Below are 951,960 nucleotides of genomic sequence, written 5' to 3' on the forward strand. Positions count from 1 at the left end.
CAGACTGGCAGTGGGAGCGGAATCTGGTTATAGAAACCAACCAACACCGTCCTGAATCACTCCAGAAAAAAACCTCACCGGATACCAGGGAAATAGCACACACTGGCTAACGTGGCCATACTATAAAAGGAAGGTTGCTTGCTAAGCGTCATCCAGGATAATTTATTTTTCTCCTAGGCCTGACTTAGAAGTCAAGTCAGTTTGTCTTAGGGGCTCCCCCATCCTCTTCCAATCCCTGCAAAGTAGTGATCAGTGTATCTGGATTCGATTACCTAGCAACATCCTCCTTTTTACCTTCCTCTGCCCCCTGCTTCCCCAGATGCAGCCGGTAAACCATGCTAAATCCAGTCCCGTGTTCAGAACCCTCGCTCACTCAGCAGCAGCTTTTCTTCGTGAGGTGGGTGGAGCTTGATGAGATGACTCCAAGGCCACGCCCACAGAGGAGGCGGGACCTCCCTCTTTCCTCACGCACTGAGGGGGCGGGGAGGGAGCTCTGCCCCTCCCACAAGAGGCGAGGATCCTGGAGGCTCCGCCCCTGCCTGGGTGCACGTGACCCCGGCCCCGCCCCCTCGGTCGCTCTGCAGCGCCAGCTCGGCAAGCGAGGGAGGCGTGAGGTGAGCTCGGGCGGCAGCGGCGGCGCGCGGCGGGGCGGCCCGCGACGAGGCGCAGCAACTTTGTCGCCTCGGACAGCGGCCGTGGCCGTCGCAGAGCGGACTGAGAGGTTGAAGGCAGCAGCGGCAGCAGCGGAAGCAGCGGCGGCGGCGGCTCTTCCCGCCCGCTCGGGGCCGTCCGGTCCTCAGAGTCCGTCTTCCCTTTCACCGCTCCGGGCCACCCGGGTCCCCTTTCCCGCCCTATGTCCCGCAAGGCGAGCGACAATGTGGAGTACACGCTGCGGAGCCTGAGCAGCCTGATGGGCGAGCGGCGCAGGAAGCAGCCGGAGCCGGACGCGGCGAGCGGGGCCGGGGAGCGGAGCCTCCTGGCGGCCGAGTCCACGGCGAGCTTGCAGAGCGCGGGCGGCGGGAGCGGCGGGAGCGGCGGCGGCGGCGGGGCCGGCAGCGGCGGGGACCTGGAGCGCGCGGCGCGCAGGCAGTTCCAGCAGGACGAGACCCCCGCGTTCGTGTACGTGGCGGCCGCCTTCTCCGCCCTGGGAGGCTTTCTCTTCGGCTACGACACCGGCGTGGTGTCCGGGGCCATGCTGCTGCTCAAGCGGCAGCTCAGCCTGGACGCGCTGTGGCAGGAGCTGCTGGTGTCCAGCACGGTGGGGGCGGCCGCCGTCGCGGCGCTGGCCGGCGGGGCCCTCAACGGGGTCTGCGGCCGCCGCGCCGCCATCCTCCTGGCCAGTGCCCTCTTCACCGCCGGCTCGGCCGTGCTGGCTGCCGCCGCCAACAAGGAGACGCTGCTCGCCGGGCGACTGGTGGTGGGATTCGGCATCGGTGAGGCGTTTTTGTTTTCTAATTTTAATTTTGTTTTGGGGGGGGCGGGACCCCAGCGTCCCGGTGAACGGATCCCCGACCACTTCGCGGGCCTCCGGAGCCCACCTCTTGGTGGGATCTCTAAAGCCGTCTCTCCAGGTTTACCCAGGGTGGCGAAAATGGAATCCTGGGCTGCGAACTTCCAGATGACCCGTTGGATCCTTGATCCAGCCTGAACCCGATGCAGCGTCTTGAGCTTGAAGGTCCTTTCCACGGACGCGGCGACCATCTGTGCGATCCCTCTACTTGTGGGGTCCCTTACCCAGGACCCAGCCAGCGCTCAACAGAAAGCAATTTTCACTGAAGTCATTCTGAACTTGAACTCTTATGATTTTTGTTAGGTCGTGGGTCTTGAACTCAGGGCTTGCGTGTTTTTTTCCCCCCTCAAGGCTATGCACTACCATTATGAGCCGCAGCTCCACTTCCAATTCAGAACTCTTTTTTTTTTTTTTTAAGTCCGCTTATTTTAATCTCCGTTCCTTCTTTTTTGGGGGGGGAGGGTGTCCGGTCATGGGACCTGAACTCTGGGACTGGGCTCTGTGGCTCGGCTCTTCAGCTCAAGGATAGCACTCTACCACTGAGCCTCCTTCCCAGCCCACTCTCCTTCTGTGGTCATTTCCTATTTCTCTTTTAGAGGGAATTCTCTCTGTCTCCCACCGCTCCCTCCCTCTCTCTTTCTCTCCACCCCTCTCTCCCTCTCTCTGCTGTTTGTGTTTCCTTTCACCCTGGTCCAAAGTGTACCCACGGATCTCTTGTTTTTATATCTTAAAAAAACCTTTATTTTTCCTCCTCATGCTTTCTAACTGGTGACTAAATTATCTATAGAAAGCCGTGCTATGTTCCTAAATTCATTTATGAGCTACTCTAGTGGATAAATGGATCCATCCCAAGGATGAGTGTTTGCAATTTACTTTTAAAACTAAGGGATTAAGGTTCCCAGGGCATTGATTTTGATTTTTTTCCTCACCCTGGTTGCTGAGCAGGGGAGGGGCAATTGGCAAGTTCTTGGTAGATGGAAGCCATTTGGAATCTTGCCAGTATTATTAGAAAGCACTTTTGAGGGAAAGTGGGGAGGTGGAACTTAAATCTCATAGTGATTTTTTTTTTCCTGAGAGACTTGGTGGATACTTTTTAAAATATTTATTATTATTCAGTGTGTTTGTGTGTCAGTCAGTCCTGGGGATTGAAGTCAATGCCTGGGTACTGTCCTTGAGAATTTTGCTCAAGGCTGGTCCTGTAACACTTGAGCCACAGCTCTACTTCTGGCTTTGTGTGTAGGTGTGGAGTGTGTGTGTGTGTGTGTGTGTGTGTGTGTGTGTGTGTGTGTTTTGCTGGTTAATTGGAAATCAGAGTGTCATGGACTTTTCTTTTTTAAACATTTTATTATTATAATAATCTTTAAGTAGTTGTACAATGAAGTTCCCATTCTACAGAACAGTATATGAATACAAGGTGTCTGACAGCATTGTCACCCATCACTCCTAACCCACCCCATCTCTCACTTTTCTTTATTTTAAATTGAAATTTACATAAATTTCACATATTTCACAGTTTTGTGGAATAGTGTTACTTAGTTAAAGTCACAAACACATTTTAACCTCTACAAGGCAAATTGTCTTTATCATGGTCCATAAAATTTGTGAATTCTGTGAGCTTTGACAATACATCAGATGATGTTTACATCTTTCCTTTTGCTTCTTGTAAGCTGTTCCCTCTTTCCCTCTCATTCTTCCCTTCCCATCGCTGTCTTTGGGTTGCTTAGTTCTATTTTTTCTATGTCCACTGCACCTGATAGGCCCCTTTGTTGTATGGTATTCTGTTTCCCACTGCATCCTCCTCCTGGCTTCCTTCTTTTGCATATGCATATAGATATAGATATAGATATGGTCAAGAACATGGAGTCATTTAGCAATGCTACAACAAAATAAGTGGCTGTTCTTTGTTTCTTGAGTCCTGTTTACTTTGTTCTAGTTTCATCCATTTTTCTGCAAATGCTATTATTTTGTCCTTTCTAATGGCTGCATAATATTCCATTGTACATTGGCACCACAATTTTTGTATCCACTCATCAGTAATGGGGCATATAGGTTGTTTCCATATCTTGGCTATTGTCAACAGTGCTGCAATGAACATGGAGGTGCATGTGTCCTTGTATCCTGGTTCCTGTTGTTCAGGATAGATGCCTAGAAGTGGTATGGCTGGGTCACAAAGAAGCTCTATTTAGCTTTCTGAGGACCCTCCAGACTGCTTTCCAAAGTGGTTGTATTAGTGTACATTCCCACCAGCAGGGCAATAGGGTTTCTCTCTCCACATCCCCTCCAGCACTTGTCATTGGCTGAATTTAGAGCCATTCTGACTGGGGTAAGGTGGTATCTTGGGGTTGTTTTTATTTGCATTTCCTTTACAGCCAGGGATGATGAACATTTCCTCCTGTGTTTCTTTGCCATTTTTATCTCTTCTTCTGAGAAGTCTGTCTTTAGTTCCCTTGCCCATTTAGTAATTGGTTTGTTAGGTTTGGGAGCGATTAGTTTCTTGAGTTCCCTGGTTATACTGGATATTAAGTCCTTGTCTGATACATTGCTGGTAAATATTTTTTCCCAATTAGTTGATTGTCTTTCTAGTTTGGTTGCTGTGTCTTTAGCTGTGCAGCAACTTTTTATTTTAAGGTTGTCCCATTTGTCGAGACTCTCCAATTTGTTGTGACCCTGGGATTCTGTTCAGGAAGTTTCTGCCTGTGCGTATAAGTTCAAGTGTCTCTCCTACTCTGTCCTGCAGTAGTTTCAGAATTTCAGGTTTATGTTAAGGTCTTTAATCCATTTTGAGTTGATGTTAGTATAGGGGTGACAGGCTAGGGTCCACTTTTAGTTTTCTGGATGTGGCTTTTGAGGGAAAGTGGGGAGAAATAACTTAAATCTCACTAGTGATTTTTTTTTCTGAGACTTGGTGTATATTTTTTTAAATGTTTATTATTCAGTGTATTTGTGTGTCAGTCAGTCCTGGGGATTGAACTCAAAGCCTGGGTACTGTCCTTGAGAATTTTGCTCAAGGCTGGTGGTGTACCACTTGAGCCACAGCTCTACTTCTGTGTGTGTGTGTGTGTGTGTGTGTGTGTGTGTGTGTGTGTGTGTGTGTGTGTGTGTGTGTGTGTGTGTGTGTGTGTGTGTCTGTGTGTCTGTGTGTGTGTGTGTGTGTGTGTGTTGCTGGTTAATTGGAAATCAGAGTCTCCTGGACTTTTTCTGTGGGGGCTGGCTTCAAAACTTGATCCTTAAGTCTCATCCTCCTGAGTAGCTAGCATGAGAATGTAAGCCACTAGTGCCCAGCATAATTCAGGTTTTTTTACATTGCCCTTAGGGCAGTGTTGAAGTGTTTCTCATACGGCCTGAGGCTTGTTTATTTTTTTGTGCCACTCTAGGGCTTGAACTCAGAGCTTTTTCATTCAAAGCACTCTACCATTGGAGCCAGAGCTTCACTTCCAGTGTTTCAATGGTTGATTGGAGATAAGAGTCTTACAGAATTTCTTGCCTGGACTGGTTTTGAAACATGATCCTCAGATCTCAGCCTCCTGAGTAGCTAGAATTATAAGAGCTGTTGCTGCTCACCGGTTACTTTATTATTACTTGTTCCATGTGAATGTGCTGACCCTTTTTCTTAGGTTCTAAGGGGAAACAAAGAGACTTACTCAACTCTGCATGCAAGACTCTGAGCCTAACACCTAGCTTACTGCACTTGACATCCTAAAGCTGTCATTACTGACTTCTCTTTTGTATGTATATTGCACTGCTAATTGGGGCCAGGCTCTAAGTAAAATGTGAAATTGGCAAATAAAATTTAAAATGACCAAGGAAAGAAAAATACATGTCGCTTTGTAGGAGAATGAACAATTTATGCTTTTAGGATTCCTCAACCAATAACTTGCTGTAGGATCAAAGGACCAGGGTTGTTGCTGTTGTTATTTTGTGCTGCTATAGGATCCTGAACTGAGGGCTGAAGAGCTCTTAATTTGCTTTTTCATTCAAAGCTGGCATTCTACCACTTGAGCCACAGCTCCATTTCCAGGGGTTTTTTTTCCCCTTCTGATTATTTGGAGATAAGGGTCTCACACATTTTTCTCCCCAGAGTAGCTTTGAACCATGATCCTCAGATCAGCCTCCTGAGTAGCTAGGATTACAGGTGTCAGCCACCAACTAGGACCACAATTTTTTTTTCCCATCCCCAGGTTCCTCTGCAAGGGGTATGTGAGAGTTTCCTTTTGTTTTGTTTTCTTGTGTTGGGGATAAGACCCATGGCTTTGACCAGGCTAGGCAAGTGCTCTACCAAGGAGTAACATTCTTAGCCTTTGCTTTTTGTTTTTCTCTGACAGAGGAAGTGACATTTTAAAGTAGCAAGATTTGTTCAACTTGAGTCTCCCTTGTGATTTTGAAAGAGGTATTTTGGAGAGGGTTCTCTATGAAGCATCTAAGTATTAGATGGGCATTTCAGCATTGTTTACTCTTTCTGACTGGAACACTTGAACCTGTGTTGTGCATCAGGTTCTCATCTGGTATGTGCAGAATGGTGAGGAGAGGCTAATGGCGGTAAGGGCAGGCAGGTGGAACCATAGCCAACTGGGGCCACAGCCAGATAGGACAAACCTCTTCTTAAGGGAGGCTCCCATAAATGGCCGAAGAGCTCAAAGGGTACATTTGTCTTCAAGAGAGTGGTATATTGACTGGGGATGGGGGGATTGAGACAAGCACCATCTAAGGTAGGGAATGAATACAGAAGGGCAAAAGGAGGACATGGTAGATGCAACAAAGAAATTGAAACAGAGAGATTGGAAATGCAGATGTGTAAGGACTGTGGTGACTGGGTTCAAAACCTGTTTCTATAGTCTCCAGGCTCATGGCCTAACACTAAATCAGCACTGATTCAGACCTTCTCTGGCCTTTCCCACTTCTTATAGAAAGCCTTCCTTCTTTTCCCCTCCTCCTCCATGACAGAAGCCTGGATACAAAGTTTCATGAAGTTCTTTGCCTTTATAAAGGAATAGTATGCAGTCAAAAACAAGCTTCAGCACAGAATACATTAACAAAAATAGTTTCTGATTTGCTATCAGAAAAAAAAAATACTTCAAATTAGGATCTATGGTGAGTATGTAGCTGTATACATAAAATTCTTACAAAATTTCAAGATGTCATCAGCCTTCCAAAAAACAACTGTTATTTCTTGCTACAGGGAAAGGGGTTCCTAGCATAAACATTTTATTTGTTCCTTTCTGAGAGAAGCTAAACCAGTTTTGTTTGTTGAAGACACTGACTTTTCATGCAATCATTTTTGTCTTTGTAAGTGGTTAACTTTTATGTGTGGCCTGTGTGTGGCTGGGGGTGGGGAGGGGTTGTCCTTTGATAACTCATTTGTAATCTCATTTGTCAAGTCTCTCTGCTGTACCTCTAGGACTCTTTTCAAAAAGCTTCTGCCTATGCCTATAAGTTCTCATTGTCTTTTCTTTTTTAAGACAGTTAAAGATATCATCTTCTGCTTCCCGTTGGCAGGAAATTTAGAGCTAACTTGGAATGATTATGCAGCTAATGTTTTCTCTCTTAAAAAATATATATTTAGGGGCTGGGAAGGTGGCTCAGTGGTAGAGCGCTTGCCTTGCATGCTCGAGGCCCTGGGTTCTATTCCTCAGCACCACATAAGCAAAAAGAAAAAAGCCGGAAAGTGGCACTATGGCTCAAGTGGTAGAGCGCTAGCCTTGAGCTGAAGAGCTGAGGGACAGCGTCCAGGCCCAGAGTTCAGGCCCCACGACCGGACAAAAAAAAAAAAAGAATAAAATAAAAAAAATAAAATAAAATAAAAAAATATATATATTTAAGTAGTTTTAAAAAGGGGTTTCAGTTCAAGCCAGTGTTTTAATTCATGCCAGTGTTTCAGTTCAGTACAGTGTGCCTTGATCAATGTCACCTTGATCAATGTCATCAACCTACTCATCCCCTCAGGTTATCTGGTGCTACTATCATATATGTACATTGAGTATTATGACTTTATTTGAATACCCTTTCTCCTGCTAATGTTTTCCATAATCATCACCATCTTCTGTCTGTCTCACCAGTCTTTAGTATGTGTTATAGCAAGTCTACTTGTTGCCTCCATAATTTTGGCAGTAGTAAAAAAGACTAGTTGTGACCTCAAGATAAAAGAGAGAGAGAGAGAGAGAGAGAGAGAGAGAGAGAGAGAGAGAGAGAGAGAGAATTTTTAAAATAAATTTCCAGGAAAGTGTTCAAAGCATGAATTTAATGGATATATTCCCTAAGCATCTAGAGTGCATGTGTATATTCTTTCATTACTTTTTCAAAAGTGATCATTAGGGCAGATTCGCATTCCAAAGTGCACATGATTTTAGAACTGTTTTGTTTGAGATTTTATATTCAGGGCTGGGAGCTACGTGCTCCACCATTTCAAAGAAAGCAGTGCATGTTCAACTATGACCCCAACTTTCTCTGTTCTCCAGTCTCTGCACAGACCTATGGGTTTCCCATGAGAATATACTGGTCCTGGGGCTTTCAACTTTGCTCAGAGGACAGATGACCATAATTGCCCAGAGAATCATTAAAGAACATTGATTGTGAAATGACCTTGAAGAGAGAATGCATTTCTGCTTTGAAGCTAACAGGGAAAGAAAGCCTTTTTGTTGTTCATGTTGTTCTATATAAAGAAGGCTTTCTTAGGCTTTTCTTAACTCTTGAAAATTATATTAAAGGGTTAGAAGGTTGTAAATACATGAAAAAATTGACTGAGCTGGTTGTTAATGGCTTATGCCTGTTATTCTAGCTCCTCAAGAGGCTGAGATCTTAGGAGCACAATTCAGAGCCAGACAGCAAACAAATTTTATCTCCAATGAACAGCAAAAATCCAGAAGTAGAGGCATGGCTTAAGTGGTATAGGACTACCCCTTCATTGAAAAAGCTAAGCAAGAGCGTGAGGTCCTCAATTTAAGCCCACCTCATCCCCTAAAAGTAGGCTGATAAAATTTACAAAAACATTGGAATTTACCCATATTGAACTATAATGTAAGTCTATTCTACTCCAGGATCTGAGTTTTCAAAAATCAGGTCTGTGAAGTATTCTAAATTTGATAAGTCCTCCCTTGCCCTATGAAAGAAAATACTGTTATTCCATGAATTTTCCTGGAATGGTTTACCCTTCAAGTGGATGCCTTATCTTTCATTACTCATCTTCTTCTTGACCTTTTGCTTATTTTACTGCTTCCTGGAACCTTTATTGTGATAGCAGAATAATTGCCCTCCCAAAGAAGACATACATCCTAATGTGTAGAAGTTGTGAATACCCTATTCCTGGGCAAAGGAAAATTAAGGTTACAGACTGAATCACATCTGCTGATTACTCAGAGTGAGTGGTCTTTAAACATAGAAGAAAAAGGGGGGCAAAGGGAGAGATCAGAAGGAAGGCACAAAAATGAGGGGCCAGGAGCCTGGGAGTGTAGGAAAACTGTAACAGCTGAGTTTCAGAAAAGGAACGTGGCCCTACAGCCGCCTCTGGGTATTTTGTTTGTTTGATTGGCTTTTTGTTATTGTTGTTGCTGTTTTTGTTTTGTTTTGTTTTACTTTGTTTTGCAGTACTGGCATTTTAACCCAGGGCTTCATGCATACTAGGAACTACCTTATCATTCGTGTCATGCTCTCAGCACTTTTGGTTTTGAAACAGTGCTCTCCAATGATGATTCTCCTGTCTCCTAACTGGTATTACTCAGCTAAATCTGATTATTTAAGATCACTAAGCTTGTGGTGATTTGTTATGGTAGCAGTAAAAGATGAATACTGTTCTCAATGTCAGAGAAATCAAAATGAACCTGAAACTCAGACCACTCAGGAAAAGATTCATTGAGGGTGACAACTCTTGCCAACCCATCAGTGAATTTCAACTCTTGCTCACTGTCCATGCACAGATAATCCACAGCTGTCCTATTGCTATGGAAATGGCTTGGATAGACATTTGGTATTGGTACAGTTTTCCTTGAATGTAGCAACTCAGCTTTGTCATCATAGCCATCTTCTTTCTAGGACAGATTTCTTCATGTTACTAGACTCCAAAATTCATTTCATGACTCTTTCTCTGACAAAATGAAGCCGAAGTTTACAACATCTGGGGCTCCAGCCCCAGGTCCCACTTCTGTTTTCTTTTTTCTTTTTTTTAAATTTTTAAATTTTATTTGTGAACAGATTGTACAGAGGGGTTACACTTACATGGGCAGGATAATGCATACATTTCTTACCAAGCATTGCAGCCTCCTCCTTTGTTTACCCTTCACATCCCTTTCCAGCTCCCCCCTCCCCCACCCAATCCTCCCGCCCCCCCCCCCCCCCACCTACTTTGTAAAGCTCGTTTTCGACCTGACAATTTGTACTTCTCATTGTTGGCAACAGATCCACCTGTATCCTTAAACTACTTGTTTTTCCCCATCTCCTCCACGAGTTATACGGACATCAAATATAGTGAAAGCAGGGGTTATACGGTGGGGGAGGGACATACAAAGCAACAAAGAAATAATCTTATAAATGCGTTAGAAACATGCATGAAAGAAAAAAAAACGTTAAAATACATATCTAAGGGTTCATTTTCCTAACATCACATTATCTGACCTTTTCTGCTTGACTCAGACATATACTAGATATTGCAAATAAGGGAAACCATGGGACCTATGTTTCTTTGGGCCTGGCTTACTTCACTTAATATAATTTTTTCCAAGTTTTTCCCTTTCCTAAGAAATGGGGCAATGTCATTCTTTCTGATGGAGGCATAGAATTCCATTGTGTATATATACCACATTTTCTTGATCCATTCATCTACTGAGGGGCATCGGGGTTGGTTCCATATCTTAGCTATGGTAAATAGTGCTGCAATAAACATAGTTGTGCTGGTAGCTTTGGAGTGATCTTGTTTGTAAACGTTTGGGTAAATGCCCAAAAGTGGGATTGCTGGGTCATAGGGGAGCTCTATGTGAAGTCTTTTGAGGAACCTCCATACTGCTTACCAAAGTGGTTGAACAAATTTACATTCCCACCAACAATGAAGTAAGGTTCCCGTCTGTCCACATCCCTCCAGCATCTGTTGTTGTTAGAGGTCTTGGTTTTTGCCGTTCTCACAGGGGTGAGGTGGTATCTCAATGTTGTTTTGATTTGCATTTCTTTTATGGCTAGGGATGTTGAGCATTTCTTCATGTGTTTTTTGGCCATCCTTCTTTCTTCTTCAGAGAAGTTTCTCTTTAAGTCTTTAGCCCATTTATTTATTGGGCAGATGTTTCTTTGGGGATTTGTTGTTGGGGGGTTTAATTTTTTGAGTTCCAAGTATATTTTAGATATGAGACCCTTGTCTGTTGTATGGCTAGTGAAGTTCTTCTCCCAGTCCGTGGGCTTTCTATTGATCTTGCTAGTTATGTCCTTTGCCATGCAGAAGCTCTGCAACTTCATGCAATCCCATTTGTCCAACCTTTCTTTGATTTGTTGTGTTTCCGGGTCTCTATTCAGAAAATTTCCGCCTGAGCCAAGGAGACCTAGGGTTTCTCCTATTCCATCCTGTAATGTTTTCAGAGTGTCTGCTTTGACTTCGAGGTCTTTGATCCATTTGGAGTTGATTCTGGTGCAGGGTGATATATAAGGATCTAGCTTTAGTTTTCTACAAGTAGTTAACCAATTTTGCCAGCACCATTTACTGAAGAGGCTGTCTTTCTTCCATTCTATTGTTTTAGCTCCCTTATCGAAGATTAGATGGCTATAGGTCTGTAGGTTCATTTCTGGGTTTTCAATTCTATTCCATTGGTCCTGAGGTCTGTTCTTATGCCAATACCAAGCTGTTTTGATTACTATGGCTTTATAGTAGAGTTTGAAATTTGGTATTGATATTCCTCCAGCAGTGTTCTTTCCGTTGAGGAACGTTTTTGCTATTCGGGGTCTTTTATTGTTCCATATGAATTTTTGGATTGCCTCTTCTATTTCCTTGAAGAATGAGGGTGGAATTTTGATAGGTATCGCGTTGAATTTGTAGATAGCCTTGGGAAGTATTGCCATTTTCACGATGTTAATCTTTCCAATCCAGGAGCATGGGAGGTTTTGCCACTTTTTAACTTCTGTGTTGATTTCCTTTTTCAAGATTTTAAAGTTTTCATCATAGAGGTCCTTCACTTCTTTGGTTAAGTTGATCCCTAGGTATTTTATTTTTTTGTGGGGCTATTACAAATGGAGTTGCTTTCCTAATTTCAGCCACACTTTTCTCATTGTTGGCATACAGAAAAGCCATTGATTTTGGGGGGTTAATTTTATACCCTGCTACTTTGCCAAAGGTTTGAATCAGCTTGAGTAATTTGGGAGTGGTGTCTATGGGATTCTTTAAATACAAGATCATGTCGTCTGCAAAGAGGGAGAGTTTTATTTCTTCTTTCCCTATTTGGACCCTCTTTATGTCTGCATCTTGTCTTATTGCTGTAGCTAGACATTCTAATACTAGATTGAAGAGAAGTGGAGAGAGTGGACATCCTTGTCTTGTTCCTGAGTTAAGAGGAAATGGCTTCAGTTTTTCACCATTAAGTATAATGCTGGCTGTAGGTTTGTCATATACAGCCTCCCACTTCTGCTTTCGTATGTACCTTCTGTTCAGCCAAAGTGAAATGTATGGGTTTTCTGAGCCCAGCATGCTATTTCGGATTTTTATGCTTTGTCTGTGTTACATCATCCACCTCTGCCACTATTCCAGATTGTCCTAGCTCCTGCTAACCCCATGTGGGTTTTCAGGACTCAACATAAACTATAATCAAGTAGCCTTCCATGTCAAATATCAAATCTAATTAGCATACAGTAACTTGTATGTCTTAGTATGCGATACTAAAGTGATTCATTTCCATTTCATTCTCTTAATAGTTAACTGTGAATCTCTCAAAGGCAGCAGCATCTAATAACATTTATGAGCCCCTAATACCTCGTGGCTTCTTATATAGCAGGCACTCAATAAATGTAATATAACTCACCAAAGACATGTCTTTAGAATTCACATTTCCTATCTCAAGATAGTGTTTGACTATACTCTGCCTTGAAAACATTTGTGCTCATACAATAACATATCTTTTTTTTATTGTGAAAATACTGTACAGAGGGGTTACAATTACATGGGCAAGATAATGAGTACATTCTTATCAAGCATTGTAGCCTCCTCCTTTGTTTCCCCTTTCCATCCCTTCCTATCCTCCCCAGCGCCCCCCCAAAGTTGTAAAGTTCGTTTTTCCACATAACAACTTGTATATCTCATTGTTGCAATGGATCCACCTGTAACTCTAAACGATTTGTTTTCAATTTTTTTTTCTTTCAGGTAATTGTTTCTAACATACTTATAAGATTATTTCTTTGTTATACCCCCATGGTATAACCCCTGCTTTCACTGTATTTGAAGTTGGTATAATTTGTGGAGGGGAAGGGAAAAATAACATTTCATACTTGCATAATTTTTTATTTGAATAAAATGCAAACAACTTAGTTTGATACAATTACCTTCATCTTGTCTATCTCACACTTAGAAATTCATGATTTTCTTGTATCACAACTTAGAAATATAAAATTACCTGAGTTTTTCTATAGGGGTGTGGGTGTGCATGTGCATGTGTGTGCATGGACACTAGTGCTGGGGCTTTCCTCAGAGCCTCACATTCTCACTTGACTATTTTAGGGGCTTTGTCACCTGAACCACAGCTCAATATGGGATTTTTGCTGGTTAATTGGATAAAAGAGTTTCACAGACACTTCTGTCTGAACTAGCTTTGAACCTTGGTCCTCAGATCTCAGTCACCTGAGTAGCTAGGAATGTACACATGAGCTACTGGTACCTGGTTTCATGATTCTTTTTTTCTTCTGTGCAATATATCTGGTCCTGTAGGTAAAACATTGAGAAGACTCTGAAATTTAGTAACATGGCAAGTATTGAGTCTTTTTTGTCTTTAAATATTTGAATTTTTTTCTCAAGGTTTCTATTTTGCCTTTTTCGAGTATATATTTATGTTATTTACTGTTTACATGTAAGCTTGACTTTTCTAGATAGATATTTATGAAAATATAAGCAGAACTTGAAAATTGTAAAGCAAAATTAAGATGGGATGGATTGTTATCGTAATTTTTATCATCAATTTATATTCTGACTACAAAATTTTACAATTTTATTGGGACAGGAGTACACTACAGTAACTACACTGAGAATTTCTCTCTTTTCAATTGTTATCAGAGTTCATTCTTAGCCAAGTGTAGTGGTTCCCATCTTTAATTCAGGCTACTCAGGAAGCAAAGATGAAAAAGATCTGGTTGACAGCCTGCCCAGGCAAAAAGTTAGTGAAATGCTTTTCAGTCAACAAGCTGAACATGGTAATAGATGCCTGTCATCCCAACTTGGGTAGGGGAGGCATAAATAGGAGAATAAATTTTGAGGCCAGAGCAAAGCAAAAAATTGAGATCCTATCTGAAAAATAATTGAAATAGAGATGGGGCATAGCTTACGTGTTAGATACCAAAAGTACCCTGCATTCAAACCCCAATACAGTCAGAAAAAAAAATCCCAAAACAGACGGTGTGATATTTAGTCTGTCAAATACATTCTTCATGCTGCTTAGTAATTTATAAATTTAGTTTACTGTTTTAAGATAAAGGAGCACTTTTTTTTATCAAGATGAATGGATCCATGATATTAATATTTTACATGATATCCATTATGAACTTAAAACGTAGTAAACAAGTCATTGATTAATCAATGAGACATAAGCATACTGAAAATAGATTTTGTTTTACAACTGTCATGAAAGTATTGATAAATATCTGGGAAAACTGTAGATTTTTAACTGTGGAAATACCCAGCTTTAGAATGGATAGAACTCTAGGCCAAGCCAAACCTTAAAGGTTTGGTTACTATCATCTTACATCATGAATCATTTGGAGTGTTTTGCTTTCTTTCAGGTCAACTTTAAAGCAATGAGCTAACATAGATACTAATATATCCATCAGAGTAGAAGTGTTATGTGTATCCCTACCTGTGCCAGGAATTCTTACACTGTATATCAGCAAACGGGCCTTAGGGTCTTTAAGATCAAGTCTCCAGTGAATCTATTTAGCACAAAATGTGGAACCTGGTTCTGCAGCATGTGTTGGATGAGTAAAAACCATTCTTATGTACAAATGTCTGTTTCCCATGTGCTTATACTATGCGATCTACATCCTGACTCTTCTCTGGAGAGTTTTTGTTTGGTTTTCTACTGGGATTTGAAATCAAGGCCTTACTCTTGGTCAGCTGGCACTCTTACCATGTGAGCCATTATCCAGCCCAACTTTTTTTTTGCAAATTAATTAGAGATTGAGTCTTTTGGACTTTTCTGCCTGAGCTGGATTTGAACTGAGATCATTAAATCTCAGGCTCCTGAATGTCTAGGAGTATAGGTAGATGCAACTGGCTGGCGTGCAACTCTAAAGAGATTATTCATTTGTTCCATTTCCACCATTGTATTGAGTTTTATAATAGTTTCAGTTAGTTATTTTATTCTTCCAAGGTAATTAGTTCACAGTGTATGATGACTTCTTATTCATACCACAGACTTGGGACTTGATGGCTTTAGTGAAAAATACCAACTGTCTCTGTCTCCAGAGGTGAGATATGTTTTGCATTGCAAGGTTCCAGTCCTCAATCCTCTTTATTTGGGCATCTTTTTGTATTATACACAGTACAAACAATTCTTTCCAGTTCTCTCTGTCTCTTCTGCAAATGACATATGTTTTATTGCTGATGGATGAATAAAATTCCTATATGTGTACATACATGCACACAGACACCATTATCTTGTTCTTATCAATTATGGGGCATCTAGCTATTTCCACAACTTGGCTATGATGAATAGTACAACAGTGAACATGGGTATGTAAGTGTCTTTACTGTATCCTAATTTGTAATCTTCTGAATAAATGTCCAGGAGTGACATTAATAGCTCAGAGAGTTTTGTTTGAGGAATGTTTTGTTTTTAAAGAATTTTTAGGGTTGTTTTTTTAAGGAATCCCCAAACTGCTTTCTATAGTGGGGCACTTAGTCGCACCAACAGTGAAATAGGGTTCCTCCCGGCACCTCCCCCCCGACTCCATACCTCCCGTACTTGTGGTTTGTATTCTTGGTGATGGCCATTCTCACTGGAGTTAGATGGAATGTCAATGTTGTTTTGATTTGCATTTTCTTTCTGTCCAGGGATGTTGAAAATTTCTTCATGTATTTACTGGTCATTTTTAATTCCTCTGAGAAGACTTTAGCTCTTTTGCCCATTTATTGAGTTTATAAGTTGGATTGTTTGGAGACCTTGTGGACTCAGAGAGACATATTGTCTCTCATACATAGAAGTTAGGTCTAAATTATAAATATATAAAGAAATATGTATACTTGAACAAAGTGACTAAAAAATATTGGAGGGAGGATTCCAGTGGTATCATAGAGACATATTGTCTCTCATACATAGAAGTTAGGTCTAAATTATAAATATATAAAGAAATATGTATACTTGAACAAAGTGACTAAAAAATATTGGAGGGAGGATTCCAGTGGTATCATTGATTTGAATAACGGTTTAACAAAATGAATCCCAGAAAGCTGGAATAGGGCTGGGAAGGTGGCTCAGTGGTAGAGCGCTTGCCTTGCATGCCTGAGGCCCTGGGTTTGAGTCCTCAGCACCACAAAAGCAAAAAGAAAAAAAGCTACAAGTGGCGCTGTAGCTCAAGAGGTAGAGCGCTAGCCTTGAGCTGAAGAGCTGAGGGACAGCACCCAGGCCCAGAGTTCAGGCCCCACGACTGGACCAAAAAAAAAAAAAAAAAAAAAAACCAGAAAGCTGGAATATATGTTGTCAGAGGGAGGAAGTGGAGGGCATAGAAATAGACAGTGGGCAAATACAATTAAAATATTCAAAGTACGTATGTGAAAATGGAGCCAGGGGGCTGGGAAGGTGGCTCAGTGGTAGAGCGCTTGCCTTGCATGCATGAGGCCCTGATTCGATTCCTCAGCACCACATAAGCAAAAAGAAAAAAGCCGGAAGTGGTGCTGTGGCTCAAGTGGTAGAGCGTAGCCTTGAGCTGAAGAGCTGAGGGACAACACCCAGGCTCAGAGTTCAGGCCCCACGACCGGACCCCCCCCTCTAAAAAAAGTGGAGCCAGGTAACTTGAAGGGATAGGTAGGGTTGGGAGAGATGGAGGTAGAATGATGGAAGGAGTGACATTAATCAATGCTAATAAATTAACATGTTGAATTGAAAACCCTTTGTACAACTATTGGAAGATAATACAAAATAAAATGAATGAATTTCTGATGATTAAGAAAAAAAGTAGAAAGTAAATATATTTGACTAGTATTTCTGTATTTTCCTTTAAACAGTTTGTTTGGTAGGCCATTATTAGCCATGATTTGTATGTTTAAGGGGCTCTTATCTTTTTGTCCCTTTGATACATATGGATAACAACCACTGCATTCTTTGCCTTGCAGGTATTACAACGCCACCATCCTACAGATGTCTGGTGTGGAAGATAACAGACTCGCAATATGGTTGGCTTCAGTTACAGCTTTCACCAATTTCATTTTCACACTGGTAGGAGTCTGGCTCGTTGAGAAAGTGGGTCGCAGAAAGCTTACCTTTGGTAGTTTAACTGGTAAGTGCCAAGGTGCAGAATTCAGTTTGAATGACAACAAGGCCAACACTGAGAATCATATTGAAGATAACTTCTTAGCTAAACAATATACAATTAGAGTAACAGACAAAACAATACCCACTTAAATGTATATACTAAGAACTTTTAGTCATATCTATATGTTCCTAGAAACTAGTTTATGAGTAGAAATGAATTACAAGAATAACTTGGATCTATTTTTTTTCTATTATTTGGAGCATGTCTCAAAGACACAAAAGTAAAAAGAATAATTTTTTGGTTCTATCTTGGTTTGAAAAACTTCATGAACTACTTACTATGTGATATTTTATGTTTAGAATAGTATGGAAAGGAATTCAGGGAGTTTTTTCAAAACTGAACAGTGGGCTGCTAGAAACATTCAATTTCTTTTTTTTTTTTTTTTGTCGGTCGAGGGGCTTGAACACTGGGCTTGGGCACTGTCCCTGAGCTCTTCAGCTCAAGGCAAATGCTCTACCTCTTGAGCCACAGCACCTCTTCCAGTTTTTGAGTGGTTTATTGGAGATAAGAGTCTTATGGACTTTCCTGCCCAGGCTGGCTTTGAACCATGATCCTCAGATCTCAGCCTCCTGAGTAGCTAGGATTACAGGCATGAGCCACCAGCGCCCAGCACATAAAGGGGATCCAAATAGGGAAAGATGAAGTAAAACTCTCCCTCTTTGCAGATGACATAATATTGTATTTAAAGAATCCCATGGACTCCACTCCCAAATTACTCAAACTGATGCAAAACTTTGATAAAAACGTATTATTTTTAGGAGTCTTTGGGTTTGAAACTGGCCCTCAATAGTAGAGTGAGGTGATCTGATTGGTTAAGTGTCTTTTCTAAGATAGCTAAATAACGCAGAATCTTTCTTACTGACATGTAGCCTTTTGTGTTTAAATTCTTCCCATTTTATTTGTTATTTCTCTAGCTTGGTTGGGGAACCTTTTTCTGACAAGGGCCATTTGGATATGTCTAACAACATTCACAGGCCAACAAATTTATTAGTACAGGAAGTAACAGCTAACCATAGTCATATATGTCTGTCCTATCATGTACCAAGTGATTTCTTGGGCCTTCAGGCTAGATGGGCCCCACCATTGACAAGATGGACCCATCTTTGCATTCTCTTCATGTAACAGCCTAATACAATTTTCTGGTTTTTTTCAAATGTAGAAGCACATTCCTACTTGGTAATTAACTGTAATCTAATAGTACTATTTTATTATACACAAATAATATATATTATTATTTGTAAAAATAGTTTCCATTAAGTGACATTTTCTAGGGCAGTATTAACTAAATTTTATGTTAGTCAAATTAAACCTAAAACAAACTATGGGTGGCATTTGCTCCAAATTGGCTGATAGCAGTGTTTGAGCTCAGGACCTGCTTGGTGCTTGTTGGGCTTGTTTGCTTTGCTGGTTTTCTACTACTTGAAGCATGACTCCAACCCATCATTTTGCTGGCTAAGTGGATATGGAGTCTCACAGACTTTTCTGCCAGGGTTGCTTCAAATCTTGATTGTCTGGATCTCAATCTCCTGAGTACCTAGGATTATAGCCATGAGCACCAGCATCTGGCTTACTTGTCCCAGATTTTGATGAGAAATTTCATCCTTAGTTCAGGAAGAGATACCCCTCCTACAAAGGAATTAGAGAGATGCTCCAACCATCTGCTCTCTCCTAAGCAGTGGAAGCCTCTGCAGCTGCTAGTAGGAGCACATTGAAGAATTAGCATGTGGAGGCAAAGGAAGAAGGATCAAAGGCTAAGGAAGTTGCCATAACCAGGGCTTGGAGGAAAGGTCAAGGGAAAGGGATGAATGTTAAGGGCTGCATAAAGCTGTGAAGACTAGGCATTTCTAAACCAGCTACAGAAAGCAAAAGTGTTTAGCCTGCAGAAAAGGCTCAAGAAGCCTAATAGGTATTTCAGTCCAACAGACAGCATCCACTGCAACAACATACATTTTTACAATATAAAAAGTATATTGCTCATAATCAGAGCCATCTACCATTGAATTGGGCTCTTTCATTAGGATGGTAAACAAAAGGAGAATGGCAGCCATAATTCTGTGGGTTGGCTGACCTCTGAGGTCAATAGCTCAGAGATAACAGCTGCTTTCAGATTTTTTTTGGAATGGACATTTTTTTTTTTTGATCCTAGCATATTGCTTCCTCAGAGGGTCTGATTTTAAATAGAACTGAAGTGCTGAAGTTTGAGGTTTGACTTTTGAGATTTGGAGAAAGTGCTGTTTAGACTTTCCTTTTTTTTTTTTTTTAAAAGCAGCCTCTGCCTTCATCTGTTGTAGTACAGAAAGATCGTTGCTTTCTTATCAGTCCTGCAGAATTTCTGAGGCATTCTTCACAAAGATCCACACTGTTTGGGTTTGAATTGTTGTAACTAGAGGCAAAGTCCTATTTCCCCATCTGTGCAGGGATTAATTATCGTTCATATTTTATAGACTTGTGATAAGGATTTAACGCATTTATGTCTAACATTTAAATACTGCACAGCACAGATTGTAAAGAACTCAAAACATTCTAGCTGCTGCAGCATTTCTGTTGGCAGGACTTGACTTCCTGTGTTAACCACATTGAATTCAGCCTCTATCATAGGAATGCACCAGCACTCTTGTGAGGTTTTGTTTCACTTCCATGTAGCTCTTCTGTCCCAAGAGGACATCTACACTGACCATGAAAAGGAAGTAGTATGACAATACTTTATAGGAAAACGCCAGCAGTCTTCCCGGGCTTCTTCTCATAAGCAGTCACTTTTTCCCCCTACCTTTTTTTTCTTTAGTCACACCCACTACCACCTCAGCTCCGCCAACTAGAAATATTTTGAAGTGATCCCTCTCATGGGATCTTCCATCAAGAGAGCATCAGATTTCATGGTGTGATATAGCAGTTGAACTGATAAAGTAGATATGGTCATTTTGGAGGTGGAAAGCTTGGTTTCTTGTCAAAAACTTTCCTCTTTTATCTGTACATGTAGATGCAAGAAGTGCGTTTCTTCAGGTCTCAGTTGTAATTATATATACAAGTCTTTCAGAAAACAGTGACCAATGGAAGCAATACCGTCTGAATAAGACCTAGGGCTAAATAGCCTTGTTTAGTATGTTCCTGTCACTCCAATGTGACCCTCAGAATATATGGGTCTTCCATACTTCAATACCAGTTGATTCAGTGTATTCTTTAATGATTGTATTGTTTAACTCATCTCTGCATGTGTATAAGTATAAATATTACATATGTAAACTATGGATATATAAATAAGATAATGTATAAATATATAACGTATATTATACACATATAAATATATGTAAATAATATATGTATATACACATATATATTGATTTTTTATGCATGGTCATGCAGTATTTGGGTTTGAACTCAGGACCTTGTACTCACTACACTTGCTTTTCTCATGGTTGGTGCTTGACCCCATGAAAGAAGCCTTCAGCTTGGCTTTTGGCTGGTTATTTTTAAGATAGGAGTCTCATGGACTTTTTTGAGGGGGATGGTTTTGAACCTTGATCCTCTATGTAAATCAGCCTCTGGAGTAGCTAGGATTGCAGGCCAAGCCACCAGTTGCTTGGCTTATATTTGATTTTCGAATAGTATTATTTTAATACTGTTCTATGTAAAAAATTTTAAACTAGTGTACTTTAGAATATTTCATCTATGATTACTTATGAAGGGTCTTACATCAAAATAATTTTATCCTTTAAAAATTGTTGCAAAGTCAGGCGCCAGTGACTCATGCCTGTAATCCTAGCCACTTCAGAAGTTCAGATTTAGATGAGTGTGCTTCAAGGCCAATCCATGCAGTAAAGTTCAGGTACCCCTTTTCAGCCAATGGTTTGGCATAATGGTTCTTGCCTGTTTTCCTAGCTATGTAGGAGATCAAGAGGATTGTAGTTCTAGGACTAGAAACACTTTCAAGAATCCATGTCATCAGAGGAAAGATGGTCATTGTGGCCAATGCATTTCATCCCAGCTATCAGGGGACAAAACAAAATGACCATTGGGAAAAAAAAAGCTGAAGGTATAGCTCATCTGTAGTAGACAGGTGCTCACCTGTCTAGCAAGTTAGTTCAAACTCAGTATTGGGGGAGGGGAGCAAACAAATACTGCAAATAATATTTTTAAGCCTGAACAAGTAAACTTTTTTTTTGGGGGGGGGTCAATTGTGGGGCTTGAACTCTGGGCCTGGGCGCTGTCCCTCAGCTCTTCAGCTCAAGGCTAGCACTCTACCACTTGAGCCACAACTCCACTTCCAGTTTTCTAGTGGTTTATTCAAGATAAGAGTTTCACGGACTTTTCTGCCTAGGCTGGCTTTGAACCGCGATCCTCAGATCTCAGCCTCCTGAGTAGCTAAGATTGTAGGCGTGAGCCACCGGCGCCTGGCTTATGAGCACAAGTTTACAAGTTTAATAGCCCAATCTTATTCTTTAAATAGTAAGAAGTTTATAGTTTATAGCTGTAATATTCATAAATCTTACAAAGCCAGACAGAAATACCTGTGTCTTTTTCCATGATGTATTTTGTTAGTGGAATAATTTTAAAATAATACTCATGTTTTTGCTCAGAATTTTCAAGGCTACTTATGTTAAAATGTGGATTTGTGGATTCTGTCTGAGGTCTACTAAGTGACAATAGTATTTTACTCATCCTTTAGAAATAATGATATTATTTGCAAAGGAATGGGTGGGCTTAAAAAAATTACGTTAAGTCAGGCCCAGAGAGAAAAGGACTCATTTTCTCTCCTATGTGAAAGTTTAATCTAACTTATAAATATAAATATACATATATTATATAAACATATGCTGGTACCTGTATACAAACATATTAACTGAAGTATGGTATATGCAGGGGAGGATTCAAATGCTATAACTCCTTTGAATGAAAGCAGGGGAGGAATGAAGTCATAATACTCAATGTATATCTTATGAAACTAGGAAAATTGATGAGATGGGTAGGGTTGTGAAGGATGTGAAGGGATGACATTGCTCAAGTTGCATTTTACTCAGAAACTAACATGTTAACTTACAACAACTTTGTATAACTACTTAAAAATAAGAAAAATAATCTTTTAAAAAATCTCTGAGGAGGGGCTGGGAAGGTAGCTCAGTGGTAGAGTGCTTGCCTTGCATGCCTGAGGCCCTGGGTTCGATTCCTTAGCACCAAATAAGCAAAATGAAAAAAGCCGGAATTGGCTCTGTGCTCAAGTGGTAGAGCACTAGCCTTGAGCTGAAGAGCTGAGGGACAGCGCCCAGGCCCAGAGTTCAGGCCCCACAACCAGACCCAAAAAAAAAAAAAATCTCTGAGGATGAAATCTGGAACACAAGTATTTTAATTTCTGACTTCCTGTGTTTCTTGACTGTAAGAGCTGGAGGAGAGGAATAATTTTTTTCTGAGTATTTTCCAATTATCTAAGCCCTGTATTAGATACTTAATGTAATTTAATACACTAGCCATTTTTAAGAATTATATTTATCCAGCACATCTCACTCGCTGGAGAGAATACCTTTATTGGGTATTTTTTAAATCCTATCAGTGTGCTTGCTTAAAAGAGAACCTTCTCCTGAAATTAAAAAAAAAAAAATGTATCCGCCAGTCGTTAGTGGCTCATGCCTATAATCCTAACTACTGAGGAGGTGGAGATATGAGGGTCACGGTTCAAAGTCAGCCCAAAGAGGAACATCCGTGAGAGTCTTAACCACCAGAAAACTGGAAGAGGGACTGTGGCTCAAGTGGTAGAGCACTAGCCTTGAGCTGAAGAGCTCAGGGACAGCACCCAGGCCCAGAGTTCAAGACCCATGACCAAAAAAAAAAAAAAAAAAGTGTCCAAACTGAACAGTGCTATAACTGAAGAAAATTATTTCATTGAACCAGTCCTCTATGATACTTACATCTAGGTGAAAGTAATTAGTCATTGGCAAAAGCCATAACAAATTTTGAATATTAACAAGTGATTCATAAAACATCTGTAGCTTGTTAAATGGAAGGAAAAGAAAGTTAAGTAAGCTCCTGCTTTGCACATGCATGTAGAAGAAAGGACCAGGTGATCATTTTAAAACTTACTTCATAAGGCAAACTTTTGCTTTTCCAGGATAGTATTTTGTCCTAAGGGGATTTGTACCTGTCCAGGCATCACACTCTCCTGAAGTTGACATCTCTGCAGATTCTGAGTTAAACAGGTTATACTCCACACATTCTGTCTAATTCCATCAAGAAAAGTGCCAATAAAGAAAAAGGTATAATGCTAGCTTTTAAAATTCTTCCATCCAGCCGGGCGCTGATGGCTCACGCCTGTAATCCTAGCTACTCAGGAGGCTGAGATCTGAGGATCGCGGTTCAAAGCCAGCCCGGGCAGGAGAGACCGTGAGACTCCTATCTCCAATAAACCACCAGAAAACCGGAAGTGGCGCTGTAGCTCAAGTGGTAGAGCACTCGCCTTGAGCTGAAGAGCTGAGGGACAGTGTCCAGGCCCAGAGTTCAAGCCCCACGACCGACCAAAAAAAAAAAAAGTAAAATTCTTCCATCCAAAGTGGAAGAGAGTAAAAACAAATGTGAGGCAGTTACTGTTGGCTTGTGCCTGTAATTCCAACTGTTTGAGAGGCTGATCTGTGAGACCTTAACCCCTTTAAATAACCATCAAAAAGCAGCACTGTAGGCTTGCATTAGGTGGGACAGCTCAAATGGAGCAAATATGAGGCCATAAGTTCAAACCGCACACTACCAAAGTAGTTAAATGAAAAATGAAAATTAACATGGCCAGAAAGATGATCTCTTAACATTGTAACAGTTTTATATAATAATTCATGCCCCATAGTTTGCAGGTTGTTTGGATTGTTTAGAGACAGGTTCATGATACAGATTACAGAACTTTCCAAATAGGCTACTGTGCCATGGCATTACCCTGTGCTAGGGCTTACTATCTTAAAAGTTCATTTATCACAGACATTACTTAGTAAGTATTAGGAAAGAGGAGCCTTATCATTCCTTCCTAACGAAACTTACCTGCTCCCATATCCTGTAGAAGTAATTTGGGGGAAATAAATAAGGACTCAGACTCTTCGATTAGCATTGACAGTCATGGTTTATTTTCCTTTATTTGAAGAGAGAGTTTATTTCTTATACATAGTTACCATCTCCCTTCTGTTTCTCATTTCTAGGCCTGATTGCGTTTTGGGAATAGTAAGGTCTTAAAGTATTTGTAGTGGTATTTTGAATTTTAAGCCAACAGAGTATCTAGCATTCCACACAGGGAAGCAAGCAGTTTTGATGTAAGGCCGTAACAACCCAGTTTTGCAAAAGATAGACTTTGATTCTTCCATTTAGGCCTCTCTTTCCTTCACTTTTTTTCTACTATTGTAACTGCTGTTATTGCTGCTACTTCTAAGGATAATTATAATTGGTTAGGTACAAAAAGAGACAAGAGCATAGACAGAATGTTCAACACCAGCACAGGTTTATTGGGGAGAAAAACTGAGGAGAGAGACTCTCCAGCTAGTGCTACAGACTCACTCCTTGTTCACATGCTTGTGTATCTATAGTGGGTCTGAAGGAATGCTGGAGTTGTCAGGTTGGGGCTGGTACAGAAGTAACTAATGGTGAGTCATAAGTAACATCAGAGGATCACAGCTAGAGGTAAGGAGGAAGCCAGGCTCAAGGCCCTAATGGAATAAATTTTTGGTCTGGTGCCAGCCATATTAATTCATCTGGTCATAGAAAGAGGGTAAGGCAAGAGTATTAATAATCAAAACATGGTGGTCTGGGGCCTCAAGATGGACGCCTGGCTAATTGGCTCTAACAATAATTTTTTACATTGCACAGTAATAGAAAAATGTTTCATCCAGGCACCAGTGATTCCTAGCTTTGCAAGAGAGTGAGATCTGAGGATTATGGTATGAAGCCAGCCTGGGGAGGAAAGTACTTGAGACTCTTATTTCCAAGTAACCAGCAAAAACCTAAAACTAGACTTGTAGTTAAGTGGTAGAACACCAGCCTTAAGTAAAAAGGACAAGGTCCTAGTTCCAACATGCACACATGTGCACAAGCATACACCACACACACACACACACAAATGTTTCAAATGCATAAGAACATTGGAATTTTAATAATTCTATAAAGTGAGTGTTTGAACTAAGCCCTGCAGAAGACAGATTTTACTTTTGGAAGTTCCCCAGTAGGGAATTTGACTCATCCCAACAGATACATCAGCTAATAGCCCACCTGAAGGTGATTTGTTTGTCTCGGCCTTTGGTATTACTGTTGACCATCTTTGATCAGTTACTATCATATAAGTGCCCTTCTTAAATTCCATATTTTTAAAATCCACTGCCTCCTTTAGATCCATTGTACAAGTGTTGCAACCATTTCTCCCTTTTTCCTATTAGTTTAGACTAACTGTTCTATGGCTTGTACAATGGTGAGAAATTTGAAAATTTTCTTACTATAGAGTATCTATCTTGCTTTCAAAAACATGCCATTTTGTGTGTGGTGCTGGGGCTTGAACCCAGGATCTTATGTATACTAGGTAAGTGTACTACCACCAAACACTATCCCCTTGGATTTTTTAGAGAAGCCCAGGCTGATCTCAAACTCCAAATCCTATTGCCTCTACCTCCCTAGTATTAGGATTACTGGATATGCTCACAATGCTTACCAAAATTTACCCTTTTAACTAATAGGCCAAATCATGAATCTATTAAGAATAAGCATTCACTCCCAAATATCAACATGAAGGGCAAATGAATATGAGTTTTGTCATTTCTAGTATCTTAAAGCCTGTTTTCTTAAAGAAAAGTGCTATTCTATTTTAATAACTGTTCTTTTACCTGCTTTAGAAATAGTTTGTTACTTTTTTACAAGAGATATACAGGACACAATATGTGGAAAACGAATTTTACAACTTTGTGGGGAGAGGGGGGAGGAGTTGGGGAGGTGGCAGGAAAGGGATGGTAAGGGAAAAATAAAGGAGGATGTAACAATGCTCCATAGGAAATGGACTCGTTTCCTTGCTCATGTAACTGTAACCCCTCTGTACAGTATTTTTACAATAAAAAATATATATTAAAAAAGATAATTCTAGGGCTGGGAAGATGGCTCAGTGGTAGAGCGCTTGCCTTGCGTGCATGAGGCCCTGGGTTCGATTCCTCAGCCCACATAAGCAGAAAAAATAAAAAAGCCGGATGTGGCGCTATCGCTCAAGTGGTAGAGCGCTAGCCTTGAGCTGAAGAGCTGAGGGACAGCGCCCAGGCCCAGAGTTCAGGCCCCACGACCGGACACACACACACAAAAAAAAGATAATTCTATTAAATGACTAAGAATACCTAAAAAAAAGAAATAATTTGTTACTTTTTAGTTCTATAATTTAGGTTTCACATGATTGAATGACATTAAAGCAATTCTCTCGTCACTGAAAGAAACACAATATAAACCTGTTGCTTTTATATTTTCTGACATGTTAGGCTCTTGGTAATGTTGGCTACTTCAGTTTATTTTGAGATTATCAACTCTAACTATATTGTATTGTTTGGCAGGGACAGGGGTGTGGGGGTGGGGGATAGGGGTGTTTTTAGAAAAACTATTACCAATATACTCTTTGCTAGCAATCAGACTTTCTTTGAAATTGGCTCTCCTTGTTTCTCACAATGATTGTAGACACAAACCTGATGATTTCTTAGTAGAATGGAAGCTCTTTTGAGCTCAGTGACAATAAATCGAGGTATTTTATACAGAGATGTGGTTAATCAAAACTCTTCTATTTTGAAAAAATAGTGTCAACTACTCTGATACAAAACTTCTTATTTCCTTTTAGGTACTTTTGTAGCACTCATTATTCTTGCCTTGGGATTTCTGCTCTCAGCCCAGATTTCTCCTCAAGTCACTTTCAAACCTACAGTTCCATCAGGACAAAATTCTTCTTATACGAGATACAGGTGAGATTTCATTATGTTTGTTTTCTTTCCTTAACCTATTTCTGATACTTTTTGATTTGCTTTAACTTCTGTAAAAATTTAAGAAATAAGTAGGAGCTAGCTAAGTATCTAGGCTTAGGTTGGAAGGAAATGAAATGTAAAAGGTTAGAGGGTTGGAGAGAGACCAATAGGAAAAGGGAAACATCACTAATGATGTAAAAACGACATTGGGATTTTAATAGGTATTTTGCATTGAATTTGTAAATCACCTGTGGCTACTTTCATGACTGATCCTGCCAATCCATAAACATGAGAGTTCTTTCTACTTCCTGATGTCTTCTTCAATTTCTTTTTGCAAAGTTTTATCATTTTCATTGTATAGATCCTTCATCTCTTTGGTTCAATTTATTTCTGCATATTTATTTTATTTCTCCATATTTTATATTTTATTTATATTGTATATGGAATTGTTCTCCTAATTTCACCCTTCGTTTTTTCCTTGTTGCTATATAGCAGAGCTGAGGTTTGTTGAAGCTGTTTTGTTTGTTTGTTTTTAAATATATTTCCTGCTACTTGTTGAAGGTGCTTATCAGCTGTAAGAGTTTTGAGGTAGAATCTTCTCATTTTTAGTGTCCTTTATATTTAAGATCATATCACCAGTAGAGATAGTTGACTTTCTTCTTTCCTATTTGGATTGTTTTTATAGCTTTTTCTTGCCTTATTGTTCTGGCTAGGAATTCCAGTATAAGACTGAATAAAACTGGAGAGAGTGAACACTTGATTCATTCCTGATTTTAGAGGAAATGGTTTCAGTTTTCCATTTAGCAAGATGTTGGACATAAGTTTCTTATATATATCCTAGCTGTTTATTTCCTATTCCTAGCCTTCTCCAAAGCTTTTAGCATATTATACCATATATACACACATGCACACATTTATGTATACACAACATCAAAAAATTATCAGACAGTTTAACAAAATGAATTTATAAAGCTGAAACATGTTTTATCTAAGCACATGGGTTTAAGGAGAGAAGAGCAGACAAGCAGAGGAATGGAGGTTGGTGAGTATAATCATAATAGTCAATGTATATATGTGAAAATAGAACTAGGAAACTTGAGGCCATGGCTGGAAATAAATATAGATAGGAAATATAAGATGGCATTGATCTAGATACATTTTACACATAAATGGATTTTGTATAACTATTTGAAGGTAATGAAAACTAAAATAAGATAAAAAGGATGTAAGAAATTAAGGAGAGGGAGTGGTGCTATGGCTCAAGTGGTAGAGTGCTTGCCTTGCGCTGAAGAGCTGAGAGACAGCACCCAGGCCCAGAGTTCAGGCCCCATGACCGACAAAAATGAATAAATAAACAAATAAACTTCAGAGTTGGATGCCCATGGATCACACCTGTAATCCTAGATACTCAAAAGGCTGAGATCGGAGGAATGTGATTTGAACTCAGCCCAGGCAAGAAAGTCTCCAAGACTCTTTATCTCTAATTAACTACCAAAACTCTGGAAGTAGAGCTATAGCTCAGTTGGTAGAATGCTAGCTATGAGCAAAAGTAACATGGCTCTACACTGACGAGAGAAAAATACAGCGCAGGTGATTAACTGTGGGCAAAATAAAGAGAGTTTGGATGAGGAACCAGGTAACCTATAGCATGGAAATGAAATGGGGCAACTGCTATAAGCAGTTGTGGACATGTTGAGTCTTACATGTCCACAAAACATCTTGGGTGGAGATGTTGCATCCTGGAGACTTGGGAATTCTTACCTGTAATTGGAGGAGAGTTCTGAGTAGAAAATAAAAGCTGTGGGCACAGTTCATACTAAGATCTTTACCAAGACTGTCTATCTTTGTAATTCCACCAGTAGTTCACTAATCAGATGCACTATTCAACTATTCATGATGGAAGATGTTTAATATAGAATAAATGAAGCTATTGATCCTATAGTTAAATAATCAGAAGTCCAGATAAGCTATGCTCTTTTCTTAGGGCACACTGGCTGAGAGCTTACTCTCCAGGCTTCTCTTCTCTATTCCCACATTATGCATCCTCTCTAAGCTCACACAACTTCTCCATGACTTTTTAATATAAAACCAAACACACAGCACCTTTCCTTTCTCTTCCTTTCAGACCTGCACTTGCCTATGACCAAGGAGGCAGTTTGCTAGTTAAGAGGACTAGCAACAACTAAGAGGACTAGGAAGGTAGTTTTACTAATTTAATAATGGCTAGAACCTAGTGCAGTGGTACATGCCTGTAATCCCAGCTACTTGAGAGGCAAAGGTAGGAGGATCAGCCTGGTACACAAAGGTTGTGACACTATCTCAAAAACCAAAGTGAAAACAAAAAGGCTCATTGTAGCTCAAGCAGTAGCATGAACAAGGTCCTGGTTCAGTCCCCATAGCTGAAAAAAATGGGAAGGAGGAGCACAATATGTTTTGTCCTCAGTATTCTTGTGTTTTTATAAGGGTGATGTATATAAGTTACACTTCTATAAGTCAGGTAAAGTATATATTTCTTTTCAGACAATGTCACCCCTTCCCTTCCTCTCTCTCAGTTTTTCCCTCCCATCCCCACCCATAATTTGGATAGTTCATTTTCAACATAGTGTCTAGTGAGTACCATTTAAGCCCTTTTTGAGTAAAAACTTGCCCTAGAAAGTTGAACTCTAAGCCAGGCACTGGTGGCTCGTACCTCTAATCTTACCTACTCAGGAGGCTGAGAGTTGAGGATCGAGGTTCAAAGTCTGTGAGATTCTTTTCTCTCCAGTTAACCACCAGAAAACCAGAAGTGGCATTATGTCTTGAAGTGGTAGAGCCTGAGCAAAAAAGCTCAGGGACAGAGCCACAGCCCTGTGTTCAAGCACGATTGACACCCCGCCCCCCAAAAAAGGAAATTTACCTCTAATTTATTGTGCTTTTCCCCTTTAATAATTTTCAAGAATCTTATCCAGAATCAATAGTGGAAGTATTTAAATCCACCCTTATTCCTTCCTTTCTTCCTTCCTTCCTTTCTTCATTTTTTTCCTTCTTTCCTTCCATGTCTATTTTTTAGAACAGTAGGGACTAGTTCATAAGCCCTCTCCATAATGCTGCAGGCATCTTTTTTAACTGAAAACTTCCTTTTATTCCTTCTGTCTTTTTTTCTTTAACATTGAGAAACCAAGAGGAAGATATTCAATGTGGCTCTTTTTCTATAGAGTGATGTTTTCTTCTTTCCTCTGTAAATGTAGTTCTAATCATCCAAACTAACAAATTACATTCATCTGTATACCTCCCTATGGTGATAATATCAGTTTTGGGAAACAGCTTGATCTCCATTTATTAATCCTTTCTGGGTTGGTTTACAAAAAAAAAAAAAACACAAAAAACAATAATAGCTAGTTACCAGTGGCTCACTATAATTCTATTTAGGAAACTGAGATCTGAGGATCAGGGTTTGAAGGCAGCCCAGGCAGACTATTCCAAGAGGCTCATAGCTCCAATGAAGTGAAAACTTGACTCAAATGGTAGCCTTGGAGATAATTTAATACCATTATCTTTGTAAAGTGAATAAATACTATCCCCCCCCCCCAAAAAAAAAAGAAAATGTAGCCTTGAGTGGAAAGCTAAGGTCCCTGAATTCAAACCTCCTACTGGCTTGTGTGAGCATGTGTGTGCGCTGTCACATGCACGTGTATGCGCGTGCGTGCGTGTGTGCGCGCGCGCGCACACACACACACACACACACACACACACACGATAATGGATTTTCATTTAGTATACTTTCCCAGCTGTGATTTATCACATATCTTTGATGTGCAACTATACAAATATAAAACTTTTATGCAGTATAGAAATGTGTAAAAATCAGGGCTGGGAAGGTGGCTCAGTGGTAGAGTGCTTGCCTTGCATGCATGAGGTCCTGGGTTCAATTCCTCAGCACCACCTACGCAGAAAAAGCCAGAAGTGGCACTGTGGCTCAAGTGGTAGAATGCTAGCCTTGAGCTGAAGATCTGAGGGACAGTGCCTAGGCCCAGAGTTCAGGCCCATGAACGACAAAAAAAAAGAAATGTGCAAAAATCCTTTTAGCCCTTAGATTTTGGCAATTTTGATATGTAGTGATAATGTGTTATTTCTAATAATTGTTAAGTTGACAAATATAATATTATACTTTGAATTAAATTTTTACATCATTGTCTGTTATATTTTGCTTATGTAAACCTGCAGATACCAACTAATATGCTTTTAAGTTATTGCTCATAAAAGTGACATTAAAAGTATGTGTTGGGGCTGGGAAGTTGGCTCAGTGGTAGAGTGCTTGCCTTGCATACATGAGGCCCTGGATATGACTCCTCAGCACCACATAAGTAGAAAAAGCCAGAAGTGGTGCTGTGGCTCAAGTGGTAGAGTGCTCTGCTTGAGCTGAAGAGCTGAGGGACAGCGCCCAGGTCCAGAGTTCAGGCCCCACGACCAACAACAACAACAACAAAAAGTATGTGTTAACTACTATCCATAAACCTACTTGAGGTAAAGACAGAGATATATAAATTACTTGAGAAGGAAAATGAAAATTGAAGCAGAAAGCAAACATAATCTTTCTGAGTGGCATTATCTTCAATTATAGACACAAACACATGTACATATGTATGTCTATATGTGAGCACATATATGTGTATATATGTATATAAACATAGTAAGTGAGAGAATATCTCCAAGTTAGGCTGGAGAGCAGACCCACAACAGAATACACTAAACTCTCATAAACCATGAGATTTTTGTTTTTTTAGTTTTTTGGGGGGTCCGGTTGTGGGGCCTGAACTCTGGGCCTGGGCACTGTCCCTCAGCTCTTCAGCTCAAAGCTAGCATTCTACCACTTGAGCCACAACGCCACTTCTGGCTTTTTTCTTTTTGCTTATGTGGAACTGAGGAATTGAACCCAGGGCCTCAGGCATGCAAGGTAAGAGCTCTGCCACTGAGCCAGCTTCCCAGCCCCAAACCATGAGAATTTTGAATGTCATCTTAGACTAACAAAGCCTTCAAAACTTAATAGGATGAAAATGACATAACTAAAGTTATGAGGTTTTTTTTTATTTCTAGAAGTTATAGAGATTGGTCTTCCTGCCTGCTAGGCAAGCATTCTACAACTTAAGCACACCCCAAACCCTGTAAGTTTATGTTTTTAGAAAAGGACAAGCTACAGAGTGGGGAGTTGATTAGAAAAGGGCAATGAGTAAGGAGGGGAGATAAAGAACCTAACAGGTAGATACCAGTGGTTCACACCTGTAATCTGGCGACTCAGGAGGCTGAGATCTGAGGCTCGAAGATGGAATCCAGCCCAGACAGTAAAGTCTGAGAGACTCATATCTCCAGTTAGCTTCCAGAAAAAATGAGTGTGGAGGTATGGATCAAGTAGTAGCCTTCCAGCACTGAGATAAAAAGCTGTACAAGTGTGCAAGGCCTTAAGTTAGAGCCCCGATATAGGCACACCAACAATTAAAAAATAAAAAAGGAAGGTGCATTGCAATCTTGCTTATAGCAAGGGACAGAAACTCAAGAGATAGTTTAAAAGAGATATCAGGACCATGTGATTGGTTGGGTGACAGACAAGAACAGATGCTTTGGTAGAGAAGACAGTCCTTAGGGTGAGAGGATTCTTGGATCTGAAATCTCACTATAGTCCATTTCTTAGAAACATGATTTCAGGGATATAAATCTGAAGTCCGGTTACAATGCTTTCCAGTTAAATCAGAAAATGATTCTGTATTTTCTGTCACATATTTTTACTTGAAATGCCATTTTCTTTTTTTTTTTGGTGGGGTCCGGTCGTGGGGCCTGAACTCTTGGCCTGGGTGCTGTCCCTCAGCTCTTCAGCTCAAGGCTAGCACTCTACCACTCGAGCCACAGCTCCACTTCCAGCTTTTTTTTTTTTCTGTTTATGTGGTGCTGAGGAATCGAACCCAGGGCCTTAAGCATGCAAAGCGAGCGCTCTACCACTGAGCCAACTTCCCAGCCCCGTCATTTTCATTTTTTTGAACTCAAAAGACATTTGAGCCAAAGGTCTTCTGAATTGGCTCTGTTAGGTCTGAAGTAACACAAAAAGGTTAAAATAAAATATATCTCAGATAATCCATCAAACCTTTATGTGCCATTCTGGAACTGTGGTTATTACAGCAGTGGGTTTTGACCATGTCACTGCAAATAAATCCACTTAAAATAGCACCCCCATTTTGTTCTGGATAAACACAGAGCCCAAAAATGGCACATTGTAGAAATGACTGCCTCTTCAGGAACTCATTGGGAAAAGTGTATACCTTTGGATAAGACTGATACTTAGGCCCCTGTCCTCCACTCTACAAGTAAGTCAGAATGGACCAGGTTCTAAACTTAAAGCCTGAACTGAAGACCATGCAAGGAATGTATAACCCAGGGAAGATCATTTAAGATACTCATAGGTGATGCCTTGCAGAATAGGACTCTTAATTGCTCAGAAAATAAGAGCAAGGATTGAGAAACAGAATTGTGTCAAATTAAAAGGCTTCTGTGCAGCAAAGGAAACAATCACCAGAATCAAGAGGCAACTTACAGAATGGGAGAAAATCTTTTCCAGATCTTCATTTGATAAAGCCATAAAGAAAACAAACATCAACACTAAATGAAGCCAGGCTCTGGTGACTCAGGCCTGTAATCCTAGCTACTCAGGAAGCTGAGATCTGAAGATCACTGTTCCAGCCCAGGCAGGAAAGTCCATAAAACTCTATCTCCAGTTAGCCACCAGAAAACTGGAAGTGGAGCTATGGCTCAAAGTGGTAGAGCACTAGCCTTGAGCAAAAGAACACCCAGGCCCTGAGTTCAAGCCTCATGTTCGACCAAAAAAAGCTTACTAAATGAAGCAAGTGCTGGTGTGTCACACCTACAGTCCTATTCAGGCAGCTGAGATTTAAAGATTAAAGTTCAAACCCAGATTGGACTGACAAATCCAAAGGCGCCTAACTCCAATTAACCCTCAAAACAACAGAAGTAGAGGTATAACTTGTGTGGTGGAGTGCCAACAGTGAGGAAAAAGTACCACTGGCTCAAGCATGTAATCTTAACTATTCAAGAGGCTGAAAATCTGGAGGATTGTGATTTGAAGCCATCACCAGCAGAAAAGTCCTTGAAATTCCATCTCTACAATAACTATTAAAAGAGAGGACTGGAGTTGTGGCTCAAGTAGCAGCATTCCAAGAAAGCAAGCTCATAACTTGAGTTTGAACCCTGGTGATGTCAAAAACAAAAACAAAAAAAAAAACCCCATAAACCTAAATCGAGATTCCATCTCAAAATAGCTGTCATCAAGAAAACAAACAACAAATGTTAGGAAGGATGTGAGGAAAACAGAACATTTATACACTGTTGGTAGGAATGTAAATTAGTCCAGCTACTGTGGAAGTCAGTATGGAGGTTCCTTAAATACCTAATAATATTTTCCCCTAGACATATAACCCAAGGAATGTAGGTCATTATATAATAGAAACAACAAACAGCACACTCATGTTTATAGCAACACTATTCACAATAGCTAAGCTATGGAACCAGTCTAGGTGAGTATCAACAGATGAATAGGTAAAAAATGTCACAAACACACAGACACACACACACACACACACACACACACACACACAAGTATTATTTAGTCTTAGAGAAGACTGAAATTATATCCTATGTCCTAGGACCAAAGATCATCATGTTAAGTAAAATAACCTGAACTGAGAAAGACAAATATTACATACTCTTTTCATATTTGGAGTCTATGCCTAGAAAAGAATGACACAAGTATAAATCAAGGGACTGTTTGACAGTGAAGGAGGGTCAAGTTGATGAGAGGGTGTATATGATCAAAGTATAGAGGGGAAAATTGGTCAAAATATATTATATGCACATGTGGAAATATCACAATGAAATCCCCGAATACAGTTAATATGTGTTAAAAAAAAAAAAAAGAACGAACCTAGTTTTGAAAACACATATAGCCTATTTTTATAATAAAAACTTTTTTTAAATCTCTGAGCCTGGGTGCTATCCCTCAGCTCTTCAGCTCAAGGCTAGCACTCTACCACTTGAGCTACAGCACCACTTCCAGCTTTTTCTGCTTATGTGGTGCTGAGGAATCGAACCCAGAGCCTCATGCATGCAAGGCAAGCACTCTACCAGTGAGCCACCTTCCCAGCCCCAATAAAAACATTTTTGATAGTTGTCATAAGTCAGGGTATATTGAGAATTGTTTTTAAGCCTGAGTCTTCAAGAAGCTCACACCTATAAGGAAGAAAAATGCAAATAACTCATTGTAAAGCAAGGTAATAATTGCCGAAAGGGTATCAGAGCATGGCCTGGTACAGTTTACTGCTACTGTAGCCATCATGCACAGGAGGGTTTGGAACATACACATGATGCTAATCCTCTTTAGAGGCTGGTGTTTTAATAAGAGGAATGTATAGCAATATAGGGAAAATTATGTTAAAACATGAGTTTTGAGATGCTACAGGTGGAAGCCGGGGCCTCAGCCATGCTAGCCAAGCGTTCTGCCACTGAGCTACCTCATCAGCCTTTTTCCCCACTATTATTTCATGCTGAGTGTCTTGCTAGTTGACCAGACTTGCTGTAGTCTTACTGTCTTTCTTCCTAAGCATCTGGAGTGGCTGAGATTATAAGTATGTTTCACCACAGCTGGTTAAAAATACTGTTTTGTAAAGTTCATCTTTAAGTAGTTGTGTAAAGGAGTTGCCATTTAACAAAGCAGTGTAATACATACACTGCATCTTGATCAATGACAGACACCCCTTTCTCCATTCTAACCCATCCCTCCCAATCCACCTTTTCCCTCAATTTTATTAATTTTGTAAGATACACATTGTATTCTTGATTGCATTTTCCATCCATTCTCCTATTCATCTACCTCTCTCCACGACTCCTCCCCATCCCCCCTTTCAAAGTACAGTTTTCTTGTGTGTTTATTTTGTTGAACTTTGACTTTGCCTTTCTAAGGAATTACACTATTTGAGTTCTCCCTTAAATCTACCACATTTCAGTTAATACATTAGCCTATACTTGCATACCACCCCACAGATTCACTTAACTGTTTATAAACTAATTCTAGCTTCTACATATGAGGGAAAACATGCAGCTGTTTTAAAATACTTTAAAAAACAAACTATATCTAAATGTATTTACTTCGTTATTAATAATCATATAACAGATCTAACTGGAAGTCTGATACCATAGTTTTAAAAATCATTGCATACAGACTCAAGCCTGTAATCTCTGCTACTAGAGAAAGAGATAGAGGAATCTTACATCAAGAGCAGTCCAGCCATAAAAGTTCATGAGACTCTATCTCAGTTTATGTCTGGTACACACCTGTTATGTAGCTACAGGGGAAATATAGTGGCTGGATGCAGTGAGGTGGACCTGTCATCACCAGAGACACAGGAAAACACAAGTAGTATGGTCACAGCACAGGCTTGCCCAGGAATAAAGGAGACCCTCCCTCTAAAATAACCCACACATAAAAGGAGTGGAGTCACGGCTCAGGTATTAGAGTGCCCACTTAGCAAGCTGGAGTTCACTTGTACCATCAAAAATAGAATAGAAGCTTGGTGCCATTGGTTCACACCTGTTATCTAGCTACTCAGGAGACTGACAGCTGAGGATCATGGTTCAAAGCCAGCTTGGGCAGTAAAGTCCCTTATTCTCTTATTGCTGAAGAACCACCAACAAAGCTGAAAGTGTATGTGTGACTTAAGCAGTAAAGTACTAGCCTTGAGAATAAAAAGCTGGACTGCTGTCCCTGTCCAGGCCCTGAGTTCAAACCTCAGGACCAGTGCACATGTGTACACACACACACACACACACACACACACACACACACACACGCACGCACGCACGCACGCACGCACGCACACGATTAGAATAGAAATACCCATTGTAAATATAAATGCTAGTTGAAGAGTTCTACAAGTTTCATTATTTCTATTGTTTCTACTAGTTCATTTTCTAATTTCATTACTAAAGGAAATGCTTGATTTAAAAGTTAGTGAAATATACATGTCATTTTTGTTCTTCAATTTGTGGGTTCCATGTTAAAGAACTCTCACAAGAGTGAGCTTGATGTAATCTTCCTGGATAGGAGTTTCTGAGACTGACAAGGGAAATAGCCCCAGGACATGAAAGTACTCCAGGCAAAGGCAGAGCACCTATGCTGTCTGAAATTGCTATGTGATTTTTTTTGTTTCTTTTGTATGTTCTTCCCCCTATGGTATATCCCCTGTTGTCACTGTACTTGATTTCAGTACCCTGCATCTTGTACATACATTTGTCTAATTTGGGGAGGGGATGGGGAATAACAAAATGCTGAAACAAGGACACAGGATGACCCTTTGCAACAATGATATTCACAAGACAGTATATTGGAAATGAACTTTACAACTTGGGGAGGTGGGGGCTAAGGGAGGAGAGTGAGAGAGGTGGGGGAGGGAAGGGATAGTGGGAAAACAGAAAGCAGGGGGTAATAATGCTCAACAAGACATGTACTAATTACTCATGTAACTGTAACCCCTCTGTACAGCCATCTTTACAATGAAATAATTTTTTAAGTGCAGTTTGGTGCTGCTAAGGGATGGGGACAAGTCAGGGGATGAGGCAGAAGTAAAGACAAGACTTGGCTACTGGATTAGGACTTGGGTGGGACAGATAAATGATTCAACAGCATCTGGCAGGGGGCTAACGTAATATTGGAGCTTTAGAAAGGGTTTCCTACATGATGCTGGAGTATGGATTGCAAACAAGTCTGTACTTACTCTAAGACCAAAGACAAAAATTTGGACGGAGGGTATTCAGCCAGTTCAGTTTCACAAATACCCATTGGGTTACACAATCTATGCTGATACCTAAAAGGATCAAGTAACCATAATACTGAGCATGCATTAAATAGTAATGATTCTTGGTAATCATACACAATGGTTCTTGGTAATTCATACACAAAGGCATCCCTTAACATTTTGGTCATTTTACATTGCCTTTAAATCTTCTTAGAAGGAAAACACTAATCCAATTTTATGGGGAAGAATATGCATTTATATAACTTGTCTAGTCATATATAACTTATATAATGTTACTATAATTCACCTGTCCACCTCCCTCCTTTAGTAAAGCTAACAGCCTTTCTCTGAATTTGTCAGGGATTCCCTGATTCTGCAAGGATTATAAAGAGATGGCTATATCAGTTGCCCATGAAGCAAAAAGAGAAGTTTTGTTTTGTTTTGATTTAAGCTCTACATCTTGAAGTGCTAGGCACTTAAGCATTACATTTTTATTTTAATGAAACTCTCCCCTGAAAATTAAGCACCAAATGATGAAAATCACTGGAACTAGAGATTTTGTAATGATCTGCCTGCAGCATGCCATTTAATTAAACTAACATTAGAACTGTTTCAGAATTTTCTATAGCCAGTTCTGTGCTTGTACACAGATTCATAACTAGATACCCTTTTATCCTTTAAAGATAAAATCCTTTAAAATTACTTCCAATCACTTTACCTTCTGAATAAATTAAATTCTGGCAAAATGGGAGATACCTTGATTAAATATCATTAGAACCTTTTTTCTTCCAAGGGCCCTATGATGGGTATTTATAACATCATTCATAGACATGCAAAATTATCAATATAGACAGTTGGACATAGTCAGCTGAGGAGACACGTACCTGTCTGTTATGTACCAAATGATTTTACGGGATGCACATTCCCCACAGAGCTCTTAGAAATTTCTAGGAGAACCACTAATGAAAGAAATTGATCAGGTTTAGAATTCCCTGTGTTTATACTGTTTTAAAGATAACTGCCTTTATTTTCCCTGCATTACTTTTGATCCTTTTTTAAATGGAAATGTTATAGGTTTTGAGACTCAGATGCCACACTAGTTTAGCTTTCTGCTGGTAAGGTGTTTATTTTCTAAACTGTTTGTCCTGTCCAGAACCCTCAGCCAAAGTACAGTAGACCCAGTGGGTGTTTCCTGTGACTCATCACAGGTCAGTCAATGTAAGCACACATAGGCAACTGCTTCAATGAGCAAAGCATTCTGACACTTTTTCTTTCCTCCTAAAAAAAGATCAGTTGTTAACAGCAGTGGTCACACATTTTGAACAACATCTAATACACAAGTCCCTATATTCTGTAAAGCAGCACTAACATTTTGAATAAGTCAGCAAATTCTTGACACAGATTTTTCACAAGAATTTAATAATCATTTTATGTTTTATTTGATAGCACATATAGATTTCAGTCACATATCTCTGTGTGGTAATTTTAACCCATAAAGAGTTAACCTATAATTTAGCCAGAGACTCCCGCAATAATACCAGAAAATAGTCATTTTTATTTTTCCTCTATGGACTCAGTTACTCACCATTAAAATGCCAGCTCATGGGACTGAATGTGTGATCCATACTCTACTGTTAGGAATATCAATTCACACCAGCTTGGTAGCCAGAAGTATTGGATGCCTCAAATTCATACACCATTGTAGTCCTTTCTAAATCATGCTTCCTGTTATACTGAAAACTGATTCATAATGTTTTCCAATCCCCCATAGGTAAGGGATGACTGCAATAGAGATATAAAAGACGTTGGTCTCATCTTCAGGGAAGTTTCAGTTTGTACAGTTGCCTGCAATCAATCTATCTGTCTGTCCGTCTGTTGTGGGACAAAACTTGAATGATAATGCTCACCTTTTAAATTTTTCTTTATTCTGCATTGATTAGATTAAACCAAGTCCATGCTGAATCTGTGCCTTACCACTTAGCCACACATTCATCTTACAGCCCAGTGTCAGTGATACTTTAGTTTCTACATACACATACATGTGAAAATATATGCATTCAGTAGGAATATCACATGTAAATAGTCTTTTCATTACATTTTGTCACCATGCAATCTATATTTAACATAAGATTAACAAATATTCTTTTTTATTTTATATGCACATGTGGGGTATATGTGTGTGTGTGTGTGTGTGTGTGTGTGTGTGTGTGTGTGTGTGTGTGAGAGATGATTGAACTTGAGGCTTCATGCTTGCTAGGCAACTGTTCTACAACTTGAAACTAGTGTTTTTGTGTGTGTGTGTGTGTGTGTGTGTGTGTGTGTGTGTGTGTGTGTGTGTGTGTGTGTGTGTGTGTGTGTGTGTGTGTGTGTGTGTGTGTGTGTACTAAGACTTTAGCTCAGGGCCTGGGTGCTCCTTAGCTTTCATGTTCAAGGCTAGCAGTCTATCTCTAGAGCTGCAGCTCCATTTCTCTCTTTCTGCTGGTTCACTGGAGATGATACTCTCACAAACTTTCCTGCCCAGACTAGCTTAGACTCATGATCCTCAGCTCTTAGCCTTCTAAGTAGCTAGTATTGCAATTTTGTATCACTAGCACCTAATATATCTGATTATTTTGTCAGTTGGCACTAGGACTAACCCTTACCTTTTTCACTCAAAGCTGAATGGTACTCTACCACATGAGCCACAGCTCTGCTGTGATTAATTGGAGATTAGATTCTCATGGGCTTTCTTGACTTGAATGATGATCCTCAGATCTCAGTCTCCTGATTAGTTAGGATTACACTTTAGCCACCAACACCTAGCTCAAGCCTGACTTTTATAATCAAAATTCAAAGAGAAATGTGAATGCTGTTCAGGAAGGTCTCATTGGCAGATATACAGACACTAATTGCTGAAGCTTAGTCTTTAGTTTCAAGACTATGCTTTAGTCACTAAATGACATTAAGACTTCTAGTCTTGCTACTTTCATGGTAAAATATTATTTGATCACAATTTTTATTTAGCTAAATATATGAGCTCCTATTTTGGTCAGTATTGGGGTTTAAACACAAAGCCTTGTTTGCTTGACATCCAGCCAAGCTTTTTGCTGGTTATTGTAGAGAAAGAGTGCTGTGAACTTTTCCAGGTGGCTTGGAACTTCAGTCCTCCAGCTTTCAGCCTCATGAGTAGTTACAATTATAGGCCATGAGGCAGCAGCACCTGGCTTCACTGTAACCTTTTTTTTTTTTTTTTTTTTTTGCTGGTCCTGGGACTTAATATCTGGGCCTGGACAGTATCCCTGAGCCTCTGTGTTCAAGGCTAGAGCTCTACCACTTTAGCCACAGCACTACTTCTGGTTTTTTACTAGTGGTTTATTGGAAGATAAGAGTCTCACACTTTCCTGCCCATTCTGACTTCCACCTACAGTCCTCCGATCTCAGCCTCCTGAGTAGCTAGGATTACAGGTGTGAGCTACCAGTGCCCAGCTCATTGCAACCTTTGATGGAGACTCAGCTGCCGCCTTGGTCACCGCGGCCCCCGGGGCTCTCCTCCCAATGTGGGGGACACAGACAGGAGACCCGGGGAGCTGCGGCCTGAGCAGCCAGGATGGCGGCCCCTGTGTCCCACACAAGAGGACCAGCAGAGGTTACTCTGAAGTATGACCAGAAGTGGGCCACTGAGGCCGGTTGGGGGCCAGTGGGTTCCACTGGGGGGAGGGCATCACTTCCGGTCCTGCGCAGTGGCGTGCAACCCTGCCCACGCAGCCAGATAGAAACCAGGGAGTCTCCTTTATGTCTCATTTGAAAGACTTCATCTCTGACCCCAGAAGTAGTCATCTGACAGGAGTGAGCATGCTGGCGTCCTCGGAGCAGTCTGCTAGCACATAGCTTTCTCGGCCTCATCAGAAAGGGGAGGGGAGAGTCCATTCCTCAGGTGGCGCCTGTCATCCTAGTACTCAGGAGGCTGAGATCTGAGGATCCCTGCTCAAAGCCAGCCTGAGAGGGAAAGCCCATGAGACTCTTCTCTCCACTGAACGGAGAACTCGAAGTGGCGCTGTGGCTCAAGTGGTAGAGCGCTGGCCTTGAGCTGAAGAGCTGAGGGACAGCGCCCAGGCCCAGAGTTCAAGCCCCACGACCGACAGCAACAACAAAAAATCTCAGCAACAGTACCCGGGCCCTGAGTGCAAGTCCCAGGAGTGGCAAAAAAAAATTACTTAAAGGAAGAAATGCTGCTTCTTCCACTTTAAGTGTGGCAGGAGGACAGCTGAATACCCCTAACCAGAGTTTGGGACAGTATGGAATTTCGGCAGGAATTTTGGTGTGCACATGTGTGCTCAATAACATTCACACAGGCATTTCCTTTCACATCTGCTTGAGAACTTCCTTATTCAGTGTTTCTGTGTATTGCCCTGAACCAGAGTGATGTTTTGACAAACACAGCCATCCCTAGCCTTTGGTTATAGATACAGTATTATATGCCATGAAATAGATAAGGAAATATAAGGGCACTTTTTCTCAACTCAAGCTGATTTAAAAAAAATAAACTCTTACAAGTGGAGAGTGTATATTTCAGAAACTGGGATTCAGAAATCACTTCTTTAGGAAAAATTGTAACAGTCTTTCTGTGTTTTTTCCCCCCTCTCCACCACTTGAGTTCATGCATTCTGGAAAGAGTGAGCTACAAACTAGGATTTATCAGCAAACTCAATCCCTCACCTCCAATTCCACAAGAACCATAAGTAGATGCACAGCCGTGCAGTAGGGTGCTGGCCTTGTCAAATCCCACATCACCTGCTAGCGCAGCAAGAGGTTAAAACCCCTAAAGAGTCAAAGACAGCTTCATCCCAATCTATCTTTAATATTCCCAACTGCATTTGATATTAAGAGGGCATTGGCTTTGGAATCCCTTGCTGGAAATATTGGTTGGCACATTGTTTTTCCCTTCTGTCCTTAATTTCTGTATTAGCTAGTATAGATTATACGATCTTTCTGGAGTTTTTATAAAGATTAAGCCAGCAAAGATATGAAATACTCATTGTACAAAACCTGCTCAGGAGATGGCGATTCTGTGTTTTATTTATGTACTTCTTGCAGTGTGCTCCTGCATCCTATTTTAGTTTTCCTCACACTGTCTAGTTCCTTTATACTCTATTCCTCCTGGCCCTTTTGCTTTTCTTTTCTTTTCTTTTCTATTGTGAGAGTACCGTACAGAGGGGTTACAATTACATGGGCAAGATAACGAGTACATTTCTTATCAAGCATTGTTGCCTCCTCTTTGTTTCCCCTTCCCATCCCTTCCCATACTTCCTCCTTCCCCCCACCCGATTCTTCCCCCACCCCCCACCAAAGTTGTGAAGTTCGTTTTTTGACATAACGACTTGTACATCTCATTGTTGCTATGGGTCCACCTGTATCCCTAGTTAAACGATTTGTTTTTGCCCTTCCCCTCCACAAATTATACCAACATCAAATACAGTGAAAGTGTGGGTTATACCGTGGGGGAGCGACATACAAAGCAACATAGAAATCATCTTATAAATATGTTAGAAACAATTGCATGAAAGGAAAAAAAAAAAAAAAAGGATTCTTCTCCTTCCTTTCAATGTGTAGCCCCTAGAGGGCGATATAATAAAGTGCAGGACAACTCAGTCAAAATAGGAGCCCAGGACCAAAGTACCTGTGTGAAATCAGTCATTCAAAGTTGAAGAGACCTCAAGCAGCTCCTCCACAGCTCCTCATATTAAAGGCTGGAATGCTGGACATTTCAATACATTTGGGCAGAAATTACCCTGACATTTTGACTTGAGACCCTTTTTTACAAGAATAATTAAAATACAGTTTTTAAAAGAAGGTACTAATGTTTATCAAATCACTAGTTCCTCACTACAAATCTATACTTAAAAATACATTTTGTTTTCTCACCTATGACCCATTTCTTTTTTTTATTCTTTTTTTCCTTTTTGGGTCCTGTTGTGGGGTCTGAACTCAGCCTGGGCACTGTCCCTCAGCTCTTCAGCTCAAGGCTAGTGCTCTACCACTTGAGCCACAGCACCACTTCCAGCTTTTTTCTTTTTGCTTATGTGGTGCTGAGGAATCGAACCCAGGGCCTCATGCATGCAAGGCAAGCACTCTACCACTGAGCCACCTTCCCAGCCCCCTATTTCTTTAAATAAGACACGGAAGGGCAAATGAATCTCTTACACACAAGCTCATTTGTAGACCATTCTTTTTTTTTTCTTTTTAATTTACTGTAAATAATATAAAATAACAAATAAATTCACATATTCCTTAAAAATTTATAATCTCTAACAGCATATCAGGTTCATTCTAATTTTTCTTTACCTTGCAAAAAATTGAAATTTGTACTTAGATGTCTGACCTACTTCAAATATCCAAACAATGACTTAACTTTAAACAACGACACATTCTAAAATATATATAGCCGGACACTGGTAGCTCATGCCTGTAATCCTAACTATTCAGGAGGCTGAGATTTGAAGATCAATGTTCAAAGCCAGACCAGGCAGGAAAGTCTGTGAAACACTCATCTCCAACTAACCACCAGAACAAAGCAGAAATGGCGCTATGGCTCAAAGTGGCAGACTGCTAACCTTGAGCAAAAAAGCTCAGGGATAGCACCCAGGACCTGAGTTCCAGCCCCATAACTGAAAAATAAAACAAAATACATACAAGTTAAACATGTTATACATACTTAGGAATAAGTAGAAACAATGTAATAGTAAATATTTTCTTCTATTAAAAATACAGATTCTGAATGAAAACAAATAGAGGAAAAAAACTCTGTGAAAAACCAAATTCAGAAAGAACATTTCATATGTATCCCTCTCCTTTCCACAGAGAGGCCGGCTGCACCTGAGCTTGAGGCCAGCCTTGTCTATTTTTTATAGTGAAACCATGTCTCAGAAAAGAAGCAAAGCCAAACAGAACACAAAAACAGATTGGGGTGGGAGGAAAACAAAAACACCTTTCATCTATTATAAGGAAAACTTGGTTAGAAACAAGCCTCAGATTTCTCTGAGAAAGAGAATTTTCCCTGAAAAGAGGGAAAAAAGCAGGCAAGGGTGGTCACACCTGTAATGCTAGCTACTCAGAAGGCTGAGCTATGAAGATCATGCTTGAAAAGCCAGCCCAGCCAGAAAACCAATGAGACTTTTTATTACCCATTAACCACCAAAAAGCCAGAAGTAGAGCTGTGGCCAAAGTGGCAGAGCACTAGCCTTAAGCACAAAAGCCCAGGGACAGCATCCAGGCCCTCAGTCAAGCCCCAGGACCAGCACCAAAACAAAAGGGAGGGAGAGAAGCCTGCAGACAACATGAAGGTCTAAATCTCAAGAGGTGCTGCTTTTCTCTCCTCTCTCAGCAGACCTTCCTTTGCTGGTGCCACCAAGGTACCTGGTACCATTGTTCTGTCCTCTCAAATCCCATCCTCCTTTGTGTGTCCTGTTCCTTGTGCACATTATGTGGAAGCCATAGCCATGAAGTAACCTCAGCAGCTCTAGACAGCATTTGGACTGACAGCCATTAGGACCTATTCTAAAGACAGCAAAGCCACCATATTATCATCTAGCATTTCTAGTCATTGAGGACACTTCCCTTGGGCAGGAATGAGATGGTGGTGTCCATTCCTGGGTGATGACATCATCACCCCTCCTGCTGTCCGGTCTGTGTGAGATCCATCCCAGAACCTAGCCAGGGCTCTGTCCAAACTATGAGCTAAATCACAGAGCTTAGCCTGCTTTGGGTATTTCACTGAAGCAAAAAAAAAAGAACTGATGCAGGCTGTTCATGGGAGACACATAGAGGGAAACTCAAGAAGTGTCTTGGAATTCAGATTGAACTACCATCGTTTTCTGAAACACAGCAAGGATGGTATTTGGGAGCCAGCAATGGATAGATTTCTAGGGAAGTAAATGGTGTGATATACAGAGTTGGTGCTTTCTTCCTTGTTAGGAATCGCTAGTGCTCTAGTGATTTACTTATCTCTCATTTCCTACTGCTTAAGAAACCATTAAACATAGAATTTTTGGTTTTTGAGTTTTTGAGGGGTTGGTTGGGCTGTTTGTGGGTTTTTAGTTGTTTTGCTCTTGGTTTGTTTTGTTTCTTTGGTGCTGATCCAGGGCTTGACCTCAGGACTTGGGCTGTCCCCGAGGTTTCAAGTCTACCACTGTACCACTTGAGCCACAGATCTGCTTTAAGCTGTAGAGTGGTTAATTGGAGATAAGCATTTCATGGACTTTTCTAGAAGGATGGCTGGAGCCAAGATCCTCAGACCTCAGCCTGCTGAGCAGGTAGGATTACAGGCATAAAACACAGTGCCCTAAACAGTAGTCATTTTAACATCAGTAGAGATAAGATCTAATATTGACTTCGGGCATTAATCTTAGATATATTAGCACATTCACTCTATTTATTTATTTATTGTGAAAATACTATACAGAGGGGTTACAATTACATGGGCCAGATAATGAGTACATTTCTTATCAAGCATTGTAGCCTCCTCCTTTGTTTCCCCTTCCCATCCCATCCTCCCCTTGACCCTCCCACCCAATCCTCCTCCCCCCAACACATTCACTCTTATTACCATTCTAGAAATTATCTTAATGTCCTACTTCTAGATCTGGTTGTTGTAGCTTGACTCCAGAACTTTATGAACACACAGTTAATAAGCACTTACTGAACATAAATACAAGAGACCAATAGCCAAATTTAATCCTCATATTAGAAATCCTCATTTTAAAAATATTTAGGGGGCTGGTAAGGTGGCTCCGTGGTAGAGCGCTTGCCTTGCATGCATGAGGCCCTGGGTTCGATTCCTCAGCACCACATAAGCAAAAAGAAAAAAGCCAGAGTGGCGCTGTGGCTCAAGTGGTAGAGCGCTAGCCTTGAGCTGAAGCGCTGAGGGACAGCGCCCAGGCCCAGAGTTCAAGCCGCACGACCAGACCCCCCCACCAAAAAAAATAGTATCCCAAATATTTTCTGACACTCAATTCTTCCTCCATGAGAACCACTACTCTTGAACTGCCCACCCATTCATGTCTATCTGATTTAACTTAATCAAAACTAAGTAGTATGCTGGGTATCATAGCACATGACTATTATCCCAGCACTCATTCAGAAGGCAGACACAGGATCTCAAGTTTAGGCCAGTGTGGGCTGCATAGCATGGCCTTGTCTCAAAAAAAAAAAAAAAAGAAAGGTAGGGGCTGGGAAGATGGCTGTGTGGTAGAGTGCTTGCCTTGCTGCATGAGGACCTGGGTTCGATTCCTCAACATGACATAAGCACAAAAAGCCAGAAGTGGTGCTGTGGCTCAAGTGGTAGAGGACTAGCCTTGAGCTGAATAGCTGAGAGACAGCGCCCAGACCCAGAGTTCAGGCCCTAAGACCAGCAAAAAATGGTAAAAACAAAGTATTGGGGGAGGAAAGGGATAGTGGGACAACAATAAGGAAAGGGGTAACAATGTTCAACAAGTAATGAACTCATTGCCTTACTCTTGAACTGTAGTCCTCTGCATAGCATCTTTACAAGAAAATAAAATTTAAAAAAAAAAGTATTAATTTATATCACATACAAGTTGCAGAATATAAATAATGGTTTGGTACAGGTATAATACAATAGTTTAGCTATGAAGAAGAAAATGTGACAATGACATCTGAAAAAACAAGAGGCAAAAATGTAAGGCATGTGGTCAGAGAAACCACATCTTCCAACTGTATTTACTAAATCAACAAAGCAGACCACAGCACACTCATCCATTCCACGGTCAATCACAAGTCCTTCCGCTGGTTATTACTTTGTGGAAAACATTACGTACCTACAGTACTGTGAGCAATAAGTTGGATTTCAGTGAACTGGTCCCTGAAGCTGAGCTCCCTCAGGGTTCATCTCTCCAGTGTCACCAGCCTACGTGGGGCAAGGAGAGCTGAGTGACAATGATTGTCATGCACAGACTGTAAGAGGTACAGAGAACATGGCTGTAGCCATACATATATAGTAGGAGTCCTGAAGTTTCAACTTGTCCCTCCTGTTTGGTGGGCAGGTGTTCTCCCACGCCAGTGATACCAGCAGCACGTGTTGCTCTAGTTATTTTTCAGATCGGGTCTCATGCTTTTGCACAGGTTGCCCTGGACCATAAGCCTCCTACCTGTCTCACAAGTGCATGCCACCACACCCAGCTATTTTCTTCTTCTGTCAGAATTGTTTATTGCTCAAACACTGAAGGAAAGCACTCCTTCATCCCCCTCATCATTCACATGGCATGTGATATGCTGCGGCATTCTAGACTGATGCCTCATCCCTGAGTCATTCAGAAATGTTAGAACATTCAGCTTGAAAATAGATGACAGCTCACCAAAGTTCTCTCCTGTGTCTTATTTCTGATCATCACATTGTCTGCAGCAGCAAATCTATAACCCACCAGATAGCTGCCTGCAGTGATTAGTTCATATGTATTTTCCCCTGACAGTTTTTAAATGTATCTGCCCACTCCTGGTGACTTCACATTAGTAGTCATCAAAGCACTAAACTGAGGGGCCGTTCCTTACCCTACTTGGAAGGTGAAAAAACACCACAATTTGAAAATAACTTGTGTTTCCTTCCTTTCTGATTTTGCATGTGAGTTGGTACTGGGGCGGGGATTCTACCACTTGAACCATACCTCCACTTCTCATCTTTGGCTGAGTAATTGTAGATAAGACTTTTTCAGATATGTCTGCCTGGGCTGGCTTTGAACCTAGGATTGAACCTGAGCAGGTAGGATTAGAGGCCTGAGCCACCAGCACCCAATCTTCTTTTCAGATTTTAGAAGCACTGGACACATGAGTAAAGATAAAGTGACATTGGAGAAGCTCAAGGAAGAAAAACAAAGAGTCCTTCCAGTGAAGAAGTGAATCTGTTCTCCTGTTAGCCTGTGATTGGTGGCCAATCTCTGTGCTGCACACACATTGGTTTTAACCAAGTCTGTTATCCTCATCTTCAAAATAGGATAGAGAGGAATCCCTCTGCCAGGTTTTTCCCCCTGTATCATTCAGTGTTTTGAAGGCTAATGTTTTGAAATGTCACAATCTAGTGAATGAAATCTTGTCCATGTGCAAGTGAATTACTTAACTTCCTTTGCTTTCACTTAAATAAGGTGTGGCTTAGCTAGTGCATTTCTTGAAGCCATGAATATGGAATATATATATATATACTTACTCATAGTATAATTGTAAGATCATTGTTTCATAGAAATCTTTGACGAAGGGGCTGGGAAGGGGGCTCAGTGGTAGAGCGCTTGTCTTGCATGTCTGAGGCCTTGGTTCCATTCCTCAGCACCACATAAGCAAAAAGAAAAAAGCCGGAAGTGGCGCTGTAGCTCAAGTGGTAGAGCGCTAGCCTTGAGCTGAAGAGCTGAGGGACAGCGCCCAGGCCCAGAGTTCAGGCCCTACGACCGGACCCTCCCCAAAAAATATTTTTTTTAAGAAAAAAAAAGAAATCTTTGATGAGAAGGAAAAATTCCGGAGCCCCACCTTTTCTTTTCTCATTAAACAGAATTGCCACTTTTTGAGTTACATTAAGGAGGATTCATCTGGCCAGGCACTGGGGGCTCATGACTATATTCCTGGTTACTCAGGAGGCTGAGATCAGAGGAGCACAATTCAAAGCCAGCCTCGACAAAAACATCTGTGAGACTTTTATCTCCAATTATCCAGTTAAAAGCAGGAAGTAGAGCTGTGGCTCAAATAGTTGAGCTACTAGCCTTGAGCCAAAAAGCTAAGGTCCTGAATTCAAGCCCCAGTATTGGCAGGAAAAAAATAGGATGTATGTATAAATATTTCCATCTCTAGAGTAAACCAATGACAATGGACTGAAATTTAGGTTTTCCCAAGTTCACATACTGGAATTCTCAGCCCCAAGTACGTGGTCTTAGACAGTGGGACTTTGGGAGGTGATTCCTTCCCAAGGGCAGAGCCTTCATGAACCAGACTGGTCTCCTGATCAGGAACCCACAGAGCTGCTTCAGCACCTTCCCTGTCAGGCCCAACAAAAAGGAAGCTATGGGAAAGCACACTCTTGCGAGCCACAGCCTGGCACAGGACAGCAGACCTGCCTGCACCGCAGCCAGGATGAACTGCCTTCTCCAGAGCTGCAAGAAATACATTCCTAGGGGTTTCTATGGGTTGTTGTTTACTGTTATTTTTTAGATTTTGCTTTCTGGGTGTGTTTGTACATGCATGCACATTAATGCTAGGGCTTGATCTCAGTACTTGGGCTCTGTCCTTCGGCTTTTTCTTCTCAAAGCTGGTGCTCTAACATTTGAGACACACCTCCACAAAAGCTTTTTGCTGGTTAATTGCAATAAAAGTCTCTTGGACTCTTCTGTCAGGCTGGCTTTGAAATGTGATTCTTTGATCTCCACCTCCTGAGCAGCTAAGATTGCATGAGTGAGCCACCAGCACTCAGCTTCAATGTCTGGTTTTATAAACCCTCCAATCATAATTGGGGCCAAGCGCTAGTGGCTCATGCCTATAATCCTAGGTACTCAGGAGGCTAAGATCTAAGCATCGCCATTCAAAGCCAGCCTAGGCAGGAAAGTTCATGAGACTCATCTCCAATTAACCACCAGAAAACCAGAAATGGAGCTGTCGTTTGAAGTGCTAGCCTTGAGTAGAAGAGCTCAGGGACAGTACCCAGGCCCTGAGTTCAAGCCTTACAACTCCAAAAAAACAAAAACAAAAAACAAAAAACCAAGTAATTGGTTATAATAGACTAAACTATGTTAGATACGCCTCATGATTCACATAGGAGTAAGGACAACAATGTAAAGGAACTTAGCAAGCCAAAGTTTGCTTCTACAAAACCATGCTCCATCCCCCAAATCCAGGAACAAACAAACCAGACATGCTGCTTTCCTAACCCAGAAGGCCCTGCCCCTCTGTCCTATTGACTAGCCTCAGGTTCACCAGCTACAAAAAGATGTTCCTTATAATAGAACTGGATGTAACTAAAACTCAATGAGCTTGTAGCAGGAACTTTTCAGAAAAACAATTCCCAAGAGATTGACTAAAAGGAAAAGAAAGAAGGGAAGGAAGGAAGGAAGGAAGAAAGAAAGAAAGAAAGAAAGAAAGAAAGAAAGAAAGAAAGAAAGAAAGAAAGAAAGAAAGAGAGAGGAAGGAAGGAAGGAAGGAAGGAAGGAAGGAAAAGACAGGAGGGAGGAAGGAAAAGACGGAGGGAGGGAAGAGAAAGGAAGGAAAGGGAAGGAGGGAGGGAAGGAGAGAAGGAAGGAAAGAAAGAAAAGAAGGGAGGAAAGAAAAAGGAAGGGAAGGAAAGGAGGAAAGAAAGAGAAAGAAAGAAAGGAGGGAAGGAGGAAAAGGAAGGAAAGGAGGAAGGAAAGGGAAGGAAGGAAGATGGCTTTTCTCACTAGAACAACCTACCCTTTTGAATCTACAGTATGTGTTTGTATGCTGCCAAATCTACTTTTACTTCATTATTTGTTTCAAATTTTCTTTCCTCTTGTTTTCAGTCAAGACATTTTGAGTATTTCTGAAGCTGCAGGAACATGAGATGGAAGGCTGCTCTGCAGGTCAGACTGGTTTAAAGTTCCCTATGCCCCTGCCTCGGTCCCCTAGTAGCTAGGATTGCAGGCATGAGCCACTGGCACCAGACACGTTCTCTCTGCCTTATGAATCACATTGTTTTAAGGGCACTGACAGTTTTATCAGCACTATCATAGATTTTACTTTCTCAAAGTTTAGGCTTTCTTTCACTCTACTGAAACCACTCCATTCTAGAAAAAACAAAAATGGTTTTATCAGATAGCAATCAGAGGATGAGGATCCCTGGCAGGCTTAAAATGTTATTGTTTCTTGTTGTTTTCCATATGTGGTGACACATAAGTAAAGAATACATTGTTGGCCAGGGGCCACCAACCTCCACCTGTAATCATAGCCAGAAAAAAGCCAGAAGTTAAAGTGTGGCTCAACTGGTAGAGCACCAGCCTGGAGAGAAAATTCTAAAAGTACAAGGCTCTGAGTGTACTAGTAGGGGCGGGGGGGGGGGGGGGGGGGCGGTCAGTCCTACTTGGGTGCCAATGCCCCAGAAAAGCCACATGGTGTCGCTGTACCTCAATGCCAGCTTTGCAGGAGACAAGGTGATGCTGTCCAAGTAGATCACCAGAAAAGAAAAATGAGAAAAGTTATAGTTTTCCTGAACATTTTTAAGATAACAGAATTTCTGGATTGTTTCTCTTTTTCTTTCTTTGTTTGGGACCAGTACAGGGACTTGAACTCATGACCTCATAGTTCTGATTAACTTTGTTGCTCTAGGCTGGTAAGATACCACTTAAGCCACACCTCTATTTATGACTTTTTGCTAGTTAGAGATAAGAATATCACATATTTGTGATAATTCTCCAAAATACTCGAGGATATTTTGTTTCAAGGCTAGCCCAGACAAAGTTAGCAAGACCTGATCTGAAAAACAAGCCAGATGTAGCAGTACATATATGCAATCCCCGTTATACAGAAGGTAGAGATGAGAGGATCTTACTTGATATTACCTTTGTCAAAAGCATGAGACCTTATTTTAAAAAAAGAAAGGAAGAAAGAAAGAGAAAGAAACAAAGAGAGAAAGATTAAAAGCAGGAGAGACTGGAGTTATGGCTCAAATGTTAACTAGCAAGCACAAGGTCCTAAATTCAGTCCCATACTGCCAACCTTTCCCATCCACCACTTCCCCCCCCAAAAAAAGCCTTATTTTATAAGAAAAAATCATATGCGCATTCAAAGCTCTATTAGCGTACCTTTTCAACTAAAGAAACTAAGCCAAAAATCTAGTGTCCGCCCCTCCCACAACTCAATATCAAAGAACAACATCCTAACAATACCTTGACTTGTTTCACTTTCTCACTTAAATACTTGTTTGCCTTAGAAATTGATATTGAACAGATATTGTTCATATGGTTTACATGAGTAAAAACTGAAAAATTCTGAATCCCTGCCTACTACCGGGGCTTGCATCTGCTGAGCATTCAGCTATGATGTTTGATATGAAATTCATGTGTGTGTGTGTGTGTGTGTGTGTGTGTCTGTGTGTGTGTCTGTGTGTGTGTGTGTGCACACGCGTGTCAGTACGTTTGCTGGATCTGGGACTTGAACTTAAGCCCTCATGCTCTTGCTTAGCTTTACCTTTCAAGGCTGGTGCTCTATCCCTTAAAGCAACATCTCCACTTCCAGCTTTCTGATTGTAGATGAGTCTCAGACTTTTCTGCCCAGGGCTGGCTTTGAACTATAATCTTCAGAGCTGAGCCTCCTGAGTAGCTAGGATTACAGGCATGAGCCACCAACACTCCTCTAGAATCGTGATTTCGAGTTTCATTCAGGCTGTAGTGTATATGAGTGTTGGAGTTCTGAAAAGTATTGTAATGCACACACATACCAGTTTGTTTATATGTTCATCCATTGATTCACACTTGAGTGATAGTGAATAGTGCTGCTGTGAAGAATAAATACATGTTTCAGGTATTTGTTTTAGTATCAGTTTTCAGTTCCATTTGGCATATACCTTCTCTAATCAGAATATTTTGGCCCTCTCCCAAAATTTATTGCTTTTTTTTTTTTTGGTCGGTCGTGGGGCCTGAACTCTGGGCCTGGGTGCTGTCCCTCAGCTCTTCAGCTCAAGGCTAGCGCTCTACCACTTGAGCCACAGTGCCACTACCGGCTTTTTCTGTTTAGGTGGTGCTGAGGAATTAAACCCAGGGCCTCATGCATGATAGGCAAGCACTCTACCACTGAGCCACCTTCCCAGCCCCTCCCCTCAAATTTCATATGCTGAAACCTACTCCCCAGAGCAATCCTCTAAGAAGTAGTTGGAAGGACAAGTAATTTTCTGATAATTACTGATATTGTGGACATTTCTCTTGGATATTTCATGCAAACTCAACAGGTGACAGAATCTAAGTCAGTCCTAGTGCTGGGGAACCCCTGCATAGAACCCCTGCCTAGCCTAGAAAGCATGAGACTTGAGTTCAAACCCTAGTACTAGCTGGGTGGCCTTGGCTCACTCCTAGTTACTCAGGAGGCTGAGATCTAAGTTTCCCAGTTTAAAGCACTCCAGGTAGAAGAGTCCCTAACACACACTCCTTTCTAATTAATTAGCACAAATCTGACATAGAGCAGTGGCTGAAGGGGAAGAACACCAGCCTTGAGGGAAAAAGCCAAGGAAGAGCATGAAGGCAAGTTCAAGTCCTATTATGGACACACACACACACACACACACACACACACACACACACACACACACACACACACACACACACACACACACACACACACACACAAAAGCCAAGGAAGAGCATGAAGGCAAGTTCAAGTCCTATTATGGACACACACACACACACACACACACACACACACACACACACACACACACACACACACACACACACACACACACACACACACACACACACACACACACACACACACACACACACACACACACACACACACACACACACACACACACACACACACACACACACACACACACACACACACACCCTCTGGAAGCCAAGTCCAGCTGAGTCAGGAAAATGACTATAATTTGAGTTCAAGGCCAGCAACGACTACATAGTGAGTTCCAGGCTATGCTGGCGGACAGAGTAAGACTCTGTTTTGAAACAAAACTTCTAACCAAGAACCTGTGGCTCACGCCTGTAATCCTAGCAACTCAGGACACTGAGATCTGAGGGTCCTAGTTCAAAGCCAGACCAGATAGAAAAGTTTGAGTCTCATCTCCAATTAGCCAATAAAGAACTGAAAGTGAAGATATGGCTAGCCTTGAGGAAGAAATATAAAAGTTCAGAGGCAACTCCAGGGGTTGGAGATTAGCTCAGTGCTGCACCTGGCAGGTGCAAGGCCCTGAGTTCAGTTCTCAGCTCGGGGGGGCGGGGGAGGGATGGCAATACCCAATAACCCTAAGTTCAAGTCCAAGGACAGGTGGACAAACACACACACACACACACACACACACACACACACACACACACACACACACACACACAGAGTTCACAGTTTAGTCCAAGTATGGATGAGGTCAGTAAAGCATCTTCATAGAAGCTGTTGCCCCAGTCACAAATTCCCAAGACCTTCCTCTTCTGCATATACCAGCAACCCCTAAGGTTTCTATTTGACTTTTGTTCTCTGGCCAGGATTTCTTCAAAAACAAAACTCCTGTGATCTGAGATAGAACACTTGGAGCTTTAAAAGAGCAGAATGTTCAAATAGATTCTAAATTTGAACATGAACCCAGAAGTGATGTTGAGGAAATTTGGTTGCTACCAAAGCTTGAGCTATCCAACTAAGCGAGTGAGCTCAGGCATGCAGCAATGTGTGTTCTGCCCAGACCCATCCTTGTCACCATAGAGACCCGGGGGCTTCCCTGAGGCCTCTTTGCAAGGGGGACTGCCACAGAAGCCCTGACTAAAACAGCCTTGACATGTGAGATTTGCCAGAACCTCCGGGTTTCAGGTTCCAGTATCAAAAGAAATTGTGAAAACAAGTGATTGCTTAAACTTTCCTGCACTTAACACATTGTTACAGCGTTCTCTAAAAAAATAACAATAATGTTAGCAATCAAATTCCTCAGATCAATCTTTCAATAGAAACTATCTTTAAAAAAAATATAAAAGGGCTGGGCACCAGAGGCTCATGCCTGTAATCGTAGCTACTCAGGAGGCTGAGATCTGAGCATAGTGGTTCAAAGCCAGCCAGGGCAAGAAAGTCCATGAGACTCATCTCCAATTAACCACTAGAAAACCAGAAGTGGCACTGTGGCTCAAGTGGTAGAGCCTTAGCCTTGAGCTGAAGAGCTGAGGGACAGCGCCCAGACCCAGAGTTCAAGCCCCATGACTGACAAAATGTGTGTGTGTGTGTGTGTGCGCGCGCGCGCATGCTCGCCATGTAATGTGGCTCACACCTGTAATCCTAGCTATTCAGAAAGCTAAGATCACCTGGACAGAAACTCACGTCCAATTAACCAGCAAAAAGCAGGAAGATGAGATGTGGCCCAAGGGGTAGAGTGTCAGACAGCCTTGAGTGGAAAATAAACAAGCCTAAGAAAAAGACCCGAGTTTAAGCAGCCAGTGCAGGCACACACACATAAAATAGTAATGATGATCATTTTGCCAGTCTCTGAGAGAGATGCTAATTCTAAATAATAACAATTGGCCCATTATTGAGTGTAAATCATGTTAAATGCAGCCAAGGTGCCAGCGTCGCTTCCACACCTGCATGCACTCCCCTTATCTCCTTCCCTCTTCCATGAGAGAGGCAGAGGTGATTGGTGATGGCTCATCACCGTGAGCAGTGAAAGAGAAGAAGAGAAGGGATGAGGAGGTGGGGCTTCTAAAACCTAGGCCAGGTTTTTAGCTTTATTTTTCCTATATAAAATATAAACTCCTAAGCTGGGCATTGATGGCTCACACCTGTAATCCTAGCTACATAGAAGGCCAAGATCGAGGTTCAAAGCCAGCCTGGGCAGGAAATTCCATGAGACACTTATCTCCAATTAACCACCAGAAAACTGGAAGTAGTGCTTTGGCTCAAAGTGGTAGAATGCTAGCCTTGAGCAAAAGAGCTCAGTGACAGCGCCCAGGCCAGAGTTCAAGCCCCATGACCAACAATAAATAAATAAATAAATAAATAAATAAATAAATAAATAAATAAATAAATACTCCTTTGTATATATACTAAAAGACAATTTTTAAGATTAGAAATAAGTAATACTTTACTTTTGGGAGTTAAAAAAGACTACTGTGCATACAAAAAAAGAAACCAGAAATGCAAATAGGTTAGTAATAAGTGTATGTACATTTATGTAAAACAGGGCCTTATATTCAACTCCCAAATACTTCAAATAAATGAAGTGCAATATATGTCATATTCCTGTACATATATTTTATTATAGATTACATATTTACATTTTAAATTTACATATATTTTGCATGCTATACAAATATATGTAACAATTATACAGTTTATATTATTTTATACTATTTTATATTTATTTATATATATTTAAATTTGTGTGTATGTTGGTATTGGGACTTGAATCTGGGCCTGGTGCTCTCACTTAGCTTTTTTTTGTTGTTGTTGCTCAAGGTTGGCACTCTCCCACTTGAGCCACTCCTTAACTTTTTGCTGGTTAACTGGAGATAAGTCTCTTGGATTTGTCTTTGAGGACTGGCCTCAAACCCACATCCTCAGATCCTAGCCTCAAGAGTAGCTAGAATTATAGGTATGTGCCACCAGTGCCCAGGTCAGAGTCCTGATTATAGGAGCTACTCAACTCCTACCTTCCTGTGCACAAATTACTCACTGCCAGCCTACTGCCCAGTGCTCACCTAGTCTCCACCTCCCACACCAAATTTGAGTTCCTCTCAAAAAGAATAGGATGCAGACCTATATACTCACACTATACCCCAAATGGCAGATAAGATGAACATGTGAATTAAACACCTTAGCCCTCAGTACCCATGGAGAGTGAGGTTTTCAGCACCTCCATGTGCACAGCCTCCTTTTGGAGTCCTGATCCAGCTTCAGTTTACAGAGCTGATGACAAAACTGCTACTGATTGCCTTGGCAACATATCCATTTGCTAAAAGTGGAAATCAACTCAGAGGGGTATTTTAGATTTTCTCTCTGCCAGGCCCCTTAGACTGATTTAGGAAATACTTGGAAAGCAATTGACATTAATTCCCTAGAAGTAGTAGGAAACAGCTTGATGCATGTTGTCAGGTTTTTAATAAGTCCAAGGTTAGGATTTTGTTTTCTTAACATAAATCAAAGGTTTGAGAGCCATTAATGTTCTTTAATATTTTCCACTAAAGTATTATTTCTGCCTTAAGCCTTAATCTATATTTATTTACTCCTCTTGGAACTTTTTTTTTTTTTTTGAAGGTAGAAACATATGCCTTTATTGGCTGTGCAGGTTACTTGAGGGGGATGAAGCGTGATGAGTGGGTGGCTCCAATGCCCGGTCGACCATGCTTCACAGGCTTATAGGTGATGGAGAACTCGCCCAAGTAGTGGCCGATCATCTCAGGCTTGATTTCCACCTGGTTGAATGTCTTGCCATTGTATACACCGACCATGCTTCCTACCATCTCAGGCAGGATGATCATGTCTCGCAGGTGTGTCTTCACCACTTCTGGCTTCTCCATGGGCGGTGCCTCCTTCTTGGCCTTGCGGAGGCGCTTCAGCAGTGAATGCTGCTTTCTGCGCAGACCCCGGTTGAGCCGCCGCCGCTGCCGGGCACTGTACAGCTGCATCAGCTGCTCATAGGACATGTCCAGCAGCTGGTCGAGGTCCACGCCACGGTAGGTGAATTTGCGGAAGGTCCGCTTCTTCTTCTGCTCCACTTCCGCCATCTTGCCGGACGCTAGGAAAAAGTCCTCTTGGAACTTTATTGGTTGCATAGTGGTGTTCCCCATAAAGAAATTTAAAGATGGTTCTAAGGAAATCCTAACGGTAGATTTGAAAGAAATCAAAGATTATTGTTTCAAAGCTAGAGTGTATAAATTAGGTCAAAACTCAATCCTGCTGGGCATCAGTAACTCACATTTGTAATCAGAAGCCTGAGACTTAAATATCAAGATTCAAAGCCAAGTCAGGCACCAATGTCTCATGCCTGTAATCCTAACTACTCAGGAGGCTGAGATCTGAGGCTCACGGTTCAAAGCCAGCCTAGGCAGGAAAGTCTGAGACTCTTATCTCCAATAAACCACCAGAAAACCAGAAGTGGCACTGTGGCTCAAGTGGTAAGGGCACTAGTCTTGAGCTGAAGAGCTGAGGGATTGCACCCAGACTCAGAGTTCAAGACCCACAACCTCCTCCCTCTGCCCCCCCCAAAAAAATTCAAAGCCAGCCTATATAGTCAAATGCAAGACACTCTTATCTCCAATAAACTATCAAAAAGCTGGAAATGGAGATGTTGTTCAAGCGGTACAGCACCAGCTCTGACCAAAAATCTAAGCAAGAGCATAAGGCTCTGAGTTCAAGCCCTAGTACCAGCTCAAAAAGATAAATTGATTAAAACTAATTGAAAAGAAAACCCTTTATTTTAGTATCCCAGCAAAAAGAACAGAACCCAAACGTCATAATTGATGCTACTTACTGTGGTTTTGCTTTTTTTTCTTTTATCAGATTTTGTTGGTAAATGAAAGAAAAGAAATAATAGACACGTTTTCCAAAGTGAATCTAAGTAATAGACAACTTACAGAATAGCCAGATGCCAGAAAGGGATTCTTAGCATTTTGTTTCCACGCTCCAACTGGGTGATCAGAGCTCTCTTGAAAAGTTATCTCAGAAAAAGGCTATGTGGCTGTAATCCTACTGAGAAGGCTGAGATTGGCAGGAAGTCATCCCAGGCAGGAAACTCAGTGAAACACTTAGTTCCAATTAAATACCAAAAACCTGGACGTGGAGCCATAACTCAAATTGTGATTGCCATCCTTGAATCAAACACCTAACACCAAGAGCACATAGTCTTTACTTCAAGCCCAGGACAGGCACACTCACAACAAATTTAAATGTTATCTCAAGACAAGGATGTCCACTCTCTCCACTTCTCTTCAATCTAGTATTAGAATGTCTAGCTACAGCAATAAGACAAGATGCAGACATAAAGGGGATCCAAATAGGGAAAGAAGAAATAAAACTCTCCCTCTTTGCAGATGACATGATCTTATATTGAAAGAATCCCATAGACTCCTCTCCCAAATTACTCAAGGTGATTCAAAATTTTGGCAAAGTAGCAGGTTATAAAATTAACCCCCCAAAATCAATGGCTTTTCTGTATGCCAACAATGAGAAAAGTGTGGCTGAAATTAGGAAAGCAACTCCATTTGTAATAGCCCCACAAAAAATAAAATACCTAGGAATTAACTTAAACAAAGAAGTGAAGGACCTCTATGATGAAAACTTTAAAATCTTGAAAAAGGAAATCAACACAGAACTTAAAAAATGGCAAAACCTCCCATGCTCCTGGATTGGAAAGATTAACATCGTGAAAATGGCAATACTTCCCAAGGCTATCTACAAATTCAACGCGATACCCATCAAAATTCCAACCTCATTCTTCAAGGAAATAGAAGAGGCAATCCAAAAATTCATATGGAACAACAAAAGACCCCGAATAGCAAAAACGCTCCTCAACGGAAAGAACACTGCTGGAGGAATATCAATACCAAATTTCAAACCCTACTATAAAGCCATAGTAATCAAAACAGCTTGGTATTGGCATAAGAACAGACCTCAGGACCAATGGAATAGAATTGAAAACCCAGAAATGAACCTACAGACCTATCGCCATCTAATCTTCGATAAGGGAGCTAAAACAAGAGAATGGAAGAAAGACAGCCTCTTCAGTAAATGGTGCTGGCAAAATTGGTTAGCTACTTGTAGAAAACTAAAGCTAGATCCTTATATATCACCCTGCACCAGAATCAACTCCAAATGGATCAAAGACCTCGAAGTCAAAGCAGACACTCTGAAAACATTACAGGATGGAATAGGAGAAACCCTAGGTCTCCTTGGCTCAGGCGGAAATTTTCTGAATAGAGACCCGGAAACACAACAAATCAAAGAAAGGTTGGACAAATGGGATTCCATAAAGTTGCAGAGCTTCTGCATGGCAAACGACATAGCTATCAAGATCAATAGAAAGCCCACGGATTGGGAGACGATCTTTACTAGCCATACAACGGACAAGGGTCTCATATCTAAAATATACTTGGAACTCAAAAAATTAAATCCCCCAACAACAAATCCTCAAAGAAACAACTGCCCAATAAATAAGTGGGCTAAAGACTTAAAGAGAAACTTCTCTGAAGAAGAAAGAAGGATGGCCAATAGACACATGAAGAAATGTTCAACATCCCTAGCCATAAAAGAAATGCAAATCAAAGCAACATTGAGATACCACCTCACTCCAGTTAGAATGGCAAAAATCAAGACCTCTAACAACAACAGATGCTGGAGGGGATGTGGACAGAAGGGAACCTTACTTCATTGTTGGTGGGAATGTAAACTTGTTCAACCACTTTGGAAAGAAGTACGGAGGTTCCTCAAAAGACTTCACATAGAGCTCCCCTATGACCCAGCAATCCCACTGTTGGGCATTTACCCAAATGTTTACAAACAAGACCACACTAAAGCTACCAGCACAACTATGTTTATTGCAGCATTATTTACCATAGCTAAGATATGGAACCAACCCAGATGCCCTTCAGTAGATGAATGGATCAAGAAAATGTAGTATATATACACAATGGAATTCTATGCCTCCATCAGAAAGAATGACATTGCCCCATTTGTTAGGAAATGGAAAAACTTGGAAAAAATTATATTAAGTGAAGTAAGCCAGGCACAAAGAAACACAGGTCCCATGGTTTCACTTATTTGCAATATCTAGTATATGTATGAGTCAAGCAGAAAAAGTCAGATAATGTGATGTTAGGAAAATGAATCCTTAGATAGGTATTTTAATGTTTTTTTTTCTTTCATGCATGTGTTTCTAACGCATTTATAAGTTTATTTCTTTGTTGCTTTGTATGTCCCTCCCCCACAGTATAACCCCCCCCCCCCCGCTTTCAATATATTTGATGTCAGTACAACTTATGGAGGAGATGGGGAAAAACAAGTCATTTAAGGATTCAGGTGGTCCTGTTGCAACAATGAGAAGTACAAATTGTCATGTCAAAAAGGAGCTGTACAATATTGGTGGGGGGGATGGGGGGGGAGGATGGGGGGGAGGGGGGAGGCTGGGAAGGGAGGTGAAGGGTAAACAAAGGAGGAGGCTGCAATGCTTGGTAAGAAATGTATGCATTATCTTGCCCATGTAATTGTAACCCCTCTGTACAGTATGTTCACAAATAAAATAAAATTACAAAAAAAAAAGAAAATGGAAAGGCTTGGAAAAAATCATATTCAGTGATGTAAGCAAGATCTAAAGAAACATAGGTTCCATAGTTTTCCTCATTTGTAATACTTAGTATATGTCTAGAATAGCCCTAGCAGAGGATCAAAATAGCTCAATATATATATGTATGTATATATATATATATATATATATATACACACACACATATAAAATGAATTGCAATAAACTCCTAGATATGGGAAAAAAAATTTAAATGTTATCTTGGTTGGTTGGGTTTTTTTCCCTTACAAGACTATAACTAAGTTGTTAGGCTGACAGTACTGAAATAAGAATATAGTGTATATGGGTTAAAGATCAGCATTGTGGAGAAAATTGGAGCCGAGATGGGAGGTAGGTGGTCACCAGAGGGACTTCGATGTTCAGGAGGTGTGGGTCACTGCTGATCCATGTGGCAGGCTGACCTGTGACCACAGGCCTGAAGGCAGGGAGTCCACAGGAGACATTGTGGGATGTTGGACATTTCCATGGATTACTCCTCGCTGAATATAGAGAACTTTTTTCCCATAGAACTTGTGAGTTTGTGTGCACACACACATGCACATGCATGCCAGTACTGGAGCTTGAACTCAGGATATGAGTGATGACGCTGACTTGTTTGCTCAAGGCTAGCACACTATCAGTTGAGCCATAGCTCCACGTCTTGCTTTTTTTTTTTTTCTTCTGGTTCATTGGAGTCTCATAGGCTTTTCTGCCTGAGCTGGCTGAGATCACAGATCTGTAGCTATCTAGGAGAATCCCTACTTCTATTGCACCCATTCAACAATATAGAGACTTCTTGAAAGCAGGATGTTTGCAGAGGGTAAGCCAATGGGAACCTTTCTTTGCTCACAAGCTATGTTTTGTGCCCCTTCCTCCCATGCAGTCACCCAAGTACATGTTAACAAGATTTCCCTGTGATCAGTGACTGCAGCTTACCTAATAGATACATGTCGTATTATACAACATCACACTTTAAAAAAGGGAATGAGACAACACACACACACACACACACACACACACACACACACACACAGTAAACAAAGCGAAGTTAGGCTAATTAAAATAAAAGAGAGAGCCAGCACTGGGAGCTCACTACTGTAATCCAAACTACTCAGGAGGCTGAGATGAGGATCATGGTTCAAAGCTAGGCTGGCTTATCTCCAATTAACCACCAGAAAACCACAAGTGGCACTGTGGCTCAAAGTGGTAGAGCACTAGCTTTGAGAGAGAGAGAGAGAGAGAGAGAGAGAGAAAGCTCAGAGATAGTGCCTGGGCCCTGATTTTAAGCCCCAGGACCAGTACCAAAAAAGAAAAGAAAAAAAATTTCCTTTCCATTTCCCAGTGCAGGATAGTGATGGAGTCAGAGCTGAGCTTTTAAGTCACTATCAGCAGGCACATGAAATCAGGGTGATGACTTAGATGTCCCCAGCCCCAGGGGCAGGAAATGAAATCACCTTTCAAAGTTGCAGACCTGGGGCTGCCAGAAGAGACCTTGGGGAAGAGGGGACCAGGAACAGCTCATTGGTCAGAGCCTATAATCATTTGACCCCCAAGTTCATTTTGCAATTTAATCTCTTTTGGTTTTCAATTAAATCTCAGCATCGCTGTTGGACATTTACATCTGGCTGCATAATGGGGCTGTGCACAAGGTATACTTCACGACTGGAGCTGGGAGAAATTGCTTACAGGATCCATATTCCACACAACCTTTGGCCATGTGGTTTTGTTGAGAAACAGTGGTGACATGGTCATCTCTCACTTGTCCAGACCTTTAGCCCTGGTTTGCTCTATACTGTCTTACTGCTGGCAGGAAACAGGAAGCCATATACTTCCCAGAGGTGTGGAGGAAAGGTGCATTCTCAACAAATGATTTTTGTTGGTGGTGATTGTGTTCATGGAACTTGAACTCAGGGCCTGCACGTTGTCCCTGAGCTTTTTCACTCAAGGCTAGCACGCTACCATGTGTTTTCCGGTGGTTTATTGGGAGATGAGAGTCTCAGGGACTTTCCTGCCGGGACTGGCTTTGAACTGCGATCCTCAGATCTCAGTCTCTTGAGCAGCTAGGATGACATGTGAACCACCAGAGCCCAGCACCATTCAACTATTTTAAGGAAAGTGGACCTACCGGCCACACGCTCCAAGGGAAGAGTAGCTCAATGCCAAGAACGAACCTTTTCCTTTCTGCCTCTCAAGTCCAAAGAGGAAAGTCGGGGGAATGGCTCAGGTGGTGGATATTAAGGCCGAAGGCCCTTTCTGTGGAGCTTGGCTCTCGAACTTTCGGTACTGAACTGCGTGTGAAACATAAGGAAGAGTGATAAGTAGTAGTTGCGGGAGCTGCGGAAGGCAGAGGCGCCAGGGCACCGGTCCTGCCCTGAGGCTGGTGGTAAAGAGGGCGCATCAAGGTCGGCAGGGCTATTAAACAGGATCGCCTAGAAAAGTCGGCCCTGCCAGCGCCCCTCCCCGGTTCCCGGCGTGGGTGTTGTTCCAGGCGAGGAGGACGAGCCCGAGCGCCGGGTACAGCGTGTGTCTGCGGGGAGAACAGCAGCTCTGCGGGAGGACCCTGGCTTCCGGGCTGCGTCTGTGCGGGGAGGAAGGGAGACTCCTCTCGGAGTCCCACGCCTCACGTCGCCGTCCGGGCGCGCTGTCCTCCCGCGGCTTCCCCCGACCCCGGGGCCCCTCACAGCCCTCGGACGCGGGAGGGCCGCCCGCGTGGCCCACGGAGCCCGACAGCGCGGCGCACCGCCCGCCGCCCCGGGGGCCCCGGCGGCGCACCTGTGCGGAGGGCCTCCCCCGCCTCCGCGGAAGCCCGGACTTCCCGGGGCGAGGCCGAGCCGCGCAGCCCGAGGGGCCTGGCCCCGCGCCCTAGCGAGGGCGGGACGACCCCGGGGGCGGGGACGCGCCCGCAGTGCGCCCCACCGTGCGCCCGCCCCTCGCGACCTGAGTGAGCGCGCCCGCGGGCCGGAGCCGCGCCCCGCCCCCGGGGCCGGCCGTGCGCGGAGGCTCCCATCCGACCCTCACCCCCATGCAGGGGGCGGGGCGGGCCGCCAGGGGGCGGGGCGGGCGGGGCGTGTCCGAGCGGGCGTAGCGCGGCCCCCAGCTCCGCCGCGGCTCTGCGGGTCGGTCCTGGGCCAGGCTTCTCACGCCGTCGCCTGCCGCCGCCGACGCCATGGCGGCCCCCGGCTCCCTGGTCGAGTGCGGCTACATCCGGACCGTCCTGGGCCAGCAGATCCTGGGCCAGCTGGACAGCTCCAGCCTGGCGCTGCCCTCCGACGCCAAGCTGAAGCTGGTGGGCAGCGCCGGCCGCAGCGGGCAGGCGGCCCGGAGCCTGCGGATCCAGCAGCAGGTGCAGCAGACCCTGGCGAGGAAGGGCCGGGGCTCCGTGGCCCGCGGTGAGTGGAACGCACCCCGTCCGGACCCGCCGCCCTCCGGGGTGCGGCACCGGGCTTCTGCCCACCTGTTGCCGGTGCCACCTCCGGACGGGGGACCGCACACTCGGGGAGCGACGGTCCCGCTATGCCGCTGGCGGGGTCTTCCCAGGGCGTCGTCTGTGTGCATGCTACGTGCGCGTCTCCATTGGAAGAACGCTAGGCAAAGGAGTTCATCCGGAGACCAGAGTGTCTGCCTACAGCTAAGCAGAATGCTGTGCATGATCTGTGTTTTTTTTTTAATCCATTATCTCCATGAATATTCTTTTGAAAGACAAATAAAACCCCACTGCCCTTCCTATCACCTGTAATTCAGGAGAGTGCCACTTCTCCCAGGTAGTCCAGAGCAGTCTGACCTAGGAAGTGATCCCATTGGGTAAAAGGCTCTGGCCCTGAAAGGTGGCACTTTACCATTTAAGCCACAGATTCCACTTCCAGCTTTTTGCTGGATAATTGGATGAAAGAGGCTCATGGACTTTCCTGCACAGGCTGTCTTCAAATTGCAGTCCTCAGATCTCAGCTTCCATAGTAGCTAAGATTACAGGCTTGAGCTACCAACATGTGTCAAGTGGGTTTTGTTTTAAATCATTATTTTAAAGTGCTGTAGGTTTCTTACAGAGAAAAGGGAAGATTAAGAAACAGAAGTTTAAATTGGGTTATCAGTTTTTTTTCCACACTATTGAACTATGGACATAAGTTGGTCAATGACCAACTAGAGTTTAAAAAAGTATACAAATACCCAGACTATAGACATAAACCTAAGCTGTAGCGCCTTTCTATAAAGAAACCTAAACTATCAGGCCAGCATTAATACTTGCATGCTTGAAAAGTAAAAAATAAAAATAAAAAGATGATGCTTGAGGATTGTAAGCCAGTGTTAGCTGAGTGACTACATTGGGTCCAGAATCATGTTCTGTGATGTGCATTTTCGAAAAGAGAATTGGGAGCTAGGTATGTTAATTCCCATTTCACTATAAGCAGCCCAGTAACCCTCACATTTCCACCTAGATTAAGTAAATGGCAGAGCTGGTTGTTTAATTTCCAAATCTGTATTTTTTAACAAAACATGTAGTTGTACAATGTTATCCTAATTCAACCTCTTAGTTTCTGAGTACAATGCATTTGGTCAGTGTCACCTTTTCCACTGTTCTCCCCCGTCTCTCCCAACCCCACCCCTCCCTGGTTCAGTTTTCACACTTGTACTGTTGAATATTATCACTTATTCACCCATCCTTCCTCCCTCCAGTTGTCTGCCCCCTTCCTATGACCTCCCCTGTAACACGTGTTTCAGTTTTCGGGTACTCATTTTGTTAAACTTTTAGTTATTCAAAGGAGCTACACCATTGGAATCATCCATTGAGTATACTACCATCCTTTAGTCAATTCCTTTGTGTATATATGCAGATGACCTTGTGCATGCCGAACCTGACCTTTTCAACTGCTCATCAGTTATACATTAACGGTTTTGATTGTTAGTATGAAGTAGGAATTGTTAGAATGTGGAGCCTGTTTATGGCTTCTTCTCAGTTTTCTTCAATTACAAATTTGAAAGGCTAAGGAGATATAGACTGCAAATATCTGCCAAGGTACATGATTAAAAACAACAGCCTGGTGCTGGTGGCTCACTCCTGTAATCCTAGCTACTCAAGAGGCTGAGGCGTAAAGATCACAGTTCAGAGCCAGCCCAGTCAGGAAAGTCCATGAGACTGCTATCTCCAGTTAACTACCAGAAAACCAGAAGTGGCAATGTGGCTCAAAGTGGTAGAGCACTAGCCTTGAGTGAAACAGCTCAGGGACAGCGCCCAGGCTAAGTTGCTAGGAGGGAGGCCCACCTGTGAGCAGCAGAGCCATGACACCCTGAAGCCTGGAGACCCACAGGTCCAGGGTTAAGCTGAAACTAAACTGGGGCACAAAGGATGAAAATTCTTATTCAAATTAAACATGCTCCCTATCCTCACCCAGGAAGAGCAGGCTACTAAACAGAAAGGAGTGGGGGGGAGGACCAGTGGACAGAAGGAAAGAAGCCTGTGAGCCTCTACTGTGTCCTGGCCCTGTGTTAGAATCCCCTGTGTTCACATTTCTGTATACTCTTGTAGATGGTTAAAGGAGATAGGTAAGTGACTATGTGTCTGCCAACTTTTGCAGGCAGTCCCAGCTGGTAATCCATCCTCCCTCCCACCTACTGTACAAGCTGCTTTGGTGAATTCAGCAGCTGCTTTGTGCAGGTGCAGAATCAAGTGCTGAGGACAGATAGACAGCTGTGTACCGTGGCTCATATGTGTAGCCTTAGTTATTCAGAAGGCTCGAGATCTGAGGATCACAGTTTGAAGTCAACCCAAGTACACAAATCCCAGAGACCCTTACCTCCAATTAGCCAGCAAAAGACAGAAGTGGAAATTGGCTCAAGTGATAGAGTTCCAAGCTTGAGTGAAAAAGCTAAGAGACCATATCCAGGTTCTGAGTTCTAGTCCCAGTCCCAACACCATACCCCCACCTCCCAAAAAACTCACAAAGGACAGACTGGTTGCCTTACCGGAAATAATCCTAAGCAAGCCACAAGAACAGCTAAGTCATGGAATCTAGACATGTAAATTTCTTGAAGCTATAAGGAATATGGAAAACTTTCTGAAGTAATTGGTACTGTGTGTGTGTGTGAGAGAGAGAGAGAGAGAGAGAGAGAGAGAGAGAGAGAGAGAGAGAGAGACTCAGAGTCATGTGATCATAGTCTCCCAGACTTTCCTGCCCAGGCTGGCCTTGAACTGCAATCCTCAGATCTCAGCCTCCTGAATAGCTAGTGTTACAGGCATGAGCTACCTGTCCCCAGCAAATAATTGGTATTTCTAACTCTCAAAAAGTGAATAGAATTGGTCTTAGGGTGGTCAGTAAGACAGATCCTTCTTGAAAAATCCCAAGAATAATCCATAGTTCAGAGAATTGATGGGGGAGAACAAAGGGGTGCCATCTTAGGACCTGTGCTGAAATGCTGGGGTAGTTCTTCCGACTAAGGAACAAAGCCTCTGAAAGCCTTGGATTTCAACAACAGCTTCCCTGTAAGCTGCCATTCCCTTGCAGCCTACGCGGGAAGAAAACTCAAGTATGAGGAAGAAGAAATCCAGAATGCATGCATGCAAGCCGGGCTTCTGAGACTCCAGAAGGAATTTCACATTTCACATGCCATGCAATGATTATCAGGGTTGTTCATAAATGTCCTTTTTTTTTTTTTTTTAATTTTTTTGTTGGTTGTGGGCCTGAACTCTGGGCCTGGGCATTGTCCTTCAGCTCTTCAGCTCAAGGCTAGTGCCCTACCACTTGAGCCACAGCACCACTTCTGGCTTTTTCTGCTTATGTGGTGCTGAAGAATCGAACCCAGGGCCTCATGCATGCAAGGCAAGCACTCTTCCACTGAGCCACCTTCCCAGCCCCATAAATGTCCTTTAATTGATGCTCTTTGAAAAGGTCTGGAATTTCATAATGGTTGTACTTTGTTGTTGTTGCTGCTGCTGGTGCTGCATACCTGTCTCTGAAGTTTGCAAGAGACAAAGCAGTTGTTGAAAGCGACAGGGTCTCGGGTATCAACAGAAGACCTTCTGGGCTGGAATGACCCAGTGTTCAACTGCTGTTAGGCAGCCACAGAGCTCTAGAGAAGCCCCAGTTGCTGGCCTACCAGAAAGGGTGAATTAGCTGTGGCTAATCTAAAAGAATTAGAGGTGACATGAACATAGCTAAGGTGTAGATAAAAACTTACGAAAGAGTCTTTAACCTTCTTCCCGTGGTCTTCATAAATACGTGGGTGGTTTTATAAATCACCCAATGACTTTTGGTAGTAATTTAAGTTATGCTGAGCATTTTAAGGTTGGCTGTTACTCTGGTGAGGGAAGATACGGCATTGTGTTGGATGCCAGTTGTTAGGAGGAGGAGAAAGGAAGGAAACAGGCCGGACTCAATCTTCCCCAGAGGAGGACTGTTTATTGAGATAGAGCGTCGAGGGGCACAGCCTTCCCTCAGGCTTGGAGACTGTGCAAAGAAGTGGGACAGGAGTTGGATTTTATTTTTGAGGACTAAGTAAGGAGGCAGACGTTAATTAGAGGTCTAGAGAGGTAGGAGGCTTTTGGTTGGGCCACAATGAAATGTTTATAGCCTGGCTTAGATGGATCACCCTGCCTGTGTCAGGCACTCTGCACATATCTTGGGTGGCTGGCCTGTTGTCTGTATGCACCTGGGAAAACAGGGTGGTGGTCAACACTTCACCAGTGGCTCAGATCTGTCATTCTAGCTACTGGAGGTGCTGAGATCTAGAGGATCCTTATTCAAAGCCAGCTAACGCAGACTCATCTCCAATTAGCCAGCAAAAAGCTGGAAGTAGAACTGTGGCTCAAGTGGTAGCACCATCCATGAGCAAAAAAGTTAAATGGCAATGTCCAATCCCTGAGTTCAAGTCTCTATACTGGAACAAGAAAAGGAAAAGAAAGAAAAAGTTGAAAGTCATAGCAAAGAGAGAATTAAAAATAGCCCATATCTTTTATATTACACCTTAAAAGTATCCCTTTAGGGACTGGGAAGGTGGTTCAGTGGCAGAGCGCTTGCCTTGCATGCCTGAGGCCCTGGGTTCCATTCCCCAGCACCACATAAGCAAAAAGAAAAAAAGCCAGAAGTGGCACTGTGGCTCAAGTGGTAGAGTGCTAGCCTTGAGCTGAAGAGCTGAGGGACAGCGCCCAGGCCCAGAGTTCAGGCCCCACGACCGGACCAAAAAAAAAAAAGTATCCCTTCTTACAGTTCCCCCAAGTGTGCTTAAATGGGAAGCATTTGTTTTTTAAATTATGGTATATAATGCGTAGAACACAATGGAGAATATATCCTAATGCAATTTAAAACTCGTTTGGAAATCTACTCTTAAAAATAACGCATATTTTGTTCTTATATTATCTGTGATGAATATGCTTTGAGTATTTGTGATCAGAGAATTCTGATTCATTCAAGGGGCTGGAAAGGTGGCTCAGTGGTAGAGTGCTTGGCTTGCGTGCATGAGGCCCTGAGTTCAATTCCTCAGCACCACATAAGCAGAAAAAAAAAGCCAGAAGTGGCGCTGTGGTTCCAGTGGTAGAGCGCTAGCCTTGAGCTGAAGAGCTGAGGGACAGCACCCAGGCCCAGAGTTCAAGCCCCAGGACTGACCAAAAAAAGAAAAAATAATAATTCAAAAGCAGTTAAAGGTGCTCTGGGAAAACAAAAAGTTATATACACTGTTCAACTTCTGGATGAATTCCCTACCACAAAAGGAATTCCAGGAATTTAGAAAGTAGGAGGGATTGAGAAAGGGAAAGAAAAGTGAGTAGGTGGGTGGCCTGGTCCTGGAGCTGTTTGGAATGTGAGGGTCAGTGTGCCTGAATATAATGTACTTCTCTTCATTACTGTTTGGTGCTGGGGCTTGAACTCAGAGTGTAGGTGCTGTTCCTGAGCTTTTGTGTGCAAGGCTAGTGCCCTATCAGTGGAGCCACAGCCCTGCTTCCAGCTTTTTGGTGGTTAACTGGAGAAGAGTACCACGCCTGGAATCCTAGCTACTCAGGAGGCTGAGATCTAAGGATCATAGTTCAAAGCCAACCTAGGGAAGGAAAGTCTGTTAAGACTCTTATCTCCAATTAACTACCAGAAAACCAGAATTGGCACTGTGACTCAAAGTGGTAGAGTACTAGCTAGCCTTGAGCGAAAAAGTTCAGAGATAGAGTTCAGGCCCTGAGTTCAAGCCCCACAACAACCACCACCAACAAAAGAGTATCATGAACTTTTCTGCCCGGCAGGCTTTGAATTATGATGCCTGGGTCTCAAACTCCTGAGTAGATGGGATTACAGGAACAAGCCTCTGGCATGCAGCTTTGTTTTCTTAGTCTTTAGAAAATCTTCTGGTTATATTTAGTCAAATGAAACTGTAAGAAATCACAAAGATCTATGGTAACAGAATTTTATTATGCAAATATATTATTCTGTATGCAATGGTTAAGATATGGGAAATTACTATAAAGAGAAGACCTTTGGCTTGGGCTGTTTAAGAGATTCTGTAGTATCCCCCACACCCTAGGTGAGGGGTTCCACAGTGAGATTGAATGAGATATTCTGCATATTTGCTGTGTAGTAGCTCATCCTCAAAATAAAACTGCAGGGCTGGGAATGTGACCTAGTGGTAGAGTGCTTGCCTAGCATGCATGAAGCCCCAGATTTGATTCCTCAGTTCCACATACACAGAAAAAGGGAAGTGACTCTAGTGGTAGAGCACTAGCCTTGAGCTGAAGAGCTCAGGGACAGCACCCAGGCCCAGAGTTCAAGCCCTGTGACTGACAAAACAAAACAAAAAAGCATAGCTCTTCCCCTCCCCCCCCAGGTATTAAAATAAGGTTATATACACTTGCATTAATTTTATTTTTGGACAGTTTGACATTGGTTTTACTCTAAAATTGAATTTCTGGTCTGATTGATAAAAATATTATTGTTTTAATTTTTTGTATTCTGAAGGTACAGACTTATTATTGACAATATTACCCACCAGCACCTGGAAAACATTCAATCTATTTAAGTGAACTTCCTACTTTTCCTGACTTAATACACTAAGAATAATAGACAGACTAGAAGAGCCTCTTATGATAGAAATATTTTTTAAAACATTGATTAGACATCTATTACATAGTACCATTTTACATAATGGTTATTGGACATAATAACTTTGTAGTGTGTGTGTATGTGTGTGTGTATGTGTGTGTGTAAAACAGGGATCTGAACTCAGAGCCTTGTGCTCAACTACTTTGATTTTCTGGCTCTCAGGAAGCTTTCTACCACTTGAATAAGGTTTCTAGCCATGACTCTTAACAAGTGAGAGGAAATCATTAAAGATCACCAAAAGATTCAACACAAACACAAATCATATAGATAAACGTCATATAAAAAGAGAATGGCTCCAAAGGTGGTGGCTCATGCTTAGAATCCTAGCTCTTTTGGAGGCTGAGATCTGAGAATCACAGTTCCAAGCCAACCTAGGCAGAAAAGTCCTTGGAACTCTTATGCCCAGTTAAACAGCTTGAAGCCAGAAATGGAGCTGTGGCTGTAATGGTAGAGCAGAAAATGCCAAGCAAAACAGCAGGCCTGAGTTCAGGCCTTTGTACCTTCACTAAAGAAATGACTAAGTGAGAGAATGAATAAGTGAATGAGTAAGTCATTTAAATGCAGAACTAACCTTTTCAAAATGAACATGGCTAGTGTGGGTAATTAATTCAAGGAGAGTGTGCCTGCATTCCCCAGGAAACAACCTCTCTTTCTCTCCACATGCCCAGGACAGAGTATGGCCAGTGTGTGACCCTGTTCCCCACTTGGGGACAGATGCATGTGTGTGCCTCCCATCGTCATGCTTGGCTCCATTGTGCCCATCCACAGAAACCCCTGTCAGCCTGGAGGGTGACATGAAATCCCAATTTGTGTAACTAGGGTATTCTGAATGTCCAGACAATATGACTAATTCACTTGTCAAGGGTCCTGCGGGACTCAGCTAGAAGTGCTCCTCTGAAAGTTGAAAATTGACTTGGGAGATAAGATAACCTCTTCCTACTGGAATCTGGCCATGCTCATCTGTCCACACATAGCTACTAGAATGAACTTTGTAGAATCTCACTACATCTTTCCCCAGCTGGCATTGCTCTGGGTTCTTGCTGTTACCTATAGGAGGCAAATCCCTGTTCAGCATGGCATGGCACTCTGCCTGCAGCTTTTCAAACTTCACCTCCACCTCCCTGGCCTCCCTCCCCACCAAACACACACAGGCAATTTCTCTAAGGGTTGCCTCCTTCCTCCAGCACCCTCCTCCTCTTTGTCTGGTTAACTCGTACATGTCCCAGTTGTAGACCCCTAAAAGAGGCCTTCCCCACCGGCTTCCATCATATATTTCATATATTGTCAGGAGAGATTGTGTGTGTGTGTGTGTGTGTGTGTGTGTGTGTGTGTGTGTGTGTGTGTGTGTAAAGAGGCCTTCCCCACCGGCTTCCATCATATATTGTCAGGAGAGAGAGAGAGAGAGAGAGAGAGAGAGAGAGAGAGAGAGAGAGAGTGTGTGTGTGTGTGTGTGTGTGTGTAGCAGTGCTGAGGTTTGAACTCTGGACCTGGATGCTGTTCCTAACCTTTTTTGCTCAAGGCTAGTTAGCATTGCACCACTTGAGCTACAACTCTGTGTCCAGCTTTGTATGTGTGTGTGTGTGGGGGGAATTAATTGGAGATAAGAGTTTCATGGATTTTCTGCCTGGGCTGGCTTTGAGCCATAATCCTTAAATCTCAACCTCCTGAGCAGCTAGGATTGTAGACATGACTGGTGCTTAAATTTGGGGCATCACACTGTAACTTGGCTTTTTCTGCTCAAGTCTGGAACCCTATCGCTTGAATCACACTTGCCCTTTTGGCTTTTTGCTTGTTAATAGGAGATAAGAGTCTCTTGTATTTGTTTGTCCAGGCTGGCTTTGAAATGGATCCTCAGATCTCAGTGTACTGAGTACCTGGAATAACAAGCATACACCACCAGTACCTTGCTCAGAAGGTGTTTGAACCGGGTTGAGTCATGAAAATTGCAAAGGTTGTGAAAATACATTTGGCAGGTTAGGTGAAGTGATTGAAGGAATAGCAATTAGAGTGGTAGGGAATGTTAGCCACATTGCCATTGCTAACTAATCTCTTCACATCTTCAGATTCTTTACACACACACACACACACACACACACACACGCACGCACGCACGCATGCATGCACGCGCGCGCCAGCGTGGCTCTGGTGTCTCACACCTGTAATCTGTAAGACAATTATCTCCACTAAACTGCCAGAAAAGCTAAATGAGACACACACACACCCACACCCACACCCACACCCACACCCACACACACACACACACACACACACACACACACACACACACACACACACACACTCCAGCGTGGCTCTGGTGGCTCACACCTGTAATCTGTAAGACAATTATCTCCACTAAACTTCCAGAAAAGCTAAATGAGGCACTGTGGCTCAAGCAGTAGAGTGCTAACCTTGAGCAAAAGCAGGGACAGTGCCCAGGCCTTGAGTTCAAGCCCCAGGACTGGTACCCACAAAAGTGTTTTTAAACCCAAACAAACAAAAATCCCTATTGGGGTTTTAACTCAGGTTGTTGCACCTCTCTTAATTTTTTGAGGGGAGGATCCAGGGTGATAATTTACCATTTTAGCTCTGTCTTCCAGCTTTTTTTTTGTTTTGTTTTACAAGAGTATTCAGAACAGGTAAGACAGAAGGTTGCTGTTTCCTGTGAGCACTATACCTCTGCAACCCTCTGAACCAACACCCTCATCATCCTCCCCACCCTCCCAATCTTCCCCCTCCCCACCCTCCTCCCATTCCTTGCTATTTCTCCCCATCCTTCACCATCTTCCCCTCTCTCATTGTCCTCCCCCCTCAGAGACCTCCCCCCTTCTCCCCACCATCCTCCCACTCTCTTCCATTCCTCTCACCCTTCACTGTCCTCCCCTCCTCCTCATCCTTCCCAGTCCCCACTGTCCTCCCTCCCTCTCCCCATCCTCCCCTCACTGCCCTCCCCACCCCCACAATTGCTTGTACCAAAGAAGAAAGATAGAGTTGCCCTCAGCTCCCAACTTCTCCCTTCAAGTGGACTCCACCAAAGGTCTGTGGTATCATTACATGAAAAATTTGAGGTGTTTTGTGAGTCATTATTAATTGAAATAATCCTTAGTAATCATCACCTCAGGAGACATGGAAAGCATATTGTGCCCTGTGAAGGGGACAGGGTGAAAGCACAGTAATGTCACCACCATCCTGAAAGGAGGGACATCAGCCAAGAAAACAAAAACAAAAACAGAAAATGTCCAATGCAGCAGGACTGGTAAACTTAGCAGAGTAAAAGTTAATCAAACACAGCATACATTAAACATATATGACAGCTTAGCTCTCTTTGTAGAAGGTATTCATTTTTAAAAGTATGGAAAAAAAATTTGTGTTCCAGATTCTATCCAAAATTACTCTCATTTCCAAGTGCTAGAACTACAGGCATTCACTACCATGCTCAGCTACATATTGCTTTTGTAGGGGAGAAAGGATTGCTTTCCTTATTCAACCTTAAGCTTGACTGACAGTGCTAACAGAACACAGATTTAACATGAGAAAAGTATATAACATTATTTAGTGTACATTTTAGATGACATGGAGCCTTCAGAAATGAAGACCACGAGAAATAGGCCAATGTGTACAGGCAGAATACAAGTGGACATTGTAGCTATGATCTAATGCTGATGGACTAGGGGAAACTGAGCAAGGCCTGGTTGTTCAGATTCTTTCTTATACATATTCCTTAGGGTAACATTTCTCAGATCCTTCTGGAATGATTTTTATGACTTAAGGAGCTTAGCTTGATTTGTGTGTATGTCTGTGTGTCTGTCTGTTGGTATTAGAACTTGAACTCAGAGCCTTACACTGTTCTTGCTCAACTTTTTCTCTCAAGGATGGTACTTTTTGTTAGTTAATTGGAGATAAGAATTGCTGTTTGTCTGCCCATGCTGGTTTTAGACCTCAACCCTCAGATCTCAGCCCCTTGAGTCGCTAGGATAACAGACATGAGTAATCAGCACCTGACCAGGTTATTATTTTAGTCGTAGCTGATTTAATCATTCATCCATAGCTGCAACTGCTTAAATGTGTGATTTTAGTGAAAGCCATGGCTGATTTGTATGTTTAACAGTCATTAACTATTTTATATCTGGTTGAATGGAAGATGAATTGCCTTAGATTAGTTTCCACCCATAAAGATATTTAGTTGCCTTTAAGCAAAATTCAACCAAGTTTAAGATTGCTTTAAATTAGGGCTGGGAAGGTGGCTCCATGGTAGATTGCTTTCCTTGCAAGCATGAGGCCCTGGGTTCCATTCCTCAGTACCACAAAAGCAGAGAAAGCCAGAAGTGCCGTTCTGGCTCAAGTGGTAGAGCACTAGCCTTGAGCTGAAGAGCTGAGGGACAGCACCCAGGCCCAGAGTTCAGGCCCCATGGCTGACCGGGGGGGGGGGGGGGGGGGGGGGTTGGGGAGAATTGCTTTAAATCGTAGAACATGGTTATAATTCCAATATACTGATTCCAAACACATACCTGCTTACGCTATTAATCTGCATTATTTGTTGTTTGAGATTCATTCTTTAACAAAGAAATCTATGCGTCATCAAGCAGGGGAAGTATCGGAAATTGCATCTTTTCCTTTTTCTATATTCTGCAGGAAAGCCCAGGGTTTAAAAATCCAATCATGAAGCCAGGCCTTGGAGTCTCCTGCCTGTAATCCTAGCTACTCAGGAGGATGTGCTCTGAGGATCTTGGTTCAAAGCCAACCCTGGTGGACAAATTGAAGAAGAGAATCTTATCTCTAACCAGCAAAAGACAAAAATAAGGGAAAGGGAAATGGGAGGGAAAAACAGAAAATGAGGGAAGAGGTGACACTATTCAAAAAGAAATGTATTCATTTCCTGACTTACGTAACTGTAACCCCTCTCTCTCTCTATCACTTTAACAATAACAACAAAAAAAAGAAGTGAAGCTGTGACTCAAATGGTAGAGCATCAGTAGAAAAGACAAACAAGGGGCAAGGCCCTGAGTTCAAGCAGCGTGTGAGCACACCACACACACACACACACACACACACACACACACACGTGCACAAATAGAATCATGGGCTTTGGGATGTAGTTGAATTATAGCACTTCCTAAAGGCTCTCAATCCTCAGCTGTGAAAAAAAAATAAAAATTGTATTTTTTCTCTGATGCCAGCTACATTCTAGTTATTTTAGAAACCATTAAACCTGTCTCAGTTCATTTATCTGAAAACAGAAGGAGAAATTAGCTTTCTTATAAACTTCCTTTAGATAGCAGTAAAGAACTATTTCAGAGCTTTTTGAATGGCTCAGGAGAGGCACCATAAGACAGAATGATTGGTTTGGGTATGAAAAGCATGCTAATAATACGACAGGGTTTTGGTAAATGACAATTTGGGATGAGCAGCTTGCCGTCCAGCAGTGGGAAGGAGAATCCAGTGCAACCCTCTGCAATTAGAGGCAAGTGCATTAAGTTGCCATGGCTAAAAGTGAAGGTGGTGATAGCTGGCTCCGCAGAAATGATTTCAGCTCCTTTAAGACTGAAATGTAAGGAACTCATAGAGTTTGCCTTAAAATGGTAATGTTCAATTTCAGTTAAATATTTTACTTCTGCCAGGCATTGGTGGCTCATGTCTGTCGTTTTAACTACTCAGGAGGCTGGGAGCTGAAGTTTGAAACCAGCCTGGGTAGAAAAATTTGTGAAATTATTTTTTTCGGTCGTTCATGTGGCTTGAACTCTGGGCCTGGGTGCTGTCCCTCAGCTCTTCAGCTACTGCTCTACTACCTGAACCACTGTGCCACTTCTGGTTTTCTGAGTGGTTTATTTATTATTATTTTTTATATTATTATTAAGAGTCTAACAAACTTTCCTGCCCAGGATGGCTTTGAACCATGATCATCAGATCTCAGCCTCCTGAGTAGCTAGGATTATAGGCATGAGCCACTGGTGCCCAGCAAATTTGTGTAATTCTTATCCCCAATCAACTATCAAAAAGCCAGAAGCAAAGCTGTACTCAAGTGTTAGAGTGATAGGCTTGAGTGAAACATAAGAGGGCCTAAATTCAAGCCAGAATATGAGCACAAATAAACATTTTACTTCAACAATCCCAATTCTGAAACTCACTGATTAAGTAGCTATTGGATAAAAAGGTTTTGTGAATTTTCCTGGCTAGGTGTGGGGGCAGCAATCTATGGGAGGCTGAGGCAGCCTCCAACTCAGCTGGGATGACAGGTGCTACATCCGCTCGTGCCCAGCCTATCTCCTTTTAAATGAAAACTATTGCAATGAAGATTTTGAAAAATGTAAGTAAATGACCAGTATTGGGGTGGTATTTCGATGTAACTTAGGACAGACAGCGTGGTGGGTGGTAAATAGACTAAAGGAGATACGGCACCCTTTACGAGCTTCGGATTTCTGGAAGCATTCATGCTGTATGAAGGTTGCAGCTGCAGAAATGCTGGCCAGGGTTGTGTGGTCGGCATCGAGCATGCTCACTGCCTGCTCCAGTGTCATCTCCCAAGTCAGCATTCCTAGATAGGCAGTCACAGGATCAGTGGGCTTCTGAATCTGGCCCTCTGGCCAACGAACCTGATCCAACAGATGTGACTCAGCAATACTGAGAAGCATCTAGAACATTTGCACCCAGGTTTTTCATCAGTCAAAGAAAACAGCGATCAGAAGTTATGGGGACTTAGCTGGGCACTGGTGGCTCAGGTCTATAATTCTAGGTACTCAGGAGGCTGAGCTCCAAGGATCTTTTTTCCAAGCCAGGCTGGAAAGTCCAGGAGACTGTAATCTAATTAACCAGCAATAAGCTGGATGTGGCAGTTTGGGTCAAGTGAGAGAGTGCCAGCTTTGAGTACAAAAGCCAAGCAAGAACACAAAGTTGAGTTCAAGCCCCAGCATTAGCACCAAGGAAAAGTTCATGAGGTACATTGTATGCATGTAAGGAAATGTCATGCGATTCCCCCTTTTGTACAACTAATAAATGCAAATTTATTTAATATCTAAAAATCTTTTAACCAGGCATTCGTAGCACCTGTCATCCCAGCTGAGTGGGAGGCTGGGAGCCAAAGGCTCAGCGTTCTATGATGCTGGCTTGGACAGAAAAGTCCATGAGACTCCTATCTCCAAAGTAACTAGCAAAAAGTAGGACTGTAGTCATGGGTCATGTAGTCTAAGAGCACTAGTACACAAGCACAAAGCCCTAAGTTCAAATCCCAATACTAATAAAAATAACACATTTCAAAATAAAAAGGAAATAAAGTCAGAAACCAAGAAAATAAGTCACTACACAAGCCTTGGCCTATCTTCTCATCCTCCCCCGAGGCAATTGGTGAGAGTCTGTGTACTTCCCAATTTTTCCTGAGTTAGGGTTCACCTTTAGTTTTCTCTGTTTGGGGGAATGGGGTGCTGTTATGGGGCTTGAATGGAGCACTTGGGTGTTATTCCTGAACCTTTTTTTTCTCAAGGCTAGCACTCTACCATCTGAGCAACAGCTCCACATTTGACTTTTTGGTGATTAATTAGAGATGAGTCTCATGGCCTTCCCAGCCCAGGCTGGCTTTGAATCACGATACACAGATCTCAGCCTCCTTACTAGTTATGATTTCAGGTCTGAGTCACTGGTGCTTGGCTTCTGTTTTTAAAATTGCATTTAAATATAACCATGTTTTGTAATTTCTTTCATTAAACTATTTCATTACTATGCTGCAGTCATTGGTTAATGTCTAGCTTTGTACATCTTTGATACTTCTACTAATGTTCCTATAGGACAGACCTCTAGAAATGGCACCTATAAGTCATTGTGGATTTGTATATTTGTTTTAAAAAGTGACATATTTGGAGCAAGGAGGAAATCACAGTTCAAAAAAGTGTTCAGAGCCAGGAGACACTGGCTCTCTGTTATAATCTGAGCTATTCATATCTGAGAATTGTGGTTCAGAGTTAGGCCAAGTAGACAAGGGCAAGAGACTCTATGTCCCACTGACCAGCAAAAAACTGGAAGTAGAACTGAGTCTTCAGTGGTAGAGCTCTGGGCTTGAGCAAAAAAGCCAAGCAAATATGAGCGGCTCTGAGTTCAAGGCCCATTACCAGCCCAGAAAGAAAATATGACCTCAAAGTAAAAGATGACTTAGTAATTAAAATTATATTCACACTTGAAGTGGATTTTCTTGTTAAAAAAAATATAGCCAGGTGCTGGTGGCTCTCACCTGTAATCCTAGCTATTCAGGAGGGACAGCACCCATGCCCTGAGTTCAAGCCCTAAGACTGAACAAAAAAATAAATCTAAGAATTATGTTGTTATATACTCTACAAACATTAACAAAGTCTGGCTAGTACTAGCATGATGCTATTGTTTTTGAATTTATGAATGACAGTTATAATTTGGACATAAAACAATAGTTTAGATCATCATACTTTTAAAACCGACAACAACTTGTCAGTCATTATTTTATTTGTTTTTAGGACTTAAAGCCATCTATCCCTGTATCATTTATAAATTCTATCTTTATTGGTCCTGTAATCACCTACTACTTTTTTTTAATGAGTAGGATGGGTAGGGGGGACCAGTCCTGAGGCTTGAACTCAGGGCCTGCCTGCTGTCCCTGAACTATCTATTTTGCTCAAGGCTAGTGAGCATAGCCTAGGTACAGCAAAACCTTGTCTAAAACAAAAAAAAGGAAAAGAAAAGAAAGGAAGGTAAGAAGGAAGAAGAAAGAATGGTGGGAAGAGAAAGAAATAGTGATTTTTTGGAGTGGGGGCAGAGCTAGTCCTGGGGTTTGAACGCTGGGCCTGGGTGCTGTCCCCAAGCTCCTTTTTCTCAAGACTAGTGCTCTATTATTTGAACAACAGCGCCACTATTGGCTTTTTCTGTGATTAATTGGAGATAAAAGTCTCCTGAACTTTCCTGCCCAGGCTGGCTTTGAATGGCAATCTTCAGATCTCAGGCTCCTGAGCGGCTAGGGTTACAGGTGTGAGCTTCCAGTACCCAGCTAATGGTGATACTTTGATGGTAACACTAGGAAGTGCCACGTGTTGAGAAACTAGTCTCCATGTGGCTGCTAACCTTACACAATTCCCATGAATGATGTGGGAATTGTGTGAGTAAGAAAATGTCTAGCTGTCTGTTCATTCAAACTCTGTCTTAACACGTGGGTCTTCGGCAGCCATCAGCTTTCCTCCCCTTTGTTATCATGTATGGTTCCTCATTTTTATCATGATAGATAATGTAGTTACTATTTGTGTCTGTGAGCCTGTCTCTACTGCAAATTAGTTTCTGATGAAAGTTACCATATGTGCTTATGTTCAAAATATTGGCACACGTGACCACTTCCCTTCCTGAAAGTTTAGAGCAATTTACTGAGTGATTCAATCTCAGGGGAGGGAGAGGAGAGGAGAGGAGAGGAGGAGAGGAGAGGAGAGGAGAGGAGAGGAGGAGAGGAGAGGAGAGGAGTGACACTTCACGAAGAAGGTGGCATGTGAGCTGCCTGGTGCAGGGTAAGGAGGGCTTTGCCTGAAGAGAGATGGGAGAAACAAGCAGACCAGGAAGGCTGTGACCACCAGGCTCCTGTGCCACACACAGCCTTTGCTTTCGTGTACCACCTCAAGTCCTCTTCACTTACTTATTAAAAAGTGTGCAGAGGAAAGCTGTCACCAAAAGAGAAAGTTATAAACCAGCTGCCTGTGGCTCATGCCAGTAATCCTAGCTATTCCAGAAGCTGAGATCTCAGGCTAAATCGCGGTTGGAAGCTATCCCAGGCTAGAAAATTCCTGGGTCTCTTCTAATTCACCACCAAAAAGTAAATCTTGGAAATGTGCATCTACTTGTGCAGGTCTACCAGCTCCGTGGCATACCCAAGCTGCTGCAGCTGCTGAAGGTTCAGAATGAAGATGTTCAGCGAGCCATGCGAGCCGTGTGTGGGGCCTTGAGGAACTTGGTGTTTGAGGACAATGACAACAAGGTGGAGGTGGCTGAGCTCAACGGGGTTCCCCAGCTGCTCAGGTGCTGAAGCAAACGGGAGACTTGGAGACCAAGAAGCAAGTAACTGGTAGTGCGCACTGACACAGAACCCCAGCAGATGGGTGAGGTCATGTGTTTTCCTTAGGTTTCCTGGAACAGATGATTGATAGGCTCATTGTTATCCAAGAGATAACTTCAAGGAATGTTAGTCCATGCTGGCCTACAGCCCTGAATCTACCAGGTCTGAACTTCTTTTTTTTTTCCTGAAGGGAAAAATATTCTGAAGTTTTTGCCTAACTTTTTTGGTGATGGAGGTGGTTTTGGGTGTGTTTGTGTGTGTGTGTGTCCACACCTCCACTTGTAGCTTTTTGGTGGCTAATTGGAGATAACAGTTTCACAGGCTTGCCTGCTCTGGCTGGCTTTGAACCATGATTCTCAGATCTCAGCTTCCCATGCAGCTAGGATTATAAGTATGAGCCACTGGTGCCCAGCTGCTCGATGTTTTAAATTAGAAATTCTCTCTTCTTTGACTAAATGTCTTTAAAATAACTTCTTGCCAAGATTTTCCACCTGAAAACTCTATGAAATCCACTTCAGAGCCAGCTTTGTAGTTTAAGAATGTGTAGGGTTCAGAGGCTCTGGTGGCTAGGACATCCAAATGCAAAACAACAAACACCAAACCCAGATAGGCTTGGTGACTCAGGCCTACAATCTTAGCTACACTGGAGGATGAGATCTGGAAGATCATCGTTTGAAGTTAGCCCATGCAGAGATGTCCAAGAGACTCTTATCTCCAATTAACCAGCAAAGGGCCGGAAGTGAAAATGTGGCTCAAGTAGTAAAGCACCAGCTTGTAGTAGACAAGAGTAAGTAAGAGCTCACAAAAAGTGAACCTATTTGTTTGTATATATGAGTAAGTTCTGCATCATTGTATTCACTAGGCGAGAATGACCTTTCAGTGCCAGGTTAAGGGGCAAACTCTCCTCACCCCAAAGAAAACTTTGATGATTAAAGACCCCTTCCACCCACTCACACCCCCAGATGGTTTTCCCTATTGAGGGAGTATGGTTGGTTCTGTTACTTTAATTGACATGAGATCAGTGCACCTTCAACTTGATAGTGAGTATGTTCTGGCATGCCTTGGGGTACAAGAGACATATCCGGGTAAGAATGGTGCAGGGGAAGGGGCACTGATGGCTCACGCCTGTAAGCCTAGCTGTTCAGGAAGCTGAGATCCTAGGATCAGGAATTGAAGCCCCACTGGGCAGGAAAGTCTATGAAACTCTTATCTCTAATTAACCAACAAAAAGCTAGAAGTGCAGCCTGTGGCTCAAGTGGCAGAATGCCAGCCTGGAACAGAAAATATCAGGGCAACACCTAGGTCCTGAATTCAAGCCCCAGGATGGGCACGAGTGCTGCCTCCTCTCTCTCTCTCCCTCTCTCCCTCTCTTTCCTCCTCTCTCTCTCTCTGTCTCTCTCTGTCTCTCTGTCTCTCTCTCACACATACACAGAATGGAACAGGGGGCTTTGTGCATAAGGCACAAGGTAAGTCAGGGGTGGTAATCTGTGAGATTTGAAAATGTGTATTTACCTCTTACCTGTTTTCATCTAATTGGATTGTTACTTTAATACCAAACATACCTTGCCATATTCATTGTGCATACACACACACTTTTTTCCCAGTCCTGTGGCGTGTGTGTGTGTGTGTGTGTGTGTGTGTGTGTGTGTGTGTGTGTGTGTGTGTGTGTGTGTGTGTGTGTGTGTGTGTGTGTGTGTGTGTTGCATTGTGTTTTTTCCCCCAAGGCTGTGACTCAAACTTATCTAATGCTCGTATTTGTTCATTGGCTGGCACTCTTCAACTGGAGCCAGGCTTCCTACTCCATATATTGTTCTATTCTGTATTCAAAATGGGCCACCAATATCCTGAATTTGTAGACAACTTGGAACAAAGGATCTTTGAAATAGTTTCATATCCTAAAATTTATGTCAAGGAGTTTATACATGCTAGAGAGATCAAAAAACAAGTTCCACTGAGACCACTTTAAAAAACAAGGCTAGAGGGGCTGGGAAGGTGGCTCAGTGGTAGAGCACTTGCCTTGCATGCCTGAGACCCTGGGTTCGATTCCTCAGTACCACATAAGCAAAAAGAATAAAGCTGGAAGTGGTGCTGTGGCTCAAGTGGTAGAGCGCTAGCCTTGAGCTGAAGAGCTGAGGGACAGCGCCCAGGCCCAGAGTTCAAGCCCTATGACTGACAAAAAAATATTCAATATACCTATGATCATATAAAAATAATATTTATTGAAATGAACTTCAGGAAATGGACTTTAGGTTATTTTCTTCATTTTTTTTTCTGTTTGTTTATCTGTCTTTGTTTGGTAGGGCACAGAAATGGAAGGAATAATGGTGAACAAATGAAGCAGTGGCACTCACTAGACACTATGTTGTAAATGAGCTGTACAACTTGTTGGTAGTACAGGAGGGAAAAATTGGGAGAGAACGAGGGAAGGGGTTTCATTGTCCAAAAAGAAATGTACTCTTGGCTGGGCACTGATGGCTCATGCCTGTAATTCTAGCTGCTAAGGAGGGTGAGATATGAGGATTGTGGTTCAAAGCCAGCCCGGACAGTAAAGTGGGCAGGAAAGTCCGTGAGACTCTTATCTCCAATTAACCACCAGAAAACCAGAAGTGGCACTGTGGCTCAAGTGGTAGACCTCTCACCTTGAGCTGAAGAACGCAAGGCTAACAGCTCCCAGGCCCAGAGTTCAAGCCCTACTTACAACAAAAAACCAAAACCAAAACCAGACTTGGTGCTGTGGCTCAAAGTGGTAGAGCATTGGCCTTGAGCAGAAATGCTCACGTACAGTGCCGAGGCCCTGAGTTCAAGCCCCACAACTGACCAAAACAAACAAACAAAAAACTAAAGAAATGTACTCTTTACCTGACTTATGTAACTGTAACCCCTCTATACATCATCTTTATAATGAAAAAATTTTTAAATCTAATAAAATATTCAGTATGTACTATCTCGGAAATGAACCATGTATCTTCTGGGCAGGAACCAGATGGAGAATCTGGGCAGAAAGCAAAGTAAGAATGACGTTGTCCAAAAAAGAAATGTAGTCATTATCTGACTTATGAAATGGTAACTCTTAATAATAATGAAATTATATGAAAAAAATAACAAAAATGGGTAGGGACAGGAGGAAGAAACTGGGGGAAAGTGGAAGAATGGGCAATATTGTCAAAAAAAGAAATGTACTCATCTGATATATGAAATGGTATAATACTTGTTATGCCATAGTATACCATGTTATTGTTATACCTCTATATAACACCTTAATAATAACAATAAAATTATGTTAAAAATTTTTCAAAGGCCTCATTGCTCATACCTGTAATCCTAGCTACTCAGTAGGCTTGAAATCTGAAAATCTTAGTTCAAGGCCAGCCCTAGTACAATAGTCTGTGAGTCTCTTATCTCTAATAAACACTAAAAAAAAACCAAAACCTTGGGCTGGGGATGTGGCTTAATGGCAGAGTTCCTGCCTAGAAGCCCTGGATTTGATTATTCTGTACTACATAAACAGAAAAATTCAGAAGTGGTGCTGTGGCTTAAGTGGTAGAGTGCTAGCCTTGAGCAAAAGAAGCTCAAGGACAGTATCCAAGCCCAGAGTTCAAGCCCCAGGACTAGCAAAACAAAAACAAACCAAAACAACAACAACAAAAAAGCTGAAGTTTAGCTGTGGCTCTAGTGTTAGAACTCTAGCATTGAACAAAAGAAGCTTTAGGGATGGTGTCCAGGCCCTGAGTTTCAAGTCCCAGAACCAATACCAAAATAATAATAAATAAATTAATTAAAAGAACAAAAATTCCCACCCAACATTGGTGGCTCAAGCTTATAATCCTGAGGATTATAATAGCTACTGTAGTAGCTGGGATTCTCAGGAGGCTGAGATCTGATGATCAAGGTTCAAAGCCACCCTGTGACCAAAAAGCCGAGAGAATCTGAACTCCAGTTAACCAACAAAAAGCTGGAAGTAAAGGTGTGGTTCAAGTGGTATAGTGCCAGTCTTGAGCAATAAAGCCAACAGAGAGTGCAAGGCCCTGAGTTCAAGCCCAGGACTTGAAGTAGAGACATACGCACAAAAGAAAATTTACAGATTCCTCTAATCCATTCTAATATGGATTTGGGATGCAGCCCAAGACTGTAATTCTGCTTTGTTACCAATCCATTGGAAATTTGCTAGTCCAGCAATAATTTCAGGTTGACATTGTGGTGAGGGATGAACTGAGTTTTGTCCCATTTCTATCCTATCTTCCCACGCCTGGTAATAAAGCTGGATCTAGAGCTATGTGGGCATGTTGTTTTTTTCAAAGTCAACCAGAATTGTCTTCTTTTAGAAAAGTCCACTTGTTGGTTTTGGCTTACCACCCATCTTTACAAGAAATTTGCTTTCTTGCCTGGTGGATCACACCTGAGCTACACCGGAGGATCTGAGGATTGTAGTTTGAAACTAGCTGAAGCAGAAAATTCTGTATACCTCTGATCTCCACAAACCAGCCAACAGCTAGAAGTGAGGGTATGGCTCAAGTGGTAGGGCACCAGCCTTGAGTGGAAAAATCCTAAGACAGAGCATGAGGCCTTGAGTTCAAGTTCTAGTACTGGCACCAAACCAAAAAAACATTGTATTAAAGGAAAATTCCACTCCTTCTGTTTAAATTAATCCTGGCTGGTTTTTATTGTAAAGTGTACTTTTCCTTTGAATGCCTGTTTGGCCCTTCTTATAAAAAAGGAAATGTCCCATCTTTGTTTCACATTTTTAAGCTTTGGCAGGCAGACACTATTAATTTGTTTATTTAAGAACTTAGAAAGCTTTCTCTCCCAGCCCCCTCTCTTTTCTATCTTCCTTTTGTAGCTTAGTAACCCAAACTCAACTTCAGATGTGCCTTTGATTGGATTCAATTGCTTTCTGAGGTTTAATGCTCTCTCTCTCTCTCTCTCTCTCTCTCTCTCTCTCTCTCTCTCTCTCTCTCTCTCTCTCTCTCTCTCTCTCTCCCTTTCCCTCTCTCTCTCTCCCTTTCCCTCTCTCTCTCTCTCTCTCTCTCTCTCTCTCTCTCTCTCTCTCTCTCTCTCTCTCTCTCTCTCTCTCTCTCCCTCTCTCCCTCTCTCCCTCTCTCCCTCTTAAGATGGGGCAGGAGGGATGAGATCAATGTATTGCAAAACCCATGGCTTAGGGACCCTGATCAGGACTCACCCCAGACACAGGAGAAGACTTTTCTTCTCATCAGGGAAAGACTTTTGCAAGCCAGAAATCCATTCCTAGCTGGACAGCTGACCCACTGTCTCCATGGTTAATGGAAACTTTGTGTGGGCTACAGTGAAAATTGGGTTAAATGTTTCCAAGTGTAGCCAAAGCATACTCTTGAACCCCAAAACGTGATCTGGGCACTGGTGGCTCATGCCTGTCATCCTAGGAGGCCAAGATTGGAGGATGGAGGTACGAAGCCCAATGGGCAGGAAAGTCTGAGACTCATATCTCCAATGAACTAGAAAAGAAAAAATCTAAGTGGAGTTGTGGCTCAAGTGATAGACTACCAGCTTTGAGCAAAAAAGCTCAGGGGCAGCACCCAGACCATGAGTTCAAGCCCCAGGACAAAAACAAAAAAAAAGACAAAAAGGCTGGGAATGTGGTGCAGTGGTAGAGTGCTCACCTATCATGCATAAAGCCCTAGGTTTGATTCCTCAGTACCACATACACAGAAAAAGCAAGACAGTGCCCAGGCCCTGAGTTCAAGTCACAGGACTGGCAAAAAAAAAAAAAAAGTAAATACAAAAGCAGATAATGCAAACATTAGTCTAAGGTGCATTAGTACAAATGTAACTAGTAAGCTTTTAACTGTATTAACTATAATGGCCATCATGAAAATTAAGAGAGCCAGTACTGATATCTCACACCTACCCTGTAAGCTACTCAAGAGGCTGAAATCTGAGGATACAGTTAACCAGCAGAAAGCCAAAAGGGGAAGTGTGACTCAAATAGTAGAGGAACCATGAGCAAAAAGCTAAGCAAGAGCTCAGAGGTCCCAATATCAGCACAAAAAAAAAAAAAAGGAAAGAAAAAGAAAAAAGGAAAGTAGGAACTCCCTGTGGTGAGGAAGATCCTATTTCTCTCCCTTTCCCATTCTAATGAAGCCAAAGACCACCAAAGCCGACACAGGCTATCATGCGCACCAGAGGAGATGAAACAAGCAGAAGAAGATGACACGCACCAGAGGAGATGAAACAAGCAGAAGAAGATGACACAAGCAGAAGAAGGCTCCGTTTCCTTTTTCTTTTTTTGTTAGTCATAGTACCTGAACTCTGGGCCTGGGCGCTATCCCTGAGATCTTCAGCTCAAGGCTAGCGCTCTACTACTTGAGTCACAGTGCCAGTTGCAGCCTTTTTTGCTTATGTGGTGCTGAGGAATCAAACCCAGGGCCTCATGCATGCAAGGCAAACTCTACCTTCCTAGCCCTGTTTGTTGGTGTTTTGGGTGCTGGTACTGGAGCTTGAGCTCAGGGCTTTGTGCTCTAACTTGGCTTTGTCACTCAAGACTGGTGCTGTATCAGTTGAGCCACAGCTCTACTTCCTGCTTTTTGCTGATTAATTGGAGATAAGAGTCTCTCAAAAATGGCCTCTAGCTGGGCGCTGGTGGCTCACGCCTGTAATCCTAGCTACTCAGGAGGCTGAGATCTGAGGATCGCGGTTCAAAGCCAGCCCGGGCAGGAAAGACCGTGAGACTCCTATCTCCAATAAACCACCAGAAAACCGGAAGTGGCGCTGTAGCTCAAGTGGTAGAGCGCTTGCCTTGAGCTGAAGAGCTGAGGGACAGCGCCCAGGCCCAGAGTTCAAGCCCCACAACCGACAAAAAAAAAAAAAAAATGGCCTCTATACTGTAGTCAACCACATCATGTATGTAAACACAAGCCAAGCTGCTGCCAGTTACTCACGCCTGTAATCCTAGCTACTCTGGAGGCTGAAATCTGAGGATCTCAGTTCAAAGCCAGTCCAGCTAGGAAAGGCCAGGAGACTCCTATCTCCAGTTAACCACCAAAAAACCAGAAGTCGCACTGTGGCTCAAGTGGTAGAGGGCGAGCCTTGAGTGAAAAAAGTGCAGAGACAGTGCCCAGGCCTGGAATTCAAGCCCCACAACCAACAAAAATAAATAAACAAGAATATGCCTTTATGTGTGTTTACCTGGGAAGTTGTATTTGGGGTTTAAGATCTATATATGAGAAAACATGCATCCTTGTCTTCAGGGGCTTGAATTACTTTGTTCATCATTCCTCCATTTTCCTGCAAGTGACATAATTTCTTCCTAATGGATACATGAAATTCCATTGTGTGTGTTGTGTATACTATATATATTATATGTCATCTTACATATACATATATATGATACACATCTAACATATATGATATATATATAACATATATAATAACATTATTATATATGATTATGTAACAACATATATATTATATATTATCTATCTATCTATCTATCTATATCTATATCTATCTATCTATCTATATGTTGTTGTTTTTGTTCAGGAACTGGGGCTTGAACTCAAGGCCTAGGCACTGTCCCTGAGCTTTTTGCTCTAGACTAGCACTCTACCACGTGAGCCACCTCTCCCCTTCCAGCTTTTTGGGTGTTAATTGGAGATAGGAGTCTCAGCAAAATTCCTTCCTGGGCTGACTTCCAACTGCAATCCTCAGATCTCAGCCTCTTGAGTAACTAGTTAGGATTACTGGTGTGAGCTACTGGTGCCCAGCTACTGTGGGGGTTTTGTTGTTTGTTTTGGTTTGGTTTCCATTCATTTATTGTGGGGCATTTGGCTTGGCTATTGTCATCTGGGCTACAGTGAACAGTGGGCAGGTGCCTTTGTTTGTCCTGACAAACCCTGCACAGCTTCCTGTCATGAGGGGTGTGTGTTTAATTGTTTTTAGGGAGCAGCTTCCATTGTCATGTATTCAGCAAGCAACATGCTCTTTCTACTCACCCCAACGCCCTTCACCCCCACAGCCTTCTGGCTCCAGCAGATGCCTTCAGTCCTGGAGCAGATGCCTTCAGTCCTGGAGCAGATGCCTTCAGTCCTGGAGCAGATGCCTTCAGTGGACTTCTCCATAGCTCCATGGGGCCCCACCGTGCACCACTCATGCTAGCTCCACTTTCCTAGGTTTGCTGTGGAATTTGTCCTCCAATGACAAACTCAAGAATCTCATGATAACAGAAGCCTTGCTCACTCTGACCGAGAATATCATCATCCCCTTCTCCGGGTGGCCTGAAGGAGATTACCCCAAATCAAGTGGCCTGCTGGATTTTGATATATTCTACAACGTCACTGGATGCTTAAGGTAAAGCCATCCCATCTCCCCTAACCCCTGGCAGTCCATGGGAAGTCTGCCTTTCAGTCTTTCCTCTAACCACATGGTTCATTATAAGATAATGTTTTTCAAGAATTTGAGTTGGGCCTTTTTTGACAAAAGACATGATTACCACTACAGTATTTTATCTGCCTTACAGTTATTTCCTCTAAAACATAACTTTTCTTGCCACAACTGTCTTTTAAGTTTTTCTGAAATATATTACAAATCTCATTGTGCTATTATTAAAACCATATGATATTTACAAAGATATTTCGAAACTGACCTTCAAACTCCATTTCACTGTTTTATTCTATGTATAATAAATTCTTGTTTCAGGGGCTGGGAAGATGACTCAGTACCACATACACAGAAAAAGCCATAAGAACTGCTGTGGCTCAAGTAATAGAGTTCTAGCCTTTAGCAAAAGAGATAGAGGGACAGTGTCCAGACCAAGAGTTCAAGCCCCAGGACTGGCAAAAAGATAAATTATAGACTATTGTATTCTGGGTGCTAGGGCTCAAGCCCAGCTTTTTTAACACTGAGCTACACCCCAAGTGTCAAACATCTAAAAACAAGGATTATTGGTAAGAAATGAGTTCAGTTGATAAAAGACAACTGAGAACTGTCACTGGTCTGCACTTGCCAATCTGTGTCCAGCCGGCACTGATGGCACACTCCTAGGATCCTTACTGCTCAAGAGGCTGAGATCTGAGAATCACAACCACCGTTTGAAGTAAGTCTGAGCAGACACATCCAAGAAAACCCTATATCCATTTAAGCAGCAAAAAGCTGGAAGTGGGGGTATGTCTCAAGTGGTACTGCTGTCTGCCATCCAGCCCCACCAAGAGCCTGCAGTGTGGGGTGAAGAGTCCTGCCTCCCTTTCTTCTACAAGCCAGAAGCAGAGGATGCATTCGAGGTCATTGCTATCTAAAGACTGGACTACTGTCCTCCAAAAGATACTTTGGGGCATGAGAGTTTCATTTATAATGGGGTGGTGGGAAAAAAGGGTACCTGTAAGCCAGACAGAGCAGAGGCTGCTGGGAGGTGACTGGGATCTAGGGACATCTAAGAGTCTATGGGGTCCAGGAAAGGGACCCAGGCAAAAGTTAGTGGAAGGACTAACTCCTTTACAAAGAAAGCTGGGCAGCAACGCCATCACTTCATATTACTATTTGATGATGGTGACGCTGAATATGTTATGGAATAATTTCATAATATGGTAATATCTGAATTTCAATACATGGTATTACCTTCATTTTGAGATAAAATGTTGATATTGCAATATTGTATATATTCATTTCAGGTTATATGTTGGCATATTCAGGGTACAGTCAAAATGTTCTGAAATCTGCATCAGCAATGGTAAACTTTCTTGTTTGAATATTAAAATGCCATGATGGGAATATTGAGATGAGAAAATAAGACAAGATTGTTGAAAACAAGAGAAGGATTCTTAATGCTCAATGTTTGGGGAAAAGGAAATATGAGTATAACAATTGGAGATGTGCTGGAATTACAAAACAACAAATGGGGTACAGAACTGTCATCCTCACAAAATATTGTTATAGAACATCTATAGAATATCATGTAAATCAATATTTTTCATTGAAATGTACTGCTTCATGTGTTTTTAAAATAAACTATTAAATTTTATTTCTCCTGTTACCTTTTCCATTTCCTGACTTAAGCTATAAGAAAACTGAAGGTTACATGCAGAACATGTTTTGTGACTTACAATGTCTTTTTGTTTGGACAACTCTGGTCTTGCCTGTTGCTTCATGACACCAAAAGTTATCTATATAAATTGGTTAATAGGCTCCTGAGAGAGTCTGATGCAAATTACAACAGAATGAAACTGATCAGGATTATCAGGATTATTTGTTTTAGCCTTTTGCAAACTCTCAATTGGACAGTCACAGCAGCATGTTGAATTTGTTTAAAAGGACCCTGCCCTCATAATTTTTTTCATTTAGTGGAGCCTTTGAGAGTTAATTGCCGAATTCTTTTTTATGCTTTTTTATTGTAAAAACCATGTACAGAGGGGTTACTGTTACATGAGTAAGGTAATGACTGGAGATTCAACATATGCACCCTTAATAGCTGTGCTGAGTGAGTTGATAGTCCCTGAACCAAGGGGAAATGAAACTGTGCCCGAAGTTATTACAATATCTGGCTGTGCATTGTTATTTTTACACTATTTTTAGTGATGCTGCCTATAACCTAACTGGTTCCCATATGTTGCCTTCAATCAGTTCTTGCCCTAGCAATTGCTCTATTTTTGGGGTGTGTACCACTGGCATCTTTGTTACAAGTTAAGTGTATTGTGAGTGTGATACATACTGGAAGGGTGAAGCTTGTGATATTCCAGTGGCAGCAGCCCAGATCATGGCCAGAGAAAAGTGTGTGTCTGCAATCATCATTGGCAAGGTTCCCAATGCTCTTTGAATGTTCCTTCCACAGAGTCCTACTGGATTTTGTTGAACATTAAACTAAAGCAGTTTTGCATGGCAATTTTTTGTGGGTAATTGGTTGATATACCTTAACTATGGTTCTTTTCAAATGGACTTGAATTGCAATTTAGAAAGCAGCATATGTAATATCAGAGCTCTAGCAAGGGATTCTCTCCAGAGACAGGGACACTCTCTGGCCTTGTAGGAAAATGTCTTTAATGTGTGGAGGCAGAATTGAAACAAATGATGGCAATATCACAGATAAATTACGGGCTTTTAACATATGCAAGTCAGTCTTGGAGGACATCTCCCATTGTTCTTGGACCCGGTCAGCAGTTTGCTATGGAGAGACTTTCAGTACATATATGGAGCTGGACTGGAGAGATGTAATGGTCATAATACCTGGATATTCTGCAATGTATGTGTCTACGAGCAGCAGGAATATCATGTATCATCCAACACCTAGTTTTGTCCAGAAATGAAAGGAACTAGTGTACCAGGTAGATTCAGCCACATGAGTGTATAGGATGAAATACCAAAGTCCATTTATGTTCATGGGGGCTATAAAGCATTAGCAGGCCATGGGGATGGATTGACAGATGATCTTGACTAAGACTCAGACTAATTTGAAAGAAAGTGTGAAAACAGGGGTTATACAAAGCAACAAAACAATCACCTTATAAATATGTTAGAAATAATAGCAAGGAAGAAAAAACCACTTGTGTCCTTATCTTGGGGTTCATTTCGCCTAACATCACCTTATCTGACCTTTTCTGCATGTCTCAGCCATATACTAGTTATTGCAAATATGGGAAACCATGGGACCTATGTTTCTTTGGGCCTGGCTTACATCACTTAATATAATTGTTGGTATAATTTGGGGAGGGAAAGGAAAAAAAACAAATTGTTTAAATAGGGATATAGGTGGACCCATTGCAACAATGAGATGTACAAAATGCTATGTTCAGAAACGGACTTTACAACTTTGGCGGGGAGAGGAGGGGGGAATGTAGTCATGGAAATGGGAAGGCAGGGCAGGGATGGTAGGGGAAAACCAAATGTACTCATTATCTTGCTGATGTAATTGTAACCCCTCTGTACAGTATTTTTACAATAAAAAAACTTATTTTAAAAAGTGTGTTTCCCAGATACCTTCATTAACTGTTCTTATTAATGAAGCTATGCTTATCTTTAGAGGAAATATCCATCATGACACTTGAGTAATGGTGCAAAATGTTTTTCTGCCCATAGCTTGTGATGACAGGAAAACATTACTGTAATTAAATCTTCAGAGATGTTAACAGATTTTGGACACTCTGCCATAGCCATTAATGAGTCCATATTTACATTTGGTGGATTTTTCTAGTGTATTCCCTATTGATATCCTTGTATACAAGCCTCCAAATTGCAAAGTTTTAGAGATGAAGAACTTTGTAAAAATGTTGGGCCATGGATAAAAAGGGTTTTGGAATAATAATACTCACTGTGAATCTTGGGAATCTGGAAATAATATTTTTAGAGGCAAATGCTCTCCTAAAACAGCTGCTTCTGATGACAGATGCAATAGATAAGCAGAGTGTGCCAGCTGTGCTCCAATACAAAAGGGAGCCAATGCTCTGATGACAAGAAACACATTTCAGCAAACAGTAACTGCAATGTGCCTGTCAGAAGAGAGACCAAATGTCCTGTGAGCAGATTTGTAACAAACTCACAAGCTGTAAAAGTCATTTACTAAACTTGAATTGCCAGTGGGTTCAGTGAGGAGAGCAATGACAGGCTTGGCCAGCTCATCTTTGTGCTATAATCTCAGTGGGAATCTTGCTTCATTAACAACTTGAAAGGAGGTGGACTTTGTACTGGATAAACAACAGAAATATACACAACAGAAAGTACCACCTTGGGTTGGGCTGGGCTACATCAATATATCCCACTGGATATGGGAAGATAGATCCCCTATAACAAATGGCTGGAGAACTAAAGGATTCTGGGTTCTGTGCTTGTTTAGAAAGGTCTGCTGAGGTAGGCTTAAGAGCAATTCTTACACACCTATGTCTGTGAAAGGCCTGTCATTAGTCCAAACCAAAATGTAAGGCAATGTCAATATCCATGGTCTACATCATCTTCCAATTATCCAAGCAACTGTACAAACTAGTATATATACAACAGCAATACAAAGCCATGTGTTGACTATAATGTTTATGTAATCTCTTCCATATGGGCAATGTCTGAAGTGGCAAACTGTCACCCACTCTCCTCAAAATTGTTCTGCATTAAGAACTGGTGGACATTGGGGGGGAGGGGGGAGGCTGGGAAGGGATGTGAAGGGTAAACCAAAGGAGGAGGGTGCAATGCTTGGTAAGAAATGTACGCATTATCCTGCCCATGTAATTGTAACCCCTGTGTACAGTATGTTCACAAATAAAATTAAATTAAATTAAAAAAAAAAAAAGAACTGGTGGACAGGGCTGCAAAGGTGGCTCAGAGGTATAGTGTTTGCCTTGCATGCATGAGGCCCTGGGTTCAATTCCTCAGCACTGCATAAGCAGAAAAAGGTGCAAGTGGTACTGTGGCTCAAATGGTAGAGCAGTAGCCTTGAGCTGAAGAGCTGAGGGACAGTGCCCAGGCCCAGAGTTCAGGCCCCATGACTGGCAGAAGAAAAAAAAAAGAACCTGTGGACATTGTTTAGAACCCTGTGCGTTTATCCTAGTGATGCAGAAAGAAGACACTGCATTGAATGGTCTTGGCAAGAACTAATGAGGTTTGTTGAATGCTCAATGAGAAAATTCTTTTTTTGGGGGGGGGAGGGTTGTCTGGTCGCGGGGCCTGAACTCTGGGCCTGGGCACTGTCCCTCAGCTCTTTTTTTTTTTTTTTTTTTTTTGGGTCCAGTCGTGGGGCCTGAACTCTGGGCCTGGGCGCTGTCCCTCAGCTCTTCAGCTCAAGGCTAGTGCTCTACCACTTGAGCCACAGCGCCACTTCCGGCTTTTTTCTTTTTGCTTATGTGGTGCTGAGGAATCGAACTCAGGGCCTTGAGCATGCAAGGCAAGCGCTCTACCACTGAGCCACCTTCCCAGCCCCAAGTCCCTCAGCTCTTCAGCTCAAGACTAGTGCACTACCACTTGAGCCTCAGTGCCACTTCCAGCTTTTTTCTTTTTGCTTGTGTAGTGCTGAGGAATCGAACCCAGGGCCTCATGCATGCAAGGCAAGCGCTCTACCACTGAGCCACCTTCCCAGTCCCGAGAAAATTCTTGACATCAATCTTTTCCCCAAAGAAAAGAACTATGTTTGGTCCCTTATCTAATGTCAAGCTTGCCAGTGTAATGGACATAGTACTTCTATCAATAATAGTGTGTTTGAGCAGTGTAAAATATCTCCCCACAGGAAAACAATATCAAGATGACACGCTAAGTTATTATGGAGGTCCAAATGGTGGTGGACACTGTATAGCTTGTACATGTAGTAGCCATACAATGATTTCTCATGAGCACACAGCAGAATGTTTCTGTAAGGCTGGGAATGAGGCTTAGTGGTAGAGTACTTGCCTAGCATGCACAAAGCCCTGGCTTTGAGTCCTCAGTAACACATACACAATAAAGGCCAGAAGTGGTGCTGTGGCTCAAGGGGTAGAGTTTTAGCCTTGAGTAAAAAGCAGCTCAGGAACAGGCTCAAGCCCTGAGGTTAAGCCCCAGGACTGGTAAAAAAAATGTTTCTGTACATCCAGAGGAATAAAAGGTGATCTATGCTAATTATGGGACTCTAAAATCATTAGGTTGGCAATCCACTTAGAGGAACAAGTTAGTGCGGCCTTTTGATGGACTATCAGTTTACCTTATTGTAGGAAGATGATTGCCACTACACTGCCACAAATTTCATAGCAAATCCAGAAGAAGCATGCCAAAATGTGGATATTTCAGTGAACACATCGAACAGCTTTAACCTCTACATCCCAAGATCAATGGGTTCAGCAGGTAGAACAATACATGGGGAAGAGACTCGTAGTGCTTCTAAGACTAATCAAAAGGATTACAGAAATACATTTTCCTATGAAAAATTTAACTTAGATGCAACCCTAAGATTACATTCTATGTGTATGTCAGCAACTGTTCTTGGTCTATTAAGATACAGACTGCAAAAATTCTCACAACACAAGACAATCCTAGATCTTGTGTCTTTTTTTTGTGTGTCACTTTTCAGTTGTGTTTTATCTTTATTACTTACGGCACCTGTGGTATAGAAGATCAAGCAAATTTGTTGTGTTCTCCATGGAAAGATGGAGATATTATTTAAAGGAGCTGCTCTAATAGCGAACTGTCCCTTTGCTTCTGGTGATGTAGAACCTGAAGTAGGAGCTAAACAAACAGACTTTCTGCCAGGGCCATTACAGGGGCTCCCAAACCAATAGCCATTAATCATATGCTGGAAAGGGTGCTGCTGTTCTGTGTTTCTTTTTCTACCATGAGGATCATGTGGTGTCCCCCAGGCCTTGCTGTTGCCAGTGGCCTGATAGATATGTCACAACACAAGGCTTCAGAGAATCAAGAAAAGACTTTTCACAACCAAAATCAAAAGTATCTGTCTGCCAGTCAAAGAATTCTTATCAGGAATGTAAACCACACCTACAGACTCTGTCCTGATTTATTTTGCAAATGGCTTGCATTGAAGCAGTTCTGTGGTCTAGGCGTTCTCTAACCATGCAGAACCTAAATACACAAAGGATGTTGGTGAGTTTTTATTGCTTTTGTGTGTGTGTGTGTGTGTGTGTGTCGGTCGTGGGGCCTGAAGTCTGAACCTGGGCGCTGTCCCTCAGCAATTCAGTTCAAGGCTAGCACTCTACCACTTGGGCCACAGGGCCACTACCCTTTTTTTCTGCTAATGTGGTGCTGAGGAATTGAACGCAGAACCTCATGCGTGCAAGGGAAAACACTCTACTACTGAGTCACCTTCCCAGCCCCCAATGTTGGTGAGTTTTTATTGGGGTAACATTACTGATGGTCACAGGTGACAAAGTCAGGTTGTCTTTTTACTTCAATTACTCTGGGAAAGGAGGTACATTGTTTCTTAATGCAGATAAAAAATCATGTAATTCCTAAAATTCAATTATTCAAATAATTCAACTAAGTATATCTCAAGACTTTACAGAAAAGCATTTAATAATGCTGAAATGATGAAAGCTGTACAGTTGTTGCCTCATTAGTAAATGTAAGTCACCTGTATATGAATAGGCAAGTGTGCAGCCTTGAGTTCAAACCCTAGTACTGCCAAAAAGAAAAGCTGATATTTACTTCTCCTTTATATAGCAAATTATTTCCCCACATCATACCAAAGGTAGACATTTCTCTTACTATCAACTACTGTGAAATAGGATCTTATTCCCTTTCTTATTACCCTCCTATAGTAATATCATAATGAAATACTCATATCCAATCCGTTTAGGATAACTCAAAAATGATTAAGATAAAGCGGTGCACTGGACTCGTCCTGTAAGCCTAGTTACTCAAGAGGCTGAGCTAGAACAAGAAAGGTCAGGAATGGCATTCATGCCCTGACCTCACCGCCTAGCACCTGCACACCACCACCAAAATGAATTAAATGAAAACCATTCCTTCTTTTTTTCATTTTCATAGATATTCTGTTATCTGATCAGAAGATAGAGGCATTTAGCCTTTGTGGTCCTTGGAAGAGTCGCCTCCTTTGGTTTCACTGTGGTGAGTGACTAATGTCTCCCGTCCCGGTGGGTTTTAGATCTATACAGTTCAATCTATAAGCAAGTTCACACGCTCACATGGGCAGCGCGTGTAAACTCACTTCAGTCCCCTTCGTATGTGACAGACAGACACAGGCGCCATTTTACCACATCTGTTGTTCAATACATTCATGGCGCTCCCACCCCAAGACATTGTCTCAACACCGCTTCCTACTTCCTTTCAATGAGCAGAATCTCTGACCCTGTGGAGTTTCATTCTGTAGCTGAAGGTGTGTGGGTTGGGCTTCCCTACTGTGCAGAGAGCAGCCCTGTCTGTTTCGGAGGTAATGAAAGCCCGGTTCCTTTCTGTCGTGGGGATGTGTGCGTCCCTCCAAAGGCGCCAACGGCCTGAGGCCCTCGAGGAGCGGGGGGCGGGGCTTCCGGGCAGGACTGACAGGCCAGGTTGGCTTTCCGGTCTGGCGTTGTGCTCTGCTGGCCTGGAGACGCGTGGGAGCCTCCGGGGCCTGACACTCTGGAAAAGCGGGCAGGAATTGGCCACTGCGGCCGCCGTCGCCAGGTCACCCAGCACGTGCGGCCTAGGCGCCATGTTGGACTCCGGCGGCTCTGGAGACTCAGCCGCCACCCGGGCTCTCCTCTCAGTGTGGAGGACACAGACAAGGAGACCCGGGAGCCGCGGCCTGAGCAGCTGGCATGGCCGTCCAGGCCCAGCCCTGGGAGCAGCGCCGGCTGAGGAACCTGAAACCTAAGGAGACCAGAGACCGGCAGGTCCAGCACGGCCTCCCGGCACCAGGCCCCGCTGCTCTTCATCCTCCAAGTGAAGGTCACAGCCACATTTTTGAAGGTCGTCCACATCTGCCAGCCGCCATCAGGCTGCAGGGAGCAGCTCTGGTAGGGACAGACACTGCAAGGTCTGGAGATGAGTGAGCCCCGCCTCAGCCCAGCCCGAGTCACACACCCGGTGGGCAGAGCACCAAGACACAGACCTGCCTGGACTTGCATTTCTTGAGACATTAGGAAACAACACCCCGATGAGATGAGTGAGGCAGAGATTGTAACTAATCGAGGACCTGACAGTCTAAAGGCTGAATTACTGCAATGGCAATCAGTTATTAATGCCTTTGTTTCACTGTGAAATCAATGATAGAAGGGATTTGCTTTTGCCCCTTAGAAACTGTGTGTTTTGTTGAAGAAGGATTCAAGCAGTATCTATATAGATAAGAAAATCATTACAGGTTGGAACAATAGGGAAAACAAATAGGGTACTGTACAAGAAATAGAGGGACAGATGTTTTAAAAATAGTGTAGACAGTTCAGTGTTATGGAACATAGTAACTAAGAAGAGAAAGAACTCCAGGGATCTGTTTCCTAATGAATTAGACCAACTTGTGAATAATTTCATATGGCTGAATCAAGTAAGAAATATAAAAGAGTTTTTATATATGTTGGTGCCCATCATGGGGCTTGAACGCAGGGTGTGACTAGTGTTCATTAGCTTTTCTGCTCAAGACTAGTTGTCTGCCAGCTCTGCTACTTGAACCATGCCTCAAGTGGTTGATTCAAGTTAAGACTTGGTGGACTTTCCTGCTGGGGCTAGCTTTGGACCTTTGTCCTCAGAACTCAGCTTCCTGAGTAGCTAGGATTATGGATGGGAGTCACAGATTCCAATCAGATAATGCAATTTTGAAGTAAACAATGGCAAAATAATTCTGGCTAGAGTTCCTTAGTAAACATTTATGGACAAATAATGTTTCTGGTGGTGTTTGAAGGGTGAATATTCTTTTGCTAGCTGGTAGAATGATGAACAAGAGTGAAATTAAATTTCAGGTCCACACATGATGAATTATTTAATATGCAGAAGCAAGGCAAGTGAGAGCCTGTGGAGATACAAAATAGATCAATTGGCAGATGAGATCTATGTCTAGTAGGACTGAAAGCAATTTCTATTTCTGTAAGTGAAGAAAGGATAACACTCTACCTGATTTTGAGAAGAGTAAACACTTAACCTCTTCTTTGAATGTATAAGCAACAGAAATTTATTTCTCCCTGTCCAAGGCACCATCCTTTGCTGTCTGCTGTCAGTGTTCTTGCTGAATCCTCAAGTGGCAGAAGGCAGAAGGGCATCATAAGGTTTGATGTATATTTTTCTATGTTGTTATAGTTTTGCTGAATCTTAAGATCCTCCTTAAGACCTTTCCTGGACCATCCCACAGCATCATAGATTAGGTTAGGCTTCAACTCTATCCAATTATTCATTTAAGGAATGGAAAGAAACATTTTCCTTAATAATCAATTGTTTAGGCAGAGTACGAAAAGGAGAGGTTATCTATGATGACCACTGATTTTCTTAACATAAAATGTGTACTTTATGTTATCTTAGTATCATTCCATGTTTGATGATATTCCTTGTAAAATTTACAATTTGAGTGGTTCCATGGAAAATCAAAGTGTAGAGGTTCTTGTGTATATGCCTAACTAGGCTTTGTATAAAACGAAACTGAAAGTAAGGGAAGTTTCTTCTGCAGCTTTAAGTGTGACACTAAGACTAACATGAAGCTGCTTTCAAACCATTGAGTGCTGCTGCCCACATTTTTAAACAGTCTGTAGGCAGCAGTTTGTGTGTGTGCACACATGTGTATCTGCATGCACACATGCCTGCCTGCCACTCTGGGGCTAGAATGCAGGGCTAGTGCTCTTATTTAACTTTTTCACTCAAGGCAGCCACTTTGCCACTTGAGCTACATGTCCAGTTCCATAGGCTAGATTTTTTTTTTTTTTGTCAGTCATGGGGCTTGAACTCTGGGCCTAAGCGCTGTCCCTCAGCTCTTCAGCTCAACGTGAGCACTCTACCACTTGAGCTACAGCGCCAGCTCCAGTTTTCTAGTGGTTTATTGAAGATAAGAGTTTCAGGGACTTTCCTGTCCAGCTGGCATTGAACCATGATCCTCAGATCTCAGCCTCCTGAGTAGCTAGGGTTACAGGCATGAGCCACTGGCGCCTGGCTTAGGCTGGATTTTTTAATGGATGGGCTACTCCACCCCTCACTCCAACTTCCACGAGGACCATAATGGTGGCACTGTCACATCCATCCCACCCCTGCTAGTCCAGCTGTTGATCCAGCAGGAGGTTGTAACCCAATAAGGAATAAAGGACTTCACTCCAACCTATCTTCCAACTTCACTGATATTAAAAGGGCATTGACTTTGGAATCAATCACTTCACCTATAGTTTCTGATTACATTATTTGGCACATTATTTTGACCTTCTATTGAAAAGTTCTCTGTAAAAACAGAGGTTATACTATCTTTTTGGCGTTTTTCATGAAGATTAAGTTGGCAAACATATGAAAAGCTCATAGTTGAAAGCCTGCTCTGGAAATACTGACTCTGCGTCTTCTTATCTATGTGTTTCCTGTAGTTTTCTCCTGCATCCTATTTTATTTTTCCTCTCGCTGTCTAGATCATTTGCTGTCTATCCGTACTGGCCTTTTTGTTTCTTTAAATGACTTTTCTGTGTAACAGGGTTCCTTTAGTCCTTTGAATTTGTTGCCACTAGAGGGCGGGTGACATAGATGCATTACTACTCCCCTGATCACACTGGGAATGGGAGGATAGGATCACATTATCTGGGTGAAATCCATCATTCAAAATTAAAGAGACTTTAGAAAGCACTTCCATACCTTCTCATTTTAAAGGCTGGAATGGTAGACATTTAAACGAATAAAAGCATGTAGTAAACTCATAGTTGAATTGAAATTTCTTTGTATAACTACTTAAACATAATTTTAAAAAGTCTATTTATAAAACAGTAGGTAGGAGGGTAGGTAGCTCATGTCTGTAATCCTAGCTACATGGGAATCTGGGATCTGAGAATCCTGCTAGCTTTGGCAGGAAAGTCCATGAGATTCTGCTCTCCAATTATCTACCCAAAAGCCAGAAGGGGGTGCTGTGGCTCAAGTGATAGAGAGCTAGCCAGGGGCACAGAAAGAAGTTCAGGAACATCACCTAGGCGCTGAGTTCCAGCCCTAGTACTGGCATCAGCATGTGCACTTGGACATGCATGCATGCGCACTCACACACACACACACACACACACACACACACACACACACACACACACACACACAGAGCAAATAATGTTTTTTAAATCACCAACTCCTTTCTACAAATTATACCTAAAAATAAATTTTATTTTTTCACCTATGTGTTTTAAAAAAATGTGCAAGAACAAGAGAGTTTTTACAAAGGTCACTTGTACATTTTTCAAAATTTACTGTAAATAATGTAAATTCAAAACTGAATTAAAATGGAAATACAGAGGTACATTCTAAGCTTTACTTGAACTTCCAACAAATTAATTTTTTATTGTTAAGATACTATACAGAGGCTTACAGTTACATGAGTGAGGTAATGAGTACACTTCCTATTGAGCATTGTTACACCCTCCATTGTTTTCCCCCTACCATCCCAAATTAAATATTGTCTGTACTTAGATATGTGACCTACTTCAAGCATTCAGCGATTTAGCTTTAAACAACCATGCATTTTAAAATATATCAATGTTATACAAGAAGTATTTATCTGTAACTATGAATAAATAGAAATAATGGAATAGAAATATTTTATAGTATTGAAAATAGACATATCTAAGGTAAACAAATAAATTTAAAATCAATGTAAAGCACCCATTTCTCAACCTTTTATATTTATTCAGGTCCTTTTACACAGATTACATATGTCAGAAGAGTTTAATAAGTTTCCTATTTCTCTGTTGCTTGCACTGTTGCCTCATTCAAAAGGTGTTGCTGTGATCCTCTTGGGGACATTGCTCACTCCACTGCAGACACTTACACATCTGCAGTGCTGTTGGTAGTGACAGCGCTGTCTGACCTCAGCTGCTCCAGAGACAATACAGTTGCCAGGCCAATGCCTTTAACATCCCACTAGTTTGCACAGGTTTCACTCTATTCTGATGTTCAAGTTACACCTTGAGAAAAGACACAATTTTGACCATAAAATGTTATTGAAATTGATATAATCAACCTGGTGTGTGTGTGTGTGTGTGTGTGTGTGTGTGTGTGTGTGTGCGCGCGCGCGCGCGCGCTTCTGCCAGTCTTAGGGCTTGAATTTAGCATCTGGGTACTTTCCCTAGCATTCTACCACTTGAGCCACATCTCCATTTCCAGCTTTTGAGTGGTTGATGGGAGATAAGTGTTTCACAGTTTTGTTGTCTGTCTGGCTTTGAACCATGATACTCAGATCTCAGGCTACTGAGTAGCTAGGATTTAGGGTATGAGCCATGAAGCCCAGCAACCTAAAAAGTGTGTGTGTGTGTGTGTGTGTGTGTGTGTGTGTGTGTGTGTGTGTGTGTGTGTGTGTGTGTGTGTGACAAGCTGTTACTGGGTCTTGAAGTAAGGACCTTGTATTCTCACTTGGACTTTCTGCTCAAGAATGGTACTATAAAACTTGAGCCACACTTCAACTTCTGGCTTTTTACTCATCAGTTGGACATAGAATCTCTGAGATTTCTCTGCCTGAGCTTGCTTGGAATGTAAATCCTCAGATCTGAGCCTCCTGAATACCTAGGATTACCACGAGCACCCAATATTAACCTATCGTTTTTAATACTTACACACAAACCAAGTCCTGGTTTTAACAGAGCCTAATGAGCATGTGGGCAGATTGTCACCTTTAGAAATGTGTGAATGGTGTTTTGTTGTTGCTGTTGTTAACATTTGTCTCAGAAAAGGATATAGTAATGCTATCACCAAAGGTATGTTTTAGAGAATGGAAGAGTGAAAGAGCTAAAGAAATGGATTTTCTGAAATGGTAATGAGGACTCTTTTGAAATTGATCTTTACGAACTTAAAATTGACATTTTACCTTACAGAATGATTTGTTCTGACAGTACTCAGTACTCTTGTGGTGTGTGTAGATAGCCCGTGGTAAGGAACAGGTATTGGTATTGGTCAGTACTGTTTGGGGCCAATAATGTTAAGTGAAAATGGTCAGTAAGATTATAATCCTGCTGTGATGGTATACATCCCAGTGTTTGTAAGACAGAGGCAGGAGCATCATGAACTTCAAACAAGCCTCAACTATGTAAGGAATCCTTGTCTTAGTAATCCTCCACCCAACCCCATACACAGAGATTGTGACAATTTTCAATCTCATTATAAAGAAAACTTCAGTAGACACAGGTTTCAGCATTGCCTAGGAAATGGAAATTCCCCTGAGAAGGTAAAAGAGAAGAGGAAGGAAGCATGCAGACAGCATGAAGAAGTCCTAGGCCTCCAGGACCCCTGTGTCCTTTCTCTCTTGGCTATTGCCACTGACTCGTGTTACCATAGTTCTGTTCCTTCTCAAACCCCATTCTTCTTACATTGTCCTTCTTGGTGAAGATTGTATGGAAGGCATGGTCGTGAAGTAGACACTCTACAGTTGTTAAAGAGGTGGGCAATTCTAGATAGTGGTTCAGTGTTTGGACGACCATCTCCCATGCAGGAAGGAAGTATTGGAAAGACAGCAAGGCCATCATGCCACCTGGCATTTGGAAAGGAAAGCAGTTTGTCTTTGGTATGTGCCTCTCTGCCTCTTTCATCTGCTAATACCTCTTTTTTAGTCACTCATTCTGTCATTTATTCTACAAAGATATACTGAATAGTTATTATTCATTAAACACTGAGCTTCTTGTCCTCTGTCTACCTGATGGATGTTCCATTCAGTATTATTCTTCCTTCTTTCACAACCTAACCCAAAGCAATCATTTTCTGAGGGATATTGATAAGATTTCATTTATATAATGTATTACAGGATGTGCAAGATTACAGTAACCATATGCCAATCTCTCTCCTTACCACTTTATTTTTTTGGTTTGTTATGTTTTTGTCGGTCTTGGGGCTTGAACTCTGGGCTTGGGCGTTGTCCCTGAGCTCTTCAGCTCAAGGCAAGAGCTCTACTGCTTGAGTCACAGCACCACTTCCGGTTTTCTAGTGGTTTATGGGAGATAAGATTCTCACGGACTTTCCTCCACCGGCTGGCTTTGAACTATCATCCTCAGATCTCAGCCTCCTGAGTAGCTAGGATTACAGGTGTGAGCCACCAGCACCCGGCCTCCTTAGCACTTTATAAAAATAAATATATTTTGGTCTGATCACCTCTTATGAGCTAAGTATGACTATTACCTACTAAGTATTATCTACCTGCTCTGAGCTAAGTTGCTACTATTATCTTCACATTGAAAATATAAAAAACCAAGCCAGGGATAGGTGCTTTTGGCTCACACTTATAATCCTAGCTATTGAGGACGCTGAGATACTGAGGATCATAGTTTACAGCCAGAAAATCTGACACTTAATTTTCAGAAATAACCAGGAAAAGATGAGCTGGAAGCATAGCTCAAAGTGGTAGAGGCTGCACACGTGAAGCCCTGGGTTTACACTGTGGTATTGAAGAAAAAGAAAAGAGAAACTTCAAGCATAGGGGTTAAGTAATATATTTATATGGTAGTTGCAGAGGCAGCAGTCAAACAAGCACTCCTCCTCCAGGGCCTGCGTTTCTAATCAGTGTGCAAGCCTATGCATGAGGGTGTGGGGTAGAGGTGCTACATTTTGCTAGTTGGGATTGGGTTTTCACGTTCAATCGACCATTTTTGTTCTTATCATCAGGAGTCAATTGTTATTAGGCTTATTCTGTTACTACTGAATTTTATACATAAACCTTAATAAAATAAAATAAGACTGGGCACAGTCTTTAATCCCAGCTACTAAGGAGGTAAGGTTGGGAGATTGAGGTCCTAGGTTAGTTCCAGGAAGAAAACATGCAACCCTGACTATGATGGACTCTAAGGTTGTGTTATTCACAATCACCAAGGCATGATCAGTATCCCGTGTCTGTTACTAATCTATATGTGTATAAAAATTATACACTGGGCACTGGTGGCTCATTGCTATAATCCTACTCAGGAAGCTGAGATCTAAGGATCATGATTCAAAGCCAACCAAGGCAGGAAAGTTCAAGAGACTCTTATCTTCAAGAAAACCACCAGAAAAAAATGGAAGTGGTACTGTGGCTCAAGTGGTAGAGTGCTTGCCTTGACCTGAAGAGCTCAGGAACAGAGTTCAAGCCCCATGACCGACGAAAATAAAATGATATACATGCATCTAAATACATATATATATATATATATATATATATGGATATATACATGCTATATATAATCACTGAAAAATACACATGTACATTTATATTTATGTTATTATATGTTGAGATCCTAGAATGTGATATAATATATAGGGTTTAACATATGTATTGTATTAATTATATACATGTATAGTGTATACAGACACAAAGAAAAGACTCTTTTTCAGTGATAAAATCCAAGGTCATCTTGCCATTGACAATAAGCATGGCTGAACCTGGGAGATCTCAAGCTTTCAAAACAAGTCAGAACTGAGACAAATACTGCATGATCTTATTTATAAATGGAGCCTAAAACAGTTGTACCCTGCAGGTTTGTATACACACATACACAAGCACCAACAAAAACTCCATGCAAATGCTTCAGTGTGGTCCCAGATCTCCAATGGACTCTTCCCTAGGACCACCTCACCACCTCACCTTGTCTTTCCTTTGATGATAATACCCCAATATCTCATTCCTTCCACCCCCACCCATTGCTTCAGGTCGTGTGTATGTATTTCCCATTTTCCTCTTTCCTCCTTTTCATCTTTTAGGTCTTAAAGAGGCCTTCCTTGTAATTGATCATGCCTCATACAAACAAAACATAAATGAAATATTAAATAAAAAGAAATTTCAGGCTAGGAAGGTAGCTTCATGGTAGAGTGCTTGCTAACATGCATGAAGCTTTGGGTTCTAATCCTCAGTACCACATAAACAGAAAAAGCCAGAAGTAGCGCTGTGGCTCAAGTGCTAGCCTTGAGCAAAAGGAAGCTCAGGGAAAGGACCCAGGCCCTGAGTTCAAGCCCCACAACAGGCAAAATAAATTCCACTGACTAGTTCAAGATGTATTTTCTTTGCATTAAGAGTTTGGAAGCAAACTCTTATTATAAATGTACTATTCCATGTTATCTCAACAATTGAAATAAAGTTAAAATAGACACAAAGACCCAGAATTCAGTCTTTTTTACTTTTCTTTTCTTTTCCTTTTTTTTTTTTTTTTTTTTTTTTTGGTGGTGTTTGTGCTTGACCTCAGGATCTGGGAACTCTACGTGAGCTCTTTTGTTACCAATTTGAGTCACAACTCCACTAATGATTTTCTGGTGGTTAATTGGAGGTAAGAGTCTTATGGACTTTGTTAACTGGACTGGTTTTTGAATCTCAGTTAGGGTTAACGGCATAAGCCACCAGGACCCAGTTAAAGACTCAGTCTTATAGGACAAAACTCACTGAAGAGATGTGCACCAATGGCTCACAACTGTAATCCTAGGTACTCAGGAGGCTGGGACCTGACCATCATGGCTCAAAGCCTGCTTGGGCAGTAGAGTCCGTGCGATTCTTAAGTAACCAGCAAAAAGCCAGAATTGGAGCTGTGGCTGAAGTGGTAGAGCACTAATCTTGGGCAAAAGAAGTTCAGGGATAGTGCCCAAGCACTGAGTTCAACCCCAGGACTGGCAACAAAAGAAATGATTGAAGAAACCATTACTTTGATTCTGACATCAATATTTGTATAGGAAAACCTAGAACCTTGTATGAGGATTTTGATCTTTACCATGTCTTCTAGTTGCAACTTGTAAGATTCACTTGTTTTCCATTTACGTATTTTCTCATTATTTAAAATTTCAAACCATGCCAGGTACTGTGCTCATTAGTGGGGATGTGTAGCAGGACAAGGCCACTACATTCCCTTTTGTGGAATGCACATGCCATTTTCTGTTCTGCTTTTTGCCATTGGAAAGAATAAAAATAAATGAATAATTTTGAGGTTATTTCTGTGGAGGTTTATGAGAATATGTTAATTAGATATGAAAAGAAAGTACTGTGTGTATGTGTGTGTGTGTGTGTGTGGTGTGTGTGTGTGAACTCATGATGTATGCACTGTCCCTTAGTTTTTCTGCTCAAGGCTTGTGCTCTACCACCTGAGTCATAGCACCACTGCTGGATTTTGGGTGGTTAATTGGAGATAAGAATCTTGGCTTTCAACTGTGATCCTCACCTCTCAGCCCATTAGGTAGCCAGGATCACAGGCATTAGTCATCTGTGTTCAGTACACCAAGAACTTTTATCAATGTATGTGATGCTGGGAATTGAATTACGGCTAGGGCCTTGCATATGCTATGCTAGTTCTCTAACCACTGCACTTCATGGCCAGCCCAGGAGCAGTCTTAAAATTAAGAAATAACAATATGCTTTGTGGTCTTCTACTTTCTATGAGTGCAGACACAGAACAAACAAAGCACAGAGCAGAATGCCTACAGCACACATGGACCATTTTTGTAATGTTCTGGTGCTCTTCCAACTTTGACATGAATGCTATCCTCTTGTAGATAAAGAGAAAGTTGAAAAACAAAGATTCATTTCCCTTTTCTGAATTCTTTCCTTTGTGTTGCACACTACTGGGGTCTGAACTATAGGCTTCATACTTTCTTTCCTTCCTCCTTTCTTTCCTTCCTCCCTTCCTTTCTTCCTTCCCTCCCTGTCTCCCTCCATCTCTCCTTCCCTTCCTACCTCCCTCCCTCCCTCCCTGTCTCTCTCTCTCTCCCTCTCTTTCTTTCTGTCTTTCTTTTTCTTTCTTTCTTTTTTCTTTTGTTGGTCATGGGGCTTGAACTCTGGGCCTAGGCGCTATCCCTCAGCACTTCAGCTCAAGGCGAGTGCTCTACCACTTGAGCCCCAGCACCACTTCCAGTTTTCTGTATGGTTTGTTGGAGATAAGAGTCTCATGGAGTTCCCTGCCTGGGCTGGCTTTGAACCGCGATCCTCAGATGTCAGCCTCCTGAATAGCTAGGATTGCAGATGTGAGCTACCATTGCCCAGCTAGGCTTTGCTCATTGAGCCATGTCCTCACTCCTTTAGCTTACATTTTCTTTTTGAGATAGAGTCTCACTAACGTTGCCTAGGCAGGCCTCAAACCATAGTCCCACTACCTGAACTTCCTGGCATGTGGGCATGTATTGCCCTGCTAGGCATGTGAATTACTCACAAAATACGTACCTTCTATAGCTTCTAAATCTTTGTGTATAATATTTATATTCTTCAAAGCAATTTTCTCATAAGTTTGTCACAAAAAGCTACTAAGATGTAAAACTCTCCTGCCTGTCACACATTGCAATTTCAAGGAAAACATTTATCTAGATAACTGGAAGATTGCTGAGCAGCAAAATGTAAGAGAAGAAGACAAGTTAGTATCTTTCCATGGTACTAATCATCATGTTTTAGCATCTTAGTTTTAGTAACTAACTTCTAACATATTTTAAAAGTTCTGTTAGCATTTGGGGAAATGTATACAGAATGTCAGAGACATTCAAGTAAGTGAAAAAAGATCTGTGCAAAATACCAGGTGAAATTGCTCATGGAGATAGAATGCAGGAAAGAACATGGAATGATTATGTTTCAGTCTGACTTGGCTTTAGAGTGAAGTTGACAGTGAAGCAGGAAGAGACCACTGCTTTGCCATAGAAGTGACCTTCCCCATCATCCCTGCTCCCTTCACTGCCACCTGCATAACAGACAAAAATGACTTCCTGATGGGTCATTTTATGTGAGGAATCTTTGAAGATGATTACTGTTTAAAAACAAACTTTACAACTTTGGTGGGAGTGGGGGAGGGTTGGCTTGGGGGGGCAGGAGGAGGCTGGGAAGGGATGGGAAGGATAAACAAAGGAGGAGGCTACAATGCTTGAAAAGAAATGTACTCACTATCTTTCCCATGTAATTGTAACCCCTCTGTACAGTATTTTCACAATAAAAAAATAAAATAAATAAAAAAGAGATCATTTGAGCCTGGGAAGGTGGCTCAGTGGTAGAGCGCTTGCCTTGCATGCATGAGGCCCTGGGTTCGATTCCTCAGCACCACATAAGCAAAAAGAAAAAAGCCGGAAGTGGAGCTGTGGCTCAAGTGGTAGAGCGCTAGCCTTGAGCTGAAGAGCTGAGGAACAGCGCCCAGGCCCAGAGTTCAGGCCCCACGACTGGACCCAAAAACAAAATTTAAAAAAAAAGAGAACTTTTAGTTTTTATTGTTTTTTTTTTATTGTAAAAATGCTGTACAGAAGGGTTACAGTTACATGAGCAAGGTAATGAGTACATTTCTTATTGAGCATTGTTGCCTCCTCCTTTCTTTCCCTCTACCTTCCCTTCCCTCCCACCTCCACAAATTACCTCCCCTCCTCTCGGCTGAAGTTGTAAAGTTCATTTTCAACATAGTGTTTTGTATATCTCATTGATACAATGGGTCAACCAGTATCCTTATTTAAGCATTTTCTTTTTTCCCTTCCCCTCCCCAAATTAGAGAAGTGTATATACAAGATGCAGGGCACCGACATCAAATACAGTCAAAAGAGGGGTTATACAGTGAGGGAGAATCATACAAAGAAATAAAAAAATCACATGGTACATTATAAGTCCCTTAGAAACAATAGCAAGAAAGAAAAAAGATAGTTGTGTGCCTATCTTGGGATTCATTTCACTTAACATCATCTTATACAGTCATATGTACATAGCTTTTGGTCTTTTCTGCTTGTCCTCCATATGTACTAGTTATTGGAAATAAGGGAAACCATGGGACCTATGTTCCTTTGGGCCTGGCTTACTTCACTTAATATTTTTTCCAAGTCTTTCCATTTCCTAACAAATGGGACAATGCCATTCTTTCTGATGGAGGTATAGAATTCCTGTGTGTGTGTGTGTGTGTGTGTGTGTGTGTGTGTGTGTGTGTGTGTGTGTGTGTGTGTGTGTGTGTGTGTGTGTGTGTACCACATTTTCTTAATCTGTTCATCTACTGAGGGGCATGTGGGTTGATTCCCTATCTTAGCTATGGTAAATAATGCTGCGATAAGCATGCTTGTGCTGGTAGCCTTAGCATGGCCTTGTTTGTGATCATTTGAGTAGATGCCCAAAAGAGGGACTTTTGGGTCATGGGGAGCTCTATGTGGAGTCTTTTGAGGAACCTCCATCTTGCTTTCCAAAGTGGTTGAACAAGTTTTCACTCCCACCAACAATGCAGTAGGGTTCCCTTCTGGCCACATCCCCTCCAGCATCTGTTGTTATTACAGTTCTTGATTATAGACATTCTAACTGGGGTGAAGTGGAATCTCAATGTTCTTTTAATTTGCATTTCTTTTATAGCTAGAGAGTTTGAGCATTTCTTCATGTGTCTATTGGTCATTCTTATTTCCTCTTCAGAGAAACTCTCCTTAAGTCTTTAGCCCACTTATTATTCTGACAGTGTTTCTTTGAGGATTTGTTGTTGGGGATTTAATTTCTTCAGTTCCAAGTATATTTTAGATATGAGACCCTTGACCATTGTATGGCTAGTGAAGATCTTCTCCCAATCTGTGGGCTTTCTATTGATCTTGCTAGCTATGTCCTTTGCCATGCAGAAGCTCTACAGCTTCATTCAATTCTATTTGTCCAACTTTTCTATGATTTGTTGTTTTTCTGGGTCTCTATTTAGAAAATTTCAGTCTGTGCCAAGGAGACCTAAGGTTTCTCCTATTCCTTCCTGCAATGTTTGCAGGATGTCTGCTTTGACTCTGAGGTCTTTGATCCATTTGGAGTTGATTCTGGTGCAGGGTATATATAAGGATCTAACTTTAGTTTTCTACAGGTGAATAGCCAATTTTGCAAGCACCATTTAATGAAGAGGCTGTCTTTCTTCCATTCTATTTTTTTAGCTCACTTATTGAAAATCAGGTGACTATAAGTCTGTGGGTTCATTTCTGGGTTTTTAGTTCTATTCCATTGGTCCTCAGGTCTGTTCTTATGGCAATACCAAGCTGTTTTCATTACTCTGGCTTTGTGATAGAGTTTGAAATTTGCTATTGATATTCCTCCAGCACTGTTCTTTCTGTTAAGTACCTATTTTACTATTCAGGTTATTCTATTGTTCCCTATGAATTTTTGGATTACTTCTTCTAATTTCTTGAAGAATGAGGTTGGACTATTGATAAGTATCACATTGAATTTGTAGATAGCCTTTGGAAGTATTACCATTTTCAAGATGTTGATCCTTCCAATCCAGGAGCATGGGGGGTTTTTCCATTTCCTAAGTTCTGCTTTGATTTCCTTTTTCAGGGTTTTAACGTTTTCATCGTAGAGGTCCTTCAGTTCTTTAGTTAAGTTTAGTCTTAGGTATTTTATTTTTTGTGGGGCTATTACAAAAGGAGTTGCTTTCCTGATTTCAGCCGTGCTCTTCTCATTGTTGGCATACAGAAAAAGCCATTGATATTTTGAGGGTTAATTTTGTACCCTGCTACTTTGCCGAAGTTTCAAATCAACTCATGTAATTTGGGAGTGGAGTCCGTGGGATTCTTTAAATACAAGATCATGTCATCTGCAAAGAGGGAGAATTTTACTTTATCTTTCCCTATTTGGATCCTCTTTATGCTTGCATCTTGTCTTATTGCTGTAGTGAGGCATTCTAATACTAAATTGAAGAGAAGTGGGGAGAGTGGACATCCTTGTCTCATTCCTGACTTTAGAGGAAATGGCTTTAGTTTTTCACCATTAAGTATAATGCTGGCTGTAGGTTAGTCCTATCCAGCCTTTATTATATTGAGGAATGTCCGATGGATTCCTACTTTTTCCAGAGCCTTCATCATAAAGGTGTGTTGGAGCTTGTCAAACACCTTTTTGCATCTAATGAGATAACCATGTGGTTCTTATCCTTTCTCTTTTTGATGTGATGAATTATATTAATTGATTTGTGTGTATTGAACCAGTTTGCATCCCTGAAATGAATCCTGTTTGATGGTGGTGTATGATTTTTTTGATGAGTTGTTGAAGATGATTGGCAAAATAATAAGCCTACTACCTCTGATAAGTGACCTTTTCTCTTTTTTGCTGACTAATTTTAGATAGAGTCTCTCTGAATTTTCTGCCTGGCCTGGTTTTGAACCTTGATCCTCTAGATCTCAGCTCCATGAATAGCTGGAATTAGAGGTTTGAGTCTCCAGGAACTGGTTCACTTTTTTAACATTTACCATGTATTTTGTTTTGTACTTTAATTTCATGTCTTTTTTGTTGTTGTTGTTCTTTTTTTGGTCTGTTCGTAGGGCCTGAACTCTGGGCCTGGGCGCTGTCCCTCAGCTCTTCAGCTCAAGGCTAGCGCTCCTCCACTTGAACCACAGCGCCACTTCCAGCTTTTTTCTTTTTGCTTATGTGGTGCTGAGGAATCGAACCCAGGGCCTCAGGCATGCAAGGCAAGCGCTCTACCACTGAGCCACCTTCCCAGCCCACTTCATGTCTTTTTTACAGCGGAAATCTTACTGTTATAGTCTGCTTTGTAGTAAGTCCAGACACTGCAGGGTGTGTGGAGTCCATGAGACAGGACTGAAGGCCATGAGCATATTCAAGAGGACTGATGATTTAGTAATGGTTCAGGCCATGTACATACTAAACAATCTTCCTTTGCTTTTTCCTGCTATCCTGAAAATGCCTGTGGCTGAAGGTGAGGCTAAAGTGGATAGAGCCCTTGCTCACAAGCAAGAATTCCAGAGTACAGACCAGACTATTACCTTCAAAAAGTGCTTTGAATTGAAATCTATCAATTGTTTTGCATCCTAATGAAGGTCTCTTCACAGCTTGCAGGCTTTTCTTGAACAAATAACAACTACATTATTGTGAAAGCAACACACACTATCCATTCACCGAGAAGACGTGGCCTCTATTTTCTTCTGCCCTTAGTTTCCAGATGTTGGCTTAGAGTCCATTGGGTTAGGCCACCTATGGAACATTTATTTCTTTTCGTTCTTTCTTCTTTTTTTATGGTTAGTTGTGGAGCCTGAACACTGGGCTATGGCGCTGTCCCTCAGCTCTTCAGCTAAATGCGAGAGCTCTACCACTTGAGCCACAGCACCACTTCTGGCTTTTCCTGCATATGTGGTGCTGAGGAATCAAACTCAGGGCCTCATGCATGCAAGGCAAGCGCTCTATCACTGAGCCACCTTCCCAGATCTTATTTCTTATGTTTAAAGAGAAGGAACTTGTGTCTTCAACGCCTGTGGTTCCTTCATTTACCCAGGAACTGGTCTCTGTCCCCTGGACCCAAAGATAACGCAAAAGAGGCTCCACTGCACAACCCGGCTTCCTTGTTCACCTTCCAACACTACACTTCAGTGTTGCTTATGCTTATTCAACTCAACAAAAAAGTCCTGCTTTGCTCTCTCATATATGTACAGTTATTTTTTCTCATGAATAGCCTGCAAGTTGGAGACCATCATCAGGAGTCAAGAAAAACTTACAGGTGTCAATTAAAAGCAGTTTGTTTGGTGGCATTCTGGTTTGAGCCCAGGAATTCTTGCTTATGAGTAGGTACTGTACCCCTTCAATCTCACCTTCATCCACAATCACTTAGGTGAGCAGGGGGATGGAGCCATGTGAGGTAATGAGGGTAATTCATCCCCCAGAGTCAATGTTACTTCGACAATGACATTTACCTGTGCTGTAGCCATATATGTCATTATTGTGAGATTCAAGTAGAGTTTAAATATCCACCTACTTTTCTTCATAGTGAAGTCTGAGTTTCTTTTTTCTTTTCTTTCTCATTTCTTTTTTGTGTTGGTGTTGGAGCTACAATTCAGGGCCTAAAAGCTGTCCCTGAGCTTTTTCAAGGCTAGATGTTTATCACTGGAGTCAGGGTTCTCCTTCCTGCTTTTTGGTAGTTAATTGGAGATAAAGTATCATGGACTTTTCTGTCGGGGGTGGCTTCCATCACGATTTTCAGTTCTCAGTCTCCTGAGTAGCTGGGATTACACCAGGTTCCTTGGACTTTATTTCCATGATAGGCTAACCTCTGTAGTTTCCACCATCTTCCTGCTTTAGCTTTCTGCCTCAGATGAGATGATAGAAATGAACCATCATGACTCTCTCCTATGGGATTTTAATGTTTCTATCATTTTATTTTATGTACATTTAATTTTACATATCATCTCTGTTCAGATGGAGTTGGAATCGTTTCTGATGGACTTTTCTGAAGATCTGGACTGGAGTTTAAAGAGGTGGACAAATGCTGCTGCAGGCTGAGGGCAAAAAATGGCAAGAAGCAGGTATGGACTTGCCCAGGCAGGGTTCCCATGCAAGCCCTGGTTTGGGTACTTGAGGATCCTTCACAAAGGTGACAGGTAGAGGAGTCCACAGATTAACACCTCAAAGGGGCTTTAGATGCCATGCTTCCTTAATTGGTACATGGGGCATCTTCACAGAGAGCATCTGAGATGTCCTTGCCCTTCCATCTATCTCCCAGGATCCTACGTAGCCCTGTTCATAAAGACAAGGCAAACAGTAGTTCCAACCTCTGTGAATGAGAACTGAAATCTAGTATTCAGATATTAATTCCATAGTAGAAACTTTAAAATATTATGCTTAGATTTTAGTTTTTTATGTATGCTTTACCTTGAAAATAGCAAGTGATTATGTTAATATTGATTAAATTGTCAATGTGGAATAGTATGAAAACATTTAAATAAATAATAACACCTTTCTTGAACATAATCACAAGAATAGAAACATCCATTCCAGAAACATTACCTGTGTTGAAAAGTAGAGATAAGTTATATTGGAATAAAGAATGTTCTCTGTTATTACTGTTTGCTTAATGTGTAGATAATTTTCACTTGTACCTTCAGATCTATCTTCATTTCTTGTAGATGTGAAGGTTGTACCAGTGTGTAGAAATGTACATAGTTATCTTACTGTTCTTACAATGTTAAACCTTGAGATTTATAAACATAGGGATGTTATAAAGATGAATTAAGCATTGAGTAATTTCATCCTGAATAATGATGACTCATAATAGCAGAATTACCAAGTCCAAACAACACAAAGTCATGAATTGGAAAATGCTGGCATTTCTCACAGATAAAATAGGAAAAACATGGACACAGACAGCATAGCACTGCTTCTCATATTGTGGGCAAACCGGGCACTGAATAATCTCAACAGTGCCAGTAATATGGACTATTTTGTGAAAGGTAGGCTTGGACACTACCCTGTGAGAACCCTGATTTTAAGATCAACCAAACTTGTCTGCTGACTGAATTCAACCTCATTTCATGGAGAAAATACTCATGGGATAAGTGAAGACTCTTTCTGGGGAAGGAGTTTAAAGTTTTTTCATGTGATGCTGCACAGCATCATTCAATAAACATGTCATGAATCTGCTTTGTATCTGAGGTTAGTCAACTGTCTTTGCATTAGTTGGGGAGTTTCCCAGTCAATAATACTTTGCAAGTCTTAGGAAGTTTGCATAATGACACAAAACTGTGGGGCTTATCATAGAATCTAGGCCCAGTGGAGTTAGAATGAAGCAATATAGGAGTTGACTTTGTGTTCCAATTCCTGGGTGTCTGAAACCCTGGTTCTCACCTACCTCCATTGTGTACTAGCTTAGTGGGCTTGTACAGTTTATCTTTCTGTCTTAGAGTTCTTTTTTTTTTTTAACAATGAGACATATACAGCTTTATTTAATAATCTGTAAAAAGTCATAGTCTGGCAGAGTGACGCATTCCTTATCTGAGCAGAAAGCAAACTATGCATCTGAAAAGTCTGTCTGCAAGATTCAGAATTGTGAAACTCTGTGCTCACGTCTTGATGCTCTCAAGAACTGGGCCCTTGAGCTGAGGCAGCTGGTCTGCCGATGCTTTTGTCTTCCTCCCAGAAATTTCCATGGCTGAAGGAATCCCCTCACCTACAGTAGACTGGGGGCTGAAAACAATTAAACCTGGATGGGCCTGCCCTTTACAATGTATTCATTTCTCAGAAACAGGTTCCTTATGGATTTACCCTAGCTTCCATTGACTTGCTGAAATCAAGGCAACACTTAATGAATATGATATTGTTAATGGCTCTTCCTCTTCCTCCAGTCTCATCTCCCCATCAAGGATGTGGTTTTTCTGCCATAGTATGCTTTTCTGGGATATGCTTTTCTGGGACTCCTTTTATTAAAAACCATTGTCCATCAAAGGCTGGGGGGACACTTCCTGAGATGTATGGACATCTGGCAAGTGGCATAACATGCTACAGAGCACCAGTTTGATCTGCACAGCAGAGGCTGGGCTTCTGTTCCACCTCCTGGACTCAGAGAAGTCTAGCAATTAGGCCTCTTTGGAGAAAACTCCTGTTGCATAAGAACCTCATCATTCTTTAGCTTCCACTAGAACATATTCCTTTTATTTATAGAATGGCATGAATGAACCCATTAGGACAGAGGAGGTGACTGCCACACAGCCTGCCTCTTTGTAACAGGCAATTCTTCTACTACTTCCCAGGCAAACAGTGGTGCTAAGAGCTGTTCTCTCCTAAAACCCCTCTGTAACTCCTATTGACCACTTGGAATCAAAAAGAATCTGGTGGCTGGTCCCATCTAGATATCTGCTCTGCACATTTCCCTTAAAAACGCCATTGAAAATACAAAACAACAACAACAACAACAACAAAGTCCCTTTTTGTTTCTGCAGAAGCACTATAGGAAGCATATCTAAAATCACAGAACTATGCACACATAAACATAGACACAAGTGCTTGCACACATATGGAGTTGGGGTTGAAGAATCTTATCAGATACATAATTGGAAAAGCACAGCGAAAAGCTGGCATGGGAAGATATGGAGCTTGGCTCAGCTAGAGATGTTGGAATGTTACCAGAATGGTTTGGTTGTGGTTTTTGGTACATTTTACAAAAAGGGGTGTGTGGGTAGAGAATGATAAATCCAGGCTACTTGAGAGAGCCAGGCTACTTGAGAGAGTAGCCATGCATGTGTGAAGGCTAGTGGAGTCCAGTTGAAGGGATAAAGTGTTCTATTGTGGAGTGATCATCTGAAGAAGGGGACTTGCATGTCCAGTGGGAGCATCTGCTCAGCAGGACACCTCCATGGTCTGATGTCTGTCCAGAGCATCATGGGATTCACAGGATTCTTGAGTTCCATCTGACTGATTGCTGATGACAGACCTGCTGAAGGGACTTTGTCCAGAACCGAGGCTACTTGAGGTTGAATGTGTTCGTGATCAGGCAAGCTGGGTCATGCTAGCAGATGATATTTATCCCATTCCCTGCAAAAAGTACTTGAAGGCCTCGGTAAGCTTCCCAGGCTGAACTACTTGGGGCAGCCCCCCACAGTCTGCCATCTTTAGCAAAGTTGTATTTATAGGGTTGAGGTGAGAATTACATTCAACCACAGTCTCAACAGCAGGTGAATTGTCCCCTACCACCAGTAAAGTGGAGCACTTCAATGTTTTTAATCTGTTATCATTTTGACCCAGGATAGGTCTTTCAATTTCTAGATCTCTGCGCCTATTATAGGAACCCAGGAAGAGCTGTAAGTTTTCTTGGTTGATATCTTGGGCAATATGAAGTCTGTAGGTTTGAATAAGGTCCAAATTGGCCTGTAACTCCTCCTGCCCAAAGTGATGAGCCAATATAATATCCACAACGTTGGTTGTCAAGCCTGAGAGTTTGGATGCTGCCCAGTCAATCCAGCCTTTAGCACATGGATCAATGTTAATGAGCACAAGACCTTCCACAAGCTCTGGATGATTAAGTGCGAATCTGCTCAGGATGTAGGCTCCAGCTCCAACTCCAATCCCAATGATGCTTTTCAGTCTTAAGTGGGTCAGAACAGAAGGCAACATTTCAGCAAGCTCATCCATCGTGGGGTACTGGTACCCTGTTGGGAAAGAGGGTGCCCCTTCTTGTTGGCCTGGGGCATCCACATGACAGACAGCAAAGTGCTGGGTAATCTCTTGCATATTCTCAAAGTTGAAGAAAGTGTTGAAACAGGATTTATGGTTAAGCCCAATGTCATGATATGTCAGGATAACTGGTCTGTTTCCCTTTGGTAAGCCTCTCATTGTGACGTGGACCACACCATGGGCTGTTTCTATGTCATGCTCCTGACAGTCAAAGTCCTGGAAGTTTTGTGTAACATTCTTATCATTTAGAAGTGGTTTGATTTCTGTGAGTTGAACGTCCTGAAGTTCATCCATGAGGGCAGATGAGAGTATAGGAGTCTCAAAACGCAATCAGTAACTCTGAGGTGCGAAACCGGTGGTCAGCTCATTGGCAGCGGCAGCAGCTTTAGAGTTCTTAATTCTAAAACAAATACTTTTCTCAAAGGGTTTTAATGCTTATATGTAATAATGTGTGAGAAAACTCATATTTCAGCTTTAGGTGCACTGTAACTCTGAATAGCCTGCCAGCATTGTTTTGCTGATGAAAGTCTACTTAAATAACTGTTCCCAAATCCAGTTAAGGGAGACAATAAAATCAGAGTTTTTCTGATTGAAGTATGTTTGGAACCTTTGACTATTCCTAGAAAATAGTGCCAAGGATCACTCAGAATCCATTTAGGAAACCCCTGGTTTATTACAGCTATATTCTTCTCACCAGAGGAGAGCTGACTTTGTGGTCCTTTCTGGGGGTTGCCATGCTAAGTAACAGCCAGTAGGTGTTCCCATGCTTGAGAAAGAGAAATGGACAGATATCCTTTGTCTGTGTGTACTGATCACTGTTGCCTTTGCCACTAAGTATTAACAAAGCCTGGGAAAATAAATTTAATAGGAATGGGCTGAGCATTTAGATGCATGATCTTCTACCTTATTTACTTCTGTCTGAGTTAATCCCCAAAATTGCTTGCTTTTCAGATTTCTTATTTGTGAAATAGATTTAGATATGCTTTGGACACAGTGTTGTGAGGGTGAGATAATTGGAACTTATGAATCTGGAACAGCACTTGACACACACATTACACAGTTGTAGCTCATCATGTGAAACAGTGGGCAAGTTCTAATCACCTTATATTTCCTAGACAGCAAGGATGCCACAGGCTCAGTCTGGCAGAATTTCTAATATCTATCCTGGCCAAGTAATATCTAGAAAAAGTGTTTCTGTATGTGTGACAAAGTGAATAAAGGAAAAGGGAAAGTTAATTTTGAGGTAAACAAATGAGAGGTTATTTTGGCTGGAGGTTTCAGAGCTTTCAGTCCATGGCTATGTAGTTCCATTTCTTTGAGAGCTGTGGTGAGGCAAAGCACTGTGATGGAAGGCACAGCTGACCAGTGTTGCCCTCCTCATGGTGGCCAGGAAAGAGGTAGAGGTAGAGATAGAGATAAGAGAGGTACAGGGAGTAGAGAAGAGAAAGCAGGAGAGAGAGAGAAAAGAGAGAGAAAGAGAGAGAGAAAAGGAGAGAGGGAGGAGATTGTGGAGAAAGGACTTGGAACAAGACCCCTGGGACCTATCTCCGACTAGCTTCATTCATCTATCTACTTGACAAAGGATTAATCAGCTGGTAAGGTGAATGTCCACAATACTCATTCAGAATCCAATAGCACCACCAACTGAATAGTTAATCTCCACAGACAGTTTACATTCAAACCATAAAATTACTTAACTTCTCAAAGGATGTAAAATTTGATTTGGGGCAAACAGGAATGCTGCTTATGGGAAGAGAGGCTTATAAACATGAGGACTGCAGCCACAGCTGCAGTGGAACTGAATGCAGGAATTTTAGAACAGATTTCTCAGTGACCCGTTTAATGTAAATTAGTCATGTCTTAGTTGTGATCAGCCTAAAAAAAGTTTCAGGCTAAAAATACTAGCATTTTTAGAGTACCAGAATTCTTTAAAAGTTTTAAGATATTTTAAAATTAGCATCATTTTATATGGTCATATGTACACAGCTATTGAGCTATTGTGATCCCCTGCTAGGACTATCCTAAACACAAACTAATAACTACAAATGAGGGAAACCACAGAGCCTGTGTTTCTTTAGGTCTGGCTTACTTTACTTCCTATGATTTTTTCCAAGTCTTTCCATTGCTTTACGAATAAGGTGATGCCATTCTTTCTGATGGAAGCATTGAATTCCATTGTGTGAATATAGCACATTTTCTTGATCCATTTATGTACTGGGGGGCATCTGAGGGTTGGTTCTATATCTTACCATCTTAGGTAGATAATGCTGCAATGAACATAGTTGTGCTGGTAGCTTTAGTGTGGCCATTTTTGTGGTCTTTGGGGTAAATGCCCAGGAGTAGGATTGCTGGATCATAAGGGACTCCAGACTGCTTTCCAAAGTAGTTGAACCAGTTAACATCCCCATCAACAGTGTACTAGTGTTCCCTACAGATGAGTACATTTCTTTTTGAACAGTCCTACTTACCTTCTCCCCATTCTGGTACTCCTCTCCATGGTCTGATTCTTAGAATTCCAGATCTACCACACAGTGAATGGTATAATCTAGTCGTAGTTCTGTCACTAATGAGCTCCATCCTTTAGGCTAATACACAGCTTTTATTGCTCACATCACATCACTGCTCTGAAATATAAAGATGAAAAAATACCAGTCTTGCTTTTAAGGAATTTATAATGCAAATTTAGTAAACAATACGACCCACTAATAAATTAGGATATGGCAACCACTCCATCAAGAATTATAAGTTCAAGTCCAGATGATTTTAAAAGAAAGAAGATTCCATCCATGCTGAGGGCTCAATGCATGTGGCTTGGTGTGAGAAGATAGAATTTTTTAGATAGGTAGTTTGATGTTGCTCCAACAGTATCAGTTGAAGAGAGTTTTTTAAATGTTCAATTCTTAAATAGTTGCACAAAGCGGTTACAATTCCATAAGTACAGGTATGAGTAAAATGAATCTTGACCAGTGTCAGTCCTTTCATTGTTTTCCTTCATTTTCACCCTCCCATTCCTACCCTCAAGTTACATAGTTCAGTTTTTGCATAATGTACATTGAATATAATGGCTTTTGTTCACCCTCTCTCCCCTCTATGTGCCTCCCCTCATTTGTCCCCCCCCCCCGCAAACATGTTTCTGTTAAGCAGTTTATTATTTGTTCAAAAGAGTAACACCTGTATAATCTTCCTAAGTAAACACATTTTACTCAGTTTGTTGTGTATATGCATAAAACCCTGTATATGTTATCATGCATGTTTTTATTCTAAAACTAGATTATACCTATGAGAAAAAAATGTGTCATTTGCCTCTCTGAGCCTGACTTATATCACTTACTGTAATTTTTTTCAAGATCTATCTCTTTCTCCTCAAGGGACTTATTTATTCTTTGTAATTGATGAGTAAAATTCCATTTTCTGATCCTCTCATCCTTTGTAGAGCATCTGGGCCCCTTCTCAAACTTGTCTATGGTGAACAGTGCTGCAGCCAGCATGGATATGCAAGCATCTTTACTGTCTCCTGACTTGTAATATTTTGGATGCCCAAGAGTGATATAGCACTGGATGCTAGGGTCATTCTATGTGTAGTTGTTGTTGAGTCTCCAAATTGCCTGATGGAGTGGTTGTGCTAGTTTACATCCACACCAACAATGCAATAGAGTTCCTCCCACCTGCCCTAGGTGCCCCCCAGCATTTGTTGTTGTTCATATTCTTTCTGGGGCAAGATGGAATCTCAGTGTTGTTTTGAATTGCATTTCCTCTGTGGCCAGGCATGTTGAGCATTTCCTCCCTGTATTTACTGGCCATTCTTGCTTCTTCTGAGAAGTCTCTATTTAGCTCCTTTGTCCATGTATTAATTGGGTTATTTATTTGGGGGAGGGTTAATGTATTGAACTCTTTGTATATTCTGGATATTAGGCGCTTTTCAGCTGTATAGAGAGTAAAGATAGTCCACTCTGTAACCTGTCTTTTAAGCTTTGTAATTCTGTCCTAGCTGTGCAAAAAGTTTTTAGCTTGATGCTTACCAATCATTTGTAGAGTGCCCTATTTGCCGACTCCGTAGAACTCTCCTTAGAAGGTTCCAGCCTATGCCAATGAGATCTAATGTTTCTCCCACTCCTCCTTAGTGTCATCTCAAGGTTTCAGGTCTGACCTTGAGGTGGCAGACAGGGATCCAATTCCAGTGTTCTACCCATGGATATCCAGTTTTCCACCCATGGATACCCAGTTTTCCCAACATCATTTGTTGAAAACGCCATGTTTTTTTCCATCTTACATTTTTTGGCTTGCTTGCCAAATGTTAGATGGCTATAGTTTGTGGGTTTATTTCTAGGTCTTTTATTTGATTCTGTTTTTGTGCCAGTAGCAAGCTGTTTTCCTTACTAGAACTTTGTAGTTGAGTTTGAAGGCTAGAGTTGTTATGCCTCCAGAATTACTTTAAAAAAATCAAAGATTCCTTGTGTGATTCAGGACCTTTTTGGTTCCCTATGAAATTTTTGGTATTCTCTATCTTGGTGAAGAATGACATGGGATTTTTCTGGGTATTGCATTGAAGTTTTAGATAGCCTTTGGCAATGTGGACATTTTCTCAATATAAGTTGTACCAATCCATGAACATGCTTGGTCTTTCACCCACGGGTGTCTTCTTTGACTTCCTTCTTCAGAATTATATAGTTCTTTTCCACTTAATTGGTTAGACTTATTCCTAGATAAGTTAGTTTTTTGAGACTATTGTAAATGGAATTGTTTTCCTGATTTCCTTCTCTGCACATTGTTGGTATACAGAAAAGCTATTGATTTTTGTGTGTTAATTTTGTGCTTTACTACCTTGCTGAAGTAATTGATCAGCTCTAAGAAGTGTGGGCATGGATTCTCTAGGGTCTTTTAGTTACAGGAACATGTCATCTGCACATAGGGATAGTTTGAATTCTTTCCCTATTTATATCTCATTTTTATCTTTCTCTTGCCTTATTTTTATGGCTTGGAATTCCAGTATTCTAGTAAAAAGGAGTGGAGTGAGTGGACATCATCATCTTTTCCCTGATTATAACGGAAATGGTTTTAACTTTTTAACATATATTGTCATGTTGGATGTAAGTTTGTCATTGATTGCTTTACTGTGTTGAGGTTTGTTCCTTGTATTCCTAGTTCCTCCAGAGCTTTTATGATAAACAGATGTTGGATTTTGTCAAAGTCCTTTTCTGTATCTGTAGCTGATCAAGTGATTCTTGTGGGCTCTGTTAATGTCATGCATTATGTTTATTGATTTACATATATTGAACCAGTATTGCAGCTCTGGGCTGAAGGAGACTTGATCTTCATGAATGAGTTCTTTGATTAATTGTTGGATTCAGTTAGCAACTATTAAGGAGCTTTGTGTCTATGTTCATTAAAGAGATTAGTCCATAGTTCTCTTATTTCCTTGAGACTATGCCTTGTTGGGATGAATATAATGCTGGCTTCCTAGAATGATCCTTTCCCTTACATATCAGGGTAAAGTTTGAGGTGTACGGCTATCAATTCTTTTTCAAAGGTCTTACGGAATTCATCTAATGTAAGTTTGCAAGACTCAGTCTCCAAAATATCCAACAAAAGTCGGACTAGAGGCATGACCAAATGGTAGAGCACCAGCTAAGAAACCTTGGGCCTTATGTTCAAATCTCACAACAGGCAGAAAAGGAAAATAGACTTCCTTTACTATAATGTCCATTAGAGTTATACTTACATTTCATTTTATTTTTATCCTAGTAAATATATAAAATATTTACCAAGAAATGTGTTACTAAATGTGAAATTTTAAACAACAGTGAATTATTTTAAACTTATTTGGAGTTTGACGGGAAATAAATTTTACATTCTTGAATTTCAAGCAAATATTGACCCTCTTTTTTGCTTTTCTAGTTTTTATTTTATTTTTTGAGTATGGTTTATGTTATAAAAAGAGTATAGTTTCTAATCTTTTTTTCTTTCATTCTTATGCCAGTATTGGGGCTTGAATTTAGGGTCAGAGTGCTGTTTCTTAGGGTGTTTTTTGAGCAAGTCTGGTGCTTTTATACATTGATCTATAGCTCTACTGCTGTCTTTTTGATAGTTAACCAGTGATATGAGTCTCACAGATTTTTTTTAAATTTAATTCAATTTTATTTGTGAACATACTGTACAGAGGAGTTACAATTACATGGGCAGGATAATGCGTACATTTCTTACCAAGCATTGCAGCCTCCTCCTGTGTTTACCCTTCACATCCCTTCCCAGCCTCCCCCCTCCCCACCAATCCCAATCCTTCTTCTTTCCCCCCCCCCCCCCCGCACCAACGTTGTAAAGCTAGTTTTGGACATGACAACTTGTACTTCTCATTGTTGCAATAGGTCCACCTCTATCCTTAAACAACTGGTTTTTCCCCATCTCCTCCACAAGTTATACTGACATCAAATATAGTGAAAGCAGGGGTTATACTGTGGGAGAGGGATATACAAAGCAACAAAGAGATAATCTTATAAATGTGTTAGAAACACATGCATGAAAGAAAAAAACATTAAAATACACATCTAAGGGTTCATTTTCCTCATATCACATTATCTGACCTTTTCCGCTTGACTCATACATATACTAGATATTACAAATAAGGGAAACCATGGGACTATGTTTCTTTGGGCCTGGCTTACTTCACTTAATATAATTTTTTCCAAGTTTTTCCATTTCCTAACAAACGGGGCAAGTCATTCTTTCTGATGGAGGCATAGAATTCCATTGTGTATATATACCACATTTTCTTGATCCATTCATCTACTGAAGGGCATCTGGGTTGGTTCCATATCTTAGCTATGGTAAATAATGCTGCAATAAACATAGTTGTGCTGGTAGCTTTAGTGTGGTCTTCTTTGTAAACATTTGGGTAAATGCCCAAAAGTGGGATTGCTGGGTCATAGAGGAGTTCTATGTGAAGTCTTTTGAGGAACCTCCATACTGCTTTCCAAAGTGGTTGGACAAGTTTACATTCCCACCAACAATGAAGTAAGGTTCCTTTCTGTCCACATCCCCTCCAGCATCTGTTGTTGTTAGAGTTCTTGATTTTTGCCATTCTAACTGGAGTGAGGTGATATCTCAATGTTGTTTTGATTTGCATTTCTTTTATGGCTAGGGATGTTGAACATTTCTTCATGTGTCTATTGGCCATCCTTCTTTCTTCTTCAGAGAAGTTTCTCTTTAAGTCTTTCACCCACTTATTTATTGGGCAGTTGTTTCTTTGAGGATTTGTTGTTGGGTGGTTTAATTTTTTGAGTTCCAAGTATATTTTAGATATGAGACCCTTGTCTGTTGTATGGCTAGTAAAGATCTTCTCCCAATCCGTGGGCTTTCTATTGATCTTGCTAGCTATGTCATTTGCCCTGCAGAAGCTCTGCAACTTTATGCAATCCCATTTGTCCAACCTTTCTTTGATTTGTTGGAGTCTCACAGATTTTATTGTTTAGGCAGGCTTTGAACTGCTGTCTTCAGATTTCAGCTTCCTGAGTAAGTGGGATTACAGCCCTGAGCCACCAGTGCCTGGCTAGGAAAGTACCAAATAACTGCACATTTCTAAATCAAAGCTCACCATGATTTTTACCATTCAGAATCCCCCAATTAACATTTGTCTTTCATTCTTCTAGTTTGTGGTTCCACTTCTATTTAATAAAAATATCAACACGTTTTAAAGGAAGATAGAAGAAACGTGTTTTCGTCACATTGTAGGTTGAATATGCCCACCAAAGTTTATGCATCAGCAACTGAATTCCCAATGCCACAGCATGGGGAAGTGAGTGTATTGTGAGGTAACGGGGTTATGAGGGCTCTGCCTGTTCAAATTCATTCTGTCACCAGCACAGGACTGGGTTAATCAGCCTCCTTGTGTCCTTGGGCTCATTTCTTCTCTGGTTCTGATCCTTTCTCTTTCCAAGAAATTCTTCTTCTCTTGTTCAGACCCTTTCTCCTTCCAAGAAATGATGCAGCAGGAAGGCCCCCATCAGCTGTGGTTCCTGAGCCTTGGCCTTCTCAGCCTCTAGAGCCACAAGGAATACATTCCTTTAGACATGTCACGGGGTGTGGTGTTCAGTTACAGCAACCTAAAGGATAATAAGATGCTTGATAAAAAGAGTAATGTGCCAGGCACCAATGGCTCATGCCTGTAGTCCTAGCTATTCAGGAGGCTGAGATCTGAGGATCACCGTTCAAAGCAGCCCAAGCAGGAATGGCCATGAGACTCTTATCTCCAATAAACCACTAGAGAACCAGAAGTGGTGCTGTGGCTCAAGTGGTAGAGTGCTCACCTTGAGCTGAAGAGTTCAGAGACAGCACCCAGGCCCAGAGTTCAAGCCCCACGACTGAAACAAAATAAAACAAAACAAAAAACAATAATGTCAATGAAGTATTAAGCCTGAATTTACTTAATGGTGGCTCAGATATACTTCATGTACTTAAGCAATTTTAAAATTACAACTACATATATAAGAGATTACTGAGAGTATTTTTGAATATTTCTTTGGATTAAATTCCCAAGATAGAGATGGAGGTTTGAAGTTTTCTCTGGGCAGGAGAGGCTTCTTTAAGGACTTGCATCCAAGTCCCCAATGCAAACTCTAGTACTGCACAAAAAGCCAATAAGAAAAATAAGCAAACCTTACCATCTAGGCATATACCTATAATCCTAGCCAACTGAGAATCAGAAGTAAAGGATTATGGTTTGATGCCAGCCTGCACAAAGAATTCACACAACCACACCTCAATAATTGTGTTTACTGTTATGTGGCTCTTATGCCAGCTATTCAGGAAGCTGAGATCAGAAGAACAATGTTTCTAGACCAGCCAAGAGAAACAACGTCAGAAGACCCCCATCTTGACAACAAAAGTTAGATGTGGTGGTACATGCCTGACATCTTAGTTATGGTAGAAAGTATAAACAGGTTGAGGGTAAAACAGGTCAGCCCAGGGGAAATATCTCAAAAATAACCAAAGAGAGTGAGGGAGTATTGCACAGTGATAGAGCATCTCCCTGTCCAGAATGAAGCCTAGAGTGCAGATCCCAGTATGAGCAATAGAAAATGAGGTCTTCTTTAGACATTGTACTTGGACAAGTGGGGTGGGTGACACAGATCTCTGCATAGGAGAAAAAAAGTTGGGAGGCAGCTTCAAGTCTGCTGACATCTGAAATGTGATTAATAACTGAATATCAAAGCCATCCCTACATGGTAGGATCAAGGCATGTGGAAAGAAAGGAAGATGGTTACTGATCAACTGCAGAGGCCCAGGTTTAGGAAGCAAGGTTACATTGGTAAGCTCACATTTGTTTTAGCACAGCTGCCATTGTCCTTCTACTCTTGCAGATCCTTCCCTCCCTGAGTTCCAGAGTTCGCTCTCTATCTCTATATGGTGTGTGTGTGTGTGTGGATGTGTGTGTGTGTGGATGTGTGTGTGTGTGTGTGCATGCATGCGTGTGTGTATGCGCACTTATCCTAAGGCTTGAACGAAGGGTCTGTCTGCTGTACCTGAGCTTCTCTGCTGAAGGCTAACACTATAACGCTTGAGCCACAGATCCATTTTTGCCTTTTGGTGGTTAATTGGAGATGAGCCTCAAGGATTTTTCTTCTTGGGTTGGCTCAAAACGATAAACCTCAAAGCATAAATGAGATACGACCCCTGGCTAAGACTTTTTCCATTTCACCTTTATTTCTGATTAGGTAACTATTTCACTTCACTTGTTTATTTCCTTTTCATTCTTGGAATTTTCTATCAGTTCAAGTTCTCAGGTCCAGTAGAATTAGAAAAGCATTTGAAGAGCTAAAACATGGCTGTCCTTCTTAAAGTTTTATTAATTTGTACTCCTGTTGCTGTTCACACAGTGAGACCTGGGCATGCAGCACCTGGTAGGCAGAAAGTGGACCACCCCATGAGGGTATGGACAAAGTTCATTAAAACATCATATGCTTATTATATACAGCATAGGAGCATAGAAAGTAAGTCTGTGGTCATGGGACAATCACAGGACAATCATAGAACAGAAACTTAACCTTAAGCAATTTGGGGGGAATGCAGACAATAAAAGTTAAGAAACTTTAGAATCAGTGAGCTGGCAGAGTTGTCAACAAAGGAGGAGCAGTTCCATGTGATCAAAGATACTAAAGCAAGGTGCAGGTGTGATCCATTAAAAAACACAAAGGATCTTGAGGTCTTGTTTCATGGAATTGTTTGGAGGAGTACAAAGGGCACTTTCTCCATGTCCTCCCAAGGTCGTGGCCAGGCATCCAGACCTATGTCCAGATAGGGAAAGAGCTTCCTCATTCCAGCCTTGAGGCTGCCACTGGGTACTGCGACCTTTTCCTGGGTTAGGGAGGAGCATTCTCCTGGTTTGCCATCATACATAAACCTCACACAGCATACGAATCCTTAGGCGGGGTCACATGATCTGTGTCTCTGACATACCCCTCTACTTCTCTTCTTTTTTTTTCATATTAAACATTTTTTTTATTTTTAGTTTTTGTGAACATAGTGTACAGAGGGGTTACAATTACATGGGCAAGATAATGAGTACATTTCTTGTCAAGCATTGCAGCCTCCTCCTTTGTTTAACCTCCACATCCCTTCTCAGCCTCCCCCCAACCCCCCCCCCCATCCAATCCCCCCCGCAGCAAATTTGTAAAGTTCGTTTTCGACATGACAACTTGAACTTCTCATTGTTGCAACAGGTCCACCTGTATCCTTAAACGACTTGTTTTTCTCCATCTCCTCCACAAATTATACTGACATCAAATATAGTGAAAGCAAGGGTTATACTGTGGGGGAGGGACATACAAAGCAACAAAGAAATAATCTTATAAATGTGTTAGAAACACATGCATGAAAGAAAAAAACATTTAAATACATATCTAAGGGTTCATTTTCCTCACATCACATTATCTGACCTTTTCTGCTTGACTCATACATATACTAGATATTGCAAATAAGGGAAACCATGGGACCTATGTTTCTTTGGGCTTGGCTTACTTCACTTAATATAATTTTTTCCAAGCCTTTGCATTTCCTAACAAATGGGGCAATGTCATTCTTTCTGACGGAGGCAGAGAATTCCATTGTGTATATATACCACATTTTCTTGATCCATTCATCTACTGAGCGGCATCTGGGTTGGTTCTATATCTTAGCTATGGTAAATAATGCTGCAATAAACATAGTTGTGCTGGTAGCTTTAGTGTGGTCTTCTTTGTAAACATTTGGATAAATGCCCAAAAGTGGGATTGCTGGGTCATAGGGGAGCTCTATGTGAAGTCTTTGAGGAACCTCCATACTGCTTTCCAAAGTGGTTGAACAAGTTAACACTCCCACCAACAATGAAGTAAGGTTCCCTTCTGTCCACATCCCCTCCAGCATCTGTTGTTGTTAGAGTTCTTGATTTTTGCCATTCTAACTGGAGTGAGGTGGTATCTCAATGTTGTTTTGATTTGCATTTCTTTTATGGCTAGGGAGGTTGAGCATTTCTTCATGTGGCTATTGGTCATCCTTCTTTCTTCTTCAGAGAAGTTTCTCTTTAAATCTTTAGCCCACTTATTTATTGGGCAGTTGTTTCTTTGAGGATTTGTTGTTGGGGGATTTAATTTTTTGAGTTCCAAGTATATTTTAGATATGAGACCCTTGTCTGTTGTATGGCTAGTGAAGATCTTCTCCCAATCCGTGGGCTTTCTATTGATCTTGCTAGGTATGTCCTTTGCCCTGCAGAAGCTCTGCAACTTCATGCAATCCCATTTGTCCAACCTTTCTTTGATTTGTTGTGTTTCTGGGTCTCTATTAAGAAAATTTCCACCTGAGCCAAGGAGACCTAGGGTTTCTCCTATTCCATCCTGTAATGTTTTCAGAGTGTCTGCTTTGACTTCGAGGTCTTTGATCCATTTGGAGTTGATTCTGGTGCAGGGTGATATATAAGGATCTAGCTTTAGTTTTCTACCAGTAGTTAACCAATTTTGCCAGCACCATTTACTGAAGAGGCTGTCTTTCTTCCATTCTATTTTTTTAGCTCCCTTATCGAAGATTAGATGGCTATAGGTGTGTAGGTTCATTTCTGGGTTTTCAATTCTATTCCATTGGTCCCGAGGTCTGTTCTTATGCCAATACCAAGCTGTTTTGATTACTATGGCTTTATAGTAGAGTTTGAAATTTGGTATTGATATTCCTCCAGCAGTGTTCTTTCTGTTGAGGAGCTTTTTTGCTATGCAGGGGTCTTTGATTGTTCCATATGAATTTTTGGATTGCCTCTTCTATTTCCTTGAAGAATGAGGTTGGAATTTTGATGGGTATCGCGTTGAATTTGTGGATAGCCTTGGGAAGTATTGTCATTTTCACGATGTTAATCTTTGCAATCCAGGAGCATGGGAGGTTTTGCCACTTTTTAACTTCTGTGTTGATTTCCTTTTTCAAGATTTTAAAGTTTTCATCATAGAGGTCCTTCACTTCTTTGGTTAAGTTAATTCCTAGGTATTTTATTTTTTGAGGGGCTACTACAAATGGAGTTGCTTTCCTAATTTCAGCCACACTTTTCTCATTGTTGGCATACAGAAAAGCCATTGATTTTGGGGGGTTAATTTTATACCCTGCTACTTTGCCAAAGTTTTGAATCAGCTTGAGTAATTTGGGAGTGGAGTCTATTGGATTCTTTAAATACAAGATCATGTCATCTGCAAAGAGGGAGAGTTTTATTTCTTCTTTCCCTATTTGGATCCCCTTTATGTTGGCATTTTGTCTTATTGCTGTAGCTAGGCATTCTAATACTAGATAGAAGAGCAGTGGAGAGAGTGGACATCCTTGTCTTGTTCCTCAGTTAAGAGGAAATGGCTTTAGTTTTTCACCATTGAGTATAATGCTGGCTGTAGGTTTGTCATATACAGCCTTTATTGTATTGAGGAATGTTCCATGGATTCCTAATTTTTCCAGAGCCTTCATCATAAAGGGGTGTTGGACCTTGTTGAATGCTTTTTCTGCATCTATTGAGAAAACCATGTGGTTCTTATTCTTGCTCCTGTTGATGTGATGAATAATATTAATTGATTTGTGTATATTGAACCAGCTTTGCATCCCTGAAATGAATCCTGTTTGATCATGGTGTATGATTTTTTGGATGAATTGTTGAAGTTGATTGGCCAAAATTTTGTTGAGAAGTTTTACATCAATGTTCATCAAAGAAATGGGTCTATAGTTCTCTTTCTTTGATGAGTCCCTGCCTGGTTTTGGGATGAGGGTTATGATGGCTTCATAGAAAGTGTTCGGTAGTGAACTTTCTCTTTCAATTTCATTGAAGAGTTGGAGGAGTATTGGTGTGAGCTCTGCTTTGAAGGCCTTGTAAAATTCTGCTGTAAAACCATCTGGTCCTGGACTTTTCTTAGCTTGGAGGTCTCTTATTGCTGTTTCTATTTCAGTGCTTGATATGGGCCTGTTAAGATGGTTTAACTCATCTTGGTTTAGTTTTGGCATGTCAATATTTGCTAGGAAAAGTTCCATTTCTGTCAAGTTCTCAAACTTATTAGCATCAAGTTTGAGAAGTATTCCCTTATAATGTTCTGAATCTTGGTTGTTTCCGTGGTGATGTTTCCATTCTCATCTCTGAGTTTATTTATTTGGGTGTATTCTCTTGTTTTTCTGATGAGATTTGCTAAGGGTCTGTCAATTTTGTTAACTCTTTGTTTTGTTGATCCTTTCTATAGTTTTTTTGGATTCTAATTCATTTAATTCTGATCTAATTTTAATTATTTCTTAACATCTACTGGATTGTGGTTTATCTTGTTGCTCTTTTTAAAGGAGTTTTAGATGTGTCATTAAATTGTTGGTTTCAGATCTCTCCAATTTGTTGATGTAGGAGCTCAGAGCTATAAACCTGCCTCTGCTGTGTCCCAGAGGAGCTGGTAATTTGTGTGTTCATTTTTGTTGAGTAGCATGAACATTTCAATTTCCTTTCTAATCTCTTCCATGACCCACTCGTGATTCAGCAGTGCGTTGTTCAGCCTCCATGTGTTACCGGACTTTCTTTGATTGCTCTTGGTGTTGAGTTCTAATTTTATTCCCTTGTGGTCTGAGAGAATCCAAGGTATAACTTCAATGTTTCTGAATTTAGACAAGTTTGCTTTGGGGCCTAAAATGTGGTCTATTTTGGAAAATGTTCCATGTGCTCCTGAGAAAAACGTGTATTCTGATGCTGCTGGGTGAAATATTCAGTAGATGTCTGTTAAATCTAGTTGATCTATGCAGCTGTTTAGATCTGTGGTTTCTCTGTTGAGTTTTTGCCGAGTTGATCAATCTAGTGGGGAGAGTGGTGTGTTAAAATCCCCAACAATTAATGTCTTTGGATGTATGTGGGATTTGAGGGAAAGTAGTGTTTCTTTGATAAATTTGGGTGCACCATTGTTTGGCGAATAGATATTTAGAATTGTAATATCCTCCTGAAGGAGAGATCCCTTAATTAGTATGTAGCAACCTTCTTTATGTCTTCTCACGAATTTTAATTTGAAGTCTATTTTATCTGATATTAGGATTGCAACTCCCGACCATTTATGGAGGCCGTTTGCTTGGTAGATTTTGCTTCAGCCTTTAACATTGAAAATGTGTTTGTTTTTACGGGCAAGATGTGACTCCTGAAGGCAGCAGATAGAAGGATCTTGTTTTTTAATCCTACTAGATAGTCTATGTCACTTAATTGGAGAGTTAAGTCCGTTAATGTTGAGAGATAGGACTGAGAGGTATTTGGGAGTTTCTGCCATGTTATCCACCTTCTTGGGGGCTGCAAAAACTGGATTCTTCCTGTGGTTCTTGGATTCTCAGTTTGGATGCCTTTATTGTAGTCTTGTTGGTTTTCTATGTGTAGGACATCTTTAAGAATCTTTTGTAGGGCTGGATTGGTGGCGATGTATTGTTTCAATTTTTCTTTGCTATGGAAGGTTTTTATTTGGCCTTCAGTTATGAAGGAGAGTTTAGCTGGGTACAGTATTCTTGGTTGATAGTTGTTTGATTTTAGGGCCTGCAATACATCATTCCAGGCTCTTCTTGCTTTGATTGGCTCTGCTGAGAAATCTGAGGTGATTCTAATTGGTTTCCCTTTATAGGTGATTAACCTTTTCTCCTTGACAGCTTTAAGGATCTTTTCCTTAGTCTGAGTTGATCCTGTGTGGATTATAATGTGAAGGTGGGATGACCTATTCTGGTCTGGTCTATTTGGAGTTCTAAAAGCTTCTTGTATCTGAATAGGCCTATCTTTTTGCATTTTTGGGAAGTTCTCTGCTAGGATCCTGTTAAACAAATTTCCTAGACCATTAACTACTGTTTCTAGGTGCTCCTCTACACCCATTATCCTTAGATTAGGCCTTCTGATGGTGTCTTCCAAGTGTTGGATAGATCTATCATATTTCTTGGACTTGTCTTGGATGGTTGTATGTTCTTTCTCTATAATATCTAGGCTGTCTTCAATCCCTGAGATTCGATCTTCTGCATGGTCTAACCTGCTGTCAAGACTCTCTACTTTGTTTTTTATTTCTTTTCCTTCTAATTGGTCAGGTTTGATGGCTTCAAATTCTTTGTTGAAGCTTTGTTTTAGATCTTGTATGAACTTCTTTACTTCCTTAATTTGGTGTTCAGTGTTTATTCTCAAATCACTTAGTTGATTGGTCATGGTTTCCTTGGACACCCATTCCTTCAATTGGGTTCCATTCAGCATTCACTTTGTGGTCTCCCTGACTTCCTTCAGCTCTTTGTTAATGGTTCCCATGAATGCTTTTAGTGATCTTTGTGTATTCTCATCCTGCTCTCTCAATTCCTGTATTACTGTTTGCTTAGCTTCCTCCCGCTCCTGTGCATGCCATTCCTATAGTTCTCTCTGAGTGTTCTCAGCCTGTTCATGCCATTCCTGCCTTTCTCTTTGAGTATTCTCAAGCTGGTCACACAAATCCTGTATCAGTTTTTGAGTAGCTTCCTCACACTCATGATATTCCTGTATAAACCTTTGGATTGCCTCCTCTCTCTCCCTATCACGCTCATACAGAGTCCTTTGTATGTTTTCAATCTTTTCATTTATCATGTTTGCCAGCAGTGTTTGTAGAGCTATTTGGGAACTCTCCTCTGGATTATTCATTATCTGTTCTGTCCCCTGATTATCAAGAGTGGGTGTTGAGATACCCAAACTTGCCATTTTTCTTGTGTTTTTCCGGCTTACTCTGCCCCTTTGGGATGAAGATAGCACCAGATTTGTGATAGAACACTATCTTAAGGCAAGAATCATCCAAAGTCTGAATTTGCACAGTCAATAGTCTACAGATACGATCTAGTTCAACAGATACATCTATTCAACATCAAACAACTATATATTAATGGGCTACGAACCGCAAAGAAGAATTTGGAAAACCAGAAATTATTAGGGTTAGGGAGAGATGTGGGTAAAAAATAGGAATAGAGTGATGTGGGAAGGCACAGGGAGAGTTAACTAAGTCCTAATCTCAAAGCAGGAAATAGATTGGGTAGGATGAAAGTAGAGAGAGAGAATAAAAGAAGAAAGAGAAAGGGAAAAGAAAAGAGACCAGAAAAAAATAGAAAAGTAAAAATTAATAATATTATGCAGAACAATATATTTAGAGAAGAACGTGAATATAATGAGAGAAGGGAAGGGATATAAAGGAGATGTGAAAAACTTAAAAATAAAAATGCTTAAAATATTATATAGGTATAAAGATGTAGTACTGCTATTACGGAATTTAAGTCTCAGAGGTTTTGAATTGAGTAATAAGTGTGTGGATTAAGTGTGTACACAATGGGGGATCGGGTCTAATCATGAACTATGGGTTTATCTGAGGATGTGCAGGACAACAATTAAGTCACATAAAGAACGAAAGAGAGGAAAAGGTCAAAAGGATAAGAAAGGAAAACAAAAAGATCAGAAGTTCAGTAGAGCTAAACAAAAAACAAAAAGATAATTAATTAAAAGGGAAAGAAAACAAAAAAAGAAAGGAAAACTTGCGCGCGCGCACACACACACACACACACACATGTATCCCTAAAATAAAAATTATAAGCGAAAAAAAATTTACTGGAAAACAATTTTTTTCAAAAAAGGTAAAAATTAAAGATAAAAAAAAGTTTTAGAAAAGAAAAAAAATTTTTTTATAAAAGGTACCAAAAAAATAAAAAAGAAGAAGAAGAAGAGGAAAAAAGAGTTCTTTGATTCTTTTGGGAGGAGTGGGAAAAATCCTGTATCTCCCTAGTGTCCGTAACCAGCCTCTTGTTGGAGTCTCTGGTCTGCTTGTGGTCCTGTGGCTTGGTTGGTTTCTTAAGTCAGTTGGTTCGAACAGGCAGAAAAATGCTCTGCTTTACCCAGGATTTTGCAATCCTCCTCCCAGACTCGTTCAATGGGAGGCAGATCTGCTTTGAGTATCACAAAAGAGGGAGATGCTGTGATGAGGCTAGGTTCTGGGTAGAGTTGAGGCCTTTCAACAAACAGTAGCTTTTCCCGGGGGCTAGTTTGTGAGAAACTCACAGAGCCCAGCCTGGAGCCATTCTCAGGGTTTCTGTTTACTGAATTTCCATTGATTGTCCAGGCTGCTAAAGGGAGGGGCAGCCTCTGGCTCTGATTATCCAGTGAAGAAAGCCACTCCTAGGGCTGGCACCCGAGCTGGGTGACTTTTCCCTGGGTGGAGCTGAGTCTGGCGGGTCACACCGTTAAGTTCTTGTGACCTGCTAAATGACTCTAGTTTTATTCCAAGGCCTGAGTTGGAGCTAGCAGCTCCGCCAAGGTTTGTCCGTATCCAAGATGGAGATCTCCGCTATTGGGGGGGGGGCAGGGGGAAGGGTGGCCTTCCCTCCTCTGCTCCCTGAGAAGGAGTGAGGACGTTGGGCTTCTACTCACGCTGAGTCTTGGATCCTGGGTCGTCTCTGGTCTGCGAACTGCAGGATGAAGATGTCCGCACCTTGTCAGTTCTTGCTGGTGTTGAGTAGAATCCGCTCGCCAGCCGCGTCTGGCTCCTTCTTCCCGGACTCTCTGTGATTCAGGTATGGCGTCTGCGGCCGCTGCCAGCACCGCCGCCACCGCAGCGGTGGCGGCTGCTGGCAAGAGCTCAGAACTGTCTCCTTTCCTGGATTTTCCCTCTCTAGCCTAACTCTCTGACCTGTGATGGCACACTTGGTGTGATTCTCTGACTTAGGACTGTTCCCTGGAACTCTAAAACTGCTTTCTATGTGAGAGCTTGTTTAGCCTCCAGCTTCTCCTCCGCCATCTTCCCAGAACTCTCCCCCCTCTACTTCTAAATGCTTATTTACAAAAATCTAAACTCTTGACAGTCTTTCCATTCTATCTAAATGAACTGTTTTATTTATCTATCTTAACTCCAGAAAGGATGTTGTGCTGCACCTCAGTTTCTTTTTTTTTTTTTGCCAGTCGTGGGGCTTGAACTCTGGGCCTGGGCACTGTCCCTCAGCTCTTCAGCTCAAGGCTAGCGCTCTACCACTTGAGCCACAGCACCACTTCCGGCTTTTTCTGCTTATGTGGTGCTGAGGAATTGAACCCAGGGCCTCATGCATGCAAGGTAAGCACTCTACCACTGACCCACCTTGCCAGCCCTGCACCTCAGTTTCTATGAGAAGAAACCAAAATTTTCTAGATCAAGCCAGGTCAAGTCAAGATCAACTTCTGCCAACCTAGATACCAGGAGGTCTTGACTGGAGAAACACCATTCAGAGTCAGCCATGGCAGAAAACACTGAGAAAGCCTACACTCTAATTAACCAGGAAAAAAAAGGTAGAAGAAAAGTGTGAGTCAAGTGGTAGAGTACCAGCTGTGAATAGAAAAGCTTAGTGACAGTTCAAGGCCTTGCTTTTACACCACAATACCAGCACAAAGAGAAGGGAAGAAAAAGCTAAGATGGTAAGTGGATATGGAGTAAGAATATGGCATTGGAATAGCTCCTCTAGGGATTGAAACCTGTGCTGAAGAAAAAAATTAATGTGTCTGATTATTATTCTAAAGGAAATAGAAGTTTCAAGTTTATGTATACATTTATTTAGGTATTACTGGAGATAGAATAGGAGACAAACATACTTCATTCATAGGCCCAGTCATTTTGCTTATAGTTGGTTTCTCCCATAAGTTCTCATAGTTCTTTCATTTTGGGCTTTGAGAATGATTTTCCTGCCTCTGCCTCCTGATTAGGTACTGCAGGTGTATCCCACCATGTACATTATACTCTAACATGTGTATGCCAGTCCTGGGGCTTGAACTCAGAGCGTAGGCACTGTCCTTAAGGTTGTTTTCCCCAAAGATATCACTCTACCACTTGAGACCCAGGTTCCTTGTAGCTTTTTGGATAGTTTATTGCAGCTCAGAGTCTCACAGGCTTTCCTGCCATGGCTGGCTTTGAAGTACAATCCTTAGATCTCAGCCTCCTGATTAGCTAGGATTGCACGCATGAGTTACCAGGGATTGGATAATCTTAGAAGTTTTGATGCATGGAAGCTTGCTTGTATTTAAATTTAGAGTTATAAACGAGTATTTTCTTGCCTTTTTTTCTGATTAATTTTAGAGATTCCAGGGCTTGAACTCAGGGGATTGAACTAACTGGGATTGCTTGCTTGGCTAGAATTCTATCATTGGACATATACACCCAGCTTCACTTTTTACTCCTTCACTGGAGGTGGAGTCTCTCTGACTTCTGATTGCCTGGGTTCAAATCTCGGTCTTGCAGATATCTTCTGTTAGCAAACTATGCAGTGTTTCACTGCTTTCCAGGAGGCCACCTTAAAAGCCACAAGAAGGCATCAAAGGATTAGAACAAGGATGGGGTGAACTCCAGAGAGGCGATTATGGGTGATACAGGATATGAACTTACAAGGCAAGATGAACTTGGCCAATCCAATTAGCCCTAAGGGAGAGATTTCTAAGACAGATATATTTGGAACCAAGTTGTAAAATGAGGAAAGGAACTCTACAGCGATTCACTGTCCCTGTTGTCCCTTTATTAGTCACCACCTGAATCCTGGGATGCCACCTCCTGAGCCCTTGTCATGAATGTCTATAACACAGGATCATCTGGGACTAGAATTGTGGGATGGAGGTCATGGTCATGTAAAGTTACAAGTAGAGCTGTGCAGCTAGAGCTGGTCTCTTAACTGTGCCACATGTGGGTGGGGCTAGATAGGGGGACTGCAGGTGCAACTGTTATTGGACTTTGGCTGTTCTGCCTGGATGAGAAGATTCTGGCCACAACTTCAATTTTTTCATGTTTCTCTGACCAATGGGATATAAGAACTGAGGCCACGCCCACATTCTATGCTGCCTAGTAGCACTGGGATCCCCTCTATTGGCTCACACCACTACAGCAGTTGAAGGAGGTAGAGGTGGTGAGTGGTGAGTGGCCAAATTGAGTTGGACCTAAACAGAGTTACTGGTGATAGAGTTGATTTTAGACAGCCTGGAAATGTGGCCCCCCCCACCTTCACCGTCCCAGTGCTGGGATGTCTGAGAAAAAAAGAAGAAGAAAAGTAGCTGCAGGAAGGAAACTACTGCAACAATACCAGCAGAGGAATGGTCCTGCTAGACCTGCAGAATCCAAGAAGAGGAAAATGAAAGAGGGAGGTAACCCCAAGACAAACACCGCTGGGGACTGTCCTTTACTCAAGGGTGCGGCCCAAGACCACGCAGACCCTGAGCCTCCCCCTCCCCTGGGCACTGTCACAGCTGCCAGGGTCCAGAGTGTCACAGGTCCCAATAACACCAAGGACCTGGAGAGACACAACCAACACCTGATGGTTGCCCTGGACTCCAGCACAATACAAAAGCAGCAGCTCTGCATTGAGATCCAAGAGCTGCAGGATCAACAGGGGAAAGACAAGGAGAAGATGGCCTGTGTGCACGAAGCCCTGAAAGCAGAGCTGGAGCAGCACAAGCTGTCGATACAGATGCTGATTAGAGAAAAATCAGACTTACAATCTGCCCTGGCCCACAAGCAGCAAGAGGCCGATGAAAGAGCACTGGAGCAGGAGGATCTTACCAACTGCCTGCAGGCTGCACAGCAGCGAGTAACAGAACTAGAAACAACATTGTCTGCAGTCAACACCACGCAAATTGAGACCGAGAACAACAATGTAGAGCTCATGAAAGCCTTGAATCGCGTGAAGCTGCAGCTCCAGGAAAACACCAGAAGTATTGAAGACCTGGAGGACGAGAACACCGAGCTGCAGGAGAGGCTGGAAGTGCTCCTGACACAGAAGGCCGACATGAAAATGAAAATCCACAAGTTCCAAGAGGCACTAGTGGAGCGGGCAGAGTTGCAAAGCCAACTCAACAACATGAAGGAGTTGGTGGCAAAATTAAAGGAGGAGAGAGACACCTTTGTGGAGGACCTGAGGCTGGAGAGCTCCACCGGGAAGGAGAAAGTCCAGCAGCTGCTAGAGCAGGTGATCCAGCTGAGAGAGGAGAAAGAGCAAGGGGTGAGGCAGGTGTTGGAGCTGGAGAGCAAGCTGGTGGAGCTGAGAGAGCAGCTGTCAGAGCTGCAGCCCCCACAGCCAACTGCAGGGCCAGCTCAGGCTGAGCAGCAGCTGCAGGCCCACACCCTGCAGTTGCAGAAGGAGCTGAAGACCCTGGAGGAGCAACTTCACCTCCAGGTGGAGGAGAACCAGAGCCTCAGTCTCCAGAACCTGGAGCAGCAGCAGCGGCTGTGGATACTGGAAAAGAAGGCTGAGGAATGGGCACAGCATGCCGAGGACCGGCGCAAGATCCTGGAGACGATCGAGAAGGAACAGGAGACCTTGAAACGCACGCTGGTGCACAACCGCCAGCTGAAAGAAGAGCTGGCCCAGCTGCAGGATGCCTTGCAGAGGCTGAGCGCTGAGAAGGGGGAGCTCGCCAGCATCCTACACACAGAGCAGCAGGAGAAGACAACCCTGCAGGCGAAGCTGCATGAGCTGGAGGAGGAATTCAAAGAAGGAAAAGACGTGGCTGAGTTCAAGCACCAAGCAGCTGAGGATCTGCAGGAGCTGCATGACAAGTACCTGGCCCAGGTGCAGGAGCTGAGCGCCTCCTGCAAACAGCACAGGGCCACCAGCCAGCAGCTGATGTCAGAGAAGGAGGCCCTGCAGCAGCACCTGCTGAATCAGAGCCATCTGATGGACCAGCTGAAGCAGGAGCAGGTGCAGAGCAAGTTACTGGCCCAGATGGAAAGGGAGAAGTTACAGGACACTCTGAAGTGTCTGGAAGCAACAAGACAGGAGAATGCGCAGCTGCGGGCCCAGCTGAGCGCCCTGGCTTTCCCCAGGGAAGATGAAGGCCTGAGCCAAGAAGATGACAAGGGTGAGGAGACGACTCCCCATGATGTGACTGTCCCAGAGGACGTAGACAACCCGCAGAGCATGTGGGATTTTTACATGGATGCACTGTCCATCGCAGAAGGCAGGAAGGCGAGGATGAGCCGGCAGCTGCAGGAGCAGCAGGCCCGCTGCGGGTGCCTGAGTCAGCTGGCAGCCCAGTGCCAGAGAAAGCTGGAGAGCCAGGCCACCTTCCCCCAGCGCTGCATCCACAGGCTGTTCGGCAAGAGGAAGCAGGACACACAGGCGCCCAAGAAGCAGCTGCACATCTGCTTCCCTGAAGACCTGGCCGGCAAGGGGCACCCCCAGAGTCACGTGGACGACCTCCACCATCGCTGCAGCCAGCTGACCCAACACCTGACCACCATGGAAGAAACCATTGTGCTGTACAAAGAACAGCTAGAAGTCCTGGAGAAGCTGTGTCAGGAGAAAGAACAGTGTGTGAGCCAGCTGTCCCAGGAGAAGAGGAGGAAGAGGAAGGAGCTGAAGGAGCTGCTGCTGCGCCTTACAGGGGAGAGCACAGAGTGCCAGGACAGGATGCTGGCAGCCGCCCAGGCCCCTGCTGCCAAGGCCCCCTCAGACCTCTCAGTCCCCCTGAAGACGGAGGTCAGGGAGGAGCAGCAAGGCTGTGAAGATGTGCATCTTCAAGAATACTTGAAGCCTGTCCTTGAAGAGGCTGGGGCGCCTGGGCCCCTGGAGAGCCCCACTGCAGAGCCTCCTGTGCCGCTGCTACCTGCCATCCAGCCCCAGCAAGAGCCCACAGACGGGGGCGAAGAGTCCTGCCTCCCTTTCTTCTATAAGCAACAAGCCGATGATGCATTTGATATCATCACCATCTGAAGACTGGGGCTACTATCCTCCAAAAGATACTTGGGGGCATGACAGTTTCGAGGTAGTGGGAAAAATGAGACAGAATAGAGGCTGCTGGGAGGTGATCCTTACCTAGGGATGTCCAAGAGTCCATGGTTTCCAGGGATGGGTCCTAGGTGAGGGTTATTACAAGGAGCAAATCCAAACAAAGTTAGGCAGCAATGCCATCACATCATATTACTCTTTTATAGAAACAGATATTCATTACTTTATGGAATAATTTATACTACAACAATATCTTGTTTTCAAAACATGATATTTTCTTTTTACATAAAACCTGTACATTGCAGTAATATATACATGATAATAATCATTTCATGTTAAATGTTGCTACATTCAGTCAATCACACTTTCTCAATGTACTTATCTGGACCATAAATAGGAAATTTTTTTGGGGTCTGGTCGTGCGGCCTGAACCACTGAGCCACCTTCTCAACCACAATAGGAAATTTTCTAGTTTGAATATTAAAATGCCATGTTGGGGCTAGGAAGGTGGCTCAGTGATAGAGTGCTTCCTTTGCATGTATGAGACCCTGGGTTTGATTCATAAACACCACATGAGCAGGAAAAAAAAAAGCCGGAAATGGCGCTGTGGCTCAAGTGATAGAGTGCTGGCCTTGAGCTGAAGAGCTGAGGGACAATGCCCAGGCCCAGAGTTCAGGCCCCATGACCAGACCCCCCCCCCCAAAACAAAAAACAGCCATGTTGGGGATATTGAGATCAGACCATAGTAAAAAAACTATAGAAAACAAGGAAAGGCTATTATTGCTGAAAGTTTGGGGAAAAAAAACCAACAAACATGAGTTTAAGCATTAGAGATGTGTTATAACTGCAAAACACTTTCCAAAGCAAGTACAGAATTGCCATCCTGAAAGAAGAATATAGAATTATGAAAAATCTATAGATTATCTGAATTTTCTCAGTGAATGTAATATGTTCAATATTTTTTCTTGAATAAACATTTATTTCTCGTGTTTTTCTCTGAAGTTCCTGATTTAAGGTATAAGAAAACTGAAAGCCACGTGTAGAACCTCTTTTGTGACTTACAAGGTTCATTTTTGGACAGGAGTAATATTGCCTGCTGCTTCATGACACCAAACCTATATAAATTGTTTAATAGGTTTCAGAAAGTGTTTGATTCATATTACATATACAACAGAATGATTTGTTCCTTACAAGCTCCCAATTAGTCACAGCAACCTTCTTAAGTTGTTTGAAACAACTCCATTCCCCTTTTTTGGTTTGTATGTGTAGTGGTGCCTTAAGAGATAATAGCTGAATTTCTGTCTTTCATTTAGACCTGGTTGAGATAAGAACTTGGGAAAACCAATCATCATTTCTTTTTTGTGTAGGTACTGGTGACTTCAGCTCTCTAAGGCTTTTTGGTAAGGACTGGTACTCTATCACTTGATCATCGCCTCTACTTCTCAACTTTTGGCTGGTTCAGTGGAGACAAAAGGCTCTTGGATTTTTCTACCAGGGCTGGGTTTGAACTGAGCTCTTGAGATCTCAACCTCCTGAGTTTTTAGGATTCTTAGTATGAGCCACTGAAAAACAAGTAGCACATGGAAGAATGAAGGGAAAATACATCATACTTCTACTACAGTAAACGGATAGTTCAAAATAATTTTAGCAAGATGCCATGTCTCACATCTGTAACCCTAACCACTCAGGAATCTGAAAGCTGAGGATTGGGGTTGAAAGTCAGCCAGTGTCAGATAGTCAGTGAGACTTTATTTCCAATTAACCACCAAGAGCCTGAAGTAGAGCTGTGACTCAAGTGGTAGATGCTAGCCTTCAGGAAAAAAAGTCTGGGATATTAGCCAGTCCATGAGTTAAAGGCCCAGATATATGTGCTTGCACATACACTAAACCATTTATACAACATATATGTATGAGACACATACATATACATATATATAAAATGAAACCATTTCATTTCTAGGTGAACCTGAGCTAAGAAAATGCAAAATGTCAAGCCAATGGCCAAAACTACATTGGTCAGTTGTTTTTAGGAATTTCAGGAGCAGATTGAGTTTTGCCTAATGTTGTACTTTTGCTTGTTCTTTTGGATGAATTTTTATCTTAGTGGCTGACTTAAGAGACCATCCCTAAACAATCATTAGTATTTTATCCTTCATTAAGCCAATTACTGTAGACATATCCTAGTAGACACAGACAACAACAACAACAACAAAAAAACACACTTATCTGTCTTCATCCAGAGTTCACTCTTCCCTATTCTCCTTTTGCCACTTTTTTTTCACTCTACTAGATTTCTCAGAAAAGTATGAGGGGCTGGGAAGATGGCTCAGTGGTAAAGCGCTTGCCTTGCATGCATAAGGCCCTGGGTTCGATTCCTCAGCACCACATAAGCAGAAAAAAAAAAAGCCGAAGTGGCACTGTGGCTCAAGTGGTAGAGCGCTAGCCTTGAGCTGAAGAGCTGAGGGACAGTGCCCAGGCCCAGAGTTCAGGCCCCATGACCGGACCCCCCCCCCAAAAAAAAAGAAAAAAAGACAAGTCTTTATGGGTGACGACGGACAAAGTTCACTGATCCTTATGTAAATTTTTTTTTTAAAAATCCATCCTTACAACCAGCATTCTTAAGTTTTTCTCTCACAAAGACAAATTATTCCTGCATTGTTTCAAGATTCCCTGTGTAGAAAGAAATGGCTTCATGGCAAACAGAAAGAGTTCAAGAACAAGACTCCACCTAAAGGATTTCAAAACTTCTTGTCAGAAGGAAAGCTCTTCAAATGAGAAGCAGCAAGGTTCAGCTGTGCATTGTTGTGGGACTTAGCAGGGATGCAAAGGATGTCTCAGTTTATTCATTTCTCTGCTTCCCTAAATGGGGTAAAAAGCAGCCAGTACAGGCCTAGGTTAGAAAGATCAGGAAAATCCCTGGTATAAGTGTTACTTTAACAGCTGAAAGGAACCAATTCCTTTTTCCTATCCAGTTGGCTGTCACCTGGAGGCCAAAATCTCTCCAGCCTGCATCACCTCAGATAATTCTGGCTAGTCATATAGCAGATCCCAAATGTAGGAATTTCACATTAGATCCATCCACAGGTCTTGTATGTCAAGTGATGAGACATGGTGAAGAACAAGAAAGATGATTTATGTCATGGCAGCCACTGCAATGACAGTGGGCCAGTCAGTTTTTAGCCATCCTCAGGGTCACAGGTGCTGGCAGCAGCTTCACAGTGAAGAACTCGGGAAAGTGAGGAAAAACGGCATGCCTCCTTACAGCAGTCCCAACTCATAACTGTGGCTTGATTGAACCTTAGCTTAACCTTTGTCTCTAGAAGTCTCACAGGTTTGCCTCCTCTTTTGGCTAGTCTCCTTAAGATGGTAAGAAGAATGTGTTGCCCATTTGTCTTTTTCACAAAGACACTAACGGTGAATTCTACCTTTCCTGGATCCTAAGCTATTGTCGAATGACTGTAGCAGAGAATGGCTCAGTTCCAAAAGCATACATACAAAGGAGGGGCCTGAGCGTTCAGCGTTTACTCTATTCACAGGCCCAGCAAAAGATTCTATTAGATTGCTCTTACAAATGCTTTCCATACCTTGTCAGATTCACATGCTGACAATTGTCTTCAAAGGACATGGGTGTGGGTTCCCTCAGCTTATTGCTTTTCTTCTAGAATCACAGGTCTCTGAGGTCCTGTCATGAGAAATATTTCAGGTGTCTCACAAATAGCAGAGTCTCACCAAGTCAGAGTTCTAGCAGGGATTCCTTTTAGTCAAGCATGGTTGATATCGCCAGTCATTTATAAAAAAAAAGACAAACATTTCCTACTCTCATTGCAGGAAATGAAAGTTAAAGACTCATGAATGCAGCTGTGATCTGCTGTGTTTATTCTTTCTGACCTGGGGGACACTCATTTTCATGTCCTCTAGCAAACCCTAACCAGTAGAGAGGTTCTGGGTGGCCTGGTGGCTGCTGCCCGTCTTCTGGACTAGAGAGCTGCTTTGGGCCTGCCTGATCCACAGGGCCAGCGGGTGAGCTTTGGGGCTCCTCCCCACAGGTTTGCTGCCCACCTTGTGTCTGGCCAGTACAGAGGTGTGGCAGGTTTTACCATGTCAAAGGCGAGGACTGACTTACACAGCTTATCTCCAGCCTTCCAGTGCTTGCAAGGGAAGCTTGACTGATTTTCAGTTCTTTCCTGGTTTTAACTTTGAAGTCTGACCCTTTTCATAGTGTCTTTTAGGATCATATATTTTTCCCTTCCCCTCCTCTATGTGCTCTACATTGGTTATTTAATGACCACCTAAACAGAAAACATCTTCTGGACATTTATGACTTTTCAGTTACCTTAATTGGGACTAAAGCTGGGGAGGGGGTGTTTTATTTTTGCACAACTTTTTTCTTTCTTAATGTGTAAGCAATAGAACATTTTTTCCTCACAGTCCAAGTCATGGCATCATCATCTCTTGATTGCTGTCTATTGCGTTACTGAGCATCTTCAATGCTCAACAGGCAGGCAGAGGGCACACCTTTCTTTTTCCTTTTTTTTTTTTTTTGTGGAACAGTCCTGGAGATTGAACCCGGGTCTTGTGCACTCTCCCTGGGCTTTTTTTTTTTTTTTTTTGGTCAGTCCTGGGGCTTGAACTCTGGGCTTGGGCGCTATCCCTCAGCTCTTCAGTTCAAGGTGAGCACTCTACCAATTGAGCCATAGCACCACTTCCAGTTTTCTAGTGTTTTATTGGCGATAGGAGTCTCATGGACTTTTCTGCCCAGGCTGGCTTTGAACCGTGATCCTCAGATCTCTGCTTCCTGAATAGCTAGGATTATAGGCATGAACCACTGTCCCCCCACTTGCCAGGAGAGTTTTTTTTTTAATTTAATTTAATTTAATTTGTGAACATACTGTACAGAGGAGTTACAATTACATGGGCAGGATAATGCGTACATTTCTTACCAAGCATTGCAGCCTCCTCCTTTGGTTTACCCTTCACATCCCTTCCCAGCCTCCCCCCTCCCCCCCAATCCCAATCCTGCTCCTTCCCCCCCTTCCCCCCCCCCCCCCCCCCGCACCGACGTTGTAAAGCTCGTTTTGGACATGACAACTTGTACTTCTCATTGCTGCAACAGGTCCACCTGTATCCTTAAACAACTGGTTTTTCCTCCTCTCCTCCACAAGTTATACTGACATCAAATATAGTGAAAGCAGGGGTTATACTGTGGGGGAGGGACATACAAAGCAACAAAGAGATAATCTTATAAATGCGTTAGAAACACATGCATGAAAGAAAAAAAACATTAAAATACATATCTAAGGGTTCATTTTCCTGACCTCACATTATCTGACCTTTTCCGCTTGACTCATACATATACTAGATATTGCAAATAAGGGAAACCATGGGACCTATGTTTCTTTGGGCCTTTGCCAGGAGAGTTTTATGTTTCCTATTTCTCTTTGTTGCTTGCACTGTTGCCTCATTTGAACAATGTTGCTGTGATCCTCTTGGGGAGAGTGCTCACTCCGCTGCAGACACTTACCCGTCTGCAGTGCTGTTGGTAGTGACAGCGCTGTCTGGCCTCAGCTGCTCCAGAGACAATGCAGCTGCCAGGCCAATGCCTCTAACATCCCACCAGTTTGCACAGGTTCCACTCTATTCCGATGTTCAGGTTGCACCAAAGACATAATTTTGCCCATAAAATATTTAAAATTATATAAATGACCGTGTGTGTGTGTGTGTGTGTGTGTGTGTGTGTGTGTGTGTGTGTGTTACTGGGTCTTGAAAGTAAGGACTTTGGACTTTTACTTGGACTTTTTGCTCAGTCTGGCACTATAAAATTTTTAGTTAGACCTCTACTTCTGGGTGTTTTTGCTGCTGAGTTGGAGACCAGTCTCTCTCGGGTTTGTCTGCCTGAGCTTGCTTTGAATGGAGATCCTCAGATAGCCTGCTGAATAGCTAGGATTATAGAGGTGAGCCACGAGCACCAGCATTAACTTAACATGTGGGCAGATTGTCACCTTTAGAAATCTATGAAGGAGAATTTTGTTGATGCTGTTGTTAATATTCAGGTCTGAAAGGGATCTAGAGAGAATGAAAAAGCGAAAGAATGAAAGAAATAGAGTAAATTTGCTGAAATGGTACTGAGACCTCTTTTGAAGTCAATCCTTATGAACTTGTATTTGTCATTTTACCTTGCAGAGTAATATTTTCTTTTTTCTTTTCTTTCTTTTCCTTTTTCTTTTCTTTTCTTTTTTTTGTTTGTTGTTGTTGGTCGTGGAGCTTGAACTCTGGGCCTGGGTGCTGTCCCTCAGCTCTTCAGCTCAAGGCTAGTGCTCTACCCACTTGAGCCACAGCACTACTTCCGGTTTTCTAGTGGAGATAAGAGTCTCACAGACTCTCATGCCGGGGCTGGCTTTGAAGCGCAATCCTCAGTTCTCAGCTTCCTGTGTAGCTAGGATTACAGGTGTGAGCCACCAGCGCCCAGCTTCAGAGTGATTTTTTCTAGCAGTACTAAGTTTCTCTTTTTCTTGGGAAATGGAAATTCCCCTGAGAAGGTAAAAGAGAAGAGGAAGGAAACATGCAGACAGCATGAAGAAGTCCTAGGCCTCCAGGACCCCTGTGTCCCTCCTCTCTTGGCTATTGCCACTGACTCGTGTTACCATAGTTCTGTTTCTTCTCAAACCCCATTCTTCTTACATTGTCCTTCTTTGTGCAGATTGAATGGAAGGCATGGTTGTGAAGTAGACACTCTACAGTTGTTAAAGAGCTGGGCAGATCTGGATAGTGGTTCAGTGTTTGGACGACCATCTTCCATACAGGAACCAGAAGGAAGTATTGGAAAGACAGCAAGGCCATCATGCCACCTGGCATTTGGAAAGGAAAGCAGTTTGTCTTTGGTATGTGCCCCTCTGCCTCTTTCATCTGCTGATACCTCTTTTTAGTCACTCATTCTGTCATTTATTCTACAAAGATATACTGAATAGTTAGTATTCATTAAACACTGAGCTTTTTGTCCTCTATCCACCTAGGATTGGGATCTTTCTAACCTCAAAGACATTCCATTCAGAATTTTCCTTCCTTCTTCCAGGACCTAACCTAAAGCAATATTTCCTGAGGGATACTGATGTGATTGCATTTATATAATTTATTGCACTATGTGTGTAATTGGTAATAACTGTAACCATATGGCAAGCTTATGGAATCCATACTTCTAGTTCAGCTTTTTTGCAAGTTAATCTCAGACCTTTCTGCTGGCTTGGCTTTGAACCATAGCTTTGTAGGTCTCTGTCTCTTGAATGCTAGAATTACAGGTGTGAGCCACAGGTAATGATGGCTAGAATTATAGGTGGGAGCCACGGCTAAACTGGCTTTTTGACATTTAGAATGTATCTGGTTTTTTTTTCTACATATCTGTTTTATAGCTTCATTCTTTACTTTTTCAGTCTACTTTGTGTTAAATCAGGACAGTGGAGGGTAAATGGGTCTATGAGACAAGATTGAAGGCCGAAGCATGTGTAAGGAGACTAGTGATTTACTGGCAGCTCAGGCCATGTAGAGACCTGAACAATCTTCCTTTGCTAACTCCTGCTTACTGAAAAAGGCCTTCGGCTGAAGGTAAGGCTGAAGTGGGTAGAGCGCTTGCTCCCAAGAGAGAATTCCCAAGTACAAAGCAGAATATCACATCACCCCCCAAAAGTACTTTGAATTGAAATCTCAGTTGCTTCTGCATTTTGATGAAGGCCTCTGGCTTGCAGGCTTTTCTTGAACAAATAACATCTACCTGTTGTGAAAGACCCACACACTTTCCACTCTATTTTATTCTACCCTTAGATTCCAGATGCTGGCTTAGAATCCATCTGTACAGGCCACCTGTGGACCATTTATTTCTTATCTTTAAGGAGAGAGAATTTGTGGTTTTTGTCTGCAAAGCTTGTGGTTCAGGTTCATTCATTTACCCTGGCACCGGTCTTTGCCCCCCTTGAGCCAAATATAACCCAAATGAGGCTCCACTGCAGAACCCGGCTTCCTCACTCACCTTCCCAAACATACATATGTGCAAGGTGTAGGCCTAATACATTTTAATGGTCAAGTTTAATATAGCAAAGCATACATTTCATACATTCATAAGCCATCTTAGATGGATTAGTCCAAGCATCACTCAGTGATGAGGGTTACCCAATATTCTTTAGTATTTCAGTATCTCATTTTTTTTTCCTGTTGGTCATGGGGCTTGAACTCTGGACTTGGGCGCTGTCCCTCAGCACTTCAGCTCAAGGCTAGTACTCTAGCCCTTGAGCAACAGTGCCACTTCTGGTTTTCTGGTGGTTAACTGAAGATAAGAGTTTCACAAAAAAAAAAAAAAAAGAGTATCACAGACTTTCCTGCCCTGGCTGACTTTGAACTTTGATACTCAGATCTCAGGCTCCTAAATAACTAGGATTATAGGCATAAGCCACCAGCACCCAGCCCTGTGGTACCTCATTTTTAATTTTTATGTAATCTTTTTTCTTTCAGCTGTTAAGTCACATAAAAGCACTATGGTAAGTACTTAATCATCTTATTTATATTTTGCCACAAATACTGAGATAGACTAATTTTCAATGTGTTTTACTTTGAAAGTCTCTTTTATCAGCCTTAAAAATTAATCCCTGCTTTCACTCTACTTGATGTTGTTATAATTTGTGGAGGGGTTATACCATGGGGGAGGGACATACAAAGCAACAAAGAAATAAGCTTATAAATGTGTTAGAAACAAATGCATGAAAGAGAAAAAAACATTTGAATACATATCTTAGGGTTCATTTCCCTAACATCAACTTATCTGACCTTTTCTGCTTGACTCAGACATATAGTAGTTATTGCAAATAAGGGAAACCATGGGACCTATGTTTCTTTGGGCCTGGCTTACTTCACTTAATATAATTGTTGGTATAATTTGGGGAGGGAAAGGAAAAAAAAAACAAATGTTTAAATAGGGATACAGGTGGACCCATTGCAACAATGGGTCATATGTCGAAAATGAACTTTACAACTTTTGTAGGGGGTGGGAGGAGGGTTGGGTGAGGGGGTGGGGGGAAGGATGGGATGGGAAGGGGAAACAAAGGAGGAGGCTACAATGCTTGATAAGTAATGTACTCATTATCTTGCCCATGTAATTGTAACCACCTCTGTACAGTATTTTCACAATAAAAAAAGTTATTACTTTTGCTCTTTAGAACTTTCTTGCTACAGCAACCATGGTTTGTGTTTATATGAGACACATACTGTTGAATGCACAGAACTGGCTCATTGTATTTATTTTTTTTTTTTTAAATTTTATTTTATTTGAGAACATACTGTACAGAGAGGTTACAATTACATTGGCAGGATAATGCATACATTTCTTACCAAGCATTGCAGCCTCCTCCTTTGTTTACCCTTCACCTCCCTTCCCAGGCTCCCCCCTCCCCCCCACCCAATCATACCCCCCTCCCCCCGCCACACCGACATTGTAAAGCTTGCTTTGACATGACATTTTGTAATTCTCCTTGTTGCAACAGGTCCACCTGAATCCTTAAACGACTTGTTTGTCCCCATCTCCTCCACATGTTATACTGACATCAAATAAAGTGAAAGCGGGGGTTACACTGTGGGGGAGGGACATACAAAGCAACAAAGAAATAATCTTATAAATGCGTTAGAAACACATGCATGAAAGAAATGAAAACATTAAAATACATATTTAAGGGTTCGTTTTCCTAACATCACATTATCTGACCTTTTCCGCTTGACTCATACCTATACTAGATATTGCAAATAAGGGAAACCATGGGACCTATGTTTCTTTGGGCCTGGCTTACTTCACTTAATATAATTTTTTCCAAGCCTTTCCATTTCCTAACAAATGGGGAAATGTCATTCTTTCTGATGGAGGCATAGAATTCCATTGTGTATATATACCACATTTTCTTGATCCATTCATCTACTGAGGGGCTTCTGGGTTGGTTCCATATCTTAGCTATGGTAAATAATGCTGCAATAAACATAGTTGTGCTGGTAGCTTTAGTGTGGTCTTGTTTGTATACATTTGGGTAAATGCCCAAAAGTGCGATTGCTGGATCATAGGGGAGATCTATGTGAAGTCTTTTGAGGAACCTCCATACTGCTTTCCAAAGTGGTTGAACAAGTTTACATTCCCACCAACAATGAAGTAAGGTTCCTTTCTGTCCACATCCCCTCCAGCATCTGTTGTTGTTAGAGTTCTAACTGGAGTGAGGTGATATCTCAATGTTGTTTTGATTTGCATTTCTTTTATGGCTAGGGATGTTGAATATTTCTTCATGTGTCTATTGGCCATCCTTCTTTCTTCTTCAGAGAAGCTTCTCTTTAAGTCTTTCGCCCACTTATTTATTGGGCAGTTGTTTCTTTGAGGATTTGTTGTTGGGTGGTTTAATTTTTTGAGTTCCAAGTATATTTTAGATATGAGACCCTTGTCTGTTGTATGGCTAGTAAAGATCTTCTCCCAATCGGTGGGCTTTCTATTGATCTTGCTAGCTATGTCATTTGCCCTGCAGAAGCTCTGCAACTTTATGCAATCCCATTTGTCCAACCTTTCTTTGATTTGTTGTGTTTCCGGGTCTCTATTCAGAAAATTTCGGCCTGAGCCAAGGAGACCTAGGGTTTCTCCTATTCCATCCTGTAATGTTTTCAGAGTGTCTGCTTTGAGTTCAAGGTCTTTGATCCATTTGGAGTTGATTCTGGTGCAGGGTGATATATAAGGATCTAGCTTTAGTTTTCTACCAGTAGTTAACCAATTTTGCCAGCACCATTTACTGAAGAGGCTGTCTTTCTTCCATTCTATTGTTTTAGCTTCCTTATCGAAGATTAGATGGCTATAGGTCTGTAGGTTCATTTCTGGGTTTTCAATTCTATTCCATTGGTCCTGAGGTCTGTTCTTATGCCAATACCAAGCTGTTTTGATTACTATGGCTTTATAGTAGAGTTTGAAATTTGGTATTGATATTCCTCCAGCAGTGTTCTTTCCGTTGAGAAGTGTTTTTGCTATTCGGGGTCTTTTATTGTTCCATATGAATTTTTGGATTGCCTCCTCTATTTCCTTGAAGAATGAGGGTGGAATTTTGATAGGTATCGCGTTGAATTTGTAGATAGCCTTGGGAAGTATTGCCATTTTCACGATGTTAATCTTGCCAATCCAGGAAATGGGAGGTTTTGCCATTTTTTAAGTTCTGTGTTGATTTCCTTTTTCAAGATTTTAAAATTTTCATCATAGAGGTCCTTCACTTCTTTGGGTAAGTTAATTCCTAGGTATTTTATTTTTTGTGGGGCTATTACAAATGGAGTTGCTTTCCTAATTTCAGCCACACTTTTCTCATTGTTGGCATACAGAAAAGCCATTGATTTTTGGGGGTTAATTTTATAACCTGCTACTTTGCCAAAGTTTTGAATCAGCTTGAGTAATTTGGGAGTGGAGTCTATGGGATTCTTTAAATACAAGATCATGTCATCTGCAAAGAGGGAGAGTTTTATTTCTTCTTTCCCTATTTGGATCCCCTTTATGTCTGCATCTTGTCTTATTGCTGTAGCTAGGCATTCTAATACTAGATTGAAGAGAAGTGGAGAGAGTGGGCATCCTTGTCTTGTTCCTGAGTTAAGAGGAAATGGCTTTAGTTTTTCACCATTGAGTATAATGCTGGCTGTAGGTTTGTCATATACAGCCTTTATTGTATTGAGGAATGTTCCATGGATTCCTAATTTTTCCAAAACCTTCATCATAAAGGGGTGTTGGATCTTGTCGAATGCTTTTTCTGCGTCTATTGAGATAACCATGTGGTTCTTGTTCTTGCTCCTGTTGATGTGATGAATAATATTAATTGATTTGCGTATATTGAACCAGCTTTGCATCCCTGAAATGAATCCTGTTTGATCGTGGTGTATGATTTTTTGGATGAATTGTTGAAGTCGATTGGCCAAAATTTTGTTGAGAAGTTTTGCATCAATGTTCATCAAAGAAATGGGTCTATAGTTCTCTTTCTTTGATGAGTCCCTGCCTGGTTTTGGGATGAGGGTTATGATGGCTTCATAGAATGTGTTCGGTAGTGAGCTTTCTCTTTCAATTTCATTCAAGTGGCTCATTGTATTTAAATGATCCTAATCTGAGAAGGTAATCTTTTCTCATTTCAAGACTTGAAAGTAAGTGCCTGGGAGCTTCTGGTGGTGTAGGATGTCATGTTTGGTTGAATTGGAGGCAGGAAGGTTATGAAACTCACAGTTTGAGATCAAGAGAACTGTGCTGTGTGAATATGTCCATTACCTAAGGGCTGCAGTAGAATGGTTTGGGCAGGTTATACAAGAATTGCAAAGCCAGGCATCGGTGGCTCACACCTATAATCCTAGCTATACAAGAGGGTGAGATCTGAGGATCATGGTTCAAAGCCAGCCCAGGCAGGAAAGTCCATCAGAGTTTTATCTCCAGTTAACCATCAGAAAACCAAAAGTAGGACTGTGGCTCAAAGTGGTAGAGTGCTAACCTTGAGCAAAAAAGCTCATGGACAGCACCCAGGCTCTGAGTTCAAGCCACATGACTGACAATAAATAAATACATACATACATACATATACATAACATACATACTTACATACATACATACATAAAACAAAAATCAAGAATTGCAAAGATCCTGCAAATCCAACATCCCATTTCCATTTATGTGGAATCACAACCTCTAACTGGTAATAATTAAGCTGGGCATCATTGGCTCAAGCCTGTAATCATAGCTACTAAGGAGACTGAGATCTGAGGCTCACCATTCAAAGTCAGTCAAGGCAGGAAAGTCTGTGAGAGTCTTTTTTTTTTTTTTGGGGGGGGGGGTCTGGTAGTGGGGCCTGAACTCTGGGCCTGGGCGCTGTCCCTCAGCTCTTCAGCTCAAGGCTAACGCTCTACCACTTGAGCCACAGCGCCACCTCCAGCTTTTTTCTTTTTTGCTTATGTGGTGCTGAGGAATCAAACCCAGGGCCTCAGGCATGCAAGGCAAGCACTCTACCACTGAGCCATCTTCCCAGCCTCTGTGAGAGTCTTATCTCCAGTAAACCACCAGAAAATCCAGAAGTGGTGCTGTGGCTCAAATGGTAGAGCACTAGTGTTGAGAGCCCTTCAGGGAGTCTCTCTGCATGATAAGCTTGACTATTTCGCTGGAACATCTCTCAAGGCTATTTACAGAATCTGGTCTTTGCATCCTGCCCCAAACAAAGACCAGGTAGCTGCTATTGACCACCTTTTCACATTGCCCTAAGCAAGCATCCTGCAGCTGCTACGCCCAATGAAAAAGCTTCCTTATTCTAAGCATATAAATACACCTGTGTGAAAAATAAAATTTGGCAGCTTGATCAGAATCCTTGTCTTGCTGTCCTTCTTTGTGTCTCTTGTCCCTTCATTCCTTTTCGCTTAGGTTCATCGCCCTCATTGAAGTCCTGCGGGTCGGGACACACTAGCCTTGAGCTGAAGAGCTGAAGGACAGTGCCCAGGCCCAGACAGAGTTCAAGCCCCCCTAACAAAAACAAACCAAAAAAACAGTAATAAATAAAAACCTAAAACAAGAGGATTATCATCCAGAGACGATTTACATAATCAACTTTATAATCAAAATTGCTAGGTTCTGCCAGGTGCTGGTGGTTCATGCCTATATTCATAGATACTCAGGAGACTGAGATCTGAGGATCCAGGCTCAAAGCTAGCCTGGGCAGGGAAGTCCATGAGATTCTTAGCACCTTTTAACCACCAAAAAGCCTGAAGTAAGCAAGGGCTCAAGTATTAGACTGCTAGCCTTGAGAGAAAAAGCTCACAGATGATATCCAGGCCCTGAGCATTCTCTCTCTCCCCCATCTCTCTCCCCCCTGTATCTCTCCCTCCCTCTCTCTCTCTCTCTCCTCTCTCTTGCACGTGTGCACGCAAACACACACACACACTTTCCAGGTTCTGACCAGGCACTGGTAGCTCAGGCATGTAATCCTAGTTACCTCCTTAGGAGTCTGAGAAAGGGGAATTGAAGTTGGAAGCCAGCCTGAATGGACAAATACAAGACTCTTATTAAAGTTAGCCAGCAAAAAGCTGGAATTGAAGTTGTAGCTCAAGAGATAGCTCACCAAACTTAAGTGGAAAAAGTTGATCTTTAGTTCAAGCCCCAGTACTAGCATGCACATGCATGTGTGTACCCAAGTACACGCACGCACTCTCACACACACACACACACAATCACTAGGTTCAAGTATCAGTCTATAAGTTTGGTGCTGTATGAGGTTAGATACACTAATCTTCCTTTCCATACTTCCCTCTCTATAAGGATTTTATAAGGATTTAATGAGTCAATATAGTTACAATGTTTTGTGCCTAACTGGTAAATAACAAATATAGCCAATGCCATCCTTTCTAATGGTACTCATTTTTTCTAATTGTAAGCTTGAGTCAGGGACCGTATTTTATTTATTCCTAGTTTAACACAGTGGTTGGCATGAATTGGAAATTAATAAATCTTTTGAATTAATGAAGAAAAGTAATATTTAAACAACTCTGGTGACTTCTATGTGTAATACTACATAAGGCCTTCCACCATTTAATTTGTACTTGAGATATATGCCAATACAGACTCAACAGAATCAATTAACAATATAGGGCATTTTATAACCACTGGAATAATTCATAATTCTTCTGATTAATTGAGGGTTTTTCCTCATGGCAATTAAGGAATTAAAGAATGTTAAGCTCAATAACTATACATTGAACAGAAACTCTAATGTATTCTTACACAACCATATTCTTATTTAGCTACACAGTACTTCTTACCATTAAAGATAATTTTTTCATTCATTCATATTAACCCAACTTCAGCTGGTAAGTATACAAGTGTGTTTAAAACTTTCACGACATACTCTATAATAATCTCCTCCATATTTAATAATCAGGAAAGCCATCAACAATGAAGAAGGGATTTCTTTTTAATAAAATATATTTTATACATTCACCTGTAAGCTTTCATATGGCAAATATTACAAGTATAATTCCCAAACATTTGATGTACCTAAATTTTATACTCTAGGTTATATGAAAGTACTTTATGCTTTTGAGTAAACATTATTTTTTGCTTTTGAAGTAAAAGCCAGTTCTTTAAATCAACAGTTTAATGAGCTTTTCCACTTTATGGGTGCCTCAGATGTGTGTAATACCCTCAGGGTTTGGGATCTAAAGTGTAACCACATATTTTAGAGTTTACTGAATCAAAAAACTATTTCAAACATTATAATAAGCTAAGCCTTCTGCCAAAATATGAAAATTTACTTGGAGTCAGTTACTCAGATAAGAACTAACATATTCCATTATACCTTTACAAGATAGACCAAAAATTGAGACAAAAACAAAAACAAAAAACAAACTATCAAGGGAAAACCATTCCTACTGGAATCGTGTGAAATTCTGGCTGGGTTTCTAAAGACATCATTCTTGAGATAATGCAAGAGAGATTTTTACACTATATCATCTTTATAAAAACATTATATTAGGTCCATGCTTGGCATACCACTACATGCTGTGGAAGTAGAACATGACATTTTCAGGTAATGTAGCTTATTTGCCATGTTGGAGTTAATCTTCAAAATGCATAACTTAACAATCACAGACCTTTTTGTAAAAAATACAAAGATAAGTCAGAAGTCTAGACAAATAGATGGCATAGTAAAAGTATTAAAGTAAAAAAGTAAAAGTAAAATTGTAAAAGTGAAAAAATTACTTTTCTCTTTCCTTATTATGCCTTGTGGTGTTCAAAGATGCCATCGAGGTTTTTGGTCTTTTGTGGTTTCTCACAGGTCTCAGGAATAGTAAAGTGCAGTACTCTCGTAGGACCAATTTTGGAAACAGTTGAATACCACATAAAACAAATTGAAATCAGATGATTTTTCCCCTTCAAATTAGAGGATATTAGTCGGGGGGCGGGGACTTAGAAAGTGAGGAGGCAACAAAAAGAGCTCTTAGAGGGCTGGGAAGGTGGCTCAGTGGTAGAGCGCTTGCCTTGCATGCCTGAGGCCCTGGGTTCGATTCCTCAGCACCACATAAGCAAAAAGAAAAAAGCTGGAAGTGGCGCTGTAGCTCAAGTGGTAGAGCGCTAGCCTTGAGCTGAAGAGCTGAGGGACAGTGCCCAGGTCCAGAGTTCAGGCCCCACGACTGGACCCAAAAAAAAAAAAAAAAAGAGCTCTTAGAAAATCAGTTCATCTTAGAACTCTAATATTTAATGTTTTTAAATAGAATTTTAGACATACTGAACTCTGCACTCGAAAGATAGTGTTTCAATGCTTCAGCTCATTGGTAGCATTTTAAAGTAAGGGATAACTGCAAATCTAATATTTATTTTGGCATTCTTTTCAAAGCTTCAAAATAAAAATCTTAATTGTTTTAAATTATAAAAACTAAGGCATGAAAATTATGCATGTGCCTAGTGAGAAGTTTGCATCATTTTCTATACCTTTCAGAGTTGAATTACTTAATAAAGACACTTGCTTCACACTTTGAGCCACACAATAGTGTGTGCAATACAAATCCTAAGATGAAGTTTTGGTTCCGTGCTTTCTATAAAATCAACAGCAGCAACAACAAAACTTTAATTCCTGCCTCTCTTTTCTAATACAAAAGAGTAATGGGCAAATTAATAAATAGTAATGGATAAAAGAATAAATGCTAATGAGACTAACAGTAAAACATGCACTGATTTTGATTTTTTATGTCACAGTCTTTCATATATATAAGATGGTTATGTTAATTGCTAATTTACAATGTCCTAGAATTATGGAGAACTGAAATATGGTAATATTACAAACTTCTACCACAATCATCATAAATGACATCCAAGTACTGTATCTTCCAAAACAGCCTAAGAACCACTGAGTTAGTGTCTATTATGACTATATAAATAAAACCTAACCATGAACAATTGATAGTTCTAATTTTTCATGGCCAGTTAACATAGCTCACATGTAAGCAGGAGATTGAAGTTGGTCCTGGCTTTTCTATCTCTAACTCCAGGGCACTCAAATTGTTTGTGCCTATTTCGGCTTAGTCCATATAGATTATTTCTCATTAGATTCATAACATTAAATTTACATAAACAAAATTAACTATCCTTCTGATGGCTAATATGTTAGAGGTTCATTAAACAAGGTTCATTGATGGGCTGGGAAGGTGGCTCAGTGCCCTGGGTTCGATTCCTCATCACCACATAAGCAGAAAAAGTCAGAAGTAGTGCTGTGGCTCAAGTGGTAGAGCACTAGCCTTGAACTGAAGAGCTGAGGGACAATGCCCAAGCCCCATGACTGACAAAAAAAAAAAAAAAGTTCCATTGATCAAGAGTGGCATGAATTGTCAGGTACCGGTAGCTCAAGGCTGTAGTCCTAACTATTCAGGAGGAGGAGATCTGAGGATGGTAGTTCAACAAGCCAGCTTGAGTAGAAAAGTCTATGGGACTCTTATCTCCAATTAATCAACAAAAAGTGAAAGTGGAACTCCTGACTCAAGTGGCAGTGTGCTAGTCTTGAGCACAATAGCTCAGGGACAGGCCTAGAGTTTAAGCCCCAAGACTGCCTCCCCCCACCCACAGTAGTTTAGTTGCTGAATGATATGCTAAACTTCTTGGCTCATTTTTAAACAGAAGGTAAAGACTTTTCCACTTCACACTCAATTTTCATTTCTCATAAGTGATAATCAAATAATAAAATTGCCAAACTTACTGTCTTTTCAACACTGCATTTTATTTTAAGTTACGGTATTAATTATCCTCATCTCTTGCCTTCTTCAGACTCCTAAGTCCTGCCACCTACAGGCCTTCCCAATTTTTATTGATATCATAACTGAGATAAATACATTTGACCCTTAGATCGGTTCATAAATAAATTACATGATTATGGTGAATCTGAGCATCAATGTTCTCAAAAGCAAAAACTGGGAGAGAATGAGGGAAGGGGTGACACTGACCAAAAGAAATTATTCTTTACCTGACTTATGTAACTGTCACCCCTTTGTATACCACTTTTATAATAACAATAAAAAAATTAAAGAGAAGAAAAAGTAATATGTCTCAAAAGATTGTCATAGAATTTAAAATGAAATTATGTATAGTTTATAAAATTGAAGGTACTATTCAAATACGTGCAAGGATTACCATGATTTTCCATATATATTTATTACACTGCTAAAAATGTAGACTCCTTTAAGCACAAAAGCAAACAGTATTTCTTCCCTCTCTCCTCCTCCTCCTTTCTTCCCTTCCTCTTCCTTTCCTTTGTCCCTCTTTCCTTTCCCCTCCCTTCTTCTTATCTTTCAAGCCACAGCTCTACTTTCTGATAACTAGAGATAAGAATCTTACAGACTTTCCTTCCAGTGGGCTTTGAACCATGAACCTCAGACTGCAACTTCCTGAGTAGCTAGGAAATTTCAGGTGTGAGTCTCTGGCCCCCAGATCAAACAGTATTTCCTGACAAATATTGCAGTAGGTAATTCTGCTGAATAAAGTAATAAGCTTTATTACTTTATTGTTTGGTACTTCTTTTTGGAATTGGCAATTCTCTTAAAAATGAACAGATTTGCTAATAAATAAGCAATATTCCCATTAAAAAATTAAGCTCACATTGAGATGCTCCAAGTTTAGAAATCGTAAATGTGGCATTTTTTATTTAGTTAGCCATGCCTTTTTTTCCTTCAACCAGTCATTAAAATACACTTTCATATTGTAGTTACATATGAAAGAGCTATTTTGTATATACATTAGCAATGATGAACATGAATTTTAGCTATTGCACCTAGCATCAATCACAGAAGGATTGAAATGGTATGCATTTATGCACCTGATATCAAGCCAACTCTGCTGTAAATTGTTTCATTTATGAGACATCACCCTTGTTGACTTCATCATATTACATGTACAGTAACCTGCTATTCACCAGGAAATCACCTCAAAAATCCTGTTTTGTAGGTGTGAATTAGGCTTTCACTAGGAATTAATATGAGCCATAATGCCTAAATCTTACATAATGCATTTTTTATTTTCTTCTGAAAAGTTACCATATACTTTCTTGGTGCTACCATCATATAAAACATTTCTTGCTGACTTTTTTTTCTCTGTGCTTAGCTTAACGCACCGCATGCACTATATATAACAGAGTATCTCCCCGTCTTCACTTAAAAATTAACTTTCAACATGTCAAAGCAAATTAGGAGGTCTCATCTTCATTTTTCATTGTTTTCAGCACTGAGTCTTCTCCCAAAATTTTACAAAGTTCATCGAGTCTTTCTTGCATTTGGGGAATTCCAGCTAGCTGAGATTCTAGTTTTTGTTTTTCTTCACTCAGTGTTAAACGGATAGCAGTATCCAGTTGTTCGAAGCGCCAGCCTCCTTCACCATCAAATTGTAATAAATGAGTGTGGTATTTCCTGCATAATTAAAATGAAATATTATTAGCCATAACTGTGAAAAGCCACTTAAAGTCACTCATGCTTAGAGGATTTTAATTTTAATCCATTCCAGTTGAGAGATGGGTAGGGCTGGAGGAGAATTAAGTAGCTTTGATCAAGATGTAGTATACTCATAAACTTCATGTTGAATTGAGACCCCTTGGTACAATTAAACACAATAAAACTCATAATTTGAATCCATTTATCAAGCCATTGATCTGTAGGAAATTCCTATTTGTGGCATTAAATTTACTTATATCCTTAATATATATGCATCATAAAGGAAACTGCTTTTGTGTAATTATTTTCATAATTTGGAATAAATTCTAAAGCATCCTTAGGCTAGAAGTTAAGAAAAGGAAGCTGAGGAAATCTAGTAAAATTCAAAAGGTCCAACAGAGAAAACCTAAGGCAAGTGAGTTCTTTCCACATGAATAAAAATGTCTCAGCAATTGCATTTAGAAAGTTTTAAAATAAACTCTTTGATAAAATCTTTTAAAGATACTTGCATGTCCACAGTCCACATAATTTAATCTTTTTTTGGTTGGTCATGGGGCTTGAACTCAGGGCCTGGGCTCTGTCCCTAAGGTCTTCTGCTCAAGGATAGTGCTCTACCACTTTGAGCCACAATGTCAGTTTCAATTTTTGAGTGGTTAATTGGAGATTAAGAGTCTCACAGGGACTTTTCTGCCCAGGCTGGCTTTGAATTGCGATCCTCAGATCTCAGACTCCTGAGCAGCTAGGATTACAGGCGTGAGCTGCCAGTTCCTGGCATCTCTGTCCTCTCTCTCCTCTCTCTCTCTCCTCTCTCTCTCTCTCTCTCTCTCTCTCTCTCTCTCTCTCTCTCTCTCTTTCTCTCTCTCTCTCTCTCTAATTGTTCACTGACATAGGGGTTTCACAAGTATAGAACTTATGATGATGAGATATCATGATTAGACTCCAATAAGGAGGCTGAGGTCACTGGGCTCAGTCAGGAATTTGCAAGGGATATGTGGAGAGAATAAAGAGACAAAGCTGGTATGAGCCACCTGTATTTTGCCAATTTTCTTGATCCAGGTTTCTTCATTTTTCTGTTTTCATGTATAGTTTTTATGACTTGTTGTTTCCTAGTAAATTCTCATCTATTGTTATGTACTATGACTATGGACCTTTTCGTTTGTTTGTTTTTGGCCGGTCGTGGGGCCTGAACTCTGGGCCTGGGCGCTGTCCCTCAGCTCTTCAGCTCAAGGCTAGTGCTCTACCACTTGAGCCACAGTGCCACTTCTGGCTTTTTTCTTTTTGCTTATGTGGTGTTGAGGAATCGAACCCAGGGCCTCAGGCATGCAAGGCAAGCACTCTATCACTGAGCCACCTTCCCAGCCCTGACTATGGACCTTTTCACAGAGCTTCCAAATGCAGAAAAAGTATTTGGGATATCACTCTCAGGCCCTAAATTCAATATGTATATGTGTAAACTTTGTGACTGTCAGTATATTTGCAAGTTCAAGTACCATCACTAATTCCAGACCATTTTTTCACCCGTGTATTCATTAGCAGTCCTCTCTACTCCCTGTCCACCCAGCATCTGCCAGGCACTAATCATCTTTCTTTCTCTATCTATTTTTCTGTCCAAAATATTTCATAGGCAAGGAATCATATACTGTGTGGCCTCTTATAGGCTAGTTTCTTTCATTTACAAAATGATGTCACATTTCATCCAGTTGTTTCACTATTCCCTTTATTTTTATGACAGAATTTTATCCCAATTATGGAATTGGCCAGGGTCTTGTATCTGCTAAGCAAATCCTCTACTACTGAAGTAGACCTGTAGCCCTCACCCCTTTCAACTGAATATTGTTAAACCTTAATGTTAAAAGGGAAAATTAGCTAGGTTAAACTATAGCTTAAAAAGCAAAACCACTGTCAAACAGAACATTTAAATGTATCTATTTGATAAGACATGACAGATATTAATGATCTCTTCCATGTAATTTAGATTCTTGAGCCTTCCAAATATTTGACCTTCCAATAGGTGAGACCATACCAACATTAAATTAAAAACAGTGTATTTCTATGTCAAGAGGGAAATGCAAAAACAAATCCTGCTGTTATAAGTAACCTTAAAGTGAAAGAAGGCTAGTATATACTAAGAAAGAAATAACAGTTAAAAATCCATTTTATTTATTTCAGTCCCAAATTCCCTTGAGCTTTCCTGGTCTTGGATCTACAACCAGGAATAATTTTAGAACATGGTTACTTATCTCTGGCACATTTCACCGTCCATAGATAACGAAGGTTTGACTCATCACTCTAGTTCTACAACTTTACTTGATTGCTACATGGGAGGAACAAACTATGTGGGTATTTCATGATCTGAGATAGAAAGGCATGTGCTATGTGAGCTGAAATAATAGTTCAAGCCTTGTTGTGGTCAGAGGATCTTAAACGAGATGACTACTTTATCTGAGACTCACTAAAACTGATCTGTACAGTTCCTTCAAAATAGAATGCTTCCTTTTTCTACTTCTTTAGTCCCTGGTGTCCATTTTAATCATTACAATCAGCCAGGCACTAGTGACTAACGCCAATAATCCTATTCAGGAGGTTGAAATCTGAGGATCCCAGTTTGAAGTCAGCCCAGAAAAACAAATACAAGAAATTCTTCAATTAAATACCAAAAGCCAAAAGTAGAGATGAAGCTCAAATGGTAGAGCATCAACCTTGAGAAGAAAAAACTAAGCAAGAGCATAGGGTCTAAGTTCAAGCCCCACTACCAAAACACACACACACACACACACACACACACACACACACACACACACACACACACACACACACACACACACACACACACACACACACACACACACACACACACACACACACACACACACACACACACACACACACACACACACACACACCCTACCTTTACAATCAACCATTTCCCATTTGTCATTATTTCTGAAGTTTATTATACCTCACTCTTGGGCAAAAGAAGACAATCAGAAACAGTATATTTCTACAACCTATCATTGCTGAACTAACACAGAAAGAAGAATTAGTATAATAGAGATACACACTGTTGAATAGCTCCAGTTAAAAATGCTTATCATGGGGCTGGGAAGGTGGCCCTGGGTTCGATATCTCAGTACCACATAAGCAAAAAAAGCTGGAAGTGGCGCTGTGGCTCAAGTGGTAGAGCTGAGGGACAGTGCTCAGGTCTAGAGTTCAGGCCCCACGACCAACCAAAAAAAAATATGTTTATCATGTTAAAAGACATGCCATTACAGATTTGCTTAAAGAAATTGAGAAAACAAGGGTTGAATGTGCTTCCAGTGTGGAACCAAATGGCAGGATAGGCCATTGATCGGGGTCAGAAAAATACCAGGACTAAGAGATAACTGTTTGTCCCAACATGTGATGAATTTGGGAGCCTGTCTAGACATTTTAGGTACAGGCCAAGGAGCCAGACCTCTGTCTGGTTCTATGTCATGCCTAACTCACAGAATTTACAGGTTAAGTGTCACAGTTGTCTTCAAGACCCAGATCTTGTTGGTCTTCTGAAGGAGAAAGTCAGAAATCAGACTCACTGACAAGACTCATCCTCGTCTAGATCCTGACTGCCACTGGAGATATCAGCAAATCAAGGGCTCATCATTTCAAATGCATTTCAAAAAAAAATACAAGTTCTTAGTATGCTGAGCAGGCTACCCCTTAACTCAGCTTCCTAAGTAGCTGGAATTATAGGCTCTGCCACCGGGCCAAGCTTCCCAGTCGATCCTTAATGATGAGAGGATAGTCATATAATAGGGTCCCTTTGTGAAATGCTCTCTTTTCAAGTCCACACTCTCAGAGGGGAAATTTCTAAAGCACTGTTTAAATGAATGTGAAAACAGACTATTAACCTCCCAATAGAAATGGACAAGAAAGTGGCGCTGTGGCTCAAGTGGTAGAGCACTACCCTTGAGCTGATGAGCTGAGGGACAGTGACCAGGCCCAGAGTTCAAGCCCCATGACAGATGAAAGAAAGGAAAGAAAGAAAAAGAGAGGGGGGGGGGCGCGAGGGAGGGAGGAAAGAAGGGACAAGAAAAGCCAGATGTGAAATGCTTCTTCACAATTGTAATGGAAGCATTTTCTGTAGGAGAAAAGGTCTGTAGGGCTTCAAGGATGAAATCAAGTAAAAGTTGCCGCTGGTTTTGACTGGCAGCCATGAGCACTGGCATGTAGTCTGACCAGTTACCTGTTTCAGAACATGCTACAGCTGGAGAGACATACCTGTGGGGTCCCTTGGATAGGAGGAAGCCAAAACGTGTTGAGTTAACTGTAAGTAATAATATGTCAGGGGAACAGGTATTGATTGATGGAACACATACAAAAGAAGGTGTAATGCAAGGTCATTTGAGGGAAATACCAAGTTGTGCTATATTTTTTTCTTGTATTTTAAAGAAGGCACTAAAAGAATAATGTAAAAATACATACATTTTTATTATTTTCAAGTTCAGACTAGGATTTCTGATTTTTAGCTCAAATGAATCACTAGATTTTTTTTCCTATAGATTTTGAGAATTACTGGAAAGTGACGATAATTTGCAAATCAGGTTGGTAGTTACATAAACTGTTAGGCTTAAATTTTAGGAGCAATACAGATAGAAAATAGGTGAAATACCTTGCGCTCTTCAATGAAAAGATAAGCAAAGTGTTCTTTAAGAAACATAAGTAAGAGTGCTCGCCTTGAGCTGAAGAGCTGAGGGACAGCGCCCAAGCCCAGAGTTCAAGCCCCACCACAGACAAAAAAAAAAAAGAAAAGAAAAAAAGAAACATAAGGAAAAACCATCTGTGAAGTTAGCCAGCACTGGAAACACTTACCAAAGAGAAGGCCTGTGTGTTATAGAGAGTAAGGATATCCCAGCTCCTATCGCAGCCTGGAATATTTTCCCTTCAACGTCAATGCTGACCGCGCTCGTGCATTCATCCAGCAATGCATATTTTGGTCTGAAACACATAAACAAATGAACAGTTTTCTTATATGAACTATGAATTAATTTTTGAGCAATAGACGCTACAAGGGTAACAACTTCAAAGGCACAAAAGAAAATATTATTTATGTATTTTTGGTGCAGTACTGCGGCTTGAATTCAGGACCTAGGTGCTGTCTCTTAGCTTTTTTGCCCAAGGCTGGCACTCTTCCACTTCTGCTGTACCTCCACTTTGGCTTTTTGGTGGTTAATTGGAGATCTCACAGATTTTTCTGACCAGGCTGGTTTTGAACTGTGATCCTTAGGTCTAAGCCTCCTGAGTAGTTATAGGTGTGAGCCATCAGGCCCAGCTGAGCATATTACATTATTAAAGGTGGTAATTCATAACAGAGCTATACTTTATTACTACTTAGATTACTCACATTCTTCTTGAATTTAAATAGATTTGTCTGAGACCCGCTTACAATTTAATAAGCTTTAATGTTATGAAGATGAATGAAGGAAAGATGAGGCAGTGATGATAAAGTAATGATTATCTGATAATTTGAGGGCATTTTCCTGCAGCTGGCAGGTTCATCCTTGATGACGAAAGTCTAATTAGTTACATGGAAAATACATTTATAACAGCTAATGACTAAACAGGCCACAGTCCTGTTAGCAAAGATTTAATGAGAAGATTAATTTATCAGCAATGTGAATATCTAAGCATTACTAATGGAATTTCCTCACTGTAAGACAGAGTGAATGTGCCTATTTACAAGTTTCAAAGTGGAGGCCAGGCACTGGTGGATCACGCCTGTAATCCTAGTCACTCAGGAGGCTGAGGATCACAGTTTGAAGCCAGCTTGGGCAGGAAAGTCTGTGAGCCTCTTATCTCCAATCAATCACCAGAAAGCTAGAAGGGGTGCTGTGGTTCAAGTGGTAGAGCTCTAGTTTTGAGCAAAACAGCTCAAAGACAGCACTCAGGCCCTGAGTTCAATCCCCACCAAAGACAAAAAAGGAAAAAGTCTCAAAGTTGACAGTTAATTTCATACTATTGGGACCATAGTTGGGAATCGAATTCTTAGAGGACAAAATAGTTGTTTATTTATTGATTGGGGGTAAGGATCCAACCCAGGATCTACATTTGCAAGATGGTACCTACCACTGCTCATTTTTTCCCCCCTTTGGGAATGAGTGTATGTTCTCAGAGGTGCTCTTTCATTTGTCACTATTACCTTCAGTTTGTCCATCTCCCTTCTTACCAGACCTCTATTTTTTCCCTATTTCTTTATCTCTTTTCTTATTTTCTTTATCGCTTCCTTTTCTTATTTCAATTATGTTTTGGAACTTTGGTGTGTAGACTGCATCAGTAACACAACTTAGCTTAGTTGTCAGGACTAAAGTCAATACCTACACTTGGGTGCTGTTCCTGAGCTTCTTCCTGCTCAAGGCTGGCACTCTACCACTGGAGCCACAGCTCCAGTTCTGGCTCCTGGCTGGTTAAATGGAGAAGAGACACACTGATTTTCCTGACTGGACTGGCTTCAAAAGGCCCAGCCTGTCATCCTGACTGACCCATATTACAGTGTGAGCTACGAGGTTCTGCCTATTTTATTTATAAACCAGCCATGTGCATTATTACAAATAACATTCTACCAATACAACTAATGATTTCTTCACTAAATATTTCCAGTTAGATATGAAAATATGCACTGTACAGTTTCATTTACATGATGTTGTAGAGCAGATAAAAATAATTTATTATGATTGAAACCAGAATAGAAACTGTCTTACAGGGAGATAGGATGAGGAAGGGGCCCAAAGGAACTTTCTAGAAGGCGAAAGAATGTTTCTATGTTCTCTGTGTTGGTTGAGATTTTGGTTATATAATGTATGGCATTAATCAAAGGTTATTGATTTATATATTGGAAATCTGTACCATTTCAGCCAGATACAGTTGTGTCCATCTATAATTTGAGCAGTAGAGGAGGCAGAAGTAAAGACATGGGGTCTGAGGTCAGCCTGGGCAGACAGCTAAACCTTATTTGAAAAATAACTAGAAGCAAACGGGACGGGAGTTAAACTCAAGTTGTAGAGCAACGGTGAGGCAACTGCAAGGCCCATGACATTAAAACCATCGTGCATTTGTTAATAACTTTTATAGTAATAATAAACAAACTCTGAAGAGCTATTGTGCAATACACAGAGAAGTATATATTAGCACATGAAATTAAAGGAACATATGAATTTAAGTAAATATATAATTTAGCATAACTACATCAAAGTGATCAATATGATCACTTTTCCCAACAGGAAAAATTCTTAAGATTTTGATTTTTTATAGCCAACGAGAAAGTATACTTTTTTTATGTACTGTCTACTTTCATGAAATGAACATTATCATATTTTAATGAATTTGCTTAAGTCACACATTCTCTTAGTGATAAACATGTGTTCATTTTGGGAGGTTGTGGGGAGGGTAGAGAACTTGAGGGAAAAAGGGTAGAACTCACTGGACACTGATGAAAGTGAGCTATACAACTCTTGGGTGGAGACAGGAGCAGGGGACTGGGACAGAGTGAGAGAAGGAAATGTACTCATTGCCTGACTCACACCATTGTAATCCCTCTGTATATCATCATTGTGGAAAACAAAGTCTGCACTTAAATGTAATCACAGTTCTTTTGCTCTAATTTCTGTTTTATAGGAAAAATGGGAGAGAAACAAGATATACCATCAGATCATTCTAGAATACACAAGACTGCACAAGACAGCTGATCTGCTTTCTTCAAGTTAAGGCTTAAGATTAGAAGGTAAGCCAAGTAGGGCTGCAGCTGTGGCTCAGTTAGAACTTCTGCCCAGCATGCACAAGGCCTGTATTATTAGTACCACTAAAAGGCAAGTGAGAGCGAGGACAAGAAGAGACTCTTCAGAATGAAAATATTTAAGGCTTAGAACAACAAATACAATGTGTGGCCAGGCATAGTGGCACATGCCTGTAACCCTAACTTGGATGCTCAGGCAGGAGTCATCCTGAACTAAGACCTTGTCCCAGGAAACAGAAAAGAAAAGAAGTGAAATCTGCTTGACTTGAACAAATACATTTTAACAATTCCCTAGACAAACAGGGAAGTTTTGAGTATGAACCAGCTATTGGATAAGTAATTGATATTAAGTAATATAAATAATAATTATTGAGTATCTAGTGCTAGTTCAATTACTTTGCTTATCACATATTCTTATGTAAGAAAGTAACAAAATATCCTAATATTTCAGAGATTGAAAGCAAAGTGTTTAGGGCAAAAAATGTTACCAGATCTGTATATGATTTACTTTAAAATACCTAAGAATTTTTTAAAAACAGAGTAGATAAATCAAATGTGGCACAAGTCGGACATGAATCAGTGTGGAGGGAGTTTGGGGTTCATTTCACAATTTCTGCCTTTCAATGAAGTTTTATGTTTTTTCCAAAATTAAAGTTTTCATAAAAATGAAAACTAGTTACTAAGTGTTCAATTAGAAATATGCATTTTGTGGCTCTCTTTATTAAGATTCTCTGTGAAACCACTGGCTCTTCCAGTGGTTCTAGAGCAGTCCATCTGGAAATGGCACTGTGGCTCAAGTGGTATAGTGCTCGCCTTGAGCTGAAGAGCTCAGAGGTAGTGCCCAGGCCCAGAGTTCAAGCCCTACAACTAACAAAAACAACCAAAAAGTAGTCCATCTTCCCTTATGCATGATCCAGGTACTGCATCCCAAGGCTTTTCCCCCAAGACGTAGGCATTAATAGTTAATACCCTAGAGCCTGGCGCTGGTGGCTCACACCTGTAATCCTAGATACTCAGGAGGCTGAGATCTGAGGATTGTGGTTCAAAGCCAGCCCAGGCAGGAAAGTCCATGAGATTTTTATCTCCTATAAACCAGGAAACCAGAAGTGGCTCTGTGGCTCAAGTGTAGAGCGCTCGCCTTGAGCTGAAGAACTGAGCAATAGTACCCATGCCCAGAGTTCAAGCCCCACATCTGACAAAAAAAAAACAAAACAACAACAACAAAAAAGAAATGTACTCATTACCTGACATGTAACTGTAACTGTAACAATAAATGAATTAATTCATAACAATAAATTAATTAATTTTTTAAAAAAGCTAGTACCTAGCTCCTCCTAACTTCCTCTGTGCACACTGAACTTATTGTTGTGTATGTGGGGGTGGGGTGGATGTGGAGATAAGGATATTAATCTGGAAGGGCCTAATACTTTCTTCCTGGGCATTGTGTTTGTTCTCCTTAAACTCATAGCACTCTGGAGCTGGACACCAGTGGCTCACACTTGTAATCCTAACTACTTAGGATGCTGAGATCTGAGGATCATTATTCAAAGCCCACCCACTCTATCTCCAATTAACCACCATAGAGCAGGAAGTAAAGGTATGGCTCAAGTCGTAAAGCTTTAGCATTGATGGGAAAAGCCACGCCAATATTGTAAGGCCCTTAGTTTAAGCCCAAGTACTGGCCACAAAAACAAGACTATGAGGAGCTGGGAAGGTGGCTCAGTGGTAGAGTGCTTGCCTTGCATGCATGAGGCCCTGGGTTCGATTCCTCAGCACCACATAAGCAGAAAAAGCTGGAAGTGGCGCTGTGGCTCAAGTGGTAGAGAGCTAGCCTTTAGCTAAAGAGCTGAGAGACAGCGCCCAGGCCCAGAGTTTAAGACCCATGACTGACAAAAGAATTTTTAAAAAAAAGAAAGAAAGACTGAAAAAAAAAAAGACTATGCTAGCAGCTGGTAGCCAAAGAGAAAAGTTTCAACTAAAGAAATTACTTCCTATGGAAGTGGCGCTGTAGCTCAAGTGGTAGAGCGCTCGCCTTGAGCTGAAGAGCTGAGGGACAGCGCCCAGGCCCAGAGTTCAAGCCCCACGGCCGACAAAAAAAAAAAAAAAAAGAAATTACTTCCTATATCTTGATTTTTCTGAGTCCACTAAAACATATTTGGATTGATTCCTTTTTCCCATTTGGTATGTTTCTCAGCTTTTAAGGGATTAAGAGTCTATCAAATGCTTAAAAAGTTGATTTATTTGAATTTGTTTTTTAATTCTGAGATGTTACTGAATGCCTAGCTACTACTTTATGCCAGTAAAGTAGTAGTTATGTATTCTTCATATTTTAAAATTAGTAATAATCCTACTTTAGACTACATAATTTAATCTATCCTTCTGTCATTTTTTTTTTTGGTTGGTCGTGGGACTTGAACTCTGGGCCTGGGTGCTATCCCTGTGCTCTTCAGCTCAAGGCGAGCACTCTACTGCTTGAGCCACAGTGCCATTTCTGTTTTTTTTTCTATTGGTTTATTGAAGATAAAGAGTCTCATAGACTTTCCTATCCAGCCTGGCATTGAACCGTGATCCTGAGATCTCAGCTTCCTGAGTAGCTAGGATTACAGGCATGAGCACCCAGCTCTTCTGTCATTATTTTATGTAAGGTTATTCAACAACAACAACAACAAAAATGAGTAAGTAGGGGAGGGACACATGAGAATGTTAAAAGGGATTGTGATATATTGTACTGATAAAGTGCAAGGATATTAATTGGGAAGGGCCTAATATTTTCTTCCTGGGCATTGTGTTGTTCTCCTTAAACTTATAGCACTGTGCAGTTGGGCACCAGTGGCTCACACTTATAATCCTAACTACTTAGGAGGCTAGAGCTGAGAATCATTATTCAAAGCCCACCCACTCTATCTCCAATTAACCACCATAGAGTAGGAAGTAGAGGTATGGCTCAAGTGGTAAAGCTCTAGTATTGATGGGAAAAGCCAAGCCAATATCATAAGGCCCTTAGTTTAAGCCCCAGTACTGGCCACAAAAACAAGACTATGCTAAATAGCAAGTCCTTTGCATAACTACATAATTTTTTTTTTGTCAGTCATGGGGCTTGAACTCTGGGCCTGGGCACTGTCCCTCAGCTCTTCAGCTCAAAGCTAACACTCTACCACTTGAGCCACAGTACCTCTTCTGGTTTTCTGAGTGGTTCATTGGAGATAAGAGTCTCAGGACTTTCCTGCCTGGGCTGGCTTTGAACCATGATCCTCAGATCTCAGCCTCCTGAGTAGCTAGGATTATAGACGTAAGCCACTGGCACCCAGCCATAAAGATAATTTTAAGAAAAGAGAAGGGGGAAGGGGGGAAAGGAAGAGAGGGAAAGAGGGAGAGGAGAGGAGAGAGGGAAAGAGAGAGAGAGAGAGAGAGAATCTGTGCACTGGTGGCTCGTGCCTGTAAACCTAACTACTTAGAAGGCTGAGATCTGAGGATCATGGTTCAAAGCCAGCGTGGGCTGGAAAGTCTGTGAGACTTATCTCCAATTATCCATCCCAAATACCAGAAGTGGAGATGTCGCTCAAGTGGTAGAGCACCAGGCTTGAGTGTCTAAAGTTAAGGGACAGCACCTGAGTTCAAGCCCTAGTACAAAAGAGAGAGAGTGAAAGAAGAGAGGAAGAAAACACTTGGAGATTTTGCTATGAAAAAAAATAAGAAGATTCAAAATGACAAGTTCTCGCTGAAACCAGGACACAGGATGACCCATTGCAACAACGATAACCACAAGACAGTATATTGGAAATGAACTTTACAACTTCCAGCAGTGGGGGGTGGGGGGCAACGAGGGAGGTGGGGGAGGGAAGGGACACTGGGAGAACCAGAAAGGAGAGGGTAACAATGCTCGACAAGCAATGTACTCATGGCCTTACTCATGTAACTGTAACCCCTCTGTGCAGTAAAATAAAATTTAAAAAAATACAAGTTCTATGTATTGTATTTTTATTAAGGTATTTTTAACCTAAGATAAAAACATTGGGACAGTTTTATCTTTATGTTTTTAAATATACATAGTGAACCTTCTGTGTACAATTAACATATGCTAATGAAAGAAAGAGATAAAGATGAAACTACTGAAATTCAGCCAGTTTGGGGGGTTTTTGTTTTGTTTTTTGGTTTTGTTTTTGTTTTTTTTTGCTTAGCTAGCCAGTAGCATGGTAGCCAAGTGAATACAGCATACTTACTTATGGTAAAACATCCGCGCCATTCCCATTCTTTGCTTCTCCCCCCCTGACAAGACATCTTTCCAATCCATAACAGCATCCCATCCTGCAAGAAAACACAACAGATTTTATTAATAATTTATCTACTCCCAACTGTTCCTATCTTAGATAATGGATTCCTAGCAAGTTCTAATTGTAAACAGGGAGACCTGACATTTAATTGAACCTATGTTTGAAGGAAAAGCCCCAGCATTTGTATTCTGTCTTACATTTGATAACTGAATAGCATTAACTCCTTATTTTGACAAATCATCTTGTAAGAATTCTAAACAGGGATACCTTATAGAATATGATATCGGGCACTGATTATGCCTGTAATCTTAAGTATTTAGAAGGGTCAAATAAGAGGCTCAAGATTCTAAGCCAGCCTGTGCAAGAAAGTTGGTAAGACTCTTATCTCAAGATTAACCAGCAAAAGGCTACAAGTGGAGTTGTGGCTCAAGGGTAGAGCACCAGCTTACCAACAAAAATACCCTAAAGGACAGTGCCCAGGCCCTGAACGTCAGGCCCCAGTATTAGGACACCCATACAAAATTGCTTTTCAGGGGCTGGGAAGTTGGCTCAGTGGTAGAGCGCTTGCCTTGCATGCCTGAGGCCCTGGGTTCGATTCCTCAGCACCACATAAGCAAAAAGAAAAAAGAAAATAACTGCTATATTGTTAACAAGTCGTTTAAGAATACAGGTGGACCTGTTGCAACAATGAGAAGTACAAGTTGTCATGTCGAAAACGAGCTTTACAACGTTGGTGTGGTGGGGGGGAGGAGGGGGGAGGCTTGGGTGGGGGAGTGGGGGGGAGTCTGGGAAGGGATGTGAAGGGTAAACAAAGGAGGAGGCTGCAATGCTTGATAAGAAATGTACGCATTATCCTGCCCATGTAATTGTAACCCCTCTGTACAGTATGTTCACAAAAAAAATAAAATTTAATTTAAAAATATGTCAAAAAAACAAAAACAAAATTGCTTTTCAGTATTTTCACAGGGTAGTGTTAGACAGAGGTGGGAGAAAAGACCAACAAATTTGCAAAAGTTAACTACAATGAATGTAAAGAGTGGAGAGGAGAAAGGCACTAACTTTAGTGGTTCCCATATGTCTAGAACTTAATGTGAGTTTTCTCATTATATACTCTACAGCTTATATGAGAAGATATTTTGCTTATATTTTATAAGTGAGTAATCCAGAATTTATGGAGTAAGATCTAAGTTTACAGTTATCCATCAGGACTAGGATTTTACTCTAACTCTTTCTGATGCTGTTTTAAATTTTACCTATGCAGTTTATATTTGTACAGGTTCTCTCTTTTAGACATCTTCATTTCTGGTTTTTTATTTTTTTGTCGGCTTGAACTCTGGGCCTGGGCACTGTTCCTCAGCTCTGCAGCTCAAGGCTAGCACTCTACCACTTGAGCCATAATGCCACTTCCGGTTTTTTGAGTGGTTAATTGGAGATAAGAGTCTTGTGGCCTTTCATGCCAGGGCTGGCTTTGAACCATGATCCTTAGACCTCAGCCTCCTGAGTAGCTAGGATTACAGGTGTGAGCCACTGCTGCCTGGCCATTTCTGGTTTTCTGTCTGATATTTATTCAAAAAGCAAAGTTTCAATTTATTTTTATTTTTAGTTATTTTTATTTTTTTGCTGGGCCTGGGGCTTGAACTCAGTCAGGGCTTGGGTGCTGTCTCTGAGCTTCTTTGTGCTCAAAAGGATAGCACTCTACCACTTGAGCCACAGCTCCCCTTCTGGCTTTTTCTGAGTAGTTTGTTGGAGGTAAGAGTCTCACGGAAAGGGTGTGCAAGTGGCTAACACCTGTAATCCTAGCTACTCAGCAGGCTGAGATCTGAGGATTGCAGTTCAAAGCCAGCCCAGGCAGGAAAGTCCTGAGACTCTTATCTCCAATAAACCACTCAGAAAACTGGAAGTGGTGCTGTGGCTCAAGTGGTAGAGCACTAGCCTTGAGCTGAAGAGCTGAGGAACAGCGCCCAGGCCCAGAGTTCAAGCCCCATGACTGACCCCCCCCCCCCCCCCCGCAACGCCAAAAAAAAAAAAAAAAAGTCTCATGGACTTCACTTCCCGGGCTGGTTTCAACCCACGATTCTCAGATCTCAGCCTCCTCAGTAGCTCAGATTACTGGCATGAACCATCAGCTTCCAGCCAAAGTTTTAGTTTTTAAAAGCTGGTTTACATCTGTATATTGTAGTATTAAAAATGTGTCCAGAAAATAAAGTACTCAGAAGTTTTTATATTGAAAACTAGGTACATATTATGATTATTATTGTTGTTACTGATGTTATTGTACATGTTATGATTGCATTTCTGTAAGTAAATGTCATGTAATCACCTACCACTCACAGAAACAACCCTGAGAGTGGAACTATGAGATTTTTATTTTCTAAATTACATAGAAGACTAACTTCCTCTTATAGTTAGCAAAACAAAATACACAATTCTACTCTTGCTGAGCCTGGTTTTTCAAAGAAGGAAATGACTGCCAAAACTTGACAAATACTTAAGGAAACATTTCCAAATCTTAAGTGTCAGGGTTTAATTCTTCCACTTGGAAAATGTCCATGCTCTTTGCCCTCATTTTTCTGCTTCAGTGGAGGTCTCATCGTGATTAAAATTTCTAAATAAACTTGGTTAAAGGGAAAGAAAATAGGAAGTAGAGCTGGCATTGTCTTCTGTGCACTAAATTTCTGAAAAGCCAAATGATCGGACTGGTTATTTTATTTTATTTTGTGAATCAGAAGTAGAGTATAACCTTCTTGGGGTTTTTTTTTTTTTTTGATTGTTTTTCCATCCTTGTGCTTGAATTCAGGGCCTGCCTCTAAGCTCTTATGCTCAAGGTTAGTGCTCTACAACTTGAGCCACAATTCTACTTCTGGCTTTTTGTAGTCGATCGGAGATCACAGTTATGGGCTTTTCTGCCTGGGCTGGCTTTGAACTGCCATCTTCAGACTTCAGCCTCCTGAGTAGCCAACATTACAGGCATAAGCCACTGGCACCTGGCTAGGCTTTTCTTTTGAGATACTAAATTTCAAATCCTTTGAGAGAATAATATATGCTTTTAACACATTGCATTTTTACATTTCTTAATGTTTTAAGTATTATTATAAGATAGACAAAAAACTTTTTACAACTATCTAAAATAGGAGATAATAGAAAATAGGATGTTCAGAAATCTGATAAAAATGTATGCAATAATATCCATAAAAATTTCCCAAAAAGGGGGTGGGAAGGTGGCTCCGTGGTAGAGTGCTTGCCTTGCATGCATGAGGCCCTGGGTTCAATTCCTCAGCACCACATAAGCAAAAAGAAAAAAAGCCAGAAGTGGCGCTGTGACTCAAGTGGTAGAGCGCTAGCCTTGAGCTGAAGAGCTGAGGGACAATGCCCAGGCCCAGAGTTCAGGCCCCACGACCAGACCCCCAAAAAAAAATTCCCAAAAAAGTTATATCTGCCCCCATCTCAACCAATAAGGCAGCCCCCTCGTGATACACACCTATACCTGTACACCCAGGAATAAGTATGAAGATCAGACTCTGGGGCTAGCCCCAAGAAAAAAAAGTAATACCTTATCTTAAATATAAGTAAAGCAAAAAAGGGTTAGAAACATGGCTTGAGTAGTAGAGCACCTGCCTAGTCTAACAAATATGAGGCCTTGTGTACAAATCCTAGTATCACAAACCAAAAGTCCTCCCGTCATTAAAGTTCACTGTATTAACAAATAGAAACAAAGCCTAAAGTGAACCCTCGAATAGTGATGCCAGCCTGTAATCCCAGCACTTGAGAAGGTAAGCAAAAGGATTGGTAGTTGGAGGCAGCCTGGGCTACATACTAAGATCCCATCTAACATATAAAAAAAGATCTTGTCTAAAATGTAAAAAGCTTAAAAAAATAATACTTATCAATGGGGAGGTAATAACCAGATGGGAGGAAACAGCAACAGAAAGTAGTTTTAAGGATATATGTTAAATACATTTTAGTGGTTTTTTTTTTTTTTTTTTTTTTTTTTTTTTTGTCGGTCGTGGGGCTTGAACTCTGGGCCTGGGCGCTGTCCCTCAGCTCTTTAGCTCAAGGCGAGCGCTCTACCACTTGAGCTACAGCGCCACTTCCGGTTTTCTGGTGGTTTATTGGAGATAGGAGTCTCACGGTCTCTCCTGCCCGGGCTGGCTTTGAACCGCGATCCTCAGATCTCAGCCTCCTGAGTAGCTAGGATTACAGGCGTGAGCCACCAGCGCCCGGCTATTTTAGTGGTTTTTAAAAAGAAAATTACGGTTCAATAGTTGTACAAAGAGATTGCAATTCCTTAAGTGAGGTTATAAATTCAGTCCATGTGGATCCATGTCCCCAGTCCATGTTCCCCCATTGCTCTCAGCCCCATCCTCACCCTCCAGAGAGGGATTTCAATACTTACATAATGTATGATTGTTTATTTTGTTCTTTTTCTGTCAGTCTTGGGGCTTAAACTCCGGGCCTGAGTACTGTTCCTGAGCTGCTTTTTGCTCAAAGCTAGCACTTGAGCGACAGCGCCACTTCTGGCTTTTTTGTGTCTATATGGTACTAAGGAATCAAACCAAGGGCTTCATGCATTCTAGGCAAGCGCTCTACCAGTAAGCCATCTTCCTAGCGGTACATAATGTATGTTGAGTATCATAACTGTATTTGTTCACCCTTGTCCCTCCATTTGTGTGGACATTTTAGTTTTTGAATGATGTGGAAGTGTTACCTCCTCTAACATTTAGATGAATAAATGTAATGAAAGTAAAATATTTGAAACAGCCAATACAAAAAGTATCTGGACTAAAGTGCCTTTCCCTTGTGTCCCATTGGTGGCCTCAGATTCTACTCTACCAGGGAACCACTTCATTTTCTTGGGTAAACTTCCAGACCTTGGTCATCTACTTAACATGTGTCTTTGTGAGTTTCTATTAGGAAAAGTATCTCCAAATGCCATCTTTTTTACATTCTTGCTTCTGGGAAAACTGTTGAAATAACAGTTCCCAGAGACTGAATTTTTAGCGCATTTATGAAATACAAGGGATGCCTTGAGAAAGATTCACGTTGCCACACAATGGAGAAAGAGCTGGGGCCTAAAATAGTGTTTCCTCTACCCACAGAGAATAAAATATTTTGGCCAAAAGCAGCTTTAACTTTCATATATTTTAATAAACTCTGTTCTTTGTTCCATAAATCCACAGGGCTTCCTAGGCAATACTGCATGATCACATAACTCACCCCGAGTCACAGTCTTGCCTGGGTAGCAATCTGATTTGGTGAGGCTCAGCGAGCTAAGAAAATCTGTTTCCTGCTTCCCAAGATGCGCCAGCTTCTTTAGGTCAATGTCTGTTGCCCTGTCTTTTACTTCCTGTTTGGTCCTGTGTTTGATGGAACTGAATGTAGTTCTAGTCTCTGCCCTGTAGGAGGCGCCTTCCACAGGAAGCAATATACTTGCACATTGTGTTTTGCTGCCTTGCTCAAATGTTTCATGCTTGACTAAACCAAACTCATTTCCTTGGAAATTTTTATGTGCAAATTTCCTATTGAATTTCCTATGGAAATCTTTCATGTGTAAATAAATGTTCTTATTAATGTCCCCAAATCTAGGAAGTAGGACTTTGGATAAATACCTAACTTGACTTTAATCCGTAAAGTGGAGACAGTAAAAACAAACGTTATTAGACGTTATTAGACTACTAAGAATAGTAAATAAAATGATAGATTGGCTGACGGATACTGCAGAACATATCATGTTCTGCCTAGTAATAAGCAATAATATTTACAATTACATTATTAAAATTGGAATATTCTTCTTATTTATATCTTTTATAGGAAAACATATGACACAAAACTTATTATATGCCCAAGGCATGGTATTATTATAGTCTAGACTTAGAACATTCTTAAAAATAGTTGGACTTGTTCATGATTTTTAAAAAAAGAATATTTCTTATTTATCCTAAATTTCTATCTGCGTCATTGTGTATGTCAAACTTAAATGAAAATTATATGCCCAAGGTAGGCAGTAGAATTTATTCTTCCATATTAGTTTATAATTTGACTAGAAGTTGACCATATTAAACCAAAAGATAATCTGCTTTCTTCAGATGGTAGGAATTATAAGCACTACAAAAATACAGTATTTCTTAACTGCTTCATTTGATTATGGTATGAATCATATGGAATACCATATGTGAAATTTCTATGCAGCATATAAACTACCATCATACAAAGACAAACTACTCTTAGTATTAACATGATAACTAATCATATCACCACTCACTACTTTGTGTATTATTCATATCTCACATAGCCTATAAATATTTAGTCTTTTTTTTTTTTTTGGTCGGCTGTGGGGCTTGAACTCTGAGCTTGGGCACTGTCCCTGTGCTCTTCAGCTCAAGGCAAGCACTCTACTGCTTGAGCCACAGGGCCACTTCTGGTTTTTTTTCTAGTGGTTTTATTGGAGATAAGAGTCTCACGAACTTTCCTGCTCAGGCTGGCTTTCAACTGTGATCCTCAGATCTCAGCCTCCTGAGTAGCTAGGATTACAGGCATGAGCCACCAGTGCCCGGCTTAATATTTAATCTTCACAAAAAGATACTTATCATTTTATAGTTGAAGATATAAGAGAAGGGCCAGGGCTGGGAAGGTAGCTCAGTGGTAGAGTGCTTGCCTTGCATGCCTGAGGCCCTGGGTTCTATTCCTCAGCACCACACAAGCAAAAAGAAAAAAGCTGGAAGTGGTGCTGTGGCTCAAATAGTAGAGCACTATAGCCTTGAGCTGAAGAGCTGAGGGACAGCACCCAGGCCCAGAGTTCAGGCCCCACGACCGGACTCCTCCCCCCAAAAAAGAGAAGGGCCAGCTAGAATTTGATTCTAGAATTGTCAAAGGTCAAAGCATGGATTCTCAATCTCTGCATGACATTGTTTACTAATGTAATTGGGCTGTGAAACAGAGCATAAAATCCACACATAATTAAATCTGGAATTCTGGCTTATTAGGATTTTTTCTAGGCTATCAAATTCTATGAGCTACCAAATTATTTTCAGATGTAGCTATTAGAAAAGAATTGCCTTGTTTTTTAAATTTGTATTTTTATTATCTATAAGTAGTCATTATTTTTAAGCTCAAATATTATTGCATTAAATATTATTCCTAGTCCTTCAAATATGTTTATTCTGAAAAAAGCCCACAATGCAAAGTGTCCACAGATGATCTAATTCTCCTTCGTGTTGCCTGACAAAGTAAAACTGTATTGGTAAGGCTGTGGAAGTGAAAACAAAGAGGTCCCATGACTTCTCCAATTACTTAAGTTAATGTAGCTGAGTAAGCTTGGCTAGGAAACATTTCTTTTTTTTTGTTTTGTTTTGTGTTTTGTTTTTTTTTTTCATTATTTTGGGGGAAACATTGCTGTCCCACACTTCACATGGATTTAGCATGACAGTGGCCAAAGTGGAGGTATAGCATCAGGCTTCAACAGAAAAAGCCAAGTCAGTGAGAAGCTCTGAGATCAAACCCCAGTGTTAACATATACATACACACACAGACACACACACAGGCAAACACACACACACATGAAGAATCACAGTGACCTTAGGGACATGTCCATTTGAATATAAAGAAAGTTAGTTTCAGCTGAGAATATGGCTTAGCAGTAGAGTGCTTATGTAGCATGCATGAAGCCCGAGGTTCAATTCCTCAGTACCACATAAACAGAAAGAGCCAGAAGTGGCCCTGTGGCTCAAGTGGTAGAGCACTAGCCTTGAACAAAAGAAGCTCAGGGTCAGTGTCAAGGCCAAAAGTTCAAGAGAAAGAAAGAAAGGAAGGAAGGAAGGAAGGAAGGAAGGAAGGAAGGAAGGAAGGAAGGAAGGAAAAGAAAGGGAGGGAGGGAGGGAAGGAGGAAGGAAGGAAGGAAGGAAGGAAAAGGAAAGGAAAAGAAAAGAGAAAAAAAGTAAGTTTCTAAATGATACCTACCTCTAGTGACACGGAAAAGATCAGTGTGAGACATTCAGTATCACACTAACAGAAGACGAGATATCAGTAATGGAAAAGCAGGCTGGATCTTGTGGTTCACACCTGAAATCCTAGCAACTCAGGAGGTTGAGATCTGAGGATGGAAGTTTAAACCAGTCCTGGCAGGAAAATCTGTAAAAACTCTTATCTCCAATTAGCAACAAAAAGTGGAGGTGTGGCTCAAGTGGTAGAGTGCTAGCCTTGACCATAAAAGCTAAGGGACAGTACCTAAGCCCTGATTTCAAGCCCCAGCACTGGCACAGAACAAAAATAAATCGATAATAAATAAATTATAAAATGGAGAAGCAACAGAATGTTATCTTTACACTTAGCTACTTATAATAATCAGACACATTCAAATGAAATAACAAATGCAATACATACAATCAAGCCTATTTTTAAAATGACGTTAAGAAGCATTTGAAGAGGCAAGTTACGCCTCCCTACCTCCTTCTCTCTGTACGATGTGGTAGAGGTGGACGTTCTGCAGGATATACTCCAGGTCCTGGTCTGTGTAGCCTTTACCATGCATGTCATCCACAGAGTCGGGATAGATGACTTGATCCCGGAGACTTCCGAGGGACATATATGGTCTGTAAAACAACAAGCATACAGCAGCCCAGTGCAGTCACTTGTAACTTACACAGGCTGACATCCTGGCCCCTGAAACTAAATGAGAAGCTTTATACCACTGTCTATCTGTGTATGTGTTGCTTTCAGGCACAGCTGATTAATATCCTTGCATGCTTATGTAAAACCGTATTAAGTCTTAGACACCAGAAAGGCATCTACAAGAAATTGTAACAGTTTCAGTAGAGAAATATATACTTTTTTTCTGTATTTGATATTGTTTCTGTCCTCCATCTTAAATGATGGAGGTTTAAGCATTTTATAATTTGGGGGTTTGACACAGCAATGCAAACAACATGAAAAAAAATGCCATTCTTCATTAGAAAAATTGAACTAAAATGAAATTGAGTTAGACTTGCAAAATTTCAACAGCTTGAGAACTCTCCACAAGCAGCCTGTGGGGAGAAAGGGTGGGTCTCGTGCCATGATGTAGATGCAAAATGGTACAAGCTCCTTGGAGACGATCTGGAAAACAGATGCATAATTTGCCCTCTCACCCACTTCTGGCCGTTTCCTCTGAAGACAGACTTCTCAAAATGCCAAAAAGAAAAAGTACATATGATTATCCATTACAGCATTATTTGTAATAGCAAAATATTAAGAAATATGCCCACAGAGAACAGATTGAGACAGCCATGGCTCAGCGTTGTGAACAGAACCCAGTGGTATTCACGTGGTATTGGTTAAGTGGGAAGGAGAACATGAAGCATACAGAGGATGGGCTTCCTGGGCAGTACAGCTGTCGACATGCCAGACACGCCCTCCAGTGGTGAATAAAGTAAGTTTCTCTCCAGAGGTTGTCAACTGTCCCCTAGGAGACAAAAATCCTCCATGGCTGAGATTCACAGATACACAGTATATTAGCTTCTATGTATAGGGGAAAAGGCAAGCAAACAAAACATACACACAGCTGGTTCTACCTATAAAAGGAAACAGGAAGTGTAAGACTAAAGCTGGTTAAAACTAGAGGCAGAAGAAGCAAAACAAAATGGACAGAAGACAGATGGCCTCTCTGAACACTTCTTTTATATACTTCTGGATTTTTGTTTGTTTTGGTGCCAGTACTAAGGGGCTTGAACTCAGGACCTGTGGCATCTTTCCCTTAGCTTTTTCCACTTAAGACTGGTGCTCTATCACTTGTGTTACAGCTTCACTTCTGGGGGGGGGGGGTGATGTTTGTTTTGTTTTGTTTTTGCTGGTTCATTGGAGGTAAGAGTCTCAGATTTATCTGTCCTGGCTGGCTTTGAACCTCGATCCTCAGATCCCAGTCTCCTGAGGGATACAGGTATGAACCACCAGCACTTGGTTTCTATATTCATTTTTTGTTTTAATTCTTTAAGAATTATATTAAAATGTTTATTATTTTTAATATTATTTTTAAGGATTATGGTAAAACGTTAAAAATGTGATAAATAAAATTAAACCAACAAAAATGGAAAAGAAATCCTAAAATTGAATACAGATAAAGGGAAGACAAATCTACTGAATGATGGATCAACAGTAATATAATCACCACAGGCTGGGGAGTAGAGGGACACAAGTAACTTTTTTTTTTCTTTTTCTTCTTCTTTTTTTTTTTGTCAATCATGGGACTTGATCTGGTCTGGACACTGTCCTTGAACTTTTTTGTTCAAGGCTAGTGCTTTGGCACTCTGAGCCACAGCTCCACTTCTGGTTTCCTGGTGGTTCATTGGAGATAAGAGCCTCATAGACTAACATTACAAGCATTGAGCCACCAGCACCAGGCTAACTTTTCAATTTAGCTTTATAACTTCAGACAAACAACAACAACAAAAAAGGAAATCCTGAAACTAATTTAGCAAGTTTTATTTTATTTTTTGTGGTTCTAGATTTTGAACTCAGGGTCCCATGCTTGCTAAGCCCTAAAGACACACACCAGGTCTTCTTGCTCTATTCTTCAGATAAGATCTCACATTTTTTCCTTAGTCTCACCTACAGTACTACCACCTACGCCTCTGCATATTTGGAACTACAGATAGGCACCACAAAATGCTTATTACTTAAGATGAGGGGCTCACTAATGTTTCTGCCTATGTTGGCCTCAAACAAACAGTGACCATCCTGACCTCTATCTCTCAAGTAGCTGGGATTACAGGTGTGAGCTGTGGCACCCTGCTCTGACAAATTTGTTTATTTATTATTTTTGTGCTAGTCCTGGGATTGGAATGCAGGATCTAGGCACTGTCCTTTAGTTTTTGTGCCCAAAGCTAGCACTCTACCAGTTGAGTCACAGCTCCACCTCCAGGTTTTAGATAGTTAACTGGAGATGAGAGTCTCAGGGTCTTTCTTGCCTGGGCTGGCTTTGAGCTGCAATCCTCAGATCTCAGCCTCAGGAGTAGCTGGGATTACAGGTGTGAGCCAGTGGCACCCAGCTAGCAAGTTTATTTTTGATGATTTTGATGTATCAGTTCTGACACTATTATAGGATCAGTCAGGTAAATAATACTTCAGTAGGGTTATGAGCTAGGATTTTCACAGAGGAGAAAAGAAGATACACACATGTAATTGAAAGGAAAAGAATAATATTTGATTTAGAGTACTAGTAGCAATTGATGCTTTCTCTATATCCACCCATAAGTAAAGAACCTGGATGACTTCTGAGAATAGGAGATTATGCAGACAATACAATATTGGTTATTCCATGGAGAAAAAAGGTATAGTCCTAACCCTCATATCTTGGATGTGACCTTCTCTACAAACAATCTTTGCAGATATAAGTTGAGGACCTTATGACAGGATCATTTGATGAATCCCAAATCCAATAAATGTGTTTATAAAAAGAGGAACATGGGGCTGGGAAGGTGGCTCAGTGGTAGAGTGCTTGCCTTGCATGCATGAGGCCCTGGGTTCGATTTCTCAGCACCACATAAGCAAAAAAGAAAAAAAGCCTGAAGTGGCGCTGTGGCTCAGGTGGTAGAGCGCTAGCCTTGAGCTGAAGAGCTGAGGGACAGCACCTAGGCCCAGGGTCCAGGCCCCACGACCGGACCCAAAAAAAAAAAAAGAGGAACATTAGGAATAGAAGAAGGCATGAGAAGAAAGAAGTAAAGATTGGAATGATGTTGCTGTAAGCCAAATCCACCAGACACTACTAAAAGTAGGTAGGGCAGGAAGAATTGTTCCCTAGTGTCTTCAGGGAGGGGATATTGCCAAGATGTTGACTTGTGGCCTCCAAAGTATGAGAAAATAAATTTTTGTTAGTTCAAACCACCAAATTTTGGGTCATTTGTTCCAGGCGTCTTTGGAAATGAGCCTGGGTGGTATTCTTACAAAAATAAAAAGCATAGTTAAATCATAGTATGAGGAAACTATCAGATAAACTGAAACTGAGGGCCTGATTTAAAAAGATCAAGTGTCCTGCCTGTTACAAAAGTATCAGTGCAGTAAATTAAACTTTGAATATAGTCTGGACTTTAAACATTAATTTTTCATTGTGCTATTTTTATCTCATAGAATACTGATGATACTAGAAAACATACTCTAAAATAGGCAGAAGTGATTTCTGATTACTGTAACTTGTTTTAAAGATAGCAAATGGTTGGGTGCTGGTGGCTCATGCCTGTAATCATATATGCTCTGGAGACTGAGATCCCAAGGATCATGGTTTGAAGCCAGTCTGGGCAGGCTTATCTCCAATTAGCAACCAAAAAATACAGAAATGGAGCTGTGGCTCCAGTGGTAGAGTGTTAGCCTTGAACACAAAAGCTCAGGACCAGGGGCCAGGTTTAAGTTCAAACCCCAGGACTGGTACAAAATACAAACAAACAAAAAAACCAAATGAGTTGTGTATGTCTGTGTTTGTTTGGAGAGAGGGAGGGAGAGAGAGAGACATAGATTTTCAAGTACAAAATGTGCCCTGTGCATCAAATATCTGATGATTTTCCTACAATAGGCTCAAAATTATTTTACAATATATTTAGCTACTATCTGCTATTCACAATGTTTATATTTAACGACACATGTATATATTTATGACTTTAAAAAATAGATCTTTACAAATACAATGAATTTCCAGTTGTATTATTTGTTTGAATTGACATCTGACTCATGTATCATAAAATTCACCTTTGTAAAGTGCATAGTTCAGTTTGAGCTCATGTGACCATTATCACTAATTCCAGAACACTCTGTCAAATAATCTTGCACCCATGTGTAGACATGGGTCAGAAACTGCCTGTTTCCCCCTGTCATCTCATCCCTAGGAAACCATCAGTGTTTCTTTTCTGTCTCCATGAATTATTGAGTTTTTTGTTTGTTTCTTTATTTGTTTTTGCCAGTCCTGGGGCTTGAGCTCAGAGCCTGGGCACTGTCCCTGAACTTCTTTTGCTCAAGCTAGTACTCTACTACCTCCAGCTTTTTCTGAGTAAGATAAGAGTCTCATGGATTTTTCTGCCCTGGCTAGCTTTGAACCATGATCCTCAGATCTCAGCCTCCTGAGTAGCTAGGATTATAGACAGAAGCCACCAGCACCCAGCTTTACTGAGAATATTTGAAATATACAGAATCCTACTAGATGCCTTCTTCCTATCAGCGTATTGTTTTCAGATCCATCCATGTCCGGGCTTGTGACACTGTCACATTCCTTTTATGAGTGAGCAGTGTTCTGCTGCCTGTCCTGCATGCACATGACATGTGATTCATCATTCATTCATAGATGGGTATTTCAGTTATTCACAATTTTCAGTGTATGCTAGGGGTGGATCAAATAGAAGAGCCTTCCTTTCACAAAGTACTCTAACGATTCCACTGTAAAAGTTGACTAATGGCTCCTATTTGGTGAAACCACATTTTCTCTACACGTTTTAAGGATGACAGCTGAGAATAGCAGCTGTGATGATGGCTTCTGGCACTACGGTTCTGAGGAGAGTCCTAATCTCACTGTTTAGTATAGTGACCCCAATTCTGAGCTAGAAATAACTCACTTGTAAACTGATTTTTATTTCCATTTTTTATGAGAGCAAGATGAAGCAGTGGGTTTTACTGAGCTAAATGCAGTAATCGGATACAATCATTTAATACAATGCAGGCACAAGCAAAACACTTAATAGTAGCCATCACTGAAACAAAAACCTCATTTCTGCTAAGCTTAAGTGAAAACAGAAAAGAGCAAAGCTTCCAAAGAGACATGAGTGTCTCATTTCTGTATTCCTAGCTATACCAGGCACAGATACGGAGGATTACAGTCCCAGGCCAGCCTGGGCAAAACAGTTCATGAGACATGCTACCAACAGAAAAGTCCCGATGCTGTGGTTCATACCTGTCATCCTAGATATGGCAGGAAGCATAAATACAAGGATTGTGGTGTGGTCTAGGTTGGGCCAGGCAAAAAGTGACATCCTATTTTAAAATTACCAAATTTTAACAAGGTCTGGAGGAATGGCTCAATTAGCAGAGTACCTACTTTGCATGTACCAAGCCCTGGGTTTGAAAAAAAAACAAAAAATCTTGCAAAGAGTGAGCAGATGCAAAATAATTTCTATTTAGTGAGGAAACTGGGATGGCTTATATTTCATTGTAAATTATTTATTATGCTCAATATGATTAACAATAAATACCTAGCTCTGTGAAATGTGAAGATGCTATTCTGTTAAATGCTCATGTAATCACTTCAAGTACACACACAAGTGCACTGAGAAGCATTTCCTTTGGCAACTGAAGTACAGTTTAGCTCATGGAGCAGCCTCTGGGACCTCAAGCCATCAGCATGCTTGGGATTACCAAGGCTTTCTCTGTTGTAGGAATCCGGAGGAGCAAAACACTGGACCTGTGCCAAAGGGCGAATTTAGTACTATTTCTAATTTCTTTAGGTCTTTTGAAATCATCCTGTTTTCTTTGATAAACAGAAATAGAATTTTTTTCTAATAAAATTTCTTGACTAAGCAAATTATTATTATTATGCATTTCATTTTTTGTTTAGGTGTTTAAGCTCTCACACTAAGCTTTGGACAAGCAAGTGAGCATGGATAAATCTGTTTCTCTCACAGGACTGTTAACACACATTCCCAGACAGTATCAATATATGCTGAATTAATGTTAATATGTATCACCATTTTATCAATTATATAATAAAAACAAATTATCAAGTATCTAAATATTAAGTTACACAGCTCAAAAACATTGAAAAATATTAGCTGTTCATGTAGTACATTAGCAGAAACCTACTGTTTTTCTTTTTGCAAGAGAGGATGGAAAGATAGGAAAAATCACAATTAAAACAAAAATAAGAGCCGGGCGCTGGTGGCTCACGCCTGTAATCCTAGCTACTCAGGAGGCTGAGATCTGAGGATCGCGGTTCAAAGCCAGCCCGGGCAGGAAAGACCGTGAGACTCCTATCTCCAATAAACCACCAGAAAACCGGAAGTGGCGCTGTAGCTCAAGTGGTAGAGCGCTCGCCTTGAGCTGAAGAGCTGAGGGACAGCGCCCAGGCCCAGAGTTCAAGCCCCACGACCGACAAAAAAAAAAAAAAAAAAAAAAAAAATAAGCACATATGAAAAAGGACAGAAACTTCAGAAATTTTCTGATCAAGAATTGTTTTAACTACAATAAAGTATCTCACACCACATTCATAACATCAGGTTTGTGCAACCATCAACACATATACAAAACATACATATAAATTATATATATAATTTTCTACCAATTCTTGTATTTCTTTCTACGTGTCTTTTTTTTTTTTTTTTTTGGGTCCGGTCGAGGGGCCTGAACTCTGGGCCTGGGCGCTGTCCCTCAGCTCTTCAGCTCAAGGCTAGCGCTCTACCACTTGAGCCATAGCACCACATCCGGCTTTTTTTCTTTTTTGCTTATGTAGTGCTGAGGAATCGAACCCAGGGCCTCATGCATGCAAAGCAAGCGCTCTACCACTGAGCCACCTTCCCAGTCCCTCTTTCTACATGTCTTACTAAACAAATAATTAAATTATATTTGAGCAATGATTGATTTTCTATTGTTCAAAAAAAATCCTCATAGTGATGTTTCAAATATTCTTGAAGAAAATCAAAACAAAAAAAAAAAGAAAACAACTTTGAGCTACTGCTTTTTATTCTGTCAGGATAAGATTTCAAGAAAATGCCAAATCATAATCATTTTAGGTTAAAAAGAAAACTATAAATGTACCCACGAGCATGGTACTTGATCTATTGTTAAACAAGATGACACAACAGAATATGGAAAGTGCCCACTTGAATATTGATTTGAATGTGAATGATGACACCATATAAAAATATGATGATATTATCTATTAAGGACTCATCAAATGCTATTTTATTAAAGTTCCATTTCCTCTTAATTACTGTTTTATGGACTAAAAAGTGTTCAAAAATAACACACCATTTATTTAATGAGATACATAGCAACTAAAGATACTTAGGATTTATTAGTAAATGACTGAAAATAGTATAATGAAACTAGTTATCACTGAGTTCTCTGGAAAGACTGTCAGGAAGATCAGGAAGACACTGAATCATTTTGAAATTACAGGAAGTGAAAGCCCCTATATTCCACATTTATACTGTACTTGGCATATGGCTCTTTGCAGTTTAAAGACCTGAACTTAACATTTCAAGCACTCAAGTTCCTCTAGTGTTACCAAAGTTATACATAATGGATAAGTAGTTAAATACCCTTTACTAAACTTTCCTTTCTAGCTCTATACACCTATTCAGATTATCTCTAAATATTTCAGGTGGATCGCTTACCATGTCAGAATGTTACTTGCTTTTTTCCTCTGGCCAATGAACAAGAGGACTCTGTAGTCTATCTAGTCTTAGCAACAAGGCAACTAGCTTACTCATAATCAGGAACAACCAAAATATGAACACTAATTAGTTTTAATTATCTTTATTCAAAATGCAGACCTACCTCTACATGCTTTGCAAAAGGTATTTAAATAATCCCATTAATATCACTGTATATCACTGTATAAATTAAATAATTATTATTGACTGATGACTATGGTTTATTTTTGGAATCTGAAATTCCTTCATGTGCATTCATGAAATATTTGAGATAAATTCATCTCCTACAAGTATATAATTTTATAGCGTTAAAAATGTCTCCGTGTGGGGCTGGGAAGGTGGCTCAGTGGTAGAGCACTTGCCTTGCATGCATGAGACCCTGAGTTCGATTCCTCAGCACCACGTAAATAGAAAAGGCCAGAAGTGGTCCTGTGGCTCAAGTGCTAGAGCACTAGCCTTGAGCTGAAGAACTGAGGGACAATGCCCAGGCCCAGAGTTCAAGCCCCATGACCGACCAAAAGAAAAAAAAATGTCTCAGCGTGTTTTTATATTTTGCATTACATACTCACTTTTCTGTTATCATTTCGTACCAGACAGTTCTTTTTTCCTAAGCAATTTATTTTTTTAATTCACTTTGTTGTTATTATAAAGGTGATGTACAGAGGGATTACAATGACATGAGTCAGGTAATGGGTACATTTCCTTCTGAACAGTGTCTTCCCTTCCCTCATTCAGTCCTTCCCTCCCATCTCCACCCACAAGTTGTATAGTTCACCTTCATCAGTGTCCAGTGAGCTCTACTGCTGCACTTTTCCACCCTTTCCCCTTGAGTTTTGTACCCTCTCCACCACCCTCGCACAGATAGGCACAAAACATACATAAAAGAATATAGAACCGGGGCTGGGAAGGTGGCTCAGTGGTAGAGTGCATGCCTTGCATGCCAGAGGCCCTGGGTTCGATTCCTCAGCACCACATAAGCAAAAAGAAAAAAGCCAGAAATGGTGCTGTGGCTCAAATGGTAGAGCGCTAGCCTTGAGCTGAAGAGCTGAGGGACAGGGCCCAGGCCCAGAGTTCAGGCCCCATGACCGGACCCCAAAAAAAACAAAAAAACAAACAAAAAGAATATAGAACCATCAACTAAATATTTAAAATAAAAAATAAATCTAGTGGTAGAGTTCTTGCCTAGCATGTATGAAGCCCTGGGTTCAATACCTTAGTGCCACATACACAGAAAATGCCAGAAGTGGTGCTGTGGCTCAAGTGGTAGAGTGCTAACCTTGAGTAAAAGAAGCTCAGGAACAGTGCTCAGGCCATGAGTTCATGCCCAGGACTTGCAAATAAATAAATAAATACACAAACAAACAAAAATAAATTTAAAATAGAAGGGATCTCATGTTTCTATATCTTGGATGTTAAAGCTTATATCTGTTAATATATTCAAGACAAGTCAGAAGACAATCGAAAAATGTTAACTTTGTCTTTGTGATCACAACCTCTGGAATGATCAGCTACGGTGATAAATTCTTCCTTAAATTGAGGGCAAATTAAACAGATGATAAAAATGGGACTGGAAAGATCTATGTACAGAAAAAAGTGAGTCTTTTTATAATATAAACTTTAATTGGGAAAAAATTTAATTGGGAACAATACTAATAAGATGTTCATGCAATTTTAGCTCTGAGGCAAGAACATGTTAAATTTAAGAATAATGTACCACTGAACATTGCTGTGTTGCTATAGTAATAAGAAGCTAGCGTTGTAAAAGCTATAAAATCTGTCTATTAATAATTCATTAAAGGCACAAATTTAGACCAATCATGCATAGCAAGAACAAGATTTGAGTCATAAATACTTAACAATGTCATTCCTACTATTGTTAAATATTTAGCAAAATGAAGAAACACTCAACTAAAAAGAGATACTTAATATTATGGCAATTATGTCTTTAGTAGGAGGAATTTTTAGTTTCCCAAGCAGGGATGAGCCCAGCCTTTGAAGAGCAGGGATCATGTTTTATGTCCAAATAATTAAGTTTTATTAGTAGAAGAGTCAGTGTATATCCAAGACATTAGGAATGCAAACTTTGCTGAGAGTCAACTTTAAAGACTGACTGGATGACACTAGATTGCTATATAAATTTTCCTATTTTTGAATCAAATTCACAATTCCATTTTTAACCTAATAATTGAGACTCATAAAATGAACAAAAATGTTACACAAAGAAACAATCTTAAGCCAGGTGCCGGTGGCTCATGCTTGTAATCCTAACTACTTTGGAGGCTGAGATCTGAGGATCAAGGTTCAAAGCCAGCCTGAGCAGGAAACTCTGTGAGACTCTTATATCTAATAAACCACTAGAAAACCAGAAGTGGTGCTGGGGTTCAAGTGATAGAGCACTAGTCTTGAGCTGAAGAGCTCAGGGACAGCGTCCAAGCCCAGAGTTCAAGCCCCACAACTGACCAAAAAAAAAAAAAAAAAAGATAACAAATGATCTTTTCTTTTCTTTTTTATAAATTAGCTCAAAGAAAAGTTAAATAGCCGGGCGCTGGTGGCTCACGCCTGTAATCCTAGCTACTCAGGAGGCTGAGATCTGAGGATCGCGGTTCAAAGCCAGCCCGGGCAGGTGAGACCGTGAGACTCCTATCTCCAATAAACCACCAGAAAACCGGAAGTGGCGCTGTAGCTCAAGTGGTAGAGCGCTCGCCTTGAGCTCAAGAGCTGAGGGACAGCGCCCAGGCCCAGAGTTCAAGCCCCACGACCGACAAAAAAAAAAAAAAAAAAAAAAAGAAAAGTTAAATATAAAAAACAGTTCTCCAAGCAACTAGAAAATCATGCCTACATTTATAGATTCTCTAATACCAAAATAGATTTATTAAAGGCTAAACTATCCTAGTTACTACATACAAGGTACCAAAAGCATACAATTCATAGTTCAGTCAACCAACTGTCCAGAGGAATTAATACAAAGTTTACCTCTGAATCTAACAGCTAGAAAGCAAGCACTAGAAGTCAACTAGCTACAGCCATACTGCTAGTGGTCCTCATGGCTTAAATAACTTCTTTCAAACATATTAAGCTGGGCACCAGTGGCTCACGCCTGTAATCCTAGCTACCCAGAAGTCTAAGATCTGAGGATCACAGTTTAAAGCCATCCAGGGCAGGAAAGTCCCTGAGACTCTTAGCTCTAATTAACCAGCAAAAAAGCCAGAAGTGGAGCTGTGGTTCAAATGGTAAAATGCCAGCCTTCAGTCACAAAGCTAAGGGGCCAGGCACAGGCCCCCAGCACCGTCACAAAAAATAAAAATGTAAAGGAACAAGTTAAGTGACATATTCATCCTACCATAAAGAGGATTATGCAATATGTCTGGCAAGCAACAATATAAACAGATAGTTCATAATTATAATTGACAGACTGACAGGAGATATGAATTTGTGAAGATATTCACTTATTCAGTCACTCATCAGCCATTTATTGCACAGTTAAAACAGACTTACAAGGATACTACTAGTGCTGCACAATACATAGATGTCTTCTCCAGCTTATAGTATTTAAATATTTGATCAAGGGCATTACACCATTGGAATCCTCCCCCAAATACACCATACTTTGGTTAACATGTTTGTACGCATATTCATATCACCTGACCCTGCCTATATTCACATATATATATATTTGTATATATGTGTGTGTTTGTGTGTGTGTGTGTATATATATGTGTGTGTATATATATATATATATATAATTCATATCTAACTTCTTCTACATAGGAGAGAAAACAAGCAACCTTTGACTCTTTCGTCCTCCTCTGACAAATGAACTTAGAGTTTCACAAAACAAATACCAGGAATCTGAAACATGATGTCAGGAAGTGGAGAGGTCAAGGAGAAAGGAGACAGACAAACAGAGAGAGGAAGGGTAAGTAAATACTGTCATACAATTCAATGTACACATGTGAAAATGGAACTAGGTAACCTGAAGGGATGGGTGGGGTTGGGAGAGATGGAAGGGAAGGATGAAAGGAATGACACTGATCAAGATGCATTATGTTCACAAACTGACATGTTGAATGGGGTTTCCTTTGTATAGCTACTAAAGGATAATGAAAAATTAAAAAAATAAAATGATGACTTGCTCAACAGTGACCCAACATGGGAAAAGTGTTCCAATGTAATGCCTACTCTCCCAGCCCAGGGTGTCAACATGTCAGTGTGACGTATTGGTTATAATGCTCCCAAGAAGGTCAGGATGAAGGCATATCGCATTCTTCCTTTATATTAGCAGCTCAGGTTCACATTCACCAGGCAATGGCTTGCCTAGCCTTCTCTTATTTAAATAAATACACTATTTTCCTCAAGAGACTCTGTGTGTTTTGGCATTCAGAGATCCATTAAGAATCAAAAGGTTCAAAAGCCAGAGACCTTGCTGGGTGCCATTGGCTTACACATATAATCCTTGCTACTCAGAAGGCTGAGATAGGAGGATCTCTGTTCCAAGCTAGGTCAGGCAGCCAAATCCACAAGATGAAGTAACAACTAAATTACCACTTACACCTCAAATGGTAAAATGCCAGGCTTAAGCAAGTGAAAAAGCCATATGAGAGGATGAGGCCTTGAGTTCAAGCCCTAGTATTAGCACCAGAAAAAAAGAAGAGAAACATAGAAAATTGAGGGCTATTTTTGAGAAATTATTTAACCTCCAAACAGTAGCCCGAGATTCTTAAGAGATTCAGCCTACCAAACCACCTCAGCTTGTGGTACTCAGTTACAAAACCAGGGAGGAGGAACGTTAACTTTTCAGAGAACTCCAGCAATAACTAAGACAATGTAGCTTTGGCCTTAGACACACTTGAATTCAGATGCTAGCTCCTATTGATTAGGTGACTTCTCATCTATAAAATGGACCTACTGACCTTACACATCACAGAGAGTCAAAACTTACATAATATATGTAGAACAGTGATTGCTACACAGTAATTGTTTGACAAATGAACATGAATGTCAAGGATGTTTGCATCTTAATGCTTAAATTAAATGAACTTAAAGTAGTCGGACAATATCAATTTTCATTTATTTAACTGAAAATTTATATAGGCCACGGATTGGGAGAAGATCTTCACTAGCCATACAACAAACAAGGGTCTCATATCTAAAATATACTTGGAACTCAAAAAATTAAATCCCCCAACAACAAATCCTCAAAGAAACAACTGCCCAATAAATAAGTGGGTGAAAGACTTAAAGAGAAACTTCTCTGAAGAAGAAAGAAGGATGGCCAATAGACACATGAAGAAATGCTCAACATCCCTAGCCATAAAAGAAATGCAAATCAAAACAACATTGTGATACCACCTCACTCCAGTTAGAATGGCAAAAATCAAGAACTCTAACAACAACAGATGCTGGAGGGGATGTGGACAGAAGGGAACCTTACTTCATTGTTGGTGGGAGTGTAAACTTGTTCAGCCACTTTGGAAAGCAGTATGGAGGTTCCTCAAAAGACTTCACATAGAGCTCCCCTATGACCCAGCAATCCCACTTTGGGGCATTTACCCAAATGTTTACAAACAAGACCAAACTAAAGCTACCAGCACAACTATGTTTACTGCAGCATTATTTACTATAGCTAAGATATGGAACCAACCCAGATGCCCCTCAGTAGATGAATGGATCAAGAAAATGTGGTATATATACACAATGGAATTCTATGCCTCCATCAGAAAGAATGACATTGTCCCATTTGTTAGGAAATGGAAAGGCTTGGAAAAAATTACATTAAGTGAAGTAAGCCAAGCCCAAAGAAACATAGGTCCCATGGTTTCCCTTATTTGCAATATCTAGTATAGCTCTGAGTCAAGCAGAAAAGGTCAGATAATGTGATGTTAGGAAAATGAACCCTTAGATATGTATTTAAATGTTTTTTTCTTTCATGCATTTGTTTCTAACGCATTTATAAGATTATTTCTTTGTTGCTTTGTATGTCCCTCCCCCACAGTATAACCCCTGCTTTCACTATATTTGATGTCGGTATAATTTGTGGAGAAGTGGAAAAACAAGTCGTTTAAATAAGGATACAGGTGGACCCTTTGCAACAATGAGAAGTTCAAGTTGTCATGTGGAAAACGAACTTTACAACTTTGGTGGGGCGGGGGGGGAGGATTGGGGGGGCGCGGGGGGAGGCTGGGAAGGGATGTGAAGGGTAAACAAAGGAGGAGGCTGCAATGCTTGATAGGAAATGTACTCATTATCTTGCCCATGTAATTGTAACCCCTCTGTACAGTATGTTCACAATAATAAATAAATAAATAAATAAAATAAAAAAGTAATATACTTGTTATCTTGCCCATGTAATTGTAACTCCTCTGTATGGTATTCTCACAATAAAAAAAGAAAAAAGAAAAAAAATTATATAGGCCATAGTATTAGAGGACAGAAATGGAAGTGCATTAAAGATAACCATCATTAAATATGGTACTTCTAAAAGTTGAGAATTCATGATCTAATCTCGTGCCCCCAGCCCACCCCCAAAAAAATCCTCAAACAGTTGAAAAACATAGAACCTTTTGAGATACATACAAACTATAAAGACGTATTTGTTATTTTTCAGAAAGTCAAATCAATGCTAAGGATTTGAATATGACCATCTGAGAAAATCTTTAAGGTCAAACACAGTCTCATAGGATAATGTATTATTATGATAATATTATTCATCTTAAAATGAGATGCAGTGAATACAGAAAGTCTATATCTAAAAATTTGGTAAATGAACCTTAACCCCAATTCTGACCTGGTATATAATTGTTATAAATGTAATCATTTAAAAATACTATTTAACATGACTTATGAAGAATGTAAAAACATACTATTCATATATAAGAATATAGAAACTAAGCTACCTATATTTAATTTGCTATTCACGCTAGCAGTGTTATTATTCTTTTTTTTTTTTTGGGGGGGGTCCAGTCATGGGGCCTGACCTCTGGCCTGGGCACTGTCCCTCAGCTCTTCAGCTCAAGGATAGCGCTCTACCACTTGAGCCACAGCGCCACTTCTGGCTTTTTTTCTTTTTGCTTATGTGGTACTGAGGAATCAAACCCAGGGCCTGAGGCATGCACGGCAAGCGCTCTACCACTGAGCCACCTTCCCAGCCCTATTATTTTTATTTAGAATCAAACTTTAAGTTTTTTGTGTTTCCTTAAATTTTGAAATGTGATTCATGCTTATTTATTAAACAGTACTTATGTCTAACTTAGGAGATTAAGAGAGGAGAGAGAGAGCACACTTCAAGACTGGATGTTACTATTCTGGTATATACTGATACCTGTTTGTAAAAATGAGTCTCAGGAGAAACACTTTTTAGTGCAGTGTTTCTGAGGGGGTGAGACTGCCTTGTGTAGAAGTGTTCAAACAACAAAAACAAAACCTTGTGCTTAGCTGTGATATTCCTGAGTCTTGGAAAAAAAACTGAGGCAATTCATGACAACTCTAAAAATCCTAATCAACTTTTAACACCCAGGCCAAATAACGATACTGTTCTATTTTGTATTTCCTCATTTTCAATATTGGTAGAATTTATTGCCTTCCTTGAGCCTTTCTGGCTGTGTGTGATATGTGTGTGTGAACTTGAACTCAGAGCCTCACACTCTCATTTGGCCTTTTCTGGTTCTCTGCCATTAAAGTCACATCTCCACTTCTAGTTTTGTTCTGGTTAACTGGAGGTAAGAGTCTCTCCGATTTTTCTTCGCAGGCCGGCTTCAGTGATCCTCAGATCTCAGCGTCCTGAATAGCTACGATTATATGTACAAGCCACTGGCACATGGCTTCCTTTCTGGCTTTCACTGCATGTAGTTCATGACCACAGGAGAGACCAGAGATGTAAACAGCACAATAAGAGAGACCAAGTCATCATCTAACTTCCATGGAATCTTCTAGCAGAGCTAAAGTACAATTAGTCAGTTAAAATGGACGGATAACCTCCCTGACATATACAGTCTCCTAGCTATGTCTTCCTTTCTGTCTTTTCCTTTCTCGTCCCTTTAAGCAATGTGGTGTCCGTGCTAGGGATGTACTGGACATGCAGAACGAGGGCTCAGTATACATGAAGCCCTTTGTTGCCAGCAACAAACAAATTAAAGGTGATCAATGTAATTAATTTAATGCAATCATTAGAATACCAACCCCATTCACATTCCTAACCTTCTACCTCTCAGACTCCATGTGTGTCGTAAATGGATGGAAATTTATGTCTCATACCTTCATCCACAGTTCTAAGACATCTGAACCATTTCAGATCTTGTTAAACTTAGTATCTGGGCAGCTACTTTTCAGTAGTAAGAAGATAATTATTAAAATTTCTCTCTTGAATGGATGAGTGGAACAAGAAAATGTGATATATGTACACAATGGAATTTTACTCATCATCATTTAGAATGATACTACATCATTTGAGAGAAATGGATGGACTTGGAAATAATTATGTTAAGTGAAGTAAGTCAGGCCCAGAGAAACAAAGTGTACATGTTTTATATCTCATATGGGAAGTTAGATGTCATTTATAAATAGAGATCTAAACATATAAGGGTCATATGCATACGTACATTAATGTATTAACTAGGGGCTGGGAAGGTGGCTCAGTGGTAGAGCGCTTGCCTTGCATGCATGAGGCCCTGGCTTTGATTCCTCAGCACCACATAAGCAAAAAGAAAAAAGCCGGAAGTGGCGCTATAGCTCAAGTGGTAGAGCGCTAGCCTTGAGCTGAAGAGCTGAGGGACAGTGCTCAGGCCCAGAGTTCAGGCTCCACAACCGGACCCAAAAAAAAAAAAATTAATGTATTAACTAAAGTATAGTATATGCAGTGGAGAATTCCAGTGGTGTATGTAACTCATTTGAACACTTAACCTACAATATAAAGAAAATAAATGAGCCAGGCACTGGTGGCTCATGTTTGTAATCCTAGTATTCAGGAGACCAAGATCTGAGGATCATGGTTCGAAGCCAGTCCCAGTAGGAAATTCCCTGAGACACTTATCTTCAATTAACCACCAGGAAATCAGAAGCAGAACTGTGACTCAAAGTTGTAGAGTGCTAACCTTGAGCAGAAAAGCTCAGGGACAGCATCCAGACCCTGAGTTCAAGCTCCACAACTGACTAAACAAATAAATAAATAAATAAGCAAACGAAATACCAGGATGCTAGAAGTTGAGGTGTCAGAAGAAAAGGTCAAGGGGAAGGGAGGCAAACAAATGAAGAGAAAAAGGGCGGGAGAACACAGTCATCATATTCAACATCCATGTGTGAAAATGGAACCAGGTTACTTGAGCTGGTGGGTGGAATTCAGAGATGGAGAAGCATGACGGAAGGAATAGCATAGACCAATATTCATTGTTCTCATAAATTAACATGTTGAATGGAAACCCTTTGGTACAAGTACTTAAAGGTAATTTAAAAAAATAACGAAACAAATTCTCTCCTGAGATATTTCAAGGAAGAGTAATGAGCACAGGAGAACTGAGAAGAATTGCATGATGGGGGATGCCCTGTGATGAATGGAAGAGCTCCCCTGTACTATAAAGAAAGGCAGGACTTCCGCTACCTCCTCTCAGTAAATACCAACTGCTTCCTGTTTTTCCTTCTCCTCCCCCATCAGGTAGTTCCTGTTCTCATTTTGGTGATGGTTAGCACCTTCTGTTTTGTGAGCAGGTGAAGTAAATAAATGCAAGTTAGTCTGACTTGGGAGGCTTTGGTAGCTGATTACAGAAGTGCACTGGGGGCTAATAAGCAAGGGAAGAGCCACCAATTCATGGGGCAGTGGAAGCAAGGCCAGGGGCTCAAAGTTCCATCTAAGGACTTTGGAAGACAGAGAAACTACACCAAGAATTGACAAAACAGTATCTGCGTTCAAGTGCAAGTCTTTTTGTTGTTGTTGTCATCATCGTCACTTGTGGGGGGCTGAACTCTGGGCCTGAGCTCTGTTCCTCAGCTCTTTAGCTCAAGGCTAGCGCTCTACCACTTGAGCCACAGCGCCACTTCTGGCTTTTTCTGCTTATGTGGTGCTGAGGAATCGAACCCAGGGCCTCATGCATGCAAGGCAAGCACTCTACCACTGAGCCACCTTCCCAGCCATCAAGTGCAAGTCTTTAATTGACAGTCAGGACAGCTACTACAGCAATGAACCCTATTCTACTGTGTAAGGAGGTTAATCTCTTTGCTTAGGAAATGCAGATTACAATTGTAAAAATAGTTTTCAAAGATACTATCTGAACAAAACTAATGTTTTACCATCTTTCATCCCAGTGATATAGAGCGCTAATCTACATTTTAGGTGAGATGGGTTTTTCTTTTCCTACAACGTACGAATATTCCAGTAACTATCATATCCCACCATCAATTAAGATGGGGTGAGGGAAGACTGTCTCAAACCCAAATTCATATAGCACACCTCAAGTTTTGTTTTCTCTGGTTCTCATTATTAACATTGCTAAAGTATCAGGAGACTACAACAGGGAAAACATTAACATGCTTGCACAATTTCTCAGAAATTGAGGTGACCCAGCATATAAACCGCCAATATCAGTGAGGGGTCGGGGGGAGGAGACACGTGGAGGTGTATGTGTGTGTGAGTGAGTGTGTGTGTGAGTGTGTGTGTGTGTGTGCACAGAGCTGGTTAAAAAGTAAGTAGCTTAAATATGTTTTTTTCCCTCAGCAAATATTTATTGAATATCTACCACGTACTAAGAATTGTTCAAGGTTTAGCGGATTCATATGTCTAACAAGAACGTTTTCCTTTTGTATACTGCAAGCTAAAAGAAATTATTAGAAGTCAACTCTCATAAAAGCTACTCTATTTTCTCCATGAAAGTAACTACTCATGGACTTTTTTTTGGTCAGTTGTGGGGCTTGAACTCTGGGCCTGGGCATTGTCCCTCAGCTCTTCAGCTCAAGGCTAGCACTCTACCACTTGAGCCAAAGCACCACTTCTGATTTTCTGGTGGTTAATTGGAGATCGGAGTCTCACAGACTTTCCTGCTTGGGATGGCTTTGAACCTCAATCTTCAGATCTCAGCCACCTGAGTAGCTAGGATTACAGGTGTGGGCCACCAGCGTCCAGCTACTCATGTACTTTTACATTTTGTCAGTGCCATCCATTACCTACCAGGGAGTATTTTGTAAAACTTAAATAAAGGGTGAACTGTGAGATTTGTTTTCTGACTTGTGAAGTTTGCATTTGCTTCACTTGTGTATTGTGCTTTATTTTTATCCTTGCCAAAGAAGAAATTCATCTAGGTTCCAATGCTATAAAGTAATGTAAAACTCAATTATAAAATTCACTAATGAAAATAGCCTAAGAACAAAAGTTTATTTCCTGACAAATATTTCAATATAAATTGTATTCCAACTTTCTTTTAAATAATAGAATCATATAAAATTACCTTGAGTTTTACTTGAAAAAATATCAGCTTTTAACGTATAAGAAAGGGGGCTGGGAAGGCGGCTCAGTGGTAGAGTGCTTGCCTTGCATGCTTGAGGCCCTGGGTTAGATTCCTCAGCACCACATACATAGAAAAAAGCCAGAAGTGGGCACTGTGGCTCAAGTGGTAGAGCTCTAGACTTGAGCTGAAGAGCACAGGGAAAGCGCCCAGGCCCAAAGTTCAAGCTCCACAACCAACCAAAAAAAATGAAGTATAAGAAAGAAACCACATTTAGACACTCTCAGTTTACACGTGCATTCAGATAAATTTAGGCTGTTTTTTTAAAGGAGATCTTATTTGAAAATGTAAACATAAATTGCAGAGTTTCATGATTTTAAGAACTATATAACCAAAGCAAAAATGACTATAAACAGTTATTATTTTAAAACAGTTTAGCCTTAAAATAACAGTCATCTTACTCTTATTTTGCTTCTTAATTAGGTTACATTTGACCTTTTTGCTTGGGCAACAATAAGTTTCATAACTAAATGGCTTATGTTTGTTGCAAAATAACAGGCCTCCCTTTGGGCAAACATGAATTTGTGCACTTTTACAAATTTATTCATTGCTTGAAAATGTCTTAAGTCATTCAGTTCAGAAGGTCTATTCAAGAACTGTTTCTTTCAAACTAATAAACTATCTATAAAGACTAAGATATTAAATTTATTATATACTTTGATTTACATTGAGAATAGATATTTTTATTTTTATTTTCTTTTGTGGTCCGGTCATGGGGCCTGAACTCTGGGCCTGGGCGCTGTCCCTCAGCTCTTCAGCTCAAGGCTAGCGCTCTATCACTTGAGCCACAGCGCCACTTCCGGCTTTTTTTCTTTTTGCTTATGTGGTGCTGAGGAATCGAACCCAGGGCCTCATGCATGCAAGGCAAGCGCTCTACCACTGAGCCACCTTCCCAGCCCGAGAATAGATATTTTTAGTAGAACAATTTCCTCATGATTCTACGTCCTACAACATGAGTACAAAATTAAGAGTATTCTACTTACTACAATTATTGAAACTTGAACTCTGTGTTTGTGTGTTTGTGTGCATGTGTGTGTGTGTGTGTGTATGTGTGTGTGTGTGTTTGTGTGTCCCAGTATTGGGACTAAACTCAGGGCCATGCCATCTCATTTGGTTTTATCATTCCAGGCTATTTAACCCTTAGTAATAAAACATGGAAAAATTACAGGTCCAGAGATGTCTGAGGAATGTCTCTTGTTCAAGTCTGATTTCATCTTATCAAAAGAAAATATTCCAGACTGTTACATTGTGTAGTGTCACTTCTAAAGCATTATGAACTGGACACGTTAGGAGAAGTAATGTCCTTTGCCTATGCTAACATTTTCATTTTTAAGCATATTTTAATTAAGATACTTAAAATTGTTACTCATGAAGCATAATCATAATCAAGACTTTTTCCAGGAACTCTTAAACATAAATGGACAACTTCTAGAGTGGAAGAATGTTGCCAGCCTAATGGGGAGGTATGTGAACTATCCAAGTACTCAGGTTTTCTGTGAGAATCTCCCATCTAAGACAGTCTATCCTTTGGAATAGTTTGCTATGCCTTCAAGCAAACATCTGTAGTCTTTGGATATATGTTATATCTCATCAGTTGTGAGAATGAAAAATAATACTATTGTGCCAGAAACTATTTTAATCAAATCAGTAACAAAAGATTTGGGGATTCATTGAATTTTTATTTCCTTAATCACTATCTCAGTGAAAATATTTATGAGATTGTCCATTGAAGAGTATGAGGAATGAAGATAATTCAAGAGTATTGAAAATGACCTACCTTTGTGGGATATAGAACATGTGCTGAGGAGGTGGTTTGTAGAGGGTCCCTTCATACACAGGCCAGAGCCCACTTAAAATTCGGAAGAGAGAACTTTTCCCACAGCCATTGGGACCAGTTATCAAAAGATGCATTCCTTCTTGTACCTAAAGTGAGAAATCAAATTACAAACTAACTACAAAATGTAAAATTACTTCACTTGGCATCATTTAAAAGTGGGTTTTTTTTTAACTTTTGAGAACATTCAATCACATGGGTGACCTCCCATGGGCAAGAAATCAAAGAAAAATGGTTTAGGGTTGAGAATCTCCAGTGTGGCTTTAACTAATGTCTAAAATGAATTGCAAAGAAGATGAATTTCTTGAAATAAATACTGGCTTTTCAATGTTTTTTGTTGTTGTTGATATGCCAATACTGGGACTTGGCCTTTTTTGCTGAAGGCTGGTGTTCTACCACTTGAGCCACTGCTCCACTTCTAGCTTTTGCTGGTTAATGAAAGATAAAAGTCTCATACATTTTTCTGCCCAAGATGGTATTAAACTCTGATCCTTAGATCTCAGCCTACCAAATAGCTAGGATTACAGGCATGGGCCACCATTGCCTGGCTTCAAATGTCTTAATTGAAATTTTGTTATCAGATATTCCACACATGTAAGGCAATTACAACTACATGGGAAAATAAGACCAATCATAAAATTTATATTAAATTTCATTAAATTTCTATTAATAGTTGATTAAACTTATATTGAATTCAAATACAACTGAAACTCATCTATTACTCTGTAAAGCAAAGTTATCTGAAGAGCTAACTAAATTACCCAAGTTTGTATTTCATCCATCACAAAAAGTCCATAGTCATAGACATGTTTTTCTGTGTACCATTTTATATGAAGGACTTGTGTGTCAGCAAATTTTGATAACCACAAGGTGTCTTGAAACTGATTCCTGTAAGATACTGTGTGCACATACATATACACATGTATACATGTATACATATATATAAATGATATTCATTCTCTATATACATAAACATTCCATACTTACAGTATCCAATGATAAAATAGTATTTTAGATGCTTTCTTTTTATTTTAATTAGTTAATTAATTAATGTTCCCTGTGACTTGATTTTGAACCAAGGTTTCCTGCTTTCATTTGGCTTGCTTGCTTATGGGTGGCACTCTTACCACCTAAGCAATGCCTCTCGTTCAGCATATTGTTGTGAATGGAGACAGAGATTCATGAATTTTTCTCCATGGGCTTGGCTTTGAACTGTTACCCTTCAGGTCTCAGCTTCCTAAATCGCTAGGATTAGAGAAATGAGCCATTGTTGCCAGGCTTGTTTATCATGTTTTAATTTTAGTTCGACTAAATGTCATGAATGTCCACTACATTTGGTGGGATGAAGAAGTTGTATTCTTGTGTTCAATAAAGGATATGGTGAGCAATAAGAAAAAAGGAATATCATTTAAAAGTTGATTTGCTTTTCCCTAAGAACAAATGTGTTATAGTCAATAAGACAATCAATGAATACAATATGAAAGCATGAGAGGCAAAAATCTGCAGGATATCTATAGCTATAGCTTTGTAGTAAATGGATATTAATACCCAACATCAGTAATGTGGATTTTTTCAATAGTGAAAACTCAAAGATGAAGGGCATCATATTGCTAGCCTCAAAGAAAATCCTGCAACAAGCCTTGAAAGAACTAATTTTACATGTGCTTTCTCTTTTACCAGACAAGATTAAGAAAGTTTAAATGTATACAAGCTTCCATATTTCCCAAATGACTTGTGGAAGATATATACCAGGCTGAGACATGCATTCACAAGATATTTTAAGAGGCACACATCTTTTAGGATTAGTGATTTCTAACTTAAGGAATTATATTTTAATGTAAAATATAATATAAAGTTGTGTTACTTTTTATTGATTTAAAATAAATAGATTTCTAGAGGAAGAGATTGTCATCATTTCTTTTCTACCCTCAAAATTAACAATATCATTTGCAGAAGAAAATTCAGTGAGTGAAAAATGTTTTTTACCTCATACTGTTTAGCAAGCCAGAGAAGTTATGCCACAAATATCAATACTAATTGGGCACTAGTGGCTCATGTCTGTAATCCTATCTACTCAGGAAGCAAGATCTGAGGATAGCAGTTCAAAGTCAGCCTGACAAGTCATTTAAGGATACAGGTGGACCTGTTGCAACAATGAGAAGTACAAGTTGTCATGTCGAAAACGAACTTTACAACTTTGGTGGGGGGAGGGGGAGGATTGGGTTGGGGGGGGGAGGCTGGGAAGGGATGTGAAGGGTAAACAAAGGAGGAGGCTGCAATGCTTGATAAGAAATGTACTCATTATCTTGCCCATGTAATTGTAACCCCTCTGTACAGTATGTTCACAAAAAATTAAAATTAAAATTAAAAAAAAAGTCTATGAGACTCTTTTTATTTTTTAGCCAGCAAAAACCAGGAGAGTAGTTGTGGCTCAAGTGGTATTTTCAGCTTAGTTTTCATAATCAAGACATAAAGGTTATTCTCCAAAGAAAGCGAAGCTAAATTTAATTCTATGAATCTTATGCTTCTTTTTCCTAATAGTAAATGTGATTCCTGAACAATAATCGTATTATTTTTGTAATTTCCGTAAGGAAAAATGAGAATTCATTTCCACATATTAATTTATGAAGACATTTCCTATTGTTCCCCTAAGTTACCTGGCATAGGCCCTCAGTGCACTGTACTTTTGATTTTTGACTTGATAATACAGCAATAGAAATTCTTCTTTTCTCTCTGCTCCTAGGAAGTAACTGCTTCTGTACCTGAGCCACTGTGCATACCTTTCTTGATTTCCCCTTCTTCCACTTGCTCTTCCAAGCATGTAACGTAAAGTACATGAATTCTGAGTTCTTTTGTTTTAGTGTGATAACAACAAATCAGAGAGTTTGTGAATATCATCTTACTTTGAAGTTTAGACTGGAAGCCACCACTTCTCCCGCTGGCGTAATTATGGGGACATTTTCACAAATAATTCCATGATCCACATCAATAACTTTTCCTATAATTAAGGATTAGCTTACGTTACAAAAGCTATCACAGTTTACTGCTAATGAAATGACTCAAAGTATAAGATAGTCTAATGGGTAGATGTAATTATATAGAAAATTCATATTAATAACTCAGGAAAATATAAATGGATGTGAAACAAAGTTTAATGGATATTTGTATTTTTGATACCTCTATGTATGAAATCTTTTTGAGAAGCACTATTTTATAATAGTCCAATGTCAACATCATTATGATAACACAGCTAAATGTCATCTTTTAAAATCCAGCCATATGTTTTACAGCTAATTTTTTTCTATTATCAGTTTTCCTTTGAGGAAAAAAAAATCTCCAAAAACAGAATCAAGAAATTGGATATTTTAATACATAATATTTTTAATACATAATGACCAAACATATTTAGAAACAGAAGATAATGAAAAAACAATTTTACATTTGCTCTAATTCTATATGGTAATTGAATTTTAAGAGCAAACAATTTATTCAGCAATATGTTTCTAATTGAAATTATGGAAATATTTTCCTAAATAAAAGTAGCATAACATTTTTATGGTATCTAGTCACTACCCTTCACATTACAATACTAATTTTAGGGATTGCAGCTTATATAATGTTTGCTATTTAAATATTGGTCCCTTATAAATAGTAAAAGCTATCTTCTAAAAAACAAAAACCCTTTAGCTCTGTTGATAAAATAATACTTAAATATAAGGAAACGATAAAAAGCAGTTGGGTTTGATACCTTTAATTTCCCGTGTGTCACTGAGGGGTAATTCTAGGTTAGTTCCATTCTTGCTCTGAGTTTCAGGCTCTTGAGTGACAGCAGCTCTTTTATAAATGCCTCTCTTTACTTCATCAAACACCCAAAACATATTATATACTCGAGCAGTATAACCTGCTAATTCAGTGACCTAAAAGTAATGAAGAGAGAAAAGTTACTATATCCATGATAGGCTTTAAAATAAGTATGGAATTATTTGAGCTTCTTGATGTAATTTTTTATTTTTATTTTTGCCAATTCTGGGGCCTGGGCACTGTGTCTGAGTTGCTTTTGCTCAAGGTTAGTGGGTGCTCTAACACTTTGAGCCACAGTGCCACTTCTGGCTTTTTCTGTGTAGTTTATTGGCGATAGGAGTCTCATGGACTTGCCTGCCTGGGCTGACTTTGAACCATGATCCTCAGTTCTCAGCCTCTTGAGTTGCCAGGATTACAGGTGTGAGCCACTAGAGACTAGTTTGATGTCAATATTAAAGATGCTATTTTATCATATGTGAGAAATAGATAATACATTTGATAACTAATGACACTAAAAGAACAAAAAAACTTACACAGCAATAAAGCTGGGTGTGTGTGTGTGTGTGTGTGTGTGTGTGTGTGTGTGTGTGTGTGTGTGTGTGTGGGTGTGGGTGTGGGTGTGTGTGTGTGTGTGTGGGTGTGGGTGTGGGTGTGTACCCATACCAGTCCTGGGACTTGAACTCAAGGCCTGGACACTGTTCCTGAACTTTTTTCCTCAATGGTAGTACTCCACCACTCTACTTTTGAGTTTTTGGTAGTTAATTGAAGGTAAGAGTTTCACAGGTGCTTGCCAGGACTGGCTTTGAACTGTGATCCTCAGACCTCAGCTTCCTCTGTAGCTAGGATTACAGGCATGAACAACTGGTACTCAGCATTAATGCAACTGGAACTGGAACTTTTTTTTTTTTTTGTCGGTCATGGGCCTGAACTCTGGGCCTGGGCGCTGTCCCTCAGCTCTTAGCACAAGGCTAGCACTCTACCACTTGAGCCACAGTGCCACTTCTGGCTTTTTCTGCCGGCTTTTTCTTCCGGCTTCTGTGGTGCTAAGGAATCGAACTCAGGGCCTTATGCATGCAAGGCACTCTACCACTGAGCCACCTTCCCAGCCCCTGCAACTGAACTTTTAAACACATAATAAATGTTAATTCGAGTCAAGTTTCAAAATGAGAAATGAGTCTTAAGGATCTTTTTGCCACACTTCTGATTTTAAATAGTAGAAAAATACTTTTCTTCTTATTATGAAATGAGTGTTTCTTAGCCAAACTGTTTGTTAAAATTCCAGTTCAGCTAGGGAAATATCTGTGCTAGAGGGTATCAATTTTGAAAGCCAGCTCAGTAAGCGCCCGGCTTAATGGTGACATTTGTATAAGTATTTTCATATGCAAAACTTAGGCTGTAATTTGAGTAGGTAGATGTTATTGTTTAAAAGTTATCTAGCCAGAGCAGGGTGCCAGTGGCTCATGCCTGTTATCCTAGCTACTCAGGAGGCTGAGATCTGAGGATCTCGGTTCAAAGCCAGCCAGGGCAGGAGAGACCGTGAGACTCCTATCTCCAATAAACCACTAGAAAACCGGAAGTGGCGCTGTAGCTCAAGTGGTAGAGCGCTCGCCTTGAGCTGAAGAGCTGAGGGATAGTGCCCAGGCCCAGAGTTCAAGCCCCACAACTGCCAAAAAAAAAAAAAAAGTTATCTAGCCAATTAACCACGGGAAAACCAGAAGTGGCGCTGTGGCTCAAAGTGGTAGAGCACTAACTGAACAAAAGAGTGCAGGGACAGTGTCCAGGCCCCAAGTTTAAGCCCCATGATCAACAAGGGGAAAAAAAAAAAAGCTGTCTACTGAATGAAAATAATAGCACTGCCATTGCATTTCTGTCTGCTTATGTTAATGGCTATTTAAAGAATAATTTCTGAAACATTATCTGGAAAAAAGTTTGCAGTTACAGGAAAACAAAGCTATTCAAAGGAAACATGGGCAAATACAAATATCTGAATAAGAAAAAAATACATGTCCAAAATCCAAATGCAATAAAAAAGGTAAGAAGCAATGAGTAGGTGGCATAATTATGGTATAGATAAGGTATGGACAGAGAGTGGTATGGGCAGGGTGTGACTATAAAAACCTGCAGAATGTGTTTGTGGACAAATTACTCCAGGATATAAGACAAAGGACTTGTCCCAGAAACTGACTACAAAAGGAATCCAGCTTGAACTCAGGGCCTGGATGCAGTGTCCCTAAGCTTTTCTGCTCAAAGCTAATGCTCTATCACTTGAGCCACAGCTCCACTTCTGGCTTTTTGGTGATTAATTGGACTAGCAAAAAAATTTAAAAATTATATCTTTCAGTAACTCAGTTGTGAAAGCAAAGAACAAAGTTTAAAACTTCATTATCTAGTAGACTCAAGGTTAGCTTAGAAGCTAAATCTGTAATAAGGCTCTAGCACTTTATATTGATGTGCAAACCTCAAGAGTAATTAATAGAGAGAAAGACTGTTGATAGGAATCTCTGAGTTGAATAAAGTGATTTTAATCTTAACCCTAAGGGATGTAGATCTGTTACCATTCTTCAGTAGCTACATACATATTGTACAAAGCATTAAAAGGAGCATTAAGAATACAAAGGTGATTAGACAACCCTTGTTGCAAAGGAACTCAAGGTCTGATGCAAGAGTCAGAACAATAGAAGGTGGTGCAATGTCAGTTGAGACACAGAGAAAGATGGCCAAGGAAGATCCAAACTGCAGGGGAGGCAAGGGGAGGTTAGAGGAATGAAAGAAGGCCTTATAAACCCCGGAAATCTTTTTCGGGGCTGGAAAGGTGGCTCAGTGGTAGAGTGCTTGCCTTGAAGTAGGCATGAAGCCCTGGGTTCGATTCCTCAGCACCACATAAGCAGAAAAAGCTGGAAGTGGCGCTGTAGCTCAAGTGGTAGAGTGTTAGCCTTGAGCTGAAGAGCTTAGGGACAGTGTCCAGGCCCAGAGTTCAGGCCCCACGATCGACAAAAAAAAACAAAAACAGTACAAGATTTCATCGATGAAGGATGGCTAAAGCTTGCAAGATACAGAAGTACTATTATTAGCTGACATGTTGAATGCTTCAAATGTATTGCATCAGGGGCTGTAGAATCTGGCTCAGTGGTAGAGGGCTTGTCTAGTCTGTGCAAAGGCCCTGGGGTCAATCCCCTGTAAGAAAATGAATTGTCCTCAGTACTCTACATTCATTAACTAGCAACAGCCCTTAATCAGTACCATCATCATCCCCTTTTTTTTTTACAAGTGAGTAAACAAGTACAGAGGGTTTAGGGAACTTAACCAAGCTCACTTAACTGGTAAATACAGAAGCAAGAATGTAAATATAGACACTGATTCCAGAGTCCATAGCTAAGGGATTTTTTTTTTTTACAATTTAAAAACAAATAATTCTACTGACAAAAAAGGGAAGAATCAAACAGTGTAGCAAGCAGACATGTACTTGAGAGGTGCTGCTTTAAACCTTGACCATACTCCTAAAGGCTGGCATATAGAAAAGGTATTCCTGAAACACTATGTGTACTTGTTAATTTACATTTTGCTTGATTTTATTTATTTATTTTTTCCAGTCCTGGGGCTTGAACTCAAGGCCTGGGCACTGTTCCTGAGCTTCTTTTTGCTCAAGGCTGGCAGTCTACCACTGGAGCCACAGCACCACTTCCGGCACCACTTCTATTTATGTGGTACTGAGGAATTGAACCCAGGGTTTCATGCATGCTAGGCAAACACCATCACTAAGCCATTCCTAGCCTACTTGATCTGACTTTAATCAGATTGACAAGAAATGCCAAATACCTCTTTGTAGGAAGACATAATCCTCTCAATTGCATCAGCTCCTGAGGCAAGCAAGTTCCGTGCAGTGGTGAAGGCTTCTGTTCGGTCACTCACCATGGCTTGCTTCTGGCCATCCTCTAGATCTAAAGTCAATCACACAACTACTGAGTTTCTCTTTCAAAGTAACTCAATGTCCTATTTTAAACAAACTAAATAATGGTGAAAACAGCCATTAATATTTCATTAGTACTAGCAATTTTCTAGAAATAGAACAAATGATTAAAAATTGAGTGCTGGATAAGTAGATTTTATTTGAAGGTCTCTTTTATTATCTTTTAAAAGGAGAGCTAGGGCAGTGAAATCTAGAGGAATGAAGAGGATTTTCATGTAGTTTTCTTTCTATTTTTCATCTATCCAACTCCTTGCAATCAGATAAGATACTACTGATCTAGTCAATGAATACTACTAATGAATATAACAAACATTCATGGTGTGGTTTCTTTAAAATACAAACTAGCTGGCCTTCAGTCTATACTCTGCCTTTCTCAAGATTCATCTATTTCCCAAACTTTGCCCTTCTCTGTCAGTCTTCTGATATTGGCATGCTTAATTTATTCTAACTTTAATGTACGTTTTTATTGCCTAGCTTTTTATTTTCTTAACTCTCCTCTCAAGAGGAATAAAACATCACTTAACTTTAATTATAGATTTTCCTAAAAAATGCTTATCTGTCTCTTCCAGTGGATTATCATTTTCTTTTCTTTTTTTTTTTTTTTTTTGGTCCAGTCGTGGGGCCTGAACTCTGGGCCTGGGCGCTGTCCCTCAACTCTTCAGCTCAAAGCTAGTGCTCTACCACTTGAGCCACAGAGCCACTTCCGGCTTTTTTCTTTTTGCTTATGTGGTGCTGAGGAATCGAACGCAGGGCCTCATGCCCAGGGCCTCATGCATGCAAGGCAAGCGCTCTACCACTGAGCTATCTTCCCAGCCCCATGGATTATCATTTTCTTGAGGGTCAAAACTCTTTCATGCTTAAATCCTAATATTCAGTACAGGACCTAGCACATGGTATTCCACAGTGTATAGTGAAGGGGTGGATGAATGGATGGACCAATGGACCAATGGATTGATTGACGGACACTGTTAGGTTCTTAGTTAAAAGCCAAAAATCAGACTAAGGCATGAATTCAGGTTGTACTACTTATGGAAAAGTATCAAGCTAAGTAGAGCAAGATACCCTCTCCATACCTAATTCTAGTCTTTAAAATGAAGGAAATAATAACTCATCTCAGCCTTTTGTCCCAGGGTTAAAAGTAAAAAAAGAGCCAGGCACTGGTTGATCACACCTGTAACCCTAGCTACTCAGGAGGCTGAGATCAGAGGTAGAGGTTCAAAGCCAGCTCGGGAGGCAAGTTCATAAGACTCTTATCTCCAGTGAACCACCAGAAAAGGTAGAGCGCTCCCCTTGAGCTGAACAGCTGAGGGGGAGTGCCCAGGCCCAGAGTTCAAGCCCCACAACTGACAAAAAGAAAAATAAATTAAGAGTAGTGTTAGTCAAATATGTGATCCACAGAACCTGCTGTAATGATGGTATCATTATCTTCTCTAACTACTGCTATTGTTGAACCAGGTTGTATTTCAACCTTTCTATCCAGTTGACTCCCTATTTGGGCCTGCAGTAAGATTATCTTTAGACTTCCAAATTAGATGCTACAAATGAATGAAGAAATCAGTCATGATGTGACATGGCCCTTAGACCGCTTGGATATTTATTTCTTCCTAGTTTATATGAAAAGTTCTGCTCCTGTGACAACACAAATATATAACTTCTATTCAGATATTATTAGGAGATAGTTTTACATGGACATTCCACCTCACCCCATCGTAATTGGTATCATCAAGAAAACTGATGACAACAAATGCTGGTATGGATATGGACAAATGAAAATTCGTACTATCTGCTGATATATATATATATATATATATATATATATATATATATATATGTATATATGTGTGTGTGTGTGTGTGTGTGTGTGTGTGTGTGTGTGTGTGTGTGTATATATATATAACTAGTCAAGGACTTACAGAATTCAGTATGGAGGGTGCTCAAAAATGAAAAAGAGAACTCTAATATGATCCAGCCACATATATATATATATATATATTTATATATTTATATATATATATATGAAGTACATTTCTTTTTATGTATAGTTTCCTATAGGAATATTGGTATGCCAATTTTTATCACAGCACTATTCATAATAGTCAGATTATGGAATAGGAATGATATTATGGAATACAGAATGTTAGGCTAGCTGCCTATCATAGTGTGAGTAGATGAAAGAAAATGTAGTACATATACACAGTGGTGTTTTACTCAATCATTGAGAAGAATCAGATTATGTCATTTGTAGAGTAGCTGATGGAGTTGGTGCTGATGTCTCACACCTGTAATCGCAGTTCAAAGCCAGCCAGGGAAGAAATCCATGAGATTCTTATTGCCAATTAACTACCCCAAAACAGGAAGTGGAGCTGTAGTTCAAAGTGTTAAAAGCACTAGCCTTAAGCCAAAAAGCTCAGAGATAGCTCCCAGGCCCAGAATTCAAGCCCCATGACTGACAACAAAAAGGGGGGGAAGAAAAAAGTGAAAAAGAAAAACATATAATTGAGACCATTATGTTAAATGAAATAAGCCAGTTTCACAAAGACAAGAATCAGAAAACAAAGACTAAGTAACATGGATAGAATCAGGGACTACTAGGGGTTGACCGAGGGGGAAAGGAGGGAGGAGAGGGGATAAGAGCAGAGCAACAATGGATGAATAGGACCGAGGATTGTGTATGCATGTATGGGAATGTCACAATGAAACCTTTTGCTAGTTACAATTAAGACACACCAAATGAAAAAAGGAAGAAAGAAAAAGAGACTGGGGAAAGAATGTGTAGTTTTTGTTTTTTTCTTTTTTTGAATATTTTTATTATCTTTAAAAGTTGCCATTCATATTTCCCCCACTTATTTTTTTTTGCTACAGAGTCTCGTTATATAGCCAGACTGGCTTCTTATGATCCCTCAGCCTTAATATAACAAATACTTGAATTGTAAGTGTCAATCCACCACACTCAACTTTAGAATTTCTGTGTGTGTGTGTGTGTGTGTGTGTGTGTGTGTGTGTGTGTGTGTGTGTGTGTGTGTGTTTATGTACTAGTCCTAGGGCTTGAACTCAGGGCCTGGCTTTTGTGTTCAAAGCTAACACTCTGCCACTTAAGTCACAGCTCAAGATTTTGGTGGTTAATTGAAGATAAGAGACTTTCCTGTGTGTGTGTGTGTGTGTGTGTGTGTGTGTGTGTGTGTGAGTGTGTGTTTATGTACTAGTCCTAGGGCTTGAACTCAGGGCCTGGCTTTTGTGTTCAAAGCTAACACTCTGCCACTTAAGTCACAGCTCAAGATTTTGGTGGTTAATTGAAGATAAGAGACTTTCCTGCTGGGGCTGACTTCAAACAGTGATCCTTATATCTCAGCTTCCTAAGTAGCTAGGATTATAGGTGTGAGCCACTGGAACCTGGCTTTTAACTCCAGAAATTCTTATGAATTCAGTTACACACATGATAAAATTTAGGTAATCACAAAAACAAAACAAAAACTAATATGGGATTCATGGCAAATTACTGAAGCAGTAAATTGTTATATCAGTTAAAACACTGAGAATATAAACTCTAAGCCCAAACTGGCTAATGATCTGAAATAGTCCTAGGACTTTTATGCATTTGGATGTCCAGTGGCTTTCATGGCAATCTCTGCTAAGAACAAAAATAACATTTGGGCTAGTAGCCGATATGGAATGGTTATTTTCACTTGCTTGGCAGATTAGTGCCTACTGGATTCTCTCCATGCTTTTAGCCATGACAAATAGTTTCCCATGAATTTCATGCAACTCTTAACTTACTGATTGCTTTTTGGCATGGACTGTGAAAACAGTGTGTCATATATGTCACAGTCATCTGCCTGTCCTCGGTGAAAAGGACAGATTCATCAGTGTCAGAGACATTAATCCATAGACCAAGCACAGTGCACATGCCTGCAAGGCATTCAGGAATTGAGGGGAAGGAGGATTGTAAGTTCAAGTCTTTCTTTCTAAGGGAGGAGGGGGAAGGGAGAGGGAGAGAGGAAAGACAAGGAGAGAGGAGATGAGAGTAGAGGAGAGCAGAGAAGAGAAGAGGGAGGAGAAGAGAAAAGCCATCCATGACCTAAAATCACTCACCTATTTTGTATCCTAAATCAACACACTTTACTTTCTTTGCCACATACATTTTAACCACTTTATAGAATATTCCCCAGTTAAGGATTCTGTATTTAATATTATACTTATTACTGCTACTTCTCAGTTTTGAGAGTAATAACTGTTGAAAACTAGTCCCATAACTGTATACTTCACCAAGAAGGTAAAGAAAGGGCTAATGTTTTATCAAAATACAGTTATCAAGATCCCTACAACTGTACAACACCAAGAATGAACCCTAACGGAAATTGTGCATTTTAGTTAGTAATAAATATTGGTTTATCCTTCATAACAAATATTCAACATTAAGATGTAAAGAATAGAGGAAACAACTGGAGAGGGGATATTTGAGAATTCTATGCTTTCTGATCCATTATTTTACAGAGCTTAAACTGTTCTAAAAATAAAGTAGCTTGGTTTTTTAAATAAATAGTAATATGATTCCTCCATACTTTTTGACTTATAATTTGAGACTCTTCTTTGTTTGCTTTTTATCTTTGTCATCTTGATGAATCTCTGCAAAAAGTATATGGCTTCAACTTGTGCCATATATAATTATCAATTCTAAATGATCTAAATGTGAAAATGAAATAACAACTAAATTTATAGAACATAAAATAGGAAAAGAGTTATGACCTTCAGTTAGGCAAATATTTCTTAACTAAGACATAAAACTATCCATCACAAAGAAAACTATTGGGGCTGGAAAGGTAGCTCAGTGGTAGAGTGCTTGCCTTGTATGCGTGAGGCCCTGGGTTTCATTCCTCAGTACCACATAACAGAAAAAGCCGGAAGTGATGCTGTGGCTCAAGTGGTAGAGTACTAGCCTTGAGCTGAAGAGCTGAGAGAGACAGCACCCAGGCCCAGAGTTCAATCCCCACAGCCGACCAAAAAAAAGCAAAAACAAAACAAAGAAAACTATTGATAAATTGGAGTGGATTAAAATTACAAACTTCAGGCTGGGAAGGTGGCTCAGTGGTAGAGCGCTTGCCTTGCATGCCTGAGGCCCTGGGTTCGATTCCTCAGCACCACATAAGCAAAAAGAAAAAAAAGCTGGAAGTGGCGCTGTGGCTCACGTGGTAGAGTGCTAGCCTTGAGCTGAAGAGCTGAGGGGCAGTGCCCAGGCCCAGAGTTCAGGCCCCATGACCGGACCCCCCCCCCAAAAAAAAAGTAAGCACAAGAGACACTTCGCAATAAAGGCCATCTCAATGAGCCAAGCGCACCAGCCTAGATTTGTAACCCTACTTATTTGGGAAGCAAAGATCGAAATTGTGGTGCAGTGCTAGCCCAGGCTCAAAGAAGTTTACAAACCTCCATCTCAACCAGTGGCTGGGCCATGTAGGATATACAGTCATTCCCAGTGACACAGGGAAGCACAAATAGGAGGATCACAGCCCAGGCTGGCTCGGACATAAAATGAGATTCTACCTGAGAATAACCAACACAAAAGGAGTTGGAGTCTGGCTCAAGTACTAAAGTTCATGCTTAGCAAATAAAAGGATCCCCAGTATCCCCACACAATGCACGCGCGTGCGCGCGCACACACACACACACACACACGTCTGTGCCAAAATACTTCATTCAGAGTTTAAGACCACAGTGAATTGCCACCATATGGTGATAAAATCGACACTATCAAACACAGGCAAAGAGAAACTTTCACACACTGTTAATTGGAATGTACATTGGAAGAGCTTTTTTAGAAAAGACTACAAAATCACTAAAGCTGATCACATTTATAACCCATAACATAGTCTAGCAGTTGAAGGCAGCACATAGATGAAGGCACCAAAAAGGCACATACAAAAATACTTATTAACACTGCTAATAATATTCTCAAAATTGGATATTATCTAAATGTCTATTCTCAACAAGATAAAGTAACAGAATGGGAAAGAATGTATAGCAGAGAAAATAAATAACCTAGAGGTATTCTCAATAACACTGATGAATCTCATAAAAATAATGCTGAATGAAAAAAAGCCAATCCCTAAAAAACACATACTTGTAATGGTATTTAAAGTTCAAAAGCCAGCAAATATAATTATAGCAAGAAGGTCAGATCAATGATTGCCTTTGCTGTGGGGGAGGGAGGGGAGATAGCAGGGCTGGGGAAGGCTTATGGAATGTTCTGGGTTATTAGTATGGTTCAATTCTACTCCTTCATGTTAGTGACATATATGCTTGTTAGCACATATGTTGTACTGGGAGCAATTGTAACTACTTGTATGCTTAGCTAATTAGTACTGTGAAAGAAAGTCTTTGAAAAAGCAGGGGATTAGTGGCTCATACCTGTAATCCTGATGAGATCCGAGGATCCTAGTTCTAAGCCAACCCATTCAGTGAAGTCCTTGACATTGTTATTTCCAATTATCCACCAGTCAGAAGTGGAGCTGTGGCTCTAGTGGCAGAGTGCTATCCTCGAGCACAAAAAGCTTAGGAACAGGGGCTGGGAAGGTGGCTCAGTGGTAGAGCGCTTGCCTTGCATACATGAGGCCCTGGGTTTGATTCCTCAGCACCACATAAACAAAAAGGAAAAAGCCGGAAGTGGCGCTGTGGCTCAAGTGGTAGAGCGCTAGCCTTGAGCTGAAGAGCTGAGGGACAGCACCCAGGCTCAGAGTTCAGGCCCCATGACCGCACCCCCCACCCAAAAAAAGCTAGGAACAGTGCTCAGGCCCTGCATACAAGCCCCAGGGCCAGCATGCGCATGGGTGCTCGCATGGGTGCATGCACACGCGTGCGTGCACACACACACAAAATGTCTTTGTAATGTACTCATCATTAATAGCGTGGTAATTGTTCAACAGAAATGTAATTACTATATTCAAATTGCCCATGATACATTTTACTTATTTGTTACTGGATTATAAAACCTAATAAAGAAATAATGCTGAATGAGCAGTGTTGCTAAAGGTACATTTTGGAGGTAAAAATATCACCCATGGTAGTGGGGAGATTATAGGCTCCATCTCTAGGAGCAGCCTCTCTTATTTGCTCCTTCTGATTTGCCAACTCTCATTTATCCATCACAGGCGTGTGCACAGGGTCAGTTACCAGTTGTCAGGAGCAGTATCTTAGGTGCCCCTTGATAGGTGTCTGTAACAAGGGATGGCAAAAAGCTAATCATATAAGCAACCAGCTATTGAGCATCTTCTAGAAGCCAGTATGGTTCTAAGTTTTATATATGTGATCTTAATCTTTAAAACTGAAACAAAAAAAAAATTATTTGTCCAAGGCCACAGCCTCCTAAGCAAAACAACCCAAGGATGAATGAAGAGGACCAGCAGACCAAGACTGGAACAGTGCTGGGCTTCTTTTCTCCTTTCTTCCATTCTTTTTTATTCTCCCTCTTGTGCCTTTTTCTTTTTGCTATTGCTTCGAATCATTTTTCACCGCTTTTTGCCTTAAAATATATACACTTTCATGTACTTCATCTCTAACATAATAGACACGGAGGATTAAAGGTAAATTCAGATGGATGAATAGATTAGAAAATATGGAATATAATTCCAAGATCTAAAAGCTCTAAGGTAAGTCATTATCTTAAATTACTTTGCACTGGTGGCTCATACCTGTAAACTCAGCTACTCTGAGGAGGATGAGATCTGAGGACTAAGGTTTGAAGCAAGTCCAGACAAAAAAAAGTCCATGAGATTCTTCGCTCCAGTCAATCAGTGGAGGTATAATATAAGTGGTAAAGAACCGTCTTGAGGGAATAAACTAAGTGAGAGCATGAGACCCTAAGTTCAAGCCCCAGTAATGGCAATCATACACAAAAAATATTTTGTCTAAGTGAGATAATCATATTTTCATGTGTTAGGCCACTATAGATAAATATGTAGTAAAAATATATACGAACATTATAAACACATATCTTTAAATATAAAAATATTGAAGCGAGCTGGGAAGGTGGCTCAGTGGTAGAGTGCTTGCCTTGCATGCATGAGGACCTGGGTTTGATTCCTCAGCACCATCTAAGCAAAAAGAAAAAAAGCCGGCAGTGGTGCTGTGGCTCAAGTGATAGAGCACTAGCCTTGAGCTGAAGAGCTGAGGAACAGCGCTCAGGCCCAGAGTTCAGGCCCCACAACCGGACCCCCCCAAAATATATATATATATATATATATATATATATATATATATATATATATATATATATATATATATAAGCATATTTTCAAGTAATGTTATATGATTTCATTTTTTCTTTCTTTTCTTTTTTTTTTTTTGTCAGTCATGGGGCTTGAACTCTGGGCCTGGATGCAGTCCCTCAGCTCTTCAGCTCAAGGCGAATGCTCTACCACTTGAGCTACAGCACCACTTCTGGTTTTCTGGTGGTTTATTGGAGATAAGAGTCTCACGGACTTTCCTGCCCGGCTGGCTTTGAACCAATATCCTCAGATCTCAGACTCCTGAGTAGCTAGGATTACAGGCATGAGCCATCAGTGCCCGGCTTCATTTTTTCTTATATACAAATTTTGCATTGCTCTTGTCTGTACATATTTTTTCTTTTGAAGGAAGTTTTAAGAAATACTTTATTTCACTTAACAATTTCAATCTAAACCCTTCCTTTAATATACTTTATTTCACTTAACAATTTCAATCTAAACCCTTCCTTTAATATGGCATTTTCAGGATTGGTAGGATTTATTTTTAAATATCTTATTACATCTTGTTAACTAAGCTTGTTAGATTCTCTGCATAGATTGTTTACTTTTTACTAGTCTCTGTGGGGTTAATTTGTCACCATTAATAGATGCATTTTCTCTATTCTGTATTGAATACTCCAGGGTTTTCTAGTAAGACCAAACACTGCTAACAAAACTACATTATAATCTTGTCTTAGAATTGTCTCCATCGTATATGTCTGAAGCTTTTTAAAGAATATCAGTATAAGAAATAACTTTTGAAAGAGTATGTTACCAAATATCTTAGTAAAACTAATCTTAGAACCTTAGATTTTTAATCATCTTTTTTCTCTCGAATACTATTTTACTTATGAAAGATATGTGTAAAATAGAATTCTTAACAATACCTTTTGTAATAGAACTTTTTGTGTGTGCTAGTACTGGGGCTTAAACGTAGGGCCTTATGCTCTCATTTGACTTTTTCTTACTTAAAGATGGTGTTCGATCACTTGAGCCATATTTCTGCTTCCAGCTGTTTTGGTGGTTCATTAGAGATAAAAGTCTGCAGACTTTTCTGTCTGGGAAGGCTTTGAACCACAGTCTTGTAAGATTACAGATGTGGGCCACCAGCATCTGGGAAACTTTTTAAATGGTACTTTTTTCCTCTGGCACAGTTTAAAAACCTAAAAACAGACAAAATTCAATTCTCCACTTGTCTATGAGCAAATTTAGATGTGTGACATATATGTATATATACATATATTTCATATATACAGTACTTACGGTAAGAAGGACTGATAAATCCTAATTAACTAAAACAAACACTTTTAGTGGAGTAGTACTCAAATTTGACGTGTTTTTGTAAATCTGGTAAAATGTTGAAACGTTGTTTTGAAACATTAAAGGATATTATTTCTACTTTTTATTTTTAATTCAGTTTCATCAAATTGGTAATGCTTAATTGTACGTGACAACTAATTAAAATAGTGAGGGTTCTTTCCATTATTCTCCATGTTGTCACTAAATATCAGGTACCACATGCTTTTGTACCTTATAGAGTTTTAATTAATATAACTAAGAAGTTCTTAATAGGAAGAGCTGGAGCCAACATCTGAACAGAAATCTCTCATTCACAGCAAAGCCTCTGCTTTTGTCTGGCTCCTTGGTACTAAGGCCAATTTCAGTCAAGTGGTTTTGAAAGAGGAGAGGGTGTTTTATTTGGGGAGAAGAGCAGAAAATACTGCTTCTTCAGCCGGGCGCCAGTGGCTCACGCCTGTAATCCTTGCTACTCAGAGGCTGAGATCTGAGGATCGCGGTTCAAAGCCAGCCCGGGAAGGAAAGTTCGTGAGACTCTTATCTCCAATAAACCGCAAGAAAACCAGAAGTGGTGCTGTGGCTCAAGTGGTAGAGTGCTTGCCTTGAGCTGAAGAGCACAAGGACAGCGCCCAAGCCCAGAGTTCAAACCCCATGACCAACAAAAAAAAGAGAAAATACTGCTTCTTCAAATAGATTAATCCCTTGGTATCCCCAGGGGGGATAGAAAGGGGAATTGGTTCCAAAAATGATTCCTGGGAATACCCAAGTCCACAGGTGCCCAAATCTCTTATATAAAATGCTGCATGAATTATATATAAATTATATCCTCATATACTTTAAATCACATCTATATTATTTATAGTATCTAAATATAGGTTGTTGTTATACTGTGTTCTATTTAGCATAATACAAGATGCTTGTAATGCTTATAGGTAAAATTTCTTTTTTTTTCTTTTGACAGTGGTGCTAGGGTTTTAATTCAAGACCTTGTACTCATGAGGCACGCACTGTAACACTTGAGCCATGCCTCTAGCCTTTTTCGTTTTGGTTATTTTTGAGATAGAGTCTCGTTTTCTTGTCTAAGCTGGTATGGACTATAATCTTCCTATGTATGTTTCCTGCCTTCAATGAGACAGGCACACCACTACATCTAGCTTTTTTATTTGTTGAGATGGGGTCTTATGAACTTTTTGCCTGAGTTGGTCTTGAAACACGAACCTTCACATTTTAGTCTTCAGAGTAGCTAGGATTAAAGGTATGAACCGTTGGGTCATGCTATAAATCGAATTTATTTGTTTTTCAAGTATTTTTGATCTCTAGTTGGTTGAATCCTTCGATGCCAACCTATGGATATAGAGGTCCGACTATAATTCTTCTCCATCCTAACAACTAAGACCACAATTCTCTTTGGAGCATTATACAACGTATTTGCTTTTTTCTTTCTTGCCCTTATATTTCTTAGTTATTACAAAGGATGGAAAATGTTTGTAGAGATTGCTGAGGCACTGATAGGACAGAATTACAGAAGTGCAGCTTGAAAACCTTGATCCAAAAGAATCACAAGTCATGCCACAAAGGAGATTATCTGTGTTATCAGCAAGCAGTAGGGCCTGAATTTCATGGCATTGGCATGCTCTGAAACAATATTCTTGGCTATCTAATATTCCAGCCTACTTTTCATATAACAAATCAGGGAATACTGGGTTAAGAGTATTTATATTATTATTAATACTTTATGTTATTATTTATATTTATATGACTGGAGTGTAAAGAACTAAACATGAGGGAGAACTTGTGTTTTACTTTTTTCTGATGGCATTTGTTTTAAGGTGAAATGCAAACTAGAAAATCACTCTATATTAGAGAATATAATTGAGATTGCTTAAGGCAGACTGCCATCAACATTGCACAGGGATCTCTGAATATTCCAGAATTGCAACAGTCCTTTGAGCCACTTGTTTCTTTTTTTTACACTGCTGGTCTCATTACAGAACACTGCTGTCTGCCATTGTTTCTGACTACTGATAACCATAGAATAATGGCTACATATACAGTTTCACTCACAAAACTAGCAAAACTTGATACCTTCAAGAGAAATAATGTTCACTCTATATTTAATATTAAGTGTAAGTTTCATTACCACCATCTGCAAAGCCAGTTGCAGTGATAATAGGTATGGCCACCATAATTAGTCCACAGCTGCTCCAAACATACTTCATCAAGAACTGCTCTATCATGATGTACCACAAGCGTTTGGATAAAATCAGGTTCATCTGATCTGCTAAAGCTTTGTAACTTTGCTGGAGTTGCTTCATTTCTACCTATAGAGGGAAAGAGATAAGAATTAATCCAGCATTAGCTGCAAAACAATCCACTGCAACTGAGGATTTTTCTCTAAATGTTCTAGACATATTAAATCATTTTGATTACTGTAGTAAACATTATTGGTGAGTTTTACCAGTAAATGCAGATTACTACTAGAATTAGTCATTGTTTAGTTTGGGTTATATATGTATTATTTTTTAAACATGCTATTCAATAATATAATGAAAATATAATGTTAACATAATGAAATATGTACTAGTGAGCGGAGGGTTGGATTCAGTGGTAAAGTGCTTGCCTAGCATGCATAAGGCCCTGGGTTCAATTCTCAACACTACTAGATAGATAGATAAAAAGATAGAGATACCGATAGTTATTTATGTGTGTATAGACACGTGTACATGTATGTGTGTAAATAGATATGCAAGTACATATATACACAAGTATGTCTATATACATAAATTATAATTGGTGCTTCAAATTCTCTATGATGTTAAGATTAAATGATATTCTCTAAGACCCAAATAAACAGTCAAATGTTCTTGAACACTCCAAAAGTATCTAAAAACAACCACATAACAAATAGAGTTACACATCTCTTTTGAATTGGCTCAATGCTCTTTTGTGCAACAAACAGCACACTGTAATTTACATCAAGTTCAATGATTCAAAAACAGTAACAAATCAGCAGTAATTCAACATATGAGGCCAATTTTCAAGCAGGAGTAGAGGTCCTAACATTGAAACTTTTTCCTTCAGGCTGTTTTTGTTAAACAACTCTGATAACTATTGATACATTAAAAAGTAAGCAATTCTGCCTGATACTTAAAATACTATCTTCAGATCTAAAACACCTTACCATGTCATTTGTCAAGGCATCTGTATGCAGATTTCAGATGTACCACCTTCAAAATGCCTGACCTCTGTAACCTCCATTCTGAGGTTCCTGCCATACACTACAGTTTTATGTAATTGTGCTAATTGTTTGGAGGACCTGCTTATTACTTCAAGATCTTCAATACTGAAAAGTAGTAGTATCCTAAAATTCTCCCCCCTCCCCCCCCCCACACACTTGCTTCCTCTTTAGTTGCAGCTTTTTTCTCACTGCTGGCAGTATTTAATATCACTTCCTCTTTTTATAATATGTCAAAATTTGGTGCTGAGCAGGAACTAAGAGTAATGGAAATGTCATTCTGTAAAGCCCTCCCCTGCATTTCCTAGGACTTAAAAGGCTCCATCACTGGACAGACCTCAGAGTTGTCAAAACTCCTACATGAAAGCATGGCACCCCTTCTCTTCAAAAGCAAAGGAGCAACACCAACCAGGAATAATACCATCCCACCTGTTCCATCCACACAAAGGAGTTTACTCTTAGTTTACAAATACATACTTCCTTCACCTTCACTAGAACCGCTTAACCAAGTTAGTATTACAAGTTTGGAGAAAATGCTTTGGAGATAACTTTGCTTCTGTTTGTATAACTGAAATGATGTAGACTTTCCTGTTTAAACTCCATTTTAGTGAAACTTTAGAAAAGTTGGCAGTTTATAATTCTTTAACAGCTTGTGATTTAAAAGGATAATGGAGGTCTATAGCTTTAACAGAAATTTAAGGATCAAAGGGATCTAAAATTCTAAGGAAGTAGGTCCATTAACAGTGCAACAGAGAGGCAAAGGGACCATGTTTTACCTCTGTGTGGAAAATACAAACATACGTGAAAACATAAGACAGGTTTCTATGCATTATCTACACAAATAAATTGACCAGAGGATGTCAAACTAAGGAAAGGAGTCCGATGGTGTAACTCGTCTGAACAAGTAAGAAGTAAGTGCTTAACAAAATGAATACCAGGAAGCTGAACTGTTTTTTTTTGCGGGGGGGGGGGGGGGGTTGGGAGGAGGACAAGAATAGAGGAAGGAAGGGTGAAAAAATACAGTCCTTATATTCAGCATACATTAGGTAAAAATTGAACCATGTCACTTGAGGGTATGAAATAACAAGAACAGCAGCAAACACACACACACACACACACACACACACACACACACACACACACACACACATACACACACACACCCCAACCAATATAACAGATGGTATTTACTGCTGCACAGGCTGCTTGAACCGTCTCACGTTTCACCCATAACCTTTCAAGCCCTATCTTACCTTATGTCCTCTGTAAAAAGCAATCTCTTCCACGTTGGCTATGATTCTAGAGTGCACATAACGCAAATAGCCTTTCCTGTGCGCCTCTTCTGCCACCAACTTCCCAAATTTGGGGGAGCAGGCTTTCAGCACCTTCGCAGTGGCATACACCACAAGTCCCGCCAGGAGGGTGGGCTCCAAGGGGCTTGCTCCCCTGGACACGGCCGTCTGGATGAGCGTATAGGAGGTGAGGATGACGTCTAAAATCGGTTTGGTCAGATTGGAATACAAGTGGGCCACGGACTGGGAGAACATCATGATATCTTCAGTCAGAGACTGGTCGGGATTGGTGAGCCTCCCATCCATATTGATCACCTTGTAATAGGTCTGATTTGTAAAGTAGGTTTGATAGGCGTGATGGACGAGGCGAGTTCGGAAAGCCAGCGCCAGCTTGCACTCCAGGTACCGTATGGCACTGTTGACGAAGGTGGCAGGAATGGCAATCAGGAGCCACTTGATCAATTGGAAGATGAAAGTCCGGGACTGCTTTTCCACGATGCTCTTCACGATCTTCCCATCCAGCCTGGCCACATAGATGGACAGGAAGGTTCTCGAGATGAGAGCCACCGAGTGGAGGCACAGCCAGCCGGTTTCCGTGCTCACAAGTTTGGGAAAGAGAATCTTCCGAAGTTGCAGCAGCTGCCTGCAGAAATCCGCGTTCAACCCGGGAGCGGGTTTCCCGCACCGGGTCTGGACGCAATGCGGTCTTCCCCGGCCCTCTCCAGCCGCTCGCTCCCCGCGGCCGGCCGGCTTCAGCTTCAGGCGCTGGCCGACCAGGGGACCGAGGGTCTTGAGCGCGTACGCCGCGGCCAGCAGGCAGGCGGCCCGCCGGGCGGCGCCGGGCCGGGTCCACTTCCCGCGGTGCGCCGCGGCGTGCAGCATGGGCAGCATCGTCCCCCGCGACCCGCACCCGCGGCTGCGATCACAAAGGCTCCGCAGGAACGCCCAGCCCGGGCCTCGGGAGGTCCTCCGGCATCCTACGGAGGCGCAGCCCTCCTCCTCCTCCTCCACCGTGCACGGGCGCGCTCCGCGGTGCGCCGCCGCCGCCGCCGCCGGGGACCGAGAGAGCGGGGCCGACTCCGCCGCTGCCGCCGCCGCCGCGTCTGCGGGGAAGATTCCCCCGGACGCCCAGCCGGCCAGGCCCCGCCCCCTGGACCCTCATTGGCTGCCGGGGCGGGAGGGGCGGGGGAACCTCCGAATCCTCCTGGCCTTTCCCTGCGAACCTCAGAAAGGGGGGTGGGGGGGGGAGAGCGAAGCGAAGGACATCCCTACACAGGAGTTGGGGGGAGTTAAAAAGAAAGTCTATTTTGGGAGAGGTCGAATCAGGCCAGCCTCGGGCTGGCCACTGAGCATGCCCAGAGTCACTTAGAAACCCACAGAAGTTTGAGACTACACACCCCAAGCAGGGGCTTTACTGAGCTCCGGGGAAAGAGAGCTGGGAGAGGAGGGAGGAGGGACCAAAGACACACCATGTAAAAATCAGTGTGGAGAGAGCGCAGGGAGACAGAGACGAGCTGGCAGGGGCGTGGGAGGAGAGAAAGAATCCAAGATAGAAGACTTGGGAGCCCGGGTCTGGTTGTGCAATGGAGGAAGTTCTCGGTAAATCAACAGGAGGAAAGTCTTCGGTGTTAAGAAAACAAATAAGAAAATTCTTCGCCTCTCCTCTAGTCCCCACCCACCTCCACCTTCACCTCTGCACGCCTGCACTTTGCTTGTCCTTTTACAAAAATGGATCTAAGCAGCATCTTTGTATTTTATCATAATTAGAAAGGTGATGTGCAGAGGAGCTATACAGTTACATGAGTTAGGTAATCAGTCCTTATCTTTTTTGATCAGTGTCACCTCTTCCCTCCTTTGCTCCCTGCTGACCTCTCCCCCACATGTTGTATAGTTCTTTTTCAACATAGTGTCTAATGAGTACCACTGCTGCATTTGTCCACCCTTTGTCCCACCGTTTCTGGGTTCCCATAAAAGCCTTCCAGCTTCCTAGCTGTTTTTGTTTTGTTTGCAGAGCATCGAGATAGTAAGCACTTGTATTTTTTTACGCGGGGACTAATGAACGAGACTGGAGTTTGACTTCTACTCTTTTCCTTTGTACATTTACTCCCAGAGGCGTGTAGCACTATAATCAAAATGTAACCATCTGCAAAACCAACTGGATTCATTTCAAGAATTCCAGTGTTTTCTGGAAGTTTCTGGTTTTGTGTGTGTGTATGTGTGTGTTTAAAATTAGAAGTACTCTAATGGCTACTTCCTATTTTTGTTTTGGCTATTTGATAAAAATCGTGCTTATTTATTTATTTTTAAAGTCGCCTCCCTAATGGGACTTCAACTATGCAATAGTTAAGCGAAATTTTGTCACATTTAACAAGTGCAATTTTTAGGCAAAACTAAGTGTAGTTTTTAAATCTGAAAAAAAAAAGCATGTTTTTAATCTCTCTCCACTTCTCCCCACAACATATATGCAAATTTCTAGTCGGAAATGAGCCAAGTAATGGAATCCATGCTAGGCAATAACTCTACCCCTAAGCTGCAACCCCAGGCCCGGGCACACAGACACATTTACTTCTTGTCCAAGGATTATTTTAGTGCTGAGCTTTTGAAGTTAGGTTGTTATACTTGTTAGTCAGGTCCTTTACCACTTGAGTCTTGTGTACAGCATTTTTGAAGCTGTACTGGCAGAATTGAGTGTATGGAACAGACTACAGACTATCTGACCCTTTACAGAAATTAGCAAGCCTCTGGGCTAGAATATGAAAAGTATTTTTTTGTTTTGTTTAGTTTTGTTTTGCCAGCCCTGAGGCTTGAACTCAGGGCCTAAGTGCTGACCCTGAGTCATTTTGTGCTCAAAGCTAGTGTTCTACCATTTGAGCCACAGCACCACTTCCGGCTTTTTCTGAGTAGTTTATTGGAGAGAAGAGTCTCATGGCATGGACTTTTCTACCCAGGCTGGCTTTCAGCCAGGATCCTCAGATCTCAGCCTGCTTAGTAGCTAGCTAGGATTACAATTGTAAGCCACTGGTGGCCAGCCTTTTTATAGGCGGCGGGCGGGGGAGGGACAGGCTGTAAAATGAAAGACTGAAACATAAGCATTACCATTTCACAAAAACAATTGAAGAAAAAAACATTTGAATACTTATCTTAGGGTTCATTTCCCTAACACCAACTTATCTGACCTTTTCTGCTTGACTCAGACATATACTAGTTATTGCAAATAAGGGAAACCATGGGACCTATGTTTCTTTGGGCCTGGCTTACTTCCTAACACATTTATAAGATTATTTCTTTGTTGTTTGTATGTCCCTCCCCCACGGTATAACCCCTGCTTTCATTGTATTTGATGTCAGTATAATTCGTGGAGGGGAAGGGAAAAAACAAATCGTTTAAATAGGAATACAGGTAGACCCATTGCAACAATGAGATGTACAAATCGTTTTGTCAAAAACGAACTTTACAACTTTGGTGGGGGGGGGTGGGGGAGGATGGGATGGGATGGGAAGGGGAAACAAAGGAGGAGGCTACAATGCTTGATAAGACATGTACTCATTATCTTGGAAGTGGCGCTGTAGCTCAAGTGGTAGAGCGCTCGCCTTGAGCTGAAGAAAGCCCCACAACAGACCAAAAAAAAAGAAATGTACTCATTATCTTGCCCATGTAATTGTAACCCCTCTGTACAGTATTTTCACAAAAAAAAAAAAAAATTGAAGAAAAGAACAGGACACTGGTGGCTCAAACTTGTAATCCTAGATACTCAGAAGGCTAGATATGAGGATCACTGTTCATAGCCAGACTGACAAGAAAGTCTGTGAGACTTATTTATTTATTTATTTAGGAAATGAAACCTGGAAAACGTACGCTTACAGGTTCATTTCTTTCTTTCTTTCTTTTTTAATTTAATTTAATTTTTTTTTTTTTTTTTTTTTGCCAGTCGTGGGGCTTGAACTCTGGGCCTGGGTGCTGTCCCTCAGCTCTTCAGCTCAAGGCTAGCACTCTACCACTTGAGCCACAGCGCCACTTCTGGTTTTTTTCTGCTTATGTGGTGCTGAAGAATCGAACCCAGGGCCTCAAGCATGCAAGGCAAGCACTCTACCACTGAGCCACCTTCCCAGCCCCTTTCCTTTTTTTTAATGGGGTGGTGGAGGAAAGAAAGATCCTATGGTTGGGACTGTGCTGCTGCTGCTGCTGCTCCTCCTCCTCCTTCTTCTTTTTGCAATAGGACTATTTTCTATTCTAGCTTGATGGCCTTTATGACATTCTTGTCAGTTCTTTGTATCTAAAGGTATGTTATTTTGTGCAAATGTCTGTATCTGAATTCTTTTATCTAAGGTCAGAGATTAATATCTTTTATTTGGTTAATAAATGTGACATACAGGTAATATATTCAAAGATTATATCGTAATTCGTGAAAGCTTTAATGAATTAAACAGAATGCAAATAATGGATGGATCTTATTTTTGATACAATCTTTTAGGCTTTTTTTGGTTGGAGAATTGAGTTCATTAATATTTAGGGTTATTAGAGAAAGTATATAGGGAAAGGTGAGGAGGAGGAATGGCTACAGCAGATGCAGAAGTGACCTCAAAGCCTGGGTCACAGTCAGGTGATTGACAGTTACAGGTGATTGACAGTTTTTTCCAAGGATTTCTGATAAGGCAGTGTGCTGCCCTTCGTTAAGTCAGGGAGGGGAAGGGAGCTGTTCTCCCGGGCAAACCAGGACATTGCACTTGCTAGGCAAGCTCATCCCAGCCCTAAAACATGGCTTAGAGTTGGCTGATCTTAACAATTCACTTAGTCATGACTAAAAACTATTCTTACTTCCATAAGTATCAATATAGATACCTGTATCTATAGAGACATGTATCTATATTCTCTATATAGCTATCTATCTATACTTCTTTATGGGCTCTATATATTCACATAAACCTATATTTATATCTCTGTAGATGTATATAGATACATATTTTTTTCTATATATTCACATAAACCTATATTTATATCTCTGTAGATATATATAGATACATATTTTTTTGTGCCAGTACTGGGCTTGAACTTAGGCCAGGGAACTCGCCCTTAGATTTTTCAAGATGGGCACTCAACCACTTGAGCAACTCCTCTATTTTCAGCATTTTGTTGGTTAATTGGAAATAAGAATCTCTCTCACTTTTCTGGCCAGGCTGGCTTTGAATTTTCATCCTCAAATCTCAGCCTCCTGAGTAGCTAGGATTACAGGAGTGTGCTACAGGGCCTTGTTTGAATATCAGTCCTCTCCTTTTTTTTTCTTTTTTTGCCAGTCCTGGGGCTTGAAATATAGTCCTGGGCACTGTCCCTGAGTTCCTTTTGCTCTAGGTTAACACTCTTTTACTTAAGCCAGAGTGCCACTTCTGGCTTTTTCTCTGATTAATTGGAGATAAGAGACTCATGGACTTTCTTGCCTGAGCTGGCTTTAAACCAGGATCCTCAGATTTCAGCCTCATGAGTAGCTAGGATTACAGGCATGAGCCACTGGTGCCTGGTTAAATATCAATATTGTTAAGCTTTAAAAAAATTTTTAAAAACCCTCTTTCTTTGCTATATACTCATATTAAATCCGAGAATCTTCATTTGCATTCAGTTCACTGGGTTTGCTAAAACATAGGTGACTACTTCATGCGATTCTCTTTGATAGCTGAGCATATCAGCAGCACAATCCACTGTCCTAGTCAAGGATTTTCCAAGTCTGTCTGTGAAGATCATGGGATCATAGTGGTTATAGTAAAAAATAAAAATAAGGGCTGGGAGTGTGGCTCAGTGGTAGAGTGCTTGTGTAGCATGCATGAAGCCCTGGGTTCAATTCCTCAGTACCACATAAACAGAAAAAGCAGGAAGTGGTGCTGTGGTTCAAGTGGTAGAGTGTTAGCCTTGAGCAAAAGAAGTTCAGGGACAGTGCCCAGGCTCTGAGTTCAAGGTCCAGGACTGGCCAAAAAAAAAAAAAAACAACATGCTTTTCAGATCATGCTTTTGGTTTATACAGAACTAAACTACTTTGCATTTGTAAATCATAATAATCTATGCTGTGTCTCCTGACAGGGACTCATACAAGGGTTAACTGTAACAGAACAGATGGGGAACAAAGGTAAATCTAACTTGGGGGGGTGTTCAGTAAAGCAGAACATGATACACAGAAAGATGCCTAGGTTAGACAGCAGCTGGCAGTGGCCACAAGTGACTCCCATCAGTGGCAAACAACTAGAGACAGCCATATGGGGTGGGGGGGCGGGGAACTGGGGCAGGCATAAGAAATCTAGACCCAAAGCACTAGAGATGTGAATAGGACAGCAGTCAACTATAGTAAATAGGCCACTTCACCAATTTATGAGACTGGGATGCTTTAATTCAAATGAGCTTTGAATTCCTTCGGGGGAGAAACTTATGAGAAGGAAGAATCAAGTATGAGGAAAGTGATGAAGATTAAAAACAAAAAATTGGGGCTGGGAAGGTGGCTCAGTGGTAGAGCACTTGCCTTGCATGCCTGAGGCCCTGAGTTCGATTCCTCAGCACCACATAAGCAAAAAGAAAAAAGCCGGAAGTGGCGCTATAGCTCAAGTGGTAGAGCGCTAGCCTTGAGCTGAAGAGCTGAGGGACAGCGCCCAGGCCCAGAGTTCAGGCCCCATGACCGGACCCAAAACAATAATAATAAAATAAAATAAAAAAAAAAACAAAAAATTCAGCCGGCCCTGTTGGCTCACACCTGTAATCTTAATTACTCAGGAGGCTGAGATCTGATGATCATAGTTCAAAGCCAGCAAGAACAAGACAGTCTGTGAGACTCTTTTTTTTTTTTTTTTTTTTTTGGGTCCGGTCGTGGGGCCTGAACTCTGGGCCTGGGCGCTGTCCCTCAGCTCTTCAGCTCAAGGCTAGCACTCTACCACTTGAGCCACGCCACTTCCGGCTTTTTTCTTTTTGCTTATGTGGTGCTGAGGAATCAAACCCAGGGCCTCAGGCATGCAAGGCAAGAGCTCTACCACTGAGCTATCTTCCCAGCCCATGTCTGTGAGACTCTTATCTCCATTTAATCACCAGAAAACTGGAAGTGGTGCTCAAGTGGTAGAGCACTTGTCCTGAGCTGAATAGCTGAGGGGCAACGCCCAGGCCCAGAGTTCAAGCCCCATGACCAACCAAAAAAAAAAAAAAAAAAAATTAGGAGCTGGAAAGGTAGCTCAGTGGGACAGCACTCAGACCCAGAGTTCAGGCACCACGACCTACAAAAAAAAAAAACAAAAACCAGGCTGGGCGCTGGTGGCTCAGGCCTGTAATCCTAGCTACTCAGGAGGCTGAGATCTGAGGATCACAGTTCAAAGCCAGCCTGGGCAGGAAAGACTGTGAGACTCCTATCTCCAATAAACCACCAGAAAACTGGAAGTGGCGCTGTAGCTCAAGTGGTAGAGCACTTGTCTTGAGCTGAAGAGCTGAGGGACAGCGCCCAGGCCCACAGTTCAAGCCCCATGACCAACCAAAAAAAACAAAACAAATAAACTCAGCTGTGCACTAGTGGCTCATAACTGTAATCATAGCTACTCAGGAGGCTGAGATCTGAGGATTGCAGTTCAAAGCCAGCCCAGACAGGAAAGTATGTGAGACTCTGATCTCAATTAACCACCAGAAAACCGGAAGTGGTGTTGTGGCTCAAGTGGTAGAGTGCTAGCCTTGAGCTGAAGACCTAAGGGATAGCACCCACGCCCAGAGTTCAAGCCCAAGGACTCACAAAAAATAAAAATAAATAAATAAAAATTCAGTTACCAGAATTAAGGTTCAAGGAAGCTTGAAAGACAGTTGGTAGAACTGGAGAGTCAATGTTAGATCTATGTTGAGACTTTGGGGTCCTGACCTATTATCATTTAAATGCCACCACTACCCTTTACTCTTTCCTGTTACCAAGGATCAGGAAATTTTCAACTATGGCTCAAGACTTCAGCTGAGGCCAAGAAAAGATTCTACATAATTGAACAATATGCTCAAAGTAGGAAAGGCTGATACTTAAGTACATTGCTCCTGTCTTGATTCTTTTTTTGTTGTTGTTGGTCGTGGGGCTTGAACTCTGGGTTTGGGCCCTGTCCAAGGTGAGCACTCTACCACTTGAGCCACAGCACCACTTCCAGTTTTCTGGTGGTTTATTGGAGATAAGGGTCTCACGGATTTTCCTGCCTGGACTGGTTTTGAACCGTGGTCCTCAGAGCTCAGCCTCCTGAGTAGCTAGGATGACAGGCGTGAGCCACTGGCGCCTGAAACAGAAAGTAATTTCTATAAACAGATGTTAAGTGTTAAAAATTTGGAATGGATTTCCTTTCCAACAAATGCTAAAAAAAAAATAAAAATAATCAGTACTGTATTGTTTTCTTGAACTCTTTCCTATCCCAAGAGATTACCTAATTGCTCTACTGGCCCCAAAATAGCACGGTGTTTGATTCTTATTATCATTCTTGTTAGCCCTTCTCATTGCAAGCACAAGCACACTGAAGATGAGCTTTGGTGTTTTTTTGTTTTTTGTTTTTTTTTGGGGGGGGGTCCAGTCGTGGGCCTGAACTCTGGGCCTGGGCGCTGTCCCTCAGCTCTTCAGCTCAAGGCTAGCACTCTACTGCTTGAGCCACAGCCCACTTCCTGCTTTTTATTTTTCTGCTTATGTGGTGCTGAGGAATCAAACCCTCTGTGAAAGAAATTACAGTTAATACTGTGTCTGAAAGTGCCTCATATTTTAATCTTAGACTAATTCACCACTCCCACTGCCTCCTAGTAGTGGAAGAAATCAGTCAGGAAACGGAGATAATTCCACTTACCTCTCAAGTTCTTGATTCTTCTCCAACAAATTATATTTTTGTGAGCCTTCAGAAAATCCCGGAGCTAATTATTCCTCCCAGTTAATTTAGTCAAGTTTCAGTATGTTGAAAGTGGGCCGGAAGAAGTGGCTTATAATTACTTTGGTGGTGGAAGCAAAAAGGTAGGGAGACACCTATCTCAATGGGTAAACAGGATGTGGTTACATGTGCCAGTCATCACAGATTATCGGAAAGATCAGTCTGTAGTGGCCCTAGCTGGAACATAAAGTAAGTTAGGCACTAGGTTCATGTGTATAACTTTAGCTACTCAGGAGGTAAGACCTGAAGGATAGAAATTTGAAGCCAGCTGAGTCAGAAAAATGTGCAAGATTCCATCTCCAATAAATCAGACAGCAAAATGATAGACTGGAAGCCAGGTGCTGATGTCTCACTCCTGTAATCCTACTCAGGAGGTTGAGATCTGAGGATTGTGGTTTGAAGCCAGTCTGGTCAAGAAAGTCTATGAGAGAGACTCATTCCCACTTAACTATTCAAAAGCTGGAAGTGGAGAGGTGGCTCAAGTGGTAGAGTGCCTTGAACAAAAAAGCTACTGGCACAAAAGAAATGCTGGATTAAGAAGCATGGCTCAGGTTGTAGTGTACCAGTCGTGAGCAAGAAATCTGATAGTACTGAAACACTAAATTCAGGTACCTGAACTGTTGTAAATGCCTGAACACACAAAATAATAATTATAGCAAAAGAGGGCTGAGGTTATGGCTTGGGAGGTAGAGGACCTGTTTATCAAGTGCAATGCCATGAGTTCAAATTCCAATACTAAAACACAAAACAAAACAAAAAAATCATATTTGAACAACTGGAAAGGTATATTGCTCCTGATTTAACTGTGTGGTTTAGTTGTTGAGAAACATCCTCAGGGGAGAGAAGTGGGTCAGGTGGCAGACTGCCAGCCAATGATCAAAAACATCAGACACCAACTTCAAGTCCTGGCCTCAGACAAAAAAACAAAACAAAAACAAACCCCCAAAACAAAAACCATCAGCCATTCCCTGCCATAGGCAAATTTCCTTATAAGTGTGAATTCATCAGTTCTAAATCAGTTACAGATATATTGTGATCATTTTAAACATCAGAATTTACATTATTAACAAAGATATGCACTCTGGGCTACAATCTTATTGTTTTATTGTTGATACTAGTTCTCAATGACTTAGAAAATGTATTATTTTGTGAGGTTTACAGGAATCACTCTGGGATAAAAAGTCATGTCAACTTTTTTTTTTGCCAGTCTTGCCTTGGTGCTTGAATTTTGGGCCCAAGCACAGTCCCAGAGCTTCTTTTGCTCAAGGCTAGCACTCTACCACTTGAGCCACAGCTCCACTTGTGGCTTTTTTGGTGGTTTAGTAGAGACAGAATCTGATGAACTTTCTAGCCCGGGCTGGCTTTAAACCGTGATCCTCAGATCTCAGCCTCCTAAGTAGTTAGGATTACAAGTGTGAGTGCCTGGCTTGGGGTTTTTTTTTGTTTTTTTGTTTTTTTTTCCTTGGTGACGGTATTAGGGCTTGAACTCAAGGTCTGGGCCCTGTTCCTTGAGCTTTTGTGTGTGTGTGGGGGGGGGGGGGGAGGGTAGTAGTACTTGACCTCTGGGCCTGGGTGCTCTTTAGCTCAAGGCTAGTGAGTTACCACTTGAGCCAAAGTGCCACTTTTCTGAATGGCTTATTGGAGATAAAGAGTCTCACAGATTTTCCTGCCTGTGCTGACTTTGAACTGCAATCCTCAGATCTCAGCATCCTGACTAGGATTACAGGCATGAGCCACTGACACCAGGCTCTTTGAGGTTTTTTTTTTTTTTACTCAAGGCTAGCATTCTAGTATGAGCCACTCTTCCACTTGTGGCTTTTTGGTGATTACTTGGAAATAAGAGTCTCATAGACTTTCCTTGCCCTGTCTTGCAATCCTCAGATCTCAGCCTCCTGAGTAACTGATTACTGGCGCTGGAGAATACTTATTCTTCACTTTTGTGCATTTATTTTGAACAAGTGGTTGTAAGTCAGTTTGTAAGATACATGCTTTTTGACCAAAAGAAAACCAAAATACAGAAATAAGCCGTAAAATCCAATTTTTGCTTCAAGGACTTTTTCTGGTAAGTTTACAATGTTAGGACTGTCACAGCTAAAGGAAGATTTTACCTTTTTTTAAAAAAAAAACAAACAAATTAGGGTTTAACTTCAAGGCTTCTGGCCTACTTGAACCACACCTCCTGACCTGTGTTTGCTAGTCATTTTGAGATGAAGCCTTCTGAACTTTTCTGCCTGGGCTGGCTTTGAACTTCTTTTTCCCAGGTCTCTGGGTCTCCACCGCACAGCTTCCCCACAGGGCTCCCAGAGGCCCTAGCTAAACGAGGCTGCTGGCCGGAAGCGCACTCCTGGCCGGAAGTGCAGGCCCAACGCTGTCTAGAAGCGGGCCTCAGGACCTGAACCGGAAGGAGTGTCTGCCCGCAGGGAACGACGAGAGGGGAGGTGTCAGGCTTGGCCCAGGCCGGAGGTCCTCAGCGTCCCAAGGCCCGGTGGTCTGAGTGGCTTCCGTCAGGAAGGTCTGGAGAGATGAACTGGGTCGGGGGCTCCCGGTAAGCGGCCTCTAGAACTTCAGACTGTAGCTCGCGGTTCCTGATGCCGCCATTCCCCGAGGGAAGTGGCGGCCTCCGCGGGGAGGAGTGGGCCTTCCGGTTGTGATTTAGGGAGGAGGAAAACAGTTGATTCCCCAGAAGAGAGATAACTTGGCTTCTGTAAGCCATTTTTCCTTATGCTTCACCTTTGGGGTCCACTGTGGGTGAGCTTCCAGGTCCCTGCTTTAACGAGGCCTGGAGCCCTGAGCCGGCCCGGCCCATTGCTCCCAGTGCGCCTGTGCCACATCTGCGCCACACTGGAGCCTGGCCTACTGCGTCTAATGCGCCTGCGCACACGGGAGTGGGGAGGCCAGGGCTTGCTGGTATTTGGAAAATGTCACACTGCAGCCAGCTCCCACGGCATGGTATTTGTGTCATCACGTTTCCACTTTGTCATTTTTTTTTTTTTTGTAAATTTTTGTTTTGTGCTGGCTTTGAGGCTTGAACTCAGTTTTTACACTGAAGGCAGAAGGTCTACCACTTGACCCATACCTCCACTTCTACCTTTTTGCTGGTTAGTTGGAGGTAAGAGTCTTCACAGACTGTCTTACCCAGGCTGGCTTCGAACTTTGATCCTCAGATCTCTTCCAGGAATCCTGAGTAGGTAAGATTATACATATAAGGCACCAGTGTCCAGCTTATTTATTTATTTATTTATTTTTAGTTTTTTGGTTTTTTTGGTTATGGGGCCTGAACTATGGGCCTGGGCACTGTCCCTCAGCTCTTCAGCTCAAAGTGAGCACTCTACCACTTGAGCCACAGCGCCATTTCCTATTTTTTTTTTTAAAGGGAAGTGCAGTTAGTAATTTTATTTGGAGAACTTGGAAGATAATTCAGAATTCTGTATTCAGGATTAATTACAAGAAGGGATGGAAGATTGATAGCTTGCTTTCATAAAACCTGCTCGTTGTTGCTCTTGAATTCTATTAGGGTGGAAATCATGTAGGTTTTTAATTTCATTTGATTATTTTTCCTCATTGGGAAAACAAAATCCATTTGAAGAGTTTTTGGTTGAAATACAAAGTTATACATAGGGTTTTTTTGTTTGTTCATTTACTTTTTTCACAACTGTACCCATGACAGTAGTGATGTGGTTAGAATATGAAAATTTAAAGAATTTATATGGCAGTTGCTGGTAACCTTAATTACTCAGGCAGGTGAGATTGAAGTTTGAAGCCATCCCAGGTAGACAAATCCAAGATTATTCAATTAACCAGCAAAACACTTGAAAGTGAAGGTGTAGCTCTAGTGGTATAGCACCAGTTATGAGACCCAGCCCTGTGTTTATGCCCAAGTACCAGAAAAAAGAGAATTTATGAAAAATGATTTTTCATGTTCACTGCTTGTGTGTGTGTGTGTGTGTGTGTGTGTGTGTGTGTGTGTGTGTGTGAGAGAGAGAGAGAGAGAGAGAGAGAGAGAGAGGTGAGATAGTTTGTGTGACTAAGATTCCTACTTGCTAGGTATTCCCTACTTCATGCCTCTAGCCCTCTTTTAGTTTTTTTTTTTTTTTTTTAAATATAAGGTCTTCAATTTTTTGCCCACGGCCCTCCGACTGCAATTCTTCCTCTTATGGCCTTGTACATAGCTGGGATTATGGCTCTGAACCACTACACCTGACTTTTTTTGTTGAGGTGGGGGGGGGTCTTTTTTTTTTTTTTTTTTGGCCAGTCCTGGGGTTTGAACTCAGAGCCTGGGTCCTGTCCCTGAATGTCTTTCGCTCAAGGCGAGCACTCTACCACTTGAGCCACACTCCACTTCTGCTTTTTTCTGTTATTAATTGGAAATGAGGCTCATGGGTTCCTGCCGGGGCTGATCTCACCTTCCTGAGTAGCTAAGTTTACGGCTATGAGCCACCAGTGCCCAGCTGGTCTTGTTGGTTTTTAGCTTGAGCTGGCTTCAGAGTTCTTCAGATATTTACACTTTTTTAGAAGCTAGGATTATAGGTGAGAGCCACCATGCCTTCACCTTTATTTGATACAAGACAAGTTTTCTAACTATTATGAGTTAGCATGAACATTTCTTCTGTTGAATATATTAGTGTATTTTAGAAATTTGCTGAATTTATTGTGGCTAGTGTTGTAACAGCACACTTGAACTTGGGAGAAAAACTAAAATTTAATAAGCATCAGCCATATTTGATCCATGATTATAATATGATGCTTGTGTGTTTGTTTTTGGTTTTGGTAATTTTTTTAACAGGTACTGGAACATGAACTTAGGGCCTGGCACTTGCTATAAGGCACTCTATCACTTGAGCTATGTTTCAGATAGAGTCTTGAGTTTTATGCCTAGGGCTGGCTGATGATACTATTACTTACCACTTCTTGTATAACTGGGACTGGCAAGAACATGTCATAAGCTTGTTAGTTGTGATGTTTTCATAACTTTTTGTTAAGGCTGGTATCAAACTGGGATTTTTCCCTAGCCCCTCCTCCCTTGTAGTGGAGATTATCAGTGTGAGTCATTGTGCCTGGCCTGCATTTAACATTCTTGATTGTGAATATTAAATACCATTTTTTGAAATAAATTACAAAGACTTCCATATTATTATTATTGTTGCTGTTATTTTTGTCAGTTGTGGGGCTTGAACTCTGGGCTTGGGCGCTATCCCTCAGCTCTTCAGCTCCAGGCAAGCGCTCTACCACTTGAGCCACAGTACCACTTCTGGTTTCTAGTGCTTTATTGGAGATAAGAGTCTCCTGGACTTTCTTGCCAGGGCTGGCTTTGAACCGTGATCCTTAGATCTCAGCCTCCTGAGTAGCTAGGATTACAGGTGTGAGACACCAGTGCCTGGCCATGAGAGACTCTTATCTCCAATTAACCACCAGAAAACTCGTAGTGGTGCTGTGGCTCAAGTGGTAGAGTGGTGGTCTTCAGCTGAAGAGCTGAAGGACAGCACTCATGCCCAGAGTTCAGTCCCCATGAATGACAAAAAAAAAAAGAAGAGGAAAAAGAAAAAGTCCCTTTCTTGACAAAGTCCTTTGTCATTTTCACCAATTATAAACCTTTTACTCATCTGAAAATCATTGACCTAGAATTCTCTTTTTTGGTTTTATATGTGGAAGTCACTACTGAAGCCTGTATTTCCTAATGTGATCGAGGTGCAAATTTAAGAAAGGAAAAATGTGTTGGTTGTTTTTACTTGCAAGTGATTCATTTTCTTTATTAATCACCAAATTCATTGATAAGCATCAAAGTGGAAGCAAGAAGGGATAAAAGATTTTGTGCTGCAAAATTCTATTTAGAATCAGATTGACTGTAGCTCTAGAAATATACCACTGTACATACAGTATAAGGCCTTTGTTAAATGAAAGAAATTATGCTTATAATTGTGACTCAAGAATTTGCTGAGTGTTCTATAAAGACACAGGTGAGGTTCTGTTGTAATAGAGTTGGGAAAGAAGCTATCATTTGTAAATACAGGCCTAGATCTAACCAAATAATGAAGTACTATGCTTCAGGAAGAAAGTACAAAATAACTGAAATCTAGTTATTTTTGCAAGAGCTTTAGAGTTTATTGAGAGAGAAAATGTGCCACTAAGTTTGACAATGTTTTAGGAATAGCAACCCAAATATATGATATAAGAATAAGTAATATGAATAATGCTAGAACATAGTATAATTTTAGCAAATAAAACCTTAAGACAAAGGAAGGTTTAGATGGAGAAAAACAAGGAAGCATTGTGTAATTGAAAATAAGATTATACACATCTGCTTGATAGTGTGAAAGCCAGAGAACTATTCAAGGGCAAAAGTAGCACAAGGAAAGAAGATTGTGGGGTGGGTGAGAGGGGGGGAGATGGGAAGTGATAGGAAGGGGAAACAAAGGAGGCAACAATGCTTGATAAGAAATGTACTCATTATCTTGCCCATGTAATTGTAACTCCTCTGTACAGTATTTTCACAATTTAAAAAAAAGTCATGTTTTCTGACTATTGGTTTACAATGTTAGTGGTATAGGTTGGTATATAGCTAGCTAATAGAGATCCCAAGATAAACATATCAGTTAGGATTCTCTTAGAATAGAAAACAAATTAATACTATTTTTTCCTGTTTTCTATTTTGACTATATATCTTCCAAATCTAATCAATGTAAGCTCGGACTCACTTTCTGTAGGGATCAAGGCTGTGCCTAGTGGGTTGATTATTCAAACTCTGTATAGGGCTCTGCAGGTTGTGGGTGAGGCCTCTTTATGATACAAAGTCAAATAAAAAGCTTGGCAGGGGCACATTTAGATGTGGATACTGAAGCTGAAGCTTAATTAATTCTAGAGTAAATTGGCAATGTGGTTAATACTTAAATGTACAGTAAACACTATCCCAGACATCTCTTGATTGTGAGACCCAAGGCTTAGGTATATGGCCGAAGAATACATTGGAGAATTTGTTTTTAATTTTTTTTTTTGGGGGGGGGTCTGGTCGTGGGGCCTGAGCTCTGGCCTGGGCGCTGTCCCTCAACTCTTCAGCTCAAGCAAGGCTAGCACTCTACCACTTGAGCCACAGCACCACTTCCGGCTTTTTTCTTTTTGCTTGTGTGGTGCTGAGGAATCAAATCCAGGGCCTCAGTCATGCAAAGCAAGCGCTCTACCACTGAGTTAACTTCCCAGCCCCTATCTTTAATTTTTTTGTTTTGTGCCAGTACTGGGGCTTGAACTCAGGGCCTGGTTGCTGTCCCTTAGCCTTTTCCCTCAAGACTGACATGTTACCACCGAAGCCATAGCTCTGCTTGTAGCTTTTTGGTGGGTAATTGTAGAGAAGAGTTTCACAGACTCTACCTGTATTGGCTTCCAATTTCAATCCTCAGATTTCATCCTCCTAAGTGGCTAACTTCCAATTTCAATCCTCAGATTTCATCCTCCTAAGTGGCTAATAATACAGGCATAAGCCACTGGTCCCAGCGTGAATTTTTGTTTTTAAACTATTTACTATTGATAGCTTCATTAAAATGACCCCAGATAAACTCAGTGAACAGCTCTCATTTACAATCTCTTCCATGGTTCTTTTTTTGAGCCATATGTACAAGGAAGAGTTCTCATTTCAAGATGTGTGTACATCTGATAATGATCCAGCTGTCCTGCTGACATTTCTAGAAGGAAAGTCGTTGTGAGAACCTTTTGAAGATGGCGTGAGGGCATTTGTCAGCAAATGAAAGAGTGCTGGGACATGCACAGCTCAGGGCAACTGATTTGCTACACAGGCAGGAGAAGTATTTATTGACTATGCTGTTTGGTGTGCCAGTCTAGTTATCCCATTGCCTGCTGGGGGCTCAGACAGCTATATAGATTCTTTACCTGATATAGAGTCAGTAGGAAATAGGAATTTTAGGAGACAATGAAAAATTTGCAAAAAAACCTATCAGATAACATAGTGATCCTATCAGATAACATAAAAATTAGTAGCAATATTGTTGCCACAGTGTTTTTTATTTTATTTTTGTTTGTTTTGTTGGTCATGGGGCTTGAACTCTGGGCTTGGGTGCTGTCTGTCCCTCAGCTCTTCATCTCAAGGCAATGCTCTACCACTTGAGCCACAATGCTACTTCTGGTTTTCTGGTGGTTAATTGGAGGTAAGAGTTTCAGGGACTTTCCTGCCCAGGTTGACTTTGATCTGTGATCCTCAGATTTCAGCCTCCTGAGTAGCTGTGATTACAGGCATGAGCCACCGGCACCTGGCTAGAGTTCCGTATTATTAAACTGTGGGTGCTCTTGTTCTTGATACCTAACAATCTTCAGAACCTTCCTTTGTCTATGGTCTTGAATGAGTCCATGCACAGAGAGGAGGAAGTAAAATGGCAAAGGTTTATTGAAGCAAAAGATAAGCAGAGCTTATGCTAGACAGGAGGGTTCCAAGGGAGGGCACTGCCTGGGGTGGTTGTAAGAGATTAATAAGGAACTAATTAGAAGTTAATAAGAGGTTATTAGGTGAGAGCAATGTAACTGTCAAGATCATTGGACAATCTGAGGGATGTATCAATCCCAATTGGAAGCTCCTCTACGTGTGTCCTTTAGTCCCTCTGTTGGGTGCCCATTCCGCAGTACATGTCTGGGGTCCAATCATTATGCTGATCATTTGCAAGTCTTGCTGGAGTAATGGGACGTGATGTGATGACCAGGGATCATATGCACAACTATTCAGTCATGGTGATGTGATGTCTAGGGGCCTGCACACAGGACTCCTCAAGGCCATGGTGATGTGATGTCTAGCCCTACCCCATCTCCCATACAGGACTACTCAAGGCCACAGTGATGTTATTCCCTAGATGGCTGTTTTGTTTGTTTTCTTTGTATGAATACTCATGCTCCTGCATGTGTGTAGTATCACAAAGTCTTTTATCGTTTTTCTAGGGGGACTATTTTTGTTATGAGGGTTCACAAAGGCACAATACTAAAGAATGTGGAGTCTAGGATTGTGTTTCTCAAAATGAGCACCTGAGGTGTTAGGTAGCAGCCCTTTCCTTGCTCTCTCTCAGATTTTCCCTCCCCTCCCAACCCACAATTTGTATAGTTCATTTTCAACATAGTTACATTGAGTATTATTTTCTTTTGGCAGTATCAGGGTTTGAATTCAACCTTCCAGAGCATTCTTTTGGGAAGATTGTATAGGGGACGGGGATTGTACTGGTCCTGGGCCTCAAATTCAGGGATTGTGTACTGTCCCTGTGCTTTTCTCCTCTAGGCGAGTGTTTTACTACTTTAGCCACAGTTCCCTCCCTATTTTATGGTGGTTAATTGGAGATAAGAATCTTGTGGACTTTCCTGCCTGGGTTGGCTTTGAATTAAGATCATTAGATTTCAGTCTCCTTAATAGCTAGGGTTATAGGTGTGAGCCAACAGCACTGGTTCATTAAGTGTATCTTTACATGCCTATCTGTATTCAAAATGTTTAGGGTTGTACAAAGTTTAGAAGAAAAGAAATTTGTGGTTTTTTGTTTTTTTGGTGTTTTTTGCGGGGTCTGAATTCTGTGCCTGGGTGCTGTCCCTCAGCTCTTCAGCTCAAAGCTAGTGCCCTGCCACTTGAACCACAGAGCCACTTCCAGTTTTCTGCTAGTTTATTGGAGATAGTAGTGTAATGGACTTCCCTGCCTGGCCTGGCTTTGAACTGTGATCCACAGATCTCAGCCTCCTGTGTAGCTAGGATTATAGGTGAGAGCCAGGGTTGCCTGGCTTTATTTACTCTTTTGTTTTCTTTTTCTGGGAGGCCTAGGCGCTGTCCTCCAGCTCTTCAGCTGTAGACCAGCGCTCTACCACTTGAGCTTCAGCTCCACTTCTGGCTTTTCTGCTTATGTGGTGCTGAGGAATCGAACCCAGGGCCTCATGCATGCAAGGCAAGCATTCTGCTACTGAGTCACCTTCCCAGTGCCTTTATTTGCTGTTTAGTTAAAGGATTCTAACAAAATTAGCTGGTAGCTATGGAGAACGTAAGAATTAATTTTCTTTTTAAAATTGTTTTCTTTGCTGGTTTTAATGTAGTTTTTACACATCTTTCCAAGATATCCTAACATTTCAAGTCAATCTACAATGTCATTAAGGTTAAAATGATTTGGTCCTGTGAGGAGCTTATGGCTCACCTTTGTAATCCTAGTTGCTCAGAAGGCTGAGATTTTAGGATTGCAGTTCAAAGCCAGTGGAGCAGCAGTGTGTGAGGTCTTTTTTTTAAAAAAAATATTTTAAAGGTGATGTACAGAGGGGTTATAATTACATAAGTAAGTTAATGAATACATTTCTTTTTGAACTGTGTTACCCCAACCCTCCTTTTCTCCCATTTCCTCCCTCCTCTGCTCTCCTAGCCGCCAAGTGGTAAAGTTCATTTCCAACATAGTGTTACTGAGTATCATTGTTGGATTGGTTCAACCATTGTCCCACCTTCTCTGTGATTCCTCTTCACTACCCCAACTCAGATAAACTTATATACAAGATAAAGGGCACAGAAATAAAAAACAGGCACAACAGGAAATAAACCAAAAGGATTTTTAAAAAGAAAGAAAAAAAGAAATTACTGCAAGCAGTACAATTAACCCTTTTGCTTCCATTTCTTGGAGTCCATTTCACTAAGCATCATTTTATATGCTTATATCTATATTGCTACTGTGCAATTGTGATCCTCTGCTAAGAATATCCTACACCTAGTATAGTTATTTCAAATGAGAGAACCCATGGGGACAGTGCCCTAGTGCTGAGTTCAAGCCCCATGACTGACCAAAAACAAATGATCTTAAAGCCACAACTATTTAACCAGTACATGAACCTTGCTATTCAGTGGTACTGGTTTCATTTTTTTATCTCAAAGCTTTATCCTTTCTAATTTTTTTAAATTAAAAATTCCTGAGCTGGGCACAGGTGGCTCTTGCCTGTTATCCTAGCTGAGATTTGAGGATTGAGGTTCAAAGCCAGCCCAGGCAGGAAAATCCATGAAAGACTCTTTTCTTTTCTTTTTTTTTTTTTTGGTTGGTCATGGGGCTTGTACTCTGGGCCTGAGCACTGTCCCTTAGCTCTTCAGCTCAAGACTAGTGCTCTACCACTTGAGCTACCTTGCCACTTCTGTTTTTCTGGTGGTTTATTGGAGATAAGAGTTTCATGGACTTTCTTGTCCAGGCTGGCTTTGAATTGTGATCCTTAGATCTCAGCCTCCTGAGTAGCTAGGATTACAGGCATGAGCCACCAGTGCCTGGCCATGAGAGACTCCTATCTCCAATTAACCACCAGAAAACTCGTAGTGGTGCTGTGGCTCAAGTGGTAGAGTGGTGGTCTTCAGCTGAAGAGCTGAAAGACAGCACTTATGCCCAGAGTTCAATCCCCACGACTGACAAATAAAAAAGAAGAGGAAAAAAAGAAAAAGAAAAAGTCCCTTTCTTGACAAAGTCCTTTGTCATTTTCACCAATTATAAACCTTTTACTCATCTGGAAATCATTGACCTACATTTCTCTTTTTTGGTTTTATTTGTGGAAGTCACCACTGAAGCCTGTATTTCCTAATGTGATCGAGGTGCAAATTTAAGAAAGGAAAAATATATTTGTTGTTTTTACTTGCAAATGATTCATTTTCTTTATTAATCACCAAATTCATAGATAAGCATCAAAGTGGAAACAAGAAAGGATATAAAGACAAAACCAGATTTTGTGCTGCAAAATGCTATTTAGAATCAGATTGACTGTAGCTCTAGAAATATACCACTGTACATACAGTATAAGGCCTTTGTTAAATGAAAGAAATTATGCTTATAATTGTGACTCAAGAATTTGATGAGTGTTCTATAAAGACACAGGTGAGGTTCTGCTGTAATAGAGTTTGGAAAGAAGCTATCATTTGTAAATACAGGCCTAGATCTAACCAAATAATGAAGTACTATGCTTTAGGAAGAAAGTACAAAATAACTGAAATCTAGTTATTTTTGCAAGAGCTTTAGAGTTTATTGAGAGAGAAAATGTGCCACTAAGTTTGACAATGTTTTAGGAATAGTAACCCAAAAATATGATGTAAGAATAAGTAATATGAATAATGCTAGAACATAGTATAATTTTAGCAAATAAAACCTTAAGACAAAGGAAGGTTTAGATGGAGAAAAACAAGGAAGCATTGTGTAATTGAAGATAAGATTATACACATCTGCTTGATAGTGTGAAAGCCAGAGAACTATTCAAGGGCAAAAGTAGCACAAGGAAAGAAGATTGTGGGGTGGGGGAGGGAGGGGGAGATGGGAAGTGATAGGAAGGGGAAATAAAGGAGGAGGCAACAATGCTTGATAAGAAATGTACTTGTTATCTTGCCCATGTAATTGTAACTCCTCTGTACAGTATTTTCACAATTTAAAAACAAGTCATGTTTTATGACTATTGGTTTGCAATGTTAGTGGTATAGGTTGGTATATAATAGAGATTCCAAGATAATCATATCAGGATTCTCTTAGAATAGAAAATAAATTAATACTATTTTTTTCTGTTTTCTATTTTGACTATATATCCTCCAAATCTAACCAATGTAAGACCTGACTCACTTTCTGTAGGGATCAAGGCTGTGCCTAGTGGGTTGATTATTCAATTTCTGTATAGGGCTCTGCAGGTTGTGGGTGAGGCCTCTTTATGATACAAAGTCAAATACAAAGCTTGGAAGGGGCACATTTAGATGTGGATACTGAAGCTGAAGCTTAATTAATTCTAGAGTAAATTGGCAATTGAGTGGACAGTAAACACTATCCCAGGCATCTCTTGACTGAGAGTCAAGGCTTGTGTCTATGGCCATAGAATACATTTGAGCATTTGTCTTTAACTTTTTTGTTTTGTGCCAGTCCTAGGTGGGGCTTGAACTCAGGGCTTGGTTACTGTCCCTTAGCCTTTTCCCTCAAGACTGACATGTTACCATCGAAGCCATAGCTCTACTTGTAGCTTTTTGGTGGGTAATTGTAGAGAAGAGTTTCACAGACTCTGCCTGTATTGGCTTCCAATTTCAATCCTCAGATTTCATCCTCCTAAGTGGCTAATAATACAGGCATGAGCCACTGGTCCCAGCTTAAATTTTTTGTTTTTAAACTGTTTATTATTGATAGCTTCATTAAAATGACCCCGGATAAACTCAGTGAGCAGCTCTCATTTACAATCTCTTCCATGGTGTGTACATCTCTTCCAGATGTGTGTACATCTGATAATGATCCAGCTGTCCTGCTGACATTTCTAGAAGAAAAGTCGTTGTGAGGCCCTTTTGAAGATGGCATGAGGGCATTTGTTGGCAAATGAAAGTGTGCTAGGACATGCACAGCTCTGGGCAACTGATTTGCTACACAGGCAGGAGATGTATTTATTGATGACTATGCTGTTTGGTGTGCTAATCTAGTTATTCCATTGCCTGCTGCGGATGCAGACAGATATAGAGTCCATAGGAAATAGGAATTTTAGGAGACAGTGAAAAATTTGCTAAAAAAACCTATCAGATAACATAGTGATCCTATCAGATAACATAAAAATTAGTAGCAATATTGTTGCCACAGTGTTTTTTATTTTATTTTTGTTTGTTTTGTTGGTTATGGGGCTTGAACTCTGGGCATGGGGTGCTGTCCCTTAGCTCTTCAGCTGAAGGCAAGTGCTCTACCACTTCAGCCACAATGCTACTTATGGTTTTCCGGTGGTTAATTGGGTGTAAGAGTTTCAGGGACTTTCCTGCCCAGGCTAACTTTGATCTGTGATCCTCAGATCTCAGCCTCCTGATTAGCTAGGATTACAGGTATCAGCCACTGGTGCCTGGGTGCTACAGTGGTTTTGTTAACTGTATTTTCATATTGTTTGGGAATGCTTTTTTAATAAGGTAAAATTAATGCGCAGTGAAAATTGCTGATCGTGAAGGTGTACCTTAATGATAGAGTGCTTGCCTAAAATGTGCAAGTCCCTGATTTCAATCACCAGCATGAGGGAAAAATCTATTTCCTGACAAGGAAGTTGAGGGACCTGTAACTTAACAAGTTGGTCAATATTTATCAGCTCATCATTCACACAGTTATATCACTGACCTGGTGATAATCTGTTGAAAGTCTATCCCTAATCACTTTCAAATTCAGGAATTTTTTACTTTTTTTTTTTTTTTGGTAGGGCTGAGGATTGTATCTAGGGTCTTTTGTATGTTAGGCAAGCACTCTGGCACTGAATTGTATCTCCAGCTTAAACTGGAGATTATACCTAAAGACAAGTATTTGACAAATGTAACTGCAGAATGTATGTGTACTATGATTCTAAAGTAGGATTTTCATTTATATCAGATAATTTCTAAATTTTACTTATTTGGTATATTGTATATATTTAAAAAGGAAAGTAATCGGGTATATATTAACAGAACTTCATGAACAGTTAAATTATGCCAATTTTACAGCAGTGTAATAAGATGCTACAAGTTGAAAATAATCTAATTCCAGTAATTTAAAAAATATAATATGGAGTACTTACTTGGAAGCTCATTCTAAGGTGAAATACCTTACATGAATATAATTATGAATTCTACTGATAGTGTTAATCCAGTTACAAATTCTGTTAAGTTCAGTATTGATGATAAAATGATTTCTGCAATCATAGGAATAAAAATTTGATGGATCATAATCGCTATGGGAAAACAAGGTTCTTAGCAAATTGTGTGACCTGTAGCTGAGTGGTAGTTTGAATTGTTTTGAATTTACATAGCTGCATTCAAGGAAATTTGGTATTTTACCCAAAGGAAGTTGCACTTGTTAAATACCACAAATTATTTTATATATACGATTAATGTAATTGAAATACATGATTTTTGAGACAAAACTGATGTGATGTACACAAAGAAAACTTGGACATGTTGTTACCTTTCTCTCTCTTTGCTGTTTTTATTGAGAAGATTTCAGTTTTAAGTCTAAAGAATTACTTTATATAAGCCACTCTGTAGATCCTATGTTGTTACTGAAAATTGTTCTAAGAAATTTTCTAAATGTTGATGGCAATTTTCTAAAAACAAATTGAGATCTTTATGAAAAGTATTCCATAAATGCAGTGGTCAAAAAATCTTGGAGTGTTTTTAGTGTTTGGTGGTACTTGGATAATTTGCTAATCAGGCACACTACCATTTGAGCCAAGTCCTCAGCTCTCTGAAATGTATAAAATTATAATTACCAAAATAAAATTCTAAAGACCCTGTGTAAAATTTAATTTTGAAATTTTAATTTTTTATTTGATATTTAGATTCTATATTAGAATAAAGTGATTGGTACAAATAATTATTTTTGTTGTTGTTGGTCATGAGGCTTGAACTCTGGGTCTGGCCATTATCCCTTAGCTCTTCAGCTCAAGTCTAGCACTCTACCACTTGATCCAGAATACTACTTCTGGCAAGTTGATGCTTTTTGATCCATAACAATTTTTGGTATGGATTTTTTGAATATAATTTCATTGTTAAGGTGTTGTACCAGAGAGGTTGCCATTTCATAGCAAAAAATTTTAGTATGTGTATATGAACATATACATATATATATACATAATTTAGGTATATTTCATTATTTAACTTCCCTTTTACTGTCTAGCTTACTGACATCTTTTTTTTTCTTTTTTTTTGTACTGGGGTTGAAACTTGGGGCCTCTTACTAGCTAGGCAAATGGGTCTGTCTCAAGACAAGCATACTATTTGAATAATAAATGAAAACTGATGTATTAATTTCTATGTATATAACTAGCATTGAATACATGTTATTTTTAAGTGGTATTCAGTAATGTTCAGTTTAACTAGTTGGTTGAGTATAATAATGTTGGGGTTTGTTGAGTTTGGTCAGGAAGATTTTTAATTTAATATAATTTTTTTTTTTTTTGGTTAGTTGTGGGGCTTGAACTCTGGGCCTGGGCACTGTCCCTCAATCGTTCAGCTCAAGGCAAGTGCTCTACCCCTTGAGACACAGCGCCACTTCCAGTTTTCTGGTGGTTTATTAGAAATAAAAGTCTCATGGACTTTCTTGCCTGGGCTGGTTTTGAACTTTGATCCTTAGATCTCAGCCTCCTGAGTAGCTAGGATTACAGGCATGAACCACTGGTACCTGGCTGATTAAAACTTTTAAAAGAAAAAAATTAAAAATCTATTACCTTATTGCCTCCTCTTATTCTTTAAGTTTTTATATTTGTGTATGTTTTATTTCAAGAATTTAGGGTTTTATGTTTACAGTGTTGCTTATGAAAGTTGCAGTCTATCTCTGGCTATTTACAAGACTGCCAGAAATGTTTGTGTGAGAACTTACCAATAATTTAGTTGTATAATAAATTGCTAAATTATATCTAAGTACTAGTTTAATAAATTTGATGGAAATATGTTGTGTTCTAATTATATTTCTAAACTATAGAAACAACACCAAGGAAACTATGAATATACTAATTTTTTTTATAGATTTTATGATAGTGTGAATACCTTGAAATATACACGTCTACATTAGAATGTGGTTCACATCCTAAAATCTCTCTCAATGGGTATTTAGGTTGTTTGCATTTGTGATTCTAGTTTGTGTCTGTAGAATAGTGTTTTTGGTGAGAAAATACTGTAATTCAGTCTGAGAATTCAATTAAGCGTTGTATTCCAAGTATCACATAGCTTCCCACTTTATTGGCTTCATAATTTGCTCCTTCAATTTCTTTTTTTTTAAAACATTTTATTAGTGTAAGTTTTAAGGGGGTTTACTTTAAAAATTTAAATGTTTAAAACTTTTAAAATGTTTACAGTGCTTCTTATCAATCTCTTTCTTAAAACAATTCCAATAGATTTCATTGTTCTATTTTTTTTTTTGTTTTGTTTTTTTGGGTCCGGTCATGGGGCCTGAACTCTGGGCCTGAGCGCTGTCCCTCAGCTCTTCAGCTCAAGGCTAGCAGCGCTTCAGCTCAAGGCTAGCGCTCTACCACTTGAGCCACAGCACCACTTCCAGCTTTTTTCTTATGTGGTGCTGAGGTATCGAACCCAGGGCCTCATGCATGCAAGGCGAGCACTCTACCACTGAGCCACCTTCCCAGCCCTCTATTTTTGTACATAAATGTAAAGTGCCCTCTGTTCTTCCTCCCACTCACATGTCACTGCTACCTTCCCCTGAGCAGGATCTGTTTTACATTACTGTCATTCATTTTAAGTGTATATTTATTATTCAGGGAGTTTCCCTGTGGTATTTCACACATGCATATGTTGTCCTTTAATTAGATTAACCTCCTCTACTACTTTTTCTCTATTCCTCCACACCATTATTCAATAGATGATGTTAGTTTCACTATGCTATCTTAGTATACAAATGCAATGTATTTTGATATTATTTACCCTTTCTCATTTTCTTTTTCTCCCCCCAAATCTCAAACATTCCTGCTATTACAATTACATTTTTTCTTTCTATATGTGTACATACAGTCATGTGTGTACTTATATATATGTTTATCTTTTAGGTTTAGCTTCCACATATGAACTTTCGTCATTCTGAAATTGTCTTACCTGGCATGAATAATCTTCAGTTCTATCCATTTATTGGCCAACAGCATAACTTCTTTCTTCATTATGGCTAAAGAGTATTCCATTGTGTATATATACCACCTTATTTATCAGTAGTAGGGAATTTGGGTTGTTTTTATAACTTGGCTATTGTGAATAGGGCGATAATAAACATGCATGCAAGCACTTCTTTTATGTCCTGACTTAAGCAGCTTTTGGATATGTGCCCAACAGTATTATCGTTTAGTCATATTATAGTTCCAGGTTTTGTTGTTGCTGTTGTTGTTTGCCAGATTTCAGAGCCTGGGCACTGTCCTGGAGCTGTTTTTCCTCAAGGCTAGCACTCTGCCACTAGAGCCACAGGGCGTCACTTCTGACCTTTTCTGTTTATGTGGTACTGAGGAATCAAACCCAGGGCTACATGCATGGGAGGCAAGCACTCTACCACTAAGCCACATTCCCAGCCCCTCTATAGTTTTATTTTTTTGTGGAACTTCCATACTGTTTTCCACAGTGGTTATGCTAGTTTATATTCCCAACAACAGCATGAAAAGGGTAACTTCTTTTGTAATTCATGAACTTAAAAAATTTTTTTTTCTTGTGTTATAAAAGAAATGTTTGTTTTCTTATTTATTTACTTTTGAGGTGCCCTGTATTGCTCAGCCTTGCCTGGAACTTGTGATCCTCTTGTCTTAGCCTCCCAATTGCTGAAATAATAGCATGTGCTACCACACATGGCTCAAAAGAAGTGTACTTAAAAGCCATAGCTTCTAACTTATATCATTACTATGCTTTTTTTTTTTTTTGGTCGGTCATGGGCCTGAACTCTGGGTGGGGTGCTGTCCCTCAGCTCTTCAGCTCAAGGCTAGCACTCTACCACTTGAGCCACAGCACCACTTCCAGCTTTTTCTGCTTATGTGGTGCTGAGGAATCAAACCCAGGGCCTCATGCATGCAAAGCAAGCACTCTACCACTGAGCTACCTTCCCAGTCCATATCATTACTATTCTTAACACATCAAGGTGACCTGCTTTAGTTTTGTGGAAAGCCAATGTAAGTACTTTTTCTAGGTTAGCTACTGTCTTGAATCTTAATAAGCCCACTAGCTTGTAATGTTAGATTTTGATATTTCAGGCTAATGATGATTTCTCTAAATCACAAAGCATGAGATGTTTCAAATCATTAGTTATTGATCTTGATTGTATGTTTTCCAGTTTTAATTATACTTAAAGATTGATTGTAGGTTCTTAACATCCTAAAAGTTTCCTTTGTGTCTACTATGCTCTGAGGAAAATAAATGAATCAGGAAACTAAAAATGCAAAACCAAAGAAATAACAACAGCCAAAAAGCATTTAGTTCTTAATGAAGTTTCAATATCACTTTGTATACTTCATGCAAAATTATAAATTAGTGTTGTTTTAACATTTCTTTGACAACCTTACTGTGTTTGTGTGTTTTGGTCTGAAATTTAGGAGGAAAATTTCTTTAAACGTTTTTTAAATTGTTACTATAGAGGTGATGTACAGAGGAGTTACAGTTACATTAGTCTGATAAAAAGTACATTCCTTTGGAAAGACTTGGAAAAATTCTGTTAAGCAAAGTAAGTCAGATCCAAAGAAACATAGGCTGCATGATTTCCCTCATTTGTAATAACTAGAATATGTCTAGGATATTCTTAGCAGAGGATCACAGTGGCTCAATACCTATGTGGATAAGACCATATAAAATTATGCTTACTGAAAGGAACTCCAAAAATGGAAACAAGAGGATTTTTAGTGTACTGTTTGCAGTTATTTCATTTTTCTTTCTTTTATTTCCTTTGTTTGTTCCCTGTTGACACAGTTTTTGATTTCCATACCCTTTGACTTATATATAAATTTATCTCAGTTGGGGAAAGGAAGGGGAATCACATAAATGGTGGGACTAAGGGTGAACTATGCAACAGTGATAATAGACACTATATTGGAAATGAAATTTACAATTTGTTGGGGGATGGGGAGGGGAAAGTGGAAGAAAATGAGAGAGGGGGTAACACTGTTCCAAAAGAAATGTACTCAAGAGAGTTCCGGGAAGATGGCGGAAGAGAAGATGGAATCTGAACAAGGTCTCGCATAGAAAGCAGTTTTAGAGTTCCAGTGAACAGATCTAAGCCAGAGAATAACACCAAGTGTGCCATCACAGGACAGAGAGATAGACAAGAGAGGGGAAGCCAAGGCAAGGAGACACATCTGAGCGCCTGCCAGCAGCCGCCACGGCGGCAGGGTCGTGGCGCCTACCGAAGCCGAGGCCATACCTGAGCCACAGAGAGTCCGGGACGAAGGAGCCAGATGCAGCGGGCGAGCAGATTCTACTCAACACCAGCAAGAACCGACAAGGAGCGGACATCTTCATCCTGCAGTTTGCAGACCAGAGACGACCCAGGATCCAAGACTCAGCGTGAGTAGAAGCCTGACGTCCTCACTCCTTCTCAGGGAGCAGAGGAGGGAAGGCCACCTCTTCCCTCCCCTCCCACCCCCCCCCCCCCAGCACCGGTGATCTCCATCTTGGATACCGACAAAGCTCGGAGGAGCTGCCAGCTCCAGCTCAGGCCTTGGAATAAAACGAGTCATTTAGCAGGTCACAAGAACTTAACAGTGAAGTGACCTGCCAGACTCAGCTCCATCCAGGGAAAAGTCACCCAGCTCAGGCACCAGCCATTGGAGTGGCTTTCCTCACTGGGTAACCAGAGCCAGAGGCTGCCCCTCCCTCTAGCAGCCTCCACAATCAATTGAAAAACAGAAACCCTGAGAATGGCTCCAGGCTGGGCTATGTGAGGTTTTCACTAAATAGCCCCAGGGAAAAGCTACTGTTTGTTGAAAGGCCTCAATTCTACCCAGAACCTAGCCTCATCACTGCATCCCCCTCTTTTGTGATTCTCAAAGCAGATCACCCTCCCATTAAACTAACCTGGGAGGGGGATCTCAAAATCTTGGGTAAAGCACAGCATTTTTCTGCCTGTTCGAACAAACTGACTTAAGAAACCAGTCAAGCCACAGGACCTCAAGCTGACCAGAGACTCCAACAAGAGACTGGTTAGAGACAAAAGGGAGATACAGGATTCTTCCCACCCCCCCCCCCAAAAAAAAAATCAAAGAACTTTTTTTTTCTTTTTTCTTCTTCTCCTTTTCTTTTTTCTTTTTTCTTTTTTGGTACCTTATATATATCAATTTTTTTCCTTTTCTAAAACTTTTATTAATCTTTAATATTTGCCTTTTTTGAAAAAAATTGTTTTCCAGTAACTTTTTTTTCCTCTTATAATTTTTATTTTAGGAATACGTGAATGTGCGTTTTCCTTTCTTTTCTTGTCTTCTTTCTCTTTTTCTTTCTTTCTTAATTATCTTTTTGTTTTTTGTCTAGCTCTACTGAACTTCTGATCTTTTTTTCTCCCTTTCTTATCCTTTTCACGTTTTCCTCTCTTTTGTTCTTCTTTATGTGACTTAACTCTTGTCCTGCACATCCTCAGATAAACCCGTAGTTAACTAGTAGACCCTATCCCCCATTGTGTATATAGACCCATTTCTTTGATGAATATTGATGCAAAACTTCTCAACAAAATTTTGGCCAATCGACTTCAACAATTCATCCAAAAAATCATACATCACGATCAAACAGGATTCATTTCAGGGATGCAAAGCTGGTTCAATATACGCAAATCAATTAATATTATTCATCACATCAAGAGGAGCAAGAATAAGAACCACATGGTTATCTCAATAGATGCAGAAAAATCATTCGACAAGATCCAACACCGCTTTATGATGAAGGTTTTGGAAAAATTAGGAATCCATGGAACATTCCTCAATACAATAAAGGCTGTATATGACAAACCTACAGCCAGCATTACACTCAATGGTGAAAAACTAAAGCCATTTCATCTTAACTCAGGAACAAGACAAGGATGCCCACTCTCTCCACTTCTCTTCAATCTAGTATTAGAATGCCTACCTTCAGCAATAAGACAAGATGCAGACATAAAGGGGATCCAAATAGGGAAAGAAGAAATAAAACTCTCCCTCTTTGCAGACGACATGATCTTGTATTTAAAGAATCCCATAGACTCCACTCCCAAATTACTCAAGCTGATTCAAAACTTTGGCAAATTAGCAGGTTATAAAATTAACCCCCCAAAATCAATAGCTTTTCTGTATGCCAACAATGAGAAAAGTGTGGCTGAATTTAGGAAAGCAACTCCATTTGTAATAGCCCCACAAAAAATAAAATACCTAGGAATTAACTTACCCAAAGAAGTGAAGGACCTCTATGATGAAAACTTTAAAATCTTGAAAAAGGAAATCAACACAGAATTTAAAAAATGGCAAAACCTCCCATGCTCCTGGATTGGCAAGATCAACATCGTGAAAATGGCAATACTTCCCAAGGCTATCTACAAATTCAATGCAATACCTATCAAAATTTCAACCTCATTCTTCAAGGAAATAGAAGAGGCAATCCAAAAATTCATATGGAACAATAAAAGACCCCAAATAGCAAAAACGCTCCTCAACGGAAAGAACACTGCTAGAGGAATATCAATACCAAATTTCAAACCTACTATAAAGCCATAGTAATCAAAACAGCTTGGTATTGGCATAAGAACAGACCTCAGGACCAATGGAATAGAATTGAACACCCAGAAATGAACCTACAGACCTATAGCCATCTAATCTTCGATAAAGGAGCTAAAAAAAATAGAATGGAAGAAAGACAGCCTCTTCAGTAAATGGTGCTGGCAAAATTGGTTAACTACTGGTAGAAAACTAAAGCTAGATCCTTATATATCACCCTGCACCAAAATCAACTCCAAATGGATCAAAGACCTTGGAGTCAAAGCAGACACTCTGAAAACATTACAGGATGGAATAGGAGAAACCCTAGGTTTCCTTGGCTCAGGCCGAAATTTTCTGAATAGAGACCCAGAAACACAACAAATCAAAGAAAGGTTGGACAAATGGGATTGCATAAAGTTGCATAGCTTCTGCAGAGCAAATGACATAGCTAGCAAGATCAATAGAAAGCCCACGGATTGGGAGAAGATCTTTACTAGGCATACAACGGACAAGGGTCTCATATCTAAAATATACTTGGAACTCAAAATATTAAACCCCCCAACAACAAATCCTCAAAGAAACAACTGCCCAATAAATTAGTGGGTGAAAGACTTAAAGAGAAACTTCTCTGAAGAAGAAAGGATGGCCAATAGACACATGAAGAAATGTTCAACATCCCTAGCCATAAAAGAAATGCAAATCAAAACAACATTGAGATATCACCTCACTCCAGTTAGAATGGCAAAAATCAAGAACTCTAACAACAACAGATGCTGGAGGGGATGTGGACAGAAAGGAACCTTACTTCATTGTTGGTGGGAATGTAAACTTGTTCAACCACTTTGGAAAGCAGTATGGAGGTTCCTCAAAAGACTTCACATAGATCTCCCCTATGACCCAGCAATCCCACTTTGGGGCATTTACCCAAATGTTTACAAACAAGACCACACTAAAGCTACCAGCACAACTATGTTTATTGCAGCATTATTTACCATAGCTAAGATATGGAACCAACCCAGATGCCCCTCAGTAGATGAATGGATCAAGAAAATGTGGTATATATACACAATGGAATTCTCTGCCTCCATCAGAAAGAATGACATTGCCCCATTTGTTAGGAAATGGAAAAACTTGGAAAAAATTATATTAAGTGAAGTAAGCCAGGCCCAAAGAAACATAGGTCCCATGGTTTCCCTTATTTGCAATATCTAGTATATGTATGAGTCAAGCGGAAAAAGTCAGATAATATGATGTCAGGAAAATGAACCCTTAGATGTGTATTTTAATGTTTTTTTCTTTCATGCATGTGTTTCTAACGCATTTATAAGATTATCTCTTTGTTGCTTTGTATGTCCCTCCCCCACAGTATAACCCCTGCTTTTACTATATTTGATGTCAGTATAACTTGTGGAGGAGATGGGGAAAAACCAGTTGTTTAAGGATACAGGTGGACCTGTTGCAACAATGAGAAGTACAAGTTGTCATGTCCAAAACGAGCTTTACAATGTCGGTGCAGGGGGGCGGGGGAGGGAAGTGGGGGAAGGAGAAGGATTGGGATTGGGGGGGAGGGGGGAGGCTGGGAAGGGATGTGAAGGGTAAACAAAGGAGTAGGCTGCAATGCTTGGTAAGAAATGTACGCATTATCCTGCCCGTGTGGTTGTAACTCCTCTATACAGTATGTTCCCAAATAAATCAAAATAAAATTAAAAAAAAAAGAAATGTACTCATTACTTACGTAACTGTAACCCCTACGTATATCACCTTTACAATAAAGTTATGTTTTAAAAAAGAGTACATTTCTTTTTGGACAGTGTCATCCCTTCCTTTGCTCTTTCCCAGTTTTTCCCTCCCATCCCTACCCACAAGTTATATAGTTCATTTTCAACATGGTGTCTAATGAGAAGGATTATTTCTTTGCCATTTTTCTTCAGATCTTTTCTTACTAGAAAGAATAGACAGAAATCTTGATTCACTTTTGATAGTCAACATGGTATCCCTCTCCCCTATTTGGTTTTGTTTTCTTTCTTCTGTCTTACTCTTATCTTTCTGTTCTTTTCTCTTCAGTACTTATTACTTCATTTTATACTTCTTAGCAATAGAATTTGTAACTAATATCTGTATTCTGGCTACTTAAAATTAATCATTTGTGTTCTATGAAGTTATGACCTAATGATTTTCATTTAAGTAGCTACAACAATTTTCTTTCCCTCCATTCTTTCCTCTCTCCTTCTTCTCACACCCTTGGTCCTTCCCCTTCCTTCCTGCTTTCCTTCTTTCCTTTCTTCCCTCCCTTTTTTCTTTTCCTCCGTCCCTCCTTTCTTTCTTTCTCCCTCTTTATTTCTTTTTCTCTTTCCTTCTTTCTTTCTTTGTGGTACTGAGGTTTGAACTCATAATCTTATACTTGCTAGGAAGGTACACTGTACCTCTTCATCCATGCCCTGGCATTTTTTTGGGGGTTCTGGTCGTGGGGCCTGAACTCTGGGCCTGGGCACTGTCCCTCAGCTCTTCAGCTCAAGGCTAGCGCTCTACCACTTGAGCCACAGCACCACTTCCGGCTTTTTTCTTTTTGCTTATGTGGTGCTGAGGAATCGAACCCAGGGCCTCAGGCATGCAAGGCAAGCGCTCTACCACTGAGCCACCTTCCCAGCCCCATCCCTGGCATTTTTTGTAATTTTTATGGAGTAAGATAATTACAATATATTTCCTGAAAATATATTTTCTAGAATAATAATTACTGTTAAAAAGGTGAGAATGCTAGTGACTCACATGTGTACTAAAGAGGCTGGAGGAATTTGGTTGAAGGTTTACATAGGCAGAAAAGTCTTTGAGACCTTAATCTCCAAAATAATGAGCAAAATGCAGGGTTGGAGACATGGCTCAAGTGGTAGAATGCTAACCAAACAGCAAGCTGAGTCAGCAGAAGGCTCTGCCAAATAAAAATTAAGATGAGCTTCATTCACATTCTCCATTTTACCCAAGTTTAATAAATTTAGATGTAATTATTTTTATAAAGTGCATATTAGTTGCACGAATTGTCATTTGAATATAATCTAGAAGGTTTTGATAATGCAATATATAAAGGTAATATTTTTCTTCGGTTGGGTATGTGAGTTTATGAAGTGAAGAACATAGTGAAGTTGAAAGCTAGGTGTGGCCTTCTTGTGGAAATCTGGTCCTAAGTGATAACCACAGCTGTGTTTTAGAGTGTGTACACATATAATAATATGTTAGAGACTCTTTGAAGTTTAATTTTGGTAACTTTTCTGTGTACTGAATATTATGGCATTTTCTATAGAATACTTTAACAAATGACTTTTCTTTTGATTATTTGCAAAATTTGGGGTTTGAGTTATGTTTTTCAAGTATAAAGCTTGAAAAAATTTCCCCTATTATTTAAGAACTGGCTCCTTTTTATCATTGCTGTCTTGTTCTTGTATAAGTCTAAGGAAAACCATAAGATCATATGATTGATTTGGAGGTGGACACAATCCTAGCTATAAAGGAGCCTGAGATCTGAGAATCAGGTTGGAAGCCAGCATAGGCAGACAAATCCAAGATAAGACAAATCTTATCTCCAATTAACCTGGAAAAAGCAGGTAGGGGAAGTGTGGCTTAAGTAGTAGAGCATCAATCTTGAGCAGAAAAAGTTGGGCCAGAGAGTGAGGCCCTGAGTTCAAACCTTAGTACTGTCACAAAAAGAAAAATGCTTCTCTTAAGTTTCAGACAAAACCTGTCACTCATGTTTGCACTCTGTCTGCTCAACTTCCCCTAACAGATAAGCAATTTCCTCTTGATGCCTCAGTGCTTCTCTACAGAAGCTGTGTTTCTGGGACAGGAATGTTGAAATCCAGTGACTTGAATTTCCTGGATATGGTTGCATATCCCACAGTCCTGGATGTAAAATGTAGCTTTTGTCACTCAACACAAGTTTCTCATGTCTCTCTTCTGTACCAGTTATTCTCCTATTCACACAAAAGAACAAGGGGTACCAGAACTTTTGAGGCCTCTGTCAGCTGAGTGTGCCGATGTGCCTGGACCTGGTCAGGAGTGTCACATGTGGGGTCTATGTTCATGCCAGGGGGGCCTTTGTGTGACTTCTCATCAGTTTTCTTGGGTGCAGTCTATCTTATGGACTCTGCCTTGCTTTGCTTATGTTTAGCCGTTTCTCTGCTAGCTTTCAAGAAGATTTCTTTACTACACTGCATTTTAAACCAGAAATAAATGAAAAATGAGAGAAGAAGGGAGGAAGGGAGGGAATATAGTGGACTTTTAGATCATTTACTTTAATTTTATTATGTAACAGTTATTTCGAAGACATTCTCTTCAGTAGCCTAGAGTTTTTAACCCCATTGATGTGTATTTCTTACCTTATGAGCTTTATTGATAGGTACAAGTCATCTCCTTCTGTAGAAGGAGAAAAAAAAAAAAAACCTAGGCACTTGCTTCACAATTGGTTTTATAGGTAAAAAATGAGCATGTGACTTAAGCTTAGACTTTGATGTGATTGTCCTAAATCAGGCTAGCGATCCCAGGAAATAACTACTGCAGAGCACCTGTTATAGTAGTAGGAGCTGCAGGAGGACTGGATGTCAGAGGTTTCTATTCAAGGGTCAAGATGATGCTGGCAGTTGTAGACAGTGTCCATCAGTACCATAAGAGGTGGCCTTATAAACTCCATTGTGGCATGATTTTGAGCAGCTGCTTAGACTTCCTTGTTCTTGCCATTTGCTAACCCTGGTCCTCAACTTTCTCAGAAAGTCTGTCATTTACTCTACTTCTTTAAGTAATTGTTTTCTGTTTAAATTAGCCAAATAAGTTTTCAGTTGTTATTGAGAGTAGTTTTATTTTCCAATTGGCCACAAAAAAGCCAGAAGTGAAAGTGTGATAGAGCACAATCGAGAGAAAAAATACTAAGTAAGAGCATGACTTCAGGCCCCAGTACCTACACACAAAAAGAATCAACTTTTGTAATATGTCATACTCCTTTTTCATTTTCACCGTGGTTTAGCCACTACTAGATGTTTTAAGTTCTTAATTACTTTTCCTTATTAATACAAGAATAAGCAATACGTAGTGCATAAAAGTTGGTGAGAACTGAATTCTATGTAATGAAAAATCAATCTGAAATAAAATAATTTATTTATACATACATGGGAATATATTTAGGTGTTGACATGACAAACCTAATTTTGTTAACATTAATAACACGGAACCTGTTTACACAATTGGTATTCTGAACCATGAAAAAATTACTTTGCTTTCTCTTCTGTTTTGCAAGTTTTAAAATAATGGGAATAATCTCCTTAGCTTTTGATGAATCCATCAAATGTAACTTTTTTCTTTTTAGAATTTCATTGTTAGTATAAAGATGAAATACAGGCTGGGCACCAGTGGCTCATGCCTGTAATTCTAGCTACTCAGGCTAGAGATCTGAGGATCACAGTTCAAAGCCAGCAGAAAAGTCTGAGAGACTCTTACCTCCAATAAGCCACTAGAAAACCGGAAGTGGCACTGTGGCTCAAGTGGTAGAGTGCTCCCCTTGAGCTGAAGAGCACAGGGATAGCGCCCAAGCCCAGCGTTCAAGCCCCACAAGAGACAAAAAAAAAAAAGATGAAATACAGAGATGTTGCAGTTATGCATGTCAGGTAATGAGTACATTTCTTTTTGGACAATGTCACCCCTTCCCTTGCTCTCTCCTGGCTTTCTTTTAAAGTTAGAATATGAGCAGTAGTTGTGATGCTTCATGGGACAGAAAATATAGGGTTCTTTGCTTTTTTGCTCCAGGCTAGTGGTTTTCTATTTGAGCCATAGCTCCCACTTCTGATTTTTAGTGGTTAATTAGAGAGAGAAGTTTCACGGACTTTCATACCCAGTTTAGCTTTGAACCATGATCTTTGTATCTCAGCCTCCTGAGTAGCTAAGATTATAGGTGTGATCCATCAGAGCCTGGATGTCATAAATGTTTTTTAAAGTTTTACTTTTATTAATAGACTAACACTTCATAACCACTAAACACTACCCTGTTATTGGTGTTTAGTGCTTTATTTGGTACATGGGTCATAAGTACAAAGCACACACAATGATAGGCTTTTAAAAAGAATATACTGTGGTCTGTGTCCCCAAAATTCATAGGTTGAAGTACTAACCCCTGAGGTGAAGGTACTAGTTGGTGGGGATATTTGAGAGTATTCGTGACTCTGACTGGTACTCTTGTAAAAAGAGATCCGGGGAAGTAGTTAAGCCTTGGCCAGGTAAGGATATAGTGAGAAGTCATTATCAGTGACCAGGGAACTAGGCCCTGACCAGACATTGAGTCAGCTGGTACCTTGATTTTGGACTTCATAGCCTCCAGAACTATGACAAGTAATTTTCTGTTGTCAGTGTACTCATCATGTCATCTTTAACAAGCAATCCTTAATAAAAAGACAATTTTATATGACACAAAATCCCTCAGAAATGAATACCTAAAGATGCAGGAAAGATTGTTCATTTTTATACTTAGATTTGGTAAAGAATGGGCATCCATATAGAAATGGTATTACCTAGTGGTAATAGACTGAGAGGGTAAACCCAGAAAGACTTCTATTTGGGGATTCTTGGCCTTTGTGGGCCATTCTTTCTTCTTAGCTATGGGACAAGACTTCTGTAAGAAGGGTTTCATCATCTACTATCAGATAATGTAGATCGAATCTACACTGCTTTTCTTTTTTCCTTTTTGTGACTAGTTCATATATAGAAAGGTGAGATGGGAGGAAGATACCAAAATTACATTTCTAGGTTTTGTAGCTGACTTGAGTTTCTGTCATCTGCCATGGGGAAGAGAGGTTCCAGTTTCTCTTACTTGCTTTGGGGGAGAGCCGTAGAAAAGAATGCAAGAAACAATGAGAAGTACAAGTTGTCATGTCCAAAATGAGCTTTACAACGTCGGTGGGGGGGGGGGGGGGGGGAAGGGGAGGAAGGAGAAGGATTGGGATTGGGGGGGAGGGGGGAGGCTGGGAAGGGATGTGAAGGGTAAACAAAGGAGGAGGCTGCAATGCTTGGTAAGAAATGTACGCATTATCCTGCCCATGTAATTGTAACTCCTCTGTACAGAATGTTCACAAATAAAATAAAATTAAAAAAAAAAAAAAGAAAAGAATGCAAGAATGCATGAGGCCCTGGATTCGATTCCTCAGCACCACATAAGCAAAAAGAAAAAAGCCGGAAGTGGCGCTGTGGCTCAAGTGGTAGAGCGCTAGCCTTGAGCTGAAGAGCTGAGGGACAGCGCCCAGGCCCAGGACCGGACCACCCTCCCCACCCCTCACCCCCAATAAAAAAAAAAAAAAAGAAAAGAAAAGAATGCAAGAGAAGGTCAGAGAGAAAATGCTTTTGAGGCCTGTAAAATTCAAAATACTGAGCATGCCAAAGTGATATACTTTCAGGTAAAGTTTTCTGTGCCCAATATCAATTACCTGATTTATGGTATTCTGTTTGAGCCACTTGAATTGGCTTAAAATAGAAGATTTTGTGAACCAAGGATTGTACTTACTATGTAAGTGCTCTACTACTGAACTAAATCTCCAGCCCTTAGTTTTTTTGTGTGTGTGTGTTTTTTTTTTCTGGATCCGGTCGTGAGGCCTGAACTCTGGGCCTGGGCGCTGTCCCTCAGCTCTTCAGCTCAAGGCTAGCGCTCTACCACTTGATCCACAGCGCCACTTCTGGCTTTTTTCTTTTTGCTTTCGTGGTGCTGAGGAATCAAACCCAGGGCCTCATGCATGCAAGGCAAGCACTCTACCACTGAGCCACCTTCCCAGCCCCTTGTTTTGTTTTTTTTTTTTGAGACAGAGTTTCACCAGCCTTAAACACCTGACCCTTCTCCTCCTGAATGGTAGAATAATAGACATGTACCGTTATACCCAGCTCTGAGATTTCAGGAATATATATAGGTGATCTACTAATATAACTAACATTGCTTGGGCAATAAATGTAACATTTCTGTAGATCCTAAGTAGATTTTACCATCTCTGTGCTCCTTGTTGATTTCCTTAGAAGGTTGAAATGCAAAGAAAGAGAAGATAGAAGTGTTGACTAAGAATATTGCTTGGTCATATGAGCATGATTCAGTGACAATCTTTTCCAATCATTAATTTTTCTTCTCTTGGTTTTAAAATTCATGTGTGTTTTTGTGCTAAATCATTCATTATAGATATAGTGTTTTTAAAATTAGAATTCCTTAGAAAAATTTGTGAAATATATACTAAAAATACTTGGAAGATCATTTTCATGTTTTCCTTTTGGAAAATAGTACTATGATCACTATGTTTTGGGGTTTTAATTTAAGATCTGTATTTAACTGAGATGACAATCATTTTAAAGACATTTCTTGGATAATTGTGTATTTTGTCCTCACTTCCTTTCTAGGAGCAGGGTTCTGATCAAGCAGGACAGGAGAAAGCAAAAGGTAGGCAAAATCTACTTTTATTATGTCAGTTGTATGCAATAGTCACCTTCTGAAACATTTTTCATCATTTATAGTAACTCTATCAAAGTACAGTTGAAATATTATCTTCCTTTAGTCTTCTCCATCCTTACAGGTACATTAATAAACTCTCCACTTTGCTCAGGTGGAAACTTAGGAACAATTCTTGATTCTTACTATCTTGCTAGTGTCAAGATGATAATCTGATGATATTTCACTACCCATAGAATTAGCACTGTAATTTCAGTTGCCTAGAGTACTGTTATGCTCTCATTTCCCATATCCCACTCCCACTTAGTTTTTCCATTTGTCTGACTGCATAATATATTCATGTGTGCATAGCACCTGAGCAGTACATACCTGAGAGAAACTTGTATTTATGTACTTGGAGATATGGTAAGGTTGAATCACTGTTATTGCCAAAATACTAAGTGAAAGGGGAAAGAAGTTGTTCATGGGGCGGGAGGAGGAAAGGAAGAGAACAAGCCAAATTTCCATTAGTGGTAAAATTAATTCAACAGAAGGTGTTCTATCTGAGTATTAATAAGAGCAGTAAGAAGGTTTTAATTATATGTAGGAAGTATGTATCACTTTTAACTAGGTAATGCTGAGCAAAAGAAGGAACTCACAGAAGACCCTGAGAAAGATTCTTTTTTATAAAAAGTACTAAAACAAGCCTGGTGCCGGTGGCTTACGCCTGTAATACTAGCTACTCAGGAGGCTGAGATCTGAGGATTGTGGTTCAAAGCCAGCTTGGGCAGGAAAGTCCAGGAGACTCTTATCTCCAATAAACCACTTGAAAACTGGAAGTGGCACTGTGGCTCAAGTGGTAGAGCATTCGCCTTGAGCTAAAGAGCTGAGGGACAGCGTCCAAGCCCAGAGTTCAAGCCCCACGACTGACAAAAAAAAAGTTACTAAAACAGGGCTGGGAAGGTGGCCCAATGGTAGAGTGCTTGCCTCACATGCATGAGGCACTGGTTTGATTCCTCAGCACCACATAAGCAGAAAAAGCCAGAAATGGTGCTGTGGCTTAAGTGGTAGGGCACTAGCCTTGAGCTGAAGAACTGTGGGACAGTGCCCAGGACTAGGTACAAGCCCTATGACTGACAAAAAAAAAATAGTACTAAAGCAGAAAATAAGAAAAAGGAAAAATATTAAAATGGTATATATCAATATGATTAAAAGTAGTGAAATTTAAAGAAAAGTAGAAGTAAGTATGAAAACAAACATTGATTTCTCAGATGTACTGTGAGCTTTTTGCTAATTCTGCTTACTTTAATCTCCTGCATAGTCTGCCATTCCTTTCAAATTTTGAAATAAACTCCTCTCATGTTTTGACATAATTCTTCAGATTTTACTTCTCTGTCTTTCTGGTTTTTCTCTCTTTAATAGGTATGTGCAACTTAAAACTTGATTTTTTTTTGGAAAGTTTTCTCCAGTAAGGGAGACTTGACAAAAAAATATCAAGCTCTTTCTAAGAGTAGTCAGCTGTCCAGAAAACCTGTTCCTGCGATGATGTTACACTGCTGGGAGAGCAGTGTCATGTCTTCTTCATCCGGTTGCCCGAGTCTGTTCTGGTGGTCTGTGGTGCTGCTGCAAGGCTTCTTTGAGAATGTGCTGAGCATTTGCTTTGGCTCTTAGTTCTAGTCTGGGAGCAGACACTGCTTTATCCATGCTATTTAGTTAGAAGGCTATTCCTTCTAGTCAACTCTGATACAACTACTTTGCATTCTATACTTCAACGTTCTTTACTTAGATTCCATTTAATATTCTAAGTACATCCCCTTCCAAAAAGAATATTATGTTTGTTCCAGTTAGGACTTTTGTTTTTACATAGAGCATCACCTTTGTAAAATATATTGCAGGCTATTATTCAGAGTTTTTCTGTATTATGTATTTAATAACTTGACCTATTTAACAAAGAAATCTCTCTCAGTCATTGCCAAGAAAATTTTAGCCCAATCCTTATTTGTTCAGAGCAAATGCCATCCTTATTGAATGCCAAGTAGGTATTAAAGATAAGAAAACTTTGGGGCTTGAATCTAGTAATTTTAAATAGCTTAAATATTAAGGTTTATTTTAGATGAACAGAAAAGTAATTACTCTAAATACAAATACAAATTGTTGGGCTGGGATGGTGGCTCAGTGGTAGAGTGCTTGCCTTGCATGCATGAGGCCCGGGGTTCGATTCCTCAGCACCACATAAGCAAAAAGAAAAAAGCTGAAAGTGGCACTGTGGCTCAAGTGGTAGAGCGCTAGCCTTGAGCTGAAGAGCTGAGGGACAGCTCCCAGGCCCAGAGTTCAGCCCCCACAACCAGACCCAAAAAACAAAACAAAAAAAACAAAAAAGAAATACAAATTGTTTTTTTTTTTTTTTGGTCAGTCATGGGCTTGAACTCTGGGCCTGGGCCCTGTCCCTCAGCTCTTCAGCTCAAGGTTAGCACTCTACTACTTGAGCCACAACGCCACTTCCAGTTTTCTGAGTGGTTTATTGGAGTCTCACAGACTTTCCTGCTTGGGCTGGCTTTGAACCACGATCCTCAGACACATCCTGAGTAGCTAGGATTACAGGGGTGAGCCACTGACACCCAGCTAATACAAATTCTTTATCTTCCTGGATAGGAAAAAAACTGAACCTTACTCTTTGTTAAACATAGTCCTTTGTCCTTGCTAGGAATGCAGAGTTTAGAAGCCAACTTGATAACTAGAGTATGGCGGACAAGCCTCCTTTGTAGTGTTCTCTGGAATAAAGGCTTACTCCCTTTACAGGCAGTCTTTCAATTGACAGTGTTTCAATTGTTCTTCCTTATTCTTGGAAACATATGTCTCTGTCTTCTCTTTTGCTAACTCTGATTCACTGTCCAAATTTTAGAAATTACTTCTCAAGAAACCTTTTCTTTTTTTTTTTTTAATTTTCATCAGTTATTTTTTCTTTTTTTTTTTTTAAATTTTATTTTATTTTATTTGAGAACATACTGTACAGAGGGGCTACAATTACATGGGCAGGATAATGCATACATTTCTTACCAAGCATTGCAGCCTCCTCCTTTGTTTACCCTTTACCTCCCTTCCCCGCCTCCCCCCTCCCCCCACCCAATTATACCCCCCTCCCCCCCCACACACCGACATTGTAAAGCTGGTTTTGACATGACATTTTGTACTTCTCATTGTTGCAACAGGTCCACCTGAATCCTTAAACGACTTGTTTGTCCCCATCTCCTCCACATGTTATACTGACATCAAATATAGTGAAAGCGGGGGTTACACTGTGGGGTAGGGACATACAAGGCAACAAAGAAATAATCTTATAAATGCGTTAGAAACACATGCATGAAAGAAACGAAAACATTAAAATACATATTTAAGGGTTCATTTTCCTAACATCACATTATCTGACCTTTTCCGCTTGACTCATACCTATACTATATATTGCAAATAAGGGAAACCATGGGACCTATGCTTCTTTGGGCCTGGCTTACTTCACTTAATATAATTTTTTCCAAACCTTTCCATTTCCTAACAAATGGGGAAATGTCATTCTTTCTGATGGAGGCATAGAATTCCATTGTGTATATATACCACATTTTCTTGATCCATTCATCTACTGAGGGGCATCTGGGTTGGTTCCATATCTTAGCTATGGTAAATAATGCTGCAATAAACATAGTTGTGCTGGTAGCTTTAGTGTGGTCTTGTTTGTAAACATTTGGGTAAATGCCCCAAAGTGGGATTGCTGGGTCATAGGGGAGATCTATGTGAAGTCTTTTGAGGAACCTCCATACTGCTTTCCAAAGTGGTTGAACAAGTTTACATTCCCACCAACAATGAAGTAAGGTTCCTTTCTGTCCACATCCCCTCCAGCATCTGTTGTTGTTAGAGTTCTTGATTTTTGCTGTTCTAACTGGAGTGAGGTGATATCTCAATGTTGTTTTGATTTGCATTTCTTTTATGGCTAGGGATGTTGAACATTTCTTCATGTGTCTATTGGCCATCCTTTCTTCTTCAGAGAAGTTTCTCTTTAAGTCTTTCACCCACTTATTTATTGGGCAGTTGTTTCTTTGAGGATTTGTTGTTGGGTGGTTTAATTTTTTGAGTTCCAAGTATATTTTAGATATGAGACCCTTGTCCGTTGTATGCCTAGTAAAGATCTTCTCCCAATCCGTGGGCTTTCTATTGATCTTGCTAGCTATGTCATTTGCCCTGCAGAAGCTCTGCAACCTTATGCAATCCCATTTGTCCAACCTTTCTTTGATTTGTTGTGCTTCCGGGTCTCTATTCAGAAAATTTCGGCCTGAGCCAAGGAGACCTAGGGTTTCTCCTATTCCCTCCTGTAATGTTTTCAGAGTGTCTGCTTTGAGTTTAAGGTCTTTGATCCATTTGGAGTTGATTCTGGTGCATGGTGATATATAAGGATCTAGCTTTAGTTTTCTACATGTAGTTAACCAATTTTGCCAGCACCATTTACTGAAGAGGCTGTCTTTCTTCCAATTCTATTGTTTTAGCTTCCTTATCGAAGATTAGATGGCTATAGGTCTGTAGGTTCATTTCTGGGTTTTCAATTCTATTCCATTGGTCCTGAGGTCTGTTCTTATGCCAATACCAAGCTGTTTTGATTACTATGGCTTTATAGTAGAGTTTGAAATTTGGTATTGATATTCCTCTAGCAGTGTTCTTTCCGTTGAGGAGCGTTTTTGCTATTCGGGGTCTTTTATTGTTCCATATGAATTTTTGGAGTTCCTCTTCTATTTCCTTGAAGAATGAGGGTGGAATTTTGATAGGTATTGCGTTGAATTTGTAGATAGCCTTGGGAAGTATTGCCATTTTCACGATGTTAATCTTGCCAATCCAGGAGCATGGGAGGTTTTGCCATTTTTTAAGTTCTGTGTTGATTTCTCAAGAAACCTTTTCTGTCTTTCTTCTATTTCTTTGCCTACCATCCCCCAACTTGTAATTTACATGTTCTTCCTGATAATGTTATACCATCCCCACCACACTTAATTGTAACTGTGTTACTGTTGTCTTCACTGTTATTTTATCCATCCCAAAATACAGTGCCTTTAGAAAGAACATTTAAATTCTACGGTACCATCATTATATGAACTAACATTGTTTCAGTATTTGCATCCTAAAGTTCCTGTTATTTTATTGCTGAAACATGCGTATATGGTGTGATCTTTATGTGTGTGTGTGTGTGTGTGTGTGTGTGTGTGTGTGTGTGTGTGTGTATCTGTGTATCCTGGGGCTTTAATTTAGGGCCTGGGTACTGCCCCTGAGCTTTTTTTCTCAAGTCTAGAAGTCTACCACTTGAGCCACAGCATACCATTTCCATCTTTTTGGTGGTTAATTGGAGATTTGAGGATGGCTGTTCAAAGCAGCCCTAGAAGGAAGTCTGTGAATCTCTTATCTCCAGTGAATTGAAAAAAAAAAAAAAAAAAAAAAAAAAAAAGCCAGAATTGGAGCTATGGCTCAAGTAGTAGAGCTCTGTCCTTGAGCAAAAGAAACTTAGGGACAGCAGCGCCTAGGTCTGAGTTTAAGCCCTAGGACTGGCACCAAAAAAAAAAAAAAGCCTTTACTTACTGAAAATATGCTATATAACCATTTGGAAATGTAACCTTTTGGCACTAAATCTTTTGCAATCTCAAATTCTTCTTACTTTTGATAACTTACATATATGAGCTAGCTTATACCATTGTATTGTAAATTATTTAATGGACAGCAAGATTTTCTTTCTTTTTTTGGGGGGGAGGGGACCAGTCGTGGGGCCGGAACTCTGGGCCTGGGCGCTGTCCCTCAGCTCTTCAGCTCAAGGCTAGCACTCTACCACTTGAGCCACAGCGCCACTTCCAGCTTTTTTCTTTTTGCTTACGTGGTGCTGGGGAATCGAATCCAGGGCCTCATGCATTGCAAGGCAAGCCCTCTACCACTGAGCCACCTTCCCAGCCCCATGGACAGCAAGATTTTTTTTTAGGGGTCTGGTTGTGGGGCCTGAACTCTGGACCTGGGTGCTGTCCCTCAGCTCTTCAGCTCAAGGCTAGCACTCTACCACTTGAGCCACAGTGCCACTTCCGGCTTTTTTCTTTTTGCTTATGTGGTGCTGGAGAATCGAACCCAGGGCCTCATGCATTGCAAGGCAAGCCCTCTACCACTGAGCCACCTTCCCAGCCCCGACAGCAAGATTTTCTAAGATGATTTTTTTTACAGTGTCAAACACTATCATAGTTGCTCAATAAATAAAAGCTAAATAAAGGCTTCTGAATTTTGTAAATGAAGGGTTTAATCTGACAAAAGGAAACCAATGAAGATAAAGAGTAACAATTATAGCTAAAACAAGAAAACACAAACTGGATGCAGAGTGATAATTTTGAACAGGTGTGGTTTAAAAAAACTAGCAGTTAGGTGAGTTGGCAAAGCAAACTAAGTTGGCACAAGTTACAGATTCATTCTTACACAACGCTTTTTTTTTCCTCATTTCAGTTGACTGTTAATAGCACTATGCTGGGCAGATCTTTAAGGTTTTGTGTATCACTAGGGAGCCATGCTTTTCAGAAAAGCAAGTTTTTATCTTACAAGATTTCTTATTTTGTTACTAAATGTCTTTTTAACTTTGTACATACAGATAATTTCAAATTTTTGATGCGTAAATAATAGCTATTTAAAGTTCTATTTTAAAGGTTAATTTTAACAGAAAATTGTAAAAGATAGGAATTTTAAGAGTAATAAGCAAGCTAAAAAGTAGCATTGATTGATTTAAATTTGTATGTAACAGGTGCTGTCACAAAAATATGAAAAAGTCAATAATTTTTTGTTATTTGTGATTCTGCCTTAAACCACTTGATGTACATTAATTTTAATTTTTAAATATTTTAGGAATATTTTGAGAGGAACAGGTTAAAATCAAAAATGAAATTACTGGGAGTTTTGCCTCCTGCCAAAAATTCTACTGTCAGTTTAGATCTTCTGAACCTCTACATGGTAAATCAGATATCATGCAAGAAGAAGATACCTGGTAAGTCCATAGCATTTTATTTTGAGCTTGATTTGTAATAACATTATCTTTCTAATTAGTTTGAAATTTTAGACCTCAAAGCTGTGGAAAATTAATTTAAAAACTTAGCTTTTAATTAGCTCAATTATATTTGCTTAAAATATATTTTTTTAGAGTTCAAGCCCCATGACTGACAAAAAATTTGTTTTTTAAATTCATTTATTTTATTTTTAAGCTGTGTACATATTATTTAAAATTAATTTATTAGATGTCATTTAATTTCTAAGATGCTAAATCATCCAAGTGTAGCTTGATAGCAGAGAAAAATAAATGTGTTTATATTATTTAAGAAATTTGTTTAGAAGGTATATCTCAAAAGACTTTTTTTTTTCTGTCAGTCATGGGTCTTGAACTTTGGGCCTGAGCACTGTCCCTCAGCTCTTCAGCTCAAGGCTAGCATTCTACCACTTGAGCCACGGTGCCACTTCCGGTTTTCTGAATGGTTTGTTGGAGATAAGAGTCTCACAGACTTTCTTGCCTGGGCTGGCTTTGAACCATGATCCTCAGATTTCAGCCTCCTGAGTAGCTAGGATTACAGGCGTGAGCCGCCAGCAAATGGCTTGAAAAGACTTTCATCTCAATGACTGGTTTCCTATCTTACAACTTGAACTTCTTCTTACACATTCTTTTTTTTTTTTTTTGGTGGGTCCTGGGGCTTGAACTCAGGGCCTGGGTGCTGTTCCTGAGCCTCTTTGATTTCAAGGTTAACACTCTACCTCTTGAGCTACAGCACCACTTTTGGTATTTTCTAAGTAGTTTATTGGAGATAAGAGTCCCATGGACTTTTCTGCCTGGGCTGGCTTTGAATCATGATCCTTAGAACCCCGCCACCTGAGAACCTAGGATTACAGGTATGAGTCACCAGACCCTGGCTTATATATTCTTAAAGTGTTATCTGCAGTAGTCTTCTGTTTCAAAATAAAATTCATTTTGTCCTATACTTTGGTTAATTAAAAAGAAAATCAGAATATCCTTTCCCCCTCTTAAGAAAACTTGTATCTAATATTGAATTTTTAAAAGAAGTACAAAAATGATAGCTTAAAAATAAACCATCAGGAGAGAAATTGATCATTATAGTAGTATCTCCTTAATATCTTTTCTCAAAATTTTTTCTAAGTTATGTGATTTGCTTTGGAGAGAACAGTGGAAACTAAAAGTGATATTCTTGCTTCCAACAGGTTTTTCAAATGCCAAGGTATCATTTTAGGGATACTACCCTCATGTTCTTTTCATCCATATGTTGATCCAGTTATACAACACATTCATTGACTACCTATGATAAGAATTGTATTTGGGTACTAAGAACAAAATAGTAGTACTTTATCAGGACTCATAGCTGCTAATGACTGTAATCAAAAGAAGAGATACAGGGGGCTGGGAAGGTGGCTCAGTGGTAGAGCACTTGCCTTACATGCATGAGGCCCTGGGTTCGATTCCTCAGCACCACATAAGAAAAAAGCCCAAACAGCACTGTGACTCAAGTGGTAGAGCACTAGCCTTGAGCTGAAGAGCTCAGGGACAGCGCCCAGGCCCAGAGTTCAGACCCCACGACCGGACCCAAAAAATAAAATAAAAAAAAAAAAAAAAAGAAGAGATACAGTTAATCATTTAATTTAAAGGAAGCGCAATAGTGCAATGGTGGGTCTCAGGGATAACTTTAATCAGGAATTTGAATGTTACTAACATTCTTTTAAAAAGAAATAACTTTAATCAGGAATTTGAATGTTACTAACATTCTTTTAAAAAGAATAGCTTTATTCTCTCATTGTTTTCATCATTTGGGTTTAAAACCTTGTCTTGAGAAATTAATATTGCTTACCTCTTAAGTGTGCCACCAGAAGAAGACTGCAGATAGGTTCTCTGGATTTAAGATTTTTAATTCCGCTAGAAAGATATTCTCTTTTAGTATTGGATATCTAGTTTCAGTAGTGAAACCATTTTACTTATAATCAGTGGTAAGCATTCTTTTATTGGTTTCTCTTTCATCAAATGGCTACCTCCAAACCAAAATTTTATAGGCTGACATAAAGTCTCCTTTAGAACGAACCATAGTTAGACTGGTTACAAGAAACCATTTCTCAGGAAAAGTAAGTTTGAATACAGAACAGAGAAAAACATTTGGCATGAGAGCATTTTAGCTTATCTATATAGAGACAAGGCTAGTAAAAAGTTTAAAATTTACTGAGCTAAAGCTCATCAGGCATGATAAAGTATACAAACATGCTACACCAGAAAAGGGCTATGACAATATATATCACAAAATCCAGTGTACTTGAGGGAACAGGATAGGCTTGCAGGAACAAACAACCTGCAATGAATTCATAGGACTCTTTTCTTGAGGTTAGGTAAGGTGACAAAGACAAAGATGTTTTCAATGATGCGTGACAGTCATACATGCAGCATCACTGTGGTATAGCATATGTGTTTTTGTAAAAGATTTCAGGTGCACATTTATCCAATGAAGATGATATATTAACATAAAAACTTTAAAGCATTTCATTCTAATTTTTAAATTTTTATTTAACTGTTTTTACTTACAGAGACTGTGAAGAAACCAGTCCACGTGAATATGAATAGAGACATAAAAATCCCTCTAAGAAAGCATGATTTAGAACTTCCAATGTCACCTAATTGTACACCTTCTAAACTCTGCCTTGATGATACAGAAGACAAGTGAGTTTTGGCTGAGTGAGTGGCTTACATTGTTAGGTATTTTTTTTTTTTTTTTGGTCCGGTCGTGGGGCCTGAACTCTGGGCCTGAGTGCTGTCCCTCAGCTCTTCAGCTCAAGGCTAGCGCTCTACCACTTGAGCCACAGCGCCACTTCCGGCTTTTTTCTTTTTGCTTATGTGGTGCTCAGGAATTGAACCCAGGGCCTCATGCATGCAAGGCAAGCACTCTACCACTGAGCCACCTTCCCAGCCCTTGTTAGGTATTTAAACTGGTTATTATCAACTTTTTTGGAGGATGGGAGGCAGTACCAAGGATTGAACTCAAGAGTCTCATGCCTGCTCAGCTGGTACTCTAATTTAGCCATGCCTCCAGTCCTGCTTTGTTTTCTGGTTATTTTGGAGATGAATTCTCACAGATTTTTCTGCCTGGGCTGGCCTCAAACCAGGAGTAGCTAAGATTACAGGTGTGAGCCCCTGACTTTAACTTGTTCATCAGAAAAAAAATGTATAAGGGTTTACCTTTAAGCTTCACTTTTTGTTTGTCTTATATTATGGAAGAATTAGGACCTTTATCAAAGGACCTAGGTATTTTGTATACATACTTTATTTTCCTTGTGATAAAGTGATTATTCTCATAGTAATATGATTTTTATGAAAGCTCAATAATGTTATGATCCTGGAAGGATTTACTGTTTTGTGTGCTGGAGTAGAACACTATGCATTTTAGGTAAATAAAGATGAATTTTATTATACTTATAGTTGTAACCTTAAAGTTTTCTTTCCCTTAGTATACACTCTCAGGAACTGGGTAGCAAGAAAAAACATGACCCAGTTCAGGTAAGTTTTAAAATTTTAATTGTAAGTTGTTTTAACAATTGTGATATGTCAATGAATGACCTAAATTTTTCAGCATTGGGAAAAATTAGTTTTATCCTTTGAAAAAAAACTTTTATAGTCTTTTCTATTTTTTCCTAGGCAGAACGGGAGTTTGATCAGGGCCTTTAACTTGCCAGGCAGTCAGCCACCAGAGCATATTTCTAGCCATTTTTGCTTTCTTTAATTTTTGAATAGAAATTAAGTCTTGTTTTTTGGCTGGGCCAGCCTGAGCTGCAATCCTTCTGTTTGAGGTTCCATATATCTAAGATGACAGGTATGTGCCACTATGCCCAGGATTTTATTAGTTTAGATGGGTCTTGTAAACTTTTTTCCTGGGCTGGCCTCAAACCATGATGCTCTCACCTAGGTAGCTAGGATTACAGGTGTGAGCCACTACCCAAGCTACAATTGTTTTAAGCAAATAAAATTTTAACCAATTAGAAAATGTGTACATTAAGAATAAACTTGGAAATATTGTTTAATTTCCAATGTCTATTATTGACTCCTACCCTTGAATTGCTAGAGTTAAACTAAATAAGCAAGGTGATGTCAGTGACAATAATCCCTTAAGAATATTGTCACTTGAATTATGAGTTAATGATAATCATTTTTGGGGGGGTCGTGGGGCTTGTACCTCAGATCTTCAGCTCAAGGCAAGTGCTCTACCACTTAAGCCACAGTGCCACTTCTGGTTTTCTGGTGGTCAATTGGAGAGAAGAGTCTCATGGACATTCCTGCTTGGGCTGGCTTTGAACCGCAATCCTCAGATCTCAGCCTCCTGAGTAGCTAGGATTACAGGCCTGAACCACTGGTGCCCAGAGATAATAATTTCTTATATCAAAGATGACGTATAGCAGGCGTGCCTGAGGGTAGAGGAGAAAGATGGGAAAGACAGGAGGAAAGGATTGCTAAAAGAAAATCTTACTTAATTACCAGTCTCATATTAGCAAATTCTACTATTACTGATGTCTTAGCTTTCCTTGGACTCTTATAAACCTATGCCTTTCTTTCGGTTTAGTTCTGCTATTTTAAGTTGTTCAGTTTATGTATTTTAAATGATTTTTAACCCATTTTTTCTACAGTTGTCGCAGCACGTGACATACAGTGTGTTTGAACCTCAGTTCCATAGAACAGAAAACTACAGTTACCCCTCATCATCTTTTTGTGCAGAGTTGTCTTCTAACAGACATAGTCCAAGGCAGACGTGTACTCCCGGAGTAGCACCAAGTCCTTGGGAAGCTGCATATGAAAAAACCCAAAATGAGCAGGTACCTTGGAATCACTAGTTCTTATCTATCATTATATTGTTAGGGTATATTCTCTCATCTCATTTTACAAACTTGAAAATTGTAAGTTTCAAATTTCTTTTTTTTATTGTGAAAAAACTGTACAGAAGGGTTACAATTACATGAGCAAGGTAATGAGTACATTTCTTAGCAAGCATTGTTGCCTCCTCCTTTGTTTCCCCTTCCCATCCCTTCCCATCTCCTGTCCCCAGTCCCTCTTGCTCCCACCCCACGCACCAAAGTTGTAAAGTTCGTTTTTCAACATAACGTCTTGTACATCTCATTGTTGCAATGGGTCCACCTATATCCCTGTTTAAACAATTTGTTTTTTCCCTTCCCCTCCCCAAATTATACCAACATCAAATACAGTGAAAACAGGGGTTATACCATGGGAGAGGGACATAAATATGTTAGAAACGCAAGAAAGAAAAAGAAAAGTTTCAAATTTCTACAGATAAAATCAAATTAGAAGACAGATCGAGGTTAATAATTTCTTTTTAATCAAAATTTAATTCTTTGTACAGTGATAGATTGTGAATCCAAAAACAGAGAGGTTCTTTAAAAGCTTTGGAAATGGTCATTTGTTTAGAAAATTATTGCTAGCCCAGTTGAAAATTCTCGAGTGTGTTTTATTGTACATGCTTACAATCACTGTAATGACTAGTTGGGATGTCATGGTGATTCATTCTGTATGATATACTGTCCCAGTGGTGTCATAGTCTCCTAAGGGATAATTGTGATGGCCTGATTCTTTTCAGGGTTTGAAAGATGACAACTGATTATATAACCCTTCAATTAATAGTTTATGTAGAAAAATGTTCTGTTCAGATGTTCAATCACATATCCCAATTTAAAAAAATTTATTATCTTTTATGGTTGTACAAAGAAGTTCCCATTCTACAAAATCGTATATGAATACAAAGTGTCTGGTAACATTATCATCCATCTAAGCTACCCCTTCTCTCACTTTTCTTTTCAATTGAGATTAGGTGATTACATAACTTTCACAGTATTGTGGAATAGTGATACTTAAAGTCACAAACACATTTTAAGGCAAATTGTCATTATTGTGGTCTACAAAGTTTGTGAATTCTATGAGCTTTGACAATACAAGTATTTCTTCTGCATCGGGTGATATTTGCATTTCTTTCCTTTTGCTTAGTGTAGACTGTTCCCTCTTTCCCTCTCATTCTTCCCTTCACATCGCTGTCCTTGGGTTGCTTAATTCATTTTCATCTATGTCCAGTGCAGCTGATGGGCCTCTCTCTGTTTTATGTTTTCCCATTTCCCACTGATTCTGTGTCCTCCTTTTAGCTTCTTTACGTTGTGCACATACACATACCATATATGTGGTCAATAACATGGAGTCATTTAGCAATGATATGACAAGATGAATGGCAGTCTTTGTTTTTCCAGTCTTGTTTACTTTGTCATATATCCTTGCATTTTGGCTTTAGCATCCATATATCAGGGAGACCGTGTGCCATTTGTCTCTTTGCTCTTGGCTTTCCTCACTCAACATGATTTTTTCTAGTTTCATCCATTTCCCTGCAAATGCCATTATTTTGTCCTTTCTAATGGCTGCATAATGTTCCATTGTATATAGGTACCACAATTTTTGTATCCACTCGTCAGTAGTGGGCCATCTGGGTTATTTCCATATCTTGGATATTGTGAACAGTGCTGCAATGAACATGGAGGTGCATGTGTCCTTGTATCCTGGTTCCTGTTGTTCAGGGTAGATGTCTAGGAGTGGTAATGCTGGGTCATAAGGGAGGTCTATATTTAGCTTTCTGAGGTACCTCCAGATGGCTTTCCAAGGTGATTGTATTATTATACATTCCCACCAGCAGTGCAATAGAGTTCCTCTTTTTCCGCATCCCCTCCAGCATTCACCGTTGGCTGAATTTAGGATGTGGGCCATTCTGACTTGTGTAAGGTAGTATCTCAGGGTTGTTTTTATTTGCATTTCCTTTACAGCCAGGGATGATGAACATTGCCTCATGTGTTTCTTTGCCATTTTTATCTCTTCTTCTGAGAAGTCTCTGTTTAGCTCCCTTGCCCATTTAGTAATTGGTTTGTTAGATTTGGGAGGGAATAGTTTCTTGAGTTCCCTGTATATAATGGATATCAAGCCCTTGTTTGATATATTGCTGGTAAATATTTTTTCCCAATTAATTGGCTTTCTTTCTAATTTGGTTGCTATTTCTTTAGCTGTGCAGAAACTATTTTAAGGTAGTCCCATTTATGGAGTCTCTCTCCAATTTGTTGTGACCTTGGGACTCTGTTCAGGAAGTTCCTGCCTGTGCCTGTAAGTTCATGTGTCTCTCCTACTCTGTCCTGCAGTAGTTTCAGAGTATCAGGTTTGATGTTAAGGTCTTTAATCCATTTTGAGTTGATGTTAGTGCATGGTGACAGGCTGGGTCCATTTTTAGTTTTCTGCATGTAGCTGTCCAGTTTTCCCAGCACCAGTAGTTGAAGAGGCTGTGCTTCTTCCACTGTATGGATTTGTCAAATATCAACTGTCTGTATGTATGCGTTTTTTTTCTGGGTCCTCTAATCTGTTCCATTGGTCTTCAGGTCTCTTTTTGTGTGCATACCAAGCTGTCTTTGTTATTATGACTCTATAGTAGAGCTTAAAATCTGGTATTGTGATCCTTCCTACATTTTTTCCCCCTAGAATTGCTTTGGCTATTCTAGGTCTTTTGTTGTTCCATATAAATTTTTGGACTGTTTTTGCTATTTCAGTGAAGTATGTCATTGGGATTTTAATGGGAATTGCATTGAATTTATATATCAATTTTGGCAGTATAGCCATTTTCACTATATTAATTCTGTCTATCCAGGTACATGGGAGGTTTTTCCATTTCCTGTTTCCTCTATGATTTCTTTTTTTAGGCTTATATAGTTTTTGTGAAATAGATCCTTTACATCTTTGGTTAGGTTAATTCCTAGGTACTTTTTTTTTGAGGTTATTATAAATGGGGTTGTTTCCTTGATTTCCTTTTCTGATTGTACATTGTTGGTGTACAGAAAGGCGACTGCTCTGCATCTGTGTTAATCAAAGAGACTGATTTGTAGTTGTCTTTTTTTGTTGGGTCTTTGCCTGGTTTGGGGATGAGTGTGATATTTGCTTCATAGAATGAGTTTGGGATTGCTCCTTCTATTTCTATTTCTTGGAAGAGTTTGAGGAGTATGGGTATTATTTCCTCTTTAAAGGTCTTAGAGAATTCCATAGTGAATACATCTGGTCCTGGGCTTTTCCTTGTTGGAAGACTTCTGATTGCTTCCTCTATCTCATTGTAGGTTATTGACTTACTTAATTGATTTACTTCTTCTTGGTTCAGTGTGGGCAATTTGTATTTCTCTAGAAATTCATCCATTTCTCCTAGGTTTTCCTTCCTTAGTGAATACAGAGTCTGGAAATAGTTCTTTATAATTGTTTGGATGTCTTGGATGTTTGTTGTAATTTTTCCTGTGGCATCCCTGGATCTTGGATGTCTTGGATGTTTGTTGTAATTTTTCCTGTGGCATCCCTGATCTTATTGATTTGGGTCTCTTCTCTCCTTTTTTAGTTAATCTGCCAGAGGTCCAGCTTTTTGTTGTATTAATTTTATTTATAGTAGTCTTAGTTTCCATTTCATTAATTTCAGCTCTTATTTTGGTTATCTCGCTCCATCTAGCAACTTTAGTTCAACTTTTTATTGTTTCTCTACCAGTTTTAGTTGCATCATGAGATTGTTTACTTGGTCTGTCTCTGTTTTCTTGATGTGTTCACTGAGAGCAATAAATATGCCCCTTAGGACTGCTTTTGCTGTATCCCACAGGTTGCTTTGTGATGTATATTCATTTTCATTGAACTGTAGGAACTTTTAAATTTCTTCTTTGATAACTTCTGTGACCCAGTGTTGCTAAGAAGTGTGCTGTTTAATTTCAATTTATTTGAGTATTTTCTACTGTATGCTTTGTTATTGAGAAATAGCTTGATTCTCCTATAGTCAGATAGAATACAGGGGATTATGTTGATCCTCCTGTATTTGCTTAAATTCCTTGTATGAACTAAGATATGATCTATTTTGGAAAAAAGTTCCATGGGCTGCTAGAAGAGTGTGTATTGGGTTGTTGTTGGGTGGAAACCTCAGTATATGTCAATTAAGTCCACTTGAGATATGGCATCACTTAATTTGGAAATGTCTTTGCCCGTTCTTTGGTTGTTAGACCTGTTCTTTGGTAAGCATGGAGTATAAAGTCTCCTAATATTATTATATTTGGATCTATCATTTCCTGTAAGTCTGACAGTATTTGCTTAACATATTTGGGTGCACTGATGTTTGGAGAGTATAAATTGACAATGGTGATATTCTCTTCTTGGATTGTTCCCTGTATTAATATGTAGTGACCTTCTTTGCCTTTTTCTTTGGGTGTGAGGCGGGTCTCTTGAATCAAGACAGCAAAGGGCTGGACCTTGTTTTCTGATCCAATCTGCAGTTCTTTTTCTTTTGATTCATTAATTGAGTCATTAATGTTTATTGTTATTATAGGAGCTGTATTGTACTTCCTGTCATTTTTCTACTTTCCTAAGTTTTTCTTTTTTCCTCCTGTGTTTATCTATCTGGTATGGATATCTATCTGGTATGGATTGATCTTAATTGATTTCTTCAGATTGTAATCCCCTTCTTCATATTCTTTCCCATTTTAGTATAGCTTCTTCTTTGCTTTTGCTGCATGCAAGATTGTTTTATTGCTAAAATCTAGAATTTTTACTATAATGTACCAACACTGTTCCTCCTGGGATTCTGCTTGATAGGTGTTCTATAAGCCTCTGTTATGGATGTAAGATCTTCTCTTTTAACACTGGGGAAATTTTCAGTGATGATCTTACTGAATAAGCGTTGCATTCCTTTATTCTGATATTCCTCCCCTTCATCCACACCAATTATAAGAAGGTTAAATTTCTTGGAACTGTCTGCTTGTTCTTGGGCATCTCTTGGGCATATTTTGAGTGTTTTATCCATATCTGTAACTTTTTCCCCCAGTGCCTGCATTTTGTCTTCAGTATCAGATATTCTATTTTCTATTTCATTCATTATTAACTGTGGCTTCTACTGTGGTTTGCATGGAGGAAATTGAATTTTGCATGGAGGAAATTGAATAAGTGGAAGAACTTTTCTCTGTTAGAGGAATTTAGCTTTTTGATAATCAGGATCTTGTTCAACACAATGTAAATTCCATTATTAGTTATTCAAACACTACATTTTATTTTTATTTTGGTCAGTCATGGGGCTTGAATTCAGGGCTTGGGTGCTGTCCCTGAGATTTATCATTCAAGACTAGTGCTCTAGTGCTTTGAGCCACAGCACCACTTACATTTTATTTTTAGAAAAGTGTTTATTTTGGACTTCAAAAGAACTAAAATTACTTTCTTTTTTTGTGCTAATCTTGGGGCTTGAACTCAGAGCCTGAGTTTTTTTTTTAACTCAAAGCTAATACTCTACCACTTGAGCCACAACTTCACAACTGACTTAGTTGATGGTTATTAGAGAAAAAGATTTCACAGACTTTTCTGCCTGGGCTGGCTTTGAACCGTGGTCTTCAGATCTCAGCTTCCTGAAGAACTAAGATTACAGGCATAAGCCACCGGTGCCTGCTTTAAATATGTTTTTAATATGGATGTAATTCATAAATGTCACCTTTGGTAAATAATTTATATGTACATTTACTATTTTGACATTTTCTTCCATGTTTTTTCAGCTCAGTAAAGTTAATTCTTCTGATTCCTTGGTTTCCAAATTAAATGATGGTCAAGATATTCCCCATTCATCATATAAAATAGCACACTATGGAACATTATTTGGACAATTACAAAGGTAAGAAAAGATGCCAAGGAAATAAAGAAGTTGTGGAATTCTATATGCTCAGTGTTAATTTGCTTTAAAGGGATATATTTTTAGTTAGAAGTATAAGGTCACCTAAGTAAATTTGTAGAAATAAAACACTCAGTAAAGTATATCATTTACTTACAATAATTTAATTTTTTCTTTCAAATTATGTGTAATATATTGTATGTACTAATGAGCTCTAGCATGATTTCCATACAGATGTATTGGATGAAATTCTTCCTCATTCTAAATACCCTACTTGACATCCTTCCTAATTTCCAGTAATATCCTATTTTATTAGCATTCACATATGAAAGAGAATAGCTGTCTTATTTCACTTAGCATAATGTCCTACAGTTCCATCCATTTCACTGCAAATGACAGGATTTTGTTTCTTGATTATATACCTCTCTTTCCTGAGTACCGAGGCTGATTCCCTAATCTTACCTACTATGAGTAGTGCCACAATAAACATGTCTGTGCAGATATGTCTTTTGCATGCTATTTGGTTCCTTTTGGATGTGTACCAAAAAATTAGGGAACTAGATCATTTGGTACATTTTGAGGAATCTCCACATTGTTCTTTATAATTGCAATAATAATTTGCTTTTCCACAGGGTTTAAGAATTGCTATTTCTCTACATTTTACTCAATGTATTTTTTTAAAAATACAATAGCTATTTTAACAGTGGTGGGGTAGTAATCATTCTAGTTTTTATTTGCATTTTTCTGAGGTCTAATGAGAGTTGAATATTTGTTCATAGATTTGTTGACTTTCTGTGTGTGTGTGTGTGTGTGTGTGTGTGTGTGTGTGTGTGTGTGTGTGTGTGTGTGTGTGTGTGTGTGTGTGTGTGTGTGTGTGTGTGTGTGTGTGTGTGTGTGTGTGTGTGTGTGTGTGTGTGTGTGTGTGTGTGTGTGTGTGTGTGTTTGGGGGTCCGGTCATGGGGCCTGAACTCTGGGCCTGAGCGCTGTCCCTCAGCTCTTCAGTTCAAGGCTAGCGCTCTACCACTTGAGCCACAGTGCCACTTCTGGCTTTTTTCTTTTTGCTTATGTGGTGCTGAGGATTCGAACCCATGGCCTCATGCATGCAAGGCAAGGACTCTACCACTGAGCCACCTTCCCAGCCCAGTGAGACTCTTATCTCCAATAAACCACTAGAAAACTGGAAGTGGCTCAAATGGTCGCCTTGAGCTGAAGAGCACAAGGACAGCACCCAATCCCAGAGTTCAAGCCCCACGACTGACAAAAAAACAAAACAAAGCAACATTTCCTGAAGTTTAAGTTCAGCAAACTGAACTTTAAAAAAATACACTTGTTAAAAGTTTTGGAATTAGGGCTGGGAAGGTGGCTCAGTGGTAGAGCGCTTGCCTCCTCATGGATGAGGCCCTGGGTTCGATTCCTCAGCACCACATAAGCAGAAAAAAGCTGGAAGTGGCGCTGTTGCTCAAGTGGTAGAGTGCTGGCCTTGAGCTGAAGAACTGAGGGACAGTGCCCACCACCAGAGTTCAGGACCCAGGACCAAAAAAACCCAAAACAACAACAACAACAAAAAACCGACAAAAGTTTTGGAATTAGTAAAAATTAATAAATATTGTCCACATTCCAAGTAGTTTCTTTGGGTACCTTAGTAAACATTTTTTTAGTTATTTAATTTCCCTGACTACTATCTCAAGGCAACTACAAATCTGCTTCCTATCATTATAGATTGTGTTTCTGGAATTTTAAATAGCATTATACAGTGTGTGTATATCTATTTATATATGTATGTATGTATTGTTATTTGGCTTCTTTCACTCAGCATAAGTATTATAAGGTCTATTTTTGTAATTTATTGGATATATTTATAGCTCTTTTCCTTTATTTTGCACAGTATTCCACATATGGACCCAGCACTTTTGTGTTGATAGGCATTGTTTTTTTTCTTTAGTTTTGGCCATTCCAAATGAAGTTTTTATGAATGTTGGCATATACATTTTTTTTTTTTGTCGGTCGTGGGGCTTGAACTCTGGGCCTGGGCGTTGTCCCTCAACTCTTCAGCTCAAGGTGAGCGCTCTACCACTTGAGCTACAGCGCCACTTCCGGTTTTCTGGTGGTTTATTGGAGATAGGAGTCTCACGGTCTTTCTTGCCCGGGCTGGCTTTGAACCGCGATCCTCAGATCTCAGCCTCCTGAGTAGCTAGGATTACAGGCGTGAGCCACCAGCGCCCGGCTGGCATATACATTTTTGTATGGACTATTTCAGTTCTTTTGGGTACAAATGGTTAACTCTTGAATTTTCAAGTTATTTGTCAAAATCTGTCAATTTGTATCAGATTCCATTCAGTGGCATATGACACTTTTTTGCAGTACATCTTTGCTACCACTTGTTGATCTTTAAAATGGAACCCATTATAAATTTTAATTTGCAGAAAGTGGAGATGTGGGTCAAGTGTTAGAGCACCACCATTAAGTGCAAAATCCAAGTGTGAATGTAGAGCCCAAAGGTTAAGCCCAGGTTTTAGCACACACACAAAAAAACTTTACATTTCTCTAAAAGATTTTTCATCTTCTTATGTTCCTGCTGGCCATTTAAGTATTATTTATTTATTTATTTATTTATATTTGTTGTTTTAAAATATGAAATGTTTTACCAATTAGTAGGTCATCCTTGTGTCAGGCCATGCTAATCTCTATAATTTGTTCCAATTTTAGTATATGTGCTTCCAAATTGAGCATTTAAATGTCTTTTAAAGGGTCAACCGTTTACCTGTTGATTTTACTAATGATACTGTTTTTAAAGTGTAAAAGGTTTTAATTTTGATGAAGTTCAGTTCTATATTGAAGAGGAATGGAGAGAAAGACATCCTTGTCTTGTTCTTGATTTTAGATGAAATGGTTTTAACTTTTCACCATTAAATATAATGATGGCTATAGGTTTGTCATATACAGCCTTTATTATATTGAGAAATGTTCCGTGGATTCCTAGCTTTTCTGGAGCTTTCATCATAAAGGGGTATTGGATATAGTCAAATGTTTTTTTCTGAATCAATTGAGATGACCATGTGATTCTTGTCCTTGCTCCTGTTAATGTATTGAATTACATTAATTGATTTGGGTTTATTGAACCAGCTGTGCATCCCTAGAATGAATCCCACTTGATCTTGTTTTGGTTAGTTGTTGAATTTGGTTGGCCAGAATTTTATTTAGAAGTTTTGCATCCATGTTCATCAAAGAGATGGGTCTGTGATCCTTTTTCTTTGATGGTCCCTGTCTAGTTCTGGGATGAGGGTTATGCTGGCTTCACAGAATGAATTTGATAGTGATCTTTCCCTTTCTATTTCATTAAAGAATTTGAGGAGTATTGGAGTGAGTCGTCTTTTGAAGGCTTTGTAGAATTCAGCTGTGAATCCATCTGGTCATGGGCTTTTCTTAGATAGGAGGTCTTTTTATCTTATATTTAGGTCTATGATCTCTTTTGAGTTTGCAGTGTGAGGTGTTGGTGTAAATCTAACTTTTCAATTTACAGGGGAGAGGATTATCTTTTCACTGAATTATCTTGGCACTTTGTCAAATGAGTTGACCATTTATGGTGTTTCTTTTTTTGTTGTTGTTGTTGGTGTTGGCCATGGGGCCTGAACTGTGGGCCTGGGCGCTGTCCCTCAGCTCTTCAGCTCAAGGCTAGTGCTGTACTACTTGAGCCATAGCACTATTTTTGGCTTTTTCTGCTTATGTGGTGCTGAGGAATCAAACCCAGGCCTCAAGCATGCAAGGCAAGCACTTTACCACTAAGCTACCTTCCCAGCCCCACAAGGTTTTATTTTCCTATTACTATTTTGTTTTTGTTTTTGTTTATTTTTTGCCAGTCCTGGGGCTTGAACTCAGGGCCTGGGCTCTGCCCCTGAACTTCTTTTTTTTTGGGGGGGGGGGTCCTGTCGTGGGGCCTGAACTCTGGGCCTGGGCGCTGTTCCTCAGCTCTTCAGTTCAAGGTTAGCGCTCTACCACTTGAGCCACAGTGCCACTTGCGGCTTTTTTTTCTTATGTGTTGCTGAGGAATCGAACTCAGGGCCTCAGGCATGCAAGGCAAGCACTCTACCACTGAGCCACCTTCCCAGCCCCTCTATTCCTTTTTTGATTCAAGATAGTTATTTGAACTTGGTACCTAACACTTTTGCTCACTGGCTAACACTTAGGCAACTGAGCCATAACTCTAGCCTAAGTTAGTTTTTCTTCCATGGGCTCTCAGTTATGTTCTGTTGATCTTTGTATACATTAGTATTACACTATCTTAATAGCAGATTTATGGTAAGTTTTGATGGTAGAAGTATATTGTTTCTCAAATTGGTTCTTTTAAAAAATGTTTTGGTTCTTAATCTTTTGTACTTCTATATATATTATAGGGTGAGCTTCTTAAGCTCTGCAAAATATATAACTCATAAAGCAAACCTGCTTGATATTTTTCTTATTTTGGTGGTACTGGAGTTATTTTTTGTTTTTTGTTTTTTTATTTTTTTGGTCAGTCGTGGGGCTTGAACTCTGGGCCTGGGCGCTGTCCCTGCACTACACTACGCTCAAGGCCAGCACTCTACTGCTTGAGTCACAGCGCCACTTCTGATTTTCTAGTGGTTTATTGGAGATAAGAGTCTCACAGACTTTCCTGCCAGGGCTGGCTTTGAACTGTGATCATCAGATCTCAGCCTCCTGTGTAGCTAGGATTACAGGCGTGAGCCACCGCCACCCAGCGGTATTGGAGTTTGACCTCAGGGCTTTGCACTTGCTAAAAGCAAGGTACTCTACTACTTGAGCCATGTTTCCAGTTCTATTTGTTCTGGTCATTTTTACGATAGGGCCTTGCTGTTTACCTGAGACAGACTGAAACAAGCCTTTATATTTAAGCTTCACACTGGAGCCTGAAATGATAAGTATATACTGCTAAGATCAGCAATAATTTAGGATGGGGTCTTGAAAAAATTTTTTGCTGGCTACCTTTGAACCTAGATCCTCTCAATATCTGTCTCCCAAGTAAATAGAATTGCAGATGTGAGCCACTGATACTCAGCTCAAATTTTGATTGGGATAGTGTTGAATCTGTTGCTCAATCTGTCATGTTAACAACAGTGAATTTTCTTTTTTCTTTGTGTTCATACTGGGTTTTTATTTTTAAGGCTGATGCTCTAACAGTTGAACCACACCTCACCGTCTGTCTTTTTGCTGGTTGATTGGAGATGAAAGAGTCTCATAGACTTTCCTGCTTGGATGGTTTCAAGCCTTAAACTTCAGATTTCAGCACTGGGTTAATAGTGAATATTCTAATTCATGAGCCTAAAAGTTTCGTGTTTTCTGTTGTAAGCTTTTACTTTTATTTTCCTCATTTCATTCTAGGATTGTTCATTGCCAGTACTGGGACTCACAAAACAGTAGCTCACAGTGATGCTCTGCCATGTAGAGTATACCTCAGAATTAAGTTTCCACTTCCCTCTCTCAGGATTTCCCACCCCAGGGAAGAAAGAAGAATTATGCAGTTAACTTTATTTACCCAAAATCGGGGCCCACCAAGAAGCCATTATCTCTGGACTTTACTGTGAACTTTCATGATCTAAATTCTATCTTAAGAAAGACTGAAGTCTTTTTTTTTATTGTGAAAATACTGTACAGAGGGGTTACAATTACATGAGCAAGGTAATGAGTACATTTCTTATAAAGCATTGTAGCCTCCTCTTTTGTTTCCCCTCCCATCCCTTCCCATCCTCAACCCCCACTCCCCCACCCAATCCATCTCCCCCCCCCCCCCCGCACCCCAGCACGAAAGTTGTAAAGGTCGTTTTCAAAATAACGAATTGTACATCTCATTGTTGCACTGGGTCCACCTGTATCCCTATTTAAACGATTTGTTTTTTCCCTTCCCCTCCACAAATTATACCGACATCAAATACAGTGAAAGCAGGGGTTATACCGTGGGGGAGGGACATACAAAGCAACAAAGAAATAATCTTATAAATGTGTTAGAAACAATCACATGAAAGAAAAAACAACATTTGAATACATATCTTAGGGTTCATTTCCCTAACATCAACTTATTTGACCTTTTCTGCTTGACTCAGACATATACTAGTTATTGCAAATAAGGGAAACCATGGGACCTATGTTTCTTTGGGCCTGGCTTACTTCGCTTAATATAATTTTTTCCAAGTCTTTCTATTTACTAACAAATGGGGCAATGTCATTCTTTCTGATGGAGGCATAGAATTCCATTGTGTATATGTATCACATTTTTTTTTTTTTGTCGGTCGTGGGGCTTTGAACTCTGGGCCTGGGCGTTGTCCCTCAGCTCTTCAGCTCAAGGCGAGCGCTCTACCACTTGAGCTACAGCACCACTTCCGGTTTTCTGGTGGTTTATTGGAGATAGGAGTCTCACGGTCTCTCTTGCCCGGGCTGGCTTTGAACCGCAATCCTCAGATCTCAGCCTCCTGAGTAGCTAGGATTACAGGCGTGAGCCACCAGCGCCCGGCTATATATCACATTTTCTTGATCCATTCATCTACTGAGGGGCATCGGGGTTGGTTCCATATCTTAGCTATAGGAAATAATGCTGCAATAAACATAGTCATGCTAATAGCTTTGGTGTGGTCTTGTTTGTGAACATTTGGGTAAATGCCCTAAAGTGGGATTGCTGGGTCATGGGGGAACTCTATGTGTGGAGTCTTTGAGGAACCTCCATACTGCTTTCCAAAGTGGTTGAAGAAGTTTACACTCCCACCAACAATGCAGTAAGGTTCCCTTCTGTCCACATCCCCTCCAGCATCTGTTGTTATTAGAGTTCTTGATTTTAGCCATTCTAACTGGGGTGAGGTGGTATCTCAATGTTGTTTTGATTTGCATTTCTTTTATGGCTAGGGAGGTTGAACATTTCTTCATGTGTCTATTGGCTAGCCTTCTTTCCTCTTCAGAGAAGTTTCTCTTTAAGTCTTTCGCCCACTTATTTATTGGGCAGTTGTTTCTTTAAGGATTTGTTGTTGGGGGATTTAATTTTTTGAGTTCCAAGTATATTTTAGATATGAGACCCTTGTCCGTTGTATGACTACTTAAGAACTTCTCCCAATCTGTGGGCTTTCTATTGATCTTGCTAGCTATACCCTTTGCCATGCAGAAGCTCTGCAATTTTAAGCAATCCCATTTGTCCAATGTTTCTTTTATTTGTTGTGTTTCTGGGTCTCTATTTAGAAAATTTCGGCCTGTGCCAAGGAGACCTGGGTTTCTCCTATTCCATCCTGTAATGTTTTCATAGTGTCTGCTTTGACTCCAAGGTCTTTGATCCATTTGGAGTTGATTCTGGTACAGGGTGATATATAAGGATCTAGCTTTAGTATTCTACAAGTAGTTAACCAATTTTGCCAGCACTCTTTACTGAAGAGGCTGTCTTTCTTCCATTCTATTGTTTTAGCTCCCTTATCGAAGATTAGATGGCTATAGGTCTGTAGGTTCATTTCTGGGTTTTCAATTCTATTCCATTGGTCCTGAGGTCTGTTCTTATGCCAATACCAAGCTGTTTTGATTACTATGGCTTTATAGTAGAGTTTGAAATTTGGTATTGATATTCTCCCAGCAACTGTTCTTTCTGTTGAGGATTGTTTTTGCTATTCAGGGTCTTTTATTGTTCCATATGAATTTTTGGATTGCCTCTTCTATTTTCTTGAAGATTGAGGTTGGAATTTTGATAGGTATCACACTGAATTTGTAGATAGCCTTGGGAAGTATTGCCATTTTCATGATGTTGATCGTTCCAATCCAGGAGCATGGGAATGTTTGCCACTTTCTAAGTTCTGTTTTGATTTCTTTTTTCAAGTTTTTAAAGTTTTCATCATAGAGGTCCTTCACTGCTTTGGTGAAGTTAATTCCTACGTATTTTATTTTTTTAATTTAATTTAATTTTATTTGTGAACATACTGTATAGAGGGGTTACAATTACATGGATAGGATAATGCGTACATTTCTTACCAAGCATTGCAGCCTCCTCCTTTGTTTACCCTTCTCATCCCTTCCCAGCCTCCCCCCTCCCCCTCCAATCCCAATCCTTCTCCTCCCCCCCCCCCCCCCCCCCCGCCACTCCTGCACCTACATTGTAAAGCTCATTTTGGACATGACAACTTGTATTTGTCATTGTTGCAGCAGGTCCACCTGTATCCTAAAAAGACTTGTTTTTCCCCATCTCCTCCACAAGTTATAATGACATCAAATATAGTGAAAGCAGGGGTTATACTGTGGGGGAGGGGCATACAAAACAACAAAGAAATAATCTTATAAATGGGTTACAAACACATGCATGAAAGGAAAAAACATTAAAATACATATCTAAGGATTCATTTTCCTAACATCACATTATCTGACCTTTTCCGCTTGACTCATACATATACTAGATATTACAAATAAATAAATGGGACCTATGTTTCTTTGGGCCTGGCTTACTTCACTTAATATAATTTTTTCCAAGTTTTTCCATTTCCTAACAAATGGGGCAATGTCATTCTTTCTGATGGAGGCATAGAATTCCATTGTGTATATATACCACATTTTCTTGATCCATTCATCTACTGAGGGGCATCTGGGTTGGTTCCATATCTTAGCTATGGTAAATAATGCTGCAATAAACACAGTTGTGCTGGTAGCTTTAGTGTGGTCTTGTTTGTAAACATTTGGGTAAATGCCCCAAAGTGGGATTGCTGGGTCATAGGGGAGCTCTATGTGAAGTCTTTTGAAGAACCTCCATACTGCTTTCCAAAGTGGTTGAACAAGTTTACATTCCCACCAACAATGAAGTAAGGTTCCCTTCTGTCCACATCCCCTCCAGCATCTATTGTTGTTAGAGTTCTTGATTTTTGCCATTCTAACTGGAGTGAGGTGGTATCTCAATGTTGTTTTGATTTGCATTTCTTTTATGGCTAGGGATGTTGAGCATTTCTTCATGTGTCTATTGTCCATCCTTCTTTCTTCTTCAGAGAAGTTTCTCTTTAAGTCTTTTGCCCACTTATTTATTGGGCAGTTGTTTCTTTGAGGATTTGTTGTTGGGGGATTTAATTTTCTGAGTTCCAGGTATATTTTAGATATGAGACCCTTGTCCGTTGTATGGCTAGTAAAGATCTTCTCCCAATCCGTGGGCTTTCTATTGATCTTGCAAGCTATGTCCTTTGCCCTGCAGAAGCTCTGCAACTTTATGCAATCCCATTTGTCCAACCTTTCTTTGATTTGTTGTGTTTCCGGGTCTCTATTCAGAAAATTTCGGCCTGAGCCAAGGAGACCTAGGGTTTCTCCTATTCCATCCTGTTATGTTTTCAGAGTGTCAGCTTTGACTTCGAGGTCTTTGATCCATTTGGAGTTGATTCTGGTACAGGGTGATATATAAGGATCTAGCTTTAGTTTTCTACAAGTAGTTAACCAATTTTGCCAGCACCATTTACTGAAGAGGCTGTCTTTCTTCCATTCTATTGTTTTAGCTCCCTTATCAAAGATTAGATGGCTATAGGTCTGTAGGTTCATTTCTGGGTGTTCAATTCTATTCCATTGGTCCTGAGGTCTGTTCTTATGCCAATACCAAGCTGTTTTGATTACTATGGCTTTATAGTAGAGTTTGAAATTTGGTATTGATATTCCTCCAGCAGTGTTCTATCCGTTGCGGAGCATATTTGCTATTCAGGGTCTTTTATTGTTCCATATGAATTTTTGGATTGCCTCTTCTATTTCCTTGAAGAATGAGGTTGGAATTTTGATAGGTATCGCGTTGAATTTGTAGATAGCCTTGGGAAGTATTCCCATTTTCACGATGTTAATCTTTGCAATCCAGGAGCATGGGAGGTTTTGCCATTTTTTAAGTTCTGTTTTGATTTCCTTTTTCAAGATTTTACAGTTTTCATCATAGAGGTCCTTCACTTCTTTGGTTAAGTTACTTCCTAGGTATTTTATTTTTTGTGGGGCTATTACAAATTGAGTTGCTTTCCTAATTTCAGCCACACTTTTCTCATTGTTGGCATACAGAAAAGCCATTGATTTTTGGGGGTTAATTTTATACCCTGCTACTTTGCCAAAGTTTTGAATCAGCTTGAGTAATTTGGGAGTGGAGTCTATGGGATTCTTTAAATACAAGATCATGTCATCTGCAAAGAGGGAGAGTTTTATTTCTTCTTTCCCTATTTGGATCCCCTTTATGTCTGCATCTTGTCTTATTGCTGTAGCTAGGCAGTCTAATACTAGATTGAAGAGCAGTGGAGAGAGTGGACATCCTTGTCTTGTTCCTGAGTTAAGATGAAATGGCTTTAGTTTTCACTATTAAGTATAATGCTGGCTGTAGGTTTGTCATATACAGCCTTTATTGTATTGAGGAATGTTCCATGGATTCCTAATTTTTCTAGAACCTTCATCATAAAAGCTTGTTGGATCTTGTCAAAAGCCTTTTCTGCATCTATTGAGATACCCATGTGGTTCTTATCCTTGCTCCTATTGATGTGATGAATTATATTAATTGATTTGCTTATATTGAACCAGCTTTGCATCCCTGAAATGAATCCTGTTTGATCGTGGTGTAATTTTTTGGATGCATTGTTGAAGTCGATTGGCCAAAATTTTGTTGAGAAGTTTTGCATCAATGTTCATCAAAGAAATGGGTCCATAGTTCTCTTTCTTTGATGAGTCCCTGCCTGGTTTTCTGATGAGCGTTATGATGGCTACATAGAATGTGTTCGGTAGTGAACTTTCTCTTTCAATTTCATTGAAGAGTTGGAGGAGTGTTGGTGTGAGCTCTGCTTTGAAGGCCATCTAGAATTCTCCTGTAAAACCATCTGGTCCTGGGCTTTTCTTAGCTGGGAGGTCTCTTATTGGTGTTTCTATTTCAATGCTTGATATGGGCCTGTTAAGAAGGTTTAACTCATCTTGGTTTAGTTTTGGCATGTCAATATTTGCTAGGAAAAGGTTCATTTCTGCTAAGTTCTGAAACTTACTAGCATAAAGTTTTGAGAAGTATTTCCTTATAATGTTCTGAATCTTGGTTGTTTCTGTGGTGATGTTTCCATTCTCATCTCTGAGTTTATTTGTTTGGGTGTGTTCTCTTCTTTTTCTGATAAGATTTGCTAAGGGTCTGTCAATTTTGTTAAATTTTTTGAAGAACCAACTCTTTGCTTTGTTGATTCTTTCTGTAGTTTTTTTATTTTTTGTGAACATACTGTACAGAGGGGTTACAATTACATGGGCAAGATAATGAGTACATTTCTTATCGAGCATTGCAGCCTCCTCCTTTGTTTACCCTTCACATCCCTTCCCAGTCTCCTCCCCACTCCCAATCCACCCCCCCCCCCCCCACCAAAGTTGTAGTCTTTTTGGATTCTAATTCATTTAATTCTGATTTAATTTTAGTTATTTCTTTTCATGTACTGTATTGGAGTTTATCTTGCTGCTCTTTTTCAAGGAGGTTCAGGTGTCTCATTAGATTGTTGGTTTCAGATCTCTCCAATTTGTTTAGGTAGTAACTCAGAGCTATAAACTTGCCCCTAGTACTGCCTTTGCTGTGTCCCAGATTAGCTGGTAATTTGTGTCCATTTTTGTTGAATATCATGAACATTTGAATTTCCTTTCTAATCTCTTCCATGACCCACTCATGATTCAGCAGTGTGTCGTTCAGCCTCCATGTGTTACAGGACTTTCTTTGGTGGTTTTAGTGTTGAGTTCTAATTTTATTCCCTTGTGGTCTGAGAGAATGCAAGGTATAACTTCAATGTTTCTGAATTTAGACAAGTTTGCTTTGTGGCCTAAAATGTGGTCTATTTTGGAAAATGTTCCATATGCTCCTGAGAAAAACGTGTATTCTGATGCTGCTGGGTGAAATATTCAGTAGATCTCTGTTAAATCTAGTTGATCTATGCAGTTGTTTAGATCTGCAGTTTCACTGTTGAGTTTTTGCTGAGTTGATCTGTCTAGTGGGGAATGTGGTATGTTAAAGTCCCCAACAATTAATGTCTTTGTCTCTATATGGGATTTGAGGGAAAGCAGTTTTTCTTGGATAAATTGGGGTGCTCCGTTGTTTGGCGAGTAGATATTTAGAATTGTAATATCCTCCTGAAGGAGAGATCCCTTAATTAGTATGTAGCGACTTTCTTTATTTCTTCTTACCAATTTTAATTTGAAGTCTATTTTATATGATATTAGGATTGCAATTCCCGCTTGTTTATGGGGGCTATTTGCTTAGTAGATTTTGTTCCAGCCTTTCACATTGAAAAATGTGTTTGTTTTTATGGGCAAGAGGTGACTCTTGAAGGCAGCAGATGGAAGGATCTTGCTTTTTAATCCAACTAGACAGTCTATGTCACTTAATTGGAGAGTTAATCCGTTAATGTTGAGAGTTAGGACTGAGCGGTGTTCGGGTGTTCCTGCCATTTTATCCACCTTCTTGGGGGCTGCGGCAACTGGGTTCTTCCTAAGGTTCTTGGATTCTCAGTTTGGGTGTAGTTTCTTGGCCTTTATTGTGGTCTTGTTGGTTTTCTATGCGTAGGACATCTTTAAGAATCTTTTGTAGGGCTGGTTTGGTAGAGATACATTGTTTCAATTTTCCTTTGCTATGGAAGGTTTTTATTTGATCTTCGGTTATGAAGGAGAGCTTAGCTGGGTACAATATTCTTGGTTGATAGTTGTTTGTCTTTAGGGCATGGCATACATCATTCCAGGCTCTTCTTGCTTTGATTGGCTCTGCTGAGAAATCTGAGGTGATTCTAATTGTTTTGCCTTTATAGGTGATTGATCTTTTCTCCTTGAGAGCTTTATGGATCTTTTCCTTGGTCTGAATTGATCCTGTGTTTATTATAATGTGACGCTGGGATGTCCTATTCTGGTCTGGTCTATTTGGAGTTCTAAAAGCTTCTTGTATCTGAATAGGCCTATCTTTTTGCATGTTTGGGAAGTTCTCTGCTAGGATCCTGTTAAATTTCCTAGACCATTAACTACTGTTTCTAGGTGCTCCTCTACACCCATTATCCTCAGATCAGGCCTTCTGATGGTGTCTTCCAAGTGTTGAATAGATCTATCACATTTCTTGGATTTGTCTTGGATGATTGTATGTTCTTTCTCTTTAATATCTAGGCTGTCTTCAATCCCTGAGATTCAATCTTCTGGTCTAACCTACTATCAAGACTTTCTACTTTGTTTTTATTTTTTTTCCTTCTAGTTTGTCAGCTTTGATGGCTTCAAATTCTTTGTTGGAGCTTTGTTTTAGATCTTGTATGAACTTCTTTACTTCCTTAAGTTGGTGTTCAGTGTTTATTCTCAAATCACTTAGTTGATTGGTTATGGTTTCTTTGGACTCCCATTCTTTCTGTTGGGTTCCATTCAGCATTCCCTTTATGGTCTCCCTGACTTTTTTCAGCTCTCTGTGTATGAATTCCATGAATGCCTTTAGTGATCTTTGTTTATTCTCATCCTGCTCTCAATTCCTGTATTACTCTTTGATTAGCTTCGTCACATTCACGCAATTCCTGTAGTTCTCTTTGAGTGTTCTCAGCCTTTTCATGCCATTCCTGACTTTCTCTTTGACTGATCTCTGCCTGCTCACGCCATTCCTTTATTTCTCTTTGAGTGTGCTCAAGCTGCTCACGCAATTCCTGTATCAATTTTTGAGTAGCTTCCTCACGCTCATGATATTCCTGTATTGACCTTTGGTTTACCTCCTCTCTTTCCCTATCACACTCATACAGAGTTCTTTGCAGTTTTTCAATCTTTTCATTTACCATGTTTACCAGTAGTGTTTATAGAGCTTTTTGGGAACTCTACTCTGGATTATTTATTATCTGTTCTATCCCCTGTTTATTGTGAGTGGGAGTTGAGATACCTGGACTTGCCATTTTTCTTGTGTTTTTCCGGCTTGCTCAGCCCATTTAGGATGAAAGTAACACCAGTTTTGTGCTAGAACACTATCTTAAGGCAAGCATCAACCAAACTCTGTAGTTGTACAGTCAAAAGTCTGCAGATACAATCTAGTTCAACAGATATATCTATTCAACATCAAACAACTATGTATTAATGGCCTACGAAACCGCAAAGAAGAATTTGGCAAACAAGAAAATATTAGGTTTAGGGAGAGATGTGGGTAAAAATAAGAATAGCGGGATATGGAAAGGCAGAGGGAGAGTTAACTAAGTCCTAATCTCAAAGCGGGAAATAGTTTGGATAGAATGATAGTAGAGAGAGAAAAAAAGAAGAAAGAGAAAGAAAAACAAGAGAAGAAAAAGTAGAAAAGCAAAAATTAAAATTTAAAACGTGCAACACTCACAAATTATGCAAAATAAAAATCAAATATTCAGAGAAGAACGTGGATAGAATGAGAGAAGGGGAGGGATATAAAGGAGACGTGAAAAACTTAAAAATTAAAATGCTTAATATATTATATAGGTATAAAGAGGTAGTACTGCTATTAAGGAATTTAAGTCTTAAGAAGTTTTGAATTGAGTAATAAATTTCTGGATTAAGTGTGTACACAATGGGGGTAAGATCTAATAATCGACTATGGGTATATCTGAGCATGAGCAGAACAGCAATTAAGTCATGCAAAGAAGATCAAAAGAGAAGAAAAGGTGAAAAGAATGAGAAAGAAAAAAGGATTAAAAGGTCAATAGAGCTAAACAAAAAAAAATTAAAAAAAAAGAAAAAAAAGCACACACACATATACCCCTAAAATAAAAATTATAAGTTGAAGAAAAATAAGTTAATAGAAAACAATTTTTTAAGTTAAAAATTAAAAATTAAAAAACTTTTAGAAAAAAAATTTAAATAAAAGGTACAAAAAAAGAGTTCTTTGAATTTTTTTTTTTTTGGGGGGGATGGGAAGATCCTGTATCTCCCTGTGTCTGTAACCAGTCTCTTGTTGGATTCTCTGGTCTGCTTGTGGTGTTTACCCAGGATTTTGTGATCCTCCTCCCAGGCTAGTTCAATGGGAGGCAGATCTGCTTCGAGTATCACAAAAGATGGACATGTGTTGGGTTTTGTTTTTGGTTTTTGGTTTTTTTGGGGGGTGGTCAGATATCCTTGTCCTTTACTTCAGTCTTGAAAATAATCACTTATAAATTATTACCTGTCCTATGGTCCAAATTGTGTTCAGTCCATTGAGTTGTCCTAAAACTCAATTCCTGTACCCTTAAAAATTGTATGTATCCCTCATTGCCCCCAGTCCCTGTAGCAATGTGCTATATAACCTTCTGAATAATTTTGGAATGGCCTGTGGTCATATTTGTGTGTTTTCCTCTCCACCCTCATGGTGCCTTTTGCTTGGGCTGGCCTTCAACAGTGATCCTTCCATTTGGTTTCCTGACTAGTTAGGATTACAAGTTGTAGCCACCATTTCCACTTGAGTGTGCTCTTTATTTTTTTGGTCCATTGTGGTGCTTGAACTCTGGGTTTGGGCACTGTCCCTGTGGTCAAGGTGAGCAGTCTATCACTTGAGCCACAGTGCCACTTCTGGTTTTCTAGTGATTTATTGGAGATAAGAGTTTCATGGACTTTCCTGCCCACACTGGCTTTGAACTGTGATCCTCAGATCTTAGCCCCTTAATAGCTAGAATTACAGGTGTGAGCCCCTGGTGCCTGGCTTTAGTGTGCTCTTCTTGAGGCCCGCTTTTAAACTTTGAAAAGTTGAAGGACTTGTTAGCCTTCATTCTGATTTTGCCAATTGATAAAAGCAATATGCTTGTGTGTGTGTATGTGCACGTACGTGTGTGCACGTGTGCCCGCAGGGTGGTGGGGGAGCGTGGTACTATAGCTTGAACATAGTGGCTGGGAACTATTCTTAGCATTTTCACTAAAGGCTGGCTCTCCATCACTTGAGCTTTTTTTTTTTTTTTTTTTTTTTTTGCCAGTCATGTGGCGTGAACTCTGGGCCTGGGTGCTGTCCTTCAGCTATTCAGCTCGAGGCTAGCACTCTACTACTTGAGCCATAGCACCACTGCCAGCTTTTTCTGCTTATGTGGTGCTGAGGAATTGAAGTCAGGGCCTCATGCAAGCAAGGCAAGCACTCTACCACTGAGCCACCTTCCCAGCCCTTGAGCTATTGTTTTACTTCTGACTTTTTAGTGATTAATTGGTGATAATGTATCATAGACTCTCTACATGGGCTGGTTTTGAACTGTGTTCCTTGGATCTCTGCATCTTAAGTAGCTATATTTACAGTCATGACCCACAGGTGCCCAGCTGAGCACTTCCTTATTTGTCTTAAATTACATTTTACATTTTGTTGAATAGAAATCTGGGGTTGTTCCCTCTTCTTATTTGGGGTGGTTCCTATTCATCCTTGGGAAATGCTAATCAGTACTTACTGGAAGACTTGCAAAGAATCTTTCCAGAGTTCTTTGTCTTTAAAGCAGTCTCCTATATTGTACTTCAACCTATATCTTTTGCAGTGTCCATCTGGCTCTGGCTGTGTTCCCCCTTCATCTGTTGCGGGTTGAATATTTTTCTAGGAAGTTCTTATTTCTTTTTGTCAGGGATTATTATTGTACTCAGGGATTGTCATTGTATTGTCTGAAGTACTGTTGTCATATATTTGGTTTAGTTTTTCAATTAGGAAGGTGAATCAGTCCTTTTTTTTCATCTTTGCAAGATGAAAATTTATAATTTTATTCTTTATCCAGTGATCAGGCTGATAAGCACTTCTTTTCTTCTTTTTGATTGGATTTTATTAGTTCAATGGGAAAGATTTCATTGTTATTTCTACACACATGCTATATTTCCAGTTAATTTTACCCCTATATCACAATTCACTGCACCCTTCCCTAATTTGCTTCATCTTTTTTTTTTCTTTTGTCAATTGTGGGCCTGAACTCTGGGTCTGGGTGTCCCTCAGCTCTTCAGCTCAAGGTTAGCATTCTACCACTTGAGCCACAGCGTCACTTCCAGCTTTTTTCTGCTTGTGTGGTGCTGAGGAATTGAACCCAGTGCATGCAAGGCAAGTACTCTATTACTGAGCCACATTCCCAGTGCTCCTAATTTGCTTCTTAATGTACAACTAAGTATGATTTATTCCAAGTACCCCCAAACTGATAACATATAAGGCAAGAAACAAATCAGTTTTGCTTTTGAATCAAGAACCTTAGAATGATTTAATTGTTCTTTTTAAAAATCAGCTCTACATAATCTGTGTTCTTTGGTAGTTTTTTTCTGATACTTCCAATGTTATAGCAGCCTCACTGCTCTTCTCTTTCACCCCCTCTGTTTCCTCAAACATGCTACAAATACTTCCTTTATGCTTATTATTCCATTTCTCTGCAGTATGTTTATGTTCTTCTTTATATATAGGGTCTTTTTTATCTCCAGCTCATTTATTATTTGCTTATGTGGGTTTTTCCTCATTAAACTATTTGAAACTCGACTCCCAATACAAACTATTCTATATATTATCTGTAGCACCTGTAATTATTTTCTTTTGTTCTTTTATTTTCAGGTCTTTTTTTAAATTGTAAAGGTGATGTACTGAGGGATTATAGTTACATAAGTAAGGTAATGAGTACATTTCTTTTTGAACAGTGTTACCTCTTCCTCTCATTTTCTCCAGTTGTCCTCTCCCCCAGCTCTCCTACTCCCCAAGTTGTAAATCTAACGTAGTGTCTAGTGAGTATCTCTGTTGTATTAGTTCACCCTTTGTCCTGCCATTTTAGTGATTCCCCTTCCTTCCACAAATCAGATAAGACAAGGGTACAGACAAGTGCTACAGAAATTAAAAAAAAAACAAACAAACAGTGACAGCAGGAAAAAAGAAAGAGAGAAAAATAAATAACTGCAGACAGTACCTGAGAAAAACTTGGAGTTTGTTTTGATTAGCTTTGTTTTATATGATCATATGGATATCTAGCCATTGAGCTCTAAGACTATCATAAATATACTCTAGTTATTACAAATGAGGGAAACTATATAGTCTGTTTCTTTCAGTCAGGCTTGTAAGTTTTTCCAAGTCTTTCCATTTACTTATGAATGGGCAATGTCATTCTTTCTGATGGAAGCATAGAATTCTGTTGTGTATAGATAACTCATTTTCTCTATCCATTCATCTACTGAGGGGCATCTGGGTTTGGTTCTGTGTCTTAGCTATGGTAAATAATTATGCAGTAAACATGGTTGTACTGGTAGCTTCAGTGATCAACAAGCTGTTAACTTTGTTGATTTCTTTGTATTTTTTTTTGGACTCTAATTCATTTCAATCTGATTTAATTTTAATTATTTGCTTCTATCTACTGGATTGGGGTTTGGCTTGTTGATTGTTTTCAAGGAGCTTGTGGTGAATCATTAAATTGTTGCCTTCAGATTTCTCCAATTTGTTGATGTAGGTACTCAGATCTATACATTTTCCTCTGAGTACTGCCTTTACTGTGTCCCAGAGGAGCTGGTATTTTGTGTGTTAGTTTTTGTTAAATACCATAAACATTTGCATTTTCATTCTGTTTTCTTAAGTGACCTACTGGTGATTCAACAATCTGTTGTTCAATTTCTATGATGGCTTTTAATGTTGAACTCTAATTTTATTCTGTTGTGGTCTGAAAGAATTCAGGGAATAATTTCAATATTTCTGAATTTCTAAAGCTTTCCTTTGTGACCTGAAATGTGATCTGTTTTGGAGAATGTTCCATGTGTTGCTGAAAAGAATGTATATTCTGGCTAGGTGCTGGTGGCTCATGTCTGTAGTCCTAGCTACTCAGGAGGCTGAGATCTGAGGATCATGGTTCAAAACCAGCTGGGGCAGGAAACTCCGTGAGACTCTTATCACCAATTAATCACCAGAAAACTGGAAGTGGTGCAGTACCTCAAGTGGTAGAGCACTGGCCTTGACCTGATGAGCTCAGGTCAAGCCTGGGACAGCACCCAGGCCCAGAGTTCAAGCCCCACAACTGACAAAAAAATAAGAGCATATATTCTGATGCTGCTGGGTGAAATATTCTGTAGATGTCTATTAAGTCTAGTTTGTCTATGCATTTTTTTAGTTCTGAGGTTTCTCTGTTGTGTTTTAGCTAGGTTGATCCACTCAGAGGCAACAGTGGTGTGTTAAAAGTCACCAACAATCAATGTGTTTGGATCTAGGTGTGTTTTTTGGGTAAATAGTGTTTGTTTGATGAAGATGGGTGCACCAGCATTTGGTTTATAGATATTTAGAATTGTTTTATCCCCCTGTAGGAGAGATCCCTTTGTGAGTATTTAATGTCCTTCTCTATCTCTTCTCTCTAATTTTAATTTGAAGTCTATTTTGTCTGATATTAAGATTGCAACTCTGGCCTGTTAATGGCAGATATACTTGATAGATTTTATTCTAGCCTTACACTTTCAGAATATGTTTGGTTTTGTGGGCAAGATATGTCTCTTGAAGAAAGAGGATAGATGGATCTTGCTTTTTGATTCAACTAGTAAATCTGTGTTGTTTAATTGGAGAGTTAATCCCATTAATATTGAGAGTTAGGACTGAGAGATGTTTGGTAGTTCCTGCCATGTTATCTACCATGTTATAGATGAGGCTGTGCCTCATCAATTCTTGCTATATTTATCTGGTTCTCTGGGTAGAGGTTATTTTTTTTTTTTGCCAGTATCATGTTCTTGTTGGTTTATTATGTGTAGTACATTTTTGAGTATATTGTTTAATGCTAGTTTGGTGGAGATATATTGTTTCAATTTTTTCCTTGCTGTGGAATTTTTATTTGTTTCTTGGTTATGAAGGAAAGCTTAGCTGGGTATAGTATTCTTGGTTGATAGTTGTTTGCCTTTAAGATGTGGCGTACCTCATTCCAGGCTCTCCTTCCTTTCATAGTCTCTGCTTTTATGGTTTCCTGGTCTCTGTAGTTATTCTGATTGCTTTTTCCTTGATAGGTAATTGATCTTTCCTCCCTGACAGCTTTAAGAATACTTTCCTTGGTCTTTACTGTGCAGATCACAATGTCTGGGTGGGATGTCTTGTTCTGGTCTGGTCTGGTTTAGGTTCTAAAGACTTCTTGTATTTGAATGGGCCTATTGTTTTAGATGTTCAGGAAGTTCTTTGCTAGAATTCTGTTAAATATATTTCCTTTCCATTTAGCTTTCTTCTCTTGACCTTCCTCCTTACCTATTACCCTTAAATTAGATCTGATTAAGTCTTGAAGCTCTGATAGGCACTTACCTTATTTCTTGGTTTGTTTTGAATAATTGTCTATCTTTATAAAATCTAGACTATCTTCAATTCCAGAGATTCTAACTTCTGTATTGTCTAATCTGCTGTTAAGACTTTACTTTTTTTATTTTTCTGCACTTTAATTGGTCATTTTTGGGGGGAGGGGTTTGGTCATAGGACTTGAACTCTGGGCCTGGGTGCTGTCCCTCAGCTCTTCAGCTCAAGGCAAGCACTCTACCACTTGAGCCACAGCGCCCACTTCCGGTTTTCTGGTGACTTATTGAAGATAAGAGTCTCATAGACTTTCCTCCCTGGGCTGGCTTTGAACTGTAATCCTCAGATTTCAGGCTCCTGAGTAGCTAGGATTACAGGTTTGAGCCACTGGTGCCCACTTAATTGGTCATATTTGATGGCTTCAGTTTCTTTATTGAAGCTTCTTTTTAGATCTTTACTTCCTTGGTTTGATTTTCAGTGTTCTCTCTCATATCCTTTAGGTGAGTGACTATTTTTTCATTGGACTCCCTTTTCTTTTCTTGGAGTTCATTCAGCTTTCTATTTTTGAATTCCATGAATTCCTCTATTAATCTTTGGTTAGCCTTATCACACTCATGCATAGCCATGTGCAAGCTTTCAGTCTTTTCATTCAATATATTTACCAGCAGTGTTTTGAAAGCATTTTGAGAACTATCCTCTAGGTCTTTCATTGACTGCTCTATCGGGTGTTTATTTTGAGTAGGAATTAAGGTTCCTTGACTTGCCATTTTTCTTGTGTTTCTTTAGTTTATTCTGTCCATTTGGGAAGAAAACAAATCTAAGGGCTGGGAAGGTGGCTCAGTGGTAGAGTGCTTGCCTTGCATGCCCGAGGCACTGGGTTTGATTCCTCAGCACCACATAAACAAAAAGTAAAAAGCCGGAAGTGGCGCTGTGGCTCAAGTTGTAGAGCGCTAGCCTTGAGCTGAAGAGCGCCCAGGCCCAGAGTTCAGGCCTCACGACCGGACCCAAAAAAACCCAAAAAACAAACAAACAAAAAACCCCACAAATCTAATACCATAACAGAACACAATTTCAAGACAAGAACTAACCCAGAGCCCTGTAATTACACAGACTTTAGAAGTTCACAATCATAGGTAGGTATTAGACTATCTACCTCTCCTTTTTGTACACAAAAGCAAATCCAAAACCAAAGCAGAACACAGCTTTAAGACACGACCCCTGTAATAGCACAGGCTTTAGAAATTCAAAGTCATAAATAAGTATTCCCCTATCTACTGTTCCTTTTCTTTGTTTGGGGAGGGGTATTGTGGTTGAGGAGTGGAGATTTTGCATAATTGTAACCAGTGAACAAATCTGTTGTGAGTGATAAAACATTCTGAACCCGAAGGACACAGACAAAATGGAAACAAATACAGGCTAACTCTCAAACAATTAGGGATCACCAGACTAAGAAGAAGGATGGAAGGACCAAAAAAAAAAGAAGACGAAGAAAGAAAGGAAAATAGGTTAAAGTGAAATTCAAAAAAAAAAAGAAGAGATCTAATAAAAAATAGAGGGAGGAACAAGTAAGGTTAGAGGAACATAGAAAAGGAAAGGAACAGATACTGTTCTCTGGGAGGGAGGGAGGATGTCTTTTGTTGTGTCCTTATGCTTTCCTTTGGTGATTTGGACCATCTGATTTGATGAGTTGCCTCTGCATCTGTCTTTGGCCAGCTGGGATGTCAATTCCCATTCTTGCTCTTTAAACTCATGCTGGAGCTGAGTGGAAAGCCTGCACATGCTGTCTCTTCTCTTTTTTTTTGTCCAGGTTCCCTCTGTCTGCCACTGCTACTGGCAAGTGCTTAAACCTGTCATCTTAAGCAACCTGCTTGTAAATTTCTTCTTAGGTATAAATCTCAGTATAATTATAGCTTACTAGGTGTGATTCTCTAGATATGGATAATTTGGTAGAACCCTAAAACTCTGCTTCTTCAGAGACAGCACAGTTAGTCCCCTGCTAATTTTCTACCATGTTTGAGACTTCTGTATTCTGTTTTTTTTAATTCTTAACCATTGCACCTATTAATGGATTATCTTGTTTATCTTCCTTCTTTAGCATATAACCTTTGTTGTCTCACTATTACATAGTAGGCATACAATAAATATCGAACTGTTTAAATAACTTGTCTGTATTTTAATCCACAACTTTTAATAAATTATAATTATAGAAAATCTCAATCTAAGTTGGATTGATTAAGATTTTGAATATTAGTTTCATTTCTCTGTATTCTCTACAAGTAATCCTTTCCAATATTCACTTGTAAATCAGATGCACCTGGATAATTTTTAAAATTCAAAATGTTTTATTGTTCTTATAAAGGTGATGTACTTTATCTCAGCTTCATAAGTGAGGTAATGACTGTATTTCTTTTTGAACAGTGTCACTTTTTCCTTTCCTCTCTTCTGGTTTTTCCTTTCCATCCCCACTTACAAGTTGTATGGTTCATTTTCAACATAGTATATAGTGAGTACCACTGCTGCATTTGTTCACTCCATTTGTCCCTCCATGTCTGTATCTCCCCCCTTATCCTCCCAAAGACAGATAAATGATATTTTAAAAAAAAGGAAAAAACCCAGGAAAATTATCTTGTTTCCATATCCTGGAGTTCATTTCAAGAAATATTATTTTATATCACCAGAAGTGCCATTGTATTCCTCCCCTAAGAATATCTTCCTTTGGTCTCATTGTGTGTGAATGACTACTATATAATTTATCATGTCCCTAGCTTCCGCCTATGAGAGAAAACATTAGCCTTTGTTCTCTCTGAGCCTAGCTTAACTCAACATAATTTGTTCTAGGCAGGCTGAATTTTTTGCAAGTGGAAGAATCTTGGCTTATACCTGTAATTCCAAGTATTTGGGAGAAGTTTCATGGTTTGAGACAGTCGGGGGAAAAAGTTAAACTTATCTCAACAAAAATGCTGTTTGTGGTGACTTAATTATCCTCCCATCCATGTGAAAGGATGAGTAGGAGGATTATGGACCAAAATGGCCAAGGCAAGACCACAAGACCATACCTGAAAAGTAAAGCAGGAAAAGGTTCTTACAAGAGAATACTTGCCTGCCAAGTGTGAGGACTTGTGTTCAAGCACCAATAGTGCCAAAAAATGAAAAGAAACAATATCTTCTATTTATTATAATAGTAAAAACTTGACTATAAGCAGTTTGTGATTTTTCCTGTGTTATAAATTTTTAATTGGTAATAACTGTACAGTTACATTGTCCAGATCTCTTAGAGTGACTCTTCTGATTTAGAATCCTTAGAATGCCTTTTAGAAAATGATACTTTACATTTGTAATGTGCTTTATAAGTCATGAATTGCTTCTATGTGTCTACCCCCAATCCCCAGTCAAAAGCAATATAAATTTCTCTGCTATTTTTGTTCTTTTTGAGCTAGAGGGTCCTGCTATGCACCCCAGGCTGACCTCAGACTTGCGCTATTCCTGCCTCAGATGTGGATGCTGAGATGACAGTGTTTGACTCATGCTCAACTTTGTATTGTTCATTGTGCGCGTGTGCATTACATTATGTATTCTAAAAGTATAAAATAGTATAAACAATAAGAAAATATAAACCGTGAGAATTATTGTGAAATTATGAATAATGAACATTTGTGAGCAACACATTAATTTCCCTCTTAATATCAAATCAAGTTCTTTTTTTTCCCATAAAATATGACCTAATGCCTATAACACTGTAGGTGCTTATTGAATATTTGATTAATAACTTGAAAATGAAATTAGAAATTAGAATTTTGTCAGCCCATGTGTTTCTTTTTTTGGGGGGGGGATTCGGTTGTGGGGCCTGAACTCTGGGCTTGGGCGCTGTCCCTCAGCTCTTCAGCTCAAGGCTAGCACTCTACCACTTGAGCCACAGTGCCACTTCTGGCTTTTTTCTTTTTGCTTATGTAGTGCTGAGGAATAGAACCCAGGGCCTCATGCATGCAAGGCAAGCGCTCTACCACTGAGCCACCTTCCCAGCCCCCCATGTGTATCTTTTTAAATTTCTTTGCTACCTCCAACCTTTGAAACCACTCAGTCCCACATAAACTTGTAGTCACTGGCAATAAAATAAAAAGCATCTTTATTTTTCATTATTCCTATCATAGTTTTTGTCTACAAGTTGGACTTGACCTAGATTTACCATTTCTGCATTAGGGACAACTTGGGAGACTTCTAATGCTCCTGACTATTATCTAATTCATCTTAACTCTTGCTTACATTTTTCTTCTTTGGGAACTTAATAGCTGTTTTAATATTTTTGGTTGCAAAATATCTGTCAGAATGTTCTAATAGCTTTGGTTAAATTGATTTTTACACAGGCTAACTTTTTTCCAGTCTTGGAAATCTCTCTCTGAGCAAATGGAGCAGCAGTGACATGCAGTGGTTGACTAGATTATTTGCTAGACTTTACTATAAAAGAGATATTATTATAGTCAAATATATTTTGCTTTGATTATAAAGGAAATTAAACTGAATTAATATTTTATGTGACCTAAAAATTGGGCATAGAATGTGTTTCTAACGCATTTATAAGATTATCTCTTTGTTGCTTTGTATGTCCCACCCCCACAGTATAACCCCTGCTTTCACTATATTTGATATCAGTATAACTTGTGGAGGAGATGGGGAAAAACCAGTTGTTTAAGGATACAGGTGGACCTGTTGCAACAATGAGAAGTACAAGTTGTCATGTCCAAAATGAGCTTTACAACGTCGGTGCTGGGGGGGGGGGGAAGGAGAAGGATTGGGATTGGGGGGGGAGGGGGGAGGCTGGGAAGGGATGTGAAGGGTAAACAAAGGAGGAGGCTGCAATGCTTGGTAAGAAATGTACGCATTATCCTGCCCACGTAATTGTAACTCCTCTGTACAGTATGTTCACAAATAAAATTAAATTAAATTAAAAAAAAAGGAGAGAGGGAAAAAAATTGGGCATAGATTATTTTTATGCTCAATATATATAGGTGGGTATATTAGATAAATTTGCACCTAAAAACATCACTTACTTCAGTGTAAAAAATATATAGTCTAGTAAATGTTAGTCATTCCTCAGTATGTTCTCAAAAAGTTTAACTTTAAAGTTACTAACTTTAAATGAAAATGGTTGAACTTTTTATGCTTATATATTTATTTTTCCCAAAGTCCAGGAAATGAAAATTTTCTTACGCCTGCTAAAACTATGAGTGTGGATTATAGAAGCATGAATATAAACTGTCAGTCAGACTTCATTACTAAAAACCAACCAGTACAAGATATTTTGGGAGATAATGGAAAAGAATTTTCAAGTTTTTTTGGAGACATGACCCAGCCAACTCATGGGTTTGTGTCAGAGAATGAGGTCTCTTTTGTTAATCAAAATATCATCAACTTATTAAACATAGATCAACAAAGAATGAAAGAAACCTTTGACAAGTGTGGTCATGATAATTTGAGAGATACTTGTGCACTCACTCCTTCTGAAAACCATCCCATCAATGGATGCATTAGAGGCATTTTCACAGCTCCAGAGCCAACTTTTAGCTGTTACCCAGAATCATTTCAGTCAAGCAAGAACTATCAGAAAGAGTACAATGATGAACTAAATGATGTTAATACATGTTTTGAGAAGAATTGCTACCCAGCCAACTCTGGAAAAAAAGGTTGGTATTGTACATGGAAAATACATTTTTTGGTTTTCAGCTTTGATATATATTGCTATATTTTACATATGTAATATCCACACATTCGTATATAGTTGGATTTTCAAAACTGAAGTTTTCTTTATTTGAAGATTTATCTAACCATAGACTGAAATTATTTTTTAAAATTAGTCCCTCTACTGGGCATGTACAGATTTTCATATCAGCTATTTATATGGCATCAAATGACATAAAGCACATGAGGATGAGCATACTTTGTATGTATATACTAGGCCATTTTACGAAAGAGTTTTGAGCATCCATAGATTTTTGACATGTGTGAGGCAGATGGGCAGAATAGTGGAGGAAAGTATCCATGTTCGATTCCAAGGGATGACAATACAGTGTATACATTTTATATATGTGTTTATAGAAATACAAAACCATAAGCTAGAGTGAATTTCTGTTGATGGCTGTGTCAACCCATGATTTCCTGCTGTATGTTTCATGCTCATATGTCTTAAGTGAAAAAATGTAAGTAAATCATGCTAGATCTTTTACTCAATGCATATTTTATTTTTAAGGAAAACTTAAAAATGATTACCAGGAGAAGATACCACAGAAAAATACCCAGAAATATCTAGAGAACTATATGTAAGTTTTCAGATAAATCTGTTGAATGTATATTAGGATGTGTATCTGTATATTATATATTACAATGATGTGTATGTCACGTGGAAGCAAGGCACTGAGATGAAGATCGGGTCTTAGCATGAGCAGCCTAGTAAACTTTATCACAATGATCACTCTAGTTGAGAGTATTGTCCTTATACCTGCCGGCCTTGAAATATCTTCTTATATGAATATTAGTGTTCATGACACTAAGGAAAATTTATAAGCTCAAGGAGTTAATAGAGTATCAATTTATTTGCAGTAAGAAAGAAGGATGTTGTGTGTATAAGGATGCTTATTAACATGACAAGCATATTTTTTTACTTTGGATTTCCATAAGAAGATTGGTTTGTATTGAGTCAGAACAAGGAATAATGGGAATAGAGGTATCGCTTAGCAAGCTCAAGGTCTTAAGTTCAAACCTAGATACCACAAACAAACAAGAACAGGGAGTAAAGATGCATATATGACTGACATAAGCAAGCATACCAGCCAGCCATTCATGGGTGAGTGTGTATTCTAGGAATAGAGCATTTGCCCTCTTATCAGCATTTATCTCTCAGACTCCTAATTTTGTGCCTTCTTGCTGATGGTCTACAAAACCTTCTGGGCTCAAGGAGATTTGTAATCAAATCCTTTGTAATTTTATACCTAATTTATTCTTCAGAGTTGTCAGGCTCTTTTACTAATCCTTCTGCACAGTGACTTCCAATTATGGATATTAAAAGAAAACTTTATTTTAGCCAGTAATTTTGGAATAGTACCCACTTTTTTGTGGGGACTATTAATTGTAATTTAGACAAATCTTTAAAACTAGAGAACTATTTAGATTTTTATTTTGAAAGTGGCTTTGGGACATCTTTAAAATACTCATTTAAGAGAATACCTAAACCTCATACCTATAGTCATAGCTAGTCACGAGACAGATCTGAGGATCACAGTTCAAAGCCAGTCCTGGATAGGAAAGTTAGTGAAATTCTTTTTTTTTTTATTGTGAAAATACTGTACAGAGGGGTTACAATTACATGGGCAAGATAATGAGTACATTTCTTATCAAGCATTGAAGCCTCCTCCTTTGTTTCCCCTTCCCATCCCTTCCCATCCTCCCCCCACCCCTCCACCCAATCCTCCTCCCCCCATCCCCCCACCAAAGTTGTAAAGTTCATTTTCAACATAATGACTTGTACATCTCATTGTTGCAATGGGTCCAACTGTATTCCTATTTAAATGATTTGTTTTTTCCCTTCCCCTCCACAAATTATGCCCAAATCAAGTACAGTGAAAGCAGGGGTTATACTGTGGGGGAAGTGAAATTCTTATCTCCAGTTAACCAGCAAAAAGCAGGTAGTAGAGCTGTGACTCAAGTGGTAGATCACTAGCCTTGAGCAAAAATCTAAGGCAAAGCACCCAGGCCCTAAGTTCAAGCTCCAGTACCAACACAAAAACAACAACAAAAAGAATACATGTAATTTTTTGTGAGATTTACATAACATGCAAACTCATAACTGATTTTGTTAAAATTATCAAATTGTCTCTTCCTCAAATATCAGGGAATTTTTGAATATAAAACTGTAGGTTAGAAGCTAGGTGCTGGTGGCTCATGCCTAAGTACTCAGGAGGCTGAGATCTGAGGATCACAGTTCAAAGCCAGCCTGGGCAGGAAACTCCATGGAACTCTTATCTCCACTAGAAAACCAGAAGTGGTGCTGTGGCTCAAGTGGCAGAGTGCTCACCTTGAGCTTAAGAGCACAGGGACAGCACCCATGCCCAGAGTTCAAGCCCCACAACTGACAAAAAAATCCCAACAAAACAAAAAAACAAAACAAAAACTGTAGGTTAGATTTTGAGTTTAAAATCTATTTCACGAAAATGGTTTAGAATAGCTTCCAAACCTAGATACAAACCCGTTACTTCAGGGGCAATGTTAAAACTGCAGAATTCTTAGCATGGGGTATATATTTATTTATTTTTTTTAAAGAACTTCTCACATAATTGTTTTCTGAAGTCAAGTTTAGAGATTACAGTTTACCATAACTTTTATAGGGAGTAAAACATACTAATTTTCTTTTTTCTATTAAACTTAGTGGTGCTTTCCCTTTGGAAGATACACAGTTCCAGGCCTTTGGACTTGGTGAGGTAAAACATATCTCTTTCTAATTTAGTCAGGTCTTTCTATCATATTTTAATATTTATATTTACTTTGATTTATGGTTAGCTCTTATTCTTTTTTATGAATTCTTATATTGTCTTAGGAAAATTATAGCTTAGATCTACAAATAGAAACATCTTTACAGAAACTGTAATGTTCTTTCTTTGAGACAAATCAAATAAGCCTGAATACATTTTACATAATTTCTGTACATTTTATATAAATTTCTCCCAGGACTAAATGCTTTATGTTTCATTGTATTTCTGGTTGAGGTGGTCATATGGCTCAGAATATTGAAACATGTAAGAACATACAATGTCATTACACTCTCTATTATTAAAAATAATGTAACAATTAACAGTATAACAATTGTTATATAACAGTTAAGCTTTATGCACTCTGATCTAGCAAATCTGATCCTGTAGTCTTCAGAACAAAAGAGACTGAACGTCAGAGATTGAGTAAATTGTTCAAGGTCCTATACATGAACTGGGATTCTGACTTGATATTTTCAGCTATACTGTTTTCTTTTGATTCTTCATAAATAGGCATTGAGTGTTAGGTATCTAATAGGCACTTATTCAGTGCCTTCCATATACTAGACTTATAAGAATAAAATGATGAAAAAATAGTTTTTTTTTCCTTGAAGATAATATTCTGTTATATACTATACTCCACAAGAAAAAGAGAGGATAGGGCATGGAGCCTGTCTTTAGGATGCTTCTGTTTCGTAGCCCGAGAAAAACAGAGAAAATACAATGCATTTAGATAAGTTACTGCAATTGAATTTTGTACATTGAATGGGGAGTAAAGTTTTTAAAAATTCCAAGCTTTATGGTTAAGAGGGAAACATGAGAAGATGGCTTCTGAATATGGTAGCACCAAGTTTACTGAATGGATAAAATGTCTGAGAAGGAGCAGCATAAACAGTCAGATGTGAAAAGACTGTACTTTGTTTTAGAAACTACTTGTAGTGTAATTCCTTAGAAAAATGAATTCACAGTTGAACAAAATGAATACCAGGAAGCTTGTACTTGAAAGTTGTCAAGGAGAGGGAGGGGGTAAGATGAAGAGAGGAAGATGAAGGAAATGCAGTCATTCTAAGTATTGTTACGGATATACTTGAAATCAGTAGCAAGAAAGAATTTTGGGAACTATAAAGAACTAGATAATAAATAACTTGTATGATATTTAGCAGTTTAATTTCCTATCACCAAACAGATCTACTAAATAAATTCTAACAAAGGGTGCCTGTGGCTCATGCCTGTAATCCTACTACTCAGGAAACTAAGATGGAAGTCAGCGGTGGCAGGAAAGTTCATGAGACTCTTACCTCCAGTTAACCAACAAAAAGCCAAAAGTGGAGCTGTGGCTCAAGTAGAAGAGCACCAGCCTTAAGTGTAAAAGCTAAGGTACAGTGCACCCAGGCTCTGAGTTCAAGCCCTAATACTGACATATGTATGTATGCGCACATGTGCACGCACGCACACACACACACCACATGCACTGAAAATTCTAGCAGAAGTGTATGATGACAGTAGAGTATTAAACAGTCAGCTTGAGCAAAAAATGAGGCGATATCTGACAATCAGAAAATCTGAAGGTAGGACTTGAAATTGTTCAGTGGCAGTTTGGATAGAAAAGAAATTGAGATGTAGATTTTGAAAAGATTCAATGATTTGCTATTAGCAAGTAATGAGGATGAAATAGAGAACGATGATCAATCGTTGTGATTGATAGAAGTGGGTAATTGATGAAATGATATATTTGACATATGTGTTTTATAGAATAGATATGCCACTATGAAATCACTTCCCAGCAAAGAACAGACTTCTTTATAGTCCACCCATGAAGGTGTGGTCCCATGGCTAGCGCTCACTAGCGACAGGGTAACAGAGGGACGTGCATCGTCTTAGCTGAAGGCTTGTAAGAAGTGGGAAGTCCTTGTCCATGCTCTCTTCTGAAGGCAAGAAGGTCATAAGGGATGGGGGGGATACCCCAATAATGGAAAGGATACAGTCTCCAACATGGAAAAAAACCCGCTTATTGGGGGCACCCACTTTACTACATGAGAGAAAAATATTTGTGTTGAATGTTACACATTTTGCAATATACATTTTTGTTTCAGAATACTTAGCAACACATTTAACTGATTGAAGGGGGGACCACATTTCTGCATGCATTCCCTGAAATATATGGCTATAGCTTTCTCAATTGATTAAACTTCCTAATGTGATATCACAGCTCCTTTTTCTTCTTGATGCACATTTGGAGCTTGTGTCAGAAGTTGAGGGAAGGACTTAAGTGCTGAAATGGTTAAGAAGCCATTACTCCATATGGCCATTTGAAGGCTTCAATTTGATGAGAATCTGATCTTTGGTGATGTCTATTGTAGTATATGCTGATGCTAGATAACAGAAGAAAAAAAAGTGGAGGGCTATGGAGAAGATGGGCTGGAGATGGGCTGGATTGGCAGGAGTGGATATTATTTCATCCCATGACCAGAAATTAAATCCTTGAGATCACCTTCAAGAAAAGCTTGGAAGGGTAGCTATATATGACCATAAGGAAACAGAATCAAACTTGGCAAGTGGCTAGTTTCTTCTTCTTTCTCCTGTATATAAGTCTATATACCACCACAGAATACATATTTTCTTTAAGTTGCAAACATTTATATTTATGAAGACAATAGTAAGCTTCAGTGCTGGGCATCAGTGGCTCATGGTTGTAAAATCCTTGCTACTCAAGAGGTTGAGATCTGAGGATTTTAGTTCAGAGCCAACCAGGGCAGGAAAATCTCTGAAACTCTTTATCTCAAATTAACCATCAAAAAGCCAAAAGTGAAGCTGTGGCTCAAGTGGTAGAGTATTGAGTAGAAAATTGAGTAGAAAAAGCTAAAGGTCAGCACCCAGGTTCTGAGTTCAGCAGCATGCCCACACATGTGTGTGCATGCACGTGCACACACACATACACCCTCAGTAATTGGCAGAGAAGAGATTCATAACCATATTTTCTCATCAAAATTCAGTAAAATTGGATAGAAACAAATACAAATGGTTTTTAACTTCCATCCACTTTTGGGGAAATAAGGAAACACACCAGGATTAAAAAAAAGAAATGTAAGAGACAAGTTTGAGAGATAAGTTTGCATGTTTTCTCTTATTTGTGGAAGCTAGAGTTCATAAATAGCTAAGTAAAAATGTCGGTGGTATGCATATGTACACCAGTGTAGTAGCTGAAATATGGTAGATTCAGGGAGAACTCAAACAGTTTAACTTCTTAGAAAGGCTAAATCAGAGTTCAGCAAAATAAACACTAGGAATCAGATACCGAAGTTAGGTAGAGTCAAGGGAAGGAAGGAGATGGTAGAGGAAGAGATGAAGGGTGGGAGAGGGCAGTAAAAAATTTAATATATATCCTACAAAACTAAGAAAAGTGAGGGAAGGGGTAGCTTGGGAGGGATGAACGAGAATATTGAAAGAAGTGACAATGATCAAGACCCATTGCATTCATAAATGGTTTTGTTGAATAGCAGCATTTTGTACAACTGCTTAAAGATAATAAAAATACATAGAAAAAGCAAAAACAATTGAAACCAAAGTGAATTCTGTAGAAAATTTATAGCTCTAGGTTTTGATATTTTGAAAAGTAAAAATAAATTAGTATATTTAGCATAAAAATGGGAAAAGAATAACAGCATAAATCCTCAAAGTACTTTTGTTGCTTATCTTTTTAACCTGCATTGAATATTATCTGAAGCTTTTCCTTTTTGTCAGTAGCTTATTTCTTGTTTCTAAACCAATTTTAATGTAAGTGTATTGTTCACTACTGACTAATAATAGGAAAATACTAGGAAATGAATTAACTTTATAGATAGGATCTTATAAGTGGAATTTATGAACACAGGAATTGTTGAAATTTTTATTTTATTCTAGGATTTGATGGAAGAAGGAGGAACATGTTCTTTACAAGGGAGGCCAGTATCTGCTAAAAAAACACGTTAGTATGATTATTTGAGTGAATTTTATTTTTAAATTTTAAATAAAATCAGTTAAATGTTAAATGCTTTTGAAAAATTTTACCTCAAAATATTTTAGGATATATTAGTAATAGGACTGATTGTTCCATTATTTTTATCATTTATAAAGTATACATGATGAATATACATAATGTAAATGTGAAGCATAATGAATAAGAAATACTCTTGTCAGGCTTGGTGGCTCACTCCTGTAATCCTAGCTACTCAGGAGCCTGAGATCTGAGGATTGTGGTTCAAAGCCAGCCTGGGCAGGAAAGTCCATGAGACTCATCTCCAATAAACCACTGAGCAAACTGGAAGTGGCGCTGAGGCTCAAGTGGTAGAGCGCTAGTCTTGAGCTGAAGAGCGCAGGGACAGTGCCCAGGCCCAGAGCTCAACCCCCACAGCTGACCAAAAAACAAAACAAAACAAAAAACCTCTTATAATCAGCTTGTAATTTAAGAAATTCTGTGTGAATGTTGTGGTTTTTGTAAATATCCTCAATTGCATTTCCTTTCCTGCCCCCTAGAGGTAACTGTTATGTGAACCTGTTTTATGTGACGTGAATACACTTTATTGTTGCTTGATTTCATATTTGTAATACCCTAAAGAAGCTATGTTTTTGCAGCTTTAGTTTATGTACACAGTATTATATGTTGAGTTTCATTTACTTTAATATTTGTGGATCTAACACACTTCATTGTTTTCTGACTGGTACTCAGCTATTTAGCATTCTGCATGTGAAAGTGCCACAATTTACGCATCTTCTGGAAATGGGTATTTAGATTGTTTTGAATATATTGCTCTTAGCTTTTTTGGTCATTCTTGATGTTTGTTCTGACAAACATGATAAAAAATTTCTCTAGGGTAAGTATTCGGAACTGAATCATTGGTTCATATGGTAGACACATTTTTACCTCTTCTGGATAACCCAAAATTATTTAACCTCTTATAAGCCTGGTAAGTTTAGTCACATACTTTAAATTCTAAATCTTTTATCATTGTAATCTGATATCCCACTGTAGGGGATATTTCTCTGATAATTAACCATCCATGTTTTATTTCTAAAATACCTTTTATTTATCTTTTTTTTTCTTTTATGTCTCTTGGCTATATATTCTTGGTTTTGTTTCTTGTGACAAGCTCTTACTAAGTAGCCCAGGCTTGTCTTTATCCTCCTGCTTCAGCCTCCCTGGTGTTGAGGCTACAGGTGTGTTCTATCATACCCAGCTGCCCATGTTTGTTTTGGGAAGTTGGATTGTAGTTATATTTTTACACATCTATATCTAAATATCTCTATTTGTTATATATTGCTTCTGATTCTTGAATTTTCTTGCTTGTATGTAGCAAATACTTCATATCTAAGTACTTTTTTCATTATTTATTTCCTTTAATAGACAAAAAGTTTATATATCTGGCAATATTCTTAGCCAAGTATGGTTCTTCAGGTTATCTAATCTGTTAAGATACCTAAAAACCTTTGTGGACAAATCATTTGATATAGGTGGTGGTGCTGCATTCCGTTGTCTCGTGCTTTTCTGCTGGAAATCCATTTTCATCACAAACAAGGAAGACAGTAGTTGTAGTTATTAGTGTGGAGGGAAGTAGAGATTCTCGACCTACTTCCCAGGCTCACTTTTAAACTTTGTTTTCAATTAGGATGTAACATAGCAAAAAATGAAAGAATGTAGTACTGGGTACTTTGAATGCAGTTTTGGCTTCCCAGTGATGTTCTATTTCCCAATTAGCAATAATATGTGATTCCTTGGGACTTGATAAGCTTGGTTTATGCTTCCTTCCATAGGTTGACACATTTTTGCTCACAAAAGTAGTTCACATATTGGAAAATTTAATTCAATTTTACCTTTTCTTCTTCCTTTCCTTATATACCTGTATTTTAAGGGAAAAATAAACTATAGATGCTGTTAGAAATGCAAGGTGCCATGTATCCAAATTTTTTAACTAACTTTGGCACATTTTAAAGTACTATTTGTTATGTTATTAAGTTTATATTGTGAGCAGTATCTTCCGCCTGCATATATTTTGTAGGGTATACTTAATCTTTGTGAATTAAAACTTTATTTTTCAGGTCTTGATTCTTCACAGAGCAGTCTGTCTGCCAGTTATTCTCCAAGACCAACAGAGAGTTCTTTCAGTTCTAGTTCAGATATGGTATGTTATGCTTATTTACTTACCAATATATCCTATGTTAATTTAGAATTCTTTGCTTTTATCCTAGTTTCCTTTATCACTAAGAAAAATTGTTGACTCAAATGGTCAAAATAAAAAAATAGATTAAATATGTAAAAGGTTGCAGAAAATGTAAGAAATAGTTTAAAATGTAAAAGGAATACAAAATAAACATGTCTGAGCATTATTCATTCACATTTATAAAAATATTTTTTATAAATTTACATTAAACATTATTTACAAAAGTTTTTTTAATCAACATAAACAAGTGTAGATACTGTGGGCATAAACATACAATTTTTTTTTTTTTATTGGTCATAGGGCTTGAACTCTGGGCCTGGGTGCTGTCCCTCAGCACTTCAGCTCAAGGCTAGCACTCTACCATTTGAGCCATAGTGCACTTCTGGTTTTCTGAGTGTTTTATTGGAGATAAGAGTCTCACAGACTTACCTGCCTGGGCTGGCTTTGATCTGTGATCCTCAGATCTCAGCCTCCTGAGTAACTAGGATTATAGGCATGAGCCACTAGTGCCCGGCTTAAACATACAATTTATAATATATAAATATAAACACGTATATGGATATATATTATATATAGATTATGACATTTTAAAGAACCTAAAATAATTGGAATCAAAATATACATTAAGATATAGTCTCAGTACTTATAAAATGAAAACTAGGTAATAGTAAAGACAAATATAAATAATTGGGTAGGACATTTCTCATAAATCACATACCTAAATGGAAGGAATTCTCCTTTTCCCTCTTCTTCATCATTCCTTTTATTTATACTTCTAATTTGCCATAAAAACCACTCTTGGTAAGGATACCAGAGACTTTGTGTGTGTGTGTGTGCTTGTGTGCATGGTACCAGTACTGGCTTCATGCTGTTGCTTGTCATTTTTACTCACAGCTGGTATTCTGCCACTTAAACCAGGGCTCCACTTGGGGCTTTTTGCTGGTTAATTGGAAATAAGAGTTGCACAGGCTTTTCTGCCTGGGTTAACTTTGAACTGTGACCCCCAAATTTCAGGCTTCTGGGTAGGTAGGATTACAAGCACAAGCCACTGGTGCCAGGCTGGACACCCGAGACTTCTGTGTTGCCCAGTTTAGTGGATACTTTTCAGTGTTTATATCATAAAGACTGTTAATTTGTGTAGAAGTCCCTTCTTCCTTCTATTTCCCCCTCTTTCTCCCTCCCTCTTTTCTTCCTTCCTTAAGTTTTCAGTACTGAGAATTGGATTCAGAGCCTAACTCTTTTTTTATACACAACCACTTTACTACCTAGGCCACACTCCATGCCCCCATCCTTGTGCCTTTACTTGGTTTTTCAGCTGTACTCTCACTTTTGCCCAGGCTGACCTCAAACTATGATTGTTCTGTCTCTGGCCCCACATAGTTATAATTATAGATGCTTACCACTACACCTGGGTTATTATTTGATTTCATTAAAATATTTTTGTGGGATTAATAGTTCAATGGTAGAGTGTGAGTGTGTGTGAAGTCGTGGGTTCAATTCTAGCACTACAAACATGTTTTATGGTCTGTGGTAATAAATACAACAATGTTGGTTTCTTTCCTATCCCCATAAATGCTAGTTTATGCCTTTGCCATCATTTCCTCTACCTTCTTCTTATAACAATGTTGTAATGTCTAGGGTTTATGCAGAACCCTCTTCTGTTAATCTGTGCTTTAAAGCTTTAATGATGTTATCTACTCCAATAATTTTACATACTGTCTCAGTATATATTCCCAACTTTATGGCTTTAGCCCCAATCCTAGATGTTCAATTTCTTTTTTCTTCTTTTGTCAGTCGTGGGGCTTGAACTCTGGGCTTGGGCACTGTCTTTGAGCTCTTCAGCTCAAGGCGAGTGCTCTACCACTTAAGCCACAGCGCCACATCTGGTTTTCTAGTGGTTTATTGGAGATAAGAGTCTCATGGACTTTCCTGCCAGGGCTGGCTTTGAACTACAATCCTCAGATCTCAGCCTCCTGAGCAGCTAGGATTATAGACGTGAGCCACCAGCGCCCGGCTAGATGTTCAGTTTCTTACTGAAACATATATTATTAGAATTCACAAAATCTTCATCTTTTGATAACTTACACTAAACACCCCTTGCCTTTCTCCCCAGGTCAGTTTTTCTGATGTATCGGTAGATAGTTACCAAGTGGTCATATCAGAAGAGTTGGTATTTCTTCTTTTGTCTTATCTCATTTCCTCAACCACATTCATTCCATCACTTTAACCACTTATACTCTACCTCCAGAGTAAATCATAGATGAATCTGGTCCTCTCAACCTTTGACTTACCCCATTGTGTTCTTGAACTATTGTTTTTGTTTCCTAAGAGGTCTGTTTTCACTCTTAGTCCCGTTTATTCTTCAGATAAAAAAACCCTGACTTTTTGTGAACATAAATTGAGTTGTGACATTCCTGTACATATTTCCAACTATTCAATGGGTTCTTATTTGGCTTCATATCTGAACTCCTTGTAGTGACTGCTGGTCCTGTGTAGTGTGGCTCCTGGCTAACATCTAGTATTCTTTTGCTCTCCACATTCTAACATTTCTTTCTTCAGTTTGTCAGTCTCTTTTTTTCAGTAGGCTTGATACAGCCTGCTTCCTCATCCTTATTTTTGTTTAACTTTTTAAGGTATCATTGTAAATATGTCATTATTCAAAAAGCCTTCCCTGGCTCCCAGGTCTAAACCAGGTCTAAACCTAGTTATGATCTCAAAATACCTCCCAGTTGCTCTTTGCAATGTTCCCTCGGCTTGTAGCTGTATATTCACCTATATGATGATGCCTGCAGTGCAGTCTTCTTCCTTGAGCATGTGCGCGCATGCTCAACCATGCTGCCTTCCTGGGATTATGTACCCTCACACCCAGCCATTGGTCGACATGAAGTTTATGAACTTCTTTTTGCTCAGACTAGTTTTGATCTAGGATTCCCCTATATCCACCTCTCAAGTAGGAGTATGTATTTGAGTCACCTTGCTGCCTGGCTTTTTATTGGTATTTTAAAATCTGTAACCTGCTAGGAGATATTTGAAGATTATTTGATGTGTATTTGTATCCTATATATGTATCCTATATCGTGAACTGATGAATGATATAAAAAAATTACACAGTAATTAAATTATTTAATTGCTTTTAGCTATCTGAAGATGAAGGTCAACTATCACAGCAAATTGAAGATTCAAATAAGATATCCCCGAAGACTGCAGAAACAGTTAAAAGTTTTTACCCAGAAAGGATGGGAAAATGTATGGGTGATCAGATTGTTAAAGATAATGCTGAAGTTCACACACAGAATGAGAGTTCTCATGAAGTATCACTGAAAAATAATACAGATGAATGTCCACAGTCTCAGTGCAATTCCACATACATAGAGCAGACCCCCTCCAATAATAACTGCATTGTTCAGGTTCCAAGGTGTGATGCTGGGGTGCAAACAGAGAGGAAACCCGCACTGGGAAGAAAGATAGATGCTACAGTACAGTGCAGCATACTTTCAGAATGTGTGTGTAGAAGCAGTGTGTCTCCTCTTGACAGTCGCGAATGTTGCAGTGAAAATATTAAGGAAGATACCACTGGAGGGCAGGAGAGCCTTGAGTAAGTAATGTTCTGAACTCAGCCCAGGGTGGAGCATTTCATTTCACTTGATTTTGGAGGAAGGCAGTAGTGAATGTCCAGAATTTCATTAACAGAATGAGTAATGAGAAAATGGCGCTAAGGTTAAGTTGCAAAGGTATATTTGTGGTTCTTTTGAAAATGTTTTAATGTTGTTTATGCATTAATTTTTATGTAGGCATTTTAATGGCTTTAATATATCTTGAAGTTTTTAGGAAATAATGCTTTTAAGTACAGTATCATTCTCCTGTTTACTATTTGTGATGTTGAACTGATAAGCTGTTATTTGTGAATTAAAATATACTTAGTTGCTTTCTTCCTTATGGCTTTTATTTTAAAACTTAAATCAGTCGCATATTGGTGAAAAAATGTTCTCGTTCAAAATTTGAAGGTAGAAAATAATACCTAAATATTTTATGTCCTCATTGTCAGCATTTTGTTAGCTATTCCTCTTTAATATTATACTCCATTTTTATTATTTTACAAAGTTCTGAACAACTGCAATGTATTTCTTTCCATTTCTCTCTTCTTCCTCACTCCCTCTTTATTTCTCTCTTTGCAGTGCTGGGGATCAAACTCAGGGTCTCATGCATGCTAGGCAAATGCTTTGTCATTGAGTCCTACATGAATTAACTTGTAAAGAAAATACATCTTATGTTTTATTTGGATAACATTTTTGTTGTTGCTTTATTAGTTCAAAGAAAACTATTTTTCTCTTTTAAAGTAAAAATGCATTAATGCTTTTAGGGCATTGTTTGAAATTGCAAAAGTTCTTTTTTTTTGGGGGGGGGGTTGGTCGTGGGGCTTGAACTTTTTTGTTTGTTTATGAGACAGGGTCTCATTACATAGCACCTGAACTGGCTTTGAACTTGAAATCCTTACTCAGTCTTCTTAGGGCTTGGGTTACAGGTATGATCAATCACACTTGCATCCCCTGTGCACAATTTTATGTGCAAAATCACATTTTTAATAAAAGTTTCTTTTTCATGAACCCTTAAACCTGAGCCACAGGGAAGAATGCAGCAAGACACAGATCACACACAAGAAAGTCAGAAATGCTAGAGAATTGATGGTTGAATAGCAATTTAATCCATATTTAGGGTGACATCAATGGATAATACCAAGGTCAATAAAAAAATCAAGATCAAGTATTAGAAACCTGGATTCTGGAATCAGACCTGTGATTTGAACCTGTTTATTATATTACCTTGGGAAAATCACCTCAGGAATTTAACTTCAAGTTCCTTTTTTTGTAAAATGGGGATAATACCTTCATACTCTGTTGTGAAGATTAAAAGCATAAAAGATAAAAAGTATATCTATACACATATTCCTTCTGGCTCTCTCATAGTTAAGGTCAATCACCAAATGATTACTTAATGTTTACTAAATACTAAACTCTGTTCCAGGGTATACAGAAGGTCTTGGCTTCATAAAACATACATACAGCCAGCTCTTGTGGGTTACACTGTAATCCCACTTCAGGGAAGGTAAGGCAGGATATACTCCTGGATACATAGCAAGTTCAAGGCCAGCCTGGGCTGCATAACAAGACCCTATTCCCCTTCCTTCCAAACAGTGTGAACTAACCAAACCTGTTTCAGTAACATAGAAAGCAACGTCTTGATGGAAAATTTATTACATCTAATATATTAGGAGTCAACAAATTTTATTCATGGTTGAAAAAGTTGGGATCTGTAATAAAGATTACAAAAGACATGTGACAATTCTTTTCTGATGTTAGATGTCCCAGTTTTATCAATTTAACACTCTAAGCATATACCAGCAAATGTTTTTATTCTCTGGAGGTAAAATCTTGTTTTGTTTTGTTTTTTTGGGTCGGTCATGGGGCTTGAACTCTGGGCCTCAGCTCTTCAGTTCAAGGTTAGTGCTCTACCACTTGAGCCACAGCACCACTTCTGGTTTTCTGAGTGGTTTACTGGAGAGTATCAAGGCCTTTTCTGCCTGCTGGCTTTGAACCCAAGCCTCAGATCTCAGCCTCCTGAGTATCCAGGATTACAGGCGTGAGCCACGGGTTTCTTGTTAATTTTAAGAATGTATTTTCCCATTGGTGTGAGAGTTAACTCTAGCAAGATGCAGTGACTCACACCTGTAATCTTAACAACTCCGGAGGCTGAGATCTCAAGGATCATTGTTCAAAGCCAGCCTGGGCAGAAAAGTCTATGAGACTCTATCTCCAGTTAACTAAGTAAAAGCAGGATTGGAGGCATGATTCTAGTGGCAGAGCAGCAGCCAAGTAAGCAAACCCAGCAAGCCCGAGGCCCTGAATTCAAGTCCTAGTAAAAAAAAAAAAATCCAATTTTCTTACCTGTCAGTGGCCATTTGTTCCTCAGCTTTTAAAATCATTGGACATGTTTGTGAACGATACTCATTTTAACAATTTTTATTGATACTTGTTAGAAATAAACACATAAAAACACATTAACAAGCTAGTCCTCCAAAAGCCGTTTGGAACATTTGGAAAGGATGAGTACAAACATACCTTTTTTTTCCCTAGCATAATTTAGATACTATGACAATTTGTTATGTTTGATAATGGTCAGGTGTAGCTTTTCTTTGACTGGTAAAGAGGAATTCCTTGTTGTAGTTGAGATGAGATTATGGGCTGTTTGCTCCCAAGGCTACTTTTACTCGAAATACCTGACTTTGTACAAAGTGACTTTCCACATGGCATGTCTTAAACCATTTTCTAGTGACTCTGAGTAATGATTTCTTTTTTCAGTACCTATTTTAGTAGATAACTTAATCTGGGAATCTTTTGTGAATTTCACAAGCAGATTTACTGTGTACTTTCAAATGTCATTGACACATAGTAGATTTGAAAATTGTAGCGTGAAAAAGTCATAGATATGTCTCTTGTTCAATCATACTATTATAAAATAAAAATATGATTTTATTATGTCTTTCTATGATAAAACAGCTGATTAATTCATGGTATTAAACTGAGATTCAGAGCTGGAGAGTTGTTCACAACCAACTATGAGTTGTGGCAGGCCTGCTATTGCAGATCCCTCTGATTTATATGTTCTATTTATAGTTCCAAGGTTGTATTTATCTTTATTCTTTCCTCAATTTAGTGAATTTTATGTTTACAGCCAGTTCTGTAGAGCATTTCCAGACAGGTAATTACCAAGGAGACAGGCAACTACTGCCAAATGAGAGATAATTGTCATGCCATGTATACTGTATTCTTGAGCACATAATCTGAATATATTTTAAAAAAATGCCGAAGTCAGGCATAGGTGGCTCCTGTAATCCTAGCTACTCAGGAAGCTGATATTTGAGGATCACGGTTCAAAGCCAGCCCTGGCAGAAAAGAATGTTAGATTCTTCAATTAACTCTCAAAAAGCCAGAATTAGAGTACAAAAGGTTAAGGGACACTCAGACTCAGTTTAAGCCACAGTCCCATCAAAAAAAATTCATAAGATGAAGAAAATATTAATATGTTTTACACATTTTTTTTGAGGTATAGGGACTTGAGCTTTCTTTGCTTGCTTGCTCAGATGGTGCTCTATCACTTGAAACATGCCTCTAGCCCTTTTCTGCTGGCTTTGAATCCCAATCTTGCAGATCTTAGCCTCCTGAGCAGCTGGGATAAGAGTCAAGTGTTTGTTGATTTAAATCTCTGCATTTAAGGAGGTGGTTTGTTACAGAACAATAACTGGTTACTAACATGGTTAATCACAATCTTTCTAATGCTTTGGAGTTGAGGGGATTAGCAAAGTTAAGCTATCAAAGTGTGTGTGTGTGTAGAAAAGAACATTTTAATTACCAAGCCCTTAATATCATTTGTATGGTATAAATGTTTTTGGAAATTTTTTAGCAAGCCAATATATTCAAGTGGTGAATTTCTATGGCAGACTAGGAATAAGGATTTAGAAAATATATAGCCATACATATACATACATACATACATATATACATACATACACACACACACAAACTTTTCCTCTCTGCACAAATATATATACATCCATGTACATACATGATCTTGCTTTTTTTACAGGATCAAACCAATAGGGAGAAGGTATCTATTCTCACTAAATGCGTTGTAAAACTTCAGTGGGTTTTTACAGTCTTTGTAAGTGCTATGGTAAGGTTTTGTTTAGCCACATCTTGGAATCCCCTATTATCTGGGCATGTCAGAATCAGTGAGCTCTATCTTTGCAGTAGAGAAAAAAATAGGAAAGAATGAAAAAGTAGGAAGAATGTGAGATTTGAAGCCCAAACAATTTTATCTGTTTAGAATACAATTTCTTTGGCATTTTTAGATGAGTCTTTTTTTCTCTTCTGAACATTCTTTTCCTTCCCCAAATAAAGAGATCATGTTACCGCTGAGCTTAGCTTGGGCTCTGTGGGGAGGGGTAACAAAGAGGGTGAATTAGGATGAATATGGTCTGTGGTAGAAGTTGTTTGTATGTATGAAAATAGAATAGTGAAGCCATTTAAAATTTAGGCATAGGGAGTGAGGTTAAGGGGCCATGCCTTTCCTGGGGCCATGCAGCATTTCAGCCAACTTCAAGCAGCCTGGCCGTCATTTAAAAATATGGAAACAGGGCCAGGTGCCACTGTCTCACACCTGTAAGCCTTGCTGCTCAGGAGGCTGAGATCTGAGGATCACGGTTCAAAGCCAGTTCGGGCAGGAAAGTCTGTGAGACTCTTATCTCTTATCTGTCCCTCAGATCTTCATCTCAAGGCGAGTGCTCTACCACTTGAGCAGTGCTCTACCACTTGAGCCACAGCGCCACTTCCCGTTTTCTGGTGGTTTATTGGAGATAACAGACTTTTCCTGCCTGGGCCGGCTTTGAACTGCGATCCTCAGCTCTCAGCCTCCTGAGAAGCTAGGATTACAGGCATGAGCCACCGGCACCCGGCTCCAGATATGCTTGTTAGGGTGTGGTATAGGCAGGCAGTTAGGAAACCTGATGGCTAGGGCAGTGATGAGGAGTCATGTTCAGACCTGCTGCTATTGATAGAATGACTCATGACACACAGCAGGTCTTGCTGACCCACAGCCCACAAAAATACCAGCTGCAGTCTGAGCACCCAAGGTCAGAACTCCCCCACTTGACATGGAGGAGTTGATGGCACAGTTTTTAATTTCCAGGACCAAATGTCCCCATGTCCAGATTCCAGTAAATGCCTGAGGTCTTGGGACTCCCAGTGCAGTGCTCCTATGAGCCTGCCCCCTTTCCATTTGGAGGGTACACTTTGATTTCCATTAATAAACCTCTGTCAGTCCTTGATGTCTTTCTTTAGTGAGAAAAGCATGTTTCTGGACCTACAACTTGATACTGGAAGCCAGTGTTGTATTCTCCTGATTCTGGTAAGCCTACTTGACTCCTACTTGAATCATTAATGGGGTGGGGGGATGACCTTTTTAGTTTTATTCTCTTAACTGGGAATGTTATCTGTCTAAATTCCTACAACAGTTTAGGTATTCCTCCTGGCTCCTGCATCTGGGAACATCAGCCAGTTGTATCCCAAACTGCAACTACAGGGTTCACGTGTAAAGATTTGGGCTTTTGTGAATTCTTTCTCCTCTTTGCCTTCTTGCTTGGACTAAGATAGTTTTGATGTTCAAAGTCATTTGGAGGTTTTTTTGTTTGTTTTTTTTTTTTTTTTGCAATTCTGAGCTGTAACATTTTTCTAACTCTTAGACTCATCTAAGACCAAGGGGCGGGGGGAATATGTAAAGACATCCTTAAAAGAAGAAAAACTAAGCACGGGGTGCTGGTAGCTTAGGCTGTAATCCTAACTATTCGGGGTGGAGACCTGAGGATCATGGTACAAAGCCAGCCCCTAGTCTGGGCAGAAAAGTCTGTGAGACTATTATCTCTATTTAACCACCAAAAAGCTGGAAGAGGAGCTGTGACTCAAGTGGTAGAGTGTTATCCTTGAGTGAAAAAGATGAGTGAGAGTTTGTGGCCCTGAGTTGAAGCCCCAGTACTGGCACAAAACCAGAAAGCCCATTAAATAAGTTTTCTTCAGCTATATGGGAATAGGTAATCTTTGCTTTATTCTGTTGCAAATATAGTGTTATAGTTTGTTTGTTTGTTTTTTTAAAAAAGGTACACAGTAGGGACGAAATACACAAAAGAACCATTTTGGATAGAAGAGAATTTTGTATGTGAATAGTTTTGTACTGAAAGCAAAGCACGACTCTATAATGGAATAGCTACATACAAAACCAGTAGGCAAAAGTGTGTCACTGAGGATTGTAATAGGATTTATGCTGAGTTACAACTGGTAAAATACAGTAGGACATTATGGCACATAAAGAAGTTATAAGTTAAGTAGACATTATAAGTACACACACACACACACACTCAGCAGGAGCTCATAGAAAAACATTTCTGGGCTCTATCCCTGGAGATTGTGTGTTAGTCCAGGTAGAGCTACAAGATTGCCTTTTGTAACATGCTGACTTGATCAGTGATGCTAGACTGAGGACTAGACCTGTTGTTAAGAGTATTTGGAGAATTTAGTATCAGTTTGCTAAAATAAGGCATGCCCCAGATTCTCCTTATATGAAATACTAACTCACCCTGTGTACTGGTCATCTGAAACTAGTTTTTCTAAGTGCAGTAGAAAAGCACACAAAAGTTATAACAGTGACATTCAGAGCATTTATAATCGTAAGAGTTTTATTTCAGCACAATAAGGTTAATGTTACTGTTTTTTATTTGGTGAGGATTTCAAAAATTCCTTTCCCTAATAATGAAAGGGCTCTAAGTGATAGGTTACTGACAGATTTTCTAAATCTATTCTTATTTGTTGACTATGAGGTCCAATAAATAGAAATTATGCTTTAAATCCTGTGAATCTGGAGAGAATGGGAAGGTGAAAGAAAGCAACATCAGGCTAGTCAGCCAGACCAGCTCAGGCCATTCTAGTCAGCAGAGCGGACATATGTCAGGCCTGTCTGTTTCTCCTATTGGTAGCATTTGTTCACAGGAAGGGACAGATTGCTTGTGTTTTGAACATTCTGACCTCAGTGGCATTGGGGAGAGCACAGGGATGCTGCTGCTGCCAGTTACCCAGCCCTTGGTGCTCCTGCTTTATGTTTAGTAGATAGAGTGCCATCTTCTCCATTTTACACAGAGAGTGAGAAAGGGTAATTCAGATCCTAACAGGTATTTAATGGTTACTTTTTCTGCAAAGCACTGACTACTTACTTGGACTTACAAATGAATAGCAGGAGGAAAGTTTGCCAGCCTCTATTTTGTGATCTGTTGTTGTTCTAAATCATTCTCTTGCAGTTATCTCAGAACCCAGGAAGGACAGAGCTGACTGCTAACATTTTTATGACAAGAGACTAAAACTAGAGGTACAGTACATAGAACCTTGCAGCTCCCCTCCAAACGAGAACAGCTACCTATAATGATGAGACTATACCCTGGAGCAAGAGGATTTGTTTCATGGAAACCAGATTGCTCTCCTCAAGTGATGTCAGCAATAACTTCTCTGTCATGGAGAGAACCTGAAATATAATTAACCATGCTGTACTTGTAACCGGGGCTGTTTATGCATACTTTTACTCACAGCTCCCAGTTTATTTTTGTCCATTCAAATCTATAGCTCATGTCTGAAGATGGAACTGAAGTTCTGTCTACCGCTTTTCTCTGCCATGTCTCTTCATTTGGCATATAAGACTGGGTGGCTGGACCTGACCTATACAATTCCTAGAGTTTGAAACTGGTTTCAAGATCAAACAGTAAGTACAAAAGCTGGGATTGAATTTAGACAATTTTGAGTTTGGTCTGACTTCTGTAATAATGTTCAATAACAGTAAAACCACTGATAGATAATATGACTATAGCAATATTATTCTGTATTATTGCCTCATGTTTGTATCACATTTCAAAAGCCAGGGTTCCCAGAATTTGTTCTGGAGCCCAGGTACCTGATTGTTCTGGATGTGGCTGTAATTTATAATTCAGGAATTACTTGATGCCTAGGTGTTATGAGATACTAAATGAGGACCTACAGAAGAAGAACGTTGGAGTAGTCACTGCAAAGAAAACTTTTGTACCAGTTTCCAGTGTGTGGTCACTAAACTGTTTGGCATTTAAATCTTAGGAGCAGGAAAGGATGGCAGAGGTTAAGAACTGGACAATAAGCAAGGATTTTTCTGACCACTGATGGCATGTACTACTCACTGTTCGCATGTTCATTACTCAGGTGAGTGGATCATTGTGTGTAAGCTGTGGGCTATGTAAGAGACATGGTGATGCTAGGATGTTTGCTGATGTTAAGGTTCATGCAAGCTTTCCAGTGATCATAGGAGTGGCGTCATCTGAACATCCCTTTGGACTAGTTTTATGGTGGGCTCAGGATGGCAGATAATTTGGAGACAAGTCTAGGGACTCTATATCAAGCATGTATGTTCATTAACAAAAGAATTATCAACAGGCACCATGTTTCCACTTAAAAAAACAACTGAAAAGAGTGTTTGAAAGTAATTATCCATGGTCAAAATAAGTGAACATTAAAATGAATAGGACTACATTAATGTATTGAGGTAGATTGAAGATACCGCCAGTCTGTAACCAAGATGTGAATTCCAAAGAAGAGGCTTAGAGAGAAAATAAAGTGCAAGGAAATACATGAGCAATGAATGAACTTTAACTTTTATTTGATTATTTTCATATACAGTTCTGGCACTGATACATTTTTAAAAAATGATTTTAAGATTGAACTTCAATAAAATAACTTAAAACACTGTCTCCATAAAATATACAATATTTTGATACAGAATAGGCCAGGATGACTTTAAGTATATGATACATACTCATGATTTTTAAGAGATATTCCATATGTCACACGTAGGAATAAATATATTGAACTGCCAAGATAGGAGAAGTGTTAAACACTTATTTAACATGCACTCAGAAATTAATATACAGTTTAAAACACACATTTTAAAAGCATAAAACTTTTATTTAACTTAGATATGTATCAGAATTTTTAGATAGGAATTTGAACATTTATTACAAAGAAAAAAGACACGTATAACATCACGTAAGATGTTACAAAAGCAGCTAGGAAACACTTGAGATAACAAACATAAATTTTACTTTGGCTAGAATTAAATCTGATCTTTCCTAATCTTTAAATGAGATGGAATGATATTAAATTTACTAAAATTGTAAAACTTTATAGAGTTTTTTAAAATTTATGTGCTGGTTATCTGAATGGTCCATTTCTTTTTCTTAGGTTGACATAACGAAGTCAAACACATTAACTTACCTAAAATAAAATGTGAACATTACTTACAAATATTTAAAATCTTGAAGTACAATAGACTCTTTTATACATATAAAGATTTAGAGGAATTACATTTTTGTATACTCACAAGTAAATTATGATAAAATACTTTCATGTATTCCAAAATCAACATTCTTAAAAAAAACCCACCTCTTAGAGGATGATTATTGGCACACAAAAAATTTCCTTCTCTGAAGAGATAATGCAAGAAAGACTTGGTAACAACTAGCTGTTCAGCATTTTAAAGTGATTGCTGTCTTCAGAAAATAGCAGCAATATTGCTCACCTAGGAGAACTGAAATGTACCAACAATTTAACACTGTTGCAGTCTCAAGCACTCCATCAGATTAACTTAATATCCTCTTTCATGAGACTAAGGATATTGATGGATGTGACAGAATGAAGGATACTAAAATTAATCCAAAGGACATTTCTAAGTGTTTTTTTTAGGCAGCAACTACACACAAACCATAATTCATTGCTCAAATAGAGAACTTAATAGAGCTTGTACGTTATGTACATGGTATGAGTTCTCTGCCTCTGGTCTGGCTATGTCATCTCATTCTTTTATTCCTAACTTAGTGAAAAGGTCTGAATTTGGCAGTTGAAAACTTATCATAAAAGCTAGTTGTTAGGCCCTTACTATAATTTGAAGTAACTTGGAAAATAATTTAAAAATCTGATTATAATAAAACAGCTTACTGTTATTCTTTTTGTGCTACTGTAATCAAATCACAACCTGCCAAATTCCCTATTGCATCACACTGTTAGTGAATCTGTTAGCCTAATGTGAGGCTTTTAAAGATAACATGGGTAGCATTTTCACCCTCAGGATTTATGAATTATTATTTGAGTTTTACTTTGCTATTTAAATAGCAAAGGTCAAGGTGCCAACAAATTTTGCCTGATTTTTTTTTCCCTTAGGGTGTGTACTAGATACTCAATTTACAATAACAGTTTATCAATTCTTTGCTCTAACTGACTTCTCATTTTAGAGTGAAGAACAAAAAATATTTTTAGACTATGTATTAAAATCTGGCTCAATGGTAAAATTAAATAATGAAATAAACTTTACTGATATTCTCATAACATTTGTTTGTTGTCAGGGACTAACTGTATATAGCTGGTAACAAAACTTGAAACATTACCTTTAGGTCTTTCATATTAAAATATTTTTGCTAATGACTAAGTTAGGTGTAACAATCAAAATTAGACTGGGTATTAATATTTTTCTTCCATGTAAACAACCTTTTTGACATCACATTCAAGCATATGAATTTATACATAGAATAAAGTGCTTTTTCTCTTAATTCTGGAGATTAGCCATGTAGCCTGTCCTAAGTACCATTGTGACCTTCTCCATTCCATTTTCCAAAACATCATGCACCCTTACTGACTGTGCAATGACTTCAAAAGTAGCCTGTAATTTCTGTTGAAAGTTTGATGCATAAAATCTGTGTCTGTTTGAATGTCACATCACATCATCCATGTAGAAATTATCTTTAAAATATGCTTGATATTTTAAAGTGGGGATTTTCAAGTTCAAAATGGTAGCCAGTAACACTCAGAAGGTGCACTATATTAAAAAACAAATGGTTAACCTTTAATGTGCTATAAATGTTTAAATCTAAAAAAAATAGCCTAATGCTATAGAAGGTTCCTTTTCAAGTAGTTACTTATTTTTAAAAGTTGTAATTCTTATGCAGTGCCTGTCTTGTACTGCAGAGATGTGGAATATTATCAACACTATGGAATTAACGGAGGAAAGGATGTGGGGCTAGGGCTGGAGAACTGAGGGTAGTTTTCCCTGTGATGCAAATTGATGGATAGAAACTGGCAAACATCATTTCCTTATGTCAGGGAGAGCAGGCCATGTTCTGTTTTAAGAAATAGTCCAGTTGCTCCTTTAATAAAGTTGCTGTGCAGTAACAGCACAGCTGAGGATAAGAATATTAAGGCTAGGATAAAAAGAGGAATTGAGGCAATTTTTTGAACAAATCAGAAAAATAAAACTTTAGAGCACTTTATTGCTCTCAAATATATTTTTTATCCACAATATTCTGATTATATCACATAATAGCTCATTTTCACTTTACCTGTATAAAATATTACAGGTAAGAAATTTCTCATGGGATAAGAGCTAATTTACTCTGTTAAATCACATCTGCTTTTCTGGCAAAAATACTAATATCCCTTTAGAAATCAATTGTCAAAGCACCTAATTCAAGGGAAACCTCTAAAATACTACATTTAAAAAATGAGTGACCAAACAGAAAATTTTTTTTTGGTTGAAGGATATTTAGGGCACAAAAGTGACTAGTTAAGTATTCTGGTGAAACTTGATTGACTAAATTCTCAGCCTTAAAATTGTGATAGGAATAAGTGAGACTTCAGAAAAAACGAGACGTTAGAAGAACAGAGCATCTTGGAGACCAGCAAAAACACTTTGCATTTACCAACTACTGATTGTACATTACTTACTTATATATGTTTAGAGACCTATTAAAACACATCAAACTGATACATTCCTCTGTGCCACATAAAATTCATTCATATTTTTATTGGAATTACCAAATGATTTTGTGAATTTAATAACTACTATGCAGTCCTTAGTAGGACAATAATTATGAATTTCATGATGCACATAGAAATCAATAAGCATTTTGAAAAGACATTGTTGGAAAAGTCAACATTTTCTACATATGTGCTATATTAGAACAATCATATTTTAGAGAAGGACAAAACCAACCATGAGCAAACAGAAAAATTTATATATCTTGGACTTTTGGCAAATGTCAGAGAAAACGAGAAAAGGTATGTAAAATAAAAGCTAGTTTTGTTTCTAGAGTTACAAAAATGTCAAGGCCGGAAAAGTGAGACTGTTCTTAGGAAGAGCTAATAAAACCCAAGAAAAATAAGTGGCATGGTTTTAACTAAACATTAACAACTGCAGAACTATTTCTGGCACTGGTTTCTTCCATCTCTTTTGTTGGAGAAATTATTGTTTGATTAAACGAAAGAAAAGAATAACCTGCCAGCAGCCATCTACATAACACCAATGAAGGCACAGAAGAGGACGAGCCGATGTGCTGAGTTTGGCATGAACAAAACAGACACTGAAATGCAGTTAAAGATCTGGTGCTATTTTTTAGTTACAATCGCATTCCTAAGTGACTAATGAAGGAGTGATCTATAAAAATCTTCTCTTTCTTGCTCTGACAATAAAATATTCTTATCAAAACGTGCTAGCATATCTGTAAATATATGATGCAAAAAAGTATGAAAATAACTCCTAAAATACCTGCTTTTGATAATGTTCAGAGATCCTATGAGGAGTCAGGCTCTGACGAACTCTCAGTATCTAAGCTGGAGAGAGAGAAAAACAAAAATATAGAACCTAAAGGCAAGAAGGACAGCAGTGCCCTGGTAGGACATTTTGGAATTTGTTGATGAAAGCTTAAATGGAATTACTTTCTAATAGGTGATAACAGAAAGTCACTAACCTTTAGGAAAATTTAGGGCCAATCAGTCATGTTTTGGACATAAAACATCCTTGGACCATCCCATACAATCTGTTATAAATATACATATGTTATCTGCCTAGATTGTCACTGACTGTTATTACCACTAATAATTATATATAGTCTTAGGAATAAAGGGTACCACTGGAGTCACTGGGTACAGTATTCTGTATAGACTATCTCAGGAAGGAATTATACACATTTGCTTACGAATTGTTAGGTTAAAATCTCTATAAGTATTTTTACATTTCATTATCATGATTGTACTTTGACTTTTCCTTCTATCAAGTATTCTAGAATATGAAGTCATTCAACATGAGACTGTGGAAAGAACCAGGTTAGAGCAGGGCAGTGAGGTCGCCAATTGCTGTTCTTCTCCCTACATTTGTCTAAATACCTAACTCTATCAGCAGCTGAAAATTACTCCACATCAGAAGCATCATTGTCAGAAAGATGATAGTTACTTCCCTTCACCCGAATGTATTCAATGTATCTTCCCTCATCCGAGTCTGACGCGCCACATGTACATAGCCTGTTGTCAAAGAGAGATTCAATTTCCTCTAATTTTTTCCCTTTGGTTTCAGGAAGACAGCCATAGATAAAAAGAAGTCCCACAGCTGCAAACCCAGCATAGAGGAAAAAGGCTCCTGCAAGAGGAAAAAGATATGTGAATATATATGTACAGAGAGACATGATTTTGATAACCCCCATCGTCAATTATTTACAACCAGGGTATGAAAGGAGACCAAAACACTACTGCCAACTGGGTTAGCCATGTAACCATGTAAATGTAATGTAATTTGTATTTCATAACTCAAATACAACACCAGGGGCAGAGATAAGTTCTGTTTTGAGGCCTTGCCTCACTTCCCTGACTAGGGGGGATTGCTTTTTTCCTGTGTGCTTTCTTAGAAGTGTTATAGCATAGTAGCCAAACAGCATTTTGATTATATGCATACAAGTCTATCTTATCTACTAAGACCAGAGGCACTTGGCCAAGAATGTCTGTCTTGATTTTTAGAACCGAGAACAATCATGACATTGCTGAAATAAGACCTAACTAGAGCACACGGCCATGCTGTCCTTCCTGTCATTCAAAAACCTGGGAGCCATCTCCACCTTTACTCTTTTACTATATTCTTTTTCCCCTCATAGCACTTACTGTAAACTGATAAACACTATGAACTTTCCTACTTGGCTTTTTGTTTCCTTCCAGTAGGAGACAAGCTCTGTGAGATCAGGTAAGTGTTGCTGTAAGATTATACAGTCAGTGCAGCACAGCCATGAAGATGAATTACCTGGCTGTTTTCTGTGTCAATGCAGTAACTATGGATGGATGAGGTATGTGAGGGTGTGGCTCGTTTGTTTTCTGTACATGTTGCTAAGATAGCCTTTCCTTTATAATGTAATTCCCAGTTGAAATGTAAGAGCTTACTTCTCTGATGGAGAAGGACAACTAACTAGAATGAAATCCCGCATAATTTTTGGCCCTCAGTCCACAGGCTCCTGTATATGAAATGGGGCAAAGAAAAGACTCATGTGACAAATGGCTGGAGAAGGGAGATCTTGTGAACTGGGTCTTATAAGTGTATCTTCTGGATAGTCATTTAACTCCTCTGATTTGGTGGTTCCTTATGAAGTGAAATAAGATGATCCTGCAGCTCCTGTTTTGATAATGTTCAGAGATCCTGGCAGTTTATGATTCTGTAAGTAAGTTAGCCCCAGTCAGGAGCAGGTATAGTAGAGTTGATGAAGAGTTATTTGAGAAAGAGATTTGCTATATTGTTGTCTTCTTGAGGGCGGAACCCGTGGTTTGTCCTGGGTTTCCAGTAACTAGTACAGGAGGAAGGGGGAGAAGGTACTTTTAGAGAATGACATTACTTGTGGAGTGGAAAGCCATCTGTCAGATTTTGGTGTACTGTGGGTAACAGAACTTAAGTAAAAGCACATTTCAAAGTCAGTCTTTACACTAAGCAAGCATAAATGTTAAAGAACTGATTAAATTTTCTCAATCTTGCTGATAAAACAGCACAGTAGCTGGAAAGGTGGCTCAGTGGTAGCGTGCCTGCCTTACACGCATGAGGCCCTGGGTTCCTCAGCACCACATAAGCAGAAAAAAGCCAGAAGTGGCGCTGTGGCTCAAGTGGTAGAGCGCTAGCCTTGAGCCGAAGAGCTGAGGGACAGCGCCCAGGCCCAGAGGTAAGGCCCCACAACTGATTAAAAAAAAAAAAAACCCAAAACAAACAACAACAAAAAAAAACGCACAGGGGCTGGGAAGGTGGCTCAGTGGTAGAGTGCTTGCCTTGCATGCATGAGGCCCTGGGTTCGATTCCTCAGCACCATATAAGCAGAAAAAGCTGGAAGTGGTGCTGTGGCTCCAGTGGTAGAGCGCTAGCCTTGAGCTGAAGAGCTGAGGGACAGCGCCCAGGCCCAGAGTTCAGGCCCCACATCCAGACCCCCCCCCCCAAAAAAAAAATCTGCTCTGAAGAGGGAGAAGCTGTGAGAAGAGAGAAGCATACAGGTAAATTAGAATGAAAAAGAGAAGATGTATGTCATATGCCCATTAGAAGTTTGGATGTTAGAATAGCATGCTATCATGATTTTAAACAATTACTAATTAGGAAAGGGAAGTGGCTACTAAAAACAGAACAAGATAGGATCAGGATAATGAATTAGGAATGTTTTCGTGCTAGGGTGATGGATGTTGATAAGCTAGCTCTTAGAAAATGTCAGAATTCTACCCCATTTAAAAATAGGAAAAGGAAATCTGTGTTCTAGGGACAGAGAGGCACGAGTATAATAAGTAGGGAATCGTTTCTTGCTAGTGCTGGAGCTTGAAGTTAGGGCCCCCTGATCTTGCTTGTATTTCTTTTGCTTAAGGCTGCCAGGGCTGGCTTTGAATCATGATGTTCTGATCCAGCCTCCTGAGCACTGGGATTACAAGTGTGAGCCACCAGCACCTGGCTTGGAAATGGAATCTTCAGCCACAATGGACAGAGAAAGGCTAGTTGATCATGATGATTACACAGAAAAACAAGTGCAGATGGGAAAACATTTTAGATGAAAACTACAAAATGTATAACAAGCAAACCTAGTTTGGCTCTACAAAATATCATTTTTTAATCTTAACCAATTTTGGAAGAGTGACAAAATTGGAAGTAAAACAATCTACCAAACTATCTAAACTTCTATAATTAAAGATGAATTAGGACACTCTTTAAGAGACTCTTGCTTATAACCTAGATTCCCAATGCCATCCACTCTCAAGGGAAGACTGCAAATACCAAATTGTAAGTGAAGAGAAGGTTTCCTGTAAGACCTCTGGCCAAGTCACAGAGCAATGTGGGTAGGCTAGCCCACAGTACAGCCAATCAGTCTTGGACTGTCATGCCTATTTATTCCTCCACGGAAGGAAAATGAAAAAGAATGTCTGTAACAGAGCTGCTACAAGGAATTTCAACAGTGAAGAGATGTCTTAGCATTTTTTTCTGAAAGAAGTAAATCCTAATAGAGAGCTATATTAAATTCTAGGTTAAAACAAATATTTGGTATATACAAATCGAGGAATCAAAGACCATGTTTAATTGAATTTCAATACCACAATTCAGAAACTTTGATCTATTTAGCCACACATGCTATATAGAAAATGGTAATTTGGCAGTAACCATTGTCAGAGGACATTCAAAGCAGATCTTTATTTTTTAGAAAGAAAGCATCAAAACTTGAGATCTTGGGAAACAATAAAAAAGGAGGGGGAAAAGGCATTGCTATTTGAAGAGAAAAAGATCATTAAGATGTGTTGTTAGGTAGGGGCCAGCAGCTCACACCTGCAATCCTACCTATTCAAGAGGCTGAGATCCAAAACCAGGCTGGACAGCAAAGTCCATGAGACTTCTATCTCCAATAAAGTAGAAAAAAGCTGGAAGTGCAGCTGTAGCTCAATTGGTAGAGCACCAGCCTTGAGCAAGAAAGATAATGGACAGCACCCTTGCCCTGAGGTCAAGCCCTACCTGACACACCAAAAGATATATTCTTATTACATCTGGAATATAAAAATATAGCTTGTAGATTAAAATGTTACTCAGAAAAGAGAAAAAACTGACCAGAATTTTCCCCTTATTGGAAAGTTGCAGACCTATCAGGCCAGTACACTGGCAGGAAGGAAAGTGAATAAAGCCAAAGACTCAAGTTTTACTCTGTTGTCTTGCTAGTAGTGTAGATTCACAAAGAAGCAGCTTTGCTATCTACCATGTAGCTTCATTATTTTGACTAGGAGTTTCCATTTGATAAAAAAAAAATGCTCCCACTGGATTGATAGCGTATATGTAAGCCTTCAAATACTTCAACGTTCTCCAGAATCAACAATTATGAGTAAATATTATTCTGTTTACACTTGGCATGTTATGAAGATAAGTTCATGAGATTATCCCAGTTGGCAATTTATTTTTCACATAAAGTGGAGTATTTTATTTATGTTTGTGGCTTAAAATGGCAGTGCATTTCCTTTCCAAGAAAAGCATTATTTCTTGATACTCCTTAAGTGGTGACTGGGAGTGAAGAGTTTTTTAAAAAAGATGAAAGCAATGGATAAATGATATGAACTAAAAGCAAACAGCCAATTTAGCATGTTCAGGAGAGAAAGGAAATAGATTTAAATTTTTTTTTTCTCATAGTTTTCAACAATAGTCCACGTGCTTGCTATCTGGCAGATGCCCGGCAAACTAGGCATAGTCCTGTTCCTCTGCAAGGGGGGCAGTTCTGCGTGTGGAGGTAAAGCCACGCAGATTCAGAGACAAGACACAGTGCCGGCTAGGAGAGGAGAATTCCTCTTATCTTTCCTCAGATACAATGCCAAGGCCTTTGGAGAACAAGCGATTTCAAACAGCAAAAAATATAACCACATAATAACACATTATAGAATAGTAAAAATGAAAGTATGCTGGAAAAACTATGCCCTTACCATAGTATGTAAGATACTCTGCTGTGTGTAAAAACGTCAGTGAAACCAGAACATTGCAAATCCAGTTTATTCCAGATGAGCACGCATTGCCTGTACTTCTGGCCCACAGAGGGTATATTTCAGAGTTTACAGTCCAAGGCATTGGTCCCATTCCTGGGAAATAAAAACAAAAACAGTGAAGATTGTGTAAAGAATATGAAAAGTAGTAAGTAGCGTGTGTTTCCAAAAGGAGATAGTCAAATGCAAAAATAACAACAGAGTCTAGACTTACCAGGTGCAAAGAAAACCAGATATAAAATAAGGCCCAGAAGTGCAGTCCAGGAGTACGGAGTAGGGCAGAAGTTGTAAGCCCAAAATACTTCTTCTGTTTTAAACTTGGTTTCATTTTCACACCTGAAAAAGAGGTAATGCAGTGATTAGTAATCTAGTGTTAGGATATAGTGGCAGAAAGTAATGTGGCTATATTGATTGTAACTGTAAATCCTTTAGGATATTAAGAAAAAGGTTCCAAATGTTTTTCTTTAAAAGAAATAATGAAATAGTATTACACGTGTAAACATGTGCAGAGAGAACATTTTAAGAGTTCAATATCATTCAAGCAAATCACACAGAAATATACTGCTTCATACCCATTAGATCTAATTTCTAATCTGGATGCCACCCTGACTCAGGCCACCTTGAGTCATCAGATGTACAGTCAGCACAAGATCCAGATTTGAGAACCAGACCTTTTTTGTCTGGCAGGTTGAAAAGAGGAAAAGTGATTATGGTTGATTGTGATAGCATCTCCTTTTCATCACTCATTCCTGATGACCTTGCTTCTTTGTAGTGAGGTGACATGAAGTGTCCTTGTTTACCTTGAGGGTCAAACAGAACTTAATGCTTTTTACCTTAATGCCTCTGAAGATATTACTACTTCCCAAACATCATTATCCTTGTAGTCAGTGTAGACAGTATTTCTGCCTGTCAGTTTTTGTGTGTATTGGTACTTGAACTCAGGGCCTCACACTCTTGTTTAGCTTTCTTGCTCATAATGGTGTTCTAACAAAAAGCATGGCTTTTTGTTGGTTAATTGGAGATAGAGTCTCAGGCTTTTTTTTTTTTTTTTTTTTTTTTTTTTGCCCAGACTGGCTTTAAACCTCTATTTTCTAGATCTCAGCCACTAGAGTAGCTAGGATTACAGGTGTTAGTCACTGATACCTAGCTCTTTGTCAGCCCTATGCCTGATAAGAGTTTTGTGAACTATTTGTGTCATCCTACCTGTCTTGATGACTTGTATGCCTGGCCAGTCTTTCCGACTTCCTCTTATCTCCTGCCATGTCCATTTATTTTTCCTTTTGGCCCATTTGATACATTTGGGCCTTGGAGGAGCTCCTTTGTTCTTGTGAGAGGTTGTCATTACCAGAAGGGCCTATACTGTCTTCTCTACTGAATTACCTGTTGTCAGTTATAGCCTCAGATAGCCTGTAATCCTAGCTACTCAGGAAGCTGAGATCTAAGGATCTTGGTTCCAAGCCAGCCTGGGCAGGAAAGTCTGTGAAACTCTTATCTCTAATTAACCAACAAGGTGGGTTTAAAGCTGTGGCTTAATTAGTAGACTGCCAGTCTTGAGCAAAAAGCTATGGGACAGTGCCTAAGCCTGGCACCGTAAAAAAAAAATCTCTTAAAGTTGTACCCCTTATTTTCTTAAAGAATTGAGGATCTTCAGTTCAAGCATCAATCTCTCCCTTTCTCTGTTTCTCCTCTTCTGTACACTGGTAGTTCTCTCATCCTTCCCAGCTGTGGCAATGCATGGCACCCCTGCTTCCTCTGGGATCATGTTCTGTCAATAGTCTGTTCTCTTCCTTCCAGAGTCTTCCCTTCTCTCCATAGCACCAGAAACCTCTTCCCAAATTCCAGAAAGCTCTGTACCCAAGCTCTGCACCCTTGGCGGCCATGGGCCTCCTTGCAGGCTGGCAAAGCACTTACACACTGTGTCCTGAACTTGGTCATCCCAAGTCACCTGTGATCACCTATTACTCTGTGTTAACTCTTCTCCTCTCTCCTCTTTGATTTCTATCTCCCTCTTACCTTTTAAATTTATGCAATAAGAAAGACAGAGATTTGATGGTGATCTCCCCATACACACATATGGTGGTTTACTCCCTCTATCTTCTCCTCTACTGGCCTGCCCCTTTTCCTTTCCACTTTCCTAGTAGTTCCCCTTCTATCACAGCCTTGATTATTTTGTTTTCCCCTAGCTTTCACAAATGAGAGGAAACATGATACTTGTCTTTGTGGAACTGGTTTATTTCACTTCATATCTTCATTGCTTTTGAAAATGCCTCTTCTGCATCTCTATTTCTATATATAGGTATCCTCTAAGGTTCTATTTTGGGCCTCCATCCTGTCTCATCATCATCCCATTTAATTTTAGGACTCTGTAATCTCCACATGGATGGCCTCTATAGTTTACTCTAGCTTTGGCTTTTCTTCCTCAAGCCCTCCTGATGGGATTTAGGGATCTGCATGTGCACATGTAGATAACACCTGCAAAAGCATCCTGGACAACATGGCTACAGTGAAAAATGCCTTCTCAGAGGCAGGTGGGGGGTGGTGCTCAGAGCTCAAACTGTGACCGTACCACTTACTGGCGACACTCATTCATTCAACTTATGTGTCAGACATTAGAACATCTGTGGACAAAATAACCACTGCTCTATTTATGGAGTGTTGTTTCGTGGGCACAAGCATGATTCTGTTTTCTAATCTGTGGCGCAGGCTATTGGAACAATAAATGCTCCCATCTGCACAAGCTCATTGCCTCTGCATTTTGCGTGCTGTGCATCCTGCCTGCCAGGTGGCATATGCGTAAGTTATTACGCTACTCGTGCCCACCCCTCATGATATTTCTATTCTAATTAACGTCAGAGTTGCATGGTTTAAATATACTGGCGTCATCCTCAGTGTTTTCATAGCCACTACAGAGCCTCAAGTACATAAAGCATAGTGGCTAAGACTGTGAACTCTACCCCCTGAATAGCTGAGATTACGAGAGGTTTGTAGTTCAAGGCAAACCTGGGCAAAACATTAGTCCCTTTTTCTCAGCAACATACCATGTGGTGATAAACGTGTGTAATCTCAGATATGCGGGAAGTATTAGTAGGAGGGTTGTGATCTGAGGCAAGCTTTAGAAAAAGGCATAAGATTATCTGAAATATAAGTAGAGCAAAAAGGGCGGAAAGTGTGTGTGACTTAAGTGGCAGAATACATACCTGGTAAGTATACAACAGACGGAGTTCAATTCCTTGTACCGTAATAATAATAATAAATAACAATCTAGGATGTATATGACCAAAGTATTTCATAGGTTTGTTGTCATCTGTAAAATAAGGATTTTCCTGGCACATAACTACACAGAGATTTTTGGGCTTTCATGAGAGAATGAATTCCAAGAATTTCACCTAGCACAAACAAGAAACTACAATTACATTTTCTATAGGTTGGGAATGTTGCTCAGTGATAGAGTGCCTTGGATGTTAAGGCCACTGGCTTGATTCCCAGCACTGATTGTAAATCTACACAGACACACACACAGATGCATGCGTGCACACACACACACACACACACACACTTGTATGTGCTCCTAGACAAAATTTCTTGACTCTGTTTGGATCAGTACCACCTAGTTCAGACTATGGATGATCTGTTCCTGATGGCCCCTCCCCTCAGGCCCTCGAGTGTGGGCATAGCCCATGACTAGCTTCTAATCAACGGAGTTGGCAGAGGCGACAAGACATAGTGATTATGTGAGAAAACAGTACCCTCTGCTGAAGTATCTTCCTCCCTCGAGGCTGAGGGAGAGGCAAGACGCCCTGTTTGTGGAAACCTGTGTTGGAGGCACAGAAGGACCTGGGGGGTGGGGGGGCTAGTCGTCAATAGCCAGAAGGACATTAAGTCCTTGACACAGAGCCATAGCTACTGAATTCTGCTAGGAAAGCTGAGTTTCATAGGAAATCAGAGCTCCAGCCACACTGATCCTCTAGGCAGAGGACCCTGGTAAGTTGTTCCTGGGCAACCTAGGTTTTCAGAAAGGGATAAGTGAAATACAGTCTCCTTTTTTTTTCCTGCTTCTAGCATTCCTTTCTTTGAGCTGTTTGAGTTACCTCATTGCTCAAGACCTAATATTCCCAACTCTACACAATAGAGCCTGCAAAATTGGCCTCTATCCTGCCATCATTTGTACTCAAGTAAATGAAGCTGCTTATTTCCCAACCACAGCTTCTAGGTCCCTTGTCTTCTACTTCTGTTATTACCTACCTTCAAAAGGGGCCTCAGACATCTCCCCTCTCCTCATTCTCCCTTACATCACGCTGCAACAGGGCTCAGGGGTAACTGCCTAAATGCTCTTCTACCCACTGTTCAGCGCTCTCCGGGGTACTGTAGTGTGCCACAGAGCTTTAAGTGAACAAGGTGTTCGTGCACTTCTCCCACCTGCCAACTTTGTGACTTTGTGCAACCTCTTCCTGTTTCAGTTTGCTTACCAAAAAAATCCTAATTGAGTTCTTACCAACATTAAACAAGGTGACAAATGCCTGACACAAAGAAAGCAACTGATGTTTCCTGAGTCCATAGTGATTTTGTCTGGGCATCATGTTTCACACCTGTAATCCTATGGAGATCTAAATGATTATGATTTGAGACCAGCCTGGGCAGAAAAGTCTGTGAGACTTCATCTCCAAAATTAGCAATAAGTCATGCTGAAGACATGGCTCAAATTGTAGAGTGTCAGCTGAGCAAGTATGAGGCCTTGATTTCAAATTTTGTACTGGACAAAAGTACTCATTTTGTATTCCTTTTATAAGTTAAAACCCTTAACATAACCTCTAGTACACCATAATACTTTGTGGAGGTAAATGGTCATTGAATGATGAATGAAGCCTATTTGCCTGTGAGAAGACAGCATTAGAAATATCCTGATAGGTCCCCAAGATCAGTAACCCATCACCATAATTTTTCAACAGAGAAGAATTTGTTATTATAATCTTGAAAAGCTGGGTGCTGGTGGCTTATGCCTGAAATCCTAGCTACTCATGCTGAGATCTGAGGATTGCAGTTCAAATCCAGCTTGGGCAGTAAAGTCTCTGAGACTTATCTCCAATTAGCCAGCAAAAAGTCAGAAGTAAAGCTGTTGTTCAAATGGTAGAACACCAGCCTTGAGTGGAGAAAATGCTTAGGTCCTGAGCTCATGCTTCAATACTGACACGCACGCACGTGCACACACACACAATCTTCAAACCAGGTACTGGTTGCTCATGATTATAATTCTAGCTATTTAAGACAGATCCAAAGGATCAAGCAAACTGAGTAAATATTAGGCTCCGAGTTCAAACCTTGGTACTGCCAAAAAAAAAAAAAGGCAGGTAGGTAGGTTCCAGAGAGAAGAAATATTTACAACTAACTAAAATGCCCTGCAAAGAATCTACTTACTATTTTTCTCGCCATCACAGTTCCTTGCAGGAAGTCTTGCTGTGATAATGCCAAGAAGCCTATTTTAAGGTGAATAGTGTGTTTGCCCACATAACCTTACACATGGCTGAGCTCATTTCTCTGTGTTAGAAAGGCCTACCAATTCCTGTGCAGATTTTAGGAAAACACTTCAGCCATTACCTTAGCAAAGTCACATGCTCAGTAGTAGGTAGAGAGCCAATGACTAAGATCTGACATCACTCTTGACCTTCAAAATACAAACACTAGAAATCCCAGCTAAAAGTGAGAGATGTATATTCCAAATGTTCTTGCAAAATACCCTTGTGCTTTCCTGGCTTAGCGACCACTGGTGGGAGAACAAAACGATCCCAGAAGGAACAAAAATATTTGGACATCAGTGTGTGGGCTGGGATTAGAAAAAGTCATGCTCTCTGATGTGATGTCTTTTCATGGAATCTGAGTGCCAAACCAGAAAATGACAGTAAGAGAAAGAACCTATGTGGATGGACAGAGACAGCCAAAGCTGCAGAGTGCTGTTAAGATAGAGGCATACAGGAGTGCACTGTGGCTCAAAGTGGTAGAGTGCTTGCCTTGGGTGAAAAAGCTCAGGGACAGACCTAGGCCCTGAATTCAAGACACGTGGCTGACACCCCCCCACCCTCTCCCCCCCAAAAAAAGGCACGGCATACATCTTGTTTTGGCAGCATGAGAGTAATCTTTACCACTACAATAACTTCTCTGCAGCTTGACAGGTGTGAAGAAGTGTGACATGGGGACCAAATAAATGGGAGTTCCCTGCTCCACTGCTGGGGCCACAAGCTTCCTTAGCAGCACAGCTAGAAATAGCCCTCTCCAAACATGGACACCCAGCACACAGCCAGTTCACCTGCAGAACTAGCTCTGCCTCTCTTCTTTTGTGTTACCTCACCAACACATAGAGATTTAGAATTTTAAACCAGAGAAAAGACTGAAGGAGCTGAGCAAGTGCAAATACATAACTGCTCACCCCAGATACCTGCAGCTGCTCAGTCCTACTCCATGCACCGCACATGTTTTTTGTATTACCACTCTTGTCCCCATGATAAAGTCATGTGTGCCTTGTTTTGTATGGGAAATTGAGAAAATAAATGCAACTTGTATACGAGAAGCAAAACTTCCAGTGTTAGCTCTCCCTTCCTAATTATTGATAAATATATACAATTTGTTCCCTTCCCAAAGACTATGAAGTACTTAATATTTTGGAAAATGAAGTGCTTACAATGGCAGGATGACTTTTTGTTTTTTCTTTGCAGTGCTAAAGACTGAACCTGGGGCCTCCTGTGCTAGGCAAGCTCTCTACCACTGGGTAATGCCCCACCCCTCTTTTTTGACTGGATTGCATCTGGCTTTTTGTGACACAGCTCTCCTTCTCACACTGGGTTCACCGCACAGGTCTAACTCCTGAGAAAGAATGGAGTCAGTTCCTATGGTGCACCAACATCTGCAGTGACGACCACTCAGCCAGTCACTGCAGTTGAAATGCCTGTCCCAAAGGGCTATTTTCTTGTTGCCTATCTGTGGGAGCTTACAATCCTGCTGATACATTTCCAAGTAGGAAATGGCAATGGGGTTGTATCTAAGGAAGGTAGTTTATCTCCCAGGAAGGCTACCTTTCCTCTCAAGTAAGGAAAAGAAACAAAATGCCAGTTAAGCAGGGGACCAAGATGATGTAAATTTATTGAGAGCAACCCAGACCACAAGGAGCTTTTACTCTGGGGCATTCCATCAAAGGAACCAGGAAAAGTTCCCATGAAAAATGTGACTCTAGCTGGGAAGGGGCTCAGTGGTAGAGCACTTGCCTTGCATGCATGAGGCCCTGGGTTCGATTCCTCAGCACCACATAAGCAAAAATTAAAAAAAAAAGCCGAAAGTGGCGCTGTGGCTCAAGTGGTAGAGTGCTAGCCTTGAGCTGAAGAGCTGAGGGACAACACCCAAGCCCAGAGTTCAGGCCCCATGACCGGACCCCAAAAAATGTGACTCTACTTCCTGGATACTTACTTACTCTTCTGTGGGCAGAAGAGTGGCTGACACATTCCATGTAAGCTCGTGGGACACATATGCAGTGAAGGATCTTAGAAGCGTGCATTCTCTAGCTTGTGATGCACAAGGGCATGCTGGAGGTCTTGGCCTTGGCTGATTACCCATGCCCCTGGCTGTGGCACTTCCCTAAAGAGGCTTGTCCTAAGAGTAAGTGTAGAAAAATCTATTGTCTTCTGTTAATTTCTTCCTTGTAAAAAGAAAATCTCTGCAATTACTGAGGCAATTCAATCATAGACATGAATAAGAGTCAAAACAGAAAGTTAAAGCTAAAAGCCAGTATTTCCTAATTTAAGGAATAAGTCCCTGCATCTAAATTCTTTATTAGTAAGCTGGCTGCCTTTTATACTGTAAGTATGAGGAGAGATGTACAGTCAAATGAAAATAATACAGCTAATGAGGCGCCCATGATGTGCTTCAGTTTAGATTGGTATAATGTCGTTTGGTAAAGAAATCTGGTGGACAAACTGTAAAGTATATCTTTGGGAAGTCTCATGGGATTCGTAAATGCTGCCCACAGCCCCTCCTACCTGCCCCATGCACAGGAACAATGCCATTTGCCCCTCAAACTGACTGGTTGCCTGCCTGACAACTGGTCGGTGCCTACAAGGGAGCTGCTCTGCACACGCAGGGTGATGCTTCCCCCCAGAAAATAACGGCAAATGTTTTATGCTTTAGCTGTGAAAATCAGAATTTGAAATACTTAAAGATGGAGCAAGTAGTCTAGATGTGGAAGGACAGTGAGAAAGAGGGTCGGCAGAGGCCCCAGGCAGCAAGGACAGGAACTCTGCCACCCACTGGGTGCACAGCATTCTGTCTCTGAGATGTAGAGCTGGGTGCAGATGACACTATTTTCTTCCCTTTCCCCTGCAAAGCACTTTTTTTTTTTTCCTACCACAAAGCTTCATTTATCAGCGAGAATTATGAGGATCTCAAAAGTGTTACCAAAATGTTGGCTAAGTTCAAGGCAGAGTACTCATCCTGATTTTGAATCCCCTAACCCATGGGTCCTCCAACACTGAACCTGTGGTGGCCTAGCTCCATTTCTCCCATAGTCTTTTTTCACTTCAGTGTTGAAAATAAAAGTTATGATGCCAAGGTGCCAGTGACTCACACCTGTAATCCTTGCTACCCAGGAGGCTGAGATCTAAGGAATGGGGTTCCTTGCCAGCCTGGGCAGGAAACTCCATGAGATGCTTCCTTCCTTCCAATTAACCACCAGAAGTGGAGCTTCTGTGTGCATATGCACACTCACACACAGTTAATTAAGATGGCTTTTCTCATAGCTGCTCATGTGGATGAGCTTTTCTTCAGCTATACTGGTGTACACAGTTCATATTGTCTGGGATTTCTCTGGGGAATCATAGTCATTATCTACCTTGTCACACAAACCAACCTTATTTTCTTTTTTGTTTTGTTTCTCTTTAATTCCCTCTTCCTTTCATTTCTTGCCAGGCTCAGTTAATTATATAAGGAGCTTTAGGTGAAAGTTCAGTGAAATGAGGAAAGGTCTGTCCAAGAAACAGCAGAGCTGGAGATGTGGCTCTCCACCTGCAGGAGGCCCTGGGTTTGATCTGCAGCACTGGTCTCCAAATGATCATCTGAAGTTAGTCATCATAACAACTTCATTTGTACATTATGGGTTCTAAGAACCATGGGAAATAAAATGAGTTTAATTAGATAAAAGTCCTCAAACGCCAGTGGACAGCTACAGTGGAGGACATGTGAGGACACTTTATTGCAGGCCTCATTTTCCAAATTCGACGAGTGAGGTTAGCTCACTTGCCCAAAGTCTCGAGGCAAAAAGATCACAAAAACCAGCCTCGTGTAGCACCCCACCCAGAACCCACTCAGCACTGAGACCCACGCTTGGCTGGGTGAGGAGACTGTCCATGGGAGGAAGTGACAAAGCATGTATTCTCTCTTCTGAAAATGTTTTTCAAACACTTTGTTTCCTCATTAATGAACTCAACCTGAAAAGTAAATCTGAACTAACTGAATCGGTTTTCTGGAAGCTCTGCCAATTTACGTTCTCCCGTACGCCCCAAGATGTTGCTGGGTGGGGCTGTGCTGCAGATGGGCTGCTTTCAGTCAAGGGTGACTAGGTTGGCAGACTTTATTCTCATATCTTGGGTGATGATGGCCTGCATTTGTAAAACAAACAAGTGATGAACAAAAGCAGTGAGTTTCATAGGGTCTGCTCTACTGGCTGTCACTAATTTAACATAACACCACCTTCATAAATATTTTTGAAACCAAAACAATGATAAAAATAAACGAAGCTAATAATAGTTCATCAAGGGACAGAGTGATTTCTTTGGAATCAAGTTATGAGGCCTTCATGACCACTTCTATCATTCCCAGGTTCCCATTCAGAGATTTCTTCATGCAGAATGCTTCCAACTCCTGACACCCAATTCCTTGCTAAGTGGTCCATTTGCTGATCCCTGATAGATAAATCCAGTCAGGACATAGCCTGTTAGCCTCCCTGTTCTTATCCTAGGTTCCCTAGGCCAGCACTTAGCACATTTTCCACACAGTCATTTGCTCAATAACTTTATCATGTCAAACAGTTCCCTTTAGGCTGATTTTGGCCATCTGACACCAATTTCTCATTGTGTTGTAAGCATCTGAGAAGACAGCTATCAGTTGCTATTGAAATTTCTCAGATTCTAAAACCTCTGTTTCACTTACATAGTGCTGGTCAGTGTAAGGAGAGACACTGCCCCATACCTCAGCCTTGTGCAATCCATGTGCACCATCGTAAGCTGCAAGCATTTCAAGTGGCACCAGTCCTCAGATTCTACCTGTTTCCCACTGCAAGAAGGTGACATTCTTGTCTGCAGGTGTGGGAATGAATACACTGATGTATGTACCACAGTAGACCGGATGATGAAAACAATTTAAAAATTCTTTTTATCCTGCAAACTACAGCTGCTTTCCATGCAGTGTGAGTTTCACAGCTTCTGTATGAAAGCTGTGTGCCCAGCAGCAACGTTACTGAATGGATGGACATGATGGGATTAATGCTTATACAGATATCTTCTCATGAGAAGCACCTTAAGAGATATGAGTTATTTTAATTCTCAGTAATCCAGAGCAATAGCATCATTGCTCCTGCTTTATCATCTTCACACATGATGATTTTCCTAGTTTGCATGGCAAAGATCTGAAAGCAGTAGTAGCACTGGAGTCTGCTCCACTCGGTTTCCTTCTGCAGCACACCGCCTTCCAGCGTATGGATGAAACTCTCAGTCCTATGATGCCTTTCTCTTTAGTGATGCAAATTGAAAAAGAACTGCCTTAAATTTAGCAAAAAAAAAAAAAAAAGACCGACATTTCTAGATAAAGTGAGTGGAATAAAAATGCTTCTCTCTGAGCAGGGAGGAATTAAAGTGCACACCATCTTGGCAGGTCTGAGTCTTTGTGTCCTCTAGACTCTCTTTTGACTCTGTGTCCACTGTGCCTCAAAGCACCAAACATTCATTAGAACAGGAAAGATGCTTACTGGAGCTGGAAGATAATCTTATAATGATCTCAGTAAGTGCCTAAGTCATTGGAGGGCACCAGTGTCAGCACTACAAATGGCCTGCAGGGAGGACAGGCTTTCTGACTCCATCTGCAGTCGTGAATAATACATACTCTACGTCATGGAGGTGTGTAATAATTTTTCTCTGATACAATTATGCCAATGAGGAATTATGAAAAAAATTTCCTTAGAAGTTGCTTAGAACACGTAAGAAAATATATCTATAGAAGGCCGCAGGAATTATTTCTAAAACAGTGCTATTAGTTATTATTAGTTTTTTGCCATTAGTTATTGACACAAGAATTTTGTGAACAGCAAGGAGAGGGAGAGTCATTCTCACAAAACTCAACTTTAGCTGGGTACCGGTGGCTCGTGCCTGTAATCCTACCTACTCAGGAGGCAGAGATCTGAGGATCACAGTCCACAGCCAGCCCGGGCAGGAAAGTCCATGAAAATCTTATCTCCAATAAACTGGAAGTGGAGCTGTGACTCAAGTGGTAGAGTGCTCGCCTTGAGCTGAAGAGCTTGGGGACAGTGCCCAGGCCCAGAGTTCAAGCCCCATGACCAACAACAACAACAACAACAAAACCATACCACCAACAAAAAACTCAAGTGTGATTTCATCTCAAATTACTACTAAAGCAAAAATGTAAAAGCTTTGCAGATTAAATATTTTAACTGCAATTGTCGTTTATCTCACTTCCTCATTTGCACAGAAACTTCTGTAACACCTTGCTGATTATCACCAACAAAAAAAAACTGAGAAGATCTCAGTTCTTCAACGAAAGGTGGTTATTCTACCATTAAGGTAAATGAGTAGCGTAATGGGTCTATTAAAATTTACCCCGTTCTTAATATGTCCCAGGTAATCAGTCCATACACCACCCAGCATTCCAAAACCTTAGAAAGAGCTTGCTTCCAGAAGCAGCTTGCCCAGTCTGAGCTGACTGCCTTCCAGCTCTCTCCTCACCATCAGGTGGTAAAACAATGTACACAATGGGGATGTACAAGTATTTTAAACAACAAATGAATCATTTCTTCCCCTTCTCTCTCTGCCTCTTTCCTTCCTTCCTTTTCTCCATTCTCATCTTCCTTTCTTTCCATTTATATCCCCCTATACTCTCTGTCTTCTTTGTGTTTGAAGATCAAACTATGAAATGATTAGAACAGTGGTTACTGATAATAATAAGATGCTTATATTCTGTCAGCCCCAAAGACAAGGAACTGTTTTCTCTGTTGTAGCTGTTTAAGGAAAGTACATTCTCTTGCATTTAGAGACTCAAGAAATTTATTGAAAGACCTTTCATTATATAAAAGATCTCATTGGGCACAGAGGATTTCTGTTTTCTGTGGCTAGACACTGGAAGGTCTTCAGGACCAGAGCACCAAGCACTCCAGACACAGGGTGCATGGACTTAAGCTGAGTCCATGCAAGCGCTCACTTCTGTTTCTACATTCTTGAGCAGTCCCTCATCCATTCCAAAAATGGGAAATGAAAAGTCTCCTATTGGTTTTTAAGCACAGAAACTAGTTTTTATAAATTTTTCTTCTTTTATAGCCATTAAGTTAATCTTTTGAAAGTATATCATTCAGAAATTTCTAAGTAATATTCAGAGTTCTGTGACTATTATAACCTAATTTTAGAACGTTTCCAGCACATCATAAAGAAATCCCATATCTATTAGTAATTACTGCCATTCCCTTCTCCCTCTAGTCCCTGACAGCCCCTAATCTACTTTCTGTCTCCATGGATTTGCCTTTTATACATAGCTAGTACAATAGGATCATGCATTCTGTGGCCTTCAGTAACTGCTTTCTTGGCTTGACAGATTTTAAGCCAATGCAAGGTGATGTTCATACTTTATCATTTATATAATGCAGGGTACAGGTTCTAGAACTCTTAATTTTAAAATGTGGTCCATTGACTAAATTTTGGCTACTGGGATATAAGCAAAAATAATAGGTCTTTGCTTCTCTTCCCCTATTCCCACGGGCTGGTGATGGTCTTCATGATGACAAGCTGGCTGAAATATGTGGGAAAGGATCAGACTCAAAAAACCGCTGAAAAGAAAAGAAAAAAGCAAAACTAGGCTCCTGACAGCTTCATGGCAGACAGCCATGGAATACTGAGGACCTGCGGGACTAAAACGCAGCACTTTTTGGTCACAATGGGTCAACCTATGGGACACTGGCCAAAGAGAGACAGCAGCCTTATCCACTGTGGCCTTTGCCTGGCAGACAGGCTCCTGTCATTTTCCATAACACTGATGCTGTCCTGAGCATGCACTGTGTTGACTTCCTCTTTGGTAATTTCCTTATATTTCTATGGGGTGGGGGCTGCTTATTACAGGGCATGGATGTTATCACAATTTCTAAAACATTCTGTCAAATTTTCAGGTGAGAATATAATTTTAGTCATTGCAGCCTTGAGTAAGACATTTTTTGGCTTATTTTTTACAAACTTAAGGCATGAACTGTTTTTAGTGTAAACACTAGTAAATAATGGGTAATGGAAACTGAATTTTATTCTTCGTGTGTAGTACGATGTACCTCTTCAGATGATGTAAAGTAAGTATTTACATATCTCTAAGCCCTTCAACAGGGAAATAATGGTAAAAATTGCATTGGGTTTACAATAATCCTTATGTGCATTATCAAATGATAATGTTTTCAGCATATAGTGAATTTATTTTGGATTTCTGTCTTGTATTTCCTGAGCTATAATGGTAATGTCATTTTCCCATTTCAGCTCCGTATTTTTCTCATTTATATTGCAGCAGTTTTCTTAGCACAATATGGTTTTCTGTTTTCCTAAATGACAATAATATGGAAATAATATGTGAGGAATTGATACAAAATGAGGAGCTAATCTAATAATTCCCTCTACTAAGTAGCTCAGTATTTCAGTCAGTGTCATGGAGATGATGAAGACAATTGCATCCTTTTTGTGGGCGCTCATACTGGTAGATTTTATCTGAGACAATGATAAACATACAGCAGATAATTCAATCATCTTCCAAGATGAGAATACACACCTACACACACATAGTGGAAGCCACTCGCAATTCAATTCACATATCCATCCATGTAAGCAGAGAGCAAAAAATTGTTTTAAAAACAACTTTGGACAGAATTTCCTCCAGGGCAGGGGGAGCTGGATGTTCCTCTAGCCGCTCCTGTCGCTCACTCCCTTGTCACTTCCCCTGAACATGATTCATCTGTGTCACCAATGGGATGCTGTGGAGTTGCTTCTATCTTCCTGGTCAGGTGCCATGTTAAGAGGCTACTCACAACCCCTGGAGGAGAAATGACAACACCTGCAGCTTTCCAGGCACACAAGCCACCATGGGACCCCAGTGGCCCAGGTCACCTGCCCATTCTTGCACCCTTGACTCACAAGAACTGAGTGAGGCAAACGGCGTTTATTGTTTGAAGTTGCTAGGCTCTGGGGTAACTTGTTATACAGCGCAGGTTACTAATACAATAACTTCAGCATATTAAATGAAGGTTAGTTAATTGGGATAGGAAGCTGAAGGACAAATCACCTTAATTCACACTTAATTAAACCAGCCAGGTACTGATGGGTTCACACCTAGCTAATCAGGAGGCTGAAATTTCAGGATCAAGGTTCAAAGCCAGCCCAGGCAGGAAAGTCTGTGAGATTCTTGTCTCCAAGTAACCACCAGAAATGCCACAAGTGGATCTGTAGGTCAAGTGGTACAACACTAACCTTGTGCAAAAGAAGCTCAGAGATAGCTACCAGGCCAGAGTTCAAGACACACACACACACACGCACACACACACACCCAACAATGTAAAAAGTGACTTGGAAGTCATCAAACTTTACCACATACCTATTATACATCAGGAGAGCCCTTTAAGTGTTTCAAATTATGAAAAGAAAGTACCTTTTCCCTAGACAGGCCTAAACTTCTTGTTCAGCCTCTTCACACAGCACGTAGAGTCCCCAGAACCTTCCAAGGAAGATACTGGGCTGCTGTGAATGCCTGAAAGACTTGTGGACGTATCACCTCCATTCCAGCTCTGTTGCACGGACAAAACTCTTGAGCTATTTCCCGTGACACATTTCAATACAGAAAAACCTCTTATATTCTGTTACCAGTAAATGAAGTTTAAAATGCTTCATCATAATGTCACTGACATATGCCCCAGTAACAGAACAAGAGCGCTGCTATTTCAAACTATGCAGACCCACCAGTGCCGCCCGCCTGCCCTCCAGTTCCCTGCCTAGCACGGGTCCTGTTCTGTTTTTGAACATCAGAACCTGACTGCATTTTTCTAAGAACCTGCAGAGAAAGCTCCAAAATCACAGTAAAATAAGCCTCACTTCTACTAGAATTGATGGCACTAATTAAATAAAGCAAACAAGCATAAAAGCTAAAAAGCAATCAGTCTGGGATTTAAGTAGTGGCTGGGTCAAAAGGATTGGAAAAACTGAGGTTACAATTTAGTCTGTATAATTAATAGCCACTGAAGATGCAAGGAGATATGACGAAGTAAACAGGACTGGAGAAGCAAAGGACTGCTACTCATTTTGTTGTATCTGTGTAAATGACTCCATGTTATTGACCACATGTATGGTATGTATATGTGCACAATGGAGGGAAGCTAGGAGGAGGACACAGAATCAGCAGGAAATGGAAAAACATAAAACAGAGAGGCCCATGGGCTGCACTGGACATAGATGAAAATGAGCTAAGCAACCCAAAGACAGTGATGGGAAGGGAGGAATGAGAGGGGAAAAGGGAACAGCCTACACTAAGCAAAAGGAAAGAAATGTAATCATCACCTGACGTGGAAGAAATACTTGTATTGTCAAAGCTCATAGAAGTCACAAACTTTATAGACCATGATAATGACAATTTGCCTTGTGACACTTAAAATGTGTTTGTGACTTTAAATATCACTACTCCACAATACTGTGAAATATGTAAAATTTATGTAATCACCTAATCTCAATTGAAAAAAAAGAAAAGTGAGAGAAGGGGTGGGTTAGGAGTGATGGGTGACTGTTATCAGACACTTTGTATTCACATACTGTTTGGTAGAATGGGAACTTCTTTGTACAACCACTCAAAGAATAATAAAAAAATAAAAAATAGCCGCTGAAAAGGTGAAGAATTCATGTTAGTGAGCAACGGGGTGCTATGGAAAATGAGACTGAACTACACAAAAATGTGTCCATCAACATATCCATGTTGCTGGAGCCTGGCACTACAGAGCTTGGGTTGAATAATGGTTCCAATATGTCTCAGAAAGAAACTTGGTGTAACTTTCAATTACCAGTTCCAAAGGAATCAAATGTACACCAGCACAACTGGTAACCTGTCAGACACTTTAAGACTGGTGTCCTGTCTGTAGTGGATAGGTATAGAATATAAATGCTCACTTTTGCCCAAAGTTCCATGAAACACAGATATGCAGCAAAATTTGCTGTCACACATACAAACACACACATACACACAGAATGCATTACGTAATTGTGTGTATGTATATATGCATGTATGCATGTATGTATCCACACCAACCTTTTGGATACATGAAAGTCAGGGCAACTCTAAACCTACCATCAGAACTTCCCTAAGTAGTAATACCTCTTTCAATCCCTGGCATTTTTGCAAAGAGGCAAACAGTTGACAGACTGACAGGCTTTGCCAGAGAAGATTAAATGTGGCCACAATTGTTTTTTGTTCCAGTACTGAGGCTTGAACTCAGAGCCTGGGCACTGCCCCAGAGCTTTTTCACTAAAGACTGGTGCTCCACTTGAGCCAGACCCCAACTTCCAGCTTTCTGGTGGCTGGATATCAGAATCTCATCGAATTTTCTTCCCAGGTTGGCTTTGAACTCTGGTCCTCAGATCTCAGCCTCCTGAATAACTAGGATTACAGGTATGAGCCACTGGTGCCCAGCCAAAAGCTCTTCTATGACTGATATTAGAAATAAGAAAGCGAGTTACGCTGAGGGAGAGCTGGCAGTGCTGTCTCCAAGGTGACTTCAAAGAACAGAAGTTCCTGCAGGCAGCGAAGTCACAAATGAAACAAAGGGAATAGCCACAAGAAAGCAGAGATGGGCAGGTATCTTCCAGAGGTGGCTCTGCGGGAGGGCTGGCCTGCAGCATAGCCCACTTTCACTTGACACAAAGATGAGATACACATGGGGACAATTTCCATTTAAAGGCATAGAGAGTCCAGTAGTTAAATACATAAGAATGATATTTGGGCTGGAGTGTAGCTAAGGGGAAGAGTACTTTGCCTAGCATGTGTGAGATCCTAGGTTTGAGCCACAGCAGTGCAAAAAAGTAATTAGCCAAAAGACTGTCACACCAGCATATGAGAAATGATTGAATTCGAAGGGAGCAAGCTAATTTTTTTTTCTGGTTTTGGATCTGCCACTAATAGGTTACATTTTTACCAATCGCTTGATCTATCTGGTATTTGTCTGTAAAATAAGAAGGTGGTGGTAGAATCCAGAATTCACTAGCTTGTACCAGATGAGATGACTGGGAAGTGTACAAGTGTTGAAGAGGACCCGTAGGCTGGCTGCTGGAGATTCTTTAGGAAATCAGACCCTAAATGAACTAGCAATGTCAGCAAGGCAAGGCACACAGCAGGATGGCAGGTGTGGGATCTGCTTGCAGTCTTCAAGGGCATTCTATATCATGTGTGCGTGTGTGTGTGTGTGTGTGTGTGTGTGTCTGCACACACACATGCACTGGTATTGGGGCTTGATCTCAGGACCTCCCATTCTTCCTTAGCTGTCTAACTCTAGGCTGGAGCTCTACCCTATGTGCCATAGCTCCACTTAGGGCTTTTTGCTGGTTAATGGATAAGGGTCCCTTGGGTTTGTCTGAGCGGGCTGGCTTTGAACTATGATCCTCAGACCTCAGCCTCTTGAGTAGCTGAGATTATAGGTATGAGTCATTGGTGCCTGACAGATTCTATCATTTATCCAGTGACCACACTATGAACATACAGTGTTGAATTACTTCAATGAAACTAGATGTTTAAAAATTACTATGAGTGCTGGGAATATGGCTTACTGGTAGAGTGATTGCCTAGCATACTTGAAGCCCTGGGTTCAATTCTGCAGTATCACATAGACAGAAAAAGCGAGAAATGGTGCGGTGGCTCAAGTGGTAGAGCACTAGCCCAGAGAGGCTCAGGGACAGAGCCCAGGCCCTGAGTTCAAGCCCTAAGGCTGGGAAAAAAATTACTATGAACTTAGAAATAAAAAAAATGGTAAATTTTTTATTGCTAAGGACTGTAAATTCGAAGAATTCATGACTACTCAAAGTGATTGATGTTCAATTTCTTTTTTTTTTTTTTTTTTTTTTTGGGTCCGGTCGTGGGGCCTGAACTCTGGGCCTGGGCGCTGTCCCTCAGCTCTTCAGCTCAAGGCTAGCGCTCTACCACTTGAGCCATAGTGCCACTTCCAGCTTTTTTCTTTTTGCTTATGTGGTGCTGAGGAATCGAACCCAGGGCCTCATGCATGCAAGGCAAGCGCTCTACCACTGAGCCACCTTCCCAGCCCTTGATGTTCAATTTCTATCAAACAAAAATAAGAAGCAAGCTTAAAGGTTGGTGCTAGATTGGTTAGATAGAACTTCAAGGTTATGATCAGAACATGGTTTTGCATTTCATGTGTCTGAGGCAAAATTAATAGCTACAATACCAATATATTCATTAAAGTTCCTTGCACTTTGTGGTATCAGTATAAAATCCCAAACAGCTAGAGCACGATTATTAAGCAAGCATTAGATGGAGCTGGGCATGGGTGGTTTACACCTGTCATCTAGCTACTCAGGAGGCTGAGACCTGGAGGGCCACAGTTTGAAGACCTGAGCAGAAAAGCCAAAGAGATGCCACTTCCAAAATAATCAGCAAAAAGCAGGCCGAGTCTGGGTACCAATTGGGTCATCTTGTAATCCTAGCTACCCGAGATACTGAGATCTGGAGAAAGAAGTTTGAAACCAGACTGAGCCAAAAAGTCTATGAGATTCCATCTCCAGTTAGCCTGCAAAGTCGGGGCTGGAGGACTAGTTCAAGTGTAGAGAACCATTAGAGCAAGTTGAAGGCCCCTGAGATCAATCCCTAGTACCAGAAACCAAAACTCAAATGTTTTGCAACTTCAATTTGAAAAAATAAATTTGTGATAAGAAACAGGGCTGGCAATTGACTGCTGTGATTTCAGTTAGTAGCATTACTGCCATCATGAGAAAGTTTCCTATTTCTCAATTGGTATGAATGAACACAACCTTAATTAAAAATGTGCATCAATGACTTAAAATAATTTTAGTCTGGAATAAAATTTACACAATTATGAAATATGTTTTAAAGCAATTTCTGGTGAATTTGTAAAATGCTGCAAATATATGGGAGCCAGGGGATCATGAATTCAAATGCATTTTTTTAATAATGTCTGGGACCATCTATCTGATGATACTGGATTGACTGAACTTGGATCAAGGTGTGGCAAAACTCAGCCCTGAGAGAATGTGCTTATGACAAAATTCAGTACCAGTGACACTGTCAAGGGAAGGAAATGTGTTAGAGCATAGGCGGTGCTGAGCTTCACTGGAATGCTGAGGCAGAGGCAAGGAAAGCTGCTACTCACAAACATAAACAAAAATCTGTCTTTGTAAATCCTCGCAAACCTGCTCGATGCCAGTCTTTTCTTCTTATAAGCAACATCACTGATATTTAGAAATGAAATGAACAAAGATATAAAGCATTTGAAATCTTAGTTTTGGCTCTAGGGTCTACCATCACATATCTAATGGGAAGAATACTTTCCTCACTAATGAGCTAATCTTTAAAATTTCGAGTGTTTATTTTTTAATCGTTAGTTGTACAAAGGAGTTGCCACCTAACAAAGCAGCTTATGAATGCAATGCATCTTGATCAGTGTCATTCCTTTCATCATTCTCAATTTATCCCTTCCACCACGCTGCCCCCTTTTGCCTCAGTTTTCTTAGTTTTGTAGAATATACACTGGGTTCTTGACTTCATTCTCCCCCACTTCTTTCTTCATTAGTCTACTTCTCACCCCTTAGCCACACTCCCACCCCTGTCAAGTTCTTGCTTCATGGTGCTTATTTTGTTGAAGTTTGCCTTTGCCTTTGAGTTTTCTTTTCAATCTACCATATTTTATTTAACACACTTGTATACACTTGATACCACCCAGTGTATTTACTTCTATGTTAGTTTCTGTTGGTGGGAATGTAATCATTCAACCACTCTGGAAAGCAACATGGAAGTTCTACAGGAAACAAAACAAAAAACTACCCTATGGCCCAGCAATTTCACTTATGGGCATTTAGCCAAAGGATTACAAACCAGGATACAGTAAAGCCATCAGCACAACCATATTCATTGTAGCACTATCACCATAGCCAAGGTATGGAATCAGCCCAGAGGTCCCTCAACAGAGAATAGATCAAGAAAATGTGGCAGATAGACACAATGGAATTTCACTTATCCATTGGAAAGAATGACAGTGTATCATTTGTAAAGAAATGGAAAGGCCTGGAAACTAGGTTGAATGAAGTAAGTCAGACCCCAAAAGACAAATGTTTTCCCTCATATGTCACTTTATTTTTAATCTTTTAAACACATACACACACATTAAGGTTTTTTTTGGCTTTAGGAATGGAGCAAGTTTTTCTGGAATATTTGGGGCCTTAAGGCAGATTTGCTTCTCTAGAAATATGGACTTATTTTTAAGCAAAGTGGTTATTGAGGCAGGAGTCATTCCAGGTATCTTATATTCCAGTGTTTGGAGATAGACAGCCTATGAATAAGTAAGCAAATAATTTGTGAGAGTGAAAACGGTCAGGACAAAATACCAGAGTGACAAGATAGAGAACAGCCAATGAGGCTAGACATGGCATTAGCTAGTCAGGTTAGCTCATTGAGTTGGAAACTCATTGGTTTGATGTTCTCTTTTTTTAATAACTCTTATCAAGGGCTCTGTATTTTCATTTTGCATGTATCCCGTGGCTTTTCCTGCAGAGAAAAGAGATCTGAGGACAGTGATATAATGCTGGGTAGGTGGAGAAGCATCTAGAAAGTGAAGTATGACCTTGGCATGTGTGAGAAACACAGGAAAGGCTGAGATGACTGATGATGATGAAGGGGGAGACATGCAGTGGTAACAGACAGGGCAGACAGAGACAAGTTCATGCCAGCCTTGTAGGACACTGGCTGTTACCCTAGTTCAAGGAGACTCTACTAATGAAAAAGGCAGGTTAAGAAGAAATATCTATTCATTGCAGAGGGTCATTAAATTTAAAGAATTTAAAGTATTTCTAAAGGTCAAAATTGAACATATTGGTGCAAAACTAAAACAATTCCTTTATTTACAGAAATACTCTCCTAAAATACTGTTCTGCTCTGAGTAATGTTTGTAAAATTGGCTTAAAAGATGTATCTTATCAGGGTAATTGCTTGTATTTACAGCTAAACCCTAACTGAATTTGTTTATTGAAATACTTGTCTATATGTGTCTATAAAGTTAGTGTCCTGTGTGTCTGTAATGGAAGCATCACATGAGGCCAATGTCTGGACCCGTAAGCATGTCTAAAGACCATGAAAGAAATCTCCTTTCTCTGCCCTTTACCAGGGCATTCCTGATGCTTGGGCCTGGAATCTAAACACCCACTTTCAACCCCTGGTAATCTATTTCAAGCTCTATAAAGGGAGACTGCAGAATTTGGAAAGCAAAACTGTACCTGTACAGTCATAAAAGTAGAGTTTAACATTCATTTTCCTAGGCTGCTAAATTAATAATAACAATAACCTTCCTGTCAAACCCAGTTCATTTGAACTACTGGTGTGCTCATTAACTAGCTTTGGTATTCCTTGGTTCCTCTGCCTGCAGCCTGTGCTGTCAGTTTTGCTAAGGGGACAGAAAGCAATGGGGACAAGCCTGTGCTGTTCTGTCTGCTGCCACACTTCACAGGAAGGCTCTGCTATCACTGAGCTCCAGCACCCAGCACCCAGCCATAAATGGATATACAGGCACGTAAATTTCTCTTGGCATGTGAAATACAATGAACTGCAACAGTGCAGGCAAACAGACCAGCAGAGTGAGCTGTGTCCAGTAGTTGGGCAAGTACTTAATCTGACAGGGCCTCACATAAGGCTCAGGCCCTGCAGATGCCCCAGGAGAGAGCCTACAGGTCAGCGTGAGGACAAAGCCCAGTGTTGGCATCTTGTAAAACACCAGGGTCAGCAGAGGCTTCGAGAGCCAGAGGACAGCAGGGCAGTGGTTCTTTTCCTGTGAGGCGAGTGGTGTGGAGTTCTGCACGGTGTGGTTTCTATTCAAAGCAATGTGGGAAGCCACTGCAGAGTCCTGAGAAGAATGGTGCAATCTGCCTTCCATTTAAAGGGTTAGCGTGACTGCTTTGTGCGCAGAATCAAGGACCAGGGCTGAAGCCTGAAGACCAGTTAGGAGGCTTCTGTGGTCATCCTGGGAGAAGTGGGAGGGGTTGACCAAGGATCCAGATCACAGAAGTAATGTGCAGTGGGACATGATGTAGGACAGTATAGGGGATAAATCAATGGTTATAATAAAAAATGTGAACTAATAAAAGTCCTGTCAGCCTGCATTAGGCCTTTTCCATTAAGATCTTATTGCTTCTGACTGGCTTTTCTTTTGGAGATCTTATTCCCATAAACTATGGACCTGAAACAACTATTTTTTAAAACTGACTGATTAGCTGGGTGCCAGAAGCTCTCACCTGTAATCCCAGGAGGCTGAGATCTGAGGATCAAAGTTTAAAGCCATCCCAGGTAGGAAAGTCTATAAGATTTTTATCTCCAATTAACCATCAAAAAGCTGAACGTGGAGCTGCAGCTCAAGTGGTAGAGCACTAATTTTGAGGTTAAAAAGCTCAGGGGTAGCACCCAGGCCCTAAGTTCAAGTCCCAGGACCTGCACAAAACAAAACAAAACAAAACAAAACAAAACCCTGATTGATTGCATTAAAACACATGTTACAACTGTTTCTAAAGGGTTGGAGAAGGCGTTGTAAATACTCGAGAAGCCTCTTAAGGCCTAGTCCATTCTACCTCAGTGACCTCAAGAGGGTGAAGGGCAGAGAAGGAGGCTGCAGATGGCAGCTCCTTGGAAAGGTATGGGCAAGAAATGGATGTGAGTGAGCAAGTCTGTCTAGGTATTCCAGGAAATTTTATTCTGCCAAGGGACATCTGGCGCGCACGCACGCGTGCGCACACACACACACACACACACACACACACACACACACACACACACACACTTTCAATGCAAGCAGACAGGCAGAGAGCAGCAGATGATCTGAGTGTCTGTCACATCGTGTAATAAGCAGGCCTGATGTTCCCACCACTAGACATCAGGTGAAAAATCATCACCAAGATTTGCATCCTTTGAAATGGACTTTGGGGAAACAGACACACACACAGCAGGAAGCTGTAGACAGGAGCCACCTAGTTTCACAGGTAATTGGACCTACCAGCAAGAGACAATTAGTAGACAGTCTATTCATTAACAACTTTTCCTAGCAATGGCAGATTCCCTGTGATTTTCACAGCCTTCTTTCTGATAGATTGCTGTCTGAAAAAAAAGTTTACAGTGACCTAAACCTTAGGGTTTTAAAACTATAAACAACCAATCTGCATAGGAATATGTAAATGTTTCACAAAGGCTTCGGAGAATTCGATTTTAGGAACTAAAAATTATGCCAACAATAGAGGACAAGTTCCTATTTCAGATTTGACTCCCGTGATCTTGCCTGGAACCTTGTAAGATGAAGGACACACATAAGTACCCAAACCACTTGAAAAGGGAGTGAGGGATTTGTCAGAACAACCCATACTTTTGCCACTTAGTTCTTACAGTGTGTGTGTGTGTGTGTGTGTGTGTGTGTGTGTGTGTGTGTGTGTGTGTGTGTGTGTGTGTGTGTGTGTGTGTGTGTGTGTGTGTGTACTGGGGCTTGAACTCAGGACCTCACATTCTTGCTAGTTGTTTTTTGTTCGTTTTTGCTTTATCACTTGAGCCACGCCTCTACTTCTGGCTTTTTGCTCATCAACTGAAGATAAGTGTCTCATAGAATATTTTATCTGTGGGCTTTGAAGCTCAACCCTCAGACCTCAGCCTCCGGAGTAGCTAAAATTACAAGTGTGAGCAACCAGCACCTGGCTCTCATCAGATACTCTGTTTTATTTTGGTGCCAGTCCTAAGACTTGAACTCAGGACCTGGGTGCTGTTTCTGAGCTTTTCTGCTCAAGTCTAGGGTTCTACTGTCAGGTATTCTTAAGAATAGTATCTATCTGACCCCTGGTACCAGGTGAACTATCCTTTGCCACTTACAGGAGCAAATGACTTCTGTTCCTTGATTAGGGCACCCTTTCTCTTAACACACTGTGTATGTTTTCTTCTAGGCTGCCATCAGAAGGCATGTTGTTGTTGTTTTTTTTCCTCTTCACATTTCTTGTGAACTACAACATGGACATTAAACAGTATGTTCTCGATTGTGATAAAATCTATTCCAGGATCCATATATAAAACTCATCTCTGAAAAACAAACAAAAAAAACAAAAAAAACCCATCTCTGAAAGAAACAACCTTTTAAACAAACTTCCTTACAGTAAAAGCCTCAGGGAAAAATCTTAAAAGTTATTTTCAACAGCGTGCACCAATTTACTCCCTTCCTATTTAAAGGTTTTCTATAACATATAGCAAACAATATTTATAAGTGTTTTCATAAAATGGTGAAATCCAGGCACTTGGCACTTTCAGAAGCTAAGATTGGAAGCAATGTAGATGTCCTTCAATGGCTAAGGAAGCAGCGGTGTAATTATTATACTAGACAGGACAAACCACTGAACACATGGAGAGATGAACTATGCATTCACACAGCCTCAATAGCCAGAGAATTAGCCTGAGAAAACAGCCAATCCCAAAGGTTATATTTACAAAATCCCATTCATGTACTGATTATTCCATCCTCATCCTTTCTCCATCCTCTTTTGCTCTTCTTCTTTTCCTTTTTTATGTCACATGGTCTCCCTATGTTGCGCAGACTAGCCTCAAACTCATGATCCTCCTGCCTCAGCCTTTGCTGAGGAATCAAAGATATTAATGGTTACAAGGGATTCTGAGGACTGGAGGGCATGAAGCGGGGGAGAGGAAGATCAGTGTGGCTATAAAGGAACATCAGCTGGGATCCTGGTGGTGATGGCACTAACATATACATATAATATATACACATACAACAGACACACAACATGTACATGTGCCAACATGCACATGTACACACATGTATCATGTATGGTTACATATATATGCATATATGCACACACATGTGTATATGCATGCATGTATTGTGCTTTATGACACAAGATATAACTAAGTTTCTTTAACAGGATATGTTATAAGCAAATGCTCAATATCTTATTTTGGTGGTGGTTAAATTGCTAAAACTTACTGACTTACATATTTAAAACATCTCAGCCTCCCCAGAGTTAGGACTACAGGATTTGAAGAAAACCACTGGATTGCATCAATGTTAATACCTTGTATTATACTTATGCCTCATGTTATCACAGAGGGGAACTGGACAACAAGTACACAGGATTCCTAAATTATTCCTCAAACTGAAAAGATGTACCTAATTATTTCAAAATAAAAACAGATATGTAAAAATGTTGTACAAGGTGGTTATGTGTTGATAAACATAGGCCTGGCTATTTCGTTGACTAGTTCTAAAGATGAGTTTGTTCAAAGCTACTCAGAATTTGGCTTTTTATTAACAGTACCAGGTGAATCTCACGTGATTAATGATGTTGCCAAATACAGCTTGCTAAAATAGCATTAGTCCTTTGAAAGTAGCTAGAAAAATATAAATTAGTGTGTAATGAGTCAAGTAATCCAGCATTAATTACTAGTGTAGCACACCCAAAACCTAACGGTATTTAAACTGGGTACTTCAGTGGATAAGCATCAGCAAAAGTAAGAGGTTACACATTGACATAACTCCCAGCCCTCTCAATGATTGATTCATTTTTGGGAATTAGAGATGAGTTTTGCTTTTCTGTAATTTCCACATGAAGCCTTGGAGAATCTGTTGAGTCTGGTTTCTTGCCCAGCACCATGTTTCTGAGTCTACCAGGACAGTGACAATGCTGGTGACTTGGTTCTGGATGGTATTTTATAGGTTCACAAGACCAAACCTGGAAAATTTCCATGACTGTCTTATCAGGAACAAAGTGATTATAAAAAAGCATGTAGAAATTTTAGTTGGAGATGTATCACTTGACTAAATGAATAATAAAGTTGAATTACCCAAGTTATGTAGAAAATATATGATAAACTCTGTAAGAAACTTCCAAACTAGCTGGGCGCTGGTGGCTCATGCCTGTAATCCTAGCTATTCTGGAGGCTGAGATCTGAGGATTGTGGTTGAAAGCCAGCCCGGGCAGAAAAGTAGTCCCTGTGAGACTTTTATCTCCAAAAGACCACTCAAAACTCATAAGTGGTGCTGTGGCTCAACTGGTAGAGCACTGGTCTTAAGCACAAAGGGGCTCAGGGACAGTGCTCAGGCCCTAAGTCTCCCCCCACCCCTCCCCACAACAAATTCCCAAATTGATTTCTAAAGAGCTGTACCAGTTCACATTCTCACTTCCCCAGGACTTGACACCATACTTAGTGCTAGCAGTCTTTTCTATCATCCACTCATCATTTCTCTGTCAATGATGTTCAGCATCTTTTGTTATTTTATATTGTTAGTTGTCATCTCTCTGCTGTCTTTCAAATGTTGTTCCAAGTCTTTGGCTTCTGTGTGTACCCAGAGTGTTTGCCTTATTTATCTTATTTTATTTTAATTTTTTTTATTGTCATTAAGTGGTTGTTCAAAGGAGGTTCCATTTTAACCTAAAGGAGTTTATGACTAAAATGCAGCTCCTTCAACATTTTCACCCCTTATGCTACTATTGAGCTGTAAAAATTCTTTCTTAATAAGGTCCTCTGTCAAGTATTTACAGATACTGAGCTTAGTCTGTGGCTTTTCTGTTACATTTTATGTCAGCTTAAAAAGTTGTAGTCACAGGAATTCTGTCCCTTTCACTGAAATCCTCTATTAAAATTCTGATAGGAGGAAGTGGAGCTGTGGCTCAAGTAGTAGAGTCCTAACCCCGAGCCAAAAAGCTAAGCAAGAGCATGAGTTCAAACCCCAGTTCTGGCAAAAATAAATAAATAGATAAAATTCTGAAAAAGAATGTAATACTCTCCTTTTTCTCTAGATGGGGCCAGCTGTAACTCTTTTTTATCAATTTCTTGAGAAATAACCTGATTTTATTTCTTCATATACTTACTACTCACTTCAGTTTTTATTTCGAGCTGTACTAGTGCTTGCTAGGTAGGTACTCTACTGCTTAAGCTATGTCTCCAGCTGTCTTATTTCTATTTCACTGATTTCCACAATGAGTACTTTCTGCTTTGAGTTTATTGGATTTCTGTTTTCTAGCACTGTTTTAGTGGCATACCAAAATTTCTGACATACTTATCATTTTATTTCCATTGAATTTAAAATATTTCCTAATTTGTCATGTGGTTTTTCCTGTAAAACATGCATTATTTGGAAATGTTAGCTAATATTCAAACATTTGGGAATTTTTATGAAACTCATAAATAGCTCTGTTGTCAAAGAAATACATATCTAAGATTGTGAAATCTTGATGAATTGGCTACTTTATTATTATTAAGTGTATATCTATCTCTGATAATATTCCTTTAGAGTTTAATTTGTCTCCTATTAATGGGGACATTCCAGCCTTCATATAATTAGTGCATCTGTATTATATTTTTTATTTTTAAAGCACATGTTTTGGTATTTTTTCTCACTAGCCAATGATTTCATTTTCTTTCTTTTATCCACTTGAGTCACCTCTACTTATCTTTTATTGAGATTTCTAGACCATTTATATTTAATGTAACTTATCAATATAGTTCACTTAAATATATCATATGTTGCTTTTATGTTTATTTCATTTGGACTCTGTTTGGTTTGCTAAACAAACAAACAAAAAACAGAAGAAATGTCTAAGTATCAGGGTGACTGAGGAATCCAAGGTTAAGAAGGACAGTGGCAGGTTTGAGATCTTGTGAGGACAGACAGCGGTCTTCTCTCTGTGTCTCATGTGGGGAAAGGGGCCAAGGGCCTTCCCTGAAGCTTGGGCTTACCCTATACATCAGGGAGCTTGCAGGACCCTACTTCCTAACACTGTAACTCTAAGGATTAGTCTCAAGGTGGGGGTTATATATATTCTCTCTACAGCATTTTATTCTTCCCACTCTTCCTTTTTTTTTGTGCTGGTCCTGAGACCTGAATTCAGGACCCGTATACTGTCCTTGAGCTTTTTGCTCAAGGCTAGTGCTCTACCACTTGAACACAGTTCTATTTCTGGCTATTTGGTTAACTGGAAATAAAGACTTTCCTGTTCAGGCTGGCTTCAAACCTTGATCTTCAGATCTCACCCTCCTGAGTAACTAGGATGACAGGTATAAATCACTGTTGTCCAAGTGGCTATTCTTCCCTTTAAAATATTTTTATTTAGATTAAGTATTTTTAATTCACTTTATTCATTCTTGTTCTTAGATATCCTGTCAAAACTTTTGGTCATTGACTTAGGTTATAGTTTATTATGACATACAATTAAATTTTTTCTTTAATAACATTTTGAATACCTTTTTTAAAGTGAAGAGAATAGTATAATTACCTTGAATGTACACATAAAAAACTTCACCTATTAATAAATTGTTGATCTTGGTTTACCTGGAAGCCCTCCCCCACAACCATGCATGCACACTGAGGGGGGATTGTTAGGCCAATTCTGAGTGTGACATTATTTCATCTCTTATGATTTCAGTATACATCTCTGCAAGGACTTGTAAAAAAATAAAAATAATGATTATTACATCTCTGAAATTAACAGTAATTTCTTAAGACTATCAGAGGGCCAATCACTGCTCAGCTTTTCCTGGTTGTCTTCGTAAGAGTAGCTTTAGTTTTGGGGAATCAGAACTCAATGTAAGTTCATTCCTTGCCAAATGTCTGTTTTTATTGGGGTGGCAGAGGAAGAAGGCACTTCATGGAAATTAAAAAAATTCTGTCACTACATTCCCCAAATGCCCACATGACTTCTATTGATTTTAAAGTAGCAGTTTCAAAGATGTAATTGCTGATATTAATTACATAATACTTCTATATTACAAAAGCATTTGAAATTAAGAGTTTCCAAGTTATTTTGAAGAGAGTCACTTTTAGAAATTGTTTTAAACTGCTACATCTTGGGTTGTTCTACATTAAAAAATTTCAATTTTGGGCAATTTGTGGAACGAGTGATTTCTTAACTAATTCCTCTATGTCACACTGGCAAAGTCTGTAAGCTAGAACTCCCATCTCCCTAGAGAATGAACATTGCTCATGAATATTCTTTTCAGTCTTCTCTGCACTGTTACCTATTTTGATGATCTTAGAGTTAAATGAACATAAGATATGGAGTCTAGGTCAGGACTTTCAAACACAATCAGCCAGTGTGAGATAGACTGTGTTGCTGGTGTTTTAATGGCATTGCTTTAATTCATCGAAGAAACTTCATGAATTATTCACAGCTTCCTTACTTTAAAATTAAAAACTAGTTTATACTTTTTCCAGATAGTAAAATGGAAATATCTATTCCATTAGGAAAAAAAAACCTAAGAGGAGAGCGGGCATGGTAACTCCAGCCTGCAATCCCAGCTCTGTTAGAGGCAGACATTGGGAGGATCATGATTCGAGGCTAGCCTAGTAAAAAAAGTTAGTGAGACCTTCTCTCCTCCCGCCCCTCAACAAATAAGCTAGGTGTGGTGATATGCACATAAGATCCTAGTTACAAGAATGGAGGCCTTAGGAGGATCAGCAAGGTCTTTTTTGGGGGGGTGAGTTGGGGGGGGTTGTCGGTTGTGGGCCTGAACTCTGGGCCTGGGCACTGTCCCTCAGCTCTTCAGCTCAAGGTTAGTCCTCTACCACTTGAGCCACAGTGCCACTTCCAGCTTTTTCTGCTTATGTGGTGCTGAAGAATCGAACCCAGGGCCTCATGCATGCAAGGCAAGCACTCTACCACTGAGCCACCTTCCCAGCCCATCAGCAAGGTCTTGAGCCAACACAACCAACAACAACTAAATCACATGAGCCTACTCGAAGTTCTAACAACTGAAGCAAAAAGGGATAGGGGGTGTGGTCAAGTGGGAGAAGGACCTGAGTTCAATTCCCAGTACAACAACAACAAAAAAGAGAAAAACATAAGAAGGTTTTTTTGTGTGTGTGACCAAACATACTGTCATAAAATAAACTCTTCTTTGCTTAGCAGGAATGTTACTAGAGATAAAACTCCCAGCCTTTTCACTTTAGTTATTTTTCAGAGAGGATCTTATATTTTTGCCCAAGACTAGCCTTGACCATGATTCTCCTACTTATGCCTTCCATGTAACTGGGATTATAGTCATGTGCAACTACATTGGGCTTATTGGCTGAGATAGGGTCTACTTTTTGCTAGAATGGGCCTTGACCTGCCATCCTCCTGATATACACCTCTGAAGTGGTGGGATTACAAGTGTCAGACACCAGGCCTGAATTTTATGAAATTTAATTAAAATGACTGAGATGACAATGATTGTAAATTTAGGAATATTTTTGTAGGAAAAATGAGCTCTCATATTAAAATATTGCATGTATAAGAAAAAAATGTTTGCAATAAAAATTAAAATAAAAAAATTTCTGTACAAACATTTTCTTTCTTTCTTTCTTTTTTTCTTGGTCGTGGGGCTTGAACTCTGGTCCTAGACACTGTCTCTCAGCTCTTCAGCTGAAGGCAAGTGCTCTACCACTTGAGCCACAGCACCACTTCCACTTTTTTTGTACAAACATTTTAGTGGACAGACACCTCCACTTCTAGGTCCCAAGTAGATACATATTTAATTTTCCCATCGAAATAAAATTCCTGAACAATTCTTAAGAGTTTATTCTCAGTTCTCCATTATCTATTCCACCAGGAAGGAGACCCTTCCAGATGTTCATATGACTCTACCATTTTGTCCTTCCAGTTTATAGGAAATGATATTTCATTGTGATTTTAATTTACATGTTCCTGGTGGTAATGATGAATATTTTCATACACATATTTTCTATTGCTGTATCTTTTTTGTGAAAAGTCTGTTTGTTTTTTTCTCAGTTAAAAATTGGATTACATCATTTATTTTATCATTTTATTTTTTGTGGGTAGTGGGGCTTGAACTCTGGGCCTGGGTGCTGTCCCTCAACTCATCAGCTCAAGGCTAGCACTCTACTACTTGAGCCATACCACCACTTCCGGTTTTCTGGTGGTTAATTGGAGATAAGAGTCTCATGGACTTTCCTGCCTGGGCTGGCTTTGAACCACGATCCTCAGATCTCAGCCTCCTGAGTAACTAGGATTTTTTTGGGGGGGGGTCGGTGTGGGGCTTGAACTCTGGGCCTGGGTGCTGTCCCTCAGCTCTTCAGCTCAAGGCAAGTGCTCTACCACCTGAGCAACAGCGCCACCTCCAGTTTTCTGGTGGTTAATTGGAGATAAGAGTGTTATGAACTTTCCTGTCTGGGCTGGCTTTGAACTGTGATCTTCAGATCTCAGCCTCCTGAGTAGCTAGGATTACAGGCATGAGCCACTGGCACCTGGCTTACATCATTTATTTTTAATGAATATTCATTGTATATCTATTTGGACATGTGAAATGCATAAGTAAACATAGTATTTTTCTCAAATAAGAAAGAAAATTTTAATTTTGCATATATTACTTAGATATTCAAATCTGAATGTTTTATCCAGCTAAAGACAAAAGCATAAAATAGACTGTGGAACTGAGATTTATCGGTAGGATTTTTTAAAAAAAATCAAGTATACAAATTATTTTCAAATTTTTTCCATTTTAGTCTGTCACCAATTCTGTCTGATAAGAAGTTCTAGTGTTACTTTTCTCCTGAGGTGAAATCTAGAAACTGGTGGGAGACATGAAACCAAGTTTTCTGTGTCTTTCTGCTATGCCAGAGCTAATCTGTCCATTGATTTCAGACTTTCTGAAAAGAAAGGTCCTGAAAGTGGCCCTGTGGCTCAAAGTAGAATAGTTCTAACCTTGAGAAAGGTCCTGAATTCCATGTATGCAAATAAGTTAGAAACAAAAAGGAGCTGAGAGAAGGCACAGAAAATGGTGACATGTGCAGCATGCCATTATGTTCTGTTTTATTGTTAACTAATGCCATGTCCAGAACACATTTTACGTGAGAACCTGACAGATTCTTTGGTGAAAACACTAGATAACTGGTGAGCTGGACTATTTTTTTTCCTTATTACTATTCTTTTCAGCAATATTCCTGTGTTGGGTTTTCTATGCTAGACAGTCCACTTTGCCCTTGAGAGTTTTTCTAGCTTGGGCACATTTACAGGCAAACATAGCCACACATAGTGTAAGAAAATAAGGATTTGATTATGTATAATGAACTAACTAGAGAGCATCTCTACTTACAGACATGCATGAAAGATTAGAGTATTTTGAAGCACACAGTGAGCAGTGACTTCAGATACACTAGCCACAATGAAACGACTCTCACATTTCTAGTCTGGGGAAAAATAACTGCAATTTTAGTTGTTAGGTTTTAACACAGTCCAGCATTCTATAAAACAGAGCTATTGTTAACTAGACATAGAAAACAAAACTTGGAGAAACAGATTAATTTGTTACAAGTTTCAGAGTCAGTTGGTGCTAATATGAACCTTGGGTCTCTGACATACTTTCCCTTCTGTTTGAACAGGCATTGTGTTCAATAGTTTTTAGATGTTCTAGTCTCACTCAGCTATTGTGTAGCTCTACAAAATAGGATTTTGTTCACAAAATCCTGGTGGTGACATAAAAACCCACAAGGCACATACTCACATGGACAGTTAAATTCCTTCTGAGGTAGTTTCCCTATTGCTTTATTTCTGTTGAGTTGGGGTTTATGGATTTGGTCCCTGTTTTATTGGCTTGGCTCTCTAGCCCATGTATTGGTATGTTAAGAACAAGGTATTAAATTTTCTAGTAAATATATTTGTTTTTACCTCACAGAGGGGTTGAAGAATGAGAAAAGAGATGGTGAGTTAAGATTGTCCAGAAATATCAATGATGCCTAATAAGAACTTACGAAATGGCTCTAAGTCTGGCCCCTGGTGCTAAAGAACGGGCCGTCAGGAAATGCTACTAAGGAGGTGGAAGAACCTTTTAGAAGATGGGAGGCAGAGGCCTAATGGATCATCTTTATGTCACTGGGTGTCTTCGAAAGGGAGAGTGGGACCTCACCCTCTCCCTCTCCTTTACTTCTTGGTCATGGTAAGCAGATCTGGCTGCACAACACGTTATATCTACCATGATGTGTCATCATGGACCTAGTGCAACGGAGCCAACCAATCATGGACTGAAAGCTTTAAAACTGTGAGCCCAAATAAACCTTTTCTCTTTTTAAGCCAATCTGCATAATACTTGTTACATTGGCAGAAAAACAGAACTATTTAGCTACTTTTAGAATGCAAGAGAGATGTCATGTCAATCTTACAAATAAACCACTAGATGAAAATACAGATAACATACAGATTAAAATACACCTGTCCTCTCATGGGTGCCTTGGCCAGAACCCCTCACCATTCACTTTCCTTGTTCTTAGCTCTTGAAGGCCTGGGGTAGAAGCAAAGCTCTCCTTAATGCAGAATTCTAAACATTACTGTTTTTAAGAGCTTAAATAACTTTAAGAGAAAAAATGCAGTTCTGTGTGTTGGTGGCTCACACCTATAGGCCTACCCACTCAGGAGGCTGAGATCTGAGGATCGTGGCTCAATGCCATCCCAGGCAGGAAAGCCTGTGAGACTCTTATCTCCAATTAACCACTTAAAAACTGGAAGTGGAAGCCGGGTGCCGGTGGCTCATGCCTGTAATCCTAGCTACTCAGGAGGCTGAGATGTGAGGATTGTGGTTCAAAGCCAGCTTGGGCAGGAAAGTCCACGAGACTCTTATCTCCAATAAACCACTAGAAAACCAGAAGTGATGCTGTGGCTCATGTGGTAGAGCACTTGCCTTGAACTGAAGAGCTCAGAGTCAGTCAGACCTAGAGTTCAAGCCTCACGACTGACCAAAAAACCAAAATAAAACAGAACACAAAAAAAAACTGGAAGTGGAGCTATGGCTCAAAATGATACAGCATTAGCCTTGAGCAAAACAAACTCAGGGATAGCACCCTGAGTTCAGGCCTCATGACTGACAAAAAATAAAATATATATATATAATATATCAGTCAAGTATAGTGGCTTATGTCTGTAATCCTAGCTACTTGGTTGGCAAAAACTGAGGGACCATAGTTTGAGATCAACCTAGGCAAAAAAGCTTAAGAGACTCCATCCGGATAAAAGCTATTGTGGCAACGGGGAAAGGCACAAATAACAGAATTATAGTCCATGCTGCCTGAGGCATGGACTGTTACTATATAAAAATAACTATGCAAAAGTGGATTGGTGGAGTAGCTTCAGTGGTAGGGAGCCTGTTCAGCAACCATGGAACCCCAGTACTGTCTGTCTGTCTGTCTGTCTGTGAAGAGGGATGGGGGAAAGGGAGAAAGGGGAGAGGGATGGAAGGAGTTAGGCGGGAGGGAGAGAATGAGAGTGTGAGAGAGACAAAGAGAGGAAGACAGGGAGGGAGGGAGAAAGGAGGGAGAGAGAGAGACAGAGAGAGAAAGAATACTAGCAGTCAAAAGTCTATATAGAGGATGCTGGAAGTGTCTGGATCTGGTATTTTGAGACCTCTGTAACCAGGCCCTCTAGCCTAGGACACTGGAAACACACTCACAGGAAAAAAAAATCAATGAATAAAGGGTTGGGAGGGATGGGGGAGAATGATGAAAGGAGTGACATTGATCAAAATGCATTCTATACATAAATGCTTTGTTGGATGGGAATTCCTTTGTACAATTACTTAAAGATAATTTAAAAATTCAGTGAAAAACAAAAATAATACATGTTTCTATATATCTTGTTAATTTCTATTTAGAAGATGAAAGTGATAGTATAAATCAAGAATTACTTGCCAATATACTCATTGCTACCAAAGTATTAGCTAGGATGCTGTATATATGCATGAAGAACTTGTAAGAAAGTAGAGGTATGGCTCAATTGGTAAAGTGAAAAAGCCAACTGAGAGACTGAGGCTCAGGTTTCAAGCCCTGGTATGGAAACACACATGCATGTGTACTCACAAATGCACATGCGCACACATGAACTTTTAAAAAATTTAATCAATTTTTTTTGGGGGGGTCAGGTCATGGGGCCTGAACTTTGGGCCTGGGCGCTGTCCCTCAGCTCTTCAGCTCAAGGCTAGCGCTCTACCACTTGAGCCACAGCGCCACTTCCGGCTTTTTTCTTTTTGCTTATATGGTGCTGAGGAATTGAACCCAGGGCCTCATGCATGCAAGGCAAGCGCTCTACCACTGAGCCACCTTCCCAGCCCCCCCCAATTTAATTTATTTTTTTAATATATATTTTTTATTGTAAAGATACTGTATAGAGGGGTTACAGTTACATGAACAAGGTAATGCTCCTATGGAGCATTGTTACACACTCCTTTATTTTTTCCCTACTATCCCTCTACCCCTCCCCCTCAGGCAAAGTTGTAAAGTTCTTTTTCAACATAGTGTCTTGTACATCTCATTGTTACAATGGGTCATCCTGTATCCCTATTTCAGCCTTTTGCTATTTCCCTTCTCCCCAAATTAGAAAAATGTATATAACAAGATGCAGGACACCAGAATCAAATACAGAGACAACAGGGGTTGTACCATAAAGGAAGAACATACAAAGAAACCAAAAAAAAATCACACAGTACATTATAAGTACATTAAAAAGAACAACAGCAAAGATAAAACCTCTTGTGTCCCTATCGCTTAGCATCAGATTATATGGTCATAACTTTTGACCTCTTCTGCTTATCCTAGACATGTACTAGTTATTGCAAATAAGGGAAACCATGGGACCTATGTTTCCTTGGGCCTGGCTTGCTTCACTTAATATAATTTTTTCCAAGTCTTTCCATTTCCTAACAAATTGGGTGATATCATTCTTTCTGATGGAGGCACAAAATTCCATTGTGTGTGTGTATGTGTGTGTGTGTGTATCACATTTTCTTGATCCATTCATTTACTGAGGGGCATCTGGGTTGGTTCCATATCTTAGCTATGATGAATAATGCTGTGATAAACATAGTTGTGCTGGTAGCTTTAGTATGGCCTTGTTTGTGAGCGTTTGGCTAAATGCCCAAAAGTGGGATTGCTGGGTCATAAGGGAGCTCTATGTGGAGTCTTTTGAGGAACCTTCACACTGCTTTCCAAAGTGGTTGAACAGGTTTACACTCCCACCAACAATGCAATAGGGTTCCCTTTTGACACATCCCCTCCAGCATCTAATGTTATTAGATTTCTTGATTATACCTATTCTAAGTGGAGTGAGGTAGAACCTCAATTTTTTTTTCTTCTTCTTTTTTTTTAATTGTGAAAATACCATACAGAGGGGTTACAATTACATGGGCAAGATAAAGAGTACATTTCTTATCAAGCATTGTTGCCTCCTCCTTTGTTTCCCCTTCCCATCCCTTCCCATCTCCCCCCCCACCATACCCCTCCCCCCCCAAAGTTGTAAAGTTCGTTTTTTGACATCACGATTTGTACATCTCATTGTTGCAATGGGTCCACCTGTATCCCTATTTAAACGATTTGTTTTTTCCCTTCACTTCCACAAATTATACCAACATCAAATACAGTGTAAGCAGGGGTTATTATACCGTGGGGGAGGGACATACAAAGCAACAAATAAATCATCTTATAAATATATTAGAAACAATTGCATGAAAGCAAAAACATTTGAATACTTATCTTGGGGTTTATTTGCATTTCTTTTATGGCCACAGAAGTTAAGCATTTCTTCATGTGTCTATTGGCCATTCTTCATTTCCTTTTCAGAGAAGTCTCTCTTTAAGTCTTTAGCCCAATTATTATTCGGGCAGTTGTTTCTTTGAGGATTTGTTGTTGGGGGATTTAGTTTTTTGAGTTCCAGGTATATTTCAGATATGAGACCCTTGTCTGTTGTATGGCTATTAAAGATCTTCTCCCAATCTGTGGGCTTTCTATTGATCTTGCTAGCTATGTCCTTTGCCATGCAGAAGCTCTGCAGTTTCATGCAATCCCATTTGCCCAACCTTTCTTTGATTTGTTGTATTTCTTTATTAAGAAAATTTCAGCCTGTGCCAAGGAGCCCTAGAGTTTCTCCTATTCTTTCCTGCAGTTTTCAGGGTGTGTGCTTTGATTTTGAGGTCTTTCATCCATTTGGAGTTGATTCTGGTGTAAGGTAATATATGGGGATTTAGCTTTAATTTTCTACAGGCACATGAACTTTTAATATCTCAGCAGTGAAGGGTATGTGCTGGACAATGAGGTCTTTGCTTAGTGCTCCTAAATATAGTTTCTGCGCTAAAACAAGTACATATCTGTGCTTTGCAATCACTTTGAAATTCTTTTCCAAGAATGTCTTCTGTTTTAGTTGAACAACATCAAATTAAAAAACAAAAACAAGCTCTCCTATTCATCTTGGTTCTAAGCAAAGCCTGTCATCCATACCTGATGAGTAATTACAATGTGCGTAGGGGGGGGTCATCCAAATGACAGACAAGTATGGTTTGACAGGACAGATGTAGACAAGCTTCAGACAAGGCCCAACTGTAAGATGTGAACTTCACTCTGCATGCTCTGTCCTTGACCTCTCCACTCTTCTGAGTAGAATTCTAAATTGCTTGTTTCTTACACCAGATAATTTAAAAGCAACAAAGGTCTGCTTGATCATGCCCTTTCCAAAAGCGCTGAGTTAAAGCCAACAAGGTGACTTACTATTGTCAATCATAGTTTTCCCTTGCTCTCAACAGAAACAAAACAATATACTGAAACCAGGTTTCCACCTCTAATGATTCAAAAGCTTTCAATGAATTCATTTATTTCCCTGAGCTTCTTTTGCTCAACGCTAGCACTCTACCACTTAAGCCACTTCCAGCTTTTTCTTTTTTAAAAATTTTTATTGTGAAAATACTGTACAGAGGGGTTACAATTACATGGGCAAGATAATGAGTACATTTCTTATCAAGCATTGTAGCCTCCTCCTTTGTTTACCCTTCTCATCCCTTCCCAGCCTCCCCCTTCCCCTTTCCCCCACCCAATCCTCCCCCCCCCCCCGACCAAAGTTGTAAAGTTCGTTTTCAACATGACAATTTGTACTTCTCATTGTTGCAACGGGTCCACCTATATCATTATTTAAACGACGTGTTTTTCCCCTTCCCCTCCACAAATTATCCCGACATCAAATACAGTGAAAGCAGGGGTTATACTGTGGGGGAGGGACATACAAAGCAACAAAGAAATCATCTTATAAATGTGTTAGAAACAAATGCATGAAAGAGAAAAAAACATTTGAATACATATCTTAGGGTTCATTTTCCTAACATCACCTTATCTGACCTTTTCTGCTTGACTCAGACATATACTAGTTATTGCAAATAAAGGAAACCATGGGACCTATGTTTCTTTGGGCCTGGCTTACTTCACTTAATATAATTTTTTCCAAGTCTTTCTATTTCCTAACAAATGGGGCAATGTCATTCTTTCTGATGGAGGCATAGAATTCCATTGTGTATAAATACCACATTTTCTTGATCCATTCATCTACTGAGGGGCATCTGGGTTGGTTCCATATCTTAGCTATGGTAAATAATGCTGCAATAAACATAGTTGTGCTGGTAGCTTTAGTGTGGTCCTGTTTGTAAGCATTTGGGTAGATGCCCAAAAGTGGGATTGCTGGGTCATAGGGGAGCTCTATGTGGAGTCTTTTGAGGAACCTCCATACGCTTTCCAAAGTGGTTGAACGAGTTTACATTCCCACCAACAACGAAGTAACGTTCCCTTCTGTCCACATCCCCTCCAGCATCTGTTGTTGTTAGAGTTCTTGATTTTTGCCATTCTAACTGGGGTGAGGTGGTATCTCAATGTTGTTTTGATTTGCATTTCATTTATGGCTAGGGAGGTTGAGCATTTCTTCATGTGTCTATTGGCCATCCTTCTTTCTTCAGAGAAGTTTCTCTTTTAAGTCTTTCGCCCACTTATTTATTGGGCAGTTGTTTCTTTGAGGATTTGTTGTTGGGGGATTTCATTTTTTGAGTTCCAAGTATATTTTAGATATGAGACCCTTGTCCGTTGTATGGCTAGTGAAAATCTTCTCCCAATCCGTGGGCTTTTTATTGATCTTGCTAGCTATGTCGTTTGCCATGCAGAAGCTCTGCAGCTTCATGCAATCTCATTTGTCCAACCTTTCTTTGATTTGTTGTGTTTCCGGGTCTCTATTAAGAAAATTTCGGCCTGCGCCAAGGAGACCTAGGGTTTCTCCTATTCCATCTTGTAATGTTTTCAGAGTGTCTGCTTTGACTCCAAGGTCTTTGATCCATTTGGAGTTGATTCTGGTGTAGGGTGATAGATAAGGATCTAGCTTTAGTTTTCTACAAGTAGTTAACCAGTTTTGCCAGCACCATTTACTGAAGAGGCTGTCTTTCTTCCATTCTATTTTTTTAGCTCCCTTATCGAAGATTAGATGGCTATAGGTCTGTAGGTTCATAGCTTTTTCTGTTTATCTATTACTGATGAACTGAACTGAGGGCTTCACGCTAGGCAAGCACTCTACCTCTAAGCCATATTCCCAGCCTGATTCAAAAGCTTTAGTGAATGGGATTCCATGTGTCACACATGCAGTCTCATTTTAATCCTTCAATAAGGTTGTAATCAAGAGTAAAAGGAGTATTTGCCAATTACCTTCATGAGCTAAACTTAAGAGCCGATAAAACAAATGAATGGTTTATAAATGTTTTTGGAATTTGGAGAAGTTTACCTCAATTTGTTGTAGAAAGGCAAAAGGGGGCTGCTGTTGATGGGGCGATTCAACATTATTTTAAAGTGCTTTTAAAATATGGAAATATATATACATAAATTTGTTAATACATATGGTCTATGTCCAATGTGGGAAATGCTCTCCCCATATTTTGTCATAAACTTAAATTTTTTTAACTTCTAAAGTTTGTATCAGGAGGTTACAATTTAGCCTATGCATCTAATTGTCCACTACTTCCTGTTCAGTTACCTGGCCATCATCCTCCCCATTTCCTCTGTCCCTAGTCTCATTTCACACTTTTCTACTTCCTCTATCACATATGCATGTTGGGTATTTTGGCTTTATTTGGTCCTTATTCCCTTTTCCATTCATCCATCCCCTGACAGTACCCTTTGCACCCCACCCCGCCAATTTCTTACTCCCATAAACTTTGAGTTTCTGCAAAGAAGCTCTGGGACAGCACCCAGGTCCTGAGTTCAAGCTCCAGGACCAGCACATAATAATAATAATTTCAAAGTATCCATGTTGCTATGATCTCTGAGATTATAAATTTTTAGGGGCTACTATCTACCCCTCCTTCCATCTCCTTCCATCTCCTTCCTCCCTCCTTCCCTCTCCCTCTCTTCCTTCCTTCCTTCCTTCCTTCCTTCCTTCCTTCCTTCCTTCCTTCCTTCCTTCCTTCCTTCCTTTCCTTCCTCCCTCCTTTTCTCCCTCCCTCTTTCCCTCTTTCCCTCTTTTCACACTTCCCTCCCTCCCTAACTCCTTCTCTCCTCTTTCCCTTCCTTCCTTTTCTTCTTTGCCAGTACCATGTTTTCAGCTTAGGGCTTTGAGATTACTCAGCTTACTTATTTATTCGGGGGGGGGGGTGTTATCAATTAAGCCATAAATTCCAGTCCGGCTTTTTGCTGATTATTTTTGAGATGAGTTAGACTTTTCTGCCTGGGACATCCCTGAACTATAATTGTCTAGGTCTCAGCCTTCTGAGTAACTATGATTACAGGCAAGCCACTGGCACCCAGCTTTTAAAATAACACTTTTAATACCAGGCAGCACAATGTCAATTTTCAATGTTACAAAACTACTTCAGAAAATAATATTTCTGAGTGTAAATGTCATACCAATGCAAACAGAGTTTACATTCTGTTATAAAATCCAGCCTAACCAATAATTAAACATAGACGAGCTTGTTTTTGTGGTTTAAGGATACTTCCATGTTCTTTTACAGTAGAACCCCGTTTCCCTTGCCATAGATTATATAGAAGTAATAAAAGCACTTAAATTCCAGTGGGATTTAGAAAGCCTAGGCTTAAGTTCTTGCTCATGGTACAGGTTTATATGAGATCAGTTAAGATTCTGCTACACATTTTCTATTTTGGGACAAAGCCAACTTTATCTTAGAGTGAATAAAAAGAATGTGGAAAATCCTGGCTTAAAACCCAGAGCCTTAAAGCTGGGGTTCAGAAATGACACACACTGGCTCTATTCTTATCACCTAGGCAAGAGCAAGTCACCTGGAGAAGACTGAATGAAACTGGCAAATCCAATCCTTCTGCACAGAGTGACAGCAGACATCCTGAAAATAATACAATCAACCACACCTCCCAGGAATGGGGGAAAGGTACATTAAAAATGGGATTATGCCGGGTGCTGGTGGCTCATGCCTATAATCCTAGCTACTCAAGAGGCTGAGATCTGAGAATTGAGGTTCATAGCCAGCATGGGCAGGAAAAGTCTGTGAGACTCTTATCTCCAATTAACCACCAGAAAATTGGAAGTGGCACTGTGGGTCAAGTGGTAGAGCGCTGGCGTTGACCCGAAGTGCTCAGGGACAGCGCCCAGGCCCAGGGTTCAAGGCCCCACGACTGACAAAAAAAAAAAAAACAAAAAAAAAGGATGAAAACGAATGCTATTCATGCCTACTCAATGTTTTCTGTTCAGGTGTTAAAACTATGCTAGTATCAAATGACCTTTTCTTTTAGCTTTTAGGTGGCTAATTGGAGATAAGAGTCTTAAACTGTGCTTGAACTGTGATCCTCACATCTCAACCTCCTGAGTACCTAGAATTACAGGCTTCAGTTACCAGTACCTGGCACAATTTTCTTCCTTTTATATTCAGAATATATAAGAAAACTATGGCTTCTCTTTACCTGACTTATGTAACTGTAGCCCCTCTGTATATCATCTTTATACCAACAATAAAAATATTAAAGAATACAACAACCATGGCTTTCTAGGTGAATAAGACCCTACCCATGTCCAGGCATCACATGACATCATTCACCTAAACCAATGCCGTGTGACTCTGACACCTATGAAATACAGCCACAAAAACCTAGGTAACTTCCTAACTAGGGCTGTAAAAGATGTGATCCAAACTCAGATTTGCAGTGTCAGATCCAGCCACCTATCTGCCTTCCTCTTGTTCCTGTTCTTCCGCTCTTCTCTCTTTTTGATGAATTCTCAGCTGCCCAGGTTTCATCTCTGCTGCTTAGTTGCATCCATGTTTGAGAATCCAAGGTTCACCACTGTTGGCATTCTATTTAAGAGTCACATGCATTTCAAGCTTTGCTGCTTGTCCTACTAACAAAATGACTATTTACTCTCTTCTTTAATTTCTCTTCTCTGCCAGTACTGGGTTTGAATCCAGATCTTTGTACTTGCATAGCTTTTTATGGTTGCTACTCTACCACTTGAGCAGTGCCTCTAGCCTCAGGTTTTGCTAGTTATTGTAGAAATGGATTCTCATAAAATTTTCTGCCCATGCTGGCTTTGAATCATGGACCTCTAGCTTTCAACCTCCTGAGCAGCTAGGAGGAGACTGTTCCACTTAGTGCCCAGCTTCTTTAATCTTCTTTAGTAAGAAATAACACAAAGACTACATTTTAAAAGTATAAGTAGAGAAACATGGGTTGAATGGAAGTAGAAGTTTTAGTCAAACATGAAAGGTAGTTAGATGTACTATTAGTATTACTAATAAGATAAAACTTATAAAGTGCTCTTTTTATTACAATGAAATACCAACTGAGAACTTGGATAAATTGATATAGAGAGAAATAAATTGCCCAAACTATGTTTTGATTTTCTTTTTTTGGGGGGAAGGGCAGTCCTGGGGCTTGAACTCAAGGCCTGAGTATTGTCCCTGAGGGCACTCTATCACTTTAAGCCACAGTGCCACTTCTGGCTTTTTCTGTTTATGTGGTACTGAGGAATCAAACCCAGGGTTTCATGCATACTAGGCAAACACTCTGCTACTAAACCACATTCCCAGCCCTATGTTTTGATTTTCTAATTTGTACCCTCTGCAACATAACTAGTAGAGTCTTTAATACAGACAACAGTTAAATCCAAGGGAGTCTAGGTTTCTGTACTTGAAAAAAAATAATCCAGGCTGGGTACCAGTGACTCAACATACAATAATATAAGACTTTAATACTGATATAGAATACTAATAAATATCCTAGTAAGTTAAGGAATGAATGATGTTTGAATGAGCTTCTCTAACAGCTATTTTTCCCCTTTGGCTCAGTCCACATTAAAGACAAGTCATGAACAACTATATGATGCTCAGGTTATTCTGGCATTGTTTCAAAGTCAGACAGTAGAAGCAGACTGGGGACACGAGACAGAGCAGCCAGGGCTCCCAGGACTGTGTGTGGAGATTTTCACTTCAGATGATGCTCAAAGCTTGGGCAATTATTCTCCCCTTTGCTACACCCTGTCTTGCACAGTGGGGGCTTAGCATACTCATCAGGGTCAGTTTTGCACCAAGGCTTTGTGTACATGTGTGTGCGTGCGCGCACACGTGTGTGTGCATGCACGCACACACACATGCGCTAGTATTGAAGCTTGTACTTAGAACCTGGGCACTGTCTCTCTGCATTCTACCACTTGAGCCACAACCTGTTTTTTGCTAATTAATTGGAGATAGAGTCTCATCAGGGACTTTTCTGCCCAGGCTTCTTCAAGCCACAATTCTCCAATCTCAACCTCCTAATTAACTAGGATTACAGGTGTGAGCCACCACTGCCTGGCATTTTTGCCAAGGTTTCTGAGAGCTCCATCTGTGCTGAGGTGGTTTTGTCTCCTGGGAGCTTCTGGACCAGGTAGTGTCCAAGTGACATGGGTGTTAACCCTGCACACTGCTTGAGCATCATTAATCTCATAGCCAGAATGTATCTCTTACAGTATGCCACATAAGGGTAGCATTAGAGAACAAGAAGCAATACAATAAGTATTGTTTTCTTTAAGGAAAAATTGACCTGTGATGTGGGCACAGTCGAGATGGAAAAGAAGGAAGTCAGTCTTAGGTAGAGGCCTAAGAGGCAAAAGGGTACTGTGGGTATGCAGATAGTGGTTTGAACTGATTAGAATCTATGTGACTGGAGGAAAAATATAGAGAACACAGACTCTGCTTCTCACAGCCCAGCCAACAGAATGCTCAGAACAATGAATTGCCAAACAGGGAATTTATCCAGCTATTTTAGGGTTTCTAATTACAGAGCTAACAGGCCACATTAGAGGAAACAAATACTGAACCAGCACATTAAGAAAGTGTCCCTCAGTAGCAGTATTTTTAGGCAGGAGGTTTGAAGTCTCAAGTTAGAGTATCTAATGGTTTTGAGTATATATGGAGAGCTAGGAGGTATGGAGGTGGATGACCAGACACAGATAGATTAAAAAATGTTCTAATGTATTTATGTATTAGGAAATGTTTATTGTAATCTATAAAGTATAGGATGGACAAATCTAAGAAGAAAAGAAAAACTCACTCTGGAACATTACATTATAGCAGCTATTTTCAGAGATGCTCTTACCTTGTCTTTATTAAACGAGCATATTTGTGTTATATAACCAACAATTATATTATTGCTCCTTTTCCAGGAGAGGAATCCAGACTGTCCCAGGGCCACTTATGAAGTAAGAAAAGCTCAATTTGTAATGATCTTGTTATAAAATATTCATCCTTCTATTACTTAACTGTTGGTGCTCTTGAAAAGATGGACTTCCTGGCCGTTTGTATGAGGAAGCCACTCCAGATACCACCGTCCTCATCCATAAAATGGGGACACTTCACAGGGGTTCCAAGTTGACTCTAGAAAAGCTATCCTCTTTCTATAAAGTGGTCCAGGGAGCATGATTCCTAGTGTTCTTTGGTAATTTGAAAGATCTCTCCTTTCTGTGGCATATATTCATCGTAAATAGTTGGTCTCCATTTTTTTCCCCCTTCTTGGTCAATATTTTTAGAGGCTTCTACATTCTCTAAGAGAAGCAGCTTTGTGTTTTGATCCTTCCATTTCTTCATTATCCCCCTCACCCCCAACTCCACGCTCACCTTTAGGTGTTTCTACCCTCTATCTACTCTGCAGGCATACATTAACTTCTGATTCTAAATTTTTTTTTTTTCTGTTGGTCTTGGGGCCTGAACTCTGGGCATCTTTTTAGCTCAAGGCTAGCACTCTACCACTTGAGCCACAGTGCACTTCCAGCTTTTTCTGCTTATGTGGTACTGAGGAATCGAATTCAGGGCCTCATGCATGCAAGGCAAGCACTCTACCACTGAGCCACCCTCCCAACCCTGATTCTAAATTCTGTGGACTCATCTAGCTGTTTATTTTGACATCTTGTTTCTCACTGATTTGTTTTCACTTAGTTTTTGTTAGACATGACATAACATTCTTGTCTCTTTCACTTATTTTGTGAATGCAGATTGTCTAGGTATTCATTTGCTCTCATTTGTCACATGTAGTAGACTTTGCACATTAATTAATTGGTTTAGTTTATACTTTTGGACTGTCTGCCCATATTTATCAAGAGATGCTTTCTGCTGGGTGTGGTAGCACATGCTATAATTCTCAGGAGGCTGAGGCAGTAGGAGGAGCTCAGGTTTAAGGCCAGTCTGGGCTACAAAGGGAGTTCATGTCTAACAAAAACTAACTGAAAACAAAAATGGTGCTTTCGATGGGAATCCCATGCATCCTGGGTTCTGACAATTCTGTTTATTTCTGAGGTGCATCTATGGATGTCTCTAGCTTAGGACCCACCATTCACTCACTCACTTATTCATTCATGAAACAGTCTTGCTATGCTGATCAGGCTGGTCCTGAACTTCTGGGTTCATGTAATTCTCCAGTCTCTACCTTTTGAGTAGATGAACCTACAGGCATATGTTACTGCACCCAACTCTGCTTATTTATTTTCAACATTGTTTTTTACTTGTGATTCCACTATATGAAGGCAGTATGCAATGGGAACCTCACAGCAAAAGCTCCTAGTCTTCCTCTTTAGGGTAGATAGAATTTCAGTTGTGATCTCTGGAGAATAGCAAAAATCAGTGGTGTTCTCAGCCTAGCTTGATCAAGTAAAGCTTGACTTGTCCCTATTCCAGAGCCTGGGTATCACTTGATTGCAGGAGAGGAAAGGCTTGGTGCATTATTTCTCTGGCACTGACACCCTAGACTTATGCTAAATACCTGTGCCCTCTTCTGATCATCCCAGGATCACAGGTAAGATAACTTATCTCTTTCACTGTTACTCTTGAGGATTTCTCTCTAATTCCACCATGCCTTAAACCTGAATTTGTGTGTGTGTGTGTGTGTGTGTGTGTGTGTGTGTGTGTGTGTGTCAGTCTGTGTGTCTGTGTCTGTGTGGCATGTCAGATGTGCAGGGGATAATTGGAAGGAATTGGCTTTCCTACCACCTCTGTTTAGTGGCTCCATCTCCTAAATGTTTATAACTGTAAACTAGGACATCCAGAATATTAAGAAATTAACTGATAATTAAAAGAGCTGATGAGCTCTTTAAAATGAATTCTTTTATGTGTGCAGTTTAAGTACTATATCCTTGTGATTACTATATTTCCTATGCAGTCTGGATGTATACTTAAGTAAAATAAAATTTGCTTCCATATCTTTGGATTAATTTCCTAAAAAAGTGATTGGTGATAAAACCTAGTGATTCATATCAATGTAGCACACTCTGAAGCTCCTAGAAGACATAAGTCCCTGACTTGGTGCACACAGCATTTTGAGTACTAGGAGGTAGACAGGATCAGAGTGTATTAGAGTCTCTCATGGGAATTTAAATCACAAAAGGTTAAAGCCATTGTAAATAATATCTAGGTATTTTAGGTATGAATATTAGTTTATAAATTTACTATGTACAAATATTTCATTTATGTGTTCACAGTAAACATGTCTAGACTGAGGACATGGCTTAAGTGGTAGTGTGGCTACCTAGCAAGTATGAGAGCCTGAGTTCAAACCCTAGTACTGCACAATGAAACAACTCAACATATTCTGCCAGGGACAAAAGCTTATGGCCTCTGGATAGGTTGCATGCCCATATGTAGGAACTTTTATTCTTATTTTCCTTATTTTCATTGACTGTCAGAACTCAGTTCTATGAAAGAATTAACAGGGACTTTAACTTACTTTTACTTTGCAATTGATTTTTACTGAAGTCCAGAAAACTACAGTTGGAAATCATAGGGTAAATGGGTCAATGGAGGTATTATCTCAGCAATCTTTAAGAACATCTTCCTAAAACTAAAGATCCTAACTTCTAAAGCTGGCTGGGTATGAAAAGTCAGTGGTAGGGCAGTTGCTAGCCCTGCCAACACCTCAAAATAAACTCCTCTTGCTTTGCAGGCACAGTTGGCTCTGGAATCTAGATCTCCAGAGGTCCATGCCTGAGGGCACACAGTTGCCAACACCTTAGACTCACTTGTTATACCTGAATATGCTGCTAGGTAATGTGGTGGTGAATATCACTTTAAAAGGCACCGGTGGCTTATGTCTGTAATCCTGCTTAGTCAGGAGCTACAGGATCACTGCTCAAAGCCACCCTAGACAGAAAAGTCCAAGAGATTCTATCTCCACAATAACCAGCAAAAAGCATATCTCAAGGAGTAGAGCTGTTAACAGTAGGTGAGAAGGGAGATGGGAGAAAGACATCAATAGAGGGGTTATTCTGATTTAAATATAATATATGCATGTGTATAAGAGCATGATGAATTGCCTTGGTACAGCTAATATACACTAAACAGATGAATGACAAGCATAGTAGGCTCTGTATAGAGAGTAGCCATTATCAGTACTTGCAGAAAAATAAAAAGAAAAAAAAACCGTATCTTCAAACTGTACACTGAAAACTTAAATATGTACCTCATTTTGAAATTGTATGATATGTTTTCACTGTGAGCAATAGTGACATACCTGCCCCAGGCAGCCTGGTTGGTAGATGCTTTGTTAACTGGAATGCAGGAAGAGTCAATGACAGCTGATTTGTTCATCTTGTAGCAGAAACCGCAGTCTGGATCCAGCATACATTCATTACAGTAACTGAAAAATGAAAAGCATCCAGTCAGGTTGGTGGAGTCAATTGATTTTCAGAATATCCTAGATTCCAGGTGTTTCCCTACACTTCCAACTCCAGGTTCCAGTACGCTTGGGGCCTCAGGGCTAGTTTTGGCCAAGGCAAGTACTATGTGTGAAGCCAGGTGACAGCTGGCTGATCCTCCCCTCCCTCCCTCTCCTGGATGTAGCAATGTTGAAAGCTATTTTGAGGAGGGGGGCTAGGACTCATAAAACTCTCAGTTGATCTAGAGCATAAAAAATTGCTTTCCTACACCACATATAGAGATTCAGTACCAGCCTCAACTGGTTCCTAACTGCATTGAAAGCACTTGTTTCTTGTAATTTTAAGTTTCACGTACCATCTAATTTAAAACCTGGAAATGTCCCCTCTCCATAGACAGATAACACACACACACACACACACACACACACACACACACACACACACACACACACACAGAGACAGACAGACAGACGCACACACACACACACATAAACACACAAATACACACCCTGAAAGGGCAAATTCAAGCAATGAAAAAAAAAAGCCTCAAGAAGCATTTAAAAATCATATACCTTGCTCATGTAATTGTAACCCCTCTGTAGGGTATTTTCACAATAAAAAAACTTATTTAAAAAAAGCATATTCACAAATATGGCTATTGCTAACATCCTGAGAGCCATTTGCACCTTTAACAGAGAGTACCACATGCTTTTCTTAATTAAAAAAATACAAGCCCAGTGCCAGTGGCTCATACCTGTAATCCTAGCTACTGAGATCTGAAGATTGCAGCTCAAAGCCAGTTCATCTGTGAGAATCTTATCTCCAATTATTACCAAAAGAAGTCGCAAGTAGAGCTGTTGCTCAAGTGGTAAAGGACTAGCCTTGAAAAAAAAAAACTCTCAGGGACAGTGCCTAAGCCCTCAAGTTCTAGCCCCAGAACAGGCACAAAAAAACCAAATAGCAATTATACTCAATGTAAAATACATAAAAATTCAACTGTGTAACTTGAGGGGTAGGCATGGAGGGGGGAAATGGAGGAGAATAATAGAAGGGGTGATACTGATCAAGATGCACTGAACTTATAACCTGTGCTTTGGAACTGTAACCTCTTTGTACAAGCCCAGTACAAGCCCTTAATAATGAAGTTTTTAAAAACTGGGTTTAAGGCAAAAAGGCTATCATCCTCTAAGTTCATCTGGCTGGATCTAATTTAGTGCTCACTTGACAGAAAGCTTTCCCTGCCAGACCCTATAACATGCTTACACACTTAAGTTTCTTGTGGTCAGGGTACAATGTCTGAGACAATGGAGAGAGTGGAGTAAGATGAAGCCTCTATTCTTGGTAGGTAAAAGCAGGAATGAGAAACAGGTGTACTAGTAAATAATGCAAATGCAATAGATATGAACTGTGGAAAGCAAACAGGCCTATTTACTTTGACTGAAAGAACTGGGATTCTCAGAGGTGAAATTTGAACTAAACCAGGAGAGAAATTTACCATAAAGGGAGAGAGGGAAGGACACTGCAGAGAACTACTTATTTTGTTACCAAACACCAGTCAGCACAGAATTCGTAATGAACCACCCTACACAAGGAATTACATTATGAAGCATGAGATACCTGAAAACAGGCAAGTCATCCTGAAGACATGAAGGACTGTATGTCCAAATTCTCAGAGTCAAAATAACCTCCTTTGATTCATTTAAAATTAGATCATTTTAGCCTCCTCTAGTAAACATTTCATTGATAAACACTTACTCGATTTTTGAATGTGACTTCAGACCTAGGCAAAAAGTATTACGAAAGGTCTTTAAAAACACCATTAAAATGCCTATATGCTTTATGGGAGAAGATTCAGTGATATAACATTGTCCACCTTAGTGATAAGCTTATAATAGAAAAAAACTGAATGCACTGGAAGTGAGGTCTCTGCAGTTAGGCTCATTTGGAAAGGAAGCTCATTTGCATTACTGTTGTTTAACTATTCCAATGAAAGGAAGGTTGGATCTATTATAATGGCTTAAAAGATATTTACTTAGAAATGATCAAATTGGTTCTAAACTCTTTCTATGAAAGTACATAGTTTCTATCCACGTCTAAAAAGCGTGATAATAAAGGCTAATAGTTAATGAGACCTTACTGCACACACATGCCAGACACATGTCCATGTGTCTGTCACTCATCCTCTGTCCATCCTCTGTCACTCATCCAAGTCTAACCTCAAATTCTCCTGGTTTGGCTTGTTTATTAAATTACTGCCCAGGGGCCCACTTTGAACTGACTCTAAAGAAAATGATTTCCCTGCCCCTCGCAGAGCTGACATTACACCTCTCCTGGTCATTACAGGTTAAATGACCTCTCTGTTGGCTCACTGGCCCTTGTGTTTTTACCCTTTCTTTAGCATTTTCCTTGTCAGACTATTGATCATGGCTGATCATTTCAAAAGCAGAGAGCTCCCTGAATTTATATTATTCTATCCCTAACTCTATACCAAATAAAAACATTTGTATTTTTCTGTGTCTTCACACACAGAACCACATGAAGCTGAAGAAGTTCCCATAAGAATTCATAATTAGCTAATGAGATGCACATGACACTATGTTGAAAATGAACTTTACAACTTTGGGTGAGGGGGCAGAGGAGTTGGGGGTGGGTGGGGAGGGAGGGGATGGTAGGGGAAAAACAAAGGAGGGGGTAACAATGCTCGAGAGGAAATGTACTCATTACCTTACCATGTAACTGTAACCCCTCTGTACAGTATCTTTACAATTATATAAAGAATTCATAATTACTGTTAAGTGTGGCAATGCATCCCTGTAATCCTAGCACTTGGGAGGATGAGGAAAAGGGGTGTTGAGTCCAGCCTGAGCTGTATACAGTAAGACCCTGCCTCAAAAAAAATGCATTACCACTCTCAAATGGACCCTCAACAAACCTAACATTTTTGGTATCTGGTTGTTACTTGTCCATAGGACTAACTAATCATTCTACCTAAACATGATTTCAGCTCTTTATTTTCTTAAAGGTTCCAATGCTCCATCTTCCTGAACTTGAATTCCAGGTTTATAGAAAAGGTCAAAGACAGCACCAGCAAACTTTGTTGGCTTCTCTTTGTTTCAACCTCCTCTCTTGCTCTTTGGGTATAAAATTTTAGATCATGGAATCTGTTCTCCCTCTCCCTTACTTTCCATTCTTGGAGTAAACATCTATTTTTTTTTTTTTTTTGGGTCCGGTCGTGGGGCCTGAACTCTGGGCCTGGGCGCTGTCCCTCAGCTCTTCAGCTCAAGGCTAGTGCTCTACCACTTGAGCCACAGCGCCACTCCAGCTTTTTTCTTTTTGCTTATGTGGTGCTGAGGAATTGAACCCAGGGCCTCATGCATGCAAGGCAAGCGCTCTATCACTGAGCCACCTTCCCAGCCCCATAAACATCTATTTTTGGATAATCATTGTCAGTGGTTTGACAAATGAGTACAGGTTAGGCTGTAAGGACAGGGCTATAAGCGTTCTGTGACCCAAAAGCAGGCAAAGAAATAGCTGCTCATGGTAAAGGGTGGGCAGAGAAGAGACAAAGTAGGGGGAGGGAGGAGAGAGGGAAACAGAAAGACAGAGGGTGTGAAAAGAGGAAAGGGAAGGGAGAAGGAAGGAGGAAAGGAGAGAGGAAAAGAAGAAGAGGGAAGAAAGTCAAAAAGAAGGGAGAAGAAAAGGATAAGGAGAGGAAAAATGAGAAAGGAAAATGGGGAGAAAAAGGGAGATGAAGGGAGGGAGAATAGGAGAAATTATTCAGAATACTGGCTGATAATTGCAGAAAGTGTGATATATTTACTTAGTCCCCCTCTAACACATTTAAGAATTACCTTTAGTTTTACAAAGGAGTTTCAATTCAGCATATCAGTTTATAAATAGAACACAGCTTGATTAAACTCACCCCTTCCCTCATTTTCCTCCATTTCTCCCAGCCCCACCCATCCCCCTCAAGCTACCTGGTTACATTTTCACATATGTACATTGAATTTTATGACTGTATTCACCCTTGGTTCCTACAGAGCGTGGTTCATGTATTGCCACAGAAACACATAAGCCACCCATCCTAACATCGAGTTACAATGACAAGCTGACTTCCCTTAAGGACAGGTTTTCTATTTGGGCCTCCTTTCCATTCCATCTCAGACTTGTGCCATTTTTTGCCTTATCTTTCTCTTATATATCCAGTGTCTCCAGGTAGAAGGTTAAGTCACTGCTAATCTTTTTTTTTTTGGGTCTGGTCATGGGACCTGAACTCTGGGTCTGGGTGCTGTCCCTCAGTTCTTCAGCTCAAGGCTAGCGCTCTACCACTTGAGCCACAGCACCACTTCCAGCTTTTTTCTTTTTGCTTATGTGGTGCTGAGGAATCAAACCCAGGGCCTCATGCATGCAAGGCAAGCGCTCTACCACTGAGCCGACCTTCCCAGTCCATGCTAATCTTTTTATTTTTATTTTTGCCAGTCCTGGGGCTGGAACTCAGGGACCAGGCATTGTCCCTGAGCTTTTTGCTCAAGGCTAGCACTCCACCACTTGAACCATAGCACCACTTCCGGCTTTTTCTGTTTATATGGTACTGAGGAATCGAATCTAGGGCTTCATGCATGCAAGGAAAGCACTCTACCACTAAGCCACATTCCCAGCCCTGATCTTCTTTTGAAATGTAATGCTAAAAAGCTATGTATTTCCCTTTAGGAACTTCTTTGTCTGTGTCCTGTATCTACATGCTATGTCTTTATCTACATCTTGTATCTGCAAGCCTCAAAATATTCCCCCCCCACATACCTTTTTTTTTGCCAGTCTTGGGGCTTGAACTCTAGGCCTGGGCACTGTCCCTGAGCTTCTTTGATCAAGGCTAGTACTCTACCACTTAAGCCACAGTGCTACTTCCAACTTTTCTACATATATGGTACTGAGGAATCGAACCCAGGGCTTCATGCATGAGAGGCAAGCACTCTACCACTAAGCTACATTCCCAGCCTTCTTTTTTTAAAATATATTTTTTTATTGTTATTGTAAAGATGATGTAAAGCATGGTTATAGTTACATAAGTCAGGTAATGAGTACATTTCTTTTTGAACAGTGTCACCTCTTCCCTTTTTTTCACTCATGTTTTCTCTCCTGATCCCCCTACCCTACAAGTTATATAGTTCATTTTCAACGTAGTGTCTAGTGAGTATCACTGCTACATTTGTTCAACCTTTGTCCCTCCATTTCCATGCTGCCCCTTACCCTACGCAAAATAGATAAACTTACATACAAAAGGTACAGGAATAAAAAACAGAGACACAGGAGAAAACAAACAAAAAACCAAAAAGCAAAGTAACAAAAACCCTCATTTCCATTTCTTGGAGTTTATTTTGATAAACATCATTTTATATGATCATATGCACATAACTATTGAGCCTTTGTGATCCTCTCCTAAGCATATCCTTTGGTCTCACTGAATGTTTAGAGTCCGGTATAATTGATCATATCCAAGTGTAATTTTTTTACTTTTACCATCTAGTATATTTCCTTATGGATTTATAGGCACATTCTAGCTCCCACCAATGAGGGAAACCACGCAATCTATGTTTCTTTGGGTGTGGCTGGCTTCACTTAATATAATTTTTTCCAAGTCTTTCATTTCCTTACAAATAGTGCAATATCATTCTTTCTGATGGAGGCATAGAATTTCATTGTGTATATATACCACATTTTCTTGATCCGTTCATCCACTGAGGGCATCTGGGTTGATTGTATATCTTGGCAAGGGTAAGCAATGCTGCAATGAACACTTCAAAGTATTTTCTCAAAGTATCCACTCATCTCAAAGTATTTTCGAATTGCTCCCATTTCTTCTTTGACTTGTTGGCCATTTAGGAGTGTGTCATTTTCACTTATTTGTGATTTCCCCAAATTTCTGTTAGTAATATCTAATTTTACTCTATTGTGACATAAGAATCTAGTAAGCTTGCCTTATTCTGTATATTTATTAACAAAAAAATAGAATATCTAAAACAAACCTTTTAAATACCTGAGCCTGCATTATGAAACCCTCAATCAGTCCTACCTTACCATTATTTGTGTTCAAATCATTCTGTGATCTGCTATTTCCTTGGTCTTAAGAAAGTGGTGTCCAAGGGCTGGGAAGGTGGCTCAGTGGTAGAGCGCTTGCCTTGCATGCCTCAGGCCCTGGGTTCGATTCCTCAGCACCACATAAGCAAAAAGAAAAAAGTCAGAAGTGGTGCTGTGGCTCAAGTGGTAGAGCGCTAGCCTTGAGCTGAAGAGCTGAGGAACAGCGCCCAGACCCAGAGTTCAGGCCCCACGACCGGACTCAAAAAAAAAAAAAAAAAAAGTGGTGTCCCAAAATCAAGGTACATATTATGTGCACTTTGAATTGGGAAGGTAATCCATAATGTGCTCAATGTGTGATAAAATGGAAATTTTAGATTTGTTGACAAGTAACATATCTTTAGCATAAGTTGGGCAGCATTATGGGGAAAATGAATCAAGCATCCTCAGTATTTGAGATGAAAACCATAAATATCTAGTTTGGTGGACAATATTAAGGTATACAACAGTAAATTTTGTGACAGTAACATACTTGTAGTTCCAAGGTATAGATGATCAGAGCTACTGAATGCACACTATAGGCAAAGTTAATAATTGCACAGTTCTGAATTCTATGCTTCCTGAGCATATAGGGATTTTCCTTACTGGTGATATCTCCTTTGAACCAAATACCCACTCATTGCAAGGATCTACTGTGGTATGTTTCTTGTTTTAAATTCTTTTACATTTACTGCAAAAGGTTTGGCTATGGCTTAGTACATGTTTTGTCCTTCAGTGTTTCTTGTGTGCTTGAGGAGGATATATATTTTGCTGTTGTCAGGTGGAATGCTCTACAGATTTCTACTAGACCAACATGGTTTTGCAGTCAGTATACAATGTTAAGGCAACTTAGCCTCTTAGTATTTATTTTTGGTGTATGTGTGTGTGTGTGTAGATTAAATTCAAACCAGTCCTCATATGTGTTAGACAATTGCTACCACTTGAGCCAATCCCCAGCTCTTCTGATTTGTATTTTGTGTTAGGGGTAGAGTTTTATTAACTTTGCTTGGATTGTCTTAGACTTATTATCTTCCTGTCAGTGGGATTATGGTGACTCTGTAGTCACTACTATATATCTATATCTATGTCTATATATCAAACTATATATATATATATATACATATATATATATATAGTTTGCAAGAGACTACTAATAGAAGACTAGTTTGTAAGAGACTTAATCTTAGCTTAACTTCATCTACATACTGTAAACTGTAATAATCTGTAACAAGGATTTACAAACTTCAGCTTTTTTTTTGAGTCCGGTCGTGGGGCCTGAACTCGGCCTGGGCGCTGTCCCTCAGCTCTTCAGCTCAAGGCTAGCACTCTACCACTTGAGCCACAGCGCCACTTCCGGCTTTTTTCTTATGTGGTGCTGAGGAATCGAACCCAGGGCCTCGAGCATGCAAGGCAAGTGCTCTACCACTGAGCCACCTTCCCAGCCCAAACTTCAGCTTTTGAGAAGAAAAAAACCACACTATGATTTTTGTAGATAATGTTTATAGAATATACTGTGCCACTTTGTTTACTTTTGTCTCTGACTAGTTTTATGGTTCAAAGGAAGAAGTACTGTAATAGAAAACATGACCTGCAAACCTAAAGATGTTTACTAGTTAGCCCTTCATAAAAAAAGTTTGCTAATCTGGATCTAGAGTACAGAGTTTTTACTCCTTACTTTTAAATTCCCTTATTGTTTACTCTGAAAATAACTCTCGACTACTTTATAGAGACCTTCAATGTTCCTTTTCTGTCTAATACTCTCAATGCTCCTTTGTCTCTGAAACTTTTATAATATATTCCTTTAAGGACTCCAGATGCTTTCTGTCTAAGTTTTAGGTTTCTAACAACCCCCCCGCTTTTTTTTTTTTTTTGCTGGTATTAGGGCTTGAACAGGCCTTCTGCCCCCTTTTTTTTTTTTTTTTTGGTTGTTGTTCAAGGCTGATGTTCTATCATTTGAGCTACAGTTCCACTTCTCGTTTTTAACTGGTCTCTCAGATTTGTCTAGGCTGGCCTTGAACCTCAATCCTCCTATCTCAGCCTGTAGAGTGGCTAGGACTGTAGGTATTTTGCCACCAAAGCTTGGCTTTACTTAGATTCTTCCATTAGAGTCACTACAACTTTTTTTTTTTTTTTTGGTCGGCCCTGGGGCTTGAAATCTGGGCTTGGGTGCTGTCCGTGTGTTCTTCAGCTCAAGGTGAGCACTCTACTGCTTGAGCCACAGCACCACTTCCAGTTTTCTAGTGGTTTATTGGAGATAAGTCAGTGATAGAGTACTTGCCTAACATGTAGAGGGTTTGCATGAGGTATATTCTGGAGAAGGTTTGCAAGTATAAAGAGAAGGAAATAATCCATGGGACAAAGTATTAGTCCTGGTGATAGCCGGTGGGCATAGGATGAATAGCTCCAGTTTCAGAAGAACTTAAGCTCCTTTTTTTCTGAAGAAAAAGAAATAAAAACAATATAGCTTTGTTCCTGACAGGTTAAAGATGGTAGGGTTTTTTTTTTGGGTGTGTGTGTGTGTGTGTGTGTGTGTGTGTGTTTGTGTGTGTGTGTGTTGCGCGCCAGCACTGGGGCTTGAATTCAGGGGCCTGGGTGCTGTCTTTAAGCTCTTTTGCACAAGGCTAGTGCTACCACTTGAGCCACAGCTCCACTACCAGCCTTTTGGGTAAGAGTCTAATGGATTTTCCTGCCCGAGCTGACTTTGAACCACAACACAGCCTTCTGAGTAGCTAGGGTTACAGGTGTGAAGCACCAATGCCCAGTAAGTTTATTCTTTAATACCTTCTGTTTTCACTATAAAGGAAAGTGTAGGGGGGAAAAGACATCCTGTAACAAAATTGATTAGCAAGAGAAAACCAAGATAAAGTGATTAGTCTAAAGGTTTACATGACATGGGAACATTCAGAAATGAAAACTTAGGAGAACTAATCACAAAGGCATGGCTGCAGAGCAAATAGGTACAATGTCACAGGAATGAACTTGAGGGAACTCTGAAAGACCTGTATATTCTGCTGCTTCTTGGCCTTCTAATCTAGGATATGACTCCTCTGAAATGAGTTGTATGACCTACAGAAGTAGAGATGCTCTTTATTATTACTGTTATGAAAACCATACTTCATGGTAGAAAAACTAAAGAAAAAGGTCAAAGTGTGACATTCAACATGCCATACCTGGAGGTGGGGTATGTTCTAAGCAATGTGCAAAGGAGTAAGGAATTGAAGAGCTGTGGGTTTGGGGATATTGGTAGTGTGAGTGGGAATAGTTACAGATTAGGAATAGTTAAAAATTTACAGGTAGGGGCTGGGAAGGTGGCTCAGTGGTAGAGTGCTTGCCTTGCATGCCTGTGGCCCTGGGTTCGATTCCTCAGTACCACATAAGAAAAAAGAAAAAAGCCGGAAGTGGCGCTGTGGCTCAAGTGGTAGAGTGCTAGTCTTGAGCTGGAGAGCTGAGGGACAGCGCCTAGGCCCAGAGTTAAAGCCCCACGACTGGACCAAAAAAAAAAAATTTACAGGTAGCCAGACACTGGTGGCTCAAGCTTGTAATCCTCTGCAGGCTGAGAATGGAAGCCAGCCTGGGCAGAAAAGTCTGAGAGCCCAGAATCTCTCAATTAATCAGCAAAAAGCCAAGCTACAGGAGTGATTCAACCAGGAGAAAGAAAACCCACTAAGAGCTTAAGTCCCTGAATTCAAGCCCTTGTGCTGGTATTTCATTTATTTATTTTTGTGCAGTGCTGGGGAGGGAACTCAGAGACCTGGCATGTAGAGGGCCATGTTCAATTTCTTTGTCATCCCTTCTCTGGAATTAGAGTTTTCAGACAAGACAAGACTTCCTATTGCTCCCTCATCTGCAGCCTGGACATTTTTTTTTTTTCACCATATATACCAATTTATAGAAAAATGCGTCCAAATATAACAACATGACTTAACTTTAACTTGACATTTTGAAGGTATCACAAAACTTTAAATCTCCTCTAGAACTGCTAATTGACCTTTTACAGAGAGTATATATCATAACTGTGGCTCTTACCAATGGCATTTTCAAAAAAGAGCAACTCTTCAAATAGCCAACTATTTTTCACTGTAGATTTCAATTTGCTCCTTAAGACTTCCTAAAATATAACTTGATGAATTTACCTTACAGAATTTTTAAAAAGCTGACTATATATATATATATATATATTGTGAAAAGCAGATATTAGGTTTATTTTCTACTTTCACAATGATTCGGGGAAAATTGTAAATTCTAGACTTCAAGTTTTCTAGCTGACTTAGATCTAGATCTGAGAACTCACAGAATTTCACAAGTCTACATGAAAAAAACAAACCATAACCTGTCCCTAAATGCCCCAACTTTAACAATGTAGAAACATATCAGAGTACAGTAAAATCTCAAAAAAAATTATATACTGATTTGAAGAGAAAAAAAATGTATAGTTGTGCCCTACTTTAAGAAATTTTAAGCCAGGCACTGTGGGTCCTACTTTTTGGGGGGCTGAGATCAAGAGAATTGTGGTACAAGGTCATTCCAGTTGAAAAGATTTTTAGATCCCATTACAACAAATAAAAAGCTGGGTGTGGTGCTGTAGCTCCATGGGATGGAGTCCAGGTTGGTCTGGGAAAAAATTAGACCCTGTTCAATAAGTAACAGAGGAGCTGTGCACCAGTGGCTCATACTTGTAATCCAAGCTACTCAGGAGGCTGAGGTGTAAGGATGATGGTTCCAAACCAGCTAGGGATGAAAAGTCCGAGACTCTTAATTAATCATCAAAAAGCTGGAAGTGGCACTGTGGTCCAAGTGGTAGAACACTAGCCCTGAGCATAAGAAGCTCAGGCATAATGCCAGGCTCTTAGTATATGCCTCAGGATGGACACACACACACACACACACACACACACACACACACACACACACACACACACACACACACACACACACACACACACACACACACACACACACACACACACACACACACACACACACACACACACACACACCTGTGCCCCCCACCCCCAGATCTGAAACAGAAGCAAAAAGACTTGGAAAAAATTATATTAAGTGAAGTAAGCTAAGCCCAAAGAAACATAGGTCCCATGGTTTCCCTTATTTGCAATATCTAGTATATGTATGAGTTAAGCAGAAAAGGTCAGATAAGGTGATGTTAGGAAAATGAACCCTTAGATATGTATTTAAATGTTTTTTTTCTTTCATGCATTTGTTTCTAACGCATTTATAAGATTATTTCTTTGTTGCTTTGTATGTCCCTCCCCCACAGTATAACCCCTGCTTTCACTGTACTTGATGTCGGTATAACTTGTGGAGGGGAAGGGGAAAAACAAGTCGTTTAAATAAGGATATAGGTGGACCTGTTGCAACAATGAGAAGTACAAGTTGTCATGTCGAAAACAAACTTTACAACTTTGGTGGGGGAGGGGGGAGGATTCGGTGGGGAGGCGGGGGGAGGCTGGGAAGGGATGTGAAGGGTAAACAAAGGAGGAGGCTACAATGCTTGATAAGAAATGTGCCCATTATCTTGCCCATGTAATTGTAACCCCTCTGTACAGTATGTTCACAATAAAAAATAAAAAAATTAAAAAAACGAGCTAGAGGTATGGCTTAAGTGGTACAGGCTCTGCCTAGCAAATTAAAGCCTCTGAGTTCAAACCCCATTACCACCAAAAAAAATTTACATTTTTCAAAAGGAAGGTATTTATTATGTATGCTTTATAAAATGAATTGTTAAAGGAAAGAAATGTGGATTTCTTCCTACAGAGGTTAAGTATTTGGAACTTCAGACAAATATAAATGTAGTAGTTAGGCTCTGTTTTCCTCTACAGCTACCTACTGTAGAACTTGTGATGCTCTTTATGCTCTGGCTTATAAAATAGACTGTGGAGGGAAACCTGCCCATGAGATCCTGCTTCCCACCTCTGGCTTTGCAGGGCAGGAGCCATCCCAATACATGCATCCTGGGTGAGGTACCACACAAACACCTCATAAATCAAGGAATTTTGAGCTTCTTTCTGTCCATTTATGAAAATAATCTTGGGAGAGAGGGCTGGAGGTAAATAATTCCATTATTTTAGGAAGGAAGGAAGGAAGGAAGGAAGGAAGGAAGGAAGGAAGGAAGGAAGGAAGGAAGGAAGGAAGGAAGGAAGGAAAGGAAAGGAGAGAGGGAGGGAGGGATAAAAGGAAGGAGGGAGGGAAAATAGGAGGGAAGGAGAGCAGGAACAGAAAAGTAAAGTTCATTGTCCACGGTACTGCCAAATTGAGCTTGTTTTTAAATTGCCACAGGCAAAAGATGCCATTTGCAAACATTCAATCAGTAGCCAAAATGGAAAAGGTTAGTATTATTGATAATTTACTTCAGAAAGATATACTAACAGCAAAGGCCAATTTCCTCAGGGCCCACAGGAACCTATATGTTGCCATTGCAACATATAGAGAGACTCTGTGGTTGTGAACGTGAGGTGGTGAACAGCCAATGAAGCTGTTCTCATGCTGGGGGAAAGTGCTTCAGAGTTTTCAGCAACTAGCAGATTGGAAATCAAACAATCCAGACAATAATCACAGCAGAAAGCCAAACTGCTTGGTTCTTCTTGTTGGTTTAGGGGAGGGATTTACCTTTTCTATCTCTGACCTTTCTTTTTAGAAACCAGGACAAGTATTCATATATTTAGAACAAAATTGCTTTTAAAACTTTAATGCTTCCCATTCAAGTCAAGGAGAGCAGAACAAAAGGCATCTTGTGTCCAAGGGAGATAAAAGATGGCCTATTTTCATTCAATAATCATTCACATGATACCCAGGGTCTTAACTGAATGTGCCCTCTTCTCAGAAAAATCTTTGTAACATTGATTTAATTTAGAGTACTTTTAGTGTCTACTCTGTGAAGTCAAGCGTGAACTCAGCCTTATAGAAAATGGCCCATTTGCTTTTAATTATGTGATAATTGAGCTCAATGAGATGGGGACTCAAGACCAATACCTTGTCTTAAAATGCTTGCCTATGCTATGGTCTACATTTCAGAAGATTTACGATGGCACACATAGACATTAGGGTCCAAGGCCACAGGCCTGATCTTATTCTTGGGGCAATAATTTCTGCACCCTCACCTTGCCTCTAACAGCTATCTCAAACCATCCCTGCTTTTGTTGGTATCTCTCCTCATATCCCTACTGCCCTAAGCAGGTGACACAGCATCTGAGAACACTGTCCTCCTAGAGGGTATATCAGGATATTTCCTCCTCCCACTTGAACTCAATAAGAAGAACTTTTTCGTTTTAACAAAATAAAAATTAAGGTAGATGTTACAGCCTCCCATCTGTAATCCTAGCTACTCAGGAAGCTGAGACCTGGAGGATTATAGTTTGAAGCCAACCCTAGTAGAAAAATCTGGCAGACTCTATCTCCAATTAACTAACAGCTGGGCTGGAGATGTGGCTCCAGTGGTAAAGTGCCAATCTGGAAAACATCTATTAAGAAGGAAATACTCAGTTCTTAAGCAGTTAGTTTTTCTTAAAGTATTATGGAGATTATTTACCCTCTTCCAAAATATGCTTTAGAAACACTCCTCAGATCAACTAACAAAATACTCCAGAGTTTTTTAATATAAATTCTTGACTTTTAAAATTCAAATAGGAAAAATAAAATACACCTACTAAGTAATTAAAATTGACTCATATATTGTACATTTAGAAGTGGCAGTTAGTTTTATTCAGAAACAATCTGTGGCATGTCATAGAGTGAAATCTGATCTAGTATCAGCATTCTTTGAGAATGGACAGTATCACTCTCTCTCTTTTTTTTTTATTATTATTATTTTATTTTTTGTCGGTCATGGGGCTTGAACTCTGGGCCTGGGCGCTGTCCCTCAGCTCTTCAGGTCAAGGTGAACACTCTACCACTTGAGCCACAGCGCCACTTCCGGTTTTCTAGTGGTTTATTGGAGATAGGAGTCTCACGGTCTTTCCTGCCTGGGCTGGCTTTGAACCGCGATCCTAAGGTCTCCGCCTCCTGAGTAGCTAGGATTACAGGCGTGAGCCACCAGTGCCCAGCTCACTCTCTCTTTAATAGATTTACTTTGTCAGTGTAAAAAAGAAGGTTCATTTAAATAAAGTGAGCATTCTATTTTTTTAAACCTATCTCAGTAAACAGTTCTTAAAACTGTTTCTCTTCTGGGGATACATTTTTATTAGTTTCTTTCGGTAACAGATGGTTCTACAGTTAGGTGCTCCACAAGAATCTCTCTATACACCAAGAAAATATCTTCATGACCAAATCTTTTAAATTTTTTAAATCAAACACTATAATACCAGACACTACGCCTGTCATCTATGAGTGCTTCACTAATAGTCAACAAAATCACAAGGACAATGAGATGTACAAGTCGTTATGTCAAAAAACGAACTTTACAACTTTGGTGGGGGGTGGGAGGATCGGGTAGGAGGTGCAGGGGCGGAGGGAGGGTTATGGGAAGGGATGGGAAGGGGAAACAAAGGAGGAGGCAACAATGCTTGATAAGAAATGTACTCGTTATCTTGCCCGTGTAATTGTAACCTCTCTCTACGGTATTTTCACAGTAATAAAAAAAAAATCACAAGGACAAAAATATGTGGCTTTGATTCTGCTCGGTTTACCATTCTTCCACAGTGGCTTGGAAGGCTTTCTGAATTTCACAGAAAATGAGGTTTGGCAGTGAATGACAAAGTGAATTTTGCTTGGGAGGTGCGAAAAAGACAACAGTCAGCCCTGGAACTCTAAATTGATGTTTGGTTGGGAAACTTTATCACGTGATGGCGATGAAATGAAGTAGTCATGCCCCTGGACATTCAGCATGTCCTATGATGCCAGTCACTCCATTTAGTCCAATCATCATGTGCTCTGAAGTGGAGACGCTTGCCACTCTGACATAACCTCCCCAAACTGAGGGAAGTCTAGGTGAATGAAGCTTGTTAAAATCAGAAAAGTGGTGCTGTGGGTAAGTCGAAATACTTATGTCAGCTCATCTCATTCAGATGTTCAGGTGCACATGTATAATTCATCACTCTAACTAGAGGAAGAAGCTTAGAAGAGAACAGATTTTATGGTCTTCATTTTCAGTTCTAATTTCACAGATACAGTCTAATTTGCCTAAACAGCATTGGTAAGTGTATCTCATGGATATGTGCTTCTTATCTTATATGACTTTGTTTCCTATTCATCTACCTGTGTAACAGAGGCCTTAAAACAACTACCTCAAACAAACAAAGCATAGCAATACAAACAATTCAACTTAGAACAGATGTTTATATTGAAAGCCATGTGGATCAGAACACTCTACTCTCAGGCAAACTCAAGGAGGAAAATATTCTAAATTCTAAGATGACTTTAGAATAATTTTACTTTATCTTAGGCAATACTTTTTAATTAAAACTGTCCTTATCACGATCCTTACAACAGAGGAAAAAGAATGTTCTGAAATGAATATAGCAAATGAAAATAGATACACAAAATGAACAAAACTCCCAACTTCAAGCCTCGTATTGATCATGTCACATACACACAAAAATCTGAGAAAAACAATTTCAAGTTCAATGAATGAATGAAATATCAAAGTAGGTATCTGTAGACCCACTGGCCCTTGATTGTACAGATTTACTGTCTCCCATGACAGCTCTCCTGACAGTAGGAGAATCACTGGATGAGTGGTAACATTTAAGAACAGGGAAGACACGTGCTGGTGGCTTATGCCTGTACTCGTCAATACTCAAGAGGCTGAGATCTGAGCATCATGGTTTGAAGCCACAGTGGGCTGCAAAGTCCCTGTGAAACTGATCTCCAATTAACCTCCAGAAAACAGGAAGTGGCACTTGCTAAAGTGGTAGAGCACTAACCTTGAGCAGAGGAGTTTAGGGACAGAGCCCAGGGCCTGAGCTCAAGCCCCACGAATGACAGAGAGAAAGAGAGAGAGAGACAGAGAGACAGACAGAGACAGAGAGACAGAGACAGACAGAGACAGAGAGACAGAGACAGACAGACAGAGAGACAGAGACAGAGAGACAGACAGAGACAGACAGAGAGACAGACAGAGAGTGAGACAGAGAGAGAACAGGGGGACTCCTCTTTAGTCCCCTGTCTGGATAGATGGAGTCTCCAATCTCCCTACTTTCACACCTTTCCTTTCATTTTCAAATAGACTTACTCTGTCCAGGCACTGGTGGCTTACATCCTAGCTACTCAGGAGGCTGAGATCTGAGGATAGCAGTTAGAAGCCAGCCTGAGCAGAAAACTCTGTGAGACTCTTATCTCCAATTAACTAACAGAAAACTGGGAGTGGCGCTGTGGCTCAAAGTAGTAGAGAACTAGTCCTGAGTAAAAAACCTCAGGGACAGTGCCCAGGCCCTGAGTTTAAGCCCCAACAACAGCAACAACAAAATAATAAGAGCTGGGTTTTGGAGAATGACAGATGAATCAGTTACAGCTCAGTTCTCAAATAGGCCAGTGCAAGTACTATAAATTCAGTGAGCTTCTTTAGACCCTGAAGTCATTTTGTTGCATGTATATATGTATGAATTTATTTATTTAGTGCAAATTCCTTAGCTTTTTTGTTCAAGGCTGTTTTACTACTTAAACCATATGTACTTCTACTTCTGGCATTTTACAGATTAACTGGAGAGTCTCATAGACTTGTCTGTCCATACTGGCTGGCTTTGAACCATGATCCTCAGATCTAAGCCTCTTGAGTAGCTAGGATGTCAGGCATGAGCCACAAGCACCTGGCTTCTGGAGTCATTTGTACAGAGAGGGAAGTGAGAGAATCTACCTCAGTCTTGATAAAAGACTAAAAAGAGACTCTGTTTAAGTTCAGTAAAGTGACTGGCATGGTGTAATCTCCATATCAAGTAGTGGCTGCCCTTGACTGTTCTTTTGAAGAACTGAGCAAATGATTCACTCATTCCTTCCAATCACCTATTTGGAAAATCACAATGAAGGGCAGCTGTTTTCATTGATTTTAAATGATGAGGCAATAGGGCAAATGAGAGATTTTAATGCTTCTCCCCTACCAAGCTGGAGGTAAAGTATTTTAGGCAGCCACATTTCTTGCCACCTGCAAAGTTGACCTTAGACTTCTAACAACAATGAAGTGAACCAAACCATGAAAGCAGGTGGAGTGCTAATGGGGAAACTGATTTGTTTCTCCTCTTGTTAAGTAGAATCACAAATAATGATCCTGTAAAATTAATAGATTTTTCTCCCTATAGGAATTCTTTTTCTTTCTCTTTTGTAAAAGAGAATTCTAATTCTTAATTGGATTCAATGTGGGCCCACCTCCCACTCCTCAAAAAAAGAACATATTGTCCAGACCCCACATATGGCTCTGTGAGCAGCACTCTATGGGACCAGACTCTGTTGGGAAGTGCTGCTCCTTCTATATTCTCTCCCAGCTTGCTTCTGAGACATGATGGTGGAACTCTTGTGGCCATCCTGGACCGTGTGTTAAATTCATGAAGGGCATTCATATGGAGACAGCAAGATAGAAGCCTGAATCACTGATGATACTATGTGTGGCACAGTGGTCTCAAATGTCTTCAAATTTATTGTACATGAAGAGAGGGAACCCCTTTTTTGTCATTTAAGCCAATGTTAATTTAATTATTTCTCATATTAATTTTACAAAATGCCTTTTCTTGTGGGTTCTGGTACTGGGGCTGGAATTTAGGATCTTGTTTAGCTTTCTCTTTCATTCTGGGACTCTACACTGGAGCCATATCTCCACTTCTGGCATTTCCCTGGTTAACTGGAGATAAGGGTTCATGGATTTATCTGTCCAGACTGGCTTCAAATTATGATCCTCAAATCTCAGTTTCCTGATTAGTTAGGAATGCATGAGTGAGCTACCATCTCCTGGCTAATTTTACAAATGCTTAAAAATATTTTTCATTTTTAAGTATACTCTCAAATATGAAGTTCTACTAAAATATCAACATCTCTCTAAAGAGATGAGGCTTATGTATGGGTTCAAAATGCAAATAAAACACCGATAAAATATATTGCCTACTTCTCATGAGAGGTGTTTTTACATGCCTTGAGTTCTTGAGAGCTGACATGTGTTCTTTAATGTGTGCTCAATAAAAGAATGAATGGGGAAAGAATCCCTAATGGCCTCTGTGTTCATCTGACTGAAAATTGGCAATGCTAATTCTCCAATGTGTCCCAATGTTCAGTGGTGAAAAAAGCATTTAGCAAGCATGCTGGCTCCTTCATGTCAGTTGGACATCAACACAGGTATCAGAGTATCAGAGTTATAGACTTATCCCATTCATCTTACCCATTGGAGAACTTCTGGACTTCCATGCCCAGAGGCTGCCTCTCATTTGTGCAATGAAAGCTCAGGACTGACAGGGCCAATGACTGCTCCAGCCTATCAGAGTTATGTGTATTGTGAGTTTTTCTGAGGTGCTCCAGTCTGTATTAACATAGAACCTCTCTGAGGGACTGAATTGATCCTTTGTGACTCTTCCTTGTAGATAAGAGCAGATAAGCTTCTTTTTTTTTTTTTTAAAGAGCTACCATTTCTTTTACTCTGATTTTTCTCTGACAAGATCAACTACTAAGTTGTCTCTCTTAGAGGCTCAGAGATTCTTGTTCATTGAGTTTCATTTATGTGTAAATTTCATAGACTTTTCTAGTATTTGTTCAATTTGTAGCTTTTGTCCTTTAATATTATAAAACCAGCAAAAGTCCTGCAGAGAATAGGTGAATTTTAGAAGTATATGACTACTTCTTTCTTCCCTTAATCCCCCTATGAGATGTCAAAGCCCTATTGATATTTTAAAAATATTATCCCAGGTTTGCACTATTTTTTCTATGGTTTTGGTTAGTAGTGTATAGTATATTACTTTAACCTTGAAGATTAAGATCTTTGGGTTCCTGTGTCTTTCTACATTTTCCTTGAAAATATACAAAAAAATTAATAAGATTCCTTATAATTAGTAATTTTACAAATGTTTAGAACTATTTTTTTTGCTTTCTAACTATATTCTGAAATACTTCTCTTCTAATCCCAATATGTTTCTACAAACATGAGACTTATATATGGATCCAAAATACAAATAAAAGACTTCTAAAGATTTTGCTTATTTCTGACAAGAGCTAAGTTCACAGACATTATATTCATGCTCTGGCCTTGCCAATGAACTTGATGTTCAGCTTGGGGTAGCTTCTAGAATAGTCCAGGAGTCAATAGACTGATCAATAAGTTAATTATGGTCATCAAGAAGATGTTACTTTTAATACATAATTATATGAATGTTTTTTGAAATAGCAATTTCCTCTACTGCATTCTTATATTACTTAGTAATCTAAGCATCCTCTAGAGATTAAATTTTCAAAAAAACCACAGCAATTTTTGCAATTTTTTAAAAGTTGAACTGAGTTATAACCCTGTCAGTTCACATACAAAGGAAAGACTATGTTGATTGTCCTGGAGTTTCAAATACTAAGAGCAAACGTAACATGCAAATATAACATGAAAAGAGACAATAAAGTTAACAATTAATTATAGCTTTGCCAACATAAGTACATGCTAACTTAAAAGAACTTAAAAGCTGGATATTAAAAACAAAAAGAATTTACAAAGCTGGGCCCTGGTGGCTCAGGCCTGTAAGCAAGGATCCTGTTTCAAAGCCAGGCTGGGCAGGAAAGTCCATGCGACTCATCTCTAATTAACCACCAGAAAACAGGAAGTTGAGATGTGATCAGTGTTTGAGCACTAGCCTTGAGCAAAAGAATGCTGGGAGAGCACCCAGACCCTGAGTTCAATCCCCACAACCGACAACAACAACAAAAAAGAATTTACAGAGTCATTTGTTTGTCCCTAGTATCACATGAAAATATATAACATATATGAATGATTTCTGTCTATCTTGATCACAAACATCAGGATATGTTTTTTTGGAGGCAAGTAGCCATCTTACTGCCATAAATAATATGTTAATCTCAGAATGATAAAAAAAAATCAGCTAAATATTTAGGCCCCTACCAAGTTAAATGTTTATACAAATACCAATTAAATATGAAAAGCAAATAATCTATTTGGTTCCACAATGGATGGGGGAGAAAATGTTACTAAGTTCTCTCTAGAAAATAACTTTTATTTTTGCTTTTTAGAAAATTAATTAGCATGGATTTATGCTATTGAAAAATCAGAATAGGCTAAAAAAAACTGAGAATATAAAAACAAGTTCTCTCAACTCAGCTACTGGCCATAATTTTATTTATAGTGTTGATAATTACAAAAATTAGCAGTGTTCTTTTTGTCAAAAAGGTCAGATATAGTATAAATATATCTTCAGGCTGGCCCATGTGTTCAGAATCATTTCCAAGAAATCTGTTCTAAGACGATATTTCTACATAATAGGTTTAATCATAAATAGCTGCTTTTTAGGATGACTATTAACGCCAAAGTACATGTGCACCTGTAGAAAACAACCAGTCACACCAGGTGTGTCAAGTGAAAAGCAGGGAAGGAAGCTGGATTTGGGTCATTAGCTACCGTAATATGGAATATTTAAGGTATGATATACTTTGAATCACTAATCAAGCACTCCTACAGACTTTAAAATCAGTTTTCAAAATTTATGACAGCAAAAGCTGGTTAAAAGTGGAGTTGTGCCACTTTGGAAAGCAGTCTGGAGGGTCCTTAGAAAGCTAAAGATTGACCTCCCATACGACCCAGCCATACCACTTCTAGGCATCTACCCTGAACAACAGGAACCAATATACAAGGACACGTGTACCTCCATGTTTATTGCAGCACTGTTCACAATAGCTAGGATATGGAAACAACCCAGATGCCCCACCACAGATGAATGGATCCAAAAATTGTGGTATCTATATACAATGGAATATTATGCAGCCATTAGAAATGACAAAATAATGGCATTTGCAGGGAAATGGATGGAGCTAGAAGGAATCATGTTGAGCGAGGTAAGCCAAGAACGAAGAGACAAACGGTACATGGTCTCCCTGATAAGTGGATGCTAAATCCAAAATGTTAGGTGATATGACAAAACTAACAGGACTTAAGAAACAAAGAACTCCCACTCATCTGGTTGAACCACTACTAAATATCCCCATGCTGCTGATCACATATATGGTATATAATATGTGAACACCGTTATATGTTACAGACTGTGATAAGACATTTTGCTCCAGGAAAGTTAGAATGAACTTGTGACTTTAAATGAGCATCATTATTCCACAATACTGTGAAATTCCAGAAATAATGTAATCACTTAATCACAATATAAAAAAAAGAACCTCGGGGAAGGGAGGGAGGGAGGGGATGGTAGGGGGAAAACAATGGAGGGGGTAACAAAAACAATGGAGGGGGTAACAATGTTCAAGAGGAAGTGTACTCATTACCTCACTCATGTAACTGTAACCCTCTGTATAGTATCTTTACAATAAAAAAAAAAAGTAGAGTTGTGGCTCAAGTGGTAGAAAGCCAAGCCTTGAGTGAAAAAAGCCATGGGAGGATGAGAAGCCCTGAGTTCAAGGAGTAGTACCAACACACACACACACACACACACACACACACACACACACACACACACACACACCACAGGTGCATATAGAATAAAGAATATTTGTTAATCTTATATTAAATATAGATTGCATTACAAAATGTAATGAAAAGACTATTTACATGTGATATTCCTACTGAATGCATATATTTTCACATGTATGTGTATGTAGAAACTAAAGTATCACTGAGACTGGGCTCTAAGATGAATGTGTGGCTCAGTGGTAAGGCACAGATTCAGCATGGAATTGTTTTAATCTAATCAATGCAGAATAAAGAAAAATTTAAAAGGTGAGCATTATCATTCAAGTTTTGTCCTACAACAGACACACAGACAGATAGATTGATTGCAGGCAACTGTACAAACTGAAACTTCCCTGAAGATGAGACCAAGGTCTTACAACATATCTCTATTGCAGTCATCCCTTACCTATGGGGGATTGGAAAACATTATGAATCAGTTTTCAGTATAACAGGAAGCATGATTTAGAAAGGACTACAATGGTGTATGAATTTGAGGCATCCAATACTTCTGGCTACGAAGCTGGTGTGAATTGATATTCCTAACAGTAGAGTATGGATCATACATTCAGTCACATGGGCTGGCATTTTAATGGTGAGTAACTGAGTCCATAGAGGAAAAATAAAAATGACTATTTTCTGGTATTATTGTGGGAATCTCTGGCTAAATTATAGGTTAACTCTTTATGGGTTAAAATTACCACAGAGATATGTGACTATAATCTATTTGCAAATCTGACTGAAATCTACATGTGCTATCAAATAAAACATAAAATGATTATTAAATTCTTGTGAAAAATCTGTGTCAAGAATTTGCTGGCTTATTCAAAATGTTAGTACTGCTTTAGAGAATATAGGGACTTGTGTATTAGATGTTGTTCAAAGTCTGTGACGACTGCTGTTAACAACTGATCTTTTTTTAGGAGGAAAGAAAAAGTGTCAGAATGCTTTGCTCATTGAAGCAGTTGCCTATGTGTGCTTACATTGACTGACCTGTGATGAGTCACAGGAAACACCCACTGGGTCTACTGTACTTTTGCTGAGGGTTCTGGACAGGACAAACAGTTTAGAAAATAAACACTGCCAGCCTTGCTAGCAGAAAGCTAAACTAGTGTGGCATCTGAGTCTCAAAACCTATAACATTTCCATTTAAAAAGGATCAAAAGTAATGCAGGGAAAATAAAGGCAGTTATCTTTAAAACAGTATAAACACAGGGAATTCTAAACCTGATCAATTTCTTTCATTAGTGGTTCTCCTAGAAATTTCTAAGAGCTCTGTGGGGGAATGTTCATCCCGTAAAATCATTTGGTACATAACAGACAGGTACATGTCTCCTCAGCTGACTATGTCCAACTGTCTATATTGGTAATTTTGCATGTCTATGAATGATGTTATAAATACCCATCATAGGGCCCTTGGAAGAAAAAAGGTTCTAATGATATTTAATAAAGGTATCTCCCATTTTTCCAGAATTTAATTTACTCAGAAAGTAAAGTGATTGGAAGTAATTTTAAAGGGTTTTATCTTTAAAGGATAAAAGGGTATCTAGTTATGAATCTGTGTACAAGCACAGAACTGGCTATAGAAAATTCTGAAACAGTTCTAATGTTAGTTTAATTAAATGGCATGCTGCAGGCAGATCATTACAAAATCTCTAGTTCCAGTGATTTTCATCATTTGGTGCTTAATTTTCGGGGGAGAGTTTCATTAAAATAAAAATGTAATGCTTAAGTGCCTAGCACTTCAAGATGTAGAACTTAAAACAAAACAAAACTTCTCTTTTTGCTTCTTGGGCCACTGATATAGCCATCTCTTTATAATCCTTGTAGAATCAGGGTATCCCTGACAAATTCAGAGAAAGGCTGTTAGCTTTACTAAAGGAGGGAAGTGGATAGATGAATTATAGTAACATTATATGAGTTATATATGACTAGACAAGTTATATAAATGCACATTCTTCCCCATAAAATTGGATTAGTGTTTTCCTTCTAAGAAGATTTAAAGGCAATGAAAAAGGACCAACAATGTTAAGGGATGCCTTTGTGTATGAATTACCAAGAATCATTGTGTATGATTACCAAGAATCATTACTATTTAATGCATGCTCAGTATTATGGTTACTCGATCCTTTTAGGAGTATCAGCATAGATCGTGTAACCCAATGGGCATCTGTGAAACTGAACTGGCTGAATACCCTCCCTCCAAATTTTTGTCTTTGGTCTTCGAGTAAGTACAGACTCGTTTGCAATCCATACTCCAGTATCACGTAGGAAACCCTTTCTAAAGCTCCAATATTACGTTAGCCCCCTGCCAGATGCTGTTGAATCATTATCTGTCTCACCTAAGTCCTAATCTAGTAGCCAAGTCTTGTCTTTACTTCTGCCTCATCCCCTGACTTGTCCCCATCCCTTAGCAGCACCAAACTGCAGTTAAAAGAGTTATTTCATTGTAAAGATGGCTGTACAGAGGGGTTACAGTTACATGAGTAATTAGTACATGTCTTGTTGAGCATTATTACCCCCTGCTTTCTGTTTTCCCACTATCCCTTCCCTCCCCACCTCTCTCACTCTCCTCCCTTAGCCCCCACTCACCAAGTTGTAAAGTTCATTTCCAATATACTGTCTTGTGAATATCATTGTTGCAAAGGGTCATCCTGTGTCCTTGTTTCAGCATTTTGTTATTCCCCATCCCCTCCCCAAATTAGACAAATGAATGTACAAGATGCAGGGTACTGACATCAAGTACAGTGACAACAGGGGATACACCATAGGGGGAAGAACATACAAAAGAAACAAAAAAAAATCTCATGGCAATTTCAGAGAGCATAGGTGCTCTGCCTTTGCCTGGAGTACTTTCATGCCCTGGGGCTATTTCCCTTGTCAGTCTCAGAAACTCCTATCCAGGAAGATTACATCAAGCTTACTCTTGTGAGAGTTCTTTAACATGGAACCCACAAATTGAAGAACAAAAATGACAAGTATATTTCACTAACTTTTAACATAAGCATTTCCTTCAGTAATGAAATTAGAAAATAAACTAGTAGAAACAATAGAAATAATGAAACTTGTAGAACTCTTCAGCTAGCATTTATATTTACAATGGGTATTTCTATACTAATTGTGTGTGTGTGTGTGTGTGTGTGTGTGTGTGTGTGTGTGTACACATGTGCACTGGTCCTGAGGCTTGAACTCAGGGCCTGGAAAGGGACAGCAGTCGAGCTTTTTATTCTGAAGGCTAGTACTTTACTGCTTGAGTAACAGGTATACTTTCAGCTTTGTTGGTGGTTCATCAGCAATAAGAGAATCAGGGACTTTACTGTCCAAGCTGGCTTTGAACCATGATCCTCAGCTGTCAGTCTCCTGCGTAGCTAGATAACAGGTGTGAACCACTGGCACCAGGCTTCTATTCTATTTTTGATGGTACAAGTGAACTCCAGCTTGCTAAGTGGGCACTCTAATACCTGAGCCATGACTTGACTCCTTTTATGTGTGGCTTATTTTAGAGGGAGGGTCTCTTTATGCCTGGGCAAGCCTGTGCTGTGATCATACTACTTGTGTTTTCCTGTGTCTCTGGTGATGACAGGTCCACCTTACTGCATCCAGCCACTATATTTCCCCTGTAGCTACATAACAGGTGTGTACCAGACATAAACTGAGATAGAGTCTCATGAACTTTTATGGCTGGACTGCTCTTGATGTAAGATTCCTCTATCTCTTTCTGTAGTAGCTGGGATTACAGGCTTGAGTCTGTATGCAATGATTTTTAAAACTATGGTATCAGACTTTCAGCTAGATCTGTTATATGATATATTAATAACAAAGTAAATACATTTAGATATAGTTTGTTTTTAAAAAGTATTTTAAAACAGCTGCATGTTTTCCCTCATATGTAGAAGCTAGAATTAGTTTATAAACAGTGAAGTGAATCCGTGGGGTGGTATGCAAGTATAGGCTAATGTATTAACTGAAATGTGGTAGATTTAAGGGAGAACTCAAATAGTGTAATTCCTTAGAAAGGCAAAGTCAAAGTTCAACAAAATAAACACACAAGAAAACTGTACTTTGAAAGGGGGGATGGGGAGGAGTCGGTGGTGAGAGGTAGATGAATAGGAGAATGGATGGAAAATGCAGTCTAGAATACAATGTGTATCTTACAAAATTAATAAAATTGAGGGAAAAGGTGGATTGGGAGGGATGGGTGAGAATGGAGAAAGGGGTGTCATTGGTCAAGATGCAGTGTATGTATACACTGCTTTGTTAAATGGCAACTCCTTTACACAATTACTTAAAGATGAACTTTACAAAACAGTATTTTTAACCAGCTGTGGTGACACATGCTTATAATCTCAGCCACTCCAGATGCTGAGGAAGAAAGACAGTAAGACTGCAGCAAGCCTGGTCAACTAGCAAAACACTCAGCATGAAATAACAGGGGGGAAAAAGGCTGATGAGGTAGCTCAGTGGCAGAACGCTTGGCTAGCATGGCTGAGGCCCCGGCTTCCACCTGTAGCATCTCAAAACTCATTTTTTAACATAATTTCCCCCGTATTGCTATACATTCCTCTTATACAATTTAAAACACAAGCCTCTAAAGAGGATTAGCATCATGTGGATGTTCCAAACCCTCCTGTGCGTAATGGTTACAGTAGCAGTAAACTGTACCAGGCCATGCTCTGATAACCCTTTCGGCAATTATTACCTTGCTTTACAATGATTTATTTGCATTTTTCTTCCTTATAGGTGTGAGCTTCTTGAAGATTCAGGCTTAAAAACAATTCTCAATATACCCTGACTTATGACAACTATCAAAAATGTTTTTATTGGGGCTGGGTAGGTGGCTCACTGGTAGAGTGCTTGCTTTGTATGCATGAGGACCTGGGTTTGATTCCTCAGCACCACATAAGCAGAAAAAGCTGGAAGTGGTGCTGTAGCTCAAGTGGTAGAGTGCTAGCCTTGAGCTGAAGAGCTGAGGAACAGCGTCCAGGCTCATAGATAAAAAAAAAGTTTTTATTATAAAAATAAACTATATGTGTTTTCAAAACTAGGTTCTTCTTCTTTTTTAAACACATATTAACTGTATAAGGGGATTTCATTGTGATATTTCTACATGTGCATATATTTTGACCAATTTTCCCCTCTATACTTTGATCATATACACCCTCATCAACTTGACCCTACTTCACTGTCAAACAGTCCCTTGATTTATACTTGTGTCATTCTTTTCTAGGCATAGATTCCAAATATGAAAAGAGTATGTAATATTTGTCTTTCTCAGTTCAGATTATTTTGCTTAACGTGATGATCTCTGGTCCTAGAACATAGGATATAATTTCAGTCTTAGAGAAGATAATACTTGTGTGTGTGTGTGTGTGTGTGTGTGTGTGTGTGTGTGTGTGTTTGTGACATTTTTTTACCTATTCATCTGTTGATAATCACCTAGACTGGTTCCATAGCTTAGCTATTGTGAATAGTGTTGCTATAAACATGAGTGTGCTGTTTGTTGTTTCTATTATATAATGACCTACATTCCTTGGGTTATATGTCTAGGGGAAAATATTATTAGGTATTTAAGGAACCTCCATACTGACTTCCACAGTAGCTGGATTAATTTACATTCCTACCAACAGTGTATAAAGGTTCTGTTTTCCTCACATCCTTCCTAACATTTGTTGTTTGTTTTCTTGATGACAGCTATTTTGAGATGGAATCTCGATTTAGGTTTATGATTTTTTTTTCTGTTTTTGTTTTTGACATTACCAGGGTTCAAACTCAAGTTATGAGCTTGCTTTCTTGGAATGCTGCTACTTGAGCCACAACTCCAGTCCTCTCTTTTAATAGTTATTGTAGAGATGGAATTTCAAGGACTTTTCTGCTGGTGATGGCTTCAAATCACAGTGCTCCAGATTTTCAGCCTCTTGAATAGTTAAGTTTACATGCTTGAGCCAGGGGTACTTTTTCCTCACTGTTGGCACTCCACCACAAAAGTTATACCTCTATTTCTGTCTTTTTGATGGTTAATTGGAGATAGGCGCCTTTGGATTTGTCAGTCCAGTCTGGGTTTGAACTTTAATCTTTAAATCTCAGATGCCTGAATAGGACTGTAGGTGTGACACACCAGCACTTGCTTCATTTAGTAAGCTTTTTTTGGTCGATCATGAGGCTTGAACTTAGGGCCTGGGTGTTCTTTTGCTCAAGGCTAGTGCTCTACCACTTTGAGCCATAGCTCCACTTCCAGTTTTCTGGTGGCTAAATGGAGATAGAGTTTTATGGACTTTCCCTGCCTGGGCTGGAACTGTGATCTTCAGATCTCAGCTTCCTGAGTAGCTAGGATTACAGGCCTGAGTCACCAGAGCCTGGCTTCATTTAGTGTTGATGTTTGTTTTCTTTATGGCTTTATCAAATGAAGATCTGGCAAAGATTTTCTCCCATTCTGTAGGTTGCCTCTTGATTCTGGTGATTGTTTCCTTTGCTGCACAGAAGCCTTTTAATTTGACACAATTCTGTTTCTTAATCCTTGCTCTTATTTTCTGAGCAATTAAGAGTCCTATTCTGCAAGGCATCACCTATGAGTGTATCTTAAATGATCTTCCCTGGGTTATACATTCCTTGCATGGTTTTCAGTTCCAGGCCTTAAGTTTAGAACCTGGTCCATTCTGACTTACTTGCAGAGTGGAGGGCAGGGCTTTACGTATCAGTCTTACACAAAGGTATACACTTTTCCCAATGAGTTCCTGAAGAGACAGTCATTTCTCCAATGTGCCATTTTTGGGCTCTGTGTTTATCCAGAACAAAATGGGGGTGCTATATTAAGTGGATTTATTTGCAGTGACATGGTCAAAACTCATTGCTATAATAACCACAGTTCCAGAATGGCACATAAAGGTTTGATTATCTGAGATATATTTTATTTTAACCTTTTTGTATTACTTCACACATAACAGAGCCAGTTCAGAAGACCTTTGGCTCAAATGTCTTTTGAGTTCAAAAAAATGAAAAGGACATTTCAAGTAAAAATATGTGACAGAAAATACAGAATCATTTTCTGATCATTTAACTGGAAAGCATCGTACCCAGTCTTCAGATTTATATCCCTGAAATCATGTTTCTAAGAAATGGACTATAGTGAGATTCCAGGTCCAAGAATCCTCTCACCCCAAGGACTGTGTTCTCTACAAAACATCTGTTCTTGTCTGTCACCCAACCAATCACATGGTCCTGATATCTCTTTTAAACTATCTCTTGAGTTTCTGTCCCTTGCTATAAGCAAGATTGCAATGCATCTTCCTTTTTTTTTTTTTATTGTTGGTGTGCCTATATTGGGGCTCTAACTTAAGGCCTTGCACACTTGTACAGCTTTTTATCTCAGTGCTGGAAGGCTACTACTTGAGCCATACCTCCACTCTCATTTTTTTTTTTTTTGGTAATTGACTGGAGATATGAGTCTCTCAGACTTTACTGTCTGGGCTGGCTTCAATCCTCCAGCCTCAGATCTCAGCCTCCTGAGTAGCCAGATTACAGGTGTGAACCACTGGTATCTACCTGTTAGGTTCTTTATCTCCCCTCCTTACTCGTTGCCCTTTTCTAATCAACTCCCCACTCTGTAGCTTGTCCTTTTCTAAAAACATAAACTTACGGGGTTTGGGGTGTGCTTAAGTTGTAGAATGCTTGCCTAGCAGGCAGGAAGACCAATCTCTAGAACTTCTAGAAATAAAAAAAAACCTCATAACTTTAGTTATGTCATTTTCATCCTATTAAGTTTTTAGGCTTTGTTAGTCTAAGATGACATTCAAAATTCTCATGGTTTATGAGAGTTTAGTGTATTCTGTTGTGGGTCTGCTCTCCAGCCTAACTTGGAGCTATTCTCTCACTTACTATCTTTATATACATATATACACATATATGTGCTCACACATAGGAATACATATGTACATGTGTTTGTGTCTATATAATACTTATTTGAAGATAATGCCACTCAGAAAGATTATGTTTCCTTTCTGCTTCAATTTTCATTTTCCTTCTCAAGTAATTTATATATCTCTGTCTTTACCTCAAGTGGGTTTATGGATAGTAGTTAACACATACTTTTTGTTGTTGTTGTTGTTGGTCGTGGGGCCTGAACTCTGGGCCTGGGTGCTGTCCCTCAGTTCTTCAGCTCAAGGAGAGCACTCTACCACTTGAGCCACAGTGCTACTTCTGGCTTTTTCTACTTATGTGGTGCTGAGGAATCGAACCCAGGGCCTCATGCATTCAAGGCAAGCACTCTACTACTGAGCCACCTTCCCAGCCCCAACACATACTTTTAATGTCACTTTTATGAGCAATAACTTGAAAGCATATTAGTTGGTATCTGCAGGTTTAAAAATTAAAATTGGGTGATTTTAATGAGCATTAGTAAGCAATATATAACAGAGAATGATGTAAAAATTTAATTCAAAGTATAGTATTATATTTGTCAAGTTAACAATTATTAGAAGTAACACATTATCACTACATATCAAAATTGCCAAAATATAAGCGCTAACAGGATTTTTGTACATTTCCTTTTTTTTCTTGTTCATGGGCCTGAACTCTGGGCCTGGGCACTCTCCCTCAGATCTTCAGCTCAAGGCTAGTGGGCTAGTGCTCTACCACTTGAACCACAGTGCCACTTCTGGCTTTTTCTGCTTTGGTGGTGCTGAGGAATTGAACCCAGGGCCTCATGCATGCAAGGCAAGCACTCTACCACTGAGCTACCCTCTCAGCCCTGATTTTTACACTTTTCTATACTGCATAAAAGTTTTATGTTTGTATAGTTGCACATCAAAGATATGTGATAAATCACAGCTGGGAAAGTATACTAAATGAAAATCCATTATCCTGTGTGTGTGTGTGTGTGTGTGTGTGTGTGTGTGTGTGTGTGTGCATGTGTGTGCGCACACGTCAGTGTGCACACATGCTCACACAAACCAGTATGAGGTTTGAATTCAGGGGCCTATTGCTCTTGCTTAGCTTTCCACTCAAGGCTACCTTTTCTTTCTTTCTTTTTTTTTTGGATAGAGATGTGTATTTATTCACTTTACAAAGAGAATGGTATTAAATTATCTCCAAGGCTACCATTTGAGTCAAGTTTTCACTTCATTGGATCTATGAGCCTCTTGGAGTTGTCTGCTTGGGCTGCCTTCAAACCCTGATCCTCAGATCTCAGTTTTCTAAATAGAATTATAGTGAGCCACTGATAACTAGCTATTATTGTTTTTTTTTTTTGTAAACCAACCCAGAAAGGACTAATAAATGGAGATCAAGCTATTTCCCCAAACTGGTATTATCACCATAGGGAGGTATACAGATGAATGTAGTTTGTTAGTTTGGATGATTAGAATTACATTTACAGAGGAAAGAAGAAAACATCACAATATAGAAAAAGAGCCACATTGAATATCTTCATCTTGGTTTCTCAATGTTAAAGAAAGAAAGACAGAAGGAATAAAAGAAAGTTTTCAGTTAAAAAAGATGCCTGAAGCATTATGGAAAGGGCTTATGAACTAGTCCCTACTGTTCTAAAAAACAGACATGGAAAGAAAGAAGGACAAAATGAAGAAAGGAAGGAAGGAAAGAAGGAAGGAAGGAAGGAATAAGGGTGGATTTAAATACTTCCACTATTGATTCTGGATAAGATTCTTGAAAATTATTAAAGGGGAAAAGCACAATAAATTAGAGGTAAATTTCCTTTTTTGGGGGGGGTGTCAATCGTGCTTGAACACAGGGCTGGGGCTCTGTCCCTGAGCTTTTTTGTTCAGGCTCTACCACTTCGAGACATAATGCCACTTCTGGTTTTCTGGTGTTTAACTGGAGAGAAAAGAATCTCACAGACTTTGAACCTCGATCCTCAACTCTCAGCCTCCTGAGTAGGTAGGATTAGAGGTATGAGCCACCAGTGCCTGGCTTAGAGTTCAACTTTCTAGGGCAAGTTTTTACTCAAAAAGGGCTTAAATGGTACTCACTAGACACTATGTTGAAAATGAACTATCCAAATTATGGGTGGGGATGGGAGGGAAAAACTGAGAGAGAGGAAGGGAAGGGGTGAGTGACATTGTCTGAAAAGAAATATACACTTTACCTGACTTATAGAACTGTAACTTATATACATCACCCTTATAATAACAACAAGAATACTGAGGACAAAACATATTGTGCTCCTTCTTACCCTTTTTTTCAGTTATGGGGACTGAACCAGGACCTTGTTCATGCTACCGCTTGAGCTACACTGAGCCTTTTTGTTTTCACTTTGGTTTTTGAGATAGTGTCACAACCTTTGTGTACCAGGCTGATCCTCCTACCTTTGCCTCTCAAGTAGCTGGGATTACAGGCATGTACCACTGCACTAGGTTCTAGCCATTATTAAATTAGTAAAACTACCTTCCTAGTCCTCTTAGTTGTTGCTAGTCCTCTTAACTAGCAAACTGCCTCCCTGGTCATAGGCAAGTGCAGGGTCTGAAAGGATCTGAAAGGAAGAGAAAGAAAAGGTGCTGTGTGTTTGGTTTTATATTAAAAAGTCGTGCAGAAGTTGTGTGAGCTTAGAGAGGATGCATACTGTGGGAATAGAGAAGAGAAGCCTGGAGAGTAAGCTCTCAGCCAGTGTGCCCTAAGAAAAGAGCATAGCTTATCTGGACTTCTGATTCTTTAACTGTAGGATCAATAGCTTCATTTAATTCTATATTAAACATCTTCCATCATGAATAGTTGAATAAAATTATGAAGAATGGAGAAGTACTGTGCATCTGATTAGTGAACTATGGTTGAATTACAAAGATAGACTGTCTTCGTAAAGATCTTAGTATGAGCTGTGCCCACAGCTTTTATTTTCTACTCCAGAACTCTCCTCCAATTACAGGTAAGAATTCCCAAGTCTCCAGGATGCAACATCTCCACCCAAGATGTTTCATGGACATGTAAGATTCAACATGTCCACAACTGCTTATAGCCTTGACTGATACAATTGCCCCATTTCATTTCCATGCTATAGGTTACCTGGTTCCTCATCCAAACTCTCTTTATTTTGCCCACAGTTAATCACCTGCACTGTATTTTTCTCTCATCAGTGTAGAGCCATGTTACTTTTGCTCATAGCTAGCATTCTACCAACTGAGCTATAGCTCTACTTCCAAAGTTTTGGTAGTTAATTAGAGATAAAGAGTCTTGGAAACTTCCTTGCCTGGGCTAAGTTCAAACCACATTCCTCAGATCCCAGCCTCCTGAGTATCTAGGATTACAGGTGTGATTCATGGGCATCCAACTCTGAAGTTTATTTATTTATTCATTTTTGTTGGTCGTGGGTCTTGAACTCTGGGCCTGGGCGCTGTCCCTCAGCTCTTTAGCGCAAGGCAAGCACTCTACCACTTGAGCCACAGCCCCACTTCCTCTCCTTAATTTCTTACATCCTTTTTATCTTATTTTAGTTTTCATTATCTTCAAATAGTTATACAAAGTCCATTTATGTGGAAAATGTATCTTGATCAATGACATCATATACTTCCTATCTGTCTCTATTTCCAGCCATGGCCTCAAGTTTCCTAGTTCTATTTTCACATATATACATTGAGTATTATGATTATACTCACCAACCTCCATTCCTCTGCTTGTCTGCTCTTCTCTCCTTAAACCCATGTCCTTAGATAAAACATGTTTCAGCTTTATAAATTCATTTTGTTAAACTGTCTGATAATTTTTCGATGTTGTGTGTACATAAATGTGTGCATGTGTGTATATATGGTATAATATGATAAAAGCTTTGGAGAAGGCTAGGAATAGGAAATAAATGTCTAACATCTTGCTAAATGGAAAACTGAAACCATTTCTTCTAAAATCAGGAATGAATCAAGTGTTCACTCTCTCCATTCTTATTCAGTCTTGTACTGGAATTCCTAGTCAGAACAATAAGGCAAGAAAAAGCTATATAAACAATACAAATAGGAACCAGAAAGTCAACTATATCTACTGGTGATATGATCTTAAATCTAAAGGACACTAAAAATGAGAAGATTCTATCTCAAAACTCCTAGAGTTGATAAGCAACTTCAACAAGTAGCAGGAAATATATTTAAAAACAAACAAAACAACTTCCACAAACCTCAGCTCTGCTATATAGCAACAAGGAAAAAAATTAGGAGAACAATTCCATATACAATATAAATAAAATATAAAATATGGAGAAATAAAATAAATATGCAGAAATAAATTGAACCAAAGAGATGAAGGATCTATACAATGAAAATGATAAAACTTTGCAAAAAGAAATTGAAGAAGACATCAGGAAGTAGAAAGAACTCTCATGTTTATGGATTGGCAGGATCAGTCATGAAAGTAGCCACAGGTGATTTACAAATTCAATGCAAAATACCTATTAAAATCCCAATGTCGTTTTTACATCATTAGTGATGTTTCCCTTTTCCTGTTGGTCTCTCTCCAACCCTCTAACCTTTTACATTTCATTTCCTTCCAACCTAAGCCTAGATACTTAGCTAGCTCCTACTTATTTCTTAAATTTTTACAGAAGTTAAAGCAAATCAACAAGTATCAGAAATAGGTTAAGGAAAGAGAACAAACATAATGAAATCTCACCTGTATCTTGTACAAGAAGAATTTTGACCTGATGGAACTGTAGGTTTGAAAGTGACTCGAGGAGAAATCTGGGCCGAGAGCAGAAATCCCAAGGCAAGAATAATGAGTGCTACAAAAGTACCTAAAAGGAAATAAGAAGTTTTGTATCAGAGTAGTTCTATTTTTTCAAAATAGAAGGGTTTTGATTGAAATATTTTTGTATTACTATGCAATGTAAAAAATTATTGTTAGAGCCAAATGGCCAGGTGTCCATCTTGAGGCCCCAGACCAACATGCTTTGATTATTAATACTCTTGCCTTACCCTCTTTCTATGACCAGATGAATTAATATGGTTGGCACCAGACCAAAAATTTATTCCATTAGGGCCTTGAGCCTGGCTTCCTCCTTACCTCCAGCTGTGATCCTCTGATGTTACTTATGACTCACCATTAGTTACTTCTGTACCAGCCCCAACCTGACAACTCCAGTATTCCTTCAGACCCACTATAGATACACAAGCATGTGAACAAGGAGTGAGTTTGTAGCACTAGCTGGAGAGTCTCTCTCCTCAGTTTTTCTCCCCAATAAACCTGTGCTGGTGTTGAACATTCTGTCTATGCTCTTGTCTCTTTTTGTACCTAACCAATTATAATTATCCTTAGAAGTAGTAGCAATAACAGCAGTTACAATAGTAGGAAAAAAGCGAAGGAAAGCAAGGCTTAAATGGAAGACTCAAAGTCTATCTTTTGCAAAACTGGGTCATTACGGCCTTACATCAAAACTGCTTGTTTTCCTGTGTAGAATGCTAGATACTCTGTTGGCTTAAAATTCAAACGACCACTACAAATATTTTAAGACCTTACTGTTCCCAAAACGCAATCAGGCCTAGAATTGAGAAACAGAAGGGAGATGGTAACTATGTATAAGAAATAAACTCTCTCCTCAAATAAAGGAAAATAAACTATGACTGTCAATGCTAATTGAAGAGTCTGAGTCCCTAATTATTTTCCCAAATTACTTCTACAGGATATTGTTGGGGCGCAGGTAAGTTTCGTTAGGAAGGAATGATAAGGCTCCTCTTTCCTAATACTTACTAAGTAATCTCTGTGATAAATGAACTTTTAAGATAGTAAGCCCTAGCACAGGGTAATGTCATGGCATAAGTAGCCCATTTGGAATGTTCTGTAATCTGTAATATGTATCATGAACCTGTCTCTAAACAATCCAAAAAAAACCTGCAAACTATGGGGCATGGATTATTATATAAAACGGTTACAATGTTAAGAGTTCCTCTTTCTGGCCATGTTAATTTTCATTTTTTATTTAACTACTTTGGTAGTGTGTGGTTTGAACTTATGGCCTCATATTTTCTCCATTTGAGCTGTCCCACCTAATGCAAGCCTACAGTGCTGCTTTTTGATGGTTATTTAAAGGGGTTAAGGTCTCACAGGCTGTTCTGTCAGGGCTGGCCTTGAAACTCAATCTTCCAGATCAGCCTCTCAAACAGTTGGAATTACAGGCACAAGCCAACAGTAACTGCCTCACATTTGTTTTTACTCTCTTCCACTTTGGATGGAAGAATTTTAAAAGCTAGCATTATACCTTTTTCTTTATTGTCACTTTTCCTGATGGAATTAGACAGACTGTGTGGAGTATAACCTGTTTAACTCAGAATCTGCAGAGATGTCAACTTCAGGTGGGTATGCTGCCCGGACAGGTACAAATCCCCTTAGGACAAAATACTATCCTGGAAAAGCAAAAGTTTGCCTTAAATGACTTCACTGCTCAGTTTGGACACTTTTTTTTTTTTTTTTTGGTCATGGGTCTTGAACTCTGGGCCTGGGGATCCCTGAACTCTTCAGCTGAAGGCTAGTACTCTATCACTTGAGCCACAGTCCCACTCCCAGTTTTCTGGTGGTTAAGACTCCCACGGATATTGCTGTACGGGCAGACTTTGTTCCAGATTTCATCCTCAGAGATTTTTTAAAAAAATTTTTTATTGTGAAAATACTGTACAGAGGGGTTACAATTACATGACAAGATAATGAGTACATTTCTTATCAAGCATTATAGCCTCCTCCTTTGTTTCCCTTTCCCATCCCTTCCCATCCTCCCCCGCCCCCCCACCCAATACTCCCTGCTTTCCCCCCCTCTCCCCCCTCCAAAGTTGTAAAGTTTGTTTTTGACATAACAACTTGTACATCTCATTGTTGCAAAGGTCCACCTGTATCCCTATTTAAATGATTTGTTTTTCCCCTTTCCCTACACAAATTATACTGACATCAAATACAGTGAAAGCAGGGGTTATACTGTGGGGGAGTGACATACAAAGCAACAAAGAAATCATCTTATAAATATGTTAGAAACAATCGCAAGAAAGAAAAAAAACATTTGAGTACATATCTTAGGGTTCATTTCCCTAACATCCCTTTATCTGACCTTTTCTGCTTGACTCAGACATATACTAGATATTGCAAATAAGGGAAACCATGGGACCTATGTTTCTTTGGGCTTGGCTTACTTCACTTAATATAATTTTTTCCAAGTCTTTCCATTTCCTAACAAATGGGGCAATGTCATTCTTTCTGATGGAGGCATAGAATTCCATTGTGTATATATACCACATTTTCTTGATCCATTCATCTACTGAGGGCATCTGGGTTGGTTCCAGATCTTAACTATAGTAAATAGTGCGGCAATAAACATAGTCGTGCTGATAGCTTTAGTGTAGTCTTGTTTGTGATCATTTGGGTAAATGCCCAAAAGTGGGATTGCTGGGTCATAGGGGAGCTCTATGTGGAGTCTTTTGAGGAACCTCCATACTACTTTCCAAAGTGGTTGAACAAGTTTACACTATCACCAACAATGCAGAAGGGTTCCCGTCTGTCCACATCCCCTCCAGCATCTGTTGTTATTAGAGTCCTCAGAGATTTTTTTAAAGATTTTTTTCTTATTTTTAAGTAGTTATACAAAGGTGTTGTAAGTTAACATGTTAGTTTCTGAGTACAATGCAACTGGAACAATGCCATCCCTTCTCCACCTCTCTCACAACCCTACCCATCTCATCAGTTTTCCTAGTTTGATAAGTATTATGACTTCCTTCCTCCCCTGCTTTCATTCCTTTCTCTTTTCATTCATATATGCCCCTCCTCACATACTCAATTACAAGCATGCTGGTATTCATTTTGTTAGAATGTAAATTTGTTATTCAAAGGAGTTACACCGTTTGGATCCTCCCCTGCATATACCATACTTCAGTTAATATGTTTTTATACAGGTATCAGCATATGTTTATATATATATATATATATTTATAAATTAGATTAAACTTTCACATAGGAAATGAGTCCTTTTCTCTCTGGGCCTGACTTACTTTACTTAACGTAATTTTTTAAGCCCACCCATTTCTTTGTGCATGATATCATTATTCCGAAAGGATGAGTAAAATACTATTGTCACTTAGTAGAGCTCAGATAGGATCCACAAATCCACATTTTAACATAAGTAGCCTTGAAAATTCTGAGCAAAAACCGAGTATTATTTTAAAATTATTCCACTAACAAAATACATCATGGAAAAAGACATGTATTTCTGTCTGGCTTTGTAAGACTTATGAACATTACAGCCATAAACTATAAACTTCTTACTATTTAAAGAACAAGATTGGGTTATAAAACTTGTAAAGAAATAGTTGATTAAGATATATTGTGCTCATAAGCCAGGCACCAGTGGCTCATGCCTATAATCTTAGCTACTCAGGAAGCTGAGATCTGAGGATCGTGGTTCAAAGCTAGCCTAGGCAGAAAAGTCTGTGAAACTCTTATCTTGAATAAATCACTAGAAAACTGGAAGTGGAGTTGTGGCTCAAGTGGTAGAGTGCTAGCCTTGAGCTGAAGAGCTGAGGGACAGCGCCCAGGCCCAGAGTTCAAGCCCCACAATTGACCCCCCTCCCCCCAAAAGAAGTTTACTTTGCAGTAAACTTTTACTTTGCAGTATTTGTTTGCTCCCTTCCCCCAATACTGAATTTGAACTAAGGGCTTGTAACTTGCTAGACCAGTGAGTACCTGTCTACTACAGTTGAGCTATACTTTCAGCCTTTTTTATTTTACAATTGTCAATTTGTTTATTGTCCCAATAGCTGGGATGAAAGGCATTGGCCACAATGACTAGCTTTCCTCTGATGACATGGAGTCTTGCAAGTGTTTCTAGACCTAGAACTACAATGCTCCTGATCTCAGCCTCCTGCATAGCTATGATAACAGGCAAGAACCATCATGCCAAACTATTGGCTGTAAAGGGGTACCTTAACTTTCCAGCATGGATTGGCCTTGAAGCACAAGCCTCTCAATCTGAGCTTCAAAGTGGCTAGGATTACAGGCATGAAACACTGGCGCCTGACTTTGCAACAATTTTTAAAGGATAAATAACTATTTAAATTATTTTGAGGGGGGGGGAGGATTGAGTGGGGTGGCCGGGGGAGGATGGAAAGGGATGGGAAGGGGAAACAAAGGAGGAGGCTACAATGCTTGATAAGAAATGTACTCATTATCTGGTTCATGTAATTGTAACCCCTCTATACAGTATTTTCACAATTAAAAAAATATTTTGATGTAAGACTTCATAAGTAAAGAATAATATTGAATCATATTTATTGATTCAATAAACTATTAAAATTTTAAAAAATTAAAAATTTAAATTATTAAAAAATTAATTTTTGATAGAACAGTATTAAAATAATACTATTCGAAAATCAAATATAAGCCAAGCACTGATGGCTTGGCCTGCAATCCTAGCTACTCAGGAGGCTGATTTATATAGAGGATCAAGGTTCAAAGCCACCCCCCTCAAAAAAGCCCTTGCGACTTTTATCTCAAAAATAATAGCAAAAGCCAAGCTGAAGGCTTGTTTCATGGAGTTAAGCACCAACCATGAGAAAAGCAAGTGTGAGTACAAGGTCCTGAGTTCAAACCCAAGTACTGCTCAACCCTGCATAAAAAAATCAATATATATGTGTATATACATATATTATTTACATATATTTATGTGTATATTATATATTTATACATTATATTATTTATATATCCATAGTTTACATATGTAATATTTATATTTATACACATGCAGAGATGAGTTTAAACAACAAAATCATTAAAGTAAGAATACACTGAATCAACTGGTATTGAAGTATGGAAGACCCATATATTCTGAGGGTCACATTGGAGTGACAGGAACATACTAAACAAGGGTATTTAGCCCTAGGTCTTATTCAGAAGGTATTGCTTCCACTGGTCACTGTTTTCTGAAAGACTTGTATATATAATTACAACTGAGACCTGCAGAAACAGCACTCCTTGCATCTACATGTGCAGATAAAAGAGGAAAGCCTTTGACAAGAAACCAAGCTTTCCACCTCCAAAATGACCATATCTACTCTACCAGTTCAACTGCTATATCACACCAAGGAATCTGATGCTCTCTTGATGGAAGATCCCATGAGAGGGATCACTTCAAAATATTTGTAGTTGGCGGAGCTGAGGTGGTAGTAGGTGTGACTGAAGAAAAAAAAGGTAGGGGGAAAAAGTGACTGCTTATGAGAAGCCCGGGAAGACTGCTGGCGTTTTCCTATAAAGTATTGTCATACTACTTCTTTTCATGGTCAGTGTAGATGTCCTCTTGGGACAGAAGAGCTACATGGAGGTGAAACAAAGCCTCACAAGAGTGCTGGTGCGTTCCTATGATAGAGGCTGAATTCAATGTGGTTAACACAGGAAGTCAAGTCCTGCCAACAGAAATGCTGTGGCAGCTAGAATGTTTTGAGTTCTTTACAATCTGTGCTGTGCAGTATTTTAAATGTTAGACATAACTGCGTTAAATCCTATCACAAGTCTATAAAATATGAACGATAATTAATCCCTGCACAGATGGGGAAATAGGACTTTGCCTCTAGTAACAACAATTCAAACCCAAACAGTGTGGATCTTTGTGAAGAATGCCTCAGAAATTCTGCAGGACTGATAAGAAAGCAAGCATCTTTCTGGACTACAACAGATGAAGGCAGAGGCTGCTTAAAAAAAAAGTAAAATCTAAACAGCAGTTTCTCCAAATCTCAAAAGCCAAACCTCAAACTTCAGCACTAAAGTTCTATTTAAAATCAGACCCTCTGAGGAAGCAATATGCTAGGATCCCATCAAAAAAAAAAAAAGAATGTCCATTCCAAAAAAATCTGAAATCAGTTGCTATCTCTGAGCTATTGACCTCAGAGGTCAGCCAACCCACAGAATTATGGCTGCCATTCTCCTTTTGTTTACCATCCTAATGAAAGAGCCCAATTCAATGGTAGATGGCTCTGATTATTAGCAATATATTTTTTATATTGTAAAAATGTATGTTGTCGCAGTGGATGTTGTCTGTTGGACTGAAATACCTATTAGGCTTCTTGTCTAGGCTAAACACTTTTGCTTTCTGTAGCTGGTTTATAAATGCCTAGTCTTCACACCTTTATGCAGCCCTTAACATTCATCCCTTTCCCTTGACCTTTCCTACATGCCCTAGTTATGGCAACTTCCTTAGCCTTTGATCCTTCTTCCTTTGCCTCCATGCTAATTCTTCACTGTGCTCCTACTACCAGCTGCAGGGGCTTCCACTACTTGGATAGAGCAGATGGTTGGAGCATCCCTCTCATTCTTTTGTAGGAGGAGTATATCTTCCTGAACTAAGAATGAAATTTCTCATCAAAATCTGGGACAAGTAAGCCAGATGCTGGTGCTCATGGCTATAATCCGAGGTACTCAGAAGATTGAGATCCAGACAATCAAGATTTGAAGCAACCCTGGCAGAAAAGTCTGTGAGACTCCATATCCACTTAGCCAGCAAAAAGAAGGGTTGGAGTCATGCTTCAAGTAGTAGAAAACCAGCAGAGCAAACAAGCCCAACAAGCACCAAGCAGGTCCTGAGCTCAAACACTGCTATTAGCCAATTTGGAGCAAATGCCACACATAGTCTGTTTTAGGTTTAATTTGACTAACATAAAATTCAGTTAATACTGCCCTAGAAAATTTCTCTTAATGGGAACTAGTTTTACAAAGAATAATATGTATTATTTGTGTATAATAAAATAGTACTATTAGATTACAGTTAATTACCAAGTAGGAATGTGCTTCTACATTTAAAAAAAACTCAGAAAATTGTATTAGGCTGTCACATGAAAAGAATGCAAAGATGGGTTCATCTTGTCAATGGTGGGGCCCATCTAGCCTGAAGGCCCAATAAATCACTTGGTACATGATAGGACAGACATATATGACTACGGTTAGCTGTTACTTCCTGTACTAATAATTTTGTTGGCCTGTGAATGTTGTTATACATATCCAAATGGCCCTTGTCAGAAAAAGGTTCCCCAACCAAGCTAGAGAAATAACAAATAAAATGGGAAGAATTTAAACACAAAAGGCTACATGTCAGTAAGAAAGATTTTGCCTTATTTAGCTATCTTAGAAAAGACACTTAACCAATCAGATCACCTCACTCTACTATTGAGGGTCAGTTTCAAACCCAAAGACTCTTAAGAAATTATACGTTTTTGCCAAAGTTTTGAATCAGTTTGAGTAATTTGGGAGGGGAGTCCATGGGATTCTAGATCATGTCATCTGCAAAGAGGGAGAGTTAACTTCATCTTTTCCAATTTGGATCCCCTTTATGTGCCAGGCGCTGGTAGCTCACGCCTGTAATCCTAGCTACTTAGGAGGTTGAGATCTGAGTATCACGGTTCAAGGCCAGCCTGGGCAGGAAAGTCTGTGAGACTCTTATCTCCAATAAACCACTGAAAAACCGGAAGTGGTGCTGTGGCTCAAGAGGTAGAGCGTTGGCCTTGAGCTGAAGAGCTCAGGGACCGTGACCGTGCCCAAGTCCAGAGGTCAAACCCCACAACCGACAAAAAAAAAAAAAAAAAAAAAAATTATATGTTTCTAGCAGCCCACTGTTCAGTTTTGAAAAACCTCCCTGAATTCCTTTCCATACTATTCTAAACATAAAATATCACAATGTAAGTAGATTATGAAGTTTTTCAAACCAAGATAGAAGCAAAAAATTATTCTTTTCTACTTTTGTGTCTTTGAGACATGCTCCAAATAACAGAAAAAAACATAGATCCATGTTATTCTTGCAATTCATTTCTACTCATAAACTAGTTTCTAGGAACATATAGACATGACTAAAAGTTCTTAGTATATACATTTAAGTGGGTATTGTTTTGTCTGTTACTCTAATTGTATATTGTTTAGCTAAGAAGTTATCTTCAAAATGATTCTCAGTGTTGGCCTTGTCATTCAAACTGAATTCTGCACCTTGGCACTTACCTGTTAAACTACCAAAGGTAAGCTTTCTGCGACCCACTTTCTCAACGAGCCAGACTCCTACCAGTGTGAAAATGAAATTGGTGAAAGCTGTAACTGAAGCCAACCATATTGCGAGTCTGTCATCTTCCACACCAGACATCTGTAGGATGGTGGCGCTGTAATACCTGCAAGGCAAAGAATGCAGTGGTTGTTATCCGTATGTATCAAAGGGACAAAAAGACCCCCTTAAATATACAAATCATGGCTAATAATGGTCTACCAAACAAACTGATTAAAGGAAAATACAGAAATCCTAGTCAAATATATTTACTTTCTGCTTTTTTTCTTAATCATCAGAAATACATTCATTTTATTTTGTATTATCTTCCAATAGTGGTACAAAGGGCTTTCAATTCAACATATGTTAATTTATTAGTATTGATTAATGTCACTCTTTCCATCATTCTACCTCCATCTCTCCCAACCCTACCTATCCTTTAAAGTTACCTGGCTCCATTTTGTTTTTTTTTTTGGGTCTGGTCATGGGGCCTGAACTCTGGGCTTGGGCACTGTCCCTCAGCTCTTCAGCTCAAGGCTACGCTCTACCACTTGAGCCACAGCGCCACTTCCAGCTTTTTTTCTTTTTGCTCATGTAGTGCTGAGGAATCAAACCCAGGGCCTCATGCATGCAAGGCAAACGCTCTACCACTGAGCCACCTTCCCAACCCCCTGGCTCCATTTTCACATACGTACGTTGAATATTTTAATTGTATTCGCCCACTGTCTATTTGTATGCCCTCCACTCCCTCCCTCTGACAACATATATTCCAGTTTTCTGGTATTCATTTTGTTAAACCGTTATTCAAAGCAATGATAACCACTGGAATCCTCCCTCCAATATTTGTTAGTCAATTTGCTCAAGTCTATACATGTTTCTCTATATATTTATAATTTAGACCTAATTTCTATGTATGAGAGACAATATGTCTCACTGAGTCCACAAGGTCTCCAAACAATCCAACTTATAAACTCAATAAATGGGCAAAAGAGCTAAAGTCTTCACAGAAGAATTAAAAAAGGACCAGTAAATACATGAAGAAATTTTCAACATCCCTGGACACAAAGAAAATGCAAATCAAAACAACATTGACATCCCATCTAACTCCAGTGAGAATGGCCATCACCAAGAATACAAACCACAAGTGCAGGAGGTACGGGGCGGGGGGTGGGAGGCGCAGGGAGGAACCCATTTCACTGTTGGTGGGACTAAGTGCCCCACTATAGAAAGCAATTTGGGGATTCCTTAAAGAAAAACCTAAAGATTCTTTAAAAACAAAACATTCCTCAAACAAAACTCTCTGATTTATTAATATCACTCCTGGACATTTATTCAAAAGATTACAAATTAGGATACAGTAAAGACACTTACACACCCATGTTTACTGTTGTATTATTCATCATAGCCAAGTTGTGGAATTAGCTAGATGCCCTATAATTGATAAGAACAAGATAATGGTGTCTGTGTGTATGTATGTACATATATAGGAATTTTATTCATCCATGAGGAATAAAATATATGTCATTTGCAGATGAGACAGAGGGAACTGGAAAGAATTGTTTGTGTACTGTGTATAATACAAAAAGATCCCCAAATAAAGAGGATTGAGGACTGGAACCTTCCAATGCAAAACGTATCTCACCTCTGGAGACAGAGACAGTTGGTATTTTTCACTAAAGCCATCAAGTCCCAAGTCTGTGGTATGAATAAGGAGTCATTATACACTGTGAACTAATATCCTTGGAAGAATAAAGTGACTAACTGATACTATTAGAAAACTCAATACAATGGTGGAAATGGAACAAATGAATAATCTCTTTAGAGTTGCACGCCAGCCAGTTGCATCTACCTGTACTCCTAGACATTCAGGAGCCTGAGATCTAATGATCTCAGTTCAAATCCAGCTCAGGCAGAAAAGTCCAAAAGACTTAATCTCCAATTAATTTGCAAAAAGAGTCAGACTGGATAATGGCTCAGGTGGTAAGAGTGCCAGCTGACCAAGAGTAAGGCCTTGATTTCAGATCCCAGTAGAAAACCAAACAAAAACTCTCCAGAAAAGAGTCAGGATGTAGATCGCATTGTATAAGCACATGGGAAACAGACATTTGTACATAAGAATGTTTTTTTTTTTTTTGGGGGGAGAGGAAATAAGACTTTTATTTACACTAAGTCTTTTCTTAAAACTTTTTTTTTATTGTAAAGATACTATACAGAGAGTTACAGTTACATGAGTGAGGTATTGAGTACACTTGCTCTTGAACATTGTTACCCCCTCCATTGTTTTCCCCCTACCATCCCCCCCCCTCCCTTCCCCAAAGTTCTTTTTTTTTTTTTAAATTGTCATTAAGTGATTACATAATTTCCGGAATTTCACAGTATTGTGGAATAATGATGTTCATTTAAAGTCACAAGTCATTCTAACTTTCCAGCAAATTGTCTATCACAGTCTGTAACATATAATGGTGTTCACATGTTATATACCATATATGTGATCAGCAGCATGGGGATATTTAGTAGTGGTTCAACCAGATGAGTGGGAGTTCTTTGTTTCTTAAGCCCTGTTAGTTTTGTCATATCGCCTAACATTTTGGATTTAGCATCCGCTTATCAGGGAGACCATGTACCGTTTGTCTCTTCGTTCTTGGCTTACCTCGCTCAACATGATTCCTTCTAGCTCCATCCATTTCCCTGCAAATGCCATTATTTTGTCATTTCTAATGGCTGCATAATATTCCATTGTATATAGATACCACAATTTTTGGATCCATTCATCTGTGGTGGGGCATCTAGGTTGTTTCCATATCCTAGCTATTGTGAACAGTGCTGCAATAAACATGGAGGTGCACGTGTTCTTGTATATTGGTTCCTGTTGTTCAGGATAAATGCCTAGAAGTGGTATGACTGGGTCGTAAGGGAGGTCAATCTTTAGCTTTCTAAGGACCCTCCAGACTGCTTTCCAAAGTGGTTGTATAAGTGTACATTCCCACCAGCAGTGTAATAGGGTTCCTCTTTCTCCACATCCCCTCCAGCATTTGTTGTTGGCTGATTTGTGGATGTGGGACATTCTGACTGGGGTAAGGTGGTATCTCAGGGTTGTCTTTATTTGCATTTCCTTCACCACCAGGGATGATGAACATTTCCTCATGTGTTATAAGAATGGTTTTTACTCATCCAGCACATGCTGCAGAATCAGGCTCCACATTTTGTGCTAAATAGGTTCACTAGAGACTCGATCTTAAAGACCCTAAAGCCTGTTTGCAGATACACAATGTAAGAATTCCTGGCACAGTTAAGGATACACACAACACTTCTACTCTGGTGGATATATTAGTATCTATGTTAGCTCATTGTTTTAAAGTTGACCTGAAAGAAAGCAAATGATCCATGATATAGATGATAGTAACCAAATCTTAAAGGTTTCTCTTGGCCTAGAGTTCCATCCATTCTAAAGCTGGGTATTTCCACAGTTAAAAATCTAGTTTTCCCAGATATTTATCAATACTTTCATGCAGTTAAAAAACAAAATCTATTTTCAGTATGCTTATGTCTCACTGATTAATCAATGACTTGTTTACTACTTTTTAAATTCATGATGGATATCATGTAAAATATTAATGTCATGGATCTATTCATCTTGATAAAAAATGCTCCTTTATCTTAAAACAGTAAACTAAATTTATGAATTACTATGCAGCATGAAGAATGTATTTGACAGACTAAATATCACACCATCTGTTTTGGGATTTTTTTTTCTGATTGTACTGGGGTTTGAATGCAGGGTACTTTTGGTATCTAACACGTAAGCTATGCCCCATCTCTATTTCAATTACTTTTCAGATAGGATCTCAGTTTTCTGCTCTGCTCTGGCCTCAAAATTTATTCTCCTAGCTATGCCTCCCCTACCCAAGTTGGGATGACAGGCATCTATTACCATGTTCAGCTTGTTGACTGAAAAACATTTCACTAACTTTTTGCCTGGGCAGGCTGTCAACCAGATCTTTTTCATCTTTGCTTCCTGAGTAGCCTGAATTAAAGGTGGGCACCACTACACTTGGCTAAGAATGAACTCTGATAACAATTGAAAAGAGAGAAATTCTCAGTGTAGTTACTGTAGTGTACTCCTATCCCAATTGTAAAATTTTGTAGTCAGAATATAAATTGATGATAAAAATTACGATAACAATCCATCCCATCTTAATTTTGCTTTACAATTTTCAAGTTCTGTTTATATTTTCATAAACATCTATCCAGAAAAGTCAAACTTACAATGTAAACAGTAAATAACATAAATATATACTTGAAAAAGGCAAAATAGAAACCTTGAGAAAAAAATCCAAATATTTAAAGACAAAAAAGACTCGATTTCAGAGTCTTCTCAATGTTTTACCTACAGGACCAGATATATTGCACAGAAGAAAAAAGAACCATGAAACCAGGTACCAGTAGCTCTGGTCTATAGTCCTAGCTACTCAGGTGGCTGAGATCTGAGGATCAAGGTTCAAAACTAGTTCAGACAGAAGAGTCTTTGAGACTCTTTTATCCAATTAACCAGCAAAAATCCCATATGGAGCTGTGGTTCAGGTTACAAAGCCCCTAAAATAGTCAAGTGAGAATGTGAGGCTCTGAGGAAAGCCCCAGCACTAGTGTGCATGCACACAGGCACATGCACACACACACACCCCTCAAGTCATTTTATATTTCTAAGTTGTGATACAATAAAATCATGAATTTCTAAGTGTGAGATAGACAATATGAAGGGAATTGTATCAAGCTAAGTTGTTTGCATTTTATTCAAATAAAAAATTATGCAAGTATGAAATGTTATTTTATGAGCACAAATGTTTTCAAGGCAGAGTATAGTCAAACACTATCTTGGGATAGGAAATGTGAATTCTACAGACATGTCTTTGGTGAGTTATATTACATTTATTGAGTGCCTGCTATATAAGAAGCCACGAGGTATTAGGGGCTCATAAATGTTATTAGGTGCTGCTGCATTTGAGAGATTCACAGTTAAGTATAAGAGAATGAAATGAAAATGAATCACTTTAGTATCGCATACTAAGACATACAAGTTACTGTATCTTAATTAGATTTGACATTTGACATGGAAGGCTGCTTGATTATGTTGAGTCCTGAAAACCCACATGGGGTTGGCAGGAGCTAGGACAATCTGGAATAGTGGCAGAGGTGGATGATGTAACACAGACAAAGCATAAAAATCCGAAATAGCATGCTGGGCTCAGAAAACCCATACATTTCAGCTGAACATAAGGTACATATGAAAGCAGAAGTAGGACCTGAGGCTGAAGCAGAGCTTCTGTGGTGGATGGGCTGTAGGTGAGGTGTTGTAAACTTGGGCTTCATTTTGTTAGAGATAGAGTCATGAAATGAATTTGGAGTCTAGTAACATGAAGAAATCTGTCCTAGAAAGAAGATGGCTATGATGGCAAAGCTGAGTTGCTACATTCAAGGAAAACTGTACCAATACCAAATGTCTATCCAAGCCATTTCCATAGCAATAGGACAGCTGTGGATTATCTGTGCATGGACAGTGAGCAAGAGTTGAAATTCACTGATGGGCTGGCAAGAGTTGTCACCCTCAATGAATCTTTTCCTGAGTGGTCTGAGTTTCAGGTTCATTTTGATTTCTCTGACATTGAGAACAGTATTCATCTTTTACTGCTACCATAACAAATCACTACAAGCATAGTGATCTAAAATAATCAGATTTAGCTGAGTAATACCAGTTAGGAGACAGGAGAATCATCAGTTGGAGAGCACTGTTTCAAAACCAAAAGTGCTGAGGGCATGGCACAAATGATAAGGTAGTTCCTAGTATGCATGAAGCCCTGGGTTAAAATGCCAGTTCTGCAAAACAAAGTAAAACAAAACAAAACAAAAACAGCAACAACAATAACAAAAAGCCAATCAAACAAACAGAATACCCAGAGGCGGCTGTAGGGCCACATTCCCTTTCTGAAGCTCAACTGTTACAGTTTTCCTACACTCCCAGGCTCCTGGCCCCTCATTTTTGTGCCTTCCATCTGATCTCTCCCTTTGCCCCCCTTTTTCTTCTATGTTTAAGGACCACTCATTCTGAGTAATCAGCAGATATGATTCAGTCTGTAACCTTAATTTTCCTTTGCCCAGTAATAAGGTATTCACAACTTCTACACATTAGGATGTGTATGTCTTCTTCGTGAGGGCAATTTTTCTGCTATCACAATAAAAGTTCCAGGAAGCAGCAAAAGGTCAAGAAGAAGATGAGTAATGAAAGATAAGGCATCAACTTGAAAGGTAAACCATTCCAGGAAAATTCATGGAATAACAGTATTTTCTTTCATAGGGCAAGGGAGGACTTATCAAATTCAGAATACTTCACAAACCTGATTTTTGAAAAGTCAGATCCTGGAGTAGAACAGACTTACATTATAGTTTAATATGGGTAAATTCCAATGTTTTTGTAAATTTTATCAGTCTACTTTTAGGGGATGAGCTGGGCTTAAATTGAGGACCTCCACTCTTGCTTAGCTTTTTCAATGAAGGGGTAGTCCTATACCACTTGAGTCATGCCTCTACTTCTGTTTTTTTGCTGTTCATTGGAGATAAGATTTGTTTGCTGGCTGGCTCTGAACTGTGCTCCTCAGATCTCAGCCTCTTGAGGAGCTAGGATGACAGGCATAAAGCCATTAACACCCAGCTCAGTCAATTTTTTTCATGTATTTACAACCTTCTAACACTTTAATATAATTTTCAAGTGTTGGGAAAAGGCTAAGAAAACCTTCTTTATATAGAACAACATGAACAACAAAAAGGCTTTCTTTTCCTGTTAGATTCAAAGCAGAAATGCATTCTTTCTTCAAGGTCATTTCACAATATGGATCAATGTTCTTTAATGATTCTCTGGGCAATTTTGGTCATCTGTCCTCTGAGCAAAGTTGAAAGCCCCAGGACCAGTATATTCTCATGGGAAACCCATAGCTCTGTGCAGAGGGTGGAGAACAGAGAAAGTTGGGGTCATAGGTGAACATGCACTGCTTTCTTTGAAATGTTGTGGCACGTAGCTCCCAGCCCTGAATATAAAATCTCAAACAAAATAGTTCTAAAACCATGTGCATTTTAGAATGTGAATCTGCCCTACTGATCACTTTTGAAAAAGTAATGAAAAAATACACACATGCACTCTAGATGCTTAGTGAATATATCCATTAAATTCATGCTTTGAACATTTTCCTGGGAATTTTTTTAAAAGCTCTCTCTCTCTCTCTCTCTCTCTTTCATATCTTGAGGTCACAACTAGTCTTTTTTACTACTGCCAAAATTATGGAGGCAACAAGTAGACTTGATATAACACATACTAAAGACTGGTGAGACAGACAGAAGATGATGATGATTATGGAAAACATTAGTGGGAGAAAGTGTGGTCAAATAAAGTCATAATACTCAATGTACACATATGAAAGTAGAACCAGATAACCTGAGGGTATGAGTAGGTGGTTGATGAGTGGTTGATGATGGGGAAAATGATCACATTGATCAAGATGACATTCATCAAGGCACACTGTACTGAACTGAAACACTGGCATGAATTAAAACACTGGCATGAACTGAAACACCTTTGTAAAACTACTTACAGGTAGTTTTTTAAAGAGAGAAAACATTAGCTGCACAACCATTCCAAGTTAGCTCTAAATTTCCTGCCGATGGGAAGCAGAAAATGATATCTTTAACTGTCTTATAAAAGAAAAGACAATGAGAACTTACAGGCATAGGCAGAAGCTTTTTGAAAAGAGTCCCAGAGGCACAGCAGATAGACTTGACAAATGAGATTACATCAAAATAAAAAATTTCTGCACAGCAAAGGACATAGTTACTAAACTAGAAAGACAGCCAACAGACTGGGAGAAGATCTTTACCAGAAATACATCTGACAAAGGTCTATTATCTAAAATATACAAGGAGCTCAAGAAGCTAACTCCCCATCACACCCCAAAGCTAATAAACCACTAAATGGACAACGGAACTAAGGAATGACTTCTCAGGAGAGTTATGAATGGCAAAGAAGCATATGAGGAAATGCTCATCATTCCTGGTCATAAAGGAAATGCAAATCAAAACAACTCTGAGATTCTATCTTACCCCAGTAAGATTGGCCAACATTGTGAAATCAAAGAACAACAAATGCTGGCAGAGATTTGGGGAAATGGAACACTATTGCATTGTTGGTGGGAACGTAAGCTAGTATAACCACTCTGGATAGTAGTCTGGAGGTTCCTCAGAAAACTAAACATATATCTATCTTCCCTATGATCTAGCCATACCACTCTTGGGCATCTATCCAGAACATCATAAGACGAGCTACCTTAAAGACACTTGTACATGCATGTTCACTGATGCACAATTCACAATAGTCAAGTTGTATAAATATCCCAGATACTCTATAATGGGTGTGTATATAAAAAAATGCAGTACCTGTACATAATGAATTTTACACAGTCATTATAAAGAATAATACCATGTCATTTGCAGAGAAATGGATGGACCTAGAACAAGTCATGTCAGAGAGATAAACAATGCATATTTTCTATCATATGCGAAAATTAGAATTAAAATACACTGGGACAAGCAAGTTATACAGGACTCTAGATACTCACATACAGTGAGACCAAAGGATGATATTCTTAGGGGAGAAATAACCTCTGTGCCTCTGATCATATATTGAAATAAATCGAGGAAATGGAAACAAAAGGTTGGTTTTTTTATTGCTTTTTTTTCTTTTTGTCATTTTTATCTGTCTTTGAGAGGGCAAGAAGGGGCACAGAAATGGAGGGACAAAGATGAACAAGTGCAGCAGTGGTGTTTACTAGATACTATGTGAAAAATGAACTATACAACGTGTGGGTATGGACAGTGGAGACAAACTGGGAGTGAGGGAAGGGGTGACACTGTTCAAAAAGAAATGCACTCTTTACCTGACTTATATAACTGTAATCATTATTTATAATAACCAAAAGATATGTACAAAAGATAAAGTTTCTAATCTTTCCACACCCAATATAAGAAAGTTAAAAAAGGAGCTGGGAAGGTGGCTCAGTGGTAAAGCGCTTGCCTTGCATGCATGAAGCCCTGGGTTCAATTCCTCAGCACCACATAAGCAAAAAGAAAAAAGCCGGAAGTGGCGCTGTGGCTCAAGTGGTAGAGCGCTAGCCTTGAGCTGAAGAGCTGAGGGACAGCGCTCAGGTCCAGAGTTCCTCCCCCAAAAAAGTAAATAACAAAGTTGGCTTTTGTAGTGACTGACCAATAAAGGACAGAAATACTCATCTGAGGAAAGAGAGAGAGAGAGAGAGAGAGAGAGAGAGAGAGAGAGAGAGAGAGAGAGAGAGAGAGAGAGAGAGAGAGAGAGAGAGAGAGAGAGAGAGAGAGAGAGAGAGAGAGAAAGACTGCCTGGACAGGCACTGGTGGTTTACATGGGTGATGGTAATACTAGCTATTCAGGGGGCTGAGATTTGAGAAATGAGATTCAAAGCTAGCCTGGGAAGAAAAGTCCATGAGATTATTTTTCCTTCCAATTAACCACCCCAAAAAGCCCTAAGTGGAGTTGTAGCTGAAGTTGTATAGTGCTAGACTTGAGCAAAAAGGCTCAGAAACAGTGCCCAGGCCCTGAGTTCAAACCCCAGGAATAACAGAAAACAAACAAATAAATAAAATAGAAGACATTTTTTTAGTGGCATCAAACTCTAAAGATGATACTGTCATGAATAACAGGAACACAGAACACATTCTTCCTGTCGCTGATGGCCAGCATAAATGGTTCTTATGAATTCTGGAAACGGAGTCACATTTTGATTGGAATGATACAACAATGTGAGGTCCTAACATTACTGCAGACAATCATCTGCGAATCTGGCTTACTCAACAGTCCTCGGGGTCAAGTTACATTGAACATCAATTACTAAGTGAGAAGGTTGGGTTTTAGGGAGTAGATGACAACTGTTAACCCAGAACAATTCCCATTGTCTGAGTTTTGTTGATTCTTTTATTAGTTCCTAGCATTATACATATAATTTATACCATATGCCACAGTACGTTGGCTACAGAATTTAAAATGCCACCCTAATAAAAGATTCTTTTCTCTGAATTATACTTTTCTGTTGAGAAAACATGGTGACTATGGAAAATCAGTAGCTTGAAGAGATATTAATCAACATACAACGTTTTTTAAAAAAGTAAAACTTTCAAGAATACTTTAATATTTTTTGTACACTGAAAATATCTTTTCATACTATAAGATGGAAGACATGAAGCCCCAAATAGAAATTAGGACTGCACATATATCAGAGTTGGTGTGTGAGCTAACATGACAGTGAACTGTATCAATTATTGAATTAACCAAAAACCATAGTAACCTTTAGAACACATAGTGGTTATTTACACTAAATATATTATAAACATTTAAAATATAAATAGTTTTTCTTGTCTTTTGTGAAGACCAATAAAAAAAGACCAATAAAGAAATAAAGACCAAAAAAGACCAATAAAATTGCACTAGACAACTTCTGGAAGATTTCTATCCATCTCCACCCTCACCAGTCTGACCTCTCTCTGATCAAGAAAGCATTACCCACAAGACAGTGTACTGGAAATAAACTTTACAACTTTGGGTTGCAGGGGAGGAATAAGAGAAGTGGTGGAGGGAAGGATAGTGGGAGAACAACAAAGGAGGAGGTAACAATGCTTGACAAGAAATGTACTCATTGCCTTAATCATGTAACTGTAACCCCTCTGCACAGCATCTCTACAATAAAATAATTTTTTTAAAAAAGAAATCATTCCCTTCCTTTAGCTTAATACATCTGGAGACACAGGGAAGAGCACTTACTGCTTTCAACAGTTCCAGCAGATTACTGATCTTCCTCTAAGTATCACTGACAACAATGAGAGAAGCTCTCTAATGTGCTCTTCAATTCTTCCATTTGCCAGATTAGCCTATTCATTCTTTCCATAACATATACTTCCACTGGACACTGGCCACTTGGGACTCAATCTGGCTCCTTCTTCTAAGCTCGTATCTCTTGAATGTTGAACTTCATGGATATCAAGTGAAGTGTGACTGTTTCTAAACTTGTTTATACCTGTTACTGTAATTATGTAATTTAATCATGTGGTTCATTCATGAACCACACAGCATAAATGCAAAGGAGAGTTGTATTTCCAATGCTTTGAAAAGGGTCAATAACTGTAAAGAACTGTACAGCATAATCATAAGAAATTACATGAGAAAATCTAAGTCTTGACAGATTCTGCCTTTAGATTTTCCCCCAAGTATCTTTCAGTTCTTATTCTATTTGAAAAGAAAACAATGTTGGATGTCACAGATGAATACATGAGTTATGCAAAAAAGCAGCTAAGAAATTAAACAAGTAGATAAAGTTTGTTTGTTTGTTTGTTTGTTTTTTTTTTTTTTTTTGTCTTGTGACAGTACTGGGGCTTGAATTTAGGGCCTGAGTGCTATCTCCTAGCTTTTTTGCTCAAGGCTAACACTTGAGTCACAGGCTCTACTACTGGCTTTTTCATGGTTAATTGGAGATAAGAGTCTCATGGATTTTTCTGTTTGGTTTGGCTTTGAACTATAATCTTCAGATCTCAGCCTCCTGAGTAGTTAGAATTACAGGCACCTGGCACCTGGCAAAAAAAAAGCACTCTCAAAATGAGTATAGAGGATTATGATCTTTCTATCTTAATAATTACAAACACTACATGCTTTTCTTTACCATTTATTATTTCTTTCATTTCAGCTTGTATCCATCTAGTACCTCACTAAAGCAAACAGGAAGGGAAAAGATGACAGTCTATTTGAAATTCTTCTCCAGCGCCTTACCCAGGTGATGGGAAAAGAGCAGGTCATGACATTTGTCCAGAAAAAACACTGTTCACATCACTGACTATCAAAAAGGATTAAAACAGTATTTAATATTAAGCCATGATGACCTCAAAGATTTGTAAGAAAATTTGCCAAAGTTTTAATTCTATATAAAAGCATCATTTTAGAACATGGTCACAAAAATGTGATTATGCAAAGATATGAGGTTTTATGCACATTATTTTAACTCAGTGGAATCAAACACTGAGAAAACAGATGAAGAACATTCAGAAGGAAGTGGAAAAAAATAACAAAGAAGTCCATGGAGGGTAGAATCCTACCCAATAAAGATAATACAAATGAACATATATCAGACATGCTACTTTTAGGTGGTACAGTTTAGGCATGTCTTTTCTTCATGTTTCCAGCTTTTCATAACAAGCACATAGTAGTGTTTTGTGTCAAATGTAAAAATATGTAGATTAGAATATGTCATATACTGTATATTCAGCCACCACTTTCCTCCAACTCTTAACTATATCTAATATAAATTTAAGTATAGTAAACATGATATGATCCTGAGAGACTTGCATATCCGTTTGTCTTCAGAGGGAAAAAGACATTTTTTTTGGTAGTACTGGAGTTTGAAGGCAAGAATTCATACTTGCTCATTCATAGCTGGTCCTCTATGACACGAACCATACCTCCAGCCTGTTTTTTTGCTGGTCATTTTGGAGAAGAAATTTACAGGCTTTTCTGCCCAGGTTATCATTTTCAAACTGCAATCCTCCAGTTGTCTGCCTCCTGAATAGTTAGGATTTTGAACATGAGCCACTTATGCTTTTCTTTGCAGAACTTCATATTTTGAGAAATATTAGATAACCCATGTTCTTTAACACTTGGTGCCTAAAAATATGACAGTAATGATCTTAGCTGAACTGCTAAATTAAAAATACTTAGACATGATGGTCACAGACCGTTTTAGAAAGAAGTGATAATGACAAAGTGTTGTTATCAGATACAATTCAAATGGATTTATTTGGGCTATACTACACTGTGGCCACCATGGAAGACAGAGATTTTGTCCACCCTCAACCTCTCATTTGAGATGCTGATTTCATGTTAAGAAGTGGTACTGGAGGTCTGTGGCTCTTGCATGAAATCCTAGCTACTTATTTAGGGGTTGAAATTCTTGGGATCATAGTTTTGAGGCCAACCTTGGCAGGAAAACATTCACTAGACCCTTTCTCTAACAAAGAGCCAAACACAGTGGTACACATCTGTTACCCTAGTTACACAACAAGCCTAATATAGGCATGTGCTGGATCAAGAATTGAAATAATGAGCAAAACTCAGGGCTGGCTTAGCAGTAAAAGTATCTGCTTAGAAAGTCTTAGGTCTTGAGTTCAAATCCTAGTACTACCAAATATACAGTTAAAAAACACAAAAATTCTATAACCAAATGAAAAAGGAAAGGCTTTGTGTCCTAGCATACCGATACTACAGCAAGTTTTGTTGTATAGAAATCACCTTCTGCTACTTTATTCTGTTTCTTACATCACTAACTTCAAAGTTTATTTGGTCTTATTACCTCTCTCTATATTTAACTAAGCTCTTTTAAACATCAACATAGGGAAGTAGGGAAGTGAATAAAGACTTTGAGTTAATATAGATAAATCTTATTTTTCCTTTTCCAAATATCAGGGAAAGAAAGCTGATCCACTTTTTAGTAGCAGAGGATCTAGCTGAGCCCTGGGGAAAGGAAAGGCTGACATACTGATGCATTATTAAAGAGTAAATTAGGCTGCTGGCTTGCTGTGGGAGTAGTGACAATACCATACCCTTTGATGTTCCAATGCAAAGTCTCCAAACTGCACTTGATCCACTTCTCACTCAGTATCAGCACATATTGCTCAATCATGAGCACAGGTGACAGAAAACTATACTAGATATGTTAGCCAATGAAGTGTGTAACCTGAAGAAAAACAGCCATCAACAGCTTTCACTGAGGGAGTCCTATGTGGAGTGCATTCACTTTAAATCTCAGACTTTAAAAATTCAGGAGAATTAGGCAAATGCTTTTGAGTTAAGCATTTTCTTTTTTTAATTTCTTTTTTATTTTCTTTACACGGTCATACAGTTTTCAATTCAACAAGTCAATTTATGAGTACAGTGCATCTTGATCAGAGTGAAGTATTTTCTTATGTTTCAATTGACTCTATGGTCTTAGCTGTCTGTTTCTTTTATATACATAGAATTCTTTTTAGAGTCAACCTTTTCATTTCCTATTTCTTAAGTTTATGATATGACACAAGTTATTTTTATTAGAAAACAAAGAATACAGGCAGAAGCAGAAGGACTAGCGAAGAGATAGAGACAAAAAACATCACCAGAAAAACCAATCTTCCCATCCAAACGCAGAAAAAAAACCCACTAAAAATAATGACTAACCCAATATTTACTGAATATCCTGAGTCCCTGAGACTTTCCCCTGGATAAGAGAAGAAATGGAGAAATAACATCTATAGTAGTAGCTTACTGCACACCTATCAAATGCCAAGTTTTACATGTGTTCCAAATACCATTTAATAATTGCACAAACCTAAAGGAAATGTACATTTGGTAATAATACAATGCTAAGTATGTATGTGTGTGTGTGTGTGTGTGTATATATATATATATATATATATGTGCGTATATATATATATATATGTATACGTGTGTGTGTGTGTGTGTGTGTGTGTGTGTGTGTGTGTACACATGCATGCACGCACCTGTACCTAGGCTTGAGCTTAGAGCCTGACATTCTCACTGTGTTCTTTTTTTTTCTCATGGCTGGTACCATACCAACTGAGCCACATCTTCTGTCCAGATTTTCTCTAGTTACTTTGGAGATGGAATCTCACAGACTTTTCTGAATTGACTAGCTTCAAATTGAGATCCTTTAGGTCTCAACTTCAGAGTAGCTAGGATTAGAGGCATGAACCACTGGTAGCAGGCACAATGCTAAGCTTTCTAGGACATAATTAACTCAAAACTGTATATTCCATTCTCATATAAAAAGGATCCTTAAAACCTTATTCATACTTTCTATTAAACTTCTACATGAAAGGATTTCCATTTTCTATGGTTGAAGGCTTCTGTCAAGCTCATCACCTGCTACTAAGTTGTGATTAACAGTGCATATAATCAAGTATAGCAATCATAAAAGCAGTGAGTTAGAGACCTGTGGAAATGAGCTGATGAATGGGTGTCACTCTGTTACAGGGGAAAGCATAGGAGTGCATTAGTGCTCAGGGGGACAGAAGAACCAGTTAGTCCTTGAGGCTCAGAGCCAACTAAAACTCTTCTCCACTGGGAGTTTCAGGACCAGTGAAAATAAACCTTAAGAGGAGGGGAATTTAAATTTACAAATGGGCTGTAAAAAAAACCCCAGGCACTAATAGTAACACAAATCTGAATTACAAATACAAATCTGGTTTTAAATTGAACAATTACTGGGAATTAAATATAGAATTATACGTAATGGAATAAATAGCACAGTGTATTATTCAACTTACAGGGAAAAGCTGGCCATCTGTTTAACTTAAAGAAATAATGATACCCACAAGACAGTATATTGGAAATGAACTTTACAACTTTGGGTGCTGGGGGTGGGGGAGGAGTAAGGGAGGTAGGAGAGGGAAAGGATAGTGGAAGAACAACAAGGGAAGAAGTAATAATGCTTGACAAGAAATGTACTCATTTCCTTACTCATGTAACTATAACCCCTCTGTACAGCATCTTTACAATAAAATAAAATTTTAAAAAAGATGCAATTAGGATCCATGAATGTAGAAGGTTGAATGTAGAATGTAGACGATTAGAGCATCATCATTATTGTATAGTATTATTTACGGACTACACTGTGGCAGCTCTTCTCCCACCTATTTCTATGTTCCATTAAATATGTAATATGTTAGTTTGCATGGAAAATGAAAATTAGGGTTATAGATAGAATTAAGGTTGATGATCAGTTGATTTCCCTGAGACAGGAATACAATTTTGAATTATTTAGGTATCCCAGAGGTCTTACAAGCTTAAGAGCTAGGCAGAAGACAGTCAGATGGCACATTCCTATGAAGATGATGATCAGAGTGAGTGGAGTTGCAGACCTTCTACCCCTATCACTGGTATGAAGACAGGAACAAGGAGGCATGAGTCAAGCTTGGGCAGTGGGAGGCCTTCACTAGATAGAAAAGGCCAGGAACTAGATTTTCCCTTAATAGGGCAGAGTTTTCCTCACATACAGTAACAAGGATATTTTATTACCTCTTACTGATTGAAGGAACTTTCTAAGTAATCTGTGTAAGAAACAGCTGGGATTATGAATCATTTAAATCATTTCTTCATACTTTATCATACTTTAATGATACACCTAAATTACTGAAAATGCCTCAAATATTTAAATGTGCTTTTGAGATCGAATTTTCACATATATTATCTGTTGGGAAACCATTGCCAACTATTTATTCCCCAGATGCTGCTGCTGCTTTTTTGATTGCTATTATACAGGTGATGTACGGAGGGGCTACAGTTACATAAGTCAGGTAAAGAGTACATTTCTTTTTGGGAAACGTCATCCCTTCCCTCACTGGCTCCAGTTTTTCCCTCCTTTCTCCACCCACAAGTTGTACATTTCACTTCCAGCATAGTGTCTAGTGAATACCACTGCTGTATTTGTTCATTCTTTGCCCTTCCATTTCTGTCCTGTTGTCATTTTCATCAGGATGCTACTCTCCAACAGTGCTTGTGATAACCACAAGCACGTGTTTGTGCTGCATGGGAGAGGAGTGGGAAGGGCTTTTCCTTAATTTTTCACTGCACATTCCCAGTCTTTCACAGAAGGGATAAAACTAGTCTTCAATTCTTGGCTCAAAAGTATCACTAGCTTAGGCCAAAGAAGATGGGAATTTGTAACTTATTTTGAGAAAACATATGAACATCTCTAATTTGCTGCTCAACACTGTGGCTTCTTCAGTTAATGAACTATTTAGAGCCCTGAAAATATGTTGTTTTCAGAGTTCTGTAATAAAGACTAAACAGAAACTTGGAAATAATAGATATCATTTTCTGTAGGCCTATTATTGCTGCTAAGCCTGACGGTAAGCATCATTATTTCAATTTTACATGTTAGAATCCTGCAGGCTGAAGAAGATTAGAGATTTTTAAAGGTTAGAGCTTGGGATGGGCTAAGATCATGGTTTATTCCCCCCCAGATCTTACTGCTGCTAAAATCTATACAGGCTCAACATTTATCCACAACCTTTTCTAGACATTTAGCTAATAACAGCTTTCTTCTTTACTATAAAATTATAGTGGTTGTAAGTGCTTTGATCCCTATTATAGCTATCTGTGGTTCAATATTTTTCAAATATTACAATTTGTAGATACTATAGAAGAAGAAGAATTTTATCTTAGTAAGTTCCCCGAGTTTGGATTTGTTGGTAGGTCAAGTCTGTTAATTCATATATCAATTCTACTTCCCTAAGGACATGAAAACTATCATGTAATTCTGGCTTCAGAAGTCTGTAAATCACTGGGTGAAAGATTCTCATGCAATCCTAGCTACTCAGGAGGCTGACATATGAGAAACACAGCTCAAAGCCAATGTGGGCAGGAAAGGTCATGAGACTATTATCTCCAACTGACTGCCAATAATCCACAAATGAGGCCGTGGTAGAGTGGGAAGCTTGAGTGAAAAAGCTCAGGGATAATGTCCAGGCCCTGAGTTCAAGCCCCAGGATTGGTGCATACATGTGCATGTGTACATACATGCACATATACACACCTACAAGTCTCCCAAGAACATGTACTCTACATAGTGAGCATGTATCAGTTTACACTTGCACTGTCTGCTAAAAGTGCTAAAAAGAACTGAGCTGAGAGAAAGCCATAGCCACATTCCTGTAATTAATAAGATTGTCAGTTAGCCTGTCAGCCTCATTAATCTACATGTCTTGGAGCAGATTTGCAAGGCCACAGCGATGGAGGAGATGATGTGGCATGTGTTTACTTCTCCCCAAGGAGACCCATGGAACAGAGTCTGTTCCAGCCACAGGACACTGTGCTCCTACACTGCTTATGGTTTCATCATTTATCTGGATAAGTGTTGAGGCTTAAAGAAAGTTTATTGAGAAGCATAGTACTTTGTCTAACTACAATCCTAATTTCTACTTTCATTGCTTTTTTAAACTGATAAACTGAATGATAAACTAATCCTTTGGACAGATTCTTATGAATCTATGACAGACCATAGAAAATAGTAAATAATAAATAATATACATAACAGCCTGGGCAAATAATGAAGCTACTCAATTCTTTTATACCAAACAAAAAGTATCATATTTGTCCTGAAGTGGTAACAGAAAAGCCCTGTGCACTATGTGTGGTGGTACAAATCTGTAGTTTCACACTTGGCAGGCTGAGGCAGGAGAACCATGAGCTCTAGGCCAATTTAGGCTACATATGCAGGGTCTGGACTCTACATAAATGTCCTTCCCTTCTTCTCTCCACCCCCCAAGAAAGAAAAAAAGAAGTATATTTTCTACATCAGAGGAGATAAAAATATCTCTCAGATCTGAGGAACCTCATAGAAGATGAATAGAAAAAGTACAAAATCAACCACAATCTCATTAATCTTTGTTTATAAACCAGTTATAGGGTGATATTATCATGCAAAGAAAAAAGGAATGTAAAACCTGACATTCTAGTAAAATACACCATAAAGAAAAAATTCAAAATTAGCTATCTAACTTTGGATATAATAATCTGATTTAAACTATTCTAAATTAAGGAATGTCCTCATTATTGAAATGAAGGTTATAATAAATCTAGTTTTTGCTTATTCTTCACTGGGAAGACAATATTGAGAGAAACAAGAATTAGCAAGAATAAGAAAAAAATCACCATAGTCAATCATTTAAAATATTAAGTCACTCAAAATTGCCTAGAAAGAAAATGCTTAGCAATGTTCTAATTGTGAGGTTGGGATTGTCCAATAACATCTTTATCCATGTCTGTTTTGTAGAAGTAAAACATTTAAAAATTTAGAATTCATCTCTAATAAAATCCATATTTTATTAAAACTATGAACAAAGTCACACTCTAACTAGAAAAATCTTACATTTTGCAATAAACATTACATAAGTGTTTGGAGAGAGAAAGAGAAAGGTAGGTGGTATGGGGGAATACATAGGACCTCCTTGTAATTTGCAAGTTACTTATTAACTTGACTTAAAAGGCATGTTTACTGTAATTTATTCTAGCACAAAATACCCTTAAATTCTATTAAGAACTACAAACTTAAGAATTTCCATCCTGAATCCACAACACAGATTAATAAAAGCAACAATAAATTAACTAGTATGACTAAACAATGTTAGTAACAAATGCTGAAAAATTGGTGAGAGACAATATTTCAAAAAGATAATACTGCTTTTAAACATGTTAGTATATTCTGTAATGGAGCAGAACATAATAGATGTTTGGCACACTTTAGTAAATCCTTTTGAAAGTATTTTAGTTAGTTAGTTGTAGTATTGCATCACAAAACTCAATAAACTAAACTGAAAATAGATTCTGAAAGTCTGAAACTATGTTCGTGTCAAAAAAGAAAACATAGCAATCTTAAAATGCAATTTAAATTTCATTTTGTATAAAAATGCACAGAATAGTGGTTATCTCCATGATTAATTTGAATAATAGATCATTCACAAATATAATGAATAAAAATAGACAATATTATTTCCCTTGAATAATTTTTGTGATCACAGACATTGGTTTTAGTTAATGATACCAAGTATTATTAATCCCTGAATAGTACACAGTATGAAAGAGACATGATTAAACAATTATCACTTCTACAGATGCAGATTTTTTTCTTCTGATATAAAGCTCTGAAGGACATATTGGTATATGTGTTCTATTTATAGGAAAATTCTATTTGGATCAATTTGTAGAAGTGGCTGTGACTGATGGGTCAAATGTTTTCATTTTTTCAGATTATAGAGGTTTCCTGTTATCAAATTACCACACAGAAAAGAACCAAGAAAAATTAAAACTTTCAAAAATATCAGAAAAGATTTGCAAACCTAAATATCCAAATCATTAGGTTAAAGAGATGATGGTGATGTATACCACACAGTGGAGATGTTTGGGTTCTGAAAATCTCATAGTTTAGAAAACTCTAAGCTTTACTGTGAGTAACAATAAATGATAGTTGCATGTCCCTGGGGACACACCATGCTTCCAGCTCCCTAGCTTCATAGTTAACTACCTTTTTCCCTTCCTTACAGAACACATTACTATTTCTTCAGCTCAACAACAGGCAAAAATAGCTGGCTTGTCTTTGGGGCCAGTTTATCTGCAATATGTGTCTTTCAATTGAGGAGCCACTGTCAAATTAGGATGAAACTCAAACTACAGAGACATACAGGGAATGGGAGCAAACCACAGGTTGCAAATTCCCATCTCACTGCTCAATCTGAGGCATATGCTCATGGAAGGGAACCAGAGCCACCCACGCTGTTTGTATCTCTTGATTATTCTCTCAGCGGGAACAAATTAAATGTGCAAATGGGGTGAGATTATCCATTTAAGCTATTTAAGTAGGATATTGAACATGTTCTTTATCTTTGTATATAAAATGAAAGATGAAAGGAAGGAAGGAGAGGAATACAGAGTGAAAATATGTGCATTCCAAGAAAAGAGAACTGTTTTCACACCTGAAATGCATTCTCTTTTCTTCTGGTATTATTTCAATGCACATATTGTTCATATTGCTTGTAATAAATTAAACAGTGGGCTACCTCCAGTATATGCCACAAAAGATCTCAACTTGTTTTTTTTTTTTTTTTTTTTTTTGGGTCCGGTCGTGGAGCCTGAACTCTGGGCCTGGGCGCTGTCCCTCAGCTCTTCAGCTCAAGGCTAGCGCTCTACCACTTGAGCCACAGCGCCACTTCCGGCTTTTTTCTTTTTGCTTATGTGGTGCTGAGGAATCGAACCCAGGGCCTCGAGCATGCAAGGCAAGCACTCTACCACTGAGCCACCTTCCCAGCCCCTCAACTTGTTTTTAAGTTCTGCCAGGTGCATTTAAAATCACAAGAGTAAAGGAATATTCTTTCACTCACTAAAATGAAATCTAAGGAAAAAAAGTGTCTAATGTAGATTTAATGTTTCAGAGGTAGATATTGGCACTAACCATATATCTCACACATTCCAAACAGATAGCATATAAAAGGATTAATACAATTTTGTAAGTACCTAGCTCATAGTTTTAGCTATTTACAGGAGGTTAATGTTCAAATTCAGTAACTTGGAAATGCATTCTTTTATAAGATCAGTGCTTTTATAGACTGAACCTTATTCCTAATTGAGTTGCGTATAAAAGATTGGTCACTCCAGGATATATTTGTTCATCAAAAGTTCATTTCCTTTCTTTATAATTTGTGGAGGGGAAGGGGAAAAACAAATCGTTTAAATAGGGATACAAGTGTACCCATTGCAACAATGAGATGTACAAGTCGTTATGTAGAAAACGAAGTTTACAACTTTGGTGGGGGGTGGGGGGAAGGATGGGAAGGAAAAACAAAGGAGGAGGCTACAATGCTTGGTAAGAAATGTATTCATTATCTTGCCCATGTAATTGTAACTCCTCTGTACAGTATTTTCACAATAAAAAAGTATTTTAAAAAAACAAAAAAATTGATATAAAGTTAAATAATTTTGCTTAGGTGATGAGTACTAAGGGGAAAAGGGAGAATTAAAAGGCCATAGGAATAAAGCAATAGCTTCAGTTCAATTAACAAGTTTGGATGGAAAAGAAGGCTAAAACCTAAATTGATCTAAGAGGTCTAACTTGATCTCATTTACTTACAAAATGTCTGAAAAAGATTCTGAACTGGGGGTTACAGGTGTGGCTCAGGTAGTGAAATGTAAGATAGTGAGTTCAAGATTCTGAACTAGAATATGGCATCTCTCATTCATTTATGTATAGGTCTGAACAGGAATACAAGAAGAGTATTCTGAAGCTGGGCACTGGTGACTTACAACTATAATCCTGGTTACTCAGAAGGCTGAGATATGAGGATTGAGGTTCAAGGCCAGCCCAGGCAGAAAAGTCTGAGAGCCCATTATCTCCAAGTAACCAGCAAAAAACCAGAAGTGGATGTGTGACTCAAGTGGTAGAGTTCCATCCTTAAGCAGAAAAAGTCAAGTGAGAGCTCACGGCCTTAAGTTCAAGTCTCAGTATCATGACAAACAAGCAGACAAATAAATAAATAAAGGATTAAAAGGAGGTGGAGGTAGTGGTAGTAGAGAGGTAGAGGAGGTAGGTGTTGTAGAGAGATTAGCTGCCTCAGGATTGACTTTGCCAAAAGTTACACAGACATTAAAGACACAGATTGGAAATTTAACAGGTGGGCTGGTGGTTCTGAAGTGGTCAAGGTAATGGGAATGATAAACATCTGTTGTGATTTTGGTCTTCCAGATGCTCCTCAACCTACTTGTGAAATCCAGGGGGGCTTCCACAAGTGATTCACAGTGAAAAATAACAATCATGAGCTCAATTTACAACTATGGTTTCTCCCTGTTGGAGGGGAAAATGTGAGCTTACAACTTGCACAGCTGTTTTAGGAGAACAAGAATATGTTAATATATGCAAAACCTAAAAAGCAGCAGTAGAACCCAGAAATGAGACATCCATCTGAGCTGTGGGTGGAACTAAAGCAAGCTCTACTCCTAAATAATATGAGAATCAATAAATTCCCATTGAGTTTCAGTTTTCCATCACCCATTATCACTAGTGGGTAGTGTTAGCATTGCCCCTACCTCCGGTCCTCGGCTCCACCCAAATCTGAGCTCCTCCCTGTCCTAGAGTTCCAGCCATATAGCTGGCCCCTCCCTCTCTCTTCCCAGACCTACCTGCACAGTACTTGTAACTAGCCCCAGAGCTACCCACCTGGAGAGGGGCAGATGCTATATTGCTCCTTCTCCCAGAGGAGATATGGCCCTCTAATAAACTTTATAATAATCTTTCTCCTGTGTGTGCCTGGCTCTGTGTGGTCCCCTGGGATGGCCAGGGATCCTAACAGGTAGGAAGTTAAGGGAGTAAACTGCAGTCTCATGCTAAGCTGGACCAGTCTCTCCTATAGTCCTATTTTTGGACTGAAGAATAACGAACAATATGTTGCTAGCTTTCAGATCTTCTGTTTCTACCTCCCAGTTTAAAATCTGGTTTCTGCCTGCATTGAGAGTCCCCAGATCATTGTTTTCTTAGAATTGGATAAATACATGACTGTTTTGAATACAGGAAAAAGACAAAGTGTCTTCAGTTCTATTCCATTGGTCCTCAGGTCTGTTCTTGTGCCAGTACCAAGCTGTTTTGATTACTATGGTTTTGTAGTAGAGTTTGAAATTTGGTATTGATATTCCTCCGGCACTGTTCTTTCTGTTTAAGGATCGTTTTTGCTATTCGGGGTCTTTTATTGTTCCATAAGAATTTTTGGATTGTTTCTTCTATTTCCTTGAAGAATGAGGTTGGAATATTGATAGGTATCACATTGAGTTTGTAGACAGCCTTTGGAAGCATTGCCATTTTCACCATGTTGAACCTTCCAGTCCAGGAGCATGGGACATTTTTCCACTTCCTAGGTTCTGCTTTGATTTCCTTTTTCAAGTTTTTAAAGTTTTCATCATAGAGGTCCTTCAATTCTTTAGTTAACTCCTAGATCTTTTGTTTTTGTGGGAAGTTGCTTTCCTGATTTCAGCCGTGCTCTTGTCATTGTTGGCATAAAGAAAATCCATTGATTTTTGAGGGTTAATTTTATACCCTGCTACTTTGCCAAAGTTTCGAATCAGCTCAAGTAATTTGTGAGTGGAGTCCATGGGATTCTTTAAATAACGATCATGTCATCTGCAAAGATGGAGAGTTTTACTTCCTCTTTCCCTGTTTGGATCCCCTTTAAATGTGATACACACACACACACATACACACACACACACACACAGACACACACACACACATACACACACACACAATGGAATTCTATGCCTCCATCAGAAAGACATCACCCCATTTGTTAGGAAATGGAAAGACTTGGAGAAAATTATACTAAGTGAAGTAAGCCAGGCCCAAAGAAACATAGGTCCCATGGTTTCCCTTATTTGCAATAACTAGTACATGTGTAAGACAATAGAAAAGGTCAAAAGCTATGCACATATGGCCATATAAGATGATGTTAAGCGAAATGAATCCCAAGATAGGGACACAATTTTTTTTCTTTCTTGCTATTGTTTCTAACATATTTATAATGTATCTTTTTGTTTGTTTGTTTGTATGTTCCTCCCCCATGGTATAATCCCTTTTTTCACTGTGTTTGATGTCAAGGCCCTGCATCTTGTATATACACTTCTCTAATTTCAGGGAAGGGAGGGGAAAAAACAAAATGCTTAAATAGGGATACAGGTTGACCCATTGTAACAATGAGGTGTACAAGACACCATGTTGAAAATGAACTTTACAACTTTGGAGGAAGAGAGGTGGGGGGGTGGAGGAGTGTAGTTGTGGAGGTGGGAGAGAAGGGATGGTAGGGGAAAAACAAAGGAGGAGGCAACAATGCTCCATAGGAAATGTACTCATTACCTTGCTCATGTAACTGCAACCCCTCTGTACAGTATTTTCACAATAAGAAAGGTACAAAAAAAGACAAAAGGTAGAAAGAAAAGTCTAATAGATTGATATCTGAAGGAAGCCAGTCCCAAGCTTCTTAGCATCTTCTACCACTGGGCTACACAAAGAACACACTTGTGACAATACTGTGAACTGTCTACTAGGGAAGTTCATTAAGGATTTCATGCCTAATTCTAGACTCTCAGAAGGAAAGTAGGAGGGGGTCACAAAAAGCACAGAGTGCAGTTTGGATACAGTGGCCATTCTTGCCATTTGTGGAAGGCTCTACAGCAGTGTAGACAACTGCTGTCCTCCATTCATCTGTGTTGATCACTCAAGTTCTTAACCACCAGCCAAAGGCCAGGCTTGTAAACAGCACCCCCTGAGGACAGCATCCTCCCTCCTGTGGTGTTTGTTAACTTGGAGATTTCAAAGAAGGATGCCCTCTTTTTCACATGCCAATCACCACCTGCCACATTCAATGGAAAAGAGCCCTTGTTTACTAGATGTCCTCACAGATATTGCAGATCAATCTGTGATGTCTTGCCATCTGCCTCTTCTGATAGAAGGACACACACACACACACACACACACACACACACACACACACACACACACACGAATATGATGGTACTAGGGTTTTACTCAGGGCCTCATGCATCAGAGGCAGGGGCTATACCTCCCTAGCCCTTACTGCTTCAGTTCATTTTTGGATAGCATCACTCCACTCCCAGTAATTGGTTGAGTTGATGTCTTGCAAATGTTTTGCCCAGGATGACTTCAAAGGATGATCTTCAGTCTCCTGATCTCTACCTCCCAAGTAGCTAGGATTAGAAGTACCACTACACCCAGCCCTTGTTTTGTGGTTGTTTTTTTTTTAATACACTGAACACTGTACTGAAGAAAAGAGAGAGGCAGTTTCATGGTTAGAAAACCCTGTGCACTCAGCATCTCTGTCTTGCTGCTCTGGCTGCTCTCCACAGATTCCCAGATGTAATCTGCTCATAAGCAGCCTGTGCCATGGCTCGTCCAAGTTGCACAGTGTGCTGTGAGCCTGGCAGCCCCCTCTGTGGGAAGCATGGCTGCAGATGACTAGCTGAAAATAAAACTAAACTCCAGGCTGAATGTATCATCATGATTTTAATTAAGTTTCAGGAAGATGGGCCTCATTTGGTGGAGTTTCTTTTTCCCCCTCTCATTTATAGATATGGTTTAAGAATACAATCTGTATGGCATTTTAAGTCAAAGTACAGTGAATGTGAATGAGTGAATTTCCTTTAGTATTACTCTTACAAATGCTGCTGATTTTAATATATGAGACCACCTTTTAAGACATCTAAGTTCTGGGAGTATTAATATTCTAAAACATGCTTTGCAATCATAGAGCTAGAGAAACCTCAGGAAGCAATCATGTCTATCTTTCTAAGCTAAAAAACATCCTGATAAGACATAAAACAGTTGTTTATATGATATCAGGCCTTTATTAAGATTATTTCTATGTTGCTTTGTATGTCCCTCCCCCACGGTATAACCCCTGCTTTCACTGTATTTGATGTTGGTATAATTTGTGGAGGGGAAGGGAAAAAACAAATCCTTTAACTAGGGATACAGGTGGACCCGTTGCAAGAATGAGATATACAAGTGATTATGTCGAAAAACGAACTTTTCAACTTTGGTGGGGGTGGGGGAGGATCTGGTGGGAGAAGGTGAGGGGAGTATGGGAAGGGATGGGAAGGGGAAACAACAAGGAGGCAACAATGCTTGATAAGAAATGTACTCGTTATCTTGCTCATGTAATTGTAACTCCTCTGTACAGTATTCTCACAATAAAAAATAAAATAAATAAAAAAAGAAAGAAGACAATCTAAAAATAAATAAAAATAAAATGCTCATAAATTTTGTCCATCATTCCATGGGTAACTTATTTCTCTGTACCTCACAGATGAACTCTCCTTTAAACTTTTTAATCAATGTCTCTGGTTTTGGCTAATAAAAATTCCTCTTATGCCAGGCACCAGTGCCTTATGCCTGTAATCCTAGCTACTCAGGAGGCTGCAGTCTGAGGATCTCGGTTCAAAGCAGGAAAGTCCATGAGATTCTTATCTCCAATAAAACCACCAGAAAAGGAGAAGTGGTGCTGTGGCTCAAGTGGTAGAGCACTAGCCTTGAGCTGAAGAGCTGAGGGACAGTGCCCAGGCCCAGAGTTCAGGGTCCACAACCAACCAAAAAAAATTTTTTTTTCCTCTTAGGTTAAACTGTATAAAAACACTATACTCCTGATTTTATTTTTTTAAGTGAAATTAAACATCTGGTTATGAGGAGTCTTGCAATTTGTAAAATATCCTACATTCTATAATCACTGTAGAAAATCTGTTTGCGATAAAAAAGAAATTCAGTGCCTATGACTCATGACTGTAATCCAAGCAAATCAAAAGGCTGAGATCTGAGGATTGCGGTCTGAAGCCAGCCTGGGCAGGAAAGTCTATGAGACTCATCTCCAATTAACCACTAAAGAGCAAGAACTAGAGCTGTGGCTCAAGTGGTAGAGTACTAGCCTTGAGCAAAAACATTCAAGGACAGCACCCAGGCCCTGGGTGCAACCTCAGAACACACACACACACACACACACACACACACACACACACACACACACACACACACCAATATGCCCTGGGTGCAAGCCTCAGAAAACACACACACACACACACACACACACCCCAATATTCAAGGCAAGCACTCTACCACTGAGCTACCTTCCCAGCCATACACACCAATATGATGTCAGTAACTCTTCTGCTCATTTCCTATCTTACATGAGAAATTAAGGTTATAGGCAAATATGAATTCCAACTAAATCTGAGTAACTATCTTGTTAACTGAATTTTCTTATATTCCATAACTATTAGTATAGCTACTATTTATGGTTATATATACCTCTATGTGCATGCAAATGTATGCACTTTAGGTATATATAAGAGGGTAATTTCCTCAGGGTTTTTATCTTAACTGAAAGAAATAGTTTCAAAATACTTTCATCTTATCTGCATCTATGATAGTTGAACCTATTTTTCTGTCCTGCTGAGTCTAGTCTGCTCTTTGTTGCTGGGCAACCAAAAGGATGAGGATAGAATGGAGGCAGAAAGTCTCAGTTGCATTATTTGGGCCAAGTGAATATTAAATAAATTACTAAAATGTATGTTAAAGTGAGAGCTGCTTAAATGAAGGGGATTCACGTATCTTCAGAGATGGTTTTAAATTAAAGGCTGATAAAGTGGAGATAATGGCAGAACTATGAGATCATAACATAGATCAAATAAAACCTGTCTTGCAACATGCATTAGTAAGTAAAATATATACTTAGTCTTTTTTTTTTTTTTTTTGGTCAGTCCTGGGGCTTGAACTCTGGACCTGGGCACTGTCCCTCAGCTCTTCAGCTCAAGGTAAGCACTCTACCATTTAAGCCACAGTGCCACTTCTGATTTTCTGGTAGTTTATTGGAGAAAAGAGTTTCCGGACTTTCCTTCTCAGGCTGGCTTTAAACCACGATTCTCAGATCTCAGCCTCCTTAATAGCTAGGACTATAGGCATGAGCCACCAGTGTCTGGGTTTCCTTTATTCTTTTTATAAATTGTTTCCATTTGTCTTAGATTTCCTCCATTGTATCTAAGTGAGCTCTTTTTTAGAAATCACGCAAACAAACCCACAAATCAAATATATAAGTAGAAGTGTGATTATATATAGTATCATTAAACGCTAAATTAGTTGGAGCTACTACATTTTAATAATTTTAGAATTTTCCTGGCATTTCAAATAACACATAAGTCTTCAAAATAAGAAAAATCATTCTATTTTAGTGCATTTTATAAGAATAGGTATGTATTTACATATTTACAAATATTTACAAAGTCATAGAAGACCATCAAGGTATAAAATAATGAAACATATTATTTATGTATTATTTATTTACTATGTATTATTTATGGAAAGAGCAAGAAGTTTGTCTCTATGCTGCTTTTCTTTGTTCAGTTTTTTTTTCAGTTGAGAAATAATATAATTTAGTTTAGAACCTAATTAATTTCAAAACATGTAAGATTTCAAAAATGATTTGTATTGCATCTGTGATGACTCTCTCTTTAGAATTGTGGACATTAGAAGCTCAGGGATGCTGAACCCATAACATATTTGATAGATACTACTGGCAGGATATAGAACCTGCCCTCAATATAAAGTGTGGGTAGGAAAATGTGTTGACCCAGTTTTGAGTGCTAAGATTGTATATCCCTACACATACCACAGAGATGGTTTAAGACATGTTTTACTACCTACCGTCCTCTTGCAGAAGCCCCTGATCCACAAAACAGAAAGGTGTAAGCAGCTATGAAGTAAATAGACGAGACTAGACAATTGTCCTGGCTTAAATTCTCTTTTATTATAAGTCTACCTGAGTCCTTCTCTACTTCTTTGTTTTCCTGGATACTAGAACAATGCCAGAGACAGTATGCTAATCACTCCTCTTCTTCCCGACTCATTCCACCTCATAACTGTACCTTCATAAATTTTGGTGTAGGAGTCATGGTAGGAGGTCACATGGGAGCCACCCAGGGAGGAAGGAGATGAATCATGAATCATGATTCAGAACTAGAACAACTAAAATGTACTGCAGAGACTAGAGATATAGGTATCTCCTTTTCCCTAAATTTTACTTTATACCCTTAATTGCTGACAACATGAGGAGAAAGATAAAGTTGCAGGATGATAATACAGAATATAATGTCCATCTATGGAAATAAGAAGGACCACCTGAGCCCACAAGTTTGTAAAAAGGGGAATACATCATAAAATGGGAATGCTTTCTTCCTGTTTATCATTCAATCATTACTTCATGATATTTGTGTTGGGGGAGGGGTGCGTGTGCACATGTGTGCATGTGCATGTGTGCCAGTGTGTGCCAGTGCTGTCCCTGAGCTTCTTTTTTACTCAAGGCTAATGCTCTGCCACTTGAGCTACAGCTCCATTTCTCTTTTCTGGAAGTTTAGTGGAGATAACAGTCTCACAAGATGCACTGTATACATAAACTGCTTTGTTAAATGGCAAAAAACCTGGAAGGAGGGGTTTGGGCCAAAGTAGGAGAAAAATGAGGGAAGAGGTTTGACAAGAAATATACTTATTATCTTACTTATGTAACTGTATCCTTTCTGTATATCTCCTTGAAAGTAAAAAAAAAAACAAAAACAATTCAACGCACATCCTAAAACATTAAGTAAATGAGGAAAGGGGTGGGTTGGGAGTATTGGGGTGACTAAGAATGTTTAAAGGGGTGACATTAATCAAGACAAATCATATTCACACACTGCTTTGTTGAATGGCAACTCCTTTGTACAACTACCTTAATAGATAATAAAGATATTTTACACACACACAAAAAAGGAAAAGAAAAGAATCTGACAAACTTTCCTGTCCAGGCTGGCTGGCTTCGAACCATGATCTTTAGAGCTCAGCCTCCTGAGTAGCTAGGGTTACAAGTGTGAGCCACTGGTACCTGGCTCCTTCATTATTTTAATAACAAAAATCTGCAAACATCCACAGTGATGTGTTTGTTTTGCAGAAAATTGTATGTGGTTATCTTTTATTCCTTAATTCCTGAGGAGCTAGATAAGGAAATAGCAGAAAGGAGGTAACAAGGTGGGTAAGGCCAGGATATATAGGACTGAGGATAAATCAGAGATGCAAAAATACTAGGCACATGGTGTTAGATATGGTGCTAGGTAGGTATTTACTTTTAATGAGTATTGGTATCAATACTTCCTCCACCACAGTGACAGTCAGGCCTTGACCACAGGGGTAAGGAAAAACCCATTTGCTATTTATCCAAGAGGACTACAAGGAGACCCACAATAACAGATCTTGAACCAAAAGTATGAGGTTGCTGGAAGGACATTTTTGGTGCATTTTAGATCAGGTACTTAGCTGGTGATAAGACCTGAACAGATATTTATATATACAGGATACAGATTAGTCAGGGATGGGTTATCTCAAAAAGTATTTTATTTTGTGATTATATTAGGGTTTGAATGAGGGCTATCCCTTGGCTTTTTCTCTCAAGGCTGAACTGTACCACCTGAGCTGTGCCTCCATTTTCATCTTCTTACTAGCTGACTGGAGATAAATCTCTGTCAGATTTGTTTGTCTGGGATAGCTTAGAACTGCCATCCTCAGATCTCAGACTCTTCAGTAGCTAAAATATAGACAGGAGCCACCAGTGCCAGGCAAGTAAGGTTTTTAAAGATATTAATCATATTAAAGATATTAATCATAATATATTGGGGGAGAGTGATGAAAGGGGTGTTATCAATTAAGATTCATTGAACTTACAAACTGATGTGTTGAATGGTAAACCCTTTGTACAAGTACCTAAATATAACTAATTACAGTAATTGATGAGGCAAGCTGTACTTATAAGATATATAGTGATAGACTCATGGGTATTCTGTACATTCTTCAGAAGACAATAAGAAGAAAATTTGTACTTTACCATCATGTATTTCCAAATAAACATGAAAAGATTATACAAAACTATTCATATAAGGCTCTAAGGTATAACTATATAATATTTCCTAGTCATACACATCTTTTTTAAAGTCTTTTCTCCTTATCTTGAAATTCTGTTTCAGACATGCTTTTCTGAATTCAGCTATATAGAGTGAAAATGTTAGCATTTACAATAGGACTAACAAATTCATCCCCTAAGAAAAAGCAAACATCTTTTTGTTAAGAATGTGATTGTTTTTAAAAGCCTTTCAATTTTCCTGGGCTGGATGTTTTGTTTTGCCTAAAATGCATATTTCAGAATATATTCATCTTTAATGCACTGCTATATAATTTTGGATGCTGACATATAGACAGACAGGGTATGATCAACTCAAGGAAACAAATCAAAACACCATGCCAAGTCATGAATACACGTAGGTCTTTAGGTAGAAATGAAGATTTTGAAGACAGAAATCAGGTAAATTTGTAACAGCTTTGACTATGAAAGCAGGGTAGCCAAGGAACATGATCTTGAATTCAGCCTCATGTTTAGCTGTGCTGTGCTAGACAACGTATTTTTAAATCTATGTTATTTACATAATGCTAATGCTTATGTGATTTCACTGAGAATTAAATGAGAAAATATGTATTATTTGCACAGTATAGGAGCTCAATGACTATCAGTTTTCTTATTTCTCTTCTTTCAGGTTTGTTTTTCAATTTTGAGGGAGATGAATTACAAACAAGGAAACTGGGAAATGTGTGGTTCTATCTTCTCTCATGTCCCCATGGTCAGTATTCAACAAATCATAGTTATTAGAGAGAGAGATAAGAGGTGGGTTTTAAAAAGCTCTGGTTTTGGACATGACAACTTGTACTTCTCATTGTTGCAACAGGTCCACCTGTATCCTTAAACAACTGGTTTTTCCCCATCTCCTCCACAAGTTATACTGACATCAAATATAGTGAAAGCAGGGATTATACTGTGGGGGAGGGACATACAAAGCAACAGGTTCAGGGGGGGGAAGGGAGGGGAAGGAGAAGGATTGGGACTGGGGGGGAAGGGGGAGGCTGGGAAGGGATGTGAAGGGTAAACAAAGGAGGAGGCTGCAATGCTTGGTAAGAAATGTACGCATTATCCTGCCCATGTAATTGTAACTCCTCTGTACAGTATGTTCACAAATAAAATTAAATTAAATTAAAAAAAAAAAGCTCTGGTATTTTACCATGAGGAAAGAGATGAAAGAGCTCTGGCTTCTCATTTTACCTGGGAGTTACCAGGTATATTTCTTACTCTTTAAGAAAGGAAATAACTAACGTATTAATTATTCAATTATCTCAAGGGCCCTGGGAAACACATCTGTGACCCCGTTACCTGCTCCCTGTGCAGTGCTCACCATGGTGTTCCAAGCAAACAATTTCCTTCCTGAGTAACAAGTTGAAGCAAAAATAAATGGCAGCAATAATAGAATAGCAATACTAGAAGTGGCAGTATTTACGTTATATGTATAGGTCAACTTTTCAAAATTACTGTCTTAATACATGCATCTATTTTTATAACAACAATTTCTTTGAAATGAAAGGTTATTTCACCTATACTTAATGGGCAATAAACTCTGTATTTATGATCTAACACCTATGTAGTATAGCTAACACTTGGAAAAAAACCTCAAATGCGTTTTTCCATTTGTTTATTTTTAATCACTGTCAAGCTGCCTCTGTGTTACAGATGATATATTGGTAGGTCTACCGTAACTTTTCAGACCCAATCAGCCTCTGAGAATACAGTTGGAACACTATGCCTGCCTCCTGTTAGATATTCTCTTCTGCTCTTTTGCACTCCATCTGTTATAACAGAGGAAATCAACAGCCCTAGGAAGCTATAGAACACATCTGACAGCTGCAGGACTCCGAGTCCAACTTCAAGAAATTATGACTCACTGGCTCTAAGAGGAAACACACACTCTACTACAACCTGGAGGAGGCTGTACGTGTGAGTGTCAGAATGGCTTACTTTGGCTAGAAGAGGAAGAACATGCACGACAGCTTTTTTTTTAATCAGAAGTGGTATTCCATTCATCTGTTTTGAGCTTAATATTATACTCTATTATGTGTTCCTGTTAAACATATGTAGTCCACAATAGAGTAAATATGCAAAGGTTGTCCTTGGCAAGAACATGGCTGTATTTAGATTAAAATAGTAATACAAGTTTGCTTTTCCTTAACACCTGTCTTTTATTTAACTGGGCTCTCTTTGGAACATTACCACTGTCCTGATATGTTTTTTTTAATTTAGTAAGATTAAGTTAATTTAGTAAGATTAAGTTTAATTATTTGTTGTTTGGTACTAAACATTAGTTTTGTTTTAGGCCTACATGCTATTTTATTATTGTTTTAGAACACTGTGACCTTGTCCTGTTGTCTATCTTTGTGATAACTGTATTTCATACAGGTTCGGGAACACAAAATGGTCCAAGAAGAATTACACAAGGAGGGATTTTATATGACCCATACACTTTCTTGGCTTTTGTTCTAGAGCCAACTAGCACTGATTTTTTAAAATCTAAGAGTAGTAACCTGTTTTTTCTTTTTTTCCCTTTGCTGGCTACTTCTATAAAGTTCATTTCTACTGCCTTCTGAAATGTTGATGCTCTTTCCCTGAAACAAGGTCTGAGACATTACTTAGGACAAACATGAAATTAAAAAATAATGTTCTTTAGTTAATAATGCAAAGCTTCAAGGATAGCAAAGGTATTTTATGGAACATACATAAGGCAGAAAACCAGCACCAAAGAAGGTGAATTCACATGCACTTGTCAGGATGCTGAAAGAGGGATAGCACATTTGGCATATGCACGGATGATCATAAGAGCTCCTGCTTGCTTCTCCAACACTGCTCATAACACTTGGAAGAGGAAACTCCCTTCCTCCTCAATGCTAAGATGAGATGGAACTAGGATCTGAGCCAGCTTACCAGACTCCTTCAACTACTGATACAGACAATGCCATCCAGTTCTATTATGGATGTGCTAGAGAATGAATGTGGGCTGCTAGATATCTTCCTAGGACAAATCTCAGAGATATTACAAATAAGTTGGGCCTTGGATATTTTCAGAATCCTATTTTGAAAATAGAAGCCACACTGCAAGAACTACCCAACCTTAGAGGAAGCAGGAAAAAGATGTCCTAATATGAAAAAGTTATATAATATGGGAATGTTTTAGTCTACAGAGAAAGAGTCTATGACCATCAACTAAGAATGGACTGGGAAGAGCTTTCTTATAGACATTTTGTCCAGAAATGACAGAATGATGAGACACGAAGACAGTACTCGCAGTTTAGTAATATCCAAAAACCACTGAATAACAACCGACCACTCCAGAGCCCCACAGGAGGGTGGAGCCTGCTGACTTGGCCCCAAGTCTTCTCCACCATTCCCTCATACAGCTTGTTTGAACTTCAAAGGATAGAGATTTTTGTTGGTTTTGTTGCCTTTTTTAGTCAAAAAGGGTCCTTTGTTAGTAAGAAATAATTACTGAAGAGCTGTAGAATGACTGAATAAATGCTTCCAAAGTGCTTAGGAAGAAGTACATATATTACATAAAATCTATCATACAACAGATCATCTTTGAAAGATCTTAAAAGATGTGTTCACACAAGAAAAAAAGTGAACTTAAAAGGACATTAAGCGTTGGATGCTGGTGGCTTATTATGTAATCCTAGCTACTCAGGAGGCTGAGATCTGAGGATCAAAGCTCCAAAGCCAGCTGTGGCAGTAGAGTTCCACAAGACTCATCTCTAATTAACTATGAAAAAGCCAGATGTGGAACTGTGGTTCGAGTGTTTGAGCACTAGCCTTGAGCATAAAAGCTCAGGGACAGTGCTCAGGCCCTGAGTTCAAGCCCTAGTATTTGCACAAAAGAAAAAAAAAATAAAGAAAACCCTGACCACAAAGCATTTAAGAATGCTTTGGGCCTGGCTTACTTCACTTAATATATTTTTTCCAAGTTTTTCCAATATATTAAGTGAAGAAAGCCAGGGCCACAGAAACATAGGTTCCATTGTTTCCCTTATTTGCAATAACTAATATACGTCTAAGATAATCTTATCAGACAAGTAGAAAAGGTCAAAAGCTATGCACATATGACCATATAAGATGATGCTAAGTGAAATGAACCCCAAGATAGGGATACAAGAGGTTTTATCTTTGTTGCTGTTGTTTTTTTATGTACTTATAATGTGCTGCATGATTTTTTTTGTTTCTTTTGTTTGTTCTCCCCCATGGTATAACCCCTGTTTTCACCTGTATTTGATTCTGGTACCCTGCATCTTGTGTATACATTTTCCTAATTTGGGGAGGGGAAGGGAATAACAAAATGCTGAATCAAGGATCCAGGTTGACCCATTGTAACAATGAGATGTACAAGATATTATGTTGAAAATGAACTTTACAACTTGGGGGGGGGAGGAAGTGGAGAAGGAATGGATAGTGTGGGAAAAACAAAGGAAGGAGTAATAATGCTTGATAGGAAATGTACTCATTACCTTACTCATGTAACTATAACCCCTCTGTACACTATCTTTACAATAAAGGGGAAAAATGGGACTACCCTATACCACAAGTATATGCATTTGTAAAAAGTGAAAAGTGATACACTTATATCCTCATGTGTACTTAAAACTGGTGACATTTATTCTAAAGTTCAAACTCTCCTTCCAAACGCTATTATTAACAGAAACAAAACCCAACACTTTGAAGAGTCTTACAAAGTAAGTGAATCTCTGGTAACAATGATTTTAAAAGAGAGAATATAAACTAACTACAATTGGAAGGAAAAGTAGCTGCTGTCATGAACTAGTGCAGATTAAGCAACAGGCAGATGAATGAATACTATGAAGAGCTATAAGCTAATGATTTCAATACCTTAATGTAATAGATTCATTCTAAAGAAAAATATTCCAAATTGCATCAATTAGAAATGGAAAATATGAAGAGATCTGTAATTATTTAAGCATTTGAAATAGTTAACAAATACCTACATGCCCAAAATATCAACAAAAAAGGCTGTTTCAATTTAAAACTACCTAGTAAATGTGATTACTGAATACCTAAACAGAGTAAAAAATGCAGAGAACTAGATATCAAAGAGAACTTCTCTAACTACTACTAAACTCATAGCAAATGTTGTACTCATTGAAGTTACTCAAGATGTGGCCATTAGTGACAGGACAAGGAGGTTGCTTTTCTCCTTTCATATTATAGTCCTGACTAAGCAAACCCAGGATGTAACTTTTAGTAACATTCCTTTTCACCAACAAAAACCAAGCTGAACATGTGCTATAACATAGTATCTACAGTAACAAGAAAAAGTTAAAGTATTTAGGGAATAGAACTTTTTATAGAAGTTTGGATAACTCTATTAATGAAATAAAGAATAAAGTACTAAGTTATCCCAATCTACATAAACACAAGTAGTATGAATCAGATATCACAATAAGCCAGTGGGAAATGATAGAGAGGTAAGAGAAAACAAAACACTCCTACAGAACCGGATTCCCTACTTTATGTCAGAGAAAAAAAATTCAAAAGAACGCATAGGAAAATGTGTGCTTGAAACACAAAAAAGAAATGTGATATTGAAAATATATACAGCGTCATATGCATGTACACACAAACAAATTGACTAAAGAATGGGACATGCAGGGGAGGAGTCCAAAGGTATATAAATTCCTTTGCCCTAACGTGACAGTTTAACCAAAATACCAGGAAGCTGAAATGTTGGGATGGGGGAGGTCAAAGAGAAATGAGGGTAGACGAATAAAGAAGGATAGGCAAATATAGCCATTACTTCCACGTACACATGTGACAATGACATTTATTGGAAGTTGAATGTCTACCTCTAGATAACTTGAGGGGTTGAATGGAGCTGGGAGAGATGGAGAACAATGAAAGTGGTGACACTGAGCATGATGTATTGTACTCATAAAGTAACATGTTGAATTGAAACCCCTTTGTAACTAAAAAAACAAGTTAAAAAGAAATGAAAGAAAATATCTTTATCACTTTAGTAAAAAGCAGATTTTTAAGACCAACAATACACAAAGGGTAAAAGGAAACTTTTTTAAAAACTGTACAAATAGAAGACAACTCAAAGTCAAGAGAGGCAGTGATACTTTCAAGAATTAAAGTCTATGAGGGATTAATATTCATATAAGGTGCACTGTTAAGAACAGTCCATGAACAACAACTGAGAAACGAGAAAAATGAGTGGGTGGTCAGAAGAGAAATTTTTGACAGCCAATAATTTTAATAAATAGAGAAATTCAAACCTAAAATATAGATTAAAAGATATATTCACAAAATTGCTCAAATATATAAAGTTTATTAATATAGATTATTAGGATAGGTTGGAATGAGAAATGGAAACTCAGAAACCCTGATGACCAGACTGAGATGTGACCTTGTTTCACGTTAAAACTAATATTCTATACCACAGAAATTATACTCAGGTATATATGACAAAGAATTGTACACTGAGGTTTATTAGGAGATATGTAAGAGGATATTCACTGTAAGATTGTTTATCAAAGAATTGCAGACACCAAGACCCTCAATTAGTAAGAAAATGGACAAGTTAATTAAATTTCTATATGGAAACCTAACATTAGGGAAAAAGCGAACAAGATTTCTAGGACAAATTAAACAAGCATTTTCAACATGTGAGTATATACTCAATACAATGAGTATTAAATGCAAAGGTATATTCAATGTAGTCTTCAAGTAAGAAGAAGATTGGAAAAAATCAAATTAATAAAAAAGAAGGCTTATACACGGAATGGCAATGATCATGTGCAAACACAAGCACATACTTTTATTGTGTTTCTTAGCAGCATAACAAGGAATCAGAACAAACATCAAATTCTCAGTAAAGTTGATCATTTTCCTTAAGTGAATTAAAAGGAAAAATATCATGTAATGTCATGAGGAATGAAACAGCCTTATGAAGATTCTTGGGAACAAGTCGACTCCTCCTAGGTGAAAGATCATGTTTACTCACAGAGATCAATCATGGTTGAGAAGTTCAATATACTGATACCTTCCATAGTAAAAAAAATTTCATGGAAATAAAGTTTTGAAATATTAAGTAAGTACAGGGGTTTGAACTCTGGGCCTTACATTCACTCAGCTTACTTGAGTCATGCCTCTAGTACTTTTTGCTGCTTATTTTGAAGATGGAGTCTCTAGGACTTTTCTAAGGTGACTTCAAAGCACAATCCTGGAGATCTTACCCTCCTAAGTAGCTACAATTACGAGCATGAGCCCCCATCATCTAACTACAAGCCCACCAATTTGATTTGATATTTATTGTCATCTTTCACAGGAAGCTTAAAAATAGCCAGTGATAAAGTAGAAGTTTTGAGTACTACAAAGAAGAAATGCACAAAAGCTTAAGGTTATAAATATCAAAACCAAGTTGGTTCATCACAGCTGAGGGCTTTGCTGGTTTAAAAATAACCAGGTAATGCTGCGTTTCACAAGCCCTGCATTAATCACAGCCACCGTAAATAAAAATGTAAACTCAAGAGTATATGTGACATGAAGAACTCAGTGACAAACTCCATCCTGACAAATCTCTGATTCACTGTACCTTGTCCATAAAAAAAAATAAACCAAAGAGGCTTACCTACTTAAATTAAAAGACAAATAATATCTTTGAAAGGTCTTTTATTCCTGCCTATTCCTAAGAATCTAATCACCAAAGGATAAGGATATACTACTGAGAATATTCAAAAGAACTTGCATTATGAGTTGAAAAACAAATAACATTAAACCAGCTTTGTCAGCATGATCTAGACAGCTAAGATAAATAGCATCCTATGAATTTTACAAGCAAAAACTGAAGAATGGTTTTTAAATTCTATGATGTCACGGATATGCCTCAAGTAGACCAGTGCATAATAACGAACATCACTGAACACAATCAGGTACCAAATTAATCTACCACATCTTCTCCTGGCTTTCAGATGTCAAGAGGGAATTTTCTGAGAAATTAAGGCTAACGGTACTTCCACTTACAACATGAGAAACCTATCTAGCTCCCTGTTCACTGGCTTCTAAGGAAAGAGAAGGTAAGAGTCAAAATGATTTTCTTTCTGCAACTGTGAAAACATTAATCTGAATATGAAGGCCTCAGGTGCTAGATTATTTATAGATACATGTATCCCAGTATCACATACAATGGCATTCTAAGCCAAATGGTAGTAACAATAAATGTTCATTATTTTCTTTCATTATGCCAAGATAAATTAATAAAATCAATCTTAATCTCCATAAATGTTCCCTGGGAACACAAAACTACTATATTACCAGCTGGGTCAGCTTTGGCTCTACTATTACATATTAAAAACATCTATCAATAGTACACACGGCAACAACCTGGCTTTGATATGAATTTAAGTTTTTGTGTTTAAGAAATAAACTTAGCATCTCTTGCCTCCTAGTTCCGTTGCCATGGTCCTAGGGGAGGAGTACAATTTAAATAAACAAAGTGGAAATACAAGACAGTTTGTTCTTCTCACTGTGGTATGCAAAAGTATTATCAAGTATATCAACCAGCATGCAAGGCAAAGAAAATACAGATCATCCCTTCTCCACCTTAGATGAACTTGAGAAAGAGAATATACTTCCCTAATTATACCAGGCCTTTATTACACACATCACACATGGCTATGCTAATCCACTATGCTGTAGTCAGACCAAATAAGGTCCCTGACCTGTGAGAGTTTCTGGTCCAACACAGAATACAGGTGCCAGTCATAATTATACAAATAAATCTAACATGAAATTGTCAGGACTGCAGGGAAGCTCTGAGTCTCATCAGGGTAATCAGAAAGCTTCTCCATGAAGAAAGGATGACTAAAGAGTTTTTAAGCATGTGTTAAGAAAGTGCATTTGGTTTTTTTTTTTTTTTTTTTTTTTGACGGTCGTGGGGCTTGAACTCTGGGCCTGGGTGCTGTCCCTCAGCTCTTCAGCTCAAGGCGAGCGCTCTACCACTTGAGCTACAGCGCCACTTCCGGTTTTCTGGTGGTTTATTGGAGATAGGAGTCTCACGGTCTCTCCTGCCCGGGCTGGCTTTGAACTGCGATCCTCAGATCTCAGCCTCCTGAGTAGCTAGGATTACAGGCGTGAGCCACCAGCGCCCGGCAAGAAAGTGCATTTGGAACTAAGGTAAAAAGGTGAAAGTGAGCCTGGAAAGCAAGACAGTCTTCATGATGGTTCCTCTCATTGTCATGTATCAATTTGAGTAGTCCAATGAGGATCTAGAATCAACAGCATGTCTGGATTTGCCTGTGAGTGACAGGGTGAATTGGTGGAGTAAATGAAATAAACCACCCTCTCCAATGTGGCCAGGCAGCATCTAGTCCTTTGAGGACTTAAACAGAACCAAAGCAGGAAAAAGGATTTTATTCTTTCTTACACTGGTTGAGCTGGGACATTTGATCTTATTTCAGTCTTCTGCCCTTGGGTTAGAATTTACATCATTGTCTTGTCTTAGCAGGTTCCTAAGTTTTTGGCCTCACACTGAATTCTGCCAGCTGTTTTCTGCGCCTGGGACACAGCAGACTATGAGCATTCTCAGCCTTCATAATTTTGAAAGTCATTTCAGAATTATATACAACTTGTTTATTTTTCTGGAGCTTCCTGACTACTCTTGCTCCATTTTTCTTCTTGCTAATCTGTTTGCCATTTCTGAATTATTGAAAAGACTGAAAAAAATAGCAGATACAGTAAAACAAAAACACCTTAAGTGACAGTGAAGAAATCTACTCAAATACTCAGAGTACTCTGAATGCAAAGTTCCTGGGGTTCACAAACATAGTCACTATTCTTATGTCTCTAAAAAGGCCAACCTTAAGTATCTAAAGACCAACCTTGCAGCTATTCTTGGTAGCTCTCACATCTACTTATCATGGCTATAAGGATGCTATTATAAGGTCCCTAACTGTTGGTTGTCTATCCCCAGGGTGACAACCTTATTTTAGATAGTTTAAAACCCCAAGAAATAATATGATTAAGATACCATTTGACTCATTTTTGAGGACATGAGTGACTCAGAATAAATATCAACCTACAACAGAATGGAATATAATGTTTTTGTGTGTATGTATGGTATGATGCAAGAATCTTCATGGAAAATAACTTTAGGCAAAAATCTACTGTACTATTATTAGACACTTTTATGTTACCACTTCCCTGTAAAAAATGTGAAAAGATCTCCTTGACACATTGAGAAGAAAACAAAACACACTGCATACTGAAAAGGAGAAAATTATGTATCTGTGAGGCAAACCTATTCTGAATCAATCCACCTTTTGTGTAAGTGCATAATCTTACTTCCTGTTTAAGGTCTGTGCTTTCTACTCTCCCATTATCAATATTCACACATTCATTTCAATCTCTTTCTGTAGAGAAGGCAGAAAATGAAAAAATGAGAGGGAAAAGACCTCGGTAGCTTCGATGACAAGGGAAGTAGCTCCATATTGATAACAAGTCCTAACACCTACCTAGACAAGCTATGCAGCATTTCCACTGCCTTGCAAACAAATTGACTGAGGTATGGTATATGCAGGGGAGGATTCCAGTAGTGGGGTTCCTTTAAAGAGCTATCAGAAATGTGTATTGTCAGAAGGATAGGAAGGAGGCAGACAAATGAAGAGAGGATAGATAAATACAGTTACAATATTCAACATACATATGTAAAAGGGGGGCATCGGTGGGATTAGGAGAGAATGATGGAGAGGTTGACATTTGATTAAGATACATTTTATTTGTAAAGTGACATGTTGAAACTTCTTTATACTATTTAAAGATAATTAAAAAAATTAAAGCAATAAATACAGAGTGAGAGGAGAGGTGATATTGTCCAAAAATAAATGCACTTATTACCTGTATTTCCTTTGTATATCACCTTTATAACAATAAAAATTAAAAAGTAACAAAAGCAATGAAAGCAATACAGTAAAGACCAGAATTCAAATTAATAATTTAAAAGAACCAAGATATATATTAATAGAGAGATCATCAGAGAAGACTATACTAGAAACTACTAACTAGACTAGGTCAATGCTACTGATATAATGATTATTTACAGAATATTTCTTACTCTTCCTTAAATCAAAACATAAATACAATATTAAGCAAGTACTTTTTTTGTTTTTTCTTGTACTGGGGTTGGATCTCAGGACCTCATGTTCTCCATTAGCTTTTTATAATCAATGTTGATACTCTACCATTTGTGACATTGTTACTTGGACTGCTATTCTATATTGCAAACAATCTTTAGGACTAATTCTTCATTTGTCAAGTACTGGACTATAATATTCATGCGTCTCAAGTTTATTCTTACTAATCTGTCCATGTATTTCCAGATATTGTCTTTTTGGGGGGAGAATGAAGTATTTAATATTTTCTTTCCATTTGTGTGAACCTTACCATTTTCTCGCAGTTCAAAGTTCCATTTACAATGTGCCTCTCCTTTGTGCCTGCATCTACAACTTCTTCACAGTCCTATTTTCCTTGTCCACTGGAGCTACAGCCCTTGCTCAAAGAAGTCTTTTGTCAACTTTTCCTCACCAAATATTAACATGCTCTCATCACTTGAGTAACAAAATTTAGTTCTCTTCAATCTATTTTGATATATTCTCATATTGACTTTCTGGTCTTGACTAATCAACACTTCAGGCATTTTTCCTTAGGGCCTCTACATCCTCTCTCCATGAAGAATGATCTTGGTTTAGGATAAGAAACATTTCTACTCAGACACTCTACCTACTCAAGGGTATCACTCCAGCACTTACTTCCTCTGAATCATTTGTTTTGCTGTGGAACATTCCACTGAAAATTAAAACAGTTATACACTCACACAAATATATACACACATGCATATGCCTACCTTGATTTCAATTTTCTTTCAAAAAATAATCAGGTCAAAGACTTGATTGTATTCATTTCTGGTTCTTCTTATCCTCTCTAGTTAGTGTCTCCACCCCCACTCCTAGTGCTGAGAACTAAACCTGGTTCTCCTTTATTCTAGGCAACCTACATCCCCAGCACTCTAGTTAGGGATCACGTTGCACCATTACAACTCAAGATTCCACTGCCCACACTGCTAAATGTGATAGTCAACTCTTAGTCCTCTTAGTCTTCCTGTCAATGACCTAGCAGCAACTCCTCCTTGAAGTAAGCTTTCTTCCCAGTTGACTTGATTGACATAGCACTTTCTAAACTTTGCTTCTTGGCTGGATTCATCTCAGCCATCAGACTGATACCAGAACTTTATGCTTTCTAGGTGGGTGCTCTACCATTTGAACCATACTTGCATCCCTTTTGCTTTTACTTCTTTTTCCCATTTCTTTTTTATGTTATTATAAAGGTGATGTACTGAGGGGATACCATTTCATAAGTCAGATAATGAGTAAACTTATTTTTGGACAATGCTACCCCTTCCTTTGGTCTCTCCCAATCTTTTCCTCCTGTCCTCACACATAGATTATATAGCTCATTTTCAACCTAATGTCTAGTGAGTACCATGGCTGTATTAGTTAACCCTTTGTCCCTCCATTTCTGCATCCCTTCTTGCCCTCCAAATGCTTTGCTTTTACTTTTATGAACAGAGTATCATTCTCTCGCCCAAACCGTGCTAATACCACAAATCTCTGTGTGTACACTGAGTATACCACTGTGATCCACCTCATGATTTTAAATACAATAAATACCATTGTTCATCTCTTCATATTCTGTGTAGACAGTTTCTCTTAACTTCCTTACTTTGTTCCTCATCTTTGCTACTTTAGATAATTACATATAGGCAACTGAAAATTTACATGTGCACAACTGATTTCCTAAAACACATTCCAGCTCCCTAAAACATATTCCAGCAAGTCTTGCATATTTTAGCTTGTATACTCCAACTCCTTTACCTTGGCTGACCTCATCTCCCATTTGTTCATGCATCAACTGGCCTTACTGACCTTCGTCTACACTCCAGGCATTTCTCCTTAGAGCCTCTACATTCTCTCTCCGTGAAGAATGCTCTTCCACTACACAAACTAATAACTGATTCTCTCAATTCTTTTAAGACTTCCTTCAAATGTCATCTTAAGGTCTCCCATGCACTGTTAATTCAACTTCCTCCCCATTCTACCTATTTCATTTTATTTTCTCGCCTTATGAGAGATAGTACCTGACTTCCTAGAAAATGTCTACTTATTCCCAGAATAGACATGAATATTACTCCCTTTAAGAAGTCTAGCTTTCTTCATTATTCCTATGCCTATAACTCCTGAAACTACGTGAGTTTGAGATGCTGACTTATGAGTGACATTCCCTCTTGTCCATTCTTTTTTTTTAATGATTTATTTTTAAATGATTTTTTATTGTGAAAATACTGTTCAGAGGGGTTACAGTTAGATTAGCAAGGTAATAAGTACATTTCTAATCAAACATTGTTGCCTCCTCCTTTGTTTTTCCCCTACCATCCCTTCCCTCCCACCTCCTCAACTACATTCCTCCCTCCCCCTTGCCCCCTTTTGTTACTTTGTATGTCCCTCCCGCAGGGTATAACCCCTGTTTTCACTGTATTTGATGTTGGTAAAATTTGGAGGGGAAGGGGAAAAAAAATTGTTTAAATAGGGGTACAGGTTGAATCATTGCAACAATGAGATGTACAAATCACTATGTTTGAAAAATGAACTCTTGTCCATTCTTTACCAATAAATAAAGCATTTCTTTTCCCCCAACAGTTCTCTCAGACATTCGTTTCCTATGAGTTGCTGGATTTGTTGTGTTTCTGGGTCTCTATTAAGAAAATTTTGGGGACTGGGAAGGTGGCTCAGTGGTAGAGGGCTTGCTTTGCATGCATGAAGCTCTGGATTCGATTCCTCAGCACCACATAAGCAGAAAAAAAAAGGCCGAAGTGGCGCTGTGGCCCAAAAGTAGTAGAGCACTAGCCTTGAGCTGAATTGCTGAGGGACAGCGCCCAGGCCCAGAGTTCAGGCCCCACTACCGGAACCAAAAAAAAAAAAAAATAAGAAAAGAAAAAAAAGAAAATTTCGGCCTGGGCAAAGGAGACCTAGGGTTTCTCCTATTACATCCTGTAATGTTTACAGTGTCTGCTTTGACTCTGAGGTCTTTGATCCATTTGGAGTTGATTCTGGTGCAGAGTGATATATAAGGATTCTAGCTTTAGTTTTCTACAAATGATTAACCAATTTTGCCAGCACCATGTACTGAAGAGGCTGTCTTTCTTCCATTCCATTTTTTTAGCTTCCTTATCTAAGATTAGATGGCTACAGGTCTGTGGGTTCATTTCTGGGTTTTCAATTCTATTCCATTGGTCCTGAGATCTGTTCTTGTGCCAGTACCAAGCTGTTTTGATTATTATGGCTTTGTAGTAGAGTTTGAAATTTGGTATTGATATTCCTTCAGCACTGTTCTTTCTGTTGAGGAGCGTTTTTGCTATTTGGGGTCTTTTATTGTTCCATATGAATTTTTGGATTGCCTCTTCTATTTCCTTGAAGAATGAGGTTGGAATATTGATAGGTATCACATTGAATTTGTAGATAGCCTTGGGAAGTATTGCCATTTTCACGATGTTGATCCTTCCAATGCAGGAACATGGGAGTTTTTGCCACTTTCTAAGTTCTGTTTTGATTTCCTTTTTCAGGTTTTCAAAGTTTTCATCATAGAGGTCCTTCACTGCTTTGGTTAAGTTAATTCCTAGGTATATTATTTTTTGTGGGGCTATTACAAATGGAGTTGCTTTCCTAATTTCAGCCACACTTTTCTCATTGTTGGCATACAGAAAAGCCATCGATTTTTGAGGGTTAATTTTATACCCTGCTATTCTGCCAAAGTTTTGAATCAGCTTGAGTAATTTGGGAGTGGAGTCTGTGGAATTCTTTAAATACAAAATCATGTCATCTGCAAAGAGGGAGAGTTTTACTTCTTTCCCTATTTGGACCCCTTTTATGTTTGCATCTTGTTTTATTGCTGTAGCCTAGGCATTCTAATACTAAATTGAAGAGAAGTGGAGAGAGTGGCCATCCTTGTCTTGTTCCTGAGTTAAGAGGAAATGGCTTTAGTTTTTCACCATTAAGTATAATGCGCTGTAGGTTTGTCATATACAGCCTTTATTGTATAGAGGAATGTTTCCTGGATTCCTAATTTTTCCAGAAGCTTCATCATAAAGGGGTATTGGATCTTTTCAAATGCTTTTTCTGCATCTATTGAGATAACCATGTGGTTCTTATCCTTGCTCTTGTTGATGTCTGTGGTTCTTATCCTTGCTCTTGTTGATGTGATGAATTATATTGATTTGTGTATATTGAACCAGCTTTGCATCCTTGAATTGAATCCTGTTTGATTGTGGTGTATGATTTTTTGGATGAATTGTTGAAGTTGATTGGCCAAAATTTTGTTGAGAAGTTTGGCATCAATATTCATCAAAGAAATTGGTCTATAGCTCCCTTTCTTTGATGAGTCCCTGCCTGGTTTGGGGATGAGGGTTATGATGGCTTCATAGAAAGAGTTTGATAGTGAACTTTCACTTTCAATTTCATTGAAGAGTTGAAGGAGTATATGTGTGAGCTCTGCTTTGAATGCCTTGTGGAATTCTGCTGTAAATCCATCAGGTCTTGGACTTTTCTTAGATGGGAGGTCCCTTATTGCTGTTTCTATTTCAATGTTTGATATGGAAAAGATGTTTGATAAGAGAAGATGATTTAACTCATCTTGGTTTAGTTTTGGAATGTTGATATTTGCTAGGAAAAGGTCCATTTCTGCTAAGTTCTCAAACTTATTAGCATAAAGGTTTGAAAAGTATTCCCTTATAACGTTCTGAATCTTGGTTGTTTCTGTGGTGATGTTTCCATTCTCATCTTTGAGTTTATTTATTTGGGTGTGTTCTCTTCTTTTTCTGATAAGATTTGCTAAGGGTCTGTCAATTTTGTTAATTTTTTCCAAGCAACAACTCTTGGTTTTGTTGGTTCTTTCTATGATTTTTTTGGATTGTAATTTGTTTAATTCTGAGTTAATTTTAATTATTTCTTTCCATCTACTGGATTGGGGTTTATCTTGCTGCTCTTTTTCAAGGTGGTTCAGATGTCTCATTAAATTGTTAGTTTCAGATCTCTCCAATTTGTTGATGAAGGAACTCAAAGCTATAAACTTGCCTCTGAGTACTGCCTTTGCTGGGTCCCAGAGGAGCTGGTAATTTGTGTGTTCATTTTTGTTGAATATCATGAACATCTGAATTTCCTTTCTAATCTCTTCCATGCCCACTGGTGATTCAACATTCAACAGTATGTTGTTCAGCCTCCGTGTGTTACAGGACTTTCTTTGGTGGCTTTTGGTGTTGAGTTCTAATTTTATTCCCTTGTGGTCTGAGAGAATGCAAGGTATAACTTCAATGTTTCTGAATTTGCTTTGTGGTCTAAAATATGGTCTATTTTGGAAAATGTTCTGTGTGCTGCTGAGAAAAAACGTGTATTGTGATGTTGCCGTGCGAAATATTCGGGAGATGTCTGTTAAATCTAGTTGATCTATGCAGTTGTTTAGATCTGTGCATTTCTCTGTTGAGTTTTAGCCGAGTTGACCTATCTAGTGGGGACAGTGGTGTGTTAAAGTCTCCAATAATTAATGTCTTTGGATCTATGTGAGATTTGAGGGAAAGTAGTGTTTCTTGGATAAATCTGGGTGTTCCGTTGTTTGGCAAATAGATATTTAGAATTGTAATACCCTCCTGAAGGGGAGATCCCTTAATTAGTATATAGACCTTCTTTGTCTCTTCTTGCTAATTTTAATTGGAAGTCTATTTTATCTGATATTAGGATTGCAACTACCACCTGTTTATGCAGGTCGTTTGCTTGGTAGATTGTATTCCAGCGTTTCACTTTCAAAATGTGTGTTTTTATGGTCAAGGTGTGACTCATGAAGGCAGCAGATAGAAGGATCTTGCTTTTTAATACAACTACAGTCTGTGTCACTTAATTAGAGAGTTAAGTCTGTTAATGTTAAGAGTTAGGAATGAGAGGTGTTTGGGAGTTCCTGCCATGTTACCCACTTTCTTGGAGGCTGCAGCAACTGGGTTCTTCCTATGGTTCTTGGATTCTCAGTTTGGGTGCAGTTTCTTGGCCTTTATTGTGGTCTTGTTGGTTTTCTATGTGTAGGACATCTTTAAGTATCTTTTGTAGGGCTAGTTTGGTGGAGATATATTGATTCAGTTTTTCTTTGCTATCTAAGGTTTTTGTTTGACCTTCAGTTATGAAGGAGAGTTTAGCTTGGTACATTATTCTTGATTGATAGTTTTTTTTTTTTGCCTTAATAGTTTTTTTTATTAATTTATTTTATTTTATTTGTGAACATACTGTACAGAGGGGTTACAATTACATGGGCAGGATAATGCGTACATTTCTTACCAAGCATTGCAGCCTCCTCCTTTGTTTATCCTGCACATCCCTTCCCAGCCTCCCCCCTCCCCCCCCAGTCCCAATCCTTCTCCCCCCCCCACCCCTCCTTGATTGATAGTTTTTTGTCTTTAGGGCATGGCATACATCATTCCAGGCTCTTCTTGCTTTAATTGTCTCTGCTGAGAAATCTGAGGTGATTCTAATTGGTTTCCCTTTATATGTGATTGATCTTTTCTCCTTGATAGCTTTAAGGATCTTTTCCTTGGTCTGAATTGAACCTGTGTGGATTATAATGTGAAGGTGGGATGTCCTGTTCTGATCTGGTCTATTTGGGGTTCTAAAAGCTTCTTGTATCTGAATAGGCCTATCTTTTTACATGTTTGGGAAGTTTCTGCTAGGATCCTGTTAAACAAATTTCCTAGACCATTAACTTCTGTCTCTAGGTGCTCCTCTACACCGATTATCCTCAGATTAGGCCTTCTGATGGTTTCTTCCAAATGTTGAATAGATCTATCATATTTCTTGGATTTATCTTGGATAGTTGTATGTTCTTTCTCTATAATATCTAGGCTGTCTTCAATCTCTTAGATTTGATCTTCTGCATGGTCTAACCTACTGTCAAGACTTTCTACTTTATTTCTTTTCCTTCTAATTGGTCGGCTTTATTTGCTTCAAATTCTTTGTTGGAGCTTTGTTTTAGATCTTGTATGAACTTCTTTACTTCCTTAATTTGGTGTTCAGTGTTTATTCTCAAATCACTTTGTTGATTGGTTATGGTTTCCTTGGACTCCCATTCCTTCTGTCGGGCTCCATTCAGCATTCCATTTGTGGTCTCCCTGACTTCTTTCAGCTGTCTGTTTATGGATTCCATGAATGCCTTTAGTGATCTTTCTGTATTCTCATCTCACTCTCACAATTCCTGTATTACTCTTTGATTAGCTTCCTCATATTCAAGCAATTCCTGTAGTTCTCTTTGACTGTTCAAAGCCTGCTCATGCCATTCCTGTCTCTCTCTTTGACAGTTCTCAGCCTGCTCACACAATTCCTTTATTTCTCTTTGAACGTTCTCAACATGCTCACACAAGTCCTGTATCAATCTTTGAGTAGCTTCCTTACGCTCATGAGATTCCTGTATTAATCTTTAGTTTGCCTCCTCTGCAGGTTTTCAATCTTTTCATTCACCATGTTTACCAGTAGTGAAGAAACCAGTGTTTTAAAGGTAATAAGACATCTACACCATGTGCAATGCTCTTTTTAATTTGTAAAGATTTGAATTTTTAACTGGCATAATTTCCCATCATCTAAAAGAATTCTTATGCTATAGTATAAGACCGGTGGTGCAAATTCTCTTTTTCTTATATAAATGTCTTAAATGCATTACTGACTTTGGGTTGGCTTTTTTTTTTTTTTTTTTTTGGGTCCGGTTGTGGGGCCTGAACTCTGGGCCTGGGCGCTGTCCCTCAGCTCTTCAGCTCAAGGCTAGCGCTCTACCACTTGAGCCACAGTGCCACTTCCGGCTTTTTCTTGCTTATGTGGTGCTGAGGAATCGAACCTAGGGCCTCATGCATGCAAGGCAAGCACTCTACCACTGGGCCACCTTCCCAGCCCCTGGGTTGGCTTTTTTATTATCTTTAAGTAGCTGAATAAAGTTCAAGTTAATGTGTCAGTTTATGAGTATAATGCATCTTGACCAATGTCTCTCCTTCCATAATTTTTCCCATCTCTCCCATCTTCATTCATCCACTCAAGTACACTGAATATCATGATGGTTTTCCCCCCCCCCCCCTTCCTTTCTCCCACTGTATGCTTTCCTCTCATTCATGACTATCAGGAAGCTGTAACAACTGGAAGTTATTCAAAGGTGTTATGCTATTAGAATCCTCCCTACATATATAATACTTTGGTCCATGTGTATATCTGTATATGGTTCTGTATAAAGTTTCATATAAATTGATAATTTCTTCATTTTCCTTCTCCGTTTTCTAACTTACCTGGGAATTCATTTACCTATGTGTTGGTACTCCTGAAAGTTTTCATGTTTTTAGAGGCCCTAAAATTAATTTAAAATCTTTTTCTCTCTTCTTCAAATTGAATTTTTTTTTTTCCTCTTGGTACTGGCACATGAAGTCAGGCCCTTGAGCTTTCTGGACAAGCACTCTACCACTTAAGCTAGCTCCCTGCTTTTAGTTTTTTGTTTGTTTTGTTGGTTGTGGGTTGCTCCAGGCCTCGGCCCTGTCCCTCAGCTCTTCAGCTCAGGGCAAGCACTCTACCACGTAAGCCACAGTGCCACTTCCAGTTTTCTGGTGGTTAACTGGAGATAAGAGTCTCCTGGACTTTCCTGCCTGGGCTGGCTTTGAACCACAATCCACAGATCTTAGCCTCCTGAGTATCTAGGATTACAGGCATGAGCCACCAGTGCCTGGCCTCTGATTTTAGTTTTATGTTTTAGGAGGGGTCTCAAGCTTTTGCCCTAGCCAGCCTTGAACCATGACCCTACTATTGTCACCTCCTGAGTCAAAGTGAATAATTTGTATTATTTTCATTCTGCTTGCTATTTAGAACAAATTTCTAGTTCTAACACTTCATTTTTCTATTTATGAAGTTTGCATTGGGTTTTTCTTCAAGGTTTCTGTTCCTCTAAGGAAAAATAAACATATTACCTTATATCTCTTTAAATAAAATTATAGTATTTTAAAATAATCAAAATAGTAGTAATAGTAATAATCACTGCAACAACTTGGTCATGCTGGATTTTCTACACAACATCAATATTTTTTTATTATTAATAAGTTTTTTCTATTGTGAAAACACCATACAGAGGGGTAACAATTACATGAGCAAGGTACTGAGTATATTTCCTATCAAGCATTGTTGCCTCCTCCTTTGTTTCCCCTACTATCCCTGCCCTCTTATCTTCGCCTCTCCCCACTCAAGCACACCCACACTCCCCGGCCAAAGTTGTAAAGTTCATTTTTCAACATAACATCTTGTACATCTCATAGCTGCAATGGGTCCATCTGTATCCCTATTTAAAAAATTTGTTTTTTCCCTTCCCCTCCACAAATTATACCAGCATCAAATACAATGAAAACAGGGGTTATAACAATATTTCTATCAATTATTTACCTTACTTAAAACAAAAATAATCATCGAATTCTGCCATGAGTTTTAGATAGTTATTTCCCCATTATATACATATATATTCTTCAGCACCACATAAGCAGAAAAAGCCAGAAGTGGTACTGTGGCTAAAGTGGTACTGTGGCTCATAATACTGAATCAAAGGTTATTTGGAATTTTATGAAGAGAACTCAATGTTCATAACAGTAAAGCAGAGTGGAAGAATGTCCTTCATAACAAAAGGTATTATTGAATTATTAAAAATATGCAAAAAGAATATCCACTGGCATTTAAATCATTCTTTTCACTCAAAGACAGATGGAGGAAGAGTGGAAATTGCTCTTACAAAGTGACTATGGTCCCTTCTGTTAGTTTTTATTTTACATATAAATTTCAAGTCTAGAGGTTTAGAAAAACCCAAATTATGTGTAATAGCATGTGTCATCGAGGAGGTTGAACAAATTTTCATTATAAACTTTAAAAATTCAAATGGGATTTAAATATGATTCTGATATTTATAAAAAGGAGAGCAGAGATATAAATATGAGTTGCAATGTTACAAACAAAACAGTGTTTTGTAAATTGTAATAGTATTTGGCATACCTCTTATTGATGATAACTGCTGATAGGTATTAACTAAGATGGCATGGCAGCAAAATTATATTTACCACCTCAACATGAATAGAGTTCTAACTTTCTAGAAGTTTCATTTATGCAGACAAAATTTCTTCCTGCTGCTATTTGATTGAGGAAAGGTTCCCAGCTGGTGAAGTAAGCCATCAAGGTTTCTGTACTTTTTTTTTTCTTGAACTCAGGGCCTGCACACTGTGCCTGAGCTTCTTTTGCTCAAGGCTAGTACTCTACCACTTGAACCATAGCACCATTTCCAGCTTTTTCTGTTTATGTGGCACTGAGGAATCAAACCCAGGGCTTCATGAATGGTCAGCAAGCATTCTACCACTAAGCCACGTTTCTAGCTCCTGCACATAATTCATAGGATCTTCAGAACGAAAGTATTTACTTTGGTCACATATAAATAGGATGGTAACAGGCTTTTCACTAGGGCATTTTAAACAGGTAAGAATTCTGTCACTCACATGTTTATAGTTCATGAATCATAATGAACTGCACCCCCAAGGTTTCCCTCCCATTCCCTATGAAATAACTCTATCGTATTTTGTGCATTTTGTAAACGTTTTTGAAACCTTAGCTCTGCAATTTGACATCTACCTAACACTAAACTACTTGAAAAGCTTAAGAATGTTTTTCCTGGTACAAAAGAGTCATTGAAGTTCAAAGTAAACTAAATTGAAATGTAGTTGTACAAGGGAAAATGTTTCCTGGAAATATAAACTTATCAAAGCATATCCTTGGCATTTTGCTGAAATTTCTCAAAAAACATAAAACCCTAAATGTAACAATACAGTGACTAAAGGATTTTCTGGTCTATTGAAGGTAATAAAAGCTTAATATTCCAAGTTACATATTTGTTATTGATGGCCTAATTTAAGTAAGGTTTTATCTTTTTTTTCAAAAAATAGTGAATAAGAAAATAAATTTTTTGGGAGGGGGAAACAGGGTTCTGAAGTCAGGGCCTCCTAGTTGCTAAGCAGGTACTCTACCACTTAAGCCATGCTCCCAGCCAATTTTGGCTTTATTTTTCAGGTAGACCCTCAAGGTTTTGCCTTTGGCCAGCCTCAGATTTTGATCCTCCTACTGATGGACTCTGTGTAGCTAGGATCACAGTTAAGTGCCACAGCAGCCAGCTTATTGGCTGAGATTGAGTCTTACTAACTTTTTTCCTGGGAAAGTCTTGAACTATAATCCTTATGAGCTCTGCCTAACCAGGCACGAGCCATCACACCTAGTCCCAGGTTATTTCATTTACAATTGATATACTCAAAACTTTTTTTAAACCAAGAAGTGTTTGTATGAAGCTATGTAAGTTGGTTAAGTCTGGTTTCTTTAAAATTCAAAGATGTTTCTGTTTTGTAGGACACCCAGGGAAATTAAAGGAAATACTTTAATTTGGCAAATATATTAAGCACTATGCTCAAAGTAACTATGTACAATATACAAAACATGATTGTTTTATTCTCATATTGATGGAGCTGCCATGGAATTGCAAAGCAAAAAAAAAAAAAAGTGCAGTGATGCTGCTGGAAAACAAATAATTAAATTAACCAAAATGCTAGACATTGTATACCCCAGGGAAGAAAAAAACTTAAGGTTAAGCAACACTGATATTAGTTATGCTTTGGACCAATCATTGCTTAGGTTAGTTGACTAATCTCATTCATATGAGAAGAGTCTACGAAGTTTATAGACCCACGCTACTTCTAATATGCAAATTACTTTTTTGAGAGTCTGTCAGCCTTCCAATCAGGCCCTGATTGTACTTTTGTGTGAGTGGAGACCAAGAGCCCTTCTCTTCCTACATAAAGAACAGAGGATAGCTAAGGGAAAATGTTACATTCTCTGTTGCACAGATAATTGCTTATAAATAAAAATCTCAAAAACTTTCAAAGACATTAAATGCAGAACTTCTTAAAAACTTTTTTTTTATTTCAGAGGGCACTTCATTTATGAACATGCCTATGTCTTGTATTCTTATTATTTTAAAATGATTTATGAAAGATGTCTAGTTCAAACCAGAAGGCTTATTCCATCTATCCCCTAAAATAATGTAAAGTAATAAAGGTTTCAGAAATTATGTAAGGATAAAAAAATCAGACTAGAAGATTTGGACAATAGAACAAAGATGGAGCAGTGGTAAGTATCAACACAGTAGAACTAAAATCTAATTATAACAAGGGAAAGCTATTGAGAACAAAGAGAAATTGTATGTCTGGAAAAGTTCAAGACTAAGAGTTCCCAACTATCTCAGACAGTATATATAAAAATAACCAATGGAGTTGAATCCAGTGTTTCATGCCTTGTGATCCTGAAATTGAGATCTGAAGTATCATAGTTCAAAGCAGGTTTAGAACAATCTATCTCTAACTAGAAAAAGCCAGGCTGAAAGTGTGGCTCAAGTGCTAGAGCACCAGCCATGAGCTGAGCCACAGTACAAGGCCGTAAGTTCAAACCTTAGTACTACACTAGGGGAGGAAAAGCCATTGGCTGACAATCTGCACAATGATCAGTTAGTCATCTACCCTTCCTCTGGAGACGTTCCCTCAGCCCCAGGTCTCTCATCCTTTTCCACACGCCAGGTGACAGAACTCTTAAGACTGAAAACAAGATGGTAGGCATGGTCAGCACAATGCCACAGAACAAAAATGAAACTTTATGGAGTAAAGAATTTTGAGACAAATTAAAAATCAAGTCTGAGGTATTATAAGGCTTGTAATAACCTAGAGGTTATTTTTCTTCCCATTGAGCTTTTTTTTATAAGAAACTACTACAATAAAAAATAAATTCGGGGTCTTTTATTGTTCCATATGAATTTTTGGATTGCCTCTTCTATTTCCTTGAAGAATGTGCTTGGAATATTGATAGGTATCGCATTGAATTTGTAGATAGCCTTGGGAAGCATTGCCATTTTCACGATGTTGATCCTTCCAATCCAGGAGCATGGGAGATTTTTCCATTTTCTAAGTTCCGCTTTGATTTCCTTTTTAAAGGAAAAGGTTTTTTTTAAAAGTTTTCATCCTAGAGGTCCTTCACTTCTTTGGTTAATGCCTATGTATTTTATTTTTTAATTCCTATGTATTTTATTTTTTGTGGGGCTATTAGAAAGAATGACATTGCCCCATTTGTTAGGAAATGGAAAGACTTGGAAAAAATAATATTAAGTGAAGTAAACCAGGCCCAAAGAAACACAGGTCCCATGGTTTCCCTTATTTGCAATAACTAGTATATGTCTGGGACAAGCAGAAAAGGTCAGATAAGATGATGTTAAGCGAAATGAACCCCAAGATAGGGACACAATATTTTTTTCTTTCTTGCTATTGTTTCTAGTGTATTTATAAGGTGCCATGTGATTTTTTTGTTGCTTTGTGTGTCCCTCCCCCACGGTATAACCCCTGTTTTCACTGTATTTGATGTTGACATAATTTGTGGAGGGGAAGGGAAAAAACAAATTGTTTAAATAGGTATATAGGTTTGCCCCATTGCAACAATGAGATGTACAAGATGCTATGTTGAAAAATGAACTTTACAATGTAGGCGGGGGGTTGGGGGAGAGGGGAGAATGTAGTTGAGGAGATTGGAGGGAAGGGATGGTAGAGGAAAAACAAAGGAGGAGGCAACAATGCTTGATAAAAAATGTACTCATTACCTTGCTCATGTAACTGTAACCCCTCTGTACAGTATTTTCACAATAAAAAACTTATTAAAAAATTAAAACACCCAAAAGAAGAAATAAGGCTAAAAAGAAGACATAGGGTTTCAGAAACTGGGACTCCAACAGGATAGATTCTGCTATCTGCAGAGTGGAGGGCAGGAACCAGATCACAGGAAAGCAGGAGGAAAATCTGAAGTGGGATTTTCTAAGGTTCCCTATTAGGTTTAACAATGGAGAAGTTAGGGAGGACCACAAAGGAGTAGTGTCTATGTGCCTCTGATCCTACAAAATTATATTTATTGAAATGAACTTCAGGTAATAGAAACGATTTTTTTCCTTTGGTGCTATTTCTGGTTTTTGTTTTTGTTTTTGTTTTTGTTTTTGGTCTTGTTTCTTTATCTGTCTTTGGGAGGGGGAGAGGTGGCAGAGAAATGGAGGACCAAAGGGTGAATGCAGCAGTGGTACTCACTAGATACTAGATACTATGTTGAAAATGAACTATACAACCTGTAGTTGAGGATGGGAAGGAAAAATTGGGAGAATGCAAGGAAGGAGTGACATTGTCCAAAAAGAAATGTACTCTTTATGTGACTTACGTAACTGCAACTTCTCTGTACATCACCTTTAAAATAATAAAGAAAAATTTAAAAAGAAATGTTAAACCATTGAAACACTGAAACCATTAAACATTAAACAACTGAAAGGGTTAGCAAGGGACATTCTGCTATGCACTTGCACTGCTGGTGAGCACCTAATATTGACAGATTTCTTTCAGCCAATGACCTGGGCAGATAGGAAGTGGAGTGGAGTAGGAGAGAGGCTCTTCTAGCAGCAAACAAAAGACATGTAGTACCACAAGGAAGGAATCAACACATAATAAGTAAGTTCCTTACTGGAAAATATTATTTTTGTAGTCACAATGATGAGCAGGACTAAACCAGAAGCTTGAGATAGAATTATCCTGGGGGCAGGAATGACAGGTGAACATCAACATGTTGATGGGGAGGAGAGGGTTTCACAAGACTAAGTCATCTATAAGTGAATGTTAATTCAGAATTTCAATGATTGAAACTATATAAGCCTTTGACTTACATTTATAGGTGTTAATGGTGAAAGAAATGTCTACCAGAAATCAAATTAACTGCAAAACTTGAAGAAGAAAGAAGGGTCAGGGAGAATGCTTTCCCACAAAACTTACAGTATCTTTTCTTTTTTCTTTTTTTTTTTGTCGGTCTGGGCCTGAGTGCTGTCCCTCAGCTTTTCAGCTCAAGGCTAGTGCTCCACCACTTGAGCTACAGCGCCACTTCCACTTACAGTATCTTGACATCGGCAAATGGAATACTGTGGTCAAAATTAAAGACCAACTAAAAACATGGGAGATATCAAAACAAGTATGTGACCGACCACATGATCTACCTATTATTATTATTATTATTGAGAAAACATTAAAATCAGCAAAATAGGCAAATTTGTGTCCATGTGTTTTAATAGACTTATCTTCAAATTCATCAGGCCATCTGATTCAATCTCTACAACTGAAGAGTAGCTAGCCAATATTTTCCATCTGGTTGTTGATGCATTATACACATGCAACTAGAGTTAGCAGCACAATTTTAATAACCAAATTAATTCACAAATTGCCCTTCTAATGAATATGTATTAATGAACACTGTATTTCTGTAGGATTCATGCTGAGAAGTCCCATGTCAGCTTTTCTGATTTTGGAAATCACTTGGCTTCCTGATATATTCATATTATAGGTAATCATTTATGTATAAACACAAAACTTACTAATAAGTTACACATAGAACCATCCTTCTGCTGTCAGAATTTCTGTAAGCATTATTTCTTCCTCCTCTACATCCTACTAACCAACCTTATATTTATCGTGAGAGCTTCTGATGCCATTATCTGTTCCTATGCCATTCAGCTGCCATTGAGGGTTGGGGGAAGAAGACACCTACCAGCCTACACTAGTATCTAGGGAAGTGTGAGCCTCCTGGGCATTTGGGTCTTTTAGTCTACTCTCATCTGAATCTAGTGCTTCAGATAGAGCTGAAGAACATATACTATGAATCCTGAATTTCAAGGTGGCAAGTTCTCCTGTAATATGGTTTTTCTGGATTGGTGTGCCAGGATCCACACAGTTTTTATTTGAAAATGGCTCTCAATTTCTAACTGAACTTTAAGCCTGATCCTTTAAAACTAGAACATAGCCATTTAGTAAATTAGAGAAAAGACTCTATATGAACTAGGGGTAGAGAAGAATAACTTCCCATAAAAACTACCAGAATATAAACACAGGTAAGTTTACTTGTTTGGATTTCACACTAATTACGAAAATATTATTACAGTTGTGTTATCTCTAAAATATAATTACCAAAATAACATATTTAAAATTCATTCTCTATAAAAAGTACTAGCAATTTTATTGAGGTTTATGCATTGAAATGTTATTGTTACTTATGTATTTTTTTCCCTCCTTCATTGATAGCTACAAAATTCCATTTCCCGGAACTGAAAACAGACCTTGAACATATAACTTGACAATCTGGTTCATCCTTTTCTGGTACAAGGTTAAAAAATAAACCCAATAGCACTTTTTAACACCTTTTTTTCTATGCTGTCTTCAGAATGAGTGGTGAACAGGAGTGATTCAGATTTTATATCATATTACTCAAGTGAGAAATTGAAAAGGAACTTTTTGTATTTTTTTATTGTAAAGATACTGTACAGAGGGGTTACAGTTACATGTGTAAAGTAATGAGTACATTTCCTATGAAGCATTGTTACCTCCTCCTCTTTTATCCCCTCCTATTCCTTCTCTCCCCACCTCCCAACATTTCCCTCCTCCCTCATCAGAAAGAATGACACCGCCCCATTTGTTAGGAAATGGAAAGACTTGGAAAAATTATATTAAGTGAAGCAAGCCAGGCCCAAAGAAACATAGGTCCCATGGTTTTCCTTACTTGCAATAACTAGTACATGTCTCAGACAAGCCAAAAAGCTCAAAAGCCATGTATATATAACCGTATAAGATGACGCTAAGCCAAATGATCCCCACAATAGGGACACAAGTGGTTTTATCTTTCTTGCTGTTGTCTTTAATGTATTTATAATGTACTATGTGATTTTTTTTGTTTCTTTTGTATGTTCTTCCCCCATGGTATAACCCCTATTTTCACTGTATTTGATTCTGGTGCCCTGCAACTTGTATATACATTTTTCTAATTTGGGGAGGGGAAGGGAAATAACAAAATGCTTAAATAAGGATACAGGTTGACCCATTGTAACAATGAGATGTACAAGACACTGCGTTAGAAAAGGGACTTTTTCTTTCACTTATTTAATCAGGTGACTGAAGACCTGGAAGAAAAAAGTACTTCAAATGAAAGAAGAGTACAATATCACTCCACTTCTTTTTTTGACTATTAAAGCAAAGTGAACCTCCCATTTAGTCCCATCTTCTAAAATTTTAACATGACTTACTTTGCTATTTAAAAAGTTAGAAAGTGGGGTGGGGAATGTGGCTCAGTGGTAGAGTGCTTGCCTAGCATGCATGAAGCCCTGGATTTGATTTCTCAGTAACACATAAACAGAAAAATCCGGAAGTGGCACTGTGGCTCAAGTGGTAGAGCACTAGCTTTGAGCACAGAGAAGCTCAAGAACAGAGCCAAGGCCCAGAGTTCAAGTGTCAGAACCGGGGGCGGGGGGCGGGGGATAAGAAAGAGAGCATGTTCCACAATGACACATTTATTAAAAAAAAAACAGATTTAACATTCCCCTCAATTTCTCATATAATTGGTATTTCTGAATGCTTACTGTGTGCTGGACAAAAGTCAAAGGTGAACATAAAAGAGAGTTGTACACACAGAATGCATAAACAAACAAAGAGGGTATGTCTTATGAAGAAAATAACCATTTCACATAATGTCAAGGCTTTATTTGAGCTGGCAACATTTAAATTCAGGCCAGCTACAGGGATAATACAGAAGTAACACTTCCTAGGCAGGAAGAAAAGCAATGGCAAGGTGTCCAAAGAAAGAAAAGACTTAGAGGAGAAAAGAAATGCAAGAAAGAAGCCAGAGTGGTTAAGCCTTAATAAATGGGGGTAGAGGAGGAGTGGAAGAGGTGAGGAAGAGGTCAGGAAAGTGGGAGAGTCTGTCGACTATGTGAAGAGATGAGTTGACTTCGAGTATGACAGAAGGCTATCACAAGTTTGTCCTGTTGCCAGTACTGAGGCTTGAACTCAGGGCCTCCCACTCTCATCTGGTCTTTTCACTTTAAGGTTAGAGAACCAGCCTTGGGTGAACCTCTTGAGCTAAATCTCCACTTCCAGTGTTTTGCTAGTTAATTAGATAAAAGTCTCACAGATAGGTCTATCCTGGCTGGCTTTAAACCTCAATCCTCAGATCTCAGCTTCTTGAGTTGCTAGACTTACAAGGTGTGAGCCACCAGCACCCAGCTCACAAGGTTTTGAATAATGGAACTTTATGGCCTTATTTAACTCTGTTCTGGTTGTTCTGTGGAGAATAACTTATGAAGGACAGGTATCAAAACAAGACTAACAAGAGGCTGGCACTGTAGAGAAAGCAAGAGATGATGGTTTGGTAGGTGGTATTTCCCCTGTGAAGGTAGAGCTAAGACGTGGAAAACTCCATGTAGGGAATAAATAATTCATAGATTTGGAGCCTCTGTAACAAGATGGACAGAAGAATCAATCAATGAGAAAGTATGGATGAGAAAGAAACAAAACCAGTCTCTCTGAAGGCAAGTTTCATCATCATACCTACCCTTAGGAAAAGTGAGGCTTAAGAATGCCTACATTAGCCACTTCAGGTAATGTATCTGGCCAGGAAACTAGATGAAATGTGAGTTCAGGTTTCTGATGCCAGATAAAATAACAGGGTATTAAGCTGATATGAGACAGTCACATCAGAGAGTACATTAACTTATCTCAGGTAATTCTAATATATTACTACATTAGATAGGATTATCTGATTACACAGTTTGCTACAACTTTGTTCTCCTTAGCTCCTTTTTGCAAGGTGGTGGAAAATGACAACATCATCTTCTTAGCCTCAAAGAGATTAGATAAGCTGGACAGACAGATGGCATTATGATTGAACTTAGGACCTCACATACTCAGCTAGCACTCACTCTAAAATATGAATCATGCTTTCATCCCATCTTTTTGTTAATTATTTTGAAGATAAGAGTCTCACAGACTTTTCTACTTAGGCCAGCCTCAAATCATGCTCCTTTGGCCACTATCCTCCTGAGTAGGTAGGCTTGTAGGCATGAACCACAGGTGTCCAATTTTATTTTTCAATATGAAACTCAGTAATTTATGACCAAGGCTGTTGTTGTAGCCACTAGACTACAGACCCATTCTTAAACTCAGATCAACATAATTGTTAACTCATTTCAAAACTGGCCATTAGCAGCTTCTAAGGAAAATGTTCATTTCTTGGGGTAGGTGGCATAAGCTTTTAAGCTGAGAGAAGTAGCAAAAACTGTGGGAACTAGAGAATGGAGTCAACTCCAAGAAGCAATATGGACCCTTGAAATCTAGACACTGCTGTAGAATTTTTAAAACTCTGCCCACTCTAAAGGCAATGTGCCCAGGAGCGGAATTTGGTCCATGCAAAAAATCTTAGGTAACTGATTAATTCCTCAAACATACTTGGGAAAAGCAGCTGAAGGGAGAGTGTCAGGGAAGTTAAAAGAAATCATCATAGCAATCCAGGAGGCTGTAAATTCTATGCAGGAACGTTTAAACTGCATACTTAACTCTCCTTTATAACTTTTCAATTTTCTGGCAGTTTTTCTCAAGGAATGGAAATAGGAAGGAGCCTCATATATTTAGTTCTCTAAATTTTAATACACCCATAAAAATAAGCTCACGAAAATAAATGAGGATGTTCTAGCCAGAAAGACAGTTCATTTTTCTCCTGGACATGAATAACATGTCATCAGACTATTTGTCTCAGCAAGGAGTGACTTAATAACATTTGAAATCCTAAAATTCTATCAGGCACAGGAAACATAGACACAAACTTGGACAGAACATAGTTCTTTGGTTGTCTCAGGAAAGACAGAACCAAGAGATCTGACTTGAAGAGTCTCTCTCCTTCTCCCTCTCTCCTCCCCCTTTCTCTCTCTCCCTCTTTTCCTCCCTACCACCCCCTCTTTCTCCTTCTCTCTCCCTCTCCCTCTCCAATGCCAGTCCTGGCTTGGGTGCTGTCCCTGAGCATCTGTGCTCAAGGCTAGCACTCTATCACTTGAGCCACAGCTCTACCTTCAGCTTTTTTTGTAACTAATTGGAGATAAAAGTCTGAGACTCCTACCCAGTGTGGCTTCAAACCACAATCCTCAAATCTCCTGAGTAGCTAGAGGATTACAGGCATGAGCCCATGAGTCACCAGTGCCTGACATGGCTTGCATTTTTTTTTAGAATATTTCTTTTTTTATTGTGAAAATACTGTACAGAGGGGTTACAATTACATGGGCAAAACGACAAATGCTGGAGGGGATGTGGAGAAAGAGGAACCCTATTACACTGCTGGTGGGAATGTACACTTATACAACCACTTTGGAAAGCAGTCTGGAGGGTCCTTAGAAAGCTAAAGATTGACCTCCCTTACGACCCAGTCATACCACTTATAGGCATCTACCCTGAACAACAAGAACCAATATACAAGGACACGTGCAGCACTGTTCACAATAGCTAGGATATGGAAACAACCCAGATGCCCCACCACAGATGAATGGATCCAAAACTGTGGTATCTATACACAATGGAATATTATGCAGCCATTAGAAATGACAAAATAATGGCATTTGCAGGGAAATGGATGGAGCTAGAAGGAATCATGTTGAGCGAGGTAAGCCAAGAGCAAAGAGACAAACGGTACATGGTCTCCCTGATAAGTGGACGTTAAATTGAAATGTTAGGTGATACGACAAAATTAACAGGACTTAAGAAACAAAGAACTTCCACTCATCATGTCGAACCACTGCTAAATATCCCCATGCTGCTGATCACATGTATGGTGTATATGTGTACACCGTTATATGTTATAGACTGTGATAGAGAATTTGCTCCAGGAAAGTTAGAATGAACTTGGGACTTTAAATGAGCATCGTTATTCCACAATATTGAGAAATTTGGGAAATTATGTAATCACTTAATCACAATGAAAAAAAAAAAAAGAACCTCGGGGAAGGTAGGGAGGGAAGGGATGGTAGGGGGAAAACAATGGAGGGGGTAACAATGCTCAATAGGAAGTGTACTCATTATCTTGCTCATGTAACTATAACCCTCTGTATAGTATCTTTACAATAAAAAATTTAAAAAAACAATTACACGGGCAAGATAATGAGTACATTTCTTATCAAGCATTGTAGCCTCCTCCTTTGTTTCTCCTTCCCATCCCTTCACATCCTCCCCCCCACCACACACCAAAGTTGTAAAGTTCGTTTTTGACATAATGACTTGTACATATCATTGTTGCAATGGGTCTACCTGTATCCATATTTAAACGATTTGTTTTTGCCCTTCCCCTCCACAAATTATACCGACATCAAATACAGTAAAAGCGGGGGTTATACCGTGGGGGAATAATCTTATGTGTTAGAAACAATCACATGAAAGAAAAAAAAACATTTGAATATGTATCTTAGGGTTCATTTCCCTAACATCAACTTATCTGACCTTTTCTGCTTGACTCAGACATTTACTAGTTATTGCAAATAAGGGAAACCATGGGACCTATGTTTCTTTGGGCCTGGCTTACTTCACTTAATATAAATTTTTCCAAGCCTTCCCATTTCCTAACAAATGTGGCAATATCATTCTTTCTGATGGAGGCATAGAATTCCATTATGTATATATACCACATTTTCTTGATCCATTCATCTACTGAGGGGCATCTGGGTTGGTTCCATATCTTAGCTATAGTAAACAATGCTAGAATAAACATAGTCGTGCTGGTAGCTTTAGTGTGGTCTTGTTTGTGAACATTTGGGTAAATGCCCAAAAGTGGAATTGCTGGATCATAGGGGAGCTCTATGTGGAGTCTTTTGAGGAACCTCCATACTGCTTTCCAAAGTGGTTGAACAAGTTTACACTCCCACCAACAATGTAGTAAGGTTCCCTTCTGTCTACATCCCCTCCAGCATCTGCTGTTATTAGAGTTCTTTTTTTTTTTTTTTTGGTCTGGTCGTGGGGCCTGAACTGTGGGCCTGGGCCCTGTCCCTCAGCTCTTCAGCTCAAGGCTAGCGCTCTACCACTTGAGCCACAGTGCCACTTCCGACTTTTTTCTTTTTTTGCTTATATGTTGCTGAGGAATCGAACCCAGGGCCTCAGGCATGCAAGGCAAGCGCTCTACCACTGAGCCATCTTCCCAGCCCCTAGAGTTCTTGATTATAGCCATTCTAACTGGGGTGAGGTGGTATCTCAATGTTGTTTTGATTTGCATTTCTTTTATGGCTAGGGAGGTTGAGCATTTCTTCATGTGTCTATTGGCCATCCTTCTTTCCTCTTCAGAGAAGTTTCTCTTTAAGTCTTTAGCCCACTTATTTATTGGGCAGTTGTTTCTTTGAAGAGTTTTTGTTGGGGGATTTAATTTTTTGAGTTCCAGGTATATTTTAGATATGAGACCCTTGTCTGTTGTATGGCTAGTGAAGATCTTCTCCCAATCCGTGGGCTTTCTATTGATCTTGCTAGCTATGTCCTTTGCCATGCAGAAGCTCTGCAATTTCATGCAATCCCATTTGTCCAACATTTCTTTGATTTGTTGTGTTTCTGGGTCTCTATTAAGAAAATTTTGGCCTGTGCCAAGGAGACCTAGGGTTTCTCCTATTCCATCCTGTAATGTTTTCAGATCACTTACATTTTTAATGGAAATCTTTGGGGTTGAAACCCAAACAAAACTCATGATGGGTTATTCAGTACTAGCAATTATACAATGGCTTGCTGCAGTTTGAATGTTGAATGTTCTCTGAGCTACCCATGAAAGCATTAAATTCTGCTGAAAGCTGTGAGAAACCATTCAGTTATTTTAGTCAAAATGACACATGAAGGACAAACAGAGGGAGGTGAGTTACAGGAGAAAAGTCTACCATTTACAGTATCACCCAACCCCTTTTCCCTGCCTGCTTCAGCTAAGAAATATTTGTCATGCTTATTCTCTTGGGAACTGGGACAATTCCAGTCAATCTATTATAGGTGTTTGGGCTTAAAAGTATATCTAAGGTTATGGGTAATAAAAAAGGAAAATCTCTGAAAAAAAGGATGCATGCTTCCAGAGAGCAGGAAAAAAAAGATATAATATGGATATCGAGATTGGGTACTAAGTGACTCTCTAGTTTCCCCCTTTGGCTAGGACAAGTTGTATTTCCACTTTTTGAGTATATGGTAAACTGATCTCTTTTTGAAGTGTGAGTGGGATTTTGTTAGTTGTCAGCACAGAGATCCCTCACTAAAGCAGAGCCTGAGAGATCATTAGAATGAAGAAAGCAGGAATGGCATAAGGGTATTAAAGAAGTAAATATGAAAGAAGTTAAACTGACTGTATTGGGGTGTGTTGGCTCCCAAGCTCACATTGACTAGGGAATACAGGATAAGGGGAAGAACTGATGGGAGTAACCAGGATTCAGGCTTGTGCATGTTGAGAGTGGTGATTAGTGGGATATATCCAAGCAGAAATGTGCCAGGATTGAATATAGGTGTGTATCTGTAGGGTTCCCTAGTTATCCCCCTCCCCCTACATCTTGATCACTCTAGGAGCCAATCAGCTGCATGGTTTTTCTATAAGCTTGAGTCCAAGCCAGGATCCCAAGAAGGTATGGAGATTGCTGATCAAAAGGAACTGACTCTGAGTCCCAATACTCAAAGGAACTGACCCTTACCTCTTACCTTCCTATGAACTCTTTTCTTAACATCCCTGGTGGGGACATACCTAAGTAGAACAGATTCTGTCTTCAGGATACACTGTGTCATTCTTTAAGTTCCCTAAATAAATGCTATGGACTGAGTGATTATCCTGGAATTCAGGACTTCTCTCTGTAGAAACTCAACGGACCTTGAACCAGGACTGCTTGGATCCCTCCCTTGTGAGGACCCCCACTCCCTATAAACTTGTTGAGGGCAATTTTAGTTACATAAAAGCATCAAAAAGAGGTTTTCTGCTCTGTAGTGCGGTCTGGGTTATCTTCAACATGGAGAGAGATGATCACTGAAACCACGGGAATATAAGATTATAAAACAATGCCTGGAGAAATCCATCTATGCTGCAAATAGATTGGGAAAAGGTATGAACCTGACTCAGGATGCAATACTGTGAGGGGGGAAACATTTAAAAACAAAACAAAAACAAAAATCACTATGGCCAAGTGTTTATAGCCTGGACAGCTGACTCACAGAGAGGATGATGACTGTGGATGTGGGAAGAGGAAAACAGAACTCCCAACCTTCTTTAATCACCTCTTATGTGGCTGGTACTTGGGTAACTTGTTTCATCTTCAAAACAGGTCTGTTGAAAGAGTGATTCCAGACGTAAGCAATTTGACCAGGTTATAATAGTCCACTTGAAATCACCCAGCATGGTGCTACTCTCAAATTCATATTTGATTTCAGGGACAAAGTTCTGCTTTATTGAAACAGCAAGTCTATTTCCTGGGGTACATTCCTAGATTTCATGCTGTTTCAACGCATTAGCATCACCTTCCTTTATTCTCCGTGAATTTCAGTAAAACCAGGAGCCAGATAAAAGGGTAGGCAAGGAAATTATGTCTTCCTGTTTCCAAAAATTATCCTGGAAATGACAAAACCTGAGTTGCTAACATTTTATGAACCATGGAGATGAACTGCCATTAATTATCACCAAGGCCCTAAAATTCATATGTTTTGGAATACATGCCAAAAGGATTTGACCATTTTTTTTGGACAAACTTTTGCTGGAAGGTGCAAGTTAAGCCAGCTGGGATACACTTAGCTACAGATCCCCCACCACTTAATGTAGCAACACTAGCTTTAATGTTCCAAGGTCAATGGGGACTTTTCTCACTGAGTTAAATCTAAGATAAAAAGAACTTGCCTACTCCTAGTAGAGACAATGCTATTCCAACATCTACAAATTAGAAGAAAAATACTGCCATGACTCTTTCCTATGAAAATAGACATAAAAGTAGGGCAACTGAGTATCTACAAGGGATACTTCAAATCCTGAACTGACTGAGTAAAGATCAAAGTGGACAGATTAATGGTTTCTGCCTTCCACAAATGCCCAAGAATGTCTAATATTCAAAACACATTGAGCAGAAGGGTAGTTTACAAGGATTTGGCTCTCCGATGGGCCTGAATCAGGTATGCTATCTTGCTGAATCATGCTAAGAACCTGACAATTACAGGTTTCTCCATCACTCAGGCCCTGAAAAGTCCCATAGCTGTGGAGTTTACACCTCCAGCATATATGAATGGGTTTGCATTCACATCCAGAACAAATACCAAAAGTGACATTAGTATTTCACGTACACCTATGCCCACAAAACAGATACATATAAAGAAAAATTTTAGAATGTAACAAAAATTATTTGTATGCCCTGCTCTTTACCTACCTGTATTCCTCCAGCATATTAACTAGGATTTTGTAAGGTGACAGAATTATTTGTGTGTCTCTCCACTTAGGTAGAATAAAGACTTCTCAATAACAAAAACTATACCATATGAATCTTTGAATACAGTAACAATGGGGTAAATTTTTAATATTTTTTTTATTGTAAAGATACTGTAGAGAGGGGTTACAGTTACACGAGCAAAGTAATGAGTCTATTTTCCTATAGAACATAGTTACACCCTCCTTTATATTTTCCCTACTATCACTTTCCTCCCCACCTCCCCAACTCCTCCATCTCTTCCCTCCATCTCCCCGCAAAATTGTAAAGTTAGTTTTCAACATAGTGTCTTGTACATCTCCTTATTACACTGGGTCATCATGTACCCTTATTTCAGCATTTTCTTATTTCCCTTCCCCTCCCCAAATTAGAAAAATGTATATACAAGATGCAGGGAACTAGAATCAAATACAGTGACAACAGGGATTGTACCATGGGGGAAGGATAAATAAAAGAAACAAAAAAAAATCACATAGTATATTATAAGTACATTAAGAAGAACAGCAACAAAGATAAAACCTCCTGTCCCTATCTTGGGGTTCATTTTGCTTAGCATCAGATTATATGGTCATATATACATAGCTTTTGAGCTTTTTTGCTTGTCCTAGACATATACTAGTTATTGCAGATAAGGGCAACCACGAGACCTCTATTTCTTTTGAGTCAGGCTTACTTCACTTAATATAATTTTTTCCAAGCCTTTCCATTTCCTAACAAATGGGGCAGGGTCATTCTTTCTGATGGAGGCATAGAATTCATCTATCTATCTATCTATCTATCTGTCTGTCTGTCTGTCTGTCTGTCTGTCTGTCTGTCTGTCTGTCTGTCTGTCTGTCTGTCTGTCTACCTATCTCACATTTTCTTGATCCATTCATCTACTGAAGAGCATCTGGGTTGGTTCCATATCTTAGCTATGGTAAATAATGCTGCGATAGAATGGCCTTGTTTGTGATCATTTGGGAAAATGCCTAAAAGTGGGATTGCTGGGTCATAGAACAGCTCTATGTCGAGTCTTTTGAGGAACCTCCATACTGCTTTCCAAAGTGGTTGAACAAGTTTACATTCCTACCAACAATGCAGTAGGGTTTCCTTCTGTCCACACGCCCTCCAGTATCTGTTATTAGGTTTCTTGATTATAGCCATTCTAACTGGGGTGAGGTAGAATCTCAATGTTGTTTTGATTTGCATTTCTTTTGTGGCTAGAGAAGTTGAGTATTTCTGCATGTGTCTATTGTTCATTCTTATTTCCTCTTCCGAGAAGTCTCTCTTTAAGTTTTTAGCTAATTTATTAATCGGGCAGTTATTTCTTTGATGATTTGTTGTTGGGGGATTTAATTTCTTGAGTTCTAAGTATATTTTAGATATGAGACCCTTGTCCATTGTATGGTTAGTGAAGATCTTCTCCCAATCCATTGGCTTTCTATTGATCTTGCTTGCTATGTCCTTTGCCATGCAGAAGCACTACAATTTCATGCAGACCCATTTGTCCAATGTTTCTTTGATTTGTTGTGTTTCTGGGTCTCTATTAAGATGTCGGTATAATTTGTGGAGGGGAAGGGGAAAAACAAATAGTTTAAATAAGGATACAGGTGGACCCATTGCAACAATGTGATGTACAAGTCATTATGTTGAAAATGAACTTTACAACTTTGGTGGGGGGGGAGCGGGGAGGATTGGGTGGGGGGAGCAGGGGGAGGATGGGAAGGGATGGGAAGGGGAAACAAAGGAGGAGGCTACAATGCTTGATAAGAAATGTACTCATTATCTTGCCCATGTAACTGTAACCCCTCTGTACAGTATTTTCACAATTTAAAAAAAATGTAAAAAAAAAAAAAAGAAAAGAAAATTTCGGCCTGTGCCAAGGAGACCTAGGGTTTCTCCTATTCCATCCTGTAATGTTTTCTGAGTGTCTGCTTTGACTCTGAGGTCTTTGATCCATTTGGAGTTGATTCCAGTGCAGGGTGATATATAAGGATCTAGCTTTAGTTTTCTACAAATGATTAACCAATTTTGCCAGCACCATTTACTGAAGAGGCTGTCTTTCTTCCATTCTATTTTTTTAGCTCCCTTATCAAAGATTAGATGCCTGTAGGTCTTTAGGTTCATTTCTGGATTTTTCAATTCTATTCCATCAGTCCTGAGGTCTGTTCTTGTGCCAGTACCAAGCTGTTTTGATTACTATGGCTTTGTAGTAGAGTTTGAAATTTGGTATTGATATTCCTCCAGCACTGTTGTTTCTGTTGAGGATCGTTTTTGCTATTCGGGGTCTTGTATTGTTCCATATGAATTTTTGGATTGCGTCTTCTATTTCCTTGAAGAATGAGGTTGGAATATTGATAGGTATCGCACTGAATTTGTAGATAGCCTTGGGAAGTATTGCCATTTTCACAATGTTGATCTTTCCAATCCAGGAGCATGGGAGTTTTTGCGACTTTCTAAGTTCTGTTTTGATTTCCTTTTACAAGTTTTTAAAGTTTTCATCATAGAGGTCCTTCACTTCTTTGGTTAAGTTACTTCCTAGGTATTTTATTTTTTGTGGGGCTATTACAACCTGACATGTATTTTTAAGATTCTTGTGCCAAGAAAAATTATATGTGTATTACACAAAGAAAATCAATGACAATATTCAAGAAAATATACTCTCACCTTTTTCTTAATCATACATTTCTCATTTTATTGTTTAGTCCCCACAATCACTGATTTTTTTTCACTGAACTGAATTTGCTGCAACTATGAAATGCAGTAAGGAAGTGAATCCCTGTCCGTATTAACTTAATTCTGAACACATGGATTTTTTTTTTCTTTTTTGAGATGGCACAATACTAGCATTTGGTCTAAGGCTTTGGTCTTGCTAGACAGGTGGTCTATTACTTGAGCCACTCCCAGCTCTATTTTGCGTCAATTATTTTTTAGATAGGACCTTTGTTGTTGCGGCCACCCAGACCATGATGATCCTCTGACTGATGGCCTCCTAGATTGCTGAGATGACATGTTCAAGTTATTCCATGATATGGGGTCTTATTAACATCTTGCCACGGTGGCCTCAAAATGTCATCCTCCCCAAATTTGCTTTCCAAGAATTTGAGATAAGAGGCATAAGTTAGCATGCCTAACTGAAGACCTTAAATTTTCACCAATCTTAAGGCCCTGCCACATATGCTCTTAATTCCTTTCTTAGTTTGCGCTGCAGTGAAAATTTACGACAGAATTCAACAGTTTCTAGTTCAACTCCCCTTGACCCTCTACTTACCTGCTTGAGAACACTGTAAGTATGAGAGATTGCTCAAGGAATCCTGGAGCACTTGGCAGCACTTAAGTTACTTACTGAGATAATCTGCTAACCAAAGGATACTTTATTCTCTTTTCTTCCTTCCCTATCCTACATTTCTTAGTCCCTTCCTGGTGCTTCTTGGTATTACTCCAAAACACTGTGGGTGCTCAGACCTGTTTAGATTCTGCTTTTGAAGGAACCTAAACTAAAATGGGTGCACAACATGTGCATAGGGAAATAAAAAGTGACTGGGAACATTCTAATTGTTCCACTACAAAGTCATTCTTTTCAGAGTCTTGATGTGAAGTTCACAGGGCTGAGCCCGTCTTCAACACTATGGAAACCAAGGAAAGTTTAATCACCTCAGGTGAAAGGTCCTAAAATATTTGGATGAAGAGGCATTATGAACCATAAGTAGTCTTGGGAAATAAATATCTGGTCTAAATATATAAGAAACTAAAGATCTAGGACAATGACCATTGTGCTGTAACCATTCAATAAATTGCAAATTACAATGAACAAAAACCATTTCTTAAGATGAGAATGAATTATATGCAATATTGCAATTTTGCATCAAAGAAAGGTTGAAAGTATTACTATTTCAAGTGTTTTGGCTTTGACTTGGAACTCATTTATTTTCCTCATTCAAACATACATTAAAATTTCATTTGCTTTACTCTGTAGGTCATTTGACTAAAGTCAATTAACTGCATGTCCAAAGTTCCATGCTGGAGACGGACTTGAAAGCAATCTTCCTGACTGTTAGAGGTTAACATTCATCAAATTATATTATACTAATCTTTCAAAAGAGTGAATCCCAACATATTCCCACTTACACAAAAACTTTCATCCAATGAACACAGGAGAAAAATACTCATCTTGAAATAATCAAGCAAGCTAAGAATTTTGTCTTTCAATAAATTCTTTGACTAGAGTCCTACTGAGGAGCTCAAGAGAGGAATGCAGCACTGTAGTGAGGTGCTGGGGTTCACTGACAACACCTGATGAGAATCACAGAGGGATCACAACTTCAGGCCCAGTTCAGACTTGAGAACTTTTAAACTCACTCTTTTTTCTTATTTCCTGTCACCATTATTTTTCTCTACAATTCCTGCCATCTGGCCATGACTGCAAGTGCCTTGCTTCCTGATTGTGTTGTAATTTTTTTGTACTAAGAGAAATTGTTGATGATAAAATAAGCGAATGGAACAGATCCAGAAATACTGTACTTAGAAAATTAAATTAATTAAATAGGATTAACAACATAAATGACTCATTCAAATACCAGACTGGCTTGGCTAGGAAGTCTAGATCAAGGTTATTTAAAAAACGACTTGTAGCTGGGTGCCAGTGGCTCAAGCCTATAATCCTAGCTACTCAATAGGCTGAGATCTAAGGTTAGCAGTTTGAAGCCAGCCTGGGCAGGAATATCCATGAGATTCTTATCTCCGATAAAAACTACCAAATTGCTAGAAGTGGAACTTTCGCTCAAAGTGGTAAAGCACTAGCCTTGAGCAAAAGAAGCTCAGGGCTGTTCCCAAGCCCTGAGCTCTAGTCCCAGGACCACCACACATGTGCATGTACACACACGCACACCCACATGCACACACATACACACACACACACACACACACACAGAGACTCAACTAGGTATGAGAATACTTAATTTGATGAACTTTATAATTCTTAAGAAGGATGCTGTGTGTGTGTGTGTGTGTGTGTGTGTGTGTGTGTGTGTGTGTGGTGTGTGTGTGTGTGTGTGTGTGTGTGTGTACTGAGGCTGGAACTCAAGATCTCACCCTTTCTCACTCACAGCTGGCATTCTGTCATTTAAGCCACAATTCCATTTCTGGCTTTTGGCTAACTGGAGATAAGAGTCTCACAGATTTGTTTTCCCAGGCTGGTTTCTAAGGTTGTTCCTCAGATCTCAGCCTCCTGAGTAGTTAGGATTACTGACAAGAGCCCAGCAAGCTACACTTCTCTTACTTAAAAAAACTACAATGAATTGCTCCAAAATCAGAAACTTTCTGAGGGCCAACATGTCTCCACAAATAGAAAACTCTACACCTGATCTCATGTGCCAGGTAGCAGTCAAAACACAGATGCACTAAAAAATTGTGCACAATTAGCTGTAGACTATGTCTCAAGTATATATAGAACTATGAATTTCATGCTTGATTTAAAGTACCATCTCTAACACATCTCATATTATATATGTAAGTATATACTTAAAAATCATGACAACATATATATACATATGTGAAGCAGAAAAATATTGGTTATGACATAACAAGCATACAGTTGAGAGCATTGCTGTTTTCTCCTACTTCTTCCTTTATCTGTGCAAATTTATTGAGATACTACATAAACAAGAGTAGCATCATTTATTCATCCATTCATTCAAGGCAGGGTCTTCTTGCTAGAATTCACATAGTGAATTCTTTATTTTAAATTGTATTTTATTGTAAAGATGTAGAGAGGGATTACAGTTACAGGAGTAAGGTAATGAGTACATTTCTTGTCGATTGTTGTTACCCCTTCCTTTGTTGTTCTCACATAGTGAATTCTTTATGTAGCCAAGCTGCCTCTGCTTGTCAAGTGCCAGCAACTGGTATTGAATGCTCAATAAATATTTCTATAATATCACTATTTATAAGAGGTATCTTCTAGATGCCTTTGCTCTCTCTTGTAGATTCAAAGAAAGAAGTTTCCTGTATGCAAGTGGGGCAGCTGTGGAAACAATGATCTATGTGCATACTATCACAGCCACTGTCTGTTCTCCATTCTTACTTTGACTTAGTTTCTTTTTTTAAAGATGTGGGGGAGGGGAGGGAGGAAGTGGTAAGAAGAGATGAAGCTGGCATCATTACTCTGAAAGAAGAGTGACTTAAAAGAAGAAGACTGGGGCCAGCTATAACTAGCTGCCTAGGTTGGACTTTGTCTACCTAGGTATGTGTTACACTTCTGGGAGAACAGTAGCCAGTAGCTGGTTGGCATTCTAGGCCTGGTTCATGAAAACTCTGTTGTTAACTATACCAGGATGTCAGCACAGGTGAAGAAAAACAAAGTAGAAGACTGAGTGCCTAGAGCAAGAGTATTCTTTCACAGGCTTCTTTGAAGCAGATTCAAAACATAAAATTCTGGATCACCCTCTCTTTACTGTTTTTTTCTTGTGTGGCCTTAGAGTAATTCATTTAACTACTTTGTCTTTTTAATGTAATTTTATTATTAAGGTGTTGTACAGAGTAGTAATCATTTCCTAAGTCAGGTAATAAGTACATTTCTTTTTAGACAATGTTACTTACCCCTTCCTTCATTTTCCCCCAGTTTCCCCCTTCTGTCCCTACCTACAACTTGCATAGTTCATTTTCCAGAGTATCTGCTGAATACCATCACTACATTTGTTCATCCTTCCTCCCTCCATTTTATTGTGCCTTCCTTTGCTACCCCCTAAAAGACAGATAAAAGAACTAAACAAAAACAAACACCACCACCACCAATAAAAACCATGTTTCCTCTTCCTAGAATTCATTTTGATAAATAGTATTTTAAATGTTCAGAGATGTTATGCCTTTGGGTTCTACTCCTAAGTGTATTCTCCTTTAGTCATAACTACTTAGTATTTCCAGGCAAAACAACCCTATTTTTCACCTTTCCAAGACGGGTTCATTATATATTTATTAGAACGTGTGTGTGTGTGTGTGTGTGTGTGTGTGTGTGTGTGTGTGTGTGTGTGTGTGTGTGTGTGTGTGTATTTTAAAGGAAGCAAGACACTAGGGATGCATCTAGTGGTTATACAACTGTGACCCCAGGGTGTGTGTGTGTGTGTGTGTGTGTGTGTGTGTGTGTGTGTGTGTGTGTGTGTGTGTGTGTGTGTGTGTGTGTGTGTGTGTGTGTGTGTGTGTGTGTGTGTTTTAAAGGAAGCAAGACATTAGGGATGCATCTAGTGGTTATACAACTGTGACCCCAGGGTAGGAGAGACATGGGTAGGAGAATCTTGATCTGAAGTTGGCTGAGGCAAAAATGTAAGACTCTATCTGAATAAATAACTAAAGCAAAAAAGAGTTAAAGGCATGGGTAATGCCTTTATAATGCCTGCATAGTAAGTGTAATATTCTGAGTTCAAACCCCAGTATCACGCATGTGTACAAACCAAGATACCAATATACTAATAAATCCACATAGGACTGGAGATATCACCTCTTTTCCATCTTGTCTTGTTTCTCTCTCTCACACACACTCACACATGAACTTATACATCTTGGTCATGGTTAGGATAATGTAGGGAACCTCCATTTATTGCAATCATAGATAAATTTTCTTACACAGAAAATTATTACTACTATAACTAGATTTCAGAATAGGCCACAGTAAGAGTTCCTTGGGAGTTTTCATTACATTAAACATCATCTCAGCATTCCTCCCTTTACTCTGACACATGTGACAGTTATTAGTGCAGCCACACCAGATCTTTTATAGTTGGAAAGCTGCTATTCCATCTGATTTACTCCTCTGTGACCAGAGGAGAATAATCTATTAATCTATTCAGCTGCATACTTGAAGTTACTAAGCAATCACAGGGATATTAGGAAACTGGTTCTCCTCAAAGTTAAATGTAGCTTCTATATATGTTTTATTCAATGCAAAGGACTAAGCCCATGGCCTTGTGTATACTAAGCAACTGTTCTAACTGATCACTTGAGTTACGACCCTTAAATCTTTTGGATTTTATTTTTTGAGACAACATTTTGCCACCACCTTCTGCTTATGCAAGGCTCTACCTGCCTCTACCTCCCAAGTAGCTGAGATTATAGGTATAAACCACTATTCCTGGCACAGTATGTAATTTTTGTTAGAACTTAGAAATTCTCTGTTCAAAATGCAGATGAGAAAAGTCTAGGTTGAGATATCAAGAAATAAGTTACTCAGGAGATATTTAAAATAACATACAGATACATGCAGACAAACACAAACACAGGAAACTTATTTCAAAAAGGTATCTAATTCCTTGATTTTGATAGGATATTAAATAGGTTATTAGGATATATATATAACTGTGAGGGTGACTTATCTAATATTTCCATATGATTGTTTTATGAACTTTTCTTGGTGAGAAATAGAATTTAAATATTATTTTAATATTAACATTTTAAATAATAAGATGTAATAGTAATAAAATTATTTTTAAATTATTTCAGTACAAAGACTTTAGAGTGAAATTTGTATATTTCAACTTATAACGAGGACTATCTACTTGATTTCAGATTAAAAAGGAAAAAAGGTAGAACATTTTATAGTGTTATAATGATGAAATAAGCATAAAAATAGAATCATAAATTAACAAAACTATACTCTTAAAATTAAGAAAAACAGTAACATTTCCAACTACAACCTATAAAATTTAAGGACTCATACAGAGATTAGTTTAAACTAGAAACAAAATTTCTGATAGTGTATACTAAATCCTAAGCATAAATGAGCAAAAAGCACACATGGAGACTAGAGCAAGAGGGACAAGATATGTACCATATGAAAGTCCCATACGATTCATTTCCTGTCTTATCATAAGCAGTAGTATCATCTCTCATGATGATAGTGAGGTTTTATATTCTGTTTGAAATTATGTACTCTGAATCACCCAAAGGGTTTTTTTTTGGCCCAGTAATCATACTATTTGCATTTCTAACTCCCTAACTTCTGGACAATAACATCACATCAAATAACATATTCAGGTGACTGACCTGATATTTGCATCCCACAGACAGTGTATGCTCAACCATCATTTATTTTATTATTTCTATTTTACAGCATTAAAACTCAGTAGCAAGCAAACACTCTATCACAATATTACAAACAACACATGAAGCTTAGGAGGAACAAAGCTTATTACTGGCTACCACAAATCTTAAGGAATATTAGGATTCTTGAATCCCTTGATCTCTGTGAAAAGTTTCTAGATTTAGAGAAATTTGTTAACTACTAGTATTTAGTGAGTACTATTAAATACTGAAAACCCTCTTATCATAATTTAACTGGATATCACAAATTGACTATGGTGATAATTTAAACTTGGAACATAATAGCAACAAGAGTTAACTATGCTTGTGATCCCTATTTAAGAAGATTATGAAATTCTTCATTCCTATCTGTTGTAGGGACAGTACTGGTGCTTGAACTTGGGGCTTCAAGCTTACTAGACAGAAGCTCTACAACTTGACCACATCCTTAGCCCCTTTCTATGCTTACATGTTTAAAAGCTTGTAAGTTTTAAGTAGTTCAACTTGGAAATGCTTCAACTGTCTATACTCAAATAAAAAGGATAGAACAATTATGTCTAAGTACTTATAGAAATAGAACACATATCAGGCTGATCAGCTGGAATATTGATACTAGGTTATGACTGCATGGAATCATTTGAAAAGTCAGTACTGGCTCTGCTATAATATCTATATTGTTACTACAGTGAGGGAGGGTGTGACATCTCAGAACAGAACCTGATATGACACACTAAGAAAAAAAAACAACATGCTTGGCATTATGCCAGAAGTTGGGACGTCATATAACTCAGAAAGGCAAGGAAAAAAGTAGTAACAGAAGCAGGGGGAGGGAAAAATATTAAAAAATACAGTCTAGGAAATTATGGTCTGACATTCTTGTTAAAGCCTTAATAAATCTTGACATAATCTAATGGGACACTGGATTCTAATCTTTATTTTGTAATAAATATTTCCACCAATTATTATTCTCAAATGATCACTACTTAACGATATAGAGTTATTTTGGAAGGAAAACATCAGAAATCCCACATACAAATCACTTGCCAGAAAAATTTTAACTTTATATACTTTCTATTGTTCTTTTTTTTTTCTTTCTATTGTTCTTATAAGTAATTTTAAACAACAAGTAGGCTTTGCTTTTCCTCCAGGGAGAACTATGGAAGGGATGACATTGATCTAGATGTACTGTACTCATAGTTATGTTGAATAGAAACCCATTTGTATAACTAAAGATAATAAAGTAAAATTTTAAATTAAAGTATCAGTGGAGAAAATAAAATGAAATAAAATAACAATGAAATCTGGCAACTCTCTTCTGGTTACAGAGGCAGAGGAGGAAAAAACAATAACTTGAGGAGAGGAAAAAAAAGGAAAGAAAACAAAATCTAATAACCTCTACTCTGCCTTCTTTTATCTAGGATCTTAAATCTACTCTGTAGGGATACAGAGGTGCTGTAGACTGATCTCACAATTTTAAATTCTATATTTAACTGAGTTTATATAATGTGTTTCCTCCCAGGACCTATAGATGTTAAGACTAGAGACCAGGTCTACATTCTATCCTAGTAATTGTGTATCTAGTACAAAATAGGCTTACTTTAAGTGAACAAAGCACAATTATACTCTACCCTCATTACAGACAAAACTTTCATGGTTACTCTGAAAACTAGTAAGTACCAGACTATTTTTGTCTTCTCCATCCCTTCTACCAGATTGCCATAATTTCTGACAATGCCCAATGACTTCCTTCTAACCACTACTGAGAGATGGTTTATAAAAATGACATATTAGTTCATACTATACAGAAATACTGGATGAAATAAGACAAATTATTTCAAACAAAACCAACAATCTAACCAATGCAATGAATTAATCTTCCTCAGTTACAAACAATAGGATTTTAAACATCCTGGGGTGTATCACCGAAGAAGACTTCTAATCATTCAACAATAACAAATCACTATGATTCCTATTGTTTTCTCCATGTAAAATAATCCTTTTACAATATTTTCGATAAAAGGCCAGAAAGAAATACATACATGATGGTGTTAATGCCTGAGAGCTGTTGGAACATTTGAAGGCCACAACCCACAATTAAAGCTCGGCGAGTTGGGGGATAGCTCAGCATTCTGCAGATCACAGGTCCAGCTTTTTTAAAAGAAAGAAAGAAAAAAGACATCTATTATTTTTTAGCTTTCATAGTAATTATTCCCATTAGGATAAATTTCCCCAAGTCTGTGAAATCAACCTTACTGAACATTTTAAAAATAGAACAATATACTTTTTATTGAAATCTAGGTGCAATGTATATTTTCTAAAACAGACTTTTTTTTTTTTGTTTAAAATGCTGTAATAGCAACTTGAGAGAATTCAAGTTAAAATAGTTTATGGGTACAAGAAGCTGAAACTTAAAAATCATTCTTCCTTAAATCCCTTCTAGCTTCATTTATTAATTATTCCTTTCGTTCTTCCTCTGTGTTGGCAATTACATATTATTTCAAATCTATCCATGTGGGACCACTTAGAAAGCCATTGGCAGAATTGCTTCAATCAACCAGAAGAATAGCATGTATTACAAACAAAACAGGAAATAAAATTTATTCCATTCTATTTAATTAACATTAAGGAATTTGGACTCAATATTAGCTATCGTTATAATCATGCTGGTTATTATTTGTAAAAATTACTAAGATGAAATAATAAGAAAAAAAGAATATTTATTTTTTGTCTACATACACATATGGACATGTTTAAATTTTGAATACTTCCCTAAGAGGCATTCAGTGATCATTTTAAAGTACCCATGGTTTTCAAAATGGCACAGATCTCTTGGTCATTATGTCAGACTGGATCAGTTCTGAAATGCTGTGAGTTTGGATCCATTCTGGAGCAGTGTGGGTCTGGGTCTGTTCTGGAATACTGATGGTGATACTTCATTCTGGTGTATTATGAATCTGAAGCAGTTTTGGAGAGCTGTGGATCTGGAGCACTTCTGGAGAGTTATGAATCTGTAGCAATTCTAGAGTGCTATACATTTGTATCACCAACACTTCCAATAGGATGACTAATCTAGCTAATGCCCACTGTAGAAGCATAGTTATTTAAGTGGTCCTTGTATTCTTAGAAGGGTCCACATGCAGTGCCTGTTTAGAGCTAATAACATTTTATCTGGTGTCTCTGTGGGGCTGTGGTCCACTCCTAGAATCTAAAGTATCTCTGTTATTAGGGAAAATGGCCCATGATCGCCACAATGCCAATTGATAAGATGCATTTTTTTTCCTGGGGACAGTCCATTGTTTCTCCAACCTAAGTCAAAAAAATTGCAATTCAAAAAAGTTACACTATTTCAGAAATCTTTCTGCAAATCTAATATTGTGGTTCACAAAAATGTAATAGAATAGATTGTTGTCTCAGCGAAAAATGTTACTACTGAATGTCAAGCCTGAGAATTCATTAGAACTGAACATTATAAAACTGAGAATATTGTCTCTCCAAGGTTGTTACTATAATCACAAGCTTGACTTATTGCAAATATTTTCATCTCCAAATGGCAAGACAGACCACAAGTTAGAGAATCATTTTTGGTCATTCAAAACTAAGTAAAATGACAACAGAATCAGAAAGAAGGTTGAGAGTACCATAAGTATTAAATTGCCCTAGATTCATGTAAGCCCCATAAAGGCAAATAATCAGAAAGGTTCTATGAGACAGGAATAAGCTGATGGCTTTCCTATAACGATGCTTAACTGTAACAGAAACAGTTGCCTGAAAGAGCAGGCTCATGTATGAATCCAGGTACTTCCTAATAAGCCACATTAGAAGGAATGCACACGGAATCACGCAAACTTCTGCCTGATCCCAGAAACCAAAACTTTCAAATAAAAATACTGCTGGGAGCTAGTAGATCAAGCTTATAATAAAAGTTACTCGGGAGACTGGGATCTAGAGGATTATAGTTCACAGACAGCCTGGGCAGAAAAGTGCTCAAGATTCCACCTCCAGTTAATTAGCAACATGTTGGACTGGAGGCAAAAACTCAAGGAGTAAGGCACCAGCTGTAAGCAAGAAATTTTGCAAGAGCACAAAGCTGAGTTCAAAGCCTGGTATGTATATGTACACACACACACACACACACACACACACACACACACACACACACACACACATACACACACACATATTTAGTTTTAGATAGATGAATACATAGATAGAGATAAGATAGGAAATCTTTTACCTTGTGTACCATGGAAGATATTTTTAAATGATAACTAAACCAACAACTAATAACCTCTATAGATGAGAAACTGGCCTTTTCATTCTGCAAGAAATCTATTATAATCTTTAGAGAGCTGCATGTACTTTCACCATTGAATTGTTTCATCAGATAATTAAAAGATAAAGTCATAGGGATTTTGGAGGGCAGAAAAACAAAGATAAAATTATGACAAATTAGGTTCAAAATCTGAGTTGCTTTATTATGAAGAACTATTGTATATCTACTTTCTAATTTTTTTAAACCCTGGATTTTTTTCTTTTGGTTTGGACTAATTTTTAACAGTAAACAATATGACTTATTTTAATAGACTATAATTTTAAAGGTAAATTTTATTCAAAGCAGTTGCACATCTGATTATATATAAACATTTTTTTAATTCTTTTCCTTAAAGTCATAAGCCTTGTTTTATAAGACAGGAAAGTTGACTTAAAAATAAAAACTATCATTAATCTTTATATCACAGAAGCTAAAAAGAACAAGGAAAAACTCAGATGTATTAATTGTCTGAATGTTAATTTGTAAGGAAAAAATTTAAATGTCAAGCCCCACTTAGTTTCTTTTGCTGTTGCAATTTAAAATCATTTATATATATGAAAACTTCACTTTAAGTTTTCTTTAAAACATCTGTGTCTTTGAAACATAGGAAGTTTTGTCCACACAATAAAAAACCAAACTCTCCAACCAACCTAAATTAGAAGTTAAACATCCCAAATGTCACCTACAGTAAAGCAATGGAATCAGAACATCAGTGTGGAGTCCTTCCCTTCATTCTCAACACCCTGTGCTACTCAGTCATTTAGTCACTTTCTTGGCAGGGGGAAGGAGAAGAGGGTCCTACAGCCACTCTTCCAGGGCTAATGTGAGCTGGCTTCCCAAAGGCTCTTAAAGAAGGCTCTTAAAATGCACTAGAAGGCAGGCTCTGATGCTTATGCCAGCAAATCAGGAGGCTGAGATCTAAGGATCATGACTCAAAACCAGCCCAGGCAGGAAAGATTGTGAGACACGTATGCCCAATTAATGGGCAAAAAGCCAGAAGTGGAGATGCAGCTCAAGTGGTAGAGGGGTAGGCTTGAGCAAAAAAGCCAAAGAAGAACTCAAGATCTGAGTTCAAACGCCAGTACCTGCAACAAGAAAAACAGAAAAATTATGTGAAACAATACTTCTTATTAGTCTGGATAACAAGCATGAGCAGTGACCCTTGAGATGCAAGAAACACATTAAAAATTTATTGTAATGGTGATGTACAGAGGGGTTACAGTTACATAAGAAGGTAATGAGTACATTTCCTTTTGAATGGTATTATCCCCTCTCTCATTTTCTCCCACTTCACTGCTAAGAAACACATTTAGTTTAATAAAAAAGAGATTCTAGGCTGCAGACAAGGAAGAGAGGTAGACTGACCTGATCTAGTAGTCCTGAGTTGGAAAGGTACAGCTAAGATTGGACACAGAAAGAGGAATAAGGAAAACTGAGATTCAGAGAGAGAGACTGGGACTCTTCAGAAAAGAGATTCCTTTGAGTATTCTTATGAGCACTACTCAGTGAAATCCACCCAAATAGTGGAGAGAGCCACAGAGCAGAGCTAGGAAAACCACTGCAGGAATTTACCCAGGGCTGAGACAGTGCCTGTTGCACCACCAAAGTGAAAACCTGGGAGCATAAAGAAAGAAGGAATTCACCTTAGCAATCATGCAGATTTAGTTGTAGATTAAACACTGTTTAGGCAGTGTTGAAAATAACTAGAAAGCAAGCCTCACCTGCTTCCAAGTGACTGAGATACATGCCAGAACAAAGCTTAATAACAAGATAAAATGTCTAACATCCAACATACACTGAAATATTGTCAGGCTTGAAAAAGAGGGAATAACACAATTTGTAATGATAATCAGTTCTTCAAGAGACATGATAATCCTAACTGTTTATGTGCATGTTAAGAGTTTGAAAATACTTAAACCCAGACAAAATTCCTAGGGGAAACGGAAAGACGCACAATTACACCTTGCTGTTTCATCACCCAACAATTGATAGTACAAATAGTCCGGAAACTGACATGGATCAGAAATTTCAACAACAGTGTCAACAACTGTGGCCGGGTAATTGACTTCTAAATTGTACCGCACTAGAAAAGTATTGGATGCACATTCTTCAAGAATAAATGTACAATCAATGTCTTAGAATATTTACCCAAGCTAAATATAGTCAAGGATCTAAAACTTGTCTCAGTTTAAAAGAATTAAAAAACACACAGACAACATTTTCCCTTTCTGGACTTGGTAGTGCATGCCTGCAATTGGGAATTCCAGCACACAAGAGGTTGAGGCAGAAGGATCAGCCTGGACTACGTGAGCAGTAAGTACAGGACTCAAAAAGAAACAATGACATTTACACTGGAACCAACAACTAAAAAATAACTCCAAAATATCTAGACTGGAATCAAATAGAACATTCCTAAGGATCTAAGAAATAATGGAAATTAGAAAAAAAATAAGAGAATAAATGGAAATATAGCATGTAAAAATTTATGAAATGGAGGTAAAAGTACAACAGAGTAAATTTTATAACAATAACCTCAACACTAATCTAAAACAAAACAACAGCAACAAAAACATGTGACAGGCTAAGCCTATAATCTCATCTACACTGGAGGGAGAAACTGGGAGGATTGTTGTTTAAGGCCAGCCAGGGGAAAAGTTAGGGAAACCTCATCTTTACAAATAAGCTCCTTCTCCCTCTTCCCCCTTCTCTTTCTTTCTCTCTCTCTCACACGTACACACACAATGCAAAAAATAAAATAAGAACATTTTGTGATTAACAAATTAGAAAGTGAAAACTGGAGGATTTGCAGAGTAAATTCTTCCTTATAAGTATAGATATCTTCCTTACAAGTATAAATTTCCCCAGCAGAAAATCAAGCGTCTTCTTGGGAACCTGTAATCACTGCTCAGCTTCAAACATTATTCTCCCCACTCTCCAATTTAGAGCCCTTAGACTGGACTGCAATAAAGCTCAGCAAGGTTTCTTCAACATCATGATCCCTTTGGAAGGCAGCTAATAGAGGCCATTCTCACATCCTGTAGGCCTTCAGAAACACAGAAGGCAAGGCCACAGTGACATCAAAACATCAATAGGCTTTACAAAGATTAAAAACATGAGTTCTCAAAAAATGCTAGAGGGTTGAAGGAACTCTTACTACACTGTTGATAGGAATGTAAACTGTAAATATGTTCCACCTCTATGGTAAGCAGTATGGAGGTTCCTCAAAAGACATTTATCCAATAGGTCACAAACAACGCCACACTGTATAGCTACCAGCACAACCATGTTCATTGCAGCATTGTTGACCATAGCTAAGATATGGAGCCAACACAGATGCCCATCAGTAGATGAATGAATCAAGAAAATGTGGTATATATACACAATAGAATTCTATGCATTATCAGAAAACATGACATTGCCCCATTTGTAAGGAAACAGAAAGACTTGGAAAAAATCATATTAAGTGAAGTAAGCCAGACTCAAAGAAACATAGGCTCCATACTTTCCTTCTTTTGTAATAATTAGCTAGCATATGTCTAGGATAGTCCTTGCAGAGGATCACAATAGCTCAAGAGCTATGTACATATGACCATATAAAATGATGCTCATCAAAATGAACTCCAAGATGGAAACAAGGTTTTTTTAAATGTACTTTGTGAAATTATTTTTTTCTTTCACGTTGTTCCCCTCTTTGGTTTATCCCCTGCTGTCACTGTTTTTTATTTTGGTACCCTGTGTCTTATATATACGTTTATCTGATTTGAGGAAGGAAAGAGGAGAAACAAAATAGTGAGACAACGCACAAATGAATGTAACAGTGATACTCACAAGACACTATGTTGGAAATGAACTTTACAACTTGGGGTAGGTATAGTAGGGGGAGGGAAAGTGGGAGAAAACAAGGGAGAGGGTAACAACATTTGACAAGAAATGTACTCATTACCTTACTTATGTAACTGTTAATCGCTCTGTAGATCACCCTTACAATTAAATTAAATTAAAAAAGAAAATGCATTATATATACACAATGGAATTCTACATATCCATCAAAAAGAATGATATTGTATCATTTGTCAGGAAATGGAAAGACTTGGAAATATATATCTTGAGCAAAGTAAGCCAGATCCAAAGAAACACAGGCTGCATGGTTTCCCTCATTTGTGGTTAACTAGAACGTGATGATAATTCTACAAGTTAACACACTCAATGGTTAAAAAAAGAAAAAGAAAAATACACCCGGACATAATAAGTTATACATGTCTCTAGGCATTCACACAGAGACCAAAGGAAGGTCTTCTTAGAAGAAGATCACAAAAGATCACTGAAATAAACTCCAGGAAATGGAAACAAGTGGGACTTTTTCCTTTGTTTCTGTTTTTGTTTTCATTTCCTTTTGCCTTATTTATTTCTTTGGGAGGGTATGGGGGGCACAGAAATGGTGGGACAAAGGGTAAACAAATGCAGCAGTGATACTCACTAGACACTACATTGAAAATGAGCTATATAACTTGTGGGTGGGGATGAGAGGGAAAAACTGGGAGACAGTGAGGGAAGGAGTGACATTGTTAAAAAAGAAATGTACTCTGTACATCACTGTTACCATAAATACATTTTAAAATATAGATAGAAGGATAGGTGCCTTTGGGTCTATATTTTGCAGGGATCAAAGTAGAAGAGGCTGGCACTCTGAGTTTTTGGATAGTCTCTTTTAATATAAACAAATAAATAAATTTTTTTCTGTCGGTCATGGGGACTAAACTCTGGGCCAGGGCACTGTCCCCCAGTGCTTCAGCTCAAGGCTAGCACTCTACCACGTGAGCCACAGAGCCACTTCTAGCTTTTTCTGCTTATGTGGTACTGAGGAATCAAATCCAGAGCCTCATGCATGCAAAGCAAGCACTCTACCACTGAGCCACCTTCCCAGCCCCATAAATAAACATTTTAAAAAGAATCTTCCTTTTAAATCCTGGTATCCAGCTACTACTCAGCATATTTTTAAATTACCTTACCATTACAGCTGAGTATTAAACATCTATTCAAATCTCAGTGGATTATCTAACATCTCAATAGGTCATCAGCTCTCTGAACTTTTTTTTATTTGTTATTCTAAGTCTTACTATGTAAGACTGCATATGTATTGTTTTTCCTTCCTTGCTTCCTTCCTTCCTTCCTTCTTTTTTTTTTTTTTGTTGGTTGTGGGGCTCAAACTGCCTGGGCACTGTCCCTGAGCTCTTCAGCTCAAGGTCAGTGCTCTACCACTTGAGCCATAGCAACACTTCTTGTTTTTTAGTTTCATCCTTTTTTTAAATTTGCCTTTTTAAAATGTTTTAATTTTTATGATCTTTAAGTAGTTAGACAAAGGGATTTCAATCCAACATGTAAGTTTATGATAACAATGCATTTTGATCAATATCACTCCTTCCATTGTTCTCACCCATCTCTTCCTATCCCATCCATCCCCTAGTTCAACATTCACATATGTACATTGAATATTAAGATTATATTTTCCAACTCTTCCTCCCTTCAGTCTGTCCTCCTGACCTTGAGCCTCACCTCCCTCTGACAAAACATGTTTAACCTTCCTGAATTCATTTTGTTAAACAATATGTTACTTGTTCAAAAAAGAGCTACAGTATGACTTGTCCCCTGGATTATCATACTTTATTCAATTTGTCACACATTCTGTGAGCTTCCATTCTTTTCTAACATTTTCCTTGCCTCTCTGAGTATTACCTATCCCATGTACCATACCTGAAAATCCTACCTTAAGTCTACTCCTTTAAGTCTACTTCACAGAAACAAGGACAGGTGGCCCTGTCCTTGAGGAGCTAGTAATATTGAAAATGAGGAAGATAAAACAAGCTGTATTGCCATAGCTTCATTGCTCTCAGAGCTATGTGTATATTATCACGGCATTTAGGCTCAGGGAGAACCCACAAGGGCCCCAGATCAAATATACACAAAATGAAAGCTATCACTCTCACCTCAGACTTGTTCTTACCCTGCATTATCAAATCTCAAAAGTAACTCAATTGTAGCTTTTGACTCTTTTCTTTTCCTACTTTCCTGTACCTAATAAATCGTGAAGTTTTAATTAGAACTAATGTGTGTGTCTAATTTCTTCCCCCAAATGTCAAAAGGTGCTCTGCACCTGCACTCTTTCAGCCTCCCAGCTCTCTGCTGCTGAGGCTGGGAGCTTGTCTATCTCCACAGTAACACAGTACACAGGAGGGGAAGGAAGCATTCATAGACAGTGCTCATTCTAAACCCTTTATGCTCCACCTCCATTTCAGTAAAAAGGAGTTAGTGCGTGCTAATGCTGCCCACTATGAGGGTTAGAGATGATGATCTACTATCCTGATCTACTATCTATTCAATAATAAGCTTCATATATGATCCCTACATCTCTGATCACTGCTCTGCATCTCTCCATATTGCTGTCACCCCATCTTATGAACACCTAACACTAACTACTTCTCTTATCTGCTCTTAATCAGACCTTGATAAGACTATTTCATGAGGGATACCCTGTTGCCCCAGCCTATATCTTTCAAAATTTATTTCACACTATTTCCCTGAAGCAAGCAATGCTACATTCACCATTGGATGATGTGTTTTTCCCAAAGAAGTGCCATATGTTTTACAACTCTGTCTCTTCTCAAGTTCTTCTGCCTGGTATTCTATTCTTCAGGGTTTGGGTGGGTGGACATTTCCTATATTCTTATTCCTAGTTTGTTTTGTTGACTATGTACCTGATCTCCCCTCTATATAGAATTTTGTTGGTGTCCTTTTATTCCCTTCACTTTATTTAATCCAAGATCATGCAAATAGAAGGCATTAAATAAATATTGGCTCAATGAATATAAGGAATATAAAGGAGGAAAAGAGGGAGGGAGGGAGGATGACATACCAGAGCAAATCTGGTGGTGGAGAACTCATGGATGAAGTAATCTGAGTGCACTCCAAGTTGCTAAACACTGTTGTGATTAATTATAAACCACGAATAAAATCCTGAACACACCCATGCTGTTTTCCTCTTCAATATGCAGCAGATGATGTTTGTGATTACAAGCTGGTGCTTGGCACATGTGCTGTTTGGAAGAATGGACTGCTGCTATTGATAAATTCAACCCCATGTGGTCCAATCATTCCTTCACAGTCTGGCATACCAATACATTCTGAAATCCTCCAAGACAATCAATTTGCCAAGATGCTGTGATGGGCTAGTTGTCTACAGATGTGTGGTTCTGAGCTGATCATGGTACATTAAGGCTTGTGTACAAGGACTATGTTAATGTAGTCATTCTTGCAAGTTGTTAATATGAAGATCATTTTTTTCTGTTTATAAGGATAGATGATGGCAGGTCTCAATACTATTGTAATAATGTTTTTCAAAAACATTATCGTTACTGCCCAAAGCTCCTAAATTTGAAGTTATTTATTTTGCCGAAGGTATATGCATAAATGAAGCAGTCATAAAACTCCTCCAATCAGCTGAGCAAGTTTTAAATAAGAAAATCCCAAATTTCATAAGATCATAGGTAGAGGGAGGCGTGAAGAGGAATGGTGTGTTCCTAAGGGGGAGGAGTATACACTCCCCCCACACAAAATTACTGCTCAGAAAATCTTTTTGAAGAAATTGAAGAATCCTTTTCTTAAATAACTATATTTTGAACATTTAATTTTTTGTGGACAAGATGATTTGTAAGTGAAAAGCTACGTGCTCTCTGCTTGCTAATACTCTGGTGTTATGTTGTCATTCTCAATATTTTATGAAACCTGAATAGGTAACAACACCCACCCAATGGATATTACATGTTAGGAAAAATATGTATGACTTGCATCTACTAAAGGCTACATGATAAGCAATGTGGAAAGATATGATTTCTCCCAATCAGAGAGACCTAAGGTTGAATTCAAGTTAGCTACTTTGTGTCTATCTGAGAGAAACCAAGACACAGCAAGCAAGCAAGACACCTATGATAAATTATAGTTCATAGGAACATGCATGTTGCTGGCTAAAGCCATAATAATATACATTAAATGCATCCCAATAAAACACTGAAGTTATTATTTGATTGTCAGCTGTCTAGTAAAATGTCTTCAAAAGTGGCTACAAAATAGTTTTATAAAAGAAATCTTCAATTAATCACAGAGGTTAAACTGGGCATGGTGGGATATGTACTGAGAACCTGTCTCAAAAAATTACATAGGCCGAGGCTGGGAATATGGCTTAATGGTAGAGTGCTTGCCTAGCATGCATGAAGCCCTGGGTTCAATTCCTCAGTACCATATAAACAGAAAAAGCCGGGAGTGGCACTGTGGCTCAAGTGGTAGAGTGCTAGCCTAGAACAAAAGAGCTCAGGGACAGTGCCCAGACCCTGAGTTCAGGCCCCAGGACTGGCAAAAAAACAAACAAACAAACAAACAAAAAAACCAAAAAGAACATAGGTTTCCTTCTCTGCAAGCTGATAAACAGCCTTTCATTTTTAAGATTCCTCAAACAATCTTCAAATAGCTTCATTAACGGGAAAAATAACTAGATTTGGAACTTATCTCACTGTTTCTTTCACTTTTAGTGAACAGAATGTTCTTGCCCCAATTACTACAAAGCACTGGGTGAATAAATCAATAAGACCTGTACTACAGGCTCTCTAATTAATCACAATTCCAGCCAATATGCCACCAGACAATTCCTACAACCGCTATAAACCAGAATTGTTCCCTTGCCTTCATTTTAATCACATGTAAACTCCCAAGAAATTGAGTAGTTTTATATCTATCTCTAATAGATCACAATATTTTTGAGATATACCAATTATGCTTCTAAACATAATTAGTAGCTCAGTTAAAAAACTATATGGATATCTGAATTTTGTGTGAATATTTGAACAATATTCTATTACCAAGCATATCTCCCATTTTTTAACCTTATGGCATTTAACAAACACTATTGAGAATTAAAGTGAAAACTTAATCATGATCATACTTTATTTGGCTTTACATGTGATTGGTACCAGGGATAAAACTACCAAAAGTAAAAATCATAGTAGATATAATTAAAAAATACAATAAAGTCAGGTGCTAGTGGCTCATGCCTATAATTCTAGCTACTTAGGAGGCTGAAATCTGATGATAACAATTCAAAGCCAGCCCAGACAGCAAAGTCCACGAGAAGTAGAGCTGTGGCTAAATCAGCAGAGTGCTAGCCTTGAACAAAAAAGCTGAAGGACATTGCCCAGGTCCTGAGTTCAAGTCCTGGGGCTGGTACAAAAAATCAACTAGCATAAATAGAATGTACTATTATCTTTTAGTGGGGTCGAATATGCAAATATTTCTGTCACCCAGATTCCACAAGTCATTCTGCTATAAATATATGAATTGTTTCAAAAAGTTATACTTTGAAGAAGAATTTTGTTTCTGATAGCAAGGTCCTCAGAAAAATCTATTTTTCAAAAAATATGCAGAAACAAGCTATAAAAAAAGCATCAGATACTAGGTCATAAATGTATTCTTCATTTATAAAACAGTTCTTTTCCCAACTCAATTTTCTCCTATTCTTCTAATGACTTCCAACACAAGAAAGAAAAAAGAACACAAAAAGTATGGTTTGGGGCTTGAAGTGCAGCTCACTACTAAAGTGCTTTTTCTGTGTGATGCTCTGTATTGGATCACCAGCTCCATCACAGCAGCAGGAGTAAGAACAGCATCATCTACATGTTAGAATGTATCATTGCTAGTCATTAAATAAGTGTAAGAAGTAATGAGGTTCTCTAAAAGGAATTATGCTAAGTCCTTCAAGATATGGGAGTAAAGTATTGAGTTCATTGATACCAAAGAACATGATGAGTGTGTATTTGATATGAGAATGTTTGTCTGATACATTCATTTTTCCCTTAGAAAAACATTAAATTCAAAAATAAGAAGGGTAAGAAGTTGAGACACTTATGGTAGAATACAAACACTGTTGGAAAAGGAAGAGTACAATAGCCATATCTTCCATTTGTTTAGCTACACTATGCCCCAAGAATAAGAATGGGACAGGCAGTCTATAAGAGCGATCCATTAAGTATACTTGGCTACTAAGCAAGAAGATTGGTGCAGATGATTATGGAGTCACAAGATAAAGGGTGGATTTTGATCCATCTTTCTTACATGACGAACTCAAAATATCCTGTATCATACCCAATTAAATAAACCTTTTCAGGAGGGAGGGAGATCTGCCATGATACACTGGCTTTCATGGAAAAAGCTCTTTCTACTGAAGCTGTGAATGGGTACTGAACTTGCTATCCATTAGTAAAGGATGCCTCTTTCCTTTGCAGACGTTGATCTACATAGCAAGTATGACTCAAAATCCAGATTGGGTGAGAGGAGATGGTAAGAGAAAACTATACAAAATAAGCCCTTTAGTTTTCTTGTCTTAGAAATTTTCAGAAAACAATCACCAATAACAAAATGTGATCATAGTATTCCTAACATTCAATGAAACTTACATAGCAGGAAGATTTCATTTAACTGGCATAAGCACAACTTCACTTATTCAGAAGGATGGTAATAATGACTGGATATCAGGGCAATCCCTGTCATTTTTCTTTACCCTAAAAAAAATTTATGGCTGAAACCCTTGATTACCTAAACTCTCCCTCATGAAATAAATATCTAATATAAATCAACACTGAAAATCAAGTTAACATTAATAAATTAGTGTATTTGTTTTCATTTAGAATGCCACTAGATTTCCATAAAGAGTTGGCTAAGCCGGGCACCTATGGCTCATGGCTGCAATTCTAGCTACACAAGAGGCTGAGATCTGAGGATTGTGGTTCACAGCCAGCCTGGGCAGGAAAGACCGTGAGACTTTTTTTTTTTTTTTTTGTCGGTCATGGGGCTTGAACTCTGGGGCCTGGGCGCTGTCCTTCAGCTCTTCAGCTCAAGGCTAGCGCTCTACCACTTGAGCCACATCACTACTTCTGGTATTCTGAGTGGTTTATTGGAGCTAAGAGTCTCACAGACTTTCCTGCTTGGGCTGGCTTTGAAACGTGATCCTCAGATCTCAGCCTCCTGAGTAGCTAGGATTACAGGCTTGAGCCACCAGCACAGGCTTCTGTGAGACTCTTATCTCCAATTAACCATTAGAAAACCGGAAGTGGTACTGTGGCTCACGTGGTAGGCCCCTTGCCTTGAGCTGAAGAGCTCAGGGACAGTGCTCAGGCCAATAGTTCAAGCCCCATGTCTGACAAAAAAAATAAAATAAAAAAGAGCTGGCCAATGTTATTGAAACAAACTTTTAAGCATTTCTGTTAAAGGCTTATTTTATTAAGTTACATGAGTAAGGTAATGAGTATTTTTCCTCAAGCATTGTTACCCCTTCCTTTGTTTTTCCCCTACCATCCCTTCCCTCCCCCCTTCCTTCCCCACCCAAGCTGTAAACTTCATTTTCAGCACAGTGTCTTGTACATCTCATTGTTACAATGGGTCAACCTGGATCCTTGTTTCAGCATTTTGTTATTTCCCTCCCCTGCCCAAGTTAGAAAAATGTATAGGGGGCGGGTCCACAAAAAAAAAAAAAAAGAAAAATGTATATACAAGACGCAGGGCACTAGAATCAAATACAGTGAAAACAGAGGTTATACCATGGAGGAGGAACATACAAAAGAAACAAAAAAAATCACATAGTACATTGTAAGTACATTAAAAAGTAACAACATAGAAAAAACCTTTTGTGTCCCTATTTTGGGACTGTAAGGTCCACTCCTGGATGTCTAGCAGACTCCACCCTCCTCGCAGCATAGTCTCCACCCAGTACCTGCATTACCTAGGCAACTGGGACACCTGGAAGAGGTCACATCTGCATCCCCTGAGGTCACATCTGAATTTGATGTGGCCACACCTTTCCCCGCCCATACCCTACATAAGGCCTAGCCCAGGCCCAGATGCTCTCTTGCTGCTATTTTCTTGCTCTCTCTGTTCTATTCTAGCTCTCTCTCTGTTCTTTTCTTGCTCTCTCTCTTTCCCAGCCACGTGGAGTGCCACCCTTGCCTGGTCCCAGCAGGTCTACTGAATAAACCTACCCCTTACCTGAATACCACGTGCGTGCTGGTGCAGTTCTTACTCGGCTACCTCTTTTTAAAAACCTAACAGGGACACAAATTCATTTTGCTTAGCACCATCTTATATGGTCATATGTACATAGCTTTTGAACTTTTCTACTTGTCTGGTAAGATTATCCTAGACATATACTAGTTATTGCAAATAAGGGAAACCATGGGACCTATGTTTCTTTGGGCCTGGCTCACTTTACTTAGTATAATTTTTTCTAAGTCTCCATTTCCTAACAAATGGGGTGGTACCATTCTTTCTGATGGAGGCATAGAATTCCATTGTATATATAAGATCAGTGGAAAGCCCAAGGATTGGGTGAAGATCTTCACTAGCCATACAATGGACAAGGGCCTCATATCTAAAATATACTTAGAACTCAAAAAGTTAACTCCCCCAACAACAAATCCTCAAAGAAAAAAAACTGCCTGATTAATAAGTGGGCTAAAGACTTAGAGAGAGACTTCTCTGAAGAGGAAATAAGAATTGTCAATAGACATATGAAGAAATGCCCAACTTCTCTGGCCATAAAAGAAATGCAAAGTATAAATTAAGATAACTTGGGAAGGTAGAGGAGGAGGAGATAACTCTACACAGATTCAAATTACCTTTTAGAATGACCAATATAGGGGAGAATGACAAAAAGTATCACTGATCATGATGCACTGCAGTTATACACAGCTTTGTTGAATGGCAACTCCTTTGTACAACTGCAAGATATTAAAATATGTATATATTAAAACTACAATAAACCTAATTTAGAACAGTTATTTTATGATATATTCACTAAGAAACAAATATATGATTTTAGAAATAAATTTTTACAAACTTTGACTTTATATATCCTGTGATACATGTTAGCGAAAGGCCGTGCTTTGTAAAGAACAAGTTCAGGGTTATAGGTGACCTTATAAAAAACAGTTCCCATGGGGTTGGGAAGGTAGCTCAGTGGTAGAGTGCTTGCCTTGCATACATGAGGCCCTGGGTTCAATTCCTCAGTACCACATAAGCAGAAAAAGGCCAGGGCATGGTGGCTCAAGTGGTAGAGCGTTAGCCTTAAGCTGAAGAGCTCAGGGACAGCTCCCAGGCCCAGAGTTCAGGTCCCATGACTGACAAAAAAAAAAAAAAAAGTTCACAATTTCAGTGACCTTTTGCAGGAGAGTGCAATTTCAGAGTTCGAAGCAGAAGAGAGTCATTTCCTTCGGGATAACAACTGTATTTGATCTGAAGACAAACCTATAATATATCACTGCACTTGAAACATAAACTAACAGGGAACAAAATCCCCAAAAAATACTACCTCAAAAGATAAACAAAGGAAAATTGAGGCTCTCAAAGAACTTTTAGAATGATTAATTAATGAAAACCAAACTTGGACATAAAAACCTAGAACAAAACACCTATGAGAAGTAGGACTTGCCTGCCCATAATGCTGATGTTAATCTTTTTTATTAAAATCAAATGTGTATATGCATGCACACACATACATGAGTGTGCATATACATATACACACAAATATAGTTATACATATACAGATACATGTACATATTACACACAGGGGTATTCACAAAACAATGCCTAAATACACTTTCTGATCTCTTCACCTGGGTAAGGAAATAGAGGTATCCTTGAGCATACGAACACATTTAGAACAAATGTGTCTTTATTTAATTCAGAGACACAGGCCTACAAATCGAATTGATCTAGAAATTGGTAGATTTCAATTGAGAATGATTAAAACAGGAAATAGGAGTTCTGAGAAGAAATCGGAGTTCCACATGTCCTACTCTAGATAATGTAAATACGAATAAAAATAGTAATATTAGGATTGTACTTAGCACATCTAGCAGACAGCAAATATTTGCATTCAGTGGCTGCTAGTCTGAGAAGAGATGGATACACATGCCAAGCCCTCTTATAGATCATCCTTTAAGTGTTTTCCCTAAATCCATTCTAATGACCATCAAATAGAACATTTAACACTCTTTTGGTATTCCTACAGTACAAAGAACTGAGCAAGAGGAATTTAAAAATCCTTCCAGATGACTTTGCCTTTAAATATCTGTGGGCCTCTAACCCTATTTCATTGGCAATTTTTATTTGAACAACTTTTGATTGTTTTTCATTAGGCAGATTCTTCTAATCTTCCCACATGACACAAATCAAAATTTTACTTGATATGGTTTGCAATGCTCTTCTAGATAAATACAGATCTCTTGGGATGAGGTCAGTATTTGAAAATCCACATATGGCAGTTTTATTTTGAGACCTGTCTTCAGTTACCATATGGTCAATGGCAATCTGTGACAGGAGTCAGGATGTGTCTATTTAAAATACTGGCTGAAATTTGAGTTTCCACTTAGAAATGCTTTGATCCAGCTTTTTCTGAAAGCTAAATCTTACGTTTTTTTTTTTTGAAAAATGCTTTCTGGGCACTATCCTCCAAATCAATTGCAAAATATATTTAGATTTTTGTATTTCCACTGGCTGTTTCTTAGTTATTCATATAGCTAATTAAAGTATAAAACTATATTCATTATTGGAGATTAAGAAATGATTCTGACTTTGCTATTCAACTTGTTCTTAGGTTATATAATTTATATTCTAATCTTATACATTATTTTATTTCTCATGACCATTTGAATGTATAGTTTAGACAGACAACAATTCCCTGGATGGGAAGTTCTAGAACATCCTGTCCTCTCAAGGCCCTTAAGAAGAATTCTGTGACTCCACTGAATGGAATTCTTTTAGCAACAGCTCCCTGTGTGAAATATAGCCATGATGTAACAAGGATGTAGGAGCATAAACAAGTTTTTTATTGGAGTTGAAGCCATGTGGCTATTATAAATTATTCCCATTCATTATTCATCAAGTTACTATAAATGTTTTAGGAAAATAGTGAAGAGTCATTTTCTAGTACTTTTCTAAAAAGTACTATTCATAAATATTCCATTTAGCCTACTGATACAAAGTCCTTTCTCTGTATTGTTATAAATCCATTTGGTCTTTTAATGAAAGGAGGAAAGAAGAGAGAAAATTTGTATGTGTGGGAGTTGAATGATTTTAAAAGGTCAAGGAAGCTAAATCACGTCTAATAAATAAAACAGAACATATTTAAGACAAAAAAGGCATCCACATTACCTTTAAAGTATTCTATACATGTTATTTTGACCTAAAGATCATGGCCTAAATAGATTCCTATTCACATACAATTTCACTTCACTTTGCATTTGAACTCATTTTAACTCTTGAACACGTTTGAATTCATATCACGTATGTTCCTGTATCTTCCCTCCCTTTCAGCATGAATTTCACAGCATCTTTATCTGACTTTCTCTTCTAGCTCAATGCAAGGAGATTTCTTTCCTCTCCAACCCTTCATTTGTATTGTTTATCACACTGTCTTACTTTACTCCTCTGAGATTCATGATAATTCTTTCTTCCCTTCCAATTAATCTTTCCATCCTAGTTCTACTACAGTTCTACCACCTACACAGACTCTCTTGCTACAACTTACTTTTCTAAGCTCTTCTCACTCCACCTATCCTAACAAAACTACTCTCAAAAGATGATTAATAAAATTTAAATTGATAATAACACTAATGAAGAAATCATTCTCCTTGATCTTTACATTTCATTCCACAGACCAGTTCTTTTTGGAAGCTCACTCATACTTTATCTTCCTCTGACATTACAGAATTTTGTCCCTCTAATTTGTTAAATTTCAATGATTCTTGCTGGATTCTATTCTTTGAACTCTGGGCTTGGGTGCTATCCCTGCACTCTTCAGCTCAAGGCGAGCACTCTACCGCTTTAGCAAAGCGCCACTTCTGGTTTTCTAGTGGTTTATTGGAGATAAGAGTCTCATGGACTTTTCTGCCCTGGATGGCTTGAACCGTGATCCTCAGATCTCAACCTCCTGAGTAGCTAGGATTACAGGCGTGAGCCACCGGTGCCCTGCTGTATTCTATTCTTGAGACGCTTAACATAAGCCTTCTCCAAGGCTTTACCCCCAAGTCCCTGTAGCAGCTCATACGACCTGCACTCCAACTGTTTTAAGTTTAACCGATTCAACTATGGATCTGTCTCTCTGTGCCTGTGGAAAACATTGCTACTGTAACAATCATCTATCCATGCATGTCTCTATCCAATGTCAGCTTCCCTTATCTACTAGAACTTTCCTATTAGTATCTAGTTTTGATGAAGTCAATCACTATAAAACAAAAGTCAAACATCCATACCATTTTCTGATTTGTACCTAATCCTGTCTAGTTTATAGAAAATCCATTTAGATTATAGATTAAAAATAAATAAAATAAATCAATTTAAATGCATTTCCCTTACCTTTTGAATTCTCCTCAACCCATTTTAAACAGTTTCTCATCTCTACAAGTCCATTAAAAATATCCTCAGCCAGGTATCTATGGCTCATGCCTGTAATCCTCGCTACTCAAGAGGCTGAGATCTAAGATCACGGTTTAAAGCCCACCAAGGCAGGAGATTATTACCTCCAATTAGCTACCAAAAAAGCTAGAAGTGGAGTTGTGGCTCAAAGTAGGAGAGGGCTAACCTTGACCAAAAAAAACCTGAGGGACATGGTGTAGGCCCTGAGTTTAAGCCCTAGGACTGGCACGCGTGCACGTGAGCATGCACGCACACACACCCCTGCCCACACACACACACAATTAAAACCTCTACCCATTTCTGCTCCCACTAACTTCCAAGAGCTACTTTCTCTAGATTTTCCATTTGTATCACTGAATGTCCTTCTCTATTACCCTAGACATTTCAGAATGCCACAGGGCCTAGAAAGCCTTCTCTTCTACTAGGATAGGATAACAGACCCTGAGGAATTCTCCAACTTCATGACTCCCAAATCTACACACTCATATCAGCCTCTCCTCAAGCTACTCACCATTGGCTTCTTATACCACATTTGCATTTACAAACATGAACCATCCTATTAAATCTACATACCCTTTTTCATTCCACTTTTCATTAAATCAAGCCCTTCAATCCACTTGGATGCTTAAAGAACTAGACTCATCCTTTCCTCACATAGGTTAGTGAAGTCTATCCAGGAGATTTGCTTCTATTTATTTACCTCCTCCACTACACTCTAATATCCTCTCACCTTGGGTCTTCCATTCTACTTTCTATCTGTAACTTATTTGCTGAATGAATTTTCTCCTGCAAAAACCACAAGAGTTTGGATGCAAGGGACATTTCTAGAATGTTTGGTATGATCTCTGGAAAACACCACACAGTGCTGTGAAATTATACTTGCTCTTAACCTTACCACCACAACCAGCAACATCAACAACATTTACCCAGCACTCATATCCAGAAGCCAGGCTAACTGCAAGCTCTAGAACTTAGGTAAAAATCATACTCCAATGCCATTCTTCAACTAAGTCTCCTGCAATCACAGTTCAATAAGTTGTACAACATTGCTCACAGTGCAAAGCCTCAGGCAAAATTCATTTCTGATGCAAAATTTTTCCTGAATTTTCAATTAATTAAATGTTTTACATGGAGGTATTTTATGCACTATAACTGCATTATATCACTCAATTTCACTCTACCATTCAAAAATTTTAAAGTTCATAATAGCATCCAAAAGCATGTATTCTTTCTCTCCAATATTTTGCTTTTAAAGAACATGGCCAAATCTTTTTGCTATGCCAGGAAAGAGCTCAATTGTTAATCACTATGGTGATTCTTTTTTTAAATGCTTCCAGTTTACAAAGACTAGCACACAGCATATAAACTTGGATGGCCAATGTTATTGGGCAAATTTTTGGGTAAATTATAATTTAAAAAAATTCACCCTTGGGGCTGGGAAGGTGGCTCAGTGGTAAAGCACTTGCCTTGCATGCATGAGGCCCTGGGTTCCATTCCTCAGCACCACATAAGCAAAAAGAAAAAAGCCGGAAGTGGCGCTATGGCTCAAGTGGTAGAGCACTAGCCTTGAGCTGAAGAGCTGAGGGACAGCACCTAGCCCCAGAGTTCAGGCCCCACGACCAGACACCCCCCCCCAAAAAAAAAATTCACCCTTGCCACTTTACACTTCGTTTCACTTCTACTATGAAGTAGAAAGCAAAAATAATACCCATGGAGGGAAAAAATTCTATTCTATAATAGTACATCAACAAATTATTTTAGTTCCATGTATCCTTAAAAGACAATCTTTATACTCTAATTTTCTATTTAAATGTATGTCCATGTTCTTATCTCAAAGAAGCAGATGAACAGAGAAAGGAATGGTGTGAATAGGGTCATAATACTTAATGAACATATGTGAAAATGAAACTTGGCAACTTGAAGGGATGAGGGGAAGAAAGCATTGGAAGAGGTTACAATGATCTAGATACATTGTGCTCATAAACTGAACTGTTGAACTAAAACTCCTCTGTGAAACCATTTAAAGAATAATAAGTAAAGAGCATGTCCATGTCACAAGCTTTATTCAAGTTACTACTGGGAAAATGCCTACATTTTTACTACTAAAAGGTAGTGGCTATTTTCAAATAGGATGGGTCCTATCCATTCTAATTGAAGCTGCCCATACCAAGCTTAATCTTTGGCAGACAAAACAGGTTAGAGATTGTAGCCAATTGTGAGACTTCTAGAGGGAATCTGAAATAAGGAATAAGTATTTAAGTAAGCCTCCTGTTTGACAATTTATTTGATCAGGATATCTTTCCAAAATCAAACAAACAGCACAGAGCACATGTAGCACTTTAAATGCAACTGTTTTTATTTCAACTTTCTATTAATAGACATCACAAATGGCTACAGAAACTCTAAAGAGCAGAAGGGTATAAATGTTCAGTAATGCACACTTGCTGTTGTAAATAAACATTAGCTGTAAATCATATTCTTAAATTTGAACAGTAAATAGCTCCGTGTATGAACAACAGATTGGGGGTGCTCCCTTGAAAACTAAGGGTACAAATACAGTATCTCAGGTGTCTAAGCAGTGACAACAACATTTGGGATGTGAATCATAGAAAAAGCCCAATTGTCATAGGTGTCAGCTTTGCTGAAGAGCTCATTTTTTAAATCTTCTAAAAGAGCTGAAAACAGACCTTAAAATAGCTGTTCGCTTTAAAAAAAAAACAAAAAAAAAAAAAAAACGCCAACTACCCATAATGACAGCGTTGAACTAGTTCAGGGGCATAGCCACCTCCATAAAACACACCCATGATTTGGGAGAGAAGGCAAGTTACTCCATTTTTCTCTAGGCCACCAACTTTCTAGTTACCAGCAATGAAACTTGATAGCATTGCCAGAATTCTGTATAAATTAGTGGGCTCAGAAAAATTACACATGGTACTTGCCCTCAAGAAACTTACATGGTAGATGGCACAGACTCAGAAAGACAGCAGTATGCACCACTAGGGTGGATTCATGATCTCCAAGTTTAGAGTCTTATTCCAGATCAAGGGTACCATATGCAAACACATTTATTAGTTTCATGGTTTTGTGGCTCACTCCCAGCTATAAACACTGTATTTCTACTTATAATGTGTTTTTTAACCCCTTTAGTCAGTCAGAAAGAGATCAAATATTTCATGTAAGATCTTCTCATTGTATACTTTCTATCTACCAAAGCTACCTTCTGAGGCACTTAGTTCTTGAGGCTTTCTGGCTTTATTGTTAAAGAATGAAATACACCTGAAAAGAAAAAAAAAAGTGCTATCTTCCTCTACTATCATCATGTCATGCAATGAACTAACATGTTCGCCTAAAAGTTAAAATTAAAAAGTCAAAAAAGAAAGCATGGAAAGAATGTAGATATTTTGAGCTAAGTGGCTAGACTTCACAGGGTTTGGCAGATGTGATGAAAGGCTAGGATGAAGAAACTGGACAGAATGTTAAGCATGAGTTCCTATTTCTCCCACCCTACCAGATTCAAGCTCCATGTAAATTAATCTGCACTCCTCCCTAGGCATAGAAATCTCATTGGACAGATTAGAAACCAAAAGTGTAAGAAGCTAAGTAATTTTTCAAAAACTGAAGAGTAGTAAGTCAAAGTAAATGCTTCCTTGACTTTAAGGCCTCAAAGTCCCTAACTCTTTATACATATCATATTAATTACTTTCATTGAATGAACAAGGAACTGAGCCATCAGAACCTGAGAGAACAGTACACCAGGCTACTCTCAAAAGGTGCAGCTTTTCTATTCTCATTATATTGGAAATACTTCTTAAACAAGGAGGCTAATTTTTGTAGAAATACGTCAAGACTTATTAGCCTGTTTCCTCTCCTTGGGAGGGAGGGTGTAACATTATTAAAGCAATGTTTGTTCCATCTCAAATTGTTTCTGAAATTGTCTCACTACCATCTTCAGAGCCACTGGCATTGTCTAAGTTTCATTAGTGGTTACCAGTCTTCCTTTTCAAGGGAATTTGATTCAGGGCAGTGGAGGCATCCAGAAGCAAACCTTATTTTTAAAGGGGCTTGTTTAGTTGAGCAAAATCATTTCAGATGAAACAGAAAGATGACTATAAATTGCTGAGCTGTAAGTTACTGCTTTTGCTACGCATCCAAAAAAGCCTACCTTGTGCATCCTATCCTCTCCCAGATAAATTAGTATCCTTCATGAACATGTTTCTTGCCCTTAGCAGTCTTATGCCTACTGTAGGTATATTTTCATTAGTCTTCTCTCTCTCTCTCTCTCTCTCTCTCTCTCTCTCTCTCTCTCTCTCTCTCTCTCTCTCTCTCTCTCTCTCTCTCTCTCTCACACACACACACACACACACACACACACACACACACCACACACACACACACACACACGCCACACGCACACACACACACACACACACTGCATTGTGAGATGTGAGTTCAGTAACCATATTGTTACTGTCACAACTATCTGTATGAATTTTTTTTGGGGGGGGGTTTGGTTGTGGGGCCTGAACTTTGGGCCTGGGCGCTGTCCCTCAGCTCTTCAGCTCAAGGCTAGTACTCTACCACTTGAGCCACAGTGCCACTTCTGGCTTTTTTCTTTTTGCTTATGTGGTTCTGAGGAATCGAACCCAGGGCCTCAGGCATGCAAGGCAAGTGCTCTACCACTGAGCTACCTTCCCAGCCCTATATGTATGAATTTTACACAGGATTGATATAAGCTACTGTCCAATTAATTTTTTGTTGAATGAAGAGTACATATTTTTTGGGACTCAAGAACTGGCTCTCAAGAGTCCTCCGAGCCACAAATGGCATCATCACCCAAGAACATTCCATTATCCCTTTCATAAGAGAAAAGTTCCTGTTGGTTGGTTAGGAAACCAGTGTTTCCTAGATATGTGGGCTCAGGTCTGCAACCACAGCTACTCAGGAGGCTGAGATCTGGGAATTGTGGCTCAAAGGCAACCCAGACAGAAAAAAATCTTATCTCTAATTAAGGAGGTGTGGCTCCAGTGAACCAGCTGTGGGGTGTAGGAGGAGGCTAGACAAGAGGGAGAGGCTCTGACTTCAAACCCTAGTACCAGCACCAAAGAAAGAAAAAAGCTAGTTCAACGATTTGTTTTTTTCCCTTCCCCTCCACAAATTATACCTACATCAAAAACAGTGAAAGTATGGGGGGGAGGGACATACAAAGCACCATAGAAATCATCTTATAAATACGATAGAAACAATTACATGAAAGGAAAAAAACCAAAACAACATTTGAATACTTATCTTGGGGTTCATTCTCCTAACATCAACTTATCTGACATTTTCTGCTTGACTCAGACATATACTAGTTATTGCAAATAAGGAAAACCATGGGACCTATGTTTCTTTGGGCCTGGCTTACTTCACTTAATATAATTTTTTCCAAGTCTTTCCATTTCCTAACAAATGGGGAAATGTCATTGTTTCTGATGAAGGCATAGAATTCCATTGTGTATATATACCACATTTTCTTGATCCATTCATCTACTGAGGGGCATCTGGGTGGGTTCCATATCTTAGCTATGGTAAATAAGGCTGCAATAAACATAGTCGTGCTGGTAGCTTTAGTGTGGTCTTGTTTGTAAACATTTGGGTAAATGCCCAAAAGTGGGATTGCTGGGTCATAGGGGAGCTCTATGTGAAGTCTTTTGAGGAACCTCCATACTGCTTTCCAAAGTGGTTGAACAATGAGAAGTACAAATTGTCATGTCAAAAAGGAGCTTTACAATGTCGGTGGGGGGGGGAAGGGGGGGGAAGCGGGGGGGGGGGGGGGAAGGATTGGGTAGAGGGGAGGGGGGAGGCTGGGAAGGGAGGTGAAGGGTAAACAAAGGAGGAGGCTGCAATGCTTGGTAAGAAATGTATGCATTATCTTGCCCATGTAATTGTAACCCCTCTGTACAGTATGTTCACAAATAAAATTAAAAAAAAAAAAAAAAAAAAAGAAATGTACTTGTAGCCGGGCGCTGGTGGCTCACGCCTGTAATCCCAGCTACTCAGGAGGCTGAGATCTGAGGATCACGGTTCAAAGCCAGCCCGGGCAGGAAAGACTGTGAGAACCTATCTCTAATAAACCACCAGAAAACTGGAAGTGGCGCTGTAGCTCAAGTGGTAGAGCACTAGCCTTGAGCTGATGAGCTGAAGGACAGTGCCCAGGCCCAGAGTTCAAGCCCCACGACCGACAAAAAAAAACAACAACAAAGAAATGTACTTGTTATCTTGCCCATGTAATTGTAACTCCTCTGTACAGTATTCTCACAATAAAAAAATAAAGAAATATAAAAAGCTTACTTTTATATTTACATTATATCTCAATTTATAAATGTGCAATAATGTTTGTAGAAAGTGACAAGACGTTTAACAAAAAAGAATGATATACACATACACATATATAAATAAAAGTGGGTATTTTTTGTTTTTATTTTACAGTTGTATGGAGAGGGTATTTCATTGTTTTATCTCCAAGAAATAAAGTGCTTCCAACTTACCTCTCAATTTCTTGTGCTAAAAATAGTATATTTGTATCATATTTTATGATACATATAAAAGTGAATTATTATTGAACCATTATCAATAACTTTTTTATTAATACCATTCAGTGAATATACCCAACTTACTTTTTTTCCAACTTACTTTTAAAAGTGATTTTTAAAACTGAAACTATTCTCTTTCTTGATGATGTTACATAAAGACTGGCCAATGGTTTCAGATATCTTTAAAGAAGCTCATGGGTCCCCACTGACTAAAATTGAGGGCATTCAAAAGGATTCAGAAATTTTGTCAACATCTTTATGGCTTCCTAAGTAGCAAAACAAACAGTCCTTAGACAGATAGGTTTTCACATGCTCATTAACTGGCAAGAGATTTGCTGTCATACATCTTTACAAAGACGGAAGAATCAATCTGTTTGAGGGCACTGGGGAAATTAACAAGAGGCAAGAGTTTGGCAATCATTTTTAAGCAAGAGCACAATAAGAAAAACATGTCTCCCAGTCTCACAACTTGCTTCTATGACTTATCTTTGAGAGAAGGATATATGTAAAGAATTTGTATTATAGAAACATGAGGTAGTATTGATAAAATGATAAATGCAAAGTTCTATTCTGAAACATGAGAAACTGAAGAGAAAATGACCACAAAACTCAGTTTTGAGGACTGCACTAAGACTGTGTCTTGTTTCTCTTCCTAGGTATGGTCTGTTTATATCACTCCTACTACTATTTGTTTTATTATCAAATGTTCTGATAGAATTCCTGTATCTTTGCTTTACTTGTGTTTCTCACGTCTGCTCATTTTTTTTCCCTGAAATTGTGAGGTTAGCAATTTGTAATTCAGATTAGTCCTACTTATTTAACAAACATGAAATAAAATTATTCATAGGAGGTAATAATGGCTAAGTATGAAATATCTGAGCAAAATAATAATTATTTCATGGAGTCTCTTGATAGTTTCTACTTGAAGTGTCAAATGATAAATTAAAGGGACAAAATAGTTTCAGAAGGTAAAAAGATTAAGTATTTGAGGAACTACAGACCTGAAGGTTGCTTTTAGGAAACCATAAAACAATGTACTAAACATGTGAAAACAAATCTCAAACTGATATGCTACAAGAAGTATTTAGTCTATGGTCACACTTCTTACCTATTTTGGTGGTGATCATACATGATATCCCTACAGGATATGCTCCACGTAACCCAGTAGATACTTCAAGTTTTATACCAAACCCTATTCATTCTGTTTTTCCTCTACAAACTTATAATAAGATTTATTTATATATTAGGCACAGTAAGAGATAGAATAATTGTAATAATATTGACTAATGAGAAGACAAAACAATTACAACTATTATAATAGATATATTAATGTTGTCTCTTTGTTTCTCTATAACTTCCATTTAATATTTTTGACCATAGGTAACTGAAATCTCAGAAAAGCAACATCTCAGGTAACAGGAGAATACTGTAAAGTCTACCCACCAAAATATCAGAATTAACAATATTGCCACCTTAGTCAACAAAATCTAAACAATGCTTTCAATCTTTCATTTTACTTGTAGTGGGGCTATTCTTTTTTTACTGGTCTTAACAGCATTTCTTCATCAATGGATCATTATATGAAAAATGTTTGGTTATACTCTAACAAACTATCCATAACCGGGTGATATACACACAACTAGTTATGTCTCACAGTTTTAAAGGCTGGGACTTCTAAGACATTTCTGGAAATCTGGTAGCCATTTCCTGGTTAACAGGCAGCAGCTTCTCACAATGTCTAGGAAGGGATGGTTCCTCTCTAGTCTCTTTTACAAAGACCATAATGACATTCATATGGGTTTACCCCCATAACCTAGACACCTCCCAACAGCTCTATATCTATGGGAATTAGGACATAAACATTCAAATGATAGCAGTTTTTCATGGTATATGGGCATGGAGTGCTTATGTACTATGTTCACATCATACTGTAACTTAACTGATTTCTATAGTAGTGATAGGCCTGCTGATAGAGTGATCAATACATGGTGTCCCAAATTATCTATTTTTAAAATTTCCAGTTTGTTTTAGATTGATGCTGTTAAACACAGTAAAATGAATTACTAGGAAAATAAAACTTTAAAAAGACAAAATAATTTTATTGAAGACAAATTGTGTGTGTGTACATGCCTGCCTGTCCTGGGGCTTGAAATCAGGGCCTTTCTACTGCCCCTGAGCATTTATTTTTTTGCTCCAAACTAGTGCTCTTCCACTTGAGCCATCATTCCACTTCCAGATTTTTTGGTAGTTAATTGGAGATCAGAGTCTCACAGGCTTTCCTTCCCAGGCTGGCTTTGAACATTGAACCTCAGATCTTAGCATCCTGAGTAGCTAGGATTATAGGCGTGAACCACTGGAACCAGGCAATAAATATATCTTTAATTAAATAGGCAAAATTACTCTAACCTATTACTATAGAAGTTTCTAAATAATTTCTGTCATCCATAGCAAACCATAAGAAGATGTATGGGATAGATACCTGTCTCTGGACTATAGTTGGGTCATAATGATCAAGTCAAGCAATTGCACCAAGAATAAAACTCACATACCTAAAACACATGCCATCAAGGTATTGTCTGAGTTTTTATAAACTGTATGTCCAGAAATAACCCCTTAACCCTAGTTATGTCTGCATCATGACTATGTATTGAGTTGGGCTATCAGAAAGCATGTATTTTCTAGAGACACAGGATAAAAGCTGTTAAGAGCAAGATTTAAATGCATAGAGATGATAAAATCTTAATGTTTGTTCAAAAACTATACATTTTAAAACTTGGTTTCCTCTTTGACAATTTAAAACAGTAACCTTTTGGTTTTAAGAGAAATGGCTTTCCCAGGAAAAGCTACCAATTAAGCCCAGTTGCTTGTACACACACACACACACACACACACACACACACACACACACACACACACACACACACACACACACACACACACACCTTCAGCTTTATACCATGGCCAGGCTGCTATGCGCGCACACACACACACACACACACACACACACACACACACACACACACACACACACACACACACCCCTTCAGCTTTGTACCATGGCCAGGCTGCACACACACACACACACACACACACACACACACACACACACACACACACACACACACACACACACACACACACACACACACACACACACACACACACACCTTCAGCTTTATACCATGGCCAGGCTGCTATGAGCAAAGTATTAAAATGTCAAGGAAGATGTTGTCTCTGCCTCAAGGATCCTAATATGGATAGACAGATATGTCATCAAGCAATGACAAACTAATGAAGTAAGTGCTATAATTGAGACATTTATAAAGACCATCATTCATCTATAAACTATTGCTTGCTAAATTCCCATCTCCAAATTTGCCCTGACTACCGAACCGAAAATGTGTTCACCCAACTGTCTACTCAGTCTCTTCACTTGGTGTGTGAAAGACTTCTCAAACAAATGTGTCAAATCCCAGCTTCTGATTCCCTTTCCTGAAACAATAGTAACAGCCTGGTTCTACCACAGTCTCAATGTCTACCTTATCCTACAGGCTCAACTCTAGAGTTTGGAAATCATCTGTGTGTAAATGGTCTTTGAGATTATGACCTTTGAACATTGTTTTTGTTTTGCTTCTTTCAAACTGGAAAAGACTGCACATAGAGTTCCCCTGTGACCCAGCAATCCCACTTCTGGGCATTTACCCCGATGATCACAAACAAGGCCATACTAAAGCTACCAGAACAACTATGTTTACTGCAGCATTATTCACCATGGATAAGATATGGAACCAATCCAGATGTACCTCAGTAGATGACTAGATCAAGAAAATTATATATATATATATATATAATTACTTTGAACACTGTGTACCAACGTTTGCTGTGTTAGTTCTCATCTCCTATAAACTTGCTTGCCTTGCCTTTCTTTCTCATTCTAGAATAAGCCAAATCCATACAGACTCTGTATACAATTCTCTGTCATTACATCCAGAAATTTTCTAGATCATTGTGCTTTAGCTACACTAGTCCGGACAATTGCATGGCTACCCTTGAGATCTCTGACCTTTCCTGGACCAACCCCATAAATAAGTACAATTCTACTGCCCCATCATCACCCACTTTCTTTATCTGCTCATCAGGGTGGACTTTTTATGACTGTTGCTCATGAACTTTTATAACCACCTGTCACCACCTTTACAGATAAAACTAGTAAGCTTCCTTTTGTTCACTGAGCCTTAGTGCTCAGAGCAGTGCTATTTGTTTTTTTTGTTTGTTTGTTTGTTTGTTTGTTTGGGAGGGGTCCGGTCCTGGAGCCTGAACTCTGGGCCTGGGTGCTGTCCCTCAGTTCTTCAGCTCAAGACTAGTGCTCTACCACTTGAGCCACAGCGCCACTTCCGGCTTTTTTCTTTTTGCTTATGTGGTGCTGAGGAATCGAACCCAGGGCCTCAGGCATGCAAGGCAAGCGCTCTACCACTGAGCCACCTTCCCAGCCCCAGAGCAGTGCTATTTGATAAGCATTCATTAAATATTTTTGAATGAGTAAATAATCAAAGAGGGATGCTTTGCTCGGGCTGGTTATAAAGAGTGTCAGGGAAGGATTTACACAAAACAGGCCACAGTGAAACTGGGTCTTCAAGGAAGATTAAGCTTGTCCCTACATGGAAAGGGCTGAAAATAACACTGCTATATGCATCACTTTTTTCCACAAAATCCTGCAGTGTAAGAATACATTGAGAGGCAGATTATTATTGTTCTAGCTGAGAGAATTTCATGATCCAGAGGAAGATCAGGGTATGCAGAAAATAAGAAAATTGCCACCATTTGTCAGGAAGCTTTACAGATGAGAAATTACTGCAAAATACACCAAGCTCCCAAATAAGGTAAACATGCTCCCAGCATTCAGTTTCATTCTCCAGGAAAGTATCCTTGAGGGGAAGATAAATGTGACTTTTAAAAGGAAGTCAATAAGGAGAAAATAATATTCAAAAATCTAACTTGCTTGCACACATGCACTGATTATTATTTTTAGTGGAATTTGGCTTTGAACTAAGGGCCTTGAGCTCACTCCTTTTGTACCTGTTGTTTTTCCAATAGGGCTTGCTTTTGGCCCAAATTATCTTCCTATTTATGTTTCCCAAAGAGCTAGAATGAGAGGTATGCATCACTATTCCCAGTTGTTTATTGGTCAAGATGGACAGTCTCACAAACTTTTGGCCTGTGCTGCCCTCCAACTGTGATGCTCCCAATCTCCACCTCCAGAGTAGCTAGGATTACAAGGTTGAGCCCTCACACCCAGGTGGATTTATTTCTATTACTATTTTAGCACATCTCCTCTAGTGACACTTATGGTTGTACATAAAATTTCACAAATATTCTCTTCACATTATGTGGAGTTTTTAAATATGTGTATGTATTTATTTCTCAGTAGCTTCCTATTAAAAAAGTGAGGATGTTCTACTAAAGTATAGACTTACCTATTTTCTCATAACATGCCTAGGGTCAGAAATGACAGCAGCAATTGGGAAACTTCAATATATTCAAAACCATGTTTAATTTACACATGTTCACAGTTGTAGAAACTTTAATCAATGTCACTGTCTCTCTAATGAAAGTTATCATAAGAGCCAAGATACTAGAGCTTTTTGAAATCTCCCAATACTTGCAATCTCATGCTCAAGTCAGTCTCAGTTTTATTAGATTTGTAAAACTAAGCATCGTGGTGCCAGATCCTTTTTTTTTTCACCCAAGTATCCCTTGATCTTTCAATCTTCTGTGCCATACCCTGAAAATCCACATTTGTGTATTTATACATTCATCTAGGTATTCATTTCATAAACAGTAATCAACATCATCCAAAGCATTTTTCTGTGCTTTTAACATTATGAAATAATGATTCATGGCTAATGAAAAAATTCTACACCTACCAATTTCACCAATTACACAGCAAGCAGTTATCAAGATTTTTCTGCTCTAGAGGTCCAATCAGAGGCCAAGCATCTCTTCTTCTCCCTTGGGCTTTGTCAACTTGCCACAAACTTTGGGAAACACCCCCCTTCCACTACTGCTTTTACTCCACTTGCTGGCACATCAGTTAGCCTGGAACAAGGTGACATATACAGTACTACCATTGTACAGACAGTGTAGGCCAAACAAACCACTAAGGAATTTTAGTAGGGGTCTATATTTTGAATAATGTTGTCATCTTTACCACAACTGTTATTTCTCTTTCCTTTCTTAGTCAACATTGGGGTAACAGTAAAATGTGACTAACTCAAATTTTAAGTATAATCAAAGTCAAATAAGAGAAGACAGCATGTCTGGAGAGGGCTGGGAAGGTGGCTCAGTGGTAGAGTGCTTGCCTTGCATGCATGAGGCCCTGGGTTTGATTCCTCAGCACCACATAAGCAGAAAAAAAAAAAAAGCAAAGCCGGAAGTGGTGTTATGGCTCAAGTGGTAGAGTGCTAGCCTTGAGCTGAAGAGCTGAGGGACAGTGCCCAGGCCCAGAGTTCAGGCCCCACGACTGGACCCCCCGCCCCCAAAAAAGAATGTCTGGAGACTATTTTCCCTCAGCAAATTAGAATGAGAAATCTTGTAAATCCTTGTAGCTTTTAACTTTTTCTTCAGAAACAAAAATATGGCAACTACTATACTCTCTATCACAATTTCATTTTTCAAAGACAAAAATATATTAGAATGCTGGGCTCCAGTTGCTCATGTCTGTAATCCTGCTACTCAGGAGGCTGAGATCGGAGGATCATGGTTCAAAATCAGACCAGCAGGAAAGTCTGTGACAGTCCTATCTCCAATAAATTAACAAAAAAGCCAGAAGTAGAACTATGGCTCAAGTAGTAGAGTACTAGCCTTGAGCAAAAGCAGCTCAGGAATAATGACCAGGCCCTGAGTTTAAGCCTTAAGACCAGGAAAGAAAGAAAGAGAGAAAGAAAGAGAAAGAAAAAAAGAAAAAGAAAGAGAGAATAAGAGGGAGGGAGGATAGGAAAGTATTACAGCATAGGAGAGCAGTTTCAAAGAAAGTACATCATATTACCTTAGACCACTACAAATGAAAAAATCAGAGGTTCCTAGGAGAGACATCATCACCACCATTATTACAACTATATGCAGAGCTGGGGACTGAACCCAGGGGCCTCTTGCATGTTAAGCAAATGTATTACCACTGAATCACAACCTACTTAGAAAGGGATGCCTTCCTTTTTTCACCTTGAATTAATGCCAGGAATAGGGTGCAAAGCTGTACAAAGCAGGGGCAATTAAGTACACTACAGTGTAAAGAGAGCACCCATGTGATAAAAGGAGCTGTCTCAGATCTCAAACTACCTAGTAAGAGACCAAGAAAATGACCTATGAAAATGGGGGGGGGTGCCTGAAGCACTGGAAAACCAGTACCTCCCAGCCTAACTGGACAGACATTTATCATCTGTCTTCTGTGTCTTCTTGAGAAGGAAAGATGCCTGGAGAGTGGTGTTCAGGTGGGAGAGAGTAGAAGCAGAGAACAATGGAGTATTCTTCATCATCTTAACATCAAAGGGTCACCATGCCCCTTTGAACACATTTAAGATAAATAATTAGCTTTAACTCAAATAAAAACTGAAACTAAACTTTTAAAAAATAGACTTTACCAAAAACAGAGCACAGAATTCTTTTAGTCTGCTACCTCTGAGGAATGGCAAGTGACAATACAAAGGACTTCATGGTTCAGTGAGAAAAAAAATCATTCATAGTTGAACTCCATGAATTTAAGACTACTCAATAAGTTCAAGTAAAACAAAATAAATATTTAGTTTTCCAAATGGTTCAAGGCAAAACTTCACCACGGCACACAGAAGTGTACAGATGGGGTTTCAAAAAATTGTAAGGTAGGCTTTCATTTGACACACAAAGGAAACTGATGCGTACAGATGGGGTTTCAAAAAATTGTAAGGTAGGCTTTCATTTGACACACAAAAGAAACTGATGCTCAGCTCATACTTTAAGATTCAAGTTCAGGCACCGGTGATTCACGCCTGTAATCCTAGCTACTCAGGAGGCTGAGATCTAAGGATTGCAGAACAAAACCAGCCTGAGCATGAAAGCCCAAGAAGACTCTTATCTCCAATTAAGCACATGCACAAGTGTGCGCGTGCAAGCACCCCCTCTCCCCCCAGAACTGGGAGTGATGCTGGCTCAAGTGGTAGTACTCTATCCCTGAGCAAAAACTCTCAGGGATAGCACCCAGACCCTGAGTTCAAGTCCCAGGAATAGTATCCCCCCTCTTAAAAAAAATCCGAAAAACAAACAAACAAAAAAATCTCAAGTGATTATGCCATGGTTTCTACCTTTCCTCTGTTTTCACTCTGACTAGTTCATGGATAGTACCAATTCTCCCTTATGGGTAAGTGCTTAGCCTGATTAGCAGACTCACTCATGGACAGGGGAAGAAGGAATGTTGTTTTTACAGTGGTAGCAGGGAGAAAGATAAACCAGCTAGGCTAAACTCAACCCCTTTATCTTGTAATAGTTACAGTCAAGTTCCTGTACTGTTTCTTCATCTTTCCTTCCATTTTTTTCTCTTTGGCTACTTAACTAAACTTCTTTTCTTCCTTTGCATCCTTTCTCCTAGGATCAACAATAGTACATGGAACACTGACAGTCAAGAATGGAATGCCATCTTTTCAAATGTTATCCAAACAGCTTAGAAAACCCATATCTTCTAATAGATATGTTGTTGTGGTAGTTAGTACTGGTGAGCATAGATAAATGCCACTATATTTTACACATTTACATTTAAATTAAGTAGTATATTTAAATAAAGATAAAAATAGAATACAAAAAGTACAAATCCAGACTTGCCATTAAAATATACTAATATTCACATCAAATTATTATTATAAAGAGAAATTGGGCCTAGATTGCCATTTTTCCTGCCATAAACATGAAATTGACCATTTAGCGCAGAAAGCATTTGTCATCTTTGTCAATCTAAAGGCTTAAAATGTTACAAATCCAAGTACAGCTAAATGTACATGAGTATACATACATTTAAGGTCCATTGCTATTCTTTAAGGAAAAAATAAAGATGCATCTTATTTTGATAGTTATGAAATTCTTAGGCATCTAGGAAAATTCCCTTTTAATAATAAAATGCCTTAATTCTTAAATATAAGCCATTGCATCTTCTTTTCCCAGTAACTATCATTTCAAGATACCCATAAATAGCAATGACTATTCAGGAAATACTACCAGTGATAAAAATTTCACTTTAATATTTGACTTTAATATTTTATCACTACTACTCAATTTTTCATGCTAATCTTTTATAAACCTCTTCTTTTAGAAACTAATAAGCATAAAAGACAAGAGAAACATTGTGGTCTGAGTACCAATTTTCAGATGCTCTTTGAAAGATCCAGAACAAGTCCCTAATGGCTTTACTTCTACATCTTTCATGTGTCAGTCAGTTGCTAGGAAACACGAAAGGCAAGGTTTCAGTATTAGGCCTATGAAACAAAGAGCTTGTCTAATACTTATCTAAATAAACTGTTGTCTATCTTAGGAGGCTAAGGATTACATGTGATGCTTTTCTAGGGGAGATTTTGATGTAAAGTCTTATCTTTTAACTGTAATTAACAAATTCTGGTTTCCATTACATTAGGAACTGTAGTCACCTTAAAGCTGTTTTTTATTACTACAAGAAGTTAACCTATCTTGCTATCATACTTACAGATAATACAAACTAATCTCACTGCTTCTGGATATGTTTTGATATTGCTAGACCCATAAAAGCCAGAAAAAGACAAAATACACTTTATATATAATAAAATACTTGCTATATATAATAAAATAATTACAAGACAAAAAAGACTAGAAAGAAACATACAATTTCTATCATGACACACATATGCATGAGTATACACACATATGCACACACACACACACACACACACACACACACACACACACACACACATACACACACACACACATCACTCTTCTACATCTTAGATACATTTCTCAGTACTTAGTGTCTAGGCCTACCTGGTTTCTGGATGGGAAGTCAGAAAACACATCAATCCATCAATTCACTATGTGACTCAGAATATCTCTGAGAATCACTTTCCTCATATGAAAATTAAAAGAGTAATGCTAACTTCTGAAGACTAACAACCTAATGCTAACCTCCTAAGAGGATGGAATGAGATTATGCATGTACAAGCATTTAACATAGCATCATGCTAAACAAAATTAAAGTATCATCAAATAAATGTGTATTTCCATGAACAGGCATACAAACAGGACTCTATTTGAAATTCAAGAGTAAACTGAAAAACAACAAAACATTCATACATAAATTAGACAGCTCTATTGATATCATTAGGCAAACAACACTTGGTTTGAGACAATAAAGATGGACTTAAGCAACAAAAACTAACCAGAAGATTGTTATCATGGAGGTCTCTTAAATTTTAGGCCAATTGTATTAATTTTCAGGATAAAAATAATCAAAGCTATAAAGGAAACATAATAAATGGTATCTCGCATATTATCCTACTTGTCTTCCACACCTAAGTAATTTTGCAATCACGTCTTCCTTCAAACAGACAAACTTGCAAGCTCTAAAATTTGTGAACTTGTTTAATATCCCTAAAATGGCCCAAGCTCTAAGGATTGTGATGTCTGTTTTCCAGAGATATAACAACCACCAGTCTAGACTGGATGCTTTAAACAACAGATGTTTACTTTCTCACAGGTCTGAAGGCCAGAAGTCTAAGACCGAAGTGAAGGCAGGTTTGGTTTCTCCAGAGGCCTTTGGCTGCAGATGGTCAGCTTACTGCCTTGATACCACAAAGTCTTTTGTCTATGCACATGAATCACAGATATGTCCTCTTCTGAGGCTACAAGTCACATTAGATTAGGACTCACAAAACACAATTGTAATAAACTCTTTAAAGGTCCCACTTCCAAAGAGTCATACTCTTAGGTACTTAGGGTTTAGGATTTGTAGGGTTAACAATTTAGTTCCTCAATTTCTACTGGCTAGTTGATCTCAGTGGAACATTAAGCTAAATTAAGTAAGCTACTAGTCTCACCCACAGGTGGTATGTATCTTATTTCCTAACATGTAAAAGCTCTCAGTCTTATCAAGAAAAGAAACAGTAAGGAAGCATGGACACTGGGAGAAATGATGCTACTACACATAAACATCAACAGGCCCAAGAAAGCAGAGGCTCTTGGACTCAAATAGAAAGATAAACATTGGTATGTTCAGCTGTTCTCAGAACTTTTCCTCAACTCTATGAATTGGCATTTACTGAATCAGTGCTTCCCACAAAAAGAACTACATTGTTAAAACTTGAATTGACAACAAACACTGGGGAGGATACAAATAAAAGCCTTTATGTGATGAATCTGAATTTTGTTTCAAAGGAAACCATAAAAAATATCACTGGAAATAAATTGATTTGGAATAAAAAGTGAGATGTATTTTCACTGTGTTAGCCAACATCCCATGATCTTAACTAAAAATTGCCAAGTAGAGCCGGGCGCTGGTGGCTCACGCCTGTAATCCTAGCTACTCAGGAGGCTGAGATCTGAGGATCGCGGTTCAAAGCCAGCCCGGGCAGGAGAGACCATGAGACTCCTATCTCCAATAAACCACCAGAAAACCGGAAGTGGCGCTGTAGCTCAAGTGGTAGAGCGCTCGCCTTGAGCTGAAGAGCTGAGGGACAGCGCCCAGGCCTGGAGTTCAAGCCCCACAACCGACAAAAAAAAAAAAAAAAAAAAAAAAGGCACAGAATCAATGGCCTTGAAAAGTCAAGTTTTTGGAAGATGAATATGAAAAGAGATTTTAGCTGGGCCCCAGTGGTTCAAGCCTGTAATCCTAGCTACTCAGGAGGCTAGATCTGAGGAATGCTGTTCAAAGCCAGCCTGGACAGGAAAGTCTAAGAGACTTCTTATCTCCAGAAAAAGCCAGAAGTTGCACTGTGGCTCAAGTGGTAGAGAGGTATCCCTGAGCACAAAGAGGATCAGGGACGGTACCCAGGCCTGAGTTCAAACCCCAGGACCAGGAATAAGAGAGAGAGAGAGAGAGAGAGAGAGAGAGAGAGAGAGAGAGAGAGAGAGAGAGAGAGAGAGAGAGAGAGAGAGAGAGGGAGGGAGGGAGGGAGGGAGGGAGAGGGAGGGAGAGGGAGGGAGAGAGAGGGAGAGAGGGAGAGAGGGAGAGAGAGATTTTAAAAGGCATTAATATGGGTAATACTGATTAGAGTTATAAAAACTCTTAGCATTTATGGAAACCTTGATTTATAAAATATGTCTAAGTACAAGGTACATGTCTCCATAAAATTAGAAGGCATTTTAAAAAGCTGTTTTTTCACTATCCTTGAAAGTTAGTAGCACAATGATAACTTTGTTAGCTGAAAAAGTCAAATCTCTGATGGCTCAGAACTACATAGAACAAATACACTAACTCTGATAATAAGGTTTACTCCAAGAATAAAATTAACCCATTTATCCTAACTAGATGTTAGTTCACCTTCATTGTCAACTTGATTGGATTAAGAAATGCCTAGGATATTAGCAGAGCAGAACTTCAGTGTGTGGGGGTGTTTGCAGAGATGGGTAGATTATCAGGGTTCTGACATAATGAACAGCTGAATCCACTGATGGATTTGAGATCTGAACAGACTATTTCGACCGAACTGTGGAATATGGGTTTGGGTTGGAGGAAGTATCACTGGGGTGTGCCCTTGGGTGCTAGATCTGTCCTTTTACTGCTCTGGTCTATGTCCTGTTCATTATGAAGTGAGCTACTCCATCACACCTCTCTAAGGATGATGGGCTGAAATCTCTGAATCCATAAGCAAAATAAATCTTTCCTCCTTCTATTGCTGATGTCAGACTTTCTGTCACATTGATGAGAAAAATAACTAATACGTTAAAGAATGAAAGTAAATTTTATAATTTGACTCATAGTTTGATTTTTAAAAACTTAATGAGTAAATTGTATAATTCTTCAGTTTTCAAAAATAAACATAATTTTGAAACTCGACTTGAAAATAAAGAATGCAAGCTACATATCCAATAATCTGTTGACAAGCCAATTTCTATCTCACAACATCTCCACACAGAATGATAGGAAAATTGAATCTCAGGTTTCCCTATCAGGAAAAACCTAATTGCCCTCAAACTGGCAAACTTAAATCACATGAGAATGATAAATAAGATGATCATCCTTCCCTAATTTCTGGATGATCACATTTTGAGATAATTAAATTTTAATTTATTTGTATTTACCTTATATATGCACATAGGTATATGAATGATCATGTATACACACTCTGTAGAATGTAAAGAGGTTTTTAGAAATATAGTCTTGAATTATTTAACACCAGAGATGTCCTAATATGGGTAACTAGGCAATTTTGTCACAGAAAATCACAGAGCATGCTTACAAATATACAATATAACTTATTACATACCATCTATATGATATGCATGTGTGTGATACAGATGTTCTAGGGCCAAGAGGACAACATGAGCTGAAGTCAGGCACAGGACAAAATGATGCAAAAAAGAGAAGCAGTAAATTCAAGATATACAAGGTTGGTGCTATTATCAATGAGGTATGGTGTTCTATGGCAAGTATTTTCTTAACACACGTAGAAATACAGTTGAAAATAATCAGAGGAAAACAGTAAATACATAAGCAGTAATATAATTCTTTACATTCTTTATCACATGTAATGTCATGTCCATAATTATTCAAATACAACAGCATCACTTTGGATACAGAGTCAAGGTAGAGGAACTGATATGCACAACACATACCATGTCATTCCAATGCCTTACAGCAGACTCTTCTCTAGGTAACAATTTGTCAGCTCCATTAATATCCATGAACATAAAAACTTGGGGTAAATCTGGCATGTCCAAGGTCTGTGTAGGTGAGGTGACATTTCCTTTTGGCTCCTGACTACCTGCATATATACCCAAGTGCTTCCTGATAGAATGTATACTTGATCTGCCCACCTATATGCTTAACTGTCTTCTGTTGTTATGTGGGCCACAGGTACTAATATACAGCAGGCAGAGCCTTAGGGTTTTTTTTTGTTTTTGGGTCCGGTTGTGGGGCCTGAACTCTGGCCTGGGCGCTGTCCCTCAGCTCTTCAGCTCAAGGCTAGCACTCTACCACTTGAGCCACAGCACCACTTCCGGCTTTTTTCTTTTTCTGCTTCTGTGGTGCTAAGGAATCGAACCCAGAGCCTCATGTATGCAAAGCAAGCACTCTACCACTAAGTCACCTTCCCAGCCCTCAGATCCTTTAGTTTTTAACCATGACTTTCCCACTATCAGGGAAAACACAGAGCTTCACCAGCTTTTTATTCCTGTAGTGAGGTTTGAATTCAGGGCCTCATGCTTGGTAGGCTTATTCTGAGACTCCTTATGATTTATACCTCCAGCCTAATTTTTGCTGATTATTTTTAGGATGGGGTTTCCCTTCCTGCCTAGACTGCAATATACCTAACTTCAGGGTCTCACTTTTGCTGGTATCAAAGGTGCTAACCAACATGACCAGCTTCCTTCCTTCAAAGATTAGAGTTTTAGACTCTAATGTTAGCCTAGGCTAACATGGAACCACAATCTTCCAGATCTTAACCCTTTCGTGTAGCTTGGAATAACAAGTAAATGCCACTACACCCAGCAATGGGTTGAGAAAGGATGTCATGAAGTTTTCTGCATAAGCTGTTTATGTTCTCAACTTCCAAAGTAGCGAGGATTAAAAAGACACCAAAATCTGTCTCAATGTCATGCTGTAAAAGAAAAACAAAAATCCCCCAGGAATGTTATCTGGAAGGCAGAGGAAGAAGAATAATGGTCCAAAGCTGTTTGGGGTAATTTCTTAAGAGCTCATTTCAAAAATGAACTAAAATCAACAGAATTCAGGAGTGGATTGGAGCATGGCTCAAATGGTAGGGGACTTGCTTAGTGAGTGCAAGGCCCCAAATCCAGCAATTTTATATGGAGCATTGATCTGTAAATATATATTTAATAAAGATATGTTTCAATTATTATAGTTCATTAGAACACTCTTATTAAGGTAAAATGTTATGATTACATTATTTTGTAACAAGTTATTTGGAATAAAAATGAAACATATGTGTCTGCTTGTTTATCAACATTTTCAATTTCTTTTAAGAATATGGACATAGGTGCACATTTATGAGTAGGATTGACATCACGAGTACTGCATTATGCAATGAGATACTGCTCAAATATCTTTATTGCATAGTTTGAATCCCAAATGCTCAATTAACAATACTTAAGAACAAGACAAACAAATGTTTTCTACATCCTTGAAATCACTTAGTTAGAAATCTTGTTCACATCTACTTACTCATGTCTATAGACTCATCTGCATTCTAACCAAAAGAAGCTATTTTCAGGGGGAAAACAATTCTGAACAATTTACATAGTGAAACACTTTCAATAGGAAACACTATAGCACAATATCTACTTATTTGCTTTATTCCATGTCACCAACCAACACTCACAAATACCCATTTCATACTAAAGAAACTACTGGCTCATGGGCTAGGTTTTCTGTGCTAAGCTAGAACACTGTACACCACTGTTTAGCATAAATCATTGACATTTTTATAAGATCCTCAAACTTACAAATAACAGTATTCCTTGATCCAAACTTGCATCTTTAAAAGAAAAACCTATGATAGAAATTTCAGGTAGGCATCTTGCCTTATTGAGCAGTGGGGAGAGTGAACATCCTTGTCTCGTTCGTAAGTTTAGAAGAAATGGCTTTAGTTTTTCATCATTGAGTATAAGGCTGGCTGTAGGCTTGTCATATACAGTCTTTATTATATTGGGGAATGTTCCATGGATTCCTAATTTTTCCAGTACCTTCATCATAAAGGGGTGTTGGATCTCATCAAATGCTTTTTCTGCATCTATTGAGATAACCATGTGGTTCTTTTTTTAATTTATTTTTATTTGTGAAAATACTGTACAGACGGGTTACAATTACATGGGCAAGATAATGAGTACATTTCTTATGGAGCATTGTAGCCTCCTCCTTTGTTTCCGCTTCCCATCCCACCCCCTGCCCCCACTCCCCATGCAACCCTCCTCCCCCACCCCCACCAAAGTTGTAAAGTTCGTTTTGGACTTAACGACTTGTATGTCCCATTGTTACAATGGGTCCACCTGTATCCCTATTTAAACGATTTGTTTTTTCCCTTCCCCTCCACAAATTGTACCAACATCAAATACAGTAAAAGCAGGGGTTATACCATGGGGGAAGGACATATAAAGCAACAAAGAAACAATCTTATAAATGTGTTAGAAACAATCTCATGAAAGAAAAAAAAAGTTTGAATACATATCTTAGGATTCATTTCCCTAACATCAACTTATCTGACCTTTTCTGCTTGACTCAGACATATACTAGTTACTGCAAATAAGGGAAACCATGGGACCTATGTTTTTTTGGGCCTGGCTTACTTCACTTAATCTAATTTTTTCCAAGCCTTTCCATTCCTAACAAATGGGGCAATGTCATTCTTTCTGATGGAGGCATAGAAGGAGATGTGGACTGCACTGCATTGTTGGTAGGAGTGTAAACTTGTTCAACCACTTTGGAAAGTAGTATGGAGGTTTCTCAACCATGTGGTTCTTATCCTTGTTCTTGTTGATGTGATGAATTATGCTAATTGATTTGTGTATATGATCTTGTATTTAAAGAATCCCATGGACTCCACTCCCAAAATACTCAAGGTGATTCAAAACTTTGGCAAAGTAGCAGGGTATAAAATTAACCCTCAAAAAAACAATGGCTTTTCTGTATGCCAACAATGAGAAAAGCATGGCTGAAATTAGGAAAGCAACTCCATTCGTAATAGCCCCACAAAAAATAAAATACATAGGAATTAACTTAACCAAAGAAGTGAAGGACCTGAAAAAGGAAATCAAAACAGAACTTAGAAAGTGGCAAAAACTCTCATGCTCCTGGATTGGAAAGATCAACATCGTAAAAATGGCAATACTTCCCAAGGCCATCTACAAATTCAATGTGATACCTATCAATATTCCAACCTCATTCTTCAAGGAAATAGAAGAAACAATCCAAAAATTCATATGGAACAATAAAAGACACCGAATAGCAAAAACGATCCTCAACAGAAAGAACAGTGCTGGAGGATTTTCAATACCAAATTTCAAACTCTACTATAAAGCCATAGTAATCAAAACAGCTTGGTACTGGCACAAGAACAGACCTCAGGACCAATGGAATAGAATTGAAAACCCAGAAATGAACCTACATACCTATAGCCATCTAATCTTTGATAAGGGAGCTAAAAAAAATGGAATGGAAGAAAGACAGCCTCTTCAGGAAATGGTGCTGGCAAAACTGGTTAGCTACTTGTAAAAACCTAAAGCTAGATCCTTATATATCACCCTGCCAGAATCAACTCCAAATGGATCAAAGACCTCAGAGTCAAAGCAGACACTCTGAAAACATTACAGGATGGAATAGGAGAAACCCTAGGTCTCCTTGGCACAGGCCAAAATTTTCTTAATAGAGACCCAGAAACACAACAGTCAAAGAAAGGTTGGACAAATGGGATTTCATGAAATTGCAGAGCTTCTGCATGGCAAAGGACATAGCTAGCAAAATCAATAGAAAGCCCACGGATTGGGAGAAGAACTTCACTAGCCATACAACAGACAAGGGTCTCATATCTAAAATATACCTGAAACTCAAAAAATTAAATCCCCCAAAAACAAATCTTCAAAGAAACAACTGCCCAATAAATAAGTGGCTAAAGACTTAAGGAGAAATTTCTCTGAAGAAGAAAGAAGGATGGCCAATAGACACATGAAGAAATGCTCAACCTCCCTAGCCATAAAAGAAATGCAAATCAAAACAACATTGAGATGCCACCTCACCCCTGTTAGAATGGCAAAAATCAAGAACTCTAATAACAACAGTTGCTGGAGGGGATGTGGACAGAAGGGAACCTTACTACATTGTTGGTGGGAGTGTAAACTTGTTCAACCACTTTGGAAAGCAGTATGGAGGTACCTCAAAAGACTCCACACATAGAGCTATGACCCAGCAATACCACTTTGGGGCATTTACCCAAATGATCACAAACAAGGCCATACTAAAGCTACCAGCACAACTATGTTTATTGCAGCATTATTTACCATAGCTAAGATATGGAATCAATCCAGATGTCCCTAAGTAGATGAATGGATCAAGAAAATGTGGTATATATTCACAATTGAATTCTATGCCTCCCTCAGAAAGAATGACATTGTCCCATTTGTTAGGAAATGGAAAGACTTGGAAAAAATTAGATTAAGTGAAGAAAGCCAGGCCCAAAGAAACATAAGTCCCATGGTTTCCCTTATTTGCAATAACTAGTATATGTCTGAGACAAGCAGAAAAGGTCAGATAAGTTGATGTTAGGGGAATGAACCCCAAGATAAGTATTCAAGTGGTTTTTTTCTTTCATGCAATTGTTTCTAACATATTTATAAGATGATTTCTAGGTTGCTTTGTATTTCCCTCGCCAAGGTATAACCCCTGCTTTCACTGTATTTGATGTTGGTATAATTTGTGGAGGGGAATGGCAAAAACACATCATTTAACTAGGGATACAGGTGGACCCACTGCAACAAAGAGATATACAAGTTGTTATGCCGAAAAACAAACTTCACAACTTTGGTGGAGGGGGAAGGATCGGGTGCGGGAATGTGGGGGGAGTATGGGAAGGGAGGGGGAGGGGAAACAAAGAGGAAGCAACAATGCTTGATAAGAAATGTACTCATAATCTTGCCCATGTAGTTGTAATTCCTCTGTATGGTATTCTCACAATAAAAAAAATAAAAATAAAAAATAAAAAAATAAAAGAAAACAAAAGAAATTTCAGATGGGATAGAAATTTCTGGAGAGTGGTTGTTGTTTTTGGCTATATATTTTGTTAAAAAAAAACCTGCTAAGCAACAATGATAGATAGATTTTCTTTCTAGCAACAATCATGATTTGTTTTTGCTATTTATATAGCTTTATTCTAAAAAAGCTTTAAAAAAGTTAACATATTTATGACTTACAAATATTAAGTATATGTTTATATCACTTTACATATACGTATATTTTTCTTATATATAAAATATATGTATATATAATTTTTGGTTTTGTGTGTGTATATGTGTGTGAAATGTCATCTTATCTGGAAATTTCACAGAAGGGTCATTACATTTTAAATGCAAACAAGTAATTTTACATTTTCATAACAGATGAATCTCTGATGTTAGTTCCAAAAACCTATTAATATCTTTTATTATTGGTCTACCTTGGAAGTTCTAACAGTACTTATTAAAATGGTATCTCCTTAGTCACCAACAGTAATCCACTGGCAAAATAAAATAAAGCATTGCTAATGAAATACAATTCCCAGAGCATACTGTTTCAGACTCTTAATGATAAAGTCACTATTAACGATACATAAAAATAGCCCAGAATATTATGCTTTACAATTATCAATTTCAGGTTATAATAATAGAGTAGAAGAGAAAAAGGCTTTGTGTAGTATAGACAGAAGTTAGAAATATTTCTGCCATTCAAAGCCAATTATGGGAAATCTAGAATTTTTGTCAAAACTGTTCATCTGACATGACACAAGCTAAAAATAACTCATTCATGCTGCAATTTCTCACATCAGTATTTATCTATTTCCTGGTCTCTGAGGGCTGCAGTAACCAAGAAAAACATAAAACTAACTTTGCAGAAGTGACTGCCTTCCAAAAAATTGCATACTTCAAAATAAATTTAATCAAACTGAAATTTGTTGATATTTTGGAATTTTTACAAATCCATACAATAATTTAATGCAGAAAAAAACAAATCATTCTTCTATTCAAGAACTGGTCAGGGCAAAAAATAATATACCACATGAGATTCTGATCTTCGTATTAATATTCAGAATTCAAACTAGGTGTGTGATGTGTAAGGGTAGGAATGGTCATAGGCCCACTACCCTGCTCCATGTCCCATCTCACTGTATTTCCAAGAATAAGAAAAGGAATGGCTAAGCAAGAGCTCAGTGTCCAGAGTTCAAGCCCCATTGTGATCTGTCATTTCCAGCCTCCCCAAACTCACACTTGTAAACCTACCTTTTCAAAGGGCTGAGATCTATCATTTGAAGCTATCCAGAGCAGACAAATCAGAGGTTCTTATCTCCAAAAAAGCCAGAAATGGCAGTGTGGCAGAAATGGTACAGCACCAGCCTTGAGGGAAAAAGTCAACAAGAACACAAAGCCCAGTACTAGATCAGACAGAGACAGAGAGAGGGAGGGAAAGAAAATGGAGGGAGAAAGAGAAATGTTTACCTTTGCTTTTTAGAACCAGGAATAGTTACTAAAAAATAAAAAAGCAATACCTATAGAGAAGGAACTAATAATTATGCTAGCTTCAACTTTTGCTTCAAACAAAACAGTATTAGGAGTTACTCTATTTTACAACTAGAACTCAATATCGTTTTAATATAATCCCGGCATCTTTCAGCAATGGCTATCTCCAAGCACCAATGAAGAGGAAAGACAGAAATAACAGGTAACCAAACAATGAGTAGGAGCTGATAGTAACAGGAAACGTTACAGTCAGACTTGACTCACTGAAAAATACACACAAAGGTTTGTAAATCCAAGCCTTGGGAATACTGTGTGGCAGGGTAGATAAATCTGAACTTCAAAATCAAACTAGATTACTGAAGTGGCTAATGACATTCCAGGTTCTAATTATGCTTTACCTTTTTCTTTTTAACCTTTTTTTTTTAAAGCAACTCTTTTCCAAAAAGGCATCAAGAAATACACCAAATCTATAATTTCAGATTTTAGAGAGCAGTGGAAACTTTTTTCTTATTTCATATAAAACCACATACAAAAATTCTATAAAAGGCAAACAATTATTATTCCTTTTCACAGATAAATACACAGAACAGAAAATTTGAGTGACTTGGGATGGAACCTTTAAGAGGTCAACCCCAGAAAGGTGATTTCTACTCAGTGGCCATGTGCCCTTAATCCTTCCCCTTTCTCGTCTGCTTTTTTGCTTCTCTGTCATGAGGTAAGTGGTCCACACCATGATGTTCTGCTTCATCACAACCAAAAGCCGGGGACTCAATCAACCACTGACTGAAACCTTCAAATCTCAGCCAATTTTTCTTTTTATCATCACAAGTGTTGATGGCAATAACAAGAAAAATTAACACAGCTAGAAAATTGCAGGTGGAATTTAGGTTCAGGTAGTCTACCTAATTTCAAAGCTATCCTTAATTTCTACCTTATCTGCTTCTTATAAATAAATATGCAAGTAGTCATGAAAGGCATTTATTGTGTGATCCCTATATGCTTAGCATTGTTTAAAGCCAGATCAATGGATTAACTCACTTAATTTTCATCATCGCTCAATGGTATTTCCAGACAAGGAAAATGAACCCAAAAGAGGTCAATGAGATGCCAACTTCCATTTGTTTCCCATTCTATGGACCAAATAGAGACCTATATTTTCACAGTAGGGTAGAGGCAGAAGTTATAGAAATGGTGACAATGGCCTTCCTTGCACAAAACTGCCATGGCTCAAGCAACTCAAAGAAGAAATATAAATTTGTAACATGGAGCTACAAATATGACTTGGAGACAAAACTAAGTAATTTCAAATATATAATGAGTACTCATTATTTTCAAATTCTACAAACAATGAGTACATTATTTTAAAATTCTACAATCAAACTGTTTATAAATCCAACTTCAAATACATAAAACTTACATCAAGTGAGGCAAAACCGAACCCTAACTACTTTATTTTCAACAGGAAACCATTAAGTTAGAAGCATATCTCCAAACATGAAGACAAGTGGTAGGATTAGTCAGCTTCACAAAGATACAGATAAGGTATATGGTGGAAAACGTTGGATTTCTTTCTGACTCTAGGCACTTAAAACAATTAAAGTAGGAATTATACTTGGTAAGCCAATGCTATACACCCATTATGCTCAGTCCTTCACAAACCTCATGTCACAAACCCTCCAAAACCCAGCAAGACAGGTATTGTTCTTTACATTTTTAAAGCAATAAATTTGGACAACCAGTTTTCCCAAGCTCACACAGACAAAGGACAAAGCTGTTACTCAAACCTGGTCCATATTCGTAGCAAACATAAGTGCATGTAAGAAAATGTAAAATATATTTAGTAGAGAGCCTAAAAGGCCATAAAGGCACATTATCATTCTAGAAATAAACAGATCTTTAAATCCCAACCTATCAACCTTCCCTTCTCCTTCTTCCTTTATAGCCCATTTTAATCACCCTGGATTTCAATATATAGTCTCATAAAAATGGGGAAAAACATAGTAAAAACTTGGTAGTGATTTCATGATGTTTTGTATCACAGAACCAATCCATCACAAACAGTGGTCTTTTACCTTACTTTAAAATTATATCCCTCCTAAATTATTAAGTTTTCTAAGTTAAGAGAGACAGAGAGTTAAACCTTTAAATACTGTATCCTAACCATTCACTTTTTCTGATCCATCTCAGTTGGCTGCCCTTTGACTTTCTATGTACATTAGCATTTCTATTTAGTGGGAACACATCTGGCTATATTGATATGGCTACATGCAGAAATAATTGCAGATTTATGTATGTACATGGATTTATGAACACATAAAATTCCTTTCTCTGTCAGCGAAAGCAGGTAAGCAGACTTAGAAGCAAAAATAAACCCAGAAGCAGCAAACATACCAAGAGACCAGATCTTGGCATCTACCACCCTTCTCTAACAAAAGGATTTATAGAAATCTGATTCTAGGACTGGGGTGGGAAATATAAAATAACCCTTGTAATGTCAATAAAACCTTAGGAAAATAGACCAGTATCTTACAATGAGATAGAGGAAGCAATCAGAAGTCTTCCAACAAGGAAAAGCCCAGGACCAGATGGATTCACTATGGAATTCTATAAGACCTTTAAAGAGGAACTAATACCCATACTTCTCAAACTCTTCCAAGAAACAGAAATAGAATAGAAACAGAATGAGCTATACCAAACTCATTCTATGGAGCCAATATCAAACTCATCCTCAAACCAGGCAAAGACCCAACAAAAAAAGACAACTACAGACCAATCTCCTTGAGGAACACAGATGCAAAGCTCCTCAATAAAATTTTAGCCAACAGAATCCAGACACATATCAAAAAATCATACATTATGATCAAGTAGGCTTCATCCCAGATATGCAGGGATGGTTTAACAAAACGTAAATCAATAAATGTAATCTATCATATCAACAGATCCAAGGTGAAGAACTACGTGATTATATCCATTGATGTGGAAAAAGCTTTTGATAAAATACAACATTATTTCCTGTGAAAAGCTCTGGAGAAAATAAGAAGAAACATTCCTTAAAACAATAAAAGCCATATACGACAGACCAATAGCCAATATTATACTTAATAGGGAAAAATTACAACCAATTCTCCTAAAATCAGGAACACAGCAAGGATGCCCACTCTCACCACTCCTCTTCAATATAGTTCTGGAACTCTTAGCCAGAGCAATAAGGCAAGAAAAAGACATTAAAGGATCTGCATAGGGAAGAAAGAAGTTAAATTATCCCTTTTTGCAGATGACATGATATTATACCTCAATGATCCCAACAACTCTATCCCCAAACTCCTAGAACATATAAACCACTTTGGCAAAGTAGCAGGATACTCACAAAAATCAGCTGCCTTTCTGTATACCAAAAACATACAAGCAGAAAGGGAAATCGAGGGAACAATCCCATTCACAATAACCTTAAAAAATATTAGGAATCAAACTAACCAAAGATGTAAAGGAACTACTTAATGAAAACTATAAAAACTTAAAGAAATCATAGAGGACACCAGGAAATGGAAAGACCTTCCATGTTCTTGGATAGGCAGTATTAATATAGTGAAAATCACCATACTGCCAAAATTTATATACAAACTCAATGTAATTCCCATTAAAATCCCAATGACGTTCATTACTGAAATAGACAAAACAGTCCAAAAATTTATATGGAGCAACAAAAGACCTAGAATAGCCAAAACAATTCTAGGCAAAAAAAGACAACATGGGAGGTATCTCGATGCTAGACTTCAAACTCAACTAACGAGCCACAGTAACAAAGACAGCTTGGTACTGGCACAAAAACAGACCCAGAGACCAATGGAATAGATTAGAAGATCCAGAAAGAAAACCATACTCTTACAGTCAGTTGATATTTGACAAAGGAGCCAAAGACATAGAGTGGAAGAAGCATATCCTCTTCAACTACTGATACTGGGAAAACTGGGCGGCCACATACAGAAAACTAAAAGTGAACCCCAGCCTGTCACCATGCACTAACATCAATTCAAAATGGATTAAAGACCTTAACATCAAACCTGATACTGTGCAACTACTGCAGGACAGAGTAGGCGAGACACCTGAACTTAGGCACAGGCAGGAACTTCCTAAACAGAGTCCCAGGGTCACAACAAATTGGAGAGTCTCGACAAATGGGACGACCTTAAAATAAAAAGTTTCTGCGCAGCTAAAGACACAGCAACCAAACTAGAAAGACAGTCAACTAATTGGGAAAAAATATTTACCAGGAATACATCAGACAAAGGCCTAACATCCATTATACACAGGGGACTCAAGAAACTAATCCTTCCCAAATCTAACAAACCAATTACTAAATGGGCAAGGGAAATAAAGACAGACTTCTCAGAAGAAGAGACAAAAATGGCAAAGAAACACATGAGGAAATGTTAATCATTCCTGGCTGTAAAGGAAATGCAAATAAAAACAACCCTGAAATACTACCTTACCCCAGTCAGAATGGCCCGCATCCTAAATTCAGCAATGGCAAATGCTGGAGGGGATGCGGAGAAAGAGGAAGGCTACTGCACTGCTGGTAGGAATGTATACTAATACAACCACTATGGAAAGCCATCTGGAGGTTCCTCAGAAAACTAAATATAGACCTCCCTTATGACCCAGCCATACCACTCTTAGGCATCTATCCTGAGCAACAGGAACCAGGATACAAGGACACATGTACCTCCATGTTCATTGCAGCACTGTTGACAATAGCCAAGATATGGAAACAACCCAGATGCCCCATTACTGATGAGTGGATACAAAAATTGTGGTACCTTATACAATGGAATATTATGCAGCCATTAGAGAGGACAAAAAAAATGGTATTTGCAGGGAAATGGATAGAACTAGAAAAAATCATTTTGAGTGAGGTAAGCCAAGAGCAAAGAGACAAATGGCACATGGTCAACCTGATATGTGGATGTTAAATCCAAAACATAAGGAGATATGACAAAGTAAACAAGACTCGAGAAACAAAGGACCTCCACTCATCTTGTTGTATCATTACTAAACGACCCCATGCTGCTAACCACATATATGGATATATGCACACATCTGAGGGAAACTAGGAGGAGGACACAGAAACAGAGGAAAAAAGGGGAAAACATAAAACAGTGGGACCCATCAGATGCACTGGACATAGATCAAAACGAACTACGCAACTCAAGGGCAGCCATGGGAGAGAGGGAATGAGAGGGATAGAGGGAACAGCTAAACTAAGCCAAAAGAAAAAAAAAAGGTATCTATCACCCATTGTGGAAGAAACAGCTGTACTGTCAAAGCTCATAGAATTCACAAACTTTATAGATCACAATAATGACAATTTGCATCATAAAGGTTAGAATGTGTTTGTGACTTTAAGTATCACTATCTCACAATACTGTGAAATTTGTGAAATTTATGTAACCACTTAATCACAATAAAAATTTTTTAAAAACTTAGGAAATGCTCAAAAACAAGCAAAAAAAAAATACTCACAATAATGAGAATGTGCCAAAGGAACAAATGGACCAACTAAAAAAGCTTGCAGTGGCCAGAGCTAAACAATTTATAAAACTAAGCAAAGTATATTGGATTATATCCCTAAGTATAGCACACTTTCCATACTTAATTTTTTTATTTTGAAATTCCCTTGGGCTGGGAAGGTGGCTCAGTAGTAGAGCGCTTGCCTTGCATGCATGAGGCCCTGGGTTCGATTCCTCAGCACCACATAAGCAAAAAGGAAAAAAAAAAAAAAAGCTGGAAGTGGCGGTGGGGCTCAAGTGGTAGAGCGCTAGCCTTGAGCTGAAGAGCTGAGGGACAGCGCCAAGGCCTGGAGTTCAGGCCCACGACCGGACCCAAAAAAAAAAAAGAAAGAAAGAAATTCCCTATTCCTCTATACGAGATCTTCTGTTGGAACTTGCCACAAACATAGAAGTAAATCTTCAGAACATTTTACATTTCCCATCACATCAGCAAAAAGATAAATCAGAGTATAGTTTCCTGCTGTCATTTACGGATGGGGTTAGACCCAGAAGTTGTTGATTAGCAAACAAACAGAGCCAAATATTGCTAATGCTTCTGGGGACTTTAGGCAACTTATCAAGCAATGTTTGCTCTACTGAAGTACCACCCAGGGGGATAGGACAGCATTAATTTCCACGGGATTTAATTTCACATGCCCACTAATGTACAATGCATCAATCCCATCTCTACCTATCTTCTAAACATTTCTTGTTCATATATGTATATATGACATACATATCATTGTAAATAATTGGTTAATGAAAAACAAAGGAAAAGAGGGAAATCTCTTAGGTAGAAAAATGCTACATAATTAATATAGACACTTTGCTTTGAGGAGGGGAACACAACACCCCACTTAGGGGAAGGCTGCACTGAGAATCATTTTCAAAGAGTACAACCAGGTCAATTGAAGTCAACATTAGTAGTGAGGCTGTCAGACCATATATGTGATATGATGTGAAAAAATACTACTTTAATTTGGGTGTCCATGACTCATGCCAGTAATCCTGGCTATTCAATAGGCTACAATCTGGAGGACTGAATTTGAAGCCAGCCTAGCAGAAGAGTCTGCAAGACTCTTTCTCTAATTAACCAGCAAAATGCCAGACTGGAGGTATGGCTTAAACATGGAACATAAGCTATAAGCAAGAAAGCTAAAGGAAAGCTCCAGTACTTGGGGAGAAAAAAACAAACAAACATGTTATTTTATCGCTGTGCTTTTCTTCTCCAAAATCTAGGACTTGTGTTAATCATGGCATCATATAAATCCCCACCAAAGGACATTCTACAAAATATCTGACCAGCTCTCCTATTTGTCAAAGTCACTGAAGACATAGAAAGTTTTCCAAAAGAGCCTAAGGTGACATGACTAAATGTAATATAGTATATTTGATAGAGGTAGGCAACAGTAAAAAACCTTTAGGTAAAAACTAATGAAATCTGAGTAAAGTTATGAGATTTAGTTAATAATACATATCTATTAGTCCATTAATTGTAAAAAAATTACCATACTAATGCAGGATGTTATTAACATGTAAAACTGACTGAGGGGCAAATGGAAGCTCAGTGATTTTTCTTTAATTCTCCAATAGCCCTAAAATATTTGGGCCTACATATATTAGCACAGAGGAAACACCTGAACTTTGAGCTGTAGCTTAAATAGCTATAGCACATTATAACATGCTGTGAACTTGAACAAGTGTGTCAAGAATGAACACTTTTTTAGGAAAACTGGACCTTTATTTCATTCCATGCATAGAAACTAACTCATGATGGACTTACAACTTAAGCCTAAACTATAAGGAAAACATAGAGCAAACTTCGTGACATTGGCCTTGGCAATGGTTTCCTGGGCAAGCCACAATGCCGTATCAAAAAGACAGTATAAAAATCAAGAAGTGGGACTACATCACACTAAAAAGAGTCTGCATAGGAAAGGAACAGTGAACAGAGGGAAAAGATACCTAATGAATGGGGAAAGTATTTGCACGATGAATATGTGATAATTTGTTAAACTCAAAATAAAAAGTGAAATTCCTACAACTCAATAGTGAAAAACTAATGACCTAATTTTTCAAATGAGGTCAATAATTTTTTCAAATGAAGTCAATCTATAGTCCTCCAAAGAAAGTCTACAAATATCCAACAGATATATAAAAAGTGTTCAAGTTCACTAATCATCAAGGAAAAAAACAAATAAAAATCAAATGAATCACCTCACCTTTGACACAAATAACCCAAAGTATGGAAGCAAGTTCAGGGAGAATGAATCCTTGCTCATTATTGGTGGGAATTGTCTCTGTGGAACACAGTATGGAGTCTCTTGAAAAAATTAACATACAGCTATCATATGATTCAGCAATCACTTCCAGATATTTGTCCAAAAGAACTACAATCAGGATGTCAAAGAAAGCTGAGTACTCCGTATTTACTACCATGCTATTCAGGATAGCAAATTCTTAGGCCCTTTCTCAGATATCCAGGCTGATGTCTGTGCATGAAGCCCTGAAATGAATGTTCTATCAAGATCTCTCTTTACCTGATTCTGATGCACACCAAATAAGAGCCACTACTTTGAGCCACACTTAGTGGACTGTCACCACCTAAAGGCTATTTGAAGTCCATTGTTGTCCAACTTGACTGTATATTAGCCTTACCTGGAAGCTTCTATCATGGTGCCCTACGTCAGAGTCTGATGTAATAGTTTGTTAATCCAGAGTCATATTCCAATGTTCATCAGTGTTGAGATTCTTAACTTTAAATAATGGTATAATTTCAAGCCAATGAGGAAAATATAATGAAGAAATCATCATATATACTGTTTTCATTAAAATCACACATGTATGGGGGACACATATGATCAAAGTACTTTCTATATGTAAAAAATGTCATAATTAATCCCACTAATGTGTACAATTAAAATACATTAATAAAATAATTAAGAGCTTATTTCAAGACTGGCATAAAAGGAGCACAGTTAGAAAGAAAAAATAATCATCTGCCTGTCAAATAAATATAAATTAACAGAACTAGTCAATACTGAAGCAAAACACAAAGTGGAAATTAATAACAGCATGCTACATTACTACAGAATAACTCTAGAGGCATGTATCTGTTCATAACCGCAGTTACCCTGGGGCTGGGAGGATATGAAGTACTACACTAGAATAGGAAGGAATTTAGTAATGCACTGATATATGAAGGAATTTAGTTTCAGCTGTGCTGTTCTTATCTTTTGGAAAATGGGTTGTATTTCAACATTTAATATGAAATTATTGTTAGAAAAGAGCTTGTTCAAGGCCATCAGTTTAAAACCCCCCGTATGGAGAAAAAAATGACTGGTATCTTTGATCATAAGTATTAAATCCTTTACAAACAAACAGAATGATTTGGTTATAAATTGTTGGACAATATCTGTAATAAGTTGGACAATATCTGGACAAGTAATAGCAAGATATTGTGTATTTATAAAAATGTTCACAGAAAGTATTAAGGATCCATTTACATTCAAACAATTATCACTGGACACTGGCTTATGTAAATAATCACAGCTACTTAGGAGGGTGAGATCAGGGAGGATCCTATACATTCCAGGCTAGCCACAGCAAAAATTAAAACTCTACCTCAAAAATAACCAGAGCAAAAAAGAGCTAGAGATGTGGCTCAGGCAGCAGAGAATCTGCCTAGGAAGTACCAAATTTTGAATGAGTTCAAACCTTAGCAGTGCCAAAAATAAAGACTGTTGAGATAACTCTCTCTACTCTAGGCTGCCTGGACCTGTAGGAAGGGTGACATGGCAGGTCTTTCCTTTCTGCATTCTTCAATCAACATGACTCCATCCAGGGGACAGTGTGTGATGACTCTTGGGGTTTTGAAATTGCTCAGGTGGTGTGTGACAGCTGCAGCATTAACAGTAGTGGCATCTGCCAGGAAATTGGACCCACATGGCTCAGTGCACAGTGATGTGCGGTGGGACTGTGTCTTCCTTGTGGGACTGTCCTGTCAGGCCAGAGGGAGACAGCCACTGTGGACAGCTGCCTCCCCCAAACTTCAGGGATCAAAGGCCCACCAAACACTACAGATCGCCCATCTTTTATTGCATCTGGGATTCACACTGTTGGCCCTTCTCATGGCATTTCTCTTGTGTACTCTGAAGCAAACAGCAGCTTCTGTCTCCTCAAGAGAACAGAATTTTGTCCACCAGGCTCAAATCTGAGAAATTAATTCTTGATTAAAGGTAAACCTGAACTTATTGACTTTCTCAGAAAATGCCAATGAGTCAGACACATTTGATGCTCCTAGACTAATTTCTGTCTCGATAACTTTCTATTTCTATAATTAAAAAATGTTACTCTGCCGGGCACTGGTGGTTCATACCTGTAATCTTAGCTACTCAGGTGACTGGGAGCTGAGGATTTCAGTTCAAAGCCAGTCTAGGTAGGAAAGCCCAAGAGTATTTTTTTTATTATTATTATTTGTGAGAATTGTGAGAATACTGTACAAAGGAGTTATAATTACATGGGCAAGATAACGAGTACATTACTTTTTTTGGGGGGGGGCAGTCATGGGGCCTGAACTCTGGGCCTGGGCGCTGTCCCTCAGCTCTTCAGCTCAAGGCTAGCACTCTACCACGTGAGCCACAGCGCCACTTTCAGGCTTTTTTCTTTTTGCTGAGGAATCAAACCCAGGGCCTCATGCATGCAAGGCAAGTGCTCTACCACTGAGCCACCTTCCCAGCCCCACGAGTACATTTCTTATCAAGCATTGTTGCCTCCTCGTTGTTTCCCCTTCCCATCCCTTCCCATACTCCTCCCCTCCTCCCATACGATCCTCCCCACAAGCCCAATAGTCTTATCTCCAATTAACCACCAGAAAACCAAAAGTGGAGCTGTGACTCAAAGTAGTAGGGTACTAGACAATGCCCAGACCCTGAGTTCAAGCCCCACAACCAACCCAAAACAAAGATGTTATTCTGAGACATAAGGGAAAGGAAAATTAGAATTTATAACCCAATGATTCCAGTTGTTAAGATACCTTGATAGGAACATGACCTATCAAATGGTAATGATTTCAGAACTATTTCTGTAGAATCCTCTGTTTCTGACTGTTCCAAACACTGCTGCTGAATTTACAAAAATGAAGTTCATGGCTAGATGCAGCCGGTGGCTCGTGCCTATAATACTAGCTACTCATATCTGAGGATCACAGTTCAAAGATAGCCCAGGAAGAAAAGTGTGAGACTCTTATCTCCAATTAACCACCAAAAAGTCAGAACTAGAGCTGTGGCTCAGGTGGAAAAGGCAGCCTTGGGCAAAAAAAGCTCAGGGACAATGTCAAGGCTCTGAGTTCAAGCCTCAAAGCTGGAACAAGGAGAAAACCACAAACACACAATGAAGTTCATTAATGTGAGTATTCAGTGGTATATGTGAGACTTTCAGAACTTGCAAATTATATTTTTAAAAGATTATTACATTCCCCTCCAAATAAAGAAGAAAAATATTCATCTCTCTTTTTTAAACAAACACACAACTAAGAGGCCCAAAATTCTACTTTCAAGTCCAATTCAGACATGAATTAGACTAAAACCATCCTAATGTAAAAAACACTAAACAAAAAACATCCTGAAAATTAGACTTACAATGTCTTAGTTCCAGAAGGATTTTGAAGTTAACATACTTGGCTTCAGTTTTGGTCTTATTTATACTTGCTCAATTCTAAAGGAGTGTGAACTGAATAGAGTATTAGTCCTACTGTTCCTTAATCGATAGAGAAACAAGGAAAATCCAAGGAATAAAATTCCTGAACTGAAAAGGAAGCAAGTGGCTTTCAAACACTTCAGTACTCAATGCAGCTAGAGAAGGTTTTATGATGGTGTTTGTCCCTTAACACATACAGGAACATTGTAAAACTTAAGTAGGTATTAAATAAGGTAAAACATTCAGAGACAGGACGAAATGACTCTTGTTTGGCCCTAGAAATGAGAAACAGATTTCTTTTGTCATTGAAAGTGAGGGGAGTAGTAACTCTTCTATCTGGTGCAGTGATTAGTAAGGAAAGTAAGTGAAAGTTAACTTCCTAAGTTAAACAATTGATATCATATAAATGCCACTGAAAAACACATAAATTCCATTGTTCTTAGCGTAAATCAGTTGACGAAATACTCTTTGCTGCAAACTCCACAGAAGTAATTTTTGTTAACAGTCTCCATGAAGAACAGAAGTACTTAAAGGCAGCTTAGCAAATTCCATACCAAATTTGTCTCACATTCTTTTGGAATCATCTTTCCTAGAGTTAATTCAAGAGCAATTTTTAGTGCTATCTTAATTCAGTCTTTTCTTTTTGTTGTTGTTGTTTTTATTTTTTGGTTTTGTTTTTTGGTCAGTCGTGGGGCTTGAACTCTGGGCCTGGGCGCTGTCTCTCAGCTCTTCAGCTCAAGGTGAGCACTCTACCACTTGAGCCACAGCACCACTTCCTCAATCTTTTCTTTTTATTTACATTCACATCATTTTTATTCTCTTAAACATTTCTACAGTTTTCCCTCCCCCCCTGCTTTTTAATTACTATACATTAAATATTACAAAGGAGTTTCATTGGGACATTTCTAAACATGTATATAACGTACTTTGATCAAATTTTTCCTCTCAGTAACTCTTCTTGTTGTTCAAACAATTTTAACAATTTGCATTGTTTATTTTCATATACATTTATGAAGTACTTGAATCTTTCAAAGGATTCAACTTATGGTGCCTCTGAAAAACTTCCCCCTTTTTATTTTTTTTTAATTTTTAATATTAATTTTTATATTTTGTGAACATACTGTACAGAGGGGTTACAATTACATGGGCAAGATAATGAGTACATTTCTTATCAAGCATTGCAGCCTCCTCCTTTGTTTACCCTTCACATCCCTTCCCAGCCTCCCCCCATCCCCCACCCAACACCCCCCCCCCCCCGCACCAAAGTTGTAAAATTCGTTTTCAACATGACAACTTGTACTTCTCATAGTTGCAACGGGTCCACCTGTATCCTTAAACGACTTTGTTTTTCCCCATCTCCTCCACAAATTATACTGATATCAAATATAGTGAAAGCGGGATTATACTATGGGGGAGGGACATACAAAGCAACAAAGAAATAATCTTATAAATGTGTTAGAAACAAATGCATGAAAGAAAAAAACATTTAAATACATATCTAAGGGTTCATTTTCCTAACATCACATTAGCTGATCTTTTCTGCTTGACTCATACATTTACTAGATATTGCAAATAAGGGAAACCATGGGACCTATGTTTCCTTGGGCTTGGCTTACTTCACTTAATATAATTTTTTCCAAGCCTTTCCATTTCCTAACAAATGGGGCAATGTCATTCTTTCTGATGGAGGCATAGAATTCCATTGTGTATATATACCACATTTTCTTGATCCATTCATCTACTGAAGGGCATCTGGGTTGGTTCCATATCTTAGCTATGGTAAATAATGCTGCAATAAACATAGTTGTGCTGGTAGCTTTAGTGTGGTCTTGTTTGTGATCATTTGGGTAAATGCCCAAAAGTGGGATTGCTGGGTCGTACGGGAGCTCTATGTGAAGTCTTTTGAGGAACCTCCATACTGCTTTCCAAAGTGGTTGAACAAGTTTACACTCCCACCAACAATGAAGTAAGGTTCCCTTCTGTCCACATCCCCTCCAGCATCTGTTGTTGTTAGAGTTCTTGATTTTTGCCATTCTAACTGGAGTGAGGTGGTATCTCAATGTTGCTTTGATTTGCATTTCTTTTATGGCTAGGGATGTTGAGCATTTCTTCATGTGTCTATTGGCCATCCTTCTTTCTTCTTCAGAGAAATTTCTCTTCAAGTCTTTAGCCCACTTATTTATTGGGCAGTTGTTTCTTTGAGAATTTGTTGTTGGGGGATTTAATTTTTTGAGTTCCAAGTATATTTTAGATATGAGACCCTTGTCCATTGTATGGCTAGTGAAGATCTTCTCCCAATCAGTGGGCTTTCTATTGATCTTGCTAGCTATGTCCTTTGCCATGCAGAAGCTCTGCAACTTCATGCAATCCCATTTGTCCAACCTTTCTTTGATTTGTTGTGCTTCCGGGGTCTCTATTCAGAAAATTTCGGCCTGTTCCAAGGAGACCTAGGGTTTCCCCTATTCCATCCTGTAATGTTTTCAGAGGGTCTGCTTTGACTCCGAGGTCTTTGATCCATTTGGAGTTGATTCTGGTGCAGGGTGATATATAAGGATCTAGCTTTAGTTTTCTACCAGTAGTTAACCAATTTTGCCAGCACCAGTTACTGAAGAGGCTGTCTTTCTTCCATTCTATTTTTTTAGCTCCCTTATCGAAGGTTAGTTGGCTATAGGTCTTTAGGTTCATTTCTGGGTTTTCAATTCTATTCCATTGGTCCTGAGGTCAATACCAAGCTGTTTTGATTACTATGGCTTTATAGTAGAGTTTGAAATTTGGTATTGATATTCCACCAGCAGTGTTCTTTCCGTTGAGGAACGTTTTTGCTATTTGGGGTCTTTTGTTGTTCCATATGAATTTTTGGATTGCCTCTTCTATTTCCTTGAAGAATGAGGTTGGAATTTTCATAGGTATTGCATTGAATTTGTAGATAGCTTTGGGAAGTATTGCCATTTTCACGATGATAATCTTTCCAATCCAGGAGCATGGGAGGTTTTGCCATTTTCTAAGTTCTGCTTTGATTTCCTTTTTCAAGATTTTAAAGTTTTCATCATAGAGGTCCTTCACTTCTTTGGTTAAGTTAATTCCTAGGTATTTTATTTTTTGAGGGGCTATTACAAATGGAGTTACTTTCCTAATTTCAGCCACACTTTTCTCATTGTTGGCATACAGAAAAGCCATTGATTTTTGGGGGTTAATTTTATACCCTGCTACTTTGCCAAAGTTTTTAATCAACTTGAGTAATTTGAACTTCCCCCTTTTTAATAATTTTTGTTATTCCAAGTTTCTGATAGTTGATTAGAATGAATTTACATCAACCAATACAGTGATACAAATATATTTGGAATCATGCTCAGGTGATAACAAACCAACAGTTTGACAAGCTACAGCATAAGTAGAAAGTTCGCCTGCAAAGTCACCTGCCAATAGTGAACACAGCATGTGGTAGAAGGGATCTGAAGAGAGCCTAGGGTCCATTAAATGGGTAAACTGGGTAAGGGTGAGCTACAGAGAGTCTTAGGAGAAAATCTCTGCACTGTGTCTTATAAAAATGTTCATTTTATTTACAACCTACCAGATGCTTCTACAATATGCACAGAGTAAGGAAAATGACAACCTACAATCTAGAGTGCACTAATTGGCTCAAAGAACATTTGAATAATCCATGGACCAGTAACACGTATTAAACACACAAAACAGGTTAGTATCACTTACCTGCATTGCTTGGGGGCAGAAGTATTTTCAATTTTGGATTTTTTTTCAGGTTTTAGAATATTTACATAAAGATACTAAGAAAAAAATGTGTCTAAAACCAAAAAATTCCTTTATATTCCATTCATATTATGAACTCAGCCTCATGGTAATTTTATACAATACTTCTAGCACATCTACATTTTGACCATAAATCATCACAGGATGTCAGGTGTGGAAGAGCTAGATTTGGGGGGACTTCAGATTTTGGAATTAGGGATGCTCGATCTGTGATAGGATGGGGCTTGTTAACATTGCAAGTGTTAGCATCTTAGGTGAAAAGGTATTTTCTTTGTTGTGGAGGCTGTGGTGTGCATCCCTAACACTGAACATTGGACTCCAACATCACATTTCCTGGTCTGACATCTAAAACTGTCTTCGGACATTGGTAAGTGTCCACTAGGGGGCAAAATTGATCTGGTGAGAACTATAAACAGCCTACCAGGAGCTTTTAGCTAGTATACTTTGCTGTCTTTACTCAAAGAATTTCACATTTTTGGATATATCAAGAATCTTCATTGTCTTCTCTGAAATTCAGATTAACTTTGAACATTTAGGACATAATTTTTAGGGCAGAGTGCAAAATGAAAATGCTAGTGTTTTGCTCAAAATCATGTTTTTCATGTAAGCCATGTTTATTGACTGAGTTTGGTCCCTATAAAGTCCCTATAAAAATCAATTTGACACAAACTGAGAACAATTTCTAGTATCTAGATGTTTAGCATCATGTATGAGAAGAATACAGATAGTTTAATGTTTAAGTGGGTACCTCCTCTACAAGATACTCTATCAGCCAACTTCTCATAAAGCTAAACACAAAGACAGCTTTACCATTAAAAAGACAATTCCTACAGAGAAAATATGAAGATCAAACAAGTACTGCTTTCATAAAATTGATCAATCCTGCTGTCTTTCCAGATTTGCATTACCAAAAATGTGTGTGTATGTAATTTAAAAATATATCACATATATCTTATATATTTATATATATAAATATTTAGGTACCAGGGATATTTGCCTAGCATATGTGACACCCTGGGTTCAATGTGAACACCATAACAAAATAAGAACCTTCTTGCTGGGTGCCTATGGCTCACAATTGTATCTTAGCTATGTAGGAGGCTAAGATCTGAGGATTACAACTTGAGCCAATCCATGTGGGAACATCCTCAAAACTCTTTATTTTTTTTTTATCCTCAAAACTCTTATCTCCAGTAAACTACTAAAAAGAAGCTGGAAGTATAGCTGTGGCTATGAAAGAAGCTTAGATAGCACCAAGGCCTTGAGTTCAAGTCCCTGGACCAGCACACAAACACAAACACACACACACACACACACACACACACACACACACACACACACACACACAACCTTAATCACAATATAAGATGAAAAAGAAACCACAGTACATTACAAGGGACTAATATTTTAGACTTGAAGTAGTAATGGGCTGTTTCTTCACACATAGATTTCAATAATGTAGTATTTGTTGTTGTTGGTTGTGGGGCTTGAACTCTGGGCCTGGGCCCTGTCCCTCAGCTATTCAGCTCAAGGCGAGCACTCTACCACTTGAGCCAAAGTGTCACTTCCAGTTTTCTGGTGCTTTATTGGAGATAAGAGTCCCACAGCCTTTCCTGCCCAATCTGGCTTTGAACTGTGATCCTCAGATCTCAGCCTCCAGAGTAGCTGGGATTAAAGGCACGAGCCACCTGTGCCTGGCAAAAGCAGTTATTTTTATAGTTTTAGATTGGGCAAATCAAGACAAAAACACAACTCAATTTTGCTCAAGTGTAGGAGCAGTTAATGCCCATTCCCTTAAGGGAACTGCCCCCAGGGCTGACTTCTTACAACCTACTGACAGGGTTCTGGATCTGCCATCCTACAATGGCACCACAACAGCATTTAAGGAAACACATACTAGAAGTTTGGTCAGATATCCCCCCTGCAGTTTTCACTTGAAGGAAATCATAAAACCTAAGAAAGCACTCCTACCTTCTTCTCCCCTTCTCTGAAGGTCCTCATGTGACACCTGTCCACCAGGGAAGCCAAGAAGGACCTGAGCAAACAGGCCTTGCTGTAATCTCCCAAGACATAGTTTTGCCATCTCTTTATGTCTATAAAACATACATAAACGAATCTCCTCCCTCATTTGAGAACGTCAAGAGCATGGGAGCAAAGCATTAATAAATGAACAGGGCAGGGCAACTGCAGCCCCCAAATGACCAGGAAGCTGTCCTCCAGTGACTACTTAGCGACATGCAGTGTGAAACTGTACGCTGGAGTCCCCAGCCTCTGACTACTAATCCCACAATCACATGAAACTCTATTATAATCAATGAAGCCAAGAGGTTTTAGGTATTCAAGATTCTTATTTATCTTTCTTACCTTGTCATGAATATTTCTAATACTTGCAAAAAAGAGATTATATGTAATAGTGAATAAATTGCTCATCTCTAATTTTTAAAAGCCGTATTTTCCAGAAGACTACTAAACTAGATTGATAGTTCAAATTATAGAACCATGAAACAGTATGTTTCATCAGAAACAACCATGAGAAGTACATAGCATTTTATCGGCAGCATCTGTTGCCTATATTTGAATGATGCACAAGCACAAGTTGTTAATGATGTTCTTTTGCCATATGGAACAGATATATTTTCCTCAATAATTATCTTTGGCACTGGACTAATTCCCTGAATTAATTCTTGCCAGTTGGCAAGTATTTTAACTTCAGGTGCAAAAAAATGGCACTGTTTCCAGGGTATTAAATAGTGAACTGCCATTCACTATGAAACATCAAGAGTATGAATTGCTGAATGATGTATTTATATTTTTATATTATGTGCTTTCCAATATCATTAGTCAGGTCCTGCCTACTAAAGATCACTGGGACATACCTGACTCTCTTTTTCACTGATTGGCCATCTTCATTTTCATCTTTCTTCTAACAAATTGTTTAAATAGGGATACAGGTGGACCCATTGTAACAATGAGATGTACAAGATGGTATGTTGAAAAACAAACTTTACAACTTTGGCACGGGGGCCGGGGTGTGGGGTAGGGGGAGATGGAAAGGGATGGGAAGGGGAAACAAAGGAGGAGGCAACAATGCTTGGTAAGAAATGTACTCATTACCTTGCCCATGTAACTGTAACACCTCTGTATGGTATTTCACAATGAAAAATTTTAAAAAAAGAAATGCACTCATTAACTTGTCCATATAATTGCAACCCCTCTGTATGGTATTTTCACAATAAAAAATAACAAAATTTAAAAATAAAAAAAATAAATATAAACCAGCAAGGCAATAATGAGTATCACACTTGTATTTAAAGAATCCCATAGACTCCACTCCCAAATTACTCAAGCTGATTCAAAACTTTGGCAAAGTAGCAGGTTAAAAATTAACCCCCCAAAATCAATGGCTTTTCTGTATGCCAACAATGAGAAAAGTGTGGCTGAAATTAGGAAAGCAACTCCATTTGTAATAGCCCCTCAAAAAATAAAATACCTAGGAATTAACTTAACCAAAGAAGTGAAGGACCTCTATGATGAAAACTTTAAAATCTTGAAAAAGGAAATCAAAACAGAACTTAGAAAATGGCAAAACCTCCCATGCTCCTGGATTGGAAAGATTAACATCGTGAAAATGGCAATACTTCCCAAGGCTATCTACAAATTCAATGCAATACCTATGAAAATTCCAACCTCATTCTTCAAGGAAATAGAAGAGGCAATCCAAAAATTCATATGGAACAACAAAAGACCCCAAATAGCAAAAACGCTCCTCAACGGAAAGAACACTGCTGGAGGAATATCAATACCAAATTTCAAACTCTACTATAAAGCCATAGTAATCAAAACAGCTTGGTATTGGCATAAGAACAGACTTAAAGAGAAACTTCTCTGAAGAAGAAAGAAGGATGGCCAATAGACACATGAGGAAATGCTCAACATCCCTAGCCATAAAAGAAATGCAAATCAAAGCAACATTGAGATACCACCTCACTCTAGTTAGAATGGCAAAAATCAAGAACTCTAACAACAACAGATGCTGGAGGGGATGTGGACAGAAGGGAACCTTACTTCATTGTTGGTGGGAATGTAAACTTGTTCAACCACTTTGGAAAGCAGTATGGAGGTTCCTCAAAAGACTTCACATAGAGTTCCCTATGACCCAGCAATCCCACTTTTGGGCATTTACCCAAATGTTTACAAACAAGACCACACTAAAGCTACCAGCACAACTACGTTTATTGCAGCATTATTTACCATAGCTAAGATATGGAACCAACCCAGATGCCCTTCAGTAGATGAATGGATCAAGAAAATGTGGTATATATACACAATGGAATTCTATGCCTCCATCAGAAAGAATGACATTGCCCCATTTGTTTGGAAATGGAAAAACTTGGAAAAAATTATATTAAGTGAAGTAAGCCAGGCACAAAGAAACATAGGTCCCATGGTTTCCCTTATTTGCAATATCTAGTATATGTATGAGTCAAGCGGAAAAAGTCAGATAATGTGATGTTAGGAAAATGAACCCTTAGATAGATATTTTAATGTTTTTTTTTCTTTCATGCATGTGTTTCTAACGCATTTATAAGATTATCTCTTTGTTGCTTTGTATGTCCCTCCCCCACAGTATAACCCCCGTTTTCAATATATTTGATATCAGTATAACTTGTGGAGGAGATGGGGAAAAACAAGTCGTTTAAGGATTCAGGTGGACCTGTTGCAACAATGAGAAGTACAAATTGTCATGTCAAAAACGAGCTTTACAATGTTGGTGGGGGGGGAGGGTTGGGGGGGGAGGGGGGAGGCTGGGAAGGGAGGTGAAGGGTAAAAAGAGGAGGAGGCTGCAATGCTTGGTAAGAAATGTATGCATTATCCTGCCCATGTAATTGTAACCCCTCTGTACAGTATATTCACAAATAAAATAAAATAAAATAAAAAAATGAGTATCACAGATAAGGGGGCTTCCAAAGCACTTACTGACTTCCATTCAGTAATGTTAAAAACTATAAATCATCAACCCTGAGGAACTACTTAGAATCTGAATTTATTACCCCAGAATGAACAGTGCCACAGGATATCCCACTTTGGCAGTGAAGAGAGCATGCATTTGAAACTTGTCCTCAATTACAATGTTGGCAGAAGTCTTGACTAGGAACATTTGACAAATGTCACTTCCAACTCTTTGATTTCAAGTTTCCAAGCTCTAATGTGTTGGTAAGAAAAATAACTATCCATTTCTATGAAATTTCAGATACAAGGAGTTACTAAAGAAATATGTGCAACAGTAGTCATTTTATTTTTAAAGATTTTAATTTGTATAATATAAACATATATACAAAAGATAGATTAAAATTTTTTTTACAAGCCAGGCACTGGTGGTTCATGCCTGTAATCCTAGCTAATCAGGAGGCTGAGATCTGAGGATCACAATTCAAAGCCAGCCCAGGTAGAAAGTACATAAGACTCTTATCTCCAATAAACCACCAGAAAATCAGAAGTGGCCCTGTAGCTCAAGTGTAGAGTGCTAGCCTTGAGCTGAAGAAGTGAGGGACAGCACCCAGGCCCAGAGTTCAAGCTCCAAGACTTAACAAAATTTTTGCAAATAAAAGTATCCCCAATCATCAAGTGGCTTTACCAAATGATACAGGAGTAACCTGAACTGTGTTCTACAAATGCTGAACGAGCTCTTAAATTTATAAAACTCTGAAAATGGGGTTATGCTTTGTAAAAGAAGGCAATATGCTAGACTTTTCCCCCATGTGTAGAATAGTGAAGGATGAGTACTTTTACAGAGCTTTTAATGAGCTCAGTGCTGTTTTCCAGCTTTGCATATTAAACTATTCAATCATCAGAGTAATTCTTTGAGGCAAATATAACTACATACTACACAAGAAGAAACTGAATCAGAGTAGCCAAGCAAATTGCCTTAAAGTGGTCAGCTGATATTAAAACACAGGAAATCTGTATATATTAGGTCACACAGAATCTTAGCAGAAGTTAATGTCTCTCTATAAAGCAGATCTGATTATGTTTTGCAAGAACTCATTATCCTAAAACTGGTAAAATAAGCCACTCAGACACTCTATAGATTTTTATATAATGAAGAAAAGTTCATTTATAATTTCCTTTTGGGTTACTTAATGCACAAAACCAAGGAAGCCACATTTTTTGTGATTTTGCTCAATCTATTCTCTGGTTTTTAAATTTACATTTGGAATTTATCAGCCATGAATCTGTCAGTTTTTTTTCTTTCAATACATTTTAGGTTTTGTTTTTCTTTTTAATTTTTATTTTATTTTATTGTAAGGGCAATGACAGAGGGGTTACAGTTACATAAGTAAGGTAATAAGTACACCTGTGGAACAGTGTTACTCTTTCCCTTGTTTTTTTCCCACTTCCTGCCTCCCCCCCCAGTTGTAAAATTCATTTCCAATGTAGTGTCTTATGAGTTTTGCTGTTGCATTGATTCACCCTTTGTCCTTTGTCTCACTATTATGTTATTCCCTTCCATTTCCCAATCAGATAAGCAGAAGCCAGACCGAAAGAACCATAGGCTTCATGATTTCCTAAATTTGTAATAATTAGTATATGTCTAGGATAGTCTTAGCAAATAATCACAATAGTTCAATAGCTGTGTACATAGGACCATATAAAAAGATGCTAATCAAAATGAACTCCAAGATATGGAAACAAGAGGGTTTTTTTTTTTTGTTGTTTCTATGTTTTTGTTTTTTAATGTACTGTGTGAAGTTATTTCTTTTGTTTTTTTTTTTTTTTACTCCCCTTTGGTTTATCCCCTGTTGAACCTATTTCTGTTGTCCCTATCCCATATTTTTTTTTGGAAGCTAGATTTAATAAGCTCTTATTGTGCAAAGCCCTACACAGGCAATGCACAGATCCTACCTTTCACTGCTTGGCCATCTTCATATTCATCTTTCTTCTAAATGTAAGCCAGCAAGGCAATAACAAGTGACACAGATAGGGAGGCTTCCAAACCATCCCATCCACTCCCCACAATGATGGGAAGTTCTCTGTGCCTGATTTTACACCTGAAGGAATTTAATATTTACAAAGAAGGTTAGATAACTTCTATTACACACATAACAACTGGAGGAAAAAAGAGAAAATGGAAAGCTCCTGGAGTGGAATTTAAAAAAAAAAAATTAACTCCATATTGCATTTAATACAACAGCAGACAAGTACATACTCCCCACAAATGCATTTCAGATAATGGAAGATTATGTATGCTTGGCTCAAAATAAGCAAAACTGAAAGAACTAACATGTGTCTGTTATGTTGATTTGATCAATTAAGAGCAAAGTACAAAATCTAACACCTGTGGAGATCTCTAGATCTTACTAATTTGCCTAAGTATAAAAAATTTTTTCAGCTTGCCAGGCAATGGTAGCTACTCAGGAGGCTGAGAGCTGAGGATCATGGTTCAAAGCCAGCCCGGGAAGGAAAGTCCGTGAGACTCGTATCTCTAATAAACCACTAGAAAACTGGAAGTGCTGCTGTGGCTCAAGTGGTAGAGCACTCACCTTGAGCTGATGAGCTAAGGGATAGTGCCCAAGCCTAGAGTTCAAGCCCCAAGATTGACAAAAAAAAATAAAAAAGATTTTTCAGCTTTTAAAAAACAAGTATAATGAAACACAATGTTTAAATAAATAATTGATAAGAAGATTCCAATAATTTAAATATTTTAAAATCAAGTGTCACATACCACAGAGATAGTAGATATTTGAGGTGTATAAAGTAGGATCGATATCATAATGCTATATTAGATTCAGCCAATTTTCATCTCAATGATCATTACTGTAAATAAAAATTTTATGCAAAGGATGTTTGGAAAAATGATTTTTGGAGACAAGTGCATTAGGTAATAGGTAATTATCTCTAAGACTAAATTAAATATGCATCTTGTAGGCAATGTCTGTATTGCTATTGGTATAAATTACTGAGTAATGAAAAATGCATGATATGCTTTAAAAGAGACATTTCTTATTTGATTAACTATGATTTATTAGTATGATTATAATATCTATGACTTTTGGTTTGGGCATGTAAAAATATTAGAACATTAACCTTCATTTTATCACCTGGTAGGGAACATTTCCTAATATAATTCTGAGAATTAAGAAATGCAAACAAAATTATCTTGTATAGAGATAATCTAGAGATTCCATCAAAAAAATATATTAGAACAGGGGCTGGGAAGTTGGCTCAGGGGTAGAGTGCTTGCCTTGCATGCATGAGGCCCTCATAAGCAGAAAAAAGCCATAAGTGGCACTGTGGCTCAAGTGGTAGGGCGCTAGCCTTGAGCTGAAGAGCTGAGGGACAGCGCCCAGGCCCAGAATTCAGACCCCACAACCAACAAAAAAAGAGTTAGAACTTTTATAAATACATTAAACAAATACAAATGTACAAATCAGCATATTGAAATCAATAGTGCTGTTATATACTAAGAGATAACAAAAAAATCAATGAAGTATTTCTATTCACATTAGCCACACCATAAACAAAAAACAAAACAAAACAAACAAAAAACAAAAAAAAACAGCTTTCTAAAAATTCAACCAAGGAGTTGTATGATCTCTATCATGAAAACTGATAGAAGAAACTCAACATACCAACACTGGAAAAGCATCCCAGGGGGAGTTCCGGGAAGATGGCGGAGGAGAAGCTGGAATCTGAACAAGCTCTCACATACAAAGCAGTTTTAGAGTTCCAGTGAACAGTCCTAAGCCAGAGAATCACACCAAGTGTGCCATCACAGGACAGAGAGTTAGACAAGAGAGGGGAAGCCAAGGCAAAAAGACACATCTGAGCGCCTGCCAGCAGCCGCCGCGGCGATGGCAGGGTGGCGGCGGAGTCCGCAGCCCAGGCCATAACTGAGCGCTCACACAGACAGTCCGGGACGAAGGAGCCAGACGCAGTGGGCGAGCAGATTCTACTCAACACCAGCAAGAACCGACAAGGAGCGCACATCTTCATCCTGCAGTTTGCAGACCAGAGACGACCCAGGATCCAAGACTCGACGTGAGCAGAAGCACGAAGTCCTCACTCCTTCTCAGGGAGCAGAGGAGGGAAGGCCACCCCTCCACCCCCCCAGCAACGGTGATCTCCATCTTGGATACCGACAAAGCTCGGAGGAGCTGCCAGCTCCAACCCACGCCTTGGAATAAAATGAGTCATTTAGCAGGTCACAAGAACTTAACGGCGAAATGACCTACCAGACTCGGCTCCATCCAGGGAAAAGTCACCCAGCTCAGGCACCAGCCATTGCAGTGGCTTTCCTCACTGGGTAACCAGAGCTAGAGGCTGCCCCTCCCTCTAGCAGCCTCCACAATCAACTGAAAAACAGAAACCCTGAGAACGGCTCCAGGCTGGGCTCTGTGTTAGCCCCAGGAAAAAGCTACTGATAGTTGAAAGGCCTCAACCCTACCCAGAACCTAGCCTCACCACCGCATCCCCCTCTTTTATAATTCTCAAAGCAGATCACCCTCCCAGTAAACTAATCTGGGAGGGGGATCTCAAAATCTTGGGTAAAGCAGAGCATTTTTCTGCCTGTTCGAACAAACTGACTTAAGAAACCAATCAAGCCACAGGACCTCAAGCTGACCAGAGACTCCAACAAGAGGCTGGTTACAGACAAAAGGGAGATACAGGATTCTTCCCACCCCTCCCAAAAAAAATAAAAAAAAAAAAAATCAAAGAACTTTTTTTTTCTTCCTCTTCTTTTATTTTTTCTTCTTTTTTTCTTTTTTTTGGTACCTTATATATATATAGAAATTTTTTTTCCTTTTCTAAAAATTATATTAATCTTTAATTTTTGCCTTTTTTGAAAAAATAATTGTTTTCCAGTAACTTTTTTTTCCTCTTATAATTTTTATTTTAGGAACACATAAATGTGCGTTTTCCTTTCTTTTCTTGTCTTCTTTCTCTTTTTCTTTCTTTCTTAACTATCTTTTTGTTTTTTTGTCTAGCTCTACTGAACTTCTGATCTTTTTTCTCCCTTTCTAATCCTTTTCACCTTTTCTTCTCTTTTGATCTTCTGTATGTGACTTAACTCTTGTCCTGCACATCCTCAGATAAACCCGTAGTTAACTAGTAGACCCTATCCCCCATTGTGTACACACTTAATCCACAAATTTATTACTCAATTCAAAACCTCTGAGACTTAAGTTCCTTAATAGCAGTACTACCTCTTTATACCTATATAATATTTTAAGCATTTTTTAAAATTTTTCACTTCTCCTCTATGTCCCTACCCTTCTATTAATATACTCACATTCCTCTCTAAATAGATGGTCTTTTAATCTCCATAATAATATTAATTTTTACATTTCTATTTTTTTTCTGGTCTCTTTTCATTTCCCTTTCCCATTCTTCTTTTTCTCTCTCTCTCTACATGCATCCTACCCAACCTATTTCCTGCATTGGGATTAGGACATAGTTAACTCTCCCTGTGCCTCCCCACACCAATCTATTCCTATTTTTTACCCGCATCTCTCCCTAACCCTAAGAATTTCTGGTTTTCCAAATTCTTCTCTGCAGTTCGAAGCCCATTAACATATAGTTGTTTGATGTTGAATAGATGTATCTGTTGAACTAGATTGTATCTGTAGACTATTGACTGTACAAATGCAAACTTTGATTGATGGTTGCCTTAAGATAGTGTTCTAGCACAAAACTGGTGCTATTTTCATCTCAAATGGGCAGAGTAAGCCAAAAAAACACTAGAAAAATGGCAAATCTGGATATCTCAAGTCCCAATCTTGATAATCAGGGGTCAGAACAGATAATGAATAATCCAGAGGAGAGTTCCCAAATAGCTCTACAAACACTGCTGGCAAACATGATAAATGAGAAGTTTGACAACTTACAAAGGACTCTGTATGAGCGTGAAAGGGAGAGAGAGGAGGCATCCCAAAAGTTTATACAGGAATATCGTAAGCATGAGGAAGCTACTCAAAAACTGATACAGGATTTGCGTGAACAACTTGAGAATACTCAAAGAGAAAGGGAGGAATGGCGTGAGCAGGCTGAGAACACTCAAAGAGAACTGCAGGAATCCCACGAACGAGAGGAAAGAGAACTACAGGAATCCCATGAACGGGAAGAAGCTAATCAAAGAGTAATACAGGAATTGAGAGACCAGGTAGAGAATACACAAAGATCACTAAAGGCATTCATGGAATCCACTAACAAAGAGCTGAAGGAAGTTAGGGAGACCACAAAGGGAATGCTGAATGGAACCCAACAGAAGGAATGGGAGTCCAAAGAAACCATAACCAATCAACTAAGTGATTTGAGAACAAACACTGAACACCAAATTAAGGAAGTAAAGAAATTCATACAAGACCTAAAACAGAGCTTCAACAAAGAACTTGAAGCCATCAAAGCTGACCAACTAGAAGGAAAAGAGATAAAAAACAAAGTAGAGAGTCTTGACAGCAGATTAGAACATGCAGAAGATCGAATCTCAGGGATTGAAGACAGCCTAGATATTATAGAGAAAGAACATACAACCATCCAAGACAAGTCCAAGAAATATGATAGATCTATCCAACACCTGGAAGACACCATCAGAAGGCCCAATCAAAGGATAATGGGTGTAGAGGAGCACCTAGAAACAGAAGTTAATGGTCTAGGAAATTTGTTTAACAGGATCCTAGCAGAGAACTTCCCAAACATACAAAAAGATAGGCCTATTCAGATACAAGAAGCTTTTAGAACCCCAAATAGACCAGTCCAGAATAGGACATCCCACCATCACATTATAATCCACACAGGATCAACTCAGACCAAGGAAAAGATCCTTAAAGCTGTCAAGGAGAAAAGATTAATCACCTATAAAGGGAAACCAATTAGAATCACCTCAGATTTCTCAGCAGAGACAATCAAAGCAAGAAGAGCCTGGAATGATGTATGCCATGCCCTAAAAACAAACTACTATCAACCAAGAATACTGTACCCAGCTAAACTCTCCTTCATAACTGAAGGCCAAATAAAAACCTTCCATAGCAAAGAAAAATTGAAACAATACATCTCCACCAAACCAGCCCTACAAAAGATTCTTAAAGATGTCCTACACATAGAAAACCAACAAGACCGCAACAAAGGCCAAGAAACTGCACCCAAACTGAGAATCCAAGAACCATAGGAAGAACCCAGTTTTTGCAGTCCCCAAGAAGGTGGATAACATGGCACGAACTCCCAAATACCTCTCAGTCCTATCTCTTAACGTTAACGGACTGAAATCTCCAATTAAGCGACATAGACTGTCTAGTTGGATTAAAAAACAAGACCCTTCTATCTGCTGCCTGCAGCAGTCACATCTTGCCCGTAAAAACAAACACATTTTCAAAGTTAAAGGCTGGAACAAAATCTACCAAGCAAACGGCCCCCATAAACAGGCGGGAGTTGCAATCCTAATATCAGATAAAATAGACTTCAAATTAAAATTCGTGAGAAGAGATAAAGAAGGTCACTACATACTAATTAAAGGATCTCTCCTTCAGGAGGATATTACAATTCTAAATATCTATTCGCCAAACAATGGAGCACCCAAATTTATCAAAGAAACACTACTTTCCCTCAAATCCCATATAGATCCAAAGACATTAATTGTTGGGGATTTTAACACACCACTCTCCCCACTAGATAGATCAACTCGGCAAAAACTCAACAGAGAAACCGCAGATCTAAACAACTGCATAGATCAACTAGACTTAACAGACATCTACCGAACATTTCACCCAGCAGCATCAGATTACACGTTTTTCTCAGGAGCACATTGAACGTTTTCTAAAATAGACCACATTTTAGGGCACAAAGCAAACTTGTCTAAACTCAGAAACATTGAAGTTATACCTTGCATTCTCTCTGACCACAAGGGAATAAAATTAGAACTCAACACCAAAAGCCACCAAAGAAAGTCCGGTATCACATGGAGGCTGAACAACACACTGCTGAACCAAGAGTGGGTCATGGAAGAGATTAGAAAGGAAATTCAAATGTTCATGCTATTCAACAAAAATGAACACACAAATTACCAGCTCCTCTGGGACACAGCAAAGGCAGTACTCAGAGGCAAGTTGATAGCTCTGAGCTCCTACATCAACAAATTGGAGAGATCTGAAACTAGCAATTTAATGACACATCTAAACCTCCTTGAAAAAGAGCAGCAAGATAAACCCCAATCCAGTAGACGGAAAGAAATAATCAAAATTAAATCAGAATTAAATGAATCAGAATCCAAAAAAAACTATAGAAAGAATCAACAAAACAAAGAGTTGGTTCTTCGAAAAACTTAACAAAATTGACAGACCCTTAGCAAATCTTATCAGAAAAAGAAGAGAACACACCCAAATTAATAAACTCAGAGACGAGAATAGAAACATCACCACAGAAACAACCAAGATTCAGAACATTATAAGGAAATACTTCTCAAAACTTTATGCTAATAAGTTTGAGAACTTGACAGAAATGGACCTTTTCCTAGCAAATATTGACATGCCAAAACTAAACCAAGATGAGTTAAACTATCTTAACAGGCACATATCAAGCATTGAAATAGAAACAGCAATAAGAGATCTCCCAGCTAAGAAAATTCCAGGACCAGATGGTTTTACAGCGGAATTTTACAAGGCCTTCAAAGCAGAGCTCACACCAATACTCCTCCAACTCTTCAATGAAATTGAAAGAGAAAGCTCACAACCCAACACATTCTATGAAGCCATCATAACCCTCATCCCAAAACCAGGAAGGGACTCATCAAAGAAAGAGAACTATAGACCCATTTCTTTGATGAATTTTGATGCAAAACTTCTCAACAAAATTTTGGCCAATCGACTTCAACAATTCATCCAAAAAATCATACACCATAATCAAACAGGATTCATTTCAGGGATGCAAAGTTGGTTCAATAAACGCAAATCAATTAATATTATTCATCACATCAACAGGAGCAAGAATAAGAACCACATGGTTATCTCAATAGATGCAGAAAAAGCATTTGATAAGATCCAACACCCCTTCTTGATGAAGGTTTTGGAAAAATTAGGAATCCATGGAACATTCCTCAATACAATAAAGGCTGTATATGACAAACCTACAGCCAGCATTATACTCAATGGTGAAAAACTAAAGCCATTTCCTCTTAACTCAGGAACAAGACAAGGATGCCCACTCTCTCCACTTCTCTTCAATCTAGTATTAGAATGCCTAGCTACAGCAATAATACAAGATGCAGACATAAAGGGGATCCAAATAGGGAAAGAAGAAATAAAACTCTCCCTCTTTGCAGATGACATGATCTTGTACTTAAAGAATCCCATAGACTCCACTCCCAAATTACTCAAGCTGATTCAAAACTTTGGCAAAGTAGCAGGGTATAAAATTAACCCCCCAAAATCAATGGCTTTTCTGTATGCCAACAATGAGAAAAGTGTGGCTGAAATTAAGAAAGCAACTCCATTTGTAATAGCCTCTCAAAAAATAAAATACCTAGGAATTAACTTAACTAAAGAAGTGAAGGACCTCTATGATGCAAACTTTAAAATCTTGAAAAAGGAAATCAACACAGAACTAAAAAAATGGCAAAGCCTCCCTTGCTCCTGGATTGGAAAGATTAATATCGTGAAAATGGCAATACTTCCCAAGGCTATCTACAAATTCAACGCAATACCTATCAAAATTCCAACCTCATTCTTCAAGGAAATAGAAGAGGCAATCCAAAAATTCATATGGAACAATAAAAGACCCTGAATAGCAAAAACGCTCCTCAATGGAAAGAACACTGATGGAGGAATATCAATACCAAATTTCAAACTCTACTATAAAGCCATAGTAATCAAAACAGCTTGGTATTGGCATAAGAACAGACCTCAGGACCAATGGAATAGAATTGAACACCCAGAAATGAACCTACAGACCTATAGCCATCTAATCTTCTATAAGGGAGCTAAAACAATACAATGAAACAAAGACAGCCTCTTCAGTAAATGGTGCTGGCAAAATTGGTTAACTACATGTAGACAACTAAAGCCAGATCCTTATATATCACCCTGCACCAGAATCAACTCCAAACGGATCAAAGACCTTGAACTCAAAGCAGACACTCTGAAAACATTACAGGATGGAATAGGAGAAACCCTAGGTCTCCTTGGCTCAGGCCAAAATTTTCTGAATAGAGACCCAGAAACACAACAAATCAAAGAAAGGTTGGACAAATGGGATTGCATAAAGTTTCAGAGCTTCTGCAGGGCAAATGACATAGCTAGCAAGATCAATAGAAAGCCCACGGATTGGGAGAAGATCTTTACTAGCCATAAAACGGACAAGGGTCTCATATCTAAAATATACTTGGAACTCAAAAAATTAAACCCCCCAACAACAAATCCTCAAAGAAACAACTGCCCAATAAATAAGTGAGCGAAAGACTTAAAGAGAAACTTCTCTGAAGAAGAAAGAAGGATAGCCAATAGACACATGAAGAAATGCTCAACATCCCTAGCCATAAAAGAAATGCAAATCAAAACAACATTGAGATATCACCTCACCCCAGTTAGAACGGCAAAAATCAAGAACTCTAACAACAACAGATGCTGGAGGGGATGTGGACAGAAAGGAACCTTACTTCATTGTTGGTGGGAATGTAAACTTGTTCAACCACTTTGGAAAGCAGTATGGAGGTTCCTCAAAAGACTTCACATAGATCTCCCCTATGATCCAGCAATCCCACTTTTGGGCATTTACCCAAATGTTTACAAACAAGACCACACTAAAGCTACCAGCACAACAATGTTTATTGCAGCATTATTTACCATAGCTAAGATATGGAACCAACCCAGATGCCCCTCAGTAGATGAATGGATCAAGAAAATGTGGTATATATACACAATGGAATTCTATGCTTCCATCAGAAAGAATGACATTGCCCCATTTGTTAGGAAATGGAAAAACTTGGAAAAAATTATATTAAGTGAAGTAAGCCAGGCCCAAAGAAACATAGGTCGCATGGTTTCCCTTATTTGCAATATCTAGTATATGCATGAGTCAAGCGGAAAATGAATCCTTAGATATGTATTTTAATGTTTTTTTTCTTTCATGCATGTGTTTCTAATGCATTTATAAGATTATCTCTTTGTTGCTTTGTATGTCCCTCCCCCACAGTATAACCCCTGCTTTCACTATATTTGATGTCAGTATAACTTGAGGAGGAGATGGGGAAAAACCAGTTGTTTAAGGATACAGGTGGACCTGTTGCAACAATGAGAAGTACAAGTTGTCATGTCCAAAACGAGCTTTACAACGTCGGTGCGGGGGGGGGGGTGGGGAAGAATGGGGGGGAAGGAGAAGGATTGGGATTGGGGGGGAGGGGGGAGGCTGGGAAGGGACGTGAAGGGTAAACAAAAGGAGGAGGCTGCAATGCTTGGTAAGAAATGTATGCATTATCGTGCCCATGTAATTGTAACCCCTCTGTACAGTATGTTCACAAATAAAAAAAAAAAAAAAAAAGAAAAGCATCCCAGGTTCATGGAGCACAAGAGTTCATACTGTTAAGATACCTGCCACAGCCATCTATACATTTAACATAATCCTTCTCAAATGTTCAATAGCATTTTTCACAAAAATAGGAAAGAAAGAAAGCATAACCAAAAATGTATGGAACCACAAAGAACCCAGAATAGCCACCAAAATGATCAGGGGAGGGAGTGGGGTGGGGAGGGAGAACACCAAGGCTGGAGGTGTCACACTATTTAACTTCAAAGATACTAGAAAGCTATAGTACCAACATGGATAGTAATGGCATAAAAGCAGAGTTCTATGCAAAACAATAGAGAACCCAGAAATAAATCCACCTAACTACAGCCAACTGATTTTGGAAAAAGATACCAAGAACATTTTTACATAGAAGATTCTGGGAAAACCAGATGTCCACAAATGGAATGAAAAAGCAAGATCCCTATAGTTCTCAGCTTATATGAAAATCAACTGAAAAAATCTATTATTTTCCACATAATGCCTAAAATTACTAAAAGAAAATATAGGGGAAATATTTCTAACACACTGGTGTAAGTTTTTTTTTTTGTTTGTTTTGTTAGGCAAGACTCCCCAGACACAAGCTTTGCAAACAAAAAACAGAGAAATAAGACTATATCACACAAAAAAGGTTCTGCACAGTACAGGAGATAACCAAGAGAGTGAAGAGGCCACACAAGGGTAGAGTACTTGAAAACTATATTTCTTACAAAGAATAAAGAATATATAAACAGATTAACTGAACAGATAAAAAAAGAAAATCCAAAAAAAATGGGCTGGGAAGGTGGCTCAGTGGTAGAGCGCTTGCCTTGCATGCTCGAGGCCCTGGGTTCGATTCCTCAGCACCACGTAAGCAAAAAGAAAAAAAAGCCGGAAGTGGCGCTGTGGCTCAAGTGGTAGAGCGCTAGCCTTGAGCTGAAGAGCTGAGGGACAGCGCCCAGGCCCAGAGTTCAGGTCCCATGACCGGAATTAAAAAAAAAAAAAAAAGAATGGGAAAAGAGAAGAAAGAAGAGAGAAAAGAGTTATCAGGTATCCATAGATGGGAGTGATCAATTCTATAATCATGGTAGGGTAACTACAGTTAATAAAAACAAAATGCTGAAATAAGGATTGTAACAATGAGATGTACAAGACACTATATTGAAAATGAACTTTACAACTTGGGGGGGGGGAGTTGGGGAGGAAAAGGATGGTAGGGGAAAAACAAAGGAGGGGGTAACAATGCTCAATAGATAATGGACTCATTACCTTGCTCATGTAACTGTAACCCCTCTGTACAGTATCTTTACAATAAAAAAATTTTAAATAAAAAAACTTACCATAACTTCACAATAGTTAAGAACAAATTTTGAATGTTTCTAATACAAAGAAATGGTACTTAAGCTAATGGATATGCCAACTAACCCAATTTGATCATTGTATCCTATATTTGTGTGTCAAATTATCACAACACATTCCAGGAATATGTAGTATTGTGTGTTAATTAGCAAACATTTTAAAAATTGATTTAAAACTCCTCAATTCCAGCTTGCTTGCTTTTATTTGATTGCTTCCTTGTTGGTACTGGGATTCATGCTTGCTAGGCTGGTGTTCTACCACATGAACCACTTCTCCAGCTAGTTAACTGGAGAAGCAGTAGCTTTCGTATCATCCTCAAGATCTCTGCTTCCTGACCAGCTAGGATTCCTGGCATGAGCCACTGGTGCCCAACCAATTCCCTCATTATTAAGTGATTACATTCAACTTGTTAATTCACAACTTTGAACCATGTCATCTCTTACCAAAATTACTTCTGATTGAATTGACTAAATTACTTCATAGGCATAGACTTGATTTTGATGTTAGTAGCACAAGTATAAATTAACATGATTATATTTTGCATGTAGTGCACATGTTAGTATTTCTGCCTCAAAAATGAGATGCTAACTCTGCACCAAGAATAACCCTTATTCCCTATCCTCAACAATATTTTTATAGAGTTAATATCAGAAAATTAAACTAGGCCATTTTAAAAGCTCAGAAACTTGTCCTTAGTAACATAATAGGACTAAATAAACACTATCCAAGTCTTAGATGCTAGCACTCAACTGGAAGGAAATTGCATTTTATTAGTGAGATATAATTTCATACTATAAATACCACCATTTTAAGGGTTACATTCCCTGGTTTCAGTATATTCACAAGGCTGTATGAAATTTACTATGTTAATACCAGAACATTTCATTATTCAAAAATCAAATTGCCATATACATAATTTCTTATACAAATCCTATAAAACCACTAATTACATCAGACTCTACTTTTTGCTCTATTCCCGGATATTTTATCAGAGTTGTAAGGTTGAGTGTGATGGCATATTCCTGGAATCCCAGCACTTAGGAGACAGAGGCAAGAGGACCTCAAGTTTAAGGCCAGCCTGAGCTAAGACTGATTTACTAGTTGAACCTCTCACTGTTTCCCCTGATTTCAAAGTAGAACACAGCAAATATGGAACAACAAAATACAAGAGACAATGAAGTAAGAATAAACTAAAGGTCCATGTGAGCATCTGAGCCCACCAAACTGTAGACAGTGGGAGCTACTTAAAAGCATTTGTGGGTGGTCAAGACCTCTTGTGACCTCTACTTGCCTGTACCCCTATACCCTGGGCCCTTACAGAATCACCTGTAGTCCATTTGTGTACATAGGAAGTGTTTTAGCTCAGATATACTCATCATGCATGCTTGTACACTTAAAAGATAAATCAAGGTTAGCTTATGATCAGCCTGCCTGGGATACATAGTAAGACCTTACCTCAAAAACAAAAACTATGATTGACTGATACAGACAGATAGATGTTGTATCTTTCAATATGTGGTCTTTTGTGTATAGCATTTTTATTATTCGAATATTTTTTAAATCATCAATGAAGCATGATAAATCTGCATAAATCAGCTTTCCATTCTTTTCTTGGCTGACTAGTTCGTTGTATGAACTATTTTATTATTTATTGGTTTAATATTTTATTTATCCAGCCCATACCATGGAAACCAGAATATAGCATTTTCTAGGTGCCCATTGTTAAATGACTAAACTGATGAATAAAATGCAAGTTCTGCTGTCAATAGAGATGCAAATTTGATTCTTACCAGTTTCTGTTCTAATTAATTTGACCAGTTGTCTAACTGTTGCGCTCTTCCTCTTCCTCCCTTCTTCTCCTACTTCTTTTTGAAGGCAGATGCTTTACCACTTAGCCTTCACTCCAACCTTCAAAACACACAGGGCATAGCAGACTACATATGATTCACATCATGGGCTGCAGTGCAGCTCAGTGGTAGAGCATTTGCTAACACACATAGGCCATAGGTACAATTCCCAGTGCTGGGGAGGGAGGGAAGGAGAAAAAGAGAGATTCACATAATCATTTCTTCATAGAAGCTAGAAAGGATTCTGGCATCCTATATATATTTTGGCACATTATATTTTGTGAGGCAACTAGTGCATATTTTGGTTGCACCTAAACTCGATTTTTCTAAGGAACACACCAAGTTTTGAATAAAGAAAACTCTCCTTACTATTTTAACTATTTTTAATTTATTTTTTTATTCACTAGACATTCAAATTTAAATAAATCATTAAAAGAAAGACAACTAACTGGGGCATGGGGACATAGCTAAGTGATAGAGTACTTGCGGAACACACAAAAATAAATAAATAATAAATGCTGCAATTTGCATTAATGTACTTATTTTCAAAAGACTACAAGTACAAGCTAAATGCTGGTGGCTCATGTCTGGTATCCTAGCTACTCAGGAGGCTGAGATCTGAGGATCACAGTTTGAAGTCACCCAGGGTAGGAAAATCCATGAAACTCTTACTCTATTAAACTGCCCCACAAAAAGCAGGAAGTGGAGTTGTAGCTCAAGCAGTAGAGTGTCCAAATCCTGAATTCCTGCCCCAGAAATGACATGCATACACACTCACACACACATAGAAGACCACACAAAAACTATGGTACTTGCTAACAACTACCAAGCTACTCAACACTTTATATGATTTCATCTCCTGACAATTTTACTTAAGTCTCTTGTTACTGTGTGCTTACTGTAATCCCACTGCTGTCTATCTGTAACTCTGAGTCAGGTCTGTAGTCACCCATCCTACTCTTCCAACCAAAAGCCCCGGACCCCCACCCCAAGTGATGTCAGTCTTACTGACACCAGCTGACAGTGTATTGTTTAAGTGAATGACTGCACAGCTGTGAATGAGCTCCATCAGAATAGGGGCCCCTGTTCAGTTCAGTGTGAGGGGCTGTAGCTCATGTAAAAGACAACTGTTTAGATTAAGTCCTACTGTCTTGCCAGCTGTGCCATCCCTAACTTCTGAGGGTCTGTTTCTCATGTGTAAAATGGAGATCCAAAAGTATTTGCTTCAGTTGTTGGGATTATATTGTTACACATATAATAAGCTTAGTATAGTATCAGGATGTATAAGTTCAGTATAGTACAGAAATAATGCAACAAATGGCAGCCTTAGTTATTGGAAAACTCTCAGAACCTAGACTGACCTAGTTAACGTTAAGTACTTACTAAGCAAAAGTACTTACTAAGTACTTTTAAAACACTTTAAACAGCTTATAGATAAATACAATCCTTGCCTGAAGAACTCCAACCTTCATTTCATTATTAACTTTCTCTCCTCTGGTATGGGTACTTGCTTGCTCATCTTTTACATAGTAACAAAATAAAAATCTTCCTGAAATGAGAAAAAAAATTTCCTTGGGAGCTCATTTTAACATGGCATGAACTATAAATGGAGGAGTTGATAACAGACATAAAAGGGAGGCTCAATTTATTCAATGCCAACTATTAAAAGTATTATTCAGATGTGGGGGCTCATACTTGTAACTCTAGGTTGTCTGGGAAACTGAGCTAGAGAGGATAGTTCAAGCCCATCTTGGGCCAAAAGTTCATGAGACTATCCCGTCTCAACCAACTAAAACTAGATGTGATGGTATACACCTGCATAGCTACATAGTAAGTATAAATATGAAGATTGTAGCTGAAGCTAACAGAAACAAAATGGTAGACCCAGCTCAGCTACTAAAAAGGACCAGAGGCATTACCTGCCTATCAAGTTCAAACTGCAGTACTGTAAAAAGAAAAAAGGATGATGTGATAAATTTCTACAGTTCAAGAAAAACTGCCATAGAAAAACAATAGGCTACCATCTGAATAGGAAAATACACAATACATATAAAACTATAATGAGCACTTTTTAAAGCAAACTTTAAAATATATTTTTATTATGCAAATATATTAAGTATTTTTAAGAAAATGAAGTCAAATTAACTAATTATTAGGCAAAAAGACTGATGCAACTTATTTGCCAAATCAAATTATGAAAAAAAACTTAAGCAAGCCTTATTTTTCTTATATCTACAATAATGTAATCATAACAGTAACTATTTCTCAGGGCTGTTACAGAACTCTAAGATAAAATACTAAATTAAAAAAAAAGAAAAACCTGCTAAACAGGAGAAACCAGGAAATTTATTTAGGAATAGTAAGAATTTAAATTCCTCTTTATTAGAAATGCCCTACAGGGTAAAAGACTGTGTGTTATTCATATGAAATCACATAAAGTTTATAATTCTAAAAGGTACATTCAATGAAACTGCTCCTTAACCAATTGTATGAATGTTCAACAGTAATGCTAAGATTTAACATAGAAAAATCCAACAAATTATGATATGAATGATGGCATCTGGTATTTTAGCAATTCTTGTGAATCAAAGCTCTGATCATCTATGCCAAAAAAATTAAAATACAACAAAATATTCCCCCACAGAAAATTTTGTTGTTGTTTTGATCTGTTGTGGGGCTTAAACTCTGGGCCTGGGTGCTGCCCCTCAGCTCTTCAGCTCAAAGTAAGTACTCTACCATTTGAGCCACAGCACCACTTCTAGTTTTCTGGTGGTTAATTGCAGATTAGAGTCTCATGGACTTTCCTGCAGGGGCTGGCTCTGAACCATGATTCTCAGATCCTAGCCTCCTGAGTAGCTAGGATTACTGGCGTGAGCCACCAGCGCCCAGTTACACACAGAATATTTTTGAGGAATACTTTTCTAATTATTTCCTGCAGTGTGTCTGATGTAAGTAGAAGAAGTAAAAAAAAAACAAAAACAATTTGCATCTAAGATTCTAAGTCCAATTCTACAATCAAGGCAGCCATTTTGCCTGGGAGGTCTGAGCCAACTGTACTTCTAGTTGAGTGCAAAGCCATAGGGATTTCCTAGGCACACTTTCATAGTAGAAAGCAGACTCCTACCACAGCTGGGAGGGTGCATACCTCCAAAAAAAAAAAGGTACAATGTGAATTGGAATCTGTCTTATAAATGAAAGACTAATTCATTACTTCATAATTAGTATTTTCCAGATTTGGACGCTCACAAGATTTGGTCCAAAATTAATTCTGACAAAGCACAAATCATGAAATTTTTATGTTTGAAACTGCATTGTACTTATATAAATATTTGAGTTCAAAAATATGTTTCTTAGTTGGACACATGTCATCAACTAGAAGAAAATATTAATTCCTAACATGTATATTGAATGGAAAACTCCAATGTATGTAAAACCCCAGTGAGATTCTAAGCAAACCCATGTGCTCCTGAAAACAGGGTCATCTGACAGATACTTGGTGTGCACTGTGCACTAATTTAGCTGCCTTCTCTGCAGTCACTTCCTGGGGCTTCAGGATAACTAACTGATGCAGAAGTAAAGAGCTTGATACTATTAGAATTCCATTTCCCCTCCAAACCTCAGGAATCCAAACAATGATTAACAACCCCCTTCCATCCATCCCACACGCACAGAAAGTCAGTGAAATATCTATTAAGTATATTAATGTGAGCAGGGCCTATACAAAGGTATGTAGGGGCAAACCAGTAGGAGAGGCAGGAACTGATGCTGCCTGCCACAGAGATGCATCAGCAATGTGCTCAGGAGCTATGCAGCATGACGGCATCCTGCCTTCTCATTCTGACATAAGTCATTTCCACCTTTCCTTGCACTGCCCTTCAGAACCCCAGTGGCTTTTTTCTCTTCTTTGAAAAGCTCCTCATTAATTAACCTTTTCCTTATTAATGCAGTAGCATCTATAAAATCACCTTCCTAATTGTCTAGTGTATATTGTGCTGTCTTGCACAAAGTATAAAGCCTTGCTTTGACTGCAATGCAAGGACAGAGAGCTACGATTGCTGTTTCTGTGTGAACAAGGGATCAAGTTTATCTGATAGTGTAGCCAGCCTCAGAATCTCGTGAGGGGGACCCAGCTCTTGCTGCAGAACATTGTCTGTCTTGGAGTCCCACAGAACCAAATGTGAGCATGCTGTGACAGACCCATTAAACTGCGACCATGCAGAGACAGAGATGACTGAGTCTTTCAGGAAGCTGTGTGTTCTGAGCAGTTGTCTCCTGAGTAGAATTGCTTCAATTAGTCAGTGGCTTCCCTGCAGAATACCTCACAGGTTATTCTGAAACAACACACAATGTATACATGCAGAGGAACACACACACCCATACAACTTCACCTTCTGTACAGAAGCCAAATAAGAAACACCCACAAGTAAATAACATACCAACAAAGCTTCATTATATCCTCCCCCACCTTTTTCTCCTTGTCTTTCTCTTTTTCTGGTGTCAATTCTGGAGCTTGAACTCAGGACCTGACCATTGTCCCTGAGCTTCTTTTATTCAAAGCTAGCACTTCTAGCACTTGAGCCACATTTCCACTTTCAGCTTTTTGGCAGTTTTAATTGGAGAAAAGAATCTCACAGGGTAGGGTGTTAGTGGCTCACACCTGTAATCTTAGCAACTCAGGAGACTGAGATCTGATGACTGTGGTTCAAAGACAGCTGAGATGAAAAGTCTGTGAGACTCATCTCCAATAAAAAAAAATACTCAGAAAAAGCCAGGAGTGGCACTGTAGCTCAAGTGGTAGAGCGCTAGCCTTGAGCAAAAGAAGCTAAGGGACAGTATCCAGACCCAGAGATCTAGCCCCAGGACTGGGGAGGTGTCATGGATTTTGGGCCTGAACTCTGGGCCTGGACGCTGTCCCTCAGCTCTTCAGCTCAAGGCTAGTGTTCTACCACTTGAGCCACAGTGCCACTTCCGGAATTTTTTTTCTGCTTCTGTGGTGCTGAGGAATCGACCTCAGGGTCTCATGCATGCAAGGCAAGAGCTCTACCACTGAGCCACCTTCCCAGCCCGTGTCATGGATTTTCATGCCCAGGCTAGCCCCAAATTGCAATCATAAGACACTAGCACCAGTTAGTATTCCTTTTTGTAAGGCAAAAAATGAATAGCATCCCAGATGATGATGCCTAAAAGTAAAACTGAGAAACACAATTAGAAGTATTTAATGATTGATTTTAAAAAGGGTCAGTGAGCTGGGTGCCAGTGTCTCAAGCCTGTAATCATAGCTATTCAGAGGGCTGAGATCTGAGGATTGTGGTTTGAAGCCAGCCTGGGCAAAAATGTCTATGAGACTCTCATCTCCAATAAACTACTCAGAAAAGCCAGAAATGGTGCTGTGATTCAAGTGGCAGAGTGCCAGCTTTGAGCAGAAGCTCACAGACAGTGCCCAGGCCCTCAGTTCAAACCCCAGGACTGGCAAAAAGAAAAAGGTCTTGTTTGGTCATTGGTCATTTATGTGTCTGTGGGAAGGTAAGGAGAGGCACAGAAATGGAGGGACAAAGGGTAATGCAGCAGTGGTACTCACTAGACACTGTGTTGAAAATGAACTATACAACTTATGGGTGGGGACAGAAGAGAAAAACTAGGATAGGGAAGGAAAGAGTGACATACATCCAAAATTGTAATCTTTACCTGACTTGTGTAATGTATCTACTTTGTACATCATCTTTATAACAACAGTAAAAAAATTTTAATTGAAAATAAAATAGAAATGGTCTGTAAACTATATAGGCTAAACCTGGCCAGCTGCTTGTTTTCATAAATAGGTTCAAAATAAACTTTGTATTTTATTAAACAGGCTACACTCACTCATTTATATACTATATGTCTACTTTTGTACTCTCAGCACAGACAAGTAGCTACAACAAAGACCATACAGTAAAAGCACAAAAAAATCCAAATAGTTAAAGCAATCAAGAGCAATACAATATCACAAAACTTAACCTAAAATTACACGTCGAAGCCATAGTAACAAACACTGCATGAAGACTAATGGAATAAAATAGAAGATCCAGAAATAAGGCCATAGACCTTAAAGCCATCTAGTTTTTTATATAAATTCCAAAGCACGAGAGTCACAGAGAAAAATGCCTCAATGGAGAAAAAAAAAAAAGCCTCTTAAATAAGTGCTGCTGGGGAGAACTGGACATTCATGGGTAGACACCTGAAATTAGCTCTGCCTCTCACTTTGTACAAAAATGAATTCAAAATGGATAAAAGACTTTAATATTACACCTAAAAATTTGAAACTACTGCATGAAAATCAGTAGAAACACTTTTGAGATGTAGGTATAGGCAACTATTTCCTAAATAGGACTCTAATTGCTTCAGGAAATAATAGCAAGAATTAACAAATAGCATTGCATCAAAGTAGAAGCTTATGCACACCAAAAAAAAAAATAGTTATCAGAGTGATGAGACAGACAACAGAATGGGAAGAAGTCTTCACTGGCTATGTACAAAGAGCTCAGGAAATTAAATACCACAGAATAATAAGTGGACAAATGAATTAGACAGTTTTCAAAGCAAAGTATAAATGACCAGTGAACACATGAAGAAATTTTCATTATCTTTAGCTATAAAAGAAATATAAATCAAAATTATATTGAAATTCCATCTCACTCCAATCTGAATGGCCATCATCAACAAAACAAACAACAGATGCTGTTGAGAATGTAGTGGGGAAAAAGGCTTTACCCACTGTCGGTAGGAATACAAATTAGTGCAGCCATTATGAGAAGTAGTATGGATGTTCCTCAAATGCCTTAAAAATATTCCAGCACAATGCCTCCTGCTTAGCTACTTGGGAGGCAGAGACCCAACCATACCACTTCTGGTAGGTATCCCTGAAAAAAAACTAAGTCAGAAGCCAATAGAAATATCTGCCCACTCATGTTTACTGTGACATAATTCACAACAGCTGAGTTATAGAATGAGGTAAGATACCCATCAATAGGTGAATGAACTAAGAAAATGTAGACACATACAATGGAGTCTTATTCAGCCACAAAGAAAAATGAAATTGGGTCATGTGCAGAAAATAGACAGAACTAAACACCATCATCATAAACAAAATAAGCCAGACTCAGAAGAACAAATATTCCATATTTCTTATATGCTGAATATAACTCCATGAATACAAAAAAAACCACAAACCTAAATGGAGAACTATTGCATGGAAAGATATAGGGAGAGAATAAAAGAGGTCAATCAAGAATGGTGGTGGAGAGAATTGATTAAGATGAATGTATATTATATACATGTATATAAATATCATAAAACATTCTTTTATAAGTAAATAAAATGAAAAAGCAACAAAGGCTATATTATTAAATGCTAAGTACTTTCCTACCAGAATAAATTGCCAACTCCTAGCATAAAGTAATGCTAAGGTGCCAACTTCAAACCTATTTTATTAATAGCACAATTAAAATGTCATTACTGCTCCTTCTCATTAGTTTTTTTTTTTTATAATGATGAAACATGATTTTTTCCTAATTTGTAGACTGACTACTTTTGGGCAACACAATGAAAATATAATGCCATCATCTATTAAGCTAAGCAGGAAGAAACCCTCAGCATTTCTATTCCAGACTTTAAAAAAAAAGGCTACAAAAGTAAACTTAATACTAAATTATGCTAATGGAGAAAAGTATCAAAGCTCTTTCTTAGCCCAGGGGAAACCATGAATAAGTTATGATTCCTAAATTCAATATAACTCTTCTTGTGAATTACCATAATTACAACAATTACACTTACTTTGCAGGACTCACTGGACTAAATAGTGATGCTCAAGGACTTTGAAGCATCTCGAGGTATGGCCTGACACTATCCCACCCTCTCAGATCCAACACACATCCTTTACTTCCTCCCTGAGAATCAGGAGACCTTCAGTGGGCACCGAGAGCTTTTTCTTTCCTCTATTGGTCTGATGATAGTAACTGGACTCTAATGAAATATCCTAGTCAACAATCTAATCAACACTGGATTGTAAAGGCAATTTAATAACTAAAGGAATGTGTATCTCAAGAGAATGGGGATATTATCCTCTACTGTTGAGATGGAAAATCTGGAGGCCATGTGGAAACTAGATAGTAGGGCAGATACTAGAACCACACAGAACTAAAGGAGGATAAACACCAGATACCTAATCCATTCAGTGGCAGAAGGATGGGTAAGAAGAAACTGAAAATACATCCTCGAGGTGGAATCAACTGGATGATTTTGTCAACTGATTTGCAATGTTAAGGCTTTGTTCTACTTCGTACACTTGAAAAACAGTTGGGGGAGAGAGAAACTGGGAGAAAACAAGGGAGGGGTAACCATGTTTGACAAGAAATGTACTCATTACCTCACTTACGTAACTGTAACCCCTCTGACACCCTTATAATAAAATTAAATTTAAAAAAGTCTTTTCTCTGAATTTGTTTAAGAAAAAGGACATCCTTGAGAACATTTGGTAATAGATTCTGAGCTCTTTCACTTTTTACTTTTTTTTTTCTTTCACTATTTATATCCACAAGGCAAAGGACTACGTGGCTGGAGCTACAGGGCTGGCAGCGTGGAATGGAGTAAGATTTACAAGATAGTGCATGGGTCTCGAATCTCCTCTTCCTTTTTCTCTCTCACCACTCAATGATCGTCCCTTTCCTCATACAATACAGAGCAGAATCTCTAATTTTTAGGAATTTAGGTTAAGAATTAGAAACAGAAAGAATCCCACGGACTCCAAATTACTTGAACTGATTCAAAACTTTGGCAAAGTAGCAGGGTATAAAATTAACCCTCAAAAATCAATGGCATTTCTGTATGCCAACAATAAGAAGAGCGCAGCTGAAACCAGGAAAGCAACTCCTTTTGTAACAGCCCCACAAAAAATAAAATACCTACTACTAAACTTAACTAAAGAAGTGAATAAAGGGCCTCTCTGATGAAAACTTTAAAAACCTGGATAAGGAAATCAAAGCTGAACTTAGGAAGTGGAAAAACCTCCCATGCTCCTGGATTAGAAGGATCAACATCGTGAAAATGGCAATACTTCCCAAGGCCATCTACAAATTCAATGAGATACCTATCAATATTCCAACCTCATTCTTCAATGAAATACAAGAAGCAATCCAGAAATTCATATGGAATAATAAAAGACCCCAAATAGCAAAAACAATTCCTAACAGAAAGAACAGTGCTGGGGGAATATCAATACTAAATTTCAAACTCTACTACAAAGCCATAGTAATCAAAACAGCTTGGTACTGGCACAAGAACAGACCTCAGGACCAATGGAATAGAATTGAAAACACAGAAATGAACCCACAGACCTATAGCCACCTAATCTTCGATAAGGGAGCTAAGAAAAATGGAATGGAAGAAAGGCAGCCTCTTCAGTAAATGGTGCTGGCAAAATTGGTATATCACCTGTAGAAAACTAGAGTTAGATTCTTATATATCACCTTGTACCAGAATCAACTCCAAATGGATCAAAGACCTAAGAGTCAAAGCAGACACCCTGAAAACATTACAGGAAGGAATAGGAGAAACCCTAGATCTACTTGGCACAGGCCAAAATTTTCTTAATAGAGACCCAGAAACACAACAAATCAAAGAAAGGTTGTACAAATGGGATTGATTGAAACTTCAGAGCTTCTGCATAGCAAAGGACATAGCTAGCAAGATCAATGGAAAACCCACTGACTGGGAGAAGATCTTCGCTAGCCATACAATGAACAAATGTCTCATATCTAAAATATACTTGGAACAACAAATTAAATCCCCCAACAACAAATCCTCAAAGAAACAACTGCCCGAATAATAACTGGGCTAAAGACTTAAAGAGAGACTTCTCTGAAGAGGAAATAAGAATGGCCAATAGGCACATGAAGAAATGCCCAATGTCTCTAGCCATGAAAGAAATGCAAATCAAAAGAACACTGAGATTCCACCTTATCCCAGTTAGAACAGCTATGATCAAGAACTTTAATAACAACAGATGCTGAGGGGATATGGACAGAAGGGAACCCTACTGCATTGTTGGTGGGAATGTAAATTGTTCAACCACTTTGGAAAGCAGTATGGAGTTTCCTCAAAAGACTCCACATAGAGCTCCGTTATGACCCAGCAATCCCACTTTTGGGCATTTACCCAAATGATCACAAACAAGGCCATACTAAGGCTACCAGCACAACTATGTTTATTGCATCATTACTTACCATAACTAAGTTATGGAACCAACCCAGATGCCCCTCAGTAGATGAATGGATCAAAAAAATGTGGTATATATACACAATGGAATTCTCTGCCTCCATCAGAAAGAATGGCATCGCCCAATTTGTTAGGAAATGGAAAGACGCGGAAAAAATTATATTAAGTGAAGTAAGCCAGGCCCAAAGAAACATAGGTCCCATGGTTTCCCTTATTTGCAATAACTAGTACATGTGTAGGACAAGCTATGTACATATGACCATATAAAATGATGTTAAGTGAAATGAACCACAAGATAGGGACACAAATGTTTTTTTCTTTCTTGCTATTATTTCTAATGTATTTATAATGTAACATGATTTTTTGTTTGTTTGTTTCTTTGTATGTTCCTCCCTTACGGTACAACCCGTTTTCACTCTATTTGATGCCGGGGCCCTGCATCTTGTATATACACTTCTCCAATTTGGAGAGGGGAAGGAAAAAACCAAAAATGCTTAAATAGGGATATAGGTTAACCCACTGTAAAAATGAGATATAAGAGACACTAGTTGAAAATGAACTTTACAACTTCGGAGGGGGGAAAGGGGGAGGGTGTAGTTGTGGAGGTCTGAGGGAAGGGATGGTAGGTGAAAAACAAAGGATCAAGCAACAATGCTTGATAGGAAGTGTACTCATTATCTTGCTCATGTAACTGTAAACCCTCTGTACAGTATTTTTACAATAAAAAATGTACCAAAAAACATTCGAAACAGAAAATATATGACTAGCATTTATAGAAACAAGCATTGACATAAGAATTACTTTTATTGGCAGCTCCTCATTATTATTCAAACATAAATGACTGTTACACTAGTACTACAAAAGAACTGGAGGTATGACTTAAGTGGTAGAGTGCCAGCCATGAGCAAAAAAGGATTCATGTCCCAGTACTAGCACCAAATATATACAAATACACACCCATACATACACTCTTAAAAACATAAATAAATACATAAATTACTACAAAAGGTCCCTGCTATCTTATAAAGTTAGCTGTAAAGGGTACAGTGACAGATGCCTGTACTCCAAGCACTGGGGAATCTGAGGCAGGATGATTTTCAGTTTGAGGCTAGCCTGGACTACTCACAGAAATCTTGTCTCAAAAATAATAAAATGATTTTTAAATGAAAAAAAATAAAGTGGATGTGAAAGTCATTAAGAAAGAACCTGTTATCAGATTTAGTTAAAAGAAAAAAAAACAACAACTGTGCCAGTCCTGAGGCATGAACTCAGTCTCTGAGAGCTTTTTTTGCTCAAGGCTAATACTCTACCATTTAAGCCACAGCTCCAGTTTGGGCTTTTTATAAGGAGGTGTGGAAGGGGTGTTTGACTGGATTCTTATAACTCTCCTGCCCACGCTGGCTTCAAATCATGATCCTCACATTGCAGCCTCTTGAGTAGTTAGGATTACCATGAGTCATCTGCATCTACCTCAAAGGACAGAATTTTGAAGGTTCAGTTTATCTAGAAAGATGTGTAGTCATACCTTTTATTTTCAAGGAAGCACTTTAAATATAAGCCACCAATACAAAAACTGATTATAATTCTAGCTTCATGAGACCCAGAGTTTTCTCTTGATTAACTGGGCAAGTACATACCTCCTAACAAAAGTCTACAACATTTAACCTACAAAATGTAGGTGTTAGTAAGTTAACTGAAACAGGATCTACAGTAAGGTTCTCCTAAGGTACAGGTTAAAAAGATAGCTTAGACAGCTTAGAGGGAGTGCAAGGAGAATAAGAAGAGGAAGAAAATGAATGCTATTTGACTATCTCTGAAAAACAACTTAATTTAAAATATGAGTGAAAAGTGAGAAGGTTGGGAAATTGTGTGTATGTGCATGCATGTACATGTATACACATGCTCCTGTGTATGTCCATGAATGTGCACTAATATAGGGGTTTGAACTAAAGGCCTCATGTTCCAGCTTGGCTTTTTTTGCTCAATGCTGGCACTCAACCACTTCAGCCACACCTGTACTTGGAGATAAGAGTCTCTGAGATTTGTTGGTACTGGATGACCTTGAACTGTGATCCTCAGATTATAGTCTCCCCAGTTGCTAAGATTTTAGGCATGAGTCAGTTTTGAGGATTTATGAGAAATATTTGAGAAGATATGACATGTCAAGTTTCTTCACATAGGACATGGCATAGCTCATTGTCAGGTGCATCAACAGAACTGTCCCAACACCAAAGACAGACTCAGGTCCCTTTCCCTGGACAGTGGGGGAAAAAATTAAGTTTGTTTCAGAATGTTCCTCTAACCTTCTTTGAAGACTAGATAACCTTTAAAGGGCAAAGCTATTTGTGTTATCTTGAGGAAAAAAAAATCACCAGATCTTGGTTTTATTTACAAAGACTATTTATTACCTGTACTGAATAATGGATCTTGTGTTATGCTGGGAATGAACTACCCTGAAGCAACAACTCAGGAATTAAGGATTCTTTGTGAAATATCTATCTTTTGGATATTTTTATGCCTCTCCCATTATTTGCTTGTATTAAATACAGAGCACTGAAAGTCTGAACCTCACAGTGAGTTGGGGAGAAAAAAAATCTTTGACATAACCAAAGTTCTTTTAGCACGGATTTTTATCAGACTCAAGTTTAAGAACATCTAAGAAAATAGAAATATACACCCTCAAAGTACTGCCTATGTACTTAATAAGACAAGAAAAAATGGTTTGAAAGCCTACCAATAATCTGAAAAACATTCCATTCTCCCATGAGACCACCAAATGGAAAATCTCTGTGCTGTTCTTCAGCTCCATGTAATAGAAGTCAATGACACTTTAATGTAAAAACCAAAGAACTATTCCAATTCTGCTTAAGATTTTTTAAATCGCTCTTGGGGATTTAGAAAATCGATGGCAACCTTTATTTAAAACCATATTGGATGAAATTGTTGATTTTAAATAAGTCATCATGTGTTATGAAAAACAGGAAAGCTTTACTACAAACTGAATAGAGTATATATTGCTTTAGTATATTGGTTTTGTTTGTTTGTGTGGGTTTTTTTGGGGTGGGGTGGAGAGGATTGGTCGTGGGGCTCAAACTTGGGGCCTGAGCTCTGTCCCTGAGCTCTTCAACTCAAAGTGAGCATTCTACCACTTGAGCCACAGTGCCACTTCTGGTTTTCTGGTGGTTAATTGGATTTTCCTGCCCAGGCTGGCTTTGAACTGAGATCCTCAGATCTCAGCCTCCTGAGTAGCTAGAATTACAGGAACAGGGTGTGAGCAACTGACACTCTGCCATTACATTATTATTTAACAGAACTAAGACTAACAGATTAAAGCATCCTGGTGGCCCACTCCTATGATCATAGCTTTGAAGGAAGCCAAGATTTGTGCCCGGACAGACAAATCCATGAGACTTTCATCTCCAGTTTACCAGTAAAATTCCAAAAGTGTAGGTGTGGTTTAAGTGATAGAGCATCAGCATTCTATGAATAAGCCAAGTAAGAATACTAGGCCTTGAGTTCAAGCCCCAGTACTGGCATATATGTGTGGGCGCACTCACGCACACACGTACATGAATGAACACACACACACAGAGAATGAACACCATTCTATTTGACCTTCTGAGTCAATCATGTATGTGTAACAACCTCCCACTGAGAAAACTGCTGGAATTTTGCAATAACCTCTCTATTATAGAAATGTTTTCCTTGCTAATATTCAGAAAATTATGGGTCAGCTTGTCAAGAAATGATTTGTCAACAGCAAGTTGAAGTTCATCTAGTAAATGACAGATATGCATTGCTTTGGGTCAGATGACACTGTACTTCCTTCCACATGAACAAAATAAAAGCAACCCATAAGAAACAGTGGAAGAAAGGACTGCTTTCCTCTCAAGGCAACAGATGTCAACCACAATGAGCATTCAATTGCAATGTCATTACTCAGAATTGGATATCTCAAGAAACTACAGAAAAATTCCCATCAAAATATGATAAATACTTGCCCTCTCTGACCAGTCTGCAAAACAGGATTTGCTGAAATGGCCACAAGCAAAATGAAAAAGAAAATGACTTATGAGAAGACTTGATGACCTAATTGCAAAATTACTACAGGAAAAAATAAAAGAGATACAGCCTTCCGCTCCTGTATATGATAAACATGACCCCTGAAGAGCTGAAGGTAAAGCAAATCATGTTCTTAAATGAATTCATGGAAAGATCCTGAATAAATTCCCCTTCCTATCACACTCTTCCTTTGTAGGCTAGGGACTAAGCGCTTCATCAAAGGCAAAACAGAGCCAACATTTGCCTGGTTTAATGAGTTCATTAGCTGATAAAATTGCACAATGTAAAAATCTTGCTGGGTTGAATATTTCTGAAGCAGTACCTAGCAAAAATTAGGACGAGGTTTAATTTCAACAAGCCTCTGGCATGCTACTTCTCATAAATGCCTAACTATTAAGATTTGAGGATTGGAAGGGTGTGGCTTAGTGATACAACGCTTGCCTAGCATAAATGAGGCCTTGGATTCCATCCCTAGCACTGCAAAAAAATAGTGTGTCTATATGTATAAGTAAACAAATATATTGTGTGCATGCATGTGTAGGTAAATATACTAGTATTTACATTAAGCTTCTAAGGAACCAAAAGGCAAAGCAAACTTTCTAGCTAGTATTCTTCCTGTAAAAAAAAATTAATTACCTATTAATATACCTATTTTTTAACATGGCAGGTAACTCATAAACATCCTCTGCCCCAAGATTTTAACACATAATACAGGATTATAAAAGGTACTCCCCTACTGTCCCAAGGTCTGCAGTCTGTCTACATCTGCCATGTCTGCCTCCCTCCCTGTCCTATTGTGTATTACCCTGACAACCACCCTCTTGTCTCCTTTCCCTTTGCCTTCTGCAAGTGTCACACACATTGCTATTCGTCATATTTTCCTCCTCTGATTCTGTTTTAAAACCCCAGTGCAGCCAGGCACCGATGGCTCACCCCTGTAATCCTAGCTAACCAAAAGGCCCAGATCTGAGGATCAAGGTTTGAAGCCAGCCTGGGAAAGTCCATGAGACTCTTATCTCTAATCACTGAGAAGGCTGGAGGTAGAGCTGTGGGGCTCAAGTGACAGAGCACTAGCCTTCAAAACAAGATCAGCCACAGCTCCATGACTGACCAAAAAAAAAAAAAAAAAGCTCAGGGACAGCCCTGAGTTTCAACCCAAGGACTAGCACCAAAACAGAAACAAAAACAAAAAACTGTGTAGAGCAGAGAAGTAGGTGGCAGGTGTGGCACTTCATGTGTGGCCTTTCCTAAAGTCTGCTGAAATGGCTCCTATGGCAGGGATCTGGGGAAACTGTGTCCATAACAGGGCCATGGCAGCTTTTTTTTTGTTTCTGGTTTGGTGGGGGGGGGGGGGGGGCGTTTTTGGTCAGTTGTAGGGCCTGGGCACTGTTCTTGAGCTCTTCAAGTAATCTACCACTTGAGCCACAGTGCCACTTTCAGTTTTCTGGTGGTTAACTGGAGATAAGGTCCTCATGGACTTTCCTGCCTGGGCTGGGTTTGAACCCCAATCCTCAGATCTCAGCCTACTGAGTAGCTAGGATTACAGGCGTGAGCCACTGATGCCTGGCTGGTGGCAGCTTTGCTTTCCTTTCAGGTCAAACCAGCAATTCACTTCTTATTTTCTACCATGAAATTAAGTTGATTTAGTATGATCAAGCAAGCCAGCATAAAGTGTATGAGCCCACAACTCTCATTCCTAGGTATTTCCCCAAGATGTCTTCAGAAAAACCCTACTTCTAATTGGTTGATTTTATTATCCTGGTTAAAGACAATTATTGTTTCTGAAATAATAAACTAACAATAATAATAACAATAAAGCTCCTGATAAAGACTCTCATCTTCTCATGCCCAGAAAATTAACAGATTAAGATTCATCTCTAGTGATAATGGACAGCCCTACTTTCATACGCTGTCCAACTGATTGCCCAAGAGATGACCTAAAACTCTCAGTTCATGTCAATCAAGCTGAGAAATGCACATGACAGAGTGGTGGGCAATAAAAAACCAAAATAAAAATTTAAAAAAAGATCTTCCAATCTCAGCCTTCAAATAACTGTCACTAAATGTACTAAACATATTTCTTAATCCTAAAACAAGACTGAAGCCAGGTGCTGGTGGCTCACACCTGCCCCTTGCTACTCAGGAGGCTGAGATCTCAGGATCCTGTGCCGGAAAGTCTGAGACTCTTAACTCCAATTAATCACCAAAAAGCCAAAAGTGGGGCTGTGGCCCAAGTGATAGGTCACTGGCCTAGAGCAAAAAGCTCAGGGATAGCGCTCAAGCCCTGAGTTCAAGTCTTAGTACTGGCACCAAAGGAAAAAAATGGCCTAAATTATGGGTGAAATAGTGGTGGGAAAAATGGAAAGAATGATAGAAAGGGTGACACTGATCAAGATGCATTGTCCTCATGACCTGACTTATGAAATTGTAACCTTTTTGTACAACTACTTCATAATAAATTTTTTTCATAATAAAATTTAAATAAATAAGATTATAGTATTTTTAAGAACCTGTCCAAACCAAGTATATGATGACATACAACTATGATCCCAGCAGTGATGAGGCTAATAAAGGAGGAGCTAGAGCTCAACACTATCTGGATATATAGAGAATTCCAGGCCAACTTGGGCTACATAGAGAATTCAATATTACTGAGGGCTATATAGAAAGACCCCATCTCAAAATCAACCAACTATCCAAATGTGTATATAATAAAGCAATAATGATAAATAGGGTTATATATTATCTATTCCCAAGAAATAGTGCCCTGAGACTTCTGATAAAAACAAAAGCAAAAAGAACTGCCATCTTATGAGATTCAAATTTTTACAAAGTCTATTTAGTTATATATTCCCAGTAGCCATGAAACTCAATCAGTGCCCTGTCAATAAAAGCATGGCTAGACCAACCAGATGTTTCTTAAGGGTATGAAATGACGCTACATGCTAATGCTCTGTAGAAAAGATCAGTGATATCCATTACCTCTAAATAGGCCTTTTAAAAAAGTAAATCAAATTGTCTTTATCTCACATAAATTAATAAAAACAAATTCTAAATAACATTTAGAATTTTTTCAAAACTGTGAAATTCAAAGTTTTCCACTCATATATAATTAGCACATGGAGCACTACAAAATACACACTTAAGTAGGGCTCAGGTGGCTTAAGCCTTTAACCCTAGCTACTCAGGAGGATGAGATTTGAGAAATGCAGTTTGAAGCCAGCCCAGGTAGAAAAGCCAGAAGACTCTTATCTTCAATTAACCACTAGAAAACTGGACGTGGAGCTGTGGCTCAAAGTGGTAGAGCACTAGCCTTGAGCACAAAAGCCCAGGGACAATACCCAGGCCCTAAGTTCAAGCCACACAACAACAACAACAAAAACAAAACAAAACACTCCACTGAGCTATCAAAGATAGGAATTTAGATAGGGCAAAACGTTATTTGTAATTTAAATAATTTTTAAAAATACTATTAGAAATAATAGACTGTTCAAGTGAGTCAATTATTTTGAAAAGCAAAATTCTTCTTGTGCTTGAAGTAAGTTGGCCATCTGTAAAAGCTGCTTCTGAGAAAGGTGTCTATAATCCAACTACACAGGAAGCTGAGAGTAAGGATCATGGTTCAAAGTCAGCCCAAGCAGGAAAGTTCATGAGACTCCTACCACCAATTAACCAACAAAAAAATAAATCCAGAAGTAGAGCTTTGGCTCAAGGAGTACAACATCAGCACTGGAAAAAAAAAAAAAAGCTAAGGTGCAGCACCTAGGACCCACGTTTAAGCATATTAAAAAAAAGCATATTAAAAAAAAAAGCATATTTAAAAAAAGCATATTAAAAAAAAAAAAAAAAAAAAAGGAAGAAAGAAAAGCTGACCCTGCTAGCCACATAGCAGATATTGAAAAGTATCCAAAATGACCTTCATGTATAAAAGACTCACAGTTAGGACTTTGGTGTGTGCAATAAAGTAATACCATCAGGCTACTGTGGTGCCTGAATCCCATAAAGTTAAGTCAAGTTGTATGTAGCAAACATGGGAGATATCTCACTATGTTTCTCAGGCTGGTTCTGAACTCCTGTTCTCAAGAGATCTTCCCATCTGAGCCTCTTAGTAACTAGCACTAACCCTGCAAAACAAGGATCTGCTTCAGCAGTGTGCATTCTATCCATGGAAGAAGACAACATTCAAGTCCACTGTAGTAAGAGCAAATGACTAGTCATACCTAACACCTGTGTTTGACACATCATGTATTTTTAATAGGGGTATGTTTGTTTAGCATGTCCTCAAGAATAAAAAATATATAATCAGCATCTCCATCTGAGCTGTCAGTTAATGTAGAGACAAAAGGAAGATCCAGGCAGTTAAAATAGAAATTTGGAAAATGTAAACTAACTCATTGTTTAAAAATGTTTTAAAATTTTCTACCTTTATTCATATTTACATCCTGCAAATTTATTTTATAAATCAGACTGTCAAGATTATAAACACTGGGCTGGGAAGGTGGCTCAGTGGTAGAGTGCTTGTCTCACATGCATGAGGCCCTGGGTTCGATTCCTCAGCACCACATAAGCAGAAAAAGCCGGAAGTGGTGCTGTGGCTCAAGTGGTAGGGCGCTAACCTTGAGCTGAAGAGCTGAGGGACAGTGCCCAGGCCCAGAGTTCAGGCCCCACGACCAGCAAAAAAAAAAAAGATTATAAACACTGCCTGAGAATTTGCTATAAATTATTACACAGTATATTCTCTGAAAATAAATTCTCACATATTAAATAGAAATTTCCTTTTCTTTATCTAGAACATGAAGTAGTCCATATTCTTTATAACAATCAGTATGGAAATCAATGCAAACATGAAAACAAGGCACTCTGTATTGTTATTGAGGTTCTGTATTCTGACAATAGCTCACAGAATGACCTTTGAAATTAAGCTGAAAGGTCGATAATGTGAATATATTTTTATACCTAAGCAATTTACATATATTATATATTCAAAAAATGCACAAAAGATGACAACTATGCCAAGTATATCTAGTTTACAAAAAGTGAAAGATAGTAAAAATATGAAAATAGTAATTACATGAAATAGTACCATATAGTAGCATTATAAGAGTGCTTTGCCTTTACTAAAAGTTATTCATTGTAGTTTGGTCATATACATAAAACTATTATATATTCTTTAGTTATATCAAGTAATACTAAAAAATAGAACTTTTAAATAAACCCACTATAGGTTTTTTAACTTCCTGTTAAGTTCAAATATCCACATACCTGAGCCAACCTCCTTCTCTTCTTCTTCAATGTTGTTTTTGATGCTGTCATATTCCTCATCGATGGTCTGGTTACCACGCATCTGAGACAATATTCTACGGGCCTTCTGTGTCTGTCCTTTCTGAATTAGCCACCGAGGACTTTCAGGCAAAAACAGAAAGCCAAAGAACTGTATAACTGCAGGAATTGCTGCAAGTCCCAACATATACCTGGAACAAGAAATTCACACTCATGTAAGCACTCGGTCAATCTTTACCACACATTTTTGTGTTTATGTTGATCACAACAATATATAATGTTTCTTTTTGCCGTATATTATATGCACACATACCTCAAAATAGGTATTTTCATACTGAACTAAAAATCAAAAAATGAGAAAAATCTAATAGTCCTCTCATATAAATTACCATAAAATAGGCAAAAGTCACAATTATAAATACATATTCTGAAACAAAGACATAAAAAACAACAATGTGCTGGGTACCATTGGCTCATGCCTGTAATCCTAGCTACTCAGGAGGCTGAGATTTGAGGATTAGTTGTTTAAAGTCATCCAGAAGAGAAAAATCCATGAGACTTTTATCTCTAAGCAACAAAATGGCTGAAAGATGGGAAAACACTGTATCCCAATATATACATGGATCAATTTCTGTGAATCTATTAAAATAAGTTAGCTGTATATTTTAAGTGGTATATATGGTTTGTGAATTATTTTCTAAACAGAGCTTCTACTTTTATTTTTAAAAAGCTGATCATCATGAATCATTTTATACCAAAGAATTAATCAGACACAAAATCCTAGTAGATTCTACAGGTCACAGTAGATGGATTCTGCTTCAGTTCACAGAGGAAGATGGATGGATGGGTGAATTGTCTTCCTCCTGCCCCACCCTGCTAATAAAAATCGGTACCTCACACACACTAGGCAAGCCCTCTGCCCCAGCTCATAAATGATTGAAATTTAAAATTATTCTCAGCCAGGCACTGGCGGCTCACACCTATTAGCCTAACTACTCAGGAAGCTGAGATCTGAGGATCATAGTTTAAAGAAATACCTGTGTTTGTGAGATCCTTATCTCCAATTAACTATCAAAATTCTGGAAATGGATGTGTGGCTCAAAGTAAAAGAATGCTAGTCTTTGGGTTTTTTTGGCAGGGGCGGTCCGGTTGTGGGGCCTGAACTCTGGGCCTGGGTACTGGCCCTCGGCTCTTCAGCTCAAGGCTAATGCTCTACCACTTGAGCCACAGCGTCACTTCCAGCTTTTTTCATTTTGCTTATGTGGTACTGAAGAATCGAATCCAGGGCCTCATGCATGCAAGGCAAGTGTTCTACCACTGAGCCACCTTCCCAGCCCAGAATGCTAGTCTTGAGCACAAAAGCTCACGGTGCCCAAGCCAAGAGCTCAAGCCCAGGACTGGCACACATACATACACACACACTCAACATAGGGTTGCTATGGTTGAGATAAGTATCCTGTAAAGGCCTTCATTGCCAGCCTATGACACTATTGGGAAGTGATAGACCTCTAGGAAGTGAGGCCTGATAGAAGGAAGTTAGGTCACTGGGTATATGCCCTGGAGACACTGGGATCCCAGTCCCTTTCTCCTGATGGCCATTCAATATGCATAACCATTTCCTCCACAATATGCGCCTGCCATAATAACTATCATACCATAATCTCTAAGAAACAGACCAACAGAGCACGGCCTAATACTTCCGAAATTGTGAGTCAAAATAAATCCTGTGCTCACACAGAAGTCAGGTTGTTGTTTTGGTTTGTTTTGTGCTAGTCCTGGTGCTTGAACTCAGGGTCTGGGTCCTGTTCCTGAGCTTTTTCGTTCAAGGTTTAAGAATTCAGTTTTTTAAAGTCAATTTAATTGTACTTCTCAACCTCAATTTATATTGTATTATAACAAATTATGCACCTATCTGACTAACCAGCACTGGGCCTACTAAAGTACCTGTTATAGAGTAGGTCCTTAGTAAATGTTTTAAGAAGTGATATTAAAGCAGGTCTGTATTTAAACTTTATATATTAGCTACAGAGAAAATTATTGTGATTAATGCAACAACTCTTTTGCATTAGTTAGGTCTGCAAACCTGTTTGCATGGAAATTCCTTTCAGCCAAACTACTATAGACAAAAATCAGACATCCTCTGGGAAAGTCTCTAGATGATAACCTGTGAGGTCAGCTCAAAAAACTACATCTCTCTGGCCTCTTCTCCTCTCCTTTCCTTTATTAACTACATGACCAAAGCTATTATGCAAATGAGTGTTGTACTGCTATAAATAAAAATTATGTTCTCTCTTAAAAAACTTGAGAGCCCACCAGCGGTGGCTCACGCCTGTAATCCTAGCTACTCAGGAGGCTGAGATCTGAGGATCAAGGTTCAAAGCCAGCCCAAGCAGGAAAATCTGTGAGACTCTTATCTCCAATAAACCACTCTGAAAACCAGAAGTGGTACAGGGGCTCAAGTGATAGAGCACTAGCCTTGAGCTAAAAAACTGAGGGACAGCGTTCAGGCCCAGAGTTCAAGCCCGATGACTGACTCTCACACACATACACACTTGAGAGCTGGAGGCCAGACACACACACACACACACACACACACACACACACACACACACACACACACACACACACACACACACACACACACACACACACACACACACACACACACACACACACACACACACACACACACACACACACACACACATTGAGAACTGGAGGCCAGTGGCTCAGGCCTGTAATCCTTGCTACTTAGGAGGCGAAGACCTAGATTCAATACCAGCACAGGCAGAAAAGTCTGTAAAACTCCATTTCCAAAATGCTAAACTGGCAGTGTAGCTCAGTAAGCAAGTTCATGCAAGAGCACAGGGTCCTAATACTTCAAGAAAGACAGAAAGGAAGGAAAACAAGGAAAGAAAAGTAAGGAAGGAAAGGGAAGGAAGGAAAGAAAAACAACAGAAAGAAAACTAGCTGAACATCAGCCTAGCATGAGTAAGATTTTAGGTTTCATTCACCAGTCTTTCTCTCTGTCTGTCTGTCTGTCTGTCTGTCTCTGTCTGGCTGGCTGGCTCTCTCACTCTCTCGCTCTCTCTGTCTCTCTCCCCTCTCTCCCTCTCTTTCTCTCACACACACACTCACAAACACACACATAGAATAAAGAATAAAAAGGAAATGATTATCCTATATTGCCCATTACTTAAAAGGAAACACTAAATGGAATAGAATTAAGAAAAAAAGAAAACCCTAAAGATGGAAACTTCCATGTTTCATTTTTCTACAACTCCCATGTCCTTCCTTCAAGAAAATTAAAGATTAAAGAGCTGCAGAGTGATTTAAATGAATACAGGTCCACATATGCTCAGACCATACATTGTACTTTGCTACTATTAAATCCAAAAAAATCAATATTTTTATATTTTTTCATAGGGGAACAAAAACAAGAAAAAACTCAAATATACATATTAGCCTATGCTTTTGTTTGTTGGGATTTTCTTTCTTTTCATAGTGCTAGGAAAGCAAACCCAGGGCTTATGAATGCTAGACTTGATTATCAGCCTATCGTGCCACTGACAGGTAGCTGCTATACATTTAAGAGGTAGAGTCTAGTGAGAGGAAGCTATGTCATGGGGGAGGAGGAGTGTTGGCAGAGAGGATGTTGCAAACAGACTCCTCCTTATCTTTCTTTGCTTTACAACTGCTATATGATGAGCAGACTCCTCTGCCACAGTTTTTGCCATTATGTCTGACTCAACAAGCCAATTGATAATGGACTGAAACATTCAAAGCTGGGAACTAAAATAAACCATTTCTCCCTCACTTTCTCTCCCTTCCCCTGGGTGCGTGTGTACTTGGGCATGAACTGTCTCTTAGGTTTCTTGCTCAAGGCTAGTTGCTCCATCACTTGAACTACATCTCCACTTCTGGCTTTTTTGCTGTTTAATTGTACATAAGAGTCACAAGAGCTTTCCTGCCTAGACTGGTCTTGAACCATATCCTCCTGAGGACTAGGATTACAGGAGGGAGCCACCTGCTCAAGACTCAACCATTTATCTTTTTGAGTTTCTTACAGTAACTGAAAGCTAACTAATACTTCAGGTCAGGGTATGTTAACAAGAAAATTCTTGTCATGTTGCTCAACATATTTCTTTCCTTTTGATGTTCAGACTGGGAAACATGAAGTATAAATCAGAGGCTGTTTTGTTGTAGTACTGAGGAAAAACTAACATGAGATTCCAAAGGAGCAGACTGATATAAACTGAACTGAGCAGTACTGAGAGATAACAGTCTTCAAACCCAAGGAAATCAGGAACCAGATAAAGAGTATTGTGATTAAACTACAGCAGCAGCCCCTTCTGTTATAGGAAATCTCCTTATTATAAGCTAAGATAAGGATTCTAAACCCTTGCTCCACAGGAGAATCATCAAGGGGGCTTATAAACACACCAGTGTCCAGGTCTACCCTCTCCCAGAATTGTGATTAAGTCTGGGCTCCAGGCCCAGGAATTCTATTTTATTAAAACCTCTCCAGGTGGTGCTAATGTGCTCTTGGGGCCAAGAACCACAGATGTTTAAAAACACCCAGGGGGGTAAAAACAGACAACTCCCAAGGGCCACACCTTAAAGAAAAAGACATTTATGTTCTGTCAGCAAGACAACATACCAGGCCGACAAGGGAAAGCAGCCTGCCACAAGGGGAAAAAAACATGAAATAAAAAGTCAGGTTTCCAAAGGTTCTAAAAATCTTTAGAATATCCTTAGCATCATAATCACTCACTGCAAGATACATTTTTATGTCCGTCACTAACCTTGAAGTTAAAGGTACAACTAGCATGCTCACTGCCTGAATAGCAGTGAACTAAGGAGCAGGCCTTCCAACAGGGAGCAACACTTTCAAATGGTGTGGTTTAGTCCAGCAAAGAAGAATGCCAGTCTCACTTCAGGCAAGCCTACTTCACAGTACTAAGAACTATTGCTTTGTGAAACAGAGATCCAGCAACTCTGGGTCTCAGACCTTCTCATGGTAGCTCAGCTGAGCAGATCTGTTCCTGCTACTGCTACTCTACTGCTACTGGTAAGGAATACCCAGGTTCCTCAGGAAAAATCAAATAGGCCCTTCACTAAAAATTTGCATGGCAGAAGTAGGAACTTTGAGCCCATGGGCATTATAAGTCCAATGAAATCATTTCATGTATGACAGGAGACACCTATGTGCTTCTTCTGGGCTGCCCACTCATTGATACCTGCCTGAATTATTTTGTGTGGTCCACAAATGTTATATTCAAATGGCCCCTGGCAGAGAAAAAGAGTCCTGACCTGCAAAATAAAGCATGTTGCTCCAACTATGTAACTTGCTACAAGAAGTGTCTTCATGGTTAGCAGCTACCCAATCATGAAGTACATGGTAACTATCCCCATTCTCTGAACTGGTAACACAATCAGCTGTTACTTACAACTTAGTAGTTCCAGAAAAATAAAATTTATATTTCAAATACATGAAAACCCACCTAAAAAAAAAGCATATCAGCTAGCATATGACATCATATCCAGGGTGACAGCTAACAAGTCACATTATCTTTACATCAGATACCTGTTCACAATGGCCCTAAGACTTGTAGACCATTCTTACTCTCATTTTATAGAAAAAGAAATGAGGTAAAAAGAAGATGCATGGTATGTGGTAGAACTACAATTCAAATCCAGGTAGTCTGGCTCCTATAAAAAAAAATGTGTATCATAAGCCAAGCCACAAGAAATGCTCAATGACTATTTAGTAACTAATTCTGAATTCATAAAAGAGGTATTCATTCATCTTGACTTCATGTTTAAAGAATTCAGAGGTTCTTTCTGAAAGTATTCCATGCTCCTGTTTGTCCCATCAACACTGAAGCAGTACAAAGGAGTTAGCAGAACCTATGACCCAACTGTGCTCAGCATAGCGCAGGACACAACACCACACACTGTGCTGGGCTACTGCAATCAGCTGCAGACATCCAGTAGCCAAAAGAGTATCATTATTATTCCTTCAACTCCTGTCCTTACTAAGCCAGACCTCTCCTACAAGCATTAATGTAGCTATTAGTTAAAATTGTGACATCTCACTCTTAATGGTAAACTTTTACTGTTTATTTTGAACATTGTACTAAACTATACTTTTTGTTTTTCTTTAACATTCACAGATAAACTCCCCAAGTGGGGAAAAGTATAGGCAAGTAATAGATATTTTAAAAGATCATGAGGAGTAAAAAGCTTGACTTTAAGAGGTAATCTTAAATATTTTTTAAAATTTTGCATGACAGACATAATAAAAAGTTGCTTTTATTCATAGTTCATTTTTCTCTAGTTTTGTTTGTTGGTGGTGGTGGTGCTGGTGGTATTTTTATACTGGTTTGGGGGCTCTAACTCTGAGCCTTGTGTTCCTGCTAGGCCTTTTCATTCAAGGCTTACACTCTACCACTTGACCTACACTTGCAGTTCTTTGGTAGTTAACTGGAGGTAAGAGTCTCAGACTTTCCTGTCTGGTCTGGCTTTGAACCACAACCATCAGCTCTTAGCCTCCTGAGTAGTTAAGATTATAGGCATGTGCCACTGGCTCCTGGTTACACTTCATTTTTCAACTTCTGTCTCATACAGACTTCCCCCAGCCTCATGTCTTCCAAAGGAAACTGCCCAGGAATAAAATGCTATATTCTGTTTTCACGTAGTATGTAGTTCTCTTCTCCCTGTTTATTTCCCTCCTTAATTTCCTCAATGGTATATAAAAAAAAAGTTGCCAATGACCATGGAAAATGGGATGGCAGGGTTCAATAGAAAAATACCATGGCTAAGGGAACTTTATTACAATAAGGTATTGAAGTTCAACTGTTTCTATAGCTCTGGAGGAGCTAAATTCTACTAAGAGGAGGGAACAGTTTTATTGAAGACACTGAAAACGTTTTCAGACACCATGGCCATTTGTCCAATGATCTACTAGCCCATAGTTGATGAAAACACAGTTCAACCATTACTTTGTATTTTTCTAAACAAAATCTCCACCTCTTATTGTGCTAGTCACAGAAAAAGTGGATATTTTTGGAAACCCTAAAGCTTATGCTCACTGACAATCTCTTAAGTATAATCAAGTTTTTACAATATTATTATCAACAATATCCACTCCTGTATTATAATCAAATGAGGACGATTAAGCCATAAATTGTATTTGTACCTCCAGTTGTTTGTTTTCCATGCTCTGTCTTCAAAGTTGTTCATTTATATCCATTTGTTTTTGGTTAACAAAGTATGTCCATGTTAGCCCATTCTGAAGAGCTTAAATAAATTAGAAGAATCTCACAAATAGTAAGACTATGCTTAACTTTCAATAACACTGCAGATTTTTGTGAGCTTTTTGTTGGGATTTGGGAGTTCATTGTTTGGTACTGGAGACTGAACATGGCCGCATGCATATTAAGTACACACTACTAATGAGCTTCCCGTTCGTCTCTATAATTTCAATTTGGCATGCTTTTACAAATAATAAAGTTTTAGCTCTAAACTTGTTTTTGTTCACCTAAAATAAAAATGAATATCAGTAGATTCTTAGAAGTAATCAAAATGGAGGTTGTCTGAATTCCTTATGATCTGTCTAAGCCAGTTTTTGGCTGTCTCCTGAATTAAAGGTCAAGAGCTATGCTGATCACAGAGATGATAAATAAACTTACCCAGAGATTTAAAAATAACCCTGATTCTAGAACTTTTCAATAAGAAATAGAAGAGACATAAACCAAACCCCATTTAAACCACATTCTTTCAGATCTACAATGTTCAATTTTCCTGTGGATTTTCATTTTGAGTTTTCTAATGCTTCTCATATATTTAAGTGATAGCCATATAAATGGTGCTGGTGTTCAGGCCTATAACCCTAGCTACTCAGGAGGCTGAAATCTGAAGATCCTGGTTTGAAGCCAGCTTGGGCAAACATATTTGAGTGATTCTTAGGTCCAATTAACCAGCAGAAAGCCAGAAAGTGAAGGTATGGCTCAACTGATAAGAGTACCAGTCTTGGGCTGGGAAGGTGGCTCAGTGGTAGAGTGCTTGCCTTGCACGCATGAGGCCCTGGGTTCAATTCCTCAGTACCACATAAGCAGAAAAACCAAAAGCTGGAAGTGGCGCTGTGGCTCAAGTGGTAGAGTGCTAGCCTTGAGCTGAAGAGCTGAGGGACAACGCCCAGGCCCAGAGTTCAGGCCCCATGACCGTACCCTCCCCCCCCAAAAAAAAAGAGTACCAGTCTTGAGTGAAAAAGCCAAGGTTGAACAGGAGACACAGAGTTAAAGCCCCAGTACCAGCACACATACACACACAAATAGAATAAAAATAAAGACCTTCATTTTTATTTCACCATTCTTACTGATTTATATATCAGTAAGAAAAATTTATGTAAATGGTCACCAAACATGAATTTAGTTACAATAATTTAGTTGACAGTGTGTTTTTAAATTTTAATTTGAGCCTCAAAACTCAATTTTAACAGATAGTAATTAAAATAAGAAAATGGCCTGAGAAACATTTTTCTTGCTTCTTCACATAAAGCTAAGATTATGACTTTAAGCCTTTCCTTTTCTCAAATATAATTACTTAAAGCTACATATATTCATTTATTTCAGCTGCAGTTTGTAAACTTTGGCACACTATGTTTCAACTTCCCTTATGATGTTTCTTTATACTACAGGGTGTTTAGAGCATGCTGTTTTAATTACCAAATACTCAGGGATTTCCTCACTATTTTATTATCAACTTATAATTTAATTCTCCTGTGGTCAATAGACACATTTTTGATATTTCACTTTTTAATTAAGGACTTTATTAATATTTATATTAGGACCAGTCCATGGTAAGAGAGAGAATGTCTGATATAAACTTGGACTTTCTTCTTAATTTGGCTAATTTTCCATTGTAATGAGAAAAATAAAATTTACCATTTTAGCCATTTTTTAAGTGTACAGTACTGCAAAATTAAGTACACTGACACTGTCAAGTAACTATCATCTATTCCGTTTTTGCTTTCTCTGCTTTGAAGCTCTCCTATTATATAAATTACACATTTTCACTATCATTAGTATTTCTGTGTATGTGTGATAATCCTGGGGCTTAAACTGAGGAACTTGGGCTTTCAGCTTTCTAACTCACAGCTGGTGTTCTACCACTTAAGCCATGCCTCCAGTACATCATTGTTATTTCTGATGAGCTTGCTCTTTATCCCTGATAATACTGCTTCTCTTGAAGCCCACTTGTATGAAAGAGTATTAATATCAACATGCCCACTTTTTACATTTAATTTTGTATAGTCTCCTCATTTAACTTTCAATTTACTTATAGCATTAAGACATTTACCTTTTAAGTGTGATATTGTCCAAAAAGAAATGTATTCATTACCTGACTTCTGAAACATTTACCCCTCTGTACAACACCTTAATAACAATAAAATTACATATTTTTTAAAAGCATGTAACTTTTAGATAAGGAAGACCTGAGCATATGTCTGGCATATAATGCTAATTTTTTATACTTACTATAATTGTTACTATAACTAGGTTATAAGTATACCATTTTTAATTCTTTCTATTTGTGCCATCTATTATCTAACCCCCTGTTTTTACTTTTTAAAATTTATTCAGTTTAGCCAACTACTGTCAATGTTCTCATGATGGTTTCTTAGTTCTTTCTTTTCTACTGGTTGTTCTAAAGATAAAAGCATGCATGTTGGGGCTGGGAAGGTGGCTCAGTGGTAGAGCACATGCCTTGCATGCCAGAGGCCCTGGGTTCGATTCCTCAGCACCACATAAGCAAAAAGAAAAAGCCGGAAGTGGCGCTGTGGCTCAAGTGGTAGAGTGCTAGCCTTGAGCTGAAGAGCTGAGGGACAGCGCCCAGGCCCAGAGTTCAGGCCCCATGACCGGACCCAAAAAAAAAAAAAAAAAAAAAAGCATGCATGTTTCATTTATCAGGCTAACCAGAGATAAGATGTACCACTTCACAAATGTGTGATTCCATTTACTGTTTCCAATTTCTCTTCTATTTTCAACTTGAAATTGATGTGAAAGGAGAGATTTTCCATACACACACTCTTGTCTGCATATATCAATGTCTTCCTCATAGATATTATTCATAACCTATGAATTATCCAGGGTTCTTTTTGGTTTGGGTTTGTTTGTGTGGGTTTTTTGTTGGGTTTTTTTGGTCAGTTGTAGGGCTTGAACTCTGGGCCTGGGCATTGTCTCTGAGCTTCTTTTGCTCAAGGTGAGCCCTCAACCACTTGAGCCGCAGAGGCACTTCTGGCTTTCTTAGTAGTTTATCAGAAATAAGAGTCTCACAGACTTTCCTGCGCAGGCTGGTTTCAAGCCAGATCCTCAGTTCTCAGCCTCCTGAATAGCTAGGATTATAGGCGTGAACCACCAAAGCCTGGCTTTCCGCAGTTCTTATATTAAGGTTCTTCCTTGGGCTTATGAAGTGCATGAGTTTGGACACTTGTATAATAATATACCTATTGTTAAAGTATCATACCAGTACTTTCACTACCCTACACGTCCTCTATCCTCTATACTCCATCCCTTAGTAGTTGTGTGTTCTTTTTTTAATTTTCTGTATATAATTTATTATTGTCATCATCAAAGAAGATAGTCAGACCAACTTATCTGTTATTACCAAACTGTATTTATATTTTACCTGGAAAAAGTAGGGTTTTGTTGCCATTCTCAAATATAAAATATAAAGCCTAAACCTAAATATTTCTGGAAAAAAAAAACCCTAGTTAACCCTTTTTAAGTATTTTCAACCTGTTAGCTCATTTAATCCTTATAACAACACTGTACCACTCATGAGCCATTAGCTACATAAGAATATTAGATTGGACAAATAAGTTGGAAAATCCAGTAGAAATGGATAAATTTTATGCCTCCATCAGAAAGAATGACATTTTCCCATTTGTTAGGAAATGGAAAGGCTTGGAAAAAAATTATATTAAGTGAAGTAAGCCAAGCCCAAAGAAACAAAGGTCCCATGATTTCCCTTATTTGCAATATCTAGTATATGTATGAGTCAAGAAGGAAAGATCAGATAATGTGATGTTAGGAAAATGAACCTTAGATAAATATTTAAATGTTTTTTTTCTTTCATGCATTTGTTTCTAACTCATTTATAAGATTATTTTCTTTGTAGCTTTGTATGTCCCTCCCCCACAGTACAACCCCTGCTTTCACTATATTTGATGTCAGTATAATTTGTGGATGAGATGGGGAAAAACAAGTCGTTTAAGGATACAGGTGGACCCGATGCAACTATGAGAAGTACAAGTCATCATGTCAAAAACGAACTTTACAACTTTGGTGTGGTGGGGGGGGAGAGGGAGGGAAATGGGAGAGTGGGGGGGTGGGGGGCAGGGGGAAGCTGGGAAGGGATGTGAAGGGTAAACAAAGGAGGAGGCTGCAATGCTTGATAAGAAATGTACTCATTATCTTGCCCATGTAACTGTAACCCCTCTGTACAGTATGTTCACAAAAAATAAAAATTAAATTAAAAAAAAGAAATGGATAAATTTCTAGAGACATAAAAGCTGCATAACCTGAACCAAAAAGATATAAACCACTTAAACAGAACCATAATATGCAATGAGACTGAGGAAGTAACAGTCTTCCAACAAAAAAAAAAGTCATAAAATGGAGACTAATTCATCTGCTATGAAACTAAGTCTGAGCCTGTTCTTCCATTACACTAAAATATCTTTATTATAACTAGTGCTGTATCAGTACAATGATAAATCTTTGGCATTAAAATATATTTATATATAATTAGGCTGTTAACCACCAATGAGTATATATGTTATCCAAATCACTGTCTTAAATTGGTCACAACATAAATTTTAAGATAGGAATAGCATCATCTTCTAATATTTCATACAAATCCAAGTATTACTGATTAACACTAAATATACAGATGATTTCTTCAATATAAATGTATTTACAAATAAACTTCCCTTTTAAATAGTATCTAGAAAGCATCTTAATGATATTGCCTCTTAAATTTTAAATTATGAAATGCGGTCATATCAATTCTTTTACCAAAAAGTGAAGCTGGTTTCTTTAAAAAAATTATTTTACTTCAAAAATAAGAAAATAGAGCAACTAGCATAAAAACAATAAAATGAGAGGAAATATTACATGTTTTTAGTATTAGCCTTAAAGGTTAATGATCTTAACTCTGCAATCAAAAGATGGATAATAATCTGAATTTAAAAGCAATACTCAATTATCTGTTACCTATAAAGACACATCTCACTGACAAAGAACAATGTAAGCTTAGGATGAAAGAATGGAGTAAAATATTACAAGTAAATGGACTCCGAAAGCAGGCAGAGATAGACATGTGAAAAAAAAACAGACTTTAAACTAAGATCAGTAGGAAGAAACAAAGGCATCTCATATTAGTAAAGAGAAGAATTTATGAAGAGAAAATTACAGTTCTTAACACATATACACACAAAATAATGAATATCCAGGTTCATTAAGCAAACACTTCTAGGCTTACACAATGATAGAACCCTGCACATTAACAGCAGGCACTTTCAATACCCCACTCTCACCAATAGGTAGATCTTCCAAACAAAAAATCACCAAAGAAACCTCAGAACTAAATGATACCATAGACAAATGAATTTAACAAATTTCTACAAAGTAATTCATCTAGTAGCCATACAATACACATTATTCTCCAAAGTCCATGGAACTTTCTCCAAAATAAAACATATTCTAGAATATGCACATAAAGAAATCTTGGCAAATGCATGAAAACTGAAATAACTCTGTATTCTATCAGACCATAATAGAATTTTACTGGAACTCAACAGCAAAAGATACTACAGAAAATATTCAAACACATGGAGACTAAATATATTAATAAATGATGAATGTGTCCCCGATAAAATAAGAGAGGAAATTTAAAAATTTTTGAAATCTAATAAAAATAAAAGTTCAGCCCATTTTAACTTCAATAACCAGCAATTGAAGTAAAGCTCAAGTAGGACTGGATGATTTCTGTGATCAACTATATCCATATCCACTTCTCAGCTGCCCCCATCAAACTCCCCTATGATCACAGTCAACTGCTTAAGCTTCTATGATTCTTCCCTCTGTTAAATTCTTTCTGACTTTTCCCTCACTGATTCCGAAATTTTATATATAAAGGTAGTTTAAATATCTATCTGTTCAATGGAAAACAGTTTTTCCCTATGATATCCAAACAGTGAAAAAGAAACTTTGACCCATCTAGCAAAACTCCAATCTTCTAACACTCAAATATGAAAAGCATTTCTATCAATGAATTTCATTTGTAGTTATCAATAACTGTTTTTTATATTATAAACTCTTAGAAGGTCAAGAAGGAAGAAGTGGTTGGATTTTGAGAAAGAAGACTTGACTCTGTCAAGTTGAATCAGAAGCACTCATGGCTCCATGGTCCCTGAACACATACACAGTGGACTCAGACAAATGTTTTAACTTCTCTGAGTGTGAGTTTTTAAATCTAAAAATATGAATGAAGCAGTTCTGCCAATCTCTCAAGATTTTAGTTAGAATCAAACAATATTTGCTACCCAACTGAAATAATTTACCACTATAATGTGAGTATAGGTATAAAACATAATCCAATAGTTACCTGGACTTTTAAAGAAATAAAAGTCAAAAATGAAAATAAGATATACATTTTGTTGAAATATTTAACCACTTGAAACACAAAGGTAACTCATTTTGAGATAACCAAAATATGAACTATTTAGACCAATATTTTACATAGTTTGAAACATGTTGCCACAAAAGTAACCAATTAGGGGGCTGGGAAGGTGGCTCAGTGGTATAGCACTTGCCTTGCATGAATGAGGCCCTGGGTTCGATTCCTCAGCACCACATAAGCAAAAAGAAAAAAGCCGGAAGTGGTGCTGTGGCTCAAGTGGTAGAGCACTAGCCTTGAGCTGAAGAGCTGAAGGACAGTGCCCAGGCCCCAGAGTTCAGGCCCCATGGCCGGACACACACACACGCACACGCACACGCACATGCACACGCACACACACTAACCAATTAGCTATTGCTATAATGATCAACAAATTATAAATGCTGATCATTCTACAGTTTAAAATAAATATTAAGGTAGCACTTCAATCTTTATTGGCTTATAACTACATTATTGTTGGCTTAGGAATCAGATGAGAAAACTTACTGCTAAGGATGATAAATAATGGAAGACAACAGCATCCAGAAAATTCACTTGTCTCTAGTGTTTGCTTTGTTATACTTCCTATAGCAACTGGACAAAATTTAGTATTTCTTCTCCAATCCTCTTCTATATAATCTCCAACTCTTATCCTTATCAATAAGGAAATGAAAGGCCAAAGAAAGTTAAGTTTCCTTCCACTTCCCCTATAACATAACTATAGTAGCACCCATCCATCTTGGACTCATTCATGAGAACAGACTGTTCATGAAATGTTTTTCTGTGTCAAATGCTGCGCTAAATATTTTATATACACTAATTTAGCTCTCACATTAAACATACAAAGTATATTTGGGGCTAATTTTCTTTAGAAAATGAAGCTAAATGATTTTTAAGGAGCCAACTGTAGAAGGTTTAGATCAGGGTCTATCTATGACTCTGTATCTGAGAAGAGATCTAATGCCTGTCCCAAGACAAGCCTCCTTGACCTTCTATACCTATACACCACATTTATAAATTTACATATCATCCTTCTAGGTTTCATAACAGAGCTGATTTTTAAAAATTTAAATTACTATTCTAAATTGATAAATGTAGCTTATGCACTGAGCACTATATGTTTGAATACACATTTACATTAGTATATTTGATAGCACAGGTTGTCTTAAAGACATTTGGATTTAGGACATGTGGATTTAGTGAATTCCCATTAGTTTCTGAGACAAACTCAAAATACCAGGTAATAACAACTGATAGCTACTACCTTCCTCTTTCCTTCATCTCTAGATGAAGGAAATTTTCTGCTTCTGAAAGAAGCAATGGTGGTCTTTTAATGTGCCTAACAATGCAGGGCCTAATTGGCTTCAAGGAGTTTTCTCAAATGACTTCTAATAAAACTTCTTTAGTAGTTTAAGTAGTTCATCCTAGGCCACACAGTTTACCATGCTGCTTATATAGAAGTTAAATACCCTATTCACCCCTCTTCCCCACCTCAATCACAAGGAGCCCACTTCCTTCAGCTTTTAAGGATTAACTTCACTAAATACCAGGCCAATAAGGACTTGAATCTTCCTTGTTCAGTATCTCTCACCAGGACTTACACAGTAGATGCTGAAAAAAAGTATTTTTTATAATGAACAATGGTAAGAAAACAAATTAGAAACTTGTGTTCCTTATAATAAAATTTTCCTTAGGATACTTTTATAATCCTGTTGTTTTAAATAATAAAAAAAGCAAAACAAAGCAAAATCTCTACTTTTAAGCTTTACCTTAAGGCTAATTTACTTTTATAATATTCAGTCTGAATATATTTTAATTCCATCTTTATCATTTATTCAGATTCAAAACAAGTCAAATAATCCAGGAATAAGTTTTATGTTTTAAATTTACATATATGTCTTTTTATGTAATTGAATCTGTATCTTCAAAAGCTAGGTTTCTTACAAATCAGAATGTACCTTCCTAAATCCAATAAAAGGATATCACTATATCTGTAGTTCATAAACAGCTTGTCAATCACTCCTGTAATTCAAGAGTTCCATGCATATTTATTACTGCATTCCTTTTTAAACAAATATTGCAAAAGATTACACACAGTGAGAGAAATGTCACCTAAATGCTTTTAAAAGACTGTAAATATCAGTTCTTAATGGTAGGTTCCTTGTCTATCATTAAAATAAATATCAGCTTCCTGTCTCCTTTCAATTTTTGTTGAATGCCATCTACTTATAAGTTAACTATAATGATTCAAAAGAGCCAATTACATTTTGTCTATGATTTCTCAATTTCTTTCCTATGCCTCAAAACCATGATTTATCAGATAAATTCAAAGTAGGAACTATTCACAAACCTCCATCCATCCTTCTGGAGATAGCTGAAGACTCCATCAATAACACTTGCGAAGAACTGCCCTCCTGTGATGAAAAGGGTATTGATGGTAACTAACCGGCCTCTTAGATTGGGGGGTGAAACCTCCGCAATGTACACTGGAACAGTCATGGAAGCAATACCTGGAAAATACACAGGAAAGCAAAGATGAGACTTTCATTCATCTTGAGTATGAACAAAATACTAGATACAACATACTGGGGTTCATTCATGGCTTTGGTTTTCTGCTCTAAACTAAGACAACAACATTCCTGAAGGTTTTGTTAGTGATTCACTGGAGCTAATACAAATTAAAACCAATCTCTGAGTTTAGTTTTCTGTACTATTACTTAAAAGTCTTGTGTAACAATCCAGATACCAATAACTCATGTCTGTCATCCTAGCTACTCAGGAGAGTGAAATCAGAGGATAGCAAATTTTTCTGCCAGTGCAGAAAAGTCTGAGAGACTTAACCAGCAAAAAAGTTAGACTTGGAGACTTGGCTCAAATGGTGGAGCATTACCTGTGAGCCAAGAAGCTGAGCAAGACCATGAGTGCCTGAGTCAAGTCCCTGTACCAGTAGCAAGAACAATAATAAATCTACAGACCTAGGATAACTTGAGTATGTCTAAATGAACTTTATAATTTCTAAAGACTGAAAATAAAACTGATCTCTAGAGAGAGTTTAACTATTAAAATATTTTTAGTCTATATGGAAATGCAATCAGATAATGGGGAGAATAAAACATTTTCCCTAAATATATACTACTTAAAATCATCATCTCATGCAGTTCATCAAACTTATAAATTTGGTTATTAATTCATATTAAGTCACCCTACTCTATTGGCTAGATATACATTTCAGGAAAAGCTTACATTGGACAGCACCTTTAGGAAAAGACAGTTCTGATGATCTTAGACATAAACAGTTTTATGGCTAAGATATACTTGCTTATGTTGTCTTCTCTTTTTTTACCCATTTAAAATTACCAGGTTGCTAGTGGTTCATGTATATAGTGGTTCATGTATAATCCTATGTATTCAGGAGGCTCACAGTTCAAAGCCAGCTCAGACAGAAAAGTCCATGTGAGATTCCATATCCAACTAAAGAGCAAAAAGACTGGATGAGTGGCTTAAGTGGTAGGCACCTGCCATGAACAAGCAGGATCAACAAGAGCTCAAGGTCCTGAGTGCAAGCAGACAACAACTAAAAATTACTATTACATAATCTATCACAGTAGTTCTAATTCCACTGACTAGCAGAACCACTCACAGGACTTTAAAAAAATAAAAATAAAAATAAGCCAGGTGCTAGTAGCTCACGCCTGTAATCCTAGCTACTCAGGAGGCTGAGATCTGAGGATCACAGTCCAAAGCCATCCCAGGCAGGTAAATCCATGAGACTCTTACTTCCAATTAACCACCTCCAATTAACCAATTAAAAAACCAGAAGTGGAGCTGTGGCTCAAGTGGTAGAGTGCTTACCTTGAGCTGAACAGCTCAGGGAAAGAACCTAGGCCCACAGTTCAAGCCCTACAACTGACAAAAAGATAAAGATGTCTTTGCGTTACCACTGCACTCTGACCCACTAATCAGAAAACTACACAGGTAGGTTGCATCTGTCTTATGTAAATCTTCCAAGCAGTGATCATGATGCTCACTGAGGTATTGTAGAAACTCAAGTTCTATGATGTAAAACTTCAAGACAATCCAAAATGATTTTCTAAAGAAAATCTCAGCCCTGACAGCCACCTCTTATCTTACTCTCCTAAGAACGTCCAATTTTTCAGACTGAAACTAATAATCACCAAATTTTCAGTGGGAAAAAATCAGTTACTTATAAAAGTTTAAAGCTTTTTAATTGGGCACTGGTGTTTACCTCTGTAATCCCAGCTATTAAGAAGGCCAAGTCAGCTTGAGCTCCCTTTTCAATTGGGCAGAAAAATTTGTAAATGTCCATTTCCAATTAACCAGCCCCCCCCCCCCAAAAAAAAGCAAGACTAGAGATGTGGCTCAAGAGGTAAAATGCCAGTGGAGAGCAAGACAGCTGAACAGAAGGCCCTGAGTACAAGCCCAATACTGGCATAAAAATAAATGAATAGTTTAAGCGTCTTAATATGTTGATTCTATGAATAATTAACTTGATGAAGCCAGAGTATGCATAACTGAGCCATATAGAATTGCTTTTAATAACTTGAGTTTATGATGCCAAAAAGTGGAGAGTACTGAGAAAGCTGATGCTCTGTTTTCAGCATAAGGGATGGTGACAGCTGTCACACAAAACACAATGCATATTACTGCTCCACATTCTCAGTTACAGTGCAGGTTGTGTTTCTGGCAGTGTTGGAGGTACATCCTAGGGCTTTTGGCATGCTGGATAAACACTCTACCCTAAACCCAAGCCTAGTAAAACAGCCAGTGTGAATAATACAAGTATTTCCTTCTTATGGAGACAGAGAAGCCCAACTCAGTGTTTTAGGCTTCCTGGCATTTATTCTGGGCACTAAAAATCTCTCTTGTTGTCACAGTAGTTTCCAATTCCACTGATTTTTTTAGTATCATTCAATTTATTTGTTTTGTTAATTCTTTGGTAAACATAAGGATAAACACATTGTATTTAAGTAATACATATTTATATGGAAAATTCATTGCAAAACTACTATTAAAGTTCACCATTATTTCTTGCCACTTTAGGTTTATCAATATTTAGAGATAATAATCTTATGAGATTTTATGAGATACACAGAATAAGTATTAGATACAATAGGATGAGTGTTTAATGATTTTCACCTAAGCAGCTGAAAAGTCCCTTTGACTACTAATCAGATTAATCAGAAAAAACAATGGCTACGTATGTTGATAAGTGAAGTCTTTTTTGTTCCTTTACTATGTGAACATCTCAATATGCTTTCAAAAATAAATACTAATTTGTTATCTGGATTTCATTTTATGCATTGACCTAGGTTTAAACAAGAAGTAGGTTGTTCTCTTTAGATTGATAGATCTATTCAGCAATCTAACCCACAGAAGTGAGCTGACAGAAGTGGGACTGTGGGTTGGGCCAACAAATGTTGGTCACAACATCCACAGATTTGACAGAAAATGTAAACATGTCCTCAAGCCCTTAAAATATCAAAAAATTGATGTTAAAGAAAGCCTGATTTTTTTTTTCCAAAATGAACCTCAGAGCATTGCATTCAAAGTAAGAGATAAAGCCAGGGCACTAGTAGTTCCTAGCTGTAATCCTAGCTATTAAGATAGCTGAGATCTGAGGACTGAGTTTCAAAGCCAGCCTAGGCAAAATTGTGGAAGAGACTCTTATCTCCAACAAAACCAGCAAAACACTTCATGTAGAGTTGTGGCTCAGATGGTGAACCTCAAGCAAGTGAGAGTGCAAAGCCATGACTTTGTGTGCACACGCGCGTGCACGCACGCACACACACACACACACACACACACACACACAGAGTAGCAGACAAAAGGAAAAAGACTGAGGAATTATAAAAAGCCATAGCCACTGTATTTAGAGTTAGAAAAGGCCTCAAAAGATCTCTGTACAATGAGTGCTCATATTTACTAATAAATACTATTACCACTACTTCTATGATGTTAGATAGTATAAATAGGCCAGATAATTTACTTAATCCACAATGTATCTCCATTAAAAGCAAGTAAGCATCCCCATTTCACAGAGAACCACCTTACTACATGGCATACAGTAAGTATAATGAAAATTCAAAGCTGACAGATTCCATAATCCATTGTGAAGCCACAGATGAGAGGGGGCTCTGGAACCTTACCCAACTCCAACCTTACCCCTTTCCAGCTCATACTTTTAACCCTAGCTATTCAAGAGGCTGAAATCTTACCACCTATATTCAAAGCCAGTCTGGAAAAGTCAGAAAGAAAGGAAGGAGAAAAGAGGGGAAGGATGAAAGGAGGGGAAGGGAAGGGAAGGGAAGGGAGGAAAGAGGAGGGAAGGGAAGGGAGGAAAGAGGAGGGGAGGGGAGGGGAGGTTAAAGCCCATTGCGAGGAAAAATGGTTAGTTAAAACCACGAGCTTTTAGGGTCTATTCTAAATCACTATAGAGTCTGTGTAGTTCAGCCCTGGATAATTAAGTTACAGGAGCATTCAAATAAATGAGCAATAACTTTCCTTATTATTCTCCTAAAATTGACTGGATTGTAAAGAAAATGAGCCTGGTTCTATTGGTTCATGCCTGAAATCCTAGCTACTCAGGAGGCTGAGATCTGAAGACGGCAGTTCAAAACCAGGAGGAAACTCCATGAGACTCATCTCCAATTAATCACCAAAAAAGCCTTAAGTGCAATGGTGGCCCACGTGGTAGAACATGAGCAAAAAGCTCAGAGAAAGCGCCCAAGTGCTAAATTCAAGCCAAGGAAGGAAGGAAGGAAGGAAAGGGAGGGAGGAAGGAAGGAAGGAAAGAGAGGGAGGAAGGGAGGAAAGAGGGGGAGGAAGGAAGGGAGGAACGGAGGAGAGGGAGGGAAAAGGGGGGGAGGAAGGGAGGAAATGTATCAAGACTCACTTTTTTGGCTTTGGAATTATAACCAAAAATAATCTCAAAGGGTTACACATTTCATAAATTTATGTAACAAAAAATTATATGGTTTAGGAGAGTTCTGTGGGGAAGTTTTTTTTTAATTTCTTGCCTATTCCAACCACTATCTAAATAAAATTTAAAAAGTAACAAAGAATATAGTCAGGCAGGTGCTGGTGGCTTGCACTTGTAATCCTAGCTTCAAGAAACTGAGATTTGAGGGTCTTATTCCCAAACTGGCCTAGAATACAAATCTAAGAGACTCGTAAATCCTATTAACCAGCAAAAAGGGATCAGAAGCAGGAGCAGTGAGCATGTGTGTGTGAGCACCCGTGCGTGCACATACACACACGCGCATGTGCACACAGACGTTTGAGATCTTACAAAATAATGAACTTACAACAATAAGAACTCATTATCATGCCTTGCTTTGAGTTTCATTAAAAACTGTACCTCAGGAACACAAGGCAACCGGATTCACACACCAGCTACCATGCTGCCAAGCTGATTCACCATTTCCACAGCCTAAAATGCTCCTGAGTGCTGGAGATGGCTTTCAAGAACTGCTGGAAGCCCTTTTTAAAGGCCTGAGTCAGAATTATAAGTAATACCATAACCAAATAGCATCAGAAAATCCTGTTGTGATGGATAAATACCCATGAATCACAGGAATCTCACAGCATGAGAGGCCATGCAGCAACTAATTAGTGTCTTAGAAGTACATGAAGCCATCTTCTAATATAGCTTCTTGAACAAAAAGGATTATGATGTCCTAATTTTGTTTTGTAAATTATTGGCTTCTCTCTAAAGAAGGAATTTTAATAGAAAGGCGCAGAATCTGTTTCAATAAACATATCCCTCTCTAGGATGTTTCCACAGGGATCTCTTGTCCACACATGAAATGCTTACTTTTTTGTTGTTGTTGTTCGTGGGGCTTGGGCACTGTTCCTCAGTTCTTCAGCCCAAGGCAAGCACTCTACCATTTGAACCACAGCGCCACTTCTGGTTTTCTGGTGGCTTATTGGAGATAAGTATCTCATGGACTTTCCTGCCCAGGTTGGCTTTGAACCACAATCCTCAGATCTCAGCCTCCTGAGTAGCAAGGATTACAGGTGTGAGTCAGTGGCGCCCAACTGAAATGTTTACATTCTTCTAAGTAGTTTAGTGTCTACAAATGCCAGCTTTTACTTTATTCTAGTAAGGCTCTGGATGCTCACAATCAATTCAACATGCACTAGGCTGAAATATAACACAAAATACCTACAACAGAATCAGGTTATATGAAAGATTCTGTCTTTGAAGGTAACAAGCAAAGTTAACATTCTATGTCACTAAAAAGCCCTTAATGCACTACAAGGATGTGCTGAGTCAACATTTCTACTCATTTCAATCTCTCTTGACATACAATGACCTCTCCTGACAATATGCTATGGATCTTCCCAAGTCTCCTCTTTCTTGAAGCATCTCCACGGAGATGATCACATTTGTTTCTCTGCACAGGACTACAAGCTTGATCTTCTTTGTTTTTTTGTCCAACACCAGGGCTCAAACTTGATATCTGACACTCACTGGCTGATATTCTACCACCTGAGCCATGCCTCTAACTCAAAGGGTTGGGTTTTTGTTTGGTTTGTTACAAATATTAATGGAATGATTTTATCTCATGTACTTAAGTTACTACATATGACTTGTTTACATGTCAAGCCCAGGCCTGGGCATGGGAGAAGTACTTACAAGTTATTGGTTTAGTACTATGGGACACATATACAAAGTCATAATCTCTTAAATTAGTTTCAACTGATCAGTTTTAAACTGCAATTGACATTAATTAGGAGAAATATGATTAATCTCTAGTGCCAAAGTAAATTAAAATCATCTCTATGCCAGGTGCTTAAGGCTACAATCCTAGCTACTCAGGAAGAATTGTGGTTCAAAACCGGCCCTGACAGAAAAGTCTATGACATTCCTATCTCCAATTAGCTGGCAAAAAGAAGAAACTGGAGGTATGGTTCAAGTGATGGAGCAGTAGCCTTGAGCAAAAAAGCTAAGGGAACAAGTAAGTCCCTGAGTTCAATCACCTGTACTGGGGCAAACAATGTACATTCAAAAATAAAAATCAGTTCTCATCACTCACATATTAAATACTTAAATTAAATTATAACTTCAAGTGGTTTTTGTTTTTCATACCAGTTTGTGGCTTTCATTCACTATATCACATTCATTTCTCTCTTCTTCAAAATACTGTTTTCTAATAGGGCTCCAAAACTAGGCAAGGACCATAAATACAGGAAGCAAGTGTAGAATGTAAGAGGTCAAACATTAACTTATCTGCAAAGCAATTAAGGTTTAACAGCCTCTTCAGGCCAAAGAAAACTGCCAAACAAAACACGTAACTGCATTGCTATATATAACCATCTGGTCACTGTTCTGATAACTTGCAGTATACATTCAACTTAAATAACAGTATAGTATTCCAATATACAGACATGCATACTTTATGTAACCACATCCTTCTCATTCCAAATGTAACCCTTATATACACAACAGAATTAGAAGCCGATGCTTTCAGATATTGGAAAGATTTACCTTTTGTGGAGAATATTTATGAATTAAATTAACCTTGGGTTTAAAAGTCACCAAGAAGAGTGAATAAAATGAGTGTGCTTCTGGAAGACAAAGATTAGAGACGGCAGCAGAAGGACAGCATGAAGGAAGGAACTTGATGGGAAGAGATAAATTAATACATATTCAAGAAATGTTCTATAATAAGAATAGAAGAGGTTCTCTATACCTAAGCAAAGAGGGTAGTATGAAATGCTACAAGAGCAGCAGTATGCCTTTCCATGTCACAAATGCAATGCACAAAGGTTAATAAGAAATCAATATGTTTTCCCCAAGGCAGTGCATTCAGTAAGCAGGAACACTAGTGGTACTTTGTCATATTTAACTCTATTTGACACCCAGAGTAAAATGTGCTAAAGAAAACAAACAGGAGCTAAATGGCTGTGAATCACCTGAATACAGATTACAATTGAATAGGTATCAGTGAAATCATTGTATAGGAAATCATTGTCATAGGAAAAAAAATGAGCCCAGGACTAGAATCTGTCTTAAGATATATTCACACAATACATTAAGGGCTGATGAGCAAAATAGAAGTAAGAAGGGAAATATTAAAATACAAAAACAATAAACACAGCCCTCTTCCCCAAACTTCTTTTTACATTTTTTTCAATTGTACTTTATGGTAAGGGGGATGTACAGGGGGGTTACAGTTATATAAAGTAAGGTAATGAGTACATTTCTTGTCGAGCATTGTTACCCTCTCCATTTTCTCCCACTTTTCCTCCCCCAACCCAAACTTTTTTAAAGCTGTTTTCCAATGGAAGATCTGACCCTGCCTAAAAAGCAGGGAAAGCCAGGAAGAGAGAATCACATTAAAACAACAACAACAAAAACCCAGAATGAAGTTAAACCAGGATATGCTTAGGTTATTGTAAGAACACTATAGTAGAAAAGCAGAACAGAAATAAACACCACACTGCAATAAGGAACCAAAATGAAACTGCATGAAATCTGAATCAGTAGTACAGAACTTCAATTTGAGATGTTTTCTAGGATTAAAAGCAAAGAAATTAAAATAAAATTTAAAATATACTATACTAAAGGAAATGATTATAAGAGAAATAACTGGGCCCAGGTTAAATGCTAACAGCTACATACATACTGGGGACCATTTTTTTCAAGGTTAACAGAATTGATTATTCTTATTTTACATGTAAGGTGGGAAGACAAAAAACAGCTTATCCACAAAGTAATAATAATAGTTATTATTATTATTATGGACTGGGAAGGTGGCTCGGTGGTAGAGTTCTTGACTTGCATGCATGAGGCCCTGGGTTTGATTCCTCAGCATCACATAAGTAGAAAAAGTTGGAATTGGCACTGTGGCTCAAGTGGTAGAGCACTAGCCTTGAAATGAAGAGCTGAGGGACAGTGCCCAGGCCCACGGTTCAGTCCCCACGACCAACCCCTCCCCCCAAAAAAATTATTATTATATAAACAAGATAAATGCCATGGAGCTACAGTTGTAGATATATGAAGACAAAATGTTATGAATCAAGTATTTTATACCTAGCCAAGTTGCCTCCTTTCAATTGTGAGTAGCTGAATGTCACTTTCAGACAAGGGGGAAAAAAATTAAAGATCAGCTAGCCATCTACTATTTTTTAAACTACCTCAAAGCCAATGCCAGCATTAATGACAACTTTCAGGCTAGGGAAGTTTCATTAAGAGGATCAGCCTCTCCATTTGCACAGAGTTCCAGTTTCCTAATTGGACTACCTACTTCAAGCTTCTTCCTCATGATTCCCTTGCTTTCTCAGTCACACATTTCTTGAGCTACATAGAATTCCTTGACTTGACAACTACTTCAAAACAGTAGCTGGAATTCTTCTGCACTAGTATGTGACAGCAATGGCCAAATAATTTACTCAGTTGGAGTACGCCTGAATAATTATGAAATGTTATTTTCACTTTTCAATGTTCAAAGTGGCACTGATTCACAGAGCAACATAATGTCCATCTTAATTACCAAAGATGCCCATTAATGATTTATTATTACAAAACCTTGACTGAGTGACTCTAGCCAATGAGTTTTGTAATGCAGTAAAAATAATATAAGGTAATACTAACAGAGATTATCTTTCCATCCAGAGAACAGAATGGTTGCTTTCCACTTAAAAATCATTAGTAAAATGTTTAAAGTAATAACACAGAAAAAAAGACTTTTGTTTGTTGGTCTTTGCAGCTAAACATTTAACCCAGAGCCTCATTTTGTATGTTAAGCACATTATCAAAAACGATCAACCTCTACCCCCTAAATATAAATTTTTGCATTTATTTTCCAATACACTTTTCAGAAGAAAATGGAAAGTTTGTTCAATTACAGTGTTGAGAATCCTAATATAAAAGTCAGCTTTCAAGGAGCTCAAATTGTATGTACATCATTGAAATTGGGCTTATAGACTCCAGGCCCAAAATATAGGAATCCCAAGTTAGGTTCAGCTGTTCTATTCCTGTATGTCAAATAAAGTAACATGGTGAAAGGTATTATATAGCAGCCAAGAGAAGAATGAGAAGCCACAAGAAATGGGGACAGAGCAAAGTACACATCGTTCAGTCTTGGTCAAGGCATGACCTGGTTGACCATTACCTAATCTTATCTCAGAAGGAGTTCTAAGAAGTTATCCTTTACTACTGACACAAGAAGGGAAGAGTTGCATAGTGGGGTGAGTTCCTGAGTTTTGGCTCTTCCCTCTGAAATGATGAGGCATTACCTGTTGAGGCACAGTTTACCTTCCAGACCAAATACTTAGTAGTGAATGTTCTCTTTCTGGAGCCTAAGAATGATTGTAACTGCAGCAGAGAATAGCTCAGATCAAAGGACACAGATACAAAGTTGGAGAACTTTTAGTCAATTCACAGGGCTAAGAAACAGAATCTTTTAGGTTGCCACTGGCATTAGTATTAGGTAATTTTTATTATGCAACCAAAGCTGAAGACAAAACTGAGGTCCTATTTTGTTTTCCAGAATAACAAATAAATATAAATCCAAGCTTGCTCTGCTGGATCTTTGACATGGTAAGCCCTAGGCATGGGGCTATATTTGACTACTTCATGAACAAGCCAGATGACTGAACAGGTCAGTGTCATCTCTCTTGGTGTACTGGGCAATAAACAATTCAAATGAACTGGCATGCTACTTCCCATGGCTCACAAATATCTCTTTACCTGTATATCTAGTGGTAGCTTTCACTCAGCCAACAGAAGTGAGCTCTGGCACCAACTACCTGGCATTAATGATGGAACTATCATTGACACTGCTCTGAGAATTTGGAGACACTGATATAGCCAGAACAGAAATAGTGACTTACTTTGACAAATGATTTTTAAGAGGGCCTCTATACATAATTTTAATATTTAAATGTAGAAGTACCTCTTATCTCTTTTGATTAGAGTTTATAAAATTTCATCCACGCTTATGTTCATAGTATATTTCAATTGCTTTTGTTTACATGAACTATTTTAATAACCTTTTCAGGACAGAATAGGTAGAAAATTAGACAAAACAAATATAGCTAAAACAGAAACAAAATGTGGGGAAAAGATGACAAATGTATAACTAAACATCAATTATATATCATTTATATCCTACAATTTTCTCATGGTTAAAGAAACAATAAAAATTATTTCAGTGGGAAATCTTTTTTTTTTTTTTTTTTTTGGTCGGTCATGGGGCTTGAACTCTGCGCTGTCCCTCAGCTTTTCAGCTCAAGGCAAGTGCTCTACCACTTGAGCCATAGTGCCACTTCTGGCTTTCTGGTGGTTTGTTGAAGATAAGAGTCTCAAGGACTTTCCTGCCTGGGATGGCTTTGAAATGTGATCCTCAGCTCTCAGCCTCCTGAGTAGATAGGATTACAGGCATGAGCCACCAGCACCTGGCCAATGGAGAGCTTTAAATGTAAAATCAAAGGCTTCTTTTTATGGTGGCAAACTGAAAAGGATTCCCAATCTTAAGAGGTTTCCTTTTCTTCGAGTATGTCCCAACTCTAAGATTTGATCTTCATATTTATAAAAAAAAAAGGATCCAAAATCACAAGGGAAACTCCATGCATATCTGTGTTTTGGAAATACTTTTCTGAATCCTTTATATCTTAATCAATCTCAATCTTACAATTCTTCTTGGGATTTCTCTATTAAACCTTGGCACCCATAGCTCACACCTGTAATCCTAGTTACTCAGGAGGCTAAGATTTGGAGGATTGAGGTTCGAAACCAGAGGGGTCAGAAAAATCCTCAAGATTGCATGTCCAGCTAACCAGCGTGGCTCAAGGGTTAGATGTAAGCAAGCAATATTAAATCACAGATGACTTCTCATTGGTAACAATGGGACCCAGAAGAGAATAAAAGGCATATTCACTGTGTTAACACAGGGGGTCACTATTTGGAGTTCCCTTTACTCTGCTGAAAGGTTGTCCCTCTCCCATTTCACACGCATCCTTTTGTGTCCCACATTTTAAATTCTAAAACAAAGCAAGCTCCTCCAAAAGTTATGTAAATTGCTGAATCTTTAGATTTATAGAACTCAAAACATCTTATAATTTTTGTAATGCTCATATTTAGTCCCTATTTTTAGGTTATTTATCAAGGAACACAACTAGGAAAGTAATCTGTGGAGGAGTTATAGAAGCTAGCACTACTAGGGTTAACATTGTCACCTACTGGGGGAAAGAAAAGACGCACCTAGAATAGCAAAGTCCCTGCTCAGCATGGAGCCTCCCTAACTCTTTGCCTACTTTCCTAGGATGCAGAAGCCCTCCTTTCTTTGACCTTCAAGAAACAGCTTTTAGGTTGGGAGTCACTCCTCTTCTCAACATCACCAGCCCTAGAACAAACCTGATTCCTTTCTACCACCTGAAAATTAGTTCCAAACTTGTAACACAAATAGAAAATAACTATCAATCCAGATTTCTTAATCCAACAGGAAAAAAAAAATAACTCCTTCAAGGAAATAGTCACACCTACAAAAATCACAGCATTTGGAAGGTTGAAGCAGGAAGATGACAAGTGGCAGGTCAGAGTGGACTATGTCAAGAGACCTTATCTCAGGGAAAAAAAAAAAAAAGGAAGAAGGGAGGGGCTATAACAGTCACCAACATTTACTTCCATCCTCCATCCTCACCCTGAAATCCTATTATCTATTTCAAAAATTCAGATCAAGAGGGAGAAAGGTCACCACATCCAGATGGACTTAACATAGTACATGTGTCTTGGCCTCATTCACATTACAAAAAGAAGAATATTAAACAAGCTAATTTCTACCCTGATTGTAATCTGGAACTCCTTAAAATAGTCTGCATTCCCTATTTTCTCCTTCCCTTCCAGAGAAAAGGAAAAAAGCTTCTGAGTCACATCCACCTAGTGGCTAATCACAGTTGTGGTCAACATGCATGTAATAAATTCCTGTGCTTTTACTCCAATTAATCTTCATTAAGCTTAAGCTAGCCTTCTCTGTCAATAAAGTATATAATTATTTACATACCTGACTGTCACATTTATCTTCCACCTCAGTTATGCTTTTTCTTTCCTTTCTGCCATCTTTAATTGCCTTGTACACACATACATATGAGCACATGTGTGTGCACACACACACACACAAACACACAATGGGTAAATATATATATATATGCAGATATATATAAGTGTGTATATATATATATACATGTGTGTATATAAACTGTATATTTTTCCCTTATATATCTTTCAGCTATTTTTGAAAGTTATATTTCATTTTCCTATTTTTTACTTACTAAAATTTTAATCATGAGCTTTTAAAATAACAAAATCTGGGGGCTGGGAAGGTGGCTCAGTGGTAGAGCACTTGCCTTGCATGCATTAGGCCCTGGGTTCGATTCCTCAGCACCACATAAGCAAAAAAGAAAAAAGGCTGGAAGTGGCGCTGTGGCTCAAGTGGTAAAGCGCTAGCCTTGAGCTGAAGAGCTGAGGGACAGCGCCCAGGCCCAGAGTTCAGGCCCCATGACCGGACCCCCCCCCCCAAAAAAAAAAAAAAAAAAAATCTGAAGCTATACAGCATCTTTTCTCTCCATTTAAAGCACATTAATTCCCTTTATCTCCCAACTTCTAATGTTAGGTATTTTGATTTTTTTAAAGTCTGCACTTTTATATCAAAACAGTTTTGTTACATACTTTTTATGTCTCCAGTTAAGACAGAGATAGTGTCTCCCTCCAGAATAGAGTTTTCCATATAACCTCAAAAGAATAGACTCCCTCCTGATCAAAAAGGAGGTCAGTTTATTGCCTTTAAAAGTTCATTGCTTTTTTTTAAATAGGACCTTTGTCATTTGTATGTCTTCTTTTGAGAAATGTTCATGAAATACCCTTTTTTCTTTTTTTTTTCCTTGGTGCTGAAACATGGGCCTCCCGTGGTCTCTTGGGTTTTTGTCTGCTTAAGGCTGCTGCTCTACCATTTCAGCATACCTCCACTTCTGGTCCAGGCTGGCTTCAAACCATGATCCTGAGCTTGAGTAACCAGTATTACAAGTGTGAGCCACATTTTTTTTTTTTTTTTTTTTTTTTTTGGTATAAAACCAGGACTCGGGCTCGGAATGTGGCTTAGTAGTAGAGTACTTGGTAGCAAGCCTGAAGGCCTGGGTTCAATTCCTCAGTACCATATAAACAGAAAAAGCCAGAAGTGGCTCTGTGGCTCAAGTGGTAGAGTACTAGCCTTGAGCACAGAGATAATTAGGGACAGTGCCCAGGCCCTGAATTCAAGCTCCAGGACTGGCAAAAACAAAAACAAACAAACAAAAACAGGACTAAAACTGGGTTCCTGACACCTTAGCTCACTGGCTAGCACTCTACCAACTGAGTGACACCTACAGCCTCAGGACTTTTTGTTTTATATTGAGTTTTGTGGGTTCTTTGCATATTTGGGGTATTAAGGCTTAATGGAATGGATATTTTGCAAACATTTTCTCCTATTCTGTAAGTTCTCTTCTTTCCTTTGTTGTACAGAAGCTTTTTTTAAAATTTTATTTTATTGTAAAGATGCTGAACAGAGAGAGGGGTAACAGTTTCATGAGTAAGGTAATGAGTACATTTCTTGCTGAGCATTGTTACCTCCTCCATTTTCTCTTATTATCCGTTCCCTCCCCCATATAGAAGCTTGTTATTTGATGCAATCTAGTAGTCTGTTTTTGCTTCTGGGAGGGACTCTTATCAAAAAAAATCATTGCCTATACTGATGTCTTATTATTTTTGTATATCTTCTTCAATTTCTTTCTTCAGTATTTCTTTGTAGAGATCATTCACTTCCTTGGTTAAATTTTCCCTAGGCATTTTATCAATAGGCTTCTAATTTTACCCAATTCATTACTGGTGTATAAAAATGTCACTAATTTTCCTATGTTCATATTTTGTAACCTTCAACATTATTGAATTCACTTATTAAAACAGGTATTTTTGAAGTTTAAATTTTTGTATATATAAAATCATACAGGAGTAATTATACCTTTTCCTTTTGTATTTGGGTATTCTTTCTCTTGACTAGTTGCGCTGGATAAGAATATACAGAATAAAGCCGGGCGCTGGTGGCTCACGCCTGTAATCCTAGCTACTCAGGAGGCTGAGATCTGAGGATCGCGGTTCAAAGCCAGCCCGGGCAGGAGAGACCGTGAGACTCCTATCTCCAATAAACCACCAGAAAACCAGAAGTGGCGCTGTAGCTCAAGTGGTAGAGCGCTCGCCTTGAGCTGAAGAGCTGAGGGACAGCGCCCAGGCCCAGAGTTCAAGCCCCACGACCGACAAAAAAAAAAAAAAAGAATATACAGAATAAGAGCAGTGAAAACAACAGATCAAAATCTTCATTTTGAAAGCTTGATTTATCTTACTTTCTCTAATTTAATGAGAACTTGTTGATGCACCAGAAAAAAAAACTCCCTTATATCTCACATGCCATTTAGAAAAAAGGCTAATGGCCACCTACCTTCTAGTTTTTATTTCTTTTGTGTGTGCATGCATGAGTGTGTGTACCAGTAGAAGAGCCTGAACGTAGGGCCTCTTGCTATTACTTGGCTTTTTCAAACTCAAGTCTGGCACTTTACCATTTAAGCCACATCTTTACTTCCATTTTTTTTTTTTTTTGGCTGGTAAATTGGACAAAAGAGTCTCATGGACTTTTCTGCCCAGGTTGGCTTTGAATCTTGATCCTAAGACCTAAGCCTCCTGAGTAGCTAGGATTATAGGCATGAACCACCAGCACCCAACAGATATATATCCCCTATGGTTCCCCAAAGGTTCATGTTTTGAATGGTTGGTCCCAGTAGTATTCAAAGTTGTTTGGATCTTGAGGAAGCTAACTTTATCAGTAGAATATATCATTTATGAGTCCATAGATTAATTAGGGACCTAATTAGAGGAAATAGGTCACTGGTGACATGACCTTGAGGAGTGTTATTTTGTCTCCAGCCCACTTCTTTTTTCCTGCTGCTAGTGGTCATTAGGTAAGAAGCTTTCTTTTGCCACAGCCTTCTACCATGATGTTTCCACCCTTTCACAAGCCTAAAAGCAATGAAAATTTTATACCAGGGATCGAAATCTGAGGCAAGATAACCCTTTCCTTCTTATGATTTCCTCCAACTAATTTGTCAGAGCAATGGAAAGCTGATTCACACACACACACACACATACACAATTTTTTTTTGTGCGTGCCAGTATTGAATTGTGAACTCAAGGCTTCACATCTCTGATTTTTTTTAAAATTTTATTTTCTTGTAAAGATGCTGTACAGAGGGGTTACAGTTATGTCAGTAAGGTAATGAGTACATTTCTTGTCAGGCATTGCTACCCCCACATCTCTGATTTTTTTTTTTCTACTCAAGGCTGGTGCTCTATCACTTTGGCCACATCTCCAATTCTGGCTTTTTTTTCTTGTTAACTGGAGATGCCTATCAGGTTTGTCTGCTCAAGCTGGCTTTGAACTCTAATCCTCAAATCTCAGTCTCCTGATTATCTAGGATTATATGCTATTATTTTTTTTCACAGAATCTATTTTACAGCTTGTGTCAAGTTCTATATACATGCCCTTTCATTTATCCTTCCAATCATTTTATTTTATACAAAAAAATGAGACAAACATAATTTTAAGAGCAAAAATAATTGTTTCACAATCTGTGATATTTTGTTTTTAAAGTTGAAAGAGGTACTCAAAAACAAGTTCCAGAACTGCTTTCTGGAACTTTCACATGCTACTTTCCTCAATATTTACTTGAAACTGAAATTTGTTTTCCCTTTGATGGACAGGATAACAGGGAGATATTCCTGCCAACAACTCATTGAGGCATAATGACTACATCTAAATCAGTTAAAGAAAATTAAAAAAAGCAGCTGCTATGTCTATTCACAATCACCCAGCAAGCTGGGAGAAGGGTGTTATTCTTCTACTTGCAAGTCAGTCCATCAAAACCCTCACCCAGGAGTGTGCCAGCAACTTCCACACTAATTGTAGAATTGCCATAGCAATGAAATGACAATAGCCACACATGCTCATCTGGACGACCAAGCTGGGCTATTTATAACTGGAAGAGGGACACCAGCAACAAAGTCACAGAGAGCAGATTAATCAGTCTAAGCTCAAACGCATAGAAGACAGGACCTGCTGTTTTATGTTGCTTACCCCAGAAAAAGTGACTACATAATTTCATTAGCTATTTTCTTTTTTGTCAAAACCAAACAACAGTTCTTACACAACATATAAACATCAGGTCATTTTTTTCTCCCATGGACCTTGGGAAATTTTCAGTTCTCAGTTGGTGTGTGTGTACGTGTGTGGTTGTGGGGCTTGAACTCCGAGTCTGGGTGCTGTTCCTGAGCTCTTTTGTTCAGAGCTAGCACTCTACCACTTTGAGCCACAACACCATTTCCAGTTTTTTGTTTGTTTGTTTGTTTTTTTGTTGGTCATGGGGCTCAAACTCTGGGCTTGGGCTCTGTCCCTGCGCTCTTCAGCTCAAGGCAAGCACTCTACCACTTGAGCCACAGAGCCACTTCCGGCTTTTTCTGCTCATGTGGTGCTTCATATATGCTAGGTAAGCACTCTATCAGCCCCAAAATCTGCTCTCTGCCATGAGGTTCTACCTTACCACATGCCCCAAAATCAAAGCCAGCTGATCATGGGCTGAACCAAATCATGAAATCATGAATTAAATGAAATCATGAGGCAAAACAAAACTTTTTATCCTTTAAGTTGTTCGTCCCAATTATTTTGTCACATTGATAGAAAGCTACACACTGCTCACCATTTTACAACTAGATCATTATTATTGTAAGTCCAAATTGAGTTAAAGGAAATATCCAAAGTAATATAGCCTATAAATGGTGAGAATTGTCAAAATCAAATATCCATGGTTATATAGCAAAAAAAAAGTATAAATACTTTGCATGCTTTTCAAAAAGACTTTTAGAAACTTTTAAAAAGTTTAAGTGGCTTAGTGACAGAATGCATGCTTAGTATGAAGGAGGTCTAAATTCAATCTCACCACCACTCAAAATTTTAAGCACAAACATGAATATACATGCACACTTGTGTGTGCACACATACACATATTAGAGGAGCCCACTGTATATACTGTAATGTGGACATCTGATATTAAATATGTATTGAAGTAACTTTTAATCCCTTGAATCTATCTTTGTCCAGGTGAAGAGGCTAGAAGTTTTAGGTTTCCAACTCATGGTGTTTAGGCAAGGAGAATAAGGACAAATTGTACTGTGTGTAAATGCAGTGAATGGCTCCAAGCCAGGCAAGAACAAGCCAGCATTTCTTCTAGTCCTGTTTAAACACATTTACTACCCCCTAAAGGACAAACAAGCATTGCTTGTGCTTGGTGGGGGGATAACAAGAATTCTTTAAGCCAAAGACAGTAGTCACACAGGTTTCAAATTCTTTAATAGCTATTCCAAATTCTGCCCAATAAATATTCACTACAAGAATATGTCCATATAGCTGTGGCTCACACCTGTAATCCTAGCCACTCAAGCAACACAGTTTGAAGCCAGCCATGACAGACAAATTTGAGAGATTCTTACTTCCAATTAAGCAGCAAAAAGCCAGAGGGAAGCTGTGGCTCATGAGGTAGAGTGCTAGCTTTGAGCAAAAAGCTCAAAGACAGCACCCAAGCACACATATATGCTCATGTTCTGGAAATAAAGTTGAAATACAGATAAGCGCTAACAATCCACTCATTTAGAAAACATTTAGCAGATACTAGAATAAAATTCTATATCTATAATGAGAAATGTATAAAACGTAAGAAACCTATAATGTAGTAGAAATGTGAAATATACAATTACCACAGATGCACAACAATGCATAACAATGTGCACAGCAAGCATGCTTCTAAAAATAAAATAACCTGTTACTCCTGAGTTTGTAGGAGTGCCAGGGTCACTATGAACTCCTAATATTCTTCTCCTGATATTCTAATATTCTTCTATCATCTAAACATAAAACTTATTCCTCCCCCCCTTCATTTTCCTAACAGTAATTAGTATCACTAATTTCTTACATATCCATTCAGATTGTTGACACATTACCCTTCTTTTCTTCAATGAATATTGTTTCATATATGCAGTATTATATTAAGTTCTCTATGCTTTACTCTTGCAACTATTGTGCTAATATGAGTATATCATTGTTTTCCATTTGAGCATGAACAGCAGACATCAATGTATAAACAAAGACTATTTTCCACTGCTTATTGTTTATCAGGACAATCTCTAAACATGATGGTGCATGAGTTTCTTATTCCCCAGGGGACTGGTATCTTGCAAGCCAGCTGGTCAGCTCCTTGACTATTTAGGTGTTGTGATGTTGTGTAGTCATTTTTTTTTGTTACCTGGTTTTGGGTGGCCTTCATGGCTGTTTTGATATTTTTTCTTTTTTTTCTTAATTATTTGCTATTTTAACTTGCAGACAAGGCATCAATCATGCATTACCTTCTTGCTATGATTTTTTAAATTCTGGGTTTAGTCAGAAGGTTTCACATCAGATCATTACTATGCATACCCAATTATTTTCTTTTGTGCCCAGTCCTGGGACTTGAACTCAGGGCTGGAGCACTATCCTTGAGTATTTTCAGTTGTCAATCACTCCACCACTTGAGCTATAGCTCCTCTTCTGGCTTTTTGGTGGCTAACTGGACAGACCAATTTGGTGGCTTATTTGGGCAGACTGTACTGCCCAAACTGGCTTGGAACCACAATCTTCATATCTCAGCCTCCTGAGTAGCTAGGTTTACAAGTGTGAGCCATTGGCTTTTGGCCTGCACACCCATTTCTTTCCTGTCTATTACAGGAAAAGAGCTATTCATAATTTCTATTAGAAAGTTACTATTAATCTGGCTCCTTTTCTAAGTTTTTTAGTTCATTCATTCCCACATTAAGTCATAAAACATGATAAAACCTAATGGGTCATGAATGGTATTAATGAGTCTGAACAAAGAACATATTAAGTCCAATTTGTTGTATAAAACCTAGGACATACCTAATCCAAATAGCCAAAATCTAAAAAGGTCTAAAATCCAAAACTTCCTCCATAAGACATCCCAAGTGAAAAATTCCTCACCTGGCTTCATGTGAGTGAAGTGACAGTCAAAACACAAATACACCAACAATATTACATAAGATTACCCAAGCCTATGTATATAAGGGACATGTGAAACATAAATAAATTTTCCATACCCATCCACAAGATATTCTAGAATGTATGTACAAAATATTCAAAAATCCAAAACACCTGTGACCCACGCATTTAGGGACAGGGACAAACTAGTAAATTCACTGAAAAAAAAGTAGATCTTTAGATCTTGACCTCCCTACCAATCTGTCTGCTATGATTTATTTTTGAGAGCCCTTTGCTCTGTTCTACATTATTTCTAGGGTTTTTAGGTGCAATCAACAGAGAGTCAGGCTGCAGAAGGCAGACTCCATTTTAACTAGCACCAGGTATTACTAATTACATCTAAAATGCAATTATTTCTCTTCACTGAGTAAGATACAGATAAAAATATAGATTTGGGAAACAATAGAAGACTCTCCAACAGTTTCAGTAACAATAAGTCCTCTGCCCAGAATTTTTAGTGCTGAAAAAAAAAAGTTCTTTAAATAATGTATTTTAAATCTATCTGCATAGATGAAGTAGACATCTGGATGAATCACAATAAAAATAAGTAACAGGAAACTCCAGGCCTGGTTCTTAAAAAATACTATGCTCTTTCAAATACTTCAAAGTACAAACATCAGGCTATGGGCACTTACCTAATATTCTGCTCACCAAAGAATTATTTTGAAACTGTATCATTGGCTTGGAATTGTGTGGTCTAAGAAAACACAAAACTACTTTTCAATGCAACCATTTTCTGTCAAAAAGCATTCTTTCAAAAAGCACACTCTTCCAACTTCAACAAAATGCCTTAAATAATGAGAAATGCACAAAAAGCCGAGCAAGGAATGCTTGCTCACTCAGCTGGCTCAAATAACAAATTTCAACTTAAGTCCAGCTGTTGAAATAAAAGTTCACCAGAGCTGAGCACCAAATCCCAAGGGAAGGAAACAGCAGCCTATTAAAAGTTAAAATGTTTGCCCCGCAGGCACCAGTGCTCATGCCTATAATCCTAGCTACTCTGGAGGCTGAGATCTGAGGATCCAGGTTGGAGACTAGCCCATAGCAGGAAAGTATGTGAGACTCTTATCTCCAATTAATCACCAAAAAGCTTGAAGTGGATCTGTGGCTTAAGTGGTAAAACGCTCAGGGACAGCATCCAGCCCTGACTTTAAGCCCCTAGACCAATACACATACACACAAAAAGCCAAATGTTTTCAGGTAAATACAAACTAGAATATACTGTAGGGTATGAATTCATGTTATTCACTGAGCTGTTTGCAATGGTATGAGTCTGAGGTATCCTCTTATCAAGGGCTGATCTTTTCTCTTGTCTGTGTGTACTCCACATTGCAGAAGGGGCTTGAGAAGGTGGCAGACCATCACCTTTTCTCTGGTCAATGCGTACCTATGATAAAGAACCTGTACAAATAACTTACCCATGTACATTTTAGCTATTCCGTGAGCTGAGAACCAGAGGATTATGGTTTGAAGTGAACCTATGCAGAAGTCTGTGAGACCCATTTCCAATTAACTAGCAAAACCCAGGGCTTAACATGTGGCTTAAGTGATGGTGTACTGGGTTTAAACTCAGTGCACATGTACACATACATACACACGTACATTACATATATGTATACACAAACACACTCTTACTATAGAAAAGCAAGCAAGCTCTGAGGCATTAAGTAATCTATCCAAAACCACATAAATTAATCAGACCACAACACACATTGGTTTCTGAATTTATAGACTTTTTTTCATTTTATCTACTCATAAAAATAAAAGTAAACATCCATTGCCATGATGATAGAAGCAAAGGTGGTCTTTTCCTTAGATTCTGCTGTTTTCTTAACCTGTGGTTAAGAATAACATGACCAACTTAAAACCTGAAATAAGCTAGGCAGCAGTGCCTCAAACCTATAATCCTAGCTACTCAGGAGGCTGAGGTGAGGATCACCATTCAAAGGCAGCCAGGGCAGAAAAGATGAGATGCTCATCTTCAATTAACAACCTGAAAAAAGCTGGACATGAAGCTGTGGCTCAAGTGGTAGAGCAATAGCTTTGAGCAAAAAGTCCTGGGACAGTGCCCATGTCACTCTCTCTCTCTCTCTCTCTCTCTCTCTCTCTCTCTCTCTCTCTCTCTCTCTCTCTCTCTCTCTCTCTCTCTGAACTGAGAAACCAGACAGAGCTTCATGTTTCTTCTCTATGGATAAGAAATGCCCTTATTTTCCCCATTGTTTAACACAAGCACTGCAGAGCTGAAGGCACTGCTCAGTGTAGGGTATGGGTCTATCTGCCATTTACCAAGCTCTGGGTTCAACTAGCTCTGCAATCAAATAAAAGAAAAACATTTCTTTTTTATTATTACATCAGCAGTGCAGGTATTTAAGCTGTCTAAAACACTCAACAGTTATAAACTGAGAGAAGAAACAAGGGATGCATTGTTTCTTATCGACAAACAGGAAGACTAGTAACAGGACCTGTACATTCAAAGGTGCCAGGACCCAGCTGATGGAGAATGTGGATTAGGTGTTGCCTCTGAAGCCAAAGATAGATGTTAAGTTTGTTTTCTTGACTGCACCCCGTAGCACATTTCTGGAAAAATGGCCCTTTTGAGGGAATGACCTGTCAAGCTAGTCATTTCTAATGCAGTTATACCAGGTCAGTCCCAGGAAGCACATTCTTCCTAGCTCCTCCTGAAAGGCATAATTAGGTCTTGAGATAAAACATCACCACCAACCACAGCAATGCAATGCACCAGCATGTTCTGTCCAACTGCTGAGTAGCGCTGACAAGTGGAGGTAGAGAATACAGTCATCACACAGATTTCATTGACAGCCTGGGTGCTCTGCTTACAGGTGATCTGACCTTCCTTACAGGTGATCTGACCTTCCTCCTCACCTTCCATGTTTCTCACTCCCAAATACAGCTCCATTCTGGAAGGATCTGCTAAAGTCTTAATGGAAAGTGATAAATAACTTATTAAGATTAAGGACATTCAGGAGTTGAGGATGTAGCCTGCAGATTAATAAGCATGCAAGAACCCTGAGTTCAGTTCACAGCAGCAATAACAATAACAACAGTAGAAAGAAGAGGAAAAAGGGAAAGGAAAAGTTCATCATCTGCAGTTTCTTAAATGAACCCTGAGATATGTATTCAAATGTTTTTTTTCTTTCATGCAATTGTTTCTAACACATTTATAAGATTATTTCTTTGTTGCTTTGTATGTCCCTCCCCGATGGTATAACCCCTGCTTTCACTGTATTTGATGTCGGTATAATTTGTGGAGGGGAAGGGGAAAAACAAATTGTTTAAATAGGGATACAGGTGGACCCATTGCAACAATGAGATGTACAAGTTGTTATGTCGAAAATGAACTTTACAACTTTGGTGGTGGGGGGAGGGATGATTGGGTGAGGGGAGGCGGCGGGGGAGGGGGAGAGGATGGGAAGGGATGGGAAAGGGAAACAAAGGAGGAGGCTACAATGCTTGATAAGAAACGTACTCATTATCTTGCCCATGTAATTGTACAATATATTCACAATTAAAAAAAAAAAGAAATGTACTCATAAAAAAGCCCCTGATAACTGCTGAAGCTACCAAAAGTATGAAAATGGAAAACATTTCCATACTATTTATTAATCCTTAATACTAAATGTTTTCCATTTCCCTACTACTCAATAATCCTTCTCTCTCCCTCTTTAAGCCCCTTTATCATCCCATTTCTTCTAATCTTTTGTCCTAAAGTGCCACAATATCAGCTGTATAGCACTTTAGAATATCACATTTTAACTTTTGTGTGTGTCCATTCTGGGGCTTGAACTCAGGGCCTGGACTTTTCTTTTTTTGCTCAAGGCTAGAGCTCTACCACTTGAGCCACAACTCCACTTCTAGCTTTTTTCTCTAGTTAATTGGAGAGTTTCACGGACTTTCCTCATAGGCTGGCTTCAAACCATGAACCTCATATCTCAACATCCTGAGCAGCTAAGATTATAAGGATGAGCCCCTGGCATGTGGTTCACAAAGCATTTATTAAAATATCTACTATATTCCAGGAGCTATGACAGATTCTGGAACAAAATACAAAATAGCAAAACAATGCCCCTGATATTAAGCAATTCCTATAAATAAAAGAAAGCCAACACTTTTATTAAGAATTTATATGGAGCATTCACCCTTGCACAATACTACCTAATTTAATACTCAGAAGGCCACAAGGAAATATATACAAGAAACCTGAAATTAAGAACTGGTTAACAATTTATGTAAATTCAAGGAGAAACTCAAAATACACTGAATAGTTTGGATACACTGAAAAAAACTTCAACTACCATGCACTGCATGTTTACTAAGAGTCAGGCACTGTGAGGGAGGAAATCTTGTTGTCACTGTGAGAAACAGCAATGCAGTTAGTAAAAGCCACAAAGGCGCTGGTGGCGCAATGAAGCTACTCAGGAAGCTGAGATCTGAGGATCACAGGTCAAAGCTAAGCGAGACAGGAAAGTCCATAAGAATCTTATCTCCAAATAATCACCAAAAACATCAGAAGCGTAGCTGTGGGTGAAGCGGTAGAACATCAGCCTTGACCAAAAAAGCTAAGCAAGACTAGGAGACCCTGAGTTTAAGCACACCAAAAAAGAACCCCAACTTTGAGGCTAAGATAACTGGATAGCTTCCCAAAAACTTGTCCTTAAGGCTAATTGTTTAATGCCACTTGTGCAAAGTCAGAAAGCATGTGTTATTTGATGCCTGGTACTTGAGAAATGTATAGCATTTTTGCAAGTGAAGAAGACAACATAATTGAATCAAAAAACTATGAAAAGAATGAAACTACAATTTCTGCCCAACCCTTCACTATTCCCCCTGGAATGACCTGTGTTAAATTTTTGTGTAAGAGAAGGAATGATGAAAGAGGGGATTCATTTATTTTATTTTAATAGTGGCCTAAAAAGCTAAAAGGACTAAGCAGTATAACATACATTTTAGGACATGAAGCCCAAAAGGAGTAGAGCTAAAGGCTACTATGCAAAAATACAGGGAGTTCTTACTCCAAAAACTTGCCTGTTAGGACTTGAACATTTTGTCAGCATGTAAATTGAAAAGGATGATATTTAAACACTGGTTTTTTATAAAACCATTTTATTTTTAAATTGCTATCTTTCTAACTGACCTCAGTATCACAAGCTTAAAAGTAGTTAAAAGTTAGAAGAAATTACACTTAATTAATCTAAAACATAATTTTTTCAAAATACATTTTTAAACCAACAATCAATAAAGCGCTTCTTCTGTGTCTGTTTGATGAGAGAAGAGGGTTTCACTATGTAGCATAGGTTGGCCTAGAAGTCACTATGTGACCCAGGCTGGCTTCAAACCTGCAATTAATTCTCCTACCTCAGCCCACCGAGTGCTGGGATTACAAGTGTGTCCCACCATGTCCAGTTCTAAAGCCGCCTTTTGAGAACAGGAACAGCTGCCCCATCTCCCACCTTGTATGGGGTAGGATGAGGAGGTCCTAGTCTAGTTGTGGGGAAGCTAAAGGTTTATACTGACATGGCAGACATACTATATACATTGTACATTACATATCATCAAAACACATGGCAAGAATCTTTTGAGGGGGCAAGGGGAGACACAGAAACAGAGGGACAAAGGGTGAACAAATGCAGCCTTGGTACTCAGTAGACACTATGCTGAAGATGAACTATGCAACTTGTGGGCAGAGACAGGAGAGGGAAACTGAGGAAAAGAGAAGGAAGAGATGATATTGTCCAAAAGGAAATGTACTCATGACCTGAATTATGAAATGGTAACTCCTCTGTATAACACCTTAATAACAGCAAAAAAAAAAAAGGGGGGGGAGGGTAGGGAACACCAAATGTGGCAGGGTAGGAGAGGGAAGATGAAAAGAAAGATGATAGGGGAGACATGGAAGCCTATGTTCCAAGAGACCTATGACAAAATGACTACCTAGCATTTGTGTTCATGACAGTATTAATGTCCCAGCTGAAGTCATTTTTTGACAACAAAAATTAAAGATGAATGTGCATCCTAAGATACTAAATTATGTAGTACAGACATGTCCTTACTGATTTTAAGGGTCTTAATAATCTCTGAACATCTGATTCTAAATAACTCAATTACAACTACACTGACGAAATAATTTCTAGTTTTCAGAAATTGGAAAATTAACCCATGCTTCAGAGCATGGGACTATGTGCAAATCAATCACCACGAGCACATTACTTAATTGGTTTTCTGGAGAGGAATCAGGTGAGCAGCAGAATGAATCACTTGGAGTCAGGAGAGGACAAAGATCCTCCACAAAGAATGTGTAGACATACGGTTCTCAGAGTTGTCATATTCATGTTTTACAAATTCTTGTCATAAAACGAACAACATTAAGGTATGTTCTCCATTTCACAACAGACCCCAATTAAATTCAAAAAAGGCAAAGTTAATTTGATCATTTTTAAAAGCAGGAGACAAAAATAATAAAAAAATAAAATGAAGCCTGGCGCCGGTGGCTCATGCCTGTAACCCTAGCTACTCAGGAGGCTGAGATCTGAGGATCGCAGTTCAAAGCCAGCCTGGGCAGGGAAGTCCATGAGACTCTAATCTCCAATAAACCACTAGAAAACTGGAAGTGGCACTGTGGCTCAAGTGGCAGAGTGCACGCCTTGAGCTGAAGAGCGCAGGGACAGCACCCAAGCCCAGAGTTCAAGCTCCACGACCGACCCCCAAAAAATAAACAATTAAATAAAATGATCCAGTGATAAAATAGAATGAAAGTAATAAAATGCGTGTCAACCAGCATTTACTAAATATTCCTAAACTTAAAGAAAAGGGACACTCTTCTCCTTCTTGATAGCCCACAACAGTGAACATTTCTGTAATCATGGAGATCTTCCAGGATTTATTCCATTTCAAAGGTCATGTTTCCTGCTACGTTTAGAAAAGGGAAAACCAATTACTTAATTGTAATCAGGGAAGAAATCCTTAGACATTTATATCCAGGGTACTAGAGAGCTTCCAGTCTGAAAACTGACCTCTCTAACTCCTAGACAGAGGTCACACTGTTCTTGAGTAAAATACTTGGTTGTGCAGACTTCTATAAATTCTGTCCTGGACATTTTCTGGAAGGAGCTTGTCTCACTGCTGGTCAGTTCTACATGTGGATTAAAGCCAATAGTATGAATGTATGTGAAATATAAAATTGAAGTAATCAATTGCTATATCAATATTCCCCACAAAACTTGTTTGCTTGATGATCCTGTTTACTGGCACAAGGTAAATGCTCTACTGATAAGTTTAATGAAAAATGCAGTAAATGCTTTATCTATAGAACTTCCTTACCCTATGAACAAAGTAATGTTTTCAAAGAAAACAGTGATCAGTTGAATAAACCATATTCCTAGTGAATCCACAAAAGGTCTAAGTCCAACTCTTTTCTAAATGATTCTAACCAGGCATTGGTGGCTTATGCCTGAAATCTTACTCAGAAGGCTGCAATATGAAGATCAATGTTCGAAACTAGTTGTGGCAGAAAAGTCCATGAGACTTAACCAAGCACCAATGGCTTGCACCTGTAATCCTAGCTACTCAGGAGGCTGAGATCTGAGGATTGTGGTTCAAACCAGACTGAGCAGGAAAATCCTTGAGATTCATCTCCAATGAAAAACCAAAAAAGCCAAAAGTGGAGCTGTGGTTCAAGTGCTAGAGCACTAACCTGGAGCACAGCCTTGGGAGCGCAACCAAACCCTGAGTTCAAACCCAGAATTGGCACACACGCGTGCATGCGCGCGCGCGCACACACACACACACACACACACACACACACACACACACACACACACAAATTTAAACTTGTAATCTGTAGAAAATACAGCTAAGTAAAAATATACCTACAACAACAATAAATATTTTCAGAGCACTTACTATATCCTCAGAAAACAGTACAATACAGAGTACCAAGAACTATGCTAAACTGGAATGGATAATATTCCATTAATTAATCCACATGAGAACTGTATGAAGTCAATTCTTTATGGGTAATCCTTGCCAAGTTCTTTTCTGGTCCTCCTCTGTGTCACTGTGACATGCATATTCTTGTTACCAACTGTATTCATGACAGATGAGTGTCACATGTGGACAAGCTTACAAATGGCACCAAGTTGGTGCCATTACAAATAGTGAAGTCAGTCTGAGGTGGCAGGGATGGTATCACAAGTATGAAGAATTGGGAGCTAGATCAGAAACTAGACTGGTCAAAATCTGGATCAAATCAGGTCTTCACACATAATTTGATGATTTTTCTCTGACAAGTTTACACACACACACACACACACACACACACACACACACACACACACACATAAAACATTCAAAGATAAGTTCACAATAGAATAAGTAGATTCGTGTTTTAATGGTCACAATGGAACTACTGTAGTGTTATTCTATTCTATCAAGAGCTACATATTGGCTTTACTTGAAACTTAATTCACATGTAGAATTAAAGCCTTGAAGGATCAGAGACATCTCATAATCATGGTGTAATATTGTGATATATCACCCATGGCTCTTGGCTTGTAACTTCCATGATGATGGTTATTTCCTAAGGGGCTAAACCTACCAGCCATGAAATGTGTAACAATGCTGGGTGCTTTAGCCTCAGATAACAGTCTCTCTCTGACTTCCTTTTACCTGCTCCTTCTTTCCCTGCTCCTTCTCTCCACATGGCAGGCCAGCAAAGTAGACTTTCTCACTGAGTATGCTGACTGTGGTATCTACTGATCTGAAGCAGCCATGGAATAAAGCTAGAGACCCTGCTTGTGAAAAAATAGAGCAAAAAAGGAACAAGATGTGGCTCAAGACATAAAGTGCTTACATACCAAACAGGAGATCTGAATTCAGTTCCCAATATTATTTTTTAAAAAAGAAGAATAGGAGGAGGAGGAGGAGGAGGAGGAGGAGGAGGAGGAGGAGGAGGAGGAGGAGGAGGAGGCAGTGGCAGCGGCAGCAGAGGAAGAAGAGGAAGAGGAAGAGGAAGAAGGAGAAGGAGAAGGAGAAGGAGGAGAAGGAGCAGCAGCAGCAGCAGCAGCAGCCGCAGCCGCAGCCGCAGCCGCAGCCGCAGCCGCAGCCGCAGCTGCCACCACCACCCAGCAGGAAAAACCATGAGATGCTTACTTCCAATTAACTACCAAAACCCAGAAGCAGAGCTGTGGCTCAAGTGGAAAATCACTATTCTTAAGCAAAAAAGAATTTAGGGACAGTGTCCAGGCCTCAAGTCCCAGGACAGGAACATACATACACATATGCACACACATACACATCACTTATATACATACATACACACACATACACATACACATACACACACACACACACACTAGGGTTTCTCTTCACCAACACAAGGCATAGGAACTCTACTCAGCCCTTCCCCACTTGGAGTTACTGGCCTCTCTTCTCTGATACATTACAGGATCCTCAAGAGATGGGAACTTACAACTGGTACCTAAAAGGTATGAGCTCTCACTTTACAAGGTTGGATGTGATAGCCAGTGTCGGAGGATACCCCACCATGAGCATGGCTCCTACCACTGTGGTGTGACTATTATTGACCTGACTGCTTACTTGGGGGCATAGGGAATAACCCACAAACATTTATTTGGTCACAGATATCTCCTGTGTAGATTGCTGTAGTGAGAAAGCAGGGAGAAAAACTTGAATTTTTTCTGACATAAAGCAGCATTTTTTTCAAATCTTTGTGCCACTCAATACTAACTTTAAAAATCATAATAAATGTACTTATTCTCCCTTGCTAAATTTATTATCAGGTATATAATCAGGTATATTATTTTATTTTTTAAGTTCCAAGCCTCTAGTAAGCACTATGTTTGGCCTAATACAGATGTGCTCAGTAGCTACTTAATGGAATTTACCCCAAAATCTGAGATATGAATGGCCCATAAAAGTTTGTAAAGGAAATGGTAGAATTCTAAAGTCCCTATCACCATTCTCCAGGAGAAAGATTAACTGAATTTTAAAAACTGGAGTCACCAGAGAGAGAGAGAAAGGCCAATGGATCAGGCCTCTTCCCGGACCAGGTGAAATCCTACTCTAATACCCCTCCACCCTCAATGCCAGGCTGACTGCAAACATGCAGCTATTTGAACAGCAAGCTTTCTCCCTACCCAGAAAGAGAAAGGAAATGTTGGAGCAATGGCAACATTTGGAAAGGATGCACACGGTATTTTTTCATTCCAGCCCACTCCACTGTTGTGTAAGAATAATTACTCTATTTTTGAACATCTGTTTTTCATACTTAAATCATCTTTCTTTGCTGAACCATCTAAGATAGATTGAAGATGTTTTACCCCCCAGATACTAAGAACAATGTTAGACTTAAAGGTCTTAATTGATCTTAAAAACAGTGTCTTTATCCCCAACTACTTGAGAAAGGACGAAACTACGGCAATGAATCAAAAGAAATTTAACTATTCCCAACATCTACACCAATTACCTACCACATCTGTGAGACATACACATCTCAACTCAAAAGTTATCCCCCAGGGTTACGCTGTTTCTGTCTTTATTCATTAAATATTTAGTGGATACCCACTTTGCATCAGGTACTGGAAGAACCCAGGCAAACTAAACAGAAAAATAAAACTCCAGTAGAGTACACTCTAGTTGAAAGAGTTATCAACTAGTGACAAGTGCTGTAGAGAAAAATAAGGCAGAGAGAACAAAAATGACAGTGGTGGGGACTCCAACTAAACATAGGAATCAAGAAAGATCTCACCAAAGCCAGGTGCCAGCGACTCACACCTGTAAAAGTAGATACTCAGGAGAGGCTGAGATCTGAATATTGTGGTTCAAACCCAGTCCAGGGAGGGAAGTCCATGAGAAGTCTTATCTCCAATGAACCACTAAAACAAAAATCAAAATGCACACACACACACAAAATAAAACAGAGAGCTGGGATATAGCACAAAGACAAAATGCTTGCCTAGCAAGTGCAATGTCCTGGGTTTGATCCCCAGTACCAAAACAAACAAACAAAAAAACATACCACAAATTGAGCTGTGGCTCAAGTGGTAGAGTGATAGCCTTGAGCACAAAAATCAAGGACAGTGCCATGGCCCTGAGTTCAAGGCTCAAAACACACACACACACACACACACACACACACACACACACACACACACACACACACACACACACACACACACACACACACACACACACACACAAAGAGAAGGAAAGGAGGGAGAGAAGGAGAGAGAGAAAAAGAGTGACAGAAAGAAAGGCAGTGGGGAAAGAGGGAAGGGGAGGCCAGGGGAGGAGAGGAGAGGGAGGCTGGCAGACCTCACCAAGAGAAAATGTGTGAGGAAACACATTGGATACTAGCAAAGAATTCTATGGATATCTGGGACACCCTTTGCAGCAAAACCAACAGGCCTAGAAGGATGGCTGGTGTTTTCTGAGAGGCCAGGGTGGCTGGAAAAGCAGGGAAGACAAAGAAATAAGAAGGAAGCCAATGATCTATTTTGGATCAGGGTAATAACTATGAGAAATTGATTCATGATAGTGTTAGAAGCTTGATTAAGTATTTCCTAGCAGACTGGATGGGTTGAGCATAGAAACCAGTCAAAAATGGCTCCATTTTTGGTCTTAGCACAGGAGGGAGACATCCTATGTGAGGAGGAAAAGTTGGGCTCAAGAACTTGGAGACTAGCAGACACGTTTAGGCCAAAATCTAGGTTTGGGAATCCTCAGCACATGCACACACACACAAAACCATTTCAAGCCATGACATAGAGTGAGTCCGGCAAAGATAGAAGTGTAGAGGGTACAGCTCTGAATATGGTCATTGGGACTGTCCAGGCTGTGGACTACAAGTGAGGAGGAATCTTCATGAGAGACTGAGAAATAGCAAGCTAAGGAGGAACCCAAAGGAGTATGGTAGCCTAGAAGCCAAGAATGTGATTCCAACAGACCTGGTTTGCTGCCAGCTGCCCTTGATAGGATAACGGGAGGAAGACTGAACAATATTGGGCTTAGTGATCTTGACACAAGCAATGCTGGTGGGTGGCTTGGGGAAAACTGTTCAGGGAAGGATGGAGGAGACAATGGAAAGAAAAGGAATATAAGCCACTGGGTTATGTAAAGAAAAGGAGATTGGGGACAGTAACTGAAAGATGAAATGGAGGAAAAAGGATGTGCTATAATTTGGATATCTCTCCATCTCTATATCTTCCATCTCCCTTCCCCCATTCTCTCTCCAAAGGGTCTTACAGTGTGGTCCAAGATGGTCTCAAACTTCCCATTCTCCCACCTCAGCAGTACAGGTGCTGGGATTACAGGCATTAGTCCCTATGCACAGTCTTAGTCTGGATCTTCAGTGTCTCCCCAATGCAAATTAATAAAGACTCTATCATCAGCTTGGGAAGTGATGGAACCTTTATCCCTTCCCATCAAAGATAAAGTCAAAGTAAGGCCTAATTGAAGGAAGTTGTTCACTGAGTATATCCTTCAAGTGGATGTTGGGACCTCAACCTCCATCTCTAGCTTTGCTGTCCAGCCCCGATGAAATGAATAGACCTCCTCCACCAATGTTTCCACCATGACATATTATGTCACCACAGGCCTGAAGCAATGGGATCAGGCAACCATGGACTGAGAGCTCTGAAATAAAACCTTTCTGCCTTTTAGGTTTGTGATTGAAGGCAATTCAGTCATTAACAACATCAAACTGATTAAAATGGCATTTCCTTTTCAAAAGATGACAAAAATAGCAGTATGGATGGGTGTTTAAGGGAATGAGCCATTGACAGGGGAAATGTTAAGAGAAAGTAGCCACAGAATGATAGGTTTAAGAAGAAGTATGTTGTGGTTTGCATTTTAAATGACACACAGACATGCATTAAAGATTTGGTTACCAGCCTGTGGTAGTATTGGAAAATGATGGAAACTTCAGAAGGTGGTGGTATCTATCAGTGGTGAGAACCTACATCAATGGGGACATGCCCTTGAAGGGGTTACTGAGACCCTGGCCCCCTACCTCTTTGCTTCCTCGTTATCAAGAGATGAACAGACCTCCAACATGCACTCCTTATACCATGACACTCTGTCCATCCCCAACCCAACGCAAGGAAACCAGGTGACCATGGACCAAAAGCTCTGAAATCATGAACCAGATTTCTTTTACGTTGTGGGTGTATATGTGTGTGTACGCCCACATGCCAGTCCTGGGGCCTGAATTCAGATCCTAAGCAGTTGTCCCTGAACGTTTCTGCTCAGAGACAGCAAGTACTCTACTACTTGAGCCACAGCTTCTTGTCCAACTTTTTGGTGATTAACTAGAGATAAGAGTTTCATAGACTTTCCTACCCATGCAACCTTCAAACTGGAATCCTCAGATCTCAGCTTCCTGAGTAGCTAGGATGACAGATGTGAGTCATAATCACTCATCTGTCTTACATATTTTGTCACAATTATAGCAAGCTGACTAGCACAAGAGGGCTATTCTTACCTAGCAGAAGACAGTATCCTACAGGAACAGAAGGGCCAAGCTAGAGGAGAAAGGGCACAGACAGGGACATCTAAGGAAACATAAAGAAAATGGGGTTTAGGACTTTCAGTCCAAAAGCAATTCAAGATACAAGAACAGTACTTCACACATCATGAGGCCTTGCTAGTTCATGCAATGAATTAAAAATTCAAGGGAGAAAATATACCTACCCTGCTTTCATATAATTAGATTCCTGTATTTTTATCATTGTTTCTTAAAAAATTCATTCCAAATAGAGTAAGAGGTAAAATTGAATGTGGAAAATAATCCATTCCTGCAGTCCTTTGTCATGTGTCTGTGAATTTTAAAACAAAAATCTGAATTATAAGTAAAAAGATAATGACAAATATAAAAAAGAAAAAAAGTCAGGCAGAGACCCTTCTACCCTATGGAAACCACATATGAAAATGTATGCCTTCTTCCAAATGCTATGTCCAGCTATGATTTTTAGGTCATTGCAGTTAATGTGCCCATATAAGTAGATTCTATTCTTTAGGCTTATTGTGAATTTTGTAGGTTCTAAGGTCTACAGGAGATCAAATTAAAAGACAATGGGATGTTCTACCACATTGCATGGCCTACCTTACCATTTTTCAACCACTAGCAACTGGACAATTTCTCCAAACCTTTTAGAATTATTATATATCAATAAATGCATCAATGTAAAGTGAGTTTTTAATTTCCTTCCATTATAATCCCCCAATGAAAAGCCTAGGCCAAATAATCTTAGTTTTAGCAATGAACTCCAGAAGCACAGACCTCCCCATGTTAATCTCTGTATTCAAGTATTTACTTAGGAATCTAATATGCATCAGAAACTCTAATTAAGTTTGTTGAATGAAGAACAAATGAACAGGGCATATTAAATATGTCTATTATCTACAATCTACAATTTATAATTTTTTCCATTTTTCATGTCTGTCTAGGGAACAGCTGGGTCTGATAATATTTTTCTCATAATTTGCTAATAAGTAGGATGTTCTCTTAATTCTCACTTGAAATTATTAACAAGGATAAAACATTTTCCCAAGAGTTCTTTTACAATGTTTTTTCCTGTTATTAATAGTCTAATAGATTGAGGATGAACATATTTTCTTTTAAGAAATTTAGTTAAAATTTTACCTTGTCTCTGCTTTAAAATTATAAGCCAAGCACTAGTGGCTCATGCCTATAATCTCTAGCTACTCAGAAGGCTAAGATCCAGCCCAGGCAGCATGACAATGTGTCAGATTCTTTTCTCCAATCACCCAACAAAAAGCCAGAAGTGGAGCTGTGGCTCAAGTAGGGGAGCACTAGCCTTGAACTTTTTAAAAACCTTAGGGGTACAGCTGCCATGACCCTGAGTTCAAGAGCTGGGATGGGCACAAAAAATAAAAATAACAAAATTTAAACAAATACAGGTATATAGATATGAATGATTTGGAAAACGCCACTGATAGAGATAAGAAAATCACTTCATTCTTACGTTACTACTAACACTTTGGCATGTCAATTTCACTATTATTCTTTTTCATACTCTTATTCCCTTGTCTTAACTCATTAATAATCCTTTCCTGCTGTGTTGATTATAACCATTTAACTGGGGTTCCATTCTTGATTATAACCATTCTAACTGGGGTTCCTGCCTGGTCTAGCCTCAGACCTCAGCCTCCTGAGTAGCCATTGTTCTAGGGCTAGATGCTACTTTCTTTATATCTCCTAGTAAACTTTGTCTCAAGATTTTTACTACCATGTATTTGTACAAAGGCAGGTTTCATTGTGACATTTCCACATATACATACAATGTACCCCAACCAGATGCATCATTTCCATTTCTATCATCCCTTCCTAATTGATTCTTGAAACAATTTCAGTAGGTCTCCCTGTTCTATTTCCATACATGCAGATAAGTATTAAAATTAACTGAGCAGGCCAAACACTGAATCAGATGTTATCCTAATATAAATTTAAGACAACACCTATGTTTCAAGACTCTTTTAAAAGCCATAGTGCAATGCTTCCAACTCACTTCCAGTGCATTATATGATTATATATAATTTATGAAAGTTTTATAATTTTCTTTCAAAAACTGTAAGTAGTTGCAGCTACGTACTGGTGGCACACACCTGTAATCCTGCTACTTAGGAGGCTGAAATTCAGAGGATCAAAGCTCAAAGCCAGTCCAGGCAGGAAAGTCTATCCCTACAATAACCAGCAAAAAGTTGGGCTGGAGCTGTAACCCACATGGTAGAGTACCCACAAAGAAGCAGGTGAACAGTGTAAACCCTGGGATGGGGGCAAGGGGAGGACTACAAGTAGTTGCTATTCAGATATTAAATAGCTCATGATTAGTCCCTTACTATCAGTACATAATTTTTGTTTCCAATTTTCTCTTTAAAATGAGTTCCTAACTTGAAGTCATAAACTTCAAATATGGAGGTGGACTGATACATGACAGCAACTACTAAAATTCTTTTTATCCCAAACTGTTATTTTCATTTTTTTTTTTTACTGAGATCATTATTAGAAGGCAGATGTTTCTTCTCTAGTAGGAACTGAACTGTTTTGATTATAAACAGACATATTAAACAAGTACAGGACAGAAAAGGTGCAGTATCACAGCCCTGACCATCTCCTAAGCACATGACTCTGATAGATCTGGTCACATCATTACTTCTAGATCTTCCACATCACCAAAAGACTGTGCACACACCTCAATACTATACAGGTAAAGCACCAACCTCACATCCCCCAGAAACATTCTGTCCTCTCACTCCACCTATGCATATAACTTTTTCCAAGACCCATTTGAAAATTCCATCTGTTTTACTGGAAGTAAATCTCACGTGATATAAACTGAACCCTGAAAGACAGCACTGTCCAGCTTCTAAATGGCTAACTCTGTCTTCCTAATTTGTTCAATTTATATTGTAGATTAATATAAATTTAATAACTCAATAGGATACTTATTGAAATATAATGACTTCATGTATCTGTAAAAAAGAATGTTGAAGCATTAATGTACATGTCTCTAATTAAGGGTGAGATATTTTCATATGCCAGAACATTTTTTTGCCTTTTTTTTGTGAGAATACCATACAGAGGAGTTACAATTACATGCGCAAGATAACAAGTACATTTCTTATCAAGCATTGTTGCCTCCTCTTTATTTCCCCTTCCCATCCCTCCCATTCCTCCCATCCCCCACCAAAGTTCATTTTTCGACATAATCACTTGTACATCTCATTGTTGCAATGGGTCCACCTGTATCCCTAGTTAAACGATTTGTTTTTTCCCTTCCGCTTCACAAAGCAACAAAGAAATCATCTTATAAATATGTTAGAAACAATTGCATGAAAGGAAAAACAAACAAAACAACATTTGAATACTTATCTTGGGGTTCACTCTCCTAACATCAATTTATCTGACCTTTTCTGCTAGGCTCAGACATATACTAGTTAAATGCAAATAAGGGAAACCATGGGACCTATATTTCTTTGGGCCTGGCTTACTTCACTTAATATAATTTTTTCCAAGTCTTTCCATTTCCTAACAAATGGGGCAATGCCATTCTTTCTGAGGGAGGCATAGAATTCCATTGTGTATATATACCACATTTTCTTGATCCATTCATCTACTGAGGGGCATCTGGGTTGGTTCTATATCTTAGCTATGGTAAATAATGCTGCAATAAACATAATCGCGCTGGTAGCTTTAGTATGATCTTGTTTGTGATCATTTGGGTAAATGCCCAAAAGTGGGATTGCTGGGTCATAGAAGAGCTCTATGTGGAGTCTTTTGAGGAACCTCCATACTGCTTTCCAAAGTGGTTGAACAAGTTTACACTCCCACCAACAATGAAGTAAGGTTCCCTTCTGTCCACATCCCCTCCAGCATCTGTTGTTATTAGAGTTCTTGATTATAGCCATTCTAACTGGGGTGAGGTGGTATCTCAATGTTGTTTTGATTTGCATTTCTTTTATGGCTAGAGAGGTTCAGCATTTCTTCATGTGTCTACTGGCCATCCTTCTTTCCTCTTCAAAGAGGTTTCTCTTTAAGTCTTTAGCCCACTTATTTATTGGGCAGTTGTTTCTTTGAAGATTTGTTTTTGGGGGATTTAATTTTTTGAGTTTCAGGTATATTTTAGACATGAGACCCTTGCCTGTTGTATGGCTAGTGAAGATCTTCTCCCAAACCGTGGGCTTTCTATTGATCTTGCTAGCTATGTCCTTTGCCATGCAGAAGCTCTGCAATTTCACGCAATCCCATTTGTCCAACCTTTCTTTGATTTGTTGTGTTTCTGGGTCTCTGTTAAGAAAATTTTGGCCTGTGCCAAGGAGACCTAGGATTTCTCCTATTCCATCCTGTAATGTTTTCAGAGGGTCTGCTTTGACTCCGAGGTCTTTGATCCATTTGGAGTTGATTGTGGTACAGGGTGATGTATTAGGATCTAGCTTTAGTTTTCTACAAGTAGTTAACCAATTTTGCCAGCACCATTTACTGAAGAGGCTGTCTTTCTTCCATTCTATTTTTTTAGCTCCCTTATCGAAGATTAGATGACTATAGGTCTTTAGGTTCATTTCTGGGTTTTCAATTCTATTCCATTGGTCCTGGGGTCTGTTCTTGTGCCAGTACCAAGGTGTTTTGATTACTATGGCTTTGTAGTAGAGTTTGAAATTTGGTATTGATATTCCTCCTGCACTGTTCTTTCTGTTAAGGATCGTTTTTTGCTATTCAGGGTCTTTTATTGTTCCATATGAATTTTTGGATTGCCTCTTCTATTTCCTTGAAAATGAGGTTGGAATATTAATAGGTATCGCATTGAATTTGTAAATAGCCTTGGGAAGTATTGCCATTTTCATGATGTTGATCTTTCCAATCCAGGAGCATGGGAGTTTTTGCCACTTTCTAAGTTCTGTTTTGATTTCCTTTTTCAGGTTTTTAAAGTTTTGCCAGAACATTTTTAACTGCTTCTGTAACATTCACTTGACACACTCAGAAACCGAGACCCATAATCCTAAATTGACAGTGGCTAAACAAGCTTGTGGAAAATGTTTAACAAACACTGATGCTTGGGTTGGCCAGGCATGGGACAAGTACACACTCACTTAAATCTTCAAAATTACCCTGCCAGGCAGAGGAGGAAACTGAAGCACTAGAGATAACCTGCTATGCACTCACCAGCTAAGGAAGTGGCCTGACACTTGAAAGACAAGATAGGCAGCTTGCATTCTGAGGTTTAATTACACCACCACCTTGTTTCTCCACCCTCTTCATTACCATGCAGCAATTAAATTCCTAGCAGTAAGTTTCTAATATTCAACTACAGTGGTGTTCTGCTGAGTATTAATTTTCATGAATTCTTTAGAACTTAATATCCATACAGTGGAAGGAAGTACAGACTATTGACTACAACTCTAATCTACCCAACCCCAATGTATGCCTGCTCTAGCAGGGAAGAGAAGCCATGCTCTAAAATGATCCATCACAAGGAATGAAATGGTCCCTTGCTAGGCATGTGGCCCAAAGACAAAGCTATCACTCAGCAGAGGTACTGAGATGGCCCATAAATAATTATCTCTAAGATGTTCACCAGCCTATCTTAGGCCCATCCACACAATACAGTACTGTTTGAGGCCTTTCAAAAACAAGAACTGGATTTTATCACTGTTTATCAAGCATCCAACAAAGGTATCACTCAGTAAATAATGGCAGAAAAACAGGTAAAGAGATTATGGCAAAGCAAATTCCAAGTAGACAGAAAAACCACAGGCTAACAAAGGAAAAACAATAAGGGCAATATTCATATTTGCTGAATGATAGAGTGCATGGATCTTCCTGCACTGAACAGAAGCCCTTAGCAATGGAAAGACTGTTTTAAGCAATTTAAGTTTCTTTCTCAGCAATCACTGTTTTTTGAAAAGCTAATTAACCTTTAAAAGATTCAGAGATTTTATTGTTTTGTGTGTTTGTTGGCTGGTTAGTATTTGTTTAAAGACACAGAAGGCTGACTACTTCAGCCAGCCTTGAATTCCTGAGCTCAGGCTACTCATTTTCCTGCCTCGGCCTCCCTTGTAGCTTGAGATTTTAGAAATATTAAAAGTTTGTGTGTGTGCGCGTGCATGTGTGTGTGTGTGTGTGTGTGCGCGCGCACATGCGTGTGCATATGTGTGTGCGTGTGTGTGTGTGTGTGTGTGTGTGTGTGTGTACAGGCACATGTCAGTACTGGATCTTGAACTCAGGGCCTTGGCTCAAGGCTTGAGCCACAGTTCCACTTCTGGCTTTTGCTGATTAATTGGAGACAAGAATCTTTCAGATTTGTTTGCCTGGGCTTGTTTCAAACCTCAGTCCTCAGATCTCAGTCTCTTGAGTAGCTAGGATTACAGGCTTAAGACACCAGCTCCCAAATGAAAGTTCGTATTTTTAAAGTAATGTTCAGAAGAAAAGGTATCTAACAGTCAGATGGGAAAATAGAAGGGAATAGTACATATGAACATGCTAACTAAATTACTTATATCCCATACAAAATATTCTAAGTGGTTTAAATATCTAAACAGGAGACCTAAAACTACGTTAACTTTTATCAGAAAACACTAGGAAAAAGCATTGAGACATTGGACTAGATGTGATTTCTTGTTATGATACCAAAAGTTTAAGCAGCAAAAAGGAAAATAGGGGGGCTGGGAAGGTGGCTCAGTGTCGAGTGCTTGCCTTGCATGCATGAGGCCCTGGGTTCCATTCCTCAGCACCACATAAGCAGAAAAAGCTGGAAGTGGCACTGTGGCTGTAGTGGTACAGTGCTAGCCTTGAGCTTAAGAGCTGAGGGACAGCGCCCAGGCCCAGAGTTCAGGCCCCATGACTGGGGGGGGTGGGGGGGAGGGAGCACTGCGGGGGGGGGGGGGCAGGGGAGAAATAGCCAAATGGGAGTAATATCAAATTTTAAAACTGTACATTAAAGGGAGCAAACAACAGTGAAAAGGCAACCCAATGAATTCAAGAAAATATTTGCAAATCATATATCTGATAAGGAATGCATATTCAAAATATAGAAGAACCTATAACTTAATAACAAACATAACTTGCTTTATAAAGAATTGTGGGGAAGAGGCACTGTGGCTCAAGTGGCAGAGTGCTGGCATTGAGTGTCCAGGCCCAGAGTTCAAGCCTCATGACAGACAAAATAAATGAATTCATAAATAAATAAATAAAGATAAATAAATAGGTGCTGGGCACCAGTGACTCACACTTGTAATCCTCAGCAGGCTGAAATCTGAAGACTGAGGTGAGACCACAGCCCATGCAGGAAAGTCTAAAAAGGATTGTGGCTAGTCACTAGTGGCTCATGCCTGTAATTTTAGCTACTCAGGAGGCTGAGATCTGAGGACTGCAGTTTGATCTAATTATTCCCCATGGAAGAAAAGTCCATGCAACTCATCTCGAGCTCTGACTCAAGTGGTGGAGTACTAGTCTTGGGTGCAAAAAATTTAAGGAACAGCACCCAGGCACTGAGTTCAAGCCACCACCACCACCATCCCCAAAAAAGGAATAGTAACTAATGAGACTGCAAAATTACCAAAAGAAGATATACAAATGGCCACCATGCATATAAAAAGATACCTAGAAGCTCAGCTCAAAAGGGCAGCATAAGAGAAATATAAAGGAAAACTATGACGAGGTATTACCTCACCTCCATCAGAAGGCCATAATCGAAACAGAGGAAAATGGGCTGGCTAAGATGCAAACTGGAACTCTTGTACACTACTGATACTAAGGTGAAATGGCGCAGCCCCTGTGGATAAGGGCATACAGATGCTACAAAAAATTAAAATGTTCCAGCAACTCTACTTATGAATATATATCCCAAAAAATACAAGGTATGTTCTCAATGAAATATCTGCCCTCCTATTATTATCCACAGCATTACCCACAACAGTCAAGAGGAAGATTCAATTCATATCAATAGGTAGCCAGATAAATGCAGTGTATACATACATACACATGTACAAACCAAACACACACAAGAGACAGATAAAATAGAGAGAAGGTGAGAGGAACAGCATGCAGACAATGAAAAAGAAAGAAAATTCTATCTCAGGCCACAATTTTGATTCAAAAATCATAAAAAGTACAAAGGTGGTGACCAAGGGAGAAACCAGAGGGGGAAATTAATGTTTAAGTGATACAGAATTTCAGTTTTACAACAAAATAGTCTAGAGATACCTTGTGTATCTAGTCTTAACATGACTAGAAATGGCTGGCATGGTAAATTCAATGTTGTTTAATCAGTAAGAAACAAAGTGTCTCTATACAATTACTCAAGGAAAAAAAGGGAAGGGAAAGAGGTAGGGAAGAGGGAAGAGGGAAGGAGAGAGAAAAGGAAAGGAACATGGTGTTGATGTTGGCTTCCAATAGCTACTCAGGAGACTGAGATGTGAGGATCCAGGATCTGAGTCAGCTTGGACACACAAATCCAAAAGACTCCAACTAGCCAACAAAAAGCCAGAGCTAGAGGTATGGCTCAAGTGGTATAGCTCCTGTTGTGAGTGAAAAAGTCAAGTGAGAGCATGAAACCCTAAGTTCAAATTCCAGGGAAAATAGGAAGAAGAGGGAGGAAGAGAAGGGAGGGGCGGGGAGGGAAAGTTGAGAGGGAGGCTCTATTAAAACCAAGAGTAATTAATATTCCCATAACATTGTGGCACAGGACAATCTTGCTACCTAGTTAGGGAGAAAGGTCACCAAATCAGACCTCTTTTTTTTTTTTTTTGTTGGTCGTGGGGCTTGAACTCTGGGCCTGGGCGCTGTCCCTCAGCTCTTCAGCTCAAGGCGAGCACTCTACCACTTGAGCTACAGCGCCACTTCCGGTTTTCTGGTGGTTTATTGGAGATAGGAGTCTCATGGTCTTTCCTGCCCGGGCTGGCTTTGAACCGCGATCCTCAGATCTCAGCCTCCTGAGTAGCTAGGATTACAGGCGTGAGCCACCAGCGCTGGGCCAAATCAGACCTCTTGAGTGTCAACCATGCTCTTACCAGGAGTCTTGCATCCATGAAAAACTTACTTCAGCTCTCTGCCTCAGTATCCCCTTACCACCTCCCCAGCAGTTACTATGAAGGCCACATTAGCATATGCGACCTTCTACAATATGAGATATTCCCAGGGCTGAACTGGGAATTGGCAACTGAACTGCTGAGCAATCAATTCTGCCTGCAACAGGACACTAAGACACAGAAATTACATCCACACCAAGGATGGTGCCCACTGGTGACAAACTGTCACATCACACTGCCCTGCTGTGACACCTGGCTTCTGCCATGTGGCTTAAGACAATGGACTGCAAACAATACCAGTCCACAGAGTGGTGCTAGTATTTAATAAAAGGCTTGCTAAGCAGAAGAGGTCAAAAGCTATGTACATATGACCAAGTAAACTGATGCTAAGCGAAATGAACCCCAAGATAGGGACACAAGAGGTTTTATCTTTGTTGTTCTTCTTAATGTACTTATAATGTACTATGTGATTTTTTTGTTTCTTTTGTATGTTCTTCCCCCATGGTACAACCCCTGTTGTCACTGTATTTGATTATGGTGCCCTGCATCTTGTATATACATTTTTCTAATTTGGGGAGGAGAAGGGAAATAACAAAATGCTGAAATAAGGATGCAGGATACAATGAGATGTACAAGACAGTAAGTTGAAAACAAACTTTACAACTTTGCTGGGGAGAGGAGGGAGGAGCTGGGGAGGTGGGGAGGAAAGGGATGGTAGGGGAAATATAAAGGAGGATGTAACAATGCTCCATAGGAAATGGACTCATTACCTTGCTCATGTAACTGGAACCCCTCTGTAAGTATCTTTACAATAAAAAATAAATAAATAAATAAATAAATAAAGGCTTGCTAGAAAGCAATTGGCCTTTTATTTTCTCTCTTTCTCTATCTAGAAAAATCAAATTTTTTCCATATATATTTTTAATATAAAAATACTGTACAAAGGGGTTAGTTACATGAGTAAGGTAATGAGTACTTTTCCTATCAAGCATTGTTACCTCCTTTGTTTTTCCCCTACTATCCTTTCTCTCTCCACTTCCCCAACTCCTCCTTCCCACCCAGGAAAAACAAATTAATGGGGAGGGGAAGTGTAAGAATTTGAAGTTTGGGGTTTTTTTGGGGGAGGGGAGGTTGGCACCAAGGGCTGTTACACTACTTGTTACAAGAGGTAATCTTAGCAGTGTGGCTATTTATTAACTGATGGTTCCAGGCAAAAGGTAAAGGTGAGATCAAGACTGCTTGCCATTGAAGAAGAATTAAGCCTCCTCCTTTAGGTAGATAGGGATTAAAAAGAGATAGCAGACAAAACACTTGAGAAATAATACATAGCCAGTCATGGTGCTCCCTCTTCCCATAATGCTCTGGGCTCCCAATCAACCAGTTACGTGAGTCAGGTAATGAGTACATTTTCTTTTTGAACCATGTCTCCCCTTCCCTCCCTCACTTCCAGTTTTTCCCTCCTGTTCCCACCCACAAGATGTACAGTTCATTTTCTATATAATGTCTAGTGAGTACCACTGTTGTATTTGTTCACCTTTTCTGTGCCCCGCTTACTTACCTACCAAAGACAAGATAAAGGGAAAAGAAAACAAAAACAGCAACTAAAAAAGTCTCTTGTTCCTTTTCTTAGAGTTCATTTCATAAAATATTTTTATGATAATATGCACATCTACTGTCTCTTAATTCTTTACCTGGCAGAGAAACACCATGGGAGTTCCATTCCCAAGTTTAACTAGTAAGGTTGTTCAAATCAAAGACAATTAGTTAACTTGGTGTTCTTTGAGCTTTAACACAGAAGTGGGAAACATGGCAACGTGTTCTTCAGAAGTCACATGAAGACACTAGTCAGGGGCCTGACAACTCACTGAACGAAAGGGTGTGGCAATCCTACAGAGCAAACATAATTAAGTCATAATCCACACTATAAATCTGCAGCAGGTAACCCTTCTGGTACCAGAAGGAGGGAGGGAGGAAGCAAAAATGTATGTATGTATATATGTATATAACATGGAAACAAAAATCAAATGAAGGTCCATTTTACCTACTGGTTTCAAATCATTACAGAGAACCAATCCAAATTCAAAAGCCTTCCTTGCTTGTAAAAAGATCCAAGCACAAAAAGATCCCTCCACAAATTATACCAACATCAAATACAGTGAAAACATGGGTTATACCATGGGGGAGGGACATACAAAGCAACATAGAAATCATCTTATAAATATGTTAGAAACAATTGCCTGAAAGGAAAAAAAACAAAAACATTTGAATACTTATCTTGGGGTTCATTCCCCTAACATCAACTTATCTGACCTTTTCTGCTTGACTCAGACATATACTAGTTATTGCAAATAAGGGACACCATGTGACCTATGTTTCTTTGGGCCTGGCTTACTTCACTTAATGTAATTTTTTCCAAGTCTTTCCAGTTCCTAACAAATGGAGCAATGTCATTCTTTTACAGGTGGACCCACTGCAACAATGAGATGTACAAGTCGTTATGTCGAAAAATGAACTTTACAACTTTGGTGGGGGGTGGGGGGGAGGATCGGGTTAGGGGATGGGGGGAGTATGGGAAGGGATGGGAAGGGGAAAGAAAGAGGGGGCAACAATGCTTGATAAGAAATGTACTCGTTATCTTGCCCATGTAATTGTAACTCCTCGGTATGGTATTCTCACAATAAAAAAAAAAAAAAAATGGAAGTGGAAGAGCAGAGAGAACAAATCCAATTATTACTTTTCTCCCAGAAATTCCACATTAACTGCTCATTTGAAAATCTGGCTGCTTCTAAATACATTTATGTTAAAGAAAAGTTTTATTGACATTAATGTCACTATTGTATGAATTTTTAATCAAACAAGATTTTCCATTTGCTTTATATTAAGAGGTATGATTTAAAGAACTATTTAAGGCACTGGTCCTTAAGGCCTTTAGTCCTAGCTACTCTATAGGCTGAAACCTTCAAGGCTCAAAGCTAGTCTGGGCAGAAAAGTCTCAGGTTCCTGCAACTAGCAAAAACACTAGACTGGAAGCCTGGCTCAATGATAGAGCACCAGCCAAGCAAGCAAGCTGAGCAAGAGTGAAAGGCACTGCATTCAAGTCACAGAAACAAGCAAACTAAGTAAGATTTTTTTTGGGGGGGTCTGGTCCTGGGGCCTGAACTCTGGGCCTGGGCACTGTCCCTCAGCTCTTCAGCTCAAGGCTAGCACTCTGCCACTTGAGCCACAGTGCCACTTCTGGCTTTTTTCTTTTTTTGCTTATGTGGTGCTGAGGAATGGAACCCAGGGCCTCAGGCATGCAAGGCAAGCACTCTACCACTGAGCCAACTTCCCAGCCCTAAATAAGATTTTTTAAATAACAATATTATTTGAAAAATGTGGTATTTCTTAAAGAGTCACTCAGCAGGTTGTAATATGCCAATTATATGGTATGATCAGTAGCTATAAATTGTGTGTCACTGGAGGAAGTACTCAGCAGAGGATTACAGCAGCAACTGATGTAAATCTAAGATGATTCTATCAAATCTAGTGATGTGTAAAGTATATATCAGCACTAAGGAAAAGGTTGCTACCAGTGAATATCAGAATCTAGATACCCTGATGTTCCTTCCTTTTGCAGCCACTAAATCACTACTTGTAAGAAGCATTAAATGCCAATGTCAAGGAGTTAGGGCTCATTTATGTGCCTTTTTCATCCTGACTGTGCATGTCAACAGGTATACCAATGGCTGTGTTCTTATAATCTGCCCTTTTTATGCATGCTTTACGGTGTTAGTTATCAGAGATACAGAATCACAGAAAATAAAACGAACTTGAACAAACTCACATTCCTTCAATATTACTATAACTAACCAGATTTTTAAAGAATTATTATAGGCATAAGTCTGCTAAAGAATAAAATAAAATAAATAATAACCAGGCTCTAGTGGCTCATGCCTGTAATCTAGGTTACTCAAAAGACTGAGATATGAGTCATGGTTTGAAACCAGCCCAGTTAGAAAAATCCAGGAGACTCCTAAAACTCCTAAAACTCCAATTAGCCAGCAAAAAGCCAGAAGTGAATTTATAGCTCAAGTGGTAGAATACCAGCCTGTGCAAAACATCGAGCAAAAGGCCCTGAGTTCAAACCTCAATAATGAAATAAACAACAAATAAAGATGTGTTATTTAAAAGATAGTCTGCTTTTAAAAAATTAATAAAAATAAATAATATTAACCTGTGGAATTATAATTTTGGGGATCAAAAAATGCTATGTGAGAAGAAAATGCTATTTGATATCTAAAGTTTCATACTGTAAAAGTTCAGTTGGTAATGGTAATTAGTAGGGAGAATGAATAAAGACTGTTCTCAGGACCAACAGAGGCAAAATGAAAAAAACTAAAATAGCTCTAGGGTGTAGCTCAAGTGGTAGAACTTCTTATCTAGCAAGCACAATGCCATGAGTTGAAATCTCAGTAACACCTTCCAACCAAAATAAAACAACAAGGAAAAAAAAAAACTAAGATAAACCTCTACTCACAAGTCACTGGAACTGTTTGTTGCAACTCCTCAAGAAAATAGGATCCAGAAGCCAGAAAGAACACAATGGCCATAATTTCATATGCTCAGTCTTTCACTGAATGACTTATTTAGCACCAATTCACCACAGCACACTACTGCTGAAGGGACTAGAAGCTCTTCCTATGCGAGGAAGTCACAGCCACAGCATTTCATTTACTTACTAAACAACAACAAGTCAGATTCAAGGAATGTTTAATGTAATTACACTTGTCACAGGAGGTTAAAAACTTCCCAAGGATGGCCCTGGATAGACATGTTTTAAATAAGTCCCACTCAGCTTTACCAACCTCCAAAGACACTAGTTATGATGATCCCATCCTGCAGCTCTCCCATTGTGCCTTCACACCTACTATAATCTCCCTAATCATCCAGTAAAATAAGAAAAAAAGAGATTCTTTGAAAAAAAGAGATTCTTGGAATTTAAAAAAGATTCTTTGAGGGTTTGTTGTTGTTGTTGTTATTTTGTGACACAGGGGTTTGAATTCTGGGTCCTGTACCTGCTACCACCTGAGCCTCTAGACCTTTCTCATTAGTTATTATCCTAATATAGTCTCACATTTACATTTAATCCTAATAGTTCCACTTGCTGCATATAACTCAAATAGGTATACACTACCACACCCAGCTCATTGGTTGAGATGAAGTTTTGCTAACTTTTACCCAGGTTGTCTGTGATGCACTTCATCTCCATCTTCCCAGCAGCTGGGATTACAGGTTAGAGCCACCCCACCAAGCCGAAGTCTTGTTTCCAGAATCTTGACACAGTATCAGTGACCTCATTTAGCTGCTGTAAGATGTTTCCACATTAAGACCTGGTTTCCCAGTCAGGAAGATGGGGTGAGATAACATTAAGTTATTCCATTGTTCCTAATACACACCAATGCAGTTTCCTGGCTCCCTCTACATTACCTGCCCAACTCCTATTTATCCTTCAAACCCTAGCAGAAATAACCATTTTCTGTAAAGCCTTCCCTAGTCCAGTGTCCTATTCCTCCTCCCCCCCACAAAGAATCAATCACCTATATTTTCTCTACTACTTGAGAGAATCCTCCACTACCTTTCAATTGCTTGCTTCACAGGTGTTGGAATGAACACCTCCAGGGTGGGATTTTTTTTTAATCTAATCTAATTACTGCTTACTCCAAATCTAAAAGAATCAGTCAATAAGGGAAACTTAATTATCATTTGCTGAAGAGATAAATGATTGCATTAAACTCTTACAATTAGAACCTTTAGATAGCCTTTCAAATATTTCAATAATGTGCTCTTTTGGGGGCTATTTGTGGTTTTGATAGAGACTATTCCATCAATGGATTTTTTTTTTTTTGCAGTATTCATCCATGTGTTCAACAAATTTCAGCTATGTCCTAGTAAATAATCAAAATTAACTCCCTGTCCACATGAGCCTTCTTCCTGCAAGGAAAAAATATCACAAATCATATTTTCTTAACCAACCTTGACTAAGTTATCAAAGAATAACCCCTCCCCACAGGCCACACATAAAATTTAACCACTTACAAAGACAAAAAGGATTGCATGAAAAGTCAATGTCTTCAACAAACAAAACTGGTTTAGCTTCTCTCAGAAAGGAACAAATAAAATGTTTATGCTAGGAACCCCTTTCCCTGTAGCAAGAAATAACAGTTGTCTTTTGGAAGGCTGATGACATCTTGAAATTTTATAAGAATTTTATGTATACAGCTACATACTTACCATAGATCCTAATTTGATGTATTTTTTTCTGATAGCAAATCAGAAACTATTTTTGTTAATGTATTCTGTGCTGAAGCTTGTTTTTGACTGCATATTGTTCCTTTATAAAGGCAAAGAACTTTATGAAACTTTGTATCCAGGCTTCTTTCATGGAGGAGGAGGGGAAAAGGAGTGCTTTCTATGAGAAGTGAGAGAGGCCAGAGAAGGTCTGAATCAGTGCTGATTCAGTGGTTAGGCCATGAGCCTGGAGACCATAGAAAGAGGCTTTGAACCCAGTCACCACAGTCCTTACACATCTGCATTTCCAATCTCTCTGTTTCAATTTCTTTGTTGTATCTACCAGTCCTCCTTTTGCCCTTCTGTATTCATTCCCTACCTTAGATGGTTCTTGTCTCATCCCCCCATCCTCAGTCAATATACCACTCTCTTGAAGACAAATGTACCCTTTGAGCTCTTCGGCCATTTATGGGAGCCTCCCTTAAGAAGAGGTTTGTCCTATCTGGCTGTGGCCCCAGTTGGCTATGGCTCCACCTGCCTGCCCTTATGGCCATTAGCCTCTCCTCACCATTCTGCACATGCCAGATGAGAACCTGATGCACAACACAGGTCCAAGTGTTCCAGTCAGAAAGCGTAACAATGCTGAAATGCCCATCTAATACTTAGATGCTTCATAGAGAACCCTCTCCAAAATACCTCTTTCAAAATCACAAGGGAGACTCAAGTTGAACAAATCTTGCTACTTTAAAATGTCACTTCCTCTGTCAGAGAAAAACAAAAAGCAAAGGCTAAGAATGTTACTCCTTGGTAGAGCACTTGCCTAGCCTGGTCAAAGCCATGGGTCTTATCCCCAACACAAGAAAACAAAACAAAAGGAAACTCTCACATACCCCTAGCAGAGGAACCTGGGGATGGGAAAAAAACAAATTGTGGTCCTAGTTGGTGGCTGACACCTGTAATCCTACCTACTCAGGAGGCTGATCTGAGGATCATGGTTCAAAGCCACCTTGGGGAGAAAAATGTGTGAGACCCTTATCTCCAAATAATCAGAAGGGGGGAAAAACCACCTGGAAATGGAGATGTGGCTCAAGTGGTAGAATGCCAGCTTTGAATGAAAAAGCAAATTAAGAGCTCTTCAGCCCTCAGTTCAGGATCCTATAGCAGCACAAAATAACAACAGCAACAACCCTGGTCCTTTGATCCTACAGCAAGTTATTGGTTGAGGAATCCTAAAAGCATAAATTGTTCATTCTCCTACAAAGCGACATGTATTTTTCTTTTCTTGGTCATTTTGAATTTTATTTGCCAATTTCACATTTTACTTAGAGCCTGGCCCCAATTAGCAGTGCAATATACATACAAAAGAGAAGTCAGTAATGACAACTTTAGGATGTCAAGTACAGTGAGCTAGGTGTTAGGCTCAGAGTCTTGCATGCAGAGTTGAGTAAGTCTCTTTGCTTCCCCTTAGAACCTAGGAAGAGGGGTCAGCACATTCACATGGAACAAGTAGTAATAAAGTAACTGGTGAGCAACAACAGCTCTTATAATTCTAGCTACCTACTCAGGAGGCTGAGATCTGAGGATCTTGTTTCAAAACCAGTCCAGGTAAGAAATTCTGGAAGAGAATCTCCAATCAACCATTGAAACACTGGACCTAAAGCTCTGGCTCCAATGGTAGAGTGTTTTGAGTGAAAAAGCTCTGAGTTGAAGCCCTAGACTGGCACAAAAAAATAAACAAGCCTCAGACAGTATGAGAAACACTTCAACACTGCCCTAAGGGCAATGTAAAAAAACCTGAATTATGCTGGGCACTAGTGTCTTACTCTGTCATGCTAGCTACTCAGGAGGATGAGATTTGAGAATCAAATTTTGAAGCCAGCCCCCACAGAAAAGTCCAGGAGACTCTGATCTCCAATTAACCAGCAACACACACACACACACACACACACACACACACACACACAGCCAGAAGTAGAGTTGTGGCGCGCGCGCGCACACACACACACACACACACACACACACACACACACACACACACACACACACACACACACACACACACACACACACACACACACAGAGCCAGAAGTAGAGTTGTGGCTCAAGTGGTACAGCACCAGCCTTGAGCAAAATTCTCAAGGAGAGTACCCAGGCTTTGAGTTCAATCCCCAGGACTGACTGACACACAAATACACTGAATAATGAACATTTTTAAAAATATCCACCAAGTCTCAGAAAAAAAAATCACTAGTGAGATTTAAGTTATATGTCCCCACTTTCCCTCAAAAGCCACATGCAGAAAACTAAAAGTGGACCCTAGCCTGTCACCCCTACACTAACGTCAACTCAAAATGGATTGAAGACCTTAACATAAACCTGATATTCTGAAACTACTGCAGGACAGAGTTAGGAGAGACACTTGAACTTATAAGCACAGGCAGGAACTTCCTGAACAGAGTCCCAGGGTCACAACAAATTGGGAGAGTCTCGACAAATGGGACGACCTTAAAATAAAAAGTTGCTGCACAGCTAAAGACACAGCAACCAAGCTAGAAAGACAGTCAACTAATTGGGAAAAAATATTTACCAGCAATATATCAGGCAAGGACTTAATATCCATTATATACAGGAACTCAAGAAACTAATCCCTCCCAAACCTAACAAACCAATTACTAAATGGGCAAGGGAACTAAAGACAGACTTCTCAGAAGAAGAGACAAAAATAGCAAAGAAACACATGAGGAAATGTTCATCATCCCAGGCTATAAAGGAAATGCAAATAAAAACAACCCTGAGATACCACCTTACCCCAGTCAGAATGGCCTTAAATTCAGCCAATGACAAATGCTGGAGGGGATGCGGAGAAAGAAACCCTATTGCCCTGCTGGTGGGAATGTACACTATTACAACCACTTTGGAAAGCAGTCTGGAGGGTCCTCAGAAAGCTAAATATAGACCTCCCTTATGACCCAGCCGTACCACTTCTAGGCATCTATCCTGAACAACAGGAACCAGGATAGGAGGACATATGCACCTCCATATTCATTGCAGCACTGTTGACAATAGCCAAGATAAGATATGGAAGCAACCCAAATGCCCCATTACTGATGAATGGATACAAAAATTGTGGTACCTATATACAATGGAATATTATGCAGCCATTAGAAAGGACAAACTAATGGCATTTGCAGGGAAATGGATGGAACTAGAACAAATTATTTTGAACGAGGTAAGCCAAGAACAAAGAGACAGCACATGGTCTCCCTGATATGTGGATGCTAAAGCCAAAATGCAAGGAGATATGACTAAACAGGACTCAAGAAACAAAGAACAGCCACTTATTTTGTCGTAGCATCGCTAAATGACTCCATGTTCTTGACCGTGAGAGAGAGAGAGAGAGAGAGAGAGAGAGAGAGAGAGAGAGAGAGAGAGAGAGTGTGTGTGTGTGTGTGTGTGTGTGTGTGTGTGTGTGTGTGTGTGTGTCCTATCAGCTGCACTGGACATAGAAGAAAAAGAACTAAGAACTAAGAAACCCAAAGACAGCGATGGGAAGGGAAGAATGAGAGGAAAAGAGGGAACAGCTTACAGGAAGCAAAAGGAAAGATGTAAACATCATGTGATGTAGAAGAAATAATTGTATTGTCAAAGCTCATAGAATTCACAAATTTTATGGAATATAATAAAGACAATTTGCCTTGTGGACGTTAAAATGTGTTTGTGACTTTAACTAAGTACCACTATTCCACAATACTGTGAAATATGTGAAATTTATGTAATCACCTAATCTCAATTTAAAATAAAGAAATGTGAGAGATGGGGTGGGTTAGGAGTGACGGGTGACAATGCTGTCAGACACCTTGTATTCATATACTGTTCTGTAGAATGGGAACTTCATTGTACAACTACTTAAAGATAATTATAATAATAAATTGTTTAAAAAAGAAAAGTCCATGAGACTCCGCTTTCCAATTAACCAGCAAAACACACACACACACACCACACACCACACACCTACACACAGAGCCAGAAGTAGAGCTGTGGCTCAAGTGGTACAGCACCAGCCTTGAGCAAAATTCTCAAGGACAGTACCCAGGTTTTGAGTTCAATCCCCAGGACTGACACACAAACACACTGAATAATAATAAATATTTTAAAAAGTATCCACCGAGTCCCTCAGAATAAAAAAATCACTATGAGATTTAAGTTCCACCTTCCCACTTTCCCTCAAAAGTGCTTTCTAATAATACTGGGAAGATTCCAAATGGCTTCCATCTACCAAGAACTTGCCAATTGCCCCTCCTCTGCTCAGCAACCAAGGTGAGGAAAAAAATTAAAATCAATGCCCTGGGAACCTTAATCCCTTAGTTTTAAAAGTAAATTGCAAACACCCATCCTTGGGCTGGATCCATTTATCCACTAGAGTAGCTCATAAATGAATTTAGGAACATAACACGGCCTTCTATAGATAATTTAGTCACCAGTTAGAAAGCATGAGGAGGAAAAATATAGATTTTTTTAATATATAAAAAGAGATCCGTGGGTACACTTTGGAGCAGGGTGAAAGCTGAAAGGAAACACAAACAGCAGAGAGAGAGAGAGAGAGGGAGAGAGGGGTGGAGAGAAAGAGAGAAGGAGGGAAGGAGGGGTGGGAGACAGAATTCCCTCTAAAAGATAAATAGGAAATGACTACAGAAGGAACGGAGATTAAAGTAAGCGGTCTTAAAAAAGAGTTCTGAATTGGAAGTGGAGCTGCGGCTCATAGTGGTAGTGCGTAGCCTTGAGGGGGGAAAAAAAACACACCCTCAGGGACAGCACGCAAGCCCTGAGTTCAAGACCCACGACCTAACAAAAATCATAAGACTTCAAGTTCAGAATGACTTCAGTGAAAATTGCTTTCTGATGAGCGCTGGCTGGGTCCTGGGTAAGCGACCCCACAAGTAGAGGGATCGCACAGATGGACGCCGCGTCCGCGGAAAGGACCGTCAAGCTCAAGACGCTGCATCGGGTTCAGGCTGGATCAAGGACCCAACGGGTCATCTGGAAGTTCGCAGCCCAGGATTCCATTTTCGCCACCCTGGGTAAACCTGGAGAGACGGCTTTAGAGATCCCACCAAGAGGTGGGCTCCGGAGGCCCGCGAAGTGGTCGGGGATTCGTTCACCGGGACGCTGGGGTCCCGCGCACCCCCTCCTGCCCCTCCCCGGCCCCCCAAAACAAAATTAAAATTAGAAAACAAAAACGCCTCACCGATGCCGAATCCCACCACCAGTCGCCCGGCGAGCAGCGTCTCCTTGTTGGCGGCGGCAGCCAGCACGGCCGAGCCGGCGGTGAAGAGGGCACTGGCCAGGAGGATGGCGGCGCGGCGGCCGCAGACCCCGTTGAGGGCCCCGCCGGCCAGCGCCGCGACGGCGGCCGCCCCCACCGTGCTGGACACCAGCAGCTCCTGCCACAGCGCGTCCAGGCTGAGCTGCCGCTTGAGCAGCAGCATGGCCCCGGACACCACGCCGGTGTCGTAGCCGAAGAGGAAGCCTCCCAGGGCGGAGAAGGCGGCCGCCACGTACACGAACGCGGGGGTCTCGTCCTGCTGGAACTGCCTGCGCGCCGCGCGCTCCAGGTCCCCGCCGCTGCCGGCCCCGCCGCCGCCGCCGCCGCCGCCGCCGCTCCCGCCGCCCGCGCTCTGCAAGCTCGCCGTGGACTCGGCCGCCAGGAGGCTCCGCTCCCCGGCCCCGCTCGCCGCGTCCGGCTCCGGCTGCTTCCTGCGCCGCTCGCCCATCAGGCTGCTCAGGCTCCGCAGCGTGTACTCCACATTGTCGCTCGCCTTGCGGGACATAGGGCGGGAAAGGGGACCCGGGTGGCCCGGAGCGGTGAAAGGGAAGACGGACTCTGAGGACCGGACGGCCCCGAGCGGGCGGGAAGAGCCGCCGCCGCCGCTGCTTCCGCTGCTGCCGCTGCTGCCTTCAACCTCTCAGTCCGCTCTGCGACGGCCACGGCCGCTGTCCGAGGCGACAAAGTTGCTGCGCCTCGTCGCGGGCCGCCCCGCCGCGCGCCGCCGCTGCCGCCCGAGCTCACCTCACGCCTCCCTCGCTTGCCGAGCTGGCGCTGCAGAGCGACCGAGGGGGCGGGGCCGGGGTCACGTGCACCCAGGCAGGGGCGGAGCCTCCAGGATCCTCGCCTCTTGTGGGAGGGGCAGAGCTCCCTCCCCGCCCCCTCAGTGCGTGAGGAAAGAGGGAGGTCCCGCCTCCTCTGTGGGCGTGGCCTTGGAGTCATCTCATCAAGCTCCACCCACCTCACGAAGAAAAGCTGCTGCTGAGTGAGCGAGGGTTCTGAACACGGGACTGGATTTAGCATGGTTTACCGGCTGCATCTGGGGAAGCAGGGGGCAGAGGAAGGTAAAAAGGAGGATGTTGCTAGGTAATCGAATCCAGATACACTGATCACTATTTTGCAGGGATTGGAAGAGGATAGGGGAGCCCCTAAGACAAACTGACTTGACTTCTAAGTCAGGCCTAGGAGAAAAATAAATTATCCTGGATGACGCTTAGCAAGCAACCTTCCTTTTATAGTATGGCCACGTTAGCCAGTGTGTGCTATTTCCCTGGTATCCGGTGAGGTTTTTTTCTGGAGTGATTCAGGACGGTGTTGGTTGGTTTCTATAACCAGATTCCGCTCCCACTGCCAGTCTGAAATTGTGCTTATTTTAAATCCATGGTATAACTTGACTCTGAGGACAAAGGAAACACGTGAATCCCAAAGCTTCTCCCGTGGATTCCTGGTGGGTAAAAGAGAACTCACATGTTTGCAGTTCGACTTTTATATAACCAGGGTATTCCCAGGGATGAGAAGAAAAATGAGATACCTGATTTGGATGAGAAGAAAAACGAGAGATACCTGATTTGTAGTTTGACAGGTGTCTTCATCTTGTCTTCAACAGTCCACCCAAATGAAAGATACCTTCTGTCCCTGAAAAAATCACTGTCACTCTCTATTTGAAAAGAATAGTTTCATTTGTTTGAAACAAACATTATTTAAGATGAATTATTTTAGTTGTTAATTGCCAGGTATTTGGGTTTTTTTCCCTTTGATTGGAATTGTTTGTAAATTATTTTATACAGTTCCACTTCACGAGAAAAAGATGACACATCTCTTTGAGATGCCTTCATTATTCAGGCTGAGAGCCACACGTAAAACATCGTGGTATATTCTAACCTAGAATTCTAGTGTGATTTTATTTCCCTTATTTGAGCAAAAGGTTTCTTAGCATGGGCCTATTTTTCATGCAGTCTCAGTTTTTTACCTTTTAGAGAGAGTGATTTTGTCATGCCTGTTGCAATAAAATATTACGTTAGAATCTGTCAAAAATTGTTTTCATTGAGATTTATCAGTTGTGATTATCTCCCTAGTAGAGCAGTTTTCAGCAAGTAGGAAAAAAATGAATTAATGAGCTTGGAGGGAGTCACTGTTTAAATGTCTTGCATATCTCTACCGCCATTTCTAGGGATCCGTGAAGTACAGCCTTCGCCCAGAGTGAAGAAATCTAAGATTCAGATTTTAAAGATTCAGGTGAGCGCATTTTCCCCTAGACTACTGTAGCGAACCCGCGCCCCCTCGTGGTGAGCTGCTTCACGTGGCTTCTAAGGGCAGGGCTGCCCTCCCCTGGAGAAGGAAGCAGCTGAGAGAGAAAGTTTCTTCTTGACCAGAAACAAGCCTGACCTTTAAACTAGCTGGAATAGTGACTAAACACCTTGGCTTCTAGTCATCGAGACCTAGAAATTCAGTTCTGAGAGGTCTGGAATACAAACTGTATTTGAAATTATTTAGTCCCATACCAGAACATTTATATACTTTATGTACCATATCAGAACATTTATATACTTTATCTTGGGTTACATCTAGGAAGAAATTAAGCCTGGCACTGGAGGCTCACACTTGTAATCCTAGCTACCCAGGAGGCTGAGATCTAAGGATCATGGTTGGCAGAAAAGTCTGTAAGGCTTTTATCTCCAATTAACCATCAAAAAGCTGGAAATGGGGCTCTGGCTCAAGTGTTAGAACACCAGCCTTGAATGAAAAGGCCAAGTGAGAGTGTAAGGCCCTGAATTCAAGCCCCAGTATTGCACAAAAAATTAATTAATTAAAAGGAAGAAAAGGGAGGAGGAAATTTGATTGGGAGGATGGATGAAGGAGTTGACAAAGTATTTTCTTTGTGCTTATTGGATGTTTATTTTAATTACATGAGTAAATATAATATTCAAAGCAGTTGAACATTAAAGATAATGCATAAAAACCCTTCACAGTCTTCTTTCCCATCATAATAAACAGAGATAGCCACTTTCAGATTCATTTCCACAACTTTCTCCACAGAGAAAGTTCTGTATGTATACACGGGGAAAATACAGAGGTTGTGACTTTCTTTCTGTATTGTTTTGGTTGGTAGAGATAGAAAACACAAATCAAATGGGTTTAACCCAGTATAGTGGGGGGCGGGGGTTGAGGGTAAGGAAGGAATTATTATTTGGTTTGGTTTGTTTGTTATCTCTATATAGTATAGTAGAAACTGACTACAGGTACAGGTGGATCTAGAATCTGAAAAGTAGTATGGATATCATCAAGACATTATCACCATTCTGCCTCACTTCTTGCCTCTTAAGTGGCATTTTCAAACTTCCTAGGTCCTCAAAATACTATATATTTTTAGGGAGTCTTAGGAAGTGAAAAAAAGCATATTTTTCTGGAGCCCTAGCAAAATTCCTATTGTATCTAATTGGATCTTCCAATTATGTGACATTCCTGACCCAATTTCTGTGGCTGGGAGAGTTCAGTTATAAGATGATGGAGTTAGAACCAATCAATGCCTACATCTTGTTCTTGAGCACAGATTATAGAGAGGTTCCCATAAACAAAAACATTCAATGTATTAGTTGGCAGTGAAAGACAAATACTGAAAACAAAATCACACAAATATGACTTAACACAAGTATCTGGAAGAGTAATATTATATAAAGAGGAGTGAAGCGTTTTGAGGAGCATTTGGCTAGCAAAATCAACTTTATTGCCTAGAGAGCAAAGAGAATTCAGACTCATAGAAAATCATTGAATTTGTCTACTAGAAAGTCAAGCCATGTGGTAACCACTAAGAATTGGAATGTTTTGGTGATATTGCCTTTAAGAAACTAGGTAATGCCAGGCACCAGTAGCTTACACTTATAATCCAGCCACTTAGTCTGAGATCTGAAGATCCTAGTTGAGAGTCACCCTAGGCAGACTAGTCCATGGAATCCTTATCTCCAGTTAACCAACAAAACCTCAGAAGTGGAGGTGTGACTCAAGTGGTAGTCAGTCTTGAACAAAAAAGCCAAGAGGGAGTGTGAGACTTTGATTTCAAGCCCCAGTACTGGCAAAGGAGAAGAGAAGAGAGGAGAGGAGAGGAGAGGAGAGGAGAGGAGAGGAGATAGAGATAAAGAGAGAGACAGATGAGAAAGAGAGAGAAGGAAGGAAGGAAAAAAGGAAGGAAGGAAGGAAGAAGGTAGTAATGTGAATCTTACCGTCTCATGTCCATTTCTTCTGTCTGTACTAACAGACATTAGTAGCAAGAGAATAAATGTTTAAAGCATTCATATTTAGGAGGATAATTTGTTGATGTATAGTAAGTGTTTAAGTAATCAGTATTGCCCTCTAAATCTTACCTCCTTTGCCTTGCTCTGAGAAGAAGGAAAGAGACAGAAGAAGGGAAGTTTGAATGGAGGAAAAAAGAAAAGATGCTCAGCATAGTTAAGGAAACTGTCCGAAACATCAGGTATGGATAGTATTTTTTTTTCTTGTGCTGATACTGGGACTTGAACTCAGGACCTTGGGTTCTTGATGGGCTTTTTCACCAAGGGTGAAAGCCTCCACTTGTGCTTTTTCCTGGTTAATTGAAGATTAGAGTTCTCTTGATTTGTCTTCCCAAACTGGCTTAGATCTCAGATTACTCAGTGGCTAGGATTACAGGCATGAGCCCAGCATGAATAACATATTAACACACACTGACTTACCCACTGACAAGGAGGGCCCAATACATCATCTCCTCCTCCCTCCTAGAGCTTTAAGAAAGTCATTTCTATTGCATGCAACTGCAGAGCTTCTGCATGGCAAAGGACATAGCTAGCAAGATCAATAGAAAGCCCATTGATTGGGAAAAGATCTTTATTAACTATACAACAGACAAGAGCCTCATATCTAAAAATATACTTAGAACTCAAAAAATTAAATACTCCAAAAACAAATCCTCAGAGAAATGAACACCCCATTACTAAGTGAGCTAAAGACTTAAAGCGAGAGTTCTCTGAAGAAGAAATAAGAATGGCTAATAGACACATGAAGAAATGTTCAACTTCTCTGGCCATAAAAGAAATGCAAATAAAAACAACATTGAGATTCCACCTTACCCCATTTAGAATGGCTATAATCAAGAAATCTACTAACAACAGATGCTTGTGGCTAAAAGGGAGCCCTAGTGCACTGTTGGTGGGAGTGTAAACTTGTTCAACCACTCTGGAAAGAAGTATGGAGGTTCCTCAAAAGACTCCACATAGAGCTCCTCTATGACCCAGCAATCCCACTTTTGAGCATTTACCCGAATGATAACAAACAAGGCCACACTAAAGCTACCAGTACAACTATGTTTATCAAAGCATTGTTCACCATAGCTAAGATATGCAGCCAACCCATATGCCCCTCAGTAGATGAATGGATCAAGACAATGTGAGATAGATAGATAGATAGATAGATAGATAGATAGATAGATAGATAGATAGATAGATAAGAATTCTATGCCTCCATCAGAAAGAATGACACCATCCCATTTTTTAGGAAATGGAAAGACTTGGAAAAAAATCATATTAAGTGAAGTAAGACCCAAAGAAATATAGGTACCATGGTTTCCCTTATTTGCAATAATTAATATACATCTAGGATAATTTTATCAGATGCACAGAAAAGCTCAACAGCTATGAACATATGACCACATAAGATGATGCTAAGAGAAATGAACCCCAAAATACAGATACAAGAGGTCTTTCTTTGTTGTTGTTGTTTTAATGTACTAAGTGAATTTTTTTTTGGTTCCTTTATGTTCTTCTCCTTTGGTATATCCTCTGTTGTCACTGTACTTAATTTTGGTACTCTGAATCTTGTATATACATTTTTCTAATTTGGGGAGAGTTAAGTTTTTAAAAAGAGGTAGCTGAGTAAGAACAGCTCCACGCACATGGTATTCAGGTAAGGGGTAGGTTTATTCATCATTCTGGCTGGCACCAGGCCATGTTGGCCTTCCATGCAGCTGGGAAAGGCCTGGGAAAGAAAGAGATAGCTGGGAAAGAGAAGACAGCTAGAGAAAAAGAGAGCTTCTGGACCTGGTCTAAGCCTTATCTAGGGTATGGGCAGAGAAAGGTGTGGCCACATCAAATTCAGATGTGACTTCAGAGGATGCAGATGTGACCTCTTCCTGGTATGCCACTTGCCTAGGTAAAGCAGGTACTGGGTGGAGACTTTGCTGGGAGGAGGGTGGAGTCTGCTAGCCATCCAGGAGCAGACCTTACATTAGGGCAGTAGAAGTGAGAAGCCTGCCCATCCAATGTTTATACCTGTCTACCTATTAACAGCAGGAATTTATATTCTTGCCTTTGTCACTTGACTTCTCTACTTAGTCGCCAAATTTCAGAAGTAGCTAGGGACATTTCTACCAACATTTTTCAGCTCCAAGTCCTTCCTCTTGCTGTTTGTTTGCTCTCTAGTATTTTTTTTCCAGCCCCTCAATGCCTCATGAGACTTCTCCAGACTTCATCTAAGGACTCACGCCACCAAGGGACAGCTGCTGCTCGCTGCCTTCTCTGGGAGGGGACCAAATTCCAGCCTTGTACCCCTATTGTCGATGCCTCTTATCAGCAGGAAGTAGCCAGAGAGAATCCTCGCCCTATTTAATGATTATTAAAAGGCTGGAATGTAAGGTCCGCGCTCCTGGATGGCGAGCAGACTCCACCCTCCTCGCAGCAAAGTCTCCACCCAGTACCCGAGTTACCTAGGCAACTGGCACACCTGGAAGAGGTCACAGGGAGGGGGAGGGGAATAACAAAACGCTGAAACAAGGACACAGGATGACCCATTGCAACAATGATATTCACAAGACATTATGTTGGAAATGAACCTTACAACTTCGGGTGGGGAGGGGAGAGGAGTGAGCAACGAAGGAGGGAAGGGATAGTAGGAGAACAACAAAGGAGGGGTTAACAATGAGACTCTTATCTCCAATTAACCACCAAACAGAGTCAAAAGTGGAGCTATGGCTCAAGTGGTAGAGCATTAGTCTTGAGGACAAAAGTTCAGGGATGGCACCCAGACCCTGAGTTCAAGCCCTAGTACTGGCACTCACCAGAAAAAAAGAAAGAAAAAAAATATATATATATATAATAGGAAAGAAGATGGTATGATACAAGAAACCAGAATCATGAGAAAGGAGAGTGTTCCATTGGTTTGGGGGATTGGTCAAGCCTTATCACAGCCAGAATGTCTCAAGTTCATATCTGTCTTCTGCTTTTCCTTAGCTATGCCATTTTTAGCAACTTACTTATTCTCTGTAAGCTTTCTACAAAAAGGGGATAACAATCTCATGCCTATATTTAGGTGATTTCAATTCCAACATAAAATTTACTATGTTTCTGCCCTTCATTGTCTTCCAAAGTAATAAGAGGGCCTTCATCTTTCTAGATATCACTGTTTCCAGTATATAAAGAAAAGCATCATACTTCCTTCTGTCTTTGGACATAATGCATTCCAAGTACTAAAAACACTGTAGACATGTATTACTAAATGGTTACTAAAATCATTGTAGGCATCTATTACTGTATAATTGTAACCAGATGCTGGACAGCATCAGCCTATGGCTAGTTTAGAGAAATAAATGTTATCAAGAACCCAGTGGCTCACAACTGTTATCCTTGCTACTTGGGAGACTGAAATCTGAGGGTCTTGTTTAGCTACCAGCCCAGGTAGACAAATCTGAGAGAGTCATAATTCCAGTGAACCAGCAAGAAGCTAGAAGTGGAAATGTTGTTCAAGTAGTAGAGTGTCAGCCTTGAGCAAAAAAGCTCAGGCTGTGAGTTCAAGGTCCAGGATCAGCATACGTTGTGTGTGTGCGTGCACGTGCATGTGCTCTCGCGAGCACACACACACACACACACACACACACACACACACACAGAATCCAAATTCCATAGTTTTCTCTATTATTTTTTTTTAGTTTGCCCTTCATTGTCTTCCAAAGAGAATAAGAGGGCCTCTAGATATCACTTTTTCTGGTGTACAAAGAAAAGTGTTACCTCATTCTATCCTTGGACATTCCAAGTAGCAAAAGATCACAGGACTATATAGTTTTTTTTAGTCTACTTATATAAAGCATAATGTACCAGATGGGTGCTAAAAACAAAACAGTTCAACTTTGGATGCAGAAGTTTAAGTGTTCCTTACTGAATAACTGTACACAATAAGAATCCAGCAATAAGCTGGGCACTGGTGGCTCACAACTGTAATCCTAGCTACTCAGAAGGCTGGGATCTGAGGATTGTAGTTCAAAGCCAGCTGAAGCAGGAAAGTACATGAGACTCTTAGCTCCAATAAACTCAAAACAAACAAACAAAAAGCGGGAAGTGGAGCTATGGCTCAAGTGGTCAAATGGCCTTGAGCAAAAGAAGCTCAGGGACAGCATCCAGGCCCAGAGTTCAAATCCCAGGACTAGCAAAACAAACAAACAAACAAACAAGAATCAGGCAACAAGAAAAATCTGTGCTTGCAACGCCAAGAAATCCTTAAAGTAAGCAGGATTCCATAGCCTGAAATGAGACCAGTGGGACATATTTGTTTCAAAGCAGAGTCACTAATGAAACTAACAACTCACTCTAATTAACAAGCCATCGATTGGGTGTGCAGTTCCAATCTTTGGGCTACTTACTGGAAAGTGCCTTTCAACTGGATCTTGGAACATGATGAACTCCTAGGTAATCACTCTGCTTGGAACAATTTATCTTTAGCTTTGTATTCTGCTTGCAAATGGTAAGCTCAATTGCACCGTTTTGACCCTGCTTTGTCAAACTGAGTGAAAGTGTCATGTATACAACGTGTGTGTGTGTGTGTGTGTGTTTTCCTAACAAATATATGACATAAACTATAGATTTAATGGAAATTCGTAGTCTTTCTAAGCATTTGGTTTATGAAAAGCAATTTATTTTGCACTGTCCTCAATTGTTCAAATTAAGTAAATCACCTTAAACAAATCACCTTATTTGACTAATGAAGTTAGGTAAATTAATAAATTTCTGCTTTCTGAAACTATCCCTTTGACTCAAGAGAACCCAAAATTTTGTTACTTTTTGTCTTAAAATTTTATTTATTTTTATTGTTAAAGGTGATGTACATAAGTCAGGCAATGAGTACATTTTTTGGGGACAATGTTACCTCTTTCCTTGCTCTTTCCCAATTTTTCCCTCCCATCCCCACCCACAACTTGTATAGTTCATTACACATAGTGTCTGATGAATACCACCACTGCATTCATTCAGCCTTTGTCCCAACCTTTCTGTGCAAAGATTTAATTTGGCAGTAGCACAAATTGTGTAACTCACTGTCCAGATAAGAAATATGACTCTTGGGGGAGATATGACTCTCCCAAGAGGGGAGTATAGTTGTAGAAGTGGGAGGGCAGGAATGGTAGGGGAAAAACAAAGGAGGAGGCAACAATGCTTGATAAGAAATGTACTCATTACCTTGCTCATGTAACTGTAACCCCTCTGTACAATATTTTCACAATAAAAAACATAAAAAAGAGATATGACTCTGACAACCATTCTTTGGTTTATTTTCTTTCTTTCTTTCTTTCTTTCTTTCTTTCTTTCTTTCTTTCTTTCTTTCTTTCTTTCCTTTCTTTCTTTCTTTCTTTCTTTCTTTCCTTCTTTCTTTCTTTCTTTCTTTCTTTCTTTCTTTCTTTCTTTCTTTCTTTCTTTCTTTCTTTGTTTCTTTCGTTGTATAAAGAGGTTTTGATTCAACATCAGTGTATGAGTATAATACATCTTGATCAATGCTGCTTTTTTTTTTTTTATCATTCTCCCCCTTGTGTCCCAACCCCATCCATCCACTCAAGTTATCAGGTTCCATGTTCACATATGTACATTTAAAATTATGACTATATTGGCCCACCTTTCCTCTTTCCAATCATTTGACCTCCTCTACATCTGACAACACACGTTCCAACTTCCTGGCATTCCACAAGTTAGTTGGTTGAAGGATAAGCCATTGCAATCCACGGTTTTAGAAGGATGCTTTTGCTTCCCAGCCTATTTACATATTTATATATTTGCACATTTACATATACAAAATATAGGTGGTTATTTATTTAGATTTATGCAAAAAGAACACTTCTATAAGCATGACAATGTTTTCAAAAGAACACAGTTTCCTCCCTCCAGACTGGTACAACTTTACAGAGTGCAACTTTATTTTCATGCTTAAGATACACTAAATGTCCTTTGAGCAGCATTTAGTTTGTGTCACATTTTATTTCCTTGTTCAGAATCTCTGAGTATGGGGAAAGATCCTTTATGGATCCTTTATGCAGGAGCATTCACTATTGTTTTACTGTGATTTTCCTAAAATGAGGTGCTTTTCAAGCATGCTTTCTTCCGGTGCTGACTATTGAACCCAAGGCCTTGCAATTTCTAGGCCTTTGCTTTAGCACTGTGCTATCTCTTCAGTCCTTGAAGACCTCCCTTTATGGATGCAATTACAGATGTTTTATTAACAACTCAGGGCCTGGGGGCTGTCCCTGAACTTTTTTGCTCAAGGCTAGTGCTCTACCACTTGAGCTACAGTTCTGCTTCTGGCTTTTTGGAGATAAGTCTCACTGACTTTACTGCCTGAACTGACTTTGAACCACAATCCTCAGATCTCAGGCTCCTGAGTAGTTTTACAGGTGTGAGCTTACATCAATTCTTCATAGATTCCTCTTGACATTTTTCTCTCTTCCCTAAACTCTGGGAGATGCTATTATTTTGTTGGTCTTCAGTATGTATCATGATATTCTGTACTATCCCCCACTCTTACTATCATTTTCAAGCTATAATCATTACTCTTTTGCTGGCATAATTTTTATTTTATTAGTAATTCTGTGATCATCAATTTCTGGGTCTCACACTTCCTAGACAAGGTACTTTATCATTTGAGGCCCTTTTATTTGGTTAGTACCCCAGTCCTTTTATTTGGTTATTTTCTTCCAGCCTGAGCAGAAAAGTCCATGAAACTCTGTCTCCAAAATAGCCAACCAAAGGTTGAGCTAGAGCAGCAGCCAAGTATACTCAAGACCCTGAGTTCAAGCTCTGATACCCACAAAACCAAACCAAAACAAACCATACAAGAATCACATCCTAGACTTCTTGACATTATAGCCTGTGGAAAATGGCAGATACAATTGGATCATCCAGGGCCAAGAACTCCCCCATCTAATATGGGCAAAGATATGATATACAATAATGAATGACACATTAGTGAAGTTTTCCAAATCTGATCCCCATGTCCACAAAAAAACACACACACATGAAATCTTCAGGTCTTGTAGCCCCAGTGCAGCTCTCCTTGAGCCTACCCATGGTGTGTTTTGCTCTTTTCACTTTACTTTGTGTTAACAAACCTATTCCTGCTTTAAAATAAAATAAGATGATTTAACTTTCCATAATGACTTATAAAGATGAGTAGGTATTGGAAATATCCATGCAGGCTTTCTTAGCAAGAGTTGAAAATGAAATAGTAATTTTAAAAACCCAAGTGTTAATCATTTCTAGGCTCTCAGTTAAACAGATTTATTTTCTGCATTATTTTCATACCAAGTTTACATTCAATCCAATTTATGATATTAACCATTAACATAGAAGAAGTATGCAATGTAGTGAGTAAATAAAAAGCATGGAAATTTGTCTTTTTCCTTCCCTCCCTCCCTCTCTCTTTCCCTCTCTCCCTTCCTTCCTCCCTTTCTCCCTCCTTTCCTTCCTTCCTCCCTCTCTCCCTCCTTTCCTTCCTTCCTTTCCTTCCTTCCTTCCTTCCTTCCTTCCTTCTTCCTTCCTTCATTTTCTTTTCTTTTCTTTTATCTGATATCAGAGTTTGAACTCACGTTCAGTTTGATACTTGCACAGCTGGCATTCTACCACTTAAGCCATTCCTGTAGCCTAGCTTTTTACTGGTTACTTTAGCGATAAAGTCCTCAAGATTTTATCTTGCCTGGTTTGTGTTGAACCATAGTCTTCCAGATCTCAACCTCCTGGGTAGCGGGATTATAGGTATGATATATTTCTTAATTAGTTTAGGCAATATTTTATTCCCTGCGATCCTTATCCAGAGGATAAGACTTTAGCATCAGATTCCAGCTCATCTGCTCATCCCCAAGGCTGGGAGGAAATCTGTGTCTTCCTCTGTCTTTCTGCTTTATTTGCCAAACCTGACCTTTCCAGTTTCAATCCTTGGATGACCCAGCGATACTTTCCACTTTGACTGTGTCCACGCATTTCCATTGCTGTTAGTCATCCAATCTGTTAAGAAGAGAAAAGAAAAATGCCTAATGAAAAGTTGAGGAAAGTGATGCTTCTTAGATGCTGAAAAGTCAATTGTTGACCTATATATTTCCATGGAGTTAGCGTTTGCTTATGGCTGCATTCCTTCAATGCAGGTAAAGAACAACCCAATTATCTGGAGAGAAAAAAAAGCACAGCAGTTTATCTTGGTGAGGTCATTTATTAGACTTTGAAACAGCTCCATAAATAAGTGGATTTCTTACTTGCCAGCAGTCTCATAAATACATCTACCTACAAATGATATTGCTAGCTATTTGCAAGAGCAAAACCCTATATTTATAGTACTACAGAGATTCTATGATAAAAATCACGACTTTTTTTTTTAATTGTATTTTATTTTATTTGAGAACATACTGTACAGAGGGGCTACAATTACATGGGCAGGATAATGCATACATTTCTTACCAAGCATTGCAGCCTCCTCCTTTGTTTACCCTTCACTTCCCTTCCCCGCCTCCCCCCTCCCCCCACCCTATTTTACCCCCCTCCCCCCACCCAATTATACCCCCCTCCCCCCCCCCACACCGACATTGTAAAGCTGGTTTTGACATGACATTTTGTACTTCTCATTGTTGCAACAGGTCCACCTGAATCCTTAAATGACTTGTTTGTCCCCATCTCCTCCACATGTTATACTGACATCAAATATAGTGAAAGCGGGGGTTACACTGTGGGGGAGGGACATACAAAGCAACAAAGAAATAATCTTATAAATGCGTTAGAAACACATGCATGAAAGAAGCGAAAACATTAAAATACATATTTAAGGGTTCATTTTCCTAACATCACATTATCTGACCTTTTCCGCTTGACTCATACCTATACTAGATATTGCAAATAAGGGAAACCATGGGACCTATGATTCTTTGGGCCTGGCTTACTTCACTTAATATAATTTTTTCCAAACCTTTCCATTTCCTAACAAATGGGGAAATGTCATTCTTTCTGATGGAGGCATAGAATTCCATTGTGTATATATACCACATTTTCTTGATCCATTCATCTACTGAGGGGCATCTGGGTTGGTTCCATATCTTAGCTATGGTAAATAATGCTGCAATAAACATAGTTGTGCTGGTAGCTTTAGTGTGGTCTTGTTTGTAAACATTTGGGTAAATGCCCAAAAGTGGGATTGCTGGATCATAGGGGAGATCTATGTGAAGTCTTTTGAGGAACCTCCATACTGCTTTCCAAAGTGGTTGAACAAGTTTACATTCCCACCAACAATGAAGTAAGGTTCCTTTCTGTCCACATCCCCTCCAGCATCTGTTGTTGTTAGAGTTTTTGATTTTTGCTGTTCTAACTGGAGTGAGGTGAAAATCACGACTTTTTTTTAAAAGTATCTTGGGAAGGAGGAAACTTTCAAGAGAAAATGTGAGAAATATCACTTGTGCACGTGCGCGCATGTGTGTGTGTGTGTGTGTGTGCATGCATGCACGCACACACACACACAGATACTGGGGCTTGAACTTAGGAGCTCTTCTCTTGCTTGGCTTTGTTATTGAAAGTTGGTGCTCTACCACTTGAGCCACTCCCCTGGATTTTTGCTGGTTAGGAAATAAGATTCTCTCAGATTTATCTGCCCAAGCTGGCAGATCCTCAGGTCTTAGCCACCTGAATACCAAGATTATAGGTGTAAACCACACTCACCTGGCCCATACATCTATATTCTTCAGCATCCTTAAGCATCAATGGCACTGTGTTTCTGATAATGCTTTCTGAAGTTGCTCTTTCTGAGGACCAGAATAGAATACCAGATGTTTCAATTTCCTGTTACTTTATGCCTTTCCAGGTATCATTTCAATTAACTTGAAAAGTAGTGCCAAACACAGAACAAATAACATATGTGAGGGAAAAGTAAAAGTTGTTATTCCAGTCATTTAATAATGTATGAAGCATACCATTGGTACAATATAGACTTTGATATGCAGATTTTGTATGTGTGGAAGAGAGAAAAGCATGTTGATCAATAAATTGTAGATTAATTCTTGCTACTTATAGGAAATAATGTATGCATAGGGTGAAAATGGCAATAAAATCAAAAGCACATCTCACTCTTTCCTACTCAGCATTCCTGCCTTTTCTACCAAAACTGTCCCCCAAATGCAACCAGTGACAAGTATGTCTGATTTTAGTTATAGTGATGCAACCAAACATGAATATACCTTATAGCTAAAGAACTAACTTTCTGGCACTTCTGGTGCACAAGTTCCTCCCAAAGTCCCAGTGGCTCTGGAGTAGACTCATATTACATGAAGCCTGACTCATATACATTCAAGATACACTTTTTTTGGTAAGTTATGGGGCTTGAACTCAGGGCCTAGATGCTGCCCCTGAACTTTTGTGCTTAAGGCTAGTGCTCTACCACTTTGAGCCACAGCTCCACTTCTGATTTTCTGGTGGTTAATTGGATATAGAAGACTCTCGGACTTTCCTGTCCAGGCTGGCTTTGAGCTGTGATCCTCAGATTTCAGCCTCCTAGTCACTAGTATTATAGTCATGAGCCACCAGCACCCAACAGGATACACTTTTAAGAAAAACTATCCAGAACCAGGTGCTGATGAAGTCCTAGCTTCTCAGGAGCCTCACTTCTGAAGGATTGAGTTTCAAAACCAGCCTGGACAAATAAATCCATGAGATTTCATCTTCAATTAGTCAGCAAAAGCCAGCCTGAAAGCATGGCTCAAGTGATAGAATACCAGTCATGAGAAAGCAAGGTGAGCAAATTTGCTGCAAAAAGAAAGAGGAGGAAGAAGATAAAGAGGAGGAAGAGGAGGAGGAGGAGGAAGAAGAGGAGGGGGAGGAGGAGGAAGACGAGGAGGAGGAGGAGGAAGATGAGGAGGATGAGGAAGGAAGGAAGAAGAGCAATCCAAAATTATTTGGAATGCCATGGCTCTTCTGGTACCTTTCAAGGGGTGGTGGCAAGGAAAGATTTCTCTCTTGCTGTTGAAGTTTTTATTGGTTCCACAGTCTAACCCCACTCTTTTGATGTTTCATTATTTCCTGGATTAATTCTCAAACAAATTATTCTTAGGGGGAACAGCATCAGAGTTTGAACTCAGACATTACATGGTTGCTGAGATTTCTTGTTCACAGATGGTACTCCACCACTTAAACAGTGCTTCATGCTCTGCTTTGTGCTGGTCAATTGGAGGTGGAGCCTCAAGATATTTCTGTGCAGGCTGGCTTTCAAACACAATTTTTTAAGTGTCAGCCAGTATTACAGTTATGATCTACCAGTGCCTGCTTCCTCAATAGTGTGTGTGTGTGTGTGTGTGTGTGTGTGTGTGTGTGTGTGTGTGTGTGTGTGTGTGTGTGTGTTGTTCCTGGGGCTTAAACTGAGACTGGGCACTGTCCCTAAGCTTTTTTTGCTCAAATTGCTCTACCACTTGAGCCATAGCTCTACTTCCGGCATTTTTTGGTGCTTAATTCTCCTGAGTGGCTAGGATTACAGGCATGAGTATCTGTGCCTAGTTCCACTTGCAACCTTTGTGTCCAGCCTACCAAGTAGCTGGGTTTATAGGCCTGCACTACCATGCCTCATTTTGTAGGAGTTTACATCATAAATGTCCTTTGAAGTGGAATGACTTCCCAGACAACGTTCAGAAAGTGTTCTTTATGCAAAAAAAAAGTCAAGAGTATAGTTTCTGTACTTTATCATAATGACATATCTTTAAGACAAGTTTCAGTGAAAATTCAAAGAATGAAAGAAAGCACAGTAGGGACTCTGAGATGGAGCATCTTTCTTTTTGTATTTGTTAAAAGGAAGGTATTTAGGTGAATCAAAGCAAAGACAGTAGACATTGCACCATTCAACCCGAACAGTTACTATTTTCTAAAATTCTCAATATTTCTCCTGAAGAACTTTTCTTTCTCTTTTTCTCAATATGTAAGTAAAGAACATCCATGACTTGAAAACAACAAATCAATGGTCTCAATTCAAATTTCAGAATGACTCCAACGGTTCAAGAGGCACTTCTTGGATGGTTCAGTATATTAAAACTAATCATCCTTCCCCACTGAGTATGTGTGAAATCAACTGTTTCTACTCTTCAAACAGAGAAAAAGGGGCCATTGAACTACAATTTTCAAGCTATTCAAAATATTACATTGACATCATCTAACAATAAATGATAGCTCTTGGCACTTTTCTTGATACTTTCAATAATCAATGCTGGTAAAAAGAAGACACTCTTTCTATGTCACTTTTTCATTGTGTGCCAGTATTGGGGCTTGTACTCAGGACCTTGTACTTTCACTTAGCTTTTGAGCTCTACCTCAGAGCCATACCTTCAATTCTGGACTTTTGCCGGTTAAATGGAGATAAGTCTCATGGACTTTTCTGCTCTGTCTGGCTTCTAACCTTGTTCCTCAGTCCTCAGCCTTATGAGTTGCTAGGATTATAGGCATGAGCCACTGGCCTTTGGTTTCTTGATATGTTTTCTTTAAAATATCTATGTATTTAGTCATTGTACATATGTGTGTCCTGAATTATGAGAGGGAGCACCAAAGAATTGTAATAACACCCAGGTAGTTCACAAGCCAGGGAGACCACATTCCTGGTAGGATGATAGAATATTGATATTGAATTTTGTGGTGTAATCTTTCCACTTGACATGTGTTTGAAGAGTGTCATTGTGGGTTGTATTTATTTACTTAAAGAACTTTTGTGGTCTGGGAATGTGGCTTAGTGGTAGAGTGCTTGCCTCGTATGGATGAAGCCCTGGATTCCATTCCTTAGCACCATAGAATTCAGAAAAAGCCAGAAGTGGTACTGTGACTCAAGTGGTAGAGAGCTAGCCTTGAGCAAAAGAATCTCAGGGACAGTGCCCAGGCCCTGAGTTCAAGCCTCAGGACTGGCAAAAAAAAAAAAAAAAAGAACTTTTGTTAGTATATATTGGCTGTAAAAGAGGGATTTCATTCTGATATTTCATTCATTCAGACAATATACTCCATCAACCTCACCTCCTTATCACTCTAATTCTCCTTTCTCCTTTTAAAAACAATTTCAATATTTTCATGCATGCATATCAGGTACCTTATCCATAGTCATCCTCATTTTCTCTCTCTTTTGGCCTACCCGGTGGCTTGTATTTATATATTGTTTGGTCCTTTTGTTACTAGCCAATTGTCTAAAACTGAAAAACTGAACAGGGGTGGACTCTGAAGGCTCACACTTGTAATCCTAGCTACTCAAGATGCTGAGATCTGAGCACAATGGTTCAAAGTCAGCCTGCGGAAGACAAATCCAAGAGACTTTCATCCTTAATTTACCAGCAAAAATCAGAAAGTAGTAATGTGGCTCAAGTTATAGAGCTCCTGCCTTGAATGGAAAAAGGCAAGTGACAGAGTTCAATCTCTAGCACCGGCACAAAAAAAAAGCAAAAAAGGATTAAATTTAAGTGTACTGGAAGGAGATCATGATAATCTCACAAAATATTTTCATCAGTGAAAAATAGTTATGAGTTCTTATAGTCTAGTGTGATTAGCTATTTATTTAGGTCAAAACTTTCAGTTGATTTGATGACATTATTCGCCTCTCAGCAAACGTACTGCTCACTGCTTCAGCCAAACAGTATTCTAGGAAAACAGAGGCAAGAAAGACACATTCCTTTCTTTCATGAGTTAATACAGATATTGTGCCTTTGTGTTCTCCTAACAATAGCCTCCTTTGGTCTCACTATGTGTGAATACCTAGAGACCTGTATAATTTATCATGCTCCAGTGTATTTTTTAACCATCCAATGTGTTTATTTGTAGATTTATAGGCACATTCTAGAAGATGCAATACCTATATGCATCTGATCATGTAAAATAATATTTATCATAATGAATTCTAGGAAATGGAAGCAAGAGGTTTTTTTTTTCCTTTGTTGCGGTTTTGGTTGTCTCTTCCTTTTGTTTGTTCATTTATCTGTCTTTGGAAGGGAAAGCAGAGGCACAGAAATGGAAGACAATGGGTGAACAAATGCAGCAGTGGTATTCACTAGATACTATGGTGAAAATGAGCTATACAACTTGCTGGTGGGGTTGGGAGGGAAAAAATAGGAGGGAGGGAAGTAAGAGTGACATTGTTCAATGCATTCTTTACCTGCCTTATATAACTGTAATTCCTCTGTACATCATCTTTACATTAACATTTTAAAAAGCATGAAGAAGAAAGAGAGTCAATAGAGAGGTGGGTGCCTCCTGTCTGTAATCCTAGTAATCAGGAAGCTGAGATCTGAGGATCACAGTTCTAAGCCAGCCCAGGAAAGAAAGTTCCTGAGATTCTGATCTCCAATGATTCACCAACAAGGTAGTAGTAGAGGTGTAGTTCAAGTAGTAGAGTGCTAGCCTTGAAAACAAAAAGCTTCTGGACAGTGCCCAGGCCCTGAGTTCCAGCCTGAGGTTGGCACGTGCACACGTGTGCGCGCACGCACGCACACACACACACACACACACACACACACACACACACACGCACACACATATTACTAAAGGAATAGAAGTAATAGAGGAAGTAAAAGTACATCTAGTGTTGTAATGTATAGTCTGATAGGAAGAGGTTTGGAGAAGCAGCTTTAGGTAATTAAGTGAAGTGCATCTAATTTGGACTAAGAATTTGGCTGAGGTCTGGTAGGACAGGGTGAAAGTAGCACTTCAGCTATTTTGAAGAGATGAGGGGACACATAGAAGGATGTTCTGAGGAAAGGAAAACTGCTGTGTAAGTGGGAAAAATCCATTCAGTTCTACTTGGCTAGAGGGAAGGGTGAATGCTGAGAAAACTGTATTGAAGGTAAGATGTAAAAGTAGGAAGCAAGTAACATTAGAGCCTTCAGGATAGTTTACATTTTAGTGTCTTCTGTTGCTGTTTTTGTTGTTTCATTTTTATTCATGCTGGGGATGAACTCAGCACCTTGTGCTTGCTCAGTTGGTGCTGTATCACTTGAGTCACACCTCCAACCCTACTTTTTGCTGGTTATATTGGAGATGGAGTCGAGTGAACTTTTCTGCCAGAGCTGGCTTCAAATCAGGATCCTCCAACTCTCAGAGTAGCTGGATTGCAGACTTGAGCCACTGTTGCTCAGCTTATTGATGAATGTTTAAGGACAAGAACTGCCATCATCATCTACATACTAAAAAAAGAGTCACCCACTATGGAAAAAGATGGAATTATGCAACAGGATAATGGGTGGTAAGGTATTTGGTAAGTCACTTCTGAACATGAGGCCCAGCATGAGGAGGCCACTCATAAATGATGGTCTATGTCATTAAAATAAAAAACACCCAAGGAAAGGAATGTAGGTTGAGGAAAAAAATCATGAAGTGTATTTTGTAATAGAGCTTGAGGTATGGTGTCATCATAGATGTCCAGTAAATAGTTGGATATATGAAAAAATAGCCACACAAATAGAAGAGATGGAAGATTCCCAAGAAGAGCAATGAAGTGAATAATATGGACAATTGAGTTATGTTACGTAGGCCAGTGTAGAAAGTTAAATAGAAAAGGTCTAGGAAAAGGCATCAAATAGAGATCCAGATAGAGACAAAGCCACATGACTTGCTCTTGTCTTCACAAAGGTCATTTCAATGGGAAAAAAAACATAATTTAGAAGTAAATCATAGTGAGAAAATGGAGATGGAATGTGAATTTTTCTTTAAAGAAGTTTAGTAATAAGCCAGGTGCTGGTGGCTCATGCCTGTAAGTCCTGGCAATTCAGGAGGCTGAGATCTGAGTATTGAAGTTCAAAGCTAGCCTGGGCAGGAAAGTCCATAAGACTATTATCTCCAATAAACTACCAAAAGAAGCCAGAAGTGGAAGTGGAACTGTGGCTTAAGGAGAAGAGTACTAGCCTTGAGCCAAAAAGCTCATGGCAGTACCAAAGCCCTGAATTCAAGCTAGAGGAGGAAGAAGGAAGAAGGAAGAAGAAGGAAGAGGAGTTGTTTAGTTAGAAAGAGACTACAATACTAGAATACTAGTTGGCACATCAGTTAGAGTGCTTGTATGAGTCCCTAGGTTCAGCACACACACACACACACACACACACACACACACTGGATTTGAATATGAGTGACAGAAAAGGGAATTTGTTTTTTTATTCTTTCTTTACAAAATGTGGGGCAGAAAGACAAGTTTGAAGATAAAAATGGAGAAAGGGGTGTGTATAAATAGGATAAAAAAAGAGACAGAAACAAGGAAGGATAGAAAAGAAGGAAAAAAGAACAAGGATGCTGTCTTAGTTTAATTTTCTTAGTAGAATGGGTAACTATGTTTGATCAGTCTGATAGGACTAGCTAGAAATGGAATTCGGAATCTTCTTAAGAGAAAACACATAGCAGCAGTAGAACCGCAAAAATAAATGCAGATCCAGGTGATCATGGTTCACATTTGTAATATTAGCTACTGAAAAGCCTAAGAGATCTGAGAGTTCAAATCCAACCCAGGCAGAAATGTTCCTGATTCATTTATCTTCAATTAACCAGCAAAAAGCCAGAAGTAGAGTGCTAGCCTAGAGCAAAAAAACTAAAAGACCCCAAGTTCAAGCCCAACTACTAGCACCAGAGAGAGAGAGAGAGAGAGAGAGAGAGAGAGAGAGAGAGAGAGAGAGAGAGAGAGAGAGAGAGAGAGAGAGAGAGAGAGAGCGCGAGAGAGAGAGAAAGAAAGAAAGGGAGAGAGAGAAACATAGTAGATGGGTTGTTGATTACAAAGATTTTGCTTAAAATTGTTGGTGGGAGTGTAAACTGGTTCAACCACTTTGGAAAGCAGTATGGAGGTTCTCAAAAGACTCCACATAGAGCTCCCCTATGACCCAGCAATCCCACTTTTGGGCATTTACCCAAATGTTCACAAACAAGACCACACTAAAGCTACCAGCACGACTATGTTTATTGCAGCATTATTTACTATAGCTAAGATATGGAACCAACCCAGATGCCCTTCAGTAGATGAATGGATCAAGAAAATGTGGTATATATACACAATGGAATTCTATACCTCCATCAGAAAGAATGACATTACCCCATTTGTTAGGAAATGGAAAGACTTGGAAAAAATTATATTAAGTGAAGTAAACCAGGCCCAAAGAAACATAGGTCCCATGGTTTCCCTTATTTGTAATAACTAGTAAATGTCTGAGTCAAGCAGAAAAGGTCAGATAAGTTGATGTTAGAGAAATGAACACTAAGATATGTATTCAAATGTTTTTTTTTCTTTCATGTGATTGTTTCTAATACATTTATAAGATTATTTCTTTGTTGCTATGTATGTCCCTGCTTTCACTGTATTTGATGTCGGTATAATTTGTGGAGGGGAAGGGGAAAAACAAATCGTTTAACTAGGGATACCAGTGGACCCATTGCAACAATGAGATGTACAAGTTGTTATGTCAAAAATAAACTTTACAACTTTGGTGCAGGGGTGGGGGGGGATTGGGTAAGGCGGGGAAGGAGGAGAAGGCATGGGAAGGGGAAACAAAGGAGGAGGCTACAATGCTTGATAAGAAATGTACTCATTATCTTGCCCATGTAATTGTAACCCCTCTGTACAGTATTTTCACAATAAAAAAAGAAAAAAACTTAAAAAAAAAGATTTTGCTTAAAAAGTATCTTGTAACATTTCTGTCTTATATTGCCAAACAGCTATTAATAATCTCACCTATGAAAAAACATATTGTTATTTTTCCTTAATGAAAATATATTCTCTGTCACAGCTGCTACTATCAACATTTGTTGAAGACTTATGAGAAAGTTTGTTTTTCAAATAAAACTAGAATAACATCCAGGTGCCAGTGGCTCATGCCTATAATCCTAGCTACTCAGGAGGCTGAGATCTGAGAATCACAGTTCAATTCCAGCTAGGGCAGGAAATTCTGTGAGACTCTTATCTCCAATTAACCACCAGAAAACTGGAAGTGGTGCTGTGGCTCAAGTGGTAGAGTGCTAACCTTGAGCCAAAGAGCTTCAGGACAGCTTCCAGGCCCAGAGTTCAAGCCCCACCACTGACAAACAAACAACAACAACAAAAAAACTAGAATAACAAGCCCAGCATTTAATATTCTTAATATACAATCTGCCTCATGATGAATCAATGCATTTATTTTTAGTATGAAACCTTCAAGGAAATCTTTGGGTTGTACAAGTGTGTAATATACCTTTAAATACTGTTCCAAAAATAGCAATGTCAGAAATTTATCAACAAGGGTGGGACCTGATGGCTCAGGTCTGTAATCCTAGCTGTTCAGAAGCTGTGATCTGAAAATCACATTAGAAGCTAATGTGGGAAGACAAATTTGAGAGACTCTTATCTCCAAGTAACTAGCAAAAAGCCAGAAGTAGAGATATGTCACAAGTGATAGAGCTTTAGTCTTGAGTGGAAAAAAGCCAGGAAAAACCAAGAAGCTCTGAGTTCTAGCCTCAGGGTAGGCACAGAAAAATAAATAAATGAATAAATAAGTAAATAATACATAGGGCTCACTTAAGATTTGAAATCATGCATTGGAGATAGAGGACTGTAGTAGAATTTTGATTCGCAATAATAACCAGTCATTTGTTAGCATCTGTTAACTTTTAAGTTATTTTCATCATCCCATTAATGAAGTCCCATACTGCAGACCCACTAGCAGTTATCCCCATCCCCCTTCTCCCCAGACAAAATAATAGATCTTCAAAGTAACATGGGAGGGCTGGGAAGGTGGCTCAGTGGTAGAGTGCTTGCCTTGGATGCAAGAGGCCCTGGGTTCGATTTCTGAGCACCACATAAGCAGAAAAAGCCGGAGTGGTGCTGTGGCTAAGTGGTAGAGTGCTTGCCTTGAGCTGAAGAGCTGAGGGACAATGGCCCAGGCCCAGAGTTCAAGCCCAAGACTGGCAAAAAAAAAAAAAAAAAGTAACATGGGAGAAGTTTTAAACATATATTTTTGTTTCCTCTTTTCTCCCTAATCTGAATCAGAATCTTTAGAAGTGGGGCGTAAGTTTTGGCTCTTAAAAAAATCTCCTGAGAGGGAAGGAGAAATATTGCCCAAAAAGAAATGTACTTATTGCCTGACTTATATAACCATAGCCCCTCTGTATAACACTTTTGTAATAACAATAATTTTTTTAAAAAATCTGAGTTAACTTATCTGAGAAGCTTCATGTAATATATACTGGAATTACTATACTTCCTTTGAATTTGCCTAGGTGAGCCTATTGGAATCCAGCTTATTCATTTATTCCAAATATTGTCATTGCAATACATATTATTAGCTGGGCCTAAGTGATTGATATCATGCCTCTAATCCTAGCTGCTCAGGAGACTGAGCATCTGAGAATCATGATTTGAAACCAGCCCAGACAGAAAAATCAGCAAGACTCTGTCTCCAAGGTAACAAGCAAACAAGCAGGGATATAGTCATGGCTCAAGTGTTAGAGTGCTAACAGAGCAAGTACAAGGCCCTGAGTTAAAGTCCTGGTACTGACAAAAATAAAAAACAAGACTAATTGATTAATTATATAAATAAATAATGTAACAAATGCCATACAGTTACTGGAATATAAATGGTGCATGAATAGACTGGTAATACCTTCAAGTATTCCTTTTTTCAAGATGTGTGTGTGTGCATATGTGTGCGCACGTGTGCCAGTCCTGGGTCTTGAATGCAAGGCCCAGTTGCTATCCCTTTTGTGCTCAAGGTTAGTAGCTACCACTTTGAGCCATATCTCCATTTCTGGATTTTGAGTTAGTTGGGGATAAGAGGTCCCATGGACTTTCCTGCCCCGGGCTAGTCTTGAACTGTGATCCTCTGATCTCAATTTCCTGAGTAGCTAGAATTACAGGTATGAGCCACAGATGCCTTAAAAAAAAATTGTGTGATGATTGTGGGGCTTGAACTCTCACTTGGTTTTTCTGCTCAAGGTCGTCACTCCACTACTTGAGACATACTTCCTCTTCCAGCTTTCTGTTAGCCAATTGAAGAGAAGACTCTCATGGATTTGTCTGCAAACATGGTCTCTGAACCTGGATCCTCAGATCTCAGCCTCCTCAGTAGTAGCCGGGATTATAGGCATTGACAACTTGCAGCCAGCAATTCCAAGATTCGTTAAATTTGATTACATCATAAAGTCAAGCACTGGAAATAAAGTAACTGTAGCATATAGTGTGAGATATGCCTTTAATTTCTTAGAATTGCTTTTATTGTGTTCTATATCGATGTATTACCTTTGTCTTATAGCTGTGATACATCCTATAAATCTAGGGAGAAGTGAAAAGGAAAGGTTAATATCTGATGTTTATAAAATGATTCACTTAACACAGATTTAAATATCAGAATACAAGAGAATAAAATTTTATTGATTTATATACTCTGTAGTAAATCAATGGTAATTCAGGCATTCATTCTCTCATTTTTCAACAAGAATTTATTGAGTAGTCTCTGAATTATACACTATTAGATGCTATTAATTCAAACATGAGCAATACCATTTCCAAATTAAAATATATTTTTTTCTTTTATTGTGCTGGTGCTGGGGTTGAATTCAGGGACTTACCTCTAACTTGATACTTTTGTCCATGGCTGGTGCTCTACCACTTGATCTGTGCCTCAAGTCCAGCCTTTTACTGGTTAATTGTAGACAGTCTTTTGGATTTACATAACCCAGCTGTCTTCCAACTGACATCCTCAGACCTCAGCCTCCTCAGTAGCTAGGATTACAGATGTGATCAACTGGTGTCTAGCTTACAAATATTTCTGGATTGTTCAGTTGGAAACACACATGTAAATAAAATAATACAGTGATAGATACCAGTATAGAAAGACCCAGATTGGAGAGAACCATTGACAAATAGTTACTTTACCTGTAGGATATGAATGGCTGGTTGTACCAGGTTTCATAGGAAAGTGATATTGGCTTAATCTGAAAACATAGTATAGATTTGCCTGGTGGATCTTGGTACTGGGATCCATAGAAGAGCATTCTAGGGGAAAAAGGGTGCAGGCACTGAAGTAGAAGCTAGCACAGCATGTTTTTTTTCTAATTTTTTAATTGGAAAGATACTGTACAGAGGGCTTTCAGTTACATGAGTAAGGTAATGAGTACATTTCCTATCAAGTATTGTTACCCCCTCCTTTGTTTTTCCCCTAACATCCCTTCTCTCTCCACCTCCTCCCTCCCTTGCCCCAAATTGTAAAATTCCTTTTCAACATACTGTCTTGTACATCTCATTGTCACAATGGGTCAACCTGTATCATTGCTTCAGCATTTTGTTATTTCCCTTCCCCTCCCCAAATTAGAAAAATGTATATACAAGATGCGGGGCAACAGAATCAAATATAGTGAAAACAGGGGTTATACCATGGGGGAAGAACATACAAAAGAAACAATAAAATCACTTAGTATATTAAAAACAACAGCAACAAAGAGAAAACCTCTGTGTCCCTATCTTGGGGTTCATTTCACTTAGCATCATCTTATATGGTCATATGACCGTTTCTGCTTGTCTGGTAAGATTATGCTAGAGATATACTAGTTATTGCAAATAAGGGACTTATATTTCTTTGGATCTGGCTTACTTTATTTAATATAATTTTTTCCAAGTCTCTCCATTTCCTAACAAATGGGGTGATGTCATTCTTTCTGATGGAGGCGGCATAGAATTCCATTTTGGTGTGTGTGTGTGTGTGTGTGTGTGTGACTTTTTTTGATCCATTTATGTACTGAGAAGCATCTGGGTTGGTTCTTTATCATAGATATGGTTAATAATGCTGTGATAAACATGGTTGTGCTGGTAGCTTTAATATGGCCTTGTTTGTAATCATTTGGGGGAAATGCCCAGAAGTGGGATTGCTGGGTCATAGGGGAGCTCTTTTGAGGAAACTCCATACTGCTTTCCAAAGTGGTTGAACAGGCTTACACTCCCACCAACAATGCAATAGGATTCCCTTCTGTCCACATCCCCTCCAGCATCTGTTGTTCTTACGTTTCTTGATTATAACCATTCTAACTGGGGTGAGGTAGAATCTCAATGTTGTTTTGCTTTGCATTTATTTTATGGCCAGTTGAGCATTTCTTCATGTGTCTATTGGCATTCTTATTTCATTTTCAGAGAAATCTCTTTTTAAGTCTTTTTTTTTTTGGGGGGGGGGGGGTCCGGTCGTGGGACCTGAACTCTGGGCCTGGGCACTGTCCCTCAGCTCTTCAGCTCAAAGGCTAGTGCTCTACCACTTGAGCCACAGCGCCACTTCCGGCTTTTTTCTTTTTGCTTATGTGGTGGTGAGAAATCGAACCTAGTGCCTCATGCATGCAAGGCAAGCGCTCTACCACTGAGCCACCTTCCAGCCCTCTCTTTAAGTCTTTAGTCCACTTATTATTCAGGTAGTTGTTTCTTTGAGGATTTGTTACGGGGGAATTAATTTTTTGAGTTTAAGTATATTTTAGATATGAGGCCCTTGTAGGTTTTATGGCTAGAGAAGATCTTCTCCCAATCTGTGGGCTTTCTATTGATCGTGCTAGCTATGTCCTTTGCCATGCAGAAGCTCTGCAATTTCACGCAATACCATTTGTCCAACCTTTCTTTGATTTGTTGTGTTTCTGGGTCTTTATTAAGAAAATGTTGGCCTGTGCCAAGGAGCCTAGAGTTTCTCCTATCCTTCCTGTAATGTTTTCAGGGTGTCTGCTTTGACTTCGAGGTCTTTGATTCATTTGGAGTTGATTTTGGTGCAGGGTGATAGATAAGGATCTAGCTTTAGTATTCTACAGCTGTTTAACCAATTTTGCCAGCACCACTTACTGAAGGGGCTTTCTTCCATTCTATGTTTTAGCCCCCTTATTGAAGATTAGGTGGCTATAAGTCTGTGGGTTCATTTCTGGGTCTTTAGTTCTATTCCATTGGTTCTTAGGTCTGTTCTTGTGCCAGTACTAAGCTGTTTTGATTACTATGGCTTTGCTGTAGAGTTTGAAATTTGGTATTCGTATTCCTCCAGCACTGTTCTTTCTGCTAAGGATCATTTTTGCTATTTGGGGTCTTTTATTGTTCTGTATTAATTTTGGGATTGCCTCTTCTATTTCTTTGAAGAATGAGGTTGGGATATTGATAGGTATCGCATTGAATTTGTAGCTAGCCTTTGGAAGTATTGCCATTTTCACAATGTTAATCGTTCCAGTCCAGGAATATGAGGTTTTTCCACCCTTAGTTCTACTTTAATTTCCTTTTTCAGGTTTTTAAAGTTTTCATCATAGAGGTCCTTCACTTCTTCAGTTAACTCTTATGCACTTTATTTTTAGTGGGGCTATTACAAAAGGAGTTGCTTTCCTGATTTCAGTTGCGCTCTTCTCATTATTGGCATATAGGAAAGCCATTGATTTTTGAGGGATAATTTTATACCCTGCTACTTTGCAAAGTTTCGAATCAGCTCGAGTACCTTGGGAGTGGAGTCCATGGAGCTCTTTAAATATAAGATCATGTCATCTGCCAAAGGGAGAGTTTTACTTCATCTTTCCCTATTTGGATCCCCTTTATGTTTTCATTTTGTCTTATTGCTGTAGCTAGGCATTCTAATACTAAATAAGAGTTGTGGAGAGAATGGACATGCTTGGATCATTACTAAATTTAGAGGAAATGGCTTTAGCTTTTTGCCATTAGGTATGTTCCATGGATTCTTAGTTTTTCCAGAGCTTTCATCATAAAGGGGTGTTGGATCTTGTGAATGCTTTTTCTGCATCTACTGAGATAATCATGTGGTTCTTATCCTTGCTGATGTGGTAAATTATATTAATTGATTTACATATATTGAACCAGCTTTGCATCCACAAATGAATCCTGTTTGATCATGTTGTACAATTTTTTGGATAAGTTGCTGAAGTTGATTGGCCAAAATTTTGTTGAGAAGTTTTGCATCAATGTTCATCAAAGAAATGGGTCTATAGTTCTCTTTCTTTGATGAGTCCCTGCCTGGTTTTGAGATGAGGGTTATGATGGCTTCATAGAAAGACTTTGGTAGTAAACTTTCACTTTCAATTTCATTGAAGAGTTCAAGGAATATTGGTGTGAGTTCCTCAAGCCCTGAATTTAAGCCTCATAATTGGCACCAAAAATTAAATAAATAAATGGAAATAAGGACTAAACCCAAAATCTTTGGTGCTACAACCTTACAGGAAACAGAACAATTCACCAACCTGAAAGCTGTCTTCAAGAACTCCAAGTTTTCTGTTTAAGCCACAGCCAAGTGCAATAATGACAAAGACATCAGGATGATGACTCCATCAGGATGAAATGCAGTCTTCCTATAGCATATCTCTCCCATGTGCTCTCTTTTTCTGCCATATTTGTTTTCTAATAAACTTTCCTGTCACCTTTACTTATGTGTGTCTCTTGCCTGAAGTCTTCTCTAGGAAGACTGAAGGACTGAAGTAAATTTAACTGCATTAAATTTTTTGTATTTGGTGTATCAGCCAGGAAGTTAGGGATTATGGATGTCTTTTTCTGACTTGTTAACACCAACTGAATAGTACAAGTCAGTACTAATTAACTAGTCAACATTGAGCAAATTGCTTAAAACCTCTTGGATCTCAATTTTCTTTCCTGGTAACCTAGGAGCAGTGAATTCAACTTGCAGACTCAGCTTTGAGAATCAGCCCTGTGTATGTCAGGTTCTGTAGGTGAATTTACCCTCTATTTCTGCTTCCCTGTCATTGGTTTGATGGCAGTGAGTGAGATATTTAAGTTCTCATAACTCAGTGTCTCCAGTTATAAAGCAAATGTGTTCATAGAGTACCCCCTCACAATGCTAGTTAATTTTTACCATAATGGAGCTGTGAATGAAAAATACGGCTCTGTGAATGCTTCCGTGTTCACTAAGCAGACACCAGAAGCTCCACAGTGAACATGGACAAGTCTAATGGACCCAAGTAAGAAATCCATGTCTGATCAGAGCAGATAAACATAAACATCTCCTGCCATGCACTTGCTTCTTACCCTCCAAGCAAATCTACTTGTTATCAAAACATCCACTAAGATAAGGTTCTGAAACATTTTTAAAAAATCATGGTAACTGTAAGAAGTGCTTGAAGGTACTCTTGCTACAGAAACACTGACTTCTTACTTGGGCTTATGACTTAAGCAGAGCAGGACAAAAGCTAGGCATCCCAGTTTTCTCCATTATAGCAGCTATGTCCTTTGAACCAAGCTATTTTCTCCAGGATGTCACTTTGTAGACATCTTGGTAGAGAGGAGGAGCTGCACAAGACTAGACTACCTGCCACCCTGCAATAACTCTTACCATAACTTGGTCTCCCCTGAGTCAGCCTGAGTCAGTGAACTGTCTGGCCCCCTCTGACCACCTCCAGTCACCTCTGATCACCTCTCAACATACCTGTGTCTTGGGACTGTCTTATGAATATCTGTTGCCCTCTGTGCCGACTTCCCTGTTTAAGTGTATAGCTTGTGTCTGAAGTGTTATCTTCCCATGGCATGCCCTCCTCTCTCTGTCCCTCATCATATCTTTTCATTTGATATGTGAAGGCCAGTAGCTGGACTTAACTTGAGACTGGTGGACTTTAGGCCTGGGGTCTGAAAACTCCGGTTTCACCACTATAGTAATCTACTGTTCTAAAGTATGATGAGCAAAAAGCCCACAAAAACAAAACAAACAAACAAAAAAAAAAACACAAGGCAGAGTGGTCATTGGAATGTTCCTTCGCTTGTGAGGCGGAAACAGGGAGAAACAAGATGGAGGGCAAATTAGGTAACTGGTTAAAATTGACTTCAGGCCCTCCCCCACAGTATAACCCCTGCTTTCACTATATTTGATGTCAGTATAACTTGTGGAAGAGATGGGGAAAAACAAGTCATTTAAGGATACAGGTGGACCTGTTGCAACAATGAGAAGTACAAGTTGAAAAAAAAATGACTTCAGGTTAAAATTAACTTCAGGTTGTCTACCTGTATGAACTAAGGGAACTTCATTATCTTGCCAGTTGAATTGGTATGTTGTGATCTTTGTTATCTCTTTAATCCTGAACTCTCCATAGGTCAGATTTTTTAAAAAGCATACTTTCAATTGGGTGACTTGAAACTTCTAGTGTGAGTAACTGCATTTTGATTTTTAGCCTAGTTCCTTAGGGACTAAGGCAGAAGCAAATTCCCAAATAATGCTTCATGGAAATTTATATTACCACCAGATTCTCAATTTTATCAGTGTATAGATTTCCACAAATTACAAAGACCTCTCAAAGCCTAGAGGTGGTGGCTCAAACCTGTAATCCTAGCTATTCAGGAAGCTGAGAACTGAGGGATCCAGACTGAAGCCAGCCTGGGCAGTCCATGAGATTCTTATCTTCAATAAAACTACTCAGAAAAACCAGAAGTGGTGCTATGGCTCAAGTGAGAGTTCACTAGTAGTAAGCAAAAGGACTCAGGGACAGTGCCCAGACCCTGAATTCAAGTCCAGGACTGACACACTCAGTAATACACACACACACACACACACACACACACACACACACACACACACACACACACAGATTGCTAAGATCATTTAAACACTAATCATTATCTTTCAGGGCAATACAGCCAAACATTGTAGATATCATCTCTGTTAGAAAGATAACTTTGACTGATGCAATTACCAGTAGGTAATCTGGGAAATCTATTTTACCAACAGTTTATGGTTTTCCTTAATTAATTTGGGCCAGGAAAAAAAGGAAAGAAAATGAAGCAAATATGTTATGATATATATTTTAAAAACAGTATTTTTCCAGTGTTACTGGCAGAGGTGATGATCCCAGATTCCTGGAGCCTACAACAAAGAATGGAAGGCAGATACACACAAAAATGTCAAAGCAAAGGGTATAACAGAGTATAAAAGAAGGAAAGGAGCTGGGAAGGTGGCTCAGTGATAGAGTGCTTGCCTTGCATGCAGGATGCCCTGGGTTCGATTCCTCAGCACCACATAAGCAGAAAAAGCCGGAAGTGGTGCTATGGCTCAAGTGGTATAGTGCTCTAGCCTTGAGCTGAAGAGCTGAGGGACAGACAGTGCCCAGGCCCAGAGTTCAGGCCCCACAACCGACAAAAAAAAAAGAAAGAAAGAAAAAGAAAAGAAAGTACACTATGGAAGGAAATGGCAGGATCAACCTATGAAGTTCATTAACAAAGGCACTGTTAAGAATTTTAGTTTTCTAAGATTTAGAGTATGAGAGAATTTCATAGTAATGACAGTGGGGTTTCCTTCATGAAATAAGAAGCCATGACTTGGCAGAGTTTTGGAAGGGATCTGCACCTGTGCAAGGTTCCCATCCCATGATTTTAAACTATATATTTATATATAGTTTATATTTATATATTTTATTTATCTTTTTGGGGGGGGGTCCGGTCGTACGGTGTGAAGTTTGGGCCTGGGCTCTGTCCCTCAGCAGTTCAGCTCAAGGCTAGCACTCTACCACTTGAGCCACAGCACCACTTCCAGCTTTTTTCTTTTTGCTTATGTGGTGCTGAGGAATTGAACCCAGGGCCTCATGCATGCAAGGCAAGAGCTCTACCACTGAGCCACCTTTCCTGACCAATATATATTTTAAACAATATTATATATTTATATAGTTTAAAATATATATTTATGTAGTTATATATTTAAAATTTGTATATAAATATATTAATTAGCAATCAAATATAACCTAATATAAATATATTATAATAAATGCAAATGAATACAAATATAAATTAATAATTAACTGTTGAAATGTTTACATATTAAATATATTTATATGTGCATGTATATAGAAATATAAATGTGATGTGAAGCATATGCATGAAGCCTTAAGTAGGAGTTGATTTGTAAAAGTCAGGCTAAGGAGTCAAAAATTCTGCTGCTCAGATGCCTTAGTTTGGTCAGGTGTGACCTGGAGGTTTTCTAGCCCTTGGGAGAAGTCCTAACCTGTAATCACTACACTGATCTACTGGGTGAGGACCTTAAAACCAGGTGAAAAAGGTGGGCTACAGTTGGGTCCAGATGTGAGACAAAAGCATAGACATATCAATGGGGTGTTAGAAGGTCCCTGGCAACTTTTCAGCTCTGACTCATTGCTGGAGTAGAATCCCAAAAGAACTGGCTAAAAGCAATGCCTTCTCTTATGGGAACACGGTCCAAAAGGTGGGAGAGGAGCAGTAGCTAGGAAATGGATCCAGGACTGGATCCAGATGACAGGATATCAGATCTGCTACCAGGACCAGGATATTTCCAGGAATGTGAAGAGGAGTTGTGGAACTGGGGCAGTCTTGAGGGAATTGATGGCCAACACCTCAGAGGCAAATTCTAAGATATGAAAATATGGGGCTAAGTTGTGAAAGGGCCTATAAAGAGACTAACTCTCCTGCCAAGTACTCACTCACCACTTGAGCTCTGGGATCTGATAGTGTTGCATGAGATTCTGCAGCACAAGAGAGGTTAGGGCAGTGATCTGAGAATGACCCCTCAAGATCACTCAGTGGTCATGAAAAGTTTCCAGTACAGCTAAGCAGGATGCCATGTAGAAATAGTCCTATCCCATCCCTGCAAGTGGACTGGGCTGAGTAGGGGAAAGGCCACAGGAGCAGCTCTCATCCTGAACACACTGATTCTGCTTGGATCACAAGATTCTGGCCACACCCCTATTTGTTATGTTTCCCTTTGGCCAATGGGATACAAGATTTGGGCCCACGCCTACATTCCATGCTGCCTAGTAGCACTGGGATCCCCTCTATTGGCTCACACCACTACAGGAGTTGAAGGAGGTAGAGGTGGTGAGTGGTGAGTGGTGAATCGAGGTAATTTTGAAGAAATAGTTGGAGGTAGAGTTACTGGTGATAGAACAGAGTTGACTTTAAGAAAGCCTGGGAATGTGGCCCCCCCACCTTCGCCGACCCAGTGCTGGGATGTCTGAGAAAAAAAGAGAAAGAAAAGTAGCTGCAGGAAGGAAAGTACTGCAACAATACCAGCAGAGGAATGGTCCTGCTAGACCTGCAGAATCCAAGAAGAGGAAAATGAAAGAGGGAGGTAACCCCAAGACAAACACCTCTGGGGACTGTCCTTTACTCAAGGGTGTGGCCCAAGACCAAGCAGACCCTGAGCCTCCCCCTCCCCTGGGCACTGTCACAGCTGCCAGGGTCCAGAGTGTCACAGGTCCCAATAACACCAAGGACCTGGAGAGACACAACCAACACCTGGTGCTTGCCCTGGACTCCAGCACAATACAAAAGCAGCAGCTCTGCATTGAGATCCAAGAGCTGCAGGATCCACAGGGGAAAGACAAGGAGAAGATGGCCTGTGTGCAAGAAGCCCTGAAAGCAGAGCTGGAGCAGCACAAGCTGTCAATACAGATGCTGATTAGAGAAAAATCAGAATTACAATCTGCCCTGGCCCATAAGCAGCAAGAGGCCAATGAAAGAGCACTGGAGCAGGAGGGTCTTACCAGCTGCCTGCAGGCTGCACAGCAGCGAGTAACAGAGCTAGAAAAAACATTGTCTGCAGTCAACACCACGCAGACTGAAATTGAGCACACCAACATAGAGCTCATGAAAGCCCTGAATCGCGTGAAGCTGCAGCTCCAGGAAAAGACCAGAAGTATTGAAGACCTGGAGGATGAGAACACCGAGCTGCAGGAGAGGCTGGAAGTGCTCCTGACACAGAAGGCCAACATGAAAATGGAAATCCACAAGTTCCAAGAGGAACTAGTGGAGCGGGCAGACTTGGAAAGCCAACTCAACAACATGAAGGATTTGGCGGCAAGATTAAAGGAAGAGAGAGACAACTTTGCAGAGGACCTGAGGCTGGAGAGCTCCACGGGGAAGGAGAAAGTCCAGCAGCTGCTAGAGCAGGTGAGCCAGCTGAGAGAGGAGAAAGAGCAAGGGGTGAGGCAGGTGCTGGAGCTGGAGAGCAAACTGGTGGAGCTGAGAGAGCAGCTGTCAGAGCTGCAGCCCCCACAGCCACCTGCAGGGCCAGCTCAGGCTGAGCAGCAGCTGCAGGCCCACACCCTGCAGTTGCAGAAGGAGCTCAAGACCCTGGAGGAGCAACTTCACCTCCAGGTGGAGGAGAACCAGAGCCTCAGTCTCCAGAACCTGGAGCAGCAGCAGCAGCTGTGGATACTGGAAAAGAAGGCTGAGGAATGGGCACAGCATGCTGAGGACCGGCGCAAGATCCTGGAGACAATGGAGAAGGAACAGGAGACCTTGAAACGCACGCTGGTGCACAACCGCCAGCTAAAAGAAGAGCTGGCCCAGCTGCAGGATGCCTTGCAGAGGCTGAGCGCTGAGAAGGGGGAGCTCGCCAGCATCCTGCACACAGAGCAGCAGGAGAAGACAACCCTGCAGGCGAAGCTTCATGAGCTGGAGGAGGAATTCAAAGAAGGAAAAGACGCGGCTGATTTCAAGCACCAAGCAGCTGAGGATCTGCAGGATCTGCATGACAAGTACCTGGCCCAGGTGCATGAGCTGAGCGCTACCTGCAAACAGCACAGGGCCACCAGCCAGCAGCTGATGTTAGAGAAGGAGGCCCTGCAGCAGCACCTGCTGAATCAGAGCCATCTGATGGAGCAGCTGAAGCAGGAGCAGGTGCAGAGCAAGTTGCTGGCCCAGATGGAAAGGGAGAAATTACAGGACACTCTGAAGTGTCTGGAAGCAACAAGACAGGAGAATGCACAGCTGCGGGCCCAGCTGAGCGCCCTGGCTTTCCCCAGGGAAGATGAAGGCCTGAGCCAAGAAGAAGACAAGGGTGAGGAGACGACTCCCCATGATGTGACTGTCCCAGAAGACGTAGACAACCCGCAGAGCATGTGGGATTTTTACATGGACGCACTGTCCATCGCAGAAGGCAGGAAGGCGAGGATGAGCCGGCAGCTGCAGGAGCAGCAGGCCCGCTGCGGGTGCCTGAGTCAGCTGGCAGCCCAGTGCCAGAGAAAGCTGGAGAGCCAGGCCACCTTCCCCCAGCGCTGCATCCACAGGCTGTTCGGCAAGAGGAAGCAGGACACACAGGCGCCCAAGAAGCAGCTGCACATCTGCTTCCCTGAAGACCTGGCCGGCAAGGGGCACCCCCAGAGTCACGTGGATGACCTCCACCATCGCTGCAGCCAGCTGACCAAACACCTGACCACCATGGAAGAGACCATCGTGCTGTACAAGGAACAGCTAGAAGTCCTGGAGAAGCTGTGTCAGGAGAAAGAACAGTGTGTGAGGCAGCTGTCTCAGGAGAAGAGGAGGAAGAGGAAGGAGCTGAAGGAGCTGCTGCTGCGCCTTACAGGGGAGAGCACAGAGTGCCAGGACAGGATGCTGGCAGCCGCCCAGGCCCCTGCTGCCGAGGCCCCCTCAGACCTCTCAGTCCCCCTGAAGACGGAGCTCAGGGAGGAGCAGCAAGGCTGTGAAGATGTGCATCTTCAAGAAAATTTGAAGCCTGTCCCTGAAGAGGCTGGGGCGCCTGGGCCCCTGGAGAGCCCCACTGCAGAGCCTCCTGTGCCGCTGCTACCTGCCATCCAGCCCCAGCAAGAGCCCACAAACTGGGGCAAAGAGTCCTGCCTCCCTTTTTTCTATAAGCCACAAGCAGATGATGTATTTGATATTATCAACATCTAAAGACATGGCCTTCTATTGTCTAAAATGGATTTTTAGCATGACGATGGGTAGCACTGTCTAAAATCTTACTTTAATTAGTGGCATTTGGGGAGGGGTATCCATATCCCAGACAGAGCAAAGGCTGCTGGGAATGGCCTAAACTTGAAGGACATCTAACAGTCCACTGGTTGTCATGGAGTGGGCCCAGATATGGGTCACCATTAAGAGAAAAATAAAATGAAGTTGAGAGTGATGGTAGGGTTTATAGTTCATGTTTTATCAGTGACATTTTATGAAGTGCTTCTTTATTCATATGCTCACTGCATTATTTTCTGATATCTTAAAGAAGTACTTTTCATAATTCATTTATGGAAAAGGTTTATGTTATTCTTGAATTATTTCATTTTTTAACATATGTTGATTCAGTCATGCATTTTTTTTTCAAAATGAACTCTGTCCCAGCAACAGTGAATGTTCTTTTTTGTATCGTAACATGCTACAATGAGAATATTGCGGTGAAAACATAGTAATGACTGTGAAAAAGAAGAAAAATATAATGTTGAAAGTTTGCAAAAAAAAAACCCCACCATGAGTAGAACAAATGAAGATGTGCTGCAATTGAAAATCAGCAAAGACAGTGCAGAAATGGTATACAAAATATAAGAATACATAATTATAGAATATCTACAATGTCAACTGCCTTAGTAATATTTCAGTGATGTGCTGACATGATGTTGGATATTATTCATTGAATAAAATTATTAAAATTCATTTTCTTGGTTCTTTTTAAAATTTGCTGATTGTAGCTATTACAAACTTAAAAATTATTCTGGGTACCTGAGAGGTCTAAGACAGCCTCAGCAGCAGGGGCCTGGCTATAATCCTAGCAAGCCAGGAGGCTGTGGTCTTATCATTGTTCAAAGCCCACTTTAACTGCAAAGTCCTTGAGACTCTTCCTAAACTACCACAAAGCCAGAAGTAGAGTTAGGATACAAGTGATAGCTAGCCTTGAGCAAAAATGCTTAGGGACAGAGCCCAGGCCCTGAGTTCAAGCCCCAGGAAAGGTACAAAAAAAGAAAGGACAGGAAGGAAGGAGTGAAGGAAGGAAGGAGGTAAGGAAGAAGGAAGGAAGGAAGGAAGGAAGGAAGGAAGGGAGGGAGGGAAGGATGGGGGGAGGGAGGAAGGAAGGAAAAAAAAGGGAAGGAGGGAGGGAGGGAAGGGAGGGAGGGAGGAAGGGAGGGAGGGAAGGGAGGAAGGAAGGGAGGAAAGGAGGGAAGGGAGGTAAAGAAAGGGGGAGGGAGGGAGGGAAGGAAGGAAAGAAAGAAAAGAAGGAAATGGGGGGCTGGGAAGGTGGCTCAGTGGCAGAGTGCTTGTCTTGCAAGCCTGATGCCCTGGGTTCGATTCCTCAGCACCACATAAGGAAAAAGAAAAAAGCCAGAAGTGGCGCTGTGGCTCAAGTGGTAGAGTGCTAGCCTTGAGCTGAAGAGCTGAGGGACAGCGCCCAGGCCCAGAGTTTAGGCCCCATAACCGGACCCCCCCCAAAAAAAAGAATAGAAGGAAGAAGAGAAAAGGAGGGAAGAAAGAAATATAAAAAAAGAAAAAATTAAAAATTATATATGGGGCCAGGCGCTGGTGGCTCAAGCCTGTAATCATAGTTACTCAAGAGGCTGAAATCTGAGGATCACGGTTCAAAGCCAGCTCAGTCTGGAAAGTTCGTGAGACATTTATCTCCAATAAACCACTAGAAAACCAGAAGTGGCACTGGCTCAAATGGTAGAGCACTAGCCTTGAGCTGAAGAGCTCAGGGACAGCGCCCAGGCCCCATGTTCAAACCCCACAACTGACATAAATAAATAAATAAATTTAAATAAATAAATAACATATGAGTTGGGTCAGGTTACCCATGGCTCATGCCTTTAGCTACGCAAGAGTCAGAGATCTGAGGATCACAGTTTGAAACTAACTCCAAAAGAAAAGTCAGTGATTTTTTTATCTCCAATAAACTACTCAGAAAAAGTTGAAGTGGCACTGTGGCTCAAGTGGTAGAGGGATAGCCTTGAGCACAAAGAGACCCCAGGACCTGCAAACATAAAATAAAATACAAACACAAAACATATGGAACTTCTTGTTTGCAGTTCACCACTGGCCTAGATTGTGAGAACATGACACAAAACTAGTGCTACCAATAGGAAAAAAAGTACAAGCTTCCTCTGATATCATCACCCTAATCCTCATACTGCAGAAGAGATGTGATCAGAATTGCCTACACCCATTGTGGTTGTCTACTTCAGTACTTGCCAGAATTATTCTCCTGTGAATAAGCCAGTCTCTCTTCTCTCCTGTAGGTAGAGTCTGTTCTTTCTTTGAATCTGTACTGGAATTGTAGCCCATGGTAATCAGAATGAAGTGGTGGAAATATTGCTCTTTTATTTTTCCCCAAACTCTTTTTATTAGCATACATTAGCCACACAAGGAAGGGGGTATTTCACTGTGAGATTTCCATGTGTGTTCCTATGATGATAGAAACACGCATGTACTCTCTTCCTAGTACAATTTGCAAAGGTTACATTCTATCTTCATTCATGCTGACAATCTATCTCAACCTTTTAGACCAAACCCCTCTCATGAGTACCTCTACACAGAATCTGTTTTCTCAACTCCACCCCTACTCTTAACAACTTCCAGGGTAGTGCTTTATAAAATTTTCATATGCACTTGCAATGTATTTCAAAAATTTGTACCCTCTATTATTTTCTCTTCGTCCTCAGTAGGCCCTAACTTCTCAGTTATCTATATATGCAATTATGTATACAGGTGTATATATATACATAGATATATTTGTCCATGATTATGAGTGTATTTTAGGTCTAGTTTCCACTTTTGAACAAAAACAATATTGTTTGTTTTTTTTTGTTTGTGTATGTGTGTGTGTTTGTGTGTCCCAGTGTTGGGCTTAAATCAGAGCCTGGGAGCTGTTTCTTAGCTTTTTCTATTCAAGGTTTATCCACTCTACCACTTGAGCCACACCTCTACTCTCAGTTGTTTTGGTGATTAATTGGAGAGAGGATTCTCTCAGATTTGTCCACCTGCAGTGGCTCCAAACCTGAATCTTCACCTTATATGGTCCTATGTACATAGCTTTTGACTTTGTCTGCTGATCTGGTAATATCATCTTAGTTGTATACTAGTTATTGCAAATAAGGGAAACCATGGGACCTATGTTTCTTTGGGTCTGGCTTACTTCACTTAATATAATTTTTCCAAGTCTTTCTATTTCCTTATTAATGGGGTGGTGTCATTCTTTCTGATGGAGGCATAGAATTCAATTGTGTGTGTGTGTGTGTGTGTGTGTGTGTGTGTGTGTGTGTGTGTGTGTGTGTGTGTGTGTATCAGATTTTCTTGATCCATTCATCTACTAAGGGGCATCTGGGTTGGTTCCTTAGCTTAGCTATAGTAAATAATGCTGCAATAAACATAGTTGTGCTGGTAGCTTTAGTGTGGCCTTGTTTGTGATCATTTGGGTAAATGCCCAAAAGTGGGACTTTTGGGTCAAAGGGAGCTCTATGTGAAGTCTTTTGAGGAATCTCCATAGTGCTTTCCAAAATGGCTGAACAAGTTTATACTCCCATCAGCAAAACAGTAGGGTTCTCTTTTGGGCACATCCTTTCCAGCATCTGTTGTTATTTGTTTTCTTGATTATAGCCATTCTAACTGGGGTGACGTGTATCTCAATGTTCTTTTGATTTGCATTTCTTTTATGGCCAGAGAAATGGAACATTTCTTCATGTGTCTATTAGCCATTCTTATTTCCTCTTCAGAGAAGTCTTTCTTTAAATCTTTAGCCCAATTATTATTCGGGCAGTTGTTTCTTTGAGGATTTGTTGTTGGGGGATTTAATTTTTTGAGTTCTAAGTATATTTTAGATATCAGACCCTTGTCTGTTGTATGGCTAGTGAAGATCTTCTCCCAATCTGTGGGCTTTCTATTGATCTTGCTAGCTGTGTCCTTTGCCAAGCAGAAGCTCTGCAGTTTTATGTAATCCCATTCGTTCAACCTTTCTTTGACTTGTTGTATTTCTGGGTCTCTATTAAGAAAATTTTGGCCTGTGCCAAGTTGCCCTAGAGTTTTTCTCCTATTCCATCCTGCAATGTTTTCAGGGTGTGTGCTTTGACGTTGAGGTCTTTGACCCATTTGGAGTTGATTCTGGAGCAGGATGATATATAAAGATCTAGCTTTAGTTTTCTATAGGTATTTAATCAATTTTGCCAGCACCACTTACTGAAGAGGCTGTCTTTCTTCCATTCTATTTTTAAGCCCCCTTATTGAAGACTAGGTGGCTATAGGTCTGTGGATTTATTTCTGGGTCTTCTGTTCTATTCCATTGGTTCTCAGGTCTGTTCTTGTAGCACAGCATGTTTAAGGTGATGCATCCCAATCTTTATGAGTAGAGGAGGATTTCAGGAAAGAAGTGACAAGAAGTTATTTGTGACTGCATTTCAGCAGGTCCCACATATTTGTTTGATTCGCTAAAGGAGAACATAAAGGTCCAAAGTCAGTGAACAATCAAGATTCCAAAAGTATTTTTAACATCAACATTAGGGAGTTATAAAAACATCCTTACAAAACAATGGAATACTAATCAGGTGCTGGGGGCTCATGGGTATCATCCTAGCTCCTTGGAAAACTAAGATCTGAGTGTCAAGGCTTGAAGCCAGCCTAGGCAAGAAAGTGTGTGACTCTTATCTCTAGGTAACCACCAAAAAGCTGCAAGTAGAGATGTGGCTCAACTGGTAGAGCATCAGCCATGAGTGAAACAGCTGAATGAGAGTGTGAGACCCTGAGTTCAAGGCCCAGTAACAATACACACACACACACACACACACACACACACACACACACACTTTTAAGATAATTTAAAAGATGCTTGGGTCCATTCCTGTAATCCTAGGTACTCAAGAGGCTGAGATCTAAGGATCTCAGTCCAAACCCAGCCTGGGAAAGAACGACTATTAGACTCTTATTTCCAATTAACCAGCAAAAAGCTGAAAATGGAGCTGTGGCTCAAGTAGTAGCCTTGAGCCAAAAAGTTCAGGCCCTGAGTTCAAGCCCCAGGACCAGAACACACACACACACACACACACACACACACACACACACACACACACACACACACACACACACACACACACACACACACACACACACACACACACACAGTGTTTGGATATGGTAGAGAAATTCCCAAACATTAGATTTCTCTTGTTATCATGGTGATTCCCAGAGCTTTTTCTAGGAGTTTCATAATGAACATCAGCCTGAATCATCTTTTTTTTTTTTTTATGAATTCTGCTTACCCACAGGAGAAACATACACTATTGGCCCAATTCCAATATCTCTTAATAAGATTTTGGAAGTAGAAGAGAAGCTATTAAGTTGCTGAGGAAGTTAAGAAACATTTAAAAAGTATCAGTGAAAATATGCCTAGGGTTGCACATGTGGAAATATTGAGATATTTCATTCCCAGTAAGTTCAGTCATGATTATGGCAATAATGATGCCTGAGTATCATTTTAGGAAAATTTATTGGGAGCATATTTTCTGTTGACTAAGAAGTTGATATTTATAACAAAGAAAAGGAAGCAACAATAACAACAATGAAATAAATTATGGAAAGGAGATAATTCTGCATTTTACTTATACACACAAAGAGTTTGAAAGAGTGAGGGAAAGGATAACATTGTCCAAAAAGAAATGTACTCTTTACCTGGCTTAGGTATTTGTAACACCTCTGTACATCACCTTTATTCTAACAATAAAAATTGAAAAAAAGAGTTAGAAGGTTTCAGTGAGACACAATAGGTTTAAATAAATGTGATTGGAGGAAGATCTCAACGCAGGGCAGAAATAATATAGAAACCACTGGTGGTTCATGCCTGTAATTCTAGCTCTCGAAAGCCTGAGCTCTGAGGATTGCAGTTCAAAGCCAAGTCTGGGCAGACAACGCAGACTTTTATCTCTGTTTAACCAGCAAAAAGGTGAAAGTAGCTATGTGGGTCCAGTTAAAAAGTACCAGCTGGAGTGAAAAAACCTGAGGTCCTGAGCTCAAGTACAGATACTGGCACAAAAACCAACCAGACAAACAAAACAGAGTCATGGAAAACAAAAATACTATTTAACACTGTGCTGTATCTCTTTCAAGCTATTTCTTTCAAGCTTGCATTACCCCATTGATAGCATACAGGAGAAGAACTAGAAACGTCAAGATTCCTTTTGGTAGAGGGAAAATCCACTGAGAATATTATTGAATATATATAGAAAGAACAGAGTATCTAGATAGAAAAGGATAGTTTACAGACTATAAACTGGTCATGTAAGAAAGGTTCATCTATTAATTTTTCATTCATGTGTGTGTGTGTGTGTGTGTGTGTGTTTGCACCTGTCCTGGGGCTTGAAATCAGCCAGGATCTGGGTGCTGTTCCTGAGCTTATTTAGCTCTGCAACTTGAACCACACCTCCACTTCTAGCTTTTTGGTGGTTAATTGGAGATAAGAGTCTCATAAGCTTTTGGCCATAATGGCTTTGAACTGTGATCCTCAGATCTCAGCTTCCTGAGTAGCTAGATTACAAGCATGAGCCACAGCACCTGGAAGATTTATTTTATATAGTTTCTGTGGGTCTGGAAATTAGGAGCATACGGTCTGGGATGCTGTGTCTGTCTTCTGGAACTACAAGGAAGATAGTAGCCAGTGAGTCTTTAGGATTGAATGTGATTTCAGAATTCACTCTGAAGTAGACCTTCACTTGGCTCTCTTCTCTGCCAGTTTCTCAATAGTGCTTGGCTCAAGGCTTCAGCTTCTCCACATGGAGACTGTTCCACAGTGTCCCCAGGGCATGGAAGTTGGATCTCTTGGAGCTAGTTGTACAATAAAAGAAAGCAAGGCAGAAATTGTACCACTTTCATTACCTTGGCTCTGAAGTCAAAACCATTAAAAAAAAAAAATGGAAGGATGATGTACAGAGGTGTTACAGTACGTGAGTCACGTAATGAGTATGTTTCCTTTTTTATTGTGTAAATACTGTACAGAGGGGTTACAATTACATGGGCAAGGTAATGAGTGCATTTCTTATCAAGCATTGTTGCCTCCTCCTTTGTTTCCCTTTCCCATCCCTTCCCATCTCCCACCTCCACCCCCTCCCCCCCCCCCCCCCCGCCAAAGTTGTAAAGTTCATTTTTCGACATAAGGACTTGTACATCTCATCGTTGCAATGAGTCCACCTGTAACTCTATTTCAACTATTTGTTTTTCCCTTCCCCTCCACAAATTATACCAACTCAAATACAGTGAAAGCAGGGGTTATACTGTGGGGGAGGGACATACAAAGCAACAAAGAAATCATCTTATAAATGTGTTAGAAACAATTGCATGAAAGAAAAAAAAACATTTGAATCCTTATCTTTGGGTTCATTTCACCTAACATCAACTTATCTGACCTTTGCTACTTGTCTCAAACATATACCAGTTATTGCAAATAATGGAAACCATGGGACCTAGAATGACATTCCCCATTTGTTGGAAAAAATTATATTAAATGAAGTAAGCCAGGCCCAAAGAAATATAGGTTACATTTCCTTTTGAACAGTGTCATCCCCTCCCTCATTCTCGCCCAGGTTTTCCCCCACCTGACTTGCTTCCCCCCTTCCCCCGAAGTTGGATCCTTCTTTTCCAATGTAGTGTCTAGTGGGTTTCACTACTGAATTGGTTCACCCTTTGTCCCACCATTTCTGAACTTACCTCCTCAAATCAGATAAATTTATATACAAGACAAAGGGTACAGAGAAATCAAAAACAGTGACAGAAGCGAATTAACCAAAGAAAAAAGGAAAAAAGAAAAGAAAAAAGAAGAGAACTTCAAACTGCATAATAAAAAACTTCTTCCTTCCATTTCTTGGAGTTCATTTCAATAAACATCATTTTATATAGTCTTATGCACATAGCTATTGAGCCACATGTCAGTGGAGCAAGCTTGAGGCTCTCGGTTTAAACCTCAGTACTGCCCCGCCCCCAGCAAATGAAGATTAATTAGCTAAATTAATTAAGAGGCCAATAGGTTAGGAGTCAAACGATCCAAGGAAAGAAAATGGCCAGGCTCTGATGGTTTATGCCTAGCTACTCAGTAGTCTGAGATCTGAGGATGGCAGTTCAAAGCCAGCCCAAGCAAGAAAAGCTGTGTGCTTCTTGTCTTCAGTTAGCCACCAAAAAGCCAGAAGTGGAGCTGTGGCTGAAGTGGGAGAATGCCAGCATTAAGCAGAAAAATCAAAGGAACAGGGGCCAGGTGCTGAGCTCAGGCCCCAGGATTGGCACATGCACATGTATGAACAACACACACACACACACACACACACACACACACACACACACACACACAAATGTGTGTGTACTCGTGCATGGAAAAGGAAGACAGAAAGAAAAAGAGAAAAAGAAAATATAAGACCTAGTGATTTTTCTAAAAAAAATAAGATGAGTACTATACTGACAGGACACATGGAATGAGATGATGGATAAAATTTATTTAGACAATGTGGAGGTTCACATTGCATCTGGGTGCCATAGAGAATACATATTTCATGAAGCAATCTTTTCCCCCTGAGTCTCCTTCTGCAATTGTATTGATGTACAGATATCTGTGTTTACTTGTGTGCTGAAGCCATTTCTGATAAAACACGCCACTTATTTTCTCTAATCAATAAGGATTTATGCAACCATATATTGATATAAGATTAAGTTATTACAAAGGTTGCTGCCAGAGGTAAAATTTCTCTTCTCTCACTGCCAATACCTGGGAATTGCTATTTTAGGCAATTTATTCAGTTCAGTGCAGAGGTCACAAGCTGTTCAAGAAAACCTTTATTTTCACAAGACAACAGTTAGAACTGTCTATGTTAATCTATAATAGATCATAATAGATTATAATAGGTATTGTGGCTTTTTTTTTTTGTCGGTCGTGGGGCCTGAACTCTGGGCCTGGGCGCTGTCCCTCAGCTCTTCAGCTCAAGGCTAGCGCTCTACCACTTGAGCTACAGCGCCACTTCCAGCTTTTTCTGCTTACTTGGTTCTCAGGAATCAAACCCAGGGCCTCATGCATGCAAGGCAAGCACTCTACCACCAAGCCACCTTCCCAGACCGGTATTGCGGCTTTTTATTGAGAGTAAACAAAAGCAGTTTGTTAACTAGAAAGCCTGCCTCATACATGTTGAAAAACTCTTTTATTTGTTAAGACACTTTTCAATTAAATAATATTATTTCTTTATCTATTTAGTTTTGTGCTGGCACTAGAGGTTGGAACTCAGGGCTTGTTTAGTGTTTTTTAATAAGGCTGGGGCTCTACCACTTCAACCACAGCTCCACTTCTGGCTTTTTGCTAGTTCATTTGCATTAAGAGTCTCTCAGATTTGTCTGCCCAGGCTGACATCAAACCTCCATCCTCCACATCTTAGTCTCCTTAGTCACTAGGATTGCAGGCATGAGCCAGCAGCTCCTGGTTTCAAAGCAATTCTTGAAACTGCAATTTGCTTCACTACCTGTAAACATAGTGTGCCCAACAAACACTAACTGATATTTCTCAGCTGAGAGAATTACAATAGTAGACCAATTTTTTTAATGAAAGGAAATTATCGTTGGCTCAAAATGGATCATATCAGTTGAGACAGTTTTAACATCACACAACAAGCAATAGTTGCTTAGCTAAATATCCCCTCCTCCCCGCAATAAGAAGTATCAAAGGCCAGGCACTATGTCCCATTGTTGTAATACTAAAACTTTGTATATGTCTAGGGCAGGAGGATCATTACTTCAAGATCAGCCTGAACTACAAAGTGAGGTCCTAGCTCAACAACATCATGGAAGTGTGAGGGTGGGTTCTTTAAATCTGGGCATTTTCTAAGAAAACCCATTCATCTTCCTTCCTTGCCAGGCTGTGAATTTATGACTTGTGGTTAAAACATGATTGCACTACTTCTGGATGCCACATGCATGTCTCATTTGTGTTGAAGGGCAGAGCAAAGGGCAAAATGTTTACTGGGAGAAGAAAAACATAGCTTTCCCCTCAAAGTTCCTTCTTGTTTCACGCAAATTTAGATAACATAGGGACGGCCTTGTTTAAAGAGAATCTGGGGAGGTGGATCTTTAAAATTAGACACAATTATTCTCTAAAATGAATGAAGAAGAGGTATTAGGTAGAAAATCATCAGTGTTTGTCATATGAATCAACAAATCTTTACTTACAGATAATTGTACGACAGCATCATGATGCCCCAAACTATACTGGTAGTACCCAGATAAGGAAATATTATTTACTCATATAAAATATAAGAGATTCTTAATAGGATAAAATAAGAAATAGGAAAAATAAGAGTCAAGCTTTTAAAAATCCCCAGAGAAGGCTAGAATAAATTCTGTAGTACTGGATTAATGTCAGAGGCTTCAGTGTGAATTTCTGGTTGTCTGTCTGTCTGTCTGTCTATTTATCTCCATCTTTCCCTTCATTCATCTATCCATCTATCATCTATCTCTCTCTGTTTGTCTCTATGTATATCAGATGTATGTATGTAACTTTTTTCTATATCTCTCTCTATGTATGTATCTATCAATCATCTGTCTGTCTCTATGTGATGTATGTATATATCTTTTATCTATATTTATATATTTATGTATGCATAGATATATGTATCTATCAATCATCTGTCTGTCCACCTATTTCCCTATCATCTATTTTCTTTCTTTTTTATTAATAAGCTTTTTTATTGTGAAAATATCATACAAAAGGGTCTATTTTCTACTTGTAGGTGGAGAGATACATATATACACATGTTTAAACTAATATGTATATATATGTTATTTCCTCATTCTGTATGCTAAGAGTCTAAAAGCAGTAAAAGCCAATAGCAACACGCATGCTAAGTACCCAGATCTTGGTTTCTACATACCACTCATCAATAAAAGCATTCAGGGCTTCTTGGAAAAATGACTGATTTTAGGACTGGCTCACATCTGTAATCCTAACTACTCAAGAAGCTTGAGATCTGAGGATTGCAGTAGGAAGCCAGCCTGGGCAAATAAACCCACGAGATTCTTATCTCTGATTAACCAGCAAAAAGCCAGATGTAGAAATATTGTACAAGTGATAGAGTGCTAGTTTTGAGCAAAAAAGCCACGTGAGAGCACAAGGCCCTGAGTTCCAGCTCTAATACTAGCACATGCACGCATGCGCGCGCACGCACACACACACAAACACACACACACACACACACACACACACACACACACACACACACACACACACAGTAGTTAGTTTCCAGGCATGGCAGCCCATACCTGTAATCCCCGTACTTAGGATGCTGAAGCAAGAGGATTTTGAGTTCAAGGTCAGCCTGAGCTACATAGTGAGGTGCAGGCTAGTCTTCAAAATTCTACCTCAAAAACAAAACAAAACAAAGCACCATAGAGGCAAACCAACCTGAAACAAATCCCAGTGGTCCAAACTCAATCAATTTGAGTAATGAAAAAAAATGAAAAAAATTGAGTAATGAAAAATAATACAATATTTATTTTACACACCTGAGTCCATGCTGATATAAAGTATTGAATGTATAAATAAATGAGGGGGAAGGGCCAATTTTCCATTAAAAAATCAAAATAAAATATGCAAACAATTGCTCCTTTTAGGAGGGAGGGCTTAACTGTCCCTGTTCTGTTCCACTTTGAGCATGTGCTGGTCTTAGTGATTATCTATCAAATAATAGTGAAAGAAGAAAATGGCAAGTGAGCTGAGTGCCAGTGGCTCATGCCTATAATCCTAGCTACTGAGGAGGCTGAGATCTGAGGATCATGAGTCTAAGCCTGGCTGGGCAGGAAAGTCCCTGAGACTCTTCTGGGGTGGGGGGAGGGTCCAGTCGTGGGGCCTGAACTCTGGGTCTGGGCACTGTCCCTCAGCTCTTCAGCTCAAGGCTAGCACTCTACCACTTGAACCACAGTGCCATTTCCAGCTTTTTTCTTATGTGGTGCTGAGGAATCGAACCCAGAGCCCCAGGCATGCACGGCAAGCACTCAGGCCCTGAGTTCAAGCCCAAGGGCCAACACACACACACACACACACACACACACACACACACACACACACACACACACACACACACACACACACAAAGGCACTACCTAGCTGTCAAACTAATCTGCCTCTGTAATAGTGATGAAAAAGTGTTTTGTCTTTTTTTAATACTCTACACAGCTACCCATGGACTCCAATCTAATCACAAGGCAAATGTCAGACAAAACTAAATTTGGGAGCATTGTTAAAATTTTCCCCAAAACTATCAAGGTCACATAAAATAGGGAAAGGTTGATAAACTATTACAAACCAAAGGAGATTGAAGGAGATTAAGTGACTCAATTTGCTATATCATCATAGATGGAAGTCTGGGATTGGAAAAAATGAAATTCATCTTTTCTGTAGGTTTGAGATTGATTTGAAAAGGAAGAATGGGGTGATGAGGGAGAGCGATGGAGAAAGGAGTTGAGTTGCTCACTGCTGGTTGCTCACGCCTTTAATCCTAGCTACTCAGGAGGCTGAGATTTAAGGATTGTGGTTTTAAGCCATCCCTGGCAGGAAAGTCTGTGAGACTTATCTCTAATAAACTACCAAAAAAGCCCAAAGTGGAGCTGTGGTTCAAGTGGTAAAACATCAGCCTTGAGCAAAAAAAAAAAAAAAGAATCTCAGGAACAGCTCCCAGGCTCTGAGTTCAAGCCCCAGAACTGGCAAAAAATGGAAATTAAAATAAAAAAATGGCTGGGTCCCATCAAAGTACATTATATTCATATATAGGCACAATAAAATAAAACCCTTTTGTACAACTAATTGATGCTAAAAATATGAAAAGTTAAAATGTAAAACTAAATAAATACCACAAAAAACATCATGAGAAAGCTAATGAAATCTGGCTAGGTACTGGTGGCTCATGCCTATAATCCTAGCTACTCAAGAAGCTGAGATCTGAGGATCCAGGTTTGTAGCCATCCCTGGCAGACCAATCTGTGAGACTCTTATTTCCAATTGCCCGACAAACAGCCATAAGTGGAGCTGTAGCTCACGTGGTAAAGTGCCAGCCTTGAGAGAAAAAGCCAAGGAAGAGTTCAAGACCATGTGTTCAAGCCTCAGTACAAAACAAAAAACAAACAACCTCCCCTCCCAATCTAATGAAACCTAATAATTTTGGAGTTTAGTTAATAGTCCATGAGACTCTTGTGTATAATTAATTAGAAAAACAAACAACAACAACAACAACAAAAAACCAAAAAAACAAAGCCAGAAGTGGGGTTGTGACTTAAGCAGTAGAGCACTAGCCTTGAATAAAAAAGCTCAGAAACAGTGCCCAGGCCTAAGCCCTAGGTTGGATATACACATACCAAAATATTATTCCAGAATAAGCTTTTAAAATACTCACATGGGAATTGGAAACAATATAGCTAGCTAATGCTAGCACACTATAAACTTACAATTAATGGTCTTGATTGCATTTTAGAGCAATGAGGTAGCTGCATACTATTTAAGCTACTTACGATCATGTTAATATTTGACCCATTCAGGTCCCTTATCCTATATAAATAGAAACTGAAATATAAAAAGATATTGAATGTGAACTTTTCACTAAACAGCACTTTTAATGAGATTTCTGGATCCTTGTAACCTTTTCAAGGTCAAGTGAAAGCTGTTAGCAAGTGCAATTACTCTCTTGTCTGCAACAGAATTTTTTTTTATTAAATTCTATGCCATTTTTCCTCACAAATCATAGTGTTACCTTGAAACACACCAATGAAAAATGACTCTACTTAAGAAGATGCATTTTGTTCAGAGCAGCAATGTTAGAAATCAGTTAATGTTTGTGTGGAAAATCAGCAAATCAGAATTTTAATACTTTTTTTTTCAAAACCTTGAAATGTTCCTTAGCCACTATTGGCTCAGGTCTCAGCCTCCTGTGTAGCTAGGACTACAGATATGAACCACCAGGGCCTGGAGAGGAGCAATTATATACTTGTCAAAAATTATCAAAAGTTACTTGAAATAAAAATGGTATCTGCTCTGCAAGAGTATTACTATGTGTGGATAAAAGATAAATTTATGTTCTATAATGGATGCTAACTAATGTATATTTTTCTAAGACATAGAACAAAATGAAATGATGGATGATAAAAGAACTGTATTAGAGGGGGAAGGAGGGGGAAGGAGAAGGACTGGGATTGGGGGGGAGGGGGAAGGCTGGGAAGGGATGTGAAGGGTAAACCAAAGGAGGAGGCTGCAATGCTTGGTAAGAAATGTACGCATTATCCTGCCCATGTAATTGTAACCCCTCTGTACAGTATGTTCACAAATAAAATAAAATTAAATTTAAAAAAAGAACTGTATTAGAAAATATTCTCAACTTCAAAACCCCCTCTAGAGCTTTTTCTTTTTTGCCTTTCAGAGAGCCTTCTTCCAGAAAGCTAACATGAATTTACTGTAGATTACAATTAGCAGAAGAACCAATGAGCTTCAGCTTTAAAAAACTTTCCAGAAATGAATAGCCTTTTGATTTTCTCAACCAAGAAGAAACCAACTGTCCAGACTGTATCTGTATCTGTGTTCTTTCTTTTTCTTTCTCTTTCTTTCTTTCTTTCTTTCTTTCTTTCTTTCTTTCTTTCTTTCTTTCTTTCTTTCTTTCTTTCTTTCTTTCTTTCTTTCTCTCTCTCTCTCTCTTTCTCTCTTTCTCTCTTTCTCTCTTTCTCTCTTTCTCTCTTTCTCTCTCTCTCTCTCTTTCTCTCTTTCTCTCTTTCTCTTTCTCTCTTTCTCTCTTTCTCTCTTTCTTTCTTTCTTTCTTTCTTTCTTTCTTTCTTTCTTTCTTTCTTTCTTTCTTTCTTTCTTTCTTTCTTTCTTTCTTTCTTTCTTTCTTTCTTTCTTTCTTTCTTTCTTTCTTTCTTTCTTTCTGAGCTAAGCACTGAACTCAGGGGCTTGCACTTACCAGGAAACTGCTCCTTCACTTAGGTATTGTTGTTGTTGGTGGGGGTGGGGTAAGGGTGGTGGTAGTGGTCATGGGACTTGAACTCTGGGCCTGGGTGCTATGCCTGAGCTCTTCAGCTCAAGGCCACAGTGCCATTTCCGGTTTCTGGTGGTTAGTTGTAGATAAAAGTCTCACGGACTTTCCTGCCTGGGCTGGCTTTGAACCTCGATCCTCAGATCTCAGTCTCCTGAGTAACTAGATTACAGGCGTGAACACCGGCACCTAGATCCCTGTGTTCTTTCGATCTCTGATCATATAGTAACTTTTGGGAAGTGTTTGGTAACTTTGCCATCAAGGAACACAAGCATAGGAATGATGAACAAAACCTAGAGTCATGTAACTTTTATTTATTTAATTAATTAATTTACTAACTTAATTACTTAGTGTCAATTCTTAGCTTGAACTCAAGGACTGGGCACCGTCCGTGCTCAAGGCTGGCACTCTCTATCACTTGAGCCAGTTCTGTGTGCATGCACTTGTGTGTGTGTGTGTGTGTCTGTGTGTGTCTGTGTGTCTGTGTGTCTGTGTGTGTTTAATTGGAGATAAGAATCTCAAGAACTTTCCTCCTCAGGCTGGTTGCAAACCTTGATCCTCAGATCTCAGCCTCCTGAGTAGGTATGATTATAGGCCTAAACCACCAGTGCCTAGCTAGATTTGTGTGATTTTGAAGGGCCATCCAGAATCATTTGATATGCATGTTACCTCCTTGAAGAGATCCACAAGGGGGCACTACTTGGCTGAACTTTACCTCTTTCTTTCCTTCTCTCTCTTTCTTTCTCTCTCTTTTTCTTTTTCTTTCTTTCTTTCTTTCTTTTCCTTCCTTCCTTCCTTCCTTTCTTTTTTCTTTCTTTCTTCCCATTGTGCCTATTTTAAGGTTAAAAACAGTTACGATCAAGGAATATAGTATTAACATTTTCTTCATAAGGCTCCTAATCGGTTTCTTCCATTGCTAACTTTATTTGGGTGGTTGTATTTTTCACTGCAGTAAAATGTACACCTATGAAATGTCCCACTGAAACAATTTCAGAGTGTACAGAGACATTCTGTACATTCAAATTGTTGTGCAGTCATCATTACTACACACCTCCAGAACTCTTTCCTTTTCCCAAACTGAAACTCGCCACCTAGTCAAGTATTTTCCCCTTACCCTGACCCTGGCAGCCATCATTTTAGTATATGGGTGAGATGTCAGTAAAATTGATTACACTTGGTATCTCATTTAAGGGGACTGGATTATATTTCACTTAGTATCATTTTTCAAAGTTCACTCATGTTGTTCCAGATGCATCTTTTTTTTTTTTAATTTTATTTTATTTGTGAACATACTGTACAGAGGGGTTACAATTACATGGGCAGGATAATGCATACATTTCTTACCAAGCATTGCAGCCTCCTTCTTTTGTTTACCCTTCATGTCCCTTCCCAGCCTCCACCCTCCCCCCAATCCCAATCCTTCTCCTTCCCCCCCATTCCCTCCCCAACCCCCGCACCGACTTGTAAAGCTCATTTTGGACATGAGAACTTGTACTTCTCATTGTTGCAACAGGTCCACCTGTATCCTTAAACAACTGGTTTTTCCCCATCTCCTCCACAAGTTATACTGACATCAAATATAGTGAAAGCAGGGCTTATACTGTGGGGGAGGGACATACAAAGCAACAAAGAGATAATCTTATAAATGCATTAGAAACACATGCATGAAAGAAAAAAAACATTAAAATACATATCTAAGGGTTCATTTTCCTGACATCACATTATCTGACCTTATCCGCTTGACTTATGCATATACTAGATATTGCAAATAAGGGAAACCATGGGACCTATGTTTCTTTGGGCCTGGCTTACTTCACTTAATATAATTTTTTCCAAATTTTTCCATTTCCTAACAAATGGGGCAATGTCATTCTTTCTGATGGAGGCATAGAATTCCATTGTGTATATATACCACATTTTCTTGATCCATTCATCTACTGAGGGGCATCTGGGTTGGTTCCATATCTTAGCTATGGTAAATAATGCTGCAATAAACATAGTTGTGCTGGTAGCTTTAGTGTGGTCTTGTTTGTAAACATTTGGGTAAATGCCCAAAAGTGGGATTGCTGGGTCATAGGGGAGTTCTATGTGAAGTCTTTTGAGGAACCTCCATACTGCTTTCCAAAGTGGTTGAACAAGTTTACATTCCCACCAACAATGAAGTAAGGTTCCTTTCTGTCCACATCCCCTCCAGCATCTGTTGTTGTTAGAGTTCTTGATTTTTGCCGTTCTAACTGGGGTGAGGTGATATCTGAATGTTGTTTTGATTTGCATTTCTTTTATGGCTAGGGATGTTAAACATTTCTTCATGTGTCTATTGGCCATCCTTCTTTCTTCTTCAGAGAAGTTTCTCTTTAAGTCTTTCGCCCACTTATTTATTGGGCAGTTGTTTCTTTGAGGATTTGTTGTTGGGGGGTTTAATTTTTTGAGTTCCAAGTATATTTTAGATATGAGACCCTTGTCCGTTGTATGGCTAGTAAAGATCTTCTCCCAATCGGTGGGCTTTCTATTGATCTTGGTAGCTATGTCATTTGCCCTGCAGAAGCTCTGCAACTTTATGGAATCCCATTTGTCCAACCTTTCTTTGATTTGTTGTGCTTCCGGGTCTCTATTCAAAAAATTTTGGCCTGAGCCAAGGAGACCTAGGGTTTCTCCTATTCCATCCTGTAATGTTTTCAGAGTGTCTGCTTTGACTTCAAGGTCTTTGATCCATTTGGAGTTGATTCTGGTGCAGGGTGATATATAAGGATCTGGCTTTAGTTTTCTACATGTAGTTAACCAATTTTGCCAGCACCATTTACTGAAGAGGCTGTCTTTGTTCCATTCTATTGTTTTAGTTCCCTTATCGAAGATTAGATGGCTATATGTCTGTAGGTTCATTTCTGGGTTTTCAATTCTATTCCATTGGTCCTGAGGTCTGTTCTTATGCCAATACCAAGCTGTTTTGATTACTACGGCTTTATAGTAGAGTTTGAAATTTGGTATTGATATTCCTCCAGCAGTGTTCTTTCCATTGAGGAGCGTTTTTGCTATTCGGGGTCTTTTATTGTTCCATATGAATTTTTGGATTGCCTCTTCTATTTCCTTGAAGAATGAGGTTGGAATTTTGATAGGTATTGCGTTGAATTTGTAGATAGCCTTGGGAAGTATTGCCATTTTCACGATGTTAATCTTTCCAATCCAGGAGCAAGGGAGGCTTTGCCATTTTTTTAGTTCTGTGTTGATTTCCTTTTTCAAGATTTTAAAGTTTGCATCATAGAGGTCCTTCACTTCTTTAGTTAAGTTAATTCCTAGGTATTTTATTTTTTGTGGGGCTATTACAAATGGAGTTGCTTTCCTAATTTCAGCCACACTTTTCTCATTGTTGGCATACAGAAAAGCCATTGATTTTGGGGGGTTAATTTTATAACCTGCTACTTTGCCAAAGTTTTGAATCAGCTTGAGTAATTTGGGAGTGGAGTCTATGGGATTCTTTAAGTACAAGATCATGTCATCTGCAAACAGGGAGAGTTTTATTTCTTCTTTCCCTATTTGGATCCCCTTTATGTCTGCATCTTGTCTTATTGCTGTAGCTAGGCATTCTAATACTAGATTGAAGAGAAGTGGAGAGAGTGGGCATTCTTGTCTTGTTCCTGAGTTAAGAGGAAATGGCTTTAGTTTTTCACCATTGAGTATAATGCTGGCTGTAGGTTTGTCATATACAGCCTTTATTGTATTGAGGAATGTTCCATGGATTCCTAATTTTTCCAAAACCTTCATCATGAAGGGGTGTTGGATCTTATCGAATGCTTTTTCTGCATCTATTGAGATAACCATGTGGTTCTTATTCTTGCTCCTGTTGATGTGATGAATAATATTAATTGATTTGCGTATATTGAACCAGCTTTGCATCCCTGAAATGAATCCTGTTTGATCGTGGTGTATGATTTTTTGGATGAATTGTTGAAGTCGATTGGCCAAAATTTTGTTGAGAAGTTTTGCATCAATGTTCATCAAAGAAATGGGTCTATAGTTCTCTTTCTTTGATGAGTCCCTTCCTGGTTTTGGGATGAGGGTTATGATGGCTTCATAGAATGTGTTGGGTAGTGAGCTTTCTCTTTCAATTTCATTGAAGAGTTGGAGGAGTATTGGTGTGAGCTCTGCTTTGAAGGCCTTGTAAAATTCCGCTGTAAAACCATCTGGTCCTGGACTTTTCTTAGCTGGGAGGTCTCTTATTGCTGTTTCTATTTCAGTGCTTGATATGGGCCTGTTAAGATAGTTTAACTCATCTTGGTTTAGTTTTGGCATGTCAATATTTGCTAGGAAGAGGTCCATTTCTGTCAAGTTCTCAAACTTATTAGCATAAAGTTTTGAGAAGTATTCCCTTATAATGTTCTGAATCTTGGTTGTTTCTGTGGTGATGTTTCCATTCTCATCTCTGAGTTTATTAATTTGGGTGTGTTCTCTTCTTTTTCTGATAAGATTTGCTAAGGGTCTGTCAATTTTGTTAAGTTTTTCGAAGAACCAACTCTTTGTTTTGTTGATTCTTTCTATAGTTTTTTTGGATTCTAATTCATTTAATTCTGATTTAATTTTGATTATTTCTTTCTGTCTACTGGATTGGGGTTTATCTTGCTGCTCTTTTTCAAGGAGGTTTAGATGTGTCATTAAATTGCTAGTTTCAGATCTCTCCAATTTGTTGATGTAGGAGCTCAGAGCTATCAACTTGCCTCTGAGTACTGCCTTTGCTGTGTCCCAGAGGAGCTGGTAATTTGTGTGTTCATTTTTGTTGAATAGCATGAACATTTGAATTTCCTTTCTAATCTCTTCCATGACCCACTCTTGGTTCAGCAGTGTGTTGTTCAGCCTCCATGTGATACCGGACTTTCTTTGGTGGCTTTTGATGTTGAGTTCCAATTTTAATCCCTTGTGGTCAGAGAGAATGCAAGGTATAACTTCAATGTTTCTGAGTTTAGACAAGTTTGCTTTGTGCCCTAAAATGTGGTCTATTTTAGAAAACGTTCCATGTGCTGCTGAGAAAAACGTGTATTCTGATGCTGCTGGGTGAAATGTTCGGTAGATGTCTGTTAAGTCTAGTTGATCTATGCAGTTGTTTAGATCTGCGGTTTCTCTGTTGAGTTTTTGCCGAGTTGATCTATCTAGTGGGGAGAGTAGTGTGTTAAAATCCCCAACAATTAATGTCTTTGGATCTATATGGGATTTGAGGGAAAGTAGTGTTTCTTTGATAAATTTGGGTGCTCCATTGTTTGGCGAATAGATATTTAGAATTGTAATATCCTCCTGAAGGAGAGATCCTTTAATTAGTATGTAGTGACCTTCTTTATCTCTTCTCACGAATTTTAATTTGAAGTCTATTTTATCTGATATTAGGATTGCAACTCCTGCCTGTTTATGGGGGCCATTTGCTTGGTAGATTTTGTTCCAGCCTTTAACTTTGAAAATGTGTTTGTTTTTACGGGCAAGATGTGACTCCTGCAGGCAGCAGATAGAAGGGTCTTGTTTTTTAATCCAACTAGACAGTCTATGTCGCTTAATTGGAGAGTTCAGTCCGTTAACGTTAAGAGATAGGACTGAGAAGTAGTTGGGAGTTCGTGCCATGTTATCCACCTTCTTGGGGACTGCAAAAACTGGGTTCTTCCTATGGTTCTTGGATTCTCAGTTTGGGTGCATTTTCTTGGCCTTTGTTGCGGTCTTGTTGGTTTTCTATGTGTAGGACATCTTTAAGAATCTTTTGTAGGGCTGGTTTGGTGGAGATGTATTGTTTAAATTTTTCTTTGCTATGGAAGGTTTTTATTTGGCCTTCAGTTATGAAGGAGAGTTTAGCTGGGTACAGTATTCTTGGTTGATAGTTGTTTGTTTTTAGGGCATGGCATACATCATTCCAGGCTCTTCTTGCTTTGATTGTCTCTGCTGAGAAATCTGAGGTGATTCTAATTGGTTTCCCTTTATAGGTGCTTACCCTTTTCTCCTTGACAGCTTTAAGGATCTTTTCCTTGGTCTGAGTTGATCCTGTGTGGATTATAATGTGATGGTGGGATGTCCTATTCTGGTCTGGTCTATTTGGGGTTCTAAAAGCTTCTTGTATCTGAATAGGCCTATCTTTTTGTATGTTTGGGAAGTTCTCTGCTAGGATCCTGTTAAACAAATTTCCTAGACCATTAACTTCTGTTTCTAGGTGCTCCTCTACACCCATTATCCTTAGATTAGGCCTTCTGATGGTGTCTTCCAGGTGTTGGATAGATCTATCATATTTCTTGGACTTGTCTTGGATGGTTGTATGTTCTTTCTCTATAATATCTAGGCTGTTTTCAATCCCTGAGATTCGATCTTCTGCATGGTCTAACCTGCTGTCAAGACTCTCTACTTTGTTTTTTATCTCTTTTCCTTCTAGTTGGTCAGCTTTGATGGCTTCAAGTTCTTTGTTGAAGCTCTGTTTTAGGTCTTGTATGAATTTCTTTACTTCCTTAATTTGGTGTTCAGTGTTTGTTCTCAAATCACTTAGTTGATTGGTTATGGTTTCTTTGGACTCCCATTCCTTCTGTTGGGTTCCATTCAGCATTCCCTTTGTGGTCTCCCTAACTTCCTTCAGCTCTTTGTTAGTGGATTCCATGAATGCCTTTAGTGATCTTTGTGTATTCTCTACCTGGTCTCTCAATTCCTGTATTACTCTTTGATTAGCTTCTTCCCGTTCATGGGATTCCTGTAGTTCTCTTTCCTCTCGTTCGTGGGATTCCTGCAGTTCTCTTTGAGTGTTCTCAGCCTGCTCATGCCATTCCTCCCTTTCTCTTTGAGTATTCTCAAGTTGTTCACGCAAATCCTGTATCAGTTTTTGAGTAGCTTCCTCACGCTTATGATATTCCTGTATAAGCTTTTGGGATGCCTCCTCTCTCTCCCTTTCACGCTCATACAGAGTCTTTTTTAAGTTGTCAAACTTTTCATTTATCATGTTTGCCAGCAGTGTTTGTAGAGCTATTTGGGAACTCTCCTTTGGATTATTCATTATCTGTTCTGACCCCTGATTATCAAGATTGGGACTTGAGATATCCGGATTTGCCATTTTTCTAGTGTTTTTTTGGCTTACTCTGCCCATTTGAGATGAAAATAGCACCAGTTTTGTGCTAGAACACTATCTTAAGGCAACCATCAATCAAAGTTTGCATTTGTACAGTCAATAGTCTACAGATACAATCTAGTTCAACAGATACATCTATTCAACATCAAACAACTATATGTTAATGGGCTTCGAACCACAGAGAAGAATTTGGAAAACCAGAAATTATTAGGGTTAGGGAGAGATGCGGGTAAAAAATAGGAATAGATTGGTGTGGGGAGGCACAGGGAGAGTTAACTATGTCCTAATCCCAATGCAGGAAATAGGTTGGGTAGGATGCATGTAGAGAGAGAGAAAAAAAAAAAGAATGGGAAAGGGAAATGAAAAGAGACCAGAAAAAAAACAGAAACGTAAAAATTAATATTATTATGGAGATTAAAAGACCATCTATTTAGAGAGGAATGTGAGTATATTAATAGAAGGGTAGGGACATAGAGGAGAAGTGAAAAACTTAAAAAAATGCTTAAAATATTATATAGGTATAAAGAGGTAGTACTGCTATTAAGGAATTTAAGTCTCAGAGGTTTTGAATTGAGTAATAAATTTGTGGATTAAGTGTGTACACAATGGGGGATAGGGTCTACTAGTTAACTACGGGTTTATCTGAGGATGTGCAGGACAAGAGTTAAGTCACATACAGAAGATCAAAAGAGAAGAAAAGGTGAAAAGGATTAGAAAGGGAGAAAAAAGATCAGAAGTTCAGTAGAGCTAGACAAAAAAACAAAAAGATAGTTAAGAAAGAAAGAAAAAGAGAAAGAAGACAAGAAAAGAAAGGAAAATGCACATTCATGTGTTCCTAAAATAAAAATTATAAGAGGAAAAAAAAGTTACTGGAAAACAATTATTTTTTTCAAAAAAGGCAAAAATTAAAGATTAATAAAATTTTTAGAAAAGGAAAAAAAATTATATATATATAAGGTACCAAAAAAAAGAAAAAAAGAAAAAAAAAGAAAAGAAGAGGAAGAAAAAAAAAAGAAAAAAAAAGTTCTTTGATTTTTTTTTTTGATTTTTTTTGGGAGGGGTGGGAAGAATCCTGTATCTCCCTTTTGTCTGTAACCAGCCTCTTGTTGGAGTCTCTGGTCAGCTTGAGGTCCTGTGGCTTGATTGGTTTCTTAAGTCAGTTTGTTCGAACAGGCAGAAAAATGCTCTGCTTTACCCAAGATTTTGAGATCCCTCTCCCAGATTAGTTTACTGGGAGGGTGATCTGCTTTGAGAATCACATAAGAGGGGGATGCAGTGGTGAGGCTAGGTTCTGGGTAGGGTTGAGGCCTTTCAACAATCAGTAGCTTTTTCCTGGGGCTAACACAGAGCCCAGCCTGGAGCCGTTCTCAGGGTTTCTGTTTTTCAATTGATTGTGGAGGCTGCTAGAGGGAGGGGCAGCCTCTAGCTCTGGTTACCCAGTGAGGCAAGCCACTCCAATGGCTGGTGCCTGAGCTGGGTGACTTTTCCCTCGATGGAGCCGAGTCTGGCAGATCACTTCGCCGTTAAGTTCTTGTGACCTGCTAAATGACTTGTTTTATTCCAAGGCGTGGGTTGGAGCTGGCAGCTCCTCCGAGCTTTGTCGGTATCCAAGATGGAGATCACCGGTGCTTGGGGGGGGGGGGGGAGGGATGGCCTTCCCTCCTCTGCTCCCTGAGAAGGAGTGAGGACGTCGTGCTTCTACTCACGTCGAGTCTTGGATCCTGGGTCGTCTCTGGTCTGCGAACTGCAGGATGAAGATGTGCGCTCCTTGTCGGTTCTTGCTGGTGTTGAGTAGAATCCGCTCACCCGCTGCATCTGGCTCCTTCGTCCCGGACTGTCTGTGTGAGCGCTCAGTTATGGCCCGGGCTGCGGACTCCGCCGTGACCCTGCCACCGCCGCCGCCGCCACGGCTGCTGGCAGGCGCTCAGATGTGTCTTTTTGCCTTGGCTTCCCCTCTCTTGTCTAACTCTCTGTCCTGTGATGGCACACTTGGTGTGATTCTCTGGCTTAGGACTGTTCACTGGAACTCTAAAACTCCTTTGTATGCGAGAGCTTGTTCAGATTCCAGCTTCTCCTCTCCCATCTTCCCGGAACCCCCCCCCCCCCCCGATGATTCTTAAGGAATCTTCTGTAACCTTCCTAAACACTAGAAGTTGTAGAGGAAAGCTGCTCATTCTCCCATTATGCCTGTATTTGTACTTGATCGTTATTGAACTTTTTCTCCTTCACTGGGGCTTCTTCTTAACTTATTCAGTCACCATCGCTTGGTGAGTCAAATTCTAAAAACCAATTTCTTTCTTTCTTTCTTTCTTTCTTTCTTTCTTTCTTTCTTTCTTTCTTTCTTTCTTTCTTTCTTTCTTTCTCTTTTTCTTACTTTTTCTCTCTCTCTTTCCTTCTTTCTCTCTCTCTTTCTCTGTCTTTCTCTCTCTCTTTCTTTCCTTCTTTCTTTCTCTCTCTCTCTTTCTTTCTTTCTTTCTTTCTTTCTTTCTTTCTTTCTTTCTTTCTTTCTTTCCTTCTTTCTTTCTTTCCTTCTTTCTTTTTCTCCAATACCAGAACTGGGGCTTGAACCCAGAGCCTTGAGCTATTGTTTGGCTTTTTCACTCAAGTTTTTCACTCAAATCTAGCACTCTCCCTCTTGAGCCACAGTTCCAATCTGGCTTTTTTTCTAGTTAATAGGAGTTAAGATTCTCACAGGCTTTCCTTTCTGGGATGGCTTCAAACAATAATCCTCAGATTTTAGCCTCCTGAGTAGCTAGTATTACAGTTGTGAGCCACCAGTTTCCAGTTAATAACCCACTTTCTTTACTAAATTCATCACAAAAGAGGAAGGTATTTTTTTTACCATGAGATTCAGTTCTCCTTTAAAGAACTATTCATATATATATATATATATATATATGAATTTGAACATCATAGCAAGTTATAGACACTTCCTCAGATAGCACAAAGAAGCAAACATAATGGAGCATGATGTACCTGCAGAACCAATACTAAAGTAATAGTGACTGGGGAGGAAGGGTGATGGCAATATCTGTTTAAGTTCTTTTGAGAATTTACTAACCTCATACTAGATACACTTAGACAAAAGGATTAAACAAAACGTGGTAGAATAAAATAAAAGTGAAGTAAACATTTTCACATAGATGAAAGAAGAAAGTATGAATTAGGATAAAAAAAAAACAAGTAAATAACCCCACAAAAATACCGGATCTTTTGGGGTCTAGTGTTCCACTAGGAAAATGAAAGAAGTCAGAAGCCAGGCATTGGTAGCTCATGCCTGTTATCCTAGCTACTCATGACTCTGAATCTGAGAATCATGGTTCAGACAGGAAAGTCCATGAGATTAATACCACCAATTAATTACCAAAAATAAAAAGTAAAGCTGTAAGTGGAGCTGTGACTCGAGTGGTAAAATACTATCTTTGAGCAAAAAGCTTAGAAACAGCAGCTTAAGCACAAGGACCATTAAAAAAAGGAAAGAAAGAGAAAATAAAGAAGGGAGGAAAGGCAGGCAGGCAGGCAGGCAGGCAGGCAGGCAGGCAGGCAGGCAGGAAGGAAGGAAGGAAGGAAGGAAGGAAGGAAGGAAGGAAGGAAGGAAGGAAGGAAGGAAGGAAGGCAGGTAGGGAAGCAAGGAGGCAGGGAGCAAGGGGGGCAGGGAAGAAGGAAGGGAGGAAGGGAGGAAGGGAGAAAGGGAGAAAGGGAGGAAGGGAAAAAGGGAGGAAGGGAGGGAGGAAGGGAGGGAGGAAGGGAGGAAGGAAAGAAGGAAGAGCTGAGTGCTGACGGCTCATGCCTATAATCCTAGCAATTCAGGAGGCTGTGATCTAATGATCATGTCTTTTTTTTTTTGGTTAAGTTTTTTTTATTGTGAAAATACCGTACAGAGGGGTTACAATTACATGAGCAAGGTAATGAGTACATTTCTTATCAAGCATTGTTGCCTCCTCCTTTGTTTCCCCTTCCCATCCCTGTCCTCCCATCATGTCTTGAAACAGCTGAAGCAAAAAAAGTCCATGAGACTCATATCTACAGTTAACCAGCAAAAAACCAGAAGTGGAAGTATGGCTCCAGTGGTAGAGCATCAGCCTTGAGTAGAGAAAACTGTGTTAGCATTCAGGCCTTGAGTTCAATCTCCAGTACTGGAGATGGGAGAAGAAAGAAAATGAAAGGAATAATTTTAGAATAGCAGATTATATAAGTATAATGAGGTTAACCTGAGAATGTCAAGAAATATCCAGGAACAAGTAAGCCCTGGAGGCTGTAGATCAGATCCAATGGCTTGGCCTATCCATGTCTGGTGGTCTGCACAGAGCCACTCTCAGAGGTTTGGACCCAGCCACTTCTCATGGTATATACATACATACATACATACATACATACATACATAATACATACATGCATGCATGCATACATACATACATATACATATATGTGTGTGAGAGATATATGTGTGTGTTACTCATGTAACTGTAATTCCTCAGTACAGTATCTTTACATAATATACATATTATATATATATATATATATATATATATATTCTGAGTACATTTCCTATGGAGCACTGTTACTCTCTCCTTTGTTTTTCCCCTACCATCCCTTCCCTTTCCACCTTCCCAACTCCTCCCTCCACCCACAAATTGTAAAGCTCCTTTTCAATATTGTGTCTTGTACATCTCATTGTTATAGTAGGTCAACCTGTATCTTTATTTCAGCATTTTGTTATTTCACTTCCTCTCCCCAAATTAGAAATGAATATATATACATGTGTGTGTGTGTGTGTGTGTGTTTGTGTGTGTGTGTGTGTATGTGTATACAAGATGCAGGGCACCAGAATCAAATATAGTGAAAACAGGGGTTATACCATGGGGGAAGAACATGCAAAAGAAACCAAAACATCACTAGTACATTGAAAACAACAGCAACGAAGAGAAAACCTCTTGTGTCCTTATCTTGGGATTCATTTCACTTAGCATCATCTTCTATGGTCATATGTACATAGCTTTTGACCTTTTCTGCTTGTCTGGTAAGATTATGCTAGAGATATACTAGTTATTGCAAATAAGGGAAACCATGGGACCTATGTTTCTCTGGGTCTGGCTTACTTTACCTAATACGATTTTTTCCAAGTCTTTCCATTTCCTAATGAATGGGGTGGTGTCATTCTTTCTGATGGAGGCATAGAATTCCATTGTGTGTGTGTGTGTGTGTGTGTGTGTGTGTGTGTGTGTGTGTGTGTGTGTGTGTGTGTGTGTGACATTTTCTTAATCCATTTATCTACTGAGGGCATCTGGGTTGGTTCCATATCTTAGGTATGGTAAATAATGCTGCAATAAACATAGTTGTGCTGGTATCCTTAGTATGGCCTTGTTTGTGATTGTTTGGGTAAATGCCCAGACGTGGGATTGCTGGGTCATAAGGGAGCGCTATGTGGAGTCTTTTGAGGAACCTCCATACTGCTTTCCAAAGTGGTTGAACAGGTTTACACTCCCACCAACAATGCAGTAGGGTTCCCTTTTGTCCACATCTCCTCCAGAATCTTTTGTTATATAGCCATTCAGAATTTCAATGTTGTTTTGATTTCATGGTTTCTGTTGTTGTGAAATTGGTAAAGTGACTCTTGGAATCATTTGAGAAAATATAGCTAGTATCAGAGAGGGCAGCAAGTGACAACCTGAGATTCATAATGATGTCCCTTCATATTAATTGATAGTTTGAGATAGGAGGAAGGATGAGCCTTTGTCTCTAGCAAGGAAAAATATAGCAGAGACTTTGACTTGACATAGGAGCAATAATCAAAACAACTTTATTAAAAAAAAAAAAAGACTACTGCCAGGTTCTAGTGGCTCACACCTATAATCCTAGCGACTCAGGAGGCTGAGATCTGTGATTAATCCTAGTGACTCCAGAGGCTGAGATCTGAGATCACAGTTCACTGCCAGCTCCAGCAGGAAAGTCCTTGAGACTCTTCTCTCCAATTAACCACCAGAAAACTGGAAAGTGGTGCTGTGGCTTAAAGTGGTAGAGCACTAGCCTTGAGCGAGAAAGCTCAGGAACAGTGCCAGGCCCTGAGTTCAAACCCCAGGACCCACCAAAAACAACAATAACAAAATTCAACTAATTAAAAGAAATTAGTTACCTAGGCAATGGTCACTCCTATGTATAATACTAATATTCTGGAGGCTGAGATCTGAGACTCTCAGTTCAAAACCAGCCTTGGCAGACAAATCTGACAGACTTTTATCTGCAATTACCAGTGAAAAGCTGCAACTGGAAGTGGTGGAAGTGTGGCTCAAGTGGTAGAACACTAGCCTAGGAGGGACAAAGCTCAGGAAATGAAAAGGCTAAGTAGGAATGCAAGGTCCTGATTTCAAGATCCAGTAAGGGCACAAGTGAAAAAAAAATGTTGCTTTAAAAAAAGGTTCATGTAGGAGTTTTAGGTAGAAATAAAAACTCTTCTTTATTTCTTTTTTTCTTTTTTTTTTGACAGCCATGGGGCTTGAACTCTGGGCCTGGGCACTGTTTCTGAGCTCAAGGCAAGTGCTCTACCACTTGAGCCACAGCACCACTTCTGGTTTTCTGGTGGTTAATTGGAGATAAGAGTCTCATGGACATTCCTGCCTGGGCTAGCTTTGAACTGCGATTCTCAGATCTCAGCCTCCTGAGTAGCTAAGATTACATGTGGTTGCTCTTTTGGACTGGTTTAATTTGTTGAAAATTTAGGATTCATTTTCAAATGAGAGGAAGAAAAGAATTTTACATTAGCAAAATGTTTGGTGAACTAGATATAATTTTAAATTTAGAAAAATTATTTAAAATTATAGTTCCACTGAATTTAGGCTTTTCTATTGTTTTAAAATGTGCGTAAATTAGCTTTTGAAACTGATAGGTTTGAATTTTCTAGACTGTTGAATAATACTAATAGTAATTATAATACATGGAATAATAACTTGCTTGGTGCCAGTGACTTATGACTATACCTCCTAGCTACTCACAAGGTTGAGATCAGGAGGACTGAGGTTGAGGAGCAGTCCTGGAAGATAGTCTATGAATCTGACTCTAAAGCAATCAGTGAAAAGCTGGATTAGAGGCATGGCTCAAGTAGAAGAGCACCAGCCAGGCAAACAAGCTAAGAAAGAACAAGACCACAATAATAATAATAGTTGCTAACATGTACTTAATTTTTTTCAAGTCAAATCACATAGGTAGATCAGAATGATCATGTAAACACAGAGGGAATTGCATTCACTACAGACTGACAGTTTATCATCAGAAATGGAACCTTTGAGCAAAGGCTATTTACTGCTCCAAGCTCTTAAATGCAATGCCATGCCTAGCCCTGCCCTGGAGGAATCTCTACTTGGAGTAGGAAAGCCCCTGACACTATCTTTACTGAAAAGGGCAACATTTGAATCAGGTCCTTTGTCTCTAGGGTCTCATGGACATGGAGAGAGAAGCGAAAGAATCAAAGATTTATTGAAGAAAAAGAAACCTCCTTTGGGACCCATAACAAGATGTGACATAACAAGATGCCCACAAGCCCACATATGCCCCAGGCCATGGTGATGAGATGTCCAGGAGCCAGCACATGGATCTTCTCAGGGCCATGGTGATGAGATGTCCAAGGGTCTGCACCAGGGACTGCTCAGGACCATGGGCCATGGGAAGAGGCCTCTGTCCTGATTGCCTAGAGGAGCTCTTTTTCTGCTCATATAATTATAAATAGCACCTGAATTTCTGCTCTGTAAAATGAATGTCTTAGAATACATGATTTCTGAAGTCCTTTTGCCTTTCTTTTGGCAAAAGAGTGTACTTGCTGAGTGAAGTCATCTTTCCTTCAGCGGCTAGCAGAATGGCTGTGGCTCACCTGTAATTTACAATCTAGCGGAGCCAGTAGACTATAAAGTCTGTTTCCTTCTACCAGCCAAGAAGGAGCAGGTGGCCATCTATTTCTCATGTTCTGCAGGAAGGCATTTGTCAGTGATAGCCTAGATAACTAACACTGGGTGGCTGCAGCAGTATTTCTCCCTTGGTGTATGGTATGCTTACATGCTAATCGCCATTTCATTTGTAAGCACTTTAGTTTTTATTTCCACACAAGCCTAGTAAATATAAAAATAGAGGTAAATAAAAAAATCCAAATCAGCAGCCTGGAATTTTAGCTTCTCTCTGGTTAAAGACTGTTGCAAGCTGAAAATATTCCACTAGGTTTTTGGGAGGTTGAAACTAGAAGAGGTGGGTTGAATACATTTGATAACTTGGTTGCTAGGCAACCACTTTACATTATGTAAGCTCCTACCTTCCTAGGTGATACTGAGGGGGTGGTAAGGATGCTGATGCAATGAGCTCCTAGAAGGAATCTTTCATGTGGCGGTGTAAGAGTTTGAGATCTGGAGCTGGAAATATATATATATATATATATATATATATATATATATATATATATATTATAATATATACATACCACAAGCTACAAGGCCCTGCATTTTAATAAGAATATAGAACTTGTATTATAGAGCTGGAAAGAGCAAATGCTCACTAGAAATGACCTTAGCTCTATCTCATGAACCACAGCTCTACTTTTTTTTTTTTTTTTGTAGTTTATTGGAGATAAGTGTCTCATGGAATTTCCTGCCTGGGCTGCCTTTGAATCACTATCCTCAGATCTCAGCCTCCTGAGCAGCTAGGATTACAGGTTTGAGCCACCAGTGCCTGGCTTGTGAGTGGGGTGATTTTTGTGCTCTCTAGATTTAGAAGAAAAAAAAATAGTTCTATAGAACTAGAGCCAGCTGGGTGCCTTGTCGTTTGTGTCTATAATCTAGCTACTCAGAAGGCTGAGATCTGATGTTAGAGTTCAAAACTAGCTTAGGAAAATTCAACAGACCTTATCTTCCATTAACCAGCAAAAAGCCAGTGGAAGTGGAAGTAGGTCTCAAGTGATAGAGCTCAAATCTTGAGCAAAAAAGCTAAGCAAGAGTGCCAGGGCCTGAGTTCAACCCCCCAGTATTGGCACAAATGAAGAAAACCATAGATGGAGGTAAATAGAATGTTCTCTTGTCTCAGCATCACAGTATTAATAAAGGGGTGCTACTGTAAATAGTGTCTGCCTAGCTTTTATACATGTCATCGCAGTTCATTCTCACTACCACTGTGAGGGAAATTACGTATTTATTCACCTTTTTCATAGGTAATAGAGACGATCAATGGAAATAAAGCTCAGAGGTAATTAGAGACCTACTTCTTTGAGTGATATCACACTGATTGTGAAGGATAAGCAGCAATCAGTTCGGAGTGTTTGTGTGTGTGTGTGTGTGTGTGTGTGTGTGTGTGTGTGTGTGTGAGCGTGCGTGTGTGTGTGCATTTATTGTACTTTATCCTGTAAGAGTTACCATTTCCTTCTCTTCATTTTTCATCTTCAGTTTACCACTGCATTTCATCTTCAGTTTACCACTGTACATTTATGGTAAGGACTCTGGGCCAATGAAACGCTATTTGTAATTATGTGAAAACTATGTAGTTACATTAAAAACAAAGCAGATACAAATAAATAAGGGCTGCTCTGTCCATGTTAAACATTACAAGTGCCTTCCAGAAAAAATATTTAATGAGAATATTAAGGTAGAACTCAAAGTGTTTACAAAGTAATTATTTCATAGTAGTCCAATTCAACAAGCCACTTACTGAGTAATACTTCGTGAATAAATTACAGTATTAGATACTGTGTGATAAAAAGTAAATAAACTATTGTCTGTCAGCCAGGTGATGGAAATGCATACCTGTAACCCAAGCTACTTAGGAGGTTGATATCCAGAAGACTGTAGATAAAAGCTAGACGTAGAGTAGAAAACCCTTCAAGACTCTATCACCAAAGTAACCAGCAAAAAATTGAACTGGAGGTGTGACTCACGTAGAACACTAACAGAGTAAGCAATCTAAGCAAGCACAAAGTCCTGAGTTCAAATCCAGTATTAGAAAACAACGGTGTTTCCCCTTTGGTAGCTTGATAATTATTAGCAAAAGAAGCACTCTTTTTATTCTACTTTTTTTTTTTATTTGCAGTGCTGGGGTTACATAAAGGACCTAAACAGGATTAAAAAAAAAGTGCTCCACCACTCAGCTACATTCTAGCCTCCAATTTCTTTATTTTGTGCTGGTTCTGGAACTCAGAGCCTGGGCAGTGTTCCTTTTGCTTAACACTAGCACTCATCACTTCAGCCATAGCTCCGATTCCAGTTTGGGGGGAGTTAATTGGAATTAAGAACCTCATACATTTTCCTGCCCAATGGCTTTGGACTGCAATCCTCAGATCTTAGTCCTCTGATTAGCTAGGATTACACACATGAGCCACAGATGCATAGCTCTAATTTCTATTCTTAATTCCCTCCCTTGTTGCAATAAGATTCAAGAAATGAAAAATAATCTTTAATGAAAGACCACCAAGGATGCTATTATAACCAACATAGGAAGGCCTCAGAGAGCATGGCTCAGGAAATACTGAAGGAAAACCAAACTGTTCAAGAAAAGGCATTTCTTAGCAGACATCTGGGTTACAGGAAGAGTTAAAGATCAGACCTGCAAAAAAAAAAAAAAAACCCAAAACCCAAAGTACCCACATATGGTGGACCTCCAGGATGGCTAACCAAGTATGGTACTGGTAGGTGGTCACAGAAGTGAAAAGCCCAGATACTCGGTATCTGCACCAAAGAACTGAGCACACACACACACACACACACACACACACACACACACACACACACACACACACACACACACACACACACACACACACACACAAGCAGCCTGGTGAGGTGGCTTAAGAACAAACACATAGTTAAGAATTTCAGTTTTCTAGGGTTTACAGAGAGTGGGGGAGGGCAGGTATTAGGGAAATGAGGGGTCATGACTTGGCAGGGTTTTGGAAGAAATCTTGGCTTGTGTAAGGTTGCCATCCCATAGTTGCAGATACATGTATAAGATGCAATGCATGTACATGAAGCCCTAAGGAGTTTATTGTGCAAAGGTCAGGTGGAGGGTATGAGGGGATCTACTGCACAGTTGGGTCTGTTTGAACAGAACTGGCCTGGACTTATTCTACCTTAGGGAGAAGCTCTAACTGCAAACTGGCCAATAATTACCCTCAGTGAACAATGGCTATGGGAGGTACAGGGAAGATGGAGGATTCCAGAATGTCTCAGTACTAGGAGAAGTGTCCAGCAGCATTAGCCCTATTAGAGCTAACCTGCCTCAGTACCTTCTGCCCAATAGTACACAATTAGATTTGCCTTTCTGTCATTTGAATAGGCATTTGTTTTGATCAGAGCATTTGAAATATTGTGGTTGTTGTCTTTTACTTGAGCTCTTTCTGGCTATTTGGGCTTAGGCTGTTTCTTTCTAGGAAGGGAAACTTGAAGCAATGCAGGATCCATCAAAAGATGAATGGGTAAAGAATATGTATATATGTATATATGCACACCTATATACTAATATTGTATATATACACTAACATATTTTCAAAATATACTAAGGTATGAAAATTATGCAAAGTTTAGAGAAACATGAAATCATGTCGTTTTAAAGAAAATGGATAGAATTGGAGAACAGCCTATTGAGAATAGCCAGGCTCATAAAACAAACTATGGCTAGGTGCCTGGGGCTCTTGCCTGTAATCCTAGCTATTCCAGAGGCTGATACCTGAAGATTCAGGTTTGAAGCCAGTGCAGGTGGACAAATCTGAGAGAATCCTCTCTCCAATTAATCACCAAAACAACTGAGAGTAGAGGTGTGGCTCAAGTGGTAGAGTGGATAAACCTTGAATAGAAAAAGCTAAGAAACAGCTCCCAGGCTCTGATTTAAGCCCAACACTGGGACACACAAACACACACACATACACAAACAAAAAAAAACAAACAATATTGTTTTTGTTCAAAAGTGGAAACTAGACCTAAAATACACTCATAATCATGGACAAATATATCTATGTATATATACACACCTGTATACATAATTGCATATATAGATAACTGAGAAGTTAGGGCCTACTGAGGACAAAGAGAAAATAATAGAGGGTGCAAATTTTTGAAATACATTGCAAGTGCATGTGAAAATTTTATAAAGCACTACCCTGGAAGTTAAGAGTAGGGGTGAAGTTGAGAAAACAGATTCTGTGTAGAGGTAATCCTGAGAGGGGTTTGGTCTAAAAGGTTGAGGTAGATTGTCAGCGTGAATGAAGATAGGAGAATGTAACCTTTGCAAATTGTACTAGGAAGGGAGTACATGCGTGTTTCTATCACATAGGAACACACATGGAAATCTCACAGTGAAATACCCCCTTCCTTGTGTGGCTAATGTATGCTAATAAAAAGAGTTTGGGGAAAAATAAAAGAGCAATATTTCCACCACTTCATTCTGATTACCATGGGCTACAATTCCAGTACAGATTCAAAGAAAGAACAGACTCTACCTACAGGAGAGAAGAGAGACTGGCTTATTCACAGGAGAATAATTCTGGCAAGTGCTGAAGGAGACAACCACAATGCGTGTAGGCAATTCTGATCACAAGTCTTCTGCAGTATGAGGATTGGGGTGATGTTATCAGAGGAAGCTAGTACTTTTTTTCCTTTTGGTAGCACTAGTTTTGTGTCATGTTCTCACAATCTAGGCCAGTGGTGAACTGCAAACAAGAAGTTCCATATGTTTTGTGTTTGTATTTTATTTTATGTTTGCAGGTCCTGGGGTCTCTTTGTGCTCAAGGCTATCCCTCTACCACTTGAGCCACAGTGCCACTTCAACTTTTTCTGAGTAGTTTATTGGAGATAAGAAAATCACTGACTTTTCTTTTGGAGTTAGTTTCAAACTGTGATCCTCAGATCTCCGACTCTTGCGTAGCTAAAGGCATGAGCCATGGGTGACCTGACCCAACTCATATGTTATTTATTTATTTAAATTTATTTATTTATTTATGTCAGTTGTGGGGTTTGAACATGGGGCCTGGGCGCTGTCCCTGAGCTCTTCAGCTCAAGGCTAGTGCTCTACCATTTGAGCCAGTGCCACTTCTGGTTTTCTAGTGGTTTATTGGAGATAAATGTCTCACGAACTTTCCGGACTGAGCTGGCTTTCAACCGTGATCCTCAGATTACAGCCTCTTGAGTAACTATGATTACAGGCTTGAGCCACCAGTGCCTGGCCCCATATATAATTTTAATTTTTTCTTTTTTTATATTTCTTTCCTCCCTCCTTTTCTCTTCTTCCTTCTTTTCTTTTTCTTTTTTTTTTTTTTGGGTCTGGTTGTGGGGCCTAAACTCTGCACCTGGGCGCTGTCCCTCAGCTCTTCAGCTCAAGGCTAGCACTCTACCACTTGAGCCACAGTGCCACTTCTAGCTTTTATCTTTTTCCTTATGTGGTGCTGAGGAATCGAACCCAGGGCCTCAGGCTTGCAAGACAAGTGCTCTACCACTGAGCCACCTTCCCAGCCCCCCATTTCCTTCTTTTCTTTCTTTCCTTTTTTTTCCTTCCTTCCCTCCCTCCCTCCCTCCCCCTTTCCTTCCCTCCCTTCCCTCCTTTCCTCCCTTCCCTCCCTTCCTCCCTCCCCTCCCTCCCTCCCTCCCTCCCTCCCTCCCTTCCTTTCTTCCTGTCCTTTCTTTTTTTGTACCTTTCCTGGGGCTTGAACTCAGGGCCTGGGCTATGTCCCTAAGCATTTTTGCTCAAGGCTAGCTATCTCTTGTATCCTAACTCTACTTCTGGCTTTGTGGTAGTTTAGGAAGAGTCTCAAGGACTTTGCAGTTAAAGTGGGCTTTGAACAATGATAAGACCACAGCCTCCTGGCTTGCTAGGATTATAGCCAGGCCCCTGCTGCTGAGGCTGTCTTAGACCTCTCAGGTACCCAGAGTAATTTTTAAGTTTGTAATAGCTACAATCAGCAAATTTTAAAAAGAACCAAGAAAATGAATTTTAATAATTTTATTCAATGAATAATATCCAACATCATGTCAGCACATCACTGAAATATTACTAAGGCAGTTGACATTGTAGATATTCTATAATTATGTATTCTTATATTTTGTATACCATTTCTGCACTGTATTTGCTGATTTTCAATTGCAGCACATCTTCATTTGTTCTACTCATGGTGGGTTTTCTTTTTGCAAACTTTCAACATTATATTTTTCTTCTTTTTCTTTTTCACAGTCATTACTATGTTTTCACCGCAATATTCTCATTGTAACATGCTACGATACAAAAAAGAACATTCACTGTTGCTGGAAAAGAGTTCATTTTGAAAAAAAATGCATGACTGCATCAATATATAATGTTAAAAAATGAAATAATTCAAGAATAACATAAACCTTTTCCATAAATCAATTATGAAAAGTACTTCTTTAAGATATCAGAAAATAATGCAGGGTCTGGGATATGGATACCTCTCCCCAAATGCAACTCATTAAAGTAAGACTTTAGACAGTGCTACCCATCGTCATGCTAAAAATACATTTTAGACCATAGAAAGCCATGTCTTTAGATGGTGATAATATCAAATAAATCATCTGCTTGTGGCTTATAGAAGAAAGGGAGGCAGGACTCTTCGCCCCCGTCTGTGGGCTCTTGCTGGGGCTGGATGGCAGGCAGCAGCGGCACAGGAGGCTCTGCAGTGGGGCTCTCCAGGGGCCCAGGCGCCCCAGCCTCTTCAGGGACAGGCTTCAAATTTTCTTGAAGATGCACATCTTCACAGCCTTGCTGCTCCTCCCTGACCTCCGTCTTCAGGGGGACTGAGAGGTCTGAGGGGGCCTCGGCAGCAGGGGCCTGGGCGGCTGCCAGCATCCTGTCCTGGCACTCTGTGCTCTCCCCTGTAAGGCGCAGCAGCAGCTCCTTCAGCTCCTTCCTCGTCCTCCTCTTCTCCTGGGACAGCTGGCTCACACACTGTTCTTTCTCCTGACACAGCTTCTCCAGGACTTCTAGCTGTTCCTTGTACAGCACGATGGTCTCTTCCATGGTGGTCAGGTGTTTGGTCAGCTGGCTGCAGCGATGGTGGAGGTCGTCCACGTGACTCTGGGGGTGCCCCTTGCCGGCCAGGTCTTCAGGGAAGCAGATGTGCAGCTGCTTCTTGGGCGCCTGTGTGTCCTGCTTCCTCTTGCCGAACAGCCTGTGGATGCAGCGCTGGGGGAAGGTGGCCTGCCTCTCCAGCTTTCTCTGGCACTGGGCTGCCAGCTGACTCAGGCACCCGCAGCGGGCCTGCTGCTCCTGCAGCTGCCGGCTCATCCTCGCCTTCCTGCCTTCTGCGATGGACAGTGCGTCCATGTAAAAATCCCACATGCTCTGCGGGTTGTCTACGTCCTCTGGGACAGTCACATCATGGGGAGTCGTCTCCTCACCCTTGTCTTCTTCTTGGCTCAGGCCTTCATCTTCCCTGGGGAAAGCCAGGGCGCTCAGCTGGGCCCGAAGCTGTGCATTCTCCTGTCTTCTTGCTTCCAGGCACTTCAAAGTGTCCTGTAACTTCTCCCTTTCCACCTGGGCCAGCAACTTACTCTGCACCTGCTCCTGCTTCAGCTGGTCCATCAGATGGCCCTGCTTCAGCAGGTGCTGCTGCAGGGCCTCCTTCTCTAACATCAGCTGCTGGCTGGTGGCCCTGTGCTGTTTGCAGGTGGCACTCAGCTCATGCACCTGGGCCAGGTACTTGTCATGCAGCTCCTGCAGATCCTCAGCTGCTTGGCGCTTGAATTCAGCCACATCATTTCCTTCTTTGAATTCCTTCTCCAGCTCATGCAGCTTCGCCTGCAGGGTTGTCTTCTCCTGCTGCTCTGTGTGCAGGATGCTGGCGAGCTCCCCCTTCTCAGCGCTCAGCCTCTGCAAGGCATCCTGCAGCTGGGCCAGCTCTTCTTTCAGCTGGCGGTTGTGCACCAGCGTGCGTTTCAAGGTCTCCTGTTCCTTCTGGATCGTCTCCAGGATCTTGCGCCGGTCCTCGGCATGCTGTGCCCATTCCTCAGCCTTCTTTTCCAGTATCCACAGCCGCTGCTGCTGCTCCAGGTTCTGGAGACTGAGGCTCTGGTTCTCCTCCACCTGGAGGTGAAGTTGCTCCTCCAGGGTCTTGAGCTCCTTCTGCAACTGCAGGGTGTGGGCCTGCAGCTGCTGCTCAGCCTGAGCTGGCCCTGCAGGTGGCTGTGGGGGCGGCAGCTCTGACAGCTGCTCTCTCAGCTCCACCAGCTTGCTCTCCAGCTCCAGCACCTGCCTCACCCCTTGCTCTTTCTCCTCTTTCAGCTGGCTCACCTGCTCTAGCAGCTGCTGGACTTTCTCCTTCCCCGTGGAGCACTCCATCCTCAGGTCCTCCTCAAAGTTGTCTCTCTCCTCCTTTAATCTTGCCACCAACTCCTTCATGCTGTTGAGTTGGCTTTCCAAGTCTGCCCGCTCTACTAGTTCCTCTTGGAACTTGTGGATTTCCATTTTCATGTTGGCCTTCTGTGTCAGGAGCACTTCCAGCCTCTCCTGTAGCTCGGTGTTCTCATCCTCCAGGTCTTCAATACTTCTGGTCTTTTCCTGGAGCTGCAGCTTCACGCGATTCAGGGCTTTCATGAGCTCTATGTTGGTGTGCTCAGTTTCAGTCTGCGTGGTGTTGACTGCAGACAATGTTTTTTCTAGCTCTGTTACTCGCTGCTGTGCAGCCTGCAGGCAGCTGGTAAGACCCTCCTGCTCCAGTGCTCTTTCATTGGCCTCTTGCTGCTTGTGGGCCAGGGCAGATTGTAATTCTGATTTTTCTCTAATCAGCATCTGTATTGACAGCTTGTGCTGCTCCAGCTCTGCTTTCAGGGCTTCTTGCACACAGGCCATCTTCTCCTTGTCTTTCCCCTGTTGATCCTGCAGCTCTTGGATCTCAATGCAGAGCTGCTGCTTTTGTATTGTGCTGGAGTCCAGGGCAAGCACCAGGTGTTGGTTGTGTCTCTCCAGGTCCTTGGTGTTATTGGGACCTGTGACACTCTGGACCCTGGCAGCTGTGACAGTGCCCAGGGGAGGGGGAGGCTCAGGGTCTGTGTGGTGTTGGGCCGCACCCTTGAGTAAAGGACAGTCCCCAGCGGTGTTTGTCTTGGGGTTACCTCCCTCTTTCATTTTCCTCTTCTTGGATTCTGCAGGTCTAGCAGGACCATTCCTCTGCTGGTATTGTTGCAGTACTTTCCTTCCTGCAGCTACTTTTCTTTCTCTTTTTTTCTCAGACATCCCAGCACTGGGTCGGCGAAGGTGGGGGGGCCACATTCCCAGGCTTTCTTAAAGTCAACTCTGTTCTATCACCAGTAACTCTACCTCCAACTATTTCTTCAAAATTACCTCGATTCACCCACTCACCACTCACCACCTCTACCTCCTTCAACTCCTGTAGTGGTGTGAGCCAATAGAGGGGATCCCAGTGCTACTAGGCAGTATGGAATGTAGGCGTGGGCCCAAATCTTGTATCCCATTGGCCAAAGGGAAACATAACAAATAGGGGTGTGGCCAGAATCTTGTGATCCAAGCAGAATCAGTGTGTTCAGGATGAGAGCTGCTCCTGTGGCCCCTCCCCTACTCAGCCCAGCCCACTTGCAGGGATGAGATAGGACCATTTCTAGATGGCATCCTGCTTAGCTGTACTGGAAACTTTTCATGACCATGACCTCCATCACACAATTGTATTCACTGAGTGATCTTGAGAGGTCATTCTCAGATCACTGCCCTAACCTCTCTAGTGCTGCAGAATCTCATGCAACACTATCAGATCCCAGAGCTCAAGTGGTGCGTGAGTACTTGGCAGGAGAGATAGTCTCTTTATAGGCCCTTTCACAACTTAGCCCCATATTTTCATATCTTAGAATTTGCCTCTGAGGTGTTGCCATCAATTCCCTCAAGACTGCCCTACTTCCACAACTCCTCTTCACATTCCTGGAAATATCCTGGTCCTGGTAGCAGATCTGATATCCTGTCATCTGGATCCAGTCCTGGATCCATTTCCTAGCTACTGCTCCTCTCCCACCTTTTGGACCGTGTTCCCATAAGAGAAGGCATTGCTTTTAGCCAGTTCTTTTGGGATTCTACTCCAGCAATGAGTCAGAGCTGAAAAGTTGCCAGGGACCTTCTAACACCCCATTGATATGTCTATGCTTTTGTCTCACATCTGGACCCAACTGTAGCCCACCTTTTTCACCTGGTTTTAAGGTCCTCACCCAGTAGATCAGTGTAGTGATTACAGGTTAGGACTTCTCCCAAGGGCTAGAAAACCTCCAGGTCACACCTGACCAAACTAAGGCATCTGAGCAGCAGAATTTTTGACTCCTTAGCCTGACTTTTACAAATAAACTCCTACTTAAGGCTTCATGCATATGCTTCACATCACATTTATATTTCTGTATACATGCACATATAAATATATTTAATATGTAAACATTTCAACAGTTAATTATTAATTTATATTTGTATTCATTTGCATTTATTATAATATATTTATATTAGGTTATATTTGATTGCTAATTAATATATTTATATACAAATTTCAAATATATAACTATATAAATATATATTTTCAACTATATAAATATATAATATAGTTAAAAATATATATTGGGCAGGGAAGGTGGCTCAGTGGTAGAGCTCTTGGCTTGCATGCATGAGGCCCTGGGTTTGATTCCTCAGCACCACATAAGCAAAACGAAAAAAGCTGGAAGTGGCGCTGTGGCTCAAGTGGTAGAGTGCTAGCCCCGACCTGAACTGCTGAGGGACAGCACCCAGGCCCAGAGTTCAGGCCGTACGACGGCATCCCCCCCAAAAAAATAAAATAAATATAAACTATATATAAATATATAGTTTAAAATCATGGGATGGGAACCTTGCACATGTGCAGATCCCTTCCAAAACTCTGCCAAGTCATGGCTTCTTATTTCACTAAGGAAAGCCCACTGTCATTACTATGAACTTCTCCCATACTCTAAATCTTAGAAAACTAAAATTCTTAACAGTGCATTTGTTCCTAAACTGCGTAGGTTGATCCTGCCATTTCCTTCCATAGTGTACTTTCTTTTCTTTTTCTTTTTTTTTTTTTTTGTTGGTTGTGGGGCCTGAACTCTGGGTCTGGGCACTGTCTGTCCCTCAGCTCTTCAGCTCAAGGCTAGAGCACTCTACCACTTGAGCCACAGCACCACTTCCGGCTATTTCTATTTATGTGGTGCTGAGGAATCGAACCCAGGGCCTCATGCATGCAAGGCAAGCACTCTACCACTGAGCCATCTTCCCAGCTCCTTTCCTTCTTGTATACTCTGTTATACCCTTTGCTTTGACACTCTTTGACATTTTTGTGTGTATCTGCCTTCCATTCTTTGTTGGAGGCTCCAGGAACCTGGGATCATCACCTCTGCCAGTAACACTGGAAAAATACTATTTTTAAAATATATATCATAACATATTTGCTTCATTTTCTTTCTTTTTTTCCTGGCCCAAATTAATTAAGGAAAACCATAAACTGTTGGTGAAATAGATTTCCCAGATTACCTACTGGTAATTGCATCAGTCAAAGTTATCTTTCTAACAGAGAAGATAACTACAATGTTTGGATGTATTGCCCTGAAAGATAATGATTAGGGTTTAAATGATCTTAGCATTCTGTGTGTGTGTGTGTGTGTGTGTGTGTGTGTGTGTGTGTGTGTGTGTGTGTGTGTGTGTGTATTACTGAGTGTGTCAGTCCTGGACTTGAATTCAGGGTCTGGGCACTGTCCCTGAGTCCTTTTGCTTACTGCTAGTGAACTCTCACTTGAGCCATAGCACCACTTCTGGTTTTTCTGAGTACTTTTATTGGAGATAAGGATCTCATGGACTGCCCAGGCTGGCTTCAGTCTGGATCCCTCAGTTCTCAGCTTCCTGAATAGCTAGGATTACAGGTTTGAGCCACCACCTCTAGGCTTTGAGAGGTCTTTGTAATTTGTGGAAATCTATACACTGATAAAATTGAGAATCTGGTGGTAATATAAATTTCCATGAAGCATTATTTGGGAATTTGCTTCTGACTTAGGCCCTAAGGAACTAGGCTAAAAATCAAAATGCAGTTACTCACACTAGAAGTTTCAAGTCACCCAATTGAAAGTATGCTTTTTTAAAAATCTGACCTATGGAGAGTTCAGGATTAAAGAGATAACAAAGATCGCAACATAGCAGTTTCAACTGGCAAGATAATGAAGTTCCCTTAGTTCATACAGGTAGACAACCTGAAGTTAATTTTAACCTGAAGTCAATTTTTTTTTTTTGGTCCGTCGTGGGGCTTTTACTCTGGGCCTGGGTGCTGTCCCTCAGCTCTTTAGCTCAAGGCTAGCGCTCTACCCCTGGGGCTACAGCGCCACTTCCGGTTTTTTTTTTCCTGAAGTAAATTTTTTTTTCAACTTGTACTTCTCATTGTTGCAACAGGTCCACCTGTATCCTTAAACGACTTGTTTTTCCCCATCTCCTCCACAAGTTATACTGACATCAAATATAGTGAAAGCAGGGGTTATACTGTGGGGGAGGGCCTGAAGTCAATTTTAACCAGTTACCTAGTTTGCCCTCCATCTTGTCTCTCCCTGTTTCTGCCTCACAAGCGAAGGAACATTCCACTGACCACTCTGCCTTGTGTTTTGTTTTTTTTTTTTTTTTTTTTTTTTGTGGGCTTTTTGCTCATCATACTTTAGAACAGTAGATTACTATAGTGGTGAAACTGGAGTTTTCAGACCCCAGGCCTAAAGTCCACCAGTCTCAAGTTAAGTCCAGCTACTGGCCTTCACATATCAAATGAAAAGATATGATGAGGGACAGAGAGAGGAGGGCATGCCATGGGAAGATAACACTTCAGACACAAGCTATACACTTAAACAGGGAAGTCGGCACAGAGGGCAACAGATATTCATAAGACAGTCCCAAGACACAGGTATGTTGAGAGGTGATCAGAGGTGACTGGAGGTGGTCAGAGGGGGCCAGACAGTTTACTGACTCAGGCTGACTCAGGGGAGACCTAGTTATGGTAAGAGTTATTGCAGGGTGGCAGGTAGTCTAGTCTTGTGCAGCTCCTCTTCTCTACCAAGATGTCTACAAAGTGACATCCTGGAGAAAATAGCTTGGTTCAAAAGACATAGCTATTATAATGGAGAAAACTGGGATGCCTAGCTTTTGTCCTGCTCTGCTTAAGTCATAAGCCCAAGTAAGAAGTCAGTGTTTCTGTAGCAAAAGTACCTTCAAGCACTTCTTACAGTTACCATGATTTTTTAAAAATGTTTCAGAACCTTATCTTAGTGGATGTTTTGATAACAAGTAGATTTGCTTGGAGGGTAAGAAGCAAGTGCATGGCAGGAGACGTTTATGTTTATCTGCTCTGATCAGACATGGATTTCTTACTTGGGTCCATTAGACTTGTCCATGTTCACTGTGGAGCTTCTGGTGTCTGCTTAGTGAACACGGAAGCATTCACAGAGCCGTATTTTTCATTCACAGTTCCATTATGATAAAAATTAACTAGCATTGTGAGGGGGTACTCTATGAACACATTTGCTTTATAACTGGAGACACTGAGTTATGAGAACTTAAATATCTCACTCACTGCCATCAAACCAATGACAGAGAAGCAGAAATAGAGGGTAAATTCACCTACAGAACCTGACATACTCAGGGCTGATTCTCAAAGCTGAGTCTGCAAGTTGAATTCACTGCTCCTAGGTTACCAGGAAAGAAAATTGAGATCCAAGAGGTTTTAAACAATTTGCTCAATGTTGACTAGTTAATTAGTACTGACTGGTTCTATTCAGTTGGTGTTAACAAGTTAGAAAAAGACATCCATAATCCCTAACTTCCTGGCTGATACACCAAATACAAAAAATTTAATGCAGTTAAATTTACTTCAGTCCTTCAGTCTTCCTAGAGAAGACTTCAGGCAAGAGACACACATAAGTAAAGGTGACAGGAAAGTTTATTAGAAAACAAATATGGCAGAAAAAGAGAGCACATGGGAGAGATATGCTATAGGAAGACTGCATTTCAACCTGATGGAGTCATCATCCTGATGTCTTTGTCATTATTGCACTTGGCTGTGGCTTAAACAGAAAACTTGGAGTTCTTGAAGACAGCTTTCAGGTTGGTGAATTGTTCTGTTTCCTGTAAGGTTGTAGCACCAAAGATTTTGTGTTTAGTCCATATTTATTTATTTAATTTTTGGTGCCAATTATGAGGCTTAAATTCAGGGCTTGTGGAACTCACACCAATATTCCTTGAACTCTTCAATGAAATTGAAAGTGAGAGTTTACTACCAAAGTCTTTCTATGAAGCCATCATAACCCTCATCCCAAAACCAGGCAGGGACTCATCAAAGAAAGAGAACTATAGACCCATTTCTTTGATGAACATTGATGCAAAACTTCTCAACAAAATTTTGGCCAATCAACTTCAGCAACTTATCAAAAAAATTGTACAACATGATCAAACAGGATTCATTTGGGGATGCAAAGCTGGTTCAATATATGTAAATCAATTAATATAATTTACCACATCAGCAAGGATAAGAACCACATGATTATCTCAGTAGATGCAGAAAAAGCATTCACAAGATCCAACACCCCTTTATGATGAAAGCTCTGGAAAAACTAAGAATCCATGGAACATTCCTCAATATAATAAAGGCTGTGTATTACAAAGGTACAGCCAGCATTATACCTAATGGCAAAAAGCTAAAGCCATTTCCTCTAAATTTAGTATGAGACAAGCATGTCCATTCTCTCCACAACTCTTCAATTTAGTATTAGAATGCCTAGCTACAGCAATAAGACAAAATGAAAACATAAAGTGGATCCAAATAGGGAAAGATGACGTAAAACTCTCCCTCTTGGCAGATGACATGATCTTGTATTTAAAGAACCCCATGGACTCCACTCCCAAGGTACTCGAGCTGATTCGAACCTTTGCAAAGTAGCAGGGTATAAAATTATCCCTCAAAAATCAATGGCTTTCCTGTATGCCAATAATGAGAGGAGCGCAACTGAAATCAGGAAAGCAACTCCTTTTGTAATAGCCCCACTAAAAATAAAGTGCATAAGAGTTAACTAAAGAAGTGAAGGACCTCTATGATGAAAACTTTAAAAACCTGAAAAAGGAAATTAAAGTAGAACTAAGGGTGGAAAAACCTCATATTCCTGGACTGGAACGATTAACATTGTGAAAATGGCAATACTTCCAAAGGCTAGCTACAAATTCAATGCGATACCTATCAATATCCCAACCTCATTCTTCAAAGAAATAGAAGAGGCAATCCCAAAATTAATACAGAACAATAAAAGACCCCAAATAGCAAAAATGATCCTTAGCAGAAAGAACAGTGCTGGAGGAATACGAATACCAAATTTCAAACTCTACAGCAAAGCCATAGTAATCAAAACAGCTTAGTACTGGCACAAGAACAGACCTAAGAACCAATGGAATAGAACTAAAGACCCAGAAATGAACCCACAGACTTATAGCCACCTAATCTTCAATAAGGGGGCTAAAAAAATAGAATGGAAGAAAGCCTCTTCAGTAAGTGGTGCTGGCAAAATTGGTTAAACAGCTGTAGAATACTAAAGCTAGATCCTTATCTATCACCCTGCACCAAAATCAACTCCAAATGAATCAAAGACCTCGAAGTCAAAGCAGACACCCTGAAAACATTACAGGAAGGATAGGAGAAACTCTAGGCTCCTTGGCACAGGCCAAAATTTTCTTAATAAAGACCCAGAAACACAACAAATCAAAGAAAGATTGAACAAATTGGATTGCATGAAACTGCAGAGCTTCTGCATGGCGAAGGACATAGCTAGCAAGATCAATAGAAAGCCTACAGATTGGGAGAAGATCTTCTCTAGCCATACAACCGACAAGGGCCTCATATCTAAAATATACTTAAACTCAAAAAATTAAATCCCCCAGTAACAAATCCTCAAAGAAACAACTACCCGAATAATAAGTGGGCTAAAGACTTAACGAGAGGGCTGGAAGGTGGCTCAGTGGTAGAGCGCTTGCCTTGCATGCATGAGGCCTTGGGTTCGATTTCTCACCACCACATAAGCAAAAAGAAAAAAGCCGGAAGTGGCGCTGTGGCTCAAGTGGTAGAGCACTAGCCTTTGAGCTGAAGAGCTGAGGGACAGTGCCCAGGCCCAGAGTTCAGGTCCCACGACCGGACCCCCCCCCCCCCAAAAAATAAAAAAGACTTAAAAAGAGACTTCTCTGAAAACAAAATAAGAATGCCAATAGACACATGAAGAAATGCTCAACTGGCCATAAAATAAATGCAAAGCAAAACAACATTGAGATTCTACCTCACCCCAGTTAGAATGGTTATAATCAAGAAATGTAAGAACAACAGATGCTGGAGGGGATGTGGACAGAAGGGAATCCTATTGCATTGTTGGTGGGAGTGTAAGCCTGTTCAACCACTTTGGAAAGCAGTATGGAGTTTCCTCAAAAGAGCTCCCCTATGACCCAGCAATCCCACTTCTGGGCATTTCCCCCAAATGATTACAAACAAGGCCATATTAAAGCTACCAGCACAACCATGTTTATCACAGCATTATTAACCATATCTAAGATAAAGAACCAACCCAGATGCTTCTCAGTACATAAATGGATCAAGAAAATGTCACACACACACACACACACACACACACACACACACACACACACACACACACACACACACACACACACACACACCCCAAAATGGAATTCTATGCCTCCATCAGAAAGAATGAAATCACCCTATTTGTTAGGAAATGGAGAGACTTGGAAAAAATTATATTAAATAAAGTAAGCCAGATCCAAAGAAATATAAGTCCCTTATTTGCAATAACTAGTATATCTCTAGCATAATCTTACCAGACAAGCAGAAAAGGTCAAAAGCTATGTACATATGACCATATAAGATGATGCTAAGTGAAATGAACCCCAAGATAGGGATACAGAAGAGGTTTTCTCTTTGTTGCTGTTGTCTTCAATGTACTTATAATGTAATATGTGATTTTTTTGTTTCTTTTGTATGTTTTGCCCCCATGGTATAACCCCTGTTGTCACTATATTTGCTTCCGGTACCCTACTTCTTGTACATACACTTTTCTAATTTGGGGAGGGGAAGGGAAATAAAATGCTGAAACAAGGATACAGGTTGACCCATTATATCAATGGGATGTACAAGACACCATGTTGAAAACGAACATTAAAACTTCAAGGGGGGGGAGGGAGAAGTTGGGGAGGTAGGGAAGGAAGGGGCAGTAGGGGAAAAACAAAGGAAGGGGTAAACAATGCTCCATAGGAAATGTACTCATTACTTTACACATGTACCTGTAGCCCCTCTGTACAGTATCTTTACAATAAAAATATATATTAAAAAAATTCAGGGCTTGAGAACTATCCCTGAGCTTTTTGCTCAAGGCTAAGTGCTCTACCATTTGCTGGCCTTCCTCCATTTTGCTGGTTAATTGGAGATAAAGAGTCCCAAAGACTTTCCTTTATGGACTGGCTTTGAACTGCTATCCTCAGATCTCAGCCTACTGAGTAGCTCGGATTATGGAGTAAGCCACCAGCATCTAGCTTCTTTTATTCTTTTTACTTTCTCATTTACTTTCTCATTTTACTCTGCCTACATTTCACGGTTGCCAAGCAGGGGTTTATCTGTTTATCCTGCCATCTGCAAGGTATATAGGCCATAATTCCATGCTTGATACTAACTTGTATCATTAGTTCATAATATCAAATAGAGCAAAAGAGAAGAGAGAAAGACTAAGGATGCAGAAACAGTGAGATTATTTTTTGTGATAATTGAGAGCAAGAGTTGGAAGACAGGGGATCTTAGGGACAGCAAATTTGCTAACAGTTGCATATTGAAAAATTGCCTTAAGTACAGCCGACTGAAATTTTGTGCATCAACAAAAGTAGAAAAATAATTATTTATAGAGATAGGGCTGAGGGGAAAGAATAGTATTGAGAAAGGGTGTTCCTGTAAAACAGCTCTCTACAGTGGATGAAAATTGGTGATGGTCCTTAACTCAGTGCAGTTGAGTGACTGCCCAGAGCGGCTGGAGGGAAAGCCAAGCACAAGTAGCAATGTGGAACAGAATTTGAAACTTTGAGTTTCCTGTCTTTGACTGTGTCTATACTAGTCATCGACATCTTCCTCCAACTATATTACTCTATTAAACTGTACAAGTCTTTGAAAATGATATTGTAGCTAATAAAACCCCATTGAATACAAAACAGGTAGGTTTAAGGCTACTTCATAAATTTTGGTAAAAAGTGAGAGTTATACAATCTGAAGAGAAACTATAGTATACTTCATACATTTTTGGATTGTAAAAAAATTAGGAGGAGCTAGGCACCAGTGGCTCACTCCTGTAATCCTAGCTACTCAGCAGGAGATCTGAGGATCGTGGTTAGGTGCCAGGTGAGGTAAGAAAGTCCATGAGACTCTTATATCCAATTAACCACCAGAAAACTGGGAGTGGCGCTGCCGTTCAAGTGGTAGCACAATAGCCTTGAGCTGAAGAGCTGAGAGCCATCGCCCTCAGAGACAGAGACAGAGACAGAGAGAGAGACAGAGAGAGACAGAGACAGAGAGAGAATATGTTCATAGAGAGAAAGGAAGAAGCATTAATAATATTAATGTTAACTATAGGAATCTATACCTGTGCTTAATTTTTTCCAATATACTGAAAAATCAGTATATTGAGTAGGAAATGTAAGGTCTGCTCCTGGATGGCGAGCAGACTCCACCCTCCTCACAGCAAAGTCTCCACCCAGTACCTGCGTTACCTAGGCAACTGGGACACCTGGAAGATGTCACATCTGCATCTGCTGAGGTCACATCTGAATTTGATGTGGCCACACCTTTCTCTGCCCATACCCTAGATAAGGCCTAGCCCAGGCCCAGATGCCCTCACTCTGCTCTTTTCTAGCTCTTTCTTAGCTCTTTCCTTCTCTTCTCTTTCCTAGCTCCCTTCTCTTTTCTAGCTCTCTCTCTACTCTTTTCTAGCTCTTTCTCAGCTCTTTCCTTCTCTTCTCTTTCCCACCTTTCTTCTCTTTCCTAGCTTGCTCTTTCCCACCTCTTTCCCAGATGCTCTCTTTTCTAGCTCTTTTCTCTCTTTTCTAGCTCTTTTCTCTTTCCCAGCTCTTTCTCTTTCCCAGATTTCCCAGCTCTCTTTCCCAGGCCTTTCCCCACTGCATGGAGGACCAAGACGGCCTGGTGCCAGCCGGAACGATGAATAAACCTACCCCTTACCCTGGATACCACGTGTGTGGTGCTGTTCTTACTCGGCTACCTCTTTTTAAAAACCTAACATAAATGGTGCTGTGACTTGAATTATTTTTTTTTTGAGATTTTTGGATTACATTTTACATTCAGGAGTAGTGTCCTGAGAGCTATTTATTTATTTTGGTTTTTAAGACTAAGTCTTGCTATGTTGTCTAGGCTGGTCTTGAAATTTTGAGCTCAAGCAATCTTCTTCCTCCAGCTTCTCAAATAACTGTAACTATAAGTATGTGGCAATATATTGGACTTAGCTTGAGTGTTATTACTATTATTATTATTATTTTATTATTTATTTTTTGCTGGTCCTGGGGCTTGATCTCCGGTCCTGAGTGCTGTCTCTGAGTTCTTTTTGTTAAGGCTAGGGCTCACAGCTCTTCTTCTAGCTTTTTCTGTGATTAATTAAGAAAGAATCTCATGGACTTTCCTGCCTGGGCTGGCTTTGAACCACTACCTTCAGATGTCAGCCTCCTGAGCAGCTAAGATTGCAGATATGAGCCACCAGTACCCGGCTGAGTGTTATTATTTTTAAGTTGATACTTATTCTATATTTTTTCTTAGTTTGAACACTCACTCATTTCAAAATTGTTTTTTAAATAATTTTGAGAATAACTACTATTTAGTAGCAATCATTAAACCTCAAACAATCCTGAGAGGTAGATATTACTGCCTCTATTTTTCAGATAAGAAAAGAAAGACTCAAGCTTATTTGCCACAGTCATTTGCACCTGCTAATATTGCTACTATGATTTGTGTCTATGTCAGAATCTAAAGCTCTACAGTCTTTGCCTAGGAAATTTGGTGGCAGACATGTTTTATATAAAATACAAAATTGTATATTTTTGTTCCTTAGGTAATTATACAAAGGGGTTAAAACCCACCGTGTTATACTAAATGAGTAGACCAAACTAGTTCTGCTTTTGTTTCTACCTCAAAGTCATGAAACAATGTTTTCGAAATGTGGATGGAAGCCAGTGCCAGTGGCTCACTTCTGTAATCTGAGTTGCTCAGGAGGTTGAGGTCTTAAGATTGAGGTTCTAATCTACCCAGGACAGGAAAGTCTGTGAGCCCTTCATTTCCAGTTAACCACCAAAGAGCTAGAAGTGGCTGTGTGGCTCAAGTATGAGAGCAAAAAACTTGAATTTTTTTAATTGTGGAAAATAACGTACAGAGGGGTTAGAAACTTGAATTTTTGAAAAAGCTAAGAGTCAGTATCCTAGCCCCGAGTTCAAGCCCTAGTGCTAAGTGCACACATGTGCAAACACACACACACACACACACACACACACACACACACACACACACACACACACACATATACAATGCAAATGTATCTCCAGATATATCCAGGCATATTTATTGCCTGGCTTGAACTGGCTTGTTGTAGTAAGAGGTAACTTGTCAACTCACATTTGGTTATACTATTTAAAAATACATTGGCATTTGGCTGTTTCTTCAAGTTCCTGAAATACATTTACCTTCAAACATGTGTAGTCTTATTATTAAATGACCTTTTCTCCCATGAGCCAAATCTTTCATCAATATTTACTGTGCACTTAATAAATGCTTAACTACTTATATAGTTTACCAAAAATCCTATTGCAATATTAAACCATATTTTCTCCTGTTGAAGAATGATATTGAATGAGATTTTTTTTCATGATTTTATAGTTGTCTGGCACTAACAAACTTTGGTGGGATCTCTAGTAGAGTGTCTACTTGTGAACTCTGAACAAAGTAAAGTAAGGATGTTTAGGTGAATGGCTCAAAAACATTCACATTCGATACTCTACAAAGTTGTTCATAAAGTTGACAAAATGTTCAAGAATGACCGTATTCATGACTTGGAGATGATTTCAATAGGAGAATATTGAAGAGGTAATTCTTGGAAATGATGTCCAACATGCATGTTTAGGCAAATGGCAAGTGTTAGGGAGGGCAGAGAAAATGTGTCATTTCTAGATAGTATAGAAATGATTTCATACTTCCTTGACTCCTGCTCCTAAAGCTGGAATCTATGACTGCCATTGAAGTAGGGAGTTGCTGGGTGCCGGTGGCTCATGCCTGTAATCCTAGCTACTCAGGAGGCTGAGATCTGAGGATCACAGTTCAAAGCCAGCCTGGGCAAGAAAGTCCATGGGACTCTTATCTCCAATAAACCACTAGAAAACTGGAAGTGGCACTGTGGCTCAAGTGGTAGAGTGCTAGCCTTAAGCTGAAGAGCTGACGGACAGCACCCAGGCCCAGAGTTCAAGCCCCATGCCCCTCCCCACACACAAAAAAAAGGTAGGGAAAGTTATCTGTAGTGGAAATTTCCTCTGTCTTTGATGAGATAAGATGTTGCCATAGTGATCTTTTTTTTTTTTTTTTTTTGCCATAGTGATCTTTAACAAAAGCTCCACCATTTATTCCATCCATTTCTCTACAAACCCCTTTCCATGATCTGAAACAGAGAATTGGGGCAAATTACTGAATACACCTCAATTTGCCTTTATGTGACATGTGTTTTTCCCCTTCCAAATTTGGATTATAAGCTCCACTTTTAAGTTAGGAGATTCATCTCTCTTCCATTCCTTCCAGAAGTGTTTTTGAGTAACATTCTTAGAAAGTGAATTAATGAAGGGGCTTTTTGTTGGTGATTATCTAATTGTTGGTGCTTTGCTATCATTGAGGGCTAATTATGTTGACAGGCTGTTCTTGAGCTGATGGGTTCAGTAAACCTCTCACCTTAACCTCCTCAGTAGCTGAGACTGTAGATATATACTACCACACTTGGATTGTGAAGGGAAAACTAAAGACAAATAATCATTCTCAGAAAGGAAAGAGCCAGTACATTTCTTGCTCTAGATGTTTTAATGCTTAAGTAACTGTAAGAAGAATCTTCGAAAACCGGGCACTGCTGTCTCATGCTTGTAATCCTAGCTACTTAGGAGACTGAGATCTGATGATCACAGTTTGAAACCAGCCTGGGCAGGAAAGTCTGGGAGACTCTTATTAACCACCAGAAAAAAGGAAGTGGAGTTATGGCTCAAGTGGTAGAGTACTAGCCTTGAGCACAAAAGCTCAGGGACCATTCCCAGGTCCTGAGGTCAAGCCCATGACTGACAATAGAAGAAGATGAAGACGGAGAAGGAGAAGGAGGAGGAGGAGGAGGAGGAGGAGGAGGAGGAGGAGGAGGAGGAGGAGGAGGAGGAGGAGGAGGAATCATCATCTCTGAGATCCAGCAAATATTGAGAAGTAGAGTATTTCTTTTGAAATATTCTTCCCTTCCCTTTCAGCTAGCTGTCTTTCCCAGTGTCCTAAAGCTCTAGGTACCTTTACTTAAAGATGATTTTTTTTTCAGCTGGGAAATCATTACATCAGGATTATCTTTATTAATATTTTTTGTTTTAAAAAAAGTTCTTTTGCTGAACACCGGTGGTTCATGTCTTTAATCCTAACTACTCAGGAGACTGAGATCTGAAAATTGCTATTCAACAATAGCCAGAGCAGGAAAGTCCATGAGATTCTTACCTCTAATTTAACCACCAAAAAGCCAGAAGTGAAGCTGTGGTACAAGTGGTAGAGCACTAGCCTTGGGCAACAGTTCAAGAACAGCGCCCAAGCCCTGAGTTCAAGCCCAAACACACACACACAGACACACAGACACACAGACACACAGACACACACACACACACACACACACACACACACACACACACACACACACACACACATACACACAGAGAAACGACTCCACTTTTATTTTGGCCCTGAGTTCAAGCCCAAACACACACACACAGACACACAGACACACACACACACACACACACACACACACACACACACACACACACACACACACACATACACACAGAGAAACAACTCCACTTTTATTTTGGTTCATGGTTTAGGAGGTTTGAGTCTATTCAGTCATGGTTCTAGTCCAGCCTAAACAGAAAAGTTCACAAGAGTCTATCTAAAAAATCCAAAACAGGGCTGGGAATGTGGCTCTGTGGTAGAGTACATGCCTAGCATGCATGCAACCCTGGGTTTGATTTAAACAGAAAAAGCCAGAAGTGGCCCTGTGCCTCAAGTAGTAGAGTGCTAGCCTTCAGCAAAAGAAGCTCAGGGACAGTGCCTAGGCCCTGAGTTCAAGCCCCAGGATTGGCAAAAAAAAAAAAAAAGCAGCCCCCAAACCCCCAGAGCTGAAGTTATGTTTCAAGTAGTAGATGCCAGCTATGCTACTAAGGCGATGACTGATCATTAGAACCAGCTATATGGCCAGGCACAGGTGGCTCAAGCCTATTATCCTAGCTACTCAGGAAGCTGAGTTCTGAGGATTGTGGTTCAGAGCCAGCCAGGAGACAAAAGTCCAGGAGACTCTGATCTCCAATTAACCATCAAAAAGCCAGAAGTAGAGCTGTTTCTCATGTGGTAGAGCTCTAGCCTTAAGCACAAAAGTTCAGGGACAGCATCCAGGCCCTGAGTTCAAGTCCCAGGACTGGCACCAAAATTTGTTTTAAAAAGAAGCTATATTGTTGCATTTAAATTAAAGTATATAATTTTTGGTCATATTATAGGGAATTATGTGGTATATAGTTTGTAAACTTTTGGGTTGTTCCTGGTTCCTGCATGAGAAAGAATGATAGAAGCATTGGATTCTTTGGTTTAAAACATTTTTAGCTCAATCCATGGAAATTTAAGCTCTGTGGATGTGGTATGTACAGCATACCACAGCATTCCACCTAGAATAAATTTTCTCTAGTGTTGTTTGAACTTAGTTCAGCAAAATGAAAATTAAATGGATAACCGTGATTGAGTAGGCATCTTTGGTTAGCCAGGGTGGAAGGAAAGACCTCCAACTTGAGATGGGAGAGGAGGTTGGAAAAAGAAAGAAGGCCTGGCCTCAACTCTGCCGGCATCAGTCAGGATGTCTTCAGGAAGTCACCTCCCTTCTCTAAGTTTCATTTCTGTAATTTTAGATTAGAATAGAATGCTCTCTGAGTTCCCGTAGAGTGCTGGGACTCTCTCAAACCTGTCTCCTCCTATAACTGTCATCAGTTTGAAAACAGAAAAAATTGTGAGTCTGGTTGGATAATAAGGGCAAGTGGCCCCATCTCATAGAGATTCCTGCCTCTCTCACCATGGCCTTGAGCAGTTACACATGAAGACCCTTGGGTCCATGGTCCCTGGAAGTCTCGCATGTGTACAACAGTTTGATTGGACCCCAGAGGTGTGCCCTGGAATCAGCATCCAATCAGAAGGGCTAAACAATCTATGCAAAGTTCATGCAGGCTGCATGGAGCCTCTGATTGGTTCTGGGTACTGACATGGCCCATAAGCTGTCCAATGAACTTGTGAATCTCATAGCTCTCTCTCTCCTAGGGTCACATAATCAACTCCTTACACAGGAGGTGCCCTCCCCTTGGGACCCCTGTCTAGCAGGAGTTCAGGTCTCTTTCATAATATGCTTCCTTCCTGAAAAGACTGTCCTTTTATTGATTCTTTTGACTATGCAACACCCTCCATTGTATATTCAAGGCATGATGATGTTCCCAATGCCATTACTGAGGAGGAATCCCCGTCATTACTTTATTAATAGAGTTTGGATGATTATTTTTTAGGTTATGCCGCTGAGCTTTATCTGTGACTTTAGCCCTGAATGCACTGGCCAACCCACCAATACTCTTGTACTACCTCTTATGCTCCAGTGCCTTCCCAGCAGGTGGCAGGAGGAACAGAACTTCCCCAAGGCAAATGGTCCCTTACATCTTTCTTCTTCATGCACAACAAGTTCCAACAGGCTGTGTAGAGGGATTTGGATACAATCTGGAGTAAGCACCGGTTTTGTGAACTGTGTCCTTGAGGTTAGGACTGGATTGACCTGTCTGCTGCTACATGAAGCTCATGAATCACAAATGACCCCATCACCTTGCAGAAAGTGCCACAGTGTGACAGGAAAAACCTCGTGACACCAGACAGAAGGCAAGAGCTTGACAAAATCCAACATATCTTCACCCTGTGAGGTGATTCTTGCTGCTGTCTTGTTATGCTTACTATAGTTACCCAAGCATTCTGTGGTCAGGTTTTTATAACTGTTTCCTCTTAAAATTCTGGCCTGGGGCTGAGTTTTGGTAGGTAACGTTTGTGAGCTAGCTACTCAGGAGGCTGAGATCTGAGGAATGTGAGCAGGAAAGTCTGTGAAACCCTTATGTCTAATTAATCAGCAAAAAGCCTGAAATAGAGCTGTGGCTTAAGTGGTAGAGCACTAGCCTTGAGCAAAAGCTTAGGGATAGTTCTACGGCCTTGACTTCAAGCCACAAAATTGTTGCATACACACAAAAAAAATTCAGGTCTGTAATGTACTTAAAATCTTTAAAGAGAACTTTTTTTTGAGTAAGTAGGACACAAATTCAAAGAATGTGAAAGTAAAAATCACTCTAATCAATGGGCCCTATCTAGCTAAAACAAATAAGCAAAAACACTTTTGGTTATAAAGCCTTTGTTAATTAATAAATATTAATCCTTAATGTGTGTCAAATTTTCTAATTTGAACATGTGATGATACTCCTTGGAAAGCTTGTAGATTAGCTGAAAGAATAATAAACAGCTAGGTGATCGCAGCTTCATACCTGTAATCCTAACTACTCAGGAGCCTCAGATGGGAAGGAAAGTCCATGGGACTATCATCTCTGACTCACCACCCAAACACCAGAAGTAGTAGCACATCAGCCTTAGTCAACAAAGCTTAGGGGCAGCTCTCAGGCCTGGAGTTCAAGACCTAGTACTAGAAAAAAATTAGCCAACAAGGAAGTGAACGTTGACTATTCAAGATACCCAGGAAGATGAACTTTGGCACTGTGTACTCATAACAAACCACTATGAGTTTATTTGGGATGTAATAACAAAATACAGTTGACTGAGTGGTGTAAGGGACAGATTTTTTTTTTAGGCCAGTCCTGGGGTTTAAACTCAGAGCCTGGGCACTGTCCCTGAATTTCTTTTGCTCAAAGGCAGCACTCTACTACTTGAGCCACAGTGCTACCTCTGGCTTTTTCTGCTTATGTGGTACTGAGGAATCGAGTCCAGGGTTTCATGCATGCTAAGCAAACGCTCTACCACTAAGCAACATTCCCAGCCCTAAGTGACAGAATTGTCTTTCGGTTCTGGAAGAATCAGAGGAAGGTGCTGCTATATCGGTTTCTCCTGAGACCTCTGGGCCTTGTCTCTCAGGAAGCTGTCTCCTTCACTTTGTGCATTCTGTTCACATAGTGTCTTCTCTGTGTGCACATGTTGTTGGTGTCTCTGTGTGTCCTAATTTCATCTCCTTCTATTATTTTTTTTTATTTTGGGGCCAGTCCTGGTAAGTATGTATGTATGTATGTACATATTTATGTGTTTATTTATATATTATATAGTATATCTATTTCTTTTATTTAGTTCTGCTTCATGCCAACCACTTGTGCCATGTTCTGTTGTGCTGAATGATAGAGAATAAAGAATTAAAGTAGTGAGCTGGGCATGGTAATGCATTACTGAAAACCAGAACTGGGGAGGCTGCGGGCAGGTGGATCTGGAGTTTGAAAACAACCTAAAACAGAGTTTTAGACCACAATCACTACATAATAAAATCCTGAAAAAGACACATGTTGTTAGGTGAAATGAACCCCAAGATAAGGATTCAAATGTTTATTCTTTCATGCGATTGTTTCTAACATAATTATAAGATGATTTCTTTGTTGCTTTGTATGTCCCTCCCCCATGGTATAAGCCCTGTTTTCACTGTATTTGATGTTGGTATAATTTTTTTGCGGGGGGGTCTAGTCATGGGGCCTGAACTCTGGCCCTGGGCGCTGTACCTGAGTTCTTCAGCTCAAGGCTAGTGCTCTACCACTTGAGCCACAGTGCCACTTCCGGCTTTTTTTTCCTGCTTATGTGGTACTGAGGAATCGAACCTAGGGCCTCATGAATGCAAGGCAAGCGCACTACCACTGAGCCACCTTCCCAGCCCCATGATGTTGGTATAATTTGTGGAGGGGAAGGGAAAAAACAAATTGTTTAAATAGGGATTCAGGTGGACCCATTGCAACAATGAGATGTGTAAGTCCTTATGTCGAAAAATGAACTTTACAACTTTGGCTGGGATGCGGGGAATTGGGGGATAGGATAGGGGGTGAGGAGGTGGGAGATGGGAAGGGGAAACAAAGGAGGAGGAAACAATGCTTGCTAAGAAATGTACTCATTATCTTGACCATGTAATTGTAACCCCTCTATATGGTATTTTCACAATAAAAAAAAGGACACATGTTTTCTCTCATACGTGGAAGTTAGATCTAAAATATGAATATTTATGAAAATAGATATGCATATCTACATAACCAAACTGACTATAGTATGGTATACTCAGGGGATGGATTTCCATTGTGTGAGTTCTTCAAACAATTAATAGTTTAACACGATAGATACCTGGAAGGTGGATTCTTTTTTGTCTGAGGGATTGAGGGCTAAACCAGGGCAACTGAATTAAGAGAGAAATGGTGGGTGAATTTAGTTGTAATATTCAGTGTCCATAAATAAAAATGGTGCTAGTTTACTTGAGGGGATGCATCGGGTTGGGATAGATGGGGAACGATGGAAGGGGCAACACTGATCAAGATGCATTATACACTTATTGAGCCAACAATAAAATCAAATGAAAAATTGAGAAGTATCTTGCGACAAATGAAATGGAACATATTATATCAAACTTCTGGGATGATGCCAAAGCAGTTCTAAAAGGGAAGTTTATAGTAATACATATCTACATGAAGAAAAAAGAGACACCTCAAATAAATAAGTTACCTTTACACCAACAAAGTGGGAAAGAAAATAAAAGAAGGCCACAGTTTATAGAAGGAAAGAAATAAAAGGATTGGAACAGAAATAAACAAAATAAAGATTCAATAAGTCAACAGAAAGATTAACGAAATGCAATTGTTTGGTCCTTTTTCATGCCAGTACTGGGGCCTGAACTCAGACCTTTGTGCTCCTAGCTTATTTTCTTCATGACTGGCATTCTTCCTCTTGATTTATACCTCTAATTTTGTTTTTGGCTGGTTAATTTGTCTGCCTGGGCTGAATTTGAACTGTGATCCTCAAATCACAGCCTCTTCAGTAGCTAGAACTACAGGTTTTTGTCGCCAGTATCTGATACTGAATTTATTTTTTTTGAAAAATAACCAAAACTTCATAACCTTAGCTACACTGAGAAACAGTTCAAATAAATAAGAAATGAAAGAGAAGACATTACAATACCACAGAAATATAAAAGACAATTTGAGACTGTGTATGAATAATTGTATACTAACAATATGAATAATCTAAAAGAATAGGATACATTCCTAGAGACATAAAGCCTTTGAAGAATGAGTCACAAAGAAATGAACACCCTGATCTGATTAACTAAGAGCAAGAAAATTAAAATAGTAATCAAAATCTCTCATTTAAAAAAGCCCAGGTACTGATGGCATTACTGGTGAATTCTACTATCTAGTATCTAGTATCAATCATTCTCAAACTCTTTCAAACAATTCAAGAGGAGAAAACTTCTAAATGCATGTTATGAGGCCAATATTGCTATGATAGACAGGCAAATAAAGGATACTACAAGAAAATTCCAGTTTAATAATCCTGGTTGAAATAGATACACAGCTGGTAGCTCATATGGGTCATCCTAGCTACTCAGGGGGCTGAGATCTGAGGAGCATGGTTCAAGACAGCCCCAGAAGTAAAGTCCATGAGACTTATATCTCCAGTTAACCAACAAGAAGCTGGGAAGTGGAGCTGGGGCTCAAGTGGTAGAGTACTAGCCTTGAGAAAAAAATCTCAGGAAGAGCACTCAGGCCCAAGCCTCAGGACTGGCACACACACACACACACACACACACACACACACACACACACACACACACACACACACACACACACACACTAGTGGGTATACAAATCCTCAACAAAGTCCCAACAAGCTGAATTCAACAACACAGGGAAAAGATTAAACATTATAACCAAGAAACTGCTATGAAAGCTTGTTTTAATATATGCAAATTAATGAACTCTGTTAACATAAAGAAGAAAAATACTATGTGGTTATATAAGTAGATGCAGAAAAAGATGATTTGGAAAAAAAAGTTCCCATCTTTGCAGGTGATGAAAAACTTTACAAACTATACAGAGGGAATGCATTCAACACCCAAAAGGCCATATGCCACAGTGCCCAGCTCCCTTTACATGCACAGTGAACCCTTGAAAGCTTGTCCTCTAAGATACAAATGAACAATCCTTCCTTCCTTCCCTGCTTTTTCCTTCCTTCCTTCCTTCCTTCTTTCCTTCCTTCCTTCCTTCCTTTCCTGATTTTTTTCTCTTTTTCTTTTCTTTCCTTCCTTCCTTCCTTTCCTGCTTTTTTCTTTTTCTTTTCCTTCCTTCCTTCCTTCCTTCCTTCCTTCCTTCCTTCCTTCCTTCCTTCCTTCCTTCCTTTCTTTTCCTTCCTTCCTTCCTTCCTTCCTTCCTTCCTTCCTTCCTTCCTTCCTTCCTTCCTTCCTTCCTTCCTTCCTTCCCTGCTTTTTTCCTTCCTTTTTCCCTTCCTTCCATTTTTATCTTTCTTTCTCCATTTACTTGTTATTTATTATTTATTCACTTGCTTAGTACTGGTACTTAGGGCCTTGTGCTCTCAATTGGCCTTTTCCCTCTCAAGGCTGGTGCTCTCTCACTTAAACTCTACCTCCAGTTCCATCTTTTTTATGGTTAATTGGAGATAAAATCTCCCAGACTTTCCTACCCAGACTGGCTCTGAAGCACAGTCATCAGATCTCAGCCTTCTGAGAAGCTAGGGTTACAGGCATGAGCCACCAGTGCTCGGCTCATCTGTTTCTTTAGCTTGTATTTATGTTTAAAAAAATTTAGAGCTGGAATTTACCTTAGCAGCCAAGTACATTCATTGTATACAAGAGACCCTGCATTTAGTCTCCAGTAACCTGCCACCAATACATACGTACAAAATTAAAATCTCCTTTTATTTAAAATTATTTTCTCATAAAAACTATCAAAATGCATACCAAACCTCAATATAACAATAACCCAGAATGAATAATTATCAAAGTTTGGTGTTCATTTCTGCCAGTTTTTTCAGTTTCTTTCCTTATGCTGTTGTATTTTCACACAAATAATAGACATGTTACACAGCCCTATGTAAGAACTGCTAAAATTATTGACATTTCCATTTATAAGTACAGCATGATCTTTCCATTTTGAAGAGACAAAGATGATCTTCATCCTTGGAGATGGTCAACTTAAATAATTCTGAAAGTATTATTATAGTATCATATGTAGTTCTTAGACTATTTTTCATTTCCAAATAAATCATCACCTTAGAAATCTTCTGTCCCTATGCTTATTAAAGCCTATATTGAATCAGTTTTTGTTTCCATGTTCAAATCACAAGAAAATAATAGAAGTTCTAGTGCTGAATATCATTTGTGAACCACCCGCTTTTTCTTCTGAATGACTAACACGAGAGGAGAAAGTTTTAAATAGCTGTGGCTTACCACAGGAAGTGTAAGGAATAAAATAATTACGTAAAACTGTATGCCTATGTTATAAAAGGAAAAACTAACAAAAAAAGAAAGCCAGTGAGGCTTAATATTTTGACTTGCACATCCTGTGAGTTTCTTCTAGTTACTTAGTTTACATAATTTAAAAATGTGTTTCAATTTTGTTAGCCTATTATTTCATTTAATTGTAGAAATTATCAGATTGTTATGCTACAGAACCGAATGGATAAACAAAAATTCAACCACAAATGTCAATACCCAGGAATAGACACTCACTGTCAATGCTATAGAGATAGATATGAATAATACTATCTTTATACTTTAAAATGACATTATGGGCTGGGGACCATTGGCTCCCACCTGTCATCCTAGCTACTCAGAAGGCTAAGATTTGAAGACCTCAATTTAAATCCAACTTGGACAGGAAAGTCTGTGAGACACTTATCTCCAATAAAGCCACCAAAAAAGCCAGAAGTTGAGGTATAGCTCAACTCAAAGCTGGTAGAGCTCCAGCCTTGGGTGAAGAATCTAAGGTTCTGAGTTCAAGTCCACGCACAGAAAAAAAAATCAAATTATGTGGAATTTTACACATATTATCTGTTACAATTTGGATCTTTGGTATCTTCTAAAGTCTTATGGCAAATGATAGTCTCTAATCAGTGACACTATCAGGAGGTGGCATCTTTAAGGGGAGGGGGTAGGGGAAGGACCTGAGGTCCCAGGGACATGACCTTGAAAGGGATGTTGTGACCCAGGCCCCTTTTCTCTCTGCTTCCTAGTCACCATGAGGACAGCAGTTTCCTCTGCCACAGGCTATAACAGACCTAGACAACAGTACCAAGCAGCCAGGGTCCAAAACCTCTAAATCCATGAGCCAAAGAAATCCTTTCTCCTTCCCAGTTAATTTTACCAGGTATTTTATTACAGGGATGGAAAGCTTAGATACTACTCAAACTTACACTCAAACTTAGTTCATACTGGCTGTTTGTAACTTTCTGGGTATTAGGATGGTTCCTTCCTTCCTTCCTTCCTTCCTTCCTTCCTTCCTTCCTTCCTTCCTTCCTTTTCTTTTTCCTTCCTTCCTTCCTTTCTTCTTTTCTTTTTCTTTCCCCCTTCACTCCCTCCCTCCACCCCTCCAATCCTTCATTCCTTCCTCCCTTCTTTTCTTTTTGCTAACATTGTCATACATATATTGTTTGCTATTGAATCTTCAATTCCCAAACAGAGTTGGCTGCATTTTAATACCAGTTATTTTTTAATGCAAGGAGAAAAGGAAAGAAAGGATATTATTCTCTTATGTATCACATGTATTGTAAATACCCCTTCTTTCTTTTTCCTTTGTCAATGAAGTTTTAGTGCATTTTATGTACAGATTTTTTAAACTTATTTTTGCATACTAGAATTTGAACCCAAAGCCCTGAATTTACTAGGCAGGTGCTCTATCATATGAACCACACCTCTAGCCCTGTTTTGCTTTTGTTATTTTTCATATAGGACTTTATGATTTTGCCCTAAGAAGCCTTGGAATGAGATCCTCTTTTCTCTCTCTACCTCTGATAGCTAGAATTATGAGGATAGATAGCATGCCCTGTTTGTTTTTCAAGATCCCTTCTAGTTAACTTATTTTGCCTTGGCTAGTCTCAAACTTAGATCTTTCCATTGCCCTCTGAGGTAGCTGGGAAAGGTTTTAAATGTTTTGAAGCCAATTAAGTGTAGTAATCTATAGATTAGCTTTTATTTTTATGTCTTTTATTGTAAAAATACTATACAGAGGAGTTACAGTTACATGAGTAAGGTAATGAGTACATTTCCTATCGAACATTGTTACCTCCTCCTTTGTTTTTCCCCTACCATCCCTTCCCTCACTTCCCCAACTCCTCCTGCCCCACCCCCAGTTGTAAAGTTCGTTTTCAAACATAGTGTCTTGTATATCTCATTGTTACAATGGGTCAACCTGTATCCTTATTTAAGCATTTTGTTATTTCCCTTCCCCTCCCAAATTAGAAAATGTATATACAAGATGCAGGGCACTGGGATCAAATACAGTGAAAACAGGGGTTATACCCTGGGGGAAGATCATACCAAAGAAACAAAAAAAATCACATACTATATTATAAGTACATTAAAAAGAACAGCAAGCAAGAAAAAAAATCTCTTGTGTCCCTATCTTGGGGCTCATTTCACTTAGCATCAGCTTATATGGTCATGTGTACATAGCTTTTGACTTTTTTTTTTTTGGGTCTGGTCGTGGGCCTGAACTCTGGGCTTGGGCGCTGTCCCTCAGCTCTTCAGCTCAAGGCTAGCGCTCTACCACTTGAGCCACAGGGCCACTTCCGGCTTTTTTCTTTTTGCTTATGTGGTGCTGAGGAATTGAACCCAGGGCCTCATGCACGCAAGGCAAGCGTTCTACCACTGAGTCAACTTCCCAGCCCGCTTTTGACTTTTCCTGCTTGTCCTAGACATATACTAGTTACTGCAAGTAAGGGAAACCATGGGACCTGTGTTTCTTTGGGCCTGGCTTACTTCCCCTAATATAATTTTTTCCAAGTCTTTCCATTTCCTAACAAATGGGGGGAATGTCATTCTTTCTGATGGAGGCATAGCAATCTATGGATCAAGAAAATGTGATATAGGTACATATATACAATAGATTAGCTTTTAAATTTGTATGTTAAGATGCCAGGTGTTGTGTGGCATGTCTGTAATTCCAGTCCTAGCTACTCAGAAAGTAGAGGCAGAAGACTATGTTGCCTCTCCTAACACAGTTATTAAGACTCTTTCTTGAAAACAACAGACAGAAGGACTGGGGTGTGATTCAAATGGTAGAACACTTGCCTAGGAAGCACATGGCCCTTAGTTCAATTCCCACTATATATTATACTCATACATGCACACACCACACACACATCACAGACACACACATGCATATGCACACATGTTTGCACTTGTGTATATATATGAAAATTTTACTTCAGATCTATGATTTCTGTTTTGTGGACTAATTCCAGCCATTATTGAATCTTTTTGTTTTATCCTATAGTTGATGTTTACTATTAAATATTATAAACAGGGCTGGGAAGGTGGCTCAGTGGTAAAGCGCTTGCCTTGCATGCCTGAGGCCCTGGGTTCGATTCCTCAGCACCACATAACAAAAAGAAAAAAAGCCGGAAGTGGCGCTGTGGCTCAAGTGGTAGAGCGCTAGCCTTGAGCTGAAGAGCTGAGGAACAGTGCCCAGGCCCAGAGTTCAAGCCCCACGACTGGACCAAAAAAATAAAAATAAATATTATAAACAAATCTTCTCTGGCTTCCTTTTTATTTTCAAATTTTTTCTGACCTTTTCTTACAAAGTTGCTCCTCTTGATGGATAAATAGCATGCTTTTGTGTACTCATGATAATGAAATCATTGATATGGTGATGAAAATTGAGTGAAACTTCTAAGTTAATTTGGGATGAATTAGGATATTTGTGGTTAACTACAAATTAAGAGATATTTTTTGGCTTAGAATCATGAAATATCCATCTATTCAAATCTGATAATCCATTTCAATAATTTTAAAAGTATTGTCAGTGTATGGATGGGTATGGATATGTTTATTTCTGCTCAGGTTTCTTGTTAGGAATTTTTTGGGTTTTATACTTTTTGTATTTATTATTTTACTGTTGCTTGTATAAATACTTGTTTTATATAATATTTATGATTTTCTGAGCTGTACTAATTCTAAACTTTTTTTGGGGGGGGGTGGGACATCATTGAAGCCTAAACTCTGGGCCTGGGTGCTGTACCTCAGCTCTTCAGCTCAAGGCTAGCGCTCTACCACTTGAGCCACTTCCAGCTTGCTTTTCCTGCTTATGTGGTGCTGAGAAATAGAACCCAGGGCCTCGTGAAAGTAAGGCAAGCACTCTATCATTGAGACACCTTCCCAGCCCTAATTCTAAACTGTTAAAATTTACTCTCTACAGTTTTCTAGACTCCCAAAAATGCCAGTTGCAAACAATGAAGCTCTTGCAAGTAGTTGCTTTTGACTACTGATCTTATATCTACCCAATCCAGGATTTTCAGAGCTCTTTGTAGCTGGGCATACAGGGCTCACACCTATAATCCTAGCTGCTCAAGAGGCTGAGATGCTAGATTCAAAGCAATCCTGGGCTGAAAAGTCCAAGAGACTCTAATCTCAAATTAACCACCAAAAAGCCAGAAGTGGAGGTGTGGCTCAAGTGGTAGAGCACCAGCTTTGTGCAGAAAAGCCAAGGGATAGTGCACAGGCCTGAGTTTAAGCCCTAGTACACAGACACACAGACATACACACACACACTTTGATTCTTTAGTTCTTTATACACATATGTGTATTCCTAAAAGGCAAATTCTGAGAGATGCTGAGTTCTTGTAGAGCAGATCCCATACTTATTTCTCTTTAACCCCTAGGAAAAAGAGATTTACAATAACATATATTTCATCAATTAGCTTATTTACATGAATTTGGCCACTTCTAAGCTCTTCCCATTCATTATGATACTTTCTAATGGTCTATCTTTCTAATTCAAAATTTAGTTTTCTTAAAAAGTATTTACGGATATGCTTCTTAATTATAAGAATGAAAAGTCTCAATACTGATAAATGATTCTAATGTCTAATTCTTACTGAAATATAAATAATTTATATTTTATTAAAATAGAAAATTCTCACCAGGCACCAGTGGGTCACACCTATAATCCTAGCTACTCATAAGGCTGAGATCTGAGGATTGCAATTCAAAGCCAGCCCAGGCAGGAAAGTCCTTGAGACTCTTATCTCCAGTAACTAGAAAAACCAGAAGTGGCACTATGGCTCAAGTGGTAGAGCACTAGCTTTGAGCTGAAGAGCTGAGGGACAGCACCCAGGCCCAGAGTTCAACCCCATGACTCACAACAGCAACAAAAATCTCATTAGTTTATAGGAATAGGAATTAATACCAAAAAAAAGAGATCTATCAAATGACTAATCAGAGAAGTACACTGTATTCACATGAATTACAAATACTTTTCCAGGTGCTGGTGACTCATGCCTATAACCATAGCTACTCAGGAGGCTGAGGTCTGAGGATTATGGTTCAAAAAGCCAGCCCAGGTAGGAAAGACTGTGAGACTCTTATCTCCAGAAACTTGCCAAAAGTCAGAAGTAGACATGTGGCTCAAGTGGTAGAGTGCTAACCTCGAGTGAAAAAACTCAGGGACACACACACACACACACACACACACACACACACACACACACACACACACCATATATCCAATACTGACATTGAGTAGGTAGTTTTATATATTTGTCAAGTTTAGCATAGTTGTAGAAGTTCAGTTTGTCTTGTGAATATGCTAGTGTCAAGCCCAATAATCATGTATACATAGATTTAGACATTGTGCTAGATATCTTATCCATGCTGATTTTTATTATTGTTTGTAATTTCATCAGAGGATGTTGATGAATAATATTGAAGTTTTTCAGTATATTTTGACTGTCATCATTAGATTCACTTTTTTTAGATTCACTTTTGTGTAGGTGACTTCAAAGGATTCACAATCTTTTTCAAAAATTTTGTCTGAGACTGAGACTTAAACTCAGTATTTGACACTTTCACCTGGATTTACAGAATTTACAATCTTGTAGATAGAGGGTAATCTCCAAGTCTGTTTTAGAAAATTGTGGTACAGATGACAATTGTGGTTAGAATATTATTCTGTGACCTCTCTTATGACACCCTTAATCTCAGATAGGGTATTTGTTGGGCTTGATTTAATCTGAAGATCTGTCTGTTACTGGAACTCAGATGCAAATGATATTTTAGTATTATTACTTATTTCTGTAAAGAACTGATTAATAATAGATCTCTCCTCTCCTCAGCCCTCTCTTCTCATTTTCTCCACTCTCCCCTTCTTTTTCCTCTTTCCCTTCCCCTCTTCTTCCTTGTGCCAGTACTAGGGACTGAACCCAGGGCCTAGGCACTATTCTTTTGCTCTTTCATGCAAAGCTGATGCTGAGCCACATCTCTACTCCAGGCTTTTTGCTGGTTCATTGTAAATAAGCGTCTCACAGACTTTCCTGCCCAAGATGGCTTTAAATCATGATTCTCAGATCTCAGCCCTTGAGTAGCTAGGATTACAGGTGTGAGCCATTCATGCCTAGATCACAATCTCTTTTTTTCATTTGCTTTATGAATCATAGTTTTCAAGGTGCTTTGGCTGAGAATTCTAAAATGAAAGATTAAAAAAAATCCTTGTCTAGGTGGAAATCATGGATGAGGCTCTTCCCTCAAACTCTTGCTTCCATTTAGAACTCACAATGAAGTAATGAAAAAATGTGGATTCAAGTATTCACACAGCAACATCACATTGCTTGTTTAGTTAAGGGACTGCCGCAAATCTATAAAAGCTGTGAAATTGCTGGACTTGAAGTACTCCGGATAGAAAAATATCAAACATGTTCAGCCATGTGGGTCCTTACCATAGGCATTATATATACCTTGAGCATTATATATACCATGGGTATTATATATACCATGGGCATTATATATACCATGGGCATTACATATACCCTGGGTATTATATATACCATGGGTATTATATATACCCTGCATATTATATATACCATGGGTATTATATATACCCTGGGTATTTTTTATTGGTGTGAAACACCTTTGTGAATTATGTATTATGTTATGAGAACATGGTGGCTAGCATGTTCTGCTAGACACTACAGAATAAGGAATGAGATTGATAAATGTTTTTTTCTTCCTTCCTTCCTTTTTTTGTGCCCATCCTGGAATTTGAACTCAGATCCTGGGTATTGTCCCTGAGGGTTTTTTTTGTTGTTGTTTTTTTAAGCTAGAGATCATAGTCTTCTAGACTTTCCTCCCTTGGCTGGCTTTGAACCTCAATCCTCATATCTCAGTCTCTTGAAGAGCTAGGATTACAGGTGTGGGCCACCAGCAACTTGTTTTTCTGTTTTTAAGTTAAGGTCTCACTATGTAGCTTAGACTGACCTTGAACTTAGAATATTCTTGTCTCAGTTCTCTGAGTGTTAGGATCGCAAGCCATGTGGCACCACTGTCAGTGGAACTGATAATCTTTTCTTTTTATGTGCTGATACTGGGTTTTGAATTCTGGGCCTTTGTATTGTTGCTTAAATTTAGCTCAAGGCTGGTGCTCTAGCACTTAAGCCACATCTCCAAAGTGAGGCATATTTGCTGGTTAACTACAGGCAAGAGTCTCACAGATGTTCTGTCCAGGCAGCTTTGAACCTCAGTCCTCAGATATCAGCAGCCTCTTGGATAGTTAGGATTACAAGCATAAGTCACCCGATCCCAGTCTCATCAGCTTCCTAAAGTTAGGTTTTATTTTTACCACTGCATTTTATATATGTATTGGTTATATACATATTAGTTATATCCGTACTGGTTATTGATCCAGTAGGAAAGGTATGCTCGATTTATATATTTGCTGGCTGGTATCTCCATTTCCCTCAGAGCTGTGCTATGCAGGAAGCAGAGAGAGATTTCAAGAGTCATGAATGTTTTTCACCAGAAGAGAGTAGTTCCTTGTCCCGCCCCTACCTGAAAATGTTTCCTCATTTCACAAGATGCACTTAACTCTGTTTTGCTTCCTTTGTTGAGACATCAAAGATCCCCATCAGGCTCGCAGGGCAGTTCTACTTCTATGTGAAACAAGGAAGGGAAACTTCTACTTTCCATTTAGATTTATGGCATTACTTTCTTTTTAAAAAAAATATGCCTTGAACTCAGGGCCTGGATGGTGTCCCTGAGCTTTTTGTGTTCAAGGCTTTTAGTGCTCTACCACTTGAGCTATGGCTCCACTTCCAGCTGTTTCTTTTGGTGCTTGATTGGAGATAAGAATCTCACATACTTTTTTGCCTGAGATGCTTGCCTATCTTTGAACCACTATTCTCAGATCTCAGCCTCCTGAGTAGCTAGGATTACAGGCATGACCCACTGGCACCATGTTGCTAGGAGCTTTTAATATTCTGGTTCTGAAAAATGAGCCTGCATTCCAAAGATTATTGGACTCATTGTTAGAGGAGGCAAAAGACTTACAAGCAATAATCACCCACCTCTTGCCCCTGCCCTGAGTACTACTTCGGCTCAGGAAACTGGGTTTTAGCTCTGCCAGTTGGTCATTATTTCAACCAAACTGTAGAAATTAAATCTTCCTAAAGTAAAAATTGGATGTGGTCATATAAAAACAAATTTATGTTCTGGCTATATCATCAACATTTGGAAAAACTGAGGAAGTGTGAACATCAACTTTGTAATTACTAAATTATCTTACCAGTAGCTAAAATGATTCATTTCCCAAAGCTACGCATTCACTAAATTTTATTTTATTATATATTTTATCATATATTATATATTGTGATATATAATATATATTTTAGTATATATATACATGATATATACGTATCATTTTTATTATCTTTAAGAATTTGTACAAAGGGATTTCAATTCTACATGTCAGCTTATGTCACTCAGTTTTATTGAGTATTTGCATAGATTAAGGTCCTTGGCTAACCCCTTGGCAGATAGAGGAAAGAAAGAATCTGGTGTCAAGGAACTTATAGTCCAATCAAAGAAGAAAAGGAAAGAAAAAGTTGGCTTCTGCCTGGAGGTCACAAGAATACATTGGAGGCACAGGAACAAAGCATCCCAGAGACCATACAATGATATTTGGAGAAACAACAGATCATGTCAGAGCCGGGTGTTGGTGGCTCACACCTGTAATCCTAGCTACTCAGTAGGCTAAGATCTGAGGATCGCAGTTGGGAGCCAGCCTGAGCAATAAAGTCCATGAGACTTGTATCTCCAATAAAGTCCATGAGACTTGTATCTCCAATTAAATACACACACACACACACACACACACACACACACACACACACACACACACACACACACACACACACACACACACAGAGCCAGTACAGCAGCTGTGGCTCAAAGTGGTAGAGCACTAGCCTGCCTTGAGCACAAAAGCTCAGAGACAGAGCCCAGGTCCTGAGGTTAAGCCCTAGGACCAGCACACATGCACACACAAGCACACACACACAAGCACACACACACACACCCATACACACACAAGAATTCATGTCAAGTACAGTGAAGGGTGTCTAATCTATACAGTCTCCTGGCTAGATGTGGGCAATCAAATATGAGTTATGTTTTATAATATCCTGAAGCTGTTGAATATTGAGATTAAAATTAAGTTGTCAAGTTTCCGAATAGTTTTTCATTTATTTATTTGTTTGTTTGTTTATTCTGCCCTGGCTGGCTTTGAACCTTGAGCCTCGTATCTCAACCTCCCAAGTAACTCAGATACTCCTAAGAGTATTTTCCTTTGGTCTCACTGTGTGTGAATCCTGGCTCTTTAGGTTGGTTGTTCATGAGTCAAAGAATTCTGACATGGTTTTTTCCAAGCCAAGGTCCAACAGTGGCTGCAGGTGTGATTTGACTCACCAGACCTGCTATGTGTGATGGACATTTCTTTTACCTTGTTGTTACAATAATGATTTTATATGACCCAGTTCCTTCTACTGAAGGTCATCTCTAAATTATAGATTTATAGGTTTGAATCCTATCTCTACCACTTAGATTACTACAATCCTCCTAGAAATTTGGATTCATAGCTGTCTTTTAAGGTTGTTGAAGCTTACGTAAATGATAATCATGTATCACTTAACAACAGAGATTCTAAGAAACTGGTCATAGGTGATTTCACCAGTGAGTGAACATCAGAAAGTTGTAGATTAATATATTCACACAAATTTAGATGGTATAATATACCACAGCCCTATCTCTCTAAGTATATATTCTATGTCATAGTACTGCATACTGTAGGTGTTTTTATTCAATAGTCAGAATTTGTGAATCCAAAGATAGAAAATGAATACCAGCCTGACATTGGTGGTTCTACCCTGTAATCCCAGCTATTCAGGAGACTAAGATACAGTATTAGTATGCTGGTTTGAAGCCAGCCCTGGCAGACAAATCCAAGAGATTTTTTATCTCCAGTTAAGCAGAAAAAATAAAAATAAAAAACAAAAAGCAAAAGTATAGTGTGCCTCAAGTTAGTAGAGTACCAGATTCGAGCACAAAAAGCATAAATGCTTGAATTGAAGACAATCATACTTTGAAGCCCAGTCTGGTTTTAAACTCATGATTCCCCTGCCTTAGCCTCATTAAGTTTTTTTCTTTTGTTGTTATTATAAAAGTGATATACAGAAGTGTATATACAATATGCAGGGCACTGACATCAAATGCAGTGAAAACAGGAGTTATACCGTGAGGGAAGAACATACAAAGAAACAAACATGGTACATTATAAATACCTTAGAAACAATATCAAGAAAGAAAAAAAGTATTTGTGTCCCTATGTTGGGGTTCATTTCACTAAACATCATCTTATACGGTCATATGTACATAGCTTTTTACCTTTTCTACTTGTCCTACACATGTACTAGTTATTGCAAGTAAGGGAAACCATGAGACCTATGTTTCTTTGGGGGTGACTTACTTCACTTAATATAATTTTTTCCAAGTCTTTCCATTTCCTAACAAATGGGGAAATGTCATTCTTTCTAATGGAGGCATAGAATTCTATTGTGAATATATATGTATATTTATTATGTATACATATATATATTATATTTTCTTGATCCATTCATCTACTGAGGGGCATCTGGGTTGGTTCTATATCTTAGCTATGATAAATAACGCTGCAATAAACATAGTTGTGCTGGTAGCTTTAGTATGGCCTTGTTTGTGATTATTTGGGTAAATGCCCAAAAGTGGGATTGCTGGGTCATAGAAGAGCTCTATGTGGAGTCTTTTGAGGAACCTCCATACTGCTTTCCAAAGTGGTTGGACAAGTTTACACTCCCACCAACAATGCAGTAGGGTTCTCTTCCAGCATCTGTTGTTATTAGAGTTCTTGATTATAGCCATTCTAACTGGGGTCAGGTGGAATCTCAATGTTGTTTTGACTACAGTTCTCTAATTTGGGAAGGGGAATGGAAAAAAATGCTTAAATAGGGATACAGGCTGACCCATTGTAACAATGAGATGTACAAGACACCATGTTGAAAACAAACTTTACAATTTTGGTGGGGGAGGGCGGTGGGGGGAGTAGGTGTGGAGGTAAGAGGGAAGGGATTGTAGGGGGAAAACAAAGGAGGAGGCAACACTGCTGGATAGGAAATGTACTCATTACCTTTCTGAAATAACTGTAACCCCTCTATACAGTATTTTTACAATCACAAAACGTACAAAAAAGTGATGTACAGAGGGGTTACAGTTACATAAGTCAGGTAGAGTACATTTCTTTTTGGATGATGTCACTCCTTCCTTTGCTCTCTCCCAGTTTTTCCCTCCCATCCCCACCCACAAGTTGTATAGTTCATTTTCAACATAGTGTCCAGTGAATATCATTGCTGCATTTGTTCACACTTTGTCCTTCCATTTCTGTGTGTCTCATTGCACTCCTAAAGACAGATAAACGAACAATCAGAACAAAAAAGAAAGAAGCTGGCTCCAGTGGCTCGTGCCTGTAAGACTAGCTACTCAGGAGGCTGAGATCTGAGGATAGAGGTTTAAAGCTAGCCCAGGCAGGAAAGACTGTGAAACTCTTATCTCCAATTAACCACCAGAAAACTGGAAGTGGCGCTGTGGCTCAAGTGTTAGAGCTCTAGTCTTGAGATGAAGAGCTCAGGGACAGCTCCCCAGGCTCAGAGTTCAAGCTCCACAACCAACAACAACAAAAAAAAAAGAAAGAAAGGAAGGAAGGAAGGAAGGAAGGAAGGAAGGAAGAAAGAAAGAAAGAAAGAAAGAAAGAAAGAAAGAAAGAAAGAAAGAAAGAAAGAAAGAAAGAAAGAAAGGAAAACAAAAACAGCATACAAGAAAAAGAAAACCCAAAACTATGATTCTCCCAATCTCTGCCTCTTGACTCTACTGAGGAATATATAGGTATGAGCCACTGATGCCCAGATTAACGAACACATATTCACTCATCACCATTTTAAGCAAAACTCTGCAGGAGCATCTCTGTTATTCCTTGGGTAGAAGTCAAAGTCTCTCACATGATGTACATGAACCTTCCTGATATGACCTTGGCCGGTGTTTCCAGCTTCCTCTCCCATCTGTCAAGCAATCAGCCACTGGACCTGCCTTCCACACTGAAGGCTTTGTTCTGGCAGCTAGTTAGGCTGCTGTTGGCATTCAGCCCTCAGCTGCCGTCCCTCTGCAGTACTGCCTGTATTTAATGACTGATCCCAATGGAGTTTTAGTCTGGTCCCATCACTGATACTCAGATCAGCCCTGAAGGGCCAGATCTGGTGAAAGCCCAGAGTGTGTGGTAGGGTGAATGGAGACCTCTCATGAGGCCTACATCATTACCAGCCCCTCTCTTCTGCTTTATTTTTTTATATTTGTCATATTTCCAGGTACGGATGGCTCCTGCCTGCAGTTCTAGCTACTAGGAGGCTGAGATTTGAGGATCACAGTTCAAAGCCAGCCTGGGAATTGACCCACAGACAGCTGGAAATGAAACTGTGGTTCAAGTGGTAAAAGGCTAGCGTTGAGCAAAAAAGCAAAAAAGCTCAGGGACAGTGCCCAGATCCTGAGTTCAAGCCCAAAGATCAGTACACACACACACACACACACACAAACACACACAAACACACACATACACACAAACACACACACACACACACACACACACACACACACACACACACAAAGAGTATATAAGGAAACAAAAATGACAAAGTGCAAGCTTAACAAAACTTGTGCACACAAATCGAATTGGCTTCCAAGAGAATTCAACTTGCAGTCATTGTCTTGTTTGTATTCCTGATTTTAGTTGTATGAAATACTGTTGTGTTTCTAGAATACCTGTGTTATTCTTTCTCACCTTTCAGCCTACACCAGAAGCATTAGTAAGAAGAAATCTTTCATTTTACTTTCCTATGTCTTTAATGTATTCTCATAGGAACCTGTACTAATGACATTATACTCATTACTTAGAACTGTAACATCCCTACATGGAAAACTGATGATTTTTGTCTTATAGGTACATGAATATAACAAGTTTTCAATAAACAAATTCCACAATCTTCCTTTCTCCCTCTCTCCCTTCCTCCCTCCCTCCCTCCCTCCCTCCCTTCCTTCTTTCCTTCCTTCCTTCCTTCCTTCCTTCCTTCCTTCCTTCCTTCCTTCTTTCCTTCCCTCCCTCCTTCCTTCCTTCCTTCCTTCCTTTCCTTCCTGTGCCTGTGCTGGTACTGAGATTTGAACTCAGAGACTCACACTCTTGCTTGGCTTTTCCTCTCAAGGTTGGTACTCTACCACTTGAGCCACAGCTCCACTTCTGGAATTTTACTAGTTAATTAGAAATAAAAAAATCTCATGGACTTTTCTGCCTGGGCTGGGTTGGAATCTTGCTCTTCAGATCTCAGTCTCCTGAGTAGCTAGGATTAAAGTCACGAATCACCATCCTGGCTGATAAATACATTTTCCAACAGTTAGTAGCCATTTGAATTTTTTTTGGTAGGATTGTTGTACATACTTGGGGTAAAAATTAATTTGGGGGGAAGGTGACATGACAATATGAAAATAATTGTATGAAGCAAGAAGTAGATTCAGGAAGCTCTTCCTAAGGTTATTGAAGAAAAATCATTCTGTATTAGTATCCAGAAATAGCTGAAGATTTACCTCACTTCTAAAACACTAATCCAAAAACAAAAAAGAGAAAACTAACTTTTTAGGGTGTTGGAGTCATGGCTCAGTTGGTAAAGCGCTAACCAACGCACTAAGGCATCAGGTACCAAGCTCAAGTCTCACATTGGTTTGCTTTCTGGGTGTGGTACACAGATCTTCAGGGCTCACCTCTGAATTACTCTCAGAAAGGCAATCCTGTTACCCAATCCATGGGTATGTAAGTCCTTCCTGCTCTTGACCTTACTCGTAAACACTTCCCCTATGAAGTATTTGCCTCTGTTCATCCCTTTTTCTCTTCTCACTCCCTTGCTATACCTTCTGAGCCTCCTCTTCCATTCCTGGGCCTTCTTTCTTCCATCTTTTCTTTTCTAATTTTTATTTTTTGTTGTTAATGTAAAGATGATCATTTCTATGCACAATGATTCCATCAATATGCTGAACTTTTCAAGCAGTCTTAGGAGATCTTCCCTTTTCCCTAGTTACAGCAATTGCTCTTATTTTATGTTATGTTATTTGTTTATTGGCAGGGGTTGAACTCTTGGCCTGAGCTCTGTCCCTGAGCTTTTGTGCTTAAGGCAAGTGCTCTACCACTTGAGCCACAGCTCCACTTTTGGGTTTTTGTGATTAATTGGAGATAAGAATCTCATGGACTTTCCTACCCAGACTGGCTTTGAACTGTGATCCTCACATTTCAGCCTCCTGAGTAGCTAGGACTTCATGTGCGAGCCACTGTGCCCAGTCATTCTCTATTTTTAGTGCTGATCCTGGGGCTTGAAATCAAGTCCCGGACATTATCCCTAAGTTTTGTTTTGGCTCAAGGCTAGCGCTCTACCACTTGTGCCACACCTCTACTTTTGGTGTTTTGGTGGTTCATTGGAAATAAGTGTCTCATAGACTTTCCTATCTTCTGGCTTCAAACTGGGATCCTCAGATGTCAGCCTCCAGAGTAGCTAGGATTCCAGTCATGATTCACTGGTGCCTGGCTTGTGTTACAGTCTTTTGTACTTGTTCACATTTCTGTCTCAGTAGGCAGTGAGCTACTTCAGGGTAGAGATTGGGCTCATTAAACCTTCAATGCACCCAATAAAACTCACTCACAGTGGGTACACATAATTGTTAGCCTAATAACTAAATATCCTGGAAGAAATTGTATCCATAGAGTAAGTTTGTCTTGCATGCAATCTAAAGAAGTACTCTATGCTAATTAGAAATTAAACATTTAAATGCTCTAGAAAGATGTATGCTTCTAATAAGAAAATGAATTAATATCATCCACTTACAGTAGCAGAAAATGTATTTGAATATTTTAGAAATTCAGCACCTGTAGAAAAAAATGATTGATATACGCTTTGCTTTTGAAAATAAGCATGTGTGCAGCTTATTTTATAGCTACATTTTGTAGAGATAAAACAGTATGTTGCAAAAATATAACTTAAGGGGCTGGGAAGTGGCTCAGTGGTAGAGTGCTTGCCTTGCATGCCTGAGGCCTGGGTTCGATTCCTCAGTACCACATAAGCAAAAAGAAAGAACCTGGAAGTGGAGCTGTGGCTCAAGTGGTAGAACGCTAGCCTTGAGCTGAAGAGCTGAGGGACAGCGCCCAGGCCTACAGTTCAGGCCCCACAACCGGACCCAATATATATATCACTTAAGCTGGGCACTGGTGGCTCATGTTTGTAATCATAGCTACTCAGGAGTCTGAGATCTGAAGATTGCAGTTCAAAGCCAGACCAAGCAAAGAAGTCCATGAGATTCTTATTTCTAATTAACCATTGAAAAGGCAGAAGTAGAGCCATGACTCAAGTGGTAGAGTGCTAGCCTTGAGCAAAAGAACCTCAGAGACAGCATATAGGTCCCTGAGTTCAAGCCCTAGGACTGGCACACACACACACACAACGATATTTAATTTAACTATTGATTTGCAAAACAATATTTCTCCTAGAAAGAAACTTCACATTAGTTTTCTCCATAACTGAATACAATAAAAAGATTTATCATTTTATTCCTATTATTTTGCTAGTAAAGATTAAATACTATTCCTAATAATTCAATTTTAACTTAATCCTTGGTCAGCAACATGAAAGTAATGATCTATTCTGGATGAACTAGACAGACATTGAATTCGTTTTACCATTTATCTATTTCTCTCAAACACTCTTAAAATTCTTATGTACTTTACAATTTTTTAAAAATCAGAACATAATATTGACAGATAATCTTAAGAGACTAGTTTCTCAAGGAAAACAACCATGAAGACCTCAGGCATACTTACTCTGCTCTTGTAGTTTCAGGGTAGTTCATATTGGACTTTAATGAAAGATTGTTTCAGCTGATATGAGAATATCATACTTCAAGTGCAGCTGTAGTTTTTCCTTCTAGGTCAGAAATCAGAAAAAAGTCACCTGCAGTATATATAAGGCATAGATAATAAAGAGCGATTAGATAGTCTCTCTCTGGTTTAATGAAATTCACCTGAGAACAACACAGTGATTAAAAAACTGGACTGAGTGTCTGAGTGCTGCATCTGACAGTACAGTTCTGCTTCTTCGTGAGGACTGAGGGGAGACCATTTAACTCCTCAGATTTCCATTTCTAATCATTAATTTATTCATCCAGATAATTATTGATCCAGGAACTAGTTCATACAAGTAATATTCCATTCAGATAACTACATATCCAAATAATATGCAAAGAATGGCCTTTGATGTCAGAAACCATCTGGAGAATGTCTAGAAAATCAAACTCAAGGTATCACCATAGAATTTCCAGTTGTCAGTAAAGGTGTGTGTGTGTCTGTGTGTGTGCATGTGTATGTGTATGTGTATGTGTGTGTATGTGTGTGTGTGTGTTTTAACCAATCAGTGTATATTACTTTTTCTTTAGTTGATCCTGGGGCTTGAACTCTGGGTCTGGGCACTGTCCCTGAGCTTTTCAGCTCTAGGCGAGCACTCTACCACTTGAGCCACAGTGCCACTTCCAGTTTTCTGGTGGTTAATTGGAGATAAGAGTCTCACAGACTTTCCTGCCTGGGCTGGCTTTGAACAGTGATCCTCAGATCTCAGCTAGGATTACAGGCATGAGCCACCAGCTCCTGGCCAGGCTATATTACTTGGTCGATGTTTGTAGGGCTATGCTAACCTTTGCATTATAGCCTATCTCCAATGAGTGCACTAGAATTCAGTGTGAATTTTCCTGCTAGCTTGTGTTACATAAAATGTTTTGCCTGTGTTTATTAGTGTGGTATGATGTTAAAGTCATATTCTTTTTTTAAAAACTTTTTTAATTGTTAAAGTTATGTACAGAGGGGTTATAATTACATACTCAAAGTAATAAGTACAGTTCTTGTCAAACTTGTTACCCTTTCCCTCATTTTTCTTCTATTTTCCCTCCTACCCTCCCCACCTGAGTTTTCTACTTTGAAATGGTGTATTTTGGTATCATTTTCATCTGTCTTTGCATTAAAATTTTGTTTTTGTTATTTGCTTTGCTAGGGCTGGGAATACTTAGAAAATATGGGAAAACATAAGAACCATATAATGACTCCTAATTCTATCATGCAACGAGCATCATTTTACATGTGCAGTGATATTACTTATCTACTTGGATCTACTTTTAACAGTTTTAAGTATGTGCTTTTTGTTGTTTTAAGAAAAAAACCTGTGAGGTCCAGAGAGACAAAGGACAAGTGCTTTTTCTTATATGTGGAAGCTAAGAATCATTTATACATGTACAAATAAGCACACGTGGGGTTGTATGAAAGTATGCATAAGTGTATTAACCTAAGTGTGGTATTTGCAGGGGGAAATTCAAACAGTGTCATTCCTTAGAGAAACAAACTCACAGTCCAACAAAATGAACACCAGAAAGCTGACACCTGAAGAGTGTAGCAGGGGAGGCCAAGGCGAGAAGGGTAGGTGAAGAAAGGAATTGGTGAGAATGCAGTCATAATATTCAATGCATATCCTATAAAACTAGGTAAACTGCGGGGAGGGGTTGGGTTGGGAGAGATGGGGGAGAAGGATGGAAAGTGTGACATCAATCAAGATGCACTGTACTTATAAATTGACAGGTTGAATGGCATTCTCTTTTACAACTACTAAAGAGAATAAAAATATAATGAAGAATCTTGGGAATCTTATGACATGCTTTTTATCTCATACATTGTGAACAATATACTATTGCCTCATTATAAATTCTCACATGTATTTCAAAGAGTTCTTCATTAATTCTATGACATTTTCACTAAAAGTTCGTTCTTTTATTTATTATAGGAAGCATTAGTGACACTGAACATGCAATAATTTCTGTTTTGAAGTAAATTAGAAACACAGAATTGTACTCATTTTTTTTATGGTACTGGAGTTTGAACAACTCAGGGCCTTGTATTTGATAGGCAGATGCTTTACCACTTGAGCTATGTCCCCCCAAAGAGAAATACAGAATATGCTTTGCACTAGTGGCTCAAGCCTGTAATCCTGGGATCTCAGGAAGGTTAGATCTGAGGATTAGAGTTCAAAGCCAGCTCAATCAAACAAATCCTTGAGACGTTCTCTAAAGAGCCAGTCTAGGGAGAAAAAGCCAAGAGAGAGCATAAGGCCAGAGTTCAAATCCTAGTACTAGCATTAAAAAAAGAAAGAAAGAAAAGGAAAGAAATACCAAATACAAATAATAATTTAATAAACACCTACCAAAAAAAAAAACAAGGGAAAATGTAGTCTCCAATAAATCTTTCTAGATTTATTTCTTGGTAGATACTAATTGGAGATTAAAGTCTCATGGATTTTTCTGCCTGGGTTGACTTTGAACCATGATCCTCAGATCTCAGCCTCCTGAGTAGCTAGGATTAGCATGAGCCACCAATATCTAGCAAGATTAAATAATCTTTAATATACATTTCCTTGTTAGTATATTTTAACTTTTTGGTCCACCTGGAGTTTGTTTTGGTGTTTTCTATAACTAGTTGTATTGGTCTTAAAGGTTATTTTCCCCCTAGAAATGTATGTCAATGCTCTAGAAAAAAATTATTATCCACTTCAACACTGCTTCAATCTTGAATTTGTGCCCATGACTACTTATTAAGTAACTAGCTAATAAATATTGGGATTTTTAGCAAATCAATTTTTGTTTTTAATTTTTGGTGCCAGTATGGAGTTTAACCTCAGGGCCTGAGCACTGCCCCTTAGCTTTTCTTCTCAACGCAGGTGCCCTACCACTTGCGCCACAGCTCCACTTTGGTTTTTGTTTTTCGGTCCTGCCCAGGATGGCTTCAAATTTCAACCCGCTGATCTCATGGATTTCAGGCACGAGCAACCAACTAGAACCCAGTTCAATTAATTATTTTTATTTTATTTTTTTGGGCAGTCTTGGGACTTGAACTCAGGGCCTGGACACTTTTTCTGAGATTCTTTTGCTCAAGGCTAGTACTCTACCACTTGAGCCACAATGCCACTTCTGGCTTTTTCTGTTTATGTGGTACTGAGGAAATGAATCCAGGGCTTCATTGCATGCTAGGTAAGCACTCTACCACTCAGCCACATCCCCAGCCCAACTAATTATTTTTTAAAAGTTTAGTGACTACTTTTAGTTCCCACTGCAGTTATTCAAGGGAGAATGGTTCCAGTCCCACATTAATACAATCTGCTGATACAGAATTCACAATAAATAAGCAATAGACAGATGCATAAATTGAGGAAATTAAGAGAAACACTTGTACTTAGAACTTTAGAAGGGAAGCAGGTTGCAATTTCTTCCAGACTGTAACCCAGTAGACTAGGAAGGGGAAAAACTAGAACAGAGTAACAGGAATGGAGGCATGAAGGGGGAAGTGTTAGGAATATTTAAGTATTTGATTTAGAAGAAACAAATCCATAGACTACACAGGAAAGGCTACAATATAAGTCATAAAGTTGAGATTTTTTCCTCATTATGGAAAATTATACACAGAGAAGAATATAATGGATCATTGAGATTCTTCACTTATGATCAACAGTTAGCAGTTCAACTCTTACTATTCCATTCATCCCCCATGCCCTTTGTGCCAATACTAGGATGTGAACTCTGGGTTTTCACTTGGCTGGTTTTCTACCACTTGAGCCACACCTCCAGTCTGGCATTTTGCTGATTAATTGGGGATAGAGTCCTTTGGACTTTCTTGCGTGGACTTGCTTTGAATCAATCCTCCAGGTCTCAACCTCCTGAATAGCTAGTAGTTTTACAAGGTGTGAGACTCACTGTGACAATTCTACACGTGTATAAAATGTACACCAATGAAACTAGCCCCTCTAGCACACTTACCCCTCCTCCTGCAAAAACAGTGGCAATAGATTTCTTACTTACATTTTCATCTATGCGAATAAATGTAGACCACATTCATCCTCATTCACTTTCCTTGTAAACCTTCCCCCAACAGAGTAGTTTTCTTATTTCAGGATTATCATCAAAATGAGGTTGTGTGTGTGTGTGTGTGTGTGTGTGTGTGTACCTAAAATTGAGAATATCTAATTTCCATTCTAATTCCTTTCCTTTGTAAATGACCTAAGAGACAGATCACGTGTCTAAGTCTTCACGACAGCCACATTATTTCCTAAGGTTTCTCTTCCAGAAAAACATATCTTTTGGGTCTCTCCCTTCCTCCACAGACACCTCTCCTTCCCCACCCTCCTCCCTTTTTGTGCAGTAGTGAGGCTTGAACTCAGGGCCTTGCACTATGGCTTGGCTTTTTGCTCAAATCTGGTACTCTAAGGGAACCACAGCTCCACTTCTGGCTTCTTTGCTGGTTTACTGGGGTCTCAGGAACTTTGCTGTGATGCTCAGAACTCAGCTTCCTGTGTAGCTAGGATTACAGGTTTCTTTAGCGGTCCAGATGTAAGTCATGTCTTTTTTTTTTTTTTAATTTAACCAAAAATATTTAAAATTGCATCTTCTGCCTTTGTGTTCTCCTTGGCCCCGGTTCTCATAGTTCTAGCACGGAAAACTGATGAATTTGGCTGTACCTCAAACTCCCAGGATCTGGCCTAGCGTTCACTTCATATTTTTCCAGAGTTAATTTAGTACCTCTATTGGGCAGACAACTTTTGGGCAGGCAGATAACTATCAGGGAACCATTTTATTTTCTTCTTTTACATAAGCCACAGCAACATCACAGAAAACAAGTTCCATCTGTCCATCCCCAAGCTCCATCATCTCTCCCTGTAGGGAGACTTCTAGAAGAAAGAATATTATCCTAAATGGGACCAACCGGGCAGCTCTTTCCCCCACGCCCTGGTTTCTATTCTTAGATCTGCTTTCATTTTTAATCTTCGTCCTTCCCAGACTTTAGGGGGGGCTGGTGAGGCCTGGCCGGCGGGTCCCGGAGCCGAGGGTGGCCGTGGGTCCGGGGGGAAGGGGGTTGGAGGAATCCGGATCCTGGGCTTCCTGTGCGCCCAGGCAGCCGGCGGGGATCCATTCCGAGCCGGCGGCGGCGCAGTCGCGGGTCGGATCTCCACCCGGGACTCAGGGACCGCGGCTGCGGCCAGCCCGGCCGGGCCCCTCGGGCCGCGCGCGCCCGCCCGGATGGCCACTACGGAGGCGCAGGGCGCCGCGGCTCGGTGGATCCTTTGGGCCGGGCGCTGAGCTGGGTTTGGGCGCGGGAGTGGAGGAAGAGGAGGAGGAGGAGGGGTGGGGGTGGGGAGGAAGCTCGGGAGGTGGAGGAGGAGGAGGGCTGGGGCGGAGGGAGGGCAGTGCGGGGCGGAGAGCCTCCGCCTTCCTCCTAAAAAGGCGGGCGTGGGTGCCCACGGGGCCCGCGGGGAGCGCGGGCTGCAGGCGGGCGGGGAGCGGGGTTAGCCGGGGTAGGGGTGGGGAGGGAGAGGCGGTGGCACCCCTATCTCCTTTCCCGGATCTCGGGGTGTGCCTGGGGACCACCATGGCTAGTGGCAGCTGTCAGGGATGCGAAGAGGAGGACGAGGAAACTCTGAAGAAGTTGCTAGTCAGACTGAACAATGTCCAGGAAGGAAAACAGATAGAGACGCTAGTTCAAATCCTGGAGGACATGCTGGTGTTCACCTACTGCGATCACGGTAATCATCAGCCTGGCGAGAGCTGCCCCTTCCCCTTCCCCGCCTCCCCACCTCCTTCCTCCTCCTGTCTTTTGCAAACTTTGCCCTTCCCTTCCCAGCCGCTGCTGCTGCTGCTGCTATATTCTCTCACCTCTTTTTCCTCAGGGCCAGAGAGGAGCTGGTAATTTCAGGAAGACCTTGAGCTCTCACGTCTTTGGTTTTCCTATTTCACACTTACACACACACACACACACACACACACACACACACACACACACACACACACACACACACACACACACACGTTGCTGTGTTGTGACTTGATCCCCCCTCCCCCACTTTCTCTTCCAGCCTCCAAGTTATTTGAAGGCAAAAATTTCCACGTGCCTCTGCTGATCGTTTTGGATTCCTATATGAGAGTCGCCAGTGTGCAGCAGGTAGAGTTGTTGTCATGTTCATGATCATCTCCTCATAAAGTGGTTATCTTCCTCTCATCCCCCTCCACCTCCCCCACCCCCTCCCAGTTCTTGTTCTTTCTGAGATTTGGTTCTATGGACTTGTGGACCGTGGTTTTAAGATGGAGCTGTTGTCAAATCATTAGCCAAGCTTCACAGAGTAAAAGGGCATGCTGTTTAGTCTGTTTCCTGATTGTCTTTTATAAGGTAACTCTGTGTGTGTGTGTGTGTGTGTGTGTGTGTGTGTGTGTGTGTGTGTGTGTGTGTGTCCTGGGATTTAAATTCAGGGCCCCAGCACTGTCCCTGAGCTTTTCCAATCAAGGCTAGTGCTCTACTACTTGAGCCACAGCTCCACTTCTAGATTTGCTGGTTAATTAAAGATAACCGTTTCATGGACTTGCCAGCTCCGGCTGGTTTTGAACTGTGATCCTCAGATCTAAGCCTCCTGATAGCTAGTATTAGAGGCATGAGCCATTGGTGCCCCGGGAGACATAACTTTTAAAAACTGACAATATAGATGGTGATAGGAGTAGACTAAAAATAAGTTGACGTTTAGTTCTGATAATGGAAAATGAGTTCGTAGTGTTTGTATCAAGCTATTCTGAGAATTTCCCTAAGGATCAGGACACCCTAGCTAGAACACTATTGCTAACGTTTGAGAAATGGCAATAATTAGCAGTCATAAAAACACAAGTGATTAACTAGAAAGATCTCATAAGCTTCATCTTATTATTCATTTTACTCTGAAGACAGATTTCTAACCTGTGCTATCTGAAGCAAGTGATGTCTTAGTATTTCTCTGTTTACATTTTATGTATTTCAATTGTTGTCATAAAAAAGAATGTAGGGAGGAAATCCAGAAATATGCTAAATACCTTGCATATCTTAGAGCTATTTAAAAAGTGATGTACAACTTTTCTGTCTAAGGTGAACACTTCCTTGGGAGCATTGTGAGATTTGGGGAACTGAAATCACTTTTGTCATCTGCATTAACAGAGGAGAATTGGCCTTTGAACTCCAAGGAGGTACCTGTAGGAAGAAAGCCATTAAAAATGATGTATTGGGAATTGACCTCTAAGCCTCCTGCTTTTTAAGCAGGTGCTCTACCACATGAGCAGTGCCTCTAGTCCTTGTGCTTTTGTTTGTTTTTCAGATAGAGGCTCATACTAACTTTTTTGCCTGTGCTGGGCTTTGGACATAATCCTCTTCACTCTGCCTCTTGAGTACTGAGATTACTGGCATACACCACTATGCCTAGACTGAGAAAGCCACAGTCAACCTGTCTCTTTGAGAAAGCCTGTTTCTTAATACTCACTTAAGAGGCTAGATACTTTTATCTCATTTTCTAAGTTGGTGCTTATCTCTCATTATATCTGCTCTTCTTATCTCCGTCTATAGATAAATCTAGCCTACGTGAACCATACAGCTACCTTTTATATTATTTTTTTCCTTTGGAGACAAAGTTTCACAATATAATCCAGTTTAGCCTGGAATTTGTAGTCTTCCTACCTCAGCTCTTAAGGACTGGGATTACAGGCATGACTTGCCCTACTCACCTCTCGTTTTCTTTTATATGAGAGCAATACTTTTCCTTTCCTTCAACTTTTTCTTTCCTTCCTTCTGTCTGATTTTCAGTCTGCTGTCAAACAAAAACCCAAGAGGAAGATGGAGGTATGGCAAAGACACCATTCTTTTTAGCCCTCAAAAAAATATGCAGTTTCTTCATGGAATATGAGTCATTTTTTCAGGCCTTGGCCTATTGTGCTGTTTCCTCTCCACCCACATCATTCTTACTTGCCTCTGCTTCATGTTCGCAAGTGCCTGGCTGGATCTGGTTCCTTGCTGGCTCCTCTTGCTTGATACTACTGATGCGAGTTGGGCCCTGGGGATGCTTTGGTCTTTAGATTCCAGGGGACAGAGAGCCACACTTTAGAACCCAAAAGAACTTACCACCTACTTACTGTCTATTTCTTCTTTTTCTGGACTCAGGATTGAAATCCAGGGCCTTGCATGTTACTAAAGTAGGCATTGTAGCACCAAGTGATATCCCCAGGACCTCCAATTTTTAATTGTAGAAAACTGCCCAAGTCTCAGCTCTATTGTCTGAAGTAGTTATAAATAGTAGTCATTCCGAATCCTTGCCCAGAAGGAAACAGAGGCAAAGTAAGGCTGAAATTAAGAATAGGTTTGTATGTGTGTGTGTGCCTGCACCAGTCCTGGGCCTTGAACTCAGGGCCTGGATGCTATACCTGAGGTTTTAATGCTCAAGGCCTACACTCTACCACTTGAGCCAAAGTGGTTAATCGGAGATAAGACTCTCACAGGCTTTTCTTTATGGGCTGACTTTGAACTGTGATCCTCAGATCTCAACCTCCTGAGTAGCTAGGATTACAAGTGTGAGCCACAGGTACCCAGTTTAAGAGTAGTCTTTTGACTTGGTGATTTAGTGGAATAAAATTAATATTTCTGGCCTTATTAGATGTGTGTATCTTCAGCAGGTATTATACATATTACATCATTTGATTCCCTTCTGGAATTCCACTATACTCTCTGAAATCTTGGTGATATTTTACCCTCTTAGGGACTCAGTGAGAGTGTATGACCTCTTGAGCTTATGATAGAACCAGGACTGAAGTTTTCTTGTGCCTACCAAGCCTCTTTCCACCACAGTCAGCTAGCTGCTGTATTCACAAGCTTTCAGTATAAGCAAGTAAATTATACAGAGGTAAATTATACCTTGGCCATGCCATGTACAATGACTGACATCAATATTAATTGAAGGGATATAGAAAGGAATTTCTAGTGTGATAGGGTAAATTAGACTTTACCAGAGAACCATGCAGATATCCAGGTGCAGAAAAGAAAGACAGGTTTATTGCCAGGAAAGGGGGCTGGCAAGACTCATTCTCACAAGGGAGAAGTGAGAAGTACCGGCTATTGTCTGAGGTGACCTATATAACCTAGGAGGTTTAGGAGGGGCTAGAAGGGGCTAGGAGGCAGAGACACTGGTGTGGATGTGTGGGCCAGGGGCTTCATCATGGAGGACTAGAATGTATGGCTGCTGTCCAAATAGTAGATAAGGGTCCTGCAGCTGCCCAGACCTGAAGGTCAATCTAAGGGGCTCCTGTTGCCTTCTAAGGTGCCCCAGAGAAGGGCCTAGTATTGCCTAGGAAGGGAGCATGCTAAGCTGTGGAGAGGGAAAGGAGTGTGCTAAGCTATGGGAAAGGAGCTCATTTCACTAACATAGTGTGATTGTGTGTGTATGTGTGCATGTACACTGGTTCCTAGCCTGTGGCCTGAACTCAGGGCCTGGGGGTTGTTCCTGAGCTTTTTTGCTCAAGGCTAGTGCTGTACCATTTGAGTCATAGCTTTACTTCCTGCTTTTTGATGGTTAACTGGAGGTAAGAGTCTCATGGATTTTCCTGCCCAGGCTGACTTTGAACTGTAGTCCTCAGATTTCAGCTTCTTGAGAAGCTAGGACTCTAAGCAGGAGCCCCCAGTATCTAGCCTCTAATGAGATTTTAATATTCCATTTGAAAGTAGATTTTGTCCCCTTAAATTTCTTCAAATTAATGGTGTGATTAGTATAGGTATCCTTTAAGGCTTTGTATATCTGATTAGCTGACAGGACTAAATTAAAACCTCTTGAAAATGGGCAGCTATGGCTCAGGGATAAAACACTTGTGTAGCAAGTGCTAGACCTTGATTTTTAAATCCTAGTACAGTTACAAACAAAATATTAAAAACAAACAATAAGAATGAAGTAATAACAATAAAAACTCTAGCTGAGCCAGGCATAACGAGGCTTATATCGTTAATCCTTTTTACTCAGAAGGCCAAAATGTGAGGGTCCAAGTTCAAAGACAGCCTGGGCAGATAAAACCTTGAGACTCTTATCTCCAATTATTTAGCAAAAGGCTACATTTGAGGTGTGGCTAATGTGGTAGAGCACCAGGTTTGAGTGAAAAAGCCACTCAAGAGCAAGAGGCCCTGAGTGAAAGCTCAAATGCTGGAACAAAAAACTAACAAGCAAACAAACAAACAAAATCTCTCTAGATGTATTTGAAGAGTAAAAGTGAGTTTCTCTTCATAAGTACATGTTAAAGTTTGTTTCCAGAAGTTATGTAACAGGATATTCCAGACTCTAAATTTTGACTTTCAAAGTCTTTTTTAGTTTATGAATACTTCTTTGTAAATGACAGTCTTCAGTGAATTTGGTAGTTAGACTGTCATGTACCTTTCTCATCTATCTGCCAGCCATTATCTCTCTCCTCCTCAATTTTATTTTTCTTTCTCCACAGCAGAAAGGGAGCAAACTAAATGATAGAGGCTAAATTTTCCTTTCACCCATAGACATTTTCCCCTGGTGCATGAATGAAATGCTTAAGTTTAGAGGATAATTACAATAATGAACAATTCCCAAGTGTGTTGTAACTAGGTAAGGTGGGAAATTTCCTCTTTGGAAGATGAGCCTTCAGCTAGATAGATGAATGAACCAATTGGTACCTCTGCTTTGTGTTGGCAAGTTCTATTTCATCTTAGAAGCTGCCCAGGGTCACGAAAAGTTCAGGTGTTTGAATCTTTTTTTCTTTTTTCTTCTTTGCAAATGATTGGGGCGGGAGCTTTAGCCACCCAAACACAGCAGGTTTTCCCCTTAAGTCAGCCACATAGGAACACACCTGAGTTTAGCACCCTCTGTGATTCCAGTCTCCCAATCACCATCTCTTCACGATGTTGTCTTTTTAAGTACTGGGAGGTAAGAGAAAATCTCAATGTGATTTGTGAACCCTCAAAAATAGCCGGTTACTATGACAGCTGAATTGTCACTATCTGTTCAGTGTCTGTGGAGGAGTAGGTCTTATTTAAACATAGCTTCTACTTAAATAAAGCTGTTAGAAATGGCTGCCTTCATTTTTTTTTTCAGTTCAGTGTATCAGTTTATGAGTACAATGCATCTTGATTGATGCAACCCCATAATGGTTGCCTTTTTAAAGCAAACTGAATTTATTGAAAAGGAAATAGGATAAAAATCATGGTTGGTCTGAAAATGATACGGAAAAGAGATTGTACAGGTTCTCATCTTTGTGAGGAATTCTTATTTACTTCTGGAGACAAGAATCTTGTGCTGCTGTGCTTTATTGAAAAGATCTAAATTCCTTCCTTCTTCCCTCCTTCCCTCCTTGCCTTCCTCCTCCTTTCCTTTCCTTTATTTTCCTTTCCTTTATTCTCCTCTCCTCTCCTCTCTTCTCTTCTCCTCTCTTTTCCTTTCCTTTCCTTTCCTTCCATTTTATGCCAGTCTTAGGCTTGAACTTAGGACCTGGGCACTGTCCCTTATCTTTACTGCTCAAGGCTAGCACTCTACCACTTGAGCCACTTTTAAAAGTCCACTTCGGACTTTTAAAAAACTAACTGGAGATAAGATTCTCATGAACTTTCCTGCCCAGTCTGGCTTTGAACGGTGATCCCTAGATCTCAGCCTCCTGAGATTGTGAGCCAGTTGTGAGCCAGTGGCTCCTGACTTGAGATTTAAATTTTTTAGCCCTGTAATTTAGCTCTCTGAACTATCACCTCTCTGTATGTATCTGGTGGTATGTAGCAAGGGTTACCTCCTCTGAATCAATCTCTAGTCTTAGTTGTAAAACATTCTTTGAAAGTCTGCTCAATGCTAGCCTTGAGCTGAAGAGATGAGGGATAGTGCCCAGGCCCAGAGTTCAGGTCCCACAACCGGACCCCCCCCAACCCCCCCAAAAAAGTCTGCTCAAGTCATGTTTCCTCCACCTCAAGTCCTCCATTAAGTAATTCTTACTAACAGTGAGTGAGTCTTACTTTCAGGATTCACATTATATTGATACTTTTATCACACATCAAACTTGGGTTCCAAACCTAATTTTCTGTCTTTTTTGTTTTTTGTTTTTTTTGGTTGTGGGGCTTGAACTCAAGGCATGGGTGCTGAACTTTTGTGCTCAAGGCTATCGCTCTACCACTTTGAGCCATACTAACACTTCCCCAAACTTAATTTTGGTACTACATTTATGTAATAATCATATCCTTTTTGCTTTGTTTCTCTCCTTACCACATCAACTGTAAGTCTCCAATGTAATAGAAAGGATTAAGTGTGGTTTTAGACAGCATAAAGAATGGGTTAAATTTAACCTTGTTGGAATTAGGATCTTCCCTCCCCTCCAACCCATGAATAACAGTGACTTGGTCTGGGAATGTGGCTTAGTGGTAGAGTGCTTGCCTAGCATGCATGAAGCTCTGGGTTTGATTCCTCAGTACCACATAAACAGAAAAAGCCGGAAGTGGTGCTAGAACACAAGTGGTAGAGTGCTAGCCTTGAGCACAGAGAGGTACAGGAATAGTGCCTAGGCCCAGAGTTCAAGCCCAGGACCAGCAGAGAGAGAGAGAAGAGAGAGAGAGAGAGAGAGAGAGAGAGAGAGAGAGAGAGAGAGAGAGAGAGAGAGAGAGAGAGAGAGAGAGAGAGAGAGAGAGAGAGAGACTCATTCATGATAGCCTCATTTGTAAAAGGATTGAGTGAATTTATTTATTTATTTATTCTCTGCTGAGGGCCTGCATTTGCTAGGTAGCTGCTCTACCAGTGGAAACATGACTTTGGCCATGAAAATATAGTTGAAGTGCATCAACGAGTTCATATTTCACTTGGAAATATGAAAGATGGAAGGATTCCTGTGATCAATAGAACTTATCAGTTCCTTAATATATTAGAAAAAGGTGGGGGGAGTCACAGAGGAGGTCCACTTTTTCTCTCTATTGTGAAGTCTTTTCTGTTGCTCCTGTAACAGGACATCTCATTGGCCACTGCTGGCCTGGCATTATACAAGAAACCATCATTTCTAAAATCTACAGCCTCCTCTAATTCTCCATGACTAATAATAGCCCTTTTTTCTTATAATGAAAATCCTAACTTCTTGGAGGGGATTCTATCATGTAGACAAATGTTAGAAATGTATAATTCTATCAGTGACTCACACTTGTAATACTAGCTACTCAGGAGGCTGAGATCTGGAGGATCATAGATTGAAGCCAGTTTTGGAAAAAAAAAAAAAAAGTCCACAAGATTTCTTTTCCAAAATAGCCAGCCAAAAAGCAAGGCTAGCGGTATAGCTCATGTGGTAGAGTGCCAGCCTAGCAAGCAAGCTGAGTGAGTGCCCAGCCCCTGATTTCAATCCCTGGGACTAGCAAAACCAAAAATAACAGTACTAAGAGGTGAGTATAATCATTGTTGTACTTAAGTTTGGTATGTTCTCTAAATGATTCTTCTTTGTAGTTTATTTTGTTTTATTTACAACAATAGGCATGTCTTTTTTCTTTTTTCTTTTAATCTATTTTGATCCTGCGGCTTGAACTCAGGGGTCTGGGTGCTGTACTTGAGTTGTTTTTCTTTTTTGTTTTTGTTTTTTTTGCTCATTGCTAGTACTTTTGACCAATTATGATTTTGAAGAATTATTCCTAATTATTCCACTAAGAAAGAAGACATCCATGTTTAAATATGTTCTATTGGCATACATAAAACATATGAATATTTTCCTTTTTTGCTTGCAGGTGGGCTGGTCACTTCTGTGTAAATTAATAGAAGTCTGTCCAGATACATTGCAAAGCTTAATGGGACCCCAGGATGTTGGAAATGATTGGGAAGTCCTTGGTATTCACCAGTAAGTATGACAGATGGGTGAATAGAAATGACTCTGATTATTTATATATCCATGAGTCTTTCCCTTGATATAGTTTATTAAAAATCCAAAGTGGTTCTGGTCAAATCTCTCAGACTATAGACCCTTACCTTAAAGCAGTGATTTACAGTTATAGAGAGCTTTAAACACAAGGGGTGTGAATTAAAAAATTAACATTGGGCCAGGCACTGGTGGCTCATGTCTGTAATCCTAGCTACTCAGGAGGCTGAGAGCTGAGGATTGTGGTTCAAAGCCAGCCTGGACAGGAAAGAATGTGAGACTCTTATCTCCAATTAACCACCAGAAAACTGGAAGTGGCATTGTGGCTCACACTGGTAGAATGCTAGCCTTGAGGAAAAGAGCTCAGAGAGTGTTCAACCCCAAGTTCAAATCCCATGACCAAAATTTAAAAAAAATTGGTGGTAAAATATCAGGTGAAATTATTGTAATCATAAGAATTACATCTCTATAGATGGTTAAGTTACATATATATATATATATGTGTGTGTATGTATATATATGTATATGTATATATATGTGTGTACATATATATATATATATATATATATATATATATATATATATATATAATGTTGGTACTGAGGCTCACAGGCTTTCCTGCCCAGGGTGACTTCAAACTGCAATCCTCAGATCCTAGCCTCCTGGATTATGGACATGAGCCACCAGTGCAGATACCCACTTAAGAATTCAAACCAAGCCAGGCACTGTTGGTTTACACTTTTAATCCTAAATACTCAGGAGGCTGAAGTCTGCTGCTCAAGGTTTGGAGCCAACCTGGGTAGTCAAACCCAAGAGAACTCAGTAAAAAACCAGAAGGGGAACTGTGGCTCAAAGAGTAGAATGCTAGCTATAAGCAAAAAACTAAGTGAGAGCTTGAGGCTCTGAGTTCAAGCCCCCAAACCAGCACAAAAGAGGAAAGGAAATAAAAAGGGTGAGTAAATGTAGCCCTTATATTCAATATACATTATATTAAAAAATGAACTATAGCTGGGTGTTGTTGGCTCATGCCTATAATCCTAGCTGCTCAGGAGGCTGAGATGTGAGGATCACCATTCAAAGCCAAGCCCAGGCAGGAAAGTCTATGAGACTCTTATCTCCAATTAACCACCAGAAAACTGGAAGTGGCGCTATAGCTCAAGTGGTAGAGTGAATGTCTTGAGCTGAAGAGCTGAAGGACAGAGTCCAGGCCCAGATTGACCAAAAATAAAAATAAAAATAAAATAAAGAACTCTATTTTTGAAAAAAAAGAAAGGGAAATTGAAAAGTTAATTCTGCTAGTAGTAATGTACAAATTTATGCTTTGCTATCTTTAAATAATATTTACATATTCATATTTTTGTGATTTTTAAGCCATGACTTTTGAGAAGAAAAGAGGAAATTACCTTTCAGCACATTTCAATTTCTTTTTCTTTTTCTTCTTTCTTTCTTTTTTCTTTTCTTTTTCTTTCTTTCTTTTCTTTTATTTTTTTGCCAGTCCCTGGCCTGAGCGCTATTGCTTAAGGCTAGCACTATCACTTGAGCCATAGCTATACTTCTGGAGAGTCTAATGGATTTTCCTACCTAGGCTGGCTTTGAATGGTGATCCTCAGATCTTAACTTCCTGTGTAGCTAGGATTAAAAGTATGAAACACCAGCACCTGGCTTTCAGTCAATTTTCCTTTTTTTTTTTTTGTCAGTTGTGGGGCTTGAACGCAGGGCCTGGGTGCTGTCCCTGAGACTCTTTGTGCTCAAGGCTAGCGCTCTACCACTTGAGCCACAGTGCCATTTCCAGTTTTTGAGTGGTTAATTGGAGATAAGAGTCTCACAAGGACTTTTCTGTCCAGGCTGGCTTCAAACCATGATTCTCAGATCTCAGCCTCCTGGGTAGCTAAGATTACAGGCGTGAGCCACCAGTGCCTGGCTTCAGTCAATTTTTTTATGACCATTGTACCAGCAATGTTTTTGCAGGTTTCAATATAATGACTTTTTAAATGAGACCACTTCCTTATCCATAATTAGTTAATAATTTTCTGAAGAAATATTTGTTTTCAGAAAAATCTTTCTTAAAAGGTAACTTGCTTGCTTTAAAAAAAATATTATATCATTAAGTTTTCTCTATACCCCAAATCACCTTACCACAGAGAAGGAAATCATTAACATATTTTTATAAAATCTTACTATGTTGTCCAGACTGGTCTTGAACTCTCAATCTTTCACCTTGGCCTCCAGGATGCAGGAAATACAGGCATGCTCACATTCCCCCCCCCCTCCTCTTTTTTTTGTTGTTGGTAGTGGGGCTTGAACTCTGGGCCTGGGCTCTGTCCCTCAGCTCTTCAGCTCAAGGCTAGCTCTCTACTACTTGTGCCACAGTGCCACTTCCAGTTTTCTGGTGGTTTATTGGAAATAAGAGTCTCATGGATTTTCCTGCCCAGGCTGGCTTTGAACCGTGATCCTCAGATCTCAGCCTCCTGAGTAGCTAAGATTACAGGCGTGAGCCACCGGCCCTAGCACATTTTCCCATTTTTGATAAGTATATGTTGCTCTTTCTACCAGTTCAAGAGCCTGTTTTGAACAAAAAGCATGTTTTCAGTGAATCTGTATTGTCAATTTCAAAATAATCTCTGAAATCTTTTGAGTTAGCTCTATAGCAGATGAAGAGGAATTACCCAAAGTAAATCTATAGCCAGTACTTGGAACTTCAAACTTGGTTTGAGGAACATTGAGGGTTTCATTATCCCCTAAAGATTAGTCAATGTATAATTCCAGAGAAAGGTGGACTGCCCAGAAGGCTCAGATCTGAGGATTGTAGGTTAAAGCCAGTCCAGGCAGTTGAGTCCTTGAGACTCTTATCTCCGATTAATTACCCAAAACAAAACTGCAAGTGGAGCTTTGGCTCCAGTGTCAGAGCACTATCCTTGAGCAAATAAGCTAAGTTCAAGCCACAAGACTGGTGCATGTGTACACACACACACACACACACACACACACACACACACACACACACACACACACACGTCAGAAAAGTCCAGGAGACTCTTTTTATTAATTAAAAAAAATTTTTATTGTGAAAATACCATACCGAAGGGTTACAGTTACATGAGCAAGGTAATGAGTACATTTCTTATCAAGCATTGTTGCCTCCTCCTTTTTTTTCCCTTACCATCCAAGAGACTCTTATTTCCAGTTAATCAGCAAATAGCTAAAAGTGGAGCTGTGGCTCGAGTGTAGCAGCTGGAGTTTAGGAATAGAAATTTGGAAGCAATATATAAACTAATATTTAAAACAAAGATATTAGATGATATGTTAAAAATATTTGACAGAGAAAGGAAATGAATGAAGAAGGAAGACAAAAGCTAAGTGAGAGTGTGAGGCACTGAGTTCAAGCCCCAATACTAGCTGTGTACATGTGTGCACTTGTACACATGCATGTGCATGCACACACACACAAATACTAATGAGTGTATTCAGGAGGTTGAGCTCAAACCCAGATTGGGACAGAAAAGTCCAGAAGACTTTTATCCCTAATTAACCATCAATTAACCAGCAAAAAGCCAGAAGTAGAGCTGTGGATTAAATGGTAGAGCACCAGCTATGAGTGAAAAGCTAAGGGACTGCACCCAGGTCCTGTTTATATTAATAATATGACATATAATATAGAAAAGGTAAATTATATAACATATAAAAGATAAATCATGTTATATGTGCTATATAGGTAAATATTAAAAATAAATTAGATACATTGCAAAATTTTAGATATTACAAAACATGTTAATATAACTTTCATTTTATCTGATTTTTTATTTTAACTTTTAGACTGATTCTTAAAATGCTAACAGTTCATCATGCTAATGTAAACCTGTCAACAATTGGACTGAAGGCCTTAGAGCTCCTGCTAACTTCAGGTAATAATTTTTATATTTTTCAATGTTGATTCAGAAATATTAAAGATTTAATAAATACACCATTATTTTGTTAAGACTCATGAAACATGTAACCTAAAGATCAGCAATTTCTAAAAATCTTCCTTCTTCATTCATTTCCTTTCTCTGTCAAATATTTTTAACATATCATCTAATATCTTTGTTTTAAATATTAGTTTATATATTGCTTCCAAATTTCTATTCCTAAACTCCAGCTTTTCACCCCAAATCTGATCTTATTGCTTGATGGCCATTCATAGATTTGCTACTATTAAATCAATCTTTCTCTGTCTCTTTTCCTTCCTCCCTCCCTCCCTTCCTTCCTTCCTTCCTTCCTTTTTTCCTTCCTTCTTCTCCCTCCCTCCCTCCCTCTTTCTTTCTTTCCTTCCTTCTTTCCTTCCTTCCTTCCTTCTTTCTTTCTTTCTTTCTTTCTTTCTTTCTTTCTTTCTTTCTTTCTTTCTTTCTTTCTTTCTTTCTTTCATTCTTTCTCTCTCTCTCTTTCTTTCTTTCTCTTATCTTTAACGTGCTTTCTATAATATATGTTCTAAGGTATGAATATAGCATATAAATTCAGCTTGTTTTTTCTTGCTTGGACTCAGGGCTTCCTGCTTGGCTTTTTTGTTTAAAGCTCACACTCTACTGCTATAGTCACAGCTGTGTTTTGAGCTTTACTCTATAGACTTTTCTACTTAGGCAAACTTCAAACCTAAATCCTCAGATCTCAGCCTCCAGAGTAGCTTGAATTCAACTGACTCCTAATGGCAGTATTTATGTATTGATTAATTTTTGCCAGTTCTGGGGCTTGAACTCAGGACCTGGGCACTGTCCCTGAGCTTCTTTTGCTAACGGCTAGCGCTCTACCACTTGAGCCTCAGCACCACTTCTGGCTTTTTCTGTTTATGTGGTACTGGGAAATCGAACCCAGGCTTCATGCATTCTAGGCAAGAACCCTACCACTAAGTCACATTCCCAGCCTCCTAACTGAAGCATTTAAAAAGTGGAGTCTGGAAGATGCCAAGTTTCACATGTAAAATGCTTTTTTAAGCTCAATCTTTGATAAGTGTTGGTGGCTTACTTCTTGTAATCTTCACTACTTAAGAGGCTGAGATTGGGGCTGGGAAGGTGGCTCAGTGGTAGAATGCTTGCCTTGCATGCCTGAGGCCCTGGGTTCGATTCCTCAGCACCACATAAGCAAAAAGAAAAAAGCCGGAAGTGGCGCTGTGGCTCAAGTGGTAGAGCACTAGCCTTGAGCTGAAGAGCTGAGGGACAGCACCCAGGCCCAGAGTTCAGGCCCCATGACCGGACTCCCCCCCCCCCCCCCCCAAAAAAAAAGAGGCTGAGACCTGAGTATCATGGTTCAAAATCCATCCTGGGCATCTCTTCAATTACACAGTAAAAAGCTGGAAGTCATAGAGCCCAGCCTTGAGGGAAAAAGCACCGGGACAGAAGCCAGGCCCTGAGTTTAAGCTCCAGTACTAGCGCGGGTGCATACACACACACACACACACACACCCTCAGCACCGCACACACACACACACACACACACACACACACACACACACACACACACACACACACACACACACACACACACACACACACACACACACACACACACACACACACACCCCTCAGCACCGCCTTACCTCTCAAAAAAAAAAATAAGGAGCCAAAACTTAATCCTCAACCATTCTTTTGAAATAATATTTTAGGTCTGCTTTCTAAATGAGAAACAGAGGAGCAGGGAGTGCCAGGGATTGCCTTAGCCACTACGTGGTAGAAGCAGGCTCTGGTTCCACACTGTCAGTTCCACTGCTGCCTGACTCTTCGAATGCTAATTGCTGTGGACATAGCTGAGCTGCCCTTGGGGTCATGCTGGGTACTCAGAAGAAAGGTTGCTTATGGGGGACCTAATCTGGAGGGGCTGGAAGGATTTTCTTCAACATAAGGATTTTGTTCAACATCTACCATTGGGCAGAGCTGCGAGGGCAGCTATGAAGTGATCATGAGAGGATGGAGAGAAGGGTGAGGAGACTTCAATCATCAGTGGCACTGCTGATGAATCCCCTAAACAATGACGAGGGCCAAGCATCAGTGGCTCACACCTGTAATCCTAGCTATGCAGGAGGCCGAGATCTGAGAATCACAGTCACAAGCAACCTTGGGCAGACACGTTCCCATGAGACTCTTCTCTCCAATAAATCACTCAAAAAAGCCTGAGTGGTGTTGTGGCTTAAGTGGTACAGCTCTAGCCTTGAGCACAAAGAGGACAGCACCCAGGCCATGAGTTCAAGCTCCAGGACTCACATGAACAAAGTAATAATAATGAGGAAAAAGATAGTAAAAGCCAGGGTCTAAAAACAGATAGGAAAAGTCCAATGATACAGCCATTTCACCATAGTCTTTTACTAAAATACTCAATGGCATGCATGAATTAGAGTTTTGCGCTAAGTAGGGTTTTGTGTGTGTGTGTGTGTGTGTGTGTGTGTGTGTGTGTGTGTGTGTGTGTGTTGGTCCTGGGGCTTCAACTCAGGGGCTGGGTGCTGTCCCAGAGCTTTTTTGCTCAAGGCTGACACTACCATTTGAACTATAGCTCTACTTTCAGCGTTATTTTGGCAGTTAATTGGAAATAAGAGTCTCACAAACTTTCCTACCTGGGTTGGCTTTGAACCACAATCCTTAGGATCCATGATGCTGTGTAGCTAAGATAACAGACGTGAGCCTTGGCACCCAACTGTACTAAGTAGTTTTAACCATGGTTTACTTCAACCCCCCATTCTTGAGAACTTTTAGTTTTGCTTCATTCTTCATTTATGAAAGGTAGAAAGGAAGTTTAAGAATTAAACAAACTCCCAACATCAGAATAAATGAAAGTCAACAGCAAGCAGACAGCTAGGATATTTGATGGGTGTTTTGAAAAGATTACAGTTATTTTCATTTCTATCACTTAATGATGCCTTCTAGGGGCATGGCTTCATTTCTCTTTGTATTAAAGAATTAAAAGGTAGGAAAGTATATAAAGCAGACAGAACAAGTTTTATTTGAAAGCAAAAATACTATGTAAAGAGAGACCCAGACCCAGGATTCCAATAGAGTCTTCTTGGAGTGTGGCTTTTATCATAGGGGCTCCTCCAATAGCTGTGCCCCTGGGCTTTGCTAATTACTCAATGCCTTGCATATGTATCGCCACCTGGCTGCTTTTATTGGTTGAGCAGAAACCCAAGGTGTTATGGGAAGAAGAGTTTGAGTGTGAGCCCAGGGCATTATTGAAAGAAGAATTCAAGTGGGAACCCAAAACATCAGAAGAAGAAGCATTGGAGCAGGATCCCAAAGCTTTGTGGAAAGAGAAAGTGTCATGACAGGCCATAGATTATCTTTATGTGTTATGTCTGCCATTTTTGTTATTGTTGTTTTTGTTGTTATTGTTTGAGACAGGCACTTGAAATTGGCATCTGATGCTTTCGCTCATTGCCTGGCACTCTACTACCCGAGTCACACCTCCAATGCTATCTTTATCCCTATCTAACCAATCTGAATTTTGAGCCACTAGAAGAATTTTACATTTGTTTTTGGAGTTCATATCATACACTGACATAGAGGTTGATTTGTGAATCAGTTTTATTGCCTGGGTATTAATTAATCAGTACTATATTTAAGCACTTAAGTGCTCAAGGCTAGAACTCTACAACTTGAGCCATGGCACCACTTCTGGTTTTCTGGTGCTTAATTGGAGATAAGGGTCTCATGGACTTTCTTGCCTGGCTGTCTTCAAACTGTGATCCTCGGATCTCAGCCTCCTGAGTAGCTAGGATTACAGGCGTGAACGTCCAGTACTGGCTTCAACAAGATTTTAAAGACATTTGGATGATATCACTTGGAGGAACTGAGCAATGAGTTGATTTATTAGTTAGCCAGACAAAGAGAAGAAAAAGGAAGGATGGATCACAATAACTTGGTAGTTTTCCTATTGGATGAAGAGATTGTAGGAGAAGGTAAGGGTAGCTGTGGGAGTGCTTCAATAGTGTTTCTTCAGTGGCATGTACCACCACAGCATCATAGAGCCAGGCACTGGTGGCTCACACCTGTAAACAGAGGTACTCAGGAGACTGAGATCTGAGGATCATGATTCAAAGCCAGTCCAGGCATGAAAGTCTATGAGTCTCTTATTTTCCATTAACCAGCAAAAAGCTGAAAGTCGAAGTCGAAGTGGCTCAAGTGGTAGACTGTTAGCCTTGAGCACAAAAGCTCAGGGACAGCTTCCAGGCCCTGAGTTCAAGCCCCAGGAAGGGCATAAAATAAAAAGAAAAGACAAAAAATTCAGAAACCACTCAGAGTCCTCATGTAACCATAAACACCCCAAATGTTAAAGCAAATATTTTCTCTTTGAAATAGGCAAGATCACATTGCTGATTCTGGATGAAGAAAGTGATATTTTCTTGTTAATCTTTGATGCCATGAACACATTTTCAGCCAACGAAGAGGTCCAGAAACTTGGATGCAAGGCGTTACATGTGCTGTTTGAAAGAGGTATTTAAGAGTGTCAACTTCCATGTACTCAAATGTATATTTAAAAATAGCTTTTAGTAGGAAAAAAAAGTAGGATGTAAGTATAAGCCTGAAAAAAGAACTCCCAAAATCATACTATGTATTAATGCATGGGAGTGTTCTGCCCAGGGTAGGTAGTGAAGTTAATTTGGAATTACTGTGTTTCTATAGAGTGAACTTCATTCCTGGGTTATAAATCATGCAATTGTAGTCTACTTTCTTCCATTGGAGCAAGGCCTAAGATTGACTTTGAAAACTAGATTGTAGTTGGGCATTGGTGGTTTAAACCTACTAGCTGCTCAGGAGGCTGAGATCTAAGGATCAAGCCAGCCTAGGGAAAAAAGTCTGTGGAGCTCTCATCTCCATTAAGCAGCAAAAAGTTGAAACTAGAGCTGCCGCTCAGGTGGTAGAGGGCCAGCCTTGAGTAAAAAAGCCAAGTGAGAGAGTGAGGCTCCAAGCTCAGGTGCCAATGTCTGTCCCCCTTCCAAAAGAAAGGTAATTAGATTGTTGTGTGTTAAAAAATGGATATCTGTGGACCTGAGTGTAGGTTAAATTGGGATTTATATTGAGTCACCACCAGTTTAAACTCTGCTAAGGGCTTTGTGTAAGAAGCCAGGAAGTCATACAAGGTCCCTTAGGAAAAAGACTAATATGTATGTCATTGCATAGATAACAGATGATCATGTCATTGTGGAGTTGGCTAGGATCTTTGTTCATTCCTTCCATTGGCTGGAGGAGGAAATGGGGCTGAGAAGTCAGCCACTGGCCTGAGGGTGGCTGGGCTACTTACTGGATACTGTTGCTGCCTTTTGAGAAACCTTTTTGTAACACCATGAGAACCAGTGGTGCTGTTGATTTCTGGCAGCTCCAGGAGTGAGGTAGAGTACCCAATCTTCGTTAATCCTCTTCGTTTTTCCAGTAAGATTTTCATCAGCTTATAGGTAATTATAATCCATTCAGAAAATGGATGAAAGAGCTGGGTTACATCTGTAATCCCAGCTACTCTGGAGACTGAGATCAGAGGATTCCTGTTCAACGCCAGTCTAGACAGCAAAGCCTATGAAACTCTTCTAATTACAATTAACCAGAAAAACAAACAAACAAACAAATAAATAATAGCTGGAAATGGAGCTGTGACTCAAGTGGAAGATACCAGCCTTGAGTTACAAAGCTTAGTGGTAGCACCCAGGCCCTGAGTTCAAGCCCACTTACAGGAAAACAGAAACAGATACAAAAAAAGAATGAAAGTGGATAAAAGGGAAATTCTAAAATTAATATATGTTTACTCTTTCCTAAAGATCCTATGTTTACTTTGTGATAGCGTTTTTATTTTATTTTTGGTTCCTGGGCTGGAGCTTGAATTTTGGGCCTAGAACCCTTGCTTGGCTCACTTGGCTTGCTTAGCTTTTTCCCTTAAGCCACAGGTTTTGGTTTTTGTTTTCTTGGTTAATTGGAGGCCAGTCCCAGATTTGTCTGCTAGGGCTGGCTTCCAACTGTGATCCTCAGATCTCAGCCTCCTTAGTACCTAGGATTACAGGCTTGGGCCACCTTGCCCAGTTGGGGTCCTGTGTATTTGTCAAGGGATTAGCCTCACATTTGTTTTTTTGCTTTCTTTCTGGCTGAGAAAAGAGATAAGCAGGTTGGTTACACAATTTCTTGAGATAAAAATACACCCTTTGCTTTGGAGAAGCAAGTAAAGAAAGTTTTTGATAAGGATTAAGAGGATAAGGATTGAGTCCTATGGTCCTGCACAGTCTGTCACCTTCCTGGTTGCAGTTCAGGAGCACATTCTCTTTCCATAAGAAGAGTTATCATTACATTACATTACATTAGTGTCCTTCCAGGACATATGAAGATAGACCAGGGAATATTGTTGTTGTTTTTAAATTGTGTGTGTGTGTGTGTGTGTGTGTGTGTGTGTGTGTGTGTGTGTGTGTGTGTGTGTGTGTGTGTGTGGCCTGTGTTGGTGCAAGTGATGGGGTTTGAGCTCAGGGTCTCTTGCTCTTGCTTGGTTTTTTGTTCAAGCCTAGCACACCTACACTTCTGGCTTTTGGAGATAAGAGTCTCCAAGATCATCTTCCCCCTCAGCCTCACCCCTGCTGGCCTCCAACCTTGGTCTTGAGATCTCGGACTTGTGAGTAGCTACGATTATAGGTATGAGCCATCAGTGTCTGACAGGGTCAAGAGAATGTCAAACAGAAAAATCTTAATAGAAACACCATCACTATCAAGATTATGGTAATTCTAAAGGTTGGGTAGAAAACTTTCTGATTTTTTCCTAGGAATATCAAATCTCCCCAACCACTAGTTTAGCTAATGGAGTTAATTTTTGAGAGTTAATAAAGTTAATTTTCAAAACATGATTTGGGCTGGGTGCTGATGGCTCATGCCTGTAACTAGCTATTCAGGAGGCTGAGATCTGACTGAGGATTATGGTTCAAAGCCAGTCCAATTACTTTAAGTTAAACACCAGGAAACAGGAAGTAGAGCACTAGCCTTAAGCAAACAAAAAACTCAAGGATGGAGGATAGTGCCCAGGCTCTGAGTTCACGCCCCACCAAAAACAAAAACAAAAGACAAACAAACCCTCAAAATCCCCCCAAAAAACAAAAAGCCCCAAATAAAATCAAACCCATGATGTGGAAGCTACTCTAAATAAAAAAATGGTATGGTATTTCACTAATTAAAAGAATCTAGCTGGATGCTGGTGGCTCCTGCCTATAAATCCCATCTACTCAAGAGGCTGAAATTGAAAGGGCTGTGGTTTGAAACCAGATCATGCAGAAAAGTCTTTGAAACTCTATCTCCAAACAACTAGCAAAAAGGTGTATTGGAGGCAGGACTTAAATGGTAGACAGCTAGCTCAACAAGCAAACCAAGTAAGATCAAGGCCTTAAGTTCAAATCCCAGTACCAGTAAAGAATCTAATGTATTTCACATTATGTCTTATGGACACATTGGTATAAAATTGAAAAAGAATATTAATGTTGGCCACGAAGAGTGCTGCTTTCTCTGATGTTTTTGTTAAGCACCATTCTCCAGCTAAGTGAACCACATGTTTTTGAAATTTTCACAAAGAAAGGTTGTACAAGTGGTATTGCATGAAACTGCAGAGCTTCTGCATGGCAAAGGACATAGCTAGCAAGATCAATAGAAAGCCCACAGATTGGGAGAAGATCTTCACTAGCTATACAATGGACAAGGGTCTCATACCTAAAATATACCTAGAACTCAAAGAATTAAATCCCCCAACAACAAATCCTCAAAAAAACAACTGCCCGATTAATAAATGGGCTAAAGACTTAAAGAGAGACTTCTCTGAGGAGGAAATAAGAATGGCCAATAGACACATGAAGAAATGCAAGTCAAAACAACATTGAGATACCACCTCACTCCAGTTAGAATGGCTATAATCAAGAACTCTAATAACAGCAGATGCTGGAGGGGATGTGGCCAAAAGGGAACCCTACTGCATTATTGGTGGGAGTGCAAACCCATTCAACCACTTTGGAAAGCAGTATGGAGGTTCCTCAAAAGACCACATACACATAGAGCTCCCCTATGACCCAGCAATACCACTTTTGGGCATTTACCCAACTGATCACAAACAAGACCATACTAAAGCTACCAGCACAACTATGTTTATTGCAACATTATTCACCATAGTTAATAAAATAATTCCAAATGGAAGTTACTGACTTATTCAAAAGGCTTAAGTCATGAAAATTAATAGTGATTATGCTTTTTTGTTGTTTTTTTTTTTTTTTTTTTTTTTTTTTTTTTTGGTGCGGGTACTGGGGCTTCACTCCAGGGCCTCCAGCTCTTGCTTAGCTTTTTTGCTCAAGGCTGGCATTCAACCTCTTGAGCCATATATCCACTTTTGGCTTTTTGTGGTTAATTGGAAATAAGAGTCTCTGAGATTTGTCTGCCTAGGTTGTCTGCTCTTCAGATCTCAGGCTCATGAGTAACTAGGATTAGAGGTGTGAGCTACTGATACCAAGCTCATGAACATGTTATTTGAGTAAATGTCCATATTATTCTAAACATTACTCAATAATGTTGTCCTTTTTTTTTAGTGTCTGAGGAACAATTGATTGAATTTGTTGAGAACAAAGATTATAGGATATTGTTAAGTGCATTACAAAACTTCAAAGGTGAAGAGGAAATTGTGCTCCATGTACTGCACTGTTTGTATTCTCTAGCAGTTCCTTGTAAGTATCCTATAACGTGATTGCTTTTCTGTATGTGAAAAAGTCACAGGAAGTCTTCTTTTAATGTATTTTGGAGATTTTATTACTTAGCAACTTGTCGATGCTAAACTCCTTCATTTACTCATTTAATTAATATTTCTATATATTGGGACCATGTTTGTTGCTTTTTCAGAGTTCATGGTAAGTGTTGGATACAGATGTGTGCCTAGGTGATTGCAATGAGTCACACAAAAAGGCAAAGGAAAGCAGAAGTACATAGTTAGGAAAACAAAGAAGTGAAGCAACATCTCTTGGAAGAGACTTGAAGAGAGCTTTGTGTGGAAGGAGGTATGAGGTGCAGAAAGAGATTGCATAATGCATTCACAAAGATGAAAATGGCTTGGTACACTGACTTTATGAAGTGTGCATGTATGGGCTCATATGTGTGTGTGTGTCTAAATGCATTCATGTGTACAAACAATTGCTTGAAACAGAAGCACAGTGAGGGTCCTGGGAAGAGTGTATGAGGTAGAATGAGGTCAGGAAGGGTGCAAAAAGCCATACGAAAGTTTGGAACTTTATTGTGATGCATTTGAGTAATTATCTGAAATCTGATACTTTTCCACACACAAAAAAGTAAAAAAGCTGAATGCTAGTGGTTCACACCTATAACCCTACCTACTTTAAGAGGCTGAGATCTGAGGATTACCATTCAAAGCCAGCCCAGGCAGGAAAGTCTGTGAAATTCCTATCTCCAATTAACCACCAGAAAATTGGAAGTAGTGCTGTGTCCCAAAGTGATAGAGCCCTAGCCTACCTGTGATAAAGCTCAGAGACATTTCCCAGGTCCTGAGTTCAAGCTCTATGACTGACAAAAACAAAAAAACAGGCTCATGCCTGTAATCCTACCTCTTCAGAAAGTTGATATTTAAGGATTGAGGTTTCCAGCTGGAGCAGGAAAGTCTGGGAGACTTTCTTTAATGAACCAATGAAAAACCAGAAGTGGAAATGTAGCTGGTAGTAGAGCAAGAGCCTTGAGTAAAGAAGCCAAGCAAAAGCACTGGGGCACAAGGCCCCAAATTCAAGCTGCAATGCTCCCTGCCCCCACATATACACAGAGAAAAGTGAAAGAATGATAAGAAAAATTTGATGTGCTTGCTAACAGTGATTATGAATGGGTTAAATAAAAATATGCTCCAGAGTCTGTTTTTATTTTTAAATGCACAAAATGACATTTCATATTTTGTGTGTACCCATGTGGGTTCACCCAGGATACACACATGCATTTAACTATTCACCCTCACATATATAAAGTTGTTTTAAAGACTCAATGAATTATATAATATGAAGGAAATAGAATAGGCCTGGGCACTTGTGGCTCATACCTGTAATCCTACCTACTCAATAGGCTGAGATCTTGAGGATTTTGATTTAACATCAGCCTGGGCAGAAAAATCCACAAGACCCCATCTCCATGTACTGAGCAAAAAGCTATGCAAGAGTCATGGTTCAAGTAGCAGAGTACCAGCTGTAAATAAGAAAGCTGAGTAAGTGCTGGAGACACTGAGTTCACACCCTGGATGTGGAAAGAAAGTAGAATAGTACCTAGTATATCCTATGTGTCCTAAAATCCTGGACTCTTCTACAATAGAATGCCATATATAGTATATATAATGTGTGTCATAGTTTTGCAAAGAAAAGTCCTGGATGGCAGACAGAAGCTTGAGAGTTTACTGTAGTACTGAGAAAAATAAATCTTCTTGTGGATGAATGCCAGTTTTTTGTGTGAGTGATGTTTAAAAAATCACAGTGTTTTCGTATCCACTGGATATTAAACATTTATAATTAGATGACATTGAAGAACAGTAACAATAACTTTACCTTTTTCTGAGTCATCCCTGAGAACAAGTAGAAAATAGCTTTCCTTGGGTTTTAGTCACTCATTATTTGTTTATTTGGGACTGGCTGCCTTTGGAATTCAATGCTTTCCACCCACATATGACATAACTCTAGTTAAAATGTGTTGATTCATAACTCAAAGGTCAAAGAAAGCAGCTGCTAAAAATGTAGAAGTCAAGAGGTTGAAACATTGATTCTTCATGGAAGACTTTGGTCTTACAGTTTCTGTGCAAATCCTATCTCCTGAGACTAATGGAGCAGATTGTCTTAAAAGGCTCTTTCCATTCATTCTATTTTTTAAATTATAAGTTTAAAATATAATCGATTGGTTTGTGTTAATACTGGATTTGAATTTAGGGTTTCACACTCTTACTTGGCTTTTTCTTGGCTTGTTGTTCTACCTGAGCCACACCTCCACTTCTGATTTTTTGCTGGTTAGTTGAATATGAGTCTGATGGACTTTTCTGCTCAGGCTGGCTTTGAACTGTGATCTTCTGATCTCCGTCACCTGAACAGCTAGAATTACAATTGTGAGTTACCAGCACCCAGAAGAAATAAAATTTAAATACTGAAAATAGTTTTGAAAAAAAATGGTTAGTTTCAGTTGGGCACAAATATAAAAATTCTAATTTTGAAGGCAGATTTTAATTTTTAGAGAATGGTTAACATTTCACTAAAAGATAAAAAAAATATTTCCTCCATGTTCAGTCACAGCTCAGATTTTTCCAGTGGGTTCTTTTCTTCCTTTCTGTTTCATTGTGTGTGTGTGTGTGTGTGTGTGTGTGTGTGTGTGTGTGTGTGTGTGTGTGTGTGTGTGTGTGTGTGTGTGTGTGTGTGTGTGTGTGTGTGTGCATGCTAGTCTAAAGGCTTGAAATTAGGGCCTAGGCACTGTCCCTGAGCTTTTGTGCTTATGGCTACACTTCCAGGTTTTTGTTAATTAATTGGAGGTAAGAGTCTTATGGACTTTCCTGCCCTAGCTGGCATTGAACTGCAATCCTCAGATCTCAGCTTTTCAGTAGCTAGGATTACAGGCATGAGCCACTGGCTTCTGGCCCTAACTCATGTGTTTACTATGATACCTCTCAGCTCCCTTTAGTTATCATGGAGCTAGCTTGATTTTAATACCTCTTTTACTGGCTGTTTTGGAGTGGAGGAGAGAAATAATTTCTTACTTTAGTAGCTTCATTATGTGACATAACCTTATTTTTTCTTGTGTTGGTAAGTAGAAATGATAGTGTGCCATTCTACAATGGCCTCTTTAGGAAATAGGCCTCCATATTTATTGATTTGAATGAATTTGAATTCATATGGCTATTTTAAACATTAATTTGTTACTTTTAAGAACCTACATTTTCACTTTTTAAAAAGTTTTAAGCCAAGAATCAAAGATTTAAGAATTTTGTTCTTACTGACAGAGATGAGTCCTACATACCATTACATTAGCTATGGATGCATAGTATTTTTATAGCTGTTTGCTAGAACACAATATTTACATTTGGAAACACAGACATTATGTTGCTATTTATTTATCATCTATAAAAGAGGTGTTTATAGCTGAGTACAGGTAGCTCACTCCTGTAATCCAAGCTACTCAGGAGGCTGAGATCTGAGGATCATGGTTGGAAGTCAGCCCAGGCAGAAAAGCTCTTGAGACCCCTATCTCCAATTAACAACTAAAAAGCCAGAAGCAGAGGTGTGGCTCAAGTGGAAGAGTGCCAAACTTAAGCAGAAAAAACTAGAGAGGAACAAGAGGCTCTGAGTTCACATATCCATACCACCATTAAAACCAAGGCAAGCCAAACCAAAAAGACATGATTATTTGTGTACTAAAGGACGAAATGATTGCCTTACCAATCACTATGATTTCTTTAATTGTAGGCAGTAATGTTGAAGTCCTCATGAGTGGCAATGTCAGGTGTTACAACATTGTGATAGATGCTATGCGAGCATTCCCCATCCATGAAAAGATTCAGCAGGTCAGTTGCTGCTTGCTCCATCGGCTGACCTTAGGTAAGTGACAGTCATTACCTAATTCATGACCACAGTGCCATGTATACAAGTATATATAGCATATTCATAGTGCAAGTGGTAGATAAGTCATATATTGGTAGACCTGGAATGGAAACACTGTACAGTAGCAAATTGTTTTGCCATGCTGGATGGAATTTTAAAGGAATGGCAGAACTAAATATATGGGATGCATGCGCAGTCTGAATCTTTGATTTGTTTTGAATATGTGATTTATAAGAATGCTTTATTGTTAGAACCATATTTAAAATATCGTTATGTAATATCACCTAAAAAATGGAAGTTATGTTTAACATAAGAAACATGAAGCAAAGAGCTCATCATCCAATTTGAGGATTAGGTATCCTATCCTTGATTTCTCTATAAATGTAACTGTTCTCGGGAATTTTGTATTAATCTTTTGCTTTCTAGTTCTACTTTTACAGCATTTACCCATTGTTGTTATTTGTTATTATGTTTTTTGCATTTTTGATTTTTTGTTTTGTGTGAATGTATGTGTGCTGATCCTGGGGCTTGAACTTAGGGCCTGGGCTCTGTCCCTGAGTTTTTGAACTCAAGGCTAGTGCTCTGTCAGTTGAACCATTACTCCACTTCCAACATTTTGGTGGTTGATTGGAGATAAGAGTCTCACAGACTTTCCAGCCTTGGCTGGCTTTGAACCATAATCCTTAGATCTCAGCCTCCTGGTGAGCTAGGGTTAGAGGCCTGAGCCACCGGTGCCCAACTTGATTTTTTATCTTTCTTTTTAAATAAGTTTTTCATTGTGAAAATACTGTACAGAGAGGTTACAGTGACATGAGCAAGGTACTGAGTACATTTCTTATCAAGCATTGTTGCCTCCTCCTTTGTTTTTCCCTTACCATCTCTTTCCTCCCATCTCCACCATCTTTTGAGACCAAGTCTCTCACTCTGGAGTCCAAACTGGCCTTGAACTGGAGATCCCCCTAACACAACCCATGGAGTGGCGGGGTAGTGTGTGTGCCACCATATAATTTTTTTTTGCCACCAGAATAGAATCATTCTATGTGTATGTGTTCATGTGTGCTTTCAGCTTTTATTTTGGCAGTCCTGAGGATTGAACTCAGGGCACTGCACTTACTAAGGAGGTACTCTCTCATGGGAGACACACTCCCAAGCTGCAGAAATTCTTTGTGACATATCCAAAACCATGCAACCAGGAAAGGAAGAAATCAAGCAGAGAGTTTAGATTTTGGCATCCTGTGGTTTTAGACTGGGCATGGGAGGAGAAAGGAATGATGGAGAAGGTTGCCGAATGGCTCTATGGTAGCATTTAGACAAGTGTGAGAACTCTGCTGTGCTGTTATTCAGTGGCTGTGCATTATGTATTTCAAAAAGCCAGGGGAAGCTGGGCAAAGGTGGCTGATGCCTGTAATCCTAGCTACTTGTGTGGTTGAGATCTGAGGACTGCAGTTGAAGCCAGCTGTGACAGGAAAGTCCATGAGACTCTTATCTACAATTAACCACCAGAAATCTGGAAATGAAGTTGTGGCTTAATTCGTAGAGAGCCATCCTTGTGCAAAAACTCAGGGACAGCACAGGCCCTGTGTTCAAGCCCCAGGACTGGCATAGATGCACAAAAAAGTTTAACTTTGTTTTCCTCGTTAAAAGAAGCCTAAAGTCAATAAATAAATTATTAACATTTTGTCAAAGTATGCACTTAATGCATTCAACATTTATTACTTGCTTTAGATTATTTCCCATGATTTTCCCCATCAAGTGTCTGAATGTGAAGCCAGCCTTTGTGGTGTGTCTCCAAAACCACACTTAAGGGACATGTGGAGCAGCTCCTGCCAGTTACCAGGGAAAGAGAAAGCTGGGGACAGCCCACGTTTAGACTAGACAGTAACTTTGAAGAGAAACTTCCAGAAATGACTGGAATACTTATGGTTACTCAAAGCTGTGGAGTGGGTTTGGTGGAAGAATATAGAAAGGGCAAACTAGGATAATGGTGAGAAGCCAGAGCAGTTCTATATAAACTGCTGCTCTTTTCATTTTGAGGCTATTGATTAACATTTAGTCTGTTCTTTAGGCTCTGTGTAATGTAGGATCTCTGTCTCTCTGTCTCTCTGTCTCTGTCTCTGTCTCTGTCTCTGTCTCTGTCTCTCTGTCTCTCTGTCTCTCTGTCTCTCTGTCTCTCTGTCTCTGTCTCTCTCTCTCGTGCTGTCCTGAGGCTTGAATTCAGAGATGGCACCGTCCGTGATCCTTTTATTCTGCTTTACCCTTGAGCCACATCACCACTTCCAGCTTTTTGGTGATTAATTGGAGGTAAAAGTCTCAGGGAAGCCGGGTGCTGGTGGCTCATGCCTGTAATCCTAGCTACTCAGGATGTGGAGATCTGAGGATCATAGTTCAAAGCCAGCCTGGACAGGATAGTCCATGAGACTCTTTTCTCCACCAGAAAACCAGAAGTGGCACTAGCTCAAGTGGTAAAGCACTCACCTTGAGCTGAAGAACTCAGGGACAGCTCCCAGGCCCAGAGTTCAATCCCCATGACGAACCAATAAAAACAAGAAAGTCTCATGGACTTTCCTGCCTGGGCTGGTTTTGACCCTTGTCCCTCAGATCTCAGCATCCAGAGAAGCTAGAATTACTGATTGAGCCACTGGCACCCAGGCAGTACAGGATCTTTTACACTGCTACTTTGTAGCTTACAGATTACTTAAGTATACATACAAATGAATAGGAGCTTTTCCTTTTTCTTTTTTATCTTTTGAGATTAATAAAAGCATTATCAGAATTTTTTTAATTAAAAAAATCTCTATGGTCTCATGGACTTTCCTTCCTATGCTGGCAATCCTTAGATCTCAGACTCAGATCTTCTGTCTCCTATAGTATGAGGCACATGAGCGTGGCATGAACGTGGCTCAATTTTATATTTTTATTATTATTGTCACCCCTTCTTTATTCTCCCCATTTCTCCTAACCCCACTTATCCCCTCAAGTAACTTGGTTCCATGTCCACATATGTACATTGAATATTATGACCATATTTGCCCATACTACCTCTCTAAATGATGTGGCAAATATGAAGAAAATTTCCTCAAAACTTATTCAATCAGATTATTTACATTAAATATGTTTTAATGTCAGTCAGATTATCTCCTGAATCTACCTACTGAAATTTGGTTAAATAACTAAAATCCATTTTTAAGTTCCATATGTGAGAATTGGGCTAATGGCTTGCTTAACTTGTAGGTAATTTTTTCAATATTCTGGTATTAAACGAGGTCCATGAGTTTGTGGTGAAGGCTGTGGAGAGATATCCAAAGAATGCAGTGTTACAAATCTCAGCTCTCAGCTGCTTAGCACTCCTGAGTAAGTACCATTCCTAATGAGCATTTTGTTTGTGTAGTGTTTGCTGAGTATTGAATCAAGAGTCTCCTGCATTCCAGGCAAGTGCTCTACCCCTGAGTTCTGATACCAGTCTTTTTTATATTAATTTACTTTCTTGTTGTTATAGAGGTGATATACCAAGAGACTACTTAGATGAGTCAGGTAACGAGTACATTTCCTTTCATACAGTGTCTTCTGTCCCCTCATTCTTTCCCAGTCCCTTGATGCTAATCTTTTCTTCATATATATATTGTAAATACTGTACAGAGGGGTTACAGTTACAATAGTAAGGTAATGAGTACATTTCCTATCAAGCATTGTTACCTCCTCCTTTGTTTTTCCCCTACTATCCCTTCCCTCCCTAACTCCTCCCTCCCCCCTCCCTCAAAATTGTAAAGTTCATTTTCAACATAGTGTCTTGTATATCTCATTGTTACAATGGGTCAACCTGTATCCTTATTTAAACATTTTGTTATATCCCTTCCCCTCCCAAATTATAAAAATGTATATACAAGATGCAGGACACCGGAATCGGATACAGTGAAAACAGGGGCTATACCATGAGGGAAGAACATACAAAAGAAACAAGAGAATCATATAGTGCATTATAAGTACGTTAAAAACAATAGCAAGCAAGAAAAAAACACTTGTGTCCCTGTCTTGGCTTCATTTTGCTTAACATCATCTTATATGGTCATATGTACATAGGTTTTGAACTTTTTGGCTTGTCCTAGAAATGTACTAGTTATTGCAAATAAGGGAAGCCATGGGACCTGCTTCTTTGGGCCTGGCTTACTTCACTTAGTATAATTTTTTCCAAGTCTTTCTATTTCCTAATGAATAGGGTGATGTCATTCTTTCTGATGGAGACATAGAATTCCATTATACACACACACACACACACACACACACACACACACACACACACACACATTTTCTTTTTCTTTTTTATTGTGAAAATACTGTACAGAGGGGTTACAATTACATGGGCAAGATAATGAGTACATTTCTTATCAAGCATTGTAGCCTCCTCCTTTGTTTCCCCTTCCCATCTTTTCCCATCCTCCCTTGCCCCCCCCACTCCACCTCCCCCCCACCAAAGTTGTAAAGTTCGTTTTTCCACATAACGACTTGTACATCTATTGTTGCAATGGGTCCACCTGTATCCCTATTTAAACGATTTTTTTCCCTTCCCCTCCACAAATTATACCAACCTCAAATACAGTGAAAGCAGGGGTTATACCATGGGGAAGGGACTTACAAAGCAACAAAGAAATAATCTTATAAATGCACACACACATTTTCTTGATCCATTCACCTACTGAGAGTTGATGCCAGTCTTAAGAGGAGAATTCTTATAGGCACATTGGATATTGAATGCTCACATTAGAACAAGAGGGTCCTATGGAGAGAAGGAAAGATGAAACACCTACACTATAATGTAATGCAACATTTTTTTTTCTGGTAGAGGGGACTTACAAAGGAACTAAAAAGTGTAAGCATTTTAGTTCATATAGGTTTTGGCTTGACTTGGTCATAAACTAGCTAATCTCTTCCTCATTTCATTATTTATTTACACCCACATAAATGGTAATATTCAGTGGTGTGAAATATATTACAAATTATGATTAGGCAAGGTTATTACATAAATGCCACCTCACTCCATGGGTAATCTTTCAAAAATATGAGCTGATGGCTCATACCTATAATCCTAGTTATTCAGGAGGCTGAGATAAGAGGATCATGATTTGAAGCCAGCTTGACTAGGAAAGTCTGTGACAGTCCTATCTCCAGTTAACCACCAAAAATGTCAAAAGAGGAGCTATGGTTCAAGTAGTAGAGCACCAGCCTTGGGACAGTACCCAGGTTCTGAGTTCAAGCCCCTCTGCACACACACACAGAGGTCTTATTTAAGCTTTCAGTAAATTATATACATATAAAATGCATAGTATATATTTATTTTTTAAATTTATTTCCAGCTGAGACCATTTTCTTAAATCAAGACTTAGAGGAAAAGAATGAGACTCCCGAGTGTGAGAAGGAGGAGGAGGAGGAGGAAGAAGAAGAAAAACTGTTCTGGCTAGAAGCCTGTTATAGAGCTTTAACATGGCACAGAAAGAATAAACATGTGCAGGTTGGACACTTATAAATATTATAATTACTCAGAATTATGTTTGTAAATAAATCATATTGTTGTGTTAAGTTTCTTTTTTTTCCTTCTTTTTCTTTTCCTTTCCAGGAGGCTGCATGTTGGGCATTAAACAATCTTCTCATGTACCAAAATGGTTTACACAAGAAGATTGGCGATGAAGATGACCAGTTAGTATTTCTAATTTTATACTATAGAAAATTTCCATTGAGCTGGATACTGGTAGTTCATGTCTATAATGCTAGCTATTCAAGAAGCTGAGATCTGACTATCTCAGTTTGAACCTAGCTTGGGCAGGAATGGCTGTGAGACTTATATTAAAAAGCCAGAAGTGGAGGTGTTATTCAAGTGCTAAGAATGCTGACCTTCAGTTCAAGCTCTAGTACACACACACACACACACACACACACACACACACACACACACACACACACACACAAAATTTCAAATATATTTTTCAATCAATACACGCAAACTAAAGAAATACATACAAACTGTTATTGTTGGAAACATATTTTGCTTTGGGTGGCACTGGGATTTGAATTTAGAGTGCTGGGTTTAGGTATAGCACTACTCTACTGCTGAGTCACACCTCCAGTTTTTTTTTTCCCTGACTATTTTTGAAAGAGATCTTGTTTTTTGCCCTGGCTTACTTGGACTTTGATCCTCCTGTTTACACTTCCTAGGGTAGCTGGGATGATAGATACCTACTACCATGCTCTGATAATGGTTGAGGTTGAGATGGGGTTCTCATGAAATTTTGCCTGTACTAGCTTGAAATATGACCCTGCTGATCTCTGGAATAGCTGAGATTATAGCTGCGAGCCACTAGTACCCATCTAAGCTCGCTGTAAGAACCATTTTTGACATAGACACTTATTGTCTTAAGTGTTGCTGCATATTATGTGCTGGTATACAGTATTTGCATCTAATTGGCTTGCATAATTAGATAAAGTGGTGGTGTCTGAGTTGTCAGAAGTTGTTCAGTAATTTTTGCTGGAATAAGAATCTTCTAGTTATCTAGCTTATGTAAAAATGGCATAGTGATGCATCTCCAATGATAAAAGACTCAGAGCTACCATACCATTTTCTAATGTCTAGCCACATGGCAATAACGACATCTGGCGGGGTTGCCCTGTTGTTCCTTAGGACTGCTGCGAGAAGCAGTGGCTTGTGGAGGAGGCTTTCAGCTGCAGACCCTGGGTGGCATTGGAAGGCTGGCGCTCTTTCCCATCATGCATGTCATAACAAGACCAAGACCCAAGTCATGTTGGGTTCCTTTCTACCCATGAGCCTCTGCTCATACCAAGCTGCTTGTACAGTGGGCTTCTTTGCGCTGGGGTAGCAATGAGTTTTTGAAATATGAACAGACCTCTTTAGAAACTTAAAAATAGTCAGATTCTTCAGAAAAAAATCCTGAAAGCCTATTTGCATCATGACCTACTACCAATAAAGAGGGAATTAATGGCACTGATGCTGTTTAATGAAACATTCCAAGTGTGAGAAGAAACAGTAATTATTTTAACAACAATATTAAGCCAATATTCATATAATCCCACGTTGAACAAACTTGAGTTAAAAGTTAGATGTGGTTGTATGGGCCTGTAATCCCTGTACTCAGGAGGCTGAGGGAGGAAGATCTTGAAGTCAGTCTGGGCTCCATAGGGAGACTCTGTGTCAGAAAACAACAACAAAAAAAACCTGAAAAAAACAAATCAACACAAAGAACTTAGGGTAAAGCAGATTCATGATGTAGTTTATACATTTTAGTCCATAACACATAAATTCCTTAGTACTTATCAATATACACTTATATATATTTATTACATTTAGCATATAATATACATGTAATATACCATATATACATGATACATATCTTATATATGCTATATGTAGTATATAATATGTGATAAGGTATAGTATATGATATCCATATGTAACACAATATATTATATTGTACACGATAATATGTATTATAATATACATTCTAGATATGTAATACATAATATATGAAATATATAATAGGCAATATATAATAAGATGTAATAGATAATATAGTATTATATGTTATTTCTATAAGAAGGTATATTTATGTTCAACATCTTTGAAACCTATTGTGCTTTGGAACTATTTTTAATTTTTTCTTTCCTATTTCCATTACAAAAAAGAGACCAACTTCCTCCCTTTGTCAATTTCCTTCTTGTAAATCCTTGCAAGTGTGCTATGAGCTATTGAGCCTTCTCTCTTATCATATTTTAAAGAAAGGGACATATTTATTTATTGGTATTTAACAGATTTGAGTCTAATTTTTAAATGAAGAAAGCTTTATCTGCCATTACTGTAAGTGACCTCAGATACTGTTCCTCTGGCCTTATTTGAGTTAGAGTTCTTAGCTGATGTGAGAAGCCAGAAGTAATTATTAAACATTACTCTTTGCGGAGGTTTCCAGCTCACAGGGAAGTGATGCTTGCTATGCTGATGCATTCTTGCTCCAAGGAAGTCTTCCAGGCGTCTGCAACTGCATTGTCAACTCTCTTGGAACAAAATGGTAAGTAAGGAGTAGACTCCTTACATGAGTGCAAGGCCCTGAGTTCAAACAGTGACCCCTTAAAAGTGAATAAAAAATGAAATAAAGAAGAATAAGAATAATAGAACAATAGATTGATAAGAATAAAAATATGCATAAAATAAATATGCATACTTGTTTGGATGTCCATGAAGTGCTCATTCACACATGACATATATTTTATATGTTTGCACACTATGCCCTTTTGTTAGTACATTTTATATTTTTCTATTTGATGTTGATAATCTATAGTCTCACATCATAGTTAGTCATGTAGTTTTCCTGTGCATGCCTAGAACCTATTTTATGAATTAGTCTCTGTTGATAGATTTTGGGCTAGGATCCAATTGCATTTTTAAAAATCTATAATAAGCACTAATGGATTGCTTTTTTTCTTCCATTTTCCTTTTCATATTTTTTCTTGTTTATAATTTTATAGATATGTGACTGAGTGGTAAAGATATTCACCAATTTCCAATCTGGTAAACTTGTCCAATATTTATGCTACCTTTTTCTTGAAAACAATCCTTTGCATATAATTCTTACCAGCTTTGCATGATTCAGTGCAAAATGAGAGACAAATGGCTCAGTGACTTTTGGAAGCCTCACCCAGGTGCAGATCATAGCTGAGTCTGCTCTAGATTCCTGTCTCCGGAAACAGGAAATACTGCCAGCAAACCTTGAGAGAAAACTCATCCTACTGACATCGGGACCTGGCAGCTCTTGCAGGATATTTTTAGAGGGAGAAAAACAGACAAAACACTGAAAAATTCATCAGAGACATGGAGCAGTAGGAGCCGCAGCTCTTAGTAGAGAACATGAGTAAATTCACCTTATGCATGATTCTTTAAACTGTGATTTAGGTTAAGTCAAAAGCAAAGCTTTCTTTTTTCCTTTCTCTCCGTTCTTACATTGTCTCCCTGATGGAAAGAACCCTGAGGGATAGTCAGGGCTTTCTCCTTGGATAATGAACCACAGTGGGAGGGGATGAAAGGGAATTACTGTTCTATTTTACTTTGTTTTCATTTTCTTTAATTTTGTGTGGGTACTGGGCCTTGAACACAGGGCCCAGCCCCTGTCCTTTAGCTTTTTAACTCAAGGCTGTACACTTGAGCCACAACTCCACTTCTGACTTTTTTTGCTGGCTAATTGGAGGTAAGAATATTATGGAGTTTTCCTGCCTCAGCTGGCTTCAAACTGCGATCCTCAGATCTCAGCCTCCTGAATAGCAAGGATTACAGGCATGAGCCACTAATGCCTGGCTGAATTGCTATTATTTTTTTCCCCAGTTCTGGGGTTTAAACTCTGGGCCTCAATGCTGCCCCTGAACTCCTTTTGCTCAAGGCTGGTGTTTCTACCACTGGAATCATAGCTCCACTTGCAGATTTTGTATGGTTAGTTGGAGATAAGAGTCTCACAGACTTTCCTACCCCAGGTTGGCTTTGAACTGTGATCCTCATGTCTCAAACACCTGAGCAGCTATAAATTGCTATTCTTAAATCTCCTGTATTTCTACCATGTAGTTAAAGAAGCCTACAAGAGATTTCAGTCCAGAAAATGAGGGCTTGGACTTGGCTAATTCTGGGTCAGGCTCCTTAAAGTAGAGACAGAGTGGCTTATTAGTGTTGTAATTCTTCACCAAGTGGTAATTCCTTTTGGTGATCTTCTTATTCTGGTGTCTGAGTTAGTGACATCCAGATTGATGTTCTGGTTGGGAATTAATCCTTTGAACTTTCTAGTTTCTTGCCCCATCCCTTGGCTACGTGCTAGATGAACTGTCCTCAGATCCTTCTGTGTTGACCTTTGCAGTTTGCTTTAGTAGAATATTAAGAACTTGAGTAGCTTGTTCATCTCCACCCTCGGGCAACTTCTCGTTGAAAGACTCACGTAGCTTTGGGTGTGCCAGGCTGGATCGATTTTCTTTAAAGTATGATTTAGAAAAATCATACTTTTGGGAGGGAGCCAGAAGAATGGAGGTACAAGCCTGTAGCCCCAGCACCCAGGACGTGAAAGCAGTTCTCCTGAGACTTGAAGGCCAATCAGGGCTACCTATCAGGTGCCTGGCAAAACAAAACAAGCAGGGTGCTAAGTGGTTCACGCCTGTAATCCTAGCTACTCAAGAGGCTGAGATCTCAAGATCAGGACAGACAAATCTATGAGAATTTTATGTCTATTCAACCACTAAAAAGCCAGAAGTAGAGTTGTGGTTCAAGTAGTAGAACCCCAGCCTTGAGCAAAAAACGAAGGGACAGTATCTAGGCCATGATGAGTTCAAGCCCCAGGACTGGAATAAATAAATAAGAGATACATTAAATTAAAACAAGAAAAGCTAAGTTTGTGTAACCACACACATTTCAAAACCAAGACTGAAACATGTTGTGTGCTGTTTTTCCTCACTTAATTGAATTCCTATCTGCTGAATGCCTTTCATATGCTAGACAGTTTCTTTGGCACTAGAAACATGACAATGAAGAATAACTCCTAGGCTCATGGAATTTTAACTTCTCTGGTGTGAAAGTCAGATAATGAGACTACAGCAGAGTACACTTAGCTAAGCAAAAAAATGAAGGAAGGAATGAGGATTTGATAGGTTAGGGGCTAGTCAGTGGAGCAGAAATTGTGACTATCCGGCCACTAAAGATTACTGGTGGGTTGACCACTATAGATAATGCATTTTGTTTCTTGTCTACTGTGCTAATATGTGTGTGTGTGTTGTGTGTGTGTGTGTGTGTGTGTGTGTGTGTGTGTGTGTGTGTGTGTGTGTCTGAGACTGGAGATTAAACCCAAGGCCTGTCACTATCCTATTTGAACTTCACTCCCTACCCACAAAAAGGCTACTTTTGTTTGTATTTTGTTCTGTGTGTGCATATGTGTGTGTGTGTGTGTGTGTGTCATGCACGAGTGTGTGCTGGTATCAGGACCTTAACTCAGGGTCTCCAGCTCCTGCTTGGCATGCTTGCATACACCTAGCACTCTATCAACTTGCATCACAGTCTGGCTTTCGTGGTTAATTGGAAATGGGGTTTTGAGGACTGTTCTGCCTCAGCTGGCTTCAAATCTTGATCCTCCAGGACTCAGCCTCTTGTGTATCTAGGATTACGTTGTGAGACATTGGCATCCAGCTCAGTACCAGGGTTTAAACTCAGGGCATGATATGTGCTTGACTAACATACTACCATTGAAGCTATGTCTCCAGTCCAGCAGTTTGCTAGTCATTTTGGAGAGTCTTGTATAATTTTTGCATGTGTTGTCTTTGAACTGCAATCCTTTGGACTGCCTGAGTAGGTAGGATTACAGATATGAGCTACCAGCACAAAATTGTATTTTGCTTTTGGGATTGAGTCTTGCTAACTCTTCCCATATTGGCCTCAAACTCTTGGTTCTTTTGCCCCTACCACCTTAAGTAGCTGGGAATACAGGTTTATGCCATCATGTCTGACTTCTGTTTGCCTTTTAAAGCAGATGTTCTGCTAAACCAGAATGTGTAAGGTCACGAGTTTTCCTGGGTAGCTTGCAAATGATCTGCTATAGAAAATGTTCTGTAAATGCTAAAGTGGTTTCATGGTGAAATCTCTTGCCCAGGTCTAGTGTTTGCATGCTTTGAGTGGCAGTTCTTCAGATGTGGTCGATGGACCAGCAGTATTGCCTGAAACTGTCTCAAAATGTACATTCTAGGGCTCATACAGATCTACTGAATCCTAAACCCTGGAGTTGGTCCTCCAGATGATTGAGATTCATTATGAAGTTTGAGAACCACTGGTCTAGAATAACTTATTTTATCCTATTATCTTCTTATTTATTGTGGACTTGCACTCAGTGCCTCATATTCTCACTTGGGTGTTTTGCTTAAGGCTAGTACACCACTACTTGAGCTATACCTTCACTTCTGGCTTTCTCCTGGTTAGTTTGAGATAAGACTTTCCTGTCTGAGCTGTCTTTGAAGCATGACCTTCAGATCTCAGCCTCTTGATTAGGATTACATGTGTGAACCACAAGTGCCCAGCAAGGATAACTTCTATCTTCTAAAATATCTCCTTGAGTAAACTCTAGCTAATTTGTGAAAGTTATGGCAACTTCCTACCGAATCAAACGAAATAACTAACTAAAAATACATTCTGTGTGTGTGTGTGTGTGTGTGTGTGTGTGTGTGTGTGTGTGTGTGTGTGTGTGTGTGTGTGTGTGTGTGTGTGTGTGTGTGTGTGTGCAAGCCAGTACTTGAACTTGGGGCCTGTCCATTCTACCTTAGCTTTTTTTGCTCAAAGCTGATGCTCCATCATTTGAACTATAGCTCCACTACTAGCTTTTTGCTGGTTAATTGAAGATATGAATCTCATGGACTTTCCTAGGGGGCTGGCTTTGAACCATGATCCTCAGATCTTAGCCTCCTGACTAGCTAAGATTACAAGTGTGAGACACCAGTGCCCAGCTTTATTATACCTTATTATGTCATACCTTTTAGAAGGTATGAGTTTTCCAATTTGGGCAGAATGTTTTATTTACTTTGAATTTTTATTCATTTATTTGCCTTAATACTGGAGATAGAATCCAAGGCCATGTACGTGTCATGTACTTACCGCTGAGCACAGCTCCAGCTTTTCATATCTTCTTAATATTGACAACCTTTAAACACACACACACACAAATGCAAAGCTTTCTAAGTGTCCTCTTTTTTTTTATACTTCAATATGCATATTTTTTAATGTTTTTATTGTAAAGATACTGTACAGAAGGTTACAGTTACATGAGTGAGGTAATGAGTACACTTCCTTTTGAACATTGTTACCCCCTCCATTGTTTTCCCCCTACCATCCCCTCCCTCCTTCCCTTCCCCGAGGTTCTTTTTTTTTTTTTTTGATTGTGATTAAGTGATTACATAATTTCCGGAAATTCACAGTATTGTGGAATAATGATGCTCATTTAAAGTCACAAGTTCATTCTAACTTCCCTGGAGCAAATTGTCTATCACAATCTGTAATATATAATGGTGCTCACATGTTATATACCATATATGTGATCAGCAGCATGGGGATATTTGGTAGTGGTTCAACCAGATGAGTGGGAGTTCTTTGTTTCTTAAGTCCTGTTAGTTTTGTCATATGACCTAACATTTTGGATTTAGCATCCACTTATCAGGGAGACCATGTACTGTTTGTCTCTTCGTTCTTGGCTTACCTCGCTCAACATGATTCCTTCTAGCTCCATCCATTTCCCTGCAAATGCCATTATTTTGTCATTTCTAATGGCTGCATAATAGTCCATTGTGTACAGATACCACAATTTTTGGATCCATTCATCTGTGGTGGGGCATCTAGGTTGTTTCCATATCCTAGCTATTGCGAACAGTGCTGCAATAAACATGGAGGTGCACGTGTCCTTGTATATTGGTTCCTGTTGTTCAGGGTAGATGCCTAGAAGTGGTATGACTTGGTCGTAAGGGAGGTCAATCTTTAGCTTTCTAAGGACCCTCCAGACTGCTTTCCAAAGTGGTTGTATAAGTGTACATTCCCACCAGCAGTGTAATAGGGTTCCTCGTTCTCCACATCCCCTCCAGTATTTGTCGTTGGCTGATTTGTGGATGTGGGACATTCTGACTGGGGTAAGGTGGTATCTCAGGGTTGTCTTTATTTGCATTTCCTTCACCACCAGGGATGATGAACATTTCCTCATGTGTTTCTTTGCCATTTTTATTTCTTCATTTGAGAAGTCCCTCTTTAGTTCCCTTGCCCATTTAGTAATTGGTTTGTTAGGTTTGGGAGGGATTAGTTTCTTGAGTTCCCTGTATATACAGGATGTTAACCCCTTGTCTGATATATTGCTGGTAAATATTTTTTCCCAATTAGTTGGTTGTCTTTCTAGCTTGGTTGCGATAGCTTTATCTGTGCAGAAGCTTTTTATTTTAAGGTAGTCCCATTTGTCGAGTCTCTCTCCAACTTGTTGTGACCCTGGGACTCTGTTCAGGAAGTTCCTTCCTGTGCCTATTAGTTCAAGTGTCTCTCCTACTCTGTCCTGCAGTAGTTTCAGAGATTCAGGTTTAATGTTAAGGTCTTTAATCCATTTTGAGTTGATGTTGGTGCATGGTGATAGGCTGGGGTCCACTTTTAGTTTTCTGCATGTGGCTGCCCAGTTTTCCCAGCACCAGCGGTTGAAGAGGCTGTGTTTCTTCCATTGTATGTCTTTGGCTCCTTTGTCGAATATCAGCTGGCTGTAGGCCTGTGGATTTATTTCTGGATCTTCTATTCTGTTCCATTGGTCTTCGGGTCTGTTTTTGTGCCAGTACCATGCTGTCTTTGTTATTATAGCTCTGTAGTAGAGTTTGAAGTTCGGCATGGATAGCCCTCCCATATTGTCTTTATCCCCTAGAATTGTTTTGGCTATTCTAGGTCTTTTGTTGTTCCATATGAATTTTTGGACTGTTTTCTGTATTTCAGTGATGTATGTCATTGGGATTTTAATAGGAATTGCGTTGAATTTGTATATTAGTTTTGGAAGTATTACCATCTTTACTATATTAAGTCGGCCTATCCAGGAGCATGGGAGGTCTTTCCATTTCCTAGTGTCTTCTGCAATTTCTTTCTTTAACTTTTTATAGTTCTCATTAAATAGTTCTTTTACATTTTTGGTTAGGTTAATTCCTAAATATTTTATTTTTTGGGAGGTTATTGTGAATGGGGTTGCTCCCTTTATTTCCCTCTCTTCCTGTACATTATCAGTGTATAGGAAGGCAACTGATTTTTGTGGGTTTGTTTTGTATCCTGCTATTTTGCTGAAGTGATTTATGATTTCTAAGAGTTTGGGGATGGAGTTTTTGCGATCGTGGAGGTATAGTATCATGTCGTCTGCAAAAAGGGATAGTTTAACTTCTTCTTTCCCTATGCGGATCCCTTTAATGTCTTTTTCTTGCCTTATTGCCCTGGCTAAGGGTTCTAGGACTATATTGAAGAGGAGTGGAGACAGTGGGCATCCTTGCCTTGTTCCTGATTTTAGGAGAATTGGTTGTAGCTTTTCCCATTTAAGTATAATATTGGCTATTGGTCTGTCATAAATGGCTTTTATTGTTTTTAGAAATGTTCCTTCTATTCCTATTTTCTCCAGAGCTTTTAGCATGAATGAATGTTGAATTTTGTCAAAGGCCTTTTCTGCATCTGTGGTGATAATCATGTGATTCTTGACCTTGGCTCTGTTGATATGTTGGATTACATTTATTGACTTGTGTATGTTAAACCATCCCTGTGTCTCTGGGATGAAGCCTACCTGGTCATAGTGAATTATTTTTTTTATGTGTTTCTGGATTCTGTTAGCTAGAATCTTGTTAAGGATCTTTGCATCTGTGTTCATCAAGGAGATTGGCCTGTAATTCTCCTTTTTGGTTGGGTCTTTGCCTGGTTTGGGGATGAGTGTGATATTGGCTTCGTAGAATGAGTTTGGGATAGCTCCCTCCTTCTCTGTTTCTCTGAAGAGCTTGAGGAGTATGGGTATTAGTTCTTGTTTAAAGGTCTTATAGAATTCTGCTGTGAATCCATCTGGTCCTGGGCTTTTTTTTGTTGGAAGACTTTTGATAGCTTCCTGTATCTCATTATAGGATATTGGCTTATTTAATTGGTTAACTTCTTCTTTGCTCAGTTTGGGCAACTTGTATTTCTCTAAAAATGCATCCATTTCTGCCCGATTTTCTTCCTTTAGAGAGTATAGCTTTTGAAAGTAGTCTGTTAGAATTGTTTGGATATCTTGGGTACGTGTTGTGATGTTTCCCGTGGCATCCCTAATCCTATTAATATGGGTTTCCTCTCTTCTTTTTTTAATTAATCTAGCCAATGGGCCATCAATTTTGTTTATCTTTTCAAAGAACCAGCTTTTTGTTTGGTTTATTTTGGTTAGGGTTTTCTGATTTTCTAATTGGTTAATTTCTGCTTTTAATTTGGTTATCTGGCTTCGTCTAGTAGCTTTAGGTCCCATTTTTTCTTGTTTTTCTAGCTGTTTTAATTGCAACATGAGATTATTTACTTGGTCTGTCTCCATTCTCTTGATGTGGGCACTGAGGGCAATAAATTTGCCCCTCAGGACTGCTTTTGCTGTGTCCCACAGCAAAAGGTGTGGTGTTTTCATTTTCATTGAGTTGTAGGAAATGCTTTATTTCTTCTCTGATCTCTTCTGTTATCCAGGCATTGTTAAGGAGTGTGCTGTTCAATTTCCAGGTATTAGAGAAATTTCTGCGGTGTGCTTTGTTATTGAGAGCTAGCTTGATTCCACTGTGGTCAGATAGGATACAGGGGATTATGTCGATCCCTTTGTATTTGCTTAAGTTCCTTGCATGAACTATGATATGGTCTATTTTGGAGAAAGTTCCGAGAGCTGCCGAGAAGAATGTGTACTGTGTTGTTTTAGGGTGAAATACTCGGTAGATGTCAGTTAATTCTGCTTGAAGTATGGCCTCTCTTAATTCGGTAGCTTCTTTGCCAATCCTCTGGTTGGTATACCTGTCCTTTGGTGAGAGTGGTGTGTTGAAGTCTCCTAGTATTATCGTATTGGGATCTATTTTATTCTGTAAGTTTGAGAGCATTTGTTTGACATATCTGGGTGCACCAATATTTGGGGCATATAAGTTGGATTGTTCCCTTTATTAATATGTAGTGTCCGTCCTTGTCTTTCTGTACTGATTTTAATGAGAAGTTTATTTTGTCAGATATCAGGATAGCTACACCTGCTTTCTTACTGGGGGCGTTTGATTGGTAGATCCTTTTCCACCCCTTCACTCTGAGTTTGTTTGTATGTTTGGCTGAGAGGTGGGTCTCCTGAAGGCAACAGATGGATGGGTTTTGTTTTCTGATCCAGTCCTCAGTTCGTTTTCTTTTAATTGGCGAATTCAGCCCATTTATATTAAGAGAAAGTATAGAGAGATGCATTGTTGTCCCTGCCATTCCGTTTTCCTAAGTTTTTCTTTTTTCCTTTCCTCCTGTGCTTGCTCAGTTAGACTTTGAGTAACGCCTGTTTGGGGCAGGCCCCAGTTCCTGGTTGCTTTCTTCAGGTTGTGTCCCCCCTCTTAGAATTCTTTGTAATGCTGGCTTAATGTTTATGTATTCATTTAGTTTTTCTTTGCTATTAAAGGTTTTCAGTTCTCCATCGAATGTGAATGCTAGCTTTGCCGGGTATATTAGTCTGGGTTGGCAGTTATTGGCTCTCAGAGCTCGTATGGTGCTTTCCCAGGCTTTTCTTGCATTCATTGTTTGATCTGCAGTGATTCTAATTTTTTTCCCATTGTAGTATAGCTCCTTCTTCATTTTTGCTGCATGCAGGATTGTTTTCTTATTATTCAGATCTATCATTTTTACTATAATGTGTCTAGAAGTGTTTCTCCTGGGGTCTTGCTTGTTGGGTGTTCGATAAGCTTTTGTGATGTAGTTAAGATGGTCGTTTTTGAGGTGGGGAAAATTTTCATTGATTATCTTGTTAAATAGGTGTTGCATTCCCTTGCTCTGGAATTCCTCACCTTCCTCCACTCCGATTATGCGAAGGTTAAATTTTTTAGCATTATCTGCTTGCTCTTGAATTTCCCTTTGGTTTAATTTGAGTGATTTTTCCATATCTGTCACTTTTTGGTCCAGTTGGTGTATTCTGTCTTCTGTATCTGAGACTCTTCCTTCCATTTCATTCACTCTGTTGATCGTGGCTTCTATTGTGGTTTGCATGGAGGAAATGGATCCCTTTATGGATTCAATGTTGGTTCTCAGAGTACTGATCTCACCTCTCAATGAGGTATGCATTACCTCTAATTTGGCGTTTATCTCACTTCTTACTGAGGTTTGTGCAGCTTCTATTTTTGCATCCAACTCTTGTTTGATATCCTGTATCTGTTTTGATAGTTCATCCTTGTGCTCTTTCAATTTCTGATCAATTTCTCGCTTTATTTCTTGAGTCATTGCCTCCAGCAACCCTTGGATGTAGCTTTTGTCTTCCATTCCTGCTTTGCTCCCACTGGGGCTCTCCCCTGCGTGGCTGCTGGCTTTTGAGGTGAGCTTGCTGTCCTGGGTGGTGGTAAACCTTGTGATTTTTCTCTGTGATTTTCGCATGGAGGTTCAGGAGACTGCTCTTCAATTTTGTTTTGGTGTGTCTGTCTTTGCTTGGTTGCTGATTCTGTATTGGTAGAGAGAGTCTGTGCCTGATCTGGGTTCTGTTGGGAGCCTATTTCCAGCTGCTATTCTGACTTACTTAGGATTCTCAGCTCTCTGCTGTAGATTGCTGGCAGTTCCCGCCTTTGGAAGGGTTGAGCAGCCTAGACTGCTTGTGTTTGCTCCTACGGGTGCTCTTGTGAAGAACAGATGCTCTGGATGCACTCTCCCAAATACTGGAGTCTGCTATGGGCTCCTGATGTGTTTTTGTTTGTTTGTTTTGGGCTGGTTGTGGGCTTGAACTCTAGGTTTGGGTGCTGTCCCTCAGCTCTTCAGCTCAAGGCTGGCACCCTACCATTTGAGCCACAGCACCACTTCTGACCCTTTTTGCTTTTGTGATGCTGAGGAATCAGATCCAGGGCCTCATACATCCAAGACTATCACTCTATTGCTGAGCCGCCTTAACAGTCTGAGCTCCTGCTTACTATCAGGTGCTGGCAGCCTGTGTTGCCCAATTCCCAGTCTAGGGTATATGGGTGGAGTTTTGGTGGGGTTTGGGCTTCTCTTGTCCTTGGCCTCCAGGTCTTTTGTTGTCACAGGCGTGCTTCCCGGGGAGTGTTGTTTCCTGGTTTTCTCCCCTCTGTTGAGGCGTATGCTCAGCTTTTTACTTCAGTTGGGAGGAGTTGGTCGTATTGTTCAGGCGCCGGATCCCCGGGCCTGGTTCCGGCCCCAGCCTGGAGCGCGCTCGTTAGGCCTGTGCTGATGTGTATACCACCTATGTTATACAGCCTGGGGGACACAGTTCAAATTTCTTCTACTGTTGGTATTCTTGACCCAGGGGCGCTGTTCCTGGCTTGGGCATTTAAGCTCCCTTCCAGGGGCGCTCTTGCTCTAGCCTGGCCAGCAGAGTGTGCTCCACGGGCTGGTGGAGCTCTCAAACAGTTCCCAATTTTAGTGGGTCCTGTGGTCCGGGTGTTGGGGTAGGGAGACTAGGTCAGGGTCTGGGGATTCCCTCCAGCTCTGGTCTCCCCTGAAGGATACACTTCCCCTGTGGGGTACTCACCCTGGAGCTGGTTGTTTCTGTGTGGTGTAGGTCATCAGTTGTTGTTGCAATCCGAGTTCAGTTAGGGTGGTTGCGGGCTGGGTTGGGCAGTGGTGGCTCTGTGTGATTCTTTTCTGTCTCTGCCTCTGTCGAAGCTGTCGGGTCAAAAGTGTCCATGCTCAGGCAGCTTCTTCGCGGTGCCTCTGGGGCCCGGGCGGCCCCGCCGGGTCGTTGAGATCGCGATCGGGCTGGTGGTCTGCCGACAGGTCCCTTTGTCTGCCAACAGGTCCCTTTGTCGTGCTGCTGGTGCCAAGTGGCTTTGGCAGGATGGAGCCTCTCTGCTCCGGTGGAGAGTGAGGGGTGGGGGTGGGATCCTCGTGGAGACTCCCGGCTGGTATGTTTCTCTGTTCCTGGCGATCCTCTAAGTGTCCTCTTTTTGTTACTTTTAGAATGTTGAATTGTTGTGTATAATGTTGGGATTGGTATTTTTATGGCAGCTTCAAGACAATCGATCTATGAAACTTCTAAGGCAATCAATTGTATTTAGTGAAGGAAGTTTCCTACAGAGAGGGTCTCTGTTATATCACACTTATTGTTAAAATAAAGCTATTTTTCTCCACAAAATGCAAAATCAATGTTTACTCTATTTTGCAATTATGCATTATGCTTCATTCTTCATATAATTATAATTATTATTATCTTTAAGTAGTTGTCTAAAGGGGTTTCATGTCAATTTATTAGTACCTTGATCAATGTCATCCCTTCTACCTTTTCCCCTCATCTCTCCCAACCCCACTTATTCCTTCAATGTATCTGGTAACATTCATTCTTATTTTGGAGAACATTATTTAAGCAACTTTTTTTTTCTGAAAAACAAAACAAATCAAAACAAAGCAGGGCATTGGTGGCTCACACCTGTAATCCTAGGTACTCAGGAGGCTGAGATCTGAGAATTGCGGTTTGAAGCCACCCCTAGTAGAAAAGTCTATGAGACTCTTATCTCCAATTAACTACAAAAAATGGGAAGTGGAGTTGTGGCTCCAATGGTAGAGAAAAAGAAAAAGAAAAAAAATTAGACTGGGAATATATTGATTTTATTGGAATAAGTCCATACTACAATAAAAAATTAAAATCAAAATTTGAGGAATTGATAAATATGAAGAAATAGAGCATAGTATATGTTTTCAAGAATTAGATATTAATGATATTTAAGTAGACAGTGAACTTAGACTACCTTAATGTTCCACAGTTATTGTGAAATTATCAGAATATAGCTGGGTGTTGGTGGCTCACGCCACTCAAGAGCCTGCAATCTGAGGATTGTGATTTGAAGCCAGCCTGGGTAGAGAAGTTGGTGAGCCTCTTATCTCCAATGAACTACCAAAGAGCCAAAAGTGGAGCTGTGACTTAAATGGCAGAGCACTACCCTTGAGCAAAAGCTCAGGGAGAGTGCCCAGCTATGAGTTCAAACCTCAGTACTGGCACAATAAATAGATAGATAGATAAATAGTATTAGAATGTGTTTTCATTTCAACAAATAACCTTAAAATATCTTGTAGTTAATTTTAGAAAAATCCTGCTGTCAAAAGGAATATACCTGAATGTTTTGGAGTTAATGCAGAAACACATACATTCTCCGGAAGTGGCTGAAAGTGGATGTAAGATGCTCAATCATCTTCTTGAAGGAAGGTAATAGAGACTCATGGTATTGAATCAAGTACAATATTATTTCAAGCCTATCTCTAAGAATGTAAAGAAAAGCATACTGAATTTGAAGATAGACATTTTTTCAGTATAATCTCATATCACTGAGATTATCACTGTGTATTTTATCTGAACATTAAAAGAAATGGTGAGCTAAGTGCTTCTGTCTCACACCTATAACTATTGTTATTCAGGAGACAGAGATTTGAGGATTATGGCTCAAAGCCAGCCCAGGCAGACAATTCTGAGAGATACCTGTCTTCAACTAACCAGCAAAAGCCAGAAGTGGAGATGTAGTTCAAGTGGTTAGAACACCATCCATGAGCAAGAAAGCCAAGCAAGAGATTTATTCTGGCAAGGGAGAGCATGAGGTCCTAAATTTAAGCCAGGAAGAAAGGGAGGAAGGGAGTAAAAGATGGAAAACCATAGAAAAATGTTGTTTTTATTCTTGTGTTTCCTGCTTGGTGTTGACTATGTTTTTCTTTTTTTTAAAATGATTATACAGTACATCTTAAAACAGTTTTTCAGAGCCGGGTGCTGGTGGCTCATGCCTGTAATACTAGGTACTCAGGAGGCTGAGATCTGGGGATTACAGTTCAAAGCCAGCCTGGGCAGGAAAGTCTGTGAGACTCTTATCTCTAATAAACTGGAAGTGGTGCGGTAGCTCAAGTGGTTAGAGCTGAGGGACAGTGCCCAGGCCCAGAATTCAAACCCCACAACTGACCAAAAAACAGTTTTCATATTATTGTGCATATGTGAAAGGTACAAAATTTTAAACCCCAGCATTCAGGTGCTCTTTTTTGTTTATTTTGTTTTTGTTTTTGGTACTGTGAACTTGATCCCAGAGCCGGGCACTATCTCTTAGTTTTTTCACTCAAGGCTTTATCACTCTACCACTTGAGTCATAGCTCCATTTCCAAGGTTTTTTGTTTTATGTTTTTTGTTTTTTGCTGGTTAATTGGAAATAAAAATCTCATGCTCTTTGCTGCCTGGTCTTACTTCAAAGGCTGAAATCTTCAGATTTCAGAAGATTTCCTCCTCCTCTTCCTTCCTCCTCTTCCTCCTCTTCTTCCTTTTCCTCCTTTTCCTCCTTCTCCTCCTCCTCCTCCTCCACCTCCTCCTCCACCTTCTCCTCCTCTTCCTCCTTTTCTTCCTTCTGCTCCTCTTCCTCCTTTTCTTCCTTCTGCTCTTCCTTTTCCTCTCCTATTCTTCTTCTTTCTCTTCTTCCTCTTTCCCCTCCTCCTTTTCTTCTTTCTCATCTCATACTGGGGCTTGAACTCTGGAACTTGAGTTTGCTTGGCTTGCTTGCTGACAACTGGTTTTCTACTATTTGAGCCACCCCTCCAGCCTGGTGTTTTGCTGCTTATTTTGGAGACAGAGCTTCATGGATGTTTCTGCCTTTCTGGCCTCAAACCAAGATCTTCTAGGTCTCAGCTTTCTGAGTAGTTAGGATTACAAGCATGAGCCCAAGTCATCTTGGGCTCCTGAGATAGAAGTTGAAACAACTAAAATTTTGTATGCTCCTGTTACTGAAATCAAACACAATTTTATGTACTCATTTTTTTTTTGCCATGTCTGTGTCAGTTTGGTGTTTGTACAATTGAATCCATTTGTATTTGTCACAATCATGTGGATTTTATATCTGCAGTAACACGTCCCTGGATACCATGGCAGTAGTGGTCCCCAAGATAATAACCATTATGAAAAGCCATCAGACGTCATTGTCCGTGCAGCTGGAGGCTCTTCGGGCTATTGTGCATTTCATAGTGCCTGGTAAGTCCCAGAATTGATGTCAGGAAGAGGTAGTAGTCTTAATGGAGTTTGACCTTTTGGTGAAATACTAACTTCCTAGGCAAAACTTCAATGAATGATTTTTCTCTCTTTTTTAAAGTTAGTGTATATTAGTTACATATATTAGTTCTGTATATGGATTTCATTGTAACTTTTTTTTTGTTTTTTTTTTTTTTGGTGCCAGTACTGGTACTTGAACTCAGGGATTTGAACTGTATCTGGACTTTTTCTGTTCAAGACTAGCTCTTCTGCTTTTTGGTGGTTAGTTGGAGGTTAAGAGTCTTAGGGACTTCCCTGCTTGAGCTGGCTTCGAACAATGATCCTCAGATCTCAGCCTTCTGAGCTAGGATTTCAGGCGTGAGCCACCAGCCCTGTTTCATTGTAACATTTAAACACAAATAACATATCCCAATCAACTTCAGCTCCTCTGTCACTCTTCTCCTGCTCCCTCTCCTTTCTTAAAACAATTTCAAGAGTTTTCATTGTTCTATTTTCATACATGCAAATGAATTACTTTCAGCTTTCTTAGCTCTCCACCATCTATAGGAACCTATTATTTTTGAGCCAGCAGCTCCCAGCTTAATATATGTTTTCTGTTTGTTATCATCCAAGTTTAAGTCCAAGGTTTTCTCCCCATCTGCCTGAATTTATTATTATTTTTCTAATTTCTGTCACTTCATTGCTAGCCTTCCTTTACTTTGAAGTTAGTTTGTAGCCACTGTAACTGGTACTTATTAACCTCATAGGTTTCTGCTCTTTCCCTTTTACCTCCTACCTTATATCTCCTTCTTTATTTGTCCTTCAAAGCCCGTTTAATTGTTCTTTCAATATGTTTATTAAGTGCCCTTTACATTGTGAACCCTGTGGTACTGTTAGGATTTGAAACAGGAATGAAAGTAAGGTATTACAAGAGTTTAGACTTAGATAGACATGTCCATAATCAGCAGGAATTGTGAACAGGGATGTTATGCATGAATGTATAAACAACGATGAGAATATTGGTGAACTCTCAACTAATTTGTTCACAGGAATAATTGTGATATTTAAGATTAATGGTCCAAGGAGCTGTCTTGTAGAAGGCCTAGAGGAGTTTTCAAGCTCAGAGGAGTTTTCAGAGGGCTGAGATCTGAGGATTGTTGTTCAAAGGTAGGCAAGGCAGGCAAGTCTGTCAGACTCTTACTCCGATTAACCAGCAAAAGCTGGAAGTAGAGTTGTGGCTCAAGTGGTAGACTAAAAGATTTGAGCAACAAAGCTATAGGACAGTGTCCAGGTCCTGAGTTCAAACCCCAGTACAGGGCACATGCGAAAGGAAGGAAGGAAGGAAAATGAAGGAAGGGGAAAAAAAGTGTCTTTTTTGAGGACAGCTTTTGTTCTATCTTTTTAAAACTTCTGGTACTTTGAAAAATGATCATTAATCATATTAAAAAAAACTGAATCATGATTTGTAATTGTCAGTTCACTTTTGAGACATGGTTTACATGTATTTTTGCTTGCAAATATTATGATGACTCTTTCAATTTTGTGTGTAGAATGTAATAAAACTTCAGTAACAATAAACCCCTTTCGGTTTTCCTTAAACATGTCAACTTTATTCCTTTGAGTGACAATTTGTTTAGCTTAAACATTTATGAGAAAAGTATATATGCCATGTATTTACTTATTTATTTTTGTATTTAGGCATGCCAGATGTTTCTAGAGATGAATTTCAGCGTAAACTAAATATGGTTAAGAAACAATCTTTCAGGAATGATATTTACAAGCTGGTCTTATCGGCTTTGAACAGGGTATGTTGATTATAGAGTTACTGTCTTTATATGTTAACCAGGAACCAGGGTAAGTATTTTAATGTTTCTTCGCTCTCTTCATTTTATGTTCTAATCATTAGATTAGAACATAAAATGATAACAGGATTACGGGCCTTGAGGAGACCTGTAGTAAGCGAAATCTGGCAGAGATATATCCACCAACTACAGACTTACCAAGCTTTTTTTGATTGCTAGCAACATTAATCTACTTGAGTTTGCTTGATCTAGACAGCTAAAGAGCTAGAGCTAGGTGTGTGCATAGCCATTGTATAGTGTGTGTGTGTGTGTGTGTGTGTGTGTGTGTGTGTGTGTGTGTGTGTGTGTGTCCGTGCCCATGTGTGCTAATACTAGAACTACTTGAACTCAGGGCCTCCAGCTCTTGCTTGGACTTTTTCATTCAAGGCCATAGCTCCTCTTCTGGCTTCTTATTTGTCAATCAGATTTGTCTTCCAGGGCTGGCTTCAATCTTCAATCCTCAATCCTCATATCTCTGCCTCCTGAGTAGCTAGGATTACACATATGGGCCACTGGTGCCCGGCCTATATGAGTTGATAAACCCATGAGGGAACAGGGATGTGGGCTGTTCTTTTTGCTGTCTTTTCTTTCTGTTGGTCTCTCTTGTATGGTTCCATGGTATAAGTTTCAGCCCACCCAGGTATATGAGGTAGAGCATGAAAGTCTTCATTAGTTCTCTGTGCTTGTTTTCATTTCTCTCTTCAAAGAGAACCCATGACATGGTTTCCTTCCAGTCTTCAGGCACTGACAAATCTATGTATAGATGCAATATTCATCATAACCAGAGTATCAATAAATCATAAGCAACTATGAAAAAAGATAATGTAGTCCCTTTTCTGATGTGAAATATATTGATGGAATTAAGGTAATTTGGACATCTGAAATAAAAATGAATTTGTTCTTTGAGTGAAAACTAGGTCCTGGAGGTGTAATCTTATAATCCTAGATGCTCCAGAAGCTGGGATCTGGAGAATCATAGTTCAAAGCCAGTTTAGGTAGAAAAGTCCAAAAGACTTGTTAGGCAATTAACCAGCAAAAAGCCAGGCTGGAGATATGGCTCAAGTGGTAAGAGGATCAATGTGAGCAAGCAAGTCAATGAGAGCATGAAGCCCTAAATTCAGTCTTTAGAACCAGCCAAAGAGAGAAAAAAAAACCAGAAAAAAGAGAAAGATACAGGTGAAAATTTAAGGAATTCTTAGGGGTTATTGTTTTAATGAAAGAAAAAATATTCAATATAATCTGTGAAGGTGATTTCTTGTGTTTCAGTATGGTTTGATAAATGCTATGAATTAATTACAGTAGCCTCCAGAGAGATTACTTTTAAAAATTCAATTTAAACTGAACTTTATAATGTAATTGCCTGTGATGTGTGAGTCACTTGTACCTAACGTTAAAAGTGATTCTGTGTATGGTGTGAATATATTGTAGAATGGGCTAAATGGAAGCCAGGCACTGGTGGCTCACTCCTGTAATCTTAGCTATACAGGAGGCTGAAATCTGAGCAGTGAGAAGCATGGAAGCTAGCTTGGGTAGGAAAGTTTATGAGACTCTTATCTCCAATGAGCCACCCAAAAGCTCAAGTGGTAGAATGGCACAAAGTGGTTGAGTACAAAAAAGCTCAGGGGATGGTTCCTAGGCCCTGAGTTCAAACCTCAGTACAGACACAAGAAAGTGGGGCTGAATTTAATTGCAGAACTATTTACTGACACTAAGTGTGTGGAAGAAATAAGTTAGGCACAGAAAGACAGAAGTGAATGTGTGTTGTATCTACCTATCACAAATCTAGTAATCTGGCTGGAGGAATGATGGCTCTCTTTCTGTACTGATGAGCAGTGCTGAATGGTTTTTCATTTAAGGTTGTTATGATTTTATGAGATGCTCCATGTAAAATAGCATTACAGTATCTAGTGGACATTATGAACTCAGTTGATATTAGATAAGTTATTACTATTAGATTTTAAATTATTGCTGTGCTTCTGGCTCTAAAAGTTCAAAAAAATCTGAGTACTTAAATTTATATCATGTCTACCTGTTTTCCCATTTATTCTATCTCAATTTTACCTTGACAGATAGTATATTACTTTTATCTAGCTTTATCCATGTACTTCCTAAGTGCTTTCTTCTTATTCAGTTATGTGGGTTCAATGTTCATCTCAGTGTGCTATCATTATAGTTTTTCCATATGCTTTGTTAGAATTTGTGTGTGTGTGTGTGTGTGTGTGTGTGTGTGTGTGTGTATGGCTGTCTGGCTGTCTGGCTGTCTGGTTGCCTGTCTGTCCTGGGACTTGAACTCAGGGTTTGTGTACTGTCCCTGAGCTTTTTCTGCTCAAGGTTAATTATCATTTAAGCTATGCTCCACTTTGGCCTTTTGTTGGCTAATTGGAGGTAAGAGTCTCATGGTCTTTTCTGCCTGGATTGGCTTTGAATTGCAGTCCTCAATGGCTCAAGTCATATAGTGCCAGCTTTGAGCCAAAAGGCTAAGCAAGAGCATGAGACCTAGAATTCAAGCCCCTCCCCCCTCCACATACACACAATTTAGAAGGTTACTGGGATAGACTTTACCTTAATTGTCTTCCCTTCCATCAACCTACCATTTTCTTTCATTTCCAAGTTTGTTAATAGCAGAATGCATACAGACTTCTGTCCTTGCCAGTCTGAATTAAAAGCAATGAAAGAAAACAGTCCACTAACAATTTAATTACTGCTCTCTCCTCTCTTGATTTTCATGACCCAGTGGTCCTCTACTTATTCACAAACATTCAAACCATTCATTTGTCCATCTCCTGTATAGTCTCTCTTTTCAAACTCTAAACTTTGATGCAAGATTCTTGGCTTAAAACTCTTCTCTTCATGAATGGGATTTGCCCATCACTAATACATCCTTGCCACACCAACAATAGCAACAATTAGGTTAACAATGCCAAGAGCTATGTAGCAGTTGTCATGTGCCAAATGTTTTCCTTATAAATCTTCCTATATTTGAACTCATTTAGAGTTGGATTTGTAGTATCATTTATCATTATCATTATGTATTGCTGAGAAACAAGAGAGTCACCAATCTCTGAGCAGATAACTCAAAGTATGAGTTAAACTCTCCTAATCTCTGAGTAATGCTTCTCTTTGAGTGTGTGTGTGTGTGTGTGTGTGTGTGTGTGTGTGTGTGTGTGTGTGTGTGTGTGTGTGTGTGTGTGTGTGTGTGTGTGTGTGTGTGTGTGTGTATACTGGGGCTTGAATTCAGGGCCTTGTGCTCTTGCTTGGCCCTTTTTTTGGTTCCAGTCCTGGGACTTGAACTTTCAACCAAGGCACTGTCACTGCGGTTTTTTTTTTTTTTTTGCTCAAGGCTTATTGTTCTACCACTTGAACCACAGCTTCACTGCTGGCTTTTTGGTGGTTCATTGGGGATAAGAGTCTCATGGCTTTTCCTGTCCAGGCTGGCTTCAAACTGTAATACTCAGACCTCAGCTTCCTGAGTAGTTAGGATTACGGGTGTGATCAATTGACACCTAGTGCCCTAGCTTTTTTGTAAAAGGTTAGTATTCTACCACTTAAGCCATACCTCCAGTTCTGACACCAGCCATCTTAAAATCACATATTCAGTACCAAAAGTGAGGGAAAGAAAGGTGAATTGTCATAATGCATATTCAATGCATAGTCTACAAAATTAAGACAATTGAGGGAAGGATTAAGGTTGGGCAGGATGGGGGAGAATGATGTATGGGGTGATATTGATCACAATACATTAAATTCCTATTCTACTTTGTTGAATGGCAACTCATTTGTACAACTACTTAAGGATAAAAATAAAAAATCTTAAATATTTAATAAAACTATTCTAATTAAAACATTAAAGCACAAATATTATTCTTAAAAAAGAAAGAGGAATTGTTTGGTGGCTAGGGATAAAAAGGGTGGATATAACCCATGGAAATAACATGTGGTCCATCATGGTACTTCTTGTTCCCATAATGTCTCAGGATCCTCCTCAAATGCTGCTTCTTCCCATAATTCCCTGGATGCCATTCAACCAATGAAAGGATCTGGCATAGTACATGCAGCAGCCATCTGTCAATCAGTGAAAAGGCCAGGGGAGGAGGTATAGGAGCATCCTTGCACTGTAAAACTGCCTCCCAGCATGCATGAGACCCTGGGTTTCATTCCTCAGCACCACAAAAGCAGAAAAAGCCAGAAGTGGTGTTGTGGCTTAAGTGGTAGGGTGCTAGCCCTGAGCTGAAGAACTGAGGGACAGTGCCCTGGCCCAGAGTTCAGGCCCCATGACTGACAAGAACAAACAAATAAACAAAAACCTACCTCCCCAGAGGATTCTACTGGACTCCTCTCTACAGCCTCTCTTGAAAAGGAGAATCTTGCTACTTTCCTTTCAGTTTTAAATGAACTTGTTATGTCTGCTTTAAACACTTTCCTCCCTTTTAATTCTCTAATGGACAGTGAAAGCTAATCTATTCTCCTAGATGGCATCAACAGGTTAAGACCATTTCAAAAGCAAGGGTAACATAGTCATTTTGAGCTTTCTGTTTGCTGGACCTTTCTGTTTGATGAATGATGGAACCATCATTTCATCATTCCTGCTTGACAGGTAAGGCCAGCTTCAGAGGTGTGCACCACTGTGGTCACCCAGAGCTCCATGTCCACAAAGGGCTTCACCCTTGCTTCATACTTTGCTGTTAATACCTTGAAAGCATTTATATTGCCTAGCTATTAATTAATTAATCAATGCTATATGAACTCAAGACTTATGTTCTTGCTTTAGTTTTGCTGTTCAAGGCTGGTGCGTGAGCATGCCTCCAATTCTGTCTTTTTGCTGATTAATTGGAAATAAATAAGTCTGTTGGATTTGTCAGCCCAGATTGGCTTCACACCATGATTCTCAGAACTCAACCTTTTGAGTAGCAGGGTTAGAGGTATGACCCTCCAGCTCATGGCCCACTTGGTAGATCTATGGTGAGAAGTAATGCTGCATTTTACTGCCAAGGGATAGACTTCAGGATCAAACCCTATTGGTTTGGTTTCATTTCTGTGATTTGCAAGTCTGTGTTCCTTAACCCTTCCAATTCTTGGTGATGAACTATTGTTAATGGAGATGACCTATTTGGAACTGATTTTTGCACAGAGTGAGAGATCTATATAGACTTTCAGGGATCATATTAACATGGATTTCATGAGATCACCATGTACTTAGCACAGTGCTTACTAGCACTCCACACATGTTAAAATGCGGGATCTTAATACAGAAAAATAATTAACACCTGGGTGATGTTGGTCATGTAACCCTAGCTACTCATGAGTCTGAGATCTAAGGATAAAAGCTTAAAGCTAGCCTGGGCAGAACAGCCCATGAGACTCTTATCTCCAATCAACCATCAAAAAACCTGAAGTGGAGCTATAGCACAAGTGGCAGAGCATCAAGTGAAGAAGCTAAGGGACAGTGCTCAGGTCCTTTGTTCATGCCCCAGTACTGGCAGGTGCGCGCACGTACGCACACACACACACACACACACACACACAATAATGAACTGTACAGGAGACAGAATTAATGGTGAACAAAATTAGTTGGTGAACATTTTATCTGTCTATACCTGGTTTTAACTGGTGGTAAGTTGTAAGCTCTTGTTTTCACCTACCAATAATCTTCCATCCCTTTTGATTTCAGTTCATTGGCAATCCTGGGATTCAGAGATGCGGATTGAAAGTAATTTCTTCGCTGGCACATTTCCCTGATGTGCTGGAGATGCTGTCCCTGGATGGTGCAGTAGACTCAGTGCTTCACACACTGCAGATGTATCCAGATGACCAAGGTCGGGAACATTTGAACTCAGGAGTTGAAATTGTTTCTTGTAGGCCATGAGCTGTCATTGATATATTTTCTTCAGTGTTGAAGTTTAAAACAATTAATTTTGTTACTTTTTTTTCTTTTATTCTAGAAGTTCAGTGTCTGGGTTTACAACTCTTAGGATGCTTGAGTACCAAGAAGAATATATGCATAGGAACTGGACACCTGCTGGCTAAGATTTTAGTGTCCAGTTTACAACGATTTAAAGATGTTCTTGAAGTGCAGATCATAGTACGTTCATTGTCTGCAATGGAATGTAGGAGTTTATATGGAATGCCTTCTTTCATCCTTCTTTCTTCCTTTCCTGCTTGCTTGCTGCTTGAACTTATTATTATGCTGGTCCTGGGGCTTGAATTCAGGGCTTTACAGCACATTCACCCAAGGCTGACACTCTACTACTAGAACTACACCTTCACTTCCAGTTTTTTCTTTTTTTTTTTTTTTTTGTGCTAGTCCTGGGCTTGAACTCAGAGCTTGAGCACTTTTTTTGCTCAAGGCTAATGCTGTACACTTGGGCCACAGCTCCACTTCAGGCTTTTTGGTGGCTAAATTGGAGATAAGAGTCTCATGGACTTTCCTGTCCAGGCTGGCCTTGAACCAGCTAGGATTTCAGGCATGAGTCACCAGCACCTGACTTTCTCTGTTAGTTTTTTATTATTACCATAAACATTTGTGATGATCAACTTATTAAAAAAAGAGGTCCTCAGATCTCAGCCTCCTGAGTAGCTAGGATTACAGGCATAACCGCTCAGTGCCTAGCTCAGTTTATTAGTAAAACAAATAGATTCTTTGAGTTTCTTCTTGGTCATGGGGTTTTGATTTTGCTGTTCTAGAGCTTGAACTCAGAGCTTTGCACTTACTCATGTGGTGCTCTACTATATGAGCCTCACCTCCAACCTGGCATTTTGTTGGTTAATTGGAGATGAAGTTGCTTAAACTTTTTTGCCCTATCTGGCTGTGAATTTGATCCTTAGATCTCAGCCTTCTGTATAGCTAGGATTATAGGCATGGGCCACCGGCTTCTGGCTTTTGGTTCTGTTTTTTTTAATTTTTATTTATTTTTACTGTGAAAATACTGTACAGAGGTGTTACATGGGCAAGATAATGAGTACATTTCTTATCAAGCATTGTAGCCTCCTCCTTTGTTTCCCCTTCCTATCCCTTCCCATCCTCCCCCCACCCCCTCTTGGTTATGTTTTTTAAATTATTATTTCATTAATGAAATTTGTATATTCAACAAACCATACTAAAAAATCTAAATGGCACACTTGACTAGAAATAAAATTTTGCATAATCTTTGTATGGATATTATCAGTAAGGGAGAAAATTCATTTAAGTTGTCTTTTAAATTATAAAATGCTGTATATAAAATATTCTTAGATTTAAATCAACAATGCATTTTATACTATGCTTTTTATAAAGTGTCTTGTGCTAGACTGAGTAAAGCTACAGCAATGATTAAAAACAGTATAATGAATGGTTTTTTTTTGTAGGTGTGGAAAAATTAACAATTACTCTGGATTAATTTACCCACACATAAGTTTTAGGATTTCTGTAGTAAAGGTTTTCAGGATCTCTGTTGTAGAGGTTATTACACTAATAAGAGCTGGATAGTGGCTTAGTCTGGCCTGCCAACACATTTTATTTGGCTGATTCAGTGTTTAAAAGTTCTTTCATTGCCAGGAGCTGGTAGCTCATACTTACAATCCTAGCTATTCAGGAGCCTGCATCTGAGGATTATGGTTTGAAGTCAGCATAGGCAAGAAAATCTGTGAGACTATTTATTATATCCAATAAATAACACACACACACTCTCTCTCTCTCTCTCTCTCTCTCTCTCTCTCTCTCTCTCTCTCTCTCTCTCTCTCTCTCTCTCTCACACACACACACACACACACACACACACACACACACAAGTTGTGAAGCTATGGCTCAAGTAGTAGAGTGCCAGCCTTGAGTAAAAAAGCTGAGGGGGCTGGGAAGGTGGCTCAGTGGTAGAGCGCTTGCCTTGCGTGCATGAGGCCCTGGGTTTGATTCCTCAGCACCACATAAGCAAAAAGAAAAAAAGCCAGAAGTGGCACTGTGGCTCAAGTGGTAGAGCGCTAGCCTTGAGCTGAAGAGCTGAGGGACAGCGCCCAGGCCCAGAGTTCAGGCCCCATGACCAGACCAAAAAAAAAAAAAAAAAAAAAGCAGAGGGAAGTGCCCAGGCCCTGAATTCAAAACCCAGTACCACCACAGACAGACAGACAGACACACCATACACACAAATCCATTCATGTTCCTTCTATGTATTTGAATCATTGGCTTAGCAAAAGCCCTTGAGTTTGTAGGAATTTCTGCTCTAGAGGCCGTGGACCAATAGTCTTTTAGATATGCAAAACTTAGGACCACTAGTAGCAGATACTTAGCATCTTAAAGGCTGAAAATAATAATTATAATATTTAGACATCTGTATTTATGTTGCAGTAGAGGCTATGCTGTGCTGAAAGGTTTAGTGATCTTTAGTGAGTTAAATACTAAAGTCAAGAGTCTCATCTTTCTTCTAGACTCTGGTGCCTCATGCTTATAATATTAGCTACTCAAGAGGCTAAGATCTGAGAATGAAGGTTCAAAGGCAGGCCAGGAAAAAAACGTCAGTGAGACTCTTATCTCCAATTAACCACAGAAAAACTGTAAGTGGTTCAAGTGGTAGCCTTGACTGAAAAGCTAAAGGCCAGTGTGCAAGCCGTGAGTTCAAGCCCCATATATGATAGTAATATATTTTTAAAAAAACAAAGCAACAAAATAATTACTCATTGGCCTGTTTTGATAAGTAGGTCTGTCGTTCAAATGGGCAATAACTAGCTTTCAATCAATAGGTACAGCTTTACATAGGGGTTTTTAAAGAACAGGTTAATTTTTGTTTTGTTTTGCTTGGGAATAGTTTGTTAACTAGTGCTTTATCTGTGTTTCTAAAGAGTCAGGAGTATCTACAGGATGATTTCAAGTACAGACTCAACAAGTACATGCACTTGCTTCAGTGAGCCTTCTATGTATGAACTATACACAAAGTGTCTGCTTTATACTACTTATTCTTTTATGCCCATCAAATTGCATATATTGTTCATATTTTTGGTTATGCTTCCAGGGATTTCAGACAATCTTGGCCATTCTGGACTTGTCAGAACCCTTTTCTAAGCTGCTCTTGCACCATTCATTTGAGTCCGTAATATTCCATCAGATGTCTTTGGGCATCACGGAACCAAAGGGCCCACAGGTACAGTATAACTCCCCGGTTGGCCAAAGGTGATGCATTGAGCTAGCTTTCATCCTCATTTCCATTCTTTGTAGTTTCTCAATCTCTGTTGCAAATGTTTTGCAAAACTGGTGATGGACCCCGAGTTAAAAAGTATGATGTTACAAAGAGCCTGTGATCAGAATAATAGCATCATGGTAGAATGCTTGCTTCTCCTGGGAGCGGATGCCAATCAAGCCAAGGAGGCAACCTCTTTAATTTGTCAGGTAAATAATGCTCCTGACCTTACTTTACCTTGTTTTACTGTTCTTTGCTTCTGCCGTTGTATATCTATCTCTTTTGTGTGTGTGTGTGTGTGTGTGTGTGTGTGTGTGTGTGTGTGTGTGTGTGTGTGTGTGTGTGTGCGCGCGCGCGCGCCAGTGCTGGGGTTTGAACTCAGAGCCTAAGAACTCCCTAAGCACCTCACTGGTGCTCTCTCACTTGAGTTGCAGCCCCACTTCCAACCTTTTGCTGGTTAATTGGAGATAAGAATCTCTCAGATTTGCCTGCGTAGGCTGGCTTTGAACCTTGATCCTCATATCTCAGTCTCCTGCGTAGCTAGGATTATAGGCATGGGCCACCAATGCCCAGCCTTATATGTAGTGATTAATATACATTATTAAATAATCAGCAAGGTCCACATGTTTCAGTAACTTTTTTTTTTTGGTTGGTCCTGGGGCTTGAACTCTGGGCACTGTCCCTGAGTCTCTTTGTCCTCAAGGTTAGCACTCTGCCACTTGAGCAGCAGCCAACCTCTGGATTTTTCAGTGATTAATTGGACCTAAAGAGTCTCACAGACTTTCTTGCCTGGGCTGGCTTCAAACTATGATCCTCAGATCTCAAGCTTCCTGAGTAGGTACCCAACAGTACTTATTTTAAAAAGACCTATTTAAATTTCATTTTCTACTTTCAGTTTTAAACTTCAGCTAATACCAATTGGTAATCAACATAAAAAGAAACAAAACTTGTAACTCATTTTCATGAATGATTAAAATTATGAATTACAGTTGCATAAATCATCAAATTACTTAGATTAAGTTAAAATGTGTTTAAGCATGCATTGACTATAGTTTCTTTTCATGATTAATGCCAATTAAACTCTTTCCCTCAATCATTTCATAAGCTTCTTTTGGTGTGTATATGTGCCTATTACTACCCTACAACTTAAACTCAAGCCTGGTTGCTATCCCTTAGCTTTTTCACTCAAGGCTGGTGCTCTTCCACTTGAGTCACACCTCTACTTCTGTTCTCTTTTCTCTAATAGGTCTGTGAGAAAGAGAGCAGCCCTAAATTGGTGGAGCTGCTGCTGAATAGCGGGTCCCGTGAACAGGATGTACGGAAAGCGCTGATGATCAGCGTGCAGAAGGGTGACAGCCACATCATCAGCTTGCTCTTAAGGAGGCTGGCCCTGGACCTGGCCAACAACAGCATCTGCCTGGGAGGGTTTGGTATAGGAAAAATTGAACCTTCTTGGCTGGCTCCTTTATTTCCAGATAAGATATCCAATTTAAGGAAACAAACAAGTAAGTACCAGAAGAATACTTTGTACATGTCTCGTCCTCCTCTCTCCTTTTCCTCCTCCTCCTCTTCTTCTACCTCCTCCTCCTCCTTCTCTGTTTCCTTCTCCTTCTTCTCTCTTTTTTTCCTCTCTCCTCCATACTACTCCTCTTCCTTCTCCTCCTTGTTCATCTTGTCAATACTAGGGCTTGAACTCAGCGCCTGTGTACTGTCTCTGAGCTTTTTTTTTTTTTTTAGCTAAAGTCTAACATTCTGCCACTTGATCCACAGATCCACTTCTGGCTTTTTTGGTTCTTAATTGGAAATAAAGCGTCTTACAGACTTTCCTGTCCCAGCTTGCTTTGAACTGTAATCCTCAGATCTCAGCCTCTTGAGTAGCTAGGGTTATAGGCATGAACCACTGAGGTCTGGCAGTATTATTACTATATTATTATTTTGAGTGCTGAGGATTGAACCCAGAGCTTGGTGCATGCTAGGCAAGTGCTCAACCTCAAATCAACTGTAATGATACTTATTGTATTACATAATTATATACCTGAGGTGTTTTTACTCATGGCTGGTGCCCTCTACCACTTGAGCCATCATTTCATGTTCAGCTTTGTGCTGGTTATTTGGAAATAAGAGTCTCTCAGATTTGTTTGCCTGGTCTGGCTTTAATCCTTGCTTTCCAGATATTTGCCTTCTGATAGCTCTGATTATGAGCTTGAGCCCTTGGCAGCTGAAATTAAATTGTCTTCTTTTGAAGGCATTTGACAATATCCTTAGCATTTCCAGGATAGATAGAGACATCCTTTAAAAAATTTTAAGTGTTAAAACTGACACACTACCAGTTACAAGTGACTCACGCTTGTCATCTTAGCTATTCAGGAGGCAGAGACTTAGAGGATTGCAGTTCAAAGCTAACCCAAGACAGAGAAGTCCACAAGACTCCATCTCCAAAATACCCAGCAAAAAACAGGGCTAGAAGTGTGGCTTAAGCCTGAGAGCTCCATCATTGAACAAATAAACTGAACAAGTGTTGTGGCTCTGAGCTCAAACCCTAAGATTGCCAACAAGCAAACAGAAAACGAAACTGATATTTAAAAATTGTACACATTAAGACATATATTCTCAATGTGTACAGGAAGCTTATAAATTAAGAAGTTTTATGTTATAGCAAAAGATTAGTTGTAAACACTGTTTTCCCCTAATAGCCATATTAAAAAATATCACAATAAATCCCCTAAGTCCATCACATACACAGGCTCTACAAGAGGGTATGGTCCCAAATGGAAGTTCAACATTCCTTGTATTCTCTTTATTTATTTATATATTTTCATGACAATCCTGGGTGTATGCCTGTGGTGTATTTCCCTTGCACAATTAGCTAACACTTTAACAAAATGAAAACATTGGGTTTTTTTTTTCAGAGGAGGATAGGGAAGAGAAGGGGGACAGATAAAGACAGTAAGCAACAATGAAAAATACAATCATAATATTTAATGTACATATGTGAAACTTAATGGGATGGGTAGGGTTCGGAGAGATGGGAGAGAATGATGGAAGGGGTGACATTGATCAAGATGCCTTGTATTCATAAACGAATATGTTGAATTGAAATCTCTTTGTTCAGCTATTTAAAGATATAATAATACAGGGGTGGCAATGTGGCTTAGTGCTGGAATGCTTGCCTAGCATGCATGAAGCCCTGGGTTGATTCCTCAGTACCACATAAACAGAAAAAAGCCAGAAATGACGCTGTGGCTCAAGTGATAGAGTACTATCCTTGAGCAAAAGAAGCTCAGGGACAGTGCCCAGGCCCTGAGTTCAAGCCCCAGGACTGGCCAAAAAAATAAAAAAGATATAATAGTATAGAAAGAAAATCAATCTACCATCAGATAGTTATTCTTAGTACTGTCTGTTATTGTAAAGTGACTTTGGAAGGAAGAATGTAAAACTCTCTAGAAGCATGAGAACAAAAATACCTTTGGAAAGGCAAGTGTTTCTTTTTTATTCCTGTTCATTCCTAAGTGGCTGGCCTGTCTCTTTTTAGACATGGGTTCTATGCTAGCAAGGATGGTCCTCAGGCACCAGATGAGAAGCACTGTGGAGGAAGGAGCAGCTGCAGGGAGTGATGAAAATTTCTCTGAAGATGTACTGGATAAGCTCAGTGAATGGACTTTCATTCCAGATTCTTCCATGGACAGCGTGTTTGGTCAAAGTGATGATCTGGATAGTGAAGGTATTTATTATCAAACATAGTACCCTTTATAGTTCACACACACACACATGGGCATGGAACAATTACTACTAATTAATTAATACTAATTCCCACCAAAGCATAGGGAAAAACTTGAGTAAGAAATGCATTCATTCATGGACATAGGCTTTCTAACTCCAGTTGAGACTGTGGCTCCAGAAAAGGAGTCTCTGGCCTTTCTACTGTGATTCGGTGTTCTTCGTTCACAGGAAGGATCACACTGCAAACACTGATATTGTTTGGTATTGTCTAGAATTTTCTATGGTTGGGTCAGTGTCATTATCTTGACACAGTGATGCCAGCCTTGCCAGAAAATGTAGGTAAAGGCTGTGATAGTACTTGGAAAGTGGGAAGGACTGACTAAAATCTTTTATTTTTACATTTATTGTGGCCAACATAATAAGAGTAATTTTTTTGTGTGAGCCAGTCTTGGGCTTGAACTCAGGACCTGGTCTCTGTCCTTAAGCATTTTTGCTCAAGGCTAACAGTCTATACAACTTGAGCCACAGCTCCACTTTCAGGTTTTTGGTGGTTAACTGGAGATAAGAGTATTATGGACTTTCCTGTCTGGGCTGGCTTCAAATGACCATCCTCAGATCTCAGCTTCCTTAGTTGCTAGTATGATAGGTGTGACACACTGGTATCTATGTAGTGTCAATAATATAAATATTTAAACAGCTTACTTGACATAATTTAAAAAACAATATGTTAAGATATAGAACAATAGTGATTATGAGTGACATATTTAGTACAATGAATCTTTTTTTTTCTTTTTTTGTGGGGGGGTCCGGTTGTGGGGCCTGAACTCTGGGCCTGGGTGCTGTCCCTCAGCTCTTCAGCTCAAGGCTAGCGCTCTACCACTTGAGCCACAGCACCACTTCCGGCTTTTTTCTTTTTGCTTATGTGGTGCTGAGGAATCAAACCCAGGGCCTCATACATGCAAGGCAAGTGCTCTACCACTGAGCCACCCTCCTGGCCCTACAATGAATCTGGATAAATGACTTTTGTTGGCTTTTGGTAGTCCTGAGGTTTTGAACTCAGGACCTCATACTTCCTAAATGAGAAGTATTAACACAGAGCCATACCTCCAGCCCTGATTTTGGCTTATTATTTTTGGGATAAAGTCTTGCTTCGTGCCTTGGCACCTGCCTGGCACAATCCATGTAAGTTAGACTTCTTGTATAGCTAGAATAAAAAGAGCATGTCAACCTGTCCAGCTCTTCATTGAGAAGTCTCATTCACTTCTCTGCTCTGATTAGCCTTGAACCACAATCTCTGATCTCAGCCTCTAGAATATCTAAGATGAAAGGTGTAAGCCACTGATACCTGGCTTATTAAAGGGATATTTTGTTTTGTTTATGTGTCAATACTTGGGCTTGAACTCAAGGCCTGTGTGCTTGCTATCCCTTAGCTTTTTCACTCTAGGCTATTACTCTTCCACTCTACTTCTGGCTTTTTGCTAGTTAGTTGGAGGTAAGAGTCTCATAGACATTCTTTCCCAAGCTGGCTTTGAACCATGATCTTCAAATCTCAGCTTGATATCCGTAATCCTGAGTAACTAGGATTACAGGCATGAGGCACAGGTGCCCAGCAGGGATTTTCACATAGTGTGGTTTGGAATCTTTGAGTGATAGAATAAAAGAGTGGTATTTGGGAGGCAAAAAAGAAAAATCCCCCCCCCCTCAACATAGGGACAAGGCATTCAGTCTCTCTCAATGAGCTTGACATTATTTGTAATTTTTTCATAGACACCCTCCATTTGGTAGAAACAGTTTCTAGTTGTTGTTTGCTGAGCCTTTTTGTTATTAATGAATAACAGGTATAGAAAAATTCTCTGTGACCCTTGATGAAAGGTTCGTATACTCCTTGTCCCTTTATTAATGACATTGACCAAGTTTCTAATGTTGAACAAAATTTGTGATTTCTATAGTGAATCTTACTTGCTTAGTGTAAATTGCCCTTTATGTATTTTGGATTTTCTTTTCTAAAATGTGGTTAAGAATTTTGCATCTCTTGAGGTCTGCAGTTTTCTGCTTTCTAGTCAATATGAGACCCAGGCTTATTTCTGGAAATGAGTTGGGAAGTATTCCCAACCCTGAGAGTTTCTGAAGGAGTTTAAGCCGTAATTTCCTTTAATGTGTGATTAAATTTGCCATTAAAAATCCAACTCCCCCCTCCCCCACCCCCACCACCAAACCTAGATGTGCTTTACTGGTAAACTGAATCACTTCAATAGATTTGTGGTTATTCTTTATTCTTATTTTCTTGCATTTCTTGAGTTTGTTTTAGTATTTTATGACTTCTAAGAAAAATGTTATTCAGACAAGGTGACTAATGTGATGCATAGTAATTATCTTCTTATCTTATTAATACTTGCAGGATCTGTAGTGATACATGATCTTATCTTCTTCTTCTTCTTCTTTTTTTTTTTTCCTGTTGGTCATGGGGCTTGAACTCTGGGCCTGGGCGCTGTTTCTGTGCTCTTCAGCTCAAGGCGAGTGCTGTACCTCTTGAGCCACAGCTCCACTTCCGGTTTTCTAGTGGTTTATTGGAGATAAGAGTCTCATGAACTCTGGGCCTGGGCGCTTCCCCTCAGCTCTTCAGCTCAAGGCCAGCATTCTACCACACAAGCCACAGCCCTACTTCTGGCTTTTTCTGCTTATATGGTGCTGAGGAATCGAACCCAGGGCCTCATACATGCAAGGCAAGCACTCTACCACTGAGCCACCTTCCCAGCCCAGATCTTTTCTTTTTGACCTTAGTAATTTGTGCCTTTTTTGGTGTCCTGAACTCAGGGCCTCTCACTCTTGGCTTTTTTTTTGCTCAAAACTAGCTCTACCAACTGAGCCACAGCACCATTTCTTTTTTTGCTGGTTAATTGGAGGTAAGAATCTCTCATCTTTTTCTCTTACTAACTGAGAAGCTCAGTTCTCAGCTTCCTGAGCAGCTAGGATTTTTAAAATTTATTTTTGGTGCCAGTTCCAGGGCTTGAATTGAGAGCCTCTTGCTCACTCTAGGCTTTTTGTCTCAGTTGGTACTCTATTAGTTGAACCAGAATTCCAACTTGGCTTTTTGCTGGCTGATTGGTTATAGAGTCTCTTAGCTTTTCTTCCCAGGTTAGCCTTGAACCAAAATTCTCTGAATCTCAGGCTCCTAAGTTACTAGGCACTGGCACTCAGCTTCTAATCCTGATTATTTCCTTGTACTTACTTATTTTATTGGGTATTTCAGTAGATTGTTAATGTGGGAGCTTCATGTATTGATTTGTAAACCTTTTATTCTTTGTAATATTACTTCTCTTTTGTGCTGGTACTGGGATTTGAACTCAAGGCCTCACTGACCACTCTCTCTTAGCTTTTTAGCTCAAGGTTGGTACTCTACCACTTGAACTACAACTCCACTTCTGGCTTTTTGGTAGTTGATATGCATTAAGAGTCTCCAGTAACCTACCTGGGCTGGTTTTGAATCATGATCTTCAAATCTCAGCCTCCCAAGTAGCTAGGATTATAGACATAAGCCACTGGTGCCTGGCTGAAAATGTTACATAAAAATAGTTATAAAATATACTATTTTGCTGATATAAACAATATGCCAAGAGACTTTTCATAACCATCTACAGTGAGATAATTATTTAAACATAATATTCTTCCAAATCTGGCATGTTCTTTCTTATTTTTGGAGGGAAGACCTCAAAAGATGATGATGATGATAATAATGATGATGATGATGATGATAGCAGTGGTAATGGGACATGAATGTTAAAAGGGAAACTGTCTTGGAATGAACCAGCAGGAGATGGGAGTAAGAAGAGGGAATCCTGAGGGATGAAGTCAATCAAAACCTGCTATGTATGAATACAGTATATAGTAAATGTACTTTGACAAAGTGTGGAGGAGTGTTTAGACGAGGTGTGGTGGGGTGAAGGTGTTTAAAGTACACTGTGTGCACGTATGGCATTATTACAATGAAACCCCTTCATACTACAAATATGTTATCCTTAAACAAGTGAACAAGAATTTTTAAAAAAGAAAATGCAGTTTTATTTATAAGATATATATATATTTTAATTCTTAAGTGAAATATTTTGCACTAGAGGATGAATTACATTTTATTTATGTATTTTATTATTTATTTATTTATTGTCAGTTATGGGGCTTGAACTCTGGGCCTGGGAGCTGTCCTTGAGCTCTTCAGCTCAAGGTGAGCACTCTACCACTTGAGCCATAGCATCACTTCCAGTTTTCTGGTGGTTCATTGGAGAGAAGAGTTTCATGGACTGTCCTGCCCGGGCTGGCTTTGAACTCTGATCCTCAGATCTCAGCCTTCTGACTAGCAGGATCACAGGTGTTAGCTCCTGGCAACCAGCCTTTTTTTTATTATTATTTTTAAGTAGTTATACAAGGAGATTGCAATTCTACATGGCAGTTTGCTACTATAATGCATCTTGATTAATCTCACCCCTTCCATCACTCTCCTCCATTTCTCTCAATCTAATCCAATCCCTTCAAATTACCTGTTTGCATTTTCACATACGTACATTGGATATTATGACTGTATTCACCCACCCTTCCTCTCTCCTTTTGAATGTCCCTTGAGCCTCACCTGCCTCTGACAAAACATGTTTCAGCCTGAATATAATTTTAGTGTCATACTAGACAGGTAGTGTTCGTATCAGTTGTAAAAGGGGTCTTGTTTAAAGAAACATGGTGTACACAACTGAATGTTATAAAGTCAATTTGATTACGTTGCTTTAATAATTTATCTATAGCACTTGAAATTTATTCTTTTCCTTTCCAAACTAAAGAATGATAGAATTTGCAATCTTACAAACAATTTTATGTAAATTTTTGCATCTTATGCATCTTTACAAATATGATTCCTATTGATCTTCACTCTTATTTAGAAAATTCATAATATTAAGAATAGTTTTCATTTCTAATTTTTATTTCAACCAAGCTCTTTAAATATGCTATGGTGCAATAGCACTTGCCTAACATGTTTGAAACTCTAGAATCAATCTCTGGGACTACCAAAAAAATTCATAAAGGACAGATGTCAACTAAATACATGGAAAAAAAAAAACCTTGTTAAAAATTCAAATAGCCAGGTGCTGGTGGCTTACGCCTGTAATCCTAGCTACAGAGGAGGCTGAGATCTGAGGATCACAGTTTAAAGTCCGTCCAGGTAGAAAAGTCTGTGAGACTCTTATCTCCAATAAACCACTAGAAAACCGGAAGTGGTACTGTGGCTCAAGTGGTAGAGCGCTCGCCTTGAGCTGAAGAGCACAGGGACAGCGCCCAAGCCCAGAGTTCAAGCCCCATGACTGACAAAAAAAAAAAAAAAAAAAACCTCAAATAGTCACACTCATGATGACGTATCTTCAACCATTTAAATTGTGATTGCAATATTTATAGCAAGATTTTAAACATTTGTGAGAAAATTTCATTAATGTCTATATATTTTTTTGTGCTAGTTCTAGGGCTTGGATGCTCTTGCTTAGCTTTTTCACTCAAGGCTAGAATTCTACCACTTGAATCATGCCTCCACTTCCTTATGAGAAAATTTCAGAGAAATGAAAATGAGTGAAGGAATAATATTGATCAGATTTGTATACATAGTTCTCTCTGCTTTTCGTATATACATGTATTTACTATTCAGTGTTAACCACTGACATTCTTGTCTTACTTACTTACTATGAGTAGACCCAGTGCATAGATTTTTTTTCTTCTGCTTGTCTTTATCTAGCACTTAACTCAGTATTTAATTAATCCCTAGAGGTAGAAAAAGTAGTTTAACTCTTAAAATGAAAAGTCATCTTAATTTATCATCTTTATTCAAAAGATATTACAAAGAAAATTGATTGTGAAATTTCCTTTAATAAAAATAATAACCTCCTAGGAGTGAACATCTTATGATTGAGGTATCTGTTCTTATTATTTTATCATTTATCTGTTCATGTTATTTTATCATTTCAAAATAGGAAGTGAAAGTTCATTTCTTGTGAAGAAGAAATCCAATTCCATTAGTGTGGGAGAATTTTACCATGATCCTGCATTGCAACGTTGCTCCCCAAATTTGCAAAGGCATTCCAATTCATTGGTATGTTAAACTGTGATTGTGTTGTTTGGTTATTGACATTCTGATTTGTGTGTGTATGTGTGTGAGAGAGTGTGCTGACACTGGGGCTTGAACTCAGGTCCCTGTACTCTCACTAGGCTTTTTCTACTTAAGGCTGGTACTCTACCACTTGAGCCACAGCTCCATGCTTTTTTTTCCCTGATTATTTGGAGAAAAATTCTCATGGACTTTGCTACCTAGACTGGCTTCAGATCTTCAGATCTCAGCTACTCAGATCTCCTGAGTAGCTAGGAATACAGGTATGAGCCACAGGCTCTAACTGTGCAAGTACATAGTTTGAAAGGCCATTTATGCACTTAACTGGATTGTTTTCTTTTGTATTCTTGATTGGGTTCTTGGTTTGAATTTGCCAATTTCTCCCCATAATTATAGATACCAGTTATTCTATTAAAATATTTCATGGCTGCTTCTATATTGTTTGAAAAATAAATCTCAACGACTTTAAAAACCTGGTAGCACTTTTATAGTAAATATTATTGTTTGTTTCATAGGGGCCTGTTTTTGATCATGAAGATATACTGAAGCGAAAAATAAAAATATTGTCTTCAGATGATTCAGTCAGTAAGTATTTGGAGGCACTAATAGGTATACAGATATTGGGGGCAGAATATAATGTTTGTTAGATTTTCTTTGCTAATTTAAATCTCCTTGAGTCCTAGTTTATCTTATATAATCTTCATAGGTACTTACTTAATAACTCCACAGGCTTGAGAAAAATGAAATGGAGCTGGGAATTAAAACAAACGAACAAAATTATTAGCCAGGCGCTGGTGGCTCATGTCTATAATCCTAGCTACTCAGAAGGCTGAGATCTGAAGATTGTGGTATGAAGGCAGCCCTGACAGGAAGTCTATGAGACTCTTATCTTCAATGAAGTGACAGAAAAAGCTAAAATTAGCGCTGTGACTCAAGTGGAAGAATGTTAGCCTTGACCAGAAGTTGCTCAGGGACAGTGCCCTGGCCCAGAGTTCAAGCCTCACACTCAGCTAGCACTTTACCACTTAAACCACCTCCAGCCCAGATTTTTGCAAGTTATTTTGGAGTTGGAGTCTCAAAGACTTTTATTGCTTATATGACCTTGAATTGATCTCAGTTTCCTGAATAGTTAGAATTAGAGGTTGAGCCACCAGCATCCAGCTCCTTTCTTTGTTTTTTTCTTTCTTTCTTTCTTTCTTTTTTTTTTAATGAGACAGGTAAAATATGTTTATTTGTTGTCTGTCTCAGCCATGAGAAAGTAAGCTCCCTTCATTTGGTTTTCTACTGAATACCCAATGCCTTCAAGAGAGTTTGACACTATGTGGTACTCTGCAGACTTTGACCAAGTAACTTTTTACATTGTGTGCTTACCTTCCCATTGTTTGCTTGTTTTTGACAAAGGGTCATCAAAACTTCCATCTCACATGAGGCATTCAGACAGCATTTCTTCCCTGGCTTCTGAGAGAGAGTATATTACGGCATTAGACCTTTCAGCCAATGAACTCAGAGATATTGATGCCCTGAGCCAGAAATGCTGTATAAGTGGTCATTTGGAGCATCTTGAAAAGTTGGAGCTTCACCAGAATGCACTCACCAACTTCCCACAGCAACTATGTGAAGTAATTTCAACCCATTCTTATCATGTGTAGGACACCGCAAGGGCTAATGCATGAATACCTAACTTGTGTGGTTACATTTTTCAAAAGCAGGCTCTACTTTTGTGTCATTGGGCAGTAATTCTCTCATTGTCTCGGTGTTCAAAGACATCTAGCTCATAGAGAAGAAAATACCTTAGAGTAAAAAGAAAATCAAATTGAAATGTCATTCAGGAATTATATATCTATAGAAAAGTCAACTTAGGATGTAAGAGAGAGTCTGGCCTGTGCTGAGCAGAGTGAGGACTAACAATTTCTCCTCTGGGGTTGTGGGTCATGCCTGTAATCCCAGCTACTGAGGAAGCTGAGATCTGAGAACTGAAGTTCAAAGCCAGCCAGGGCAAAAAAGGTCTGTGAGACTCTTCTCTCTAGCCAGCAAAAAGCCAGATGTGGAGGTGTGGTTCAAGTGGTAGAGTACTAGCCTTGAGCAAACAAGTTCAGGGTAAGTGCCCAGGCCATGGGTTCAAGCCTGAGGACTGGCACGTGTGCGCGTGTGGACACACACACACACACACACACAAATCTTTCCTTCTGAATAAATTTGTGAGATCAGAAACAACTTAAACCAGTTTTCAATATGTCTCTGTTATCTCATTAAACTCTGGAATTTTTTGTGAGCATAAACATATTGACATTTAAAGAGGAATTAAGAGAGATGATTATTTCTGAGATTTTAGCACTTTGACATAATCCATATCAAAATTTTTACAACTAACCCACTCTGGAAGCCTGTGTTTGCTTTACCATTATAAAATTAGAATTGATTGAAAATAAAAACTAGAGATCTGAAACAAAAAGTCCCATTTATAAAAAAGAAGTTCTGATATTAGAAATGTATTACCTAGGACTACTTTCATAATTAAATATTAATTTTATTATCTTTAAGTGGCTGTATACAGGGTTTCAATTCCACACGTCAATTGATGAGTGCAACAACATTTTGATCAATGTTACCTCCATTCCTTCATTCCCCCCATCTCTCTCAGCCCCACCCATCCCCTTCAGTTACATGGTTCCAATTTCCACATGTGTACTTTGAATATTATGACTATTTATCTACCCTTCCTCTTTATGTTCATTCATCTATCCCTCTTCCTTCCACCCCTCCACCTTCCTAAGAAGTTACAGCTTCCTTGTATTCATTGTGTTAAACTGTAAGTTAAATGTCCCAACTAGTTACACCAGATTAATTCTTACTTATGTTAACATGTGTAATGATTTCTAAATGGTAGTATTTCTTTTAGTGTCATCCCAAGATTATGTTCAGCCAATAAATCATCAGCTTGAATATTAGCTGAGGCTTACTTTCCAGCTTGCTCTTTATTGACATATTCTACCCAAAAAGCTGGATGAACTCTCAAACCTATTCTTGTGAAATTGCTTTTGGTTGTGAACCTATGCTGTTTTCCCTAGTTGGGCCAGTAATTATTTTGGCATTCAGTTGTGGATTGTGTTTTCAGAGTAACTGTAGATGGTTAATTGAGAGCTACCAAATGCAGAAATCTGAGCTCAATGTGTTTCTCAAATGGTTCTTTTCAAAATTTTACAACTGTCTTTTCAGACCCTGAAGTGTTTGACACACTTGGATTTGCACAGTAATAAGTTCACATCCTTTCCCTCCTACTTGTTGAAAATGAATTGCCTTGCCCACCTCGATGCCTCTCGAAATGACATTGGACTCCCAGTGGTGTTAGATCCCGCCTTGAAGTGCCCCACCCTGAAGCAGTTCAACTTGTCATATAACCAGCTCTCTTCTGTACCCGAGAACCTCGCTGAAGCTGTGGAGAAACTGGAGCAGCTCATTTTAGAAGGGTCAGAAAAGCTTTAATTAAAACAGTAGGCTTAAATGGGTGTCGGTGGTTTATACTTGTAATCCTAGCTACTTAGGAGGCTGAGATCTGAGAATCACAGTTCAAAGTCAGCCCGAGCAGGAAAGTCCGTGAGACTCTTATCTCCAGTAAACCACTCAGAAAACCAGAAGTGGTGCTGTGGCTCAACTGGTAGAGCACTTGCCTTGAGCTGAAGAGCTGAGGGACAGTGCCCAGCCCAGAGCTCAAACCCCATGACTGACAAAAACAACAACAAACAGCAGGCTTGGTTTCTGGTCATGGTTCTCTCCCTGTAATCCTAGCTCCTTGGGAGGCTGAGACTAAGGATTGTGGTTCAAAGGAAACCTGGACAGGAAAACCTGTGAGACTCTTCTCTTCATTTATCTACCAAAAGCTGGAAGTAGAGCTGTGGCTCAAATGGTACAGCACTAGCCTTGAGTGGAAAAGCTCAAGGACCGTGCCTAGCTGTGAGTTCAAGCCCCAGGATAGGCACAATACAAAACAAAAACACTGCAGGCTTGGCTGGGTACCTGTAACTCACTCCTGTAATCCTAGCTGCTCAAGTGACTGAGATCTGAGGATCATATTTCAAAGCCAGCCTGAGCAGAAAAGTCCATGAGACTCTTTAATTAACCAGCAATATGCCAAAAATAGAACTGTGGCTCAAGTGGCAGAGTGCCAGCTTTGAGAAAAAAAATTCAGAATACCCAGGCTCTGAGTTCAAGTTCCAGCACCACTACTGATGTGTGTGTTTGTGAGCGCGCGCGCGCGCGCGCACACACACACACACACAAAAACTATAGGCTTTTTCAATGGTAGAAGACTAGCAGAGCTAGCGTGAGGCCCAGACTTCAAACATCAGTATGCCCACAAAGAAATAAAAAATAAAGAGCATCAGGCTTGATGTACATTGAACATTCTAGAGTGTTTATAAAACATGTTGACATTTCTATATTAGTAAACTAAATTATAAAGAATTTATATGAATTTAATGAATTCCATTAAATACTATAAATATAAAATAAAATGGACCAAGGGACTTAGTATTACAACTTTGTTAATTGACTTAAATTTTCACAAGCAATTTTAAAATTAGCAATTCTGCTTTAATCCTATTCTTTGATGGCAATTTTATTTTGCTTTAAAGTGAATGACCTTATGCAAGTTAATCCTCATTTTTGTCTTTTACAACTAGGAATAAAATATCAGAAATATGTTCCCCTTTGAGCCTGAAGGAATTGAAGGTTTTAAACCTTAGTAAGAACAACATCTCATCCCTGCCAGAGAACTTTCTTAAAGCTTGTCCAAAAGTAGAGAGTTTCAGTGCCAGGATGAATTTTCTTGGTAAGTGCTCTAGGAGTATCTTTCTCTTCCTACCAGGCTTTCTAACTCTCAAAGGATGTATCAAACATGAGCATTTGAGGTGGAAATTTATCTATCTTTTAAAATATATGTGTATATATATTTGTATTTGTGCTGGTACTGGGATTTGAACTCAGGGCCCAGGTGTTGTCCATTAGCTTTTTCACTCAGGCAGGGCTATTATTCTACCATGTGAGCCACAGCTCTACTCCTGGCTTTTTGGTGGTTAATTGGCAATACAAGTCTCATGAACTTTACTGCCCAGTCTGGCTTTGAACCTCAGTTCTCAAATCTCAGCCTCCTGAGTAGTTAGTATTACAGGGTTGAGCTACAGTGGTCTATTCTTGTTTCTGCAAGGAAATTACTTTCACTGTATTCATTCTTTTTCAGCCTCTCCATTAGCTATCCACCTCCTGCTAATATTCCTCCAACAGGGCTTGTTTTAGTTTCCTGTCAATATTATTACTATTTGTTCATTCTTGGCCAGGCACCAGTGGCTCACGCCTGTAATCCCAGTACTCAAGAGGCTGAGATCTGAGGATCAAGGTTCAAAGGCACCCCAAGCAGAAAAGTCCATGGGACTCTTAACTAGCACAAAAGCCAGAAGTGGAGGTAGATATAATAGAGTACCAGCATTGGGTGAAAATGCATAGCAAGAGCTGGAGGCTCTGAGTTCAAGCCCCTACAAGCACATCATCATCATCATCATCATCATCATCATCATCATCATCATCACTATGATAATAATAATGATGACAATAATAATTATTGTTGAGACCTGATGGTACATACTGGTAACCCTAGCTACTCAGGAAGCTGAGATATATGAGGATTTCAGTTCAAAGTCAGCCTGGGCAGAAAAGTTCATGAGACTTACTTCAAATTAGCCAGCAGAAAGCCAGAAGTGGAGATATGGCTAACTTAGTAGCGCACCAGCCTTCAGTGGAAAAAAAAAGGAGGCGGCACAGCAGTCCTTGTGTTCAAGTTCCAGTACCTAAACACAGACACACAGTCACACATACACACACAGACACAGACATACATACACACATACACATATGAACACATATGCACACATACAGATCATATGACCAAGAAGTCTTGTATTATTGTAGCATCTTTCATTGGTCTATAAGGCACTCTTTGTGAGATTGTACCATAAATAAGTTTTATCCTTATACTATATCATTATACTATATTATGCATTAGTAAACTGTTCAAAGATGTTTTTTTTAAATATATTTACCTAATAGTAATTTGAGCTAATCTATTCTCTGTCATGTAAAACATCATATAAGTTAAAGTAAATATTTTAATCATTTTTTACTTTATAAATCGGTGCTGCAGAATTTGTATGGTGTCAGACCTATTGAGTAGAGTCCTATTTTAAATATAACACATCCAAGCTGATATTGTTTTAAAGCTTAGAATAAATTTTGGCTAAGTATGTGGAACATTTTTTTATTATCTTGTGGAATTATTAAGCCTGTTACCCTATTTTATAAAGTAGAGTTGTTTTCTACTACCAGAATGAAGATGGAACATCAAATTAAGTGGGACATCACTGGTAACTGCTCCGATTGCATTGAATAGATATCAGTTCAAATTATTAAAAATTCATTATTTTATTTTTATTTTCTTGCAGCTGCTATGCCTTTCTTGCCTTCTTCCATAACAAGCCTAAAACTATCTCAAAATAAATTTACATGTGTTCCAGATGTAATTTTAAGTCTACCACAGTAAGTGTCTTGCTGTTTTCTTTTTAAAACTGCATGAGTTGAGTATTTAGAAACATGGTTTTCATTTAGATGTATAAGTGTAATTCATTTATAAGCTTTCTTAGTTTAAGTTTTTATATGTATACGAATTTGATTTTTTCACTAGACAAAAGATCCAAGTAGGGCTGGGAAGGTGGCTCAGTGGTAGAGCGCTTGCCTTGCATGCCTGAGGCCCTGGGTTCGATTCCTCAGCACCACATAAGGAAAAAGAAAAAAGCCAGAAGTGGCACTGTGGCTCAAGTGGTAGAGTGCTAGCCTTGAGCTGAAGAGCTGAGGGACAGCACCCAGGCCCAGAGTTCAGGCCCCACAACCGGACCCCCCCCCCACAAAAAAAAGATCCAAGTATTTAAACTTTTATGTTAATTTACTGAACTGTTGTATACAAATAACTGATTATTTAATTGCTATATCGCTTTAATCCAATGGGATAATAATCACTAGCTGTCATTTTCATTCAAATTTTATTTGTTCTCAGAAGCTGATATGTTGCCATAATACTATGAACTTTCAAACTATATTTAAGTTATGTGTGAGTGACAATTTTGGTGGAGATTTTGGAGGTTTGGGGTTAACCTCATTATAAACAAAAATCTTCCTGCAACTACTAATGTGGACATTAGGATTTCAAGTGTGTTGTCATTTGTGTGTGTGTGTGTGTGTGTGTGTGTGTGTGTGTGTGTGTGTGTGTGTGTGTGTGTGTGTGTGCACCATTACCCCATACCCCATGATCTTGTTTGGCTTTTTTTTTCCTTTTCTCGAGGCTGGCATTCCACCACTTCTAGCTTTTTGTGGTTAATTGGAGTTAAGAGTCTTACAGTCTTGTTAGCTCAGGCTGGCTTCAACCTGTGATCCTCAGATATCAGCCTCCTCCATAGTTAAGATTACAGGAGTGAGCCATTGGCACCCAAGCATGTGTGTTGTCATTTTAAACATTATTGCAATTATATTATGCCTTATAAACCAAATTTGTAATCTTATTTGCTTTAGTGTTCTATATGTGTAAATATATACATATTTAGGCAAATAGTAATTATAATCTTTCCATATATGGTGTCAGGCAACCATAAACTGGTTAACTGAAATGTAGCTTTGGAATGTGTCAGACATTTTTCTAACTGCAAGACTGTGAGCTATCTCTTTAATCTTCCTCATTTGATTGGAGCTCTTGTTATTATTTCCAGTTTAATCTCAGTAGAGAGATAAGTTATCTTCAGGGAAGTCAACACTGGTTGGTTCAACTTCAGACTCTTAATTCTTAACATATAAACTCTTATATGTAACTTATATGTATAACCCATTGACTATAGGTAGTATTGTGTTTTAAATGTAACATGTTTTTGAATATGCATTTCAAAGCAAAAATATTTGCTATGGTGGATAAGGAAAAAAATACGACAAAAAAGTCTCTTTCTGCCTAGGGAACTAAATATAATTCAGTCTCTAATTCTACCATGGTTTAGAAATGATCCTTAGGTGCCCATTTCAGTCCTTCCAATGCATTTCTTTGTTTTGCTTTGTGTCACAAATGAGCAGAGTTAGACATCTTAAGTCCTGATGGAAGATAAAGAGGGTGGAGATAAAGTAGATTACTGCTTCTCAGCTTCATTTTAAGTGCATTGATTGTTAGACATGCAAGAATGATCTCTGATGGAAAATTAGTATTATCTCTAGTTTCTTATTTTCCATCCTTTTTTTGGTGCATGTAATAGGTTTCAAACTCAGGACCTTGTGCACTTACTTTGCTTTTTTGCTCATAGCTGGCATGCTACTACTTGAGTGGTACCACTTCTAGTTTTTTGCCAGTTAACTGGTGATACAAGTTTCTCACATTTGTTGGTCCCAGGGTAGCTTTGAACTGTGATTCAGTCTTCAGATCTCAGCCTCCTGAGTAGCTAGGATTACAGGTATGAGCCACTGGTATTCAGTTTCTATGCATTTTCATGATAACTGGGGCAAAAATCTAGTAGATTTTAAAATGAGAGTACTGCTTTGGTCTAGCAGGTGGTACCACTATGTGAGCTGGGCATTACCTCATTAAGCTCTAAATTCTCTGGGTGAAAGAGCTCAGTATATAGTTATGAAAGTCGGACTGTTGTACAGTCAGATGTACCTCCATTTTGCTGGCTCTTATTCTCCCTGCAGGCCTACAGTCACGTGTAACTGTTTTTCTGCAAACCTTGAATAGCTCTCCTGTCTGAGAACAACCCATTGGAACCAAGGGCCTGTCACAGGCCATGCTCCATGCTCAGTACTATAATTATTATAATGAAAGGAGCCAGTGCAGGAGTGTGCCCACATACTATAGCAATTATCTCTAAGACCCAGTCTCTAAAGGGTCCCCTCTGTAATCAGTGGAAATTATAATTTAGACTGAGTGCTATCAGTGCCAATTATAATTTCTCATTCACCATAAACATTTGTATGGCTCAGGTCTTTTTCTCCTTCTGAGACTACACATTCACATACCTGAACTACATAAAAGAAAGTGGACCTTGATTTTTTTTATAGTTATCCCTTTATATATGCATTACTACATGTTTCAATACATATATGTTTCACATGTTGTTTCAATGTTCATCTGATATTTCAATGTATATATTGTGTGATCTTCAAACAATGTATATATTATATGATATTCAAGCCATGAAAATATGTCTCTGAAGAAATTGTTATTTCTTTTGAGCAAAAGCATTCAAGGCTTTAACTGTAAATACAGTATATCTATCGGTAGTCATCCTACTGGGCAGTTGAATCTTAATTTTTTTTTGCAGGGCTTTGCTCCTGCTAGGCAGGTACTCTACCATTTGAGCCATAATTCTTGCCTTTTTGCCTTGATTATTTTATAAATAGAATCTTGTTTTTTTGCGTGGGTTGGACTAGACCACAGTCCTCTTATTTGTACCTTTTTTTTGTGGCTGGAATGATAGGTGCACACCAATTAGGTCAGACTTATTGGTTTAGGTATAGGTGAGTTTTTGCCCTTGTTGGCTTCAAATCATGATCCTCCAGATCTTAGCATCTCGAGTGAGTAGCTAGGATTACAATTGTGACCACTGTGCAGAGAAAGCTGTTCTTAGTGGTCCTTATTTGTTTCAACTGCCATCCCAAGGAAACTACCTTTGTGTTTCTCATGTGTCCTTGGATGTACTCACATATTCACATGCCTACCTACATGCAAATTAAACTTATAACCATAAGTAACATATATGCATTAAATTTATATCTTATTTTTGGCTGAAAATTGCTTGTGATGGTTATTTCATGCAGCTCTCATCTTGACATTGTGTCGTTCTAGCTTACGGTCCTTGGATATGAGCAGCAATGACATTGAAAATCTGCCTGGACCTTCACACTGGAAATCTTTGAACTTAAGGGAACTCTTGTTTAGCCACAATCAGATCAGCATCTTGGACTTGAGCGAAAAAGCACACACATGGTCTAGAGTAGAGAAACTACACCTTTCCCATAATAAACTGAAGGAGGTAAGAGGACAACTAATTTGCATGATCAAAAATTACCTTTAAAATGTTTGTTGTGCCTTTCCTGGGGCTTGCACTTGGGGTCTGGGCTCTGTCCCTGAGGTTTTTTTGCTCAAGGTTGGCACGCTACCAGTTGAGCCACAACTTCACTTCTAGCTTTTTTGGTAGTTAATTGAAGATAAGAGTCCTGCAATCCTCAGATCTCAGCCTCCTGAGTAACTATGATTGTAGGCATGAGACACCAGTGCCTGGCTAGCAATTCTGTTTTTAAAAGATCTGATGTGTGTGTGTGTGTGTGTGTGTGTGTGTGTGTGTGTGTGTGTGTGTGTGTGTGTGTGTGTGTATGTTTATGCACATGCACACATGTCAATATTGGGGCTTGAACTTAAGGCCTGCATGTTATCCTTAGCTTTTGCTCAAAGCTACTACTCTACCACTGGAGCCATACTTCCACTTTTGGCTTTCTGCTGGTTTAACTGGAGATAAGAGTCTCATAGAGACTGGCTTTGAACCACAACCCTCAGATCTCAGCCTCCCGAGTAGCTAGGATTACAAGCTTAATCCACTAGTGCCTTTTGGAACTCTTATGAAAGGAGGTGGGAATTGCAGATGACATCTGTAAGCCTTTGTTTCCTGGAAGCTTACACTTCCTTCTCGCTTACCAACAGATTTTGCCTTTATTATTTGTTTGTTTGTTTGTTATATTAAGATTCCTCCTGAGATTGGCTGTCTTGAAAATCTGACATCTCTGGATGTCAGTTACAACTTGGAACTGAGATCATTTCCCAATGAGATGGGGAAATTAAGCAAAATATGGGATCTTCCTCTGGATGAATTGCGTCTAAATTTTGATTTTAAACATGTCGGATGCAAAGCCAAAGACATCATCAGGTTATATCATGTTGTTTCTATTGATTTTTAATATACTTGTGGTAGATTTCCTGTCTGAGAGTTTGATGGATTAGGAAAATACAGGCAAATGAATAGTACTTTTTTAATATGAATATTCAACGTGCCATTTGCGATCTCTATGTGTTTCTGTCTGTCTGTATGAGATATTCAGTTTAAAAAAGATAACCTAAATCTTACTGTGCTGTTTATTCCTTTACTTTTATCTTCCAAACATCAGATTTCTTCAACAGCGGTTAAAAAAAGCTGTGCCTTACAACCGAATGAAACTCATGATTGTAGGAAATACTGGGAGTGGCAAAACTACCTTACTGCAGCAATTAATGAAAACCAAGAAATCGGATCTTGGGATTCAGGGTGCCACGGTTGGCATTGATGTGAAAGACTGGCCCATCCAAATCAGGGGCAAGAAGAGGAAGGACCTCATTCTAAACGTGTGGGATTTTGCAGGTATTTATGTTTCTGAGTATTTTGTGTGTGTGTGTGTGTGTGTGTGTGTGTGTGTGTGGTTGTTGCCGTTGTCTGTGCCTTTTATTTAAGACAGGGATTTGACAGCTGAAGTTTTCTATTCTAACACAATAAAGATCTTATTGAACTATTCTGAAGCCATTTGTTCTGTTGACACCAGAACAGATGAGCATACGGGGGAAAAAGATGTTAGGAAGCAGATTTGCATAGGCTGTCAATGACTGGTGCTCTACCACTTGAACCATAACTCCTTTTAAGGATTTGTGCTGGTTAATTGGAGATAAAAAGTCTCTCAAATTTGTCTGCTGAACTTGTTTCAAACCACAGCCCTCAGATCTCAGCCTCCAGAGTAGCAGGACTTACAAGTGTGAACCACTAGCATCTAAGAAAGGGTTCATTTTCTGGGGTTGGGACTTGAACTCAGGGTTTGGTGTTTTACTTAGAGGCTGGTGCTCTAAAACCTGAACCATGCCTCCAACTACTGTCTTCCTTTTTAAAATATAGAAGAATTCCTATGTATCTATATAGATATAGATTTTCTTGATCCATTCATCTACTGAGGGGCATCTGGGTTGGTTCCATATCTTAGCTATGGTAAATAATGCTGCAATAAACATAGTTGTGCTGGTAGCTTTAGTATGGTCTTGTTTGTGATCATTTGGGTAAATGCCCAAAAGTAGGATTGCTGGGTCATAGGGGAGCTCTATGTGGAGTCCTTTGAGGAACCTCCGTACTGCTTTCCAAAGTGGTTGAACAAGTTTACACTCCCACCAACAATGTAGTATGGTTCCCTTCTGTCCACATCCCCTCCAGCATCTGTTGTTATTAGAGTTCTTGATTTTAGCCATTCTAACTGGGGTGAGATGGTATCTCAATGTTGTTTTGATTTGCATTTCTTTTATGGCTAGAGAAGTTGAGCATTTCTACATGTCTATTGGCCATTCTTATTTCCTCTTCAGGAAAGTCTCTTTTATTAATGGGATGGTTGTTTTTTTTGAGGATTTGTTTTTTGGAGATTTGAAGGAATTCTATGCTTCCATCAGAAAGAATGATACCACCCCATTTGTAAGGAAATGGAAGGACTTGGAAAAAATCATATTAAGTGAAGTAAGCCAGACCCAAAAAACATAGGTCTCATGGTTTCCCGTATTTGCAATAATTAGTATACATCTAGGATAATCTTAGCAGATGAGCAAAATAGCTCAATAGCTATGTACATATGACCATATAAGATGATGCTAAGCGAAATGAACTCCAAGACATGGACACAAGAGGTTTTTCTTTGTTGTTGTTGTTCTCAATGTACTACGTGATGTCTTTTTTCTTTTGTGTTTTTTCTCCCTATGGTTTATCCCATTTTCACTGTGTTCAATTTTGGTACCCTGGGTATTGTATATATGTTTATCTGAATTAGGGAAGGGAAGGGAACAACAAAATGGTGAGACAGAGGACAAAGGGGGAATTTATGCAACATCAATACTCAGGTTGGGAATGATCTGTACAACTTGCCGGGCAGGGGAGGGGAATTAGGGAAGGTGTAACAAGTTAAACAAGTAATGTAATCACTACCTTTTTATCTAACTGTAACCCCTGTGTACATCACCGTAACAAAAATAAAACATAGAGGAAGATAAGATTATTGCCTGTTACATGGAAGACCTAAAAGTGCTCTAACCTTCATTTAGGTCGTGAAGAATTCTACAGTACTCACCCCCACTTCATGACCCAGCGAGCACTATACCTTGCTGTCTATGATCTCAGCAAGGGGCAGGCGGAAGTGGATGCCATGAAACCTTGGCTCTTCAATATAAAGGTGATTTGTTTTGATCATTGCCAAATAGAAAAGAATCCTCTCTCTTTCTCTCTCTCCTTTCTCTCCCCTCCCTCTCTCTCCCTCTCCCTTTCTCTCTCTCTTTCTTGCTCTTTTGTCTCTAGTAGATGCTAACAGATGATCCAAATGCTTCCTCAATTTTCTTGTTTTAATTTTAGTTAAAATAAAAACTGTTAGTTGGGAAATTTTCTGAGTAATGAAGTTATGATTTAGAAGTAGTACATTCCATAGTGGGTGAGTATTATTGATACCTGACGTGGTTTGCTGAATGTTTGTTTAATTTAGAAGCATATTTTAGCAAAGAACCTGTTTTAAGCATTAAAATCTAAGAACTGCATATAACTGATGGGAAAGCCACCCAAAATGTGGTAAAAATTACATTTTAAAAGGCTCTAAAAATACCTTTATATGGTGTGTATGTGTGTGTGTGTGTGTGTGTGTGTGTGTGTGTGTGTGTGTGTGTGTGTTATTACATTTGCTAGGCAGGCACTCTACTAACTTGAGCCATACCACTAGTCCTTCTGCTTTGACTTTCTGATAGGGCCTCATTCCAATTTTGCCTAAGCTGGCCTCAAACCTATGATTCCCCCTACCTTTGCCTCCTGAGTAGCTGGAGCCACACATATGCGCTTCCACACTGGACTGTTTTGGAAAGGGGGTGCCTTGCTAAGTTCTTGCCTGTACCATCTTCCAAGTGTGATTCTTTTATTTCTACTTCTCAAGTTAGCTGGGATTATAGGCATGCTCTGCTACTCCCGGCATAAAGATATCTTTTGAAACTTTCTTTGGTTACAGTATTTCTTTTATGTTTAAGGAAATGTCTTAGTCTGTTTTGTGCTTCTGTGACAGAATACCAGAGGCCTGAGTAATTTATGAAAAGCACCAGCATGGCAGAAGTTAGAAGAGGCCCCATTTCTCAGTACCGCTGTCTTAGCAATTACATTTCCAGCACATATGCATTGGGGGAAACATGCAAACTGTAGTAGGAAGGAAACACAATTGTATGTGTGTTATTCTTCAAGTCTTTTAGTTTGTCATTACTGCTCAGCTGACACTCCTAGGTAGCAGATTTCAGCATGTATGATTTTAAAGCCAACACAGATGTGTTTTGTGTTGGTCCTTGCAGGCTCGTGCGTCCTCCTCCCCGGTCATTCTTGTGGGCACACATCTGGACGTTTCTGATGAGAAGCAGCGCAAGGCCTGCATAGGGAAAATCACCAAGGAGCTGTTGAACAAGCGAGGCTTTCCCGCAATCCGAGATTACCACTGTGTGAACGCCACGGAGGAATCTGATGCTCTAGCTAAACTTCGGAAAACTATCATAAACGAGAGTCTGAATTTCAAGGTAATGTGGTTTATGCCTACATCATATGATCAATTCTTAGATTGCTTAGAAATGTCAAAAATCTTGCCAGGTACTGGTGCTCATGCCTGTAATTCTAAGTACTCCGGAGGCTGAGATCTGTGGGATCAAAGTCATCCCACCAGGAAAAGTCCAAGAGATTCCATTTCCAAAATAACCAGAGAAAGAGCTGGACTGGAGGTATGGCTCAAGTGGTAGAACATCAATAACTATATAAAAAAAAACCCAACCAAGGGTGAGAGGTCCTTAATTCAAGCCTTGGTACCAACACACACACACACACACACACACACACACACACACACACACACACAAACACACACACACACACACACAAACACACACACACACACAGCATACAAAGTCTTGAGAAGACAGCAGTTACTTTAAAATTGTGGATATTTTCATAGCCCCTAGAATTATTAAAGCACTTATATATACTTATACTTAAATATAAATATTTATACTTAAATATAAATACTTACACTTAAATAAATGTATACTGTATCTCATTTCTAATTTATAGAACTTGGAATAAAAACAACCATTGAATTCTGAGAGAAATGAAGAGAAGGCTTCTAGGGCATAAAAATCTTTTCTCTTCTTTTTTCTTTTGTGCTGGTAGTAGGGCTTAAACTTGGGGTCTGGGCATTGACTTTTAGCTTTTTCACTCAAGGCAGGTACTCTGCCACTTGAGCCACAGCTTCTACTTTTGGCTTTTTTGTTAGTTACTTGGAGCTAAGGGATTTCATAGACTTTCCTGCCTGGGATGCCTTTGTACTGCAATATGCAGATCTTAGTCTCCTAAGTAGTTAGGATTACAAGTATGAGCCACCAGCACCTGGCTTGCACAGAAAGTATTTCTAAAGGAGAAAATACTTTGATGCCGTTCTCTCCTGACTTCTTATCACATTGATTCAATCCAAGGATGAAAGTGAATATTTGGGTCAGGGGATCATCTGTCTTTTTCCTGTTATTTAACTGTCCATTAGATTCTTTGTGTTTGAAGTTTTATCTTATGTCTGTCTTTATCTTCTCAGTGGCTCCTTCATGACTCTTGTCTCTATGATGCCCAGCCCATTATTTTCTCTTAATATTGTGAGACATTTCTTTCATTGGCTTGTCAAGATGACTCAATCATTTTTTGATCATGTCTAAATAATTACTGAGCTTGTGCAACTGGGGATTCAGGTTAGGATTTATGTTTTTAAATTCATAAAGTTCTCCTCTGATAAGCCAACTAAATTGCTCACCAGGGAATATATTCTTTCAGCAGTTACAGGAAAAGGAAATCTTCCCTGGGCTGTAATGGGACCATGGTCATAAACTGTTGTTGGAAAATATGGTGGAGAGATCAATAGAATAAACATAATGGACAAATCTCATTTTGTCTCCCTTGACTCAGCTCATTAGCACTAATGATGAAAATCATGGCTTATCACTAGACCCCTGTTTGGCCTGGGAAGTCCAAACAGAGTGTTAACAATGGCCCACTACATTCTCAAAAACATTCCAGTGTGAATAACAAATTACATGGTCACCCTGGTTATAACTCCATTTTGGCCAGCTAGCTTAGTTCTGTTTATTTCTGCAGTTAATACTCCTAAAACCTAATGAGCCATTTATGAGTGTGTTGACTTTGCAGTGCTCAAGAAAAGCAGTTGTGTGCTTATTTCTTCCAATACCTTATTTATTACAAATAATAGAGAATATTTTGTTGATGTTGGATTGATGCTGGCATTTTTAAGTAAGAAGAACTGAAGGACTGAAGGTTTTTTTGGGTCTGTTTTAACCCTCTGTGGGACATAATGCTTACATGATATCTTTAAAAACATGCAAAATATGCTCATCCAACTACTCTGTTTATCCAAGTGGTTTTCTTCTGAGACTACACCTGTTCTTCAGGAATTTCATTGGGATTTGGAATATTTTAATAGCTTTTCTTTATGTCACACCTCTGTAAAAATATATCCTATGTTTCAACTGAATTCAGTTGAGACAAAATGTAGTTTATTCTTTAAGCTGGACTATACTTCGTGTGTGTGTGTGTGTGTGTGTGTGTGTGTGTGTGTGTGTGTGTGTGTGTGTGTGTGTGTGTGTGTATGTGTGTGTGTGTGTGTGTGTGTGCTGGGGATTGATCTCAGGGCCTGGTGCTGTCATTTGGTTTTTCCTACTCAAGGATGGCATTCTACCAATTAAGCCACACTTCCACTACTGGTTTTTTGTTGGTTAATTGGAGTTCTGAGTCCCATGGATTTTCCTGCCTGGGCTGGCTCAAACATGGACTTCAGTCTTCTGAGTAGTTAAGATTACAGGCATAAGCCATCAGCATCCAGGCATACTAAATAAGATTTTAAGTAGAAATTCTGATTGATTTGTCAGGTAAAAAGGACATGGTTTTAGGAAGGAATCCAGAAATGGGGAGAGTTTGCCCTCTGGTGGTCCTTAAAAGTATTTTGGTTATTATGGTTAGAGATGTATTTCTCTTTAAAAATGGACTTTCAAGGAAAGAATGATTTGGGAAATATGTTTATATAAACACTGCCATCCTAAGGCTGTTATATTTCTTTATTATTGGACAGTGATTATATCTAAGTGCAAGAGACAATTGAGCATGCTCTCCTGTCAGAATCATTGGTATTTAGATGGTTTCTAGTTTTTCAGGTTCAAGGTTTCATGAGAAACCATAACTCATGTAATTTTGTGTCTCCAGATTTAACTGTTGATCTTTACAGTCCACAAGCAACACTTCCTAAATAACAAGCACAAAATTTGATACTTTTCCTCTAAGTGTCAATATTCTTATCTAATAAAAAATGTCCAAAAGATTTGTAATGCTTCATGATGTCTTATGCATTTACAGAACATGAGCTTAATGCTATAGAAACAGAAATCCTTCATGATTAGTTGTTTGTCTAGGATATTGCCATGGTGTTTCTGGATTAATTGAAAAATATTTCCATTCTATGTGATGGTTACTTCAAAATTGGCCTCTGTGTCCATAATAGTCTTATTTCCATTTCATCTTCTACTTATTGCAATTTGGATAGTAAACATCTTCTTGCAGTTTTATTCAAAAATACACTTCCGAATGAGACACTCATTTCAATAAAAACTATTAACTCTGAATTTCCATCCCCGATGACAAGTGTGAGATATAAAAAAGATTTTTATGGCTTGTTATTTGTGATTTTGCAGATTCGAGACCAGCCTGTTGTGGGGCAGCTAATTCCAGACTGCTACGTGGAACTTGAGAAAATCATTTTATCAGAGCGCAAAAATGTGCCATTTGAATTTCCTGTAATTGATAGGAAACGATTACTACAACTAGTGAAAGAAAACCAGCTACAGTTAGATGAAAATGAGCTCCCTCATGCGGTACATTTCTTAAATGAATCAGGTGTGTGTCTGCTTCTTTTCTCCATGCTGGGTCATAGCAGTTTGTAAAGATGTGTCTGGATGTTGTATAGAATCTATATTGAAAGTTGAAGAGAACATCTATAAAATTCTTAGAAGAAGCCATTGCCTTAATTGTTTTGTTTCTTTTTGGACAATCATCACATGCATAGCTGTTGAATCATACATTATGTCATAAGAAAACAAACTAAGGAACTGGAGTTGTGGTTCAAGTGGTAGAGCGCCAGCTTTAAGTGACAAAGTTAAGTGAGAACATGAGGTTCTGAGTTCAAGTCCCAGTACTGGCACAGAGCAAGAGTAAATCTTTATAAGTCAGGTACTGGTGGCTTATATCTGGATTCCTACCTACTAAGGAGGCCAAGATCTGAGGATTATGTTTGAAGCCAGCCCAGGCAGAACATCTTTGAGACTCTTTTCTCCAATTAGCGAGCAAAAAGCCAGGAGCGGAGGTGTGGCTCAAGTGGTAGAGCATCAAATTTGAGTGAAAAAGCCAACTGAGACCTCAAGGCCCTGAGTTCAAGCCCTAGGATCAGCACTCACTGGAGCACATGACTGGAAGCTGGTTTTAATCATGGTATTCTGTTATATAAAGATACTTTCACATAGATGGTAATCTAACCACTTTTCTCATTATTCTTAGATACACTGAGATAGGTTTGTTTGTTTATTTACTTATTCAGTGCTGGTACTGAGGCTTGATTTCAGGGCCTGGCTCTGTCCCTGAGTTTTGCTGCTCAAAGCTAATGCTCTACTACTTGAGTCACCACTTTCTGGCTTTTTTTTGTGTGAGGGTGGTAGTTAACTGGAGATATAAGTCTTATGGATTTTCCTGCCTGCATTGGCTTTGAACCACAACCTTCATTTTAGTCTTCTGAGTAGCTAGGATTATAGACATGTACCATTGGTGCCCGGCTTGTCTCAACTCTTGCTCAAGGCTAGCGCTCTGTCACTTGAGCCAGAGCTCCACCTACTGTGGGTTTTTTTAATTTTTGGCTTGGTTAAGTAGAGTTTCATGGACTTTCTTTCCCTGGCCTCCTTCAAACTGCTCTTCTCAGATCTCAGCCTCCTGAGGTTCTAGAATGATAGGTGTGAGCTACTGGACTGGCATCTGGCTCTAAATTGTATTTTTCTTATTTTTAAGTAGTTGTACAAAGGATTTACCATTTAACAAATCAGTTTATATAAGTGAAATGCATTGTGATCAATGTATCCCTTTCATCATTTTCTCCTTTTTCCCCAACCCAACCCTTATCCTCAATTTTCACAGGATATGCATTGAATATTATGTCTGCATTCTCCTCTCCTTCCTCTCTTCATTCATCTAACTGACACCCCTTGACCTCCTCCCTATAGCTTTCAAATGCCAGTTTCTTGGCATTCATTTGGTTGGAGTGTGACTTAGTTTTTTTAAGGAATTACATCATTTGGTGGGTCATGGTGCTTGAATTCAGGGCCTGGGTGCTGTTTCTGAGTTCTTTTGCTCGAGGCCAGCACTCTGCCACTTGGAGCCCCAGCTCCACTTCTAAATTACATCGTTTGAATGTTCCTCTGCAAATACTTTTGCATATGCTTGCATGTGATCCTGTGTGTGTTTACTTGTACATGTCCTTCTTTATATTATTGGATGTTGAGCTGGGGGTCTAGGGTGCACAGCTATAGTCCCAGTCAGCCTTCAGTGTGCTGAAGGTTTTTCATTTGGGCGCTACAGTAGTGGAACTAGGCTCTTCCTAAAGCCTCTTGATAATGTATGTGTTCCTCATTCTGTTTTTCACTGTTTGATGGATTTTTATTACAGGAGTCCTTCTTCATTTTCAAGACCCAGCACTGCAGTTAAGTGACTTATATTTTGTGGACCCCAAGTGGCTTTGTAAAGTTATGGCCCAGGTTGGTGACTTATATGGTGTGTGTGTCGGGGTGGGGTGGGGGAGGTGATTGGAGAGTATATCAAATAGTACCCAAAACATCAAGCATTTCAGTGTTTGTGTTTGGTTAAGGCAGAAACAATGATGTTCTAAGTATAGGATATTCCATAGAATTTTAGGAAAGGAGAGGTATCTGAGTTCATTTCTCAATTTGTGCTAGAACTGGGGCTTGAACTCAGGGCCTTACTTTCTTGCTTGGCTTTTTAGCTCAAGTTCTTGTGCTCTGTCCATTGAGTCACACCTCTACTTCTAGCTTTTTGCTGGTTAATGGGAGATTAGAATATCATGGACTTTTCTATCCCAGGCTGGTTTTAACCTCTGTCCTCAGATCTCAGGCTCCTAAATAGCTAGGATTATGGGTGGGAGCCACCAGCACCTGGCCTCAGAGTTCATTTTCATGTCTAAATTTCCAAGTCCTAGACAACTGTTTGTACTACAGTGGTCCATGCTACTTTCCCCAGTCCTGATGGTATCTTTGGTCTGCTTTATTGGCTTAGTCAATTGGAAAATGGCTTTCAGAAAATCCTTGGGATAAACTCAATTTGAGAAAGTTGGGTTTCTAGGCCTATGAAAACTCATGATAGCCTGGAGGGAGTTTGACTCTTAAGGGCACTGGTCTGAACTCTAAATACTTTTTCCTTTGAAAACTATATATTGCTATCATTTCTCCACTTATAATTCATATGGGAAAAAAGATTTATTTTTGCCCAATGGTAGTTCATTGCAAATAAGTTTAAACAAATCGGTTATGATAACCTTTTCTCTATTCCAGTACGATTGCCCTCATTTTTTTGTCCACATGGTAGCATACCAGCAGTATTTTTTTCCTTTCTAGACACTAACTCTCTCTTCCAAGTTCTTGACAAATATCCATACATTGCCACAGTGTCTTCGAGCAAGAGCTTGGAGAGAAGACAGGTACTCCCAGCATGTGTATGCACTGGCATTATTTCATTTAAGAGTATAATTTACAGGTTTTCAAGGGGATCCCTAAATCCTTAAGATGATTATACATTTTAATATTAGAAATAGCTCTTCCAATTAAGCTTCAATGCAGATTAAATTCCCTTAAGTCTTCCTAGATACTGCTCCTACACTCCATATAAGAATCAAAAAGGTAGACAATTTGAAGAGGGAACTTAATTCAAGCTAAATCCTGCACCAGAGAACTGGAGAACATAATGAAATATTGGTGTAGCTGGCATTTCATCAGAATGTGTCCATTTTTTTTTAAACTTTAATTTTGGTAATTTTTTTTAAAAACTTAAAATTTATGTAATTGTAACCCCTCTGTACAGTATGTTCACAAAAAATTAAAATTAAAAATTAAAAAAAACTTAAAATTTATTTAGTGAAATTCTTTTTTATTGTGAAAATACTGTACAGAGGGGTTACGGTAAATTTTTTAATACTGTTTCTGGGACTTGAACTCAGGGCTGGGCACTGTCCCTGAGCTTTTTTTTTTTTTTTTTTTCTCAAGGCCAGCTAGTACTCTACCACTTGAGCCATAGCTCTACATCTGATTTTTTGGTGAGTCTCACAGACTTTCCTGCCTGTGTTGGCTTCAAACTGCAATTCTTAGATCTCAGTCTCCTGAGTAGCTAGAATTATAGGCATGAGCCACAAGTGCCTGGCTTTAATTTAGATTTTCATTCTTTCATCCTTCAACATATACATGTTTTTGTAATATAATCAGTGGCAATGAAATTGTCATTGAATAATGTGACCAAAGACACATGTTTGCCATTAGCTTGATCTATGCTGAAATATCTTCTAAATGCTATAAACATTTTAAACCTTTATTTGCCAAAGAGGGATACTAACAATATTTCAAATTATTTCCCTAGTTCAATGGAATTGAAAAATTAGCTAACTTATGTTTGACTTAATTAGTAATTTATGGCATGTTATTATTATTATTTTTTGTTGGTGGTGGTCATGGGGCCTGAACTCTGGGCCTGAGCACTGTCCCTCAGCTCTTCAGCTCAAGGCTATTCTTCTACTACTTGAACCACAGCGCCACTTCTGGCTTTTTTCTGCTTATGTGGTGCTGAGGAATCAAACCCAGGGCCTCATGCATGCAAGGCAAGGACTCTACTACTGAGCCCCTTTCCCAGCCCAATGGCATGTTATTTTAAGAAATAAATCTTCAGCCAATTGCTGGTGGCTCCTGCCTATAATCCTAGCTGCTACTAAGGAGGCTGACATCTGAGGATCATGGTTCAAAGTCAGCTCAAGCAGAAAAGTCTGTGAGACCCGTAGCTCCAATTAACTACTAGAAAGTATGCCAGACTAGTATATAAGCCTTGAGTTCAAATCCAAGTTTGGCCCTCTCCTCTGTTCCACAAGAAAAATGAACAAAGAAACTCCATATAGGCAAGAAAGGACTATAACCCTTCCCCTACACACATTTCCATGTGACTTTGGAGCATTGAAGTATACATAGGTGAGTAATATTAGAGTGAATATTTTATAGAGCATAATAAGGAAGAAATTTCTATCAGAATCATCCTTTTACCAAAAAAGCAGATTTCTATGACAACAATATTAAGGTTCCTAAAGATTCTCAGATTCTAATTAAGTTAGAACAAGTTCTTCTCATTAGCATACTCATTAGCATAGTTAGCATATCCCCAGACTAATTTAAGGGAAAATTAAACCAAGCAGTTGAACTAGACAGATCTAAAATGTCAGTAAAGTGGTCATTTAAATTTCTTATTAACTTAAAATATAAAGGCCATCATTCTTATGTACGTTGGAAAAATTGAAATATAATGTCATTTTCACTTAGGTTGAAAGGGAAGGAAAGCTATAAATAACCGTGAGAAAACAAGAGTGACTTTGTCTGACATCCACGAGCAAAAATAAATAGGAGTATTCATCTCCATGAATCACCAAGAAAAGGGCAGGGATAATTTCATAGTGTAGGAGGACTAATGAACCCCCCCCCCCACTTTCTGTGTGCCCTGAGCTGTTAGGGGGGTCACTAAACTTATTAAAGAAAGTTCCATTGAGGCAGGAAGAAGTTTGAAAAACTCATTTGAGTGTGTGATAAAAGAGATGTGAAGGAGACCTATTAAATGAATCAGATAGAACATGAACTTGTTTGCATGGTGATTTAGTCTGATAAAATGTGTGGGAGAAATTCAGAGGAAAGTTCTCTTTCTTCGAATAAGGGTACAAATTATCCAGATGAGTCAGTAGGTTAAGGGAATATTGAGAAGTCTTTTAAAAGTGATACAACTAAGATAATGTTTCAGATTTTATTGCTATGTGACAAGTCATCTTCAAACTTGGAGGTTTGAAATGCCAAGACTTCATTATTCCCAAGGTTATAGTTCTACTGGTAGAGCCTGAATCATTTGAACCTGGGTCCTTTTGAACTCAGTTCAAATTTTTAAACCCAGTCACAATGATCAAAGCTTAAACTATGACCTTCGTGCTGAAACCCACTGGGTTACATGTTAACAAAGCTGTACTGCAAATATACTGACCCAGACTCAGCAAATGGCACCCAGCAGCAAGTAGTAGTTACCTTGCGAATCATTCACCAGTGCTACTCTGACTTGCCTCCCATCAATGGATGACTTCTCTTGTTATAAGGCTGTTAAGCCACCAGGTACTGGTGGCTCATGCCTGTAATCTTAGCTAATCAGAAGACAGAAGATCTGAAGATTGAGGTTCAAAGCCAGTCTAAGCAGACAAATCCAAGAGATTCTTTATCTTCAACTAACCAGCAGAAAGCCAAAAGTGGAGGTATGGTTCAAATGGTAGAACACCAGCCTTGAGAGAAAAATTTAAGTGAGAGCAAAAGACCTTGAGTTCAAGTTTCGATACTAGCAAAAACAGAAAAATAAATAGGTAGAGTAGACAGACAGACAGACAGACAGATAGATAGATAAATGTCAAGTCATATTTCTACTGCCAGTCTATAGGTTTGATAGCTAGAAATATCCCTAAGGATAGATTAGTGATGAGACCGTAGTATATGGGCTGGGTTTTGTAATGAATGGTCTGTAATTCTATGAGAAACGGCTTCAAGTTTTCAGATTCAAGTCTGAACGATCCCAGTAAATTCTGATTCTGGTTTTCCTTATTTCATTAAAAAAAAATGGTTTCAGAAGGTGGTTGCTCCACTGATCTTCTAGGCCATATGGCTGGCAGAGAAACTAGGTTCTATGTTGTGCTAGACCAATTTTTCTCATTGCTTTTAAGAAATGCAATGCTTTCAAGTTGAAAGTCATAAGTATTCATGACTTGAAATCTTTCAGATTTTGACAGTAAAAGTGGAAGGCTATCCGAAACATCCTAAGGGAATTATCTCACGGAAAGATGTGGAAAAATTTCTTTCAAAGAAGAAAAGATTTCCAAAGAACTACATGATACAGTATTTTAAACTCTTAGAAAAGTTCCAGATTGCCTTGCCACTAGGAGAAGAGTATTTACTGGTTCCAAGCAGGTAAGATAACCCTTAATATTTAAATATCTCCATGGATATTCACCATCTACTGTATTATAGTTTTCATTGTCAAAGTAGCTTTTTTTTGATAGATGGACTAAATGCTTTTTGCTTTTAAACAACTTTGTAGTAATTATACTCTTAATGAAAACATTGTATGTAAAGATAGAGTGAATTATTCTGTGTCATTGCTATCTGGCTTACTACAGCTTAAATTATTTAATAAAGGTAAACATGGGAGATTAGTGTGTGTGTATGTGTGTGTATGTACATGCATCAATATTAGTTATTAGGTTGGGAAATTTAGGGAATATAATGAGTTTTCAACAGTCTTTAAAGAATTTATGACAAAAAAGAATTTATGACATTACAATAATTGTGTGTGTGTGTGTGTGTGTGTGTGTGTATACCAGTAGTAGAGCTTGAAGGGCCCTGGCCCTTAGCTTTTGTGCTCAAGGTTAGCACTCTACCAATTGAGTCACTGCTAGCCTTTTGGTAGTTAATTGGAGATAAGAGTCTCATAGACTTTCCTGCCTGGCTGGCTTTGAACCACTGTCCTCAGATCTGGAGTAGCTAGGATTATAGGTGTCAGCCACATCTGGCTTAGAGCTTTTTTTTTATTTCTGTATGAACAACTGGGAAATGTTTTAAAGTAACATACTGTTGAAACTGTCAATTATATTGATTGATGGATGACAGCCAGTTCTAACTATAGATGGACATTTTTTTCTAGGACCTGTGTTTTTCTCAAGTTTTATATAACTTTAATATTTGCTTCTGTATAACTCATTTCAATAGTGCACTAGGGCAAACAGGATGACTGAAGAATTATTGATGTCTACTGCATCTGAGCTGCATTTGCATTGATTAAATCACCACTGAGTGTTGGGAGAAAAATATCTAGCAAGGAAATAATTACAAAAGAGGGCAATTACTTGGAATAGTTATCTCCATTGAATTTAAGCGGTATTTTCATAAACATGCTTGTGTGTTTTCTAAAGTTCTATAAAGGCAATATCCTTTCTCCTTAGTTTATCTGACCACAGACCTGTGATAGAGCTTCCTCATTGTGAGAACTCTGAAATTATCATTCGACTCTATGAAATGCCCTATTTTCCCATGGGATTCTGGTCAAGATTAATCAATCGATTGCTTGAAATTTCACCTTACATGCTTTCTGGAAGAGGTATGTATTTTACAAAGGCCTGACAAATGAGGAAGAAAACATTGAAAATAATACAATATTTCCCTAGAGTTCACTTGTTTGAAAGGCAGCTGAATTCAGAAAATCAGCTCATAAAGCATCAGTGTGGTAAATATGAAAACACAAGAGCATAAAAAAATGTTTGTTGGCAAGAAAGCTCCTTAGGTCTAGAGTCAATTTTGTTTGTTCTTCATTTAGACTTAGTTTCAGAAAAGCCATGAATAGCCTACTTTCCAAGCCATAGCTAATGAAAAACAATAATTTTAAAAGGTGAGATTACTAGGAGTTATTGATTTAAACATACACACACCACCACTATTGTCACTGCTATCACTGCATCACCACAACTACCATTACCATTAACACTACAGCCACTACCACCACTACCATCAACGTCACATTATCACCATTAACACCACCACCACCAACATCACTACTACTACCACCATCATCATCACTATCACTAATACCACTACCACCATCAATATCACTATCCGCATTGCCACCACTACCACAACCACCACTATCAACATCACTGTCACTGTTATCACTACCATCAACATCACTATCACCCACTACCTCACCCACTACCCACACCAACACCAACAACATCACCACTGTCACCACCACCACTATCAATACCACCATCACAATCCACAGGACCACCATCATACCCCTGTCATCAACATCATCACTACCACCATCACCACTGTTGTCACCTCCACCAACACCAGCACCACCATTGCCACCACCATCACCTCCCCTGACTATCACCACCACCACTACCACCACCACTTACAACAATAACAACAAAGACATGACTATTGCACAATGAGGACATTTTTCACAGGTCCCCCAGGTGGTCTTAGCCAGTCCCCACAGGGTTAGAAAAAAGAATAAAGATGAATGATTACAATATTGTCTTTTCATTCTGAGATAGACACTATAACATACTAAAGGGAAAAATAACAGATTTATACCAATGTTACTGGTTTCTGAAATAAACCAGTATCTTATCTTGGCTGGAATTAATTAATACATTAGTAATTATGAAGCATTAGAATGAGCTTTAGTATGACTGTTAACATTTAAAAAAATGATGCATACTTACTTATGATAAATACCACCCATGTAAAACTATTTAAAAGCCTGAACCTTGCTGGGTGCCAGTGGCTCACGCCTGTGATCCTAGCTACTCAGGAGGCTGAGATCTGAGGATGGCGGTTCAAAGCCAGCTGATGCAGGAAAGTCTGTGAGACTCTTATCTCTAATAAACCACTCAGAAAACTGGAAGTGGCACAGTGGCTCAAGTGGTAGAGCGCTAGCCTTGAGCTGAAGAGCTAGGGGACAGTGTTTAGGCCCAGAGTTCAAGCCCCATGACTGACCAAAAAAAAGAAAAAAAAGCCTGAACCTGAACTGTACTTTAAGGTAATCTCCAGGCTACTAATTTATTTTATTGTAAAATTAAGGGAAAGATATTTAATATAATGTTTAATAGATATGGATGAAGAGTAATGTTAGCAATCTAGTATTTTCCTTCAAAATGAATACAACTTTATTATTCTTGCTTGGAGCATAGGAAGTAGTTTATGTTCCCCTTCATTTATGAAGTAGTTAATAGTTAATGTATGCATTTGGGTCCATTTATATTTTCTTCAGAACGAGCACTTCGCCCAAACAGAATGTACTGGCGGCAAGGCATCTACTTGAATTGGTCTCCTGAGGCTTATTGTCTGGTGAGATCTGAAATCTTAGACAATCATCCAGAGAGTTTCTTAAAAATCATAGTTCCTTCTTGTAGAAAAGGTAAGGAAACAAATTCAAAGCCTTGAATTGTACTACTAAAGAAATCTAACAATCTCCCCTAACCCTCACACAAAAAAGAAACCCAAATAAACAAAAAGCCCAACTACTTTCCAGAGTTGTACATAGTGGCACATGCATATAGTCAGAGGTAAGAAGATCATTTAAGCCCAGGAGTTATGAATCAGTCTGCAAAATGTAGTGAGATTTTGGCTCAAAAGAAAACCAAACAACTTCAACAACTTTCCAGCTATTTTCCTAGCTTTGTGACTGTGTAAGATTACCGAGATACCCAGGCATCTTTGGCTCTCCTCTATAATCCTAGTAATCTCAGTAAAATGAGATCTGAGGATTGAGATTCAAAGCCAGCCTGGGCAAGAAAAGTCTTCTTTCTTTCTAATTAACTACCAAAAAAGCCAGAAGCAGGGCTATGACTTAAGTGGTAGAGTGCTCGCCTTGAGCAAAAAAGCTCAGGGTCAGGGCTCAGACCCTGAGTTCAAGTCCCAGGACTGACATACTGGTACATAAAAAAAAAAAGATTATTGCGATTTTTGTTTGTTTGCTTAATATATATATTTTATTGCGAAAATACTGTACAGAGGGGTTACAATTACATGGGCAAGATAATGAAGATACTATACCGAGGGGTTGTAGTTACATGAGCAAGGTAATGAGTCCATTTCCTATTGAACATTGTTACCCCCTCCTTTGTTTTTCCCTTACCATCCCTTTCCTCCCCACCTCCCCAACTCCTCCCTTCCCCCCCCCTGCAAAGTTGTAAAGTTAATTTTCAACATAGTGTCTTGTATATCTAATTGCTACAGTGGGTCAGCCTGTATCCTTATTTCAGCATTTTGTTAGTTCCCTTCCCCTCCCCAAATTTGAAAAATGTATATACAAGATGCAGGGCACTGGAATCAAATACAGTGACAACAGGGGTTATACCATGGGGGAAGAACATACAAAGAAACAAAAAACACACAGTACATTATAAGTACATTAAAAACAACAGCAAGAAAGTGTCCCTATCTTGGGGTTCATCTCACTTAGCATCAGCATATATGGTCATATGTACATAGCTTTTGACTTCTTCTGCTTGTCCTAGACATATACTAGTTATTGCAAATAAGGGAAACCATGGGACCTGTGTTTCTTTGGGTCTGGCTTACTTCACTTAATATAATTTTTTCCGAGTCTTTCCATTTCCTAACAAATGGGGCTGTGTCAGTCTTTCTGATGGAGGCATAGAATTCTATTTTATATATATAAAAATTTATATATTTATAAATAAATATATAAATATATATTATATATTATACATAATATATATTATGATATATTATATTATAAGTATATATATTTATATACTTAAATATATATAAATATATATATATATATATATCTCACATTCTTTTGATCCATTCATTTACTGAAGGGCATCTGGGTTGGTTCCATAACTTAGCTATGGCAAATAATGCTGCGATATGTTTGTTTGTTTTTTGAATGATGTAGGCTGCATTCTTTTGGGCCAAGTTGTGGACCACATTGATTCTCTCATGGAAGAATGGTTTCCTGGGTTGCTGGAGATTGATATCTGTGGTGAAGGTGAAACTCTGTTGAAGAAATGGGCATTATACAGTTTTAACGATGGCGAAGATCATCAGAAAATCTTACTTGACGACTTGATGAAGAAAGCAGAAGAAGGTCTGCTTTAATACAACTTAAAAATATTCTCAAGGCATTCTTTTTGTGAAATGGCTTTAATGTGTAAAAGACTGCTCTAATCTATATGGAATAGTTACAAGATTATACATCCAGTTATAGTGTCAGATTAAAGAGATGGATTGTATTTTTTGTCACCAAGGAAGTCTTGTGTTCTATATTTCAAAGATGGTGATTCTTCTTAATAAGAAGAAATTTAACAATTTGTGGAGATAACATCAATATTTCTGCCATATGATAACTGCTTTGTAGATACAGAAAATGAAGAACATAAGTAGTTTCCAGTCAGCAATTATGTAGCCTAAGATAGTTCTAAATTCAAATATCTAATGGATAAATCTCAGGATGACTATCTCAGACCCTCCTTAGTTCAAACCCCAGTGCCAGGATACACACACAAATATACTCAAATTGTCTAGAAATATCTAGTATCAATAAGAAAAATCTAATGGGGTGATAAGACATGTTAAAAAAATAAGTCATTTTTTTCAAGTGAAATAGACATATATATATATATATATATATATATATATATATATCACCTTAAATATTCCTTTGTTAAAAAATCTTTTATGTATTTCTTAGGAGACCTTCTAGTGAACCCAGATCAACCGAGGCTCACTATTCCGATCTCTCAGATTGCCCCTGACCTGATTTTGGCCGACCTGCCTAGAAATATTATGTTGAATAATGATGAGTTGGAATTTGAGCAAGCTCCAGAATTTCTCTTAGGTAACAATGTTTATTATTTGGCACATAAATAACTGTGATTCCTTTTTCTTCTTCCAGTGTAGCAAATAGTCAGGCACCATACGATGTCTTTATGAGTCTTTTGTGTTTCATTTATTTGGCATTATGGTTCTCATCTAGGATGGTATGTTTTAAAGCAATTTCAAGTTTCAAATCTAGAATCCCCTTTGCACATGCTCAGGTAGCTTGAGATCAAGATGAAGCCACCGCCTCCCACCGTAGTGCTTTTTAATATATGGTCTACAAGAAATGCAGGTTATACTCACAGGAGTAATTTTTAGTTTTTCACACACATTACTTCTGAATATAAAATAATAGGATGACAATAATTGCTTCTTATAGAGATTTTGGAATGTACAGATAGTCACTTGCTAAAGATACGTAACTTTTGACCCTTGGAAATACCAGGCTTTCACATGATGACATTTCCTTGTGAATTTTCCTGGGTTCATTCACTGATATTCAGATGGAGGGGACATCTCCAGGAAGTACATGAGAACCATAGGGTTCTATGGCAATGGAAAGGGTTTATAGTCAGCTTCTCACACTTTAGTTCTCAATGTATTTTATAAACTAAGACCACAGAGGTAACTCTGATTCTCATCAAGGAATGGGGTAGCAAAGGTTCTAATAGAGGGTGAAAAGCATATTCAGGACATTTCACTTATTCCATCTTGTCCAGTGAAAAAAATATTCTAAGGACAATTACCTTATGAGTCTAACTGGATCAGACTTATTGAATTCAAATATGATGGTGATGATGATGATGACGATGATGATGACGACGACGACGACGATGCCGGTATTAGGTCTTGACCTCAGGACCTTGCACTCTTGCCTGTCTTTTTCACTCAAGGCTGGCACTCTACCACTTGGGCCACATATCAACTTCTGGCTTTTATGGTGGTCAATTGGAAATAAGAGTCACGTGGACTTTCCTGCCCAGCCTGGCTTCAAACTGTTGATCCTCAGATCTCAGACTACTAAGTGGCTAGGATTAAAGGCATGAACCGCCAATGCCTAGCTTAGGTCTTTCATTTTAAGCATCAGAATGACCTTAAAAGATGTTTTTGTTTTTCACCAGACATAGGGGAGGTGGAAGGAAAAGTAGTTTGAGCACAGACCAGGAATGTGATCTCTGAAGGTCTGTGACTGAGATTTGGAAGAGCTCACCAATGCAATGGACATATAATAATGTTTAGGAGGCATCTTGGGGCTCTTGGTAAAAAAACAAAGTGACAGTTGTGTGTAACAATAAATAGATACAGTCATAGGAGTGGGTTGGGGACACACAAAGGGAAGACAGAGGTTGGGGACAAGGTCTTTCTTTAGATGTGCCTTCACTGGCAGGGTAGAAAGCAGGAGAACAATGAAGGAATCTGAGTCCATGAAAGCAAGTGGCTCTGGTTTTTCAACTGTGCAACAGATAATTACATTGCCTTCTTTCTTTTCAAAAGGTGATGGCAGTTTTGGATCTGTTTACCGAGCAGCCTATGAAGGTGAGGAAGTGGCTGTGAAGATTTTTAATAAACATACATCACTTAGGCTGTTACGACAAGTAAGAAATCCAACATTATTATTATATGAACTCAGACCTTATTCATCTCCTGGAACTCTTCGTTTGTATGCAGTTGAGAAAATGCAAAAATAATGTCTGCATTTTCCTCAAAAGCGTGACTTTTGTTATGAAATTACACATTAATGGCTCATGCCTGTAATCCTACCAATTCAGGAGGCTAAGATCTCAGGATTGGATTCAAAGCCAACCTGGGCAGGAAAGTCCATAAGACTCTTAACTCTTAATTAACTGGCAAAAAGCTGAAAGTAGAGCTGTGGCTCAAGTGGTACAGAGTCCACAAAATAAGCCAAATGACAGTGTGAGGTCCTAAGTTCAAGCCCACCATTGGCACAGAAAAAGGTTTTTAAAAACTCAAAGAAATTCCACATTCACATTGTCCTTTGTTTTGGAGTCAAATCTATTATTTCTAGTATTGTTTATTTGTTTGTTTGTTTATTTATTTATTTATTTATTGTTGGTTGTGAGGCCTGAACTCTGATCCTGGGCACTGTCCCTCAGCTCTTCAGCTCAAGGCTAGAGCTCTACCACTTGAGCCATGGCGCCACTTCCAGCTTTTTCTGCTTATGTGGTGCTGAGGAATCGAACCCAGGGCCTCCTGCATGCAAGGCAAGCATTCTACCACGGAGCCACCTTCCCAGCCTTCTAGTATTTTTTTAAAAGAAAGAAAAAAACAACATTTTGGAAGTTTCTATAATTGTGATACTTGAATGTGATGTAAATTTTTTGAGGACAACCCACAGTCTTTATTGACTTTGCAAGCTTTGTATTCAAAATGACAGCATGGACCAGCAGCTAGGCAGCATTCTCATGGAAATCCTTACATAGGTACATTTGTGAGACCTATAAGCTGCCGTGTGTGTGTGTGTGTGTGTGTGTGTGTGTGTGTGTGTGTGTGTGTGTGTGTCTGTCTGTCTGTCTGTCTGTCTGTCTGTCTGTGTGTATGCTAGTTCTAGGGCTTGAACTCAGGGCTTGGATGCTGTCCCTGAGCTTTTTTACTCAAGGCTAGTATGCTTACCACTTGAGTCACAGCTCCATTTCTGGCTGCTTTGGTAGTTTATTGGAGGTAAGAGTCTCACAGACTTTCCTGCCTGGTCTGGCTTTGAATTGTGATCCTAGATCTCAGCCTCTCAGCCTCCTGAGTTGCTAGGATTACAGGCCTGAGCCACTGGTGTCCAGGGGGCATGGTTTGTTTGCTTGCTCACTTTGCCTCCCCACCCCATGGTTCTTTCTTCACAATAACCAACTAGCAAGTTTTTGTCTTTAGGTCCCTCTTTTGGATGCACATTTATCTTTCTTGTTTTTTCTTCTGGTTCACAGTGATAATGACTTTTGTTCTTATGAGCATGACTTCTGTGTATTTAAGAGCAAAAGGACAAATCTAATGGATGTTTGACATCACTAATTTGATTAGAGGTCAGAAATGTTAAGCTGAGTTGGCTGATGCCTGCAAGTCTAACTACTTAGAAAGCTGACATCTGAGGATCCTGGTTCAGAGCTAGCACAGGCAAGAGAGTCCAGGAGACTCTGATCTTCAATTAACCAATAAAAAAAACAGTAAGTAAAGGTATGGTTCAAGTAGTAGAGAGCCAGTCTTGAGTAAAAAAGCTAAGGGATTGCTCAGGCTCTGACTTCAAGCCCCAGTACTGGCAAAAAGAAATAATAATAAAAAGGAGGGAAGAAGCCGGGCACAGGTGGCTCATGTCTGTAATCCTAGCTATTCAGGAGGCTGAGATCTGAGGATCAGGGTTCAAAGCCAACCCTGGCAGGAAAAGTCCATGAGACTCTTATCTCCAATTAACCACCAGAAAGGCGGAAGTGGTGCTGTGGCTTAAGTGGTAGAGCACTAGCCTTGATTTGAAGAGCTGAGGGACAGCACTCAGGCCCAGAGTTCAAGCCCCATGACCAACAACAACAACAAAAAGGAGGGAGGAATAGAAAACTTTCATTAGTCATTACTCCCTTCTATGTGTGGAACTTTATTTATTCCCCTTTTCCTTAGTCTTTGCTGACCAAAGGATTGAGGAGAGCCAGGACGAGGAGGAGATAAAACTAAATCTGAATTCTGCCATCTTTTTTTCAAAACTCAACTATATTTTATACTGTTTATCTTTTTTGTTGTTGTTGATTGTGGGGCTTGAACTCTGGCCCTGAGCATTGTCCCTCAGCTCTTCAGCTCAAGGTGAGTGCTCTACCACTTGAGCCACAGCGCCACTTCCAGTTTTCTGGTGGCTTATTGGAGATAAGAGTCTCAAGGACTTTCTTGCCAGGTCTGGCTTTGAACTGTGCTTCTCAGATCTCAGCCTCCTGAGTAGCTAGAATTACAGGTGTGAACCACTGGCACCTGGCTGTTTATTCTTTTTGTTTTATCAAGAAAAATTTCTTGTGACCCAATCTTGAGAATCTTTGGAAACTTAAAAAATGTAGTTATAATATTTTAGTCTGAATAATGAAAAAAAATCATATGTGCATAAAGTATGCAGTGGTGTTTTTGATGAATAATAACAAAAGTCATGCTTCAGTTGTAGAAATAAAATGAAACATGGAGGCAAGTCTGTGAGCCAAATCTTCAATAATTTCTTTCCAACCATAGGTAATTTGTAATATAAATCCATTTTTTTAGCCTTACTCATCAGCCTTTAATATATATTTCAGATTTTGTAAGGGTGTGGCTTGGAGAATCCTGATGAAGAGCAAACACTTAAGAATCTATGCAAGACTGATTAGTGCATAAGTTGTAAAGCACTCCAAGGAAATGGTAGAAGAAACAGGAAAAATAGGGTTTGCATAATGTGCTGCTTCTTTAAGACATGGAGAAGAGAAAAGAAAGGGAGCCAGGTGCTTGGTGGTGGCTCATGCCTGGAATTTTAGCCACTCAGGAGGCTGAAATCAGGTGAATCAAGGCTCAAAGCTAGCCAGGGCAGTACAGTCTGCGAAACTCTTATTTACAAAATAAAATCCAGGCTGGTGGTGTGCTAAGGTGCTAGAGTACCAGCTGTAAGCAGGCAAGTTGAGCAAATGCCAAGGCCCTGGGTTCAAACCATAGTAGTCATGAATTGGAGAAGATCTGATATATGCTCTTATACCCTTCTCTTAACCATCAATGAGTAGCTTTTCCAGTGTAGAAACTGGGTTAGGCTTTTGACTGGCCTAGAGTAGTACAGAGTGCTAGCTGGACCTGGTTTCATAAGGTTTAACCAACTGAGCTAATTAGGGGGTGGTGGGATTTTATCTATTATGCAAATATGATTACAGTCTGAAGCTTTATTCTTGGAAAAATCTCACCCTAGGGTAGTCAATTTTTCTTCTTTAGCTTGCAAAATTCTCCTGGTAAATGCAGCTGGCACAGCTGCTTCTCATCTCCGAGTTTCTTCTGCATGGTGACAGCTCCAAAACATGACTCAGTTCAACATCAGATCAGGGGTAAATTCCAGCGGAATTACAGTTTCAGAATAAGGGAGAGTGGAGAAGAGAACCAAGTTCCTATGAAATTAAAAAACTGTCACCATAAAAGAATGTGTAATCTCCTATAATGGGGCCTAGACAATCTACCCTTTCTAGAAAAGGGTCAATTTCCACTAAATTATCACTTCTGGGTAAAGGGGAATATACAGAATATAGTGAGTTTGGAATTCAAACATAACGATATCATGAAGAAGTGTATAGTGTCACATGATGGAATCTAGAGAAGGAGTTTCAAAAAAATAATGTTTTGATTATCTTTAAGCAGTTGTACAAAGGAATTGCCATTCAACAAAGCACATTGTGAACACAAGCATCTTGGTCCATGTCATCCCTTTGATCATTCTCCCCCATCCTGCCAACCCCAGCCCTTCCCTCAATTTTCTTAATTTTGTAGGCTATGCAATGAATTTTATGACTGCATTCTCCTCCCTTCCTCTCTTCATTTCTCTACCTCCCCCTCCCCTTCATCCTATTTTCCCACTTTCAGGTACTCAATTCCTGGTGTTTATTTTGTTGGACTGTGAGTTAGCCTTTCTGAGGAATTACATCATTTGAGTTCTCCCCTGAACCTATCATATTTCAGTTAATACATTTGCATACATTTGGACACAACCCTGAAGTGTTTACTTATCTATTTATAAATTAATTCTAGTTTCTACATATCAGAGAAAAATGTGAATTCTTTGTCTCTCTGGGCTTAAGTTACTTCACTTAGCATAGGTTTTTGTTTCCAGGTCTAGAGAAGGAATTTTAGGCTGGAGAGCAGCTCTATTCAAGTTGCAGTGTGAAGGGGTCAACCAGAGCAATTAACTTGAGGCTGGATGGAGTTGGCCATGTGTTGGGGATTGAGTGCAGGCTGAGAATGGAAGGCCGAAGCAGCTGAGATGTGGGAACTATCTTGGAACCAGTTCATGGAGTTCTGTTGGATTTTCATCTATGATTAGGGGGAACACATACCCCATTTTCTTCTGGATCTAGGCAGTATCCTCAGTAAGCTTTGGCAGTGATAGGGTTTATTCTATACATCAGTTGGGGTTGATTAATATTGGTTGATTAATATTGGCTGAGTTAAGATAGATTCTCTAACTAGAACTTAGTAGATAAAGTTGAAAGGACCTGTTTGCATACCCACCTGAGCATAACATTCCTGAATTTAGTGCTCTGGTAAAAGTAGAGGAAAAGGAAACACAAAACAGAACTTAAAAATGCAATCATTATCCAGGTGCTTGTGGCTCTTTTCTGTAATCCTACTCAGGAGGCTGAAATCTAAGGATCGCAGTTCACAACCAGCCTGGACAGAAAGTCCTTGAGATTCTTATCTCCCATTTAATCACCAAAAAGTCCAAAGTGTAGCTGTGACTCAAGTGGTAGAGCACTAATCTTGAGTGAAAAAACTAAGGGACAGCATCCAGGCTCTGAGTTCAAGTCCCAATACCAGAACACAAAAATAAAATGCGATGATCATTTCAAAACAAGCCGCATGTTATTGAAAATGGTGAGAAGACACAGGAAGTGTGTGTTAATCCAATCAGCCAGAGAACTCCATGGTCTCAGTGTCCATATACCTGAGGGAAGGGAGGAAGAAACAGCTAAGAGCCGCCACTGTGGTGACAGCTCTTTGGTTTTGGACTTTTGCAGGAGCTGGTGGTGCTTTGCCACCTCCATCACCCCAGCTTAATATCTTTGCTGGCGGCTGGGATTCGTCCTCGAATGTTGGTGATGGAGTTGGCCTCCAGGGGCTCCTTAGATCGCCTGCTTCAGCAGGACAAAGCCAGCCTCACCCGAACTCTCCAGCACAGGATCGCCCTTCATGTGGCTGATGGCTTGAGGTAACGTGGTCCTGATGTTTGCAATGGCAACCTTACTCTCACGTGCTGAGAACACTGTTGCTATTGAATCCTATTCAGAGTTTGTTGTAAATCACATCAGTAAAAACTATTTCCTCCATCAACGTGTGTAATTTAATAAATAATAGTAAGAAGACAAACCAGGCACTGATGGCTCACACCTAGCTAACTTAGGAGGCTGAGAGATGAAGATCTCGGTTCAAATCCAGCCTGAGTAGACAAATCTGAGTTGACTGTTATCTCCAATTAACCAGCAAAAAGCTAAAAGTGGAGGCATTATTCAACTTGTAGAGTACCAGCCTTGAGCAAAAAAAGTGAGAGTACAAAGCCCTGCATTCAATTGTCAGAACTTCACACACACACACACACACACACACACACACACACACACACACACACACACACACACACACACACACACACGACAGTGTAGCTGTCTAATCATGGCTAATTAGAATAGAATTTAAAGCCAGGAGTCCTGCTCTGGTATTCATGATCTTAACCCTGGGCTGACCTCCTCCCCTAAAATGTTGACCAGGCTTCCAAGTACTCAGGAAAGGATCAGTTAGACAGTCCCAATAAGGGAAAATGAGGCCATACTTTGGAAGGGGACCCGAGTGATTTGCAGTGGGTTTTCCTGCCTCACAATGCATGTGTCTCAAAATCTGACTCAAGCCTGAAACATGATGCTAGATGGAGCCTTTGGAAAGCAGTGGGGTAGAGTTGAAAAGCTTTGGTATTAGAAAACAATAGGACTCAGAGAACCGACAGCTTCACACACGTAGTAGCTATCATTTTATCTTTCTGGTTCACACTTGGTTTGTAAGTCTGGAAATCAAACTTATGTTGTTGCCAGTACTGGGGCTTGAACTCAGGCCCTCGCTCTCTCTTGGCTTTTTATTTGCTCAAGGTTGGCACTTGACTGCGTGAGCCACAGCTCCACGTCTACCTCCTTGCTGGTTAATTGGCAATAAGAGTTCCTTGGATTTGTCTCCAGGTTGGGTTCATACTTCAATCCTCAGATTTTAGCCTTCTGAGTAGCTGGGATTCCAGGGATCTAGCTCCATGACTAAAATGTAATGTGAAAAAAGTTACAAGGACTTTTGTAATCATTGAAAACTTCCCAAGCTAAATTGATATTCCAGCCCTAGGGTTCCCCATCTCTAGTCACCCACGGGTCTGGGCTTGGAGTCAGGCTTCGTGCTGTCTTATTCTCCCATGTCAGACCTGACCTGTATGAAAACCTTTTTAGTTTTGCCACTGAAATGTACCACCAAGCACTTACTCCCCGCAAGTTCCCTCATTCACACCTGAATGGAAGCTTCGGTCATCCCTCATAGCCTCACTGGCCCCCCTGTGTTTTCCATTATCTTGTTGAAGAGCTTATACTTAAGCCAGGCACAAGTGGCTCATGCCTATAATCTTAGCCAAGTAGGAGGCTGAAATCTGAGGATCCTGGTTCAAAAGTCAGGCCCAGCAGATAAATCCAGTTAACCAGCCAAAAGCTGGAAGTACTGATGTGGCTCAAGTGGAAAAGTGCCAAACTTGGGTGACAGACCTAAGGGAAGTACCCAGGTTGTTCATTCCTAGTACACACACACACACACACACACACACACACACACACACACACACACACACACACACACACACACACACAGCCTGTACTTCACACAGCCAGAGTGATTTTTCTAACCTCGAATGGAATTAGGTCTTTTTCCTATCCTTAACCCTTCACATCCTGTTACAGTGGTCACTATGTATATCCCCAGGTTCCTGAATATTCCAGAGGCTTTATACTTGGACCTCAGCCAGGAATGTATGAGTCCCAGGTATCCACCCATCTCAATTTTCTTTCAGGTCTCTGATTATGTCTCTGATGACCTATGTCTCTCTAGCATGTGACTTTTGGTCTATGTGTGTGCGCTCATACAGGCACATGTATGCGCCAATACTGGGGCTTAAACTCAGGACCTAGAGCTTAGCTTATTCACTCAATACTGGTGCTCTACCATTTGAGCTCCAGCCTAACTTCTGACTGTTTGGTGGTTAATTGGACATTAGAGTCTCCGGGATTTTTCTGCTAGGGCTAGCTTCAAACCATGCTCCTCAGGTCTTTGCCTTCTGTGTTGCTAAAATTACAGGCCTGAGTCACCTGTGCCTGGCCAGTTACTAAGTGCCATGCTAACCAGAACTTTATATTACCTATCACTTCAGCACCTGGGATAATGGTCTTCACAGAATAGGTGTGGGCAGGGAGGCAGAAGAGGTGAAGAGAAAGGAAGGGAAATAGAGACTCCACATGGGATCCATGGATTGGAAGTGATTTACTCCTCTGCAAGGCTGTGAATAGGCCTTTCCTGCAGTATCTAGAATGTACATGGAATGAATGATAAGAAAAAGAGACCCTATGATCCAGCAGTTCTTCTGGGCATTTACCCAAATGACCACAAACAAGGCCATAGTAAAGCTATATTCATTGCTACATTATTTACCATAGCTAAGATATGGAACTAACTCAGATGCCCCTCAGTAGATGAATGGATCAAGAAAATGTGAGATACACACACACACACACACACACACACACACACACGAATGCTATGTTTCCATCAGAAAGAAAGACACTGCCCCATTTGTAAGGAAAAATCATACTAAGTGAAGTAGGCCAGACCCAAAGAAACATAGGTCTCATGGTTTTCCTTATTTGTAATAATTAGTATACATCAAGGATAATCTTAGCAGATGAACAGAATAGCTCAATAGTTAGGTACATATGGCCATATAAGATGATGCTAAGTGAAATGAACTCCAAGACAGACACAGTTTTTCTTTGTTGTTTTTAATGTACTATGTGATTTCTTTTTTCTTTTGTGTTTTTCCCACTGATGGTTTATCCCCTGTTGTCACTGTATTTGATTTTGGTACCCTGGGTACTATATATATGTTTATCTAAATCAGGGAAGGAAAGGGGAACAAGACAATGATGAGACAAAGGACAAAGGGGAACCAATGCAACAATGATACTCACAGGACAGTATATTGGAATTGATCTGTACAAATTGGGGGGGTGGCTGGGAGGGAGGGAAAGTGGGAGAAAAATGAGGGAGAGGGTGACAAATTGGACAAGAAATGTATTCACTACCTTACTTATGTAACTGTATCCCCTCTGTACATGACCTTGACAATAAAATTAAAATAATAAAAAAGAAAAACATAGACCCCCCCTCACAACCAAAGCCAAATCCAGAGGATATAGTTATTAGTAAGTTCTAGAGATTTTAATTGATTCATTGATTTAAATGTGTAGATTTCTCCTGGAAGGGTCCGGAAACTACCCAAAACAAATAAGTGATCAGGATGTAAGCATTTAAGGCAACATACCTATTTTTGAACACGAGGGGGAGCTTGTGGTCAGGCTCCTCTGTGTCACATCTAGCTCACTTTATTTGACAGACTGCAGGTCTTAGTTTTTTCCTAATTCTTCCATATAATACCCAGAGTGCTCAGTGATGAAATGAATACTTGATGTACTTCTTTTAGAAAACAGTTTGAAAAATACCTTCGTCCCTGAAACAATTTAATTCTAGTTCTCGGAAACCTGACGGTTATTTTATTTTATTGTGCCTGTATTGAGGCTTGAATTCAGGGCCTGAGCATTGTCCATGAGCTATTTTGCTCAAGGCTGGAGATCTACCACTTGAGCCACAGCCCTACGTCCAGATTTTTGCTTATTAGTTGGAAGTAAGAGTCTCAAGGACTTTTCCTTTCTCAGACTAGCTTCCGACCACAGCTTCCTGAGTAGCTAGGATTTCAAGCGTGAGCCACTGGTGACTAGCTACATGTGGTTTTGCATCTGCTCTGCATAGAACTTAGTATTAGGTACTGAAGAGAGGTTTGCTTGAGGTTGAAACTCAGTCTGGAGAGAGAATCAGCTCTTCTGCTACCTCTGTGCTGTTCTCTTCCTGCTTCCCTAACACCTCATATGTCAGTGAAATACTGAGCACATGGCTCTTCTAGACTGTGACCTTCAAGAGCAGAGAGACAAAGGTAGCAGTGCACCCCTTGGGGACTGGTCCTCACTAATGCTTACTAATAACACATTAAAGGAATGAACCATTTTATTTTTAGAGCAATTCTAATTTGGATAAGGAAGTTGACTTTCAATTATGAAGAGCTATTAATAGCTGTTAAAGCTCGGCACCAGTTTCATCCTGGCTATTCAAGTCTGAGCTCTGCCGATCATAGTTCAAAGCCAGCCTGGAAAGGAAAGTTCATGAGACACTTGTGTCTAGTTAATCAGCAAAATGCCAGAAGTAGAGTTGTGGCTCAAGTGGTAGAGTGCCAGTTTTGAGTAAAAAAGCTAAAGGACAGTACCCAGTCCCTGAATTCAACCCCACATATTGGCAAAAAGAAACAGTTATTTAAAATGGGCTTTTTAAAGATTAAATTCTATAGTTGAACAATATAACTAACCCTCCTTAAAGAATCTCTGTCTCCCTGCATTATTTCAAATTAAACTTAACTACAGTTTTTTTTGTCAGTCTTTTGGAAGTATTCTGAAGGAGACTGTTCTATAAATACCCTGAGAGACGCATGCAGAAGGAAGGATTTGGAGGCTGTTCAATGATACATGCATTGGCTTTAACTCTTTTATTCTTAATCTCTCAGCTTTTCTCTTCAGTTAGGTAAGAGTAGCTAATGGCTTTTCAGTAAAGCCTTTGGTAAATGTTTCTCTCAAGCTCATTACTTACTGTGAAGGTCAACTTTATTACCACATTTATTTTATTAGCCAAAAATATGTATATTGGAACGAATAGACCCAATGTCAACTATGTATACCAGAACAAATAGACCTAACTACGTCCTGGAGAAAGACGCTTCTGTATTGGGTGATGTGATGAAATGCTGCAAGTTCTCTGGGCCTTTCTGCAGTGGAAAGTTCTGGGGATCACGGCCTCTGGTCTGAGTCCTTACAGCAGTGAGTGGTACTATGTGTACTATGGAGTAAATTTACTAGGGAGTAAATATGTATGGCTACCATCTATATCCAGATATCATCCCACAAGCAAAGAATGGAAATTTACCTCCACTGAGCCCTGTGAGGAAATTTTCTTTTAAGGTGGATCACAAATATAGCTGATATATTGACACCAATCTTTTAGACCCCAGGTACAAAGTCCTGGAGTCCCAAGTTAGGCTAAGCTACTCACTCCCTTCTACCAAACAAAGAGACGTGGTGAAGGACAGAAAAAAATTTATTACTTGGCAACCAGGGGAAAATATCACTTTAGTGCATTTTCAACCATCTTCAAATTTATAGACCTCAGCTTCAGGTTAAATAGGGAGAAATGGGACAGCAGGTGAGAAAGGTATGCACAGATGTCATCACTTTATTGATGGAAGAGAAAAAGAGCAAGGTGGTCTCCCAAGTTTTTAGCTGATTCCTTGTGGTGTTGGTTTGGGGCTTGCACCTGAGGCCTGGACTCTATCCCTGAGTTCTTTTGCTCAAGGCTAGCACTCTACCACTGCTCAAGGCTTGCACTCTACCACCTTGAGCCACAGCACCACTTCTGATTTTCTGGTGGTTAATTGGAGATAAGAGTTTCATGGGGTTTCCTGCCTGGGTTGGCTTTGAACTGCAATCCTCAGCCCTCAGCATCCTCAGTAGCTAGGATTATAGGCATGAGCCACTGATGCCCAGCTCTAGTTATTTTTAAGTAAATCCAAACTAAGCCAGGTGCTGGTGGCTCACACCTATAATCCTACCTGGAGTGGTTATATCTTAAAGCTTCAACAACTCACGCATGAAGCCCTATCCATTTTTTTTTCAAAGCATAATTGGGCTTTGCAGTGTTTGAACTGGATGTTTTGACCCCCTTGCGCAGTATTTCTCAATGTACAAGATCAAAGTACGTAATTATTTGTTGTTCTGTAAAAAGGCCATCATATTCCAATTGACTTACATACTAATAAGCTTTCCTGTGCATTTTCTGTAGATACCTGCACTCGGCCATGATTATATACCGAGACTTGAAGCCCCATAATGTGCTGCTTTTTACCCTGTATCCCAATGCGGCCATCATTGCAAAGATTGCTGACTATGGGATCGCTCAGTACTGCTGCAGAATGGGAATCAAGACATCAGAGGGAACACCGGGTAGGAGAGACATTTCCTTGCAGCTTCTCTCTTCAACCAGTGTCTTCAGATGTGACTTACATTGCGAAGAGATAGTTATTGTTTTAGTAATGGTGACCATCACATTGAGTTCTTTTGTGTACGTACCAGTACTGGGGCTTGAACTAAGGGCCTAGGCACTGTTCTTTCACTCAAGGCTGGTACTACCATTTGAGCCATACCTTCACTTCCAGCATTCTGGTAGTTAACTGCAGATGAAGAATCTCATGGACTTTCCTGTTTAGTCTGACTTTGAACCAAGAGCTTCAGATTTCAGCCTCCAGAGTAGCTAGAGTTACAGGTGTGAGCTTCCTGTACCTGGCTTAACTTCTGACTAGTAAGAAACAGTCACACAGCCAGTGTTCTCTATGAACTGTTTTTCAGATTTCAGTTTGAGCTGAGAATAGAAATCAAGATTGACATCTGAGGGGTACTGGAATGGCGGGAGGAAAAGTGAGCCAATGCAATCGCAGTATTCAATATACACTATGTGAAAAATGACTTACGCAACTTATGGGCGGGGAGGGGATGGGGAAAATGGGGAAAAGCAAAGGAAGGGGTAAAGTTGTCCAAGAAGCATTATACTCATTAGCTAATTATGGAACCATAACCTCTTTGTTCAGCTCCTTTAATATAATAATAAAAATACAATAAAAGCAATACCCCCCCCGAGACACAGTAGCTAAAAACAACAAAAACCCAAATAAATGAACATATTAAAAAAAGTTGTCAACCATCTATTCGTACCTCTAAGGAAGCTAAACATTTATTTGTAAATAAAGTTACAGTGGCTTGATGTCATCTTCATGTTACAATTCTATGTGTAAGATGGAAGAAAATATACTAGAGAATATCTCACTGTATAAAACAATTCTGATTTATTCTCTTTGCTGCCAACTTATATGCCTACATAAGCAAATGGCCCCAGATTCCAGTGCCTGGCTTTATTTTTGCTCCAAATACATATTTTCCCTTTTGTCTTAAATGTATCTTGGAAGCAAAACATTTCTCATAAACACTTCAGAATAAATCCTCTGGCTGGGAGTATCTCTGGATTGTTTGATATGAACAAAAAATAATTACTATTTCTTGGACACTTTCTGTGTGCCAAGCTCCATACTGGGAGCATTAGAGACAAAATCTTTTCTCTCTCCATGCCATGTCTGAGAGTTGATTAGTATTTTCTCATTTGTAAAATGAAAACATGAAGTTTAGTAAGGTTATGGCTAACATAATAACTGAATCTAAATGAAAACTGAATCCAGAAGTATTTCCTGTAGTCTCTCCTGTAGGTCATATGTAACTCTGATATGTCCTTGAAGACATTTTAAATTATCCAACTTAAGTACAAAAATATCAAAAGAAATAAGAGCTATCTTATAGGAACTACTACCATCTATGGCGATAAATTCCACAAGCCTCCTACACTTCCACCTAGGAAAAAGTGGATTCAAAGCTGTAATCTTCTCTTGAAGGCCTGCTCACTACTATCAGGTGATGCTCAGTTGGGCTGGACCACTCAGCTGGGTCTTGATATTTTATCCCCTGGCATTTCCCAGCCTAGAATCTGTGTTTACCAGGTGAACAATCTTCTGTCTGCTTAGGGGGACAGTAGATCTCTGTGGTTATGAACTGTGTGCTTCTAGATTAGAACTCTCTTTGTCCCTTCAGTGAGCCAGGACAGCTAGGAGCCAGCCTGTGTGCTTTTTGGTTTGCTGGTCCTAGGGCTTGAACTCGGGGCCTCAGCCTGTTTCTTAACTAGTCAGAAGTTGAGCCAGGTGCAGGTGGCTCACACCTGTAATCCTCGCTGCTCAGGAGGCTGAAGTCTGGCTAGCACTCTACCACTTGAGCCACAGTTCCACTTCCAGCTTTTTTTTTTTGCCTGGTTAAATGGAGATGAGAGTGTCAGGAAGCCAGGTCCTGGTGGCTCATAGCTGTAATCCTAGCTACTCATGGGATCTAAGGATCACCATTCAAAGTCAGCTGGAGCAGGAAAGTCTGTGAGACTTATCTCCAATTAACCACCAGAAAACCAGAAGTGGTGTGGTGGCTCAAAGCGGTAGAGCACTAGCTTTGATCAAAAAAGATAAGGGACAGGGCCTGAGTTAAAGCCCTCTGACTGACAGAACAAAAATCAAGGACTTCCCTGTCTGGTGCTGGCTTCAAACCTGGATCCTCAGAGCTCAGCCTCCTGAGTAGATTATAAGTGTGAGCTACTAGCACGTGGCACATGGCCTTTTATTTTAGTATTTGACTCCCTGGGTTTAGACAAAACATATAAATATAACCATCTGATTCTTTGTCAAGTCAAAATTTGTTCCTGATTCCTTATAATCTCCAATATCAACTTTAAGTTGCACATATATAGAGATCAAGACAAATCTCTAATGTTCATTTCTTCCCAGGTTGCTTAAAACAGTGTGTGTGTGTGTGTGTGTGTGTGTGTGTGTGTGTGTGTGTGTGTGTCTGTGTGTGTGTGTGTGTGTGTGTGTGTGTGTGTGTGTGTATGTGTGTAGGGGAGAGTACTGAGGCTTAAACTCAGGGCCTAAGCACTGTCCTTAGCTTTTTTGCTCAAGGCTAGTGTTCTACTACTTGAGCCACACCTTCACTTCCCTAAGCTGGCATCAAACCTTGATACTCAGATCTCAGTCTCCTGAGTTGCTAGGATTACAGGCATGAACCCCTGAGGCCTAGCTCTATTATTGCTATTTTTATTCTTAAAACACTTTAGCGATCTCAATCCTGTAATGTCACAATTTTTATAACAAACTACCTATCACTACCATAACAATGATCATCACCCAACTTTTTCTTCCTTAAAGCAATTCTTTCTGGGAAAACAGCCCCTTTTCATAGGACCTCTTGTCTTTGGGTCTTTTTCCTTTTACTGGATGTTCCTGTAATGGATGTTCCTTTTTTTTCCCCTCAGTCTCCTATGGAAACTTCTACAAAGACAAAAGTCCATGTATTCATTAGACTCTTTTCTGTGCCCTTTATCCACCTCTTTGCTGTGGTGCCTTCTCTACTTTGCTAGGCAAGCCTGTGAGCTTGGGTAAACTAAGGTTGTCTCTGAGAGAGGACGGCGATGGTTACATGATCAAAGAGTCAGGCTGTGCTTTGTGAACCCTTTGCCTAGGTTGATTAGCTTACCCAATCCTCCTGACTTTCTGAGGTAGGTCTGAGGTTGACAATTCCTTGTCTGTGGACAGAGAACTAGAGAATGTTAGAGATGCCTACAGGGTAGTACAAGAAGCAAAACTAAGCAGCCTAAAAGCAAATCTCCCAGACCAGTACCACCACAGCCAGGGATCCAAAGGCAGAAACAATTCAGTTACTCCCCAGGGCCACTCTGTATTGTCCAGGGGTAAATATGGATGGAGGAGTTCCACTTTAAGTGGCTTGGAGAGTTTCAACCTGAACTCAACAGGATGATTTCAACAGGAAATGCATTTGTAACAATGGATCCTCGTCATTCCAGTCCTGTGAGAGTTGTGTGGTTAACTCAGGTTGACTAGTGGTGTCAACTCTGTGGACATCTATGCAAATGCAGCTATCTTTGGGTAAATACAGTGTTATCCTTGCCAGGCCTTGGTGCCTCAAGCCTGTAATTCTACTTACTCAGAAGGCTGAGATATGAGGATTGTTGTTCAAAGTCAGGCAGGGCAGGAAAGTCCATGAGACTCATTTCCAATTAAGCAGCTAAAAACCAGAAGCAAAAGTGTGGCTCAGGTGGTAGTCTTGAGTGAAAAATCTGAAGGACAGCACCTAGACCTTGAATTCAAGTCCCAGTGTCAGCATACACACATATAAAATTTTGAGCTAAACATTATCAATTGTTGTACTGGACTGTATTCATACTTCTTGGAAAGAACAAAAGAAATGAAACAGGTGTTTCTATACCAATTTATATCTTTTCAAATTTAACTCATAAATTTCTCATTCTCTTGACTTGTTTATCTTTCTATATTTATTTCTTGTTTGTTAAAATATAGGTGTCTCTGAAAAAAATTCTAAGATATTTTAATCTAAAACTTATTATTGGAAAAACTTTCCCAAATATTTTAACTTTGTAATTGTTATGACATTTCTACAAAGAAATGCTATCCTTCCTTTCTCTCCATTTACTCATGCATTTGACAATAATTTATTAAACAAAGTACTAAACAGACTATCACTTAATACTATGAGGTACTAATGAGCAAATTTCTTTTTTTTTTTAGTTCTTTTTTAAAATTTAATTTTATTGTCAAGGTGATATACAGAGGAATTACAGTTACATACGTACTGTAATAAGTACATTTCTTGTTGAATTTGTTACCCTTCCCTCATTTTTCTCCCTCTTTCACTCCCCCTGCAAGTTGTACAGTTCATTTCCAACACATTGTATGTGAGTATCACTGTTGCATTGGTTCACCCTTTGTCCTTTGTCTCACCATTTTATTGTTCTCCTTCCCTTCCCCAAATCAGATAAGCGTGTATATACAAGACACAGGGCACCAAAATCACATACAGTGAAAACAGGGGATAAATGAAAGGGGGAAAAAATGAAAGAGAAAAATAACTTCACACAGTACATAAAAAAGCCTTTTCCTTGCTCCCTTAAGGGTATAGGAAAGCTGAAGACACCATCACAAGGTGAAACACTCAGCCGTTGTGACAGACTGCCAACCTTAGCTGTAAGATAAGCCCACAACTCCCACCAGCCCTAAACCCAGTGTGACAGTAACTGCTCTTGTGTGCAAGGCTAGCTATAGTGAAGAACCACCTTCTGCCATTTCTCTTATCTTGAAGGGCAATAACAAGGTATCATCTTGAGAGAGGACTACTGTTTTAACTACAAGATGTTCTGGGGGCCTGAAAACAAAACAAAACAAAAAACCCTCTTAGCTTAGCGAGTCTTGAGGCATCCTGTCACAAAGTCTGGGTGGGAAATGGTCATGAGAAGAGAACAAGGAGAGAAATATTATCTAATGTGGCTAGACAAATGGTTCAAGCTGTGGATAATGAGTAAATTTCTAATGGAGTCATGCATAGGAACTTCAGTAAATGACTTTAAGAAATCATTTAAAGGGTATCATAATTTACGTATTTTCTGAATGTATGAATAACATTATCTTCCCACACTCTAAACAAAATTCTGGAAGCAAGAAGCAAGAAGGTTAAAAGCATTTCCATATTGAAGTAAACAATGCTTTCTGTATATTTACCATCATCTTTCTTATTGCCTTCTGAATCAATGTGAAAAAAATCCAAACCTGGAGGGTAACTCCCATTTGTCATTGATGCCAGAGGGGTGAAAACTATTATAAATGGAGATGTGCAGTGGATGAGAATTTAGAAATTAGACTAATTGACCCTTTGAGCTTCTTCCTCTATGACCCTATGATTTCAAATTCTAATAGCGAATTTATCAAGGAAAGAAAGACACTGAGTAGTTTAGTAGTCTTTGAATAGTACGTTGTATAATAAATACCCAATTAGTGTGCTGAATGAATAATAAATGATTGAATGAGACTTAAATCAGCCTCTAAAATCCCTTTTTAAATTCTAAGAAGGTAAGCATAAAGACTGTTAATGAACTAGCTAATGGGCAGGTAACTCATGGTTTTTAAGTACCCTTGACTCTGATAGTATCTCTGGTTTTAGGAAGACAACCAGAATAGTTCTGAAAGATATATACCATTGGTAAAAGAAAAAGTCTCCTCCATCTGTGGTTATGTGCCACAGATGATATGTTCTGGATAATAGTTATGAACTGCTGTAGCAATAGAAATGACAGCCATTGAGATTTGTTTGTATCATGTCACTGGCATACCTGCTTGGGGCTCTGCTTTAGAATTCATTGGTTTAGGTTTTGGAGAAAGGTGTGATGGTTATATAGGTGAGTGAGTCAGCTTTCATTGCTGTGGCAAAATTTCTGAGAAAATCCATTTAGAAGGACGCAAGGTTTATTTTTGTTTCATGTTTTCAGAAATGTTCATCCATGGTCAATTGTTTGCATTGGTTTACACTTGAAGTGAGGCAGAGTAGCATGGTGGGAAGCATGTGGATGAAGAGGAGACTGCTCAGTTCCTAGCAGCCAGGAAGGAGGGGGCAGAGGGAGAGGGTGGGGAGGGGAGGGGGAGAGAAGATGTTCTAGGGAACATCTTCAGTGAATTTTACATCTAGGCCCTTCTGAACACTGCTATACATGATCCCTTGAGATACAAGCTATGCTCAAACCATAACAAAAGAAAAAAAGTGAGGGAAGGGGTAACAAATTTGACAAGAAATGTACTTATTACCTTACTTATGTAACTAACCCTTCTGTACAGCATCTTGACAATGAAAAGAAAAAAGAAAAAAAAGTCCTGATTCAATGGAAATGCATAGTATATTTAGGAATAAAATACTGTATCAGTAGCTTAATATAATAAGTAATAGATAGCACTATTAAATAAATGTATTCCATATTATCTGTGTACACACACACACACACACACACACACACACACACACACATATCAGCCTATCAGCTAGACCAATCTGTCTGTCTGTCTATCTGCCTATCACCTCATCTATCCTATCTGTCCATCGATCATCTATTAATCTATCTATCATCTATCTTCTATGTCTCAATCTTTATTTATCCACCTTCCAGGATTATATCTGTCTATGTGTCTCTTGAGTGGTGTTGGGATGTTAATAATTAGTACGATGGAGACTATTCAAATTTGTCATCTCCATCCTTTTGACATTTCTCCTCAACCAGGAGGACTGCCTGACTTCACCTTTGGCTGGTAGAGTCTGGTTAAATAAACCTATGTCTCAGTTCAGTCATTTGTTCCTTACAGGCCATGAACTCATATACTGTTGAATTCTCCTAGCTACAAATTTAAATTACTAGAAGTATCAGATTTTTTTATTGTAAAACAAAACTTGTAAATACAAAATTTGAAATGTATAAATCATCATCACCTTTGGGTATATTTCTCTTTAGTATTCAACTATATAAGATTCATATCAACTTTTTCATTTGAAAAAACAAAGCCTAGAGAAAACTGAAAAGAACAGAAAACAGCAATGTAGCCTATATACAGTACAGCTAGACTCATCAAGTATGAACTATTTGTTCTACTCTCTTCGACTATGAATATGGACCACCTTTGAAATTTAGCTACAATCATTGTGTTTTGACTTAACTCAATATATCCACATGTATTTTCTTAAAATAAAGATTTTAGTTTGTGCAGTATTGGTGACATCACAGGAAAATTAACTCAGTTGATTTTTTTCTACAAATAATAACATTCTACATGGAATTAAATCCTATATTTTCATTTTATTTATATTATAGCTTGACATCTGATAAATGATGTTTAATTTGCTGCATCAAATATATTATTGAGTCATTTTTCTTTGATGTTTAGAGTTCTTTAGATTGTTAGCGATTGTTAACTTTATCAATAATGTTGAAATTATTCTTTTTTCTCTTGAGGAATTTAAATTATCTCTTGTTTTGAATTATTAAATTATCTCTTGTTTTGAATTATCTCTTATTTTATTTCCTTCTAAAAATATTATGGATATGCCTTAAATAGTAGACTTTGATTTTTTTTGCTAATTAATTAATTAATATATTTTGTGGTGCTGGAAATTGGTGGTACAGTGCTAGGTAAATGCTCACCACCAAGCTCCTTCTATTAATTGTGGTTTTTGTTTTAATTTTTTTGTTGGGTGGAATGGAGCCCTAAATTCTGGATATAGCTAAGGCACTGGAATTTTAGTTGAGTTAGAGTGACTTGAAATGAGCTTTAGAAATCTCCATCCTTTTATGTTTTTAATGCCCTGCACTGGTAGTAGTTATTATTTAGGAATAAGAAAATTGTGCCAGGTGTCAATGGCTCGCACCTGTAATCCTAGCTGTTCAGGAGACTGAGAGCCGAGGATAACAGTTCAAAGCCAGCCTGTGCAGGAAAGTCTGTGAGACTTCTATTTCCAATTAAACATCAAAAAGTTGGAAATGGAGCTGCAGCTCAAGTGATAGAGCACTAGCCTTGAGCAAAAATGTTCAGGGACAGTACCTAGACTCTGAGTTCAAGCCCCAGGGCCAGCATAAAGAAAGACAAATAGGAAATTATACACCATTTTTCCTGTAAAGCTTCATTTATTTAATTATGAATTTGTACTCAATAATTTATCACTGGATGTTTATCCTTACTTCAGACTAAAGACTGAAAGACATTAGTAACCTTAACGATTGACCTTGGCTTGAGATGTCCTCATGCAAAGTGATTAGCTGACTTGGCAAAGGTGTTTCCTTAGAGAGATGACAGGGTCTCCACTTGAACTATATCTCCTGATTTCCTTCTATAACACAGATCCTAAGTATCTGTCTCCTTGGATATACAGGCCTGGTCTTGTCCATACTGATCGCTGTATATGCTTCCTTTCAGGATTTCGAGCACCTGAAGTTGCTAGAGGAAATGTCATTTATAACCAGCAGGCCGATGTTTACTCCTTTGGCCTGTTACTCTATGACATTTTGACAGCTGGAGGTAGAATAGTAGAAGGTTTGAAGTTTCCAAATGAGTTTGATGAATTAGCCCTGCAAGGAAAATTACCTGGTAAGTTTTGTTTTATCTGTGCATATATGCAGGAATGGAAGCTTGATTTCTGATAATATTTATACATGAATATTCAAGAATTGGTAAATAAATATTTGATGAGTTAAAACCTCATTTGGAATAGTTGTCACAGGCTCTCAGGAAATTGTAGGACTTTGTCCTACAACACTTGACCATTACTTTACTTGCCAAAGTAGCATTTAAAATTTATTGTCTGCTTTCTTTCGCATTTAAGAAGTACTTTTCAGTACTCCTCTCCTCCCTCTCCCTCTCTCTCCCTCCATTTCCCCTCCCCCTCTGTCTTCCTCTCACTTCCCCTCTTGTTTTCCCTCTCCTTTTCATCTCTTTGTGCTCATCCTGAGGCTTGAACTCAGGGCCTTATGCTATCGCTATCGGTTGGCATTACTTGCTCAAGCATGGAACTCTCACTCGAACCATACCTCCACCTATAGTTTTTTTTTGCTGGTTAACTGGAGGAAAGTATCTCATGGACTTTTCTGCCCAGACTGGCTTCAACTAAAGTCTTCAGATCTCAGCTTCCCTAGTAGCTGGAATTATAAGTGTAAGCAACCAGTGCTGGACTCACCTGCTTCTTTTGAATATTTTCATAGAAGTATGAGTATTGTTTCAGTAAGAGTATTATATCTATTTTAATTGTAAAAATTGAATGGAATTCCTTTATTTTCCTGAGTCCATATTTATGTTTCTTTTATATATGACAAGTCATCTTTTCGTTGTGTCTAGTGGAGATCAAGTTATCAAAATCAATTTTGTGATAGGTACATTTACAATTAATATAAATTACAAGAGATCAAGGTTTTTTTGTGTAGTATCTGGACTTCTAATATACCTTGAAAGGAAGTAAAATAACTTTTAATTTGTTTAGTATACTACCATGATGTTTTTAATGTTTTAGATCCAGTCAAAGAATATGGGTGCACCCCATGGCCTATGGTTGAGAAGCTAATTAAAAAATGTTTGAAAGAAAACCCTCAGGAAAGGCCTACTTCTGCCCAGGTATTCTTTTTTTTTTTGCCTAGGTATTCTTATGATCAATCTGTTAATATATTGTACAGAACATCCTATATTGTATATACATGTGGTATATATATATATATATATATATATATATATATATATATGTATTAGAATATATATTCTAATACCTAAATAAACATATACCCACACAGAATGCAGAATGTTTGTAAGACAAAACTAACATCCTGGTACACAAACAAAAATTAGACAATACCCCAGAAATGTTTGTATGTCTTTCTGTGATTACTATTAATATATATGATTCATCAGTGAAATGCTTGTCCATAGTTTAGTGCATTTGTATGTGTGTGTGTCTGTGCCTGTGTCTGTGTCTGTATCTGTGTCGATGTGTGTTTGTGCCAGGGCCTGAATGCTGTCCCTGAGCTTTTTTTTTGCTCTAGGACAGCATTGTACCACTTAAGCCCCAGTTCCACTTCTGGTTTTGAGTAGTTTATTGTAGATAAGCGTCTCATTACCCTTTCATGCCCAGATTGGCTTCACACTACAATTCTCACATCTCAGCCTCCTGAATAGGTAGGATTATAGGCATGAGTCTACAGTGCCTAGCCTAATGCATTTTTTATTGGGTTATTTGCTTTTAAATTACAGGAGAAAATGATATTTCAATGATATACAAATCCTTCTTGGTTATATATGTTAAAAATTTCTGAGGTTGTATGTCTTGTCTTTAAAAAAAACTTCCCTAAGGTACTAGCGGTATGACTCACGTGATAGAGCACCTGTAAGCATTCAAGCCAGGCACACGTGGCTCATACCTGTAATCCTAGCTACTCAGGAGGCTAAGATCTGAGGATCATGGTTTGAAGCCAACCCAGGCAAGAAAGTCTATGAGACTCTCATCTACAATTAACCAAAAAAAATGCCAGAAGTGGCGCTGTGGTTCAAGTGATAAAGTACTAGTCTTAAGCAAAAAGGCGAATGGACATCTTTGAGGTTCTGAGTTCAAGCACTAGTAGTAGCACAATATGTAAAAAAACAAAAAACAAAAAAAGAACAAGAAACAAACATTTACCCATTCACTTTGGGGTACTTTTTAATAAACAGTATTTTAAACAAATAACCATTTACCCATTCACGTAGGGGTACTGTTTTATGAACAGAGTTTTAAGATTTTAGTATGAACACATTTAACAATCATTACCTTTCAGGGCTTATTTTAAGAAGTCATTTTCATGAATTCACAAAAAATATACTTTGTTTCTTCAAAAATTAAACAGTTTTGCTTTTAATTTACATTTTAACCCATCTAGAATTGATATTTTTTATCTAGGTCCAGTTTCCCACTTCCCTGTGAAAAAAAACTGATTTTTTCCAGCTTCCCTTACTGATTCATTCCTGTTATTTCACCCATTGGTTATTTCACCAATTATAAGAGATAGACATTTCCACACACACACACACACACACATCCCCTTACACTGGACAGCTAACCTATTCTTCTTGTAGCTCTCGTAGTAATGCACTCTCTTTGCTTGTTTTTCTCATGGTGGAAAGTATTGGCTATTTTTTAGCTTAATTTTACATAAAACTTACATTAGCTTGCATTTAAATCTTAGGATGAACACATTATGCTTTGGATTTGATTTATACCAAATCTATGGACAATTATGATATTAAGTCTAACTATTCTTTTTTTTCTTGTAGTTTATTTTTAGTTTTTTTGTGCCAGTACTGGGCTTTGAACTCAGTTTCCTTCACACTCTGCCTTAGATTTTTTCACTCAAGTCTGACTCTCTACTGCTTAAGCCACATGTTCCCTTTCAGTTTTTTCCACTCATTTTAACTGGAGATAAGAATCTCATAAACTTTTCTGCCTGAGCTGGGTTTGAATTTCTGGTCTAAACCTCCTGAGTAGTAGTTTTATAGTTGACCTTTTTAAAGAAGAAGTGTGGACACTTGACAAGTGATGTTTTATCTTTCAACTTCCTTAGGTCTTTGACATTCTGAATTCAGCTGAGTTAATCTGTCTGATGAAGCACATTTCGATACCAGAAAACATTATAGCTGAATGCATGGTTGCTACAAATTCTAATAGCAAGAATGTGAGCATTTGGTTAGGCTGTGGGCACAGTGACAAAGGCCAGCTCTCCTTTCTTGACTTAAACACAGAAGAACACATTACTGAGGTAAGTTGGAACACTCCTTACATTAGAATATCTTTAAGTATATGCCATCTAAAATTGCTCTGGAAGAAATCAAGTAAGAGCCAATATAGATGTGTTATTAAATTGACTTTCCATTAGAACAAAAGTATTCATATGAAATTAGTCTTTGTTTGGTTTTCAAACACAAACAAATAAATAATTAAAGGTATATATGTACCTTAACTCAGTGTCCAAAAACAGAGCCCAAGATAATCCCATGCAAATGATTTAAAAAGCAAAAAGATTGGAAGGAATTAAAGAAGGCAGAAGGTATAGAAGAAAAGCATAGCAGAAATGGATACTGAGGAAGTTGACTCTTGTCTCTGCCCACAAGGAGATCTGCTGTGTGAACAGAACCACAGAATGTTACCACCAGCAGACCAAGCGACCTGTCTCTCAAACTAACATGTCAGTCATTGGCTGCCATTGGCCTGGAGGTGGGAAGTGCACCCTCAGCTCTGGGAATTCTCTGGGCAAAGTAGTCCAGAGCTGTTAGTAGCTAACCCTCACGGGAGGTGGGAGACAGATACAGCTGAAGAATCTGGAAGTGACTTCTACCAGATTGGTCAATAAATTGGACTGAAAAATAGACACATCTCTACACTTAGAAAGCAACCCACTAGTGGGGCACCAGTGGTTCACCTATACTTAGGAGGCTGAGATGTGAGAATTGTGGTTCAAAGCCAGCCTGAGCAGAAAAGTCCCTGTGAGACTTTTATCTCCAATTAATTACTCAAAACCCAGAAGTGGAGCTGTGACTCAAAGTGGTAGAGTGCTAGCCTTGAGCAAAAGATCTCAGGGACAGTGCCTAGGCCCTGAGTTCAAACCCCACAACTACCACCGACAAAAAAGCAATCTACCATTTTGACTTTTGCCTTCAAATAGAAATGTTGTGCCTAAACTTAAGGTTAAGGCTAAACCATATCTTCTGTGGTTTCTATGCAATATGACTTGATTTGGCTTTATTCAGTTATTTTTATAATTTTTAGTTAAAATTAGTCCAAAATTAGTCTATTTATTTATTTATTTAAACTCAAGACCTGAGCACTGTCCCTTAGCTTTTTATTCTTAAGGCTGGTACTGTACATTTGAGCCCACAGGTTCACTTCTGGCTTTTTGGTGGTTAATTGGAGATAAGTCTCACAGACTTTTTTCCGGGTCTGACTTGAACTTGATCCTCAGTTGTCAGCTGTCTGAGTAGCTAGGATTACACATGTGATCCATTCGTACCCAGCTAGTTTTGTCCATTAAAAAGGGTTTAAATGTACATATATATATATATATATGTATGTGTATATACACATATATATGTGTGTGTGTATATATATATATATATATAGATGTATATATACTTTTTTTTGCAGTCCTGGGTTTTGAACTCAGGGCCTTAAGTTTACTAGAGTAGGTATTTTACTACTTGAGCCATACCCCTAGCCCTTTTTGTTGTTATTTTTAAGGAGTTGTACAAAGGGTTTACAATTTCATAAGCAAGGTAATCAGTACAGTGCTTCTTGGGCAATGTCAACTCTTCCTTATTTCCCCCCCTTATTTTTTCCCCTCTCATTCTTACTTTCAAGTTAGATCATTCATTTTTTCATAGTGCATATCAGATATAATGACTGCATTTGCTCACCTGTTTCAGATACATTCTAGATAGAAAAGCTTTATTTGCCAGGCAACTTGTATATTGTTGAAAATTCCAACAAATTGGCATTGTTTTCAAAAGTAAACGTGTGCAAATGTAATAATAGTGACGTCAATTGATAATTCTATCTGTATTAAATTCTAGCAAATGAAATGAAAACCAAGCTTGTTAAAGTGCATTTTCTTTTCTCAACCAGGAAGTTACCGACAGTAGAATATTGTGCTTGGCCTTTGTGCATCTCCCTGCTGAAAAGGAGAGCTGGATCGTGTCAGGGACGCAGTCTGGTGTTCTCCTGGTCATTGATGCTGAAGACCGGACCAAAAGACATTCACTGGAAAAGATGACTGATTCCATTACTTGTTTGTATTGTAATTGCTTTTCCAAGCAGAGGTATGGCTGTCAGGTGGGGGAAAATCATAGACCTTTGAGATGATTTAATGGTGTGCAAAATGGTTGTTAAAGCTACAGAAAAGGCTTCTTTTTTTTTAAGACACTTCTCACTGGCTTACCTTTTTGAGGGAATTGGGAGAGGCCATTTTGATGTGGTTTTTTTTTTTCTGTATCTAGATTTAGCTGAAGCAATCATAAAACTAGTCAACTATTTGAGCTATCACCTCATCCAGGGCTCTGTCAATTCTTCCTTTCAGTGTACCTTGGTAGGGCTTCTTTGTATTCATTCTTTAAAATGTGTGTGTGTGTGTGTGTGTGTGTGTGTGTGTGTGTGTGTGTGCGTGTGTGTGTATGTATGTATGTATGTCTCTATTATATTGCCAGTCTAACCTTTTTTTAAAAAAAAATCTAATTACTACACTGGGAAACAACTTCACAAATTAATAAGTTGTTAATAGATTTTAAAAATTTACTGAACCCTTGTCATTTATAGGGATACTATTCTGATGAAATATTCCTAAATGGCAACATTTCAGTCATCAGATGGAAGTTGTAACATTTTGGGCAGGATAATTATCTGGAGCTGTTAACATTCAATCTTGCTGGGTATTGGTGGCTCATGACTATAATCTTGGTTACTCTGGAGGCTGAGATCTGAGGATCACAGTTCAAAGACAGCCTGGGTAGCAAAGTCCATAAGACTCCAGTTAACCAGGAAAAACACTGAAAATGAAGTTATGAGCTACAGTTGTGAAAAGGTATTCAAGGATATTATGGGTGATGGAGTACTGTTCATGTGATTACCTGCCTTTTCAAATTATCCCTTATTGAGGGTAAGCCTCTTCCTTCCCCCTCCCCCCCCCCCCCGAGAATGGGAAACCAAGTCAAGTCTTCCTTGAGGATTACATTTCAAAAAGATAGCTTCCAATCCTTAAGGAGAGCTTTCTTATGTTCTAAAACTGGTAATAGATTGGGTAAGCTAAAGATTTACATTTCAGCCAGGAGTTGGTGGCTCCCTCCAATAATCCTAGCTACGCAGGAGATTGAGAGCTGTGTATCACAGTTTGAAGCCAGCCTGGGCAGTTCATGAAATTCTTCTCTCCAGTTAACCAGCAAAAAGCTACAAGTGGAATATGGCTGAAGTGGTAGAGTGCCAGTCATAAATGCAAAAGCTAAGGGACAGTGCTCCAGTAATCACATTAAAAAAAAAAAGATTTACAGGTCAATTGCCAGTGGCTCACACCTGTAATCCTAGCTATTCAGGAGGCTGAAATCTGAGGATTATGCTTCAAAGCCAGCCTGGGAAAGAAAGTCTGTGAGACTCATCTCCAATAAACTAACCCAAAAAGCCAGAAGTAGAGTTGTGACTCAAGTGGTAGAGCACTAGCCTTGAGCACCCAGGCCCTGAGTTCAAGCCTCAGGACTATCCAAAAAAAATTTATACTTAAACAGAACAGAGAAATAATTTATAGTAGAAAGTTTTGAAAAGTCAATGCTTTAAGAAAGGGAAGTCTACGGAAACAAATCTGACTTTTATTTAAGCTGGGGAGAACTAGAGTCTTCTTAGTCAACATAGATGTTCTTCTTTAAACCATTGTTATTTCTTTTTTTCTTTTAGCAAGCAGAAAAATTTTCTTTTGGTGGGAACTGCTAATGGTAACTTAGCAATTTTTGAAGATAAAGCTGTTAAGGTAAATGTCAAATATATTCCTTATAAATGTTCTATTTTAAACATGGATTTCATATGTCTTATGTAACTTCTGTGTAACTATCAACTCCCTAATAAGTGCTGATCAAATTTTTTTTTACATTTTTATTATTTCATAAAATTTTAAACATAGTAAATAATTGGAAGAAACTGTATTTACCAATGTATTTTGTAGGAATGAGGTGATATAACCAGATAACAGATCTAATTTATAGTGTTAGGTATGGAAATATTGCAATTTATATGAGTGAAGCAGGTAAAACAACAAAGAATCCCTAAGTTTGTAATCTGATTTATAGTTTCATAGTTCAGGAGAGCACGGGCTCACTATGAAGGTGGCCCTGGGATCAGTTCCTAGGAAGACACAAAAACACATGCACACAGGACAAAAACTATGGCATGCCATTAACTTTTTCTTTCATATTGAAGAAATCATCCAACATTCTGTTCTTTACCTTCCTATTAGTCATGGAAGTGCTTATTCCTGTGCATATTCATTCATCCGTAGATCCATTGATACCCATTTATAGCTTTTTAAATTTTGTTTTATACTGATCCTGGGGCTTTAACTCACTGGGTGCTGTTCCTGAGCTTTTTTTTCTCTAAAGGCTAGCATTCTACCACTTGAGCCACAACTCTGCTTCTAGCTTTCTGGTGATTGATTGGAGATAAAGTCTCATGGACTTTCCTGCCCAGGAAAGTCACAATTCTCCTATCTCAGCTTCCTGAGTAGCTGGGATTCTAAGCATCAGCCACTGGCACCCAGATTCCCTTCCTAGCTTTTGATGGATACCAAAAATCTTATGAGAGCCAGCAGTAGACTCTAATCTTTAGGTTATTGTTTTTGTACAATTTTTTGCATGAAGTGAATATTAATTTCACCGAACCCTGTTTTCCTAGGCATATTGAATGTTTAACATCTCTAATCATGTAAAATGGAAAGTAGTGGTAGAAGGTGCAAAACGTTATAGTGTCTGGTTGTGATTGCACCGATACTCCAGTTGCTGAATGTGTTTTCTCTTTGTTGCTGAAGTGTAATGGAGCGGCTCCCTTGAAGACTTTGAGCCTGGGAGATGCGAGCACTCCACTCATGTGCTTGAGTGAATCAATGAACTCCTCTGAGAAACACATCATGTGGGGAGGATGTGGCACGAAGGTGTTCTCATTCTCTAATGACTTCTCCGTTCAGAAACTCATTGAGACCAGGACAAACCAGCTGTGAGTTATTTTCCTTCTGAGCAGCTTCCTTACCTTGTGCCTTTCCTTTCTTTTGCAATTGATGGTTCTATTCAGAGGGTGGTACCAGGGGGTTAGAATTTGACATGTCCTTTTATGTGAACAATGCATCCTGATCAGTTGATGTCTCCACATTTTGCCCCCTCCTGCCTGCACCTGCCCCAACCCATGACATGAAGTTTCCTAGTTCCATTTCTACTTGTGTACACTGAGTTGGGGATGGTATTCACCACCCTTCTTCTCTCCATTCATCCGCTCCCCTTCCACTAAACCCCACCCCTGCAGTCAAGACATGCTTCAGCTTCCTCTAGTAAACTGTCTCTTCATTGTTTGATGGTGTTCCACCATGGAATCTCACTCCTCCATACATTGAATGAACTCAGTGTGTTTATAGATGCATATGACCCTGCATGTATTTGCATCTATGTATTTACATAAACACACATGACCCTGCATGTATTTACATATATGTGTTTACCCTTTTCATTTCATTTACATATATGTTTTTTGCCCTTTTCATTTCTCTTTTCCATGTCTCCCAACCCCACCCATCCCCTCAGTTTCCCTGGTTCCATTTTCACATCTGTGCATTGAATATCACGGCTACATCTTCCCTTACTTCCTCTCTTCATTCCTCTCTTGATCTCACCACCTCTATACCTCACGGCACAGCTTCCTGGCCCTCATAGCATGAAACTTGGGTTTGTTGTTCAAAGGAGTTGCACCATTGGTATCCTCCCCCGTATATACCATGCTTAGGTTAATATGTTTCAACCTATATGCATAGGGACCTGTATATGCTTTCATGTGTATTTATAAAATTAGATCTAATTTTCCTATATGAAAGAAAAACTGTGCTCTTTGTCTCTCTGGACCTCACATACCATAATATTTACCAGGACCATCCATTTCCCTGCAAATGACATAATATCATTCTTCCTGATGGATGAATAAAATTCCAGTATCTGCATGTGTGTGTGTGTGTATGTGTGTGTGTGTGTGTGTGTGTGTGTGTGTGTGCAAGAAAACATGCATCCTTTTATCATTGAGCCTGACATATTTTGCTCAATATAAATTTCCTCCAGATGTATCCATTTCCCTGTAAACAATATAATATTGTTTTTAGTGATGATTAAATAAAAGTCTCACAGAATTTTCTGCCTGAGCTGGCTTTGAATGACAATCTTCAGATCTCAGCCTCTTGAGTAGCTAGAATTACAGGTTTGAGCCATTAGCACCCAGCTCTGACAGATTCTTTTTTTTTCTTTTTGGTCAGTTGTGGGGCTTGAACTCTAGGCCTGAGCACTCTCCCTCAGCTTTTTCAGCTCAAGGTGAGTGCTCTACCACTTGAGCCACGACACCACTTCTGATTTTCTGGTGGTTTATTAGAGATAAGAGTTTCACAGACTTTCCTGCCCAGGCTGGCTTTGAACTGCGATCCTCAGATCTCAGCCTCCTGAATAGCTAGGATTACAGGTGTGAGCCACCAGCACCCAGCTCTGACAGATTCTTATCTCCAATTATCCAGCAAAAAGCCAGAAGTGGAGGTATAGTTAAAGTGATAGAGCACCAGCTTTGAGCAAGAAAGAGTGCATGGGCCTGAGTTCAAGGCCCAGAACTAGCAAGAACATGAAACAAAACAAAAACAAACAACTCACTACTGAACTGGCATGGTGCTGCCTTAAGAAATTACAGTTACAGTCTATCAGTGAAAGCATCTAATAGTGATCTATTTTCATTAAAAAAATATTCCATCCTATAAGGAGATAAGATTACAGCTATACTAATGGGAAAGTAACTGATCTAATTTCATAGGTCAAAGAAGAACATCTAAAGAAGCTGACATTTAGATTACATTGCAAAGACAAAGAACTCAGCAGACAGATGAGGCGTGTATCCCCAAATCAGTCTGTGAAATGTGTATAGTTCCAAATGTCTCTTATTCAAAGGCAGAGAATTAAAATATGCTTGTTATTATCTTTTATTTTTTAAATAGAAGATATGGCAACCATGTACTTTCTCTTTATGTTTGGATGGTGGAATTCATTTCCCCCTCATGACTTTGCTGACTTACATTCATGCAAAGATACCCTATTCTGTTTATTGTTTTATAATTCTAGATATAAATGGCACTTTTAGTTTTCCAAACATTATGACAAAGGCTTTTTATTGTGCTCTCCCAAAGTTACAGATATAATGATATTTCACTTAGAAGTTAAAAACAGCATAACATTGTATGAAGACTCAGATAAAAAGCTGGGCATTGGTGGCTCATGCCTGTAATCCTAGCTACTCAGTAGGCTGGGATCTGAAGATTACAGCTTGAGCCAGCTCAGCCAGACAAACCTAAGAGACAATTATCTCCAATTAACTGTCAAAAAGCTAGAAATGGAGATGTGGCTGAAATGGTAGAGTGCCAATCATAATAAAGTATAAAAAGCAGAACACTAGGCCTTGAGTTCAAGACCCAGAGCTAGCACAAAGAAACAAACAAAAGCAGATAAAAGCCAGGCACTGTGACTCACACCTGTAATTCTAGCTCGTTAGGAGGCTAAGATAGGGAAGATTGTGGTTGGAGGTCATCCTGGACAAAAGCAATTGTCCAGACCCCTTGGCAACCAATAGGTGAGTGTGGTTGTGGGTGTGCGTCATCCCAGATATTGGAAGGATCATGATTCCAAGCAAGCCCTAGCAAAATAGTTTGAAAGACCCCCATCTCAACAGGAGAAGCTGGGCATGGCAAAGTACTCCTGTCATCCCAAGCTACAGCAGGCAACATAAATGGGATTTAGGACTAGGTATGAGAGACCCTATGTCAAAATAGCTAGTTCTAAAAAGATCTGGTAGACTCCTGTCTAACAATCCTAGTTTAAAAAAAATAAGAAGCAGGTAGAATTAAAATTTGAACTCAACCTTAAAATGAACGCTAGCTATACTCTTTATTAATATCATCAAGAGGAACCAACATAGAGTAGCCCAAAGTAAGTAACTAACAGTTATATATTCAATTCAGACTGGCTTGAATAGGAAACAATTGCACAAAGAAGTTTTTTTTTTAATCTGTGCCAATGCTTTACATGTTTAAGAACAAGTATAAGGTCCTTTTGTATGTACTTTGTGTGTGTGTGTGTGTGTGTGTGTGTGTGTGTGTGTGTGTGTGTGTGTGGTGTGTGTGTGTGTACGCACGTGCGCGTGCATGCGTACCAGTAGTTGGTCTTGAACTCTGGGCCTTGTACTCTCTCTTAGCTTCTTCTTTCAAGGTTAGTGCTCTACTACTTGAGATGAACCTCCACTTCTGACTCTGTGTTGGTAAATTGGAGATAGGAATTTCACAGATTGGTCTGGCCAGTCTGGCTTTGAACAGAAGTCCTCAGATTTCAGCCTCCTGAATAGCTAGGATTACAGGTGTGAGGCACCAGTGCCCAGCTTTTGTATGCATTATTGACATTCTTTTTCCTCCCTAGGTTTTCCTATGCAGCTTTCAGTGATTCAAACATCATAGCAGTTGCCGTAGACACAGCCCTCTATGTTGCAAAGAAAAACAGCCCAGTTGTGGAAGTGTGGGACAAGAAGACAGAAAAGCTCTGTGAACTAATAGACTGTGTGCAGTTTTTAAAGTAAATTCCTTGTTTATGTTATATGTGTAAGAGATATCTTTACAAGTGAGGTTGCATCTACAGAAGACCCGTGTCTTGCTGTGCCTGTGGCTTCAGAAGAATTGTTTTAACAAAATTCAGAAACACAGTCATTCCTACTACTTAGCACCATCTTTTGGCATCTTGAAAATTTTATTTGGGGAAAATAAAAGAATCAGAATGTGATACACTTGACTTCTTCATGATCCGAGAAAAACATTCTCAAATGAAAAAAAAGTGCTGTTACAAATGGATGCCCTGAATTGGGTGTTGTACATTTACTTATTTCATAATATTAAATCTTAATACAGGCTCATGCCTGTAATCCTAGCTACTCAGGAGGCTGAGAGCTGAGGATCAAGGTTCGAAGCCAGCCAAAGTAAAAACCAAAAGAAGTCTGTGAGATTCTTATCTCCAATTAACCAGTTGAAAAAGCCAGATGTGGAGCTGTGGTTCAAGTGGTAAAGTACCAGTCTGAGTCAAAAAGTTCAATAAAAGCTTGAGGCCTTGAGTTCCAGCCCCAGTACTAACACACATTTTTTTTTTAGATTATTTAAAGTATTCAGGAAGATGTGTGTTAAGTTGTCTGCCAGTAGTAGGTTTTTTTTTTTTTTTGGGGGGGGGGTGTCCGGTCATGGGAACTCTGGGCCTGGGCGCTGTCCCTCAGCTCTTCAGCTCAAGGCTAGCGCTCTACCACTTGAGCCACAGTGCCACTTCCAGCTTTTTTTTCTTTTTGCTTATGTGGCACTCAGGAATCGAACCCAGGGCCTCATGCATGCAAGGCAAGCGCTCTACCACTGAGCTACCTTCCCAGCCCCAGTAGTAGGTTGTTTTATGTAATGAACTTGAGATTTTGGTAACTACAGTGGGGGGGTTAGGTCTTGGAACCAATATTAATGCATGACTAATGTCCTGTGTTCATGATTTAAGGCGTTATTATATGTGAATATATAGAGACACTTATTCTAGTCTTGTTGATGATACTATTAATGCTTGCTTTCTTCATGGTTCTAGAGAAGTCATGGTAAAAATAAGCAAGGAATCAAAGCACAATCTGTGTTATGCTGGGAGGGTGAAGGCCCTCTGCCTTCAGAAGAACACGGCGCTCTGGATAGGAACTGGAGGAGGCCATATTTTACTCCTGGATCTTTCCACGCGGCGAATTATACGGATAATTAACAACTTCTGTGATTCCGTTCGAGTCATGGTGACAGCACAGTTAGGCAAGTTTCTTTACCTTTAGATTGTTTTTATGTCTTCTGAAACTGTACTTCTTGAAAAAGAAAACCTTAAAGTTTCCATCTCCACTGTTATTTGTAGTGTCTTAGAAGTTTCCAGAAGGAGACATAGCATTTGAATATTTAAAAAATATATTAAAGATATTTTAAATATATAGATGCCCTCCATCCTATAAGAGAAGCAAATGACTACAACTGAGCCAAGAAATGTACAACTTCATTTATGTGTGCACTACTCCTGAGGTTTGAACTCAGGGCCTTGTCTTTTTGCTTGGCATTTTTGCTCAGGGTTGGCTTTCTACCACTGGAGCCACATGTCTACTTCCACTTTTGGATTTTGTTTTGTTGGTGGTGGTTAATTGGAGCTAAGAATCTCATGGACTTTTCTTCCCTGGGCTGGCTTTGGACCATCTTCCTTGGATCTCAGTCTCCTGAATAGCTGGGATTACAGGCATGAGCTACCAGCTGCTTTTTTATCTTTTATAACTAAAGTGAAATTGGAAATACATGATATTGAATGTATTTTTATTTTTCACCGAAGAAGTTAAAAACAAATGTTTATTTTGTGCATAGTCAAGCTTTCCATATCTTTTAACAAATTTTATTTGATTTTTTTTTCAATTTATAAAGAAATTTGTATTCTTATAGCTATATAAGCTGAACCCCACAATCTACAACTATGGACAGATCACTACATTTTCTTGACCCTCTTAGCATCGTAGAGCATCTGCTGTTACCATAATTGTGCAGCAATGACCATGGATGGGCAAATGTTTTTACTGCATCCTTGTACTTTCGCAGATAAATATACAAGCATGGTATCATAGGGTAATTCTATGCAGTTTTTTCTATTTTTTTAATGAGTCTAAGCTAGGTTTTGTTCATGCTTTTATGTCTACTCTTCATCTTTATTTTTCCTTTTGGTGCCAGTTCTGGGGCTTGAACTCAGGGCCTGGGCACTATCCCTGACCTTTTTGCTCAAGGCTAGTGCTTTACCACTTGAGCCACAGTTCCACTTCCAGCTTTTTGTTGGTCAATTAGAGATAAAAAAAATCTCATGGACTTTCCTGCCTGGACTGGCTTTGAATCATTATCCTCAAATCTCAGCCTCCTGAGTAGTTAGGATTACAGGCATGAACCATTGGCACCTGGCATTGTTTCTCCTTTTTGACTTAAATGTGAAGAAATCATGACATAGCATGTGAAATCTACAAATATATTTCCCACATAAATATATCTTTATCTTTCCTTAGTAATTTCAGTTAGAAAACAGTGATCATATGTTTAAAGATGATTACAAATTTCACACAGTAGGGGGATAGATCCACAAAAGGAGAGTTTTTATTTAACTTAGGAAATCAGTAATAAAGTGTTTAGCCATGGTGAAGAGAATATTAAGGAACAGATATTTTTCTTGCTTCTTGGCTACTCGTTATTTCTGGATGATAACTTGGCACAGGAGGAAGAAGTAGATTCTCTAGTGATTGTGAGTTATTGGGATATTGTGTTCACACAGTAGTTGATCCAGTGAGCTCTCCTCTAAGTCCACTCCCACCAAAGTAGTTACATCCTCAAATTGAACATCATTGTATATTAGGACCCAAAGGGTTGGCTGCTCATGACTGAAAATTTATGGTGATATTTCAGTGAAATATGACTGGCTTTTTTTTTGGTGGGGCTTGAACTCTGGTCCTGGGCACTGTCCCAAGCCTTTTTGTGCTCAAGGCTAACTTTGAGCCACAGCACCACCTCCAGTTTTTGAGTGGTTCATTGGAATAAGAATCTCACAAGGACTTTTCTGCTCGGGCTGGCTTTGAACTGCGATCCTCAGATGTCAGCCTCCTGAGAAGCTAGGATTACAAGCATGAGCCACTGGTGCCTGGCTATGACTGACTTTTTTTTTTTTTAAACCAAACATATCATCTAGAATTTTTTGAGGATGGAAAAATGGGGTCATAACCAGAAAAAAAATCAGAAATGATCACTTAGTTTATGTCACCAAACAAACAAAAACAACAACAAAGAATGTGGTCAGTATTCATTTAGATTATTGGCCATATTGCATGACCTTATTTGGTGTCTAAAGCAAACCGAAAATGGGACAATTTGGCTAACCTAGCAAAGTTAACTGCTTTAACAGAGTGGATTAGAAAATAGTGAAGTTAAAGACAAATGGTAATTCACATTCCTTCCTAGATAGGGACTGGTGTGTGAGTGCCCAGATCGTCAGGATTTAGAAGGCACTGCCTCCTATAAGCTCTGTTTTATGATGACCCCTTGGAGGACACTGCTCCTCTGCCTTTTGGGGTCTCTTGTGAAGCGTAGGGACTCGTCATTGTCAAGCCCACTGTGACACTCATCCACATCTTGGCCATGTCCCTCACTTGCTATTTCCTCTGCTCCTTCTTGTTCATCGGACATTCCAACACACAGGGGTTGCGCTTGATGTGTGTGTGTGTGTGTGTGTGTGTGTGTGTGTGTGTGTACTGGGGCTTGAATTCTAGACCTAGACACTATCCCTTAGCATTTTCACTCAAGAAAAACACATTCGAATTGAAGCAAAGAATATTACAACTGTTCTTTCATAAAAGTGTTGGTCTTCTTGAAGAGTATTTTATTCAATGCAATGGAAATAGCACCTAAAAATACAGAATTGCAAGGTGTCAGTGACTCAATCCTAGCTGTAATCCTGTAATCCTAGCTACTCAAGAAGTTGAGATCTGAGGATTGTGGTTCAAAGCCAGCCTGGGCGGGAAAGTCCGTGAGACTTTTATCTCCAGTTAACCACCAGAAAAATGGAAGTGGTGCTGTGGCTCAGGTGGTAGAGCTCTAGCTTTGAGCTGAAGAGCTCAGGGACAGTGCCCAGGCCCAGAGTTCAAGCTACACGTCAACAACAACAAAAAAAAGGGGGGGGGATTATAAATTCCATTCCAATATTTGTGTCTTAAAATAGACAGGGACAACTGTACTTTTTTCCATCCAGTTTAATATATTGTTTTAACAGGAAATTCTTATATTTTGTCTTGCTACAGGAAGCCTTAAAAATGTCATGCTGGTTTTGGGGTACAAACAGAAAAGTACTGAAGGTACTCAACAACAAAAAGGTAATATTGAAGGGGGTACTATATTCGAGGTCATTGACAGAGAAGTCCACATGCTATGTTTTATAAATTTACTAAAATTTTACTTTCAGTGTTTTTTGTTTTTGTTTTTGTTTTGCCACTACTAGGCTTGAACTCAGGTTCTCTTGCTCTTGCTTGACCTTTTCACTCTAGGCTGGCTCTCTATCACTCTAACCATAACTCCACTTCTAGATTTTAGCTGGTTAACTGGACATAAGAATGTTATGGACTTTTCTTCCATGGCTGGCCTCAACCCATGATCCTCAAATCTCAGCCTCCTGAGTAGCTAGGATTATAAACATGAGCCACCAATCCCTGGCTATTTTCAGCATTTTGTATTTTTTATTTATTTTTCCTTTAAAAATTGTTATAATGGTGATATAAAGAAGGGTTATAGTTACATAAATCAGGTAATGATTACATTTCTTTTTGGACAGCCTCACCCTTTCCCTTGTTTTTTCCCAGTTTTTTCAGTTTTTAATTGGTAGTTCACCAATAACTTCACCTATAAGGTGAGTAATTGACATAATTTTCAAAATTAAGTCTCAATAATGTAGGAGTACTAAATACCTTTTCAGATGTAAAATGAGAAATAGCTATAATTTAAATTAAATGTGAATATTTTCCTTATAACTCACCTATGTCCATATGAGGTTTAATCCATTTGGATGGCTCTATTTCTTTCAGTACATGGAATGGCAGAGTATGGAATTTCCACTCTCTTCTTGAAATTCAGTAGTTTATATTGAATCAATATTTTTCAGAATTGCTTTTAATATAAATGCTGATAATAATAATAAGTGATGTTATTTATGACCTATTTATGTCTGTGCGGATGTCTCCAACTCAGCTAAATATAAATGAACAAAAGAAATGAAAATGTGTTCTTAGTGGATCTTTGAAACTGAATTTCATTTTTTTCTTCTTTCTAGAGATACAGTCTTGCTTATCTATTTGGGATATCAATCTTCCACACGAAGTGCAAAATTTGGAAAAACACATTGAAGTGAGGAAAGAATTAGCTGAAAAAATGAGAAAAACATCCATTGAATAGAAGGATCAGAAGTCTCTGACTTTGCATAGGAAATGATTCTTTTGTAAATATGTCTTTTAAAATGTTTACATTTGAAAAGGGCACTTCCGCTCTTTGAGATGACTCATGTGTATATGAAGGAATGTTTATATGTTATACTTTTAATTTAAATATATGTAAAATAGTAACAAGTAAAAGTATGTTTTATAGAACTATTTAAAATACAGTCTTCTATTTCCTATATACCTTAGTTAGTATGGCAGATTAATTCAAAGAAATCCTTAGAGGACTTAATTGAAATACTCAGACTAAAGTAATTTTTGCTTTTGTTTTGCTATCTGTATGCAAGGTAAACTTGGTTTAAGATTCTTGCTTAAGGTCAGACTGTTGCTTACTTCCTTTCTTAAGGTTCTGCGGAGTAGATTAAAAATAATTGGGCAATTTCCTGTGTAACACATTCTTTGTTGGCTTTCTTACAATATTGCACTATAATATATGATTATGAATTGTCAAGTGGATTTTCACTAATAAAGCTCTCCATTGAGACATGGTTTTCTTTGTGACTGATGCGAACAGTGCATCTCATATAACTTCATCTAAAAGAAAAAGCTACTAATAAGAAAATATAAAATCCAGGAAATACCCAGTCACTCTTTTCCCAGTTTTTCTTTTTTGCCAGTCTTGGGGCTTAAACTCAGGGCCTGTGCACTGTCCCTGAGCCTCTCTGTGCTCAAGGCTAGCACTCTACCACTTGAGCCATGGCATCACTTCCAGCGTTTTCTGTTTAATGTGGTACTGAGGAATTGAACCCAGGGCTTCAAGCATGCTAGGCAAGCATTCTACCACATTCCCAGCCACAGTTTTTCTATTTTATGTTTAAGTCTGGACTCCCTGAGATTTGTACAAATAATATAAATATAACATTCAGTCAAGGGATATGTTTTTGGACTCTTTGTGTGTGTGTGTGTGTGTGTGTGTGTGTGTGTGTGTGTGTGTGTGTGTGTGTGTGTGTGTGTGTGTGTGTGTGTGTGTGTGTGTGTGTGTGTGTACATGCTGGTACTGGAACTTGACCTTGAACTCAAGGCCTTATATACTTGCTTGGCTTTTTCCTTAAAGCAGACATGTATCACTTGAGCCACACTTTCAGCTTTTTTTTTTTTTTTTTGGTTGTGAGGCTTGAACTCTGGGCCTGAGTGCTGTCCCTGCACTCTCCAGCTCAAGGCAAGCGCTCTACCACTTGAGCTATAGCGCCACTTCTGGTTTTCTAGTGGTTTATTGACGATAAGAGTTTCACGGACTTTCCTGCCTGGGCTGGCTTTGAACCGCGATCCTCAGATCTCAGCCTCCTGAGTACCTAGGATTACAGGCGTAAGCCACCGTCTCGTGGCTAACACACTTTCAGCTTTTGAATACTTAATTGGAGATAAGAGTTTCATAGACTTTCCTGCCCATGATGGCTTTGAACTGCAATCCTCAGATCTCAGTCTCCTGAGTAAAGTTATAGGAGTGAGCCACAGGAAGCTTGCTGGAACAAGTTTTCAGTAAGGTGTCATATCAAGAACTGAAATTTGTGACAACTTCCCATTCCATCAGAATTTAACCATAGAATTGGAGAAATCTAAGTGACTGGACATGCAAGATATGCATATATTGTATGTATGCGTTTGTATCAGGAAATCATGAGGATACCAAACTTAGAGAGAGAGTGTTAGGATGAAAAGAAGGAAGATGTTTCAATAACAAGTTCATCTTCTGAGTTAAGGTACATGAAAAGAATCTATGACAGTGTACAGTGCAAAGGATTTTCCCCATGTTATTTGTTATACATGAGCCACAACTGATTTAAAGCATACTCTACCACAATAGGAAAAAAAGCCTACATACTGGAAATTCAATGACTTTGAGGTGTCTATTTATTTTTTGTGGTACTGGGGAATGAACACAGGCCCTTTTGCTCGCTAGGCAAGGGCAGTTTCTTTTTAAAAAAATAAATAAAGAAAAAGCAGCCAAGCACCCATGGCTCACAGCTGTAATCAGTTACTTAGGAGGCTCAGATCAGTTCAAAGCCAGCCCAGACAGAGAAATCCATCAGACACTTATCTCTAGTTTAGCCCTCAAAAAGTCAGAAGTGGAGAAGGGTTCAAGGAACAGAGCACAAGCCTTCAGAAAAGTAAATAAAAATTAGACAGCAGGGCTGGGAAGGTGGCTCAGTGGTAGAGCACTTGCCTTGCATGCATGAGGCCCTGGATTTGATTCCTCAGCACCACATAAGCAAAAAGAAAAAAGCCAGAAGTGGTGCTGTGGCTCAAGTGGTAGAGCGCTAGCCTTGAGCTGAAGAGCTGAGGGACAGCGCCCAGGCCCAGAGTTCAGGCCCCACGACCGGACCCCCCCCAAAAAAAATATTAGACAGCAGTTCCAGGCCCTGATTTCAGGCCCCCATAGTTGCCCCGAAAAGAAAAAGAAAAGAAAAACATTATGAATTAGAAAGAACTTGGTCTAAATTTCCAGTTACTTACTAGTTCAGTCAACTGAGTCAAGTTGCCCAAAAGTCTAGAGAACCTTTTCCTCCTTTGTAACACTACATCAGTCATTTCCCCACTTTCTAGAAAGAAGAGGATAAAGGGAGCTGAGCATGGAGACCAGGTTTTCTTTCAGAACCAGGGGTTCAGTGATCAGTCAGAGATTCCTAGGGAAGCTCCACTCTCTAGCCATCCTTTGTATTGTTGGGCAGGAATTGCACCAGAACAAACTAATGGCTAACAAAGGAGAATCTGAGAAAGCAATAGTGTTAGCTCTTGAAGGCTACTGAATGGAAGGAATCCTATGCCTAGGCTATCGGAGTTGGGTTTGCAACACTGTGAGCAGGTAGCACACCAATGTGTGACCACTCAGATCCTTCATAACCACCTTCCAAAGCTTCCCCACTCCCACCCTGCAGAATGGGCTTTGGCCAGAGGCCTTCTATTTTCTCAATTTTCTCTTTGTTCTCCTTTTGTTTTGGAACACTTGAGAATTGAACCCAGGGCATTGCATATCATGTGATCTATAGCCCAGACACCCCACCCACCCTTTGTAGATCTTTTTGTTGTTGTTTGGTTGCTTTTTTGAGATAGTAGCTCACAATCTTTTCCTGTGCTGACTTGACGCATGCATTTCTTCTGTCTCTACAATCCAAGTAGCTGGCATTACTGGCATGTATCACCACGTGAAATTCTGGGTGCTGTTTTTGTCATTTGTTCTGTGTTTTAGTTTTACTAAACCGATTGAACTAGGTTTCTCTTTTGCAAAACAAGCACTATACTACCTGAGCTATGACCCCAATAATTGATTTTCAAATGAATTTGTTTTTTCTGCCCTCAACCCCTTGTCTTTTGATTGAATTGGACAATAGTGGGGTGAGTTTCAGGACTTGGGGATCTGATGCCAAAATAATGCATGCACAATCTAATCCAAAGCAAGCTACACACAAGACCAGAGACAAGATATTTCATGCTAGATATCAGCTGTATTCCCAGGTATTTAATAATTTGTATATTACTGTGTGGTATGTATCTCTGTGGTAATGGTACCTTCATACCATCGATGACAATTCTACACATGCCAAAGCTTTTCAAAATCTATAACTGGAGTTGTTATTATAATTATTATTATTGCTAGTACTGGGGCTTAACTTTGAGCCTGGGCACTGTCCTTAAGCTTTTTCATGCACTACTGACACTCTTTTTGTTGATTAATTGGAGACAAAGAGTTTCACAGGCTTTCTTGCACAGGCTGGCTTCGATCCTCAATCCTCAGATCTCAGCCTCCTGAGTAGTTAGGATTATAGGTGTGAGCCACTGGTGCTTGGTTTCAAATTATGTTTTTACTTTTCTAAAGACATACATGAGTAAATGTAGGGAGAAAAATAATTTCAACCATTATGTCTTCAATCTTTGTTTTCTTTTTTTTTTTTTTGTAGTGTTCTACTTGTACTCTTTTTTCCAAATTTACTGCTCAAAATTCCCTGTCAATCTGTAATAGCAGGAGATTTCCTTCTGTCAAAATGGTAGTTGTAAACAGAGTGCTGGTGGTTCATGCTTGTAATCTAGATTGATGAGGCTAAGATCTGAGGATTGTTATTTGAAGTTACCTGGGCAGGAATGTCCTTGAGACTTTGATGTCCAACTAACCACCAGAAAGCCAGAAATGAAGTTATGGCTCAAATGGTAAAGTGTTAGCCTTGAGCTTAAAAGCTAAGGGACAGTGCCCAGGTCTTGAGTTCAAGCCTCAATAGGGGACAAAAAAGTGAAAATTTCTGATAAATTCTTTGCCTTGCAGTAGGAAATTATCAATAAATGAGACCATTTCAGCTTTATGTGTTTTTTTTTTGTGGCTGAGTAAAACTGGATGTTTCTTTGGTGTTCAATACACTGTGTTTATCAAAAAGGCTTTAATTTCAAATATAAATATAAGCTTTGATCACACAATAGAATATCTTTGTTGATGTACGTTTACTCCAAAACTAAACATGGTTTTAGCAGATGTGTCCCTGTAAATGAATCATATTGAGCTTTTAATCAAATCAATCACATTTTTGGCTAACTGCTCTCATTATTTTACATAAGCATGTAAAATTGTTCCATAAAATAGTTAACACATGTCAATTACACAGCATTTGTTGGCTGCTGGCATTGTATATTTTGCATTTTCCTTTTGGGTTATTGACATTACATGCAAAGAAGATGACTTTCCAGGCTGTAATCGTATAAATTGAGTTGCAAATCATTAAATTCACATCACTTTTATACTTTAAAGATAATGTAAACAGGAAGAAAGAAAGATGACAGGACTTGAAACATTGAGGTGGTGAGGTTTTTTTATTCATATTTTTTTATTGTGAACATACTGTATAGAGGGGTTACAATTACATGGGCAAGATAATGAGTACATTTCTTACCAAGCATTGCAGCCTCCTCCTTTGTTTACCCTTCACATCCCTTCCTGGTGGTTTTTTTTAAAACTAGTCCTGGGATTTGAACAATTTGAGCCAGGAAGGCTGAAATTACTTTCTCCCTGTCTCTTTTCATGGGTGCCTTTAGAAAAATAAAAGTATAATTTGAAGTCAGCTACTAATGGCTCACACTTACAATCCTAACTAATCAGGAGGCTGGGATCTGAGGATTGAGGACAGAAGCTATCTTGGGCAAGAAAATCTGTGAAATTGGCCCTCTCACTTGAATTTTTCACTTCAAGGCTGGCAATCTCCCACTTGAGCCATAGCTACACGTCCAGCTTTTTGGAGATAAGAGTCTCAGGGATTTTCCTCCCAGGCTGGCTTCAAACCATAATCCTTAAATCTCAGCCTCTCAAGTAGCTAGGATTTCAGGCGTGAAAGCCACTGGTGCCCAGTGCTGAGGGCATTTATATAACACAATTACACATAATAGACAATGTAAGGGAATACTCAATCTAAGATGTTAATGACTTGCTGGAATTAAGTCCAAAGTTTATGGGAAAACCTCCTTATGCAAATACATAGGCAGGAGGAACTAATGTTTTTACTCTTGATTGGGTACTTCAGCCTGCTCTAATCTCTCTATGTATCAGTGTCCTCAAACACAGAATGATAAAAAATTGTTAGCACATACTCCTCCTCAAAGTATTTGCGGGGAACATATTCTTTTCAGATTCTCTTTATCCTTCTCCCTAAACTAACTTTTAGGTCTTTATATTTATTGTTAAGAAGAAGGAGTGCTGGGGGCTGGTAGCTCACTCCTGTAATCCTAGCTACTGAGGAGACTGAGATCTGAAGATCGCGGTTCAAAGCCAGCCTGAGCAGGAAATTCCATGAGACTCTTATCTCGGATAAACCACCAGAAAACCAGAAGTGGCACAGTGGCTCAAGTGGTAGAGCGCTAGCCTTGAGCTGAAGAGCCGAGGGACGGGGTTCAGACCGACGACGACAAAAAAAAAAAAAAAAAAAAAAGAGGAAGGTGTGTTTTCTTTGTTTTTGTGCTACACTTGAACAAAAACTTCAAGCTCTCCCTTGGCTTTTGCTCTCCAGGCTGGTCTTTACCCCTTAAGCCACAGGTCTACTTCAGGATTTTTGCTGGTAAATTGGAGATAAGAATCTGCTTGTGCTGGCTTTGAACCCCAATCCTCAGATCTCAGCCTCCTCAGTAGCAAGGATTAGAGGCACTAGTGCTCAGAAGAAGGAGTGTTTTAAAGTTTGAAGTTCAAAGGTGGGTCAAATATTCTGATTATTCCAAGGAGTAATTAAGTGAAGACTAAGGGACCTGCTTTATAGACTGGGTATCAGTGAGCAGAGACCTAGGAGCCTGGAAGCATATCCAACTACTTTAAACACCTGTTGACATTTGTGTAGTAAGAGCTGGGAGTGATTTTGTGATAATTCCCCCAAGCACTGGTGGTTCATGCCTGTAATCCTAGCTACTCAGGAGGCTGAGATCTGAAGATCACAGTTCAAAGCCAGCCCAGGCAGTTTCCTGGAGTCCACGAGACTTTTATTTGCAATTATCTACCAGAAGAGCCAGAAATGGAGCTGTGGCTCAAATGATAGAGTGGCTAGCCTTGAGTACAAAAGCTCAGAGACTAGCACCCAGGCCCTGAGTTCAAGCCCCAGGACTGGCACATACATACAAAGAAAAATACTCAGACTATTAAAATTTGTATTGGAATGCATTATTATATGTTAGTGGAGATCAGTGTATATCTATCCACACAGAGCATGCACTGATTGAATCTAGCTTCACACATTCCATTCTCCTGCATACTTCTCAATCTATAGAAACTGCTATCTACCTTCTAATGAAGTTTCTATTCAAATTTCTGCAAATGAGTGAGAACATTCTATACTTGTCATTCCGCATCTGCCTTATTTCTCTCAACACAGTCTCCTCTAGTTCTATCCATTTTGTTACAAATGATAGGATTCTTTGTGTATGGTCATATCATTTATCCATCCAGCCATCCATATATCTATTGTCTATCTATCTCTATTGTCTATCATCTATTGTTTATCTGTCTATATCATCTCTCTGTATCTATCATCCATCTATCTATCTATCTATCTATCATCTATCTATCTATCTATATCTATATCTATCTATCTATCTATCTATCATCTATCTAGTTTGTGTTTCATAAGAGCTTACTAACTGGGGTGTCGTATTGTAATGGTATCTTATTGTAATTTTTTTATACCAGTACTGGGACTTGAACTCTGGGTCTGGCACTGTTCCTGAGCTTTTGCATTCAAGACTAGCACTGTACTATTTGAGCCACAGCTCCACTTCAGTTTTTGGATGGTTAATTGGAGATAAGAATATTATGGACTTGCCTTCCTAGGCTGGCTTTGAATGATGATCTTCAGATCTTAGCCTCTTTAGTAGCTAGAAATACAGGTGTGATGCCTGGCTTATTGTAATTTCAATTTTCATTTCCCTGATACCTAATGGTAGTTTTTCCCCCATATATATATACTGGGTAATTCTATTCTTTTCAGAAGAACCATTTCTCATTTAAAAATTGCTATTCTTAAGATATTTGGGGGTTTTTTTGTTTGTTTGTTTTGGCCCGTCATAGGGCCGGAACTCTGGGCCTGGGTATTGTCCCTCAGCTCTTTAGCTCAAGGCTAGTGCTCTAACACTCGAGTCATAGCACCATTTCTGGCTTTTTCTGCTTATGTGGTGCTGAGGAATCAAACCCAGGGCCTCATGCATGCAAGGCAAGCACTCTACCACTGAGCCACCTTCCCAGCCCAAGATATTTGGGTTTTGTGTAGAAGCTGAGTATCAAACCTCCATCAAATGAAGAGTAGGCAAATATATTTTTCTATTCTATTCTATTCTATGGATTATCTTTACTCTTTTGCCATGGAGAATGTTTTTAGTTTGATGTGATCATTCTGTTCACCAGTACTGGCTTAAAATCAGAGTTTTGCCCTTTCCTTTATCTTCTTTGCTCAAGGCTGATGATTTTGATCCACAACTTCACTTCTGACTTTTTAAAAATTTTTTTGGGGGGGTCCAGTTGTGGGTCCTGAACTCTGGGCCTGGGCGCTGTCCCTCAGCTCTTCAGCTCAAGGCTAGCACTCTACCACTTGAGCCACAGTGCCACTTCTGGCTTTTTTTTTCCTGCTTATGTGTTGCTGAGGAATGGAACACAGGGCCTCATGTATGCAAGGCAAGCGCTCTACCACTGAGCCACCTTCCTAGCCCCCACTTCTGACTTTTTGATGGGTAATTGGAAATAAGAGTCTCACAGACTTTTCTGCCTGGGCTGGCTTTGAACCTTGATCTTCAGATCTCATCTTCCTGAGTTGGTAGGATAACAGATATAAGCCACTGATGTCTGGCTTATCCAATATTTCTTGTGACTGTAAATCTTTAACTTAAAGCAATACATGTCTGAATGGTAGAGCCTGGATATTAGTATTGCAAATGTTGCGTCCAGCCAAGGTTGTAAGCCACCTGCCATCTTGAATTTCAAAGTACTACAAATGGTTGTGGAATGTAATCCTTAATCCCAAAGGTCATTTACTATTAGTCATGACAAATTACATTCACCTCTATATTCTAACTGCTAAAGTGGGAGAGGTCTTCACAGTTAACGAGAAAAGCATCAGTCTATTCAATCAACCCCCTTCAGGGTTCATTGTAATAAAAACTTAAGACTCCAAGAGTCTTCTTTTTTAAAACAACAGGAGTACCAGTATTTTCATTGACACAGAGCTATTCAAATCAAGCCCTAGAATATTCCTGGGATTGTTTTCTAACAGTGAGGGGGGAAATGAATTAGTAATGCTAAATAAAGGATAGGCATCCTGCAAATGTGACTTTTTGCTTGGTGGTGGGGCGGGGGAAGGGGTGGTTTTGAACCCAAATCCTTAGATCCTAGCCTCCCGAGTAGCTAGGATTATAGACGTGATCCACCAGCACCCTGCTGTAATCTCATTAATTTTGCTTTTGTTCCACACGTTTTGGGAGGTCATATCCAGAAAATCCTTGCCTATAGCAGTCCCTGCCTGGTAATTTCCTTACATTTTCATCTAATTGTTTCAGGTTTTATATTTAGACCTTGATAGATATTATTGATTCCTGTACAGGGTGAGAGGGTAAAGTATTTTGTGTATGTGTGTATGCACATGTGTGCACAAGCATACACCCACTTGTGCACATGCATGTGTGCAAATGCTGCTACTGGGGCATGAAGTCAGGGCCTGGGCATTGTCTCTTAGGATTCATTTATTTATTTATTTGCTCAAGGCTGATGCTCTACCACTTGAGGCATGGTTCACTTTCTGCCCTTTTGCTGCCTAATTGTAATATTCTTTTTTTTTTTTTTTTAACTGGTTGTGGGGTCTGAACTCTGGGCCTGGGCGCTGTCCCTCAGCTCTTCAGCTCAAGGCAAGCGCTCTACCACTGGAGCCACAATGCCACTTCCGGCTTTTTCTGTGTATGTGGTGCTGAGGAATCAAACCCAGGGCCTCATGCTTGCAAGGCAAGCGCTCTACCACTGAGCCACCTTCCCTTTGCTGCCTAATTGGAAATAAGAATCTCATGGTCTTTGCTGCCTGAGTTAGCATTAAACCACAATCTTTAGATCTCAGCCTCCTGAGTAGCCAGGATTAGAGTGACCTATGGTGCCGAACCCCCAGTAACAATTTTATTAGTAAGTCTGCTCTTTTGTATAACTTTATATAAGGATTCAGTTGGGGGGCTGGGAAGGTGGCTCAATGGTAGAGTGCTTGCCTTGCATGCATGAGGCCCTGGGTTCGTTTCCTCAGCACCATATAAGCAGAAAAGCCGAAGGGGCACTGTGGCTCAAGTGGTAGAGCACTAGCCTTGAACTGAAGAACTGAAGGACAGTGCCCAAGCTGAGTTCAGGCCCATGACTGACAAAAAAAAAAAAAAAAAAAAGAATCAGTTAGATTTAGATGGGTGGTTTTATTTCTGAGACCTCCATTCTGTTATATTGGTCTATGTATCTGGTTTGGGGACAATACCATGCCCTTTTGGTTACTATAGTTCTGTAGCATGCTGTTAAATCACATTTGATGACTCCAACTTTTCTTTTTTTCTCAAGATTGCTTTGGCTAGTCAAGGCCCTTTGGGTTTCCATGTCACTTAGCTTTTTATTTTTTTCCTTTTATGTTGGCTTGAACTCAGGTCCTGGGCACTGTCCTTGAGCTCTTTTGCTCAAGGTTAGTGCTTTACCACTTTGAGCCACAGTCCCACTTCTGACTTTTTTTTTTTGGTGGTTAATTGAAGATAAGAGCCCCAGGAACTTTCCTACCTGGGCTGGCTTTGAATCACGATTCTCAGATCTCAGCCTCCTGAGTAGCTAGGATTACTGGCGTGAGCCACCTGCACCCAGGTTAGCTTTTTTTTTTTTTCTAGTTCTGTGCAGAATATAATAGGATTGCAGTGATGTAACAGTACAGAAATTTTTACCAATACGAATTGTTTCAATTCATGAGCATTGGAGGCCTTTCTGTCTTTCTGTGTTTTTCAATTTATTTCATCATAGAGGTCTTCTACTTCCTTAGTAAAATATATTCCCAGGTATTTGATTTTATTTTTGTGGCTAATCTGAATGAATTTGCTTTCATGACTTCCTTCCCAGAAGTGTTTTTGGTATATAAAAACAGATTTTAGTATGATAATGTAGTTGCCACTCTACTGAATTCACTTATTAGTTCAAATATCCTTTAGAGGATTCTTTAGGCTTTTCTATACAGTCATATTTTCTGCAAATAAGAATAATCTGACATCCTCTCTTCTCATTTATATGACTTCTATTTCTTTCTCTTGTTCAACTGCTCTGGCTAAATCTAGCACAGTGTTGAATGAATACAACAAGACTGGACAACCTTGGCCCGCTTCCTGTTTAATGGAAATGTGGCTTTTTTCCATTTGGTGTTCTGCTTATTATAAGTGTGTCATATACAACTTGCATTATGCCTATATGCTGAGGCTTTCCTGGGGAAGTGCTAAAGCATCATGTGCCTGTAAACAGCTCCAAAATGACTCAAATCCAATTTGATAGGGACAGTGGGTTTAACAGGTGTTATTTTCAGAGCTGTGGGTGACTGTGGAGATTTACATTCATGGAAAGTTGTCCCAGGCAAAGTTGCTACTGCCTATCTACCAAGCTTCCATTTTATATAGTTGCAAATCTATAGCAGAAACCAGTGCTGGGACAGCAGACAGAACTACAGGCTGAACACAAGACAGATAAGACCAGACTCTGAGAAAATTGTATGTCTAGGATAGAGAGGGGAATGGGGGGGAGTGTGAATGGGTGAATACTATAGTGCTCAAATGGACATATGGAAAAATGGAACTGGGTAATTTGAGAGAATGGGTGGGGTTGGGAGAGATGGGGGAGAATGATGAAAGGGGTGACATTAATCAAGATGCTTTGATCAAATTTGTATGTACACTGTCCTTATTTTTATTTCAGATTTTGCTGTTTTGACCGTGGAAGAATAGCTCCAATTTTCTGCAATTTGACATAGAAAATAGCTAAATAGTGACTTGTTGTACTAGCTAGAATTTGGAGGACTAGCCTCATTACAAACTAATTTGTTTAGGGATTTGATCATCAAACTATGTAAATTTTATCAAGCACATTTTTTGGGGAGGGGACCGTAGTGGGGTTTGAACTCACAGCCTAACTGCTGTCCCTTAACTTTGTCCCTCAGGATGGACTCTATCATTTGAACCACAGCTCTATTTCTGGCTTTAGGGTGGTTAATTGGAGATAATAATCTCACAGTGAAGATAATAGTCTCATGGACTTTTCTGCCCAGGCTGGCTTTGAACCATGGAACTCAGATCTCAGCCTCTTGAGTAGTAGTTAGCTATGAGTGCCTAAATATATCAAGTTTTTTTCATTATAGTGTTGTAATAGATCTATTCTTCAGAAGTTAAATGTTTATTGATCTGTATATATTGAACCAGCCTTATATACTTTGGATGAAACCAACTTGAAAATAATGACTTTTTTTTTCTTCCTTTTTATTTATGTATTCTTGCGAGAATCTTGCTAGTTAGCCCATGCTGGTCTGGAACTCTCCATGTAACTCAGGCTGGTCTTGAAGTTATAATACTTCTTATCAGGTCTCAATATTAATGGTTATAATCCTTAAGTAGTTGTACAAAGAGGTTTCAATTGAACAAACCAGCTTATAAGTATAATGCATCTTGTCAATGTCAATGTTTTGATATAGTTTTGAATTTTGTATCTATGTTTATCAGAGATATTAGTCTCCAGTTTTTAGGGTTTCTTTCTTTTTTTATCCTTGTCTAGTTGTGGTAGCAGGGTATATGTGGAAATGCTCTTTCATATATATATATATATATATATATATACATATTTATATTTAAAGAATTAGCCTTTGTTCTTTGGAAGCTTAGTAAAATTCAACAGGGAGACAATACAACACTGGTTTTTTTTTAATGTTAGGAGATACTTCATTAATAACTTGCTCTGATTTTTTTTTTGGCATGTGTGCTGGTACTGGGGCTTGAACTCAGGGCCTAGGTATTGTTCTTAAGCTTTTCCACTCTAGGCTGGTGCTCTGCCCCTTGAGCCACAGCTCTACTTCTGGGTTTTTGGTGGTTAATTAGAAATAAGGGTCCCATGGACTTTCTTGCCTGGGCTAGCTTTGAAACATAGTCCTCAGATCTCAGCCTTCTGAGTAGCTAAGATAACAGATGTGAGCTGTCAGTTCATTTTCATAACTTTAGTTGGACTAATGAGGTTCTTCCTGGCCTCATGATTTATTTTTGGTAAGGCATATGCGTTCACGTGCATAAAAGTGGTCAGTACGATTGGGCAGAAGGCATAGAGACTTCCTGCACAATCCCTGTCCCGGCATATGTGGAACTCCTCCCTGCCTAACTACCTTCCCCAAGGGACTGGCACCTTTGTTAAAATCATTCGACACATCCTCATCTTCCAAAGCCCACAGTTTAGGAATCATTCTTTGTGTTGTGTTTTCTATTTGGACAATAATGACATATCCACCATGATAAACTATAAACAGTATACAGAGAAATGCTTTTTTTCAGCCTTTTTCCTTGCTAAGCTCTACGAACCACTAGTGTGTGTGTGTGTGTGTGTGTGTGTGTGTGTGTGTGTGTGTGTATTTGTGGGGGGAGGGCACGTGCACACCTGTGCATGCACACATGTGTGAGTGTGTACAGGTGCCATTGTTAGGGCTTGAACTTAGGGCCTGAGCACTGTCCCTTAGCTTTTTTTATTCAAGACTAGCATTTTACCAATTGAGTCACAGCTCCATGTTCAGATTTTTGGTTGTTAATTGCAGTTCGAGATGAGAGCTTTTCCCTGTCTGGGCTGGGCTGACTTTGAACCATGATCCTCCAATCTTGGTCTCCTAAGTAGCTAGGATTACAGACAGGCATGAGCCACCAGTGTCTGGCCACCCATAATGCTCTTTTTTACTGTCTCCAAAGTTTCCCTTTTACAGGATGTTATGGAGTTATAAACATTACATTACTAATTTTAGGTCAATAGGTTTTCCTTTTTCCTAATAAAGGAACTTTATAAATTTCTAAACTGGGCATGTGATTTATGGCTGTCATCCTAACTACTTAGGAAGCTGAGAATGCAGGATTGCAGTTGGATGCTAAAGCAGGCAAAAGCTCTGTGAGACTTCATCGCTACTAATAAGCAGCTGGGAATGGTAGCCCATGCCTGTCATCCTAGACACACAAGAACTAAAAATACTATTGTTGTTTAAGCCAGCTTGAACAAAAGGCCCAAGGTCTTAGGGTTTAGACCGGACCACAATTCTCCTATTTACATCTCCTTCATAACTTTGATAACTTCACTTAGCTAATGGGTTGAAATGAAGTCTTTTTAACTTTTTTTCCCCAGGCAGAACTTCATCTACAAACTCCCCATTTCTACCTCTCAAGTAGCTAGGATTGCAGACGGCCACTATATTACATTTGTTGATCTGTGTAGGTTGAACCATCTTTGCATTCATTGAATAAAACCAAGTTTCTCATGCTATATAATCTTTCTTAATGCTGTTGAATTCAACTGCCAACTATTATATGGAGAATTTTGGCATCTGTGCTCATTAAGCCTATGGGTCTACAGTTTTCTTTTTGCTGTTTTTGTTACCTTATCTTGCCTTGGTACTGGAGTTATGTTGGCTTCATAGATTGAGGATGAGAATATTCCTTCCCTTTGCATCTTATGAAATATCTTGAGAAGCATTGAAATAAGGCCATCTTTAAAGGTCTACACAAATTTAGCCATGACTAATTAGCCATGACTAATTTAGCCATGTCTGATTCTGGGTTTTTCTTTGATAGGAGCTTGTATATGACTGTTTCAATCCCATTGCTAGTCTTTTTATGTTCTATATGTATTTAATTTTGGAATGTTATAGTGTCTACAAATAAGCTGTTAGTTTTTCTACTTTATTGGAATATGCTTTCCAAGCTGCCTATAATAGGCCTCTGAATGGTATCTTTTGTACTCTCCCTATTTTCATCTTTAATTTTATTAATTTGAGTCTTTCTCAGTTAGTTTGGCTACCTACTTTATCATTAATAAACTCATTTCATTAGTGTTTCTTTCACCTTACTCCTACCTTCTCCATAGCCCTCCTGTGCTTGATCCTGGGACAGTCTTTCTTGCCTCTGTTCATCTTTCACTCTCCAAAGCCTCTTCAGTTCTTTTCAAGTCTCTGTTTTACAACTAAACCAATGTCTTTATGAACACCTAGCTCTATTCCCACTGTTCTGTTTCTTCTGGTGAATCTGTCTAGATTCCAATCTCCTGCTTCTAATCTGCTATCTTGGAGGGCATCCACCTGCCCCAACCTCAGTCTTCTAGTTCTTGACTTGGTTCATGGTTCCATGGATATTTGCTATGTAAGGGTTTCCCTCAAATTATGTTTATGCCCTTATATTCTTACTCATGTATATTTCTCAATTCAAAATGACAAATTAACTACTACTTACATATACATGATTGTTCTGGAAATATTTGTCAAAACATTTCTTTTTTATTTTGTGATACTGGGGATAGCATTCAGGGTCTCTTTTGTCTTCTGAGCCACTTCCAACATAAGCCACATTCAAACCCTTTTGAAAAATAGCTTATTTTTCAAATAGCTTCTTGGTCTTCTGCCCAGGCCGCCCTTGGACTGTGATCTTCCTATCTCATCTCCTGTGAATTATATTCTGGGATTAAAGAAGGTGACCACCACACCTGGCCTCTTTCTCCAATATTTGGAGTTCTTCTCTTGTTTGTTTAGTCTTTGATTTTCCATAACCTGTCGAGTGTTAGTAAGGGTATATAATTTAGAATGTATAAGAGGCTCACAGATGATATAAGCCTTCATTTTCAGTTACTATCACTACATCATGTTTTATTCAGTTTTAACATCTCCATTAAAGACTGTCAGTGAATGCTGACAGTTTGAGCTTCCATTGTTGAATATTCAGTAGGGGAAGGAAAGAAGACTAGCAGGTAGGTTGCAAACGATCATTTAAATGTTTGACATGTTTATTTAAGTTCCTCATAAAATATACAGATGAAAATGTTCTACAGGCAGTTTTGAACACTGATCCCAAAATAGGAAAAGATTGTGAGATCAAAGGGTGCTTTGTAGTTTGCTAGGACTGCCATAAGTTAGACTGAATGACCTGAACAATGGAGTTGATTTTCTCATGATTCTACAGGTTAGAAGTCTCAGATCAAGGTTCTTGGCTGAGCTGGCCCTTTCCAAGGCTGGGATGCCATGAAGGAAGCCTTTCACCTTGGTTTGCAATTGGCTATGTCCTCCTGCATCCATCTTCTTCTATGATGCATTGTATAAGGACCCACTGTTGTGGCCTCTTTTTTGGTTTAATCACCTTTTTAACAATTTCCCTTTCCAAATAGGCTTACATTCTGAGATCCTGGGAGTAATACTACATGATTTTGTTTGATAGAGGTACAATTCAGCTCATTAGCACCATTACTTGAAAATTGAGATACTAGAGGCAACCAATAAACAAAACATTCATAAAAGAGAGCCCTGCAAAAGAGAAAAATCTATATTCAGAAGAGATAGAAAAAGCTGGGTTCGGATGGCTCATGACTTAATTCCTACCTACCATGGAGGCTGAGATCTGAGGATCTCAGTTTGAAGCCAACCTTGGTGGGAAAGTCCATGAAACTCTTATCTCCAACGAATCACCAAAAAGTTAAAAGTTAAGATATGACTCTAGTAGAGCACTCACCTTGAGCAAGATAGGATACTAAAACCTGGATGATGGAAGATACAGGTTCTAATTCAGTCCAGGCAGGAAATCATGAAGACTCTGATCTCAATCAGTAAAATGCTGTGCTGGAGTTGTGGTTCAACTCACAGAGCACCAACTGTAAGCAAGTAAGCCAAACAAGAGCTTGGGGCACTGAACTTAAGCCCTGGTACCAGAACCAATGCACACATGCACACATGCACACACACACACACACACACACACACACACACACACACACACACACACACGCATGCACGCGCACCCCCCCCACACACACAATGGATTAAACCTAAGTAATAATGACACAAATGCAGAGAGAGATGAGACACAGAGTTTTGGAAAGAATAAGAATTTAAACCTATTTACCAAACTAGTATAATATTATGCAGGACACCTGATAGGTCAACTGTGGGAATAAGTATAATATTCTGCTCAGAAACACAGCAAAATTTATTATTTTATTAAAATATTTAATAAAACCACCATCTGAAAGTCTAACATGGTTAATTTCTTCTGCCTATTTTCCTACAAAAATGATGATAAATTGATGAAATTGAATGTGGTACATTACTATAGAAAATGACACAGTTAATATGATTTATGTTTCAAACAATCATACACATTTACATGTTACTTCTTCAGCAATTTAATAGTATATTTGTTTTTCCTAGTGTTAAACTTCCCACATATTAAGACTGTTTAATTTCCATATACTCAACTTTTATTTTAGCTCATGTTCTAAAATGACAGTCAAGAGAACTTCTTGTTCCACATCTGAGACAGATATTGTTGAACATTATGTTTCCTTCTAGTTCA

The 951,960-nt window shown here is 39.3% G+C and overlaps 7 protein-coding genes, 1 long non-coding RNA gene, 1 other non-coding gene and 4 pseudogenes across 10 annotated transcripts; 7 read left to right on the top strand and 6 right to left on the bottom strand.

Annotated features, from left to right (window-relative positions):
• The first annotated feature begins 620 nt into the window (after positions 1 to 620).
• On the top strand, positions 621 to 27,089 carry LOC138839263 (proton myo-inositol cotransporter-like). The gene is made up of 3 exons (XM_070038844.1): positions 621 to 1,433; positions 17,001 to 17,164; positions 27,012 to 27,089. Exons 1-2 carry the CDS (start codon positions 854 to 856, stop codon positions 17,105 to 17,107), a joined length of 687 nt encoding a protein of 228 aa, XP_069894945.1. The 5' UTR covers positions 621 to 853; the 3' UTR covers positions 17,108 to 17,164; positions 27,012 to 27,089.
• Positions 27,090 to 57,887: 30,798 nt separating this feature from the next.
• LOC138839275 (small ribosomal subunit protein uS19) lies at positions 57,888 to 58,399 on the bottom strand. The gene has a single exon (XM_070038847.1). The coding sequence runs from the start codon at positions 58,364 to 58,366 to the stop codon at positions 57,929 to 57,931; it is 438 nt and encodes a 145-aa protein (XP_069894948.1). The 5' UTR covers positions 58,367 to 58,399; the 3' UTR covers positions 57,888 to 57,928.
• A 31,136-nt stretch (positions 58,400 to 89,535) lies between these two features.
• On the top strand, positions 89,536 to 93,893 carry LOC138839237 (attractin-like protein 1 pseudogene; annotated as a pseudogene).
• Positions 93,894 to 94,773: 880 nt separating this feature from the next.
• On the top strand, positions 94,774 to 97,498 carry LOC138836510 (attractin-like protein 1 pseudogene; annotated as a pseudogene).
• Positions 97,499 to 118,429: 20,931 nt separating this feature from the next.
• On the bottom strand, positions 118,430 to 119,721 carry LOC138839225 (protein NDRG3 pseudogene; annotated as a pseudogene). The gene has a single exon (XR_011375921.1). The product of XR_011375921.1 is annotated as a protein NDRG3 pseudogene (transcript).
• A 20,111-nt stretch (positions 119,722 to 139,832) lies between these two features.
• Positions 139,833 to 142,549, top strand: LOC138835851 (golgin subfamily A member 2-like). Its single transcript, XM_070034485.1, has one exon. It carries the CDS (start codon positions 139,862 to 139,864, stop codon positions 142,547 to 142,549), a length of 2,688 nt encoding a protein of 895 aa, XP_069890586.1. The 5' UTR covers positions 139,833 to 139,861.
• A 14,926-nt stretch (positions 142,550 to 157,475) lies between these two features.
• Positions 157,476 to 226,598, bottom strand: Abcd2 (ATP binding cassette subfamily D member 2). The gene is made up of 10 exons (XM_070038830.1): positions 225,559 to 226,598; positions 223,211 to 223,391; positions 211,372 to 211,493; positions 207,503 to 207,671; positions 206,658 to 206,752; positions 203,698 to 203,843; positions 182,504 to 182,649; positions 174,014 to 174,098; positions 166,877 to 167,002; positions 157,476 to 162,007 (listed from the first exon to the last, which is right to left on the bottom strand). Exons 1-10 carry the CDS (start codon positions 226,486 to 226,488, stop codon positions 161,788 to 161,790), a joined length of 2,220 nt encoding a protein of 739 aa, XP_069894931.1. The 5' UTR covers positions 226,489 to 226,598; the 3' UTR covers positions 157,476 to 161,787.
• Positions 226,599 to 236,898: 10,300 nt separating this feature from the next.
• Positions 236,899 to 321,385, top strand: Redic1 (regulator of DNA class I crossover intermediates 1). Its single transcript, XM_070038831.1, has 13 exons — positions 236,899 to 237,030; positions 264,999 to 265,038; positions 271,924 to 272,062; positions 274,642 to 274,774; positions 275,560 to 275,608; positions 276,730 to 276,915; positions 282,685 to 282,800; positions 308,104 to 308,600; positions 309,164 to 309,233; positions 311,336 to 311,387; positions 315,336 to 315,399; positions 317,508 to 317,590; positions 320,767 to 321,385. Exons 1-13 carry the CDS (start codon positions 237,008 to 237,010, stop codon positions 321,226 to 321,228), a joined length of 1,914 nt encoding a protein of 637 aa, XP_069894932.1. The 5' UTR covers positions 236,899 to 237,007; the 3' UTR covers positions 321,229 to 321,385.
• On the bottom strand, positions 285,423 to 285,527 carry LOC138806628 (U6 spliceosomal RNA). The gene has a single exon (XR_011365940.1). It is a non-coding gene; the product is annotated as a U6 spliceosomal RNA (small nuclear RNA).
• Positions 321,386 to 329,885: 8,500 nt separating the features above from the next.
• Positions 329,886 to 679,844, bottom strand: Slc2a13 (solute carrier family 2 member 13). The gene is made up of 10 exons (XM_070038876.1): positions 679,029 to 679,844; positions 625,105 to 625,264; positions 609,012 to 609,220; positions 508,915 to 509,023; positions 430,135 to 430,298; positions 421,801 to 421,921; positions 387,359 to 387,484; positions 339,287 to 339,408; positions 339,016 to 339,168; positions 329,886 to 334,702 (listed from the first exon to the last, which is right to left on the bottom strand). The coding sequence occupies exons 1-10, from the start codon at positions 679,609 to 679,611 to the stop codon at positions 334,476 to 334,478; spliced, it is 1,974 nt and encodes a 657-aa protein (XP_069894977.1). The 5' UTR covers positions 679,612 to 679,844; the 3' UTR covers positions 329,886 to 334,475.
• Positions 679,845 to 712,280: 32,436 nt separating this feature from the next.
• Positions 712,281 to 715,383, top strand: LOC138837008 (golgin subfamily A member 2 pseudogene; annotated as a pseudogene).
• A 2,037-nt stretch (positions 715,384 to 717,420) lies between these two features.
• LOC138839318 (uncharacterized) lies at positions 717,421 to 798,108 on the bottom strand. The gene is made up of 3 exons (XR_011375942.1): positions 797,915 to 798,108; positions 792,003 to 792,132; positions 717,421 to 719,473 (listed from the first exon to the last, which is right to left on the bottom strand). It is a non-coding gene; the product is annotated as an uncharacterized lncRNA (long non-coding RNA).
• On the top strand, positions 797,566 to 935,719 carry Lrrk2 (leucine rich repeat kinase 2). Its single transcript, XM_070038884.1, has 51 exons — positions 797,566 to 797,784; positions 798,115 to 798,200; positions 805,782 to 805,891; positions 809,723 to 809,811; positions 814,222 to 814,356; positions 818,451 to 818,585; positions 822,342 to 822,473; positions 825,708 to 825,827; positions 827,825 to 827,979; positions 828,085 to 828,164; positions 830,436 to 830,542; positions 843,265 to 843,394; positions 845,058 to 845,182; positions 846,878 to 846,984; positions 852,689 to 852,833; positions 852,960 to 853,099; positions 855,996 to 856,124; positions 856,199 to 856,369; positions 857,407 to 857,665; positions 859,693 to 859,881; positions 865,880 to 865,998; positions 866,529 to 866,598; positions 867,415 to 867,632; positions 869,230 to 869,480; positions 870,693 to 870,841; positions 872,505 to 872,598; positions 875,933 to 876,119; positions 876,826 to 877,007; positions 877,246 to 877,475; positions 879,179 to 879,306; positions 880,451 to 880,669; positions 883,886 to 884,087; positions 885,900 to 885,988; positions 890,298 to 890,485; positions 891,517 to 891,671; positions 893,349 to 893,495; positions 895,005 to 895,196; positions 895,800 to 895,946; positions 897,422 to 897,522; positions 902,644 to 902,834; positions 908,852 to 909,012; positions 917,466 to 917,636; positions 918,553 to 918,653; positions 920,627 to 920,821; positions 922,681 to 922,874; positions 924,493 to 924,565; positions 925,616 to 925,800; positions 929,283 to 929,435; positions 930,468 to 930,680; positions 933,728 to 933,795; positions 934,746 to 935,719. The coding sequence occupies exons 1-51, from the start codon at positions 797,631 to 797,633 to the stop codon at positions 934,865 to 934,867; spliced, it is 7,593 nt and encodes a 2,530-aa protein (XP_069894985.1). The 5' UTR covers positions 797,566 to 797,630; the 3' UTR covers positions 934,868 to 935,719.
• Positions 935,720 to 951,960: the final 16,241 nt, after the last annotated feature.

The sequence above is a fragment of the Dipodomys merriami genome, unplaced genomic scaffold (genome assembly GCF_024711535.1).
Source record: "Dipodomys merriami isolate MVZ:Mamm:240054 unplaced genomic scaffold, mDipMer1.0.p SCAF_10, whole genome shotgun sequence".
In the NCBI taxonomy this organism is placed as follows: Eukaryota; Metazoa; Chordata; class Mammalia; order Rodentia; family Heteromyidae; genus Dipodomys; species Dipodomys merriami.

Bases quoted from the DNA above. Each gene is read 5' to 3' on its own strand.
- Slc2a13 (XM_070038876.1), bottom strand. From the start codon at position 679,611: ATGTCCCGCAAGGCGAGCGACAATGTGGAGTACACGCTGCGGAGCCTG. The intron at 339,409-387,358 runs GTATGTCACTAT...CCTCTTTTTCAG, and splicing joins AACCAGGCTGCCTGGGGCAG to GTGTGAAAATGAAACCAAGT. The intron at 334,703-339,015 runs GTAAGGGCATAG...TTCCTCTTGCAG, and splicing joins AGAGTATCTTACATACTATG to GAGCCTTTTTCCTCTATGCT.
- Lrrk2 (XM_070038884.1), top strand. From the start codon at position 797,631: ATGGCTAGTGGCAGCTGTCAGGGATGCGAAGAGGAGGACGAGGAAACT. The intron at 852,834-852,959 runs GTCGGGAACATT...CTTTTATTCTAG, and splicing joins GATGTATCCAGATGACCAAG to AAGTTCAGTGTCTGGGTTTA. The intron at 877,008-877,245 runs GTTATATCATGT...TCCAAACATCAG, and splicing joins AAAGCCAAAGACATCATCAG to ATTTCTTCAACAGCGGTTAA.
- LOC138835851 (XM_070034485.1), top strand. From the start codon at position 139,862: ATGTCTGAGAAAAAAAGAAGAAGAAAAGTAGCTGCAGGAAGGAAACTA.
- Abcd2 (XM_070038830.1), bottom strand. From the start codon at position 226,488: ATGCTGCCCATGCTGCACGCCGCGGCGCACCGCGGGAAGTGGACCCGG. The intron at 211,494-223,210 runs GTAATGAAACTT...GATTGACTTTAG, and splicing joins AACTGGCTTTGCAGATGGTG to ATCTAGAGGATGGCCAGAAG. The intron at 167,003-174,013 runs GTAAGTATGCTG...TATGTGTTTCAG, and splicing joins GCGCGGATGTTTTACCATAA to ACCAAAATATGCATTGCTGG.
- LOC138839275 (XM_070038847.1), bottom strand. From the start codon at position 58,366: ATGGCGGAAGTGGAGCAGAAGAAGAAGCGGACCTTCCGCAAATTCACC.
- Redic1 (XM_070038831.1), top strand. From the start codon at position 237,008: ATGAACTGGGTCGGGGGCTCCCG. The intron at 309,234-311,335 runs GTAAGTTTTCAG...TATTAAACTTAG, and splicing joins AAATATCTAGAGAACTATAT to TGGTGCTTTCCCTTTGGAAG. The intron at 315,400-317,507 runs GTTAGTATGATT...TTTATTTTTCAG, and splicing joins AGTATCTGCTAAAAAAACAC to GTCTTGATTCTTCACAGAGC.
- LOC138839263 (XM_070038844.1), top strand. From the start codon at position 854: ATGTCCCGCAAGGCGAGCGACAATGTGGAGTACACGCTGCGGAGCCTG. The intron at 1,434-17,000 runs GTGAGGCGTTTT...TTTGCCTTGCAG, and splicing joins GGTGGTGGGATTCGGCATCG to GTATTACAACGCCACCATCC.